Here is a 975,175-nt window from a genome sequence, read left to right as displayed (position 1 = left end):
CAAATTCCTTTTTTAATTTCCTACCGCACGCGGCTTTCTGGCATTAATCGGCAGTTGGCACGCCCATGAGCCCTTACCACGTATGAGCCCTTTCCGCTAGATCAATGGTTGGTGTTAAGGGCTCAGGCCGTAAATAGGTGCACTATGGTTTCAATTTTACCTTAGGCTCTTTTCCCGGCCCATTGAAAAAAAACCCTTTTCCCAGATGCAGTAAAAACTGGCCTGGTGTGCACCAAAGACGCGTGCCCATACTACCGCAGGCCACTTTTTGCCGCACCTTAGTAAAAGGACCCCTAAGTGCTGAATATTGCAACTTAACCGGCCGAGTGATGAATCCGTCCATGGAATGCCTGAGGCACGCTGGCTGCTGAAATGTTAAGAATTACATTGATAACTCTGGGAAGCCAGCCCAGATCCAAGAGGAAGTATTGCTTTACCAAGAGACTGTAGCGCATGCAGTGGTCCTGCAGGAGCAGGCCACAGAGGACATTCTTTGGTTCCAAGCCTAGTTTTACATTGGATTTCTCCTTCCCCTGTGAACTCAACAGGACCCCCTTTCCCAACACCTTTAATAAATATTAATTTCACTCACTCTAATCTGCTGCATGGTGTCACTTTAACTGTGCCCCGAGCCCAGCTTGCTCACTGTATTGCATATTGTGGCCATGGTGGGATTTGGAGTTTATTCTGCCAGAGGAAGCCAGGACTCTTGACCTCTAGGGCTTTGGGCCTGTTAGCTACCATGCTAGAATATAAGGCAAAAGAGATTAGCTCTGCTCTAGTTAGGGTGGGGAAGTATAGCTAGTGCCGGACAAGCAAGTTTTATTTTTGTTTACTTGTGCACTACATTGTTCTGGGTGCTAATGCTACAGCAAAAGCATGGAAAAGCTAAGGCCTTAGTAGAGGGCCAACAGCAGCTGCAACAAGTAGTAGAGAGGCAATAATAGCACCAGCAAGCCTCTCAGAGATCTCTAGAAGCCCAGCAGAGCGCCTTGAGCCAAGTGACGCAAGCTCTGCAGACTTCCAGGTTACATATTTCAGTCCCAGTTTTACTAAAGATGATACCAGAGAACCACCCAGACTATTTCTTGACCAATTTTAAAAGAACCACCCACCTTGCTGGTTGGCCAGAAGCGTCATGGACAGCTTATCTAGGGAATTTACTGACCAGTAGCAGCCAAACTGCATTTCACGATGCCAATTCTAGTGGAACAGCCACCTAAACGGAAGTAAAGCCACCATTTTAGAGAGGGCAGGATGCACTCATGAGGCAATGTTTCCAGAAGGGGTCTCTGCAAGTTAAAGAAAATCCACAGAGCTTCTTCTACCAACTCAAGGAAATGGCCTGGAGATAGCTGCATCTGGAAGGCAAGATGGGTCCAGAAACTGCGAGTTATTCTCCTAGAGCAGATCCTCAAAGGATTACCACTGCCTATGAAACAGTGGGTGATGCGGAACCCTAAATTGACTCCAGAGAGTTCTCTAGAGGTGGCAGAAGCCTTCTATTCAGCACAACCAGAGTCGGGACTCTACAAAGAGAGAAAGCAGGCTGGGAGTCCTGGGAGGAAAAAAGAAAAGGTTGAGCTGGTTAACCCGCAGATCAGAAAACAACCTCCAGCCTGGGGTCTCCAAGGAAGGGGCCAGAGCGATGGAAGCCCTCATCCCCATGAATGCAAAATGGCCCCTTAGCCTAGTTGAGGGATCCTTACTCTCCCACTTGTTTCAGGTGTGGAGGAAAAGGTCATATAGCCCAGGACTGCCAGGATCTAGCTGAAGATGCCATGGATGTGAATAGAGTAACCACCAATTGTTGCAACATTGTGGAGGACTTCCATCCTGAGAGCCAGAACTGTGTGTTACAAGTTGAGTTGGAAGGACACTCATATCAGGCACTAGTGGACTCTGGCAGTGTCAAGACCTTTGTCCAGAGAGAGATACTCACCAGACTGCAACTGAATTATGAGTGAAATGTGATCTTGGCATGCGTACATGGTGACCAAAGGCAGTATCCTACAGCTCAATTATCCTTTAAAATACTAATGGGGCAAGGTCAGCTGGAAGTTGCTGCCTTGCCTTGGTTACCTTACTCAGTAGTCCTGGGCTGAGATTTTCCAAATTTTGGTGCTATCTTTGTCCAGCAGGCTGCTGACCCAAAGAAGAAGGAGGAGTCTTTTCTTGAAATCTTCCCACTGGAAGACCCTGACTTATATACCAAAAACCCGAAAATGCCTAAACCCTGCCATCAGCAGTGATTAGAGAAACTGCATTGCTCTCTGAATTTAGGAGCTGCAGTAAATGAAGAACCGGAGCCAGGGGAAGACAGCAGTCCAGACATCTCAGACCCTTTAGACAGTCTACTTGAATGGAGTAGTGAAGGAACTACATGGAATTTTAAAAGGGCACAATTAGAGAATGAGTCCCTTAGAGCAGAATGGGCTAGTGTTGTTATAGTGGATGGGAACAAGAACAGTGAGAAGTGAACCAGGCTTTAGAGGGACAAATCAAAGAGACTTCAAATTCTTAATAACATAAGTTTTATTGATAGAAGACTCGACACAGCACTGTGTTTCAGCCATAAGCCTGCCTCAAGAGTCTAGAGTCTGGAGAGTGAAACCATCCAATGGTAAATGTGCCCATTGGTATTGGAAACAAGCGGTCTTAAAAAAGACCCTTTTGGGAAAACACAGCAAAGGATAATCATGTTCTCATGGTAAGTGGCAAATTGCCTGGACAAGCTGGGTACATCACCAACAGTTGGCAGGCTGCATTTGCACTTACCGCACATTAAGTAAAAGCAAAACTTAATGCACTTTAGTAAAAGACCACTTAAGTTAATAGAAACACAAATCCATCATAATTAACATAAAATAGCAAACTCTTAGCTCACATGATAGGGAGAATAAATCACAAAACCAACAAAGTGGAGGAGACAAAAAATGTAGAACGTAGGACTTTTACGACTTCTCACGACCATGTTTTGGCGACAGGGCTTGCATCAGGAGTCTAAAAACATCAATAAATAAAATCAATAAATAATGCAATTATATCAAATATAAATAATCAAACATCAATAAAAATACATACATTAATACATAAAATGGATGAATACATCAAACATAAGTCCATAGAAACAACAAAAATTTGATAAAAGCATATTCTATTTCATTTAGCACTAACATGAAGAGCAAAGCATTGGTAGAACTTGCAACACACTGCAGTATCAGAAGTAATTTATCTGGCTGGAACAGTTTATCAAAAGTACGTGGTTCTACCTTCTAGAATTTCTGAGTTGTTCAGTAGTGACTTGAGACAAATATATTTCAGAAGTTTATATATTTTGTAAGGATTCTTATGCTATGTAACAGCATTTTTAGTGGAAACATATGTGGACATGATTGACAACTAAGAATTTACGTACAGCACACTTTCCCATCAAGTCAGTAGCTGGTGGTCTCTTGCATGCAATGCTTTATGGGCCTCTTTTATCAAGCCGCACTAGCAGTTCCCACACAGCAATGCCGACAGAGCCCATTCAAAGTGAGTGGTTTTGTCGGCGTTACTGCAACGGGAGCCACGCTAGTGGCTTGATAAAAGAGGCCCTATATGCAGCATCTATAGTGGTGCTGGGCATCAATTTTAATAGTGATAGCAAATTATTATTTTTTTATGTTTTATTTTGAATAAAATAAACAAATCTGAGGCAGTTTCCTGTCTGGATGTGGTCAAATAATTACAGTTTTGGTCCGAGGGACTTTAGGGTTTGGGTTTACAGCAGGAAAGCTACAGGTTGGGGACTGGTAGTTATGTCACTCAGAAAGTACAATCCAGCAAGGTCTCAGAACAGCTTTTTGCTTTTATACATTAAAAGATAAAGCTATATTTTTGTTGTTGTGTGCGTTACTTGTTAGAATTTGAATGTTCAAGTTCTGGATATGGGACACATTTAAAATACATCCCCACTGCATGCAAACTTGTCTTATTCATATTCATTGCGGACTGGCTGGCTGGGAGTTTCCCAGGACAGTTTTGGGAATTCCTGATTTAAAGCAATAGTTATTCTGTCTGTGCAACCCTGTTTGTCAGCATACATTAATAAGTTCCTGGCTTTCAGAATACAACCTGCTGAAAACCTGGCCAAATGGGGCTTTCCGGGGTATTTGGGAGTCCCTGCCTCAAATCAATCATTTAAAAAAAGGGACATGATTGAAATGATGAAGGAAGAGAAATAAATAACTTCCAAAAATATGACAGGAAAGAAATAGTAAAAAAAAAAAAGTTCTCGTTACTAGTTAACCACAGTATAGTTAGTCATCTTACTCTGGTTCTTCCATTTCTTCTCCCTCGTTTTAAGAACCCTGTCTCCTCTTTCTTAGAACCCTGTCTCCTCTTTCTTATGTCTACAGTTCTTCATGAGCTTGTAGCCACATCACTTGCACTTTTACCAGTCATCAGTCTTTTTAAAGGTTTGTGCCTGATCTTCTACACATTTCTCTACTTAAAGGTTTGAACGCTTAATTTCTGCACACCTCACTCCATGCACATCCTTTCTCTACATGCACTGCTGCTTCTTACACTACTGTTTACACATCCCTTCTCTGTGTTTCTTATCCACCATTCCCCCCTTTTTTGTCTTACATATGCATATTACATTTTTACTTACTCTAGGCTTGACTTGGTTTGCTTGCTCTTCAGCTGCATCTACAAGCGATCACCATTCACAGGTTAGCATCACATGATGTCTACTCTTAATAATATACTGCACTCCACTCGTTCTTGGATAGCAAAAAAATATATATGTTTTGAGCTGTTTCCAGTTAGTTCTGTAACAACTGGATGTTCATCTTCATGTTGTGCCATTTTTTATTAATATATTATTCTGTTTTACAATATCATTTGTCCATATTATTATGAATTTGTTTTTATTTCATTCAAATTTGATGTATTTATCATCGGATCTCCATCTTGATATAGATTCTTATGTTGTACAATTTTAAATCCACATTTTATCCGGTTTCACAAAATAGTCTGTATTCATGTTTATGCATTTTATTTTGTTTTACACAATTTTATGTATTTATTATTATGTTTTATTTTAATCTGTAGACTCCTGAGGCAAGTGTTGCTCGCTGAAACACAGTGCTGTCGAGTCTTATCTACCATTAAAGCATTATTTTTCCATCTCTCATCTCCTTGGTCTCACTTGGAAGTGTCCTGTTGATCACGCTACTCCCTTGTCTCTGCATCAATATTTTAAAAATTAAAAAAAGAATCTTAAATTGGATCCTTGGAAGCCTGCCGGGCACAAGCAGAGGGAGCTAAGAAAGCAAGGTCTTCAACCAGGACTGCGACTAGTTTTGCGGTCTACAGCATAGACAAGGTGTTGTTGAGCCCTGTGCACGGCTCTGTGGAAATTCAGAAACACATCAGGTGAGCAGGATGGCGGGCTCAGTTCAGGCCAGATGCCGGGATTCCTGCCAGAGGGACCCTGCTCATCCCTTCCTCTCCAGGTGTGGGAGAGTTGGAAGCTGTATCTCTGTTAGCTCAAACCATCTTAGTTTTAGTTCTGGGCGGTTTTGTTTTGTTCCATTATGGCTGACAAACGTCCAAGGCTTAGAAATGCCCAAATCCTGCCCTTAATACTCTCCGACAGGGCCACTTAAGATTTGGATGCACAGCATAGAAAAATGTCTAAAAAATAGGTTTGAAAATACCTATTTGGATGTTTTTGTGACAAAAGTATCCAAATGCTGCTTTATGCCACTCTTTAGACATTTTTCTCTTTCAAAAATGAGCCCCATAGCTTTCCACATTTTGTCCTTTTTTCAAAGTCCTATGCAAGTATTTCAGGTTTAACTTATCTGAGAGCTTTGCTGACCCATTCCTATCTATTCTACATTACAGCCCTGATCAGTGCTTTTTTTCAGTTTGCCTTGGAAGAGGTTTAGCCTGGATTTGAATAGGGCCAGAGACAGAGCATAATGTACCAATTCATGAAGTCTGTTATAGGAATACAGTGCAGAAAGATAGTAGGAACAGAGTATGGAGTTGGTGGAGGAGAAGGGTACAGATAAGAGTGATTTGCCTGATGAACTAAGCTCCCACCAAAGAGATGTACAAAGAAAAAACAAAGAGAAGATATTGAGGGGTTGCAGAACAAATGCACTTGTAAGAAAGAAGGAGTTTGAACTGTATACAGAAACAGATAGGGAGCCAATGAAGGGAGGGGTGGAGAGGAGTTATATGAGTGTAATGATACTGGAAGAAGATTGAAGGGGAGAGAGATGATTTAGCAGGAGACCTGTAAGAAGCAATCTGCAGTAATCTAAGTGGGAGGTGATGAGATTGTGGATAAGGGTTTTGGTATGTATTTATTTACTTAAAAAATTATATTCTGCTCATTTCACAGTTCATGGCAGATTATTATTATTTTTTTTAAATTTTTATTTATGCTTTAATAATATTACACAAGCAATAAACTTGTTACATGCAATTCAGGAATCAAAAGAGATCAGATATGTAAACCAGTATATACTCTCACACAGAGATTAATCAACAAAATAAAATATTTCACTTTTGTCCCTTCCTTAGATCACAACCATAGAGGGGAGTGGAAGATAGCTCAGGGTGATCATACTAAGAAAAAAAAAAGGCTTTATGCCCACCAGGGGCTTATCTGAAAGTCAGCGGTAGCGGGGGCCGAAGCCAGAGTGAGGGGGCACATTATAGCCCCCCCCCAGCCTCCGCCGCCGCCATTTCCAACCCCCCCCGCCGCCGTGGGTACCTTTGCTGGTGGGGGACCCCAACCCCCACCAGCCGAGGTCCGCTTCCTCCTGCCGCTGCAAGGTTTTTTAAGTTCTTCATCGGGATTCGTCCTCCATCACTCTGTGCTGCTGTTCAAAGAAGCTGCTAGCTGAATGCAGTTTCGGACTGAGTCTGACGTCGCTGCTGCACGTTGTACGTGCAGGACGTCAGACTCATGTACAACGTGCAGCAGCGACGTCAGACTCAGTCCGAAACTGCATTCAGCTAGCAGCTTCTTTGAACAACAGCACAGAGTGACGGAGGACGAATCCCGATGAACTTAAAAAACCTCGCAGTGGCAGGAGGAAGCGGACCTCGGCTGGTGGGGGTTGGGGTCCCCCGCCAGCAAAGGTACCCACGGCGGCAGTAGAGGGGTCCAGGGTGAAATCTGCGGGGGCCCAGGCCCCTGTGGTCCCACGCAGATACGCCCCTGATGCCCACCCACCTATAATTTCTTAAGCCTTACTGATGTTATACCTCTGACACCCTTTTCAGGTCTATGAAAGTTCTTAGTTGATCTGGAGGCATATTTTCAAAGCACTTAGCCTTCCAAAGTTCCATAGAAACCTATGGAACTTTGGAAGGCTAACAGGCTCATTTTCAAAGCACTTAGCCTCCCAAAGTTCCATAGAAACCTATGGAACTTAGCCTCCCAAAGTGCTTTGAAAATATGCCTCCTGGTATAAAGAAAACATACTTAACTCCCAGATATCTCACTAAACATTTACATGGGTATGCTAGCAAAAAAGTTGCTCCTATGGCCCTCGTCTCTTCTCTCATTTCTAAAAATGTTTTTCTTTTTTCTTGTGTAACTTTAGTAACATCAGGAAAGATCCATAGTTTTTGACCACAAAAGTATAACTTAAGTATAGCATTGAAATCTTGCTCAAATACAAATGAAATCAGAAGCGTAGCCCTATTTGTTACTTCAGATAATGAGTCCTCTAAAATCAATGAGATATCTTTCAGTGCCTCAGACTTCTCTTCTTGCTGAATTTGTTCTAATTCTTCAGGAATCCCCTCCTGACTCTTTTTTACAGGAAGAAAAGTTCATGGCAGATTAAAGTAAAATATATAGCATAAAACAAAAGATGAGAGCTTGATCCAAACATCACAACCAAGATTTTAAAAAATTATTCTGCACTAAAGTAATAAACTATCATAAATAGGCTTTTTGAAACAAATCCCCCTGTCTACTAAGCCACACTAGCGGCTTTGGTGCACTAATGCTGACACAGTCCATTCACTTTGACTTAGTAAACAGGGAGGAAAATGTCTTAAAGTTGTTTCCTAATGGGTCCTTTTACTAAGCTACAGTAAACAGTGGCTTTAGCGCACTGTTACACAGGTTTTCCCACAGGTTAAGAACCTTTTTACCGCAGCTGGAAAAAGGCCGATTTCCTATTTTTTTCTATTAATAACCATGCGCTATGTTGCTCTTAGCACAAGGCTATTAAAAAGAATTACTGTGGGAGCACTTACTAACACCTATTTTGGAGGTGGTAAGGGCTCATGAAGTAATCCTGCGCTAACCAGTCAGTGAACAGTAATGCAGGCATGCTGATTGGTGCCGAACGCCTACACTCCACTTCCAGACACGCCCCCTCCTACAACATTAACATTTTTTTAGCGCATAGGTAGTGTGCAAAGATTTGGAACTTACTGTATGACACCTGAGCACAACCCATAGTAAGTCATTTTAAGCTGCAGTAAGTGCACGCTAGTGCTTATGGCAGCCTAGTAAAAGGACCCCTAAATAACATAAGTGAATCAATTTTGTAAAAGTCCAAAGGTAGTGAATTCCATAATTTTGAACCAATAACTTGAAAAGTGGATGACTAGAGGCCAAGGAGACTAAGAGGGGCATAATCGAAAGGGACGCCCAAGTTTTGTTGAGGATGTTCTCGCAAAACGTCCCCATGGACGTTCATCTTTCGTTTCGATAATACGGTCGGGGACGCCCAAATCTTGAAATTTTGGTCGTCCTTTGAGATGGTCATCCCTAGACTTGGTCGTTTCTAATTTTCCGCGATAATGGAAACCAAGGACACCCATCTCAGAAACAACCAAATGCAAGACCTTTGGTCAAGTGAGGAGCCAGCATTTGTAGTGCACTGGTCCCCCTGACATGCCAGGACACCAACCTGGCACCCTAGGGGGCACTGAAGTGGATTTCATAAAATGCTCCCAGGAACACTGCTCCCTTACCTTGTCTGCTGAGCCCCCCAAACCCCCCATAAAACCCACTACCCACAACTGTACACCACTACCACAGCCCTTACGGGTGAAGGGGGGCACCTAGATGTGGGTTTCTGGTGGGTTTTGGAGGGCTCGCTGTTTCCTCCACAAACGTAACAGGTAGGGAGGGGGATGGGCCTGGGTCCACCTAACAGAAGTGCACTGCACCCACTAAAACTGCTCCAGGGACCTGCATACTGCTGTGATGGAGCTGAGTATGACATCTGAGGCTGGCAAAAAATAATTTAAAGATGTTTTTGAGGATGGGAGGGGGTTAGTGACCACTGGGGGAGTAAGGGGAGGTCACCCCTGATTCTCTCCAGTGGTCATCTGGTCATTTCAGGCACCTTTCTGTGCCTTGGTCATAAGAAAAACAGGACCAGGTAAAGTCGTCCAAGTGCTCGTCAGGGACACCCTTTTTTTTTCCCATTATGGGTTGAGGACGTCCATGTGTTAGGCACGCCCAAGTCCCGCCTTCGCTACGCCTCTGATACGCCCCCCTTGAACTCTGGCCATCCCTGCGACGGAAAGCAGTTGGGGATGTCCAAAATTGGCTTTCGATTATACCAATTTGGATGACCCTGTGAGAAGGATGCCCATCTTCCAATTTGTGTCGAAAGATGGGCATCCTTCTCTTTCGAAAATGAGCCTGTAACTGTACAAAAACTGGGAACTTCAAGTAAATGTTTATCCATTGACCAGAGACTTCATGCTGGTTTATAGAACTTGAGAATAGCAGAAAAAAGAGGGGGGGGGGGCTCGTTTATAGCCTTAAAAACTAAAGTCAGTACTGTCAACTGTATTCTTATTGCAATAGGAAACCAGTGGAGGGTCAAATTTAGAAGTATGAGAAATTAGACATGTGACAGGGTTTTGAGCAATCTGCAGGTATTTCTAGGCATATGATGGAAGACCAATAAACAATGTATTCCAGTAGTCTTAGGGGATCTTTTACTAAAGCTTAGCTTGAGATATCTGCAGCAGGGCCCATTTTATTCCTATGTGCCCTGCTGCAGATAACTCGAGCTAAGCTTTAGTAAAAGACCAACTTAGTGTGGAAAAACAAATTTGTGCAAAATGAAATCATCATGGTTTAGAGCTGGCCTAATAAGGAGGGCAGGAAATGTTTGTTTGTGTGTGTGTGTGTGTGAGAGAGAGAGAGACTGTAAGTGTGTGTGGGGGGCACCAGTTTACTTCTAACACTAGCCTGCAGCACATTAAGAGCCAGACTTATTTACCTCTCTATTCCCTTAAACATGGAATGGGAAAACAGCTTTACTAAATCAGGTCCAAAAGCAGCTATGGTAAACCTTGGGGGGGATCTCTCTCCCCTTTCCCTACCCCACTCTTCAACTCTGGTGGGTACAGTTGGACTGGAAGGGAAGGTCGCAGTTTCTAGCTTTTAAATTCAAAGAAAAAAAAATTGTCCAGCAGGCCTATGTTCTGAGTATGGATAGTATGGTAGGCACAGACAACACTTTCACACAAACACATGGGTACCTATTTCTCCCACCCACATCTTGAAGAATACTATTATTCAGTGGTGTGCTGGAGCTGGCTTGCACCAGCTCTGCAGAGCCGGTTGTTCATTTTTGAACAATTTTGCAAGCCGGTTGTTGTGCTCTCGGCTGGGACGTGAAGGGGTTTTTTCCCTCCACTATTTGCAGCGGAAGGCTGGAGGCATGCATGCCCAAACACAGGCAAATGGTAAAAAACGGATACATCTGACTCCAACCTCAGCTTGGCTGCCCCGCCACTGTCCTCCTGAGAATTCAGGTGCCAGAGAGGACAGAGGAGAGCCCTGCTGGCTGCTGGGCTGATCGTTGCCCTTCCCGCCCCATGCATTGAAGATTTTCAAAATCCGCTGATTCCGCTCCCTCCCTCAACCTCTCTCCCCTCCCCCGCCGCTCCCCCCCACAACCTTTACCCCACCGCTGCTGGCGCCACCACCATCCTCCGAACCGTTCCGTTATCGTACCTGCAGCAGGCAGTAGTTAAAGACAGGATGCCGGCGTCGGGGTCCTTCTGCTGCCACGTCCCACCTACACTGATTCAACTTGCTGTTTCCGCGTAGGCAGGACGCGGCAGGCAAAGGACACCATCGGGACCAAGGAGGGTTTGAAGTGATGAGACGCTGAGGTTAATCTCTGTTTCCACTCCCCCAAAGCAAGCAAACCTATGAGCCGCTGCATCCACATTGTCGTTCTTTATTGTTTGTCAAAAGCTGTTTCAGTTGGATATGAGTAGTGCCTTAAAAGGTAGAGGTCTATAGTTTTTGGGGTTTTTTTTAACTTATTGGACAACTTTTTAACTTATTTGAAAGCTTCCCATAAGATAATAACAATTGAATATCACTAAAACATCTTTAAAAATTATTATAGCTGGAAGACACAGCAATTTTAAACTCTGTATTTTGTGTACATTTTTTACACTAAAAAAAATAATAATTAAATACACTATACAATACAGATGGCCAAATTTCAGTGAGGATATCCTGTTTCCTGATGGGTTCATCTTAACTGTTGTTGTAATCTACCTTGGGAAGCCTGGTGTTATAAAGATGATGGAATATATATTGAAATTAAATGGCGGTAGAATTAAACTCTCCTTTCATTGGGGCACATGGAATCAGATCTTAATTTGTTTTGTAGAAGTTTATCTTTTAGATACACAAATGGATTATTCTGTTTTGAACATGTTTCAGGGGCAAGTGGTTTTATTAGTCAAAATAAAAATAAATATTTTGTTTCATGCAGATTTCTTTTGTTTAAACATAAATGGGCCATAAGCCCCTAATGCAGCCCATATTGGTTTTCTTATATTTTTTTTTCTTGTGATAACTTACACTGTGCGAAAACAGAAAACTTATCTCTGTCTGGTCGGTAATAGAAGGAGCTCATTGTGAACACTATCCACCCTAAAAGGTTGTTTTGTGGCTGTACATGAAGAATGTGCAGTGCTGCGTACACCTTGTAGCGCTATAGAAATGCTAAATAGTAGTAGTGATATTGAATAAATAAGCGTATGTGTAGCATGCCTGCACGAGTAGGGGGGGAGAGAAATGTGTTGTGTCCCCGCCACCCCCCACCCAAATTGCAGGGCTGGCTATGCCCAGAGAGAGAGCCTGTTGGTAAAATTTTACCAGCTAACTCTCTCCCTGGGAATAGCCAGCTCTGCAATTGGGGGGGGGGGGGGGGGGGCGTGCAGAGGTAGACAGAGGGCACAGAAGTGGACAGGAGTTGGTGCAGAGGTGGACGGGGGGGGGGGGGGGGGGGGGGGGGGCGCAGAGGTGGACTGGAGAGAGAGCCTGTTGTTAAAAATTTACCAGCACACCACTGCTATTATTTATTATTTGCTGCATTTGTATCCCACATTTTCCCACCTTTTTGCAGGCTCAAAGTGGTTTACAATGTTCCTTCATGGCATTTGCCATTCCAGAGTGAAAAGGTACAATTGATATTGTGTAACTGATATTACACAACAGGTCTGCAAATAAAAATAGACAGCAAAACCTACAGGGATGATGTGGTTGCCATTTTAGTCCATTTAAAGGCAATAAATAGAAATAAAACAACAGAAAGGAAAACAAGTGCATACCTTTTTAATGGATTAACTTAATACATTTTTTTATAAGGTTTTGAAAGTATAATTAACCCTGTTATCTGACCTGATAACAATGCCATGCCCCAGCCCTTCTAAAAGAATAGCCTGAGCACCATGCAAAAACATCAATAACTTGCCTGGTTCCCACCACCCACCTCAGAGCTACTGTTTACTTCCTCCCCCTTCAGCTTTGAAGGCTTGCATTCTTTGTCCACTAGGGCCACAGCCCCATCAATATTTTGTCCAACACATCATCAAAACTTAAAGAGCTGGGGCACGGCGGAAATCTCATTTGTTTGGCTCCTGTCTTCTGCACACTAGAACAGCAAAGTAGGATCCTTGCAGCCTGTGGAGCACACTCTGCTGAGGCTCTAGGGTAATAGTTTTGAGACCCTTGGCATAGAGGGTGAGTCTTGCATCTCTTCTCTCCCTCTCGCTTCACTCCCCCTCATGACCTGGCATTACCTCCCCTCTCCCTTCTCTACTCACCACCTGCCCCCAGTCTGGCATTTTTCATTCTTTCTCACTGCCCCTTCAAATTTGTGTTTAGCACTAGAAGTATCTGGCAGTGGCAACGCTTTATTTATGGTGCCTGGATCTGGTCCTGGTGCCTTCCCTTTACTGCAACTTCCTGTTTCCAGAGGGAAGGCTCCAAGGCTGGTCAGAGTGGGTGTATGTGAAGCATTGCTGCTGCCAGTGAGCTCTACCACTAAAGCCTTTTTGAAGGTAGGATGGGAATGGAGGGAGAGATGCTGCATCACAGGTGAGAGGGGAAATGCAAGATATTCCAGGGTTCTCAAATTACTGCCCTACAGCCTCAGCGGGATTTCGAAAGCAAATCATGCAGCTCATTCCAAATTTATAGCCCCATTGCACTGCTAGAAAATCTCTGTCATTGGTCTTCAATCTCATTCATTAGGGTGGTGAATCTGATTCTTTGGGATGGACCACCCTTGCTGTCTCTGTATACAGCTGCTGTTCTCGTCTTAAGCAACAGCTTTCTTTAAAGATGAAGTACATGATATGTACCTCATTTATCTACTTTTTTTTGTCTATTCTTATCTCTTGCAGTGGGTGTGCTAAAACAGAAGCTCCTCTGAGATGCACCCTCAGCACCCGCATACTTCCCTCCCTTCATGGACCTGAGCACACTGCTCCTACAGTACACCCAGATCCAAATGGCTATGGTAGACAGAGGTTGCAAATACAGATCCACAATGCTAAAACCCATAACACTCTAGCTAGAGCCAAGCACGGACCATATTTTTATTCAGATTTGAAGGTAGAACAGCAAAGTTGTCTATGGCAGGAGTGGAACCTGCCAACCACAGGTTCAGAGACATGACATTAGATAGCTGCCATGTTCCTTCAGGTAAGATAACACCCCTCCCCCCCAACCCCAAAAAAAAACAAAAAAAACTAGCTTTGTAGAGACATTTTTCATCCAAGGAAAAGGGCTGAAGATGAGCCTTAACCTATACAAAAAGATGCTGGCACTGAAACAGATGCTGTTTGTAGTGACAACTTTATAATAGGAGAAGCAATTGAAATTAAGAGGGTTTGTGGAAAATGGTGTGCAAAGGAGGTGGTACATACATAAGGCCCTTTAAAGTTCTTAAACCTTTGAACTGTAGTGAAGTATGAGACCAAAGGATACAGGTCAACAAGTAAAAAGAAAACTACTGTTCATACACCTTTAGTAGACATCTACATAAACAGGTCTCATTCATGACTTTGAATAAGGAATAATAAATTCTGAATAACAACAAAAAAAAGAACCAAGTCAGAAATGTATGAACTTATAATACCATGTGCTCTCAGGCCATTCCAGCTAGCTACAAGCAGGTCATATAGATTACACCAGCTAAAGAAAACTGAGGCTAATTACAGAAGATTCCTACAAGCTAGTAAAGATCCAAGGTGAGCAGCTACAGCTGGAGAGCCAGCATGTTCTTGATCAGTCTCCATGTTCTTGATCAGTCTTCTCACTAAGTTAGTGACAGATGTAGCATGCAAATCTGGAACTTGGTAGGAGATTTTGTACAAACTGAACATCCTTTAAACTTGTATCAAAACCATTGTTCAATTCCATCCAAATCTACAGTCAAATTCTGTGTTCCAAGGGCATGTTTATTAACAGTAAGCGGGCTCTGGGAGCTTCAGATGTAGGTTCTGTTTAAAATTTTTGTCTCTTTCCCAGCATATTTGCCGCTTTTGCACATTGGCCAAGTTCACCACATTGAGCTTAGTGGTCCATGTTTCCCATGGGATGCATTCATGTGAGAAAGGCCACGGCAATTTCTGTTTGGTAAAATTGTAAGATATTTGTCCTAATCACTTTCAGCAATCCACAGGTCATCCTAGAAAAGAAGACAAAATGCATATTAAATTCAGATAGCAAAACTACAGTAGAAATGTAGGCTATACACATTGCTGAAGTTCTAATTAACTAAACAAATGACTATTAAATGTCAAATTTGGCTTCCTTCTAAATGTCTGTTTTATGAACTTAAGCTGGCCATTATACCTTGTCTACATAAAAGCTGAAAAGGTGCATTTTAATTGTATTTTGATAAATGTTGACGACGACATGTTGTTGTTGCTTGAAAAGGACTTAATTTAAATGAAGTGCTTCCATGGCCGTTTCCCATTTCTATTAGTTTACATTTTGTTTTGTGTTTACCATATATACTGACGTATAAGTTGAGAAATGTTGACTTCAAAATCCCATCAATAAACCAGGGCTATCTATGGGTCATTCCTATCAGTGCCATTGCACTCTTGCTATTGTTTGCTTCATGGACGTACAGTAGACAGAAGCTGGCTGTGCTGAAATAACTTTACAGAACAGAGGCAGTGCTATATATGACCCTGGTGCAGGAAGAACTCTTAATTCAGGAATAGCATGAAGTGTTCAAATTTAAAGAGAAGAGGTTTGGAGGAAGTGAGACTGGAGAGTGACAAAAATAAATAGTAGCGACTGTTTAAAAATCTGTCAATGTTCTGGCTGGTTGAAAGTTTGTGCTGAGCATGCCTACAGGAGAGTTTGCTTGACAATTATCAGGTGAACTGGAGATAGCTACAGTTAAAAGCCATTTTTTTTTTTTTTGGCTGCTAGTTCAAGCAGTAGGTTCAAAGAGAAAGTGTAGCTAAGACATTGGTGTCGAAAGAGTAGATGAGTGTAATTTTGATTACTTTTATTTTTTTTGTAAACGAAAAAACAGGAGTGGGTGTGTGTGTGCTGAGCAATACTGATTCCTGAATAAAACATTCTTCTTGGGTAGGGTAAGTGATTTTTCTAGAACATTTTGCTTTAGTGAACTTGCCAAAGTTAAGTGATAGAGTGGTGAATAAAACTGAACTGAAGACTTATCAGTATGGGATAAATATATTATTCTCACACACTGAAATCTGATGAACTAGCTGTTTCCTTCTAGCTTTAAGTCTGTTCTGACTGCTGTTGAAATTGTGAAGCTGTGGGCTATTGGGGGAGGGGGGAGAGAATGTGAAGAAGAAAGAAAGAAATGTGGGACCCAGCCTGACTTATAAACGGGTCACAGTCTTTTTTGCCATTTTTATAACACACTTCCTGAGCATGTTTGCAGATGAAGTGTTGTAATGGATCCCACATCCTGTCTGCACAGATGGGAAACTCTAATTTACCTTGAAATCTCACCTAGCCTTTCTTAAAGTGCTGTCAAATCCATCCAATTTAAATCCATCACTTTCACATAAGCAAAGTCACAATCCATGTATTGGGTTCCCACTGTTCCAATGGAACAGGTCCTTTCCTTCTTGTGGCAGAATTTCCTTTGATTCAGTAGAGGAAGATGGTGTGAAGCAAAGTAAGCATTGTTTCCTCAATCTGGCATAGAGAATGACACAGGGACAAAGTTTGTCCCTGTCCCGTGGGTTCTGTCTCTGTCCCCGCCCCGTACCCATGGGCTATGTCCTCATCTACAGAAGCCTCGAACAATTATGATTTTATATTTAACTCTTTATATTAAAGTATAAAAACGAACAATGTGCTGTGCAACTTTTGTGTATAAATTACAAATAGAAAACAATAATAACAGCGAGCAGCTATAATAATCTTCCTCACCACCACCCTTTACCCTTCCAACCCCAACAACAGCTAATTTTTCTACTACTTCAAGGAATCCTAATCCACCCTGTTAAAATGTCCAGGAGTACAAAATACAACCCGTTCTGTATGCCCTAGAGGGCAGAAATATGCCCTATGAAGCACTGTTATGATTTTTTAATCTGTGAATGAATAAGAAGTCATCAACAATCTAAGGATTAAGTCTAGCTCTCCTGTCTTCCACAGTGCTTCCTGCAATAGAAGATGTCTTCTTGGAAGATGTGCTGGTAGCAGGATGTACAGGATCCCCCATGTAGATTTTGCTAGTTGTGGCCAGCATGTTTGCTTGTTTTTCCCAAAAAAAAAAAAAAAAAAAAAAATCAAAATATCTTTGCATCACTCAAACATAAATAACAGTCCGGTTCATTAACAGGCTTCAAAGTGGGCTCTGTTCCTGTCCACATCACCGCAGTTATTGTGGGTCCCCGTCCTCATGCCAATCTCTTATCTGGCACCCTTCCACTGACACCTCTAGTACTTCTCACTAACAGTCCATCTGGATATTGCATACTGTAGAAAACAACTTTTACTCTGGGAACTTTCCATACTGACAAACCTGTTCTGAAAATTAGACAGAATCAGAAACTCAAAAAGTATTAAAACTGAATTCTGCTGCTTTTTGAGTGAGGATGAAAAACTGGCACCTAGAAAGGCAACCGCGAAGTCTGAAAAGGTCTTATACAATAACATTCTTGGGAAATTCCTACACTGGTCCAACAAAAAGGTATTTTGCTGTTGCAAAGAACTCAGTCAGCAAAGAACACAATAAGGCAAACCAGTCAAGAAAGAGTTAAAGCATGACTGTCATTGCAAAATGAGAAAAAAATATATAGGGTTTAGTAAACCAAACCCTTAGAACAAACTAAGAGCTTCTTTTACCAAACCGCGCTAGCGATTCACTTCTATGGTTACTGAAATTGACCCCTGAAGCTGCAAGTAAGCCCATGCTCTGGGGGCTGGTTGAGCACAGAAACTCATGTTCTAGGCTTGAAGCTGCAGAAAGAAAAGCAGACCCACGTGGTAAAATAAATCAAAATGTATTCAAAGCAGATACATAAAATCAGCATATAACTTTCCTCTAACCGCCCAACATGGCCATGTTTTGCCCTCTCAAGAACTGTGTTTGGGGCTCAACATGAAACCAGCAGGAACAGTCCAATGCTTTCCTTGTCTGGTTAATGCAGTGTAGCATAAAGAATAAGGCTTACAAGCAGTGAGGTGTCTTTCCTAAGCAGCTGCAGCCTGACACAGGCTGCTCACAAATGCAAGTTACTGCTGTTTTGGATCTTGCAGACTGTTTGTGTGTGTGCTTTTTGGGACCTTCTGGGCATGAAGCTTGCAGATTCTCTTTGGGAGGAATACCATGCCTCTGCTCGTATTGAAGACCATCCTCAGGTACTCCATGACCTGGTTCACCTAGCTCACAGCATAACTCACCACCCATCCGAGATGTTCCACCCAATAACCAAAGTTGTTGCCTCCTTGGACTCCTGTTCCAAACTTGCTTGGATGACTAAACTGTCCAAATTGGGGTGGACCTGAACCTACTGTCTGCAAAGAAAAGCCACCGTCACCACCACCATGGCTTTGGAGAAGGTCTGAAGCGCCATGGTCGGCCCAAAGAGAATTGCTCTGAATTGAAAGTGGCTGCCCACACAGAACTGGAGGAAGTGCTTGTGTGATTCCAGAATGGGATTATGCAAGCAAGTCTCTGTGAGGTCCAAGGAAATGAGAAATTTGCCTGGTTTCACCACTGAGATGGCAGACTACAGGGTTTCTATGTGAAAACGAGGGAACCGTAGGCCACGTTGATGCCCTTGAGGTCTAGAATGGGGCAGAAGCTCCCCAAAGTAAATGGAGTACCAGCCTAACTCCACCCCACCCTTCTCCAGGAGGGGAACTCACTCCACAGCTCCTGGGTCCACTAAGCATGAAAATGTGGCCTGGACTGCCTCCCTGTTTGTGAGGGATTCGCAAGGGGAAAAAGTCTTGCAAACTCCAAGGCATAACCCTGACTTATACCTCTAGAACCCACTGGTATGAGTTGATAAGAAACACTGTCACCACTGAGAGGCCAGACTAAACATCTTTGGGAACTTTTGGTGGGCGCAGACCCAGAGTCCTTGGGCCTTCTTGTACCCCAATAGGACCGCCCCTTAATGCCCTTGGAATATACTGAGCTGCACCTTGGGGGTGCTATCTGCCATCCATTTACAGAGCCACAGTCACTTCTGAGCCACTACCACTAATGTGGCTAACTAGATGAACTCCCTCTCCTCACAAAGGCTCCTCAGGGACCCTTGCTGGTTAGTCCAGCAATAGGTCACCAACCCAAGCTGGTGTGGAGAACTGAAAACACCAGGCTGGATAAAACCATGTCTCTCTCACACCTTAGCACCAATTATGCTGTAATAGATTAACATTGTGCATTTTGATTTGCATTTGCACCGATTTTCTAAAACTGACGGAGCCGATATCCCTCTGTGGACTGAGGATTCTCAACCAGTGTTCACTCTCACAAGTAATCAGAATTAACATTACAGTGTCTATTTGATCCCTGTTGCAGGCACTGCTAGTGCTGAAACACAGGTATCGGGTCCAGGAGCATAGCTACGGGGGCCACGGGGCTTGGGCCCCCACAAATTATGTCCGGGCCCCTGGTCTGGGACCCCCACCAGCCGAAGCCTTCTTCAGCACCATCTCCAGCGCAGCCGCGTTCCTGCCCTGCTATTCTTGCTCCTCCTGTCCTGTGCACGCTGACGCTCCTTTACGTGAAACTGAGGAGCGTCAGTGTGCACAGGACAGGAGGAGCAAGAAGAGCAGGGCAGGAATGTGGCTGTGCTGGAGATGGCGCCGAAGAAGGCTTCAGCTGGCGAGTGTTGGGGACCCCCACCAGCAAAGGTATTTGCAAGGTGAGGGGGGTGCGAGGCGTGAGGTGGTGGGGGGAGGTGAGGCAAAGTGTGGCGGTGGGAGGGTGGGGGGTGGCATTCAAAATGTGCCCCCAACCTTGGGCTCTGGCCTCCTCCCACCGTAAGGTCTGGCTACGCCCTTGGTCGGGTCATCTTGCAGTATCAGAGTCTGAGATAGTGCTTACTCCTATTTTGAAAAACCCAAACTGTCCAATTATAGACCTGTGATGTCAGTTCCTCTGTTGATTAAAGTGATGGAAGGTTGGGTCATGGAACAACTGGTTAATTATTTGGAGAAATTTCAAATATTACACCAGTTACAGTCTGGCTTTCGGAAGGGTTTCAGCACAGAAACCGTCCTTATGTCACTACTTACTACAGCCCAGAAGATGTTAAGTTTAAGACAGACTTCCCTTATTGTGTGGTTTGATTTAAGCAGTATTTTTGATTTGGTGGGTCATACTTTTTTGCTACGTCTATTGGACTTTTTTGGTATCTCGGGTCCTATTTTGTAATGGATCAGTAGTTTTATAGATAGATCATATATAGTGAAAATGCATGGGGAAATGGCAGAGCCCTAATGAGCTACTTGTGGGGTCCATCAGGGCTCCCCATTTCCCCCTACACTGTTTAATATCTTGATGCAACCATTAGCAAAAAGTCTAGAAAACTCAAAGATCCAGTCCTTTCACTACTGGCAACAAAGGACATGAATCTACTCTTTGCGGTTGTTTAGATTTAGTCGACTAATGGGTTTCTGCAAATAAATTGAAGTTTAATAAAGAGAAAACAAAGTTTTTATGGGTAGGACCACCGTTACCTCTGAGTGATATGATGTTAAAAGTTAATAATTTTCAAATAAAACCGGATGCCTCTTCCAGAATTCTGGGAGTTGAGGTGGATAGTCAGTTATCTTTAGGAACTCAGGTTCATAAGGTGGTAAGAGATTCTTTTCTGTTATTAAACAAATTAAGTATTATTCAGAAATTTTTGATGTCTGTTTTTAGATTGTTGGTTCAGGTTTTGATACTTTTAAAACTGGACTATTGTAACTCCATTTATATTGGTTGCACAAGTCTAAATTACGAGTAGAATGCAGCAGCAAGAGTTATTTTTGCAGCAAATTATGATCATACTCCTTTGTTATTCCATTTGCATTGGTTACCATTGGAGGAAAGATTTCAATTTAAGTATCAGCTTTAACCTATCAAGCATTGTATGGATCGATTCTTGCTTATTTAGGTGGATAATATATACAGGTTCTTATTTTTTAACGGGGGGGGGGGGGGGGGGGGGGGGGGCAATGGAGGGGGCTTGCCCAGCATTACAGGGAGCTGCAGTGGGAACTGAACTTAATTCCACTGGTTCCCAAGCCACTGCCCTAACCATTAGGCTACTCCTCCACTCCAGCTCCTACAGTAATCCCTAGCAGCACACAAATGCACCTTCCTTGAATCAGGAGATAGATTAGGTGAGTGACAGCAACTATGTGCATGTACTCTCAGGGTGCAAGCCTATTCTATAAAATAAAATACAAAGACATACAACAGCTCTATACAAATGCAGACCTCAGGAACACCTATAGAAAGGTCTCTTAATGCACATACACTTACAGATGCACATACATCCACATATTTTTTATTAAAAAAATGTCTACACCCAGAAAACGATTTATGAAATTATATACAAAGCAATTAAAATGGAATTGTATTTTTCAAAATCGCATCAACAATTAAATAAAACTACAGGGCATAGAAAGGTCTTGCATTTACAAATTTTAAAGTAGCTAAGTGTCGAATCACATAGTGCATGTGCAAGTCCACGCACACCTAGGTAAACTTGTGTGCAATCGCAGAAGTATAGGAGATACTTCGTAAGCTGGTGAAGCCCTTTACTGGACAGACAAGATCTCCTCCAAACAACCCCAACACAGGAACGAAACGAGATCGAAGTCATCCGATTCCGATATATCAAGAACGGCAACCAGAGGAAACAGCCACTGAACCTCCGACCCTCTTTCCCGGTTTAGTATTTCTCCTTCTCTCTCTTACCCCCACCTCTGTCCCCGCTGACTTACCTTCGAACACATGTTTGACATCACCGGCAGCAACAACAACAACTCACGCACACAATCCCCAAACTTTCCTTCTCCAATGTCCCGACTCCCGCCCCCTCTGACGCCACTTCGTGCCTTCTGCATCGTCCTGCCCTGCAGGGAACCGGAAGTGAATCAGATGAGGGCGGGACACCAAAGACGGAAGCAGTAGCACAGGTTTCTGGGTCGGTTGTGTGGGCAAGCTGAATAAATTGTCGTTACGACTTGTGCTTTGAAAGACAAGTTTGAAGGTAGGATACGGCGGCGGAGGAGAATTTGATAGTGAGGGAAAGATGCTGCACCGTGGATGGGGAGATATGCTGATTGGGGGAGAGCGTAAGAGAGAAGGCGTGATGTCTTTATCGTGGAGGAAGGGGGCTCCCTGATCCTATCGTAAAGGAAGGGGGCGGGGTGGGTCCCCGGTAATACAATATACGTGGAAGCGAGGGTCTCTTTCTCTGTAGTTAAATATGTTAGAAACAAGTAGTATCTTAGAGGTTAATCGATTTTTTTTGAAGCATGAACTTTAGAGGATCACAGTTTACTTGGTCAGATATATGTAGTGTAGTTCAATAGATGGGTAAATATACATAAAGAGATGTTTTGGTTACATTAGGTGTTAACGTGACTACGCCTTTGAAAGTTTTTTTTTTAAATCATGGAAGCAGGGCTTTTTTAGAGGGGGTACAGAGTACTGGCACCTTTTCCATTGACTGTTAAAATTGACCCATGGACCCCAAGTTTTCATGAAAGAGCTCAGACTACACACCAATTCTGCCTTGCCATAGATTCTGTGACTGGTTGCAGGGGGCATGGCTATTGTGGGATGAGTCCCTCATTGATCACCCCCCACCCCTGAAGGGTGGCCTAGCATTTGAGTACCTGCACCTTTTTTGCTAGAAGAAACGCACTGCATGGAAGGCACTGTTGATAAGTATGTTTAAAAAAAAACACCTAAAGGAGAGGCAGGGCAGGATTAAGGCTAGGTAAAGTAAGTATCTGTCTAGGTACCAAACTTTGAGTTGCTTTCAGTGCTGTGTAAATTGAATGGTGCCCTGCAGCGTTATCTCTTCTCCCCACCCCTGGGCATTCCATACAGTTGGCAGGAGCCATCTAATAGTGCTGCTACTTTTGCAGTCACAACCATGAGTTTCCCGGTTTATGTAGTTTTACACTGATGGGTCCCAAGGTGCTTGTTTTCTTAGGGCCCACAAGAGTTTATTTATTTGTTAAATTTGTATCCCACATTTTCCCACCTATTTGCAGGCTCAATGTGGCTTACATAGTACCGTAAAGGCGTTCGCCCATTCCGGCATGAACAAATACAGAATGATATTGTGGTAGAATAAGGTTCATGTGTAACAGACACATTAGGGAATCTTGGAGAGGAAGAGTTATTTTATGTCCATTACGAGCTTTGGTTTAGTTGTGTTGCAGGGTTCAGGCATTTAAGTTGGGTCGGTAGGGTATGCCTTTTTGAACAGGTTAGTTTTTAGTGATTTCCGGAAGTTTAGGTGGTCTTACGTTGTTTTCATGGCTTTGGTTAGTGTGTTCCATAGTTGTGTGCTTATGTATGAAAAGCTGGATTCATAAGTTGATTATTAATCATTATTTCTAGAGTGCTATATAAATCCAGTGGGTGGTGGCACTGTTCTACTTTAAAAGAACTTCCACTGTAAGTGATTAAGGGGCAATTCTAGAAAGTGTGCTAAAAGTTAGCTGCCAATTCTCTGAAGGCATCTGGGCACCCAGATTCTGTTACAGAATACCAGTGTAAGTCAGCATTCACATAATAACTTTTACGCCATTTGTTGATAGCGGGTGTAAATGTGGCACCTTAGCACAGTGGTCTTCACTAATTTTTAAGTCGGGCCCATTTTGGATCCAAATGAGTTCAAGGAGAGCTGGCAAATCATGCGAGGTTACAACACTGCTGACCAGTAAGTGCCAGTGACATCCATCCCGCCTTCAAACTTTTCATTACAGGTGTCCTCAAGGAGGTGGGCATTTCCAGATGCATTCTCTTCCTCTGTTGAGAAATGCCTTGTCCTTCAAGCATGTGGCTCTCTCCCCCCCCCCCCCCCCCACTTCCTCCTTTTCAATTGCAAGCTGGGTAGAGAGGCTCAAAGAAGCATTAAAAGGAGACTAGTTCTTTAACGTGGCTGTTTGCACATCTCTTCCTTTGGCCCCTTGTACAGGGAGTATGTCCTCCCCACAGACCCTCTTACAGGTTTGGTCACAGCAAGGTAACTGTAATAATTTTGTTTCCAGAAAATGCCTTGTATGTTTTATTTTAAAACGTACCTTATATCTTTTTAATTTATGATCACTTTGGTATATTAATTCAGATGGTAAGTGCTGAACTTCAGTTTCTCATCCCCTCATCACTTTTACCTTTTTTCAGATTCCATTTCTTCATTTCAGGTATTGGAGGCCAAAGTAGATGTCAGTAACTCTTGGGGGAGTGATCCATTAACTTTGTGCTGGCTGTGCCAAAGAATGCTAGAGGTGTAGTTTGAGTTGGCCTTGAAACATCTTAAAAGTAAAATATGTGAAGCAGCACATAAAAGGGCCTGCATGAACCAGAGGGCTAGTTGTGATGCAATTTGATTACTGGCTGTAAGTGAATAATAATTATGCAATCTTTTTGTAAAGTGAATTTGATAGATGCAGTACATAAGAACACACCAAATCTTACTCAAGAGTAAGTGTAGAAATGATCCCAGAAAGTGAATACCCTGAGCAAAAGTGAATGGGGAAATGGCATTTTCAGTTTTTCTAGCCCATAAATGCTGAAACTCTTGCTTTGTTTTTCGCTGTTGCCCATAGTGGCATTCCCACCCCTCAGTCATGACAACTGTTCAGAACAAGGGTTCTCAGTCCTGTCCATGGGACATACCCAGCTAATTGAGTTTATAGGATATCTACAATGAATATGCATGAGAGAGGTTTGCATGTACTGCCTTTATTGTTGTATGTCTTTCTCAATATTCATTTTAGATATCCTAAAAACCTGACTGGGTTGAGAACCACTGGTTTAGAATAGTGGCATAGCCATCATTTAATTTTTTGGAAGAGCCTGAGGTTCATGGGTGGGCATAGGTACAAAGCCCAGCAGTGATCATTTAAGTAGCAAACCTCGCACATGCCTAGGTCTGTCAGTCACAGCTCCAGTAGCAATCAGTGATAGATAGACCTCACTGTTCCAATTCTTAAGAGTCTTGAGCAATACCAGCATTCAGGGAAAGCGCTTTAAAGCACTGTTGTCATGTAGTGTGTGTTTTATGAGGTCGCCTGTTAAGAGGCATAATGTGATTACCTTTGGCCCTTTCTATAGGCTAGTCTGTTGGCTGTCTTGGTCCCAGCTCTTTAGAAAAAAGCTAACATCACCCCCATCTTTAAAAAAACAAACAAAAAAAACCCCAATCCCCTGGTCCTTCTTGCCCCTTCAACTACTGTCCTATTTCTTATCTTGTCCAGATTAACCTAAAATATTGTTTATCAATTGCTTGATTATGTCAAAAAAGCTTTAATACTACATCCACGACAGTCCGGTTTCCGTCCAAGACATAGCACAGAAACAGTTGTCACTGCTCTCCTGAATGATTTGCACAGTACTCTGGACAAAGGTCCTATTATACTTACGATATCTCTCGATTTCTTTGCAGCCTTTGATCTTGTTGATCACTCTCCTTTTAAGCTGTTTAGCCAATATTGGTATTTCTGGCTCCAAGACTGCTTTGTCTTTCTTATCTCACCGCACTTTCACAGTCTGCTGTGATTCAGTTAAAACATCCTTCTACCCCCTCACTTGTGGTATTCCTCAGGATTCTGTGTTATCTCTTCTACACTTCAATATTTTCATCAGCCTACTAGGGATTCAAATAGATCCAATTGTATACAGTGGGGAGGGGAGATTTATAATTGTTAATGGGAAGTTGAGTTCTTTGCAATATTTGTACTCATTCAGTCTGACCCATGATATATATTTTTTTTACATTTTTGATGCAGAGTTTAGATGCTTTTGACACAAGAAACGTAGTGTTAGGAGGTGACTAGGATTGTGTTCCAGATCACAGCTAGGGTAAATCTGCCCAGTTGCTGGAAGTAGGGGGAGGGGTGGAGCAGGAGTTTTGTCAGTATAAGACTCTTTTGACTATTTTTTTTTATTTGTTACATTTGTATCCCACCTTTTCCCACTTATTAGTAGGCTCAAAGTGGCTTACGTTGTTCTGGAGAGGTGGTTACAGACTCCGGTGTGAACAAATACAGTATAGGGGCACTATTACAGTGACAAATACAGTAAAGAAGTATCAGTAAATAGGTTGGGGTGATTCAGACAAAATGTTAGGGTGTAATCATGCGTCTGGTTTGAAAACTGTCAGTTTCCTGATTAAAATGCCATATTTCATTATTCAGTATTTGTCAGATACTGTGGGGTATGCCTTTTTGAACAGGTGAGTGAAAGATTTGACCTGTTGGATGCCCAGAGAGAGGGTTCTCCATCCACAAGAACAGGCTCACATACACATTTGCAAACACAAGATACCTGGACAGAATATGTGTGTATGTATGTATATGTGTGTGTGTATGGTCTAGAGTTGCCACCTGACACTAAACAGGCTGAGCCAGGAGGATCAAAACTACAATTCTCTACATACAGTCTTGGCTTTGCTCTACTGCATCAGCCAGTTTTGGTTGCCCTGGGTGAGATGGCAGGCTTGTATTTGTCCTATATCCAGCTATTCAAAGTAGCAAGGAGTCAAATGTAGTGCTACACTTGGCTGCTGAGCTAAGCAAATTTTGAGAGAGATAAGACAAACTGTTTCATGCAATGTATGTAAAAAAAAAGGTACATAACGTTATAAGGTTCTGATTTCTGTCTTTGGTTGATTTTAGGTCAATCTGCAAAAGTTGATGCCCATTTCTTCCTTCACTTTTATTTTGTTGGTGCTTAGGGTGAACATGGCACAACTCCAGCCAGGAGGTCCAGATGAAAAGGAAAAGACCACTGCTCTGAAAGGTATGTCACCCTTGTTTTAGTCTCGTTATGAATGTGGAACATTAATGTGCTGTATATGTCACGTCTGTTGAACAAGACCCTTAAATTAGTGGTGATCAAATCAGCCCTTAGGACATCACTTAGCCTGTTAGGTTTTCAGGATCAGGATATCTATAACGAATATGCAAGATTATCTGTATATCTAAAATTAAATAGTAATGTAACAGTTTTGTGTAGTTTTGTATTCTATGTCAAATGTTGAATTGAAACTCACTTAGGAGTTGTGATAGGCAAGCAACTTCTATGGGTAATCATAAAAACTCTTATTAAAATTTGTGTACACTGGACTGATTGGTTAAATATTTATCAGCCAAGACCTTTGGATGTGGCATAATTGAGTATATCTGAGATTGAAGATATAGCTATATATTTTTAAAAATCTTTTGTCAGACCAATCCACACCTGCCAGCAGATGACCAAGCAAACTCCCCAACTTCAAAATGTGTATAGCTATGTAATCTATCTAATCATTAATATGTCTGTGTGTGTGTGCATATAAAATATGTAGACTGGTGTAGCCCAGAAGCCCTTAGTATTTCCTCTGTCTGTAGCAGAAGAGATGGACAAGACTGGTGCAGTGAGGAGGAAAAAAGTCCCATGGAGGCACTACCTTGTGGCCCAGGGGTTTTCAGGGGCAGGCATTGGTCTTTGGAAAACCAGGAAGCTGCAGGTTTCCAACAAGCAAGGGCTCCCTATACTGTTGTAGCAGGCTGCCCAATAACCCCCCCCCCCCCAACAAAAAAAACACAAAAAACCCTGCACACTGAGAGAGGAATGGGAAGTCTGGTGGCAGGTGGGAGCAGCTTGGGGGCCAGCCTAGTGGAAGATGCTGCTGATCCTACAGGGAGATGTCAGCCATTGGTAGTGGGCTCTTGGTGCAAGGGTATCTCGGTGGAGGAGAATGGGCTGGCCCTGGGATAGGAAATAGAAGTGGGGGACTGCTGCAAGGATAGCCCTGAGAGCTCCCCAGATATTACTTGCATTGGTTGCAGGAGATATCACCTCTCGTAAACTGTCACTATGCAGCATCTGGGACAGTATACATTCTCAGTTCAGCAGAGCCTGAGAAGTGCAAACAAACTTTCATACTTAGTATGCTGAAGGTGCACGTGGCTATGAAGCAGGGAGTAAGATTCTTTCCATATCATTACCACAAGCTCCTGGGCAGGAGTTTATTTTTATTTAGCTCTCTTGACCAATGGAAGCATCCAGAGAGGCAGGGCACTGGGTGTGGTCTTCCTCTTAGGGTCTGTTAATCCAGAGAGATGTGCTAGGTGGGAAGAGGAAGGAGACTGGATTCTTGCAAGCACTGAGGAGATAAGATGACCTGGAAGAATCAGATAGAGAAGGAGCAAGTGAGAATCTTTGCAAAGGATGATCTCCCAGATCTCATCTGTAGAGTGATTACAGTGTTGAGAATTACTGAAGAAGCCATATAGAAGGTAGAAACTAAAGGGGGCCCAATACTTAGAGGTACCCATTGGGCCTCAAAAGATGTTTCCAGTTCTTGAGATCATTAAGAATATGGTCATAGATAAATGGGAATATCTGGAAGTGAGGTTTTGATCAGTGAGATTACTGGCTGTATTCTATATGTTGCCAAAAGTGGTCCTAGAGAGAGTGCTTCTAGCCAAAGATGGATGCCTTGGCATGGGCAATTTAGTGTACGAAGAAGGAGCAGCCCTGAAGGACTTTCAAGATAGGATGCTGGAATCATTGCTGAAACACATGTTTGAGACTGCATAGTTCTTACAGTACTCCTGCCGGAATTCTTTGCGACTGCAGAGTGCAGAAGTTGCGCAGAATCTACGCTCTGACTGGCCTCTCTAGCCCACAGTTCCTGCCTTCTGTTGCTGCTTTTTCAAAATGGCCGTAGAGACTTCAAGCAATAATCTTGTGAGACTGCCACAGGAAGTCTCGACTCAATGGCCATTTGGAAAAAGTGGCGGCACCAGCCCAGAGCAGCAGCAGTGGGGTTCTTTCCTGCCCCGAAGGGATACTCCCATGCAGCTTCTCCTACTTCTGCCTCATGGGTAAGTGCAGGGATGGATGAAAAATAAATGTGGGTGTAGGGAGAGACCTGTTTATAAAAACAAAAAAAGTGCAGGGAGAGGGCTGCAAAAAGAATGGACGGTATCTCTGTACAGGGAGGAGGGATGTAATATTGGTTAAATTATGAGTGATAAACTTGTAGAATTTGCAAATTTTGTGCACAGACTTCTAGCAGAAGCTACATGTTGAGGGCATAAGTACCTTAGCATCACCATACTAGGACAGACTGAAGGTCCATCCAAGCCCAATGTCCTGTCTCCAGCAGTGACCAATCCAGGTTACAAGCATCTGGCAAGATCCCAAAAGAGCAAAACAAATTTTATGCTGCTTATCCAAGGAATAACAAAATAGCAGAGGCTATTAAATGGGATAGCTTAATTAACTACGTGAGGTAGAGTCTCATATGGGTGACAGGGCTATTTTCATTTCACTCCACGGTGAATCTCTGCTCGTGTATATGTTTCAATCATTGACTCTTCCCCCACCTACCTATATCTTTTTCAAGTTTCTCATGGACATGCATATAATTATAGCTTCATAATTACTTTCTAATAACACAACACTTATCTGTTCATATTGGTGTGCTCTTAAACCCCGACAGATGCCTGTTTCGCTACGCTTTGTCAAGGGGGAGTATCACCAAATTGATTACAGTGTCTGTGTGTTCCTTGACCATTGGAAGCATCCAGAGAGGCATGGCACTGGGTCTGGTCTTCCTCTTAGGGTCTGTTAATCCAGAGAGATGTGCTAGGTGGGAAGAGGAAGGAGACTGGATTCTTGCAAGCACTAAGCATTGTGGATATCCTGAAAACCTTACTGGCTGGGGTACCTCCAGGATCAGGTTTGGAAACCAATGATGTAGTACAACACTAGAGAAATAGAAAAAGATGTATTTCCTCCTATACTGTGCAAAATATAAAGATGGTACATGCCAGGGATGGTGTTAGGGGAGTGCCACTGGGGCAACTGCCCTTGGGCCCCTGGCCAGAAAGCCACAAGCTTGCTGGAAGCTGAAGAAGGTGTAGTCTGGTAGTGGACTTTGTGGTCCTTTCGCAGATTTTTGCCTTGGACCCCAGCCATGTCTAACACCAACTCTGGCAGGATGCACAGTTCAAATCTGACATACTTGAGAGTTATCCTGCTGCTGTAGAGCTGGTGTGTTGGAGCTGTGCAGGCAAAGCTGCAGACACCCTAGAGGTGATTGACATCAGTGGAATGGTCTTCTAAAGTGCTTCATGAACAGTTGCCCTACCTCATTAACATAGCCTCTAGAATCCACAGCAGGGCTTAGTTTAGTCTTCATTCCTACTCCTAGCACAACTCCTTTATTTATAGTCTTTAATCTTTAGCCAGTTATTCTAATTAGGATAACAAGAGGGGAGTCCTCTTGAAGAAAATGATTAAAAAGAAGCTGAAAGGGCCGGCCGCAAAGGTTAGGACTTTAACTCGGGCATGGGTGTTGTTTAAAACTACCATTGTACAGCCCAGAACAGATGTATTCCACGTATTAACAAAGGTGGAAAGAAGAGCCAACGGCAGCCAGTGTGCTTAAAAGATGAAGCAAAGAGGCTATTAGAGGCAAAAGAGCATCCTTCAAAGAATGGAAAAAAGATCCGAATGAAGAAAATAAGAAGCAACATGAGCAGAGTCAAGCTAGATGCAAAGCACTGTTTAAAAAAAAGTTTAAAATAAAATATGAAGAAAAACTCATAGCAACATCTTTTTCAGGTACACCAGAAGCAGAAAGCCTGTGAGGGAATTTGTGGCACCGTTAGATTATGAAGGAGCAAAAGGGGCACTCGGGGAGGACAAGGCCATAGTGGAGAGAATGAATTCTTTGCTTCTTTCTTTTACAGAAGAAGATGTAAGAGATGTAACTGTACCAGAAATGGTTTTTAAGGGTGATGTGGAGGAATGAAAAACCTCAGTAAATCTGGAAGGCATACTGAGCCAAATTGACTAGTTAAAGAATGATAAATCACCTGGACCGGATGGCATACACCCCAGGGTACTGAAAGAATTCAAACATGAAATTGCAGATCTGTTGTTACTGATCTGTAACCTGTCACTTAAAATCATCCGTAGCACCTGAAGATAGTGGACAATGTGACACTGATTTTTAAAAAAGGTTCCAGGGGTGATCTGGGAAATTACAGACCATTAAGCCTGACTTCAGTGCCAGGGAAAACAGTGGAAACTATTATAAAGAATAAAATTATGGAACATGTAGACAAACATGATTTAATGGGACAGAGTCAGCATGGGTTCAGCCAAGGGAAGTCTTGGCTCACTAATATGCTTTATTTTTTTGAAGGCATAAATAAACATGTGGATAAAAGTGAGCCACTTGATGTAGTATATTTAGATTTTCAGAAAGCTTTTGACAAAGTTCCTCATGAGAGATTCCTGAGAAAATTAAAGAGTCACGAGAGGAGGCAATGTTCTGTTTTGGATTAGGAATTGGCTAGTGGAGAGAAAACAGAGTGTAGGGTTAAATGGTCATTTCTCTCGATGGAGGAGGGTGAACAGTGGCGTACTACTGGGACTGGTACTGTTTATCATTTTTATAAATATGAAAATCAGAATGACGAGTAAGGTGACTACATTTGCAGATGAGAGCTTCAAAAATACGTGAAATCTCAGTTTCCGATCATGCTGCCATATCTTGTGACTTTGCTTGGACAGCCAGTAGGCCTAGATCTTCTTTATGGAGACTCAATGTCGCCCTGTTGTCGGAGGCTTCATTTCTGCAGCATCTCTCTCAAAAGATGGCTGAATTTTTTAATGACCATAAAGACTCTGTACCCTCTTTTATAGTACTCTGGGAGGCGTTTAAGTCCTGGCTTAGAGGGGACGTTATCAGCTTTTCATCTCATGTCCGCAAAGTCAATATTGCCAAAATTACTGGTATGGAAGAGGAAATTCATCACCTTGAAGCGTCGCTCTACACCTCCTCATCCAAGCCCTCTTTACAACAGCTTCAGTCGCTTAAACTACAGTACAACTCACTGTTGTCAAATATATCTACTGTGATAACCTTTAAGCAGAGTGCTGTATATTATTCTGAAGCAAACAAAGCTGGTAAATTGCTTGCAACCTATCTAAAGGGCAGGAAAACTAGTCAGAGGATTGCAATGCTTAACTCTCCTGCAGGGTTATCACTGACTTCTTCTTCTCAAATTTTGGAGGCTTTTGAATCTTTCTTTAGGTCCCTGTACTCTTCAGACTCTGTGGCTCCAGATAATGATATTCATTGTTTTATTTCATCACTACATCTACCACGTGTGTTGGACAGGTACATCAGGCAACTCAGCAAATCTATCTCCCGGGATGAAATAATCTCTGCAATCAATAAACTACCTATAGGTAAAGCGCGAGGCCCCGATGGCATACCTGCGGAATTTTATAAGGCCTTTTCTCGCCAGGTGCCCTTTGCCTGGATTGGCCGCTGTCGTGGACAGGATGCTGGGCTCGATGGACCTTTGGTCTTTTCCCAGTGTGACATTACTTATGTACTTTTCTTCCGCTCTATCAATTCATCTGCTGACTTATTTTCATGCGCTGTTAGAGGCTACTTCTTCAGGATGCTTTCTGGATGCCAACATAATAGTGCTGCCCAAGCCCAACAGAGACAGCACCCTTGTACAGAACTACAGGCCAATTTCGCTCTTAAATACTGATTATAAAATTTCTGCAAAGATTTTATGCTGTAGAATTGAAAACATTCAGTCTCTTGTACACAGGGACCAGGCTGGTTTTGTTAGGTCCAGAAGTGGTGCTGACAACACCAGACTACTCTGTCATGTGATCCACTTTGCTCGGTCAAGGGATTACCCCATACTGTCTGTTTCCCTTGATGCGGAAAAGGCCTTTGACCGGGTAGAATGGAAATACTTGTTTGTTGTTCTTAAGCAATTTGGTTTCCCTGATCCATATGTTCATATGGTTTAGTTGCTATACTCCCATCCTTCGGCTCGCATAGTAGCCAATGGTGAAGTCTCTATCTCCTTTGTTCTTCATAGAGGGACTAGGCAAGGCTGTCCTATCTCCCCATTGTTATTCAATCTGGCTCTTGAACCTCTCTTAGTGGCAATTCGCAAATCAGTTGACATTGCTGGTGTGCATATGGGCTCGGAGGAGTTCAAGCTCTCAGCATATGCGGATGATATCATGTTATATCTCACCAACCCTCAGTCATTCTTGAAAACCCTCTTTAACCTAATATCTAGATTCTCAACAATCTCAGGCTATAAAATTAATTGGGATAAAACAGAAATGATGCCTTTGAACGACGTATGTACTCCCTTCACTGTCCCAGAGCTGCCCTGTAAATGGTTATCCTCTTCCATAAAGTATCTTGGTGTCTTCTTTGATAGAGACCAACACCACCATTAAAATTAACTCAGACAATGTAATCTCACAGATTGAGGCCTCACTGGCGACTTGGTCCCCATTACATCTCACTTGGTGGGGAAGACTAGATACTATTAAAATGATGTTAGACCCTAAAATTACATACACATTGAGTATGATCCCTCTTCTCTTCCCTTGTGCCTTTTATAGGCGTCTGGAAAAGATGCTTGCCAACTTCTTATGGAATTTTAGGTTGCCCAGAATTTCTCTGACTAAGCTTAAGCTTCCAAAAAGGCAAGGGGGAGTGAAATTTCCTGATCTCCTGCTTTATCACAAAGCCTTCCTTATGCGGCAGGGTATGGAATGGATCGCTCCTGTAAATGTTACCTCCCCGCCCAGATGGTTCACCTTTGAGCAAGTCCTTATCGACCCGTTGGAGCATTCCCATATAATTGGCATGTGCCTTACCAAAAGCATTGTTTCTAATCCGATAATTAACACTGCATATAAATTAATGGTATCCTTAGATAAATTGATGGATATCCCTTGGTCTGCAATGCCTCTCACCCCTATATGGAGTAATCCTGATTTTAAAATTGGCAGTAAGCAAGTTTCGTGGGCTCAATGGCAGCATATAGGAATTTGGTCCTTAAAGGATCTGATCCACATGAGTGGACAGACTTGGGAAAACTTTCTCAGAGCTGAAAACAGAATTTGCACTATCAGACACCCAATTTTACCAATGGCTTCAGGTTAGCTCCATGTTAAAAAAGAAATTTACCGGTAGGTTGCAAACACAGTTCCTGGCCCAAACCCCAGAGCTTCTAGATTTTAATTTGAAGCTTCAGCATACTGGTCACGCTGCTTCCCACATTTACAAATCCTGCACTGCATGTACAGGGTTACGTAGACGTTGGGAGGAAGACATACAGCACCCTATATCCGATAGTCTGTGGGAACGGCTTTGGAAGTCTCTTTTCAGATGCTCTACCTCTTCTACTATCATGCAGTCTATGTATTTCTTTATACATAGATCTCTTTGGACGCCACATATGTTGCATGTTTTCTCCCTCTCATCCTAGTGTATGCTGGTCTTGCCACTCTCAAGTGGGTAATATAAAACATCTTATATTTGACTGTCTGTGCCTTCGTAAATACTGGCTAGAAATATGGTCACAACTGGTAGACATCTTCCACTTTCCTGGCTCATTCACTTATAAATTTGTGATTCTTCGGGATCAGTGCTATAGAAGTTTGCTGACTCTTAGTGAAGGGTCTCTTGTTAGCACCATGGTATCTTTAGCATTGAAGGTAATTTTCTCGCATTGGAAATCCTTGCACCAAGTCACCTACCAGGAATGGTGGAACTTAGTGCTCCAAATCTACAAATACGAATCACACCTTGCAAAGACATCTTCTCGCTTAGCTGCATATCGGGATAAATGGCTACCACTTGTATCATATTTCGGCATTGTACAGCGATAAGCACTTCCCTAGATGTATTTTATGGCCTATGCATGTTTTGTATTTTGATCTGTACTCTCCAGCCCCCCACCCCCCTTCCCTACTTTTTCTCTTTTCTGCCTATCTCTTTTCTTCTTAATTTTCATCTTAGATATAGATAGCTACTTCTTACATGTGAGCTCCGTTATTGCCTTACTTTGTAAAATGTTACTTGTTATGTTGTGAGCTCTTGATTGTATCTGTATCAAAAATCAATAAAAGAAATTAAACTAAAAAAATTAAAGATTGTTAAAACGCATACGGACTATGTAAAATTGCAGGCTGAATAAACATGTAGCGTTTGACAAAGTACCTCGTGAAAGACTCCAGAGGAAATTGGAGAGTCAAGGGATAGGAGGTAGTGTTCTATTGTGGATTAAAAACTGGTTAAAAGATAGAAAACAGAGAATAGAGTTAAATGGTCATTATTCTCAATGGAGAAGGATAGTTAGTGGGGTTCCCCAGGCATCTGTGCTGGGACCGCTGCTTTTTAACATATTTATAAATGACCTAGAGATGGGAGTAACTAGTGAGGTAATTAAATTTGCTGATGACACAAAGTTATTCAAAGTCGTTAAATCACAGGAGAATTGTGAAAAATTACAAGAGGATCTTACGAGACTGGGTATCTAAATGGCTGATGACGTTTAATGTGAGCAAGTATAAAGTGATGCATGTGGGAAAGAGGAACCCGAATTATAGTTATGTCATGCAAGGTTCTATGTTAGGAGTCATGGACGAAGAAAGGGATCTAGGTGTCGTCGTCGATGATATGTTGAAACCTTCTGTTCAGTGTGCTCCTGCGGCTAAGAAAGCAAATAGAATGTTAGATATTAGGAAAGGAATGGAAAACAAAAATGAGGATGTTATAATGCCTTTGTATTGCTCCATGGTGCGACCGCACCTCGAATATTGTGTTCAATTCTGGTTGCCTTATCTCAAAAAAGATATAGTGGAATTAGAAAAGGTGCAGAGAAGGGCGACGAAAATGATAAGGGGGATGGGACAACTTCCCTGTGAGGAAAGGCTAAAGCGGCTAGGGATTTTCAGCTTGGAGAAAATGCGGCTGAGGAGAGATATGATAGAGGTCTATAAAATGAGTGGAGTTGAACGGGTAGATGTGAAGTGTCCACGCTTTCCAAAAATACTAGGACTAGGGGCATGCGATGAAGCTACAATGTAGTAAATTTAAAACGAATTGGAGAAAATGTTTCTTCACTCAACGTGTAATTAAACTGTGGAATTCGTTGCCAGAGAATGTGGTAATGGCGGTTAGCTTAGCGGAGTTTAAAAAAAGGTTTGGACGGCTTCCTAAAGGAAAAGTCCATAGACCGTTATTAAATGGACTTGGGGAAAATCCACTATTTCTGGGATCAGCAGTATAAAATGGTTTGTACATTTTTGGGATCTTGCCAGGTATTTGTGATCTGGATTGGTCACTGTTGGAAACAGGATGCTGGTCTTTCCCAGTATGGCAATACTTATATGCCTTAGGAAATTGACTAGGCATCCAATTGGCAGATGAAATTTAATGTGGACAAATGCAAAGTGATGCACTTTGGAAAGAGTAATTTGAATCATAGTTATGCTGGGGTGGTGCGCCTTGAGGGTCAGCACCCAAGAAAAAGATCTAGGTGTAGTTGTAGATAAGTTGAAATCTTCTGAGAAGTTTGAGAGAAGAGGACATTTCTCTGGGTAAGTAGGGAGGGCTGAAGAGGTGGAGGAGTGGCGCTGTATGTGAGAGATGATATCGGAGCCGCTGAAGTGTGGGGAAACTGGGGGAAGGAAGAAGCTTTATGGATTGTCCTGGAAAAAGATGATGGAACCTGTATCCACATGGGAGTTATCTACAGACCTCCGACACAAAAGGAGAAGTTGGACAATGATCTCCTAGAAGATATTCAAAAGATTGGTAAGAAGGGGAGGTGCTACTGTTGGGAGATTTCAACTTGCCTGATGTGGGCAGGGGTGGAGTACGGACACTGAAAACTCAAAGTACTGGATTTCAGACAGACTGATTTTGGTAAAGTGGGAGAGTACTGGAATAACATAGTAACATAGTAAATGATGGCAGATAAAGATTTGAACGGTCCATCCAGTCTGCCCAACAAGATAAACTCATTTTACATGGTATGTGATACTTTATACCTGAGTTTGAGTTGTCCCTGCCTTTCTCAGGGCAGAGACCATAAAAGTCTGCCCAGCACTGTTCCTAAACTAAAAGTTATGAAGCTAACGTCGAAGCCCCTTAAAATTTACACTCCAGCCCATCCATATCTATTCAGTCACGATCAGAGCACAGACCGTAGAAGTCTGCCCTGCACCGGTTTTACTTTCCAAATACCGGCGTGGCCACCCAATCTCCGCTAAGATTCCGTAGAACCATTCCTTGTAAACAGGATTCCTTTGTGTTTATCCTACGCATGTTTGAATTCTATTACTGTTTTCATCTCCACCACCTCCCGCGGAAGGGCATTCCATGTATCTACCACCCTTTCCATGAAAAAATACTTTCTGACATTACCCCCCCCCCCCCCTTCAACCTCAATTCATGTCCTCTAGTTCTACCACCTTCCCATCTCCAGAAAAGGTTCGTTTGTGGATTAATACCTTTCAAATATTTGAACTTCTGTATCATGTCACCCCTGTTTCTCCTTTCCTCCAGGGTATACATGTTCAGGTCAGCAAGTCTTTACTTATACGGTTTGCAATGCAAATCCCATACGATTTTTGTAGCTTTTCTTTGCACCGCTTCAAGTCTTTTTACATCTTTAGCAACATATGGCCTCCAAAACTGAACACGATACTCCAAGTGGGGCCTCACCAACAACGTGTAGAGGGGCGTCGACACCTCCTTTCTTCTGATGGTTATACCCTCTCTATGCAGCCTAGCATCCTTCTGGCCACGGCCATTGCCTTGTTGCATTGTTTCTTCACCTTTAGATCCTCAGACACCAACACCCCAAGGTCTCTCTCCTGAGTTGAGCTTGCTAATCTCTCCCCTTCTATTTGGTATCTCTCTTTTGGGTTTCTACACCCCAAATGCATCACTCTGCACTCCTTGGCATTAAATTTTAACTCAATATAGTAAATTTCGCTTCCTAGGGTGTCTGTTCTTTCTGGGTTCAACTTACTTTATGTAATAGATATAGAGAAACCGTTTTGATTCACTTTTTTAATACATTTTTCTTATTGCTGTGAAATTTCTAATGTGTCTATATTATGATATTGGTGCTCAGTTTTGCATATTCCTCCGTGTGACTTGTCTTTTAGGGATATGCTGCATTGCAGATCACTGCACCAACGCCCTGCCCTGCCTACCTCCCTAACAATATTATGATTCTCATACGTTCATATATCTCAAATAGTGTATTGTAATGTTTGTTGACATTTACTTAACAGTTTACTTATCTCAGGGCAGATCTTCTATCTCTTAAGTTGTGATGTAGATTTCACCACGGAGTTGCAAATGCCTTTAATTTAGTATCCGTGACTTGTGCGCGTGCACTTCTCTTTTCTTCTTTTCAACTCTATTTGGTTCCGTTAGCTTAGTTCCCAACACAAGCTGTGTTTCGCTCAGTGTTAGCGTCCTCAGGAGAACTATTCAACTCTAAAACATAAACGTGATGTTAATATGTCTAGCTTATTATTTTGCACCTTATCTTATCTCATGTTATTTACTTTATTACATCTCTCTTATTTAACACTGTGCAGCATTGATTTTTCAAATTACATACATGGCGTACCTGTTGTGGAACATCATTCCGGTTCAAGACTATCATTTGAAAAAACGCTCACCTATGCGCACTGCTTTTGTAGTCCATCATCTTGACGTCATTTCCTGCTGTTCAATCAACCATTCAACCTCACGATTCAATCCGTGAGGTGTCATGGTGTTCCATTGGAAGATTAATCTCTGCTCTTTTTGTTTAAGTATCTTGGCCCCATCCCTTCCATAGGTTGATTTTATTTGTGTTAGTATCACATATTTTAAATCATCAAGCCCATGTTGCTTCTCCTGCCAGTGATCAACTAATGGGGCATCTTTCTTTTTTATTCGGAGGTTACTAATGTGCTCAGCAATTCTTTGTTTTATTTTCCTGGTTGTGTACCCTACATACCATGTTTTACATGGGCATATAATCCCATACACTAAATGTGATGAATTACAGTCTGTTTTTGTTAATATCCAATATGTTTTTCCTGTTTTTGGATTAATTACTGATGTTTCCCATATAGCATACCGGTAACTTTAAGATTGATATCTAAAACTCAAAAATCCCATTTGTTTGCTTTGTAGAATTATGTCTTGAATTGTATTATGATGTTAATTAAGAATTATATCTGAATAGGATATTTAATCTTAATGTAAACTGCTTTGACGAATATATAAAAGTGGTATACAAGTCTCAGAATGGAATAGAATAGAAAGTCTAAAGAGGCTAGGGCTCTTCAGCTTGGAAAAGAGACGGATAAGGGGAGATATGATTGAGGTCTACTCGTACTGCACTACTCAGGATTTTGTAGAAGTGATTTTTTTTTTTAACTTGTTCCAAAAGTTCAAAGACTAGTGGACAGTCAGGGCAGACATGGAAATACTTTTAAAACAAATAGGAGGAAATATTTTTTCACTTAAAGAATAGTTAAGCTCTGGAATTCGCTGCCGGAGGATGTGGTAACAGCAGTTAGCACACCTGAGTTTCAAAAAGGTTTGGACAAGTTCGTGGAGGAAAAGTTCATTGTTGTTGTCAGTGCTTTTTTTGTGCCTGTACGCGCCAGTAAGGCATACCAGCACCTTTTTCCTGAGGAAGAGAGGGTTCTTGGGACTGGTAGTTCCTCCCCCTCTTCAATACTTGGGCTGGTCTCTCGGCCACTAGGGGGCGAACCCTCGGTGTACTGGGAACTTGATACTGAAACTTTCTCTTTCTGTAACCTCCTACTTGCTTGAGCCCCTGTTCCTGTATTCTTTTGGTCCAACCTTTCCCTGCCCCCTTACAGTACACTCTGCACAGCTGTCTGATATGAGTAAGGATTTAAAATTTTTGACTTACGTGAAAGGCCTGAACTTTCCTCAAAAGCACCAAAATTTATTTAAGGAATTGTTGTACTTTAAACCACATGTAGTGTTTCGTCAGGAAACTCATTTGAGAAGGGACCATGAAAATTTTTTCTCATCCTCAATATCCCTCTGTTTTCTGCGCCTTGGTGATTGATGGTTCTAAGAAGCGGGAGGTAGCAATTTTGCTCCACTCCTCCTTGCAGACACAGGTAGTTAAAATTCAGCATGATAAAGATGGGCAATTTTTGCTTTTGAGTCTCAGGATAGATGACTTGGCCTTTACTTTAGCCTCAATATATGCTCCCAATGAAACACAAGGGGGGGGGGGGGGGTTGAATAAGCTGATAGGACGCTTCACATCTTGTCCCAATGGTAAATTGATAGTGGGGAGGGGGGGGGCACCCTGCGTTGGATAGGTTGCACCCACCTTCCGGTCCAGATGTTCAAATTTCCCAAGCTTTAAATAGGTTTGTTCAAGATCTTGGCATCTCTTGATGTTTGGCGTGTATCTCATCCGGGGGTTCGTGATTATTCGTTTTATTCGCACTCTCACGATACTTATTTTTGCTTTGATTTTCCTTTTTGTTGAAATCTTTCTGACGCATGCTGGATGGACTTCAGATATTGGAACTTTTACTTTATCGGACCAGGCTCCTGTTTTTTTTCCGGCTTCCCTCTCTACGTTAGGAGGATAAGGAGAGGAGGTGAACATTGAACACGACCTTGCTAAAAGAGGATGAGATTTTGGCTGGTTATAGAAAACTCTTGCAGGAGTATCTTGAACTTAATTTAAACTCGGGACCATCTATGGATGTTGTTTGGGATGCACTAGGCAGTCTCTAGAGGTTTCTTTCTCCAAAAAGCTAGTTTCCTTGCCAGGCAGCAAAGGGCTGAGGTAGCTAAGTGCCTATCTCAATTGACTCATTTGTCTGAAAGTCACAAATCTTCTCATTCGGTTGCTACCCTGTGGGAAATTCAAGCGCTTCGTATGAAGACCAGATATATTCTGATCAGTTACAATTCTTTTATGATCAACAATGACACTCTCAATATGTGTATAGTAATAAACCAAATAGGGCCTTGGTGGTTAAGTTATGTCAACGCCGGGTAGACCGCACTATTCTTAAGGTGGGGGATGGTAATGGAAAGTTTGTGATGCATCATCCTTGCAGGCCCGTCAAAAATTTCAGTCATTTTATCAAACTCTTTACACATCTGACACCTCTACTACACCTGAAGCGATTAATAATTTTCTGTCAGCATGTTCTTTCCGTATACTTACAGTCGAGCAACAGGATGCTCTGAATGGTCCGGTTTCAGTTGATGAGGTCTCTAAGGTTATTAAAGCACTTCCAGTTGGAAAATCACCTGGTCTGGATGGACTGCCCAATAACTTTTATAAAGCATTTCGGGGTGAATTGGCACCTATATTGACAGAGCTCCTTAATGAGATTTTAGCTGGAGATGAGTTTCCCCCCCTCTATGATGGAAGCCGCAGTCGCGGTTATTCCAAATCCTAGTAAGGATAAGAATGATTGTGCTGCTTATCGTCCCATTTCATTATTGAACTCAGATGTTAAAATTTTGGTGAAGGTTTTGGCTAATCGCCTTGCTAAAGTGCTGCCTGACTTAATCCATCTGGATCAGACGGGCTTTATTCCTCATCGTCAGGCCATGGACAATGTCCGTTGCAGGATTAACTTGATTCATGTATCTAAGAAGTGTTATCTTCCAGTTTATTTACTGGGGTTGGATGCCGAAAAGGCTTTTGACAGAGTCCATTGGCCTTTCATGCTTCAAGTGTTGGAACGCTTTGGATTTGGTCTGGGTTTTCGTAGATGGATTCAGGCTCTTTATACTTCTCCTCGGGCTTGTGTCCGTATTAATGGTGGTAACTCTCTGATGTTTCCTTTGTTTCGGGGGCACTAGGCAGGGATGTCCCCTATTGCTGCTGCTGTTCGCGTTGGTTATGGAACCACTCGCGATGTCTTTATGTTCTGACCCTAACATTTCTGGAATCCTTGTTGGGACTAGGGAATACAAATTGGCTATGTTTGCTGATGATGATCTTCTTTCACTGACGAAACTGTTGATTTCTTTACCTAATCTTACGAGGTGTTTGCCTATTCCTCTGTGTCAGGTTTTAAATTAAACGTGAACAAATCAGAGGCCTTAGCGATCAGGATCTCTCGTCCAGTTTTGGAGTCCATTCAGCACTCTTTTTCTTCTAAATGGGTATCTGGGGGTATGGGGGTTACTCTTACCCCTACTCTTTCAGATTTGTTTGCTGCTAACTATCCTCCTCTTTTGAAGGCTCTTTGTAAGGATCTGGAGAGGTGGGTTGCCTCTGATTTGTCTTGGTTGGGTAGGATTTTCCATCTCACAGATAGGCTGCAGAGAATACCTTCTCCTGCTTTACTTAGCCTGGCCTCAGAATGACATCCTATAGTATATCTCCTATCAAACTGAGCTCTCTTTTTCATCAAGCACTGCCATTTCCTCCCCTCCCCCTCCCCACTGACAGTTTGAACTTCGTGGGTGTGGCTTGGATCTCTTTCAGGGAGAGAAAACTAACAACTTATAGCAGCAGCAGCTTCAGAGAGCATTTTCCATCTCACAGATAGGCTGCAGAGAATACCTTCTCCTGCTTTAGACTTAGCCTGGCCTCAGAATGACATCCTATAGTATATCTCCTATCAAACTGAGTTCTCTTTTTCATCAAGCACTGCCATTTCCTCCCCTCCCCCTCCCCACTGACAGTTTGAACTTCGTGGGTGTGGCTTGGATCTCTTTCAGGGAGAGAAAACTAACAACTTATAGCAGCAGCAGCTTCAGAGAGCATTTTCCATCTCACAGATAGGCTGCAGAGAATACCTTCTCCTGCTTTAGACTTAGTCTCGCCCACCCTACCCCTCTACCCACCCACCCCTAGAGTGACATGTCTTATATAACCTCCCTATCAACCCACTCATTACTTTTACCTCACCCATTTCTATTCTTCTATCACCTCCCACCAGTGTTGCCAGGTGGGCGGTTTTACCGCCCAATTGGGCGGTTTTCCGCGACCCGCCGCAGGAAAGTTTTGCCCGCGGCGGGTTGCGGTTTTTTGGGCTCTTTTTGGGTCTTTTGGGCGGTTTTAAAAGCGGTTTTTTCGGCCACGGGGGCGGGGTTAGTGACGTTTTAGGTGGGGCCTATGACGGGGAGGCGGGGCCGATGACGGCGGGGGCGGGGTTTGACTTTGGGCGGCTTTTGGGCTGGATTTGGCCTCGATTGGGTGGAAAAAAATTTTTCCACCTGGCAACCCTGTCTCCCACTACTCCAACCAGAGTTACACCTAATCACACTAACCACCCTTCAACATCTTCAGTCCTTCTGTGACTGTTCTCTTGTGCTTGACTGCTTAAATATTAAATGCTTTACTTTTTGTCTATTTAGATTGTAAGCTCTTTGAGCAGGGACTGTCTTTCTTCTGTGTTTGTACAGCGCTGCGTACACTTTGTAGCGCTCTAGAAATGTTAAATAGTAGTAGTAGTAGTAGTAGGATTGCTACGTTAAAGATGAATATACTACCTCGTTTGATGTATTGTGAAGATTCTAAAACTACTAGGGGTCTTATCACTTGCTTGTATTCCTATCAGCGTAGGCAAATTTGTCCCAGTTTTGCCCATAGGGAACGCTGGCATTGGGAATTAGGGGTCACTATTGAGAATGCTGATTGGTCCTTTTTGGGGAATGGTTGGACGAAGGTGTCTATCGGTTTCCTTTCAGGAGAGTGTAGTTAAAGTAATCTACAGGTGGTACTTGACTCCTTTACGTCTGCATCACATGTTTCCAAATGCATCACCACTGTGCTGGCGTGGATGTGATCAGAGAGCTACGATGGGCCATATTTGGTGGTCCTGCTTTAAAGTGCAGGCCTACTGGAAAGCTATTCAACATAGTTTACAAAACTGGTTTCTTAGGCCAATTAAATGGTCTCCTGAATACTTCATATTTGCAAAAAAAAACCCCTAGGTCTTACTAAATCTCAGGCGTTGTTGACTAGGCAAGCTATGTCTGCGGTGAGAGTTGTGATAGCTGCACATTGGAAATCTCCAACCGTCCCTCCTTTGATGAGATGGTTAAACAAATTATGGTTCATTTGTGAAATGGGGAGAATCCGGGCTGTGCATTGTCGTACTGTGGCAAAGTGGGAGGCAATATGGGAGCCCTTCCTGAAACATTGCTCTTATTAAGCTGGAGGTGGGAGGGGAAGTGACATGGGTGGGGGGAGGGGTTGGTTTTGGTGGGAGGGTTAGTTGTGGTCATGGGTATGAGGGTATTTCACCAAAAAACTTCAAAAATTTGAGGTAGTTTGTAACCATAGCTGCATTGAGAATGTTTTTGTATGTTCTTATAGTGATGCAAAGTATATGCTCTAGGGTACACTGGTTGGGTTTATTTTGATTGGCATTTTGCATTTACTCCTATGTTTTACCTGCTGTTGTATTGTCTTTTCAATGCTCAATAAAGACTTAAAAAAGAAAAAAAGTCTAGAAAATTGAGGTTGCGGGGTTTTGTTTTCTTTTTAAGTGTTTGGCATAAAGATGTTGATCCTAATACAATTTTCTCTCTCAGATTTGTTGTCTAGAATAGATTTGGATGAATTAATGAAAAAGGATGAGCCACCCCTTGAGTTTCCTGATACGCTTGAAGGATTTGAATATACTTTTAATGAAAGTAAGTAATATAAACAAAAAATGGGCTATGCTTTGGAGTGAAGCTACTCAAATAATAGAACAGGTACGGTTTAAGATTTTGTCTTTTAGTAAGGGTTGCATGTACAGTTCGTTACATGAGTAGAGACCTTGTTTTGGTTCTGGTATTGAACCTTATCTTAGTTTTGACAGCAACCCTTTCAATTTGTAAGTGAAAATGCATCATGTTTCCTGCCCTGTAATGGCAAAAAGAAGCTAGTGTTTCAATAAAGATAGACTTCTTTTTGCCATTGCAGGGCAGTATTTAAGAGCACCTTCTAGCTTGTGTGGGGAAAAAATACTAGTTATTGCCCTGGAGGCACCATTTAGAAAATTTGAACATTGTGGATGATGGCAAATGAAGATTAATTGACCCATGTAGTTTTCTGAGTTGATATGGTCTATGCTGCCAAGTATATAGTCCACTGAATAGATGTAGATGCTTCACTGCTTATAGGAGTATGATGTTGCTTTTTGTGCAAGTCTGGTTTTGTTTCCTTCTCTTCCTGAGTACATGAGTATACAAGTTCCCATATTTCTACAACACTTGTGCCCTCCCTCTCCTACCCACAAACCACCATGCTTCATAATACTCTAAATATCTCTCAAAACTGAGGCAGTTGCCAGATCAGGCCATTTATTCCCCCCTCCCCCGCCCCACCTTCCCTCCTGGACCTTGCTGGGTAACACCAGACCACCACTAATCTGCCAGGATTGACTGTCAGTTGTTGAATTGCTACCTATTGTCACCAGGCCTGCAGTTTTTTTTTTTTTAAGCTGGTGCTTCCTTTGTACGTATCTTGTTTTCTTCTGATCGTTTCACTTCTTAATTCTGCTGTTGAAGTAGTGAAAGGTAGGTTTGCAGTGTTTCTGTGTCATAACTTTGTTCTTACCATTATCCTCTATATTTGCCTCAAGTATACCTGAATTGTTTCATAGTATTTGTTTTTACCACATCTGTTGATATTGTAGGTTGTTTTAGTCCTCTATCACCCTTTCAGTTAAAGTGACTCCCCCCCCCCCCAAAAAAAAAAAAAAAAACCCAAAAACCCTTTTCTAGTGTTTCCTGTGAACCCTTCCTCCATACAACTTAGTTCATGGCCAATTTTTAAAAAAAAATGCTTTTCCTTGGAAAGTGTCGCCTTCCCATACATTATTGAAGCCTTGATGTAGGATTGAGCATATGCCTTTTCTCGAGTTAGCAGATTACGTAAACTGTGCTAGTTACGGTACCAGCATCATTTTCAGTCGCTACTTTTTGCAGTTTAAAAATCTTAAGACTTAAGATTTTTTTATTCTGTTCACCCTCCCCCCCCCTTCATCATTATGGAGAATAACTTGGGGCTCGGACAGTAGACTGCTTTAGATGGCAGGGCTTGGGCCAGCCATTCCACGGGTAGATCAGTTTTGAAGGGGGTCTTAATATATGCTGTCACTCCCCTGTGAGTTTGCTGTAGCCCTCTGGATCGCTGTGGCGCGCAGTCGGGAACCGTGGGACTAAAGGAAACTTATTCTCTTTGCCTCATCTCAAGATTTACAGTACTTATACTAAATTATTGTTTTAGCTAATCTTGGAAACCTCCAGTATCTAGGATTTTAGTGCCCCAGTAGTTGACTCTTTTGCCTTTTAAAAATTAGGAAGAACTTTGTAGCTAAACCTTAAACTACATTTTTATTAATCTTTGGGCCCTGTTTACTAAGCCACGCTAGACACCCATATAGTCTTATGGATGTTTCTAGCGTTAACAGAGAAGGGCGACAAAAATGATAACAGGGATGGGACGACTACCTTATGAGGAGAGGTTAAGAAGGCTAGGACTCTTTAGCTTGGAGAAAAGGCGGCTGAGGGGTGATATGATAGAGGTGTACAAAATAATGAGTGGAGTAGAGCAGACAGATGTGAAGCGTTTTACGCTTTCTAACAATAATAAAACCAGGGGACACAAGATGAAATTAGAATGTGGTAGGTTTAAAACAAATTGGAGAAAGTTTTTCTTTACTCAGCGTGTGGTTAGACTCTGGAACTCATTGCCGGAGAAGGTAGTGACGGCAGCTGGCCTTGCTGAGTTTAAAGGGGGTCTGGACAGATTCCTGAAGGAAAAGTCCATTGATCGTTATTAAATTTTGGGGTTTTGCCAGGTTCTTGGGGCCTGGATTGGCCGCTGTCGGAGACGGAGTGCTGGGCTTGATGGACTTTTGGTCTTTTCCCAGCGTGGCAGTACTTATGTACTTACGTAACACTAAAAATACTAGCACACCTTAGTAAACAGGGCCCTTTGTGTAATAATTCTGGAAATTCATTGCAATATAGTGTTATGCCGTATGTGAATTTGCTATATAATGAATTATATGGGTATATGCTTTTCAGTAAACTCTCAAATCTTTTTTTTTTTTTTTTTTTTTTTTTTTTTTCCCAATCCTAGTCAGTTATTCTCATTTTTTTCATGTATTTTTATCATTTTCTTGCATGTAGTATATTGAATTTGCACAGCAAATATAAATTTGGCAAATGTAGGGGCCATTTTACCAAATGGTGGTAAGCACTATGTACTTACCGCATGGTAAAAGTCACTACCACGGGACATGCTCAGGCATTCCAAGGTAGTTCTGGGATTGGCGTGTGTAGGGTTACCATATGGCTTTAGAAAAAGGACACAGATCCAGTTCGGGTTTTGCTTCCATTGAAAGCAATGGAAGTAAAACCCAGACTGACTCAATCTGTACTCCTTTTTCTGGAGCCTTATGGTAACCCTAGACGTGTGCCAATCCCACGCTAAAAAGTATTTCCTTTTTAGCGCGGAGGGTGTGTTTGGGGGCAGAGAGTAGGCATGCCCTGCGCTAATTGGTTAACGCAGGCAAATCACTGCACACTGCTACTTAGCATGGGGTTGGTGTGTAAGCCCTTACTGCCTACAAAGTAGATGGTGGTAATGTCCATGCACTAATTGGGAAATTAGTGCGTGGTCATTAACGGAAAAAAAGAAATTGGGGCCACTTTACAGCCGTGCTAAAAGGTGCCTCAGCGCACATGAAACCCACTCGCTAGAAATAACACAGGCCATTTTATAGCACAGCTTTTGTAGAAGGGCCCAAAAAAGCCATCAGATTTCACAAGAAAATGACATAAATGTACAGTGTCAGAATAAGTATATCCACTCTAAAAACATGCAGTATACAACCACCAATTTATATCTTGACGCATATTAAGTCAAACATATAGTTACCATATAGTACCAAATCACCATTCCAAAAATAAACAAAAAAAAACCCCCACAAGCTGTATTTCACGCCAAATGAGCTTCCACCGATGGGGTGGGGTTTATTAATTCCCATTGACAGTATTGGAGAGAGAATTCCTAAAGTACAATGGTGTAACCACATCTATAATTAAAAGAAAAGAAACAGTGCAGAGACTCACTCTGTTAATTTTAATGGTGAAAAAGAAGAGATTATGTTTAATAATTCAGACTTATGCTTCATTATTTTTATAGTGATTTTTGCCTCCATGAAAAAAAGCATTAGGCATTCAGTTTAAGATTTGTCATAACGAAACAGTTAATGCATTATAAGTCCACTTTATTTTCCAGAAGCCATTATAATGTACTGATTATCTTCAGGCAGGAATAAGTAACAAAATTTGCTTCAAATAACTATTGCCATCATGAATAACATCATGATGGCGATTTATCGTACAGCTGTTGCGAAAAAGAACTGACATTGGCTGATTAAATCATATGGTTTTGACAATGCATAACATTTTATAAACCAATCCTTTTTACTACCTAGTATTTCATTCAACTTATCGCAATTGGTTCCATCCTATGTAGCAGTATAGGTTGTACTGGCAAGTTAATACATTGATGATGCATTTTTGTATCTATGAAACCACCAGTAGCCTAGTGGTTACAGCAGTTGTCTGGGAGCCATAGGTATCAGGGCTGAAAGCCCAATGTTACTTCTTGTAGCCTTGAGCAAGTCACTTAAGGCTCATTTTACTAAGATGTGAAGTGTGTTAGCGTGTGCGTACCACAGTTTAAAAGGGCTTACTGCGAGATGTGCCGAGGCATCCTGTGGTAAAAGCCCAATGTGTATGCATAAGCCACATGCTAAAATTTATTTTTTCATTTTTCTCAGAAGGGGTGTGTTTGAAAGTGGAGAGTGGGCATGACAGCACAAATCAGTTGGTATAGTCACATTACCACCAACTAATTAGCACACGAGCCCTTACTGCCTGCAAAATAGATGATAAGGGCTCATGCACTAATTTTTGGTAATAGCCATGTTATATTGGCAACATTTAGTTATGGCCATTAATCCAGAAAATGGAAAACTGGCCATTTTCCGGCTTCAGTAAAATGGTCTTAGCATGTGGGGAAAACCCGCGCTAGGGCCACTTTTTATCACAGCTTAGTAAAAGGAGCCCTTAACCTTCCTTTATCTCGGAAACTAACTTAGGGACCTTCTTACTAAGAGGCGGTAAGCACTAACACTGCACACTAAAAGGCACTCCTACGGGATGCACTCGGGCATTCCACGGTAGTTCTGGGATCAGTGCATGCCAGTCCCACACTGTAAAATATTTTTTAGTTCAGGGGTGTGTTTGGGGGTAGAGAGTAGGCGTGCCCTGCCCTAATCGGTTAGTACAGGGAAATCGCCATATGTTGTCGAGTAGTACGCAGTTAGCACATGAGCTCTTACCACCTACAAAATATGTGGCGGTAAGGGCTCACACAGTAATGACCACGTGCTAATTGGGGAAATTAGCCCGTGACCATTGATGGAGGAAAAAAATTGTGGCCATTTTACAGCCGCACTAAAAGTGGCCTCAGCACTTGGGACACCCATGCTCTAAAAATTGCACAGGCCACTTTTTAGCACAGGTTTGTAGAAGGGCGCCTTAGATTGTTAGCCCTCTGGGGACAGGGAAGTGTCTACTTTACCTGAATATAACTCACCTTGAACTGCTACTAGAAAAGTTATGAATTAAATACAAAGAAAATTAAATACAACAATTACAAAAATCTATTTCTACATTTAAACCATTTGGATGCAGTTATTCTAATTAAAAAGAAAAATATTGTTCAGTGCTGCTTAAACGTATCCTTTCCTTAGATTTAAAATAACTAATTTGTTAAAGAAAAATTGGTGGAGGAAGACAATTGCTGATCATTGGACTCTCCATAAATATCAGAATATTGAAGGATAATAAGCAATTAGGATCAACTTGTAAATGTAGGTTTGCCTAACATATAGAAGAGACACTTCTGATGAGAACTTCATCATTGGGTTAATTTTAGATGCGGGCATTGGGTAACATGTTTAAGGCTTTGAAATTAAGTTTTTCATTAACATGTTGCACATCATTTTTCCAAATGTGCCAAATACATCAGCACAAAATGCAGATTGCCTTTCACCGACTTGGAACAAACTCCCGTAATGGGCACATTTGTGAGTACTGAAAAATGAACTCTTGTCTTGGTAACACAAGTTTCACTGTTTTCTGTAGACTTTCAATAGAGCCATCTTGTGGGTGTGATTCAGGAATTTTGCATGATCACCCTTGGTCTTGAAATGGCATCGGTTTTGAATCCCAGTCTTTAGGTCTACTCTACCCACAGCCTGCCTAGGTGGTCACCATAAGGGAGCCATGCTAGAAAACAGCTCTGAATTAGGAGAGGACGGGATGTGTTCTCATTGAGCTCCTACAATCCAGGACAAATAGTACTCTGCTTATTTACTGCTCGAAGTTTACTTTTGCACAGTCTACGCAGGGAACCATTCCTGTTATTTTTACTTTGAAATTCCTTTCTTCGTTTAATTAATTTCATTTGATTTGTTTGGATAAATACAACTTCTTGCCTCCCTGCATTTTTCATTCAAGCACACTCTCTCTTTGCTTGTGAAATAGGATCGACAACTGAAAAACCTCCAGAGATCTGCATCAATTAGAATAAAGGACACCAGGATCAGAAACTGCTAACTGAAACCACCACATCTACTTTTGAGTTAAAAGTTCTTATCTATATTTATATTATCTCTCAATCTCTGATATTGTGCTAAAGCTTCCTCGGCATTAAAACTTCCAAATAATTTCACAGGAGTGAAACATAGCTATCTGATGCATGTCTCTAATGAACAAAAGTGCTTGTTAAATATTAGATACTGGACTTCAAAAACCAAATTACCTTGCTTTGAGTTTTAAAAAGTAGAAAATATAAGTAGAGTTAGCTGACTGACTTCATATCTCATTCCAAATAAATCTTTATTGAAGAAACACACAGCTCATCTTCCTAGGAAGCTGATTCTTCAGAGGGTCTCAGTCCCTCAGCAAGCACTGTCTACATAATTAACACACCATTTTTAACTGCTTCCAAAGACAAACCATCTTTAGCTATACTCTGGAACACTTCAAGTCCACTTGCAGTGAATTCCCAACCAAGAAAAACAATGTTTCTGACTTAAATGAGACTATTTAAGTGAATTTAGAAAAAAGAGTTAAACAGTAAATTGATTCATTTTGTACTAACAAAGATAACCAAGGGTAATTATCAAGACACAAGTTTTGTGAAGTTTTAAAAATAGCACTTTTAGCATTTCCCCGGCTACATTCCAAGGTATGCTTAAGGTCAGTGACGCCCCTTTGTTTTACAAATACTGAACTGCTCAGATCACCATCTCCTCTCTCCATTGCCTGCACTTTAAGAGAATTATCTGGATTTGTAACCATGAGAGCTACACTGTGTCCTGTCCATTCAAAGCTGCATGACTGACTATGGAAGAATGGTAGCCTGATAGAGGAACCCAAGGAGTGCTTAACATCATTTCTCTCCATTGTCTTACAAATAACTGTTCTGCTCATCTCTGTACTTATAATCATACTTCAAACAGCAAACAAAGGACATTAACAACTTTATAACTGGAGAGCTACAGGATGGCCTCTCGCCCAATCTAAACTCCTCGGACTGCTGCACGACTGACTATGGAAGAATGGCAGCATAAATGAGGAACCCTACTTAATTATAGCGAGTAATAGCATCATTTTGAAGCCTGCCACATCTGCACATCCACACCTCCCCACCTTATGAGTACTTGACATCATGACCTCTCTTCACCATCGGTGGCATCTACCTTCAAGAAGGGCTCAATTCTGAAGTGAGCGCTAAACCCAACTGACTTAAACTAGCTCCAAAAGCTATCACCATGAAGTGGCTCACATGGATTTGCTTAGGTCTTTTAAGCACATTGGGTGACAGCCTATAACTTAGTGCCTAATACTATCCCCGTAATCTATAACCTGTCTAGAAAACCCTGTACTAAGAAACACCCTAATTGTAATATTAGATATCTGTTAGACAATGCCAATACATAATCTCGGAACACAGCTATGGTTACAGACCAGAACCAAATGGCTAACATTTGATGGCCTAAAAAAACTTGCTACCTTTAGCAATTATCCAAACAATTCTCCACTTTGGAACACAAGTCTAAAGTCACTCCTGTCCCCACCATTTATATCAATGCAAGATCTGTGGGGAACAAGGCTCGCTTACTCAGGGATTTGCTAGAATCTTCAGATCTGGGCTTTCTGTTTATCTCGGAAACATGGCTCACAGAGGTTGATAGTCTGATACTGCCCCACATCTATCCACCTGGTTATGGTATTCATCATTCTCCAAGACAGGGTAAAAAAGGAGGCGGATTTGCTCTTATCTTTAACAGTGTTTTTTTTTTTTTCCACGTGTTTTTAGTTCTGGGGTTTTCTCTGAACTGGAATACATGCTGTGCAAATTCTGTGATTATTCAGAAGAGGCAAATCAAATCGTTGTACTCCTCATTTACCATCCTCTGAAAGGTTGGTCCAAGAATAAACCTCTACTTGAACCAACCTCTACTTGAATAGATTACTTCTTCTGCCATGCCACAATTTTCAAGAATTATTTTCCTGGGAGACTTAAACTTGCACTTGGAAAATGATGCAGACACCAATGTCCACAACTTCAAATCATTCCTGAAGGATTGTGAACTACATTCTTTGAGGGTGCAACTCATGAAAAAGGCCATATGTTAGACTTCATGACTTCCTATCCTAATAGCTTGATTAGTTCATTCAAATGGAAGCCAGTACCAGGGTCTGACCACTTCCAACTGGATTTCACCATTGATATCTGTATGTCGAGCTTAACCAGACACAAGTCATCCAAACTCATCTCCACCAGAGGTAAAATCAATGAGGCCATTTTCTGGTCTGAGCTAACAGATTCCTTCACTACCTCAACTACTAGACATGGTTCGATCAAATCCTGCTGGGATACCAAAGTGAAAGCCATTCTTTACAAAATTGCTGTATTTACCACTAAAAAGGTCAAGACATCCAGAAATTCACCATGGTTTACAGAGGAGCTATCCATCCTACAAAAGGAATGTCGATGCCTTGAAAAGCAATGGAGAGAGAACAAAAATACTACTGATAAATCCAAATGGAAGTCAGCCTTGTGATGCTACAAAAAGAAGGTAGCTGACTCAAAACGCCAATACTATAGTAGCCTAATGGGTCAAGATGATCTTAACAACAAAAAAATCTTTTCTCCTTAGTTAAAACACTAGCTTCCAGTAATAAGGATGAATATTCATAGTAAACATGTCCCACCGCCCAATACCTAGCTGATCATTTTGCCAATAAGATCCTCCAAATTAGGTCCGAACTATCTAAGGCTACACCAACAGAGGAAAATAGTCTAACCTGTAGCTCAGCCTTAATCATCGGAGATGCTAAACCCAAGGACTCAAAAACTGACCAAAACTGGGAATCGTTTCAACCACTAACAGTTGAAGATGTAAGATCAGTGTTGTTGAAATGCTCCCGAGCCAACTGCTCTCTGGATCAATGCCCAAACACCTACTCAAATCCATTCTTGCGGAAGCAGTAAACTGACTACTCAATAATCACAATGACCTGTTAAAAACTTACTCTGCTCCTCTTTGACTTGGGCAGAATTGTTCTCACTCCAGTACTGAAAGGATCTAGGTTAGACATAACATCGCTTGCAAACTACCATCCAGTGGCAAGTATACCCCTTTTTACTAAAGTATTAGAAACCTACATAAGTTTTATTTATTTATTTGTTACATTTGTACCCAAGTAACAAAAAAGCTTTGGGAGCAACTGCACTCAATTGTATACAATAACAACTGGAGAAATAGCGGAAAAAGACACAATAAATTGTGAGAGATGAATATTAATCTCGGAGGGGGAGAGGACCTCAGACTTGTGACAATTGCTGATCAATAAGATCGTATCAGTATGGTCACCTTAATGTAATCACTGATCCTCTACCACCAACCTCCTCCTAGATGTTTCATTCATGCGCTTCTAGCATCTAATATCTATAAATGCCATATGTCACGGCATGAACAGCTTGTTGGGTTTGTACCACAGTTTGGTATTGCTGGGTCCTCTTTCCCTGATGAAGCCCCAGTTGGCGAAACGGGACCGTTGGGGAGGCCCGTAATTAAAGCAACAAACAAGCTAAGTAGCTGTGGTTTTTGTTGTTTAGCTGTGACATATGGCATTTATAGATATTAGATGCTAGAAGCGCATGAATGAAACATCTAGGAGGAGGTTGGTGGTAGAGGATCAGTGATTACATTAAGGTGACCATATTGATACGATCTTATTGATCAGAAATTGTCACAAGTCTGAGGTCCTCTCCCCCTCCGAGATTAATATTCATATCTCACAATTTATTGTCTTTTTCCTCTATTTCTCCAGTTTTTACATTTGTACCCCACATTTTCCCACCTATTTGCAGGCTCAAAGTAGCTTACATAGTACCGTAATGGCAGGTTGTATTGTGGTCTAATGAGGTAGGTGTGTATCAGGCAACATGAAGGTCGAAGGGAATGTAGATTGTATATTGTCCAGTAAGATCATTGGTTATGCTGTGTTGCTTGGTGTGGGGATTTACAGTGGATCGGTGGGGTAAGGCTTTTTGAAGAGGTTGGTTTTTAGTGATTTCCTGTAAACATCTCTCTTTATATCTGGAAAAATTTTGTATTTTACACTGATCACAATTTGGCTTCAAGATCGTCACATAAACATTATTGCTAGTTCTAACTACATATGTCAAACATTTATTTAAAGGCGACCAAGTAATTCTTCTCTAATTCAATATATTTGCGGTGTTTGATACAGTTGACCAGAAATTGCTGCTCAAACGCCTGGATTGCTACTTGAACGCCTGGATCAGATAGGAATAACAAGGACTGTGTTCAAATGGTTCAGCGAATTCCTTTCAAGTAGAAGTTCTTTTGTCAAGCAAAACAGCCAACTTTCCAACTTCTAGTCTCCTAACTATGGGGTCCTGCAGGGATCTCCCCTCTCAGCTATCCTGTTTAAACTATTTGTCATCCCTTGTCTGGGACTTAATGAACTACTATTATGCTATGCAGATAACATCCTGCTTCTCTTACCAGTAACAGCATCAAACATAGATCCAACTCAGTCTATAGTGAATGGTATGACTGCTGTCAGCACCTGGGCCCTAACCAGAATCAGGGAGTTGAGGTCCCATGATCAATACCTTGACCAGTGGTCACATCTTTACAGTCAAATCTGAAACCAGAGCAGTTAGGGGTCTTGCTTGACTCTCCACTCGCCTTCACTTCCCATATTAACCAGCTATGGAAGAAAACACTACTACTACTACTACTTAGCATTTCTATAGCGCTACAAAGCGTACGCAGCGCTGCACAAGCATAGAAGAAAGACAGTCCCTGCTCAAAGAGCTTACAATCTAATAGACAAAAAATAAATAAAGTAATCAAATCAATTAATGTGAACGGGAAGGAAGAGAGGAGGGTAGGTGGAGGCGAGTGGTTACAAGTGGTTACGAGTCAAAAGCAATGTTAAAGACGTGGGCTTTCAGTCTAGATTTAAAGGTGGCCAAGGATGGGGCAAGACGTAGGGGTTCAGGAATTTTATTCCAGGCGTAGGGTGCAGCGAGACAGAAGGCGTGAAGTCTGGAGTTGGCAGTAGTGGAGAAGAGAACAGATAAGGATTTATCCATGGAGCGGAGTGCACGGGAAGAGGTATAGGGAAGGACGAGTGTGGAGAGATACTGGGGAGCAGCAGAGTGAGTACATTTATAGGTTAGTAGAAGAAGTTTGAACAGAATGCGAAAACGGATAGGGAGCCAGTGAAGGGTCTTGAGGAGAGGGGTAGTATGAGTAAAGCGACCCTGGCGGAAGACGAGACGGGCAGCAGAGTTTTGAACTGACTGGAGAGGGGAGAGGTGACTAAGTGGGAAGGCCAGCAAGAAGCAGATTGCAGTAGTCTAAACGAGAGGTGACAAGGGTGTGGATGAGGGTTTTGGTAGAGTGCTCGGAAAGAAAGGGGCGGATTTTACGGATGTTGTAAAGAAAGAAACGACAGGTCTTGGCAATCTGCTGGATATGAGCAGAGAAGGAGAGAGAAGAGTCAAAGATGACCCCAAGGTTTCGAGCTGAGGAGACAGGGAGAATGAGAGAGCCATCAACAGAAATAGAAAACGGGGGGAGCGGGGAGGTGGGTTTGGGGGGGAAAATGAGACAGCTACGTCTAGTCAGATCATTCTTTGACCAAAAAACCTTCGCACTACTAGTCCAAATGTTATTCTTACCTCACTTGGATTACTGTAATGTTATATTTCTTGATATTAAGTGTCAATATTGGAGAACTGATATTGTGGATAAGAGAACTGATCCACAATAGAGTTGGATACCTTGGAGGGAGTGAAAACGATGAGAAGGGGTCTACGACCTTAGAAGAATGGTCGAGGGTCTGACAGTTAAAATTTAATACCAAGAAGTATAGAGTGATGCACTTGGGGTGCAGAAACCCAAAAGAGAGATACAGGATAGGAGGGGAGAGATTAGTAAGCTCAACTCAGGGGTGTTGGTATCTGAGGATCTAAAGGTGAAGAAGCAATGCAACAAGGCGACGGCCATGGCCAGAAGGATGCTAGGCTGCGTAGAGAGGGGCATAACCAGCAGAAGAAAGGAGGTGTTGATGCCCCTCTGCAAGTCGTTGGTGAGGCCCCACTTGGAGTATCGTGTTCAGTTTTGGAGGCCGTATCTTGCTAAAGATGTAAAAAGACTGGAAGTGGTGCAAAGAAAAGCTGCATAAATGGTATGGGATTTGCATTGCAAACCGTACGAGTAGAGACTTGCTGACTTGAACATGTACACCTTGGAGGAAAGGAGAAACAGGGGTGTCATGATACAGACGTTCAGATATTTGAAAGGTATTAATCTGCAAATGAATCTTTTTTGGAGGCTGGAAGGTGGTAGAACTAGAGGACATGAATTGAAGTTGAAGGGGCAGACTCAGGACTAATGTCAGGAAGTATTTTTTCACAGAGAGGTTGGTGGATATGTGGAATGCCCTCCCACGGGAGGTGGTGGAGATGAAAACAGTAACGGAATTCAAACATGCGTAGGATAAACAGAGAGGAATCCTGCTTAGAAGGAATGGTTCCATGGAATCTTAGTGGAGATTGGGTGGCGACGCCGGTAATTGGGGAACAAAATGGAAGCTGGGCAGACTTATACAGTCTATGCCCTGATCGTGACTGAATAGATAGGGATGAGCTTGAGTGTAAATTTTAAGGGGCTTCGATGTTAGCTTCAGAACTTAGTACAAGAACAGTGCTGGGCAGACTTCTACGGTCTATGCCCTGAGAAAGGCAAGGACAAATCAAACTCGGGTATACATATAAAGTATCATATACCATGTAAAATGAATTTATCTTGTTGGGCAGACTGGATGGATCGTACAGGTCTTTCTCTGCTGTCATTTACTATGTTACTAACTGCAAATCATACAGAATGAATGGATATGCTAGTGTTTCAACTCACCTAAACTGGCTTCCCATACCTGAAAGACTCTGGTTCAAAGCTGCTTGTTTAGTTTTTTTCAAATCCTCCAGGGCTTCACCTCTGAACTGCTGACTAAGACCGCTTCACTATGACTGGTCCTGTTTAACAGACTGAAGCAACTGATGCTAACATCACTATTCCAAAAGACGGAAATTGGAAGATTTTCAGTTCTTGGAGTCAAAATATCGGAACAGAAAACTACCTCAACTTCAGGAAGAAGCTAAAATCCTTTCTCTTCCCAAAGACAGCTTCATAACAATCCATCATGGCTTCTACTTTCTAGTATCATCCATTATCCTTTCCTTAATGTGTTTTTAGTCTCGTGCATTAGCCCAGTAGTCTCTAATGTTTCTCAAATCTCACACTAATACTATTTGCTTTTGTCTCACCTAGAATGTAAACTGCACTGAACTCTGGAAAGGGAATAGTAACAGTATGCAAGAATTGAATTGAGACTGCGATGGATATTGGCAAGTCCATGAATTGAAGATTGCTCTGGCTGGAGCGATTTTATAAATCATTTAGTTTCTGTTCATATGCGTCCACCTTTTTAGTCATTGTAGCCAGTTGTTTCTATACCTGGCACAAATCGTTTTCTGCCTCAGATTAGCCTTTCCAGCTCTCTGACCTTGGCTGTGAGATGGAATGCATCCATTCTGAAAGTATTTCAAACTTTTCTTCCAAGGTCTTCACAACTGCAATAGTAAGTTCAAAAGTTGTTCTCTACTTAGGTTCACATTTTGTTTGGTTGGTTCTGCCATCTTTGTTTCAGTGGTTTGTCCTTTTTCTGCCCTTTTGTAGCCATTTCTCTGCCAGATTTGCAGATAATAGTAATAAACCACTCTGAAATCTAACAACTTGCATTAGTTCATTGTTGAGGATGTGGAAGATAGGGAGGATCTTAGAGCCCCAGGAAACTGCAGTCATCTATGCTCAGCATATCACTTGACCCATCTTAGCTTTTAATTGCCTTCTTGAATAATGTTCTGATGGGTGGGCAGTCAGTATTTGTAGGATTGTAGGTGTTTGGTTTGTTGGGGTGTGTAAAGGGTCATTGATATACTGATTTTTCTGTCAGAACCAAAGCAGTTTACATTTTTATTATATGCCCTTGCTAGAGGATTGGTATCAGAAATTGGACAGGTGATTGAACATATGAATGATGTTTGTCATGTGTTGAAGTTCCTTATCTGTGCTTGTTGGAAGTGAGTGAATGTGGATGGTGTGGTTTCCCAAACTTCCTACAAGGGTGTGAAGAGATTTATTTTATTTTTGTTACATTTGTACCCCGCGCTTTCCCACTCATGGCAGGCTCAATGCAGCTTACATATTGTATACAGGTACTTATTTGAACCTGGGGCAATGGAGGGTTAAGTGACTTGCCCAGACTCACAAGGAGCTGCCTGTGCCTGAAGTGGGAATCAAACTCAGTTCCTCAGTTCCCCAGGACCAAAGTCCACCACCCTAACCACTAGGCCACTCCTCTACTGGTGAGTGTGGTAGTGGTGGTGATGGGTTAGGGTTGGTTGTTGTGAAATTGGGCCTCAATAGATTAGTTTTAGACTGGATGGGTTTGTAGGGAGGTGTGGGGGGATGTTAAATGTAGTAAGTGATAAGTAATGGGGGTACAAGATGGGTTGGGGATCTGCATCTAGTGCTGGGTTGGGATAATGCAGTGTTTGTATATGATTGCTTTTTTGTGTATATTTTTGTATCTTTGTGGATTTGTTTGGGGTTCTTAATAAAAGTTATAAAATCATTGCATTCAAATGATTTAAATACACAAATTGAATGGATTAATTTTATTTTTTGTAAAACATTGTGTTAATAGAATTGATCTTTCTACTACTGGTTTGTTAGGTGTTAAATTATTTTCTCATTGTGCTTTCTTGCCACTATGACCTGTATTGCTGAATAGGATGGAGTTATTTATAGTAAATTTTTTGAGAGTCCAGGTGGTAAAGATGATTGGTTTATGAAATATTCTGATCGGCTTAATAGGTCATGTGGTGTTGACAGTGTTGGCCTTTTTGTTTTAATTGTGGCCTCGAATTAGTGATGAAATTTATTGCCATTATTTTAAGCACATTTTGACGACTTATTCCTGTCTGAAGGTAATCATTGTTTTATTTTTTTATAGGTCTTGGAATATGAAGGGGAATTGGAGAGTCATAGGGTAGGAGGTAGTGTTCTATTGTGGATTAAAGACTGGTTAAAAGATAGAAAACAGAGAGTAGGGTTAAATGGTCAGTATTCTCAATGGAAAAGGATAGATAATGGGGTTCCCCAGGGGTCTGTGCTGGGACCACTGCTTTTTAACATATTTATAAATGCTCTTGAGATGGGAGTAGCTAGTGAGGTAGTTAAATTTGCTGATGACACAAAGTTATTCAAAGTTGTTAAATCGCAAGAGGATTGTGAAAAATTATAAGAGGACCTTATGAGACTGGGCAGCCAAATGGCAGATGATGTTTAATGTGAGCAAGTGCAAAGTGATGCATGTGGCAAAGAGGAACCCAAATTATATTTGTCATGCAAGGTTCCATGTTGGGAGTCACGGACCAAGAAAGGGATCTAGGTGTTGTCGTTGATGATACGTTGAAACCTTCTGCTCAGTGTGCTGCTGCGGCTAAGAAAGCAAATAGAATGTTAGGAATGGAAAATAAAAGTGAGGATGTTATAATTCCTTTGTATCGGTCCATGTTGCGACCGCACCTCGAATACTGTGTGCAATTCTGGTCACCACATCTCAAAAAGGATATGGTGGAATTAGAAAAGGTAGAGAGAAGGGCGACGAAAATGATAAAGAGGATGGATGACGTCCCTATGAGGACAGGCTAGAGCGGCTAGGGCTCTTCAACTTGCAGAGGAGACAGCTGAGGGGAGATATGATAGAGGTCTATAAAATGTTGAGTGGAATGGGTAGATGTGAATCGCTTGTTTACTTTCCAAAATTACTAGGACTAGGTGGCGTGCACTGAAGCTACAAAATAGTAAACAAAATGAATCGGAGGAAATATTTCTTCACTCAACGTGTAATTAAACTCTGGAATTCGTTTCCAGAGAATGTAGTAAAAGCAGTTAGCAGGGTAAAAAAAAAAAAAAAGGTTTGGCTAGCTTCCTAAAAGAAAAGTCCATAAGCCATTATTAAGATAGACTTGGGAAAAATCCACTGCTTATTTCTAGCTGAAGCAGGATAAAATGTATTGTACTGTTTTGGGATCTTGCCAGGTACTTGTAATCTGAATTGACCGCTGTTGGAAACGGGTTGCTAGGCTTGATGGACCTTCGGTCTGCCCCAGTTATGGTAACTGATGTTCTTATTAATTTATAGTGTGTTAACTTTACTTATATAGTATGAAGGAAACTTAAATTTGATTTTTTTTTTTTAATGGAGGTAAAGGTCAGTATAAATGATACAAGATAAGTCTGAATTATCAGATGTAAGTAGAATCTCTTCTTTTTTTTTTTTTTTCTTTTCTTTTTTTCTTCTGTTTAAAATACCTTCCACTGTTTTTAAATTTCTTCTTTTAATTTTAGATGTGTGTGACACCTTTGTACTTTGAGAACTCTCTTCGACATCTTCAAAGAGAACTAGTAAATCCACCTGAGGAAGTTCATTTGAGTGAAACACAGCTTGTGCTGGGGGTGTTTGTGAAATGATTTCTTTCTATGTTATAAATATTTTACTAAGGATGTAATATTTGACTTCAAATATTTATGGAATATATGTTGTAGTTTTCAGTAAATTTATATAATTTAATATCTATGTAATACCAACAATCTACATTTTTAAAAATTTTATTAAAATTGTTATGTTTAGTCTGACACATGTATATAATTTATTATTGTGTATCTAGATTTTGACCTTGTTAATATATATATTTGTAAGCTTTCCTTTAAAATCTCTAGATCATTTAGGGCTCATTTTTGCAAACACATGCTAGTAATTCCAACGTGGCAAATATAACTAAGCCCATAAAAATCGAATGGGCTTCATTGCATTTGCTGCATCGGAATCGCTAGTGCAACTTTGTAAAAGGAGCCCTTAGAATTTTAATCTCCTCTTTCAGGCATACATATGGGCTTACTGGAGAACTTTGAATGTAAAAATATTTGCTATGCAAATTTTTTTTATATGCTTAATTATTTGTAATACAAAGTTCTCAAATTTATTATGCTAAACTAATTTTGATTTGTGGTCTAACATGCCATGTTATTTGATCTGTATATTTAGGGGGGAAGTTATTAATGTGGGCTACTATTAAGACTGGTTATTTTACCATAAGTTGTGCTATTTTAGCATAGGGTTTTATTGTATAAAATGGGACCCTGTGCTAAAATAGCATGACTTGTGGCAAAGTAACCCATTTTAGTTGTAACCTACATTGATAACTTTCCCCCATTAGTTACAAAAGTGAGGAAAGCCTGCAGGGCATGACTTATAGAATTCCTTCCAGGCCCTTTCAAATGTGTGATGTTTTGTATGATTGTTTTGTGTATTGGGGGGGGGGTGTAGGATTGTGTGTATTTGTGTATGTCTGCATTCATGTTTTTGTGTGTATGTGCAGGACTGGTGCAAGTATATTAAGCACCCTAGGAAACCTTCAGATTTTGTGCTTCCCATTAACTTTTAGGCCCTTTGCCCTCCCTTCCCCCAGTATCAATCATGATCACTCCAATACTATTCCTCCAAGAACAATCTGTATAAATTTACAGTATTAAAAAGTACCTACAGTACAATGCTTCAGTGACTGCAGGCCACATTGATGGCCAGGGCAGTAGTTCCCAATCCTGGTCCTGGAGCACCCCAGCCAGTCAGGTTTTCAGCATATCCACAAGGAATATTCATGAGATAGATTGCATGCAGCAGCGGCAGTGCATGCAGATCTCTCATGAATATTCATTGTGGGTATCCTGAAAGTCTGACTGGTTGAGGTGCCTCCAGGACCAGGTTTCGGAACCACTGCCCTAATCCCTTATTTGTCCTGTTTTGTCTGTCTTGATTAGATTGTAAGTTCTGTCGAACAGGGGCTGTCTCGTATCTGTTTAGTGTACAGCGTTGCATATGCCTAGTAGCACTATAGAAATAAATAGTAGTAGTAAATAGACTGTAAAACATAAGCATATCAAGGAGACGATTTGATGGCTGAAAGAATTGTGCATCCAAATTGCACTCTAGAATCTTTAGGGAGGATTTCAGTGGCAAGATGTGACGTTATAAAATAGGAGCAAGTTGAGAGACTGAGGAGTGACCAGTGATCTTGTATGGCTTTTTTTAACTTCAATCAAGAAGATATTGCTGAAAGACAAGGAAAAATCTGGATGTAATTTATCAGTATTGGTGAAGCTGGACATCCCCCCCCCCCCCCCCCCCCCCCCCCCCCAAAAAAAAAGGAACTCCAAGGGATTGAATTAGAAGTGCCAGTGGACTCAAGAACAGATTAAACAAAGTAAGATAAAGAACTTAACACCTGCATAACCCCCACACTGCAGAGAATACTTTTATGAGGAAGCAAACGTAATAAGAACAATTTGATAAGAGAGAACAGAACTATTCCAGGACAGTGTCTCCAAGTCTGCAGTTCCTCAATTGGGCCAGTAATAAAGCATGTTCTACCAAATCTAGGGGGTCTTTTACAAAGGTGTGTTAGTGTTTTTAGCACGCGCTAACCACGTACACGCCCATAATATTCCTATGGGTATCTACACGGTTAGCGCATTCTAATTTTTAGTGTACGCTAAAATGCTAGTGCACCTTTGTAAAAAGGGAAACATCAGTGCAATATTGCCCCTCTCTAGGTATCCAGGAACTTCACTCTATAGAACTGTCATGGATGTTTCACTACTGTGGAACTCCTGGAAACAGGATTGTCTGATGTAGTGTAGGTTTGTTCACTAAGAAGATCTTGCAAATGAACAAACACTACCCTTTCTAATAGAGCAGATTGGATACTGGCCCTATAGTTGCCAGACATAGAACAGTCAGTTTCTTTTCTTTTTAAAAGGATTTTACCGCCATAATTTTTCATTAAAAAAAAAAAAGGAAGTTTATTAGAGGTAAGACTGGGGCTTATGATGAGCACTTGGGGGTAAAGATCCTGAAGATAACTTAAAAGCTTCAAAGGGATAGGATCAAGGACATAGGATGTAGGGCTAGATTGTGTTAGAAGATGACCTTGGGAAAAGGAAGTAACTGGGTTTGATGTTTGCATTGAGGAAAGAGTAGATATCAACTCACATGCCACTGTGGATCCAGTAAGTTAGCATCAGCAGATGGGACTAATATTCCCTGAGTATCTGAAACACTTTCTTGGGTTTGATGGGTCAAGCTATTAGCCAGCAGTGAGGAAAAAGTACAATAAGTGTAATGAAAAGGAAGGGCAGTTTTGAAAAGTGCAATTCCTTAAACACTATTATAGTGAATCTTTTGTATATGCTGCAGCTGTTGAAACTGGTTCTCACAGAAATGCATTAATCTGACCCTGCTCATAGCAACAGCTACTAGTTGGCAATACACACAGCAGTTAACAAGTAAACTATCGGTCAAAAAGTAAATCGATTTTATTCATTCTTTCAAAAAGTACAAAGAATAGGGGACACTCTGTGAAGTTACATAATACTTTTAAAACAAATAAACAGTTTTTCACTCAATGAATAGTTAATGTCTGGATTTCATTGCCAGTTAGTGTATCTGGGTTTAAAAAAGGTTTGGAAAAATTCCTTTAGGAAAAGTCCATAATCAGTTATTAAGGTAGACATGGAGAAAGCCACTACTTATTTCTGGGATTGGAAGCATAGTCTTACTATTCTTTGGGATTCTGTCAGGTACTTGTGACCTGGATTGGCCACTGTTGGAAGCAGGATTCTGGGCTTGATGGACCATCAGTCTGATCCTGTATGGGCTGTTCTTATGAATTCTATGAAACAATATTTAGAAATATTGAATGAAAAAGGTAAACTAAAGGGAAAATGTTTTTTATCAGCTTGATTAGTTTAGACATTGCAGTACACAATACCATGTTCACATCCTCTGAAGGTATTCTTCTTCCTATTTATTTTTTAATTATTTTTATTATTATGTATACATGTTTAGTTATGTTCTTAATAGTTTTTATGTTAATGGTGAGCTATATCCTCTTATTGATATTAAGGATCTTTTATGCTTCTCTATTAACATTTCAGATCTACTTTCATGTATGTGTTTTTATTTACGTGATGTGACTTATGGTGAGCTATATCTTTTTATGCATTTACAGTATATGTTATGTATTTTGGAATGTATTGATATTAATGACAGCTATATGCTTTTATGCATTTACAGTATATACATTATATACTTTGGAATGTATCATTATTGATATTAGTAACTCATAATTTTTTTTTTTTAGTGTTTCTGGTTTTTTTTGTATTCTTGATTTGTATGATATGTTTCTATTATTTATTCAATGTGATAATATGCATTGTAGGGTCCCTTTATATCAGTTCAGTTGATCCATTATGTATTCACTTATTATTTTTAGACTCCAGATGTAGGCCTTTTAGGCTAAAACAGCTCGTGTTAAGTCTTGGATGCTAATAAACATCTGATGTTTCCACATTGTCTGGCTACTGTTTTTTAATCACCTTTGCTGTGTTTGTGAGTGTGTCTGAGTACAACACATATAGGGCTATATGGTGCCTGAAAATTCTGCGCAGAAAAAAAACAAACCTAGGCATATTCTATAAAGTATACCTAAATTTTATAGCATAGACTTAAATTTCCACGCGCTATATAGAATAATGCCAAGCACCTCTCCACGTGACCAAAATGTAGCTGCTGCTACTTATGCTATGTTCTAATTTATTTGGTGCAGAGCAGGTGTATTCTATAACATGCATAGATTTTAGAAATGCCCACATACCACCCATGACCACGCCCCCTTTTCAAATATGCAACTTAGAAATTATGCGCATCATGTTACAGAATGCGCTTATCGAGTTGTGCGTGTGAATCTTAATGCCAGTTAGTACTGATAATTGCTTAACATCCAATTAACAGCGCTGATTAGCTAGTTAACCAATTAAGTTATGCACATTGTTCTAGAATATGCTTCAATTTCCGTGTGGAAATTAAGGTGTCATATATAGAATCCTGGAAGATAGCACTTTACGCTGCTTCAGCTCTCTGGTCAGCTAGTCAAAGAAATTGATCAGATTTGTCTGATAAGACCTACCTCTGCTGTCTTGGATCCTGTAATCCATTAGATTCCAGGAAGTACACTATTCTGTTTTAGCAGAGGTTCCATTAACTTGTTAACCACTGAAGTCAGACTAACCTATGGTTCCCTGCGCTTTTATTATTTTTATGTTTGAGGAGAGGAACCCCACCCACTCTTTTCCAATTCTCCAAGACTACACTCAACTTCAGAGAGCATTGGAAAGGTCAAACAGCAGAGCAGAAGAACTTCCCTCTAGTACTCTCAGATGTATGTTGTTTGGCCCTATTACTTTGCTTATTTTGAGTTTAGGTAACTCCTTATGAACAGTCTTCTAAAAATTGCTTAATGTCTCCCTCATTTTTATTCTAAAGTCCAATGCCTAGACATATTATTTCCTGTCGCCCTTGATTCTTACAGTGTCACTTTTTTTTTTTACTTGCCTCCTGTCACTAATACATGTTTTTTTTCAATGCAATTTAAAAACAAATTTACTCAAGTGAAAACGCTTGAAGAAACATTAGGTTCTACATTTAGAAAACTGATAATGAAATATATCGGTTCTGGAAACAAAATACAAAAGTGGAAACCCAATGAAAAACCCACTATAAGAGATATGGAGGCTAACTAGGAGAGAAAAATAATGGGAATGTTATGTTTTAAGGCAACTAAATGTACAGCAGTTTGGCTACCAAGCCTCCTGTTTCGCTAAGGCAGAGCAGAAGAGTAAACTTAAACAGTTAGGTCCTTGGATGGGGTACTATGAGTTGGTAAATCAGCATTTTATTGCTAAGAAAAAACACAGTAAATGATGGCAGAAAAGACTCATATGGTCCATCCAGTCTGCCAAACAAAGTGGCCAGAACCACGCCTGCCACTCTGGCAAGGTCCCAGTCACCCATTTTTAAACGCTGATTGACAAGTCTCCACCATGCCAACCATATAGACAGCCAAACATGATGTAGTCTTGGTTATAACCCCAAATATTGCTGATAGCATTCAACTTGCCAGTCAAAATGCTTCCCCTTCTTCCTGAGCTGCACAGAACTCTCACTTGCAGTACTAGAAATTTAAATCTGGGAGGCCTGAATTTCCCTTGCGTGCCCTCATTTATGAGATTCCCTACTTGTACAGCTCATTCATTGTGTATCAACATAGAAATAGTAGTTGCTTATCCACAATAAGATAAATGAAACACACATAACCAGACTATCTTTCCGAGTCAATGCATGATCAGAAAATGTTTTGCATCTCTAATTTAGTGGAAGCCAAAGAAGGAGGAAACTATCCTCACAAGATCTGCTCAAAGAACACATATTTGAGATTCTCAAATGAAATAATACATCTATAAGGAAACAGGTTCCGTCCAGCTGGAGAACCTGAGGATAGAACAATAAAAAAAACATTTGTTTCTTCTGAGTGTGGCCCAGGGGTGGGCAGCCTTGGGCCTCGTTAAGCTGTACCGTTCCCTCAGGGTTTTGAAGCCAAAATGCATGATCCTGCATTTTGTAGCATTAAATCAAAGCTGCCAAATTCCTGACCATTCCTTTAGTTTCACTATGCCCTTCCTTATGTTATCCACACACCACCAGGTGTGTCTACCCTATTGCAGATTTTGGTATACTAGCAACTGGAAATTAGAAACAGACAAATTTGCCCCTTCTGCTTTTGGAATTGGAGTTGGAATAATCTTTTCTGAATCAGAAGGAAAATTTGCCTCTTTTAGAAAGTTATTCACTAGAACAGTCAACCAACTGACTAGTTCATATGGAATATCATATAACAAATAAGGATAGCAATCTAATAAGATTTCCGTGCTCAAGCTGTCAATTTAGTCTGGACCATGTCCTGTTGAACTGTATGAAAAGAAGACCAAAGTTGTTCAACAGGAAGATCCTTTAAGTTATCATCATTGTCTTCCATTAAAATTAATGGATTTAAATCGGGCACAAACGGCTTCTTTTACTGAACTGCGCTAGCGTTTCCCATTTGGTTAATGAGAGGAAGCCCATTAAATTCCTCTGGGCTTCCTCTCGTTGCGCTGGGAATCGATAGTGTGGTTTAGTAAAAGTGGCCCAAAATGAGATACAGCCTAATTTGCTTAACCTTATCCACAAAAGAACCTGCCAGTTCTTTTGCAGAAGGCTGCTGTACATCAGACATAAAGGTAAGAGTCGATGATTTTGTATGGTTGTTAAATATTTTAAATGGTAATTTTTGATCTGTTTTTTTTCTATTTCGCTTATTTTACCATAATACATCTTTTGGCCTCAGACACTGCAAGTTTATAAGTTCTTACCTGAATTCACTAAGAAATTTTAGCTTTTTGATCTTGAGATTTTCTCCAAGCCCTTCTGTCGACAAGATCTTTTTAATTCCTTAGGTGAATTTAAATACCATGGTGGTTTTAATTCTCTAATCCATTTCTTAACACTCTCTATTGGAAATTGTGACCATTCTATTCTAACAACATTTTATCAGATGAATTATTAAATTTACCTATCTTAGTTCTAATTTATGATTAAAACTGATCTACATCAATTTTACATCTAGGATGATAATTCAGAGGTCTTTGATTAATTAGTTTTTGACAATAAGGAAAATATGTAAAATTTGCTGGATAATGGTCAGGCCAAAGTACATGAAACAAAATGACTTTTTGACAAAAATTGGGACAGTTTAGACCCGGCCCTGTTTACTAAGGTGCGCTAGCGTTTTTAGCATGTGCTAATATGTAGACGCCCATAGGAATATTATGGGTATCTACAACGTTGGCACGCGTGCTGATGCTTACCAGCGCTAAAAACGCTAGTGCAACTCTAGCGTGGCTTAGTAAACAGGGCCTTTAGTGTTGCTATAATATCATTGCATGACCCTTTTCATGAGTGGATACTCTTACCTACCTGGAATTGTACTGTTTATAAAAACTCTTAAAAAAAAAATGTAAAAAAATTAAAACAATTTCTTTACTGTAGGATCAGATTCATCTTCCAACTAGAAATTTAAATCTCCTACTAATAATATATATGAAAAAGTTGTAGAATGCTGAGTAATAAAATCTAATAATTGAGCTTGAACTGAAGCCCAGTTACCTGGAGATCTGTAAATCAGAATAATCCTTAATGACCCAAATATTAGGTCATCTTTAATTTGACAAACTATAAATTCCAATCCTGGAATCATTAATGAATCCATAAATTTTAACTCCAAAAAAGCTTTATAAAGAATACATAAACCCTCACCCTTTTTCAAAGGCCTTTGACAGTGTATAACATTATACCCATGTGGACTCAAGTCCAATATAAGTGGACTATCCTGATCTACTACCCAAGTCTCTGTGCTAAAATCCAAACCTACGTCTAATTCTTAGTTAATTCCTTTAAAACAACTGCTTTATTACAGATCTTGCATTGAAATAAGAACAAGGGACCAGCTGGACCTCATCACTTTCACATTTTAAATAACCTGATATTTATTTATTTATTGCATTTGTATCCCACATTTTCCCACCAAAAGATTTTGGACTGTGTACATTCCTTATAGCCAGATGGAGTTATAGTGGTTGATGCTGGGGGGGGGGGGGGGGGAGGGGGAGAGTTCCTGGTCCAGCCTTAAAGGTCACTGATGAGTCTGATTTTCAGGATATCTATAGAAACTATATGGGAGGTTTGTTTTCAGGCAGTGACTTTAGATTAAGGTCAGGTTAACTTGAAAAGCAGACCTTCTCGCAGGCCTCAAGCACCAAATTATAAGAGCTCAGGCAGTTTCACTGCCACCAAGTACCTAACTGGAAAATTCAGTTTATTCATTTAGGGGTAATTCTATAAGGGGCCGCCAAGGTTTAAGTGGCAGGAGCATGTATAAATGCCCATATTCTGTTTTCGGCTAAGCAATATTCTACAAGTACACACCTGGATGTGAAGGCACATACTTTGCGAGTGGACATTCACGTGGGCAGAGTTTAGGTAGAGTTTGAGTAGAAAGGTGTAAAAAATTATACCAGCCCTTTAGCTCTTATAAGTGTTTGTGCCTTAAAAATAGGGGCATTTTCAGCGACTTACGCTTGTACTTTATGAAGAAAAATGGATGCCTACTTGTCTGTGTAGACTGGACTTCAAATGGGTGCTTTCCTAACGCCTAAATCTTGGTGCCCTGTTGTAGAATTGTCCTTCACATGCGCGATCATAGGACTTGCAGTCAACAAAACAAGGAAATGTAGCTCGACAACGCACCCATTATTTTTTTCCTTGTATTGATTTGCTCCTGCCGGCAGAGCTGTGGAGCTGGTACACCAAACCTTCAACTCTGACTCCAAGTCCTGTTGATATTAGGCTTTGCATTTTTTGTACTGGATATTTACCAGTACTTTAGAGCCAGGACAAATAAATAAGATATTACACAGTACACGATGTGATACCCCACAAGCAAGCCTTCTCCGCAGTAGCCCCCCGCACTCTGGAATGCACTGCCTGAAAGGCTCCACTTAACATGTAAGCCACATTGAGCCTGCAAATAGGTGGGAAAATGTGGGATACAAATGTAACAAATAAATATTGGGACGAGAGAATGAGACATTGGGTTTTATCTCTATTGAGCTTTAACTTGAATGCCTATGCCCAGGATTCCATGATGGTCATGCTGTTTATTATTTCCTTGTTGATTTCTGTGGGGTTCTAATATCTTCCTTAAAGTTCTTAGAGTTACCTTTTCTATCAGTTCTATTAGAAAAAGGCCTGTTACCTATAACTACCTCTATCTGCTTCAAATTAAAGTTAGGGGTTACAGTAATCTCATTATCAACTCTCAACAGACCTGCCCTAACATGTGGCCTATGCATATTGTACTATGTGGGCAAAATATAATTCTGCTCTGGGCTAATCCCATTAAAACCAACCCCCCCCCCCCCCCCCCCCCAAAAAAAAAAAAAAAAAAAGAAAACCATATAAGAAAAAGGAATAGTAACAACAACTTAATCTTAACAAACTGGAAGATCCTCAAATAGTTCAAGCACAAATACTTCCAATTTTCAAACTACTAGTTGCCCCCATAATAACCCACTAAGGTGTGCTCCTTCGGTGTGCTTCAGAATGGGCTTGCTGATATTCTCCCTCAACGGGGAGACATAGGTGATGCCAGCATCTCAGAACTACCCTGTAAACGTCTCTTCAGTTCACACTCACTGTTAAAGCTGTGGCTTCTTGTTGGAGCGGAGCTCTATGCTGTTCGGTGGTCAAAAAATGTTTCCAGTGCCAAGGATGATGCCACCTCTCTGAGAGGTCACCTTTCTGAACTGTCTTTCAGAGCTTGGCTGTGGCATACAAAACTATCAATCAGGTTTAAAACCACTGACTTTGATGGTCTGCCCATCATCACTCGGGTAGCATATTTCTTCCTCTTCCCCATTTTGGGTAAGTGATCGCTGCAGTTCACAGATGCCTTGCTGTTGCCTTCTTGCTCCACTCCACTCTGCCCTGTCCCACCCACCCACTAATATATCTTTAAAAAAAATGTCTTGTCTCATCTCCCCATTTTGTTTCATTGGCTATTTATTTTTCCCTTTTGCACTTTCTCAACTAATTTACTAGTTTCTTTTAGCTACTCTGAGTATTGGTATTTTGTTGTCCTTTCTGCAAAATCTTGTAATTTATGAACACCTAATGTGGACAAATGCAAAATGACGCACTTTTGGGAAGAATAATCCAAATCATATTTACTTGGTGCTAGGTTCCACTTTAGGAGTCACTACCCAAGAAAAAAAAATCTAGTTGTCATCAAAGATAATACACTAAGAGGCTCATTTTCAAAGCACTTAGCCTCCCAAAGTTCCATAGAAACCTATGGAACTTAGCCTCCCAAAGTGCTTTGAAAATATGCCTCTAAGGCTCCCTTTTATCAAGCCACGCTAGTGACTGCTGGTGCAGTAATGCCGACAAAGCCCATTCACTTTGAATGGGCCATGTCGGTATTACCATGTGACGGCTGCTTGCGCGGCTTGATAAAAGGGGGCCTAAAAAAAGCAAACAGAAGGCTAGGACTTATTATAAAGGGTATAGAAAATAAGGTGAAGAATACTATAGTACCTCTATCACTCCATGGTGTGACTGCACCTAGAGCATTGTGTTCAATTTTGGTCACTGTATCTCATAAAAGATATAGTGGAATTAGAAAAGGTTCAAAGAACAGCAACCAAAATGATTAAGGGAGTGGAACGCCTCTCATATGATGAAAGGCTTAAGAGGTTAGGACTGCAGCTTGGAAAACAGACAGCTTAGAAGGGATATGATAGAGGTCTACAAAATCCTGAGTGCAGTTCAACAGACAAATAGATTGTTTACTTTCTCAAAAAATACTAAGACTAAGGGACACTCAATGAAGTTAGTTGAGAAAATATTTTTTCACTTAACAAATAGTTAAGCTGTGGAACTCAGAAGATATGGTAACAGCATTTAGTGTATCTGTGTTTTTTTTTAAAGTTTGGACAAGTTCCTGGAGTAAAAGTCCATAATCTGCTGTTAAGATAGACATGGGATAAACCATTGTTTTTCCCTGAGATTGGTAGTATTGTATAAATCTGTGGTCAATAAGATGGTGAATCACTGTGTAACTGTTAAGATGCCTGCCTTTTTTTCTGTGGAGCAGTTTGCCCAACTCTGTAAAACAGCAAATTAAGGTCAGACAGTATTTCAGTATAATTTTATCTTAGTATTTTACTTGCAAGCACAGCAACAGGGAGGGGTGAAGGAGGTTAAGCCCTAGGACTATTCTGTGCAAAGATTTATGGTTGGAGGTCGTGAGTAGTAAATAGTAGTAGTAGAGACTGGTTTTGCTGGAACAAGTAAATCAAATGTTGTTTTTAGATAAGGGGGCATAGGTATAAGGTTAAACACAGCCAATGAGTTTTTCTCCAAGCAAAGAGAACTTCTCTAAGGCTGAAGTGTAGTCCCCTCCCAGGGGCAGGAATCGGGATTACAGTATGGAATCTTGCTACTCTTTTTGGCATTCTGCCAGGTGCTTGTGATCTGGATTGGCCTCTGTTGAAAACAGGATACTGGGCTATATAGTAACATGGCAAATGATGCCAGATAAAGACCTGAATGGTCAATTCAGTCTTCCCAACAGTCAGACTCATTATCAGTTCATGATTAAACCAACAATGAATGTAATATGAAATACTTGATCATTGTCTGTCTTTGGCATTTCTGGGACATAGACGAAGTCCACTCAGCACTGTCCTTAGGTTCCAGCTATTGGAGTTGCCGTTGAAGCCCACTTCAGCCTATCTGAATCCATCTTGTCATTTGTGGGGCAAAGACCATAAAAGTCTGCTCGGTACTGTCCTCACATGCCAATTAGTGGAGTTCCCGTTGAAGCCTGTTCCAGCCCATCATTAAATGGTTTGCCATATACGAGGGGCAGACTGTACAAGTCTGCCCGGCACTGGCTTTAGTTGTTCACAACAGGAGTTGCCATCTAAGCACCACTTGACACTCAAACATACATAAACCATTTAAGTTTTGTTTTTTATACTTTTCATTTTCTAATTGGAGATCCTTTGTGTTCATCCCAAGCCTTTTTGAATTCTGTCACCATTTTTGTCTCACCACTTCCGTTGGGAGGGCATTCTAGGCATCAACCACCCTCTCTGTGAAAAAGAATTTCCTGACATTACTTCTGAGTCTACCACCCCACAGCCTCAGTTCATGTCCTCTAGTTGTACTGTTTTCCCTTCTCTGGAAAAGATTTGTTGCTATATTAATACCTTTCTAGTATTTCAAAATTTGTATCATATCTCCCCTGTCCCTCCTCTCCTCTAGGTATACATAGAGGCATATTTTCAAAGCACTTTGGGAGGCTAAGTTCCATAGGTTTCTATGGAACTTTGGGAGGCTAAGTGCTTTGAAAATGAGCCTCATAGTCAGGTCTTCCAGATTCTTCTTGTACGGCTTTTGGCGCAAGCCGCAGACCAGTTTTGTTGCCTTCCTCTGGACCACGTCAAGTCTTTTTACATCCTTAGCAAGATACGGCCTCCAAAACTGAATATAGTACTCCTAAGTGGGGCCTCACCAACAACTTGTACAGGGGCATCAACACCACCTTTCTAATGCTGGTTTAACCTCTTTCTATACAGCCTAGCGTACTTCTGGCTATGGCCACCGCCTATTCATACTATTTCGTCACCTTCAGATCCTTGGACACTATCACCCCAAGATCCCTCTCCTTGTCAGTGCATATCAGCCTCTCACCTCCTACCACATATGGCTCCCTTGCATTTCTACTCCCCAAGTGCATCACTCTGCATTTCTTTGCATTGAATTTTAATTGCCAAACATTAGACTGTTCTTCTAACTTCTGTAGATCCTTTTCCATGTTTTCCACTCCCTCTGGGGTGTCCACTCTGTTACAAATCTTGGTGTCATCTGCAAAAAGGCAAACCTTACCTTCTAACCATTTTGCATTGTTGCTCACAAATATATTTAACAGAATTCTCTCCAGCACCAATCCTCGAGGTATATTCATCTTTCTCTGAGTGACTTCTATTAACCACCACCCTCTGACATGTGTCTGTCACCCAGTTTCTAGTGTAGTTCACCACTTTGGGTCCTAACGTCAGCCTGTTAAGTTTATTCAAGAGCCTCCTATGAGGAACCGTGTCAAAAGCTTTGCTGAAATCTAAATAGATTACATGTCCTTGATCCAGTTCTTTGATTGCTGAGTCACAGAATTCAATCAAATTCGTTTGGCACGATTTACCTTTGGTAAAACCATGTTGCCTTGGATTTTATAACCCATTAGATTCTAGGAAATTCACTATTCTTTCCTTCAGCAACGCTTCCATTACTTGTCCAATAACTGAAGTGAGGCTTACCAACCTGTAGTTTCCAGGTTCTTCTGTCACCACTTTTGTGAAGAGAGACCACATCCACTCTTGTGTAATCCCGCGGAACTTGATTTAATAAACAAGTCGTTAAGAGAACCCACCAGAATCTCTCTGAGCTCCGTCAATATCCTGGGATGGATACGGTCTGATCCATGGCTTTGTCCAACTTCAGTTTTTCAATTTACCATAAACACTTTCTTCCATGAATGGTGCGGTATTCACTCCAGTCTCATATGTACCTTTACCAGCCAAGTGTGGTCCTTCTCCAGGATTTTCTTCTGTGAACACAGAAGTGTTTGATTAGCACATTTGTTTTTTCCTCATCGCGTTCCACAAAGTAGTTCACAATTCCATTTGTAGCCTTCCTCCTTTCACTAATGCACCTGAAAATATTCTTTTCTTCCTCCTCCTTTCATTTCTAGACATTTGTTCTTCCTCTTCTGCTTTTGCCAGATGTATGCCTCTTGGCTTCTTTCTAGGTATCGTTGTAGATAATATGCTAAAATCTTCTGCAAACAGGATGCTAGGAATTATTAGGAAAGGGATGGTAAATAAGACTGAGAATACTATAATGCCTCTGTATTGCTTCAAGGTGTGCCCTCACCTACAGTATTGCATTCAGTTCTGGTCATCGTATTTAAAAAAGATATAACGGAATTAGAAAAGGTTCAATGAAGCGCTACTAGAAAGATAAAGGGGATGGAACTCCTTTCATATGAGGAAAGTTTAAAGAGGTTAGGGCTCTTCAGCTTAGAAAAGAGATGGCTGAGGGGAGATATGATTGAGGTCTGAAAAATCCTGAGTGGTGTAGAAACGAGTAGAAGTGAATCAATTTTTTATTTTACTCTTTCAAAAAGTACAAAGACTAGGGGATGCTCAATAAAGTTACATTGATATGCTTAAAAAAATAGGAAATATTTTATTTTACTCAACGAATAGTTAAGCTTTGGAACTCTTTGCCAGAAGATGTAGTAAGAGCAGTCAGCGTATCTGGGTTTAAAAAAGGTTTTGACAAGTTTCTGGAGGAAAACGTCATATTGAGATAGACATGGGGAAGCCGCTGCTTACCCTGGGATTGGTAGCATAGAATGTTGTTACTATTTGGGTTTCTACCAGGTACTTGTGCCTTGGTTGACCACTGCTGGAAACAGGATACTGGGCTAAATAAAGCATTGGTCTGACCCAGTATGGCTATTCTTATGTACTGAGTATACATTTTGTCTGTTACTGCAGAGGCTGCTTCATATACCATCAGCTGAGATTTCTACAGGTTTACTGCTTCTGGTGATGTCTGAAGAAAGAACACATTTTCATTTTCCTCAGATTGATGATGTAGTTGAGACACAAAAACCCAGCTTGACTTGTAAGCTGAGTGAACATGACATGAAAATCTTGTAGGGAGCCTGTTTAATCTCTTGTTTCTACAGAGTGACTTATCTTACTGGATTGTTGCTTTAATAAATATAATATTCTGTTGAAATCCCATTTAACTGTCATGCACTATTTCTAGATTACCTTGTCCATCTTGGCAGATTATTGAAAATTTTGGTGTAATCGGACAACTTCTGACAGATTCTTGCATTGTTAGCACAACCCAGCATTTGCTTTGACATATTACAATTCCCTGTCATGGAAATAATTGCTATGTCACTATTGCTGAATTCTGATATTATGGTTTGAATAATATGAACGCAGTGTACTGTACATATAAAAGGATTGTACTGTTTTCACCCAAATATTTTCTCTCCCACCCAATCATTTATTTCACCCAATGACAATATTAATGAACTAGAGAGATTAGATTATTTAGCATCCAGTATAAGTGCCTTCCTAATGCATTTTTCTATGTCTCATCAGAGTCCATTCTCTACATTTTCACAGATTTTATCCATAATGTATTATGCGACAGACATGATGATGCAGTTTTCTAAAGAGCATGTCCTGCACTATTTTTAGGTTGACTGCAGGGTATGAGCGTTTGACCTAGCACAGTTTTCTCTCCATGTTCAGTGAATGTTACTTCATCATGGCTTGCACCGAGTTACCAACTAGAATGTGCTTCAATTACAGACCTACTATTGTGTTGAAAACTGCCATCTTTCTGCTCTGAATTATACTGAGTCAGACCAAGGTCCATCAAGCCCAGCATTCTGTCTACGATAGAGGCCGGCAGCAGAGCCTGAAAACTATATCAGTTTCTCATAGCTCCTTTTGAGAAGGTCTTTGACACTCCCAAATCTACCTTGCAAATAATTTTTCTGGAATCCCCCCCCCCCCCCAAGCTCATTTTCTTTAATGGGGCTTTATGACCTCTTGTGCTTTTTCTGTCCTCCCAAGTTCTACATTTTCTCGAACAAATACTTCTGAAACATGACTGCTTTAATTCCTGCCAACCAGAAGAAGCAAAACTTGTGCTCAGGGAAATAATCCATTTGCCAATGCTTTTTTTTTTTAAAGAAAAGTATATATTTTTAAACAGGTAGTGTTGCAAGCACCGAGAAGAAGATTGTGTTTAGTCGATTCCTTTCCTTTATATTACATTTGTGAATTCTCTGGTGACAAATTATATTAGTACAACTTCTTATGCTGACATGCTGATGTATAAGTAGTAACCATTCCAAATATATATAAGGAACACTGAATTATTTTAGGTCTCCTACTGGTTTATGGTATCATGTCAAACTTGATTGCAGCTAATTTCAAGTTTAGTGAACTTGATGCCTTCACCTAATTGGGATGATTTTTTTTTTACTTGGTATGTAAGTTTCTAAAATGAGCTCCTTAGCAGATGGAAAAGATCTGAAACCTTGAAGAGTGATAAGCCTGAAGCTGGAAGATCATCCTACTCTTTGAGGTGACTGGCTGAAAAGAATGCTGAAGTGAAGGAAGAAATCTCATTAGTGACAGGGCTGGGAAGTTCAGACCTTTTTTATTTTTAATCAAGAAAGCTCTTAAAGAAGACTGTTTTGTAGTTTGAAACTGTGAAAGTACAGATTACAGATGTTCTTTGATTTCACCCTGCTCTCAATTTTATACAATTTCCCTACTGTGAATACATATTCAATAAACTGGCTTATCGAATTAAACAAGTGTATGTAATACGATAGAAGTGCCACAAATATAGAATATTGATATCAAATCAATTTAAAACATTGTTTAAGTCAGGGCTAAGCAGCTTTGGTTTTTAAGTGCCATACATCAGTAATTTTCAGGATATACATATTTAATATGCAAGCTGGCGTGCAGTAAAGGCAGCATATGAAAATGCATCTCGTGGATATCCTGTCAACCTGACTGATTTGCAGTACTTGGATCAAACCAGGGGTGTCTACTCCTACTTTAAATTATTAGTCAGTAGCATTCTGTAACTCACTATTTTCTAGTGAAAGTGCATTCTTATTGTTTTTAATACATATTAATCAGTACTTCAGATGTAAGTTTTAGAAGGTAGGTAGCTACATACTGTACTTACAAAGCAGTAATTCTTAATTTTTTCAGATTCATTTTCATTAAAAAAAAAACTGATTTGGTAACGAGTTTCTACATACTTGTAAACACATTAGGAGATAGCAACATACATAGTAACATAGTAGATGATGGCAGAAAAAGACCTGCACGGTCCATCTAGTCTGCCCAACAAGATAAACTCATATGTGCTACTTCTTGTGTATACCTTACCTTGATTTGTATCTGCCATTTTCAGGACACAGACCGTAGAAGTCTTGCCCAGAACTAGCCCCACCACCCAAACACCAGCCCCGCCTCCCAATCTCGGCTAAGCTTCTGAGGATCCATTCCTTCTGCACAGGATTCCTTTATGTTTATCCCACGCATGCTTGAATTCCGCTACCGTTTTCATCTCCACCACCTCCCGTGGGAGGGCATTCCAAGTATCTACCACTCTCTCCGCGAAAAAATACTTCCTGACATTTTTCTTGAGTTTGCCCCCCTTCACTTTCATATCATGTCCTCTCGTTCTACCGCCCTCCCATCTCCGGAAAAGGTTCGTTTGCGAGTTTTTAACGCTCCAAGACCCCACTTTTACTGCAGCAGGTAGAAGGTAGAGCTTTCTTTTTTAGGAAATATTAGTTAACCATGGATGTTTGGAGGATTGTAAGCTTAAAGAACAATCATAATTGTCAAACAGGCTTTTTAACTCTATTGATAAGCTTGCTGTTCTGGTTAGTTTTCTTCAACAAATAAATAGTTCCTTAGACAATTCAAAAATACATATGTTTGTGTTATTTAATTATAAATGTAACATTGGTGAATCTCTTCATAAAAGCAGTTAATAATTTCCATTAAATAAATAAACCTCTTCTAAAAATAAAAAATGATGTAGACAGTTTCAGCTAAGTCAGTGTGAGAAGCCTAATATGTAGAGTGGTGCAGCTAATTCCTTCATCACCTTCACGGAGTAGAAGAGTAGCCTAATGGTTAGTGCAGTGGCCTGAGATCCAAGGGAACTGGGTTTGAATCCCACTGCAGCTCCTTGTGACTCTGGGTAAGTCATCTAACCCATCATTACCTCAGGTACAAAATAAGTACCTGTATTTAATTTGTAAAATGCTTTGATTTTAACCATGGAAAGGCGGTATATCAAATCCAGTGCTTTTTTTTTGTAGAAAAAAGGTGCCGGTACTCATTATGAGTGGGTTCACCACATAGGGCTCCACCTCTATTATAGCCACACCCCTTTTACCAGCCATGGCGCATATAAACAGACATCATTGAAAATATTATACTAGTATAGGAGAAAAAAATAACGTGATTTTTTTCATTATAAATAATTTCTGTAAGCTGTTACAGCTCCAGTATACCCAGTGCAAAATAAGACAGATGTAAATTCTCAAATTGGACATATTCCAAACACTAAAATGAAAATAAAATGATTTTTTCTGCTTTTTTTGTTTGGTGACTTTGTTTTTCTATCCATATTGGTCCCAGTCTCTGATTCTGCTGCTCTCTATCTATTCTCTTAGCACCATTTTCAGGGCTTCCTTTCCATTTATTTATTTACTTTCCTCCTTTCTTTTTCATTTCTTGCCCTACATCCATAAGTAAAAGCTGGGTTGTTCTCTGTGGAATTGACTGGAGGAGGTATAACATGGATCCAGCTTTTGCCTATTTTCTCCATCCATGTGCAGCTTTTCTCCTCTCTTCCCTTTCCCTCATCTCCATCCATGTGTATCTTCTTCTTTTTTCTTTCCTCCCCTCCATCCATGTCCAGCACTTCTCCTCTCTCCTCCCCTCCATTCATGTCCAGCATTTCTCCTCTCTCTTCTCTCCCCTGTATCCATATAAAGCAATAATTCTCTCTCCCCTCTCCTCCATCCAAGTCCAGCATTTCTCCTCTCTCCCCGCCAACTCCTCCATCCATCCATGTCCAGCAATTCTCTTCCATCTCCTGCTCTCCTCTCCATCCATGTCCAGCGATTCTCCTCTCTCCCCTGCCCTCCCCTCCTATCCATGTCCAGCAAGTCTCCTCTCTTCCCTGCCCTCCCCTCTCATCCATGTCCAGTGATTCTCCTCTGCCCCCTGTCCTCCCCTACCATCCATGTCCAGTGATTCTCCTCTCCCCTGACCTCCCCTCCCATCCATGTCCAGCAATTCTCCTCTCTCCCCTGCCATCCTGTCATGTTCCCAGGCTTTAAACAACCAGGCGTGAATTCTGGAACAACGTGAGCCCTTGGCCTACTGTCTTCGAGCGGCAACAGGAGGCAAAACCCTCCAAGTAAGACTGGGCAGGATTCAGGATGCACTTGTTTTTGCTAGAGTCAGATACTGGAACAAGCTTGGCTTGACTGGGCTGGAGCCAAAAGCTGGAATGGACTTGACTTGGCTGGACTGGAACCAGATACTGGAACAGACTTGGCTTGGCTTCACTGGAACCGGATACTGGAACAAGCTTGGCCTGACTGGAGTGGAACCAAATACTGGAACGGACTTGGCTTGGCTTCACTGGAACCGGATACAAGAACAAGCTTGGCTTCACTGGAGTGGAACCAAATACTGGAACGGACTTGGCTTCACTGGAACAAGCTTGACTGGAGTGGAACAAAATAGTGGAACGGACTTGGCTTGGCTTCACTGGAACCGGATACTGGAACAAACTTGGCTTGACTGGAATAGGATTCAGGATACTCAGGCAGGATTCAGGATTTACAAGCAAGCTTGGCAGAAACAGGATTCAGGATACTCAGACAAGGTAGACACAAGCAGGGTAGGGATGAAGCTATGGACAAACAGGTTAAAGACAGACAAGCAGGGAGAGAACCAAAGCTGAAGGCTTGCAAGGCTGAGGCAAGCAGGAAGGGGACTGGAGCTAAAGACTACCAGGGTAAATATAGACAAAGCAGGGACAGAACCAAAGCTGAAGGCTTGCAAGGCTGAGGCAAGCAGGAAGGGAACTGAAGCTAAAGTAGAGGGGACTAGAACAAGCAAGGCAGACTAGGCAGGACACAAAGCAAACAAGCAGACAAACAACAGAACTAAGGCTAAAGGCAGAAGTGCACACAGGCACCACAATTAAGAAGACAAGACACAGAAGTGCCCACAGACACACAGACTAGAACAAAGCAACAAGAATCTAGGCAGAAGTGCTCACAAGCACACAGGATAACCTGGGGACCTTTGGTGTTGCAAAGGCCCTGAATGAAAGTGAACCACCTCCTTATAAACAGGACAGAGACAGGAAATACACAGAACCCAAAGTGAGGCTTGAAACAAAGAGAAAGTGGAAACCCTATATGACAGATACAGAAAATACACACTGAACACCTGAACACCATAGGAAGTAGAAACCCTACACTCCACACCACAGTGAGGCTAGGAGCATACAGGACAAACACAACCATGCATAAAAGAAGCCAGCTCATGAGCTGACTGGCAGAAAAGGTGAGTCAAAAGAGGGGTCACGGCCACAATCGTGACACCTCTCCTCCCATCCATGTCCAGCAATTCTGTCTTCCCTGCCCTCCCCTCCCATCCAAGTCCAGCATGTCTCCTCTCTCCCCTGCCCTCTCCTCCCATCCATGTCCAGCGATTCTCCTCTCCCCTCCCATCCATGTCCAGCGATTTTCCTCTCTCCGCTGCCCTCTTCTCCCATCCATGTCCAGCGATTTTCCTCTCTCCCTTGCCCTCTCCTCCCATCCATGTCCAGCGATTTGTTCAAACCCCAGACCCCCCCCCGACTTTCAGTTCGTGCACCCGTGCTCCCTGCTTTGAAATCGTTTGTTTACCCGAAGTCACGGCGAACCGGCAGTAAAAGCAGCAGGCAGGCATGCTTGCCTCCTCATCGCTTCCCTTCCCTCTCAGCGTGTCCCGCCTTCCTCTGATGTAATTTCCTTTCCGTGAGGGCGGGACGCACTGAGAGGGAAGGGAAGTGACGAGGAGGCAAGCTTGCCTGCCTGCTGCTTTTACTGTCGGTTCACCACGACTTCGGCTAAACAAATGATTTCAAAGCAGGGAGCACGGGTGCACGAACGGAAGGGAGTGGGCAGGTGAGCCAGATCTAAAAAAAAAGTACGCTGTACTGGCGCATACCGGCACAAAAAAAAGCACTGATCAAATCTCATCTCCTTTCCCTTTCACTTGTATTTCTCTGTTTTTTTCTTTAGTCTGGAAAAGAAATATAAGCTTTTTTTTTTTTTTTTTTACTTTTTCAGTTACCAAATTATTTCCAAATTTAGGATGAAATATGTCATAAGTAATGCCATACTGGGAAAAGACCAAGGGTCCATCGAGCCCAGCATCCTGTCCACGACAGCGGCCAATCCAGGCCAAGGGCACCTGGCAAGCTTCCCAAACGTACAAACATTCTATACATGTTATTCCTGGAATTTTGGAGTTTTCCAAGTCCGTTTAGTAGCGGTTTATGGACTTGTCCTTTAGGAAACCGTCCAACCCCTTTTTAAACTCTGCTAAGCTAACCGCCTTCACCACTTTCTCCGGCAACGAATTACAGAGTTTAATTACACGTTGAGTGAAGAAAAATTTCTCCGATTTGTTTTAAATTTACTACACTGTAGTTTCATCGTATGCCCCCTAGTCCTAGTATTTTTGGAAAGCGTGAACAGACGCTTCACATCCACCTGTTCCACTCCACTCATTATTTTATATACCTCTATCATGTCTCCCCTTAGCCGTTTCTTCTCCAAGCTGTATAGCCCTAGCCTCCTTAGTCTTTCTTCATAGGGAAGTCGTCCCATCCCCGCTATCATTTTAGTCGCCCTTCTCTGCACCTTTTCCAATTCTACTATATTTTTCTTGAGATGTGGCGACCAGAATTGAACACAATACTCAAGGTGCGGTCGCACCATGGAGCGATACAACGGCATTATAACATCCTCACACCTGTTTTCCATACCTTTCCTAATAATACCCAACATTCTATTCGCTTTCTTAGCCGCAGCAGCACACTGAGCAGAAGGTTTCAGTGTGTTATCGACGACGACACCCAGATCCCTTTCTTGGTCCGTAACTCCTAACGTGGACCCTTGCATGACGTAGCTATAATTCGGGTTCTTTTTTCCCACATGCATCACCTTGCACTTGCTCACATTAAACATCATCTGCCATTTAGCCGCCCAGTCTCCCAGTCTCGTAAGGTCCTCTTGTAATTTTTCACAATCCTGTCGCGATTTAACGACTTTGAATAACTTTGTGTCATCAGCAAATTTAATTACCTCGCTAGTTACTCCCATCTCTAAATCATTTATAAATATATTAAAAAGCAGCGGTCCTAGCACGGACCCCTGAGGAACCCCACTAACTACCCTTCTCCATTGTGAATACTGCCCATTTAACCCCACTCTCTGTTTCCTATCCTTCAACCAGTTTTTAATCCACAATAGGACATTTCCTCCTATCCCATGACCCTCCAATTTCCTCTGTAGCCTTTCATGAGGTACCTTGTCAAACGCCTTTTGAAAATCCAGATACACAATATCAACCGACTCCCCTTTGTCCACATGTTTGTTCACTCCTTCAAAGAATTGAAGTAAATTGGTCAGGCAAGATTTCCCCACACAAAAGCCATGCTGACTTGGTCTCAGTAATCCATGTCCTCGGATGTGCTCTGTAATTTTGTTTTTGATAATAGCCTCTACCATTTTCCCCGGCACCGACGTCAGACTCACCGGTCTATAATTTCCCGGATCTCCCCAAGAGGGAAAGAAAATTCTCTACACCTGCTGAAGAAGCTACTGCAGTTAAAAACTGGATTACCCGTGGAAGTCACTTAAACTTCTAAATTCAGAGACAGTAAACTAGTAATCCAGTTTTAACTGCAGTAGTGTCTTCAGCAGGTGCAGAGAGAATTTTCTCTTCCTCTTGGTGTATTTCATCCTAAATTGGAAAATAATTTGGTAGCTTTTTATTTAAAATATTGAAAAGGGCGGCCTGACGGTGTGGAGAGTTTGTTCAGAAACGCTGCTATTTAGATTCCTAAAGAAATGCCTCATACTAAACGAAAAGGGGTGATAAGAAGCCAATTGGCGCTGGCTAGAACATCTTCCCCCTCGCAGCAAACGCTGGATAACTTTCTACATCAAATACCGTTCGATACCGGATTGGTGAGTCCGCTGAAGAGCCTGGGTGAAGGAGCACCCGGATCCTCTGGACTAGAGATATCGCTCACACCACCGGAGCTGAATCCTCCTCCTTGCCCGGCCGGTGCAGTGGATGATGGGAGCGCGACTAACGCGGAAGGCGCAGAAGCCGCGATACCAGTCGGCGAATTGTCTGCTGTGGAGGCTGGGGAGGCCGGGAGGCCCGAGAGAGCTCAGGAGGAGGTACCCTAATGGCTGTTTGGAGAGCAGTTCAAGATTTGACTGTGGCTGTAAAGAATTCTACAATTGAAATTCACCAAATAGTGAGTAAGATTGAGAAAGTAGATGCCTCATTGGAGCAGGTAAAAATGGTTTGCGCAAGCCAAGTGAATCAGTTCAATACAGAAATGAAAGAAATTAAGGTTTCAGTAGGAGCCTTGATTGAAGAAAAAGTTAAGATACAACGAAAGATTGAGCAAATGGAAAATCATACTAGAAGATTGAATTTAAGACTATTGAATTTTCCACGTTCTTCATTATTGAATCCAATTGACCTTTTTAAAAGTTACCTGTATGAAATATTACAGATTCCTGCTACAAGTATTCCTCCGTGCAATAAGGTTTTTTATATACCTGTTAAGAACCAAGATTCTAAAGGTCAAAAAGAAACAGAACAAAATATTACTGATTTTCTGGAAAATTCTACCTTTGAAATTAAAGATCGAGGAACTCTGATAGTTCAATTTATTTTTGAGCAAGATTTGAACCATGTACTGAACTTATACTTTAAAAATACTTCCAAATTATTTCATGGACAAAAAGTTTGGGTATACCCGGATGTTTCTAGGTCCACGCAAGATAGAAGAAAGATGTTTTTGAGCTTGCGCAATGAGTTAAAAAATTTGGGAGCTACATTTATGTTGGCATATCCCTGTAAATGTAAGATCACATACTTGGGGAATAAGTATATTTTCCTAGAACCATCGCAGCTACAGCTGTTCTTGGACCAGAAAAAACTAAGCAGTCCGCTAGAGAAATAATAACTTTCAGTTATAAACAATATATGGTTATCAGGTTAAGCCGAGTTTTTCTTTGTTTAATTGATGCTTATAAAATCTCCTTTGTTACCTATCGCCCCTTCAACCAAGGTTGTGGTCTAAGGAAGAGAGAATGTTTAATTGCTATATTAATTCTTGTAATAATGTGGCTCTGTGTTTCTGTACAAGAAAAATTTTGTTTTTGCTTGTTATAAAAACTCAATAAATAAATTTAAATATAAAATATTGAAAAGCATATGTCTTCAGTGGGTCACTTTAGCCTTGACATTTTTGGGATGATGATTGCTCCTGGGGCTGTAGCCAGGTTGATGTCAGCTCTGATTGAGCTGGGATCCCAAAGGAGCTGTAGGAAAGTATTGTTTGTTTGTTTGTAACATTTGTATCCCGCATTTTCCCATATATTAGCAGGCTCAATGTGGCTTACAAAATACTACAGTGGTGGACACCAAATTGTGCACATCTCCTTCCTTCTAACATCTAGTTTTATGGTTCTGTTTAAAAATTCTGAATTTGTTTGCGGATGGCAGAAGAAGGGGAAAAGACAGTACTAAGGGCCTTTTAATATCTTCCCAGTTGAATCAGAAACCAGAGTGCTTGGAGTCATGCTAGACTCCTCCCTAACATTCACAGCCTACATCAACCAACTATGGAAGAAAACTATGTTCAGAATGAGGCAACTGCGTCTAATTAGGTCATCCTCTGATCAAAAAGCCTTCGCACTACTAGTTCAAATGCTCATCCTACCACACCTGGACAACTGTAACGTTCTACTATTTGGCATTAAAAGCAAATATCAAAGACCAAGCACAAAACCTGGATCCCATAACGAACTTCTAGAACTATCACACGTACACAGACACAGAACGATCACCAATCATGGACCCCCTAACAAACTCTAGAACTTCCAGACACCAGATTGATAATACACACAGAAGTTCTAGACTTCAGATTGATAATACACACAACCATCATGCCACAATCCCCTAGTATTCACCCAATGCCTTATTTATAATATTGAAACTTTTGTTCCAATATTGATGTAAACCACATTGATCCCTAAACAGGGGATATTAGTGGTATATAAGACCTAAATTTCTATAAAGGTTATGCCTCTAAATTTATGCTCCTAATTTTCAGGCATTTAAAATGTTTCCTTTAATTGAAAAATGCCTAGATGTGTGCATTATTTGTAACTTGTTAAGCCAGGCCTGTGTGTGATTACTTATGTTGGGATGTTTTGCATCCCATGACTCAACTAATAACATCTGACCAGTGTGTTCAGATGACCTCGCTCAGATTGAATTCTTTCTTCAGTAATGTTATCCATCTTCCTTCATTTTTTCCCCATGTTTATTGCCCTGTACAGCACTGTTTGAAGTATTGTTGCTGTTGCTGCCGACATCTTATAATCTGATGCTGAAAGATTCTCGGTGTATGCTGCCTTGTACCTGGGTCTCTTGTGTGATAGTGCATTGTAACAAATCCATGTACATAACAGAGACCAAAAATGTTTGGTGCTGTTTTCAAAAGGGAGTTTTCCATTTTGTGCCTGCAGCAAAACCCTTTAATGTTGAGGCTCTTAGTCTGCATTGGATTTGAACATGTGTTTCCAGAGATGAAAGTTTGCTGTACTTTCTTCTTTTTCTTGTTCTTTTTTTTTTTTTAATGTGGAGACCAGCAATAAATATGAACTGGAATGAAATATGATAGCAGCACTCTTGCTGTAGTGTCTGTTTCCTTTCAGTGGAATCAGCTGAAGTTGAATTTAGAAAGAATAGTGTAATCTCCCACTGTAAACGGCAGCAACACTGTATCTGTGATGAATCATCTTTTATTGTCAACAGTATAATTCTCCACCTTAAAAAAAAAAAGCACATCACAAGTGTTTGCAAGGCTCCTAAAATAAATGTAATATTGCTTGCTTTTCTTTTTTCTTTTATAGAGGGACAGCTCAGGCACATAAAAACTGGAGAACCGTTTGTTTTTAACTACCGTGAAGACTTGCACAGGTGGAACCAAAAGCGCTATGAAGCTCTCGGAGAGGTATATCTTATTTGTTGGGGATCTTTTGAGTGTAGAAAGGCACAGGTTCTATTCTGTATATTTTGCATATTCTCCACAGCGATACCAGTGGACTTTGGTCTTTGCAGTCTGCAACTTTGTGCCCATGAGCGCCACAGAACATTGTTGTCTTAAACTTTTTTTTTGTTTTTTTCTATGTGAATATCAACAACTATAATATGAAAAAACTTGATATATACCTTTTTACATAGCATACTGGCCTGATATGTAATTGACTTTTCTGCATCGTCTTTTTTATTGCGTATCTCTGCATGTAAAAACAGATACATAGTAACTGATAATAGCTGTAAAATGGAGCATGTTATACTACTACTACTACTACTTAACATTTCTAGAGCGCTACTAGGGTTACGCAGCGCTGTAGAAATTAAACAAAGAAGGATGGTCCCTGCTCAAAGGAGCTTACAATCTAAAGAACGAAATGTCAAGTTGGGGCAGTCGAAATGTCAAGTTGGGGCAGTCTAGATTTCCTGGGTAGAGGTGTGGTGGTTAGGTGCCGAAGGCGACATTGAAGAGGTGGGCTTTAAGCAGTGATTTGAAGATGGGCAGGGAGGGGGCCTGGCGTATGGGCTCGGGGAGTTTGTTCCTCGCGTGGGGTGAGGCGAGGCAGAAAGGGCGGAGCCTGGAGTTGGCGGTGGTGGAGAAGGGTACTGAAAGGAGGGATTTGTCTTGAGAGCGGAGGTTACGGGTAGAAACGTAAGGGGAGATGAGGGTAGAGAGGTAAGGAGGGGCTGCAGATCGAGTACATTTGTAGGTTAGTAGCAGAAGCTTGAACTGAATGCGGTACCTGATCGGAAGCCAATGAAGTGACTTGAGGAGAGGGGTGATATGAGTGTATCGGTTCAGGCTGAAGATAAGACGTGCAGCAGAGTTCTGAATGGACTGAAGGGGGGATAGGTGGCTAAGTGGGAGACCAGTGAGGAGTAAGTTGCAGTAGTCAAGGCGAGAGGTAATGAGAGAGTGGATGATAGTTCAGGTGGTGTGCTCAGAGAGGAAAGGGTGGATTTTGCTATTGTTATAGAGGAAGAAGCGACAGGTCTTGGCTATCTGCTGGATATGCGCAGAGAAGGAGAGGGAGGAGTCGAAGATGACACCGAGGTTGCGGGCAGAAGAGACGGGAACGATGAGGGTGTTATCAACTGAGATAGAGAGTGGAGGAAGAGGAGAAGTGGGTTTGGGTGGGAAGACAAGAAGTTCGGTCTTGGCCATGTTCAGTTTCAGGTGGCGGTTGGACATCCAGGCAGTAATGTCGGATAAGCAGGCCGATACTTTGGCCTGGGTTTCCACAGTGATGTCAGGTGTGGAGAGATAAAGCTCGGTGTCGTCAGCATAAAGATGATAGTGGAAGCCATGAGACGAGATCAGGGAGCCCAGGGAAGAGGTGTAGATAGAGAAAAGAAGGGGTCCAAGGACAGAACCCTGAGGGACTCCAACAGAGAGCGGGATAGGGGTGGAGGAAGAAACATGAGAGTGTACTCTGAAGTTACGATGGGAGAGATAAGAGGAGATAACAAAAGAGAGGGAACAAAGTACAAACTAAAGTCCAAACAAAAAAAACAGCACCACGGGCCTTTAAAAATGGAACACAGTTCTTTAATGAATGAGCCTTGACAAAAAGACTTTCACTTTCTGTATCCATTTTGATACAGAAAGTGAAAGTGCCTTGGTGCTTTGTAGCTTTTACTACATGAGATGTGGGGTAAGGAATAATATATTGTAGAGGAATATATTTGAGTTATTCCCCAAGTTTTCCACGTCATCACTGTGACCCCTGACGCAGGTGCTAGTCACCGAAACACGGCCCGTGTCGGGTCTTTTTGTCAAGGCTCATTCATTAAAGAACTGTGTTCCATTTTTAAAGGCCCGTGGTGCTGTTTTTTTTGTTTAGAGATAAGAGGAGAACCAGGAGAGGACAGAGCCCTGGAACCCAAAAGAGGACAGTGTGTCAAGAAGTAAGTTGTGATTGACAGTGTCAAAAGCGGCGGATAGGTCGAGGAGAATGAGGGTGGAGTAATGACCTTTGGATTTGGCGAGGAACAGGTCATTACAGACTTTGGATAATGCCGTTTCTGTCGAGTGTAGTGGGCGAAAGCCAGATTGAAGCGGATCGAGGATGGCATGAGAGGCGAGAAAATCAATGCAACGGCTGTGAACGGCACGTTCAAGTATTTTGGAGAGGAAGGGTAGGAGGGAGATGGGGCGGTAGTTGGAGGGACAGGTAGGGTCAAGTGAAGGTTTTTTGAGGACAGGTGTGACTCCAGCATGCTTGAAGGTGTCAGGGACAGTTGCGGTGGAGAGAGAGAGGTTGAGGATATGACAGATGGGGGAGTGATAGTAGGAGAGATGGTGATAAGTAAGTTGGTGGGGATGGGGTCTGAGGAACAGGTGGTGCATTTCATGGAGGAGAGAAGATGGGCGGTTTCCTCTTCGGTGATATCAGGAAAAGAGGAGAAGGAGGCCTGGGTTGGTTGGTTGAGGGAGTGGATGATAGGATGAAGAGGAGGAGAAGGTTTAGTGGTGAATTCGAGGTTGATCTTCTGGACCTTGTCGTGGAAGTAGTCAGCCAGTGATTGAGGAGAGAGTGAGGGGGGGGGGTGGGAGTGGAGGGCACTTTGAGGAGGGAGTTGAGGGCGGCGAAAGACGACGAGGGTTAGAGCTGAGGGAATTAGTCAGTTGGGTGTAGTATTCCTGTTTGACGAGGAATAGGGAGGACTGGAAGGAGGATAGCATGAATTTGTAGTGAATGAAGTCAGTATGGGTGCGAGATTTCCTCCATATGCGTTCAGCCGATCGGGAGCAAGAGCGAAGGTAACGGGTGCAAGGGTTAAGTCAGGGCTGGGAATTGGTGCGCCTTGTGAAACGGGAAACGGACGGTGCAAGGGTGTCTAGGGCGGAGGAGAGAGTGGCATTGTAATTGGAAACAGCCTTGTCGACAGACTCGGAGGACATGATGGACGGGAGGAGATCAGAGATACTAGCGGATAAGGTGGAGGGGTCAACAGCCTGGAGATTCCTGGAGGTAGTGGTTAGTGTTAAGCGGGACTGAGGGGGAGGGTGATGAAGTGTGAATGTGATCAGATGATGGTCAGAAATGGGAAGAGCAGAGACACAGAGATTGGAGGGCAAGCAGGTAGAAGAGAGGACGAGATCAAGACAGTGACCAGATTTGTGAGTAGGGGTGGTGGAGCTCAGTTGGAGGTTGAAGGAGGAGGTTAGAGTTGAGGAATTGAGAAGCGTATGAGTCGGATGGGTTATCAGTGTGTATGTTGAAGTCACCAAGAATGAGGAATGGGGATGAGGGCTCAAGAAAAACGGAGAGCCAGGCATCGAAGGAAGGAAGGGAGGGACTTATCAGGGGGGCGGTAAATGACTGCAACTCGGAGTGGCAGCGGGTAGAATAGACGGATGGAATGGACTTCAAAGGATGAGAAGCAGTGAGACTGTGGTAGGAGGAGGGGTTGAAAACTGCAGGAGGGCGAAAGTAGTAGGCCAACGCCGCCACCACGGCTAGCTGGGCGGGGCGAATGGGAGAAAAGGTAGCCTCCGTGGCAAAGGGCTGCGACTGAGGCAGAGTCGTCGGGGGTGAGCCAGGTTTCGGTTAGGGCGAGCAGATGAAGGGAATGGGAGATGAAGAGATCATGGGTGAAGGTAAGTTTGTTGCAGATTGAGTGGGCATTCCACAGGGCACACGAGAAGGGGAGGGAGGAAGGGGGGAGGAGGGGAATGGAGATGAGATTGGAGATATCGCGGGAACGTTTGCATAGATGAGACGAGGACGAGGACATGTGTGGTGGACCTGGGTTGGGATTGATGTCTCCCGCGGATAGCAGGAGAAGGAACAAGAGAGAGCGGAGAAGGGTGGGGGAGGTAGGGCGCCGAAGGCGGGATGCGCTGAGGAGGAATGGGGAAGGGTTCATGGCAGGAAGGAGGTGTTGGAGGTTCAGAGCTAGGAAGGAGGAGGAGGACAGTAGGGATGGTGAGGTGGGGGATAGGGGTAGGTAGGGTATTGCAGTAGTGAGCAGGACGGGGGAGGATGGGTAGTGAGTTCGTGTGGTAGACAGCGGAGGGAGGGGGAAGAGATTGGGGAGGGATAGGGATAGGGAGCATTTGGTTCTTTATAATGGAGATATTAGTTTTATAATGGAGCATGTTATAATGGAGCATTTTATTGTTTATAATGGAGCATGTTATATGGTGATGATCTGAATCTGTTGTTCTAATTTTGAATGGGTTGAGAACCAGGAAAGCAGGGTTCAAATACCACTGTTGCTCCTTCTGATAATGAGAAAGACCCTTAGTCCTCTACAGCCTCAGATACAAACTTATTCCCCCTTTTACAAAGCTGCGCGACACTACCAAACCAGCAGCCCCTAGCATGGCTTTGTAAAAGGGGGCCTTAGATTGTAGGCTCTCTGGGGACAGGAAAATACCCACTTACCTGAATGTAATTCACCTTGCACTACTAATGATAAAGGTATGAGCTAAATCCTAGTCCCTTGTCAGAAACAAAATAAATCCATCGTAAACCATATCATTATTTGCCTAACTGCAGATTTTTCTATTACAAGCAGCTTCGGTAATTAGAGAGCTGCACGAGAATGGGGATTGAGGGAATGGAAGAAATTACCACGGGATTTCCACGGGTGTGTAGTCAAAATCTCAGATGACTCCAGAATGATGGTTGGAATGCACAGAGAGAGGTAATTTGAGTGCCAGAATGAGGCTTGGAATGCCCAGAGAGGCAGCTGAAACACCAGACTGAGGCTTGGAACCATCAATGGTTGAATAGTGTATACCATCAAAAAAAAACAAACAACAACAACACAGGATGCTGTTGGGGTTGGGAGGAAACAAAGGACTGTGAGCAAGTAAATAACAGCATTGACTTTTGCGGATACAGGTGGGGATGCAGTGCTGGGGAGGAGCTGGCTGTCTTGGTACATGTGGGTACCAATGACATAGAAAAACGTGGGAGAGAGGTTCTGGAAGCCAAATTTAGGCTCTCAAATCCAGAACCTCTAGGATAGCATTTTCTGAAGTGCCCCCCATTCCACGCACAGACAGGAAGAGCTCCGGAGTCTCAATGCATGGATGAGGCAATGGTGCAGGGAGGAGGGTTTTAGATTTATAAGGAACTGGGTAACATTCTGGGGAAGGGGGAGCCTATTCCAGAATGATGGGCTCCACCTTAACCAGGGTGGAACCAGGCTGCTGATTCCCAACCAGGCCTTCTCCTTAATATAAAAATTTTCTCGCCCCTGTTTTTACTACTGCCTTCATCACGCAACTGTAAGACTTTAACACTGGCTGAACGAATAGAAGTTCTTTAAAAATTAGAAAACAAACAAAGTCAAGCATCTATTGTTAAAGAATATGGTGTCAATCCCAGTCAAATTTCACGTATCTTGAAACAGAAAGATCTGCTTCTGGAAGACTGACAAAACAATACAAATCCACACAGGAAATGTAAACGGGCAGGAAAAGCTGAGGATGTAGGAGATGCTCTTCTTCGGTGGTTTTCTCAAGTCAGGAGCAGACAGTTTCCTGTCAGTGGTCCACTGCTTATGGAGAAAGCTAATCAGCTAGCTGAAAGTCTTGGACTAACTGAATTCAAAGTCACTGTGGATGTTTGGAAAGATGGAAGGAAAGGAATAACATAAAATTCAAGAAACAGCATGGTGAATAACAAGACGCTGATGACTTTGGTGCTGAAAATTGGGTTGTTTCAGTTCTTCCTACCATCTTGAATGAGTTTGCACCTTGTGACATTTTCAGTGCTGACGAAAACGGTCTCTACTGGCGAGCGATTTCTGATGAAACACTTGCATTCAACAAGCCGAAACTACAGGAAGTAAAACGTCGAAGGACCGACTGGCGATCCTCCTTTGCTACAATATGGATGGGAGTGAGAAGTTGAAACCACTCGCCATTAGAAAGAGCAAACAGCCCCGTTGCTTCAAAAATGTTAAGCGACTTCCTGTGTCATACGAGGCTAACGCAAATTCATGGGTGACTGGGGACATTTGGAAGCAGTGGCTAAAAAAGTTACACTAGAATGTGGGCACAAAAGCGTCAGATTTTGTTGCTTTGTGATAATTGTGCTGCACGCAGGGATGATGTCAGGCTGTCTAACGTCAAGGTGGTCTTCCTGCCACCAAGCACTACCTCTCTGAACCAACCTATGGATCAGGGCATAATAGCCAATTTCAAAAAACATTATCGGGCTCTTGTGCTACGTTGTCTGATGAGCGTTATGGATGACCAGACTGGCAAGGATAAACGTGCTGTTGAACTGGCTTGTAATCTATCACTGTTGGATTCCCTACATATGCAGAAAGAAGCCTGGAATCATGTTACACAGGCAGCCATTGTGAACTGCTACAAGCGGGCAAGCTTTGTTCAGGATGTGGAGAGGGACGAAACAGATGCAGCTGTTGCAAACGCGTCAGGTGAACAGGCTATTAACATCCCAGCTGGTGTTACTGAAGAGGAGTTTCATCACTACGTAGCTGTTGATTACGATCTACAAACAGCTGACGACAGCACTGATGTTGAGATATGCGCCTACACGCAGGCAACGGCTGTTGATGAAACAGATGATGAAATGAGCAGCGAGGCACATGCTGACAAAATTCAACAACCTCCTCCTGTCACTTTTGCAAGAGCACTGGAGAGTCTCAACACCATGCGGGCCTATCTGGAGGCCACTGGATGTCAGTGCTATGACAGTTTTTACTGTCTGGCAGACGTAGTGTATGGAACTCATAGACACAAGAGTGTACAGAGGACTATGACTGATTACTTCAAGTAAGCCTAACATCAGTTAATGGAGACTGTGTACTGTATGTATAATAAGCAGTACTGTACATATGTTTATCAGATGTCAAGCTTCTTTGGGTCACAATGGTTAAGTGCACGCTCCGGTTAACTGCATGTATTTCTTTGGTCCCAGACCCTTGCACTTAAGCTGATTGCACTGTATATATATATATCTATATATCTATATCTATATATATAGATAGATAGATAGATATAGATATATAGATATACATACATATACATATACATAAGAGTGCAGTTTTGGGTAAATGGTTATAGTAAAGCTGTCTACCTTCTCTGAAGGTTTAAGTACATCCTCTGCCAGCTCCCACCTTCTGATGTAGCTTTTTAGTTCACAAATTTACATCAGAAAGGCCTGTGGGGAATCCTTGCTCCTAAATTCACAGAAAATTTGTTGAGGCCGGCATTAAAATATATTAGACCCCTGTCATCTTAACAATATATATTTTGTCAACTCTTGCAATCACCTACTTTAGTTCTGTCTTCTTCAACTGCCCTTATTAGTCAAAGATTATTTGAAAAAAATTGTAGCTTACTCATTCTCCCATTATTTGGCAAAAAAAGCCATTCTTCCACCACCTCCTGATAATGGGAGACTTCCACAGTATTCGAGCAATATATGATTTAAAAAAAAAAAAAGTTCTCTTTCTCTCTTTTTTTTAAATCTTTATTTTTATATTTTGTAAATATATCTCATTAAAATATAAGAGACACAGCAAATTACTGTATAGAGGTAGTAAATTACAGGTAAGGGTGCACATTGTAAACTTTCAGCAGATATTAGGTGCCTTCCAAATCTGTAAAGGGAATTTAAAACCTTTGCAATGATGATTAGTCTTTAGATAGTGACCTTTAGACTGCTGTTTTATCTTTTCAGGCTGAGAAGGTGAAGTGCTGTCTCTGGTTGTTATGGCACTGCAGTATAGAAATGTACATCTTCTAATGGAAAGCTAACATTCAAATTATTGACACATTTGAGGTCTTGCTTCCACATGTCATCACTCATTTCAGTGAGCAAATATGGCAGGGTTTGCTGCACAGGTTTAGAGTGATACTGGAGAAGGACCTGAGATATGTGCGCCATTTACCAAGAACTGCACAAATGATATAACTAGACTGTAGGGAAGGGGACCCAGGCCTATATCCCACTTCAACTGTTACACTTGTGGTGGAATGTGTGAGCCCTACAAAACCCACCAAAAACCTACTGTACCCAACTGTTCACCATTGCAGTAGCCCTTATGGCTACAGGTGTCACCTATATATAGATACAGTAGTTTTTTTTTTTTTGGGGGGGGGGGGTTGGAGGGCTCATATGTTTTACCACAAGTGTAATAGAGTGGGATATTGTCTTGGGTCCCCTTCTCTACAGTGCACTTCACAGACCACTAAACTACTCCAGGGACCTGCTTGCTGCTCTAATAGGCCTGGCCATAACATCTGAAGCTGTCATAGAGGCTGGTATGGGGTAGGAGGGGGGTCAGTGACCACTGGGGAAATAAGTGGAGGTCTGTCTTAATCCCTCCAGTGGTCATCGGGTAATTCATGGCACCTTTTTGTAACTTAGTTGCAATAAAAACAGGTCTAGACTAAAACTTCTAAATTATAGCCCTGGATATTTTTGCTTTGTTACGTTATGGCAGAAAAATGTCCAAGCTCTGGAAATGCCCAAAGCCTGTACCCAACACACTTCAGACACATCCCCTTGTGATTTGGACGCACTGCAGATGAACTACATAGAAAAAGGTCTTAAAAATGTGTTTAGAAAATGGCAGTTTGGACGTTTTGGCAAATAAAATGGCCAAATGCTGCTTTTTTGAATATTTTTCTGTTTTGAAAATAAGACCCAAAGTCAGATTGCTCTTTACAGATGTAGCAGGTCAAAGACAATGGCCAGTACAGAGGGACTCAATTTTTATGGCAAGCAAATAAATCCTAAAAAAATATGAACTACCAGCATGTATTGATATGATGAAAAATTACCAGCATCTGTTAACGTAATGTATAGTTATTGGCTTTTGTTGCAGATTGTGGCTGGGGAGACAGGAGTTGGTGGCAGTTCGGTAACAATCACTTATAGGTAGAGAAATATATGGCTTTATCATGAATTACAAGAATAAAGCTGCTGCCTTTTACTTCCGTTTTGAGTATTGCATTGATTATTGAATAGGGTTCCTGGGGGCTGGAGGACGTAGGTGGTTACGGCTATGCTTATAAATTTTAAAATCCTTAAAAAGAATTATTTAAAATTAAAAAAGAAATGTTACAATCTTGCTGCTTGAGTGCCTGATTTGTAAAAGTAAAGGGGTTTCCCTCCTTTCTTTCACTCTTTCTCTTGATGGTTTTGTAGGCACCAGAGAAACAAATAATCTATCACAAATGAAATTTCCTGGAAGGCTTATTGATATCATTAAACACAAGCATATTGTATTTCAGAATCATTTAGTCATCACCGCAGTTACTGACATTTACGGAATTAGGTGATTATAAATGGAATGTCTCTTTAAACTATTCTTGGCATTTTCTGATTTAAATGAATTATGAATTTCATCATTAAAAAATTAATTTTTTATGTTCATGTGATGTTGATTTTGAGCAAATGTCATTTTTGCTTTACAATTATGCTCTAGATCCTTCTTTGAAGATATTTTAACAAATTCAGTTGTTAAATGAGATGAACTGAGAGAATGTTTTCCCTACTTGTAAAGTGTATGTGGCACAAGTTAGAATGGTGCTGGCTGTGCCTTTCCTTTAATCCCCGGCTACTGTCCCTTCCCCCTCACTCCTTCTCATGTTGACCCCATCCTGGGTGAAATCTTCCTGGAATAATGCCTCACTGTGAGATGGAAGGTAAAACTCCCTAGGAGTGATAAGAGGTGTGGAGAGTAAAGTAGTGCCAGTAGTATGGCACTATATTTGCTGTAATTCCCTTTCACTTGTATTGTTCAACCTATATTAACTAGTGCCAAGAGTCACAAATGCCCCTTTTTAAGGTAAAAATGGAATTAAAACACACAAATCAGTTAACTACTATGTAAAACAAGAAGAAAAATTATTTTATTGGTCTGGATTTGGAATCACACTTGTGTACTAGTGAAAAAAATCCAGTTAATACATCTATACTCCATTCTGAGAAAGTTTGTGAATCCCCTAGAATGGTCAGAATTTTTTTTTTAACAGTTTATACTCAAAAACATGATTAGATCCTAGTTTAAACACTGTTCAGCTTCCCAGTGCCCCATTTTGAGTAAGTTTTTTTTTTCCCTTTTGTAAAATAAAACTCTTCCTGTTAAGGTAAACTTTGGTATGTGTATGTTTTGGACCAACATAAAACATATATTTTTAGGTAGTCTTCTGAAATAGGGCTTCATTTCTCCAGTGAATCTAATTGTCATTTTTAGATGAGGCATAAATTTAGAAATTTAGAATCAGTTTTTCTTAAATGCAACCGTAAAAATCATCTGCTGTTGATCTGCTGTTCCGGCCTCTTTGATTATACTGTTCAACTCTCTACCTGCTTACTCCTTGCCTGTGCACTGCTACTTCTATATAGCTTTAGATTTTTTGAATTTTCTGAAGACAAGCAGGACTTTACATTCTTGCACATGACGCATCTGGCAGAGTCCGGCATGGATGCTGACTAGCGAGTAATGTAGAAGCTTCTAGTAGGGTCCCACCGCTCATGTGTCTGACACATGAGTGTGGGTACCTTAGTCTTCATTTTACTGTGGAGCGGAGCGGATGCATTTTGTATCCTCCTTCAGTGTTTGTATTTTTTTTCACAAGTTTCTTCCCATGTGGGTTTTTGTCCTTTTTCCTTCATATATTTTTCCTTTTTCATTTTTATTCAAGAGTTTGCAGCACTTTTAAGTTTCCTTCTTTTTCGCGAGTGGCTGGGCCAGTTAGGCTGCAGCTCCAACCTCAATTTGAAAACTGCCCTTTTTTGTTAGTTCAAGATTGAGGAGTTTAATTGTTTTCAATGTCTCAGAAGACCCCCCCTGCCCCACCTCATGGCTTCATTCCGTTATTTCTATATCTTCACTGTGTCAGCATCAATGAGATCTATTTATGTTCATGTTGCTTATTATATTTTCTGTATTTTCACTGATTATTAATCAAGTCACTGTTAATTTTGTTTTTACATTCATCTTTCACACTTTTGCCATTTTTTATGTAATGCTCACATTATTTGCAGTGTTCAGCATTTTCTTTATGCACCTTTGCTTGTGTCCATCTACACAGTATTCTTTATCTGCATCTGATCACTGTTTCAGACCATCACAATTACCACGTCCCCTTTGTTACATATTTTTTTATGTACTTTTTCAGAATTACGCATGTTTTTTTTTTGTTCTCCCTTTCATCTCTATATGTATATTATTTTGTAGATCAGCAATTAGTTATTAATATATTTCTCTCTGTTATAGACTGATTTATATTTAGTACCTCTTTGAATCAATCACTATTACGTTTGGGTGTAGTAACCTAAATACAGGTTAGTTCTCTTATTTTGGAATTATTTGTACATGGTCATCTTTTTGTAAAAGTTATGCATATACTTACATCGATGTACATTTTATGCAATATATACATCTTCACTTTGTAAATTTTGTTTAATTTTGAATCTAATATTTTAGCGATTTCTGTTTGCTCCTTGTTTTCTGCATATTTTGTAGATATCTGTATTTATAATTGACATTTATGTATTGTATTTTTACGTTGTGTGCATGTATGTTGATATGTTTGTAAATTTTAGACTTCTGAGGCAGGCATTATTGCCGAAACATGGTGCTGTGTCGAGTCCATCCAATTACTCATGAAATCAAGCCTATTATATTTTCTTCGTCTCCTGGGTTTCATTGGAAGAGTTTTGTTGGACATGCTTCTCCCTCTTTCACCTCACCCATCGTAATCAGATAATCTTTCTCACAGACCCACACTCTTGGAGTATCTGGTTCCTTGGACCTGACTATAAGCCTAACTCCTGTTCTCTCTGATTAAAAATTCAGTTGAGAACTCAGCAGTCATGGAAGGTTCAACAGGAGCACCTTTTGGCTCGTTGAAGGCCAATACATCAATGTCAGCACAGGAAGCATTGGCCTCTATGGCTTCTAAGTCTTCTACATCTACTGGGAGTGCACTGACATCGAGGAAGGTCTCCACCTATCTTGACATCGGGCACTGATACTAGGCCCAGGGATCGGTCAGCATCAGATCAGACACCAAGGCTGCATGCATTAGGGGTACTTTTGTAAAGGTAAATTGTCACTTGCTGTCGAGTCTTTCTACGAATTTGTTCTTAGAAACTCATTACACTTGAATAGTAATTTATTACTGAGTGATATCAATCTACACCCTAAGAATCTTGATCCTAAAGTTTTAGGTGACATCAACTAGATTTAGTTACATTTATGCACAACCCTATTTCTCATATTTCATTATCAGATTTATCCTGGTCTACAATTCTGTGGTCTGACCACTGGGCTAGATTCTATATATGGTGGCAAAAAAATTGGTGCCAAAAAAAAAAAGCGCTGTTCTATAAGCCATGCTTAAAGTTAGGAGCAGTTTATAGAACAGTGCTTATACCTGGGAATCGTGCCTAACTTTAGATGCAACTATTTGTACCAGCTGAAACATGATGCAAATATAGGCGCATATCCCTGTTGTTCTATAACAACACATGTTAATTTTAGGAACTTCCCCGTTATGACCATGACTCTTCCATTTCTATGCCCCCTTTTTCAGATTGCAAAGAAATGGCAATTAAATCTAATTAGTGCCAATAATTGTTAAGCCAATTATTTGTGCTAATTAGTTAAAACAAAATCTAGCATATAAGGAAGCATAGTGTGAAATTAAGTCAAACAAGATCTGCTGAATTCTCGACCATAAGCCTGGAGGGCAATAGATAACAAACTTCTACCAAATTAGATGCCTTCATAGTAGCATCAGTTAACTTAAACAATACTAGCTCTAAACCTTCTACAAATTTAAATTCAACAAGTTTCAAGTTAAAAAAAAGATTTAAAGATAACAGCTACTCCTTCACCCTTCCTATTAGTTTGACATGAGTGAAGAAAACTATATCCTGGAGGACAAATCTATCATAAAATAGGACTTTCCAATTCATTCATCCAGGTCTTAATGAATTGGAAAGTCCTTAATGATCCAGGTTTTATAACCAAAACCTGGATCATTATCAATGATTAAATCATGAACTAACAAAGGACTTATTATTTAAAGAATGAGCATTAAAATATAAGCAAGGAAATGGTGGTGTAACTTCAGGTTTAGTAAAATTCTTATCCCGTTGCACAATTCTTAAGTTTGAATGTTTGCCTGTCGTTTCTTAATAAATACATTCTTAGACCTTGTAGAAATAATGGTCTCAATCATCTGATTAGAAGACTGAAACACATCCACCAAATATCATGTTCTAGGTATATTATTAAGCAGTTTAGGCTTTCTGTTAACTCTAATCACTGTAGGAATTTCAGTAAGGATCACTTCAAATCAAACAGGACTCTACCACTCAAATCAAAAGAACAACATTCAATATCTAGTTAGTGGATGTTGCACTGCGATACTCATTCATTCATATGATGGAGGAAAGCCTCTGTTTGTCCCCGGTCACTATCTGAATATCGTGTGACTCACGTGGACCGGACTCTTCATTGGCTCAAAACCTCCGTTGTTTGAATTAACGTTATGATTTCTAAACGGGAAAGAGACGCTGTTCCTGAACAAATACTTAAATAATTTGAGAAGGCATAAGCATGAGGTTTGCCTTGATAAAGTTGATACAGTGAAACGGGACCCTGTCGGAAAACAAAAGATAAGTGCCTTATGCTGTATAGTTTTGGAAACATAGTAAAAAACCATATAAAAATACAAATTTAGAAATCATAACGCTAATTCAAAAAACGGAGGTTTTGAGCCAATGAAGAGTCCGGTCCACGTGAGTCACACGATATTCAGATAGTGACCGGGGACAAACAGAGGCTTTCCTCCATCATATGAATGAATGAGTATCGCAGTGCAACATCCACTAACTAGATATTGAACGTTGGAATTTCAGTAGGAACAATAACATTATTATTGAGGCCTCCCCCCCACTAACAATAAAATAAGAACCTAAAGCCACCACATATTGACTTGATTAAGACTGCCTAAACAATAAAATATTACAGTGAAAAACTATCAAAAGGGTTTAAAATATTACATAATTTAAATGCGATACTTCCCATTCAACAGTCTTGCATCAGTTGCTGCACAATGTTGTGCACTAAGGTGCTGATTCCTGCTGTCAACTTGATGTTTTCCCTCCTTACCTAATGAAAAAGGCTCTTCTAGAGCTTAGAAACAAACTATAAGGGCCTTTTAATAAAAAACAGTTCCAATTATTACATTACATATGAACCAGTTTATGCTAAATTATTCATCTGCATAAATATTTTATTAGAAAACACATAAAAGATGCTTGCAAAAGTTCACAAATCTGCAGGTTTTGATGTCCAACCCCTAAAGAGTTCTAATCACAGTTTAAATAGAGATAATTCTCAAACACTTATCTGCTGGGAAGTACATTCAGCATCCTTCCTTATCAAAGACCACAGTGTCTACCAGTACACTTCCAATGGTGCAGCAGTCATATAAATCCAGATCTTCAAATCGTCTTGAATATTCCTGTTACTCTTATTTATGTGAGTTTCCCCAAATCATTTAAACTTCATCCAGATCAAATGATGATTGATAATGGGACACCATCCAAGCATGCTGCATTCATGCAATTATAAAATCCATGTTCCATTTTAGCATCTCCTCCACTCGTGATTATCTTCAGTACAGAACTGCATTTCGCTCATTGCTTCATCAGGAGGTTCACTCATAAATCTTCAAAACACACACAAAACAACACATAACTTCTACTCAATAGAGTTTAAACAACTACTTCTACGGCCCTGTTTACTAAGGTGTGCTAGCGTTTTTAGCGCATGCTAATGCTAGAGACACTCATATATTCCTGTGGGTGTCTCTAGTGTTAGCACTAGAGCGTGGCTTAGTAAACAGGGCCCCTAGATTTGTTACATAGGGGTCCTTTTACAAATGCATGATAGCAGTTTTTAGTGCACACTAATGATTAGAAATATATGGGCGACTTTAACGTTGAGCATGTGCTTATTTTTAGTACACGCTAAAAACACTAGTGTGCCTTTATAAAAGGACCCCATAATTCTTTGTCTATGGGTCTGTTTCCTACAAATTTGAGCAATTTAATTCTTACACCAATTATGAAAGATTCTAGAGAACCCCAGCATGTAATATCAAACTATCAGCCCATAGCCTCTATTCCACTGTTTGTGAAAATTATGGAAGGCCTAGTGGCAATACAACTGTCTCAGTTTTTGGATTTATTTGATGTTTTGTATTTTGCTCAGCCAGGCTTCTGCCCCATCATAGTATGGAGACAGTAGTAGGTTCTGTACTAGATAAAATAAAAAACCCAATGAATAAGGGCTAGAAAACACTTATACTCCAGTTCGATATTTCAAGTGCTTTTGACCTGATAGATCATAACACCCTTCTACAAATAATGGGCAGCTTGGGGATAATGGGGAATGTACTTAATTGGTTTGGGGTTTTCTTCAAATAATCTATAAAGTTAAATTCAACAGTACTTTCTCAGATAATTGTAATATTTCTAGTGGGGTCCCTCAGGGTTCTCAGTTGTCTTCGATTCTGTTCAATGTTTTTCTTCATTCTTTTGTTTCTAGTGGGGTCCCTCAGGGTTCTCAGTTGTCTTCGATTCTGTTCAATGTTTTTCTTTATTCTTTGGGATTTAATTTAGATAAAGCAGGTTTTCAGACTTTTATTTATGCGGATGACATTACAGTTGTAATTCCTTTATATTCCGTTGTGGAATCATCTAAAACAGATATTTTGAACTGCATCAGTTGAAATTGAATATAGAAAAAGCAAAATTGCTTTGGTAGAAAATCATAATAATGATATAAAAGATCATATCCTGACCATAAATGGGTATAGATTATAGTTTTTCCTCTCAGATTCGGATTTTTGGAATTATAGTAAACAGTGCATTGTCTTTGGCACCGCAAGTAAAGTTGTTAATTAAGAAAACTTACTACTTAATATGGAAATTAAGACATATTCAAAAGTTTTTTTGTTTTTTTTAATAAGGAAAACTTCCGTCTATTAGTTCAAGTACTTCTGCTGTCCCAAATTGATTATTATATCGTTATTTGTAGGACTGTCTAAAGTTCCTATTGAAAAGGATTCAAAATACATCAATTTGTTAAATTTTTTCACTGACTAAATTTATTTATTTCTGAATTTGTACCCCACATTTTCCAACCTGGTGGTAAGTTCATTGTGGTTTACTGTAACTCAGTTAAACAAGTTTGTTGTTTGAGATCAGTGCAAGTCTGGATTGGTTCATTTGGTGATCATGTTGTGGTGTGATGGCCGAGGTCTCCTTGATTATGTGATTTTGTCGGAAAGAAATTTCTTAATTAGGTGGGCTTTGAGATGTTTTCAGAATGAGAGATAGTTGTTCATGGATTTTAATTCTTTTGGTAGAGAGTTCCAAGTTTTGGTGCAGATGTATGTGAAACTGGTTGTAAGTGTAGATTTGTATCTTAGGACTTGGCAGTTGGGATAGTGAAGAATGAGGTAAGTTCTTGCATTTTTGTTAGAGTTGTATATCGGTAAGTATATAAGGCTAACCATATGTTCTGGTGCGAGTCCGAAGATTATTGTATGGGCCATGGTACATATTTTAAAGGATATATGTGCTTTGATGGGTAGCCAATGTAACTGTTGGAGTAGTGGTTTTGCTCTTTGAAATTGTTTTTTTCCAAGTATGAGTCTTGCTGCTGTGTTTTGCACTGTTTGCAGTCTCTTTAGTGTTTTTTCCTTGCTGCCTGAGTATATTACGTTGTAGTAGTCCACATGGGTGAGGACCATTGTTTGGACATGTCTCTAGGGAAGTAGTTTTTTTTATCCATTTGAGTTTCCACATAGTGTGGAACATTTTCTTTGAAGTGTGTGTTATCTGGTCATCGAAAGAGGGCTTGCGGTCTATGATAAATCTTAGCATTTTCAGTTTATCTGCTGTTGGGAGTGTTTGATGTTTGTAAATTTTTCGGTATATGTGTGGTGATGTTAATATTATGCAACGTGTTTGTTCCCTTTAATTTGAATGCTGATGCCCAGGATTCCATGGAATTTATGCAATCCGAGATCATGGTGGTGATTTCAGACAAGTTCTTCTTGAAAGAGATGAATATTGTCATATCATCAGCATAAATGAAAGAGTTGAAGTCTTGTTTGGACAGTGATTGGGCAAGAGGTGTCATCAATAGATTGAATAATATTGGGGAGGGTGGTGAACCATGGGGAACTCCTCAATCTGCTTTCCAAGGGGAAGAGATTGTGGTATTCATAATTATTTGGTAAGACCTAATAGTCAGGAATCCATTAAGCCATTCGTTCACCTTTCCTCCGATTCCAATTTTGTCAAGTATTCTTTTTAAGATTTAGTGATCAACCATGTCGAATGCACTGGACACGTCGAACTGTAGTAGGAGGATGTTTTTTTCTGATTGAGATTTCTTTTTTTGAATTTTGCTAGTAATATAATTAGAACCATTTGTGTACTGTAGTGAGTCCTGAAGCCTGATTGGGCATCATGTAGTATGAAGAATTTATTTATGTATTTGGTTGGCCGCTATGCCTTCCATTGCTTTGGTGAGTAGTAGTATGGATTTCACTGGCCTGTTGTTAGAGTTGTCTTTGATGTTTTTCTTGGTGTCCTTTGGAATAGGTGTAAGCAGTATGTTACCCTTTTTCATTGGGAATTGATCTTCCTAAAACATGAAGTTGAGGTGGGAGGTGAGTTGGTCGATGAATCGGTCGGGGGAGGGGGTGTTTTCAAGATGTAATTGGGGTATGTTTCTAACATGCAGTAGGTGATGGAGAATTTTCTTACTGCTTGTGCGATTATCTTTTTTGAGCTGTGAGAAGGTCATCCATGACCTGTTTAGTGGTGATTGCTCTGGGGGGTAGTCCATTTCGTATATGAAAGTTTCGAGGTTGACATTGAGGGGCATAATTGAACGGGGTGCCCAAGTTTTCCTGAGGGCGTCCTCGCAGGACGTCACGGCAAAGGGGCGGGGAAACCCATATTATCAAAACAAGATGGGCGTCCATCTTTAGTTTTGATAATACAGTCGGGGACGCCCAAATCTCAACATTTAGGTTGTCCTTAGAGATGGTCATCCCTAGACTTTGCCGTTTCTGGTTTTCGGCGATAATGGAAACCGAGGACACCCATCTCAGAAACGACCAAATCCAAGCCCTTTGGTCGTGGGAGGAGCCAGCATTCGTAGTGCACTGGTCCCCCTGACATGCCAGGACACCAACCGGGCACCCTAGGGGGCACTGCAGTGGACTTCAGAAATTGCTCCCAGGTGCATAGCTCCCTTACCTTGGGTGCTGAGCCCCCCAAAACCCACTCCCCTCAACTGTACAACACTACCATAGCCTAAAGGGGTGAAGGGGGCATCTACATGTGGGTACAGTGGGTTTGTGGTGGGTTTTGAAGGGCTCACATTTACCACCACAAGTGTAACAGGTGGGGGGGGGGGGGGATGGCCCTGGGTCCGCCTACCTGAAGTGCACTGCAGTACCCACTAAAACTGCTCCAGGGACCTGCATACTGCTGTCAGGTAGCTGGGTATGACATTTGAGGCTGTCATAGAGGCTGGCAAAAAATATTAAAAAAAATGTTTTTTGAGGGTGGGAGGGGGTTAGTGACCACTGAGAGAGTAAGGGGAGGTCATCCCCGATTCCCTCTGGTGGTCATCTGGTCAGTTCGGGCACCTTTTTGAGGCTTGGTCGCAAGAAAAAATGGATCAAGTAAAGTCGGCCAAGTGCTCGTCAGGGACGCCCTTCTTTTTTCCATTATCAGCCGATGACGCCCATGTGTTAAGCATGGCCAAGTCCAACCTTCGCTATTCTTCCGACACGCCCCCGGGAACTTTGGTCGTTCCCGCGATGGAAAGCCCAAAATTGGCTTTTGATTATGCCGATTTGGACGACCCTGAGAGAAGGACGCTCATCTCCCGATTTGTGTCAAAAGATGGGCAACCTTCTCTTTTGAAAATAAGCCTGATTGTCTTGTATTAAACTCTTCCTTAGGTTAAGAATCTTTCCTTCAAAATGTCTAGTCATTTCATTTGCTGATGGAGGACTGTCATTTTTTATTGTCAGTGGTTTGGTGTTAAGTAGATTGCCTACGAGCTTTATAGTTTTTTCATGTCTCTACAGTCTGTGCCTACTTTTTTATTTTTATAGTATTGCATTTTAGCCTGTCTTATTTTGATCCTGTATTTTTTTCGTGCTTCCCTCCATGCGGTTCTGTTAGTTTCATTTTTGTTTTTCATCCAGGACCGTTCTTGTCTTCTACAGTGTCCTTTTAATGTTTTCAGCTCCTCATCGTACCAAGGAGCTATTTTGTGCCTTCGTTCGAGTTTACTTTTCATGGGGTTTGTTTCATCTGGTATGGTAGTTCTTCTGTCTCATAAAGAATTATTCAGAATCGGTTGTTGGTGACCATTGATTGTCATATATAGCTGTCTAAAATTTAGTTAGTTCAACCTTACCCTGGGATTCATATGGTTTTCCTGTTTGGGGTCTGTGTTCTTTCCAATAAAGGGTCATGTTTAGTTTAAAGTGTTCAGACCAAAACGTTTCAGTGCAGTTTAAGTTCTGTATTTTGAAGTCCACGTCCTGTGAAAATCCATATGCAAGTAGGTCTAGGGCATGTCCTTTGGCATGGGTTGCAGTCACAGGTGGTCATTGGAAGTCCCACAATTGTAGGAATTCGTCTGGTGCTGACTGTGTTCTTGTCATCTAAGTGTAGGTTGATGTCTCCTATAACCATCGTGTTGGAATTAGCTACACATGTGTGAGAGATGAAGTCCATGAAGTTGAGCTGAGCCATTTTCCAACTTCCTGGGGGTCTGTAGAATAGCATGCAGCACAGGTGGTTGTGGACAATAGTGTCAGTGATTCTGATCGAGGCTATTTCTAGTTTGATGTTATAGATTCCACAGTGGCATCCGCTGTCAGAAAGGATCTATAGATCAGGACGATGCCACCATCTTTCTTTCCATTTCTGGTCAAGTGCAGGATTTGGTAGCCGGGAGGGCATAGGTCCAGGATTATTGGGTCTTCTTTATCGTGGATCCATGTTTCATTGAGGAACATTAGACTGAGATCTTCTTTCAGTATCCAGGCTTTTATTGTTTCTGTTTTGTTTACCGCTCTTCTGTAAACGCAGATTTGGCGATTTTTACTACTTGGTGTGCAGTTGGGTTTCTGGATTGTTTAGTTGTTTTTCTGGTTCTCTGTAGTGGTTGATCCAGCTTAACGCGATGTGATTGGCTGAGAGAGACCTGAAGGGGTATAATCAAAAGGGAGGGACAGCCAAGTAAGTGGAGCTGTGGCCAAGTGGTTACATCATGGCTCTTGTAATGCAGAGGTGGCTGGTTCAAATCCCACTGTTACTACTAAAAAAAAACTGTGAACAAAAACTGTTTTGATTTCCCTGTTTGGGGAGAAAGCCGGCCATTAAGAGAAGTGCACTCTCGGAGAGAAAGATGGCTATTAAGGGAAGTGCACGTCAGGGACGGCCATAAAGGGAAAATGAACGGCAGGGACTTTTTAAAATTTGTATGAAGTCTTTCTTGAGCATTTCTCAAAACAGTATCACAAAATACAGCACTCCAGAACAAGTAAGTCATAACATAACTGATCAGCAAGATCCTTTTTTTTTTTTACGAGCTGGCCGACTGGCTTCCCCTCCTAGGAAGGAAATGTTTTAAAGTTTTTTTTGGGGGTGGGAGGGGGTTGGTGACCACTGGAGGAGTATGGGGAGGTCATCCTCGATTCCTTCCGGTGGTCATCTGGTCAGTTTGGGCATCTTTTTGAGACTTGGTCGTGAAAATAAATAGACCAAGTAAAACCGGCCAAATGCTCGTCATCGCCGGTTTTCTTTTTTTCCATTATCAGCTGAAGCCGGCCATCTCGTAAGCACGCCCACATCCCGCCTTCACTACCCTGCCAACACGCCCCCTTGAAGTTTAGCCACCTCCGCGACGGAATGCCGGCGAGTGTGTCCAAAAATTGGCTTTCGATTATACCGATTTGGCCGGTTTTAGGAGATGGCCGGCCATCTCCCGATTTGTGTCGGAAGATGGCCGGCTATCACTTTCGAAAATAAGCTGGATAACGTCATGTATTCTAATTAGGCTCTATCTGTTGTAATCTCATTCGTCAGGCCCTAAAATATTTTAGTTTATGAACTTACTTTTAAAATATGTTAATTGTTCAGTGTTACATTAGTTATCTTTTGGAAAGTCCTTATTCTTTTTGGCAATAATGTGATCATCAAGATTGTTAGTCTTATATCCTTTTTGTTAGTGGTGCAGGAGATTTTTTTTAAAGATATTTTTAAGTACTACACAACAATAAACAGCAGAGTAATCCAAAGAAACTGGGATACAGAGGTGGCATTTTTACATGAGACACCCTCCTCAACCACTCAGCCCCCTCCCCTCTGTTCCTTATCCCTCCCCACCTCTCCCATCCTCCAAAGTGTCCATACCAGTGTGAACAAAACAAGCATCAGTAGTGGAGTATTGGGAACTGTGAAAGATGATCAATGAGTTAGGGAAGCAGAAAGGCAGTGTGAGTCCAGCATAAAAGGTGCCTATTTAGCGACAAAGCATGCTTTCCTCCCTTTGAGTGTAAACATTAATTGTTCAAATTTCTATAGATCCATACAGATATCCATCCAGTTAGCCTGTAAAGGGCCATTTGTTTGCTTCCAGTGTCAAATAATGGCCATCTTCACCACCAGAATTAACATTGCAACTAGAAAGTGCTGTACCATGTAGGTGGTTCATCTGGTAATAAGCCCAACAAACATATCAGTGGGTCATTATGCCAATGTTCAATAGTCCATTGATATGCTCATGCCCATACCTCCAACCAAAATGACTGGATGACTGAACAGTCCAACCACATATGCTCAAATGTACCAGCTTCACTAAATGGCACCAACAAAGTCCCATTTCAGAGGTGGAGTGGTGAACTAATTGGAGTGGATACCAATATAATCTATGAAGGAGTCTATATTGGACTTGTTTATAATTAGTGATTAATGAACATTTACGGACATACCAGCAAATATGTTCCCAAGTCTCAACATTCAATGTCCACTCCAACTACCTTTCCCAGGCCTGTTGAAATGAGAAAGGAAGCGCACATCCATGCTCCAACAGGGAGCCATATATTCATGAAAGTATTCCTTTCTTGTGATGGGTTTTAAATAGCACTGTTTCTAGCTTGGTAGGAGCTCTGTGTAAATTCTTTTTAGCATCGACTCCTAAGAGTAGATCTTGGAGTTGAAAAAATTGAAAAAAGGGAATTTCAATATGAGTCCACTCCTTTAATTGATCATGAGACACAAGACATCCTTGATGGTAAAGATCAGCATAAAGGTACCAACCAAATTCTGCTAGACACCCTCAGAGGGGACCAAAGTAAGCAGTAGAACTAGGGTGATAATATTTCAGTTTTCCATATCATCATGCTGATCAATCCATAGACTGGTGGGTTGTGTCCATCTACCAGCAGGTGGAGATAGAGAGCAATCCTTTTGCCTCCCTATATGTGGTCATGTGCTGCCGGAAACTCCTCAGTATGTTCTCTATCTCAGCAGGTGGTGGTCACACACAGCAGCAGCTCTGGCTAGGTCTCCAAGCCTAATCTTTAGGTTTTGTTGAGTACCTGGGGTTGAGGGCTCTTCTTGAGCAAGTGCAAACCTGGTGGTGCCAGGTCCCTCCTTTTCTCTCCCCTCCCGCTGGCTCCATTAAAAAAAAAAAAAAAAAATTTTGGACGTCCTTAAGGGCGTTTATTTCGACGTTTATTTAAACGTTTATTGCAGCTACTCACTGGGACACCAGGTCGTTACAGCTCGGAGCGAGAAGCAGGTAATTTTTACCTTTTTATAGCGGGCAGGGGGTTACCCGTTTGATCTCCACGTGGCCTATGGCGTCGGAGGGCGAGGACGCGAAGAATCGCTCCCCGGACCGCGTGTGCGCTTCTAGCGGGGATGCGGGGGTTTTAAAGTCTGATTCACCCTTGTTGGGTGTCAGTTTGGAGGCCGGTCAATGTCCTGGGTCTTCCTCCGGCGTGGCGGTTTTTCCCGCCATAAACACCCATCCCCCGCTGCTCGCCTCCGCCATCTTGGCCGGCCACTCTGCTCGGACGGCTTCTTCTTGGGCCGCCCTTGAGCTGGGAGACGTTCATGCCATGGCCGCCCTTGATTTGGGCGACGGCAAAAAAGCGGCTAAAGTTAAGCGCCGTTCTTCCCGCGCGGCTCATTCGCGGAGTGTCGCGCCGGACGCCATCTTGGATGCGCAGCATGTTGCTCCCCCACTCTTGCGAGCGCCGGTTGAGGGTGCGTCTAGGGCTGTGGCCCAGGCTGCTGAAATACACAGTCTGGGGGGTTTCTCCCCCGAGTTTATTTTGCTGCTGCATCAGGCCTTCCTTATGCAAAATGCTGCCCCTTCTCCCTTGTCCGATAACGGGGTTGAGGCCCCCGGAAGTAAACGCCCTCGGGTGGATTCCCAGGCCTTAGAGGACGCTGTTTCCTCTGATGTAGATGAGGGCAGCGTATCTGAGTTCTCCCAACGGTCCTTTGGGGATTCCTTGGAGGAGACGGATTCCTGCTCGGATGGAGCGGATGACCCCTCTGCAGCGCGGATCTTTCGCTCAGAGGATTTGCCCAACCTGTTACTGCAGGCCATGAGCATTTTGAAGATTTCCTCGCCAGAGGACGTCTCTCCCTCAGCCCCTGTTGGCTCTGCCATTATGCTGGGGACGAAGCGCTCGCCTAGAACCTTCCACGTGCATGATGCCATGCACACCTTAATTTCGGCTCAATGGGATGTCCCGGAAGCGAGACTCAAAGTGGCTAGGGCTATGTCCCGCCTCTATCCTTTGCCTGATAGTGAACGTGAGGCCTTTATTTGGCCTACCGTGGATTCTTTAATCACTGCGGTGACTAAGAAAACGGCGTTGCCAGTGGAAGGTGGCACGGCCCTAAAGGACGCCCAAGACAGAAGATTGGAAGTGGCTTTAAGGTCGTCCTTCGAGGCGGCTGCCTTAAGTTTGCAGGCCTCAGTTTGCGGCTCCTATGTGGCCAGGGCGTGCCTGACGATGGTGCAGCGGGCTTCCCCCTCGGATCCTTCCTTGAGGGCTGACTGGCCGGCCCTGGAATCGGGCTTGGCTTATTTGGCAGACTTACTGTATGATGTCTTGAGAGCCTCGGCTAAAGGTATGGCTCAGACAGTCTCTGCGCGGCGGTGGCTTTGGCTGAAACATTGGTCTGCGGACCATGCCTCTAAGTCCCGCCTGGCTAAGTTGCCTTTTAAAGGCAAGCTGCTCTTTGGGGTCGAGCTGGACAAAATCGTGACCGATCTCGGCACGTCTAAGGGCAAGAGGTTACCAGAGGTCAGGGTTCGGGCCAGTGCTCGCCCCGGTATCTCCAGAGGACGGTTTCAGGAAGCCCGTTGGTACCGCCCGGGCAAGTCGGGCTCCTCTGCCCCCTCTTCCTTCAAAAGGAACTTCTCCCCCAAGCAGCATTCATTTCGCAGAGACCGCCGTCCCGGAGGTACGCCCTCCGGTCCTCCCCCAGGGTCTCGTACCCAATGATGGGGCCCTGGTCCATGGCCCAGTGCAGATTGGAGGACGCCTGTCCTCGTTTCTGGGCGAGTGGACCAGGGTAACTTCAGACGCTTGGGTTCTGGAAGTCATCAGAGACGGCTACAAGTTAGAGTTCTGCCGACCCTTAAGAGACGGGTTTGTGCTCTCTCCCTGCAAGACTCCGGTCAAAGCTGTGGCAGTGCAGCAGACCTTGGACAACCTGATACGCCTGGGTGCGGTCGTTCCGGTGCGAGAAAATCAGATTGGCAAGGGACGTTACTCCATTTACTTTGTGGTACCAAAGAAAGGAGGTTCTGTCCGGCCTATCCTCGACCTCAAAGGGGTCAATCGGGCCTTGAAAGTGCGGCACTTTCGCATGGAGACTCTCCGCTCTGTTATAGCGGCAGTGAAGGCAGGGGAGTTCTTGGCTTCCTTGGACATCAAGGACATCAAGGAAGCGTACCTGCATATTCCCATCTGGCCTCCCATCTGGCCTCCTCATCAACGCTTTCTGCGTTTTGCAGTCCTGGGCCGACACTTTCGGGTTGGCTACTGCTCCGCGGACCTTCTCCAAAGTAATGGTGGTCATCGCGGCCTTCCTGCGAAAGGAAGGAGTACAAGTCCATCCTTATCTGGACGACTGGTTGATCCGAGCCCCCTCTTATGCAGAGTGCGGCAAAGCTGTGGACTGGGTGGTTGCTCTTTTGAGCTCCCTGGGGTGGATCATCAACTGGGAGAAGAGCCAGCTGCGCCCGACTCAGTCCCTGGAGTATCTGGGAGTTCGATTCGACACCCAAGTGGGCAGAGTGTTCCTGCCAGACAATCGGATTGTCAAACTTCAGGCTCAGGAGGACCAGTTCCTAGTAGCCTCTCCTCTTCGGGCTTGGGACTATGTGCAGCTGTTGGGCTCTATGACGGCCACGATGGAAGTAGTGCCCTGGGCCAGGGCTCATATGAGACCACTTCAACACTCTCTGCTGCAGCGCTGGACTCTGATGTCGGAGGATTATGCTGTGCGCCTTCCCTTGGACCCAGCAGTGCGCAAGGCGCTGAGCTGGTGGCTGCAGACAGACAAGTTGTCTGCAGGAATGCCTCTGGTGACCCCGGAGTGGATTGTCGTCACGACGGACGCCTCTTTGACGGGCTGGGGAGCCCACTGCTTGGGAAGGACAGCGCAGGGGCTCTGGTCTCCTGCAGAGGCAAAGTGGTCTATCAACCTCCTGGAACTCAGAGCCATTCGGTTGGCGCTTTTGGAGTTCATCCCGGTACTGGCGTTGAAGCCAGTACGGGTCCTGTCGGACAATGCCACGGCTGTGGCCTATGTCAACCACCAGGGAGGTACCAAGAGCGCCCCTCTAGCCAAGGAAGCCATGAATCTATGCCAGTGGGCGGAAGCGAACCTGGAACAGCTGTCAGCGGCCCACATTGCCAGAGTCATGAATGTCAAGGCGGACTTTCTCAGTCGCCATACCTTGGATCCCGGAGAGTGGCAGCTATCTGCTCAGGCGTTCTTGGACATCACGAAGCACTGGGGCCAGCCGAGCCTAGATCTGATGGCGTCATCGGCCAATTGCCAAGTGCCGCGCTTTTTCAGCAGAGGACGGGACCCTCGATCCCTGGGAGTAGATGCTCTTCTCCAACAGTGGCCGACACAGGAGCTTCTCTATGTGTTCCCGCCCTGGCCCATGTTGGGCAGGGTGCTAGACCGGGTGGCAAAGCATCCGGGCCGGATAATCCTGGTGGGTCCGGACTGGCCCAGACGTCCCTGGTATGCGGACTTGATCAGGCTCTCAGTGGTCGATCCTCTGCGGCTGCCAGTGGAGCAGGGCCTGTTGCATCAGGGTCCCGTGGTGATGGAGGATCCCTCCCCCTTTGGTCTTACGGCCTGGCTATTGAGCGGCAGTGTCTGAGAAAGAAGGGCTTCTCAGACAAGGTCATCGCCACTATGCTGAGAGCGAGGAAGCGCTCTACTTCTACTGCTTACGCCAGGGTTTGGCGTACCTTTGCAGCGTGGTGTGAAGCAGGCTCACTTTCTCCCTTCACTGCTCCAATTTCTTCAGTGTTGGCGTTCCTGCAAGAAGGTCTGGAGAAAGGCCTGTCGCTCAGTTCCCTTAAAGTCCAGGTAGCGGCTCTGGCTTGCTTCAGGGGCCGCCTGAAGGGTGCTTCCCTGGCTTTGCAGCCAGATGTGGTGCGCTTTCTCAAGGGAGTTAATCACCTGCGCCCTCCTCTGCACTCAGTGGTGCCTGCGTGGAATCTCAACCTGGTGCTAAGAGCCTTGCAGAAGCCGCCTTTTGAACCCTTGTCAAGGGCATCTCTGAAAGACCTGACGTTGAAAGCAGTCTTTTTGGTGGCTATCACTTCAGCCAGAAGAGTTTCCGAGCTCCAGGCACTCTCATGTCGAGAGCCCTTTCTGCAGTTCACGGAGGCAGGAGTGTCTATTTGCACAGTGCCTTCCTTCCTGCCCAAGATTGTTTCTCGCTTCCATGTGAATCAGCAGCTCTGTCTCCCTTCCTTTCGTAGGGAGGACTACCCAGAGGAATACTCTGCTCTCAAATATCTGGATGTGAGACGAGTCATCATCAGATACTTGGAAGTGACCAATGATTTCCGGAAGTCGGATCATCTGTTTGTCCTGTTTGCAGGTCCTCGTAAGGGTCTGGAGGCTGCTAAGCCTACAGTGGCAAGATGGGTCAAGGAAGCCATTGCAGCGGCTTATGTGGCCGCGGGGAAGGTGCCGCCTGTCCAGCTGAAGGCTCACTCCACTAGAGCTCAGGCGGCCTCGATGGCAGAGGCCGGGTCCGTCTCCTTGGAAGAGATTTGCAAGGCGGCAACTTGGGCCCATACCTTCTCCAGGCATTACCGCTTGACTGTGGCTGCTCGGGCGCAGGCCCGGTTTGGAGCTTCAGTGTTGCGGTCAGGGATTTTTATGTCCCGCCCTGGGTGAGTACTGCTTCGGTACATCCCACCAGTCTATGGATTGATCAGCATGATGATATGGAAGGTAAAATTATGTATCATACCTGATAATTTTCTTTCCATTAATCATAGCTGATCAATCCATAGTCCCTCCCAGATATCTGTATTGTTTATATTCTGGTTGCATTTCAGGTTCAGGTTTAGTCTTCAGTTCCTTTTCAGGAGGACTTCGTGTTCAAGTTTTTCAATGGATTCTTCAAGAGTTGAGACGAATTTGTGTTACAGTGAGCTGCTGCATTCCTCTCCCCTCCGTTTTACGGGGCTGGATTGAGACTTAAATTCTGCCGGCGCTCCCTCCCGCTTCGTGCGGCAGTAGGGCAGCTTTGTACCCCTCCCGCTTCGGCGGTGTTAGGGTCAGTCAGCTCCTCCCGCGGTTGCGGTTGCAGGATAAGCCAGATCCCCCCGCATCGGTGGGGTGGTGTCCCTCCCCCGCTCCACGGGGATGAGCTGGACGGATTCCCCTCCCCCACTTGTGTGGGGATGAGCTGGGTTAATTCCCCTCCCCCGTTTCGGCGGTGGTGAGCTGGGCAGAGTGTCCCTTTGTGCGTGTAATTCTCTAAATGCTGAGTCCTGCGGATGGAGCTTGGATATCGACATACTGAGGAGTTTCCGGCAGCACATGACCACATATAGGGAGGCAAAAGGATTGCTCCCTATCTCCACCTGCTGGTAGATGGACACAACCCACCAGTCTATGGATTGATCAGCTATGATTAATGGAAAGAAAATTATCAGGTATGATACATAATTTTACCTTAATTCTGGCCCATGTTCTCAAAGGATCCAAAAACAAATGTGGGAAAGCTTTGGATTCAAGACTAAGATCTGGCCATTGTGGAGTTTCAAAAATCTATAATGGATCCACAATAACATTCTCATGTCTAACCCAGTGAATCTGGGGGTTATCTAAGAGCTTTTAATACAGCTGCCTTATAGTATAACGGAGTGGAGGAGTAGCCTACTGGTCAGACCACCAGTCTTGACATCCAAAGGTGGCTGGTTCAAATCCCACTGCTTCTCCTTGTGATCTTAGGCAAGTCACTTAACCCTCCATTGTCTTAAGTGCAAAATTAGATTGTGAGCCCTCCAGGGACAAAGAAATGCCCAGTGTACCTTGAGCTACTACTGAAAAAGTTGTGAGCAAAATCTAAATAAATATATAAATAAGTCACAAATTATGGAGTCCAACCCCTCCCCTGGCTTTAAGTAGGGACTGGGTAGTGCCAGTGGCATTCCTAAGGGGGGGGGGCGGTGGGGGCAGTCCGCCCCGGGTGCACGCCGCCGGGGGGGTGCCGCGCGCGCCTGCCCTCCGTTGTTCGATGCTTCTTCTCTGCCCCGGAATAGGTTACTTCCTGTTCCGGGGCAGAGAAGAAGCATCGAACAACAGAGGAAAGGCGCGCGCGGCACCCCCCCCCCCCCGGCGGCGTGCCCCCGGCGGGGGGGGAAGGGGGTTCCTTCGCGGGGGTGTCCTTTCGCCGGGGGGGGGGGGGGGGTCCCGCGTGGCATCGGGGGGGGGGGGGGCGCTGCACCTGGGGGGGCAGGGCGCATTGGCGATCCGCCCCGGGTGCCAGCCCCCCTAGGAATGCCACTGGGTAGTGCTCCTAATTCTGGGCTTCTTACCCTTTCATATAAATGCTTGGAATATTTTATCCCAAATCAGGAACTTTACCCTTGGAATATAAATGGGCAAGTAAAAAAATGTAGGTAATATCATTTGTATGACAGCAACCCTTAATAACAAAGGCAACCTCTTGGGGAGAGATTGGAGTACTGAGCCAATTCTTATCTGAATCCTTTACATTCGGGAGGGCTGTACCTTTAATATATGCAGATGTTGCTGCATCTGAACACTGCAACTCTGAAGAGTATAAAGTTTTGTAAAACTCTCCAAATGCAGCAACTATCCCTTGGTGGGAAAATTTGCCATCCCTTTGCTCCCACAATTTTCTTTCCCCATCGTGCATTTTGCTGCTCTTTTAATTGCCAGGCCAATATCTTACTTACTTTATTATCCCCCTCCAAGTAGTCCCTTTCATTATGTAGGAGGAGATACTGAATGCTATTAACATCTAAAATGTCTAGTTTTCTCGTCAGTTTAACCTTTCAGCACATAGTGAGGAGGTCGAATTAACTTTATGAAGACACTGGACTTTGTGTTATCTGTTCGAGATGGTCCTGTCTAGATTTTGTCACTTTCCAATCAGTGAGGGAGACTTATGGATGATAAAAAAAGTTTATTAGGTAACATAAAAAATGACTCTACACAGCTGCTGTGATTCGGCGCCAAGGCGCCTTCCTCAGGAATCTACAAAATTAAATAAAAATAAAAATACTAAACACAATGCTAGTAAAAATAATATAAAATCCAATGAAATGTAACATGCATTTGTACAATGAAAAGGAATATAGAGTGCAAACATAATGACAAATCATGCAGGTGAAATTATAAATAAGACGCAATTATATATTGAACAGACATAATATTAAACAAATCCATGTGTATCTGTAGTGCAAAAATACTCAATGTTTCAATATTTTGTGTGTGTGTGTGTATATATATATATATATATATATATATATATATATAAACTATGGATACAGACATCGAAATTGCTAATGAAAGACATTAAAAAGCACAGCCAGTGTCTCAAGCATTACTGACCTTATGATATGATGTAATGTTGAGTAACAAATAAAACTATATGTACATTGGATTTTTTTTTGTGGGGATTAAGTGCACCGCCACCTTTGTGTGGCTTTTCTCCAGTTTTTAGATTTTGTCACTGCCCATTTTTACTGAACAGCTAATTTAATGAGTACCCCTCACATATATGCTTTACCTGCATCCCAAACCATGTCCAAACTAGTATCACCTGTCCTACTGGAGGACGGCTGGTCTGTCCAGTGTTTTTGAAGAAGCTTCTGCACCTCAAGAGATTTGATAATACGGTCGGGGAAGCCCAAATTGCGAAATTTAGGTCGACCTTAGAGATGGTCACCCTTAGAGATGGTCGTCCCCGATTTTCGGCAATAATGGAAACCGAGGACACCCATCTCAGAAACTACCAAATCCAAGCCCTCTGGTCATGGGAGGAGCCAGCATTCATAGTACACTGGTCCCCCTGACATGCCAAGACACCAACCGGGCACCCTAGGGGGCACTGCAGTGGATTTCAGAAATTGCTCCCAGGTGCATAGCTCCCTTACCTTGGGTGCTGAGCCCCCCACACCCCCCCAAAACCCACTACCCACAACTGTACACCACTACCATAGCCCTTATGGGTGAAGGGGGGCACCTACATGTGGGTACAGTGGGTTTGTGGTGGGTTTTGAAGGACTCACATTTACCATCACAAGAGTAACAGGTATGGGGGATGAGCCTGGGTCCGCCTGCCTGAAGTGCACTGCACCCACTAAAACTGCTCCAGGGACCTGTATACTGCTGTCATGGAGCTGGGTATGACATTTGAGGCTGGCAAAAAATATTGTTAAAGGTTTTTTTTCAGGGTGGGAGGGGGTTAGTGACCACTGGGGAAGCAAGTGGAGGTCGTCCCTGATTCCCTCCGGTGGTCATCTGGTCAGTTCGGGCACCTTTTTGAGGCTTGGTCGCAAGAAAAAATGGACCAAGTAAAGTCGGCCAAGTGCTTGTCAGGGACGTCGTTCTTTTTTCCATTTTCGGCCGAGGACGCCCATGTGTTAAGCATGCCCCAGTCTCGCCTTCGCTATGTTTCCGACACGCCCCTGTTAACTTTGGTCATCCCCGCGACGGAAAGCAGTTGAGGACACCCAAAATTGGCTTTTGATTATGCCGATTTAGGTGACCCTGGGAGAAGGACGCCCATCTTGCGATTTGTGTCGAAAGATGGGTGCCCTTCTCTTTCGAAAATGAGCCCAAGAGTCAGCTGTGGAGTTCTCATGTTTACCCTGCCCAAATAGGTTATTTACACTGCTTTTGAGTGTAATCCACACTTTTGATGAAAGCCTGTATCTCCTTTTCGGATTGTAAAAATCTCCGCTTTCCCACCACTGTAATGATAAGTTTGGCAGGAAACCATATACCCGCTTGAATTTCTTGCTCCATCAAAGCTTGCTTGTATTACCAGAGCTCTTTTCTGCGGCTCACAGTCTCAGCACTTATATCTGGAAAATATTTTAGTGTGTAGATACCACAGGGGATAGACTTTTTTTGTTGAGCAGTACATAAAATGTAGTCCACATCTGGGAACCCAACATACAGACAGTGAAGTCCCTAGGAGGCATGTGCAGGTCTGGCAATTTAATTGATTAATGAGCCAATCGGTGCCAATAATTGGCTGCTAATAACCAATTATTGGCATTAATTAGCCTTAATTGGGAGTTAACGCGGTTAGCATATCTGGGTTTAAAAAAAGGTTTGGACAAGTTCCTGGAGGAAAAGTTCATAGTCTGTTATTGAGATGGACACGTGGAAGCCACTTCTTGCCCCAGGCCAATCCATGAAGTGTGTATGAGTCAGATCTCCAATGTATTGAACTAAACCGAGTGAACACGCATACTCATGGTGTTTAGATAAGGCAGCCAGAGTCTCAGAAATCGTTTCTTTACCTTTGGACCTTTCAGATCTAGTGAGATATGCTCTATGTTAAGAAGGTCATGCATCTTGTTACACCATTGAAGAAGAGTAGAGGGATCTGGTTGGACCCATTGCAGCAAAATACAGCAATTAGCAATCAGAGTACCCTTACAAAGGAAGAGATTAGAAACCTGAGTGCCCTCAACAATAACAGAGGTGTCATCCATAGACAGAGTTAAGGAGTGGGCACCCAGGCATGATGGTAAAAGCCAGAGATGTTGCCTAAAAAGCTGTAGACCAGGACAATCCAAAATATAATGTTTATATGTTGCCTTTGTTGCCTGACATTTGAGGCAGCTCCCATTGGAAGGGAGACCCATCTTCTTTGCTCTAGATGGATGTATAAACATGCATATGAGGTTACTCATTTTTTAAACGCTGACGGTCGCCAGCTAGATTAGCCCCAGTTATTCAGTGCCAGGCCATGTCTGGGTACTGGTACTGAAAATTGGGGGCTAAATCTGGTGAGGCTAGCCACTGGAGGTTATGTTGTCTTAGCCGATATTTAGCCAGAGCATGCAGAAGACAGTTATATGGGCCTTGGCTGAATATCGGCTGGGACCCTCATTTAAAAAAAAGTAGCATTTCCTTTCGATCCCCCCTCCTAACCCCCCTAATGTTGTGCATAGCCCCCTCCCAACCCCTCCCAACAGGTGTACACCCCATCCCACCCCCACCCCTACCTCCCAGTCAGGATAGGCCTCCTGGCCATACCTGACCTCCCTAGTGGTCTAGTGGAGTGACAGGGCAGGAGTGAACTCCTCTCACTCCTAACCTTAGTGGCAGCTTCCTGAAAATGGTTACAGTGACCTCTGCTCCTCTGATGAAACTTCCTGTTTTTGCCGCTGCAGGAAGGCTCCTGGGACCGGCAGAGGAAGCCTGCTTGCATAGCAAACGCTGCCTGCAACCCAGGCAATTATAATGATACCAGACCAATTAACTCAAGATTAAAAATGTAAAAAAATCTTTAAAATGATTAATCATCCAACAGCACTATACATAATGCTTAGCACGTCCTGTGTTAGGTGCGTATTAGCCTTGCACAGCTTAGTAAAAGGGATCCCTAAATTATGGAGGCCTAATCTTTCAGTGCCTTCACCTCCAACCCCCCCCTTCACTTTCCCCCCAGACTCTGGCTGAGTTCTTTCATGATAAGGTTTTTTTTGTTTGTTTGTTTGTTTGTTACATTTGTACCCCGCACTTTCCCACTCATGGCAGGCTCAATGTGGCTAATATGGGGCAAGTCACAAGATTAAACTTGAATTCTCAACCAGGTCACCTCCACCTCTCCTTCCCTTAGTCCATTCTCTCAACCCTCCAAACGCTGCCTCATTTTCTTCCTTTTCCGAAATCACTGAAGAGGAAACTACACATCCTATTTCCTCCTCGAAACCAACTACCTGTTCCTCTGATCCTATTCCCACCCATCTACTTAACACTATCTCTCCTACTGTCATCCCTTTTATCTGTCATATCCTCAATCTTTCACTGTCCACTGCGACTGTTCCTGATGTCTTCAAACATGCCGTAGTCACACCACTCCTTAAAAAACCTTCATTGGATCCTACCTGTCCTTCCAACTATCGCCCCATCTCTCTCCTCCCTTTCCTATCCAAGATACTTGAACGTGCTGTTCACCGCCGTTGCCTTGACTTTCTTTCATCTCAAGCTACTCTTGATCCACTTCAATCTGGCTTTCACCCCCTTCATTCAACTGAAACAGTGCTTGCTAAAGTCTCCAATGATCTGTTCTTGGCCAGATCCAAAGGTCTCTATTCTATACGCATCCTTCTCGATCTATCTGCTGCTTTTGACACTGTTGATCACAGCCTACTCCTTGATATGCTGTCCTCACTTGGATTTCAGGGCTCTGTTCTTTCCTGGTTTTCTTCTTATCTCTCCCAGCATACCTTTAGCGTATACTCTAGTGGATCCTCCTCTACTTCTATTCCACTGTCAGTTGGTGTACCTCAGGGATCTGTCCTGGGACCTCTTCTTTTCTCCATCTATACTTCTTCCCTTGGTACTCTGATCTCATCCCATGGTTTTCAGTATCATCTTTATGCTGATGACTCCCAGATCTACCTCTCCACACCAGAAATCTCAGCAGGAATCCAGGCCAAAGTATCAGCCTGCCTGTCTGACATTGCTGCCTGGATGTCTCAGCGCCATCTGAAACTAAACATGACCAAGACTGAGCTTCTCATCTTTCCCCCTAAACCAACCTCTCCTCCTCCCCCATTCTCTATTTCTGTGGATAACACTCTCATCCTTCCTGTCTCATCAGCTTGTAACCTTGGGGTCATCTTCGACTCCTCCCTCTCCTTCTCTGCACATATTCAGCAGACTGCTAAAACCTGTCATTTCTTTCTCTATAATATCAGCAAAATTCGCCCTTTCCTTTCTGAGCACACTACCAGAACCCTCATCCACACTCTTATCACCTCTCGCTTAGACTATTGCAACTTGCTTCTTACAGGTCCCCACTTAGCCATCTCTCTCCTCTTCAATCTGTTCAAAATTCTGCTGCACGACTAATATTCCGCCAGTGTTGTTATGCTCATATTAGCCCTCTCCTCAAGTCACTTCATTGGCTTCCTATCCGTTTCCGCATACAGTTCAAACTCCTCTTATTGACCTATAAGTACATTCACTCTGCAGCTCCTCAGTACCTCTCCACTCTCATCTCTCCTACATTCCTCCCAGGGAACTCCATTCTCTGGGTAAATCTCTCTTATCTGCACCCTTCTCCTCCACTGCTAACTCCAGACTCCGTTCGTTTTATCTTGCTGCACCTTATGCCTGGAATAGACTTCCTGAGCTGGTACGTCAAGCTCCATCTCTGGCCGTCTTCAAATCTAAGCTAAAAGCCCACCTTTTTGATGCTGCTTTTAACTCCTAACCCTTATTCACTTTGTTCAGAACCCTTATTTTATCATCCTCACTTTAATATTCCCTTATCTCTTGTTTGTTCTGTCCTAATTAGATTGTAAGCTCTGTCGAGCAGGGACTCTCTCTTCATGTTCAAGTGTACAGCGCTGCGTACATCTAGTAGCGCTATAGAAATGATAAGTAGTAAATTGCTATGGACAAGTATATCCTGAATCATAGTTTTACTCTGCCCCTAATTTTATAGCATTGTTGCTTTAAAAGTATGTTGATGAAAAAAAGTTATGAACAAATGATTTTGTACAGTCTATCTAATCCAGTGTTGTTTCATCCTTTACAGATCATCACTAAACATGTCTATGATCTATTGGAGAAGGAATGCAACTTGAAAAAAATATATCTCCCAGTAAGTTGTCCATCTTTCATATCAAAAAAGTCTAACTAATGTAGAAACAGTTGAAAATGGTAAAGTAAAAGACATATTAAAATAAGCAAAAAGTTATATTTTCAATAAATCATTCTCCTATTTTGAGAAAGACATTTATTTTTATTATTTTAATACAGCACTTGTTGAACCTTACTTGCAAACTATATGTACAACACCACTTTGGATAATGAATAGTGCACACAGGACAGACTTATACAGTACATGGTGCAGGGTCTGCTCGAAAAAGCATGCGAATTGAAACTTAAGGAAATAAGGGAATAGTTACTAGAGTGTATTATAGGAATAATTCACAACTTTTGCCATTTAGGAGGCAATTCTATAAATTAGTTCTTCTATTTAGGTGTGCTGATGTGTATCTGGATTTTCAAAAGGCGTTTGACAAGGTACCTCATGAAAGGCTACAGAGGAAATTGGAGGGTCATGGGAAAGGAGGAAATGTCCTATTGTGGATTAAAAACTGGTTGAAGGATAGGAAACAGAGAGTGGGGTTAAATGGGCAGTATTCACAATGGAGAAGGGTAGTTAGTGGGGTTCCTCAGAGGTCTGTGCTAGGACCGCTGCTTTTTAATATATTTATAAATGATTTAGAGATGGGAGTAACTAGCGAGGTAATTAAATTTGCTGATGACACAAAGTTATTCAAAGTTGTTAAATCGCGACAGGATTGTGAAAAATTACAAGAGGACCTTATGAGACTGGGCGGCTAAATGGCAGATGACGTTTAATGTCAGCAAGTGCAAGGTGATGCATGTGGGAAAAAAGAACCTGAATTATAGCTACGTCATGCAAGGGTCCACGTTAGGAGTTACGGACCAAGAAAGGGATCTGGGTGTCGTCGTCGATAACACACTGAAACCTTCTGCTCAGTGAGCTGCTGCGGCTAGGAAAGCGAATAGAATGTTGGTTATTATTAGGAAAGGTATGGAAAACAGGTGTGAGGATGTTATAATGCCGTTGTATCGCTCCATGGTGCGACCGCACCTTGAGTATTGTGTTCAATTCTGGTCGCCGCATCTCAAGAAAGATATAGTAGAATTGGAAAAGGTGCAGCAAAGGGCGACGAAAATGATAAAGGGGATGGGACGACTTCCCTATGAAGAAAGATTAAGGAGGCTAGGGCTATTCAGCTTGGAGAAGAGACGGCTGAGGGGAGACATGATAGAGGTATATAAAATAATGAGTGGAGTGGAACAGGTGGATGTGAAGCGTCTGTTCATGCTTTCCAAAAATACTAGGACTAGGGGGCATGCGATGAAACTACAGTGTAGTAAATTTAAAACAAATCAGAGAAACTTTTTCTTCACCCAACGTATAATTAAACTCTGGAATTCGTTGCCGGAGAAAGTGGTGAAGGTGGTTAGCTTAGCAGAGTTTAAAAAGGGGTTGGACGGTTTCCTAAAGGATAAGTCCATAAACTGCTACTAAATGGACTTGGGAAAAATCCACAATTCCGGGAATAACATGTATAGAATGTTTGTACGTTTGGGAAGCTTGCCAGGTGCCCTTGGCCTGGATTGGCCGCTGTCGTGGACAGGATGCTGGGCTCGATGGACCCTTGGTCTTTTCCCAGTATGGCATTACTTATGTACTTATGTGCTATGTGCCAAGATGCCATTATAGAATACTAGCGGACTTTGGCTTCGGCGAGCCTATTTACGCCATGCCAACTGCATTGTCAATGGACACTCCTACATGCTCTATGTATATCGGATAGTATTATTTAAGTTGCGTGCATCAACTGGAGACACACCCATGGCCCACGCCTGCTCTGCCCACATGTACGCCTTCCCTGCAGTTGCACGCTATAGCACTTAGGTGCTACCTTAAAGAATAGTGCCTAGTGCACATTCATGTGCAACTATCAATTACAGTGCACTCTGTTTAAGTGCACGTCGGATAAGCGGATTCTCTGTTTAACTGCATGCTGTACTTCTGTCCCGTTTTTGGCACCATCAATTTCTTTGGAGACAAACTTCCTCTGATTTCTTGCTCCTGTTACACTAGTGACAAATTTTTGTGGGCAGGAACAATTTCCTACTGCTGTGATATTAGAAACGATGCTGGCAAACAGGCCTTAATCTTCCTGTGTTATTTGAAAACAGCACCAGCAAAGCAGGAGGAACTGAGAATTGCTTTTACATGGTGAAGATTTGTCACAGGGTAGAAGGACCTGGAAAAGGTTAGGAGAGACTGCTCAGGGGTGTCTTTTTGTTTGCATTGGCAACTTTTTTTTTTGCTAAATGAAATGAATGAAAACAGAGTCTCATTAGTCTTCCTTTCATTTCATTTAAAAAATGAATGGAAACGAAATGGTACATTTCATTAAAATGTTTTGTTTCAAACAAATGTGTACCACCACTGTAAACTTAAACAAATTTGGATACTCCTGTATTGACCCTAATCAGGACTCTTTGCTGGCTTATGAAGCATGATTACAGCATGATTAAGAACTGAAGTGTTTACTCAGGAAAATGTTTTTTAAAGACCTAGCTGCAAACATAATAAAAGATGAATATCTTTAATTATGTTGCTGGCACTGGTGCAAAACAGCAGCTCAGACCCTTAGTGGTAATCTCTTACTATTGCCAAATAAGAGATGCCAAATAAGAGCTGACTCGAGCAAGCCCTGGTAACTTCCTGCTGGTAGCATGGGCACACTTACCCCGGGATTCTATATAGCATGACTTAAATTGCACGCACAAATCCAGTTGTATTCTGGATTTCATGCGCAACTTAATTACTTAAGCCAATCAGCACCAATAATTGCCACTTAACAATTATTTACACTGGCATTAATTAGAATTTACGTGCAGAACTGTCTAAGTGTATTCTATAACGTGATGCATGTAAATTCTAAGTCGTATAGTTGAAAAGGGGGCATGGCCATGGTCGTGGAATGGGCATGGTCATTGGCATTTCTAAAATCTATACGTGTGGTTATAGAATATCCTGGTCCACGCCTAATTTAGATGTCAGCGTTTACACCAAGTTTGACTTGGCGTAACTGTTTGCGACTAAATTTAGTTGTGTGGATAGGTGCTTGGTATATTCTATAAAGTACGCCTAAATTTAAGCGTACTTTATAGAATATGCCTAGACGTATTTTGTTTCAGCGCTAATTTTATAGGTGTGATTCTAGTCCTTAATGCCTTCTCTTGAGAAGGTGTTAAGTGCATCCGTGCTATCTGCTACCATGAGAGTTAGCGCATGGTGAAGTGCTGTGTGCTATCTCATTGTGCAGTCCACACCCATTTTCCACCAAGGACCCGCCCAGTTCCTACTCCATAACATGGCATGTATTTAAGATGTTAATTACACTTTACAAGGTCAAAATTACAGCGGGAGCAATCAATTAACTGCAACAAAGTCTCTGCAGTGATACTAACTAATATGCAGCAAAAATATATAATTTATTTGACAATTATTCAATATCTTTGTCTTCTCTCCAGATGTCAGTGGTAACTCATTTCACATGAGCAGTCACCACTCATGACTCACCAGTGCCATCACTGGTTGGATCTTTATTTATTTTCATCAAAAATGTTATTACTATTTGTTTTTAAAACTAACTCGAAATTATCATATGATTATCTTTATAAGAATGTTTATACCTTATCTTTGCAAGGGCTATTCTTACCCCACACAAGACCCATTGCCGAAATGGGCCATGTTTTGCAATAGCTGTTTCAAAGCCTGGTCCTTAAATCTAAGAAGAAACAAACAGGAGACAGTTGTTTTTAATTACCCCTCTCTAGACCCCCGCAGGACCCTTGCCCACGGATATGGAGAGAGGGTTTCAGAAGGCTCATAATAAGTCTCCTAAATATGACCTCTGTTTTCTGGCTCCTAATTTCCAAGGACATCCTAGGGCATCTATTCTCCCACATGATGTACTAGAGTTTAAAAGATAGTCTATTTATGTGATATAAGGTGTGAAATGAAACAGGGAAATTAACACAGAGACCAGAGAATATTGAGATAGAAATAGTCTTTTATTCTCACCAATCAGGACTTCAAGTTGGTACACACATCAGTCAGATTCTGGGTCCAACCGGCCAGAGCTTCGCCTTCTGAGATTCGTTGGGGAAAGACTCCGATTTTAGCTCAGATTTGCATTTCTTATATAGTATCTGGTCCCCATACAAGTCTATGGAGAGGGACTTTTTTTTATCTTAACAACAGGTCAGGTGTCCACCTGTTTCTTAATCTTTTTCCTGTCTTGTAAACTCCTAATATGGTCAACTCCTAATATGGACTGTTGTTCCTAATCTTGTGCAACCATCTCTTCTAAGATGAAGAGATCAGTTCCATATCTTGTGACTCTGGCTGTCATTTTAACTGCAACAGACTCCATGTTCTGAACCAAACTTTTTAGGATTTTAGCCATCAATTCCTTGATCTTGGCTTTTGCACTGCTTTTGAATGTCACACTAAATTCTAATAAGGCTTACCAAGCAACCCTGCTACTGCAGGGGCTCAGCAACCAGGCCGTCATAAGTTTTTCAGGCCTAGCCAGTGCCTTTTAGCAGTTTAAGCTGTTTAAGGTATGTAAATTGACCCACCACTATTCCAGTGGATGGATCCCAAGCTGGGACACATATTAACTTGCAGGAAAAGCAAGTCCTTGCTCAGCCAGTCATAGATTTTTAAACCTAGCTGGTATTTTTACAGCCTGAGTCCTAAAATCTGGCCTTCCACCCTTCCGGTGGGCATCCAGTGAGGGCCTCTTGCTGTACTATAATTATACACAGTCTACTGCTGAAAGAGAACAGACAAACACAGCAAGAGTTTATCCAAATGTCAACTTTAATGGAAACAGGACCCAACCTGACCAAGTTAACTGTGCTTTTTGAATTTGGGCTGGAGACTTGGTGGTTACTGACTTTTGGAATTGGACCAGAGCTTTTTCTATGCAGGTATTGCAGTACATGCTTTGAATCTGTGAATGCATTGTGGAAACCTATGTAACCCCTGACAAAGGTTTTTCTGAAACTTGGCCAGGTTGGGTTCTGTTTCCTTTAAAGTTGACATTTGGATAAACTGTTGCTGTGTTTGTCCTTCCTTGGATCACTGCTGCTGTTTGGTTGTCCATTCTGTTTCAGCAGTAGACTGTCTCCTGTTTGTTTACTTCTTAGATTTAAGGACCAGCCTTTGAAACAGCTATTGCAAAACATGGCCCATGTTGGCAATGGGTCCTGTGTGGGGTCAGAATAGCCCTTGCAAAGATAAGGTATAAACATTCTTATAAAGATAGTCATATGATAATTTTGAGTTAGTTTTATAAACAAATAGTAATAAATAACATCTTTGATGAAAATAGATAAAGATCCAACCAGTGACGACACTGATGAGTCCACGAGTGGTGACTGCTCATGTGAAATGAGTCACCACTGACTGAAACAAAACCATGAAATACAAAAATTAAAGCATATACGAAATTTAAAGCCACAAAATTACCAAGCTGCTCAATCAGTAGCAATCACTGCTCGAGTGTCATATCATACTCAGTATTTTTACAATATAGTGCCCGAGACAGGAACTTCCTTTATATATGATCACCTGACTGCAGGAACCAATCAGCTGTAACTCTTATATCAATGACAGCCAATCCAACTCTAAGTGAAGCACACAAGGAGTACTGTATTCAATGTGAATATCCAGCGCTGCTCCTTATAGTTGAACAGCTCTTGCTCATCACTACCCTCTACTCCCATATCAAATTTATCACTGACCCATGCTCAGTCGATCTGATGCCTCTACAAAACTGTCTCAGGGAAGTGGCTAACTGATTTCTAGAACATCATTTAATCCTTAATCCAGACAAAACCACAGCAATTTGAATCTCAGGCTCTCTACCTCCACCTCTGGTGACTCCATTCCTGTTTAATAGGTATATTGTTCCATTATCCTCATTTCAATATTTGGGAATTATTATTGACTTGACTTTTTCCTTTGGACTTCATGTTTCTAATGTCATGAAAGTTGGTTTATTTTTTCTATGCCATCGTAGATCAATCAGAAATCTGATTGATCAAGATTCTCTACACGTGCTTTTCTATGCATATGTCCACACCTGATATGACTTCTGTAATGTAACTTATGTAGGTATCACTAAAGCAAATATTAAAAGAATTCAGACGTTACAAAATACGTCAGCTTGCATTATCTTTAAGGCCTCTAGATATGATAGGGCTACCCCACTTCTACAACGCCTTCACTGGCATCCAGTAGAATATAGGGTTACGTTTAAAATTCTTATCCTGACGTACAAAGAGTTTCATACAACTATTCCTTCTTATTTAGCTTCTCTAACTATTACCTACACTCTAACTTGCACTCTTCAATCTTTGATCGATAATAGGTTAGTTTTGCCATCTCCATCGAGAGCTAGATAGGAATTCACACGTAACTCTGCTTTCTACTTCCTTTCTCCTGCTTTATGTAACTTGCTTCCACAGCTTATCCAGCTGGAAAGTCCAGTTACTTTTTTTCATTCTGCTCTGAAAACACACTTTTTTCAGTTATCTTTCCAGACTTCTTGAGTCTCATTCTTGTTAGCATCACTAAGTTCATGTCAGCATCACTAAGTTTAGCAGTGGAAAGACTACTACTACTACTAGAGCCTGTCTCTCATAAGGTTATAAGTGCTGTTTAAAAATCATTATTGTATTATGTTAGTCTTGTATTATTTGGTATTTGCAGTTGTGTGATTTTTGTTCACTTGATTTAAATGATATGTTTTGCGTTTTCCTTTATTTTAATGGAGTTCTTTGATGTTGCTTGTTTTTCAATTTTATTGTAAACCAGTTTGTCTTGCTGTGCAATAACATCAGTGTAGGAAAAATTAATAAACACTAATGATAAACGAATATTGCAAATGGTCAGGGAAGGAGCTGTGCTGGTATGAGTCCGCTCACCTCAAGATCATCACGTGTCTCTCTTGAAAAATGTATTATAATTTACAGTTCATTTTATTGCTTATTTTACCTATTTCTGGTTAAATAGCCTTTCAATAACCTTTAGAATTTGTTGAACTGTGGTCTGTTAAAGATATAATTATTGCAATAGAAGATAGCATTTAAAGCCGCATACTTCATTGTAAGGCCTGAGACCAGTGGTGGCTCCTGTGGACTGTAACTGTGGCTTTTTGACTCTCATCTCTGATAGACACATGCCCCTAGTCTTCCCTGAAGGTTTGCCTCTGGCATTGCCCATAGAAAAGCTGTTTTATTTTTCCTTGGCACTGCACAACCCCAGTGAATTTGAACCATTTGGGAGGTAATTGTATAAATTTCAGGTATAGTCGGGAGAAGATATTGGATATAGAGAGAGTTTTATGGGCAGATGAGTTAGGGTGTGATAGAAACATAGAATATGATGGTAGATAAAGATCCAATCTGCCCATCCATACCACCCTCTATATCATTCTCTCCCTTAGAGATCCCATGTGTTTGTCCACAGGCTTTCTTGATTTCAAATCCAGTGTTGGTCTCTATCACCTCCACTGGGAGGCTGTTCCACGCATCTACCACTCTTTCTGTAAAGAAATATTTCCTTAGATTACTTCTGAGCATGTCCCCTTTCACCTTTATGCCATGCTTCCTCATTCCAGAGTTTCCTTTCAATTTAAAGAAACTCAACTTCTCTGCATTTATGTCATGGAGGTATTTAAATGTCTCTTTCATATCTCCCCTCTCTTGCCTTTCTTCCAAAGCATACATGTCTGTCCCCATGTGCTTTATGACAAAGGCCACTGACCATTTTTGTAGCCACCCTCTGGACCTTCCTGTTTATATTCTTTTGAAAGTGCGGTCTCTAGAACTATTCATGGTACATTAAATGAAGCCCCACCAGAGCTTATACAGAGGCATTATCACATCTTTTTGCCTGCTGGTGATTTCTCTCCCTGTGTACCCAAGCGTCCTTCTGTTTTTTGCCATCACTTTTTCTGCCTGTTTGGCCACCTTAAGATCATCAGGTACAGTCACCCTGATGTTCTACTCTTCTTTCATGCGCAGAAGTACTTCACCTCCTATACTGAAGCACCTCCTCAAGTTTTGCTGTCCAGATGCATGAACCTGCATTTTTTAGCATTAAATCTTAGCTGCAAAATTTTAGACCACTCTTCAAGCTATCTATACCTTCAGGAGTTTCTTCCCTATTGTAGAACTTGGTATCATCTACAAAGAAGCAGACCTTTCCAGATAGAGAACTTGGGGGACTGAACTTCTTTTTAATTACAAATGTCTTATTGAGTATACCTAAGCAGCTGGACTGGTTACACTTCCCCTCCGTTTCCTGTTGCCTAGAGTGCCAGCCATTTTATCTAGCATGCCCATGGTTCTCACAGTGAAGGGTGGGTTTTTTTTTTTGGGCCAAAATGGATCCTGCTTGAAAAATAATAAAGATCACTGATTTAAGGAATGTAGGCAAGCCCTTCAGTAGCAGGTAAAATGTTGGCATATTCTTTTAATCCATCTGAATTACACAAGAATAACTCAATATCATTAAACCTTTTTTGTAAATTTTTGATGAGTTGCAGTATTCATATAGATTTAAGAATGGTGTTAATTTCAAAGTTCACATTTCCTATTTTTTTTAAATGAAAGATTGCAGTTTGTGCTCTTAACTTAGTCACACTGTGATTGAATTGGATGACATTCTTGGCTGATATGTCAATACAGTGAGTTGTTCATAGGCATGACCTTTTAGGTGTGTTTCTTAGTGAAGGCTTTATGTAATAAATTGCCACTGTTTGAAGACAAATTGGTTTGAAAAAAGGTTCCAAATATAATGAATTAACAAATAAAACCTTATTTTTCTTTTCTTCTTAGAATAGAAGCAGGAAGAAACAAAAAAAAAAAAACAGTTTTGATTAAAACAGGTTAAAAACCAAATTAATATTTTTTGCTAAAAATAAATCCATCATGAAAAGGGGTGGTCTCTAAGAAATCAGAATAAATAAAAAAATTTGAAAAAGACACAGAGAGGTAAGGCAAAGCAAGTGAGACTGAAAGGTGACACAGGAGCTTGTTTACTAAAGCGTGGTAAAAGTTAGTGTGAGAATTAGCATGTGGTAACAGTTACTGCACAGTAATACCCCTACTATGTGTTAATTCACATGATAGCTGTTTGGTGGGAAATGGGTGGAGAATGGGTTTGTTATAGATGTGGACATCACTTGCAGTGAGCACATGGTAAATTACTGTGAATTGTCATGCCATGCCATTCTATCTGTGATGCACCTATTACGACTAAAATGTAGACCCCCCCCCCCGGACAGGCCTCCTAATATCAAATTAAGAACCTCCACACAGCCCCCCAACATCAAATAAAATACCCCCTGGACCTTGGATTACTCCCCCCCCCCAGAGTACCCTGATGTCAAATTAAAAACTCTCTGGACCTGACCATTGCCACCGACATCAATTAAACAACCCCTCATCTCCCACAACTCCCAGAAGGCTACCACAGTCCTTTAGACCCCGCTCTTGGCTTTTTTTTTTTTAGAGCAGTGCTTGTCAATCTTTTTGTGGCCATGACCCAATGATAGTGTCCAAATCCAATTATCAGCTTCTTTGTGCTTTTTGGATAGCTATCCAGCCTATTTAATGAAGGATCCAGCTTCCTTTCAGAATGATCTTTTACAACTGGGTCATGTTCTAACTATAGCAGGTGGTATTGTTTTGACTCCTATTCTTAAAAAGATTACTGTTGATCCATCACAATCGGCCAGTTATAGACCTGTGGCAAGCATTCCTTTACATGCGAAAATGTCTGAGGCCATTGTTTCAAAGATGTTGTCCAATTTGTTGCAAATTTATAGCTACCTTAATCCTTTACATTTTGGATCTAGGGCTGTCCATGGTATAGAATCAGCTCTACTGTCATTGATCACCGATTCTAGATTGATTCTTTCTACAGGGAAAGTGGCGATTTTGCTTCAGTTTGATCTTACAGCAGTGTTTGATACAGTTGAGTTTCATCTATGGGCATTACTGGGAAAGTGTTAAATTGGTTCAGAGAGTTCTTATATAATAGGCAAGTCAAAATACAAGACATATTGTCTGAGACTTGGAAACCGCCTTGAGGTGTTCTACAGTGCTTTCCACTTTCTCCATTATTATTTAATGTCTATATGATATCTTTTTGCTGTGATTTCTCTACTCAGGGGCACAGTTGTATTCTAATGCAGATGATATGTTATTATTGAATCCTGTTGGAAATAGTTTGTCATCTACTATGATTGAGGATTATAGTATTATTCATGACTTTTAGCTTAATAAAGATAAGACCAAGTTACTCTGGTTACATCAACATAAAAATTCCATTCCAGATGTTTTGTCTTTGTCAAAGAGCTCTTCTGTAGAAGTGGTGTACATTTCAAAGGTGCTAGGAGTTTATTTGAATACAGCTTTGTTGTTGGAACAGTTTTTTTGTGTTAACTCAAATAGGTTCGTAATATATGTACCTTGTCCTCTGAGAAGCATTTTGCTGTTTTGATTCAATCGCTGATTATGTCATACTTAGATTATTGTAATGGATTATATTATTCTCTTTCTCCCCAACTGCTTTCTAAACTTTAGATGCCTCAAAATGCTGAAGCAAAAATGATTTTTCATCTCAAAAAATTTGAGAGGGCAATTCTGTCATTGATTAAATTATATTGGCTTCCCATTCAGGCTCATATTGAATTTAAGCTAGCATGTTTGATATTCAGATTATTTGATGGTTCGAACCCAGAATATTTATTGAGTTTATTCTTATTTCCCTTACATCGTGCAGGGATACCTCGCTAGATTTTTTTCCCCCTCCTTCTTTGGTGTGCAGTTCAAGAAAATATTAATCTTATCAGGCTGTTAAGATTTCACATGTTTTACCAAGTGAGTTAAAATCTTATCTTCCTACCTGGTTAAAAAAAAAAAGACAACTTATTTATTTAGAAAATATCTATCACAATAATTTTCTGTTGTTGACTTTTGTGATCATTGTCTGTTATATATTGATTTCTTGTAATCTGCTTTGAACCTTTTTTGGTGGAATATAAATGCTAATATTATATCATATTTTGTGACCACATGAAGGTGCAGAATAATGATGCACCTATGGAGAGTCCACCCAGATTATGACCTCAAATGTGGGTTTTATGACCCCATTTGGGTTCCCGACCTACAGTTTGGTAAGCTTTGTTCTAGAGTCTTTGGTAGCCAGAGGGGGACAGGAATGACAATCAGGTACTACTGCCCTATTAGAGGCCCATTTTCAAAATGATTGTTATCCTTATTTGGCAGCTTGACCCCAAGCAGTAGAACAGCAAGAATACTGTTATGAGTCAGAGCTGCCATTTTGAATCTGGACCGATGATATGGCAGGAGCATTTGGGGATCACACTTGCCCTCCAGAAGTCACTGGAGTCTCCAGATAAGAACCTAGAAGCTTGGGTTGTAGAGCATTGTGGTTGTCTGTGGGGTGGGCCCTGGGGGTGGAGGGCTTATTAATTTGTTCATGGGGGCTATGAGAGGAGGTTCCATGAGGTTCTAATTTGATGCCAGTGGGCTGTATTGGGGGATCTTCTTTATGGATGTTAGGGTCCTTTGGTGCATTGCTGATAGCTCAGATGCAACTATCCTAGCCACAATATACTTTTAACGTGCAGTAAAGGTCTTCTCTGTGTGGTAACTGCAGAGCAGATGTTGGCCATGCCATCAATAGTTATCACACAGACTTTGCATTTATTGTGCATTCGTTTTTGCATCAAATGTATAGTAGCTGCAAAACAGTACTGAACTTTAGTAAATATGAGCCTAAATTAACATAGGGGTCAAGTTATCATGGTGCCTCAAAATGTGAGCTTTTAGTGCACCTTGGTTTACCATGAGAATCACCAACCTGTGGTATCTCAGTACCACAGGTTGCTGACGCCCATGTTGAAGGACTAATACAACCTGTGAGCCACCTCACATGCTGCATCAGACCAACAAGTTGAGGACTGAAACCCCAGGACCACATCTTAAAGAGGCTTCATTGCTGTCCCACCACCACCCCCATCTCATACCCCTTGAACATAAGACCTCCACCAATCTCAAGCCTTCCTAACTCAAGCCCCCTGAGCATAAGCCCCCTGATCAGAACCCCATTCCAAAGGACTCTCCAACCCCAGGGACCTATTGGGTAGTACCTGGTGCTCTAGTGGGTCCTTGGGCAGGCGTGATCTTCAGTAGCTTCTGCCCTTGCCAGTGCCATTTCTCAAATTGGTGACCCTAGCAGTAGTCTTGTAGTACTGCCACTAGGGATCATGTTTCCATGTACCTAAGGGTCTCCATTCTAACTTGTTCATGACAAGTCTTATAGAATTTCATAGTGATGAGTTGCTTTACATGCATTTGCATGTTTTGCCTCTCATTGCTATGCACTCTGCGGTGACTTAGTTATTACTGTTTTATAGTAATTTAAGTCACAGAACCCTATAACATGCATTAAGGAGCAAATAACATGACTTAGAACCCTCATGCAGCTTGATAACTTCCCCCCACTATCTCCTAGTAGATGCCAGTATATAATATCAGTTACTATCCCCAATCTCCCTGGTTGTTTCTGCCTATAGGGTTAGGCAATAAAAAAGGTAACCTCCTAGGGTTTTTTGCTGTTTTCTCAGCAACCGCTTGGAATTTCAATGAAAAAACAATATGGGTACCAGCTTACTGTTAATAATGTCACAGTGACATAGAAGTTTATATGGGGAGCAATGTCGGAGGCCTTTCACAAGTTCTACCCAAAGCCACAAACAATCGCCAAACTCAAGAAGGCATTGCAGATGTTCTGGGCCAGGCTGCCACAGGGACCAATTGACAAGGCTGTTAAGAACTTTCCAAAGTGACTGAAGACCTGTGTTAAAGCTGGGGGTGGACACTGTGAGCATTTACAATTTTTTTTGTTACATTTGTACCCCGCGCTTTCCCACTCATGGCATACAATGATTGCGAAACTGACACATTGTTAATTGTATTATTTGAATGACGTTATTTTAACTTGCAAAAATGGCTAGGTAGTAACGCTAAAATGTCATTAACATAATCATAGCTTAAGTTAATTAAATGTTGTTTAATAGTAATATGTAAGTATGATGACTAAATAAGTACGTACAATTTCTTGTTGAAATTCAAAGTGGTTGCTGAGAAATGGCAAAAAACTCTAGGGGTTACTTTTTACTCCTTTTCTGCCTCACCCTGTATGCCGCTTTAGCTAAATATATCTCTCAGCTGTCAGATGAATAAACATGAATGCTTGTAGGAAAATACTGTTTTCCATTTGTTTTTTAGTTGCTGAGTGTAACCAGGTTAGCCTTCAACCCATGTTAGGCAAGGTGCCATATTGCTTGGTAATATCTGAGTATGTACAAAAGTTCTGCCATTATGCTGGTTAATCATGCTCTTTTTTTCTTGTGAGCATGACAGAGCTATTCCTCCATTTTGCACAAGTTGGTTTGTCATTTCACCTTTTTGGTCCTCTGGTTAGATGAACATATGAGTTTCTATATGTTCTCCAACACTAATCTATATATATAAAAGGCAACCCCAACGTTCTATGAAGCCTCCAGCTGGAAGTGTGAAGCGCCAGAGATATCCGGTTTCCCCATGAGTGAAGGAAAACAGCACAGCACAAAATCCCTCTCTCTAACAGTGAAGGACTCAGAGGGGGGAGGGGACAGAGACGCCCTCACTCTCTCTGTAACACAAACACAGCACAGCAGGAAACTTAACACTGAAGGACTGGACTCGGAGGGGGGAGGGGGAGGGAGAGAGGGCAGAGGGCAGGGACACTCCCACATGCACACTCTGAAGAAAACCTTGCTAGCCCCCGTTTCATTTGCATCAGAAACGGGGCTTTTTTACTAGTTATCTATATTTTACCCTACTGCTCTGCCACCCATGATCTTTCATTGCCTTTTGCATCTGCCTTAAGCATGCTTAAATTTCTATTTCCTTACAAGTTTGTATATTTAGGTATAATTATTTTAAAAGTTTCATTAAAATAATACATTTTTACATTGTGCAACAGTTTTGGTTCTGACTACGGCATTTCATGCCTTTACTACCATCACAGTAAATAAATATTTCCTTTGATTTTTTTTTGCAACCAATCTCCTGCTAGCTGAATATTATGGCCTCTTGTCCTTGACTTTCTTTTCAGATGCCACCACTTGTATTTTATTGAAGCCTGCTCAGTATTGAGTTTTTCCTGTTACAGGTGGATGCGACTGATAATGAGCCAAAGAGTTTTATCTTTATGAGTGAAGATGCAATGACGAATACAGAAAAACTCATGGTTTTGATTCATGGCAGTGGTGTTGTCAGAGCAGGGCAATGGGCTCGAAGGCTTATAATAAATGAAGATCTTGACAGTGGTACACAGATTCCTTATATTAAGAGAGCAATGGAGGTAAGTGAAATAATTTTTCTGAACCGTGTTTGAAAAATATGTATGTTTTCTTATAAAACTTGACTGTCACAAGCCATCTTTCAACTGTGCTTGAGTGAAATTTTTCTGGGAACTGTTCTGAACATTTGCTTTAATTAAAAAAAAAGTATAAAAAAGTATTTCACATACTAGCACTTATTGTAACAAACCATTGTTTTGTTGACAAATATAATTTGTTGCTAATTCATGCTACGAATCCTACTATAATAGGTCAGTAATCTGGAAAACATTTTACTGTGTCCATGCATCTTGACGTATGGTGGAAAATGAATTGCGTAAAGGTGAGGTGTTGCTAAATGACATTGAGGATCCGTCACTTTTTTGGCTCCTTCATCCTGCATGCTCTTTGTGAAAATAAAAGCTCCTTAACCACTCAAATCTTATCCTTTCCAACTCCTGATAGGATCAGGTCATAAGTTTATGGCCAGCTATATCTCACTAATGCTGTTTATCTGCCTGAGGGCCCATTTTATTCTTATGGGCTGTGTGATAGCTGTCTTGTGATAATGGTGTTATTGTGCACAAGATATTAATAAATATCCCCTTTATGTATTGCATGTTTACTAGTTCAATCCATTAGTTGGCTTGAGATCTTTAAAGACTGTAACTATTTCATGAACCTGTTTAGAATTACCACTCTGCAAGCTATCCTTTTTGCTGCTGTTTGCTACATTTTGGGCCTCATTTTTTTACAGTGTGCCTGTGTGAGAAGTCTAATTGATGCCTTTTTATGTCTGGTCTTTTTATTGCCTTAGACTAAAATATTACCAATATATCATCAGACACAGCATTTTTTACAATTACAAGCCACTAAATCCCATAATGGTGATACAATAAAAATTTATTTTCCCCAGTCCAAGAAAACCCCATTACCCTCTTCTCTGACCCCCCTCTCCCCCCACTGCTGAAGTCACACCACAAAATTGACCTTGACTTCTTAGGCCATCAAATCTTTATTAAACATATTTAACCCACCCCCTCCACACACACACACAGTTCTAATGTCTTTTCCCAATCCCCCCTTTACAGATCTCCCCAGTGGGGTCAAGATGCACTTATTCCACTTATAGCAGCCAAATCATTCAATAGTGGTCAGTGATTAAGCCAAATAGATTATTGCAATATTTTCCTGTTAGGATTAACTGATTCACAACTTACATAAATACAAATTGTTCAAAATGTAGCAGCTAAATTGATTTTTTTTTTTTGGGGGGGGGGGTGTGAAGAGCTTTTGATCACACTTCCCCATTTCTGATTAGGTTACACTGGTTACCAGTAAAGGCAAGAATTTAATTTAAGCTATTAATATGTGTCTTTAAGATATTGTATGGACTATCTCCAGAGTACCTTTAAAACTCGATTTATCTTTATTCTGCTCCTAGATCATTATGCTGATCTCAAGACGAAAATGATAAATAGGGTGGGACGACTTCCCTATGAGAAAAGGCTAAAACATCTAGGGCTTTTCAGCTTGGAGACGAGATGGCTGAAAAGAAATATGGTAGAGGACTATAAAATAATGAGTGGAGTGGAGCAAGTAGACATGAATTGTTTGTTTACTCTTTCCAAAAATACTAGGACTAGAGGGCAAACAATGAAGATACTTTATAGAATAAGCCTAAGTTTCTATGTAGTTTATAGAATACACTGTGTGCCGATCCATTTGACTAAATTTAGTCGCAGCCAATTATGCCAAGTAAAACCTGGTGTAAATCCCAATGCCTAAATTAGGCGTAGAGCGGGTGAATTTTGTAACAACGCGTATAGGTTTTAGATACACCCATGCCCTGCCTATTCCACGCCCCTTTTTCAACTATACGGCTTAGAATTTATGTGCACCACGTTACAGAATATGCTAAGTACATAAGCACTGCTATACTAGGACAGACCGAAGGTCCATCAAGCCCAGCATCCTGTTTCCAACAGTGGCCAATCCAGGTTACAAATACCTGGCAAGATTCCAACACTGTACAGTACATTTTATGCTGCTTATCCTAGAAATAAGCAATGGATTTTCCCCATGTCCATTTTAATAATGGCTTATGGACTTTTCTTGCGCTTAGCAAGTGGTTTGCGTAAATTCTAATTAATGCCAGTTAGTGCTGATAATTGATAACATCCAATTGTCAGCACTGATTAGCTTGTTAACCAATTAGCTTATGCACATTGTTATGGAATTTGCTTCAATTTCCGCACAGGAATCTCAGCATGATATATAGAATCCCGGGGTAATTTATTTAGGAGAGCTGTTAAAACGTATTTATTTGGGCAATATCTGAGACGTATTTAAATTATCAGCATATCTTGGTTGTTTTTTAATGTTCTGTATTCAAATGGGATTTGTCCATTTCCATTTATATTTGTAATCTGCCTTGAGCTGCTTGGTCAGTTAAGCGGAATAGAAACGCCCATATTAGATTAGATTGGATTAACACATTACTCCATGCTCTGGGCTAGAAGACCTGAATATAATCACATTTTTCTAGCAATCTTTTTTTTACATTTGGTCACTCCCTCCACTCCATTTTTTCTATCATTATCAACTGGTGTAATGATGCTCTCAAAAGGCAAAAAGAAGGTGCATCAGTGTGTGTCCATATACTTAAGATGAGTGCCAAAATATGGAACATAAACCCTATGAGGTTAATTCTATAATTGGGCACCTCCATTTAGGTGCCCTGAGGCCACATGGTAGGCCTCCTATTCTATAATGGAACCAAGGTGTCTAGGTTCCATTATAGAGTAAAAGTGTAACCTGTTATCAGCACGCTTAATATCTAAGCACCCTCACTTATACCAGTGATAGAATTGACATAAGCGTGAGTGCCTAAATGTGGCAGTGACACTAATAAGTTACAGTAGTCAGTAAATGATGTGTATAACATAAGAACATGCTATACTGGGTCAGACCAAGTGTCCATCTAGCCCAATATACCTGCAGAGTCCCCAAAAGCAGCAACATTCCATGCTACTTAAACCTCAAGGATAAATGGGAGCCCTACCTATGCCCCAGCCCTTTGCAAGTACACACTATGCAAGATAAGCAGGTATTTACAGAATAGGCCTTAGGTGGAATATTGATATTTAAATGTGTATGTGCATGCATATATGAGTAAATTCTAGTATTCTAAACATTTTTGCATTTATCATGTGCATAAATGTTTGCATCTCGTTTATAGAACTGCCTTTCATGTGTACCTTTATAAAATAGGCACCCAGATCCAGCTCCCGTACTGCACAAATGCCTTGGATTGTATTGTATTTATTAATTTTATATACCACTTTATGCAATGTGTTAAAGCGGTATGCAAAAGCAATCAATTGATAACAAATTCAGTCTAACAAAACGTAGTCAACCATCCAAAAATATATAATCAAAGCAATACAAATTCTTAATTAAAATATTGTTGAAACAGCCACATTTTTAAAAGCTTATGAAAGATAAAATATAAAGAAGCGTTATGTAATTCATCTGATAAGTAGTTCCAAAGTGAAGGGCCCACAAATGAAGACATTCTCTTCCTTGTCATTGAAAGCCTAATTACATTGAGCCCTGGTAACTGAAGACACCCTATTTGAGATGAATGTAATGTCCTCTGAGGTGTATACTTTATCAAGTTATTTGAAAGGTAAACAGGGAGACCGAGACATGATTTGAACCCCCAAACATAATGTTTTAAAAGTAATATGAGCAGCTACAGGAAGCCAATGCAATTGATTTAAAATAGGTGTAATGTGATCATACTTCATTTTTCCAGTTATTATCCTAGCTACAGTATTTTGTACTAACTGTAGCATGTTTAGGCTTGCTTTACTTATACCATTGAAAAGAGATTTACAATAATCCAGCCTGCTAGTTATTAAGGCATGCACGCTCTTCAGTAAATTGCATTTGATTAAAACAAGTTTTAGTTAACGTATCATCTGAAGATGAAAAAAAGCAAGATGCCACAACATTTCCAGTTTGTACATTAAAACTGAATCCACTATCCAGGGTAAACCTAGTGTTACTACATTCTGTAACAATGATAAAGATTTTCCACAGATCTCAAGTACACATAAAACATGATGATTGTGAGAAATCTACATTGCAAGATGATTTGTGAATGTTCAAAATCAAATTATGCTCACATATCCGGTCTGTCATGATCTGAAGTGTGTTGTTACGATCAAAAATAACATTTTCTCGGTCATCTTTCAAAAAGATGACAAGCTGGATGTCATCTGCAAAAAAAATGAAAATCGATGTTCCAGCCATCTAATAATTTTGCTAGAGGAACCAGATACAAGTTAGCGTTGGTGAGAGGAGCGATCCTTGTAGAATCCCCTCTCAACAGTTCCCTCATTGACAAGATTTTTTTGGTTCCATCTAACTGAATGTGAACAACTAGAAAAATAAGAGCGAAACCATTTCAAAAACAGAGAATCAATTCCAATACTTTCAGGATATTGCAATAATTTGTGATGGGATACTGTGTCAAAGGAGATTTAATTGTACCTACAGTGTATCAAATCTTTGATCTGCCTTTACCAGTATCTCATCCTTGATTTCAAGTAACAGTGGTTCAGTACTATGATGACAACAGTGCCCTGATTGGTGACTGTGTAGTAGGTAGAAGCAATAGAAGAAGAAAGGAATCCTCATAGGATCTGTTAAGGGACAAAGTAGTGAGGAAAATATACAAAAAAAGACTGATTTGTTCTTGAGAAGTTTAAATAGTTCCAACAAGAGGTAATACAAAATATGCTTAACTTACAGTATTCTGTAAATTATGCATGTAAGAGGGGGCTCTGTGTATGTCCTGCCCATGTATATGTCCCCACTTGCAAATGTGCGCTGTGTAAGAGAGTTGTGTATTTACAGAATAGCACTTAGGCATATGTACACATAAGTGTGCACCTAATCATGTATGCACTAGTATTCTAAACATTTACACGTTAGAACCCAGACTTCCCTGTTAGCTTTTAAGATTTCCACTCTATATTGGAACATCTGTTTTCGATATTCCAGCGTATTAACTTTCGTCTTGCTCCTTTTTCTTTATCACCTGTATATCACAGAGAAGCCCTACCATCCCTCACATAAATTATTTAGCAGGCATTTAGGTCTAAACATGATGTTCTAATTCCTGTGCCACAACTCTAAAGTAAACCTACTCTTGTCCCCAGAAAATAATTCATCTATTTTAATCAACCCCTCATGAGACAACCACAGATTTTTATTTTTAAAATCTCTAACTACCCAAACTTTCCTGCCTTTAAATCCTATACCATCTGGCATTTTAATTAGAAATATCAATCAAGAAACAACAAAACCTATGCATTACCCACCATAAATCCATTAGAATCTCTGCCCATCTTGTGCTGAACAAAACTCTGATCTAAAATATTCCTTGTCACATGGCTAACCTTATTAACTATTTTTTTGAACCCTAAATCCAATATAGGCTCAAAAAACTCCCCAACTGATCCCTCAGCCTCAGTTGAAAATTTCAATTAAAATCTCCCAAAACCAGCAACCAAGGATAACACACCGCTAATTCAGTAACCAAATTTGGGGTTAGTCTTATTGCTGCTGTAGGAGGAAGATACTGGTCCATTTGGTGGTTGATAGACCAATAAGATTGCTAGTGTCGGATCTATCACAGACTGGATAAACTAAGTTGAGCATGTTCTTACGGCTAGTCCACCTCTCCTCCCCTCAGCATTATTTCTAGCAAATATCTGATACCTTGGTGGCATAAGATAGTCACCATCACTTTCTCCTCAATTCGCGCACATAAGACGTAAGCATCGCCACACTGGGTCAGACCAAAGGTCCATCTAGCCCAGCACCCTGTCTCTGACAGTGGCCAATACAGGTCACAATCACCCGACAAGATCCACGGAGCAAAGCATTTTGTACTGCTTGTCCCAGCAATAGTGGATTTTTCCCTACGTCCATTTAATAGCATTCTATGGCCTTTTCCTTCAGGAAGCCGTCCAAACCTTTCTTAAACTCTTCTAACATAACACATCAATACACTTTTCTACAATCAGTTCATAAATCAACTGTTCCTTCTTATTTACTGAGCGTACATTCAACAAAACAATCTATAGCCATATAACCTCCTCACAGATAAGCCTTGGCAGTACTTCCAACCAACCCAAATTCTCTCTTAATCTATTTGTGATAACCCATCTACACCATACTACCCATGTCCCCACAGCGGAATTGGCACACTCAGTTCACCACACCACTCTTCATCTTGATCCTTCATAAAATAACTCACATCAAAGTCCTCAGCCTTCCCACCCCCAGCTCCACAACATAAAACCAAATAGCCACACACAACCCCAGTCTACCACTGCAACCACACCCACCCTATTGCACTCACCAAAAAAAAAAAGATCACAAGTATGTATCAAGTATGCTTTAAGGTATGTTATAACTCTCTTCAGTATCTTTTTTACACATGGGAGAGAAAAACTAACTCTAGAGACACCCATAGGAATATATGAGAGAATGAAACTGAGATGAAAAGGGGAAAAAATTAAGAGAGAAAAGAAAGTGATGTGGAGAAAGAAGACTGGGGAAGAGGAGGAGAGAAAATAGAAACTGATGGGAAAGGAAAAGGGAGAGGAATCCTATTTAGAATTTTTATTATGACTGTAATTACAACATTAGGATTTTTATTGATAAGATTTGTGCTTTATGCTACCTTGGGAAATACACTGCCATCTGCTTCTACTATATATGAGTTCCTAGTGTTTGTGGATTCTTTGTGCTTTAGTTTGCTGTAAAAAAAAATCAAAATGATTGCAGAAATTCCAAATCAGCTGGCAGCTCTGTACTGAATAAGAAAGCGTTGTTCTGACCATTTATTAAGGGATTTCCCATGTGAAGGGCAATTCTGTAAACTATGCACGTAAGTGTTTAGAGTATAAGCACTTACACATATGTGCACACATATCCATGTAAGCGCTAGCAAGGCACCTAAATGCTATTCTGCAAATACCGGCTTAACGTAGATAATCAATATTTGCAAGATGGGCATACACAGGGGAGAAGCATGGTTGGGACTTTTTTTTCCAAAATACTTTTTATTGAGCCACTTCACAGTGATTGCAGCCATAGATCTGCATGAATTGACATTAATTAACAATGGTCAAAGTATTATATGCAGGGCTCCAACTTAATGCTGATGCCTCTCCCCCTCGGCTGATACAGGAACCTGGAAAGTGCCTTAGGCAATATACTTGTAAACAGATAACACTCCATTTAAAGTGTTTTGACATAACACCTTGCTGCAACGCCCCTTAGAGGTTGATAGATTCCTGATGCAGGTGTCATCGCTGAAACACGGCCGTGTGAAGTCTTCTTAATAAACTGCTCTGCTTTAACATCTTGGATTCTTCATTTTGATTGGACCTCACTTCTTCCTTTCTTTCTCCTTGTTCACCCATGAGGCTTCGTTGCTCCTTTGCTCCCCTGCCCAAATTTAGGTGCCAGGAAAAATTCACACTAAGTTGGTATTCTATAAAGGGCATTCCAGGCTGAGTGCTCTTTATAGGATAGTACTTGGAGTGGATTCCCATACCCAGCTTTAGGCGCAAGGTCTTATACCAGCTGAAACCCAGTGTAAATCTTGGCATGCACATTGGGTGCATAACCCTGATATTCTATAACACTGTACCTAAATATTTGGAATGCCTCTGACCTGCACATGTCCCTCTCATGGCCACACCCATTTTTAGGTTACACAATGCACACGAGAACCTTTGGGCACCCAGCATTATAGAATAGTGCATAGGCAGATGTGCAGATAAATTCAAATTAGTGCCAATTAACTGTAATTAACCTCAATAACTAGTTGTTAGCACCCAATTGACTAATTACTGTGTATTATGCATGCATCTAAACTCTGCACCCAACTTTGGGGGACCTGTAAAGAATCCAGAGGACAGAGGGGTATTCTATAATGCGTAACCCTGGCAGCGCTATAGAAATGCTAAGTAGTAGTAGTAGTAGTAGTCTATAATGGGGTGTTTATTTGTAGTTTATTCTGTAAGGAATGTAGGTGTCTACTTTCCTTTATAAAACACTGGAGTAGCAGGACATATACACTCATTTACTTTAGATGTGACCATTTACATCATAGAGCTGGTGTAAATACATGCATAACTTATAATATTCTGTAATTTACACATGTGAACTCCCACTTTAAAACTACTTCCCATTGCATTTAATTGCTATTTTATGGAACAGTGTATTGCTGGAATCCTGTCATTTATGCACATATGTGTTGTTTGTTTTGAACATTTACTTGTGTTTTTGGTGCCTATATGTTGGCGTGCTCCTTAAAGAATTACCCCCATATTTTGCTATGTATCCGGAACAGATCATGGTTTAGTGAAGTCTTGCTATAGGAAGGTTCTCTTTGATACAGTTCCTTTTTCTATTCTTTGGAAATTTTAAAACATTTTTATTAATAGAATGAACTGCTGGCGTAACCTTGTGCCTGGTAGGGATTGCTGAATAAAATAATGTGCTGGCTGAAAAAAAGAACCCTTTCCAGTTGAAGATAATATTTGCTATAGAGAATTGTTGAATACACTGTTATTATATTTGATGGGAGGCTGACATGTTTGTTGTAAATAGATGTGCAGTTGGGAATTCCAAAATGTTGCATTCTGTTTTGGTTGACAATGTCACTGTATAATCAAACATACCTTGCAATTATGTGGCCATCTTAGGTTGCTGTCAAGGCTAAAGGTGTATTAATTCCGTAAAATGATATGAAGACTGATCAGTAAAGGCAATTAAATTATGTTTAGTAGGAAGTATTGTACCTGTCATGGCATATCGCCAGTGATAAAGCAAATACCATATACAAAAAACATTCAGTTTCATTAAAATTCCAGTTGAACCTGTGTTATTTCTCTTCACTCATGTAACTGAAATATTTAATCTTGAAACTTCAATGCAGTCTGCTTTCAGCTCTGATCAAACAAGATCTCATCCCATATATCAAAGGCATCATTTTCTTTATGAGAAATATCGATAGGTGCATGTAATAGAGACAGTTTAAGGTCTAGATAACTCCCTGAGGTAGTAGTTTTTGATGAGAAGACTGCAAAACGCTAGTGACGGTTAGAGAACGACCTGTCTTCATATCTTTAAAAGGAAGACCTACACATATATTTTCAAGCTAAATGTTTGAGTTTTCGTTTTCAAGTTTGAGTGAAAATTTTGAGTAGTTGAGTTTTGAATATACGAAGGTTTTTATGCCGATGATTGATTGTGTAGAACAGAGGTACTAACCTTTTTAGTTCCCTGAGGCTTTTTCCTTCCTAGAGTTGTTTTCTGTTTAGCACCTTTGAATGGAGATGTATTTATTGAGGGGTCCTTCTACCAAGCTGCAGTAAAAAGGCCCCTGCAGTAGTGGTGGGGGCCGTTTATGCCGTGTGCCAGGGCCATTTTTACTGCAGTGGGTAAAAAGCAACCAAAAATGACATGGCCATGCGGTAAGATTATTCTTACCACATAGCTATGCGGGGGAGCACTTCCCGCCACCCATTGAGATGGCGGTAAGGGCTTCCATGGTAACTCGGCAGTAACCAGGTTGCCCGATTACTGCCAGGTTAGCGCCATGCTAGAAATTATGGAATTATTTTCTGTAACGCTAGAAATGGCACATGCTCAAGGCAGAACTACTGCTGGCAGCTGCGTTGGGCTTGCAGTAGTTCTGGGTTGCCGCACAACAACTCTTTAATAAAAGGGCCCCATATTGAATAGGTTGTGCCTTATTTCTTGTCCCTATTTATTTTGTTTGCATGTTGTGAAAGCCAGCTCATACTTATGGCTGCTCTAAAGAGAGGCATTTTTCATCCATAAAAATTTAGATAGGAATGCAAGAATAACCATACTGGGTCACACCAACAGTGCATCTAGCCCAGTATCCTGCTACCAGCAGTGGCCAATCCAGGTCACAAGTACTTGGCAGAAACCCAATTAGTAGCAACATTCCATGCTACTAATCCCAGGGCAAGCAGTGGCTTCCCCCATGCCCATCTCAATAACATACTATGGACTTTTCCTCCAAGACCTTGTCCAGGCCTTTTTTAAACCCAGATATGCTAACTGCTATTACCAGATCGTCCAGCAACAAGTTCCACAGCTTAACTGAGTGGAGAAATATTTCCTCCTATTTGTTTTAAAAATATTTCCATGTAATTTCATTGAATGTCCCCTGATCTTTATACTTTTTGATAAGTATTTCTCTGTGTAGAACCTTTGAAGTTATCTGCAATGAGAATGAACAAAGAATGAATATGCAAATCTAGAATATGAGGCAAATATATTACCCTTACCCTTACTGTGTTTATTGCTTTCACTGAACCACATCTTTCTCAACAATTTTCTGTCAACAAGCAGGATTGCTCAGGCACACAGATAAAACGTTCTGAGCATTCACAGCCTTTTCATGCACAGTTGTCTCAGTTCCTCAGTTTATGTTTCTGTTCTGTTTAGCAGATCAAAAAGAAAGCTGTCCTGTACTCAAGTGATTTTCCACTCCTTTATGTATCTGATTCATTATTTTTTTTCCTTATTTCTGTAAAAAAATAAAGAAGGAAAAGAAAAAGTTTATTTTGTTGTTTTTTGTTTTCGTCTATGAGATGTCCCAGATGAATTCAGCATTCTGCCCTTGCCTTCAGTATGGAAGAAAGATCCAGAACGTTGACATCTACCCCATATTCCTTATCTATTTGGGCTCAGACCATAATCAAGCTAACTGAATACTCTGTGGCAGAATGTCTGCATGAGTTTGGAAGGACCATCTGAACCAACTCTGCAGTCACTATGAAGCAGAGAAGAGATTCATGCTTGTCATGAAAGAAAAAAGGAGGACATAGTCTGCACAGATATCAGCTGGCTTGGACACGCAGACCCTTGTAGCCACAAGGGACCAGTGACAAGCATCTTTTATATTGGTATAAATCTCCTTTGAGGTTTCTGTAACCAAAACATAGTTATCTTCTGCACTTTCACACAGGCCTGAGGTGAAGGCACCCTCAAAAGTTTCTTCTAAAGAGCTGGAGAAGCTTAGATATTGCTTAAAGCATTTCTTCCAAGCATAGATCTGTGCAGCCATCTCTTGTGTTATCTGTACCATCAAAGAGACCCCAGATGGACAGTATCACTGACTATTATATTTCTTTGTCACGTGCAGTCATTGCAATGCTCTCTCAATGCAGATACACTAGCATGATGGGCCAGTACAGACTTTGATCAGACTACGCTGGTGCAAGATTTTGTGCTGACAGCACAGATCCAGTGCAGGAATCCTCTTGTTCACTAACTGAGACACAGTCATCCCCTGTGCAATGGCTGGTCATTCAGCCTTACCTTGTGTCAGCTCTGCTAGCTGATGAGTCTTCTCCATCTGTTTTCCTGTCTCTATTGGAGCAGCCTCATTTGTTCTTGCAGTAAATGTGTTTCCACTAATATATTTACAACTGTAAAGATCTGCTATCTGTTCCTTACCAGCACCCCAGTGTAATGCCATTTCATGCCCTGGGTGCTATTCTTGCCCAGAGACACTTGTTCATATGAAGATTCAGTAATCTCCCTGCCATGCTGGGCTATGAACTACAAGGGTATTTTTTACTACCCCCCTTACCATGCTTTCAGCTCTCTAAAATGATCCTAGAAGATTACCCAGATCTGGATTTACGTCCTGCAAAATCCTCCTAAGAATCAGAGAAATACTTTACAGGATTTCCCTCCAATCCATCCCCTTTGTGAAATGAATATCTTTATGAAGACCTCTCTTACCTAAGATGCATTTGGTGCATGTTAGGATAGGTTTCTTTCCCACTACAGCATGAAGTAGAACATCATTCAGTTGTACTTTGGCTCTTAAAGTTCTTTGATGCCCTAAAAGCTTTTCCAGTCCATTGGCTCCTACAAGAGCAGTGACTTCATATATGGCTGTCTCTGCTAATCATTTAGCTAATAATCAAAAAGATGGATTTAAATTCTAATGTTTAACCAGCACCTAGTTGCAATAAAATCCAGCTTTCTCTTTCTTCAGTAGTAGTTGAAGATGAGAAAATACTGATTTTCCAATATGCTGCTTGGTAATAATTCCAAGTTCTTAGATCCTTTAGGCAAGAAAGTATTTCAGTCTGCAATACTTATCTACCACTTAGCAGCTCATCAGTGGTACTGTGCATTAGCATTTAACACACAGATAATGTAGAGCAGTTAATACCACCTTCTAGAAGCCATTAAATATCCCTGTCTTATCTGCAGAATAATTGTTTTGTCTCTGAAATTACTGTATGGGAGGATGCTGGGTACACCCTCTAATAGTGCAGAGGCTTCACAATTATTGAGTGTTAATTGTGGCTCTTAATATGCTGTAATTGCAAAATTTAAATGCAGTTTAGTAAAAGAGGGCCAAGGAGCATAAATGATAGGCCCTTACTCCTAATACATTTTCATAGGCCAATTTATGAGCCTAGCTTTCACAGTTAGGAGCCTAAAATATTTCTATAGTAGCCCCTAACCAAAACATAGTGGCAGCCTTAATTGGATATGGGTGTCAAAGAAAGGTATTTTTTCTCAGAGTAGTGGTATAATGTTCTGCTAATGAAAATGGTCATGGCTGCAACACAAAAGAATTTGGAAACAAATTTTCAGTTTTAGAGAAGAATGTTTAGTAATGATGATGTAATTTGACTGTAAAAGAAAGTGCTCATAAAAGGCCAGATGCACAAAACCTAATGAACAATCACTGTGGTTTTTACACAGGTTCTAGCCAGTTTAGCGAGCACGGAGTTCAGCGAGACATGCACAAAAGGGTTCTGCAAGCTCTTTTCTTGTCACGGTAGCAGCTAATGAAAATGGAATGCAAAGTCATTATAATGAGCTAATGGAATGCAAAGTGATGCACAGCTATTTTCCGACTGATGCACAGAAGCAACCCCCACCTTTACCATTGAACATTTAACAGGAGGTCTGGAGCTGTCGATCCTGACAGTTCTTTCAAGTACTCACCAGCTGCAGGGTCCTCTATAGTGGCAGAAATACGAGAGTCGTTCGGGAAGAGGATGAAAGGGGAAAAGAGTTTTCCTTATTCATGCCTTCAGCTCCTCATTATACAGCAAAGCTGCTGCCACTTTTCGATCTTCATACTGCCCACGGAAAATGCAGAGCACACAAGAGGAAGGAGAGAAGTGGTTCAGAAAAGAAGCTGCCATTGAGCCTTCCTTATTCATGCCTTCAGCTCCTCGTTATACAGCGAGGCTGCTGCCACATTTCAATCTTCATACTGCCCCCGGAAAATGCAGAACACACAAGAGAAAGGAGAGAAGTGGTTCTGAAAAAAAGCTGTTGCTTTGTTTCTCTCTCCCCCAGATCAGCAGTGTAGAGAAAATAAAGCTGCAATCACTGAAATATATTCCAATTTTGTTTGTTTGTTGCCATTTAAATATGCCGGGAGCATAAGTACCCACAGAACTGAAAATTTCAACAACGGTTACCTCAGTGCTCGGGTCTGCTCATCAGCCACTGCTGAAGCACACCCCTGTTCCCGAGAACAAAAAAAAAAGTACACCGGCTTTCATACATACAGCTTCTTTACATATATGAAAGCCATATACAAGCACCGCTCTGAGCATGCGGAGAGCAGCCACGCTTAGCGATTGGCTGTTCTGTACATGCTTATGTGGCTGACTGGCTTTCCCCCCTATCCCATGCAAATGTGCTGATCGCAAAAGCAGCAACCAGCTCATTTGCATGCGATTCACTTTGGGAATCCCTCTGTATGTCCAAATCGGTAAATTTTACCAAGGTAGAAATACAGAGTGATCCTTCACGGGACCTTAGTGCATCTGGCTTACAGAGACACATTGTCACAGGCAGGGCATCTCCGGCGAGGATTTTCTTCCTTTCTCCAAATTTTCTCCCAATAGACCAGTTCCACAAAAGAACAGTTTTTGTGAATAAGCTTTTTTTCCAAATTGCACAGTTCTTTATTCAGAAAACAGGAATTTCCTTCTGGGGGAGTTTTATATACAACACAGTTAAAAACTTCCCTGTAGCCAGGATTTTCAAGAATTTAAGTCTTCTTATTATTTCAAACTACCTACTCACTGGAAAAATATGAGGGGTACTCTCCCTCCCTGGTTCTTTTATGGTAGGGGCTTTGGGGCCCCAAAAGGGCCTTCACCCTCCCTCCTCTCTCTCCTTCTCTCCCTTATTCTTAATATACAAACAATTGGTTATAGAACCTGGAGCTTATCTAGTATTCAGGAAGGTAGGCCCCATTATTATATTTATTTATTGCATTTATATCCCACATTTTCCAACCTCTTTGCAGGCTCAATGTAGCTTACAATACATCATGAATAGTGGAAATATATAATAAGATAAACAATTTGTATTATGGAAGGATCTTGGGTGACATGATAATGAAAAAGTATGATATTAGTATAACAAGCAAATATAATAAGACAATACGGGATATATGTAGAGGAGTTCACATTTGTTGATCTTTGTGGTATGCCTTGTTAAAGAGATGCGTCTTTAGTAGTTTGCGGAAGTTAATCAGTATATCAGTCAATATCCACAATTTAGGCCATGGCTTCAAGTCAGGGGCAAGGAGTCTCGAACATGATGACTTGCAACATGTCATTCCGATATGTGACCTGCCAGGCTGGTTCAAGAGAAATTCCTAGGTGCAGATTCAGCTGATTGGCATTCCAACTGATATCCTTTCTGTTCTTGTCAGTGCCATTGTTATAGACATCGTTACTTTTGCTGAGGATTCCTGATCTCCTAAGGCTGGTTGGAGGTTGGTGTCCTGTAACAGTTGAGCTTCTTGGAGCATCATGACTCTATGCAAGGCATTATCCACAGCAAAAGAAAGTCTAAAAGGACACATCCAATGGTAATGGATGTTATGCAAGGTAAGGGTTTGAGTAATTTTTCTAAATTCTTACCACTGGCATGGTAGCCAAAATGTCTAAAAAGGCTTCAACCTGAACTGCTTCCCATTTTATATGGACCATCTTTCTGGCCACTTGGAGCACTTGTTCTTTTATCAGGAAATGATGAAAGCAGGCCACAATGTCCCTGGACCTGTTGAACTCTTTCAAATTCAATCCGAGGGAGCTGCGCTGCCAGTAGAAATTGATGGCAAATCTTTTCCAGAAGCGCCTTGGTGTTTTGATCTAAAGATGCCTCCAGAACCCTTCAGACCCATAAATTGGACTGCTTTCAAAAGCTTTTGTGATTATTACTAATTGACCATTAAAGGCTCCTTCAATCGATATATCGCCGAACATCAATCGATTGACCCCTGAGGAAGGCTGATACAGCCGAAACACAGACCATGTTGGGTCCAAATAAAAGTTTTTTGGAGCATCTTACCCTTGTGTGTGGTGACTGATCTCTTGACATTGGGCCCTCTCCAGTCCTTTTTTTGCTGTGTCCAATTGCTGTGGAGAGTGTGAACCCCGCTCTGTCTCTCTGTGCTGTTCAAAAATAACATCCTGGAAGCCCAGGCCAAATATGTGCACTAAAAAAGGAGGAAGGAAGACCAAACGACAGCCGGCATGGTTAAAACGTGAGATGAAGGAAGCTATTAAAGCTAAAAGAAAATCCTTCAGAACATGGAAGAATGATCCAACTGAAAATAATAGGAAATTACATAAAGAATGATAAATCAAATGCAAAGCGCTGATGAGGAAGGCAAAGAGAGACTTTGAAAAGAAGATTGTGTTGGAGGCAAAAGTAATACGCATAGTAAAATCTTTTTTAGGTATATTAAAAGCAAGAAGCCGGGAAAAGAATTGGTTGGACCGCTAGATGACTCAGGGGTAAAAGGGGCACTCAGGGAAGACAAAGCCATAGCAGAGAGATTAAATGAATTCTTTGCTTACTGAGGAAGATGTGGGAGAGATACCAGTGCCAGAAGTGGTATTCAATGCTGACAAGACAGAGAATCCGAATCAAATCTCTGTAAACCTGGAAGATGTAATGGGACAGTTTGACAAATTGAAGAGTAGCAAATCACCAGGACCGGATAGTTTACATCCCAGAGTATTGATAGAATTGAAAAATGAACTTGCAGAACTGTTGTTGGTAATATGTAATTTATCTTTAAAATCAAGCATGATACCGGAAAATTGGAGGATGGCCAATGTAGCGCCTATTTTAAAAATGGTTCCAGAGGTGATCCGGGCAATTACAGACTGGAGAGCCTGACGTTGGTGCAGGGCAAAATGGTAGAGACTATTATGAAGAACAAAATTACAGAGCATATTCAAAATCATGGATTAATGAGACAAAGCCAACATGGATTTAGTGGAGGGGAATCTTGCGTCACCAATCTACTATATTTCTTTGAAGGGGTGCATGAACATGTGGATAAAGGTGAGCCAGTCGATATTGAGTATCTGAATTTTCAAATGGCATTTGACAAAGTACCTCATGAAAGACTCCAGAGGAAATTGGAAAGTCATGGAATAGGAGGTAGTTTCCTATTGTGGATTAAAAACTGGTTAAAGGATAGAAAACAGAGAGTAGGGTTAAATGGTCAGTATTCTCAATGAAGAAGGGTAGTTAGTGAGGTTCCGCAGGAGTCTGTATTAGGACTGCTGCTTTTTAACATATTTATAAATGATCTAGATATGGGAATAACAAGTGAGCTAATTAGATTTGCCAATGAGACAAAGTTATTCAGAGTTATCAAATCGCAAGAGGATTGTGAAAAATTGCAAGACGACTAGGAGGCACGACTAGGAGGCACGCAACAAAGCTACAAAGTAGTAAATTTAAAACAAATCAGAGAAAATATTTCTTCACTCAACCTGTAATTACACCCTGGAATTTGTTTCCAGAGAATGTGTTAAAAAGCAGTTAGCTTAGCAGGGTTTAAAAAAGGTTTGGTTAACTTTGTAAAAGAGTGGAGGAGTGGCCTAGTGGTTAGGGTGGTGGACTTTGGTCCTGGGGAACTGAGGAACTGAGTTCGATTCCCACTTGCAGGCACAGGCAGCTCCTTGTGACTCTGGGCAAGTCACTTAACCCTCCATTGCCCCATGTAAGCCACATTGAGCCTGCCATGAGTGGGAAAGCGCGGGGTACAAATGTAACAAAAAAAAAAATCCATAAGCCATTATTAAAATGGACTTGGGAAAATCCACTGCTTATTTCTGGAATAAATAGCATAAAATGTATTGTACTGTTTTGGGATCTTGCCAGGTACTTGTGACCTGGATTGGTCAGTGTTGGAAAGAGAATACTGGACTTGATGGACCTTCGGTCTGTCCCAGTATGGCAACACTTATGTAAGTCTCTCCTCATATGTCTTGTGGCGCAACCCCCATACTATTTTTGTCACTTATCTCTGAACCACTTTTAGTCTTTTTATGTCCTTAGCAAGATACACCCTCCAAAACTGAACACAATACTCTTAAGTGGGACCTCATTATTTCTACAGGATCATCAACACCTCCTTTCTTCTGCTAGTTATGCAGTCTAACATCTTTCTGGCTGTTTTCAAGAGAGAACATATATTTTTTAATACAAGAAGTTCCTTAAAAAAACAGAGTATATTTTGTTCTCTTCTTTTGAATCTGATCTCCCATGACTATACATTTGTTTTTGATCCTGAGTTTTCTTTTTCTATTTTTATCTTGCATATCTATAAAATTGTTATTTTTGCCCTACAATATTGCCGGCAGTCTCTGTGTCCTCTAAGTATTCCTTAACAAAATATTCATCCATGCCAGTGTCTATTCTCTTTAACTACTAAAACTCTTTATGGTTTTCTCAAATTCCAGCTTTTGGGATTTTATTATGTTCTTACACGCACCAAACAATATATTTTTTCTTATTACCAAATGATGGGTTCCACATTATTCAAAATTTGGTGTTAATGTCATCTACAAGGCTTCATAATCTTATGGGATTAAAGATGTACAAGTTGGTGTGGTGCAAGTGGAGCTTGTATTTTAGAACAAGATCTGCTGACAGTAGAGCATGTTCTAAAATACAGGAGAAATGGATGTCCATGTGTGGATCACATCCAGCAATATATATCTATTTTACAAATTAGAATGACTAACATTTGAATGGGCCAAAAAACAGGGACATGTACAGCAATGTGGCAGCATAAGAACACCCTTGTGCCAGGTTTATATCAGCCATTGTAAGGGTCAAGGGTCATGAATTTGATATACTGCCTTTCTGTGGTACAACCAAGGCGGTTTACATTTTATGTAGGTACTTTGTCTCTTGTGTGCTTACAGTCTATGTTTCTATACCTAGAGCATTGGACAGTTAAGTGATAAGTTCTCAGCCCACTGCACTAACATTTAGGCTATACCTGCACTCCATTAATGTTTTCATACCATGAATGTCCATATTTTCTGAAGCTCTCAGAGAGCCCTGTGGCTGTTTAGCAGTCGTGGAGGGGGGGGCAGCAACCACTGGGTACTTAAGGGAGTGACTTCCCTTAATCACTCCACTGTTCTCTGTCAGAGAACTGTTCAAATACTTAGTCATCCAGGGAAGTATGTCTAAATGGCAGCATCCATCTTTTTGGGCATGGATGTGTCTCTGCCTCTTTTGAAATTGGCCTTGGACATCCTTGTTTTGTCTCTTTCCAAAGCATATCCAGACCATGCTTCCTTCCTCAAATGTGTGTACTGCAGTTTTAGAGATCCCTATACAAGCTTTATAAAATTGAGATTTAAACATCTATGCAATACGGACATCTAAATGCTGGTTTCCGGATATCTAACACGATTAGTGCTTCTAAAATAAGGGCCTTATGGTATCCTTTATTATGTTTATCAGGCTATATTTATATGAGAAACATCGCATAGATAAAATTGTATTTTACTTTTTTAAATATATGAAAACAGTGTATGTGGGGGGGGGGGGGGGGGGGGGAGACAAAATGAACAATCTGGTCTACTGCATTCTTTCTTTTACTGACTCTTGTGTTTTTATCATTACTTTTGCTGCTGTTGGAAGCACGGTTCCATCAGTGGCACTAGGATTTTTGTTTGTGTCAATTTCCTCCATTCATAGTGTACAGTCTGGAGGTTGCTGGTTAAACCCTACAAAATATACTTTTTCCACCTAGCTCCATTTTAGATGTAGTTGTAACACAAAATGTACTTATTCTAAAGGACTTATGACATGTCCTTTTTCCCATTTAGTAGTTGAAAGGCAGGTATTGAATTTCTGTTTCATAGCTTCGTTCTTGTTATGAAAACCCTTATTTACCAGTGAGCAAACACATCAAGAAAAGTAACTGAATGCCTTTGTCATGAGATAATAGATTTGTCAGTCCGGCTTTCTACAGCCCTACTAATGTGCAACCTTTTCTGTGCTATTTTAGGGTCACATCAGAATTAGCTGCTAATAAGCTTAGATTTCAGTCATACATGTATGTAATTGTGGTCTTATTTTTTGATTGGTAACAGACTAGATAAGAAAAATTGGTATAATACTGAGGCAGATTATGTAGACAATATTTGTTTTCCTCTGTACTCTGTATAACCAAATGTGATGTGCTTTTGAGCCATCAGAGATGTTGGTTTAAAAATGTTCAATTTTTATTTTGTATTTATGGCAGTGAAGAAGTTTCTTTTAAACCACTGATTCTGAAAAATGTAAATAAATTATGAGTGACAATTAAATGAAACTCTAATTATGACCACCAATTAAAAAATTTCATCTTGTGTCAAGTTTATTAATCCCCAAGAGAGAAATTACATTTTCAGTGATACGACTTTTACAAAATGTTTGAAATACAGTATATTATCCTCAAATAGTAAAATAGCTTTATATGATTGTTAATACTAATTGCTAATTACTCACATAAAATACAAGCTTTTATATAATGGGCTCTAGGTTGCTCAAGTCAAAAAATTCAGAAAAGGTTAAAAGCTTAGCCTTATTGAACTGACAGGGTAAGTAAGCCCACACCAGCCGCCATGCCAGAGAAGGAAAACAATGAGATGACAGCTCTAGTGTTTGGAGAGAAGCTGTTAACGACAGCTTATTCCTTTATGATTTCAACTCTTGACAGAAGACAGGTCTGCTTGTTGTATCATGGCAGATGTATCATTACCTTCTGGCCCTGTCATGACTGAATTGGAAAAAAAAAATCCCACTTACAGTTCTGAAAATCCAATTACCTTCTGGAATTTTGAGCTTTATTGCTAGCACAGAAGTGAATAAAACTTTCCCATTGTAGTTCTGCATCTAGATTCCAGTGTAGTACTTACTGTATGGCATAATTAAGAAGAATAGGAAGTTAATTACACTCATGCTTAGATTCTGATATATAGGCATACAGGTCATACTTCCTTCTTTTAGCTAGCTGAACTACATATATTTTATAGAGATGTGCACAGAGCAAAAGTGTTTTGGTTTGATTGAGCTTTATTTGTTTTCAGATTTTTTTTTGGTTCATTCACACATTTGTTTTAATACAAATATTATAGTTTATGTTTTATTTATATATATTTTTGGTTCATTCACATGTTTGTTTTAATAAAAATATTTTAATTTATATTTTATTTATATTTTAAGGTGCACTAATTAACAACATGCATTAATTCTTAGGGCAATATACATTACATTGATTTAGTATACACAAAATTTATGAAGGATCTCTTACAAACTGAGGGGTATGTTTATTAAGGTGTGTTAGCGTTTCTAATGCACCTTTAAATTTAAGGCTCGTTAAACGCTAACGCGCCTATACATTTGTATGGGCACATTAGCGTTTAACATGCGTAACATTTACGCGCCTTAAAAATGCTAACACGCTCATAGTGCACCTTAGTAAACATAGGCATGGCTGTGCACTAACAAATGCATGTCTAATATTTTACCTTCACCTCATGTCCATTCCTTATCTAAAAAAACATAGTGTTTTGGAGAACTGTAGTTAAAATCACTTTAAATAATTAAAATAATCTTAAAGCAAAACTTTACTGCAAGGATATATGCTTTTTCTGTAATATTGCATGCTAGTAACATGCATTTTTCCCTTCTACTTGTTGGATACCTATAAATGACTCTGGAGATTTAAAAGAGAGAATGAGGAGGTGTGGATTTTTGAAAGTATGTCAAAAGCCTTGGGGTTTGTGTATGACCTGAATTTCAATGGAGTTTGAGATGAGTTTATATGCATGGAAGGTGAACATAAAATTCTTGTTTAATTTCTGTCATATTGCTGTCTTTTGTATCACTCTGATATCTTTTTTAAATCCTGCTTGTCTCTGAAGCTTTGTGCTACTGTATCCATGGTCTGTATTTTTTCCTTTCATTTTGTATTTCATTTTAACTGTTGATCTCTTTGCAGTGATATTTCTGCCTTGAATTTCAGCTGAAGCAGTCTGAATTGCAGGAATGAAAGCCGTTTTGGGAGTGAGACAGTGTATAAAATTGTGCTGGGTGAGATTCTCTGGGAAGAAGGGAGCACTTCCTGCAGTTATAATCAATGCACTTGACACTTTCAAAGGCAGGAGAAGCTATGACTTGCTCAGGGGTTAAACTTTTTAAATAACTTCCCTAGGGAAAAATGCCATCAATAAAATAGAATAATTAGTTGAAGATTCTTGAGTAGCCTAGGTTGAAAAAGAAAAGATTAGAGATAGGTCAGGCTTGTGCTTGCTCTGTATTTTTCCTTCCTTTTGTTTTTTAACCTTTAAGCTTTTGTTTAATTTATGTGATTCTACAAAATCAATCCCCTCCTTTATTCTTGAGAGATACATAAAGACAAACTTTTGATTTTTAGGTGTCATCTCAGTTTTTAAATCCATGGCATTTTATTTTCAAAAAGCATCTTGTAGCAATTGAGTCCATTTTGTCAGGCTATATATGGGTTAAATGTGCTGCATGTGGATAATAAAAGAAACTTCACAGAAAATAAAATAAACCAAATACAGACATTTTAAGGGTAATGATGAAATTTATTTTAATCCAACTTTCACTTCCTTTTGTCATGCTATATCTCAAACTATTGACAACAGTCTGTTTTCAGTAAAGCACCATGTGTAATATTTTTTCTCCGAGGACAAGCAGGCTGCTTGTTCTCACTGATGGGTGACGTCCACGGCAGCCCCCTCCAACCGGAAACTTCACTAGCAAAGGCCGAGTAAGTTTCCTTTCGCTCTCGGGACCGGCCTATTTGGCCTCGATTCGGGTTTTTCTCCCTTCTTTTTGGTGCCCTTCGTCATCATCGCGAATTTTGATTTCGCCAGCGTGATTTTTCCGCCCATGTCATCGAAGTCTTCCAGCTGCTTCAAGAAGTGCACCCAGTGCGCCCGGGTAATCTCGCTCACTGATAGGCACGCTTCGTGTCTTCAGTGTCTGGGGGCTGGGCACCGCCCGCAGGCCTGCAGTCTTTATGCTCTATTAAAAAAGAGGACTCAGGTAGCGAGATTGGCCCAGTGGAATGCGTTGTTCTCGGGTTCTTCGACGACAACAGCACAGGCATCGAGTGCATCGACGTCGACAGCATCAAAGTCTTTGACCTCGGCATCGGCATCGCCTGCATCGAGGCCTCTACCTTCGGCATCGACTGCATCGAGGCCCCTACCTTCGGCATCGACTGCATCGAGGCCCCTACCTTCGGCATCGTCGGTACCGAGGTATCGAAAGGCTGCGTCGACGTCAGTAGTACCGGGACCTCCGCTGTTGCTGATGTCGTCGGATGGTGGTGATTCGTCTGGAGTGCAGGTGAGGGCTGTCCATTCCCATGCTGGTGGCGGTGAGCCTTCGGGTGGGTCTCCCCCTGCCCTGAGGGCTCTTGCGGTACAGCCCCCCCGAGATCGACCTTCTTCGGCCTCGGCCCCGAGGAAGCGACGGCTGGATTCTACGTCCTCGTCGGTACCGGGAAGCTCCGGTGACATGCTTCGCTTGAAGAAGTCTAAGAAGCATCGTCACCGGTCTCCTTCCCGTCTCGGTACCGAGAGCTCTGGGTCACCGAGGCAGTCGGCACCCAGTAGGCATCGGCACCGGGAGGACCGCTCACCCTCTGTTCAGGAGGTGCCGATGCACTCCCCCTTGGACAGCCCGGAACAGCCTCCACGCTCGGAACAGACTCTGACATCGACGCCTGCATCGGCTTCTCAGTCTTTCTCCACAGCCGCTCTGCACGAGAGTCTCCGGGCCGTTCTTCCAGAGATTCTGGGAGAGCTGTTGCGCCCTTCCCCTCTGGTACCGGGGGTGCTTGCGCCACCGGTACTGTCGAGTGAGGCGCCGGCTGGCCCCTTGCCCGAGGTGAGGTCTCCGGTACCGGTACCGCAAGCGGTACCGGCTACGGCCGCCTTCCAGGCAGACTCCCCGACGACGTCAGCGGAGGGAGCTTCAGCGATGCTGGCGAGGGAGTCCACCTCTCGACGCTCCTACCGTGGCCGTGTTTCCATGGAGTCGAGTTGGGCACGGCTTCAGATGCAGGTTCGTGAACTTGTGTCTGATACCGATGGTGAGGCCTCGTGGGAGGAGGAGGAGGAGGACATCAGATATTTCTCTGATGAGGAGTCTGATGGCCTTCCTTCTGATCCCACTCCCTCCCCTGAAAGGCAGCTTTTTCCTCCCGAGAGTCTGTCTTTTGCAGCCTTTGTCCGGGAGATGTCTACGGCCATCCCCTTCCCGGTGGTTGTGGAGGATGAGCCCAGGGCTGACATGTTTGAGCTCTTGGACTATCCTTCTCCAACTAAGGAAGCGTCCACAGTACCCATGCATCATGTCCTAAAAAAGACATTGCTGGCGAACTGGACCAAGCCACTAACTAATCCCCACATTCCCAAGAAGATCGAATCCCATTATCGGATCCATGGGGACCCAGAGCTGATGCACACTCAGTTGCCTCACGACTCTGGTGTGGTGGATCTGGCCCTAAAGAAGGCTAAGAGTTCTAGAGAGCATGCTTCGGCGCCCCCGGGCAAAGACTCCAGAACATTAGACTCCTTTGGGAGGAAGGCCTATCATTCCTCTATGCTCGTGGCCAAGATTCAGTCCTACCAGCTCTACACGAGCATCCATATGCGGAACAATGTGCGGCAGTTGGCGGGCTTGGTGGACAAGCTCCCTCCTGAGCAAGCTAAGCCGTTTCAGGAGGTGGTCAAGCAGCTGAAGGCGTGCAGAAAATTCCTGGCCAGAGGGGTATATGATACCTTTGATGTTGCGTTCAGGGCCACTGCTCAAGGTGTGGTGATGCGCAGACTCTCATGGCTGTGTGCCTCCGACCTGGAGAATAGGATCCAGCAGCGGATTGCGGACTCCCCTTGCCGAGCGGACAACATTTTTGGAGAAAAAGTCGAACAGGTGGTAGAACAACTCCACCAGCGGGATAACGCTTTCGACAAATTCTCCCACCGGCAGCCTTCAGCATCTACCTCCTCAGGTAGACGTTTTTATGGGGGACGGAGGACTGTTCCCTACTCTTCTGGTAAGCGTAGGTACAATCCTCCCTCTCGACAGCCTCCGGCCCAGGCTAAGCCCCAGCGCGCTCGCTCTCGTCAGCAGCGTGCGCCTCAGCAAGGCCCCTCGGCTCCCCAGCAAAAACAGGGGGCGAGCTTTTGACTGGCTCCAGCAGAGCATAGCCGACATCAATGTGTCCGTGCCGGGCGATCTGCCGGTTGGGGGGAGGTGTGAAAGTTTTTCACCAAAGGTGGCCTCTTGTAACCTTCGACCGTTGGGTTCTTCAAATAGTCCGGCAAGGGTACACCCTCAACTTGGCCTCGAAGCCTCCAAATTGCCCACCGGGAGCTCAGTCCTACAGCTTCCAGCACAAGCAGGTACTTGCAGAGGAACTCTCCGCCCTTCTCAGCGCCAATGCGGTCGAGCCCGTGCCATCCGGGCAAGAAGGGCTGGGATTCTATTCCAGGTACTTCCTTGTGGAAAAGAAAACAGGGGGGATGCTTCCCATCCTAGTCCTAAGGGCCCTGAACAAATATCTGGTCAAGGAAAAGTTCAGGATGCTTTCCCTGGGCACCCTTCTTCCCATGATTCAGGAAAACGATTGGCTATGCTCTCTGGACTTGAAGGACGCCTACACGCACATCCCGATATTGCCAGCTCACAGGCAGTATCTGCGATTTCAGCTGGGCACACGTCACTTCCAGTACTGTGTGCTACCCTTTGGGCTCACCTCTGCGCCCAGAGTGTTCACGAAGTGCCTGGCTGTAGTAGCAGCAGCGCTTCGCAGGCTGGGAGTGCATGTGTTCCCTTATCTTGATGATTGGCTGGTGAAGAGCACATCCGAGGCAGGAGCTCTACAGTCCATGCAGATGACTATTCGACTCCTGGAGCTACTAGGGTTTGTTATAAATTATCCAAAGTCCCATCTTCTCCCAGTACAGAGACTCGAATTCATAGGAGCTCTGCTGGATTGTCGGACGGCTCGTGCCTATCTTCCGGAGACAAGGGCCAACAACCTGCTGTCCCTCGTCTCCCGGGTACAAGCGTCCCAGCAGATCACAGCTCGGCAGATGTTGAGATTGCTTGGCTACATGGCCTCCACAGTTCCCATGGCTCGGCTTCACATGCGATCTGCTCAATGGACCATAGCTTCCCAGTGGTTTCAAGCTGCTGGGGATCTAGAAGACGTGATCCACCTGTCCACAAGTTTTCTCAAATCCCTGTATTGGTGGACGATTTGGTCCAATTTGACTCTGGGACGCCCTTTCCAAATTCCTCAGCCACAAAAAGTGCTGACTACGGATGCGTCTCTCCTGGGGTGGGGAGCTCATGTCGATGGGCTTCACACCCAGGGAAGCTGGTCCCTCCAGGAACGCGACCTGCAGATCAATCTCCTGGAGTTACGAGCGGTCTGGAACGCTCTGAAGGCTTTCAGAGATTGGCTGTCCCACCAAATTATCCAAATTCAGACAGACAACCAGGTTGCCATGTATTACATCAACAAGCAGGGGGGCACCGGTTCTCGCCCCCTGTGTCAGGAAGCCGTCAGCATGTGGCTGTGGGCTCGCCGTTACGGCATGTTGCTCCAAGCCACATACCTGGCAGGCGTAAACAACAGTCTGGCCGACAGGTTGAGCAGGATTATGCAACCTCACGAGTGGTCGCTCAACTCCAGAGTAGTGCACCAGATCTTCCAGGTGTGGGGCACCCCCCTGGTAGATCTCTTTGCATCTCGAGCCAACAACAAGGCCCCTCAGTTCTGTTCTAGACTTCAGGCCCATGGCAGACTGGCATCGGATGTCTTCCTCCTGGATTGGGGGGACGGCCTGCTGTATGCTTATCCTCCCATACCTCTGGTGGGGAAGACTTTGTTGAAACTCAAGCAAGACTGAGGCACCATGATCCTGATTGCTCCTTTTTGGCCGCGTCAGATCTGGTTCCCTCTCCTTCTGGAGTTGTCCTCCGAAGAACCGTGGAGATTGGAGTGTTTTCCGACCCTCATCACACAGAACGATGGGGCGCTTCTGCATCCCAACCTCCAGTCTCTGGCTCTCACGGCCTGGATGTTGAGAGTGTAGACTTTGCCTCTTTGGGTCTGTCGGAGGGTGTCTCCCGTGTCTTGCTTGCTTCCAGAAAAGATTCCACTAAGAGGAGTTACTTCTTTTTATGGAGGAGGTTTGCTGTCTGGTGTGACAGCAAGGCCTTAGATCCTCGCTCCTGTCCTACACAGACCCTGCTTGAGTACCTTCTGCACTTGTCTGAGTCTGGTCTCAAGACCAACTCTGTAAGGGTTCACCTTAGCGCAATCAGTGCATACCATTACCGTGTGGAAGGTAAGCCGATCTCAGGACAGCCTTTAGTTGTTCGCTTCATGAGAGGTTTGCTTTTGTCAAAGCCCCCCGTCAAACCTCCTACAGTGTCATGGGATCTCAATGTCGTTCTCACCCAGCTGATGAAACCTCCTTTTGAGCCACTGATTTCATGCCATCTGAAGTACTTGACCTGGAAGGTCATTTTCTTGGTGGCAGTTACTTCAGCTCGTAGAGTCAGTGAGCTTCAAGCCCTAGTAGCTCATGCTCCTTATACCAAATTTCATCATAATAGAGTAGTCCTCCGCACTCACCCTAAGTTCTTGCCAAAGGTGGTGTCGGAGTTCCATCTGAACCAGTCAATTGTCTTGCCAACATTCTTTCCCCGTCCTCATTCCTGCCCTGCTGAACGTCAGCTGCACACATTGGACTGCAAAAGAGCATTGGCCTTCTATCTGGAGCGGACACAGCCCAACAGACAGTCCGCCCAAATGTTTGTTTCTTGTGACCCCAACAGGAGGGGAGTGGCTGTGGGGAAATGCACCATATCCAATTGGCTAGCAGATTGCATTTCCTTCACTTACGCCCAGGCTGGGCTGGCTCTTGAAGGTCATATCACGGCTCACAATGTTAGAGCCATGGTAGCGTCAGTGGCCCACTTGAAGTCAGCCACTATTGAAGAGATTTGCAAAGCTGCGACGTGGTCATCTGTCCATACATTCACATCTCATTACTGCCTGCAGCAGGATACCCGACGCGACAGTCGGTTCGGGCAGTCAGTGCTTCAGAATCTGTTCGGGGTTTAGAATCCAACTCCACCCCCCTAGGCCCATGTTTATTCTGTTCCAGGCTACACTCTCAGTTAGTTGGATAAGTTGTTAGGTCAATCTCAGTTATGTCCTTGCCGTTGCGAGGCCCAATTGACCATGTTTGTTGTTTTGAGTGAGCCTGGGGGCTAGGGATACCCCATCAGTGAGAACAAGCAGCCTGCTTGTCCTCGGAGAAAGCGAGTGCTACATACCTGTAGAAGGTATTCTCCGAGGACAGCAGGCTGATTGTTCTCACAAACCCGCCCGCCTCCCCTTTGGAGTTGTGTCTTCCCTTGTCTTTGTCTTGCTACATATGGGACTGACGAACACGAGCGGGTTCGGGCAGGAAGACGGCCGCGTATGCGCGGTGAGCATCGGCGCGCGAGGACTAGCAAAGGCCTTTGCTAGTGAAGTTTCCGGTTGCAGGGGGCTGCCGTGGACGTCACCCATCAGTGAGAACAATCAGCCTGCTGTCCTCAGAGAATACCTTCTACAGGTATGTAGCATTCGCTATATCTGCTGCAGGTGTAGGCAGTTGGTCCTCCTGGATCAGCTAAAGTAAGCAGCATATTATCTAATAGTACAGTTTCTGCAATCAAATGATAAATAGTGTTTTTCTGACCCCATAGTCTGTAATCTTATGTATTAACTGTAAAAAACTAATAAATACGATAATAAAACTGCCACAGCTATACATGGAAGATACCCCCTATATTGGTGGAAGGTTGAAAATATTGCTAAACTATGTATGAATGGGTTTATTGTCTAAAGGATTCTTGTGTTTTACTAATCATCAACAGTGCTGATTATTTGCAGTTTTCAGTCACTTCCAATTATTCTAGGCAATTATTGGTGCTGATTGGATTTAATTAAATTTTATGCACGAGTCCAAAAATGAGGTATGGCCGTAAAAGGGTCATGGGCAGATTGTGGGTGTTCCCACAATTTATTCACATGGTTATAAAATAACGGCATGGGGATTTACACTAAGGTTTCGTTGGTGTAAATTGTTGCAGTTCCCGGTGCTAAGCGTTGTTTTATAAACGGCTCCTAACCTTAAGTGCTATTTGTAAAATAGAACTAACGGCTATTTTTTTTCGGCACCATTTATAGAATTTAGTCCTAAGTGATCTAACTGCACTGTTTATAGAATAGCACCTAGCATTTATGTGCATAACTGTCAATTATTGGCACCATTCACACACATAAACACTACCATTTTATAAACTGGGCACATTGCTGATGTCTAAATTTAGGCACCAGCTTATACTGTAGCATTTGCAGAAGTTCTGCCTGTTTATGGGAAGGGAGATGAGAGGCTGTGATGCATGATTAGCTTCAACATTTTGATCTAAATCTGGTATAAACAAGAGGGTTTTAGATATATGGGTAGCTGGGGCAATAAATAGCAGAACAAGAGGCTATATTATAATGATGGACTTATGCCTATCTGTGGCAGGCAAGAGGATCCTAACTAAAAAATTAAATTAATATATGGTCAGGTGTTTAAACTAGAGGAAAGAGATGGCAGAAGGAATAAAATAATTTCAGGAACTCATCCCTAGCATATACATTCAGTGGTATAAATAACATGAGATATGATCTCAAGAAAGGGAGTGAACAATCAAAACAAACACTTTACAAAATACAAGCAAATCATATAAATAACATGAGATATGAACTCATCAAAGGGAAGCGAATAATCAAAACAAACAAAAATACAAGCAAACCATTTAAATATTGATGGAAGGCTATTACAGAGACATGGTTCATTGAGTTTCAAGAGTGGGATATAGCCATATCTGGCTATAATTTATTTGGGATGGATAGAGATGACAAAAAAGGAGGAAGGTTAGCTCTCTTTGCAAAAGACAGTATAGAAACAGCTAAAATGTAGGGTCTGTGGGGAAAAGAGGAAGCACTGTGGAGTGTGTTAGAAAGAATCCAAACTGGGGTATTTTATAGACTTCTGACTCAAATGGAAGAACTGGACCTCTAGAGACTTGATCATGATTTTGCAAAGGTGGAAAGGAAATGGAAAATGTTGATGTGAGGTGACTTCAATCTACCAGATGTGGATTGGAGTATTCCATCTGTAAATCTGGAAAAGAAAATTGGATGCTTTGCAAGTGGCTTTGCTTAGACAAATGGTGAGGGAGCCCACCAGGGAAGGGTCATTGCTGGATTTAGTACTTACAAAAGGAAAGAATGTGTCTGATATCTGACTGGGACCCACATGAATGGTAGTGATTACTGTATGGTATGGTTTGATATTTATTTATTGCATTTGTATCCCGCATTTTCTCACCATGTGTTAGGTTCAATGTGGTTTACATATTGCTAAAAAGGCGGTTACAAAATTTAGATTTGTAGAAGTCTAGCACATAATACAGAAGTACAATAATCGCTTAGGTTCTGTTAGTATGATATAAGAATTGAAGTTGAGGATGACCACAACATAAAGAGTTCAACAAAATGGAGATGCACTTGGAGGAACTGGCAAGATGAGAAGAGATAAAGGAAGTGGAAGGACAGTGGGCTAAACTGAAAGAGGCTATAAATAGAGTAACACATTTTTTTTTAGTTCATTTTTTTTTAAATTCATTCAATAAAAGTAAAGCAATGAACAAATGGAACAAATTGAAGCATTACAAATGCAATGAAAGTAGTACTGTCATATTAACATACAAACAATAAATCAATTAGAAAGAAATCAAAAACCTATACTGATTCACAACCCCATCCCGAAAGGCAGTACATTTACAAGAACATGACATCACAATGTAAGATCCATATAATTGTCCACCAGATGCCAAATTTTACGTACTAATGAAAGTCGATTATAGTTTGGAGCACTTGTTGTTTCCAGTTTCCTGGTTAAGCAGACGAAGTTCTACCAATGAGTATAATGTATACCATCCATAGGCTTCCATGGTGACAAAATAATTTTGAGAGCAAGTGCTATCAATATATTTAGTAATTTGCCAACATCAGGATCCATAATATTGGCTATAGCTACTGAATGACATAGAACTACAGATAAAGTTATAGGATTATTCATATGATAGATTACCTGAATGGTGTTCCATACTGTAGTCCAAAACCTTTGAAGCTTGGGACATTCAAATATCATATGTGACAGAATTCCAGTTTGTGTAGAACAATGCCAACATTTATGTTAAGCTTCCAATTTTAAACAATTTCAGTGGTGTCCACAAAGCACGATGATTGGGCTAAAGAAGCCAACATTGTAGCTTTTAAAGCATTTTCCCAGAAGTTGTCCTAAAAGTTTTGATCAAATGATAGTGAAGGGGCGGGGAAACCTTTATTATCGAAACAAGATGGGCGTCCATCTTTCGTTTTGATAATACGGTCGGGGATGCCCAAATCGCAAAATTTAGGTCGACCTTAGAGATGGTCGTCCTCGATTTTCGGCGATAATGGAAACCAAGGACGCCTATCTCAGAAACGACCAAATGCAAGCCATTTGGTCATGGGAGGAGCCAGCATTCATAGTGCGCTGGTCCCCCTGACATGCCAAGACACCAACCTGGCACCCTAGGGGGCACTGCAGTGGACTTCAGAAATTGCTCCCAGGTGAATAGCTCCCTTACTTTGGGTGCTGAGCCCCCCAACCCCCCCTAAAACCCAATCCTCACAACTGTACAACACTACCATAGCCCTAAGGGGTGAAGGGGGGGCACCTACATGTGGGTACAGTGGGTTTCTGGTGGGTTTTCAAGGGCTCACATTTACCACCACAAGTGTAACAGGTGGGGGGGAGGATGGGCCTGGGCCCGCCTGCCTGAAGTGCACTGCACCCACTAAATCTGCTCCAGGGACCTGCATACTGCCGTGTTGGACTTGAGTATGACATTTGAGGCTGGCAAAAATATTTTTAAAGTTCTTTTTTAGGGTGGGAGGAGGTTAGTGACCACTGGGGGAGTAAGGGGAGGTCATCCCCGATTCCCTCCGGTGGTCATCTGGTCAGTTCGGGCACCTTTTTGAGGCTTGGTCATAAGAAAAAATGGACCAGGTAAAGTCATCCAAGTGTTCGTCTGGGACGCCCTTCTTTTTTCCATTATCGGTCGAGGACGCCCATGTGTTAGGCACGCCCCAGTCCTGCCTTCGCTATGCTTCCGACACCCCCCCGTGAACTTTGGTCATCCCCGCGATGGAAAGCAGTTAAGGACGCCCAAAATCGGCTTTTGATTATGCCGATTTGGGCAACCCTGTGAGAAGGACGCCCATCTCCCGATTTGTGTCGAAAGATGGATGCCCTTCTCTTTCAAAAATAAGCCTGAAAGTATTCATATTTCAGATAAGCTTGGGCTTGGATAGCCCTTCATCTCCCTCACATAAAAGAAGGTGGAGTCTTAATTCTAACCTACTTCAGCAAGATGACTTTAAGCAAATGGTTCAGCAGACTGTTAAACAATTTTATATTGATAATGATGACGCTCTTGTTTCCACTGCTACCAAATGGGATGCGATGAACCATACTCAGAAGCAAATTACATAAATTTAAACTCACATCTCTAGAAAACACAATCAAATCATTAGAATCTAAGCATGTTGCCACAAATGATCCACAGGTACATACAGACCAACTCTGGTATAAATATGAATACAACAAGTTATGCTCTCAGGAAGCAGCTGGTTCCATACTACAGATGACTGCATACTATTATGCTGGCAGCAATAAGTGTGGTAAACATTTTGCTAACTATTTGAAATCTAAGTCAATCCACCAACATATGCCAGCCATTAAGATGGCTGATGGGGAAGTTGTTACCCCCACTCAATCCATTTTTTCGGTCTTTAATATCCCAAGTGGACCTTGATACATCAGGTCACAGGTGCAAAGACATATATGACTTGCAAGGCAACATTATTGAATAATAAAGAAGCTTTAACCCATTTGCCATCAGAATGTGATTTAAGGTGTAATAATTTGGTCTGTAAATGTTGAGCAACAAGTGTAGCCACTCCGTTATGCTTACAGTACCTTTGGCTGACGAATAGTACACCCCTTGCATCCAGCTTCTGGGATTCAGTATAATTAAGGTGGGTCTCTTGATGTAAGACTAAGGGGTCCTTTTACTAAGGTGCGTTGAAAAATGGCCTGCGCTGGTGTAGACGTGCGCAGGTCCATATTTCAGTGTGCCTGCAAAAAAGGCCTTTTTTGGGCCGAAAATAAAAATTGGCGCACGTCATCATTTCCTTAATTCTCTACTGTTTAGAATCTTGGATCTCATTTCTGGATTTGAGTATGATTAACGGAAAATTTTTTCTTTTTCTCATTAATTGCTTTATTTAATACTAGCTCTACCCGGCCACGCGTTGCTGTGGCTCAGTCTGCTTAAATGGAAAAGAAAGAAAAGGGGAAGCGCACATTTCTAATATGTTTAATTTCACAATGCTTGTGGGTATACAATATTTTTTGTTGTTTCATTGTGTGTGCAGAGATAGAGATTGTCTGGTTTGCCGACTGTAGAACATGCAACATATAATTGTCCATGTGAGAAGCAATCCGTGTGTAGATGTAAACGGGTGAATTCTAAAGATTGGCCCTGAGCTTTGTTGATGGTGATTGCGAACGCCAATCGAATTGGGAATTGCAATCTGTTAAATTGAAATGGCATATCTGTTGGAATCATAGGAATACGAGGAATGAGGACATGTTCATCTTTGAAAGGTCCTGTCAAGATTGTTGCTTGTATGACATTGCTCATTAATTTTTTTACTGCAAGCCGCGTGCGGTTGGAAAGCTTTGGCTGGTTGATATTTCGCAACATGATAATTGGCACACCGATTTTCAATTGCAGTACGTGCGGTGGCATCCCTGGCAGATCGAGTGAGTTGAAAAAGTCTGTTGGATAATTAAGCGCTTCATCTGCTTCCAGAACAGTGTCGACGGACTTGTATGTGAGTGGCTCGCTTTGAATGTTAGACTGAATAATATTGTTCAGTTCGTAGACGTCTTTGTTCTTAGCTGCAAGAATAGCTCGTTCACTCAGCGAATCGTGATTCTTATAATTGGTTTGAATATTGGGAAATACTTTTTCAACCAATTGTTCTTTTGAGGTCACTAAATTGCAGAAGTTATGAGGCAATGAAATTCATCCTGAGGTCAGATCAAAGCAATGGTGACTTTACCCATGCAGCAGTAAAGTATAGCGTAGAAGCTTAAGAATGATTGGACGTGGATACTTGAGATTTTGGGGTGATTTTCCAGATGGTACACAATGGACATATTCAGTTTCCAGAGCTGCAGAGAACTGAATTGCCATTGTTTCTGTAAATCACCGGGTTTAGCATTTTCCGGGATACAATAATTTGTAAATTATTTCTCCTATTACGATTACTGAGATCCTCGAGCTCTGCTTTATGGCATTGTAGCATTTTCACGTTTGAGTCTATCACTTGATCTTACCTTCAACTGTAGCTGTGCGCTAGTTGAGTTGCAATAATTGTTGCTGAAACAGTAGCATCTGTTGATTCTGATTTTCAAAATTGGCTTGAAGATTTTTAATAGCTGAGTGGTTCGTTTGTATAAGATCTTTAATAAGTTTTAGTTCTTCCAGGACTGTCAAAGTGGATTGGGTGTGGTCAGAATCTTTTTATTTTTATTTGCCAGTGGTCATCTTTGTCGGAGGTGGCAGCTCAGGCTTATGGCGCTTGGTGCCTGCTGATGTGGTGAACGCTGCCTCTATCTTAGACGTTTTACTTGTTGACATCACAAGTAACAGCAGAAGGAATTCAGACACAAGTGAATGAAATTGCTGCTATGAACTGTGAGCTTTGATCAAAGAAATTTGATGATTTAAGATAGCCCCATGGAAGTTCCTGAAACACACATCTAATTCCTGCCATACTCAGCAGCACCCCTCAGGGTAACAAATTTTTATGTTAAGAAAGTAAGTAAAAGCAAGAGGTAAAGAAACCTGATATGGTTCTCTGAAGAGATGGCTACAAAAATAAAGGAAAAAATAGCATTCACAAAATGTAGAAGAATACACAGAGGAACAAAAAAAATACCACATAATGCTGAGAGATGAGGCAAGAAATCAGGAAAAGAAAAGCACGGGTAGAAGAAAAAATGGCAAAAGATATAAAGCAAGGTGACAAGTCTTTTTTGTTGGTATACTGGCAAAAAATGGAAGACCAAAGATAGTCAATGTATAGTGATGAGGAAAAAGCTAAATTACTCAAAAATTACTTCTCTATTCTCTAAAGAAAAGCCCAGCTAAGGTTTGCGGATGTTTGACAAAGATACATACGGGGATGGCATAGTTACTGCACTGTTCACAGAAGACAGTGTTTATGAACAGCTTGCAAAACTGAATGTGGACAAAAGCATCTGGCTGGATGAGCTAAATTCCAGGATATCGAGAGGTTAGAGAGGTTTTGGTGGGCCTTCTAAAGGATGTGTTTAATGGATCCTTGAAGAGAAGTACTAAAGGATTCGAGAAAGACTGATAAACGGTAACGGAATTCAAACATGCGTGGGATAAACATAAAGGAATCCTGTTCAGAAGAAATGGATCCTAAGGAGCTTAGCCGAGATTGGGTGGCAGAGCTGGTGGCGGGAGGCGGGGATGGTGCTGGGCAGACTTACACGGTCTGTGCCAGAGCCGGTGGTGGGAGGCGGGACTGGTGGTTGGGAGGCGGGGATAGTGCTGGGCAGACTTATATGGTCTGTGCCAGAACCGGTGGTGGGAGGTGGGGCTGGTGGTTGGGAGGCGGGGATAGTGCTGGGCAGACTTATACGGTCTGTGCCCTGAAAAGGACAGGTACAAATCAAGGTAAGGTATACACAAAAAGTAGCACATATGAATTTATCTTGTTGGGCAGACTGGATGGACAGTGCAGGTCTTTTTCTGCCGTCATCTACTATGTTACTATGTTACTATGTCCCTGTTCACAAAGGTGGTAACAGAGAAGAGGTGTGAAACTACAGACTGGTGAGCCTTACCTCGATGGTGGAAAAGATAGTGGAGATGCTGCTGTAAGGATAGTTAATTTTTTTACAATCAAATGAGTTACAGGATCCAAAGCAACATGACTGTACCAAAAGCAAATTATGTCAAACAAATCTGATTGATTTTTTTTTGACTGAGTTACAAAAGAACTGGGTCAAGGCATGCGCTAAATGGGGTCTAGTTAGATTTCAACAAATCCTTTGATACTGTTCCTAATTGAAGGCTCATAAATAAACTAAGAAGCTTGGGATTGAGATCCAAGGTGGTACACTGTATTAGAAATTGGTTGCCTGATAGGTGACAGAGTGTAGTGGTAAATGGAACTCACTCAGAGGAGAGAGTGGAATGCCTCAGGGATTGGTACTGGGGCCACTTCTATTCATTATTTATTTATTTATTAGGATTTATTTCCTGCCTTTTGAAGGAATTCACTCAAGACCTGTACAGCAAGAACAACTCAAACATAAGCTATAGACAATTACAGCAGTAAAAATATTCAAACAGTACAAAGTATGGTATAGTATGCTACATTACAGTTATATTTGTGAACAACATTGTGAAAAGGTTAGAAGGAAAAAGTGTGCCTTTTTGCACATGACACAAAGATTTCCACTGAATGGACACCCCAGAAGGTATACACAACATGAGCAGTAATCTTCAAAAATTAAAAGGATAGTCTAATGTTTGACAGTTAAAATTTAATGTGAAGAAGGCACAGCGTAATGCACCTGTGGTATGGAAATCCAAAGGAACTGTATGTGCTAGGGGGCAAGAAGCAGATGTTCATGGACCAGGAAGGGGACCTTGAGTGGATAGTGTCTGAAGATCTCAAGATGGTAAAACATGACACGGCGGTGGCCAAAGCCAAAAGGATGCCAAGCTGTACAGATAGAGCCTCACTTGGAGTATTGAGTTCAGTTTTGGAGGCCGTATCTTGCTAAGAATGTAAAAAAGACTTGAAGTAGTTTAGAAGAAGGTGATACAAACTCCAGCAATAATTTATTTTTTTGGTAGGAAGTCCATGAACTAATTTGACTAAGAGGCCTTTTACTAAGCCGCGGCAACAAGTGTCCTGTGGCAAGTGCCAGGCCAGTTTTTACTAGATCCTGGAAAAAGGGCCCTTTTTTAAGAGGCCAGAAAATGGACGTGCCGCAAAATAAAAATCAGCGTGCATCCATTTTCAGCCTGAGACCTTACTGCCACCCATTGACTTAGCGGTAAGGTCTCATGTGTTACCCAAGTGGTAGGCATGCAGCACTTACTGCCGGGTAAGCACCACGTGGTAGAAAATAGAAAATATTTTCTACCGTGTGTTTTTGGCGTGCGCCAAATTCAGAATTACTGCCCAGGGCTGCGGTAGCCAGGCGTTAATGCTGATTTGGCGCATGCTGGATATGCGTAGGCCCTTAACGCACCTTTGTAAAAGGGTCCCTCAGATTTTTGGTTGCACAATGCGGCACACAGGCCTAAAAAAGGTTCATGTAAGACCCCGGGTGAAGGTTATGGGGTGACCCTGGGAATAACTCAGCCAGACAAGGGATATAAATATGAAAATAAATGTTTTATTCGCCTGAGCCCTGGGACCTGTTGCTATTTAGCCATAGTCTTGAATAGGCCTCTTGCTAGACGGCCAAACAGTCTGTGGCTGGTGGGGCTGCCCCGTCCCAAACATAGCCTGGAAGTTCTTGGGTCTTGTGAAACTCCAGTCTGACCTGAGCTAGACCTCAACAAAGCTTGCAAGTCTTAACAAGGAACAAAGTTGGCCTACCTCAGCCAGGTCACAGCAGTTAAACGTATTCAGTGAAGGCATAAACTTGGGCTTCAGTCCTTTCTTTCCTGGGCCTTTTCAACCTCAGCCTGGCCCTGTCTTTTTAAACTCCCAAGTATTGACTCCGGCCCTCCCAACTCACTTCATCCCGGTGCCGGATCAGTGCTCTTAAGGTGGCTCAGGCTAGTTAGAGAGGGAAAAGTGTGGGGCAGTATTCTATAAACCCCGTCACAGTGCAGTTTTTCAAAAGCATTCTATATTACTGCAGAAACTTGAGCCTTCAGAGTGTAACTCCTTAATTGAGAAGAAAAACCAGACTCCAAAGAACAAATACTTAACTTCCTCTGTATGAAGAACGGACTAATCTGTTTGCAGTTTGTGAAGAAATAGATTGAACTGCGTAGCCAAAGTTCTCAGTACTAAGTATCTTGAAGTATGTTTATATTTATTTGGGATTTGATACTCCTGTTTTGCTAATAAAAGGTCAAAGTGGTGAACAATAATACTATTACATAAAACAAATTTGGAACAGAAAGGAATTTCATTTAAGACAGGAAAGATTGTCTATATACAAAGCATGCACAACAACAACAGCAAAAATAAAATTAAAAACAGCTTTGCCATTTCACTAAAGACTGTGCAAGCTGTACAGTACACTGGGTCGCTCTGCAGTTAGATGAAATGCCAAATGAAAATAATGAGTCTCTAATGCAGACTTAAATTTTGGAAAGGACACTTCTGTTCTTATGACCAGGGGGAATTCGTTCCAAAGTTGTGGTGCCAAGTAAAAGAATACTGAGGACCTGGTGGTCTCATAATGTGCTAATTTTAATGAAGGCAAAACCAAGCAGGGAGCATCTAAAAAACATAGGGAATGGGTTGGGGTGTATAGAATAATAGAAGAAGACAAGATGGAGACCCTGTGTGTAATTCTTTGTGTGCAATAATTAGAACCTTAAATCAGATTCTGTGAAGGTGGAGGAAAAGGGGGTGGAGCAGATGGAAGTGGAAGGGGAAGAAGGGAGGAGGCTCAAGAGCAGAGGGAGACAGAATAGAGCCTTGCCTTTACTACTTCCCCAGAGAGAGAGAAGAGAAAGGGTAATGCCCCCTGAAAAATGGAGGAGAGAAAAAGACTACACTACCCAGCAGCCCCGGCGCAAGCCCTGGTACAGAGATTACCTTCCCCAGCAGGCCACAGGGGAGAACTCTGACAAGGCAAGGGAGGGGCCCCTGGAGGGTAATCAAGTGAAAGAGGAACAGCTGAAAAGTGGGTGGGACGAGGAGCCTAGGGAGTGGCAAGAGGCCGAGGAGAGAGAGAGAGAGAGAGGAGAGCCCAGAGGAACCAATGGACCTCACTGCCTGGGCTCATTCCTTAGGGAAAAAGCTGAGAAAGCAGGTGAACTCATGGTATGGCAGGTGGACTGCGAGGGGAAAGAGAAAGGGTCATGAGGGAGGAGGGTCAGTGTTTTGAGAGAGTGACCCAAGAAAGGGTGGGACCTTTTTTCTCCCCAAAGCGAGTTCAGGCTGTTTTGAACTGTGTGTTAAAGAGTGCTGTTTGAAGAGGGATTATTAGCTCCCCCTGTGTGAACTGTTCACAGCAGGAGGAAGCTGTTTGTGGAAAAGTGTTTGCTCAAGCCTGAAGAAGTTGTTTATTGGGAACTGTTTATTGGGGACTGTTTGCCAAAGCACCAGGAGGAAACCGGGAGCAGTTTCTTTCTTTTTCTTGTGTTTTTTTTTTCAACTGCCTTTCACGGACACTTCCTCCCTTTCCAAAGGGGAGGAGGGGGGAGAAGGAGAGCACGGGGCTGTAGACTGCTTATGGTGGAACAAACTGAGTTCTGGAAGCAGTAGGGTGGAGTGAAACAGTGGGATTGTGTTTTTTTTTTTGCCTGCTTTATTTCTGAAATGCAGGACTGTGAATCCCAAGGGAATAAAGATACCGATTGATTTTGCTTTCTGGAGTTTGGATTTCTTTGAGCCCTGCCCTGTGGACTGAAGTGGGCTAGGAGGCTGAGCTAGGTCTCCTGATTCTTAACTGGAGTGGCCAGGGCAGAGGCAAGATGCTGAGGACCCCTGGAGGAGGGACGGATCTTTCACAGTTCAAAATTTTATGGGTAACCAATGAACCTGCAAAAATAGAGGGATAACAGGATCAAATTGTTTAGCCTGGAAGAGTAAATGAATTGCTGCATTTTGGAGCATTTGAAGATGTCAGAGTTGAACCTGAGCAATACCTGCATAGGCAATATTACAGTAGTCTGTTCTGGAAATGATGAAAATATGAATCAAATTGTGTATTGAAACAAAGTCAAGATACTTACGAATGGAATGATTGCGAAGTCCTGGAAGAACTAAAAGTTATTAAAGATCTTACACAAATAAACCACTCAGCTACTAAAGATCTCCATAGCCTTGGACAAACTGCAGAATAGCTGTTTTCTTATTCTTTTCAGGTTTGGCAGGACCTGAATAAGACCTTGAAAAGAGAAGTAACCAATGATAGTGTTAAATTATAGGCATTAAAACATGACAGGAACACACTATGGTGCGTATTTTAGAAATGAAATTCATGTTTTAGACCTCCATATGCCCACATTTAGTTATTCATATTATGTGAAGATGTTCAGGCGCTCCACTAAGGACTAGGTCTAGAATTTTTCCTTTTCTTGTTGGCTCCAGTACCAGCTGCTCCATAAAGCAGTCCTTGATTTCGTCAAGGAAGTTTACCTCCCTAGCATGCCCTGATGTTACATTTACCCAGTCAATATCGGGGTAATTGAAATCACCCATTATTATTGTGTTGCCCAGTTTGTTAGCATCCCTAATTTCCTTCAACATTTCTACATCCGTCTGTTCATTCTGGCCAGGTGGATGGTAGTACACTCCTATCACTATACTTTTCCCCTTTACACATGGAATTTCAATCCATAGGGATTCCAAGATGTGTTTTGTTTCCTGCAGAATTTTCAATCTATTTGATTCAAGGCCCCCCTTAACATACAGTGCTACCCCTCCACCAGTTCAATTCACCCTATCACTACGATATAATTTGTACCCCGGTATGACAGTGTACCACTGGTTGTCCTCCTTCCACCAAGTCTCAGAGATGCCTATTATATGTAATTTTTCATTTAGTGCAATATATTCTAACTCTTCCATCTTATTTCTAAGGCTTCTGGCATTCACATGTAGACATTTCAAACTATGTTTGTTGTTCCTACTTACATCATCATGCTCAGTACTTAACAGTATTAATTTGCAATCTTTTCTCTGATTTCTACTACAGTCTGTTTTGCAACCTCACTATCGGGATACCCTATCTTCCCTGTTTTGGTGATATCTTTGAAAGATACCTTTTTCCGAACCATGCGCTTTTGAGCGACTGTCGGCCTTCCCCCAGTTTCTAGTTTAAAAGCTGCTCTATCTCCCTTTTAAATGTTGATGCCAGCAGCCTGGTCCCACCCTGGTTAAAGTGGAGCCCATCCTTTTGGAATAGTTGCCCAGTTCCTAACAAATTTAAAAATCTAGTACTTTAAGTACATGCCATGATTTGATGGTGTATACTTTGCTTTTTGAGTGTGTGCATGGGTGGCACTTGGCCACGTATATGTGAATAATGTAATGCAATAAAAAAAGTAAAATAATGAAAAGGCAACAGGCAGATGTCCTTCTTAATTTACTGGTGCTTTCAGCTGGTATGATACATACTCATTAAATATGCTGCTCCTTGTCAAGCTGTTGCACCTTGCTGAAGGGATCAACAAAGAGAACAAAAGAACAAAGTCTCTCGCAATAAACAGACCAGACAAACAGTGAAAGCAGTCATGTTGGAGTGGAGGAGTAGCCTAGTGGTTAGAGTGGTGGACTTTGGTCCTGGGGAACTGGGTTCGATTCCTACTGCAGGCACAGGCAGCTCCCTGTGACTCTGGGCAAGTCACTTAACCCTCCACTGCCCCAGGTACAAATAAGTACCTGTATATAATATGTAAGCCGCATTGAGCCTGCCATGAGTGGGAAAGCGCAGGGTACAAATGTAATAAAAATAAAATAAATAAATGTTTGTCTATGTGATAGTATTGACTGATTCAAGGTGCTTTGGTACCTGTTGCTACATTTGAATGCTAGAGTGCTTAGAAAATATTCATTTTAAAGACTCCTGAAGCAGGCCATTGTGGCTGAAACATAATTTGTGTTGAATCTTTGGTTGTTTGAGTAAATCTTCTGCAGAATTTATACATCATCTAGCTTCATTTTTGGTGTCACCTTTACTGTGTTTTGTCTGATCTGCACCTTGCTGAAGGAATAGGCGTGAGTATCAAGCACAGGAAAATGGTCATTAGAAGTATTTTTTGGTGCAATAGATGGAGAGGTTGAAATCTTGAATATAGTGACTGCTGGATCCTGCTGAGAATGGATATAGCTTACAGAGCTCAGAATTACTGCTAGTATAAAAGGTCTCTGTCTATACCTTTGTCAAGATAGGAAAGAATGATATGTATAAGCCTCCTGTTCAAAAGAATGAAATTATTAGTAATCAAGTATTTTTAAGCAAACAGGGCTGAACTGAATGAATTACTGCAAGATTGCCCCAAAAGAGCTCTGAATCTATAGAAAAGGGCATTCTGCAGTACGTTCCTAATCTGCGTGTGCGTAAACCGCATGCTACAAAATATTATTTTTTCTGTGGAGGGAGCATGTCGGGGGTGGATGGGGCAGATAGTTGGCATTTCTATGCTAATCAGTTCAGCTACATTACCGCACAGTGACTGATTAGCACAGGATTAGTACGTGAGCCCTTATCACGTGCTAATTTTTAAAAATGTGCTTGTGCTAATGGCAACATTAGCGAATGGCCATTGATAGGGAAAATGGAAAATCTGCCATTTTCTGGCTGTGGTAAAAATAGCCTTAGCCTGTAAAAAAATCTGCGTCACTTTCTACTGCAGCTTACTGTATAGTGAAAGATAAAATAATATGTTTCTTTTAAGATAAAGTCAAATAAATCCTACAATTAGAAATGTTAACTCTGTCCCATTTTAAACTAATGTAAGTCTTTGACCTACAAAGAAGTTAACGGTAACAGTAACTGTTTCTGAAGATGAAGGGCTGTTTTGAATATTTTTATTTGATTTTACCAAATTGCCAATCAGTGTTGATTTTTCAAATGAGTCTTACTTAAAAAGTTTCTAATCTGCAGGGAGAGAAGCATTTGCTTATTAGCCCAATTAATTGTATACTTGCATAATTTAGCTTTTGTTTGATGCACTTTGGTCTAGAACACAGTCTAAAATATACATTAATGCATACTGTTCCAAGCTTGCTTGTGTTCCATGATCTAGTTGAAATCATTTACATGATTTTAGTATTACATTAGACTGCTAGAAGCATGCATAGAATTTGGCATGAACTTCACTCATCATACTAAGTCTTTTTAAAAAATACAAAGCTCCTTTGAACAGTACATGTGGTTTCTTAAAAATGCACTTTATATATAAAGCAATTTTTTAAAGACCAAACTGAAAATGCTGGTAATTGTCTTTTTCCCCCTCAAATTAACAAATTATAACATCAGAAACTCACTAGTGAAGGATATAGTAGGTCATTTTCTGCTGCAGGCATTCTCTTTCCCTTGGGGATGTGCTTGTTTAGTTTCTCTCACTTACTGCCTGCGGCATTGTATGATAAAATTCAGACATGTTCTTTCCCTCCAAGCAATCTCTAGAGTTGTGGATAAGTTATACAAAATTAATAAATGGTGTTGCTTTTTCATTATCGCCTATCCAGTGCAATTTTCTGTGTGTTCCCTTCAGGAGAAAATGGGATTTCATAGGAAACATCTACTGTAGAGCATGATACCAAATTAAAGATTATGCTATAAAAGAAACATATTCATATATGAAGAGTGAGAAACAGAATCACTTAATTTAATGAGTGATTTCATTAGAATACGTGAGTAGCTGAACTGAAAAGAGTCTTACAGACCAAACCTGGATGACAGACTAATAATATAAATAAGGCATCTGATTTTAAGTTTTAACCAACAAAATACCCCTAATGCAAAACAATAGTTGTTTATTGGATAAATATCAGAAAATACCACTTCTCCATGTATACTTTCACCCTTCCCTTTATTTTATTTTATTTTATAATTTATTTATAACCGTATTTATAACCCACGATTTTCCAAAATGAATTGGGTCAATGTGGTTTACAAAATGTACAGTGAAAGCATTTTCCTAATAACATAAGTGGCTTAAAATGTTTCAGTAAAGCATTTTCCTAATAACTGAACTGTTGAGTTCAGGAAATTGGTTGAGCGAATTAGGGTGGGTGCTGAGACTCTTTTAGCTCGGTTGGTGGTTACTGTAATTTGTAAAAAAAAATTTTGAAGAGTTAGTTTTTGAGATGCTTGCAAAAGGTCGGATAGTGGTTCATGCTTCTCATATCTCTAGGAAGGGAGTTCCACCATTTCGTGCTTATGTAGGAGAATCCAGTGGAATGGACTGATTTGTATATGAGATTCTTATGGCAGTTAGGTAATTTCTGGCATTTATTTTAGTGTATTTTGGAGGTAGCATGATCAGATCATTCATGTAATTTGAGGTGGTGCCGAAGAGGATATTGTAGACCGTGATGCAGAGTTTGAACATTATTCGCACCTTAGCTCCTCCTCTCTGTTTCTATGCCTTTTCTGTTCTGATGATTCCTAAATGGCAAACCTAGATACTTGATTTCACCAGAAAAGGTATCCCACAATAGTGCCTGTGTTTTGAAAACACCAGTATTTTTGTACCCTCAGATAGCCTTTAATTAGTTGTAACATAAACAGCTAAATTGACAATTTATAAACACCTAAGAATAGAAGTCCTAAATATAAGACTGGAGGTGGGGACTGACCCACTGGAATAGTTGGTAGAGTTTGGAAAGATGAAATTCTGGTATCATCCTGGGTTGAGACAGGTGAAGCAACAGTCACAACAGTTGGAAAGAAGATGGTGAAAGAGCAGGAAAGCAGAAGACAGATATCAGTGTTGAATGCAAAGTAGGAGGTATATAAGATTAGTGAAGCAGACAAAAAATATTTGTGAATAGTAGATTGGAAGCAGTGGAAAATCAAACCTATTTGTTTAGGGGTCCTTTACTAAGGTGCACCGAAAAATAGGCTGCGCTAGTGTAGGCGTGTATTTTGGGCACGCGCAGATCTATTTTTCAGTAAGCTTGTAAAAAAGGCCTTTTTAAAATTTATGCTGAAAATGGATGTGCGGCAAAATCAAAATTGGCGTGCGTTCATTTTGGGTCTGGTAAGGTCTCACACGTTAACTGTGCGGTAATCATCTATGTGTGTAGAATGATGATTACCGCCCGGTTTCTGCCGCACACCAGAAAATAAAAATTATTTTCTGTCACGTGTAGTGAATGCGTGTCAAAAATGAAATTACCGCAAGGGCCATGCGGTAGCTTGGCAGTAACTCCAAATTGACATGCATTGGGCACACGTAGGTGCCTACGTGGCTTAGTAAAAGGGCCCCTTAATTTTTTGAACAGTTTGTTGACAATTAGAAATGGAATAATGAGATGAAACACCTTAATGTAGGAAGTTGGCTTGTTATTTTCAAAAGAAAATGGAGAATATTCAGTTATCATTAGGTGTATTGGGAGAAAAAGGATGTTGAATGTTTGGAAGAGGTTCTGGCGTTGGGTGAACGTCAATAAGGGGGAGCTATTGGTTGAGACAGTATGACAGACACAGTTGCCAAAAGCTGTTCAGCAAATTAATTTTGCTATGTGTGTTTAAATCGGGGGTTGACAAAAGTGATAGAAATGGGAGTAAGTAGAAGAGGAGTTGGTGTAGATAGTGAATTTCTCATTTCAGAAAGAGGTTTATTTGAACTAATTAACGTTATTTGGCCAATATTGAAAGGGGAGGAGTTGTATGGAGGCAAAATGTCATACTATTGGTGAGTGTCAAAATTGGGGAGGTTAATAGAGAAATCATGTTATCAATTATTAACTTTTGTGGAATGTGCTGAATGTTTACATTCATGTTAGTTGGGGTTTCAAGTAGGGTATGAGATGGGGACGGTATTAAAGAATTTATAGGATTCAATTAAGATATGGGTGGATAGTGGAGAAGATGTGCTACTTATACCCTTGATCATAGGCCATTGTAGATGTGGTTGAGGGAGTGTGGATTGCAGGGAAAGGTATCAAGTTGGTTTGCCTCCTTTGTTGAAGGGAGAACTCATCCCCAGATTCTATATATGGTGCTGAGATTTCAGTACTGAAATTTGTTTGATCTGTGCGCCTCTTAATTGCAACTAATTGTTAACAATCAATTATTGCAGTTAATTGACAATAATTGAAATTTGCGTGTGCATCTGCCCATGCTTTATTCTATAATCCCATGTACCTAAATCCCCTAGCATGCAGCTCAAAAGGGCACGTTCCAAAGATTTGCATGCAGGGTTATAGAATAGCCCCATTTCTGCAACAGAATGCCTAGAGTTGGTTGCTGGTATTTAAACCAGGTTTCAGCTGACATAAATACCGGCACCCAACTTTTGGTATGGAAATGGGCTGTAAGCACTATTCCATAAATGGCGCTTAACCCAGAGCATTAATTTGCTATGTGCCTAAGCGGACTTTGAGACTAGAAGGATAAAATTTATTAGCAGTTCCAGCTTTGTACATGGTAAAGGTAGATGGGACTAGATGTGTAGCTTTCTGTTATTTTAGGTCAGTATGGTGGGATGCAATACTAGTTAATATTAAAAATGAGGGGAGATATTTATTTTTTAGGATGATGCTTAAAACAGTCTTTTAAGGGTATGGTGAAAGGTTGATTTAGGTTGGTTAGAGTTGAGCAATGGAACTTTTTAGGGAACTGGGAATGGTTTTAATCAGGGGATAATTTATTGCGCATTTTATTTTAAAATAATCCACTTTAATGTTTGGTTTAGAAGAGGCATAACATCAAATACTGGAACTAACAAATGCTCTCCACTCACACCAGACTGGGTTTCGAAAACTTCATAGCACCGAAACCTCTCGCATAGGCCTCACCTTAAACATTTTACAGGGTCTCAGTATTTATTTATTTAGATTTTGCTCACACCTTTTCAGTAGTAGCTCAAGGTGAGTTACATTCAGGTACACTGGATATTTCTCTGTCCCAGGAGGGCTCACAATCTAAGTTTGTACCTGAGACAATGGAAGGTTAAGTGACTTGCCCAAGATCACAAGGAGCAGCAACGGGATTTGAACCGGCCACCTCTGGATTGCAAGACCGGTGCTCTAACCAGTAGGCCACTCCTCCACTCCGCTGTCACTATAGTACTAATCTCTTTGGATCTTTCCGCAGCTTTTGATACGATAGATCATAAATTATTTCTCTCCCGACTCCGCTCTCTTGGTATTAGGGATACAGTCTTGTGTTGGTTTTCTTCCTACTTTTAGGGTAGAAAGTACATTGCTCAGTTGCAGCATCAGGACTCTAAGCCTTATGCCCTAAATTGTGGCATTCCACAGAGGTCTATACTGGCTCCAGCTCTCTTTAATATATATCTGTCCCCGCTTCTGACATTCATTCAGTCACTTGGCTTAATCTCTTTCACTTCTGCTGATGATATCCAGATTTTAGCACAATTGCACTCTCCTAACCCTCAGGAAATACACAATTCCATATCATCAAGCTGATCAATCCATAGACTGGTGGGTTGTGTCCATCTACCAGCAGGTGGAGATAGAGAGCAAACTTTTGCCTCCCTATATGTGGTCATGTGCTGCCGGAAACTCCCCAGTATGTTCTCTATCTCAGCAGGTGGTGGTCACACATCAGCAGCAGCTCTGGCTAGGCCTCCAAGCCTAATTTTTAGGTTTTGTTGAGTGCCTGGGGTTGAGGGCTCTTTTGAGCAAGTGCAAACCTGGTGGTGCCAGGTCCCTCCTTTTCTCCCCCCTCCCGCTGGCTCCGTTAAAAAAAAAAAAAAAAAAAAAAAAAAAAAAAATTTTGAACGGCCTTAAAGGCGTTTATTTCGACGTTTATTTAAGCGTCTATTGCAGCTACTCACTGAGACACCAGGTCGTTACGACTCGGAGCGGACAGCAGGTAATTTTTACCTTTTTATAGCGGGCGGGGGTTCCCCGATTCTTCTCCTCGTGGCACATGGCGTCGGAGGGCGAGGGCGCAAAGGGTCGCTCCCCGGGTCGCTCGAGCGCTTCTAGAGGGGATGCGGGGGTCTTCAAGCCGGATTCGCCCTTGGTGGGTGACAGTTTCGCGACCGATGCATGTCCCGGTCCTTCCTCCGGCGTGGCGGTTTTTCCCGCCATAAACGCCCATCCCCCGCTCCTCGCCTCCGCCATCTTGGCCGGCCACGCGGCTCGGACGGCTTCTTCTTGGGCCGCCCTTGAGGTTGGAGACATTAATGCCATGAACGCCCTTAATTTGGGCGACGGCACAGAAGCGGCTAAAGTTAAGAGCCGTTCTTCCCGCGCGGCTCCTTCGCGGAGTTTCACGCCGGACGCCATTTTGGATGCGCAGCATGTCTCTCCCCCGCTGTTGCGAGCGCCGGTTGAGAGAGCGCCTAGGGCTGTTGCCCAGGCTGCGGAAGTGCACAGTCTGGGGGGTTTCTCCCCCGAGTTTGTTTTGCTGCTGCATCGGGCCTTCCTCATGCACAACGCTGCCCCCGCTCCCTCCTCTGGTAAAGAGGTTGAGGTTCCCAGAGGTAAACGCCCTCGGGTTGATTCCCAGGCCTTGGAGGAATTTGTCTCCTCCGATGTAGATGAGGGCAGCGTGTCTGGGGTCTCCCAACGGTCCTTTGCGGATTCCTTGGAGGAGACGGATCCCCGCTCGGATGGAGCGGATGACCCCTCTGCAGCGCGGCTTTTTCACCCGGAGGATTTGCCCAACCTGTTGTTACAGGCCATGGACACTTTGAAGATTTCCTCTCCGGAGGACGTCTCTCCCTCAGCCCCTGTTGGCTCTGCCATTATGCTGGGGACGAAGCGCCCGCCTAGAACCTTCCACGTGCATGATGCCATGCACACCTTAATTTCGGCTCAATGGGATGTCCCAGAAGCGAGCCTTAAAGTGGCTAGGGCTATGTCCCGCCTCTATCCTTTGGCTGTGAGTGAACGTGAGGCCTATCTGTGGCCTACCGTGGATTCTTTAATCACTGCGGTGACTAAGAAAACGGCATTGCCGGTGGAAGGTGGCACGGCCCTAAAGGACGCCCAAGACAGGAGATTGGAGGCGGCCTTAAGGTCGTCCTTTGAGGCGGCTGCTTTAAGTTTGCAGGCCTCAGTTTGCGGCTCCTATGTGGCCAGGGCGTGCCTGACTATGGTGCAGCGGGCTTTCCCCTCGGATCATTCCTTGAGGGATGATTGGCCAGCCCTGGAATCGGGCCTGGCCTATTTGGCAGACTTGCTGTATGATGTCTTGAGAGCCTCAGCTAAAGGCATGGCTCAGACTGTCTCTGCGCGGCGGTGGCTTTGGCTGAAACATTGGTCTGCTGACCACGCCTCAAAATCCCGCCTGGCTAGATTGCCTTTTAAAGGCAAGCTGCTCTTTGGGGTCGAGCTGGACAAAATCGTGACTGATCTCGGCACGTCTAAGGGCAAGAGGTTACCGGAGGTCAGGGCTCGGGCTAGTGCTCGTCCCGGTACCTCCAGAGGACGGTTTCAGGAAGCCCGTCGGTACCGCCCGGGCAGGTCGGGTGCTTCTGCCCCCTCTTCCTTTAAGAGGAAGTTCTCCCCCAAGCAGCATTCCTTTCGCAGAGACCGCCGTCCCGGAGGTGCTCCCTCCGGTCCTCCCCCAGGGTCTCGTACCCAATGACGGGGTATTGGTCCACGCCCCAGTGCAGATTGGAGGACGGCTGTCCTCGTTTCTGGGCGAGTGGACCACAATAACTTCAGACGCTTGGGTGCTGGAAGTCATCAGAGACGGCTACAAGCTAGAGTTCTGCCGACCCTTAAGAGACGGGTTTGTACTCTCTCCCTGCAAGTCTCCGGTCAAAGCTGTGGCAGTGCAGCAGACTTTGGACAATCTGATCCGCCTGGGTGCGGTCGTTCCGGTGCCAGAAAGTCAGCTTGGCAAGGGGCGTTACTCCATTTACTTTGTGGTACCAAAGAAAGGAGGTTCTGTCCGGCCTATCCTCGACCTCAAAGGGGTCAATCGGGCCTTGAAAGTGCGGCACTTTCGCATGGAGACTCTCCGCTCTGTTATAGCGGCAGTGAAGGCAGGGGAGTACCTGGCATCCTTGGACATCAAGGAAGTGTACCTGCATATTCCCATCTGGCCTCCTCATCAACGCTTTCTGCGTTTTGCAGTCCTGGGCCGACACTTCCAGTTCAGAGCCCTCCCGTTCGGGTTGGCTACTGCTCCGCGGACCTTTTCCAAGGTAATGGTGGTCATAGCGGCCTTCCTGCGAAAGGAAGGAGTACAAGTCCATCCTTATCTGGACGACTGGTTGATCCGAGCCCCCTCTTATGCAGAGTGCGGCAGAGCTGTGGACCGGGTAGTTGCTCTTTTGAGCTCCCTGGGATGGATCATCAACTGGGAGAAGAGCCAGCTGCGCCCGACTCAGTCCCTGGAGTATCTGGGAGTTCGATTCGACACCCAAGTGGGCAGAGTGTTCCTGCCAGACAATCGGATTGTCAAGCTTCAGGCTCAGGTGGACCAGTTCCTAGTAGCCTCTCCTCTTCGGGCTTGGGACTATGTGCAGCTGTTGGGCTCTATGACGGCCACGATGGAAGTAGTGCCCTGGGCCAGGGCTCATATGAGACCACTACAACACTCTCTGCTGCAGCGCTGGACTCCGATGTCGGAGGATTATGCGGTGCGTCTTCCCTTGGATCCAGCAGTGCGCAAGGCGCTGAGCTGGTGGATGCAGACAGACAAGTTGTCTGCGGGAATGCCTCTGGTGTCCCCAGAGTGGATTGTCGTCACGACGGACGCCTCGTTATCGGGCTGGGGAGCCCACTGCTTGGGAAGGACAGCGCAGGGGCTCTGGTCTCCTGCAGAGGCAAAGTGGTCTATCAACCTCCTGGAACTCAGGGCCATTCGGTTGGCGCTTTTGGAGTTCATCCCGGTACTGGTGTTGAAGCCTGTACGGGTCCTGTCGGACAATGCCACGGCTGTGGCCTATGTCAACCGCCAGGGAGGTACCAAGAGCGCCCCTCTAGCCAAGGAAGCTATGAGTCTATGCCAGTGGGCGGAAGCGAACCTGGAACAGCTGTCAGCGGCCCACATTGCCGGAGTCATGAATGTCAAGGCGGACTTTCTCAGTCGCCATACCTTGGAGCCCGGAGAGTGGCAGCTATCTGCTCAGGCGTTCTTGGACATCACGAAGCGCTGGGGCCAGCCGAGCCTAGATCTGATGGCGTCATCGGCCAATTGCCAAGTGCCGCGCTTCTTCAGCAGAGGACGGGACCCTCGATCCCTGGGAGTAGATGCTCTTCTCCAACAATGGCCGACACAAGAGCTTCTCTATGTGTTCCCGCCCTGGCCCATGTTGGGCAGGGTACTAGACCGGGTGGCAAAGCATCCCGGCAGGATAATCCTGGTGGGTCCGGATTGGCCCAGGCGTCCCTGGTATGCGGACTTGATCAGGCTCTCAGTCGACGATCCTCTGCGGCTGCCAGTGGAGCAGGGCCTGTTACATCAGGGTCCCGTGGTGATGGAGGATCCCTCCCCCTTTGGTCTTACGGCCTGGCTATTGAGCGGCAGCGTCTGAGGAAGAAGGGCTTCTCAGACAAGGTCATCGCCACTATGCTGAGAGCGAGGAAACGCTCTACTTCTACTGCTTACGCCAGGGTTTGGCGTATCTTTGCAGCGTGGTGTGAAGCAGGCTCTCTTTCTCCTTTCACTGCTCCAATTTCTTCAGTGTTGGCGTTCCTGCAAGAAGGTCTGGACAAAGGCCTGTCGCTCAGTTCCCTTAAGGTCCAGGTAGCGGCTCTGGCTTGCTTCAGGGGCCGCCTGAAGGGTGTTTCCCTGGCTTCGCAGCCAGCTGTGGTGCGCTTTCTCAAGGGAGTTAATCACCTGCGCCCTCCTCTGCACTCAGTGGTGCCTGCGTGGAATCTCAACCTGGTGCTGAGAGCATTGCAGAAGCCGCCGTTTGAACCCTTGTCAAGGGCATCTCTGAAAGACCTGACGTTGAAAGCAGTCTTTTTGGTGGCTATCACTTCAGCCAGAAGAGTTTCCGAGCTCCAGGCGCTCTCATGTCGAGAGCCTTTTCTACAGTTCACTGAGGCAGGAGTGACTATTCGCACAGTGCCTTCCTTCCTGCCCAAGATTGTTTCTCGCTTCCATGTGAATCAGCAGCTATGTCTCCCTTCCTTTCGTAGGGAGGACTACCCAGAGGAGTACTCTGCTCTTAAATATCTGGATGTGAGACGAGTCATCATCAGATACTTGGAAGTGACCAATGATTTCCGGAAATCGGATCATCTGTTTGTCCTGTATTCAGGTCCTCGTAGGGGTCTGCAGGCTGCTAAGCCTACAGTGGCAAGATGGGTCAAGGAAGCCATTGCAGCGGCTTATGTGGCCGCGGGGAAGGTGCCGCCTATCCAGCTGAAGGCTCACTCTTCAAGAGCTCAGGCGGCCTCGATGGCAGAGGCCGGTTCCGTCTCCTTGGAAGAGATATGCAAGGCGGCAACTTGGGCTTCGGCCCATACATTCTCCAAGCATTACCGCTTGACTGTGGCTGCTCGGGCGGAGGCCCGGTTTGGAGCTTCAGTGTTGCGGTCAGGGATTTCTATGTCCCGCCCTGGGTGAGTACTGCTTCGGTACATCCCACCAGTCTATGGATTGATCAGCTTGATGATATGGAAGGTAAAATTATGTATAATCATACCTGATAATTTTCTTTCCATTAATCATAGCTGATCAATCCATAGCCCCTCCCAGATATCTGTATTGTTTTTATTCTGGTTGCATTTCAGGTTCAAGTTTAGTCTTCAGTTACTTCAGAAAGACTTCGTGTTCAAGTTTTTTCACTTGGATTCTTCAAGAGTTAAGACGAGTTTGTGTTACAGTGAGCTGCTGCATTCCTCTCCCCTCCGTTTTACGGGGCTGGATTGAGACTTAAAATTCTGCCGGCACTCCCTCCCGCTTCGTGCGGCTGTAGGGCAGTTTTGTACCCCTCCCGCTTCGGCGGTGTTAGGGTCAGTCAGCTCCTCCCGCGGTTGCGGTTGCAGGATAAGCCAGATCCCCCCGCATCGGCGGGTGTGGTGTCCCTCCCCCGCTCCGCGGGGATGAGCTGGACGGATTCCCCTCCCCCACTTGTGTGGGGATGAGCTGGGTTAATTCCCCTCCCCCGTTTCGGCGGTGGTGAGCTGGGCAGAGTGTCCCTTCGTGGGTGTAATTCTCTAAGTGCTGAGTCCTGCGGATGGAGCTTTGATATCGACATACTGAGGAGTTTCCGGCAGCACATGACCACATATAGGGAGGCAAAAGTTTGCTCTCTATCTCCACCTGCTGGTAGATGGACACAACCCACCAGTCTATGGATTGATCAGCTATGATTAATGGAAAGAAAATTATCAGGTATGATTATACATAATTTTACCTTTTAATTCTAGTCAGTTGCATATAGCTGAGTGGTTGCACTCTGCTAAACTGAAAATCTAATCTGCTCATTTTTGGCTGTGCATCTATACCCACCTTTTCAGTTCCAATATCGATATCAGGAACTCTTATTCCTATGGTGGAGTCTGTCAGAGTTCTGGGTGTGATCTTTGATAGTTCCCTTTCCTTTGTAGATCATATTTCCAGTGTAATACGGGCCAGCTATTTCAATTTCCATCTTAGCTATCCAACTTGGCATCTTTTCAGTGTCTCGACTCTTCGCATTATAGAATTCATTCTTTGTTCATTTCCCAATTAGACTACTGCAATGCAGTTTTGCATGGGGTTAGAGTTCAGGCACAGCATTGGTTGCAGCTCATACAGAACTCTGCAGTACGGCTGTTGACAAACTCCCACAAGTTTGATCATGTCACTCCCCTCCTTTATCGTGAACACTGGTTGCCTATTCCTTATCGTATCACTTACAAACTTATTCTTCTGACATTTAAGATACTTCTTTCTGGAAAACCTACCTATTTGTGTGGCTTGCTCACTCCATATATACCATCCAGAAGTTTAAGATTGCAGACTCAAAATCTTTTGTTTGTTCCTTCTCTAAAGCGTTTTCGGTTGGCATTTACACGTTCTGAGATCTTTCATGTGATTGGTCCATGGCTTTGGAATTTGATTCCATTGCACCTTCGTCTTCAATCTAGCCTTGATAGATTTAAATCTGGACTGAAGACATTCATGTTTCAGAAAGCTTTCAGCACTAATCCCCTCCACCCGACACCTTCTTAGTCTTGTAGGTATCTGGGGTGTCTGTTGTAGTTCTTCAGACTTCAGTGAACACAAGTTCTGTAGCTTGTGTGTGTTTTCTCTCCCTCTGTCCTCTTTTTTCCTATCCTATTTTTGTAGTTCTTTTCCCACTTGTATTTTTTTTATTATTATTGTGAACATCTCAGATGGTTATATACTTATGATGCGGTATGTTAAGAATAAACTAACTTGAAGTTAAATATTTGGAAATAAATAAATAGGTAAATAAAAATGCACTTTTTTATTATTCTATGAAAATGGGAAAAAATCATCCAGTCTGTCCAGTTGAGGTTCATTCGTACGATGTGATACCTGCCAACGAGCCTTCTCAGAAGTAGCCCCCATGCTTTGGAATTTACTTCCAGAGGGGCTACATATAACTTGAGACCACCTTTACTTCAGGAATCAGGTGAAAGCCTGGCTCTTCTCCACAGTCTTTAATACATAGTGTGACTGACTATACATTCTGCACCTGGACTAATCTGCTACACCCATTGTAACTTAGATCAGGTCCTTGTCTCTTGCTTAACTATACAAAGAATTTGCCTTGATTTTAGCTAACAATCAAATTATTCCAACTGACTGTGTACCACACATCTGCTCTTGGTCCCTCAGCTATATGGTAAAGCCATATTGTAGAACATATTTAGCAATATATCTATGTTAGTTGAATGCTCATTTTCAAAACAGAAAAACGTTCAAAAAGCGGCACAAAACAGCATTTGGACAATTTTTCCCCAAAATGTCCAAATTGCTATTTTCAAAATCCATTTTAAAGACATTTTTCTATGCAATTCGCCTGCAATGTATCCATATAACAAAGGAGCATGTCAGAGGTGGGATTTGGGCATTCCTAACACTTTGATGTTTTTCTGTCATAATGGAACAAAGCAAAAACATCTAGAACTAAAACCTAGATGTTTTGGGCTAGACCTGATTTAATAACCATTGTCACAAAGAGGTGCTCCAAATGACCACTGGAGGGATTAAGGCATGCCCCCCCCCTTACTCTTCAAGTGGTCACTGACACCCTCCCACCCCCTAAAGATGTAAAAGAAAGAGTATATACTAGGCTTTATGACAGCTTCAAATGTTATGGCCAGTCCTATTAGAGCAGCAAGCAGGTCCCCGGAGTAGCCTAGTTATTGGTGCAGTGCACTGTACAGAATAGGGCCCAGGCCCATATCTCACTCTGTTATACTTGTGATGGATAGTGTGAACCCTTCAAAACCTACGAAAACCCTGCTGTACCTACATATAGATGACACTTGCAGGCAAAAGGGCTGAGAAGCAGCGCAGAGGAGCGGATGATGCCGAGGGTGTCTGACACTAACTGCTCTCATTCCCGCATACTCTCATCCTCCCGTGCAAAAGACCCTGGTGGTCTAGTGGACCTTGATCCGCACTACAACTCCCGATCCCCCCTTGCAAAAAAATTCCTGGTTGTTGTAGTGGACCCCAATCCCCCCTGCACCCCTGAGCCCCCTCCCAGCCACCCTGAGGCAAGAAAGACCCTGGTGGTCTAGTGACACTGAGACCCCTGCTTTGCCACCTTTGTGACCCTCCCTCCTCCACAACAACAGCAGCCCTGGTGGTCTAGTGACCTCCCGATCTGAAAAAAGATGGAGACAGGAGGGCGGGAGCAACATCTCCCACCCTCCTGCCTTGGGGTCTGCCCAGCACAAAATGGTGGCAACCAGCACAAAATAGCAGCTCCCAGCCCTGCTTGGTGCATCCTGGGCTGCACTGGGTGAGGCTGAGCCATATAAGGAGATTTTTTCCTTATATGGGCAGCCCTGAGGCAGGAGGGTGGGAAGTGTTGCTCCTGCCCTCCTGTCTCCATCTTTTTTCAGGTACAAGGGGGTCAGGAGGAGGGAGGGGGGTCACTAGACCACCAGGGCCGTTGTTGTTTTGGGGGGTTCAGGATGGGGGGCGTGGTGGGTGGCTCGGGGTCACTAGACCACCAGGGCCTTTCTTGCCTTGGGGGGGGGGGACTGGGAGGAGGAGTGATGCGGGGGGGGGGGCATCAGGGTCCTCTGAGACCACTAGGGATTTTTTTGCAGGAGGGGTGCCGAGAGCTGTCAAATGCATTTGATTGCTCAGCGACACAGGGCTAGCTCGACAGTGGGCAGAGCAGCCACACTTAACAATTGCTTGCCCGACAGCCTCCCTACAATTGAATTCACCTAATTTAAGGCCTCACGACTTTTTCAGCCTTATTAACTTAAAAAAGGTAATAATGAATCAACTAGAAGGTACTTAAAAAAGGTAATAATGAATCAATCAGAAGGGTAATTTTTACTTTTCTGTTATATCCAATCTGATAAAATCAAATAATTCTTTTACTTTAAAATTTTTTGAAAACTATTATGTTTAACTTTATACCATGTTGAGGTTGTATCAGCTTACTTTTATTAAAATAACCAGGGGTGCCTAAACGTTTGAACACAACTATAAGATTTGAGCTTCTATTGTTGCAGGAAAGGGAGGGTAAAGCTAGAAATAGAGTTAGCGGTTGCAGTACAGGAGAGAAACAAGCAAATTAAGGGGCTCTTTTATTAAGCCGCGTAGGCGCCTATGTGTGCCCAACGTGCGCCAAATTGGAGTTACCGCCCGGTTACCGCATGGCCCTTGCGGTAATTTCAATCTTGGCGCGTCCGCTACGTGCGACTGAAAAATATTTTTTTATTTTCTGGCGCGCAGCAGCTACTTGCATCAAGTTGCTTTTGATGCACGTAGACCATTACCACTCGGTTACCGTGTAAGACCTTACCACTAGGTCAGTGGCTTGCGGTAAGGTCTCAGACCCAAAATGGATGCGCTGCAATTTTTATTTTGCTGCACATCTGTTTTCGGCAAAAAAAAGGCATTTTTTGTAGGTGCACTAAAAAATAATTCTGTGCGTGCCCAAAACACATGTCTACATTACCGCTGCCCATTTTTCAGTTCACCTTAGTAATAGGACCTCTAAATGGAGCATGCAGTTTACATCTGCCTTTATAGTCTTTCTTTCCGTATAATCCCACAAAACAGAAAAGACATTCAGATTACAGTGCCTTGGAGAAAGGTTCATGCTCTCTTTCATGGATGTTCTGAAATTTTTTTGTTAAAATTCAGATCCTAGGGAACTCTTTTCACCATATATTATTCATCTTTCAGGCCTATGTAAGGTGTTGTGCATAGAATAATACATATTTAAATAATTTTTTAGTTTTTTTTTTAACTTGTTAACTTAGGGACTCTTTTACTAAAATGTGTTTAATGAGCATTTGAAATAATTTTTCAATTAATGTGCTGGACTTGCAAAAAATTAATGCACGAACACTAACTGCCTCCAATTTAGGAGTCACTAAGTGCTCCACATTAAGTCCTTGTTATTTATTTAGCACATGCTAATCAGAGCGTTCTAGCTAGATAATGTTTTCACACCCATGGCACACCCCCTCCCCCCCAAATAATAACCCCCCCCCCCAAAATAACGAGCAATTAGCATTGTGCGTACAGGCAAATTACATAAGTACGTAAGTATTACCATACTGGGAAAGACCAAAGGTCCATCGAGCCCAGCATCCTGTTTCCAACAGTGGCCAATCCAGGTCACAAATACCTGGCAAGATCCCAAAAATGTACAAAACATTTTATACTGCTTATCCCAGAAATAGTGGATTTTCCCCAAGTCCATTTAATAACGGTCTATGGACTTTTCCTTTAGGAAGACGTCCAAACCTTTTTTAAACTCCGCTAAGCTAACCGCCTTTACCACATTCTCTGGCAACGAATTCCAGAGTTTAATTACACGTTGAGTGAAGAAAACATTTCTCCGATTCGTTTTAAATTTACTACATTGTAGCTTCATCGCATGCCCCCTAGTCCTAGTAGTTTTGCAGAAAGCCTCTATTGGCGCACTAACATGCATATTAGGGCTTAATGCTCTTTAATAAAAGGGCCCCTTAATTCTAAATATTTGAATCTTTTATCTTTAAAAAATGAGTCGCCCAACCCCGCTTCTATTGTCAGCTTGTTTATTTATTTATTTATTTATCTACTTTCAGTTTTTGATGACACTTGTCCCAAAGTGCCTATGCAGTGGTATACCATATAACATGGCCATTTTATAACAGAGAACCATGATGTAAAACAATAATAGGGTAAAAACAATATTTAAAAAAATAACAAGATGAAAAGAGAACACTCACAGTGTTGCAATCTGGCTTGTTTCCCTATTCTCATTACAGAGGCTTGTGCATGTCTGGGGTTAGTTCTATAACCCTTCAGTTAGGCACACAGATGCCGCACACTGAGGCCTAATTCTGTAACGGCATCAGGGTGCCAAGATGCAGTTATAGAATACTAGCATAAATATAAATTGGCATGCCTACAGTAAGGCACGTCCAATTACACCAGGTCAATAGCAGGCGTAAATAGGTGCCTCTAAGTGCACCATACAATGCACATAACTTATACTATTGTTATGCATATAAGTTGGAGACATGACCATACTTCTCCCATGCTCAGTCCACATGTATGCTCTGCTTGCAATTATGCACTCAGGCACTTATGTACTACTTTATAGAATAATGTGTAGTACAATTTTGCATGGAAGTGGCAATTTTGTTGGCACTTACTCACACAAGGCATATGTAACTGCAGGCACCTAGTTATAGAACTGCCCTGGTGTGTGTGTAGGACTCAGTGGGGACAGACATATTAAAGCACGACTCAACAGAGTACCAGATATTGGGAGTGGGGGGAAGTTTATGGGGTGTGATTTGTAATTGATGGGAGTGTAATGTATGCAAACAGGTTGTGGTTTTGAGTTATTTAAGCATTGGGGTGGTATATGGTTGGGTGTAGATATGTTTTAGGTGCATTCTTACTCCTCTTGTCCCTTTCCCTTTCCCTCTCCTTCCTCTTGCTCTTCTCTATCCCTCTCTTCCTCACCTTGCACTCTCCATTCTCCCATTCCCCATCTCTTAGTAATCTCCCTGTCATCCTTATCCTTTTCCCTCTTCCCTGTTCTTCTGCCCCTTTGTATTCTTTTTCCATTCCCTCCCCTTTCTCTCCCCATGCTCTCTTCAGTCTACAGCTCTGTGTCCACCATGCACTCTCCCATTCTCCAAGCATCCTCCTACCTTTTGCTGGGCCATGTCACCTTTTCTTGTGCTATGAAGTTTGGGCTGTCTTCCCACAACTTTGCCCACAAAAACTTCTTGTTTCATGGATTTTAGGCTCCCTTTGGCACAGATAGCTGCACCCTTCCCATGGTTCACCATGGGATTTGGGCTCTTTGTGGCACAGACTGCCTTAGTCTTCTCAAGGGTACCTCTTCAAGGCACTAATGTCTTCCTAGTGGCTCAACCTTCTCACTGCTATACTGCTTACTGCTGGCTCCAGCTCGGCAGGTGGAGGAGAAGGAGAGGTAGGGTTAAGTAAAGTCAATACTGTTTATACTTTTCTGTAAAGGGTGTTGCTTGCATTTGGGTCCTAAGTTGTGTTCACATTCCTCTGTCTGTGTGGTAACAAGACTTCTTTAACTCTCTAGCTGTGCAGTAGTGGGATTTTTGAAGCTCTCTGTGTCCACTGCAGTGTTGTGGGGCTGTTGTGGCTCTGCAGATTTCTGTTTTTTCTCTGCAGGCAAAGATTTAGCCATCTTTTTTTTTTTTTAATAGTGGCAGGGCGCTGTGCACTCTTTATCTATGAGAGCAGGGCCTCTGCATCTCTGCTGCTGTTTTAGGGCCAGTACTCCTGGGGATAAAATCAGTGAGGAGGCAGAAAGAAGACAGTTTGGTTGCTTACATTTCTGTTCTAAATTTTAAAGAAGGGCATAGAGCAAACCCTTCACCAACTTGTGCACTCTGCACATGCACATTGGAAATAGGGTAGGTGTCTGTCCCTTTTAACCTAACGGCTGGCTTTCAGTGAGTTGGAAACAACTGCAGGAGTTGATAAGTTAATGTCAGTTTCATAACTTGACCCAGTATGTAGAGAATTAACAAATTCCAACTGTATGGTTGAACAACAGCATTTGTTGTGTTTCATTGTTGAGGCTGGGGATTAATATTTTGAAAGATAAGTTTTTTTTTCCGTACTCTGCCCAGGTACTACTAAGTTTGTATACTCCTGAAAAGTGATTTATAGTATGGATCACCCAAGAATAATATATATTAATCTTGATTTCTATAATTCTTTGAGTGATATCTACAATCTGATTTTTGGAGAAACTTGCTGAGTTCCTTGATAATTAAGTTTAATATCTTTTATTGGATTTCAATAGAAGCAGGAGCTCACCACAGTACAACAAGCAACATTTACAAATCATGGCAAAACTGGAGCTCACATTCAAGAAGCAACTATTCACAACTAGAATCACATTAAGAAAAAGGGGGACGAAAGAGGAGGTGGAGAAGAAGAAAGGGAAAAAAAGGGAAGGGGGAGGGCTGGAGGATACAAATCCAGACACAGAGCATGCATAGGCCACAAAATACATCAAACTCAGTGCTTATCTCTATACCGAAGCAAAATAAGATACCAGTGGCAGCCATTTTCCCCTAGTAAGTCCATCCCTTTCTTTCTATATAAGTGCAATATGATCCCTAGTTTCCAGTTTTTGGAAAAGTACTCTTTCTTCACCAATGAAATGAGCTTCATCAACTTTGGTTAATTTATTGTTGCATGCATTTTTATATCTTCATTTCTGATTAGTTATAAAAACAGGTCTGTTGTTCTTCTTTCTAGTAATAACCAAATGTAAGATCGTAATCTCAAACATTTATGAGCACCATGTAGGGGGTTTATATTATTGTTATACTTTGCTTTAGGTACTTTTGTAATTAAGTGAATCATAAAAGGAATAAAGCAAAATTAAACTCATCACTCTAATTTGAGAATCATGTAGAGAAGAAAAAAAAGATTAATTATTAATCCTAAAGTCACACCCATTGGAATCCACATCTTTTGATTGCATTCATTAAACAATTCACAGAAGTCAGATAAATCTTGTTGTTCCAAATCTGATTGGCTGTAGTTTTTTATTTTATATATTGTTTTCTCTGAGGGCAAGCAGGATAGCAGTGTTAGACATAGATAACATCATCTGATGGAGTCCGGATGGAGCTTTTACTTAAACTTTTATACAGCTTTCAGATATGCTCTATTGAGCATGTCCAGATGTTCCATGTCATTTGTTTGCAGAGCGTGCTCTTCAGTTTTTTCACCTTGGTGTCCAATATATGGTTTAAACTTTCTCATTTGGTATTTCATTTTTTGGAATGGAAAAAGTGAGTTTTTTGAGTGTCCTCACAGTGTCACCTTTATACACTCCTGGGAAGGGCAGTTCTATAAGTGGGTATCACATTTATGCACCTCTTGTGTATGTAAATGTATTTATTTATTTATTTGCAAACATTTGATTTACTGCACATTCCAGGAACTGACTTCGAAGCGGTTTACACAATGCAAAACATAATCATGCTGTGCCAGGGAAGGGGAGACACACACAAACATTCAAGGATGGGAAGGATATACAAGAGAAAAAAGATAAATTCTAATGGCTGTTTTGAATTTGACAAAGGAAGATTCGGATCTGTTATGAGCAGAGATAGAATTCCAGAGCTTCGGTCCAGTATATCTTATAGGAATGGCACGAGTGATATCAAGTCGAATTCTAGATGGAGGTGGAACCTGAAGCAAGCCAACACCTGTAATTTGCAGATTACTAGCAATTTCATGGGTAAGTGCACACATGCATGTGTAAATGCTAGTAGTAAGCCTTAGCACTGTTCTGTAAGGGTGCATGTAAGTGGCATAGCATGTAAATTCATGGGGCTTACACATAAGTGGACACAGGCAATGAACAGGTCTCCCAGTTACACACATAACTTACAGAATACTGTTCATTACATGCACCTCTGCCACATTTAGGTGCCCACAGTTAGGCCAGGTCTATGGCTGATGGAGCTACAGCTCACAAATGTAAGGTGGGCCAATATTATGTTACTTTGGTAATCTACATCCCAGTATGGGCTCCCAGATGCTCTTATAGAATGGTCACTCACCACACATCCTTAGGACATCTATATGGAGGCTCCCAGTTATAGATTTGCCCCCCAAAGGGTAGTTTTATAACAGGTTGCCCAAGCTAAGTAGATGCCTATTTTATAAAGACAGTCTGACCTCTCTGGGGCTTAAAGTCAGCTTGAGTCCCGACTGGAGAGCTCTTTTTCCCTAGCTGAGATGTTGCACTGCAAGAGGTCATGGAACATCTTGACAATAATAGCAGGGTTTTACCTTCAATGAGTCCCTATCAATGGCTGGAAGCAGCTTCTGCTAGCATTGGAGGAGGTTTGGTCATGGAAGGGTCTGGTGAGCCGATTTCTACTAATCCTAAACAACTGGTGATAGTGACTGAATTACCAACTTTTTAAATTAGTAAACCAGCTGATGTGACCCTGGATACTATTTGACAATTGATAGCTGACTTGGGTAAGACTCTGTCCTCAGGTACAAATTTTAGAACAAAAAGTGCAGCAATTAGAAATGAAAGTTGATAATGACTTTTCTGATATAAAACATTGTCAAATCATCTTTACAAATTAGAGAAGGATATGATAGTGGCTTAAACTTTGCAAACAACTATTCTTAAAGATGTTACAAGTCTAAGAAACAAAATGTAATTGTAATAAAGGTTTTCCAGAAGTAATCATCTCCGTTTCTTGAATTTCCCTTTGGTGTTTGCTACTACCTCAGGGGATACGTTGAAAAGTTACTTGAAAGAAATATTGAACATTTCTGAGGAGAATCTGCCTTGTTTCTCTCAAGTGTATTACCTACCATCAAAATTAAATGATGTGCATCCAAATTAGGATCAGTCTAAATCTATATTGGATGTTTCCGCTGTTTTGGAGTCTTCCAGTACTGAAAATGTGATTCCTACACTGATACTACTGGTAAAGATTGGTTAATGACGATGTATTTTAAAAACAGAGATAAGACATTTCTGGGACTCCAGAATCTTTCAAGATATCTCTCGGAACACTCTGAGACAAGACAAATTTTACTTCTATGGCCGGCTGTACTTCAGATTGGTGCTACCCTTTTTTAAAGATAGCCATGTAAATGTGTCATTGGGCACCAATCCTTGAAATATATGGGTTTGTTTTTGTTTTTTAACCTGGAGTCTCACCATACTGCTTTCCTGGAAACCAAACATCCACTGGGGGAACTTCAACCAATTGCGGCTAGTTCCTCTGATATCAAATTAGCAGGTTAGCCAGATATTGTGTTTTCCCTTGAAATAGAGCTTATGAACGAGAATTAAAAATTTATATTTGGCACAGTATAAACATGGTAGCCAATGGGCTTCTTCTAAGAGTGGTGTGATGTGATCAAATCTTCTACTGCTGGTAATTATTTTTATAACAAAGTTTTGAATAGTTTGCAGTCGATTTACAGTATGTTTTGGTAGTCCATTTAATGTTAGCAACAATATTCAGTCCACTAACTGGCCAAGTAAGTGCATAAAGTTAGGACAGCAGAAAGACTGTCCTAATTTTATGTGCCAAGTGAACCAGGCACTGTTCTGAATATTGGCTGGTGCCAGGTTAACTTCTGTGTCAAGGCATATACCCAGATATTCAATGCCAAGAGTTGCACATGCCCCAACATTGAATATCTGGAGTTAGTCCAGCCCACGGCTGGGAGTGACTTACAAGTCAGCATTGTAGGATGAATATTATTCCCTATATATTTATGAATTTTTTTAAAACACTTTGTTGATAACCATTATTTAATAGACATGAAAATAGATATTAGCAAACAGTAATTTGGAAGCGTTTGTTCTTTAGCCTGCAGGACTACACTATAATATTTGATTAACTTTGGCTACAGAGTGTTCGTGGTGCATTAAAACAACCATTCCAGGCAAAAGTTGATACCAAGCTCTTTCTGGATGATGGCAGTTTCCAATAATATAATTCTGGTTAATGGGAATTTTTCTGGTCAGTGGAACATGGATGGAATGTGATGTTTTCCAGATAATGTAAGTTTTGGGATAAATGAATTTTGGATATATATGGTACTCTCCTGTATATAAAATCAGAGTAAGGGAATAATTCTCTAAGGAGCCACCTAGATTTAGGCAGCAAGTACAAACATAAATGACAGTATTATACTCATTTGTGCATGTATGTGAACACTTTCACATTTAAGTAACAATAATTCAGCAACATGCTATTAATGCTTAATAGCAATTAATATACTGCATCAATCTTTGATGGTGAATTCTTTGTGAGCATTCACATGAGTGGAGCATGGGCAGGGTGTACACTTATGCACATAAGTTATAGAGTGTTATGATTTATGCGTGTACTTTCCCCACCTAGAACTCAATATTTATACCAGCTTTGTAGTTGGTGCAAGTGCTCACATTCAACAAACAACGTGCATTTGCCTGGGTACGCTATTTATAAGGCAAAGTGGGTGCTTGCTTTTTGTAATAGAATAGGCCATAAATAGATTCATTTATGATTGTTGCAGTTGTCCAGATCTTGCCGCCAGCTGCAGAAGCCTAATAGACCAGGTATGACGCCTAAAATTAGGCACATTCTTATAGAAATACCCTCCACATGAAATGGATTTTATAATTTAAGTTTTCAAAAAATGTAGCGAAAATATATAGGGCCTGATATTCAGCCAGGGGCTCTCAATATTATGCCCAGAAATTCAATGCTGGTCCGTGTCTGGCATTGAATTTCCAGATTTGCAGAGTCAGCTAAAGCATAAAGAGAGGACTGACTTTTATGCAATCCTATTTATGTGGTTACCCTGGCTGGTTAAGTGATGAATATTGGCACTAAACTGGCCAAGTGCTGACTCCACTCCTGGAATGCACCCAAAATAGCTGGATTTAACATAAGCACTAGCCAGAGATTTTTCATGGCAGTAACCAGTTACTTAAGTGCTCTGAAAATGACTAGTTAGCCCCAAACAAGCAATGTATGCGGACAAGAGCTGTAGGAAAACAGAAAGAAGTATTTGCTAAATTATGATTTATTTACCGTAGAAAAAAATAATTGCAGTTGTACAATATAGTTACATTGAATCAGATAATGTGATATCGTAAAATCTATTATCTATATTTTTCTGAAGTGTTCATTTATAAATTTGGCATGTAGGTTAACCTTTTGAACTTTAATTTGATGTTCTTTTATATTACTGCTGTACCTTTTTACCTCTAGAAATCCTTGTCAAAAGACTTTTAAGTAAGGAGCTTATTAAGACTAGACAGAAATAGTAGTAACAGGAAGAAAGTCGGAAGAATGGCAGTTGACATGTAATAAAACTATCAACAGACAGAAATGGTGTTGCTTTTTCTTGTGCTCAGGTTGATTAAATCTGTCTAAATTTGCTCTACGGCATACTTGGGAATCATATGAAATTCTTATGGTACTGACTTCAGTATTATTCTTCGTTAGATAGAACTCAGGTATGACATATAGTTGTATTTTTTTCTTTGCACAGTTCACTTCCAGATTAAGAACTAGAAGCAAGTATTTAATTACTTTGTAAAATCAATGGTTTCAAGAGTTTGCACTTCAGTTTGTCTATTATTTGACTTTTGAAATTGGAGTATGAGACTGGGCAGTGTATTGAATAGGAAGTGCAGCTTTTTAATTTTCAAGGTAATTGAATTATGTTTAATACTTAATGTTTAAAAAAAAAGGATTCCTCCTACTGTATGTATTAGCATAGTCACATTTCAGAAGTCATACTTTGACTTCTCAAATTTATGATGCAGATCCAGTCAAGTACTGGCATGTTAAAATGTTTCTTCATTTATGTTTCACAGATTAAAATCAGGTGTATCATCATGCATTGTTTCACAGAACCAGGCACTGGGACTCACTTATTCTAGGAGGAGGGAGGAATGACAGAAGGGGGCAGAATAATCCAGAAAAACCCTGGTGGTACCGCCCAGTGGGGGACAGACTTCCTAGGGAGGAGCAGGAATATATAAAGACCCACATTGAAACAGAAGAGGGGATAGGGATGAGTGAGCCCATGGAGGTCCAGGAGTATCCCAGAACAAAGGAGGTTCAAGGCTATGGGGAAGGTGTACCTAGATGCCCAAAGCACAGAGGGATACAGAAGTTCAATATGTTGAACTTCCTATAAAGGTAGTGTTAAGCAGTGCTTCAGAGAAAGGAACTGAGTGAATAAATAAGTTACACTTTTTTGTGTTTTCAAGTTTTTGTTTGCTGGCAGAGTGTGGTGGGTCCCAATGCAGCATAAGCCTGCTGAATTGGGAGTAGAGGGTTTTGGGTCTGCCAGTGTTTGAGCCCTAGGCCTACTAGGAAAGAGAGCATACACTGCTTTTCTTGTGAATAATTTTGTTTGTTAAAATTAAGAAAAGACTGAGAAGGTTTGCTACCTAATGTTTTTTTTTGTTGTTGTTGAAAGACTCTGAACTGTAGCAAAATATATTGGGGAAAACACAAGAAGAGTTTTCTTTTTGTTTCTACAAAACTGTTGAATAACTCTGCTTAAAAACCTGCCAGGAAACAGGAGTGGAAAGTTAGACTGATCCTGGTGGGGGAGGAGAGAAGTTAATATAGGAACTTGAACTAATTTGCATATGTTTTTTTCCCCCCCAATCTTTAATGAAGGGCATGGCTGTTTTCCTTCCTTCTCAGGGGGAAAAGGAAAGGAAATGAACTAGAAAAGTAGAGCCCTTTTATCACTGATCAGAAAAGAAGACCAAAGCATTGTTTAGGGAACCACTCACCCTGACGTTAAAAGGGACTCTCTATCTTGATTATGGAAGTGAAAAGAAAGTTTTGTAGTCTGTGAACAATTTTCTAAGGGGTTTTTTTTCTGGGGAAAAGTTCCACCTCTCTAGTACCTCTTGTTGGAAGGAGAAGGAGTTGGACAGCTATTTCCTAGAGAGAAGGGAAAGTAACTGGTGACAGTTCCCCACCTGGAAACCTAGGATAGAGGGGAGAGTCCCTGGAAGAATCCAGACATCATTTCCTGATCAGTAGGGAGTATGTCACTTCCTGGCTAGCAAAGAATACGTCACAAGTATACAATTCAAACTTCTCATATTGTCTTCCAAGTGCATTCACTCTGCAGCTCCTCAGTACCTCTCCACTGTTGTCTCTCCCTAAACTCCTGCCTGGGAACTCCATTCATCGGGTAAATCGCTCTTATCTGTACCCTTCTCCTGCACTGCGAACTCCAGACTCTGTTCTTTTTATCTTGCTGCACTATACACATAGAATATTCTTGAATCAGTATGTCAAGCTCCAGCTCTGGCTGTCTTCAAATCTAGGCTGAAAGTCCACCTGTTTGAGGGTGTTTTTAACTCCTAACTCCTATTCATCTGTTCAGTACCCATGTCTGCTTTATAATTTCCACCTTAAATAATTCCATTATCCCTTATTTGTCCTACTTGTTTTTCTTGATTAGATTGTAAGCTCTATCGAGCAGAGACTGTCTCTTACCTGTTCAGTGTAAAGTGCTGCATGCATCTAGTAACGCTATAGAAATGATAAGTAGAATATAAACTTTTTTTAGCCTTCCTCATAGTCTTCTCCAGAGTAATGATCCTCTGCAAAATATGTTTGTTTTGAACACAGGTATAGGCCAATATAGCCCTCGGAATACTGCCTTCACAGCCTCCCAAAATAAAATGAGATCATTAGCATGTTGGCTATTGGTCTCAAAGTAGGACTCCCATTTCTGATGCATTTATAATTATATAAATAAGAAGGAACTCGCAATGGTAGGGCTCCCTGATAAAAAGATTCCATCTGGACATCCACCCAAATTTCCGAATGATCTGAGATTTCCACTGAACCAATGTCTGCTAACAGTACATCAGCAAAAGAACTAGTGGATGCCAAGATATAATCCAACCTAGAAAGGGAGCCATGGACTCACGAAAGATGGGTGTACTCCCGAGCCTTTGGGTGTAACAATCAGCACAAAAAGAGTGAAGACCACTTACCCATTCCTTAGAGGAGGGATTAGAAGCTACAGATCGATCCAGTAAGGGATCCATAACTACATTAAAGTCTCCAACAACAAATAGCAGCATAGCCATATGATCTGTGCACAGATGGATCAGATGGGTGAAAAAATGAGAATCAAATTTATTAGGCCCATAGACTACCAGCAGCAGCAAAACTCTACCCTGTAGCGTAGTTGTAAAAAGAGGACTTAGCTAAGACCTCAGCTTTACATTGAAGGAATTTCCAGAAAAGGACAGCCATGCCTCCATCAGGCTTATTTTCGAAAGAGAAGGGTGCCCATCTTCTGACACAAATCGGGAGATGGGCGTCCTTCTCTCAGGGTAATGGGGCAGTTCTGCAAACTAAAAAGTAGTAAATCGCCGGGTCCGGATGGTATTCATCCCAGAGTATTAATAGAGCTGAAAAATGAACTTGCGGAGCTGCTGTTAGTAATATGCAATTTATCCCTAAAATCAGGTGTGGTACCGGAAGATTGGAGGGTGGCCAATGTAACGCCGATTTTTAAAAGGGTTCCAGAGGAGATCCGGGAAATTATAGACCGGTGAGTCTGACGTCGGTGCCGGGAAAAATGGTGGAGGCTATTATTAAGAATAAAATTACGGAGCACGTACAAAAGCATGGGCTGCTGAGACAAAGTCAGCACGGATTTAGTGAAGGGAAGTCTTGCCTCACAAATCTACTGCATTTTTTCGAGGGGGTGAACAAGCATGTGACAAAGGGGAGCTGGTGGATATTGTATATCTAGATTTTCAGAAGGCGTTTGACAAAGTGCCTCATGAAAGACTCCAAAGGAAACTGGAGAGTCATGGGATCGGAGGCAGTGTATTATTATGGATTAAGAGCTGGTTAAAAGACAGGAAGCAGAGAGTAGGGTTGAATGGTCAGTATTCTCAATGGAGAAGGGTAGTTAGTGGGGTCCCTCAGGGGTCTGTGCTGGGCCCGCTGCTTTTTAACATATTTATAAATGACCTTGAGATGGGAGTAACTAGTGAGGTAATTCAATTCGCAGATGACACAAAGTTATCCAGGGTCGTCTCGTCGCGGGAGGAGTGTGAAAGATTACAAGAGGACCTCGTAAGACTGGGGGATTGGGCGTCCAAATGGCAGATGAAGTTCAACGTTGACAAGTGCAAAGTGATGCACGTGGGAAGGAGGAACCCGAATTACGGCTATGTCATGCAAGGTTCCGCTTTAGGAGTTACGGACCGAGAAAGGGATCTGGGAGTCATCGTGGATAGAACGTTGAAATCTTCCGCTCAATGTGCTGCGGCAGCTAAGAAGGCGAACAGAATGTTGAGTATTATTAGAAAAGGGATGGAAAACAAGCATGAGGATGTTATAATGCTGTTATATCGCTCCATGGTGCGACCGCACCTGGAGTATTGTGTTCAGTTCTGGTCACCTCATCTCAAAAAAGATATAAAGGAATTGGAGAAGGTGCAGAGAAGGGCGACGAAAATGATAAAAGGGATGGGACGACTACCTTATGAGGAGAGGTTAAGATGGCTAGGACTCTTTAGCCTGGAGAAAAGGCGGCTGAGGGGTGATATGATAGAGGTCTACAAAATAATGAGTGGGGTAGAGCGGACAGATGTGAAGCATTTGTTTACGCTTTCTAACAATAATAGAACTAGGGGACACAAGATGAAATTAGAATGTGGTAGGTTTAAAACAAATTGGAGAAAGTTTTTCTTTACTCAGCGTGTGGTTAGACTCTGGAACTCATTGCCAGAGAAGGTAGTGACAGCAGCTGGCCTTGCTGAGTTTAAAGGGGGTCTGGACAGATTCCTGAAGGAAAAGTCCATTGATAGTTATTAAATTTTGGGTTTTTGCCAGGTTCTTGGGGCCTGGATTGGCCGCAGTCGGAGACAGAGTACTGGGCTTGATGGACCTTTGGTCTTTTCCCAGCATGGCAGTGCTTATGTACTTATGTACTTATGTCCATCAGAAATGGGAGTCCTACTGTGAGACCAATAGCCAGCATGCTAATGATATTATTTTATTTTGGGAGGCTGCGAAGGCGGTATTCCGAGGGGCTATATTGGCCTATACCTGTGTTCAAAACAAACATATTTTTCAGAGGATCATTACTCTGGAGAAGACTATGAGGAAGGCTAACAAGGTTTATATTCTACTTATCATTTTTATAGCGTTACTAGATGCAAGTGGGCAGGCTGGCTGGCGTGCTGGCGGGCCTCAGGGTGTCCTCCACTTCCTTTTCGTGCCCTGGTGGTCTATTGGCCTGTTTGGAGCATGAAAGGACCCCACTCTTTCCTGCCCGGTGATGGTGCTCCCGCTTGCTGCCGGCGCCTCCTCAAAATGGCTGCCAAGACTTCAAGTGGCGTCCTTGTGAGACTTTCACAGAAGAATATATATTACATAAATTTAGGCATGGAGGAATGGCCTAATGGTTGGAGTGGAGGAGTGGCCTAATGGTTATTGCAGTGTGTTGTGGACCTGGGGAACTGGGTTTGATTCTCACTGCTGCCTGACAGTAATGGGTTGCGATCCTGGGGAACCAGGTTCATTTTCCTCTGCAGCTCTGTGTGACCCTGTGCAAGTCACTAAGGGCCCTGTTTAGTGAGGTGTGCTAGCGTTTTTAGCGTGTGCTAAAATTTAGCATACGCTAACGCTAGAGACACCTATAGGAATATATGGGTTTCTAGCATTAGCGCGTGCTAATTTTTAGCGTGCTCTAAAAATGCTAGCGCATCTACAACACTGCTTAGTAAATGGGGCTCTTAGCCCTCCATTGCCCCAAGTATAATATATAACTTAGATTGTGAGCCCATTAGGGACAGTGCAAGTACCTGTAATAGAAATTGTAAACCGCATTGTCGCCTGAGGGATCACTTGTGTTATATTAGTGCTGAAAATAAATAAATTTTATGTGGAAATTGAAAAAGGGGACACAGAAATGGGAGGGTTGTGGGCAGAATGGGAATGTACCTAAAATTAATGTGCGTAGTTATAGATTAAGGCAGAAATGCGCTTAATTTAGGCATGTACATTTGCAACACATTTCAGTTGGTGCAAATTGCCACACCTAAAGTTAGGCATGACTCCCGGGCATAAGTTCTATTCTGTAAACCATGCCTAACTTTAAGTGCGGCTTATAGAATAGCGCTTTTTTGGCATCATATATAGAATTCACCTTACAGTGCAGAGGGGTGTAGTGTTTTTGTTTACAGCCCAGTTTCTTTGATAATGCTTGGCAGATATCTTTCGACTTGACAGTGACACAGTCTTCATCTTTACCAGGCACAAGAGTATTTCATTCATGGTGGTACTTATCATGAGCAAAGAAGAATTTTAAATGCAAGTATAAGCAAAGTGACCAGAGGCTGAACAGATGTCAAACATGCATCTGTTGACCTTTATTTATGTTTACCTACCAGAATAGTATCTGCCATTGCACTGCCCTACATATCACTTTCTGGCATCTAATATCATCCCCATTCTTTTGTTGAAAACACTAGTGCATCTCAATCTGTCATTGTTATTTGTAAGTCATTTGGTCAAAGTCCTTTTGACTCATTCACCGTTTTATTTGTTGGGATGTGCAGAACCATGTGTACGGTAATGATGATTGTCTTATTAGGCCCTAATGTAGCTAATATTCTGTGGTTGTAGCAAAATTATTAATTGTTGATCATGATATTGATGATGCTTGTACCCTTGTCTGAAGGAGAGCACTGTTTATGTGAATTATATATCAAAAAATATTTCCTTTAAATAAAAAAATAAATATCTAAGCTCACAGTTATTTAAGTATCTGTTTACTAAGCCGCGTTATAGGCGTGTTAGCATTTTTAACGCACGTTAACATGTACGTGCTTTAACCATGTACATGCGTTAACTGTGTATGCACCTACAATATCCCTATAGGTGCCTACATGGCTAGCTCGCAAGCTAATCGTAAGCGTGTTAAAAACACTAACGCACCTTAGTAAACAGGGCCCTTAATTAGAAGCTAAACAATAAATTTGTCTATTTAAATGTATTACTACTACTACTACTTAACATTTCTAAAGCGCTACTAGGGTTACGCAGCGCTGTACAATTTAACATGGAAGGACAGTCCCTGCTCGAAGAGCTTACAATCTAAAAGAAGAGCTTACAATCTTTTATTTAAATGTATTATTTGTTTAAATTTAAATGTATTCTTTGGCTTATAATTAAATAAGGTGTTTTTTTGTTTTTTTTACTAAAGGTTAGCGCAAGTTATCTGCCACAGGACCCATTTTATTCCTTTGGGTCCTGCCACAGATAATCTTTAGTACAAGGCCCCCAAAGTGTGAGCTTAGATTTTATATGTGAATTATACGCAGACCACGTGGGACTTTCTCCAGTTCCAAGTAGTAGGCTACTGTCTCCTACACAGTGCTTTTTTTGTAGAAAAAAATGGTGCCGGTACTCATTTTGGGCGGGGTCACCACATATGGCTCCACCCCTATGATAGCCACACCCACATTAGCCACACCCCTTATACCATATTGGTCCCAGTCTCTGATTCTGCTGCTCTCTATCTGTTCCCTTAACTCCGTTTCCAGGGCTTCTTTTCCATTTATTTCTTTACTTTCCGCCTTTTTTCTTCATTTCTTGTCCTACATCCGTAAGTAAAAGCTGTCCACTGGATCCAGCTTCTGCCTATTTTCTTCATCCTTGTGCAGTTTTTCTCCTCTCTTCCTTTTCCCTCATCTATCTCATTCCTCAGTCTTCCCTCCCCACCATCCATGTCCAGAATTTCTTCTCTCTCCCTTCCCTCTCCTCCATCCATGCCCTGCAACTCTCTTCTCTCCCCTGCCCCCCCTCCAGCCGTCCATACCCACCCAGCGATTCCCTTGGCTCCCCTGCCCCCCTCCAGGCATCCATACCCACCCAGCGATTCCCTTGGCTCCCCTGCCCCCCCTCCAGCCATCCATACCCACCCAGTGATTCCCTTGGCTCCCCTGCCCCCCCTCCAGCCATCCATACCCACCCAGCGATTCCCTTGGCTCCCCTGCCCCCCCTCCAGGCATCCATCCCCTCTCTCCCTGAGCCCTGCCCTCCCATCCATGCTCCTCTGTCCCCTGCCCCCTCCATTCATCCCTATCCAGCAATTCCCCTCTCTCCCTGAGCCCTGCCCTCCCATCCATGCTCCTCTGTCCCCTGCCCCCTCCATTCATCCCTATCCAGCAATTCTCCTCTCTCCCTGAGCCCTGCCATCCATGTCCAGATGGTCCTCTCTCCCTTGCCCTCCCACTCCCATGTCCAACTGCCTGCCCGCCCTTGCGCCCTCTTCTCCCCCCAAGGATCCTTTTTATTTTATTTTAAATTTACCTGACCTCCAAGTCCGACCGCATGGGTAGCAGCGTCACTGAAAGTGCTCCCCTCCCGACGTCTCTAGCAGAAGCTTCCTGATTCGTTCATTCTCAGTGTCCCGCTTGAAGTGTTGATCAGATATTTAATATATATATTGAGGAGGCATTTTGAATAAAGTCTGATTTTGGATGTTTTGCTAAAAACATCCAGAAACTGAGTGGCACACATAGCCATTTTTGAACCAAAAAAGTCTCTCTCTCTTTGGTTCGAAATATGCCTTTTTCTATATATTTTCTGCTCAGTGTGTTTTTCTTTTGTGACCATTTTAGAAAAAAAAAAGGTCCAAGAGAAAACCAGCCATTGGGATGTCTGGAGGCTTCATTCTTTGTGGACTGGCCACATAGACATCTCAGCAGAGCAGTGGGGCAGTCTAGGGGGGTCTACAGTGGATGTCACATAAAAGGTTCCAGGTACACATCTCACCATAACCCCTTATATTGTATGCTGAGCCCTCCGGGAACAGAGAAGAACCTGTTGTTCCTCACTGTGCACCACTACATTAGCCCTCAAGCTTGCAGGTGTCACCTATATGTAGGTGCAGTAGGTATTTAGTGGTTTTTGGAAGGCTCACACATTCCACCACAAATGTACCAGTTAAAGTGGGATATGGGCCTGAGTCCCATTCTGTACAGTCCACTGCACTAGCTATTACTCTGGGACCTTCCTGCTGCTCTAACAAGAATGGCCATCATATCTGAAGCTGTCATAGAGCCTGGTATGTGCGGTCACTGTCACATATTAGGAGGGTAGGAAAAGACATATGTCCTCTGGGGGAGCAAGGGGGGGGGGGGGGTTATGCCTTAATCCCTCCAGTTTCATCATTGAAACAAGTCTAGCTAAGAAAGTCTTAATTTTGGCCCTAGACGTTTTCATTTTGTTTCATTATTTCAGAAAAACATCAATCTTTTGGTGCAGCCCATGTCCTGCCCAAAACATGTCCTCTTGAAATTTGGACAAACTGTGGAGAAAAATGTCTAAAATTGGAGTGTAGAAGGTAGCAACTTGGATGTTTTTGAGAGAAAAACGTGCATCTACCAACTTATGACATTTTTGGATGTTTTTTTTTGTTTTGAAAATTGAGACCCATAACAAATAAAATAAATACTATGCATAAATATCTCAAACACTCCAAAAGTGGAAAATTTGAATCCCTTCGTCACAATAGAAAGCTTAGATTGTAAATGTGAGGAGCAAGAAAAAAAATACATACAATTTACAATCTTAAAAAATGGAGGTAAAAAACCTCAGCTGGCTGTGATCATCAACAGACAGTATAAACACTGTTCTTATCCAAAAACACCAGTTACTTTATAAACACAGCTCACAGTTTCATTCATTGGTCAAAAAATTAAAGTCCCAAAATTTTCAACATAGTTGCTCACTTCACAGTATAAACTTGTCTTTATAACACTCAAATTTTAGTATTTTCAGTGTTTTTATATGTGTGTTTTTGTTGCATATTTTTTGTCAATTTATCACAAAAAGAAGCTTGCTCTTTATTACACTCTTGGGACTGCTTAAGTTAAGTGCTCTTTCTGCAGAATTTGTTGATATTGAAGCATTTGCAAAAATGAAATGCAAGCTTGACTTGAGACTATTTGACCAACAGTGTATTGAAGAGCAAGCTTCTTTTTGTTAAAATTTGATAAAAAATATGCGATAAAAAAACGTGTTTTTTCTTGCTCCTCACATTTACAATCTGAGCTTTTGTTGAGAAGAAAGGATTCACATTTTCCACTTTGGTGGTTTACCTTTTGGAGTGGACTTTTTCTTCATATTTTGATTTTTACTTTTGCATAAGTATCTCAGCAATTTGTCTTTCATACTGATGAAGGCAGTGGTAATCTGCAGATAAACTGTATGTTAGTAGAAGATCAACAATCTTATTCTGTGTAACTTGGGAAACTGACAATCCTAAGGCTATCTGTTGAGGCAGTGCACTTGTACAAATCATTTGTATTCACATACTCTACCTATCTCTATATGTCAAAATTGAAGCAGTTTGTGAAATGTTGATAGCGGCCCTGTTCACACCTGTTTTCTTTCTGAAGACATATTTTCCATCCTACTAGAAACAAGCCATTTGAAGAATGAATGCAGTGCTAATGGAACATGCTTCTTTGTTATATCTAGTGGTCCTGTGAAATTTCATTTCTCAGCATTGCTAGTAGACTTCTGAAGGATGCTGGATGGTAAAAACGTGCATGCTCGTCAATATTGTCTTCAGCGTTTTCAACTGGTATGCCCAAGTTAAGAATTTATATAAAAGATGTTTCTTTAAAATGAAACAACTGAGAGCTATTTGATCATACTTTTTTGATAATCAATTTCTTATATTGGTGCAGGCACTAATCATATCTCATTTGGATTATTGCAGCATGCTCTATGCTGGTATTTCTGATAATTTAATGAAAAGGATCCAAATCTACAAAACAAAAAAACTAGGTTAATCTTTAGACAAAAAAGTTATGATTTTGTTAAATCTCTTTTGCATTCCATTCATTGGCTGCCTTTGAAAACCTGTGTGGAGTTGTTTACTTTTTAAGATTCGGGACGGTGCTGCTCCCGAGCTTGTTTCTAATTTGATCTTTCATCACTCGGTTAGACGTTCATCTAGATTAAAAGTTAATTCTATTTTACATTTCCATCTAAATCTATTCGATTCACAAGGATTTGTGAAAGGTCTTTTTTCTATCAAGCGGTTCATATTTGAATTGATTTACCATCTTTTCTAATTCAGGCTTCTTATGTTATTTTTTGTCAACAATTAAACAACTATTTGTTTCAAAAATATCTAATTTAGACTTTTAATAAGTTTTCTTACTTATTGTAATTCATTCTCTTTTGTAAACTGCTTTGGACCAAATGTTGGAATTAAACTGTCTATAAATAATAGATTAGATTAGAGATTATCCCATGCTCCTTAATACCAACCATTGGTGGAATTCAGTATCCAAGATGTTCTCTTTAGGCATTAGTTAGTTGGTTTCCTGTGGTATAGATGAGTTATTCATAGTGGCCATGATGCTGTTGGAGTCAATATTCAAATTGATTTGTGTGGGGGGAGGAGTAGTTATCAAGATGCATTATGATCATGATGTATGTAATTTGCCCTTTAACATATGCTAAATCTGTATATTAGATTCAGATCATGCAAATATATGCAAAACAACTCATTAGTATATACAGTGGGGGAAATAAGTATTTGATCCCTTGCTGATTTTGTAAGTTTGCCCACTGACAAAGACATGAGCAGCCCATAATTGAAGGGTAGGTTATTGGTAACAGTGAGAGATAGCACATCACAAATTAAATCCGGAAAATCACATTGTGGAAAGTATATGAATTTATTTGCATTCTGCAGAGGGAAATAAGTATTTGATCCCCCACCAACCAGTAAGAGATCTGGCCCCTACAGACCAGGTAGATGCTCCAAATCAACTCGTTACCTGCATGACAGACAGCTGTCGGCAATGGTCACCTGTATGAAAGACACCTGTCCACAGACTCAGTGAATAAGTCAGACTCTAACCTCTACAAAATGGCCAAGAGCAAGGAGCTGTCTAAGGATGTCAGGGACAAGATCATACACCTGCACAAGGCTGGAATGGGCTACAAAACCATCAGTAAGACGCTGGGCGAGAAGGAGACAACTGTTGGTGCCATAGTAAGAAAATGGAAGAAGTACAAAATGACTGTCAATCGACAAAGATCTGGGGCTCCACGCAAAATCTCACCTCGTGGGGTATCCTTGATCATGAGGAAGGTTAGAAATCAGCCTACAACTACAAGGGGGGAACTTGTCAATGATCTCAAGGCAGCTGGGACCACTGTCACCACGAAAACCATTGGTAACACATTACGACATAACGGATTGCAATCCTGCAGTGCCCGCAAGGTCCCCCTGCTCCGGAAGGCACATGTGACAGCCCGTCTGAAGTTTGCCAGTGAACACCTGGATGATGCCGAGAGTGATTGGGAGAAGGTGCTGTGGTCAGATGAGACAAAAATTGAGCTCTTTGGCATGAACTCAACTCGCCGTGTTTGGAGGAAGAGAAATGCTGCCTATGACCCAAAGAACACCGTCCCCACTGTCAAGCATGGAGGTGGAAATGTTATGTTTTGGGGGTGTTTCTCTGCTAAGGGCACAGGACTACTTCACCGCATCAATGGGAGAATGGATGGGGCCATGTACCGTACAATTCTGAGTGACAACCTCCTTCCCTCCGCCAGGGCCTTAAAAATGGGTCGTGGCTGGGTCTTCCAGCACGACAATGACCCAAAACATACAGCCAAGGCAACAAAGGAGTGGCTCAGGAAGAAGCACATTAGGGTCATGGAGTGGCCTAGCCAGTCACCAGACCTTAATCCCATTGAAAACTTATGGAGGGAGCTGAAGATGCGAGTTGCCAAGCGACAGCCCAGAACTCTTAATGATTTAGAGATGATCTGCAAAGAGGAGTGGACCAAAATTCCTCCTGACATGTGTGCAAACCTCATCATCAACTACAGAAGACGTCTGACCGCTGTGCTTGCCAACAAGGGTTTTGCCACCAAGTATTAGGTCTTGTTTGCCAGAGGGATTAAATACTTATTTCCCTCTGCAGAATGCAAATAAATTCATATACTTTCCACAATGTGATTTTCCGGATTTAATTTGTGATGTGCTATCTCTCACTGTTACCAATAACCTACCCTTCAATTATGGGCTGCTCATGTCTTTGTCAGTGGGCAAACTTACAAAATCAGCAAGGGATCAAATACTTATTTCCCCCACTGTACATTTAATAACTTTGCTTATGGTGAATTCCACAGATTGAGTTATTCCTGGATTTATCCGTCCTTGGAGTATTGGGTTGCAAAGTCATAGGCTAATGCTCCCGGATGACACCTTATACAAGCTTTGCATACCACTCTCACTCGATAAATTTCCCTTATATACTCCCCTTGAAGAGCTATCTGCATCATATACCCCCTTCCAAAGAGGTTCTCCCTCCTCCAAACAGCTCCCCCAGTTTCATGTAGATTCCCTTCCTAAACCCCCCACCTCCTGAAGAGCCCCATTGTCTAATGGGTTGGGGCAAGAGTGATTCCTTCTCACTCCTATCTCTTACCAGCACCGAGTTCAAAATGGTGCTGATTCTGAGTGCTCCTGGGACTCTGAGGAAAAGCCTGAGTTCTTCTTGGAGGAGAGCTCCTTGGTCTCCCTTAAGAGAAACACTTTGCTCATTGATTTTGTGAGAGAGATGGCTCAGGACATTCTGTATAAGCTAGAGATGGAGGAAGATTCCAGGACAGAAATATTGGTTATCTTGCAGTTCCTCAGTCCACCCAAGATAACTGTGTCAGTGCACATTCACAGAATCCTGAAGGGGGTTTTGATGAGAATGTGAGAGACCCGCCTCTCTATTTCTCCAATTTACTGGGAGGTTGTTTCTATTTATAATTCTCAGATTTGAGAAGCAGCAATTTCCTCACTAGTCCATGGTGGTCAAGTCTGCTTTCAAAAGAGTCTTTTGACAGAATTCTTTTTTGGTTTTTAAGAATGTTATGCTCACATCCTGCATAACATCCTATCAGCAATTCATGGGCCTGCATTTGGAGAATATAGAGCATAGTGTAGCAGAGTTTGCCAACACTCTCCTTAGGGACAAGGTCGAAGAACTTCATGGGCTAGCAACAAAGGGGAAGGTGTGCAGAATATACATAGTCCATGGTTCAATATGGCATCAAGCTTTTGCCATAGGTATTGGCATCCACAGACTCACCTGGCTGATGGCTTCAGACCTAAGATTTGATGTGTAGGTAAAGCTTGCTGACATGCCATGCCATGTATAGAATGTCTTTGAGGAGGTTGTTACTCTTATCAAGCAGCATAGTGACACACTTAAGACCCTATCTAGGCCTGCTTCTGACCTGGCCTCCTTTTCTTGAAGGTATCAAAGCAGTGGACAATGGGAAAGCCTACTGCTCTCAAAGACATAGGTATCCTCCACCCTCCCACTCTTCCCAGAGTAGACAGGGATCTCATTCCAGAGGGCAGAGGTCCCAGAAGTCTCAGTCCTTTCTGCAGCCAAAACCAGGGACAGGGTTTTATAGCCTCTGGAGAACATACCCTCAGTCCCTGTATCCATTCTGGACAACGTTCCAGTTGGAGGGAGGCCAAATGTTTTTGCAAACAGATATTCCCTTGTATCCTCAGACTGGTGGGTTTTCAAAATAGTCTGACTATCACACCATCTTTAACTGAGCGCACTCTTCTTGACCTTACCAATCATTTTAGGCTTATTGCTGATGGGGGCTAGAGATGTCCTTCTAATACCTTTAGTCCTTTCTACTGGCTTTGATCTCATCAACTATAATATTTGGGTACGACACCTTTCTGATCTCAGTATTTCTGGCACTGCTCTCTTCTGGTTTGAGTCTTATCTTTCCACTTGTTCTTTCATTGTCTCCTGGGTTAATGTTTTCTCTGCCCCTAGATCACTTTTTTCTGATGGCCCTCAGGGGTCTGTTATTGGTCCTATTCTTTTTAATGTTTTCTTTGCTTCTTTCACCCTTCTTATTCAGACACTTGATCACACATTCTACATCTGAGCTGACAATATTCAGATTCTTTTTCTTACTGGTACTCAATCACTATCAGTGACTATTTCTTTAAAGTTAGATCTGTTGGCTGATGGTTTTCTCTTAATGGCCTGAAGGTAAATGCATGTAAATCTGAGGCTATCATTTTCCCTTCTTGTCTTCTACACCTTTCCTATTCCTCCATCCCTTTCCATAAAAGAATCTCTGCTCCATTTGAAAACTTCTGTTAAAATCCTTGATGTGATCCTTGATAAAACTCATGCTCACATTTCTCAAGTAGTCTCCAGCTGAATCTTCACGTAAAAGCATATATGTCTATTAGATTTATTATTATTTATAACTCGCCCTTATCCAGGGCGAGGTACAATATGCACACATAAAAATACAAAACAAAACAAAAAATCAAAAGCATAAAAGCAAAACATACTAAGAATTAATTTCTAACAATCATCATTAATCTAAATAATGATATTAGATTTATGTTGGATCAACTCTCTTTTGGCACCCTAATTTTCGCTTTCACAACTCACTGCTCCCAACTTAAAAGACTATAAGTGATACAAAGTACAGCTATTAGGCTGCTATTTGAGCCTAGAAAATTTCACCATATAACACCTTATTATTGTGCTGAACATTGGCTTTCCATTACATTCAGAATTCCACTTACGATCTTGTCTTTCACTCATCAAGTGCTCTCCTTAGGTTTCCCAGAACTTCTAGCTGGTCATCTTATCCCAGCAGAATATTTTATCTATTCTTTCTTATTGGCAATTTTGTTTTAAGAATACAAGGCACTCATGCGTTACTGTTTCTGCCCCCACTGTTTGGAACCATTTTTCCCCATATTAGATTTGAGACTTCCTATGACAAGTTTAAATCACTACTGAAAAATCACCTTTTTTTCTAAGGCTTTCCAAATAACTGTTAGATTTTTTCCTAATTCTGTTATCATTCTATGATTCTGTTATCATGGCCTAGGTTTCCAGTGTCCATTCCTAGACTGGACATTTGCCTTCCCTTGCTTTTCCTTTGTACAAATGTAACTGCCCTTTTTGTTTCCTCCTATTGTGTGCTGTCTGGTATTTTTCATTTTTGGTGGTCTTTGTTCCATCTCCTCCCTGAAGATTTTAATTTATCCTTTGTAAACCACTTAGCTGTTAACACGATTGGTGGTTTATGAAATAAAATTGGATCTTCTAAATTTTCCCCTAAGAGCAATCTCTCAACATTAAGAAGTAATTCCACAGGAACTATCTTCTTGCCTAGAAGCCAATGTGATAGAACCTATTCTACCAGGGGAAAGGGCAGAGATTTTGTTTCCAATCAATAACAAAGTACCTCATTTCTGTTCCAAGTGGGGCAGACGTGGCAAACTAGCTTCAGATGCCTTTCTCCTTCATTGAGTGAAAGGTCTTCTGTATGTCCATCCTCTGATTTCTCTAACAGCAAGAACTCTTCAGAAACTCAGGCAAGACCCCGGATTGCCCCCCAAATAGCTGGTTTTGCTTTAGGCACTAACCAATCATTTACAAAGGCAGTAACTGGTTAAGTGCCACTGAAATTGACCAGTTAGTCCCGACTATGTGACTTAACTGTCCAGAAACTGTTTCTGAATATCAACCCCTTTGTTCTTACCTTTAATTTGAGTTATGAATGTTTGCTGTTAGCTTAGGCCTTTCCTGTCTCTTATATTGCTACCATTTTCAGCTTCATGATGCGGCACAAGCCAAATTTGCCCTTCTGAATATCCGAGGTCTAATTGGGACTTTTGAAGGCACCTTGTGATTGGCTCTCTGTACCTATTTAACGATGAAACTTTCATCCTTCTCTGTCCTCAGATATATTCCTCATGGGGGCTCTAAGTGCCTTGTTCTGTACTGACTTTTGATGTCTTGACTTCTGTTTCTATTCCCACTATAAACTTGTTCTGCCCACCCTGACGTCTTGTTTTTGAATGCTGTCTCTGCTAAGTGTGTACTATCACTTGTCATTGTTTGGAAACATTACACCACATCTGATGTATATATTTATAGTTTCCTTCTAAACTAAGACTAGAAAAGTTCTCAAAACTTTTAAAAATATGAGTACCATCTCTCATCTAGCTTACTTGTTGGTTGCTCCACACATTACATCTGCATCACAGTCCAAAGGTGCCTCTTAATTCTTCTAGGAAACAAGAACAGACATGTGTCTTAGTTACTTCTTTTCATGTTTCTTGCTTTTGATTTTGCTTCCAGATAATTTTCAAGAAACAAAATGGAAACTGTCACTAAGGCATCCCATAGCATGTTAAAACAGACATACATACATAATGCATGATAGTTATCCGTTGGATAAAGATTTGTATATTCATTGATCATGAGTGAAGGGAGAGGTTTCTATAACTCATGACTGTTAAAGCCACAAATGCATATCATTTGCTGAGAATGATGTTAACACATAATGTAGGATGCTTTGATTTAACTCTCACATCCAAGAGTGCCTTTGTCATATCATCTGCATTGTGAAAACAACTGAATATGCTACAGTAATCATATGCTGTACACCAAAGACGGTCTGTTGTATTACTGATAAATTCTACTGTCAGAGCAGACTTTAAATGTCTTCATTCTTCTGGAGGCTCCCTTTTATTTTTAAGAAAAGAAAAAAAGAAGAGAGCAGAACAAACATGCTTTGAAATGGTATTTAAATATGATTTTTTGATTTGTATGTTCCAGTTTCTTTGTACAATCTTAGCCATAATTTTCAGGAGATATACCGAGGAGTCATTCCTTTCTCTCAGCGTTCTTTAAGAAGAAAGTATATTTGAGAAGTGGACTTTGGTTACACAGAACATGTAAGCATTCTACTATTATACCAACTTCCCAACAGTGAAGAAAGCTGCCTGAAAGTTTATTAGATTTAAATGTTCAGCTTTGTTTAGAGTTTGGCTCATTAGATGATTTTAAACTCCATTTTAATGATCTTTCAAGCCCAGAATCCTGTTTCCAAAAGTGACCAATCCAGGTTAGATGTAGCTGGCAAGATCCCAAAACAGTACAATACATTTTATACTGCTTATCCTATAAACAAGCAATACATGAACTAGTAGAAAAGCAAGTATGCGTGCCTTATGCATAGGGAACGTCTCATTCAGTCACCGGGGATTTTATTCACCACTTCTGGTGCACCCCTATTTCGCGACAGTTATCATCATTGACATTTCCTTCCCTCCAGCCAATGTTTTTGTGTTTTTATTAATTTATTAATTTTTTAAAACATTTTCGAGAGAATTTTCTCCTGCTTTTTATCTTTATCTTTTTAGTTGTTATACTAGAACAATCATCTATTGCATGGAGGTCTATCCTTCATATCTTCAAGATCTTTGCATACATACGTAGAACGGCTGTGTTGAAAAATCGGGCTCGGCTGTATTTATATTAGTTCTAAATTTTAAATTTTAACTTACCTTAAGTTTCAAGGTGCAGGTTACACCCCGACAGGTGCCTGTTTCGCTCAGTGCGGCTTTCTCAAGAGGTTGATCGCACTCTGGGCCTGGAACAAAGCAAAAAATAGCAAACACATCAGCACAGTCGTTCACTAAAAGTTGTTGACGTACAAGAACATCACAACTTCGGGCTCACAGCAAAATAGCCTTTCCCCTCTTGTCCCGATGTTTGAGAGTGAGTGAACATGGTTGCTTTTAAAGAGCAACCTTATTACGTGTATCCGATATCCGGTTCCTCGTAGAGGCGTCTCGCATAAAACAGCCCCACTGGATATACATGTTAAGTCCTTTAGGTTCCAGGGTATCGAGATGGTAAATCCAGAATGTTTCCTGTTGCAACAGTTTCCTATTTCTGTTGCCACCTCTCATAGTTAATGTCACATGATCAATTGCCATGCATTTGAGGGAATCTGCTGGATGGTTATGATGAATACAGTGTTGCACTAAGGGCGCTCCAATTCTCTGCGATGTAATCCGAGATCTATGTTCAATCATCCTCGCGTTTAGTGATCTGCTTGTCTTCCTTATATATTTTTTGTTACATGGACACAAAATGTAGTAAATGATATAAGGGGTCCGGCATGTTGTGCTATGCCTTAGATGGTAAGTCTTACTACCATGTTGAAAGCTGTCACCCTCAATTGTCATACTACAGGTTTTACAATTGTGTTTCCCACACTTGACATGTCCAATATTTTCACTTATAGAGTGTTGATTATCCCTTGGTAATTCTGCTGGGCTCAGTATTTCTTTTAGATTTTTAGCGCGCGAGAAAGCTGTCCGTAATCTGTGTTGGGCAAACAGGGGATGAGCTCTCATTATATCCCAGTGCTGTTTGATTATGCGGGCTGCTTTTTCTCCGCCTGGAGCAAACCGCATGACAAATGTCATTGCAGGATCTGATGATACATCACGCTTTGTGCCTTGCAACAGCAAGTCTCTGTTGTATCTCGCGCACGTGTACGCCTTCTTTAGAGTTTTCCGAGGGTAATTCCTTTGCTCTAAATTCATAGTGAACTTCCGTGATTGCGTTTTGAAATCTATGTCAGACGAGCAAATCCGCTTGTATCGTAGAAGCTGTGAGAATGGGGGAGACTATCCCGTAGCGCTTTAGGATGGCAACTACTGTATTCCAACATTGTATTCTTATCGGTAGGTTTCTTAAATACCCTTGTGTTGAATGTCTGATTCGCTAACGGCCTAATTTTCGAAAGTGATGGGCACCCATATTTTGACCCAAATCAGGAGATGGGCGCCCATCTCGCAAAGGCGCCCAAATCGGTATAATCGCAAGCCAATTTTGGGCATCCTCAACTGCACTCCGTCGCGGGAATGAACAAAGTTGATGGGGGCGTGTCAGAGGCGTGGTGAAGGTGGGACTGGGGCGTGTTTATCGGCCGAGGATAGATGGGCGCCTTTGACCGATAATCGAAAAAAAAGGGCGGCAGAAGCGAGAATTTGGGTCTCTTTTGCTGGACCCATTTTTTCCATGACCTAAGTCTCCAAAAGTGCCCCAACTGGCCAGATGACCACCGGAGGGAATCGGGGATGACCTCCCCTGACTCCCCCAGTGGTCACTAACCCCCTCCCACCACAAAAAAAGAACTTTAAAAACTTTTTTGACAGCCTGTATGCGACCCTCAAATGTCATACCCAGTTCCCTGACAGCAGTATGCAGGTCCCTAGAGCAGTTTGTAGTGGGTGCAGTGGACGTCAGGCAGGCGGACCCAGGCCCATACCCCCCCTACCTGTTCCACTTGTGCTGGTTAATGTTGAGCCCTCCAAAACTCCCCAAAACCCACTTTACCCACATGTAGATGCCCCCTGCACCCCTTAGGGTTATGGTAATGGTGTAGTCTTGTGGGCAGTGGGTTTTGGGGGGGATTTGGGGGGTTCAGCACACAAGGGAAGGGTGCTATGCACCTGGGAGCTAGTTAAATTTTTTTTAATTTGTAAAAGTGCCCTCTAGGGTGCCCAGTTGGTGTCCTGGCATGTGAGGGGGACCAGTGCACTATGAATCATGGCCCCTCCCACGACCCAATGCCTTGGATGTGTTCGTTTTTGAGCTGGGCACCTTCGGTTTCCATTATCGCTGAAAACCGATAGCGCCCAGCTCAAAAACGCCCAAATCCTAGGCATTTGCCCCGCACAACCCGTATTGTCGAAAAAAAGATGGGTGCTCATCTTTTTTCGAAAATACGGTTTGTCCCGCCTCTTCGCATGGCCGCCCACGGAGATGGGCACCCACTTTCGATTATGCCCCTCTAAGTGTATCTCATCGTCCAGAAAATGAATTTTATTGTTTGAATGTGCCGATGTGAACTGAATCTTGGGATGACGGCTGTTTGTCCAATTTTGGAACAGTGTAAATTCTGATATATTGTTGTTACATAACATGAAGACATCGTCTATGTAGCATCGCCAAAGGAGAATGTGTGCACGAAACGGGGATACTGGCAACCATTTTCCTCAAAAGCTCTCATGAAGATGTTAGCAAGAGTCGGTGCAAACGTAGCACCCATCGCGACCCCCCGAGATCCGTAGGTACGTTCTATCCTGGAAACAAAAGAAGTTTTTGCATAATGCTATCTTTGTCAACCTCATCAGAAACTCTGTAGGAACCTCATGTGGTCTGGTCCTCTTGTCCAATACACAGCTAATGATGTCAAGTAATTCGTCCTGAGGGATCATGGTGTATAACAACTTAATGTCCAAAGTTGCCATAACTACATGTGATGCTGGTGTTCCAAACTCCTGTAAAATATTCAGAAAGTGGGTAGTGCCCTTAATATATAAGGCTCCACTCAATGCATAATCACTAAGAAAAGTGTCAATATATATTGACAATGGTTCCAATAGGGAGCCTTGTGAAGACATGATGGGTCTACCAGGTGGATTATTTAGATCCTTATGCACTTTTGGGCAGCGTATATAGTACTGGCAGCATGGGTGTCTTGTTGTTCAAGAACTGGTGCTCCTTTGTTGTGAGAAATCCTTGTGCCATGCCTACCTGGGTCACACACTGTTATCAGTTCAGACACCTCATGGATATAATCATTGTTGACCTCTTGATAAGAAGAGGCATCCATTAATTGTGACTGTATTTCTGCCACATATTTTGCTGTGTCTTGAATGACAACTGCCCCTCCCTTATCGGCTCATTTTATAACGATGTGCTTGTTATTCTTCAATTCATTCAATTCTTGACGTTCAGATTTGGATAAATTATCTGGTGTTCTACGGTATTCATCCCCGTAGAAATTATGTATACCACGCAGGACTAATTGTTTGAATGCTGTTACTACCGGATCTAGGGAAATTGGCAGGATCCATTGGAATTTGTTGTAGATGCGAGACGACATGTCTCGTACTTCTTCGCCCCCAAAAAATACTCTCAATTGTATTGATCTGATAAATTTTTCCAGATCAATGCGAAATTGAAAGGGGTTAAAAACTTTTGTTGGAACATATGACAAGCCTTTCGATAGTAACGATGTTTACGCAGGATGATACTGGATAAGTCAATCACGTTGAGTTCTTTTAAAACTGTGATCTGGTGCGGGGCCGTGTTCTTGTCGGCCCTCGATTTCCACCGCGTCTTCCACCACGACCTCTTGAGGAATGCGGTGGCTGGTTCCCTAAAAAATCATCGTCAGGATCACTGTTGCCAGTGGAACTATCTGAGAACTTAAACATGACTTTCTTAACTGTTGTCCCCATTGATGAAGATTCAGTTGTGGATTCTTCTCCCGCAGTTCTCTCCTTAGACCATGGGTAGACGTTGTTCTTTGAGTAATCACATCTATCTCTTGCTAATTTTTTGATTTTAGACTTACACAACTGCTCTCTGAATTCGTCCAGTCGTTCTTTCAATTGTTGATGTTTCTGGTCGAAGACCTGCATAGAGACGCCCTCTTTTAATCTTTTCAATTCCTTATCCAGTAATTCTTTCTCTTGTTGTAGAGCTGCTTTTGATTGCTCGATAATTAACAACATCAAATCTAAAGAACATTTATTTAGGATCATGTTCCATTTCATAATGAAATCATCCTGTTCTTTGAAGATTTGAGGTGCTTTCAAAATCCGCAGACCATGTGGTATCTGTTCTGCTTTACAATACTCTATGAGCGCGGAAGTGTTGATCTCCAGCCGCAATGATGACTTGAAGTTGGATAAAATGGTTTCCCAGTCCGCATCTAATGTGTCACCTTCTAATGATGAAAATTCTGACGTATTTTGGAGTAACTCCGAAGCAACATCGGCACTGAAGCTGTATCCTGTACATCATGAAGTTGCCATATTGATTCAGTCAAACTGTTAGTATCCTGTTAGCAACTGTTAGCAAGGTATTGCTTGTTTAAGGACCCCTAGTAGACAATTGCCACAGTATCCTATAAACAAGCAGTGAATTTTTCCCAAGCCCTTCTTAATAATGTCTTATGGACTTTTAGGAAGCTATCCAAACCTTTTTTAAACCCCACTAAGCCAACTGCTTTTACCATTTTCTCTGGCAGTGAATTCCAGAGTTTAATTACACATTGAGTGAAGAAATATTTTCTCCGATTTGTTTTAAATTTACTACTTTGTAGCTTCATTGTGTGCCCCCTAGTTCTAGTATTTTTGGAAAGAGTAAACAAGCGAGTCACGTCTGCCTATTTATTTTATTTATTTATTTGTTGCATTTGTATCCCACATTTTCCCACCTATTTGCGGGCTCAGTGTGGCTTACAATACATTGTGAATGATGGAAATACAATTTGTTGCAGTACGATTATGGGTTACATTGTGAAGAGTTATGGGAAGACAAAGTCAAAGTCAAAATATCATTTGGGGAATAGAACAATGGAATGTAACAATGGGGAATTGATGGGCGATAAAACAATAAAAAGAGAACATTAGGGTATAACAATTTTATCTGTGGGTAGGGTTATAAGTGTGGTGAAAATACGGGAGAAGAGAACTCAGAAGAGAGTGTATTGATGCATTTCTATTAGTGTGTATGGACTTCATTCCACTCCACTCATTGTTCCATAGACCTCTACCATATCTCCCCTCAGCTGTCCCCTCTCCAAGCTGAAGAGACCCAGCCATTCCAGCCCCTCCCCATAGCTGTCGTCCCATCCCCTCCATCCCCTTCGTCGCCCTTCTCTGCACCTCTTCCAATTCCACTACATCCCTCCCGAGACGTGGCAACCAGAATTGCACAGGCAATCATGATAGCATACTTAGATTATTGTAATTCACTATTTGGGGGTCTTACGAAAAAACTGTTACAGAAACTTCAATTTCTGCAGAATACAACAGCAAGATTGATTTACAGCCTGGGGAAAGTATGGAAGAGCATCCCCACTGTTGAAGGAGCTCATTGACTTCTTTTATCTTCAAGATTGAAGTTTAAGCAAACATATATGATATACAAAATGTTATAAGGTGCTGGATCTGGTAGACTGATTAATTATTTGGATTTCCCATCATCTTTTTCCTGAGGTAGAATGGAATGCTGTTTGAAATTAAACTATCCGTCCTTTAAGGGTGTTCGGAAGAAATCCATGCTAGAGCGTTCCTTTTTACATCATGGAGTTAGGCTTTGGAACAGACTGCCTTTAGAAATTCGGAAAACAATATTCCTTCAAGAAAGTGTTAAAGTCTTTTTTGTTTGATGAGAAAGACGTTTTTGGTTTATATTTGATGAGAAAGATTCTTTATAGTTTCAATGGACTAGATATGCTTCTGTAATTAATGTTTTAGATATGCATTTGATGAGAAAGATTTTTTTGTCTCAATGTATTAGATATGCAATTGTAAATTCTCCCTAAGAAGGGCTTATTGTTTGTAATCTACTTAGAATCATTTTTGAATTTAGTGGAATATAAGACTCATATACCATAGCATAGCACTCGAGGTGTGATCGCACCATAGAACGATACAAAGGCACTATAACATTCTCATTTTTTGTGGAGGAGTGGCCTAGTGGTTAGGGTGGTGGACTTTGGTCCTGAGGAACTGAGTTCGATTCCCATTTCAGGCACAGGCAGCTCCTTGTGACTTTGGGCAAGTCACTTAACCCTCCATTGCCCCAGGTACAAATAAGTACCAGTGTACAATATGTAAGCCACATTGAGCCTGCCATGAGTGGGAAAGCGCAGGGTACAAATGTAACAAAAATAAATAACATCCTCATTTTTTGTTTTCTATTCCTTTCCTAATAATACCTAACATTGTATTTGCTTTCTTAACCACTGCTGCACACTGAGCAGAGGGCTTCAAGATATCATCAACGATGACCCCTAGATCCCTTTCCTGGTCGGTGACTCCTAATGTGGAATCTTGCATCATGTAACCATAGTTCGGGTTCCTTCCTCCCACATGCCACCCGTCATTTCTCACAATCATCCTGTAACTTAACAACACTGAATAACTTTTTTGTTGTCATTAAATCCAACCACCTCACTAGTTACTCCCATCTTCAGATCACCCATAAACATGTCAAAAAGCAGCGATCCCAGCACAGACCCCTGGGGAGCATCACTATTCACCTTTCTCCACTGAGAACACTGACCACCCAACCCCACCCTCTGTTCTCTATCCCTCAACCAGCCCCCAATCCACAAAAGAACACTACCCCCATCCCATGACTCTCCAACTTCCTCCGGAGTCCCCCACGAGGCACCTCATCAAATGCCCCCTGAAAATCCAGATACACAACACCCACCAGCTCACCCCCATCCACATGTTCGCTCACCCCCCCCCCCCCAAAGAAATGCAGCAGACCGGCGAAGCAAGACCTCCCTTCACCAAATCCATGCTGGCTCTGTCTCATCAATCCATGCTTTAGAATATGCTCTGCAGTTTTGCACCCTACAATAGCCTTCACCATTCCATCTGGCACCGACACCAGCCTCATCGGTCTACAATTTCCTGGATCACCTCTGGAGCCCTCTCCAAAAATCGGTACTACATTTGCCACCCTCCAATCCTCCGGCACCACACCTGACTCCAAAATACAAATTACATATCACCAACAATAGTTCTGCAAGTTCATTTTTTAATTCCATCAGTACTTTGGGATGAATACCATCTGGTCCAGGCGATCTGCCACTCCCCAATCCGTCAAACTGCGCCACCACATCCTCCAGATCTATAGAGACCTCACTCAGTTTCTCTGACTCAGCAGCCCCGAACACCACTTCTGGCACCAGTATCTCTCAAAATTCCTTCCCGGTGAAGACCGAAGCAAAGAATTCACCCATTCTCTCTGCCAAGGCCTTGTCCTTCCTGAGTGCCCCCCTACCCCTCAGCCATCCAGCTGTCCATCCGACTCCCCCACCAGCTTTCTGATCCCAATATACCTTAAAAAGTCTTTACTACTACTACTACTATTTATCATTTCTATAGCGCTACAAGGCATACGCAGCGCTGTACACCATACACAAAGGACAGTCCCTGCTCAAAGAGCTTACAATCTAGATAAGACAGGCAAACAGAACAATTAAGGTTAAGGGAATAAATAGGTGAGGATAAAGGACAGGGCAAGTGAGTAGTGGTTAGGAGTCAAAAGCAGTGGTAAAGAGGTGGGCTTTAAGTTTGGACTTGAAAACGGCCAAAGATGGGGCTAGACGCACAGGCTCGGGAAGTCCATTCCAGGTGTGGGGTGCAGCAAGAAGAAAGGAACGGAGTCTAGAATTAGCAGTAGAGGAGAAGAGTTAACGACTTTGAATAACTTTGTCATCAGCAAATTTAGTTATCTCACTAGTCACTCCCATCTCTAGGTCATTTACAAATATGTTAAAAAGCAGCGGTCCCAGCACAGACACCTGGGGAACCCCATTAATTACCCTTCTCCATTGAGAATACTGACCATTTAACCCTACTCTCTGTTTTCTATCTTCTAACTAGTTTTTAATCCACAATAGGACACCACCTCCCATCCCATGACTCTCCAATTTCCCCTGGAGTCCACCATGGGGCACCTTGTCAAATGCCGTCTGAAAATCCAGACCCACAACATCAACCGGCTCCCCCCATCCACATGCCTGTTCACCCCTCCAAAGAAATGCAGTAGACTGGTGAGGCAAGACCTCCTGTCACTAAATCCATGTTGACCTTGTCTCACCAATCCATGCCCCCGAACATGCTCTGTAACCCTGCTCCCAATAATAGTCTCTACCATTCTGCCCGGCACTGACGCCAGACCCACTGGTCCACAATTTCCCGGATCTCCTCTACCATGTGTCTTTCCCTCCAATGCAATCTTTTTCTTCAAATCCCACTCTGCCTTCCCTATCAGTGCCTTGCACCCGATCTGCCATCCACCATATCATCTCCCATCATCCCCAGTCATATCCTTCCTCTATTTTCTGAAGGAGCGTCCCTTAGCTCCAACAGCCTCCACCACACCACCCCCCAACCATGCCAGCTGTACCTGGCCTTCCCTCACCCTTTTTACATAGCAACATAGTAAATGACGGCAGATAAAGACCTGACCGGTCCATTTGGGTTTGCTATACTTCCATTGACTAACTTGCAGATCACAGCAGTGTACAAATCCTATCAGTGTCTTGCACCCGACCTGCTATCCACCATATCATCTCCTATCACGCCCAGTCATATTCTTCCTCCATTTTCTGAAGGACCCTCTCCTAGCTCCAACAGCATCCACCACGACACCCCCCAACCATGCCAGCTGTCGTCTGGCCTTCACTCCCCCTTTTTCAATAGTTTATAGTTTATTTGGGTTTGCTGTACTGCCATTAACTAACTCGCAGATCACAGCAGTGTACAATTCTAATAATACATGGAATATAACTGGCCCTGGCTACCAGGATGGCACATCTGAACAGCATCCACACCTGATGTAAATTCTTGACCTTCGCAGCTATGCCTCTAATTTTGTTTTTCACCATTCTTCTCATTTTATCATAGTCTCCTTTTTGAAAGTTAAATGCTTAGTATTTGATTTTCTGTGTGTACCTTCTCCATAGCTTATATCAGATCTGATCATATTATGATCACTGTTATCAAGTGGCTCCAGCACCATTATTCCTGCACCAGATTATGCGCTCCACAAAGGACTAGGTCTAGACATTTTCCTCCTCTTGTTGACTCCTGTACGAGCTGCTCCATAAAGCAGTCCTTGATTTCATCAAGTAATTTCACCTCCCCAGCATGCACCGATGCCAAATCTACCCAGTCAATATCGAGGCAATTGAAATCACCCACAACTACTGTGTTCCCCAGTTTGCTGGCCTCCCTACCCCTGACAACATCTCTACATCTGCTAGTTCATCTCAGTCAGGTGGACAACAGTACACTCCCACCACCACCCTCTTCCCCTCCGCACATGGAACCTCAATCCACAGGGACTCAAATAGATTGAAAATTCTGCAGGACACAAAACACATCTTGGTGTTTTGTGTCCTGCAGAATTTTCAATCTATTTGATCCAAGGCCCTCCCCACACCAATTCGATCTACTCCATCACCACGACACAACCTGCACACTGGTATGACAGTGTCCCGCCAGTTATCCTTATTCTACCAGGTCTCAGACATGCCTATTATATCTGACGGCACAAAGTTATTCAAAGTCGTTAAATCACGAGAGGATTGTGAAAAATTACAAGAGGGCCTTACGAGACTGGGAGACTGGGCGTCTAAATACCAGATGACGTTTAATGTGAGCAAGTGCACAGTGATGCATGTGGGAAAGAGGAACCCAAATTATAGCTACGTCATGCAAGGTTCCATGTTAGGAGTCACCGACAAAGCAAGGGATCGGGGTGTCGTCATTGATGATATGTTGAAACCTTCTGCTCAGTGTGCTGTGGTGGCTAAGAAGGCAAACAGAATGTTATGTATTATTTGGAAAGGAATGGAAAACAAAAGTGAGGACGTTATAATGCCTTTGTATCGCTCCATGGTGCGACCACACCTCGAATATTGTGTTCAGTTCTGGTCGCCGCATCTCAAAAAATATATAGTGGAATTAGAAAAGGTGCAGAGAAGGGCAACAAAAATGATAAAGGGGATGGGACGACTTCCCTATAAGGAAAGGCTGAAGTGGCTAGGGCTCTTCAGCTTGGAGAAAAGATGGTTGAGGGGAGATATGATAGAGGTTTATAAAATAATGAGTGGAGTGGAATGGGTAGACGTGAAGCATCTGTTTACGCTTTCCAAAAATACTAGGACTAGGGTGCATGCGATGAAGCTACAAAGTAGTAAATTTAAAACGAATCAGAAAAAAGTTTCTTCACTCTTCTTTATTCTGGTCTGACCATCTTCTGCTAGAGTTTTCTGTTAGGATTACTACCTATAGGGGTATGTTACAAACTCCACTAGAAAATGGTCAGGAGGCAAGATTGATATTAACCTCTTTGTTGAAATGATGCTCCACCCTTCATGGAGAAAATGTTGAGGAAATGGCCTGTTGTTGTGATCAATGTATACAAAAAGCTGTGGATGCTCTTGTTCCAGTTAAACTTAAGTGAACATAGCATAGATATCTCCATGGTATTTTGAAAGCTTGCATTAGAGAAAACAAGAATGTTGTAAGTTAGAAATGTGGTGGTTGGACTACCTTAATAGAGAGCAGTGGAGATTAAGTATATACTAGTACAAAAATAAAATTATTGAGTCAAGGAAGGATTATTATGCCAGTCATTTAATCTCAGGGAGGTAGTGATCTGAATGAATTGTTTAAAATTGTGAATAATTTATTTAGGACATTTCAGATCTTTTTTTTAAGGTTCTGGAGGATAATTGTTTGGCTTCTTGTTGTCAATCAAAGGTGGAATCATTGTGTAATTGATTGGAGAAGGAGGGGCAATATTCAAAGTGATTTAAATCACTTGTGCCCAGCTATCCACTGATATTCAATGGCACATAACCGGGTTGTGCTGTTGAATATCAGCACTGACCACCCCACATTATCTAAGTAGTACCAGGGCGATCCAGGGGCAGAGTCTGGACAGTGCCAGTACTTATCCGGGTACCAACATTATTCAGTACCGGTGCCTAGATAGTTAAGCACTCCTATCTTTGCCCAGTTAGCAATATGGGCACCAGTGCTGAGTATTGGCCAGTGCCCAGATAACATCCGGGTAGCAAACTGAAGTTCTATGGGCTCCCTTCCTTTCCCATCCACCACCCCTGTGAAGAGCATTGCCATCCTCCCTTCCTCCTGATGGGGCCCCTCCATTCACATCCCCCTCACTTTCCCTGAAAGAACATTGAGTCCCCTCATTCCAATTCCCTCTCTTCAAGAGCACAAGTAGTTTTCCCCCATCCCCTGTAGACTCCCCACCAGACCTACCTTTTTATCCCTGATGGTCTGGGTAGAGTCTACAAGAGGTGGGGGAATTGGAGTGGGGGCCCCAATCGTTCCTGCATCAAAATGGCTGCCACTTTCTCTAGTGGCAAACTCAGGTATGCAGAAGCCACGACGGACAGGAGCGGTGGGGCTCACAACCACCCCTATGACCATCAGGGATAGAAAGGTAGGCACCGAGGTGGAGGGGTGGTGGATTTGCACACTTTTGAGTCATTGTTTGTTTGTATTTCTCTCCAGTATGGCTATTTGTTTCATTTCATTTTATTATTTATTTACTTATTGTATATGTTTTATTTAATTTTCTATTAATTTATGTTTATGTATAATTATGTTTATAAATGTGTATCTAACTATTTCTCTCTCTCACTCATGGGCTTCTTTTGAAAAATCACGCTGGCGATTCCCATGCGGCAAATGAGAGGAAGCCCATAGGAATTCAATGGGCTTTCTCTCATTTGCCACACTGAGAATTGGTAGCACGGCTTTGTAAAAGAAGGCCTTTGTGTGTGTGTATATACAGTGCAATCCACTTAAGTGCAAGGGTCTGGGACAAAAGAAATACATGCAGTTAACTGGAGCGTGCACTTAACCATTGTGACCCAAAGAAGCTTGACATCTGATAAACATATGTACAGTACTGTTTATTATAAGTACAGTATGCAGTCTATGTTAACTGACGTTATACAGTCTCCGTTAACTGACGTTAGGCTTACTTGAAGTAATCAGTCATAGTCCTCTGTACACTCTTGTATCCTTGAGTTCCATAGACTACGTCTGCCAGATGGTAAAAACTGTCATAGCACTGACATCCAGTGGCCTCCAGATAGGCCCGCACGGTGTTGACACTCTCCAGCGCTCTTGCAAAAGTGACAGAAGGTTGTTGAATTTCGTCAGCATGTGCTTTGCTGCTCATTTCATCATCTGTTTCATCATCAGCTGTTACCTGCGTGTATCTCGACATCAGTGCTGTCGTCAGCTGTTTGTAGATTGTAATCAACAGCTACATAGTGATGAAACTCCTCTTCAGTAACACCGGCTGGGGTGTCAATAGCTTGTTTATCTGACGCATTTGCAACAGCTGCATCTGTTTTGTCCCTCTCCACATCCTTAACAAAGCTTGACCGCTTGTAGCAGTTCACAATGGTTGCCTGTGTAACATGATTCCAGGCTTCTTTCTGCATATGTAGGGAATCCAACAGTGATAGATTACAAACCAGTTCAACAGCACGTTTATCCTTGCCAGTCTGGTCATCCATAACACTCATCAGATGACGTAGCACAAGAGCCCAATAATGTTGTTTGAAATTGGCTATTATGCCCTGATCCATAGGTTGGATCAGAGAGGTAGTGTTTGGTGGCAGGAAGACCACCTTGACGTTAGACAGCCTGACATCATCCCTGTGTGCAGCACAATTATCACAAAACAACAAAATCTGATGCTTTTGTGCCCGCATTCTAGTGTCTAACTTCTTTAGCCACTGCTTCCAAATTTCCCCAGTCATCCATGAATTTACGTTAGCCTCGTATGACACAGGAAGTCGCTTAACATTTTTGAAGCAACGGGGCTGTTTTCTCTTTTCAATGACGAGTGGTTCCAACTTCTCACTCCCATCCATATTGCAGCAAAAGAGGATCGCCAGTCGGTTCTTCGACGTTTTACTTCCTGTAATTTCAGCTTGTTTGAATGCAAGTGTTCCATCAGGAATCGCTTGCCAGTAGAGACCATTTTTGTCAGCATTGAAAATGTCATGAGGCGCAAAGTTCAAGATGGTAGGAAGAACTGAAACAACCCAATTTTCAGTACCATAGTCATCAACGTCTTGTTTTTCACCATGCTGTTTCTTGAATTTTATGTTGTTCCTCTCCTTACATCTTTCCAACCATCCACCAGTGGCTTTGAATTGTTAGCTAGCTGATTAGCTTTCTCCATAAGCAGTGGATCACTGACAGGAAACTGTCTGCTCCTGACTTGAGAAAACCACCGAAGAAGAGCATCTTCTACATCCTCAGCTTTTCCCGCCCGTTTTCATTTCCGTTGTGGATTTGTATTGTTTTGCCAGTCTTCCAGAAGCTGATCTTTCTGCTTCAAGATGAGTGAAATTTGACTGGGTTTGACACCATATTCTTTAGCAATAGATGCTACTTTGTTTGTTTTCTAATTTTTTAAGAACTTCTATTCGTTCAGCCAGTGTTAAAGTCTTACAGTTGCACGACGATGACGCTGCCGCCAGTGTACACTCTAACAACATTCTTTTGCTTATTCTGCCTGTGGCAGTTAACCAACGAGATTTCAAATTAACCGCCCCTTTGTCACGTGCCAATCGGCTTCCATATTCTGTGCATGCGCTTATGCGGAGTCTTTCCTGCAGAGGAGTGGTCTTAAACAATGCATATAAGCAAATCTTACACTTATCAGTGGTGCGCTAAACCGAAGTTTGTCCCCATAGAAATTGATGGCGCCAAAAACAGGACCGAAGTACGGCATGCAGTTAAACAGAGCATGCAGTTATTGGACGTGCACTTAAATGGAGTGCACTGTATTTGCTTACTTTTTTTTATAGAATAGGCTCAAAGTAGTCCCCTGTATTCACCTAAATGCAGGTGCTCTTTTATACAGTTGCCTTCAATGTGCTTTGATAGGGGAGGAAAAAAACTCCAGACAAAACAAAACTGGGTACATGTGCATTAAAGTTATTAAAAAAATAGGGAAGTATACGCAGTTCTTCCTGCAAGTTATTAATTGGTTGCTTTGTCATGATTTTTGCCCTCACACTATGAACACAACTTTATTGGCTAGCACAGGTAAAACATTTTATAAGAGAGCACCAAAGATGCCTATTGTTTATGCATCCAGATATAGCCCCAATACTGTGCAAATTCATAGACACAAATTTATTCTTGTCCCAAAAATGTTATACATTTGTGTGTGTATTCTTGGTGGGCACCCACATATTTTATAAAATTATGTATATACATTGAAGTTTTTTCTTTTACTCTGTCCAAAACCTGCCCTCAGGAATGCCTGTGTGCAGTCTGCATGAAAGGACTCATGAATACTCTGCACAATTTTACAAGAACCATTTTCTGCATGTTAGATAGGCTTTACATGTGGTTTAGCAATTTCCTCCAGACATGTGTTAGCTCATTCAGAACTGACATATGTGGGGCCATGGTGCTATGAGCTATCATTTTAACTGCATGGATTTCCTCCATGTAGCTCTATTTTTAAATCTCTTTCCCATGATGGGACAGTTAGGAGCCAGGACCACAATCTCCCTCTGGAAAAATTGGTTTGAGTAACAGAAGCTTGTCTCAGGAGATGAAGCCAGATTCTTCAGCATGGCAGGCTGGTGTACTGCCACTGTATAATTCTGGAGATCATACCTTCAAAAGGATTTAAATTAGACATAGTCTGTTCAGAGAGCAGATAACAAGAGGCCCTTTTACCAAGCTCCGCTAAAAAGTAGCTGTGTGTGGGTTTTCCGTGAGCTGCGGCCACTTGTAGCGTAGCGGTAAAATGGCTGCTATGCCATATTTTTTTTGTAATGACCACACGCTAATTTCCCCTTTAGCATATGGCCATTACAGTGGGAGCCCTTACCATCACCTATTTAGGAGGCTGTAAAGGCTCCCCTGCTAATCGGTAGCACATGATAATGTGCCTGCGCTACACGATTAGTGTAGGCATGCCTACTCTCCAGACCCATGGGTACGCCTCAGAAAACTGAGCAGAAAACTACCACGGGACGCCTCAGCATGTCCTGCAGTAGTCCCGTTTTAGGCCTACTGAGCCTTAGTAAAAGGGCCCATAAAAGAGTCAGAAAGCATATCAGACAGATTTAAAGAGCTAAATACATTTGAGGAAAGGTGGAATGAGGACATAAGATAGAGACCTTTAAATACTTCCAAGGTATAAATATACAGGAGACAGGTGTCCTTCAAGAGAAAGGAGGGTATAGAGTGAGGGGGCATGATGAGACAAGGGTGAAAAGAGTTAGACTCAGGAGTAATGTACAAAAAGTTACAGGAAGAATGATGTATGTATGGAGCGGCCTTCCTGTGGCGGTAGTAAGGACATTATTAGAATTCAAGAAAACATGGAGAAGCATAGAAGAACTCTGATGAAGGGATTGTGAATCTGAGTTGGTGGTCTAAGTGGGTAAACATGATGGGCCATAAGGTCTTTATCTGCTCTCATGTTCACAAACACTCCTATATCAAGGATGACCATTATTTCCTTTGAATTGTGCATTATATAAATAGATGTTGAATTCATGATTTTCTAGTTTGAAGCTGTTTAGGTTTTTATTATTACTCTAAGAGGAAATAAAGATGCTTTTTTAAATGACTGATATAATGAGCTCACCTATGTATACTTTTTAAGTGTGTATATTTCTCTGAATAAGCTCATTCTTTTCAGTTTTGTAGACATGTCAATGTTAGTTTGACATATATTTTATGCAGTGTGATATGAACTGATACTTTCAGAGCAACCGTTCATTTCAAGTGTCCTCTACAAATGAGTATATGTCAAACTTTTTTTTTTGTTACATTTGTACCCCACACTTTCCCACTCATGGCAGGCTCAATGCGGCTTACATATTGTATACAGGTACTTATTTGTACCTAGGGCAATGGAGGGTTAAGTGACTTGCCCAGAGTCACAAGGAGCCGCCTGTGCCTGAAGTGGGAATCGAACTCAGTTCCTCAGTTCCCCAGGACCAAAGTCCACCACCCTAACCACTAGGCCACTCCTCCACTGTCCTTCTTTGTTTAATTGTACAGCGCTGCGTAACCCTAGTAGCGCTTTAGAAATGTTAAGTAGTAGTAGTAGTATTTCAAGTGGAAAAGAAGGCGATGATGTGTGTTATGTACTAAAACAATAAAGTCTTTTTTTTTTAATTTTGAAAATTTACAGCAAAACCTCTGTTGTCTTGCTGGTAAGCGTGAACCAAAAATTGTGGCCAGAAAGGCACTAGACTGTTTTCATCCCGAAATACTTGGTATTTCAGTTAAAGTGAGTTTTTCTGGCAATCTCGTGCCCAGAATAGTTGGAACAGAGTGAGAATGTTTCTGCTTCTTTGCTTCCTTTATTGCTCTGCTCCACCCAGTGCATGTGTAGCTTGCAGCTGGCACTGTTACTGCCTTTGTTTCTGTTATCATTATCTCTGTGGGTATGTGTCAATGTCAGCAACTTCCATCACTGGTAGGCAACTTAATTTGACCTAATTCTTGTGCTTTCTGTCTTATCTTCTGCATCAGTTGTTTGTACCCTATATCCTTTTTCTTCTTTGATTGATTGTGACCTGTTGGCTGTGTTTAATCTAAGCAGTGTGGATGGAATTGCTGACAATGTCAGATTAAAAAGTTATTTTTGGAAGCTGACAATTCTAAACTTGGAACCAAATTCACGGATGTGTATTAGTGTATATACTTTCTTTTTCTGATATGCTTTCTATTCATATGTTTATCTCTGTGTGCATTGAATTGAAATCTCACTTATACAAAATTCCAGCATAAGTGGTTCATTGCGGATCAAAAAACATTTAAACAGATAGGAGTACTGGGAAGATAAAGTTTTAAGATTACACATCTAGGACTAAATTCTATGAATGGTGCCCAAATTTTGGCATCAAAAGTTGGGCGCTGTGTATAGAATAGAACTTAGCACACCCAGGGGTCCTTTTACAAAGCGGCTTACCGCTCGCTAAATGGGAAGTACCGCTGGGCTACTGCAGCAGTCCAGAGATAGTTCCACCTCCAGCGCACGTCATATCTGGCACTTCAAAAATATTTTTATTTTTATAGCGCTGGTGTGTACCTGGCAGTAATCGGGCAGTGCCGCACGGTCCTCGGCCACTGTGGTAAAAGGGGGCCTCAGCGCGCATCAAAAACACGTGCCGATGCCAGTGCAGGCCCCCTTTTGCTGCAGCCTCATAAAAAGGGGCCCCCAATTTTAGGTGCAAGGATTTACACCAACTGAAACCTGGTGTAAATCCTGATGCGTAAATTAGGCACAGATCCCCTGAATTCTATAATAGTGCATGCATCTTTAGTGAATGCCTCTAACCCGCTCATGCTCTTCCCATGACCACACCCCCTTTGCAGTTGCACACTAAAAGATTTACATGTGCATCTGTATAGAATAGCCCTTAGCAAGATGTGTGCGCAAATCCTAATTGTTGCCAATTAGCACCAATATTTGTTACCACCTAATTATTGCCAATTAACTCCTCATTTGTCAAGTTGCACACACAATTGTGGAATATGCCCGATGCGCGCTAAGTTTCAGCATGCAATTTTGGGCACCAGGTATTGAATCCAGGGGCTACTGTATATTGTATATCTAAGCAGGTTTGTCGTTCTGGTGTTACTATATTCTTTCTACTTTTTTTTTTGTATAATGAATCATGTGATCATGATTCTACCCTGGTGCCTGTGACTTTTTCTTGGCAGAATACTCTGAAAGTTTGGCTTTGCCTTCTGTAGCCTGTACTCTTTGATCTTCCTTGGTGGTCCATTGTTCAAGTGCCACAGCTAACTAGGCTTGACACTACTTAGCTTCTGAGATTTAACAAGCTCAGGTTCTTCCAAGCCAGTATTGCTAGGATTCCTCTGTACATGTGTTTATAAATATGTATGTGTGTATCCCGTTTTGGAACTCTTTGACACCTACTGCACGCAGTAGAATATTGAACTGTTAAGCAAATGGGAGGGGTAGGGGGCAGGGGGGGGGCTACGGGGTAGGTTGAGATGTTGGATAAGTGTAAGGGATTGGGAGAAAATTGGAAAATGGGCACGTGTTCACCATGTGTTACATGAACCACTTGTTATCGTGATATTTACTTCTTGTTTTTGTATTTGACTATGTGACTTGGTTTGCCAATAAACATGATTAAAAAAAGTATATGTTTGTGTGTATGCATACACATAGAGGTATTTTTAATAAAAAAGATTCTTCATGCTTAAACAGCTTCTTATGAAATTACATGAGTGATTACTTGCATATAAATATGTGTGGTGACAGAGATACAGATATCTGTATATGAGCAGCATGTAGGCGTGTTCAGGGGCATAGTTTGGGCGAAGTGTGAATGCAATCATGAGGCACACATAAGTTAGTAAATGCAAACCTACTTGCAGAGGACACAAAATTATTCAGAGTTGTTAAAAAAAGATTTTGATAATTTGTAGAAGAATCTTGTGAGGTTAGAAGACTGAGTATCTAAATGGCAAATGAAATTTAATGTGGGCAAGTGGGAAGTGATGCACATAGGGAAAATTATTCCAATGGCAGGTGCAAAAAGCTGGGTTACAAATCACCACCTAAGAAATTTGGCGCCATTGTGGACAATATATTGAAATGTACAGCTCAGTGTGCAGCAGTTGCCAAAAATCAAATAGAAAAGGATTATTGAAAAGAAATAGAGAACAAAACTGAGACGATCATTATTCCTCTATGGATCAATGATGTGACCACACATTGAGTACTGTGTGCAGATCTGATCTCCCCATCTCAAAATGGATATAGTGGAACTGAAAAAGATTCAGAGAAGGATGGCAAATATGAAAAAGGGGATGGAGCATTTCCCTCATAAAGAAAGGCTAAACAGGTTAGGGCTGTTCAGCTTGGAGAAAATATGAATAAGAGGAAAAGGAATAAAAGTTTATAAAATCATGAGAGAACAGTTGCTTATCCTTTCAGACAACATCAAAACAAAGGGACGCTCCATGAAACTAAAAACCAGCAAATTGAAAATAAATTGTTGAAATTATTTGTTTACACTGGGCCAAATTCTATCAGTGGCACCTTAAAAATCAGTGCCAAAAAAACACACATCGTGATTCTATGAACTACACCTAAAGTTTGGTGTAATTTATAGAATATGCCTACGCACTGTTCTTGTGACTAAAATTTAGACACAGGTATTTAGATCACCTAAAACCAATCCTAAGTTAGGCGCAGATCAGGTGCATTCCACAATAGTGCACATAGGTTTTTTGAAATGCCCACAACCCATTCCATGCCCATGGCCACGCCACCTTTCTGACTGCACACCGCAGTCAGAATTTACGCACACCGTATTGTAGAATATGCCTAGAAAGTTGTGCACATACATTCTAATTAAAGCCAATTAATGCTGCTAATTGGCCGTGAAGTACATTTCTTGGCGCTGATTGGCTTGTTAATCAGTTAAGTTGTGCATGCAATTTGGGGGACTGTGCATAATTAAACTGTCGAATCTGTTGCTGGAGGATGTGGTCACGACAAGTTGCACAGCAGAAGTTTAAAAGAAATTTGAACGAGTTCGTGGAGGAAAAATCCATTAAAAGCTTATTAGCAAGATAGACTGAGAGAGCCATTGCTTAACCTTGGAAATAAACTATGATAAATAGATCAGTGTTTTGGCACCTGCTGGGCACTTCTGACCAATGTGTCCTCTAAGGAGTGGCCTGGTGTGTGCAACTTTTTTAATGCGTGAGCAACAAGTTTAAAAAAAACAACATATTTTTGAGCACCAGTATTAGGAATGATTTTATGTTTATAGCACAAAAACATTTTTCTGAGAAACCATGTAAAATATGTGAGCATTGCTCTTAAAATGTATGAGCAACCACTCTTGCGCGCCACTTAGAGGGAACATTGCTTATAACCCAGACTGGCTACTATCAGAGACAAGATTCTTGGATCAATGGAGCTTGGTCTGACTCAGCATGATTATCTTATGTTCTTGTGCACTTCAGCTGTGTACATTTACACCAACTTTTGTGTATGTGTGTAGATGGATGTTTATATACATGCAGAGCCTTGTAAAAGCCTTCACATTCTTGTGCATTTTTCACATTCTGCTGTCTATAATGAGTTTATATACATGTGTAAAACTAAGAGAATGTTAAAGGTACAGTATATAGTAGGCATTGTAGTCTTATCTTTTTTTAAGTTGGAGAAGAGACGGCTGAGGGGAGATATGATATGAGTTTTATAAAATCCTGAATGGCGTGGAAAAGGTAAACACAGATCAATGGCTTACTGTATCAGAACGTACAAAGACTAGGAAATACTCCATGAAGTTACATAGTTGCACTTTTAAAACAAATAGGAAAATGTATTTTTTCACTCAATTTATAGTTAAGCTCCGGAACTCATTTCAGAAGGAAGTGGTAAAAGCACTGTAGGTAAAGTCCATATAAACCATTATTAAATTATTCCTTGGGATTAAGTAACATGGAATCTTGCTACATTTTGGGGCTCAGCCAGCTACTTGTGACCTGAACTGGTCACTGTTGGAAACAGGATACTGGGCTAGATAGACCCTTGGTCTGACCCAGTACAGCGATTCTTATGTCCTTATGAGTATAGTTCAAAGAGAAAAGAAGAGAAGCTTTTGAATTCTCTTAGAAATGTCCTTGCCAACTGAATTTATATCTCATCCTCTTAAAGAAGTGGTATTAAAATTGTGTATTCTTTCCATTGGGTATTTAGAATTTTTTGAAAAAGTTCCCAAAGGTTACCTCCCACTGTCAAAACTACTAAGATTACTTTTCTCCAGCTAGTCAATTCAGTTGTTTGATACTGCCAGTCCCTACTGTACTATCAGAGAATTTAAGAACAGATTATAATTTTATGCTATTTAGGAAAATGATAAAAATTACTCTTTTTTGTGAATGTCACTTCTAAACTGGTGTAATCTGGATTTTATTTGCAGACTTTTTACATTTTTTATATGGTCCTAGGGGTTTTATCTACTTTTTCTTGTTTGTGATCCTCTTTGAACTTGTAGGGTATTAGTGGAACACAAGAACAGAATGTAATGTAGTATATTACATTTCCTTAGTGTTAAGGGTTATTGCTTTCTTGAGGCAGTTTAGTGGAATGAATATAGTGAAATTAGAAAAGGTAGAGAGAAGGGCAATCAAAATGATAAAGGGGATGGAACATCTTCCCTATGAAAAAGGCTAAATAAATAAGGGTTCTTCAGCTCAAAGACAGAATGGTCAAGTGGAGATATAATAGAGATTTATGAAATGATGAGTGGAGTAGTGCAGGTGAACTCAAATTAGAATTGTGCACAGGGATGTAATCTAGTTCCTGTCCCCACCCAACCCCAGTCATTTTGGATCCATCCCCACCCCGTCCCCAGTCATTTTGAATCTGTCCCCACCCTGTTCCCCATCATATTGCTGCTGTCCCCTCACCATCCCTGCAGTTTCTTTTCCCATTTCCGTACCCGAGCCATATTGTAAATTCAAACAAAACATGAAATGCATCCTATAACTTATTAAAATATAACACAAAGAATAGGCATTACTTTGTTAAATATGCAATAAAACCATATTCTTAAATATCAGTCTATAGTGTTCTCACAGTACATTATTTCAGTCTATGTAAAGAATAAAATTCTTCTTTCTACCTTTGTTGTCTGGCAATTTTGCTTTTTCTGATCATGTTTGTCCCAGTCTCCAGCTTGTGCTTTCCTCACTTTTTCTTAACCTTTTTTCCAATATCCCCCTCAATTCCCAGTCCCATCCAGCGTCTGCCTTGCTTTTCTCCCCTCTTCCGAATCCCATCCAGTTTCTACTCTGATCTTCTTCCTCCCCATGAGTCCCATCCAGCTTATGCTCCCCATTTTCCCTTCTGAGTCCCATCCAGCTTCTGCTTTGCTCCGTTTCCCCCCTGATTTCCATGTAGCTTTATCTTCCCTCCCCTTACCTCTCCCTCCCTCCACCCTTGTAGCCCAGCATTTCCTCCCTTTCTCTCTGCTTCTTTCCTCCTGACTACCAACATGTTTTGGTCTAATCTCTTTTTCCTCCACCTCTGCCCTCATAGACCTGAACCTCAAGAAGTAGCGTGGTCTGTAGAGGGTTTTGATTTCCCACCTACCTTAGAAGGCACAGGCCTGAGACCTTTTGAAAAGATGCATTTCAGGGTAATACAGTAGAAAAGGATTGGATTAGTGGGTGAGGTATGTCGACTCTGCTGAGGAATTTGTATCGATTGTGGAAGAAAGGGCGTTATGTGACTTGGATGGAGGGAGAGAGCAGTGATATACGGAAAGGTGGATAGGGAATGATTTTCTACTGTCACAGCCGAGCAGAGTTATGCCACCCTTTTACTCTATTTCAGTGGAAAATCTGTTCTGGCTGCTCGCTATTTGAATATTCCATTGCAGTTTCATTATTGCTGCCAAGTATTACATATTGAGGGCATTTGCTTTGAACTTTGTTTTAATTTGTTTATCCAGTCCTTACGTGCACATGGTTTTGCTTTTTAAACCCAAAGGTGAATCCTAAGTGTGGTTGCACAATTAGGTATAAACTGCGTACTCCATCTTTTATGACTCATTTTTTCCTTAAGTTTAGTCATGCGGCTTGTCACTTAATTTTCTATCTTAATTCCTGTTACTGTCTTATCTGAGATTGAGACAGAGCAAGTTGTACTTTTTTTTCTGAAAAATGAAGATAGTTTGAAAATATATTATTAATATTATAATTAACATGATTAATATTAATATCAAAATATCAATATTAATAACTGATATTAATGATAGTTTCAATCTAAGTATTAATCTTATTAATGTTAATATTGTGCTTTTTTGGTTACTTTTGGGCATGAATTTGGCTGCAAAATATTTGGCCACCTGGCGACTGCCGAAGAGTGAGTATGTGTGTGAGGGAGCTCAGACTGCGTGGTAGATTTCTGAGCCAAAAAGTGGTTGAAAGTTAATTTTGCTCCAAGTGCTTAAGTACTGAGTGAAGGTAAAGTGAGCTGGAGAGTAGGAGGATTGCTCCTGCCTCTGCTCACCACCGGACCACCAGGACTGTAAGGTAGACACAGAGAGGGGGCCTACAGTGGAACTGGGAGGGTAGGTGCTCTCTGTACAATGGAAGGAGTGAGTGGGAGTTTCCTTTTAGGGGTGCTGGGGAGAGAACGGCAGTAATGCTGGAAGAAATGGGGGAGGGAAGGAAGGAGAAGCAGGATTACTGGTACTTGAATATAAGCCATTGGATAATATTTTAGTTAACATTTTTCTGCCTTTTTTTAGGAGAAAAATGTTATCTCGGTGTATATGCGGATGGGTTTATATTTGGGTATATAGGGATTAGTGATTAGCAAAATGTGTCATTGAAAAGAAATGTTTTAAGGTTGATTTTGACTTGGATAAGGGATGTTTGTAATCACATTCGAGGGGGCAATGAATTTCATAGGTGAGGCCCTTGTACAGTAAATATGGACTCTCTGGGCACTATCAATCGGTTTTGATTGTTAGCAGTAAGGAAGTAGTAAGTTAAATGATGGAAAAGATAACTGGGTTCTCCTGTAGATAGTATTTTAAATACTAGGAGGAAGTGCTTACAGGTGATTCTATGTGAGATTGGCAACCAGTTTGCTAATTTTAGAATAGGTGCAACGTTCATATTTGCCTATTCAGCTGATGATACGAATCACTGTATTTTGCACTAATTGAAGTTGATGGAGATCTTTAACCCAGATTCTATTATATAGTGAATTACAATAATCAAGTTGACTAATCACTAATGAGTGAATGAGAATATTCAATGCTGATGGGTGAAGTAGGGGTTGAATTGATCTGATGAGGCAAAGTTTGTAAAAGGAGCAATTAGCTATTTGCCCAAGTTGTGGACAGAATGTTGACCAGTATCTAGTAGAATCCCGAGAATATGAGTAGTGGTAACTTGTAGAACTGGGCTATTGCATAAGCAGGTTGACTAAAATATTTGATGGAGTGATTGGTGAAAAGGAGTGCTTTCAACTTGACTGGATTCAGGACAGGGTGGTTACACAGAAGCCTATTTGTAATTTGTAATAACTTACTATTGATTTTGGAGATCTCTTGATGATCTAAATGATTGAGTGTTCAGAGCAGTTGGATATTGTCTGCATAGACATACATTGTAAAGCCAAAAGATTGGGCAAGTGTGAGCAAAGTGGCGAGGAAAATATTAAATAATGTTGGTGACCAAATAGAGCCTTGAGGCACCCCTGATTCTGGGGTATATGGGGAGGAAGTTGTGCTATTACAGTGAATGATGTATTTCCTGTCCATAGGATACAACTTAAACCAATCATAAACAGTGCCTGTAATATAGATATTTAATTTAAAAGCAATTTCCAACAAATAACAGTGAAGTTCTCTCCTTCTCAGGAAGTTCTCTCACAGCACTTCTTCTGAACTGAGAACAGCTCAGCCCTGTCTTACATATATGCCTGTCCTTCCTTGATTTTTCATACTGCAGTCAGTGTGCCAGTAGGGCCCTTTGGAACTTTTTTTCTTTAATCAGTCACTGTGGTTTGAGAAAAGAATTTCACTGTATCATCAACATTAACACCTAGATCTGTTTCCTGGGTGGTGACTCCTAGTGTGGAACCTTGCATTATGTACCTATAGTTTGACTTGCTTTTCCCTCGGTTCTCCACTTTGTAGTTGCTTATATTAAATTTCACCTGCCATTCGGATGCCCAGTGCCTTACTCTTTTAAGGTCTTTTTGCCATTTTTCACTATCATCTTATGATTTAACAACTTTGAATAGTTTTGTGTCATCAGTAAATTTGATCCCCTCACTCATTATTCCTTTTTCCAGGTCCAGGTTTTGTTATCAGAAGTTATATAATTTTCTCCCAATTTTTGCATGTATACCATCTGGCCATGTTATTTGCTACTCTTTATTGTCAATTTGACCTATTACATCTTCTAGGCTATCAGACGTTTATTTCAGGTCTTCCGATTCATCACTATTAAACACCCCATATTTTCCTGTGTGAAGACAAAAAGAAAGAATTTATTTAGGGGCGTAGTTCTCCAGGCTACTGTTAAAACATGCTATTCTACTGTTAACCCCAGTTATTAGGAATTAGGACTCACTGTATAAACAGGTACCTGTGGTAAAATAGCATGAGTTACTGGTAAAATAGCACATCTTAACAGTAGCCCATGTTGATAAGTACACCTTTTAGTCTCTTCACTATGGCTTTGATCTCCCTCAGTGCCCTTTTGACCATAATCATCTAACGGTCCAACTGATTCTCTTAGTGGCTTTTTGTTTCAAACCTACCTAAAAATCAATTTGTGTGTGTGTATTTGCCTCTAATCAAGCTTCTTTTCAAATTCTCTCATGCCTTCCTTATCGGTGCATTGCATTTAACTTGCCACTCCTTATGTTGTTTCCTATTATCTGTGTTTGGATCCTTTTCCCATTTTTGATGGGTGTTTTTTTTTAAGCTGTAATAGCCTCATTCACCTTACATTTTAACCATGCCAGCTGTCATTTGGTCTTCCTTGCACCTTTTTAATATTTGGAATTTATCTAGTCTGGGCTTCCTAGGTGGTATTTTTGAACAACATCCATGCCTAAGGATTTTATGGGTGCGCTAACCAGTTAACATGGTGGTAATGTCAGGGTGTTAGCTGATTAGGTCATCTATACACATTCTCTGTCACTGACATGCTCTTCTAAAAAAAACTCCTCATGCACATAGGAGGAAATTCTATAAATGGTGCCTAAAAAAATTGGTGCTGAAAGAAAAGCACATAGCGGTATTCCATAAACAATCTGTAAAGTTAGGCACGGTTTATAGAATAGCGCTTAAGCCGATGAATCGTGCCTACATTTAGGCGCAGCCATTTGCCCCAACAAAAACATGGTGAAAAGGTCTGCACCTATATTTAGGCATGGAGCCCCCTTAATTTATAATTGCATGCATAACTAAAATTCACGCCCCTGATCCGCCATGGCTATCCCATTTCTATGCCCCTTTTTCCGACTCACCTGTAAAATTTAGGCGTGGATCCTATGTCTAAATTTACACACATACATGTTAGTTGAATCTTATTAGTGCCAATAATTGCTTTTTAAAAAGCCAATTATTGGTGCTAATTAAGTTAGCTTGTTATTCAATTGAAATGCATGTGCAAATTGGGATTGCCCAAATTTGCACATGCAATTTTAAGCACGTTAGCACTTTTTATACAATTAGGGGAATAGCATATACAAATGGCAAAACTAATACAGAGTGTTTTAGCACTTCCTGCGTTAGGCTGTTTTTACTGTGATGGGCGTGTCAGCGCCTAACGCAGTTTAGCAAAAGGGCCCCTAAATCAACATCTTGGGGAAGTACTTAAACAACACAAATAGTTGCAAATCAAAATAGAGATCCCTGGCTGCTCTGACAAATGAATAAATCAAAATGTTTTGAACAAGTGACCATCAATGGGCATGTTTGTTCTTTTTGACTGACACCTTTTTTTTCCTCCACTGCTTTTTCATAATTGTCTGAGGAAATGGAGCTAGCCCTGTAACATATAAATTTAGCAAGTGAAGTTTTGATATTTGTAATTTCAATTACCCCAATATTGACTGGATAAATATAACATCAGGGCATTCTAGGAAAAAGTTTTGATATTCGTTAGTTTTTCCACTTGTTCTATATTTAAATTTTGGTCCGGTAACTGAAATCACTCATTATACCTAGAGCACTGGGCTCTAGGTCAGCCTTAAGATGGTTGCATAGACAAACTACTATCTCTTTATCAAATCTGAACCTGCACATGCATTGCTATTCTGGTTCCAAGAACTGTGTTCTGCGTTTATAGGTCCTCTACAGAGGTTACCTGCTCCTCCTCCTCCTCTGTTGATATCAAATAGCATGCAGCACCAAGTACTGTTTTGATTTTTGGTGGATTGGATTAAAACTAAATGGCAAATTAGACTCAATGAATTTATTGCACTTTGAACCCATAAGAGGAAGGGCTTAAAAGTCTGAGTTAACGGCTGTGCTCTAGAAGTTGCCTGCTGCGTGTCTATGCCGCCATCTGTGTGGATCTCATGTACTGCTTGGTGAGTTGTTTAACCCTTTAATTCCTTGCAATATTGTGAGCTATACTGTTGGCTGTCAGTTGTTTATGATTATGATTTGCTTTTTTTTATTTTAATACATGTTTTATAGTTGCTTTGGAGTTTTGATGTTCTATTTAGAACACATTTTGGATGTTAAGTGGCACAATCACTGTGAGTACATTTGATTTTATTGTCATTATGATTGGTTTATGATATATATGTGATTTGTGATGTATTTTTATGTATTTATTTCTTATTATTTGTAGCTGCCCCTGATAGGGCAAAACGCGATTCATGTTGGACTTGTAAAACAATATTATAGTTGAATTAAAGTGCTTTAACACCAGTCATGTATTCTGCTTCTTTGGACTGCCTACAGCATCAGTACATAGCCTTTAATATAAAAAAAATAGAGAATTGGTCATTTTACGGCTGCAGGAAAGGCCCGCATAAGGGCACGCCAAGGGCGCTTTTTACTGTGGTTTAGTAAAAGGATCCCTTAACCAGCTACCTGTGAATGTACAACTGCATTTTAAGATTGATAGAATTGGTTTTTAAAGCATGTTCCCTATGCCTTTAAGTTTTTTACTTTGTCCACATTCACCTTCTCTGCTTTCATACACAGTGGATGTTACTCTGTGCCAGTCATAGTTTTGCTTTTTATCAACAGCAGCTAGCTGACATTTTTTTTTTAGCTGAATGGAATAGTGCTGAAGATAAAGTATTTACGCTGTTAATCTTACTTAAAAGGATCATGCCAGTGATGACAAAGCTGGCTGTTGGCTGTCGTATGTGTTCTTGGCTGGGAAAGTGATTTTTTTTAACTGTTTGGTCTTGATTACAATAGATTTAAAGATATGAGATTTGATTTCATTCTAAGAATGATTTTTATGGCATAATGGTTTAACTGTCTTATTTTTTGTTTAAATTGTTATTGATAAGTAGGTTAAACTGCTATTTTCTGAGTATTTTCAGCTTTGGCACCACATTACTATACTAGCACAACCCTTCAGGTCTAGTGATTTATAATGCTTTTTCATTTTTCATGTCCGCCCTTTTAAATAAGCAGTTTTTAAGGGCACGCATAGTCAGTAATTTGCACCTGTCAAACATTTCCTGAGGTAGAAAAAAACCCAAGATTTTAATGCTTTATGTTTTTGAACTGGCAATGGCACCCTCCTGGAAGGGTGGGCAAAAGATTTGTTACCTTCGGTGCTTGACTTGCTGATCTTTGTCATTCTTCCCTCACTTAGCACATTTTTAATACAACTTACTTTTATCATGACCATGTTAAATGTTGCACATATATTAAAACTAATGACTTGGAGGCAGAGCTTCTGATTCTGTCAAGATGAAATGCCTTTACACAGAGTTGGTTATTGCTTTTTAAACAAGCATTGCCTTTATAATTCAGCACAGCTCAGCTCTTAAAGCAGAAAATGAAGCTGCAGATTATAAGTAATACCAACTTGGTACTATTTAACATAACCCATGTAAATATTCGTTCATGGAAATATACATCTTTATTTTAGCTTTGAGACGCAGCCTGTTCATTGTTTACAGCAAATAAATTATGATAAAGCATCACTATTGATGATTTTTCTGCATAGGACCAAGAAACAGAGTAAATTAGAATTCCTCTCACTGTGTGCTTTGGAGCCTATTCCACCTGACTCATCAAATGAAAAATTCATCAATTAATCCTCTGACAATAACAATATATACAGAAAAATCAATCTGGAATTGATTTTTTGAGCTTGAACATGAAACCAAGCCCTCACTTACACATAATGTGAAATTTCTCTTCATTTGGGCCATATTATTGAGTGTAACATCAGAAGTGTTCATATAATTATTTGTTCTGAGTCAACTACAAAAGTGTGATTGTTTGAGAAGGCTGCATATACAAAGATGATGTTCTGAAGCACTGTGTGAGTGAGCTAATAAAGTTGTCAGATTCATGTAAGCACACAGTTGATAGGAATCCCTAGAAGGCAACCAGTAGGCTGTGATCACTGAATCCTGATGGAGGACCACCCAGATAAACAGTAAGCTGAGTACTGAGAAAGATCAAACATGAGGGAGACCAGTGTAAGATAAATCAGTTGTCAAATATTTTAACATGAAAAAAACTACCAGTGAGAAAAGTGGACCTTTAGGGTTGCTAGTTTTGTGAAATGTTTAGCAATACTGCTGTTACACTATATCAGGTTCAGGTTCTCTTTAATTTGATATACCGCCAAAGGACAATACCATCATAACACTTAACAATAACATAATCTCAAGGAGAGAATAATGGAAAAGAACTATAATCCGTAGGATAGGAGAGAAGGAAAGACCAGGGCAGAAAAAAGAAGGGAAGGGCCTATATGTAATACAACAAAATCAGTAAGGAGGGAAGAGGAAGCATGGCTTAGTAAACAGGGCTGCTAGTTTGTCCACATAGGGGTAATTTGATAGATGCCCACGTTACTAAAAAGTACACACATAACTTTTCACTGTGTGGACCCTACTCAATTCTCAAAGCAAAAATACCCCTGGAGAAATATACAGTTGGTACACATAATTAGTCTGAAGTAAACTGTGAAAAACAAACAAACAAAAAAAAACCCAACACAAAAGCATTTGTATAAGTGTAAACCCTGTCTCAACCCCACCCCAGGAGTGCCTCCTAAACTTGAGAATACAGTTAGCCATACAAACTGTCCACGTGTAAATTGATCTGCACATTGGACAGACAGTTCTATAAAAGTTCACTTCTCTACTTGTTTAAATGATTTTGAAAGTTACCTTCTCTGTGCTGAGATTAACTAATTTTTCAGATGATTGATTATTTATTTATTATGACATTTCTACCCCACATTTTCCCAAGAAAGCTCAGGTTCAATGCAGCTTACATAACAAATTAAGAAGAAGCATTAAAAGACAATTAATATTAATACAAGAATACAACTATTAAAAAATATTTTCATATTAGCTGAACACAGATCTAAAGAAGTGGGCTTTAAGTAAACTTCTAAATGACATATAATCGACTGAGCGTCTGATGTACTTTGGTAATGAGTTCCAGAGTTTGGTACTTTGTTAAGAAAAATAAGCATTATGGATAGTTTTTTAGGTTAAGTTTTTACAACTTGGGAAGTGTAATATGGGATATTTTCTAAATGATGAGGTGGTATTTTGTGGTGATAACTTAATGAGATCTATCATATAAGATGATAAGATACCATAAAGAATTTGATGAACAAGAACACAGCTTAAATTTAATTCTTTCACTGATTTGTAACCAGTATAGATCCTTAAGAAGAGGAGATGCTTTAATGTAACATGGCGATCTATATATAAAGTGGGCAGCCATGTTTTATGCAGTTTGTAGTGTTCTTAGGAGACTACTACTTATGATTTCTATAGCGCTACTAGACGTACACAGTGCTGTACACTTGAACATGAAGAGACAGTCCCTGACTCTGCTTAATATCTGCATACATTGAATTGCAATTGTCAATTTTTTTTAGTTACACTACTAAATAGCTAGGGCTAACATTTTTTGGAGTATTTTTGGCAATGGGTAGAGACAGACCAGTGTTATGAGATACAGGCAGAGTTAACATGCTTTAGCTGCTAGGAACTAGTGGCACAGTGGTTTCCAAGCTGGATTGTTGGAGTCAATGAAACTGGCAGCTAAAAGCCCCAAAATAGTTCCTGAAAATTAAGGCAGGGCTCTGCTTGACAATTTGAATTCTAGCTCTCTGCCTGCTGACGAGGACATCATTATTTATTTATTTTTAACCATTTTCTACAGCATCAACATCTCATCCACATATCATATTCTTCAAAGTTCAAACGTGGCACTATAGCTCAAACAGAAAAAAACAGTGCTAAGTGGCTTTGAAGTTACAGGTCGTTAACCAGTAAAAATCATTGCATCTCCTACCCTACCCTCCTCCCTCAGCTCATTCCCCTTTACATTCATAAGTGTACCACTTGGTGTAGAAGTTCTTGCAGACCTCCTCTTGTTTTGGCTTGTTTCCTCTAGGCAGGGTATGCACCTATATTCAATCCTCGCCACATGTGAAAAGGTTCTCATAGGTTTGACATGAGATAAATATTGTCCAGCTTTTTTATTATTCTCATTATGGATTTTCCAGTGCCTAGCTAATATCATCCAACCTACAGTGATTATCAAGGCAATTTCTGCTGCTTCACTTAAAATTCCTGGTATCTCACTGTTTAGAACAAATATATTGATTTACTAATACTCTCTAATATCTCTTCAAGTCAAAGAGAACACCCCTCCCAAGAAGTTGTGAATATCTTTAAAAGTTGTAATCTCCCAGGGGTACTCAAGTGCTGAGGGCCCCCCTAGTGGCTCCTGTCTAGCATCACAAGCCAACAGCTAGGGCTCATTAGAGCTTTGCCTGTAATAAGAGCTCAGAGACAGCTCTCCTCTATAGCAGCCTGTAATCCCAGTCTCAACATTTGGGCTCCTCTTTCAACTCAGGGTGACTATGCCTCAATTATCAACCTTTCTTGGAATCCTTCTCTGAAACATCATTGGGTAACAGGTCACATTTCTGGTACCCCTGAGGCGCCCCTTGTCACCTTTCTGGGGAATACAAATTAATTACGAATCTACTCCATTAGCATCCATGATCCACTCTGTGGGGAACAACATCTTTCCACAAACAGTTCATCCTGTTTCTTCCCACCTGAGCCCACTTATTTGGGAGACTTGGGTCTCAGTTTATAACAGCCACCTCCCCTGGACAGGACTTAATTCTCACTCTAATTTTACAGTCCCGTCCTCCAGCTGTTAGTCCAGTTCAAATAGTACTCAGTTCCATCTGGCCCAATGTTCCATTCACATTCTACAACAGTTATTGGCTTCCTTAGCATCATATCAAGGTAAGTACCTTCTTTCTCATGCTTTATGGAGGTCTCTTTTCATTCTCTGCAGGCTCCCTTCACATCTGGCTTCCTGGAGGTCCCTTGGCCAGCTCCAGCATCAGCTGCCCTGCAGGTATCCTCCTCAGCTCCTCCCTAAGGTCTCCTTCTGTTTAGGTCCCTGTCTTCCTCTCTTCACCCCCTGGGCTCCCTCTAGTGACCAGTTCTGGCATTTACAGGTTTCCACTAGACGAGCGCCCTCTGGTGGCCTCCTCAGGGTAGGGCACGTCCTGTGTTTATCACAAAGTACCTGGGTGCCCACATTCCTGCCAACAGAGTCTTGTTCCATTTGTATAGATCGTTTGCAGGTGCCATCAGAAATTGATAACATAAATTGATGAAGGTCCTTCATCCTCTGTTCCTCAAGTTATTTCAGTATGCCTCTAACTCTCAAGTTATTTCTATGCGGAGACACAGTATATATTGAAGTAACTGAGTAACTGGGTTACATTGAAAAAAGCTAAGTGTTAGCTAAATGTTTAAGCTATTGCATAAATCTTATGATATTTTGATAAAAGTATATAAATAGAAAAATAGAAAACAGGGATCAATGAGGATTACGTCACCACCTCTGAGATATGCTTGGCTCATTTAGCCTTAACAGAGGTGGATGCGTGGATCTGATGATCCATAGAAATGGTTTGTTGCACCAGACCAATAAAAAATGATCTTTAAAGTTATATTGGAAGCTGAGCATTATGTGAATATTAACTACTGGCTCCCTTCATCTATTGAAAAAATTGTGCCTAGAGAGTACGTTGTCATATATTCCTGTGGGCATCTCTGGCATTTAGCATGCACTAATCAAATATACAGGAATATACTAGATTCCGCAAAATCCTCAAATCATTCCTGATCAAGCAAACCCTCACAAAGAACTACCATATCTCAAACAATTATTACCTGAATTGGTTATTACTCTATTTACCATTAACTTTCTCTTTGCTTCGTGTACAATTTCTCATTCATAATAGATTTTCTAAATGTTAAAACATCCATAGCTATCCCAGTATGTTTATGATATTGTATTGTAAAATTGGATTCTTACAACAAATTACTTTCTTATGCATTATTCTTTGTTATGTATCCTATACTGTTTATTGTAAGCCACATTGAACTGAAACTTGTTTGGGATAATGTCGGCTATAAATGTCACAAAGAAACAAACATTAACATGTGCTAAAAACGCTAGCACACCTTTTTAAAAGACCTCCTAATTTTGGAGCAAGAGATTTTTAAAATGCTAATTTTTTTTTTTTTTTTGCAGAGGAAGTGTCAGTAGGCCAGTCAGAAATCTGTGTTGAGTTTTGGCCATGGTACTGAGTACTGAGATTAACATACCAACTTTTGTTTAAACCAAAACAAAAAAAATACCATGAGATATTTGGGGGTACATTTAAAACCACAAGGTTATATAAATAGGACTAAATTCTAAAAATCATGCCAAAAAAAATTGCACTTAGCACTATTCTATAAATGGTGCTTAAAGTTAGGTGCCATTTATAGAATAGTGCTTAGTGCTGGGAAGCACAACTATATTTAGGGGTGACTATTTACACTAACAAAACCTTGGAGTATATCCCCATGCCTAAATTAGGCACAAATCCCCTTTATTCTATAACAATGCACTTAAATTTTAAAAAGTATAATAAATTGTAAAGTGCTGGATCAGACACTACCATTTTGGTCCATTCAACTAGAGAATTCCCTTGATAGCAGCACTTAAGCTGACCCATTGGGACTTAAGCACCCCCACAGCTGGGGGCAAGCAGGGTTGGACTCAAACTAAAGGTCATTCCACTTTTACTTCCACCTTCCAGGTGCTGGGACTGAACCAAGCTCCTACAAAAAGGACAGGTTTATTCTGACCCCTAAATCCCAGACTCTTCTCAAATTGACGGGCATTAGGTGAGAAACCTACCTGATATTGTCTAAAATTGTTAAGGCTTGTTGCTTAATCAATTTAATTAGCACTGGGAAACCTCTCTGTCTGTCTTTCTTTCTGTTCCTGCCAAACTCTGATAGAGGGGAGGGGCATTTTTACATAGCTGACACTGCTATAATTATTGGCAATATCTAGATTTATTTAAAAGGAAAGTTATTAATATCTTAGGGCAGTTTTTAAAAAGTATAATAAATTGTAAAGTGCTGGATCAGACACTACCATTTTGGTCCATTCAACTAGAGAATTCCCTTGATAGCAGCACTTAAGCTGACCCATTGGGACTTATAATCCCACCCACCCTCCCCAGGGTTGTCCACTCATTTATAGACAAACCAAACCTTATTAACTTTACTCCACAGTCATACACAGGCAGTCTTGCAGGCGGATACTCCAACATAGTACACCTGTTCATACCCATTTCAACCAATCAGGATGACTTTTATTCTCTGCAATAATTGTGCTGCTTTGGTTTCAAGGCCAATCATCTGGAAACTTAAAGCTTGTCCTATCTGCCTTCAGCTATCTACTTTAAAACAAGAGCTATATAAAGTAATGCAAGAATTAGATGCAATTAAAGCAACTTATAGGACTGTGCAGAATCATAACTTCTCACCACTGCCTCAGAGAATAAAACCACAAAGGAACAGATGGCTCACAGTAGGCTCAGGCAGAATTCGTCATGTGACACAGAAGCATCCACCCGCACAAGTGTTGCCACTACAAAATTCTTTTGCTCCACTACAGCACTGTGATGTTTCTGAAACTAAAATTGAAGCAGAAAAAAAAGAAAAAGCAAAGAAGAGGGAACAAAAAGAGGAGAAGGTACCCAAAGACAAAAGACACTCACAAATCACTAAACCCAAAACACATACTAGGAAATGTAGTTGGAAAGCAATGACCACAAATGCTCATAGTCTAAGCAATAAAATTCATGACCTTCAAGCCCTGATGTTGGAGACTGACTTGGACATAGTTGCAGTCACAGAGACATGGCTCCATGGTTCCCATGAATGGGATGTAAACATACCAGGCTATAATCTTTTTAGGAAGGATAGAGAGGGACGTAAAGGTGGAGGAGTAGCTCTGTATGTGAGAGATGATATCGCAGCAACTGAAATGACAGGGAAGTGGGGAAAGGAAGAAGCAATATGGATCACCTTAAAAAGAGAGGATAGAACCTTGGTCCACGTGGGTGTTGTCTATAGACCCCCGACACAATTGGAAGAACTAGATAAAGATCTGATCACTGATATTCAAAAGTTGGGGAAGAAAAGAGAGGTGCTGCTGTTGGGAGATTTTAATCTGCCGGATGTAGATTGGAAGGTTCCGTCTGCAAAATCGGAAAGAAGTAGAGAGATTGTGGATGCTTTCCAAAGTGCTCTGCTCAGACAAATGGTGAACGAACCCACGAGGGAGGGAGCCACGTTGGATCTGGTGCTCACGAATGGGGATAGTGTGTCAAATGTCCGAGTGGCTGCACACCTGGGAAACAGTGACCATCAAACGGTTTGTTTTGATGTAACAGCTCATGTGGATGGCAGCCACTCCAAACTCAAAGTCCTGGATTTCAAGCGAGCTGACTTTAACAAAATGGAAGAATACCTGAGGAAGGAGCTGATGGGCTGGGAGGACATACGAGAAGTGGAAGGACAGTGGTCCAGGCTAAAAGAAGTAATAAACAGGGCCACAGACCTTTATGTAAGGAGGGTAAATAAAAGCAAGAGAAAAAGGAAACCGATATGGTTTTCAAAGCAAGTGGCTGAGAAAATAAAGGCTAAAGAGTTAGCGTTCCAGAAATACAAAAAATCTCAAGTAGAGGAACACGGGGAGGAATACCGGATGAAACTGAAAGAAGCCAAGAGAGAGGTACGTCTGGCGAAGGCGCAAGCGGAAGAACAAATGGCTAGAAATGTACGGAGGGGAGACAAAAACTTCTTCAGGTATATTAGTGAAAGGAGAAAGACTAAAAAGGGGATTGTGAGACTAAAAGATACAGCAAAACGCTATGTAGAAAATGATGAAGAAAAAGCCAATTTGCTAAATAGATACTTTTGTTCTGTTTTTACTGAAGAAAATCCTGGGGAAGGACCGAGAGGGACTGGCAAAAGTACACCTGAAAACGAAGTGGATAGAGCACCGTTCACGGAAGAGAGTGTATATGAACAACTTGGAAAGCTAAAGGTGGACAAAGCCATGGGGCCGGACGGGATCCACCCCAGAATACTGAGGGAGCTCAGAGAGGTTCTGGCGGGTCCTCTTAAAGATTTGTTTAATAAATCCTTGGAGACAGGAGAGGTTCCGAGGGATTGGAGAATGGCGGAGGTGGTCCCTCTTCACAAAAGTGGGGATAGGGAAGAAGCTGGAAACTACAGGCCGGTAAGCCTCACTTCGGTTATTGGAAAAGTAATGGAAGCCATGCTGAAGGAAAGGATAGTGAATTTCCTGGAAGCCAATAAGTTGCAAGATCCGAGACAACATGGTTTCATCAAAGGGAAGTCGTGCCAAACGAATCTCATTGAATTCTTTGACTGGGTGACGGGAGAATTAAATCAAGGACGTGCTATGGACGTCATCTACTTAGATTTCAGCAAGGCTTTTGACACGGTTCCCCACAGGAGGCTCTTGAATAAACTAGAAGGGCTGAAGATAGGACCCGAAGTGGTGAACTGGATTAGGAACTGGTTGACGGGCAGACGCCAGAGGGTGGTAGTGAATGGAGTTCGCTTGGAGGAGGGAAAGGTGAGTAGTGGAGTGCCTCAGGGATCGGTGCTGGGGCCCATTCTGTTCAATATATTTGTGAGTGACATTGCCGAAGGGTTTCAAGGTAAAGTTTGCCTTTTTGCGGATGACACCAAGATTTCCAACAGAGTGGACACCCCGGAGGGAGTGGAAAACATGAAAAAAGATCTGAAGAAGCTGGAAAAATGGTCTAACGTTTGGCAATTAAAATTCAATGCGAAGAAATGCAAAGTGATGCACTTAGGGAGTAGAAATCCAAGGGAGGCGTATGTGTTAGGTGGGGAGAGCCTGATAGTCACGGACGGGGAGAGGGATCTTGGGGTGATAGTATCTGAGGACCTAAAGGCTATGAAACAGTGCGACAAGGCGGTGGCCGTAGCGAGAAGGTTGCTAGGCTGTATAGAGAGAGGTGTGACCAGCAGAAAAAAGGAGGTTTTAATGCCCCTGTATAAGACGTTGGTGAGGCCCCACCTGGAGTATTGTGTTCAGTTTTGGAGGCCGTACCTTGCGAAGGATGTTAAAAAAATGGAAGCGGTACAAAGAAAAGCTACGAGGATGGTATGGGAGTTGCGTTCCAAGACGTATGAAGAGAGACTTGCTGACCTGAACATGTATACTCTGGAGGAAAGGAGGAACAGGGGTGATATGATACAGACGTTCAAATATTTGAAAGGTATTAATCCGCAAACGAATCTTTTCCGGAGAGGGGAAGGCGGTAGAACGAGAGGACATGAAATGAGATTGAAGGGGGGCAGACTCAGGAAAGATGTCAGGAAGTATTTCTTCACGGAGAGGGTGGTGAACGCTTGGAATGCCCTCCCGCGGGAGGTGGTGGAGATGAAAACGGTAATGGAATTCAAGCATGCGTGGGACAGGCATAAAGGAATCCTGTGCAGAAGGAATGGATCCACAGAAGCTTAGCTGAAATTGGGTGGCGGGGGGAAGAGGGGTTGGTGGTTGAGAGGCTAGGATGGGGGAGGGCAGACTTATACAGGGTCTGTGCCGGAGCCGGTGATGGGAGGCGGGACTGGTGGTTGGGAGGCGGGAAATACTGCTGCACAGACTTATATGGTCTGTGCCCTGAAAAAGACAGGTACAAATCAAGGTAAGGTATACACATGAGTTTATCGTGGGCAGACTAGATGGACCGTGCAGGTCGTTTTCTGCCGTCATCTACTATGTTACTATGTAAATTGCGGGAATGCCTCCAATCTGGCCATGACTCACCCATGGCTGCACCCCCTTTTTGGACTGTTGTGTAAAATTTATTCACACAAATTTTAATTAAATCCAATTAGCACCACTAATTGCTTGTTAAGAAGCCAATTATTGGCAGTAATTGGCTTGTTCAGTTAAATTGTGCACGCAAATTGAGTGCACGCCCAAATTTGTGTATGCAGTTTTTAGCGACTTTTATAGAATTTGGGGGTAATATGCACATACTTTTCCTGTTTGAGTACCTGTGAATTTTCAAAATTTATGTATGTACTTGCTCTTTCAAAATTACCCTCAAAAGTTTATGTGCATAAATTTACAGCTGCTGAATGGCACACACATTTGTATTTTATAAAGTCTGTACTTCAATGCATCCTAAGCCTGGGAACACTGCCGCTCTGTACAGTAAAATTATGCGCATAAAGGCTGTATGCACATAGTTTTACCTGCTTATCTGGTGGACAATTTTATAGAAGTCTATTCCTGTACATAAAGGACTGAATTCTATAAATGACGCCAAAACCCCCCACTAAGCTCTGTTCTATAAACAGCACTTAAAGATGGGCACTGTTTATAGAATAGCTCTTAGCGCCGGGAACTGTGAATACTTTTAGGCACAACCATTTATACCAATGAAAGCCTGGTGTAAATCCCCACTACTAAGTTAAGTGCAGATCCCCTTTATTCTATAACAACGCATATAAATTAAAGGAATGGCCCTTCTGTGCTCCCTTTTTGAATCCACACATAAAATTTATGCATGCAAGTTTTAATTAAAGCCAATTAGCACTGATAATTGCTTGTTAAAATTACAATTGTCGGCGCTAATTAACTTGTTATTCAGTTGTGCACGCAAGTTGGTCACGTGCCCAAATTTATGCACACAATTTAAAATGCCATTTATAGAATTCGGGGGAAAATGCAGTTTTATCTGTGGAAATACCTCTTATAAATTGCTCTTTTAATATTAATAAAGGGGCCCTTTTACTAAACCACGGTGAAAAGTGGTGTTTTTTAAGCCTGTAAAATGTTTTAGATATTTCCCTATTTTAATTATGTTCTAAAGTGTATTTCTCCTATTTGGCCAGCAGGTGGTATTTCTTAGCTGTAAAACTTATAGGGAACCAAATGTTCTTTTTCTTTAACAGACACAGGAAGAAAGCAGCAGTATACTTTCAAATCTTGTTGACTGGGTTCTGATTGGCCCAGGAGCTCATTTCCTTTAGAGTGTACTGATTTTGCCTTCAGTCTTAGCCAGGAATAAAGAGAGACATCTCTTTGCTGAGGCTCGGTGAATTATTTGTCCTGATCTTCCCAGGTACTGTTTAATCAGTATATAGATGTTTAGTTAGTGTTATAATTGATCCATATTTCAGTTACCTGTTATTGTTTGCCAATTGCACAGTTTTGTTCAGTGTTCTGAGAATAAACAGAATTGTTTGTTCGTTCTGCCTGTCTGGACTGAAAGAATCCTGGTGATTTGACTAGCCCAGAGGCGGTTGTGACCCAGTCAGTGGGAGGAGGGTGCAGGTGGAGCTGTGCTGGGGATAGACCCTCTGAGTGGCCGTGGGGTAACCCCAGGCAGGTGACTAGGCATTTTGTGACAAGTGGCCTGCGCTAGTTTTGACGCATGAAATTGGTGCGCGCTGGGCCACTTTTTACCTCGGCAGGGAAAAGACCATTTTTAAAATGGGGCAGTAAATGGTCGTGCGCTAATATTAAAATTAATTCTTGGGTATTTACTGCCTGAGCCCTTACTGCCCCCTGCAGTATAAAATTGAAAATTATTTTCTACTGTGGGAAACTACTGCTGGGCTCCCATGCTACCCTGGCAATAGGACTGATTTGGTGCATGCTACCCACACGGTAGCCCTGCTGTGTCTTTGGAAAAGGGCTCTAAAGTGAATAGAACCTTACTTTCATATCTTATTTGAAGGATGACACATTTCACTGTAATGCCCCTTCTGTACTTCAGGTATTTACTCAGAAGGAGCAGAGCCTACTGCTGAGTCAGTACTGCTTATAACACTACACTCTAGTGCTTAAGTACTGGTTCTGCTAATGCACATATTGTGAGATCTCATAAGATCAAAGTGTCAGATATGTCTAAGATGTGCATATTTAACATTTTCTAATGGTATGCTTGATATACTTTATTTTATGTAATTTTATATAAATTTATAGTGTGACCTGCATAGAGGTTATTGTATTAGGCTATATATTAGGATAATAATAGTAATATTTATCAGCATTAACAAGTCTATCAGTTTGCTGTATGTAAAGCTAAATGGACAGCAGGGGGCAGCCATGAAATGGCAGAGGCAGCCAGTATAGAACAGGTAAAAGAGGACATAACAAGAAAAAGGTGTCGATAACTGTAGGTTTAAAAAAAAAAAGCCTGTCAGATTTTCTTCCTACTATATTTAAGGCTTATATCATCTGGTCATAGGCTTTGCTGAAATAGGCTTGTTTTTAATAACATCTTTGGTTTTTATTAGAGAGATATATTTGTGTCATTTTGCATGAAGAATATATAGTTTGAGATATCAAAGATGTCAGGATTTTTGACTTGACAAATAGTGCAACTATCAACTTTAATCTCTTGTCACTTCTTTACTAAACAATATTAGATAAATGGGTTTCTGTAATCTTGTGTGAGTGGGAAGTGCTGCTTTCTTCTAGTTTATTGATGGAGCTTGTATGTCTATTTTTGGGAGGGTGTAAAATAGTTATTTGACTGCACCAGTCTTTGAGGAACTGTAACAAATCTTTTTAAAGTATTCGATGATACATATTGAGTGCTAGGTTTTGCTTAAAATGTTGTATATTTGATATAACTGTACAAAAATTAGAAGTTTCAGAGTTATGGCTACCCTACCCCTAGTTTTAACTCATTATTCTTTTCTACAGATAAAAGGTGGAAATGATCAAAATACAGGAAGTCAGGCTTTTACCGCACTTTAATGTACAATGCAGGGGGTGTAATTTGGGGGGTGGGGGCCCTGGAGTGGATGAGAGGGCAAGCATTTCCTCTCAGCTCTTCTATTTCCATCAGCTCCCCCCACTTCTACCCCCATTCATACCTTTGCTTGCAGGGATGCCCAAGCCCCGCTAGCTGAAGAGATTTGCTGACCCAACCCCTGTCTGTGCTGCCTCAGCAGCAAGGAAGCCAGCGAGGTGCTTCAGCTGTGGATGCTGGCATTTCCACACATGCTCAGAACTAAAGTGCCCTGCTGGCTTCCTCACTGCCGAGGCAGCACAGATACGGGCTCAGCCAGTGAATCTCTTCAGTCGCAATTTGGAGGGGGCCTGAGCTCAAAGCTGGGGGAGTACTAAGCATCATGCAAATAGGAACAACAAACATACTTTGAAATGTCTATATGTAAATGCTAGGAGTCTAAGAAATAAGATGGGAGAGTTGGAATATATTGCACTAAATGAAAAATTGGATATAATAGGCATTACTGAGACCTGGTGGCAAGGAGGATAATCAGTGGGACACTGTCATACCAGGGTACAAAGTATATCGTAGTGATAGGGTGGACGGACTGGTGGAGGGGTAGCATTGTATATTAACGAGAGCCTTTGACTCAGATAGATTACAAATTCAGCAGGACACAAATCACACCCTTAAATCATTGTGGGTTGAAATTCCATGTATAAAAGGGAAAAGGACAGTGATAGGAGTGTACTACCGTCCGCCTCGCCAGGATGAGCAGGTAGATGCAGAAATGATAAAAGAAATCAGAGACGCAAACAAAATGGGCACTGTGATAATAATGGGTGACTTCAATTATCCAAATATAGACTGGGTAAATGTAACATCGGGACACGCTAGAGAGGTAATCAAGGACAGCTTTATGGAGCAGCTGGTGCAGGAGCCGACAAGAGAAGGAAAAATTCTAGACTTGGTCCTTAGTGGAGCACATGATCTGGTGAGGGACATTATGGTACTGGGGCCGCTTGATAACAGTGATCATAATATGATCAGTTTTGATATCAACCTTGAAGTAACTATACACAGGAAGTCAAATACGTTAGCGTTTAACTTTAAAAAAGGAGACTATGATAAAATGAGAAGAACGGTGGAAAAAAAACTTAGGGGGACAACTGAGAGGGTAAAAACTGTACAACAGGCATGGCCGCTGTTCAAAAATACCATCCTGGAGGCCCAGGCCAAACATATTCCACAAATTAGAAAAGAAAGACGGAACTCCAAAAGACAGCTGGCCTGGTTGAAAAGTGAGGTGAAGGAAGCTATTAGGGCTAAAAGAAATGCCTTCAGAAAATGAAAGAAGGAACCGTCTGAAAATAACAAGAAGCAGCATAAGGAGTGTCAAAGCAAATGCAAGGCGCAGATAAAGAAGGCCAAGAGGGATTACGAAAAAAAGATAGCATTAGAGGCAAAAAAGCATAGTAAAAATTTTTTCGGTATATTAAAAGCAGGAAGCCGGCAAAAGAATCGGTTGGGCCGCTGGATGACCGAGGGGTAAAAGGGGCGATCAAGGAAGACAAAGACGTAGCGGAGAGATTGAATGAATTCTTTGCTTCGGTCTTCACCGAGGAAGATTTGGGTGGGATACCGGTATCGGAAATGAGTTGGAGAAACTTACTGACTTCACAGTAAACCTGGAGGATGTAATGGGGCAGTTCAGCAAACTGAAGAGTAGCAAATCTCCTGGACCGGATGGTATTCATCCTAGAGTACTGATAGAACTGAAAAATGAGCTTGCAGAGCTACTGCTAGTGATATGCAATTTATTCTTAAAATTGAGCGTGGTACCGGAAGATTGGAGGGTGGCCAATGTATCGCCCATTTTTATAAAAGGTTCCAGGGGAGAGCCGGGAAATTATAGACCGGTGAGTCTGACATCAGTGCTGGGGAAAATGGTAGAGGCTATTATTAAAAACAAAATTACAGAGCACATCCGAGGGCATGGATTACTGAGACCGAGTCCGCACGGCTTTTGTGTGGGGAAATCTTGCCTGACCAATTTACTTCAATTCTTTGAAGGAGTAAACAAACGTGGACAAAGGGGAGCCGGTTGATATTGTGTATCTGGATTTTCAAAAGGCGTTTGACAAGGTACCTGATGAAAGGCTACAGAGGAAACTGTCCTATTGTGGATTAAAAACTGGTTGAAGGATAGGAAACAGAGAGTGGGGTTAAATGGGCAGTATTCACAATGGAAAAGGGTAGTTAGTGGGGTTCCTTAGGGGTCTGTGCTAGGACCACTGCTCTTTAATATATTTATAAATGATTTAGATATGGGAGTAACTAGCGAGGTAATTAAATTTGCTGATGACACAAAGTTATTCAAAGTTGTTAACTCGCGACAGGATTGTGAAAAATTACAGAAGGACCTTACGAGACTGGGCGGCTAAATGGCAGATGACGTTTAATGTGAGCAAGTGCAAGGTGATGCATGTGGGAAAAAAGAACCCGAATTATAGCTACGTCATGCAAGGTTCCACGTTAGGAGTTACGGACCAAGAAAGGGGTCTGGGTGTCGTCGTCGATAATACACTGAAACCTTCTGCTCAGTGTGCTGCTGCGGCTCGGAAAGCGAATAGAATGTTGGGTATTATTAGGAAAGGTATGGGAAAACAGGTGTGAGGATGTTATAATGCCGTTATATCGCTCCATGGTGCAGCCGCACCTTGAGTATTGTGTTCAATACTGGTCGCCGCATCTCAAGAAAGATATAATGGAATTGGAAAAGGTGCAGTGAAGGGCGACAAAAATGATAGCGGGGATGGGACAACTTCCCTATGAAGAAAGACTAAGGAGGCTAGGGCTTTTCAGCTTGGAGAAGAGACGGCTTAGGGGAGACATGATAGAGGTATATAAAATAATGAGTGGAGTGGAACAGGTGGATGTGAAGCATCTGTTCACGCTTTCCAAAAATACTAGGACTAGGGGGCATGCGATGAAACTACAGTGTAGTAAATTTAAAACAAATCGGAGAAAATTTTTCTTCACCCATCGCGTAATTAAACTCTGGAATTCGTTGCCGGAGAACATGGTGAAGGCAGTTAGCTTAGCAGAGTTTAAAAGGGGGTTAGACGGTTTCCTAAAGGACAAGTCCATAAACCACTACTAAATGGACTTGGGAAAAATCCACAATTCCGGGAATAACATGTATAAAATGTTTGTACATTTGGGAAGCTTGCCAGGTGCCCTTGGCCTGGATTGGCAGCTGTCGTGGACAGGATGCTGGGCTCGATGGACCCTTGGTCTTTTCCCAGTGTGGCATTACTTATGTACTTATGTACCTGGCAGTTTCCCTGGAGTTTTGTAGGGTCTTGGCAGGATCCATCCCCCATTGCTCCTGCTGTTGTCAGTGTGGGATTCAAAATGGTGCTGCAACCCCCCCCCCCCCCCAGCAGTAATCTCACAGTACTGTTTCAGCAGTTGATCTGAGGCTTTCCCTATACTACTTTGCTACTAGGGGATCTTATGTACTGATTCTCTTCTTTACTTGAATTCTGTTAATATGTTGTGCCTCTATCTCCTAAGGTTGAACCATGTATCCAGCACCTGTTCTGTGAAGGAACATTTTCTAACGTTATTCCAGATTATATCCCTTTGGTACCTCGTATCATGACCTCTTGTTATAGAACAACTGTTTTGCCTTATTTTACATTATTATTTTTACCTTTGAGGTTTTTCAATGTACCATATCCCCAAGTCTGACAGAATTATTTTTCAGCGCACCTACAAAAAATGCCTTTTTAAAATTTTTGCTGAAAATGGACGTGCGGCAAAATGAAAATTGCCGTGAGTCCATTTTGGATCTGAGACCTTACGGCTAGCCATTGACTTAGCGGTAAAGTCTCTTGCGGTAACCGGGTGGTAATGACCTACACGTGCCAAATGCCACTTGGTGCACATCTGATACACGCAGCAGAAAATAAAAATTATTTTTCAGCCGTGTGTATTGGCTGCGCTCCAAAAATGAAATTACTGCAAGAGCCACAAGGTAGCCATGCGGTAACTCAATTTTGGCGCACATTGGGTGCGCGTACATGCTTATGCGTCTTAGTAAAAGTATTGCTGGATACTAAACTTTCTTTTGAAAAGCATGTGGCTCAGTGAACTAAAAAAAGTCTTTTTTACTTTGAAAAGACTAACAAGGATTAGACATTGTGTTGAACCCCTGCAATTGAGACTGTTAAGGCTCTACTTTTGTCAGCTAAGGTTATTGCAATCCGCTTTTTGTGGGTTGTACACAACTAATTTTAAAGAGGTTACAAACAACAAAATGCAGCAATTCTTTTGGTTTACTCTTCGAAAAAGTTTGATAGGATTACTCCTCTGCTGGCTAGAGCCTATTGGCTCCCTATCCAAGCTAGGGTATATTTTAAGGCCTGTACAGTTATTCTTAAAATATTATATGGTCTTGCACCAGAATATTTGTTCTCATTATTTACTTACGTGTCAAGAAAATACTATGCAGTTACATGATACTTTGCACTTCCATCTTCTAGATATGTTAACTATAAAAGAATATTTCAGTCCTTGTTTTCTTTTACAGGAGTTGTTTTGGAATGATCTTCCTGTAATTCTTAAAGCTCTAGACAGTCTCTTGCAATTTAGAAAATCACTAAAAAAGGTGGTTATTTGAGAAATATTTGTATTGAGATCTCAAATTGTATTTATTTAATTTATTTATTGGATTTATTAACCACCTTTATGAAGGGATTCATCAAAGTTGGTGTACAACACGTATAACTTGACATAAACAATAACAATAATAAAATGACCAAATGTAAGCATAAAATACAAAGGGGCCATTTTACAACGACGTGGGAGGGCTAACGTGCGTGTAGTACATGCCAAATTGGCACTACTGCTGGGCTAGCATGTGCACCTGGCGGTAATTCCGAGTTTGGCATGCCAAATCCCACGGGCTTAAATACACATTTGAAAGTTAAGGGCCAGTCATAGAGGTGCACATATAAACCTTGGAGCTGGGACCCGTTCACCACCAAGCCCCCCCACCCCCCCACCCCATCTTCCCCCCTTTTCCCTTCACCGTAATAACTTTCTTGACACCATTGTTGGGAAAACTTAGGCCGCAGCTTACTTTATTAACAATTCAAATTAGTTAACTTGTACAACTTATCATCGCCCCCCTCACCCGAGCTACGTGGGTCCGGCCATGCCATAAGCCTGGACCCCCCCCCCCCCCCATCCGCAGATCGCCCTGTCAGCAAATCGGCACTCTCGTCTAAGCCCCGCCCTCGCAGCAGGGGCCGACTCTGTGTGGACCTCCACACTTGTCTCCCGGGTCACCCGACCCGCGTTTCATGCTCCGGCTCAGCCCCCCCATGAGCCATGTCTTTTGTAGCTCGGGTTTTCGTTCTTTATTTTTGCCGCTGCGACATCACCTGCTCAACCTGAAAAACACAAAAAACACACACATCCTCCTACAGCACATCCCCCTCCCCCCTGTCACCTGAGGGCGGGTGGGTGGGAAACAGCCTCCGCGGATCACCAGCACCCTGGTATCCGACGTCTCCCTCCTCCCTTTATGTCCTCGCCCAGCCCCGCCCCCTCCACCTTCCCAGCCAATCAGCAGCCTGCCCTGCCCCAGAACCAGAGTGCATTGTTTGCCCTAGCCAATCTGAGCTGGCTGCTCTCCTGCATGACCCCTCTCCCTCCCAGCATGCCCCTCGCTGGCTCGAACGGGCCCAGCCCTCGTTTAACTGGGCCCTTCGAGACCAGCTCTCGGGCCTCTCATAAACCTTGGAGCTGGGACCCGTTCACCACCAAGCCCCCCCACCCCCCCACCCCATCTTCCCCCCTTTTCCCTTCACCGTAATAACTTTCTTGACACCATTGTTGGGAAAACTTAGGCCGCAGCTTACTTTATTAACAATTCAAATTAGTGAACTTGTACAACTTATCATCCCCCCCTCACCCGAGCTACGTGGGTCCGGCCATGCCATAAGCCTGGACCCCCCCCCCCCCCCATCCGCCGATCGCCCTGTCAGCAAATCGGCACTCTCGTCTAAGCCCCGCCCTCGCAGCAGGGGCCGACTCTGTGTGGACCTCCACACTTGTCTCCCGGGTCACCCGACCCGCCTTTCATGCTCCGGCTCAGCCCCCCCATGAGCCATGTCTTTTGTAGCTCGGGTTTTCGTTCTTTATTTTTGCCACAAGAGGAGGGTCTTGCACCTGCGAGACTCTCCTCTCCCCCCAAAGAAGCTGCGGCCTACCTCATTGTTGACCCCATATGAACTCTAAACACTCTTGTATGTCCAACAAAAACAAGTCTAGCCCCACATCAGACAAATGGACTCGATCCCTGGCAAATAGCCCCGCACACGATGTATCCACCCAATCGTGCTTTATTTGATACCCCCCCCTGGCTGTAACCCAAAGACCCACCTGCCGATTTATCTTGCTTAGCCCGCGCCGCCATTTGCGGGCTGGCAGGCAAGTCGGCCTGGGTATTATATCTGACCAAACCAGTTTGGTATCCGGATACCACATCATGACCAGGCGCAAGTCATCCTTCACCATGTTGATCAGTCTCTTGCCAGTCAAACTATCCACATCATTGCCTCCCAAATGAATCAGCAATATCCGCGGAGATCGCTGTCTTCCTCGCACCCGATACAGCAAGGACACCAGCTGCCTCCACCTCATTCCGTGATCGCCCCACCACGATATTCGGAGGCCCTGCGTCGCCAATCCCAGATGGAGTCCACCCGGGCGCCTGGCTGCCCGAGCACCGGCCCAATGCACAAAGGAATGTCCCACAATCCATACAGCTTCCGCGACTCCTCCATCTACAAGGGGAAGCAACCAACACAAAGAGTCCCCACTCCGTGTCAACCGACAGCAGACCAGAGAACCTCACCCCCCCATCGCCCCGCGCCCCTACACACCCCCTTACCCCTTTTATGTGGGCCTAATATACCCCCGATATGCCTCCGACGCCCAACGTCCTATGCGATGAATATCGGCCGCTCCAAGCCCAGCCTGATGTGCACTGGTCGCCGCTCCTATCCGGAACGAATGGGTACCAAACTGCCGGGGATCTTCCCCCACCGCCATAAGACTCTGGCGCAATACTGCTGCAAATTGGTACCTCGTCAAGACCTGCCCGTCCGCGTGCACCAACAAGGATGACGGCCCCGCTGGCCGGACCTCGAGGTACGCCGCCACCAATGCTACCGGACAATAGTCAACGCCCGGCACCCCTCTCAACACGATTGTACTGCCCACTCCTCTCTGATCCGTTTTTGACCGCAGCAATCTGATACGTAACTGCCCGTCTTGAATGGATGCATTCTCCCGTAATATACCTGAACACTCCGTCACCGACCGGCGTCTTTCAACTAACTCCCCCACTCGGAACGCCCCATAGAATGCCAGCGCATAAGCCGCGCGAAAAAGCCTGGCTTCGAAATCCGACCGCGCCACCTGGAACACCGCGTGTAACATGCGCACTAATAACCCATGTGTAATTGGCCGCCTTGTGTCCCCCACCGGTGGCACGACCCTCCCCCATCCCTTCAATGCGCTCCCCACCAGAAACTGCGATTCAGGAACCCCCCACCCATATGCCTTACTGAAAAAATAAAAACCCGCTAAATGCCTCCGGACCGCACTGCGCGAAGTCCCCGACCCTCGGGCACTCGCAACATAAGCTGCTAACAATTCATCAGATGCCCGACCATCCTCCCAACCCTGGCTGTGTAGGAAACCAGTCACTTTGTCGAAGCCACATACGTATGCTGTCCATGTAGCTGGGGCAACTGAAGACTTCAACAACTGCCACACCTCGGGTCTCCGAGTCGCCAAAGTTGTTCCGGCATTCGCTGCCCTTCCTGATCCGCCCCCGGCGCTAATGTTCTGAACGTCTGCAATTGAAAACGGGACAGCGCATCAGCTATCCGGTTATCCACTCCTGGAACATGCCTCGCCCGCAAATGAACATTTAGTCGCAAACAGCGCAGCACTAATTCCCTCATTAACGAGTTAACTAATAAACAACGCGCTGACTGCTTATTCACCACCTCCACTACCCCTAGATTGTCACACCAGACTACAACGCTTTTGTTCTGTAGTCGCTCTGGCCACAACTCGCAGACTACTACAAATGGAAACAACTCCAGAAATGTGATATTTTTTGTAATCCCAGACGCGACCCACCAACCCGGCCAGGGGGCCGCGCACCACGCACCCGCACAGTACACTCCGAAACCATGACCCCCCGCTGCATCTGTAAACAGTTCCAAATCCACGTGCGCCACAACTGGACTCTGTAAAACCAACGTGCCATTGAACTCGGCAAGGAATTCCAACCACATACGCAAGTCTCTGCGCACCCCTGCGGACAAACGGATGTGGTGATGCGGCTGTTATACGTGAGCCGTTGCCGCCCCCAGGCGCCTCAAAAAGGCGCGTCCCATCGGAAGCACCCAACAGGCAAAATTCAGGCTTCCCACCAACGATTGAATGGCCTCGAGCGTGGCCTTTTTTGCATGCAACACCCCTATGATCTGCTCCACTAGCTGCTCGACTTTCCCGTGCGGTAGCCGCGTCACCATTTGTTCCGTGTCAATCTCAATCCCCAGAAATGTGAGGACTGAAGTTGGGCCCTCTGTCTTGTCCGCGGCCAAGGGAATACCAAACTCCTCAGCCACTGCCATAAAGGCAGCCAACAACTGGCCACACGCCCCCCCCGACCGCTGCTCCTATAAACAGGAAATCGTCTAAATAATGGACCAGTGTGTCTGACCCTGCCTGCTGAGCTGTCACCCAATGTACGAAGGAACTAAAGCGCTCGAAATATGCACAAGACACTGAACACCCCATTGGCATACAGCGGTCGTAGTAGTAGGCCCCCTCGAAATGGAAACCGAGCAAAGGGAATGCCGTCGGGTGCACCGGCAGTAAACGAAAGGCCGCCTCAATATCAACCTTCGCCAGCTGGGCGCCCTCTCCGCACTGTCGAACCAACCGCACCGCACAATCAAATGAAGTGTATTGGACCGAACAGCAATCTTTTGGGATACCCGCGTTCACCGACTTGCCCTCCGGATACGAGAGGTTATGTATGAGGCGAAACTTCCCGGGCGCTTTCTTAGGGATCACTGCTAGCGGGGAAATCATGAATGGGGAAAAGGGGGGGTTCTGAAACGGCCCCGCAATACTCCCTAAACTCAGCTCCTCATCCAGCTTTTGCCGTACCACCTCCTTCAATTTCGTTACGGACGCCGAATTCTGCACCCAATTGGACTCTACCCTCCCCCGATAAGGAATCCGAAACCCCTCCCGAAAACCACCCTCCAGCAGTTGAGCCGCTGACCGCACCGGATATCGATGGAGCCATGGCAGCATCGCATCGACTTGCACCGGCGTGGGGGCCCGTCCTGCCCACTTACTTGGCAAGGGTTGTGCCCCCTGCTCCCTTCTTGGTACATTTAATGGACGGGTGCCCCTGCCCACACGTGGAACAGGCGTGCCTGAATTTACAATCGGGGAATAGACATGCTGCTCTATTGAACCGCCAGCATACATCTGCTGTTGAAGCCGTCCCCGTCCCCATCCGGCGCCCCCCTCTCCTCTCCCCGCAACCCGAAAGGGCCGACTACTCGAGGTCTGCTGAATACCCCCCCTTCCCACTCCCCCAGCCACCGCGCCACGAGGGGCCATGTGCGTTAGCCACAGGTTTATGTCCTGTGTCCCCCATGTCATGTGGAGGTTTTCTTCCATCTTATCTCTAAAGGCTTCATCATAATTTAACCAAGCCCAACCCCCGAAACGCTGGAATGCATCTAAAACTGAATCTGCATACGCCAGTAATACGCCATACTGGCCCTGGTCCCGCTGCCCCCATACACTAGCCAAACGTAAAAATGCCCGCATCCAATTAACTATTGTTTTCGCTACCTTACGCTCCTTATCGGCCTCTACTTTCTTACCTCGCTTTTTTCCGCGCCTAGGCTTCCTACCTTCCAACAACCGGAATACGTCTATACACTTCCGGCGCCGAATTTTTTGCCGTAACGCCCGCGGGACCTGTTCCCATAGTTCCGACAACGCCACTAGCGCCGGCGGCCCTCTCTCTCCTACCCCTGGCATCCCTGCTGCCACTCTCCCCGCCTCTTGTCTCTCAGGCCTAGAAGTGGAGGAAGAGGACGAAGAAGTCGTAGATGTGTCAGACGACGAGGACGAGGACCTATCCCTTTTCCCCTTCCCCTTACGCCTGCGCCGCCCTCGCCTCCCCCGCTCTCCCCGTGCGCACTCACTGTTACCACATCCAGATGGCCCCGCCGTGTGGAGCGCTGGCCCATCTCCTGCTGCTGGGCCACTGCCCGCTGAGCATGCCGCCTGGTCTGTGGTCACCGTACGCTCTGCTGGCCTCGCTCGACCTCCCATCTCGGTCTCCAGCTGTTCCGCTCGTGTGGTCCCAAACTGGTCCGTCTCCTGTCCTGGGCGCCTCGGTGCTGGCACTCCAACCGCGTGGACCTCTCCTTGCACCTGTAAAGACAAATTGGGAGGAGCAGCAGGGACAGCCCACCGTGTGCCCCATCCGGGGTCCCGAACCCCCACCCCAGGACGTCCTGAGCTCGGCCAGCTTTCCATCCAGCCCGGAGCTCCGCCCCAAGGGACTGCCCACTGGCCTGCTACTTGTTCCGACCACAAAGGCATCCCAAACGTGGGCCAAGCACCCCAAGGGTACTGGCCCCACCCCATCCTATCCCCACTTACGCCTCGAGGGGGGCATTCACCAAAGCCGCCTGCAGCAAGACCAGTTGCTGAGGCTGGGCCACCCGGGGCTGCCCTCCATGACCAATCTGGGCCGCTCCCCCGCTCTGGTGCTTGCTGGCTCCCCCCATCCTCCAAGTCCTCCAACCCCTCCCGTCCCCTGCTCCCACTAATGCCCCCCCTCCTACCAGTGCCAGCCCCTACTCCCCTCTCTCTTCCCTCCGAGCCGCCCTGTGCTTCCTCCTCAGGCCCAAACCCCTGCCCCAGAGCACCCCCCAACCTGCCTGCACTAAGATGTCGAGTTTTCTTCTGCCTCTTCTTCCCTGCCACAGCTGCATCAGCAGCTATGGCTGTTCTAGCAATCTCCTTCGATCTGCGGGGGCCTGCAAGCTCTCCTCCCTCCCTCCCCCCTCCCCCAGCACTCACTTCCTCCGGACTCCTCCCGATCGAGTCACTAGCACAGAAGGACACCTCCGCTCCTCCAGTTTCCTCTCCTGACTCTCTTCCATCCGCCATGCTGGAGAATCAGGGCCCTGCACAAAAACGCCTCAGAAAACCGCCAAAAAACAGCCTCCGCGGATCACCAGCACCCTGGTATCCGACGTCTCCCTCCTCCCTTTATGTCCTCGCCCAGCCCCGCCCCCTTCCACCTTCCCAGCCAATCAGCAGCCTGCCCTGCCCCAGAACCAGAGTGCATTGTTTGCCCTAGCCAATCTGAGCTGGCTGCTCTCCTGCATGACCCCTCTCCCTCCCAGCATGCCCCTCGCTGGCTCGAACGGGCCCAGCCCTCGTTTAACTGGGCCCTTCGAGACCAGCTCTCGGGCCTCTCAGTCTTTTGGGGATCAACAGCTGACAGATAAGTGAAAAAACTCTTTATTAGTTATTCATACAGATTAAATTATCAGGAGTGAATCTGTGTCCACAGGTTCAGTAACTTTGGTGCGATGATGGTTTCAGATTGAAGTTTTTCCTGTAGAGGGGTAAAGCACTGTTCACTGAGCACTATTATTATTATTTCGTTATTACTATCAAGTTAGATTTTTTTTTAAGTTTTCTAGTAGAATTTAGTCTAGCTATCTAACTAGTTTCAGCATTATAGTTTTAGGGGCCCTTTTACTAAGCCGCGTAGGCGCCTCTGCATGCCCAACGCACGTCAATTCGGAATTACTGCCCAGCTACCACGTGGCCCAGGCAGTAATTTCATTTTTTATGTGCGCCCGCTATGCGGGCCGGAAAATAATTTTTATTTTCCGGCACACCATGGAAACCGGGCAGTAATCATCATTCTACATATGTAGACCATCATTCTACGGATGTAGACCATTACCACCCGGTTAACGCGTGAGACCTTACATCTAAGTCAGTGGGTGGCTGTAAGGTCTTGACCAAAATGGACGCGCGCCAATTTTGATTTTGTCGCATGTCCATTTTTGGCAAAAATGAAAAAAGGACTTTTTTTTACAGGCGTGCTGAAAAATGGATCTGCACGCACCCTAAACATGCGCCTACAGTAGCACAGCCCATTTTTCAGCGCACCTTAGTAAAAGGACCCCTTAGGGCCCTGTTTACTAAGCCACGCTAGCATTTTTAGCATGCGCTAAATGCTAGAATCATCCATATGTTCGTATGGGCGCCAATGTTTAGTGCGAGCAAAAAACGCTAATTTCCCCTTAGCACTGCTTAGTAAACAGGGCGGTAAGGGCGTCCTCCAGAAATGGTGTGATTAATGCAGGGCCATTTTTTTTGTTTTTTGGCTGAAAGCAACATTTTACCTACTCGCTAAAAAGAAAGTACTGCCGGGCTACCGCAGCAGCCCGGCAGTAGTTCCCACCCCCAGCACACCATCATATCTGGCGCTACGAAAATAGTACTGCTGGTGTGTACCCGGTGGTAATCAGGTAGTGCTGCGTGCTTCCCGGTTACCACCGGGTTAGCGCAGGAGCCCTTACCGCCAGCTCAATGGATGGTGGTTAGGGCTCCCTCCCCCAAAATGTCCGCATGGCAAGTGCTTCACTTCCTCAAAAAAAGTAAGACCTACCTTTTACTCGCTGCGGTAAAAGGGGGCCTCGGCGCACATCAAAACACACGCCAGCGCAGGCCCCCTTTTGCCGCAGCTTGGTAAAAGGGGCCCTTAATGCATTACAGTGAAAGTTAAAAGCTCATTACTGTCAGAAGATTAAAACATCTGAGTTTATTTTTGTAGATCTAACTTGTGACAGCATTAAATGTATATTAAGTTTTAAACATTCTGGGTGATATTGGTTTTGAATAGATATTGGACAAGAGTGCATAATGAGATGAACTACAAACCTAGGACCGAGCTTGTGCACTGTGGAACTGCACAGCCTCTTAAAATGCTGACTGCTTTTGCTTATTTTACCCTTCTATTGATATTCAGTTGGCAGGCTTAAAGGGAAAAAAGGGCAAAACAAAACATCTCTTACATATCCATGATCAAAAATGAGCGCCTCATGGCCTGAAGGTTGAAATAATTATCTCTGGTGGCTGTGTAGCTCTCAATGTCAAAGCTAAGAACCACAGGGCAGTAGAATTAAAGCATGCAAACTGGCATGAACACAGACAGCTGCTTGAGGCCCTTTATTACTGTTTGATACAGCAGCCCTTTGTTGAAAATCTTGTTTTTTTTGGTTCGAAAGCAACAGTGTGTGTCTAATCTCACATTTGCCTTTATCATCAATTCCATTCCTCTGATATTTACAAAACTTAGAAACATCACATGTGTTTATACTGATTCTTTGAATTAATCTAGTGGAGGCTTTCTGCTAATCTGCAGATAGGTGGCACCGTTTGTGCGGATTGGAATAAGCAGTGCCTTCTCTCGTTCACACTATTCCATGCTGTAAATTAACCTGTCACTTTATTATTTGACAAGATCTTCATTTTTATTCATCAGGACTTGGGCCAGGATGGGTGCATTTATGGCCATTTGCTTTGCAGGGCTCTCAGCTGAGTTTGTAGGTATTGTAAGTGAGATCCATTATCCCTGTTACAAGTGCACACAATGCAGAGACTGATCTATGAAGATGATGAGAAACCAAAGTCAGTAAAGACCACATAAGCCACCCTTGATGAAAAGATAAATGAATGCATAAATAACATTGTGCTCTGCTGTGTTTGCTGAGATCAAGGATAGATTTTGAAGGTTTTGAGAGATCAGAGGTACAGAACCTGGAGAAATTCAGCCTCTCTCACTTTGCATTCAGCAAGCACTGCAGTGTACTCAGAGAAGCTAGGATATATTCTAATGCATTGCTGAAAGCTGGGATTGGGGGGGGGGGGGCATGGGGGCACAGGGGCACTCCACTATGTCTGAATAAAGGGAGAAAAAAAAGAAAATGGCAACAGGATTAAAATAACTGAAATTAAAGAATCAAAAAGGCAGTGTTTGTTTTTTGGCGGTATATTATTTTTTTTTGTTGCCATGTTTTATTTATAATGCAAATCCATCTATTTATTTATTTACTTACAGCTTTTACATCCCGCCTTTATCCAGGGTGGGTAACAATAGTCACGTACATAGTTTTAAATAATGGTAACATACGTGGTCTTCAACAATAGTCGTATATATGTTCCACTTATATATGCAGAGAGAAAAATGAGTGAATTCTGTTTTTAATTGTATCCCTAAAAGTCCTTGGTATTTGAATGGAGTGCAAATTCACTTAAAAATTATGCACGGTATTTAAGAGCCACACATCAGCTACTTGTAAATGGTTCGTGCTTCAGATTGTAATGCAGATAGTCATACTGTTTAATTTATGCAGTTGTATTCATTAACACGTTATGTACATTGTAGTAAACCACATTTTAAAAGCATAAAATAGGGGAAGATAAGCAGCCAAAGAGAATATGTCAAACCCCATGATATGTACCCTCTTCACATATCTTGGGGTTTGACATATTCTCTTTTCTGAGAGATACTATAAACTTTGTTGAGAATTGAGATGGATAAGATGACTTGTATAGGGTGTGTTGTGTATTTGTCTAACTTACCATCAAGTGACAGAACAATACACTCAGAACAAAACTATTAGTACTGGGGCTATGACATGCCAAGAGGTATATAATAAATTATATGCTGTTTGAAAGTACATTTTCTAACTTATTTTTAGGTTCAGTCTTAGTCTTACTTTGACTGTGTAGTGGTCTTTTTAATTACCTTATAAACAATCAAATTGTGGTGCATCAGTGGGAAAAGCTATGTGAGATTTTTCTTTATTTAGTTCTATATGTGTGGCAGATAATAACATGGCATTCATTTAACCATTACTGGACACCCGGTGACTAGTCGCATTTTCTGTCAAAAGACTGTTTGCAGTTAATGTTAGCAAACCCACCACAGTCTGCCAGTGTAAGCAGATTATCAGTAATTGTATGTGTGTATGCATTTTGGGGGAGGGAAGGGGGCAACATTTTCTTCAGGTCTGAATAAGATATAGATTCCTGCTGACTGTTTTGTATTTCATCATAAAGCCTGTGAGGAGGCCGCTACCCATTGAGTGGCTGTGGCCCATGAAGTTGCTGGCATGCTGTGCAGTGTTTTGATCTCGGTAGTGGCGGTTATGTTCCTGATAAATTTGTTACCCCCAGGAACACCTGCAAATCAGCCTGGGTTTAAATTAAAATTAGGTTTTATGGCATTTTTAAAAACGAGACAGAGGGTGGTGATAAAATGAACCGTGTATTTTCATGAGAAGAAAGGTAGCAATATTTCAGTTTAATCGAAACGGTTGCACCAATAATGGAATCCAGCTTGATCTTTGCTACTGATGATATGGAGACTCAAATCATATTTTAAAAAGGTACAATTTTTGGTGCTGTGGGAACACTGATTTATAATTTGGAGCTTAAGAACAGCTCTCACACAGGAAGCTTGCTAAAATTAATTGCTACGCCCGTTTGCATGTGAGTGCAAGAAAGAGGGCTACTTGGATATTGACAAGGGGAATTCCACAAAGAAAGTTGATTTGAACATTTGGTTAGCATTTCACATGAAAGAATAGCTGTAAAAGGGACGTGTTTCTTTGTTAGACTTTAAAATAATGCAAATGTCCGTAAATAGCACATAGCATACTGCACTAGCTAGAGTTCAGCAGTGTAGAAAAGCAGTTCACCATATAGGGCCTCTGTGTGCAGCTCATATTGAACCTTTAATTGGCATGATGAGGACAGATGTACTGAGAACAGGTCTACTTTACTTTTTTGAAGTCCTTTTTACACGGTAGAGTCTTGTAAAAGAAATTGTATTAGAATGTTGTTTACAAGTGAATTAAAAGTGAAATTGTAGTTTTACTTTTGTGTGAAAAGTATTCTTTCTGTATTTCCTTTTGTGTGTATCCATAGAGTGAAGTCTGCATCTCATATAGAGCTTCTATTTAATAGTGCTCGCCAAGTCTTTATCACTATAGATCTAAAGCGGTTTGGAGCAGTGTTTGATTTGAAGCAGTTCCCTGTGTATAATTGCACTTTGAGTCTTTGCCTCTCTTTGGCTGAAAACCTAGCTTATTGCAGCTAAGAGAATCTCACACAAAAAAATGCAAGTTGTCCTTGCGCATAAAAGCAGATTCTGCACTTCAACACCTTTTCAAATTAATATTTGTGATGGGTCTATTCTCTGCTTCTGAGTTTCTGTTCTCTTGCTTTGTTCCTGTGTTTGATGTAATGGAAGCAAGGACAAAAAGGAGAGCTGAGAGAGTGTGTGAAAATGGTAGTTAAGTGGGCTTAAGGGGTGCTTCAGCACTTTCTGAAAGGATTCATGAGTGAATAGGCCTTCAGAGTGCTTAGCTGTAGTGCTGTAAATAGACAGGTCCAGCACAAAGCTGCAGATGAAATGAGCACATGCATATCACCCCTTGTGACATCTGGCCAACCCTGAAATATAATTTCACTTCTTCAGCCTCCACCAAACATTTCCAGAATGCTCTGGCGGTTAAAATCTTTTGTTTGGTTAATTGCAATGAGTATAATATACAAGTCTCTTGGAGGTCTGCTGTGGACGATTGGACAATTGAAAAGATTTAATGAGATACTGCCAGTTACTCATAATAAGGTTTCTTTTCTGCTTGGTAGTTTCTGAGGATTTCTGATAACATAAACCTCTTTAACGTTCCAGTAAACATGCAAAATTAGATTTGGAATGTACATGTGCCAAGGTTTTATTTGTGCTGCTGGATGTAAACCATTTAAAAATATTATTTGGGAAAACATTGCCTCATTTTTTTATTTTATACACACATACATATATATGATGTACGGTGTATGTAGGGGGAGGGATGGGGGTCCCATTTATTAGAGGCACCTGAGTTAAAACAGCATAGCATGATTATTTTAAAGTTTACAGCTATGTTTCAATAAATCTTAAGTGAATGTTGTTATTTCCCTAATAAGTAATTTTGATGTGTTAGCAATATGCAAATTCAGGAACATATACATCTTATAGTCTTATGACAGCTTCTTGTCATAGAGGAGAAAACTGGCTAGAGAAAGGCAACATGATAAGTTGAGCAAAACAGTGGGCAAAAAAAAAAGGCAATGTGCATACTTTTCCCTGGTAAATCTTATAAGTATTCAACCAAACTCTACTTCATAAAGTCGTCTGAAGAAAAACTCACTCTCTTCTAATCCCAGTCTTAAAACAAAAGACAAGGTCCATTATTACTTCAGCAGCATAGAGAAAAGGAAATGAGAAGGGGACAAGGGTTGCTACAGTTTGACATGGGGCAATTAATCTTCCAGTAAGCGTTGTCAGGCAGAAATGAACACAAATGGATCACTCGCATTAACCAGAGGAGTGTAGGTAGGGATTTTAACAAGCATTTACGAGAGTCCATTTTCTCACTAATGAAGAGGGGGAATAAACGAACCAGTGTAAGCTAGCATTATGTACTTAAAGTTGTGTCCTTTTGGCTAAAGACGCCTCTTCACATTCTTGACATTTCTAGTAGAGCCTGTTTGATCTAAGCCAGTGCTGGAAGGATTGGAAATTCTAAGGTTGGCTTAGAAGTATGCATGGTTTACTTCAGAGCTGTGTGTCATTGTGTTCATTGGTTTAAAATTCCCATTAACTCATCCTTTCCTCATAAACTCACCTTGAAATTGTATTTTAAACCATCTTGATGATATTTTTCTTTTTTTTTTTTTTAGGGATGCCCTGAGCTTTTTATTTAAAGCAAGTCCATTACTTTGTTGTAAGTGAATATAGTTCTCTCTTATTTTCCGCTTAAAAGCGGGAATGCTTGGCTGCTAATAGTGACGGCATCTTGCTTTTGAGCACACTGGATTATTAAATACACTTTTTGAGTCAGGAGGCTGTGCTGGATTGTCAAATGAGTATTGGAAAATCATCCATAACCGAGAAGAAACAGCATGGATATGAATTTCTATTAAAATAGTGCTTAAGAAACGAAATAGAGCACCTGGGAAGATAGGGGTGTTACATAAACAAGAAATTGAGATAACTTTAAACGTTGGTAGGCCTCTGTTTTTTATAAACTGCAGACAAGGAATTTTCACTTGTGGCTCTCTGTCTGTTAGGTTTCAGCATTAACATCCTGCTAAGTGACACAGACATGAGGCATTTTGAACTTTGGATGCAACTGTACTTTGTTTACATAGTTTAATCAATATGTCACTCTCAGCTTAAATAAGTACAAAATGTGGATAATGTAATATGATAATTGAGTTTTATAACCAATAGAATAATAGTCTTCCCTATGAATTTAAAAAAGGTATTATTTACTTTTAAACAGTATCTAATAGAAGGGACTGATTGCTGTTTTTAACTTAAAAAGAATCTAAAGACAGACATGTAAGTTGGGAAAATAGGTTATTTTCATAGACAGGAATATCTTGAAGGAGAAAATTTTAGACAGAAGAAAATATTGAACTGCTTTATGTGTACTTAAGGGTCCCAGATGGTATGTGAATGTGCTACCATGAGAGAGCATAGCATTTAGTGATTATGGAATGAATCTGTCGCTAAACCTGGGTAAAGAGTTTTTGTCATCTAATGAGCAATATAAATTATTAATATTTTCTGTTCTTAGGGACATCCACAACCATAATTTACCAACACAGCTGTTTGACCCAGTGATGACATGTTTTGCATATATTTGCATTTTAATGAGTTAGTCATTTAAAACGTTAGCAAGAATCCATAACTCACTAGTAATTAAATAATTTAGGAAAGATCTGAAGAAGTGTTCTGACATCGGTCATTGTAGGAAGGAAAGAGGAAGAATGTTTAAATAGCACATTTATTGCCGTCAGATTTATCATGTTGTAATATTTTGCAACCAAAGTTCATTTTCTCTATGAAGATGGCTTTATGCTTCAAAATGAAAGCTTTGCTTTTTACAATTTTAAATCATACCCCAAACCCTGCTTCATTTGAGCTGTCTGTGTTGGAAAAACATGTATAAGTTCCCTTCAAGTTAGCAACTGTATAAAGAGATTTGAGTACAGATCTCCTGAGGGGTTTCTACTTAATCGTATTCTCTAATGGTTTAACACGTGTAAATGCCTCAAGATCAGAGGTGAGCCAAAAAGACATGGTTTCTTAGACCATCATCCATCTACTACACCTTAGCAGCAATGCATACCCAGGGACAAGCCTGGAACCACAGGCAAAACTGCTGAGGAGCTTGTTAAGAGAGCTGGCTTCTGCCTTAAGGAGAATGCTTGCCACAATTTATGTTGTTGTTCTCTGAGTGCTTGAAAGAGATGTGTGGTATAATATGGCAGTGTAAACAGAATTCTTGTATCCCAACAGAGCTGTGTTGTGATATAGTAAAAACTCTAATGGTAGAACACAAATATTAACTGTTGAGGAGGGAGAACTGCAATAATTCCTTAGATCATAGATTTTTAACATTTTGGGGTCCTGCACATAATGCAGGAAAAATAGGCCTACCGCAAAATGTGTTATCCAGCTAGGACATTCATATTAGTGAACATTAACTGGATAATATGGACTTAACACGGGATACAATACAATACAACAGTACTTATACCCTGCAAATTCACACAAGAGCTCCATGCAGTTTACAAAATAAAGAAAACCGGGCAATCCCCAGAGAATGACAAAATATTAGAAGGAATTAATAATTCATTTCTTATTGAAATGGGAGGTAGTAAGTGTTCCTGGGTTATTTTCTTGCAAGTCCCACACACTAATGGAAAAATTAGTGTAGGACATGAAAAAAGTAAAAAAAATCCTTAGAATACTGCCACGGTAAATCTGGACATAGCTTATGGGAAATTTACGCGTTAGCACATGCTAAGCGCAGATTTTGCCATGGCAGTATAAGGGTCCCTTAGTTAAAACAGAATCTTTAACAATCCATCTTTTTTGTTCCGCTATGTCATTTCGAGGAGATGTTTGTCGTTATAATCTGTGTATACATCAGAAAGCAACCGTGCTGACTGATATAAGAACCCCATGCAGGTATTGGCAATGAACTATGCAAAGTATATAGAACTGAAGGGGCATATGTTTGTAAATATAAGGAGTGTAACCATAATTTAAAAACAAACAAACAAACAAACAAGTATCTCCCTTATTACATAAAAACTTTTTGTAAGACTGAAAAGGAAACACAAGAGGAACCAAAAACAGGCATGTTAGGGGTTTTTGTTTTGGGATGGTAGTTTCCTACTGATCCTTTTGGCATCCAGTTCAGTTGGAAGCAGGGTTGGAATCTGGCACTAGTAACCTTTCCTAAATACCTGGGGATTTGTTCCCTTTTTTAATATTTCGTTCCAGCTCGTAATCACAGTGACAGTCCTTTGCTGAGGGTACCACAATCCAGTATTCATAAACTATAAATTTGGCCATGTGGAGGGTAAGTTTAGAACAGGTCACCCACGTGCGAAGGCCAAGTAGGTGCCTATTTCCAGCCTATTTTATAATGGATAACCCAGCAGATATCGCAGCTAGATTGAAACCATTGACATTTACGCCTACTGGGGAGCAGGTGTAAATGTTGGCACAGAAAGCATGTGTGTATTTTTTTTGCATACAGTGTGACTTTGTCCATGCACCACCCAAAATCTGACCCAGAACACACCTACTTTCAGATTGCATAAAATACGTGCCCTCATGTCACTGCATGCAGTTTACATGAGTAATGGCTGGTATAATTTTATAAAACCCTTGTATGCACAAAAGATTCTTTGTAAAATTACCCCCTGTCTGTCACTAGTGCTTTGATACCCTCTGCAGGATTCATGGCGAACCCAGCAAGTTGACATTTTGATGACTGTACTTGGTAAATGATGGTTGTCCTATGTATGTACCCACACCATGCTGGAAAAAGGAGAGATCAAAATAATATCCTCCCAATCCAAGGAAGATCTGCACTAAAATTAAACACGCTCTAAACGTTAGAGACGCCAATCTATTTCTATGGGTATCTGTAGCATTTAGCACGCACTAATCATTAGTGTGCACTAAAAACGCTAGCAAGCCTTGATAAAAGGACACCAAAGTAAGGTATTTTTAAAATTTTTATTGTCCATAAGTTCAAAAATCTTTTATAATTCAATTCAAACTTCAGATCTACTCAGTAGACCACTCTCACTTACTGTGAAAAAAATTCTTAATCTTCAATTGTAAATACTCCATGTTCAAAACTGAAATATATGCTTCCAAGAATACATGCAATGACTTAGCAGATTCCTTAAGCATAGAAATTCAAAGCTCCTTAAAGCTGCCGGATTCTTAATGCAAGAAACAGGGTCATTTAAACCACTCTTCCCTTTAAGGCACTTTGAATTTCTGTGCTTAAGTAATCTGCTAAATCATTGGGGGGTCTTTTTTACCAAGCTGCGTGGAAAAGGACTCTGTGCTAATGGTGGGGGCAGTTTTTCCCATGCACCAGGGCCCTTTCCTCCTCTTCATTAGTTAGAACTCTTACCATGTAGCCAAGCAGCGGGGAGCCCTTACCCCGCCAACCATTGAGGTAGCAATAAAGGCTCGTGCGGTAACCCAGCGGTAACTGGGCAGCACACCACGATGCCCAATTACTGCTGGGTTATCACTGTGCAAGCCATTTCCAGGGGTTTCTTTTTCCCCCAGAAATGGCGCGCGCTTGGGGCGGAACATCCGCTGGTGGCTGCGTTGGGCTGGCAGTAGTCCCAATTTAGCGTTCAGTAAGTCCACGTTGGGCTTACCGATGCTTTGTAAAAGACAACCTGGATGTATTGTTGGAAACGTATCTCAATTTTGAACATGGAGTATTTGCAATTGAAGATTGAGGATTAATTTTTTTCACAGAAATTGAGAGTGGTCTACTGAGTAGATCTGAAGTTTGAATTGAATTATAAAAGGTTTTTGAACTTATGGACAATAAAAATTTTAATAATACCTTACTTAGAGTTTTGTTGACAGACCTTTGGATTGGGCTTCTATGTTTGTACTACATTGTAGTGACAGAGTAAGTGAATCTTTCAGGCAGAAGCACATTAAAAAGATGCATACTTGTTCCTCTGGTTCTTCAAAAAAGGGATATGGAGAAACAACGTAGAACTTACTGATACTATATGTCTGTGTTTCTCTTTGGTGGTTCCGAGGATACTCACTGATCCATGGACAGGAGAGAGGCACCTTCTGCAGCGTCACCCATAGCTCCAACCTGCACGGATGGTCAAAGATTCTGAATTCAGATCACACATGCAGTAATATGCAGTGCTGTGGTTTAAGACATGGTGCTGATCCCCGCAGAATAATGCATTTTGTTTGATTGCTTTTTAAAATCTTCTCCACCATGAAAGTGAGAGGTTATATGCAAGGATATCATGCAAGGTTCCCATACTGAAAAGTGTACTGAAACTCATGCCTTTATCAGTTATGAGCAGTGCATTTTTCTAGCAGAAAAAGGTGCCAGTCTATCCTTCAAGGATGGAGCGATCACTGAGGGACCTCCCCACAATTAGCTGTGCTCCCTGTATTCAGCTACAAAATCCATGAAAAGACAGCATTGGTTTGTAGAACCTGGGTTCTTTCATTTAGTGCCCCTTTTACAAAACGGCGGCAAGCTCAAAGCAGACCCCATTTTGCCACAGCTTGGTAAAAGAGGCCCATAATACCTGGGGACAATGGGCCAATTTTAGCATGCGATGGAAAAGGTGCCAGTACTCAGTACCCTCAAGTACACCCTGAAAAAAGCCCTCATTATATTTCATGAAAGGTCTAGAAATTCATTGGTGAAACCACAGATGAGATCTGCATGAAACATCTAGTTACCAAAGGGGTTTAAGTTCCTATTTTGTTTCTGTAAAACAAGCAAGCAAAAAACTGACATGAAGAAATTAAAACGTTTCTTGCTGTTCTGCATTATGTTGCAGCTTGCACAGTCTTCATGTGGCTTGCTCCAAGAGTTTGCGGTTCTCAAAACTCTGGGACTGGATTAACTATATCTTACATACTTGCACCTAGGTATGTGATCAGCCCTACTGTGCTTATTCAGTCATAAATATCTACAGCACAGAGGTGAGAAGGAAAACAGTTTGGGACAGCACATTTATAGCACAGCAGCCATAAAAACTGCCACTTTTTGCTTTTACATGATATTGAACTTTCAGTAGGTATAAAGGCCCATTTTACATAGAATTTAGAGATAGGAATTGAGAGATCAACCACCAAGGTGGAGGAACAGGATCCACTACAATTTTTAGATCGATTGTCCTTTCAGATCAATTAGCGCCATGTTGGAAACAGTGCACTGCCTTGGCGTTTATTTTGGATAGTCTTTTAAAAAAACTGTATTCCTAGCACTTTTGCAAAGCTTTTTTTTTTTTTTTTTTTTTTGCTACATTTGGGCTCTACTATAATACACAGACTCCTGAGGCAGGGACTTTAGCCGAAAAATGGTGCCATGTCGAGTCATCATATTTAACATCATCTTATTTATGGAATAAAGTGTATATAACATTTTCCGTCTCCCTGGTATCATTGGAAGAGTTCTGTTGATTATGCTACTCCTCTGACTGTTGAAGTCGGAATTGAAACATCCAAGGGAGAACATGCTCAATTCCAGTGGTATTTTAGAAAAGGCTCTGCTGCTACAGATTTTGGAACATCTGCAGCAGTGCATATACAGTGGGAACAGCCATTTTAGACATATACTTGTGGATAAAAAGAGCAGCATTTCACCAGCAGCCACCTCATGGGAATGTTGGCACTTCTATGTGGAAGTGGTGATTTCACTACTTTTACATGTAGGTGGTGTTGCTTCCAAATGCTGCTGCCCCATTTTACAAACCTAGAGGTATATGTGCCACCAATTAAGTGATGAGACGGCAACTTTAATTTGGATCCACTTTGGAGGTGGGAACAAACAATGGGGAATTATAGAAGAATGAGTCCCTTAGGAGTAGCCTTCAGGTTTTGACCCCGGAGACCTGGGTTTGATGCACACTTCAGCTCCTTGTGACCTTGGGCAAGACACTTAACCCTCCATTGCCTCAAGTAAAAAAAAAAAACTTAGATTGTAAGTCCCTAGGGACAGAAAAAGTACCTGCATATTTATTTATTGACATTTATACCCCACATTATCCTGAACATACTCAAGTTCAATATGTCTAACAATAAATATACAACAGACAAGGTTTACAAAGCCAAAAACAAAATATCAAATATAGACCATTGATGGCCAGTTGCAATCTTAGATACGCCATTAATGGATAGAAACCTCTCAAAGAGGAGAATTTTCAGTCTTCTGTGAAATACCAAGTAATCAGGCTGACCGTTGATTGCCATTGGCAGTGAATTCTCCCACTTAGCACCCTGGTATCTAAAGTCAGCAGAGTGAACTGACTTATAATGCACTGTTTTGCAATCTGGAAGATGAGGTCTAAAGTAGTCTCTAGAACCAAAGGTTATATTGCATAGGGGAATAGTTATTAAGGGCTGCATATAATCCGGTGTCATGCCATATAATATTTGAAAGACAAAAACAATAAAATAATCCTGGCTTTAATGGGCAACCAGTTCAGCTTGCATAATAATGGAGTGGCTCTATCAAAACCCGATACCTTGAGGACAAACCTAGCTGCAGTATTTTGGGCCATTTGCAGCCTTTTTAGGACACCCTCTTTACATTCAGCATAGATGGAATTGTAGTAATCAAACTGAGTTAAAAACAAGGATTGAATTAGCAGTCTAAAGATGTTGGGTGAGAAATATGACCTGATTCTCCTCAGCTTCCAAAGAGATCTGAAGAATATTTTTCACTACTGAGGAAACCTGAGACTCAAACTTGAGGTGACTGACAATTAATACACTCAGTACCCTAACCAGCTTATTTTTGAAAGAGATCGCCGGCCATCTTCCGACACAAATCGGGAGATGGCCGGCCATCTCCTGAAGCCGGCCAAAACGGTATAATGGAAAGCCGATTTTGGCCAGGTCCAACTGCTTTCCGTCGCAGAGCCGGCCAAAGTTAAAGGGGGCATTTTGGAAGGGTATGGGAGGCGGGACGTGGGCGTTGTTAAGACATTGCCGGCTTCAGCTGATAATGGAAAAAAGAAGGCCGGCTCTGAGGAGCATTTCATCGGCTTCACTTGGTCCATTTTTTTAGGAACAAGTCTCAAAAAAGTGTCCCAATTGACCAGATGACCACCGGAGGAAATCGGGGATCACCTCCCCTTACTCCCCCAGTGGTCACCAACCCCCTCCCACCCAAAAAAAACAAAGAAAAACTTTTTTGCCAGCCTTTATGCCAGCCTGAAATGTCATACCCAGCTCCCTGACAGCAGTATGCAAGTCCCTGGAGCAGTTTTTAGTGGGTGCAGTGCACTTCAGGCAGGTGGACCCAGGCCCTCCAACCCCCCCCCCCCAAAACCCACTGTACCCACATGTAGGTGCCCCCCTTCACCCATAAGGGCTATGGTAATGGTGTAGAGTTGTGGGGAGTGGGTTTGGGGGAAGATTTGGGGGGCTCAGCACCCAAGGTAAGGGAGCTATACACCTGGGAGCTATTAAAATTTTTTTTTTAATTTTTAGAAGTGCCCCCTAGGGTGCCCGGTTGGTGTCCTGGCATGTCAGGGGGACCAGTGCACTACAAATGCTGGCTCCTCCCATGACCAAATGCCTTGGACTTGGCCGGGTTTGAGATCGCCGGCATTAGTTTCCATTATGGGAAAAAACCGATGCCGGCCATCTTTGACATTTGGCCGGCCCCAACCATATTATCGAAATGAAAGATGGCCGGCCATCTTTTTCGATAATACGGTTCGGGACTGCCTTTTGTGGCGCCGGCCATCTAGATGGCTGGCGCCATTCGATTATGCCCCTCCATGCGTAGAGTCTAGGGAGTATGAGACATTGTCAATAGTAAAATTATTATATGTGGTATGGTCAAAGGGGTTGGTTACCACAAAAAATTTAGTCATCCCTATTTAACTTTAACTTAAATTCGGAAGCCCAGGATTCCAACAAATCCAGACCAAGCCTAATCTTTGTGTGGAGTCAGTGCCATGGCTTAAACCACAGCACTGCATATTACTACTTATAGGAGGAGATTCTATATATGGCGCCTAAAAAATTGTCGCTGAAATCAGTGGTGACTAAGAGGCTTATTTTCAAAGCACTTAGCCTCCCAAAGTTCCATAGAAACCTATGGAACTTAGCCTCTCAAAGTGCTTTGAAAATATGCCTCTAAGCGTATTCTATAATTGGCACCTAGATTTAGGCGCTGATTATAGAATATGCTTAGTTGATATTTCAGCAACAATATCTGCATGCCTCCATTTACGCCAACAAAAACCTGGTGTAAATCTCAGTGCGTAGATTTAGGCACACTGGGCCATATTCTATAACTAGGTGCCTAAATTTTGGAACGTCCATGAAATGCCCATTTCCTCGCCCATAACCATGCCCCTTTTTGCCTCTATATGTTAGAAGTTCGGCGCACATCATTACAGAATACGCTTAGTGAGTTGTGCACCTAAATTCTAATCAGTGCCAATTGCACCTCAAGGTGTTGGCTTATGCCAATGACTTATTGATCTTGATGGATGCCTGAGTTTTGTTGCCTGCAATGCTACATCTCATCTTGGATTACCGGGAATTGGCGGGTTTTCGATCAATCTACAGAAATGTCAGGCTCTACCCACCGTAGCTAAGTTGCGCACACATTGTGGATGGGACTTCCTTCTCACTTGGGCCAAGGGACCACTTAAATATTTAGGAATCTTTATTTCCCTTGACCTTTACTGTTTGTATGATTGTAATGTGAGATCTCTCTTACAGGACATGAAACACAGGCTGGCTTTCAGGGTTTTTGCCATGAGTCAGAGCCAGCAGGTAAGTTCGGGTTGCCTTGGAAGTCTAGCAATGGTGAGGCTGTGGCTGAAAAGTTGTGACGCCTACAAAACCATCTCCAGGTAGCCTTTGCAGACCGAAGGATGACGTTGCCTTGTAAGGCTCTAGGTGTGTACGAAGCTGCCAACTAAAATGTTCATTAGGGGAAAAAGAGGTTTCCAAAGAAGTCACAGAAAAAGCTTCCATAGCCAGACCAGAGTCTCTATCAACTTCTTACGGAGGAGAGAGATCTGAAATCCTTTTCAGAGTTACAAACTGAGCATATTTTACCTGCTACTGACTACTTTGCTTATATGTGTGCAGTTGTGCAAACTTGAGAGAGGATGTTCAGGACATGCTTAACACAGCTCTTATGTTGGGCTCCCAGAACCCTGTGCCCTTGACCTATCATCATCGATTTTTACAAAACATGACTGAGGATCTGGATTATGCCCGCTATGCTTCGGCGTGGACTTAGAACTGGGTACAGACATTTCCGCTAACCAGGTGAAGGGGTGTGCTCTGGGTGCACTGCGCTGTTTCACTAGTGTGGCGCTTTGGGAGTTACAATATAAATTTGTGTTACCATTATGTATCTCTCCCTCCTGGGCTTACCCTAAGTGCCATTTCCCATTTGCCATGTTGAGCTACATGTTCTGGGAATGTCCTCGGATTCAGTCTTTTTGGACACATGTGTTGACCGTTATTTCTTCCCAATGGTCATGAACTGCGGGGCTGGCTCTGACATTATTGTTTGAACAATATGGACTTTCGCTACTGGCCCTACCGGGCATGCAGAACTTCCTCTGAAGAACGGATCTTGTTGTCTTGGCGAGATTTGGTGGCTCCCACTTATGCGACCTGGAGGATACAAATGATCACCTTGCTGTTTCTGGAAAGATGGGGAGTAATGGATCTTAAGTCTAAACAGGGTGTAGCTTTCCAGCGCACCTGGGAATGTTTCTGGGGCACTCTGTTGCCTGCTACTCAAAGTAGAATTCTCAATTAAGGCATGCCACTGATTATGGTTTGGTTATATTCTTGCAGTGCGGGGTGGGGGAGGTTCTAGAGGGGGATCTTTGGGGAGGTTGGGATGTTAAGTTTAGTAAGTCTGTTTGTACACTTAATTTACTTATTTCTGATCTTGAATGGTTTATATGAAAATGATTGGTTCTTTTTTCAGTGTTCTTGGATTGTCTTCTTCAATAAAGATGATTTAAATATAGTTATAGAATAAGGGGGCTCCTTGCCTAAATATGGACATTTGCACCATGTTTTTGTTGGTGCAAATGGCTGCGCCGAAATGTAGTTGCAATCTATGGGCTTAAGCACTATTCTGTAAACCATGCCTAACATTAGGTGCAGTTTATATAATACCGCTACACTTTTTTTCGGCACCATTTATAGGACTCCCCCTAACTTCCCTGCTTACAAAGTCATGCGGCATTACCGCACCAGCAGCTGTTAGCATGGCTTTGTAAACAGGGGGATAAACATCTTATAAACAATAAAATTAGTCAAATACATTGAAACCTTTAAAGAATGATGTGCTGAAAACTTGAATTCTTGGACATTTGTTTGTATGATGGTAGCCTACATTGTGAGCTTATCTTGGTGCACTTTAGAAATGATAAGTAATAGTAGGAACTTAAATTTGAGCAGCAATCTGAGAATGAGGGTTCAAATCTCAGCAATATTCCTTATGACTTTGGGCAAGTTATTTTTATCAAACTTACTGTTGCCTACCTTTCCATCCTTCCATGGAGACCATGCAGGCCTAATTATATTGTAGACTCGTTGGGAGGCACAGGCCCCCCATTTGAGTTTGGACCCACAGTTTGGGAAGCACTGTCTTAGATTCAAAGCCCTCTGAACACAGAAAATGCCTAATGTTTTTTAATATAATTGCCTTGAGCTAAAAGTAAAAAGGTGTGTTAAATTCAAATATGTGTATAAACTGAGCTGTTAAAGTTTCAGCATGACTCCTGTATGATTGATATTTCTTATTTCAATTTTCTGGTTAAACTTCTATTTTAGATGTTCTTTTTGAAGAAAAGCTATAGACCGTCTTATAGGCAGGTCAAGACCATCTGTTTGTCAATCTTTGACCTTGTATCAGTAGGGAAAGCAGTGGATAGGTTTTGATGAAATTTTAGATATGAAGTGTGGACCATAAGAGGAGCTGAAAATGATGTTTAAGCAGGAAGACCAGATCAGGAAGGCTGGGAGGGTCTCATGTCCCAACAGCCCAGAAAGAAGTGCAGAGATGAGGGGGAATGGGAGTTATTGGAGAGGAGCTAGGTTCTTATGCAGAATGCAATAATTAGAATATTCCATCTCTGGAATTCATATCAAACAATCAGCTGACATCATTAGACAATGAGTGTTCTTGTATTTGATGATGTCAGTTCAACATAAGAACATAAGAGTAGCCATACTGGGTCAGACTAATGGCCCATCTAGCCCCGTATCCTGTTTTCTAAACAGTGGCCAAGCCAGGTCACAAGTACCTGGCAGAAACCCAAATCGTGGCAACACTCCATACTACAAATCCCAGGGCAAGCAGTTGCTTCCCATGTCTGTCTCAATAGCAGACTTTGGACTTTTCCTCCAGGAATTTGTCCAAACCTTTTTTAAAGACAGATATGCTAACTGCTTTTACCACCTCCACTGGCAAAGAGTTCCAGAGCATAACTATTCGTTGAGTGAAAAAATATTTCCTCCTATTTGTTTTAAAAGTATTTCCATGTAACTTCCTTGAGTGTCCCCTAGCCTTTGTACTTTTGGAATGAGTAAAAGATCGATTTACTTGTACTCATTCTACACCACTCAGGATTTTGTAGACCTCGTCTGTCTCTTTTCCAAGCTGAACAGCCCAAACCTCTTTAACCTTTCCTCATACGAGAGGAGTTCCATCGCCTTTATCATTTTGGTCGCTCTTCTTTGAACCTTTTCTAATTCCACTATCAGCCTTATTTTCGAAAGTGATGGGCGCCCATATTTCGACACAAATCGGGAGATGGGCGCCCATCTCGCAAAGGCGCCCAAATCGGTATAATCGAAAGCCGATTTTAGGCGCCTGCAACTGCAATCTGTCGCGGGAATGAACAAAGTTGACGGGGCGTGTCGGAGGCATGGTGAAGACGGGACTGGGGCGTGTTTATCGGCCGAGCAGAGATGGGCATCTTCGGCCGATAATCGAAACAAAATGGCCGTTTTTAGTGAGAATTTAGGTCACTTTTTTTGTACCCTTTTTTTCACGAACCAGTCCCAAAAAAGTGCACTAAATAACCAGATGACCACCGGAGGGAATCGGGGATCACCACCCCTGACTCCCCCAGTGGTCACTAACCCCCTCCCACCAAAAAAAAAAACAACTTTAACAACTTTTTTTTCCAGCCTGTATGCCAGCCTCAAATGCCATACCCAGCTCCATCACAGCAGTATGCAGGTCCCTGGAGCAGTTGTTAGTGGATGCAGTGGGCGTCAACCAGGTGGACCCAGGCCCATCCCCCCCACCTGTTACACTTGTGGTGGTAAATGGGAGCCCTCCAAACCGCCCCCAAAACCCACTGTACCCACATGTAGGTGCCCCTCTTCAGCCATAAGGGCTATGGTAATGGTGTAGAGTTGTGGGCAGTGGTTTTTGGGGGGGATTTGAGGGGCTCAGCACCCAAGGGAAGGGAGCTATGGACTTGGGAGGTATTTAACTTTTTTTTTTAAACTTGTTACAAGTGCCCCCTAGTGTGCCCGGTTGGTGTCCTGGCATGTGAGGGGGACCAGTGCACTATGAATCCTGGCCCCTCCTACGACCCAATGCCTTGGATTTGTTCATTTTTGAGCTGGGTGCCTTCGGTTTCCATTATCGCTGAAAAACTAAACCGCCCAGCTCAAATCCGCACATATCCAATGCATTTACCGGGCACAAACCGTATTATCGAAAAAAAAGATGGGCGCCCATTTTTTTTTCAAAAATATGGTCTGTCCCGCCCCTTCATGTACCCATTCTCGGACATAGACACCCATGGAAATACGTGTTCGCGTTCGGTTATGCCCCTCTATATCTTTTTTGAGATATGGTGACCAGAACTGAACACAGTACTCAAGGTGCGGATGCACCATAGTATTTTTGGTCTCATTTACCATCCCTTTCCTAATAATTCCAAGCATCCCGTTTGCTTTTTTTGCGGCGGCGCTGCCGCATACTGAGCAGAGGATTTTAGCATATTATCTATTATCTACAATGACACCCAGATCTTTTTCTTGAGCGCTGACCCTCAAGGTGGACCCTAGCATCAGGTAACTGTGATTTGGATTATTCTTTCTAATGTGCATCACCTTGCATTTGTCCCTATCTCTAGTCTACCTTCTCAGCATAGTAATTAAAGGGAAAAAATGATTATAAACAGTAAACTGAACAGATAAGGTAAAGGTAGTCCCCTGTACATAAGTAGCAAGTCACAAATGACATATGGGGGCCACCACTTGCATGACAGCTTCTTGCCAGGCTATTAGCAGGGTCGTACCATTGCTTCCCCATTCTTCGTTAGCCACCCACGGCTAAGGCTGTGTATTCATGTATACTCATTTACTGATTAAATGTGGGTGTACTGAGTTTGATAGCGGTCAGTTTCCTGATAGAATCTCATACTAGCGTGCAGATTTAAACTCAGGTCATACCAACTAAAACATAATGCTATGTCTGAACTTTAACGCATTACTGCTTTATCTGTTATTCCGAATGTGATCTCTTTATACCTGATTGCTTAATTTCCACTATGTCTCCCATGTTCATTATGTAATTACCAATTGTATCTTTTACTCTGGAATGGTGACAGCCATGACGGAACAATGTAAGCCACATTGAGCCTGCAAATGGGTGGGAAAATGTGGGATACAGATGCAACAAATAAATAAAATTATAGAAATGATGAGTAGTAATAGTAATCTTATTATCAAATAAACTACATTGCACTAAGGCAATACTATAAAGAGATACCTATATTTAGGCACCAGTGCCTACTGGAAGCCTACTCTGTAAAGGAAAGTAGGCACCCACTTTTCTTTATAGAACGCCAGCTTAATGGGTCAAATTGGCACCTATAGTTCAGATACAAGCATGTAAACCAGCCTAGATTGCTGAAAGCCATGTATAAATTATAGTATTCTATTAAGTTACATGCCTGTGTTACTTGTGCATGCTTTGCCCAGAGTCCACCTATGTGTACGCTCACCTTCAAATTACATGCCATGTTATAGAATAACTAGTAAAAAAGGCCCGTTTCTGTCAGAAATGAAACGGGCACTAGCAAGGTTTTCCTCGGAGTGTATGTTTGAGAGAGAGAGAGAGAGAGTGTGTGTGAGAGATGGAGTGTGTGTGTCAGAGAGAGAATGAGAGAGAGAGAGAGACAGAGTGTGTGTGTGTTTGTGTGTGAGAGAGAGTGTGTGAGAGATAGAGAGGCATATTTTCAAAGCACTTTGGGAGGCTAAGTTCCATAGGTTTCTATGGAACTTTGGGAGGCTAAGTGCTTTGAAAATGAGCTTGAGAGTGTTTGTGTGTGTGAGACTGTTTGTGTGTGTGACAGAGAGATAGAGTGTGATAGACAGAGAGTGTGTCAGAGAGAGTGTATGTGAGAGACAGAGAGTGAGTGAGTGAGTGAGTGTGTACCCCACCCCCTCTCTCCGGGCCCCCCCCCTTTATGGTCTGAGGACCCCCTTCCACCCCCACCTCTCTGATCTCAGGACCCCCTCCCTCTCCCCTGCCTCCAGCCACCTATGTCCAGCGACCCTCCTCTCCCCTTGTCCCCCCTGCAGCCACCCATGTCCAGCGACCCTCCTCTCCAGCCAAACCATGTCCAGTGACCCTCCTCTCCCCCTACCCCCCCTGCAGCCACCCATGTTCAGCGACCTACCTCTCCCCCTGCAGCGACCCATGTCCAGCGACCCTCCTCTCTCCACTGCCCCCCCTGCAGCCACCCATGTCCAGTGACCCTCCTCTCTCCCTGCCCCCCCTCCAGCCACCCATGTCCAACGACCCTGCTCTCTAACCTGCCTCCCCTCCAGCCACCTAGGTTGTGTAGCGAATTCTTCGGGGCAGGCAGGAAAGATCCCCGGTCCTGCCTGCCCGGCGCTGGCGCTGACCCTCCCCCGCTGCCGGATCACTGTTCAAAATGGCCACCGAGACTTCCAATGGCGGACTCGCGAGACTTCTGCTGTAGTCTTGGAGGCTGCCCTTGTAAGTGTCGGTGGCCATTTTGAACAGTGATCCGGCAACGGGGGAGGGTCAGTGCCAGCAGCGGGCAGGCAGGACCGGTGATCTTTCCTGCCTGCCCCGAAGAATTCGCTACACAACCTGGGTGGCTGGATGGGGGTCAGGTGAAGAGAGCAGGGTCGTTGGACATGGGTGGCTGGAGGGGGGGCAGGGGGAGAGGAGGGGCGCTGGACATGGGTGGCTGGAGGGGGGGCAGGGGGAGTGGAGTGTCGCTGGACATGGATCAGCTATGAGGCATGGAATGGTTTTTTCTTTTCTTTTTTCGTGGGTTCTGAAGTTCACAGCATAATGGCAACGGTGATGTCAACCTGACTTCAGAGCCTAGCTCAGCAACTCCGAAGGAGCCACGGACACAGGCAGCAAGATTAGAACGTTGGAGGTGAGAATTATTATATAAGATGTGTAGCTGGAATATTGATGTGTAAATGCATATACGTACACATACAAATGTAAGTGCTAGTATTCTGGTCATTTATGTGCGTTCTTGGTATCTTCTGTATAGAATTATCTGCTTAGCTTGAAGTGGTACTTCTTGTACCTGCTGCAGAAAGATAAGATAAGCCTATACTGAACTCTCTTTTGTTCCCCTTTTAGTAAAGTGTTGCATGAGTGTGTTTTCTCTAGGCATACGATGTACTTTTTTCAGGGATTGACTTCTGATTTTGCAGAAAGATAAGATGTAGAGTTTGACGACTTCAGGGGTTGAACCTGTGACCCTTTCACATCCTGCAGGTGTCTTCCAGGCAAAAAAGGTCTTAGCAACTGCTCATGAAACCAGTTCCTGTTGTGTTCTTGAGCCAAAGTAGTTTAATGAAAGGTTCTATATCCACATCACAAAATGGATTTCCGATCGGTTTTTTTACATCTATATTACATTTGTGGAATCCTAAAATCAAGCAGGTAAAAGGAATTCCATATCATCAAGCTGATCAATCCATAGACTGGTGGGTTGTGTCCATCTACCAGCAGGTGGAGATAGAGAGCAAACTTTTGCCTCCCTATATGTGGTCATGTGCTGCCGGAAACTCCTCAGTATGTTCTCTATCTCAGCAGGTGGTGGTCACACACAGCAGCAGCTCTGGCTAGGCCTCCAAGCCTAATTTTTAGGTTTTGTTGAGTGCCTGGGGTTGAGGGCTCTTTTGAGCAAGTGCAAACCTGGTGGTGCCAGGTCCCTCCTTTTCTCCCCTCTCCCGCTGGCTCCGTTAAAAAAAAAAAAAAAAAAAAATTTTAAACGACCTTAAAGGCGTTTATTTCGACGTTTATTTAAACGTTCATTGCAGCTACTCACTGGGACACCAGTTCGTTACAGCTCGGAGCGGCAAGCAGGTAATTTTTACCTTTTTATAGCGGGCAGGGGGTTCCCCGATTCTTCTCCTCGTGGCATATGGCGTCGGAGGGCGAGGGCGCAAAGGGTCGCTCCCCGGATCGCTTGAGCGCTTCTAGAGGGGATGCGGGGGTTTTACAGCCTGATTCGCCCTTGTTGGGTGACAGTTTAGTGACCGATGAATGTCCCGGTCCTTCCTCCGGCGTGGCGGTTTTTCCCGCCATAAACGCCCATCCCCCGCTCCTCGCCTCCGCCATCTTGGCCGGCCACGCGGCTCGGACGGCTTCTTCGTCGGCCGCCCTTGAGGTTGGAGACATTAATGCCATGAACGCCCTTAATTTGGGCGACGGCACAAAAGCGGCTAAAGTTAAGCGCCGCTCTTCCCGCGCGGCTCCTTCGTGGAGTGTCGCGCCGGACGCCATTTTGGATGCGCAGCATGTCTCTCCCCCGCTCTTGCGAGCGCCGGTTGAGGGTGCGTCTAGGGCGGTTGCCCAGGCTGCGGAAGTGCACAGTCTGGGGGGTTTCTCCCCCGAGTTTGTTTTGCTGCTGCATCAGGCTTTCCTCATGCAAAACGCTGCCCCTGCTCCCTCGTCTGGTAAAGAGGTTGAGGTTCCCAGAGGTAAACGTCCTCGGGTTGATTCCCAGGCCTTGGAGGGCTTTGTCTCCTCCGATGTAGATGAGGGCAGCGTGTCTGAGGTCTCCCAACGGTCCTTTGCGGATTCCTTGGAGGAGACGGATCCCCGCTCGGATGGAGCAGATGACCCCTCTGCAGCGCGGCTTTTTAGCTCAGAGGATTTGCCCAACCTGTTGTTACAGGCCATGGACACTTTGAAGATTTCCTCTCCGGAGGACGTCTCTCCCTCAGCCCCTGTTGGCTCTGCCATTATGCTGGGGACGAAGCGCCCGCCTAGAACCTTCCACGTGCATGATGCCATGCACACCTTAATTTCGGCTCAATGGGATGTCCCGGAAGCGAGCCTTAAAGTGGCTAGGGCTATGTCCCGCCTCTATCCTTTGCCTGAAAGTGAGCGTGAGGCCTATCTGTGGCCTACCGTGGATTCTTTAATCACTGCGGTGACTAAGAAAACGGCATTGCCGGTGGAAGGTGGCACGGCCCTGAAGGACGCCCAAGACAGAAGATTGGAGGCGGCCTTAAGGTCGTCCTTTGAGGCAGCTGCTTTAAGTTTGCAGGCCTCAGTTTGCGGCTCCTATGTGGCAAGGGCGTGCCTGACTATGGTGCAGCGGGCTTCCCCCTCGGATCCTTCCTTGAGGGCTGATTGGCCGGCCCTGGAATCGGGCTTAGCCTACTTGGCAGACTTGCTGTATGATGTCTTGAGAGCCTCAGCTAAAGGCATGGCTCAGACAGTCTCTGCGCGGCGGTGGCTTTGGCTGAAACATTGGTCTGCTGACCACGCCTCTAAATCCCGCCTGGCTAGATTGCCTTTTAAAGGCAAGCTGCTCTTTGGGGTCGAGCTGGACAAAATCGTGACCGATCTCGGCACGTCTAAGGGCAAGAAGTTACCAGAGGTCAGGGCTCGGGCTAGTACTCGTCCCGGTACCTCCAGAGGACGGTTTCAGGAAGCCCGTCGGTACCGCCCGGGCAGGTCGGGATCCTCTGCCTCCTCTTCCTTCAAGAGGAATTTCTCCCCCAAGCAGCATTCCTTTCGCAGAGACCGCCGTCCCGGAGGTGCTCCCTCCGGTCCTCCCCCAGGGTCTCGGACCCAATGACGGGGCCTTGGTCCACGCCCCAGTGCAGATTGGAGGACGGCTGTCCTCGTTTCTGGGCGCGTGGACCACAATAACTTCAGACGCTTGGGTGCTGGAAGTCATCAGAGACGGCTACAAGCTAGAGTTTTGCCGACCCTTAAAAGACGGGTTTGTACTCTCTCCCTGCAAGTCTCCGGTCAAAGCTGTGGCAGTGCAGCAGACCTTGGACAATCTGATCCGCCTGGGTGCGGTCGTTCCGGTGCCAGAAAGTCAGCTTGGCAAAGGACGTTACTCCATTTACTTTGTGGTACCAAAGAAAGGAGGTTCTGTCCGGCCTATCCTTGACCTCAAAGGGGTCAATCGGGCCTTGAAAGTGCGGCACTTTCGCATGGAGACTCTCCGCTCTGTTATAGCGGCAGTGAAGGCAGGGGAGTTCTTGGCCTCCTTGGACATCAAGGAAGCGTACCTGCATATTCCCATCTGGCCTCCTCATCAACGCTTTCTGCGTTTTGCAGTCCTGGGACGACACTTCCAGTTCAGAGCCCTCCCATTCGGGTTGGCTACTGCTCCGCGGACCTTTTCCAAAGTAATGGTGGTCATCGCGGCCTTCCTACGAAAGGAAGGGGTACAAGTCCATCCTTATCTGGACGACTGGTTGATCCGAGCCCCCTCTTATGCAGAGTGCGGCAAAGCTGTGAACCGGGTAGTTGCTCTTTTGAGCTCCCTGGGATGGATCATCAACTGGGAAAAGAGCCAGCTGCGCCCGACTCAGTCCCTGGAGTACCTGGGAGTTCGATTCGACACCCAAGTGGGCAGAGTGTTCCTGCCAGACAATCGGATTGTCAAACTTCAGGCTCAAGTGGACCAGTTCCTAGTAGCCTCTCCTCTTCGGGCTTGGGACTATGTGCAGCTGTTGGGCTCTATGACGGCCACGATGGAAGTAGTGCCCTGGGCCAGGGCTCATATGAGACCACTTCAACACTCTTTGCTGCGGCGCTGGACTCCGATGTCGGAGGATTATGCTGTGCGCCTTCCCTTGGACCCAGCAGTGCGCAAGGCGCTGAGCTGGTGGATGCAGACAGACAAGTTGTCTGCGGGAATGCCTCTGGTGACCCCAGAGTGGATTGTCGTCACGACGGACGCCTCTTTGTCGGGCTGGGGAGCCCACTGCTTGGGAAGGACAGCGCAGGGGCTCTGGTCTCCTGCAGAGGCAAAGTGGTCTATCAACCTCCTGGAACTCAGAGCCATTCGGTTGGCGCTTTTGGAGTTCATCCCGGTACTGGTGTTGAAGCCTGTACGGGTCCTGTTGGACAATGCCACGGCTGTGGCCTATGTCAACCGCCAGGGAGGTACCAAGAGCGCCCCTCTAGCCAAGGAGGCTATGAATCTTTGCCAGTGGGCGGAAGCGAACCTGGAGCAGCTTTCAGCGGCCCACATTGCCGGAGTCATGAATGTCAAGGCGGACTTTCTCAGTCGCCATACCTTGGAGCCCGGAGAGTGGCAACTATCTGCTCAGGCGTTCTTGGACATCACGAAGCGCTGGGGCCAGCCGAGCCTAGATCTGATGGCGTCATCGGCCAATTGCCAAGTGCCGCGCTTTTTCAGCAGAGGACGGGACCCTCGATCCCTGGGAGTAGATGCTCTTCTCCAACAGTGGCCGACACAAGAGCTCCTCTATGTGTTCCCGCCCTGGCCCATGTTGGGCAGGGTGCTAGACCGGGTGGCAAAGCATCCCGGCAGGGTAATCCTGGTGGGTCCGGATTGGCCCAGACGTCCCTGGTATGCGGACTTGATCAGGCTCTCAGTCGACGATCCTCTGCGGCTGTCAGTGGAGCAGGGCCTGTTACATCAGGGTCCCGTGGTGATGGAGGATCCCTCCCCCTTTGGTCTTACGGCCTGGATATTGAGCGGCAGCGTCTGAGGAAGAAGGGCTTCTCAGACATGGTCATCGCCACTATGCTAAGAGCGAGGAAGCGCTCTACTTCTACTGCTTACGCCAGGGTTTGGCGTATCTTTGCAGCGTGGTGTGAAGCAGGCTCACTTTCTCCCTTCACTGCTCCAATTTCTTCAGTGTTGGCGTTCCTGCAAGAAGGTCTGGAGAAAGGCCTGTCGCTCAGTTCCCTTAAAGTCCAGGTAGCGGCTCTGGCTTGCTTCAGGGGCCGCCTGAAGGGTGCTTCCCTGGCTTCGCAGCCAGATGTGGTGCGCTTTCTCAAGGGAGTTAATCACCTGCGCCCTCCTCTGCACTCAGTGGTGCCTGCGTGGAATCTCAACCTGGTGCTAAGAGCATTGCAGAAGCCGCCTTTTGAACCCTTGTCAAGGGCATCTCTGAAAGACCTGACGTTGAAAGCAGTCTTTTTGGTGGCTATCACTTCAGCCAGAAGAGTTTCCGAGCTCCAGGCGCTCTCATGTCGAGAGCCTTTTCTGCAGTTCACTGAGGCAGGAGTGACTATTCGCACAGTGCCTTCCTTCCTGCCCAAGATTGTTTCTCGCTTCCATGTGAATCAGCAGCTCTGTCTCCCTTCCTTTCGTAGGGAGGACTACCCAGAGGAGTACTCTGCTCTTAAATATCTGGATGTGAGGCGAGTCATCATCAGATACTTGGAAGTGACCAATGATTTCCGGAAATCGGATCATCTGTTTGTCCTGTTTGCAGGTCCTCGTAAGGGTCTGCAGGCTGCTAAGCCTACAGTGGCAAGATGGGTCAAGGAAGCCATTGCAGCGGCTTATGTGGCCGCAGGGAAGGTGCCGCCTATCCAGCTGAAGGCTCACTCCACGAGAGCTCAGGCGGCCTCGATGGCAGAGGTCGGATCCGTCTCCTTGGAAGAGATATGCAAGGCGGCAACTTGGGCTTCGGCTCATACATTCTCCAAGCATTACCGTTTGACGGTGGCTGCACGGGCGGAGGCCCGGTTTGGAGCTTCAGTGTTGAGGTCAGGGATTTCAATGTCCCGCCCTGGGTGAGTACTGCTTCGGTACATCCCACCAGTCTATGGATTGATCAGCTTGATGATATGGAAGGTAAAATTATGTATAATCATACCTGATAATTTTCTTTCCATTAATCATAGCTGATCAATCCATAGCCCCTCCCAGATATCTGTACTGTTTTTATTCTGGTTGCATTTCAGGTGCAAGTTTAGTCTTCAGTTACTTCAGAAAGACTTCGTGTTCAAGTTTTTTTTCACTTGGATTCTTCAAGAGTTGAGACGAGTTTGTGTTACAGTGAGCTGCTGCATTCCTCTCCCCCCCGTTTTACGGGGCTGGATTGAGACATAAATTCTGCCGGCACTCCCTCCCGCTTCGTGCGGCTGTAGGGCAGCTTTGTACCCCTCCCGCTTCGGCGGTGTTAGGGTCAGTCAGCTCCTCCCGCGGTTGCGGTTGCAGGATAAGCCAGATCCCCCCGCATCGGCGGGTGTGGTGTCCCTCCCCCGCTCCGCGGGGATGAGCTGGACGGATTCCCCTCCCCCACTTGTGTGGGGATGAGCTGGGTTAATTCCCCTCCCCCGTTTCGGCGGTGGTGAGCTGGGCAGAGTGTCCCTTCGTGGGTGTAATTCTCTAAGTGCTGAGTCCTGCGGATGGAGCTTTGATATCGACATACTGAGGAGTTTCCGGCAGCACATGACCACATATAGGGAGGCAAAAGTTTGCTCTCTATCTCCACCTGCTGGTAGATGGACACAACCCACCAGTCTATGGATTGATCAGCTATGATTAATGGAAAGAAAATTATCAGGTATGATTATACATAATTTTACCTTATTCACATTCATTAAACATTTAGATATTGCTTATTAGCATCAATAATACTGTACATACTGCATACAGTTTCAGAAAGCCCGGGTATAGCATAATTAAGGAATATCTCTTGAATATGTCTTGATGGTATTCTTGAAATCTATTTTAACTTCACTGTAATGTGGATACAAACTTACTCTTTATAAATGTTTCCAAAAGTAAGATGTAGACAGGAATCTATCACTGTTCGAACAGATTCCTTGTTTATCTCACATCTGTGGATTGTGAAACCAGTTTTGGACTGCATTTTCAAGATTCTTTTTTAATTAAAATGCAAACAGGAAGAAGACTAAGGAACTTGTTTACTAAGGTGCGCATGCACAAAATCAGCGTGCGCTGTGTAGGCACCCATAGGAATATTGTGGGCACCTACATAGCGCGTATTAATGGTTAGTATGCAATGACCTGTTCCTCGCCAAATCCAAAGGTCATTACTCTGTCCTCATCCTCCTCGACCTATCCGCCGCTTTTGACACTGTCAATAACAACCTACTTCTCGACACACTGTCCTCTTTTGGGTTCCAGGGCTCCGTCCTCTCCTGGTTCTCCTCTTATCACTCCCATCGTACCTTCAGAGTTCACTCTCATGGTTCGTCCTCCACCCCTATCCCGCTCTCTGTTGGAGTCCCTCAGGGATCTGTCCTTGGACCCCTTCTTTTTTCAATCTACACCTCTTCCCTGGGCTCCCTGATCTCATCTCATGGCTTCCACTATCATCTGTATGCTGACGACACCGAGCTTTATCTCTCCACACCAGACATCACTGCGGAAACCCAGGCCAAAGTATCGGCCTGCTTATCCGACATTGCCGCCTGGGTGTCCAACCGCCACCTGAATCTGAACATGGCCAAGACCGAACTTCTTGTCTTCCCACCCAAACCCACTTCTCCTCTCCCTCCACTCTCTATCTCAGTTGATAACACCCTCATCGTCCCCGTCTCATCTGCCCGCAACCTCGGTGTCATCTTCGACTCCTCCCTCTCCTTCTCTGTGCATTTCCAGCAGATAGCCAAGACCTGTCACTTCTTCCTCTATAACATTAGCAAAATTCGCCCTTTCCTCTCTGAGCACACCACCCAAACTCTCATCCACTCTCTCATTACCTCTTGCCTTGACTACTGCAACCTACTCCTCACTGGTCTCCCACTTAGCCATCTGTCCCCCCTTCAGTCCGTTCAGAACTCTGCTGCACGTCTTATCTTCCGCCTGGACCAATATACTCATATCACCCCTCTCCTCAAGTCACTTCACTGGCTTCCAATCAGGTACCGCATACAGTTCAAGCTTCTGCTACTAACCTACAAATGCACTCGATCTGCAGCCCCTCCTTACCTCTCAACCCTCATCTCCCCTTACGTTCCTACCCGTAACCTCCGCTCTCAAGACAAATCCCTCCTTTCAGTACCCTTCTCCACCACTGCCAACTCCAGGCTCTGCCCTTTCTGCCTCGCCTCACCCCATGCGTGGAACAAACTCCCTGAGCCCATACGCCAGGCCCCCTCCCTGCCCATCTTCAAATCATTGCTCAAACCCACCTCTTCAATGTCGCCTCCGGCACCTAACCACTACACCTCTACTCAGGAAATGTAGACTGCCCCAACTTGACATTTCGTCCTTTAGATTGTAAGCTCCTTTGAGCAGGGACCGTCCTTCCTTGTTAATTTGTACAGCGCTGCGTAACCCTAGTAGCGCTCTAGAAATGTTAAGTAGTAGTAGTAGTAGTATGCACTAAAAATGCTATCGCGCCTCTAGCTGGGCTTAGTAAACATGGCCTTAATTATAGAAATGACTTAGTGGAAAAGTAATTATGCTGGTTTATTTTATTTTGACCCATATCCTTCTGCCCCTTAGGCATCTAACTTGGTTGGAATCTACCTCCTTCGCTGTTACTCCATGTTCTTCCATTTTTCAACAGCCCCCCCGAACCTAAACATTTTTAACCTAGCCATTGCAGCACCTGTTTTTGGCTAGGGGCCACAGATTACAACTCCGGAACTTGGTGTGTGAGAATCTGGAGCCTGGCCACTAGATGTTGCCAATGTGCAATGTTTGAGAGTGCCTTCTCCTGAAGAGCTGTAAGGTTTTACATTTGTAGTATTCTCGGTCAGCCTTGTGACCAGAAATCAGGCTAAGTAATCTAATCCAGATGTCCCATTGAGTGTTGCTTCTTAACTGATTTGTGCTGTACTCCATGTTGGCCATAAAGGAAGTTAATACATTCCAATAAATAAATACAATATTAAACCATGTAATTAATTTGCTCAGAATAAAGACTGCAAAAATACATTGTTTTTCCCCCCCAAATGTAGGCTTGCGCGCACACACACACAGACACATTATATCACCACAAATGGCAGGATTAAATAAATATACACACACATATGCGCTATATATATATATATATATATTAGCACATGTGTGTGTGTGTATATATTTATTTAAACCTGCCATTCGTGGTGATATGCTTGAGGGCAGTGCTGTCTGTCTGGGCTGGCACATTTGTGGTGGTATTCTCTTAAGTGCTGTCAGTGTTAAAAAAAAATACAGATCTGGCAAGCATAGCCACAGAGGCAGGGGGATGAATGAACTTGAGGAGAACAGAGGCAGAATGCTAGGGATGGAGGAGAAAGTGTTCAGGCTGGGGCAGAAAGAAGAGTGCTGGGTTCAGGCTGGGGAAGTGTCAGGAAGAAGGCTTGGCTCAGCTGTGTCCTCTGTCACATTTTCAGTGGAATTTCACTACCTGTTGATGGTTTAGCTCGGTGGTTCCCAAACCTGTCCTGGGGGATCCCAACCACTCAGGCTTTCAAGATATACACAATGAATATGCATGAGATAAATTTGCATGCAGTGGAGCCAGTGTATGCAAATCTATCACATGCATACTCATTGTGGAAATTCTAAAAAATAACCACTGGCTGGAATCCTCCGGGGAGCCACTGGTTTAACTTATTTGGATCCCTGGGATTTCATAATCTCATTGCTTTGCATGATATAATTTCAGTTGTTGCAACAGCTGCTTAGCAAATGGCAAAATGAAACAACGTTAAAACCTCTTTCTTATTTATGAAATTATAGATGTGGGCAATGAAGTTGGCTAGAATTCTGCATGCAAATTTATATGAAAACAATACATTGATGAATTAAAGGATATAAGTGTTTTGTATTGGTTTTAAATCTGAATTTCTTGCTGTCCATTAGAGGTTACTAAGAGCACTTGACAGTATGGGTAAGTAAAAACTGAATGTTTTGAAATAAATAGCACTTGGTTGACCTGGGATGTCTGGTTTCTAGACAAGGGTGTGTATTTGTCATTACATCCTACATGTTTTACAGACTCCTGGGGGAACCAGGGAAGATACAATTTCACCTTTTCTATGCCAAAACATTTTAATTATATCTCCTTCCAAGTATAGCGGTTCAGTAACCAAGGAACTGACATTGATGCATGTGTTGATAAAGCTGCAAACATTCAAAATGAGATTAACAAAGATTTTGAAGAAAGGGTGACAGCTAATTTTGCACAGTATTCTGCATCTAATTCAGACCAGTGTAATGACAGAATATTTTATAGCCAGTGTGCCATGCAAAGGTACTTTTATTATGTTTTCTGCATTCAAATTTGTTTGTTTCAGTGTTTCACAAATATAACTTCTTGCAAAGTAATACTACATAGGCTTTGTTGCTTGTTATCTGTCAAATAATGTGTCATAATCACTAAACCTTACCAGAGAAAAACATCAGTTTGGTTGAAAGGGTACTGTTTTAAATATGAAGGAATATATATTGAAGGAATATTTTTGAATAAGATAGTGCAGACTAAAATTTTGAGGGTGTTTTCTCGCTTGTTGCTTGCTGTGCATAGACTAAACAATTCAGGGAAGCTTCGTTTGATTCTGCTGTATTGATAAAACTGCAACCTTTATTTTTAAGACCTATTGAGCACATTTCAGTTTATTCCTTTCCTATTCTCCTCTTTATCTGAGAGCAGCTGACACTCTGCTTTCACTTTTCTTTTTCATTTGTGAATTTCTCTCTCTTTTTTTTATCCACTCACTTCTCCATCTGCTTTCACTTTTGTTTGCTTGGGCCCTCTCTCATCCCAACTTGATAATGAGGAATGCAGTGTGACCCTGACCTCTATCAGTCCATGCATGACCTTCTGACTCCCCTGCATAACCTTTGACCTTCTCTTTGACAGCTTGATTAATTACCTTGTGTTATGATTTATGAGTAAGTGCTATGTAAAATAATAGACAACAGGTGGTCCTCTAAAATCTTTCTGTGGCATGTTATTTTTCTGTCTAACTTGAGCTATTTTGTGTTGGGAACTTGCTACAACAATATGTGTTTGGCAGTAAGGTGGCATTGTTACACACTTGGACTCAGCAGTGGAACTCAGGCAGCTGAAATGTGAGGTGTAACTGATGAAAATATGACGAAGTGTTAGGTGCAGTTGCCAAAAAGCATAGTGAGTAGATGCACAAAACGGAGAAAAGTGACATTTTAGACATTTCAGTCTCAGGTCACGTCTTGAGAAAATTGCTCAAATAATGGAGGGGACATTTTTCAAGCTGAGCTGCTTCTCCAACAGCTATGTTTACTTTAACGCTTCACTAGTGACTTCTGATTGGTTGCCATGACCTCACCCCGCTGTTGCACGTAGAATGTTGCAGCAGTGACACACACATACCCTTCCCACGAAAAAGATGGGAAATTAATAGAACATACATCTCCCTTGAAAAAGATGAATGACATAGCATAGTCCATTTTAACTCACCTGGGCACTTTAGGCTGCGTTCCTCCTCAAGAAATAACTCCGATCTTGTTGCAAACAGCCTAAATAGAATACTGTACTTGAAAAAAAAAATCAAATTTGTAAAGCTCAGGAAAATGATCTTTCACGGATTCTTCTGTAGGTCAAAAAGGAATGTTACACAGGTCAAGAGATTTCATTCTAGCCCCAACTTCTGTGGTCATATGCACTTGCAGTGTTGTGAATTCTTTCCTGGTGGCTTATTTACCTAGCTGTGAGAGGTTTAAGACCTGTGGAATTCCCATCACAATTTAGATAGCTGCTGACCCTTACTGTTGTCGGCAAATTGGCTAAATTAAGGTAGACCAGGATTTTCATGGATATGGTGTTAAGCTTCAGTAAGGGGACAAATGATATCCTGCTTTATTAATAGGTTTTTTTTTTTTGATGGGGAGGGGGATGTTTTTGTGAGCAGCAGTTCTGAAATGTGCAGCTGCAGTACAGTGTGTTAGTGCTGAGAGCACTGTCTAGTATGTGATTTTGTGTGTGTTTGTGTGTGTGTGTGTGTGACAGCCTGGGATTCACTGTGCTGTGCGCCATCTATCTGTTTCTTGCTGCTCCAGCCCCAGCTTCCCTTTGCTGAGGGAGTGTTTCATGAACTGTGTGCTTTGTTGATAAGCATTTCTCCAGCCTTCAAAGCAGTTTCTGATGTATAAGAGGGTCTTAACAAACTTGCCTGATAGCTACACTGCACACAGAGGAGGAGAACAACTAGAATGCTGCAAGTTTCACATCTATTCCTGAGATAATGCCAAGTATGCTGTATGCTATTGCCACTTGGTACAATAAATCTTAATTGAGAATAAAGATGCATTTCTGATATGTATCCTATGAATTATTTGAATTGAATCAAAGGATATGTTTAGGAAAATAAGAAAATATTATTATAAAGATAGCGCGTAATCATAAATTGTCCATGTATACGTTTGTTCAGATTGTTAAGTTGCTTATGTCCAAAAAAGAAACTCTAGGCAGCAAATAACATAAAAAAAGCAGTATGTGTTGTATAAGAAATATAAATTAACATATATTTTAACACTTTTCTTATTTTATCATCAGTTCAGTAGTCTAGTATGTGTTGCTTTACAGTTTTAACAAATAAATTCATGTTTTTTGACATTAGTGTAACCAGTCTAACAAATGATTTAATATTTTAATGATATATTTTGAGGTTGAATATTTATCTGGATTGATTACTCTCATGAAGGTGGTGTGGTAGCCATGCTAGTCCACTTTTAACGGTAATCAATAGAAATAAAACAAAGAAAAGAAAAGAAGATATCTTTTTATTGGACTAACAATACATTTTTTGGTTAGCTTTTGAAGGCGATACCTTCTTCTTTCTGATCCTCAAAATCTAATCAAAAATGTATTGTTAGTCCAATAAAAAGGTATCATCCAATTTTCTTTGTTTTATTTCTAGTCATGAAAGCATATTTATCTCCCTCCCCCTTTTTACAAAGCTGTGCGGTAATGCCGACACAGCCCATTCACTTTGACATTACCGCACCAGCAGATGCTAGTGCGGCTTTGTAAAAGGGGGGGGGGGGGTTATTAATGGACATAGCATTTTATCTTAAATATAAATTTGAGCAGTGTGTGTTAAAGGTGTGGTATAATGGAGACGAGAGGTTGGAAGGAAGTATTTTTTTTTTGCTCTCTCTTATTTTAATTTAGTATGTATATATAAAGGTTTTTGAGCCTTTCTTACTTCATTGATTGACATTTTGGGCACAGTTTAAGTGAATATCAGCAGAATGGCCCAGTGCTGTTGTTGTTCTTTGCATATCTTTGATGTTGCAGCATAGGTGAACATAAAAGTTTACGTTACATTTACATTACATTAAATTTAAAAAAAACCCCATGTATATCCTACATATATACCTAGCAAGTTCAATGTGGTTTACAAAAAAAAAGAACCTAGGAATACCTAGTAATTAACAACCCTATCATAAAAACAATTAAAACTTCTTCAATACAAATAGCTGAAATAAAAATGTTTGCAGAGCTTTATGGAACAATCTGTAGTGAGACAATTTAACTTCAATTGGCAACTCATTCCACCATTTAGCTGCTTGATATGGAAATGAGAAGGTTAACATATTCTTATATTGCACCCCCTTAAAAGTTGGTAAACCATATCTAACGTCAAATTTTATGATCATATTATACATGTATTAGGAGAACCACCCATGTAAAAGTAAAAAAAACCAAAACTAGCATATAGAATTTAAAAACAGACCTAGCTTCTATTGAGAAAAGACCTAGCAGACATGATCCAATCCAATCACTGTAAAAAAAAAAATCTTGGACTTTTTCATTACATTCTTCTGCACATTAAAAAAAAAATCTTCTAACTGTGATCTGAGAAAAAAAGGCACTTTGTAATCCCAGTTCTTGAATCAATTTTATTTTCATTTTCAAAGCTGTAGCAGCAAACCTAAAATTTAAGCAGTGCAGGTGGCAAGTTCTCCTGGGTCAATTCTTTCAGAGCAGTATCCGCATTACTGTTTCTTCAGTATAGAAAGGTCTTGCTACCATACTGCAGTTAAGGAAAACATTTGCTATGTCTATTTCGTTAGCCCTGATTGTGCCCCTTTGAATTTATGTGCAGAAGTGTAACTGATGGTTGCATGCGGTATACAGTCTGTTGGATTTTAAAACCTGTTAATCAGTAGTAATATTATATACAGTGTGCATTTATTTTCTATCTATAAAGACCAAGACCTCAATGTATTATTTTTGTTAGGTTTTTTCTTTATCAGATGTATGGTTATTTTACTTATTAAAATCTGTGAGTCTAGTACATTATTTCTTCAGCCTGATCTAAAGTCAAAAAGTGTAGAATGATTCATTAGCATTTATACTGGATATATTACATTTTATTTCAAATTACACAGATGATTTTATATACTGGATATTTTGCTATAACCTATTGTGGATGCTGTAATAGAAATAGTGATGGAAACAACTGGTAAAAGACCAAAAAAAGTTAACATGACCTTAGAAAGTGCGTATTACAGTTTAACAGTAGCTACAAGTGTATTAGGTTAGGCTAATAAAAAGGTATTAATGCTGCCAATTTGTTGGCTTTTATTTTTATGGATTTTAGAAGAATGGGCACATTTCTTAATTCAGATTAGAACACTTAAAATGTTTCTATTTTTCCTTTAATGTGAAGGCTTCAAACTGTTCTGCTAATGCTAAGCTGCTTTACACCCCTGCTTAAGAGCTTTATTAATTTCTTAATGTAGCATGTAGGTTAGTGCACTCATTCTGAAGAAGCAATAATTTGTCAAACCAGATTTTAAAATTTTTGAAAGGAGACCTTAAAATTTTGTAGATAAAAATCACGTAATTGATCTGTGTTGTAGTGACTTGAAGAATGGAATCATTTTTCATCTGTGAGGTCTGTGAAAGATTGACATTGTGTTCTCATAAAATTAGACAAATGACTCTTGTAATTTTTTCGTTACGTAATCAATAACTTAGAAAAATTCTACTCCTTTGATGATTTATGTGTGTCTGTTTTGTGACAATGCTGTACTGGCCTCATGGAGCTTCTGATTTCTGTAACATTTTCTGACTCATAACTTGTAGAAGAATTGTATGCTAAGGGTTGAGCCGGAAGAGAAAAAAATCAATAGCTATGGTGTATTTTGATGAAAATGAATAAGAATAATAATCCACAGTTTAAAACATTCTGCCATACTGTAGTGAATCATTTCTACACTACTTAGTGGGAATATTGTGAGTCATTAACAATTTATGCTTCATATTAAAACTAATAATCGTGTGCTTAACACTCAGATTTAGCTCTATTAAATATACTGTATTTTTATGTACTGTTTTTAGGGTTTGTGAGTATTACATTGCTGTGCAAATATTAGTTTGCACTGAGATAATTTGGTAGTTTTAGGATTATTGTAATGTAATAACAATTTTGTACATATGTTACAAGTGAATTATAAATATATATGATTCAACATTAATTCCCACTTTTCAGATTTTATTCTAGTACTTTGCTTTGTTAGCCCTGTACTCTCAAAACACAGGGAGGAGCGGAATTGGCTAAGAAAACCCTTTTAGTTCACTCAGAAGAGAGGGCAAGAAAGAAACATGACATGAGACCACTTACTTATGGTATGGAGTCTAGTTAGGAGGTAGTTTTCTCTCTGGCCTGTGGTGACCTTTTTTGACTGTGCTTCTTATACCAGATGCTGCCTACTGAATGCTCCTATTTCACAATGCTTAGTAGAGTGCAACAGTACCCTTTTTAACTTAGTTTTGGTGGGAGGGAAAATTATAGCAGAAATGTGAAAGAAAATTTGAGAAGGGCGTGAAAAGTTGTAATAGGCACAAGGAAGAGGGTAGGAAGTTCCTTTAAATGGGATTTTAATAATTACTCGAGTGTGTCCAACTGTAGAAAATTGCCAAGCGACAACCTGTCTACCTGACAGTGGTCACAATGTGTTACAAGAGTTTGTGCATAGCTATACAGATGAGGGAAAAAAAGCAAGATCAAATAAAATGCTCTTTGTTGGTATAGATTGGATTTAATTTGATCCTCTACTTATGTAGAAGTGTTTAAATTCTCCCATTTGACTCAGTTGCAAGACATTTGTTGAATAAAAAGGTGGACAAGAATAATATTTTACTAATGGCAGAGCATGTATGGGTTATTGTTTCTTTTAAGCCAGTGTTTGCTTCTGTTGATTAGAGTATACATTATTGGGTAAATTCTATATTCGGTGTGGAAAAATTTGGTTTGTGCCCAACTTTTAACGTGGATATTTACATGAGTATAATGAGCACAGAAAAGATGGTGCCTATTCTAGAATACATTCATAAATATGCGTGCCTAAATTGGACATCACGCTGTGGCTCTCCAATGGTCCCTTTTACCAAGCTGTGGCAAAAGGGGGCCTGCACTGGCATCGGCGCATGTTTTTCACCTTCGCCAAGGCCCCTTTTTACCGCAGTTGGTAAAAGGGAAGTCTCGCTTTCCTACAGTTTGCAGTTTGCCGCATGGCCATTTCGGGAGGGAGTCCTTAACGCCACTCACCTGGGTACACTCCAGCGTTACAAAAATAAATACATTTTTGTAGCGACAGAAATGATGGCGCTCTAGGGGTGGGAAGTACCACCAGACTTAACGCCGCTTAGTAAAAGGAGCCCCAAATTTCCATGCAGAATTTTCACATCGTCCTATACATGTGGTTCTTGGCACTGTGACATCAGTTCATATAGCATGGTGATGTTGTGCTGTTTCAACAGTTTAAAAAAAAATGGCAGAGGGAGAAATGGCAAACTTTTCTGAGGCAGATACCCTCTTCCTGGCCAGGTTCTTCATGGTCAAGCCACAGAAATATTCCTTAGAGCCTAGACACAGGAGGAGGAGCTGCAGGCAGGCCTGGGTCAGGCTCACCACGTCCTATAATGTAGGTGCCTTCATAGATAGAGAGATAAGTGCAAGCACAGTAAAGTGTCTTGATAGCATCTGTCTGTTGTGACTGCAGTACAGGAAAGCACTGTTTGCGTGCTGTTCTGTTTATTTGGCAATGCTAGCTGAAGCTGACAATTAGCATTGGTGGGATTGGAACCCACCACCCTCCAATGGCATCCTTTGTGTTGACTATTAGGCTACCTCATCAGGTACACAGCATAACATCTCATGCATCTGTACTGATTCATTAGGAGGGCCCCATACTCATGTCAGAGTGTATGATTACTACTGCCATATATCTGACCTCCAATAGCAAAAGGAAGCAAGTGACATTTTTGTCAAAATTGGGTTAGCATGTTGACTTTGATGAAGCAGGTGCTAGCTATGCATGTAATCAGGCTTGAAGTTGGTAGGCCCAATAAAAATCCCATGGTAGCATAAAATAATTGTATTGCAGTAGATGTAGTTCAAAATGTGTTTTTCCTTGTTTTTTTTTTTTAAAGGGGTTTTGCTATTTGCTTCCTTTTGTCTTTGAAGGGCAGATATATCCTGACTTAGAAATGACATCACTGAAGCCACAACAGCAGCCTTTTCCCCATGTCATGAGGCAAATATACAGACATCAGCATGACAATCTACACTGCGGCATGTGGAGGTAGCATTGTAAAACATCTGTCACATACCTGCCACTCAACCTCACTCTCCCTTCCCCCCAATTGGTCTCTATACAGTCTGAAGATCTGTGCAAGAGGGGCCACTACCTGCGGCAGTTCAAGCCCAACTATCTCTGGGGAGTGAAACGCCAACTGGAGGCTGAGGCAGGTGAGTAATGCTGCAGTGTCAAATGCACACCGTTACTTCCTCTCCACCTCTCACTCTCATTGGTCAAAGGTGCACCCAATGGAGATCATTATTATAAACAATGTCTTTGCTTCTTACCTTTGTAGGTCATCCAGCAGCTACATCAACCCCTGGACCTGTTGCCATAGGGCCAGCCTCAACAGAGGAGGAGGAGGAAGAAGGAGAGGAAGAGGAATGAGTCCCAGCTCAGCATCCCATCCCCCTTCCTGCCCACCTCAGCTTCCCTGTGCCACCCTAGGAGCAGCAGAACCAGCCTCAGGAGGAAGAGGATAGTGACATCTTGCTGCTGTCCCCGTCTCCCTCAACACAGAAAGCTCAGTCTCTGCAAGTTCCAGGGGTAGTTGCAGGTGCAGCAGCACCTTGCTGTGCACCTGCCACTGGAACTATATAGTAATATAGTAGATGACAGCAGATAAAGACCTGTACGGTCCATCCAGTCTGCCCAACAAGATAAACTCATAGCATAAGGTATGATGTGATACAACATTTGTATACTTGATCTTGATTTGTCCTTGCCATTTTCAGGGCACAGACTGTAGAAGCCTGCCCAACACTGACCATGTTCTCCAGCTTCTGAAGTTATTATTGAAGCCCCACTCCAGCCCATTCAAATCTGTCCAGCCACAATCAGTGGAGGAGTGGCCTAGTGGTTAGGGTGGTGGACTTCGGTCCTGGGGAACTGAGGAACTGAGTTCGATTCCCACTTCAGGCACAGGCAGCTCCTTGTGACTCTGGGCAAGTCACTTAACCCTCCATTGCCCCATGTAAGCCGCATTGAGCCTGCCATGAGTGGGAAAGCGCTGGGTACAAATGTAACAAAAAAAAAAAAAAGTCTGCCCAACACTGGTCTTGTTCATCAGCTACTGAACCTGAATCTTCCCATCAGAGGGGGTGTGGTCAATACTAGAGGCCATGGACCGGCAATGGGCCCTGGAAACTGGTCAGGCCAGGAAAGAGCAATACTTCTAGGCTGCATGTTATATTGCCTAGAGAATGCTGGTATCCTGCAACCTGATCCATCCATCCCAGGATCCTTAGTCTGTCCCACCTCCTGAGGCAGCTTCTGCAACTCTTGGGATGGCCTCCCTCTGCTTCCCTCCCATTCCTTCCCTCTTCCTTAAACCTTTTTATTTTGTTTGTTTTTGTATATAGTTTTATATTTGAAAAGAAGATACATTTTTAACATTTTTGGACTTATACTTGTGTAATGATACTTTTAAAATCTTGTTTCTTATGTTTTTCTTATATATATTTCAAATGTTATTCTATATTTATTTTTCATAAAACAGTTGTTTATTAATATGGGTGTCCTGTGTTGTCCTTTCAATGCACTTGGTTGACTTAACTGATAATAGCTGTGTGGTTACTTCACTGGTTTCCTGCCCACTGTGAAGTAGGCTGGTCTTGAGTAATTTCCTAAAGTTGAGATGGTTTTGAGTAGTTTTGACAGCTTTTGGCAGTGCATTCCATAATTGGATGCTGATAAAGGAAAAGGACGAAGAGTAAGTGGATTTATATTTGAGGCCGTTATAGGTAGGATAATGGATATTTAGGAATGAACGGGATGTGCTTGATGTATTCCTAGCTGGAAGATTGATTAGGGTGTTCGTGTATCCTGGGGCTTCTCCATAAAGAATTTTGTGGACTAGGGAGCAGATTTTGAAGTTAATTCGTTCCTTTATTGGGAGCCAGTGCAATTTCTCTCGAAGGGGCTTTGAACTTTCAAATTTGGATTTGCCAAAGATTAGTCTTGCTGCTGTGTTTTGGGCAGTCTGAAGTTTCTTTACAAGTTGTTCTTTGCATCCTGCGTATATTCCATTACAGTAGTCTAGGTGACTTAATACTAGTGATTGAACTAGATATCGAAATACTTCTCTAGGGAAGAAAGATTTTATCCGCTTGAGTTTCCACAATGAAAAGAACATAACACAGTTGACTAATAATTTTCTTAATAGTTTGTTAGCCCTTTGTCTGTGACTGATTGGTGATCCCAAACAAAATACAAGAGTGGAAGTAGACAACCACAATTTTCAAGGTGATAAAACAGACTTTTATTTATCCAATGTGTAAGAATACTGACAAACTGAACCCAACACGGGCTGTGTTCAGGCACTCAAAGCCTTCATCAAGGGTTCTTATAAGCCAGTAATGTTTTTATGAATATGAACAGTAAATAGAATATCAACTTTAAAGGCTTAGCACAGCATGTCAGTATTTTACATATGAGTATACACATGGGTGGAATCGGGCCAGAGCATGGGTGGGACTCATACGGAACTTATAGGATACAATTAGTTAAGAGTGTATCTCTGGTACTTAGGCACATACACTCACGCCAGCTCTGTGGCTGGTGTAAATGCTCATGTCTGAATTATAGGCCTGTATTTTGTGAAGGAAAGTAGACATCTACATTCCTTTACAGCATAGGTTCCCCAGACACCCGGTTATAGAATTGCCCCCTAAGGGCTAGATTCTATGTATGGCACCTTAAAAATCATTGCTGAAAAAAACACGCCTAGGTGTATTCTATGAATTTCGCCTAAAGTTAGGCACTGTTAATAGAATAAGCCTAGTGCCTGTCTGTGTGACTAAATTTAGTGATTGGCACTTACACCAAGTAAAACTTGGTGTATGTACCTAAGTTAGGTGCAGACTGGATGTATTTTATAACAACGCGCATAGCTTTTAGAAACACTCACAACCGGCCCATTCCACACCCATGGCCATGCCCCTTTTTCAAATATGTTCCTTAGAATTTACAGAATACGCTTAGACAGCTGGGTGCATAAATTCTAATTATTACCAATTAGTGTCAATAATTGCTTGTTAAGTGGCAATTAGCTGTGTTGATTGGCTTGTTAAGATAATTAAGTTGCGTGCACTAATCAAAATATGACCTGATTTGCGTTCGCAAGTCATGTCACACTATATAGAATACGGGGGTATAGTATTCAGATATGCTATGAGCTATAGAAGGAAATTTAGTTTATGCTTTCTGTTATGTAATAAATTACAAGAGTTTGTTGGAGAGTTATAGAAATTCTTTGGTATAGTTCTTCCATTTGTTGGAACTACATTGTTACAAGGAGATAAAGCTTATTTGATATTAAAAATCTGGTTGTTTAGCAAAGTGGATTACAAAAGAAAAATATTTTAATCCCTTGAATTGAAAAACTACTGTTAGAGCTGATATTGTTCTTGGGTGAAATGTTTAGGTGTATACAAATGGAATTGCCGTTTCTGGTAATGGAGAGGAACAGGATTGTAGACTGTTGTGGCCATGTGCAAATATCTGATGTCTGAGGTTCCCTTCCAGACAGACCCATCTATGTGAGTGTCTACATTTCTTGAAGACTTTTAGTTAAATTTTAGACCATATAGACTGCCAGAGAGACTCAGCTGCTTGATTCTCTTATCACAGTATGGTCTAAAAGCATGCTGTTCATCAATAGAAATAATAATAATAGAAAATCCTTTATCAAATGGAAGATGGATCAGGCTGAAAATAATAAGACACAGCATAAGGAATGGCAAGTCAAATGCAAAATGCTGGTAAGGAAGGCAAAGAGGGACTTTGAAAAAAAGATTGCGCTGGAGACAAAAACACATAGTAAAATTAGTTTGGGGTATATTGAAAGCAAGAAGCTGGCAAAAGAATCAGTTGGACTGCTAGATGACCGAGGGGTAAAAGAGGCACTCAGGAAGACAAAGCCATAGTGGAGAGATTAAATGAATTCTTTGCTTCGGTCTTTACCGAGGAAGGTTTGGGAAAGATACCAGTGCCAGAAATGGTATTCAAAGCTGATGAGTCAAAGAAACTGAATGAAATCTCTATAAACGTGAAGGATGTAATGGCACAATTTGACAAATTGAAGAGTAGCAAATTGCCTGGACCGGATGGTATTCATCCCAGAGTACTAACAGAATTGAAAAATGAACTTGTAGAACTATTGTTAGTAATATGTAATTTATCTTTAACATCAAGCATGATACCGGAAAATTGGAGGGTGGCCAATGTAATGCCGATTTTTTAAAAAGGTTCCAGAGGTGATCCGGGAAATTATAGACTGGTGAGCCTGACATCGGTCCTGGGCAAAATGGTAGAGACTACTATAAAGAACAAAATTAGAGAGCATATTCAAAAGCATGGAGTAATGAGACAAAGCAAACATGGATTTAGTGAAGGGAAATCTTGCTTCATCAGTCTATTACTTTTCTTTGAAGGGGTGAACAAACATATAGAAAATGTTCCACTCAATGTGGAAACTCAAAAGAGTAAAACCTTTCTTCCCAAGGGAAATATTCCGCAGCCTGGTACAATCAATGGTGCTAAGCCACCTAGATTACTGCAATGCAATTTATGCCGGATGCAAAGAACAAATCATCAAGAAACTCCAAACTGCCCAAAACACCGCAGCCAGACTCATATTTGGAAAAACGAAATACGAAAGTGCCAGACCCCTAAGAGAAAAACTGCATTGGCTCCCACTTAAAGAACGCATTGCGTTCAAAATCTGCACCCTTGTTCACAAAATCATTCACAGCGAGGCCCCAGTCTACATGACAGACCTTATAGACCTACCAACCAGGAACACAAAAAGGTCAGCACGCATATTTTTGAATCTCCACTATCCCAGTTGCAAAGGACTAAAATACAAATCAACATATGCTTCCAGCTTCTCCTACATAGGTATGCAACTATGGAATGCGCTACAAAACGTCACAAAAACAAACACACGAACTAGCAAACTTCCAGAAATCACTGAAAACCTACCTGTTCAAAAAAGCATACTACAATAATCCAGCCTAAACACCAGACAACAAAACTTTTACCAGAACTGACCAAAACTGAACTCTCTATACTTGACTGCTTAATTTACTCTGTCATTTATGATCCATAATGCAACACCACTCTGTATTTCTCACTCCGGAAATGGCGATCGCTATTATGGCATCATGTAAGCCACATTGAGCCTGCAAATAGGTGGGAAAATGTGGGATACAAATGCAACAAATAAATAAATATAGATGAAGGTGAGCCAGTTGATATTCCACCTTATAATTGAAAGAGAAAAACGCCTAGATTTCGACCCAAATCGGGAGATAGACGTTTATCTCACAAAAACGAATAAATCGGTATAATGGAAAGCCGATTTTGGACGTTTTCAACTGCACTCCATCGCGGAAGCGTACAAAGTTGACGGGGGCATGTCGGAGGCGTGGCGAAGGTGGAACTGGGGCGTGGTTATCGGCCGAGGAGAAATGGACGCCTTTCGCCGATAATGGAAAAAAAGTGTGCGTTTGTAGCTAGAATTTAGGGCACTTTTCCTGGACCCTGTTTTTTCCACGAATAAGGCCCCAAAAAGTGCCCTAAATGACCAGATTACCCCCAGAGGGAATCGGGGATGACCTCCCCTGACTCCCCCAGTGGTCACTAACCCCCTCCCACCAGAAAAAATGATGTTTCACAACTTTTTATTTTCACCCTCAAATGTCATACCCACCTCCCTGGCAGCAGTATGCAGGTCCCTGGAGCAGTTGTTAGGGGGTGCAGTGGACTTCAGGCAGGTGGACCCAGGCCCATCCCCCCCTACCTGTTACAATTGTGCTGCTTAATGCTTAGTCGTCCAACCCCCCAAACCCACTGTACCCACATGTAGGTGCCCCCCCTTCACCCCTTAGGGCTATAGTAATGGTGTAGACTTGTGGGCAGTGGGTTTTGAGGGGGATTTGGGGGGCTCAACACACAAGGGAAGGGTGCTATGCACCTGGGAGCTCTTTTACCTTTTTTTTTGTTTTTGTAAAAGTGCCCCCTAGGGTGCCCGGTTGGTGTCCTGGCATGTGAGGGGGACCAGTGCACTACGAATCCTGGCCCCTCCCACGAACAAATGCCTTGGATTTATTCGTTTTTGAGCTGGGCGCTTTCATTTTCCATTATCACTGAAAAACAAAAACGCCCAGCTCACAAATTGTCGAATAAAACATGGACGTCTATTTTTTTTTGAACATACGGTTCGGTCCGCCCCTTCACGGACCCGTTCTCGGAGATAAACGCCCATGGAGATAGACGTTTTCGTTCAATTATGCCCCTCATTGTATATCTGGATTTTCAAGGAAATTGGAGAGTCATGGGATAGGAGGTAGTGTTCTATTGTGGATTAAAAACTGATTAAAAGATTAAAAAAAAACAGAGTAGGGTTAAATAGTCAGTATTTTCAATGGAGAAGGGTAGATAGTGGGGTTACCCAGGGGTCTATTCTGGGACCTCTGCTTTTTAACATATTTTTAAATGATCTAGAGATGGGAGTAACTAGTGAGGTAATGAAATTTGCTGACCACACAAAGTTATTCAAAGTTCTTAAATTGCAAGAGGATTGTGAAAAATTGCATTAGGACGTTACAAGACTGGGACTCTGGCATCCAAATGGCAGATGACATTTAATTTGAGCAAGTTTAAAGTGATGCATGTGGGAAAGAGGAACCCTAACTATAGCTACGTGATGCAGGGTTCCACATTAGGAGTCACCAACCAGGAAGGGGATCTAGGTGTCATTGTTGATATGTTGAAACCCTCTGTTCAGTGTGAGGCGGTGGCTAAGAAAGCTAATAGAACGTTATGTATTATTAGGAAAGCAATGGAAAAAAAATGAGGACATTATATTGCGATGAAAATGATTAAGGGGATAGTACGAGTTCCCTATGAGGAAAGGCTAAAGTTGCTATGGTTCTTCCACTTGGAGAAAAGACAATTGAGGGGAGATATGATAGAGGTCTGTAAAATACTGAGTGGAGTGAAACAGGTAGATGTGAATCACTTGCCACCTTATTTTCGAAAGTGATCGCCGGCCATCTTCCGACATAAATCGGGAGATGGCCGGTGATCTCGGAAAAGCAGCGAAATCGGTAAAATCGAAAGCTGCTTTTTTGACAGCATCGCCGCTTTCCCGTCGCCTCGCCGGCAAAAGTTCAAAGGGGCGTGTCGCCGGCAAAGCGAAGGAGGGATATGAGCGGGCATGGGCATGGCTACCAGATGGCTGGCTTTCGAGGATAATGGAAAAAAAAGGGGCGTTAAGCAGTATTTCGCCGGGTTTACTTGGTCCTTTTATTTTCACGACCAAGCCTCAAAAAGGTGCCCCAACTGACCAGATGACCACTGGAGGGAATGGGGGATGACCTCCCCGTACTCCCCCAGTGGTCACCAACCCCCTCCCACACAAAAAAAATAAAAATAAAGCACTTTTTTGCCAGCCTCAAATGTTGCCGCTAAAATAGATCGCCGGAGATCTATTTCGCCGGCGACATTCGATTATGCCCCTCTTGTTTACTCTTTCAAAAATACAAAGAAAAGGGGGCATGCAATGAAGCTACAAAATATTAAATTTTAAATGAATTGGAGAAAATATTTCTTCATTCAACATGTAATTAAACTCTGAAATTCGTTGCCAGAGAATGTGGTAAAAGCAGTTAGCTTAGTGGGGTTTAAAAAAGGTTTGGTTAGCTTTCTAAAAGAAAAGTCCATAAGCCATTATTAAAATGGACTTGGGGAAAATCCACTGCGTATTTCTAGGATAAGCAGCATAAAATGTATTGTACTATTTTGGGATCTTGCCAGCTACTTGTAACCTGGATTGTCCACTGCTGGAAACAGGATACTGGGCTTGATGTACCTTCGGTCCGTCCCAGTATGGCAATACTTATGTTCATATGTTTTTAATAGTGAACCTCCCAGGCCCACTGCGTAAATTGTTAGACTGATCCATCTAATTGGGTGTCCATGTTTCTGCTAGGATTTCTAGTTATTACATAGCATGCAGCCTGCCAGACAGACCCTGCTGCTAGTCAATTCTACTTGTCAGACAACTCAGACATGTGGATGTCCCCCTGTCTCTCAATTCTCTCTCTCCCCATAAAACATGTGTTTGTCTGTAGAGAGTTCAGGACCACTGCAATAATTTGCATAGGCTATCTGCCGCCGACTCTGGAGCCTGCTTTCTGCTGCATCCTGCCGCCTCCTGATGTGATTTCCTGCATCTGCAAGGGTGGGATGCAGCAGAGAGCAGGCTCCAGGGTTAGCGGCAGATGGCCTATGCGAATCGCTGCTACTGCATTAAGCCCTGTACAGAGAAACAGTATTTTAAGGTTGGAGGGGGGTGTTCAGAGACAGGGGCCAAGTTGAAGCAAGGCCCTTAGGAATATGGGGCCCTGTGCGGCTGCCTATATTGCCCCTGCTTTAGACCAGCTCTGCCTGTGTTACCACGTGCACTTCCAACATTTCACATTAATTTGTTTTCTATAAATTCTAGCAGCACCTACACTCATTGTTGGATCAGGTGAGCATGATACTATGAATGCTTAAATAAGTGTCACTAGGTCGTGCTGTCTGCTCTTTCCTCTATTAGCAAGTAAAAATCCTCTTTTTATCTTATGCTGTTGTAACTTCAGTTACTGTTTTAGTGTTTGCCACCCAGTGTAGGAGGGTGCTCCATGCTTTCACCATACTCTCCTTAAAAAAAAAATGGTTCTGAGCGTTTTTTCTCTGTCTGTCCCACTCAGAACTTTGTATCAGGATCCAATAGGATGTTTTTTTTTTCTGGTAAAATGTGAGCTTATATAAGGAACCGTTTGTAAAATTAAATTTGAGGCACCAGGAATGATAGAAGTGTTCCTTATCACTTCTATCACTCCTGGTGCCTCAAATTTACCGTACCAAAGTTCTGATCAGCAATGGAAAATACAGGGTTGCACATTTGAATAAGGTATGAAAGTGATAAAGGGTGAGAATGGTGGAATATTGTCAGAGTACAGAAAGAATGGACTGAGGAGAGAAAAAAAGAGTAGAGAAGTAGCGTAATAGTAAGAGCAGTGGACCAAGAATTAGGGAGGCCAGGATTTAAATCCCAGTGACATTCCCTGCAATTTTGTGCAAGTCACGTGGAGGGGCATAATCGAAAGGGGCGCCCACGTTTTCCTGAGGACGTCCTCGCAGGACATCCTGGTGAAGGGGCGGGGAAACCCGTATTATCAAAACAAGATGGGCGTCCATCTTTTGTTTCGATAATACGGTCAGGGACTCCCAAATCATGAAATTTAGGTCGACCTTAGAGATGGTCGACCCTGAGGACGCCCATCTGAGAAACAACCAAATCCAAGCCCTTTGGTCATGGGAGGAGCCAGCATTCGTAGTGCACTGTTCCCCCCTGACATGCCAGGACACCAACCGGGCACCCTAGGGGACACTGCAGTGGACTTCAGAAATTGTTCCCAGGTGCATAGCTCCCTTACCTTGTGTGCTGAGCCCCCGAAAACCCACTCCCCACAACTGTACACCATTATCATAGCCCTTATGGGTGAAGGGGGCACCTAGATGTGGGTTCAGTGGGTTTCTGGTGGGTTTTGAAAGGCTCACATTTACCACCACAAGTGTAACAGGTGGGGGGGGGGGGGGAATGGACCTGGGTCCGGCTGCCTGAAGTGCACTGCACCCACTAAAACTGCTCCAGGGACCTGCATACTACTGTCAAGGAGCTGGGTATGATATTTGATGATATTTGAGGTTGGCATAGAGGCTGGAAAAAATATATTTTAAATTTTTTTTTACACTGGCAGGGGGTCAGTGACCACTGGGGGAGTAAGGGGAGGTCTTCCCTGATTCCCTCCGGTGGTCATCTGGTCATTTAGGGCACATTTTTTGGCTTAGTCATAAGAAAAAAAGGACCAGGTAAAGTCATCCAAGTGTTCATCAGGGACGCCCTTCTTTTTTCCAGTATCGGTCGAGGACGCCCATGTGCTAGGTACGCCCCAGTGCCACCTTCGCTACGCCTCCGGGAACTTTGGTTGTCCCCACACCGGAAAGCAGTTGAGGGTGCCCAAAATCGACTTTTGATTATGCTGATTTGGGCGACCCTGTGAGAAAGACACCCATCTTCCGATTTGTGTCGAAAAATGGGCGCTCTTCTCTTTGGAAAATAAGCCTGTTAGGGGCCCTTTTACTAAAGCTTAGCACACACTAATGGACTCTAGCGTGTGCTAAGTGTCATGTAGCACATAGATATAAAATCGGACACCCAGCATTTAGCGCACACTAGTGTCCATTAGTGTGCGCTAAACTTTAGTAAAAGGGCCCCTTAACTCTCCATTGCTATAGGTACACAGTTAGATGGTAAGAGCTCTGGAGAAAGGGAAATACCTACTGTACCCAAATGCAACTTAACCCGAACTACTTCTTTAAAGGTTTGAGCAAAATACGAAAAAAAATCTAATGTAAAATGTTGCGTTGTAGTTGAAATTGATTTGCAAATTATAAGAATTTTTTTGTTGTTGTTTATGGATGCTTGATGTACCAGTAAATAATGTTGAAATGGGATTGGTTTAACAGTAGTGAAGAGCACTGCCATATGGAGGGTTCCTGGTTCATTTTCCGAATTAGGTCAGCTGAGAATGGGGATGTTGTGAAGGTGATATTTGCAGCCTCAATAATGATCATTGTTATGGATTTTACACCTGCAATGACTAGCCTAAGAACAGTCGAAAGGAGGATGTCTTAAAACAGGGAAAAAATGCCAGATAGTTATGAACAAAGGCTCATGTACCAGATCCCAGTACTGGCTGCTTTTGAATTTGAAGGAAAAAAGAGAAAGGAGAAACTACAAGGCCGAATTAAAATGAATTGGGTGTGGTTGCTAAGTGTACTTCACATTCTTCAGGTACTCTGTGGTTTATTTTCAAACAGGAAGGATATGGGGTAATAGTGTTGAATTCAAATGAAAACTATATTGAAGTTGAGAAGACAAAAACTGAAGCACAACCTTCTCCAGATAGTTCTGATGAACCAGAGGAAAAGAGGGAAAGGAAAGAGAAGATTCCAAAAGAAACAAAAAAGCGCCGGGACTTCTATGAAAAGTATCGGAATCCCCAAAAAGAAAAGGAAACAGTACAGGTGTACATCAGAGTAAGTACACTTTTTTATCTTCTTTATTTTTCCTGTTTTTTTTTTTTAATCTTAAGTTGAGTCGAGGTGGTGAAAAGTGCGGGCAAGCTATTGACAGTCCAGTAACACAGCCCCATCAGGTGGATATAGGCACCTGATGCTCTTTGTTGAAACTCTGAGAGAGCACCTTGTGACTCTCTTCCTTCTTCTCTCCCAAAGGTTATATAGATCCCCTTCCCCCATCACTGTGCTCCCCTTTTAAAGAAGCACAGTATCGGTACTCCCTCACCTATTCCCCCACACCCTTGAAGATCCCCCCAGTGTATAGAGTCTTAAGGGCAGGAGTGATTCTCTATTGTTACTGTCCTCTCTGGTGTCAGGTTCAAAATGGCAATTATGACCCCCTAGGAGTAGTACCACAAGACTGCCACTAGGGATCATAACTGCCATTTGGAAATTGATCCTACCCTTAAGACCCTAGACACCAGGTTGGGGGTGAGGAGCAGGAAAGGGGTCTGGACATTGTGCTCCTTTGGGGAGGGCTCAGGAGAAATGGGAGGGGGGGGGGTCACAATGTGCTCCATTGATGGTGGGAAAGGGTCAATTCCAACAAGGAGCATCAGGTTCCCTTTTCCACCCTGTGAGGCAGTGGTAAATGCTAAGAAGCTGCCCAGTATGGAAAATATTAGGCAGATACTGGACATGGCCACCTCATTCTATTTTATTTCCCCCTTACCCCCAGATTCTTTATAACGTGCCTGAAGTTACGTGCGGTTCTGCACGTAAATCTTGGTGTATTCAATAACTACGTGAGTAGATTAAGGGGTATGTTTACTAAGGCGCATTGGAGTTTTTAACGTGCCTTTAAAGTTAAGGCGCGTTAAAAACTAAGGCACCAATATATTCCTAGGGGCGCATTAGCGTTTAACGTATGTCAACTATTAATGTGTGTTAAAAACGCTAATGCGCCTATAGCGCACCTTAGTAAACACAGTCCTAATTGTTTTAACAAGCTGTTAAGTGCTGTTAACAGCTCTGAACACGCAATAATGAGCACTAATTGGCAAAAATTAGAATTTACGCACGTACATTGCTAAGCGTATTCTGTAATGTACTGCACCTAAAGTCTAACATGTGCAGGCAAAAAGGGGCATGGTTGTGGGTGGGGAAATGAGCATTTCATGGGCATTCCAAAATGTACACGTGTTGCTATAAAATATGGGCCATTGTGCATAAATTACACGCAGGCATTTATGCCAGCTTTTCATTGGCATAAATGGACGTGCGTAGATTTAGTTGCATGAACTGTGCCTAAGCGTATTCTAAATACCGCGCGTTTAGAATATGCTTAGGCATGATTGCCTAACGCACGTTACTTTTAGGCACCATATATAGAATCGGACTTTTAATGCGCAAGCTATGCACTTACTACACTTTAAGTTTTGCATCTTAACTGCAAAAATGTACCACACTTTTAAATGTATCCCAAATTATTTAAAAGACAATAAAATATTTTTCATCCCTAGATATTGTAACAGGTAGGGGTCCTCCACCACCCAGAAGGTTCTACGCACTTATAGTGTCCATGTAGTACTCTACCACGATGCCACAGCACGTTGCAGCTGAATAGGTCCTGAACCCTGAGACCCAGGTAGTCTTAGGTTAGTAATCCTATGGTCTGCTCCCCAGGGTCCTGATTCCTTACTTCCACTCAGGGTGAACGAACATCAGCATAAACACTGTAAATCTCTGAATTAGTTGAAATAGCCTATAATATAATGTCAGATATAGATTCCTGTTCCCATGAGTTGAATTTTCCACAGTTATATGCAAATGAGGTTATGGAAATAACACTTGATCATGCCCAGGCATCTCAGTCACTTCCACCTCCATAGGGATGGATTCTTCAAGCTTTTCAGGATCAGCTTGGAGCTCCCCCGCTTGGACCTGCTGGGAGCTATTATATAATGCTTAACAAGCCAGGGAGACATGTCCTCCTTGGAGCTCTTCCTGTTGTTAACCCTTTCCCTATAAAGCCTCCTATATACCTGTAACTTCCCTCCATTTTCTTCCCACTACTACTACTGCTACTTATCATTTCTATAGCGCTACTAGATGTACGCAAGAGAAGTCCCTGTCTCCTGGTATATGTGGGTGCCAGGAACAACTGCTGTCCAGGAAAGGGATTTGGGGTCAGGTTCAAGGGTTGGGAAAGGCTTTCACAACCTGTCATAAATTTTGCTTATTTACCTCAAAGTTAGTTGTATATTAATAGCATGCTGTTAATATACAACTAACTTTGAGGTAAATAAGCAAAGTATATTGAGGGCAGATGGATAGATCAGTGACTGGATCAAACGTAATTTACAGAAGACCATTCAGACTTCTTGTGAGATTTGTTTTTTAAATGATAGCTTAGGGTTTAAAATGACTCCTAGGATGCAGGCGGTTTCAACCTGGGGTATAGAAGTATCCCTTGTGATAATGGAGAACACTGCTTCTGGGGAAATTCTGCATTCTTTGAGTAATAACTACTTTCTGTGTTGCAATTTAAATTATTACTAAAAGCCAGTGATTTTATTGTTATTTTGGAAAAGAAAATTTGCATATATATGTAGAATTTTAAAATAGTATACATCATTTAAAATATTTTCACAGAATGTTTTGGCACAGACTTCCCTCAGGAGTACAGTATGCCATGCTCTTAAAACTCTTTCTTCGTATCACAGATATAGTAATGGATGCTTGGTTCAGCTTCCTAGAGAACAGCAGAATTCAAGAGCATATGGGATCCTTCTATACCCCAGGTTGAAACCGCCTGCATCCTAGGAGTCATTTTAAACCCTAAGCTATCATTTAAAAACCAAATCTCACAAGAAGTCTGAATGGTCTTCTGTAAATTACATTTGATCCAGTCACTGATCTATCCATCTGCCCTCAATATACTAGTCTGTTCTTTAGTTATTACACAGTTACACTATTGTAATTCACTCTATTAACAATTAGGGGCAAAAGAACTTTGTTAATTACAAATAATCCGAAACACTGCAATCTGAAATTCACATAAGTATGATCACATTACCCCTGATCTTAAGGACGCACACTGGCCCCCAATCACATACCAAATTTATTTATTTATTTATGATTTGTTATGACAGTTCTACCCCACATTTTCTCACGAAAGCTCAGGTTCAATACAGCTTGCATAAGAAATTAAGAAGAAGCATTACAATATAATTAATATTAATACAACTATTAAAAAAATCTTTTCATATTAGCTGAACACAAATCTAAAGAAGTGGGCTTTAAGTAAACTTTCTAAACAACATATAATCGACTGAATGTCTGATATACCTGGGTAATGAGTCCCAGAGTTTGGTACTTTGGTAAGAAAAATTAGCATTATGGATAATTTTGTAGGAAGTTTTTACAACATGGGAAATGTAATATGAGATATTCTCTAGATGATGTGGTGGCATTTTGTGGTGATAATGAGATCTATAATTTAAGATGGTAACATATCATTAAGACTCTGATGAACAAGAACACAGAGCTTAAATGAAATTCTTTCATTGATAGGTAACCAATTTAGATCCTTAAGAAAAGGAGATGCTTTAATATAACCTGGCAATCTGTATATAAGGCAGGCAGCTCTGTTTTGTGCAGTTTGTAGTTTTCTTAGGAGATTCCACTTAATACCTGCATAAATTGAATTGCAGTAGTCAAATTTAGTAAGACTTACGACTGGAACTAAAGTACGAAAGACCTGATCTTGAAAGAATGGTCTTAATCTTTTAAGTTTACACAATGAATTAAAGACATCTTGAGACTACTTTGAAATTTTCTTACAAGATCTTACTTATTGTCTTCCCACCCAAACCCACTTTCTCCTCTCCCTTCCACTCTCTATCTCAGTTGATAACACCCTCATCGTCCCCCGTCTCATCTGCCCGCAACCTTGGTGTCATCTTCGACTCCTCCCTCTCCTTCTCTGCGCATATTCAGCAGATAGCCAAGGACCTGTCGCTTCTTCCCTATAACATTAGCAAAATTCGCCCTTTCCTCTCTGAGCACACCACCCGAACCTCTCATCCCACTCTCTCATTACCTCTCGCCTTGACTACTGCAACCTACTCCTCACTGGCCTCCCACTTAGCCATCTATCCCCCCTTCAGTCCATTCAGAACTCTGCTGCACGTCTTATCTTCCGCCTCGACTGATATACTCATATCACCCCTCTCCTCAAGTCACTTCACTGGCTTCCGATCAGATACCGCATACAGTTCAAGCTTCTCCTACTAACCTACAAATGCACTCGATCTGCAGCCCCTCCTTACCTCTCTACCCTCATCTCCCCTTATGTTCCTACCTGTAACCTCTGCTCTCAAGACAAATCCCTCCTTTCAGTACCCTTCTACACCACCACCAACTCCAGGCTCTGCCCTTTCTGCCTCGCCTCACCCCATGCTTGGAACAAACTCCCCGAGCCCATACGCCAAGCCCCCTCCCTACCCATCTTCAAATCATTGCTCAAAGCCCACCTCTTCAATGTCGCCTTTGGCACCTAACCACTACACCTCTACTCAGGAAATGTAGACTGCCCCAACTTGACATTTCGTCCTTTAGATTGTAAGCTCCTTTGAGTAGGGACCGTCCTTCTTTGTTAATTTGTACAGCGCTGCATAACCCTAGTAGTGCTCTAAAAATGTTAAGTAGTAGTAGTAGTTAGTGTTTAAGACCCTGACTTACTTTTCATGTCTTCCCTTGCTGCCCAGCCAGGTCTTTCCGGTCATCACACCTCAATCAGCTAGTTATCCCCAGATACCGTGAAATTAGTCACCAACATACGCAACATGCCATCCTTTCTGTTCAAGGCCCTCAATTTGGAACTCTTTTTCAGTTCACTTTGGTTACAGCCCTCCTTGCCAAATTCAAGACAGATCTTAAGGCTCATTTATTTACCAACGCTTTCTCTTAATATCCCTAATATTTCTATCAGCGAGCCATTGAGAAGTCCATGAGGACATGTGTAACATCCCTTATGTTCTTTCCTACCCTCTATCCTATCAAACATTGTAGTTCTTTCCCTCTGCCCTACTATGCATGTTACACCCAATTTTGTCTGGTCCTGTCTCAAACCTCTCTTTTTTATCTGTAGCCGCTCTGAAGGCATTCCCATAGTGGGATATCAAAATTTTAATAAACTTGAAAACTTGCTACTCCCAATCCTGACACACGCATCAATTTTCTACTCTTTCCAGCCCTAGGCCTGACCCACCCACCCACTGTTCTACCAACACTCCAAAGTCTAAACCCAGTCCACCCACTCTCACCCTTCTTTATGGCTGTTGCCTCCTTCTTCAAATTTGTGAGCTTATTGAACATCAGCTCATTGCACATCTGGCTTTTGTGGGCTATTTATACCATGTGACCCATACAGGTGGAAGCAGCTGTACCACGTTTTATGCAAAATTTTTAAAATTGTGTATTACAATTCAGTACAAAATTGTGGTACAAAATTCAGTCAGGGGTAATACTTTGTACAATCTGCCCTGCTAAATTAGTGATGATCATTCCGCAGAAAGCAATATTTATTTTGTTTGGTAGCAGTCTTACCCTTTAGTACATTGTTTTCGCTGGAGCAGACGTCTATTGTGTTCTAGCAAGGCTTCTGATGGCAGATAAAGGAAGAGAACGATATTAATATCTTAATAATATTTTAGCTAGAATAGTTTCAAGAATTGTGTAATGAGGAAAGCCTACCCCCTTGCTCTTTTCTGTTTTCTTTTTCCATTCAGCAAACCTTGCACTTTGTAATGCTAGCAGCATGGGATCGTTATAACCTGCTACTGAAGGAGTTCTGATTCTGCAGGGGGCACACACAGTATTATTTGTACTTTGACTTTATATTATGCTTGATATACATACTGTGCATTATGCATTCTAGATTGATTCAGACAGTTTTTTAAAGTTCCTATTGTGGAAGTTAGCATTTTCATTCAGCATTTCAACAAATGCCAAAATGCTAGCTGGAATGCAATAATGTGCATGTAGATCTGTCTTCAATTGTAATACTTTTAAACAGACAGAAAATCATTTTAGCTACTAAAAAAATCTTTACACATTAGAATTGAAATATTAAAAAAAGTAAGTCCAGCATTACTGAATTGTTAAAAATTGTTTTGTAGTGTAAAACTATAAATTGTAAACATATAGTTAACTTATGGAAAATTGTATGTTTACATATACCATTTAGATTTTAGTATCAAAATTCCATGTAAATATTTAAAGTGAAAAGTGCAAATTTAGTTTACATACTAGCTCAGTGCAAGCTAGTACGTGTAACAGAATGTCTTATACTCTAATGCATCAGAAATTGAGCTTGAAAGATCAAAGTACTTTATGTTTCTTACTTCAGCAGTACTTAGATATGAAATAGCATACCTGCTGCTGTATATTATTGCTTGTTAAGGGGATTGATTTGGTCTGTGCAATAAACATCATGTCAGGCATGCCTGGCAGAAGAGGAGGGTACCTAAGTGTACTGCAATAAGGCAGATTTTTTTTTTTTGTTCTTGAGAACATCTGCCAAATGAATTGAATAGTGAAGACAGTAAATGTCATCAATTCCATAATAATCTGCAACAGAGACCTTTGAAGAATTCACTTGATTGGTTGTTACTTTAATATTTTCTGCAAACCAAAAAAGAGATTTTTTTTTCCTTTGGCAATTACATAAAACATTTAGCTCCCTGCTATTTCTGGTTTTCACAGTGATATTGGCAAGGGGTATTTGCTTTTAGATCTTACCTATTTATTTTGTGTTATATTAGCAGAGGAATGAAGAGTCTACTAGCTACAGTCCTGTTTAATTTTCCATTTAATGTGTTTGTTTTTAGCCAGAAAGGTCTGCTCTTGTTTAGATGAGGTGACTCTGATTAGTGAAGCAACAACAGTAATGGTGGTCCAAGAAAGGAAGAACAACCAGTAGCACACAAACAAGTTTATTGAAGAGGGACACTGCTTGGCCATGTTTCGACAACGCCTCCATCAGGGTCATCAGAATCTTCATAACAGGCTAGTTCCTTAGCATCAGCAGCAGATGAATCCAGATACTTGTGGGTTGTGTCCATCTACCAGCAGGTGGAGACAGAGAACGCTGAATTGAGCTGTCTTATAGGACAGAGTGCTCCCTGGCCAGTCAGTATTCTCTATCCCCAGCAGGTGGATGGACGGTTTCTTACAAGCTCCTGGCCTCATCTGATTTCACCTCTTATTCTGGGTATTCCAGTTTAGTAGAGCTCTGGGGTGTGCGGCTGAGTGATGCCAACTTTAGCGGCTACACCTGGTCACCACAGGTTTCCTTGTCATCAAGCAGATGAATCCATTACGAATGGGTTGTGTCCACCTACCAGCAGGGGGAGATAGAGAGCACTGAAAAACCATAGTGCCTCTTGGCCAGCTAGCTCCATCTGCCTCTCAGTATTCTCTATCTCCCCAGCAGGTTGGACGCAGCTTATTCAGCTCCTTCAAAATCTGCCTGGGGTGGCTCCTGGGCTTTTGCTAGTTGTATCAGGGGTGTTGTGGCTATTGCAGCTTCACTTTAAAGGCACATAAGTACATAAGTACATAAGTAATGCCATACTGGGAAAGACCAAAGGTCCATCTAGCCCAGCATCCTGTCACCGACAGTGGCCAATCCAGGTCAAGGGCACCTGGCACGCTCCCCAAACGTAAAAACATTCCAGACAAGTTATACCTAAAAATGCGGAATTTTTCCAAGTCCATTTAATAGCGGTCTATGGACTTGTCCTTTAGGAATCTATCTAACCCCTTTTTAAACTCCGTCAAGCTAACCGCCCGTACCACGTTCTCCGGCAACGAATTCCAGAGTTTAATTACACGTTGGGTGAAGAAAAAATTTTCTCCGATTTCGTTTTAAATTTACCACACTGTAGCTTCAACTCATGCCTCTAGTCCTAGTATTTTTGGATAGCGTGATAGTCGCTTCACATCCACCCGATCCATTCCAACTCATTATTTTATACACTTCTATCATATCTCCCCTCAGCCGTCTCTTCTCCAAGCTGAAAAGCCCTAGCCTTCTCAGCCTCTCTTCATAGGAAAGTCGTCCAATCCCCACTATCATTTTCGTCGCCCTTCGCTGTACCTTTTCCAATTCTACTATATCTTTTTTGAGATACGGAGACCAGTACTGAACACAATACTCCAGGTGCGGTCGCACCATGGAGCGATACAACGGCATTATAACATCCGCACCACCTTGGACTCCATACCCTTCCTAATAAAACCCAACATTCTATTTCGCTTTCCTAGCCGCAGCAGCACACTGAGCAGAAGGTTTCAGCGTATCATCGGCGACGACACCCAGATCCCTTTCTTGATCCGTAACTCCTAACGCGGAACCTTGCAAGACGTAGCTATAATTCGGGTTCCTCTTACCCACATGCATCACTTTGCACTTGTCAACATTGAACTTCATCTGCCACTTGCACGCCCATTCTCCCAGTCTCGCAAGGTCCTCCTGTAATCGTTCACATTCCTCCTGCGACTTGACGACCCTGAATAATTTTGTGTCATCGGCGAATTTAATTACCTCACTAGTTATTCCCATCTCTAGGTCATTTATAAATACATTAAAAGCAACGGACCCAGCACAGACCCCTGCGGGACCCCCACTAACTACCCTCCTCCACTGAGAATACTGGCCACGCAATCCTACTCTCTGCTTCCTATCTTTCAACCAGTTCTTAATCCATAATAATACCCTACCTCCGATTCCATGACTCTGCAATTTCTTCAGGAGTCTTTCGTGCGGCACTTTGTCAAACGCCTTCTGAAAATCCAGATATACAATATCAACCGGCTCCCCATTGTCCACATGTTTGCTTACCCCCTCAAAAAAATGCATTAGATTGGTGAGGCAAGACTTCCCCTTCACTAAATCCGTGCTGACTTTGTCTCATCAGTCCATGTTTTTGTATATGCTCTGCAATTTTATTCTTAATAATAGCCTCCACCATCTTGCCCGGCACCGACGTCAGACTCACCGGTCTATAATTTCCCGGATCTCCTCTGGAACCCTTCTTAAAAATCGGAGTAACATTGGCTACCCTCCAGTCTTCCGGTACTACACTCGATTTTAGGGACAGATTGCATATTTCTAACAGTAGCTCCGCAAGTTCATTTTTTAGTTCTATTAATACTCTGGGATGAATACCATCAGGTCCCGGTGATTTACTACTCTTCAGCTTGCTGAACTGACCCATTACATCCTCCAAGGTTAGCCCTTTCCCTGCCTTACCCTTCCCCCTATGTGGATGCAGGCATATAGGTTTGCCCTGTCCCTGCCTTTCTCACACTCTTCTATGTGGATGCAGACACATTGGTATGTCCTTTCCTTGCCTTTCCCACACTCTTCTATGTGGATGCAGGCACATTGGTATGTCCTTTCCCTGCCTTTCCCACACTCTTCTATGTGGATGCAGGCACATTGGTCCTGCCTTTCCCACTCTCCTGGACCTTCGGAGTGCCTCTGTAGCTGTTGCCTCTAACTTTCCTCACAGCATTAAAAAAAAATGCGCTGGTTAGCGCTGCGATTCTGAGGCTTCCTTCTGTTTGTGCAGCGTAACTGGAGCTCTGTGACTCGGTCTGGTGAGGTAAGAGAGTCTTGTAGCTCCTCCAGGGGCGGGCCCGCAATCGGGACGTTTTTGGCGTGAATCCGCCATTTTGAAATTTTCCGTCGTTTTTGGCGATGGCTGCGGCGGTTGTTAAGCGTTGTTCACGTTGTGGCAAGCGCAGATCCACAGCGGGGCTCTGTAAATCGTGCTTTCAGACGTCAGGGCTGGCCCGAGCATGGCGAGTGAGGTTTCTTCCCGCTCAGTGGAGCTGGCAGCGGGTGCCATCTTGGATGCTCCGCATGGCTTGACCCCCGCAGGAGCGGAGGGGACTGAGGCCGGAGGGGAGCCTCGGATGGAGGCTACCAGAGAAGCTGCTTACCCCGGATTGGAACCGGGAGGCCAAGGTGAGCCTTTCTCCCCTGAGTTTGTGTTGCTTTTACATAAAGTGTTCATGTTAAAACGAGCTCTGCCGCAGATGTCTGACTCTGCCTTGCTACCTGGTTCCCCTCCGGTGGAGACCGGCCCAGGATTGCCATCAGGCGTTTTTTTTCCCCCAGACAGTTGGCCGCAAGACAAGCACAGAAGGGTAAATTCCCCTTCAGAGAGTGGCGCACCCCCCTTCCCCCCCCCCCCCCCCCCCCCCCCGTGGTCGGGCTGTGGGGATTCTGAGGGGTCTGGCAGACCTTCGTGGTCCGAAGAGCCAGAGGAAGGTGTAGGATTGCCACTGGATCCAGATGATCCCACTGCGGTTAGGATTTTCCACCGCGAGGAGCTGCCAGTGCTTATTTCTGATGCCTTACAGGCCCTCTCTATTGAAGATCCTGTGATCGGCGAAGCCTCCTCTAGTAATCCGAGGATGGCAAGTACTAAGAAACCTGCTTGAGCCTTTCCTTTGCATGACTCCATCCAAGAGCTTATGTCACCTCAATGGGCTGACCCTGAGGGGCCTTTGAATGTTGCCAGGGCAATGGGGCACTTTATACCCTCTTAGTGAGGAGCACTTGACATGCTTGGCCGTGCCTAAAGTGGATGCCCTAGTCACGGCTGTGACGAAAAAGACTACCCTCCCAGTAGAGGGAGGGGTCGCCCTGAAGGACATGCAGGACCGACGTCTGGAATCAGCAATCAAACGGTCCTTTGAGATTTCAGGTGTAGCCTTACGGGCACCTGTGTGCAGTTGTTTGGCTGCTCGAGCCTGCCTCGCTTGGTTGCAACAGGCAGTGGAATAGCCCAGGGATGGAGCGGAGCCCCTTGCGGAGGTGGCACTGAGGATGGAGTCGGCCTTGTCATTTTTGTCTGATGCCCTCTATGATCTGGTCAGAGCTTCGGCTAAACAGATGGCTGTGGCGGTGGCCACTCGCCGCCTTCTATGGCTACGGCATTGGGCGGCTGACGTGGCCTCTAAGCAAAGGTTGGTGAAGTTGCCCTTCCAGGGCCTTCTCCTATTTGGTGAGGAGTTGGAGAAAATCGTTAAAGGCCTGGGGGAAACTAAACCCCAGCGCTTACCCGAGGATAGGCCGCGGCCTTCTTCCAAGGGTCAGGCGGTTCCCTCCTCTTCCAGACCTCGCTTCCGTGAAGCTAGAAGGTACCGCCCAGGGCGTTCTGCTGGGTTTACTTCACGTGCCCGCTTTCAGCAGAGGAACTCCTTTCACTCGGACAAACGTTCTGCAGCGACCGGCTCAAGGCCTGGAGTTCATGAATCCATGATCCCTCCCTGATTGACTCTGTTTTGTGTTCAGTTTTTCCTGCAGACATGTTCCCTCATTGGGAGAAGTTGGAAAACAGTCTTCAGGATTTCTGTTCTACTACAGGAGGTTGAGTTCGTCCTTCCTTTGTGTTATTGCTCCTGTTCTGGGGCATTCGTTCGCTGTGAGGAAAGTTCATGTTATTCTACTTTGCGGTGTAACACTGCTTTGGAAGCTTCAAATACTGAAGAGGCAGATGGAGCTAGCTGGCCAAGAGGCACTATGGTTTTTCAGTGCTCCCTATCTCCCCCTGCTGGTAGGTGGACACAACCCATTCGTAATGGATTCACCTGCTATGACTAAAGGAAAGAAAATTACCAAGGTAAGAACCTAATTTTCCCCTCTTCCCCACCCTTCTGTCCTCTCCTGCCCTTCTCCATTCTCCTTCCTCCAGGCTGTGGAAGATCAGCTGAAAAAAAAAAGGAAGCCATGTGTTTGGAGTGTTTTATTTTTGGAATGGAAGTTAGCTTCAAGAGAGATACTGGTACCCCCCAGTATCAGGACTGTAGAAGGAGAGGATGGTGGTCTGTCTCCAGCTACCCTGAAATACAAACAGTGCTGCTGTCAGTACCTTAGGTGAGACTTCACTTTTTCTTGTGCTGTATTGCGTCTGGGAGGTGTACTTGCTACTTTCGTAGTTGGGTGGCTTGTTCAGTTTCAGTTCTTGCAATGGCTAGGGAGACAAGTTCGCAGTGGACCCGTGGCAACGCCTTTGTGGTCCTTGTTTTTGGTTCTCTCACGTGGGACACACCTCTCTTGCTGCTAGCAGGGCTTCAGCATCCATTATGCTAGCGAGCAAGCTGAGTCAGCCTGTGCGATCTGTTTCACCGACTGTTGGTTTGGTGCTGATCTCCTCCATTGGGATCTGGGCCTTTTTCTGAGTGTGTGTGGGGGGTTCTATCTGTGAGGGGAGTTTCCCTGTTTCTTTCACAATGAGTCTCTGTTTAAAAAAAAAAAAGAGCCACACAAACAGACTACTACAATGTGGGCAGTACTTTATGTCCATTTTTTGCTGCTTCCCAGTCTTACTGCCTAGCGCTTTGTTTCCAGGGGGCGATCAGGCTCAGCATTGGGTACTTTGAACCTCTTTTTGCGCCTCATTTTGTGAGGGCCTGAGATGTGATTCAGGTCAGCACAGCTTTGGGGGGCCTGTGGACAGGTTACCTCTTCATGAGGTACGCACGTTGCTGTCGTCATGGGGCGTGACATTGCTTCAGCGATTTGCTCCGGTTTGTCCTTCTGATTCTGCTCGGCGGTGACTCAGGTTTCCTTGGTTTAGAGGGCATGGCATCTTCTCTGTGCGAGTGGATCCTTGTGCTGACTGTAAAGCAGGGCAGCTTCAAGATGGTGTCTAGCCAGCCTCCTCCCTTCAGTGCTGAAGCGTTTCTTTTACTTTGGCCATTAGTCAACCCATGCCATTTCTGAGCGAGAGTGCAGTGCCCTCTGGTTTTGTTTTCTCATCTGCCTGTGGCCCCAATAGCTTCAGCGACACATCTCTAGTTGCTATGCCTGAGGGTAATGGGTTCAATTCTTGGTGAACCTGATAATAGCATTACTGTTTTGTTATCCAGTTCCAGGAGGAACATTTTCAGCCATGGTTCCCGTACCTGCCATGCCTTGGGCAACTGCATTGTCCTACAGTGGGCTTTGTTGGTGACAGCAGTTCCCGACAATCTTGGCTGCTGGTGGGGGTTTCTGCTGTGTCTCCTGGTTCCATAGTTGGTCCTCTGCGGGGAACCAGTGTTCCACTTGGGGTTAGTGCTTTGGGGATGTTGGGCCCTTTTTATTAGGGCCTAGTTTGTGTTCTCCTGCTGTGCCCCATTTGTTTGAGGGTGCTTGGAGTCCCCTTACCATTTGGTCTGGAGCAGTGGAGTCCCCTTACCATTTGGTCTGGGGCAGTAAAAACAAAACCTGAGAGACAGGAAGATAACCTGGAGGTTTCCAAATCTTCAGTGGTGGAGCATCCTTTTGATTCCTCACACATCATTTCAGGTGGCTGCACCGCTCTTCTGTCTCAGCATTTCCATGAGGAGTTGCCTCTGGAGTCCACTTTGTTACTGTTGGTTCCACATTTCTGGTTGCAGTGATCCATCTGATGGTTTTCCTGACGCTGGGACCCTTTGTCCTTGTTTCCCTGGTAGAGTGGGCACTCATGTGTGGTCTCCTGGGGGAATTTCTTCCAGTGCAGTTTATTCTGCACCATGGCTGGCTTGCAATCTGAAGTTTTCAGGTTCCAGGCTGGTTTAGGCATTAGATTATACACTGCAGGATTCTGCCTTATTTTGAATAAGGCATATTTTCCTCCCTCTCCCATTCTCCTTGCCTTGTTGAACAATTTGTTGCATGTCTGGGGCAGCTCACGCTATGCTCTTATGATATAGGATAGTGGCATTGGTTTCTCCAGTAGTTTTGTTCTTTGATGTTGAGGCTGCTCTGGTCAACACTCTTGCATGCCAGCTCCAGCCACCATCGTACCGGCAGCACTGGGAGGCATTTATTTTCCTTTCTTCTCTTCATAGTATGGACAACTGGCGAGATTGCAGAGCTACTTCCTTGTTGGATGACTGGCATTGTGGTTGCAGCACCCAGCTTGGAGTGCACACAGAGTTCCAGTGGTGCCTGGTTCGGGTTTTGCGCCACGATGGTTCCAACCTCCTTATTTGGATGTGCCATTTTGCTCTGTCTCTTGGTCACACTAGTTAGCTCCTTTGTGCAGCTAGGCCAACGCGTGCTAGGGAATTACCCCATCTGCCAATTCTGGGCACTAACAGTGAGTCGTTCACTTTGGCCTAGACATTGGACAGCTAGTGGGGTGGCTAAGGCACGTTTAAGTCTCCTGGCCTTTGGAGCTCAACTTGGGTTGGGGCAGCTCTAAGGCCTTTGGTTACAGACCTAGGGACCTCCAAGTCCCAGGTTTTGCCAGAGGGCAACTTTATTCTTCTTCCTCTAGGTCTTATCTTAGGTTTTGGGAGTGCTGGGGCTTCTAACCAAGTGGAGCTACCTTTCTGGGTTCCTGCTTCTGCACACTCATCCATTCTTTCCAGCTGATGGAAAGCAATCGACTTAATCTCCAACTCTCCCAATGCAACCCACTGCTCCCTCTCATTGGGGTCTTGGTTCACTCCTTGGCTTTATTTATAGCAGGACTCCTTTTTTGGTTCCAGGAGAAGTGCGTCAACTTCCCTCTGTCCTATATGTCTGGAACATACTGGAGCAGGATGACAGACTGGACTTCTCCCATTTTACGGTAGGTTTCTTGGCCTCTCCAAGTAAGCTCCAGTCCGCTTGTCAAATAGTTCAACCACCTGGCAGACACTTCTTTAGGCGCCATGGAGACTGTCTCCAGTTGTGTTTGAAGAATGGGAAGTTCTGCCATTTTCATGATACTTCCAAAGACGGGACTTTTTTCCCCAGGGTTTGGGCATCACAGAGTTAACAGAGTGGTCATGGTTCTTCTCTTATAATGGGAAATTTGCAGTCTGTCATTGCTGATCCACAATCAGAGTTCCTGGCCTCCTTGCCTCTCAGGCAGCAAGTGTTTTTGTGCCCCTTTGGCCTCATCACAGGAGGTTTCTGGGCTTTAGAATCCATGGTGCTCGTTATTCCTTTATGGTTGTGCCATTTGGCTTTTCCTCATCTCCAGGAATACTTCTTTCAGCAGAATGGTAGTAATGGCAGCCTTCCATTGCTGTTCTTGGTTGCAGGGGCATTCATTCTTCCCCGACTGCCTGTGTGGTGGCTCTTCCTGTCTGGAGAAGCTTAAGGTTTCCTCTGAGAGGGTTATGCTGCTTCAATCTTTGGATGGGTATGCAGGAGCACTCAGCCTGGCCTGGTGGGGTTTGACGCCGCCTTCCTCAGTCAGTTCAAGACTGTTCGCTCTCTGCAGGCGTATTTCTGCACCACATGCACTACTAAGGCGTGCCTTAGTTGGGAGTGTCAGATTTCGGTTTCCTTCGAGAGTCCGACGGCCACCCTCCTCCAGCATTGTTGGATGGCAAGTTGGGACTGGTTTTGTCGGCAGGGTTTCTTTATATCTTGCTTCCGACACTGGTCGAGCAGATGTTCTTTACTATCACATCTGTTCCTTCGGAGATTGCATCACTGAGCAGCGACTTGTTGACCACATTTTTAGGTCCCTCAAGTTGCTTGGTAGGGAGTTGATGAGGTTACTGGGATCAGGGGGTCTTAAGACAGCATTTTTCTGAGGACTGGTCTCCTTGGTCTTTCTGGTCATGTCCAGCTCTTGTTTTCATGTGATGGTTCCTGTCACAGTTGGACAACGTGGTTTCATCAGATGCAGGCATCAGCTTAGATGGAGTTTCGAATCTCCAGCTTTGTCCGGTCGAGATCCTATGGAATTTTCCTGTAGGAGTAGGGGTGTACCCAGTTCTGGAATCTGTAAGGTACTGCAGTATCCATGCCCACGCTTGTTGGCGAGGTCCAGGAGACTATCTTATCTTTGTATTTCCTAATAGGGGATCCTCTTCCGACCTGGTTCCAGGGCCATTCTGGCAGAGCCATCACAACACCTAGGCAGGAGCTCTTCTGTTCTTCATGGAAGCCCTGTCTAGGGTGGTGAAATGGTGTTCCTTGCATACCTTGTAGGGGACTTCCATTTGGTTGGATCGGCTTGGTCAGATTCTTCCTTTGGAGTTTCAGTGTTTTTTCATGGAAGCTTCCGGTTCCCACCCTAATTCAGGACTGCTTTGCTACATCCCATAAGTATCTGGATTAATCTGCTGCTGACGGTAAGGAACATAAAATTATTTCTTACCTGATAATTTTCTTTACTTTAGTTGCAGCAGATGAATCTAGAAGCCCACGCAGTTTCTATCGGTTAATTCTCTCTGTTGGGCAGTGTCATTGTATTTGTCCATTTTAGATGGACTGTTGACATTGGTTTACATGTTGGCAGTTTTTGGTTTATTATGTTTCCCTGTGGGGAAGGAGAAATATTGTAATGTCTGTTTCCTTCTGCTTTGTTATGAGAAATGCTGACTGGCCAGGGAGCAGTCCATCCCATAAGATAGCTGAATTCAGCACTCTCTAGCTCCACCTGCTGGTAGATGGACACAACCCACAAGTATCTGGATTCATCTGCTGCGATTAAAGGAACGAAAATTATTAAGTAAGACATAATTTTATGGTAAGTAATATCACCAGAATGAATCTTCTGCCGAATCTGTAGCGCTATCACTATAGTGCTGTTGATATTACTTATCTAGCCTTTTATTGAAGACTCTGATAATCCCTGAAGCAGGCAGTTGCCGAAACTTGGCCAAGTCGGGTCCCTCTTCAATAAACTTGTGTGTGCACTACTGATTTTTCTTCCTTCCTTGGCCACCTTTGCTGTTGTTGCTTCATCTGTTGGTTCTGCAGAGGTTACACTCCTGTTTCTTCTTGTGACTCCTGATTAGAACAATAATGTGTCATATTATTCCTGGCTATATTTTCATTACTTCAAAGGGCGCTATTTTGTAATATGGAACATTTTTTTAAATGGTACCTTTATATATGAACGTGTTCAGCTTGAAAACGTCTAGCTCAAAGCCATAATTGAACCAGAAATGTAGATGTTTTTCTAGTTTGATTATGACTGTGTGCCAAACATTGGATTGAGACTTTTTCGGCAAAAAAAATCTCAGTTTGGATTTAGATGTCATACTGAAAATTCCCCTCTATGTGGTTTACTCATATTAATGTGTGTTAATGTACATTCATGAAAGATAACTGGTTAACACAAATAGAACCCTATTGCTCCTGTATGGTGTTTATTGTAGAAGTGCTATTCCTCTTTTAGACATCATATACTGGCATTTAGACATTTATATTGCTTACACGTCTAAACTCTGGTTTTAGAAAACTGGGATATTCACGTGAAAAACATGCACATGGCAACATGCACATATCTTCCTCATTTCAGAAGGGGAACGCACGTTTATGTTCAAAACAATCAATTTTGGGTTTACACCTGCTGTCTGGGATGTCTAGGTTTCATAAAAGTGATCGTATTGAGCAGTGCTCAACTGGAGGGGTTAGTGGAGGTCATTTCCTTATTCCCCCGGTGGTTGATGCCCCACCCCACCTCCCCCCACCTCCAAATGAAACTGGCAGGGGATATCAGGCTCTGTGACAGCTTCGGGAAAACTAAACGTTTATATTTCCAAAATGGCAAGCATAAATGTTTATTTTACTATTTCATAACGTAAGTATGCACATGCCCATATATACCCATTAATATTTAAGACATCTCTGACTCTATAATGAGTGCTGCTGCTACATCTAACTGGCACATACATCTCCTTTTCTTCATGTATTTTAGAACAGGCTCTACATCTGCAAATCCTATTTTAAACTACAAGTGGAACTTGAATGTCCTGACCTGGACATTTCAATTTAGATTTTTATGTACTAAAATGCTGCTATTTCTGGTAAAATGGTAAAGGTAATCCCCTATACAGAGGTATCAAGCCATGAACAACTTGTGGGGGCAGCCATATGTGTGACAGTTTCATGGCAGACTATTAGTAGGGTGCTTTCCTATAACCTTTCCCAGTCATTCTCCCCCTCCCCCTACCCACCTGATCTCTCCCCAGCTAGGACAGGTACTCATTTACCAACTGAAAGTGGATGGATGGCTGAGTTGTGCAGAGACCCAGTGCATGATTCAAACTTAGGTCATGGGCGCAGTAAACAAGCAACCACTGACTTACCATGATTGCATACTATATCTCTGGTACCTATTTCAAAACTGTAAAATGAATCAGAAAAATTCCCTTTGCAAAAATATCTCTGGCCTAATGTATACATTTATGCAGTGAAAGGTAAAATTCATCACTTCCAGCTTCAAGTGATCATTTCCAAGGTGACCTCAGTATTGTGCCCTTTTGTTTTTCTCTATGTCTCTGCATTCACAAGAGTCACTGACCTTTTTTTTTGTACTTACCACTATTACTATCATGCTGTTCCTTCTTATATTAACATTCTCTATTGACTATCACAGGGGTTTCCCCCATATTTTTTGTATTATAATTTCATTTCTTGTTGATTGTTCCATGTGTTTGCTCTTTTCTTTGTTTTCCTATTCTGTAAACTGCTTTGCTGCACTTAGGAAGAAATGAAAAAAATCACAGAAAGGGTGGCAGACTCTGGGAACAGTTTTCGGTGGAGACAGCAAACCAATCAAAGAATTCAAGCATGTAACAGAACAAAGAGACTTTAGTAATAGGGAGACAGGCACAAATGGGAACGCTAGATGGACCATGTAATTCTCTGCTGGTTAAAGCGGGATATAAATGTAAAAAAAATAAATAAAGTTGGTATATCAAAATAAATAAGTTTTATACAGTTCTTCCACAAAGACATAGTAAATGGTTGTAAAGTATGTTTAGCAAGAAACATAGCTAATATACAAGCCCCACCAGTAACATTCCTAGTATTTTCTGTATTAACAGCTTATCTGTGAAATCTGTGCTCGGGTTCAATTACTGAATCACAGCTGAATAGTGTTTTTTTTTTTTATTTGCTGCAGCTTTAGGACATTAGACTAATGGAGATGGTTGAATAATCAAATGAATGTGGTTGATTTGAAGGACGGAGTAATCAAAATATTTTTTGAATAGGAAACAAGACAAATATCACTACCGAGCCTCCTGTTAAAAACAGATGAAGTGACCTATAAAAACATTTCTGGAGATTATTACATTTTATTTCTAACTCACCCACATGTTTACTAAACTGTGTGGCAGTGCTAACACAGCCCATTCAAAGTGAATGGGCTGTGTCAGCATTAGCACGTGGCTTAGTAAACAGGAGGGTCATGCTGCTAAAACTATCTCTGTAATATCATATACCACAAGTGTAATATAGATTCAGTTCAAACATAGGGGCCTTTTACTACACTGTGGGTCCTTTTACTAAAGTGCACTGAAAAATGGCTTGCGGTAGCGTCGGAGCAGGCTTTGGGCACACACTGATCCATTTTTTAGCATGCCTGTAAAAAAGGCAGTTTTTTGCCAAAAATGGACATGTTGCAAAATCAAAATTGCCGCACGTCCATTTTGGGTCTGAGACCTTACTGCCAGCCATTGAACAAGCGGTAAGTAATCTGGGTGGTATTGACCTACGCACGTCTAATGTCACTTGGTGCGCATCCATTACGTGTGCCTGAAAAAAAAATTTCAGACGCGCGTATCGGATGCGTACCAAAAATGAAATTACCGCAAGAGCCATGTGGTAGTCAGGCAGTAACTCCATTTTGGTGCGTGTTGGGCGAGCGTAACGCTTACGTGGCTTCATAAAAGTATCACGCAGTAGTTTGGGACACACTACAGCATCACACAGTAGTTTTAGAATGTGTGTGTGCTAACCACGCGATAAATAATTTTTTGAAATTTTTTTGAGGGGGTGTGTCGGGTGGAAAGTGGATGTTCCTGTGCTAAGCAGTTAGTGCATCTACATAATTGCACACTAAGGACTGGATTCTATACATGGCGCCTAAAAAGTCAGTGCCAAAAAAAGTGTCACTAAGTGCTATTTTATAAACGGCGCTTAAAGTTAGGCGCCATTTATAGAGTAGTACTGGGGACCGTGATGACATTTAGGCATGCCCATTTACTCCAACCTTGGTGTAAATCTCCATGCCAAAATTAGGCGCAGATCCCCTTTATTCTATAAGATGCGTAAATTAAAGGAAAACCCCTGATCCACTCGTGACCCACCCATGGCTTTGACCTTTTTGGACTCGTGCCTAAATTTGCGCATGTAAATTTTGATTAATTTTAATTAGCACCAATAATTGCTTGTTAAGATCTCTATTGGCTCTAATTGGCTTGTTATTCAATCAAATTGCACATTTGGGGGTAACTGCTTAGCGCACGGATAACACAGGATTCCATACTGCCTACAAAATAGGTATTGGTAAATTCTCATGCAGTAATTTTAAAAAAATGGTCATAGGTTAATGATAGCTTAAAAGGGCTTACTTCAGGATGTGCTCAGCGTTAAGTCCCAACTCTGCACATGTTACCTGCACACTAACAAATATTTTTTTTTATTTTTTGGTTGAGGGGGCATGTCTGGAGGGCAGAGAGTGGGTTTGTCTATACTAATCAGTTAGCAAACTACATTAGGAGCTGCCTAGTGGTTAGTGCAGTGGACTTTGATCCTGGGGAACTGAGTTCAATTGCCACTGCAGCTCCTTGTGACTCTGGGCAAGTCACTTAACCCTCCATTGCCCCTGGTACAAAATAAGTACCTGAATATATGTAAACCGCTTTGAATGTAGTTGCAAAACCTCAGAAAGGCAGTATATCAAGTCCCATTTCCCATTACCGCTTGCTAATGATTAGCATAGGATTACCCTGTGAGCTCTTACAGCCAACCAAATGAGTGGTGGTAGGTACTCACCTGGTAATTTTTTTTAATGGCTATGTGCTAATGACAACATTAATGCCAAAAATAGAAAATCATCCATTGTACTGCTGTGGTACAAATGACCTTAGCATATGGGAAGAACCTACATAAGGGTGCACAAGGCCACTTTCTACTGCAGCTTTGTAAAAGCTAAATGATTAAAGGGAAAATAGTGAAGTAAAGGAATGGCTACTGTGAGAGATGCAGTTGGGGGGTGGGGGAAGACAGGGAGAGGCAGATAAATGGTCAATTGAAGTATTGAGCAGAGAGGGAATTCTATGGCATTGGCAAATGGAGTGGGATGGAGGAGTTTTGGCTGTAGATTATTACTATTGTTTCCAATTAATATGTCTGTGAATAGGTTAACATGTATACTGCACCAAAAGCATCTGAATATAAATCAGATAACCATATAGAGGCTTTGTGAGCCTTTGCTGATATCTTGTTTCAGTTGATGCTGAATTTTTATAGGAACTAGGAGAGAAGGACACAGAAATTTAAAATATGATAGTTGAGACACAAGAAGCAGAATAATAGAGCACGTGGAGATGTAGGGACTAGTTTTATAACAGGGTACCTATAAAAATGTAGAACTCTATATAAAAATACTCAGAATCGGTATAGCAAACCTGCCATATTAAAACAGCACTAATTGTCAGGACTCTACCAGCAACAGCCCTTTCTGTGAAGCATAATATCACAAAAGGTGCTAGAACATTAATATACCTCCTGTTGGAACACTGCTATAGCACAATACACAGGAACCTACAATTATTTATTTATGACATTTGTATCCTACTTTATGCCAAACTAGTTTGGGTTCAATGTAGCTAACAATAAATATTTGCAAAAAGTACAATACAATCAGTGTTAGCATACATAGTACTAATAAGATACACAAACTTCACTACTATTGAATAACAAGAGCAGGGTTCCATCCATGCCTGAGAGCTAACAATTACAAGTTTAAGGGATTTACTAACTAAAAATGTTTTCAACAGTTTACAAAATAAGAGGTAATCAGTAACACATCTTAATGGATTAGGCAGAGAATTAAGCCTGCATTACGAATAGATTTATAATGAAAATTCTTACAACTTGGGTAATGAAGGATGTAGGAAAAGCATTTCGTAAAGGCAGTTCTATCAAGTTTTGCATGTAGCAAGGTAATAAAACCATTCAAAATTTTATAAACAAGTACACAAAGTTTAAAGGTAATCTGAGAATTTATTGGAAGCCAATACAATTTAGCCAAGAGAGGAGTTGCCTTGGTATTACAAAGTACTTTACAAACAAGTCAGGCAGTGGTGTTCTGTTCTGATTGAAGTTTCTTGACTAAAGAGTACTTTAAACCTGAGTAAATGGCATTACAATAGTCAAACTTAGAGAGTACTAGTGTTTGGACCAAAGAATGGAAGATCAAATTTGGAAAGAAAGGTCTTAATTGCTTCAGCCTCCACAATGTATTAAAGACACTGGATATCACCTTGGACACTTGAGCTTCGAATAACAGATACTGGTCAAAAGTTATACCTAAGATTTTCATAGTGGTAACTAACAGGTAAGTCATATTATCTATAGTGAAGTTCCTAATAACCATAAGGTGGTAGGGATTAGGCAGGATTAGGAATTTGGTTTTGTCTTTGTTTAGTTTTAATTTGAAATCAGCAGCCCAGAATGCCATCAGATCCCAACCAATTTGATGGTAGGCAAGATTTCACCTATATTGTCTATAAATGGGATGTAAATAGTAACAAAAAAAACAGCACCACGGGCCTTTAAAAATGGAACACAGTTCTTTAATGAATGAGCCTTGACAAAAAGACCCGACACGGGCCGTGTTTCGGTGACTAGCACCTGCGTCAGGGGTCACAGTGATGACGTGGAAAACTTGGGGAATAACTCGAATATATTCCTCTACAATATATTATTCCTTACCCCACGTCTCATGTAGTAAAAGCTACAAAGCACCAAGGCACTTTCACAGAAAGTGAAAGTGCCTTGGTTCTTTGTAGCTTTTACTACATGAGACGTGGGGTAAGGAATAATATATTGTAGAGGAATATATTCGAGTTATTCCCCAAGTTTTCCACGTCATCACTGTGACCCCTGACGCAGGTGTTAGTCACCGAAACACGGCCCGTGTCGGGTCTTTTTGTCAAGGCTCATTCATTAAAGAACTGTGTTCCATTTTTAAAGGCCCGTGGTGCTGTTTTTTTTGTTTGGACTTTAGTTTGTACTTTGTTCCCTCTCTTTTGTTATATGTAAATAGTAACATCATCGGCATACATAAAGATATCAAAACCTCTGGATGCCAGTAAACTACCTAATAGAGCCATCATTAAATTGAACAGAATAGGGGATATATAAAATATAGTGGTCAACTGTATCAAAAATGCTAGACATATTTATTTATTTGTTACATTTGTATCCCGCATTTTCACACCTATTTGTAGGCTCAATGTGGCTTACATAGTACCGGAGAGGCATTTGTAGACTCCGGTGTAAACAAATACAAAGTGATGTTGTGGTAAGATAAAGTTCATGTGGTACAGCCACATTAGGGAATCGTACAACGGAAGAGTTGTGTTATGTCCATTACGTACTTTAGTTTTGTTGTGTTGCAGAGATCAGGCATTTATGTTGGATTGGTAGGGTATGCCTTTTTAAACAGGTTAGTTTTTAGTTTTTCCAGAAGCTTAGGTGGTCGTACGTAGTTTTCAAGGCTTTTGGTAATGCGTTCCACAGTTGTGTGCTTATGTAGGAGAAACTGGATGCGTAAGTTGATTTGTATTTGAGTCCTTTGCAGCTTGGGTAGTGCAGGTTTAGGTACGTTCGTGTTGATTCGGATGTGTTTCTAGTTGGTAGGTCGATCAAGTCTGTCATATCAAACTGTAGAGTTAAAATTTTCCTAAATTTTTCTAAAATTGGCTATCAAGGTGGTTAAGACAGTCTCTGTACTATATCCAGAGAACTATACAGAATAGAATGTGAATGAAGATATTCCATAAGTTGAGATGACACCAGTCCTTCCATCACCTTAACTAAAAAGGTATAGAGGCAACTGGTCTATAATTGTATTCTTCACTCCTACTAGACAAGGGTTCTTCAGAATAGGAGTAAAAATTATTCTGCCTTTGTCCTAAGGGATTAAACCTTGAGATAGCATAAAAGAGAGATTTAACATAAGATAACGAATGAATAAATCTGGTGCTGACTTCAATAGATAACTGAGGCAAGGGTCCAATAAACAATGTGAAAGCAAATACTTAGAAAGAAAGAATTTGACTGAATGTAATGATGGTAGTGAAAATCGAAGACAGAACTAGGGCAATTTAGTTCAGCTTGGACTTTATCAGTTTTCTGTGCAAAATAGCAAGTTGGTCTGCAGATGGGATAGGTTCATTAATAGCTGATACAGATTGAGTATCTAGCTTTGAATTAACTATGGAATAAAGCTTCCTAACATTTAAAGAGAAACCACCTATGTGCTTTGCTTTCTTGATTTTATGTTTATATTCCTTGGATAATTTTTTCCAGGTAGACCAATTTTTAGCAGTTTTAGACGTAATAGCAGACAGAATTCTTTAACTTGGTCACCTAATACAGAATAAAAGACCACAGAAACAAAAATGCAGACAAAAACCAAAATGGAAACCAAGAAGCCAGACTATATGCCATGCAATGCTGAAAAAAAGAGAATCGCCTCATCTCTTTGCAAAATATAAAATAGAAGACACACATTTCTGAAACTTGACATAGACCAATCTCTAAAAACTGAAAAAAAAAGATCTTTTTGTTTTCTACCTTTGTGTCTGGACATTTTAATGTTCTAATTCCAGTCTTCTTTCTATTTTTCTTATGTGGATATTCATATTTTTTCCAGGGTCTCCTTTCCATTTCTTTTCTCCTGTTTTCTCTACATTTGCCTGACACTAATATTCCCTTTCAATTTTTTTCTCCATTTCTCTCTTCCCTGGATCTCCACTCATAGTTAGATTTTTCCCCTTTTTCTTCCCTGTCAGTCCTTAGTTTTACTTGTTCACCTCTCACCTACCTACCAGCTTCACATTTTCCCTTTTCTGTCCTCTGCCATCTCATTGCCCTCTCTATCTTTTTCTTCTTCTCCATGTTCCCTTTTTGTCTTTCACCCCTCCACAGTCCTCACCTACCTTGCTCCAAGTCTTTTTCTCACCAGCCCCAACTCCTTATCTGTCACTCAACCACTCCTGGTATGTAGTCTGTTTTTTTCTTTTTTCCAACCCCTACCTAGCTTCCCCTTTCACCTCCCCAGTTCTACCTTTCTCTGTTTCTTCACACTGCTTCTCAACCATTTTCTGACTTCATCATCCTTCTACCCCTTCTCTTCTCTCCTCTCCTCTTCCCTTTCCTCCCCTCCCTCCCTTCTTCCTGCTTTACTCTTTCTCTATTCTTACTTGATTCTTTTGGCCTTCTCAACCCTTCCCTCTTTCCCCTCATTTCCTCTGTTTAGCACTTGCTTTCCATCTGTACCTCCTCCCTTACATGCTTCCCTCCCTCTATTCTTTCCCCATTCTCCAGCCTGATACTCTCCCCCCCCCCCCCCCCCCCTCTATGATGACTCCATTTTTCATTCTTCTCTACCTCTATGCTGACCCCCTTCTTGGTGCTAACATCCCTATTCTGTTTTCCCCTTCATACCTGAGTCACCCTTCCTTTCAGTATGAACTGATTCTCACTTTCTTCCCACCCTTCACTCTTAGCCCCTTCTTGCTTTCTTCCCTCTTCCCATAGATTTCCACCCTAGGCTGTGCTCCAGCTACTCATGGAGGCCTTGATACAAACCCACCCAGTGGGCAGCAGGAAACATGTCTTGTGAAATCAACTGCAAAATCTTATGGTTAATCACTAGACTGATTCCATAGCAGTAGTGGATGGCATAGTTAAATGCACCTCCTGCTGCAGGCAATGGGGAATGAGGATTATTGGATTAGGCAGAGTTTTTAGTACTCCAGACTGATGTTAATGTGCTAGCACCTTAAGACCGCTTTTACTTATGGCCTCTTGTTAGACAGAGCCTGGGGAAGCTCTCCCTTTTGCTCATAGATAAGAGCAGCCCTGTGTTGAAATACCAGTGGATTCTTGTTTCTTATAATATGATAACTAAATCTCCCTGAATTTTTCTGCATAACTTGTTGCTTTATCCTCTCTTCGTCTTTCTTTTTTTCTGTGGATTTGTGAAACAGTCCTGCTTTGACGTCTTTAAAGAACATGTACTTTTGTCCATGATTCCATATTTTTCTTTAGTGCTGTCTTTTTGCTAATATGATAATGAAATTATTATTTTTTTACCCAGGTTTTTCCTTATTATATCAATCCACTTAATACTCCAGTGATACTGCAATTTCACTGGCATCGAAGGCTGTAATAAAATCTCTTCTTAGACTAATCCTCTGCATCACTGTTTAGATAGCAAGGATTTTTGCATTGGGATCACATGTCTTCCTTCCCTTCCTCTTTCCCTCGGGCTCAGCACATCACCTCACAGTGCATTCAGGTCCTTTGACTTTCCTTGGCAGGTGATGTGTATTAAAGTTTTATGCATTGCAGCTGAGTCACGGGCCAAGTCATTGAAATACATCTAAAAATATTTTGGCATCTGCTTGCAACAGTGGATGACAGATTCAAACCTGGATAAAAAACTGAATGAAAAGCACTTTTTGAAAGAATTATAGACATATAATGTCAGCAGAAGATGGTCCATCTAGCGTTCCCATTTGTGCCTATCTCCCTACCACTAAAGTCTCTTTGTTCTGTTACATGCTTGAATTCTTTGATTGGTTTGGTGCCTACCACCTCCATTTGAAATCTGTTCCCAGAGTCTGCCACCCTCTCTATAATTTTCCTCATTTTTTAAATCAAAGAGTGGCATATCAAATTCTTAAATAAACTAAACAAATTACTATTGAGCCATTTTCCTTCCGTTCCATATGAAAATCCATTGACCTTAATCTTCTTTCTCTGGGAAATGTTACCTCCTGGTTCTCTATTGAATCCTGCTAGATATTTCAGTGTTAGTTTCATATCTTCTCCTTCCTTTCTTCTAGAATCTACATTTATAGCATTTTCATTATTTTGATGCGTAGCATACAGTTGGTGCCCCCAGGCTTCCTCTGTTTCATGGTTACACAAGAAACCACAGAATTGGACTGTTGCATTGTTTATAATTGGCCACATAATCAGCAAATCTGAAAGCTGCTATACAGTGCCTATCTCTCAACCAGGAACACTGAGCCCCATACTTATTGACTCCTTCTTACAGCCAGTCAGCATTGCCAGTGGGCAGTTCAGTCACAGAGTCACAGGCCAGCTTAAAAAAAAACCTCCCCTCCATCCAGACCCAGTGTCAGTACTGCTGTTGCCATCTATGGTAAAGGTATAGACTTGTCTGGTCTCATTATGATCCTTCACGTTATTGTGCTGATTCCAATTGAGAAGTATTTATTTTTGCTACTTTTTGACCTAGTATGGCTATTCTTATATTCTTATGAGAGAGCAGTTGTACTGGAGGTTGGGCTTGTCAGATAAATCTGATCAGTTTTTTTTGACTGGGTGACCAGGGAACTGGATTAGGGTACAGTACTAGCTGTGGTATACATAATGTAGATATCAGCAAGGCTTTTGACACATTTTCTCATAGGTGACTTATAAATAAACAAAATGACATTGTTATGGGTCCTAAAGTGACACTGGTTTAGAAACTGTTTGAGTTGAAGGTGACAAAGAGATATATGGTAAATGGAGTTTACTCTAAGGGAAGGATATTTCTACTACTACTACTACTACTATTTAGCATTTCTATAGCGCTACAAGGCATACGCAGCGCTGCACAAACATAGAAGAAAGACAGTCCCTGCTTAAAGAGCTTACAATCTAATAGACAAAAAATAAATAAAGTAAGCAAATCAAATCAATTAATGTGAACGGGAAGGAAGAGAGGAGGGTAGGTGGAGGCGAGTTGTTACAAGTGGTTACGAGTCAAAAGCAATGTTAAAGAGGTGGGCTTTCAGTCTAGATTTAAAGGTGGCCAAGGATGGGGCAAGACATAGGGGCTCAGGAAGTTTATTCCAGGCATAGGGTGCAGCGAAACAGAAGGCGCGAAGTCTGGAGTTGGCAGTAGTGGAGAAGGGAACAGATAAGAAGGATTTATCCATGGAGCGGAGTGCACGGGAAGGGGTGTAGGGAAGGACAAGTGTGGAGAGATACTGGGGAGCAGCAGAGTGAGTACATTTATAGGTTAGTAGAAGAAGTTTGAACAGGATGCAAAAACGGATAGGGAGCCAGTGAAGGGTCTTGAGGAGAGGGGTAGTATGAGTAAAGCGACCCTGGCGGAAGATGAGACGGGCAGCAGAGTTTTGAACCGACTGGAGAGGGGAGAGGTGACTAAGAGGGAGGCCAGCAAGAAGCAGATTGCAGTAGTCTAAACGAGAGGTGACAAGGGTGTGGATGAGGGTTTTGGTAGAGTGCTCGGAAAGAAAGGGGCGGATTTTACGGATGTTGTAAAGAAAGAAACGACAGGTCTTGGCAGTCTGCTGGATATGAGCAGAGAAGGAGAGAGAAGAGTCAAAGATGACCCCAAGGTTTCGAGCTGAGGAGACAGGGAGAATGAGAGAGCCATCAACAGAAATAGAAAACAGGGGGAGCGGGGAGGTGGGTTTGGGGGGGGAAATGAGAAGCTCGGTTTTGGTCATATTTAATTTCAGGTGGCGTTGAGACATCCAGGCAGCAATGTCAGACAAGCACGCTGAAACTTTGGTTTGGATGCAAGGTGAGATATCAGGAGTAGAAAGGTAGATTTGGGAGTCATCAGCATAGAGATGGTAGGAAAAGCCATGGGATGAGATTAATGAACCAAGGGAAGAAGTGTAGATAGAAAAGAGGAGGGGACCAAGAACAGAACCCTGAGGTACGCCGACAGGCAGAGGGATAGAAGTAGAAGAGGATCCACCAGAGTGAACACTAAAGGTACGGAGGGAGAGGTAGGAAGAGAACCAGGAAAGGACAGAGCCCTGGAATCCAAGTGAGGACAGGGTATCGAGAAGTATGCTGTGATCGACAGTGTCAAAAGCAGCGGAAAGATCAAGAAGAATGAGGATGGAATATTGACCTCTGGATTTAGCCAGTAATAGGTCATTGGAGACTTTAGTAAGCGCAGTTTCGGTTGAGTGGAGAGGGCGAAAACCAGATTGTAGTAGGCCAAGAATAGCATGTGAGGAGAGAAAATCAAGGCAGCGGCGGTGAACAGCACGCTCAAGTAATTTGGAGAGAAAAGGAAGGAGGGAGATGGGTCGGTAATTAGAGGGACAAGTAGGGTCGAGTGAAGGCTTCTTAAGGAGAGGTGTGACCACAGCATGTTTAAAGGCAGCAGGGACAGTCGCAGTGGAAAGTGAGAGGTTGAGAATGTGACAGATAAAAGGAATAAGAGCAGGAGAGATGGCATTAAGAAGGTGGGTGGGAATGGGATCAGAGGAACAGGTGGTACATTTTGAGAAAGAAAGGAGAAGTGTAGTAACTTCAGGAAAGGAGGAAAGGGAATGAGGGGAAGGAGAGAGAGGGGAACGGACTAGTGGAGGGAGAGGTGGTGAGGTAGAGAAAGCAAGGTTTATCTTTTGAACCTTGTTGTGAAAGAATTCAGCAAGGGTCTGAGGAGATAATGAAGGGGGAGTTGGGGGAGGGGGCACCTTGAGGAGAGAGTTCAATGTGGTGAAGAGAAGTCGAGGATTAGAGCCAAGAGAGTTGGTCAGTTGGATATAATAGTCCTGTTTGGCACGTAAAAGAGCAGATTGGAAGGAGGTCAGCATGAACTTAAAGTTCATATTTACTAATGATATGCCACAGTGCCCGTTTTTTTTCAATATTTTTGTATGCAATATTGCAGAAGAGCTGTTAAGATAATTTTGCATTTAGGGCAGGCTAATTTTAGGTACAGAATAGACGTTAAATTATTGGTACTGGTATTGGCATAACATGTTCTCACTTTTAGCTTCATTAGCTATGCTTTATGCACCAAGCAGAAGTCTACAGTCTTTGAATGACCACCGAATGGTGATATCATCTGTTTCTAAAGTGCATTGGGAAGTCACTCTCGAGAGTGCAGTTTTTGGTTAATACTTACTTTATGGAATAGACTCCCAGGTTTGATTTGCTAAAATGATTTAAAACATCATGTAAAACATAATTTTTCAGGCAGGCATATGGTCAGGATGTTCCCGGAATTAATTTAGCACACTGATATTAAACTGCAAAATAATAAGCTAGGGAAACATGTAAGCATTGATGGGCAAGATGAGGGAACAGTAGTTGTTTTACCTTGAATGTTTTGATTGAATGGATAGGTCTGTCCTATCTCTTATGGAGTTCCTTTCTATAAGTTTTTATATTTTATGTAAACTGCTGTGACCAGATAAAGCTTAGCGGTATATCAAATTTTAATAAACATAAACATAAAATTCTTACCCTTCACCCTACTTTACAGGAATGGCATCAGTTGCAATAACCGAACACATCTCATTTCTTTTCTCACTGATTCAAACTCCCTCTGATTTGTCTACATTTACCCCCAGATTCTACATAGCGCGCCTAGAGATCCTTGCTGAAATCCAGGCATATTGTAAAACAATGCGTGTAACTTAATTGGCTTAACAAGCTAACCGATGTTGATAAGAGCACTTAACAAGCAATAGTAAATATTAATTGGTAATAATTAGAGTTTATGTGCACAACTCGCTGTGCATATTCTTTAATGAACTGCACCTAAATTCTAATATGCTCAGTTCAAAAGGGCCGTGGCTAAGGGCAGAGAAATGAGTGTTTCATGGGCATTCCAAAATTTATGTGTGTAGTTATAGAATATGGCCCATTGCGCGTAAATCTATGCACAGGGATTTATGCCACATTTTCATTGGTGTAAATGGAGACACATAGTTTTAGGCGCTGGGATATTCTATATACTATGCCTAAATCTAGACACCGCTTTTAGGTGGAAATGTTTACTGTGTGGATTCTAAAGTGCATGTACAAATGTTTAGAATGCTAACACATATGCTGCATGTATGCACATAGGCATATATGATAATAATATTTATATTCTGCATTATCTTAAAATTCTAAGTGGATTACAAGTTACATACAAAGCAGATAAATACATTAAAAACATAAAATCAATTAAGTACAGAATAGTCAAAAAGAACATATACAAACATTGTATCAAATCTGTATCCAAGCTAAGAGACTGGAAATAATATGCTCATTGCTCATTCCAGTATGCTACCTAAGCGCTGCTGTAAATATGGGACTATCATGCATAGCACATATTTGCAAAGGGGCGTACACATGGGCAGGGCAAGGATAGGACATAGACAGGGCTTCCCCTTAGGTGCTTAACTTACAGAATATTGTAAGTTACATATGTCCTTGCTCTATAGCTGGTGTAAGTGCACACAATGATAGGTGCACTGATACCATGCAAGTATTCTATAATGGAACCCAGGTGTCTAGGTTCCGTTATAGAATAGGCTCCTACCACCTGTTTTCGAAGTGCCAAAATGGAGGTTCTCAGTTCCAGACTTGCCCCCTAGGTTTTAATCTATGCCCTCAGAATCAGTATGCCAAAGTATCAAGGCATTTATTAACGGTTTCAGACTAGAGAATGACATGGGTACAAAATTTGTCCCCTTCTCCACATACTCAAACTCCATTCCCACCCCTCTCTGCAAACTCAAATTCTATCCCCACCCTGTTCCTGCAAGCTCTGACCCTACCCCTGCATGTTTTGCGGTTTTATATATTATGTAGCGCCTTTTGTAGGCCTCTAACCAGTATAACCAAAGAAAAACAGTACATGCATATTTTTAAATTTTAATCAAAATACTGTTATGTCAGCTCATCCCCACAAAGATCCGGGAACATTCTTACTGCTTGGTAGAGAATGACATGGAGACAAATGTCTCCATCTCCACAAAGTCAAACTTCATCTTCACCCTGTCCTTGCAGGTTTTGACCCCATCCTCATTCTGTTCCCACAGTTACTGCAGATTACTGCATATCCCCATTCCTACCCTCATGTCATTCGCAACTTGGACGTCCCTTTCGAAAATTCCCCTCCACATGATTCACCTGGACCTCAGAGAAATTGCAGTTCATTACATGTCACAAATGTTTGTTGAAGGCAGGAGAATTACCAGTCCCACACACCCTCCCGCCCCCTTCTTGAATTGAGCTGATTAAAGGGAATGCTGTGGGGATGTGAGAACTGCCATATAGAGCCTGGGAAAGTTCTAGAAATATCTGAAGATGTATTCCATTGTTAGTTATGTCAGATAATGTCATCCATCGGTGTGACTGATGTGTCCCCTTTCTTGGTGAAGAGGTAGCCTAATAGGGAAGCCAGGGTTCAAATCACACTGCTGCTACTTGTGAACAAGTCACTTAGGGGTCCTTTTACTAAGGTGCGCCAAAATGTGGCCTGCGCTGGTATAGACATTTGTATTGGACACGCACAGGTCCATTTTTCTGTGCATCTGCAAAAAAGGCCTTTTTTTAAGCCGAAAATGGAGGTGCGGCAAAATAAAAATTGGTGCATGTTTTGAGGCCTGAGACCTTACCGCCACCCATTGACCTAGTGGTAAAGTCTCACGTGTTAACAAGGCAGTAATCAGTGCGCGTACAATGCTGATTACTGCCTGGTTAGTGCTGTGCGCCAGAAATTTTCTGGGGCGCGTAGTGGGCATTTGTAGAAAATCAAATTACTTCCCAGGCCACGTGGTAGCCAGGCTGTAGTTCAAAATTGATTCACATAGGACACGTGTATGCACCTACGCAGCTTAGTAAAAGGGCCCCACAATCCTCCATTGTCTCAGGTATAAACACAGATTGTAAGGCTTTTGGGTACAGGGAATATGTACTGCACTTGAATGTAACTTGCCTTGAAGTAGTACTGGAAAGAAGAGAACTAAATCCAATCCCCTTCTTTTCTCCTTAAGAGAATATCTACAGGTAAGCATCCATGCATTGGTTGAATGTTTTTGTTGGAAGAAAACAAATGCACAAATAATGAACCACAAGCTGATCCATTTTAGCAAATTTCTGCTGGCATAGTTCTAGAAAGTTTGACACCGATTGGCCGAAAGAGGTTTTGTGTTCTAATCATTCATTCTTTGTATTAATATAAAGTTGTGCTGTTCTGTGCATTGGTATAATGTCGTACTTGTTACTTTTGTCTCTGTTTTATATGTATTTACTTGCTTTGAGAATAGGTTCTTTTACAGTATGCTTTAAATCTCCAAGTGCATGCAAAGTTTCTTGCCATTCATGCTTTAGTACCTAATTTCAAGAATCGCCAAGTTTTGAGTTGCACTGCATGGGTTTGAAGATTGCTCCCAATCTTCCAGTTAGATCAGCCAAAAAATTTGACATGATATTGGGTCAAGGGAAGAAGGAAGAAATTCATATCAAAACCATCTCCTCACCATGCTATTACGACAGCCTACTGTATCAAATGTTTCTTTTTTAACTTATGACAATTAATTGCTAAAAGTAATTTAATCTGACAGTAGTAGAATGTTGAACGACTTGTGAAGATGACATAAAAGTGACCTTTCTGCCCATGTGCAACCAAAAGCCATTTTTAACAAGGAACCTTAAAAGCAGTACAACTTCTTTTGTACTTTGTTAATTAGTTATTGATTTGAAACAATGCACTATCAAATATTGTCAGATTAGCTAGACGCCAGCAAGGTCACCGTGTGACAGTCTGGTCCTGATAATCTCTGTAGTATATAAGTAATCATTCTCCCTGAAATCTGTTACTCCATTATCATGAGTGTTAAGGTTTCCTGTCTTTGTAAAGATGCGTTCGTTTGTGATTTTAATACTATCAACTACATGCATGTCAATCACTTTTATGGATGGGTTGTTTGAAGTTCAAAAATGAGCTCTGCAGGTTTTAAACAGAGTACCATACCTAGCTGTTTGCCATCTGATTTGAATTCTTATTGTTGTACTGCTTTTATAAATCTTTAATAAACATTTAGAGAAATAGCAAACTTTAGGATTATGTGTATGTACAAACACTCTCTGAACATTTTTTATGATTTCACATTAAAACATGTATTGTAGGACAAAACTTCTTTGATACAGTACATCCATCTAAATAGTCTCATGTATTCATAAAAGCATTATCTGAAAATGGATATTCTATATAGAAAAAAATTGAAGTTTTAAACTGATGAAGAATTCTGTCCCTTTACCTACTTAAGCATATGAATATTTCATAGTAATACACAGAGGCACAGATATTGCAGAACATCTTATTCTGGCAATTCTACATTCTCATATATTGTAAAAGTTATCTTATGCTGTACAATACTGGCTCAAGTTTTCAGGATATCTACAGTGAATATTCTTGAGAGAAATCTGCATGTGCTGCTTTCATTGTATGCAAATTTATTTCATGAATATTCAATTTGGATGTCTTGAAAACCCAGTTGATTGGGATCCCCTAGCACAGGTTAGGGAACCAATTCTGTACACTATGGACTATAGGCAATCTAGAGTAACAAAGAAGTAATCCACACACAGATTTAGGGGCAAAAATATTGATACAGGTGTTATAGACTAGATTAATAGAGTGTATCTTTCCTTGAAGTAAAAATATGCCAACAACTTTTCTAGTCAATATAGATTCTGCCAAGGTTTTTTTCTTTTCATCTATAGACTTTCACTACAATACTGTGTTTAAGCAAAATAATCTATTAAACTGAAAACTCTGTAACAAAAAGATATAGCGGAATTAGAAAAGGTTCAAAGAAGAGCGGCCAAAATAATAAAGGGGATGAACTCCTCCCATATGTGGAAAGGCTAAAGAGGTTAGGGCTCTTCAACTTGGAAAAGAGATGGCTGAGGGGAGATATGATTGAGGTCTACAAAATCCTGAGTGATGTAGAACAAATAGAAATGAATTGATTTTTTACTCTTTCGAAAAGTACAAAGACTAGGGGACACTCAAATTAAATGGAAATACTTTTAAAGCAAAAAGGAGGGAATATTTTTTTGCTCAGTGAATAGTTAAGCTCAGGAACTCATTGCCAGAAGATGTGGTGGCAGCGGTTATTGTATCTGGGTTTAAAAAAGGTTTGGACAACTTCCTGGAGGAAAAGTCCATAGTCTATTGAGATAGAAATGGGGAAAGCCACTACTTGTCCCTGGGAATGATAGCATGAATCGTGCTACAATTTCGGATTCTGTCAGGTACTTGTGACCTGGATTGGCCACTGTTGGAAACAGGATATTGGGCAAGATGGACCATTGGTCTTATCCAGTATGGCTATTCTTATTTTCTTAAATATGCAAAAATACTTTCTATATTTATCACTCCTTATTTGGCAATAAGAGCGATACCTTCATATATCTGGTCACTGATTGTCACGGTTGTGTCCAGCTTCCTTGCTATCAGTCACATCGCCCCCCGGTGGTTAGACCTGGTAGCTGCTGTGAACCGATGGCTTGTCGTTTCCCATGTTCCAGAAGATATTCTGGTCCAGTCCGGATCTTCCAGCCTTCCAGATTGTTTTGGGAGTTTGTTTTTTTTAACCAAGCAGTACCCATACCTGGTGAACTCCCTTGTAGGCTGCCTTTATTAATCACCTGGGAAGTTTTCTAGTTTGCCTTGCAACAGAGGTCCTCAGAGGAGTTTCCTTTGGTAGAGTTAGTTGCAGTGCTGCTGAGTTTTTCCCAGTTACGGCTTTGACCCTGCTTGTCTCCTGGTTTATTCTATTGTCTGCTGCCTGCCTAGACCTGGCCTGTATCCTGGTTTATTCTACTGTCTGCTGCCTGCCTAGACCCGGCTTGTTTCTGGTTTATTCTTCCTGCTGTTTCTTGCGGTTCAGCCTTCCTGCCCTGTCCGGTAAGTTCTGTCGGCCGCCTGCACCCAGGGGCTCAACCCCTGAGGAACGGCGGTCAAGTGCAGCTGAAGTTTGGGCTAATTTCCTGTCCTGCTTGTTCCAGCTTGAGTTGCCTCGGCTGCAGTCTCCGTCTGGGAGTTCTGGTCCTGGGTTTGCTGGTACGTCTGTTCTGCCTTGTCTTGTGTTTGGGTGATTCTTCTGCCGCTGTCACTCCTCGGCAGTGGTCCAAGGGCTCACTATCCCAGAGGTTTCATGAGAAACCTGGCACTGATCTCCTTAGTGCCAGTTTGTCTTTGAGTGCCACGTGTTCTCAATATACTTAGGAGTACTTATATTCTTCTAGTTCTCCTCCGGGAATTTATCTCTAGAGTCCGCTCACAATTAAGAACTTAAACTCCCAGTCAACCTGAATTATTCCTCTTTTTGGAGGGCTGCCCTCTGAGCCTTATTCCTTGGGAATGTTGCCCACATCTCTTACTCAATAGCTGCAACCCTTTTATGCTTTTAAAGCAGTCCTTTAAAATTGGTCCCCAACTCATGGGTAAGTATCCTACATTTGCTTGGCACAGGCTTCCCTGCCCAGAAGCTCCCTCTCTGCCCTCCCTTTCATGGGCATCAGCAGTACCACCCTCCACTCTTTCAACCAAGTCCCAGGAACTCTTCTTACGTACAGTGTCTCCTGCTGCATTCATTTTGGTGACTGCAGGTCCTGTTCTCCCTCCCTGCTCTGCATCAGCTTTGTCCTTTAGCTTCAGTTCTATGCAGTGATAGAGCTGGCTCCTAATTTTAATGGTTGCATCAGAAACACATGTGGCTACAGTTCCTTGTGGTTACAGCTGAAGCAATAAAAGTAATATTTTCTTCTCTTGACTCCTGGTTTTAGCTCTGTTGTGCTAGCCTTTATTTTTTTGCATTTTGCCTCTAGTGCAAAAGTGATGTAATAAGGTTGCACTTCAGTGGGTGAGGGTCTGCTAACGCACACACAGCCCACTTGCATGCTGGCCTGGGAGAAATATAAGAAGAGAGAAGAAAGCTGTCATGAACAGGATCTTCTGACCACAGGTAACTACTATGCAGTTGAATATAGCAAGCCAAAGAAAATATATCCATGGGCCATACTTTGGGGACCCCTGGCTTACAATTATCAGCTTAGGTGCCACAGCTTGAATTCACTATTCCTTCAAGTTGACCGGAGATCATCTGTGGACTGCAGTCTTCAAGACTTGACACATACTTTCTGTTGGATTCAGTTCTGGACTGTGACTATGCTAATCAAGGTCATTTACTTTATTCTTTCTAAACCATTCCACTGTTGCTTTTGCTTTGTGCTTAGGATCACTGTCTTTCTGAAAGTGAATTTTCTTCCCAGTCCCATCAGTCTCATGAAACAATAAAACATTATTTTCACATGTGTGTAGTATTCCCAATGAGCTTCTTTGTAAATGCCATGCAACACATGGAGGGGCATAATCGAACACGGACGCCCATCTCCATGGGCGACTATCTCCGAGGATGGGTCCGCGAAGGGGCGAGACAGACCGTATTTTTTAAAAAGATGGGTGTCCATCTTTTGTTTCGATAATACAGTTGGTGCCGGGCAAATGCATCAGATTTGGGTGGATTTGAGATGGGCGGTATCGGTTTTCAGCAATAATGGAAAACGAAGCCGCCCAGCTCAAAAACAAAGAACTCCAAGGCATTTGGTCGTGGGAGGGGCCAGGATTTGTAGTGCACTGGTCCCCCTCACATGCCAGGACACCAACCGGGCACCCTAGGGGGCACTGAAGTGGACTTCACAAATTGCTCCCAGGTACATAGCTCCCTTACCTTCAGTGCTGAGCCCCCAAACCCCCCCAAAACCCACTCCCCACAACTCTACACCATTACCATAGCATTTATGGGTGAAGGGGGGCACCTAGATGTGAGTACAGTGGGTTTTGGAGGTTTGGAGGGCTCACATTTACCAGCACAAGTGTAACAGGTAGGGGGGGATGGGCCTGGGTCCACCTACCTGAAGTCCACTGCACCCACTAACAACTGCTCCAGGGACCTGCATACTGCTGTCATGGAAGCTGGGTATGACATTTGAGGCTGGCATACAGGCTGGAAAAAAAAAGTTTTTAATTTTCTTTTTTTTTGGTGGGAGGGGGTTAGTGACCACTGGGGGAGTCAGGGGAGGTCATCCCCGATTGCCTCCGGTGGTCATCTGGGCAGTTGGGGCACTTTTTGGGGACTTCTTCGTGAAAAAAAAGGGTCCAAAAAAAGCGGCCCAAATTCTTGCTACTGCCGCCCTTCTTTTTTTCCATTATCGGCCGAGGGCGCCCATCTCTCCTCAGCCGATAAACACACCCCAGTCCTGCCTTCACCACGCCTGCGACACGCCCCCGTCAACTTTGTTTGTTCCCGCGATAGACTTTAGTTGGAGGCGCCCAAAATCGACTTTTGATTATACCGATTTGGGCGCCCATGAGAGAAAGGCGCCCATCTGCCGATTTGGGTCGAAATATGGGCGTCTTTCTCTTTCGAAAATAAGCTGGATAGTGAAGTTAATTTTATAACAGGGCAAACCTATTTCAAGCATGTTCTATAAATAGAAGTCTACTTCTCTTTGTAGAATACTAGCCCAGTTGGCAGAAAATGTGCCTACATTTAAGGCGTGATCACTTATACCAGCATAAATTATAGACTACTGTAATGTACATGTTCATTTGCATGTTCCACCTATGTTCTGCCAAACTCCACCTATATGCATTTTCACCGGCAAAGTGCGTGCCATGAAAACATGATGCATACTTTTGGACTAGTTGGTATTCTAGAAGAGGTACTTTACATGCATAAGTGGCTAGAATACCACTATTTACGTGCATTTCTGCCACCTAAAGCTAGGTGGCTCCTTCTTGACTTACCTCTAATGTGGCTTTTCTTCTTGGTAGCCAGGCATACAGGCTTTGCTCATGGAGTGAACTTGAAATTATTGAACAATCCATTATTTCCTCCATTCTCAGCCAGAAATCTCTATAGTTCTTTTGAAGTAATGTTAAGCCTCACAGTGATCTTTCTCAGCAGTTTCTTTTCACCCTTGATTGCTGACTTTGGAGAGATGCCTGGTTGAGACAGTATCTTGGTGGTGCCAAACTGTTTCCACTTTACAATGAACCTGACAGTGCCCCAGGAATATTCAAAAACACTTCAGTGCTCTTATAACCTTTACCCTAATCTGTAATGTTGAATAGCTTTATCCCAAAGTTCTGTTGCAGTTCCTTCAGCATTTTTATCCTTTGCTTCAGATTTACTTCATCCAGAATATTCAGAGCAGCTCACCTATTGTGACTGGACACATTTGGGCTCTGTTTAAGTTATTATTGGCCTTGTGAAGGCAATATTTGAAAACAGAAGTAATTTGGGTTTGCTATGACAAAGGTTGTAAACTGTTCTTCAGTGAAGACTTTCTGGATTCTTATTAATTACTTTTTGAATACTTCTATAATTGTTCCTTCACACTGAAAGTACAGATAATGTTTTGTAGATCAAGAAACAAATTCCATGAATGCATCTGAATTGTACTTTTATAAGACACTGTAAGTTCAATTTAAGTGCATATTAGAAATAGAGGGGCATTTTCAAAAGGGACGTCTAAGTTTCGATTTGGATGTCCTTGCAAAGCGTCCCGATCCAGGGTTGAAACCCATATATTCGAAACAAGATGGATGTCCATCTTTTGTTTCAAAAATATGGTCAGGGACCTCCAAATCCTTAAATTTCGCCGACCCTAGATTTGGACGTCCCTAGACATGGACATTTCTGATTTTCGGCGATTTTCAAAACCAAAGACGTCCATCTCAGAAACAACCAAATGCAAGCCATTTGGTCGTGGGAGGAGCCAGCATTTTTAGTGCACTGACACCAGGACATGCCAGGACACCAACCGGGCACCCGAGGGGGCACTGTAGTGGACCTCATGAAATGCTCCCAGGAACATAGCTCCCTTACCTTGTGTGCTGAGCCCCCCAAAACCCACTACCCCCAACTGTGCACCACTACCATAGCCCTCACGGGTGACGGGGCACGTAGATGTGGGTACAGTGGGTTTGTGGTGGGTTTTGGAGGGCTTGCTGTTTCTTCCACAAACATAACAGGTGGGGGGGGGGGCTGGGTCCACCTTTCTGAACTGCACTCACCCACTAAAACTGCTCCAGGGACCTGCATACTGCTGCGATGGACCTGATTATGACATCTGAGGGTGGCATAGAGGCTAGCACAAAATATTTTTACAGATGTTTTTTGAGGGTGGGAGGGGGTTAGTGACCACTGGTGGAGTAATGGGAGGTCATCCCCGATTCTCTCCGGTGGTCATCTGGTCATTTCGGACACCTTTTTGTGCCTTAGTCGTAAAAAAACAGGTCCGGGTGAAAACGTCCAAGTGCTCGTCAGGGACGTCCTTCTTTTTTTCGATTATGGGTCTAGGACGTCCAAGTGTTAGGCACACCCAAGTCCCGCCTTCGTTACACCTCCGAAACGCCCTCTTGAACTTTGGGGACGTCCAAAATCGGCTTTCGATTATACCGATTTGGACGTTTCTGTGAGAAGGACGTCCATCTTCCAATTTGTGTCAAAAGATGGGCGTCCTTCTCTTTCGAAAATGAGCCCAATAGTGTCCAGGATGTGTCTAATTCCAAACTGCCATCTTTGAAGCTTCATGATAAGGCCTTGAGTGTTATACTACTTTGTACACCTGATTTTCTGAAGCATCTTTGCTGAAGTAGGGACAACAGGACATGGAACAAGGATGTTGGGCAATTGCTGTGGACTGAGAAAACTGTGCCTTCAGATTTTCAGTTTATTAATTGGTCTGCTTTTGAATAGAAAAGTTTATTAGAAACATTCATTTTCTCTTTTCCTTGTATGCAAAACCTATCTCCTCGTTTTCTGTTCTTTTCCTTTTTTTATTTGGTTCTAAGGACATTAATGGACATCCTTTAATTTCTGTATATAGTTCACACTTCCTCTTATGCACTGGACAAGATTTCTAATAGTAGCTGAGGAAATACTTTTCAATCTTACTCCTGTGCCCATAGCTATATAACTGAGACTGCTCTTTATTGCGTGCCTTTATTTTCTCCTAGAAGCCAATCGCAGTAGTATGAGCTTATGTATCCTGTTAGTTACTAGGCCATTTTACTAAAAGTCATTTTACTAAAGTTAGTGGCAACAGGTTAGGAAATCCTGCTAGAATTGGCATCCATACAGGAAATATGTGAACCTGTCACTGTAAGCAGCATCAAAGGGCAAATTGGTTTGCAGAAACTAATTAACCTTAGGAAATAATTATACAAATATGCAAATGCTATTTAGATAATTCCATGTATTATCAGCTCAGGTAGTCCATCATAAAAGCAGCTTTTACAGTGTCTCTGTGTTAGAATCTGCTGTAGTTGATAAGGCTTTGGTTCCCATACCACTTTAGCTTGGTATTTAACAATTAATGACTGCAAAATTCCATTAGTAAATGCAAATTTTATTTTGAATGGATCAGAGCATTATTTTATATATTCATATTGCTAAACAGTTTATCTTTGTGAATGTTTAATAACATTTCATATGCCTTTCCATTTTATTTTTGAATTCAAAAAATACTGTCCAAATATAAGGCATCCTGTTTCAGTCATTTTCCCAAAAATGTCACCATTAAATATTTATATAATTACCAGTGGCCCTGGACCAGTGGCAGTCCAATACATGGGGCTGTAACCTCAACACACCACCTCCTAGGGCCTTAGTGAAACTCAAGCTCCCAGCGAGAAAATCTGCTTAGGTACAGGAGGCTATGGAGAATCTTGGGCCTTTGTATATCTCATTGGAACAGTTAAAGGGAGGGTAGCAGGCTGAGATGCCATAGCATCTGCCCCAGTAAAGACACATCTCTGTGCTATGATACCAACTCTTATCATGATAAATGCCTGGCCTGCCCAGTAACTCTTCTCAAGTATTATACCTGGTCCCTGTAAACTGGAAGGTGTTGAGTGCAACAAGCATCTACCCGAGATCAATGCACCCAAGCCACTTACACACAGCAGTGAACTATGTACACTTATAATTGCAGAAGGCAAGATCTAGCCATAGGAGGTAGATTCTGGACTTTCAAAACATTCACTTCTGAAATCAGGTGAACCAGTTACTATCCCAAGATGGAGGCATTGAGGAACTATATAGGAGCATGGCAGATAGCAGGCACAAGTGGAGATCCACTTCTGGACCTATGAAGTTCCAAGATGAACAGACCAGAGATGGGGCAGGGGAGAGGCATGAACCATATAGTATTAGGACCCAGTCCCACTTTGCCCTGGTAGGGCCCACACCAGAGCACCTTATATTCTGGGAGATCTTCTTTCTCTCTGGTGCAGCTTTGAAAGGAGTTGCTGTTAAGCATGGCTAGTAGGGAAACTGAAGGTGCTTATTCAACGGATGTACACCACAGAAAAGTCACACTAGAAAATATACAGTCCCTCACTGTCCACACATGGTTACACTGGGGCAGATTTTCCAGCACAGAATCTTTCTATCACTATAAGCATCTATAACACCCATCACTGTTACAATTTTGTACCTTTGAAATCTGGAGAACACAATTTGTATTACAACATCAGTGTACCAGAAAAGCTTTGGGATTATGACCCTAAGAGAATTGTGGAAAACAAAGAGGTTAGATCACCTGGGACATCTCCATCCCAACTGATAAAAAGCTGAATGCCAGAAAACTATATCCTATATAATAATTCTCACCTATCTTGCTGCCTGTGTCCGTGGCTTTCTTCAGAGTTGGTCTGCTAGGCTCCGAAGCCCTGGCTGATGTCATTGTTGCCATTGTGGCCACACCCCTGAGGAGCGGGGCTGACCTGGGAAAAGTTATTATACTTCCTCTGTGTACATCTGTATATTGTGAGATTAAATCGAAGGACAACGTGGAAGCAGCAGCAGCAGCTCATAGGTTTGTTTGCTTTTTGTACGCAGAAGGACGGCATCGTGGGAAAGGGGAAACAGAGATTAAGCTAAGTGGCTTCAACCTTCTAAATGTCATGCCGTTTCCTGTTCTCGCTTTGCCGGAAATAGGATGCGCATCAGAAGGGGCGAGACATGGCCAATGGAAGGAGGACGTTGCATCAGAGTGGGCGGGACGCCGGAGAGGGAGCACTGCGGGTCTGGTGACGGGCAACCTGCAGGTTAAGGTGGCAGGTAGGAGGCGGGGCGGGGAGCTTCAGAATGAGGGAGATAGTGGAGAGCGGACGGGGAAGAGCGCGAGACAGGCGCTAGACCCCCGGGGACAGGGGAGGGGAGAGTTTGTGTGAGAGCAGAGCAGTCCAGTAAGAGTGGTTTGGTATCTCCGTCTGTGTATGTGGTGTGGGGGAGGGGTCCTGGCGACCCTGGCACTCGAAGGGAGGGAGGGAGGGGGCGACCCTGGAACTGGGAGGGGGGGCCTGGCACACACTGTCATTCTCACACACACTCTCTCACACAGACACACTCGCACCCAGTTCACTCTCTCTCTGTCACACAAACTCGCACATTCACTCTCTCTCTCTCACACAGTGACTCTCACACACACTCTCTCAAGCATACACACTCCGAGGACAACCTTGCTAGCGCCCGTTTCATTTGTGTCAGAAACGGGCCTTTTTTACTAGTAAGAACATAAACGTTACCATACTGGGACAGACCAAAGGCCATAAAACCCAGTATCCTGTTTCCAACAGTAGCCAATCCAGGTTACAAGTACCTGGCAAGATTCCAAAACAGAACAATACATTTTATGCTGCTTATTCTAGAAATATAACAAAATATTTAAACACACATGAATACAAGTGTATTGCTTCTTCAGCTTATTGAGAGTGGAGTAGTCTCATATGTAACACACGATAAAGATTATTTGATTTTTCACCCAATGACTGGGTGTATTATCTGTGTGTATTGTCTAATCATTGACTAAACCTCCACCACCCTTTGCTAATCTTATATATGAAGATATATTTCTGTTTAACAATATGCTATCATCTAATTTTATGCAGCACTTAGCTTGAACAAGTTGGTGCTCTTAAAACCCCGACAGGTCCCCGTTTCGTGGCTACTTTTTCAAGGGGGAGTCACCAGTTCTAAAACCAAAAACAAGATGCAGCACAAAGTTACTTACAAAATTGTTCTAAAAGGCATATTAGTTGTATAATTACTTGTATTCTAAATAAAAATGCTGGTGGCTTACCAAGTAACTGTCTCAAGTGCAACTGCAGCATAACTCTGTCTCTCTCAAAAATGGCCACTGGTATCTTTTTATGTTCTGATACCTCAAGCAGCCTGGGTTTTAGGATACACTGGCGCTTGTTTTCAATACACTTAGATTTAGAAAGTTCCATAGGTTACTATGGAACTTTGTAAGTCTAAGTGCTTTGAAATAACACCTCTCTGTAAGCACTTCCCTGAGAGTAAGGGAAGGGGGATTCGATTTGATATACTGCCTTTTTGTGGTTACAATCAAAGCGTTTTACATATTATACATGGTTGCGTATTTTGTATCTTGGGTAATGGAGGGTTAAATTACAGGGAGCTTCAATGGGAATTGAAAAACCATTTACTATGGTAAATGCCTTATGGTTAAGCTAGCCCTGATGTTGGAAGACACTGGAAGACAAAAGTGAGAGAACAGAGCATAAAAGAAGGAAGAGAGGAGAAGGGAAAGAGAAATATCCATATCACAGAGGAAAAGTGTTGAGAAACTTATAAGTGAGACATAGGAAAAGCAACCATGAAAAAAGTTTAAAGAGGGAGAAATGGAGTGTGTGTGGGGGTGTACTGCTATGGATTTACAGCCTGTCTCACTGACACAGACTACTCAATAATTACTGTGTATTCTTTTGGATTCATATTAGGTAAATGAGACCTTTATTAGAGGTGCTAAAATCTACAATGATTAAGATATATATATATACAATGATTTAAATCATCTAACTAAAAGAAAGCTATAAGACAGATATTTACATATTATACATACAACATCACTGGTCAGGAATTTCAGGCCCTTATCTCATCAGCTGACAGGCCCGTTGCAGCGAAAGCTCGAAGTCTCCTTATGACCAGGAACAAGTCCTCTGCACGATACATCTACCCACAGATGAGCCTCAAAACTCTGCTGCAACAAGCCCCCCCCCCCCCCTTTTTTTATAAGGCTTAGAACTTATGTTCAGAGCTAAGGAAAATTACAGAATGCTTCTCTGTTTAGGTAAACAAGCCATACTGTGGGAACGTGGTCACATGTTTTCCAAGTCCAGGTGGCCAGGCTGAACTCCGAAAACAAGCACCATCCTCCTTTTCACATACAAAATTAATTAGAGCTGTGTCTTATCTTCTGCATTCCAACTTATTTTCACACAATGAAAGTTAAACAATCATTTTTAAACAGAATTACTTTTAATCAACAATACAGACCCTGAGTGCACTGGTCGGTCAAGACAGAGTTGAAAAACAATCTTTAAAATTCACTTTTACTACAGGGGGAGGGGGGAGACAGCAGGCTAGGTGACTGAGAGGGGAAGGAAAGTCCTTGGTATATAAACCATGTGTGAGATAGGAGGTAACATGTCAGGTTGAAAAAAGGAGAACATACATGGGAAGAGAGGCTGTGGGAAAGTGAGAGAGGCAAAAGACTAGCTATATCATTGGGAAAGAGGGTGACAAAACAGATGGTAAAAAATGAGAGAAGCATTAGGGATCATCTGCCCTTCCCAGTTGTAAAATACAGTGGTGACACAAACTATTTTAAACCTTTTTACCTAATTCTAACTCACTACTTTAACCATAAAAGCTTTATTTAAGAATAGTAATTAGTTTCCCTAATTGTAACTTAGGTCTTTTAAATGTCACTACCTTATTCATTTCGCAATATTCTAAGATAATGCTAATTACTATGAAATTATGCACTTTTATTAGAAGAAGAATCACACTCATTGGCAGATCTGAAAATTGCAGGTATGTTATATGAGAATCCAGATTTCATTTTTAAAAGTGCTTGGTACTTTAAAAAACAATTGTGGCAAGATGCATCAATTAGAATAACCAGTCAACCCTTGAAAGTTTCCCAAAACACACTGAGAAGTAATTTTGCGATAGAGTTTCTTATGTGAAAAGTCCAAAAAGATAATTATTGTGCTTCTGATTACTGTTTGTTTCACGTTCAATTGTTTGATAACATTATGTTATTGCTATTATTTATTTATTTTTTTAGAATGGATTAGTTCTGATCCTTTGTATTGTTTTACTGTATATGTTTTTATTGTGTATGTTTCTTTTGCTCAGCACACAAATCAGCTTTACCAAACGTGTAGTCTATAATATGAATAAATACATTGGGCCCGATATTCAGCTGGCACTGAGCAGCATTTTCCTGACCACTGCTGGCATTAACCCTGGAAATTCAATGCCGAGCCATGTCCAGCCACTGGCATTGAATTTGGGGGTTTTGGAGCCAGTTAATACTTATCCGGTTAAGTGCAATATTCAGCACTTATCCGGCTATGGGTTACCGCATAAAGGAGTCCTTTTACTAAGCCATGGTAAAAAGTGGTCTGCGGTAGTGTGGGCGTGTGTTTCTGGCATGCACCGGGGCCAGTTTTTACTGTGTCTGCAAAAAAGGGCTTTTTAAAAATGGGACGGGAAAAGGGCATGCAGTAAAACTGAAACCAGCGTTCGCCTACAACCGGCCTGAGCCTTTAACACCACCCATTGATCTAGCGGTAAGGGCTCACGTGCGGTGATTGGTTGGTGTGCGCCAACTGCTGATTACCACCAGAAATGGCGCATGCAGGAGGAAATAAATAATATTTCCTGTCACCACGGGCACATGGCAAATCTGAAATTACCACCAGGGGTGTGCGGTAGCGTGGAAGTAGTCTCATTTTGGCGCGGTCCTATTTATGTATTGAATCTGGCCGGTTAAGTGCTGAATATCAGCTGAATATCAGCACTTAACTGGCCAATTGCTGACTCCACCCCCAGAACCCCCACAAAATTGCCAGTTTTCAGTTCGACAGTAACCAGTTATTTTCAGCTGCACTGAACAGGTGCAGCCTTGAACAGGTGAACGGACAGGTGTTTTAACCACGCAGGAGCCATTTCTTGCTGGTTAAATCATTTTGAATATCGACCCCAGAAGTTCTAACATTGTAATATGGAACAATAGCAGCTAGCATCAAGATGTTGTTGAAATGAACAGTTCAGTTATTTTTCTCTAATAACTTTAAGCGCATTGAACACTTAACTATGAAGTGAAAAGCTTTTAATTGCATTCAAAATAAAAGAAAATGTATGGGACTGATAACTGAAGTTATGGAATATTTATGCTGCACAAGTTGCAGTTATTTCAGCTGTGTTTTCTAATAGTCCATCTGTGATAGAATGATGGAATTTTTCAGAATATGGGAGAACACAATGACCTCTAACAAAGCACAAATTTACACCAGCTCATAGACAGGTTCACATTTGTACATGTACTCTCTGCATGTAGTAAACAACAGAGAAGCTCTTCAGATCTGCACCAGTTGTGATGCAGAGAAAAAAAAACAGATCCCAGACGAACTGCTCCAAAACAAAAGGTCACTAATGGGCTGCTTCAGGAGTGCAATATCAGAAGTGGGATCATTCTGGTAACTTTCTAATTCTGCTCTTTTGTTTGCTTGTTGATTGCTTGTGGAAGTGCTGGTTTTCCATTTGTGTCAACGCTAAAGGATTCACAATCCCATCTAAAATATGCAGAATGCTCAGCAACATAATGCTTACAGCAGCATGGATATAGACTGTTCTCAGTGCCCATGCTGCTGTGAGCATTGTGTTGCTGAGCATTTTGCATATTTTAGATGGGATTGTGAATCCTTTAGCCTTCCCACTTCTGTATTGTACCATGAGTGGGTGAAACATGGACCATGTTGGACGATTGTTTTAATAAAGTGATTTTGTTTTGGAGCAGTTCATCTGGGGTCTTGTGCATGTACTCTCTACATGTACACTTATCCTATATAATAATTCTCACCTCCAATGTTCTATCTTGCTGCCTGTGTCCGTGGCTTTCTTCGGAGTTGGTCTGCTAGGCTCCAAAGATCAGGCTGACGTCACGTAGAACACCAGAGCCGGAGGAGGAGGGGCGAAAGGGGCAGGGCACAGGGGCGGAGGCGGAGCTTGAAAGAGAAGCAGAAGCATTGAGGGGCGGAGTAGCCGAGGGGAGGGGGGAAGGGGGGCCCCTGGCACACAGTCTCATTCTCACACATACACTCTCTCTCACAGACACTCACACCCAGTCTCACTCTCTCTCTCACAGACACACTCGCACTCAGTCTCACTCTGTCTCTCTGTCACACACACACACTCGCACATTCACTCTCTCTCTCTCACACAGTCACTCTCACACACACTCTTTCAAACATACACACTCCGAGGAAAACCTTGCTAGCGCCCGTTTCATTTGTGTCAGAAACGAGCCTTTTTTACTTGTATTTTATAAAATATGCCCCTACATTGCAACTATCCCTGCTTCTCCAAAACTATGTCCCTTTGAATGCCTAAATGGGGTGTGGTGTAAGTACATGTCATCTTATCAATTTCACTTATTAATATGCATGTATTTGGTTATGTGTAAATCGTGGTTTTACACATAGAAAAGACTTTACAAAATGAACTCTGCTTTGGATTTCTACAAGGAACTAGGAAACACTTTTGCATTACAACAACTGTAAGGGTCTGTTTTCTCAGCTGTGGTAAAAGGTGGTCTTAGCATACCCTTATGGGGGTCTTTTCCATTTGCTAAGGCCATTTTTACTACAGCAGTAAAATGGACGATTTTCAATTATTTGAATTAATGGCCATGCTCTAATGCTGCCATTTTAGCACACTGCCTTTAACAAAAATTAGCATGTGAGCACTTACCACCACCCACTTTGTAGGCAGTAAGGGCTCACGTGCTAATCCTGCGTTAATCAGTTAGCACACAGTAATGTAGATGCGCTAAGTAGCACAGAAAAACCCATTCTCCACTCCCAGACAAAATTCTTGTGTGTGGTTTGCACACGCTAATGTCAAACTTACCGCAGGACACCTGAGCGCTTTCGACAGTAAGCCCTTTTAAGCTACGTTAGGCATTCATTAGTGGCTATCGCAGCTTAGCAAAAGGGCCTCTTAAAGAATAAATGATAATATCCATATATTACAAAAAGGGAAAATGAAACATAAAGGCAATGTTTCAATTTAATCACATATCAAAGGGAGACAAAGAAAATGAAAAAGTAATACTATAAAGGTGGACCTAAAGAAACTAAGAGGAAAACTCCCTGAACAATATGCCTGTCTTTTTTCAAAGCCCAATTAACTACATCCTTCCAAGTCTATTAGCACACTGAATCATACCTTCTTATCAGACAGAAACTTTTCAAGCTGAACAGAATAAAAAAAAAAGATATAATTACAATTTTAATACCTAAACAAGCACTTACTTGCATGGGAACATCAGAAAAAAAATAGCTCCCAATGCAAGTACTTTACTCTTAAGCCAGGGGTTCTCAACCCAGTCCACAGGACACAACTAACTAGTTAGGTCTTCAGGATACCCACAATAAATATTCATGAGATATATTTGCATACAGTGGAGGTAGAGTATGTAAATATCTCATAAATATTTATTGTGGGTATCTGGGTATCCTGCAAGGTGTGTTCTGAGGACTGAGTTGAGAACCTCTGCCTTAAGCTAAAGAAAGACCTTCCTTCTCACTTCCATGGGCCTAGCCATATCAGGAAAAACCTGATCCCACAGAGCACCAAATCTTTCTTCATGAAATAATGCTTCTCAAAGAAGGAGGATTCAAGGTGAGTAGCCTGGTAGGGAGAGATACAGTGATAGCTGGGGAGGAGAGGAGAATGAATGAGAAGTGGGGATGTGTGCCTGGGGGGAGGAAGAAGGACAGATGGGTTTTTTGTATGTAGTAGAAGACTGGGAGCAAAATTAGGGATCTTGCTGGGAGTTAGAGGGCGAGAGAACTACAGTAGGAGTGAGAGAAGGTATTGGGGAGGCTGAAGCCTGAGGAGGGAAAAGGCAGGAAATTTCAGATGTTATGGTGGCGGAATTCTATGCAAAAACACTAAAATAATGTGTGCAGAATTTTCAAAAATTCCCCCATCAATAGTCTCTGGAAATTATCTATGGAAATTAAATATACTGGTCAATATTCATCCGGTGGCGGTCAGTGCTTTTAAAAATACTGATGTCACTGGCTAAATTAGCCCTGGATATTCAATGTTGGGCCATGTTTGGGCACCGGCATTGGATATCTGGGCCTGAATGGACTTCTACTGGCTGCCAAGTGCAAAGTGATTCATGTGGGAAAGAGGAACCCAAACTATAGTTATGTGATGCAAGGTTCCACATTAGGAGTCATCGACCAGGAAAGGCATCTAAGTGTCATCGTTGAATCCCTCTGCTCAGTGTGCGGTGGTGGCTAAGAAAGCAAATAGAATGTTAGGTATTATTAGGAAAGGAATGGAAAACAAAAATGAGGACATTATAATGCCTTTGTATCACACCTCGACCGCACCTCGAATACTGTGTGCAATTCTGGTCTCCGCATCTCAAAAATGATATAGTGGAATTAGAAAAGGTACAGAGAAAGGCGATGAAAATGGTAACGGGAATTTGATGACTTACTACTAATCACTACTACTAATCATTTCTATAGTGCTACTAGATGTACACAGCACTGTACACATTATATGCAGGTACTTTCTCTGTCCCTTGAGGGCTTACAATCTAAGTTTTTTTTTTTTTTTTTGGGGGGGGGGGGAGTTTGTACCTGGGGCAATGGAGAGTAAGTGACTTGCCCAAGGTCACAAGGAGCTGCAGTAGGAATTGAACCTGGGTTTGCCAGGATCAAAGCCCGCTGCACTAACCGTTAGGCTACTCCTCAACTCCCAATGAGGAAAGGCTAAATTGGCTAAGGCTCTTCAGCTTGGAGAAAAGACGACTGAACGGAGATATGATAGAGGTCTATAAAACAATGAGTGGAGTGGAAAGGGTAGATGTTAATCGCTTGTTTACTCTTTCCAAAAATACTAGGACTAGGGGACATGCAATTAAGCTACAAAGTAGAAATTTAAAACAAATTGGAGAAAATATTTCTTCACTCAACATATAATTAAATTTTGGAATTCATTGCCAGAGAATGTGGTAAAAGCAGTTAGCTTAGCAGGGTTTTAAAAAGGTTTGGATAGCTTCCTAAAAGAAAAGTACTTAAGTCATTATTAAGATGGACTTGGGGAATAACCACTGCTTATTTCTAGGATAAGCAGCATAAAATGTATTGTTCTGTTTTGGAATCTTGCCAGGTACTTGTACCCTGGATTGGCTACTGTTGGAAACAGGATACTGGGCTTGATGGACCTTTGGTCTGTCCCAGTATGTGGAGAGACTATCTTTTCCTCCATTTCCGTGTTGCAAAAATCTTCCTTACAGATCTATTCATGATGAAAACTTCACATACCAAGCTTCTAGGAAATGGAATTTCCTACCAAAGTCACTCAGATATGTTACTGACTATTTGAAATTTTGTAAATAGTTGAAAGCATTCTTATGTAGTGAATTCCTCGCCAGTGTTGATAATCGTTATTCTTTTAGGAGCCCTTTAACTAAGCCGCGTAAACACCTACACACGCCCAATATGTGCCAAAATGGAGTTACTGCCCAGCTACTATTTACTATTCTTTTGCATTTCTATAGCGCTACAAGGCATACGCAGCGCTGCACAAACATAGAAGAAAGACAGTCCCTGCTCAAAGAGCTTACAATCTAATAGACAAAAAATAAATAAAGTAATCAAATCAATTAATGTGAACGGGAAGGAAGAGAGGAGGGTAGGTGGAGGCGAGTGGTTACAAGTGGTTACGAGTCAAAAGCAATGTTAAAGGGGTGGGCTTTCAGTCTAGGTTTAAAGGTGGCCAAGGATGGGGCAAGACGTAGGGGCTCAGGAAGTTTATTCCAGGCGTAGGGTGCAGCGAAACAGAAGGCGCGAAGTCTGGAGTTGGCAGTAGTGGAGAAGGGAACAGATAAGAAGGATTTATCCATGGAGCGGAGTGCACGGGAAGGGGTGTAGGGAAGGATGAGTGTGGAGAGATACTGGGGAGCAGCAGAGTGAATACATTTATAGGTTAGTAGAAGAAGTTTGAACAGGATGCGAAAACGGATAGGGAGCCAGTGAAGCGACTTGAGGAGAGGGGTAGTATGAGTAAAGCGACCCTGGCGGAAGATGAGACGGGCAGCAGAGTTTTGAACCGACTGGAGAGGGGAGAGGTGACTAAGTGGGAGGCCAGCAAGAAGCAGATTGCAGTAGTCTAAACGAGAGGTGACAAGGGTGTGGATGAGGGTTTTGGTAGAGTGCTCGGAAAGAAAGGGGCGGATTTTACGGATGTTGTAAAGAAAGAAACGACAGGTCTTGGCAGTCTGCTGGATATGAGCAGAGAAGGAGAGAGAAGAGTCAAAGATGACCCCAAGGTTTCGAGCTGAGGAGACAGGGAGAATGAGAGAGCCATCAACAGAAATAGAAAACAGGGGGAGCGGGGAGGTGGGTTTGGGGGGGAAAATGAGAAGCTCGGTTTTGGTCATATTTAATTTCAGGTGGCGTTGAGACATCCAGGCAGCAATGTCAGACAAGCACGCTGAAACTTTGGTTTGGATGCAAGGTGAGATATCAGGGGTAGAAAGGTAGATTTGGGAGTCATCAGCATAGAGATGGTAGGAAAAGCCATGGGATGAGATTAATGAACCAAGGGAAGAAGTGTAGATAGAAAAGAGGAGGGGACCAAGAACAGAACCCTGAGGTACGCCGACAGGCAGAGGGATAGAAGTAGAAGAGGATCCACCAGAGTGAACACTAAAGGTGCGGAGGGAGAGGTAGGAAGAGAACCAGGAAAGGACAGAGCCCTGGAATCCAAGTGAGGATAGGGTATCGAGAAGTATACTGTGATCGACAGTGTCAAAAGCAGCGGATGTTTTGACATCTGCTGCGTTGTGCTGCTTTTTGGATGTTTTTCTATTTCAAAAATGAACTCCTTTATATTTAAAAAATTTTACAATAATAATCATGATTAAAAAACAATAAAGGTGCATACAATAGAAAACAATAGGAAATATATTATAGGCTAGATTATATATATGGCAGCAAAAAATCCACACTTAAAAAAGTGCTATTCTATAAACTGTGCTTAAAGTTAGGTACGGTTTATAAAATAGTGCTTACACCAGGGGGTCATGTGTAAATTTAGGTCCTGCCATTTGCACCAACGAAAACTTGATGCAAATACCAGCGCCTAAATTTTGTACGGAGCCACCATATTCTATAATTATGCATGTAACTCAAAACCACACTCCTGATCTGCCCTGAAATGCCCATGACCCTCCCATTTCTGTGCCCCCTTTTTGGGCTATGTATAAAATTTAGATGTGGATCCTGCACCTAAATTTACATGCATAACTTCTGATTAAATCTAATTATTGTCAATAATTGCTTGTTAAAAAGCCAATTATTGATATTAATTGGCTTGGTATGTAATTTAATTGTATGTGCAAATTCGGCATGCATCCAAATTTGCACAAGCATAAAATTTGTCCTGCATCAAACCTTAGCCCCCATTTGTTAGGTAGGGAGGTATCCTTCACAAAAAAAAGCAGCACTATTAAAAAAAATTAACATTTCAGATATAGGCAAAAGGCAGATATGCATTGCAACATGTCTCTGTCTACACTATCAACCTACCAGAGAAAATCTAGTTTCAGAAAGCTTCTGAGCTGCTTGGGATCTAGAAATATATAGCTCTCAGTGAGAAATTTCAGACCTGTATGACCTTTACCATAATCTGGAAAGGAGCCCTTAAAGGATGAGGAAACCAGTCAGGCTCAGTAACTTCCTGAGATCTTGACACTTCTGGGCTACTACTTCCCTGATTTCACTTAACCCTTTCACCCAGAACTCCCCATGCCATCCTAATAAAGAGCAAAGCATCAATTTTCACAAATAAAATCCCACATCAGCCCACTGTGTACTCAAATATCCCAGCTTGAGAACCAGACATCAACACCAAACCCAGTAAACTATTGTCTTGCAGAATGTCCCTTCTCTTTTTTGTCCTGCAAGCATTACAATAGTCTTTGCAATTCACTGTACATACCTCCACCGTTGCTACATCTTGTCATCCTCATGTTTCTTATGGAATGGTGAACATCTCTGGAAGGATGGATCTCTTGGAAAGTGGAGGTTCAAGAACCTTGAGGCCTCCATGAAATTAGAGAAACCTACAGCTTCCTCTTTCCATCTGATTCTTAATTTCGACAGGGAGATAATGGCTTGTTGTCTATGTTCATAAAAATGTTTTTGGCCTGAATGAACTGTAGTCTCATCAGTTTCTGCACTGAAATCTGGGTGGGAGGTAGGACCCAATTCCTGGATATATCCTGCTTGCCTAGTCCAGAGAAGTTGAGCATGTGGTACAAAGAGAGGAGACTTAAGTCCCAAAAAGGGGAGAAGGAACTTCCCTAAGTATAGTGTGACTGCATAGACTGAGAGGAGACAGACTGTGAGAGGAGGAGATGGATATACCAGGCATCTTATAGTATAGAGAGTATCTGAGAAGAAAGAGAATGTGGGCTGTCAAGAGTCCCTAGTATTTGAGAGGCACTTACAAAAGAAGAAGAAACCCATACACAGGAGAAAAGAAACTGAAGGGGGGATTAGTGAAGATGGCGATGGGAGCAGACGCAGAGAAGTGAACTCCATTGGTTCTCAGTCAGCTGTTTGCGGCACTGGATCTGATGGGGAAATGGAAAGGCAAAGCATGCACCTTTCTTGTGGATGAGGGTGCTGGTGCCCCCCCCCCCCCCCCCCGAATAACTGGACCAATTTGCGGATTTTCCCAAATCTTTATTGTTGTCACCTTTAGAGATGGTCAAGAAATACTTTTGGGAGGTTTTACAGCTTACCCGGGAACTAATCCTATCTCAAGGGTTTATTATATTAGATCTGGGACCCAGCCCATGGAAGTTTATGTGGACCAATTTTCTGGAAAGTTCTCAACTGGGTTTTGAGACCGTATTTCCTATAGAAAGATACTATGTGTTTTGGGTCGTCTAATGTTTTGTATTTCCTGATTTCTCCAGACCAACACAAGTTAGGTGCCAGGCGTTTTTAGCCTTGAGGGCCAAACTGTTGGCTTTGGAGGCTACTTATTTGTTTTCTAAAATTTCCCTGTAAATATTGTGTTACATTTGAGAGTAGTAATTATGTTTCCTTTGACCCTAAGCAATTGGAAGAGTTTTATAGAGGGGAAGAAGGCGTTCTGACCCCCTAGTGCCCCTCCTCTGTGAAGTGCTGTAATGTTATTCCACTTCCGGTTTTGTATGATCTCCCTTGATAAGTTTCCTATTTTTTATTCATTTGGTTTATTCCTCCACTTGTGCTCTCCAAACAGGGTGGTGGTTTTCTTTCTCCTCTCCTCCCTTTTTTTCCTATCATAGGTCAATATTGTAATTGTATTAATGCATTTTGACAGATTATTTCTTTTTTCTTTTTGAGATGATTTTGTATTTAGTATTGTCTTTCTGGATCAAGTTATGCTTGAGATGATGTAATTTAAAAACTTATAAATAAAAAACAAAACAGACCGAGAAATGCAGAAGAGCAGAAACAACAACATACTATGAAAAACTCAAGTGACATTAATACTATGAGCAAATTTGAGACCTTCCAACATCATCTTACTTTGGGCCCTGTTTACTAAGCCACACTAGAGGTGCATTAGTGTTTTTAGTGCGCGCTAACCATGTAGATGCCCATAATATTCTTATTTGCGTCTACATGGTTACTACATGCTAAAAATGCTAGCACACCTTAGTAAACATGGCCCTTTAATTTTATGGACTATGGGGTCAGTTCTACAACTGGTTGCCTGGTAGGAGCCTATTCTGTAAAGGAACATAGGAACTTCTTTCATTTATAGAATACTAAAGTAAGAGTGAATATAGGCACCTAAGTGCTGGAGATATGTTCTATGTAATTTTAGTATTCTGTAATTTATGTGTGTTAAATGAGTCACACCCATGCTCTAAGTACATAAGTATTGCCATAATGGGACAGACCAAAGGTCCATCAAGCCCAGCATCCTGTTTCCAACAGTGGCCAATCCAGGTCACAAATACCTGGTAAGATCCCCAAAAGGTAAAATACATTTTATGATGCTTATTCCAGAAATACGAAGTGAATTTTCCCCACGTCCATTTTAATAATGGTCTATGGACTTTTCCTTTAGGAAGCTGGCCAAACCTTTTGTTAATATATGGCCTAGCTTTGGATCTACCACTGGAATAGTGAGGGCCAAGGCTATGAAGCCTAAAATAACTGAAGAAGTACTGACTAGGCCAAATAACAAGTACATGATTTAATATTTCAGAATCTGTAAAAAAACAGGTCTGAACAATGAGTCCTGACACAAACTGGTACAACTGTCACTTTAAATCAGATGAACAAAATGGAGTCTATTAGTTTTGTATAAAAGGCTACAGAGGTTATACAGAGTTCTTAAGATGGTGTGAAAAGTATTGCGACACAGACAGATGTGGAACTGTTATCTCAACGCTTCCCAAAACATGCTGATAAGACTGTGTGGGAAAGTATCATCTCAGAAATTGAGAGCTAGGTACCTCACCATAGACTTCTATGGAGAGGTTTGTGTATAAAAGAGGGGACAAATTGCCATAGCTTTGGAATTTTCCCCAACGCTTCTGTCAGACGGCAGGGCTCTGTCCGGTTCTACCCAGAATCTGTCTGCTGATTGTACCTGATTAAAGTCTGATGTCTGTATTCGTACCACCTTGAAGACTTGTCTTTGGGTAAGAAATAAAATGTATCTATCTATTTAAACCTTTCTCTGTCTTTATTCTATCTTCTCTTTACCTTACATTTAGCTTACAAGGCACATCACATACACTCAGTCTCTGGAGAAACTTAGACAGATTTTTAATAGGCATTATCTGGGAACATAAATGGCTCAGAGTATACCTAGATCCAGGAAGACTGAAAGCAGTAGTTATGGGAATTAGAATTCGATTACAGCCCCTAATGCAAACCCAGAACAGACCTCCTTGTGATTGGGTGACAATGAAGGTGGGAGAAATCATACAGAACCTGTTATGTGAAGTAGGTATCTTTAGTCCCCCGTGTGATCTGGAGTCAGAAAGAGGTCCAAGAGGGGGAAATTAAAACACTTTTTAAAACTTCACTAAGCTGACCACCTTTACTACATTTTCTTGCAATGGATTCCAAAGTTTAATTACACATTGAGTGAAGACAAATTTTCTCCGATTCGTTTTAAATTTACTACTTTGTAGCTTCATTCCATGCCCCCAGACTCCACCTCTGTGTATGCCCATCTGTAAAAAATATATGGTACATAAGATATGTGCTTATTTAAAGAATGTGCTCAGTGAGAATTTTAGCATTTACATGCATATATGCCATATATGCCATTATTCTAATGAATTACTTGTATAATCAGTGAATAATTGTTAGAGCATAGTTTGAAGAATTGCCTTATATATGGCTTATTTTCGATGCTCTGCGTTTGTATATTTATTTATTTATTTGCTGCATTTGTATCCCACATTTTCCCACCTCTTTGCAGGCTCAATGTGGCTTACATTATGCCGCAATGACAATCGTCATAAACGGTATGAGAAGAACAAAGTATTGTTACAATTAAGGTATTTTAGATATCAAGAAAATTAGAAATAAAGGAAATAATTAATACATATCGGATATGCAAAATGTAAGGTAGAGTAACAGTGTGATTAAAGTAACCAAATTAAGAATATATTACTATTCACCTGGGTAGGGCCCAATAAATGGGTATATTTATGCAAATCCCTACCAGTCTCTCCTAGTATTTTTTTCAGTGTGAGTTGCTTGTGTCTGTCCAAAAACTATTCAGAATACATACATCCAACCAACCAACCAACCAACCAACAGGGACCTTTTTATTTTGTTCTGTGTGAATGAGGAGGTGATTTTGACATTTTAGCCACAGAGACCAAAAATAACTTGTGTGCCCACCCTAGAGTCACCCTCAGCCCCATCCATGTGGGAACTGGCTATATGTAAAAGAACATTGCTTTTAACATAAAAATTTAAATGAAAACGAACATAGCTGTGAAATACTACATTTTAATAACAATGCTGTTTAATTTCTTTTACTTTATGTATTGTCTAAAATGCAAGAGTTTCATGGTGAAGTGCAGCATAAATGTCTGTGGATATAAAATAAGATTAAATTTCAATTGATGAGATTTATAGGATGTACTTTTCTGTACTTTTAGTCGAGTCTGTCAGTTCATTCATGTATAGGAATATATTTTCTTATGCTTTCCCTAGAACAGTAAGAAAACTCTTAGATAGATATATGTATGCATCTAACCATGGGAAACCTGTCAACAGACTTCTTTAAATACAAATTCCTCTCTGTAGGATAATGGCTCTCCTGAAGAACATGCAGTGTATGTGTGGGATAACTTCATTTCCAAAGCAGCTGCTGAGAATGTGTTTTTTGTTGCTCACAGCTATGGTGGACTTGCATTTGTTGAGCTGGTAAGTGTTTACTTTTTCAACTCCTTATATTCTGCTAGTGGTTAGGTCCTTGAATTTCCCTTACATTTCTTTCTGTGTGTGTGTATACGTACAGTATCCCCATAATTCTATAATCTTAGCCAGGGGCGTATCTGGACTTCGCCGTTAGGGGGGTCCAGAGCCGAGGTGAGGGGACACATTTTAGCCCCCCCCCCACCGCCGCCCGCCTGCCATTGCCGACACCCCCGCTGCCGCTAGAACCACCTCCAACAACTGTGGCCCGCCCGCCGACGACTCCCCGCCTGCCGTCGCTGTGACGTCGCCTACCTTTGCTGGCAGGGGACCCCAACCCCCGCCAGACGAAGTCTTCTTGCTTCGTTTGGTTTGTGAGTCTGTCTGACGTCCTGCATGTACAGCGTGCAGGACGTCAGACTCACAGAAACAGAACGAAGCCCTGCAGATCGCAAGGCTTCATTCTGTTTCTGTGAGTCTGACATCCTGCACGTTGTGTACATGCAGGACGTCAGACAGACTCAGAAACCAAATGAAGCAAGAAGACTTCGGCTGCTGGGGGTTGGGGTCCCCCGCCAGCAAAGGTAGCAGACGGCGACGGCAGGTTGACGGCGGGTTGGTGGCGGGAGGGTGGGGTTGAGAGGGTCGTTGGCAGGGGGGTCCAGGGCCAAATCTACGGGGGCCCTGGCCTCCGTGGCCCCATAGCAGCTATGCCCCTGATCTTAGCGCCTAAAGTGACATTTGTACGCTAAGATGGTACAATACTAGCACTTATTCACATGTGTAAGTGCCAAATGCTGACTTAAGGGGTCTTTTACTAAGGCACACTTACGTTTCTAGCACGTGCTAAAAATAGGCATGCTAAACGTTAGAGACACCAATTTATTCCTATGGGTGTCTCTATCGTTTAGCGCACGCTAAAAACGTAAGCGTGCCTTAGTAAAAGACCCCCTTATACTCTATTTAAAATGGTACCTGGGCGTCCAGATGCTGTTACAGAATTTGTGCTCTGTGCTCTACATTTTAGCACCCACTTAGGGTGTTCTTTTTAGAATTGTCCCCATTATAGCATGACCAAAATTGTGCATGCAGGTCCAGTCATATTCTGGATTTACACGCATAACTTAATTAATTATCAAGCCAATAGCACCAATCATTGCTACTTAACAAGTAATTATTGATACTAATTGGCATTGATTAGAATTTATGTGCACAACTTGCTAGGCATATTCTGTAAAGTGATGTGCGTAAATTCTAATGTGTGCTGCCAAAAAGGGGTGTGGCCATGGGCATATAATGGGCAGACTGTGGGCGTTCCGAAAAGCCATGAGCACGGTTATAGAATATACCTGCTCTACATCTAACTTAGGCGCCGATATTTACACTAAGTCTTACTTGGCATAAATGGACGCACCTAGAATTAGGCGCAGGCATGGCCACTAGGAGTATTCTATAAACTGGCTAGGCAGAAATACCTTCGGCACTGGTTTTTCAGGCGCCATATATAGAATCTAGTCCTATGTGCATATTTGTGGATATATATACATACACACACAAACAATTCTGAAATGTTTTCCATTCTTTTGCTCACTGCAGTCCAAATTTTATACTTTGTGCCCCCAAAATTCAGCTGGTGTGGGCAGTGCTGTTAATGTCCGCCACCGGCGTTAAACTTAGATATTCGGTCGCCAGCATTGGGTATCTGGGTTTTAAAAAAACTGGTTAGTGCATACCCGGTTAACTCGATATTCAGAGCTAACCAGCCATTTATTAGCGCATAAAGACTGCTACTACTAATGATAATTTTTATAGCGCTACTAGATGTACGCAGCGCTGTACACATTATGCAGGTACTTTCTCTGTCCCTAGAGGGCTCACTATCTAAGTTTTTGTGCTAATCATATGGTCTTATGCGCTAACACTGGCCGGTTAGCTCTGAATAACTAACCAGACTTCACTCCCGAAAATGGTCAAATAGCCACCAATAAGTGAGTTAACTGGTCGGCAGCCATTCCCAGCTGGTGAACTTCCTTTGAAAATTGACTGGTGTGTGATTTGTATGTTTCAAATTTATGAAATTTAAAGAAATGCTTGTGTACCCAATGCCGGAAAGAAAGCCAGCAGATCAATGTCACAACAAAAAGATTTTTTATTTATTATGATCTATGATAATTATTATATATTTGTTCATTGTAGCCCCTGACGCAGCCCTAGGTGGGCGAAACACGGCCTGTGTCGGGCGATTTGTTCATACACGGTATCTTCAATAAAATCTTTTTGTTGTGACATTGATCTGCTGGCTTTCTTTCCCATATTGGATTTTGCAGATCGTTTGCCTTGTTGTTTTTTGTGTACTCAATGCCTCCATGCTTATTTAATAATTAGAAGATATTAAAATGCGCCATCCAGTTCACCCTTTATAATCAAAAATTTAAGATAATGAATTCCTGTTTACCACATAGGAGTTCATTGTGTTGTGGAGAGGTTACCTCTTCCTCCAAATTGTGTCTGAAACACAAAAAAATGATCACGGATCCATAATTAATGGAATTATCTTTTCTCTGGTCCAAATTTGTTCCTGATATCCAAGATACTTCATCACTTGGGGGCCCTTTTACTAAAGGGTGGTAGGGTTACCACTGCGTTGGCACACGGCAAATCGGGCCTACCACAGGAGCCTGGCTGTAGTCCCGGCCTCTGCTGCATACCAACTCTGGCACTAGAAAATGCATTTTTATTTTCTAGTGCCGGGGTAGCACAGGAGCCCTTACTGCCTCCTCAATAGGTGGTGGTAAGGGTTCCCCCAGGAAAAGGCCATGTATCAAGTGGTTCACTTATCACAGGACCATGTCTCTTTAAAAAGAAAGACCTTTTATCCACTGTGGTAAAAGAAGGCCTTAGCGCATGGTGAATCTATGTGCTGACACTGCTGCAGGGCCCTTTTTACTGCAGCTTATTAAAAGGAGCCCTTGATCTTTTCCTTTCCAAGCTAGAAATCTCATCTGTTTAGACTTACCACCTCTCCTTAATATTGTTCTGCCATTTTCTCATATTTCTTTTCTAAATATGTAGTCATTTTTGTCTTTGTTGACTTATGTATTTAAACCATGCCAACATTAAAGTGCACTAAAATAAATTATTATAAATCTGGTTGATATAACCAATAAATATAAGTTGATAAAAATATAAATTCTGCACAGTTAGTCTGGAAGAAAAGTAGACTGAGGGAAGACATGGCAAATGTACAAATACATGAACATTGTTAAATTGAGGATGGGAGCTGGTTGTCCAAATGAAGGTAGGGCAGCGGCTGCATCAACAGGGGCAGGAAAGAGGGGGGAGATGCTGAACATGGGGCAGGATAGATAAGGGGAGAGGAGATACTGAATTAGGGATAGGGCCATGTGGGAAAGGGAAGAGGAAGGGGGATGCTGGCCACTAGGGAGAGGAAGGGAGAGAAGTGAAGAGGAATTTTGGTCACTTAGAGGGATGCTGGCCACTTAGGGAGAATTCTCCCTACTTTTTTGGGAGGGTAAGAAGGGGAAGTGGGATGCTAGCCATTGAGGGAGAGGGTAGGGAGGGAAAGTGGAATGCTGGCTATCTGGGGGGAAGGGAGGGAGGAAAGTGGGATGCCGGACTATAGGGGATATTAGAGAAGAGAAGGGAAAATGCTGGACTACAGGAGGATAGAGCCTTGCGCTGCCTCAAAGGGGGGGCATATTGCCAAAATTTTGCTTAAAGCATTGGATACCCTTGTGCCAGCCATGGGTAGAATCACTGTGGCAGAGATTTTAGGAGCAGATTAGTGAAACTCTGGTTGGCAGTTAGGAAGATGAATGGACTAGATATCCTCTTGATCTCATTTTGGTTCTATATTTCTATGATTTTCCATTACCTTCTCTCCCCCACCAGCACCAGCACCCACACCAGGTTTTAAAAGAAATGGCTGCAAGGTGCCTGGGGAGCCCAAAGAAAATACATTTTATAAAACTTGCTTTTTTAATATCAACATTCTAGTTGTTGTTTTTTTAATTTATACTAATCATGCCAGCTTCTTATATGTGAAACAGTTGGTGCTGTACTATTTTGTTCTGACTGCGAGTGAGGAAATTCCCAGAGTTTCACACCAGCATTACAGCTAAAATGAACAATACAACAAAATACTTTTTTCTTCAGCTTTTTAAAATATGCTTTTCTGACTCTCCTCATTGTCCTCTACTTTCTGTTTTCTGCATTTATGAAAGTAGCAGACTACAGTGTTTATTTTTTTATGATGATTTATTGGTGCTTCCAATAAAATAATCTGTGTGTTGCATACTTAATTGCATTGTATTGGTACTGTCCTATAAACTTGATTTGTCAATAATGTCAGAAGGAGAACTTTATTTTTTTAAGCCAGATGTGTAATATTTTTAGGTGATTTTTATGCCATGAAATACTTTCATTTGAAAGATGAAGGTGCCAAATTCAGCAAATGACCAATGTGTCATTTCCATTTCATCTGTCTCGCTCGTCATTCTGGTGGATATTCCTTCACCTTTGTTCTGCTTTTAATATAAAGCACACAGATGTTTCAGAACAAGACTTGACTTCTGACCTTGGGGCTGCTAGGGTCAGGGTGTCCAGGGCCTGTGAAATTATCACAAGCTGAGCTAAAGTTTTTCTCCATCACAGGAAGGAACCAGTGAGTGAGAAGTTAAAAAGGAGCTTTGTCAAAAAGACAAGATGGTCTCAGTAAGGGTCAGCTTCTGTAGACTGCTCTCTCTGCAGGAGTTGCATGCTTGAGAGGAAGAATATAATATAACCACTTGCACATCACATATCTGTCACAGAGATCTAGATTAGAGTAGTATATTTAATATAAGATGCCTTGTTTCAAAATATAAGTTAGCAAGTTAGCTCTTATGTTTCGGCATAATTAGGTCTTGTTAACATTGATGTCTAATTTAAACCAGGCCTATTAGAGTAATTTTGTAATCCTTGTTTAGGTGCTTACAAGTTTGCTTGGGATATGTGTGGCTGATGAATTGTATATACTTTATGTGGTGTATACATTCAGGCCTCACCAGTCACTGGTGAATGTATAACTCCACTATCCATAGATTTTGAGATACAAGAAGTTGTGTATTGTAAGTGAAAAAGTGCCTACTGTGGTGTATTTTAGTCATTTACATGTGGATGTGGCACACCTAAATGATCTCTTATGAAATACCCACTGGTGCAAAAGTATACACTTTGAAGTGATGGAATGTATTTTGCCAGTGAGCATGCATAGGAGTGGCGTTTGGGCATAGTACACAAGTGTATGAGTAGATTATAAAATCCTCTCATTTACACTCATACTTGACAAATATTAACACGGACTAGGGCTATTGTAAATGTCCATGCTTACCACTTACACTAGTGTTCTATAAAGGCTATAGGCCCCTACTTGTCTTTATAAAATAAGACTTTCATAGGTGCCTGAAAAAGTGCTTTAACAAGATTCTCCCTTATAAAATTACCACCTATATGGTAGAGAGTAATTTTATAGCAGATCACCTAGTTTGGGAGGGCAAGTAGGCACCTATTTTAGGACTGTTTTATAAAGACATACAGTAGCTGCCTTTGTGTCCTTATAAAATTTTCCCATAAAGCTTCAGAAATCACAGCTATAATTAAGCCATGGACTTTCATACCTTCTTGGGAGTAGATATAAATATTTGCACATAAAGAGCTAGATTCTATCTAAGGTACCTGAAAAATCAGTGCGGTAAAAAAGCTGGAATAATAAAGAAAGGTATTCCTATCTGATGGTTTTCTGTAAAGTGTAGTTCTGAAGCTATATTCTTTTTTTACATATGAGGAGGTCCAAAAGATTAATCTCATATGTGTCGTACTGCATCTTGAAAGTTAAATGTGGATCTTTCTGATTCAGCCATGCAAAAAAAATTTCCAAACTGGCAGTATCACCACGCCACACAGACAAATATCATCAATGTACCGTTTATTTTAAAAAATGACATTGCACTCATAGGGATGGTTGTGTAGCTGTGTCTCCTCAAAATGAGCGACATAAAGATTAGCAATGTCAGGGGCCATAGCTACCCCCATGGCTGTACCTCTAATTTGTAAATAAAACTTGTTTTGAAAGCAAAAATAATTCTTGGTTAAAGCTATAGTCGCTAGAGTAAGGATAAACCAATTCAGAATCCTATGATCCTACTAATTCAGGTCTTGCTTTGGTACCTCAATAAAGTCTTTCATCCATTACTCCCATCTTGAGAGTCATATGGCACCCTCTACTTTGCGTTGCTCCTTGATTCTTCAAAGAGGTTGTCTCTTGTTTTCCTGTGAATATCTTTTTACCTTAGGGTCATTCTTTATAATAAGCTACAATTTGACTAACACATCTCCTCTGTTGCCAAGTGCAGCTTTATGGCTATTTGTCAGTTTTGCTAAATACAACCATTCCTCACCTTTTATGGCCAACAAGCAGCTCCTTATGCATTGGTTACTTCTCACTTAGACTATGCTAATGTAGTCCTCACTGGTCTCTCTCAATAGCCTCTCAAATGATACACAAAACAACAATAAGAGTCCTTCGTAGAGCATAGAAGCACAACCTAAAGTTCCGGAAAAAATTAAAGACAATCCTATTCCAAAAGTCATACCCCACCGACCCAACATAAGAACTAGAATACCTGCTACACAACAACACCAAGAACGTAACGGACTCACCCCAATTCTCCCTCTTCCTACCTAATGTTTCCCCAATGTATCTACCATATATGAACCATATTCTACCACAATCACACCTTGTACTTGTGCACACTTTGTATTTGTTCAGACCGGAACCGGCGAACGCCGCTATGGTACTATGTAAGCCACATTGAGCCTGCAAATAGGTGGGAAAATGTGGGATACAAATGTAACAAATAAATAAACTATGTCACTCCTTTACTTCAAAAACCCCACTGGCTGCCATTTTCTTTCCATATCCATTTTAGAATTATTATACCCAGGGCCAGCAGAACTCAGTAACCAGGGTATGCATAGCAGAAGGGTGCCAACATTCGAGGGGTCCCAGAAACTGCCATGCTTACCCTGCACTACACTACAGCCCTCCTTCAAAATGGCAGCCATTTTGAAAACCCAGTGGTGCTGCCCACAGCACAGAAGAGAAAAAGCAAGAGATGGAGGAGCGGCAGAGGGCAGGAAAGAGTGGGATTCTTTTTTGTCCCTGCAGCTTCAGAGGCCACTACACCACCAGGGTGTCCTTCACGGATCAAGGTAGGTCTTCTTAGGAGGGTTGGAGTGTGTGGGAGATGGCGGCATTACTGAGGCAGCAGTGGCGGGGGGGGGGGGGGGGGGGTTGGCACAGTATAAGTCATCACAAGGACAAAATATAAGAAAACAAATGGACTGCATTAGGGGCTTATAGCCCATTTAGTTATGTTTCAGCAAATGAGAGATCTACATGAAAGAAAATAATTTATTTTATTATTTTGACTTCTGAAAACCACTTGTCCCTGAAACATGCTCAAAAACCAGAATAATCCATTTGTACAACTGAGATGAAGTGAAGATGTGATTCCATGTGCTCCAGTGAAAGGAGAGTTCAATTTTTCTTCCAATCTTTATAACACCAGGCTTCTCAAGGCAGATTACAACAACAGTTAAGATGAACCCATCAGTAAAGAGGATATCCTCACTGAAATTTAGCCATATATAACTGTATTATATAGAAGTGTATAAAACGGAGCACAAAGTACAGCCTTTATTAGTGCTGTTTCCACAGGCTACAATAATTTTTAAGCAGTTTTAGTGATGTTCAATTTTATTTCATGATAGTTATATCTACATATGGGAACCTTTCAAATAAATTAAAAAGCTGTCGAATAAATGGTGTAAATGGCACAAGAATGTAAAAGGGTGCTGAAGAGTTGTGTACGTGTGTTGAAAAAATCATTTATATTGAACTGAACTGTGCAAGAGGAAGCACTGACATTATTGAGAGTGAACTGTGAAGTGTGCTGAAGGTCTGCTGGAATCAGACCTGATCCGAGAAGTAGAACTGAGGAGCGGTGTTTGGGGTGAGGTAACCCCGCAACCTTGGACTATTTGTCCTGCTAGGCAGAGGCCTATATGAGTGATGTTAATAAAGAGAAACTGTTTTCCTGGTTCTGTGTTTTAACAACCGAGGAATAAGCAAAATAAATCCTCTGTTTTGAGTTTATACCTCCTGTTCGACTGTATCTTTGATCCGATCAAGCCCAGCCCCGCTTGGGTGCATTACAACAATCTACTACATTTTTCTTCTTAGCGGTTACATTATGGAAGTCAGTCCCTGCACCCCTTCATGCTGAACCTACCTGAAAATACTTTAAGGCTGCTCTCAAAATGCATTTCTTTGGCCTTGCTTTTCCAACCTGAAACTGGAATCAGTGAGTATAGTGGTACAGTGAGTTGGTGTTTTACTCTTGCTATTCTTACTGTCATCCTTTCCTTTTCACTCTCTTACCCCAATGCTCCTGCCTCCTCCCTTGACTGTATTCCTTTTTACTATTAATTATGGAGTTCCTTTCTGCCTTTAATTTATTCTCTATTGAAAAAAAACTTTTAAAACGCTTTGATGTGTTAAACTAAAGGTAGTATAACAGATGCAAATAAAGAAATAAAATAAATAAATTCAAGGCTGTTAGTTTTGTTTCTGGGCTATGACCTGTGCAGTAACCTGCCTGCCTTGGATGAAATACTTTCTAGAAAATGAGTGAGTTGTTTTAATACCAATTTCTCCACCATTTTTGAAAGGAAGTTAAATTAGAGACTGGGCAATACGGAGTAAAGTTCTAAGGAGTAGGGTTGTTTTCCTAGGAATACGGGTGTCTTATGCATACTCATTGTGGATATCATTAAAACTTTACTGGCCAGGAGTGCTCCAAAGACTGGTTGAGAAACACTGCCCTAGAGCCTTTTCTGACTGCAGTCAGAGCTGTTTCACTGTTCATTTCCCAGTCTTTGATCATACAACCTCTTTTGAAAGAAAAGTAACTCTTGTAAGATTTTATATAGATATAACATTAAGAATAATCATTTATACGACAGAATCAAAAGGATCCTTGGGTACATAAGTATTTCTCATGGATTATTTTTTGATATCTAGTAGAAATAGTGACTGAGAAACTTCAATTTCAAATAAATTAAAATGTCTGTCTCTTTAGACAAAGGACCTGTTTTCAAAAGAGCTATATCTATCCTGCGTCTTTAACAAAAGCCTTTGGGGGAAAAGCTTATAGATGTTCAAGCTAAGCAATACTTATATGTCTTTATTATCCAGTCTGTTTTAAGATCACATCATAATTAAAATTAGTTTAAGCTTTAACTCTGCCATGGCAAATGATAATGTGTTTGAGGTGCCATAGCAAAGCATAAGGTGTTTAAAGTGTTTTAGAAGTATGGCCATGTCATCTTATTTGCTGTCAGTACCTGGATTAGATTTTGTCCTGGTGTGGCTCTTGCTGTTCTGACATCCTCTAAGATCTGCTGATAAAATGTAATTAAATGTTCCTTCTTATAAACAGATTGGGTTAAAAGATATTAGATCTAAAATCTTCTATGCGGAAGGTGCACATTTGTGGAACAGTCTTCATATGGAATTACAAAACATTAAGAGTTACCTTCAATATAGGAAATTCCTCAAAGCTTATTTTTTTTTCTTAGGCCTTTGGTTAAGGGGTTGTATGGATCTTTTATTGATTTCCTGTAATTTTTAGATATGTGTTATGTTAATGCTGTCTTATTGGATTGTGGATGTTTCTTGTACACCGCTTAGAATTTTGGATAGTGCGGTTTATAAATTATGTTTTGAATAATTAAATAAATAAATACCCTTCCCCAATGAATTTAGTTTAAATCCCTCTTCAATAACCCCCTCTTTTATAGAGCCACATGGCAATGCTGACACATTCCACCCCACTTTTACCGGCATCCACTAGTGTGGCTTTGTAAAAGGGGGGTTAAGTCAGCCAGTCTGCTGCAGAAGACAGTTTGTCCCTTCTTTGATAGATGGACACCATTTCTGCTCAGTAACTCGTAAAAATCATCCCGTGGTCTTGGACGCCAAATTGCTCTTGATGACACAATTGGTGAAGGCATGATCTCCAAGATGTGAGCATCTCTGATTTACCCTCAACAGGGAGGATCAATGAGACTCCACCTATGCACCTCTCTGCTTCAGCTTATCTCCCAGAGCCATGAAGTCGCTTTTGATAAATTCATTGGGATAGCTAGTAGTATCATTTGTGCCAATATGGATGAGTAACATGTGATAATGGTCAGTCAGCTTGAGAAGTCTCGGCAACCTTTCTGTAATGTCTCAAATCTTGGCACTAGGCAAACAGTACACCTCCCTTGACATCATGTCTGGTCGACAGATGGTTGCCTCTGTACCTCTCAGAAAGGAATCACTAACTATAACGACCCTTCGCTTTCTAGGGATCATTGTTTCAGCAACTTTGGGATTTTTGTATCCTCCTATTCCTGGAGTATTTTGACCTCTTCTACTTGCAGAGCCATATACCGGTTCTTCAGTTTGAGGGAAGGTGCAGTTGGAGTCTTAACTTTGCAAGGTCTAGTGACCTGTGTCAACTGTCTTCTTTTTGTATAGCATCTCTTTTCTCTTTGCTGGAGATTCTCACTGAAGCATTTCCAAGATGGATTTCTCTTAGCCATGGATGCTTCTCAGTCTTGCCATCTCCTATCTTAGCTCTTTAACTTCATTCATGATGGATTCTGTGTGCAGACATCTTCCACATGGCACCATTATCTCACCTTGGATCATGCTCTCAGTCTGAACAGAGGCAGAAACAGATTGTGCAGAATCAGCAGCTTCGGAGGCACAATGTTTCCTAATCATGTTTCATTAGTAGGAATTTTTGTACCTGTAGAAGGAAAAGGCCTACCAAGGACCCTAAAGGCAATATTTCCTGCCCCAAGTGTTTGTAAGGAAAAGGAAGCAGCTAGCTTCTTTTATGTGAGATCTAACCATGTCTAATTCTCTGTGTGTATCCTTGTTGCTTCCTCACCTCTTATTTGAGTTTAGAGTGGTATTATCCACTGTGTTCAGGCTTAGAAATATGTTTTATATATCTGATATGTGAAAAGTAGTGTGTTCCCTTTGTAATGAAAGAATGTACTAATTTGAGCCCCTAAAAATATAAGAATTCTGTTTTCACAGGTTAATGAAATCTGAGTAATTGTAAGCTATTGTGAAATATTGTATTGTTGGTGTATATGAGCAAAGTACATGCATAGATGAGTCCCTTTACATGTATAAAACAGGCTTTACATGCAAAAGTCCTTTATAAAGTTACCCCAGACCCCCTGATTCTATAAAAGTTGCCAAAACTTGTGCACACAAATTTGGGTGTGTGCCCAATTTGTGCATGCCTTTTAATTGGATAATGAGCCAATTAGTGCCAATAATTGACTTTTTAATATATACACATGTAAATTTTACACTTGTTCCAGAAAAGGGGATGCAGAAATGGGTGTGTCATGGGTGTTTCAGGACAGAGAATGGGCATGGATTCCAGTTATGTGCACAATTATAGAATAAGGGAGTTGTGCATATAAATGTATGCAGGGGCATTTGCACCATGTTTTTGTTGGTGCAACTAGGCGTGCCTAAATTTACACACGACCCCTGTGCTTAGGTGCTATTCTGTAAACTGTGCCTAACTTTAGGCACAGCTTATAGAATAGCGCTTAAGCGGATTTTTTTCTGCACTGATTTTGTAGGCGCGATTTATAGAATTCACTCCATAATGTATCAGCAGTGCATATGGGTATAATATACATGTTAACATGAATGTCTATACCTTTACATCCTGATGTGGACAGTAGTTTCCTATTCAATTGTTAATGCTGTGACTAAATGCTGTTAAGGGAGAGCCATATTGTAATCTTTGCTAAATTGACAAAAAAGCTTAGAGGCAGAGAAGACAAATTAAGGGGTCCTTGACTTTTACTAAGGTGTGCTAACAGATTTAGAGGGTCTTTTAGTAAGCCATGGTAGCCCATAGGAATATAATGGCTGTCTCAGCATTTATCCTTCTGCTGATTTCTACCACGAGCTAAAAACAGTACTGCGTCTTAATAAAACACCCCCTTAGCATGTGCTAAATGATAAACTGCTCAAATACATTAGTACTGAGCGGTATATCAAACATTTAAATCCAATCCATAGGAATATAATGGGTGTCTTATCATTTAGCGCACGCTAATCATTAGTGGGCACTAAATCCATTAGCACACCTTAGTAAAAGGATCCCTGAACATGAAGAATCACAGTATACTGTCAGGGTGATTTTCAGTTTAGTAGAAAATAGTGATTGAGTATTCTTTTTCTTTGCATCCTCGACTAATTTATTTTTTTTTCAGTCATCATTTTTATGCATTTGCTTTAAATACCTTTTTTTTTTCTACATCTGTGAGCAGTTCACACAACAGGGATATGAATAGTTTGACTTCTTTCTTTTCTGTTACCGTGATTGAAATTTGCGATGTAACATTTCAAAACGAGGTGCACTATTGTTAAGAGATTACAGAACACTTACGGGTCAATATTTAGCCAGTGGTGGTTATCTCTGACCTTTGCCAGCTAAATTAGACACACATATTCAGTATCAGGCCATATCTGGACACTGGCACTGAATATTCAGGTCTATTGCAGAGCCTGAAAGTTATGCAGGTAAAGTGGATATTCAGGGGTCCTTTTACTAAGGCGCATAGGCGCCTACACATGTCCAATGTCTGTCAAATTGGAACTACCACCCAGCTACTGTGTGCCCTGGGCAGTAATTCCATTTTTAACATGCGTACAAAACATGCGGTGGACATTTTCTACTGCATGTCTCTAACAGGGGGTACACACGCTGACACTTACTGCCCGGTTAGCGCGTGAGACATTACCGCCAAGTCAGTGGGTGACGGTAAGGTCTCAGGCCAAAAATGGATGCGCGCTGGTTTTAATTTTGCTGCACATCCATTTTCGGCCAAGGTCTTTTTTCCAGGTGTGCTGAAAAATAGACCTGTGTGCGTCCAAAACACGCAGGCCATTTTTCAGAGCGCCTTAGTAAAGGCGCCCCTCAATGCTTCACAGACTTTAAAGAGGCATATTTTCAAAGCACTTAGCCTTCCAAAGTTCCATAGGTTTCTATGGAACTTTGGAAGGCTAAGTGCTTTGAAAATATGCCTATAGCTAACCAGGCAAAAATCAGGACAGCCTTTTGTGCAGTCTTACAGGCCTGGTTATCTGTGCGTCCCGGTACTAAATATCACCAGTGCCCACGTAACCTGTGGCTCCTCCTTGACTTTGCCCCTGGACCACCCCTACACTAACCAATAAGTGCCATGGTAGTCAAAAGCAATATAGAGTGACACTGTCCAGTTATGTTCCGCAGCTCCAGGGCAATTTAACCATGCAGGAGCCTCTCCTCAGTTAAATAGATTTGAATATCATCCCCTTAAATTTTGAATGTATCACACTTAAACATACTGTTGCATTAACCCTTAGGTTTTTCTCCCACACTTTTATCTTCAGTCTTTCTGAGTACAGAGCTAAAAGGTTTTCCAGCTGTTGAAACTAACCTAGTTTGTGAGTTCATTGAAAACTTGAGGGATTTATCCATATATATTTACTGATTGAAGCTGATATAGCTATAAGGTTTTATCAGTTTCCATTGATCTATTGCGCATGTTCCCTCCCTAGGTTGCAAGATGTGCTTGTATTTGCATAAGGCCGTGGGCAAGGTTCTTTTTTTTGCATTGATTAACTTGTTCAAGGGAGACTGATATGTTCTTGCATTGATCATTTTGCCTTTTCTTAGTAGACTGAGTTATACAAGTTCATCTCAAACATTCTAGGGAGAAAGCTAAAACTTTATTGAAGATGTTTCAATTTTATTCAGATCTTCCTTTGGGTATAGGCATTTTTTCAGGATATATTTCTTTTTCTTTTTAGTTTGGATATAATTCTTCATAATACAGTATACTGTAGACAATATCAGCAAGTCTAAGACAATATAAACATTTTTATATGTAAAGCACTTCATGCAGGTCTTACCTCAGACAATTTATTTAGCCACGAGTAAAGATCAAAAGTGTTTTCCTTAAAGATTAGGGGACTATAAACCTAAGAATAAATTAGGACATTCTGTGTGGTATCTGTGCCAAGGCCATCACTTTTTCTTTATAGCTGCAAGGTTTCTTGGTCCAGTGTGTATTTCATGTCTATGCTTACAAAACAATGACATATTTTCTCTTACAGGATACAACTTTATACTGAATTCCTTTTTCCAAGACTGTGGGGCATTATACTAAATTGCGCTAGAATTTGCACATTAGCAGCAAATATTAATGTGTAATAAGTGCAAAGCTGATGTGGTAAATGCAGGGGGGGGGGGGGCGGTGTCTAGCAGCTGCCCTGCATTTACCACACAGAACTTTTAACAGACGGGCATCATTTATGTGCAGTACTAGACTGCGCGAGCACCTGCCGTATCTGCCACAGCAAGCCACACGATATGGGCTCCTATTCAAATAAAGTCAGTAGCATAGCTAGCCACTCTGGCGTACCCCCCTCCTCCTCAAGAATACACATCCTCTTCACATAGGATTCTCCACCAACATCCCATCATGTGATGCTCTAACCCCCCAATCAGATTCCTGAAGCCCCCCTCACTGTCCCAATCTCCTGCCAACTGCCCTAGTCACTGCCCTGAACCCTCCCATCTGTAACAGTCCCAGTCACTGCTCTGAACCTTTACCTGCCCATCTCATGCCCAACTCCTGTCTACTCCTGTGTTTGACAGGATTTACTGCACTGGCTGCTTTCTTAGCACAGAATACATTCAAGCGGGCTCACAGTGTCTACTGCATAGTAAATCCTGGGTTATCTGCTTAACAAGCTTAGTAAAAGGGCCCCTACATATGGATACTATGGGGGGAGGGGTCACTTTCACCATTATTTTATTTAACATTGATACAGTCATCCATCCGCCTTTAACACAGTATTATTTTTGATTTCATAGATGACTCCTCCTCCTTCCACTTTCAGCACAGTTGGAACCTCCCTTAACTATGGCAAAGGTCAAAAAATTACATAGGGCGTGGATGCTGTTCAAAAATACCATTTGATAAAGTACCTCATGAAAGACTCCAGAGGAAATTGGAGATCCATGAGATAGGAGGTAGTGTTCTATTGTATATTAAAAACTGGTTAAGAGATAGTAAACAGAGAAGAGGGTTAAATGGTCAGTTTTCTCAATGGAGAAGGGTAGGTAGGTAGGTAGTGGAGAAGGGTAGGTAGAAAGAGTGGACTAACACGGCTAACACACCTCTTTACTTAACATATTTATAAATGACCTAGAGATGGGAGTTACTAATAAAGTAATTAAATTTGCTGACTACATAAAGTTATTCAAAGTTGTTAAATCGCAAGAGGATTGTGCAGAATTACAAGAGGACCTTATGAGACTGGGAGACTGGGTATCCAAATGGCAGATGGTGTTTAATGTGAGCAAGTGCAAAGTGATGCATGTGGGAAAGAAGAACCCGAACTGTAGGTATGTGTGATGGAAGGTTCCACGTTAGGAGTCACCGACCAGGAAAGGGATCTATGTGTCATCGTTGATGCTACATTAAAATCCTCAGCTCAGTGTGTGGCGGTGGCGGCTAAGAAAGCAAATAGAATGTTAGATATTATTAGGAAAGGAATAGAAAACAAAAATGAGGGCACCTTGAATACTGTGTGCAATTCTAGTCACCGCATCTCAAATAAAATATAGTGGAATTAGAAAAGGTACAGAGAAGGGCAACAAAAATGATAAAGGGGATGGGACAATTTCCCTTTCAGGAAAGGCTAAAGTGGCTAGGGCTCTTCAGCTTGGAGAAAAGATGGCTGAGAGGAGACATGATAGAGGTCTATAAAATAATGAGTGGAGTGGAGCAAGTAGACATGAATTGCTTGTTTACTCTTTCCAAATATACATGCATGCAATGAAGGTACAAAGTAGTAAATTTAAAACAAATTGGAGAAAATATTTCTTCACTCAACATGTAATTAAACTTTGGAATTCATTGCCAGAGAATGTGGTAAAAGCAGTTAGCTTAGCGGGGTTTAAAAAAGGTTTGGATAGCTTCCTAAAAGTCCATAGACCATTATTAAGATAGACTTGGGGAAAATCCATTGCTTATTTCTGGTATAAACAGCATAAAATGTATTGTACTGTTTTGGGATCTTGCCAGGTACTTGTAACCTGGATTGGCCACTGTTGGAAACAGGATGCTGGGCTTGATGGACCTTCAGTCTGTCTCAGTATGGCAACACTTATGTTTTTATATAAGCCACCTAATTGCCATTGGTTGGTGGTGTGTGCTGGGGGAAAGGGGTTAGGGGTGTTTGTGCTAGGGGGAGGTGATGGAGGTGGGGGGTAGCAGTGGTGTTGGTTTAAGGGGATATTAGAGGTGTTGCACACAAGTAAATTGTACACTTACTTTTACTGAACATTTGTCCTTTTGAGTCTTTATTTTGTGCTGACCCCCAGTTGGTGTGCTTCCTGGTCTGTGGTGGGGTGAGGAGGAGAGGGGGGGGGGGGTGCTCATCCTCTGGTGGCTGCTGCTATGGTTGGTGTCCCTTCTCTGGCATGGCCTGTCTTCTTTGAAGAACCAGGTTGTGCAGCAGGCCGTGAATATTTTGGCCTTCTTTTCAGGGCTGTAGAGGAGCTTCCCTATGGAACAGACCAGACATCGGAATCGATTCCTGAGCTTGTCAAAAGTGTGTGTTCTATGATGGTGTGGGTGCTCTTATGCCTCTTATTGTACTCCTCCTTCACTTCATTTTAGGGGTGTATATGAGCGTCTTAAACCAGATTCGCTTGGGGTAACCTCTGTCACCTGTGGGGGAAGCAGAATTATAGACATGGGTGTATATTGGCTGGTATGGGGACTTTGCATTGGTGGGGTTGTGGGGCCATCTAGTGGAAAGGAGATTCCTGAAAGCCGAAGGATGTAGGCATCGTGGGTGGAGCTTGGGTAGCGGGTACACACATCCACAGTCTCCCCTCCTGGACATCATACACAAGCTGCATGTTCATGGATTGAAATGATTTTCTGTTTCTGTAGGTCTCCTTATGTGCCTGGGAGGAGGAGGGAGGTAGTCTGAGTGTGACATGTGCAGTGAATGATGCCTATGACCGAGGGGAAGCAGTCTGTGGTGCAGAACTGAGCCATATTATTCTGAAGTGTCTGGGCGGTAGTGGGGAGGTTAATATAGTCAGAAGTGTGGGTGAGCAAGTAATTGAGGAACTGGGCAAGGCAGCTGGAGATCATGGGCTAGGTGAGGCCTGCATTGACTACTAGCACTGACTGGAAGATGCCAGTGGCCAGAAAGGCAAGGGTGGCAGTGACCGTCAGGTGGACTGGCACAGGATTATTCATGTGTGTCCTGGGCTGGAGGAGCAGTTATAGCTGTTCACAGAGGATGCTGTATGGCAGCCCTATTGAAGGAGAACCTAGAAAGGCATTCCTGGTCAATGAGGTCTAGGAAGCGAGTACAGGACCTGAAGACTTTCTGATAGGCATATCTCCTCTGGGTCCTCCCCTCCAAACTCTCATCCACTTCCAGCAAGGCATGAGCCACCAAAGCATTCAGAACATCCATGATTGGCATGCAGATATCCCACCACTACAGTACAACCCACTGATCCCAGAAACACCATTGTGCACACCTCCACCTACTGCACCTTGTGAGACCTGGTATCAGCCCCCACACCAGCACACAGTCATGAGACATACACTAGCTGCCCAGACCACTTACTCTCCCACCAGAGACAAACAATCCAGATACACATAGCTGCAGCACTAAGTACTCACTATCTCAGCACCAGCAAACAGTCCTCACACACAGACCAGCAGCACAAAGCACTTACTTTCCCAGGAACAGCACACAGCCCTCACACAAACAGTAGCATACAACACAATGAGAAACTAGGAATGGACAAACAGAGGAATAATCAGAGACAGGAGACAAGCAGGTAGGGATGTAGAAAGGGAGGCAAGGGGGTTTGGGGCAAATGAGGGTTTGGGTGAGGGAAAGTGGTAAGATACAGAGGAAGGGATGGGTGTGGCTGGGGGCATAGGCAAGGAATTGAGGAGGTGAGACACAGAGGCGGCAGTCAGGAAATGTAAATTTCAAAAGGTTCCGAGAAAGGTAACAAAGCACTCAGCAACTGTCCACTCTGTCTCACAAATAACCACTCCTACCTCGCCACTCTTGAACTAAGCAAAATCACAAATAGGTCTAAACAACAGTTTTGGCTTTACCCTAGAAGCTTTTAAAGCAGGTCTGATTCCAGACATTTTTCTTCCTGCCCCTAGGAAATCATTTTGCTATCCATTATGGGCATAAACATTCATTATATAACACTGCTCATGTCATACCTATGAAACACCCCCTCTGGGAACATCATCTTTTTGGCGGCTAGTGGACTTAGATGGTTTTTTTGGGTTGGTTTGATTATACGCTTTAGACATTTTTCTGCAAGAAAAATATATATCTGCCATGCCATTTTTGAATGTTTTTCTGTTTTGAAAATGAGCCCATAAGTGTAATAAATAACAACCAGACTATAACTGTAGGTGCAAATACAATGTCAGAAAATCACTTAGAAAAATAATTACTCTGGACTTGTTTGCTAGAAGTGTGACTGCTCCTAAGTTGGCCCTGAAGTTCAGGTATTGCTGTCACAAGATCAATGCCAAGGTGGTGGTGGGAAATATATATATATATATACAGTGCATATTTTCTAGCGAAAAAGGTGCCGGTACTCAAATGGCAGGCCACCCTTCAGGGGTGGGGAGTGATCACTGAGGGACCCACCCCACAGTAGCCAGGCTCCCTGCAACCAGTCACAGAATCTATGACAAGGCAGAACTGGTGTGTAGAGCCTGAGCTCTTTCATTAAAACTTGGAGAACATGGGTCAATTTTAGCAGACAATGGAAAAGGTGCCGGTACTCAGTACCCCCAAGTACCCCCTCAAAAAAAGCCCTGTATATATATATATATATATATATATATATATATATATATATATATATATATAAACAAACTATGATGATTTCTTGGAGAGAGATTACAGCAGGAGCTGAAGATATATTAGGCTGTTCACCGTGTGCCTGAGAATCTAACAAATCCTTAACAAGCTAAGGTTAGGTAAATAACTAAACCCAGAACCAGAGAAGAAATCCCATTCTCTCACCCTTAGAGGCACACAGCCTCGGTGTCAGATGGGTGATGAATTGGTTTCTCTTCAGGGCTCTAACTATACAGCGAACCCCTCAACAGCTGGTTGGTATCAGGTAAAGTCCAACATGTCCCTACTCTGTACAGGCAGCTTGATTCTCAGTCTAATGGAAGCCATAAATAATCAGCTCTGGAATTCCTCCTTGCCACTGCTCTTCATACAGAAAAGTACAGTTTGTAGGCATCACTGTCAAATCAGTCCCTCTCTTCAGAGAGATGTGTGCCATCAGGTCTTCTCTTCCCCTTTTTGGGTCCAAACTCTCTACCAAGTCTGTTAACAGCTAGGCTGCAATGGTCCCCAGGTAACTATGCAGGACTAATCAGATACCATATCCATCTATCCAGCAGATGATATACAGTCTCAAATATTATTATTATTATTATTATTAATGACATTTATATCCCACATTATCCCAAAAACGTTTGAGTTCAGTGTGGCTTACAATAAACAGTATTGGATACATAACAAAGAATAATGCATATGAAAGTAATTTGTTGTAAGAATCCAATTTTACAATACAGTATCATAAACATACTGGGATAGCTATGGATGTTTAACATTTAGAAAATCTTTTATGAATGAGAAATTGTACATGAAGCAAAGAGAAAGTTAATGGTAAATAGAGTAATAACCAATTCAGGTGATAATTAATTGTTTGAGATATGGTTGTTCTTTGTGAGGTTTTGTTTGAATAGGAACGATTTGAGGATTTTGCGGAATCTAGAGTATTCCTGTATATTTCTTATTTTGGGTAGTAAGGAGTTCCACCATTTGGTTCCTAGGTAAGTGACGTCTGCAGAGTGGACAGTTTTGTAGATCACTTTTTTTCAATTTGGGAGGTTTAGTCTGAGATAGTTTCTTGCCTCATATTTAGTGTTTCTTTGAGGCAAGTTTATTAATGGTACCTTATAGTCTGGAGCTGTGCCATTTAGTATTTGAAAGATAAAGGTACATAATTTAAAGGTGATTCTTGCTTTGATGGAAAACCAGTGTAATTTGATTAATAAAGGGAAGGCACTACCAAACGAGAGATTTTGTATTTGAACCTGGCTGCAGTGTTTTCAGCTATTTGGAGTTTTTTCAACAGGTACTCCTTACAGCCAGCATCTCTTTGTTAAATTGTACAGCGCTGCGTAACCCTAGTAGCGCTCTAGAAATGTTAAGTAGTAGTAGTAGTATATTACAATAATCGAATTGGGATAATGTTAATGATTGTTCCAATAGTCTGAATAATGATAGGACCTTGACCTTGTAGATAATCCTTCTTATCAGGACTGGTACAGAATGCCTCACTAACAAGGTAGCTAATGAGGATTACCTCATTCCAATGCCTCTTTGAAACTCTGTTCTCTGCAGCTTCACAAAGCCGGAGAGCCATTGCTTGCAGGAAGTCTTCCAGCATCATGATAGTATTGCTCAGAAAAGATGGTTCATGGCCTAGTAAGGCCTCAAGCCTCCAAAAAGTGAGATATAGTGGATACCCCTGTGAGGAAATCTGTGGGACAGTTAGATCATCAAGGAGTAAAAGGGGGATTCAGGCAGGACAGGGCCATAGCAAAGAGGCTGAATGAATCCTTTGCTTTCGTCTTTACCGAAGAAGATGTAAGAGATCTGTCTGTACCAGAAATGGTTTTCAAGGGTGACGATGCAGAGGAACTGAAAGAAATCTTGATGAACCTGAAAGATGTACTGAGCCAAATTACCTGGACTGGAAGGTATACACCCTAGGCTACTGAAAGAATTCAAATATGAAATTGCTGGTCTGCTGTTAATTATCTGTAACCTATTATAAAAATTGTCCATAGTACCTGAAGCTTGGAGGGTGGCCAATGTAATGCCTGTTTTTAAAAAGGGATCCAAGGGTGATCCGGGAAATTACAGACCAGTAAGCCTGCCACCACTGCCAGGCAAAATAGTGGAAACTATTATAAATAATAAAATCACTGAACACATAGATAAACATGGTTTAATGGAACAGAGTCAACATGGATTCAGCCAAAAGAGTTCTTGCCTCATCAGTTTGATTTATTTTTTTGAATGTGAATAAACATGTGGATAAAGGTGAGCTGGTCGATATAGAGGGGCATTTTCGAAAGGGACATCCAAGTTGCGATTTGGACGTCCTTGTAAAACGATGAAATCCAGAGGTGGGGAAACCTGTATTTTTGAAACAAGATGGACGTTCATTTTTCGTTTCAAAAATACTGCCAGAGACGTCCAAATCCTTAAATTTGGACGTCCATAGACATGAACGTTTCTGACTTTCAGCGATTTTCGAAACCAAAATCATTGGTGTCGAAAACGTCCTAATGCAAGCCATTTGGACGTGGGAGGAGCCAACATTTCTAGTGCACTGGTCCCCCTGACATGCCAGGACACCAACTGGGCACCCTAGGGGGCACTGCAGTGGACTTTATAAAATGCTCCCAGAAACATAGCTCCCTTACCTTGTGTGCTGAGTCCCCAACCCCCCCAAAACCCACTACCCACAACTGTACACCACTACCATAGCCCTTACAGGTGAAGGGGGGCACCTAGATGTGATTATAGTGGGTTTGTGGTGGGTTTTGGAGAGCTCGCTGTTTCCTCCACAAATGTAACAGGTAGGGGGGATATGGGCCTGGGTCCCCCTGTCTGAAGTGCACTGCAGTACCCACTAAAACTGCTCCAGGGACCTGCATGTGCTGTCATGGACCAGAGGCTGGCATGACATATTTTTAAAGATGTTTTTGAGGGTGGGAATGGGTTAGTGACCACTAGGGGAGTAACGGGAGGTCATCCCCGATTCCCTCCGGTGGTCATCTGGTCATTCCGGACACCTTTTTGTGCCTTATTTGTAATAAAAACACGTCCGGGTGAAAATGTCCAAGTGTTTGTCAGGGACGTCTTTGTTTTTTTCTTTTATGGGTCAAGGATATCCAAGTGTTAGGCACGGCCAAGTCCCGCCTTCACTACGCCTCCGACATGCCCCCTTGAACTTTGGACATCCTTGCGATGGACTGCAGTTGGAGACGTCCAAAATCGGGTTTCGATTATACCGATTTGGACGTCCCTGGGAGAAGGATGTCTATCTTCCGATTTATGTCGAAAGATGGACATCCTTCTCTTTCGAAAATGAGCCTAATAGTGTACCTAGATTCTCAGAGAGCATTTGACAAAGTCCCTCATGGGAGACTCTTGAGAAAATTAGTCATGGGATAGGAGGCCATGTTCTCTTGTTGATGGATAGAGAACAGAGGGTAGGGTTAAATTGCTAATTCTCTCAGTGGAGGAGGGTGAATAGTGGAGTACTCCAAGGATCTGTACTGAGACAGGTGCTATTTAATATCTTTATTAATGATCTGGAAACAGGAACGACGAGTGAGGTGATTAAATTTGCAGATGACGCAAAACTATTCAGTTGTTAGAACGCATGTGGATTGTGAAAAATCACAGGAAGACCTTAGGAAATTGGAAGACTGCATACAGACGAAATTTATTGTGGACAATTGCAAAGTGGTGCACATTGGGAAATATAATCCAAGTCATAATTACTTCATGCTAAGATCCACCTTAGGAGGGTTAAGTGACTTGCCCATAGTTACAAGGAACTTCAGTGGGAATCAAACCCAGTTCCCCAGGATCAAAGTCCACTGCACTAACCACTAGGCTACTCCTGCACTCCAAAGAGTTAATAGGAGTACTTAGTGGAATAAATACCATATAAAACAAAACTGGTAATAGGAAATCTCCCTGGAATAAGCCTGCAAGATCTTGATGTTAGGAGTGACAATTCAGATGGAGTATGGTTTTGACACATTTTCATGGTGAACTTGATGTACTCTATATATCCAGGGTTTATTTTACGGCTTTCAAGGCAATTTATTATCCAGAAATGTTTTCCAACTCTTGTTTTTATTTCAAGTGTTTCCATAACTTTGATGTTTGCCTTTTCCAAATTCTGCTGAATGCAGGGCAGCCATTGTGGTTATTGTGTTGTTTTTCAGCAATTGCTTCAATTCGTAACTTCTGCTAACATTCTTCATCCTTGTCAATCCAGGTTCTGTCCTGGCCACAGCACATAGACAGTTCTAACAGGATTGGTTAGCAATCTCCACTCTGCAAAGCACCATGGCATGATTCCTTTGGGTGTGGTCCTTGATCTCACAGCCACGTTTGATATAGCGATCACGCTCTCTTATTTTCTTGACTCTGTGATATTGGAATCTCAGCACAGGTTTTGAGTTGGTTCTCTTCTTACTTATGTGGATGCCACTTTTCTGTTTGTTTTGCATCTTTCACATCATCGGTCCATGATATTGTCTGTGGAGTCCCTCAGGGTCCCATGTTGGTGCCACTCCTCTTTAATATTTTTCATCAGCCCCCTCACATCATTGATTCATGAGTTAGGCATCTCTGCTTTTTTCTATGCAGATGAAATTTAATTAATTCACTATACTGATTCCCTTTTTCCAGATATCTCACACTTTCAAGTTGGTTTAGATGCAATCTTCTCCTTGCTGCTCAGTAATAAACTCAGTCTAAAACTGTAGCATCTTGGATAACTGGCAGTCAGTGCTCTACTTCTCTGAGCTCTGTATTTTAGACGCATCCCCATGTATAAAAAGCAGCATTTACCCTTGCAGAGAGACCTACACATACATATGACATTTACACTTAGAATGGCTTACTACATTTAGGGGCCCATTTACTAAGCCGCATAAGCGTTTACGTTCGTCCGACGCATTCCAAAATGGAGTAACTGCCCGACTACCGCATGGCTCTTGCGGTAATTTCATTTTTGGCATGCGTCCAATATGCGCATCTGAAAGTATTTTTTATTTTCCATATCATCATGCTGATCAATCCATAGACTGGTGAGTTGTGTCCATCTACCAGCAGGTGGAGATAGAGAGCAATCCTTTTGCCTCCCTATATGTGGTCATGTGCTGCCGGAAACTCCTCAGTATGTTCTCTATCTCAGCAGGTGGTGGTCACACACAGCAGCAGCTCTGGCTAGGTCTCCAAGCCTAATTTTTAGGTTTTGTTGAGCAAGTGCAAACCTGGTGGCGCCAGGTCCCTCCTTTTCTCCCCCCTCCCGCTGGCTCCGTTTAAAAAAAAAAAAAATTTGGGGGCGTCCTTAAGGGCGTTTATTTCGACGTTTATTTAAACGTTTATTGCAGCTACTCACTGGAACACCAGGTCGTTACAGCTCGGAGCGAGAAGCAGGTAACTTTTACCTTTTTATAGCGGGCAGGGGTTTCCCCGATCGATCTCCACGTGGCCTATGGCGTCGGAGGGCGAGGGCGTGAAGAATCGCTCCCCGGACCGCGTGTGCGCTTCTAGTGGGGATGCGGGGGTCTTAAAGTCTGATTCGCCCTTGTTGGGTGTCATTTCGGAGGCCGGTCAGTGTCCCGGGTCTTCCTCCGGTGCGGCGGTTTTTTCCCGCCATAAACGCCCATCCCCCGCTGCTCGCCTCCGCCATCTTGGCCGGCCACTCTGCTCGGACGGCTTCTTCTTGGGCCGCCCTTGAGCTGGGAGACGTTAATGCCATGGCCGCCCTTGATTTGGGCGACGGCAAAAAAGCGGCTAAAGTTAAGCGCCGTTCTTCCCGCGCGGCTCCTTCGCGGAGTGTCGTGCCGGACGCCATCTTGGATGCGCAGCATGTTTCTCCCCCGCTCTTGCGAGCGCCGGTTGAGGGTGCGTCTAGGGCTGCGGCCCAGGCTGCTGAAGTGCACAGTCTGGGGGGTTTCTCCCCCAAGTTTATTTTGCTGCTGCATCAGGCCTTCCTTATGCAAAACGCTGCCCCTTTTCCCTTGTCCAATAAAGGGGTTGAGGCCCCCGGAAGTAAACGCCCTCGGGTGGATTCCCAGGCCTTAGAGGACTCTGTTTTCTCTGATGTAGATGAGGGCAGCGTATCTGAGTTCTCCCAACGGTCCTTTGGGGATTCCTTGGAGGAGACGGATTCCCGCTCGGATGGAGCGGATGACCCCTCTGCAGCGCGGATCTTTCGCTCAGAGGATTTGCCCAACCTGTTAGTGCAGGCCATGAGCATTTTGAAGATTTCCTCTCCAGAGGACGTCTCTCCCTCAGCCCCTGTTGGCTCCGCCATTATGCTGGGGACGAAGCGCCTGCCTAGAACCTTCCACGTGCATGATGCCATGCACACCTTAATTTCGGCTCAATGGGATGTTCCGGAAGTGAGCCTCAAAGTGGCTAGGGCTATGTCCCGCCTTTATCCTTTGCCTGAAAGTGAACGGGAGGCCTTTCTTTGGCCTACCGTGGATTCTTTAATCACTGCGGTGACTAAGAAAACGGCGTTGCCGGTGGAAGGTGGCACGGCCCTAAAGGACGCCCAAGACAGAAGATTGGAGGCGGCCTTAAGGTCGTCCTTCGAGGTGGCTGCCTTAAGTTTGCAGGCCTCAGTTTGCGGCTCCTACGTGGCCAGGGCGTGCCTGACGATTGTGCAGCGGGCTTCCCTCTCGGATCCTTCCTTGAGGGCTGATTGGCCGGCCCTGGAATCGGGCTTGGCTTATTTGGCAGACTTACTGTATGATGTCTTGAGAGCCTCGGCTAAAGGTATGGCTCAGACAGTCTCTGCGCGGTGGTGGCTTTGGCTGAAACATTGGTCTGCGGACCACGCCTCTAAGTCCCGCCTGGCTAAGTTGCCTTTTAAAGGCAAGCTGCTCTTTGGGGTCAAGCTGGACAAAATTGTGACCGATCTCGGCACGTCTAAGGGCAAGAGGTTACCAGAGGTCAGGGCTCGGGCCAGTGCTCGCCCCGGTATCTCCAGAGGACGGTTTCAGGAAGCCCGTCGGTACCCGCCCGGGCAAGTCGGGCTCCTCTGCCCCCTCTTCCTTTAAGAGGAACTTCTCCCCCAAGCAGCATTCCTTTCGCAGAGACCGCCGTCCCGGAGGTGCGCCCTCCAGTTCTCCTCCAGGGTCTCGTACCCAATGACGGGGTCCTGGTCCATGGCCCAGTGCAGATTGGAGGACGCCTGTCCTCGTTTCTGGGCGAGTGGACCAGGGTAACTTCAGACGCTTGGGTGCTGGAAGTCATCAGAGACGGCTACAAGCTAGAGTTCTGCCAACCCTTAAGAGATGGGTTTGTACTCTCTCCCTGCAAGTCTCCGGTTAAAGCTGTGGCAGTGCAGCAGACCTTGGACAATCTGATCCGCCTGGGTGCGGTCGTTCCGGTGCCAGAAAATCAGCTTGGCAAGGGACGTTACTCCATTTACTTTGTGGTACCAAAGAAAGGAGGTTCTGTACGGCCTATCCTCGACCTCAAAGGGGTCAATCGGGCCTTGAAAGTTCGGCACTTTCGCATGGAGACTCTCCGCTCTGTTATAGCGGCAGTGAAGGCAGGGGAGTTCCTGGCATCCTTGTACATCAAGGAAGCGTACTTGCATATTCCCATCTGGCCTCCTCATCAACGCTTTCTGCGTTTTGCAGTCCTGGGCTGACACTTCCAGTTCAGAGCCCTCCCGTTCGGGTTGGCTACTGCTCCGCGGACCTTCTCCAAAGTAATGGTGGTCATCGCGGCCTTCCTGCGAAAGGAAGGAGTACAAGTCCATCCTTATCTGGACGACTGGTTGATCCGAGCCCCCTCTTATGCAGAGTGCGGCAAAGCTGTGGACCGGGTGATTGCTCTTTTGAGCTCCCTGGGGTGGATCATCAACTGGGAGAAAAGCCAGCTGTGCCCGACTCAGTCCCTGGAGTATCTGGGAGTTCGATTCGACACCCAATTGGGCAGAGTGTTCCTGCCGGACAATCGGATTGTCAAACTTCAGGCTCAGGTGGACCAGTTCCTAGTAGCCTCTCCGCTTCGGGCTTGGGACTAGGTGCAGCTGTTGGGCTCTATGACGGCCATGATGGAAGTAGTGCCCTGGGCCAGGGCCCATATGAGACCACTACAACACTCTCTGCTGCAGCGCTAGACTCCGGTGTCGGAGGATTATGCTGTGTGCCTTCCCTTGGACCCAGCAGTGCGCAAGGCGCTGAGCTGGTGGCTGAAGACAGACAAGTTGTCTGCAGGGATGCCTCTTGTGACCCCGGAGTGGATTGTTGTCACGACGGACGCCTCTTTGACAGGCTGGGGAGCCCACTGCATGGGAAGGACAGCGCAGGGGCTTTGGTCTCCTGCAGAGGCAAAGTGGCCTATCAACCTCCTGGAACTCAGAGCCATTCGGTTGGCGCTTTTGGAGTTCCTCCCGGTACTGGCGTTGAAGCCAGTACGGGTCCTGTCGGACAATGCCACGGCTGTGGCCTATGTCAACCACCAGGGAGGTACCAAGAGCGCCCCTCTAGCCAAGGAAGCCATGAATCTATGCCAGTGGGCGGAAGCGAACCTGGAACAGCTGTCAGCGGCCCACATTGCCGGAGTCATGAATGTCAAGGCGGACTTTCTCGGTCGCCATACCTTGGATCCCGGAGAGTGGCAGTTATCAGCTCAGGCGTTCTTGGACATCACGAAGCGCTGGGGCCAGCCGAGCCTAGATCTGATGGCGTCATCGGCCAATTGCCAAGTGCCGCGCTTTTTCAGCAGAGGACGGGACCCTCGATCTCTGGGAGTAGATGCTCTTCTCCAACAGTGGCCGACACAGGAGCTTCTCTATGTGTTCCCGCCCTGGCCCATGTTGGGCAGGGTACTAGACCGGGTGGCAAAGCATCCGGGTCGAATAATCCTGGTGGGTCCGGACTGGCCCAGATGTCCCTGGTATGCGGACTTGATCAGGCTCACAGTGGACGACCCTCTGCGGCTGCCAGTGGAGCAGGGCCTGTTGCATCAGGGTCCCGTGGTGATGGAGGATCCCTCCCCCTTTGGTCTTACGGCCTGGCTATTGAGCGGCAGCATCTGAGGAAGAAGGGCTTCTCAGACAAGGTCATCGCCACTATGCTGAGAGCGAGGAAGCGCTCTACTTCTACTGCTTACGCCAGGGTTTGGCGTACCTTTGCAGCGTGGTGTGAAGCAGGCTCACTTTCTCCCTTCACTGCTCCAATTTCTTCAGTGCTGGCATGCCTGCAAGAAGGTCTGGAGAAAGGCCTGTCGCTCAGTTCCCTTAGTCCAGGTAGCGGCTCTGGCTTGCTTCAGGAGCCGCCTGAAGGGTGCTTCCCTGGCTTTGCAGCCAGATGTGGTGCGTTTTCTCAAGGGAGTTAATCACCTGCGCCCTCCTCTGCACTCAGTGGTGCCTGCTTGGAATCTCAACCTGGTACTAAGAGCCTTGCAGAAGCCGCCTTTTGAACCTTTGTCGAGGGCATCGCTGAAAGACCTGACGTTGAAAGCAGTCTTTTTGATGGCTATCACTTCAGCCAGAAGAGTTTCCGAGCTCCAGGCACTCTCATGTCGAGAGCCTTACCTGAGGCAGGAGTGTCTATTCGCACAGTGCCTTCCTTCCTGCCCAAGATTGTTTCTCGCTTCCATGTGAATCAGCAGCTCTGTCTCCCTTCCTTTCGTAGGGAGGACTACCCAGAGGAATACTCTGCTCTCAAATTTCTGGATGTGAGACGAGTCATCATCAGATACTTGGAGGTGACCAATGATTTCCGGAAGTCGGATCATCTGTTTGTCCTGTTTGCAGGTCCTCGTAAGGGTCTGCAGGCTGCTAAGCCTACAGTGGCAAGATGGGTCAAGGAAGCCATTGCAGCAGCTTATGTGGCCGCGGGGAAGGTGCAGCCTATCCAGCTGAAGACTCACTCCACTAGAGCTCAGGCGGCATCGATGGCAGAGGCCGGGTCCGTGTCCTTGGAAGAGATATGCAAGGCGGCAACTTGGGCATCGGCCCATACCTTCTCCAGGCATTACCGCTTGACTGTGGCTGCTCAGGCGGAGGCCCGGTTTGGAGCTTCAGTGTTGCGGTCAGGGATTTCAGTGTCCCGCCCTGGGTGAGTACTGCTTCGGTACATCCCACCAGTCTATGGATTGATCAGCATGATGATATGGAAGGTAAAATTATGTATCATACCTGATAATTTTCTTTCCATTAATCATAGCTGATCAATCCATAGCCCCTCCCAGATATCTGTACTGTTTATATTCTGGTTGCATTTCAGGTTCAAGTTTAGTCTTCAGTTCCTGTTCAGGAGGACTTCATGTTCAAGTTTTTTCAATTGGATTCTTCAAGAGTTGAGACGAGTTTGTGTTACAGTGAGCTGCTGCATTCCTCTCCCCTCCGTTTTACGGGGCTGGATTGAGACATAAATTCTACCGGCGCTCCCTCCCGCTTTGTGCGGCTGTAGGGCAGCTTTGTACCCCTCCCGCTTCGGCGGTGTTAGGGTCAGTCAGCTCCTCCCGCGGTTGCGGTTGCAGGATAAGCCAGATCCCCCCGCATCGGCGGGGTGGTGTCCCTCCCCTGCTCCGCGGGGATGAGCTGGACGGATTCCCCTCCCCCACTTGTGTGGGGATGAGCTGGGTTAATTCCCCTCCCCCGTTTCGGCGGTGGTGAGCTGGGCAGAGTGTCCCTTTGTGGGTGTAATTCTCTAAGTGCTGAGTCCTGCGGATGGAGCTTGGATATCGACATACTGAGGAGTTTCCGGCAGCACATGACCACATATAGGGAGGCAAAAGGATTGCTCTCTATCTCCACCTGCTGGTAGATGGACACAACCCACCAGTCTATGGATTGATCAGCTATGATTAATGGAAAGAAAATTATCAGGTATGATACATAATTTTACCTTTGGGCGCGTGTAACAGACAAGCGCCAAGTGGCATTTGACATGCGTAGGTCTTTACCGCCTGGATTCTTTACTGCTAGGTCAATGGCTGGTGGTAAGATCTCAGACCCAAAATGGACGCACTGCAATTTTGATTTTGCCGCACGTCCATGTTCGGCAAAAAAAGGGCCTTTTTTACAGGCGTGCTAAAAAATGGATTGGCGCCTACACTACCTTAGGTGTTAAGGGGGCTTGGATACATAAGAACATAAGAGTTGTCTACTGTATCAGACCAAAACCCATCTATCTCAGTGTCTTGTTTCCAACAGTGGCCAATCCAGATCACGAGTACCTGGCATCATCCCAAAAATTAGCAAGATTCCATTCAAATTACCCCAAGGAATAAAGAGTGGTTTTCCCCAGGTCTACCTTATTAACAGTTTATAGATTTTTTTTCTCCAGAAACTTGTCCAGATCTTTTTAAACCCAGTTACATTTACTGTGTATACCCCTTGTTCTGGTGGTGATTTCCAGAGCTTAACCATATATTGAATGAAACATTTTTTCTCTTATTCATTTTAAATGTGCTAATATGTTAATTCATGACGTGTCCAATAGTCTTTGTACTTTTTTGAAAAAATACGCAATCATTTCATGTTTACCCATTCAACTCTACTTAGGAGTTTATAGAATTCTATCATATTTCCCCTCAGCCATCTCTTCCCCAAGCTGAAGAGCCCTAATGTGCTTTCCTCATATGAGAGTCATTCCATTCTCTTAATCATTTTGGCCACACTTTTTTGTACCTTTTCCAATTCCACTGTATCTTTTTATTAGATGAGGCAACCAGAATTGCACATAATACTCAACAAGCAGTTATACTATGGACTGATACAAAGACATTATGATAGTCTTTCTTTTATTCTGTATTCCTCTCCTAATAATTCCTAATATTCTGCTTGCTTTTTTGGCCACTGGTACACACTGAGCAGAAGATTTTAATGTATTACCCACAATGAAACCTTAAATCCTTTTCCTTGGTAATGACTCCTAATTAGGGTTATTCTTTCTGATGTGCATTACTTTGTACTAGATCACATTAAATTTCATCTCCTATTTGGATGCCCAGTCTTCCATCCTTCCAAGGTCCTCCTGCAATTTCTGGCACTCTGCATACGTTTCAACTTTCAGTAGTTTCATGTTGTCTACAAATTTGATCGCCTCACTCATCACCCTCATTTCCAGATCATTTATAAATATGTTATAAGAAGTTCTGAGAGAAAAGGACATTTCTCTGGTAAGTGAACACTATTTTGCTTTGTGCTTTGGGAACTTAAAGATTGGGGTTTAAAGGAGGAATTGTAGGTTAGTGATAGGCAAAATAAAAATATAAAAAAGCAAATTTTATCAACTAATCTCCATAGTCTTTTCCCCGTAGTTTTAAAAACTTTGTACCACAGCATTAACAGATAGACTCTAGCAGTCACTGCAGGATCTAGTTTAGTCTTAATACTGTAGCAAGTTTTAAAATATTGAAAAACTCAAAAACACTAAGATGGAATCAGCAGTCCAGCAGCGAGAGGGGTGCTGTCCAGTCTTTTGCATTGAGTGTCACATGTATGATAATCTCTCAGTTGGTGAGATGTCATATGTGTGCGCTCGATGCAAAGAGCTCCTAGCTCTCAGAGAACATATCCGTTCTCTTGAGGCTAGTGTAGCAGACTTGGTGGAGCTGAGGGAGACAGAGAGTTACATAGAGGAGACCTACAGGGATGTTGTAGAGAAGTCCCACCTCCAGTCTGGTAGCCCCTGTGCTACCTTGGAGGAGGGAGGTCTAGAAGGAGAGCATCACCCTGGTGAAGTAGTAAGTACTCCTGTAGCCAGGACCTGCCCACCATGGGATGTACTATCCTCTCACACCGAGGATATGTCTTCAAGTGCTACCCGGGAGGGAAGGGTTAGGACAGCTGTTGTAGTTGGTGATTCGATCATTAGGCATATAGATAGCTGGGTGGCTGGTGGATGTGAGGATCGCCTGGTGACTTGCCTGCCTGGTGCGAAGGTGGTGGACCTCACGCGTCACCTAGATAGGAATTTAGATAGTGCTGGGGAGGAGTAGGCTGTCTTGGTACATATGGGTACCAATGACATAGGAAAATGTGGGAGAGAAGTTCTGGAAGCCAAATTTAGGCTCATAGGTAGAAAGCTCAAATCCAGAACCTCTAGGGTAGCATTTTCTGAAATGCTACCCGTTCCATGCGCAGGGCCCAAGAGACAGGCAGAGCTCCAGAGTCTCAATGCATGGATGAGACAACGGTACAGGGAGGAGGGTTTTAGATTTGTTCGGAACTGGGCAACATTCTGGGGAAGGGGGAGCCTATTCCGAAAGGATGGGCTCCACCTTAACCAGGATGGGACCAGGCTGCTGGCATCGGCATTAAAAAAGGAGATAGAGCTGCTTTTAAACTAGAAACAGGGGAAAGGCATGGTTCAGGATAAGGTATCTTTCAAAGATATCACCAAAACAGTGAAGATAGGGTATCCTGATAGGTTGCAAAAGAGACCGTAATAGATCAAGTGTCCTTAAATAAAATAAAAATCAGACAAAAGATTGCAAATTAATACTGTCAAGTACTGAGCATGATGTAAAAAGGAACAACAAACATAGTTTGAAATGTGTATATGCGAATGCCAGGAGCCTAAGAAATAAGATGGGAGAGTTAGAATATATTGCACTAAATGAAAAATTAGATATAATAGGCATCTCTGAGACCTGGTGGAAGGAGGATAACCAGTGGGACACTGTCATACCGGGGTACAAATTATATCGTAGTGATAGGGTGGATCGAATTGGTGGAGGGGTAGCATTTTATATTAAGGAGAGCCTAAATCAAATAGATTGTAAATTCTGCAGGAAACAAAACACTTCTTGGAATCAGTATGGATTGAAATTCTACGTGTAAAGGGGAAAAGGATAGTGATAGTGCCTTTGTATCGCTCCATGGTGCAACCGCACTCGAATATTCTGGTCACCGCATCTCAAAAAAGAGATAGTGGAATTAGAAAAGGTGCAGAGAAGGGCAACGAAAATGATAAAGGGGATGGGACGACTTCCCTATGAGGAAAGGCTAAAGCGGCTAGGGCTCTTCAGCTTGGAGAAAAGGCGGCTGAGGGGAGATATGATAGAGGTCTATAAAATAATGAGTGGAGTTGAACGGGTAGATGTGAAGCGTCTGTTTACGCATTCCAAAAATTTTAGGACTAGGGGGCATACGATGAAGCTACAATGTAGTAAAATTTAAAACGAATTGTAGAAAATTTTTCGTCACTCAACGTGTAATTAAACTCTGAAATTTGTTGCCAGAGAATGTGGTAAAGGCGGTTAGCTTAGTGGAGTTTAAAAAAGGTTTGAACGGCTTCCTAAAGAAAAAGTCCATAGACCATTATTAAATGGACTTGAGGAAAATCCACTATTTTTGGGATAAGCAGTATAGAATGTTTTTACTTTTTTGGGATCTTGCCTGATATTTGTGACCTGGATTGGCCCCTGTTGGAAACAGAATGCTGGGCTTGGTGGACCTTCAGTCTTTCCTAGTATGGCAATACTTATGTACTTAAGTTGCACTGGTCCCAGTAAGATCCCTGGGACGCTCCACAATTCACCTTCCTTTGTTGAGAAAACTGGCTGTTTAACCCTACACTCCGTTTTCTGTCTTTTAACCCAATCTCTTCCCAGTCTACAACAGCACATTGTCTTCTATCCTATGTCTTTTTTAATTTTCTTAAAAGCCTCTTATGAGAGACTTTGTCAAAAGCTTTCTGAAAATTTGGATATACTGTACTAAGCTACTCACCTTTTTCCACATTTATTATTTTTTTATTTAAAACCAACAAAGCAAAACACAGGGAAAAAAATAATTTTAGACCAAAAAGACAGATAATGCACAATTTCAGGACCAGACCCTTTAAAACTGATGCCAACACAAGTTCATGGTTCATATCTTTGCTTACTTATATGCATGGCAAATTGCAGAATGAGGATAATATCTTGATATAAAACATTATTATATTTGGCCAGCACATATATGATATTCTTGTTCAGCAGAACACAAATGCTTCAGATGTAAAAATTGACTCGTAGAAATTACAGTTTCCTTACGATGAATAGAGGTGACCAGAAGATCCAAATGAATTGATATTGTGACAACAAAAAAGGAATAGATACATCACTGGTATGTACAGAAAATTGCAAATTTGGATTATAAGTAGTAAGAAACTTAATAAACTTCTGAAGCATATATGACAAACAACAGTCTATGGGAAATCTGTTTATAATGGGGAAGTGGTTGAGATATAAAAGCAGCCTAAAAAAAAGTGAATTTTTTTTAACTGGACATGAATGTGGCCAGAGAGGGAGCATGATGCTCCAGCTCAGTAACTCAGGGTGTTTATTCAGAATCATACAGTGCAGCAAAGTGCAGAGTTGATGAAGGTGTGAAGGGCATAGATAAGAACAATTTATTCTATATATTATGTTTTCTTCAAGCAATCCAGCCTTATTTTGATGAGACTGCACTGCATATTGTTTTGCATGCACTCTTAATTTCACAATTGGATTACGGGAATATTGTGTACACTGGTGTTATTCGATATCTGAAAAGCGCCTGCAGATATTTCAGAATGCAAGGATTCGATTGTTGGGAGGGGTCCATAAGGAGAATCATGTCATACCCCTCTTCATTTGATATCATTGTCTTCCAGTGGATTATAGAGTGATGTTTAAGATACTAACTTTGGCTTATAAAGCGTTTTATAAGGAGACACCTTCCTATCTGGCAACTAAAACCTGTTCCTGTATTCTGGGGAAAGCACTTTGCTCCTCTTCTATTTTCCAGTTAGCAGTTCTTGCCTCTTCCAGGATTTTCCTGGTTACGCAAGAGAGCGCCTAAATTTTGGTATGCTCCTATGTTGTGGAATTGGCTTCTGGATGCTATTTGTGTAGAAGGCAAGCCTACTATAAGAAGTTTAAGGTTAAGTTGAAAGCTCATTTTTTCTTGGAAGTGTTTGGGGCTATAGATCAGATCAAGGAGGAAGTGATCCACCGATGTGGATGAACACTAACTCCCATGAGAAAACAACAGTTAAAAGGAAGTGGGAAGTGGACCAATGACTCCAGGGAGACGGGATACTGATGTATAAAGTACCACTTTATTCACAGTCTGTGAATAAAGTGGTACTTTATACATCAGTATCCCGTCTCCCTGGAGTCATTGGTCCACTTCCCACTTCCTTTTAACTGCTATAGATCAGATAACAGTATACCATGAAGATTCCTGATGAGGTTTTGTGTGACTGTGTTCTTTTTCCTGTCTTACAACTTATGGAGTTCCTTTCATTACTAGACCTTTTTAGGTCTGTTAAACTATTTACTATAAATGAAGTTCATAGGGAAGGATATATGGATGGGGAAGAAAAAATATGTACTGAGGAGCTTAGAATTAATGCATATGTAGATATATAAGAGAAGCTGATTTATATACAGAAGCAGTTGGTCACTTGAGAAGAAGAGTTGTATGATCATAGCGAGTCTGAGCCAGGTATTCCTAAAAGGTAAGGTGAGTTGCTCAAGCTGGGGTTGATTTAAGTGAGACAGTAATTACTGGAGGAAGGTCTGAATGAAAATTTGTGAGCTCTAATAGTGATGGTGTCTGAATTTAAAACATGAATGTAAAAGGTGTCAGTGCTCTGGTTCAGCTATAATGTTAGGCTCTGTAGTGCAGGAAACTCAGGTTTGAGTTTCCTGTACAACAGGATTCACAGAGTTCAGATGTGCTGCATAGGAAAAGTAATTTCTAAAAGGTTCTGTGGAAAAAGACTTCTCTTCCAGCATGGCTGGCTCTTGGGCGGATGGTGCCTCGGCTTGGGGTGGGGGAAGTAGGCCTCCTCCCAACCTTCTAAGGCCCCATGTGGGTGTACCAGAGAGAGGGGGTGGGTTACGTGGGCTCTGCAAGGTGCTCCAAACTTATACACGCTTTAGGAAGAGTGAATGGGTGGGTTTGGCAGGGGACCATATGCCCTGGTCTTCGCATACTCAGAGCTCCTGGTTTTTTCTTGTGCGTTGGCCCAGATGACTGCCCTGCTTGCCCCACCATAATGCTGGCCCTGCCTTCCGATTCTACCAAGGGTTCTCAAAATCTTTTGGTCACCTGTATATGTCATCTAGGGAAGGAGGTTTTAAAGGCAGGACAAAATAAATGTAAAGTAATTGAATGCTAGTACTAAATAAGTCTATGGGTAATGGTTCAACAGCTTCATATTTGAAAACAATGCAAAATATTTGTGGAATTTTTTTTAGACTCTTCACTTGGGGCTCAGAAGCTATAGTATAGAATTTGGCATAAATTAATAGTTCCAGAACCTGATCTTTAAGAACTCTCAACAAGTTTGGTTGGTCTAAAATATGCAAAATATGCTGGTTCACATATAAATATATTCAAATATCAGATGAATTTTTATTGTCTGTATCCTGAAAAGCAGACCTGTTCATGCTCATCAGGCCTGGATTTGGAAACTGCTAACAAACCAAAGGGCCCTTTTACTAAGCCGTGTAAGCGTCTAAGCACGCCCAATGCGTGCCGAAATGGAGTTACTGCTCGGCTACCGCATGGTTCTTGAGGTAATTTCATTTTTGGCGAGCGTCCGAAAATAAAAAAAAATTTTGGACGCTTGTATCGGATGAGCGCCAAGTGGCATTTGATGTGCGTACATCATTACCGCCCGGTTACTGCATGAGACTTTACCGCTAGGTCAATGGCTGGCAGTAAGGTCTCAGACCCAAAATGGACACGCGCCAATTTTGATTTTGCTGCACGTCCATTTTTGGCAAAATTTTTTTAAAAAAAAAGGTCTTTTTTACAGGCGCAGTGAAAAATGGATCAGCGCACACCCAAAACTCGCACCTACATTTTTCAGCGCACCTTAGTAAAAGGACCCCTAAATGAGCAGATACCTATAAGTCCTTGGGAAAGAGACAATTCACTAGGTTAAAGTATATTGTTCAGTGCTCTACAAAATGATGATGCTGTTCAGAGCTCATTATAAACAGAAACAGAAAAGAGCCAAACGCTTTGAATCTTGGCTTCTTGCTAATTACTGACAAAGCCTTTATACCACTGCTATAAAACCAGATTTCCTTAGTGTGAAACTTTGATAGTAACAGTTGAAACTATATGTTACAATATTTTCTGGCTACGATTTGGGTAATTCTTTATTCCTTAAGCATGTCTGTGGTTTCATACATTTACTACACTCATATTTAGGACAGGGGACAATTAGAGCATCTGGTTTGGGTCTGTCTGGAACAAGTTGGGTTATCTCCAGCAAGTGGATTGTTCCTTTTGAACAGTGATTTATGTTCTAGGTTTTGGATGCCTATTGAAACATATGGTTTTTTGGTTTAAAAGATTTTTCTAAAAATAAAACACATGTAAATTAACTTGTAGTGCAATAAATGGCAAATGCTCAGTTACTTTTAAATGTACGTGTACAGTTTTTATCATTTTTATTGTAAAACCTCTGAGGGATCACATAAGCTCTATGTGTTAACATTCTTATCAAGCATGATTAATAGACTAACTGGTGTTTTAGTGTTCTGAATACAGAGTTCAGATCCTGAAACAATGTGTTTGGTGGTTATAAAGAAAATGTCAGACTAAAAGATCAAAATACATTGTTAAGAATTTTTGTGGTTTTGAAACCACTTTTTAATATATTTCTGTCCTGTAAAAATATTACAGAGTGTATGTTTTAAATGTGTTATATTTGGACAGTGGCAGCTGTTGTACAAACAAGTGAGCACTGCTATCCATATAGTGTCGCTGAATATACTTACAGAAGGGCAGTACATGGGTGTAGCAGAGGCAGATCAGCAAATTATCCAGAGAGCAAAAGGTATCTGGATAGCAGTGGATGAGCCCACTGTACCCAACTGTTTAGTGTAGCTCACTGTCTGGATGATGGTGCTAAATATCTGTATTTTATTTAATTGCTGTAGCCAGTGTTTTAAAAAAAGAGGTTGACTGCGACCGCTGAATATTGACTGGTTACTTTTTAAGTGGTGTGCAACAGTGCTTCTCATACCAGTCTGGGAGTAACTCCAACCAGTCTAGTTTTCAGGATAACCACAATGAATAAGTATGAGATAGAATTTCACGCATTGCCTCTATTACATACAAATCTGTTTTCTGCATGTTCAGTGTAGTTGTCTTGAAAACCGTTTGCCACGATTTGCTTGAGAAACACTGGTTTTGAACACTATTCACGAAATAACGTGTAGTTTTCACTTTTTCTTCCATCGTTCATTTAGTTTTTTTTATCCCTTGCTTCATATTTATGGTAATTATGTTATGAACTATATAATTTTTTACACTGTATGTTTTTTTTTAGGACCGATTATTAAAGCGAGAGGATTTTTTTATAAACACATGTAAGTGTGTAGACAAAGAGTGTTTCCAGTGTTTCAGGATATTTCAAAGAATGATAATGTAGTTGGTGCTCCTAAGGTTTAAAACAATTAGCCTGTTAATGCAGGAAAATGTATCCTAAACATTAAGAACAGGTTTAATTATTTTGCATTGATTTGAAACCATCTGATTGTTCCCTAGCCATTCTAATTTAGTCATTCATACCATGCTGCCTGCATTGTGTATTCAGCAGTTCCTATTAGACATCTTCACAGTGAATGATTCTGCTGGACTCTCTGACACACGCTTTCATGCTTCGGCTGCTATTTTGTGCAAACCAAATATTTTCTGAGCTGTCCGGAACATTAAAGGCATCTTGGCTCTGCCATATATATTGTGTTTACAAGTGTGCATGAGTGAGTGTATATGCACCTTTATAATTATATTTGAAACTATAGGTAAAACGTATCACATTTTCTTAGTATAAGGAGGTCCTCATGTTTGCTTGCTTTTTCACTTGTTTTGTCAGTTTTCCTTGACACTAGGGGGCACTGCTTATCCTTAGTTGCATCTTTCTTCATGGGCAATGAATAAAAATCAACTGGTTGCTGCAGTCTTTATTTAATTAACAATAGACCTTTTTTTTATTAACAAAGTGAAGATCTTTGAATTCATTGCTGTTTTAGTTTTTGTTATTTTTTTTGTCTAATGTCTGTGTACAGTGATTTAATTTACTGGATGGAGCCAATCACACTCGCATACAAATACAGTATCTAAGGACCTGTACAGTAACATACTTTTTTATGTTTGAAATGTCATTCTTGTCAAAGCCAGAAGGCTAAGTTTGTCCTGTGATGAAGCTTAGTTCCCTTGCCAGCTGTGCTTCTAGCCAGCAAGTGTGATGAACAGCTTTAGAAAGCAAGTGAGAGAAAGCAGTGAAGAGTGAATATGATTCATTTGAACAGAGGTCAAGAAAATGATAAGCAGAGGACAAGAACAAGAAATATTAATTCTGTTATAATCTATTCTAATTTGTGTCTCAGTGCTTACATTACTTATTGTGATCTGATGGACTTTTATATTAGATTTTTAACACTGATAAATACCTATCAGCTAGCAATATGCTTGTTATAAATGGCATATTTTGTTTAGCTGAAGAAAATATATAGATAAGAGATATCATTGAAGTTATATTCTCTCACTTTTCCTCACTTGGTCTCACAGGGACAGTTCTATCCTGGTTCTCCTCCTTTCTCACCAACTGCTCCTATACTGTAGTTACCCCTTCTTTCAAGGCTTCCTCACAACCTTTGACTTCTGGGATCCCTCACGGTTTTGCTCTCTTGCCACTCCTTTTTATCCCGTTCCTTAGCCCTTTGGCCACCTTGATTCAGTCCATGGATGTTTCATTTCATTTTTACGCAGATGATATCTTATTGCTCTTTTTTTACCAACCCATCAAATCAGTCTTTTGGTCCACTTCACAACTGTCTGAACTTGATCTCAGGCTGGCTTACTGATCACTGGTTAGTGCATAACAAAGACAAAACCATTGGATGCTGGTTTACAGAGGTCTTTCTACATCGTTCATCCCCCTGAATTTCTTCGGCACCACCATCCAGCCTATAGACTCATTCCGCTACTTGGGCGTTCTTCTTGACTCGCACTTTACATTTACTCCCCAAATCTCACTTGTGTGCAAAACTGTTTTTTTTATTCTTTGCCAGCTCTGTTTGATTCGTTGTTATTTCAAACCTAATATTTTTCATTCTTTCATACTGTCACTACTAACAACCAGATTAGATTACTGTAATATTGTTTACCTAGACTATACTCAATCCATGAAACTTTCCTTGGATCCAGTAGTACAAACACGCTATGCAGAGACGAGGGCATCTGCCTTTACGATGGCAGGAACTCTATTATGGAATGCATTTGCAGGACATTTATGTCTTTGTGGTAGTATGTTTCAATTTAAGAAACTGCTGAAAATGCAACTATTTGTGATAACATTTTTCTGAAAGTTTTGATAGCTTTATATCCTGTTAGTTGTCATCTCCTGTAGTGAGGGAACAGGAATGAAGAATTGTATTTTTGTGTTTTATCTTATGTATTATATAATTGTATTATGAGTGTTTTCTTAGAAACCACCTAGGGTTTATAGGTTGTGTATACATTTTTAAAATAAATAAATAAATATGAAAAGACTTTGGTCTCTGCAAAACATGGCTATTCGACTTCTCTGTCATGCCCATTGCCATGACCATGTCTCCCCTTTGCTACAAAAATACCACTGGCTTCCCATTCAACAGTGTCTTCTTTTCAAACTCCTAACACTTACATTTAAAGCCTACAGGATGGTTTACCCTCTTTACCTATCCTCTCTTACCATTCCATACTCCCCAGCCCACCTGCTATGTTCTATCAGTGATCACCATTTGGTTCTACCTGGCTCCAAACTTGCCCAACTAGAGTCAACCACCCTTACACATCCATGCAGAACTTTCTTTCAAGGTTTTCAAATCTGGATTGAAAGCTTGGCTCTTTCTCCAACCCTTTCACCCATCATAGGGGTTGGCCACGGTTACCTTACTGTTCCCTATTCCTTTCCCTCCCTATGACACTACCTCCCCTTCCCTCTCTACACTTTTCTTGCCTGCCCACAGCCTGCCCATTACCCTAGCCAATGTAGTTTGAAGTGTGGTTTCATTTTGCTGTCTATATACCTGTCCTGTCAATTTATTGGAGTTCTTTTCCTTATTCTTATGATTTGTAATTTTTGATTTATGTAAACTGCCGAGTTATCCTAGGCAGTATAGTAAATTTCTAATAAACTATAAGTGGTCACTGGTTTTGCAGAGAAACAATAGAAATAAGAAAATTAAGCATGTTGGAATATTTAAATTTTGGATTCATGAGTAAAACAAGTGAAGGCCCATTGACGTGGGAATTGAGATATCCAGTTTGGGACGTTCACAGTTTCCCTGGTATTTAACAAAAGGGTCTGCCAAACACGGAGCCTTTTAAAAAAAAGTTCTGTAATGATTTACAGGAATGGCACATCCAGCGGGAGCAGCAATTTGAAAAAGCTGCACATGGAGAAAAAGAGTGTCCTGCTGTCCCCTAGGTTTCTAAGTCTGCAGCTTTGAAACATTGATGCTCCCTATAGTATCAATCCTCCCTGAACTCCACACTCTTCAGACAGATTCAGACCCCTGACATCATCAAGATCCATTGCCCAAACCCCCTCCATAACAAAAGAAGCCCCCTAACAAAGAATTCCACCCCTGACCTTCCCTCGGGCCTTACCAGGGGTTTCCCTGTTGTCTACTGGAAGGCAGAAGGAGTAGGAGTGACTAAGAATCACTCCTGCCCCTGGAGTACCCCAGTAATACCCAAGTGAGGGTCAGGGGGTAGGAGTCTTGGTCAAGGGGGCTACCTGTGGTGGAGGAGGGGGGTTTATAGGGCTGTGGATCTTGATGATGTCAGTGGCGAAGAGGGGATGTATCTTGCTGATGTCAAGGTGTTTGGGGGGGGGGGGGCTGGATGGATCTTGATGTCAGGAGGCTTAGAATAGAGGGGTTCCATCAGCCTGCCCTTCAAGCTAGCACTTATGTGTGCCTCAGAGCAGGTATAAAGATTGGTGGAAATTCTGGGGTCTCCACATGTATTCTTATAAAACGGGGAATAAATGTATAGAGTTTTAACTCACCTAAGCCACGTCTATGCACATCCACACCATGCCACCTTAAAATCTGCACATGCTGTGAATTTCTGCATGTAAATAGTGCTTTCTAAAATCAATGTTTGCACAGGTAGCTGATCTTCATCTGGAAATGCTTCTAAAATAACCACCTTACTATATACCCCAACCCGATCAGAACAGATGGGATTTCACTATAATCAGCTATAGTCCATCACCTGTTTGATACAAATAGTAAAACTATTGGGGTTTTGTGGTGAACAAGTTAACAAAGTTTAAAGTAAGGTCTTCTACAGGTAATCTGGTAAATTATCCTTTGATGTCTTCTACATCCGAAGACGTTTTGCTACTTATGAAGAGGGTCATCACGTCTTTGTTGGAAATGTGGATTGTACTCAATATCAATCCTTATAATCCTGGTCATTGAGCTTTTAAAACTTTTTATGTAAGAATATATACAGTCTACAATTGTCTTGCACAGTGAACTGCAACATCACCATATTACAACATAACATCTTTGTCAAAGAGAGAGTGTAGCACTGAAGAAGAAGGCACCTTTATTTTCATGATATGACACATAATAAAATAATCTTTTAGAAGGATCAATGAGGAAGTATGTGGCCTGCACTCCTTTCACAGATATAATGACTGCCTTTATATAAATATTTATTGAGATCAGAAGATGTCTATCTGTATTTACCAAATTAATTATATTGGTTCTTTTTTAAATTATTTTGTTGTCCTATAAAAGTGTCTAGTTTTGGCATTTCTATGTGAGAGATGCTAGTAGCAATTCTTAAGGATAAAACTCAGATGTCCTCTAATACATCAGTACATGTAACTTTTACATATTTGACAGGTTTTCTGTAAGGTAAAGGAAGGTGAAGTTTTCTGTAGAAAAGGAAATTTCAGGGAAAGGGTTTATGATCTGAAGTTGAAGAGACGATGGTTCACAGCAACCTTGAGAAAATACTTATTTATTGAGATGGTGATAGATGCTTGTAATATCCTAATGGCAGTGATAGAGGCAACCAAAACTGTGACAGAATTCAAACATGCATGCAACAGATCAAGAGGACCAAGGTTAGGATTCTGCAGTATTTCAAGCAACTCACCCTTCACTCCCTCAAGAGAGGTCATAAGGAGAAAAAGGGAAGTGGATACAGTAAATTCAGGCTAATGACATACATGCCCAAGGAAGGGCACGAACCAGCCACAACTCCCCAGAAATCATCTGGGTCAACTACTGGCAGATATATTCCGCTCAGACAAATAGTGACGGAACCCATGAGGGAGGGAGCGACACTGGATCTAGTGCTCACAAATGGGGATAGTGTGTCAAATGTCCGAGTGGGTGCCCACCTGGGCAGCAGTGACCATCAAAGGAGGACAGAAGACCAAACGACAGCCGGCATGGTTAAAAAGTGAGGTGAAGGAAGCTATTAGAGCTAAAAGAAAATCCTTCAGAAAATGGAAGAAGGAACTGACTGAAAGTAATAGGAAACAGCATAAGGAATGTCAAGTCAAAAGCGCTGATAAGGAAGGCAAAAAGGGACTTTGAAAAAAAAACATTGCATTGGAGGCAAAAATACATAGTAAACATTTTTTTTAGGTATATTAAAAGCAAGATGCTGGCAAAAGATTCAGTTGGACCACTAGATGACCGAGGGGTAAAAGAGGAACTCGGGGGAGACAAAACCATAGTGGAGAGATTAAATTAATTCTTTGCTTCGGTCTTCACTGAGGAAGATTTGGGAGAGATACCAGTGTCAGAAATGGTATTCAAAGCTGACGAGTTGGAGAAACTGAATGAAATCTCTATAGACCTAGAGGATGTAATGGGGCAATTTGACAAATTGAAGAGTAGCAAATCTCCTGGACCGGATGATATTCATCCCAGAGTACTGATAGAACTGAAAAATGAACTTGCGGAACTATTTTTAGTAATATGTAATTTATCCTTAAAATGAAGCGTGGTACCAGAAGATTGGAGGGTGGGCAATGTAACGCCGATTTTTAAAAAAGGTTCCAGGGGAGATCCGGGAAATTATAGACCGGTGAGTCTGATGTCGTGCCGGGCAAAATAGTAGAGACTATTATAAAGAACAAAATTACAGCGCATATTCAAAAGCATGGATTAATGCAAGTCAACATGAATTTAGTGAAGGGAAATCTTGCCTCACTAATCTATTACATTTCTTTGAAGGGGTGAACAAACATGTGGATAAAGGTGAGCTGGTTGATATTGTGTATCTGGATTTTCAGAAGGCGTTTGACAAAGTACCTCATGAAAGACTCCAGAGGAAATTGGAGAGTCATGGGATAGGAGGTAGTGTCCTATTGTGGATTAAAAACTGGTTAAAAGATAGAAAACAGAGAGTAGGGTTAAATGGTCAGTATTCTCAATGGAGAAGGGTAGTTAGTGGGGTTCCCCAGAGGTCTGTGCTGGGACCGCTGCTTTTTAACATATTTATAAATGACCTAGAGATGGGGGTAACTAGTGAGGTAATTAAATTTGCTGATGACACAAAGTTATTCAAAGTAGTTAAATCGCGGGAGGATTGTGAAAAATTACAAGAGGACCTTGGGAGACTGGGCGTCTGATGTTGGAGGCAGTCTTAGACGTTGTTGCAATCACGGAGACATGGCTCAATGGTTCCCATGAATGGGATGCAAACATACCAGGCTATAATCTATTTAGGAAGGATAGAGATGGTCGTAAAGGTGGAGGAGTAGCTCTGTATGTGAGAAATGATATCACAGTGACTGAAATGACAGGGACCTGGGGAAAGGAAGAAGCGATATGGATCACCTTAAAAAGAGATGATAGAACCTCTGTCCACGTGGATGTTGTCTACAGACCTCTGATACAATTGGAGGAACTAGATAAAGATCTGATCGCAGATATTCAAAAGTTGGGAAAGAAGAGAGAGATGCTGTTGCTGGGAGATTTCAATCTGCCGGATGTAGATTGGAAGGTTCCATCTGTGGAATTGGAAAGAAGTAGAGAGATTGTGGAGGCTTTTCAAAGTGCTCTGCTCAGACAAATAGTGATGGAACCCATGAGGGAGGGAGCGACACTGGATCTAGTGCTCACAAATGGGGATAGTGTGTCAAATGTCCGAGTGGGTGCCCACCTGGGCAGCAGTGACCATCAAACAGTTTGGTTTGATATGGCAGCTGAAATGGAGGGCGGCCACTCAAAACTCAAAGTTCTGGACTTAAAGCATGCTGACTTTAGTAAAATGGGGGAATACCTGAGGAAGGAGCTGATGGGCTGGGAGGACGAACAAGAAGTGGAAGGACAGTGGTCCAGACTGAAGGAAGCTATAAATAGGGCCACAAACCTTTATGTAAGGAAAGTAAATAAAAGCAAGAAAAAAAGGAAACCGATATGGTTCTCCAAGCAAGTGGCTGAGAAAATAAAGAAAAACTCAAGAAGAGGAACACGGAGAGGAATACCGGATGAAACTGACAGAAGCCAAGAGAGAGATACGTCTGGCGAAAGCGCAAGCGGAAGAACAAATGGCTAGAAATATAAGAAGGGGTGAAGTTACATGGAAATACTTATAATCAAACAGGAGGAAATATTTTTTCACCCAACGAATAGTTAAGCTCCTGAACTCGTTGTTGGAGGATGTGGTACAATGGTTAGCATATCTTGATTTAAAAAATGTTTGGACAAGTTCCTGGAGAAGAACTCCATAGTCTGCTATTGAGACAGATATTGGATCGCCACTGCTTGCCCTGGGATTGGTAGCATGGAATGTTTTTACTATTTGGGTTTCTTCCAGGTACTTGTGACCTAGATTGGCCACTGTTGGAAACAGGATACTGGGCGAGATGGATTATGGGTCTGACCCAGTATATCTATTCTTAAGTTCTTATTTCCTATTTACTATGGAAATCTCTTTAAAATATTATTCCTTTTCCTGGATACATGAAAAACTGCAAACTGCAGTCCCCTCTACCTGTGCCGAAAAACCTTCATGTGCTCTTTATGAAGAGCATCTTCTACATCCTCAGCTTTTCCCGCCCGTTTTTCATTTCCTGTGTGGATTTGTATTGTTTTGCCAGTCTTACAGAAGCTGATCATTCTGCTTCAAAATACTTGAAATTTGACTGGGATTGACAACATATTCTTTAGCAATAGATGCTTGACTTTGTTTTCTAATTTTTTAAGAACTTCTATTCGTTCAGCCAGTGTTAAAATCTTACAGTTGCGCGATGACGACGACTTCAGTGTATACTCTAACAACTTTCTTTCGCTTATTCTGCCTGTGGCAGTTAACTAACGAGATTTCAAATTTACCGCCCCTTTGTCATGTCCCAATCGGCTTCCATATTCCATGCGCGCGCTGATACGGAGTCTTTCCTGCAGAGGAGCAGTCGTAACCCATGTATATAAGTGAATCTTGCACTTATCAGTGGTGCATTATACCGAAGTTTGTCCCCATAGAAATTGATGGCGCCAAAAATGGGACTGAAGTACGGCATGCAGTTAAACAGATCATGCGCTTATCCGATGTGCACTTAAATGGAGTGCACACTGCTTTTCTGTGGTTACAATCAAAGCGGTTTATATATTATTTACAGGTACCTACTTATTTTGTACCTGGGGCAATGGAGGATTAAGTCACTTGCCCAGAGTCACAGGGAGCTGCAGTGGGAAATGACACGGCTCCCCTGGTTCTCGGGCCACTGCACTACCTATTAGGTTACTCCTGCACTCCAGATACAGAGCTGGAGAAAAATTATAAATCAAGAACATTGTGGCTATTTTGGCTTCATCATTTCTTGCGAATTCATGGAATGGTTTCTGAATTCTAGATTGTCACATTTGACAAAGTATTTACTATGGCTTTAATATATATTTTTTGAAGCAAGAGAGGACCGAGCATTTGCACGTGGCAGCATAGTTAACAGGAAGGTAAATAGACATTATTGCTCATCCTTGACTGCTTGCAATAATAAATCTTAACTTGCCATTCTCTAACTAGTGACTAGAGAGTTACCTTCATAAATGCATGTGACCCCAAAAGGTTCAGTTTACATACTTTGTCCTTTAGTAGTGCCTGCAGAGAGGTTTTTCCTTCCTGATGTTTAGAGAAAAGTTGGATGAACTGTAGTAGTAGCTTCAAAGTACAGGAAAGTGAATGTTGTCTTTTCTTGTTGTTGCTGTGGAAATCCAGCTGGCACTGTTTAAGTAAGCACAATGTTAGACTTCATGTTGTTCAGTGAGTTGAGCATCTTAGACCCTCAGTCTTACTCTTCATGTCATCCATCATTTATAATGTCACTGTGGACTGTAAGCAGTGTTCTTGTGTGCTTGTATTTAATAATATATTTAAGACAGGGCAGTCTTAATAACTAAATGGCATTTTGAGCTGTCCTATTTGACTTTTGCTAAGTAAGTTAATATGGAGCAATCTGGTAGGTTTTTTTAAAACCCTTTTAGGATGTAAGAGTACATATAAGCTGTGAAAATGTGATTTCCTAAGCACTTGATATTGTTCTGAGCCAATCTGTATTACAAACTGGTTGAGAAAAGTAACAAATTGTGCAAGTTTGCCCCAAATTCCTTTAGATCCCTGCTTCCCAAGCCCATCTGGGAATACCCATATCATTGAAGCAATGCATGCTGATCTGTCTCATGTATATTCATTGTGGTTATCCTGAAAACCAAGCTGGCTTTGGGGTACACCCAGGGGTGTTCCTAGGGTGGCTGACACCCAGAGCGGATTGCAGATGCGACCCCCCCCCCCCGGCGAAAGGACAGACACCTCCCCCCCCCCCCGGGCGAAAGGACACCTCCCCCGGGTGCATTTTTACCTGCTGGGGGGGGGGGGGGGTGCCGCGTGTCTGTCAGCTTCGCTCATTTCCTGCTCCCTCTGCCCCAGAACAGGAAGTAGCCTGTTCCGGGGCAGAGGGAGTAGGGAATGAGTGGAGCCGACAGGCGCGCAGCACCCCCCCCCCCCCAGCGACGTGCACCCGTGGCGGACCGCCCCCCCCCCCCCTTGGTACGCCACTGGGTACACCAGGACTGGCTTGAGAAATGTTGCTTTGGAAGGTACCTTCCAAAATGCTTACATTGTTGGAAAGTCCAGGGGTGCATTTTCCCCATACTGTTCGCACCAGTTTTCTAAGTGAAAGTACACATTTTGTTTGGAAAATTGATGAAGGAAAATTACCAGCATAGACTTACACCTACTTTTTTAATGGAGTCATTTTTGAATATGCAAACCTACATGTATTTTTCCAATCCCTGCCATGCCACCAGTTCCGGGAGTATCTCTGCTGCATTTATTATTATTATTATTATTACATTTGTACCCCGCGCTTTCCCACTCAAAGCAGGTTCAATGTAAAAGTACACACATAAAATGCAATTCTTTAAAAAGTTGCTTACATTTACACAACAATTGCATGTCTAAATATACTGAATACTTTTATTTTCACACATAAGTGTATACACTTACCTGCAAAAATGCCAGTAGAGCATCTAATTGGTATTCTATAAATATGCGCTGAAATGGCAGTGTGTATTAGTAAAAGGGTAGGGGGGTTCATGTGGACAAGCCATAGGCAGGACTGGCATTTAGGCAGGCCCCTTACAAAATACTTTAAGTTGCTCATTTGCCTGCTACTTTTAGGTACCCCCATTTGCACCAGCTCTATGCCAGATGTTAGCTTAGCGGGGTTTAAAAAAGGTTTGGATGTCTTCCTAAAGGAAAAGTACATAGACCATTATTAAAACGGACTTGGGGAAAATCCACTGCTTATTTCTAGACTAAACAGCATAAAATGTATTGTACTGTTTTGGGATCTTGCCAGGTACTTGTGACCTGGATTGGCCACTGATGGAAACAGGATGCTGGGCTTGATGGACCTTCGGTCTGTCCCAGTATGGCATATAGATGTGCCCACATTTATGCTAGTATTCTATAACAACGTTTGAGCGCTACGTGCCCTTACAGAATAGGCTCATTTGTTTAGCCCGATATCTGATTAGGAGTCTGACTTGTGACTCCTGAGGCAGGTGGCTGTGCCCACCGAAACACAGCCCATGTCGGGTCCTGTCACATTGGTGCTTTCATTAAAGATTTGAAGACTTCATCCCTAAGGCTGATCGTCGTTTGTTTCATCCTCTACTCCTTTTTTGACTATCTGTGAAGTCTCCATATGATGTAAAGTACTTTCCATCTCATTTACTTAGTGCTGTGCTTCTATTGTAGCTGTAACCTCTGTGATTATCTCAGCTGCCCACATGAAGTTGATTGAGGGTGTAGATGGACTGTGCAGATCTGTCATCTTACTTTCAGAAGCATACACTTTTGGTGGCAGTCCATGCTCTTTTATCACAAATATGAACTGGCATCAGCTGAGTTTTCAGGATCACTTATTAAAAGACACTCAATCTGGTCCCCTTTAAATGACTATCAGCCTTATTTTCGAAAGTGATGGGCGCCCAGATTTCGACCCAAATCAGGAGATGGGCGCTCTTCTCACAAAGGCGCCCAAATCGGCATAATTGAAAGCTGATTTTGGGCGTCTTCAACTGCACTACGTCGCGGGAACGAACAAAGTTGACGGGGACATGTCGGAGGCGTGGTGAAGGCTGGACTGGGGCGTGTTTATCGGCCGAGGAGAGATGGGCGCCCTCGGCCGATAATCAAAAAAAGAAAGGCGTTTTTACCGTGAATTTGGGTCACTTTTTTGGACCCTTTTTTTTCACGGACAAATCCCAAAAAAGTACCCTAAATGACCAGATGACCACCGGAGGGAATCAGGGATCACCACCCCTGACTCCCCCAGTGGTCACTAACCCCCTCCCACCAAAAAAAAAAAACAACTTTAACAACTTTTTTTCCAGCCTATATGCCACCCTCAGATGCCATACCCAGCTCCATCACAGCAGTATGCAGGTCCCTGGAGCAGTTGTTAGTGGGTGCAGTGGACTTCACCCAAGTGGACCCAGGCCCATCCTCCCTACCTATTACACTTGTGGTGCTAAATGGGAGCCCTCCAAACCGCCCCCAAAACCCACTGTACCCACATGTAGGTGCCCCCCTTCAGCCATAAGGGCTATGGTAATGGTGTAGAGTTGTGGGCAGTTGGTTTTGGGGGGGATTTGAGGGGCTTAGCACCCAAAGGAAGGGAGCTATGGACTTGGGAGGTATTTTACTTTTTTTTTAATTGTTACAAGTGCCCCCTAGGGTGCCCGGTTGGTGTCCTGGCATGTGAGGGGGACCAATGCACTACGAATCCTGGCTCCTCCCACGACCAAATGCCTTGGATTTGTTCGTTTTTGAGCTGGGCGCCTTCGGTTTCCATTATCGCTGAAAAACTATTACGCACAAATCCGATGCATTTGCCGGGCACAAACCGTATTATCGAAAAAAAAGATGGACGCCCATTTTTTTTCGAAAATACGGTGTGTCCCACCCCATCACGTACCTGTTCTCGGACATACACGCCCATGGAGATGGGCGTTCACGTTTGATTATGCCCCTCCACGTTAACCTCTTAAAACATACTGTCAATAATCATTCTCAACTGATTTTAAACCTGCTTCAAAACTGTTTAAGATATACCGTCCTATGCATAACATTTTATAATCTACGATCCTTTCCTTTTCTGTAAATTTTACATGTTTACTATTATATTATGGCCATTTTGTGTTTCATAAAAAAAATCAATAAAAGTTTGTGGAAAAAACCAGTAAAACAAATTCCAAATCATGTATGTATACACTTTGTATCCTTTATTTGCAAACCACAACTTAAATAATGCATTGATGAATTTAATATCTTTTTATAGTGTTTATGGCTTACACCGTGTAGCATATCCATTACATATTTTCCATATATTGTTTGTCTTGGTGCATAATTGATTATTGAACATCAAATTTTAAACCATATAACATAGTAACATAGTAAGTGATGGCAGATAAAGACCTGAATGGTACATCCAGTCTGCCCAACAATCACATTCATTCTCAAGTCTAGATTAAGTCAACAATGAACATGATATTATATACTTGATCATGGTCTTTCTTTGTTGTTCCTGGGATATAGACCATAGAAATCCGCCTGGCTCTGGCCTTGTGTTCCAACTAGTAGAGTTGCCATCAAATCCTATCCGAATCCGTCTTGTCATTTGCAGGACACAGACTGTAAAAGTCTGCCTAGCACTGTCCTCAAATTCCAAATTACTGGAGTTTCCGTCAAAACTCTCTCCAGTCCATCTTAATCCAGATTGCTATGTGCGGGACTCAGACCGTACAAGCCAGCCCAGCACTAGCGTTTAGTTGATGCAGCTAGAGTTGCTATCTAAACACCACCTGATATGCAAACACATATGCAACCCCTTAAGTTTTGCTTTATTTATACCATTCATTTTCTAATTGGAGATCCTCTGTATTCATCCCATGCCATTTGAATTCCACCACAGTTTTTTTCTCCACCACCTCCCTCAGGAGGGCGTTCCAGGCATCAATCACCCTCTCCGTGAAAAATAATTTTCTGAATTTACTACCACTCTACAACCTCAATTCATGCACTTTAGTTTTACCATTTCCCCTTCTCTTGAAAATATCTGTTTCTATATTAATACTTTTTAAGTATTTAAATGTTTGTGTCATATCTCCCCTGTCCCTCTTGTCCTCTAGGGTATACATATTCAGGTCTTCCAGTCTCTTCTCATATGTCTTTTGGCATAAGCCCCATATCATTTTTCTTGCCTTCCTCTGGACCGCTTCAAGTCTTCTTACGTCTTTAGCAAGAAACACAATACTCCAGGTGGGGCCTCACCAGCGATTTGTACAGGGGTATCAACACCTCCTTTCTTCTGCTGGTTACACCTCTCTATACAACCTAGCAGTTCTAGGTCAGTTCCCACTTGGACAGTTCCCATTGGACAGTTCCCACCCACCAATTCCCATCTGGACAATTCCCACCTAGGACAATTCCTACTAAACTAATTCCCACCACACCAGGGAGGACAATTCCCACCCATGACCCCCAAAAATGCAAAACACAGTAAGACAAATAATCTTCTTCCCTTTTCTCTTCCATATCGTTTGGAGGGCCAGTACGTCCTCACACCCCCACCCCCCTGCAATATTATCTTTTACACATCCCTTTCCACTTCTAGACATGCCCCCCACACCCCCAAACTTGGTTTCAATCTAATTCATGTTTAATCTGGAATGTAAATGTCATAAATAAATAAGTAAATAAATAGATAAATACAAACTTCAGTTCATGTGGTGGGGGGGACAATGTCCCCACACCCCCAAACTAGGTTTTAACCTAATTCAGCCCCTCAAAATGACACACTGATTACGATTTATAACAAATTACTACTCTACCCATGAAAAGTTATTCCGTTATTATATGTCCTCTGTGTACATCCGTATGCCGCTCTAACCTCCTTGTGTCACGTCCGTGGCCGTGACAACCCTCAGACTTACCCTGTTTCTGGGAGTCAGTGTCTGTGCTGGCTTCTGCTTGTCTCTGGGTCTGTGTCTGTCTTAGGTTCTCTCTGGCTGTGTGTGCTGATTGCCCTACTGAACCTCACCTGTGTGGGCAATGCCTCTTCCAAGATGGCTGCCGCCTCCTCCTCTTTGCCAGTATCCAAGATGGCTCCCGCTGTTCCTTCCTATGGGCTGACTTCTCTGTGTGTCAAGCCTCTGTTTGGTTGCAAGGTGATTGCTGCAGCTGTGGCTCTGGTGTTGAAGGGCTTTATTAATCACTTGGAGACTACAGTCCTGGCCTTTGCATCTCATCTAAAGGTCCTGGTGTATAGAGTGCTCTGTACACAGTTTCAGTGTTTGCTCTGTGTGAGTTTCTATGTTTGTTTAGACTAGCTAGCTTAGGCACCGTCTGGCTTGTAGCCTGTGTATAGCTTTGCTAGTGCTCTGTGTTTGTTTAGACTAGTTAGCTTAGGCACCGTCTGGCTTGTTAGCCTGTGCATAGCTCTGCTAGTTCTCTGTGTTTGTTCCTAGTGTGAGACTAGCCGCCCTTGCTAGCCACTATCCCGAGACTGTGTTTGTTCCTAGTGAGACTAGCCAGCTTAGGCACCGTCTGGCTTGTAGCCTGTGCATAGCTCTGCTAGTTCTCTGTGTTTGTCCCTAGTGTAGAATAGCCAGCTTAGGTACCGTCTGGCTTGTAGCCTGTGCATAGCTCTGCTAGTTCTCTGTGTTTGTTCCTAGTGTTAGACTAGCCGTCCTTGCTAGCCACTATCCCGAGACTGTGATTGTTCCTAGTGGTAGACTAGCCAGCTTAGGCACCGTCTGGCTTGTAGCCTGTGCATAGCTCTGCTAGTGTTCTGTGTATGTTTCCAGTGTATGACTTGTTAGCTTGGGCACAGCTTTGTGGTTAGCTGGTGTATAGCTTTACTAAGTCTCCTGAGTTTGCTCTATGTATGTTTCTTGTGTATGACTGGTTTGCCTGGGTATAGCGTTCCTATTAGCCTTGGTACAGTTTACTAGTCATTGTGTTGAAACCTGCCGACTGCCAGAACCCGGACAGTCCCTGCCTGTCTGCCTTGCCTTCGCCTAGGTGCCAGGGGGCACTCCTGGATCTTCATTCCTGCTGTTCGTGCTTGCAAGTTCCAGTTCCAGGTTTTCCTGTAAGTCCTACCGGCTGCCAGAACCTGAGGGCTCAACCCTCGGGGAAAGGCGGTCAAGTGTAGGTGAAGCCTAGGTCCAGGGTGTTCCAGTCCAGCGGGTTTCACTCCTGTATGTTCCAGTCCAGTGGGGCCACTCCAGTGTGTCCAGTCCAGCGGGTCCCACTCCAGTGCGCACCCGTCCGGTGCGTTCCAGTTCTGAGTGTTCCGGTGTAGAACTCCAGTCCGGGGTTCCGGTCCAGTCTTGTTTCATCTCTACCTGGAAGGTGATCTTGCCTGCCACTGCCGCTCCACGCTCCACGGTAGTGGCCTATGGACTCACAAACCCCGTGTTCCCGGGGAAGAAGCCTGAAAGTATGCCAAGGTCCTCGAGAGCGCGGCAGGCGCAAGAGACGCGACACCTTGTTTCAGACGCCATTAAAAAAAAGCACCGCCAAGACTTATGGTACCCAATACAAGAAAGAAGCTACAGTCAGTTTAAAAAAAGGCTAGGGAGGTTGGGAAATGTCTGGGGGGGGGGGGGGGGGGGAGAGAGGACGTCCTTAGTGGAAATTGTCCCGTGGGGAATTGGTGGGTGGGAACTGTCCAGGTGGGAACTTGCCTGATACTAACCTAGCATCCTTCTGGCTACAGCCAGTGCCTTGCCACACTGTTTCATCACCTTCAGATCCTCAGATACTATCACCCCAAGATCCTTCTCCCTGTCTGTGCATATCAGCCTCTCATCACCTAACACATATGTTTCCCTTGAATTTCTGCTCCCTAAGTACATCACTTGCACTTCTTTGCATTGAATATTAATTGCCAAACATTAGACAGACTCGACTCCAGCACCGATCCTTGAGGCATTCCACTACTCACCTTTCCTTCCTCCTAGTGATTTCCATTAACTACTACCCTCTGGCGTTCCTAATTCTGTTCACCACTTTGGGCCCTAACTTCAGCCTGTGAAGTTTATTCAAGAGCCTCCAGAGAGGAACCATGTCAAAGGCTTTGCTGAAATCTTATAATGTCAACACAATACATAATAGAACATTTTAATTGACAGTGAAGGGTATAAGCAAAGATGGAACATATAGATAGTAGGTAAGAGAGTAAGAAGAATTATAAGGTAAGGCAACTAATTTAAAGAAAGTTGCACATGAGGTCAGAGAGATGGTTAACATATAGATAGGTAAGAGGAGTTCGAAAATAAGGTGACTAATTTAACAAAAGGTGCACATGAAGTCAGAAAGATGGTTAAATATTATCTCAGCTAGGGTATGAGTGGATAAATATGTCCTGCTGCAGTATGTGCAACCCGTGTTACTCCTTGTGTGTGTGAATGAGATTAACAAGTTAGTTACTTCTTCCGTTAATTTAAGTACAATATGTTAGTCGTAGGAAATGTGTATCGCAGATGTCTTTGTATTTTGTTCAGTAAAAAGGAAATGCATCTTTGCTTTTATTTCTCTCATTTTGTGTTAAAAGCCTCGTTTGACCTGTTGGAATTCCAAGTTTAGTTTTTGTCTTCATTTTTCTATTTCTCATTTGTGATCCCTTGTTCTGTTTTTGGTGAGAGTCTGTCAGTGTTTTGATTGTGACCCAAGTATAATATTCTATTTGGTGCCTAACCACCTTCCCATTCCTGATACCTACACTGACTACATAGTTTTTACCTTTAGATTGTAAGCTCTCTTGAGCAGGGACTGTCCTTCCCCATGTTTAAACTTGTACAGCGCTGCGTAACCCTGGCAGCGCTATAGAAATGCTAAGTAGTAGTAGTAGTAGTAGTAGTAGTTTGCATGTTCTGTTTTACCAATAGTAGGTGTATGGTAATATTTGTAATGCTGCTTATTCATAGGTAGGGTTCAAGTTCTTTGAACCATAAGAATTAGTGTTACTGTTTTATGGTAGGTTTGCTACATGTATGTTTTGTTAGGGGTTTTTTTCAGTTTTTTTTGTATTTAACAATGTGGAGAGATTTATCTTGATATTAATCAGATGACATGAGATGGGTGGATAGGGGTTTTGTGGATGCAGAGTGTGTTTTCATTTAAGTAAACAAATTGCTATACTGCGTCAGATCAAATGTCTATGAGGTTCATGTATTCGGTGTGTCACATATGTGAGCATTGTCTGTCAGTTGTGTCCCTCCTGAAGAAAGGTTGAGAACCACTGTCTTAGCCTATGAACTGAAAACTAATACACAGCAGTGCAGACCAGACATAGTATTGAAGCTGTCCATATATCAGGAAATAATAGTTTACAAAAGTTGAAGCAAATAACCAAGACTTAGTTATTTTCTTTAAGTGCAATAGATTACTAGCTTCTTTAGGGGAGTCTTTCAGGTAACAGGAGCTGCAAATGAGAAAGATCTCTCCTAGATGGACCTCCTTTAAAGAGGAAAGACCTCACTGGATGATCTAAGTACTCCAGCTGGTGTGAATTATTGCAGTTTTTCTGTGAGGTAACCAGGTGCCTGTCCATGCAGTGCCCTAATAGGCTTAATCATTAAAATCTGGCTCTAAATTTAACTGGGCATACATGAAAATTATTTTTAGAGTGGTTTCAGTTTGATTGTCCAACTTAACCTCAGTGATAATACAGGCAGCTGCACTGTGGATTCACTGTAATCTTGTGTAAAAAATAATTACAGTAATTCAAATGCCATGATGAGTGCATGCACGATGAACAGATCTTTTTCTGAGCGAAACAGGCTTAAATGGCAGATGCAGCAAAGTTGCAGGTAAGGACCCATATGTAAGTGTGGTATTAAAGATGAACTCCACCTCTCAATTAAAGGATAGTCCATCAAACTCTATGGAAAGTAGAAAGGACAGCAAGAGTTTCTATCCCAAAGCTACATAGTCTTAGCTAGGTTTAATTTAAATTTACTCACATTCAACCACTCAACTAATTTCCTCAGATAATCTTTGAACTTATCCAGAGTTCCTGGACAGTAGGAGAACACAGAGCTGGATATCATCAGCATATAAAAGCTTCCTAAGTAAGGTTCCCAGAGGCCACATGTTTCGGATTTTTTCATGCTGGCGCTGTCAAGTCCTAGATGCTTTACTCCATTCTAGTATATGTACAAATTATGTATTGAATCACAAAATGTACAGGTATTACAACTCCTGACGCAGGCACATATGCTGAAACACAGCTGTGTCGAGTCTCTATTACATTAGGCAATTGAATTTGAGGAGAGAATAAAAGGTTTTGCACAACACCATGGGAATCCTTGTTCTTTGTTGCCTCACTCTCTTGTTTTGCTGTTGCATATCCATGAGGCCTGGACCTCTTTCTTTTGATTCTCCATTTAGTGACAGGGCTGTCCTGGACAGACTCAGGGAAGACCCAGAAGATATCCAGGCACCACTTATATTCAGTGCTGGTGCCTTGATAACTATACAGCAATGTAAACCCACATAAATAGCTGTCCTAAGACCGGATAGTTATGCAGCAGCTGGCACCTGGAATAATTCCAGCGGTCACCCAAGACTCAGGTATTCAGTGCTGAGGCCTGGATATGGCCTGGCACTGCATGTCCAGGTCTAATTCAGCCCACAGCAGACGGTGTTTATAAAATCACTGATCGCCCCACCAGGCTGAATATCTACCCCTTAGATTGTAAGACTTATGAAGACAGTAAAATACCTACAATACCTGAATGTAACTTCCCTTGAAGGTCCACTGAAAACACATGAGCTAAATCCCCCCCCAAAAATCTGATCATAGAAAATAATAGAAAAACCAATAATCTTTAAAAAAATCATTTCCTATGCTAATTTATTTATTTATTTTATTTTATTTATAACGGCATCTTTATCCCACGTTATGCAGAGGTCTGGTTTATTGTGGCTTAGAAAGATAGATGGTTATAAGATTACAGAGATGCCAGTGCCGTGAATAGATGGTTATAAGGTTGTAGAAATGCCTATGTCAATTAGGTTATATTACAGACTAGGAAAAAATGCCCGTTTCTGAGGGAAATGAAACAGGCGCTAGCAAGGGGCCCCCTCCCTCCGTCCCTCCGAGCTACTTGCCTTGTTAGTTCGCTGTGGCGTTTCGGTTTCGGGCCTCGAGTGTCATAGTTCCGCCCTCGATGTCATGACGTTTTGACGCGAGGGCGATGCAGACACTCCAGGGCACACCGGATATCTCGGGCGCCTCAACTTCCATGGAGGCTTCAGAACGTTGGGGTTGCCTTTTATATAGAGAGATAAGGTGACATTATATAAAGAAAATCATACAGGAAAAGATGAACTACATAAAGAAAAACTTTGTTGTGGATGGTATTAATGGTTGGGCTCGATGAGCTGATGATGAATAAGGCATAGTGGTGAAGGGTGACATACCTAGATCATAGGTTGGTTGGGTAGTGTTCAGTGTGTATGTTCGTTGTGGTGCAGTGTGTGGGTGTGTGGTTTCTATCTTTTGATCTCCTCAAGGTAGAATTTTTTGAACAGGAAGGTCTTGAGTTGTTTGTGGAAGTTTGTGTAGGAGTTTTTGACATCTTGGGTAATAGAGTGTTAGGAAGTTTCTAGTTCCAGTTTGTGTGTTTCTTGGTGGTAGATTGATAAGGTTGGTCATATTTGCTGTGTCATCATTAAAATGTATTTTGTAAACCATGGTACATAGTTTGAAAGCTATGCATGCTTTGATCAGGAGCCAATGTAGGGACTGGATTACTGGGCTGGCTCTGTCATAGCGTGGTTTCCCAAAACATTTGTCTTGCAGCTGTGTTCTGGGCTGTTTAGTATTCTTTGCAGCCGGCATATAATCCATTGCAGTAGTCTATGAGCGTGAGTACTATTGCTTGCACTAGCATGCAGAACACCATTCTGGGGAAATAGCTCCTGATCCTTTTCAGTTCACTAGGAATTGTGTTTTGTCTCTATTCAGCTTGAGCTTGAATCTTGAGCTTCCATGATATTTAATCCTGTGGTGATTCTATCCATTATGTTGTTCAATTCGTTGTCAAAGGCTATGTATATAGACATGTCATCAGTGTAAATGAATGGGTTTAGGCCATGTCAATCTAACAGCCTGACCAATGGTGTCATCATGACATTAAACAATTATTGGCGAGATGAGAGAACCTTGGGAGATTCTGCAGATGTCTTTCCACGAGGATGAAATCATGTTTTCCATTTTAACTTGATACGACCTGGTGGTCAGGAAGCTTTCAAACTATTTGAGGACTGTTTCTCCTATCCTGATCTCATCCAGAAGTTATAGTAGGATTTGATGGTCTACCATGTCAAATGCTGATGGCATGTCAAATTGTAGGAGTAGGATTATTTTCCCCATACTAATTTATTTCCTAAAGTTGGCAGTGAGTATTGTTAAGACCATTTCAGTGATGTATTGTGGTCTGAAGCCTGATTGGGATTTGTGGAGTATTGAGAACTTGGACAAATGTTTCATGTTGCTTTGCGACTATTCTTTCCATGAGTTTGGCTATTACGGGTACGGACGCTAGCGGGCTATAGTTTTTTATATCACTTTTGCTTAGTCTCACATTTTTAGATATTGGTGTCAGGATGATATTGCCTTTCATTCTGGTGAAGATGCCTGCCAATAGCATAGCTGTTATATATGCTGTGAGTTTGATGAACTTTGTGGATGCTTCTTTCAGTAGATAGTTTGGGCATCTGTCCAGTGTACAGTGAGCTTTGGCAAATTTTGTTAGCATTTGGATGACGAGTTTTGTGTCGGGGTGTATGAATAAGGTCCATGTTCTGTCTGCATCTCTTGCTTTATCGTTACTGAGTAGTTCATGCATGTAGGTTTCTAGGTCTCTGCCTCCATCCAGGAATCCTTCTCTTAGGGTTGTTATCTTGGCTTCAAAATAGTGAGCTAGTTCATCAGCGGTAGGTATTTTTTCATTTTTTGTTGTCAGTGTTTCTGTATTTTGGAAGCTGTTCACTATGCTGTTTAGTTTTCTGGTGTTCTTGTTGTCTGTTCCTATTTGTTTGCCATAGAAATGTAATTTGATTTTTCTCAGTATAGCTTTGTAGTTTTTTATCGCCAGCTTCCATTTTGATTTATTTTCCTCTGTTTTGCTCTTCTGCCTTTGTCTCTCCAGTTTTCTGCAGGATCTTTTCAGTTCTTTTACTTCGCTGGTGAACTATAGTGCCATTCTATTCCTGCTTGTCTTTTTCATTCTTGCTGGTGCAATTTCATCGTTTTTCCCATTCTGTCATGAAGTCGGTGATTTCTCTCAGTGTTGGTCAATGGTCGTCAGACATTCTTGACCAGAATTGCTCACTATCAATTCTGCCACGTGTGTCATAGGTCTTGGTTGGTGTCTCAGTGTGGGTCGAAGTTTCTCTCCAGTTGAGGGTCAGGGTTAGCCTGTAGTGGTCAGACCATGTGATGGCCTCTAATTTGAAGAGGTGTGCTTTTGTGAATCTGCAAGCTATTAGATCCAGGGCATATCCTTTGTTATGTGTTGCTGTAGTGGGCGGATACTGGAACTCCCACTGTAGTAGGATGTCCTGGCAGTCTTTGGTATCCTCATCAGTTGAGTTGTCGAAGTGCAGATTTAAATCACCGATTAGCATCACATTGGAGTAGGTCACACACATGTTAGAAATGAAATCCATGAGATCTTACTGTGCTGCTTGCCATCTCCCAGGGGGTTGGTAAAATAGGACATAGCACAGTTGGCCTCCCAGGGAGTCATCCTGTATTTTTATAGTCTTGTATTTCTAGATGGGGGCGTTGAGTATTGACACGTGTTCTGCATTAAAGAAGGATTTGTATATTTTGGCATCCTCTCCTTTTTTTTTTGTTCGTTGTCATATGCAAGACTTTGTAGCCTGGGGTGCATAGGTCATTTAGGATGGGATCCTTAGATGAGAATAGCCAAGTTTCTGTGATAAACATGATTCTTAGTTTTTCTTCTTCAATCCAGTCTCTGATGATGTGTTTTTTGTTTGCTACTGAATGGACATTTGTGTAGCCCACTGAGATTGGATTATAACATATTTCTGGTGTGCTTCTGCAGTGAATTTTGATTAGGTGGCGTTTTCTTACCTTATGTGCTTTATTGGTCTTATTGTGACTACCTCATGTTTGCTGTGTTTTTTGAGTGTTTGTGTTGTGTGAAAATGTGAGCAAGAAATTGGATGCCCAGTCTTCCAGATTTCCTTGGTCATCTCCCATTACACCAATTTTGAAAGGTTTACAGTGGCTTCCAATATATTCTGGAGCTCAGTTTAAAGTGCTGCTTCCAATACACAAGGCTTTAAATCAGGGTGTCCAAGCTTGGCCCTCGCTAGGTCAGGTTTCCAGGATTTCCCCAATGAATATACATAAGATCTATTTGCATACAGCGGAGGCAGTGCATACAAATAGATCTCATGCATATTCATTGGGGAAATCATGAAAACCTGACTGGATTGTGGTCCTCAAAGACAGATGTTGGACAAGCCTGTTTTAAATGATGAAGCACTATTAGCACTTGTGATTACCTTCAGAATATATCATCCAAACTTCAGCTTAAAATCTTCTGATAAATTATCCTTCATGTACCTACTTTTAGACAAATACGATTCAATATTTATCATTCTGCAAAGGTTCAAATTAAAGCTATATGCGATATGAAGTATCAGTTCATTTTTACAGTTTAGAAAGTAATTGAAAGTTTACTTGTTTTCACAAATTTATGGCTCTTGAGGTTTTTAGATTTTACTAGTATATCTGCCGGTTGAATCTTGAAAATAACACAGTCAATGACGTAAGTTGCTGGCACAACCGTGAAAAAATGTTTTCCTAACCAGATCATTTATTTGTGCTTCAAAAGTAAATTTAGAGTCTAGAATTATACCTAATACTCTTTATTCAGTACTATGCAAGGGTCTGAATCCAAAATGAGTAAAGTGTAAACAATCGTGAGAAAGAAAGATCATCAGAGAGTTGACTAGTGAATGCAAATTCAAGGAGTTTTACTATCCAAAGGATGCTGGCTACTGATCTATAATTATCCACAAAAGTTAGATCTGCTTCAAGCAGTTTTGGTATAGGAGTTAATCCAGTGTTAGCTATAGCATTGGGATATATTCCCTCTTGTAAAATTTTAATAAAACTAATCAACCAAGAAAGAATGTCCATTGGAATATTTTTAATAAGAAAGATGGACATATATCCAAAGAACAGGATTTATTAGAAATTTTGCCTAGAATTGAAGAAACCCAGTCAGGTGGCAAATTTATTGCATAGTCTTTCCCCTGGAGTAGTTTCTTCCATCCATTCTATTGATAATTCAATATTTGGATAATTTGAAATGTTTGATATAAACAATTGTCTGATCTTTGGATTGAAAAAAAAATCATGACTCATAGTCACTATGAAGGGTTCAGTCTGCAGGTTTACGAGGCCTGATGACAAGGGTGAGGCATCAGTAGTTTTCACGGCTATGCTTTTGTACTCTTTTATCATACTGGAACTTGATGCTGCTAGGGAAAGATAAAGTCCTTGAAACATACTGAGGCTCTTGATGTTGGGAGTTCTTTGTCCTTCTACTGAAGGAAGATGGGAGTGACCACATCAGCAGCACTGGTACCCATCATGAAGATGAATCGTAGAGTTGGATTATATTTGCTACTGACCCACTCTTTCCTGTGACTGCTCAAGATTCTGTGGCCTACTTTTATAGCCATTTTGCTTGTGCCCAGGGAGGCTGCAGTAGAGACAGAGGCCTTCCCACACTGCCTATACTTCTTCTCTGCTGATAGATGCCACCTCATTGTACCCTAAACCATGGGCTCCTCTGAATGTTAAGGTTTTTTTTTCTAAGAGCACATCCATTCCACATGTCTTTCCAGGAAATGTTCTGATAAGTGTTTTAGTTGGACCAGAGGCTCCAGACATGCCAGATCACCCTTAATAGAAGCAGCAAGACTCCATCGGAAGTGGGCCTGGAGGGCAGGCTCGTTGCAGTCAAGATCATTAGCCCAGTGTTAGAATTCTGTAGTATAATCTGTTTCTGATGACCCTGGAGAAATGTCATTATGTGTTTCTCAGCTATCGGAGCTTGATCATTTGCCCCAAAAAGCCTGAAAAAGAGCAGCCAGAAAGCATTCCAAGTTGTTAAGGTCAGTAGTGTTCTGATGGATGTAATTGGAACCAAAGTCAACACTATTGTAGGAAACCACAGAGTTCTTCCTGGGTGCCATTAAACTTTTTCTAGGGGCAGAGAAACCCATTCTCCATGATCGTTTCCCAAGGGCTTGAGGGCTTCCACCCTCTGCTGACGGGTCTGAAACTGTTCCCAAAAGTCTTGCAAGGCTGCTGTGAGGATTTTCAAAGTCTCTGCATAAAAACTCAATTTTGCCCTCAACCGTTGGTTTTGGCCTGGTACAAGCTGTCAGAACCTCCCTTGGGCAAGAACATAGATGAAGTAGCTAGGCCAAAGACAGTGTGGAGCTGAAACCAAGCATGAAGCAAGAACTGGGTATAAGCATGGTATGGCTGAACGTTCTAGTAGGCAATAAACAAGACCTAGCCAGCAGTAAACACAGGTCAGGCCTGCTAAGAACTGTTGTGCCAGCAAGGGTGTATCTGCCTAGCTTACCTTCTATATAATTTTATTTTATTTGTACCCCATGCTTTCCCACTCATGGCAGGCTCAATGCGGCTTACATATTATATACAGGTACATATTTGTACCTGGGGCAATGGAGGGTTAAGTGACTTGCCCAGAGTCACAAGGAGCTGCCTGTGCCTGCAGTGGGAATCGAACCCAGTTCCCCAGGACCAAAGTCCACCACTCTAACCACTAGGCCACTCCTCCACCCATAATCACAGTTTAGACACACCTCTTTCTGGTCCAGGGTGAGAGCATTTTTTTCTACCATTGGAGCTCAAGTTTCCTGAATTGGGTTGCAACTAAGTGGCTTCTGCATCTCAATTGGTATTTAGTTGGATTAGTTTTTTAAGAATGTGCCAGAATAATATTTTATGCAGTTACTACAAAGCAACAAGGTATAGATATAATTTGATGAAAGGGATTATTTTGACTGTACTTTTGCCAGCAAAAGTTTTCAGAATTGCAAGCCTGGTGGTGATGTTTGTTGTCTTTATGGCTGAATTATTTTTTTAATTCATGCATGTAACACTATGCTTTTCTTCTAAATAGTGGTCAAGGCTGGCAAAACACCTTCGGTACCATCGTCACTAAAACAGAGAAATGAGGAAACATTTAAAAGATGCCCTCAGGGATTCTTCAATTTTTTTTCACTGTGATACCTTTAATCCTAGAATTGTTATGCTACATAGAAAATAATGGGAATGGCTACTTTATTTATTTATTTATTGCATTTGTATCCCACATTTTCCCACCTCTTTGCGGGCTCAGTGTGGCTTACAATATGATATGAATGATGGAAATACAATTTGTTACAACTTGGTTATGGATTACATTGTGAAGAGTTATACAAGACAATCGAAGTGTTGTTAAGGAATATAAACACTGGAACCAAACCTTCAGATAAGAATTAGAATGTTAAATAACTGTCACCCATTGAACATTTAGGCCCTCATTTTACAAGTTCTATTGGTATTTGATATATACTTAAACCGGCATTTAAATGTTTATCGTGCATAAGTGTGTAAGGGAGTCTTTTACTAAGCCACTGTAGCATTTTTAGCTCGCAGTAGAAATCAGCTGGCAGTAAATGCCAAGGTGCCCATAGGAATATAATGACCGTCTCAGCTTTTACCGCCATCTGATTTCTACTGTGAGCTAAAAACGCTACTGCAGCTTAGTTAAAGAACCCCTAAGTCCCCATTTTATAAAGCTGGGATATGCACATATTAAACCAAGTGCTTGCAAATGGCAAGGGGGCATGATCTGGGCCTGTTTTAGGCAGGACAAGGATGTGACAAGTTCATATACATTTATTCCCCATTTCGTATTCCCCATTTCATAAGGGGACAAAGAATCTATATCCTAAACAGTGGTGTAGCTACATGGGGCCATGGTGGCCTTAGCCCCCCCCCCCCCCCAATTTCCTCTGGGCCCCTGGTTTTGCTGGCGGGGGTCCCCAATCCCCGCTAGCTGAAGCCTTGTCCAGCGATGGTCTCCAGTGCTGCCACATTGCCTGCCCTGCTCTGTCTTCCCTTCACGTTGGGCACACTCCTTTTAGTGAAACTGAACATTCTCAATTTCACTAAAGGAGCATGTAGGACATGAGGGGAAGACAGAGCAGGGCAGGCAACGTGGTGGCGCTGGACAAGGCTTCAGCTGGAGGGGGTTGGGTACCTCCACCAGCCAAGGTATTTGCTGTGGCAGTGGGTGGGGAATGGCAGGGCAGTGAGACGGCAGTGGGGTGGCAGACCAAAATGTGCCCCTTCACCTCGGGCTCTGGCCCCCTCCCTCCACGAGGTCTGGCTACACCCCGATTCCTAAAAGATCATTCTTGGGAGTTACACCTGCTATTAAGTGTGTTTAGGATTTTGGAAACAGCTGCTATTGAGCGGTATCCACTGGAGGGAATGGGGGGGGGGGTGCCCTTTAATCCCCCAGTGGTTCTCCCCACCCCTAAATACCAAATTGGCAAGCAAACCAGTCACTATGACAGCATCAGGATAATCTGTAACAGTTCTGACAATAAAAATGTAATTAAAATAAAATAACTGGTCATGTTTCTAAGATCACAAAGATAACTGGTTATGTTACCATTTTACAACATAACTAGTTATGTGCTGACTTTGAATACGTCGATACTGTGTACGTTTATTTTTCTAAAATGGAATTTATGTCACCTGCACTCAGCGCATAAATGTCCATGTCTCTGTATTTTAGAACAGCCTCTGTTTCAGCAGATTCTGTTCTAAAACATCCTGACCTGGATGTCCCAATTCTGACATACATCCTTTCTAAAAATGGGGCTATTAATGAAGAATATTTTCCTTGTTCTCTATTCCAACCCCATCGCTCTTTTCATCCCAAACCCAGCTCACTTATCACTGCTAACCATCCAACCTGACCCAAGGTCTCTTATCTTTTCCTCCTTCTCGCCCATCTCCACAGGCCCAAACTAAGCAATTGGATGTTTGTCCTTTGCCTCCTCCTTGACATCAAACATTGGGGTATTCTGTCTCCCTCTTATTCTGCAGCTTTACTGAGTGTTTTACTGCAAACAGTGCCCCAAACAGCTAGAGCTGCAACAGTCGATTCCTGACATGTAGACAGTTAATAAGCATATTGTATGTGTATGTATATATATATATATATATATATATATATATACAAAGAGAGAGAGAGAGTAATTCTTGTATTTGTACTGGTCTATTATTAGTCATTTGCTTTTTAAATTAAGACCTTCAGTAGTGAATACACATTCATCTGCTAAAAAGAAAAAAAAACCTTAATTACTGTCATTTTTTAACAGATGATTCAACGAGAGACTGATGTAAAAAATAAGGTCACTGCCGTGGCACTGACAGACTCTGTTCACAATGTGTGGCACCAAGAAGCCTGTAAAACTATTCGTGAATGGATGCGAGAGGTGAGGTTTCCATTTTGGATCAAAGGTGATAGATGTCAGTTGAAATTTCAAAATGTATTTGCCCTGTCTTTGCACATCACTTCCATTCATTATGTAAGATGTAAAGTAGAATGCATGTACATATCATTAGAAATGAATTGAAATAAAGAACCTTTTAAAAAAGAAAAATATAAACAGTGGCTATACCTTAGTAGCTTCGGGGGGGCTTTTACTAAAGATTAGCTTGAGTTATCTGCAGCAGGGCTATAGGAATCAAATGGGCCCTGCTGCAAATAACTTGAGCTAATCTTTAGTAAAGGACCCCATTGATTCTTTACTACACAAGGATCTAATGGCCAGCCATTTCTGTACTTAAGAGTAAATGGGATGATAGTGTGTGATCTTAAAATCAGTTGGTTTAGGTCCTTAAAACAGAGAATTGTCTTTTATTTATTTATTTATTTTTTAACCAAAGTGCATGGGATTCTAAAGAGGAATGAATGCAATACTTGCATTATATGATTAGCAGAATTTTGTTTTCTGGTTCAATGTTCCATTTCTAATAAAGATGATATTATCTGCATTCTGAATGCTTTCTAGAGTGATCTCCTTGATAATGTTTCAAGGGGATTAGCATGAGTTAATCATATGTTATATATTTAAGTCTTATGCTTTTTTTGTTGTCATTTAATCAAATTAACCCCCCTGTTTACAAAGCTGCGCAGCAATGCCAGCACAGCCCATTCAAAATCATTAGCACATGACAGCCGCTAGCATGGCTTAGTAAATAGGGGGGTAAGTTAGTGAGATGAGGCCACTTACATTATACTTTTATGTTGTATGGACTGAGAATTTCTGGCTTTAAATTTAGAACTGTATAGACCTGGACTGAAGGGAACAGGAATCACCTGGGACATAATCTGACAGCTCTGACATAAATGCTAGCAATACAAAGAGCTGTAGTCCCTTGGGGTCAGTCTGATAAATCCCATTTTCCTGACCAAAATTATTTTAAAAAATCTTAGAAAAGCACTATAATATAATATAATATAATATAAAACTGCTAGTTTATTTCCCCAGGATGATAATCCAACCAGATATACTACAAATGGCATTGGTTGCATTTTGAAAGACAAATCATTAGCATGTAAGAATAATGATCAACAGATTTAAATGTTAGTGCAGATGGGTGGCAATGAAAATGACCTAGCAATTCAGTAATATCTAAGATTTAGCAACTTTTAGGGGTGTTGACAGATTGAATATTTAAAATATATAACTAATCATTGCCTGTCTGCAGTACTAATTGCTGTCATTGACAGACTGAATTGTTTAAAAAAAGTTGTTCTTCACTCAAGCTATATCACTTGTATCTTTGGTAACCTATTTTTAGTAACTATAGAAGTCATGATTTTTTAATTTATTATGAGCCATGATGAATGATAAAACAAGCCAGTCATTTACATATCTTGACACTGCTTTTGAGAATAGTTGCTTATTACTAGCAGTTGTCACATTGCATATAAAAGATGTGTTAATTGTGTGCTAATTTTTTCTAGGACTCTGTATAGTATTCCATCCTAGCACTGATTTTACTTATTTAAAATAGACGCAATGCTCAATAAAGGAATCTGTTTCCCTTTATCATTTCTATAGCTCTCAATTATAGACCTACATCGTATTCATCTGTCTGTCTGGCACTGCAGACCTCTAAAATCTCAAAGTAGCTCTGAAAGTATAAAGTTTTGCTTTAGTGTAGCATTTTAAAATTTAAGATAATATTAGAGAAAATTACTTGATGATGTGTTTGTTTTCCTATTTTTTGACTCAGTTCAATAGTTTAATTGGTCTACTATTTCTTACAAAAATCTGACATGCTTTGTGAACTTCACTTTCTAATCATATACAGCAACCCTTCCTTTATGTTATTCCACTCTCCCTGGTCCCAGAACAGTAGGGTTGCCTTGACAAATCTATTCAAAAGCCATTCCTCAGCCTTTATTGGTGGGGACTGGAGCCTTTGAAATTCTCTCCTCACTGAAACACAGCTGACATCTTCTTCTAGACAGAATGAATTAAGAAAATACAATAAGACACTTGATCTACCAGTCAAGGATCTTTCCACAGTGAGGACGGATTCCATGGTGCACAACCAGGGCAGCAAACATCTAAAAATACACAATACATGTTTGTTTACCAGAATGGCAATCAACCATTTTTTTGCTAACATGATTGATGGGATGATTTTTTGTTATCTGCCTGGCAATTGATTGACTCATTCTGAGAAAGTAAGAAGTAATAAGGTAAATCAGTTTTTTAAAGGCAGTCCTCAGATACCACATTTCCATGCAGAGAGAAACTGTAAAGGTCTCCCTTTTTCTTGAATGAAAATGCCAGTAAAACATTCTAATCATGTTTTAATAACATTTAGTTAAACATTTCTTGGGCAATTACTTATTCAGATGAGATGCTAAGTTCTAGCACTAATGAGTGGAGATGTTCACTCAATTTTATAGTCTCAGCATCAGTTACTTTGGATTTCCAATTGTCTGTAGAGCCTGCTGGTTACTAAGATATTAACAGGGAGGAAAAAAGAAGATCATTTCCTTTCATTATCCATAATTTTTTACTCTCTCTTATTCATTATCCTCAGCTTAGAGCTTCATGGCTATTCCCCAATAACAATAGATTGAGTCATCACATTCAAAAGATTATGACCCCTTACTATGCAGAAATATAAGAATAGCTATAGAAGAGAACTCTTTTTGAGTAACATGTATTCTCCGAGGACAAGCAGGACAGTGTATCTTACTCTGAGTGACATCATCTGACAGAGCCCGGTGCAGAACACTGCCCAGTGTAATATCTCTTTAAGAGGCTTTTGGCAGCACCACATCGTGCATGTGCGTGTGCCTTCCCACCCAACATTGGCTCGCACGACCATCAGTATTTTGTTTCCGTCGAGCAGTGAGGCTACATTCATTGCTCTTTCCTCAGCGTGACAAACTATTTTCCATTTTAATACCTTCTCACACAGGATTCTTTCAGTTTTCCTCATGTTTTTCTTTTCTCTTATCCTTTTTATCCATCCATAGAGTTTTCAGCATTCTTAGATTTCTATTATTTTTCAGCTCCAGAGGCCCTCTTAGGACAGAGCTCTGGCTGGGTTACATCAAGCTTTTTTCCTCAGGTGAGGTTCCTCTTTTTTCCTCACCATTGAACCATTTGGTTTAGCAAAGGCAGTTTTTCCCTTCATGGCCCAGAAAGTTCCCAGTGACTTTAAACGTGTTCCCGTTGCAACAGTGTCATCTCTGGGACTGATCTAAGTGTCCAAAGTTTTCAAGTTTATTAAGTACTTATATCCCACTCATCAAAGTAATGTCTAGGCAGCTTACAATTAAAAGCAATCAAGGAAGGGTGAGAAATAGAGCGACAGACTGTGGAGAAAGGGGGGGAATTAATTACAAAGTTCAATAGGATAGGTGGGTGGGAGACACAAATGGGAAAGGGATTGTGCAGTTCAGATCAGTGTCCAGTGCCCTCATACAAGCAACATGAACATCTTTGGTCACAGGCAAATAAGAAGGACTTAAGGTTGGTTTTGAATTTCTGTAGGGAGGATGAGAGAGAATGGTGGATTGGCAGTTTGTTCCAGAGTTCAGGCCCTTGGGCTGAAAAAATAGTGCCGTCTGGTATCATATCTAATTTCGTGGAAGGTGGGGACTACAAGCTGGTTTTGTTGGGAGGACCTAAGCGTGCATGAGGGTCAGTAAGGTGTCAGAAGATGAGATAGATATGCTGGTTTGCCGGTGGCATGAACTTTGAATACAAGGAGCAGTAGTTTATAAGTTATTCAATTAGTCAATAGGAGCCAGTGTACTACTTTCAATAGCAGAGTGACATGATTATATTTTTTATGATCTCTAATTAACTTAATAGCAGTGCTTTGAATCAATTTCAAATGCTGGCGATCCCTGATACGAAGTCGTTTGTATAAAATATTGCAGTAATCAATTACTAAAGAGGATATTTTATCTGGGAGATGTAAGCAGCTTCTTATGGAATGGATAATATGAAGTTTATAGAAAGAACATTTTACTACAGCAGAGAGAGTCCTGTTGGATGAAAGAGAGAGTGGAGTCCAAAATGACTCCCGGTATTTTCACTTTGTGAACTAATGGAACAGAGGTGGAGCAGAGCTGAATTGATGCTGCCAATGTCATGGTTGATTAATGTGTGTAAAGGAGGATCTTGGATTTATTTGGTTTTAACATGAGCTTGTTGTTGGATAGCACATAAGCACCGCCATACTGGGAAAAGACCAAGGGTCCATCAAGCCCAGCATCCTGTCTCCGACAGCGGCCAATCCAGGCTTCAAGAACCCGGCAACCCCCCCCCCCCCCCCAAAAAAAAAAAAAAATAATAATGTTCAAAGGACTTTTCCCTCAGGAATCGTCCAAACCCCCTTTAAATTCCGTAAGGCCAGCTGCTGTCACTACATTCTCTGGCAACGAGTTCCAGAGTCCAACTATACGCTGAGTAAAGAAAAACTTTCTCCTATTTGTTTTAAATCTACCATATTCTAGCTTCATCTTCTGTCCCCTGGTTTTGTTGTTGTTTGAAAGTGTAAACAAATGCTTCACATCTGTCCGCTCTACTTCGCTCATTGTCTTGTAGACTTCTATCATATCACCCCTCAGCCGCCTTTTCTCCAAGCTGAAGAGCCCTAACCTTCTCAGCCTTTCCTCATAGGGAAGTCGTTCCATTCCATTTATCATTTTCGTCGCCCTTCTCTGCACCTTTCGTCTGTAACTGTGTTCTCTGTTTGTATATGCAGAAAAGAACCCAGAAAAGAAGAGGCTCAGCATAAGAAACTTTTTGGTGCTATGTCCGGTCTATCTGACACGGAAGGAGCAGGAAAACCAGGAAATAGGAGGGAAGGGTGGGTGCGTCCAAGATTGACACTAGGTTGATGTGTATCAAGCAGAGGAGACACATGCTGAGTCCTTGGGATAAGCTTTTCCAAATAACAGGGAAACCTCAAAATTGCCCACTGAGAGTGTCTCTTCTCAGCTCTCAGCATCTTGAAGTGCTTGCAGAGGAACTCTCTTCCCTTCTCAAGGCCAATGTGGTCAAACTCTTTTCCACCAGGGGAATGGAAAGGGATTCTATTCCAGATACTCTTTTGTGCCGCCCCCCCCCCCCAAAATGGAGGGATTTCATCTAATTCTAGACCTAAGGGATCTGAACAAAGTTTTAAACTTTTCTTTGATCAGATTGATTTCCCTGGACATCCTTCTTCCCGTAATTCAGAAGAATGACTGGCTATGCTCTCTAGACTTAAAGGATGCTTACACCTATATCCGAATACTTCCAGGCCACAGAAAGTAGATTCCAAATAGAGAAACACCACTACCAGTATCATTTCCTGCCATTTGACCTCGCATCCACTTCCAGAGTGTTCACAAATTGCCTAGGCATAGTTGCAGCGTCACTACACACACTTGGGGGTTCATGTGTTTCCCTACCTGGATAGTTGGCTGATCAAGAGCATATCAAATCAAGATGCTCAAAAGTCAATGCAGAGAACTATTTAGGTGTTGAAGCTACTAGGGTTCATCATAACCTACCCAAAGTCCCATCTGCACCCAGTCTAACAACTGGAGTACATTGGAGCCCTGCTAGACACAATGCAAGTTCAAGCCTATCTTCCTCAGGGGAGGATGGATGCACTCATAGCCATCACCACTCAGGTTCGCAGACACAGGCAGGTCACAGCATGGCAAGTGTTGAGTTTACTGGGCCACATGACCTCCATAGTGCATGTCACTCCCATGGCACACCTCGATTTGAGAGGCTTCTAGTGGATCCTAGTTTCCTGATAGTGTCAGGCCACGGAGAACTTACGGGACATCAAAACACTCTGCTCTGGTGGACAATTCAATCCAATTTGATCCTGGGACTACCATTTCAAATTCCTCCTCCTCCATAGATATTAACCATGGATGCATCCACCCTAGGGTGGGAAGCCCATGTAGATGGACTTCACACCTAGTGGACACTGTCCGCCCAAGAGACCACGCTGTAAATCATCCTCCAGGAACCTTGGACAATCTGGAGCACTCTAATCAGCTACTGAATCAAATTGTGCTAATCCAGACAAACAGTCAGGTTGCTATGTATTATGTCAGCAAGCAGAAGGATATGGAATCCTACCCCTTGTATCAAGAAGCAGTCCAGATTTAGCAGTAGGCTACCAGTCATGGGATTGTGCTCAGAGCCACATATCTTGCAGGCAAGGACAATAGCCTTGTGTACAGACTCAGCAGGGTGATGCAACCACATGAGTGGTCTCTCAACATGGACATTGCCTGCAAGATCTTCTGAGAGTGGGGCACTCCTTCATTGGAATTTTTTACTACTCATCTCAACAACAAAGTCACTCAGTTCTTCTCCAGGCTCAGATCACACGGCAGACTAGCGTTGGATGCCTTCTTCCTCCATTGGGGGAGGGGCTTATGTATGCATATCCTCCTATCTCTCTGCTGAAGGTCAAGCAGTATTGAGGAACCATGATCTTCATTGTGTCCTACTGGCCAAGACATGATGTCCTCCAAGGAACTGTGGACATTGGACTGTTTTCCAACCCTCATCACGAAGAATAAAGGATCACGTCTGAATCTAGTCTCCAGTTCCTGGCCCTCATGGCTTGGATGTTGAGAGTATAGAATTTGGATCCCTTCAACTGCCTGATGGTGTCTCCATAATCCTGCTGGCTTCCAGGAAAGATTCCACCAAGAGGTGTTACACTTTTAAATAGAGGAAATCTGCTGTCTGGTGTGAGGGCAAGGCCCTAGATCCTCTGACATCCTACATAAAAACTGCTTGAATACCTCCTGCATCTCTCTGAGTCGGGTTTGAAGACCAACTTTGTAAGGGTTCATTTTAGTACAAATAGTGCTTACCATCATCATGTGGGAGTTAAGCCCATCTCTGTACATCCTCTAGTTGTTCGATTCATGAGAGTTTTGCAGTTGACAAAGCCCCCCACCAAATATCCAGCTGTGTCATGGAACCTCAACATTGCCCTCACCCAGCTGATGAAAGTACCATTTGAGCTACTAGGCTTCTGTCATCTGAAGTACCTGACCTAGAAGGTCATATTTTTGGTGGCAGTCACTTCAGCTTGCAGGGTCAGTGAGCTTCAGGGCTTGGAACTGATCCACCTTATATGAAATTTCATCATAACAGATCAGTTCTCTGCATGCATTCTAATTTTCTTCCTAAGTTGGTGTTGGAGTTCCATCTTAATCAGTCAGTTGTAATGCCAACATTCTTCCTCAAACCTCATGCCCATCCATACGAGCCTTGGCTTTCTGGAGTAGACTAAAGCCCATAGACTGTCCACCCAGCTTTTTGATTCTTTTGACTCAAACAGGATGCAGGCAGCCATTGATAAATGCACCTTATCCATTTGGCTGGCAGATTGCATTTCTTTTACTTATTCCGAAGCAAGGATGATTCTGGAGGTCTATGTCACGACTCATAATGTCAGAGCCATGGCTCCATCGGTAAGAGATTTGCAAGGCTGCAACATGGTCTTCATTCCACACAGTCATATCGCATTACTGCCTTGAACATCATACCCAATGTGACAGCTGGTTTGGTCAGACAGTATTTCAGAATTTGTTCAGTGTCTAGAATCCAACTTCACCCTCCTGGGCCCATTCTTGTTCTGGTCAGGACAGCACCTCCACAGCAGTCTGTATATATGTTAAGGTTGTTTGGTTTCTAGTTGGTCTTGCTGTTGCGAGACCCTATTGTGCTATCTTTGTCATTTTTGGTGAGTCTAGTAGTTAGGGATTTCCAGATATAAGATGCACTGTCCTAATTGTCTTCAGAGAAAGCAAAATTACTCACCTGTAGCAAGTGTTCTGTAAGGACAGCAGGACATGTATTCGTATATCCCCTCCCACCTCCCCTAGGAGTTGTATTCCTTTAGCTATGTCATTGTACTGATGGTCCCATGAGCCAGCATTGGGCGGGAAGGCACTCACGCATGTGCGTTGCAATGCTGTCAAACGCCTCTTAAAGAGATATTATGCTGGGCAGCATTCCACACTGGGTCTGTCGGATGTAAGAATACATGTCCTGCTGCCCTTAGAGAACACCTGCTGTAGCTGAGTAACTTTGATTTTTCCATTAATAGTTATTGAATGTTCTCATAGGCAAGTTGGTCAATTTACCTGATAATATTAGTTGGTATGAATTACTTCTAGCATACAAAAATGCATTTACATTTATATTTAAAGTTCCAAATCTCGTTATAGTGTAGTAGTTAATCCACTAAATCATTTTATGTTTTTTTCATTGTAGAACTGTTGTAACTGGGTTTCAAGTTCCGAACCGTTAGACACATCAGTGGAGTCAATGTTGCCAGACTGCCCACGGGTCTCTGCAGGTACAGGCACTTTACATGCTTTTATAAATGTATACATCTATGGTTATCGATGCCAATAAATCTGACATGTTTTGCAGTTAATATACAAAGACTAACATTACTGTGGTAAGTATATCCTAGCTCTGCAATATAGATATTGTGATCTTGTTTCCATATTTCTGTAATTCATTTGTATTATAGAGGTTAGTTACTGAGTGCACTGTTCATACATAGAATTAATACTCAAAGTTCTATCATGGTTAGTTTATTAGTATGAGTCCTGTTACTAATGCTGGTATTTTAGGGTTTCAGACCACTAAGAATGCAGCTTGAGAGAGTTAAAACAGAAGAAAGGGGAAATGGGACTTGATATACCGCCTTTCTGAGGTTTTTGCAACTACATTCAAAGTGGTTTACATATATTCGGGTACTTATTTTGTACTGGGGCAATGCAGGGTTAAGTGACTTGCCCAGAGTCACAAGGAGCTGCAGTGGGAATCAAACTCAGTTCCCCAGGATCAAAGTCCACTGCACTAACCACTAGGCTATTCCTCCACTCCAAGCATGAATAGAGTTCTTATAGCAGCATACATGAACACCATTCCAATATATATTCCAATATATTTTTATACCAGCTGCATAGAGTATTAATGTTACTAATCACAGTTTGTTAGGATTAACATATATTCACTAATCCTTTGAAGAAAAAATAAGATGAATAGGGTTCTACTCACTAGTCATAGGTCCCGATAGAAATATTCATCAGCACATGGTGCACTCCAAAGAGAAAACCCAGTCTAGTCTGTTTAACTAGATAATTATGTTGTTTTCATCAGGACAAGATTAGCCTTTTGGTGGTCCTTAGGCAAAGAAGCACATTGGGCCCCCTTCAGAATATACATGCATTTTAAAATTCCCACAAATGCACCCCCCTTCCCCCTGTGAATCTGACTGCAGAGAAGAAAGTAGCAAGCATTGCTCATCAACTACTTCTGCCAACTGGAAGACAATGCACAGGGGTTATGAAGAATAGATAGGCCTCTGAGAGCAGTGGTGGCTTTGGTCTTCCCCTTCCAATCTTCTTTCTACCAGCAGTTGACTTGCCAAGGTCAAAATCTACTTTGGGAGCCATTGCATTAGCACTAGCGCATCTGAGAAGTCTGCCCCTTCCCCTTTCCCAGGCACATAGGGAGGTATATGCTATAAGAAGCTGCCTAGATTTAGGCAGCAAGTACGCGTGTAAATTCCAGTTTTCTAGTCACGTACCCCCGGATTCTATACAGCATGAGCATTCCTTGCCGAAAGCCAAGCGTATTCTTTAATAATGCGCGTAACTTAATTGGCTTAACAAGCCAATCAGCGTTGTTAACACCACTGAACAAGCAATAATGAGCACTAATTGGCAATAATTAGAATTTACATGGATAGCTTCCTAAGCGTATTCTGTGACACACTGTGCCCAAATTTTTTTTTTTTTATTTAACCATTTTAGAATTTTTTACAAGCCATTTACAAACTTGAGTAGGCAATACAGATTCATATTTTGAAATCATAACATGCAAATAATAAGGAAAAAAAGAGAGAGAGAAAAAATAAAATTTTTTTCCTTTTCCCTTCCTTCCTCCCTTCTCTTCTTTTTTTTTTCTCATCCTCCTTAGACCACAAGAATGGGGGATCACATGAAGGGAAAATAACAGGAGAAGTCTTAAGAAGAAAAAAAAATTATTACAGATATATAGCTTAACACACACCTATCCATTTAAACATTATTTTCGACAAGAAGCTGGTACTAACCAGTAGCCAATTTCTTAACTTTAACAAATTCACTAAGATGTTCAGGTTGAAAGAATATGTACTTTATCCCTAGGTACTTTACCACACACTTACAGGGGTAATTAAGATAAAATGATGCCCCCAGAGCTAACGTTTCAGCTCTAAGAGCTAAGAAAACTTTCCGTCGCTCTTGAGTAGATTTAGTCACATCTGGGAACATCCATACCTTTTCGCCCAAAAATAGGGCTTTTGCATTTCTAAAGTATAAACGTTTAACTGTGCCCAAATTTTAATGCATTCTGACAAAAAGGGCATGGTTTAGGGAGGGGAAACGGGCATTTCATGGGCTTTCTAAAATTTACGCGTGTAGTTACAGAATAAGTCCCTCAGCACCTACTACTACTTAACATTTCTAGAGCGCTACTAGGGTTACGCAGCGCTGTACAAATTAATAACTAAGGACGGTCCCTGCTCAGAAGAGCTTACAATCTAAAGGACGAAATGTCAAGTTGGGGTAGGCCAGATTTCCTGAGTAGAGGTGTTGCACTGGTATTTACGCCACATTTTTGTTGGTATAAATAGATGCACGTAGTTTTAGGCGCTAGGATATCAACTAAGCGTATTCTATATACCATGCCTAAATCTAGGTGCTGATAGAATATGCGTGGGTGGAAATGTTTTACGTATGGATTTTGTAAGTGCCATATTTATTTGTAACATTTGTATCCCACATTTTCCCACTATTGCAGGTTCAATGTGGCTTACATAATACCGTAAAGGCGTTCGCCAAGTCCGGTAGAGAAACAAATACAAGGTGATGTGGTCGAATAAGGTTCACGAGTTTCGGCGCAGTGGGGATAGAAGCGAGGAAGGGTTACGGGTGTCCATTACGAGCTGTGGTTTGACTGTGTTGTAGAGTTCAGGCATTTATGTTGGGTCAGTGGGATATGCCTTTTTAAACAGGTTTTTAATGATTTTCTGAAGTTTAGATGGTTGTAGGTTGTTTTCATGGCTTTTGGCAGTGCTTTCCATAGTTGTGTGCTTATATAGGAGAAGCTGGATGCATAAGTTGATTTGTATTTGAGTCCTTTGCAGCTCGGGTAATGGAGGTTCAGGTATGTTCGTAATGATCCGATTGTGTTTCTGATTGGTAGGTCTATGAGGTCTGTTATGTATCCTGGGGCTTCGCCGTAGATGATTTTGTGGACCAGGGTGCAGATTTTGAAGGCAATATGTTCTTTGATTGGGAGCCAATGCAGTTTTTCTTGGAGGGGTTTGGCACTTTCGAATCGTGTTTTACCAAACATCAGCCTGGCTGCTGTGTGTTGGGCGGTCTGGAGCTTCTTTGTGAGTTGTTCTTTGCATCCCGTGTAAATTCCATTACAGTAGTATAGAATCTGGCCCTTAGCCCATATGTGGACACACATGTGTAAATGGCTATTTTCCAAATTATTCTTTAAGTATATGCCAGTATTCACTAGCACATATTTTTCAGGTGAGCATTCATATAGGTGGAGTTTGGGCAGGAGCACTCTTACAGGCATAGATTATTAAATACTATAATCTACACATGCAGGCACTAGTATTTAGATCAGCTCTATGGCTAGTGTAAGTGCTCATGTATTAAATGTAAATGTGTATTTGGCCTATTATGCAAGTATTGTAATTTTTAAAAATGTAGGCGCCTACTTTTCTTTATAGAATAAGCTCCAAATAAACACATTCTCTGTGCCTAAATATAGATTCCCCTTTATAGAATTATTCTCCATATGCCTATGCCATAATCTTAAGCATATATGCATAAATACAAGAAAGCGTTAATTTAAACCTTTTATGTGTCATATAGCATTCACCTTGGACTCTACTTATTTATTTAGGTGCTCATTTTCAAAGCACAAACTGTAGATTTACAAAGTTGCATAGTACCCTATTGGGCACATTTTTAAAACAGAAAAATGTCCAAATCAGCATTTTCGAAACCTATATTTAGACATTTTTCTTTGAAGTGCGTCAAAAATGCATCCAAATCTCAAGGGGGCGTATCAGGGGCGTGTTCAGGGCGGGATTTGGGCGTTCCTGAGACTTAGATGTTTTTCAGCCATAATGGAAGAAAACAAAAATGTCCAGGACTAAAACTAAGACGTTTTGAGCTAGACCTGTTTTTATAACGAATAAGACACAAAAAGGTGCCCTAAATAACCAGATGACCATTAGAGGGAATCAGGGATGACCTTCCCTTATTCCCCCAGTGGTCACTAACCTCCTCCCACCCCCCAAAAATGTGATGGAAAAACATTACTTGCCAGCCTCTGTGCCAACCTCAGATGTTAACTCAGGTCCATTAGAACAGCATGCAGGTCCCTGGAGTAGTCTAGTGGTGGGTACAATGCACTGCAGACAGGTTGACCCAGGCTTCTACCCAGGGGTGTGCTGGTAAATTTTTAACAACAGGCTCTTTCTCCGGACGTAGCCAGCTCTGCAGTTGGAGGGGCCAGGAGTGGCCGGGGGGGGGGGGGGGGCAACACTTGCCTCTCTCTCCTCCCTCCCTTCGTGCGGGCACGCTAGGCATACCTTTGCTGGCAGCCACCACTCGCAACGTCTTGCTCTGAGCAGCATGCTGGAACTTCTCTCACATGCTCGAGAAGTCTCAGCCTGCTGCCCAGAGCTGGAAACAAGGAGAGGGGAGCAGCAGTAGTCTATTTACTTGGCTGGCAGGGCTCAGCATCCCCACCAGCAAAGTAAAAGAGAATTCAGCAGGGGGCCCAAGCCCACATTTTGGGAGTCACTTGTTAAAGTAGCCATGGAGGGCCTTACTTTAACAACCGGCTCCCAAAATTCTTAAAAACTTAACAACCGGCTCTTGCGAGCCTGTGAGAGCCTGCTCCAGCACACCACTGCTTCTACCTCCCCCTACCTGTTACACTTGTGGAGGAAACTCTGAGCCCTCCAAAACTCACAAAGACCCACTGTACCCACATAAAGGTGCCCCCTTCACCCGTAAGAGCTATGGTAGTGGTGTACAGTGGGGGTAGTGGATTTTGGGTGGGTTTTGGGGGCCTCAGCAGACAAGGTAAGGGAGCAATGGTCAGATGTGTACCTGGGAGTGTTTTATGAAGTCCACTGCAGTGCCCCCAAGGGTGCCCTATTGCTTTCCTGGGATGTCAGGGGGACCAGTGTACTAACAATGCTGGCTCCTCCTACAACTCAATGGCTTGATTTTGTGTGTTTTGCACTTGGATTTTTTGTTTTTCGAAAATGGACCAAAAAATAAAACGTCCAAATCACTGGACTATTCACAGTAGTAAGCAGTTTTCAAGAAACACTCATAAAATAATGTAGTCATATACATATTATTGTAGAAAAACCATCTCATAAACAGGTCACGTACTATGACCCCAATAGAAAATAAACCTTGGCATTACAATTTTAAAAATTCTGTATAAACAATCACCTGCTTGGTAAAAACAGTCCTAGTGAAAGCAATTCCAAAATGTAAGTCACTTCACTGAAGTATCTCATTGTATTGGGAACAGTCATTAAGTTGACAAACATATGAGTTCTGAACAATTATTGTAAAGTAAACAAGAAGATATTAATAATATCACAACCCCTTGTCACTCATCTTGTTAGAATGGACCTTAGGAAACTGGAAGACTGGGCATCAAAATGGCAGATGAAATTTAATGTGGACAAATGCAAAGTGATGCACATTGGGAAGAATAATCCGAATCATAGTTACCTGGTGCTAGGATCCACCTTAAGAGACAGCACTCTTGAAAAAGATCTAGGTGTCATTGTAGACAGTACACTGAAATCTTCTGCCCAGTGTGTGGCGGTGGCCAGAAAAGTAAACAGGATGCTAGTAATTATTAGGAAAGGGGAGCAAAATAAGACAAAGGATATTATAATGCCTCTATTGTTCCATCTTCGACCTCACCTTGAGTACTGCGTTCAATTTTAGTCACTGTATCTCAAAAAACATATAGCAGAATTAGACAAGATTCAAAGAAGAGTGACCAAAATGATAAAGGGGATGGAACTCCTCCCATATGAGGAAAGGCTAAAGAGGTTAGGGCTCTTCAGCTTGGAAAAGAGACTGCTAAGGGGGGATATGATTGAGGTCTATAAAATCTTTAGTGGTGTAGGATAGGTAGAAGTGAATTGATTTTTCATTATTTTAAAAAGTACAAAGACCAGGGGACACTCAATGAAATTACTTGGAAATTCTTTTAAAATAAATAGGAGAAAATATTTTTTTTTACTCAAAGAATAGTTAACCTCTGGAACTCACTGTAGGAGGATGTGGTAATGGTGGTTAGTGTTATCTGGGTTTAAAAAAGGTTTGGACAAGTTCCTAGAAGAAAAGTCCATAGTCTGTTATCGAGATGGACATGGGGGAAGGTACTGCTGGGATTGGTAACTTGGATTGTTACCACTATTTGGGTTTCTGCCAAGTACTTGTGACCTGGTTTGGCCACTGTTGAAAGCAGGATACTGGGTTAGATGGATCATTGGTTTGACCCAGTATGGCTATTCTTATGTTCTTAGCATCCTTCTTAATTAAACACATTTGTCCCTAAAGACTACAAGATGCGTCTAATACCAGTAATATCTACTGGTCATCCAAAGAACAAAAACAGCAATTGAAGTCTGCTGAAATAAATACGCCATGAGTTGTTTCCAAATTTTCTGATAGCTGTTAATCAACTATAATCTTTGTGGTAGCTTATTCCATTCAACAGGCACCACTGTGGAACATGCTTGAAAATGGGTCTGTACCAAGTGGCATTTCTTTATTGGCTCAGGAATAATTGTATAAGGAGCCTCCTAGTTTTAGGTGACAAGAACACTCATACTTTTCTTTACAGAATAAGCTTCACATAGGTGCTGTCCGAGTGCCTAAATCTATGCACCCATTTATAGAATTACCTTCAGAATGTGTAACAATTGTACCTTCTTTGATGCCAGAGGCCACATAAGTCTTAAATTTTGATTTATATATTGAGGTGGTTTGCTATTCAGTGCATAAGTACTTTGAATACAGTTCAGCATTTCACAGGTAACCACTTCCATTAAGCAACAAGTAATGTGATCAAATCTTGAGAAAACCATCACTAATCTTGCAGCTGAATTTTGCACTACTTGCAAAGCTCAGACTGCATTGTTGGTTAATTCCTAAATACAATGAGCCTGCAGTTATCCAGCTTTGATAAAACCAGGGATTGGACAACAAATCTAAAGTCCTCTCAGGCAAGATAAGGCTTCAGTTTGAAGAAAGCAGCACAAGTCACTTCATAAATCTGTGGTTTCAGAGATAAAGAGGAATCATGAACAACCACCAAACTTTTTACCTGTGCAGATATCTGAATCTGATGTTTCTCAAGTACTAACCCCTCTGGATAATTGGATATACTAGATTTACCTAACATTATAACCTCTGTCTTGTCTGCGTTAATAGCTATCTAATTTAATGACTTCCAGTGTTCAGTTGATGGGACACATATAGCTACATGATTTAATTCTTCTGTAAACGAAAAGACTACAAGGAAGAAAAACTAAATGTCTGCATTTATACCGCATTGGATACCTCCATTGCCCCATGTAAGCCGCATTGAGCCTGCCATGAGTGGGAAAGCGCGGGGTATAAATGTAACAAAAATAAAATAAAAAAATCCCCCTTTCACCCCGTGAAACAGCTCCCTCCTTCCGATCTGCCTCCCATCCAATGAAGCAGCCCCCTCCTTCTGATTCCCCTTCCACCCCCTCCCATTGAGGACCCTATCCCTCCTCCCAGCCCCCAACAAGTTGACCTCCCTGCTACTCAGAATAGTTGCCCCCTCCCCTGGGCCTACTTAAAGTCCCTGGAGGTCCAGTGGGGGCAATGGGGGCAGGAGCAAAGCCCACTCTCAGCTTAATAAAAAGGCCCCTTAGGCACTTTTTACTTATATAAGTTCTATGAATGGTGTAAGAGCAGGCACCTAAATGTTAGGCATGCCAGAACAGGGTTATGCTAGTAGTTTATAATGGAACTTAAATGCCTATTTTCCCTTATAGACTAGGTCCCTACCTTGTGTCCTTTGGGCACCTAAATGGAGGTGCCTTGGTAAGGAATTGCCTCCTGCAGTAACATGGGTGCTATCATTTAGGCACTGCTTATGCACATAAATGTTTAGAATAATGGCATTTATGCACATAACTGCCAAATTCCACCTAAGCACTATTGTATAAAATACATACTTCACTTCCATAGTGCATATTTGTAAGGGGTGTACATATGGGTGCAGGCTTGGCAGGGCTCAAATTTATACATGTATCTGCACTAATAAGGAGCTACATTTTACACCAGCTCTATGGCTGGGTTAAGTATTGGCACCTTTCAGCATGTATTTAAATGTAGATATCTAGTCCTACTATATAATTGAAGAGTGACCGATGTTCTGCGCATGTGCGGCATGTCACAGATCTATCCCGAGTCCCGATGTTGTTACAGGCAGTAACAGCGGCACATAGAGGCAGGACCAGCGGATCAACGGTGGTCTGTAACAAACGCCCAACCCACCTGCCCGGCCCGTCATTGCCACCCAGCGATTCTCCTCTCTCCCCTGCCCCCCTCCAGGCACCCACCGAGTCTCCGTCGCTCCTTTGAAAGCCCTGCCCATCTGTAGCCTTCCCTTCCAGGTCGTTCCCTCAGAGTCCTGCCCTCGCAGAAAGAGGAAATGACTTCAGAAGGCGGGACTCAGAGGGAACGAACTCGAAGGGAAGGCTACAGACGGGCAGGGCTTTCAAAGGAGTGACAGAGAATCGCTGGGTGCCTGGAGGGGGGGCAGGGGACAGAGGAGAATCACTGAGTGCCTGGAGGGGAGGCAGGGAAGAGAGGAGAATACCTGGGTGGCTGGAGAGGGGGGGGCAGGGGAGAGAGGAGAATCGCTGGGTGGCTGCAGAGGGGGGCAGGGGAGAGAGGAGAATCGCTGGGTGGCTGGAGGGGGGGGCAGGGGAGAGAGGAGACTCGCTGGGTGGCTACAGGGGGGCACACACTCTCTGTCTCTCTCAACTCACTCTCACACTATCTTTCACACAGACACACACACACACACTTTCTCTGTCTCTCTCACACACTCACACATATACACACTCTCTGTCTCTCAACTCACTCACACTCTCTTGCACACAGATGCACACACACACACACTTTTTATGTCTCTCTCACACACTCACACATATACACACTCTCATTCTCTCAACTCACTCTCACACTCTCTCACACAGATGCACACACACACATGTTCTCTGTGTGTCTCTCTCTCACACACTCACTCTCACACACACACATATACACACTCTCACTCTCTCTCTCTCTTTACATTTCAGAAATAAAACATATTGCCCGTTTGGCTATTTCATTGCATTACGCACAACAGAAATGTCACCCTTTGTAACGGGCTTTACGGCTTGTATTCTATAAATGGTTATGCTAGTATTCTATAACAGAAAATAGGTGCCTACATTCCTTTATATAAAAGGCTCCTACCAAGTGTCCAGTTATAGAATTACCTTCTATGAAGGTACTGAAGGAACTTAGAGAAATTCTGTTGTTTCTGCTGTCTGACCTTTTTAATGCTTTTCTAGTCAGGAGTGGTCCCGGCAGACTGGAGAAGAACAGATGTGGTCCCTCTCCAAAAGCAGAAGTAAGGAGGAGGTTGGGATCTACAGGCTGTTAGTCTTATGGAAATACTTCTAAAATAGAAGATAAAGAGATTTCTGGAATGAAATGATTTGCAGGACCAAAGGCAGTACGTTTTTACTAAAGGAAGGTGTTGTCAGACTAATCTTTGACAGTTGGATTTAGGGAGAATGCTAGTAAAGCCTTTGACATGATTCCACAAAGGTGATTGATAAACTGAGAGTCCTCGGTGTGGACTTAAAAGTGGGTTATAAACCGGTTAAGTGGAAGGAGACAGAGGGTAGTAGTAAATGAAATTCATTCTGAGGAAAAGGATGTTACCAGTGGTATACCACAGGGATCGGTCCTTGGCCCAGCTCTTTGTAACTCCTTTGTGAGTGATATTGTGGAAGGGCCATTGGGTAAGATTTACTTCTTTGTGGATAATTCAAAACTCTGTAATAGGGTAGACACCCCTGTTGCTGTGGATAGCATGAAGAGGGATCTAGCAAAGGATGAAATTAAGAGGGTATAGACTTAGAAATAATCTAAGGAAATACATCTTTACAGAAAGGTTGGTGGATGTGTGGAACGTGTGGAGCAAGCTCAAGAAATAGAGACACGGGCCCAGGTGCAGGACTAGGCTGTGTTTTATGTTTCCTGTGACACAAGAGTCACAACCTTTAAGCTGAAAAAGCAAGTGCTGCTGAAAAGGCAATTTTACAGAGCCAGTTTGAATGGGTTTTGAGGAGACAGCTAACAAAGGAAGCACGTATGGGAAACGCGTATAAAGAAATCAAGTAAAACATTTAGTGTATAAGTAAGTGCGTAGCACTAGGATTCGGGCATTGCGTGTCTGGATTCCTTGATTAGTGAGTAGGAAATGCAATGCTCCCTCAAGAACCTTCACATATTTGCATCTTGAGCCTTTATTAATTCCTTCTTCATTTCTGTAACCTGTGAAACCACTGAATAAATCTTGCTTAAATTGATTAATTATATTTTTTGTAGATCCCATTTATTTCAGGTTTGCAAGCCTAGGGACTCAGAAGACTCTGTACGCCTTAGACCCTCAACAAACAGCCTCCCGGTGGAGGTGGGGGAGATGAGGACTGTATCTGAATTCAAGAAAGCGTGGGTCAGGCATGTGGGTTCTCTTAGGGGGAGGAAGAGATAGTGGATGGCCCATATGACCTTTATCTGTCATCATTTTCTATGCTAATTTATTTATTTATTTATTTGTTGCATTTGTACCCCACATTTTCCCACCTATTTGCAGGCTCAATGTGGCTTACATAGTACCGTCAAAGGCGTTTGCCCAGTCGGTGGATAACAAATACAAAGTTGTATAGTGATCGTATGAGGTATAAGTGGAGGGTTGGTTATAATTCTATAACAGGGCACCTCTGGGGTGCCCATTTTATAAAGGAAAGTTGGTGTATACTTTCCTCTATAGAATTCTAGCCTCACAGGTGAAATACATGCCTATAATTTAGGTGGAAGAGCTTGTGCCTAATTGTACATAGAGTATATATGATTTGCATGCAAAACCTGTGCCCACCCACACATTGCTCAAACCTCATAAGTGCAGCAGGGACGCATGTAACATACAGTATTTTTGTAAGTTATACACATAAGTAGAAGGCCTGCTTATATCCTCTCCATGCTCCACCCTGTAAACACTCCACTCGAAAATATACACCAAATAAGTTAAGCAGGTATTTCCAGAATAACGCTTAGGTGCCATACTAGATTTAACACATATAAATGCTAGTATTCTAAACATTTAGGGCCAGATTCTATATATGGCGCTTAAAAAAATCCACGTGGAAAACATTTCCACCGAAGTGTATTCTCTAAGATTTAGGTGCAGTATATAGAATGCACTTAGTTGATATCCCAGCACCTAAAACTACGCACCTCCATTTACACCAATGAAAACATGGCGTAAATCCCTGCGTGTAGATTTACATAGACTGGGCCATATTCTATAACAACATGCGTAAATTTGGGAACACTCATGAAATGCCCATGGCCATGCCCCTTTTGAACTGTGCACTTTAGAATTGAGGCGCAGTTCATTACAGAATGCGCTTAGCGAGTTATGCACATAAATTCTAATTATTGACAATTAGTGCTCATTGCTTGTTAAATGCTGTTAAAAATACTGATTGGCTTGTTAAGCCAATTAAGTTACATGCGTTGTTATGGGATATGCTTAGATTTCAGCTCGGAACGCTAGGCGCAATATATAGAATCCAGAAGTTATTGTGTAATGTGCAGTGCCTGGTTTATAGAATCACCCTTCATGTGTGTATATGATTATTTTATAAAATATTTATTTGCATTGCAATTTCACCCCAGTTTCACCCAAACTATGCCCTCAGGAACATCTACGTGCAGATCACATTAAAAATAGGCACCACCTCGTGTTGTGCCTGCTTTTTGCATGTGTACACCCAGGTGCAACAATAGAAGAGTCTGTTTTCACAAATAAAACCAGCTTTACATTTGGAAAAGTTTTTAACATTAACCCTTGGTAAACACATTTTTCTTCATGTTTTAAAATGATTCCAAGATAATGGAACACATTGAATCTGATCTATAATGTGGGGTATAAATGAAATAAATGAACAAATAATGTGACATTAAGAGATCTATGTGAATCAGATACAGAAACTTTGTGAACCATTTTGTAATTAGATATATCATTCCTGGCCCTGGTCACTTTTCTTTGCAAAAGGCTAGTTCTCATATTGTGTTCAGATTCAGACAACTGGGGTATATTAACTCCAGATTTCAAAGGGACGTGGCTGGATAGCTGACATTTTATGTCTTCTAGGCAGAGAAGCATATCCAGAGGTGCCCTTTATCCATTTCTCCTGCAGGCAAGCAGATGGATCTTCAGTTTGCTTCCTCTCAGCCAGGGACTGCCTTATGGTTCTTATGTGCTACATATTTTCCTCTTTGCCTACATTAGTTCTTCTGATGGATTAATCAGATAACTTTTGGCTATATCTGGGCAGAATTTTCTCTGTGTTACTCATCACATTCATTTCATGGAAGAGAATATTTCTGTAATGGCTATATGGAAGGATTCACGCTTTAAAATTTCATCTTCAGCAGCTTGTGTGTTGGTATTTGTTCACTATGAGGGTAATTCTATAAGAGGATAAGAGGGTAAGCAGGTGCCTATTTCAAGCCTAATTTATAAAGAAAAGTAAGTGCTTACTTTTCTTTATAGCATACTAGCACATTTGGCAGAAGACATGCTTATGTTTATGGCGCAATCACTTACACCAGCCCTATCACCCCCCCCTACCCCACCCCAACCTGTAGCTGGTATAAATACCCACACCTAGGTAATATTAGCCAGACTGCATGTAAATTATAGAATACTATAATTTATGTGGCTTTTACTACGCTCTGCCTAAAACTCCACCCATGCATATGCCTGCCAGCAAAATATGTGTCTCACAGAATTACCGCTATCTGCCGGATTCTATATAGCGCGTCTAGCATTCTGTGCTGAAATCTAAGGATATTTCATAACAACGTGCGTAACTTAATTGGCTTAACAAGCTAATCAACGTTACTAACAGCACTTGACAAGCCATAATGAGTGCTAGTTGACAATAATTAGAATGTACGCACACAACTCGCTAAGCGTATTCTGCCATGAACTGCGCCTAAATTCTAATGCACATAGTTCAAAAGGGGCATGGTCATAGGCGGGCATTCCTAAATTTACATGCGTAGTTACAGAATATGGCCCAGTGCGTGTAAATGTACACACTGGAATTTATGCCACATTTTCATTGGTCTAAATGGAGGTGTGTAGTTTTAGGCACTGGGATATCAACTAAGCATATTCTATATACTGTTCCTAAATCTAGGTGCCACTTATAGTATACGCTTAGCCGGCCCTATGTGTGCATATATTGAATGCATGGGAAGAAGAGTGCTAAAGGCTGTGGTGTGCTGGAGCTGGCTCGCACCGGTTCGCGAGAGCTGGTAGGTAGTTTTTTTTTTTTAATTTTGCATGCCGGTTGTTAAGCCCAGTCAGCTGAAGCAGGAGCGATCCTCCTATGCTTCTGCCTATGCAATCTTCACTCATTGTCTCTCTGTATCAGTGGCGTACCAAGGGGGGGCGGTGGGGGCGGTCCGCCGCTGGGGGGGTGCCGCGTGTCTGTCGGCAACGCTCGTTCCCTGCTCCCTCTGCCCCGGAATGGGTTACTTCCTGTTCCGGGGCAGATTGAGCAGGGAACGAGCGAAGCCAACAGGCGCGCGGCACCCCCCCAGCAGGTAAAGAAGCACCCGGGGGGGTGTCATTTCGCTGGGGGGAGGTCGTGTCCGTCGTTTCGCCGCTGGGGGGGGGGTGCCGCGCGTCTGTCGGCAACACTCGTTCCCTGCTCCCTCTGCCCCGGAACAGGAAGTAACCCCCCCCGTTCTGGGGCAGAGGGAGCAGGGAACGAGCGTTGCCGACAAACGCGCGGCACCCCCCAGCAGGTAAAGATGCACCCGGGGGGGGGGGGGGTCCGTTGTTTCACCGGGGGGGTCGCTCTGCACCCGGGGGGGAGGCGCATCGGCAATCCGACCCAGGTGTCACCACCCTAGGAACGCCACTGCTCTGTATCGAAAGGACTACTGCAAGTTTCAGCAGAAGTCTTGCAAGATTGCCGCAGGAACTTATGGCAGCCATTTTCAATACGGACTAGAGAGTGTAGAGTGCATGGGCAGGAGCATAGGAGGATCGATCCCCTCCCCCAGCTGACCGGGCTCAACAACTGGCTAGCAACTACAACTACCAGAGTGTGCACTCTCCCTGGAGAGGGGTTGGCAGTCATGTGGTTCCCAAGTGTACTGTGTGAGAACTGCCATTGTTGTGCCGAAGAGATGTAGGGGAGCATTATTCCAGAGGTGGAGGAGGGTGATGAGAGCTCAGCCATCAGGGTGCCGGAGTTTCGTCTGAGGCTAGCTCAGAGCCTGCGGCAGGGGGAAGCTGAGACAGGCATCCTGGCTGTGCAGCTACCTGCACAAACTGTCAGGCAAGGGTCCACTGTGAAGCTTCCGCAGTCCCTGGGTAGTGGTCAACTCTTGCTGCACACCGATACCTCCTTCTGCTATGACCTGGAGGCTATTTTGAGATCCGCAGCACGGGCAGGGTGTCCACCACAAACTAAGTGAGGAGCCCTGCTACCTGGATGCCAGGGCTATCCAGGTTTTATTTCACATTTCTACTCCATTTTCTTTTCAAATTATTCACTTCAAATCTGTAGACATTCCCCATGTTACTCCTAAGCAAGTAGGTCCACTTTTTAAATTTATTTTAACATTGCTAAGGTTATTTTGGACAACTGGAAAGACCTTGGTTCAGCAAGCTATAATGTGTGGTGGAACAATGTTGGTTTAGTATATAATTATGAAGTGTTGTACATAGCTGAGAAGCGTAATAGATTTGAGAAATGTGCATTATTATTGCACCTCTTAACTGACTTTTTATGGTCTATATAAGTATAGTAGGAGCTTCACTGTGGCAGGGTTTCTTGGGGGAGGAGGGAATATACATATAGATAGATAGATATTACATGTAATAAAATGTAGTCCATTTGATATTCTGTAAGGTTTTTTTTTATGTATTAATGCTGTCATATGTCTGTATTGTACTTTGTTTTATGTGGTTTTATTGAACGTTTTGTAATTTGCAAAATTAGGGGCCCTTTTACTAAGCCGCATAGGCGCCAACGCGCGCCAAATTGGACTTAACGCCCTTGCAGTAATTTCAATTTTGGCATGAGGCCACTACACCCAAAAAATATTTTTTATTTTCTGATGCGCGGCAGCTATGTGTGTCAAGTGGCATTTGACGCACGTAGACCATTACCACCCGGTTACCGCATGAGACCTTACTGCTAGGTCAGTGGCTTGCGGTAAGGTCTCAAAGCCAAAATGGACACACGGCAATTTTCATTTTGCCACAAGTCCATTTTGGGCAAAAATTTAAAAAGGGCATTTTTTGTAGGTGCGCTGAAAAGTAATTCTGCGCACGCCCAGAACACGCATCTATACTACCGCAGGCCCTTTTTCAGTGCACCTTAGTAAAAGGACCCCTTAATAAAATAAATGAAGACTACAAAAATTATTAGCAAAGGAACATAGAATAAAACAGACTATCATACTACCTCTGTATCGCTACATAGTGAGACCACACCTTGAGTATTGTATGCAATTCTGGTCACCACATCTCAAAAATGATACAGTGGAATTAGAAAAGGTACAGGGAAGAGTGACAAAAATGATAAAGGAGATAGAACTCCTCTCATATAAGGAAAGGCTTAAGAGGTTAGGGCTCTTTAGTTTGAAGAAGAAGAGACAGCTGAGGGGAGAGATATGGAATAGCCTGATGAACCCTGGGAACTGGGTTCAGTTTTCACTACAGCTCATTGTGACCTTGGGCAAGTCCCCTAACCAGTGGTGCGCTGGAGCCACCTTGCACCAGCTCGTGAGAACCGTTTGTTAAGTTTTTAAACATTTTGGGAGCCAGTTGTTAAAGTAGGCCTCCCATGGCTACTTTAACAACCAGCTCCCAAAATTTGGGCTCGGGCACCCCTCCTCTTGAACTCCCTTTTACTTTGCTGGCAGGGATGTTGAGCCCTGCAAGCCAAATAAATGGACTTCCGCCGCTCCCCACTGCTTGCCGGGACTTCTTGCACACGCTCCCCAGTCCTGATTCCCAGCAGTATTCAGCACCATGATAAAGGGGAATGTGGCTTTGAAATCCCCTCAAATTTCACTGGGAGCTTTCCTTTGAAAATTCACCTGCAGGCTTACAGGTGAAAAGTATTCCTGTCTACACCAGAAGCATGTATCTCAGCTGCCAGCTATAGAAGCATAGCCATTTGTAGGATTTTGCACTTTATCCAAATAGGTTTGTTATATTTTCCTTCCTTGGTATTCAGTCACACAGGGAAGATCCCCATACTTCATTCAACACTCAGCTTTCCTTCCCTGCTCCCAACCATGTCTTACTACTAAGCTTTGTAATAATTTGAACTGCTACCAAAACTAGTGAGGCTATTTTACATAGATTCATTATGAGGAGATCTGTGGCCCAAGGAAGTCCTTCCTGCTATTTTAGCAAGCTCCAAACACAATTTTGTAGTCCGCCAGCCCTTTTACCAGAGCACTGCAAACCTATTCTCACTCATAGCACACTACTCCACCCCCAAAACAAAGATGTAATTTTAGTTCAGATAACTTCCTTTTGTCTGGTTTTTTTCTGAAGCAACAGCAATCAACAAAATGACTACAATTTTGCTCAGAACAAATACCATTAGTTCAGCAAGCTATTGCAACAGCTGGCATCTCTGTTATATATATAGGATGCATCCGAAAATGTGCTCCATGCCAGTATCCTCAAGTATGTAGATTATGCAGATAGCTAAAACCATATTTGTCTGTGACAATGTTATAAGATACTCATTTCAGTCGATTTTGAAAATTGCTAACTAGGATGTAAATAAATTGATATTAATTTAATTTAAACATTTCTAAGTCTTATAAGCTATGCTGTTTGTCAGTTTCTATTAACAACTTGCTTCCCTCTGCTTGCTTGCATTATTTTCAAATGGGTCCAGGCGTTGTTTGTCTGGTATAATATACTTTACATAATAAGTCTGCAGCTACAGTATTGCTTGTGGTTCCATTGTGTCCTAACATTTTCTGGGCTGCCTGTTTGTTATCAGGAGTGGGGAATTCTGATGGTCTTACTAACTGGCCCATTGCTTGCTGGTTTTGCTTGCACAAGAAACGTTCCATGCCTTCTGGATACTTCTTTAACATTATAACAGAATGATAAAACTCCTTTTGGAAAAAGAAATTGTTTAGCAAATTTTTAAAAATTATGACCTTTAAAATATGTAAGTACTTTGTACAAGTGCATCTTGAAGTAATCAACCCCTGGATTCTATATAGCATGACTTAAGTTGCACGTGCAAATCCAGTTGAATTCTAGATTTGCACACGCAACTTAATTACTTAACACGCCAATCAGTGCCAATAATTGTTACTTAACAAGCAATTATTGACTAATCGGCATTAATTAGAATTCACATGCAAAACTGTCTAAGCGTATTCTATAACTTGCTGCACTTAAATTCTAAGTCACATAGTTGAAAAGGGGGCGTGGCCATGGGCATTTAATGGTCATTTCTAAAATCTATGAGCATGGTTATAGAATACACCCAGTCTGTGCATAATTTAGGCATCAGCATTTACACCAAGTTTTACTTGGTGTAACTACCCACAACGACATTTAGTCGTGCGGATGGGTGCTTGGCGTATCTATGAACCACGTAGAAATTTAGACTTGTTCAATAAAGTATGCCTAAATTTAGGTGTATTTTATAGAATACACCTAGGCATATTTCTTTTAGACACCAATTTTTTTACGTGATATATAGAATCTAGTCCCAAGTGTTTTACATTGAAATGCAAGTAATACTCATCTTTACTCCAAAAGAACACACAAAGTAATGGAAAACTATTCACATTTTGAAAACAAAAATTAATGCAAATTTAGGGTGTCTTTTACAAAGGAGCGTTAGCCTTTATAATGTGCGCTAATCATTAGCTCACACTAAATGCTAGAAGCACCCATAGGAATATATGGGTGTCTCTAGCGTTTAGTGCATGCTTACTTTTAGTGCGCACTAAAAACGCTAGTGCGCTTTTGTAAAAGGACCCCTTACTTTTTTGCTTATCAAACAAATTTGCTTTTCTCTTTATTTGCTTACTTACTTTGATAACAGGACCCTTATAGGTCAAGCCCCAGAAGTCGCCTGTTTTATAAAGGACCCATCAAAAACCACTTGAATATCCAGTGATTAATAAAATGGACTGTCAGATCAAAACATCCTCCTAGATTATTCTATAGAGATAGTAGTTGTAATCTATGTCAGTTATTAAGGGGCTCTTTTACTAAGCTGTGTAGGGACCTACGCGTACCCAACGTGCATCAATTTTGAGTTACTAAGTCTGCAGTAATCGGCATTTTATGCTTGTAGACCATTACCGACTGGTTACAGTGTGAGACCTTACCGCTAAGTTAATGGTGGTGATAAGGTTTCAGACCCAAAATAGACACGTGGTAATTTTCATTTTGCTGCACGTCCATTTTTGGCAAAAATATAGAGAAGGCCTTTTTTACAGGTGCGCTGAAAAATGATTCTGCACGCACCCAAAACACACGTCTACACTACTGCAGGCCATTTTTCAGCGCACCTTAGTAAAAGGGCCCCTAAGGGCCCTGTTTACTAAGGTGCACTAGCGTTTTCAGCGCATGCTAAACGCTAGAGACATCCATATGTTCCTATGGGTGTCTCTATCATTTAGCATATGCTAAAAATGCTAGCGCGCCTATAGTGCAGCTTAGTAAACAGGGCTCTCAATATAACCGGATTCTTTAAATGCCAAAAAATGTTTTGCTATTTTTTTTCTTTTTTTGAAATTTGTTTTTATAAAGCACCTTCACTATGCAGTTATTCACCTAAGAGGGAATTCAATAAATGGCGCTGAAACTTAGGCACTGGAAAAATTCAGCACTAAGCGCTATTCTGACGTCATTTCCTTTCGGCGAGGGCGGGCGGGACGCACGCTGAGAAGGCAGGGAAGCGAAGGACGACGGAGGAGCTTCATGCCTTGACTAGCGCCGCCCACCAGTTCACCGCTGTGACTTGGTTAGAGACAGTGAGTGGAAGGGAGTTTGACATGGGAGAGGGGAAGGAGGAGAATCGCTGGAGAGGGGAGGGAGGAGAATCGCTGGTGAGGTGAGGGGAGGGCAGGAGAGGGAGGAGAATCGCTGGAGAGGGGAGGGCAGGAGAGGGAGGAGAATCAGTGGATGGACCTGTGAAAAAAGGTGCTGGTACGCCGTACTGTTGCGTACCGGCACAAAAAAAGCACTGATTCTTACAGAAAACAGTTTACCACCTGCAGGTGAAAAGCAACTGAATATCACGTTTTCCTAGATTTCTGCTGTTGTAAAAGTGGGTATCTAGGTCATTATTCAGTGTATTTTGAAACACTTAAAAAATGATCCTGATTTTGCGGTAGGCAGAGCATTCTTGTATTTCCCATTAGCAGGCTGCTCTTTTCCTTTGCTCCCATCCCCACATGGTTATTCACCCACCTAAATATGTGACTTTTATTTACATTTTCATGGCATTTATACCCCTCTCCGCCCCCCCCCCCCAAAAAAAAAAACAGACTTATAGAGCTGGAATAAGCCAGGTGGCCTCCCTCTTGTCCACATAGGTTCCATTCCTTTGTATGGCAGGAATAATGTATTTTTATTTCTATACATACCCTGAAAAATCAATGGATTCTATTTTTGCCAGCCATTTTTCCTTTTGTGCTTGTTCCATTTATTTAATAGGATTTACTAACCATAGGATTGGGATCAGGAAAAGATTACAGAAAAAAACTGAAAAAGTTCCATTTCTAATTCATCTTTTTGCGGCTGTAAAAGTGTCAATACTGCAGTCATTCCCACGCATCCCAGTACTTGTCTATTGAAATCCAGCTTTCCTAGACCTTACCTACTGCACAAGTATTTCAATATTTTATCCATAGGTTATCTTCACCACACTGTTGAGCCTGATTCACACATCTTTCATATACTCACTCTCACAAATATGCACCATCTTGGTGGTCTTCAGTATTGTTCAAGCAGAGGCCACTTTGAATCCAGTGGAGGTGGAGCTGAATTAACAATCTTCCTGTATAGGGCTATAACATAATGACACTTTGTTCCTATCAGTCTCTGTCTTTCTCTATTACCACCAATTCTGGGCTTCATGTCCAAGATGATTGCCATCTGCAAGGATGTTTTTTTTTTTAACCGTGCAGAGCAGGGAGCCTTTTGCATGAGCACACAGGGCTCTGCTCTTAAGACACCTTTGCAGAGGTTCCCAGCCTTTTTGGCTGTATGAACACCTTATAAACCTCCTGAACGTTCAGGGACCATCAAGTTCATTCCCACCACTCTTCTTGAATCTCCTTCCATAAGCGCCATTCCTGTCCCCACTAGCTCGCTCTACATCTGTTCCCTTTATTGGACTAGATTCATTATATAGCGCCCAAATTTGGACACTGAAAAAAAATGTGTACTGTGCACTATTCCATAAATGGCATTCCAAGTTGAGCACTGTTTATAGAATAGCACATAGCACCAGGATCTGAGCCCAACTTTGGGTGCGAGGATTTACACCAACTGAAACCTTGTATAAATCCTCATACGTGAATTAGGCGCAGATCCCCCAAATTCTATAATACTGCATGCATCTAGGGCTGGCCCAATGTAAAATGCTGCCTGATGCAGAGCTAGGATGCCACCCCCACCCAGCTGAGATTCTGCCCCTCCCCCTGGCCGAGATGCCCCCCCTCCTACCTCCAACCCCTTCGCAGTGTTGGCCTGCCGCCGGCACCCGCCTCTTCCCTTTACTGTGGCTACCTGAGCCTATGACAAAACAGGAAGTTATATCAGAGAGGAGGCCGCAGTAAAGGGAAGAGGCGGGCGTTGATGGCAGGGCAGCATATGGGAATCGTTGCCAGGTAACATCGCGAAGGGGAGGTGCCAGGTGGGAGGAAAGAGCAGTGGTGGTGGTACAATGAATAGGAGGGAAGGGAACATAAAATGTCAGAGGAAGAGTGCTTCAGAGTGCTGGCTGCTGCCAAGAAGCTACTCCCTTGTAGTGCTGCCCGAGGCTGGCGCCTCACTTAGCCTCATTATAGGGCCGTCCCGCATGCATCTTTAGTGAATGCACCTGACCCGTCCATGCCCCTCCTGTGGCCATGCCCCCTTATCAGTTATGCGCTAAAAGATTTGCATATGCATCCTTATAGAATAGCATGTAGCAAGATGCACATGCAAATCCAAACTGTTGCCAATCAACACCAATAATTGTTTGTTAGTGCCCACCTATTGGAATTAATTGGCTTGTTGCTCAAATTGCACTTGCAAATTGGGCACACACCCAAACTTGCATATGCAGCTGTGGGCATCATATATAGAATCCGGGGGATTATGTCTCCCAGTCTATTTCCCAAATCAACTAGTCCCCATGTTGAATGTTAGCATTAGGAGAGTTAGTTCTTACATGGATTGCTATTTATGCAGGTGAACAAGATTTTGAGTGCAGGATGTTATGCTATTTAGGGTTATGTAAAACTCAGTTATAGAATTTCCCCCCTTTCTCTCTATGACTTGTTAGACCCAATATTGTTTAACATCAAAGATCTTTGAGGATCAAAGTCCAGGATGATACACCAACAAGGATATCATGTGATACAACTACAAAGAATCAATAGAAAAGCATTCTGTCATTTTCTTTCTGATATTTTGTGGTATCACTTAGAAGTTTTGAGAATTGAAATGAATTTGTAGGAAATAGACAAATGAGAAGTTGTATAGTGCCACCTTTTATGAAACAAATTGTTTATACTGAAACAATGAAGTTTTCAAAGTAATCCTATGATGAGCTATAGAGTATCTTGAACATAAAAATATTATCAGATATAAATGGAAAAATTCAGTGGAAAAAATGGCAGAGGGGAATTGAAGGGCATGTGCAGAGGCTGGTAATAGAGCAATAAAGCACAACAGGGCATGTATTGTTGTCCAGCAATTACATGGCTCAGTTATGTTGTGAGCCATAAGCCTGAAGGCCAAGTGACTTCAACCACCTGAGAAGTGTAATTGTAGGACAACAATGCATATCCTGGCAAGCTTTAGCCTGCTACAAACTACATTTATATTGTTAAAACTATTTTCTTGTGCAGTTTTGTGTCTCAATACATATACACAGGTATCTTAAAGTCTCAGTTGTAAAAAGGAACTTGATAATAACTCATAATATTCTTCTAAAGCTATCAGTGTATACAACAACGCCTAAAACAGTTAACGTAGATTGAATTATCGCTGTCCAAAAATATTTACAATGAAAGGTTATAGGATTAAATGACCTGCTCAAGGTCATACAGTAAGTAATGGGTAGAATTCATGCTCTGTGCTTTTAAGAAGCATTCCACTTATCAGTCATTGCAATCAAATAAACTACTGAATACTCAGAAGCTGCTTTTACCAAACAATAAGAAGACCTTGATAATGATATCTGCACCTGAAAAAAAATCTTTTAAAACCCAGTGCATTTTTACTTTGTGATATAAACATATAATTTTCAACTGATAAACTAACAGCCTCATGTAAGCCATCTTAAGATGTTGTGGGGGCGTGTCAAGATGGCGCCGTGAGCGGTAACGTTTGAGGTGTTCTCTGCTCTACAGTTGCTAAAACTTGTTTTTTTCTAGTTGCCTCATTACAATATGCCGCACACAAAACGAAAGGGAACGATTCGGAAGAATCCCCTACCTTCTGGAACGTCCACGCCAGTAACTGTGGGCCTGGAACGCTTCTTCCCCGCTCTTTCCCGACGTGGTGAAGCGGAGTCCATAGCGGGAGAAACCGGTGAAGCGGTTCCCCCGCTGGAAATTGAAACATCTCTCTCCCCGCCAAGCTCTATGACGCCTCCTTGCCCTGCAGCTGCTGCGATTCGAACGGGGTTACCTGGGGAGCCCAGAAGGGGCGATCCCGAGGAGCCCAGAGGGGAGCTCGAATCTGGAGAAAATTCTGCGGTTGCCGGAGAGATGGAGGTGAGCCTGGGGAAGATTTGGTTAAAGCTGGTAGAAATGGACAAAATATTGAAACAATCTTCTGAAGAGGTAAAGATATTGAATGTTAATATACAGGAGGTGAAGAACTCCCATGAGCTGGTGAAACAAGATTTGTCTTTGAAAATTGAGGCCTTGCAGGGAGAATCAAAACAAACTGAAGAATTTAAAATTGCAGTGATAAAGGATAATATGGATTTAAGAAGGAAGATAGAGCAAGTGGAGAACTATAATAGGAGATTAAATCTTCGAATACTGAATTTTCCCAGATTGATGGGAGTGTCCCCGAATGATATGTTTTGCAGGTTTTTAAAAGAAAATTTGAAATTTCCCCAAGAAGTGTTTCCACCGTTAAATAAAATTTATTATATACCATCTACAATGAAAAAAACGGACTTAGAGAAGTCAATAGACCTGCAAAACATCACAGATATTTTGGAACAATCAATTGAAGATGTAACAGAAAGAGGGACATTAATTGTTTCATTCGTATTTCAGCAGGACTTAAATGCAATAATGCGTTTATATTTTAAATCTACTGACCGTTTGTTTGCTGGTCAAAAAATTTGGCTTTACCCGGACGTGACTAAGTCTACTCAAGAAAGACGAAAAATATTTCTTTCTATGAGACCAAAAGTTTTGGAATTGGGGGCTTCATTCCTCCTGGCTTACCCTTGTAAATGTATTATTAGACTAAATCAGATAAAATATGTCTATTATTTGCCTAACCAACTTCAGACCTTCCTAGACAGCAAGAAATCTGTAGAGTAATAAAGAAGAAAGGAATACGGAACCATAATTAAAATTATAATGATTTATGTATATATTATGTCTAAACTTCACTATATTCCTACCCCCCCTTTTCTTTCATATTGAGGTCTAAGGAAGTCATGTTATATAAAAAGAATATTTTCTTGATTTTCTGATTTAAAAGCTTATTGTTTAATGGCTGTATTATACTTTGCAGTATTGATAATACCTGTATAAGTATTAAAAACTTAATAAAATTATATATACACAAGATGTTGTGTAAAGTGACTTCTCTTGTTGGGGGCTTGCTTTAACCACTGTGTTGTACTGCCAGCCAATTAAGCATTAAATAATGTTAAAGGCAGTGAGGCATATGAGCAGAGCAGTGGTTACTGATATGTTGTAATACCGTCCAGTGAAAACTGATGATTTCTGGGTATTTGTGGACAGCCGTATTGATTTTCAGGGAATCTGCTCATGACTGAACACAGTTCATCATTATTTACAAGCAGACAGCATTTTAAATGTTACTAGATATAATACCATATCTATTGTTTGGATCCAGTGGTGACAAGGCACTTGATTTTTATGTGGTAAAGATTTAGAAAATTAATGAAGTTTTTAAAATTCAGCAGTGATTACAATTAATTTGAATATAGCTTTAAATCATGTGATATGCATAAAAATACTATTTTCTATGGAACAGCAGGCTAAATCACCCTACAAGTAGATGATGTTATTAGCATTGTGCTGGATATAGAACATGCATAGTTTTCACAGGAAAAGCCTAGAGGCTTTTGTGATCTTTCACAGCAGACCCACACTATAGGATGACACATAACAAGGCCCCCTCAGTCTCTTTTCTTCAGCAGAAGAGATCAGACATGTCCTGCAGTGCTCTTACCTCTCTTTACTTCAGTCACGAAGCCCTCTCAATCACATATTCTAACAAAATATTTTCTATAGTTTCTCCTTTTTGAGGGAACAGTATCTCCAAATGGGATAGTTTGGTTCTTGGAGACAGTGCCTCCAAAAGCATTAGTTTTGCACATACAATGACAGTAACGAAACTCACTCCTAAGCCCCAGGGTATATGGAATATGACCCCGATCTCTCAAATTTACTACAAATGCATACTATAGTACTTACATCATGCCAGAGACATCTTCCTTCTGGAGTTCATAAGATGTAACATATACAGGCAACCTATCCTAGCCTATGGTTCCCAACACAATGGGAAATATTTCTGTAAGTTTCTGCCACATTTTCTTGGTCTCTGACTTGGTATTTAAAGATCTTCTCCCTCTCCACCTGATTAACAGAATAATGGCTTGAAACTTACACCTCTATAATCAGTGCCATTCTGGTATTTTATTTCTTTGCCACGATACCTGGTTTTCATGCATCAAGCTTTTTAACATTTGGAATTGAAGTGTCCCAGGTGATCAACTCATCATTTTTTAATTGTTCTCTTAGGGTCATGATCACAATGCTTTTGCAGTACAGCAATGTTGTATTGTTTACAAAGTTTATGATTGATGAGATATTCCACCTTATTGTGCCTTTCTATATAGAAATTTTCTGCCACCAGAACTTTTTGTGAGTAACTAACTCTCTTGTATGATATCCACTTACGTTTGTTTTCCCAATTTTCTGTCCACCTTCTTATCCATAATCCATGGTCCTGAGCTGCAACTATTAATTTCTTTTCTTTTTGTTTTTACATTTTGAAATACAATCACATTCCATCCAGTGACCATAGAGATACAGAAAAAATATCAAAGAAAACGCTCCAAACAAGCAAAAACTTACAAATATTCAACCATAATAGTAAGGAAACCAATTACAGGAAAAAAATAAAAATAAGGAACATAGAAATGGCCGCAGAAGCAGTTACAGCACGCTGGTCCTAGAATGTAACATTAACTTTGGGAAGTCAAAGTTATGGAGGAATTCCCTTTCCTTGCTCTCAAAAACTGACTACACTGTTAAGGGTCAGAAAACAAAAGATCACTAAAAAGTAGACAAGGAAATTGTAACAAAATGTTTGCATCAAGAAACAGAACCTATAGTTTAAAATCCAAGAAGAAGTTCTATTTACTCCTCTGTGTAGCCCTTGATAAATTAGGAAGAATACTTATCTTAGCCCCCCCCCCAAACAGATCATTCAAATGTTTGAAATATAAACAGAAAATCAGGTTATGGTCAGGCTCCAGCACATAAGTTACTAATAACATAGTCCTCTGGGTAACCACATCTAAAGATGACTCCAAAAAGCCTAGTAAGGCAAGGACATGGATTCTTCTCCAGGGGGTACTAAACTCTCTGATCTTGCTTTCCTACATTAGTGACAAGTATTCCATTCTCACAACTAGAGGTAACACCTCCGGTGCCATTCCCCAAATTTCCATCAGATATTTATCCACCATATCTATAGCCCTTACTGCAGATCTCCTTGCCTCCTTCCACCACTACTACTACCAGTGGCAAGAGTTGAGAGTGCAGATACATTCCTACCTTCCAGCTCTCAGAGCAGGGGAAAAGGTAGCTTCAGGGAGCCCCTCCAAATCCGATCAGCATCATCACTTTGTTCTCCACCACCATGGCTTGCATTTCCGGGTTTTGGGGGGATGCGTCCACTCTCAGCTTGGAAATGAACCATCTCCCTTCTACTCTGCTGCATGCCAAAAACATGCACAACCAAAACCGGATCACCACTGCACTAGGGCCCGACTGATAGACCTACAAAGTTGCTGAAGTCTGTCCAGAATCCATAGATGAACCCTGGGTTTCCCCTTCCATTTCACCATATTAATGGGGTTGAGCCAAGCAGCAGAGCACAGATGTCCAGACGTCTCTGTTAATTTCCGTCTTAGCTTATCAGTTTCTTATCCTTCGGTTTCAGTTCACCTCTGCATAAGCTTCATGTGTCCAGGTTTGATCAACATATGGCTCCTGGACTAACACTTTGTATTTCCCACTGTATGTGCAGGTGCCACTTGTTTTTCTGTGTTTGCTAAACTAATTCTTTAAAGAGCTTTTACTGTGGTTTTTTTAATGCGCAAATTCAGCTGTTTCCTTCCCTGTGTACACTGTTGGATTCTGATTCATGTCGTCTACTTGTTGGAATGCTTGTGTAAGTGTAATCATGGAGACAGATTGTGGATATTTACTTTAATGGTTCAATACTTTTTGCACATTTGTATATGGTGAAGTTGTTATGTGGGCTTGAAAGCCTATGATAATAGCTCTGTATCTCTCTGAGGCACATTCTTCCTTTGGCTTGAGGAATGTAGACTCTTGGCATACACTGATTCTTATAAATAACCTTGTAAGCATGGAGGTGTTTTCTTGTTCACACATCCAGTTTTTCAAGATCTTTGCAAGGCCAGTCTACAGTTCCAAAGCTATACAAGAGTATGAGAATTGCCATCTAATTAATGTTCTGTACTTAGGAGGTTCCAAGAAACTTTTTATGTGATTACAGAGCTTCAGAATACAGTGGCTAGGTTGTTACATTTTGCCAAGAAATTTGGTCAAACATATTGAGGAAGTTACAATGGTTTCCAGTTGTTGCCTGTTCAAGATTTGACATCTTCTGTATGATCTTTTAAGTTTGTTTTTTTTTTTTTAAGAGGAATGATTTTATTTTCAGTTTAGTAACTCTGATACGTCAGTTTTGAGAAATTATATCTGCAATCTATATTTTGCACTGTACAGGTGAAAATGTGAGGGAGACACTTTGTGATTAACATACATATATGCCCACACAGGTATCTTGACAGATAATGTCTATATGTCCACATCGATATCTTGATAGTTGTCCATACATATAGGTATCTAGACAGATGTCTACTAACATATAATATTACCCTACAGGTGCGAACTTCATATTCTACTTCTCCTTGAGGGATCTTTTAAGTTTTTGCATGGCCAGCCACCTTTATATATGTATTGTCTGATCTAAATACCATCTGAATTTTGCATTTGAAGATTAACTGATTGCTAGCTTCTACTTTTTACCAATTTATTACAACATTTTCCTATCAGGTGGCTCTAATTTGGAATGAAATTCCAGTACAAATAAGAACCCAATCTAATTATAAGCTGTTCTGTCAAATGTTGAAAACCTTTCCATTTCAAATATATCTTAATATTGTTTAGAATTTGAACTATATTTACTATGTTACCTTGGTTATGTCCAATTTCTTGTTTGCAATTCACATTGGATTTACAAGGTACCATATTTTGGGGGTTATAAATTGCAGTCTTTTTTTACATGTGCTGGAGTGGAAGCAACTTATACAAAGGTGTAACTTATATATCAACTAATCTAAAAATGTATTTGTCTAATGTCCTTTACCTGACATGTAGACCGCTGGGTTGGGTCCACTTTCCCTCCTCCTCATTCACTGACTTACTTCTTCTGCTCCTGTGCCAAGCCCATTACTTCTCCAGGCGGCTGCAGCAGCAACAGGAAGCATATTGCAGGACATTTCCCCGCGTGGTGGCTGCTGGGCAATAACAGGAAGAAGCCAGGTATGGGGACATTCCCTTGTGTGCACTGCCAATTGCTCATCCCGTCCAAGAAACAGGAAGTTACAAGCTCTGATGCAACTTCCTGTTTCTGGGACCAAACAAGCCAGCATTGGAACGCACAAAGTAATGTCTCCACATGTGCCTTCTGCTTGCTATTGCTGTTGCAGCCACCGTGCAGACGCACTGGAGCAGAAGTAAGTCAGTGAACGAGCGGGAGGGGGAACAGAAAAAGAAACAGTTGGGGCAATGCAGGATATGAGGAGTGCGGAGAGATAGGCCAAGGCTGAATAGCAGTGGTGGTATGGAGCAGAGAGAGATGGGCTGATACTGATTGGTGGAGGGAAAGAGACAGAGGGGTGGTGCATTCAGTTTTGGTTTTAGACATACATGTAACATATTCAATAGCGACTTATGTACTAACTTTTCCAGTTTTGACTTAATTTTTCCTTCCTGTGTCTAATATTCAGCAGCAAAATATAAATACTGGTATTAGTTGATGTTAGTATTAGTATTAGCTTGTTCTTATTTCATGATGTTAATGCACTTTTCAACATCAGTGTCCTGTACCATACTTCAATTTAGTTTGATTTTGAGGACTTTGGGGGAATGTTTCTGGTTTTTAAACAATATTCCATTTGATTAGATAGGGACCATTTTCTCCACAGTGGCTGACAAAAAGGCTTCTGTGATTGAAATGGTACCTTGTCTTTAATAGGAAAACATCTACAACTGACCACCATTAGTGACACAGGTGGAGATACTATCTCAGAACATGTCTCATAGCAGTTACCTGAAGTAGTATTTGAGAAATACTTGGATAAGATGGTAAAGGTCCTTATTGCTAAATATATTGGTTCACTTCTGGTAAGTTCAGGAGCTTTATATTCTAGCTTCTTCTAGTTAGGCTACTCTACTAAATCTGAACCTGATCCTAGACTTGAAATATGAGCAGCCTTAGTCTATGGTGCAGGCAGTTTAGTCCTGACTGGGCTCATACATGTTGATACAATTCTATAAATGGGCACATAAGTGGTAGCCAGAGAAAAATTGCACTGGCTACCAATCAAAGAACGCATCACTTTCAAAATCTGTATGACTGTTTATAAAATTATTTACGGCGAAGCACCGGGATACATGATAGACCTTATCGACCTGCCAACCAGAAACACCACAAAATCTGCACAATCATACCTAAACCTCCACTATCCAAGCAGCAAAGGACTCAAATACAAATCCACCTATGCAACCAGCTTTTCCTACCTAAGCGCACAACTATGGAACGCACTGCCAAAAGCAGTAAAAACTATGCTCGACCACCTAAATTTTCGGAAAGCACTAAAGACAGACCTGTTCAGAAGAGCATACCCCACTGACCCAATATAAAAATACCTGGTCACTTGCAACACATAACCAAAGACCGTAACGAACATTACCTGACTCTTCTTCCCCATTCCCCTCTCTAAGTTCCCCCTAACTGTTCCTACCATACATGTACCTCATTATACCACAATATCACTTTGTATTCATTCATATGATGTGTTTGTTCAGACCGTAATCGGCTAAAGCCGTTAATGGTTATATGTAAGCCACATTGAGCCTTCAAAAGGTGGGAAAATGTGGGATACAAATGTAACAATAATAATAAAAAAAATTCACAATGTGTTATTCTATAAAGTAGTGTGTAAATGCTATGACTATGTAACAGCAAGGGGGCATATATATGGACAGAGCATGAGTGGGCCATAGGCAAGATGACAAGCTATGGGGGAGATTCTATTTATGGTGCCTAAAAAATCGAAGTGGAAATCAAATCTGACTTAGTATATTCTATAAGTGGTGCCCAGATTTAGGCATGGTATATAAAATATGTTTGTTGATATTACAGCACCTAAAACTACATACCTCCATTTACACCAACAAAAGTGTGGCGTAAATCCCGGTGTGTACATTTACTCACATTGGGCCATATTCTATAACTACATGTGTAAATTTCAGAACGCCCATGAAACGCCCATTTCTCCACCCATAAATATGCCCCTTTTTGCCTGCGTGCGTTAGAAGTTAGGCACACTGTGTTACAGAATATGCTTAGCGAGTTGTGCATGTAAATTCTAATTATTGCCAGTTAGTGCTCATTATTGCTTGTGAAATGCTGTTATCGGCAGTAATTAGCTTGTTAATCCAATTAAGTTACACAAGCTTTTATACAATACACTTGGAATTTGGCACGGATCTCTAGGTGCATTATGTAGAATCTGAGAGTATGTGCAGAACTTATAGAATACTATCAGTACTGAGCATTGTATGGCACACCTAGGCATGTCCACTTACACCTGCCATTGACCTGATGTAACTTTTGACACTCCAAAACAGGTTTGTGCTGGTATTCTGTGATATCGTAGGCTTCCTGAAGTGTCATTATAGAACTGGTGCTCATCATGCTCCATTCTGACACCTAATTCAAGTTGCCTAGTTATAAAATTACCTCCATTATTACTATTTGTAGTCATTCTATATTAAAGAGAGAAATTTCTCCCAAAATGTTTTGTAAATGGCATCAAAGAGACATAAACTTTTCTATTCACCAGTTCAAACTTCCTATCCCACTACTATTCCCTTTGATCTTGATTAGTCACTTAACACTTCATCATCTCAAGTACAAACTTAGGGCCCCTTTGTCTTAAATGAAGACATGAGCTAAAATCCTGATGCTGAATCAAAGTCAGAATTCTCATTTGCAAGAGCTACAGTTAGATAGAGATGACTCACTAGGGGCTTCTGTTACTAAGTGGCGGTAAGCCCAACGTCTGCTTACTGCTGTCTATACAGGAAGTACCGCCGGGCTTCCGCAGCAGCCCGATGGTAATTCCCACCCCTAGGTGCTACAAAAATGTAATTATTCTTGTAGCGCTGGAGTGTACCCAGTGGTAAGTGGCACTGTCCGGTTACCGCTGGGTTAATGCGGGAGCCCGTAACGCCAACTCAATAGGTGGTGGTAAGGACTTCCCCCCAAAATGGCCGTGCAGCAAGTGCTTTACTTGCCACATGACCATTTCTTGCAGGAAGGCGAGACTTCCCTTTTATCAGCTGTAGTAAATGGTGGTCTTGGCGCGTGTAAAACATACACTGATACCAGCGCCAGCCCCATTTGCCACAGCTTGGTAAAAGGGTCCCTAGGTCTGCTATCCAACTCTTCTCTTTCTCCTACAAAGAATACTTCCCCTCCGGAGGATCTCTCTTTTCTAGTATTTATTAAAAGAATGTCCTGAATCCACCACCTTTGACCTTCAGAATTCAAAGACAAGCTCCAATCCTAGGAATCCTTAGGTACCTAAATATATCTAAGGACATTGTAGCTATCCCAGTTCATCAGATCCTTAAGGGTATTCATATGATGATTCAAACACCATGGTAAAGGTGTGGTTTTTTTTATTGCCAGCTATGACATTTAAATCTGTTCTCTATATTCAGTGCTACTATACAGATAATGAATAGCACTAAATATACACTATAGACTAGATTCTATAAACGGCACAGAAAAATCAGTGCTGAAAAATTTAAGCGTAGAAAGCTTTTCCTTCAAGGATCCATGTCCATTTGGCAACTAGATCATGTATAATTTTTTGGTTCTTATCTGGCCAAGTGGACTCTAGTCCTTGAATGCCCCTGCTTCAATAATCATCTAGACTATAAAATTGCTGCCAGCCTCTCTTTCTCAGTTTGTGTTCATCAGCAAAATTGTTAAACCCCGAGAAGGGAGAGAAACTGAGAGCTATTGTATTTTGGTTTATCTCAGTCCTTGTGTATACCTCTAAAATTGTCCCTGTCTTTCAATCATGATGATACATGAATTAAAGGATAAGTGCATAATGGCTGTCAAGGGTGTGGTAAGTCAACCATGGCATTAATGTGCATGTATATTATAGTGCACAGGACCTCATCATAATTGAAAAAAGAGGCAAATTGAGTTTGAGAGGCATGTCAGTATCATGTCAGTATTTTTCTTGGTCTCATCCAACAAAATGATTTGTGATTCATATTTTATATAGTCCCGATATTTCATTTTTGAATCATGAGCTTTTTAAGGTCTTCAGATTTGAAGGTGTTTGGAATTTTTTAAAATAAATCATGTCACTCTGTAGTCTAACATATAATTCTCCCGTTCGCAAGAGCAATTACTATACTGCTACTACTACTTATCACGTCTATAGTGCTAGGTAGTGTTCACCTTTGTGTCTTACGTGTATGTAACAGTAAAAATAGCCAATGAAGATATTCATAGATTGTCTCTTTCGTGATTTTCCATTTTTTATTCACTTTCCTTGGTTGGGAGACTTTTCAAGATGGTTGTCTTTCCCAAATAGCTATATATCCTTCAGAGAAAGAACTCTATGCCCTCTTCTGAATGATTATTCAATTCTTTTGGGGTGGAGGTAGAGTACAGGATCCAGTAGAGTAACTGGCTGGTGAATAGGTGAAAGTGGTTTACTTGATCTGGGTGAATACATTTGGGCATATGTGCTGTGTCATTTATGGGCTGGTTGATTGATTCAAATGCATTTAACCCCTTCACTTTTGAGTGAGCATTTATGTTTCCCATATATCCATGGTATGTTTTGTATCCCCGAAGCAATAAGCTGCCATCTGACTTGTGACTTAGCATTCTCTTATTAGTGCTGTGTGAAAACTTTAACGTATTAGTCTTCATGCCAGTCATGAGTGGGTCCTTCTTATTACATGTACAAGACAATTTAGATTTTCCTTTGGTATATATTTCTTTGTTTTTGCAAAATGGATCAGCAGTGGTCTTTGTGAAGTCATATAATTGATTACCTAATTGATAGTTCCAGCAAGATATACAGTCCAGGTAATAACAGACACAGTAGAGAAGACCCATCTCCAGGCTGGCGGCTTTTATGGTGTTATGGAGGATAAAGGTCACCTAAAAGGCATGCATCACTTTGGTATGCCAGGAAGTGATCCTACAGCTAGGACCTGCCCTATAGGTGAATTGTCTCTCACAGTGAAGATGTCTGTCCAGGTGTATATGCTTAGGAGAGAATGCTTAGGATGGCCATTCTAATTGGTGATTTAATCATTAGGTGGCTGGTGGATGCAAGCATTGCTTGGTGTCTTGCCTGCCTGGTCCAAAGATGGCAGGCCTCACACATCATAGAGATAAGATTTTCAATATTGCTGGGGAGATACTGGCTGTCTTGGTACATGTGGATGCCAATGACAAAAGAAGTGTAGAAAGGAGGTTCTAGAAGTGAAATTCAGAATTTCCAGGTTAGTAGCATTCTCAGAAATGCTTCCTGTCCCATGCACAGGATCAAAGAGACAGGCAGAGCTCCAGATTCTCAATGCATTGATGAGATGATGACACGGGGAGGAAGGATTTAGTTTGTTTACAATTGGGTAACATTCTAGGTAAAGGGGGTGGCTATTCTGAAAACAAGACTTCACCTTAACCAGGGTTAAACCAAGCTGATGGTGCTACTTTTTTTAAAAAGGAGATAGAGCAGCTTTTAAATTAGAATGGAAAAATTGGGACATCCCTATACAGAGGTTGCAATAAAGGCAAGAGTAGCCCAGGTGCCTTTGAAAGATTTCAAATTATTACAGGTTGCAAATTCAAACAATAACATTCTTTGAAATGTCTGTATACAAATGCTGGAAGCCTAAAAACAAGATGAAAGAGTTAGTATATATAGCACTGAATGAAGAAGTACATATAATAGACATCTCAGACACCCAACGAAAGGAAGATAATCAATGGGACACTGGACACTAGAGTATAAATTATATTGTAATTATAGGGTGGATCAAATTGGTGAAGGGGTGGCGCTATATGTGAAAGAGGGTGATGAGTCAAACAGAATAAAAAATTATACTGGAAACAAAATAGAGTTTGGGATCCTTATGGATAGAAATCCCATCTGTGAAGAGAAAGAGAATTGTGATGGTGAAATGCAACCACCCACCTTGTCAAAAAGAACAGATAGATGTTAACAGAAATTAAGGAAGATAACAAATTTGGCAACACAACAAAAATTTCAGTTACCCCAGTATTGACTGGATAAATGTCATATCAGTATATGCAAGGCAGTTTAAATTTTGGTTGGGTCCATAAGGGGAGGGCATTGGGAAAGAGGTGGGTGTCAAAGTCCCTTCAGATTTTAGCCAGATAAATAGCACTGGGAGCAGCTGGTTCAGGAGCAGTCAAGAGGGAGAACAATTTTAGACCTAGTCCTTACTGGACTGCAGTATTTGTTACAAGAGATAACAGTGTTGGGGCCACTTGGCATTAGTGATTGTAATGTGATCAAATTTGACTTAATAACTGGAGTGAGGACACAAAGGAAATCTACTGTAATATTTAACTTACAAAAGAGAGAGCATGATAAAATGATGAAAACAGTTTAAGAAAAGAACAGCTGCAAGGGTTTAGGGGCATAGTTATCAACATCGACTACCATTAAGATGGGTTATTTTGCCGTAACTAGTGCTACTGTAGCACAGGTTCCCATTTTATGCAATGAGACCCTGTGCTAAAATAGCACAACTTATATTAAAATAATCCATCTTAATGGTAGCCCACATTGATAACTTCCCCCTTACGAGTTTACATCAGGCATAGACATTGTTTAAAAATACCATCTTGGAAGTCCAGATCAGATGTATTCCATGTATAAAAAAAGACAGCTGGAAGGCCAGACAACAATTGACATGGTTTAATGGTGAAGTGAAAGAGGCTATTAGAGTGAACATCTTTCAAAAAATAGAAAAGGATCTAAATATAGGAAACAGCATAAGCCTTGGAAAGTTAGATGCAAAGCATTTATAAGGGATGCAAAAAGATAATTTTTCAGGTGCATTTAAAGTAAGAAGCCTATGAACTGATCAAGGGATGAAAAAAACATACTCAATGAGGCAAGGCCATAACGGAGAGACTAAATTAATTCTTTGCTTTGATCTTTCTTGAGGAAAATGTGAAGAAAGAGCCCATGCTAGAAATTGTATTTAATGGTAACAACTCGGAGTAACTGAAGCAAATCTCAGTGAACCTTGAAGATGGAATAAGGCAAATTACTACTACTTATCATTTCTATAGCACTACTAGAAGTATACAGCACTGTACACCAAACATGTATGAGTCAGTCCCTGCTCGACAGTGCTTACAATTGCCAAAGTAAAGAGTAGCAAATCACATGGACTGAATGGTATATACCTCATTGTACGGAAAGATCTCAAAAATGAAATTGCAGATCTACTATTAATAATGTATAACCTGTCAGTAAAATCATCCACTGGTACCCGAAGATTGGAAGGTGGCCAATATAATATTAATTTTTAAAAAGGCATCCAGAGGTACATAATTACATAAGCTAACCACATGCTAATAGGTTAGTGTGCGGTGACACAGAACACACATACACTCTGCCTCCATACACACCCTCATGCTAAAAATCAATTCCATTTTTTAGCTCATGGGAAACGTGCACCAATCCCAAAACTACCATGGGATGCCTGAGCTTGCCCTGCAGTAGTGCTTTTTAACCTGTGGTAAGCACTCATTAATGCTTACTGCAGCTTAGTAAAAGGACCCGATAAATACCTTAAAAAGGATCCTAAGTTAACAGGTAATGAGTGTTAACTAACAAGCAAAGGGGTTGCTCTGTCTCACATACAGGCTGGTATATTCTGAATTCTTTGTAACTTTTTAAGTATAGTCTTTCAGAGCCCAAAGTATATAGCATCACAGTAATCAGTGTGACCTTAACACAGTCACTTACACTACCATGCAAAAATTTTGTTTACAAAGGCAGCATCTCATCTTCAATTTTACCCAGGCCTTTTTGTTTGTTTGTTTGTTTAATTTGATTATCCAAGGTCAATGAAGGTGAAAGAAGGATCACCAACATTTTAACCTCACTTGTAACCTGTATATCAAAATTTAAACAACAAATTCTTGCCAATTTTGTAGGCAGTTCAGTATGCCCTACCCAGAGTATTTCAGTTTGGGCCATATTCATTTTTAAAGAATTGGACTATGCAAAGGCGACCAAGTAATTCTTCTCCAGTTCAGTATATTGGTGATGTTGGATGCGGTTGGCCACACATTGCTACTCAAACACATGGATCAAATGGGAATAGCAGGAACTGTGATCAAATGGTTCAGTGAATTCCTTTCAAATCAAAGCTATTCTGTCAATTAAAACAACCAACTTTCCAACTACTGGTCTCCTAACTGTGGGGTCCCGCAGGGATCTCCACTCTCACCTATCCTGTTCAATCTCTTTATGCCATCCCTTGCTGAGGGGAGATATGATAGAGGTCTGTAAAATCCTAAGTGGAGTGGAATGGATAAACAGGATTCAATTATTTACTCTTTCAAAAAGTGCAAATACTAGTGGACACACACACTATGAAGTTACTAAGAAGCACATTTAAAACAAATAGAACTTTTTTTTTCACTCAACTCATAAATAAGATCTGGAATTCATTACCAGAGGATGTGGTAAAAGCAGTTGGTGTAGCTGGGTTTAAAAATGTTTTGTACAAGTTCCTGGATGAAAAGTCCATAAAACCCTATTAAGGTAGACTTGGGGAAAGCCAATGCTTAGCCCTCAGGGCGCGCCTAAAACCGACCTGAGTTCTTAACCCCACCCATTGATCTAGTGGTAAGGGCTCACATGTGGTGACTGGTCGGCGTGCGCCAACTGCCGATTACCACCAGAATTTTGAGGCTCTTTTTCTAAATCACAGTAAAATTTGCAGTTACCCAGCATAACGTGGGATTATACTGCATTGTGGCTGCAGATTTTACGCTGGACCTTTTGAAGGCATTCCCACTATTTTTTACTACAGGTCGTGTGATAATATTCCTAATAACACGCGGGGCTACTTTCCTGCCTTCTATTTAAGAGGCAGAGAATGGTCCTGTGTTAACAGGACATTAGTCATTAGTGATTCTACATTAGTTCCCATCTGGACAGTTCCCACTGACCAATTCCCATATGGACAATTCCCACCTAGGACAAGTCCCACTGAACCAATTCCCACCACAACCTAAAAAACACACTAGGACAAATAATCTCCCTCCCTTTTCTCTTCCACATTGTTTGGGGCCAGTACACCCTCACCCCCCCCCCCCCCCACAACATTATCTTTTACACATCCCTTTCCCCTTCCAGACATGCAGTTTATGTGGTGGGGGGCAATGGCTCCCCCCCCCCCCCCCCACAAACTAGTTTGAACCTAATTCATGTTTAATCTGGGATCTAAATGTCATAAATAGGTAAATATATGCATAGATAAATGCAAAGTGCAAGTCATGTGGGGGGCAATGCCCCCTACACCCCCTCAAACTAGGTTTCAACCTAATTCAGCCCCTCAAAATGACACACTGATTACAATTTATAACACATTACTACTCTACCTATGAAAAGTTATCCGTTATTATATGTCCTCTGTGTACATCCACATGCTGCAAGGACTTATGAGACCTAATACAAGAAAGAAGCTACAGGCTAGGGAAGGTGGTAAATGTCCGGGGGGGGGGGGGGGGGGAGGAGTCCTTGGTGGGAATTGTCCTGAGGGGGGGAACTGTCCGGGTGGGAACTTGCCTGATACCATCATTAGCACACAGTACATGCAGCGCACTACCTGGATGATGCTTCCATGCCCATTCCCCACCCATGTTTCACCTGCTGATAGAGAAAGAACTATTGCACAGTAGCATGTGAACAGGCAAACTACCATAAAACTTCTTAACACAGCTGCATGGTAGCCTGTTTCCAGATATTAACCACAGATTAAGTGCTTAATGTACTTTAGCAAAAGGTTCCCTTTATGTCATATATGTGCCTTCTCGACACCTTTGTTCTAAGGGCAAGGCCCACTTGCAGCTACCAACTGTAAAAATTTTTAGGCTATAGGAGACAAGGAATATGTCAATTATGTGGTACTGTTCCCTTTGATAGAAGAGCCTTTTCTTATAAATAAAACTTATTTTTCAAATTTATGAAAGAAGTTATTGTTTTTAAGATTATGATATGGTTATGATTGTTCTTCATTCAATTGATTAACATTTACTATTGTAATGCACCTTGAACTGTGAGTGGTGAAGTGGACATAAATGCTCATATTAAATTAAAGTCTCCTCAGACTATGCCTTCAGATATCCCTGTGCAGAGATTGAGTAAAAGTAGGTTCAGTTTTGCCATGCTCCTACTTTCCACATGTGTGCACCCATGTGCAGTTTTATAACAGCCAGTTTTCATATGCAAAACACGCTTTACACGTGGGAAATACTTTTACCCCCACACTTTGCTACTCTTCACTAACACTGTGCAAATTAGCACATTTTCCTTGGTTTGTGACTCGATTTGTGCAGAATATTTTTTCATAATTTTATTAGAACCATGTAGGTATATAAAGGTAGAATAAATTAAAAGGCTTCTTCAGCTACAGAAAATGACATTTCCTTTTGAGAATGAGAGAAATGAGAAAGCATAGCAAGATATCTCTATTAAAGCACAAAAAGAAAACAGGATAACGAAGAAAAATGAGGGAAGACAGAGCATGGAGACAAAGAATATGAGAAACAAAATAAAAAAAATCTTCCCCCCTCTCACAAATCAAACTTTAGTGCCTGGAGTTAAGGAAATGTAATAAAGGTAGCTTTTCAAAAATTCTTTCCTTGTGACCTTTGTGAACCGTATATAAACCAAAAAGCATGTGGGAGAATGGTACCTTGTTATTATGAGGTTACATGACATAGTTTAATATAGTGAAAGTGTTGTCTTCAGGTTCTGTAAAAGGTGACTCATCAAATCAGCCATGGACAATGTGAAAGAAGAATCAAATGCACAATTGTTGCCTTTCAGTGGACTTTAGAAAGGGTTGCTTGGAGGAGACTAGAAAGCTGAATTGGCTTTTGAGTGCTTTGATCTAAGGTGGGACTCTCTAAATCTTTGGTTTTCCACATCTGAATGCTTTATAGAGGAAAGTGGTTCTCAGCCATAGATGGAAAAACATTGGTGGTTCAGTGGCATGCTGTCATGCACAGAGGCTCCTTAGTCTGATTACCATATCTTTTCTTCTGTGCATCAGGTTGGCTGGCATTGCTATGAAGGGAACTGTCACAGACCCAGTGAAGGAGAGGGGAGTCATTGGCATCAACAAGGGCAACACCTGGCAATCAGATTTAGAGTCTGTGATGCAGAGTTCCAGGCCCCAGGACCATTGTTGAACCAGGATAGTTACAAAGGAAGGCTACTATTTGGGCTTCTGTCAGATACTTGTGATCTGGATTGGCCACTGCTGGAAGCAGGATACTAGGCTAGATGGACCATTGGTATGACCCAGTATGGCTATTCTCATATGCTTTTGCTAATGTAATCAGAATCTCAGTTCTGTTTCAGCAGAGTTGAAAGAAAAGACAAGGCAATGATGATACAACAGATTCCAGTTTCTACATCCACGATTGATATGATCGCCAGGAAAGTCACAGAGAGAAAAATTATCAAATTCCTTTACTTGGGCAAAAGCAGCCATCTGAAAATCTCCTTCCCTCGTTGCGGCTAAAAGTACGCATGCTGTTCCACAACACATGCATTGTTACTGCATTTAGAGGAGGTGCTTCAGAGGGTGTGTTTAAGTTGGGAAAGGATAATAGCACATGTAGATTCCATTTGGAAAATTATTCATATTATTTTCAATGTAAAAGGAACTGCCAGAAAAGCAACTGGAAATGTGTAGATATTTTGTTCCTGCAGCAAGTTTCATAGCAAAAGCAAGAGCAAACCTTACTTTGCAAATTGGTTCAGTGTCTGCAGGTAAATAAAATCCCAATGCAGAGAATTTGTTAATTGACCATTTAAAAGTGATGTTATGTAGACAAGTTAGAAAAACTACAGCCTTCCATTTATGATCTATACCTTGCATTTGGCTCTCCTGTGGCCTGAGTGTAAAAACCGAGTATAGAACTTCACAGCATAAGAGCATGAGTAGCCATACTGGATCAGACCAATGGTCCATCTAGCCCAGTATCCTGTTTTCCAAACAGTGGCCAAGCCAGGTCACAAGTACCTGGCAGAAACCCAAATTGTGGCAACACTCCATACTACAAACCCAGGGCAAGCAGTTGCTTCCTATGTCTGCCTCAATAGCAGACTATGAACGTTTCCTCCAGGAATTTGTCCAAACCTTTTTTTAAACCCAGATATGCTAACCGCTGTTACCACAGCAGGACAACAGTTGCAAATTAAGGGGGCGATTCTCTAAGTACCTCATGGTGAAAGCCTATTCTGTAAATTCTATAATAGAATACTAGCGTAATCCGGTATCAGCGCGCCTACATGTATACGCCCTCAGTTATACCAACCATAGACCTGTGGTCATCTAAATGAGGCAGGGACATGCGTAACTGACAATATTCTGAGCCGTAACTATGCTCCTCCCATATGTATGCTCCCTTTTCAAGTATTTGCTTTGTCACTTATACTTGCTATTACGGAGTAGCCCTTAAACACCCTGCTGGCACTTTTGTGGGTAAGTTGGAGAACAAGTCAGTGCCAGGCAGACTTCTACGCTCTGTGCCCTGAAAATGGCAAGGGCAAATCAAGATCAAGTATAAATGTAGTATCACATCATAGCTTATGCTATGAGTTTATCTTGCTGGGCAGACTGGATGGACTGTACAGGTCTTTCTTTACCTGTCGTCATCTACTGTGATATATGTTACTGTGTTACTCTTGGAAGTGCTAGTACTCTTTTTGTGATCTAGCGCCTTCACGGCAGCTGTGGTATTACCACTCTATTCAACTTCTTTCTCCAGCTGTCTTTGATTTAGAACTCTGGGACCACAATTCCTTCATAAAACTCAAAAACTCTTTATTCATCAATATTGCAAGAACAAAACAAAATAAAGTAGCTTTTGTTTCCTTTTATACAAAGATGCACATCTTTGCCATCCATGCATCAGCTGGGCACGTGGAAACTGGACTCTTTCTTCATCCTCTCAGCTTTTCCTGTAGCTCAAGACAGGCAGGTTATTCACAGACTGAGTCCCTATCCTCACATTTTACTTACAGTTTTATTTACATACAGTTATATTTGTAAACTGGGTTTCAAGGTTCACACCTAGACTTTATAGGTTTAAAGCGTCACATAAAATTTAAACAGTCATGCTTTCTTGTCTCAGCTTGTGCTTAGAGCATCACAGCTTTCCATACAACTTAAACAGGCAGGGCATTTGCAAACTAGAATCATAGTATCCTTATAAAGTTCCCTTCTTCTCCTATGTATAATGCAAGCTGAAGCTAACAACTTCTCCTCTAAGCCGTGCTTAATTGGGGTCATAGCACAGTATGCCACCTTTCTCTCAACTTAAGTCAAATAGCTTTCTTAATTGGCCTAACAATAAAATGTTTCTCCAAAATCCTTCATAACTTAAACACATGACATAGCTACACAGTTTATTTATTAATTTAGATTTTGCTCACACCTCCAGTAGTAGCTCAAGGTGAGTTACATTCAGGTACACTGGATATTTCTCTATCCCAGGAGGGCTCACAATCTTGGTTTGTACCTGAGGGTTAAGTGACTTGCCCAAGATCACAAGGAGCAGCAGCAGGATTTGAACCCAGCCACCTCTGGATTGCAAGACCGGTGCTCTAACCACTAACCCACTCCTCCACTTCAGCCTTTTCATACATGACTGCTTGGCCTGTGGGCCACCCTGCAGCAAATGCAAGGCTCCATTCCCTTGCAGAGCAGTTTTCGCTCAGCACCTCAGGATCCAGCAATATGCAAGGCCTCCCATCTTTGTAGGGAATTCCCTTCTATATTTGGCAGCAGAGTTCTGTGGTTCCCTCTAAGGAAAATCCCATCCTTTTTTCTGTCTTAGAGAAGCCTGCCCCACTCTTCTCCTCTCTCTCTCTCTCTGCGGCTTAGCCTCCCTCCTAATCAGCAGAGCTCATTAGCTCCTCCCCCTTCCACCTTCCTGCCTCAAGGAAAACATGTCTAATGTCTCCCAGGGGACCCCTTCTTCCCTCCTGCCTCAGGGATGGCTACCATGTTCTTGTCAGGGAGCTTCAGGGACCTGTGCCTTTCATAGCCCCTTTCTTTCTGCTGGGCTGTAGTACTTTATTGATATGTGATCTTCAAAACACACTCCTCTAGCAGCAGTCTTACTAAACTTGCTAACCAGTTAGCTCCTGGCTCCTTCAAAGCTCCACCATAGTTCTGCCCATGAACCATCCCTGCACTAATCAGACAGCGCAGGAGTGCTCTGTGGTGATATTCATCATTGTCTGATTTTATGCTGCAGAATATCGGCACTTAGGTGGCCAAAAGCGATTTAACTGGGCAGGGGCCTCTCCTGCCCAGTTATTCGCTTTGAATATTGTGCCTTAGGACATAAAATTCAGTGCTGCAATCAATATAGTGTAAGTAGCAGCGTTAAATATACAGATAGTACAATTGCCTAACTAAAGATATAACCTATCTGGCTAGGAGCTGAATATTTTGTTTTATTTTATTTCTTATTTTACTGCTACCCAGATAATTCTTTGGTCTGCTTTCACTCTTTCCTTAAGCCAGCCTCTTTTGTGTGGATTGTATCAGGCCATTTAGTGATTTAAATGTCCTGATATATCTGTATAACTTTTCAGAATCTAATGATATGGCAATTGTGCATTCGCCAGATGCCTAAATATCAGCTTGGATATCTTTTTTTTCACTTGTGACACACAGTTGAAAATGCTAAGCTGCGTTTGGGGGTGAGAAACGAGCATGGCTTCTGCCTCAGATCTGATTTGGATGCACATAAAACGTTTCAATAAAGAGACATTCCAGGAAGAAAAAAATATGAACATTTTACTGTATCTCAGAACCTTACTGGAGCCATAAGGTTCCATCTGTGAAAAGCCTTTTGTTACTTTACATTTAATCTGTTCATACATGAGACTAAAGCTCAGACTGTTCATTGCTTGGTGACTTGAATTTTGAAGCCAACAGTTGTTAGCAGTTTGTTGGGTTTTATTCTAGCATACAGGATGCTTCTTTAATACTGCTTAAAACAAATATGTCATTCTCTTTTCTAGCATTATTTTTATTTCTATTAGTGTATCATCCCTTGGCTGAGAGATACTGGACTTTTTGACAATTGGCCATCCGTTCCTTCCTTTTCATGTCTATGACTGGCTAAACTTTAAAATATGGAAATTAATAACATAAATCTCCAATCTAGACAAATGTCTCTCCATGAGTAGTGGGTAGAGAAACTGATTACCTTTTTATTATTTGTTTTGTGTGTACTAGTATATGTGTATGTATGGCACAGCTAAAAGATGAAAAAGGCTCGAAAATAGCTGAGTAGGAAACTTTTTACTGCTTAATTTTCCCTATCTAGTAAAGGATATAGTTCAGAAATACAATATGTTATGTGGAGTGGAGCAGAAGAGTAGCCTAGTGGTTATAGCACTGAGCTGACAACCAAAGTAGTTCAAATCACAATGCTGCTACTTATGAACTTGGGCAAGTCACATAACTCTCCGTTGCCTCTGGAACAAAAGTAGGGCTCCTTTTACAAAGCTGCGCTAGCGATTCCGGTGCAGCAAATGCAACAGAGCCCATAGGGACCAAATGGGCTTCATCGCATTTGCCGTGCCAAAATCGCTAGCATGGTTTTATAAAAGGAACTCTTAGATTGTGAGCCTTCTGGGGAAATACTTTTTGTATCTTAATGTAAGTCATCTTGAGCTACTACTGAAAAAGGTGTGAGCTAAAGCTAAATAAATAAATAAATATATAGAAGTGTTCTTGGACCCCTGGTCTATTTCTAAACATGGTGAGCTGCCACTTAAAAACAAAAACCATTATCCCTCTAATTCTGTAATTGGTGCACACAGTGCCAGACGTGTCCTTCTTTTCCCTTGAGTGGGTGGTCAGATTACCTGGGGGTGTGCTTGCACTTGGATGCCGCTACAGTATACAAGAAAAATGTGACAGAGAGGATTGAGACTGTCAAAGTGTTGTGTAATAGATGGAAGGATTTGCCGATTACTCAGGCACATGGCTTTGGTCAAAATGGTTTTGTTGCCAAAGCTGCTGTACCCTCTCCAGATGCTGCCTCTTTGGGTCTCTTGTAAGGATGAGACATTACAGGAGTATAATGTCGTCCTTTCTGTGTCAAACCCGCCAAGCGCGCATAGGTTATAAGAAACTTATTCGAGTCAGTGGAGTGAACTTGCCCGATCTTTGACTATATAATGTGGTGGATGTGCTGCATTGGCTTCACTAACTCAATATGGGGCTTATAAAGGGCGTTCAATGCGTTTCCATATTCGGTCTTTAATGTTCTTCAGTCCAAGTACAAGCAGGTACAACTCACTTCGCTTCTTTACCCTCTGAAATTAGTCTGGAAGGGGAGCTCAGTGATCCTTCCCCTTTCTTGGAATTGCATAATAACCCTGACTTCCCTGCAGGACAGACTGGATCCCTCTATCAGATATGGGCCTTGGCAGGTTGTAGATATATGGGGCAGGTAGTATCTTTTCTATATTCAGCTCCACCACCATATACCAACCAGGAACTCTACCAGCTCTTCACGTACATTCCTGAATCTCCACTATCCAAACTGTGAGGGACTGCAATATAAATTAACATATGCATCCAGCTTCTCCTACATATGCAAGCAAATTTGGAATGAATTACCAAAATCCATAAAAATAACCCACAACATAGTGAACATCCGTAAACTATTGAAAACGTATTTGTTTAAGAAAGCATACAGTAACAACTCATCCTAAATGCCAATTAACAAAATGTATCTATACAACATGTATTCTATATGTCTTAACTGTTTTTGCTAAATCTTCTTGATTTGTAGTTTAATGTTCCTAATTGTTCAAGTTAATTTTGTCATGAATGAAGTTTAACCTAATACCTTCAGCTCTCATCACAAGACGAACTTTCCTCCTGTAACCTAATCCACTCTATCCCCTCTACCTCAACTATGTATTTCTCCTATCCGGAACTGGTAAACACCACTTACGGAACTATGTAAGCCACATTGAGCCTGCAAATAGGTGGGAAAATGTGGGATACAAATGTTATAAATAAATATACAATCTCTTAAAAGACCAGCCTTCTCTATGGTAGACATTATTTTCATGTAAATGCCTGCCTGCAGTAACAAACTTGCGGTTTGGTTCAGCCTAGGCAGAGAGCGGTGACCATCTCCATTTTTTACTATTTTAACTGCTTTCTGAAGCTCTCTAATGGGAGACAAGATCCAAGATCAGGACCTGCCTCTTAGTTATGTCTCTGTCTCTCGGCTTACATTCAGTGCAGGCCTGTATGAAATCCAGTATAAGATCTTAAACAATGTACGGAATGTAAAGGGAAAGACATGGGAATATGGACAACTGAAATCTGTGATAAGTGTGGATCAGGTCAGGGGTCTTTGGTTCATCACTTCCTTGACTGCCCTACACTTGGCTTGTTTTGGACAGGGATGATAAACACTTTGGCAAGTGTGTTTGGTGTGCTATATGAATGGTCCTATAAAATGCTTCTTCTTGGCTTGGATGTGGACTTGATGAGTCAAGGGACCAGGGATTGCCAATGTAAATTTTTACATATGGTGGTGTTGCTAGCAAAGAAGGCCATACTGCAGCACTGGATGGGTGTAGATCCTCCAACACTGAGTCAGTGGAATGCATGCATGTTGCAGATGGCAGCTTGGGAATGCGTGAAGATCTCTCACAGGAGTCGGGGGCCCATGAATGCTATTGTGACCTTTGGAAACTGTTTCAGACATTTGTTTCTGGGAGGGCTGAGGACACAGGGAATGAGGGGGTAGTGGTGGAATGCGACATTATTTTGTGCTCTTGTGCTCTGTATTTGGTATTTTATCTTTTGTATTTTGTTTCTGTTTGATATTGGCTTATTGTGCAGCTGTGCTGTTTTCACTTTCTGAATAAACACCAGTTAAAAAAAAATAAGAATGCTGGCTCCTCCTACATCCCAATGGCTTGATTTTATGTATTTTTCACTTGGGTGTTTTTTTTTTTAACGCACCAAAAAGAACGCCCCTTACTGCCTCAGTTTTGGGTTAAATGGTAGATAAATTCACACTAAACTCTTAACATCAAGAATGTTTTTTTAACCTATTATGCAATCTGTACAGAGCATACCTAAGATGTTTTGTTTACAACTTGCCATACAAAAACATGCATTCAAATTCTGGTTATCATCTCAGTGACAGCAACACAAAATTCCTTCAGTGCCAATGTACTTGATTTTTGTTACTACTGTTATTCCTGTTTTTTATCGGTAAGATGTTCCTCTATGTTGCCATTCAAAGTAAATAAAAGAATAAAAAGAACCTATATGGCAAACCTTCCATAACCTAATAGTATTAACCTTCAAGGCACAAATACAGTAGCAAGAACTGTATACTTGAGAAGGCAGTACTGCATCTATAGAATAAAAATACACCTTCAATTGGAAAAACCAAACAAGTTAGACTGCTATAGATCCCGATACAGAAACTACATGCCAGCAGAATCCCTCATCTTGGTCACTCATTGCACAAACAGAGACCTGAAAATAAAAACTGTTTATTTTTTACAACAATTATGTGGGCAATTTATCTTTCTAATTGTGTCGGCCTTTCTAATATATCTTTCTAATTTATATTTCTAATTGAGATTGTCCTGCTTTCACTCCATTCTCCTTTTGTTCGTCTTCTAAATCCCTTTCCAGAGTCCCCCTTTTTATGTCTTCCTTCCTTCCCTATATATGTCTGACATTGATCTTTCCCTTTCATCCTTTTTCTCCATTTCTTTTGTCTGTGCCTCTCTTTCCACTCCTAGCTAGATGTCGCCTCTCTTTTTGCTTTCATTCTCCCTTTTTTCACTTCTTAACTGCCTACTAACTTTTCATTTACACTCTCAGTCCTCCCTAATCAATTAATTTCTTCCTCTGTTTTTCACTATCTCCCAAACCTTCTTTTCCTCCTCTGTCTTTCACTCAATCCATGAAACCCCATTTCTAACCTGCTGTACTCAACCAGCTCCCCAGTACCCATATATCTTCCTTTGCCCCTTGCCCCTCACGAGCCCCAGCTCCTTCCCTGTCACTCATCTCTCCTCCCTGGTCTCCAGCTCTTCATCACTTAGTTCTCATGGCCATCCTTCACCTCCTCTCCAGATTCTCTATTTTCACCTTCTATCATCCTTTCACAAATTCATCTCTTTCCTTTCACATCTTCCCCTAGTGTCTCCATAGGTTATACCATTGTTACCTGCATCATCCAAAATGGTTATGTAAAGAAAATTAGGGGCTGGTAATGCTTGGTTTATAGCCAAAGAAGGCATGTGGTTTCATAGTTTCATATCATCTTTCTATTCCACTTCACCTTTTTACGCTTTGTCTCAAATACAGCAGCCTTACTAACAACTCTATTATACACATCCCTATCCAGTTTCCTTGCCCTCACTGTGGCACAATCCCTGAATCCCTGCTTAATATTTTAGCCCTCGCTACTTCCATCCTCAAATTCTCATTAAGTCACAAAGTCCCCACACTCCTGCCCAGTCTTCTGAGTCTCATCTAATCCCCGAGTCTCTGTTCTCCCTTATTCCCAAGTTCCTACCTAGTTTCCATCCTGAGAGCTGTTTTTCTTTTGGGTTAGGGGATGGGGGAGAGCACACTCACCAAACCTGGAAGGTCCCCTCCTGTAGTGATATCATTTCACTAGGCTCATGTCTTTTCTCCCATGATCCCCCAGGCTTACCTCTCTCAATTCCCATGTTCTCCACATGGGAATCTACATAATTTTTGAGAAATAAAATTCATTGTACCACAAGAGATCAGTAAAACTGGTCTTTTTATTAGAGCCACATAATATTTCTTGTTGGCAACAAGGAGAGAAACCTGGGAGAGAAGTCTCTTTTCCTTCAAGTCCCCCTGAAGTTTGACAAACCAAATGCTCTCATTTATACCCTCAACCACATAAGAGGCAATTAATCCATGGACATAGAATTCTATAGCATCAGTAAGACATCTTTTTAGAATGCTGAACTTAATCTAAGCAAACTAGCCGTTGAGCCCGTTAAAACGGGCTAGTATGGGGGTTTTGGCAAGGCCCCCTCCCCTTGCTGCTGCCCCTCCCCCCTGAGGTCGCCGCTGCCAGTTCCCCCCCCCCCCCCCCCGGAGTCGCCACCAACACCACCCCTGCACCTGGCCCGGGCCCTCTCTTTGGTATTGAACTTACATCGGCAAAACGCAGGCAGCATGCAGATCAGCTGAGCTCCCGTCGGCCTTCCTTCTCTGCCTGTGTCCCGCCCTTGTGTGACGTAACGTTGGCGAGGGCGGGAAACAGGCAGAGAAGAAAGGGCGACGGGAGCTCAGCTGTTCTGCGTGCTGTGTTTCGCCGATGTAAGTTCAATACCAAAGAGACTGCTCGGGCCGGGTGGAGGGGGGGAGCGGTGGCGGCGACCTCGGGGGGGGGAGCGGTAGCGGTGACCTCGGGGGGAGCGGTAGCGACGTTGGCAGCTTCGCGCAGTTTCTCTCTCTGTCTCGCTCCCGTCATCACGTATTGACGCGGGGGCGGGACAGAGAGAGAAGTCTCTACTGCGCATTTGCGAGTGAGTACGGTCACTCGCCATTTATATGTTTGATATGCTAAAAGTCTAAAGTATAAGGGCATAGTACAATGGGAAAAGCCTGTTACGTAGCATTTCTCAACTAGTTTTAATAATAGACTAACATTTATAACCTGTTTCTTTTAGTTAAACAAAGTATAATTTACCTTTCTATAAGAAGACTTCTATCACAAATACTGGTCAGTTTCAGACCTTCTTTAACCTCTCTTATCTAAAGGCCTTTTTCTGTCAATATAGATAAAGAGGTCTGCAGTAACAATGACTTTTGTTTGTACATTCTGGCCTTCTCCTAGTCAGTGGAATCTGTTAAGCTAGCATTTGTCAATAACATTTTTAAAAGACATACGTGTTAACTCTAACTTTTCCAGTTCCACAATATCTTCTCTTTCTTTTTTTCCTTTCAAAATCCCTCATCCCTTCAGTCCTCCTTTTAAACTCACCCTCTGCAGTGTGGCAAGACGATGGTCAAAGCCAAAAGGATGCTAGGTTGTATAAAGAGAGGTATAACCAGCAGAAGGGAAGAAGTGATAGTGCATCTATACAAGTTGTTGGTGAAGCCCTGCTTGGAATACTGCATTCAGTTTTTGGAGCCCATGTTTTGCTAAGGATATAAAAAAACTTGAAGCAGTTCAGATGAAGACTGCCAAAATGGTATAGGGTTTGTGCCAAGAGATGTATGAGAAGAGAATTGAAGACCTGAATAAGTACACCCTAGAGGAAAGGAGAGACAGAGGAGATATACAGATGTTTAAATACTTAAAAAGTGTTAATGGACAAACACATTTTTTTCAAATACAAGGAAACTATAGAACTATAGGTTATGAAATGAAGCTGCAAGAAGGTAAAGTTAAAATCAATATAAGGGAATATTTTTTTCATGGAAAGGGTACTAGATGCCTAGAAAGCCCTCCTAGTAGAGGTGGTGGGTACTAAAAGATTAGCTATTTGAAAATGTCTGGAATAAACAAAGAGGATCTCTATATAGCAGGAGGATGGGATCAAAGCAAAACAAATGACTTTAACACTTCAAAAAATTCATAGAGGGGGTAACCTGCATGGAACGACAGGTACAATCATAACCAAAGGTATGGAGGAGGTAACCTATACATTCTGCAAACATGAGCAGGTATGACTCTAACCACCATGCTGAGCAGACTAGATAGACCATGCTGGTCTTCATCTGTCATCTGTTACGATGCTACTGTTATACAATGATCAGAGTTGGTTGAAGAAGAAAGAGCAGATGGGTTTCCTCAGTCCATCTCCTCCTTCTCTGCATTCAGCAATGGCAGTGACCATGGTCTCAAGGGAGGTAACAGGACCCCACATATATGGGCCAGACTGGCACCATTGATAGTGGCCTGTGGAGGGAACAGGATACAATATTTCCAGCCCCAGCTGCTGACAACAGCAATTGTGGCAGAAGCACAGGTAGTTGCTCAGTGTTAGTTGGTAGATGAGGGAAGCAGACCTGCAACATTTCCAATTTGGGCTGATGGCAACAGTGATTATTCAAAAAGGGAAGGAGCAGAATTAGGGAATGTTATGGGGATTTCAAGTATCTAGTTCTCTGCATTATGCTTTGTGCTTGTCCCAGCCTACAGGCACAGGTGGTTTTTAAGGAAAGCATGGGCTTGCTGTCTGTGTCATGTTGACACACTAGTGTGTCTCGACACATTGGTCGAGAACCACTGGGCCAGAATATTTCTCTCCATTTTTACAGAGATCAGCTTCTGTGCTGCTGTTTTGGTTTTTTTTAAATGGAAGAATTGGGAGTGCAAATACCACAATGCAATGTATTGTAAAAACATTTAGGGGTCCTTTTATTAAGGTGTGCTGAAAAATGGCCAGCGCTGGTGTGGACACGCGCAGGTCCATTTTCAGCCCACCTGCAAAAAAGGCCTCTTTTTTTTGCCTGAAAATGGACGTGCAGCAAAATAAAAATTGGCACACGTCCATTTTGGGCCTGAGACCTTATCGCCACCCATTGACTTAGCGATAGGGTCTGACACGTTAACCGGATGGTAATGGTCTACGCACATAGAATGACAATTACCGACTGGTTTCTGCTGTGCGCCAGAAAATAAAAAAAAATTTTCCGGTGCGCGTAGCAGACACGCATAAAAATCAAAATTACCACCCGGGCCACGCGGTAGCCGGGCAGTAACTCCAAATTGACATGTGTTGGGCGCGCATAGGCGCCTAAGCAGATTGGTAAAAGAGCCCCTCACAGAACTGTTCTGACATTTTCCTCCAAAAGGACTCATATTGCCACCAGCTGTTTAGGTTCACTTCAAAATGGATAAAACAGAAGAAACAGATTTTGGGCTTCCAGTCCCTGACTTTTAGAACACACGCCCTCTGTACTACACCACCAGTGCTTATTTTAAATAACAAATTAGTATAGAATTTAGTAATGTTTTAGCCCCAGGATGATGGTTTTAAAATGGTGAAAGCCCTGTATATACTGCCTCTACCTGGTTAACTAGTAAAGAAATATCATTGGTATTATAGACACAGCTTGAGTTTATTGCTCCTAATGTCAGTTTTCTGGGTAGTGTGATTCTTAGTGTTCTTTTTAAGATTGGATTATTTCTATGTCCAACCATGTTTCTGTGTTACACATTAGCATAACAAGTTTTTTTAATAGTTTTTAAGACTGGCATATTGACTGCAGTGATGTTATATAATCACCATTATAGTCTGAGGTGTATAGCGACAAAAATCATGACAAGGGACATAATCACAAAATTAATTTTTTTCCTGAGTAATACATTGGTAATTTATGGGTCTGTCTAAGAGCAGAAATGGAAAGTGTTGTTTGATATCTGTTACTCTGTGTGAAAATATTGTTATGAATTTCAGTAATTGTACCAGGATTCTGTTGCTCTAAATCTCTTTTCATTATTCCTTCTTTGATTTAGTGCGTGGTTTAAAGCTTAACATTACTTGATGATTTAGTAAGGCTTTACAGATGGAAGTACTACTGTTCAAGATGGGCTGCACAAATCTCTGTTAGCATTTGAATGAATTCTAAAATTGATGACAATGGAAATTGTGTGAAAGTAGACTGTAATCATATTTTGAAACTATGTATTTTAAATCATTATCAGCTCTGCTTGCAGTTTATCTTCGATTTTAAATGTACATGTTAAGTCATATTGATTCTGCATTTAGCTATATTAGATCACCTTGGGGTAAGGGGAAGTTGATCTGTTATAACTTAGTACTTACACAGCAGCATGATCTAACCAAGAGATCCTAATGTGATTTCCTAATTAACCACTCACAGCCTGACCTTGAGCACGTCCCTTACCCTCACTGGAGGCAAATTTAAAAGCAGAACTCCATTTAGGTGCCCCAAGACTGTGTGATAGGAGCCTATTCTATAATGCAGTCTGTTCTATTAGAGAATATTAGCATATGCCAATATCGGTATGACTAACGGACGCACAAGCTCTAAAGCTGGTATAAGTACAGGCATCTAAATGCGACAGGGATACGCATAACTTATAGCATTCTGTAAGTTACATATATATGTGGGAGCCCTGCCTATGTCTCACCTGTGCTTCACCCCTACGTATTCCCCACTTGCAATTAATGTCTGTGGGGCCCTTTTATTAAGCCAGGGAGGAGAAGATTCTATAAATTGCGCACATCCATTTACAGCAACTAAAACATGGCATAAATCCCGGCATGTAGATTTAGGTGCACTGGGCCATATTCTATAACTAGACGCCTAAATTTCAGAACACCCACGAAATGCCCATTTCCCCGCCCATAAGCACGTCCCTTTTTGCCTGTGTGCATTAGAAATTCGGTACACATCATTACAGAATATGCTTAGCGAGTTGTGCGTCTAAATTCTAATCTGTGCCAATTAGTGCTTATTAATGCTTGTGAAGCGCTGATATCTGCACTCATTAGCTTGTTAAGCCAATTAAGTTGCATGCAGTGTTATAGAATCCACACCGATTTTTGGCGCCTAAATCTAAGCGCACTATATAGAATCCAGAGGAGTAGGGCTAATGAGTGGGTAGCGTGTGCCAAATCGACACTACCACCAGGGTAGTGCGGGAACATTGCGGTAATTGCGAAGTTGGCACACACTGTTTCCTGCAGTAGAAAATACGTTTCTATTGTCTACCATGTCCAGCAGTAATCGGCAGGGTGGCCACATTGCCTCATGCTGCCTAATTACTGCACGAGTAGCACATGAGCCCTTACACCATGTAAATGGGTGGCAGTAAGGGCTTAGGCAGTAAAAATAGCTGCGCGCTACTCTTAATATTAGCAAACGGCCATTTACTTTCCCATTTAAAAAAAGGGGGGAGTTTACCTGCCGTGGTAAAAAATGGCCCAGCGCGTGCCAATTTCACATGCCCACACTAACGCTGGCCACTTTCTATCGCAGCTTAGTAAAAGGGCCCCTATGAAAGTTAAGCATGTATTTTCAAAATAGCACTTAGGCACTCTGCTAGCACATATGTAGGAATATGCACACATAAGCACATACGTGCTTCTAGCCTAGACACTTACATGCACAATGGGAATTTCCTTACTCCGTTCATGCACACATTTAAGTTCTGTTGGGCACAAATATTGTGGTCATATGCAATGTAAAGAATAAATAATAAAATAATGTCATGAAGTTACATAGTATTTTATAGAAGAGTTGAATTATTCAGAACCCCTTAGTCATCATAAACTGTCGTTTAAGTTTTTCCATTAAAATATAACATCTGCCAAAAAAGGTAACATCTGACATAGGTCAGACAATGTCTTGTATAGTATTGCCCTATTGCTCAAAACCATCGCCATACTGCTGAGAGTCCCATCTCTGGAAGACTTCAGAAATCCTGTCTGGCACCAGCATACTTTTAGGATGTAATTAGTGCAAACAACAACTAATATGAAAAAGCAAACTAGAGGTCAACAGTAGACTTCAAAGCAGTGGCGTAGCCACAGGTGGGCCTGGGTGGGCCAGGGCCCACCCACTTAGGGTTCAGGCATACCCAACAGTAGCACATGTTTAGTGGTAGCTGGTAGGGATCCCAAGCTCTGCCAGCTGAAGACTTCTCACTGATGGTAATGAAGACGCTACTATCCAAGATACCGGCACCTGCGCATGCTCAGTTTTCAGCCCATGCCTGCTGCAGACTACCAGGGTGGAGAGAAGCATTTTCCCACCAGCTGAGATATTTTTTTTTGGGGGGGGGGGAACATTTGGTGCCCACCCACTTCTTGCCTAGGCCCACCCAAAATCTGCTGTCTGGCTACGCCCTTGCTTCAAAGGTCTTAACGCAGAAGTTTTCATGCCAGTCTTCGGGGCACACCCAGCCAGTCAGGGTTTTCAGGATATCCCTATTGAATTCAATGGGGATATCCTGAAAACCTTGACTGGCTGAGTGTGCCCTGAAGACTGGGTTGAAACTCCTGTCTTCATGGGTTTCGGTTGGAGGGCAGTCTCTCCCTTTTCTTAGGATTCTTTTTACTAAGGTGTGCCAAAAAATGGCCTGCGCTATTGTAGACACGTGTATTTAACGCGCGCAGATCTATTTTTCAGCGCGCCTGCAAAAAAGGACTTTTTGGGGGGGCCGAAAATGGACGTGCGGCAAAATGAAAATTGGTGCTTGTCCATATTGGGCCTCAGACCACCCATTCACTTAGCAGTAAGGTCTCATGTGTTAACCGGGCAGTAATCATCAGCACACGTACAATGCCAATTACTTCCTGGTTAGCGCCATGCACTGGAAAATCAAACATATAAATGACAAGTGACGGACTCACCCGCAAATGCGCAGTAGAAACTTCTCTTTCTGTCCCACCCTCGCGTCAAGACGTGATGATGTCAGAGGGCGGAACAGAGAGGGAAACGGACGGTGCCGCTGGAGCCTGGAGACGAAGCAACATCGCTAGCGCACCAACCTCCACCCCCCCATCCCCGACGTTGTCGCCGCCGCTGCTCCCGCCCCCCTCTGTATCAGGCTCCCTGCACTGACATGACAGCGCCTGTCACCTCCGTGTGGAATTGCTACGTATCCACTACTCTTCCCCATACACAAACACACACATATAAATATATTGCTGACAAGTATACAAATGCAGGAACTGTCCTCAACACAGGCACACACACTCAGCATTCAACCTGTCAAAAAGCAGAAAGGGCAACATACAAATACAAAATTTTTTAATTTAAATTTTAAAAAACAACAACAATAAACAAGCGGTAGGAGCCTTTTCTATAATGGAACCTAGATACTATTGCGGAGTATTGGCGTAACTTAGTATCAGTTGGCCTAACACTTAGATACTTGCACTTACAGCAGTAATAGAACTGGCTTACATTTGGTTCCATCAGTATTCTGTAAGTTATATACATAAATCGGAGCTATGTCTCGCCCATGCATATGCTCCCTTGGCAAACATGTACTATGCAAGATAGTAGCATATTTACAGAATAGTGATTTTAAGTGTGCACTGAAGAGCATATATGCTAAAATTCTAAGCATTTACATCCCTCCCCCCAGGATTCTATATATGGTGCCTTAATTTCTGCATGGAAATCAAAGCATATTCTATAACAATGCACGTAACATAATTTGTTAACTAGCTAACCATCACTCTTAATTGGATGTTAGCAAGCAATTAGCACTAATTTTCATTAATTAAGATTTACACGCACAACTCGCTAAGTGTGTTCTGTAACGTGGTGCACCTAAATTCTAAGTCATATAGTTGAAAAGGGGACGTGGCCATGGGCGGGGTGGGGCATTTCTATAATCTATGCGCGTTCTATCTGTGCCAAATTTAGGCATCAGGATTTACACCAAGTAGAATATGGCATAAATGGCCATGACTACATTTGGTCACGTGGAGAGATGCTCAGAGTTATTCTATATACGTGTGGAAATTTAAGTGTTTTCTATTAAATTTAGGCATACTATACAGAATGTGCCTAGGCGTATTTTTTCCACATAGGATTTTCAGGCACCATATGTAGAATTTAGCCCACAATGGTGTATTAATGTTAGCACCTGGTTTATAGAAGTGCTCTTCTAGGGTGCAAAACTGACCCATGTGGAACACCACAGGTGAAACTACAAGAGGTTTACTAACCAGACTGCCGCTATGAGCTAGATTCTGCATATAGCGCCTGAAAAGTCTACACAGAAACAATTTATGCCTAGGTATGCCTAAATTTTATAGAATAGACTTAAATTTCCACACGGTATATAGAATATGTCAAGTGTCTCACCACGCGACTAAATTTGGTCACGTCCACTTAGGCCACGTTTTACCTGGTGTAAATCCCGATCCCTAAATTAGGCACAGATTGGGTGTATTCTGTAATAATACACAGATTTTAGAAACGCCTCAATTAGTGCTGATAATTGCTTGTTAACATCCAATTAACAGCACTGATTAGCTAGTCAACCAATTAAGTAATGCGTATTGCTATAGAATACGCTTCGCTTTCCACGCGGATTTTCAGGCACCATACATAGAATCCGGGGGTATATGTGAAAGGAATGTTTTGGTTTTTTTAAAGAAGGAAACTATTGAAGAACAATGCCTCCATATATCAAATATCTGACTCTTCTAGAGTGAAGGAGTAGCCTGGTGTTTAGTGCAGTGGCCTGAGAACCAGGGGAACTGGGTTCAAGTCCCACTGCAGCTCCTTGAGACTCTGGCGAAGTCACGCAATGCTCCATTGCCCCAGGTACAACATAGGTTCCTGTATATAATATGTAAACCACTTTCATCGTAACCACAGAAAGGCAGTAGATCAAATCTCATCCCCTTCCCCTTTCTTACGTAACCACAGTTTACCCACTGAAGAGAATTAAGGATAATGAGTTACGGTATTAGAAGTAAAATAAGGCTAAGATAAAATAAAAGTATTTTATTTATACAGGATATTTGTTAAGTTAGCTTTATATCAGAAGTAGCCTCTTCACAAGAATATATTGTACCTAATTTTACAAACAGTTTACAGCATCAACAGTTTCCATATTCTTATCTATGAATATAAAGGGAACAATAGGTGAGCAGCAGAAATAGATCGCACTGCATCCGGTGCTCCTGCTCTCTCCAAAGACCCAAGAGTGGCAACCCAGGAAATATAGCATCTGGAGCAATGCCCATGTTGCCCTACCCTAGTTCTGGCCCTGAAAAAGGTTAAAGTGCAAAGACAAGTACCAGACAAAGTACTCAAGCTTATACTGAAAATAAACAACGTCCTGTCTTAATTTGTGAAAGAAATACTGGTTTAAACATGTTTACATTACCCTACAGTAAGGACTAAATTTTATAAATGGTGCCAAAAAAGATAGCACTAAGCGCTCTTCTATAAATGGAGCTTAAAAGTAGGCGCTGTTTCTCCGAGGACAAGCAGGCTGCTTGTTCTCACTGATGGGTTGACGTCCTCGGCAGCCCCCTCCATCGGAAAGTTTACTAGCAAAGGCCTTTGCTAGTCCTCGCGCGCCCATGCGCACCGCGCATGCGCGGCCGTCTTCCCGCCCGAAACCGGCTCGAGCCGGCCAGTCTTCTTTCGTCCGCGCTCGGTACGGTCGTGTTACGCCGTTCGTGCCCCAGAGAGTCGACCTCGCGCGTCCTTTTCGACGTGTTTTTTTGCTGTTTTTCCTTGAAAAAGTTCGGGAAGCGCTCCGGTAGTGTTCCGGAAGACCCTTTCGGGTTTTCTGCCCTTCCCGTATTTCTCAGTTTTTGCCCTGTAAGTTTTCTTTCGTTGTCGGGGTAGGCCTCTTTTGGCCTCGGTCGAGATTTTTCTCCCTCTAAATTTTGGTGCTTCAATTTTCGCCATTTCGGCTTTTGATTTCGCCGGCGTGATTTTTCCGCCCATGACATCGAAGCCTTCCAGCGGCTTCAAGAAGTGCACCCAGTGCGCCCGGGTAATCTCGCTCACTGATAGGCACTCTGCGTGTCTTCAGTGTCTAGGGGCCCAGCACCGCCCTCAGAACTGCAGTCTGTGTTCCCTGTTACAAAGGCGGACTCAGGTAGCGAGATTAGCCCAGTGGAACGTTTTGTTCTCGGGCTCTTCGTCGGCATCGGCACCGGAGGCATCGAGTGCATCGACGTCGTCAGCGTCCGGACCATCTTCCTTGGCTGCCGCTTCATTGACTGCATCGAGGCATCGAACCTCTGCATCGGCGCCGAGGCATCGGGCGACTGCATCGACGTCGGTGGTACCGAGACTTCGTCTGCTGATGTCGTCGGACGGAGGTGCATCGTCAGGAGTGCAGGTGAGGGCTGTCCATTCCCCTGCTGGTGGCGGTGAGCCTTCGGGTGGGTCTCCTCCTACCCTGAGGGCTCCTGCGGTACAGCCCCCCCGGGATCGACCTTCTTCGGTCTCGGCCCCGAGGAAGCGACGGATGGATTCTACGTCCTCCTCGTCGGTGCCGGGGAGCTCCGGTGACATGCTTCGGAAGAAGTCGAAGAAGCATCGACACCGGTCTCCTCCCCATGTCGGTACCGAGAGCTCTGGGTCGCCGAGGGATTCGGCACCCAGCAGGCATCGGCACCGAGAGGACCGCTCACCCTCTGTTCAGGAGGTGTCGATGCGCTCCACTCTGGACAGCCCGGAACAGCCTCCTCGCCCGGAACAGGTTCTGACGTCGACGCCTGCATCGACCTCTCAGCCTTTCTCTGCAGCCGCTCTAAACGAGAGCCTCCGGGCCATTCTCCCAGAGATTCTGGGAGAGCTGTTGCGCCCTACCCCTCCGGTACCGGCGGTGCTTGCGCCTCCGGTATCGTCGAGCGTGGCGCCGGCTGGCCCATCGCCCGGGTTGAGGTCCCCGACGTCGGTACCGCGTGCGGTGCCGACAGCGGCCACCTCCCAGGAAGGCTCCCCGACTACGTCGGCGGAGGGAGCTTCGCCGATGCGGGCGAGGGAGTCTACCTCTCGACGCCCCCACCGTGGACGGGGTTCCACCGAGTCGAGTAGGGCGAGGTTGCAGACGCAGGTTCGTGAACTTGTGTCTGACACCGAGGGTGAGGCCTCGTGGGAGGAAGAGGAGGACCCCAGATATTTCTCTGACGAGGAGTCTGAGGGTCTTCCTTCTGATCCCACTCCCTCTCCTGAGAGACAGCTTTCTCCTCCCGAGAGTCTGTCTTTTGCTTCCTTTGTCCGGGAGATGTCTACGGCCATCCCCTTCCCGGTGGTTGTGGAGGACGAGCCCAGGGCTGAAATGTTTGAGCTCCTGGACTATCCTTCTCCACCTAAGGAAGCGTCCACTGTTCCCTTGCACCATGTCCTAAAAAAGACATTGCTTGCGAACTGGACCAAGCCACTAAGTAATCCCCACATTCCCAAGAAGATTGAGTCCCAGTACCGGATCCATGGGGACCCAGAGCTGATGCGCACTCAGTTGCCTCATGACTCTGGAGTTGTGGATCTGGCCCTAAAGAAGGCTAAGAGTTCTAGGGAGCATGCTTCGGCACCCCCGGGCAAAGACCCTAGAACCTTAGACTCCTTTGGGAGGAAGGCCTACCATTCTTCTATGCTCGTGGCCAAGATCCAGTCTTACCAGCTCTACACGAGCATACACATGCGGAACAATGTGCGGCAGTTGGCGGGCTTGGTTGATGCTCTTCCCCCTGAGCAAGCCAAGCCTTTTCAGGAGGTGGTCAGGCAGCTGAAGGCATGCAGAAAATTCCTGGCCAGAGGAGTTTATGACACTTTTGATGTTGCGTCCAGGGCCGCTGCTCAAGGTGTGGTGATGCGCAGGCTCTCATGGCTGCGTGCCGCCGACCTGGAGAATAGACTCCAGCAGCGGATTGCGGACTCGCCTTGCCGTGCGGACAACATTTTTGGAGAAAAAGTCGAGCAGGTGGTAGAGTCTCTCCACCAGCGGGACACCGCATTCGACAAGTTCTCCCGCCGGCAGCCTTCAGCCTCTACCTCTACAGGTAGACGATTTTTCGGGGGAAGGAAGACTGGTCCCTATGCTTCTGGTAAGCGTAGGTACAATCCTCCTTCCCGACAGCCTGCGGCCCAGGCTAAGCCCCAGCGCGCTCGCTCTCGTCAGCAGCGTGCGCCTCAGCAAGGCCCCGCGGCTCCCCAGCAAAAGCAAGGGGCGAGCTTTTGACTGGCTCCAGCAGAGCATAGCCGACATCCAAGTGTCAGTGCCGGGCGACCTGCCGGTCGGGGGGAGGTTGAAAGCTTTTCACCAAAGGTGGCCTCTCATAACCTCCGATCAGTGGGTTCTCCAAATAGTCCGGCAGGGATACACCCTCAATTTGGCCTCAAAACCTCCAAATTGTCCACCGGGAGCTCAGTCTTACAGCTTCCAGCACAAGCAGGTACTTGCAGAGGAACTCTCCGCCCTTCTCAGCGCCAATGCGGTCGAGCCCGTGCCATCCGGGCAAGTAGGGCTGGGATTCTATTCCAGGTACTTCCTTGTGGAAAAGAAAACAGGGGGGATGCGTCCCATCCTAGACCTAAGGGCCCTGAACAAATATCTCGTAAAAGAAAAGTTCAGGATGCTTTCCCTGGGCACCCTTCTCCCCATGATTCAGCAAAACGATTGGCTATGCTCTCTGGACTTGAAGGATGCCTACACACACATCCCGATACTGCCAGCTCACAGACAGTATCTGCGATTTCAGTTGGGCACACGCCACTTCCAGTACTGTGTGCTACCCTTTGGGCTCGCCTCTGCGCCCAGGGTGTTCACAAAGTGCCTAGCTGTGGTAGCAGCGGCACTTCGCAGGCTGGGGGTGCACGTGTTCCCATATCTCGACGATTGGCTGGTGAAGAACACATCCGAGTCAGGAGCCCTGCAGTCCATGCAGATGACTATTCGCCTCCTGGAGCTACTGGGGTTTGTGATAAATTACCCAAAGTCCCATCTTCTCCCAGTGCAGAAACTCGAATTCATAGGAGCCCTGCTGGATTCTCGGACAGCTCGCGCCTATCTTCCAGAGGCGAGAGCCAACAACTTGTTGTCCCTCGTCTCGCGGGTGCGTGCGTCCCAGCAGATCACAGCTCGGCAGATGTTGAGATTGCTGGGCCACATGGCCTCCACAGTTCATGTGACTCCCATGGCCCGCCTCCACATGAGATCTGCTCAATGGACCCTAGCCTCCCAGTGGTATCAGGCCGCTGGGGGTCTAGAGGACGTGATCCACTTGTCCACGAGTTTTCTCAAATCCCTGTATTGGTGGACGATTTGCTCCAATTTGACTCTGGGACGTCCCTTCCAAATTCCTCAGCCACAAAAAGTGCTGACCACGGATGCGTCTCTCCTGGGATGGGGAGCTCATGTCGATGGGCTTCACACCCAAGGAAGTTGGTCCCTCCAAGAACGCGATCTACAGATCAATCTTCTGGAGTTGCGAGCGATCTGGAACGCTCTGAAGGCTTTCAGAGATCGGCTGTCCCACCAAATTATCCAAATTCAGACAGACAACCAGGTTGCCATGTACTATGTCAACAAGCAGGGGGGCACCGGATCTCGCCCCCTGTGTCAGGAAGCCGTCAGCATGTGGCTCTGGGCCCGCCGTCTCGGCATGGTGCTCCAAGCCACATATCTGGCAGGCGTAAACAACAGTCTGGCCGACAGACTGAGCCGGATTATGCAACCTCACGAGTGGTCGCTCAACTCCAGAGTGGTGCGCCAGATCTTCCAAGCGTGGGGCACCCCCTTGGTGGATCTCTTCGCATCTCGAGTGAACCACAAAGTCCCTCAGTTCTGTTCCAGGCTTCAGGCCCCCGGCAGACTAGCATCGGATGCCTTCCTCCTGGATTGGGGGGAGGGCCTGCTGTATGCTTATCCTCCCATCCCTCTGGTGGGGAAGACTTTGTTGAAACTCAAGCAAGACCGAGGCACCATGATTCTGATTGCTCCTTTTTGGCCGCGTCAGATCTGGTTCCCCCTTCTTCTGGAGTTATCCTCCGAAGAACCGTGGAGATTGGAGTGCGGACCCTCATCACACAGGACGAGGGGGCGCTTCTGCATCCCAACCTCCAGTCTCTGGCTCTCACGGCCTGGATGTTGAGGGCGTAGACTTTGCCTCTTTGGGTCTGTCAGAGGGTGTCTCCCGCATCTTGCTTGCTTCCAGGAAAGACTCCACTAAGAGAAATTACTTCTTCCATTGGAGGAGGTTTGCCGTCTGGTGTGACAGCAAGGCCCTAGATCCTCGCTCTTGTCCTACACAGACCCTGCTTGAATACCTTCTGCACTTGTCTGAGTCTGGTCTCAAGACCAACTCTGTAAGGGTTCACCTTAGTGCAATCAGTGCATACCATTACCGTGTGGAAGGTAAGCCGATCTCGGGACAGCCTTTAGTTGTTCGCTTCATGAGAGGTTTGCTTTTGTCAAAGCCCCCTGTCAAGCCTCCTACAGTGTCATGGGATCTCAATGTCGTTCTCACCCAGCTGATGAAACCTCCTTTTGAGCCACTGAATTCCTGCCATCTGAAGTACTTGACCTGGAAGGTCATTTTCTTGGTGGCAGTTACTTCAGCTCGTAGAGTCAGTGAGCTTCAGGCCCTGGTAGCCCAGGCCCCTTACACCAAATTTCATCATAACAGAGTAGTCCTCCGCACTCACCCTAAGTTCTTGCCGAAGGTTGTGTCGGAGTTCCATCTGAACCAGTCAATTGTCTTGCCAACTTTCTTTCCCCGTCCTCATTCCTGCCCTGCTGAACGTCAGCTGCACACATTGGACTGCAAGAGAGCATTGGCCTTCTATCTGGAGCGGACACAGCCCAACAGACAGTCCGCCCAATTGTTTGTTTCTTTTGATCCCAACAGGAGGGGAGTGGCTGTGGGGAAACGCACCATATCCAATTGGCTAGCAGATTGCATTTCCTTCACTTACGCCCAGGCTGGGCTGGCTCTTGAGGGTCATGTCACGGCTCATAATGTTAGAGCCATGGCAGCGTCGGTAGCCCACTTGAAGTCAGCCTCTGTTGAAGAAATTTGCAAAGCTGCGACGTGGTCATCTGTCCACACATTCACATCTCATTACTGCCTGCAGCAGGATACCCGACGCGACAGTCGGTTCGGGCAGTCAGTTCTTCAGAACCTGTTTGGGCTTTAGGATCCAACTCCACCCCCCGAGGGCCCTGTTTGTTCTGTTCCAGGCTGCACTCTCAGTTAGTTGGTAAATTTTTTAGGTCACTCTCAGTTATGTCCTCGCCGTTGCGAGGCCCAATTGACCATGGTTGTTGTTTTGAGTGAGCCTGGGGGCTAGGGATACCCCATCAGTGAGAACAAGCAGCCTGCTTGTCCTCGGAGAAAGCGAATGCTACATACCTGTAGAAGGTATTCTCCGAGGACAGCAGGCTGATTGTTCTCACAAACCCGCCCGCCTCCCCTTTGGAGTTGAGTCTTCCCTTGAAGTGTATTGTCTTGCTCCATACTGGACTGGCCGGCTCGAGCCGGTTTCGGGCGGGAAGACGGCCGCGCATGCGCGGTGCGCATGGGCGCGCGAGGACTAGCAAAGGCCTTTGCTAGTAAACTTTCCGATGGAGGGGGCTGCTGAGGACGTCAACCCATCAGTGAGAACAATCAGCCTGCTGTCCTCGGAGAATACCTTCTACAGGTATGTAGCATTCGCTTTATAGAATAGCGCTTAACACCAGGAACTGCGACTACATTAAAGCACCACTACTTTTACCAACGAAATCTTGGTGTAAATTAGGCGCAGGTCCCTTTTATTCTATAATATTGCATGTAAATTAAAGGAACACCCCTAATCCACCCATGACCCTCCCATGGCTGTACCCCCTTTATGGACCTGTGCTTAAATTTACACACATACATTTTAATTAATTCCAGATAGCACCAATAATTGCTTGCTAAGATCTGAATTATCAACGCTAATTTGCATGTTATTCAATTAAATTGCACGCACAATTGTTAGTGCTTTATATAAAATTTGGGGGTAAATGCATTTGTCTTCAGCATCTACTTGATCAGCAGCTTTACTTTCTGGAAGTACTACCATGGTTGAGTTATTAGAACAAGGTTAACCTCTTGAAGAGTGAGAGAACATGAAAAACATTGGTTCTGCAGGTGATTTGTGATAATTTATTTATGAACTCTAAAATCAAAACTTGTTATTTTAATTAAGACATAAATAAAAGAGTTAAGGAGGAAGCCTAGTCAGTCTGTTCACTCAGTCTGGCAATTACTGCTCATCCAGCAGTACTTGTAAAATTCACATGTGGCTAGCTTGCCTTGCTGTCTATCACATTTCTGTGCTACAAGCTGTACCAAAAGAAAAAAAAAAAATCAATACCCCAAATTTAACAAAAGGAAGAAAAAGAAAATGCTGTCCTCCTAAATTGTCAATAAACATCAACTGAATTTAATACTTCTATTCTACAATCTACTGCAAACAAAAAAATGGATTCTTCAGACTTGAAGACACACCTGATTCTAGTAATGATTTATTTCAAGCACATATTTCGCATAGGGGTCCTTTTACTAAGCCATGGTCAACACTAAGATGTGCTTACCGCAGGTTAAAATCCACTACCGCGGAGCGTGCTCAGGCGTCCCACTGTAGGTTTCGGATCGGCACACACTTCCCACATACTAAAAAATAGAAAATATTTTTTAGCGCTAGAGGTGTTTCGGGTCGGACAGTAGGTGTGCCCAGAGCTAATCAGTTAGCACATCTATATCGCCACATGATAACCGATTAGCACGTGCTTAGCACATGAGCCCTTACTACCTAGTAAATAGGTGGTGGTAAGGGTTCATGCGATAATGGCTATGCACTAATTGGGAAATTAGCGCATGGCCATTAATGGGGGAAATAGTAAATGCATCCATTTTACTGCCACACTAAAAATGGCCTCAGTGAGCTCCTTAGTAAAAGGACCTTTTAATATAAAAAGTGCAACTGGACATTCAAGAAAGGCTTTTAACCAGTTTAATGCAAAATTTTGTTCTGACACAATACATGTACAGAGTAGAGCACATTACAACTGTTTTTAAAGTGTCACTTTGTATAAGGAATCCAAATAAACTGACTTAGTGTATTTAATATTACTTGATAAATGATGTAGTTAAATCAACAATGGAGCCAAATCTTTTCAAAGATAATATATGCACTTGAATCTAAACTATAAAAAGTGTTTTCTATGGTTTAATTATTATTCTATTGTTCCATAGATACAATATGTGTGGACACAGATTAGGATGAAAACCCTCAGAATGAGGTGGGAGTGGTTATGGTCAATAGGTCAATATAGAGCGGGGCCACTTTTGCCTTCTATAGCTAGTGATGTGGAACTAAGTGTGGCAATACAACCAGCAGGCTGGATTCAAGCCAAGAGATTCAAACTGCTGACTGTTGCCTTACTTCTTTTCTTCCTTTCTTAAATAGAAAGCTTGACTTCGGGTCTTGCAAAATAAGCTCTGCACTCACATATAACGTCCAAATACTGAACAATGCATGTTAAGCAGAGAAATTCATTTTAACATCTGATAAATTCTTACCTTTCCAATTTCTCCTCATCGCAGTGAGCACCTTTAAATGGATTAATGGTACTTAACCTCAGCCGGCATGTCACTGCATAGAGTTGACTATATAAACTGTCATATTAAACACAGCTCAAGTTTCACTGTAGTGCCTAGCTTTCTACTTATAGGCCATTTACAAGAAAAAAACATTAATTTGTACATCTGTCTGCCCTTTCAAAAAGTTAACAGAAAGCAACAATTTTTTTAAAGCATTCAATAATGTGAATACTGCAGCAAATTACTATTTTGCTATTGAGGATTTAAACAGAACATTACCATGAATTGTAGTTACATTTTAGGAGTAAAAGAAATGAAAAGTAAATTAAAGAATCCACCATCTCTCTTAATTTTTAAACAAGGAAAGAAGAGTGTAAGATGAAATTACAGAAATGAATGTATAGTAATATCCTATTTGTAGCACATTATGAACAGCTTTAAACTTTTTCTTACATATGAAATAACGTGACCTTTTTGCTCAATAATAAAATGTAAAGCTTTGATCAATGCTTTTATTTTGTGTATTTTATTAGCTCTTTGGCACAGTGCCTTGCAACAAAGGAGTTGTTTCCCTCCTCCAGTCCTGCTTTACTAGCATAGCCACATTATCTCCCAAGTCCTTTCTAAACTGGCTAGGAAGCTAGAGGAGTCTCATCTGCTTCACATAGGGGATCCCAGGGGCGGACTGACCATTCGGGCAACCGGGCAGTGCCCAAGGGTTCAGAAACTCTAGGGGGCTAGAGGCTCTGCCCGGATGCCTGCTGCGTACTAAAGACCTTCCCGGTCCTAACTTAATATGCGCTACTGGTGATCTAGTGGCCTCTGCGTGGGGGGGGGGGGGGGGGGGGGGGAATGTTCTTTCCTGCCTGTTGTGCTGCCTCTATTCTACCTGCCCAGCACTGCCGTACTTTAAAAATGGCAGCCAAGACTCCCTGTGGAAGTCTTGCGAGAGTATCAAGACCGGTGAGACTACTGCAGGAAGTCTTGGCCGTCATTTTGAAAACATGAGAGTGCCGGCAGGCAAGGGAATTGAGGCAGCACAGCAGGCAGGAAAGAATATGCTCCCCTCCTGCAGAGAGGGGGAAGACCGGGGGCAGCAGGTGGGGGGACAGCAGTGCGGTGGTAGGGGGGTGTCGCGCAGCGGCCGGGCGGGGGGCCCAGACCACCCTCAGTGGCTAGGGTCCCAGACCACTCTCAGTCTGCCCCTGGGGGATCCTTGTCTATAAATCCTGAGAAGGTAAACAAGAATGGATTGTTTATTGTTAACATAGCTGCTGTTTAAAAACGTTTGGACAAATTCCTAGAGGTAAAGTCTATAAACTGTTGTTAAGGTAGCCACTGCTTATTCCTGAGGTTAAGTAACATGGAATCTTGCTACTTTTTTGGACTTTTCCAGGTACTTGCTACCTGGACTGGCCACTGTTGGAAACAGAATACTGGTCTAGATGGACCTTTGCTCTGACTCAGTAGGGACAACCCTTATGTTCTAACTGTATAATGTACCAATCAATCAACATATGCAGATCATATGGAGTGGAGGAGTGGCCTAGTGGTTAGGGTGGTGGACTTTGGACCTGAGGAACTGAGTTCGATTCCCACTTCAGGCACAGGCAGCTCCTTGTGACTCTGGGCAAGTCACTTAACCCTCCATTGCCCCATGTAAGCCGCATTGAGCCTGCCATGAGTGGGAAAGCACGGGGTACAAATGTAACAAAAATAAATAAATCAAGGAAGCACTGTTGCAACTTTCTCCTCTTGCTTTCTACTACTACTACTGTTTATTATTGTTATTTATTATTTCTTACATTTGTATCCCACATTTTCCCACCTATTTGCAGGCTCAATGTGGCTTACATAGTACCGGAGAGGCGTTTGCAGACTCTGGCGTAAACAAATACAGAGTGATGTTGTGGTAAGAATAAAGTTCATGTGGTACAGCCACATTAGGGAATTGCACAACGGAAGGGGTGTGTTATGTCCATTACGTATTTTAGTTTTGTTGAGTAGCAGAGATCAGGCATTTATGTTGGATTGGTAGGGTATGCCTTTTTGAACAGGTAAGTTTTTAGTGTTCTCCGGAAGTATAGATGGCCGTATGTGGTTTTCTAGGCTTTTGGTAATGCGTTCCACAATTGTGTACTTATGTAGGAAAAGCTGGATGCGCAGGTTGATTTGTATTTGAGTCCTTTGCAACTTGGGTAGTGCAGGTTTAGGTACGTTCGTATTGATTCGGATGTGTTTCTAGTTGGTAGGTCAATGAAGTCTGTCATGTATCCCGGGGCTTCACCGTAGATTATTTTGTGAACCAGTGTGCAGATTTTGAAAGCAATGCGTTCTTTGATTGGGAGCCAGTGTAGTTTTTCACGGAGGGGTTTTGCACTTTCAAATCGCGTTTTTCCGAAGATAAGCCTAGCTGCCGTGTTCTGAGCGGTCTGGAGTTTCTTTAAGGTTTGTTCTTTGCATCCCGCATAGATTCCATTGCAGTAGTCTATATGGCTTAGTACCATTGATTGTATCAGGTTGCAAAATGTTTCCCTTGGGAAGAATTGTTTCACGCGTTTGAGTTTCCACATTGAGTGGAACATTTTCTTTGTTGTTGATTTCACTTGGCTCTCTAGTGTTAAGTTGCGATCCATTGTTACGCCGAGTATTTTCAGGCTGTCTGAGATAGGGAGGGTGTAAGCTGGGGTGTTGATGATTGTGGGGTTGTCCGCGCTGTGTTGGGATGAGACGACGAGGCAGTGTGTTTTTTCTTTGTTGAGTTTTAGTTGAAATGCATTCTGAAAATTTATGTGCACTGTTCCAGAATATTCCTGATCCGTGTCTAAATAAGACATGGGCATTTACACCAGGTTTTAGATGGCGTGAATGCCTGCACCTAAATTTTAATCATGGGACAGCTGCTATGCATATTCTGTAAACCATTCTTCACATTAGGCAAGGTTTATAGAATAGCGCTAAGTGTGGAGTTTTTTTGCACCAATTTTTAATGCACTAAATATAGAATCTAAGGGGTCTTTTACTAAGGCACGCTCACGTTTTTAGCATGTGATAAAAATAGGCACACGCTAAACGTTAGAGACACCCATAGGAATACAATTGGCATCTCTAATGTTTGGCGCGTGCTAAAAATGTGAGCGTGCCTTAGTAAAAGACCCCTCTAGCCATTAATGTGTAAATTAGCATGCGTTGTAGCAATTACCGCATGCTAATTCACATGTAGTAAAAGTAGTGGCGTAGCACGGAGGGTTGCCACCTGGGGCGGTTCGCCGTTGCACCCCCCCCCCCCCGGGTGCAGCACGATGACACCCCCCTCGGCGCATCAACATCCCCACCCCCGACCCAGTGCCTACCCTCCTCAGCTCCCTCCAACCAGCTCCCGCACCCTACCTTTAAAGAAATTTCGGAAGCCGTGGAGAGGCAAGGCACAGCGCCTCGCACTTGCATGTAAAAAAAGCATGGATCGTCATAGGGCCTTCCCTCACGCTGTCTGTCCTGCCCTTGCGGAAATAGGAAGTTGTGTCAGCGGAGGGCGGGACAGACAGCGTGAGGGAAGGCCCGATGAGGATCCACGCTTCTTTTACATGCAGGCGCGAGGCGCTGCACCTCGCCTCTCCACGGCTTCAGACATTTCTTTAAAGGTAGGGTGCGGGAGCTGGTTGGGGCCGGAGGGAGCTGAGGAGGGTAGGCACTGGTCGGAGGGGGGGGTGTTGATGCGCCGAGGGGGGGACCTGGCAGGGAGCACCCCCCCCCCCCCCCGAGCTGACACCCGGGGCGGACCGCCCCTCCCGCCCGCCCCTTGCTACGCCACTGAGTAAAAAGGCCCCCATACATTTCTAATCTCTCTTCGTTACTTGCATTCCCCCCCCCCCCTCAATTTTTTTCTTTTCTATTCTTATATTATATTGTTTTTTCCTCTAATTTGGTGCAATTTTTAGTATGTTTTTATTATTATGGCTGTATTTTTTATATATTTTGCATTGTGCACCACCTTGGTGTGCATTTTTGAAGGGCAATCAATCAAATTTTATTAAACATAATACTGTAAAAATGAATAAAATCATATTGCAAAGTTCTCCAGTTGCTTATGGATGATGATAAAATTTTCTTTGATTCTTTTAATAAAACAGGTAGCGAAAATACTAGAAAACGAAATGTTTCATTTGTGACAAAAAATGTTAAGATACAGCATCATGGCCAGTTGCTTTTCAAAAGCCTTTAAAAATAATTCAGGGAAAAAATTAAATGCTCAGTGTAATGTCAGTGCTCTTTGAATGATTTCGATCTGTGAGTGCACCTAATGGCTTGTAAAAATCAGACAGGCTAATGATCTTCTCCTCAATCCAACAAAGAGAAGCTAATCTTTCCAAAATATTTGGGATAAGCAAAAATATGGTTTGTTCGCCCAGTGGAAAAGGTCACACACAGGAGAAAGTGCCACTGGTTTTTGTTAGGTGACACTGTGCCCTGCTTGTCTAATTTGATTACACAAAGTCTCTGAAGCCCCAGGCAAAGCTGGTTTAAGCTTTAATCAGCTCCTTAACCTTTTGAGAACTAACATAAACACTACCTACCAATGGTTAATTATATTGCTGTGTTAAATATAACAAAGTATAAAGATAGACATACTGAACTAACACATGTTGTGAGAAAATTTAACAAGACCACTTAAGTGGCTTCCTTATTTTCCCTATATCTGGTTTGTCTTGAATTTTGAAAAATGTAATTCATTTTTATGCACAGCTGGCATACCATTATCCCAGCTGTTATTGAATCTCAGTTCATCAGAAGTATCAGTCCAGCTCATCCTAACTTTAAATTTGCCAATTTTTATTTTAATCATAGCATAAACACATAAACTTCTATTTAATACATCTGGATCGTTGTATAAGATTCTATGTACTGTATTTGCTGAATTTTATTTTGGCATAAATGACTAGGAATGTAGCTTGTACCTGCTTTGATGAAAATGTTGAAAAGTAACCACTATGCATGAAAGACTTCTCTGGCTTTACATCCCAATGCCAAGGTTTCAGCTAATAAACGCCCAGAACTTTACATTTCTATTAACCTAGACAGCCAGGACCATTCCTGTCTCCTCTGTCAGCCACCCCTCTAGACCTTCTGAGTTCAGTCAACCAGAACATGTTTGTTGGAAAATAAAGATTGCAGCTTCATGTCACAATCTCAGGGAGGGTGAGCCCTTGGGCTGCCGGTGGTGACAGGCGAACCACCTGGACAGGACAGAGCAGTACAGGGCTGGAGCTGGAGACAAACAGAACTGGGGCTGGAGACAGGCAATGTTGGAGCTGGAGGCAGGCAGGGCTGAAACTAGAACTGAAGACAAGCATGGCTGGAACTGGAGCTGAAGACACGCATGGCTGGAACTGGAGCTGAAGACAAGCAGGGCTGGAATTGGAACTGAAGACAAGCAGGGCTGGAAATGGAACTGGAGCTGAAGACAAGAAAAGCAGGTCAAATCCAAACAGGAGATGCACAATACCAGGCACGCACAACTAGGCAGGAAACTTTGTTGCGAAGGCAATGCATTAGAGTCCTAAGGTTCCTTAAAAAAAGCCCTCAGTAATGATGTCACAACCGCTGGTGCCCTGGAATGAGGTTTGGAACGCACTGAAGAAACTAGCAAGGGTATCAGACAAAGAGGTTAGATTGAGAACAGAGGATGGTACAATGTTATCTAGCCCATTATATGGGTTGAAGTCAGTAGGCTGAGCTTGCTGGCAGTAGGCAGAGATTGCAACCATACTGGTTCACCCAAAACAATAGCAAACACTATTAAAACAATAGTAAAAGATTATTAGAAATAAGGGACTGCCTATGTGTGGTCCATCTGTAAAAAGTCAAAAGCTATTCTAGCTGGATAGGCAGTGCCTTAAAAGGTGGAGGAGAAAAGATTTTTTTTTTCTTATTTGACAGCTTTTTAATTTATTTGAAAGCTTCCACTACAAATATATATGTGTGTGTGTGTATATGTGTGTGTGTGTTATTAGTGTATATATACATAGATAGATAGATAGATAGATAGATAGATAGATAGATAGATAGATAGATACACTAATAACAAAATACACCAACCCCCTTCCCCCTCACCCCAAAGAGGAAACATGTACATTACGAAAATTCTAATAGGGTTATCAACCCTCACACTAATGACATCAATGGTCGCCCTGACTCCAAAAGTAAATAACAAAATACCAATACTGTGTAACCTGCATCACACAGCAGGATGAACCGACCACAGGAAGAATCCATACAGCCAGACGAGGCACTCCTAAAACTGAAAAACACTCAATCAACACCCAAGCACACCAAAGAACCAAAAAGGAAACCTAGAAACACAGAAACACACACAAACGTCATCTAACAAAAATAACCACAGTCACGCTACCAGAAGATAACTACCTACCAATATCAGTGGGTTACATCAATGCCAGATCAGTAGTAAACAAAACTGAAACAATAAAAGACTGGATAACCGACAAAGACCTTGGCTTGGCCTTCATAAATTAAACATGGATCCATGACAAGGGAGACCCTATCATCCTGGACCTATGCCTACCAGACTATAATATCTTACACTGGACCAGACATGAGAAAAGAGGCGGGGGAATTGTATTGCTTTACAGATCCTTTCTGAAGGTAGAAGCCATAGAGGAATCCATAACACCACAATTGGAAATCACCTCAATTAGAATCAACCAATTATTCTGCATCCTATTCTACAGACCTTCAGGAAACTGGAAAATGACTTAAACCAACTTCATGGGCTTCATATCAAACACATGTGTAGCAAACCCCAATACCAGATTAGTAGGAGATATCAACCTCCACCAAGATGACCATAAAACAGAAAACTCCAAAGACTGCGTCCAATTCCTCAAATTGTGAGACTTCCAACGACCACCAGTGAAGACTACCCACATCAATGGACATGCCATAGACCTGCTAGCCTATAGATTCTCAAAGAAAATGACTTCAAAATACAGAACTCGATATGGACACAAACCCCATGGTCTGACCACTTCAAACTAAACCTAACCCTCTACTGGAAAGAACAAGAAACCCCACCACCACAAACACAGACACCATACAAAACTAGAGGAAAGATCAATGCAACCAAATTCTTGTCTTCCATATATAAAGACCAATGGTCACCAACAACTAACAAACAAAATTCCTAGGGGACTGGGACGAAAGAAGCACTAACAATACTGGATGAAATAGCCCCAATGAAAACAAAAATTGGACAGAGGTGCAAAATAGCCCCATGGTATGACGAAGAACTGAAAATGGCAAAAATCCTTTGCAGAAGTCTTGAGCATGGATGAAAAACAAAAGTGAAACAAACAAATGTGTTTGGAAGAATGGGTGAAACAAATACAAGATCAAAATAAGACAGGCTAAAAAGAAATACTATATAGAACATATAGGCTCAGACTACAGGGGCACAAAAAAATAACTATACAAAATTATAAACAATCTAATAAACAACAAGCCTTTGATGACGGTGAACAATGACCCCCCGTCATCAAACAAACTCACCAGTTTCATCAAAGAGAAGATCCTCAACCTAAGGAACAATCTAACACAAAATGACACAAACCTCGAAACTCTCATAGATGAACTTGACCACCCTCCAGGAGAAGCCCTAGCGGACAGGACATGAACCACCTTCACTCAACCTACAAAAGAGATAGTAGCACAAACGTTAAGAAAATTCTCCTCTACCTACTGCATGCTATATACATGTACCAATCACATAATAAAAGTCACCCCTAATAGATTCATAGACCGCCTCACCTCTCATCTGACATACATGTTCCAGGAAGGCCATTTCCCTCAGAAAAAAGGCAACATACTGCTTATGCCAATCCCAATGGACATCAAGAAAAACATCAACGACACCTCAAACAATAGGCCAGTGGCATCCATACCTCTAACAACCAAAATAATGGAAGGCATAGCAGCCAACCAGCTAACTGACTACATCAACAAATTCTCCACACTACATGAATCTCAGTCAGGCTTTAGATCTCACCACAGCACCGAAACAGTGCTGATCACACTATTAGCCAACTTCAAAAAATAAATATCATATGGAAGAAACATTATCCTACTACAGTTTAACATGTCAAGCACATTTGACATGGTTGACCATCAAATACTCAGAAGAATCCTCGACAAAATTCGCATAGGAGAGAAGGTGCTCAAATGGTTTCTAGGATTCCTAACCACCAGATCCTACCAAGTAAAGATGAATTCCTCTCTCTCTCCCATACATAGAAAGTTGTATGCAGAGTCCCACAGAGCTCACCGCTCTCACCAATACTATTCAACTTAATGATGGCCCCCCCCTTTGGCCCAAACACTATCCAAACATGGATTCATCCCACTCATATGCGCCAATGACTTGCCAATTTACATCCCTTTTAAAAAGAATCTGCACAAAATCACAACCAGGATTATAGATGGCATAAACATAATGGAATCCTGGGCATCAACATTCAAACTTAAATTGAACAAGGACAAAACACAATGCCTGATAATTACATCGCCACACAACACCGCCAACTTCCCAAATATCTCCGCCATGGGCATATCCCTCCCAATATCTGACAATCTAAAAATCCTAGGAATCACCATAGACCGCAACCTGACCCTCGACATACAAATCTCAAACAAAACAAAGAAAATGTTCCACACCATGTGGAAACTGAAACACATTAAAAACTACTTCCCAAGAGTTGTATTCCATATAATAGTACACTCTGTGGTCCTCGCCTATGTTGACTATTGCAACAGTATTTATGCCGGATGCAGGGAACAGTCACTAAAAAAACTGCAAACAGCACAAAACACAGCAGCAAAACTAATCTTCGTAAAAAAATTGATTCAAAAACGCATGACCATTACTCCAAAACCTACATTGGCTACCAGTCAAAGCACGGATATCCTTCAGGAATTTCTCTCTCGCCTACAGAATAATTTTTAGACTTGCAACGGAATACAAGACAAACCTAATAGAACTACCTATACACAATGCAATCACGGGTGCTAGAACCCATCTCACCCTTCACTTCCCCAAATGTCAAGATATAATAAACAAATCTTCATAATCAATTTCACATACAGTGGTGGAAATAAGTATTTGATCCCTTGCTGATTTTGTAAGTTTGCCCACTGACAAAGACATGAGCAGCCCATAATTGAAGGGTAGGTTATTGGTAACAGTGAGAGATAGCACATCACAAATTAAATCCGGAAAATCAGATTGTGGAAAGTATATGAATTTATTTGCATTCTGCAGAGGGAAATAAGTATTTAATCCCTCTGGCAAACAAGACCTAATACTTGGTGGCAAAACCCTTGTTGGCAAGCACAGCGGTCAGACGTCTTCTGTAGTTGATGATGAGGTTTGCACACATGTCAGGAGGAATTTTGGTCCACTCCTCTTTGCAGATCATCTCTAAATCATTAAGAGTTCTGGGCTGTCGCTTGGCAACTCGCAGCTTCAGCTCCCTCCATAAGTTTTCAATGGGATTAAGGTCTGGTGACTGGCTAGGCCACTCCATGACCCTAATGTGCTTCTTCCTGAGCCACTCCTTTGTTGCCTTGGCTGTATGTTTTGGGTCATTGTCGTGCTGGAAGACCCAGCCACGACCCATTTTAAGGCCCTGGCGGAGGGAAGGAGGTTGTCACTCAGAATTGTACGGTACATGGCCCCATCCATTCTCCCATTGATGCGGTGAAGTAGTCCTGTGCCCTTAGCAGAGAAACACCCCCAAAACATAACATTTCCACCTCCATGCTTGACAGTGGGGACGGTGTTCTTTGGGTCATAGGCAGCATTTCTCTTCCTCCAAACACGGCGAGTTGAGTTCATGCCAAAGAGCTCAATTTTTGTCTCATCTGACCACAGCACCTTCTCCCAATCACTCTCGGCATCATCCAGGTGTTCACTGGCAAACTTCAGACGGGCCGTCACATGTGCCTTCCGGAGCAGGGGGACCTTGCGGGCACTGCAGGATTGCAATCCGTTATGTCGTAATGTGTTACCAATGGTTTTCGTGGTGACAGTGGTCCCAGCTGCCTTGAGATCATTGACAAGTTCCCCCCTTGTAGTTGTAGGCTGATTTCTAACCTTCCTCATGATCAAGGATACCCCACGAGGTGAGATTTTGCGTGGAGCCCCAGATCTTTGTCGATTGACAGTCATTTTGTACTTCTTCCATTTTCTTACTATGGCACCAACAGTTGTCTCCTTCTCGCCCAGCGTCTTACTGATGGTTTTGTAGCCCATTCCAGCCTTGTGCAGGTGTATGATCTTGTCCCTGACATCCTTAGACAGCTCCTTGCTCTTGGCCATTTTGTAGAGGTTAGAGTCTGACTGATTCACTGAGTCTGTGGACAGGTGTCTTTCATACAGGTGACCATTGCCGACAGCTGTCTGTCATGCAGGTAACGAGTTGATTTGGAGCATCTACCTGGTCTGTAGGGGCCAGATCTCTTACTGGTTGGTGGGGGATCAAATACTTATTTCCCTCTGCAGAATGCAAATAAATTCATATACTTTCCACAATGTGATTTTCCGGATTTAATTTGTGATGTGCTATCTCTCACTGTTACCAATAACCTACCCTTCAATTATGGGCTGCTCATGTCTTTGTCAGTGGGCAAACTTACAAAATCAGCAAGGGATCAAATACTTATTTCCACCACTGTACATTTGTCCCAAGATATGGAACACATTACCAATAATCCTCAAAAGCATGAACAACTACTTAACATTCCGAAAACACAAGAAATGCCACTTTTTTAAACAATCCTTCGATGAACCCACATAATCAAACTGACTTACAATCAACACACGATGATACCAGATGACCAACAGAAACTGAAAAAGACAAGAGACAACTAATAACATCTTTGTAACATGTATAACTGAAGTTAGCTGAATGTTTCATGCTATGTGGAGGCTAAGACGCATACGATGCCTCCTTACCAGAGCTCTATTCCGTACCCTTGTGCAATGGCTGGTTCTCTCCCATCTGGATTACTGTAGCGGAATTTATGCAGGCTGCAAGATCTCCTTACTGAGAAAGTTCCAGACAGTCCAGAACACTGCTGCGAGACTGATTCTAGGAGAACGTCGTTATGCTCATGCCGAGCCTCTTCGCTTCAGGCTCCACTGGCTACCTGAAAAGGAGCGCATCACTTTTAAGCTGTGCTCCTTAACCCACAAAATCATCTATGGGTTGGCTCCTGAGTACATGCTCCCATTGATCGACCTTCCTCCCAGGAATGCCACGCCTGCTGCACGGACGTATCTCCACCTACACTTCCCAACTTGTAAGGGAGTCAAGTACAAAATGATTTTCACCTCTTCCTTCCGCTACTGGGGCCCTAAATCCTGGAATGCTCTCCCGCAGCACCTTAAAGCACAAGTGGACCACGGCCTTTTCAAGAAGCTGCTGAAAACCCACTTCTTTACTAAAAGCTACACCCCTAGTTACACCGCAATATGATAACCCCCTCCTGATCCCCACCTTGCTCTGCCTTCTGTTGCTAGTTATTTTTTCCCACCGTCTATCCTCTGTCTCCTCTGCACTGTCTTTCAGCTTGTTTGTATATCTGCCTAATTTTTGTAAGCCACATTGCGCCTGCATGAGTGGGAAAATGTAGGATATAAATGTACAATAAATAAATAAGTAACTAACTTGTAAGCCACATTGAACTGACTACCTATTTGGAAAATGTGGAGTACAAATGCAGAAAGAAAGTAAAGATATAAATATCATTAAATCAAAACTGAATATCACTAAAACAGCTTCACAAATTATTGTAGCTGGTGGAAACAGCACTAATAAAGGCTGGGGATAGGAAAGGATGGATATGCTCTCATGGGTGGGCCTTGTCATTGGTACAGCGCTTTCTTTTGGGGGAATCGGAGGCTGTAGGGGGGATTGGAAGCTGTGGAGGGTGATTGGAAGCTGGGGAGAGGGGGATCAGATGGTGCCGATTTTGAGCAGGGGAGGTAGAGCATAAACCTATTGCTCTACCTCAGCTAGCTGTTGAGGTGTCACAGTTAGCACTGAGGTTGCATTACATGCCTGGATTGATAGCTTGGAAGGCCCACACTTATCAGCCCTGCCGCTTCTTTCTTTGTCTATTATGGAAATTCAGAAAAAAATGATTGTATATGAGGCATTTAAAACAACAACAAAAAACATTGGGCACAATAATGTAAACATTACTAGTTGGTGACTAAAACACATATGATCTACCCATATATTTTGTTGTTGAAAATTTTAAAAATATTCAAATACTACAGTAATTCCAGTTATTCCTGTTTCAACAGAAAAACCTTAATATGCTCATATAGGAAGATTTCAATAATCCCAAGCTTTAAAGAACCTGTCTGTAATATTTAAATACATATATAAAGCATTTTCTTCTTCTGAAGCATGCTTTACATGTGGAATGACTTTTATATAAAATTGTGAGGGGTGTACTCGTATAAATAGGAGTCAGTCGGCACAGTGCTGATAGGCTCTGACAGCTGTGGATAGAAGATGTAGGGGGTGTGCAGGCCAAACATTTCCCTGTTTTGTTTTTTTTTTACTTTCCCATGGGGTTCATTTTCGAAAGTGGCATAAAGCAGCATTTGGACAATTTTCTCACAAAAATGTCCAAATCAGTATTTTGTAAATCTATTTTTCAGATGTTTTTCTATGCTGTTTATCTGCAGTGCATCCAAATCCCAAGGTGGCATGTCAGGGGTATATTAAGGGTGGGATTTGGGCGTTCCTATGACTTGGACATCTTTCAGCCATAATGGAACAAAACTAAAACGAAGACATTTTGAACTAGACCTGTTTTTATAATGAATAAAGAAAACACAAATAAATCAATCCTTGATTCACTGGTAAATCATAGAAACCAAAATTTAAAAAACCAGGAACAAAGTACCTAGCTGGTGATTATCAGAGTGGAGAGACAAGCCCTAACCCAAGTCCCTGAAAGCCCTAACCCAAGAAAGTTGTGAAACCCACGGAGTCACAGTCTTTCAGCAGCGGTCCATTTTTGAATAGAACAGTTACAGCGTCTTACAGTTGGGAGCTTCCGGTGTCTTGGGAACTCCGGGCTCACCAGATAAGTACTCTTACATTATTAGCAATTATATTACACTATTAGTGTTTGTATCTTAACTGTTCTGCTCAGTGAGTATTCCAGCATGATTTTGTGATATTTATAAGTGCAGTTTAAGCATATAAACATTTAAGTGTTTTGCACTCGATTTTGAGCACTGATTGCACATTCACATCACCATGAGAGTGAGCTCCCGATGAAAGAAGTGCTATGTCCCACTAAAGAAAGGTCTCACTAGACTATCACGTGGGTTAAACAAAGGTCTGAGGGAGCTCCTTCTATTTTATTATATCATTATTTATATAGTGATATGATACACACAGTACTTTGTTCCTAGTTCTTTGATTTTGGTTTATATTGAGTAAGGCACAAAAAGGTGCCCTAAATGACCAGATAACCACCAGAGGTAATCAGGGGTGACCCCCCCCCCCAGCACCCCCCCAGTGGTCACTGACCCCCCTCTCACTCCCCCAAAATGTGAATAAAAGTATGACTTATCAGCCTCTGTGACAGCCTCAGATGTTATAGCCAGGTCTATTAGAGCAGCATGCAGGTCCCTGAAGTAGTGTAATGGTTGGTGCAGTGCATTATGGAGTGGGGGACTCGGGTCCCTATCTCCCTCTACCTGTCATACTTGTAGTGAAAATTGTGACCCCTCCCAAAGTCACCAAAACCCTACTATAACCACATATAGGTGCCCCATTCACCCATAAAAGCTATTCCATATCATCAAGCTGATCAATCCATAGACTGGTGGGTTGTGTCCATCTACCAGCAGGTGGAGATAGAGAGCAAACTTTTGCCTCCCTATATGTGGTCATGTGCTGCCGGAAACTCCTCAGTATGTTCTCTATCTCAGCAGGTGGTGGTCACACACAGCAGCAGCTCTGGCTAGGCCTCCAAGCCTAATTTTTAGGTTTTGTTGAGTGCCTGGGGTTGAGGGCTCTTCTTGAGCAAGTGCAAACCTGGTGGCGCCAGGTCCCTCCTTTTCTCCCCCCTCCCGCTGGCTCCGTTTGAAAAAAAAAAATAAAAAAAATTTTGAACGTCCTTAAAGGCGTTTATTTCGACGTTTATTTAAACGTTTATTGCAGCTACTCACTGGGACACCAGGTCGTTACAGCTCGGAGCGGAAAGCAGGTAATTTTTACCTTTTTATAGCGGGCAGGGGGTTCCCCGATTGATCTCCACGTGGCCTATGGCGTCGGAGGGCGAGGGCGCAAAGAGTCGTTCCCCGGATCGCTTGGGCGCTTCTAGAGGGGATGCGGGGGTCTTGAAGTCTGATTCGCCCTTGTTGGGTGACAGTTTCGTGACCGATGAGTGTCCCGGTCCTTCCTCAGGTGTGGCGGTTTTTCCCGCCATAAACGCCCATCCCCCGCTGCTCGCCTCCGCCTTCTTGGCCGGCCACGCGGCTCGGACGGCTTCTTCTTGGGCCGCCCTTGAGGTAGGAGACATTAATGCCATGAACGCCCTTAATTTGGGCGACGGCACAAAAGCGGCTAAAGTTAAGCGCCGTTCTTCCCGCGCGGCTCCTTCGCGGAGTGTCGCGCCGGACGCCATCTTGGATGCGCAGCATGTATCTCCCCCGCTCTTGCGAGCACCGGTTGAGGGTGCGTCTAGGGCTGTAGCCCAGGCTGCGGAAGTGCACAGTCTGGGGGGTTTCTCCCCCGAGTTTGTTTTGCTGCTGCATCAGGCCTTCCTTATGCAAAACGCTGCCCCTGCTCCCTCGTCTGGTAAAGAGGTTGAGGCCCCCGGAGGTAAACGCCCTCGGGTTGATTCCCAGGCCTTGGAGGACTTTGTCTCCTCCGATGTAGATGAGGGCAGCGTATCTGAGTTCTCCCAACGGTCCTTTGCGGATTCCTTGGAGGAGACGGATCCCCGCTCGGATGGAGCGGATGACCCCTCTGCAGCGCGGCTCTTTAGCTCAGAGGATTTGCCCAACCTGTTAGTGCAGGCCATGGGCATTTTGAAGATTTCCTCTCCGGAGGACGTCTCTCCCTCAGCCCCTGTTGGCTCTGCCATTATGCTGGGGACGAAGCGCCCGCCTAGAACCTTCCACGTGCATGACGCCATGCACACCTTAGTTTCGGCTCAATGGGATGTCCCGGAAGCGAGCCTTAAAGTGGCTAGGGCTATGTCCCGCCTCTATCCTTTGCCTGAAAGTGAACGTGAGGCCTATCTGTGGCCTACAGTGGATTCTTTAATCACTGCGGTGACTAAGAAAACGGCATTGCCGGTGGAAGGTGGCACGGCCCTAAAGGACGCCCAAGACAGAAGATTGGAGGCGGCCTTAAGGTCGTCCTTTGAGGCGGCTGCTTTAAGTTTGCAGGCCTCAGTTTGCGGCTCCTATGTGGCCAGGGCGTGCCTGACTATGGTGCAGCGGGCTTCCCCCTCGGATCATTCCTTGAGGGCTGATTGGCCGGCCCTGGAATCGGGCTTAGCCTATTTGGCAGACTTGCTGTATGATGTCTTGAGGGCCTCAGCTAAGGGCATGGCTCAGACAATCTCTGCGCGGCGGTGGCTTTGGCTGAAGCATTGGTCTGCTGACCATGCCTCTAAATCCCGCCTGGCTAGATTGCCTTTTAAAGGCAAGCTGCTCTTTGGGGTCGAGCTGGACAAAATCGTGACCGATCTCGGCACGTCTAAGGGCAAGAAGTTACCAGAGGTCAGGGCTCGGGCTAGTACTCGCCCCGGTACCTCCAGAGAACGATTTCAGGAGGCCTGTCGGTACCGCCCGGGCAGGTCGGGCTCTTCTGCCCCCTCTTCCTTCAAGAGGAACTTCTCCCCCAAGCAGCATTCCTTTCGCAGAGACCGCCGTCCCGGAGGTGCTCCCTCCGGTCCTCCCCCAGGGTCTCGGACCCAATGACGGGGCCTTGGTCCACGCCCCAGTGCTGATTGGAGGACGGCTGTCCTCGTTTCTGGGCGAGTGGACCACAATAACTTCAGACGCTTGGGTGCTGGAAGTCATCAGAGACGGCTACAAGCTAGAGTTCTGCCGACCCTTAAGAGACGGGTTCGTACTCTCTCCCTGCAAGTCTCCGGTCAAAGCTGTGGCAGTGCAGCAGACCTTGGACAACCTGATCCGCCTGGGTGCGGTCGTTCCGGTGCCAGAAAATCAGCTTGGCAAGGGGCGTTACTCCATTTACTTTGTGGTACCAAAGAAAGGAGGTTCTGTGCGGCCTATCCTCGACCTCAAAGGGGTCAATCGGGCCTTGAAAGTTCGGCACTTTCGCATGGAGACTCTCCGCTCTGTTATAGCGGCAGTGAAGGCAGGGGAGTACCTGGCATCCTTGGACATCAAGGAAGCGTACTTGCATATTCCCATCTGGCCTCCTCATCAACGCTTTCTGCGTTTTGCAGTCCTGGGCCGACACTTCCAGTTCAGAGCCCTCCCGTTCGGGTTGGCTACTGCTCCGCGGACCTTCTCTAAAGTAATGGTGGTCATCGCGGCCTTCCTGAGGAAGGAAGGAGTACAAGTCCATCCTTATCTGGACGACTGGTTGATCCGAGCCCCCTCTTATGCAGAGTGCGGCAAAGCTGTGAACCGGGTGGTTGCTCTTTTGAGCTCCCTGGGGTGGATCATCAACTGGGAGAAAAGCCAGCTGCGCCCAACTCAGTCCCTGGAGTATCTGGGAGTTCGATTCGACACCCAAGTGGGCAGAGTTTTCCTGCCAGACAATCGGATTGTCAAGCTTCAGGCTCAGGTGGACCAGTTCCTAGTAGCCTCTCCTCTTCGGGCTTGGGACTATGTGCAGCTGTTGGGCTCTATGACGGCCACGATGGAAGTAGTGCCCTGGGCCAGGGCTCATATGAGACCACTACAACACTCTGCTGCAGCGCTGGACTCCGTTGTCGGAGGATTATGCTGTGCGCCTTCCCTTGGACCCAGCAGTGTGCAAGGCGCTGAGCTGGTGGACGCAGACAGACAAGTTGTCTGCAGGAATGCCTCTGGTGACCCCGGAGTGGATTGTCGTCACGACGGACGCCTCTTTGTCGGGCTGGGGAGCCCACTGCTTGGGAAGGGCAGCGCAGGGGCTCTGGTCTCCTGCAGAGGCAAAGTGGTCTATCAACCTCCTGGAACTCAGAGCCATTCGGTTGGCGCTTTTGGAGTTCATCCCGGTATTGGCGATGAAGCCTGTACGGGTCCTGTCGGACAATGCCACGGCTGTGGCCTATGTCAACCGCCAGGGAGGTACCAAGAGCGCCCCTCTAGCCAAGGAGGCCATGAATCTATGCCAGTGGGCAGAAGCGAACCTGGAACAGCTGTCAGCGGCCCACATTGCCGGAGTCATGAATGTCAAGGCGTAAGTACATAAGTACATAAGTAGTGCCATACTGGGAAAGACCAAAGGTCCATCTAGCCCAGCATCCTGTCACCGACAGTGGCCAATCCAGGTCAAGGGCACCTGGCACGCTCCCCAAACGTAAAAACATTCCAGACAAGTTATACCTAAAAATGCGGAATTTTTCCAAGTCCATTTAATAGCGGTCTATGGACTTGTCCTTTAGGAATCTATCTAACCCCTTTTTAAACTCCGTCAAGCTAACCGCCCGTACCACGTTCTCCGGCAACGAATTCCAGAGTCTAATTACACGTTGGGTGAAGAAAAATTTTCTCCGATTCGTTTTAAATTTACCACACTGTAGCTTCAACTCATGCCCTCTAGTCCTAGTATTTTTGGATAGCGTGAACAGTCGCTTCACATCCACCCGATCCATTCCACTCATTATTTTATACACTTCTATCATATCTCCCCTCAGCCGTCTCTTCTCCAAGCTGAAAAGCCCTAGCCTTCTCAGCCTCTCTTCGTAGGAAAGTCGTCCCATCCCCACTATCATTTTCGTCGCCCTTCGCTGTACCTTTTCTAATTCTACTATATCTTTTTTGAGATACGGAGACCAGTACTGAACACAATACTCCAGGTGCGGTCGCACCATGGAGCGATACAACGGCATTATAACATCCGCACACCTGGACTCCATACCCTTCCTAATAACACCCAACATTCTATTCGCTTTCCTAGCCGCAGCAGCACACTGAGCAGAAGGTTTCAGCGTATCATCGACGACGACACCCAGATCCCTTTCTTGATCCGTAACTCCTAACGCGGAACCTTGCAAGACGTAGCTATAATTCGGGTTCCTCTTACCCACATGCATCACTTTGCACTTGTCAACATTGAACTTCATCTGCCTTTCATCTGACTTTCTCAGTCGCCATAATTTGGAGCCCGGAGAGTGGCAGCTATCTGCTCAGGCGTTCTTGGACATCACGAGGCGCTGGGGCCAGCCGAGCCTAGATCTGATGGTGTCATCGGCCAATTGCCAAGTGCCGCGCTTTTTCAGCAGAGGACGGGACCCTCGATCCCTGGGAGTAGATGCTCTTCTCCAACAGTGGCCGACACAAGAGCTTCTCTATGTGTTCCCGCCCTGGCCCATGTTGGGCAGGGTGCTAGACCGGGTGGCAAAGCATCCGGGCCGGATAATCCTGGTGGGTCCGGATTGGCCCAGACGTCCCTGGTATGCGGACTTGATCAGGCTCTCAGTCGACGATCCTCTGCGGCTGCCAGTGGAGCAGGGCCTGTTACATCAGGGTCCCGTGGTGATGGAGGATCCCTCCCCCTTTGGTCTTACGGCCTGGCTATTGAGCGGCAGCGGCTGAGAAAGAAGGGCTTCTCAGACAAGGTCATCGCCACTATGCTGAGAGCGAGGAAGCGCTCTACTTCTACGGCTTACGCCAGGGTTTGGCGTACCTTTGCAGCGTGGTGTGAAGCAGGCTCACTTTCTCCCTTCACTGCCCCAATTTCTTCAGTGTTGGCGTTCCTGCAAGAAGGTCTGGAGAAAGGCCTATCGCTCAGTTCCCTTAAAGTCCAGGTAGCGGCTCTGGCTTGCTTCAGGGGCCGCCTGAAGGGTGCTTCCCTGGCTTCGCAGCCAGATGTGGTGCGTTTTCTCAAGGGAGTTAATCACCTGCGCCCTCCTCTGCACTCAGTGGTGCCTGCGTGGAATCTCAACCTGGTGCTAAGAGCCTTGCAGAAGCCGCCTTTTGAACCCTTGTCGAGGGCATCTCTGAAAGACCTGACGTTGAAAGCAGTCTTTTTGGTGGCTATCACTTCAGCCAGAAGAGTTTCCGAGCTCCAGGCACTCTCATGTCGAGAGCCTTTTCTGCAGTTCACTGAGGCAGGAGTGACTATTCGCATAGTGCCTTCCTTCCTGCCCAAGATTGTTTCTCGCTTCCATATGAATCAGCAGCTCTGTCTCCCTTCCTTTCGTAGGGAGGACTACCCAGAGGAATACTCTGCTCTCAAATATCTGGATGTGAGACGAGTTATCATCAGATACTTTGAAGTGACCAATGATTTCCGGAAATCGGATCATCTGTTTGTCATGTTTGCAGGTCCTCGTAAGGGTCTGCAGGCTGCTAAGCCTACAGTGGCAAGATGGGTCAAGGAAGCCATTGCAGCGGCTTATGTGGCCGCGGGGAAGGTGCCGCCTATCCAGCTGAAGGCTCATTCCACTAGAGCTCAGGCGGCCTCGATGGCAGAGGCCGGGTCCGTCTCCTTGGCAGAGATATGCAAGGCGGCAACTTGGGCATCGGCCCATACATTCTCCAAGCATTACCGCTTGACTGTGGCTGCTCGGGCGGAGGCCCGGTTTGGGGCTTCAGTGTTGCGGTCAGGGATTTCTATGTCCCGCCCTGGGTGAGTACTGCTTCGGTACATCCCACCAGTCTATGGATTGATCAGCTTGATGATATGGAAGGTAAAATTATGTATCATACCTGATAATTTTCTTTCCATTAATCATAGCTGATCAATCCATAGCCCCTCCCAGATGTCTGTACTGTTTTATTCTGGTTGAATTTTAGGTTCAAGTATAGTCTTCAGTTACTTCAGGAGGACTTCGTGTTCAAGTTTTTTCACTTGGATTCTTCAAGAGTTGAGACGAGTTTGTGTTACAGTGAGCTGCTGCATTCCTCTCCCCTCCGTTTTACGGGGCTGGATTGAGACTTAAATTCTGCCGGCACTCCCTCCCGCTTCGTGCGGCTGTAGGGCAGCTTTGTACCCCTCCCGCTTCGGCGGTGTTAGGGTCAGTCAGCTCCTCCCGCGGTTGCGGTTGCAGGATAAGCCAGATCCCCCCGCATCGGCGGGGTGGTGTCCCTCCCCCGCTCCGCGGGGATGAGCTGGACGGATTCCCCTCCCCCACTTGTGTGGGGATGAGCTGGGTTAATTCCCCTCCCCCGTTTCGGCGGTGGTGAGCTGGGCAGAATGTCCCTTTGTGGGTGTAATTCTCTAAGTGCTGAGTCCTGCGGATGGAGCTTTGATATCGACATACTGAGGAGTTTCCGGCAGCACATGACCACATATAGGGAGGCAAACGTTTGCTCTCTATCTCCACCTGCTGGTAGATGGACACAACCCACCAGTCTATGGATTGATCAGCTATGATTAATGGAAAGAAAATTATCAGGTATGATACATAATTTTACCTTGTAGTGGTGTACAGTGGGGAACAGTAGGTTTTGAGTGGGTTTTGGAGGGCTCAGGGGATAAGATAAGGGAGCAAAAGTGAGCTGTGTACCTGGGAGTATTTTTATGAAGTACACATACATGTAAGTGCCCTCTAGGATGCCCCATTGCTCCGCTGGGATGTCTGGGGGACCAGTCTGCTATAAATGCTGGCTCCTCCTATATCCCAATGGCTTGATTTTCTAGGTTTTGCATTTATTTGGGGGGTTGTTTTGTTTTTGATCCATTTAAAAAAAAAAACCAGACATCCGAAGCACAAAACCTTGTTCAACATAGTATTTTCGGGGGGGGGGGGGGGGGGGGGGGGAAACAACAACAAAAACAAGATAGATAGATGTATTTCTTTTTCAAAAATTATCTTCTTTCCTATTTGGATTTTGGATGTTTTGTGCAAAACGTCCAAAGTCAGACTTAGACGTCATATTGAAAATGCTCCTCCATATCATTTAAGGGATTTTTATTTATTTATTTACATTTTGGGGGTGGGGCAATGTCCTCAATAGTGCACCTGTTGCTCAAATTTTGCGCTTTGTTGCGTAAATAGTGTGCTTTATTCTTCAGTATGGTGCCTATTGATAAATAATGTGCATTATTGTGCAATATTTACAGTTTGAGCATCAGGGCAGAGTAAGATCTATGAGATGTACCCTACCCCTTGTATCGGGGGATAACAACTGATACAAGGTGATAAGAACTACAGAGGATGTCCCTATTCTTGTATGGAAAGGGGCCCAAAAGCTCAGGTTGAAAAGACCTAATATGAAGATGCCAAATACCCTATGGTTTTGATAGCCAAGAGGGTTAGCATTGGAAGAGGTTAATAGGCCAGGGGTCAGCTTCTACGGGCACCCTAGGAAGAACAAGGCAAGAGCAATTGGCTTTGACAGCCGGTACCAGTGTTAATTGGTAATTTGAGATCCATTGGCTTGGAAGCTGGCAGTGAACATAACAGTGTTTGATGGCTCTCTGCACTGGTGTGTCTTGAGCGTTACCTCCCCAAAGAAGTTATGATTATGGTAGAACAGTTCATGTCAATTTTGACTCAGAAGCATAGCCAGATTTTGCTCAGGGGAGCAGAACTTTTGTAAAATCGACGTCAGTGTGAAGCTGAGGGGCTGAGTCACATAGGCGCCATTTTATTCAGGATCTATTTATTTATTTATTTATTTATTTGTTACTTATATCCCACATTTTCCCACACATGCAGGCGCAATGTGGCTTACAGAGAATTACATAAGAGTACAAACTTAACAGCTTAGGCAAGCATAAAGAAGTAAACATGGGGGAAGAAACTAACAAAGTGAACTAAGTAGGGTAAGGGACAAGGGATGTTTTAATCAACATGGTAAATTGAGGGATAAGTCTTAGCAAAGAGGAATGTCTTTAACAACTTCTTAAAAAGGGCATGGTCCACTTGAGTTTTAAGGTGGCGAGGTAACGTGTTCCAGTATTTGGGACTCCAGTAACGGAAAGACGAGGCGAAGATTTTCTTATACTTGACTCCCTTACAATTCGGGAAATGGAGGTGAAGATAGGACCGAGCAGCAGGGTTGGCATTTCTAGGCGGAAGGTCAATCAAGGGGAACATGTATTCCGGGGCATCCCCATAGATGATTTTATGTGTTAGGGAGCAGATCTTAAAAGCAATGCGCTCCTGTACAGGTAGCCAATGAAGTTTAAAGCGTAGGGGGTCAGCGTGTGTGGGAGCGACCACTCCTCTTGCACCCCACTTAGCTATGCTGCTGTTTTAACTGTTTATGCAGCTTAGCCATCAATATGGGTGATTTTTATTTTGCTTTGATTATTGTATTAACAGTTGTAACCTTTACTGAGACCTTATCAATAAAATTCTAATATTGGAAATTGAAGACATGTATGGCAGTGTCTTTGTGATGACCAAGGGATAGGAATGGATGGAAAAATACATGGGGGGGGGGGGATAAGCGACTGAGTCACTACCTACCCCATTTGAGCATTCCCCCCCCCCCCCTCCACCACCACCATTTATCTGATTTTTGAAGCCGTTTTGAATGGGAAAATTATTTTTTCTATGTGATTCACTTAGCCAGCACACTCTGGTTGTATTCCACCAATTTCTACACAGTTTTGCATTATTAGCCATTTCCAATGTTTACTCATGCTCATATTCACTTTTTGCCTTCAGAACGTCCCACAGTATTGCTTTATGATATTTTGCAGTCTCCTTGAAAGTGGAAAATTCTCTTTTTATTTAGGGACCCTTTTACAAAGGCGTGCCAAGAAATGGCTTATGGTAGTGCGGGTGCATGTATAGGGTAGACCAAACAGGCACTACATCCTACCCCAGCCACCAAGCCCTGCACACACACAACAACCAACTGGCACCACAAGAAAATGGGAGATAGAGCATTCAGGCGGGCCTCACGGCCTATCGGGAACCCACTGGCACAGAATCCAAGCGTGCGGGCCTCACAGCCGAACAGGAACCAAGTCATACACTGGGAAGGGAGAAAGAACAACAAGGGGTCCCCAAAGGGACTGGAGCACCAGCAATGCCCACAGCGCTAGCGAAGAATGCAAGGGAAAAGGACTGACAGACATTCCTATAGGAAACACAAGGCTGTGCCACAGGCAGTCAAGGATAAAGGAAGCCACACAAGAGAACAGTCTAGGCTGTACCATAAAGCACACAAGGGAAAGGGAAAGCCACCTAAGAATACACAAAGCTAACCTCACAACAAACAGGAATAAAGGGAACTGCTATATAGGAATACACAAGGCTGTGCCACACAGCACTCAAAGATAAAGGGAAAGGTAAGCAAACAGAGAACTTTGCCTTAGCACACACAGATCAGATAAGGAGCAGCGCTCACCAGAAACAGGAGACAGACACAGCAAAGAAGGAATAGAAGCAGGCTAAAGGAAAAGAGAGCTTCAAAACGCAACCTACCAGAAGCAGGGCTTACACTACAGACAAAGGGTTAACACAGAGGAAAGGGAAACTTAAACAAACCAACAAACTGGAAGGATACAAAGGACAAGCTTACCACAAACAATACAACACCAGCCAAGCAGAGAATAGACCCAGATGCAGTGTAGTAAGTGTTGGATTATTTGTAGTAAATAATTAGCAGATTTTAGTACACACAGCTTCAGCTTTAGAAATGTTAATTTCTTTCTTCATCTCTCTCTCATTCACCCCTGAATAATTCACTGCTGAGTCACTTTAAAGTTGAAGTAACAAAACATCTGTTTACTCACAGTTTGTAGTTAGATTATAATCAGACAGGCTTATATATACATATTACTATACATTTGTATTATCAGCTCCTTCCATGTGCTTAGATGGTAATGGATGCTCACACCACCATAGATCCTCTCAGGTTAGGAGAGATCATGAGCTCCATGTGCTCCATGTGCTGCATGTGCTGCATCTAACCCCCACAGGAAGTTACATAGCTGTGTGACCTCTCTAAGTAATTCACATCAGAGGTCACAGAGTAATCACAGAGAAATAATAGGTGACAGGCAATGCATGTAAAAATACAATTACATTCCAACAAACCCCTTCTCATGCATAACTGTCATGCAATTATTTATTCATACAAAGTCCAAGCTTTATACGCAGATTCACAAAATGTTCTCTGGGTAACGGTTTGGTCATGATGTCAGCTGTCATCTCACTGGTGTGACAATAGTGTAGACTGATGACCCCTTCTTTCGCCAACTCTCGCACGTTGTGGTATTTCGTTGCGATGTGCTTGGTGCGTGACTGAACCTTGTCATTCTGTGACAGTCGGATGCAGCTCTGATTATCTTCCATTATCTGGATTGGTCTCTGTTCAGCTATACCAAAATCCAGCAAAAGTTTTCAATCCACATCAGTTCTCTGCACGCTTCCGATACTGCCACATATTCAGCTTCTGTAGAAGACAAACTCACAATACTTTGTTTATGACTGGCCCATGAAATTTGTACATTTCCATACATAAACACATATCCACTTGTGGATTTATAATCAGAATGATCCCCTGCCCAATCTGAATCACAGTAACATATTAGTTTTGGATTACTATTGGCTGAAACCTTTAATTTACAATCAATGGTACCCTTTAAATACCTTACCATCCTTTTAACTGCAGTCCAATCTGATTTGGTAGGTGAGCTGACCCTTCTGCTCAAAATTCCTACTGCATTTGCTATATCAGCCCTGTATGTGGTAGCTAGATATAAAAGCTTACCTATGGCTGATCTATATTGGATGTTATCTGGTAAAGGTTCTCTTACTGTTTCATCCTTCAGAAAATCAGTGATCATGGGAGTGCTTACAACTTGGGCATCTTGCATACCTAAACTTTCAATAAGCTCATTTATTTTCTGCTTCTGGCTTAGAAGATAAGAACCATCATTTTGTTTCTCAATTTCTATACCAAGATAGTATGACACATTACCAAGTTCTTTTATCTCAACATTGAGGTTTAAACACTTTACAATGTCCTTGTACTCTTGCTCACTTTTGCTTGCAATGAGCAGATCATCAACAAAAGCTAAAATGTATGCATATTGTCCATTTGTGCACCTAGTGTACAAGCATTTATCTGCTTCACCTTGCTTAAATCCTAAATTTGTCAATATTTCATGCAATTTTTCATTCCAACATTTTGCACTTTGCTTTAATCCATAAAGACCTTTGTTCAATTTACACACTAGCTGTCTTTGTTTTGTATTTATGAAACCTGTTGGCTGTTCCATGTACAAGTCTTCAGTTATATCTCCGTGAAGAAATGCTGTTTTCACATCAATGTGGTTGACTTGCATGCCTTTTGAGACTGCAATGCTCAGAAGTGTTCTGATTGTCGTGTGTTTCACTACAGGTGCAAACACTTCATCAAAATCTTCTCCATAATTTTGAAGATATCCCTTTGCCACTAATCTGGCTTTATACCTTTCCACTTTTCCTTGTGCATTCCTTTTTAACTTGAATACCCATTTGCATCCTATAGCTTTCTTGCCAGGAGGTAATTTTGTAAGAATCCAAGTATTATTTTTATCCAATGCATCAATTTCTTCTTGTGCAGCTTTATGCCATTCAGCAGCTTCTTCTGCTGGCATTTTCTCAATCTCATCCCATGTTAAGGGCTCTTGAGCTTCTGCTGACTTTGTTAGGTAAGACAGTCTTGGGGGTGGAACACCTTTGTTTTCCCTGGATGAGCGTCTGACAACAGGTTGGTCTGACCTTTCCGCATCCTCTAAATCTGAGAGTTCTTCTCCAATTGATTCCCCTTCTCCAACTGTACTGTCTTCTTCAATGATCCTTTCTGTGTCTGCTTCCTCTGCCTGTTCCTCGTTAGATACAGATGAGTTGCTTTCAGACATCTGCCTTGGTATGGCATTTATATACACTGGCATGTCTATTATGGTTCTAGTTTCATATTCTGGATGATAAGGCTCATCTGGGATAATCCAGCCTTTATCAACCCTTTTGTTTTCATCAAAATATGTAACATGTCTTATGCCAACAATGCCAGTTTTCAGATTCAAAATTCTATATCCTTTGTGTCCTGGGGCATAGCCAACTAAAATGCCCCTTTCTGTTGTGGAATCCAGCTTATGCCTTCTTTGCTTTGGTACATGAGCATATGCTGTACTTCCAAATGTTCTTATGTGTGACAGGTTTGGCTTCCTACCATGCCATGTCTCATGTGGTGTGCGCTCAGCGCCTTTAGTTGGCATTCTGTTTTGTAGGTACACTGCTGTGAGAATGGCTTCCCCCATAGTCTTTTAGGGAGATTGCTATCTGACAGCATACATCTGGTCATTTCCACAAGTGACCTAAATTTTCTCTCTGCAACAGAATTTTGCTCTGGTGTATAAGCTACTGTTGTGATATGTTGAATGCCTTCTTGTTCTAGAAATGTGCGCATGCTTTGTGAAGTGAACTCACCACCATTGTCGGTCTGAAGAACCTTTGGTTTTCTTTCAAATTTATTTCTCACCATGGCTACGTATTTCTTCAGCATGTCTGTGACTTGACTTTTTTCTTTCAGCAAATAGGCCACACAATATCTAGAGAAATCATCCAAGAATATTAGCACAAATCTGTTATTTCCCAATGATGGGATATTAAACGGTCCACATAAGTCACTGTGTATTAAGTCCAGTACTTTATTACTCCTATTTCCTGTGTATGCAGGAAATGAGGGTCTCACACCTTTTTGAGTAACACAGTCTATGCATTTCTCCATTTTACCAGCATCTGCACTTATCTGAATGCCGGTGGCCAGTTGCTTACTGTAAAGATCCTGGATCACCTTAGAATCACGATGTCCCAGGCGGCGGTGCCAGATTTCCAGACTACATTTACCATCATTCTTCCTTACTTGCGCCATATGTGAGGCTTCACCTGAAATGCTCAGTTTATAAACATCATTATGCATAAAAGCTTCAGCATACACTTCATCATTTTTAGAGATTGTGCACTTACTGTTTTCAAAATGAATCACAAATCCCTTCTTATCTAATGTAGATACACTAAGCATATTACAAACTGCTTGGGGAATATACAAGACATCACTTACAGGAATTTCTTTAACTTCATTAGACACTTTGCATTTTAAGAATCCAATACCTTTTGCTTGGATCTTAGCAGTCCCTGCGTTTGCAGTTTTAAGAATACCTTCCTCTGGACACATTTCCTGAAAGAAATCCTTACAATTGGTTAAATGGCATGTGCTCCCTGAATCCAAAATCCAAGTACTTTCATTTGAATTATTATTTACCATAGTCAAAGATTTTTCTGCCATTAGAAAGCCCTTGTGTTTATCTTTGTCCTTCATACATTTCCTGGTTTGAAAATTCTTTAGTTCCATTGGCTTAGGTGAGCTAGAGGGAGTGTTTTGTGTTTCCTTACACCATTTAGATACATGTCCCTCCTTTCCACATAAGTAGCAAATCAGCTTGCCCTTGGGTGGAGTTTTCCCATAGCTCCGCCTTCCTCTGTTCTTTGCCAAGAAATTTGTTTCATTTCTCTCTGACTTGCTTTGAGAACACATCTCCTCAGAATCATTTATTATGCATTCCTGCCTTAGTTTTGATGTTGCCTGTTCAAAAGATTGCCCTTCAATGGCCTCATTTACAGACCTAAAAACATCAAACTTTTTTGATAGTGAGGTAAAAAGAAATGCTCTTTTCAATGCATCACACATGGGAATTCCAGAAAGTTCTAGCTTTTGAAATGAAGACATAAGATGCATAATGTGATCATTACATTTACTTTTATCCCTTAATTTGGTTTCATTCAACTCTGCCAGCCAAATTGGTTGCTGCTTTGCATATGTAGTTGCATACATAGTTCTCAGTTTATATAAAATGTCCTTTGGTGTATCTTTTCCCTCCACTAATATGGCTTGTTTCTCTGAGAGAGCTTCCAAAAGCATGCACTTCACATAATAGTTTGCACTGTCCCATTCAGCCATATTTTCAGCTGTTCTGTCTTGGTCTAAGCATATATCTAATCTTTTTGCTCGAAGGAGACATATGAATCTTAGTTCCCACTGCCGATAATTAAACTCAGTTAATTTAGGCACCTTGAGAGAATAGAACAATGGTGAATTTCTTCCCTCAGCCATTTTCTTAGCCTTCTGTCTGCTGTGTGGGGGGAGAGAGAGACAGACTGAATCTTTCCTTTAAAACTTAAGAGAAAAATGTGGCCTTTTTTTCTGCCTGGTAATATTTCTCTTCTTTTTCAATTCCTGGACCCTGGGCCCATAACCCTTTTGTTGGATTATTTGTAGTAAATAATTAGCAGATTTTAGTACACACAGCTTCAGCTTTAGAAATGTTAATTTCTTTCTTCATCTCTCTCTCATTCACCCCTGAATAATTCACTGCTGAGTCACTTTAAAGTTGAAGTAACAAAACATCTGTTTACTCACAGTTTGTAGTTAGATTATAATCAGACAGGCTTATATATACATATTACTATACATTTGTATTATCAGCTCCTTCCATGTGCTTAGATGGTAATGGATGCTCACACCACCATAGATCCTCTCAGGTTAGGAGAGATCATGAGCTCCATGTGCTCCATGTGCTGCATGTGCTGCATCTAACCCCCACAGGAAGTTACATAGCTGTGTGACCTCTCTAAGTAATTCACATCAGAGGTCACAGAGTAATCACAGAGAAATAATAGGTGACAGGCAATGCATGTAAAAATACAATTACATTCCAACAGTAAGGCAATCAAGCACACACTGGGAACACCCAGCACTCATACAGAATCTACAAGCTACAAGGAGAGAAAGCAAATCTCCAACGTAAGCACAGGGTACACTAGCACAAACAGAGAGAGAGGAAAGCTGGCTTCAACTGACAGCAATCAAATGCTAAAGCAAGAGAGGTAAGGAGAAGTAGGCTGAAGTAGATCAGGCTTCTGATGTCAGCTGCTTCAGTCGTCAGCTCAGCCCCTGACAAGCCAATCAGGAGCGAGTCCCAAACATTCCCCTGCCTGTCTAACAGAATCATTTACACTTTGTCTCATTAATCCATGCTTTTGAATGTGCTCTGTAATTTTGTTCTTTATCATAGTTTCTACCATTTTGCCCGGCACCGGTCTATAATTTCCCGTGATCAAGTGTTGTAGTACTAATAAATTTTATCTTTCATCATATCTGATCTGATACCCTACATTTTGCCATAACTGTGGGTGCCTAAATGCAGCAAGGGTGCACGTAACTTACTGCATTCTGTAAGTTGTGCATGTTAAGTGGAAGTCTACTACTACTTATCATTTTTAAAGCGTTACTAGACATACGCAGTGCTGTACACTTGAACATGAAGAGACAGTCCCTGCTCAACAGAGCTTACAAGCCCTACCCATTACCTACCTATGCTCCATCAATGTGCTTGCCCACCTTACTTGTACACGCTATGTCCAAAATTCTATATACTGCACCAAAAAAAAATAAGTGCTAAGTTATTTTGATTGTGCATGTTTTCATTGTAATCCAGTAGGAACTATGAACTAAGCAGGTCTTATCGATAAAACACTGAGTTGATGCCCCCACTCTTGAAGGCTCCTTGTACTTTTTGGGTTTTTGTCGCTCATTTGGGTGTGCTTTGGATTCTCTCTCCTACTGTTCGAATGTTGCACTTAACCAGCTATGTATTAGCGAGCTCCACAAACCCAGAAATTCAATGCCGGTGCCTGGACATGGATCAGTATTGAATTTCCAGGTTTAGTACTTTTGGCGGTCAGCAAAACTCTGATTGCCACCAGCTGGATATTGGGTTCTTAAATGATAATTTAAACGGATTTGATTTAATCAAGTTCACTCTGTTTTGAATATGAATTATGATGTAAATTATGATTTGAATCTATGTGATCTAAATAGGGCAGACTTCGCAATAGGTAGAGTAGGCAGTTGCCTCAAGACAGCCACCCTGCCAGCCATGCGTTTATCCAGCAATGGCTCCTCTGCAGCTGCATCTCTATTGAGGGCCATTCAGCCTATGCACTGTGCAGTGGCGTAGCCAAGGGTGGGCTTGGGTGGGCCCATGCCCACCCACTTTGGGTTCAGGCCCACTCAGTAGCAGCATACCTATGAAGCCCCACCAGCCGAAAACTCCCAACAAGTGTCCCTCCTGCATACCTTGTAAGTAGCAGATCTTCGCCTGCAGTGAGCAGTGACATACATACTGCTCGCACCGGCCCCACAGCCTTCCCTCTGATGTATTTCTGCCTAAGCGGAAACAGGAAGTTGCATCAGAGGGAAGGGTGTGGGGCCAACATGAGCAGTATGTATTAGTTGCTGCTCGCTGCTGGTGAAAATCTGCTATTTAAAAGGTATATGGGAGAGGGAGGATGTTTGAGAGACCATATGGCATGCAGGCGAGAGAAGGAGAGACCAAATCATGTATGGGATGGGGCGAGGTTCTTCTGCCCACCCATCTTGGGCCCAGGCCCACCCAAAATTGGGTGTCTGGCTACGCCCCTGGTGCTGTGGCTTCAGAAATTGCCCCTTCCCCCCACTAGATCATGACTTCAAATGAAGACAGCCAACTGTCCAGCTGCTTAAGGACAATCAGAGGAGGAGGGGAGTAAATCTGCCACCAGATGTGCAGATTGCTTTTTTGTATATCATATAACTTGAACCTTCAATGTATTCAATCAAATGTTAGAAATATATCTACTCTGATCTTCTATTCTGCAGTCTGAGAACTTTTACAATGTTATGGTATGTAAAGGATTTGTATCCTGCCAAATCCCTAATCAATCAGGTTCAAAGAGGGTAAAAACATCATCAAATCTACAATCTTATATGAAATAACATATATAAAGATTAACAATCAGCACATACAAACTTGAGAAAAAAATGTGTTTTCAGCTTCTTTCTAAATTACATGTAAGTCAAAATCAGTCAAGTGTTCAAAGGTAAAGAATTCCAAGTACTAATTGCACCATAACCAAAAGACCTTTCATGAGCACATTTAAACTTTACTCCCTTCATCAATGGAAAAGACAAAATTAAATGTTTACTATTTCTGCCAGCTAAAAGTTGAAGCATAAAAGAAAACCCTCAGGTGCATCACCATTCAAAGTGATCATAAATCATTACAGTCAGCTGCGTATCAATCACCGTCATTCATAATACATGGACTGTTGCATATTCATTATCTCATCCTTATTCCTTACTTAACTTTTCATAAAATATGTTAGAAATTTGTACATTAAAAAACTCTTTTTATAATCATCATCAGCTCCACTTAGTTCATGTTATTGAATCCAATAACTCAACTTGATAAGCATGTTTTTCTGCTGACAAACAGGATTGAGTCAGTCACATAAGTAGATGTATCATCCTGTGATGCCAGGATGGAATGGTTCTCGCTGAGCTCAGAATTAGTATAAAGTTCTGAGAATGCAAAGGCCATCCCACGTGCAGTGGTGTCTGTCCCTCAGGTTTGTTTTTCCACTTTGCTAAATGGGCTTGAAAAGAGCTTTTCCATATTTAACAGCTTTCTGTAATTTATCTCTGACATTGTTTTATATCATTTTTCTCCGAAAGAAGTTCATTGATTACCTTCTTTTGTTAGTGTTCTATGTTTGTTTAAAACAAACAGAAAAAAAAAGAAAAGAAAATGTCCCGGAGTGGAGGAGTGGCCTAGTGGTTAGGGTGGTGGACTTTGGTCCTGGGGAACTGAGTTCAATTCCCACTTCAGGCACAGGCAGCTCCTTGTGACTCTGGGCAAGTCACTTAACCCTCCATTGCCCCATGTAAGCCGCATGGAGCCTGCCATGAGTGGGAAAGCGCAGGGTACAAATGTAACAAAAATAAAAAGTTGGACTTCTGACCTTTCCCTCGTTGTGGCGGAAAGAGCCAGAATTGTGACGCCCATTCTAGAAGCTGTGATTTGCCTAGACTCAGTGCACAATCAGGCTGACTGCAAACCCTGTGGCAAGATATTGCCATAAGCCCAAAAGGACCAGCTGATCTGACTCCTGCTCGCCCAGGAGAAGTTAAAACAAACAAAAAAACATTGTCTGTGAAGAGATCAGTTTACTTTGTCCACTCTAACAGGTTGTCCTGACAGATGTAGCCTCTGGCTCTTCACAGGGTAACGTTGAGTCCAACTGCAAATGAATAACATCAGGGATGTTCCAAATTGATGCAAGCCTTTTGGAGACTTCCAGGCCTAAAAGACAGTTGTTGTCAGCACACTTGCACAGACTTGATGTCAAGGCAACCTAGAAGGTTTCATCTGAAGTGCTGGAGCAGCACAGACATCTCAACACAGTTGTGATTCAGAGCACTACTCATAAGCACAGATTTGTGCAGCTGTCTCTTGCACTGTCTGCTCTATGAAAAACATTATAGCCAGACAGTCTTCTCCATTAGCACAGACTGATATCCATCTCTCAGCAGAGATAGGAGCAAACATTAATACACAGATTTCCAGTGGTGACAGAAAAAAAGAAGAAATGCACTTCTCACAATCAAAGATGAGCTGCTTTAAGATAGTGCTGGGGTCAGTGTTACATAACTATACAAGTTGTTCTCTCTGGCTGTGAAGGATGATACACGTTCCGTAATTGTGAGAAGTGCATTTCTTCTTTTTCTCAACATTTGGATATTAATATTTGCACCTGATGCAAGCATCAGCTAAAATGTGACTATGTTTTAGGCTCTGTCAACGTCAAGTGAGATCATTACAATACTGCAGTTACCTGTGATTGACATCCAACTCTATGATCTGTCTGCAGTTTGTGTGTTCCATTTTGCCTCTACCTTTGATTTGCAGCACAGCTAGGCCAGAGTTCCATGCCAGTGCAGATTGTGAAAAGTTTATTTTAGTACAACAATCACTGAACCAGCAGCTCAGGTCCCACACAAACATCATCATGTTCACCTGTTGAAGTATATACATCTTATGTATAATGGTCCGTTGAGCCTCCAGTGGCATCTGCTTACTGTAAAGGTCTATCATCTTTAATGTCAACAGGTAAATGTAATGCCATCTCACTTCACTGGCATTACTCCTGCACAGAGGAACATAATAACTGGATCCCATAGAGGCGTATTTTCAAACCACTTAGACTTACAAAGTTGTATAGAGGGGCATAATCGAACGGCGCTGGCCAAATAGATAGCTGGCCATCTATTTTTGCGGCGCCGCAAAGAGCTGTCCAGAACCGTATTATCGAAAAAGATGGCTGGCCATCTTTTGTTTCGATAATACGGTTGGGGCCGGCCAAATGCCTTAGATCGCCGGGTTTGAGATGGTGGGTTTGTTTTTCAGCGATAATGGAAACTGGAACCAGCCATCTCAAACCTGGCCAAATCCAAGGCATTTGGCCATGGGAGGGGCCAGCAGTCGTAGTGCAATGGTACTTCTGGATATTTAGATCTTGCTGATCAGTTATGTTATGACTTACTTGTTCTGGAGTGCTGTATTTTGTGATACTGTTTTGAGAAATGTTCAATAAAGACTTCATACAAATTTAAAAAGTCCCTGAAGTGCACTTTCCTTAATGGCCGTCTTTCTCCCCGTTCCCTTAATGGCTGTCTTCTCTTGATGGCCGTCTTTCTCCCCGAACGGGAAAATCAAAACTGTTTTTGCTCACAGCTTTTTTAGTAGTAACAGTGGGATTTGAACCAGCCACCTCTGCATTACAAGACCAGTGATGTAACCACTTGGCCACAGCTCCACTTACTTGGATGTCCCTCCCTTTTGATTATGCCCCTCCAGGTCTCTCTCAGCCACTCACCGACAGCTAAACGCGCTGTGATTGGCTGAGAGAGACCTGGAGGGGTATAATCGAAAGGGAGGGACATCCAACTAAGTGGAGCTGTGGCCAAGTGGTTATTTCACTGGTCTTGTAATGCAGAGGTGGCCAGTTCAAATCCCACTGTTACTACTAAAAAAGCTATGAGCAAAAACAGTTTTGATTTCCCCGTTCGGAGAAAAAGACAGCCATCAACAGAACGACGGCCATTAATTAAGGGAAGTGCACGTCAGGGACGACCATCAAGGGAAAATGCACGGCAGGGACTTTTTAAAATTTGTATGAAGCCTTTATTGAACATTTCTCAAAACATTATCACAAAATACAGTACTCCAGAACAAGTAAGTCATAACATAACTGAGCAGCAAGATCCTTTTTTTTTTTACGAGCTGGTCGACTGGCTTCCCCTCCTAGAGAAGGAAATTCACGTGCAAATGAGCAACTCATTTGCATGCGATTTCCTTCATGCATGCCCTTCCCTTACCGATTCGCTAAAGGATCGATAAGGGGAGGACTCTTCCATGCAGTTTAGTGCACCTGGCTTTAAATCTGCTCCAGAGACCTGCCTACTGCTGTCATGGAGCTGGCTGGCATAGAGGCTGGCAAAAAAATGTTTTAAAGGGGTTTTTTTTGGGTAGGAGGGGGTTGGTGACCACTGGGGGAGTATGGGGAGGTCATCCCCGATTCCTTCCGGTGGTCATCTGGTCAGTTTGGGCACCTTTTTGAGACTTGGTCGTGAAAATAAATAGACCAAGTAAAACCGGCCAAATGCTCGTCATCGCCAGTTTTCTTTTTTCCATTATCAGCTGAAGCCGGCCATCTCGAAAGCACGCCCACGTCCTGCCTTCGCTACCCTGCCGACATGCCCCCTTGAAGTTTGGCCACCTCCGCGACGGAATGCCGGCGAGTGTGTCCAAAAATCGGCTTTCGATTATACCGAATTGGCCGGTTTTAGGAGATGGCCAGCCATCTCCCGATTTCTGTCGGAAGATCGCTGGCGATCTCTTTCGAAAATAAGCCTGATAGTAACTTATGTAACTTTGTAAGTCTAAGTGCTTTGAAAATGAGCCCCAAAGTCTTTCCTAAACCACATGGGAGCCAGTTGCATACACCTTCCAACACAGTCAGAGCTTTCTCAAAGTAAACTTGAAGATTCCTCCAGAATTCTCCTTAGAAGAGGGTATTGGGACTTCCCTCTGATTCATATCCTTTTTCTGCATGAACTGAATTTCACTATGAAGATATCCCTTACAGAAATTTGCGCCCTGATGATCAATTCCCCATGCTTTTTAGAAACAGCGCCGGAACAGTATGGGAAATTAATTCCCCGATGATCAATGCTAATAACATGCAAATTTAAGTGCAGTAGGCAGGGTGCCACTGTTTTGGAGGCAGCGCTGGAAGAGTACTCCCTCCTCCATCGAACAATGAGGTATGGGGGAGGGGACTGCTAGACCACCAGGGCGGGTGGGGGTGGTGTTAGGGTTGGCGACTAGGGATTTTTTTGTGGTGTCAGGGGGGTTAAGGGGCTGGAGATCCACCAGACCTCCAGCCACCCATTCGCTCATGATGGGGGGGGGGGGGGGGGGGGGGGGATGGTGTCATCACTGTCCCAGGGGCTTGGGGGCACTAGGTCATCAGGACCCTGCTTATGAAGGGTTCAGGAGTTCACTGGATGGGTTGGGGTAGGAACAGAGGGAGGCGCTATTCCACCCCTATGATCAGAGTGCTGTTTTCTGATCATCAGGGTGGAATACCGCAGAGCTCATTTAAATCTAATTTAAATGAGCTTTGCACTATTCCCTGGCATGGGTACTGTTTGCCCATCAGACCCCTCTGATCATAGGTGAGAAGGTAAATGCGGGCACTAGTCCAGCACTAGTGGCCTTTAGCGCCCACAATTACCTGTGATCATCGGGGCATTGATGACTACATGTCAAGAAAAGTTCCCCATTCAGATGTTCTCCAAGTAAAACCCCATTCAGATGTGTTTGAGATCTTAAAGTTCATTGAAATCCAAAGTCATTGTAGCTATTCCAATCCATGGCTTTTTGCAAGAGCAGCAGTTTGGTTTATCTATTTATGTACTTATAAACATTTTATACAATTATTGTCAAAAACATTAATAAAAGTACAGAAAGCTAAAAAATAAAAACAGTTAATGAGGCTGCCATAATCTTGTATGAATAATCTGGTTTTTGACCCTCACCCTCACTTGAAGGACAATAATGAATATTGTTCTAAGACCCAGAGGTAATTGATCCCAATATTCAGGTCCTGTCATTCTAAAACTCAGTTTCATCAACTTTACTATTGAACCTCATCAGAACCTGGAACCAGCATCAAGTTTACTGACTCTGGCCTAATGGTTAGTTAAGCAACCTGAGAACCTGGGGAAGTGGGTTCAATTCACTTGTGACTCTGACCAAGTCAATTAACCCTCCGTTGAGCTAGGTGCAAAAAACGTACCTGTATATAACATGTAAACCACTTTGATTGTAACCAAAGAAAGACAGTATATCAAATCCCCCCCCCCCCCCCTTTAGGAACATAAGATGACAAAACCTCCTTCACATGCTGAGCTTTTGCATTATGGTACAATTTGAACATTAATGCCAGCAGTTTAAATTGGTAGCACTCCTTCATAAGAAGCCAATGCAGCAGGTTTAACACTCACATCTCTGTGTCCTCATTAATAACCTAACTGCCATATTTTGGAGAACCTGGAGTTTCTTTGCAAAATATGACTGTAATGTCCACATATAATCCAATACAATAATCCAATACATTATTGATTCCTGTGTGATAACACTCAGAACCAAATAAGGCTGAAGATGACAAATTGCTTTCAATTTTAACATAGCAATCTGTGAAACATAATTAATCTGTGTTTCACCCACCCCATCCTACTCTAGTCTTACTCTCAAAGACTTCACTTCAGTAACCCAAGGACCATCACTATTACCAAACTAGGGAACCATTGTCAGGTCACTTTGATCAGTAGGTCCCAGCCCCAACCCTTTGGTTCTCGTCACATTGATAACCAAACCACTATCAACCAGCCATGCTTGGATCCCATTTAAACACTGATTCAACATCCTAACACAATCAGCTCTAGAGCTAATAATTATATATGATATGATCTGCATACATGAATACTAATGCATATTTGTGAATTAACTGAGCCAGGAATCATAGATATTAAATAGTAATGAGGAAAGTGAGGAACCATGAGGAACACCCCACTTCAATTATATTTTTTGAACAAAAAAGTTTCAAAAACTAATCTATTCATTCCCTCTCTTTTTTTTTTGCACTAGAGTAACACCAGCTTGTTTTAACTAAAGAGGAGCGTTCCCCTGTTGCAAAGATGCATTTAATAAATCCGTCTACCAGCCAAGGAGATTCTCTGATCCAGTGGCATAAAAAAACAGATTAACTGGATCTAAAGAAGAGAACTAACCATTTAACGCCCTTACCAATTGCTTTATCCTATCTAGTATAACTGGGGAAAAGACTCCAAACTGTCATGTTTTAATCAATATTGAAGTTCTTTGACTCTACAAATCCCATCTCATCAAAAAACCCTCTTCTAACTGAGCCAATCCATCTACTTCAGCAATCCAAGGTTCACAGGGGGATGCCAATTTACAAAGACCCATTCATGATCTAACCACATGAAGCATCTCTTTTGTCTTGTTTGGTTTTTTGATTTCTCAATCATACATTATATTACATTATCTTGATGTTATATTCCACTCAACACCTTAAATAGGTTCAGAGTGGATTACAATTCACAAAGACAAGGTCAGTTCAAACAAGCTGGGAATGTACAGTTATGCTTAGGGACCAATCTAAATACAAACTTATGAAAACAATCATATACACTTTATCTTAATTAGAAAGCACATATTTTCTGAATAAAATTGCTTTTAGAGATTTACGAAAGATACAAAGGTCACAGAAGTTGGTAAAGAATTCCAAATTTTAGACGCTTGATAAGAAAATAAAGTTGTAAAGTTTCTCTTAAAATGTACACTTTTACAAGCAGGTACTGACAATCTTAAGACATTTATCAACGGATACATATAGCATGGAGGCAAGGCATTCAAAATCCTGTAAACAAAACAGCAAAGCTTAAAGAGAATCTGAGCCTTCACCGGCAACCAGTGGAACTTTTCATAGCATGGAGAGACTATCAAATTTATTTAGACCAAATATTAGGCAAATTGCTGTATTTTGAGCAGTTCTAAGCTTTCTTAACAAATGTTTTGTGCAGCCAAGATATATGATGTTTCAGTAATCAAGTTTTGTTAAAATTAAGGCCTGTACTAACAGCTGAAATTTCTCTTGAGTAAAATATTTTCAAATGTGTCTTAAGTTATTCAGCATCCAAAAACGTTTTTTTTAGAGACCATTTGTCTGAGACCCCCAAGACAAGTTATGATTCAAAGTGACTCCTAGGATCTTCAGGGATGATTCCAATCTATAATTTAATCCATTTAACACTAAAAAAAAGATGGGTTTGATGAAATATCTTTATTTCATCCAAGAGAAACTTTATGTTCTCAGTGTTAAGATGATTATTAAACATCCAAGTGGCCATCATCGGCATACATTTCTTTGTTTGCATGGATCTAAGCAGCACTTCAGACTCTATTGGAATTAAGATTGTAATATCGTCTGCATACATAAAGACAATATACCTTGCTGCTTCTAACTGATAACCCAGTGAAGTCATAAGAACATTGAAGAGTACTGGAGACAGTGGAGAGCAGTATAACAGACTTCTTTTACTTATTTGATATTCTGCTACCAGATTTTGTCCCCAAGTTGTACTGATCTCTGCCAGTACCTTTCTAATTTACACAGTTGTTTTGCTTTTTTAAATTCAGGAGTATACCATTCTCTATTCCAATAGGGATGCACTTGCCTTAATTGTAAGAAGCCTAACTCATCTAAAATTGAAGAGGATAATGAGTACCATTCTTCTATTAAGTTATCTACTGACAGGGATCATGTGACACCATGCTGCAGGAGAGACATTGATCTGCTTTTCTCCTGCATTCACCCCGACATCTGTGCCCTCTAGCAGGCTCAATTCTTCTAGGCTCTGCCACTTGGTGGTTATTTGGCTCCGTTAGTGTGGTGTGCTGACGTTTGCCGCTTTTCTACCTCTAAATGGAGAGTAAGTCCACCTGAAATAAGCTATCTGATTGGCCTTCCGGAGGCCCATGGGGCTAGAGATATGGCCTGCATGCTGGAGATCTGGCTCGTGAAGGAACTACAACTGCTGGATACCTCGGGGCCTCTTCGCATAGAATGCGCTCTTGCAATCGGAATCTGGCAGCCATCTGCTGCTCGACCCTGGACTGTGATTATGCACCTACTCAATTCTGCATATAAGGAGTGATATTGAATGCACTTCACATGGGTAAAGTCTTATCCTTTGAGTATTGTGTTTCCAGGATTATTCAGCCAGTGTAGCTGCGAAGCATCTGATCTATACCCCAATTTTGCTCAAGTTTACATGCAAAAAGCATTTGTTTCGCACTGCTTTGTCCTGCAAGATTGAGAGTCCTTCACCAAGCTAAGACTCTGTTTTTTAACACGGCACCTGAGATCAAAGCCTTTTTGAACCAGATTAACCATAAGACATAAGGGGCCAGTGACCAGGTAGCTCCATGAGGTTCCTTTTAGCAGCAGTTTTCTTAGTACCCAGGCCTGCACACTAGTTGTTGCTGACTTTGCAGTCCAGCTTCTCTTTATGGTACTCTTGTTTGCTTCACTTTTGCTTGGACTGCGGGGCCCTTCTGGCTGTTTTTTTTTTTTAACTTGGCTCTGATTGAGAGGGTTCCTGCTTTATTGCGGTAAGCTATGGCTCTCTGGGATTTCTGAGGAGACAGCTGATTCTGTTTGTGATGGTTCCTGCTCAGTTGCAGAAGGCTGGGGCTTTTTGGAACTTTTGCAGGAACAGAGGAACACCATTGTCACCTTATGCTGATTCAGAGTGAGCTTCTGTTGTTGTTTCCTTCCTGTCGGGCTCCCTTCTGGGTGCTACAGGAGACCTTCCCCACCCCCACCGGTGTGGGTTTTTTTTCCATTTGAGAAGGCCTATGAGGGGCATAATCAACGCCCAAGTTTTCCTGAGGATGTCCTCAGAGGACGTCCCCGTGAAGGGGTGGGGAAACCCGTATTATCGAAACAAGATGGACGTCCTCTGCTGCGATGGACCCGAGTATGACATTTGAGGCTGGCATAGAGGCTGACACAAAATATTTTTAAAGAATTTTTTTGAGGGTTGGAGGGGGTTAGTGACCACTGGGGCAGTAAGGGGAGGTCATCCCCGATTCCCTCCGGTGGTCATCTGGTCAGTTCGGGTACCTTTTCGTGGCTTGGTCGTAACAAAAAAATGACCAAGTAAAGTTGTCCAAGTGCTCGTCAGGGTTGCCCTTCTTTTTTTGATTATGGGTCGAGCACGCCCATGTATTATGCATGCCAAATTCCCGCCTTCGCTACACCTCCGACACGCCCCCATGAACTTTGGTCGGCCCCACGATGGAAAGCAGTTGGGGACGCCCAAAATCAGCTTTTGATTATACCGATTTGGGCGACCCTGGGAGAAGGATGCCCATCTTCTGATTTGTGTCGAAGGATGGGCGTCCTTCTCTTTTGAAAATAAGCCTGTATGTTCCATTGCGGAGAGTTGGGACTCTTTGGGACTTTCATTGGGACAGTAGAACATTAGCCTGGACTATTTGTATTTGCATAACTTTGATTACAGGAATGCTGTCACCTTACGCTGTCTGTGAGAGCCCCTTTTGTCGTTTCCTTCCTGTCGGGCCCCCTTCTGTGTTCTCTGGGGAGCCCTCCCTCCCCCTTTTTTTTCTTTGTGTGAGTGTGTTTAGATTGGGTTGGATTACACAATTTTGGTGCCTCGCTTACATAGGGGCCAACTGCAGTTTATGGCGAGACAATGTGTGTGCCTGGGGCTTGGTGTGTTTCTGGCAGAGGTATGGGGGAGAGGGGTATCATCTGGGGTTAGGGAGAAATCTGTTTTGGATTTTTTTTTTCAGTTAATGACGGTTTCTGGGTTGTGGGGTGGGGGTGGGGGGGGGGTCTTGTCATAGCTTGTTATTAACTGCACATTTTTGTCCACACAGACTGTTGACTGCATATCTGTTGTTCAGTCATCAATAAAAAAACGTTGAAACATAACTTATCTACTGACTCTTCCATACTTTTCTTCTTTGGAACACTTCTATCTCCCATTTATCTTGATCCAAATGCCCTGTAATCCATTACATTTTTATCAAGAAGGAATGTTTATTTCAGGAACACCAACCAAAAAGTCCTGACATTACCAATAAAAAATTATATAACTAAGGAATAGCTTGAACTTGTAATAACTTCACCAATCCATTCACTTCATCCTCCTCTAGTAAAACATAAAATCTAAAATATGACCCTTTATATATGTGACTGTCTCTAGAAAAGTGACTAAAGTTGTGAATCCAAATTGTTGAGAATGGCCAATTTTTCAAGGCATGGGTCCATAAGCAGTCTGAAAAAGTTATATATTTAAACTTCTGTAACTTTTTTATTTGTTCACATAAAAGGATGGGATTTGGACTGTTGTATTACAAATAGTTTGCACTAACAGAATTATTCTTAGTGTACACCGCCTTGAGTGAATTCCTTCAAAAAGACGGTAAATAAATCAAAGTAAATGAATAAATATCTCATTTTTGTTTCTGGAGAATTTAGTCATCTTTTCCCAGAGATGGTCACATCTGAGCAGTCTTTAGCTTCTGTTTCAAACCCGCCATCTGTAAAGAAGTTAGTAATACTTGAGTGTTTATATTTTGCTGATCATTGACATGCACATTAAAATCACCTAAAATAATCAATTTTCTGAAATTAACAGTTAATAATAGCAAACCTTTTATAAAGTCTTTCCAATCAGCTGATGAGCGTCTAGGAGGGCAATATATCAATATCATACGTATATCCTTTCTCCTATCACATTAAAGGGCCCTTTTATTAAGCAATGGTAAGCACTAATGTATGCTTACTGTACGCTAAAAGTCACTACCGCGGGACATTCTCAGGTGTTCTGCGGTAGTTCTGGGATCGGCACATAGCAATACCACACTAAAAGATATACAATATGTTTTAGTGTGGAAGGGTGTTTTGGGGCAGAGAGTAGGTGTGCCCTGTGCTAATCAGAAAATCACCACTCACTTCCGATTAGCGTGAGTTTAGCACAGGAGCCCTTACCGCCTAGTAATTAAGTGGAGGTAAGGGCTCTCACATTAAGGGACTCTTTTACAAAGCCATGCTACTGATTCTCAGTGTGGCAAATGAGAGGAAGCCCATTCGGTTCCTGTGGGTTTCCTCTCATTTGCCGCACAGGAATTGCTAGCGCAACTTTGTAAAAGAAGCTCCAATTGTCAAATTAGCGCGTTGCCATTAAAAAAAAGAAATTATGGACATTTTACAGCCACACTAAAAGTGGTCTCATGGTACTGGAAATCCACACTCTAAAAATAACTCAGGCCACTTTTTAGCCTGACTTAGTGAAAGGTCCCCAAAATCAATAAACAATATTTTTAGAGATGGACAAATCTTTCTTACCCCAAGCAAAGGAATTTCTAAAAAAGACAACTAATCCCACCTCCTCTTTTTTCTTTTCTGATTCTAAATATAGGTACCCCTCTGGGCAAAGATTAACCATAGCTGGGCCATCCCCCTCAATTAGCCATTCTCTGTCAGGAATAAACAAGCTATTCCCTCCGCTGCCATTAAATCTTGAATTAACTGAACCTTTTTAACCACTGACCTAGCATTCAGTAATCCAAACTGACACTTCTCTCCACTAAAATTCTGCACTTTTCCCTTTGAACAAGCTATATCAACTTTCAAGAAAAGTTTACTCCTCTTCCAACGTAACATTTCTTCCCCAGATTCGTATGTGGCAAACCTTACCAAGTCTGTATCTAAAATCATGAATTTACAGGGATAAATAAATTTATGTACTAAATATACAATTAAATGATTAAAATAATGGCTTATACTTGCATATGTATGCACATAAATGTGTAAATACCAAATTTCCACCTAAGTGCTATCCTGTAACTGTGCACATATCTTACATAGGGGTCCTTTTACTAATCTGAGCAAGAAAGTGGCTAGCAGTAGTTTTAGCATGTGGGTTTCCTGCATCCTCTGTCCACGTTTTTACTACGGCCCGTGAAAAACCTTGTTTTCAATAGAAACAGTAAATGGCCAAGTGCTAACAAAAACATTGGTGCGCGGCCATTTACTGCCTAAGCCCTTACCGCCTCCTATTTAGAAGGCGATAATGTAACATAAGAATAGCAATACTCGGTCAGACCAATCTAGCCCAGTATCCTGTTTCCAACAGTGGCCAATCCAGGTCTCAAGTACCTGGCAGAAACCCAAATAATAGCAACATTGCATTCTACCAATCCCAGGGCAAGCAATGGCTTCTCCATAGCAAAGTATGAACTTTTCCTGTAGAAACTTATCCAAACTTTTTTTAAACCCAGGTACACTAACCGCTGTTACTACATCCTCTGGCAAAGAGTTCCAGAGCTTAACTATTCATTGAGCGGAAAAATATTTCCTTCTATTTGTTTTAAAAGTATTTCCGTGTAAGTTCATTGAGTGTCCCCTAGTCTTTGTACTGTTGGAATGAGTGAAAAATTGATTTACTTCTGCACCACTCAGGATTTTGTAGATCTCAATCATATCTTCCCTCAGCTATCTCTTTTCCAAGCTGAATACCCCTAACCCCTGTAGCCTTTCCTCATATGAGAGGAGTTTCATCCCCTTTATCATTTTGGTCACTCTTCCTTGAACCATTTCTAATTCCGCTCTATCTTTTTTGAGATACGGTGACCAGAATTGAATGCAGTACTCAAAGTGAGGTTGCACCATGGAGTGATACGTGGAGGGGCATAATCGAAAGGGGCGCCCAAGTTTTCCTGAGGACGTCCTCGCAGGATGTCCCGGTGAAGGGGCGGGGAAACCCGTATTATAAAAACAAGATGGGCATCCATCTTTCGTTTCGATAATATGGTCGGGGAAGCCCAAATCTGGAAATTTAGGTCATCCCTAGAGATGGTCGTCCTTAGACTTGGTTGTATCTGATTTTCAGCGATAATGGAAACTAAGGACGCCCATCTCAGAAACGACCAAATGCAAGCCCTTTGGTCATAAGTACATAAGTAATACCACACTGGGAAAAGACCAAGGGTCCATTGAGCCCAGCATCCTATCCACGACAGCGGCCAATCCAGTCCAAGGGCACCTGGCAAGCTTCCCAAACGTACAAACATTCTATACATGTTATTCCCGGAATTGTGGATTTTTCCCAAGTCCATTTAGTAACGGTTTATGGACTTGTCCTTTAGGAAACCGTCTAACCCCTTTTAAAACTCTGCCAAGCTAACCGCCTTCACCACGTTCTCCGGCAACGAATTCCAGAGTTTAATTACGCGTTGGGTGAAGAAACATTTTCTACGATTTGTTTTAAATTTACTTAGTTTCATCGCATGCCCCCTAGTCCTAGTATTTTTGGAAAGCGTGAACAGATGCTTCACATCTACCTGTTCCACTCCACTCATTATTTTATATACCTCTATCATGTCTCCCCTCTGCCGTCTCTTCTCCAAGCTGAAAAGCCCTAGCCTCCTTAGTCTTTCTTCATAGGGAAGTTGTCCCATCCCCACTATCATTTTAGTCGCCCTTCGCTGCACCTTTTCCAGTTTCACTATATCTTTCTTGAGATGCGGCGACCAGAATTGAACACAATACTCAAGGTGCGGTCGCACCATGGAGCGATATAACGGCATTATAACATCCTCACATCGTGGGAGGAGCCTGCATTCGTAGTGCACTGGTCCCCCTGACATGCCAGGACACCAACCGGGCACCCTAGGGGGCACTGCAGTGGACTTCAGAAATTGCTCCCAGGCGCATAGCTCCCTTACTATGTGTGCTGAGCCCCCCAAAACCCACTACCCACAACTGTACACCACTACCATAGCCCTTACAAGTGAAGGGGGGCACCTACATGTGGGTACAGTGGGTTTTGGAGGGCTCATATTTACCACCATAAGTTTAACAGGTGGGGGGTGGGCCTGAGTCCGCCTGCCTGAAATGCACTGCACCCACTAAAACTGCTCCACACATAGATGAGCTAGAATCCTGTTTAACTCTTAAGTCCAGGTTTCTTACTCATCATTGTTAGTCGCATGACAATAAGAAAGCCGAGAAATTGCAGAGAATTGTCTAATGTGTTACCTAGTAAACATCCCAAATTGTCAGACCACTCAGACAAGAAAGTATTTCAAGGTGCAATACTATCTGCCTGAATTACAGCTAATCTTTACATAGTTCAATATTGTTTATTGTTTTTTTTTTAGTATTTGCTATACCACCTATCAGTGTTGCCACTTTAAAATGGTTTACAAATTAAAGCACAGTTAGAAAGCAATTCCAATTAAATTAATAAGATGAGAGATACAAAGAAATAAGACAGAGTATTTCAAGGGATGAGGGAAATCCATGACAGGCACACTGCCCTCCCCCCCAAACCCCTCCCAACCCCCAAGATCCAACAGTCCATATTCAGTCTTTGTTAAGTGCTAGCATAAAATATTAAGTCTTCAGGCCTGTTTTGAATTTTGCAAAAGAAAGTTCAGCCCTAAGTGGTAGAGGTAATGACCTCCATAAGGCCGATGCTGAGTAGAAAACAGCTGGGAATCGGGTAGAGTCTAGATAAACTTTAGATAGAGGCGGCAAAGTAGTAATTCAGTTAAGGAATGAGATGATATTATACCAGAAGTGAAGCCAAGTAAGGTGGGAAACCAGTGTGAAGTGCTTTATAGGCAAGTATAACAGTCTTATTCTAGAAATGATACTGAATTGAAAGCCACTGGTGTTGATGGCATTCAGTCATAGTTCCTATTTTCTAGCCCTGTAGAGTAGTCTGATTGCCATATTGTGGACTGATTGAAGATGTTTGAGAGATGGCTTGTAGAACGGTTTCCTGAAATGTTAAAAAAATCTTGTTTAGCGCTAAATTGATAAAGCACATAGAAATAGTGTCTGACTACTAGAGAAATTGCTGAGTGAAAGACAGCCAGCTAGCTAGGATAACTCCTAGAAACCTAAAGGAACCTGCCATGGAGATAGGTGAGCCTAAAACTATAGGTGGTAAAGATGGTGCTGAGGATTTACCTGTTAACCAAGTCACTACTGACTTAGCAGGGTTAAGAACTAAGTAATTTTCCTGAAGCCAAGAAGAAATCACAGATAAGCAATGACTGAGTCGAGAGAGGTCTGGAGATAAAGAATCAGCCTGATATACTAGAAAAGTATAATATACATAAGAATATGTGTTGCTGTACTGGGACAGACCAAAAGTCCATCAAGCCCAGCATCCTGTTTCCAACAGTGGCCAATCCAGGTTACAAGTACCTGGCAAGAGCCCAAAACAGTACAATACATTTTATGCTGTTTATTCTAGAAATAAGCAATGGATTTTCTCCAAGTCCATTTTAATAATGGCTTATGGACTTTTCTTTTAGGAAGCTATCCAAACCGTTTTAAAGGCTGCTAAGCTAACTGTTTTTACTACATTCTCTGGCAGCCAGTGGCGTACCAAGGAGGGGCGGTGGATGCGGTCCGCCCCGGGTGTCAACGGGTGGGGGAGTGCTCTGCTGGCGAGTCCAGCTCCATCCACCCGGCAGCTGCGTGGTGCGGCGCCTGCATCTGCGCTGCTGTAAAAGAAGAAAATCACCTCGTCGGCCCTTCCCTTACTCTCTCTGTCCCGCCCTCGAGGAAATAGGAAATCAGAGATCAGACCGGGGATGGGGGAGCTAAAACTTCAACCTGAGGTATCCTGTGACTTTCAGCTGCTCTACACTGATGCTATGGTAAACTCTAGAATAATCCATTAGCTGTTAGCCTATTGAAAAAAGCAAAAAAAACCAAAAACCTATTCCTTAAACTGCCTTTGCTAAATAAGTTGAATAACTTAAAAATAAAGACATTGAGATTACCTATTTAATTCTAAGTCTACCTTTCCCCAAGTTTAAAAACAATTTACCATCAAATAAGCTACCAATGAAGTTGTCCTGCTCTAGAAGTCCTCTCACAGCACCTGTTCTGCACAGTAATGATGATAATATGTGATTGTATCACAACAGAAAATGTTCAGTCCTAAAAGAAGGAAATAAACCATTGGAGGACAATGCTTTTTTAGGCCAGTATCATCTACTCAAGCGACGAGAATGGTCAATGAGATCAAAAGCTGCTATGAGATCTAATGAAACAGCTAGGATTATTTTGTTATTCTCAAAGGCAGCATGGACTACATTCAGTAATGTTGTTATGATGGTTTTTGTACTGTGGGTTGCACTAAATCCAAATTTCCGTGAACGTAACACATTGGTGTTTTCACAGAACCTTAAATAGGAACGGTAAATTTGAGACTGGGTGGTAATTGGTACAAACATATGGATCTAAGGAAACATTCTTAAGCAAAGGACAAACAAGAACGTGCTTCCATGTCTTCAGGTAAAAGCCTGATCTAAGACTAGTGTTGATGATGGAAAGAATATGTGGGGGTTAGCAGTGTGAATCTAGCCCAGGATACTGTTTCCAAGCTTATCTCGATCATTGTCACCAATGAATTAAGCACCAGAGCAGGAGTTGCTTCTATGGCAATCTCAGTGCTTGATAAATCTTGGGAAAGAGCTACTTGAGTGCTAGTTGATTGAAAATGTAAATCAGAATGAAGAGAAGATACTAGGTATGAGCATGACATCTATGTTCAAGGAGAATCCAGTGCTGACTTCTATTTGGTGCTGGCTTCCATAGATGTGAGGATATCTATCCTGACCCTATGCTCACTCAGCATACCATTATGGAGAAACCCTAAACTGTGGATTAATGGAAATATGTTATTCTGGTCAGATTACTACTACTACTACTATTTAGCATTTCTGTAGCGCTACAAGGCATACGCAGCGCTGCACAAACATAGAAGAAAGACAGTCCCTGCTCGAAGAGCTTACAATCTAATAGACAAAAAATAAATAAAGTAAGCAAATCAAATCAATTAATGTGAACAGGAAGGAAGAGAGGAGGGTAGGTGGAGGCGAGTGGTTACAAGTGGTTACGAGTCAAAAGCAATGTTAAAGAGGTGGGCTTTCAGTCTAGATTTAAAGGTGGCCAAGGATGGGGCAAGACGTAGGGGCTCAGGAAGTTTATTCCAGGCGTAGGGTGCAGCGAGACAGAAGGCGCGAAGTCTGGAGTTGGCAGTAGTGGAGAAGGGAACAGATAAGAAGGATTTATCCATGGAGCGGAGTGCATGGGAAGGGGTGTAGGGAAGGACGAGTGTGGAGAGATACTGGGGAGCAGCAGAGTGAATACATTTATAGGTTAGTAGAAGAAGTTTGAACAGGATGCGAAAACGGATAGGGAGCCAGTGAAAAGTCTTGAGGAGAGGGGTAGTATGAGTAAAGCGACCCTGGCGGAAGATGAGACGGGCAGCAGAGTTTTGAACCGACTGGAGAGGGGAGAGGTGACTAAGTGGGAGGCCAGCAAAAAGCAGATTGCAGTAGTCTAAACGAGAGGTGACAAGGGTGTGGATGAGGGTTTTGGTAGAGTGCTTGGAAAGAAAGGGGCGGATTTTACGGATGTTGTAAAGAAAGAAACGACAGGTCTTGGCAATCTGCTGGATATGAGCAGAGAAGGAGAGAGAAGAGTCAAAGATGACCCCAAGGTTTCGAGCTGAGGAGACAGGGAGAATGAGAGAGCCATCAACAGAAATAGAAAACGGGGGGAGCGGGGAGGTGGGTTTGGGGGGGAAAATGAGAAGCTCGGTTTTGGTCATATTTAATTTCAGGTGGCGTTGAGACATCCAGACAGCAATGTCAGACAAGCACGCTGAAACTTTGGTTTGGATGCAAGGTGAGATATCAGGGGTAGAAAGGTAGATTTGGGAGTCATCAGCATAGAGATGGTAGGAAAAGCCATGGGATGAGATTAATGAACCAAGGGAAGAGGTGTAGATAGAAAAGATTGACTAAAACAGGGCATATATACCTTGTAGGATGTTCTGTTAAAGGGGAAACTCCTCTCTTTTTCGAAGGAAACATGATATCCCCTTTTCACACTGCTTTAAGTGGATGCAACTAAGCCATGCTATTCACAGTGCTTTCCCCTCCTTGCCATACATGGAAACATCAGCCACTATTGCTACAACTAGCAGACATATTAGAGACCTGGGACATGAAGTCTCATGTTGGTATAAGGTGTGGTGAAACTGAAAGTTTCCCAAGGGCGTGTGAACACTCTTAAAACTCTTTGGGAAAAAGAGACGGGACTGCACATCTCGGACATTCAATGGTCCTACTTCTGGTCCAAACATGTAAGATGTAGTGTTTCAGCATCCCTATATCAATCTCTGTATTGGATTGCAAGACAGGTGGTCTGGACACTGGTAAAGCTCCACAGAATGTCTTCAGCTTATGTGGCTACCTGCTGGTCCTGTAAGCAATACACAGGAACTCTAGAACACATGTTATATGATTGCCCTAATGTTCGATCCTTCTGGCAGCTGGTCTGGTCCTTTATATAGCAACTGTTACAACTCAACCTTCCAATGTCCTATAGTGGGCTGCTGCTCAATGTTTTCCCAGAGAGCTGGAAACTTGATAATCAGATTTGATTAATATCTATACTAACTGTTGTGACACTACAGTTTATATTGCGTACATGGAAGAATTCTTCATTACTGAACTTTCAATTATGGTGGAACACAGTCTGTCAGATATCTAAGTATGAGATCCATATGGCACAGAGGAAAGGGAGGATGGACAGACATAAAAGTATATGGTCTCCTGATACTGATTAGGCTGCCTCTAACACTCTGGCCTCACTTTGACTCACCTATAACTTCGAATCACAGATCCCCCAGAGATCTGCACCCTGTGACTTATGGTTCTGGATCTGATTAATGTTGCTTTTGCAGGTGGGAGGAGGGGGGTTTCAGCTGTTACACAATGTGTGACTGTACGGATCCTTGGTCTTTCTAAAGTAATATACGTAGCATGTTTCCATTAGCGACTCTGGAATATCTTTAATGTTCCATGTAGTACAGTGTTCTAATTTCATTCATTGTTATTGTATTTTCTTAATTTTTACTGCAATAAAAAAGTTTTGGGAACTGAAAAAAAAAAAGAGAGAGACTTTGATCACCATTATGGAAAATATTTCTCAGCTATGCCCCCACTGTTAAAATCATCTTCTAGATGACCAAGTACAATCCAGTATTGTAGAATGTTTTTTATCACTAGAAAAACTTTTCCATTTATTAGGCAACCTAAACAAGCTCAGTGTTCAACTTTCACTAAACCTTTATCAGACAGAAGGTAGCAGGCTAAGCAGGCTGTACCTGCACAAAAAAACAGCCAGGGTTCCTTCATAGTATGCATCCAGCCCTATTTGTAAGGCATCAGATACAATGATTCCTTCAGCAGTGGGAAAGGATCACAACAAATTCTTGGGTTTTCAGCAGCATAAAACTGGATTAACACTTGAGATTTCAATCTCTGCTACCAGATCAACATCTGACTTGGTCTCAGATACCTCAAGCCTATACCCATGTGCTTCAAGAAGTCACTCTCCTCATACAGTCAAACACAATAGCACCTATTTCAATTGTGGAAAGGAATCTAGGCTTCTAGTCCAGTTAAATCCTGGTTCCAAAAAAAAAGACTGGAGGATTATATCTGATGCTAGATGTTGAAGACCTCATCCTGCTTGAAATAATTTAGTATGTTATTGTACTTTTATATTTATATTTTCCTGTTGTCAACTGCCTCATAGAAAGGTAGTATAAAGAGAAAGTGGTCCCTCTTCCCCCAAAGAAAAATGGCTTTCAAGCTTGAAATTAGGCATGAAGAAGGTCAGAGACTCAGAGATATTAGACTGTGAATAAGGAACTTTGTGACTGAATGGGAACATAGGGATGGTGGAGTGGGACTGAGCAGAGATTCAGGGATTGTGCCATCAACAGGGCGCCCAGTTACTGGTGCTGTCACCTAATCTCTGCTAAGCTTCTGTGGATCCATTCTTTTTAAACAGGGGTATGTTTAAGGATATGTTTGAGACAAAGTATAAAAAGATGGAATGGGGTGGAGGAGGGATGGCATGAAACTCTGAAATTACATGCCTTCTTGTGCTATAAACCAAGCACTGCCAACCCCTAATTTTCTTTATGGCGCCATTTTGGATGATGCAGGTCAACAATGATGTAATATTATGCTGGCTATGGAGCCGTGTTGGCTGCTTAACGCAACTTAGTAAAAGGACCCCAAGGTGTGCTGCATGCAAAACCATATTTTAGTAAACAGTCCCCTAAGTTTAGTATTCTGCTTGGCTCTTCCTATATATTTTCTTCTGTATTCCTTTGTGATACCCCTGTCCCCCTGCTCAATCAAAAATCAGTCAAGTTTCATATTAATCAACTGAGAAATACAGTTTTTGTTTAAGTTAGACTGGAGAGCCAGGTTATGCTACTGAAATAGGAACATTTTCAGTGGGATTTTTTTAAACTCTTGTTTTACAAGCTTCCTTTTTATTTATTTTTTTAAAGAGATTGATAGCATATTTCATGGAGTGAATTATTAGAAAGGTAATATGTTCTGTCTCCTGCACTAAGGGTCAGTTGTCATAACTGAAATTAATTATTAAATCAGATATGGAATGAGATCTTGTTTTTGCTGGATCCATTCTTTGGAATGAAATAATCCTGTTTTCAATGTGGCTGTATAATGCTTGGGGGTTTTTTCTGTAAAATCTAAACACAGATCTGAACCAGCTCTATATAAAACAAGAGTGGCTAACATAAGAGAATAATTAGAATAAGAACAGGATAATTGTCAATTTTGTTAAGTATGAAAAGAAGAACTAAAATGTCAGACCATAGCCAAAGGTTTTAAAATATGACACGACTATGTGGGAGTTAACTGTACCTAGAAATGGAAGAGGATAAGTATACATTACCATACTCATTTATTGCAAAGACCTAAACAATATGTTATATTTTAAAATAGCAAATGGCTAATTTTCTCTCCTAAAAATCTATAATTTTAATCAAAAAGAGTTTTTTTCAGTCATTGAAATTGTGTTATTGCTGCTTACAAACATTAAAGTCAATCAAAACATCAGTAGCTTGCAAGATCAATATTTTTAATATGTTTGCATTGCAGTGCTGCAGATTTTTGGCTAATGGATCGCACCCATATTGATTTCCATGGGAAATGTTAGCCTGATACAGAAATAATTAAAAAAGCCAGAGATTATTGGTTTGGAATTTTGAAGGAGATAGAAGTATAAAAATTGGTTATTGACTAAATTGCTTGGGGTGAATGAACCTTGGGCATTTGCAATAAACTTGTACCACACAGTCATTATAGAATAGTACCTCAGTCCTTTCAACCTAAGATTGGTCAATAACCCATTATAACAATGCAAATTGTAAAAATAACATTTTGGCCATATTAAAATAATGTTGCATGAAGGCAGCAGGATATTCATCAGTATGTACACGTATGAATTATTTGGAGAGGCTGATGTCAGTAGCTGAATCTGTTTGGATTTCACATTAACACATTGAAGTGTACATATTTAACTGGCAAACCATTTTATTTTCAAAGTAAATGCTCAATTTTGGGTAGTGATAAGAATTGTGTCATTTAGCGCATATGTACACAAATATGCAGATAAATGCCATTAATCTAAATATTTACACACGTAATGGACATATAAATGTTACAGAATTACCCCCATTGTGTTCCTGGTTGGTTGGAGTTATTAAATTACATAGGGCTTCTTTTACTAAGGCGCGCTCACGTTTTTAGCGCGTGCTAAAATTGTGGGCACCCTAAACATTGGGGACGCCCATTTGAATGCACTGGTGTCTCTAATGTTTAGAGCACCAAAAACGTGAGTTTGCCTTAGTATAAGACCTTCTTTATTTGTTAGGACACTTTAGAGAAGAAACATCAAACATATAAACGGCAAGTGACCGACTCACCTGCAAATGCACAGTAGAGTCGGAACGCTGAGAGTGTAGAAGTCCAAGCCCCGCCTCCACCAGCAGTACAGCCCAATAGGGAGGAGGGCTTGGACATGGGCGTGGAAATTGGAGGAGGAGGGAGCAGGGATGGAAGGAGGGGCGGAACTGAGGGAAACAGACGCTGGGGGGAGGGCAGGGGAGAGAGCAGGGTTGGTGGACGGGGGGAGGTCATAGGAAAACAAAAAATTAGCCCGTTGTTACGGGCTTAACGGCTAGTGTTTGTATAAAAATCTAAAGTGGGACTTTTTTTTCACTATACTTGCTATATTTTCTATATTATTGCCATGTCTGACACGTTAAAGTATTTAGGAAAAATAAAATTAAAACTGCAGCACATCTATTACGCTGGCTACCAGTTGTCCTGAAAATTAGATTTGAAGTTTTGTTTATAATTCACAGGGCATTGAATTGTGATATCCAGCTTATTTAGGTTCAGTTTTGAAACCTTGCAAATCAAGTTGCATCTTAAAATCAGAAAGCGCATAATTGTTACACTGAAATGTGCTTTCTCATTTGCTGGGCTTACTGAGTAGGACAAATTACCAGTGGAATTAAACACTAGTATGTCTGACACAGCTATGTTTAAAAGGTGTTGAAAAGCATTTCTGTTTTCCCAAGCTTTCAATGCTTTAGTGTCCTCTATTTGAGATTACGGGGAGTAGTTACTAAGGGGGTCTTTACTAAAGCTTAGCTCAAAATATCTGCAGCAGGGCCAATAGGAATAAAATGGGCCCTGCTGCAGATAACTCAAGATACGTTTTAGTAAAAGACCCCATAAAGTAATTTTACCATACCATATTTTACTATGGGAGTCACTAACCTGTGGTATCTCTGTACCATTGGTTAGTGACTCCCTTTGCAATCAAACTTAGAAGCTGCATTATTCATTCTCCCCAAATTCTGGTCACCGCATCTTAAGAAAGATATTGTGGAATTAGAAAAGGTACAGAGAAGGGCGACGAAAATGATAAAGGGGATGGGATGACTTCCCTATGAGGAAAGGCTAAAGCATCTATGGCTGTTCAGCTTGGAGAAAAGATGGCTGAGGGGAGATATGATAGAGGTATATAAAATAATGAGTGGAGTGGAACGGGTAGACATGAATCAATTTACTCTTTCCAAAAATAATAGAACTAGGGGTTACGCAATGAAGCTACAAAATAGTAAATTTAAAACGAATCAGAGAAAATATTTCTTCACTCAACGTGTAATTAAACTCTGGAATTCTTTGCCAGAGAATGTAGTAAAAGCAGTTAGCTTAGCAGGGTTTTAAAAAGGTTTGGATAGCTTTCTAAAAGAAAAGTTCATAAGCTATTATTAAAATGGACTTGGGGAAACTCCACTGCTTATTTCTAGGATAAGCAGCACAAAATGTATTGTACTTTTTTGGTATTTTTGCCAGGTACTTGTAACCTGGATTGGCCACTGTTGGAAACAGGATGCTGGGCCTGATGGACCTTCTGTCTGTCCTAGTAAGGCAATTCTTATGTTCTTAAAAGCATCAGGCCACTAACACACAGCACAATGCTGCCAGGCACCATCTTAAAAGAGCCATAGCTGGAATATGGTTCCATCTCCTCTGAAGACACTCACCCTGTAGAAACCCTCTTTCAATAGGACTCTTCTAAGAGCCTCCCCCCACAAAAAAAAGACCCCCACCCTTCAAAAAAACCCACTGGGTCTACATCTTCAAACCCATTGCGGTCTAGAAATTCCAGGGCAAGGCTGATCCCCAGTTACTCCTGCCAGCTTAGGCTGGGTTCAAAATGACGCCAGTGACCCCTGGTACTACCACTAGGAGTTACCTGCCATATAAGCTAAGACTGCCTCTAGGTGTCCCTTGTACCATTGTGAATCATGTGCCAGCAGTGGAGCAAATGTGATCACTCCTGCCCTGCAAATTCTAGACCACTAGGAATTTGAAGAGGTAGGCCTGGTGGGGGGGGGGGGGGAGATGCTCTTTTAGGAGCATCTATGAGGGGTGTCTGAGGGGAGAGGGGGAGAAACCTTTAAGCTCCAGCACATTTAAGATGGCAGTTAGCTGCCTGATTCTCCTGGGCAGGAAAAATAATTACGGCTTGTACACCACAAGCTGCATTATTTGAACTATATAACAATGAGATGTTTTGAATACATTTGCATGCTTTGCATCTCATTATTATCTTTCCCACAGTGACGTAAACTAACTTGCATTAATATAACACTCAATATTGCTGTTTAATATGTGTTGAGGCAGATATCATGCATTGGTTTTCTTGTGTATAGTGGAAACATTTTGTTTTCTGGTTTGCAATATTTTGTCCTAGGATCTGGTTATGGCCCTCTCTTTGGAAGTGGAGAACACTTTTGATTGGCTAGAGTGGTCTTACCTTTTTGCAGTTTTGGACTTGTTTGGATTTCGACCCACTTATATACGGATGATTCATATGCTGTATGTAACTTCTAATGACTTGGATGGATGAACTTTTGTTGCACTAACCAATTTACTTACAGTGGGCCACCTGACAAGGATGCTCACTATCTCTTTTATTATTTCATTTGCTGCTGGAGCCATTGGCAATTGCCATTAGACACTTAAGGATTCAAGATTTGTGCTTTAGAAATCAAGCTTTTGATTTATGTAGATGATATTCTGTCTGTTCCAGCTGATTGACAGATTTTCTCATCTGCCTGGTTATAAGATTAACTTGACTAAAACAGACTAGATTGGTCTTCACTATATCTTTCATGGTGAGGCAGGCTGGAGGCAATAAAAATGGTTATAGTCACCAGAATTAATTTCATTTTGGCCATCCTTCCTTTGCCATTCTCAGATTTGATCTCTAAGCAGCTGCATAGAAAATTATCTTATTTTCGGTGGAGAAATAAGAACCCACAGATTTCTTTGTGGAAATTGCAGCTCACCAGATATTGTGGTATTGATAGAAGTCCAGAAAGTTCACCCTAAAATGAGGCCTGTTTGTTACCAGAGAAATCAGATAAGCATTGGTGTGGCTTGGAGGAATTGCTGGCCTCTCCTTCATCCATCCATATCCAGCAAATTTACTCTCTCCCCTGCCCCCTCCATCCATCCATGTCCAGCAATTCTCCTCTCCCCTGACCTCCCCTCCATCCATCCATGTCTTGGCCAGCAACTCTCCATTCTTCCCTGCCCTCCCCTCCATCCATCCATATCCAGCAAATTTCCTCTCCCCTGCCCCCTCCAACGATCTCTTCTCTCCCCCTGTCCTCCCCTCCTCTCCATGTCCAGTGATCTCTTCTCTCCCCCTGCCCTCCCGTCCTCTCCATGTCCAGCGATCTCTTCTCTCCCCCTGCCCTCCCCTCCTCTCCATGTCCAGCGATCTCTTCTCTCCCCCTGCCCTCCCCTCCTCTCCATGTCCAGCGATCTCTTCTCTCCCCCTGCCCTCCCCTCCTCTCCATGTCCAGCAATCTCTTCTCTCCCCCCCTGCCCTCCTCTCCTCTCCATGCCCAGAGATCTCTTCTCTCCCCCTGTCCTCCCCTTCCATCCATGTCCAGTGATTTTCTCTGCTCTCCCTCAGTTCACTGACAGCCCTCCTCTCTGTTCCTCCCCCCCCCCCCCCCCGGCGTGTTTAACCTTTGTATTGTGAAGAAGAAAGCACTCAGGCTCACCTCCAGCTTCTCCCTTCCCTCACACAGTGTCCCGCCTTCTGCGATGATGCATTCCTGTTTCCGCGAGGGCGAGACACTGTGTGAGGGAAGGGAGAAGCTGGAGACGAGCCCAAGTGCTTTCTTCTTCACTGCCTTCGCTGCCTCTGAAAATAAAAAGGCTAAAAGCGCTGGGGTGGGGGGGAACGGAGAGGAGGGCTGTCAGTCGGGGAGCTGAGGGCAGGATGGAGGGAGAGCTGAGGGCGGGACGGAGAGAGAGCTGCCTGCATCGTTGCGCTGGCCCTGCGTTTGGGGGACAACGCCCCCCTCACCCTCCCCAAAACTACACCCATGGGAGAGACCCAAGGCAGCGCTTGCCCCAAAAGGAGAGAAACAATAAAGGTAATCTTGACTCAGTCCAAAGAGACTAGAAGGCTGTAGTTCAAAGTTCATCAAACACTGTTAATAAATCCTTGGCACGCTTTGGGGTTCCCATCAAAGCACGGTAGTGCCGAGGCTGAGACACCGGGTAAGCTGGAGGTACTACCACTGGAGCAGATCCTGAAAGTGGGTTCAGACCTGGAGGGCCTGCAGTTTGCATCACTGCAAACTGAGTACAGACCCCCTGAAGGTTTTTTGTAATCTGCTGAATTTGAGTCTGTTGCTGCTGGACCTCCTAGGCGAGGTCCTGGAGATGCTGGAGCTGGTCCATGCAGCTTGTTAGGTCCTGAACAGAACCAGAAAGTTGCTAGAGCTGGAAGGCCACTTGCTGGAGCTGCTGCAAGGTGGGTGATTTGCCCAAGCTCATGGCCTTTGTAGTCATGGCTCGGGTGGGTGAGCCCTTGGGCGGCAGCCAAGTTGACTTTATTGGCCAACCCGAAGGTTAGCTAGGCCCCGATTTATGGCATGAAAATCACCTGGGCTAGGCTGGAGTAGGCACTTTCGGGAAGACAGTGAGATTAGCCAGCGCCCTCTTGCAGGGCTATAAAGGAAGTACTGGGTTTCCAGGAAAAAATTGATGCATATCTAGCCTCCAGAAGTACTACTACTAATAGCATTTATATAGCGCTACCAGACGCACGAAGTACTAGTGTAAAAAGTAGATGCACAACCCAAGGTTTCCACTCACATATATTGGCTGTTAACCCATATAACTCATAAGCTTATCAGCAGAATGGAAAACGTTTAGAAGCGAGATCTTTAAGATATATTGACAGCCAAAAAATGTGAATATTTTTGGAATAGATCAATTTGTATCTCCCAGTCAGCTTCACTTACACAAACCGTTGTTTTTAGTGTATAGAGCTATTATGACCCCTATGATTGTGGCTAAATTGTTTTCTTCAGAAGGCAATCAATGTTGGACATATGGTTCAGAAATTGGAACACTTTCTCCTGTGCTTTACTAGTGCCCTAATTTACAGTTGTCTTGGTTGGAAATCTGGCTTAGAATTATTAGGAAACTAGGAAAAAAGCCCGTTTCTGTGAGAAATGAAACGGGCGCTAGCAAGGTTTTCCTCAGAGTGTATGTGTGTGTGAGAGATGGAGTATGTGAGTCAGAGAGAGAATGAGAGAGACAGAGTGTGTGTGTGTTTGTGTGAGAGAGAGAGTGTGTGAGAGTCAGAGTGTGTGTATGTGTGTGTGTCTGTGAGACTGAGCCGTGGGGGAGGGGGAAGAGGAAGTCTGCACTTATACCTGAAGCGGGGCGGAAGCAGCTCATCTGAATATGGAAGTAATTGTAAGAAAAGCCCGTGTGACCATGTGTGTGAGCAAAATGCATTCTTTTATGACCGAGAAAGAATAATTGTATGAATCTGTAAATGTATGGATGGGTGACCGAGCGTATGAGTGAATTATTTCAGCAGCTCGACAGGGTGAGGCGCATCCCAATTTCCAGACCGGGCTGAGTGCGCATGCGCAGCATCCTGACAGGAAGATGCGAGGCTGAAACCGGCCACTGGACACTCACTCACCGACACGCAGGGGCTGGAGCCGGTGGTAGGGATGGGAGATCGCTGCACCCTTACCAGAGCCATCTAGCTGCTCGGCGTCTCGGGACTCGCATTCTCTATTTCTGCTGCCAGTCACGACTTGGAAGCTCCGCGTTCCACCGCTGTTGGCCCCGGTGGCAATGAGGATTCTTTCCTCCCTATCCCGCCACCAGCAAGAGATGACGTGGGGGAGGGGGGTCAAGGCTTCGGTGATGCGCCATGGGGGAGGGGGGTAGGGGCTTGGTTGATGCAGCGGGGGGGCGGCAGTGAGAGCTGCTTCGTAGGCAGGGGGAGGAGTAGGCTGCCGTGACATCAGCTGAGGCTTTACTCCTCCCCGTGCAGTGACGTCAGTTGAGGCTTCGGAGACCCAGCAAGTTACGGACACAGGCAGCCAGGTTTTAGAACGTTGGAGGTGAGAATTATTATATAGGATGTGCTTTAAGTATAATCTTATTGTTTAATTATTTGGAAATCTTTCATATTTCAAAGTAAGTTAGATACCAATACAACATATTTATTTGATGTCATGTCTGTAGCTGTTCGTCAAGTGGTTGCAAATTTGAAAAATAATTCTACTCTAAGTGTATCTTTGTGGTGGAATACTGTGTGTTGAGCAAGTATGAGGCAGCTTTAGAAGAAAGACATAATACTATTGATAAACATTGGAAGAAGTGGCAGTTATTGGATCAATATGCACAGCCTAGTTGAATCTAAGATGATCTTTGAAATTTCCTCATTAGTCATATTATTTAATCATTTTTTGTATAAGTTTTCAATTAATCCATTTGAGTGGTGAATTAACAAGTGAAATTTATTGAAAAGAGAAAAGTTTATACAAACATGAATAAAATAATATGACCGATGAGGAAATGTGGCCGCTTATAGGCCTGAATTGAGTAGGAATAATGAAATGCAGTCACTTCTCATGATCTGAATACAAGATACAGTTATTCTTTGAAAATAGCATGCGATAATTAATGCAACAGGGCTGTGATATGTGATACTGAAGATATAAAACAGAGTGATGCAGTTTTGTTGATGTGATTATACCGTTTCAGTTCAAGTATTTCTGACCCATTTAACAATGTATTGGGAGAAGCAGCAGCGGACACAGGAGAAAATGGATGGAGGGGGGGGGGGAGAAATGATGGACAGAAGATGGGGGTACAAGGATGCTGGATAGAAAGATGTGGAGAAAGATACATTGGATGGAAGGGGGAAATGCTGGCTGGAAGGAGGGAGAGAGAAAAAGGGGAAATGCTGTATGGAAGGATGGGGACAGAAAGAGGAGAGATGCTGGTTGGAAGTTTGGAGGAGAGAAGGGGGAAATGCTGGATGGAAGTGGGGAAGAGAGAGGGGCAGGCAATGGAAGTGGGCAGTAGAGAGAGGGGAAATGCTGGATGGAAGCGGGGAGCAGAGAGAGGTAGATAATGAAAGTGGGGAGGAGAGATAGTGGAAATGCTGGATGGAATTGGGGAGATGAGAGGGGCAAGCTGTAGGCAGGCACGGTCAAAAGAGGGAAATTGAAGATTAGATAGAAAGAATTACATATGGACAGAGATAGAAAATAAATTGAAGAAATCTGAAAGGAAAAGGATGAGAGAAAAATGAGAAAAGAACAGGAAATCCTGGGAATAGAATTAAGAGAGGATGGGGAAAATAGAAACCAGAGACTGGGACCAACACAATTATCAAAAAGTATGTGGCCAGTCAACAAACGTAGAATGCCAGGGTTACCTAATGGATGTAGAGAAGATCAGAAACCATTGATGTGCCAACATTTAAGCACATCTATTTATGCTGTACTACTGACAAATTCCCTTATAGAATTGCGCTTTAGTGTACTTAAGCATGTAAGTGCCAATTATTTATTTCTTAAGATTTATTTACCGCCTTTTTGAAAAAAAATTCACTCAATGCTGTGTACAGCAAGAATAAGTCAAATATCTACTATAATAAAACTCACCCTCAACGTTCTGAGGACACTGACATCAGTGAAGCCAAGCCCTGACTTCCTTCAAAAAGGTTTGAAGGTTCGTGGTGGTGAAGCCACCAAAATCGCTCCGGGCCCTGCCCTCGAGGGCGGAGCAATGGCAGAACAACGAAGGGGTTGGCAGGGAGGGAGGCAGGGAGGCGGGGGTGGGAAATCGCTCCGGGCCCCGCCCTCGCGTCAAACGTCATGATGTTGGGGGCGGAGCAATGGCCAGGGAGGGAGGGGGGGTGTTGTCGACGAAAACCTTGCCAGCGCCCGTTTCATTTGCTCTGAAACGGGCCTCTTTTACTAGTAAGCAATAAACAATTACAGCACTAAAAATATTCAAACAATACAAAACGTAGTATGATACATTACAATGTCTGACACACCACACATGGTCAAACAAATTCAAAAGGGTTAAAAAAAACAAACAAATATCACAAATATAGAAAAGGTCCCAGTAAAAGAGCTTTTAACTATTTTTGGACCATCAGAAGGTGGGTTTTTTCTAGTTTCTCCTATGTATGTAATTACAAACATACATAGGCTACCACACCATTTGTCCTCATCAATCTGTATTTTTAACGGTTTGGTTATTTTTTTTAATTTTTCTTTACTAATACTTCTTGACTTCAGAGTTCATAATATTCATAAACTTTAAAGTTCAGCTAAATAGATACTTATCTCATATTTGTAGTCTTCAACTGCAAATTATTATACATTGGATTAGTTTCTGTGAAGCACACCTACCCGATGTATAATAATAAATTTGTGACATTACATCAACATAATGCACAATAAATCACTTTAATAGTCAGTACAGGGTGTAATCAAAGATGGAATATATAGATAGATAAGAGAAAGTAACAGGAGTAAGCAAATAAGGTACTAATTTCAAGAAAGTTGCAAATGAGATCAGAAAGGTGCTTGAATGTTATCTTACCTAGGGTTGGAGTGGATAAACATGTGTTTCTATAGTATGTGCAGCCGGTATCATTCCGTGTGTGTATGTGTGACTAGCGCAAGGTGCATGAAACTGCACACATTCAGGTATAGAATTATCCTTTAAGAAATTAATGGGCTCGTTTATAAGTACAGTAAGTTTTTGCTCTTACTGCACTTTAACAGCAAAAATTAATACATGGTAAGTGCAAAAGTCTGTCCTATAAGGGGTGTGCCTGGCTCTTACAGCACTGAAATGTCTTTTACCACATGTTAAGACTATTCTTAAAGAGGCATTAAGTGCACCTGCGGTAACTGCACAAGTGATAGCACATGGTAAGTACCCTGTGTTAATTGCAGTGTGCAGTCCACACCCATTTTCTGCCCATAACCCACCCAATTCAGACACCCTAACACAATATAGACTAGATTCCATATATGGCCTGTAAAAATCAGTGCCAAAAAAAATACACTTGGGTGTATTCGATAACTACACCTAAAGTTAGATGCGGTTTATAGAATACGCTAAGCGTCCGTCCACACAATTAAATTTAGTAGCAGGTATTTATGCCAGGTAAAATTTGGTGTAAATGCCGGCGACTAAGGGGCCCTTTTACTAAGTATGCACATACAATGCGCGTCAATTTAGAACCGCCCAGCTACCGCGTGCCCTGGGTGGTAATTCTAATTTTGACGCATGTCCAAAATGTGCAGCAGAAAATAATTTCTATTTTCTACTACGTGGTGCTATCTGGGCGGTAATCTGCAGTGTATGTGCGCCGATTACGCCTGGTTAACGTGTGAGACCTTACCGCTAAGGCAATGGGTGGTGGTAAGGACTGAGGCCCAAAATGAATGCGCGCTGATTTTTATTTTGCTGTGCATCCATTTTCGGCAAAAAAGGTCTTTTTTTTTTCAGATGCTCTGAAAAATGGACCTTTGTGCGGCGTCCAAGACACGTATCTACACCAGCGCAGGCCATTTTTCAGCGCAACTTAATAAAAGGGCCCCTAAGTTAGGCTTGGAGTGGGTGTAGTCTATATCAGCACATATAGATTTTAGAAACACCCACAACCTGCCCATTCTATGCCCATTGTCTCGTCCCCTTTCCGATTCTGCTTCTTAGAATTTACGTGTAGAACTTTACAGAATATGCTTAGCAAGTTCTGTGCATAAATTCTAATTAATACCAATTAGTGTCAATCAGGGCCGCCGAGAGTGGGGGCAAAATTCCCCAGAGCCTGGGCCTCCAAGGGGGGCCCGGCGCCAGGCCGCCGGCACTGCAGTCCCCGGTCTCACCTGCCTGCCTCCTCGTCTCCAGGCCCCCTGCATTCAAAGCAGCAGTCGCAGATCGCCTCTCTTTTGGCCTTCCCGCCCTGTGTCCCGCCCTCGCGGAAACCGGAAGTTACATTAGACGAGGGTGGGACACAGGGAAGGCCAGAAGAGACGCGATCTGCGACTGCCGCTTTGAATGAAGGGGGCTCAGAGCCGTGGAGACCGGCAGGTAAGACCATGGACTGCAGTGGTGGGGGGGGGCGGCGGGGAGGGGGCGGAGGTGGGGCGGCCTTGCCCTGGTCCCAGCATTGCCTCAGGCCCGGCCTATCAAGTGGCAATTGGCGGCACTGATTGGCTTGTTAAGATAATTTAGTTGCGCACAGTAATCAGAATACGACCTGATTTGCACATCCAGCCCCAGTCACACTATATAGAATCCGAGGGTATACGGTTAAGACACAAATTAATATGTGCTCACATTCTGCCACAGTAACAGTGCATGCTAATTCACATGTTAAAGGGCAGATTCAAGAAACAGTTCCAAAACTGGCAAATTCTCTAATGGTTTTTTTGTGCAGAGCTGCCATGGTGGAATACTAATTGTATTCTTAACCTTATGCCCATGTCAAAGGCTAGTGTAAGTGCTCGCATCTATCAGCTGGCAGTTAGACATGAAACTCCTAGTATTCTATAACCTACTACTAATACTACTAATAAACATTTCTATAGCGCTACTAGACGTACGCAGCGCTGTACAAATTATATACAGGTACTTTCTCTGGCCTTACGGGGCTCACAATCGGAGTTTTTTTGTACCTGGGGCAATGGAGGGTTAAGTGACTTGCCCAAGGTCACAAGGAGCAGCAGTGGGAATCAAACCCAGGTTTTCAGGATCAAAGCCCGCTGCACTAACCATTAGGCTACTCCTCCACTCCACTTATGCGCTTAACTCCTAGGCACACCCCTGACCCACATCCATGCACCTCTAGAAGTTGGTTGTGATAGAATTTGCGCACGCAACTTCTAGAAAGGTCCGTTGGATGCACAGCTGCGATTTAGTGCCAATTATCACTAATTTAAACCAATAATTGGCTGTTAACTCCAATTAACATCCAATTATTAAGTTAAGCTGCACACGCAAATGACCTTATTCTATAAATTGCATGTGCAAATTTGTGTGCTAGACATGCAAGTTTATATCATTAGGGGGATTTAGCAGGGGATTAGGGGGATTAAGTTTATATAATTTAGCGGATTTAAGTAAAAGGGCCCCAAAGGACCTTGAGCAGTTTAAATTAATGTTGCTGGCAGTGGCGTTCCTAGGGGGGCTGACACCCGGGGCGGATCGCCGATGTGCCCCGCCCCCCGGGTGCAGCGCCCCCTCCCCCGGATGCAGCACGACCCACCCACCCCCCCCCACCCCCGGCGAAAGGACACCCCCGTGAAAGAACTCCCCCCCCCCGGGTGCATGCCGCTGGGGGGGTGCCGTGCGCGCCTGTCCTCTGTTCGTTCCATGCTTCTTCTCTGCCCCGGAACAGGAAGTAACCTGTTCCGGGGCAGAGAAGAAGCATGGAACGAACGGAGGACAGGCGCGTATGGCACCCCCCAGCGGCATGCACCCGGGGCGGACCCCACCCACCGCCCACCCTAGGAACGCCACTGGTTGCTGGCATATATATGTTAGTCTAAAATTACTTTCATATGACACCCCAGTCTGCCTGAGGTACATGAGCCCCATGTACAGTACATTCTGTGACTGTCCTACTTCATTTGAAAAAGTAAATAGCCATTAATATTTATTTATTAATTCAAAACTTGCTATACTGCTTAAACATTTGGTATGGTTAGAAAACTAAAATATTAGAAGATGAAAATGTTTTACTATTAATGCTAGGATGTGATATTAACATTGTGTGTTGAGAGAAATACTTGTGGCAATATTCAACAATTCAATTCCAGTGCTGAACGGTAAATCCCTCTCTCATTTATACCATGCTGCTATGGAAAACACAGCAGTGATAATAATGCTGCAGAGTAAGACATTAGTGGCATTTTTAAATTTTGTGTTCTGTTTTTTGTGTGCTCCATTAACAAAGGGCTTGGAATGTATAAGCAAGAATGGGAAGATATGCTATAATGATATCAGCATATTTTTCTGGTGCCCTATATTCTGTTGTAATAGACTAAAATTGATTCCAAATGTGTTTTCCTGACCCTTATTCCATACGTATTAGTGCCCATCCTTAAATGATGTTTCTACAGTCTCTGCTCTATTTACAGTAATTATATGCATAATGTAGCATATTATTGTCCGGACTTCCTGTTTAATCAGTACAGAGCTTCTTACAAGTGCAGCTGAAAAGGGCAAACAAAATTAAAGCTTTATATACCAAAACAAGTTTGATTTGCTAAGCTCCCAGCATTCCAAAGTACACAAATTTGTTCCACCAAGTTTTCCGATGGCTTGCAGATGGGCAATGATTAATCAGAGACCTAACTGTGAAGTAGTTTGCAATTAAACTGGAAAGCTCTGAAGCATGCTAATTGAATCAGAAAATTAGAGACACTGAACAGTAATTGGCTATTTCTCATGCAGCAGGTGCCAGGCCACTCATCTGTGGAACAAGGTATTTAAGGCACATTAGCACTAGTAAAAATACTTCTTGATATGGAACAGCTAGATTTTCTGCTTATTTTTAGCATGGATATCAAAAAATACAGATGTGATGCCTAATGGTTGCATGTCAGGACTTAAGAGTCTAAGCTAGACATATTGGGGAATAAATCATTATACATGAATACACATGAATAGAATAGATATGTCTTTTAAAGAAAAATCAAAACACTGCCTCCAATTTTATAGTTCATTTTCGTATCAAAATTTTAGCAGTTGATAAGGTTTTTGTTTGGATATAATTTTGAGGCATTAACTGCATAAATCTAATGCTGCTGTGAGCTTAGTAGATACATAAAGCCAATTCATATCATGTCTCAGCATGAGTTCATATTTTGTAATTAGTAGTTCCATTTTATAGAAGGAGCACATGCTATGAAAGTTAGTTTGCCTTGTCAACTGGGACTAGAGTACCTAGTTTGCCCTTGGTAGAATGACAGTGCTGTGTGATCAGGAATATCTATAACCAAACACAGTAGGTAATCAAGAATGAGTCTGATTTAATAAGTAGAATTGTGGAGAGTTTTCATAACCTTAATACTTTTTAAATTATCTTAGTTGAGGCCCATGCTCACATTCCCTGCTACTTTAATTAGAGCCCAGTGTTACTATGTAAAGCGGGTGATTCGTAAAAAAAAGAAAAAAAAGAAATGTACTGCGTTATAATACTCAAAGTACAGCGAAGTAGAATATTGCAATATTCAGATGTTAATCATATCACTTAGCAGAAGACTGCAGAAAATAGTGTATTTGAATTGAGACACATAAATTATAAATTGTAAACAGTGCATAGGGGATATGTTATAACTGTTTCTCATTTAAAATAATGCAGGGATTTTTCTTTGCAGCAGATTATGTGCCTTCATTAAGTTTTAAAGTCCCCTCTATAATTTTTTATTAAAATCACTTGACAACTTGCACCCAGTAAATGAGTTCAAGAAATACAAGAGTGTGCCACCCCTGTGGCTGAGTGGCAACGCTGTGCAGTGCCATGCAGAGGGTCCCCAGTTTGATTGGCTGCAGCTGAGGATGCCACCAGGCAGTGTTCACAGCCATAGGGGCAGGAGAGAATCATTGTCATTAGTAAGAGTGACACTTGGTTTAGAGGGCCCCAGCCCTAGGACCATAATGATGAAATGGGAAGAGAGTCCATTAACACACGGGAAATATCCCAGGTGCCTGTGAATAAAGGCCTAATGGCTTCAGATTTCACCCCTGTTTTTTTTATTGTGTCACAAGAAAAAGAATGGAGGATGTGTAAAATATTTACTGAACTGTGCAGCCTTGTGCTATACTTTTGAATTCTTATCTTTTAATAATACCATTTTATAGCTTCTTTTTATGAGTTGTTTTATACTATCTCCATGCAGAGGTGAAAATATGCAGTATTAATTTTGCTATTTTTTTTTCATTCTGCATTTGAAGGAAAGTATTTGCAACTTTAGGGATAAAGTTCTTCTATCAACATGTGAGAACGTTGGTCATCGTTTCATTCTTTTTGACGTTTCCACGTTTAGCATACCTTTTGAATCGATAAATAAGATGGAGCGCATGTCTTTTTATGTGCATGTGCCCGCTTGTAGCTCATTCTCAGGATCCAAGATACATTTTTGATTAATCACAAATGCTCTGGGGTCATAGAGAGCAAATGTGTTTGTGAAGTGTCAGCTGATGCTGTCAGATAAATGTCTTAAGCTTAGCCAGGGTTCATGCCCCAGCTTTAGGCTGTGCCAAATGTCTCCCCTTGTTGAGGAAGATAACAGCTACACTGGAGGCCACTGAGCTGTTTGTTCACTGAAAGGGCTGACCTTGCCATATGGAACTGCAATCAGGTGAAAAGAAGAGTGGAGATGATTTAATTGAAACTTCAGAGAAATTTAGCCTTCATGTGTTTATTTAAAAAAACAAAATGGTAGTTGTATCTAATTTTTTAAAGATGCTTGCATATGTGAAGGAATTTTGTTAATTCTTGGGCACACACCATTTACAGAATACAGTCACCTGGCATTTTGCAAATATAGTTCAACCCTAATTGAATTCAATAAAGAAACTAATCTTTACAAACTTGGTTAGCTACACAGATATGGCAGGATAAAAACACAGAGCTCCTTTTACAAAGCTGCGCTAGCAGTACTGGTGTGGCAGATATGACAAAGCCAATAAGAATTGAGTGAGCTTTGTCACATTTGCTGTGCCAGAATTGCTAGTGCGGCTTTGTAAAAGGAGCCCACAATCTCAAAGTAAACTAGGAGATAGTTGTCTTCAAAATCTGGGTAGAAAAATGGCCAGCCAAAAGGTTCAAAAATATTCCATTTAGTCTTTCTTTCTTCCAATATATATCTTGTGAAGACCCTAATAGAAATTACTAAAACATGCAGACATTTGCATTGAATCTTGGTTACAGTTCTGGAAGTTAATAAACTGAATTAGCTCCCATCAGTTTATAGATGTTTCCTTCATAGAATACTAGCATAACCAACTATATATGCACGTATGTGGTTAGGCCCACGCACTTATGCAGCCATAAAGCTGGTGTGAATACTCATGCCTAAATGCAGAGATATGGATATAACTTATAGTATCAGAGCAGCCAAGGGGGCCCAATTTTTAAGAGGGAGATTTTAGTACATGCCCCCAGCCCCGCCCTACTCTGCCTTATGGCTCCACCCCTTGGCAATCCTCAATCCCACAGCCATTCCGGAAAATACCTTATTTACACCAGTGACAGCAGGGATGGGTAAGAGGAAGTGTTTCAGTGCATTCTTTTACACCTCTAGCCACTATCTGTTCCCCCAGGGGCAGAACCACAAGGGGAGCTCGGCGTCTCCACTTTGGACAAGCCCCCTTCAATATTTCAGCATCAGTTGAATCACTGGTGGAGATTCCCAAGCCCTGCCAGCCAAATAAGTCCACTGCCCAAGCCCCCTACTGTGCTATTTGAGCAGTGCAGAAGTCTACAGCGTGCTTCAGCTATCAATTCTGGCTCTCCTGCACATGCTCAGTTCAGGTGCTTGAAAATGTAAAATAAGTTGATACCTTTTTATTGGACTAGCCTAATACATTTTTTGATTAGCTTTCAGAGGACAAAACCTCCTGCCTTAGGTCTGATTAGGACAGTATACTGCTGTTATGGTATCCTCATCTGACATGAGTTAGGAACAGTTGGTCTCTGAAAGCTAGTCAAAAATGTGTTAAAATTAGGGCTATTCATCGATTAAAATTTTTAATTGCGTGATTGATCGCATGGTCCAAGTGTAAAATAAATGTAGTATGTACACGTGGAGGGGCATAATCGAAAGGGACGTTCAAGTTTTGAAGAGGACGTCCTCGCAAAACGTCCCGCTGCAGTGACGGGGAAACCCATATTATCGAAACAAGATGGATGTCCATCTTTTGTTTCAATAATACAGTCAGGGACGTCCAAATCTTGAAATTTTGGTCGTCCTTAGAGATGGTCGTCCCTAGACTTGGTCGTTTCTAATTTTCAGCGATAATGGAAACCAAGGATGTCCATCTCAGAAACGATCAAATGCAAGCCCTTTGGTCATGGGAGGAGCCAGCATTTCTAGTGCACTGGTCCCCCTGACATGCCAGGACACCAACTGGGCACCATAGGGGTCACTGCAGTGGACTTCATAAATTGCTCCCAGGTACATAGCTCCCTTACCTTGTGTGCTGAGCCCCCAACCCCCCCCCCCCCCAAAACCCACTACCCACAACTGTACACCACTACCATAGCCCTTACAGGTGAAGGGAGGCACCTAGATGTGGGTACAGTGGGTTTGTGGTGGGTTTTGGAGGGCTCGCTGTTTCCTCCACAAACGTAACAGGTAGGAGGGGGTATGGGCCTGGGTCCGCCTGCCTGAAGTGCACTGCACCCACTAAAACTTCTCCAGGGACCTTCATACTGCTGTGATGGACCTGAGTATGACATCTGAGGCTGGCAAAAAATATTCTGAAAGATATTTTTTTTGGGTGGGAGGGAGTTAGTGACCACTGGGGGAGTAACAGGTCATCCCCGATTCTCTCTGGTGGTCATCTGGTTATTTCGGGCACCTTTTTGTGCCTTGGTCGTGAGAAAAACACGACCAGGTAAATTCGCCCAAGTGCTTGTCAGGGACGTCCTTTTTTTTTCCATTATGGGTCGAGGACGTCCTAGTGTTAGGCATGCCCAAGTCCCGCCTTCGCTATTCCTCTGACACGCCCCCTTGAACTTTGGCCGTCCCTGTGACAGAAAGCAGTTGGGGACGTCCAAAATCGACTTTCAGTTATACCGATTTGGACGACCCTGTGAGAACGACGTCCATCTACCGATTAGTGTCGAAATATGGGCGTCCTTCTCTTTCGAAAATGAGCCCAATAGTTGTTTACATTTTCTATTGATCCTAAACATTCAACCACTAACTTTGATTCCAGTTTCCTTAAAAGAACACAATTTCTTTCAAGCCTGTGAAAGGCAATTCTATAAACTTGTGCATAGAGAGACGTGAGTCAATTAAACACCAAAAGTGGCTGCCTTGAATATGTTTTTTAGGGCTGTACATCGATTAAAGTTTCAATTGTACAAAGTGCAATCACATTTTTTTAATTGCACAATTTATCGCATGATATGAATGGGCACCATTTCCCTTCCTCCCCTCCCCTTCCCAGGGCACCATCTTCTCCTTTCTCCTCCACTCTATGGGCATCACCTCCTTCCCCTCCCCTCCATGGGCACCATCTCCTCCCTTCCCTCCTTTATTGATCACCATTGTTTCCCTTCTCTTTGCTCCCCTCCCCTATTTCCAGCATCCTTCCCTGCCCCCCCCCCCCCCACATCTCTCTCTTTCCTCTTTATCCCCCCCCCCCCCCCGTTCACATCTTTCTCTCTGTTGTCTTTTTTCTACTTCCTCTTTCTTCCGTACCCCTAGCCTGTCCCTGCCATGGTCCAAATCTTTCTCTGTCTTCTTTTCTTTTTTCTGCATCCTCATTCTCCCATGTCCCCCTCCCCCACCATGGTCTGCATATTTTTCTTTCTTCCGTGCCCCCCGCTCCTGCTATAGTCGCATTCTGTCTTTGGCGCCTCTTCTTACCTCTCCCAGCACGACAGTCCAGCGGGCCCCCTCTCCTCTGCAGCTCCTTCTCCCTGCTCCTCACCGCTGCAGGCTGCACTGAAAACAGTGCTGCTTCTCACCCGGCCCAAAGCATCTCTCTGTAACAGGAAGAACTGAGGCAGAACTTCCCGTTACAGAGAGACGCTGCGAGCAAGGTGAGAAGCAGCACTGTTTTCACTGCAGTGGTGAGGAGCACGGAGAAGGAGCCACAGAGGAGAAGGGGGCCGCTGGAGTGCCATGCTGCCAGAGGTGAGAAGAGGTGCCAGCTAGTTGGGGAAGGATGACAGCGTTATCTTGTTAAAAATTTTAATTCAAGTTATTTAATGCATTTATTTATTTATTTGTAGCATTTATATCCCACACTTTCCCACCTATTTGCAGGCTCAATGTGGCTTACATTATTAATCATGCATTAATTAGAATTGGTCCAATATAAAGATATCACCTAATTTTCCATTTTGTGTTTTATTTGTGTTCATTATCCTTTATTAAAACAGTTACCACAATACTTTATTATTCTAAATTAAAGATAAAATTCCTTTTTCTACCTTTGTCTGGCTTTTTTCATTTCTTATTCTGTTTGTCCCAGTCTCTGGTTTCTGCTTTCCTTCATTTTCTCTTAACATTCATGCCAAGGTTTCCTGTCCATTTGTCATTTTTCTCTCAACTCCTTTTTCTTTCAGTTTTCTTCCATTTCTTTTTCTGCTTCTTTGTCCAGATTTAATTCTGTCTTACTATCCAGTCTTTAATTTTCCTCTTTTTTTTTTACTTTATCTACAGCTTTTCATCTTTCCCTCACCTTGGTTCTCCACTATGGCCCTTCCTTTTATTTTCCAATTTTTCACTAACTCTGTCCTCTTCCCCCCTTTCCATCCAGTGCCTCCCCTCTATCTCTCCCCATCCTTCTTCTAGTGTCCACCCTCTCTCCCGATCCTTCCATACAGTGTCTCCCTCTCTCTCTCCTCTTCCTCAGTCCAGTATCTCTGTTTCTCCCCTCTTCCTCCATCCAGTCTCTCTCTCTCCCCATCCTTCAATCCAGCATCTTTCCTCTCCTGATCCTTCCATCCAGCATCTCCACTCTTTCTATCCTCATTCTTCCATCTAGTATCTCCCCTTTTTCTCTCCCCATCCTTCCAGCGTCTTCTCTTTCTCTCTCTCCTTCCATCCAGTGTCTCCCCTCTTTCTCGCTCCATCCTTCCAGCTGTCTCTCCTCTCTCTCCCTCTCCCTTCATCCTCCCAGCTGTCTCCCCTTTTTCTCTCCCTACCATTCCATACAGCATCTTCCCTCTTTCTGCCCCCATCCTTGTAGCAACTGCCTTCTTTCTCTTTCCTTCCATCCAATGCCTCCCCTCTTTCTCCCTCCTCCTAATCATCATTTCCCCTATTTTTCTCCCCCTTCCATTTATTTAGCATCTTCCCTCTTTCTGCCCCCATCCTTCTAGTGTCTGCCCTCTTTCTCTCTCCTTCCATCCAATGCCTCCCCTCTTTCTCCCTCCTTCTATCCATAATTTCCCTCTTTATCTCCCCCTTCCATCCAGTGTCTCCCCTGGGCTAGTGTTGATCATAGTACATTAAAACAGTAATAGAAAAGGAGTAGACTAATAGTGCAGTGGGCTGAGAACCTGGAAAATTAGGTTCAATTCCCACTGTGGCTCCTTGTGATCCTGGGCAAGTCACTTAACTCTCCTTTGCCCCAGATGACCCTCTAGGAACAGAGACCACATACATTATTCCCCTAATTCTATAATCTCAGTGCTAGTTGCATGATAAAATTACATTGGCACTTGTGTGTGAATGTAACTGTGATAACCTGAGTGAGGGTTGAGGGTGGGCCTTCAGATTATACAGCCAGACAAGGTTACAAAAGTACAACAAACTCAGTATTAACGCAGAAGCTGAGTCCTGTGACTTCACAGGTATAGAAATGGAGAGATAAAGTCTATTCCTTGCAATTCAGAGGAATTCTTTACAGAGGCTTGCAGCTGATAGGCCCAAAAACATAGTTTATGTGGAGGGGCATAATCGAACGGAAACGCCTATCTCCATGGGCGTTTATCTCCGAGAACGGGTCTGTGAAGGGGCGGGCCGTACCGTATTTTCGAAAAAAAATGGACGTTTTTGAGCTGGGCGTTTGTTTTTTTTTAGCGATAATGGAAACTAAAAACGACCAGCTCAAAAACGTCCTAATCCGAACCATTTGGTCGTGGGAGTGGCCAGGATTGGTAGTACACTGGCCCCCCTGATATGCCAGGACACCAACTGGGCACCCTAGGTCAGTGCGGTGGACTTCAGAAAAAGCTCCCACATGCATAGCTCCCTTACCATGGGTGCTGAGCTCCTAACCCCCTCCCCCAAAACCCACTACCCACAAATGTACAACACTACCATAGCTCTTAGGGGTGAAGGGGGCACCTACATGTGGGTACAGTGGGTTTTGGAGGCCTCCCATTTACCAGCACAAGTGTTACAGGTGGGGGGGGGATGGGCCTGAGGCCACCTGGCTGAAGTGCACTGCGGTACCCACTAAAAGTGCTCCAGGGACCTGCATACACGCAGGCCTCTAGGACTTGTTGCTGCTGTATAACTGACACACCAGTTGACAGCTGAAGACTAATCTCTCCGAAAACATCCTTTATTGGAATAACTGCGTTTACTCACAGTTAACTGCAGATCAGAGGTTGTGCCCCACTGGCAACGAGTCTCCCTGGTACTGAGATGAGCAGTAGGTCAGAGCTGGCAGAATGGTGTACAATGCCCTCTTTCAGCCACATTCAAGGTAAGAACTAAGTTCTGTAACGTGGCTAACACAGGAAAGGGAACTAAAACTGGCTTACAAAAATGGCCACTACCGCATGGACTACAACAGGAAACACAACAGGGCACACTCTGACCCAGTAGGCAGGGGGAAAAGCACCATGGGAGAAGAGCCTACCAACTACCATCATCGTGAGACTGTAACACAAGCTAATGAAATCACGGAGCCCAGTACCCTGCACCCTCCACAATGCAATGCTGATGTGACCCTGTACTGCACCCGAGAGCCACAGGAAAAGGCTGTGACAGGATCGAACACATTCTGCTGTCATGGAGGTGGGTACGGCATTTGGGGCTGGCATACAGGCTGGAAAACAGGTTTGTAAAGTGGGGGTTTTTTGGTGGGAGGGGGTTAGTGACCACTGGGGGAGTCCGGGGAGGTCATCCCCGATTCCCTCCAGTGGTCATCTGGGCAGTTGGGGCACTTTTTTGGGACTTGTTCGTGAAAAAAAAAGGGTCCAAAAAAAGTGACCCAAAATCACAGTAAAAACGCCTTTTTTTTTCAATTATCAGCTAAAGAAGCCCATCTCTCCTCGGCTGATAACCACGCCCCAGTTCCGCCTCCACCACGCCTCCGACACGCCCCCATCAACTTTATTCGTTCCCGCAACGGAGTGCAGTTGGAAACGCCCAAAATCGTCTTTCGGTTATACCGATTTGGGTGCCTTTGCGAGATAAACGTCTATCTCCCGATTTAGGTCGCACTATACTACTACTACTACTACTACTACTTAGCATTTCTATAGCGCTACACTATAGCTGTTTTTCTCTTTCGAAAATAAGCAGGATTGTCTTTCAGGTTGCAAAAATGCTGGTCTGACTCTAGCCAGGCCTCAAGAACAGGATTCTCGCAACATTCTAGGTAAGGTTTGTCCTACCTGAGCCAGGTTATGGTAGTTACACATAGGTAGTGAAGGCATACACTGTGGGACCACTTCTCCCTTCCCTGGGCCTCCTTAAACCAACTCTGGACCACCTTTTATAGTTCCTGGCATCTCCTGGCTCCACCCTTCTCATGTCACTTCCTCTTTGGGTGAGACTATAGGACTTAAGGTGGTCCTGACTCTGTGAGAGAGTATTCTTAAGGGTTAGGGACAGCGTCCTATGGACTCCCTCACAGTGATCTCTGATGCATGAAGGGCAGATTGTGGTATATGGTGATATTCACCTGTGGGGAGATAAGTGGTTCGTGATTGTAATAGTGTGCGTAATGGTGTGTGTAAGGTGTGCGTAACTTACTTAGTAGCCATTCTCTGATAATCTGGCTATTCTCAATACACTCATATAGTATATTATAGATTGGGACATTGTAATTGAATCCTGGATAGCATGCACACACATCAGTTATGATGTTTGCAGGCCACCTGCATGTGTAGGAAAAGGTAAGACTTTTGGTTCCTATAGATTGCCTCCTTCCCTGCAAGTGATCTTATGGCTGTGTAGGTGCAGTGAATGGTCTCAAGCATAGAGGAGAAATATGCCAGCTGATAAACGTCTGCCGTGGTTTGGTGTTGCTCAAACTCTTGCTCATAGACCTGAATATATAGTGTGTCTCTCTGAAGAAAGATTGTAAAAACTGAGCAATGCACCCTGAGGTGGTAAGCTGGCTGAGACCTGCTGTGACCCCAAGGGTGTCTGGGAATGATCATGTGGCAAAGAAGTCTAGGGCTATGGTGACCCTCAAATGCACTGTCAGGATATGTCCTCTTCACATTTTGGGTTCCAGGTTTTCCTCCACAGGTTGCATAGATGTACTATTGTATCTTAACAAACCTGAACCTGCACAGACAGAGCTGCTCTGTCATGTCCATGAACTGTGTTCTGTACTTATATACCCTCTATGTAGGGACTTTCCTCCTTCTCTGTTGCCTTTCTCTTCTGTGAGCCAGTACCCACAGGAGCCATGACTTGCTTCTGCTCATGCTTGTACCACCACCAATTGCACCCAGTACGCACTACCAACTGTAGCACCCAGTACCTACCACCATCAATGGTACAGGACTACAAACATACTCAGACTAATAGATACAGAGACACACAGAAAGACATTGGTAGATGGACACACACAAATTCACACTTGCACACACACACACACACACACACACTGGTTGTTACACAGAGAGATGGGAGAGAGAAGCTGAGAGTAGAACTGAGGAGAGGGACAAGTATTTAAAAGGGTTGGAGAGAGTGGTAGAAAGGAGATAAATGGAACAGAGTGGGTATTAATGGGGCTGTAGAGGGTTAGGTAAGTCCAATTAAAAGGACAAATTCAATATGGAGGGAAGCATAAACCATACAAGCACTATCCAAGCAACTGAATACTTCTTATTTTATTTTTTATTTTATTGCATTTGTATCCCACATTTTCCCACCTATTTGCAGGCTCAATGTGGCTTACATAGTTTTGTTATGACATTATCATTCCAGGCTATCAGATACAATTAGTAGTGTGCAGAGATTGAGTAAGGGAAGAAAGAGGAAGTGATTAGGTGGGTGAGTATAGAGGTGGACTTTCGTAGCTGGGTGGGTTGGTAAAGTGGATTAGTGAAGCTATTGGTTCTCTTTGTAGGCCTTGTTGAAGAAATATGTCTTCAGAGATTTGCGAAAGTTATTTGTTTCGACAATTGATTTCAGGTCTGTGGGTAATGCATTCCATAGCTGCGTGCTCGTGTAAGAGAAGGTGGTGGCATGCATTTTAGTCACCAGTGCAAACAAAATACACTTTTCTTCAAAGGTGACAAAACTCACAACCACATCACTGCAATGCTTCTTTGAACAGCAGGATAATGGCAGCAGCGTTTCTGCCAGTATATTTAAAGCAATCAACTGATGTACAGAACTCATTATTTTTTTATTTTTGTTACATTTGTACCCCGCACTTTCCCACTCATGGCAGGCTCAATGCGGCGGGCAATGGAGGGTTAAGTGACTTGCCCAGAGTCACAAGGAGCTGCCTGTGCCGGGAATTGAACTCAGTTCCTCAGTTCCCCAGGACCAAAGTCCACCACCCTAACCACTAGGCCACTCCTCCACTCCATTATGATAGGCTGCAACAAAAATCATTCACAGAAACTGTCCAATCATATAACAAACTACCACTCCAATTCTGCATTCAGTCCTTTAGGTTGCAGCGTCTTTAGCTGAAAAATCCACCGCTGTTCCTTATAATTCAATAACTGTTCAGCATTCCTTCCCTCCTACCCAAGTTGAACCACATCAGTAATTTGCTATTTAATATCTTGTCATGGATTCTGGAAATCAAACCAATGTTGAACCAAGGGGGCTGAAATCACCTTGTTAACAATTCTTGACTTATGTTCTGTGAGATGCTTCTTGATGGGTGACAAGAGCGCCCTATATATATTAAATTACAGTACAAGGTCATGTAGATAACATTTTTAGAATTGCAAGTGACTGAGCTGTTATCCACTGTAAAGAAGTAGGGCACACCCAATCTGCTCCCTCAATAGTAACACCACTGGCATCCAGTAGATTTGTGAAGTGTCCCAATGTGTCAGAATCTTCTTCCATATAATCCAACTGTTTGTAGGAAAGACAGTCTCCAAGAGTATTACTGTGCCTAAATGCACAGGTCAGATGTTCTCCAAAATGATTATGCACCTGTAAAATGTCCCAATGTAAGTGAGTCAAGCTGGTGATATTATAACTTAATACAGTGAAAGGGAGCACAGCCACAAAGCTATCTTCTTTTTTGGACTGATCATATTGTAATAACAACTCTCTTTGGGCATATTTTGCCCTCAAATACAATTGCATGACCACTTTCTTTGGATACCCCCTCTCAAAAAAATGATCCACCAACTTAGGGGCCCTTTTACACGCAAGGGACATAAGATTTCTTGATGAAATCAAGGACAGCTTCATGGAACAGCTAGTTCAGGAGCCGACAAGAGAAGGAAAAATACTAGACTTAGTCCTTAGTGGTGCTCATGATCTAGTGCAGGGGGTAACGATACGAGGGCCGCTTGATAACAGTGATCATAATATGATCGGTTTTGATATTGGCATTGAAGGAAGTGAAACTAGGAAATCAAGTACGCTAGCGTTTAACTATAGAAAAGGTGATTACGACAAAATGAGAAAAATGGTAAAAAAAAGACTGAAAGGAGCAGCTCGCAGAGTAAAAAACTTGCATCAGGCGTGGATGCTGTTTAAAAACACCATCCTGGAGGTTCAGGACAAATATATTCCACGTATTAGAAAAAAGGGAAAAAAGACTAAACGTCAGCCGGCGTGGCTAAACAGTAAGATAAAGGAAATCATTAGAGCCAAAAAACAATCCTTCAGAAAGTGGAGAAGAGAACCAACTGAAAGTAACAGGATAGATCATAAGGAATGCCAAGCCAAATGCAAAGCGGAGATAAGGAGGGCAAAAAAGGACTTTGAGAAGAAATTAGCGTTGGAAGCAAAAATACATAGTAAAAATTTTTTTAGATACATTAAAAGCAGGAAACCGGCCAAAGAGTCGGTTGGGCCGCTGGACGAAAATGGTGTTAAAGGGGCGATCAAGGAGGACAAAGCCGTAGCGGAGAAATTAAATGAATTCTTTGCTTCGGTCTTCACCGAGGAGGATTTGGGGGGGACACCGGTGCCGGAAAGAATATTTGAAGCGGGGGAGTCGGAGAAACTAAACAAATTCTCTGTAACCTTGGAGGATGTAATGGGTCAGTTCAGCAAGCTGAAGAGTAGTAAATCACCGGGACCTGATGGTATTCATCCCAGAGTATTAATAGAACTAAAAAATGAACTTGTGGAGCTACTGTTAGAAATATGCAATCTGTCCCTAAATCGAGTGTAGTACCGGAAGACTGGAGGGTAGCCAATGTTACTCCGATTTTTAAGAAGGGTTCCAGAGGAGATCCGGGAAATTATAGACCGGTGAGTCTGACGTCGGTGCCGGGCAAGATGGTGGAGGCTATTATTAAGAATAAAATTGCAGAGCATATACAAAAACATGGACTGATGAGACAAAGTCAGCACGGATTTAGTGAAGGGAAGTCTTGCCTCACCAATCTAATGCATTTTTTTGAGGGGGTAAGCAAACATGTGGACAATGGGGAGCCGGTTGATATTGTATATCTGGATTTTCAGAAGGCGTTTGACAAAGTGCCGCACGAAAGACTCCTGAAGAAATTGCAGAGTCATGGAATCGGAGGTAGGGTATTATTATGGATTAAGAACTGGTTGAAAGATAGGAAGCAGAGAGTAGGATTGCGTGGCCAGTATTCTCAGTGGAGGAGGGTAGTTAGTGGGGTCCCGCAGGGGTCTGTGCTGGGTCCGTTGCTTTTTAATGTATTTATAAATGACCTAGAGATGGGAATAACTAGTGAGGTAATTAAATTCGCCGATGACACAAAATTATTCAGGGTCGTCAAGTCGCAGGAGGAATGTGAACGATTACAGGAGGACCTTGCGAGACTGGGAGAATGGGCGTGCAAGTGGCAGATGAAGTTCAATGTTGACAAGTGCAAAGTGATGCATGTGGGTAAGAGGAACCCGAATTATAGCTACGTCTTGCAAGGTTCCGCGTTAGGAGTTACGGATCAAGAAAGGGATCTGGGTGTCGTCGTCGATGATACGCTGAAACCTTCTGCTCAGTGTGCTGCTGCGGCTAGGAAAGCGAATAGAATGTTGGGTGTTATTAGGAAGGGTATGGAGTCCAGGTGTGCGGATGTTATAATGCCGTTGTATCGCTCCATGGTGCGACCGCACCTGGAGTATTGTGTTCAGTACTGGTCTCCGTATCTCAAAAAAGATATAGTAGAATTGGAAAAGGTACAGCGAAGGGCGACGAAAATGATAGTGGGGATGGGACGACTTTCCTATGAAGAGAGGCTGAGAAGGCTAGGGCTTTTCAGCTTGGAGAAGAGACGGCTGAGGGGAGATATGATAGAAGTGTATAAAATAATGAGTGGAATGGATCGGGTGGATGTGAAGCGACTGTTCACGCTATCCAAAAATACTAGGACTAGAGGGCATGAGTTGAAGCTACAGTGTGGTAAATTTAAAACGAATCGGAGAAAATTTTTCTTCACCCAACGTGTAATTAGACTCTGGAATTCGTTGCCGGAGAACGTGGTACGGGCGGTTAGCTTGACGGAGTTTAAAAAGGGGTTAGATAGATTCCTAAAGGACAAGTCCATAGACCGCTATTAAATGGACTTGGAAAAATTCCGCATTTTTAGGTATAACTTGTCTGGAATGTTTTTACGTTTGGGGAGCGTGCCAGGTGCCCTTGACCTGGATTGGCCACTGTCGGTGACAGGATGCTGGGCTAGATGGACCTTTGGTCTTTCCCAGTATGGCACTACTTATGTACTTATGTACTTATGTAGGCTCTACGTGCATGCAGCGTGTGGCCAAATGAGACTAGCGCCAGGCCAGCACACCCTCATGGCAGTAATTTCAGATTTGGCACATGCCCATAACACGTGGACGAATTGTTTATTTCCTCCTATGCACGCCAGTTCCGGCAGTAAGTGGCACTTGGCACGTGACAACCAGTCACCACACTTCTAGCACGTGAGCCTTGACCGCTAGATCAATGGGTGGCATTAAGGACTCAGGCTGGTTTGGGGTGCGGTTTTTGGCGCAGACCCTTTTCCCGTCCCATTTTTTAAAAAAACATTTTTTATAGATATGATAAAAACTGGCCCGGCGCGTGCCCAATATATGTGCCTACACTACCACTGGCCACTTTTTACCGCGGCTTAGTAAAAGGACCCCTCAGTGGCTTGAAACTAAAATTCTCTCATTATAGAACAAAAATTGACTAATTGGTAAACTAGCACGTAAGTGGTAAGGATGAAAACTTGAAAAATGTAGTAAAGTATTCTGAGCTGTAGGCTTTTGTTATAATGCACCATCTCTATAACACCACACATCCCAAAACTCTGAATCTGACCATTAAACTGAAGAGTGAATTTTGAATTTGATTGCAAAGAATTCATCCAACTAGTGAATTCTAATAATTCCTGTTCACTCCCAATCCAGATGAAAAAAATATTGTCAAAAAAATGTTTCCATAGTAACATATACGGAAACCAATGAGAACCATAAATAAAATGTTCTTCAAATTTTGCCTAATATAATGTAGCTACTGAAGGGGCCAATGATGCTCCCATGGCTATCCCCTACATTTGTTCCTGAAACCATCCCTGAAACCAAAAAAATTTTTTAGGTTAGTTAAGGGCAGAGAGGTTGCTAGTTAGAGGATAAGTGAGGCCTGACCACTCAGTGAGATGCCATCCAGCAGCACAATGTGCCAAATAATACTCCAGGTCAAAAGAGAAATCGTCTCTGCCTTTTAGTCACTATTGTAGCAGGTGTAAATTTGGGTGTGTCCTTTTGACACCATCCACATGCCCATTTATGGAATATGATCTGTGCATATGGTTTCTGATTCCACCCATCATATGCCCATTCTCTGCTCCAAGCATGCCCGTTTTCAGAGCATGTACATTTATGCACCATTCTGTACCTGTGCACCCTTTTTTGTCTTATAAAATATTGCTGAGTTCATCCCCAGCTTTTAGGTACCTAGATGATATTTTTGGGCATGCATTTGGGGCCAGATTCTATATATGGCACATAAAATATCCACGTGGAAAACAATTCTGGCTAAGCTTATTCTATAAGTGGTGCCTGCATGTAGGCTCAGTATATAGAATACACTTAGTTCATATCCTAGCACCTACATCTACACACCTCCATTTACACTAATGAAAACATGGCATAAATCCTGGTGTGTAGGTTTAGGCGCAGAAGACCATATTCTATAACAGTAAGCATAAATTTTGGAATGTCCATGAAACGCCAATTTCCCCACCTATGACCACGCCCCTTTTGAACTGTGTGCATTAGAATTTAGGCGCAGTACATTACTGAATATGCTTAGCAAGTTATGCATGTAAATTCTAATTATTGCCAATTAGTGCTCATTATTGCTTGTTAAGTGCTGTTATCAATGCTGATTAGCTTGTTAAGTCAATTAATTTACACGTGTTATTATGGAATATGCTTAGATTTTGGCACAGAACTCTAGGCTTGCTATATTAAATCTGGCAATTGATGCCTAACTTTTATAGAATAGCCTCCTGGTGACTAGTTATTCTGTGATTATAATTACAGTTTTCAGAAGCAATATTAGCATAACAGTATACTTGATCTCTATATTACTAAACCAAAATACTCTACTTGTGGTTGAGAGTTCCCAATGTTTAACATATGTGCCTTTTTTTCACATATTTTAGGTTCAAGTTTTGATTGTAGAACTCTGAACCAAAGGGAACAAGGGACTAATCTCTGCCAAAGTGGCTCCTTGCTTATTTCAAATACTGAACTAAACAGCATAGAGAGGCTCAAAAGTACAAAACAAAATCCAAAATACAGCAAAAAGCATCAAGATCCTTCAAAAAGGGTACACAGTTCCTTTAATTGTGAAACTTAAAAGTCAATCTTCTAATATGGACCTGACACGGGCCGTGTTTCGGTGCACAGCTCCTATGTCAGGGGTCAAATGTGTTCTGATATGAGATAGAGGCCGTGTGCAGCAACAAAACTTCCTCCTTATGAAATAAAAAGAATTCCATGCACTTAATGAAGTAATCACTCGGCATGTTAGGAACAAAGTCAATCCCCTTGTTCTTTGATAAATGAATCAAACAATATTGAACTATCAGAGTGCCTGGCTGAGATATATGTAAGCGCTTCTGACTTTGTGTGGTCTAACAATTTCTCCCTTTCTAAATATAAATTAAAATCAGGAAAATACATGTAGAAACAGTCAGAAGACACTTTAGAAGTATATCATTCTAATACATTACTATATACTGTTACTGAGCGATAGCATGCATGAATATCCAACATGAAGCTTACTGACTTTGACAGTCATCTAAGTTATTAAATGGAGATACAGCATACGTTGTCTTCAAGCTGTTAGTAGAGTTTTGTTCTTTAAGAATTGTTTCTCTGATTACTTTATTGCCCTTGTTAGTTAGGCCATGATCCTATGACACTGAGTTGATGCTTCTCATGTTGTCTTAATGGGTGCACATTCATTTCATGTACTACTGAAGCATATTGAAGGTATACAAATGTTAAGAGTATGCACTTAGAATTTGTTAGACATTGTAATGCATGGCATGTCAGTTATTGTTTGTAGAGATATTTCTTGGATTTTACCACTTAATAAAAATGCTACATTTCTTCTTCTAGGGTATGATTTTGCATTATCTCCTCTTTATCCTTTTGAAATGAGCCCTGACTCAAGTGTTACTATTTGAAAATCCATCTCAGTCATGACATGTACTCCCATTCCTTTCTTCATAGCATATTTTGATTGACACTACATGTCATTGCTTTGATTGTCTCAGAAAATAAGAAAGGAATGCTATATACACTGTCTTGCTGCATTTGTATTTGTACAATATAAAAATGGATTATATGTAGTTTGTAGCTGGAGCCTTAAACTAGTGATTTCTTTATGAAACAATATGAAATCTCCATAATCTGTGCAAATAAACCACAGCACTCAAAATAGAAATCATAAATAAAATGCCACCCCCTGTCAATAAGTTGGGATGAATACCATTCAACACCACCTTCATCATCATAAGCTTTAAAGTTCATGAAAATAGTTTCTTTTAAAACAATCTGCACAGAAAATAAAGTAGAGTAGGGTATCTTTGTTAGGATTTATCCTTTTTTTCCCACTGAATCTGTAGTAATATTAGGGTTGATATTCAAACCAATTTAACTGGCCAGAAATGGCTCCTGGTTAGTTAAATCGCCTTTTCAGGGTTAACCGGTCATTTTCAGTGGCACTTAACCTGCCACTGAAAGTGATGGGTTAGCACTTAAAGCAAAATTAGCTGTTTTGGGGGCATTCTGGGAGCAGAATTGGCCCTTGCACAGTTAAGTGTTGATATTCCATATTTAACTGGCCAAGGTAACCGCATAAATATGACCATGTACAAGACAGTCCTATCTTTATGTGGTGCCCCATAGCTGGTTAAGTGCCGAATGTTGCACTTAACTGGCTATGGTTTAGCCGGCCTGGAAATTCAATGCTGAAGCCTGGACATGGCCCGACATTGAATTTCCAGGCATGCATGCATTTATTTATTTATTGCATTTATACACCACATTATCCCAAACAAGTTTTGGTTCAATGTGACTTACATCAAACTTTAAAACAAAGTACAATAAGGATTAAACAAAAATGAAAGACAATAACCTCGTAAGAACATAAGAGTAGCCATACTGGGTCAGACCAATGGTCCATCTAGCCCAGTATCCTGTTTTCCAAACAGTGGCCAAGCCAGGTCACAAGAACCTAGCAGAAACCCAAATCGTGGCAACACTTCATATTTCAAACCCAGGGCAAGCAGTTGCTTCCCATGTCTGTCTCAATAGCAGACTATGGACTTTTCCTCCAGAAATTTGTCCAAACCTTTTTTAAACCCAGATATGCTAACTGCTGTTACCACATCCTCCAGCAAAGAGTTCCAGAGCTTATCTATTTGCTGAGTGAAAAAATATTTCCTCCTTTTGTTTTAAATGTATTTCCATGTAACTTCCTCGAGTGTCCCCTAGTCGTTGTACTTTTGTAACAAGTAAAAAATCGATTAACTTCTACTCATTCTACACCACTCAGGATTTTGAAGACCTCAATCATATCTCCCCTCATCCATCTCTTTTCCAAGCTGAAGAGCCCTAACCTCTTTAGCCTTTCTTCATATGAGAGGAGTTCCATCCCCTTTATCATTTTGGTCGCTCTTCTTTGAACCTTTTCTAATTCTGCTATATCTTTTTTGAGATACCTTTTGGCACTATTTAACAAGATAACATTATTTTCACATCTTTGATGCAAGAGATGAGGATTATTAGTTGTATTGCAGAAACTGAGGAATATTGACACTTAAATAATGGTTGTATGCAAAAGCAAATATAACTGTTACACTTTATACATTATAACATTCCTACAGGAATGCTCTGATATTGTTGGCAAATGTCTTTCATTTTTGTCAAAAAAAGGATGGAGGAGCTAATAAGTTAGGATTGCCATACATCCCTGAAAGTGTTCCCTTCTATTGTCAGTCAAGTCACATAGCTGGATGAAGTTTTTCTGAAAACTAGAAGTAAAGGTTCCCCTGATTTCACAGTTGATTGAAATGGTGGCTGGATTCTTTAAGGATACCCACTCAGGTATCTGGTGTAATCTATCAGAATTGTATCTCCATTTCAATTTGTCTGACACCACCTATTTTAAATAGGATAAAGACTTATTGTTACTAGTGTCAGGCCTGTTTCAGGTGCAATATTCATTTAATCCTCTGTGGCTGCCATTTTTATCAGGCATTCAGAGCAGCTTCCCTTCACAGAGCTGCCATTTTTCAACATATCACTGTTTCACTTGTATGATTTCTAGTGAGACAAGCTTAGACCTGGCTGCTTTTCTCTCCATAAAAGAGAAAAGAAATGTCTCTGATGCCTACTCTACACAGAAAGTTGATTCATGTGTAAATTATCAGTTGGCCTTTATTTGCTCGGCCTGTGGAGAGTACACATGCAGATAAAAGGCTCTGTGGGTCAGGGCTTGGTATGTGCATGTTCCTCCGGTGACTACAATGACAGTGTTAGAACTGTTGTCAAAGATTATCAGATAGACTATGATATCTTATGATTATTTACTTGCATTTAGTGTTCAAAATAAAATCTACCAAGTGAGATTTCTTGTATACAGCATTTCTGTAATACTGCACTTAGGGGTCCTTTTACAAAGGCATGCTAGCATTTTTAGCACACTAAAAATAAGCATATGCTAAACGTTAGAGATGCCTATATATTTCTATGGGCGTCTCTAGCATTTAGTGTGCACTAATGATTAGCACACACTAAAAATTCTAGCACTCCTTTATAAAAGACCCCGTTAGTTCTGCTTACAAACTTTTTAAAATCAGTAATCATTTACAGAATATATGTCGATATTCATATCTATCTTTGTTTAAGGATCAAATTTGTACACATTCTTATTAGATGATAGGTTTCATCTCAAATGACTGCAATGTTCAGAGTTCTGGTTTGCTTCTCCAACCCACATATATATATATATATCCAGCATCTTAAAGAAACATTAAGGGGATCATTTACTGATAATGTGTGCTAACACTGTTGACAGCCATTATTTACCACAAGACCCATTTTATGTAATAGGCTTATGCAGTAAATAATGGAAGAGATTCTATATAAGGCGCCTGGAAAATCCACACGGAAATCATTTTTGCATAAGTGTATTCTATAAGCTCTAGGCACAGTATATAGAATACACTTAGTTGATATCCCAGTGATTAGAGCTATGAACATCTATTTACACAGTGTCCCGATCAGTGTTTAGGTGTGGATTGTCCATCCTTCAAAGACTGGAGAGTAAACTACAGGTCCTTCCCTTTCTAATGCCCATTTCTTTTAGTTCCCTTGATTGTCGTCTTCATCTTCATCTTACATGTTGTATGGTTACATTTTAAAAAGAGACCAGAAGATCTCCATTAACAAAAACATGTTGTCACTAGTCATGTCTTGCCTTTATCATCTTTACCATCTTTACTTGAAAGCAACCCAAAGCTAGTAAGTCCTGTCTGTGTGGTTCATTGCAGCTCCTCAGGAAACGCATAATTGCTTATTTATTGTTGTTCCAGTTGCCATTTAGCCGAAGCTGGTGAACGTTTTTTTCAAGTGCTCACCATTGCTTGCCAAATTAGACCTGAATATTAAGTGCTAGGCTATGTCTGGGCACCAGCACTGAACATCTGGGTGAGTGGCAATAATCGTACATTATGTGGGTACGACTGATACTCAGGGGCCCTTTTACTAAGCCGTGTAGGCACCTATGTGCATCCAACGCGTGCCAATTTGGAACTACTGCCCGACTACTGCATGGCCTGGGCCTGGTCATGGCCTCGGCGTCCTCTTTCCGGTGCGCAGAGCTAACCGGGCGCTAATCTGCAGTGTACGTGTGCTGATTACCGCCCAGTTAACTTGTGAGACTTTACCGGTAAGTCAATGGGTGGCGGTAAGGTCTCAGGCCCAAAATGGATGCGAGCCAGTTTTTATTTTGCCGCACGCCCATTTTCAGCCCAATAAAAAAAAGGCCTTTTTTGCGGGTACACTGAAAAATGGACCTATGTGCGTCCAATACATGTGTCTACACCAACGCAGGCCATTTTTCAGTGCACCTTAGTAAAAGGACCCCTCAGTGTCATACCCACATAGCTGACCAGGCAAAGTTAAGACTGCCATTTGTGTGGTCCAACTTGCCGACATTGGCACTGAATATTGCCAGTGCCCACATAACTTCTGGAACCACCCCAGCAATGTTCAGACAGTGCCAAATGGTCAGAGCCAATATTCAGTGGCACTGCTTATTAAGTGCTGCTGAATATCAGTGGCCAGCCTTCTCACTGTGATTGACCCAGGCACTTAGCTAAAATCACTTTGAATATCGGGCCTGTTGTTTTCTGATGACAACAATGTGATGAGGAACACATCCCACTTATCCTGATTGGAGCATTTCTCACACTAGCTTTTGTAGGCTTATATGTTAAGGGGCCCTTTTCCAAAGGCGTGCTGAAAAATGGCCTGCGGTAGTGTAGATGCGTGTTTTGGGCACGCACAGAATCATTTTTCAGCGCACCTGTAAAAAAATGCCTTTTCTTTATTTTTGCCGAAAATGAACGTGGGGCAAAATGAAAATTGCCACGTGTCCATTTTGGGTCTGAGACCTTACCACCAGCCATTATTGACCTAGCAGTAAAGTCTCATGCGGTAATCGGGCGGTAATGTCACTTGGCGTGCATCCAAAAATAAAAATTATTTTTCTGACGCGTGTATCGGAGGCGTGCCAAAAATGAAATTACCACAAGAACCATGCGGTAGCCGGGCAGTAACTCCAATTTGGCGCTTGTTGGGCGCACATAGACATGCAGCTTAGTAAAAGGGCCTCCTAAGTAAGGAAGAACATGTCCAACACATTTAGGAACTCTCCATCATCCAGAGGCTTTTCCTAAAATGCTCTGTAAGAACCCACTGGTACAAAACAGTCATCTAATCCACGTTTGTGGTTTGGTTTTATTTGTTGCTGCTACAGTAAAGTTCAACTTATTGTCAGGCTGCTTTTTTATGCAGTTTCTGGTTCATATTTACTGTAATAAATCAAAGACCATGCCATATGTCAAAGTCACTTGGGAATTGCCTGTCAGTAAACTTAGATTTGATTAGTTTCATTTCAGATGTATAGGTTCATTGCAGCATTCATAGCTGGTCTAAACAATGAGAAGATACATTGAATTAACAATCTCTGATACAGCTAATGGCCTTAGTGGCCTGAAACTGTCAGGGTTTCACGCATCTGCAGGCCCAATGCAACAAAGTTTACTTAAAACTATATTGGAGATTTTGCAAATGTTTTTAATGGTGGGGCTAGTTACAGTTGAGTAGAAAAATATGTTATCTATAGAATTTGACTTTAATAATAGGCCATCAGTGTTTCAAGCTTGCATTTTAAAATGGGCCTATAGAGCCAGATTCTATATATGGTGCCTGAAAACACACAGAATAAATTTCCGTCTAAGAGTATTAGGCAGAAATTTATTCTGTGTGTTTTCACGCACTGCTTACAGAAGAGTATTCTGTAAGCGGTGCCTATATTTAGGCGCAGTATATAGAATACGCTTAGTTGATATCACAGTGCTTAAAACTACACGTATCCATTTACACCAAGGGAAATGTGGTGTGTAGATTTACACATCTTTATCACTACCCAGTTCCAAACATTCCTTATCACATTTCTTTTATCTTCCTTAAAGGGTACTGGATCTTGGATCCATCAGATAACCATGTCACCACCATTCAGGCTATATTATGAGCCAGGCACTTTGTTATGGTGAGCATGTATTCGTCATTGATCCACAATTTTTAATATTCGCAATATTCAAACTTTCATCCTTCAACTTAATTTTTCAATATAATATAGTCAAACTTGCACTTAGCTTAGGTGAAGTTTTGCTATTTCGCTGTTTTTTTCTTTTTATTCTTAAAAAGATTAGTTCATCTCGGAGACCTCATCTGATCCGACATGAAATCATGTTTTGTGATAAATGCTGTATCAAGGTACGTCTCCTGTAAGATAAAAACTCATACAGTGTCTAACGCATTTCTATTTTCTCTCATACACAGTCAATGAAAGCTAAATCCAAGGTCCTTCATTACCTCTCATAAGCTGGAGACATGTCCGTTGCTCTCTCTGTTTCAAAATGGCCACGGCGTTTACCTACTTATATTGTAATTAAATCAACCTCTAAACAGCTGATCTATAGAGGTGTGCCAATCCAAAGCTCCCAGCCAATAGCTCCTCCCACTTTAGATTACTGACATTCATTCAATTTCACGGTTTAGCCCATCAGGGTTAACCGAGTTTAAAGAGAAAATCAAAGACTGTTCTTTATAGTTTAACAATCTTTCTATATTGTGTGTAGATTTAGGCACACAGGAGCATATTCTATAACAATATGTGTAAATTATGGAACACCCATGAAATGCCCATTTCCCTGCCCATAACCACACCCCTTTTGACAGCGAGCATTAGAATTTAGGCACATTGCATTACAGAATTCACTTAGCGAGTTGTGTGCTTAATTTCTAATTATTGCCAATTAGTGCTCATTAACACTGGTTGTCAACACTGATTAGATTGTTAAGCCAATTAAGTTACACACATTGTTATAGAATATGCTTGGATTTCAACGCGGCACACTAGGTGTGATACATAGAATCTGGGGGATTGTGTGGATGATATCAATTTGGTTGTCATGTAAGAAATAAATATGGCTGCCAGATTTATTCTCAAATTGCATATAATTCTGAATTTAATCATCCTAGAGTTTAGGTTCAGTGTTTTCCATCATCTGGACCTCCCTGCCAGAAATAGATCTATTTCTTCACGAACTTATCTCAACCTACACCTTCCCAATTGTAGAGGAATTAAATACAAGACCTACTACGCATCCAGTTTCTCCTTTTTGGGCAGCCAGCTATGGAATGCTCTACCCAAACCAATCCGATTAATTAACGACTACTTGCCCTTTAGAAAAATGCTGAAAGCTCATCTCTTTAAGCAAGCTCATCCTAATGCCCCAACCTAATCTCACCAACCTCCACTCCCAATTCTATTCTGATTTAGATAACGACCCCATCATTGGTTTTACTTACCCCACCTCCCCTTTCCCCCTCTACTCATCCCATCCTTATCTTTGCAATCTCCCCTTTATTTTATCCCTCCTTACCCCATTTCTCCCAAATTTATACTATCCTATCCTGTCTTCACTCTCTTATAATAATCATACATTATCAAGATCAACTTATCATATACTATCAAGGTCAACTTACAATGTTTTGAAATTTCTAGTATATGACTTTGTATTTCAAATTACTATGTAAGCCACATTGAGCCTGCATTGTGTGGGAAAGCGCGGGGTACAAATGTAATAATAATAAGAAAAATGAGATTATATTGAAATGATAGCGTATATGAAATAAAAAAGCTTAATGACGGTAATTTCATAAGGTTCACCTACTTTAAGCAAGAATGTAGATGCCTTTTTAGGCACAATTTTATAAAGATCCACAGGCACCTTTTTTTGTTTGTTTTTTAAATAAAATACTAATGTAAACAGTGTTAACACAAGCCTACATTGCAGGCATGGACATCTAACCCTGCCCTGGACAGGTGAAAATGGCTCAGAGGTCCTTTTAGTAAGATGCGCTGAAAAATGGGCTGCGCTAGTGTAGGCGCATGTTTTGAGCGCATGCAGATCCATTTTTCAGGTCACCTGTAAAAAATGCCTTCTTAAAATTTTTGCCGAACATGGACGTGCGGCAAAATGAAAATTGCTGAGCGTCCATTTTGGGTCTGAGACTTTATCACCATCCATTGACCTAGCGGTAAAGTCTCACGCGGTAACCGGCCAATAATGACCTATGCATGTCAAATGCCACTTGGCGTGCATCCATTACGCAGGTCCGAAAATAAAAAAAAATTTTCGGATGTGTATATCGCACACGCACCAAAAATGAAATTATCACAAGAGCCATGCGGTAGCCAGGCGGTAACTCCATTTTGGCGTGCGTTGGGCGCACGTAGATGCTTACACGGCAGCCAAAGGGCCCCTCAATGTATTAATAAGTAACTTTGGTTGGTACTTTGTACAAACTAGGTTAAATTTGCATGAGCAGGTGTTTTACTTTGCTCTTGTGCACTAGGGAATCCTTTTATTAATGTGCGCTAATGGATTTAGTGCATGCTAATGATTAGCATGTGCTAAATGATAAGAAGCCTATTATACTCCTATAGGTATCTTATCATTTAATGTATGCTAATTGTTAGCATGTGCTAAATCTGTTAGTACACCTTAGTAAAAGGACCTCTAGATTTGTTCATATTTGATGAACAGACTTTCAAATCCTTTTGACAGTGAACAATTTGTAAAAAGGTATCAAAGAATTGTTACCAAAGCTGGTTGTTTTTTTAAAATGTAGACAAATTAAGTATGGAGATGGATTAGCCCTCCAGTGTTGGGCAAGTTACTTTGTAAAAGTAATATATTAAAGTTACTAATTTCTCTCTACACGGAAAACCTAATGTATTAGAGTTACTAGTGACTTGTTTAATGAAAGTAATAAAAAGCAATGTTAGTTTTAGTTACTGTGTGAGTGTTGGGTAGAAACAGTTTATTTTGACATTACATAAAATTAATTTAAGCAAATGTGTTGTTGAAAGAAAATTCATACCTTGTTAATGTCAAAATCAGGTCAATTGTCTTATTGAATTCAACTTTAATGTTTACTGTTTAATCATACTTGATGTACCGCACAAGTAAAAAATGGTCAAGGTAGTGTACATAACAAGTTAAAAGCAAGAAAAGAACTCAATGTAAACAGTCATAAAGCACATTTTCACCTTCTAATATTTTAACTAAACATTTCCTATTTTAACGAAGGAACAATTGCATTTCAAAATGTACATCTGTTAGTCTGCATCTTCTTGGAGTCATAGGACTTCTTTTGTACATTGAACAGAGGGTTATAACGTATCATCAACAATGACATCTAGATCCTTTTCCTGGGCTGTACCTTGCATCACGTAGCTATAGTTTGGGTTCCTTTTCCGAAATGCATCACTTTGCTCTTGCTCACATTAAACATCATCTGTCATTTGGTTGCCCGGTTGCCCAGTCTTCCAGTCTCGTAAGATCCTCTTGCAGTTTTTCACAATCCTCTTGCGATTTAACAACTTTGAATAACTTTATGTCATCAGCAAATTTAATTACCTCACTAATTACTCCCAACTCTAGATCATTTATAAATATGTTAAAAAGCAGCAGTTCCAGCACAGACCCCTGGGCAACCCCAATATCTACCCTTCTCCATTGAGAATACTGATTATTTAACCCTACTCTTTGTTTTCTATCTTTTAACCAGTTTTTAATCCACAATAGGACACTACCTCCTATCCCATGACTTTCCAATTTCTTCTGGAGTCTTTCATGAGGTACTTTGTCAAATGGTATTTTTGAACAGCATCCACGCCCAATGCAATGTTTTGACCTTTGCCCTGGTTAAGTGTCAATAATTGCTTAAGTGACAATTATCAGTGCTGATTGGCTTGTTCAGTAATTAAGTTACATGCACAAATCCAAAATATGACTGGATTTACATGCGCAACTTTAAGTCATGTGATGTAGAATCCAGGAGTAAGCGCATAAACGGCACCTAACAAGTCTCCAGCATTTACGCCTGCTGAAAGCAGGCATAAATGCCAGCACCTAAATTAGGCACTGATGCGGTCTGTTCTGTAACAATGCATGTAAATTCTGACAATGCCCCTAGAATGCCCCTTGCCATGCCCCCTTGAATTTACATGCTATAGGATTCACATGTGGAGCAGTATAGAATATGATCCATGCGTAAATTCTAGTTAAGGCCATTTAACGCCAATAACTGGTTGTTAGCAGCCAATTATTGGTGCTGATTGGCTCATTAATCAAGTAAGTTGCACACACAACTTTGGTTGCCATATATAGAATCCCCCAGTAAATAAATTGTTTGCTTTGGTCTTCATCAAGGAAAATGTGGGAGATATACCAGTGCCAGAAATGGTATTTAGTGCTAATGAGTCACAGAACCTGAATCAGTTTTCTGTAAACCTGGAAGATGTAGTGGGACAATTTGACACATTGAAGAGTAGCAAATTGTCTGGACCAGATGGTATACATCCCAGATTACTGATAAAATTGGAAAATAAACTTTCAGAACTATCCTATATAATAAAATGCACCTCCAACATTCTGAAGCCAAGAAAGTGAAGCCTTCACGCCTTGAAGCATTCCTGCAACATTCCGGAACTACGTGTCGTCAATTGAGGAGATGGAGCCTTACAGAGCGCACGAATGCTTCAAGGCTTGAAGGCTTCACTTTCTCACACACACACACACACACACACACACTCACACTCTGTCTCTCACATACACTCTCTTTCACACACTCTCTCTCTCACACACAGACTCACACACACACACTGTCTCTCACACACACTCTCTCTCTCTCTCTCTGACACAAACACACACACACACTCTGTCTGTCTCTCTCTCTCTCTCTCTCACTCATTCTCTCTCACATACACACTCCATCTCTCACCCACACACTCTCTCTCAAACATACACACTCCAAGGAAAGAGGGGCATGGAACATGCTGGGGAGGAGAGGAAGGGGACATGGAACTCGGAGAGGAGAGGGAGAGAGGAAGGGGGGCCTGGAACTCGGAGGGGAGGAGAGGGAGGGAGGGAAGGAGGGGGTCATGGAACTCGGAGCCCCACACACACACACTCACTCTCTGTCTCTCACATACACTCTCTCTCACACACTCTATCTCTCTCTCTCTCTCTCTCTCACACACACACACATACACTCTGTCTCTCTCACACACACACACTCTCTCTCTCTCTTTCTCTCTGACACAAACACACTCTGTCTGTCTCTCACTCACACACACACTCCATCTCTCACACACACTTTCTCTCTCTCACACACTCTCTCTCTCTCAAACATACACACTCCGAGGAAAACCTTGCTAGTGCCCGTTTCATTTGTGTCAGAAACGGGCCTGTTTTACTAGTTGTTAATAATATGTCATAAGTACATAAGTACATAAGTAGTGCCATACTGGGAAAGACCAAAGGTCCATCTAGCCCAGCATCCTGTCACCGACAGTGGCCAATCCAGGTCAAGGGCACCTGGCACGCTCCCCAAACGTAAAAACATTCCAGACAAGTTATACCTAAAAATGAGGAATTTTTCCAGTCCATTTAATAGCGGTCTATGGACTTGTCCTTTAGGAATCTATCTAACCCCTTTTTAAACTCCGTCAAGCTAACCGCCCGTACCACGTTCTCCGGCAATGAATTCCAGCATGGTACCAGAAGATTGGAGGGTGGCTAATGTAACACCAATTTTTAAAAAGGGTTCCAGGTGTGATCCTGAAAATTATAGGCCAGTGAGCCTGATGTTGGAGCCAGGCTAAAATGGTAGAGACAATTATAAAGAACAAAATTACAGAGCATGTACTAATGAGATAAAGACAGCTGGTTGATATTGCATATCTGGATTTTCAAAGGCAATTTGACAAAGTACCTCATGAATGATTCCTGAGGAAAATTGAAAGTCAAGGGATATGAGGTAATGTCCTATTGTGGATTAAGAACTGGTTAAAAGATAGAAAGCAAAGAGTAGGGTTAAATGTTCAGTATTCTCAATGCAGAAGGGTAGATAGTGGGGTTCACCAGGGGTCTGTGCTAGAACTGCTGCTTTTTAACATATTTATAAAAGATGTAGAGATGGGAATAACTAGTGAGGTAATTAGATTTCCTGATGACACAAAGTTATTCAAAGTTGTTAAATCAACAAGAGGATTATGAACAATTGGAAGAGGACCTTACAAGACTTGGATACTGGGCAACCAAATGGCAGATGACATTTAATGTATGCAAGTGCAAAGTGATGCATATGAGAAAAAAGAACCCAAACTATAGCTACGTGATCCAAGGTACAGCCCAGGAAAAGGATCTAGGTGTCATTGTTGATGCTACGTTAAAACCCTCTGCTCAGTGTGCAGCAGCAGCTAAGAAAGCAAATAGAATGTTAGTAATTATTAGGAAAGGAATGGAAAACAAAAACAAGAATGTTAAAATGCTTTTGTATCATTCTATGGCGTGACTGCACCTCAAATACTGTGTGCAGTTCTGGTCACTGCATCTCAAAAAAGATATAGCGGAATTAGAAAAGGCAGAGAGAGGGGCAATGAAAATGATAAAGAGGATGGGATGACTTCCCTATGAAAAAAAAGTCTACTGTGGCTAGGGCTTTTCAACTTGGAGAAGAGACAGCTGAGATATGATAGAGGTCTATAAAGTACTAAGTGGAATGGGTAGACGTACTCTTTTCCAAAAACAACTAGGACTAGGGGGAACCCAATGAAGCTAATAAGTAGTAGATTTAAAACAAACCAGATAAAATATTTCTTCACTTAACGTGTGGCTTAGTAAACAGGAACTATAGAGTAAAAACAATTTCCAGAACGTTCTTGTTTCTCTACAATGAGTTTCTATGGAGACTTCTTCAGTTTCATATCTTTCATTATCCTCTATTGTTATTCTACTACCTAATAAGAAAAAGAAAAAGGTCATGCATTGAAATTTGTCAAAATGAAATATTCTAGCAAAACATTATTATATTGGGGTAATATTGATACATCCTATTTCATATGGTTTCCCATTTTTTTCTATGAAGAAGCAGAAATGAGTCAGACATATATGTGGAATAGCATCATCCAGCTGTCCTAGAGCTCAAACTAGTGTAAAGTTCTGAACATACATGACCCTTCCCACATGCAGCAGTCTCCTCAGTCCCATGCTCAAGATCTTCATTAGCAGGTCCTGGCTACATTGAGCTATATACAGAGATCCATGCAGTCGAAGGTCAGGGGGCCAACTCACATTTCCCATTTGTATCTCAGGTCCTGAGCTTCTCCAGGAGCAGCAGCAACAACAATACTCCCCTACTGGCATCAAATGCTTTCATCACTCTTTATGTAGCAAGGAAGGCTAGCCGTCCCCACAACCTCACTGCTTTTACCACCTCCAACTGCCAACTTGTCCATTCGTTGGTAAAAGAGCCTGGCTTCCCTTCTGTCCCACTGGCCCTGCTGTCTCCCCATCCCAACATCCCCACATATATAACATTATTTTTTAAATGTTTATGTTGGGAATTAATAGGAAAACATATTCAGCATTTATATCAACTTATTTTACATGTGAAAGAAGAATATAATTGGATATTTAAAATTATCATACTTATCATGACATGTATAATGCTTTGGCATGTACTGCTATGGGAACAACCAAAACAACTATTGAAAATCCTTGCAAAACATTCTTGGCACATATATAGTAAAATATTCTATATCAAAACAGCACTAATTTCCAGTACTCACACAGCACCGCAAAAGTAGCACTGTGAATATTATGCCAAGCCCTAATTCACCAAAACACTATAACAAGTAGAAAGGACTAGATTTTTTTCAGTTTCACCCCTGCTACTAACCCCCTCCCCTCCCCTCCCACCAGTGGTAGCTTAATTGTTTTAAATTTCTTACATGTCATTCAATTTTCCATTGTTCCAACACTTCTTTTTGAGATTTCGAAAACATGAATGTCAAGCATGGTTCCACTTCACAAACTGCTTCATTTGGTTCACACCAATCTGCAGTGCAAACATTTTTTTCCATTCTAAATAGCTCATGCATATGAATTTTCCAGTCAAGGTAGGCAGTGTCTTCACCAGCCACTGAAGCTGTATACATTATTTGCAATTAAGCAAGATTTTCTGCTGCATTTCCCACTAGCAGCTCCTTTAGTATATCCAGAAGACACACCTGATCCAAATGTTGCATTGTCATCCTCAGCATCTGTTACAGGTATCTGAATACATGTCCCGAAAACTGACTTATATTGGTGGAGAACCTTCTATTCTACCTCATTACCTTTTGAGCATATTCCTGATGCTGCTATCTTCACCTTGCAAGCCCTCATGGATCTATGTGAATCCTATAGATGAACTTGAGTTATGTTCCTTTAAAGGTTGTACTTTGTACAAAGTTATATATTGATGCCAGGCTGTTCAACAGGTCATCATATTAAATGTCTACCACTTTCTGCTAAGATTCAAGAAGTGCAACCCCACTCTATATCAGCATATAAGGATGAAACAAGTTTTTCTTGACTTGTAATGCATATTACAGCTGAATCAAATATAAGCCCTGAAAATCCAAGCCTAGCATAGTTTCAATGTAATGTCTGACATGAAGAAAGGTATAAAAGTCCCTATTGTTCAAAGTGAATTGGTCTTTAATGCTCTGATAGGATTTGATCATGTTATAGTCATGGTTTAATAACTGTTGTATTCTTATAAGCCCTTTATCTTCCTATCATGTAAAGATTTAGGAGTCTAGCCCTGGTTGGAAAGCCTTATTGCCCTAAATAGACAGCTATAGGGAATGCCATGGGGACATCCAGTGGCGTCACGAGGGCTGACACCCGGGGCGGGTCGCCGCTGCCCACCCCCCCGGGTGCAGCGCGACGCACCCTCCCCCCTCCATAGCGCAACACCCCCCCCCTGCGAGAACATACCTGGAAGGCGGTGAGGGGCGGGCGGGGGGGCCAATCCGCCGAGTGCACGCCGCTGGGGGGTGTCGGCGTCTCGCTGGTTCCTTGCTCTCTCTGCCCCGGAACAGGAAGTAACCTGTTCCGGGGCAGAGAGAGCAAGGAACCAGCGAGGCGCCGACACCCCCCAGCGGCGTGCACCCGGGGCAGACCGCCCCACCGCCCCCCCCCCCTTCCTACGCCACTGGGGACATCCCAAACTTTTTCCACAACATTTGCATTTCCATTGTATGGAATGTATTAATAATATTCTGTATATTTTTTCCAAAGGGATTTCAACCTTGCATTAAAACATATCCTAAGCACAGGAGTGCTATGAAATGAGCCTCCAATTCAATAATCCTTTTTTTAACCTTTCACTTGCTACCAGCATCCATTTTCCATTGACACCTCTCTAGTTCTCTCCTTCCTTCCTTCCTTCCTTCCTTCCTTCCTTCCTGTCTCTTACTCCTCCCTCAGTCTTATATTTACCTCTTTCACCAACTCTCAAGTCCCCTATTGCCTCCCACTGTACTCTTCTTTCCACCAGCCTCCATCTTTCTTCCTCTACTCCTCAATTCTTCCCCTGTCACTTATTCTATCTCATCCATGCAGCTGCGTTTTGCTGTCTCTTACCTTTATCCAACCTCCTATTCCCCCTTTTACCATCTATAATTCCACTATTTCTCACTCCCTTCAAAGATCCAACCCCTTCTTCTGCCACTCTGGTCACATTTCCTTGCCAGTTTCTATTGCTTTCTAAGTCTTCCCTAGCTCCTCCAGGTCCTTTATACCATTTCCTCGTCCCTCCTTACCTTTCTTCACACAGTCTCATAGCCCCCAGCCCATCTAATACAAACCCTGTCATAATTCCAGAGTCTCCACTCTCCCATGCTACCTAATCATCACCTAAGCCTTGAGTCTCCACGCTCTTCTCAGTCCCCAGCCAGTCTGGGTCTGTGCCCTTTTGTTCTCCTTCCACATCCTTGCATGTCCACCTATCTGTGAATTCTTGGTCCTCCATCATTCCCTTATCCCTCAGTATTTGCTCTCCTGTCTCCTTGCCCCTTCTCCACCATCCATTCCCCTTGTCTTTCACCATCCCATTATCTGCCTTGCCTCCTTCCACAGTATGTATTTTTTTCTGTCTGTGACCTGTTTCCAACATCTATTTCCCCTGCCTTTCTTTTTCTCCTTTCCCAATGCCAGTTCCTCAGCGTCTTATCCTTCCATTTCCCACCCTTCTCCCAGCTCCTTTCCTAAATCCCTCTCCTCTTCCATCAGCATTTGTCCCCTACCCTCCTTTGGACTAAACAAGCAGCAAGAGAACCAGCAGAAATCAGTCCCTTCACTACTTACAGCTCTGAAATCTGTTATCCCATAGCATAAGATACCACAAACATTTCCAGTACTTGTGGGCAGTCTTCCTGTTGCTGAACTTTCAGGAGTAGTTAAAGTGTCTGTGCCTGCAGGCTGCAGTTTAACAGATGATGGAGGAAAAAACTTTTTTCAAAGAATTTTCAGTCTTTACTTACTTTTATCAGTGAGAAACCTTAGACTGATGTGTTGTATACAGTTTTTCCTTATGGGATTGAATAACAGGAAAATTCACAATAAACCTACTGTCAACATCATAAAACTTTTATCCATTTTAGAGTTTATAAAGCTTATCATACAAAACAAATATATTTTAAAATTCTGATGCCACCTTAGTAACAGCAATACAAAATCCTTCTACTGCCAGATATTGTGAAGTAACAAAAATTCCTGCAATTATGCTACTTGGAAACTATGTAGTGAACGAACATATGGATAGCAATCATGCAGCATTTCCATTTGATTGGTCACAGCAGTTATCATTGAAACTAGTTGAGAAGCAGAAATAGGGACCAGTTATGAAGATTTCAAGTACCTGACTCTGGATCTTTGGTCTTCCCAGGCAGCTTTTAGGCAGAAATGATTGTTAAGGAAAAGCTTGCTGTTTATATTGAACTTTTGGGACACACCGGTTGAGAACCACTGGTTTAAGAAAATCAAAGACACACCAGTGTGTCCCAACACACTGGTTGAGAACCACTGGGTTAAGAAAATCAAAGTCTATTATGATGTGTAATTTTAGGTGCAATAAAAAAGACACCCCTTATTTATGTATTATTAACGACGTATCATACAAGGTCAGAATTTAAGAGGGTCATTTTAGAAGCTTTTTCTGTAGTTTCTATGTGGAAATACTAGTATTAAGACATATATGTTGCATACATGTGTAGAAACTGATTTTATAAAGCTGCTGTTTACACATGGAGATTCACACTATGTAGAGGTGTCAAGTCGGTATAGCTTGAGCATGGTTGGACATGGTTTGGATGGAACTAAAAGCAACATATATATTTCCATTTCACAAATGGAATACACGTGTATGGGAAAGAAGTTCCACATCAGATTTTACACCTGCTAAGTGGTATGTATGTATGTATGTATGTATGTATATCTATATCTATATCTATCTATCTATCTATGTATCTATATCTATATCTATCTATCTATCTATCTATCTATCTATCTATCTATCTATATCTATCTATCTATCTATCTATCTATCTATATATATATCTTTAAGAAGTGTTGGCTCTTTATACAAAGGGTAAAGAATTCATTCTTCTTAACCTCATGTCATTTATATCCAACTCTGAAATGTAACCATGTTAAAATTGCTTCCTCATTACTTAATTGGTGATACTTACACATATAGCTTTGTAAAATGGGGCAGCTATACATGGAAGTGTGGGCACTTCCACATGTACATGCCAACACCTCCACTCTATCCTCTAGTGTTTCAAACTTCTTCTCAACCACTGTACTATCCAAGTCAGTAAATAAGGCTGTCTCCTCCTATAATACTATTCTCTCCTCTGCTCTGGATACCCTCACTTCTCCCATTCCCCGTTCTGTAAGGCATACCAAATCCCAGCCTTGGCTGTCTATAATCCACTACCTATGTTTCTGTGCCTGATCTGAACGCTTTTGGCTGAAATCCCGTGCCCATGCTGACTTCAAACATTTCAAATTCTTGCTGACCTCCTTCCAGTCTGTCTTTCACTTGCCAAACAGGACTACTACATTCAGTTGACTAACTCTCTTGGCTCAAACCCTCGACGTCTCTTTGCCACACTAAACTTTCTCCTCAAAGTTCCTTCACCTCCAACCTCCCCCTTCACTTTCTCCCCAGACTATGACTGAATACTTTCATAATAAGGTTCACAAGATTAACCTTGAGTTCTCAACCAAGTCATCTCCACCTCCCCTTCCTCCAGTCAATTCTCTCAATCCTCCTTCAACCCCTGCCGCCATTTCTTCCTTTTCTGAAATCACTGAAGAGGAAACTGCACATTTTCTTTCCTCCACCAAACTGACTACCTGTTCCTCTGAAACTACTCCCACCCATCTACTTAGCATTATCTCTCCTACTGTCAACCCTTCTATCATATCTTCAATATTTCACTTTCCACTGCACCTGTTCCTGATGTCTTCAAACATGCCATAGTTACACCACTCCTCAAAAAACCTTCTTTAGACCCTACCTGTCCTTTCAACTATTGTCCCCATCCTCCCTTTCCTATCCAAGCTGCTTGAGCATGCTGTTCGCTGCCATTGTCTTGACTTTCTTTCATCTGAAGCTATTCTTGTTCCACTTCAATCTGACATTCACCCTCTTCACTCAAATGAAACAGCCCTTGCTAAAGTCTCCAGTGACCTGTTCCTGGCCAGAACCAAAGGTCTTTATTCGATCTTCATCCTTCTTGATCTACCTGCTGCTTTTGACACTGTTGATCACTGCCTATTCCTTCATATGGTATCCTCACTTGAATTTCAGGGCTCTGTTCTTTCCTGGCTTTCTTATTCTCTCTCCCTTCGCACTTTTAGTGTATACTCTGGTGGGTCCTTGTCCACCTCAGGGCTCTGTCTTAGGACCTCTTCTTTTCTCCATCTATACATCCCTTTGTGCTCTGATCTTATCCTATGTTTTTCAGTATCACCTTTATGCTGTTGACTCCCATCTCTACCTCTCTGCACCAGAAATTTCAGCAGGAATCTAGGCCCAAGTATCAGTCTGCCTGTCTGACATTGCTGCCTGGATGTCTCACAGCCATGACCAAGACTGAGCTTCTTATCTTTCCCCATAAACCCACCTCTTCTCTTCCCCCATTCTCTATCTGTGGATAACACACTCATCCTCCCTGTCTCATCAGCTCGTAAACTTGGGGTTATCTTTGACTCCTCTCTCTCTTTCTCTGCATATATCCAACAGACAACTAAAGCCTGTCGTTTCTTTCTATATAATATCACCAAACTTTGGCCCTTCCTTTCTGAGCACACTACCAAAACCCTTATCCACACTCTTATCACCTTTCACTTAGACTACTGCAACTTGCTTTTTATAGATCTCCCACTAAGCCACCTCTCTCCCCTTCAATCCGTTCAAAATTCAGCTCCACAGAGTGGAGGAGTGGCCTAAAGGTTAGAGCACCGGCCTTGACATCCAGAAGTGGCTGGTTTAAATCCCACTGCTGCTCCTTGTGATCTTAGGTAAGTCACTTAACCCTCCATTGCCTCAGATGCAAACTTAGATTGTGAGCCCCTGCTAGGACAGGGAACAACCTAGTACACCTGAATGTAATTCACCTTGAGCTACTACTGAAAAATTTGTGAAAAAATCCAAATAAAAAAATAAAATACATTTAAAAAATGATATTCTGCCAGTCTTGCTATGCTCATGTTAGCCCTCTCCTCAAGTTACTTCATTGGCTCCCTATCCATTTCCGCATACAGTTCAAACTCCTCTTATTGACTTGCAAGTGCATTCACTCTGCAGCTCCTTAGTACTTCTCCACACTTATCTCTTCCTACACTCCTCCCTGGGAACTTCGTTCATCGGGTAAATCTCTCTTATCTGTACCCTTCTCCTCCACTGCCAAATCCAGACTCTTTCTTTTATCTTTCTGCACTGTACACCTGGAATAGACTTCCTGAGTTAATACGTCAAGCTCCATCTCTGGCCATCTTCAAATCTAGGTTAAAAGCCCACTTTTTGAAACTGCTGTTAACCCCTAACCCCTATTCACTTGTTCAGTACCCATGTCTGTTTTATCATTCCCATCTTAAGTATTTCCCTTATTTGTGCTGTTTGTCCTCATTCGATTGTAAACTGTGTCAAGCAGGGACTTTCTCTTCATGTTCAAGTGTACAGTGCTGTGTACATCTAGTAGCGCTATTGAAATGACTAGTAATAGTGATAGTACGTGTAAGCTGCTGTGTTCTTGCCATTTATTTTTTCAACGTGTATATTTGTAAAATGACTGTCCCCACCGTACTTGCCAGCAATTACACATGCACTCCTACAGGTATTTTACATAAGATTTTATGGGCTCCTTTTACAAAGTGGTGAGCTGAATTTGAAGAAGCCCATTCAATTCCCATGGACTTCTTCGCATTCATTGCACACTAATCAGTAGCACCACTTTGTAAAAAGAGCCCTATGTCAGCAGATTCTTTTCTAAAATACCATGTGAGCTGAGCATGTCCTGACTTTGACATCTCTGTTCCACTCTCTTTGTTCTTTGTAAAACGGGGCTCTAAATATTAACTCATTCATTCCCAAAATCTCCATGCAGATCTCTATAACCTAGTTATTCCTGTCCTTTCTTAGAAAATATTTCATTGAATATTAGTTTTGTGCTTATGGATTTTAATTGAGATTTTTTGCTTTTTTGAATCTCTAAAATATTTGGGAGCTGATATTCAGACCATGGGAATTAGCTTGGCTGACACCCACAATCACCATTTATCCTGGATATTTAATTCTGGGCCATTTTCGTTGACCGGCATTGAATATCTGGTTTATTTTTGGCCGGTTAGAAGATATCCGGCTTTGTTGGTATTAGCCTTAGCTGGTTATCTTCTAACCGGTCAAAGATATTCCACATATTCACACGGCCAAATATAGCTACTAAAGTGGTCTGAAAAAATTGGCAGAAAGCTGGTTATGTCAGCCGATAACCTATCTGCTAGCCACTAACTGGTGATATTCAGCGGGAGATAGCTGGTTATCTCCTACTGAATATTGCCGGAGAGCCAGTTATGGGGCATTTAACCGGCCAGGTGCTGATCCTGGCCAATTAAAAGCTTTTGAATATCGGGGGTTTGTTCATATCCTCACTCAATTTGATTTAATCTAGTTTTAAACAAAGAATATTCTGTCCTATATTCACCCGGCGGCAGGCAGCGCTTTGACTGCCTGATTCCGGTGTTCAACCCTGATATTCAGTGCCATTTCCAGCAACCGGTGTTGAATATCTGGTTTCATTTTTGACCGTGGCAACTTCACCAGTTAAGCAGATATTCAGTGCTAACCGGTTAAGTGCTTAGCGGTTAAAGATAGACCTGCTATTTATGTAACCTATTTTAAACGCTAAACATAGCCAATTTGGCGCTGAATATCCATGCCTAACTGGCTATGTCGTATGATATAGCTGGCTAACCGTGAATATTCAGCGGAAGATAACTGGCTATCTCCTGCTGAATATCTGTGGTTAGCCTCTAAAACGTTATTTAACCGGCCAGAAGCCATTGCTGGATGGTTACATAGTTTTGAATATCGGCCAGGTTCTGCTTAGCTTTCAAAGAGAATGTCAAAATTTTGATAAAGGTAGGCTATTAAACCTATATTACTGATATTCCAGCTGTGATATAATGGTTTATTTTCAACACTTTTAAAATCATGACCGATTTACAGGCACACTCATTTGTTTCTTTGCTCCTTCCTAACTCAGAGTTAGATTCAATAAACTACAGGTCCAATCTTCCTTTCCTATGTAGGTTTTATAGAGATGGCTTCCTGAGAATTGATGCCCTTTACATATGTAAACTATTGATTGCAGTTTAAAGAAAAAAAAATGTTCCTTTGCCACCTCTAATGCAGGAGACAATGGATTGCTGTGCTTGTAACCTTAAGTTATTAATAAACTAAATGTCAGCATCAGTTTTCCAGCATGGCTGTTTCAGTGAGCTCAACTCTAAATTCCATCTCCCTTGCAAAAAACACTTTGGACCTGATTTACTAAAGAGATGCTCCCGAGCTGCTTCTGAAAGGGGCCAGGTGGTAGTCCCCCCCCCCCCCCCCACCCTGATAGCCTGCCAACTTTGAGCCCCTCCTCCCCGGATGGCCCCTGAACTCCGAGCCCCCTGATTCCCTCCCTGTATCCTTATCTTATCTCCCCATCCCACCAACCGTATAGACATCTGGACCTACCTGGCTAATTTTGGGGAGTGTAATGGGGTCATCCACTGGTTCCTGCCCATTCTGGTACCAGGTTCAAAATGTCACCAGTGATCACTAGTGGTACTTTCACAGCACTACCGCTAGGGGTCAGGCTGCCATAAAAGGCCATTATGTGAGAGTTTGACCCCTAGCAGTAGTACAATAAGACTACTGCTAGCTAGCAGCAGAATGGGCAAGAGAAAGTCATTCAACTCTTTTTTGTATAAATATACTTTTGTAAAATTGATGCTTCCTGTCTATATGCCAGCAAACATACCTGTATTTGCCAGCAACCTGCTATGTATTTTACATAAGGCTCCATAGCCTTTTGTAGAATACCAGGGAATTGTGAACATGTTCCAACTCATGTTCCAACTCATCCCTCAATGTGCTATGCAAAAGGGAGCTTTAATATGTGATAGAAATGGAACATAATGAATTATGTATGGCTAAGAGTCTCAAAACCCATTTTTTATTGTGTGAATTCTGAGTGCCTGATATCAACTATACAGAATTTTTGATAGGGGAAGGGAGGTGCATTCCAATCAGAAAATCCTAACCTCAGTAAGAAGCGTTACCTTACTTCCACATGTTTTTAGACTACAACATTTAGGAGACCATTGTAGAAGCATCTGTACATGTAAATAGCACTGTTTACACATGTAGATTGGCTGAACATGTAAATGGAAATTTCAGAAGCCCACTGTCTACATGTGTATATGGTCAGGATGCTGACATTCGAAGACAGCATGTGTTAAATATGGTTTGTGTGAGTTTAAAAAATTAATGTGTATTTCCCATTTTAATACACAAATATGCCAGAAAATTTCCCTGTCAGCTTTTTCATCTGCTCTGAAGTGAGTGCAGTTTTTATAAAAGTACGCTTTTTGGCCAGGGCTTTTGTACCAGAGATTGAGGAGATTAATGTCCTTAATCCCCTGTGAAGTTTTGTTGCCTTTCAAGTACAAAAAAAAATCTTTTGCAGCTCTCCTTGTTAATTTAGCAAAATATATATGCATATGTTTTTAAAATCAGGACACATTGGTACTTATTTTAGAAGCATCCTCCATGTGTTATTAACAGTATTTATATGTCTAGAGAGGTCCATACATGTAAATGATATTTCAGAATGGAGCCAATATTCAGCCGGTGGGAGGCAGCCCACATTAGTGCCGTGGTCAGCGCTGACCCCGGATATTCCATGCCGTGCTGTTTCCGGTGGCCAGCATGGAATATCCGGGGATTTTTGTGGCTGACTTTTAACTGGCTAAGCGAATATTCAGCACTGGCCAGTTAATAGCAGGCAAAGATAGGACTGCTATTTATGTGGTCTGATTTGCCCACTAAACTTAGCCGGCCAACACTGAATATTCAAAGCTAGCCGGCTAAGTTGCATGACATAGCCAGTTAGCGACTAGCCACTAACAGCGAATATTCAGCAGAGATAACCAGCTAGCTCCCACTGAATATTAGTGGTTAGCTAGCTAAACACTGTTTAACCAGCCAGGAGCATTCCTGGCTGGTTAAATAGTGCTGAATTTCGGGGAGTGTATATCTAAATGTCAAGAGGGCATAGCTAGGGCAGGAAAAAGGAGTGTCATGGATGGACCTACAATATAGACATGCTTTCCTCATTTCTCATATGGTGCAGCAAGGTAAAAGGAACGGAGTCTGGAGTTGGCAGTGGAGGAGAAGGGTTCGGATAAGAGAGAATTACCCATTGAATAGAGTTCCAAGGGAGGCATGTAGGGAGAGAAAAGAGTGGATAAAGACTGAGGATCTGCAGAGCGAGTGCACTTGTAAGTCAATAACAGGAGTTTGAACTGTATCTGGAAATGGATAGGGAGCCAATTAAGTGACTTGAGGAGAGGGCTAATATGAGCGTAGCGACACTGGCGGAATAGAAGTAGTACAGCAGAATTTTGAACGCATTGAAGAGGAGAAAGATGGATTAGTGGGAGACCTGTCAGAAACAAGTCGCAGTAGTCAAAGCGAGGTGAAAAGAGTATGGATAATGGATTTGGTAGTGTGCTCAGAAAGAAAGAGACAAATTTTGGAGATAGAAAGAAACAACAGGTTTTAGCAGTCTGTTGGATATATGCAGCATTTACAGCATCACAAGCCCATTGGTTTAGTTGTTAGGGATCAGGCTTCTAGTAATACTGTGATATTACCTCTAGAAATTTCAACTGCTATTCTGAGCCCCAGGATCATCACAAGTGGGAATAGATGGGCATTGAGGGGTGAGAATGGGGAGGTCTGCCAAGGGGGCTGCCATGAAGCTAAGTTCTGGCCCATGGGGAACTTCAAGGAGCCCTTGGCGATGTTGGAGGGGAGGAGTTTGTGCTGGGAGGGAGGTGGGGCAGTTTATGCCACAGGCAAGGATGGCTTCTGGGGGAGTACTTTCCACCAGGGAGTGAGTTGTAGGGTTGAGGGGGTTTGACTGAGTGGGGGTTGATAGTATGAGGGCAAGTTTCACTCAAGGTGTTGTGGCTGCAGGGAGAGTTACCATGAGGAAGTTTGTCTCAAAGAGGTTTCCCTGTCATCAAGCCGATCAATCCATAGACTGGTGGGTTGTGTCCATCTACCAGCAGGTGGAGATAGAGAGCAATCTTTTGCCTCCCTATATGTGGTCATGTGCTGCTGGAAACTCCTCAGTATGTTCTCTATCTCAGCAGGTGTGTGGTCACACAGCAGCAGCTATGGCTAGGTCTCCAAGCCTAATTGTTTAGGTTTTGTTGAGTACCTGGGGTTGAGGGCTCTTCATGAGCAAGTGCAAACCTGGTGGTGCCAGGTCCCTCCTTTTCTCCCCCCTCCCGCTGGCTCCGTTTAAAAAAAAAAAAATTTAAAACGTTCAAAAAGGACGTCCATTTGCAGCTGCTCACTGGAAAAAGTCGTCGCTGCTCGGAGCAAGAAGCAGGTAATTTTTACCTTTTACTAGTGGGCAGGGGGTTCCCCGAACAGTCTCCATGTAGCTATGGCCTCGGATGGCAAGGGCGCGAAAAGACGCTCCCCGGAACGCGTTCGCGCGGGGAAGCGGGGGGCTCGAAGGTAGAGTCGCCCTTTTTGGGCGCCCTTTCAGAGCCCTCTACAGCAAGAAGGCAGTGATTTTAGCAAGCTGCTTCCATATATATGTTAGGTTGAGGGAAATCTCTACATTTTTCCCCCAGTGCAGCTTTCTGAAATTACTGCTCTATCTTTGCATGGAGAGACTTCAATGTGCAGTGCTATTCTTATTTTATAAGAGGCCCTGCATTTCACAGAGCCTGTTATAAATTACTGTGGGATTCTACGTGCCATGACCTGGATATGTGAGTTTCTCCCATCTGCATGGAGGTTGCCAAAATTGCCACTTCTACACATAAATATCGGTATTTATAGTCAGAGGTTGCTGAGTGGTGATACTTTGGGGCCCTTTTACTAAGCCGTTGCTCACACTCACCTTATGCGGGACATGCTAAAGTGTGCCACGTTAGTTTTACCATGTGCACATGTTAACTACACGCTTTTCATTTATTTATTTATTTTGAGGTGGCATGTCAGGGTGAAGAGTTGCTGTTCCTGAGCTAACCAGTTAACGCATCTGCATTACCACACACTAGGTTAGTGCACAGATAACATGGGAGCACTTACTGTCTTCAAAATTGGTGGCAGTGGTTATTTTTCAAAATGGCAACATTAGCACATGGCCATTAATGGCAAAATAGAAAACCGGGGGTTTTACAATCATGGTAAAAATGGCCTGTGTGCAGAAGAGACCTACATAAGGGTTCACTAAGGCCATTATTTTTGCAACTTCAGTAGTATCTTAATGTGCAAATTGACTGCCATTTTGATATTACTTTTTCTAATGTTATGGAACATGTAGTTTTAAACTAAAGAGTTAATAACAGAATAATAATTGGCTTTAAATATTTGAAATATTAATATGGATCTGAATTAATAGTTAAGTTAATAGAACAAAGAAAATGATGAAATAAAATGATGCAGTCACTGAAACATATTAAAATACCTGTAGACTCCTGGTATGTGAGATACATTAAACCAAATCAAAAACAGTGGTCTCTGGGATAAGTTGGCATGAACTAGCTTTTTGCCTAATGGTTTTATAACATGAACAGTTGGCACTGTAATTAGTTTGTGAGTTTGGGTCAGTTGTAAAATTCTGGAGACAAATGAAGTAATAACTTATATGTTCAACACTGGGATAACTAATAAAATCTATTGGCTGAAGCAGCCTAAGGAAAGCCTAAGGAAAGCAGAATAGTTTTTAAAATAATCCCTCAAGAAATCTTATAAAAGCAAAGTAATATTATTGCCAAGATAGCCTAAACACTAAAACTAGCAGCAATAAAGTACTAAGAAGAACAGAAAACGGGCTTAGTAATAGCATGTTATGCTACAGTGTGGGCAATCTTGATTTGGATTCCCAAGCATGGATTCTGCATCTTGAGCTAGCAAAGGTGAATAGGTAGGGTATCTTGGTATTGCACAGTCATGATATATGAAGGGTAATTTTATAACAAATTGCCTAGGTTGAGAGGCCAAGTAGGTACCCAATGGTAAACATTTACATCTATTTGAGATCAAATACGGATATTCATGTGTGTTTTATGAATTATCCCCCCGATTCTATATATGTCGACTAATGTTGCACGTGCAAATCAGCTCGCATAGCACAACTTAATTGATTAATGAACCAACCAGCACCAATAATTGTCTGCTAACAACCAATTATTGGTGGTAATTGACATTAATTGGGATTTACACACACATTGTATTCTATAACACTGTACAATAGGAGCTTAATCTATAATGGGTGCCCAGGTTCTGTTGTAGAATACTAACATAACCCGGTATTGGCACACCTGATGTTTTGGTGCCCACAGTAACATAAATGAGGGCACCTAAAAGCAGCAGGGATAAGCATAACATACAGTATTCTGTAAGTTACTCATGTAAGCATAAGCCCCACCCATGTTCTGCCCACATGTACATCCCCCTTGTATTTTCACACCATGTAAATTAGGCGCACCGTTGCAGAATATTTCTTAGGCTAGCATTTTCAGAGGTAAGCGTGCACTTATACACATAAGTGCTAGTATTCTAGACACTGATGCACACAAAGAGTGAATACATGTGGGCACCAAGATAGAATTGCCCTAATATTGTCATATACATGTGGAAGTACCATAGTAAAATTATCCCTGTTAGTTGGCCAGGTTAAGGGGGTAATTTTATAAAGACATGCTCATGTGTATCTGACAGTATATGTGTGTAAAATACGGCTTATAAAATTACCTCATATACCCCCTAATTTTTATAAAAGTTGCCAAAAATTGTGCATGCAAGTTTGGGCGCACACACAATTTAATTAACCCTAGAACGCATATTGGGGGCCTTTTAGGCCCCCATGCTTACATTTTTGCTATTATCTGCAAAATTACTTTAGTTAGAATTTTGAAACTCAAGGTATTACTCAAGTATGTCATTGTTGATAATATCCAGTTGTTCATATAATTTTTTTTCATAGGCATTATGGTGTAACAATGCTTGTTTGGTGAAAACTACATCTGTACGAATTGGGGGCCTTTTAGGCCCCCGCTGTTTTTATCATGTTCTCAGAAGTGTTTGTGTCTCAAGTTACTTTATTTGTACTCAGTAATGCTGGTGGAGGGGCCAGGGTGTGGATAATAACATGTGAGGATGTCATGTGATTTTTGGAGGGAGTGATAAGGCCATGACATCACCTCAGGTTCTTCTGAACACTGAGGACAGTATACACTGTAAGCTAATTGCTGAAGGACCTGTGATAAGATAAGCTGTTGAGAGGAAATCTGTTTCATTTTCTAACATCTAGTCAGCAATGGCACAGTCTTCCTCCAAGTGTCTGACTGACCAAGAGATTGAAGCGATTATGTTTCAAAGCGATGATGAAAGTGAACTATCTTTGTCTGATGAAGAATATCTGCCACCAGCTAATCAAACATCCTCATCCAGTGATTCTTCTGATGATGAAGAAGTGAATCTAGTGGATCCTCAAGAAGTGATAAGTAGAACATCCAAAACGAATGTTTTTTGGGACAGTAATCCTACATTAGTCGGACGTACTCCAATACACAATATTGTGAGACAGGCTCAAGGAGCTGTGGGAAGTCCCAGTTACTTTACCCCTAAAGATGTATTCTGTACTTATTTTTCTGACAATATTGCAGAAGAGGTCCTATTATGTTCAAACCTAGAAGGAAGACGTATCGCTTCAGCAAAAAAAAAGTCCTGGAAAAATATCTCAAAAGAGGAACTTTATGCATATATTGAACTTTTCCTGCTGGCAGGGAGTCAAAAATTGTATGATGTCCCAATACGAGAATTATTTCTGGACCCACTTTCTGATCCACACTATAAGGCGACAATGTCAGTGGGCAGATATGAGGAAATTAGAAGGATCATTCGCTTTGATGATAAGCGAACTCGTGCAGCGAGGTTTGAAACAGACAAATTAGCCCCTATCAGTTATATCTGGAACATATTTATCAAAAATTGCACAAAACTTTACAATCCTAGTACTAATGTTACTGTAGATGAGCAACTTGTACCGTTCAGAGGACGCTGCAAATTCATACAATACATGTCCAGCAAGCCAGCCAAGTACGGTATAAAAATCTTCTGGATGTGTGATTCTGCAAATTATTATGGCATAAATGGCGTAATCTACTGTGGCAAAGAGGTTGTTGCACCAGTACAGAAGGATCTGGGGTCTGAAATAGTCAAAACTCTTGCTGTTCCAATATTCAATTCAGGTAGAAACATCACCATGGACAATTATTTCACCAATGTTGAACTAGGCAATTTTCTGCTTGCAAAAGCTATTACACTTGTTGGTACTATAAAGCAAAACAGACGAGAAATTCCAGCAGCACTCAAACACAATCGTCAGCGAGCACTTTATGAGAGTGTCTTTGGATTCAATAACAAAGCGACTTTGGTATCTTACAAGGCAAAGAAGGAGAAATCTGTAATTTTACTCAGTACCATGCATCACGATTGCAGTGTTGACAGCAATAACCAAAAATTGAAACCAGAAATCATCCTGCATTACAATGCAACAAAAGGAGATGTAGATAAAATGGATGAGATGGTGGGAGAATATTCGTGTAAGAGGCAAACAAAACGATGGCCTGTAGTACTATTTTCAAATATGCTTGATGTAGCAGCCCTAAATTCATTCATTATTTATACAGAAACTCATCCTGAATTTCATGCACAGAGGAAGGACAGGAGATGCTTATTCTTGAAGGACCTTTGTCATGAACTTGTAATACCTCACATGATAGAGCGAAGCGACTTGAAATGCTTGCCAAAGAAAACTAAAGAAGCAATGAAACGGTGTGGCGTACAGTTTCAGATTACTCCAGAGCCAGGAGAAAGAAAACGAAAGCGTTGTTTCATGTGTCCAAGAAACATAGAGAGGAAAACTGAGCGATATTGTTCCACTTGTAAGGAAACTGTTTGCAAAGAACACTCTTCTGAAAAAATAACATGTCAGAATTGTTTGGAAGACTAATATAATAGAAAAGAAAGTTAGAATAAAAATGTAGCTGCAGCTAGTTTGCTATATAGATTTCTATGCATTTTTGTGTGTTTTCATGTCTTTGCGTGAAATTTGGGAAAAAAAAGATTTTTTGGTGTTTTCTGTGAAAAATTATAATTAAAATGTTGTCCACTATTCATATTTTATTGAGCAATTTTGAAATAAACTTGTGAAAGTTATTTAAGTGTGTTTTTCTACATTATGTGCATGGGGGCCTAAAAGGCCCCCATGACGTTAATATGTATATTTTTAACGTCATGCGTTCTAGGGTTAAATAACAAGCCAATTAGTGATAATTGGCTTTTTAACAAGCAATTATTGGTGCTAATTGGAATCAGTTAAGATGTGTATGTATAAATTTAGGCACATTCCGAAAAAGAGGGCATGGAAATGGAAGGGTTATGGGAGGTTCAGGGTGCATCATGGGCAAGGTTTTGGGTTGCGCATGCAGTTATAGAATAAGGAGGTTCCGCTTGTAAATTTAGGTGGGGTATTTGCACCACATTTTCATTGGTGCAAATGGACATGCGACTCCCTGGACTTATTCTGTAAACTGCACCCAACTTTAGATGTGGCTTATAGAATAGTGCTTAAGCGGGTTTTTTGGCACTGATTTTTTAGGCGCCATGTATAGAATTCACCCCTTATTGTATAAGTATATGTTGGCAATAATGTGTGTACTTATACACAGCTCTAGTATAGGCACGTTCAGGGGCAGATTTTGGGCTGAAGAAGAACAGAGTTGTGATTTACACACATACTATATGTAACCCTTTCTCATACAAATCAGTCTTTGGCGGGTTACTTTAGTTAAATTTCACTGGGAGAACCATTGACAAAATTAATCCACACTCCACTGGCACCAGTAAGTCTGTCCATGCCAGAACCTGGGTTCTTTAAGTAAAGATAAGTCAATAATTCTCACAAGTGCAAACTTGGAGGCAGAAACAGAAAAAAAAACCCAAAATAGCATCATAACACAGTTAACAGTCTTTTACTTGAGTCTACAGGATTGTCCACTCTTTTGAGACTTACATTTGGTTATCGCTGTAGGTCCTAGGGACTTCCTCCTTATCCCTTTCTGCTTTCCAGGACCAGGCAGGATCTTCAGTTATTTCTCTAGTAATGACTGGAGGGGGGAGGAGAGGAAGAGATGGTGGACCCATGGAGGGAGAAAGAGAGAGAGGGAGAGATATTGAACCTATCGGGTTGGGGGGGGAGATAGAGAAAGAGAGACCAGACTGGGTGAGAAGAAGAGAGGAGGAGACATGCATAGCAGGAGCAGGGTACAGGAGGGAAAACAGAGAGACCTGAACAAGGGGGAAAGAAGAAGAAAGACAGTGGACCCAGGAAGGGAGGAAGAGAGGGGTGCTAAATCATGAGAAGGGGCAGGGAAAAGAGAGGGTGAGATTCTGGCCCAGGATTAGGGAGGGTTAGAGAGAAAGAAAATTAGAGGTATGGAGACACAGAGAAGAGAGAGACAGGGTGGGAGAATAGGGACACGGAGGATCCATGCTGGAACAAGGGAAGATAGGGACACAGAGGGGCAATGCTAGAAAAGGGGTGAGATAACACAGAGGGGTGATTCTGGACTGGGCAATAAAGGGATAGAGAGAGGAGAGTATAGGGGCACTGAGAAGGCAGATGCTGAACAAGGGGGGAAGATAGGGACAGGGACAGAGGGAAGATGCTGAAAAGGGAAGATGGATGGTAGACATGGAGAAAAGAGACACTTGGATCAAATCAAATGGGAAAATAAAATGCTCAGACAAAGGTAGAAAAAAGTATTTTATTTTGAATTTATTAATTGGAATTTGTCAGTTTAAGGAAATTCGCATCTCTGATATCTTGCATTTCCATTTTGTTTCTCTAGTGTTGCTGAATATGCAGTCTGACTTCTTAAGGTTTCCAGTTCAGTTTTTTTCCTTCATATCTCCATCACTGATCTGTAATCCCTTGTTTCATATTTTTTGTGTTGTGTATGTGACCAAGATGCAGTATCCTCTAGCATGTAGTTTCTGCGTACAGTTCTTGTAGCTGTTTTCTCAGTAGGTGGTGTATTGGGTATTTTAGGACCTGATACAATATTTAAGGTGCTGCCTTTTCATGGATTAGATTGTTGCTCTTTGAGTCCTCGAAGTTAGTGCTGTTACAGTATGGTAAAGTTCCAAGTGTGTTTTTACACAAGTTTGTGCACAGTGTTTTGCAGTGGAGGGATTGTGTGTTGTCCTTACTGAGGTGACATCAAAGCTTTGATATAATTTTGGTTTGTCATAATAGAAGACAGGGTTTTAGAACATTTTTCAGGATCTGATGTGTGTTGAGGCAGTTGTCTTTATGGCAGACTTGTGTCTGATCAGGTTTAAATAATGAGACACTGCTTTTGAGGGATCTTTAAAAACAGTTGAGCTTTTTTCATAGATGTATATGTGGTTTAGTGTTAGTAAGTGCATCCTTTTATTTGTATACTGTTTGAAAACTTATAAATAATAATTAAAAATATATATATAAATGCCACCCATGATACATAAACCAATTTGAGAATTACCCAGTGTACCTGAATGTAACTCACCTTGAGCTACTACTGAAAACGTTGTGAGCAAAATACAAATAAATAAATAAATACATTTATAGGTTCACCACCATGCCAGATTTATACCCCAAACGCATCACAAGAAAACTCTCTCATTGGCCTTCAAGCTTACTCATTGGGGTGGTAACAGCAGATGTTATATTAATTTACTAGCAGAACTTGACACATTCCAACCTGGACATCTTAGTTCCAATGTGTGCATCCTTTCTAAACTGCCCCTAAACTCAAAGTGGAAGAGTAGTGTAATGGTTGGTGCTGTCAGCTGACAACCAGGGAAACTGGTTCCTTCTGCAGCTCACTATATTGCCCCAGGCACAAGAACTTAGATTTTGAGCCCACAAGGGACAGAGAAAGTATCTGTATTGTGTGTGTGTGTGTGTGTGTGTGTGTGTGTGTGTGTGTGTGTGTATATCACTTAACCGTTGTGACCCAAAGAAGCTTGACATCTGATAAACATATGTACAGTACTGTTTATTATTATACATACAGTATACATTCTCCGTTAACTGACGTTGGGCTTACTTGAAGTAATCAGTTATAGTCCTCTGTACACTATTGGGTCTGTGAGTTCCATAGACTATGTCTACCAGAGGGTAAAAACTGTCATAGCACTGACATCCAGTGGCCTCCAGATAGGCCCGCACGGTGTTGAGACTCTCCAGCATTCTTGCAAAAGTGACAGGAGGAGGTTGTTGAATTTCGTCAGCATGTGCCTCGCTGCTCATTTCATCCTCTGTTTCATCATCAGCCGTTGTTGCCTGCGTGTAGGCGCATTTCTGGACATCAGTGCTGTCGTCAGCTGTTTGTAGATCGTAATCCACAGCTACGTAGCGATGAAACTCCTCTTCAGTAACACCAGCTGGGATGTCAATAACCTGTTCATCTGACGCATTTGCAACAGCTGCATCTGTTTTGTCCCTCTCCACATCCTTAACAAAGTTTGCCCGCTTGTAGCAGTTCACAATGGTAGCCTGTGTAACATGATTCCAGGCTTCTTTCTGCATATGTAGGGAATCCAACAGTGATAGATTATGAGCCAGTTCAACAGCATGTTTATCCTTGCTAGTCTGGTCATCCATAACGCTCATCAGATGACGTAGCACAAGAGCCCAATACTATTATGCCCTGATCCATAGGTTGGATCAGAGAGGTAGTGTTTGGTGGCAGGAAGACCACCTTGATGTTAGGCAGCCTGACATCATCCCTGTGTACAGTACAATTATCACAAAGCAACAAAATCTGACGCTTTTGTGCCTGCATTCTAGTGTCTAACTTCTTTAGCCACTGCTTCCAAATTTCCCCAGTCATCCATGAATTTGCGTTACCGTTTTCATCAGCATTGAAAATATCACAAGGTGCAAACTCGTTCAAGATGGCAGGAAGAACTGAAACAACCCAATTTTCAGCACCAAAGTCATCAGTGTCTTTGTTTTTCACCATGCTGTTTCTTGAATTTTATGCTGTTCCTCTCCTTCCATCTTTCCAACCATCCAACAGTGGCTTTGAATTCAGTTAGTCCAAGACTTTCAGCTAGCTGGTTAGCTTTCTCCATAACCAGTGGACCATAGACAAGAAACTGGCTGCTCCTGACTCGAGAAAACCACCGAAGAAGAGCATCTTCTACCTCCTCAGCTTTTCGCGCCCGTCTTCGTTTCCGTTGTGGATTTGTATTGTTTTCCCAGTCTTCCAGAAGCTGGTCTTTCTGCTTCAAGACACGTGAAATTTGACTGGGATTGACACCATATCCTTTAGCAATAGATGCTTGACTTTGTTTGTTTTCTAATTTTTTAAAAACTTCTATTCGTTCAGCCAGTGTTAAAGTCTTACAGTTCTGCAGCGACGACGACGAACCCAGTGTATACTCTAACAATATTCTTTCGCTTATTCTGCCTGTGGCAGGTAAAGGGGCGGTAAATTTGATATCTCGTTGGTTGTCACGCGCCAATCGGCTTCCATATTCCATGTGTGCGCTTATGTGGAGTCTTTCCTGCAGAGGAGTGGTCTTGAACCATTCATATAAGCGAATCTTGCACTTATCAGTGGTGCGCTAAACCGGTTTGTCCCCATAGAAATTGATGGTGCCAAGAACGGGACCGAAGTACGGCATGCAGTTAAACAGAGCATGTGCTTATCCGACATGCACTTAAATGGAGTGCACTGTATGTGTGTGTGTGTATATATATATATATATATATATATATATATATATATATATATATATATATATATATATGTTGTAAACCACTTTGATTGTACCACAGAAGGTAGAATACCAAATCCATTACCCATTTACCCCCAGATTCTACATAGCGCAACCGAAATTGCATGTGCAAATCCAGTCATATTCTGGATTTGCGCACGCAGTTTAACAAGCCAATCAGCACCGATAATTGCCATTTAACAAGCAATTATTGACACTAATTGACATTAATTACAATTTACATGCACAACTTGCTAGGTGTATTCTATAAAGTGGTGTGCATAAATCTAATATGCACTGGGGGGTAGGTAGGTATGGAATGCAAGGGAGTATGGCCACGTGCATGGAATGGGTGGACCGTGGGCATTCCGAAAATCTACGCGCACGGTTATAGAATACATCTGCTCCATGCCTAACTTAGGCACTGGTATTTACACCAAGTTTTACTTGGCATAAATAGATGCACCTAGAGATAGGCGCAGGCATGGCCACTAGACGTATTCTATAAACTGCGTTTAAATCTAGGTGGGGTTTACAGAATACATATAAGCAGAAATATTGTTGGTGCTGATTTTTCAGGTGCCATACATAGAATCTAGTCCTGAGCGTTAACTAAGACTGGTTTCTTTTTGTTGTGACAATTGCACATTGCTCAGCCGTTCTTTGACAACAATACCTTTCATTCATTGATCTTAGCATTATTCATGGCAAGGCTTGACTATTGTAACTGTATTTATTTAGGGATGTCTCAAACCATGCTCAAATGACTTCAGAACACAGCTATCCGCCTTCTTTGTCATCTTCGTAAGACAGTTCTTGTTACACCTATGCTAAAGAGTCAAATCGTCAAGATCCTACCTAAACCTACATTACCCAAATTGCAAAGGACTGAAATACAAAAGAACATACACAGCTGGCTTCTCCTACATAAGCGCACAACTATGGAATGGGCTCCCAAAAGCCGTGAAAACAATCTACGACCACTTGAACTTCAGGAAATCACTAAAAACCAACCTCTTCAAAAAGGCCTACCCCAATGACCCCACCTAACCCTCTTCACCTTCCAACACAGCATGATTATGATCGAACAGGACAACACGCAATCTTCATCCATTCCGACCCTCCGCTTATACCCCATACAATCACTATACAACTTTGTATTTGTTAACCACCAACTGGGCAAACGCCTTTGACGGTACTATGTAAGCCACATTGAGCCTGCAAAAAGGTGGGAAAATGTGGGGTACAAATGCAACAAATAAATCATTGGTTACCAATCAAATTTTGTATCCAATTCAAAATCCTTTTATTAACTTTTCGGACATTTTGGCAAGGTACTCCGTCCTACTTTTCCACATTGACTATCCCTTATTCACCAGTGCATGTTCTGGCAAGTCCATGTTTGATGCAGATGGAGTCCACCTCACATACTGCCTTTTTCTGTGTATCTCCACATTTGTGGAACTCTGTGCCACTATCACTCCATAGTGAATTTTCCCTGAAAAAGTTTGTCTCTGTTGAAGACTTGGCTCTTTGCACAGGCATGTCCCAGTGAATTTTGGACAGCACACGTTTGGTGCCAATTTACCTGAAAGGTGGTTGTTTGTTTTAACTATGTGTGGATGATTTGTGCTCTTTCCTGTTCATATTGTAGTTCTTTTCCTTTGTGAACAGCTTAGCCCTGCCTGCCAGTTTAATCAGTATAGAAAGTCTGGAATAAATAAATAAATTTCCACTCAAAATGTTTATGAAACATAGGATGAACAGTCCTGAGCTTGGAATCTTCTCAGGAGTTAAAATAAATTATGTCAAAATTACCCAAGGTATTTCAGGGTTTAAAAAAATCAGTTTATACTTAACCAAAGTTTGTTGGCCTTGCTAAATATTTTTGGCCTTTTGGGGTGGTTTTACCCAACCTGTTCCATCTATGCATTTTGATTATTTTCATAATTCCAGTTAACCCTCTCAGAGGGTTTTTTTTGCATATTCTGCACAATTTCATTAATAACAGCTATATTTCATATATTGTTTATATGTTTTATTTCAACTGATATAAGGATTAAATTAGCTGCACTTGTGAGTGATATCATCCAGTAGTACAGACATGAACCAATCCTCTCTGAGGAGCTCCCATGTAGTTTCTATTTTGCTAGCTCCTTTAGGGGGTCTTTTACTAAAGCTTAGCTCAAGTTATCTGCAGCAGAGCCCATAGGAATAAAATGGGCCCTGCTGCAGATAATGTGAGCTAAGCTTTAGTAAAAGACTCCCGATATGAATAAACATAAAAAAGGAAGATGAAGTAAAATCAACCAGTGATATGAAGCTTGCAAGTTCTGAATTGTAAATCAAGTAAGAATGAAATATGTGTAAAACGCTGTTATATGCATATGAAGAGTGATGTATATAACACAATGAATATACTGTACAAGTTTCAAAATACTTGAACACAGAGTTTTATCACATCCTATGTGAATTTAAAAATAAAGTATGGCTCCTACAGGAAGAAAACTTGGGTGTAGTCCCTGCTAATATGCTTAAGGTGACCATCAGGAACCCTGCTTGGGCTGCTGTATGCTGACTGGGAAGGCTTCGTGGGAGGTGGCAGAAAAGGACTAACCCACCCAAGAGTTTATTTTACTTTTTCCTGACCATAAAAGAGCATCCAGAACTGGAACTGTTGTACTCATTTGCATCTGATTTACATAAATGGACAACCAAGAGACTTTGGGCCCTGATATCCATGACAGGACCCCGGTAGCCCAAGGAGGGGAGCCCCGAGAGGAATATTGGTGTCCCTTGAAGGACCCTGGAAGGGGAGGAAGCTCTGATGATCGGGAACTCACCCTCAGGCAACAATAGGACCCCAAACAAGACCCAACATCAGAGGAGCCCAAGAGAGGACAGACTGATTTTTCCCTTTTGGGAGTGGGGAAATTTGGTGGTGTGGATGGACCTTTTGCTAAGGATACTACAGACTAACCTTATCTGGCTGGATTATGGGTAACAGATGGATTATTAGAGGATTTAGCCTATACATTCGGGTAGGTGGCAGCTAGAGGGTTCAGTCTACAGCTTTGGGTAGGTAGTGACTAGCTGTAGGAGGATGTGGCCTACACACTTACAATGGCTAACTTTGACTCTTTAGTCTTTTTATTTCTGTAAGTCACCACATACAAGAACCCCTCATTCCAGCCTTTTATTAAAAATCATGGCCATTCAAACTGTAAAAATTGTGTTCAAGCTCGCTAATCTACTTTTTGTCATGCTGGAGCTTCCCTGTAGATTCAAGAAGTACAAGTGTGGATGGAAAATATTCATCACAGACATCTACAGCATCTGCTACAAGTGTCTGGGGTCTCTCTCGGGTGTCCCCCAGCTGCCCTCATGGGGTCTGATTTTATTACAGGATGCATATGTGTGAAGTCCAAAAAGGTGGCTATTTTAAGCTTACTTAATAAAGGCAACATAAAGCACACGTGGCTGTATAAAAAAGAAACCCAGAACCAGCCTTTGTAGTGTACAAATCAGGGCTGGCCGAAAGATATCTAAGCCCTAGGCAAACCTTCAGTCATGTGTCCCCCCACCCCCCCCCACCTCCTAGTGGTTCAGTGCACCACTCCCTCCCCTATACTAGGCAAAATATAAAGATAGCATATGTAAATTCCAAAATCTATTTCAATCACTAAAGAAACAAGGTAAATGCTATTTTCAGTCTTTGTATGGCCATTTTATTTTGTAATCTTCTTGTACCCAATCTCTAGTTTCTGTTTCCTAACTCTGTTCCCAGGGAATCATGTCTATTTTTGCCATTTTTCACTCCTCCTGTATTGACTTCCTCCACTACATGCACCTCTGACACTAATCTTTCAGTTTCATATTTATTCAATTTAGTTATTTTTCTCTCTGTCTTCACAGATTTCACCCCTCCTTCTCACTATAACTGCATCTACCTACAGTTTTTAATCTCTCTCATCCCATCCCTCCTATTCCCCCATGTCTCTCTCTCTCTCTCTCTCTCTCTCTCTCTCACTCACTCACTAACTCCCCCTTCTGTCTTCACCTTCCCCTTACCCCATATCCAGCATTTTTTTTCTCTTTCTCTTCCCTTCCCCTTCCCCCTCCCGCATCCAGGACTGTGCACCTTCCTTTCCCTACCTACCTACTCCCCTTTTCCTATATCTCCGTTTCCCTTCAATACCAAATCCTCCCCCCATGTCCAGCATATCCTCTTCCTTATCCACCCCCTTCTCCTCTCCTGGTATTCAGCACCCCTCCTTCCCTTCATTGTGCCAGGCCTGCTCCCACCTATCATCACTTTCTAACAAATCTTGTAAGACACAGAGTGAAACAATTTTTTTTTAATCAGTTGTGCCTTTGGACTGGTATAAAATCCAAAGGGGAATTTTTTTTTCAGATAAATGTGTATTCCCTTTGGAAAATGGGGAAAATGTATAGATTTTGTCCCACCTAAGCCATGCCCTAACCATGTCCCCACCATGACCCCTTGAAATTTCTGCATGATATGGCTCTCTATGTTTAAGTAGTTGTATTCTGAAATTGCTATTTATACTTGTAATGTATAAATGTTGCTATTTACATGTGGAGATGCTTTTAAAATAACTCCCATACTATCATATATGTGTGAAAATTCCTTTATCTGATCACTTGCAAGAGCTCTGAGGGTTGCTATCTGTGTAGAAGTCAGTAACTGGTATTGCACTAAACCCCTGTAGATTGTAATAGGCAGAGACCTATATTGATTACTGTGGCTTACAGAAGAAAAAATCTTTGTGCTTCAGATTGGATATAAATTATAAATAACATCTCCAAAGGCTTTGAATTACAGAAACTGCATTCTTCTGAGACATCCACAGGTAAAGATGTCAGTGTGAAGGTTATTAACTTGATGATTGCAAAACTGGTATACTTGACCCACAGCAGTGATCGCTGTCCATAAAATCATGAAAACTGGACTCACCTGCAGTGTTCATTAGTACAAACCACCAAAAGGTCACTCTAATAAATAGAGGGTCAACATGCAGTACATCAATGTAAATTCATTGCAGGTGAATAGCTACCATCTCTCTTTTTCTCTGGTGTGTGTATGTAGATAGATAGATAGATAGATAGATAGATAGATAGATAGATAGATAGATAGATAGATAGATAGATAGATAGATAGATAGATAGATATGTATACAGTCACACAGGATTGTGTCACATAAATCCACAGGTGTGCCATTCCAAGAGGCCTACTTTCTGCTGTGTTAATTTGTTTGTAGTATTGCTTGCTGTCTGGATTTTTTTTGTGGGGGGGGGGGGGGGCAAGGAGCAGTAGTAGTGAACATGCCAATGATGGCAGAAAGAAGCATCAGCAGCACACAATCCCAGAGAAGCAGGACTTCTATCAAACAATGATATTTCTGCCACACTAATGTCTACAAGCTGATTGAGAGATTCCCACTGTAGCACCAAGAGGAAGCAGAGGCAGGTCACGTATACGGCGGCAGCTGCAGTGTGTTCCAACAGCAATAGCAGAAGGCTGCAATAGTTGCATGGGAAGGCAAACCACGGCTGTAGCAGTAGAAGAATCTGGCCACACATGTGTTAGACTGGGAGAGAAAGGTAGGAGGAAAAAGAGGAGCTGGTGTGTGGTAGAGGGGAGAAGTAGAAAAGAGGGAGAATGTTAGAAGAAGTGGGGGAAAGGAGGGGGAGAGAGTAGAAGGAAAGAGAGACTGAAATATGCTAATTGCAAGGCTTTTTTTCATATTTCAATTAATATAAATATCACATATAGATGTAGCAAGGGGTACTTTATATGCATGTGTGTGTGTATATATATATATAGAGAGAGATCTCACATATATACACTTGGGTAAAAATATTTCACTATAGTTATAACTCTTTCATCTATCAATAAACATAATTATAATAAATACAATATCATTCTTTATTAAATCACTGTCACTTTCTATCAAAAATTGTCCATATACAAAGTTAAAAACATTCGAGCCGATATTCAAAGTGATTTAAATGGGCAGGAGAGACTTTTGCCCACTTAAATAGCTTCCTGCCATCTAACTGGGGATATTTGGCAGCACTTAACCAGAGAGTGCCACTGAATATTCCCTCAGACCACCCAAACAAAAAGTGGGCAGGTGTTACTCCCACCCCGCTCGTGAGCCCTTGAGCCCAGGCCACAGACAGAAAGGAAGTCTAGGAGAGGCCTAAGGTAGACTGAACCAGAATTAATGAAAGAAATAGCCCACAGGGTACTCACCCAGGACTCCAGCTCCTGAGGAGAGGTGCCGAACTCAAGGGTAGAGAACTTCAGGACATGGATGGTCTGCACTAACAGACTAGGTTGCACCCAGATGGCGGAAGCGGGGCCACAGGAACTGACTGGCAGGTACTCCCCGGGGAACAGCAGGAACAACGATACTGAAACAGCTACCAGACTTCACCTGCACTTGGCCGCCATTCACCAGGAGTTGAGCCCCTGCCTGCAGGCGGGCGGCAGGACTTAGGGCCACCAGAAGCAGGAACAGGTAAAGCTGAACCAAACTGACAAGCAGGTCAGGGCAGACAGCACCCAGCACAATAATCAGAAGGAAAACTAGCCAGAGAAAGGCTTCTGGCCCCAAAACCCACACAGCCAGACACAGAGACCAAAGGGTTAACACAGCATTCTAAACTCAGAGAAGGGGGTGGAACCACAACAGACAGAACTAAGACAAACAAGTTGACAGTACACAGCAGACACACACTGCCCGGTAAACCCGAGAACACAGCCCAGCTGCAGAAGGAAGCTAATCACCATACACTGAGAAAACAAACAAGAAAACGAAACACAGAACAAGTACTGACAACCAGCGCAAGGGAACACAAAGAGAGAGAGAGGCAACAGATATCTTCCCCTTCCCCACAGAGCAACAGCTCTCCAAGCAGAGATAAGATAAGAGGCTTCCAGCAGGCAGAAACCTATAACGCCAAAGCAACGTTTACCAGGAACTGCAGGTAAAAATAGATCCTGGCTACTAGCTACAGACGTCAGCTACTACTCAGCTGGCCAATAGCAAGCAAGTCCCTCCCAACTACCCTAGCAGAGAGGTTCCCAGCTCCTCCCCAGCCTACTAGCAGAAATGTAACAGCAGGTCATGGGCGGCACTGGAGAGGAGCACTAGGTTATGGGGGTGCTGGCAATATTCAGTACCAACACTCGCATAGCTAAGCAGTTTTAGTTATCACAGCTCAAGAGCAGTACTAAATAAGGCCGCTTATCTCACTTGCATATCTTATTTTTCTTTTTTTAAAGCCCCCTCCCCACCCAATGTCCCCTCTTTCCCTCCCCCTCCCAGCCCACATCAAGGCAACCCTCACAGAAGGCCCCCTGCCCCCCCCATCCATGAAGGCAAGCTTTCCCCATGGGTCTACCTGTATCCCTGGTGGTTCAGCTGCATCATTGAGGGCAGGATCACAGCCTACTTTCTCCTGCCTCTTGCAGCACTTCTCTAAAATGGCTGCCATGACATCTTGCGGCAGCTCTCGGTACTCCAGTGGAGCCAAGTGGAGTGCTTCTTTTTTTTCTACAGTACATGCCCAGTTGGACTCCACTGCCTCTTTCCCTTTCAGGGGCTCTTGTGGAGCAGGCTTCAACCCTGTTTGGATTCTTGTATAGAAGTCTTCAGCATTGATGGGATGACTCATTCAGTCTCATGTAAAAGTATGGATCCACTCATCAATGAATTGAATTAAATTAAATAGGAATGTTTGGTACTGGCTGGAAGGGAAAATCAAAGAAATAAATAGGTCAAATTTTAGTTATATTTAATTATATTTCTGGGAGCTTTAATTAGTAACATCTTCTTAAATCTTTGACGTAAGCCTCCAAAAAAAACACAATAGATTTCACACATCAGATACATAAAACACTTTTAAAAGTTTAAAGGGATAAGATTAACTGCTGCATACCCTAATAAAAGGTGAACAAGCAAGCAGGAAAGCACACAGGGAATCTGAACCAAGAGGTTAGTTCTCACATAAAAGAGGCTAGCTGCTGCTTTTGATTTACAGGACAGCTGAGAAAAAGGCAGGGACTTTGGTAGGTCTTTTTATCTTTTCTTTCAACAGGTACTAAAGTTCCTACATCTGAAGTATGGCTGAGAAACATTGTGTCACTGAAGCTATTGTCCCCATCACTGCTTTTCTGTCTCTGTCCAGATGAAAAGCATGATCCAAAGTGAAGGACTGGTTCCATGTGCAAGATGTCTGCACTTGATTCTCTCCTTAAACAAATGAAGGAATTGAGAGAGAAAGTGGTGAGGCTGAGATGTCTCCATGACTAGAAATGTTTCTTGAGGTATTAAAAATCTCCAGATGAGGACAACTAGACATAGGTCATCAGAATCTGCAAAACCAACACCTTGAATCAACCTTCCCTCAAACTGAAGAACTGGTATGCAGCCCTGGAAATGGGGGAGTGACAACGTCCAGGCACAGAAGAAATAGTGCTCAAAAATTCCAAAGTTGCCAGATCAGTGACTACTAGGAATTGAAAGGGTAAAATGGCTGGTGGTTCTTTTTGGAGAGCTACAGAGACATCTATTTGTCAACCAGACATAATGCCCCAGGACGTATGCTATCTGCCTGGTGTCGAAATTGGAGACATTAGAGTGAGCTTGTCAAGACTCATCAAGCTTACTGACTATTATCTGATGCTGTTCATCCATGCTTACATGAATGAAACTGCTAGGCAGCCCTCCAAAAGTGATTTCATCGCTCTGGGAGAGAGAGTGAAGCAGATGGGTGAACAAGTGGTATTCTCATTGATTCTCCCTGTTGAAGAGAAAAGCCAAAGTAGAGAAGCTTGCATTCTGGAGATGAAGCATGATTGTGCAGATACTGTCATCAAGATGGTTTTGACTTCGTGGACAATGGTTTGATTTTCCAAAAGCTTTTGAGAAGAGATTGTTCCTACCTGTCAAAGAAGGGACTAAGGGGTGAATTCAACAAAGTGTACTCAAATTTAGGCACCTAAATTTAGGGCACTCAGCTATAATGACACATTAGCACACCTAATCTGTATTAGAATACTAGCGTAAGTTGACATATAGGTGCCCAACTTTAGGCATGACCACTTAAGCCATGTCTATGAATGGGTTAAATGGGCATGCCTAAATGCTGCAGTTGCACACACAAAGGGAATATTCTATAAAGCACACGATAAGATAATGGAAACACCCCTGCCCCTCCCATGGGAACTTCCTTTTACAGTTATACACGAAAACACTTAGCTGCTCAGTTTTAGAATTGTACCTAAATGTGCTTACATGCATACCTGCCATTTTACTCCCATTTTGGCACTCAACTACCATTATCTCTTGTTTGCGCACCTACAGTTGAGCACCCCCTGATGAATTATCCCTGAGGGGGAGATTCTATATATGGCACCTGGAAAATCTGCATGGAAATCATTTCTGCCCAAGTGTATTCTATATGGTTTTGGTGTGGAACATAGAATACGCTTAGTTGATACCCTAGAGCCCAAAACTATGTGCATCCATTTATACCAATGAAAACGTGCCATAAATCCCTGTGCGTCAATTTACATGGAATGGACCATATTCTATAACAGTGCATGTAAATTTGAGAGTGTCCATGAAATGCCCATGCCCCTTTTGTTCTGCGCACTTTAGAATTTAGGCAAAGTCCATTATAGAATACGCTTAGCAAGTTTTTCATGGGTGCTCCCAAATGAGTAAATTCTAATTATTACCAATTAGTGTTCATTGTTGCTTGTTAAGTGCTGTTAACAACGCTGATTGGCTTGTTAAGCCAATTAAGTTACATGCATTGTTATGGAATACACTTAGATTTTGGTACGGATCTCTAGGTGCGCTATATAGAATCCAGGACTAAGTGTTTTCTGCAGGAGAATGGCTAACCTACTGAAGAGGGCTTTAAACTAGAATTGTGGGGAATAGGCGAACATAGCCCCAACGTAAGTGAAAGGCCTCAGTTAAGTAAAACATTAAATACCTCCATAGAAATGGGGGAAAAAGGCAATATCCAGAAAGCTGTGTGTACTAATGCCCATAGTATGGGAAACAAAGTTCTGAATCTAGAGGATGTGATGGAAGAGGCTGACTTGGATTTAGTGGCAGACACCATCACTGGGATATAGTTATACAGAGCTATAGGCCCTCATTTTACAAGTACAACCTTCAGGATCAATATACCATAAATTCAGTAGAACTTATCTAAATATGCCAATGGTATCAATGTGAACAATATATATATATTTTTTTTTTTTTTTTGCACAATTGCAGGAACCAAGTCTGATTCTGAAAGAGCTATTTCTCAAAAATGTGATTCATTAAAAAATCGGGAGAAAAAGACCTCATAATGACCCAAGCCCACACACCTTTGCTGATTCAAATTCTAGTGCTCAATAAGCGTGGTTGGTCTATCTGTGATCATGGATCAAAAACCTCCCTCAGAAAATAAACGTTTAGCGGATCTAAAACAATTTTTAATTTTATTATACTATTCACATCCACTAAATCGAACAAAAAAAGTTTATGACTTAGCTTGGCTTGCAATGCACAACTGATTTTCCATACTGCTGAGGTCCCAATGGGGACCCGTTTCGCAACAGGTTCCTCTGGAGACTCAGCCAAGGAATATCTAATGCTAGAACACATGGAGACAGAACCCACTGGGACGGACGGGGGAGGGGGGGGGGGGCGACGAAGACAAAACGATGTTCCCTTGTCATTCTCTGGTGTACGTAAAGGCAGAGCATGGGTGAGGGCTCAGAATCATGCATGTAACTTCTAGAACGCTGTAAGTTATCTGATTATCTGCAACACTTAGGGGCCCTTTTACAAAGGCCTGTAGGCGCCTACATGTGTCCAATGCATGTCAATTGGCACTACCGCCCGACTACAGTGTGCCCCAGGCGGTAATTCCATTTTTGGTGTACACCCAAAACACGCAGTAGAAAATAATTCCTATTTTCTACTGCGTGGTGCTTACCCGGCGGTAATCGGCAGTTGACACACGCTGGATGCTAACTGCCCAGTTAGCATGTGAGACATTACCGCTAAGTCAGTGGTGGTGGTAAGGTCTCAGGCTAAAAATGAATGCGCACTGGTTTTCATTTTGCCACGTGTCCATTTTCCGGCACATAAAAACTGCCTTTTTTCCAAGCGCGCTGATAAAATGGACCAGCGCATTTCCAGAACATGCACCTACACCAGCGCAGGCCACTTTTAGGCATGCCTTGGTAAAAGGGCCACTGAGGTCCTAAAATGTACATCAGCTCTATGGCTGGTGTAATTGTTTGTTCTTACATATTAAGCATGTATATACCTGGCTATGCTAGTATTTTATAAAGGAAAGCAAACTCTTACATTCCTTTATAGAATAGGCTCCTACCAAGTGCCCTTCAGGTGCCCTGTTGTATAATTGCCCCCTAAATGTTAGCAGTTACACTCGCTTCCCTAATGCAGAATAAAAATCAGAAATATGCAGACAAAAACTGTAATGGAAACTCCATGAAACCACACTGTGAAGAAAGAGGAACAAAAATACATTTTCTCCTGTACTAAGCAAAATACAAAACTTATAAGAAATTCATATATCCAACGTTAACATAGTCTAATCACTAAAAATCCAAAATAAAATGGTTTTTGCACATTTGTTGTGTCTGATCATTTTACTTTTCTAATTGGGTTCTTCCTGGTCTCCTGTCAGTTTTCTAAACCAGGGTCTCTTTTCCAATTTCTGCTTCTTCTTTTCCATGTCTTCTTCCCTTCCTCCTGTGCATCTCTTTCCAATAATGGTCTTTCCATTTTATCTTTATTTTTTTCCCATTTCTTTTGTTTGTCTCTTTGTACACCTATAGCTATATTTTACTTCTCATTTCCCTTTCTCTCCCCGTTTTCACTTCTTACCTACCTGTCCACTTTCCATCTCCTGCTCGCACTTTCCTCTCTGGGACCAGTTGTGCATTAGAATGGTGCATTGAACGTCAGCACACAGCATTCTATTACAGGTGCTGAAGAAATTGTTTACACCCAATGCAGTAAACTAATTGCATGTGAACTGCAGGATTTTAAAATATGCATGGTGATCTGCTACAAGTTGTTGCACGAGGCATGTTTGTCTCTCTTCCCGTCAAAGCATGAGCAGGGATTGGCTCACACGCTGACAGGAAGGGAGGCAAACAGAAAAGAAAAGAAAATCATTGAATAATCTTTTGTGGCCCACTGGGCTCCAGCCTCCCAACCCCCAACTTTTGTCCCTGATTCCCAGCCTACAAACATTCCCTGGTGGTGCAGTAGGCCCCCAAACTCGCTGACCCCTTCACCTACCTAGCACAGTGAGCTTCCGTGCCGTGGTTCCCCTCTCCCCCAACCAATACTTACTCAGACCACTACTTACTTGGTCAGGGAAGGCATCCAATAGCATCTTTGAAAATAATGGTGCCTGACCCTTAGCAATATGTTGTTTACAAACCCAAAATGTGCTCCCACCCACCTTGGGCTCTGACCACCTCCCACCCTGAGGTCTGGCTAAGCCCCTGGAATAGTGCAGCTTATTACATAAACCCTTCTGACTTTATGGTCTTTCCTCAATCTCCCATTCTCTGCTTTCTCCCAGTTCAGGACCTCATTTACATCCTCTGTACCCACCTCCCTCTGCAACCCTTTTCTACTTTCCTCTGTCTCGCGCCACATATTCCTCCTCAACTCCTTTTGTCATTTATCTTCTCCCATGCATCCATTCCCTTTCTTCTGTCTCTTATCTAACTTTCCATTCCTCGTTTCACCTCCTTCATTTTCACCCTCCTTTTGCTCCCTTATAAGGCCTGTCTCCTTTCTCTGTCTCTTCCCCTCTATAGCCTCCTGTCACTTTCTCTGTCTCCCCCTGCCTTTCCTCGGGCTCTCTCAGAATTCACCCCTTTGTACCACCTCCTCTTTACTTACCCAAACAGTCACCTCTTTCCAAGATTGATTCGCTCTCATGGTGCCCCTCCACAAACTAGTCGCTTTCTCCTTACCGCCACAAATATTGATTCCCTTTCACACCACCAGCATTCACTATTTCCTTATCTCATACACCTTTCAGAATTTGCTTTATCTCCTTCCCCATAAATCACAGGTATGTAATCCAGGATGCTTGGTTCCTTCTCCCCTTCTCTGCCATCATGATTCCTGAGACCACCGATCAAAGGCTGTAGCTATGTCTGCGTCTTGTCCATATGTTGGATATATTATTTTAAAGTTTCACTCTCATTTAAACATTTGGGGAGTTTTTGATTTATTTGGTTACATATCTACTAACTTTTGTGGGGGGTTTGTTAGCGAGTTAGAAAATACACAGCAGAGAGGAATAAAAATGTTTTACTTCTTTTTCCAGCCCCTCCAATCCTTTTCTCTGTAGGCTGTCTGGAGGGGAGAGGCTGGAGCATAGATTTAGGGCACAAGGCCAGAAGGCTTGTATGTTCACAGCTGACAACGCCCTTGCAAGTAAGTTTGTAGAAGGAGGAACAAAGTTTGTACTATAGAAAGAGTACTGGTTAGCTAGGTAAAATGGGTGTTAGAGTTGATTTCAAGAGCTGAGTCTCCAAGTCCATCCAAATTAGCTGAAGGTTTGCTATAAACAAGCTTGTAAATTACTTCAAATCTGTGCATACCAGTGAGTGTACTTTCTTATGTGCCTTAAGGAGCTGATAGTTGCAGCAGATAAGAAAATTAGTGGAGGACAAGGAGAGAAGGCAATATAAGAAGCTGGCTCCTTAATGATGTAATTTATTTTATAATGACATTTTCATCTCAAGGAAGACATATCACAAAGATGCATAAGTTCGTTTTCTGTATTGCAGATATTTTACTAGTATTGTTTTTTTGTAAGCAAAATGGAAATCATAAGAAGATGTAGCTCTGTACGGGAACCGCAGTTTCAAATCACACAGCTCCTGTTGCAGCTCTACACCCTTAGTTGTAGCATTCCTCTTTCTCTGAGCTGCAGTAATGTCTTTATTGTTGCACTACCATATTGTGATACTGTCACAAAACTGTTGCTAGGCAACAAGTGCGGTTACCGGGACTCTGGCGAATAGCTGAAGGGAGTGAGAAGTGTTGCACCATTGTAGAGTAACCATAGCAATGACCTACTATTACTGAATGAAGAATTAACAATAACCATATTATAGCATCAGCATATGCAGTGGCTTCTGCGAGTTCAAAACATCATATCAGGATAATTGGGTTATCTAATAAAATATAAATTGTTTTCAATCTTATTCACCTACACATAATTTTTTTTTTATATTTCTAATAAAAATGATTATTGAAAGATAAAATTAAAAAAAAGGATGTGTCAAATCTTTTAACAATATACCACTAAAGGGCCTATTTACTAAGCTGTATTAGATGCTATAATTCTTTTGAACATGCACTAACAGCACAGTGACATGTTAGCTGTTAGTTCACACTGATTGCTGTATTAAACATCTAATACAGGAATTCCTGGTATGGGGCAAATGTGGACGAGATTGCCCCTTGCAGGTAAAGAGAAAGTCATTGTTGCATATTAAATGCTAAAGCAAAAGATAATATGGTGCAGTTAGTTACTCCTCCAGAGGTGGAGCAAGCTGTATTTCATGTTATTAGCCTTGCTGTTAATTGTATGGCTGTCTTCCCAAAAGTTCTGGGAACACCAGCCAAAGAAAATGATTTTTTTTTTTTTTTTGCTACACAGTCTCACCTAGCTTCCAGTCATGGTTCAACATCTTTCATTGTCCTTCTCTTTATTAATGATTTCACAAATTTCCTCACCACCAAGGTGAGACCAACTGGTTACTAGTTACCAGACTTATCTTTTCTTCTGTTTTGTAGGGCAAGGCTATATCTGCCTTTCTTCAGTCTGCTGAAATCAGTCCTGTTTCCAAGCAACCAAACAGTGTTCTCCCGGATGCTGCCAGTGCTACTTTTAGCTCCTGTAATACCCTAGGGTATATTATATCTGGCATTATTACTTTGCCCAGTTTGATTTTTACTAGCTCCTTGTGGAGTTTCGTAAATGGACTTGGATTACCGTCAATAGAGAATGATATACTGTGTTAAAAAGAATGTATATTTAATTAGTCTTAGATTGATATTGCCATTGTTAAGTCAGAATCATAAGGTGGATGATTTGTAATTATAGATAATTAACAGTCATGCTCTGTAGGCTTAACTGCTACATTTCAGATTGTTAGTAGTGGTGGGTTATGTGATTTGTGAATCACAACTCATGATCCATTAAGTTCTGATCTGATTTTGTTCTATAGGTGCATATTCATTGGATTTGAGTGATTCAAACCTTGATCTTGCTTGTCTGTATAAGAATCTAATATATTTAGCCTGTTTCCTGAAAGAAAGAAGGCTCATGAGACATCACTATGTCTGTTTGTCCTTTTCCCCCTGCCTGTCTATCCACACCAAATTTTCAGCCAAGGTACTCTGACAGGATTCATTTTTGTTAATCTGGGTATATTCTTAGGTAGAGGTGTTCTGGAAACTAGACTTGATTAATTCTGCCTGAAGTTTTTGTTTCAGGCTCTGAGCAAAGTCCTCTGTGTAGTCCAGGGCCATGGTACAACAAACCTTGGAATACAATTCACTCAATAAATCTAAATGCAAAACGAACTGCTCCTGTAATGAAACAAACATGCCCACTTCACTAGAAAGTCAGCTACTCTCCATAGTTGATTGGGGGGTCAGCTTTTCTGAAAAGTTCAAAGACTGTAGCTTTCTCATAAATTGAAAGTATCCCTGAGCTGGAAGATAATTGGAGAGTAATACTGCTCTTCCAGCTCAAAAGCCTGAGCTGTCCTTGAAGGCAAAAAGTTGCCTAAAAGTGAAGGAAAGAATCAAAAGTCGCTTCGGGTGATCAGACTCTATGACAATGCCACACAGTTTCAAGTCTGATATTCAAAGAATTGGTCGTCTCTAAAATTCATAATCTAACTTTTCTAGAAGCACCATAAAGTCTGCAGCCCCTCAAATATCCATGTTAATCTCAAAGCAGAAGTGCTAAGAACTTGAATTTGGTAAACCATTCCGTGGGCAGAGTTTTCTTGTTCTGATTGTGTTTCACTTTTGACAAGTTAAATAGAGTTTTTAAAGCTTCTGAAAGCCCCTCCTTAATCTGTGAATGCAAGTAAAGGACGAGGCTGCCCTGCTGATGCTCATCCCAACCCCAGGCAAGCATCCATTGATACACTTAGAATATAATAGAACAGCTGAAGGGTAGACATTCAGAGATTTAAAGATAAAAAAACTGGCAGCATTTAATACACGTTTTCCATCTTTATTGTATATTGAGAGGTGTTTTTGTTTCTTTCAAACTATTAAACATCAGATTAGATAGAATTTGTTTACCATCGTACTAGGGAAAATACATTTCTAAATTAGAGATTTATTTTGTGTGTTAAGAAGTATTCAAATGTCCAAGTATTGCGCAAGCAAACTTCAGGTCATCGTAAGTGTACTTTCTATGTAAGTGTAACTTTCTATGAACCAAACTGCAACATTCATTGCTTCTTCTTTTTTTTGCAGGTACAGAGCGTCATGAGCTAACTTCATGGAAGAGTTTTCAGTCGGTTTTCAAATTCTTTTCTGAAGCTCTGGAAGCGAAAAATAGTAGAGTCACACCAACGCCAACTCGACGTTCCAACAGAATAAAACATGAAGAATTTTAAGAAGAAAGAAAAAAAAAAAAGAAAGAAAGAAAGAAACTCTTCTGCCTGTTTTCTGCAAGCAGTCTCCGAGCTCCTCATTAGATTATTTTCTTCCTAGAGCACGGGGGTCGTGATGTATACATCTAAATAGCGTTTTGCATTATTTCTAGTTGAGTGCAACTGTCAAAGCAATATGGGTTCACTGTTTGTGCTTCCTGTGGGCTGTAGCTTGGATTTTTGGTGCCGCCCACCGGTGCGCAGATGAAGGCTGACTACAGAACTGCCACGGTGCAACCCTAATTGCCCTGACATAGCCCCAGCATCGAGCTAATGGGCTCCTTCTTGGTCCTATTGCTTGCAGGATATCTACTGCTTAGCTTCATACCTCACCTTTTTCTTTATGTGCATTTCATAGATTTTAATAAGATAGAAACTTATATTTGTAGGCCACGTCTGCTTTAACTTTTATTGGGAAATTAAACTATGTAATTAGGAATCTGGCTTTTAGCTTACAGCATTTCTAAGATTTCGCTTTCATTTTAGCCATGTTTTTACTTAAACGAGTAAACAAAGGTTAAGAATACAAACGTACTCTTCTGTCATCTAGTTTTCAGTGAATTGTTCTCTGCATCTCTTGAAGAGCAGAAAAAAGACGGTGTGTAAGACGTATCTGTTATAAAACTGTGTACTAATGATATTATTATAGAATTCAGGTAAGTGTACCTGACAAGAAAGGAAAAACTAACAAATCAAATATTGGTGCATATCTGTTCAAAACTCTGAATCCAGTATTCCCTCTTTTTAGTTGACCAGATTAGTGCCAGTTAGAAGGATTTCAGGGCAAACCATGGAGGTCAAAATGAAATCTGTTAACTGATTAAATCGTTAATGGATGTGTGCTAAAATCTCTGTACACGACGGAAACTGCTCTTACTTCTTTCCAAAGAATATCATTCTAATGCCATCCCGAACAGAGTACCAGATAACACAATATACCCTGCATATAGTCCAAACTAAGGTTTTTCCTTGCTAGCTGTTTCAATTGCACCAGACCACTCACCATTTACTCTTCCACTGAAAAGACTACAAGAATTTTGGTCCAGATTTCATTCAGCAACAATATTGCCTAAAATGTTTCTCTCATATTCAGGGCACTGGAGGTATGACCTCCATTGTTTTTTAAGGCAAGGAGGGAGAAGGGGAGAGTTATGACCTATAATGCCAATTTGTTGTCTTTTTTTTGGTAGGTTCTCTTTAAAAGAGCTTCCACAGAAGACATAAGAGAGATGTCATAGAGCGTAAAGCCCATAACTGTAGTGCATGAAATGCTTCTAACTGGACCACACTGTGAAATATGATGGCAAAGAAATCACTTGTTGCTGACTTTTGTATTTTTTATCCCAAAGATGCTTAAATTGTGATATTCCGATTCTTCGATTTAGTGTGTAGCTTACTGTAGCACTCTGTTTTTATATTGCATTCAATCCTAAATTTCATATCTTGGCATTTCTATTCAATTTTATGCTAAAACGATACTGTGTACCTGCCTTAAGCAACATAAAATTACTCAGAGAGACATCAGACAAAAGTCACTTAGTAAGAAATTGGTTTCCAGGATTGGTATAATTGATATTGCCAAGTTTTAAGCGGTGATAAATGCGATGAGCAAGAACAGGTGCCTGGAGTTATGTACCAGTTAGTTTTCCTAGTTGGGGTTCTGGTACAACCTTCAGGTGCTTCGGTACTTATGTTTACTGAATTGTCTTTGGTGTTTGTATAGCAGAGACAAGGAGAGAAATTGGTGGGGGGTTTTTTTTTAATTCCTCTGACTCCTCTGATTGAAAAGCAGAGATTCTGGTCAGCATCTGAAACATAACTGAGCATGCTTTCCTTGTGTATGGTATTTACCACCCTGTACAATGAATGGAGGATTTGAGTAATGGCTTTTATTCATCTTTTATACATCAGACAGGGCTATTTTACTTAGAATGAACCTGTTTTGTTTCAACAAAGTTGTCAATAATAAAGCACATCACTTTAAAATATTGACAAGTGTATTCATTTCATCCTACTCAGTTTCACGTCTGAGTACTCTGGGTTGTATTCTGGTGCATTAATACCTGGACACAGGCCTTAGGTCTGCATGCATAGATCTCAGCTTGTGCATTTGAGATGTTTGTTATGTACAGTTCTATTCCAGACTTCAACTTAGGGGTACAAAGTCAATGCTGATGTTCTGAAACATTGTTTCCCATTTCTTTCAAACTACTTTGTTAAAAGTTTTATTTGATAAGACACTTACACATACCTCAGTAAATATTACTCAGCACACGTTTTCAATGGGAAAAGCAGATGGGTTGTTCCAGTTTGCCCAAACTGAGGCAAAGAATAGAAGTATGAAACGGAAAAGAACCTACAGCATGTCTGGTAAAGAACCTGTTGCATATTCTTCTATCCTGTGAAAATGTTATCCTTCCCTTCTTCAATACTGGTAGTGCTTAAAAAGTCTGTGACTTCCACATCTTACCCTTGCTTGCTTTTTATCTCTGATTTGGTGTTAACTCCAATGAGTGTGTAAGTATTGTTTTTAATTCAAGAACTTTCTTTATGTCATGGACCTTCTTCCATTTCCCAAGAAGCGGGAAACATCTCTTTCCAAGTTTTTGCTTAGTGCTGAATATCAATGCCTGTTTAATGTTTTTTTAATGGAAAATCCATGTAAAATATGTGAAGTGTAATAATGGCAATGCCCTTTTGTAATTTTCTTTCCTTTGCTCTTACCTGACTTGTAATATTATTTACATAAAGATCTTTAAGGCACAGGGAGCTTTTTCCAATTGTATATTTCGGATTACACTGAATAAAACTTTTTTTTTCTTGTAAAGTTACTGCTTCGTCTGTTTTTAACTAGCTTTTTTACTTATAAAGCAAGGATCTTAATTGTCTAAAATAGGCTTGGGCTAATAAGAATCCCTTAAACGGAGCACAAGATGTATTAAATATTTTAAACCATGCATTAGGACGTTCTCATGTGAGCAGAAAATGTCCAATCACCAATTCGAAGAAACATGGCGTTTATATATATTTTTGTTCCTGAATTCGCAGTTGTAGCGTAAATCCCATTCTCTTTCATATCCTATGGCATCGCCTAACATCGGTTGAAAAGATTGCTATCCATCTGAATTTTGCTACTACTGCAGAAAAGTATTCACCTAGGCATAACACTCATGTTTCTACCCTACTACCCCGAGTAGCCATGAAATACCTCAGTAATTATTATTAACTCAAGGATTTCCAAAGTAAAAACGTGAAATAAAAGTTAAGAAAAAAAAATAAGATAGGCATTAATCATATCCAGTCAGAAATCGGAAGCAATGCAAAGTTCTGCCGCCGGAATCCCAAGCAGAATTTGCTATAAAAGCTCATTCTAAGTACAAGACAGAACAACCTGACTGGGGAAAAAACGCTATTGGTGTACTGTATTTTTTTTTTTTTTTGGAATGTCATGACACTGACATTTTGCTGTTCTGGACTTCTACTGGCAGAGCCGTTTCAAGCTTTGCACCCACTCTGTAGATCCCAAGCCAGATTCAGTGGGGTGCATGCTGCTTCTTGGACTCTTTTCATTCGGCCCTGACAGCAAACCACAGTTGTCACTGTCAGGATTTGAGTCTGTTAAAGAGTATGTTTCTGACTGCTTCTCCAGCGCTACTGGAACCTCCTGAGTAGACTAGTGCCAAGCCTGCTAATTCTTCCTCTGTGTGTGCTAGAAAAACAGGTCTCTGTCATGCAAGTCTTTCCCGGACCGGTTTATATTCCTGAAGGAGAGCAAGCATGCTCAGTATTACCATTTAGCATAACCTCGAATATTTTCAGAGGTTTCATATTAACATTTGTTTGAATAATTTAAATAGTGGTCATATTAGTTAATATTAAAAAAAAAGATCAGACTGGCTTGCAAGTTCTCTTTCATTTGATTGGGTGCTAGGGAAGTTCTAAAAATGATTTCTGATTTATTGGGTTCACCTTCTGCTTAAGCCTCCAAAAACGTCCCAATGAGCTACCCATTTCTATCTAATCCCCCCCCCCCCCACTTGAAAAAGGATAACTATTACTGAAGAATGACTGAACAGACAGACAGACAACGCTTAAAACTGTCCAGTCTCAAGAGTCAACTGTGCCAAAGTGTGAAGAAAGACAGTGAAATACTACTTTTAAATGAATGAAGTCTGAAACTGAAATGTTGAAGAGCAGAAAGTCAACTCACGTCGATTCACGCCAATGTTCCAGGAGGTGCAACCATCAGCCCGTTCCATCATTAATTTTAAAAGTGTGTGTGTGTGGTGGAGGAGCATATCCATGGTCATGTAAAACCATACTTAGGAGGAACAGTGATCTAATATATTCATATGGGTCAATGGTTTTTTTTTTAAGTTTCACAGCACTGATCTTTCATGTAGTGATGTATTTAGCAGTCAGAGAGGTCTGGCACGAATGAGGCGACATACCGTTTAAGTTGGATACTACTTAACCTTACTGAAAGAAATGAAACTTGTTGATGGGTTTGGATTCTCTTTTTTTCTCCCATTGGATGATTGATATGAAAATACAGACATTAGAGATAACTTTATTATAGCAAATAATGAGAAAATGCATACGCAGTGATCTCAAAAGATGTTGTGAGGCTTAGGTATATAATTTCTGATATTGTAATTAGTCGTTCCCCCTCCCCCCCCCTCCCCCCCCCCCCCCACACACACACAATTTCCCTATCCTTAAGAATGAAGTCCTACATGAAATACTATTACGCCTGTTAAATCTGAAATGGAAAAGGTTTTAGCAAAAATAATGACATGGAAAACTGGAAATAAACTTTTAAAGAAATCCGGCCCTTATTTTAATCTTTGTGTGGTCACAGCAGTGCGCATTTTCACTTTTCAGTCCAACTTAGCAATGCTTGTGTTTGTGAGTATTTCACTAGATCAGTGACAGCTCTTTATTTGCATAATTATATTCTCTGGTCTGAAGAGAAAACTAACCCCCAAATTTCATGGGTCACCAACCTGCGACAATCAATGTTTTATCACGTATGCTAAGCAAAATCTAAGAAGCTATATGAAGTTTCTTGGGGAGTTTTTACTCCTCAGAAAATTAAATATATTGTCCTCCTTGAATAGAAGCAAAATCTTTCCGAGCTCTTTGTAACTAAGTTGTGTTTGAAGGCAAACTAGAGATTAACAAGTAGATCTGGATTTTAGACCAAGTATTACTTCAGTGGATTGAGAAAAAATAACTTTATTACGTTTCTGAATTTGCCAGTGCTAATGCTGTACTTCATTATTGGGATAAACAAGCAATAAACTAGACTTCTGAACCAAAGCTAGTGTTTGAGAGTTTTATTTGCTATATTCTTTAATAATTTGCAATTATGTCAACTTGTGGTGATACTGATTTTGATAGATAGATAGATAGATAGATAGATAGATAGATAGATAGATAGATAGATAGATAGATAGATAGATATTTAGTTTCAATTATGGTAGGTGAAATAGATGTGTGGGTATGTGTATCATGTAGATAGAGGTATACACACATTACTTATTTGATGTTATGTGTATGGACAGATTTAAATATAGATATATAGATAATGAATGTGATTGATTGATTGATTAATAGATACATTTACCCCAGCCTGAGTTTATCAATGAAAAACACTAGCAAGTCCAATAGTAATGAATATAAATGAAGCATCAGGAATGCTGTGATGAGTTCATGAGAAGAAAGAATAATTTTGGACCTGATTTGACAAAAGTGATTACCTTATACTTTTTGTGGAAACACCTTTACAAATCAGATCCTTTTCATTACTATAGTTTATTTTTGACCTATGCTCTTGAAGATCATCCTAATATCTAAAAGTAGAATACTTCCAAATTTATGCAGATCATGTATGATCCTGAGTGTTTCTGCCTGATCTATCATATAATGCAGCCATTTTCTAACAGTTTGTTTAATACATGTGGTTTAGCAAAATATAAAACTTTCTGATGGCATGCAGGGAACTCTACTGTTTGGAATTTCCATCTTGTTTTGCTGTCAGGAATCGAGCAAGCTTTTCACAGAATTGTGTTAGTTGGAAAGAACTTTCACAAATGATTCCTTCTGAGATTATTGTTATAAAATAAGATGGATGTTGTTCTATATGCATTGTTTTAACCAAGCACCCTTTAAAATACAAAAAAATTATGCATTTGAAGTTAGGATTTCATTTTATATGGTACCATAAAAGTATTTAGCCTATAGGATTGTTAATTTCTAGATTTGCAGTCATATTCAATATAGCGATTACCCAGAATAGTAATGGAGTGGTATGGTGGTTGGTTGTTAGTTGGTTTACTTGGTACAAATCAAACTCAACGACTACATAATAGATGATATTTTTAGTTGGACTCTCAGAGTTGTTCACAAATACCTTTAGTTCAGTAAAAAGGCAAAGTTTACAACCTGTTGGTTGTTCTTAATTTCTGGTAATTCCCTAGAAAACCTTTTCTATAAACATATGGAAGAGAACCATAAAACTCTAAATAGTTAAATCAAAGATTTTTCACTGGTACAGAATGAGGAAAAGCCTTCAGAAATCAAAACCCTTGGTTTGTTTGGAACAAGAACGCACCAAAGGATTGACTCCAAGTGCACTTACCTGCAGAAAAAAAAAAAGACATGTGACAATGGTATCTTACCTGGGCCTCGCTATTTAAAAAAAAAAAAATGTTACAGCACTGCAGGAAAAGTGTTCAATTGTCAGGATCACAACTGGCTCATTTATAGGTTCAGCTAAGTAAAACAAAAAATATGTGTTTAAAATTATAGCAGCTCATTGCATTAAAGGATCACAGAAATAAAGAGTGGTGGTTTAAAGATTATCCGGATATATATAGTTGTACAAGGCTACTGTTTTGTTCTTTATGTGTGGTGATTGTGACAAAAAAAACACAATTGATCACTTAACTAGTACAATTAGGAGTTATTCTTCCCCAGTTTTAACCTTCAAGCGACAATAAATATAGGTAACCATAAGTATTACTACACAACACTGATATATAGCTGTTTATCGCCATTGAGATAAATCCCCAGTAGTTGTTTTCCATTAACTTCCACGCATGGGAGAATTGGTCAGTCAAGGGAAAAGCCTGTGGCTTTCTGTGCTATAATTTTCATTTCTATTTTATTTTTTAATCAAATCTCTTCTGCTCTCCAGGAAAGCCCCTGTTTCTACTATCTCCTGGCCTCCTCGCACTTCTTTAACTGTTTAAGGATGGTTTATATGACAAATGCGATATAGCTGTTTTAAAGAAAATAATTACACATCATATCTTGCCAGCTCAAGAACTGCAGAAAGAACTTTTCACAAGTTAGAGAGGAAATCATTAAACAGTTACAAAGCCTGTAAAGATTGATGATAGCAAATAATTAGGTAATCAGTTACTTGAAGAGCTAATACCTGTTCCTGATATTTTTAGTGTAGGTAGTATTCTAATGTGTATATTTATTCTTATTTTTTGCTTGTCTACTATATTTTCGACATATGGGATAAAGTAGTACTTCAAATATTTGTGCTTCTGTCCCTAAAAAACGTGGACGATAATGAAGTTTCTAAAGAAAATAAGACTATCTGAAAATAAATGATGGCCCTGAGCATTCTGATTCATTTTGCTTAACATTTTAATTCTACTTGTTCCTTCGTGTCATTTTTAATTAAAGAAATAAATAAATATATTTTAACGTTCAAAATGGTGTGCGAATGATAAACTACAGGAGACAGCATGAACAAAAGCGACATATTTGCTATTTTAAAAAAGACATTCATGCTCTTTCAAAACTCAACAATTCCCCAGGTGCTAAGCTTTAAAAAAGCAAAAGTTTGTATTTCTTATTTTTGTGTTCTTATACAGTGATATTTCTTACAAATTCATGTTGTTACAAAACCCGACGTTACTAGGTATGTTAGGAAAAGCACTATATGGTAAATGTCTTGGATAGATTACTGCAAAACTATTTTAACTGGAGTTTTAATATACTTGAGGATATATTTCAAAGACTCAGCTCCCGAGGTGTCAAGCTTTTAAAAAGCTAAAGTTTGTATTGATTAGTTTTGATTATACAGTGGTATTTATTTAAAAAAAAAGTCGTTTGGTGAGTATGAAAAAAAAAATCACAAGTTTGAGAAAACAGAATAAACGAAAGAAATCGGTTACTGCATTAAAGATAACTGCTCTGATGTCCTATGGTTGGGAAACCGAAATGAAGATCCAAAATTGAAGCGCCGGTCATTTCCCCAACCTGTTTGAGTGCCTTGTGAGTTCTAAGCAAAGGGCAGTGTCGCCCTGGTTAGCACCATGGACAGCGCTTAGTTTTGCGTTCATTGCCTATTTTTCCAGCTGCCAAATCAGGAAACTCCCACAGATAGAAGAGCGGGGAACGCACTAAAACACCTACAATAATTATTCTTAAATTATTGAATAACATTTTTTCTTTCTTCTATGTAATGCTTTCATAGCTATGATTCCTTTTCTACCTGTAGAATCTTTACTGCTTTTTTTGTCTCCGTTTTAAAACTCTAGGGGATTTCAGAAAATCACTGTCTCATTTTTAAGTGGAAAGTATTTTTAGTGAAGTTTTCCAGAATGTTACAGTTTTCTCTTTCCAATGAATCACAAGTTGGGTTCTTCTAAAGGAAACAATCATTCGATAATGGCCATATCTATTGTCTAATCTGTTTCCACTGTTCAAATTAAGAAACACGTTCAAATTGGCAAGAAACTGATAATTTTCCGCCAGATACCCAACATGATTTGTTTGGAAAAAATATAAATTAATGTCTTGCATTGCGCTGATCTGATATAAGGGGAGGGAATAAGGGCATCAGCAGAGAAGGTACTATGCACCTGGCCTGTTGTAGAGCCCAGTGCTGTTGGGCCAGTGTTGCTTAATGAGTTCTGAATCTTCCAGGTCGCTAACCACAATGCCTAGCAGTCACTTTTCAGAGTCATAGTCGAACTCTGAAGAAACAACCAGGGAAAACCCCCCAACAATATTTAGTTAAATATAGTACACTTTCTTCTCTTTGCAATTTCTCTTGGTTTTTCCCTATTAACTCCTCAGCATTTACAAGTTACCCCGATACGCCTGTTATGCTTTCATATTTTAAGAATATAGCATTACAACAGTGGGGAAGACATATTTTGGTTTTATATTACCTACCGGTGTTCTCAAAATAATTTGGATTGAGTCCTACATTTCTTTTCGATTTGTGTATGTGATCAAGCAGTCCTTTTATAAGACGGTTCCCTCTCTACTCGGTGTAGCTTAAATCAAGATTGTTTCCTTAACTTCAACATCTCATGCTCCAAAATTTTCCTGCCTTTATTTTATTTATGTCCTCGTTTTTGTTTTAGAAACTTTACCATCTCTAGTGTTTTCTCTATAATATTCTTAAAAATCAACGTGACTGGTAGTAGTAAATGGAATATCTGTGATTTTTAGATGAGTTGTGCTTATTGGTGGAAATTAAAATATACTAATTTTATTAACTTGCTTGTATGATATTGTTGGGTATATCGCAATGGTTTTGAATCCCTTGTGATTCTGCATTTTGGTTTCTTTGTAATGTAGTATTTTATTTTCATATTGGTCTTGCAATATGTTGTTTCATACCATTTCTGTAGTCAGTGTTTAGTTAGTTTAAGGTAGTCCCTCCTTCTCTGTTGGGAGTACAGTTCCCACCAACTATCGATTACAGAAATATGTACAAATACATTTTTTGAAATTCTTACTTTTTCTGATTATTTGAAATACTGAATATTGGGAAAATAAACTGTAGTTATTTATTAAAATATTTGTTTTCTACATGTTATTTTAAAATCTTTTTACACTAGATTAGTATTTGTTGCAGAATAGGGCTAGGGAGTTTTTCCTATAGTGCTGACCTGTTGAATTGTGACGAACTCTTATCTATACTTTTAATTACTGCATTACCTGTCTACCCATTAAATATTCATATATAAAACAATTTTACAATTGCTCTACTATATCTTGGTCTGTAAAGTAGGCTTATGGAAATGTAACTATAATTTTTTATAGGTTTTTGAGTATATAATGTAGAAAGTAATGAAGTATCCAACATTTCCTTTTTAAAAATAATCTTTTTATTGAAATATTTTCTTAAATTTTACAACTTGCAATTATATAACAGTATAATTTAAAGAAAGTGGGACATGATTTCATTTAAGTGTGGAATGTTCCATCCAATGTCTTTGTTTGATTTTTCATTTGCATTCTTTTTACAGTTGAAACATGTTTTTCTAGCTCAGCAAGTCACATACAGTATTGTAAAATGTTCGGTTTCGGAAAATCCTAGGGTAGGTGAAGTCTTACAACTGCAGCAAAGTTGCACAATTTCGTAGGTATTTGTCAAGCAGTTGAATAAAACAGAAATAACGTTGGTCCTGCCAAGAGAATGCTGAAACTTAAAAATCTTTTGGCACGCTCTTCTAAAATGAAATGTATGTATGTATGTATGTGTATGTGTATATATATTTCACATGTTTATGCTTAAATAATTACCAGATGTGCCCTTCTTTTCCTTTTTTTTTTTTTTTTTTACTTCCATAAAAAAATTCTGTTTGGTCTTCTCTTCTGGAGTATGTTTGACATACACTTATTTTTTAAATTCTCCTGTAACCCATCAACCTAATTTTAAATGGCCGTTTGGTCATTTGACAACGTCACATAGACACTGACTATTTAGTGAAAGCAAAGGTTTATTGCGTATCTTATGAAGAAAACACCCTTTTATCTTGGCTTCATGGAAATCAATAATCGTTGAAGCATTTACCAAGTGCCCATGGGAAAAAACAATAACTAGATAGTGATTAGAGGCAATTTTATTGGCTGCAATCGTATTATTATCATTGAGAACTTGTTTTGCATAAACTCATCTTCTAAAACGGGAGAAAAGTGTATAAAGTTAGAAAACTTATTCAGACATTTATATGTTGTTGAATAAGATGGAAAAGATTGCAAATTGTTAGCTAAAGATAGCATGTTTCCCTTGATCGACAGAACTTATCATCATACTTTATTATCATCATACTTTATGAAGCATGACGATATTATTTTATGCAAAATAAATAATCAAATTACAAAGGACATTTCAAATATGACCCGCATTTCCCTGGAATGTTCAGTTTCAAAACATAACAGCTAAAGCCAAGGCAGTGTCTCATATTCATTACTCACTGCTAAACTGAATGCAAAGACTTGCATATGCACTCAAAATTATGTTATTTTCCAAATGAACAACAGATAATATTTAATTGTGTTGCCACAATTTACGTGAATGGCAGTTATGTGAGAAGGCTGATGAGTTTTCAAATGCATAAACCTAAAACAGCAACCACCAGAACACAAATACCTTTTTAAACCTCTACTTTCAACTATGCTAGTGGATAGCCAATCAGTTATCATAAATGTTTAACATGCCTGCTAAAGTGTTTCACAAGCTAATGGATAATATCTGGATCTGTATGTTTTAAAGAACGATCTTATCCAAAAATCAAACTTATTGCCCATTGTCAAATCTGAAAATGTGGTAGCAAATCAGCTTATGATGTGCTATGTTTTTAATATACATCCCCTCTCATATAACACATATCACAAATTTTGTAATGACGAAAAATGTAGAAGAAAACTTCAGGAACAATTTTAGTGGTAAAACAAGAATCCCATTTTAGGTATCGTTAACGGGTAAGAAATATGTTAAATAAAATAAATAAATAAATAAATAAATAAATAAATGTTTTTGTAGAGCATTTTACAAAAGATGGTATAAACAGAATGATTAAGAACCAAGAAATGAAAAGCTTCATCGTGCTAATATAACGTATGATTTATTCACTCCATTGATTAGACTTTCCTCTTATTTTAAATTTCTCTCCCAGTGACTTAGGGGATTTAAAAATTGTATTAGCGCTCGAAAATAAATAAATATGAATTAACTACTTTGGGATAAAAAGAAAGAATTCCCTTTTACTTAGTCGTGTTTATAATACACTACACACTCTGAATGACTGAGGACATTTACATTATTAGGTTGTAATATTTTGATTATCTTTACTCATGGTACACTTAAAATGTATACGATGCATAAATGCATGTTTCTTTAGCATAAATTGGAATATAATTATTTGAGTAAACCTTAGGAACCTCTATGACTCTTTAATTCATGTCTTTATCCTTATTCACAAACTTATCTTTGTATACTAAAATGACCAATCACCAAACGCTAAAACAGTTGAAATCCATGTACTTAGTAACTTCAGATAAATCCAAGTAAGAAGTAGAAGTGTGTTCGAAAGTGTGTGTGTGTGTGTGTGTGTGTGTGTGAGAGAGAGAGAGAGAGAGAGAGAGAGAGAGAGAGAGAGAGAGAGAGTGTTAAGGTACGGTATCAGGTGTTATTTATCTCAGAATCTTTTATAAAATATATATTTGAAAGCAAACGGTAACATAGAAATGGTAAAATAAATATTTAAACATATATGGTCTGATCTCCCTGGGATTGTTGCATAGAAGAGAATAAAATAAAACTAGTTAAGAAGCACTATGCTTTAAGGCTGCTTTATCTGCATTTGAGGCTCCCGAGACTCAGAGCGCCATCTAGCAAACAAAAGGAGAATTAAGATATGAAACGAGAGAGTCGGTATCTTGCTCCGCGGGATTCTTTCACCTGCACTCTGCTCTGATTCCCCAAGACACTGCAGTACCTGCATATATATATAGGGTTCTGCCACTCCTTTCCTTTTACTAACTGTTGTGTATTGAGATCATTTTGTTCCGGTATCTTTGGGTACAGTTCTATATGCTTTCCGCTGTCGAAATGTGATACACTTGTACCATAGAGAGAATTGAAAATCCCCAGGAAGGACCATTACTATTAATAATATTAACAAAACAAAGCTACTACCCAAAAATATCAACAATAAATCACAGATGTAATCTTCTCACTCTGGACCCTCCAATATTGGCCGAGACCTGCTGGTGACAGCAAGACAACTTTTTTAAAAGGAGAGAGAAAAAAAGAGCGAATTCCTAGTTTAAATTCTCCTCCTTATTTAAAACCTAGGCTTACTCAGTAATTCTTGTTTTCTGCTAAACAAACCTGTGGACACTGTGGAAGGATTCCAAGTGTGTAAAATGTTTTCCAGAACAAGATGGGTGATCTCTTTTGTGTAACATCTTTCTCTCTGAAAGGCATCACAAACGTGAACCTGTCTTCCACCCCTCCCCCCACACTTTTCTTAGTTAGTTCTTCATAATTTGAAGTCGGGTCATTCATTACAAGTTGATCTTGTATGTACAGACACTATCGAAATTGTACTTCCTGTATCTTTTTGTATGTATTTCACATTATCCAATCTCACCATTACAGAGCTTTATTTTGTGCTGTTTTGCTTTTTATAGTATAAAGCGAACCGATAGAACTTCAACGAAACTGGAACACCCAAAATAGTATTAAGCCTAAGGTATAAGGGCTCTTAAATAATCTCTTTAAAAATACTAAATATAAATGTAATGATACACCATAACCTCCATTTATACAAAGAATTATTACTCCACTTAATATGTATATCATTTGATGCTGAGATAATGTTTCAGTTAAGAAAGATCTAAAAACAAAAATCATGAGGTGGGTAATGAAAGTAATGTATTTCAACTGTGGTATATTTATAAATATACTATACATACACATTGTGTGTGTTTACTAGAAATATAGTATGCGGTTGAAGATCTAAGATTGGCTACAGGGAGCGTAAATATAAAATCTGTTTTAGGTACCACAAACAACAACCTGAATGTCTTGAGTAATCAATCCAATGAAACGTCTTGGTTGAAATAAAGATAGGTTTAAGATTTAAACCTGTTTCTGTGTGGTATTAAAAGTTACGTTTGGCAATCCGGACTTCCTTTTTTAAACATTAAATCTTCTGCACCAAAGGGTACCCAACTGTTTAAGTTAAGATTGATTGATTTATTGTTGTTAAAAGTAAATTTACACACCTGCCAAAATCTGTTCCGTTTTCTTTCTCCAGATTCCGAGATTTATTTTCTATTTAGGACTTGTCTAACAAAACAAATGTCCTTTAACTTCATCACATATCGAGGAGGAAATCTGTCTTATTTTTGGTTCGGCTTTATTTATTGCTTATGGGGGTTTTGCAATATAAGAGCAGGCTAAGGTGGAAAATAAGCATAGAATGATACATGAAAATAATAATGAAAGCATCAGGATATTGCTTGATATATGTGGTGATCTACGTACATCTATCATCACAAAATTCTTCTGAAATATGATGATACACACACAGACACACACACACACACACACGCACTTGGCTAGCCCACTAGATTTGTGATTACTTAATCTACCTTACAATGATTTGATTTAGCATTTAAGACATTCATATATTTGATAATCCATTGCAAAAAAGATATTTCCATCTAATAAAAACCACACTAATAAGAAGATAGAGGAATTATGCAGTTATCCACAGTGCCTTACCTCTGTGTAGTATAATATTAAAGGAAAACTCCAATTACCAAATTTATCTGATGAATGAGTTCAGGGGATTGGGGATGCACATTGACGTAGCTAGCATGTACCATATAGTTCATCTACGTTAGCATTTTCCTTAGCTCTCATTCAAGGGCCATGTTCTTCTTTTCTCCTCATAGATTTCCCGGTGTCCTTTGCGTCAGACTCTTAAGAAAAAAAGTTTCATTGTACCGGGGAAATTTTAGGTAAACAAATAAAAAAAATCGACAAAGAATTACAAAAAAAATAAATAAAATAAAATAAAACAGGAATATTCTCCGCTATAGCCCCTCTTTATTCTTATCAACGGCTTCTTTAAGACAAGACAAAAGTGAGGGTCCCAGTATAGTACAAAAGTTATTATTAATTAAACACTATATATATATATATATATATATATATATATATATATATATATATATATATATATATGTATGTATATGAAATATTCTCGGATGCGTCCAAGCGGGTTTCTCACTGAGACATCTACTAATCAGTATAAGGATGTTCAAACGAGGACACTCTCTTTTCTAGTAAAAAGTAAAGATGTGACAGGTTTTGTTATCAGGAGTATAGTGAAAGCTTTGTAAGATATCCCCTTTCTTTTTCCCATAAATACACCATCTTTTAAATAAAGACCCCCTGTCTTAAAGCGTGACTGCCCCTGCTGGCCTTGTCCACTTTCTGTCCAGTAAAACCAAACTTCGTGTCAGTTAGCATATTTTAATGATTTCACCAATCCAGGAGAAATAAAAAAAAATGTTATTGGATACTCATCTCTGTTATTTCCCCGTCCTCTTACACCCCTAAAAACACCCTTGCACACACATGTACTCTGGATTTTCAAAACGGGAGAGAGCTGTGAAACCTTGAAAATTCTCCTATTCATATTAAGAGCATTTTTTTTTCCTGTTTGGCCTTTGAAAAGGGGTCCTGTCAGTCAGAAAGGGGCCATTTCTTGAAACTCCTACTAATACACCCACAAGGCAGCCTCACCTCACGTACACGCGCACACTCACAGATAACACACATCTCCGTGCAACTGGGTTTGATGAAACACGCAGTACAGATTAGAGATTTGACATCCTTAGCTGAAAGAAGTGGTACTCCTGTAATCAGAGCAATGGTATGTAGGCCACAAATGCTTGTAATGCCCTCCCTGGAGCGCATGAATCTCTGGCCTTGGGGAAGAGCGTTTTATCGACTGTACGACCCTCCTAGTCAGAGCAATTCTTGAAAATTAACATTAAGCATGGCTAACCTCAGCGGTAAGGATTCTCTGGTTTAGGACTCTGGGAAGAGAAGCACCTTTTGGGCTTAGAAATATGGACCCTCTGCATACTAGTGAAAAGTATACTTAGATAAACAAACCCCCATAATGGCATCTCTTTATTATATGTATGGCATCATGCGGTATTCATATAGCATATGTAAAATAAGTTATAAGCCTAAATTTGTATATGAAAATACATGCATACGTAGCTCTTCTGATTTCCGCGTTTGTTTCTTGTATGCACGGGGTGCTGCTATGAGTGAGTACACGCACTGACGGCAGAATTGGAGAAAATTATTTGAGAGGAAATAGGGGGTCAGTTCTGGTCTAAGTGTAGCATCTGCAAAGCATTCAGACAGCTTATTCAGGAAAGAATCCAGTTGTTTAGTGCAGAAATAATAAAGAGGAACTAATGATTATAGTTTCCACCCCTTTCCCTAAAAAGGCCAAACCTTAATGAAATAATTTAAAGTTATGCATTATTTCCCTAACAATGGGATTTAAAAAAAAACACAAAAAACTCTGGAACTAAACTTTCCAATCATATACTACGAAGAGTGTGAGTTATTTCTAAAGAACTATGGATGAATAAAACAGGCATTAGAACAACTTAAGACACAGCAGAAGGCTTATACGCAGTTCCGCCTTGATATGCAAATAATTTACAGAAAATTTCCCCATAAATAAAATCCTTTGAATCCTTCTTTAAAATTCAATGGATGTATGAGGTTAAGGAGGTTCTTAAAGGTCAGTTCTAAATGGCTTATACAATGAAAAGTTACCTTGAAATCCTAAAGCCATTACAAATATGGTATGCATATGGACGCCAGCATCTCTGCATATTCCTTTTTTGAAATGAGGAAAGCATTCATAAAAATGCTGCTTGGCACACTTGATTTTAGAAAAGCAGATGTTAAATTTTTTTTCCACATATCTTTTTATGACCAAGTACATGTGTAACATTGGAAAGCATCCAGGAAGCTTCCATTCTAGCTGAGGCATACTATTCACAGCATAACTATAGTATAGGTTAAATCAATAAAGGAGACATCTGTGATTTTTCCATGAGTGGCAAAATTGAAGCGCGTATTTCGAAAGTGGACTATGCATTTGTGTAAGAACTCACTACAATGTAGCAAATTTGGGTTTTGTGTTGTTGTATGGAAAAACCAGTTTCTCTGTGGTACACTGCAACAGTGAAAGAAGATAAATTTCACCTTGCATTCAGAACGAATTTCATGCGATTTGCTGCCTGTTATGTACACGGTGGCAGTTATTGTGTACACTAGTGTGTTTCAACAAGAAATCCTCAACTTCAGAATTTTATGAGGTTTTTTGTTTTTTTTTGAAAGAATAGTCTTAAGTTTAGTGACAGGACAAGGAAAAGGTGTAGTTACATTTATCAAAACACTAAATAGATCCTTGAACCGACATGAAACCCCCATCCCCATCCCCCACCTTTTCTTGAGAAATAATTTCTGAGTCTTGTCGTTTAGAAAGTGGCCGTGGCCGCGCATTTTAACTTAAACTGCAAATACTGGGGGGGGGGGGGGGGGGAATAGGTCGCCGATAGACTTGGTATCAGCATGGAGAGTAATTGCAGAAAGAGAAAATGCTGCAGAGTATAATCTAGGAGTTAGCTGGCTGTGGTAACACAGTGGCAAACCATCTGGTGTGTATTAAAAATGGTGCTGTAAATATTGCTGCAAGCCAATGCATTCTCTGCTTCTATTAGTGCATGGGGCCTGCAAGCTTTCCATATGTTAGAATATGTAGATCTAGTTGAAAGTAGGTGCAGGTGTCCTATCAATCATGAGCAATTCAGCACTGATCTGCATGCCCCTTATAGTGGTTGAGATAAAAAGGTGAGAGGATTTGTGTTCCTCCCCGTGCCTCTCCGACGGGATAGGTTAGTAAACTCCTGACGTCACTCCGGAACAGAAGAGAGTAATATCTGTGAAAAAAAAAAAAAGCATTCCTCATCTGTTTTTCATCAATTATAGAAGTATCGCCTTAAAAAAAAAATGAGAGAGAAAATAAACAAACTGACCAAGGGAGTGTTCCCTTTTGGCCTGATTTATGCCATGCCTCCTTAGGTCATTATGTCAGGCATAATTTAAACTTATGAAACGGATCAAATTATAGCACTAAAATTAAATGGAGCAGTCTCGCAGCGTGAAAGGGCACAATCCACACCCAGAATCAGACCTCTGCCAAAAGCAAGCTCAGCTCAAAGATAAATGACACCCGATTAACGTACCTTTATTTTATTTCTCATCCTCCTCAAATATAAGTTCCAGATTGTGTCAGAGTTTATTTCCTGTTAGAACTGAAGATATATAGCTGAAAGTTTTATTGTGTCGCAATTACGTTTATTACCGCATGCAAATATGGTAGGTTTTAATTTCATGAAAGAACTTTGCCATTGCAGACAGTGTATGAAAGAGCCTGCTAAAAGTAGGTTGGGTTGAGTAAAGTCAAGTCAAGCGTCCACTAAGAAAGTTGATTGTGCGCCTTAAGAGTTCTTCTGGCATGCCATTCTGTCCCGCTTTTCTGTCATTCTTATTCTCCTATGATACACAAATAAAACTTAAGTACAAGTACGTGGTGGTGACAAACCTGCTGTTAATGACAGCCCAAGTTCAATCACTAAAGAAATAAAACTCTTACTTTTTTTTTTCTTTTGCAGGCATCCCCCTCTGGCCGCTGCTTTCTTTAATTATCTGAGCTATATTTCTTCCCTGGGAAACATTCGTGGGGATTTTAGGTGGAAACTCGTTTCTGCTGAGTTATTTTTCAGCAGGGACCAGTGCCCCATACCCAGAGGCTTTGAGTGAAGTGCAGATTGAGACATATCGGGTTCCCTATAAAAGGATCATTTCATGTGGGAGGTTGGACACAAAGTTTGGACTCGTGACTGGCATTCCTGAGAGACATGCATATTTTAAACCAACAAAGCAGGATAGAAAGAAGGCTTAGAGGAGAAAAAGTTGGAAAGAAGTTACTAAGTGACAAACATCTGTCAACATGGGATAATTTGTGCTTTCTCAGTAAAACTCCCTGACTAGTTTTATTTATGCACCATTGTAACGAGCATCTAATTTACTCACACTTTCATAATTATTTCTGTCTGAATACTGTTAAAATGTAATTGCACAGTAAAAGTAAGTGCAAAAAAAACCCCACCTATAATAAAATCGGAGGGTTAAAACTAGAGATCTTATATTTGCGATTAACAAGTGCACTTTTAGTTTATATTGAGTTAAATATGCGATACCTTATTCTTGAAGTGGTCTTGTTTATACATACATACTTATCATATCCATTCATCTATCTATCTATACGTATACATACATACTAGACTAAATGAAAAAAAAATACAGAAATAAAATAGCAGTCTGGTTGTGAGCCATCAGCATGTTCTGCCTTGCAGCAAAAACAGTAATTCATTTTGATGTCCTCCGTTATCTTACTTTGGAACTGCACCCAGAGAACACATCTACACGTAGAATAAGGTGTCTTTACAGATGATTTCATTAGTTGTAGCCAACAACTTTTAAGGGGGCCATTGACATTTTTTAAAGTGTGCTTCTGTTAATACCTCTGGACCTGCTGCATATCCTCAGATCAAATTTAAGTTTATTACAGCGCTCACTTACAAATCTGTTGCTCTTAGAGGTTTAAAGACAAAATGGGAGGCGGCCTAGTGGTGAGCTGGATGTCTCTGTTAGTTGTCAGTGCGGGTCCATGGGCAGGGAATGCTAATGAGTCTTTACAGAGCTGGATGAAGATTGCAACTCTCTCTCTCTGTCTCTCTCCCTCTCTCCTTCTCCCTCTCCCTCCCCACCCCCGCTGCCCCATCACCCTCAACCTCTCCCTCCCTCCCCCTTTGCGAGTACGGGGGATCGATAACTGACCCCATAGTTTGGCCAGTGCTGTATTTATCTGGCAGAACAGAGATATTATCAGCCTTAAACGTTATACACAACCAACGTCTTCCTAAATCAACACAAAGGATCGCTTACAGCAACTAGTCTGGCCTTCCTTAAAGAAGACCCCCCCCCCCACCCCCAACTACCACCTCTTCACAACTGGGGATATTTTATACCCTGTAGTTTTGGATTTGATCCATTGCTTTAAGCTTGATGGAGGATTTCGCAGACAAGGAGATGTATAATACATTATTATACACCCATCATTGCGGTTACTAACAGTGATTCTCTCGACAGGCTGACCACACAGCTTTGGAACAGTGCTCACATTTTACAGAAGTGGAAAAAGGACACAGTCTGAAGCTAAACTCCTCTCGTTTTAATTGTTGTTTTCCCTTTTTATTCCTTAATCATATTTACAAATCTGTGTATACATTGTTTTCACATCTCCACTAATGGAAACCATGTGCCCTCCACGTCCCTTTTTTCCTCTTGTACATTTTTTTTTTTACTTTTTGAACTGCAGAGTTATACGGCAATTTGGAAATCAAAATAAATAAATATGTAAACAGGCACATTTTCCAAGTTTTTTTTTGCATTGTAATAGCAAGAATAAGGTTTATTACAGGTAGAGCACCTTGCATCACAGATTACACACCAAAATACACAGCTATTTCAGCTATTCTTTTGCTCTTAGGCGAACAGATGCACACACAGAGTGCGTTTCTTTGTGTTGACAGGGCTGCAGTGTTTTTCACCTTTGTCTGTGGGGTGGTGGCATTGGACGATCTCTGCCGTTCTCTCTCCCCCTCGCTTTTTTTTCCTCTTTTCATTATTCAAATGTTTGTGATAAATCTAACTGTTCTAACTACAACCGTGTTGAAATATTTGAAGAAATCAGTTCCTTTTACACTTAAAAAATGAAAATAAAAGAACATAAAATAAACGAAATGGAGGAAAAAAAAGTTGGGGAAAATGGATTCGCTGACAAGGAGGCTTAATAAATGAGAGACGCTTTCAGATAGATATCTCAGACGTGAAATTGCGCCCAGCTGGTTGTGTAAGCAAACAAATAGTTTCATGTTAGGATCTCCGGACTTGTGGGTTGATGAATAGAAGAAGACAGAGGTAAATGGCTCTTTAACTCTTTAACTCATTTAGGAATAAAACTCTTTGCCTTCCTGAGTAAAAGACCTGGCGACACCAAGTATCCTGATCAAGCACTTTAATAAGAGTTTCATTACGTTCCACTTGTGCCCCCCAGATCCATCAGCGATTCTTTTTCTTTCTTTTGCATATATCCTCGGTTTGCAGAGATGAAAACCTCGTTAGTGATGGGAAAGGTAACAAAACATTCTCCATGCGCAGAGGAAAATGTTTGAAAGAACAAAAAAAAAATGAGCTTTTATAAAATAGCTATAGCTGAAGCACGGCATTTTAAAATTAACATATATTCTCTCAAACACTTTTGATGTAAAACTGTGTAAAACTGAATGCAAGTATTTCCCAGATAGGCTAATTTTAAAATGATCAAAACTTGCTGGAAACCTGTTCAGAGAAGTGGGCGGCTATGATATCTATAGACCAAATGAGCATGGAATTCACGTAGGATGAAAATTCAGTTCTAAGAAACATAAAAAAAAAAAAAAAAAAGTAAATGTTAATTCTTCAGTTGTTTTAAGTACCCATAAAAAAGGAGGAACTGCCCCCTGCAGAAGTAATAAAGGTTTCCACCTCTTTATTTTTATTTCATTACTGCTGTGTGAGCTTTTAAATACTATTTCGCCTTTTCCAAAGCTGATTATATCTGGTCTCAAGTTTCTAGAATTCCTGGGAGAAAACCTAGTGATATAGCTTAAAAAAATATTCTAAAGTAAATTTGGTGGTTACAGCAATTTGAATCTGCTGCAAATGAGTGAAGTTTTCAATTGCTCAGTGAGAGTTTGTGTTAATAAGGAACTATTTGACGTTCAGGTCTCACAGATAGTAGTCCAAATAAAGGACGTTATTGTACATAAAATATTTTATGTATTGAAAACTTTTTCCTCCTTTCTCCATTGGTGCCCTGTCTGTTTTGCTTTGAACAGTTAGTCTGCATTAACATAACCCGAAACAGCACATTTTGGCTAAAATACATTATTTATTGAACACGAAAACACAATTTTATATAAGAATGAGTGCCGGTGAAAGACATTATTAAAGTCTGAATTTTGCTGTACCAGAGCAAAAAAAAAATATATATATATATATTTATGTTACTGAACTTCTATATAGATATATACATTTTAAAACATTCTCAACTAGCTTTTAAAGATATGTGCCTGCGTACTTTAAATGGCCATGCTCGGAGTTAGCAGGAGGATACCTACTGAAATATGGTTAAATAAAAATGTACTTAACCAAAACGGGGTTGATACACTTCCGTTTTCAGCTTGCAAAGCTTATTGAATTGTCCACTTTATCAAAGTCAAGATATCAGTCAACTGTTCAATCATAATTCAGAGGCAAATTCTTGACTCATCAAGGTAAACTTAGGGTTTGTAAAATTTCTGATCCATTATTCAGACTGCACATGAGCTTATAAGTCAGTAGTAAAGATGTGTCATTTTGCATGACTTTGACTTTTTAGCATCTTTTTGAAAATATTCTCTCTTTACTGAGGGTTTTATTCTCTGGTGATATTATTCTGTAGTTTGCTCTTTTGTTTATTTTATTTTATTTTATTTTAGAAGTAGCACTATTAATATTGGTATTGTATTATTACTATTAGTATTTTAGCCAGGCCGTACTTTGAAGCATCTGCAAATTCAAACGTCCTCACAGAAAACAGATATTACCAAGCTACTCTGTAGTTAAACACAGTACAGTAAATAAAAACATCTCCAAAACTACTAACACTTCTTGGAGGGTTGCATCGGAAACAGAATAAGCCTAAGCCTAACCAAAACTACACAGTAGCAGAACTACCAGAAAGCAATTTGAAAGATAGTAAATTATGTGAAAGCAAATCATCTGAAATGTATCAGGAATTCACCTAATGCTCCATATTAGCATATGTATATTTGAAACTTGAATGGCGATCAGAAGAAGCAATATTTTCTACTAAAAAATGTGAATGCCCGGAGCTTTAGCGGTGACTAAGGAAAATACCCAGGAACAAAGACATTAATATTTAAGCCTTTCGAAGACCATCCCCCTAAAAAAAAAACCCCAACACAACACTTTGCATAATTCGTACTCCTCACAGTGAAAAAGTCAGTTTCAGCTTCTTCAGGCAGAAGTTTCCTTTCAGCGTTTAAAAAAAAAATTTTTTTTACATACTGCAATTAACCGAAAAAAATACCTTGACCTGAAAATGTTTCTCTTGGTATATGTGGGATAACACCGTCATGAATATATTTCCATCTCATTTGGTGATGGAGGTGGTGGTGGTGGTGTGGGGGGTGGGGCGGTAATGTGGAGAAAAATATCATGGTGTGCTTAAAGCAAAACAGAACTAAGACCACTACCAAATAAGTATTCAAGACCATGTTGTATATTTGGAATTTATGGATTAAATATGTCATTGTTTGGTCTCAACCTTGCGGATCACCAGTACACAATCCACCTGCTAAATATATCATATTCTGAATAAAGCAATTGAAACCGGAAGAGCCAGGTGTAGGAGAATAATTCTCACATCCTGCTCTTCCATGTGCAGGTTGCAAATAATCACTATGGTTACAAAGTCTCCACATGGAAAAGTACTGGGAATACATATAATAACCCTTTACAATTGATTATCCACATATGTGCATATATACCCCTTGCTTTGTATCATATGCGCTTAGAATATTAAAAACCCCAAGCGGATTGGGTTGAAGGTTCTTGTTAATGCAAAAAATCGGAGGAGTATGGACAGCAAATTAAAAGAATAACATTGCCAATGACGCTTTCAAATTGAAAATCCTGCTTCATCTGGGTTTGTTTGGAGGTGTTATTTTAAAGATCCGGCTTTATTAATACGTTAAGAAAGAGCTCCCTTGGCAGTATGTGCTCTTACAGCTCTGTCTGGGATTCTATAAAACATTAATGCACTGAAAGCTATTACAGAGACCTGCACCACCAGCCATAAGCATTGTGAAGCCTTTACCTTCAAAGGAGCTCCATTATGGAAACGATTTTTAAATTAAAATTGAGAGAGGAAGGGATAGTGGTGGTGGTGGTCGCAGTGTTTGGAGAGGGAGGCAGGGAATTGGTGAGTACACAGTTTCAATTCTCCTTTCATACATCTGCAATAAAATAAACGTATGAGATATATACACCACCCAGTGAGAAAAACCTAGGGTTAGATTACTGCACTAATAGGTTTTGGAATAGCCTTTGCCCCTAAAAGAGCGAAGAACAAATAGTGCTGATGCTCCAGAGCAGAAAAATAGCCACAAAATAATAATGTCCATTGTGAGGTCTTTGAAGCCTTGGATAAGCCTCATCCTTGCAGCACATGAATAAGACAAATAATTATGCCTTATCCAGCACACCTGCACACAGTGATGGCAGAATATATAGGGAATCCACTTCTGGTGTCATGTAAAAGTGAGCAGGAATCGGTGAACTTAGTGCAAATTCTAATAGAAAAAAAAAAAAAAAAGAAGAAGCTGAGCAGCACGAGGCAGCAATATCTCTGACGCTGACATATGGGCAGGATATTGCATAAGTACGAGTGAAATTTCTTGAGTCTCATTACTTAGCTTCAGAGTCTCCTGGCTAGGGGCTGGTCACCGGGCATTGTGTGGCTTCCATAACTTTAGAAATGCCCCGAGAGTCCCCGCCCTGTCCAGTGCACTGCAATGAACCCTTTGCAAACTCAAGAGTCGTTTTACAAGTGCTATTTTAGCATGTTTCACGCAACCAGACTCAACTTTTTTTTTTTTTGCTAAATTCTTTTATTTTTGTTTAAATTTTCACTTCAATTTTAATTCTTGAAGAACATAGCTTGGACAACATATATCGCACTCAGTATAAGAAGCAAAGGGTTATATCAAAAATTATTAGTATAGAATCACAGGAAACCTGGTTTGGAACCAGAAAAAAATACAAAACAGATATAGATACATAGACACAGGACAAATTTTTTTTTTATAATTATTTGGAAAATGTTATTTTCCCCTAAGTCTTGTTTCTTTTTCTTTATGCGCATACAATGTTTTCAATTTTACAAAAAATGAAAATAAAGGCTAATATTTTACAAAATGAATAACAATGTTCGTGGTAAAGTGTTTGTGTTTCTACACAGAATTCAGTTCAGTTCTCTTTTTTTTTCTGTACAGAATATATCCATAGCATGTCTGCAATAAATCCAAGAAGGTCCATTCTCCTGTTATATTAAAAACCCCATGGTTCTTTTTAAATTTTTTTTCTCCAAATTGTTCCATAGACCCAAGGTTTTTCTTTCTTTCTTTTTTGTTCTTTTGAGGCAGGTTCACAGATCCTAAAAAAGTCTTTAATATGGTCCTTTACTCCTCACTCATTTAAACCAGTTTATGTTTCAATTTCTTTTTTTTTTTTGTCTCCAAAACTGTGGTCCTCTGTGGTGACTTTGTGTTTGGTTTTGATCTCTAGGAACACTGGATGGGCATGTAAGGCCAGTTGAAGCTGCTCCCGGATAGTAACATATCTCTGATGAGGGTTTCTATGGGGGTTTTACCTACCAATCGGACGAAGAAGAGCTGCTCGATGACCGAAGAGGAGACAGTACGCAGGGAGGGGAGCCGTAGCAGCAGTTTGCCGAAGCGGCTGGGCTGGTTGGGATATTGGCTCCTGACATATTCCTCCAGGGCGCACTGAGACTTCTCCTGTAGACTCTCTATGTGGGCTGCGTCTGACAGACCACAGGCATCTGCTCGGCAATCGCACATATACGGGTGGGGGGGAAAAGGTAAAAAGGGGCAAACAGTTAGTATAAATCGTGATGCTGGGCCCTTAAAACAAACCCACCCATGCCACTATCACAATCACAATTGTCTGTAAAAGAGCACAGGCGCTCACATAATTGCCACTCACACGCAATCGCATATAAACAACCTCTGCTCACAAATTCAGTCACACAGCAGACACAGAAACTGGCACAAAAATCGTTAACTATACAGTTTCGATCTCTCTCTCCCTCTCTCTCTCTCTCTAAATTATATACACATTATGCATACGCACACACAATCAGAAAACTACATGCCTTCCCCTCCCCCACAGCAAACTAGACAGCATATTTCAAAGCTTTCACTCCCCTCTCACCCAGTCCCCCATGCACCTTCTTCCCTTTGTTTTCTTCCTTCACCTTTTTTGAATGGACTCATAAAAGAGAGAAATTATCTGAAGCCATGTTCATTCAACACAGCAACCTGTCCTCAATCTCAAATGTGGCAGTTCACTCGGTGGCTCCTGAGCTTCCCCCTTCCCTTCCTCCCCCCCCCCTCGTGTTTATTGTTGTTAAAAGAAATTCATCGCTAATCGTGGGAGAACAGCGACTACATTAGGGTTTTTTTTTTTCAAACCATAGCAGCACCTTGGACTGCACATGAAAGAGACGAATAGAAAGCAAGGCGCCTTGGTTCTTTTGGTTTTGATGGAGTCAACGGTCACAGTAGTATGTGCGGTTTTTTTTTTGTTTGTTTTTGAAAGGCAGGGAAAGAAATCCTCAGAGCCGCTCTCCGAACAGATTATCATATTTGTATAATAATAATCTAAGGATATGGCCTAGTTACACCAGGCTGCTGCAAGGAGGCATCTGCAGCTAACAGACACCATAAAGCTACACACGCCTACGGTGTCAGCATTGTCCGGGCTTTCTTAGCTTAGAATCACGGAAAATATATATATATTTTTTATTTATCATCTAATCCACTTCGTATTAATAAGCAAATGAATCGGTAGAGAGCGGATTACCTTATAGCGATCTACCAGAGGCAGAAACTTGAGATGGAGAAATTAGAAAAAACAGCCATTGAAATTTGATAGATTCATCCTGTCTCTAGCATACCCTCCTTTTCACCTTATATTAAAGATAACTATTTAGAAGGGGGGAAAAACAGGAGGGGCAGAAATGAGAACCGTCAGAAAGCTGTGCGGTCTCTTACAGATCAAAGGCTAAGTTCTATCAGTCTGGGGATCCCTGAATAACTTGATGCAGTGTAAATGGCCCCAAAAAAGGACATTACAAAATCGGGGACGCGAAAGTGCCACGCCGCTGTTGTTCGCAGTTACGACTTGTGTGTGTGTGTGTGTGTGTGTGTGTGTGTGTAGCACACCTCAATTTATAAGCACGGCTGAAGAGGTGTGTTTGAATTTGAAAGGAAATGATTTCGTAATAAACACCTTTCTCCGCGTTACAATGGCCGAAGGCAAATACAAATACCTCTGACTGTATAATTCAACAACTTCCTCACAAAACGTATTGAGCCGGTGTATGTTTCAGATACACAGTTATCTGTCCCCTGTATTTTAGCTTCAGTTCAGGATTATTGTTTGTAGATTAAATGCTATGTTACAAACCGGGCCTACCCTTGACCTGCTGGTCTATTTGTTTATACGCATTTGCAAGCTACACGTTTTCGTATGCGTTGCCGATTATCTGCATTATTTGATCGTTATAGGAAAAAGAGAGCTGCTACGGGACCCACTAAGTATATTTTTAGGTCCTATATGTGACATCACGTTTAAAAATGTAGCAGACATTTATAATTGCATGTGTACATGCAGGACAACTGGTAGTGTGATGATCTGTGCTAATTTGGCCTAAAAACATGGAACAGAAGAGGCTGTATCTGGCGATTTCAAAATCTGAAGCCAGGCACTACTCGAACATAATTGTACAATATTATGAATACATAATCACCACACCTAGATTTATGGCTATTTTTAAAAATTATTTAAACGTTTAAAATGTCCCCTTTCTTCCCAAACCGGACAGGAGTGGCATTAAATGATGTTGTGTTAAATGAAAATGATTGCATTTTTTTCTGGTAAGAAAGGCAACCTGGGCATCAATTGTTCTTTAATACATTTCTATAAAATATCTGGGTGTATATTTACAAATATGATGCCCAATTTCGCTGATTTTCAGTTATTACTGGATGTAAACTTTTTATACACCTTGTTCAGTTTATAAAGAAAATTAAGTAAATAAAGAATTATTTAAAAAAAGTAAATAAAGAGTTATTATTGCTTAGGGCTATCAAGCTCTATCAGCACAGCTGGACAGTTTCATAGCAGCCTTTCCGAAAAGTTTAATACTTAGAGAATGCAAACGCATTCATATGGTAACTAGAAATCAAAGTTATCACCCGGAATGGATTTATTGTATTTGCCTTAACTCTAGGAAGCTTTCATGTAGTTGAAGAATTATTTTTGGTGTATAAATTAATAAGGAAGTCTGGGTGATGACCTAGTCATTGGAAGTGGTCCAGAATATTAAGAGTTGAACAAAATAGTTCCTGAAACCTAATTGCAAAATCCACAGAAAGGAGAACCCCACCCTGGCTCTACAATACCTACAGTCTCAGTAAACTATTTTTCACAACATATGTATAAAGGGGATTTTTCAGCTACTAGTAGCTTACAAGTTGGATGACTTTGAGCAAAGCTTCCTATGAATTCCCCTCTGGCTGGCAGTCAAAACAAGTTTTTTTTTTAAACTGGAAATGTGTGTATTAAGGGAGGGGGGATAGGGAGGGGATACACCAAGGTAAATCACTACGGACAGCTCCAAGGGCAATTTATTTTCTCCAGTCGCATTTAAAATAGTAATAATGTCCTATTCTTATATATATATATATATAAACAGCGACACCCTTCTTTAATAACTTTGTTATCCCAATTTCTTACGTTTAAAACGTTCAAGTCCAAAGATGATGGAATCTGCACCTGCAATTTCCACCCAGCCGCGACAGGGAGTATTTTGAAACACAAAGAAACTGCTGTTTGTGTCAAATGCCTGGTTTGTCTGGTTCTGGGACTCCCCCCCCCCCCCCCATCACATCAAAAACAAACCAAGTTAACTTAGTTCCTTTACCAATCAACGCCTCAACCTGGGCCAAAGACTCGTTTGGTATAATTTGGCCCATGTCTTTGATTAATCTTTAAAAAAAAAACAAACAACAACCCCGAATTAGCATTAAAAGTGTTTGTGAGCATTTGGGATCTATCTCCAGTTATCGCCCTGATCTAAACTGTGTATTTCCAGTCTGTTTTGTCAGTTTTGAAAAACAGGTTTCCATCAGGAAGACTTATTAAGATAAAATACATTAAAATGTCCAAGTGGGTGCTCGGTAAATCTTTATATTTTGTTTGAGAGCTCTGCACTGTATCCCTCTGCAAAGAAATATTCCCCTCCAACACTCCCAAGACTGCATTTGCACTGAAAGTACAAGGGGGCAGTCAAAGAACGTGGCTCTGACCGCCCTGCATACAAATGAGCTCCTTCTGTCTAAATAAATTATTTGATGTTCAAATCGATATTAATACTACATTTGCTACATTACAATATTGTACAAATTTAAGAGTCATTTAATGCCTTGTAAATACTATTTTTCATGCATGAGAGGCAACTAAGATGCTGAGGGATTACAAAACTGCTTACTGTTAAACAAGGCCCTTGAACGATTTGCTAGTTTTGTTCAAGAATACCTTTAATATTTATTCTGCCTAGTTTTAAGATAGAGTTAATGACAACTATTTAGCCATCCACATTTTGACTGGATTATGATTTTTTTTTTTAAGGGTGAGGTGATAGCCATGAGGTTGGGGATCTATAAGCAGTGCTGTGTTTACATGCCAGAGACCTACAAGGACACGAACTTAGAGATTTGCATGGTTTCCTTGTTACAACTTGCACCACAAAGATGACTTTAAGAGACATTTATTAGGCTTTATTAGTTGCAAGACCTAATTCTAGCTCTTAAAAGGAAAATTGTTAACATACAGACATGTATGTTTCATTCCTACATTTGGATTTTTTTCCCCCTCCAATCAGCCGGTTATATTTCTAGTACTTAGATTATTTGCATAGTGCAGAGTGGCTGTCCAATACTGGTATAACCCCCTTCTGCTTCCTACTTTCAATTTTCTAATGTGCTTTTGTTTTTGCTTTAAATCTTTGTTGAGGGTTTTTTTTTTTTGGGGGGGGGGGGGTTAAAAATGATCCTCAATAAGTTTCACAACTGCCAACGACTTCCGACAAGAAAAATAACTGGGTTGCACACCATTTATTTCGCTTTTAGTCTTCCCCAATCTGTTTTGCCCTAAAATACTAAAGAAAGAAGCTAACAGTGGGAGCAGCACATACAGACATCAGGCACACACATGCACAATATAGCTTAGCTACAGACACGCACAGGCCAACGAGTGATTATGAATTTCATCAAAACAGACTACAGAAACACCACCCATAAAATGGCACTAGAAGAACTAAACAATCGAACAGTCGGCAGCCACTCTTCAACCCTGACCCTGAGTACCTAGAAACCCAGGGATGGAAGAGAATCCCTAGCCCAGTCCCCATTCTCCGGAAGCTCTGATTTCAGCCACTATTTTGCATTGCCAGTGCCAGCTTCCCCTTTCCGGGAGGTAGTGTGGTATCTTAGTTTTGCTGGCGAGTCCTTCATACCACCCTCCTCCCTCCTCTGCCCCTCTTTCCCCCTTCCGCCACCCACCCCGAACAGCTCTCACCTGAAGTGAAGAGGACGATGGCTTTCAGACAGCTGTACTCAGCCGAGTCGACGTGCAGGGCCTTCAGCTTCTCCACCTGCTCCTGGAAGATCCGGATGTGGTCCATGAAGGCCACCACTCGATCGGCGGACATGGGGGAGGCGTGGAGGCCGGCGGCGGCCAGCAGAGGGGCCACGTGCAGAGGCATGGAGCACTGGGCCGCGTTCAGCACAAACAACTCACTCCAAGTCAGCCGGAGCAGAGCCACCTGATCCGTGATCTGCAGGTCTGGGAAGAAAGGGATGTTCCTGGCCCATTCCACGGCACTGAAGAGCAGCCGGGCCGCCAGCTCGCAGATGTTCTCGATGCCCATGATGTTATTGGGCTGCATGCACTGGCTGCCGTAGCGGGAGGTGGGGTAGGGCTCGGCCCGCAGCAGTAGCGAGATGTATCCGGACAGATAGCAGTGGCCGTTCAGCGGGTCCCCGTTCGTCAGCGCGTACTGGCCTGGGTTCGGCTGGGTTGGAGGCATTCTTCCTCGCTGAACCGCTGACAAAAAGAAAGAGAAAGGAGAGGAAATGTGCAACCAGGGCTGGGAAAAATACATCAGGCTAGCAAATATGTCCCTGAGATTGTCATTATCCATGGAAACACGATAGTCTTTCTGCCTTTTATTCAAGCAAATGCATATTTCTTCAGAAGTGTGTGTGTGTGTGTGTGTGTGTGTGTGTATGTGTGTTTGTCTACACACACATACAGCAGTAAGAGTGTGTATACACACATATACAGCAGTGTGTGTAGACACACACACACACATACACATACACATAAAGCTTCCTTTCCTCTGAGCATGGGAACAACAAGAAAATAACACAAAAATCATGTGTAACAAAAGAATCCCAGAAATAATATCCAAAATACGGGCGCAGATTACATACATTAAAACTCCAACGTTAATAAGGAATCCTTTTTTTTAAATTTTAAAACAATTAAACTTATTTTAGATAATATGGTTTATCTTTTTAAAAATGTTTCATGGGTAGACTGAAAGGTAAACTGTATGCCACTATCTGCACGAAAAATCACATCTAAACCCTATAACTTCGCAGTAATCTGAAAAATCATCCAGAGCAAATACCCGAGTTCTTCCTGCAGAAGGGAAAAATGTCCTAATTTACAAAAAAAAATGTTTGAACTTACAATAGCCAAACATTAGTATAAGAAAGGGGTAGCTGTATATTATTGTCTTTGCTGCGCGTCACAACTGCAAAATCATGCAGCCAGCATTTGAGTGCTCAAGCTTGCAACAGGAAAAAAAAAACCCACTGGATTCATTAACCATCTGAATGCAAAACGTAAGCATACTTGGAGTTCCTAAAGCTGACCAAAGTTTTTTTAGATGTCTCTCTCTCTCTCTCTCTCTCTCTTTCTCTTTCTTTCTCTCTCTCTCTCTCTCTCTCTGTTTTACTTCATCTGTGCCAGCATTTTGTTTTTTTAAATTGCCCTATAAACAACTTTAATATTAAGAATACAATCAGTGAGAATTTCACAATTTTCAATGTTAACACTTGGAACATGATTTGGATTTTCTTAACTGATCTATCGTTCATATATCAAGTGAATATACATTGATATCCTACATCTCAGTTAATTTTCAGTTGATTTGGAGTTAAAAGAAAGGCACAAGTCAGTTGTTTTCGGGTGCATATATAAAAGGGAACTGACGCATCAGAAGCCACAAATGAAGTCGTCATAGATGCCAGTCTTTCTGGATTTTAGAGTTTCTTTCTTTATAATTTACTATTTTAAGACATTTAAGAGTGCACACTCATATACACATAAATAGCTCTGCTCGTTTCAGCAGGATTCTTCAGTGCTCTAGATTTAATCTATATCTTTTAATGCGCATGTGTTTGGAATACAATATTTAATGATAACCTGTTCATAGGTTTATTTTATTGTCAAATGTTAATTCAATTTGGAGACCAGATATTACACTTTGGTAAGCTGGTGCAAAATATGGAGAGTAAATTAGATACTGGTGAATCATCCTAATGTGCTGTAAATTTAGAACAGAAAATGGATTTTCCTAAAGTGAAACAATGCGTGGCATATGAAAAAACAAAAAAAAAAAATCACAGATCTGCAAAGCCACGATTCTTTCCTAACTTTCCACGAGTTAAAGCAGGCCAGAATTAAGCTCCTGGTACTAGCACATTGCGGGGACAAAATCTGTGGATCCGAATAGCACATTTTTGTCATATATGTCACAAAGCTTACAATGTGTGTGCATGTTTGTATGTATACGCTCTCTCACTTCACAGAAGATGGGGGAAAGCAGTATATCCACAGGAAAGTTTTTTTTTTTCCCAAAACGTGCAGCAAAGCAAAACAAAATAAAGGGCACAGGGGGGTGGAAGGCTGAAAGAATGAAAGCAGCACATCTTACAATAACGATATCTCCAGCAACTGGGTCACAAAGAGAACCTAAATACAGCCAGCCAGATATTATTGATGAGAAAAATTAATGACTGAGAGAGTAAGGATTTAGGTAAGGGATAGTCGCCCAAATCCTAGCCTGTATACAGCAGATACACACGAACACAACACACACTTGTACAGATCTATAGGGAAGCAGAAGAAATATTCACCTTCCCGCCTCATGCCCACTTTGAGGCACTTCTTGAGGCGACAGTACTGGCACTGGTTGCGGTGGTGCTGGTCTATGGGACAGTTCCTGTTGGCACGGCATGTGTACGTTAAGTTCCTGCGAACGCTCCTCTTGAAGAAACTTTTGCAGCCCTCGCAGGTGAACTGACCGTAGTGCTTGCCGCTCGACTTGTCCCCGCACACCACGCACTCGATGTGCTGTTGGCTCTGGCCCGATCCTTGCTGCTGGCCCTTGTCCCCGGCCGTGCCCGGGGTGGAGGGGGGTCCGGGCTGGCTGGGGGTCAGCGGGGTGTGGGGGGCGGCCGAGGCGGCGTGCTGCTGCTCGCGGGCCGGCTGCGCCGCCGGGTTGGGGCCGCCCGGGTTGCCCCCGGCCACGTCCTCCTGCGGATCTCGCCAGCTGCTGACTACCATTGCCATATCTCGGGCCCACAAGGTGCCGGGGAGCGCGGCGAGCGTGGCGGCGGTCAGGGCGGAGGAAGTGGCGAGAGGGATCGGGGGGCGAGGAGGGGAGGAGGGGGAGGAGGAGGAGGGGGAGGGGAAATGGGGGCTGCTCACGGGGTTGGGGGCACCGGCAGAGCTCGGGCTGCTCTTTCTCTATCCGGATCACGGGCGGGGGGGGATCTCAGCACTGCAGCTTGCTATCGTCGCCCGGGGCTCCTTTTGTTTTCCCGTGGCGGCCAGCGCTGGGAGCGGGGTGGCCGGCTAGACCGGGGCTTAGGCGCTGGGGCAGGAGGAAGAGGCGGCGGGGGGCGCTGGGGGGCGCACGGGCAGCAGTGGCGGCTCTCGGGGGCTCTGCAGCCCGCATAGGGGGGGGTGGGGGAAGGAGGAAGGGCTCCGGCCGCGGCTCTGGCTGCTGCAGCTTCTGGAGAGGAAGAGCTGCAGTCAACGGCGGCTTCTTACTTAGGTTGGTTTGGGGGGAGATGGAGGGACTAGAAGGACATCGGTAACCCCCAACCCATCTGGAGATGGAAGGGGAGTGCGGGAGTGCGAGGATTCCAGAGCTGAAGAATTCAAATCGGATGTTAACAGGGCGGCAGAGGCTCAGGGTATGGAAGTGTCCGGGGCCAGGTCCAGGGCAAGGCGCAGTCAGAGTCAGCCATGCAGGAAAGCAGCCTGGCGAAAGCGGGAGCCTGTCGATCAAGAGCTCTTGCTTGCTTTCTTCTCTCTCTCTCCCTCTTTCTCTTTCTTTAATTGTATGTTTTTTTATAAAAGAAAAATATGCTCAGAAATCGGTTTCACAGTGAAGTCAAATTAGACCAGTAACAACGTGCAAAAAATACAGAGATCCAAAGTATGCCGAGCAGTAAATCCTCTTCATCCCTTTCTTGTTCCTTCTTCTTCTCCTCCTCTTTACAGTGCCGGTAGTGGAGTGGAGAGGACGAAAAATTAAGAGATTGCCAAATATATATATCTATAAATATATTTTAAATATTTTTTAAATAAAAATCACCTGGAGACACCAAAAAGCAAACCGCGGCATTCAAAAAGAAAATAATAATAAACCAAAAAAATAATGAAAAATAACAATAAAACGACGTCGAGGCGCCCCTTGTACTTTCACCTTCTGCTGCAAGAATGAAACGAAAGAGACAAGGGATAAAAAAAAAAGAAGGAAAAAAAATCCCCACAACTAATAGAATATGCAAGAAGCAGAGAGAGAGAGGGAGAGAGAGAGTGTGTGTGTGTGAGAGACTGAGAGAGTGAGAGGGAGAGAGAGGGGGAGAGAGAGAAAGAGAGAGAGAGAGAGAGAGGGGGGGGGGGGGGGGGAGGAGAGTGAGAAAGAGAGAGAGAGAGAGAGAGAGAGAGAGAGAGAGATAGAGAGAGAGAGAGAGAGAGACCCAAAAATGAAAGCGTTTAAACGAGAAGACTAGCAGAGCAATGTTTCCGAAAGGGGGATCTGCGCGAATGTCTGTATATAGTGAACTTTGACACTACTATTGAAAGTGACACGTTTCTATGGAGATCGCTGCCTTATATGGTGCTCATGTCAAGGAGCCAAGAGGGGGCTGCTGGCAACTGATAATCAAAGGCGACTGACTGGTCAGAGCCCTGAATTGGGGGGAGAGAAAATGGGAGGCTAAGGTTAGCCAAGCCTCCTTCCTTCCATTGGCTCCAGCACTTTTTTTTTTCATCCCTTTTTCTTCCGTCTCTCAGTCTTTTGCCTTGTTACCTACGACTTGAAAAGGAGGAAGAGGAGAGAAGGGGGGTGTTCTGGCAAGCACACTTTTCATTCATTTCTGCCTGCCCCGTTGCTATTTGCTTTGGAGACCTTGATTAGCATGGGTCGTTGACGGTCTCGGAGAAAAATACAATACAATAACTAAAAAAAAAAAAGATAATATTCGGAGGGTGGAACTTGCGGGATTAGAGATGGGGAGGGGGATGCAAAAGGGGAAAAGAGAAACGCTGAAAGCAAAGTAAATAACTTCAGTTAGGAAATCCATTTTAAGTGATCTATTTTCCCCTAGTATCCGAAATTACGCAGTTCCCTCATTATAAATGAAAAGGACATATTTATTTTCTTAAAATTCACCTTTCTTGCTTTACTGTTACCATAGTGGGTAAAATGTAAAAAAAAATATTTTCAATTACCATTTTTCCAAGGGTATTTTTGGTGTGTGTGTGTGACTCTAGGGGAATTTGTGGTCTAATAGATTGGATGATTGAATTATTAAAATTTTGTTATACAACTCCTGTATCTTGCATGGGTCTCACTTTTTCCCCCCTCTTTTCCAGCCTGCTGTCGAAGCTGCTCAAACAGTTGCAATGCTCCAATAATTATCAATAAAACAAAAGTAAGTTCTTGGTTTTGTTGTCTGAGATCAATGCTTGTGTGAGTGAGAGTCCCAGTAAAAAAGAAGGAAAAAAAAAATCTCTGTTAACTCAACTGCCTTTCAGTTTCGAAATAGCTGGATCCGGCTGCCATCTAGCGTACAGTAAGCGACCAGAGCCCTACTACTGTGAGGCCGTGAACGTTGCAAACGGGTAAATCTACTTACCCCCTAATGGAGAATCCTCATTTTTCCCCAGATCAGCGGGGATCCATGCTTGCTGAATGTAGTCACAAATCCCATTCGAAAACATGGTTATTTTTTTTTTTAAAGCGTGCTGATCTTCAAGTTTAAATCCACCTACTCCTCTGTCCTCAGATAACGCTAACTCTTTGGAGTCTGTGGTGTGTGCTGCTGAGTGTGACAAAGAAAAACAAGTACCTACACCCAGGGTGAACCTAAAGTTTTAACCGACCAAAACCATCTTGAAACCAAAGTCAATCTCCCGTGAAGTGAATGTTAATTAAGCAATACCTTTCTTTTAATTCTAAATAATTATAGTAACAACCTGAACTGTGAATTTTTAATATTTACATTCTTCAAAACAGGTATACAAGGGTTTTCGTCTCTTAAAATATTAAAATAATCGATTTATTCTATCGGAAAAACAGACAGTTGATTTCCCTTCGCCTAAAATGAGGAAGAGATGTTCAAAGACTCTTATGGCCAGGCACTGACAGGATGCTATGGACTCTCCACCAGTAAGCGCCTCTCTCTGTCTCTCTCCTGGTCAGTGAAAAGGTGAAAGAAGATTAAATCAGACAAAAAGAAAACTGTGCATATGCTGTATTGGACCCGCTGTAAAGGGGCAGAGTGGAGAGAGGCAGAGCACGCGAGGAGAGAGAGAGAGAGAGAGAGAGAGAGAGAGAGAGAGAGAGAGAGAGAGAGCGAGAGCGCTGGATGGAAAAGACTGAGATACAATAAGAGGACGCAGTTTTCCTCCTAGGTTGGATCGTTTGGACTGGTACCAGAAATCAAAGCCCGAAAGCTGGGGAATCCTAGCGCTCCAGGCAAGTAGTTATTATGGGGGGGTCTAGTCTTTTACCAAAGCAATTTCTGTCCACAAGTACTGAGTAGCAAACTGTGATGCAGTTCTAGGACAAAAGTACTTGAAGATTAACTTTTTTCTTGTAACCTTCTAACGTGCACTTAAGAGTTTTGTCTGACTACATGAACTGTACCGGAATTTGCTGTTTGTTTTTACAATATACACCATAGTTCTTGCGACGTGGAAGTCGGTTTAGTGTTGACTTATCTGCAGTACACACACACATACCACCTACACACATTTCTCTAAATAGATGTGAAGAGTAAATGTGTAAATGCACCTGTGTGCGCTCTCACAGTATAGTATTGACGGACGAAGGTACACATAAAGTTCAAGCATGTACTTCACCTTCATCAGAACTAATAATGCCAGAGGTTGGGTGACTGTATAAAATCAAATAAATGCACGTACATATGTTGTAGCTGGACTTTTTCACCTGCTCTGTTTGCTGTTTGAACATCTAATGAAAAGATCGATGGTATTCAGTTTATCTGTGTGATAGTGTCAACAGATTATATGGACAGCAATCGGATTCAACCGAGAGACTGACAAATCAACTGCAATTAACTGAGGCCGAAACCATCCAAATTCCTTGCACTGCATGGCATAGGAAATGCAGAAAGGGGTCTCCTGCTCACTTCTCCCATATAATTAGTAAAATGAAATGAAAAAATTATGTGTGTGTGTGTGTGTGAGTGTGTATATTGGAGTGATTAGAAGGGAATGCATTTAAATTCCACAATATTAATTTTGTTTCCATAGAAAAGGATATTTTATCTGAGCAACCAGTGCATTCATCGAGTCTGTCTGACTCTAACAGTCCAAGGCAAAGTTTATCATTACATTACACTGCAGAGTAAAACCAGGATTAACTGCAATTTAGGATTTTTTTTCTTCAAAATAATATTGAGTGTAATTAGATAGAATAGTTCTATCTAATTGCATTCAATATTATTTTCAGTGTAAATACCACATCATACCTAGAAATTCATATTTGATACAATATGTGCTGTAAGAAACAGAGATTTTACATATTCAGAAAACAAATTCACAGATAGAACCTTAAAGCAGTTTAGCTCAGTGAGACAAGCTCTGGCCTTTCTTGTTTGTAACTGTGTACACTTCTATCAGGAAAGGAATGAGATGTTTGCTAATCCCTCAGATCAGTTTGGTGTCTGTGACAACTTTTAAAAGCCACTCTTGCTGTGGGAAAAAAAAACCTCAGAGAAATCAATAGTTGTTTTGTCAAGAGCAACATACAAGAATTTTATAGCCAGGCAAACTGCAGCAGAGAGGTATATAACAACAGCACAGCCTGCTAGGGATGTACTTTATCAGTGCCTTGTCCTTGTGCTTTTTCCTTAGGCTCGTAAAAAGAATCCACAGTAATCTAGGCGTCCTCAGAGTATATTCATACTGTGGTGTTCTTTCTGGAGTGCTTCTGAATTGAAGGTATATTAATCATGTGCCAGTCGGCTCCTAATATACAGAAGTTAAAGGCTTGTTCTACTAACTTTCACAGAAAAATAAGAAAACTGGAAAATGCTGTTGGCTGAATATTTACATCTTAATGTAGAAGGCGCATACATAGTGAAGTGTTTTAAATTTCATAGTAGACATGTTAAGTCTATAGTGCTGTAAGACACAGGATATGTGGTTTTTTTTTAATTAGTCTATGCACTTCATAGAGCTTTCATCGGAAAAGTACTGGATTTAGAAGAAAAACTGGTACAACAGCATCCTGAAGACACGTGTACCGTTGTCTTCAATGAGCTGGACTGATAGTTACTTTTTCTAAAATAACCTTCCTTACACTGTAGGTAACAAAGGAGATTTTATATATATTGACGTATCCGGAATTGAGGCGATTAATTGGTAACTTTTCCGTCCATAAAACTCACTGACCCACTAAGTGCACTCGTTTTTGTATTTTCATAAAACCCAGCGACTAGAGGTGCCCTTAAAGAACAGCTTGTTCTCTCAAGAGGCTTTGCAGTGGAAATATCTGGTAAATTATGCCCTTTTCAGTAGTTATGTCAGCCTCTACAACAATAGATAAAAGATAGTTATATGATAAACACGAACAAATGAACATATCTGAAATAAAGTGAAAAGAAATGAACTTTTTTTTTTCAATCAACCTGTTTATCTTTCATATTTGCTTTGCAAGGATGTGGTACATACCAGCTTTATGCTTGTTTCATGCTTAGGAAAACATACAGTATTAGTGATGGAAAAATACTTTAAACATTCATTTACAGGTCCTCTGGAAATGAAAGTATTAAAAACAAGGAGGGGCAGTTCTAGAATACCCACAAAACCATCCTTCAGTGTACATATTTTGTAACTTTGTTTTCTATAGCATTAAATATGAGGAAAGAAGTAATCTTAACAAACGGGCAATTTTACTACTTCAGTGTGTTATGTACATGGGCAGAGTTACAGGAATGCAGAGGTCATTCATACTCAGAAAGCTGGTATATCAAATCAGCCTGTTACTCCGGGCCAGGTCTAAGGGCATGTGAAGGGCCTATGGGAAACAGAGAAGAGCCAAGTTATCCCAGAGAATCATAAAAAGGCTCAGAAACCTAATGGAACCTTCAGTCAAAACAAACAAAAAGAAAAGAAAACATAAAAACAAACAACAACAAAAAATCCTCACAAGAAACCGAACCAAAAAAAAAAAAAAAACAGCCCTTTTCAGAGGGTAAACTTGTGAATCTGCTCCAGAACTCTGGCGAATCCAGAATCAAGTATTTGCTTTCTGTACAAGTTAAAGCTCCAATGACCTTAATGGGGTGCCAAACAAGCCGTTTTATTTATTTATTTTTTAATGCAAAACCAGTGCGGTCTGGAAATTGCAAGCCCGCGTTCAGACTGTGAAGAGTGTGTATAATAATGCCTAATGCCTGTTAATTTTTTTTAAGTGATCTGTTGTTCTCACAAGTAAAACAGGATACTGACTGGATAAAGAAAGTAGAAGTTCTGAAGCGAGTTTGATGGTTGTTACTTTTACTCTGAACAATACAATCTACTGTACCATATAATCAGTTTCCTTAATAGTTACCTGTCAAAACTCCTGCGTCTTTACTACATGGATTAGCCCATCAGAAGCAGATTTGGGTTGGACACTTCACAAACAAAAAAAGATCATTCAAAATTCTTTAATATTTAATGCCACCTCCTCTGCACAAAAGCCAGCTATGATCCTGCATGTGTTTGGACTGCAGAGTCGGTTTCTGGTGAAGAAAGAAAGAAAAACAGTAAATACATGCAATCACAAATTTGAGGTTAAACGTTAAAGCGTTCTATTTTCCCTTATAATGGCAAAAGGCATTTTTGGAGATGTGTGCTGCATGTTATGAACAAGCAAAAGCACTCAAAAATTTGTCCTTGTACCACACCTCTTACACTTTAACATGCTATATATTTCACCATATTGCAGAGATGGCTTGCACAAATCTTTGACGAAAAACTGAAGTGAGACCAATAGTGAAGTTAAAATTGCCTGATCTAACCAAGCTGGGCGAGACTTCTCTGTTTTGTTGTTAACCCCTTGCACTGAATCTTCTGAAGCTGAAAGGGAAAGGGAAGGGGCTTTTGTACTAGTTGATCCTTAGGCTATTCTGGGGCTCAGGTTGGTGTGAAAGGGACGAGAAGGTCACTTGAAATCTCCTTTTATCTACTGCTATTTTCTCTCTGGATCAGCAACTTTGAATAGACACCATCTAATCGCTCTTAATAGAAAGAAACTGTGAGAATCAAAAATGCCTCTACTCTGCTGACTCTCTCTCTCCCTCTCTCTCTTTTCTTTGTGTGTATGTGTGTGTGTGTGTGTGTATCTATATTTATCAAGCTAGAAATGTATAGATGTAGATTCTCATTTCTGCTAAGACGTTTTTATTTAGAATTCTAACAACAATAAACGTTCGACCCAATAATTCTCCCTGCTAGAAAGACATTAGTCGAAATGGACGGCCTGGAAGTAGCTGACCGTTTTCAGAAAAGAAAGGGAGGCCGATTGATTTAGAATGAAGCACAATGTGAAAATGGGTAACTTCTTCTTCTTCTTCTTTTATCAGCAGAAGTGTCCCAGCCTTTTGTTTGAACAGGCCTAAAGATCAGAGGCTCAGAAAAGGGATTATGACACATTGAAGGGGGTCTATGTTTTTTATTCGGTAAGCACAATAAACATCATTATCTATGATTCTCCTGGTATCTTCCCCTTTAAAGTACTGTGATTGGCCTAGTGATGCTTGTTAACAAAAATTGTACAAAAAAAAAGCTCAAAACAAACAAACAAACAATAAAATAAAAAAAACCCTGACAGCCTACCGTTAATGAACTGAAGTTGAGTAATTAAATTAAGTGGGTGGGAGTATAGAAACCACTTTTTAAAACCAAAATGATGACAGCTAGAGAAAAAAGACCCCCCCCCTTTTTTTTTAAGGACTGAGAAGCTACTGCTAAGACTGCAGACTGGTCTCCCTTTTCTCTCTCTCTCTGGATGCTTTGGGTGTAAATTCCTTTAAGTGAATACTTTGTTGCTAGGGTTACACATTTCTTTTCCCAAACACAAATCTTTTACTCTATGGGACTAGCTAACTTAGCCCTGTGCAGAGTCCTGGATAAACTCTATGTCCATCTGCTATTCACCAACACCATCAGTATGAAAAAAAAAATGGGGGAACCCATCAACTCTAGAAGGAAGAAGTTTATAAGAAAGGCCAGTGAATACCACAGGGTTCTCTGATTCAACCCAAACGAAATTAAATGGAATAAACATTAAAAGTAACTAGTTGCACATTTTTTGAAGTTCCAGTGGGGCGTTAAACTGCTGTTTAACACATCCACTTACCTCTTCCCAGGATTCTATATAGCGTGACCAAAATTACATGCACAAATCTGATAATATTCTGGATTTACACATGCAATTTGACCACCTTAACAAGCCAATCAGTGCTGATAATTGCCACTTAACAAGCAATTTTTGACACTAATTGGCATTAATTGGAATTTACCTGCACAACTGGCTAAGCATATTCTGTAAAGTGGTGGGAGTACATTCTAATGTGCACTGCCAAAAAGGCATGGGCCTGGCATGGGCCTGGAATGGGCAGACTGTGGGCATTCTGAAAAATGATGTGCATAGGTATTTACACCGTTTTACTTGGTGCAAATGGATGCAGGCATGGTTGCTAGACATATCCTATAAACCCAATAGGCATATTCTATATGCCACGCCTAGATTTATACATAGTTTATAGAATACAGCTAGGTGAAAAATCTTTCAGCACCGATTTTACAGGTGCCATATATAGAATCTACCCTTAGTACCTACAACTCCTGAACCTCAGGCAATACTCCTCTCACTTTTCATTAGCTTTTAAAACTAAATTCTGCTAAAAGGAGGCTCTTTTGTCTGCTTTGCACATTTTTCTGTGAAGGGCGTAGACGGTCCTTCCTGTTGCAAACGTGCACCCGAGAGTTCATATGACAGCACTTTGCAAAATGCAAAAATCAAGCTTGAAATTTGACACTACACTAAGAAGTGCTAAGATCTGTTAGTTTAATGCACTGCTTTGCTTTATAAAATAGCCTGTAACTTGTGGATAGGGAAAAAGCAACATCCAAGTGCCATATGTAGAACTGGAATAGGAAAGGTGCAAAGACTTTTAAATACAAGACACTGAAAATCAGTTGTGTTGACAGGACATTCCACATCTTTCCTCCTGAAAGACAAGAGCAGATGCTGAGTTCAAAACTATTTTTTAAAAACTTTCTTAATTGCTTGCTTGTGCTAGATCTTTTCTTTTCCTTTTTTTTTTTTTTTCCCCAGTAAGCAAAGTTAAGCCCAATAGGAATAGGAGGAAAGAAATTGTATTTTGTGGTTTAACAAAATGAGACTACTTTGTGAAGCTGAGGTCTTAGGAAACAGTGTCAGGAATTTTCAAGGCATTCTTTCCAGTGTTTGAAAAAGCAGAGTCATATTTGCTAAACTGCTCTTTATGCAAATACAAATGAATAAATTACTCTCAAACCAGCTAGTTGGGTGTAATAGTTTAGCAGGACTAATTGCAGACAATGGAGCTGAAATGACGTTTCCAATTAGCTGCTGGTTGGAGTTTAGTTGGAGTATCTGTCAGCTCTAGCGATGCATAATTGCCTTATTGGTCACAAAACCATCATCTATTTAGAACATATGTGTTAATTACTCTGGATGAGCGTCGAAAAAGGCACCATAAATCTATTAGCACTTAAAAAGTCTATGGTGCTAGGAAGCACCCAAACTAATCTGCAGATTATCTCCAGTATGATGAATAGCCATCTCCAAGAAATAAACACATGTGTGTTCATGAACTTTGCACGTTCTTCAGTTACATTGGCGATACCACGTCGCCAAATACCGGCCTCGAAAGGCTGTACCTCCTACTTAGGTTTACATTATTTATTTTTTGTTGCTGTTAAAGAATGTTTTTTAAAGAAATCTTTTCAGTTGATCATGCTTGCAAACGAATCTGTTTTGGGAACTGATAAGGTTTATGGGACACATAGAATGTAATCCCCTGGAGAAAGGGAATTTAGCCTGTGCAGCGCATGCAGATGGTGAGAAGTACACGAATCCCATCAGGGCAGAACTTTTTGGAAGTGTGAACTTTACACAGGAGTTCTAGGAGACCTTTGGTAAAAAGGGTATTGTTAAAACATTAGTCTTTACAACGTTTACCTGGAAATGCTCTCTGCTGTCTGGGATAGATTTTCTCCTCTGCAGGCTGTAGATATCATACCTGCCTTGCGTTAAGAGAAATTAAATACAATGAAATCGACATGATTCTTTTATTTTCTTTAGCCACGTACTCCAGGGTGAACTTCACTCATTTTGAGACTATGGTCATGTTAAGCCAGTTCGATAGAATCAGTAAAATACTTCCTAATCCTTTCACGCCTGCTTTGGAGACAGGTGGATATAGACAGAGGTGCATTATCAGTCAACATCTCAGACCCTTGGGTCCCAAGGTATGTGAGGATATGAAACTTCATCTCTGCCTAAGGAGTGAACTGCTGTGAAAGCTGTTCAAAGATAAAAATGGACGTGTGTGAAGGACATTTGTACTCATATTCACGAAAATACAGCTGCTTTAGTCTAGAATATTTTGTTGGAATCGTTAACGTAATACCCCCTATCTAGAAGGTATATCTTATTTTAAACGTTTGTTATTTGTCGTGGTGTACCTAACTAGTCGATTTGAGACTCTTTTCAGTCAAGCTCAACTCAAAACTCCTTGCATTTTAAAAACAATTAAAACTTTTTTTTGCACTATATCTTTCATATTCTTTTCCGATTTTTTTTAAAAGAATTGTGCATCATTAACCTTCAATACATTTTTGGTTGTCTGCTATGATTATCTGATTTAGATTAGGACATCTATATGAAATGGGATACCTTATTTTAAGCTCAATTTAGTTCATAATAGCAGCCCTGTGAGGTGTGGTTAATTGGCACGGATAAAGGCGTAATGACTTTGACAGGGAGATGGCAATGATCTTTTAATGCATTTTTTTTAACAGTGGCAAGGAATTTCTTCGGCAAAAGAGTAATAAAATGTGATTTTTTTTTACAGGAACAGATTTGTACTCTATAACTGGTGATTTGCAGTCAAAAGCAAATAGGTTTTATAAGATTTTGGCTTGGAACCAGTACGGTTTTATGTTATCCAAGCTTAACTATTGATCTGAATATATTCTGAATCATTCATTGCCTTACTCATGCCAATCACTGTCCGATGTATGGTATAAAACTGCATTGCACCACCCCGGGCTATAGTGTTTCGTATCAATACAGGTGGGACTATTCTTCTCGTGCTCCTTGTATTTGTTCAGTACAGTTTATGACAGTTAAAAGTTCCAACAGTTATTGACACCGGTGTAGCTTTTACAGTCTTTCCCCCCCCCTCGATTCCCGAGTACCTGTTGTCTAGATAATTTAATTTTTCTTTCCTTTAGATGTGATGACATATACCTACTAGACTGAGAACTGATAAACTACAGCAATGCTTGTAGAATTTCTTTTTTTTTTTTTCTTCAGTGTAATATCTGTAATAAAAGGTATGTTATAATACCAGTCATGAAAGTATTTTTCTCGTGTTTTTTTTTTTTTTTTTGCCTCCAGAGAAATTCTACCCTTTAGCAGCAAAAACACATCGGAAAGTTAAACTTAATTCAAATAAACGTTCTACCAAAACATATTGTTGGTTTTTTTCTGGAAAATGTGAACCAATTTTGGTGTTCGTGGATTTCTTATTCCATTTTTGCGCCTTTCAACTTTGCAATAAAGCATGCTAACCTTGGTTTCTCAGGTTTGAGCTCCCTCTGCAAGCAAGAAGAGAAATTGCTTCCCTTTACTTTACATCTTTTATTACACTGCAGAGGTTTCTACTGCACCCACTGTCTGAGTCGCTCGCATTTAACAAGATGGAAACACCTGTAAGAGTTTTCTTATTTACAGAAGTAGCTTTGACCGTCGTTTCGTCCGACCTATACTAAAATTAAAGTTAAACTTTGAAAACACCTTACGTCTGTATTGTATGAGTAGTTGGCTAAGTTTGATTTGTCTCTGTCTCTTTTTTTTTATCAATGTTTTTTTCCTCTATGGAAAGGAATTATAAATTGTTGAATTATACAGCTATGTAGACGTTTAAATGCAAAATATTTACATCAAGCTGTGAAAAAATGATATATTATTACAGTTTCCCTAATCATACATAGTTCACGTCCATTCTGTTGTAATGATTCCCTTTTTTTTTCCTGCAGCCACTGAAGATAAAATATGTTAGCTGAATTTGTGTACGCACTTGGGCAGAATACAAGCTAGTTTCTTCAAACTTAAAAGGCCTACAGCCTTCATAACCTCTAATGTGAGTTTGCAGTAGTGTGAGAGCAAGATACTGTGCTTATATCTTGTATGCTTGCGGATCTGTGCTTAGGAATACAGAAGACAGGCGCAGGCAGAAACATCCATACGTGTGAAGATGTGTGAGCGAGTAACACAGACCTAAGCTATGGCCCTAGCCATATTTTATCCAACACAGTATCAGCAAATTAAAGAGCTTGGAGGCACGGTTGGTTTGTTTGGACCCTTCAAGCAAAAAGTTGCTCCCCTGTCCCTGACATGAACAACAGGCAGAAACTGAAATAAAATCACAGACATGGAGAAATATAAACCAGGTAACCCACAAAGCAGCCGTTACTATTGCTTTCAGGAAAGGGATCTATATTTAAAAAAAACTGTTTAGATAAAAGCATAGATAAATATAGTCCGTAGTTATTTCATGGCCTTTGCACAGGGAAGAGACTTTTACTGAGCAACTCGACTGAAGCAGAGAGCTAATTCACTGGTCTCTCTATAGTAGGGAGGGTGCAACACTCAATACCAAATTTATCCCTCCCTGGACAGAATTGTCTGTTCAAAAATGGGGGTGTTTAAAGCACCCACTATCTTCAAAGAGCTGGCGTCTATGCACAGTAGCGCAAAAATTGTCCACTGCATCTCCAAGCTGGAGCTTGACTATGTACAAAATCTGGGGGACTCGGCTGTCACCCGCGTAGCAGGGGGTGAAAATGGTGGCAAGGCCACTTGATCCTTTCAGTGGAAGGGAGATTTATTCAAAGCACTGTAAGGGGAGATCCAATAAAGGGCGTTTTGTTAGTTGCCAACTGTTCACAAAACTGGACGGGCACCGTAAGATTCCTGCCGGTTTATATGAAAACTTATGTTTATCCGTACTAGGGTCACTGAAAGAACTTGATGTCCTAACGCCAGCTCTGTGTTACTGCGTCTGAAAGATACCTACTTCCGGCTCTTTTCAGTCAAATGTATCGGGTATATATTCGAGTTTGATACCTTGCCTTGCGGCTGATTGACTGGCTAATACTTGATATATGGGTTATATCAGAGTGGAGGTGATGCAAAGACCTGGTGATATCTTTATTTATGGAGTGTATGGGCATCTATCCCCCTTATTATACAGTAATTCCATCACAAACCAGCAGGCGGTTGGTGAGCAAGAATGTTGCTGACAGCAGCAGAAACCCAACATTGCTTATTTTGTTACAGAACATATAATATTGTTTTAATGCTGTGTGGAAAGCATTGCTACAACATACTACCAGAAAGCAAGCTTCATCCCTACTATCAGCGGCTCTAAGCGTCATCTGCTAATCTTTCTGTCATTTGGTAACAAGCAAACAAAATAAACTAATAATTTGTTTCCCTCTTTTTGGCCAACAGGTGTCCATGTTAGTGAAATGCTTTACACTAAGCATAAACAGGGATGGGAGCAGGGGGAATCCCAGGTTTGCATATGAATATATAGAACAATCAGACCATTAGCTGGAAACATCTGCAGTACGAGATTAACAATGTTAGTCTTGCAATAAATGTTACACACACACTGCTAAATTATGCCTTTCTGGGATACAAGAACAAAATGTATTTAGAGCAATTATAACCTCAAGCTTTGACAGAGTTAACGGGACCGCGTGTTTGTTATTCTATTCTTTGGGTTCTAGCATTGTGTGGTTGAACATTGTCTTGCTGCAAACAGGGATTGTGCAAAGGAAAACGCTATTTTCAAACAAAAAAACCTTCTTTTTAAACTCTGAGCTAACTCTCCCCCTTCCCCTTTCCAAACCCCTCCCCCTCAAATAAACTGAAGCTAGTCAAAGCAAACAGAGGAACAGTTATCTGCCAGTCCAGATGTTGTCATGCCTGGACAGCAGTACTGAGCAGGTAAGACAGAACAGAGAGAGAAACTGTTCACAGTAAACATTTAATTGGCAACGACTTCCACGTGGAAGGTGGGGAGAAACTGCGCGGGGTTTCTTTTCAGACCAATCCACCACTGCTGCTGGACTACTATAGCCCAGTCAGTCTGTGGATGTGGGGGCTGCCCTGGATATGTTTTCTTTCAGGATGTCATTTTAAGGGGTAACAGCGTAGGCGAAACTAAGTGATTTCATTTTTTTTTTGTCTGTAGAAACGTTTATATCTCCTTTCCTGGGAATTTAATTCAAGACTTCTTTGTTTTATTAGGGATAGGCTGGCTCCTATCAGCTTGTTCTTTGACGGCAGAACCGCTTGAAGCAATTAAGTTCAACAGTTAGCACAGCTTCAGCGCCCCCCAGCAGCCTGAGCACCCGGTCCCTTCAAAGTATCAAATGAAGGGGGTGGGGGAGGGGAGGGGGGGAGATCAAGCAACCTCCTGCGTCCAGGGTGGCGAAAAACCAGCAAATGTGTAACCTTCAGCCCACTGTTTATTCTAGCAGTGCAGGCAAACTCCCCTTCCCCCAACCATCCCGGACCTACCCTCCCCCTTCCCAATTGTTGCATATCCAACCACCCTGCACCCTGCATGGTGGGGTTTTTTTTCTCAGCCTCCCTCGAAGTATCTTTGTCCAAGCAGAGACTTTTCAGAGCAATTCATTTCACCTTTGGTTTCACTGCCTGTACTGCAGATGCTGGCAGGAATGACTGGTTGGCTACCAAGAAGGCAGCCGCCGGTATCTTCGTGGATGAGTGAGTGGGCATTGCAAGGAACAGCCCGGGTAACTTGTAGGACTGATTCTGCACCTTTGGGCACCCACTGCAGTGTTTCTTCCCTCTTTGAAGGATTCTTTAAATATCCCACTCAGCACGGGGATCCGCTGGCAATTGCCTTACACATTTGTTTTCACTCTGACTAAGGGTAGCTAGCAACAGTAAATTCTGCCATTGATGATCCTGGACTTTTGCCTACACAGAGGGATTTGACTGTAAGCTGCCATATGTTTTATGCACTAAAATACAATTCTTAAATAAAAATTCATCAAGTGTTTAGTAGCATGCCCAGACTGACGTTTTCATGGTTTGTTCACAGCGGGAGCTGCTAGAAGTTGCATCAGTGACAAATCTCTTTGTACGTTTGAGATCTGAATATTTGCCCAACTCTTTTTTTTTTGAGAGAGAGAGAGCATGGAGAGCATTCCCCTGCACATGAAACACTTCAGACTAAAGCAGAGATCGATACAATGAAGTGCATCGATTGACTATTTTTGTTTCTAAATAAAAACCTGCATTTTGATAGGTAGTCTAAGTCGATTTCCTGGGAGTTCATCATTCTTAGTACAATGTAACTCCAGTAATCGTAAACATATTTGTAGTAATTAAAGGATCCTTGAGTATAATTTAAAACGCATCTGCCCTGATAGGAACGCATTCCTAAAAGGGTGATTTTAGATTGAAGGCTGCATTTGCTGCTTATCATCAACCATGCAGCAAAATATTTTTATACAGGTTTTATTGTCTCCTTTCCCGGTCGGTAAGTGGTTTGGAATATTTCACTTTATGGGTGACCTTGATATCAAACACCTCACCCTCTTTCCGTCTGGATGACTGTACTTGAGTTCCAGGACAGGTTTCATATAGCCTCCCTCTTGTACACTGAATTGTTAACTTTGAGAATATTTTTGTTGGTTTCACAAGTTACAATTTCTGTTTTCATCAAGGGTGACAGCTTTGTACCCTATGTCACATGTTAATTGTATCAATATAAAGGACTGATGATAAACTATTAAAAATGTACATTGTTGTAATGGCTCATTTACTGTTGGCACACTTAGAAACATGTCTTAAAACACTTAACTCAGCAAATGAATCAATACATATAGCCAACAATTTTTTTTAATAAAGGGGGTTTGTAATAAAATACATTTTTATCTATAGATCTAGATATTATAAGAGCTCCATTAATACATGGCAAATGTGAGCCATTCAGGAAAAAGTGAAATTATAGACATTTGCCCACGGTCTGGCATCAGTATGGAAGAGAAATCTTTATTTGACAAAATAGGCAATCAACCAAAATCCATCCTCTTTAAATAAACTGATTCTCCAGTATTTTCCCAGTGTTGCTGTAAGTTGTTGTCTGTGATGTTCCCCAGGGCTCTTTCCTCTGCTCTCTGATTTGGTGTATAAAGGCAGCTCTGAATGATGGATTACTGTGTCATTGCAGCCTGCAAAGGATTAATTTGTTTCATTGATTTCTCTTTAGGCAGATTGCCAGAATTCACAGCTTCCCACCTTTCCCCAAGACTTCTAACAGTAATAGACAGTAATAGCCTAAGACAAATAAGCCTTTTCTTGTAAAAACTGAACCACAACATCTGAAGTTCCAATAAAGCTGAGGATATATTTCATTTTACTACAACTCTTAGTGTTGTTTATTTATTTATTATCTTTATTTTATTCATTTTTAAAATTTGTTTTTGCATAGAGCTATAAGTTTATATTTTAAGCTAAATTCTCTTTATTTCTCCTTTATGAATGCTTATTATAAAACAATACTAATGTAAATTATATTTATAAAGCTATCTATGCATTCAATCAAGGATAACAATACATAACCTCTAACTGTAATGCATCTTTTCATTTAAGAAATGAACTAACACATATCTTCTCAAGAAACCCACTGACTATTCCATATGCACTAATAGTTATCTTGCCAACCACTGTAAAACACAGCATCATACAACCTTGCAAATGTAAATGAATCAATGTAATCTCTAACAACTGTTAAATGTAAGCCACATTGAACCGAAACTCATTTTTGGATAATTGTGGGATACAAGCATGAATAAATAAAATAAGTAAATATTCCTCCAGGTTTTATAAATGGCGACTAAAGCTCTGTGTGCAAATCAGCACACTTAGCTGATTTGCGCATGGAACTTAATTGGTTAACAAGCCAATCAACGTCAATAATTGGATGTTAACAACCAATTAACAGCACTACCTGGGACTTGGGACTAATTAGTATTTACATGCATAACTCACTCACGTATATAAAAAGTGATGTCCGTAAATCACACTGCGTGGCTCTCAAAACGGGGCGTGGCCATGGGGGCATGGGCAGGTCATGGACATTCCTTAAATTTATGTGGTGTTATAGAATATGCCCAACAGGCACCTAAATTAGCCATGCATTTTTACACCAGGTTTTAGTTGGTGTAAATGGCCACAATTAAATTTAGTCACAGGAATGGGCACCATGTGTATTCTTTTTTTTTTAAATTTATTTTTATTAATTTTTAACCAATATATCTCCCAAAATGAATGAGATAAAATAGAAATAGAAAACTAATACAGTTACATATAGTAATATATAAAAAAACGAAAAAGATATACACTTTCATCCATAATAAACTTTGTAGGATCCAAGAGTTTAAGAAAAAGAAAAGAAAATATATCACTTGATTATCGCATACCCATAAAACATTCCCCAACCTGTCACTACAGTGTGCGCATGAGACTATACAATGACATTTATTCCTTCTTTAGCTACAAGAAATTCCTCTAGTTGCTTGGGTTCAAAAAATTGAAACTGTTTACCCTGAAAAAAACACAAAACATAAGCAGGGAAATTTCAACACAAAATTGGCGCCCAAGGCCAAAATCCTTGGTTGAAAGGCCAAAATGGCCTTATGCCTTTTCTGTGTTTCTTTTGAAAGATCAGGAAATATTCTAACTTTAGAACCAAGGAACTGCGTATCTAAATGTCTAAATGAAAGTTTGAAAACAGCATTGCGGTCCATCTCCAGTGCAAAAGATACCACCATAGTAGTTCTCTGTATAATTACTTCCAACGATGATTCCAAAAAGGATGTGAGGTTCATGCCATCTCCAGCTTGACCTTGAGGGGTCTCACCAGAAAATTTCCCCGAGACCAGTAAATTCTGTTTTCGCATTATAGGTGGATATGAGTCACCTAACATCCCCAGGACTTCAATTAGGTATTTCTTAACTATGTCTACAGATGAAATTAGAGGCGACCTAGGAAAGTTGAGCAGTCTCAGATTACGTCTCCTAACTTGTTTTTCCAAGTACTCCAACCGACGATGTGTAAAATTCTTATCCTTAATTGAAAGTGCACCCAACGATTCCAAAGTCTGAATTTTAGTCTCTAGAGAATTTATTTTAGAAGACTGCTGGGCAGTTTCCTGTGCTTGGTGAAGAGCAGCTTCAGACAAAGATTTTATATCTTTAGTATTTTTCAAAGTCAAATTTTTTAAAGAAGAATGCATATCAGATGTAAGGTCCCAAAATGACTCCAATGTCACAATGGTAGGTTTCACAAAAACCCGGATAGATACATCAGGAGTAACCGAACTGGATATGTGGTAAAGAGTACTCACTGCTCGTTGAGGTAACGTTTGTGCTGCATTCTGTATTATCTCCTGGCCCAAAATCAGATTCTCAGCTGCTATAGAAGCGTGCCCTCCCTGTTCACCTGGTTCTTCACAGCCGGGGTCAGGACCAACCATAGCTGCATTACTTCCTAGCTGTGGTGGTGCCGCTCACAAAACACTGCTGACTGACGCCAAAGCTTCAGTTCCAACAGAGGAAGAAGACGCCTTTGTGGGTCCAGCTAAATTCCGAATCTTTCGAGGATCATCTGCGTCATAGCCTGGGTCGCAGTGGAAGTTGAGGGAAACTCCCACACCTTCCCTCTCCTCTTCCCCATAACTGAGGTGCAAAGAGCTGCTTCAACCAGTGACTCGAGATAAAATCCGGGAGCTGACGGTGCGGTAAATCGTCACGGCGTCATCTTGGATCCGAGCGGCGCCATTTGTATTCTATAAACTACACCTAACTTTAGATGTGGTTTATAGAATAGCATTAAGCATATTTTCTTTCGGCGCTGATTTTTATGGTGCCATGTATAGAGTCTAATCTATTATGTGCAAATGAATAGAGAAATATTTGAAATGTCATGGCCCATTGAATGCCATTGGATACTGACCTGTTGTCTATTTGATAAAGTGGATGTTCATTGCTAGCAGGCATAGCACAAACTGTACGAGCTTGAAAGGAAGCCTGTGAACAGTTGCTTACTTAACGTTTTATCAAAGGCTGTAGAAAACAAACAAAGGGCAACAGGGAAATGGGGCAATGGCTTCCAAGTTTAGTTGTATTTCTAATAAGTTTATTATTAGAGAGGGTTTTAGTTTCTAATATTTGAAATGCATTTCGTTCTCCCACGAACTGGTGGTGTGATACAGTAAAAAATAGCATTCAATATATCCCATAGACAATCCTGTTCAATTATTTTATCTGGGTAATATGGCAGAGCCAAGGTAAAGATATATACAGTATGATGAGGCAATCACAAGTTTAGTAAGAGTCAATCAAAATCTTGCAGAGAAGAAAGTTAAAGGGTCAGGATGGATTCTATTACAACTTCTACTTAACATTTCTTCAGTATTACTAGAGATAACACAGTACTGTGTTAACATATATAAGAGACTGCCCCTGTTTCATAGAGTTTATAATCATGAAGGCAAACACACAGGATTAATAAGACTTTGAGAATTTAATTTATTAAAGAAACAGTTAAAATGAACAAGGCTATGATTAGGAGAAGCGGGGATTAAGATTTAAAAGCAGATCCAAAAAGGTGGATTTGAATAAGGTCAGAAGAGAACACGATGCACCAATTCAGGAAGTCTATTCTAAGTGAATGATGCAGCAGAGAGTGAGGAGATGTTGATGAAAGAGATGGGCATAGATATTTGCCCAATGAATGGAGTCTACACAGAGACAAAGAGAGAAGAGATAGTGATGATCTGCAGAATGTATGCACTGTAGGTGAGTAAGAAAAGCTTGAACTGTGTGTGTGGAAGCAGAGAGGGATCCAATGCACTGACCTGGAATGCAGAGTTATATGGGTCTACTGAGAAAGATAAGTTACACATCTGAAATTGGAACAGATTGACGTGGAGAGACATGGTCCACTGGGAAACCCATGAGTGGCAGGCTGGATGAGTCTAAGCAGAAGGTGATGAAAGAGTGGATAAGAGTTTTGATAGTTTGTTTAAAAAGGAATGGGCAGATTTTGGTGGCTGTAGAGAAAGACAGAACATATTTTAGCAGTGTTTTGGATGTGTATAGAGTAGGAGAGACGAAAGTGGAAAATGACCCAAGGTTACTGATGCAACTGGAAGAACGGCAGTGTTATCCAAAGAAATAGAGAGAAGAGGACATGGTTTTAGGGGAACAGATTAGAAGGTCTATCTCAATCATGTTAAACGTAAGTGTTGGGGAAAGGGGCACACAGACCCTGGACCCACCATAATTCTCATGCCAACTGGCCTCATCAAACTTTTTGTGCCAGCTGCCCCTTTCTCCTACCTGTCCAGCACCTCTAAATCTGCTGTGCAGCAGGGTGCTTCTTTCTTCACTCCTGCTGCTCTGCCTGTTCTCTGGCTGCTGGTACTGTGTGGCTGTTAAAATCAGACAGCAACTGCTTCCTGTTTCCTGCATGATACGGGAAGTAGTTGCTCTCTGCTTTCAATTCTTGTGTGGTGCTTGCTCCCTGCTCTGCAGTGGATTTTGAGGAGTTGGGCAGGTAGGAGAAGGGGACTGACCCTGGCAACGTGAAAGGGCGATAGGGGCTGGGGGACCAGGGTTGACAACGGGGCTGGTAGGAGATGGGTGCTGGGGCTTGGAGATAAATTTGATAGAGGGGCTGAGGCCTGGAAAAGGAGGCAGGGGGCTGATGCAAGACTGGGGATGCAAAAAGGGCTGATTCTGGCAGATGGTGGGAGCGACAGAAGAGGGCTGATGCTGGGGGCAGGTGGCAGAAATGGGCTGAGACTAATACAGATGTTGGGAACAGTAGGTAAGGAGTGGGTCTGGAGAAATAGAGCTCATGCTGAGCTGAGAAAGGGGGCATGTGGGGGAAGGGGCTGGGGCTTGGAGATAGGTCTGATGCTGGAATGGAAGAAGGAAGAGAGAAGGACAGATTTTTACCTAAAATTGACTAAGCATAAATCAGGGTGGGAGCTAGAGGTGGAATCATCCCTCCCCGCAAGAAAGGTACTGTGTTAAGGTTAACGTATCAGTGGAGCATTTAGATGGCAGTACAGAGAATTCCTGAAATGTCCATTATAGAGAGATAGATTTGAGACTCATCAACAACAGGAGAACTAATAAGATCAGAAGGGGTGCAATTTAAAATTTATATGCAGGTAACATCTAACTATTTATATGATTGTGCGCCTTTATTTCTAGTGACTTAATAATTGCATACAATTTCTTTTTGGATGCAGAAGAATAGGTTGAAATTAATAGTAATATTAATTAATGAGTTCTTTTATGGGTGTAAAAACCCTCCCCCCCCCCCCCCACTGATTTCAGTGAGCAGCCCAGTTTTAATTTAAAAGTGTAGTGGTGTATGTTACTCTATGACTATGTGCAAATGCAATAGAGATCTAGTGTTGATCTTAAGGGAGTTCCAAGTGCTATTTCTTTGATTTGCACCAAGTCACGCAATACTACTCCAACCTTTGGCCACCTGAAGGTCCAGGAAGTACCGCTCAGACCTTGCCAACACCTGCACATGTGCCACTGTCCTGGCAATTGGCTCTCTGCAAACTTGGTTCTTGCATATGGGCAAATCCCCCCACCCACAGGCTACTGTATACTCCCTGATGGTTTCTCTGACCTCACAACAACTAGGGGTCACACAGTTCCCAGAAAGGCGCTCACAGACTACACTTCAAAAATACTGGGATCATCTAGCAACTTATCTGGGTCACTGATCAGTCTTAGATACAGTGCTAAAACACTTATTAACAAGGATGTACAGTACAAAAAAAGATTAAACATATGTAAGCAACAAAACAGAAGAGAAGAAAGTGGATTGTCGTACAGTAAAATCTGTTACATTTGATATTGACTTGACTGCAAACCTGACACTGCAGTTTTCCCCAGCAGGATGGGAGTTAATCCTGCTGGAGTTACAGCCAGATTTCCTGGGCTTTTGCAGCAATACCATCAGAGAGAGTTGTTGTTTTTCTCACTGTTTCTCTCCTGCTAAAAAGGGCGCTTTTCTGTGCTCAGACACTGCATCTGTAACATTGTTTCTCTTGTAGCTTTTACTGCAACTGAAGGGTAAAGTGGTAGGGTAGCCATGGTAGCCCAGTTTTAAAGGTAATAAATAGAATTATAACAAAACAAAGGAAAGAAAATAAGATGATACCTTTTTATTGGACTGCAAATATTCTAATAAATAAATAAATAACAATAAACTGAAGTAACCCTCACTCAACATAATGTCAGCAGTCTTGCTCTGGATCAAGGATTAACCCTGTCATTTCCAGGTGATAGTGATTGTAAAATGCTGCTCTTTTATGCTGCCACCTGCTGTTTACTGTTCTTAGGGGACAGGATGCTTTACAGGAGGGAAGAAAGCTTAGGGCAAACTATGAAGAGTATGAATAAAATGAATATGATATACTGACTTTTGTATTATTTTGTGTAATGTATATTGCTTTGGGTTAAACTGTAGTTTAAGAAATACAGAATAAAATAAATGTATGTACAAATATGTATAAATCCCTTGGGCCTGATATTCAAAGTGAGCTATACATTTGCTGGGAAGTGGTGGATGCATAATTTTGTTTATGTACATATTTTTGGCCCTTATACAGATAAAACTGGGCTTCTTACCTGGCTAACAGGTCAGATTTTATCTACATAAAAAAAAGGTTGACAAAGATGGTGGGGCAAAGTTGTAGTCAGCACTCGTACATGTAGTAGTAACATTCAGACACTTACTAAATAGATAAGTTATGCAATTCTGATTTAGCAGGCCTAAATCTCGTTGAATAGTCACTGGCACACATGTTGATCAGACAAATTCAGTGGCACTAGTTGAATGGAAAACATCACTGAATATAAGTATAACATTAGGTGGCCAGCACTTAACTATTGTCGGCAATAAGCTTTAACCACTGCCAGCCTGACTAAATATCAGGCCCCTTGTTTTTCCACATGCTAATTGTACCAATTAAAGCCTTTGTTAGAAAGGAAGCATCTGGCAATGTTGATTCATTGCCTGATCACCAGTAGGCTCGACTATTATAATGCAGTACTGATTGACCTCCAAAGAAAAAATTGGCAAACCTATTCGACATAAGGAATAGTGAAGCATGTCTTTCATTGGGTTGTGTCCTTGGGTTATTATAAATCCAGATGTACAGTCACTTGTTGGCTATAGATTAAAATATTGGAATCAATTTAAACTATTAATGTTAGCTTTTAAAATGTATATGGTATGGCCTTATAATATTTGAGGGAGTCTTTCACTAAAGCTTAGCTTGAGTTATCTGCAGCAGGGCTCATAGGAATAAAATGGGCCCTGCTGCAGATAACTCGAGTGAAGCTTTAGTAAAAGACCCCCTGAATGACCAACTGCACTGATATGTACCTGCCAGACAGTTGTATTCCATGGACAAAATTCCATTTCACCTACCTGTGTTGCCTGAGGTTAGGTTAACAGAGATATGAAGGGTTATCCAATAATTCATTTCCTAAAAATATAATAATCACTATTGTGTTTTTAGGAAATTAATTACAATTAATTTGTTCACACTAGCTTTCTCTTGATTGGAAAACCTCTCTGGAAATTATTGTTCAATAATTGTTCATTTTCTGCTATTAAAGGGTTAGATTGAAAATGGGATTGTGTTGTAACTAGGAATTTTAGGGCTCCTTTTACAAAGCCATGCTAGCGATTCCTGCACGACAAATGCAACAAAGCCCATAGGAATTGAATGGGCTTCATCGCCTTTGCCACGACAGAATCGCTAGCATGGCTTTTATAAAAGGAGCACTAACAGGCTCATTTTCAAAAGAGAAGGATGCCCATCTTTCGACACAATTCGGAAGATGGGCGTCCTTCTCACAGGGTCGTCCAAATCGGTATAATCAAAAGCCAATTTTAGACATCCCCAACTGCTTTCTGTCGCAGGGACGCCCAAAGTTCAAGGGGGAATATCGGAGGTGTAGCAAAGGCGGGACTTGGGCGTCCCTAACACATGGACATCCTCGACCCATAATGGAAAAAAAATGGAATCCCTGACGAGCACTTGGACGACTTTACCTGGCCCTGTTTTTCTTACGACCAAGGCACAAAAAGGTGGCTGAAATGACCAGATGACCACCAGAGACAATTAGGGGTGACATCACCTTACTCCCCCAGTGGTCACTAACTCCCTCCCACCCTCAAAAAACATCTTTAAAAATATTTTGTGCCAGCCTCTATGCCAGCCTCAGATGTCATACTCAGGTCCATCACAGCAGTATGCAGGTACCTGGAGCACTTTTAGTGGGTGCAGTGCACTTCAGGCAGGTGGACCCAGGCCCATCCCCCTCCCTACCTGTTACGTTTGTGGAAGAAACAGTGAGCCCTCCAAAACCCACCAGAAACCCACTGTACCCACATCTAGGTGCCCCCCCCTTCACCCATAAGGGCTATGGTAGTGGTGTACAGTTGTGGGTAGTGGGCTTTAGGGGGGGGGGTTGGGGGGCTCAGCAGACAAGGTAAGGGAACTATGTTCCTGGGAGGATTTTATGAAGTCCACTGCAGTGCCCCCTAGGGTGCCTGGTTGGTGTCCTGGCATGTGAGGGGGACCAGTGCACTACAAATGCACAAATGCTGGCTCCTCCCACGACCAAAGTGCTTGCATTTGGTCATTTCTGAGATGGGCGTCCTTGGTTTATTGCCAAAAATCAGAAATGACCAAGTCTAGGGATGACCATCTCTAAGGACGACCAAAATTTCAAGATTTGGGCATCCCCAACCGTATTATCAAAACGATAGATGGACGTCCATCTTGTTTCGGTAATACGGGTTTCCCTGCCCCTCCATTGGGACGTTTTGCGAGGACGTCCTCAACAAAACTTGGGCGTCCCTTTTGATTAAACCCCTCTATGTGTCCTAGGCAGTGAAGGATACTGACATTCACATTTCCACCCTGATATCTCCTTCAGTTCCCTCCACTTTGATCCTCAGGCATTAGCACAGCTACATAGGAGTCATTCTGGGATGTTGAAACTCTTTAACAAACAGCCAAACAAACCTATCCTTGCCTGATTTATCTAAATCTTATGAGTAATGTCAGCAGTTGGGTAACGCCTGACATGCACGTTTTGCCCTATTCGTTAACATCAGCCCCTGGGTCCGATACATCTAATTAAGATGAGTATTTGAAATTACTTACAAATAAGACATAAAGTTTTAAAAAAAGTAAACATACAAACAAATCACGAAAATTGTGAACTGATGAAGAATTATGTGCAGGTTCCATTGCCATTTTTAAAGATTGGCAGTGTGCACAACTGAGGTCACGAAGAAGGAGATATGCATTAAATGATTGATAGATGAAGTATGGTGGTAAAGAAGTGAGGTGGTGGGAATGAATTACAGTATCATAAAAGTTTAATCCCACAGTAAATAAGGAATTAAGATTGCCGGTGTGAGAAATGCCTAACATCTAGGCACAGTATTTATGCCAATTATAGAGCTGGCATAAGTGCGGGTAACTAAATGAAGCAAGGATGTGTGTAACTTAGTGTTCTGCATGTGGGATATATAAGTGGGAGCCCGCCTATGTCCTACACATACTCAACCACTGTGTACACCCTTTGCAAATATGTATTATGTAAATTAAGTGGGTATTTGCAGAACAGGGCTTAGGTAAAATATTGGCATTTAGATGTATATATGCACACATATATACGTATATATCATTATTCAGAACATTTATGCCTGTAATGCACAAATAAATGTGAGCGCCCTTAAATGGTCAGAGTTACATGCTTAAGATAGAGAAGGCTCAGTGACTCAGATAACCATCAGTGTATCTATTTCACAAGCAGAAGAAAGTGAATTGTAAAAGTCTCTCATCCTTTGCTCCACAGAAAAGAAACATCTATTGTTACCACTACTACTGCATATCGGGCTTCTTTTACTAAGCGGTGGTAAGCCCAATGCGGGCTTACCACTCGCTGTACAGGAAGTACCGCCGGAGGTACTTCCCACCCCTAGTGTGCCATCATTTCTGCCACTACAAAAATTTATTTATTTTTGTAGTGCTGGGTTAACGGGGGAGCCCTTACCACACCTCAATGGGTTGTGGTAAGGGCTGCCTCCCAAAATGACCATGCGGCAAGTGCTTTACTTGCCGCCTGGCCATTTCCTGTAGAAAGATGAGACTTCCTTTTTACCAGCTGTGGTAAAAGGGGGTCTCAGTGCACGTGTAAAACACTCGCTGACGCCAGTGCCGGCCCCCTTTTGCCGCAGCTTGGTAAAAGGGGCCCATAATTTCTAAAGCACTACTGAGTTATGCAGCTCTATATAGATGCTTAAAAAGAGTCAGTCCCTGTTCCATACAGCTAACAAACTAGTGTAACTGAATCTTAATGGTTGTGGAAACAGAAGAGGGAAGGTAGTTGTAGTTAAGACATCTAAAGCCAGCAACAGCACATGGGCGGGGGGGGGGGGGGGGGGAAGGTCATTCTAGGGGATCTGGCCCTCTGTAGTTCACTAACTTAGCCAAGGAGAGATTCCAGTGTGCCCGTGAAAGAGCAGTTGTCAGCTCCCATCTCCACAGAAGGGCAAAGAAAGGCAGAGATGGCACAGGGAATGGGGGGGGGGGGGGGGGGGGAGGAACAAGAGATCAGTAGCCCAGAAGCTCACTCACACTGTTCCCTGCTGTTTTGTCAGATATATAATCTAATGAATTCTCATGTGAGGGTTTTCTATCAGAAGCATTAGGTTGAGGGAGTCTGGAAGTTCTTGTTAGGATCCTAAGTGTTTAGAAGCTAGGATATTACCAGGGCTAGGAGCACCACATAAATAGAATACACAGTGGAGAATGGGAAGGATACCCTAGACCTTTCATCATTTCCTCTGCCCTCAGCCTCAGGTCAAGCAACAGCAACAGCAGCAGTCATCCCTAAGGAAGAAGAAAGGGAGTCTAGTAAAACCTCAGAGGTATGGAGTCATTTTAAAGTGATTCAGAATCTGGGGTATGCAGAATGCAATTATTATAGAAGGCCATTAGTAGAGGAAAGCTGATGGGTCATCTTTCCAACCGTGTCATGCAACACCATTTACAGAAACAATGCTCTTTATAGCTAGGCTCAAGGGAGGGTGCTGATAAGAACATAAGCATTGCCATACTGACACAGACCGAAGGTCCATTAAGCCCAGTATCCTGTTTGCAACAGTGGCCAATCCAGGTCACAAGTATCTGGCAAGATCCCAGAAAATACCTGGCAAGATCCTAGGCTGTGGACTCCATCTGGCAATGCAAGTAGCACTGGCAGGAGCTCTGTCGAGCAGGGACTGTCTCTTCGTGTTCAAGTGTACAGCGCTGCGTACGTCTAGTAGCGCTATAGAAATGATAAGTAGTAGTACAGGAAAAAGGAAATCCACTTCATAAATCAAGACTACAGCCTGTTCCCCCAGTGGCGGGCCGGCAGTCCCAATGAGCATCTAAGTAAGTCAATATGGAGGAGATGAGGTGGTGTTTGACAGCACTCTCCCAGTCTGTGTAATCAATTGCCTGCCCAGCTGCAGGCAGATCTGGCAAAAGCAGAGGGTAGTAGCTTGTATTTTACTAGTGACATCTGGCTTAGTCAGAACGTTACACATGTTTACTTCTCCTTCAGAGTCTTACTGTTTTTTCAGTTTCCACTGCAGTCACTACTTCCTGCTTCTAGTCTCTAGTTGATTCTTTTAGCCCCAAGTCCAAAAACTTAGAAAACTAAAATTTGCTCTCCCTTGCCTCTCTCTGTCTACCTATTTCTGTCCAGCCTCCCTTCTGATTAGTTGCTCAGCTGAAATACTGCTGGAGCCTGGCAGTTAAAGGCGGTATATATATAACTGCTGCTGTTGGCCAGTGTAATAATTTCCTGCCCCATCATTCTCCTGGATCCACTGGAGGAGTTTTGTCTCCAAAAGAAAAGAAAAACATTTTCTTTGTTTAGTATTACTGTTTTACCCTTTCAGTGATGCCTTGGGATCTACTTCTCTCCGTGGTAGCTGCATTATCTCCTAGCTTCAAGTAACCAAGTGCCCCTAGGACAACATTTCCTCATTTCCTATGCTAAAAAATTTAGAGCACATAAGAACCTGAGGAGTCCTTGAGTAATACTGGCACTTGGAATGATCACATGCTTTTGGAACCCCAATAGTAAAATTTTGAGGGATAAACCCTCCACACTGAACACTAATGCTCAAACTTTTTGTCTTCATTTTCTTGATGTTATAATGCCAGTGTTGTTGCTACTTTGACCCTCTTCCAATACCCTGGGATCTTTATATACCAATGTAGGTGCTACTTCACCCCTCATCCAATGCTTTTGGATCTTCATGATACTGTTTTTTTATCATGAAACTTCAGACCACTCAAAACACGGCAGCTAGACTTATCTTCGGAAAAACGCGATTTGAAAGTGCAAAACCCCTCCGTGAGAAACTACACTGGCTCCCAATCAAAGAACAAATTGCTTTCAAAATCTGCACTCTGGTTCACAAAATTATCTATGGTGAAGCCCCGGGGTACATGACAGACTTGATCGACCTCCCAACTAGAAACACATCCGAATCAACGCGAACGTACCTAAATCTGCACTACCCAAGCTGCAAAGGACTCAAATACAAGTCAATTTACACATCCAATTTTTTCTACATAAGCACACAACTGTGGAACACATTACCAAAAGCCTTGAAAACTACATATGACCACCTACACTTCTGGAGAACACTAAAAACTTACCTGTTTAAAAAGGCATACCCTACCAATCCAACATAAATGCCTAATCTCTGCAACATGACAAAACTGAAATACGTAATGGACATAACACAACTTTTCCGCTGTACGATTCCCTTATGTGGCTATACCACATGAACTTTATCTTGCCACAACATCACTTTGTAGTTGTTTGAACTTTATCTTACCACATCACTTTGTATTTGTTTACACAGGAGTCTACAAATGCCTCTCCGTCACTATGTAAGCCACATTGAGCCTACAAATAGGTGGGAAAATGTGGGATACAAATGTAACAAATAATAATAATAATAATTTATTGATTTCACATCTTACAATCCAGTTGTCCCAGATGTGGCATTTGGGACTGGCCAGTTGTAGCTCCTTCGAGGCAGCCTGGGGAAGAGTGATAATGTGGCTGCGCTGATTTATTTATTTATTTACCTCCCAATATTCAGGGCATTTGATTATCCAGGATCGGCAACTGGCTGGTTAAATGTTGAAAAACTGCCTATCCACCGATATTCAGTGGTACATGACTGGCCATGTACCGCTGAACATTGCCAGTTAGCAGCTAGTGGATAGATGGCTGTATCGGGCGATATATCCGACTATCCATGATTTTTAAAATGTGACCAGCCCACATGCAACCCTAGAGTATCTTTGGCTGGTCTGAATAAATTCTGACCAGTCAAAGATAAAGTGGAAATGGCGCAGCATTGAATACCAGGTCTCTGCACAGACCGAAGGAATTAGTTGGTCTGTGGTCTGAAAATCGGCCTCTTATATTAATTATAATCTGCACTATCTGTCAAATTCTAGGTGGAGAACAACTTAACATACATAATATCAACATCATGATAACATCATAGAAACTTACAAGACACACAAAATAAACACAAAAACATGACATTCTAAAAAATTACATCCAATTAAAATCAAACACAATAAAATATGCTGTATCTGATCAAACAGTCTAAAATCCTAAGTCATAAATCTTAAAAACTAATCGTCAATGATTAAAAGAACAACACGCTCTTAAGGGCCACCTTAAAATCCTTCAGATCTCTTGTTTCTCAAATGTGATCAGGTAAAGCATCCCACAACAATGGACCTAGTATATAAAATATAGAAGACCTGTACATTTCAAGGCAAAGCACCTTAAAAGAATGAACATCCAAAAGATTGGCCATTGATGACCACAAGGATTGAACAGGCTGATGCCAATGTGCTGTCATGTTCACTCTATGCCCTACCAGACACACCCCCTCAGAGAAAAATAAAGGAAAACTTTTTAGTGTGTGACATGCACATGCACTTTGAGCTTTTATTACAGGATGCCTCACGGTGTCTCGTGATAAACCCTTTTAAGCTGCAATAAGCACGTGCTAGCACTTATCTCAACATAGTAAAAGGAGGCCTTAATGTTCTAACAAAAACTTTTCTAAGTGGGCAGATTTCATGAAAACATATTTATTTTCCTCAAATGTTATCAGAAAATTAATTTCCCTCAAATGTTGCATGGAAATGAAAAAATAAAAGTAGTTCCCAAAGCCATACCCTTGACTTCAAGAATAAAAAAAGATTTCCTTCAAAACTGAGTGTGCCTGACAACATCTGGAAATACATTAAGCTTGTGATTACAAAATAAGACATTTTTATTTGCAAATTAAAATTGTAAATATTCTTTTTTTTGGTTCAAATTGTAAGGATATAACCAAAGTAGCTCACTTTTGTATTTTTTCTTTAGAAGACTCCAAAAACTGAGACACATTTAGCATATTTTCAGTTATAACTTGGGTTAGATCTTCTGGCTTCTCCTCTTTGACTCCTTTAGGCAGATAACATATATTAGAAATAGCCGGTCTACCTGAGAATAGGTCAGAACTTCCTTCAAATATTTCTTAATAGAGGTCAAGTACAGATGATGAGTAATTAGAAAATTCAATATATGCAAATTCTTTGATCTCATCACATTCTCTAATTTTTCTAGCTGGTTAAGTATCTGCAAACTGTCTTTAATATTGGAAGTAGTAATAGCTTGAACAGCAAAAGATTGAGATTCCACTTTAAGAAGCCATTTATTCACATTATTTAATTTCTTATCAAGATCAGCAAATTAAGAAACAGACTGCTCTGTGAAAATGTACAACTGTGTCAAGGTACCTTGAATTTCCATCTAGTCACTACTGCTCACACATCCTTAAGTGTCATATCTTTATCCAAAGAAACATTGATAGTACTTTTATCAAAAGGGGTAGGTGGTGCCACAACAACAGACAATGGAACACTATCCAATCTGGATTTCACTATATATGACCAATAATTCAGTTTAAGTATAATAAATAGGCAGACTACCAGGTGGAGTATAACCTGTCACAGCTTCGTTTATTGTTTAAGGACAAAATTAGTAACCCGAGCAATCAAAATAATAATACTTAACACAACCGAAACACTACCTTCCAAGTGTAGCAAGGAGTCCATACATCAGACAAGAGTTGTTCTGCCACAACAGCAAGAGCAACAATAGTTCAGGACCTCTAGGCCTGAGTTGAACACTTAGGCCAAACTATTGCCATCTAGTGATTTTTAAGGCCTTGTTCAAAGGGCCTCCTTTGAACACTAGCTCGGGTAACCCCCCAACCAGAAAACAAACCTGCTGACCACAAAACCTTTTGCAAAGCCTCCTGAATATCATTCAGGATCAAAGACCCACATCTGAAAAAAAGAGCACAATCTCGACCATAAAGGCCAAGGCAGGACACACCAACTCACTCATGGCAAATTTGATGGCCACCCTTCTCATTCAACCATTTTCTCATTTGTTCACTTTTGCCAGACCTCTAGTCTATCTCTGATCGCCGATGCAATGTGAGTGAGGAGTAATGTCCAACTACAAGAAGCTTGTGGAAGGAAACCAGTCCACCAATGTACTGAGGTCATTCCTAAGCATGTTCACGAACTGCTTTCCTGTCAGAGAGCTGATGTCGTTACCACCCAAGTGAAGCACCAATATGTCTGGGTACTTGTCCTATTGTTTATAACTCCAAAGCAAGGGGACCAGGTCCTACCAAAGCTTTCCCCGGTCATCCCACCACAATAAGTGCACACCCAGATGTGATAGGCCCAAATACAGTCCACCTGATGATTTGCTGCTTCTACCCAACCAAGCCTAGACCACTATGAATAGGGGGGGCACTCTGCGAGCACCTGTCAAGCCACCCGGAACCACACGGCCCTCCTGAAGCATGAGGCCGAGGCCTAGTCTCCACCATATGGGTAGGCCTTAAGGCAGCCACCACCAAAGCCCGCCCACCTGAAGCTGGCTGAATCTGGCAAGGCAGACCCTGCCTCCCATCTAGGGCCCACGGAAGGCAGAGATGCAGCGGGATCATGTGGGGATGCAGAGGAAACAAGAATTTTGCCTTTTTTCTTTGGGTGGGTCTGAAAGGCTGAGTCAGCAGCAATAGCAGCATGCACTGCTTCTTTAGAGAGCTGAGGGGGAGCCACAAAAGCCAACATGGCCAAGCTGAGGGGAAGTAAGTCCCTTACCCAGTCCAGTGAAATTGTGATGGAATCTCCAGATCATAGGGATAGCTCTGCGGCATCCTCCACTCCACCTCACCAAGACTAGCTGAAGCCAGGAAGACAAGCTACCAAAACTCTTATCTAGAATCCACACTCTCATCACTTCCTGCATAGATGGCTGCAACCTATTCTTCACCGGTCTCCCACTGAAACATGTCTCTCCCTTTCAATCTATTCAAAATTTTGCTGCAAGACTTATGTTCCGTCAGAGTTACTACTCGTGTATAATTCCTCTTCTCAAGTCACTTCATTGGCTTGCTATCCATTTCTGCACAAAGTTCAATCTTTCCTTAGTGACTTACAAGTGCATTCATTCTGCAGCTCCTCAATATTTCTGCTCTCTTAGTTCTCCCTGCACCTGTCCTCTGGAACTCTGCTCATCAAGTAAGTCAATCTTATTCATACCCTTACTTTTCACCACAAACTCCAGACTTCATTCCTTCTATCTTGCTGCACTGCATGCCTGAAATAGATTCCTTGAATTGGTACTTCTGTCTCTGGCTCTATTCAAATCCAGGGTAAAAGCCCACCTTTTTAGGCTGCTTTTAAATCTTAATTCTCTTATTCACCTGTTTAAAACTCATGTTTTTAAAATCATAACCACTTCCTAATCTCTTACTTGTTCTGTTTGTCTCAAATAGGTTGCAAGTGCCATCAGGCACTAATGGTCTCTTATGTGCTTGTGAACATCTTGTAGTACCCTAAAAATGATAAATAGTAAGTAGCAGTAGTACAGCTGTGATAGTTCATCACAGAGGAACTGAATTTCTTTGCGCCTTGTACAGGGCTAAGACCATGAGTAGCAGGTACTTCCTGCTTGTTGTGTGTTATTCATATTTAATAAAGTGTTTGAATCTTTCTGCATGAACTTTAATTTGCTACATACCACCACCAAAGAACCCAATGTCTCAAGGACAGGAAGGGAAGAGAAAGTTAAATGTGTAATAATAAAATAACATTTATTTTTTCCTTATAGTGGTTCTGCTATTCTTCTGAAGATGGTTCAGTGGAAATGATTGCAAACACTGTGTCATAGCATTGTCTAGCAACATGATGACATATCTTGTTATTACTGAAGTAGAAGTAGAAATAATATTTCATTCTGGTTTTCTCTTTGGTGAACATGGTGTGTGATTCAGTAGTCATGCTTTAGCAACCATATCATGTGCCTTCTTTAACTAATTCAAAACGCAACTCACATATTTTCAATCTAATGATTATGAGCCCAGGAAGGGCAAGTACACTGTGTAGCAAATGAAATATTATAAAAATATTATGAGATCAAGATGTTGGGAAGTGTAACTGAAGTCCACAGCTATCAGCAAACTGATCAGCCTAAATTATGCCATATGGAGCTACCAGACAAAACTAGCATTGACGGAATATAACTTCTGGACATTTGTCCAGCAAGGTGAGGCAAAACCCAGAGACAATGAAACAACAGCATCAAGAACAAAAAAACATAATGTTGAATGAAGACAAGAATGACTCCTTGCAAAGATTTGTCTACAGATAGGCAATAAACAGCAGCAGAATGTAGAACACTTACTAAAGCTCCCAATACGAAGAATTTTAGTGGATGTATGCAGTGAAAGACACTTATGACTAAATTCTATAAATGACGCCGGAAAAATTAGCGCTTAGCACTTTTCTATAAATGGTGCTTAAAGTTTGGTGTCATTTATTGAATTGCGGTAAGCACTGGGAACCACGACTACATTAGGTGTGACCATTTACACCTTGCCTAAGTTAGGTATGGATCACTTTTATTCCACAACAACGAGGATAAATTGTGGAAACGCCCCTGATCATCCCATGACCCCCCTATGGCTGTGTCCCCTTTTTGGACACTCACCTAAATTTAGGTACATAAATTTTAACGAAAGCCAATTAGTACCAATAGTTACTTGTTAAAATTCCAATTTTCAGTGCTAATTGGCTTGCTATTCAATAAATTTGCATGTGCAATTTAAAGCACCATTTATAGAATTTGAGGGTTGGGAGTAATTCTATAAAGTGGGTGCTAACATTTGCATGCTGAATACATGCATACATGATTAGAATAATGGCATATATGCATGTATGTGTGGACATATGTGCATAAATACCAAAATTCTGCTTAAGTACAATCCTGTAAATACATATCTTACATAGTGCATATATGACAAATAGATGTAGACATAAGTGGAGTCTGGGTGAAGCATATGTGGGACTCACACTTATGTGCATAAGCATTTACACTAGCTCTAAGGCTAGCAGAAGTGCATGTTTCGCTTGTTACGCTAGAATTCTATAAAAGAAGATAGATGCCTACAATAATACAACTACATGCTGTTCTGTAAGTATGCATCTATCCGTGATGGCATGCACTTTGCAGGTGGGCATTCACAGGGGCAGAGCATGGGTGGTTCTTATACTTACACATGTAATTTATAGACTAATGCAGGGGCGGACTGAGAGTGGTCTAGGCCCCCGGGCACTGAGAGTGGTCTGGGCTCCTTGCCCGGCCGCTGCCCGACAACCCCCCCTACCGCCATGCTGCTGCCTCCTACTACCACAGCTGACGCCCCTGCTGCCTCGGTCCTATCTGAAGATCCCTGGTGGTATAGTGGTCTCTGCGGGGGGGGGGGGGGGGGGGGGGGAAGAATATGTTCTTTTCTGCTCACTGCGCTGCTGCTATTCCTCCACCTGCTGGTGCCTTTGTGTTTTCAAAATGGTGGCCGAGACTTTCTGTGCTAGTCTTGTGGGTCTTGACAGTCTTGCAAGACTTCCGCTGGGAGTCTCAGCTGCCATTTTTAAAGTATGGCAGTGCCTGGCAGAGGGAACAGTGGCAGCACAACAGGCAGGAACATGTTCCCCCCCCCTGCAGAGGCCACTAGATCACCAGCGGCGCACCTTTAAAGGTAGGACCAGAGAGGACTGTAGTGTGCAGTGGGCATCCGGGTAGAGCCTCTGGGTCCCATAGAAACTTCGGGCCCTTGGGCACTGCCTTGTTGCCCAAATGGACAGTCTGTCCCTGGAGTACTATAAGTTATATGTGTATTTCCCCAATCTAGGATCACACATTTACACCAGCTCTAAGACTGGCATAAGTGTTATGCCTAAACACATATGAGCATTTGTACCTGGTTATACTAATATTCTATAAAGAAAATTAGGCACCTATTTTCCTTTGTGGAACAGGCTCCAAACAATAATCTTTTTGACACCTAAATACAGGCACTTTTATAGAATTGCCCTTTAAGTCCCTTTACAATTCAGTTAAAATGTCATCAGTATTTCTTAAAAGCTTGGGTGGCAATTCTATAAGTTGGAACCTCCTTGTAGATGCCCCGCTGCATGTGGGGAGCACTTATTCTATAACAGCATCTGAACACCCAGATTCTGTTATAGAATCAGTCCAGAAGAGGTGCTGTGAGAGGACTTCCAGACAGGGAGAGAACTTCACTGGTATTTGCTGGGAAATTGCACTTAAATATAGGGAAAGATATACTTAGAGTTAAATAGGTATTCTCAGTGACTTTATTTTAAGTTACTTTGCTCACTTAGCAAAGGCAGGATAAGGAGTAGTTTTTTTTAAAAAGCATTTAAAGTCTACAGTCCCATAAGCTAGAATAGATCAGAATAAAGCACAGCTAGTAGTTATTATTATTAGCATTTGTATAGCGCTACCAGATGCATGCAGCACTGAATACCTGACACAAAGAGAGACAGTCCCTGCTCAATAGAGCTTACAATCTAAAAATACAGACAGACAAGACAATTAAGGACGAGGGAAGTACTGGGTGAGAAAGGAACAAGGGAGGGCAATTGAGTAGTGGCTAGGAGCTAAAAGCAGTGGTGAAAAGGTGGGTTTTCAGCATAGATTTGAAAACAAGTAGAGATGGAGATAGACGTACAGGCTCAGGAAGTCTATTCCAGGCATAAGGTGCCGCGAGGGAAAAGGAACGAAGTCTGGAGTTAGCAGTGGAGGAAAAGGGGGGCGACAAGAGAGATTTGTCCAGTGAGCGGAGTTCACAGGGAGGAATGTAGGGAGAGATGAGAGTGGAGAGGTAATGGGGGGCTGCAGAATGGATGCATTTAAAGGTCAGTAACAGAAGTTTGAACTGTATGCGGAAGCGGACAGGGAGCCAGTGAAGTGACTTGAGGAGTAGGCTAATGTGGGTATAACGATTTTAGCGGAAAAGTACAGGAAACCTCAGTTTAGACTTTAATTCCCTCCCACCCATCCCAACTCTTACCTACCCCCGGCTTGATCTCTGATTTGTAGACCCTTGAAACAATTAGGAGGCTAGAAATATAATTAGGGTATCTTTATTAGCCAGCATTTAGCTCTTAGAAATACAATCTACTTAGGTCCATAGAGGGGAACCTACTAATAACATTATAAATAATAATAATGTTTATGTTTATTAAAATTTGCTATACCGCCCTATCTGTGCACGCAGGTCAGGGCAGTTTACAATAAACTAAAATAACATAAAATCATGAAAAAGAAAAGAACTCTATCAACAAAAAGGAAAGAAGCAGGCAAATCAAGAAAAAACATTCCATGGGGAGGAAAAGGTAGGTGCTGAAAGATAAAGTACTCACTGTCACTGAGTCTCAAAAGTTTGGGAAAAATGAGTTTTTAATAGGGTTTTAAAGGTCTTAATGAAAGATCTGGCATGAATGGATGGTGGAAGGCCATTCCAGAGTTTAGGTCCAAAAAAATAAAAAGTGGCATGCCTGGTAGATTCAAGGTGGGCCTGTTTAGGAGGAGGAAGAATCAAACAAACAAACAAACAAACAAACAAACAAAAAAACAAACAAACAGTGAGAGTCTAAAGAATGAAGAGACCTGGAAGGGGTATAGGGAATAGTCAAGAAGAGAGAAAAGCAGAAAAACCAGTGTAATATGTTCTATATACTAAACAGGGAACCTTAAAGAAAATCTTATAGGGAAAAGGAAGCCAGTGGAAATGAAGATAAAGTAAAGTGACATGGTCTGATCGCTTAGTGGAACATAAAACATGAGTGACAGAGTTATATAATATTGATAAAAACTAGTTTATAACTAGCAGTCTTAGGGGATTTTAGCTTACATATTCCTACTCCATTATCACCAATAATAAGATGCAGGCAGCAGTCCAGCAGCAAGATGGGGGCTGTTCAGTCTTTAGCACCGAGAGTTATATGAATGATTATCTCCCAGTCAGTGAGAAATCGTGTGTGTACTCGATGCAAAGAGCTCCTAGCACTCAGGACATAGGAGCCAGTTCTTTGGGTGCTGTGGGTGCTTCAGCACCCCGAATATAGAGCAAAGTCATTGACTGTGTCCAGGGAGAAGTACTTTCCATTAGGTTTAGCACCCCCTAATAATTTTGAAAAGTTGACTCCTATGGAATAAGTCTGCTCTTTGGAGGCTAGAGTAGCAGTCTTGGAGGAGCTGAGGCAGACAGAGAGGTTTATAGAGGAGGCCTATAGATACATAGTAGAGAAGTCTCACCTCCAGTCTGGCAACCTTTGTGCTGCTATGGAGGAGAAAGGTCACCTGAAGAGAGAACATCACTGTGGAGAGGTATGAAGCGATCCTGTAGCCAGGACCTGGCCTCTAGGGGATGCAATATCATCTAACACCAAGGATGTTTCTCCAGGGGCTTCTGCCTAGGAGGGAAAGATTTGGATGGCTGTTTTAGTTGGAGATTTGATCATTAGGCATATAGTTAGCAGGATGGCTGGTGGATGTGAGGATTGCTTGGTCACTTGCCTGCCTGGTGAGAAGGTGGCAGACCTCATGCATCACCTAGATAAGATTTTAGATAGTGCTAGGGAGGAGACTGCTGTCTTGGTACATGTAGATAGCAATGGCATAGGAACATGTGGGAGGGAGGTTCTAGAAGCCAAACTTAGGCTCTTAGGTAGAAAACTGAAATCCAAAACCTCCAGAGTAGCATTTTCAGAAGTGCTCCTCATTCAACTCACGGGATCCAGTAGACAGGCAGAGCTCTGGAGTCTCAATGTATGAATAAGATGATGCTGTAGGGAAGAGGGTTTTAGATGTGTTAGAAATGGGCAACATTCTGGGGAAGGGGAGCCTATTTTGGAAATATGGGCTTCAGTTTAACCAGAGTGGAACCAGGCTGCTGTCATTAACATTTAAAAAAAGAAATAGAGCAGCTTTAAACTAGAAACTGGGGGAAGGTCGACAGTCACTCAAAAATGCATGGTTCGGAACAAGATATCTTTAAAAGATATCACCAAAACAGGGAAGATAGGGCATCCCAATAGAAAGGTTTCAATAAAGACCATGGAAGATCAGGTGTCTTTAAATAAAGAGCAGACAGATTTTAAAGTTTGCAAATTATCACTGTCAACTGTTGAGCAAGTTGTAAATAGGAATAACAAACATTGCTTGAAATGTCTGTTTGCAAATCCTAGAAACCTAAGAAATAAGATGGGAGAGTTAGAATATATTGCACTAAATGAAAAGATTGATATAATAGATATCTCTGAGGGCTAGTGGGAAATATATTCGAAAAAACATCCAATAAAAAATTCAAAAAAACTTACTGACTTTAATTTTTAAAAATAATGAACTTCAGAATTCCAGATGTGAAGCACTTCCAAGTAGATCAAGTAAAGTGGTCTATAAGATATCCATAATAAAAATTCTTATTATATACATAGACAGAGGTTGTAATCTGTATTTTTTAAGGGATATGTCTATTTGAACACGTAAATACCCTATACTGAAAAACGATACTGTATGAATGAAATGATGCTCCAAAGGGGGAAAAAAGGTGATGATGCTATAGGGTGGAAAAACGTACAAGATTATCTGATTTCAGTTGCAGATAATACTGCAAAAGGTATTCATTCAAAAGTCTTAAGCTTAAGAGTGTTAGGTATGTGGACAGTTGATGTAACTGGTAAGACCTCTATGGATAGAGTTCCAAAGTATGAAAATATGTATCAAAAATAAAGTAGGAGAAGAGGGCACAAGATAAAATGTACTAAAATGATCGATAACACAATTGCAGATAACGTTATTAAAACAATCCAAAATGCAAATATCATCAATAAAGGATATGCAATAAGGGACATGATGTAAAAGTGATATGGTAGTATAATCAGAAGAAAGTATTGCTAGCAAATCAAAAGGAAATGAGCATTGGCTTACGATTGCCTCACTATCTTAATAAAATGAAATGAGATAAAAATGGTTCAAAACCTATAGTGGTAATCGAACCATAAAAGAAACACATAAAAGCAGTGCGTGTTTTCTAGCAAAAAAGGTGCAGGTACTCAAATGCTAGGTCACCCTTCAGGGGTGGGGTGATCACTGAAGTACCCACTCCACAATAGCCAGGCCTTCTGCAACCAGTCACAGAATCTATGACAAGGCTGATTTGGCATGTAGGGCCTGAGCTCTTTCATTAAAACTTGGGGTCCATGGGTCAATTTTAGCAGACAATGGAAAAGGTGCAGGTACTCAGTACCCCCAAGTACCCCTCAAAAGAAGCCCTGCATAAAAGCCACATGAAAATGTATACAGAATGTGCTGAAGGGCGCCAAAGAGCAGAACATAAAATCTAAAGTGCCGTGGCCTTCACTAATTATGGCTGTTCACAAAACATAATTTAAAAAGTGTGTAGACGACACGAATAGTTGACAGAAACATATGCCATATGGTATTGAAGAAAAAAAAAAAAAAATAAAACAGAGGGTTTCTTATGACTGAGTAATCCAGGTGTACAATGCTATAGATACAGTATCAAGAAAAGGGATAATCTTACCTTGAAAAAATATTAGACAATATGGACTCAAGCATATGTTGAACAGTAATGGCAATAATGCAGAGCCCTGCAGAACTCCGCATGGGGTGTTGGAGAAAAAGTCTTATTCCACACCTTTAGCATATATGACCTTTAAGAACGGAAATAAATAAACTCCAATTTTAACTCAGCAAACAATTTCAGCTTTGATGAGCACTATTTCGCACTGGTCTCTGAAGTCGTCTTCCCTGTCCTGGTTTTCTCTATTCTGGCCATGTTTACTGAAAAGGCCACACCATGAGGTTCCAGTGCGGCCTACTGCTCCCCAGGGTGAAAGTAAGTTCAAAGGTCACCAGTTTTCTTAGGAGCAGTCATGGCTCAATGGACTAACCCTCCAGTAAGTCAGAGCAGTGCTTTCTTCTAATAGATGGCATGGGTGTGCTCATTGCTTCTGAATAGGGAAGAAAAATTGTAATTGAAATCACAGAACAAAAATTTAAATGAAAAAATAGCAGTAAATAAATAAGCAGTATTTATGTTAATAAATTTCCAACCTATCCCATTATATTTTTTCATTTGAAGTATTGATGGTAATTTCCTCCTTTTTGGTAACATGTTGGATTCAGACAACCATAAATTTCAAAGGTAGAGGCAGGATAGAGACGTTTAAAGGCATCTGGCTGTTCTTGCTTGGCTCCAAGAATCAAGAATGAGTTCAGTTAGAAAAAAACATTTGGTGATAATAACTTTATCTAATGGACAAAACCACAATCCTGCAAAACTCATTGGAAGTTTCCTATGACTTTCAATTGGCTTTACTGTACTATAGTGAGTGCCAAGGGATCTCATTTCTAGCTGTCAGCCAGAAGTGTAGTGACTGAATCTTTTCCTAATTCATCTCCTGTCTTAGTTTTCTCCCATTGCTGAACAGAAAGTTAAGCCAGAGTCGGTGTTAGCTTGAGCTCCTTCTGGCATGTCTGCCTGTAGTACATGCTATGACACTTTAATTCACCGGTTTATTTTCTGTATAGTATGGTGTCTTGGTCATTTTTTACTGCATGTTAAACACATTTATACCACCTGTTGTCAGCATTTGCAGCATCATAGTACTTGCAAATACCACATGCTCCTTAGGCAAACTTATATTGGACAAAGAATAGTACCTGTCTTTATAACATAAATGCAGCTTGCCAGTGGTTCTAGATATACTGTATTTATGTCAGCCATCAGTAATGTTTTGTTGCACCTTACCTAGAGAAATACTACTACTACTACTTAACACTTCTATAGCGCTACAAGGCATACGCAGTGCTGTACACTATACACATAAAGACAGTCCCTGCTCAAAGAGCTCACAATCTAAATAAGACAGGTAACAGACAGAACAACTAAGGGGTAAGGGTAATTAAAGAGGAGGGGATAAAAGGTACAGGCAAGTGAGCAGTGGTTAGGACTCAAAAGCGGCGTCAAAGAGGTGGGCTTTTAGCTTGGATTTGAAAATGGCCAAAGACGGGGCTAGACGAACATGCTCGGGAAGTCTATTCCAGGCGTGTGGTTCAGCGCGATAGAAGGAACGGAGTCTGGAATTAGCAGTAGAGGAGAAGGGGACAGACAAGAGAGATCTGTCAACAGAATGGCGTGCCCAAGGGGGGGGGGGGGTGTAGGGAGAGACAAGAGTGGAGAGGTACTGGGGAGCAGCAGAGTGAATACACTTATAGGTCAGTAAGAGAAGTTTGAATTGAATGCGGAAATGGATAGGGAGCCAGTGAAGTGACTTGAGGAAAGGGCTAATGTGAGCAAAGCGAGTTTGGTGGAAAATGAGTCATGCAGCAGAGTTTTGGACTGACTGAAGAGGAGAGAGATTGCTAAGTGGGAGGCTGGTGAGAAGCAGGTTGCAATAGTCTAGGTGAGAGGTGATGAGTGTGGATGAGGGTTCTGGTAGAGTGCTCAGAGATGAAGGGACAGATTTTGCTGATGTTATAGAGAAAGAAACTACGATAAGTACCACAACAATGCCTATCTGCTCTGCCCATCCCTACTTCACTTCTCACTCAGCATTACTATCCTTTTTCCACCCTCAGAGGATTTCTGCACCTATCCCATGGTTTCTTGAACTGTTCTTGTCTTCAACATTTCCGTCATGAGGCTGTTCCATGCATTCACCACCCTTTCTTTGAGTCTTTCCTCTTTCATCTTCATCCCATGACCCCTCATTTTAGAGCTCCCTTTCTGTTGAAAGAGGACTGCAGTGCTTCTTAATCCTCTTCTGGATGCACACCTAGCCAGTCGAGTTTTTAGGATTACCGCAATCCATATGCATGAAATAGCCTTGCATAAAATGGATCTATCAATTATAAATCAATACTCTGAATTTCAGTTGCAAATTTAGCACTCATATCAATTGCTTATATTTATTAAAAAAACTAGTAAAAAAAGGCCCGTTTCCGAAACCAATGAAACGCGCGCTAGCATGTGGCTTTTTTTGTGTGTGTATGTGTCACAGAGTTATTTGTGTGTGTGTGTGTGTGAGGGTGGGGTGTGTGTGTGTGTGTGTGAGGGTGGTGTGTGTGTGCAGGTTGTTGATGTGTGTCTTTTTTGTTTTGTTTTTTGGGTGGGGGGTTTGGGGTATGTGCTGTGCTGTGCTGGCAAAGTGGGATGGATTGGTGTGTGGCTTTGAGGGTGTGTTTCTGTTGTATTGTGTGTGTGTGGTTTTATCTGTCAAGGAGGTTTGTGGAGGGGGGTCTTTCTGTTGGTGAAATGTAAATATGGTTGTAGGGGGGTCAGCCTTTGCTGAGTGGTGGATTGTTTTTTCCGGGGTTTTATTTTGTGTTGTGCTGAGGCAGCAGTGTTGTTTTAGATGGGCGGAAGGTAGAGGAGCACGTTCTTGGTCTGTCGGTATTTTTTGACCGTTTCATGGCTGCTGTAGGGGAATGCTGGAAGAGAAATGTGCTGTGGGAAGCAGCACCGTCTTTTTCCATTGGGCTGGGGTTCTGGGCATCCTGGAGGTGGGAGACGGCTGGCTTGAGGACGGGGATGGTTGTTTTAAGTTGGCGGAAGGGAGAGGCGCACTGTCTCGGGCCGTCAGGGGGTGATCCGGTATGTTCGGTCCATTTCAGGTTGGCTGCAGGGGATTGCTGGAACATTTATGCGCTGCGGGAAGCAGCGCCATCTTTTTCCGGGTGCTCGGTGAATCTCCTAGGTGGGAGACGGCTTGCCTGAGGCTGGGGATGGTTGGGCACGTCCTTGGCTGCTTCGGCAAAAGGGGAAGAGGAAGGGGGTGGGGAGTTACTTGCAGCCGCGTGAGAAACCGGTTATTCTTTGTTTGTTTTGTATTATTAGTTTGCATTTCTATTGGAGGAAGAGTGGATGCCTTTCGAATGATGGAGGTGGTGCATCGGTGTGCGGTTGTTTCGTTAGTTTGGCAGCCAGTCTCCAGCGATTCCTAGGCAGGGAAGGAGTAGGGAAACACGCTCCTCCCCCTTCCTTGGTCGCTGTTTGCTGCTGGCTGGCTCGTGGGTAATCCTTCCAGCTGGGCCGCAGCTTCTCCTGTTCGCCCACGTCCCAGATGTTGAGGGGCACGCTGTTCTCCGGCTCCACCGACTCCACGTCAAGCGAACCCGCTGCACAGATAATGAGCCGTTCTGCTGGTGAATGCTCCTCTCTTATTGCCACATAGTTTCCTCTGATAGGTCCATCTTACGTCGCCTAGCGTTGCCTGTGAACGGTTTTGTGATGGTGCTTTGTGTTTCGGAACGTTGAGGGTGTTTTTTCTGATTGGTCCATCATGCAAGGGTGGGGCAGAGCGACATGGTCATTGTTGTGGCTTCACCACCATGAACTGACGAACCCTTCAGGGAGTGACTGAGTGACTTCAGAACGTTGTCTTCAGAATGTTGAGGGTGAGTTTTATTATAGTAGATAGCCTCAAAAGCCCAGGGTACCTTTAAACTAGGACACCAGCTGAAATGGCTAACATCATAGGCTCCTCCACCTTCCGAAACACCTACAGAATAAAAACTTCCGAATGTTTTAATAATGGAAGAAAAAAATCTGTAGTAAACAAATGGAAGGAGGGGTGATAACTATAACAATTTTTTGATTTAAGTGCTTAAATATCAACCCTGTATTCTAATTTAGAAATTGAAAAACTCGTATTGATAATAGAGTTTTAAGAAGATCTCAGAACAAAAACAGCACCTTCTTTAATTCAGCTTTTAAGTGGAAGAATAAACACCTGATATTTCACTCCTATAGTAGATAGTATAGTGTGTAAACGTAGCTTAGTATTAGTATATTTCAATCTTCAACCTCATGGATAAAACTTCTCTTAAATCTACGTTTACTTAGCTAAGTAAACGTAGATTTAAGAGATGTTTTATCCATGAGGTTGAAGAGCAGATTGAGATGATAATTGATAAAATAGATGACATTGAAAACCGCATATGACAAAATAATGTCTGGTTTAGGGGTATACCAGAACAAGATGGCTTGGAAGTTTGTAGTGTGCTGATACAGGGCATTTGTAAACAACCTTTGCTCATGGATGCATCGACTGTAGATCCACCGGAGTCAATAAGATTGGACAGAGTGCATTGAGTGGTGAGATCACCGACCAAGAAATGTTATAGCAGCATTTCATTCTTATCCCTGAAAGGAAAAGATCCTGTCTTTGGCGTGAAAACATGGCGCCCTGAAATACAAAGAGGCTTATGTGGAGCTTTATCAGGATTTATCGAGTATTACATTACAGAGAAGGCGGGAGTTCAAGGATATCATGCTTTTACTTCTCTGCGAGAAGATCACATACCACTGTACATATCCTTTTGGCTTTACTTTTGCAATTAGTGGAAAACAATTTAAACTAACAATGCCTTCGGAGACCCGGAATGCTTTATGGAAAGTAGGTTTATGGCGCGATCCTGACCCAGAAGAAACATCTCAGACACCATCTCAGAAGACTCCAGCATGTTGGCAGCGCATACCAGAACGCAGCAATCAGGTACAAACTTAGATTGTGAGCCCTTCTGGGACAGAGAAATATCCAGAGTACCTGAATGTAACTCACCTTGAGCTACTACTGAAAAAGGTGTGAGCAAAATCGAAACAAATAAAATAAATAAATAAATAAATAAATAAATAAATAAATAAATAAATAAATAGATTGAAATGACAATCGCTGGATTCTAAGATAAAGTGATGCTATTTCTGAATGTCCAGATGTGACTAATTGCACTTGCTTTCTCTACCTTCACACACTTGATTGGACTGACCTGGATGGTATTTCTGGATTACAGCTAGTGGGATCGACAGTAATATGTTTCTTGATGTTGTAGGAGTAAGAAGGGTAGAGGGTGTTAAGAATGTGGGTTATAAAAAGGGTTAAGGGTAAGCTGGATGCTTTCAAATGGGAAGATATAATAGAGGGGAATATTCAGATACTAATAAAGTTTCTTTTTTTCCTTTCTTTCTTATTGTTAGTGTACTTATATTTTTGGCTAGAGTGCTGCATATGGTCCTCTTAAGTCGTGATGGTAAGCATTTTACAGCCATGTAATTGGATATGCATACACTTAATGTGATCACTTGGAATGTATCTGGATTCAATTCCCCCATAAAACGTAAAACACTTCTTGGGGAGTTGCGCCAGTAACAAGCAGGAGTGGCATTTATACGAGAAACACATTTAACACTATCATAGGGAATAGGTGGGTCATTGTTATAGCTCCATAGCTTCTATCAGTAGGAGAGCAGACACAGCTATATTAATAAATAAATCTATTCCCTTTGTGGAACATCATTATTTTACTGATAAACAGGGCAGATGGGTAATTTTACATTGCTCACTATATAGAAGTTCCTATATTTTGGTCTCATTATATGGCCCTACAACTTGGGATAGTACCTTTTACCCAACACTGTTAAAGATACTGTTGGATCTTCCCCCATACCCCATTTTGTTGGGGGGCAATTATAATGCAGTAGCTGATGTGGTATTAGACAGGAAGACATAGGGGCAAACACGAGTTGGGGGGGGGGGGGAGGTTGGGGTGACATTCTAATTCCCAGTTTACATCTGGTAGATGTTTGGAGGATTTTATATCCTGGAGAAATGAGTTTCACACATGTTTCACGCGCTCACCTATATGAAAGGAGATTAGATTATATACTGATGTCTGAAAAGTTATTTCCTGATGTGGAATAGGTAGAGATTGAACACTGCGACATCTCTGACTATGCAATGGTAATTTTATCACTAGCTGTAGCATGAAAAGAACGTGCACCATTTTGGCATATGCCTCATTATTTGGCAACAGATACTAATTTCCAAAACTATATTATGGCTAAATGGAAATCATATGGTGATTTTAACCAAAAGCATGTAGACACTCCAGGATTGTTCTGGGAAGCAGTGATGAAAGGAGAAATTCTTTCTCATCTTTCCTACAGGAAGAAATTGTTACATAAGCAAATTCTCCTCCTTCATTTACAATTAAGAGAAGTGCTGAAATATTTATTTAATTTCCATTTTGCTCACACCTTTTTCAGTAGTAGCTCAAGGTGAGTTACATTTAGTTACACTGGATATTTCTCTGTCCCAGGAGGGCTCACAATCTTGGTTTGTACCTGAGGCAATGGAGGGTTAAGTGACTTGCCCCAGATCACAAGGAGCAGCAGTGGGATTTAAACTGGCCACCTCTGGATTGCAAGACCGGTGCTCTAACCACTAGGCCACTCCTCCACTCATTTGACTAGGGAAGCTCATGAGCAGTATTTCAATATCCAACATAAATTGAATGAGTTGCTCCACCAACATACACAAAATAGCATGAAATATGGAAGACATAGATTCTTTAAGTATGGGAAATGGGTACCTGTTTGGCTAGATTGGTTAGACAGGAAGGAGGCCCTAAATTTATTCCTTTGATTAAGGATTCTAAGGGAGATAGTATAACTGATAATGTGTTTATTTGTAAAATGCTGAAAAATAATTATGCTACCTTATATGCAAATCCAGCAGATCCTCCACAAGGGTTAACAGATTTTTTGACAGGTTTACTAATATCGCAGTTGACTCCAGATGATTTGGATTTATTAAAAGCCCCCCCCTCTTGGTAGGGGAAATCTGAAATACTATTAGAACATCTGCAACACAAAAAAGCCCATGTCCAGATGGACTTCCCTTAGAGTTTTATAAAATTTTGGTACATCATGTTACTCCTACATTATGTGTGGTGTAAGAGACTTTGGGGAAGGGGACCTTCCCAGAGACAATTACACCAGTATTGAAACCCATACAAGACCCTCAGATAGCATCTTCTTATAGACCTAGTTCATTATTAAATACAGATGCTAAACTTTATGCTAAACTTTTAGCAAACTGACTGCTACTTATCATCCTGCATTGGGTGGGAGATCCACAAGCCGGATTTGTCAAGGGTAGAAATGTAGTAATTAATGTTTGCCACTTATTATGTGCTTTGGAAACAATAAGAGCTGGAAATTTGTCATCTTTGGTGGTGGGATCTGGTATAGAAAGGGCTTTTCATACAGTACCCTGGCCTTATCTTTAGGCAGTTATGCAAGCCTTTGGTTTTCAGGGCCCAATATTATTGTATGTTGACCCTGGTGAATGGTTTACTCTCCCAGAATTTTTGAAATCAGCAGAGGCACTCGACAGGGGTGCCCATTGAGGGGCATAATTGAACGAAAACGCCTATCTCCATGGGCGTTTATCTCCAAGAACGGGTCCGTGAAGGGGCGGACCGAACCGTATTTTGGGAAAAAATAGACGCCCATGTTTTATTCAACAATGTGTGAGCTGGGCGTTTTTGTTTTTCAGCGATAATGGAAAATGAAAGCGCCCAGCTCAAAAACGAATAAATCCAAGGCATTTGTTCGTGGGAGGGGCCAGGATTCGTAGTGCACTGGGCCCCCTCACATGCCAGGACACCAACCGGGCACCCTAGGGGGCACTTTTACAAAACAAAAAAAAAAGGTAAAAGAGCTCCCAGGTGTATAGCACCCTTCCCTTGTGTGTTGAGCCCCCCAAATCCCCCTCAAAACCCACTGCCCACAAGTCTACACCATTACTATAGCCCTAAGGGGTGAAGGGGGGCACCTACATGTGGGTACAGTGGATTTGGGGGGGTTGGACGACTAATAAGCATTAAGCAGCACAATTGTAACAGGTAGGGGGGATGGGCCTGGGTCCACCTGCCTGAAGTCCACTGCACCCCCTAACAACTCCTCCAGTGACCTGCATACTGCTGTCAGGGAGCTGGGTATATATATTATGAGCTAAAAAATCGTACAAGATAAAGATAGTAAAATAAAATAAAAGGGAAAAATAAAAGAAAAAAAGAATAATAATATAAAACACACGCTTGACAAAGGCTGTTTTATAGGTGGTGGTGTTGCCAATGATGAAGCAACCCAGCCCCCGTGAGCTCCGAGTAAATTAGAGCCGGGGGCTTCTTGAGGCGACACCTCACCTTTCCTCATATTAATTACATGTAGAGGATTGAGTTGATGATCATTTTTATAAATCTTCTCCACTTTTTGTGTTTATGATTGTATTAGGGAGCTGGGTATGACATTTGAGGGTGAAAATAAAAAGTTGAGAAACTTCATTTTTTGTGGTGGGAGGGGATTAGTGACCACTGGGGGAGTCAGGGGAGGTCATCCCCGATTCCCTCCAGTGGTCATCTGGTCATTTAGGGCACTTTTTGGGGCCTTATTCGTGAAAAAACAGGGTCCAGGAAAAGTGTCCTAAATTCTAGCTAAAAACGCATACTTTTTTCCCATTATCGGTGAAATGCGCCTATCTCTGTTCGGCAGATAACCACGCCCCAGTTCTGCCTTCGCCACACCTCTGACACGCCCCCATCAACTTTGTCCGCATCTGCGACGGATTGCAGTTGAAAACGTCCAAAAATCGGCTTTCGATTATACCGCTTTATTCGTTTTTGTGAGATAAACGTCCATCTCCCGATTTAGGTCGGAACTTGGGCGTTTTTCTCATTCGATTATAAGCAGGATTGTCATCTACATTATTTATACTATGTATAGAACCCTTGGCCTTGCCTCTATTGAGTGATCCACATTTAAGGGGCATATAAATTGGTAAAAAAGAGTTTGAGGTGGCATTGTTTGCAGATGATTTATTAGTGGCAATGACTAACTCTCCAAGGATGCTACCTAGACTATTAGAAGTATTAACCACTTTTGGGCACTATTTGGGACTTTGGATTAACCATGAAAAATCTGAGACTCTTGATGTGGGAGGTGATTTAGTGCATGCTCAACTTCCTTAAAAACACAGCATGCATGCTGGAGTAGGAAATCAGGGCAGGCAGTGCGCCACAGAATATCACCACTGGAAGGCTTCTACTGGCGGGGCTTGGGGGCTACGCCACACTGTATAGAGAATAGTAGATGGCTAATTTTCTTTATAGAGCAGGTCAAAAAAAGCAGTTTTAGACACATCAGCCATAAAGCTGCTGTAAATGCTAATGGTTAGATTGTGAAAGTATGTTCATAAATCATATCATTCTATAATCTTTGCGTGTAATTGTGCGATTCAGCCCATGCTCCACCCAAATGCCTACTCCAGTACCGACATTTATGCATGTACTTGCTACCCCAATTTAGGTGACTCCTTATATAATTACCTTATGAGGGTATTTCTATAACAGGGTGCCTATTAAAGGTGCTAGTTATGGCACCCTATTATAGAGTGGCAGAGAACACACACACGTCTTGGTGTGACCACTTATCCCAGTCTTGTAACTGGTTTAAAGGCTTGTAACTAGATGTATAATAAATGCATGTACATATAGTATTCTATAATTTATGCATGTACATGTGCCCTCCTCTGGGCGCCACCCAAACTCCCACTGACCCGTATTCTATGAGAGGTCAATTAATCATGTAAGTACACATAGGTGTCAGTGACTAGAATACAGCCATTTGAATGCCCTCTTACCATCTAAAACTAGGTAGATCCTTATAGAATTTCTTCTCTTTATGCCCAGGCTCTGAAAGTTACACCTCTTCCCAACTGAAGATTAACACAAGAATAATGTGAGAGGAGAAAAAGGACTGTACTGAATGTGATCTCTTCATATGAAATATAGTACCAAGATGGGACTTACATGTGTATATGCATATTTACAAAGTGTTTAATGTAGTGTGGCTCCTTTTGTAGAATTTTTCTACTCATGATCCATAAAAGCCCAACTTACCTGAGGCAATTACCTTAAAGGCCTAATTTTATCTACTTATCATGCCCCCTTGGAGTTTGCTTAATTGTTCTATATTTATCAGTTTGCAAATGACAAGCACACACAGTAAGGGAGCTATGTACCTGGGAGCAATTTCTGAAGTCCACTGTAGTGCCCCCTAGGGTGCCCAGCTGGTGTCCTGGCATGTGAGGGGGACCAGTGCACTATGAATGCTCGCTCCTCCCATGACCAAATGGCTTACATTTGGTTGTTTCTGAGACAGGCGTCCTTAGTTTCCATTATCGCCGAAAATCAGAAACGACCAAGTCTAGGGACCACCAAGTCTAGGGGCGACCTAAATGTCAAGATTTGGGCGTCCCCGACCGTATTATCGAAAGGAAAGATGGACATCCATCTTGTTTCGATAATACGGGTTTCCCCGCCCTTTCATTGGGATGTTTTGCGAGGACGTCCTCAGCAAAACTTGGGTGTCCCTTTCGATTATGCCCCTCAATATGTACTTAAAAACTATATCAATATATATAAACGGCGAGTGACCGTACTCACTGCAAATGCGCAGTAGAGACTTCCCTCTCTGTCCCGCCCCGCGTCAATACATGATGACGGGGGGGGGGGGGGGGCGGGACAGAGAGGGAAACTGCGCCGCCGATGTTGCTACCGCTCCCCCCCCACTCGGAGTCGCCGCCGCCACCCCTCCACCCGGCCCGGGCCCTCTCTTCCCTTCTGAACTTACAGATCCATTCGCCGAACGCAGCAACGCACATCAGCTGAGCTGCAGTGAGCCCTTCCTTCTTTGCCTGTGGCCCCGCCCTCCTGTGACGTAACGTCAGCGAGGGCGGGACACACACAGGCAGAGAAGGAAGGGGCAGCTCAGCTGATGTGCGTTGCTGCGTTCGGCGAATGGATCTGTAAGTTCAGAAGTGAAGAGAGGGCCCGGACCAGGTGGAGGTGTGGCGGCGGCGACGACTTCGAGGGGGGGGAGCGGTGGCGACTTCGCAGGGGGGAGGGGAGCGGTGGTGACCGCGGGGGGAGGAAAACCTCTATACCAGCCCGTTTTTACGGGCTCAACGGCTAGTCTGAATATAAAATGTGAAAATCATAAAAAAAGAAATGCATATATAAATTATATTACATCAGAAGTCTGAAACAATATATATAATATATACAATACAACATATATAATACAACAGGGCTTGTGTAATTTGTGAGAAAATGATACAATGTGCAATTAAAAACTATGTTTGAATGTAAAGCGTGGAGATCATAAATGAAAGAAATACTATGTAGTGTGCATGTAAGTATGACCTGAATCTGTATATAATTAAAGAACTGAAAAGATGATATGTATGCAGTGCAAAAATATTACTGACCTGTAGACAACTTCAAAACAAGATCACCAAAGAGATAAAAATCATTAAAAACAAGATGGTCTGCATTTCTACACCAAGTGCAAAGCAGTATGTTCTCCAACTTACACGAGGTAATTAGGCATCAGTTTGTAAAGCAAGATATGAAGTTGGGATGGATGAGAGCTGATTCTGCTCAATTTCTCAACCACAACATACTATTTTAACTATGTTCTCACCGCATGATAAAATATCACATTACTACATTGGATAACATTCTTTTTCTCTCTGGTAAAAATTAGAATTTGGAATTAGTCCTCACTAATATAGAAAGCACCAAATGTGACTAATCACCTGAGCCTGAGTCTAATGACAGACTACAGTCCGAAGCATAGGAAAGGCTATTGTTAATTTCAGTGCTCTGTTTCAAAAAGAGTTTTTTTCAAACTGCATTCAGTCCTTTAAGAGCTGCCTTGTTAACTGCCAAGACAAACTACTTCCACACTAAAAATCCATTTGTTTTTATTTATTCATTTGTACATTACTTTAGCCAGATGTGGCACAGTTAATTTAATAAGGGATACATTTAACATAATGAAGCAGATTTTTCTTTCTGGTTAATGATTACATTCTTTTTTATAGGGGGAATTTTCTTGACGAACAAATTGTACAATGTGTAAGAATTCAACTGCAAAATGTATAACGGACTTTACAGTGTGCATAACATACACAGAAGCTTAGGTGCTCATTTTCAAAGCAGATGGACATCTTAAAATGCCTAAGAAAGTCCATCTACTTAAAAGGTCCAAATCCTGATTTTGGAAAGTCAGAATTTGGACGTTTCACACTGCAGTTCGTCCAAAGCAAGGGGGCTTGTTGTGGGTGTGTTTTGAGTGAGACTAGGGAGGACCCAAAAGTAGGATATCCCAACAGGGATTTTTGAATGGGAAGAGACATCCATGTCTAAAAAGAAGAACATTTTTATCTAGACTTGTTTCAGTCATATCCAAGTTACAAAAAGTTGCTCTAATTGAGCAGCTGACCACTGGAGGGATTAAGCATGACCTTTCTCTCCAAGGAGGTTTGTTTGAGAACAGGAGACGGCATGATGTCAAAAAGTTGAAGCCACTTAGGTTAGTCTATATTTCCCCTTCTTCACGCAGTCATCATTCTGCAAATACTCAAAACAAAGCAAACAAACCTATGCGCTGCTGCATCCTACTACTACTACTTAACATTTCTAGAGCGCTACTAGGGTTACGCAGCGCTCTACAGAATAAACAAAGAAGGACGGTCCCTGCTCAAAGGAGCTTACAATGTAAGTAACGAAATATCAAGTTGGGCAGTCTAGGTTTCCTGGGCAGAGGTGTAGAGGTTAGGTGCCGAAGGCGACATTGAAGAGGTGGGCTTTAAGCAGAGATTTGAAGATGGGCAGGGAGGGGGCCTGGTGTATGGGCTCGGGGAGTTTGTTCCATGTGTGGGGTGAGGCGAGGCAAAAAGGGCGGAGTCTGGAGTTGGCGGTGGTGGTGGAGAAGGGTACTGTTGTTCTTTATTGTTGGTATCATTTTTATTTAATCTCATATTTTCAAACATGCCAGCTTGTTCAGCATATGGATGTACACAGAGGAGGTATAATAATGGAATAACTTTTCATAGGTAGAGTAGTAATTTGTTATAAATCATAATCAGTGTGTCAGTTGGAGGGGTTGGTTATAAGGACTCCATAGCATGTGTTCATGCAGAGATATTTTTCTCCTGGTAAAGGACCACTAAAACAGCCTATGAGAAACAAGTGCTCAACATTCAGACTTTCTATCTATTTATTTATTTGTTTACTTATTCATGACATTTATAGCCCATATTAAACATGAATTAAGTTGAAACCTGGGAGCATTTAAAATCTTTTTTTTTTTCCTGTGCCTAGATCAAAAGAGAAAGATGATTTGTGGGAACTTGCTCCTTTTGTTTTGTGGAATTCATTGGCATAGTATAAAAATGCACTAAACATTGTTTATTACTACTGTTTAAAAGAGAGATATTCAATAATGAGGGCAGAGCTACCTTCATGCAGAAGTCCAGAGTCAGTCTAAATGTGCCAACATTTTCCAGTTCTGTGATATATATCTATTTCTTCTTCAAGTCATTTTTCAACAGCATGTTCTCAGTTATTACCCATATGCAAATACAATTATAATGTTAATTTACAAGTTTTGAATGTTACTGAATTCTATTATTCTGTCTCACTGTATTTCCAGTTTGGGCACAAAATACAAGAAAACCAATGGACTGCATTAGGGGCTTATAGCCCATTCAGTTATGGTTAAACAAATGAGAGATTTGCATGAGAGAAAATATTTATATATATTATTTTGACTTATGAAAAATCACTTGTCCCTGAAAACATGCTCAAAAGAGAATAATCCATTTGTACAAGAGATGGGGTGAAGATGTGATTCCACATGCCCCAGTCTATAACACCAGGCTTCCCAAGGCAGATTACAACAACAGTTAAGATGAACCCATCAGTAAACAGGATACCCTCACTGAAATTTGGCCATGTATTTCTTTATTATATAGAATAGTGTAGAAAAATGAGCACAAAATATAGCCTTTATTAGTGCTCTTTCCACCAGTTACAATAATTTTTGAAGTTGTTTTAGTGATATTCAGTCTTGATTTTATGATAAGCTTTTAATAAATTAAAAAGCTGTCAGGTAAGTAAAAACCCCCAAATTCTTTGTCCTCCACCTTTTAAGGCACTGCCTATCCAACTGGAACAGCATTAGACTTCTTACTGATGGACCATGCATAGGCAGTCAGTTATTTCTAATAATCTTTTACTATTGTTTTCAATAGCGTTTGCTATTTTTTTGGGTGAACCAACGTGGTGGTAATCTCCGCCTACTTCCAGCATGCTCCACATACTGGCTTCAACCCATATAATGGGCTAGATAACCTCGTACCGTCTCCTGTTCTCAATCTAACCTCCTTTTTCCTCTCCCCTGAAAGTGAAACTGAAAAGGACAGTCAGGCTCTATGTCATCTGCAGGTATTATGGCCATTCTGAACAAGCAGCAAGGAAGTCAGAGAAGTAGTCTAGTGCTTAGTACAGTAGACGGTGAATGAAGGGATCCATGTTCAAGTCCCACTTCAATTCTCTCTCTCTTTTTTAAAAATTCTGAGCCTTCCAGTGCTTGAAAAATACCTACTATACCTGAATGTACACCACTTCAATAGCTTTTAGGCTTGCAGATGTCATATATTTAGATTCAGAAACAGAAAAAAGCAACACTGGGCTTCCAGGGTTGGGATAATCAATGTCCTCCTTTATTGAATGATGACCCGACACGGGCAGTGTTTCGGCGCACAAGCGCCTGCCTCAGGGGTCGGTCAGAAAATCCTGTTCGTGACTTTCTCAGAGATGTGTATATAACCAAATAGGCAGGATACAATATCTCTGATGTGGGTAGTGATTTTTGGCTCAAAAAATGCTGTCAGTACACAGAGTGCTGTCGGTGCAGTAGGTATTTTTCAGGTCCTGGAGGGATCAAGGGATCACATTTACAACCCCCCCCCAAAAAAAAAAAACAGTGATTGGAAGGGGGATTGAACTTGTGTCCCTTGGAGAACAGTCCACTATAGTAACTACTAGGCTACTCCTCTGTTCTGCAGTTCTGTCTGTGGCCATCTTTTTTGAAAATGATGCCAATTAGACATTCATATCCTTGTTTTTTTGTCATTCAAAAGCTGGATATTTTACTTTGGAAAATGGTTATTCATTTTGAACATGTTCAGTGTTTAAAACATCCATTTCTCAGCCGTAATCGAATAGGAAATCTAGACGTTTTTCCTGTTTGATTATGGCTGTGAGATGGATGGGGTTTTTTGGATGCTTTGAACAGGACTTTTTTTTTTTTTGAAAATGCCCCTCTAAGAGGTCCTTTTACAAAGGCGCGCTAGTATTTTTAGTTCACACTAATGATTAGCATGCACTAAAGGCTAGAGACACCCAAAGAAATATATGGGTGTCTCTAACATTTAGCACATGCTTATTTTTACCAAATTAAAGAGCAAGCAACATTTGAAATGTCTACTATAGAATCATTCTGCTGTTTTTGATATTCTTTTTGTCCCGTTGCCAAGTCAATTTTTGAAGCAGATGTACTAAGAGGAGATGACATTGCAAAAATGGGAAACAGTGGACAATGGTTGCTTTTTAGCATGCAAAGTTGGCTTTGTGAACTTTTTCTCCTTTGTGTGTAGTAAAGTTTTGCAAAGAGTAATCAGTGCAAATTCCAAAAAAGTATACCAAATTCAGAATGAAAAGGAAAAGAAAAGAGTTAGATGTTCAAGACTCAGCTGCAGGCAGCTGGTGTCAACTTGCTCTAAAAAGATTCCCATACAGCCTGGAACCATGTGCCCACCAGCGAGACCCAGGTAGAGTTGCAGCAACGCTCCATTGTTCTTAGATCATGTAGGATACCTAAACTCTTTTTTTTGGATCAGATGATTTTTGATAGTAATATTTTTTTCCTTATCAGCTTACAGATAAGATGGAGGAGTTGGATGCTACTAAATGCATTTTCACATGACACTAAGCTATGTGTCATAAGGCCATTCTTGCATCATCTCCTCAGCCCAGCATATTCACTTGACCAGAGTGTTGCTATAAAATAAATTCAGATAGATTGCCTATATTGCCATATTGTCTAGTGGTATGGGAGAGAGGCAAGGGCCATCACATTGACCACATATCATTTGGCAATTTTTATTGGTTGGCATGCTTTATATTAGGAAGCCTTGACCAGGCAACTGAATCTATAGATTTATGGTTAAAATGGAAAGTTGGCTATTCTGGTGGTGTCTGGGAATTGTGCCAAACTATCCTTCTTGCAATGGTAATCAAACTATCTTTCATGCAAGGATAAAATAAAGCAGTTCTTGCCTCTGCATGCCAAATCATAGAACCTGTAAAGGCTATGAACTGACTTCATTCACTCCGTATGCTTTTATCATGGTTTATAAACCAAACAGAAAAAGCAGCACCATGGGCCTTTAAAAATGGAACACAGTTCTTTAATGAATGAGCCTTGACAAAAAGACCCGACATGGGCCGTATTTCAGTGACTAGCACCTGCGTCAGGGGTCACAGTGATGACGTGGAAAACTTGGGGAATAACTCGAATATATTCCTTACCCCAGGTCTCATATAGTAAAAGCTACAAAGCAACAAGGCACTTTCACTTTCTGTATCCATCCATTTGGATACAGAAAGTGAAAGTGCTTTGTTGCTTTGTAGCTTTTACTATATGAGACGTGGGGTAAGGAATAATATACTGTAGAGGAATATATTCGAGTTAGTCCCCAGGTTTTCCACGTCATCACTGTGACCCCTGACGCAGGTGCTAGTCACCGAAACACGGCCCGTGTCGGGTCTTTTTGTCAAGGCTCATTCATTAAAGAGCTGTGTTCCATTTTTAAAGGCCCGTGGTGCTGTTTTTTTGTTTGGACTTTAGTTTGTACTTCGTTCCCTTTCTTTTGTTATATCTTTATCATGGTTTATACCAGAACTTACACTAGGATCACTATTCAGGACAAGGTGTAACTTTTCAGTATCCCTAGACCATAGAGGACAGGTGGGGAGGGTGTCATGGTAAAATGGGTGCCTTATTCTCTGCTTTGGCAACACTTTCCAGTAAGAGCCACTCGGACACATCAACAAACTCTTGGACCTACCCCCTTAAGACTGCATGGGCAGGCTGGTGGCAATAATATAACACTTTATCAAACATCTAAATTAAAAATTAGCCCATTTTTAATTGAAAAATCTACCAAGCTATACAATGAAATTAATATACAGCCCTCACAAAGAAGTCATTTGCAGTTGATTCATGTTACTCCAGTGTCGAATAATGGGTACACCCATTGTTGCTTGATGCTTTGGCAAACAATCTGTTTTGGGAGGTGCTTCCCAATATTCACCCAGAACAGAAGTGGTCAACCATGGTTCTCAAGAGCTACAATCCAGTCAGGTTTTCAAAATTTCCATAATGAATATGCCATGAGAGTTGTTTGCATGTACTGCTTCCATTATATACAAATAGATCTCATGCATATCAATTATGGAAATCTTGAAAACCCGACTGGGTTGTGGCCCTCAAGGACCATGGTTGCCCACCCCTGATCCAGAAGACTCATAGTCTGGATAGCATCCTGTCATTGCAGCTGAAGAATTCACGAATCACAAGCCATATGCAATAAAGGACTTAGCAAATTGATCAAGGGCAACCAGTCAAAACACAGCACTGACCAGAACATCACTGGTTAATCTGAAAATATCTTTGGTTGAATAAAAATGTCTCTAGTTAGTTTAGAAAGGTCTAGTATATCACCAGACATGTTTACCATTCCTTCTTACCCTGTGAAACAGAAGGAATACAATGCTGAAATAAATAATATAACAATACCTAGTTTGTGTTTTGACATTTTCATGTGATACTTATAGGATTAAGAAATCCATTTTAAAACTTTGGGATGCTTTATAGTTACACAGAACATTTGAAGTGCTCTACTTATTGCTTTTACAAGGAACCAGTCTACAAGAGACATGGTTGTGTGTTCACATTTACTGGATTTTTTGCAACCGGTATATTTGAGTGAATATAAACACATTGGGCATGATTCTTGTGGCCATTGCTCAATTTTTCCTGTGTTGTTAAATGATAATACAGTGCAGCTGTTCGGGAAACAATTGTTATCATTGAAATGTATCTGCATGAAAGAGAAGGAGATAAGCTGGAATACCTCATCTTTTCTTCTGATACAATATACCTGAGTGTTTAAGGGCAGACCACATGGAATGTCCCAGGGATGCAAAGGGGTTTGTTGGTTGCATCTAGGCTATTAACTAATGTAAACAAGGTGTTACTCAGCAACTACAGAGGAGTTTAGAATTCCATGTATATAGGGGTAGAGGCATTATAAAAATCTTAACTCAGCAGGGGTTGATGTAGTTGGGAGGGTTAGACATAGGAATGGACACTTCAACCTATTCTTTTAACCTGTTTGGATAATGGGGCGGGGATTGGAAGGGGAAGAATGAAATTACATTGGTTGCTTATTGAAAAATGCTAGATCTATTATAAATAAATAGCATGTTGAAATGGAAGAATTGTTATGTATGAGGCACTTAGGAGTCCTTTTACAAAGGTGAGCTAGTTTTTTTAGTGAGCACTAAAAATAAGCATGTACTAAACGCTAGAGACACCCATAGGAATATTTGGGTGTCTCTAGTGTTTAATACACGCTAAAAATGCTAGTGGCCTTTGTAAAAGATCCCCTTAATGAGATAATCCCCTCCGTGATATGGTATTTAAAGTACTAGAAAACTGTGAAGACGTGGATAATATTAATTTCTTTATTTCGCAATTCTAATCCAATACTGTGTCACACATCAACTCATGTATAGCCAACAAATGACAAAATGACAAATCTGTTTCACAGCATACATAATATCAGTATTCCCACATTTGCCACAATAATGGGTATACTTGCCCATTCCCAATAAAGATGCATTTCTCTCTCTCTCTCCTCTCTGAATGGAAGCCTCTTACCATGGCCCAAAGCGAGATCCTCTCAGCTCTGTCTCTTGGCTAGGACTTTTCTTTTGTGGCACATCCTTCTTGTCACTGCTGAAGTCTAGAGAGCTCCTTTTTCTTTTGCTAGTGTTTAGTAAACCCCTCATTAAATAGTTTTTATGTCCATAGGAATTAATGTCTTTGCCTGTCATTGGCTGTAGATAGGTAAAAGTAGAAATAGTGTCTTGATGGCACTGTATGATTTGTCCAGAGGCTTGACCTTATCAAAGTCTCAGCATCTGTTGTTATTGTGCAGGGCCAGTATATGGATGTTACCAGACCTCTTCCTGGAACATGATGTAAGTTGTTTGCTTGTAGAGATGGCTGGAACATTTCTGCCAGTTCACTTAATATTTATTTCAAGGCCTAGTTCAGAGGCTTTAATTCAGAATCACTTGTCTTAATTATCCTATTGTATGCTAAACTAATATCTATTTTCCAGCCCAGCTCTGACCTTAGCAACGTATTGCATGATCTGATACTTAATGGTGGGTTGGATTGTTCGTTTATTATGGCGACATGGCTTCCTCTTGGGCAGGAAGTTGTACGTTCAATACATACTTAGTAGATGACGGCAGAGAAAGACATGCGCGGTCCATCCAGTCTGCCCAACAAGATAAACTCATATGTGCTACCTTATCTTGATTTGTATCTGCCATTTTCAGGGCACAGACCGTAGAAGTCTGCCCAGCACTAGCCCCGCCTCCCAACCACTAGCCCCGCCCCCCACAGACTCTGCAACCCAATCTCTGCTAAGCTTCTGAGGATCCCTTCCTTCTGAACAGGATTCCTCTATGTTTATCCCACACATTTTTCAATTCCGTTACTGTTTTCATCTCCACCACCTCCTGCAAGAGAGGAGGGATCTATAGGCATCTATAAGACTGGTTTGAATGTGGTTTGTATGAAATTGGAATTACCGGAGTGTGACGGGGCTGTTATTAAAAATTTGGGACCATGTTTCTCAAACTGTGTACTGCGGCATCCTGGTGAACCACAGTGAACTCACAGGGGTGCCGCAGAGGGAGATGGGAGATGCTGGTGCCATGTGCACTCTACCAACATGCAGCCAGCCCTGTAGTGGGAGAAGCAGCCACAGAAAATCTAGGGCCATGCCATTTTTGAAGGATGAGGAGATGCAGAAGGCTTCAAGAGCAGCGAATCCTGGCCCCCCATTACCAGAGGGTGAGGAGCAGCAGTAGAAAGGTTCCTGGCAGTGGCAGTGATTCCCACACACTGCCTGCCACTAACCCGGGGGCAAGACGCGGCAGAGAGTAGGCTTCTGGGTTAGCAGCAGGTACCATGTGGGAATCACTGCCACCACTAGGGACCTGTTGAAGGAGAGGGAGAGTTATGGGTGGGGTGGAGGAGGGAATGAGAGATGCTGCAAGGGGGGAGGGGCAGAATTGTTGGGGTAGAGGGGGAGGAAGGGAGAGATGTAGCAAAGGGGTGATGAGGGGCAAGAAAGGAAAAAATCTTGTACATGGAGGTGGAGGGGAGGGAGAGATGCTGCATGGAGAGGGGAGAGGGTTGAGAGAGGGAGAAATGTTGGACATAGGGATGGAGGGGATGGAGAGATGTTGGACATGATAGTGGAGGGGAGAAAGGGAGAGATGCTGCATGGGAGGGGGAGAAGAGAGAGATGTTGAACCCTGCATACTTGGGAAGGAGAGAGAGAGATGATGAACAGTGGGATAGAGAAAGAAATGTAGGACATGGTAGTGGAAGGGAGGAAGGGAAAGAATGTTGCATGGGGGGAGGGGGGCCAGACTCAGTGGAGGAGACTTGGCTGTCAGTGGAGTTGCAAGGGAAGTGAGATGCTCTGTCTCCAGACAAGGTGGGACTCCATGCTGCTTTGGGGGTGAGGGGAGGAGTGGGAACGAAAGACCTGCAAGGAAATGTGTGGTGGTGGTGGTGGGGAGCACCATGAAAAATTACTTGGACACTATGGGCACTGTGAACTGAAAGAGTTTAGAAATCACTGACTTGGGAGTTGGTTGTGGAAGTTGTTGTGGTGATGGTGGTTATGGTGGTGGGAGGGGTTAAGTGTCCTGTTAGTATGTAGTCTGCCTTGTGTTACAAGGGAGAGCTCACAGCTTCAGTTTAAGGTGATTTTTACCATACATTTACAATTCACCACCTTTTTGGTGTTGGGTAATTTTAATTGACAAGTTGATTTAAATGCTTTGCCAGATATTGTCAGGTTTTTGGATGTTATGGAGGCAAGAAGCTTGTTATAATTCATAAAAACATCACCTCACCAGGCTGGCTGTACTTTGAATCTTACCTTTGAATCATGGCTGATGGAGCCATCACCTGCATACTTTAATTCCAGTCCCTAAGCAGCAGTGGTAGGGTTCTCTAGCAAGTAAAATTATTGGACATAGATAAGATACAGAGATGAATACATTGTCTCTTTTTCTTCTGTCTGAATAAAATCAGGGTCCTCTACAGCAAGGCTCCAATCATCCCACTTTCGTGCCCAAAAGTATACTAGCACCTCACCAAGTCACTGTCTGTCTTAAAAAGGTCCAGTTTCTGGTTTCCCCATAACCCTCTCACATGGCCTTTCTGCAGGCTCTACAGACATGCTGAGACCTGAAGATAACGATGCAAAGGAAATAGTAGAAGTCTGGACTTGCCCAATTTTGAGCAGTAAATACATATTTTTGTCTGTGGCTGCTGGATGAGAATAAAAAGACATATGCATTTAGATAAGTAGGCATTTGTATGCATGTCTGTGAGTGAAATGGAAGGTGTTAATTGAGTACTTCTGATATCTCCTCCTCCTTTGTACCATGAATATCCCTTATCTAGCCATGAAACATACTGTATCTTTCATTGTGCCAAATATTACATGAATATCACATGTTTTACAACAATTGCTATTTGACAAAACCCAATTATTTCGGGCTGTTTGGCTTTTACAGAACAAAAATGAATCTGGGTGAATCAAGTCTTTTCTATCTGGAAGAAAAATCACTAATTGAATTGTCTTGGAAGTAATAACTTGGAAGAAAGCATGCATCTACATCTCTGTTTGGTTTTATATAAGTGAGGATATATTTTCCTTGGCTAGAAAGCAGCTTGAAAAAAATGGCAGTGCAGGAAGTATTTTAGTGCCAAGATGGATTAATAGAATAGGAAGGATTTTATTTCAAAAGTCAGTAAAGCAAATCCTGGTGCGAATGACCGCGTTCTGTACTTATCCCAGTTACATGTGTGCATTTTTTTGATTAATGAATAATTTTACAATTCAGACAGCTGCATTCATTAATAAAACTGCACACTTAGCAAAGAGTGCTAATAGCTGTAATGATCCTGGAATCTTTGTAATTTGTGACTACTTTCACTGATAAAAAAAACCCCCATATTATATGAGCTATTGAGGCCATAAAGCGCTTTCCTTCAGATGTGAGCATACCAAGATTGCACTTCCTTCTATTGATGTATTTGGAGAACAGAGTTTTCAAAGTCATTTACATAAGTACATAAGTAATGCCACACTGGGAAAAGACCAAGGGTCCATCGAGCCCCGCATCCTGTCCACGACAGCGGCCAATCCAGGCCAAGGGGCAGTAGTGTTTTCTCTGGCATATTAACCTGTCTAAAGTCTGTTCTTGGACTGGCTAAAGAGTACATACAAGATGCACCACATTTTTGTCACAATGAAAAAGGGGTGTTCCCTGGTTGGAAGGGGTCTGTTAAGGTTGATGGAGTAAAGTCTGCAGAATAATATTTTCAGATCACCATGAGTGATTGCCTACTATCATAAGTACATAAGTATTTACTGGGACAGACCATAGGTCCTGTTTCCAACAGTGGCCATTCCAGGTCAGAAGTACTTGGCAAGATCCCAAAAAGGTACAATACATTTTATGCTGCTTATCCTAGAAATATACACAACAAACTGTCGGTGGTTGGGGGTAGTCGATTATTATAACTGAGTCACTAAAGCTGAGGCTTTAAGGAAGCACAAAAAAGAAGTGCCTGTGTGACAGTATGAGACATCCCCTCATTAAAACATAAATAAGTGTGAGCTGCTCCACTGACAGTTTGTTGTGTATGGTTCAAATTATAAGTGGTGGAGGGTTGCCATTTTTTGTTATATTTTTTGATTATCCTAGAAATAAGCAGTGGATTTTCCTCAAGTCATTTTAATAATGGTCTATGGACTTCTTCCTCCGCCTGCAGAAAACGGACTTTCATGCTCACATGCCTGTATAAGCAAATTCTCAAAAGAAAAACTATATGAGTAGATTTCCTTTGAAAATTGCATCCTAGGTTTATTGAAACACAGATGAGTGGCTTAGTGGTTAGAGCACCAGTCTTCAAATCCAGAGGTGGCTGGTTGAAATCCCACTGCTGCTCCTTAAGATCTTGGGCAAGTCACTTAACCCTCCATTGCCTCAGGTACAAAGTTAGATTGTGAACCCTCCTGGGACAGAGAAATATCCAGTGTACCTGAATGTAATTCACCTTGAGCTACTAGTGAAAAAGGTGTGAGCAAAATATAAATAAGATACTCAATGACTTTGTACCTGAATAGCATAGAGACAAATCAGTTAATTTTCAGCCAGGGCAGTCAGCAATTAAAAAAAAAAAAAAACAGCTGCCAGCATTGAATTATACCTAGTTTGTCAGTGCTGGCATCTGGATAGTGACTTCTGCTAAATATCCGGACATTGTCCACATGCAATACCATATCCAGATACCTAACTGGACAAAGTTAAGACAACATTTTTGGCACCGTAACTTTATCTGGATTGTTATCCTGTTAATGGTCTGAATATTGTTGCTTCACAGAATTTGCTCAGCCAAGGCTCTCTTAACCCATGATATTCTTCAGACCCTCATCCTTTCACTAGTAATTTCCCACTTAGATTACTGCAACACATTATATTGTGATCTTTCTCTCTCCTCTCTCCAATGTCTTTAACTGGTCCAATCAGCCACAGTTAAGCTTCTTTATAACTCACAATGCTTTGCCCACATACCACCCTCTCCTGGTGTCTGCATACATCAAATTCAAAATTCTAACACTGATCTACAAAGGCCTCTCCCCTTCTGCTCTGGACTATCTATCAAACCTCTTACTCCCCATACCTCTTCTCATACATTTTGCTCCTCCTATCTGACACTCTTCTCTCCCCCACCTTTGCATCTCCATTTGGATCTGTTCCATGACGCTGCCTTTTGCTATGTTGGAGCACAGTTATGGAACATACTACTGCTTGATCTCAGACTGGCATCACTATACTTGAACTGTAAGAAGCAACTTAAGAATATAAGCGTTGCCATACTGAGACAGACTGAAAGTCCATCAAGCCCAGTATCCTGTTTCCAACAGTGGCCAGTCCAGCTCATAAGCACCTAGCAAGATCTCAGATCAGTAAAATAGATTATATGCTGCGTACCCTAGAAATAAGCAGTGGATTTTCCTCAAGTCCATCTTAATAATGGCTTATGGACTTTTCTTTCAGGAAATTATCCAAATCTTTTTCAAATCCTGCTAAGCTAACTGCTTTTACCACGTCCTCTGGCTATTCCAACACACTTATTATCTCTCCAAGCACACCTGCAGTATTTAGGGGCCCTTTTACTGAGCTGCGTTAGATGCTAACACACACCTAATGCAGCAAATATAGCCTAATGTGGGACACACTAAATCATTCTGCTTTAGTTTTGCTATCTGTACACTAAACCTTCAATTCTTTATATGGTGCAAAGATTTGGCAGCCCAAATCTGGGCACGATCCCAAGATGCACGTGCAACTTAATTGGCTAATAAACTGTTAACAAGCAATAATTGACAGCTAACAACCAATTATTAATGTTAATACGGATTTGTGCACACATCTGGCTATGTGTTATTCTAAAACGTTTGGCGTCTAAATCCCTTAGCGTGCAACTCCAAAAGGGGGCATGACCATGGGAGGGGCATCGGCATGTCGGGGCATTCCAAAAGGTTGTGCGCTCTATTACAGAATAATGGGTCAGCGCATCCAACTTGAGCACCAGCATTTGCACTGGGTTTCAGCAGGTGTAGGTCTGGTGGCCAAAGTTAGGGCACAGGAATTGGCACTATGTGCACTTCTGGAAAAAGTGTGCGCCCTTTGTAGAATTGCACTTAGTGCCAATCTTTCCTGCTGCCCATTTTTGAGTGCCATCTATAGAAACCAGGCATAATTGTGCAGTAATTATTTTTTGAACATTTTGTGAGGGGCGTTTCAGGGGTGGAGAATGGCCATGGATGTGCTAATCAGTTAGTGTGCTGACATCATTGTCATATTCATACCACAGGAGTCCTTAGCATCTCCTAAATAGGAGGCGGTAAGTTCTCCCACGGCGATGGTCAGAAAATAATGCTAACATTAGTGTGTTACTATATATACAAGAAATGGAAAAATTCTTGTTTGACGACCACACTAAAAATGGCCTTAGTGCATGAGAAAGTCCCACATAAGGACATGCTACAGCCATTTCTTAGCACAGCTTAGTAAAAGGACCCCTTAACGCTTTACCTGCCTGCTCTACTTCTTTTCTCCCTTAATCTTTCATCCCCTTTGTCTCTCTCCTCTCAGTCCTTCCCATATGCATCACTACAGGGGTGAAAGGGAGTGCAAATGCACCCCCCAAAATCTTTGTTGCACCCCCAGTAAAAGCCACGGCTCACAGCTGCCCATCTCAAGAAGGTTTAATGACTCGACTTTTTTGCAATGGCTCTCATGGTCCTGTAGCTCCCTTCCTCTCTCCTGCGGTAGCAATTCTGATAAGCTGCCTGTAGCTGATCAGGAAACCTTCTCTCTGTTGTGTCCCGCCCCCTCTGACGCCACTTACTATTTCGTATAGCACTCTGTTTTCCACAGCGTATTAGCGGTGTCTAGTTTAACACTCTCTACTGTACCCCAAAGATCTTTTTTAAGGTAGGTACACCCTTACCTCTTCGCCCTGTTTTTTTCCTCTAAGCCAGATTTCGATTACCTTTTACCAACATTGCTTTGTTTTGTTTTGAGTCATATTCAGTTTACTTCCCCATCAGTCAGATTTCAATGACCTGTCATTGACATTGCTTTGTTTATTTTTTTCAGCACCACCTACAGTTTTATTTTCATTCCTACACTCCCATTTGATTTTTCCACAATACGTAGCCACCCCCTTCCACTCTTTCCTAGTCATTCTGTCCAATCTGTTCCTTCTCACCCATTCTAACACAGAGACTCACTTCTACTCCACTTGCTCTGTCCAAGCACATAGGTGCAGCTCAGTCACCTTCTGTCCTGTTCTCTGCCGCGATCCTACTCATTTCATTGTTGTCCTTACCTATCTTTTTAGACTAGCACGTTCACTTTGTCCACTAACTCCTTGAGACAAAGTATTAAGGTTATTATTGATACTGTTATTTTAATATCTTTCTTTACATTTTGTAAAATGTATCTTTCACTGCCGATCATATTTTGATGTCTAAGTTATATTTTAAACATTATAAGTATACAATAGCTATTTTATTACATTTCTCCATATTCTATACAATGTACTTTATAGTATCGAAGTTGCTTATTTATCCTTCACTGCCAATTCTGTTTTGATGTGTAAGCTATATTTTAAATGTCATAAGTATGCACCAGCCATTTTATTTCACAATTTTTGATTGTATTTGTCCTTCATCAAATTCCAATTAATTATTTATCCACATTTTATTGCTTAATAACTATTTATTATATATGTTTTCTATTAAGATGTTTTTATATGTTTTTTTTACATGTCTTTTACATCTATATAGACTCCTGAGGAAGGAACTTGCAGTGCCAAAACAGGGTACCTTGTAGAGTCTTCATTTAATAAATTGTATTTCGAATCTCAAACATCTCTGGTCTGTTCATTGAACTGCCTGGTTCTGTTCCCACTCCTCTTTTGCTCCTGAGATTACTCATGGGACACCATTGTTCTTTGTCCATCCCGATGGATTTTTCACTTCCTAATTCAGCCCAGGCCAAACATGGCAGAAAGAAGGCTTCGAAGTCAGGTGCAGGCAGCCTGTAGGAATCACTGCCGTTGATAAGGGAGAGAGGGAGGGAGCTTCAGGACCGCAGGAGCTTCCCTAGCTGAGCCCAGCTTACTTCGCATAGACCGAGAATGCTGCCTGGACAACGGGATGGGGGAGGGAAAGCTGTATGGGACTCTGGTGGGAGGAAGGAGAGCAGAGTAGTAGCTAGATGTGACTGGTGGTAGTAGTTGGGGGAGGAGGAGGAAGGGAAGACAGTAGAAGCTGGATGTGACTAGGAGGGGGAGGAGAGCAAGGCATAAGCTGGATGTGACTTGAGGGGTAGGGAAGGGAACAGAGCAGAAAGGATATGACTGGTTGTGGTGGTGGTAGGTGGGGAGTACAGCAGAAGTTGGAAGTGACTAGGAGGGAGAGGGGAACAAGGCAGAAGCTGGATGGGACTGGGAGGATGAGAACAGGATGAGACAAGGGATAGGGAAGGGACCAGTCTAGTGCAGAAGCTGGATGGGACTAGGAAGGGAGAAGCGGAACAAAGCAGAAGAAAAATTGGACTTCAAAGAACTGGGACTTCATGTTGAATGGGAGTGTGTTGGTGGGCAGAACAGGGAATTATGGATGGGAAAGAGTGGGAATTTGGAGGGGATAGTAAGGTGTGTGTGTGTGTGTGTTAGGGAATGATGAGACTGATCAGAATTTTGAGGGGGTAGGTGTGAATGGGGGTGTGTGTTAAATGGCTTAGGAATATGAGTGGACATGTGAAAAGGGAGTAAGAAAAAGGGGATGAAATATAGGGAGAGGGTGAGACATAGTGTGAATGACCTGGGGGATTGGAGTGAGGATGGGACATATTGAAAATGTATGGGGATACTATGGAGGGGTATGAGAGAGGAAGGGGATGAGTCTTTGAAGAGCTTGAATGAGGATAGAAATGAGATTAAAAAGATGGTGAAAGAGAGGCAAATGGAAATAAAAGAATGACCTGGAGGCAAGGGAGGGAAGGAAGGAGAAACAGGGATGGAGCTGGGGCTGGTAAGGAGATTAGAGGCAGTGGAGGGTAGATTAGGGCAGTGAGGATGAGTACAGAGGATGGAAATGGGGGTCAAGGGAGTGGGTGAAAGAGAGGAAATAGGAAACTGAGGAAGGAGAAAGACAGAGGGGGTAATGGGAGTCCTGCAGAGTGGATGAAATGGAGGTAGGAAACGTTTGTAGGGAGATGAGAGTGAAAAGAATGAGACTAAGGACTAGAGGGTGAGAAAAAAAGGAGAATGAGAGGTAAAATCAGAAAGGAGTGGATATAAAGGCAATGAAGAGAAAAGGGGGTGGGCTGAAGAAACATGAAGATCAGTGCTAGACAGATGTAGAGGTGGAAGGGAAATCAAGAGGAGAGAGATGACATGGAAAAGACCAATGTGGAAAATGAATTTAGGAAAAGACTGATATGTGGAAAGTGGAAGAGATACTGGGACCAGTCCAATTTATAAAATAAAATAGACAACAAAGGTAGAAAAGGAGAAATTTATTTTTATGTAATACTTTTTAGGAATTGAAGTGTGTCCACTTAAAGAAATGTACATCTGTTTTTCTTTTACTAATATTTTCATTGCTTAGAGTCTGGCTTTCTTAGGGGTCGCCATTTCAATTTTTGTTTGCATGTTTTTTTTTGAGGTTCCCTTATTTTACATAAGTACATAAGTACATAAGTAGTGCCATACTGGGAAAGACCAAAGGTCCATCTAGCCCAGCATCCTGTCACCGACAGTGGCCAATCCAGGTCAAGGGCACCTGGCACGCTCCCCAAACGTAAAAACATTCCAGACAAGTTATACCTAAAAATGCGGAATTTTTCCAAGTCCATTTAATAGCGGTCTATGGACTTGTCCTTTAGGAATCTATCTAACCCCTTTTTAAACTCCGTCAAGCTAACCGCCCGTACCACGTTCTCCGGCAACGAATTCCAGAGTCTAATTACATGTTGGGTGAAGAAAAATTTTCTCCGATTCGTTTTAAATTTACCACACTGTAGCTTCAACTCACGCCCTCTAGTCCTAGTATTTTTGGATAGCGTGAACAGTCGCTTCACATCCACCCGATCCATTCCACTCATTATTTTATACACTTCTATCATATCTCCCCTCAGCCGTCTCTTCTCCAAGCTGAAAAGCCCTAGCCTTCTCAGCCTCTCTTCATAGGAAAGTCGTCCCATCCCCACTATCATTTTCGTCGCCCTTCGCTGTACCTTTTCCAATTCTACTATATCTTTTTTGAGATGAAGTAAGGGTCTGTCCATGTTCTGTATATGTGACTGAGGTGAAGGATTCTGCTAGTTCTGTGTAGGAATCTGTGAAAGGCCAGCTTGAATACTACTTGAAATAAAATATGGACTACTGATGTAAAATGTTATGAGTTCTTCTGGGTTAAAACACCACGTTAAAAAAAGTAGTATAACTTTCTCACACTGAAACAGTGGTAGTGTGCAGTATACTGTATATATATCTTTATATATCTATATACTATTGATGGATTTGACAAATAGTTTTTTAATGTAAGTTTTATAAATGCATGTTTATAAAAATGTGTTTATGCTATATTTATTGCTATCTATCCCTTTTTTTGTGTGTGCTGTTGATTGTGACTCCTGAGGCAGGCGGTTGCATCTGCCAAAACACGGTCTGTGTTGGGTCTATGTTCTGGTGCTTTCATTAAAGAACTTTTAAGATTCACCTCATTGATTGGTTGTCATTTGTATCATCCTCTTCTTCTCCTTGGTTCCTGTTGGATTTGCATAGAGGTTTCTTCCTGTTTGTGGTTTTGACCCTATTTGGACTCCAGGTGAGGCCATGACCTTTCAGCTATGGGAGAACATTCTTAGTTTTCCAGAAGACAGACTTCAATGCTTTCTGGAAACACGAAGTACCCGCAGATGAGGACATCACCATGACTTCTACTATGTCACTGGTCTGAAGTCGTGCGCTTGAAAGACTTTGTCCACAATGATCTGCACTTCATGGCCCTCATCAACTACTGCAGGACCAAAATGATACCCAGAGGATTTAGGATTAATAAAGCACCATACATGTTCCTTGATAACCAGTTTTTTTAAATCAGTGGACTGTCATTTTAAATAACTGTTCTCTTAACTTGATTATTTTGCTGGCAGGGACTGCAAAGAAAAAGAGTGAGGAACTGCATCCTATAGTAGACGAAAAGTTACTTACTTTGAAAGATGCTGATTTATATTTTGATATAGTTCTGTTCAACATCAATAAATGCATTGAATCTTAAATAATAAATTCAGGGGGGATGAGACTGATTACCAAAAAGGTTCTATTTATCCATATAGCCAAGCTAGACCATGAACTAAACAGAAAAGCACAAATATTGATCACAACAGACAATGCAGAGAGGGTATTCCTGCTACAGTATTTGTGCCCTACCCATATTGCTTCACCAGAGAGAGGCAACAAACGAATTAGGAGCGACTCTGGAGAATCATATACTTCACTTTTGACCAGTCTGGTCTTCCCCTCTCCAGGTTCATCATGCTCTTTTTTAGATAAAGGAAAAGGAAATGGGACTTGATATACTGACTTTCTGTGGTATTTTGCAACTACATTCAAAGCTGTTTACATATATACAGGTACTTATTTTGTACCAGGAGCAATGGAGGGTTAAGTGACTTGCCCACAGTCACAAAGTCACAGTCATAAAGGACCACTGGAGACATGCCAGATATGAAAGCGCCTACCCTCCCGGATATACCCTGGAGACATTCACCCTTTCTGAGGCAGAGGCAGGGGGAGAGGGAGGGTTTACCTCAGATTTGCCCAGAGCAGGTTCCCTCCATTCCAATATCAACAACATCAGAGAGGGAACAGTTGGAAATAGATATCCCTCTTTTTAACTTATTAGACACTACTCTTTCTGATACACAGATCCAGGTTTTATGTAGAGGCTTGTCATTCATTCCAGCTGCAAGATATAATGCATTCTCTTCAAGTTTACCCACAAACTACAAATAATTCAGGCCTTTTCAAAAAACCCAGTGTAGCGCCCCCTTAGTTTCAGCACTACCCCGACTCAAAGCAATAATGAAATGACTACTGATCACAGTGGCTGACGGTAGGCAAGTTCACCTGAGTCGAGGCACACGTCCATCTGAAATCACTACAGACGTTTAAAAAGAAAACTACGCTGTAATGTGGAGGCATATAACATTTCAGAAACCCACAAACACTCAAACTCTCTTTCAAAGTAACAAAGTTTTATTGCACATTTTTAGGTTAAAAGAGTTCAATAAATACCTTTAAAATCATTTAAAATCTTTAAATACTGTACCTGTAAAATGCAAACCCACAAGTATATTTAACTAGTTAAAGTGACTAATGCATTGTTCAGTTTAATAAGCACTTTTCAAACCAGTTAGAATCCTTAAGAAGGTGCAAACCCCACAATTATATAGCTAGCTAAAGTGATTAATGTTCTGTGTCTTATTTTCAGGTCAACCTAACTTTAGACTCACAGAAGAAACCTTCTCTTCCCCTTCCCTGAAGAACTTTATCAGATAAGTAAATTCAATTATTCTCAGACTTCACTTAAACATTAACTTTTCTAAAGAATACGTTCCTTTGTGTTAAATTATTTATCACTTTTTTGTCTTCACAGGTCAGGAACTTTCAGGAACCCTCTTCCTCTTCAGGTAAACAATTTACTGTACTTCACTATATTAAAAGTGTCAGAAGCACAAAATTGGAGCACTTTTAAAGTATTTTCAATGTCACAATTTTAAGAAAAAAACCCTCATTTTCATTGAAAAACATTTTTAAAAAACTGCACACACACAAAAACAGAAAAAAAATTAAAATTACTTATCCTCTTCCTTGACGCTTTCTTCCATTCACTAGGCTCCTCACTCCTGGTCAGGAACTGGAGCTGAGGCACTGGAGCTTCAGCTGGTGCCTGGTACCTATTGACCTAATTAGCTTTACATAAACCATAAAGAAAGCCTGACTCCCTTTATGTTGCACCCTTAGTGTGTCCTCACTCCTACAGGAACCTATTTGAACTCCACTAGCTACTAAATAAAAAAAATAAGCAAGTGTCCCTCTATGAGTCAACCCCAGTGTATAATTAACCCTGAACTCTGTTTCCTTCCCAGTCAGATCCTCCTGCTAGCGGCTCTGATCTGACCCGATGAGGATTGTGCTTGGCAAGCAGATTCCCTCAACCTCTCTGGGCCACTCTGCTTTCAGGTTCACTCTGTTAAGGACACTTAATTCCTATTAGCACTTCCTTAATCTTAGGGCCTGCTTTTCCCAAAGTTACCTTCTTACATCCACTCTTTTCTGAAGGGTGATGCAACTCCCACTCATGGAGAAAGGAAGAAGCGATATGGATCACCTTAAAAAGAGATGATAGAACCTCTGTCCACGTGGGTGTTGTCTACAGACCTCCGACACAATTGGAGGAATTAGATAAAGACCTGATCGCAGATATTCAAAAGTTGGGAAGCAAGAGAGAGGTGCTGTTGCTGGGAGATTTCAATCTGCCGAATGTAGATGGGAAGGTTCCGTCTGCGGAATCGGAAAGAAGTAGAGGGATCGTGGATGCTTTCCAAAGTGTTTTGCTCAGACAAATGGTGATGGGACCCAAGAGGGAGGGAGCGACACTGGATCTGGTGCTCACAAATGGGGATAGCGTGTCAAATATTTGAGTGGGTGTCCACCTGGGCAGCAGTGACCATCAAATGGTTTGGTTTGATATAACAGCTAAAGTGGAGAGCGGCCACTCAAAACTCAAAGTCCTGGATTTCAAGCGTGCTGACTTTAGTAAAATGGGGGAATACCTGAGGAAGGAGATGATGGGCTGGGAGGAAGTACGAGAAGTGGAAGGACAGTGGTCCAGGCTGAAAGAAGCTATAAATAGGGTCACGAACCTTTATGTAAGGAAAGTAAATAAAAGCAAGAGAAAAAGGAAACCGATATGGTTCTCCAAGCAAGTGGTTGAGAAAATAAAGGCTAAAGAGTTGGCATTCCAGAAATACAGAAAAACTCAAGAAAAGGAACACATGGAGGAATACCGGATGAAACTGAAAGAAGCTAAGAGAGAGATACGACTGGCAAAAGCGCAAGCAGAAGAACAAATGGCTAGAAATGTAAGGAGGGGTGACAAAAATTTCTTCAGGTATATTAGTGAAAGGAGAATGACTAAAAAGGGAATTGTGAGACTAAAAGATACTGCGAACCGCTATGTGGATAATGATGAAGAAAAAGCAAATTTGCTCAATAGATACTTTTGTTCTGTTTTCACAGAAGAAAATCCTGGAGAAGGACCGCGATGGACTGGAAATAGTACAAATGAGAATGAAGTGGATAGAGCACCGTTCACGGAAGAAAGTGTGTATCAACAACTTGAAAAGCTAAAGGTGGACAAAGCATGGGACCGGACGGGATCTACCCCAGGATATTGAGGGAGCTCAGAGAGGTTTTGGCGGGTCCTCTTAAAGATTTGTTTAATATATCCTTGCAGATGGGAGAGGTTCCGAGGGATTGGAGAACGGCGGAGGGGGTCCCTCTTCACAAAAGTGGTGATAGGGAAGAAGCTGGAAACTACAGGCCGGTAAGCCTCACTTCGGTTATTGGAAAAGTAATGGAAGCGATGCTGAAGGAAAGGATAGTGAATTTCCTGGAAGCCAATAAGTTGCAAGATCCGAGACAACATGGTTTTACCAAAGGGAAATCATGCCAAACGAATCTCATTGAGTTCTTTGATTGGGTAACTGGAGAATTGAATCATCGACATGCTATAGACGTAATCTACTTAGATTTTAGCAAAGCTTTTGACACGGTTCCCCACAGGAGGCTCTTAAATAAACTCAATGGGCTGAAGATAGGTCCCGAAGTGGTGAACTGGATTAGGAACTGGTTGACGGACAGACGCCAGAGGGTGGTGGTGAATGGAATTCGCTCGGAGGAGGGAAAGGTGAGTAGTGGAGTGCCTCAGGGATCGGTGCTGGGGCCGATTCTGTTCAATATATTTGTGAGTGACATTGCCAAAGAGTTAGAAGATAAAGTTTGCCTATTTGTGGATGATACTAAGATCTGTAACAGAGTGGACACCCGGGAGGGAGTGGAAAACATGAAAAAGGATCTGAGGAAGCTAGAAGAATGGTCTAAGGTTTGGCAATTAAAACTCAATGTGAAGAAATGCAAAGTGATGCACTTAGGGAGTAGAAACCTATGAGAGACTTATGTGTTAGGCGGTGAGAGTCTGATAGGTACTGAGGGGGAGAGGGATCTTGGGGTGATAGTATCTGAGGATTTGAAGGCGATGAAACAGTGTGACAAGGTGGTGGCCGTAGCTAGAAGGTTGTTAGGCTGTATAGAGAGAGGTGTGACCAGCAGAAGAAAGGGGGTGTTGATGCCCCTGTATAAGTCGTTGGTGAGGCCCCACCTGGAGTATTGAGTTCAGTTTTGGAGGCCGTATCTTGTTAAGGATGTAAAAAGAATTGAAGCGGTGCAAAGAAAAGCTACGAGAATGGTATGGGATTTACGTTACAAGACGTATGAGGAGAGACTTGCGGACCTGAACATGTATACTCTGGAGGAAAGGAGAAGCAGGGGTGATATGATACAGAAGTTCAAATATTTGAAAGGTATTAATCCGCAAACAAACCTTTTCCGGAGATGGGAAGGTGGTAGAACGAGAGGACATGAAATGAGATTGAAGGGGGGCAGACTCAAGAAAAATGTTAGGAAGTATTTTTTCACAGAGAGAGTAGTGGATGCTTGGCATGCTCTCCCGTGGGAGGTGGTGGAAATGAAAACGGTAACGGAATTCAAACATGCGTGGGATAAGCATAAAGGAATCCTGTGCAGAAGGAATGGATCCTCAGGAGCTTAATCGAGATCGGGAGGTGGGGCTGGTGGTTGGGAGGCGGGGATAGTGCTGGGCAGACTTATACGGTCTGTGCCCTGAAGAACACAGGTACAAATCAAAGTAGGGTATACACAAAATTAGCACATATGAGTTATCTTGTTGGGCAGACTGGATGGACCGTGCAGGTCTTTTTCTGCCGTCATCTACTATGTTACTTGTATGTTACTGTTGGTGCCACTTCAAAATAGCTGCTGAGACTTCAAGCGGCGGCCTCAAGAGAGTCTTGCAAGACAGATTTTCCCAGAGGGGTAAGCAGGCAATCCAGAGATGAGTCGCTGACTAAGAAACAAGAGAGAAAAGAACTAGATTTGCTTTGCAACTTAACATATTCCCACATTGCAAATCATATACAGAAGATTATTAGGAAGCACTGGCACATTTTAGAGGGGCATGTTTGCTTTAAAAACAAAAATCTGGTAATCACATACTCCAGAAATAAGAATTTCAAGAAGATAGTACCTTCTACAATTCCAGGAATAACAAGTATAGAATGTTTGTACGTTTGGGAAGCTCGCCAGGTGCCCTTGGCCTGGATTGGCCGCTGTCGTGGACAGGATGCTGGGCTTGATGGACCCTTGGTCTTTTCCCAGTGTGGCATTACTTATGTACTTCTGCCCGTCCAGACCCTGTGAAGGATCCATTTGAAGACTTACATTTTGGCCACAAACCATGCTCTGGTTAGCGGCAGCTTTTCTCATCTCCAGCCTGGAAAAATGTATCACCTGAAGCATTCTTCAAACTGTAACACAGCTCAAGTGATTGACATCATCATTTGTCCATGCCAGCTCTTGTATATGGGCAAAACAAAATGTTCCATGAAGACACGTATCATAGAACACAGGAACTACATCAACTGGAACATCACTTCTGCACCCCTGGTGGAGCATTGACATAGCTGATTTGAAGTTTTTTGTTTTTAAAGTGATGAAAACATCTTGGAGAGGGATGACATAGATAAACAACTTCTGAGAGAAGAACAAAGGTGAATTTGTCATATGAGGTCCTTATCCCCATATGTCCTCAATTCTGAGATAGAATATAATCACTTCTTATAAAAGGATAGATTGTTTTCTCCGGAGATGAGGCTATATAGGTCACTTATCCTCTCTTACATTCTATTGTTCATTACAGTCTTCTCATGCCCAGTATTCACATTTTATCCAGTTTGTCTACTGGATGCCTTAATGTTATTTTGTTACAATTTATTCATTGCATATGTTTTGCATCACATGGTTCGTACAGCTATTCTGGTTTATGTTACCTTGTTATCTACAGTTCATGTTTTATTGTGCTGCGTGCAATCTTTAGTCCTTCTTCACTTCCAGTAGTCATTTTCATTATGTCCTTATGTATTTTTGCTTGACCAGATTAGAGTCTAACCAGATAAGTGCTTAACTTGTTAAGTAGGTGGCTGGCTGTAGACTTGTCCAGTTTCCAGATCTCACTGAACAGCATTTCACATTTGCATATGCATGCTTGACTCATGCATTATATATTTAAACATGACAGATATGGGCCACATTCACCTTTCCACTGAACTCGTGATGGCATTTTTTTGCTCGCACTTTCCATGTACCATACAACTGGGTACGTTTTGCTTTAGAAGATATTTTTTTGCACTTAGATGATTTTATATATTGACTGGTTCTTATTCCTATGTTTTCACCCATTGCGATAAAAAGGGCCCTGGCACGTAGCAAAAATGGCTGCTACCACTAATGCAGGACCCCTTTTACTGCAGCTTAGTAAAAGGGCCCCATGGAGGGGCATTTTTGAATGGGGACGCACATCTCTAAGGGCATTAATCTCTGAGGATGTCCCTGAGAAGGGGCGGGGCATCCCGTATTATCGAAATAAGATGGGTGTCCATCTTTCATTTTGATAATACGGTCAGGGACGCCCAAATCTCAACATTTAGGTAGTACTAAGAGATGGTCGACCTAAATGTTGAGATGGTCGACCTTAGAGATGGTCATCCCCGGTTTTCGGCCATAATGGAAACCGAGGACGCCCTTTGGTCGTGGGAGGAGCCAGCATTCATAGTGCACTGGTCCCCCTCACATGCCAGGACCAGTGCACTGGTCCCTATCACATGCCCTAGGGGGCACTGCAGTGGACTTCATAAATTGCTCCCATGGTGCATAGCTCATTTACCTTGGGTGCTGAGCCCCCCCCAAAACCCACTACCCACAACTGTACAACACTACCATAGCCCTTAAAGGATAAAGGGGGGCACCTAGATGTGGGTACAGTGGGTTTCTGGTGGGTTTTGGAGGGCTCCCATTTACCAGTACAAGTGTAACAGTTGGGGGTGGAGAATGGGCCTGGGTCCGCCTGCCTGAAGTGCACTGCAGTACCCACTAAAAACTGCTCCAGGGACCTGCATACTGCTGTGATGGAGCTGGGTATGACATTTGAGGCTGGCATAGAGGCTGGAAAAAAATGTTAAAAAAATTTTTTTTGGGTGGGAGAGGGTTGGTGACCAATGGGGGAGTAAGGGGAGGTGATCCCCGATTCCCTCCGATGGTCATCTGGTCAGTTCGGGCACCTTTTCAAGACTTGGTTGTGAAAAAAATTGGACCAAGTAAAGTCATCCAAATGCTCGTCAGGGACGCCCTTCTTTTTTCCATTATCGGCCGAGGACACCCATCTCTTAACCATGCCCCGTCCTGCCTTCGGTACACTGCCGACATACCCCCGTGAACTTTGGTCGTCCACATGACGGAAAGCAGTTGAGGACGCCCAAAATTGGCTTTCGATTATGCCAATTTGGGCGACCTTGAGAGAAGGCGGCTCATCTGATTTGTGTAGGAAGATGGGCGTCCTTCTCTTTCGATTATGCCCCTGATAGTGTTTTAACCCAGAAGAACTGTTGTAAGAGAGAGATAGAGATAGAGATAGAGAGAGAGAGAGAGAGAGAGAGACACTTTTTATTCAAAGAGTATACTTCATCTTTTACATCAGCAGTTCACGTTTTATTTCATACAGTATATACATATTTATATATCTATATGCTATTGATGGATTTGACAAGTTTTTTAATACATGTTTTTTAAATGTGTTTATGTTATATTTATTGATATTTATCCCTTTTTTTGTGTAGTTTTGATTGTGACCCCTGAGGCAGGCAGTGTTGGCCCATGTCGGGTCCACATTCAGGTGCTTTCATTAAAGAACATTTAAGATTCACCTCCCTAATTGGTCATCTTTGTGTCATCCTCTACTTCTCCTTGGTTCCTGTTGGATTTGCGTAGAGGTTTCTTCAACTAAATTGCAAACTTCATGGGGCAGGGGTGTCTCTATTTTCTGTGTTTAGTAGCACTCTGGAAATGTGTAGTAATGGTAGCAGCCCTACTAATTTAATGAAAGTTTGTTTTGCTGTATGTGAGCCATGACGTTACCCTGTTCTATCATGATGCTTAATTCATCATGGGAAAGAGATTAAAACAACTATCTGACAAGTCTGTAAGTGCACGGTTAACAACAAAAAACATGGGATAGTTGAAACGACTTTTTTTTTAACAGTCCTGAATTTTACTTTGTTCACTGTCAGAGTCATTTTGCAGTTTTCTCACTGAAACTATTCAGATCCTATAATTTGACCTATTAAGAAATGTTTAAAAGTGTACTTACCACTAAAAACTCCAAATATTATCATAACTTATTGACCTGTATGGCTCAAATTACTGTTACTACATTCCAGGCCTTAAGCCCATAATTCCATGCAATGTGTAGCAAGATTAAAAGTAGCACTTGCAAAGCTAGGGTGCAACCCAAGTCAGCAGGTATAGTGACAATATTGTTATGCTAAATTGTTGTTTCCAGATTTATGGAAAGGTCAAAGAAAAAACAGAAAAGTCTTTAAGACACTTTGCTTATACCACTGTGAAACTGCATTTTTTGCCTCAGAGTTTAGTTCCACATGACATTTGAAAAGAAAAATCATTCAATAGAAACAAAAAATGTGCAAGCAAGAAGTGTTTTGAAATGGCCTCGGCAGCCATTTTGAAAATATAGCAGCAGTGCCCACGGCACAGAAGAGCTAAATGGAGACAGGGGAGGGGGAGGGCGGCAGAGGGCAGGAAAGAGTGGGATTCTATCCTGCCCCTGCAGCCGCAGAGGCCACTAAACCACCAGGGTAGCCTTCAAGGATCAAGGTAGGTCTTCTTCAGAGGGCTGTAGTGTAGAGCAGAGTAAGCATGCCAGTTTCTGGCGCCCCAATGCCATGCATACCCAGCTTACCACGTTCCGCTGGCCCTGACGTGTAGATTGATATTCATAAGGATGTATGTGTCAGCATCTGGATCTAACCTCATATGAGGGTCTTTTATATGAGCTGTGGGAAAAAGGGCCCTGTGGTAGTGGTGGGGGATGTTGTTCCCATGTGCCAGGGCCCTTTTTACCACAGCGGGTAAAAAGCCCCTCCAAAAATGGCCATGTGTTAAGATAACTCTTACCATATGGAATGCGGTAGTGGGGAGCACTTATCATCACCCATCGAGGTGATGAGAAGGGTTCCCATTGTAACTTGTCAGTAACCAGGAAGTGCACGGAGATGCCCGATTACCGCCGGGTTATGGCACGCTAGAGAAAAAATTTCTGGAGTGCCGGAAATGGCATGCGCTTGGCCCAGAACTACTGCTGGCAGCTGTGTTGGTCTGATGGTAGTTCAGATTTCATGTCCAGTAAACCTGTGTTGGGCTTATCACCGTTTTGTAAAAGATCCCCTAGGTTTTTTTAAGATTCTGTGCCAGCTGCTGGAAACATTTTGGAAAGACAACTCCATATTCAGCCAAAAATTATAAAATTAGAGCTAGTAGTGGGTTCAAAATTTATCTGCATAGTGGTGATATTCGGCCATTATCTGGGTAAATTTATCCAATTAGGAACAATGCATGAATAGCACCCTAATTTAAACAAATAGTGCCACTGAATAACAGACATAAAAGTTAGTGGATAAAACATCCAGTATATTCGTGCAGTAGCTGTGGATCTGAATACTGACATCACAGCTTTCAATCAAACTTGTACATTACATTTTGGACAAGTTTCACAATTCTTTTGTGTTTTATTTATTTATTTATTGTTTTTGCCTTTTGAAAGACACAAAAAATTAAAACCTGGGGCACAAACAATGTTAGTGAATAATTAAGCAGGCAAACAGACTTGCAGACTTTTTGAGCTTTTTTGGTCGTCTTTTGACAGGCTTGAAATGTGGCTCTTTCTGTTCTATAGCTGTATATTCTGTGTCAATTTTCAAAAGCACTTATTCAGAAAACAGTACCTGCTAGCTGGGATATTCAGAGGCACCCTTTGGATAATGCCTCTGAATATTGATACAGACCACCTCTGAACTATGCAGATAGTACCAGAGCAAAGTACGGGTGGTCCTGGAACTTATCCGGATCTTGTCAATATTCAGTCTGCTATCCGGTTAGCTTATCCAGAAAACTTAGGACAAATAAAAGTCTATCCTAAGTTATCTGGAATAGCGGACTGAATATTGCCACTACCTGGATACCTTCCAGTGCTGACGGCCTTCAGATATTCAGTGCTGGACAATATCAGGATAGTGGCTTTAGTTTTTGACTGCTGCAGCAAGTTCATAAAACTAAACGCTGACTGTGGTGGCTGAATATTGACAATTGCACTTCTCCCAGCCATTCAAAACCTTGCAAACATTGATTTCTTCTCAAGTTGATTTGCTCTTATGCACTTATGTTCTCTTGCGCACAGAAAGGTTACGATTGGTCTCAATGGTATATGTGTAGATTTTTGGTCATTTTTGCCTGGATTTTTTCTATCTTTGTAGCAGGCATTTTTAAATTCATTTCCATATTTATTTTTACATCAATAAAATTAAGGTGGAAGTGGTGTTTATTCTGTATTTAGTTGTGTTCCAATTACAAGGAATTACAGCATTAATTTTTTTTTCAGATTTATTTTTTTAAGAAAATGAGAGGATCCAGGACATTGGTAGGAGAGATAGGTAAGCCTTTTCTTGTGGGATAGTAGGCTTACACAGTGGCGTACCATGGGCGGGGCGGTGGGGGCGGTCCGCCCCGGGTGCACGCTGCTGGAGGGGTGCAGAGAGCAGCCGCGCACCTGTCAGCTCCGCTGGTTCCCTGCTCCCTCTGTCCAGGAACAGGTTGATGCGTCGGGGAAGGGGGGTGTTGATGCTGTGGGGGTGTCATGCTGCACCCGGGGGGGGGGGTGCGCAGCGGCGATCCGCTCCGGGTGGCAGCCAACCTAGGAACGCCACTGGGCTCACAGGAATGCTAGATGCAAAAGATGACTGAATCCAACCCTGGTAAAAGAAGAAGCATTGTCCTGATACTAGGAGCAATATGAATGTCTTGGAATAAAACAATGGAGGAAGAATCTACCAAAATGCATAAAATTGGTAGCAGTCAGCCTGTCAGTTAGATCAGGGGTGTCCAACCTCGGCCCTTGCCAGATCGGGTTTTCAGGATTTCCCTAATGAATATGCATGCGATCTATTTGCATACAATGGAGGCAGTGCATACAAATAGATCGCATGCATATTTATTGGGGAAATCCTGAAAGCCAGACTGGATTGCGGCTCTCGAGGACCACGTTTGGACAACTGTGAGTTAGATACTTCTTGATACAGGTTAAAGAGGAACATGCTTATCTTTTAAAATATAGACTGATTACTTATTTTTCTATTTCCCTAGATGTCCTAGCAAGAATGTGTAATGAATTAAGAAACAGACCAAATGATGCATTTGACATAAGCATATAACGCCTAAGTGTGATGTCTTATGGGATAAGTGATCTTATTTGCTCTCCTGTTCCCACCCTCAATGCCTGGACCAGTCAAAAGAAAACTGTCTTATCTCACAAGACAAATTGTATATATTCATTTATAAAATGGCCCCTAATGTTAATAAGTATAGTTTAATTCATTCAACTGCAGGAGAGACAACAACACGTAAAAGAAATAGCAATGACTGTCAGGAAATGAAATAAGAATACCAGGAAAATAAAGGGACTTTAGTACTACCGATTATTCAGTTCCTGGCAGGCTTTATGATTACAAATCACTTGATTGACTAACTAGACATTCTGAAAGTGAATTATGAATCGGGTTCATTTTTCCTAGTTGATGGTTGGTACATGCCCTTAACTCTTCCACTTTGCGATGTATCAAGTTCCTATAACAGTAATAAGAGATGCAATCAGGTCTTTTATTTCTGGACAAATAAATTGCCTTTTCAAAAATGAAATGCAGTCAGTAACATTTTAACAGTATACTGTGTAATTCGTGTCTGGTGTTCTGATATTGGAGTCGTCTGGGATGACTTATGTTTTCAGTGTTTTACTTTGCTGGAGTAATTGAAGGATTGTGAAACAAGCCCACAGCAATTAAATGAGCCAGCACATTGTTGTAGCAGAACAGAGATATGAAGTTTATCTGATGAAGGAAAATATGTTGTTAAAGGCATGTTTGTAGTATGAGACAATATAGTTAGGAAATAGTTTATACAATTTTCTTCTGTATGAACACATGGAGGAATGCTTAGTTCTAACCACAACTAATAGTGATACTATAGACAGAAGTTTCCCATTTCCCTTTATATTCAATGCCCATTAACAATTTGAGGTGGTCCAGAGAAAGGCAACCAAAATATTCGGCTGCCATGGTCAGCGTTTAATTTTAAAAGTTTGTTGCAGCAGTCAAAATATATAGGGATATTCAAAGCCACTATCCGAATAGTGGAAGGCACTGAACTTCTGGAGAAGGAGGTCAGAACCAGAACTTAACTGATCACTTGTCCAATACAAGATAGTACATAAGTACATAAGTATTGCCATACTGGGACAGACTGAAGGTCCATCAAACCCAGCATCCTGTTTCCAACAGTGGCCAATCCAGGTCACAAGTACCTGGCAAGATCCCAAAACAGTACAATATATTTTATGCTGCTTATTGTAGAAATAAGCAGTGGATTTTCCCCAAGTCCATTTTAATAACGGACTATGAACCTTTCCTTTAGTAAGCCATCCAAACCTTTTTTAAACCCTGCTAAGCTAACTGCTTTTACTACATCTTTGACAACAAATTCCAGAGTTTAATTACACGTTGAGTGAAGAAATATTTTCTCCAATTTGTTTTAAATTTACTACTTTCTAGCTTCATTGTGTGCCCCCTAGTCCTAGTATTTTTGGAAAGAGTAAACATTCCATTCCATTCCACTCATTATTTTATAGACCTCTATCATATCTTCCCTCAGCCGTCTTTTCTCCAAGCTGAAAAGCCCTAGCCCTAGTAGTCCCATCCCCTTTATCATTTTTGTTGCCCTTCTCTGTACCTTTTCTAATTCCACTATATCTTTTTTGAGATGCGGTGACCAGAATTGAACACAATATTCGAGGTGCTGTTGCACCATGGAGCGATACAGACGCATTATAACGTCCTCAGTTTTGTTTTCCATTCCTTTCCTAATAATACCTAACATTCTATTTGGTTTCTTAGCGTCCGACGCACACTGAGCAGAGTGTTTCAACGTATCATCAATGATGACGCCTAGATCCCTTTCCTTGTCGGTGACTCCTAATGTGGAACCTTTAACTATAATTTGGGTTCCTCTTTCCCACATGCATCACTTTGCACTTGCTCACATTAATATTCATCTGCTATTTAGATGCCCAGTCTCCCAGTCTCATAAGGTCCTCTTGTAATTTTTCTCAATCCTCTTGCGATTTAACAACTTTGAATAACTTTGTGTTGTCAGCAAATTTAATTACCTCACTAGTTACTCCCATCTCTAGATCATTTATAAATATGCTAAAAAGCAGCAGTCCCAGCACACACTCCTTTAAGGTCTTGGTTTTCACCTTCAAAGGCTTAAGGATTCCAGTCATTAGTGAGTATGACCATTCTGTCCTGCATGGCTATTATTGTCATTAAATAATCATCATTTAGTATGTCCAGGTGCAAGATGTACTTAATATGAATCTATTCACCATTTTGTGCCTTCTTTTTTGTGGCTCCTACTTGTTGGAACAACCTTCCCAGTTTGATTCGAGTGGAACTGTTCTTTAAACATTTTTAAATTCAAATTAAGGCACTACTTTTTAAGCAAAAGGAGAGAAGAGACTGGGAATATGATAGAGACAAATAAAGCATCTTACAAATATTTAATAATGCATAAGAAATAAACCATTTTCAATACAAGGGTAGTTGTAGAATTAAAGGTCATAACAGGTTGGTAAAGGAAAACCCGGCCTGGAGCAGCTTATCATCCATGGGACATTTGTTAAGTTGCGAGCTGTTTGCTGTCTTAGGCATTGTTTGTCAGCAGAAGACTTGGTTATAGTGGCTCAGGCATTGCTACTGGCTAGGTTAGATTACTGTAACTTGGTGTAAGTAGACATTAACAATTGTTACAGAATATGGAAGGAAGAATAGTGAGATGGTTGGAAATGAGATCATACTTCATCAGTTTTGAAGGCACTTCATTGGTTGCTGATGGAATACTAACTAAAATTTAAAGTGCTTATCTTCATTTACAGTTCCTTGAGTGGGCTGGACCTCATGTATTTATGGCATAAGTTGGAATGGCACATTTCAGTACAAAATCTCCACTCTTTGGATAAAGGGTTACTACTGTTCCTTGGGAGGACCAAGGCTTTCTGGAAAAAAAAACAAGGGGGAGGGCTTTTCTGGTTATAGGCTGAAGTTGGTGGAACTCCTTCCTGAATAGTTTCTAAATAAATAACAGAGGGATAGGGAACAGTGAGAAAATTAGCTTTGCATGTATTTACATGTGACAAAGCTGATTAATATTGACTGCACATTGAACCCCAAGTTCTTATGGCATTCTTGATATCGCACATTAACAGGGAATTCTATAACAGGGTGTGTGCATTTACACGCCTCATGCGCACATCAATGCTCAAAAAATTGGTACTTATATGTATGAGTACTACGTGTTATTCTATAACACTGTGTACCTGCCTTAGCACGTAACTTCAAGGGTGCTTACACATGGCTGGAGCATGGGAGGGACATGGGCTTATCTCACTCTTATGTGTGTGACTTACAAAAAATTATGTTACATATTATAAGTGGCATGGGGCCCTTTTACAAAGCGACGGTAAGCCCAACACGGGCTTACTGCATGCTAATCTGGAGCTACTGCCAGTCCGATGCAGGTGCCAGTGGTAGTTCTAGCCCAAGCACATGCCATTTCCTGTTCTAGGGAAAATCAGCCGGTATTTTTTAGCTTGATGCTAACCCAGTGGTAATCGGACAGCACTGTGCCCTACCCAGTTACTGCTGGGTTAGCGTGGGAACCCTTACACCACTGCGATGTGTGATGGTAAGTGCTCCCCCCAACATGGCCGTGCGGTAAGAGCAATCCTACCGCATGGCCATGGCTATTTTCAGCTTTTTTATCCACTTCGGTAAAAAGGTCCACAGTGCGCAGCAAAACCCGCCCCCCTGCTAGCACAGGGCCCTCTTTGCCACAGCTTGGTAAAAAGACCCCATAGTTTGCTGCACTTAGGTGCACCCATTTACTCCTGCCATTCACATAGTATAATTGGGTGTTCAAAAATGTTGGCATGCTGATGCCATCTTGCACTAGTGCCTGGTCTGTGTTCCATGTAGGCTCCGCCCCTGTGTATGCCCCCCTTACAAATACAACACTTGATAGTCCACAGAATCTTAATTTATCAGGGTTAATGATTACCAAATATTTGACAATCCCAATGCTATTACCCATTCATGAATAGTGGAGCAGTGATATCAACATGGTAGCAAGGATCTCAGCGGTGATCTTTTCACGCGAGGATCTGAGCCCCGTGATTCACACAGCTCGTCATCGGTCCACTATTACTGCTAACCATTCAATTTTTATTACAAAATTATTAAAATATTCTTTAATAATATCTTCTCAAGCAATATAACGTTGATTTAAATGTACTTAGCTTGTGGAAATAAATACTAAGCTAAGTACATCTAAATCAAAGTTATATTGCTTGAGAAGATATTATTAAAGAATATTTTAATAATTTTGTAATAAAAATTGAATAGTTAGCAGTAATAGTGGACCGATGATGAGCTGTGTGAATTGCAGGGCTGTGATCTTCACGTGAAGAGTCACCACTGAAGTCCTTGCTACCATGTCGATATCATTGCCCTTGACAAGTACATGCTAGGTAAGTTAAGTGGGTATTTGCAGAATAGCATTTAGGCAAGGGTTTTGCATATATATATGTGTATATGTGCACATATGTGCACACTTTGCTATTATAAACATTTATATGCATAACATGCGTGTAAATGTGGGCACCTAGGTTATAGAATTGACCAGAGAGGACAGAGGAGCAAAAGAGGTGTTTAGAGAGAATAAGGCCATATTGGAAAAAATGAATCCATTGCTTTGGTCTTTGGTAAAGAATGTTGGAAAGATACCCATGCTTGACAGTAGTCTTTCAGGCTAATGATTAGGAGGAACTGAAGCAAATCACAGTAAGCTGAAAATATGTTATAGAACAAACTGACAAACTACAAAGTAACAAATCACCTAGGCTGAACAGTATACTCACTATATTATAACCTCACATCTATGATACCCAAGGATTGGAAGGTGGCCAATGTAATGCTTGTTTTTGATAAATACTCATGAAAGAATCCAGGAAACTATAGAAAAGTGTGTCTGATATCAGCACTGGCCAACATGGTAGAAGCTATTTTGAAAAAAAAAAAAAACAAGACTACCCAACATTTGGTTAGACATGGCTTAATGAAGCAGAACTAACTTGGATTTAGCAGAGACTAGGGGATACTTCATGAAGTCAATAGGTAGCACTTTAGAATAAATTTGAGGAAGTATTTTTTCACTTAATCCACAATTATACTGTGGGGCTCAAAAGTGGCATAAAGCAGCATTTGGATGATTTTCTGACAAAAAACGTCCAAATCAGTATTTTTGACACCTATGTTTTGATGTTTTTCTATGAAGTCTGTCAAAAGTGCATTCAAATCACAAGGGGGCATGTCAGGGGCATTTTGAAGGCAGTGGCGTTCCTAGGGGGGCTGACACCCGGGGCGGATCGCCGATGCCCCCCACCCCCTGGGTGCAGCACCCCCCCGGATGCAGTGCAACCCCCCGGCGAAAGGACACCCCCTGTGAAAGAACCCCCAAGGTGCACCCCGCTTGGGGGGTGCCGCGCGCGCCTGTCCTTCGTACGTTCCATGCTCTCTCTGCCCCCAATACCCCCCACTCCGCATGGTCACTAACCTCCTCCCACCCCCCAAAAATGTGAATAAAAATATGACTTACCAGCCTCTATGACAGCTACAGATGTTAAAGTGAGGTCTATTAGAGCAGCATGCAGGTCCCTGGAGTGGTGTAGTGGTCGGTGCAGTACATAGTGGGGGACCCAGGTCCCTATCTCCTCTACCTGTCACAATTGTGATGGAAACTGTGACCCCTCCCAAGGTCACCAAAACCCTACTGTACTCACATATAGATGCCCCCTTCACCCATAAGGACTATTGTAGTAGTGCACAGTGGGGGATAGTGGGTTTTGCATGGGGTTTAGAGGGCTCAGGGGACAAGATAAGGGAGCAAAGGTGAGATGTGTACCTGGGAGCATTTTATGAAGTGCACAGAAGTGCCCTCTAGGGTGCCCCATTGCTCTCCTGGGATGTCTGGGGGGACCAGTCTACTAAAAATGCTGGCTCCTCCTAGATCCCATTGGCATGAATCTCTACGTTTTGCACCTATTTGTTTTTTTTTTTTTTGCAAAAATGGACCAATAAACAAAACATCCAAATCAAAAACCTTGTTCAAAACAGTATTTTTGAATAAAAAGATAGACATTTTTCTTTTTTGAAAATGACCTTCTTTCCTATTTGGATTTTGGTCATTTTATGCAAAACGTCCAAAATCAGACTTAGACTTCATATCGAAAATGCCTCTCTGTGTGATTTATTATCAGAATATGTGATGAAAGTAGTTAGCATAGTTGGGTTTAAAAATGGATTAGACAATTTGCAGGTTCATAAACCACTGCAGGCTTCAGATAGCCGCTGCTTATCCCTGGCTGTAAGCAATGAAGAATGAATCTTCTCTTTGGAGTCTTGCAAGGTAGTTGGTATCTAGACTGGCCTCTTCTGAAAGAAAAATGATGGATTTGATAGACCTTTGGTCTGAATCAGCATGGCTTGCCTTAGGGTGGGCTTCAATTTTTCAAAACAGGGTGACTCAGTCCTGGTTTTACCTCACTGCCAGCTACTCCTGTAGAAAAACACGATTACAAATCCCTGTAAGCAGTGGATTAAAAGCAGGACTGACTGAGTATGTCGTAAAATATGGAGACAAATCTAGCAGAGCATTTTGAATAGGAAGAGAGCAAGGATGTGAGTGAGTAGCTGGCAACATTGCAGATTATGTGAATGCATGGCAGGGAATTCCTAGACAAATAGGTAAAAATCAGTACTTAATGAGCAACCATCTGCCAACCTATGTTCTCCCAATGGAAGAGGACAATTTGAGGCAGGATATATGAACCATAGTAGAATCTCATATACCTGATTACTATACTCATTGAAACCATATTCATGTCACACATCGCCTTATGATTTCTGTATACCTCTTCCCTCTGAAGAGATGATGTTAAGGGGATTCGTGTGCAAACAATTACACTAATAACAATAGGAATGCCAGCCATGACACAGAAAGCTCAGCTGAAGTCCTGCCATTGTTTCTTTTAATTTGTCATTTTGATATAATTATCTAGCCATGCTGACATGGTCCTGGAATAAACCTTTGCTAAAAGTGGCACACTCTACCGACTGTGTATATGGTGGTCTGAAAAGCAGCTCACATCATGATACGTTGACCATCAGAGTGGCACAGTTGGAGTACATAAGTATTGCCATACTAGGACAGACCAAAGGTCCATCAAGCCCAGCATCCTGTTTCCAACAGTGGCCAATCCAGGTCACAAATACCTGGCAAGATCCCCAAAAAGGTACAAAACATTTTATGCTGCTTATCCCAGAAATATTTTTCCCAAGTCCAATTTAATAATGGTCTATGGACTTTTCCTTTAGGAAGCCATCCAAACCTTTTTTAAACTCAGCTAAACTAACCGCCTTTACCACATTTTCTGGTACACTAGGCCCATAACCCAGAGACTAAACCATCTCCGCTATAAAAGGTTGTAAAATTTAATTTAAATACTGCTGTGGCATGAATTCCCAGGAAGAAGGTCTCTTTCATTCAAAGGGAAGCTCTGGAACCAGGGCTCTTAGCAAGAAGGTGAAACGGGATAGATTTAGGAGTAATATAAGGAAATATATCTTTATGGAAAGGGTGGTGGATGCATGAAACAGCCTTCCTGTGGAGGTAGTGCAGGTGAGGACTTTCAGTTCAAGAAAGCATGGGACAAGCACACAGGATCTCTAAGGGAGAGGAAGGGATAGTTGATGGCATGGATGGACAGACTGCATAGGCCATATGGTCTTTATTTGCTGTCATTTTCTCTATTTCAATATTTCTGTTAACCATGCTTGACAGTCAGGATGAGGTTCTTACTTTGGAAGGCATTGTTTGTTTTTTGCCAAACTATTTGTTATTGTGACTGAAAAGTTCAATTTTTGACTCATTTGCCCAGAGAACATTAGGCAAACTTTTCCCATTAGCCCTTCTGCAGTATCACATGACATTATTAAAAAAAATGCATTAGGACTGATCTCTGCAGCACACTATTGGAAATGCCCCTTTCCTCAGAGTGGATGCCATTTACCATTACCTTTTGTTGCCTTCTACTCTACCAGTTTTTAGCTTAGTCTATCACTTTAAGGCCCATACCAAGGGTACTCAGTTAATTTATAGGTCATCTATATAGAATTATAGTGAAGATCTTGCTGAAATCTATGCACACTATACCTTAAGCTCTCCTTGATCCAACTCTCTGGTCGCCCAGGGGCCGATGGAGAAAGCAACCGTGGGCTTAGCCACAGGGTTACCGACGGTTGAACAACAGTTCTACAATCCGAACAATGCAGACAGGACTTGTGTGCGGGTGTTAACTTGTGCGGAAAACACAGCCGCAAGTTGTATTAAAATGTATGCTGATGAGCAACTTTAGGCTATGCAGAGAATACGCCGCTCACTTTTGACGCATGTACAATGTGAGAAATTTACTGCGAGGGTCCAGGGTACCATAGAATATTTTGCACACAAGATTTATTGTAAGTCTTTCACATTTAAGTACTGGTTTTGTCTTGTTATGCAAGCTGTACTGTTCTAGGCAAAGTACAGTGTAGCTTAAACAGCCAGCATAAACCTTTCTCAAGTAGAAGCTTTACCATTAGACACTCAATTCTTAAGCAAATCTTTTTTTATTAAAGTACTCGGAATAAACAAAGAAAATCCAATTTACAGTTCAGTTGCTTGTAAAAGAATTGTGACATTCTGCACATAGAGTCTGTATCTAGCCATTTCAGAGCAGGGCCACAAAGAGATAGAGCTGGGCCTGGGGCAGGGCTGCCGCTACCGCCCTGCCCCCCTACTTGGACTGCTGCTGTCCCCTGTTCCACTCCCCACCCCCCCCCCCACCCCCTGTTCGGGCAGCTGCTGTCTCCCGCCACCTTACCTTACTGTGTCTTCTCTTCTGTGTGCCAGGACCTAGGTTATTATGTTAGCGCAATCACCCAGGTTCCGACACACAGGCGGAGGAGAGAGAGAGATCACGGCGTTGGGCCCCCCTGGGAGGCTGGGCCAAGGGAATCTTGGCCCCTCTCAGCGGCCCTGCCTCAGAGGCAAGGAGATGGCCAGAATTACAGCCCAATTGAGAGGAAAAGCTGTAATACTCAAGGGGGAATAAGGGAGAGTAACTCAGGGAAAATAAATGGGGAATGACTTAGGAAAATGGTGAAAAATGTTGATGGAATTACAGTAGATTAAGGAGGGATCAGCCCCCTAGAACAGCTGCTGATCACCAAAGCATGCAAGGAAGACTGGGCTCTCTCACACAGCCCGCAGGGGCAGAGAGGGAGGGCTGACCCTACCTCCGAGCTAACAGCCAATAGGGAAAGCTCACAAGGAGTCAATCACAGGATACTGCAAACAATAGGAAAAGAAGTTCTAATATACAACACTATCTATTACACAAAGAATGCAATTAAATACAAATAATACTCATACTAAATATATAATAATACATCCTGCCTCCATGAATATGGGGTCAGAATACAAGTCGAAGGAAGCCCATGCAAGTTTTAAAAGCAGATAGTAACAAATATATGTGTGAGTTTGGATAAAACTGAAAGTGAAAGCACACATCAGTTGCTGTTCTGTGCCTAAATATGTACAGACAATTGTTGAAAGGCTTATATTTAGGTGCTGAAGAACATGCACTGATGTGTATTGACACTTTCAGTTTTGGTTCAGACATGCACACAAGAAGCCGTGCTTACTGCAAAACCTCATGCGTATGTGACTGGCATACTCCCCCTATTTTTGGTGCAGGTTTGCTGCACATAATGTGTATACAATTAACTTGCTATATTCTGTGCTATTACCAGTGTTGCCAGGTGGGCGGTTTTACCGCCCAATTGGGCGGTTTTCCGCGACCCGCCGCGGGAAATTTTTGCCCGCGGCGGGTTGCGGTTTTTTGGGCTGTTTTTGGGCTTCAGGGCGGTTTTTTCGGCCGCGGGGGGGGGGGGGTTAGTGACGTTTTTTGGGCGGGGTTAGTGACGTTTTGGGCGGGGTTAGTGACGTGGGAGGCGGGGCCGATGACGGGGAGGCGGGGCCGGTGACGTGGGAGGCGGGGCCGATGACGGGGAGGCGGGGCCGGTGACGGCGGGGGCGGGGTTGATGACGGCGGGGGCGGGGTGATGACGCGGGGGTGGGGGTGTTAGGGGCGGGGTTTGTGTTTGGGCGGGTTTTGGGCTGGTTTTGGGGCTGGATTGGGCTGGCAAAAAATTTTCCACCTGGCAACCCTGGCTATTACGCTCACGGTAGAAGCTACATGCTCAGATATCCATGTGTGGCTGTACTATGAGCCTTTCTACATCTTTCTCTCAGTCAGAGAATTGCTTAGATTCATCTGACCAGACTTATCTCTTGTAAAACCACGCTGCCTCGAATTCTGTAATCTACTGGATTCCAGAAACTACACTATACACTGTTTTAGCAGAGATTCCATTAATTTGCTCCCCACTGAAGTCAGATTAATTGAGAGAAACCTTTCTTGCAAAACTTTATGATAAGTAGATAATTCAGTCCCCCCCCCCCCCCCCCCGGCAGCGTTTCCCAAACTGTGCGCTGTGGCACCCTGGTGCACTGCAGCAAACTCTCTGGGGTGTCGCAGCAAATCTCGACCTCCGTCCCGCCCGAACCGCTACTGCAGACAGCAGCGGCAGAAAAAGAAAAACAACAAAAAAAAGCAAGTGCAGGGCTGCAGCAGCCTTCAAGCATGTGTTGTCAGTTCTGCCGGTTCTCTGCCCCTGGAACTGGAAGTTCACTTCAGTAGGGGCAGAGGACCAGCAGAGCTGACAGCACATGCCTGAAGGCTTCTGTGGCCCCGCGCTTCTAGTTGTTGGTTTTTTTTTTTTTTTACAGCCACTGGGGACAGGGAGCACATGGCCTTCAGGACTTGCAGAGGCAACTGCCAAGGAAGTTGGTTGAAAACAGGAGATACGATGAAGTCAAAAGGTTGAAGCCAATAGGTCAGTCTCTGCTTCTCTTCCCGTTCAAATCAAAGCAAGCAAACCTATGAGCTGCTGCATCCAAGTTGTCATTCTTTATTGTTGGTAGCATTGCTCGGACACGAAGGGTGCCATGAACTGAAAAGGTTTTGGAACCACTGCCCTGAGGGAATCAGAAAATGTGTTGGGTACGAGAGGGAAGGGAGAAAGAAAGCGGATTGTGGGAGATGTTGAATTTACTGAGAGATTTCAGTGGGCGTGGAAAGTGAGTAAATGAAAGGATTTGAGGAGGTGTAGAAAGTGAGGGAGGAGATTGAGGAATGCAGGCGAGTGAGGGGATTATAGGGTGAAAGTGTAGCAAGGAGACTGGAGGAGATGTGAGTGAGGAGTTTAGAAGGGGAGTGGAACTGAATGAAAGGATCAAAGAGGCTTAGAGGGGTAAAGGGAGTGTTGATTATTACATTACATTATGAGTCTTATAGACTGCATATAGCTACAAAGTTCAATATCCAGCTTATTTTCGAAAGAGAAAGACGCCCATATTTCGACCCAAATCGGGAGATGGGCACCTTTCTCTCATGGGCACCCAAATCGGTATAATCGAAAGCAGGTTTTGGGCGCCTCCAACTGCAGTCTGCCGTGGGAATGAACAAAGTTGACTGGGGTGTGTCGGAGGCGTGGTGAAGGCGGGACTTGGGCGTGTTTATTGGCCGAGGAGAGATGGGCGCGCTCGGCCGATAATGGAAAAAAGAAGGGTGGCAGAAGCGAGAATTTGGGCCGCTTTTTTTGGACCCTTTTTTTTCACGAACAAGTCCCCAAAAAGTGCCCCAACTGCCCAGATGACCACCGGAGGGAATTGGGGATGACCTTCCCTGACTCCCCCAGTGGTCACTAATCCCCTCCCGCCAAAAAGAAATTTAAAAACTTTTTTTTCCAGACTATATGCCAGCCTCAAATGTCATACCCAGCTCCCTGACAGCAGTATGCAGATCCCTGGAGCAGTTCTTAGTGGGTGCAGTGGACTTCAGGCAGGTGGACCCAGGCCCACCCCCCACCTGTTACACTTGTGCTGGTAAATGGGAGCCCTCCAAACCGCCCCTAAAACCCACTGTACCCACATCTAGGTGCCCCCCTTCACCCATAAGTGCTGTGGTAATGGTGTAGAGTTGTGGGGAGTGGGTTTGGGGGGGGGGATTTTGGGGGCTCAGCACCCAAGGTAAGGGAGCTATGGACTTGGGAGGTATTTTAATTTTTTTTTTTTTTACTTTTTACAAGTGCCCCCTAGGGTGCCCGGTTGGTGTCCTGGCATGTGAGGGGGACCAGTGCACTATGAATCCTGGCCCCTCCCACGACCAAATGCCTTGGAGTTGTTCGTTTTTGAGCTGGGCGGCTTCGGTTTCCATTATCGCTGAAAACCGATACTGCCCAGCTCAAATCTGCCCAAATCCGATGCATTTGCCCGGCACCAACCGTATTATCGAAACAAAAGATGGACGCCCATCTTTTTCGAAAATACGGTCTGTCCTGCCCCTTCGCGGACCCGTCCTCGGAGATAGTCGCCCATGGAGATGGGCGTTCGCGTTCAATTATGCCCCTCCATGGGTAACAAAAAGATAGAACATACTCTAGGAATTACAATTACATATCTATCCAGACTCTAAAACATATCTTAATCGGTGAGCAACACATACCTCTTAAACAGAAAAGTTTGTAACAGTTTCCTAAGTAAAAAAAATAATTTCTTGACTGTCTAATTGAGGAAGGCAAAGAGTTCCAGACTTGGCACCTTGGTATGATAACGATGATTTGAGCAATTTACAAGATGCTAGTCTTCAATATAGTAGGGAACCTAAGTAACAACTGATTTCTGAAAGCATATGACATATTTCCATTTAGAAGATGAAAAAAATTGAACATACATGTAGGTGCACCACCGTAAAGTGATTTAAATACTAGAGCGCAAACTTCAAATTGCACTCTTGCTTCAATAGGCACATTATGGACCATTTGCAACCAACTCTTAAGAACTTTTGAACATATAATATAGATCACATTACAACAGTGAAGCTGCATTAGCAAAAGAGACTAAAGAAGCAGTCTAAACACCATTTGATCAAAGTATTTTCAAACAATTCTTAGTTTCTTTAACAATAAAAAAGAATTTTTTACTATTTTATTAACCTGTACTCTCAGTTGATTATCAACCTCAGTCACTAATATTTGGGAAGAAATATCTAATTTAAATTTGTCATCTCCAGTGTCAAGAAAAGGATTCCTCTACAGAATATCAGATGGTCCAATCCACAAAAACTTAGTTTTCTCTTTATTTTTAACCTGTAGGAAGAGACCCACATTTCTATCAATTCCACAAGGATATAAGAACATAAGAAAAGCCATACTGGCTCAGACTTGCTTCCAATAGTGGCCAGTCTAGCTCACAATAACCTTGCAGAAACCTAAATAGTAGCAACATTACATGGTACTAATCCCAGGGCAAGCAGTGGCTTGCTTCTCCCCAGGTCTATCTCAATAGCAGACTATGGACTTTCCTACAGGAACTTGTCCAAACCTTTTTAAAACCCAGATATGCTAACCGCCATTACCACATTCTCCGGCAATGTGTGTCAGAATGAAAAAATATTTCCTCCTATTTGCTTTAAAAAACATTTCCATGTAATTTCCTTGAGTGTCCCCTGGTCTTTTTGAAAGAGTAAAAAATTGATTCACTTCTACTTGTTCTACACCACTCAGGACTTTGTAGACCTCAACCAAACCTCCCCTCAGCCATCTCTTTTCTAAGCTGAACAGCCCTAACCTCTTCAGCCTTTCCTCATACGAGAGGAGTTCCAACCTATTTATCATTTTGGTTGCTCTTCTTTGAACCATTTCTAATTCTGCTATATCTTTTTTGAGATACAGTGACCAGAACTGAACACAATACCCAAGGCGAGGTTGCACCATGGAATGATACAGAGGTATTCTAGGTCTTATGTAAGATACCTTTTCTAATAATTCCTAGCATCCTGTTTGCTTATTTGGCCACTGCAGCACACTGGACAGAAGATTTCAGCATATTGTCTGCAATGACACCTAGATTTTTTTCTTGGGTGCTGACTCCCAAGGTGGACCCTAGCATCAGGTAACTATGATTCAGATTATTCTTCCCATAGTGCATCACTTTGCAATTGTCCACATTAAATTTCATCTGCCATTTTGATGCTCAGTCTTCCAATTTCCTAAGTTCTTCCTGCAGTTTTTCACAGTCTGCATCTGTTTTAACAACCTTGAATATTTTTGTGTCATCTACAAATTTAATCACCTCACTCGTCATTCCGATTTCCAGTACAGATCCCTGCGGCACTCCCACTATTCACCCTCCTCCATTCACAGATATGGCTATTTAAACTTACAGTCTGTTTTCTCTACAATAACCATTTCTTAATCCACAACAGAACATTGCCTTCTATCCCATGACTCTTTAATGTTCTCAGGAGTCTCTCATGAGGAACTTTATCAAAAGCGTTCTGAAAATCTAGATACACTACGTCAACCGGCACACATGCCCTTCATTGACTACTGGAAGACACTAGAGCACACCTTTTGTGTGTGTTCCCTCCCCCATCTTTTCTGCTGCTTATTGTAGTTCCATCCCTTGTTCCACACTGTCTGTGTGTATCACTTTTCTTTTGTTATTATTAGTGTGTAAGCCACCTAGATGGTGCGTCCATATGGCAGGGCAGAAAGTAATTTATAAACTTGAAACTTGCTGACACCAAAATTATAGGTGCATATTTTTTCTTTTAAGCTAAAAATCTATAAAAGAAAGTTGGCACCTAACAGGCACCCAGTTACAGAATTGCCCTCAGTATGTATAATTCTGAATGTATAATCCATTATACATTCAAACATATGTAGAGAAAAGGAGGCATGTTAGGGGCATTTCAGGGGTGGTTTGACCAGCTAAGTTATAGTGGTCAAAGATAGACCTGCTATTTGCGTGGGTCTATCTGGCTGCTAAATTTAGCCAATCAGTCAATGAATATTGGTGCTAACTGGTTATGTTAGTGGACTGAATATCACCATTAAGTGGTTAAGTACTGGCACCATCCAAGCTCCACCTATAGACCATCCCTGCTCTAACCAGACAGAGCAGAGGAGGTCATTGCTGATATTCAGTGACACTGTCCGGTTAAGTGCCACTGAATATCATCAGATAGGCAGGCACAAGCAATTTAACCAGGCAGAAGCCTCTCCTACTCCGTTCAATTGTTTTGAATATTGACCCCCAATCTTCATATGTAGTGGCTGATATTCAGACTTTATCCAAACACGGGACAATTCTATATCTGGGCACCAATGACAGGTGCCTAGATGCAGTGCATTCTATAAGGGCATCTGAATGCCAAGATTCCATTATAGAATACTAGTGTAAATTGGTATCTATGCTTCTTACAAAACTACCCCACTAATACACGCAGCTATGATAATCCACCTTCTATACCATCCTCCCTAACACCTTCCTTCACTCTTCCATTACTTAATCTTTGTACACTACCAATTGTATCTGATATCTTGTAATGAATATATCATAACAAAACTCTGTAAGCCACATTGAGCCTGCAAATAAGTGGGAAAATGTGGGATACAAATGCAATAAATAAATAAATAAATATATAAATAAATAAATAAAAACAGCCATTTAAGGCAAGTCAATAGCAATCATAAATGCGTAGCTTTACAGTATTCTGTAAGTTATGTGCATAAGTGGGAGCCTCACTTATGTGCTGCCCATGCTCTGCCCACATGTTCGCTCCCTTGCATTTCCACACTAAGGGGCCCTTTTACTAAGGCGCACTGAAAAATGGACTTCACTGGTGTAGGCACATGTATTGGACAAGCACAGGTCCATTTTTCAGCACACCTGCAAAAAAGGCCTTTTCTTTATGGCCGAAAATGGACGTGCAACAAAATAAAAACCAGCACGTGTCCATTTGGGCCTGAGACCTTACCGCCACCCATTGACTTAGGGTAAGGTTTCACGTGTTAACCGGGTGGTAATTGTCAGTGCTGATTACTGCCCGGTTAGCACCACATAGTAGAAAATAAAAAAATATTTTCTGCCTGCACGTATTGGACACACATAAAAAATGGAACTACCGCCCGGGGCATGCAATAGCCGGGTGGTAGTTCCAAATTGACATGTGTTGAATGCGCTTAGGTGCCTATCAGGCTTATTTTCGAAAGAGAAGGGCGCCCATCTTTCGACACAAATCAGGAGATGGGCATCCTTCTTTCAGAGTTGCCCAAATCGGCATAATCGAAAGCCGATTTTGGGCGTCCCCAACTGCTTCTTGTCGCGGGGATGACCAAAGTTCACAGGGGCGTGTTGGAGGTGTGTCGGAGGTGTAGCGAAGGCGGGACTGGGGCATGCTTAACACGGGTGTCCTCGAGCGATAATGGAAAAAAGAAGGGCGTCCCTGATGAGCACTTGGGCGACTTTATTTGGTCCATTTTTTCTTACTATCAAGCCTCAAAAAGGTGCCCAAACTGACCAGATGACCATAGGAGGGAATCGGGAATGACCTCCCCTTACTCCCCCAGTGGTCACTAACCCCCTCCCACTCTGAAAAAAAGAACTTTAAAAACTTTTTTTGCCAGCCTGAAATGTCATACTCAGGTCCATCGCAGCAGTATGCAGGTCCCGGGGGGGGGGGGGGGGGGGTTATGTGTGTGTCAGCGGAGGCATAGCGAAGGCGTGGACATCCTTCTTTCAAACATTTTGGATGTCCTGAACTGCCCCCACCCCCCACAGGGACAGCCAAATATCAAGAGAGTGGAGTGGAGGAGTGGCCTAGTGGTTAGAGCACTGGTCTTACATTCCAGAGGTGGCCAATTCAAATCCTACTGCTGCTACTTGCAATCCAAATAAATAAAGGGGGTGTGAGAGGCAAAGCAAAGGCAAGGATGTCCTTCTCACAGAAACATCCACATTTTGGACATCCTCAACTGCCGTCGCAGGGACGGAGGCATAGCGAAGGACGTCCTTCACCCATACTTTACAAAAAAAAAGACATCCCTGATGAGCACTTGGACGTTTTCACCTGGACTTGTGTTTTTCTAAGGTTGCAGACGGCTATTATACATGCAGCTTGTCTGCATGCATGAAGCCATCTTTGGCATGCGCAGAGCAGCCACGAATAATGCTTGGCTGCTCTGCACTGGCTTTCCCTCCTTAGGAAGGAAATTGTGTGCAAATGAGCTAACAGCAAGCAGCTTATTTGCATGTGGTTTCCTTCATGCATGCCCGTTCCTTTCCTAATCACTAAGGGATCGGTAAGGGAAGTGCTTTTTCTGTTCAGTTAGTGCATCTGGCTGAAGGTAAGGGAGCTATATACCTGAGAGCGATTTGTGAAGTCCACTGCAGTGCCCCCTAGGGTGCGCGGTGGTGTTCTGGCATGTCAGGGGGACCAGTGCACTATGAATGCTGGCTCCTCCCACGACCAAATGGCTTGGATTTGTCGTTTCTGAGATGGGTGTCCTCGCTTTCCATTATCGCTGAAAATCAGAAACGACTATGTCCTGGTGACGACCATGTCTAAGGTCAACCTAAATTTGCTGATTAGGGCATCCCCGACAGTATTATAGAAACGAAAGATGGACGCCCATCTTGTTTCAATAAAACAGGTTTCCCAGTCCCTTTCGATTCTGCCCCTCCACGTGCTTTAGTAAAAGAGCCCCTAAGTGAGTTGTGTATTTCATTTATAGAATAATGCTGACTGTACGCATGGCACTTACCCACATAAGTGCTAGAATTCTATACTTTTAGCACACGGGTGATGATTACATTTAGATGCTAATGTTATATAATGAGGGGGATACATTATTCCTGAAATTCTATAAATGGTGCTTAAAATTGTGCATGTAAATTTAGATGAGCACCCAATTTGCATGTGCAATTTAATTGAGTAGCAAGCTGATTAGCACCAATAATTGGGTAACGATTATCAATTATCTGCACTAATTGGCCTTAATTGAAATTTACATGCACATTTTTAGTTGTGCAGATCTGCTTTATGCGTGGCTTTGAAAAGGGAGCGCAGCCATGAGAGGGTCATGGGTGGCTCAGGGGCATTCCTAGAATGTATGTGCACTGTTATAGAATAAGGGGATCTGCACCTAATTTAGACATGAGGATTGGTGCAAATCCTCATATCTACAGTTAGGCATTAACCCTCAGATTCTATATATCGAGCCTAGTGTTCCGAAATCCAAGGGCCCTGTTTACTAAGGTATGCTAGCATTTTTAGTGTGCACTAATGCTAGAGATACCCATAGGAAAATATGGGTGTCTCTAGCATTAGCATGTGCTAATTTCTAGCATTCGCTATAAAATGCTAGCATGCCTACAGCGTGGCATAGTAAACGGCCCCAAGTGTATTCTATACCAACATGCGTAACTTAATTGACTTAACAAACCAATCAGCGTTGGTAACAGGTCTTAATGAGCAATAATGAGCACTAATTGGCAATAATTTGAATTTACATGCACAACTTGCTAAGCGTATTCTGTAACGCACTGAGCCTAAATTCTAAAGCACGCAGCCAAAAAGGAGCATGGATAAAGGTGGAGAAATGGGCATTTTGTGAGCATTCCAAAATTTACGTGCACTGCCATAGAATATGTCCCTCTGCACTTACACCTACGTGCTGGCATTTACGCTACATTTTCCTTGGTGTAAATGGAGACACGTAGTTTTAAGTGCTATGATATCAACTAAGCATATTCCATATACCATGCCTAAATATAGGTGCCACTTACAGAATACACATAGGTGGAAATTTATTCCGCACGGAGTTTTCAGGCGCCATATATAGAATCTGGCCCTAATCGTATTCTATAAATAGAGCTTAGTGTATTATTTTTTTGGGCACCGATTTTTCAGTACTATTTACATAATTTGGTCCTTTATGGAGAGGCAGGGCATTTATGTATTCTTATATATTCAGCAGCAGAGACTAAACATATAGGAGGGAATTCTGTACATGGCACTCCAAAATAGGTGCCGAGCGTGATTCTATAAAGGTTGTGTGCACTTTACAGAATTGCACCTAGTGATGATTCCACACCATATCTTTAGAAGCTGGAATTTACGCCTGCTGAAACCAGGTGTAAATGCTGGCACTCAAGTTAGGCGCGCTTAGGACAAATTCTGTAAATCCGTGCACAAATCTTTGGAATGCCCAAACATGTCCCTGGCCATGCCTCCTTTTCAGAGCCACACAAATGAATAGCACACAGCAAGATCGTGCATGCAAATTGTTTAGCGGAATTAGAAAAAATTCAAAGAAAAGCAACCAAAATGGAAAGGCTAAAGAGGTTAGGTCTCTTCAGCTTGGAAAAGAGATAGCTGAGGGGGGATATGATTGAGGTCTACAAAATTCTGAGTGCTACAAAGACCAGGGGACACTCAATGAAATTGCATGGAAATATTTTTAAAACAAATGGGAGGAAATATTTTTTCACTCAACAAATAGTTAAGCTCTGGAACGTGGTGCTGAGGATGTAGTAACAGCAGTTAGTATATCTGGGTTTAAAAAACGTTCGGACAAGTTCCTGGAGGAAAAGTCCATAGTCTGCTATTAAGACAGACATGAAGGAAGCCACTGCTTACCCTGGGATTGGTAGCATGGAATGCTGCTACTAGTTGGGTTTCTGGCAGGTACTTGTGACCTGGATTGGCCGCTGCTGGAAGCAGGATACTGGACTAGATGGACCATTGGTCTGACTCAGTATGGCTGTTCTTATGTTCTTATGGAATGCCAATTAACATCAATAACTGGTTGCTAGTACCCAATTATTGATGTTCCCGCACTCATTATTCAGTTTATTTACATGTGCATCTCTGATACATTTGCAAAGCTGGGTGCCGATTTGTGAGCACAATATATAGAATCCAGAGTGCTAGTGATGCTAAATATTGGTATAACTTGAAATGTGTAGGTTAGATGCTTCAAAAGTCATGAAAACTATGTACGGCCACCTAAACTTCCAGAAAAAAACTAAAAACTAACCTGTTTAAACAGGCATACCCTACCAATCCAACATAAATGCCTGATCTCTGCAACACAACAAAACTAAAGTACATAATGGACATAACACAACTCTTCCGTTGTACGATTCAATAATGTGGCTGTACCACATGAACTCTATCTACTACTACTACTACTATTTAACATTTCTAGAGCGCTACCAGGGTTACATAGCGCTGTACAAAAAACAAAGAAGGACAGTCCATGCTCAAAGGAGCTTACAATCTAAAGGACAAGAAAGACAAAAGGACAAGGAGTGCAGACAATCAAAAACTGAAACAGTCTAGATTTCTTGGGTAGGTGCCAAAGGCGACATTGAAGAGGTGGGCTTTGAGTAGGGATTTGAAGATGGATAGGGAGGGGGCTAACCACAATATTACTTTGTATTTGTTTACACCGGAGTCTGCAAATGCCTCTCCGGTACTATGTAAGCCACATTGAGCCTACAAATAGGTGGGAAAATGTGGGATACAAATGTAACAAATAAATAAATAAAATAAATAAATTATTTTCTGTACTTCCTGCTGAATATGAACTCCACTTAGGTCTATTATTAACCTTCGATTTGCATTTATATGCATAATTCACTACGGCTCCTACTTTTGGTTATGGGGCATATTATCTAATAATATGTGATATAACATGCATTAATGTAGATTACCCTCCGTCACAAATTAGTAAATAGATTCCACTGAAAGCTAATTAGAGCAAGAATGTTTTCTGCTGTTATAAAGGCAATACAAAAAAAGGAAAGATGTTTTGTTCAGCTCAGTCACAGAATACTACAACTAAGGACCTGGTTCTTAAAGTTTCCTTGTAAGTTTGTCTTGAAATATAAAGGTGTTCAGCATATTTTCTTTGAAGCTTCACAATTATCTTTGTGTGATAAAGTGGTTCAGTTTCTGCCTCTAGGTCTTTCTCCCTCCCCACCTGTACCATCTGTTTAATTTTTAGGTGTGATATCACAATTACCCATTTTATATGAAGATGCTTTTAGCCATTGTTCTGTTCTTGCTTCCCCATTATATTTTCCAGAGATGGTGATTCTAATTAATCATTTTAGTTTCGAGACTTATGTTCTTCCCTCTGTGAACTTAATAAAGTATTGAAGTTCAGAAGGCTTTATAAAAACTTTTCCTTTCCTTTTCTTTTGAAATAATGTATGCAGTCATTTCATATCTTGGAACGTTTTGTCACTATTCTATAAATATAAAATAAAAAAACCTCAATCCCCTGTCCTAATTTTCTGAGATATTAGAACTGGGCAAATATTAATGAATAAGTATTAGTATTTAGGATGCCCTCATAGAAATTTCCTGCCTTTTCTAATACTCTATTTTACTTGTAAAATTTAGAAGAATCTTTCTCCTTTTAACATTTTGAATGACAACTTCTGCTGAAAACTGAAAATGCATGAATGCATTTAGTAATTCTTGTTTTTTCCTTTCCTCAAGGATTCACTACAAGCAAACTGAGTCCATAACTCACCAGTGGGCCTATGAGACCATCTGAGGAGACTCATGCAAACTAAAGTTTAGTGTATAGGCCGAGGACACTGTTCTTGCATTTGTCTGAGGAGCAAACCCTGTGCAGATTTAGGAGCATAGTTATCAACATGGGCTACCATTAAGACATGTTATTTTACCACTAACTAATGCTTTTTTAGCATAGGTCTCATTTTATGCAATGAGACCTAGGTGTTAATAACTGGGGTTAACAGTAAAATAAAATGTGTTAACAATAGCCAACATTGATAACTTCCCCCTTAGTTTCAACAGGAAGTTATGTCAAGAGGCAGGCCGCAGTAGGGAGCATAGGCCAGTGCTGGTGGCAGGGCAGCCTATGGGAACTGCTGCCGCTGCCACCTTTTGGAAAAGAAAAAAAGAAGGTAAACATGGAGAAGAGGGTTGAGGAGGGAAGGGGGAGATGCCGCTACACGGAGAGTGCCACCTGAGACCCCCACCTCAGTTGGCCTAATGATAAGGCTGCCACTGATGCAGACTATTCCTTGAAGGGTGCTTGCTATGCCACTGCACCTTCCTTGCCACTGAAAGCTCCCAGATACTTCTGGGGTCCACTGCTGATGTGGACCAGTCAGCCACTGCACTCTGCATAGCTCAATCAATATACTGCATTGCCTGAGCAAGAACAACAGGTATATTAAACCATAACTTAATTTTATAAGCTGGCACGGTGAAGGGGCAGGGCCAACCGTATTTTCGAACGAGATGGGCGTCCATGTTTCGTTTCGAAAATACGGTTGGGGGAGGCACCCAAATCTCGACCTAAATGCTGAGATCGCCGGATTTAGAGATGGGCACCCTCGGTTTCCCCCCATAATGGAAACCGATGGCGCCCATCTCAAAAACGAACCAATCAAGGCATTTGGTCATGGGAGGGGCCAGGATTCATAGTGCACTGGTCCCCCTCACATGCCAGGGCACCAACCGGGCACCCTAGAGGGTACTACAGTGGACTTCACAAATTGATCCCAGGTGCTGAGCCCCCCAAAGCCCCCCCAAAACCCACTCCCCACAACTATACACCACTCCATAGCCCTAAGGGGTGAAGGGGGGCACCTAGATGTGGGTACAGTGGGTTTCAGGTGGGTTTTGAAGGGCTCCCATTTTTCACCACAAGTGTAACAGGTAGGGGGGATGGGCCTGGGTCCGCCTGCCTGAAGTCCAGTGCACCCACTAAAACTGCTGCGATGGACCTGAGTCAAGTAGTAGTAGTATGACATTTGAGGCTGGCATAGAGGCTGGCAAAATAGTTTTTAAAGTGGTTTTTTTGAGGGTGGGAGGGGGTTAGTGACCACTGGGGGAGTCAGGGGAGGTGATCTCCGATTCCCTCCGGTGGTCATCTGGTCAGTTCGGGCACTTTTTTGGGACTTGGACCTGAAAAAAAAGGGTTCAAATAAAGCGGACCAAATTCTCGCCAGGGACGCCCTTCTTTTTTCCATTATTGGCCGAAGGCGCCCATCTCTTAACCATGCCCCAGCACGCCCCTGTCCCGCCTTTGCTACCCTTCCGACACGCCCCTGGGAACTTCGGCCGTCCCGGCGACGGAAAGCAGTTGGGGACGCCCAAAATCGGCTTTCGATTATGCCGATTCTGGTGCCCCTGAGAGAAGGACGCCCATCTCCCGATTTGTGTCGGAAGATGGGCGCCCTTCTCTTTCGAAATTGAGCTGGTAAATCTTTCTTTGCAAAAGTTGACACTATATTATTACAGTTTGACCTAACAGCAGACTTTGATACCATTGATCACACTATTTTACTTTCTAAATTCAGTTTTCTTGGTATTACGGACACAGTATTAAACTGGTTCCAGGAATTTTTACAAAACCAAAATTACAAAGTCAAAATGAATGATGTTTTCTCTACCAGCTGGGATTCTCAATGTGGAGTGCCTCAAGGCTTTCCATTGTCACCAACCTTGTTTAATGTTTATATATGACTGCTTTCAATATTGGATTTAGCTCACTTTTGGGCTCATTTTCAAAAGAGAAGGACATCCACCTTTCGACATAAATCAGAAGATGGACGTCCTTCTCCCAGGGACATTCAAATCGGTATAATTGTAACACGATTTTGGACATCTCCAATTGCAGTCTGTCACAAGGACGTCCAAATTTCAAGGGTGTGTCGGAGGTGTAGCAAAGACGTGACTTGAGCGTGCCTAACACTTGGACATCTTTGTCCCATAATCGAAAAAAGCAAGGATGAACACTTGGATGTTTTCACCCAGACGTGTTTTTATTAAGAATAAGGCACAAAAATGTGCCCGAAATGACTAGATGACCACTGAAGAGAATCGGGGATGATCTCCCGTTACTCCCCCAGTGGTCACTAACTCCCCTCCCACTCTCAAAAAAATCTTTAAAAATATTTTGTGCCAGCCTCAGATGTCATACTCAGGTCCATGACAGCACATGAAGGTCCCAAGTTCAGTTTTAGTGGGTCCTGCAGCGCACTTCAGACAGGCGGACCCAGGCCCATACCCCCCTACCTGTTACATTTGTGGAGGAAACAGTGAGCTCTCCAAAACCCACCACAAACCCACTGTACCCATACATAGGTGCCACCCCTTCACCCGTAAGGGCTATGGTAGTGGTGTACAGTTGTGGGTAGTGGGTTTTGTGGGGCTCAGCACACAAGGTATGGGAGCTATGTTCCTTGGAGCATTTTATGAAGTCCACTGCAGTGCCCCCTAGGGTGTCCAGTTGGTGTCCTGGCATGTCAGGGGGACCAGTGCACTACAAATGCTGGTTCCTCCCACGTCCATATGGCTTGCATTAGGACGTTTTTGACATGGACGACTTTGGTTTTGAAAATCGCTGAAAGTCAGAAACATCCATGTCTAGGGACGTCCAAATCTAGGGACTTCCAAATTTAAGGATTTGGATGTCTCTGACGATATTTTCGAAACAAAAGATGGACGTCCATCTTTTTTTGAAAATACGGGTTTCCCCACCCCTGGATTTCGATGTTTTGCAAAGATGTCCAAATCGCAACTTGGACGTTTCTTTCGAAAATGCCCCTCCACGAGTTAAATTTTTTTCTTATACGGATAATATGTTTGTTTTAGTACCAGTTAAAGAAGTTTGGACAGCCACATTATTGCTTGTATCTACTTGTATTACCATGCTAGAAGATCATAGTGTACAACTCAATAAAAATAAGACCGAATTTTTATGGTTGAATCCTCAATCCCATTCTATTCTAATGGATTTAATTTAAACAGATGGTTTATCTTTGCAGATAAAAAGAACATCTAAGATTTTAGGCATTGCTCTTGATATCACACTTTCTCTTGAACCACAAGTACACAATGTTATTAAGAGGGTCTTTTTGAAGTTAAAACAACTCTGTCATCTTCATCTGTTTTTTTTTCTGAAGAATAGTTTGCTCTTTTAGTTCAGGCTTTTATATTGTCCTCATTTGATTATTGTAATAACCTGTATGCAATAATCACACTGAAATTCCAAAGAAAACTTGTTTATTTTTGTTTGTTATATCATCCTCCCCCTCATGGTATTCATTACAAGAGTGCATTGACACATTGTATGTGTTACATTCAATTTTGGAACTCTTTGAGATCTTGAATTTTTATTTTAAGTTTTGCAAAGGTTTAAAAACCTATCTGTTTGAAAAGTTTCTTATGCATCACTAATATTTAATTTGATATCTCCAATTTTGCTTTCTTTTGTTAGTCCTTTAAGCCACTATTGGGAGATGGAGGAATGTAAGTATAATATAACATACTCCCCCACCCCCTCAGGTAACAAGCATCTCATTTCTCATCCCTCTTCTCCCCCAGGTGGCCAGGATCCCACATCCCATTCCTACTGCCCTCCACAGGTGGCCAGCATCCTCCCTTTCCCTCTCATCCCCCCCATGGGACATGCATCTCCTTTTTCCTCCCCTCCAGGTGGCCAGCATCTTCTTTCTTTTTTCTAAGCTTCCATGTGACCAATATCCCTCCTGTCCCTACCTTCCTCCCCAGGTGGCCAGCATCCCCTTTATGTGGCCAATATTGCCATTCTCCCAGGTGGCCAGCATCCCCCTTCCCTACCCTCATCTCCAGGAAGCCAACATCCCCCTGAAGTGGCCAATATTTCCTTTCCCCTCTCCTCCGAGGTGGCCAGCATTCCCCTTCCTCCCATGTGGTCAGCATTTTGTGGTCAGCATTTCCTTTCCCCTCCATATCCTTAGGTGGCCAACATCACCTTCCTCTCCCTACCCCCAGGTGGCAAACAAGTCCTTTCCTCAAGGTGGTCAGCCTCCTTCTTTCCCTCTTTACTCGCCAGTCCTGGTGGCTAGCATCATTATTTTCATTCCCTATTCCTTCATTCAGCATCTCCTCTCCTCTTCCCTGTTCCCCACTCCATGTCTAGCATCTTCCCCTTCTTCTCTGTCCTTACCACTGCTGCAACTACCCTACTTTTTCCCAGACATGGGCAGAAGTTGGAAGAAAACTAAGTGACAGCTCAGTGCCTTTAAACACAGACCTGTGCTCAAGCACCGCCATGTTCCACACCCCTCTGATATAGGAGTTCCTGTTATGGGAGAGGGTAGAGTAGAGCAGTGCTTGAGCATGGGCTTGTATTTAAAGATCCTGTGTCAGTGCTGAGACTGCTTTCAACTTTGGTCTGGGTTCAGGAAAAGATAGGGTGGCAGCTGTGGTGGGGAATGAAAGGAGGGAGAGATGCTGGACATGGAACTTGGGGGGGGGAGGGAAGGGGAGATGAGATGCTGCTCTCTTGTTGCCTCTCCAAATTCTGCTGTTCTACGCAGACATTAGAACAGCAGCCCTACAACCTTTGGACTACCAACGATTATGTCAGGGAGGTTGGGGGGAGTGCATATAGGGGTGGGTCCGATGATGCTCAATTGTGTTGGTGAGGTGCTTGACCATTTAAAACTGTTTTTTTTTTGGGGGGGGTTGGGGTTGGGGGTGTCTTTGGGTAGGTCTATGCTGGGAGGAGAGGCAGGAGGACTCCCAGATTGCATATGTTTTTTACTGTTCCAGCTCTTTTGAGATAATTGCCAAGATCACAGAGTTGCACAGTAGTGGTCCAATGCTCTTGGATAGCCAAATAATGCGGCTTGCAAGTTTGATCACAGGTCATGCTCTTCCTTTACCCTGGGAGTCAGTATCCTGAGGTGCTGCATTACTGCAGGTTAATACTTCCCATAGTAAACTAAGCTGTAGTAAAATGCTGTATTTTACCTCAGCTTAGTAACTTCCCTCCTAAGTATTGCCATTGTGCAATGACTTGGCCTCCTTCCCCCAAGGGGCTTAGCATGCTGCCTCCACAGAATCCCCAGCCCATGCAGCAGATGCCCAGCCTGGGATGTGAAGCCAGCTCAGATGTTTTTCCCCAGTGAAAATCATATAAATCTGTAGATTTTATAGAACATTTTTGAATTTATTTATAACTGAAAATGTATGTTTTTACACATCCCCAATGTGGCTGTATGTATGGATAGGGTATAAACAGCATGGTGCCCACTGCATTAGCTTGATTGGCTACAATGCAAGTAATTTACAGTAATCAGAATTGCGTCCTGCCATGCCCAAACTAGTAGACACTGACTTTGGGGAAAACACTGTGAGTGTGAAGTCTCTAATGTAGTCAGAAACTAAGGGAAGAAAGATACAGGAAATAAACCCAAACTTCATCTGATCATTTCAACCAGGAGGTGCCCTATGGGACTCATTTACATCCTCGGCCCGGAGACATAGGTGGGCTACAGATTAGCTGAGATTCTCTGAGACACACGTCTGTATACTGTCTTGATGCAAGAAGAAAAGATGGTGTTTGCAGTTGCAGAACAAAAATGCATTACTCCTTGAAGGCAAGCTCTGCTTCACAGTGCAACAGCATGGTGCCTGTCTCATTGAAATTGTTCAGTGAAAGGTTTGCATATCATTTTTCTCTCTAAAAGAAGCAGTTCTTTTGAGATTTTGGAGCTGATGTGTTAACTGTGCACACCCTGAGAATAAATCCAAAGGCAGTAATAATGTCCTGTTTATTACAGATCATTGAAGGTGAGTGTTGGGCATTTCTCCTGGGTGGTGTTGCATTACAGAAACCACCCAGGCAAGTGGAATTAAAAACATGTCCATGACAAGACTTGTAATAAGAAAATCCAAGTTGTTTATTTTTATTCTGATTTAAATCCAATGAATAATAATAAACAAAAAAAGAATTATAACATTTATAATGCTAACAAAGAAAGCACTACATCAATGCTGTAAATTAAAATGTATGCTGACACTTTAAGACCATATACTACAGAGGTGGAAAATAGACCATGGGTGATTTATTTCAATAAGTAACTTCTGAGTTACAAATTCATCTTAAGAGGTTCCCAGCTCCAGCACACTCCCAGTCTTTATAGAGCCCTGTTTGGCACTGTTCTCTTGCAATTCCCTGTGTGGTTGGGTGCCACATCAGTTTTATGATACTTGAGAGTAAATTGGAGATATTGAGACTTTAAAAATTGCTGGACCAAGACAGGAATGCGAAAGGTCATCAGCTTTGGCTATTTTATCCAGGGCCAGATTTATGTGTATTGTGGACCCTAAACTGTAACATGTAAAGACCCCCCCCCCACCAATTAAGTAGAAAGATTTGATAGATGATAAAAAAATATAAAACAACCAACAACAGTCAATGGTAAAAACAATCCTGTTGATAGTCAAAATGAGTTAATTGGCTGGAAACGGCCACTGACTGGTTAACTCACTTGGTTGTGGTTATCCAGTCATTTTCAGCATCACTTAACTGATCATCCTCACTGAAAATGATCGGTTAGCACCAAACTTAAAGCTGGCTATGTCAGGGGAATTCCAGGGGCATTCTGTGGGCGGAGTTCAGTTAGGCCCCGATAGTCAGAACTAACCTGCCAGGTTTAGTGCATAAATAGGACCACATAAATAGCTGTCCTATTTCTATGCACTAACCCATGGCTGGTTAAGTCTGAATATTAAGTTAAACGGTTATGTGCTAGCTGGCTTTAAAAAAATGGACATTCAATGCTAAATCCCGCACAGGACCCAGCATTGGAATTTTGGTTTTAGCATTGGCAGTGGACATAAAAGTGTTGTCCGCCGCCAGCTGAATATCAGCTGGAATAATTATGATTATTTTATATTGTAATTTTTCTTTATTTACACATGCATTTACATTTTTTGTGTGAAGTGTGAGAACCCTTGTAATGTAGGTTTAAGCTGTAGCTTGTCTAGCTTATAGGTAAATTCGACTATGAATTCACCCAATTTCAGGATGAAAAAGAGGCCATGGTGGTTGCAAGAAAAAAAGAGCAAATTAAACAAATTGAAATGTGCACAACGTTAGTGTAATAAAATGATGTGTTTTCTCTTCCTCCATTTGCAAACTAATGCAGGTTGGAGGGGGGGGGGGGGAGAGGAGGACTCAGTGAGAAGACATAATAAAGTGTATCTCATTAGTGTGGCAGGGGTAGTGAGACTCTGTTAGTAGTATCCTATGTACACTTGCGCTTGTATAGTGTGTGTGTATGCGTGGTGACTCTTGGCATATAGACATTCTGGCCTCCTTACACCATATACTAACATCCTAAGTCTCCTACTTCCTTGTATTCTTCTGCCCCTTCCATCCTTCACTGCCCACCCCTTCACAATTTCTCCCCACGCCTCTTTCCCCTCTTTGTCCTGCTTACACTCTCAACCCCCTGCCCTCCATTCCCCTTCTCCATACGATCTCCTCTTCCTCCACCCATTCTTTCTCTCATTCACACTCTTCCCTGCTTCTATTTCCCATCTCTCATTCCCTCTCCTCTACTCCCTCTTCCCTCTTCACGTTCTCTCTTCCTTCCTCCTCACTATCCTCTCCCATCCTCCTCTATCCCTCATTCTCCATATTCTCTTAAATCTTTCACTTCCGCCTCCATTCCTTACATTCCCCTCCTCCTTTCATGCTCCCTTTTTTCCCCTACCTGCCATAGCTTCTAACTTTCTTTTTTTTACACTTCCTGCCCTCAACTAATACAACTGCTTCAGTTCTCACAGGAGGCTCTGCAGCTTTTTGTCAGGACCATGTGACTGTAGCCCTTTCTTCATTCCTCTGCCAGCAGAGGAGGGTCCTGCTTGTAGGCACTGCTACTCCTCATCGATGTCACAGCCCTTCCTCCTTCCGCCAGTGCCGAATGGGGTCCCACTATCAGGTACTGCTCATCCTTTAATTACTGGTGGGGGATGGACTCCACACTGGCCTGTTGAAAATAGCACTGCTGCTCCCTTTGTGGTGGGAAAGCCTGACCCATCAGCCACCGACTTTTAAAGCTTTATTAGAAGCATAGATTTTTTTTTGCACAGTGCAAACAACCCATGCATGTGGACTGATGGACAGAGATATAGACTGACGGACTCTTTCCAACAGGAGCTATCGTATGAGCCAAATGAGTCTCAAAACACTTGATTTAAAATATACCACCATGGCTGAAATTAATCCAGATATTGAGTGTCAGTATCTAAATACGAGGTGGCGTTGAGTATGTTCTCCTAACTTTATTCAGATAGTTATCCAATTACTGGACTGAATATCACTATAAACTGGATAACTCCAGGGACCACCCTCACTCTGCCTATGGATCACCTTGCATTATCTGGATAGCACCGTAGCAGTCTGCAATGATCTTGAGCAACATTATCTAGAGAATGTCACTGAAAATCAGTGACTGCATCAGGTCAGTAGCACTTCTCCAGACAACAGGTACTTTTGAATATCCTGCTGCCTTTTTACAAGTTCCCTTAAATCAAGTACAATGCAAATCAAGTCTATTGACAGCAAGCAGACAGCTTAATACAAAAAATAGACAGTTCACTCTAGTCATACTCTTAATTTGATAAGAGGGGAGAAAGTCTTATAATGTCATAGGGACTGACACGTGATTGTCAAAATCAACACCCAATATAAGGGTACCGCCCTCTTGTGACTCATATAATCATTGACAAACCCCCCTCCTTACAATTATCAGTCTCAAATGTCAGTCTTGATTTTTTTTCCCTTTTAGTGTTCGTCCAAAAGTTACTCTTCAATTTATAGTCACTCTAAGAATGGTAGGTAAAAGGTAATAGGGGTTGAATAAAAAAGTGGAATCACTTATCTGCATGCTCTGTCAGCTTATCAGACCCCGAAAGGCACCCGTTTCGCAAAAAATGAAATCCAGAAGGAGCTTCATAACTTGAGAAGAAGCTTGGGAGCAGCCTTAGAGTTGACAGGTTTAAAAAAAAAACAAAAAAACCTTTTATTAGAAAATTCAAAATGAACTTTGAGCATCCTACTTGAATACAGGAAGTCAGAAATAATCATCGTAAAATGAGAAGAGCGGCAAACTCTATTCATTGAGTATTCTGGGGTGCGGTATGTGCTGTTTGCATATTTCCATGCCTCTTATCTTGCTTTTCTTAATATGATGCCCCCTTTCTTCTCCCCATTTTTGTTGGCCATCATTTCCTAATGTAGGGGGTTTCTTGTCTAGGGGTAAATCCATCTGATGGTGACTACCCAAAAGGACCCCCATAACAGTAGCATAGCCAGAGAGCGATTCTTGGGTGGGCCAAGTGGGTAAGATAGGTGGGCATGGAGATCTCCCTGCTCCCATACCAATTTAAAAAATTGATCTGCTGATTGCAATGAGCGTTTGTTTAGGTGCCGCCGACTTATTTCTGCACCAGCATTGAATGTCCAAGTTTATGGAGTGGTCTAGTGGTTAGAGGACTGGTCTTGCAATCCAGAGGTGGCCAGTTCAAATCCCACTGCTGCTCCTTGTGATCTTGGGCAGAATCAATAATGAAGGAGCCATTGATAAGTTTTGAGACTTTTTGCATTAAAGCTAAGTAACTCTTTTTTACATCGGAATTGGTTTTATACATCAGCGATGTTATAGATTTTTTGATGGTTTGAATTAAATAGTTCCAGGAGGTTTTTTTCCTATGACGAAGAAGCCCTAGCCCTTCTATTTGCTTTAACTTAGGCAAGAAGGTGCTTCTTGAGGTTTTTCCTCCTGTTACACAGAATGACTGGCTTACTTTATTAAAGTTTCCAAACTTTCATATTTATTGGATTATCCTTAGGTGGAAACTTATCCCTTGATTTCTAAAGTAGGTTAAACTATAAACATTAGAGTGTGGCCATTAATGCTGAAAATAGAAAATCGTCCATTTTCCAGCCATATAAAAAGTGGCCTTAGTGCAAGGGAAAGAACCGCATAAGCGTGCACTAAGGCCACGTTTTGTTGTAGCTTTTGTAAAAGTGCCACAGAGTCCATTGTAGGGGAAATTTCCAACAGTTTGCTTGATAACAAAAGTCCTTACGAAACAAGATGAATCCAAACACAAGATGCCTGTGTATCTTGAATTTGGATTGTTATTGTACTACTTTTTGGAAAAACATTGGGGTTTCCTTTTCAAAAATATGTGGGAATGTCCAAAAAGAACAGCCATTTTCCAAAATAAACCTTCCAAATTATGAACACCAAAAAAACAGGGTCAAGGACATCTGTTTGGTAGCATTTGTGCAAAAATGCCACACAGATGTTCCTGAAAAGTAGAGGGGCAGCCTTGTGGTCAGTTCAGTGGACTTTAATCCAGGGCACCTAGGTTCATATTCCACTGCAAATCTGTCATTTATTGGTATTTATATCCCACATTATCTGAAATCAGATTATCAGTTCATTGTGGCTAACATACAATTAAAGTATTACAATGAAAAGACTATTAATGAACATGTGGATTATAAGAGTAATTAGGCACGACAAGCATAGAGGCATATTTTCAAAGCACTTAGACTTCCAAAGTTCCATGGAGCGGCATTTTCAATGTGACGTCTAAATCCGACGTTTTGCTGAAAACGTCCAAAAATCGAATAGTGAATAGCCATTTTCAAACCAGAAAAAGGTCTATGTTTTTTCTTTGAAAAGGACAATTTCCTAGTTGTTGTTGTGCTTAGTACATCTATATTTTTGGACCATTAAAAAAAAATGTTCAAGTGAAAAACGCACAAAATCAAGCCAATGGGACGTAGGAGGAGCCAGCTTTCCTAGTAGACTAGCCACACAGGCATCACAGTAGAGCAATAGGGCACCCTAGGGAGCACTGCAGTGGACTTCACATAAAAGGTTCTAGGCACACATCTGACCATTACCCTATTATATTATATGGTGAGCCCATCAAAACCCATGAAAAACCTACTGAACCCAACTATGCAGCACTAATAGTCCTATGGCTGCAGGTGTCAGCTATGTGTGGGTACAGTAGGTTTTTTTTTTGGGGGGGGGGGGGCTGACACTTTCCACTACAAGAGTAATAAACAGAGTGAATTTTGGGTCTGGGTCCCCTTCTCTATAGTACACTTCACTGACCAGTAGGCTATTCCAGGAACCTGCTTGCTACGATTTGGGGGTGATTGTGTCTGATGACCTTAAGGCCTCCAAACAGGTAGGGAATGCGACGGTCAAAGCCAGAAGGATGCTTGAGTGCATAAGGAGAGGGATAACCAGTAGGAAAAAAGAGGTGATGGTGCCCTTGTGTAAGTCTCTGGTGAGGCCCCACTTAGAGTACTGTGTGCAATTCCGGAGACCACACCAATGGAAGGATATAAACAGGATGGAGTCAGTCCAGAGGTTGGCTACAAAATTGGTAAGCAGTCTCAGTCTTAAAACATATAGGGACAGGCTTAGGAACCTCAACATGTATACGTTGGAAGCAGGGGCGTATCTGGACACTGGCGGTAGGGGGGGCCAGAGCCAGAGGGAGGGGGCACATTTTAGCCCCCCCCCCCGGCGCCACCGACCCCTCCCGCCATTTCCGGACCCCCCCGCCACTGCCAGACCCCCCCCCCTCGCCACCAATGACACTCTCCACGCCCTCCCGCCGCCGCCGCCAACCCTCCCCCGCTGTTGTCACTTACCTTTGCTGGCAGGGGACCCCAACCTCCCGCCAGCCGAGGTCCTCTCTTCCATGCAGGCTGCAAGTTGCAATGCTTCCTGTTCTTCTGACGTCCTGCACGTACAACGCGCAGGACGTCAGACTGAGTTCCAAATTCTGATTCTGACGTCCTGCACGTTGTACGTGCAGGATGTCAGACTCAGAAGAACAGGAAGCGTTGCAACTTGCATCCTGCACGGAAGAGAGGACTTCGGCTGGCGGGGGCTTGGGGTACCCCGCCAGCAAAGATCGGCGACGGGTTGGTGGCGGGCAGGGGAGGTGGAGAGGGTCGGTGGTATGGGGGTCCAGGGCAAAATCTGCGGGGGCCCAGGCCCCTGTGGCCCCACGCAGATATGCTCCTGGTTGGAAGAGAGGCAGGTGAGAGGGGATATGATAGAGACGTTTAAATATCTCAGCGGCATTGATGTACAGGAGGTGAGCCTCTTTCAAATGAAGGAAAACTCAGGAATGAGGAGGCATACAATGAAGTTAAGAAGAAATAGGCTTAGGAGGAATCTAAAAAAAACCCCTCTTTCACGGAAAGGGTGGTGGATGCATGGGATGGCCTCCGACAGGGGTCCTGAAAACAAGGACTGTGTCAGAATTTAAGAAAGCGTGGAAAGGAAGAGTTAATGGTTACTGAGGATGGGCAGACTGGATGGGCCACTTGGCCCTTCTCTGCTGTCATATTCCTATGTTTCTCTGTTTCTAGTCATAACATCTGAAGCTGTCATAGAGGCTGGTATTTACTGTTTCATTTACATCTTTGCGGGGTTGGAGGGGGTCAGTTACCACTGAAGGGATAAGGAGGGCTTATTGGTTAATAAAACAGATTTAGACCAAAACATCCAAATTATAGCCCTGGATGTTTTAGTTTTGTTCCATTATGGCAGAAAAATGTCCTAAGTGTTAGGAATGCCCAGATCCTGGCTTTATGCCACTGGCACGTCCCCTTGTGATTTGAACACACTTCTGACGGACTTCATAGAAAAATGGTTTTAAAAATATCACTTTGGATGTTTTTGTGAGAAAAACATTAAAATGCAGATTTATGGAACTTTTCGGACGTTTTTCTCTTTTGAAAATAAACCCCATAGCAGTGGCGTACCTAGGGTAGTTGACACCCGGGGCTGGTCATTTTTTAACACCCCCCTCCAAAATCCAGTACTAGGAATACCGAGAATACAAAACACTCAGGACCTATAGAGCAATTCTAGCATACCATAAGCAGTAATTTCTACAAGTCACACAAGGAAAAGGAAAGCATCTTAAACACTACAGTGAGCACTAGAACATCAATTCACCTATTGTAAAATGAAACCAGACAGAATAGTACAGCTCCCAGTCCCCACGGTTTCAGCCCCTGTCCCTTTTCAGCCCCCAGTTTCAGTACTAGCCCCCTTATCCCACCTACCCTCCTTTTCAGCCCCCAGTTCCAGTTCCCCTCATCTAATTCCTTGCATTAGGGCCCCCTTTTCAGCCCCAGACCCATTCTCCCACCTGCCCCAGGCATGGCCCCATCCTTCCTCCTACCCCCTTCTCAAACCCCAGTTCCAGCTCCAGGCCCCTTCTCCCATCTGAGCCCCCCAGACCCAGTCCCCTTCTTCCATCTGAGCCCCCCTAGACCCAGTCCCCTTCTTCCATCTGAGCCCCCCCCAGAGGTAGGATTTCATTTCTTTTCTGAATTGTAGGATGTCTGTAATGCTTCTTATGGTTTTTGGTATCATGTTCCACAATTTGGAACCTAGGCAGCTAAATCCTGCTGTGTAGATGGTTTTGTAGATAGTGTTTTTGCAGTGGGGTAGATGTGGGAGTAGGAAGCTTCTGTTTTCTAGGCTTGTATTTCTTGGGGATAGTTTGATCATGTCAAGCATAAATTCGGGTGCCATTTCGAATTGTATCTTGTAGATTATGGTGCTCGCTTTGAAAAGTAGTCTTGCCTTGATTGGTAGCCAGTGTAGTGTTTCGAGCAGTGGGGTTGCTCTTTTGTATTTCGATTTCTTGACAATCAGTCTTGTTGGTGTGTTTTGGACTGTTTGCAGTGATTTTAGTATATTTTCCTTGCATCCTACGTAAGCTGCATTACAGTAATTTAGTTGCGATAGTATCGTTGATTGGACCAGCATCCGAAAGGATTGTCTGGGGAAGTAGTCTCTTATTATTCTCAGTTTCCACAGTGTTCTGAAGCATTTACATAGTAACATAGTAGATGACGGCAGAAAAAGACCTGCATGGTCCATCCAGTCTGCACACAAGATAAATTCATATGTGTATACCTTACCTTGATTTGTACCTGTCTTTTCCAGGGCACAGACCGTATAAGTCTGCCCAGCAGGATTCCCCGCCTCCCAACCACCAGTCCCGCCTCCCATCACTGGCTCTGGCACAGACCGTTTAAGTCTGCCCTCCACTATCCTCGCCTCCCAACCACCAACCCCTCTTCCCCCCACCTGCTCCGCCACTCAATTTCGGCTAAGCTTCTGAGGATCCATTCCTTCTGCACAGGATTCCTTTATGTATATCCCACGCATGTTTGAATTCTGTTACCGTTGTCATCTCCACCACCTCCCGCGGGAGGGCATTCCAAGCATCCACCACCCTCTCTGTGAAAAAATACTTCCTGACATCTTTCCTGAGTCTGCCCCCCTTCAATCTCATTTCATGTCCTCTCGTTCTACCGCCTTCCCATCTCCGGAAAAGATTTGTTTGCGGATTAATACCTGTCAAATATTTGAATGTTTGTATCATATCACCCATGTTCCTCCTTTCCTCCAGGGTATACATGTTCAGGTCAGCAAGTCTCTCTTCATACGTCTTGGAACGCAAATGCCATACCATTCTTGTAGCTTTTCTTTGCACCGCTTCCATTTTTTTAACATCCTTCGCAAGGTACGGCCTCCAAAACTGAACACAATACTCCAGATGGGGCCTCACCAATGACTTGTACAGGGGCATCAACACTTCCTTTCTTCTGCTGATCACACCTCTCTCTATACAGCCTAGCAACCTTCTGGCTACGGCCACTGCCTTGTCACACTGTTTCATCGCCTTCAGATCCTCGGATACTATCACCCCAAGATCCCTCTCCCTCTCAGTACCTATCAGACTCTCACCGCCTAACACATAAGTCTCTCATGGGTTTCTACTCCCTAAGTGCATCACTTTGCATTTCTTTGCATTGAATTTTAATTGCCAAACCTTAGACCATTCTTCTAGCTTCCTCAGATCCTTTTTCATGCTTTCCACTCCCTCCCGGGTGTCCACTCTGTTGCAAATCTTAGTATCATCCGCAAATAGGCAAACTTTATCTTCTAACCCTTCGGCAATGTCACTCACAAATATATTGAACAGAATCGGCCCCAGCACCGATCCCTGAGGCACTCCACTACTCACCTTTCCCTCCTCCGAGCGAACTCCATTTACCACCACCCTCTGTCGTCTGTCCGTCAACCAGTTCCTAATCCAGTTCACCACTTCGGGACCTATCTTCAGTCCATTGAGTTTATTTAAGAGCCTCCTGTGGGGAACAGTGTCAAAAGCTTTGCTAAAATCTAAGTAGATTACGTCTATAGCATGTCGATGATTCAATTCTCCAGTTACCCAATCAAAGAATTCAATGAGATTCGTTTGGCACGATTTCCCTTTGGTAAAACCAAGTTGTTTTGGATCTTGCAACTTATTGGCTTCCAGGAAATTCACTATCCTTTCCTTCAGCATCGCTTCCATTACTTTTCCAATAACTGAAGTGAGGCTTACCGGCCTGTAGTTTCCAGCTTCTTCCCTATCACCACTTTTGTGAAGAGGGACCACATCCGCCGTTCTCCAATCCCTCAGAACCTCTCCCGTCTCCCGTCTCCAAGGATTTATTAAACAAATCTTTAAGAGGACCCGCCAGAACCTCTCTGAGCTCCCTCAATATTCTGGGGTGGATCCCGTCCGGTCCCATGGCTTTGTCCACCTTTAGCTTTTCAAGTTGTTGATACACACTGTCTTCCGTGAACGGTGCTTTATCCATTCCATTCTCAGGTGTACTTTTACCAGTCCCTTGTGGTCCTTCTCCAGGATTTTCTTTAGTGAAAACAGAACAAAAGTATCTATTTAGCAAATTGGCTTTTTCTTCATCATTATCTACATAGCGTTTCGCTGTATCGTTTAGTCTCACAATTCCCTTTTTAGTCATTCTCCTTTCACTAATATACCTGAAGAAATTTTTGTCGCCCCTCCTTACATTTCTAGCCATTTTGATGTTACTATTGATATATGATTGTCTAGTGTTAGATGTTTGTCCAGAATGATTCCTAATATTTTAAGTTGTGTTTTGATATGGTATGTTTGCTGGTGATTGTGAATTTTTGGTATAATGTGGGATTGTGTGGGCTGGATAGTACTAGGAATTTGGTTTTATCTCTGTTCAGTTGAAGTTTGAAGGTTGTTGCCCATTCTTCCATGAGGTCCATCCTGTATGTTTGTGATATTGTTTTGAAAAGATATGACATCATCTGCATATATAAATGGGTTGAAACCCATTAATTCCAGTTTTTGATACTGCTTTTAACTCCTAACCCTTACTCACTTGTTCAGTACCCTTATTTTATCATCCCCACCTTAGTAATTTCCTTATCTTTTATTTGTCCTGTTTGTCTGTCCTAATTAGATTGTAAGCTCTGTCGAGCAGGGACTGTCTCTTCATGTTCAAGTGTACAGCTTAGTACGTCTAGTAGCGCTATAGAAATGATAAGTAGTAGTAGTAGTTTTTTCCAAGTGGTGCATCATTACATTAAACAGTATTGGTGATATTGGCGATCCCTGTGGTCCCCCACACTTGGAGGTCCATGAGGCTGACATTTGATTGGCTATTTTTACAATATAGGATCTAGTCTTTAGAAAGTCGTTGAACCATGTTTCCACTGCACTGCTGATTCCCATGTTGTTAAGCAGTATCATTAGTGTAGTGTGGTCAACTAAGTTGAATGCACTTGACATGTCAAATTGTAGTAGTAATACATTTTGTCCTTGATATATTAAGCTTCTGAATTTTGTTATGACCATCTCAGTGCTGTATTGTGGTCTGAAACCTGATTGGGAGTTATAAAGTATTGACAATTTTGGCAAGTATTTCATCAGTTGCTGTGTTAATAGGCCTTGCATCGTTTTGGTCAGTAGTGATATTGAGGTTACTAGTCTATAATTTGTGACATTGCTGGTCTTGCTGGTTGTGTTTTTGCGGATAGGTGTAAGTACTATGTCTCCTTTGATTGTTGGAAATTGACCTCTTTCAAACATGTATGTGATGTGTTAGGAGAGGTATTCGATAAACCAGTCCGGTGGGTTTTTCAACATGCAGTTGGGGCAGTTGTCTAGTAGTAAGCATGCATGTGCGTATTTTGTCAATAGTGTCTGTCTAATTGGGGCAGTTTGAGAGTGGTCCATATTCTGTCTGCTGTAGTGGGGTTATCATTTGGTTTGCAGTTTTGTAGGTAGTCTATGATGTTTATTTGTGGTTTTGCAAGGTTTAATCTTGTGTTCATCTGCAGGTGGTGGTTTTTCTGTTGTTGCCAGTACGTTATGGGTTTTAAGTAGTAGGTTCATGAGTTCAAATATTTTTTTCATGTTGGTCTGGTCTCCATATGGTTTTGTTTGTGTCTGTTTTGTTTTTGGCCCATGCTCTTTCGAGTTTTCTACACAGTTTTTTCATGAAACCAGGGACATGGTTGTTTTTTGGTTTCAATTTTAGTTTTGAGTGGTGCTATTTTGTTTAGTGTATTTTTGCTTGCGTTGTCCCATTTTCTTATATCCATGGATGATATGTCGCTGAGTTCATTTATCGTTGTTGTTCAGAATGTATAGTTGCCCACTTTTCCTCTGGTTGCAAAAGTGTGTTTGGTTCTTGGTTCTCTTTTCTTTTCTTTCCATTCTCTTTCCATTGTAGTGTGAAGGCACGTTTACTGTGGTCTGACCATGGTACCTCTTCCCATATGTGATTTGTTAGTATGTGGTTGTTGGTCATTGAGAATCTGTGGGCTAGTATGTCTAGTAGATGTCCTTTTGTGCATGATGAGTCACTTTGTGCTGTTCTGAACTTCCATTGGTTTATGAAGTTTATTAGTGTTCTGGTGTTTGTGTTGTTTTCTTTCTCTAGGTGCAGATTTATGTCTCCTATTAGTAGGACATTTGAGTGATTGGTGCAGATGTTTGATACGAAGTCCATGAAATCATCTTGGACGTTTATCCAGCTTCCATGTGGGCAGTAGAATAGTATGATGCATAGTTGATCAGTTAGTGTTTTGATGGTGGCATTGCATGCCAGGATTTCTAGTGATGAGGATATGTGTTTAGCTTCAGGTTCTAATGAGAAGGGGGATTTGTATAGTATTGCAATGCATCCTCCTCTTTTTTTGGTTCTGTTGATTTGTACTATTTTATATCTTGGTGGGCATAGATCTAGCAGTGCAGGGTCGTCTTCAATGTGTAACCATAGTTCGGTTATGAGCAGTGGTTCAAGTTGTTCTGTTTTTATCCAGTCTCTTAGTAGAGTTGTCTTGTTGTCGCATTTGTGTAGGTTCTGTTGATTTGTACTATTTTATATCTTGGTGGGCATAGATCTAGCAGTGCAGGGTCGTCTTCAACGTGTAACCATAGTTCGGTTATGAGCAGTGGTTCAAGTTGTTCTGTTTTTATCCAGTCTCTTAGTAGAGTTGTCTTGTTGTCGCATTTGTGTAACCTATGGGTATAGAGACATACGTGTCGTGTTTAATGTTGACTTTTTTTTACAGTTTGTAGTTGCCTGTGTGGTCTGCCTGTTTTGCTGTTGCAGTTTTGTTATGTGCTGTTCATGTGAGGTTTCTCTCTGCGTTTTTGGTTAGGAAGTGATTGGGCTCTTCCAGCTGTTGGGGTGAGTGTCTTCTTCCTGGGATGCGCACTGGTATTTTGATCTATTCCATTTGGAGTTGCTGCTGGTAACCCTGGCAGTGGATGACTTTGTAGTAAAAGAATGCAAATCTAATAACATCACCATTAGAAATTAAAGAACATGTAATTAATTTTAATAGTCTTCCATTCTTCACTTCATAAGGTCAAAACTTAATATATACAGTTTAAACATTGTGTAAGTCTTCTTAGACTGCAATTCACAATTTCTGGGATTAAGCATGCCAGACACCTGGTAAGCATTTACAAGGTAGGAAGTGTGGTTAATGGCTGAATCAGCAAAATGCTTATATATATACAGGGAATTTGTTAATATGCTTATACAATGCCCTGAAAGGAAAAATATTGTTAATGTTTGTTCAGCTGTTTCTATTTCAGTTTGTTGCAGTGTGAATAACAGAAAGCTGTACTGCGATGGCTTCAGGCAATGTATAGGCTTCTTAGCGATTGGTTAGTACTTTAAAATAGATAAGCAGATTATCTTACTATGCATCAAGTGAAATCATCATGTGAACGTAAATCCTCTCTACTTTGTAATTAAGTATAACAAGGTGTGTGCTATGTTACAATAACAAATGGAGCTGTGCATTAATTAAAAAATAAATTGATTAATTAAAGTAGCAGTGTCTGTATGCTCCTTTTTCATACAAAAAAATTGAGTGGGTGGATAGAAAACAAAATGCAAAAACTGATTTTTGCCATCCATTTGTGTAACACAATGACCTGATTAGGAAGTTGTGATATCTTGTATTAAAGCAGGGGTTCTCAACCTGGTCCTCGGGACACACCTAGCCAGTCAGATTTTCAGGATATCCACAATGAATATACATGAGATAAGTTAGCATGCACTACCTTTATTGTATGCAAATCTCTCTCATATATATTCATTGTAGGTATCCTGAAAACCAGACTGGCTAGGCGAGTCCTGAGGGCTGGGTTGAGAACCCTTGTATTTGACTAACTTGAATGTTTTATACCACTGTCGCCCCAATTTAGATCTTTCCTGTCATGGCCTTGCCATTTTCACTTGAAGTGGTTTATTTTTTGTTGTGTTTTGTCTATCTTGACTAGATTCTATGGTCCAGTGAGCAGGTACCATCTCTCATGTGCTCCTGTAATGTGCTGCATGCTCCTTGTAGCACTATACTGTATAAGTGACAATAATAATAATGATAAGGTACGTTATTGTACATGAGTTTTGGAAGTGCCTTCTGATCTGCTCTGTAGTCAGTGTAGAAGTACTACCCAGTGGAGGGAAGCAAGGATGTGTACTTAGTTAAAAAGCAAGATAAAGACAGAGATTTGTAAATGAACTGGAAGAGATCCATCAGGTGAGTCATGGAAAAATTAGCATGTGAAACCAGGTAACTGTTTCCCCAAAGGCTGAGATATGGAAGATTTAGTCTGTAGGCACAGTATACAGTGTTCTGTTGGAAGGTTAATAGGTGATAGTAGGCGAAAGTGAAAGGGAACATGTACATTCACTGTAGTTAAAAGGAGAAAATCAGAAAAAAACAATGCTATTCTAAGGTTACAATAATAACATAGATTTCTATTTTTTAACAGTAAACTCTTTGACGGAAGAGCCCTCTCTTAACTGATGTACCTGTCTTTTCATTTAGGTTTACCATGGAACGTGCAGCTCTACAGAAAAATAAAATAATGATGATTAGTTTAATTTTATTTAGTACTGTAAGAAGTATTGGAGCGTGTTAGGAATTTAGAAATCATTCAAATCCAGGGTTTCTTTTTTGAGCTGGGTAGATTCATATATTTCTCATACGGTGCCTTGATTGTATTTTTTTCTTTCTACTGTATTTAGAACTTGGTTAACTAAGGTTTTCCTCCCATTCTCAGGCTAATTTTCAAAGCCTTATTTGTGGGTAAAACCTTGCTTTTTAGCACAAAAATGGGCTTTTCTAAAACTGCCTACCAAATATGTAGGCAAGAGTATGTGCATACAGCTTGCATGTGCCTACTTTTACCTGAGCAAGCAGAGGTATAGCCATGGGTGGCATTTGCACTTGACACACAGTGTTGAAAATGAAATGTCTGCATATAGAAATATAGCAAAATGAAAGCAGAAATAGACCACATGGCCTATCTAGTTTTCCTATCCATGCCATCTACTATCCCTTCTTATCCCTTTGAGATCCTACATACTTGTCTCAAGCTTTCTTGAGCTCAGATACAGCTTTCATCTCCACTGGGAGGCCATTCCATGAAATTACCACCCTTTCCATGAAGAAGTATTTTCTCAGGTTACTTCTGAGTCTATCCCCTTTCACCTTCATCCTATGCACCTTCGTTCCAGAGCTTCCTTTCAACTGAAAGAGACTTGTCTCCTATACATTTATGGCACATAGGTATTTAAACATCTCTATCTTATTTCCTCTCTCCTGCCTATCTTCCAAATTATACATATTGAGATCTTAAAGTCTGAACCCATAAACTTTATGACGACAGCCACTGACCATTCTAGGACCCACTCTCTGGACCAACTCCATCCTGTTTATATCTTTTAGAAGGTATGGTCTCCAGAATTGTACACAGTGTTCTAAATGAGGCCTCACCAGAGTCTTATACAAGGGCATCGTCACCTCTTTTTTCCTACTGACCATTCCTCTTTTATATGCATTCAAGCATTCTTATAGCTTTTGCTGTTGACTTTTCTACCTGTTTGGCCACCTTAAGATTATCATGTACAATCACACCCGTTCCTCTTTCATGCACAAAGGTTCTTCACCCCCTAAACTGTACCATTCCCTTAGGTGTTTGAAACCCAAATGCATGTGCCTGCATTTTTCTTTTAGCATTGAATCTTAGCTGTCAAATTCCATACCATTCTTCAAGCTTCACTAGGTTCTTCCTCATGTTATCCACACCATCAGGGGTGTCTACCCTAATGCAGATTTTGGTATCATCTGCAAAGAGGCAAACCTTACCAGATAGCCCTTTAGCAGTGTCACTTAGAAAAATGTTAAGAGCTATTGTGAAGAGTACGAGGACATGGAGTGGGAAATGGCCAGGGAAGGGGAGAGAAGGGCTCCTTCGGGGTGGCCTGAGACCACCCGTAGGGGTTGTTGCCATAGATTCTGGTCCCCAAGGATCCAGCATGTTAGGGAAAGTAGTTGGTCACCTTCCTCAGGGGAAATAGTGAGAGCCAAAGACTACAATTCTCAGCAGCCCCTGAGGGAGACACAGAGTAGAGCAAGTAAGAATTATTCACACTACCAGTCCCAGAGGGCTAAGGGGAAGGAGGAGACTCTGAGTAAGTTCAATCAGTGGAATGAAGAGCAGCTGGGAGGGGGCAGGGTAGAAGAACCCATGGATTGGCAATCAGGGGACGTGGGGAGAAAAAGAGAGAGAGAGAGAGAGAGAGAGAGAGAGAGAGAGAGAGGAGAACCTGGAAGAGGAACCCATGAATATCTCAGCTCTTGCCAAAGCTAAAGGTAGAGAGTTAAGAGGGCAGATGGCAGCTTGGTTCTCTGGCTTGATGCAGGGAGGCAAAAGGTGGCTGCATCAGAGGTGGGATTAAGGAACGGATGTTTCAACTTGGGTCAAGTGGGAGGTTGTCAGGAGTTGGTGCTGACAGTGAAAGGGTGGGACCCTTATATTCCCCTGGCCTGGTATTAGGTGGACAGGGGGAAAAAGGTTGAAGCAGAACAGTGAACTGTTAAACTGGGGTTTGTTCTGTGATAAGAGTGAACTGTTTAAATTGGGTTTTGTGCTGTGATAAAAGGGAACTGTTTAAATTGGGGTTTGTACTGCAACACTGACTCTCTCCCTAATCAGGAAAGTTGAAGGAACCTGAGAGAAAAAGGGGGGGGGGGAGAAGGGAGCGCACAGAGACTCTCCTTCCGTTGGAAAGGGGAAGGGAGAGATGGAGGGATTGCTTCAGAGGGAGTTTGGAGCTCAGTGGGGGAAGTGGTGGTGGGATCTGGGATGCACTGAGGGGCCACACCCACCTAGGAGTCTTAGTCCCAAGCAGGGGGCAGCTAAGAGGGAAACCTCCAGACTGTAAAAGCGAAGAAGTTGAGCGAGATAACCTTGACTGTGGATTACAATATAGCTCTCCCTGTGGTCCGGTGGATTGTAAAGGACCCTGTGGAATTCCAAACCCCAGAACGCGGAGGGTAAAAAGAAAACTTCTAGACTGTAAAAGTGCAGAGATCGAGCAGGGCAGGACACAGGCTGTGAGGGGGCCCTATCACGCTCCTCCGTGGCTGGGAGCTTTACACTGTCCCAAGAACCGAATCTTACGGCATATCACTGGTAACATCCCTTTCCTCAGAGTGAGAAGAGTACTATGAAAATCAAAGTACACCACATAAAAATATGTGCACATGCGTTCTTGGGGTAATTTTCAAAGTGTATGTAGGTGCGTACTTTTGCATTGAAGTTTGCATGTGGGCAATTATAAAAATTATATCCTTTAGGAATAATTTTATAAAGTCATTTTTGCAAGTATGTGGCCACAGATGTGCTAGCAAATCAAAATAGCCCCAACATTATACCCCCAACAAAAAGGTCCTGTCAAAAAAGCCAAGACACAAAATAGCCCTGACAATAAAACCCCCAACAAAAAAGCCTGCCCACAAAACAGCCGTCCCGAACATGAAGTTGTATCAAAGGGGATGGGAACGGCCATGCTGTGAGCGGGGTGCAGGGCTTTATGGCCCCGTGCAGAGTTTTTCGCTATTGACAACCACCGAATCAGGGAGACAGCAGGTTCAAGCAGACAGGCAAGCGGGAGGGGAAGCTCCCAGTTTGTTTTTCTTTGCTGGGGCAGGGACTTCCAGCCTACATCAAGACCCCCCGCCCCCAGCCATGTAGGAATGGGGTCATTGGGGGCAGGAACGTAGCCATCTTGCTCCTGCCTCTTGTTGCACCAGTCTAAAATGGTTGCGCTCCTGCCCCTGATAACCTTGCAGGACCACCAAGGATACAGGAAGGCCCGGAGGGAGGGTAAGCTTGCCTGCCTGTGCGGCTGAGGGTCAGGGGTCTTGATGTGGGCTGAGAGGGGGGAGGGAAAGAAGGGAACATTGGTGGGGGACTTGAAGGGAGCTCAGGGGCTTTAGTTAAAAAAGAAAAATAAACTTAAAAAACAGTTATAGGGCCTGCTGGCCCGATACTCAGCTGAATATCGGCCAGGACCCTATAAGTGCCAGGCGCACAGCCTGCCCCAAAAAATCCCCGATATTCAGTGCCAGTGCCCAGGATAAGTTAGCCAGTGATGATCAGCGCTTAAAAAAATGCTGCCCGCCTCCGGCTGAATATTGGGGGTGGGGGTGGGGTAACATATCATAAATATATTTACATATTACTTTGCCAATTGTTAAAAGAATTACATGACTCCTATGATTTTCAGATACTACTTTCAGGTTGAATATACATTTTAAAAAATTATTTCTATATATAACATTTGTATGTAGCATTCTGAGTAGCAGTTTAGCTGTCTAAACATGTAAGTAGGTCATTGTTTCAAAGCTCATGAGAACATATTTGAAGCTTTCCATATCATAGGAATGATGTCATCTTTTGGTCATAGGAGCAACATTTGATTCTGTTCTTTTTTCCTGCATATGTTCTTCTCACAGTACTCAGCATTTTCCAATGCATGCAAATGAATTTAATTCCATTGTATTATTTTTTAAATTTATTTATAACATTTGTATCCCACATTTTCCCACTCATTTGTAGGCTCAATGTGGCTTACATATTTATTTAGATTTTGCTCACACCTTTTTCAATAGTAGCTCAAGGTGAGTTACATTCAGGTACTCTGGATATTTCTCTGTTCCAGGAGGGCTCACAATCTTGGTTTGTACCTGAGGGAATGGAGGGTTAAGTGACTTGGCCAAGATCACAAGGAGCAGCAGGGGGATTTGAACCAACCACCTCTGGATTGCAAGGCCGGTGGTCTAACCACTAGGCCACTCCTCTACATAAATGGCTAGAAGAGATTGGGGGGGGGGGAGGGGGGGAAGAGAGTGATCTTATCCTGTTTTATTTCTCTACATGATTACTGTTTCTTGGTGCCCCATGAAACTGCTTTCAATGTCAGGCTTATTTGTGTGAGGATTACCCCATTCATTAGGTTGTTGAGTTTCCTCATTTCTGTTGACTGTCTCCTTGCAGTACAAAAAACAAGCATTATGGGCTAGAGTCTATATATCATGCCTAAAAATTTGGTGCCAAAATGAAATTTGCCCAACTGCATTCTATACAGTATGCCTTAATTTAGATGTACCTTATAGAATAAGCCTAAATTTTTGCACAGTATATAGAATACGCCGAGCAGCCGTGACAGTGCCTAACTTTAGGTGCCCATTTATTCCAAGTAAACCTTGATGTAAATACTGGTGCCTAATACAAAACACGTGTATTCTATAACCGTGTGCATAGTTTTCCAGAAAGCCCACGACATACCCATTCCACCAATAGCTATGCCCCCTTTTCAGCAGCGTACATTAGAATTTATGCACACCGCTTTGCAGAATACAATTAGCAGGTAGTGCGCAGAAATTCAAATTAATGCCAATTAGTGCTGATAATTGCTTGTTAATATCCAATTATCAGTGCTGATTAGCTTGCTAACTAATTAAGTTATATGCATTGTTATAGAATACGCTTGATATATAGAATACAGGGGTATGTGTACATAAGTACATAAGCACTGCCACACTGGGAAAAGACCAAAGGTCCATCAAGCCCAGCACTCTGTCTCCGACAGCGGCCAATCCAGGCTCCAAGAACCTGGCAAAAACCCAAAATTTAATAACAATCAATGGACTTTTCCTTCAGGAATCTGTCCAGACCCCCTTTAAACTCAGCAAGGCTAGCTGCCGTCACTACCTTCTCCGGCAATGAGTTCCAGAGTCTAACCACACGCTGAGTAAAGAAAAACTTTCTCCAATTTGTTTTAAACCTACCACATTCTAATTTCATCTTGTGTCCCCTAGTTCTATTATTGTTAGAAAGCGTAAACAAATGCTTCACATCTGTCCGCTCTACCCCACTCATTATTTTGTAGACCTCTATCATATCACCCCTCAGCCGCCTTTTCTGCAGGCTAAAGAGTCCTAGCCGTCTTAACCTCTCCTCATAAGGTAGTCGTCCCATCCCTTTTATCATTTTCGTCGCCCTTCTCTGCACCTTCTCCATTTCCTTTATATCTTTTTTGAGATGAGGCGACCAGAACTGAACACAATACTCCAGGTGCGGTCGCACCATGGAGTGATATAACGGCATTATAACATTCTCATGCTTGTTTTCCATCCCTTTTCTAATAATATTCAACATTCTGTTCGCCTTCTTAGCCGACGCAGCACATTGAGCGTGAACTTAGAAACTATCATCAACCAGCCTTTTGGGGGCCTGCCACAAATGTGATGGTTTCCATGGCAGGCCCTAAGTGGGATAAGGTTGGCAGTGCCACTCCTGGACATCTGAAGGCAATGGAGAGTTGGGTGGCTTGCCCAAGGCTACAAGGAGCCACTGAGGGATTTGAAACTAGCTGGTTACTCTAGCCATTAGGCTACACCTCTCCCCAATGCCCCCATATTAAAAGGGTCATTTTAAAAACTCTTTATTCACATGAAAATCCCCTTATAAAAGTATCCCAAGGGTTACACACAAAAAGTAAGCACTGAGAATGTTTGCACCTACTTGTACACAATCTGAGTGGAACCATTTCCAGGAGTGGTTGAGGTGATGTGCAGGAGGAGTTGGGATGTACACACAAATTTTATAAACTACGTGTGTAGTTGACATACATAAATTTACCTTTCCACATACTCTAATCATCTAAATATTTTAAAGTGCTAACAATCAATAGTTGCTCTGTTATGTTTGGAGTATAAGCCATGAAATTCTGAGTTCTTTCCTCCTTTTAATTACAGAGAAACAGAAACTGAAGGCAAGTGAAGACATATGGCCTATCTGTTCTGCCCATCCACATGATCTATTATCCTTTCCTCTCCCTTAGAGATCCTATGTACTTCTCTCACATTCTCTTGAATTCAGGTACAGTTTCATCTCCACCACCTCCATAGGGAGACCGTTCCACACATTCAACACCCTTTCCATATAAAGTATTTCCTTAGATTACTCCTGGGCCTATCCACTTTCAACTTCATCCTATGTCCTCTCATTCCAGAGCTTTCTTTCAGTTGAAAGAGACCTGCTTCCTGTGCATATATGCCACAAAGGTATTTACATCTTTAACTGTATTTAATTGTGTTGATATATGCTGGCTTTGATACGAAGTTAGTTTGTAAAACATTTTGGTGAACTCATTAGAGTGCGTTGTGTGTTAACATGAGTTCATTGCCTGTGAGCATTTGGATACATAAATTTACACCAGCTCTGGAGCAGATGTAAATTTATGTGTTTGCTTTTGCTTGCTATTCCTGCTGGTTTTGTGGTTTTATAGAGACATATAAAAGCCTATGCTTTAAAAATAAATAACCCCAATATAAATGCATAGTTGATCTTCACATATAGGTAAATAGTTATAAAATTATCCTCCAAAATGGATGTTAATGCAGGTATTAGCTAGTACTCATGTACCAGTGTTAGCAAATGCTATTTGCATTGTTAGCATTACTATTTATTCTCAGATAATAATGGGCATGCAACTGAGGGTATAATAATGAAATTATTATATGTTCATTGGATGTTTACACAATATTCTGACTAGAATTAATATGCATGAGGTTTAATGCAGGGCTTTTAACTATACATTAGGAGGTCCAATGTTTTTAGGAGGGGGGGGGGGGAGAGGGTAGATGTTTCTGTATTCTAACCAGCCCCTTCATTTTGTAGTGGGAAGTGTGGGGAAAAATAAGTTGCTTAATGTGGAAGCATTATCATAACCACATTGCCCTGGATTCTATATAGTGCGCCTAGATATCTGTGCCAAAATCCAAGTGTATTCTGTAACAGTGCGCATAACTTAATTGGCTTAACAAGCCAATCAGCATTGTTAACAGCACTTGACAAGCAATAATGAGCACTAATTGGCAATAATGAGAATTTACATGCACAACTCAATAAACGTATGGGGGTCGTAGTTATGGGCGGGAAAATGGGTCTTTCGTGGGCATTTCAAACAATTTACAGGAATTGTTATATAGAATATGGCGCTCTGTGCCTAAATCTACATGCCAGGATTTGTGCCACATTTTTGTTGGTGTAAATGGAGGCACATAGTTTTAGATGTTGGATATCAACTAAGTGTATTCTATAAACCATGCCTAAATCTAGGTGCCACTTATAAAATACGCTTAGGTCAAAATATTTTCCATGCAGATTTTCTAGGTGCCATATAGGGAATCTGGCCCATTGTCTTTAATGTGCTTATATTGCTTGTGGGACAAAAGAGTGCTTTAGTTTAGCTAGCACCATTTTGGCCATCAGAGCAAGTTCTTCTCTGCTTTGCCTGTATCTTCATTGGATCTTCAGATGGGGGTTGAAGAGAAAGAAAAGAAGGGAGAATGACTGTCCCTTGAGTGCTCTTGCCTGACTCAGGGAGAGAGGGCATGAGAGAAGGGATCAGGCTATTGAGACCCTTCCTGGAAGACTCAGGGAAAGGAGGGATTGTGCCTCAGGGGAATTTCTTGATAGACTGGGTATGGGGTTCAGAACCCCTGCTGGGTCTAATGTTTTCATGGTTGATAATTTCAGCCATATTTGCAACTGTACTAATAAACACAGCAAGAACCAAATTCTATAAATGGTGCCTAAAAAGTTGGCGCTGATAAAACCATGCTTAGTGCTATTCTATAAACCTCGCTTAAAGTGACTGAAGTTTAAGAGTGACCATTTACGCCAACTACAACCTGCTGTAAATTCCCGTGCCTAATTTAGGCACAGATAATTTTCAGGAATGCCCATGCCCCTCCCATGGCCACACCCCCTTTGTGATCCATGCATTAGAATTTATGCACACCACTTTACAGAATATGAATATAAAGTTATGTACTTAAGCGCCAATTAGTGCTAGTAACTGCTTGTGAGTGGCCAATTATCAGCACTGATTAGCTTGTTTAACAATTAAGTTTGCGCACAAATCGGCTATGTGTGCTGATTTGCACGGGCAACTTAAGTTGCCACTTATAGAATCCGCAGGCAAATGCCTGATGTATTAAAGGTTTTATACCCTTTAACACACTGAATAGTAAACTAGTGTTAAAATTGGTGTGTCATTCCCAATTAATTGCTGATGTTATCATGACTTATTACTTGGGACTCTAAAATAATAGCATAAGAAGACAATTTGATCTTGCTTGGCCATTTATTAAATAGAAACTATTCTCCATTTAAAAACAGTTTTGTTTTGTTACATTTATACCCTGTGCTTTCCTATTCATGGCAGGCTCAATGTGGCTTACATGAGGCAATGGAGGGTTAAGTGACTTGCCCAGAGTCACAAGGAGCTGCCTGTGTCTGAGGTGGGAATTGAACTCAGTTCCTCAGGACCAAGGTCCACCATCCTAACCACTAGACCACTCCTCCAGCTGGCCCCCTGGTTCCCTTTCAATTCCACTGTCCACTCACTCTGCTGCTCCCCAGTATCTCTCCACACTCGTCCTTCCTTACACCCCTTCCCGTGCACTCCGTTCCCTGGATAAATACTTCTTATCTGTTCCCTTCTCCGCTACTGCCAACTCCAGACCGCTCCTTCTGTCTTGCTGCGCCCTATGCCTGGAATAGACTTCCTGAGCCCCTACGTCTTGCCCCATCCTTGACCATCTTTAAATCTAGATTGAAAGCCCACCTCTTTAACATTGCTTTTGACTCGTAACCACTTGTATCCACTTGCCTCCACCTACCCTCCTCTCCTCTTTCCTCTACACACTAATTGATTTGTTTGTTTTATTTTTTGTCTACTAGATTGTAAGCTCTTTGAGCAGGGACTGTCTTTCTTCTATGTTTGTGCAGCGCTGCGTATGCTTTGTAGTGCTACAGAAATGCTAAATAGTAGTAGTAGTAGTAGTAGTAGTAGTAAGTGTGGATAGCATCTCTTTGACATCATGGTGTTAAATGTTGTAAGACTGGGAACTGGATAAGCATAGTTGATACATAAAGAAGCAAAATACATTACATTTGACATTTCTGCCATAAAAGTGAGTATCCAGAATAACTTGTTCTATTGCGTCCAGCACCCAGTCATCTCTCCCTGTTGCATTTTTAGAAAGCCAATTATATAAGCCTTCTAATGCTATAAATAGCACATACAGTTAGAATAATACCACTTATATGCATAAATTAATTACTGAACTGGCCCTTGATTGGCACTTAATTGATGATAACTATCAATAATTGTACTTAACTAGCACTAATTGGCACAAATTTGCAGTTATGCATGTGAGTTATGACTCTATGAGGGGCATAATCGAACAGAAACGCCTATCTCCATGGGCGTTTATCTCCGAGAACGGGTCCGTGAAGGGGCGGACCCAAGCGTATTTTCGAAAAAATTAGACGTCCATGTTTTATTCGCCAAGTTGTGAGCTGGGCGTTTTTGCTTTTCAGCGATAATGGACAATGAAATCGCCCAGCTCAAAAACGAATAAATCCAAGGCATTTGTTCGTGGGAGGGGCCAGGATTCGTAGTGCACTGGTCCCCCTAACATGCCAGGACACCAACCAGGCACCCTAGGGGGCACTTTTACAAAAACAGAACAAAAGGTAAAAGAGCTCCCAGGTGCATAGCACCCTTCCCTGTTGTGTTGAGCCCACCAAATCCCCCTCAAAACCCACTGCCCACAAGTCTACATCATTACTATAGCCCTAAGGGGTGAAGGGGGGCACCTACATGTGGGTACAGTGGGTTTGGGGGGGTTGGACGACTAAGCATTAAGCAGCACAATTGTAACAGGTAGGGGGGGATGGGCCTGGGTCCACCTGCCTGAAGTCCACTGCACCCCCTAACAACTGCTCCAGGGACCTGCATACTGCTGCCAGGGAGGTGGGTATGACATTTGAGGGTCAAAATAAAAAGTTGTGAAACATCATTTTTTGTGGTGGGAGGGGGTTTATGACCACTGGGGGAGTCAGGGGAGGTCATCCCCGATTCCCTCTGGTGGTAATCTGGTCAATTAGGGCACTTTTTGGGGCCTTATTCGTGAAAAAACAGGGTCCAGGAAAAGTGCCCTAAATTCTAGCTAAAAACGCATACTTTTGTCCCATTATCTGTGAAATGCGCCCATCTCTGTTCGGCAGATAACCACGCCCCAGTTCCGCCTTCGCCACACCTCTGACACGCCCCCATCAACTTTGTCCACATCCGCGACGGAGTGCAGTTGAAAACGTCCAAAATCGGCTTTCGATTATACCGCTTTATTCGTTTTTGTGAGATAAACGCCCATCTCCCGATTTAGGTCGGAACTTGGGCGTTTTTCTCGTTCGATTATAAGCTGGTATGGGGCTCATTTTTAAAGCATCTGCTGAAAGCATCCAAATTGCAATTTTTGAAAGGCAGAATTTAGACGTTTTACACTGCAATTCATTCAAATAGCAAGGAGGGGTGTTGGAGGCATGTTTTGGAGGGAGGGCCTAAAATTAGGACATCTTTCAGTAATAATAAAATGGGAAGAAACGTCTAAGGCAAAAAAGGACATTTTTATCTAGACCTATTTCAATCACATCCAGGGCACAAAAAGGTTGCCCTGACTGAGCAGTTAACCACTGGATGGATGAAGGCATGAGCCCTCCTTTATTTCCCAGTAGTTACTAACCCCTTCCCACCCTCCTAAGAAGCGAAAGTGACAGTGGATCAAGGCTCTATGACAGCTTCAGGTATTAAGACCATACCTAATAGACAGTAAGCAAGTGTAAGGAGCAGCCTAGTGGTCAGTGCAGTGGGTGTTGAACAATGACACCCAGGTTCAACTCCCACTTTAACTCTTTTATTTCTGTACAAATACGTGAGCCCTCCTGGAACATAGAAATACCTACTGTACCTGAATTTATAAGACACCTGCAAGCGTGATGGTTATTGTAGTGGTGTACCTTTAGCTACATCACCTTTATCTGTTCCTGGAGGGCTCACAATAACATATAAATGAATTAAGGTGGGATTTGTACCTGGGCCCCATTGTTTAAAGTTCACTGCACTGACCACTAGACTGCCTTTCTGTTTTACAGGGGTGTCTGTGTGTCCATTTTTGTACCAATGATGCCAGTCAGACATTTTTGGGGCCTGGATTTATGGCGTTCATATTTTGGATGTTTAATTTTGGAAAATGACTGTTCATTAAGGATGTTTTCAGTGCAAAAACATCCTTCTCACGTATTTTTGAACAAGAAATCCCAATGTTTTTCCTGTTCAAAAATGGCTGTGAGATGGATTTTTTTTTGTATGGATGAGGTTTTTTTTGGTGTTATGAGCAGGACGTCCTAATTCTGTCTTGAACATTGTTTTGAGGGGAAGGGCATGGGTGGGTCAGGGGCATTCTGACTATTCTAGTGCACACTTGTATATCACTTACATGTGCAAAGTATCACATTTAGACACGCACATTTACACCTGCCATAGACTGGCATAAGTGACATGTAAATACTGACTTTCACTGGTATTTTATAATGGCAATTATGCGCTTAGCACATGAAATTTAAGCACCTAACTTTAAGCACTCTTTCTTTAATTGATCCCATGAAATGTAAAATAAATGGCAAATTAACATTTCCTATGTACGTGTACTGAAAATCCATGCAATATAAAAACAATTGTTGTTCTGTTTCCTATAGAAATTCAAGTCTCAAGAACCTCAAAGGAGAGCCATAAACGACTGCTGACTTCCAACATTTGATAGGTTTTTCCCAGCTTATGGGTAAAAGTCTTGGTGATAGACTTTATTGCACGTGAAAACAAAAAATCTCCACTTACTAATCATATATCTAAAACACTCATTTGACATTCTGCAAATTGGTTACAGTGCCCAGAAGAACCTCTGAGAACACCCTGCAATTATGAAAGTTATTTTTAAGCTTAAAAATGAATATTTAGGTGCTTTGAAGTTATAAGGTCTAGGAGCAGTATCTCCTCTCGTACACCTAAACTAACAGAAAAAGGGGAAAGAATCACAGGGGAGAACTGGAAGAAGGAAGTCTATAATCAGATAAATGAGAAGAAAGTTTTGAAAAGGATTGCTGAGTAGTAATCGGAGATATTGCTGGTGTGTTTCTAACTTCGTCGTTATTTTCTTTCAGTAAAAGTTCTATCAGCTGGGGAAAGTTGCTCTTTTCTTTGAAGCCAGCTCCTGTTTCTCTGAAATCAGATTCCTTATTCCCAGGACTCCACTCTGCAATGCCAGCACAAACATACCCCAGCAGCTGCATGATACTTTAAAGAGTTAGGGAAGCAGTTATCAAGCAATTACTTCTTCCAGTTTAGAAGTATAGCCACACAACTTTTGCCAAAGAGGTTTGAAGATTGAGGTGCTCATGTGGAGGGGAGGGGGGAGGGTATGGGGCCAGGTAGCACCACTGAGAATGAAAGAGGATTACATCTAAATTTAATTTGACAAATAACATTTCTTAAAGGGATAGGTAGGAAAAATAAGAACATAGTTTAAATGTCATCTAAAAAAACGAGTTTGTGTGAAGTATGTAAACCAGAGTTTGGGATCCTTTACATGGGTCTTTTCTGCTCGTTGAGGCCATTTTTTCTGCAGCAGTAAAATGGCTGAAAATCCAATTTCCTGTATTAATGGCCATGTGCTAATTTTCCCATTAGTGCATGAGCCCCTACCGCCACCTATTTTGTAGGTGGTAAGGGCTTATGCGCTAAACCTGCGCCATTCGGTTAGCACGTGGCAATGTAGCTGCACTGATTCATGTAGAACACACCTACTCTTTGCCCCCGACCGGCCCCGGCACTAAAAAGTAAAGTTTATATTTTAGCACATGGGAAGTGTGTGCAAAGTGCAAAATTACCGTAGTGTGGCTGAGCGCGCCCTGCGGTAAGGACTTTTTTTTCTGTGGTAAGCACATACTATTGCTTACTGCAGCTTGGGAAAAGGATCCCTCTGTTCTTAACTCTTAGAACATGCACTGTTTCTTCATTTCAAAAACCAAATACTTCTACAACATTTTGAGGTATGTCAACAAATATGTATGAGACAAATGAGAATCCACGATTTGCCTTGAATGCCATTTTTTGGCAGAAGGAAAAAACAATGGTTAGTTTGAAATAATTGGCCATTTCTATCACTCAGGAATTTTGCAATATAGTTTCCAATGTGAATAAACCATACTCCTTCAGAGCTAAGAGGTAAGGGGTCCTTTTACTAAGCTGCAGTAAGCACTAATGGATGTTTATCACAGCAAGAGCTTACCACGGGGCATGCTTTTGCATGTATGCATGCTACCCGTGGGGGCTGGTCTGGGGGTGAATAGTGGACATGTTCTGGGCTAATCAGTGCAGCTACATTGCCAAGCACTAACTGATTAGTGCATGGTTAGCGCATAAGCCCTTACTGCCTACTTCATAGTAGAAGTAGGGGGGGGGGGGGGGCTCATGTGGTAATGGCCATATGCTAATAGGAAAACTAGCGTTTGGCCATTAATGGGGAAAATAGAAAAAGTGGCCAATTTACCTCTGCAGTAAAAATGGTCTTAGTGTACAGGAATGACCCGTATAAGGACATGCTAAGGCCACATTTTACCACAGTTTGGTAAATGGACACCTAAATCTCTACTTGTTTATGGCCTCTATTGTTGTTTCGGAACTTAACCAAGCATGCCCCCGGAATGTTCCAACCATTGCTGGCTTTATTTTTTATTCTAACCAGGCATTTTCAGTAGTAATAACTGGTTAAATGTCACTGAAAATGACCAGTTATCTGCTGAGATGTGACTTAACCGGTCAGCAGCTGTTCCTGGCTGGTTAACTCATGTGGAATATCAAGCCCTAATGTAATGGAATTGTACATGTTCTGCCCTGGATGTGTCAATTCCAATCTCTACATTTTATCTAAAATGAGTCTTATCTAGTTATACAGTAAACATCTGACAAAGTACCTCATGAAAGATTCCTGAGGAAATTAAAAAGCTACGGGATAGGAGGCAATGTCCTGTTATGAATTGAGCACTGGTTATAAGAAAACAGAGACTAGGGTTAAATGGCCAGTTATCACAATAGAAGAAGGTGAATAGTGGAGCGCCGCAGAGATCTGTACTGAGGCTGATGCTTTTTAATAGATTTATAAATGATCTAGAAATAGGAACAATGAGTGAAGTGATCAAATTTACAGATGACAGCAAATTATTCAAAGTTGTTAAATTGCATTCAGATTGTGAGAAATTGCAGGAGGACCTTGTAAATGAGCATCCAAATGGCAGAAGAAATTGAATGCGGACAAGTGGAAAATGATACAGATAGGGAACAATAACCTAAATTAGAGCTAGACAATGCTAGGTTCCAAATTAGGAGTCACTACCCAGGAAAGAGGATCTAGGCAACATCATGATAATACATTGAAATCTTAAGCTTGGTGTGTGGCAGTGCTCAAAATAGCAGGGGGCTTTCCTGTGCACTGAGGCCATTTTTAGCGAGGCCGTAAAATGGCTGCATTTCCCATTTTCTGTATTAATGGCCAATTAGCATGTCACCATTAATGCGGGAGCCCTTATCGCCACCTATTTACTATTAACTATGTGCTAATTGGTTAGTGCGTGGCAATGTAGCTGCACAAGGAGAATAGCCAGACCTCACAGTGGGAGGGGGCCAGAGCCTGCGGTAGAGGGACAATTTTGGTCTTCCGTCCTCCCTCCTCCCCCACCACCTCGCTTCCCCCTGCTGCCCTGCCACTCCCCACCCACTGCTTCAGCAAATACCATGGCTGGCGGGGGTTTCAAACCCTCACTAGCTGAAGCCTTCTTTAGTGCCGGTGTCCGGCGCCGCCGTGTTGTCTGTCCTGTTCTCGCTTCCTCTTCACGTCCTGTACGCTAGCCAAACCAGGGGCCCAGAGGAAATTTGAGGGGCTCAGGCCCCCATGGCCCCACGTAGCTACGCCACTGAGCTGCACTAACCGATTAGCACTGGGTATGCCTACTCTCTGCCCCCAAACATGTCTCCAGCACTAAAAAATATTTCTATTTTTAAAGACGTGGGTAACACGTGCTGAACACAAAACTAATCACAGCTTAGTAAAAGGACCCCAGAATGTTGAAAATGATTAGGAAGGAATTCGAGCCTTTCAGGACTTCTGAGCCTCCCAGACTCATCCCATACTCAATGAAGATGTTATCTGATATCTGGACAGGGAGAAGAGAAATTATATCCTTTCTGTTGTGACCACAAAAAATATCAATTGAAGCTGTAATGCCTGTAGCTGCATTATTTACCATTTGTTCCTCCTAGTGCAACAGCTGAATGGCCAGTGTCATTTTGAATTTGACGCAATAGGAGGAACATATTCTCCTTCCTGCCTGTCAGTCTACCTGAGAAGAGGTGTGCCGAGTAAGGGATGAATTTTTGGGCTGCATGTTTCTGAAGGCCTTGGAGAGGTCATTGGGTAGGATGTTCTAATCAGCATGTGGAAGACAGAGTAGAGGGAAAGGAGATTGAAGGGAGAGAAGTTCCTTGCTTGTTCCTGGTTTTCTCCAGTTCTGTGTTCATTATGCAAATCTGTGCAAGATTTGGATTTTGTGGAATCTTGGGTAGCAAGAGGTCCTGTCTGTTACATACTAGAGAGTAGGGGCTAGATTAAACCTGTAAGAAAGGGGGTTTATTCAGCTTTCTAGGGCTTGGTGGCAACCTTATTTAAACATAAGATAGGAATGGTTTTATTTGACCAATTTGGCACATTTGAGTGGGGATACATTCTAAATGATTATTATTGGCTATCCCAAGAACCAAGTATCCTAATTTTAGGACTGCTTTTAAAGATTTTATATTTATGATTGTAAAGCAGGTAGCTCATAAACTTGCTCAGTTTTTCTGCATATCATGCAGCATTCATATTTCATAAGTGAATGGAAGGTGACTCATTTTGCATGAGTTTGACTTGAGTACTGATATAGCAGCCAGATAATATAGAAGTATGACTTTTGAATAGTTGTGAAACTGTAAAAAGAAAGTCAAGAGCTTCACAGCCCCAGGTTTCAGCTGTCACTTGTGAGCACAAAGTTAAAAGAAGCTTATTTTCTACCCAGTTTAATTTGCCAAGATACGCTCCATCTCCAACCTGCTGAAAGAAGGAGCACATGTCTTCTCTCACAGCCTGCAAAGCAGTTTGTTGAAAGATTGACAACTTAGTGAAGAAAATGCACACCTTACCCTCAGTTCTTGACATTACAGTCCTAGTGATGAGAAGGTTGGGTTGTTAACTTAAACAAGCACAGAAAAAAGGCCCACAGCCCGCACCAGTATTCTTGCTAGACTCAAATATACACTGTAGATCTTCAAACCATGGTCAACTTTCAAACCCTCGTGTCTTTACACTACTGAGTGTTTAAACACAAACATTTTAAATTGATTAGCTGTATCTCATCCTATAGATTACAGTATACTCACTACGTAACCACTGTATGTATATAAATATTTTTTCTTTATTTGTCTTAACTATAGTTATATATAACTTAAATACGCGTTATCACCTTATATTCCACCTCTTGTTCTATCTTATCACATTCATACTAATCACACACACCTCTAAACAACACAAACTATAAAATATAAAATGCATAAACATGCTATACAGACATGAGTACTAACAGGAAATCGTTCTGTGCTGATTTAAATACAAATGCCTTTTTTATAAGTTCTCAAATATCACCACTTAACGTAATGGTGGCAAATTGTGGCAATTCAATTTCCCTGTACTTTAAACCTCAGTCCAATAAACAATCACGTGTGTTGGGTTCATTCAAAGATGATCCTATCTCCAAGAGCTTATTTGTGACTTTCAATGTGAAACAGTCCTGTATCTTCCTCGTGTCCAAAGTTTGTTATTTCTTTTGGTTATTATATCTACCATCAAGTCTGTATTGTGTAGACTTAACCATTCAGCTTGCTCCACTGCCGATACCAATTCACAGATTGTGGGTTCGACAGACTCGCTGTTACAGTAACAGCGGGTCTGTCCAACATGCCTCCTTGAAATTTGGACGTCCTTGCGATGGACTGCAGTTGGAGACGTCCAAAATCGGGTTTCGATTATACCGATTTGGACGTCTCTGGGAGATGGACGTCCATGTTCTGATTTATGTCGAAAGATGGACATCCTTATCTTTTGAAAATGAGCCCAATTGTCACTTGCCAGGAAGAACTTACAAATTTACAACCTCGGGGACCCTTTTACTAATGCTTAGTGTGCGCTAACGGACAGTAACATGCCCCAAGTGCCATATGGCCCATAGGTATAAAATAGGACATTCAGCATTTAGCATGTGCTAATTCCAATGCACCCTAAACTTTAGTAAAAGGGCCCTTAAGTAAAGAAATAGACATCACAGAAGAAATAAATTTTATGGTGCATAGTCTCTAAAGAAGTGTGCTCTCAGATAGCTACTGAACACAGATAGTGTGGGTATAGGACTAAATTCAACATATGGGGGGAGATTCTATATATGATGCCTAAGAAAATCAGCGCAGAAATCAGTGCTACTAAGTATATTCTATAAACGGTGCCTAAAGTTCGACGCAGTATATAGAATACATTTAGTTCGCATCCTAGCGCCTAAAACTACGCACATTCATTTACACCACGGCACAAGATTTAGGCGCACTGGACCATATTCTATAACTATGTGCGTAAATTTCAGAATGCCCACAAAATGCCCATTTCCCCACCCATAACTATGCCCCTTTTGCCTGCACGCATTAGAAGTTAGGTGCACTGTATTACAGAATGAACTTAATGAGCTGTGCACATAAATTCTTATTATTGCTTGTTAAGAGCTGTTATTAATTCTGACTAGCTTGTTAAGCCAATTAAGTTTTGTGAGTTGCTACAGAATACACTTGGATTTCAGCGTAGATCTCTAGTCATGCTAGATAGAATCTGAGGAATGGTGCCAAAAAAAATTTGGTGTTGAAAAAATAGCACTTAGTGTTGTTCTCTTAACAGTGCTCAAAGTTAAGCACTGTTTCTAGAATAACGCTTGGTGCAGGGAACCGTGACTACTTTTAGAAGCAATTATTTACACCAACAAAACCCTGGTGCAAATTCCCACACCTAAATTAGGCACAGATCCCCTTTACTCTATAACAACATGCCTAAATTGTGGGAATGCCCCTGATCTGCCCATGACCGTGCCTCCTCTTTGGATTCGCACGTAAAATGTATGTGTGGATACAGCCGTGTAAATTTATGCATGAAAATTTTAATTAATGCCAATTAGCACTGATGATTGTTAGCATTCATTTATTGCCGCTAATTGGCTAATTATTCAATTGAATTGCGACCCAAATTAGGTAAGGCCAAATTTTCATGCACAATTTTTATTGCAAGAGGACTTGGATAGAGGTATTGGATAGTATGGAAAATGTAAAGAAATGGAATGAATGAGGAAATACTGTAATGAGATATGAGGTTGAGAAACATGAAGAAACATGGAAGAGTGAAAATTAAGCTTGAACTTAATGTAGAAGCAAATGTATAGGAAGTGAAGGGACTCAAGGAGGGAGAGCAAAAGACAGGTTTGTAGGAAGAAAATATTCATTGAAGTTGCTTTCTAAATGGAATGCAGAAAGACAATGTGAGGCTTAGGAAAGTCAAATAAATAGAGGATACAGCAGTCAGGATGTAGGACTAGGCTTATGCTACTGGATAGATCATGAAATGAAACTTGGGTAGGTAGTAAATAAAAGAGGAGACATAATATTGCACAAATATGGAAGATGAAGCAGAAAAATGAATTTAATATAATCCCAAGGTAAGGGACTAAGGCATGGGAATTCTAGTGATACCAGTACTGTGATAGTGAAGGAGGCATGGGAAAAGAAAGTCAGGGTAAACTTTTGACACACTAAGTTTGAGATGATGACAGGACATACATGTAATGGAAAGCGCAGGCATAGGAAAAGAAAGTCAGGGTTAAACTTTTGACACAAAGTTTGAGATGATGAAGCAACATACATGTATACGGAAAGAGCATGACAATTAGAAATCTCATACCAGAAAGAGATCTTAGTGTCATCAGCAGAGCATAGAAATGATATCTGTAACTGAATGACTACGGAAAGATAACCTAGAGGGACACATATCATGAAAGAGGATCGGGACTATAAATGAACTCTGTTAGTCTTTAATAGAGAGATGTAGGAGTTAAGACAATATAGTAAGACAGACATTTGACGAGTTGCTGTGCTGGTAGATGGAAAACCAAGAAAGAAAGCAGTTATGAAATATAAGAGAGTGAAGGAGACAGAGAAGAAATGAGTGGTCAACAGTTCAGGGCAGTAGAGAGGTCAAGAAGAATAAGGACAGAAAAGAAACTTTGGGATTGGACCAGAGGGCAATTGATATCTTAGTGAGGGGTTTTCAGAGGAAAATATAGAATAGAAAGTGAACTTAAATAGGTCAACAATATAATGAGATGAGAACAAATCAAATGTACAGTCAAGGTGTTTAAGGAGAGAGACTTGCCAGTTTCCAATAGATTGTGGACTGTGAGGAGATAAGGAGGACATTTTGTAATATGATGGTGAGAGGGTAAGTTTAAAGACAGAAGGGATAAACCAGAAGATGAAGACAGGTCTGTATACTAGAGATTTCTTAAGAATAGTTAACTGCAAAGCAAACAACAAAGAAGCAAACAAAAACCCCCAGAAAATAAAAAACAGTTATTGTCAGCACTGTCTGCCTTAGAGCTAAGTTCTAATGCTTTAGATAGCCCATTGATAGCAGAGGCATCACAATGTAATTTTATTTTTTAGAATCTCATTCATAGAACATTGTCTTTCTATTTAAAATAGTTTTTGATAGAATTTCATAAACTTTTCATTAGTTTTGCCTAAAGGATATTCAGCTGATATTTAGCTAGCTGCGCTCAGTATTTTTAAAAATGCTGATTGATGCTGGCTAGTTTAGCTCTGGATATTTAGTGCCAGGCCATCTCCAGGCACTGGCACCGAATATCGGGTAAAATTTGGTAGAGATGGCTGCCGGAGCCTATGCGAGTCCCGGCTGATATTCAACCTGGGCCCACATAAGACAGTTATGAGGGTCCTGGTTGAATATAGGCTGGGACCTGCATAGCTAGTTTTTAACTTCTAAGAATCCCAAATCCCTCTCCATGCCCCCTTCTTTCTATCTCCTTCCCCCAGCCTGTCAGATTCAAAGTCCTCCTCACTTCTCTGAAATGAGCCCTCCCCATTTCTAACCCCCTGAGGTCTAGGTAAGCCCCTTGGGCCTACCTGTATCCCTGATGGTTTTAGTGGGAGCATTGGGGGCAGGAGCAAAGCCCCTCAATCCTGCTCCTTGCGCCTGCCATTTGCAAATGGCTGCTGTGACCTTTCACGGCAGCTCATAGCATTTGTATTTGTGTAGTACTGTGAGGCTCTGATAAGAGGCAGGAGTGAGGAGAATTCAAACACGCGTGGGATAAACATAAAGGAATCCTATTCAGAAGGAATGGATCCTAAGGAGCTTAGCCGAGATTGGGTGGCAGAGCCAACCGGTGGTGGGAGGCGAGGATAGTGCTGGGCAGACTTATACGGTCTGTGCCAGAGCCAGTGGTGGGAGGCGGGGCTGGTGGTTGGGAGGCGGGGATAGTGCTGGACAGATTTATACGGTCTGTGCCCTGAAGAGGACAGGTACAAATCAAAGTAGGGTATACACAAAAAGTAGCACATATGAGTTTGTCTTGTTGGGCAGACTGGATGGACCATGCAGATCTTTTTCTGCCGTCATTTACTATGTTACTATGTTACTATGATTTGCTCCTGTCCCCAAGGCCCCCACCAGGATCACCAGGGATATAGGTAGGCCCATGTAGACCTCAGGAAGTTTGGGGTGAGGCGAGCTTATTCTGTGGAGGGGAAGAGCGCTTGGAGTCTGGCTGGCTTGGGGAGTGGGTAGGAAGGAGGGGGCTATTTTGGGGGTTAGGAAGGGGTTCAGTAGCACTTTGACTTTCAAAACCAGTTATGCAGGTCTTGCATAATATTCAGTGTTGGGGCTTGCTTTGCTATGTGAGTTCTGGGACTGAATATTGCCGGCACCTACATAATCCCCATTTCCTCCCCAACGCTGCCCCCTGTACCACCCCTGACCTGCTCACTTTGTTGTTGGGCGATCTGTGGAGATATTCAACAGCACTATCTGGTTAAATACCGCTGAGTATCACCACTTAGGCAGTGATAAGCGATTTAACCAGGCAGGAGAGGATCTTGCCTGTTTATATCGCTTTGAATATCAGTTGGTCTCTTTTTAAGAGTCTTAAACACCCAGAGCAGTGAGAAGGGACATAACCTTTTAATGCACTAGAGAATTGTATAGAGTAAAATGTCTGGTGGATAATATGTCTTCAGGCTTGAGATGCAAAGCATGAATATTCAATTGCAAAACATAATTACCGTCCATGTAGGAAGTAAATTAAATGTGACTGAAGATACACATTCTACACAAATAGGTCAATAATTCATTAAAACTTTTATTGTTACATTATTTTAAAGCTATAGGCATGTGGGAATAATTTCATAAAAGGGTGTCAAGCTCCTGCTTAAAAAAAGGAGATATGTTCATGTTGCTACTCTTTTATACTCTGAACACTGGCTTGCATTTCAAATTTCCAACAAGTATTTAGTCTCCTCTCATCAGGTCCTATACTCTGGGGTAACATCTTTCCTTTTTGATCATCTTATTTCATATATACTGCAGTGTACCTGTCAATCTTCCACCCAACTTCTACTTTCTATTCCATCATACTGTCATATTTGTTTTGACACTGTGCAACTCTTCCTGTAGTGCCTCCATCGTGTCTACTCTTTGGAATGACCTATTGCTTTTACTCAGAGGTGAATCATTCCAGAAATTGAAAAGTGCCTTAAAAACTTATCTTTTCACCCCTGCATTTCCACACCTTGATACCCCCTGGTTGGTACTTTTACTGCTTTCCCTTCACTGCAGTACATCACCTCTTGTCTTGTACCTCCCCCCCCCCCCCCGTCCCATTTTTCTAATTAGGATACACATCTCCTGCTATTCAAAGCGATTTAAATGGCCCAGAGAAGCTTCCGGCCATTTAATTCACTTGGCTGGGGATAACTGCAAATATTCAACAGCTCTTAACTGGTTAGTGTCGCTGAATAATATTCAATTTCAAAGGATATTTAGCTCGTTATTTCCAGTATCAAGCACCTTGCTATAGAACTCCCTTCCTGCTGTTATAAAAACAGATAGAAGCTATCTCAGGATTAGGAGAAAGTTAAAAACCTATATATTCCCAAAGGAAGCAATATGATCCACCATTACTGTACCTTACCTTCTAACTACCTATTCGTCTGTTCTCTTTAGTCTGACATCCTCAACTGTTTAGGAAACTGTTTTTCTCTTATGCCTTATTATCTAATGTAATCTAATTCATGCAAACCGCACTGAATCCGAAGAGGGGATTTTAGCGGTATATAAGTGTTGATTTGATTTGACTATCTGCGATTAGCACCTATACCAAAACTGGCTAACTGGTATTCCAGTGGCGGAGTTAACAGGAAAAAGTGAGTGATGGACCACAGGTTCCAGAGACAAGAGAGACAATCTTGAGTTGAAAACATTTATTGATAAAAGACTCGACACAACGCTGTGTTTCGGCCACAAGGCCTCCTTCAGGAGCCTTAATTTTAAAAAAATAATGAACTTCAGAATTCCAGATGTGAAGTACTTCCAGGTAGATCAGATAAAGGGCAAGTCTATGACAAGACACCTATAATTAGGCATCCAGAGGGTGTGTGGTAGGATCCCGTTCTATGAAGGAAAGTGGGCACCTAATTTTCTTTACTGAATACTGGCATATCCAGGTATATATATGATTAACATTTAGGCATGAGTACTTATGCCAGCCACAGAGCTGGTGTAAGTCTCAAGGTGCACAGTGCTCCTACCAGGTGCTGTGGAGGACTTGCAGCGTTCTGCATATCCTCACAGCTGCATCCGGGGTGACTCCCAAATCCACCCCGACCTTCCCAGGGCCTTCGCCACAGTTACCCAGGGCTTTCGCTCCACCTACCCAGAGCTACCAGGTACTTCTTAGCCAGGATCAGGTGACCCTCAGGGGGAGAAATGCTGGCTTCGGCCTAACCCCTGGTAAGCCTTTTCTTGGTTGAGAGGTGCCCAGCTCTCCCACCGGTTGCCTTCTCAGGTGCCGTGGAGGACTTGCAGCTCATCTGCATATCCTCGGAGCCTTCGCCGGAGTGACTCCCAGGTCCGTTCCGATCCACTCGGGGCCTCTGCTCAAGGTGCCGCGCGCCGTTAGGCGCGCGAAAGCTTTCCTTCTAATAAGTTCTGGGAGAAGAGGATATTTCTCTGGTAAGTGAACAAATTTTGCTTGTGCTTTCGGAACTTGAAGATTGGGGTTTAAAGGAGGAACTGTAAGTTAGTGATAGGCTGATATCCTTAATACTTTAGCAAGTTTTAAATTACGGAAAAACTCAAAAAACACTAAGATGGAGTCAGCAGTCCAGCAGCGAGAGGGGTGCTATCCAGTCTTTTGCATTGAGTGTCACATGTATGATTATCTCCCAATTGGTGAGGTGTCATATGTGTGTGCCCGATGCAAAGAGCTCCTAGCTCTCAGAGAACGTGTCCGTTCTCTTGAGGCTAGAGTAGCAGACTTGATGGAGCTGAGGGAGACAGAGAGGTACATAGAGGACACCTACAGGGATGTTGTAGAGAAGTCCCACCTCCAGTCAGGTAGCCCCTGTGCTACCTTGGAGGAGGGAGGTCTCCTAGAAGGAGAGCATCACCCTGGTGAAGTAGGAAGTACTCCTGTAGCCAGGACCTGCCCACCAGGGGATGTATTATCCTTTCGCACCGAGGATATATCTCCAAATGTTGCCCGGGAGGGAAAGGTTAGGACAGCTGTTGTACTTGGTGATTCGATCATTAGGCATATAGATAGCTGGGTGGCTGGTGGACGTGAGGATCGCCTGGTGACTTGCCTGCCTGGTGCGAAGGTGGCGGACCTCACGCGTCACCTAGATAGGATTTTATATAGTGCTGGGGAGGAGACGGCTGTCTTGGTACATGTGGGTACTAATGACATAGGAAAATGTGGGAGAGAGGTTCTGGAAGCAAAATTTAGGCTCTTAGGTAGAAAGCTGAAATCCAGATCCTCCAGGGTAGCATTTTCTGAAATGCTACCTGTGCCACGCGCAGGGCCCAAGAGACAGGCAGAGCTCCAGAGTCTCAATGCGTGGATGAGACGATGGTGCAGGGAGGAGGGCTTTAGATTTGTTAGGAACTGGGCAACATTCTGGGGAAGGGGGAGCCTATTCCGAAAGGATGGGCTCCATCTTAACCAGAGTGGGACCAGGCTGCTGGCATCGGCGTTTAAGAAGGAGATAGAGCAGCTTTTAAACTAGAAATGGGGGGAAGGCCGACAGTCGCTCAAAAGAGCATGGTTCGGGATAAGGTATCTTTCAAAGATATCACCATAACAGGGAAGATAGAGTATCCTGATAGTGAGGTTGCAAAAGAGATTGTAGTAGATCGGGTATCTTTAAATAACAATAAAAATCAGACAAAAGATTGCCAATTAATAATGTCAAGTACTAAGCATGATGTACTTAGGAACAACAAACATAGTTTGAAATGTCTATATGCGAATGCCAGGAGCCTAAGAAATAAGATGGGGGAGTTAGAATATATTGCACTAAATGAAAAATTAGATATAATAGGCATCTCTGAGACCTGGTGGAAGGAGGATAACCAGTGGGACACTGTCATACCGGGGTACAAATTATATCGTAGTGATAGGGTGAATCGGATTGGTGGAGGGGTAGCATTGTATATTAACGAGAGCCTTGAATCAAATAGATTGAAAATTCTGCAGGAAACAAAACACTCCTTGGAATCACTGTGGATTGAAATTCCATGTGCAAAGGGGAAAAGGATAGTGATAGGAGTGTACTACCGTCCGCCTGGCCAGGACGAACAGACGGATGCGGAAATGTTAAAGGAAATCAGGGACGCAAACAAACTGGGCAACACAATAATAATGGGGGATTTCAATTACCCGCATATAGACTGGGTTAATGTAACATCTGTACACGCAAGGGACATAAGATTTCTTGATGAAATCAAGGACAGCTTCATGGAACAGCTAGTTCAGGAGCCGACAAGAGAAGGAAAAATACTAGACTTAGTCCTTAGTGGTGCTCATGATCTAGTGCAGGGGGTAACGATACGAGGGCCGCTTGATAACAGTGATCATAATATGATCGGTTTTGATATTGGCATTGAAGGAAGTGAAACTAGGAAATCAAGTACGCTAGCGTTTAACTATAGAAAAGGTGATTACGACAAAATGAGAAAAATGGTGAAAAAAAGACTGAAAGGAGCAGCTCGTAGAGTAAAAAACTTGCATCAGGCGTGGATGCTGTTTAAAAACACCATCCTGGAGGTTCAGGACAAATATATTCCACGTATTAGAAAAAAGGGAAAACAGACTAAACGTCAGCCGGCGTGGCTAAACAGTAAGATAAAGGAAATCATTAGAGCCAAAAAACAATCCTTCAGAAAGTGGAGAAGAGAACCAACTGAAAGTAACAGGATAGATCATAAGGAATGCCAAGCCAAATGCAAAGCGGAGATAAGGAGGGCAAAAAAGGACTTTGAGAAGAAATTAGCGTTGGAAGCAAAAATACATAGTAAAAATTTTTTTAGATACATTAAAAGCAGGAAACCGGCCAAAGAGTCGGTTGGGCCGCTGGACGAAAATGGTGTTAAAGGGGCGATCAAGGAGGACAAAGCCGTAGCGGAGAAATTAAATGAATTCTTTGCTTCGGTCTTCACCGAGGAGGATTTGGGGGGGACACCGGTGCCGGAAAGAATATTTGAAGCGGGGGAGTCGGAGAAACTAAACAAATTCTCTGTAACCTTGGAGGATGTAATGGGTCAGTTCAGCAAGCTGAAGAGTAGTAAATCACCGGGACCTGATGGTATTCATCCCAGAGTATTAATAGAACTAAAAAATGAACTTGCGGAGCTACTGTTAGAAATATGCAATCTGTCCCTAAAATCGAGTGTAGTACCGGAAGACTGGAGGGTAGCCAATGTTACTCCGATTTTTAAGAAGGGTTCCAGAGGAGATCCGGGAAATTATAGACCGGTGAGTCTGACGTCGGTGCCGGGCAAGATGGTGGAGGCTATTATTAAGAATAAAATTGCAGAGCATATACAAAAACATGGACTGATGAGACAAAGTCAGCACGGATTTAGTGAAGGGAAGTCTTGCCTCACCAATCTAATGCATTTTTTTGAGGGGGTAAGCAAACATGTGGACAATGGGGAGCCAGTTGATATTGTATATCTGGATTTTCAGAAGGCATTTGACAAAGTGCCGCACGAAAGACTCCTGAAGAAATTGCAGAGTCATGGAATCGGAGGTAGGGTATTATTATGGATTAAGAACTGGTTGAAAGATAGGAAGCAGAGAGTAGGATTGCGTGGCCAGTATTCTCAGTGGAGGAGGGTAGTTAGTGGGGTCCCGCAGGGGTCTGTGCTGGGTCCGTTGCTTTTTAATGTATTTATAAATGACCTAGAGATGGGAATAACTAGTGAGGTAATTAAATTTGCCGATGACACAAAATTATTCAGGGTCGTCAAGTCGCAGGAGGAATGTGAACGATTACAGGAGGACCTTGCGAGACTGGGAGAATGGGCGTGCAAGTGGCAGATGAAGTTCAATGTTGACAAGTGCAAAGTGATGCATGTGGGTAAGAGGAACCTGAATTATAGCTACGTCTTGCAAGGTTCCGCGTTAGGAGTTACGGATCAAGAAAGGGATCTGGGTGTCGTCGTCGATGATACGCTGAAACCTTCTGCTCAGTGTGCTGCTGCGGCTAGGAAAGCGAATAGAATGTTGGGTGTTATTAGGAAGGGTATGGAGTCCAGGTGTGCGGATGTTATAATGCCGTTGTATCGCTCCATGGTGCGACCGCACCTGGAGTATTGTGTTCAGTACTGGTCTCCGTATCTCAAAAAAGATATAGTAGAATTGGAAAAGGTACAGCGAAGGGCGACGAAAATGATAGTGGGGATGGGACGACTTTCCTACGAAGAGAGGCTGAGAAGGCTAGGGCTTTTCAGCTTGGAGAAGAGACGGCTGAGGGGAGATATGATAGAAGTGTATAAAATAATGAGTGGAATGGATCGGGTGGATGTGAAGCGACTGTTCACGCTATCCAAAAATACTAGGACTAGAGGGCATGAGTTGAAGCTACAGTGTGGTAAATTTAAAACGAATCGGAGAAAATTTTTCTTCACCCAACGTGTAATTAGACTCTGGAATTCGTTGCCGGAGAACGTGGTACGGGCGGTTAGTTTGACGGAGTTTAAAAAGGGGTTAGATAGATTCCTAAAGGACAAGTCCATAGACCGCTATTAAATGGACTTGGAAAAATTCCGCATTTTTAGGTATAACTTGTCTGGAATGTTTTTAAGTTTGGGGAGCGTGCCAGGTGCCCTTGACCTGGATTGGCCACTGTCGGTGACAGGATGCTGGGCTAGATGGACCTTTGGTCTTTCCCAGTATGGCACTACTTATGTACTTATGTACTCTAAGTGAGACAGATATCGGTGTAAGCTATGCGTCCAAGTTTCAACCCTGTTCAAGCTCTGTCCACTTGCAAATAAGCACTATGAGGCCCTTTCACTAAAGGGCGTTAATGCCTAATGTGCAGTAAGTACTTGAGAAAAGGCTTCTTGTAAAACACATTAAAGTTTTTTTGCAGTAATTTCTCTAGTTGTGTGTTAAACCCCAAATTCTATATATGGCACCTTAAGTTGTGCATGGCCAAATTGCACACAAAACTTAATTGATTAACAAGCCAATCAACGCCAATAACTGGTACTTAACAGCCAATTAGTGGCACGTAAATTCTAACTCATGCAGTCAAAAAGGGGGCATGGCCATGGATGTGGAACGGGCAACTTGTGAGCATTTCAAAAAATTATGCGCATTTTTACAGAATGCATCTGATCTGCACCTCATTTAGATGCAGGTAATTAGGCCTGGTTTTAGGTGGCCTAAATGGGTGTGCCTAAATTTTAGTCACTAGAATAGTGTGTGAGCATATTCTATAAATTACATATAACTTTAGGTGTAGTTTATAGAATCATGCTAATTGCGTGGTTTTTCAGTGCTGAATTTTAAGAAATTATTTAAAGAATTTGAGAAGCCTGGGGAAAGTTATTGAAGTGGGCTACCATTAAGACAGGTTATCACAAGTCATGATATTTTAGCACAGGATCCCATTTCATACAGGGGTTCTTTTATCAAGCTGCGGTAAAAGGGGGTCTGAGCTGGCATCAGCGCGTGTTTTTAATGTGTGCTGAGGCCCCCTTTTACTGCAGCGGGTAAAAGGCTGTCTTTTTTTTTTCAAAGAAATGGCCATACAGCAAATGAACCACTTGTCACGTGGTCATTTGGGGAGAGCACTTACTGCTACCCATTGAGGTGGCAATTAGAGCTCCTACGCTAACCTGGCGGTAACCAGGCAGAGCGTGGCACTGCCCGATTACCGCTGAGTAAACACTGGTGCATGCTGGGAGTGGGAACTACCGCTGGGCTGCTGCGGTAGCCCAGTGGTAGTTCCAGATTAGCAAGCAGGAAGCCCATGTTCGCTTCATAAAAGATCCCCACAATAAGATCCTGTTCTAAAATAACATGACGTGATTAAGCAACCTGTCTTAATGGTTACCCACATTAATAACTTCCCCCCTAAAGAACGTTCTCAAAAATATATTTTATTTTTCATTTATTTTATTTGTTGCATTTGTACCCCACATTTCCCTACCTATTTGCAGGCTCAATGTGGCTTACATAGTACCGTCAGAGGCGTTTGCCCAGTCGGGTGATAACAAATACAAGGTTGTATAGTAATCGAATGAGGTAAATGTGGAGGGTCAGAGGGGTGAAGATTGTGTATTGTCCAGTGCGATCATTAGTCATTTTGTGTTTCTGGTTGAAGAGGTTTACGTAGGGTCGTTGGGGTAGGCCTTTTTGAAGAGGTTGGTTTTTAGTGTTTTCCTGAAGTTCAGGTGGTCATGAATTGTTTTCACAGCTTTTGGGAGGCCATTCCATAGTTGTGTGCTTATGTATTTAGTTCTTTGTGTTCATTTTGTCTAGTTAGATTTCTGGGATACATATTTTTGATTATGTAAATGGGTGTGCAGGGCTAAAACCAAACCTGCCTTGGGAACGATAAACATAAACTATACCTTTGATTCTAAAATGAAACAATTTTTCAATTAAAAAAGAATGAAATTCACAGGTGTTTTGCCATAATGTATTCCTCCCTCATACTATTTAGCTACAAATGGCAAAATACAGAGTTATTTAACAAAGACACCTTTTCACATAAGGAGATTAGTCATAAATCCAAGAAAATCATCATTTTGTTTTACAACATTCAGTATCAATGTTTCCCAAATAGAATTGTTTTTAGGTTGTTATATAGAGGTAGATTTTCCAAAAGGTTCTAACTAGTTAACTTTGGGCAGTTAGCCAATTAAACCCAAGTTTTAGAAAATTTAGCCTCCTGCTCCCCCTGTATAGCAGCTAATAAAATATGCAAATATTTGACTATATGCATACTGTTTACCACATAAACAATAGGCAATCCTGCTGGTGTGTGAGGTCAAGGAGGAAACTGTGCATGTACATCAATTTTACAATATATGAAAATTGCCTTTATCATTGAAGACACTGCAGAGAAATAGCAGTTGTAAATCTAGGAAAGGTATTTTATATGTACTTAATTTTAAATGGATTTTCAAATGGAACTACTTATGCATTAAGAAACTTAAGGGGCACTTTTACCAAACAGTGATTAAAAAATGGCCTTAGCGCACCCTTACGTGGGTCTTCCCGCATGCTAAGACCATTTTTACCACAGGGATAAATTACCAAATTTTCTATTTTTATTATTAATGACCATGCACTAATTTTGCCATCAGCGCATGGCCATTAGCACATGAGCCCCCAGTGTGACACCCCCTTGAGCACCTATCCTACCAAGTGTGTCGCAGCCAAGCAGGGAATGCAGTGAATAGTTAGCAATGGATAGTTTTTTGTGTGACAATGTAGCTGTGCTAGCCGATTAACACAGAACACATCCACTCTCCACCCCCATACCACTTGAATGGCTTGCAAGTGGTATACAAGAAAATAAGTAAATAAACATTTTAAAAATTAGCCGGAGCAAAAATACAAACAATCATGAAAAATATTTAATTACTCTCTGCTTGAGAGGTTAGGGATGCATCTGAGCGACAGGCCCTTTCCCTCATCAGCCTCAAGTTCCCTCCAAGCTTGGGTAAGAAATGTACCTGGGAGACAGGTCTCAGTCCCTCTGCTTGAGTTCAATCTCTTCACCATAGGCACACAGAAAAGTGGGTACAGCTCCTTCTGAAATCAGCTCATCTGTTTTCTAGCTCTTCTGCAGTTCAAGTCTTGCTTGGCTTGGGGTGCTTTCTGCCTACAGTGCATAGCTGAATACATTGCAAAAGAAGCATCATACAGTCTGTACTCAACCCCAACCCTGGGCTCAGACAACTCCCCACTCTCTTCTCCTTGGACTCCTTGGGAGAAAAAACACCAGATGTTGACTTTATACTTCACTCCAAATGTTCAGGGAAACACTTCCTGCCTCTGGACTGACATGGAGGCACTTCCCTATTGCATCATGTTATCAGAGCTTAATTTAGGGCCAAGACTCCAGAATGTTCCTTCTCTGCATTAAAGGAAGGACATATCTAAGCTCTTTGCTAAACTTCAAATATTTGACAGGCTTCATAAAGCATCAGAAAGTGAGATTTTCCATCAGAAAAGAAATTCAAGGACGAGGGCTAATGAGAAGAAGCTGCAGGAAGGAAGATTTAGAGGAAACATGAGAAAATATTTATTTACAGAGAGGGTGGTAGATGCCTGGAATAGCTATCAGCAGATGTAGTGGCAACCAAAACCATGACAGCATTTAAACATGCTTGGATCAGACACTGAGTGCAGTGCCAATAGCAGGTGGAAGTGGTGGGATGTGTGCGTGTGTGTGTGTGTGTGTGTGTGTGTGCCTAAGTAGAAAAAAGAATGTTTTGCTCAGTTATATGGAACATCAGAGATAGGAGTATAATGACTTTGTATCAAATACTATAATGCCTTTGTATCGCTCCATGGTGTGTCTGCACCTTGAATACTGCATTCAGTCCTGGTCATCATATCTTTAAAAAGATATAGCGGAATTAGAAAAGGTTCAAAGAAGAGTGACCAAAATGATAAAGGGGATGGAACTCCTCTCGTACGAGGAAAGGCTAAAGAAGTTAGGGCTCTTCAGCTTGGAAAAGAGATGGATGAGGGGAGATAGGATGGAGGTCTATAAAATCCTGATTGGTGTAGAAAGATAAATCGATTTTTTTTTACTCGTTTCAAAAGTACAAAGACTAGGGGATATTCGAGGAAGTTACATGAAAATATTTTTAAACCAAATAGGAGGAAATATTTTTTCGCTCAATGAAACTCTGGGGGAGGATGTGGTAACAGCAGTTAGCGTATCTGGGTTTAAAAAAGGTTTGGACAAATTCCTGGAGGAAAAGTCCATAGTCTGCTATTGAGGCAGACATGGGAAACAACTGCTTGTCCTGGGATTTTTAATATGGAGTGTTGCCACGATTTGGGTTTCTGCCAGGTACTTGTGACCTGGCTTGACCACTGATTGGAAATCAGGATACTGGGCAAGATGGACCATTGGTCTGACCCAGTATGGCTACTCTTATGTTCTTTTGTTATGTTCTTAGATTTGAAAGCAGGTGGTTGTAACCTGCACAAAACATCCATAGTCACAACCCTAACTGCCAAAACCCTGTACAGAGGGCTGTGGTTACAACCTTATCACAAAGGCACTTGGAGTAGTTGGATTTTGCACAGCAGTTTCACTAGTTTTAGAGGATGGTTGGAGTATGACAAAGATGGTAAGACAAGGGATTGGGCCTGGGTGTTGGATTTAGTATAGGACTTGAAGGAAGGTCTGAAACAGCTTACGAGAAGAGGGGTAAAAGCTAACACTGAAACAGAGGTTAACATGTTTGGGAGAGAAAGGGAGGGGTACTGGATTAAGAGGCTGGGTAAAAGACGTAAGAGGTGGGGGGGGGGGGGGGGGGGAACTGATTATGGGAATTTATATGATCGTGCACACCAAGTGGCTGAGAACTAGACTGGATGAGTCAATTGGTCCTTATTAGTTACTAAAATATCTCATATTATATTTACTTGCTATTCATCAATACCTGTGGCTATCAATGGTGCCTTTTCTATTGAAGAAATAAAGCCCATTGAAATAAATCTGTTCAAGTATTACTGGATAAAAGAAAACATTTTCCAGTCACAATCTATCTACCTCTGTTTTTGTCTATAGTAAAACTCTTTTTCCTACCAATTTAGGGGGTTGTTTACTAAAGCTTAGCTCGAGTTATCTGCAGCAGGGCCTATAGGAATAAAATGGGCCCTGCTGCAGATAACTCGAGCTGAGCTTTAGTAAACAGGGGGGTTATACTTTTATCTATATCTATATAAACACTCTGAGCTCCTACATTTATACTCCTAAATTAGGTTCCTAAATTTGTGTCCTTATGATTTTAAATTCATCTTGGACTGCCATTCATTTATGAGCCTAGTGCTGAAAATCAGTGCTAAGTTTCTTATTTTTCTTGCCTTAACTCCAGCCACTTTTTATACTCCTTAATTTGGTTTAATGAAATGTTGAGTATAAATTTAGGATGTCTGCCCTAGTAAATTTTCAGAGGCCAATTTAAGAGCATAGCTCTTGAAGTTAAGAGCGTAAATCTTTTGAATATCAGGCCTTCAGAATTTCCTTGACTAATCTGGTGATGTTTCTTTAAAGTGTCTGGGGCCAGATACTCAGACCACAGGAGGAAACCAGGCTGCCTCCTGCCATTGATGATGAGCTCAGATATTCAATGCAGGGCCGTTTCTGGTGATCAGCATTGAATATCTGGGTGTTTTTTGGCTGATTTAAATTTAACTAGCCAAGCTGATATTCAGCACTGGCCGGTTAAGTTTAAACCAACCAAAGATATTCAAGTTATTTTGGTGGCTTAATTTGGCTGCCAAACTTAGCTGCCAATGCTCTGAATATTGGCGGATAGCCAGTTATATCATGCAATATAACCTGCTATCTGCTAAGTGCTAACCAGCAATATTCAGTGGGAGATAGCTATCTCCCACTGAATATTGCCAGATAACCAGTTAAGTGCCATTTAACCGGTCAGGAACCATTCCTGGCCAGTTAAATGGTTTAAAAAATGGCTGGAATATATTTTTTTATGTTGGACTCATTTTATTTTGGTTTGGATTGCTATATGGATAATTATGTATTAGAAAATTTACAGACTGCTGTACTGATTTACTCAGTAAATGATAATGGTAATCTTTGGCTTCCTCTTGGAGCTTAAAGTAGGCTGATTGAACTATTATGGGAGACTACCTTGAAAGAGCATATAGCGAAACATGGATCTGTGTCGGTGATCTTTCAGTCTCCACCACACATTATGGAATACAGCAGAAATAGCTGAGGAAACTGATAAGCTAAGTATTACCTTTTGAACAAGGTTTGAACAAGTTTGATATATACAGAATGGAATGAACTGTGATTAAGAATAAGTTTGGAAACGTTTATGAAGGCAGTTAATAGATTAAAACTATATTTGAACAAGTTTAAAAATATAAAAAATATGAATGGGATTAATGAGGATTGCAGTTTCCTCTCTATAAAAATGCTTGGCTCATGAAGAAATGTATTAGCCATTTAAGAGGTGGATACATTGATCTGATGATCCTATTATGACTGTCTGATTATGCAGACCTGTATACATTAGACATAAATTCCTATGGGCATCTCTAGCATTTAACATGCATAAAAAAACACTAGTGCACCTTTGTAAAAGGACCCCTTAATTAAGGAGGGCCAGTCCCTTCCCAACATCAAATCATATAGAAGTCAAGGGAGCACCGCAATGTGGATTCTCCCATGGTACTCTAGACCTTGAACCTGAACCCCATACAAGGGATAAGAGGTCAAGGCTTCATGTATGCATTTAATTTTTACTGTTCCTTGGTACCTATTTTCTTCTTCCTTCACCTGCTTTCTTACTTTCTCCAGCAACTTCCAGTGCATCATGCTCTGGTCTGCCTTGGAATCTAATAAGGCACTAGTGGGGACCCTTTCTACTAACATCTCTTATAGGAAACCCACCCCCTCCATCTCTTCCTTTCTCCCCAAACATCCAGCTTTCCCTTTGAAATTCCTCTTCAGGTAGCCCATTTTCCCACACTGAAAACATTTATTTATTTATTTATTTACATTTATACCCCGCCTTTTGCCTAGTCATGATGCTTGCAACTTGCCCTGAATGGGAACTGGCTACTTTTGGAAATATAGTATGGGACTGGGACAACTGGACCTCATAATATAGTTCTGCTTCACCAGTGGCTTCTCCTATGAACTTGCATCCTTGCTTAATCAGCTACTCGCACACTTCCCCTAGAATGGCAAAAAGGAATTGCTCCAAAATTACCTTCTCCACAATTTGGGCCACTATTTTGCCTTTGGGCTCTATCCACTTACTCCTGGATTCTATATAGCACGCCTAGAGATCGGTGCCAAAATCAGCGTGGATTCTATAATGATGCGCATAATTTAACAAGCTTAACAAGCTAATCAGTAACTTAACAAGCAATAATAAGTACTAATTGGCACTGATTAGAATTTAGGTGCACAACTCACTAAGTGTATTCTGTAATGATGTGCGCCGAACTTCTAACATGCACAGGCAAAAAGGGACATGGTTATGGGTGGGGAAATGGGCGTTTCATGGGCGTTCTGAAATTTACACATCTAGTTATAGAATATGGCCCAGTGCATCTAAATCTACGTGCTGGGATTTTTACCACGTTTTCATTGGTGTAAATAGATGCGCATAGATTTAGGGGCTGAAATATGAACTAAGCGCATTTCATAATTGGCACCTAAATCTAGGCACCGATAGAATACACTTAGTCGACACTGATTTCAGCACCAATGTTTTAGGCACCATATATAGAATCTCCCTCTTAGCGGCTAAATCTATCAGTCTTTGGGCAAGGGCTAGGGGCCTCTCCTGCCTGCCCAACATGACCTCTCTGAATGTCCTCCTGTAAGTATCTTTAGTGAGGCCCAAATGGTCCTTATGGGTTGCTTTAATGGTGGGATAACCTATGGCTTGTGTGGATGACAAAGCAGCTAGGGTTTCCCCTGTTAGAGCCCCAGCCGTCATGACCCACTGCTCTTGTGGCCAACCGACTGCTACTGCCACCCTTTCTTAAGTCCCCATAAATTCATCCACATCATCATTCTCCCCTAATTTCTCCAAAGAAAAGGGGCTAAAATTATGTAGTCCTACTGTAGCCAAGGCAGACACAGAATTGGAGTCTATAGTTAAGGAAGGTCCCAAGTGTCACTTTCTCCTTTGTGGATTTTAGATGCTCCTGAAGCAATTTCAGCAAAGGCTGTTGCTTTACCTGGATAGTAGCCAGGGCATCTTGCAGTGACTTCCGTGATCCTTCCTTCTGCAGCTTTCGCTGAGGAGTCCACAACAGAACCCCAAAAGCTTTCCCAGCACCCTGGCATAGGACTCAGTGGAGTAACCCTCAAAACAAAAGTAAAACTTCATATGGAGAAATCACATTCTGGTACAGTCCCGCACAGCAGCTGCCAGGTCCAAATACTCATGCACAAAGAAACAGGAAGGATTTAAAATTCCTTCCAGCAACAAACATTCAGTTCAAGTTCAGAGCAGTTCATACATTGTCTGTAGTATGAGAATGTCTATGTTTTTCTGACACAGTGGAGAGCTGATTCTTTATCTCACTTCCCACTGATCAGGTGTTGTCAATAACCAGGTCACACCCTCTGGCTATGCTTGTTAGGAACAGACCTTGCAAAAATCCACATGGCTGAGCAGAGGCTTTGAGTTATTCAGTGGCGATTTCTATCTCCTCTTCTTCTGGCCACTGTTCTCCTGCCTCTATGAACTCCATTGGCTCTGGCTGGCTTTTTCCTTTAGCGTGTTCCTCCCCTTCTTAGCCTCTTTTTGGTTCCAGGCTATACTGTTTAGTGAGCTAGGGGAACTGGGCTCAATCCAGGAAGGCGCTCTAGGAATGGAGCCCCTCCCTTCCTGAGGACATGGCAGGTTTTCTAGGGGTTCTGTTCCTCTCCTGGGGAAGAATAGGTCCCAACAGTGGCGTAGCTACGTGGGGCCTGAGGGGGCCCGGGCACCCATAGATTTGGCCCTGGCCCCATGCCGACGATCCCCTTGAACCCCCCTCCCACCATCAACCCTCCTCCGCCGTCGCCGCCCGCCCCGCCGCCGCAGCCGATACCTTATTTGCTGGCTGGGCCAGCTGAAGAGAGTCTTTTCAGTGCCGGAGTAGTGCCTTCGTTCAAGGAACTTCCTGGTTATGATCAGCTGTTTCTGAGGTCTTATGCGACGTAAGGCGTCAGAAACAGCTGATCATAACCAGGAAGTTCCTTGAACGAAGGCGCTATTCCGGCACTGAAAAACTCTCTTCGACTGGCCCGGCCAGCAAACAAGGTATCGGCGCGGACGGCGATGGAGGGTTGGTGGCGGGAGGGGGGTTTAAGAGGATCGGCGGCAGGGGGGTCCAATGCGGCGGCGGGGTGGGCGGCGACTGTGGGGGAGGGTTGGTGGCGGGAAGGGGGTTTCAAGGGGATCATGGCGGCGGCAGTGGCGGCTGGGGTGGGCGGCTAAACAGTGCCCCCCCACCTTGGGCTGTGGCCCCCGCTCCCGGCGAGGTCTGGCGACGCCCCTGGGTCCCAATACCTTGAGGAAAGGCTTAGTATCATGACATTTTCTTTCTTGACCATCATACACTGGACCCCTCCATGTATCACCTGAACACCTGCCCTATACCCGACCCCCTTTGCCATTAAAGTCCCCTTTCCCTAACATCACCCACCTACCAAACTTCATCCAACCCCTTTAACATTAAAGTTCCTCTTTTCCAGAGGCTCCCATATGTAGGCATGAGCCAGACATGTGGCAGCCTACCCCATATCACCTCTCTAACCCAAGGCCCGTAAAATTGGCATGAGGCAGAAAGCTCCTCTACCCTATACCACCAACCTATTCCCCAGGCTTACCAGGTATCTAGTTGGGCAAAATGACCATATATGGAAGCCTCATCCCCTAACAGTAATATCATTATATTACCACTAGACATCTCAGTGGCCACTTTGGATCCTAGTAGCCATGAGGCAGGAGCGAGTGGGCTTTGCTCCCTTCCCACTAGACACCAAGGACCCCAGGTAAGCCTAAAGACTGGATTGGAGGGCTTACAGACTCAGACTGATTTTTCAGGGTCTTGGGCTGGGGGTGGAGGAGTATGAGGGAGATGCCACATGTCAGGCTGATGACCACATATGAGATCCTCTAGAGAGGGGGCACTTTAATGTTGAGGAGTCAAGTAAAGTTTGAGCTGAGGATTGGGTGATGTCCAGAAGGGGGGATTTTAAAGGTGGAGGGTTCAGGGAGGGGGATTTTAATAACAGTGTGCTGTTAGGGATAATGGGTAGGGGAAATTAGTATTGGGACTATAGAGGGGGGGCTGATGCTGAGTTGGAAGTACTCCCCCCCCCCCCCACATCCAGCTTTCTAAAATTGATGCTCCCTGTATGTGCAGGGGCTTGTACATGTATCTCTGATCCTATTTTACAAGAGGCTTTACTTTTGGCAGAGCCTCTTGTGAAGTAGTATGGGAATTCCACACATCCTGACTTTAGTACAAAAGCACACTGTTATAGAATCACTTCCTTAGTGCTTAGCTCTCAGGAGTTCAACACCACCTTAACTGCTAAAAGTTTGAGTTTTGATGCTCGGACCCTTATTTGCCCCCTCTTAGATGCACAGCTTTATAAAATCCACCATTTACATGTGCCAAATCACTGCTTATTCACGCAAATAGCACTACTTACATATGCAAAGCCCCAAGTGATGGCTTTCTTTTTTTGAATGTTTTCCTTTGTGAAATGGCTTTTGTTGTGCTTACTGCCAAATCACCTGTATGTATATATTTTATAAAAGGCTGCACCTTCGGTGAGCCTTTCATAAACCAGTAAGCTTTTGGACCTAAACATCCATTTTCACACCTTAGTGCCCTATACAATGTTATCCTTCATATTTTTAATGGGTTGCCAGGGAGCAATTTTGACTCCCATTGAAAAAGGTGGGATTATATCTAGTACTGTCATACTCAGATACCACATTTCTTATTTTCTTGCTGCATGACAGTAAAAAGCATTCTTACCTGAAAGCCAGCTCCCTTTCCCCTTCCCCTGGGTCTCACTTGTGAAACAGCACATGATGAAAAGGATGTTTTCTGTTGTTCAAACACTGGTGCTTAAATCAAACCCTTGCCTCAGCTTGGGCCAGATGATGAGAGAACCGCATTTCTCTATAGTACCGTGCAATTACCTATAAGGTCAGCAATAAAAGCCTTGACTTGTTGGCTAATTGGGAGCACTTGGTATAGCACTATAGTCTGCAATTAGCACAAATATTCTCTTTTAAGAATGCCCTTATTCATCTGGGTAAAAAGGTGGGTTTATCTCTAATCAACTAAAGGCTTAGTAACAGCAGAGATTAAAGAAACGGCAGGTTATCTTCTTGCTCGGGGGAGGTTGGGAGTGGGTAGTAATACAGTACACCACTGTCTCTGTTCTTCCGGAGGAATAATGAGATGCCATAACCAAAGATGCTTGTCAGATGCTTCTCCTCTAGCAGTATATATACATAAAAAAAACTGCATGCAGATGTATGGGATATTGAAGGCAGATTAAGTTGTTAATGTATATTAGTATATCCTTAATTTCCTTTTAATTGAAAAAGACATATTGACTTTAATTAGAACCATTTCACAGGAACTGTCAATTAGCACATGTCAAATTAGCTAATTCAGAACAGAATTCTTTTAATTAGGGTCTGCTTTCTTTTAACTATGGGGGCCAATGAAATGAGATTCTCCTTCTCAAGATTTGAAATGTCTCTAAGATGTGCAGCTCAAATCTAGCCTCTTACCTATTATTAGAAACCCATATGGATAACATTAAAATTATGAGACTGACTCCTAATTCAGCACAAATTTGAGCCACCTCTAAGACCGGTGAATACAATGACTTCCAACAACAGCTATTGTAAATATATAAATTTATTTGACTTTAAAGACGCTATGAAATTTATGATGTGCATTCCTGTTTTTAAGTATAATATCTATGGTGCTCATATAAATAGGCTGCTCAGCCACTGTGTGTTTCTTCTAGCCAAAGGTACATAAAGCATTTTGTGAAACATACAGCTTACAGCATTGATCATTTTGATCAGAGGCGTTCAACATCAGGCCAGGACCCCAAACAAGTAGTGTTTTCAGGATAATCAAAACACGGTGATTACACTGCTTGTTGAACCGACTGCATGCAAACATATGTGATCAAAACTCCCTGTGGATAGCATCAACTAAAATTCATGAGAAAAACTCCATAATGCACACAGAAAACACGGGGGGTGGGGGAATTATATAAAGGGAGGGCGTTACAAATTAGGTATGCTAAAATAGCATTCTATAACAGCACCCAGGCATCCAGATTCCATTACAGAACAGAGCCTAAGTTGGCATGTGGGTGCGAACATTTAAACACCAACACTTTCATCATGTAACAGGCAGGTTTAAATATTATCGCCTAAATGTCGCCACCTTGTACTGCAATTTATAGTATTATATGTTTGGTGCCTGAGTGTGTGTCTCACCCATGCCCAGCACACATGCATGCCACCTTTGCAGGTAAGTGTTAACTTATAGAATAGTACCTATGTATCTACGCCATTTACCCCTTATGGGTGCATAACTTGTGGCACACTATATAGAATTAGAGGGAAGGTCAATATTTAACAGGATTTCTATATTTAGCGGCCTCAGCAATATTTCTAAGTTGACTATCTGTGGATTTTCAGCAGCATTATCTGGATACTGCCACTGAAAATCCATTTACCCCCTGCAGCACTATAAGGGGGTGAAGTTAGGCTGGAGCAAGGGCAGAACACATGGCTATATGGATAGCAACAATATTCAGCTATATCCATGGAGCCAAGTGTCCTAAATTAAACTATATAGTTGTATATATAGCTGCTGAATATCCATTAACCTTGGATTCCATATATGGCGACTAAAATTACACGCAGTTTTGGCTACACGGCCAAATTTCACTCATAACTTAATTGAATAACAAACCAACCAGTGCTAATAATTGGCCACTAACAAGCAATTATCAGTACTAATTAGCACTAATTAGAATTTACACACACAACTTGCTAAGGGTATTCTATAAAGTGGTGAGTATTTTCCCCTTAACCTAAAGAAACGGCGTTTCTAGCCAGTGCTCTGTTGCTTCCATTCAGAAACACTAGTGGAGACTTTATTTGATGTTTTTTCTGGAAATATGTATGATATGAACCCTTTCCAGACCCCTGATGCAGGCCAGTAGGGCCGAAACACAACTTGTGTCAGGTCTCCTTTGTTTTTTCTGAAGATTATTGAAATAAAAGCATTTTGTACACCATCTGCTAGAGGTTCTTTACTCCTCTACTTTTTTTTGCCTGGTTCATGTTATCCATGGAGGCTTTTTCTTCTGTTTGTGACTGAGTGTAAATTATACCATGTGGATCTCAAAAGGGGGCGTGCCCATGGGAGGAGCATGGGCAGGTCTTGGGCATTCCTAAAATTTACGCTCCTAAGTTAGGCATGGGCATTTACACCAGGTTTTAGTTGGCGTAGATGGCCACACCTACATTTTAGTCATGGGGACATGTGTTAGGCGTATTCTATAAACCATGTTTAACTTTAGGTGATGTTTATAGAATAGCATTAAGCACGTCTTTGTTAGGCTACCTTTTTTTTAGGTGCCATATATAGAATTTGGCCCTATATGGGCAATTCTATAACCTAGACTCTCACATTTATGTGCACATTATGCTTGTAAATGTTTAGAATAATGGCATATAAAAGCATATGCACATATACCTAAATGCAAAAATTCTGCCTAAGCTCGATTCTGCACTTATCCGCTTATCTTATGTAGCTTGTATTTGCAAGGGTGGGGGCAGAGCAGGGGTGGAGCATGGTTGGGACATAGGTGGAACATTGTAAGTTATGCATATCTCTGCTGCACTTCAGCACTTTTACTTACTTCAGCTCTATGGCTGGCATAAGTGCAGGTGCCTAGATGTTAAATGCATCGGTATTGGCTTACACAGTTATTGTACAATGGAACCTAGAGGCCTAGTTTCTTTTACCGAATAAGCTCCTATTGCATGCCCTCAGGGCACCAAAAGAAGGTGCCCAGTTATAGATTTGCCTCCATTTGGGTAAATTCTGAAACGTTTGTCGAAATTTAGGCATCAGAATGACGAATGCTAAGTGCAAATTCTGTAACAGCAATTGTGTGAGCAGCAGTTTTAATAGAATACTAGTATAAAAAGGGGCTGATATACAAATCGATTTAAGCAGGCAGGAGCACTTAGCTGGAGAGTGCTGCTGAATATCCCCACAGACTACCCAAACACAAAGTGGGCAAGTCAGGGGTGGTGCTGGGGGCGGCACTGAGGAAGAGCCCCAGGCTATGTATGTGTCGGCAGTATTCAGTGCCAGCACCCGCATAGCTAAGTGGCTTAATTTAGGAAAACTCAAAAGTTGTCCTAAATAGGGCCACTTAGCTGTATGAGTGCAGGCATCAAATATCAGGCTGGCACCCGCATAACTTTTTTTTGTTTGTTTTTAGAAAAAGCCACTGAGACTCCTCCCATCCCCAACAATGCTCCCTCTTTCCCTCCCCTATCCCTCAGCCCATGACAAGGACTCCCCACAAGAACCCCTGCCCCCTAGCCCTGTATTCCTGGTGGCCCCAGCAGGGTCATTAAGGGCAGACGTGCAACCCCCTCGATCCTTCCCCTTGTGACACCTGTCTAAAATGGCTGCCATGACCTCTCACAGCTCCTGTGGCAGCCATTTTAGACAGACACTGCAAGCGGCAGGAGTGAGGGGGCTGCACTTCTGCACTCCTGCCCCCAACGACCCTGCTGGACCACCAGGGATAGAAGGGGCCCAGAAGGAGGGCCTTCTTGGATGACTGGGGGTGGGTGGGGGAGTCTTTCTGGGGGCTAGGGGAAGGGGAGGGGGAGGGAAAAGGGGGCTTTGTAGGGGGGGGCTCTTTTTCTGAGAAAATAAAAAACAAAGTTATGCGGTCCATAGCCCGATATTCAGCCAGGGCCACATAACTCATTCAGACACTGGCTGAATGTCAGCCGAGCACACATAAATTCTGGTTCCCAGTCTACCCAAAATTATCCCCCATTATTCAGTGCTGGTGTCTGGACATGTCCCGGCACTGAATATTGGAGGATAATTGTGCCGGTGATGATCAGCATTTAAAAAAACGATGACCGCCACCAGCTGAACACTGGGGGATAAATCTGCATTTACACGCCTACCTTTAGATGCAAGTACTTACACTATCCCATGGCTGGCATAAATGCTCGTACCTAACTGTAGGCAATTAGGTGTGTAAATACTAGCATTCTCTAACCTGCACACATAACTGCTTGACGCCCCTCTGACACACCCATGCGCTTCCAAAGGTCCACATCTCCTTGAAATTTCATGCTCTGGAATTTGAGAATGCAACTTATAAAATAGTAACTAATTGCAATTATGTGTGTAACTGCTAATTGTTGCCAATTAAGGTCAATTATAGCCTGTTATTGCTCATTAACACCAATTATCAGCTCATTATTAAATTAAGTTACACATAAACTAGCCTTATTCTTTAACTTGCAAGTGAAAATCTGGGTGCACAATTTTTTAGTATTAGGGAGAATAATTGGTGACGGTGAATGCCATGTACTTATATTCAGTGTCATTGCCTATCAGTTTAATTGCATTAAATATATGTATGTTTTAAATGCCATGGCTGGTGATTAAAACAATGTGGACAGCGCTGCTATTGAATATTGACCCATCAGTGACTAGAAATTGTAGTAAATGCCAGTGTCCAGTACAGAATTTGAATTTGGACTCCTAGCTAAGGAAGCAGACTTCAAAGTTCAGAGGCAAATATTTGATCATGCTGGTATCACTGGCCTGATGGGTGTAATGATTTAAAACTTCAGGAAGAGACTTGTTGGCTATAGAACTGAATTTGATTTCCAGTTTATATCCCTGGTCCTGTTGCAAGGAAGAGGCAGCTGTATCTGGGTGCACTGCTGAAGTAGAAACAGCTAAACTAAGTAGTCTCTCCCCTTTATATCAGTCAAAAATAGTAAGTGAAGTGGAAGAGTGGCCTAGTGGTTAGAGCACTGGTTTTGACATCCAGAGGTACCCGGTTCCAATCCCACTGCTGCTCCTTGTGATCTTGGGCAAGGCACTTAACCCTCCATTGCTTCAGGTACAAACTTAGATTCTGAGCCCTCCGTGGACAAGGAAATACCCAGTGTACCTGAATGTAACTCACCTTGAGCTACTACTGAAAAAGGTGTGAGCAAAATCCAAATAATAACAAGTTCTGAGGAGAGCTTTAACTTGTTTTATGTATAGGACAATACTCCATTATTTGACTAAACTATCACACTAATGGAGCATGCTGAAAAGGAATTTTGGCAGGAGGGGTAGGGAATACCTCAGCTCAGCTTTAGGTCAAATACTCATTTCCTACTGCAAAGTTTCACTCTTCTGCACCGCTTGCTTCCTGAATTTTAAACAGCATGATGGTCTTACACTGACATATACCTGGGAAGGGATATGAGAAAAGAAACATGTATAACAGTTGCTTAATGAGAAACAGATGTTAAGGATTAGGGAGAAAGGTATTGCAAGGGAATACCTCCCCAGTGCTCCTCATTTTGATGGAATATCTGGGATATTTGCACCTGAATTCTGCATTTTCTTGTGTATCCTTTGTTTTTAGTAAGTAAACAAGGCCATCTAATATTTTTGGATCTCTAGCAAAACCTCAGAAAATCTGCCCCATAAATCTGAAAACTATTTTGTGAGGGGAAACAGATTAAAAATCACAAAATGTCTTAGGATGAAAGTTAGACATCGTTCAGGGTGTAGCAGAAGTGATCAACTCTACGCGATAATATTGTAGATGATCTGTTGAGAAATAAATACAATTTTAAGAAGTAAGAGAAAACAGGGAGAGGGAGAGCATCACATTTATGCACTCATTGCTTTCTAAACTCATTTATAAGACACAGCAATTTATGGAGTACTATTCCAATAGAAAAAAACATAATAAATTATAGAATATATCGATGCATTTAATACATTGGATCAGTCCTAGTTTAACAAGGAGAAAAAAGTAAATTGGATTCTATTTTCATGAAGCAATTCTATTATTGAGGCACTAATATTTATATGCACACAGTCCCCTGGATTCTATAAAAGTCACCCCAAATTGGGCGCAGATCCCAGATCTGTGCACAAAAAAATTAATGAGCTCCAATGATTCACTATTGGAGTTAACAAGCACTTAATCAACACTAATTATGATTTGGGTGCCAATCTGGCTGTGCACTATTCTGTAACAATAGGTACCTAAATTGGATTTTGCACAACTCAAAAGGGGGCGTGGCCATGGGAGGAGCATAGACAGTTCAGGGGCGTTTAGAAGATTTAGGTGCAGTGTTATAGAATAACAGTGATCTGTACCCAACTTGGGTGCCAGAAATTATACCAGCTTCCAGCAGGCACAAATCCTTGCACTCAGCTTTGCTCATCCTGAAGCACCTTTTATTGAATAGCACTGAGCAAGGATTTTTCCCAGTGCCTAACTTTCAGTACCATTTATAGAATCTGGCCCTACATGTAAATGTTTAGAATGCTACTGCATATGTGCACATCTCCACACATATAGGCCTGCGTGGCATCTAAGCGCTATTCTGCTACACACTTCCCATGGGCCTGAAAACCATGGACAACTTAACTAGTTTTCGCAAATCTTTGAAGACACCTCTCTTCAACAAGGCCTACAAAAGACATCCTTAATGAATCAAATCACTCCTTAAATCACCCCAGTGCTTTAAAACACCTCTCACACGACCTTACCTAACACTTTTCCATCTAAATCCTCATTTACCCTCAACTTATTATCGACTGTATCTAAGATTATGTAATGACTATATCATATTAACACCCTGTAAGCCACATTGAGCCTGCAAAAAGGTGGGATAATGTGGGGTACAAATGCAATAAATAAAATAAAATAAATATACCTACTTAACATAAATAGCGCACAATTATTGCAAAGGGAGTGCACACAGGAGCGGAGCATGTGTAGGATATAGATGGTGGTCTCGCATACATGGGTACTTGTGTAACTTAGCTAGAAGTCCAAGAATATTATAAGTTATGTGCAGGGGCTACCCAAGGCAATATGCTGCCAAGGGCAGGGATGAGATGCCGCCCTTGCTGCCCTTGTCTGGTCTGGCATCTCCCCTTTCCCTCCACAACCCTTTTCGCATTTGCCTTATTTTATTCTTTCCCAAAAGGTGGCAGCGATTCACATAGGCTGTCCACTCTTTGCTTTACTGCATCCCACTTCTGAGGATACAGAAAGTTACTTCAAGAGGCAGGCCACAGTAGGGAGAAGAGGCTGGTACCGGCGGCAGGGCAGCCTATGGGAATCGTCGTCACTGCCAATGCCACCTTTTGGAAAAGAAAAAAATAAGGTAAACATGGGGGAAGAGGGTTGAGGAGGGAAGGGGAGAGTGCCACTCCCTGGACAGTGCCACCTAATGGTAGGTCTGCCACTGAACAAGATGGAGTTGATCCAGAGGATAGGTATTAAAATGGTCAGTGGTCTTTGTCATAAAGCATATCGGCACAGACTTAAAGATCTCAATAGGTGTCCTTTGGAAGAAAGGCTGGAGAGGGGAGATATAGTAGAGATGTTTAAATACTTCTGTGGCATAAATGTACAGGAGGCGAGTCTCTTTGAACTGAAAGGAAGTTCTGGAACGAGGGGGAATAGGATGAAGGCGAAAGGGGACAGAGGAGTAACCTAAGGAAATACTTCTTCATGGAAAGGATGGTGAATTTGTGGAATGGTCTTCCTGTGGAGGTGGTGCAAATGTAGATTGTATCTGAATTCAAGCAAGCTTGGGACAAGTACATAGGATCTGTAAGGGGGAGGAAGAGATAGTGGCATGGGTGGGCAAGCTGGTAGGTCATATGGCTTTTATCTGCCTTCAAGTTTCTATATTTCTACATTATAATTCTGTTTAAAATAACTTGTGAATAAAATGTGTTTACTGTTGATTATGTTTTTTGGTATAGCACCTGTTGATAATATTTATATCAAGTCCTTTTTACTAAATAATTTTCCCATAGAAACAAAAACCTTTAGGACTCAATATTTGGCCATTTAGATTGTCCAGGGCTAACCAGGCATATTCAGTGGCACATAACTGGATAGTGCTGCTGAAAATGCCTGGTTAAATCTGAGTTGGGCGCCGTTTATAGAATAGTGCTTAGAGCTGATTCTGCACCAAACTTTGGTTGTAAGGATTTATACAAACTGAAACCTGGTGTAATTCTTGGTGTGTAATTTAGGCACAGATCCTCAGTATTCAGCAACACCCCTGACCTGCCCATGCCCCTCCCATGGCCATGCTCCCTTTTGAGTTGTATGCTATAAGATAAAATAGCGCTGTAACAAAATGCCTAGCAACTCACCTGAGGCTATCCCACAACTGTCCCCAGCACAGCTCAGGTCTGCCTGGACCTGCCGCTTGTGCTGTACACTAGCACCCTCCTCCCACCATCTGGGTCCCAACCGCCTCTGGACAAGTCTCCTTTCTCAAATTATGCCCAGTGATTTCTAGGTTACTGGGGGACACACTCCCAGTGCTCCCACAGTTCCTGGAAAGCATCCACAGACCCAACACACAAACCACCAGGATTCTTAGTCAGTCCAGACAAGCAGAGGCAATAAACTAAAAATGTTTATTGTCATGAAAAATTAGAACAATGAACAGAAAAGATGCAATCAGCAAACAGTAACAGATAACTAAATATCGATTAATTATAAAACTATCTGGGGAGATCAGGACATATAGCTGCTCACAGGTTATCAAATATAACTGTTCACAGGGCCTCAGCAAAGAGAGCCTTCTCTCTTTTTTCCCTGGCTAAAGCCAGTACATCCTAGCTGAATTTTGTGCTCCAGAGCCAACAACAACAAGTTTTAAAAATAGCTGGCCACATCACTGCAGGTTACCTCTTATCTGTGTTAACTAAAGAGGGAATAGTCAATTTTCTGTAACATCTTTAAACATAAACATGCTCCACCTGCTGGCCAAAGTAGAGAAATACACTTAGAAATTAGTTTACAGGCTTAAAACCCTCTGTTTTGTCACAAGCGCTTAGCAAGATGCGAGCACAAAGGCAATAATTGGTAGTTAGCACCTAATTATTGGTGCTAATTGTCTTATTAGCCAATTTAGTTCCACACATATCTCAGGAGAGTGCACAATTTTGTGCAGCATTTATAGAATCCAGGGATAATCTCTCACCAACTGGAAAATCATATATGTGAATCTTAGTTCAAAGGACTGGATAGCCCCAATCTCACTGCTGAGCTGCTTTTGAATCCTAATATTGTTGGGATATTAATTATTAAAAGTTACAAAGTGGATAGAGGGTAATACAATTATTGTAAAGTTCTTTAAGTTTAACTTAGTACAGGGCTTGACAAACCCCAGGCACCAGGTCACCATGGCGCCTAAAAAATCTGACCTACCACCTATGTTTTGCCCTGCTGGCAGTTCCTCTCTCTCCCCCACTGGGTCCAGCCGGCATTTCTCTCCCCAGCGCTCCCTAATTCAGCGTCTCTATCACCCTTCCACTCTTCCCTGAGAAACTTGCCTTTGATCCTCACTGGCAGTGGCAGCCTTTCAAAACATGCTGCTCTAGCCAATATCAGGGCTTTCCTTCTGCCTGTCCTGCCTTTTGAGGTAACTTCCTGCTTCCACCAAGGCGGGATCCAGCAGAGGGAAGGCCCCAATGTTAGTGAGAGCAGCATGTCATGAAAGGCTGCTGCTGCTGATAGTGAGGATCAGAGGGACGTTTTCGGGGGGGGGGGGGGGGGGAGAGATGCTAAACTGAAGGGGGGTATGGACCTGGGAGGGAGCTGGAGGAAGATGAAGATGTACTGGATCCTGGGGCATGGGAGGGTGGCTGGAGGGACATGAAGGGCACCCCGACATAATATCCCTGACAAAACAGCCTGGTAACAAAATAGCCCTTGACAAATCAGCCTGTAACAAAATAGCCCTTGACAAAACGGCCCCTCCCACAAAATAACCATTGACAAAATAGCCCCTAGACAAAATAGCCCCCTTAACAAAATAGCTCCCTAGAAAAAATGCAGTGCCATATTCTGGGCAGCCTGATCAGGCCCTTTTGTCAGGGGCTATATTGTGGGCAGGCCGTTTTGACAGTGAGGTTCATTTTCAAAGCACTTAGCCTCCCAAAGTTCCATAGAAACCTATGGAACTTAGCCTCCCAAAGTGCTTTGAAAATATGCCTCAGTGGCTGTTATGTCAGAGGCTATTATGTCGGGAGCTTTTTTGTTTGGAGCTTTTTTGTCGGGGACATTTTGTTGGGGCTATTTTGACCGGGTACCGACATGAAGATATGCTGGATCTGCCAGGAAGGGGAACACAAGAGGAAGGAGAACACAAGAGGAAGGGGAGAGAGAGGGAGAGAGAGAGAGAGAGAGAGAGAGAGAGAGAGAGAAAGATAGATAGAGAGATCAGACTGGGAGAGGGAAGAGACAGAGGCTGGATCGGGGTTTGGAATACAAAACGAGAAATGCTGGACCAACAGATGGAGAAAGGGAGTTATGCCAGACCATGAGGGGCATCAAGGGAGAGAGAGGGAGAGATACTGGACCTGGGGTGTGGGAGGAAAGGAAGAGAGGGGAGGGATAGGGCACAGACAAGATATGCTGGGCTTGGAGTAAGAATAGAGACAGGGTCACAGGGCAGTGGTGGAAAAGGGATGGGATAGGAACACCAAGGAGCATTATTGATCACAGGGGGAAGAAAAGGGACACAAATGGGCAATGCTGAATATAAGGGGAAGATAGGGACACTAACAGAGCAGATGCTGAACATAGGGGGAAGATTGGAACAAGGACAAAGAGGAGAGATGCTAGAGAGAGCAGCTGGAAAATGAATAGAAAACAGATGGCAGACATGGAGAGACATTAAATGTTGAATAGACAGGAGACCATGGAAAGACTGGAAAAACAGAGAAAAGCAGGTATGTGTGTATGTGCTGGCTTGTTACTAGTCTGGATCCTAGATTTTTGGGCTGGCTCCTAGATCCTAAGAAACTTTGTCGAGCCCTCACTTAGTATATTTGCATTAATTTGACAAGGGACTGTAAAAGAACTGCAACTGAACAATTGATAAGGTTAGGGTTATACATTAGTTGATAAAAATCACTAATTCTTGTTGTTCAAAATTTCCATCTAATTTCTTAATTTGGGAACAGCCTATAAATCACAGCATGTGCCCTGGATGGGTGGGAGTTGGGAAGGAGGGTGGGAATATCTACAACCAACGCTCTCAAATGAGCTCCAGAATTATGTGAAATTGTTTATTACCTATTAGTGCAGTTAAAAGCATTTTAAAATATATAAACACATTTATTTTACTTAACTGCAATTGAGAATTTTTTGAAATACCATTAAACAATAAGAACAAAAAAAAGGCCAGGATAACCTTTCCAGTTCTTGTATACATCATTGGTTCTATCAACACACACCTGACACAGCTTAATTCAGTTTCTGTACTCATTCACAGGAAAGGTAATAATTAAATCTTCCATGGAGATTTCAGTCCCTCAGGTACTTTGTATCTATGGTTGCAAGCTTATTTTCAAAGAGAAACTCCTTGTCCTGATATGCGCTTAGGTCTGTTGTCATTGTAGGCCTTGTTAAGAATGGAAGGGAAATTTTTCTTGTATAGTGCAAGCAAGCAAAGTGTAATACAAACCTATTAATGCTACATTAATGCCACATTTAAATTCAGATATTAATGCTTGCATTTCCTCATTTACATCTTATTATCATATACTAGTGTGATATGGATTTATCCAGATGTGACAAAGCTTACAGAAGATAGAAGGAAAGGATTTCTAGCAATGAGAGAAAAAGTTAGAAAATTGGGGGCTTTCTTTCTTTTAGCTTATCCATGTAAGCCTCTTAAAGGAAATGGCCCAGAGTATTTGAAGAACAGGATCTCCCTCTACACACCTCCAAGGTCACTAAGGTCCTCCCAAAGAGTATCCCTAACCACACCCTCTCCAAAGGACATCACATGATGTGATACCCATAAGTGAGCCTTCTCCGGAGTAGCTCTCATGCTCTGGAATGCACTCCCTGAAAGTCTTCACTTAACACTGGGAGTGGAGGAGTGGCCTAGTGGCTAGAGCACCAGTCTTACAATCCAGAGGTGGCCAGTTAAAATCCCACTGCTGCTCCTTGTGATCTTGGGCAAGTCACTTAACCCTCCATTGCCTCAGGTACAAACTTAGATTGTGAGCCCTCCTGGGACAGAGAAATATCTAGTGTACCTGAATGTAACTCACCTTGAGCTACCACTGAAAAAGGTGTAAGCAAAATGGAAATAAAAAAAAAAAAACAACAACACAAGACTGTCTCTACTTCAGGAAGCAGGTGAAAGCTTGGCTCTTCTAACATTCCTTTAATGGAAGAAGTAAATGACACTGGCTGCATATACTATAGCAGGACATGTTTACCCACTCCTACACTAGCTAAGATAATGTTCAAGCACCTTTCTGACCTCATTTGCAACTTTCTTTAAATTAGTCCCTTATTTTCTTATTCCTGTTACTCTATTTATCTATCTATATGTTCTATCTTTGTTTATACTATAGACTGTCTATAAAAATGCTTACTATGTATTGTGTGGACATTGTAATGTAGCATACTATGCGATACATATGGAGGAGTGGCCTAGTGGTTAGGGTGGTGGACTTTGGTCCTGAGGAACTGAGTTCGATTCCCATTTCAGGCACAGGCAGCTCCTTGTGACTCTGGACAAGTCACTTAACCCTCCATTGCCCCATATAAGCCGCATTGAGCTTGCCATGAGTGGGAAAGCACGGGGTACAAATAAATACTTTGTATTGTTTGAATATTTTTACTGCTGTAATTGCCTATTGCTTATGCTTGACATGTTCTTGCTATACACCGCCTTCAGTGCATTCCTTCAAAAAGGCGGTAAATAAATCCTAATAAGTAAATAAATAAATGTCAAATACATTATTTGGCGGTTAATGCATTTTTTTTTACATCCAATCAACGTAGATCTTTCTTGGACTTGAAGAGCATCTCAAGTGGGACTGTATCATCCGAGAGTTAGCTGATGTTAAATATGTGTCTGTGAGATTATCATGCTATGCCTTTTCCTGTTTAGTTCCTTTTCTTTTTTATTTCACTCCTTTAAATTTTGTTCTATCCCCCTGAGATTGATGGTGGTCTAAGAAAGGGATAATAATGTTGTAATTGTAAAATATTTTCCTTTTTGTTAATCATCTCTGTATTTCTGTTGCAAGTGCTAATGCTTGGAAGATTTGTTTAAAAATTGCATAAATAAAATAATAATTAAAAAAGGAATCCTAGCATAAGACCACAGCTACGTGCTTAACTTTTGCATGTGAACACTTACTCTAGCTCAGTGGCTCATGTAAATGCTCACATCTACTGTAGGCAGTTAGATATGAAACTGCTAGTATTCTATAACATGTGTGCTTAACTGCTAGGCACGTCCCTGACCCACTCATGCCTGACCCACTCATGCCTCTCCCAGGTCCATTTTGACTAAGGGCAGTTATGTAAGTGCTACTTAGTGCCCATTAGTACCGATGAACATCAATTAAAAATAATTGGTTGTTAATGCCAATTAGAAACATAGAAACATGATGGCAGATAAGGGCCAAATGGCTCATCCAGTCTGCCCATCCTCAGTAACCACTATCCCCTCCTTTCCCTAAAAGGCCCCACCTGCTTGTCCTGCACTTTCTTAAATTCAGACACAGTCCTTGTCTCCATGACCTCCACCAAGAGGTTATTCCACTCGTCCACCACCCATTCTGTGAAAAAGTATTTTCCTGGATTACTCCTGAGACTATAACCTCTTAACTTCATCCTATACCCTCTCATACCAGAGTTTTCCTTTATATGAAAAAGGCTCACTGCTTGTACATTAATGCCACGGAGGTATTTATATGTGTCTATCATATCCCTCTCTTTCCCGCTTTCTTCTATAGTATACATATTGAGATCTATAAGTCTGTCCTTTAACGACTGAAGACAGAGACCACTGACCAATTTAACAGCTGCCCTCTGGACTTACTCCATCCTGTTTATATCTTATCGTAGGTGTGACCTCTTAATTACACACGGCATTCTAAATGGGGCCTCACCAGAGACTTATACAAGGGCCCTATCACTTCTTTTATCCTGCTGGTCATTCCTCTCCCAATGCATCTGAACATCCTTCTGGTTTTGACCATTGCCTTTTCTACCTGATTGGCCAGATACAATCACCCTCATGTCCCACTCATTTTTTTGTACACAGAAGTACTTTATCCCCTATAATTAGCAGCTTGTTAGGCAATCAAGTTACATGCATAACTGTCACTAATCTATAACTTGTGAGTGCAACTTTATAGAATCAAGAGGTATGTGGATAAGCACACCATCTGCCAATTTTCAGCTTACAGACCATGTCTGGGATCAGAGGAAGGGCAGAGTTTGAGTGATATTCAGCCACTATTTAGTATGTGGTTTATTTTAGATCAGCAAAAAGGCCGTTCCAACTTAAACCACATCGCTATTCATAGAGCTGGAGGAGATCACAGTTCTGTATGTGTATTCAGGGCTGCTAGCTATCCAGATTGAGGTGCTATAAAACAGATTTAAATGCCACCATTGGTGTTTGAATGTTGACCCATGTGTTAATGTGTATTAATGGCTAATGTTGATGCATTGTAGTACATTTGTCCCTCGCTGTGCAAAAAGGGTGATGCACTTCTGAATGTGAACTTTACAGAAAAAGTATTTTACGGTTCCTAGGGTGGCTGTTTGAACTTTTTATTGAGTAAGTAGACTTCCACTGTCATTCTAGAATTTCTGTTGATCGCTAATGGTTTAACTCCCCCATTCTCCCCACAATAAGCACAACGATTACTGCTGATCTGCATGCACTCTCTGTTCAATATCTTCTTGTTTAAGCTGCTGATCTTATATTAGATGCCACTGACAAGTGCATTGTTAACTTTTACAAAATGAATTTACATCAATAAGACCTTTCATTTTCAGCATGGCCCTTCTTAAATAGCTACTTATCTGTTTAAATACTTAGCGTAATTTACATTTCTTCTTTAAGCTGATGTGAGAAACCCTGGTGCTAGGCTCCATAATCCAAAATCTATTACTCTGTACACTGCCTTGAGTGAATTCCTTCAAAAAGGTGGTAAATAAATCCTAATAAATAAATCTGTTACAAAGCCAGATATTTGATCATAGCTATATTTAGGGGCTATTTTACAAAGCTTTGGGAAAAAGAGGCCTTAGTTTGTCCTTACACGGGTCTTTCCTGTATGCTAAGGCCACTGTTTGCTGCAGCCAGAAAATGACCATGTGCTAATATTAGTTGAAAAAAGGAGTCGGGAAGGACCAATGGCCAACCAACGAACAAACCAGCCCCAGAGGTCAATGTGGATATGGTACCCATTTATTGGGCATCAAAAATCAATCAGACTCAATCAGACTCAACACAGAACCATATTTGGGAATACAATGCCTGCTTCACAAGTCAGTATATCTAAAAACATACAAGAGAACAGACAACACACAAGGAATTAAAAACAATTAAAAGCACAATGAGAATTATGTTAATAAGCCATATTAGTAAAACATATCATGTAAACAAAACAGGCATATGGTTAGTAGCAACAAAGCCATATTAGCAAAATGTCACATCTGACATGTTAAATCCACTTGAAATAGTCCCTCAAACCTTATTAATAAGTGGGGTAAATACAAGTTCCAAACAGCTATAGCCCAATGCTTAAATATACTTTTAAAGCCACAATGCCCTCAGACATACATTTCACCGGCCTCAGAGGTGACTCTTTTCACATGAGCACACAGGCTCATGGCTCACCTGCCTCCTCATCAGTCATATTCAACATATTTTGTATCCAAAACTTTATGAATTACAAACCCTTTTCCACTTATCTTAAAAAGGTCAACTAGACCACAGGACCAAAATGCCAACATGACAATATTAAAAGTGAATTTTTGATACAAAAGTTAAGAGTCAGAGGATCATGGGATTCTGGTTAAGAAGCAGGTACAACTGGAGTGACTATCAGCATTGATGATGATCAGAAAACCAAATGGGAAGATTAGAATATGCATCAAGCCGAAGCCACTCAGCTGGGCTCTCTATCAAAACCATTACACCATGCCAACCCTGGAAGATATTCTTACAGATTTATACAGTGCTAAGGTTTTTTACTGCCTGGATGCTAAGAGCATGTTCTGGCATGTGCTCCTAGATGAGCAGAGCAGCAACTTGACTCACAGACTCTGTTTCTGTGAGTCTGACGTCCTGCACGTACAACGTGCTGCGACGTCAGACTCAGAAACTGGATTCAGCAGCTTTGAACAGCACAGAGGACAAAGAAGAACTTAAAAGACCTTGGCTCGGCTGGCGGGGGTTGGGGTCCCCCGCCAGCTGAAGGAATATTTTTAAAGGCAGCGGCAGGAGGAAGCGGACCTTGGCTGGCGGGGGTTGGGTCCCCCGCCAGCAAATGTAGGTGACAGCAGCAGGGGGGGTCAGCAGTGGTGGCCGGGGGGGTCGGCAATGGCGGCGGGGGGGGGCTATAATGTGCCCCCTCACTCTGGCTCTGGTCCCCCCTACCGCTGAAGTTCGGATACGCCTCTGCTTTGAATGATTATTTGAACCAGGAAAAAGATGGTCATTGCTGACATGCTTAATTAGGCTTTTCCACTGGCAACCCAATGCCGATCATGGTTGGAGATTTTCACAGAAGAGTAGGATTTATTAATTGATCAGGTGTCTCATCCAGAGATTGTGTTGATGGTGGTGCCTGAAATGATAGATATTATTCAGAAAACTGGAGGAAGTGATGAGATGTACAATGCCATGAAACTTCAAATTTGGAGAACATGGCCTGTACTGATGGGATGCTACAGCCACAAATTAAGACAAAAAGAAAAGAAACACCCTATGGACCTGGATGGAAGGTTTTCAGCCAGGACTGAGTCCATGAGCAATCAATATGAAATGACGCCAGAAATGTGGGCTTATTCAAATGCTCTTATTGCATCATTATACCTTCTGAGTGCCCAAGTGCTCAGTGAACACATCAATCAATCAATGAAGTTTCCACAATGAATAAATAGTTATAATTAGCCACTCCAAAGAGTCCAATATAGAGAATCAAAGAAAATGTCAAGTACTATACAATGCAAGATTGACACTTATCTTGTATATGTCTGTAACAAGATGGATCACTGCTTGGGTAGCTGCTCGACAGAGGCTCCATTTTGAAAATGTCTTCTTCAGAAGCAGTCTTCTGACTTCCAAAATTTGATTCACTGCAGTGAACCAAGAAGTCAGGAGACTGCTCCTGAAGAAGATGTTTTCAAAATAGAAGCTCTGTCATAAGTACGTAAGTATTGCCATACTGGGACAGACCGAGTGTCCATCAAGCCCAGCATCCTGTTTCCAACAGTGGCCAATCCAGGTCACAAGTACCTGGCAAGATCCCAAAACAGTACAATACATTTTATGCTACTTAGCCTAGAAATAAGCAGTGGATTTTCTCCAAGTCATTTTAATAATGGTATATGGATTTTTCTTTTAGGAAGCTATCCAAACCTTTTTTAAACCCTGCTAAGCTAACTTCTTTACTACATTCTCTGACAACGAATTCCAGAGTTTAATTATACATTGAGTGAAGAAACATATTCTCCGATTTGTTTTAAATTTACTACTTTGTAGCTTCATTGCGTGCCCCCTAATTCTAGTATTTTTGGAAAGAGTAAACAAGCGATTCATGTCTACCCTTTCCATTCCACTCATTATTTTATAGACCTCTATCATATCTCCCCTCAGTTGCCTCATCTCCAAGCTGAAGAGTCCTAGCCACTTTAGCCTTTCCTCATAGGGAAGTTATCCCATCCCCTTTATCATTTTCGTCACCCTTCTCTTTACCTTTTCTCATTCCACTATATCTTTTTTGAGATGTGGTGACCAAAATTGCACATAATATTTGAGATGCAGTTGCACCATGGAGCGATACAAAGGCATTATAAAGTTCTCATTTTTGTTTTCCATTCCTTTCCTAATAATACCTAACATTCTATTTGCCTTCTTAGCCGCTGCCGCACTCTGAGCAGAGGGTTTCAACGTATCATCAACGATGACACCTAGATCCCTTTCCTGGTCGGTGACTCCTAATGTGGAGCCTTGCATCATGTAGCTATAGTTCGGGTTCCTCTTTCTCAAATTCATCACTTTGTACTAGCTCACATTAAATGTCATCTGACATTTGGATGCCCAGTCTCACAGTCTCATAAGGCCCTCTTGTAATTTTTCACAATCCTCTTGTGATTTAACAACTTTGAATAACTTTGTGTCGTCAGCAAATTTAATTACCTCACTAGTTACTTTCATCTCTAGCTTATTTATACATATGTTAAAAAGCAGCGGTCCCAGCACAAACCCCTGGGGAACCCCACTATCTACCCTTCTCCATTGAGAATATTGACCATTTAACCCTACTCTCTGTTTTCTATCTTTTAATCAGTTTTTAATCCACAATAGGACGCTACTTCCTATCCCATGACTTTCCAATTTCCTCTGGAGTCTTTCATGAGGTACTTTGTCAAACACCTTTTGAAAATCCAGATACCCAATATTGTCTGACTTACCTTTATCCACATATTTGTTCATCCCTTCAAAGAAATGTGATAGATTGGTGAGGCAAGATTTCCCTTCACTAAGTCCATGTTGGCTTTGTCTCATTAATCTCATTAGTCTGCAATCATCTGCTTCTTCTGCTGGTTCATCTGGAAACATTTTTCTCTTACGTCTTTTTTCAGCCATAGTTAATAATGTGTCCACACCCCAGCTCTATGCAACAGTTCTGGTCTCAATCAAAATGGCATCTCAGCTATTTCATAAATGTTTCAGATCTTCAGTAAGACTATACACACTGTCAATTTCAACATCAAGCATGGTGCCTCTTGCTTGCATGACTGTGTTTCTGTAGTTGATCAGCGTTAGGACTTTAAACCAAACAGAAGCCATAATAATGGATTCATATGAATTCAGGTAGGTTTGAATGCCTTCTAGATCTGAACGAGTCTTGGCTGTAAGCTTCTAGTCCTGTATGAGTTCAACTGCTTTTTTTCTTATCCCAGGAAGATGTGCTTCAAATGACATCATGCTGTCAATCCGAGCAGACCAGCGTGTATCTGATAAGCTGTGCAAGGAGCAGTCAATGGAATCTGTCAATATTTTCCATCTTTGTGGACTACTGCTGCATGGAGGCCAAAATAGATTTAGTGTGTGACAGATACAGGGAAAATATGTTGCTAAAAGGTTGTCTTTTAATACTAGAGCTTGCATGCCTTTGTAGGCACCATTGATGTTGCTTCCTTTATCAAATCCTTGCCCTCGATAGTTTAAAAGTGGTATACAATGCTTACGAATTGTGTCACAAATTATCTGTGCTATTGAGTCTCCATTTTTTCTGTTGCAGTCCACAAACTACAGGAATCTTTCTTGAATCATATATTTGTCTGTTTCTTTGTTCAAATGCACATAATTCAAAACAAAGACTGTTTGCTGAATGTGTGCAGAATCTGGGGTTGCATCAACATTGATGGAGTAGTACTTGGCTATCTCCAGTTTGTTACTGATAGCACTGGTAACCTTACTGGTGCAGCATTGTATAAATTCATTCTGACTATCGCTAGATAGGTAGTGAACTTGCAACTTGTGGTGTGAAATTTGCAAATCATTCAGTTTGTTAATCTGTTATAATGAGTTATAATTGGTTATAATGAGATATAATGAGATATCAATTCCATGATGCCAAGAAAATTACCATTCTGTGGATCTCCTATGAGTTGACTTTTTCCTCTAAATGCTAACCCTTGTTCTCCAAGAAATAATATGACATCTAGAATTTTGCGAAGTACCTATTTGCACTGTTCTGCCTGACTGCTAATGCTCCACAACATAATCTGGTCTGTAATAGACTCACTTTCCAAAGTTTTCTCCAGTTGACACCATTTTATATAACTTTCTTTGTGATTGATGCTGTTTTCATGATCTGGAAGTTTTTGTGCAACTTTCTCCACTTCTGATGAGTGTTATAACTTTGAATTGCTGAGGGAAGCTTGCTAAATAGTCTGCATAGAAAGCAATATAGCACTTGCTTACTTTTTCCTCCAGACAAGCCAGTCACACAAAATATTTTGCCGTTTTTCAAATTGATTTGAAGGACTGAAATGGGAAACGAATGCCCTGAAAAGTCATCAGGAAAACATGCCGGCATTTTTTCAGGACCTTGCCGCACAGCCTCTTGCACCTCAGTGATTGAAGGGATTTCTACTTCCAACCAATGTTCCCTCTAAGCAGAGTGCATAAGCAATTGTTCATACATTTTAGGAGCGTCGCTCACAGATTTTACATGCTCGATCACAAAAATGTCTTTTTTTGTGTTGTATACGGAAATGCATTGCTAATACTGGTGCTCAAAAATTGGTGGTTTTTACAACTTGTCGCTCACATGAAAAAAACATTTGCACATATCACATATCATGCCACTCCTTAGAGGAAACATTGCTTCCAATATGCTAATGTCATCATTGAAAGTCTTGGCTTGTGCTTCCAGTGGCAGCTCTGGCTCTGATTGCTCCAACAATGTGTCGGGGATGCTTGCTGCTTCATGTTCAGTAAACATTGTTGGGAAGGGTTGAACGCACTGCATAGGCTGAGAAATGACGACAACTGTATCTTGAAATATGCAAGGGTCTGCTGTTGATGCACTTAAATTTTCACTACTGGTGCTGGTAGTAGTAGCCTTTGTCCCAGCAGCTTCAACAGGCTTAAGTCCTAGACTGTCTAGTCATTTTTGATTTCTGGATATGCTCTCTTCCCTTGTGAATTTTTTCTCTCAATTTTTGTGCTCCAGGTTTGTGATGATACATTGTTGAAGGGAGGCTCAGGAGTAGGACAGAGTACACCAAGTCAGCAGTTGCTGGGGTGGCTGTATGTGTCACAGGATGTCGTGAATTCATGTGAGAAAATGCCCCAGCGAGGCTCTGGTCTCATGACATTGCACTTGTTTTCACATTTTAAATAATTATAGTCTGGTGTGGCAGTTGGACCTGCCAGGCCAGGACCCTGACACGGCCCCCGAGGTCCACGATACCTCCCTGACCCCCCCCCCCCCCATCATCAGGCCTGGTGTCTACTTCATGAGTCATCACATTTATAAATCTCACAATTAAGCTGCAATTTCAGTTAGATATCACAAATTTTGTAGATCAGTATTTAGCTCAAAGTCATTGCAGAAATTCAAAAGCATTTCTATTGGGGACAATGGAATTTTTACAATTAAAAGGTGTCACAGATGTAATATCTTTTATCTTTTATTACTTCTTGATCTTTTGTAGCAATTTTAGCTCATCTGCCTACTTTGGTTTCTGAGGAGCTGACCCTTGAGGCATAACTATTTTAAAAATATAGTAAAAATGCTATACACAATGAATTTTACTTCATTTGATATGGATTATGGAATAGGTACTTAATAAAAATTGCATTTCTCACCAAGTGATTGGTTATATGAACCATGTACTGTTCATGTATTGTTCATGAATTAAAGCAAGTACCATTTAGAAATGACTAGCACTGGGAAATCTTAATAGCTTTTTAACAGATTATTTAAATGACTATAACTATGACTTTAAGATAATTTTATCCAAACAACAAGACTGTGATAAGCTGTGACAGTGCTCTTCCTGAAAGGCAAGAAACTTTCTGATCTAACTCTTTAATAAGTGGATTTAATAATAAGTGGATATAATAATACTTTAAAAAAATGAAAATTTGCACATATTTCTTGATTTGTTAAGATCACTTTCAGAATTTTTATGGTACAAGAATATAAGAAAGGCACTAAATGGCAACCAGAGGTTTGAGATTCACAGCATCTTGGAAACATTGAGGTGCTACGATTCAGAAGAACATTCACCTAAATCTAGGTACCTTGGAGAGGCACTTTCGATATGAAATCTAAGTGCAACTTTGGACATTTTGAGCAAATATAGGGTTTATTTTAACTAATGTGTGCTAAAATCAGCTTGTCCTAAAGGCTGACACACCATGGAATCAAGAACTAGCCTGAGTTTCTGACAAACACAGAAGGGATAGAATCAGTAGGAGAGGTAGGAGCCCTTATTGATTCCTTCAACTTCTTGAACCAAAGGGCAAAATGGGGAGATAGGACTGGTACATGTTCAGTGAGGAGACCAGTATGGACTTAGTCATCTCACTATTGAACAGCTCTTTAAAGCAGAGGCAACAGGAGAGGAGGAGGAAAAATGAACAAACTCTATGGATGATCTGAATTTTATCAAAGAAAAATTTAGCAAGCTTACAGTGGATGGAAGTAATAAAGTATGAGACTCACTTAGGAGACTGGTTGGCGAGATCAGCAACTATATGAAATAGCTTCTTGGAAGGTTGTCACTAGATTTTACAAGCTTAGTGTAGAATGGTTTATTGCCTCTTTGAGTCCACTGATAATAACAATATATGCTTTACACAAAAAATAAGACACTAAGGGCTCTTGCTTTATTTAAATAAGCTGGCAGGGAAGTAGGCTGGCATCAGATCCAGTGTGCAGTGGGTGAGGTTAATCAGACAGGAGGCTAAGGGAGCACCAACAGTAGCTATCTAACATTTCCTTGCTCTATTTTGTCATCACATCTGTGGCCTCCTCATTCAAACTCCCTATCCAGCTTATTTTTGAAGGAGATTGCCGGCCATCTTCTGACACAAATTGGGAGATGGCCGGCCATCTCCTGAAGCCGGTGAAATTGGTATAATGGAAAGCCGATTTTGGGCGTCCCCAACTGCTTTCCGTCGCCAGGATGACCAAAGTTCCCGGGGGCGTGTCGGAAGGGTAGCAAAGGCGTGCCGGGGCGTGCTTAAGAGATGGGCGCCCTCGGCCGATAATGGAAAAAAGAAGGGCGTCCCTGGCAAGAATTTGGTCCACTTTATTTGGTCCTTTTTTTTTTCAGGTCCAAGTCCCAAAAAAGTGCCTGAACTGACCAGATGACCACCAGAGGGAATCGGGGATCACTTCTCCTGACTCCCCCAGTGGTCACTAACCCTGTCCCACCCTCAAAAAAACAACTTTAAACACTTTTTTTGCCAGCCTCAAATGTCATACTCAGGTCCATCGCAGCAGTATGCAGGTCCCTGGAGCAGTTTTTAGTGGGTGCAGTACACTTCAGGCAGGTGGACCCAGGCCCATCCCCCCTACCTGTTACACTTGTGGTGGAAAATGGGAGCCCTTCAAAACCCACCCGAAACCCACTGTACCCACATGTAGGTGCCCCCCTTCACCCCTTAGGGCTATGGTATTGGTCTATAGTTGTGGGGAGTGGGTTGTGGGGGGGGGGGGGGGTTGGGGGGCTCAGCACCCAAGGTAAGGGAGCTATACACCTGGGATCAATTTGCGAAGTCCACTGTAGTGCTCCCTAGGGTGCCCGGTTGGTGCCCTGGCATGTGAGGGGGACCAGTGCATTATGAATCCTGGCCCCTCCCATGATCAAATGCCTTGGATTTGTTCATTTTTGAGATGGGCGCCTTCGGTTTCCATTATCGGCAAAAACCGAGGGGGCCCATCTCTAAATCCGGCGATCTCAGCATTTAGGTTGACCATCTTTAATGTTGACCTAGATGTTGAGATTTGGGCGCCCCCAACTGTATTATTGAAACAAAAGATGGAAGCCCATCTCATTCGATAATACGGTTGGCCCCGCCCCTTCACAGCGCAGTCCTCGGAGATGGGCGCCCTTAGAGATGGGCGTCCCCGGTCGAAAATGCCCCTCCATGTCTCCTCTCCCTCCCTCATCCCGAGCTCCATTCAAACTCCCTGTGTTTGCCACCTTACCATAGGTTCTATCTATTTGCTATGGTGAACTAGTGACTGTACCACTGTATGTGTGTATTTGTTCCTGACTGCCTGTTTGTCTCACAGTAAGCGTCTCTGAGTGAACCAGTGCATGTGGGATGCCATTGTACTAGTGGGTGGCCACACAATGAGTGAAACAGAAGAGTCATATTGACATCAATAGCCTTATATATAGGCCCAGGGCTGAGATAAGACTATCATTCACTACCTCTGTCAGCAGTTTGACTCTCTCCACCACTCTGCTACACAGATAGGCGTTTCCGTTCGATTATGCCCCTCTATATGTATTAATACTCAAGGACTGTGCATTGTTCATTAAAAAGCAAAGCAAAGCTGAAATGGAGCAATTACTTAAGCAGTATCCCTTTGGCAATGAATGCTGGAGATGTATTTGACTTTGGATGTTTGAAACAGCATCATAACATTTTTATGCCTATATTATGCAACTTTGGCTTTTATTGTTATTTTGGATTATTTCAAATCGTCGCATCTTTATTTATCTTTTGTAACGATTTGTGATATCACGTTTTTAGGGTTTTTTTTGTTTTAATTGTGTTTCAATGTCACTATTATATGTTTTGTACAGAATTTTGTAGAAAATATTTTTGATGTGTTTTTATATTATATAATGTTATCTTGTTTTGTTTTAGACCCCTGATGAAGACCTTTTTTGGCCGAAACACGGACCGTGTAGGGTCCTAATAAAACTATTTTGGTGCTCTTACTATTTGTGGTCTTCAGTCTGGTCCTTTTGGTTTCTTCTTGTGCTACTACAGTCTTTCCCGCTTATCTACCTAAAATTTTGTTCATCCCTATTTGTCTTCATATTTCTATCTTGAAATGTACTAATTTTTCTATCACTTTGTTATTTCAATTGAATGTAAGCTACATTGAACTCATGCTTGCATGGGATAATGTAGGATATAAATGTCAATAAATTAATAAATAATTTGTAGATAGCCAGTTATATTATGTGATATAGCCGGTTAGCCGCTATCCCCAGGATTCTATATATGGTGTGTGGAGACATGCATATAGATTTGTGCATGCGCCTAATCTGAACGTGTCTCAATTGTTTAACTAGCCACTTAGTAATGATAATTGGTCAGTAGCAACCAATTATCAAAACTAATAGGCCTTAATTGGAATTTACACGTGCGCTTTTCTAGTCGTATTCTGTAAAGCAGCGCACATAAATTCCAACACGTGCAGCCCTGTTTTGTTTCCGGTAGTCCATGAGGTAGTGGCCATTTTTGTAAGCCAGTTTTAGATCCCTTTCACGTGTTAGCCAAATTACAGAACTTAGTTCTTCCCTTGAATGTGGCTGAAAGAGGGCATGGTACAGCATTCTGCCAGCTTTGACCTACTGCTCATCTCAGTACCAGGGAGACTGTGAGTAAGCGTGCTTATTCCAATAAAGGACGTTTTCGGAGAGATTAGTCTTCAGGTGTCAACTGGTGTGCCAATGTTATATAGCAGCAACAAGTCCTAGAGGCCTGCGTGTATGCAGGTCCCTGGAGCACTTTTAGTGGGTACCGCAGTGCACTTCAGCCAGGCGGACCCAGTCCCATCCCCCCCTACCTGAAACACTTGTGCTGGTAAATGGGAGGTCTGCAAAACCCACTGTACCCATATGTAGGTGCCCCATTCATCCCTAAGAGCTATGGTAGTGTTGTACATTTGTGGGTAGTGGGTTTTGGGGTAGGGGGGTTGGGGGCTCAGCACCCGTGGTAAGGGAGCTATGCATGTGGGAGCGTTGTCTGAAGTCCACCGCACTGACCTCTAGGGTGCCCAGTTGGTGTCCTGGCATGTCAGGGGGGCAAGTGTACTACGAATTGTGGCCCCTCCCACAACCAAATGGCTCGGATTAGGACGTTTTTGAGTTGGGCATTTTTAGTTTCCATTATCGCTAAAAAAAACAAACGCCCAGCTGAAAAACGTCCATTTTTTCAAAAATACGGTCTGTCCCGCTTCTTCACGTACCCATTTTCGGACATAGACGCCCATGGAGATAGGCGTTCGCGTTCGATTATGCCCCTCCATGGCTGCTTACCGGAGGGACTATATTCAAACCTCACCCACAGGAGCTGTCAACCTGAAGCAAGAATGTCCTTACAATCTTCATCCGGGTTTAAATAACCCCACAGCCCACTCACATGAAATCACTCAAAATCATGGGACATTAATCACCACTCCATCTCTAAGTTTAAGCCTTCAGGAACCACCTTGTGAGCGAATAAGCTCTCAGTGACATCACCACCTCTATGGAAAATAACCTGTAATAACACTGTGAATCACAAATCAGTAACGGAATGCCCCTCAGACACTCAATGAGCTACTAATGGGACTTCCATTTTTGAATTTTAATATTACTAATAATGTGTTTCACCACCTGCTATTTTTTTTATACTATGCATATGTTGTATACTAATTAAAACTTTTTCATAGTATATTTGTATGTGATCTGTCGTATATTTGTTAGTTATAGTTATTGCAATCTCTACTCCAGTTTATTTGTGAGTATCCCCTGAATTGGTATTAAGCTCTGCTTGCCAAGTTTACTTTAGTTTAAGCACCGCCCCCTAGATCTAATGTATCTTTTGGGCTCTTATACCAAAAGGACAACTTATTAAAAGAAGCTGATGTTTTCAAGAAATTTTGATCCAATTTCCTCAAGCTCCATAAGTCTCCATAGCATCTATTTAACATTTCCCAGTAATGTTGAATCTGTAAAAAGAGAACATGCAAGAAAGGGTATGTTCTATTTCATTTGTATTTGGGAAAAATAAGGAAAAGAGCCCAGGTTTAACCCTATTAATTGCACCAGGAAAGTGCAGCCTTCTGTGACCATAGCCTAAAAATAGATCCTTTCCACCCAGGGGAAAATTAGTATTGATTTCCATCAACATAAAAGGGGATGCTTCTGATGCTTTCCTCTGCTTTCATCGCCACCACTTCTATATCATTCTCATTGGTGCCAACAATTGCATTTTTTTTTGTTTACTGGTGGTGTTTTGTTCCCTGGAGGAAATAAATTGTCTTTCCCCGTGTAACCCTCTTGAAGCCATCTTATCAGGGCAGTGACATTATACAACCTAGTGTTTGATACGTTCAAGCCTCTATTTGTTTTATTTAACACCAATTTAGTCATGTTAATTCTTGATGCCTTAGACCTCCAGATGAATTTAGATATACAGTAATTGAGTGAAATTTTACAAAAATATACTAAGATACTTCATCGGCTTTTTGGTGGGTGGTATTTTATTTATTTATTTGCTGCATTTGTTTCCCACATTTTCCCACCTCTTTGCAGGCTCAGTGTGCCATGGTTTGTCTTTGTCCCCTGCTAGCGCTAACAATTCTGATTTGTCACAGTTCACTTGCAAGTTAAATTACTTTCCAAGTCTCTAACAATATTAAATTCAACATTCAGATGTATATGTGCTTGGTCTAAGTATAGCAAGATACCATCCACAAACAAACTAATTTTGTATTCTGTCTCTCTTGCCATTATTCCTGTGATGGATTTTTAATTTTTCTGATTTTGATAGGCAATGGCTCCATAGCTAACAGAAACAAAAGTGGGGACAGGGGGCAACCCTGTCAGGTGCCTCTCTGTAGAACAAAGGGTTTGGCCAATCTGCCATTCACTAGCATACAGGCTTGGGGCTTATTGTACAATGTTTTAATCCATCCGGAAAAGGCTCCATGAAGACCATACAAACCCAGTACCCAAAATGATAGTCCCAAAAGATGCTGTCAAAAGCTTTTTCCATATCCAACCCTACTGTTTCCTAGGTTCCACTATTCCACCTGTGTTCATGCAAGGCTATCATGACCTTCATAAGGTTCACTGAAGCATATCTCCCCATCATGAATCCCATATGATCAGGATGAATTATGGTGGGCAGATACATGTTTAGCTTTCGTGCCAATGTGGCTACCAAACTTTTACATCTTGGTTCAGGAGAGATATTGGTCTGTATGAACTGACATGCTCAAGGTCTTTACCAGGCTCTGGAAGCAGTACTATATGAGCCATGTTAGTCTTATTATGGACCAAGTCCTGAACCATAGTGTTACACATGTTGCATAAAGGTGGTACCACCTTATCCTATAGTATCTTATAAATTTCCGGCCCAAACCCATCAGGCCCTAAGGCTGTTGTGAGCATAAGATGTTTTATGCTAAGAGCTATTTACGCTTCACTAAGTGGCATATTCAGTTGCTGAATGTGATCCCCAGTGAATTGTGGCAAGGGTAATTTCTACCCTGTATGTTTTGTTCCCTTTTTCATACAAAGATTTATAATATAATGTAAATTGTTCCATTATTTGGTCTTCCTGTTCATATTTAGGCCCTCCTACATCTTTAATGGCAGAAATCACTTGCTTCTTTTTAGGGGGTCGAACCAGAATCACCAGGAGTTTGCCTGTTTTCTCTCTCCATTTATATAACTTATACCAGTGCTTCCCAAGTTGGTCCTGGAGTACCCCCTTGCCAGTCAGGTTTTCAGGATATCCACAATATACATGAAAGAAATTTGCATACAATAGAGGCAGTATATGCAAATCAATCTCATGCATTTCATTGTGGATATCCTGAAAACCTGACTGGCAAAAGGGTACTCCAGGACCAACTTGGGAAATACTGACTTATACCTCTGATAATACAGATTGCTTAGTCTTTTTTATGTAATAATGTCTCAATGTTACAACTTATTTCCTAATACCTTGCCTTAGAGGATTTGTCTACGAAATGTCTGAAGATCCATTAATAGTGCTAGCAATTCCCTATCTTTCTCCTTTCTCTTGTGTGCAGTATAGGATATTATATGGCCCCTCAATACCACTTTGGCCACTTCCCAAAATGTAACAGGGTCCACATCAACTGTATTGTCAGATTTATAGTCTAAAGAAAACAGTGGAGGTGGTTCAAGAAAGAAGGAAATAACAAGGATTTTTTTTTTTATTGAAGAGTGACCCTACTTGACCAAGTTATGGTAATAGCCTTCATCAGGGGTAACTCAGGTTGCTATTTGAGATACACCTTGACTAAGCATGTCTTGGCAAAAGACTTCCCATTGCAGCTCTCTCCACACATGTCTCCTTGGGGGGTAGCCTCAGATGTGGTTCCACAGCTCTCTCTAATTAGCCCTTAACCCCCCCTAAAGTCTGGATCATGATAGAACTGGGGTGACAAATGCCACAAAGGTTTTGTGGATTGAGATGTTAAGTTCAAAGTCAGGTCTACCAGTGCATGATCAGAGATCATCGAGTTTTAAATTTCCATGGTTTATACCAAAGAAAATACAGACTTTAATCTAGCAGAAGGTAATCCAACCTTGCATACAAACTATGAGCATTAGAGTAAAATGTAAAGTCAGACTCATAGGGGTGATAGATCCACCAGATATTCAGCAACTCTAGCTGTTGGATAATAAAATTCATTCCCCTTGCCTCATGATCTTTTCCTCTCCTTTTTTGGGGTCTGCTGTTATATTGAAGTCTCCCCTATAATGATTTAATAGTCCAAGTAACCTGACATGCTAGAAGCTAGCATGGAAAAGAATTTGGGGTTATAGATGTTCAGTGCGTATACATTTTAAAACATCAGCTTTCTCCCCCACAGCTCTCCCAAAAGTATAATATACCTCCCATCTTTGTCTTAGATTTGTTTATGCAGATGAAAGGGAAGCTGCCTGTGTAGTAGAACAGCCACCTTCTCTGACGCCCATTGAAGGAAGAGAAGTACACTACTCCCTCCCAACTCCTCCTAAACTTATCATGCTGGACCTTCATTAGGTGCGTTTATTGTAGACATTCAATGCCAACTGCAGTTAATAATCAAGAATTCTAGTATGTTTGATTGGGAGTTAATACCGTACACATTAAATGTGGCTATCTTTAAGTTAACTATTATCAAATAACATAATCATATGAGATAGAAAAACATACCTGATTTGCCAATGAGAAGCCCCCAAGTTAGGTCCCTCTCGGTGCGTTTTACAGAATACTAATCTCAGCACAAAATTTCTTTCATTTTCAAAGTTCCAATTGTAAACACATTCAGATGCTCTATACCCTTCTGCTCTATACCCTATTCATTCACATTCATACTCAACTATTCAACCCCAACCCGTGCCCTCCCCTGCCCCCTCACCCTTCCCGGAATATCTGCAACAGTATTGCCCTGCATATGGAGTTTCCCGTTAGCAGGTGTCACTGGAGTCAGAGCTCCGGCGGTCCTCCCTCAGTAGTTCTCTCATTGTTGCTTATCCCAGTCATATTGTATACAAAAGTCTGGACCCTAATATCCAGTAGCAATGGTAACAATAACTTACACATAGTTTTCCAACAAGTTCCACATCAGCTGCACCACTGCATTCGATCCACTTTGTCAGCACTTGCCCCCCCCCCCCCCCCCCAGTTTTCTTCTCCCATGATGCAGAGACTTAGCTACCTCTCTGCGGGTATCCCTGCTAGAACATGCTAATGCAGACCTCTGCATCCTTGATTTCCTGTCCTACTAAAGACATAGTCATGCGCACGAATCTGAATTTCCTGAAAACATCCGAAAGGTGTTGGCTCTTATCACCCTCCATTATCTGGTTTCCCTTTGTCCTGGGCTTTGACTGTGATAATTAACCAACTTAAACTAAAACATTAGCCAAGAAACCATCAGGAGCTATGGGGAAATTCTCTGCCCCAATCTAATCCGTTAACATGGATCAATATCTCCAGAATATCTACTGTTCATTCCTGTAGTAACCAACATATAGAACTGAGTGTCACTTTGGCCTTCTCTTTGTTCTGTAGTGTTAATCTGCCACAGTGATGGCTTATGCCACCTTCATTAGCAGTCCATTGCAGACCTTACCATCTTAACCTTTGCTTCTTATAAAAGCACTAATCAATATTGAGCCTGCGGTGGTCAACATTTCTTTAAATGTTGACTTTTACTGTTTAATTTAAACCCAGATATTCAGTACCAGGCCATATAGAGGGGCATAATCGAATGGGGGCACCCATCTATAAGGGCACCCATTTCCGGGGCCGGCCCCAGGAAGGGGCAGAGCCAACCGTATAATCGAACAAGACGGGCGTCCATCTTTCTTTTCGATAATACGGTCATGGCCGGCCAAATCTCAACATTTAGGTCAACCTTAGAGATGGTCGACCTAAATGTTGAGATCGCCGTACATAGAGATGGCCGGCCTCGGTTTTCGCCGATAATGGAAACCGAGGCCTGCCATCTCAAAACCAGCCAAATCCAAGTCATTTGGTCGTGCACCCTAGGGGGCACTGCAGTGGACTTCATTAATTTCTCCCAGGTGCATAGCTCCCTTACCTTGGGTGCTGAGCCCCCCAAATCCCCCCCAAAACCCACTCCCCACAACTTTACACCACTACCATAGCCCTTATGGGTGAAGGGGGACACCTACATGTGGGTACAGTGGATTTCTGGTGGGTTTTGGAGGGCTCACATTTACCACCACAAGTGTAACAGGTAGGGAGGGGATGGGCCTGGGTCCACCTACCTGAAGTGCACTGCACCCACTAAAACTGCTCCAGGGACCTGCATACTGCTGTTATGGAGCTGGGTATGGGGGAGTACGGGGAGGTCATCTCCGATTTCCTCTGGTGGTCATCTGGTCAGTTTGGGCACCGTTTTGAGGCTTGGTCCTGAAAATAAATGGACCAAGTAAAGTCGGCCAAATGCTTGTCAGGGCCACCCTTCTTTTTTCCATTATTGGCCGAGGATGGCCATCTCTTAACCGTCCCGCCTTCACTATGCCTCCGACACGCCCCTTTAAACTTTCGCTGCTCCTGCGACGGACTGCAGTTGAGGGTGGCCAAAATTGGCTTTCAATTATACCAATTTGACCGCCATTAGGAGAAGGGCACCCATCTCCCGATTTGTGTTGGAAGATGGCTGACCTTCTTCTTCGAAAATAAGCAGGATAAGGGCACTGACTTTGAATATCTGAGTCAGTGGTGGCACCTGGAAGTTATATAGATGCGGCCAATATACAGTGCCGTACACATATAGCTAACTGGCCAAAATTAGGACTGCTTTTTCTGCAGTCCAATTTGTCTGGTTAGCTATGCAGGTTCCAGCACCGAGTATCACCAGTGTCTGCAAAGCTCCTGCCTCAGCCCTGGACTACTCGTGGACCTCCTCATGCTGTGACAGTCAGAGCAGATATTCTGTAGCACTGTCCAATTAACTGCTGCTGAATATTGGCTACCAGCTCATTCCATGTGGTTTTAGCTGGCAGGAGCCTTTCCTGTCTGCTTAAACCTCGCTGGATATTGACCACATGTTATTTAACCCAAAATTCAGGTGCTGTTCTCTGTCTTATTGCCAAGTTTTGTACTATACTCCATAGCCACCATGATTAATAAGGCTGTTATAAAATAATGTAGCATCTTCATGAACACAGAAGTTTGGGGTTTAACCATGGAACCCCCCTTTCTGATGACTCCAGCCTTCTTGAAGACACAATGCTCTTGTACTACTGCTGTTTAGGGTTGTCCAGTGCATCATACCACTGCAGTTTAGAGGTGTAGCTGCCACTTTATGCAAATTACCAAAGTGCTTTCTTGAAACCACAAAGCAGTCATATAACTTATATATAGGGTTGCAACCACCATACTGTGGAGGTTACCTCAGTGCATCATAACCCTCCTCTTGTCACTAGGAACTCTCTTTATTAATCTCAGACTGTTTTGAAATCTATTATTGTTTTTGTCTCTACCTCTCCTCTGGAAGTCACTCTAAACATTCACTACTCTTTCAATGAAAACATATTTCCTAACATTATCCCTTAGTCTCTCTACTCTACAGGTGCTCACATTTCTCTTCTGATTGAATCCTAAAGTTGTACTGTTATAGTCAAGTACCACCACATTATACAGAGTTTGCTTTCCTTCATGTCATGAAGCCATTTAAGTGGTACACAATCTGTTAAAAAGGTTAAAGTCCTTCTTTGTGGATAATACTAGATATTCTCTGTCTTCCATATAATAGCCAGAAGCTTCATTTCTATTACTGAATAGTTCTTTTCAGGGGGGAAAGCCTATAGTTACTCAGGAGCGTATGATTCAGAATGACTGAAGAGTACTAACAAAACAGGGCATCATGATCAGGAGGTTGCAGTAATGGCAATGTGGAATACATTTCAAAAAGCTACTTTAAAGAATCAGTCTGAATAGTAAGCTATTTTTACATGATGCACTGCATCAAATAGGACTGGAAAAAGAAAAGGAAATGCAGGACCCCATAAATGCCATGCTGGACGTGGTTAAGCAGTTAGGTGGGGACGGAGTGGATAGAAAAGATAATTATACAGCTGCTTTACTCCTTTGTAATATGTCAGAATCATATAGTGTGGCATACCTAAAGTTAAAGAAAGAAAGAAATGCCTTTGAGAGACAATACAAGTCAGAATTGGTGTTAGAAATTGTGAAAAAGACACTCAAAGCTGAATTCTGCCACAGACATGAAACTCTGCAGGACAGCAAGGATCAGGACAAGGGAGATGCACTGAAAGCTGCTGATATGAAAGCATAGAAGAAGGAAACAAGAGCATGCCTCGGATGCAAAAAGCAGGGACACTGAAAATAAAGTAGCACTGTATATAAAGCAAAGCAGCAAAAACTCACACAACAATGACACAGGCAAATGGCAAAGGCTATTACCGATGATACAGTCATATGATAGTGGAGTGGATGTTTTAAAGTGACATATTATGTAATATATATAATCAATTAAATATTTAATTTCCATTTATAAACTGCATATCCCATGGAAGAATGATTATTTAAGTTCAAATTTTTATTTATTTATTTTACTTGCATCACTATCAGGCTTTTTTTCGAAAGAGAAGGACGCCCATCTTTCGACACAAATCACAAGATGGGTGTCCTTCTCACAGGGTCACCCAAATCGGTATAATGGAAAGCCGATTTTGGCCGTCCCCAACTGCTTTCCGTTGCGGGGACAACCAAAGTTCCCAGGGGCATGTCAGAGGCGTAGTGAGGGTGGGACGGGTGTGCCTAATACATGGGCATCCTTGACCCATAATGGCGTCCCTGATGAACACTTGGATGACTTTACCTGGTCCTTTTTTTCTTACAACCAAGCCACAAAAAGTTGCCCGAACTGACCAGATGACCACCGGAGGGAATCGGGGATGACCTACCCTTACTTCCCCAGTGGTCACTAACCCCCTCCCACCCTAAACAAAAATTAAAAATATTTTTTGCCAGCCTCTATGCCAGTCTCAAATATCATACCTGGCTCCATGACAGTAGTATGCAGGTCCCTGGAGCAGTTTTAGTGGGTGCAGTGCACTTCAGGCAGGTGGACCCAGGCCCACCCCCCCTACCTGTTACACTTGTGGTGGTAAATGTGAGCCCTTCAAATCCCACCAGAAACCCACTGTACCCACATCTAGGTTCCCCCTTCACCCATAAGGGCTATGGTAGTGGTGTACAGTTGTGGGGAGTGGGTTTGGGGGGGGGTGGGGGGGCTCAGCACACAAGGTAAGGGAGCTATGTACCTGGGAGCTTTTTCTGAAGTCCACTGCAGTGCCCCCTAGGGTGCACGGTTGGTGTCCTGGCATGCCAGGGGGACCAGTGCACTATGAATGCTGACTCCTTCCATGACCAAAGGCCTTGCATTTGGTCGTTTCTGAGATGGGTGTCCTTAGTTTCCATTATCACCGAAAATCAGAAACGACCAAGTCTAAGAACGACCATCTCTAGGGACAACCTAAATTTCAAGATTTGGGCATCCCTGACCATATTATCGAAATGAAAGATGGACGCCCATCTTGTTTCGATAATACGGGTTTCCCCGCCCCTTCGCCGGGACGTCCTGTGAAGACGTCCTCAGGAAAACTTGGGCGCCCCTTTCGATTATGCCCCTCCACATATTACATAACATATGTTATAAATGTCCAATATGTAATACTACAGGAATCATAGAATTATGAAGACATATGTTAATAAAACAAACATTTGTCGCTGTGTGTATATGAAAATCTTATTTAGATACAAGGATAAAGGTACCCATATGTATCATTAAGTAGTAACGTTAATTTTAACTGGCAGTAAACTCCATCAGCGGGTCTCAGATCTTATTATAAGCTTTCAGAGATCTATTTTTTTCTGTAGCCACCCATTCGTATTTTGCTATCAAACATAAATAATTCCACCAATGTAAATATTCAGGTTTTGATAGGTCTTTCCAGTGGCTGAATATAATTTTAATAGCAAGATGAATCAGTATGCTGAACAATTTTGCTTTGTGGTCTTCTATAGGAGCAGATAAAGCATCTGCATCTAGCAATAGAATGTCAAAGCTTAAGGGCTCATTAATTTTAAATAATTGACATATAGACTTCCATATTGAACTCCAATAGTGTTTTAAGTGCACAGTCACAGATTAAATGATGTAATGAGCCGATTGCTGATTGACAAGTCCAACAGTTGGCTTTAGTATCTTTGTTGAAATTCGCAATTTTAACAGGTGTCCAATGGGCTCTATGTAAGAAAAATAAATTGATTAAAGTATTGCAGTAGAACATGATGATTGGAGTAATTTAGGCTATACAGTTTTCCATAAGTTCGGTGAGAGAGATATATGCAGATCTATTGACCAAGCTTCCTCTGAATTAGTTAAGTCAAAGAATTTCAATGATTGAAACCAGTGTGAGGCTGCTTTACAGTTTACAGATATAGTGTGACATAAAGACCAAGTGCTAGGTTGATTTTGGTTTAAGTCCGATATATTGAAATTAGATTATATACAACATTTTAGTTGTAACCAATAAAAGAATTGGTTCTTAGGTAATTGATATCTGGAAACCAGAATATCGAAAGGTAATCATATGGAGTTGTCAATAAGCTGATTTTCTTGCAGATTTTATTTTTTATTCAAGTTAGCGGTATTTGATATAATAGTACCTCTAAGGTATGCCTGAAAATCATCCCAAATCATAATCCAATTTGTGTCTGTGGGGGAGTTGAAAAGAAAGTATTCATCAAAATAGCCTTTTCTATTAAAGATTTAAAATCTGGATTGTCAAGTAAAGAAGCATTGAATCTCCAGCTGACTTACTTTTTACTCCTACATAAGCACACAGCTATGGAATGCATTACCTCTCACCATGAAAAAAATACAAGACCTAACTAACTTTTGGAGATCACTGAAGGCCAGCCTGTTCAACAAGGCATACCACATTGATCCATCCTAATACCAGACAATGAAACTCAAACCAGAACTGGATAAAACCTAACTCTCTATACTTGACTACCAAGGACTACTCTACCACGAATGAACTTTAACGCAATACCACTTTATCACTCATCCCAAATATGTACTCTTTATACTTGACTGCTTAATCTACTCACGCCAATCATGATCTTTAATGTAATACCACTCTTATCTCTCACTCCGGAAATGGCGATCACCATGCTGGAACAATGTAAGCCACATTGAGCCTGCAAATAGGTGGGATACAAATACAACAAATAAATAAATAAGTAAGTAAGTTATTAGCTATATTGAGGGATAATGCTATTGTTGCATGATTGGATAAACTAATTATAACTATGTTTGAGTCTGACACTGGAGTTTGGTAAGGAAGTGCTTATAAGAAAGAAATCCAGATGAGAAAAAGAGTTGTGTGGGTGTGAAAAGAACATATATTCAGTTTCTAATCTATGATGTAATCTCCAAATGTCTATAAGAAAGTGTTGAGATATTATATCTTGCAGAGTGTCCCAAGCTTTGTTTTTTTTGAAGAGATATATAGATTTTTTTTATCTAGAGTTGGATTTAATATCAACTTAAAGTCACCTCCTACAATACATTGATTACTACCTTCTTGTGCAATTAAATCTGCTAATTCTATGAAAAATTCTGGATTATCAATGTTAGGTGCATATATATTGATCAGAGATAATTGTGATCCATTGATCTTTATGTTACCCTTAATCCATCTGCCTGCTGAATCAGTCAGATGATTAGAGATAATTAAATCCATTCTGTTTCTAATGATTAAGGCATCACCGTTTTTCCTACCAACTGCTGGTGAAAAAAAGGGTAGGATGTGACCAGGTGGTTTTAAGCTTAGCTGACTCAGAAGAAGATAGGTGGGTTTCTTGGAGGAAAATAACATCCGGAGAATCTTTATTAGGGCTGGAGATAATTTTCTTATGTTTGATAGGGTTAGTAAATCCCTTAACATTAAGGGATATAATTTTCAAACTCATGGTTGAGTATTGGGGAATAGATTAAGGCAGCCTTTATAAGAGCATGGTTATTAATAATGAATTGTGGGTAGGCATCATAACAAACTGAATAAGTGCATATGTGATTATAAAAGCATAATACCTTATTAAAACATCAGTATTAATTAAACAGAGAAAAGTATAAAAGAGTAAATGAGTAACATGATACCGAGGAGAAACACAGATTAAGGAAAAGCAATAAGCATTATGCCATATTGCTGTATTATAACCAGTAGATTAATCTTAATGCATCCGACACTGACACATTTATGACCAACTGAGATTAAAGTAGAGCTGCGATATCTATCTATCTATCTATCTATCTATCTATCTATCTATCTATCTATCTATCTATCTATCTATCTATCTATCTATCTATCTATCTATCTATCTATCTAAGAACCCTCATTACTATAGGCCATGGAAATTTGCTCTGAGGCACGCGGCCAGAAGGAACCCGATGGGCACACTCTATTTCAAAGCAGCGATCAAATTTAAGGTCAAGTGAAAATGGTATCAGATCTTCTAAGTATTTCAAAATATTATTCCCTTCAGCTGCTTCTGAGATGCCCAGGATTCTGATATTATTTCTTCTTGAGCGGTTGTTGCTGTCTATCAGTTCTTTTTCCATGGATGCAAGTTGTTTACATTGTCATTGCAGATTTTTAATATTTACCTCCGACACTTGTTGTTTAGACTCCAGAGATTCTATTCGGGATTTTAATTGGGAGAGCTCATTTTTGATAGTAGAAATATCTTCTTTGATTTCAGTGAGAGCTTCCTTATTAACAAAGGAGTATATCTTTGAGGGCATGGATCTCTTCCATCAGCGACGTGGAGGCCACATCATCCAATTTGTTAGAAGAGTCTTTTTTTAGGTGAGGCAGGCTCCATTATATATCTTTTTCCAGTCTTGGTAGAAGACATGATGTTATTCTAGTTGGCTAAATAAAAATGCAGTGTTTAGTTGATCCGATGGTGTTGGATGCCTGAGATAATCGTCAGGTCAGTGGGAGCACAATAGTTATGCTGCCATCACTTTCTGTGCTCAGCAGTGCCCCCTTGAACCACATGATTGACAACAGAAGTTTCATCATACAGTTCAACCCAAGTAAAAAAGGGGTAGATGCTCAGTGGATTTAACTAGGTAGTGTTTAAATTCCACTGGCTAGCTTTCCTGCTGATATTCAGTGCAGGGGTGTACCTACTTTAGTTGCCACTCAGGGCAGAGCACATCCCCCAGGCAGAGCTCCGCCCTCCCGCCAGCAAGGGGATGCACGGAGAAGGTGTGCGGCTGTCAGTTCTGCTGGTAGCCTGCCCCCTCTGGTCAACTTCTTGCTCCTGGGCAGGGGATCGGCAGAGCTGACAGCCGCATGCCTGCTCTGCGCACCCCTTGCTGCATGCACCTGGGGTGGATCACCCCCACCACCCTGCCCTTGGTATGCTAGAGATTCAGTGGTAGTTAACCAGTTAGTGCCACTGGATATCAAGGCAGACTGCTGCAATGCTATCCGGTTAGTGCTGGGAGGGTCTGGGGTAGAGTTGGGGTGCAGCCGGGTCATTTTCAGTCTGCTAACAAGTAAGTGCCCAGATAAACTTAGGGCAGCAAAACATCTGCCCTAATTTTATCCAACCAGTCATCTGGGCACCAATCTGAATATTATTTGACATACTGGCAACTTCTAGTGGCTGCCCTTGACCCAGACATTCAATGTTGATTCATCCTGCATCAGTCATCACCTTTACATTCACTGATATCTGCAGGCTGAATATTGGGGAAAAAGAAAAGGACTAACTTGCAGATGGAGGCAGCACCACTGTGGAAGGAATTGGACAAGGATTTCTAAATTATTAAAAATGCATATCATACATGGAAATACACTGAGCACCAATGAATGCTGTGCTATATGTTCTTTATTTAGAAGGGAGATTTCTCTCTGTTTAGTGCATGGCAGTAAGGGTAATCACCATTCAATTGCAGGGTGATGGGTATACAGCTGAAATATTCAGTTGTCTACCAGAGTCCTAGAGCAGCTAGGTGGGGACATGCTCATTTCTCCCTTAGTTCTGTTGACAGTTTGCTTTACATTGGTGCCAGGCTCTGAAGGGGGGAGAAATGCAGGACTGAGTGATGTTGGTGATTTATTTCTTGGGCTGTGGAGCAAAGTGTGACTGGCAGTGGTGATGAGTTCTTGAAATTTCCTTGGCTCCTTTGAGGACCAGGAATTTGGGGACAAAGAATAATGTAAGTCCAAAAGGGATTTTCTTCTACTTTAAAATGTACTGTGTGAAGGACTGAACATGTGGATGGGCATTTTTCATATGACATCTAAATCTGATTTTGGTCTTTTGTGAAAAACATCCAGTGGCAAGCATGGACATTTTCAAACCAGAAAAATGTCCAATTTTTTGTTTTGAAAATGGCCATTTGCTAGATATTTTTATGCTTGGTGAATCTATTGTTTGGACCAATTTTGAAAAAAAAAAAGTCCAGTGGAAAAATGCAGAAAAATAAGTCATTGGGATGTATTGGCCATACAGACATCCCAGCAGACCAGTGGGGCACCCCCAGTCAATATTCAGCACTATTTAACTGTTCAGGAACAGCTCCTGGCCGGTTAAATAACACTTAACTGGCTAAGCGCCAATATTCAGTTTCAGATAGCTGGTTATTTCCGCTGAATATTAGCGCTTATCTCATAGCTGCTAACTGGCCATAACACACGATTTAACTGGCTAGACGCAAATATTCAGCGCTTTGCTGGCTAAGTTTAGCAGCCACAACAGATCGCCTAAATAGCAGTCCTATCTTTGGCTGCTATAAACCTAACCAGCCAGTGCTGAATATTAGCTTGGCCAGTTTAATAGGACAGAATCAGCATAGGTCAGTCTTGCCTCACCAATATGTCATTTCTTTGAAGATGTGAATAAACATGTGGTCAAAGGTGAGCTGATTGATGTAGTGTATCTAGATTTTGAGAAAGCATTTGACAAAGTTCCTCATGACTCCTGAGAAAATTAAAGAGTCTTGGGATAGGAAGCAATGTTCTGTTGTGGATTAGGAATTGGATATTGGACAGAAAAGAGAGGGTAGGTTAAATGGCCATTTTTCTCAATGGAGGAGAGTGAATAGTGGAGTGCCGCATGGATCAGTACTGGGATCAATACCATTTAACATATTTATAAATGATATGGAAATCGTAACAATGAGTGACACAATTAAATTTGCAGATGATACAAAACTATTCAAATTTGTTAAAGCACATGCAGACTATAAAAAATTGCAGGAAGGCATTAGGAAACTGGAAGACTGGGCATCAAAATGGTAGATGAAATTTAATGTGGACAAATGCAAAGTGATACATATTGGGAAGAATAATCCAAACCATAGTTATCTGATGCTAGGGTCCACCTTGGGGGTTAGCACCCAAGAATAGATCTAGGTGTCATTGTAGACATTACCATGAAATCTTCTGCTTAGTGTGTAGCAGCGGCCAAAAAAGCAAACAGGATGCTAGGAATTATTAGGAAAGGGATGGCAGATAAGACCAAGAATACTATAATGTCTCTGTATCGCTCTATGGTGCAACCTCACCCTGAGTATCGCATTCAGTTCTGGTCACCATATCTCAAAAAAGATATAGCGGAATTAGAAAAGGTCAAAGAAGACTGACCAAAATGATAAAGGTGATGGAACTCCTCTCATATGAGGAAAAGATAAAGAGGTTAGGGTGCTTCAGCTTGGAAAAGAGAAAGCTGAGGGGAGATTTGATTGAGGTCTACAAAATCCTGAGTGGTGTAGAGCGAGTAGAAGTGAAATCAATTTTTTACTCTTTCTAAAAGTACAAAGAGTAGGGGACACTTCTCAAAGTTACATGGAAATACTTTTAAAACAAATAGTTTGCAGTATCCTTTGATTGACTCCTTGTGAGCTTTCCCTATTGGCTTTTAGTTCTGAGCTAGGGTTGGCTCTCCTTCTCTGCCCATATGAGCTGTGTGAGAGAGCCTAGTCTTCCTAGCATGCTTTTGTGATCAGCAGCTATTCTAGGGGCTGATCCCTCCTTAATGTACTGTAATTCCATCAAGAATTTGAATCATCTCCCCTAAGTCATTCCCCTTTTATTTATCCTGAGTTTCTCCCCCTTACTTCCTTTGAGAGTTAGAGCTTTTCCTCTCAGTGTTGCTGAGGTTCTGGCCACCTCCTAGCCTTTGGGATGGCTAGATGCAGACTCTATTGCAGAAGGCAACAATTTTTTCTAAGCAACTGAACTGTACGTTGAATTTTCTTTATTTATTATGAGTACTACAAGAAGGAAGATTTGCTTAAGAACTGAGAATCTACTAGTAAAGCTTCTATTTGGGAATGGTTTAGCTGGCTGATTAAACTACACTATACTCTACCTAGAACAGCACAGACAGATTTCTTCTCAAAACATCCAACTTGGTATTTTCAAAACATTTTTTGCAGAAGTTTATTTATGCATTTCATCTACGATCCATCCAAATCACAAGGGGGAATGTTGGGGGCATTGCAGAGGTGGGATTAGGGCAGGCTTAGGCTATACCTAACACTTGGACGTTTTACAGCCATAATAGAAGAAAATGAAAATGTCTAGGGTGAAAACTTCAATGTTTCGGTCTAGACCTGTTTTTATAATGAATAAGGCACAAAACAGTGCCTTAAACGATCAAGGATGACCCCTCTTACTCACCAAGTGGTCACTGACCCACTCCCACCCCCCAAAATTGTGAATAAAAACAGTATTCACTAGCCTCTATGACAGCCTCAGACATTATACTCCGGCCCATTAGAGAAGCATGCAGGTCCCTGGAGTAGTGTAGTAGTGGGTGCAGTATACTACAGATAGGTGGACCCAGGTCATTACCTTCCCCTACCTGTTACACTTGTGGTGGGAACTTTGAACCCTCCTAAACTCACCATAAGGGCTACTAGTGGTGTACAGTTGGGGGTAGTGAGTTTTGAGTGGGTTTTGGAGGGATCTGCAGACAAGATAAGGGAGCAATGGTGAGATGTTTACCTGGGAGCATTTATATGAAGGAGGACCAGTCTGCTAAAAATTCTGGCCCTTCCTACATCCCAATAGCTTAATTTTCTACATTTTTCACTTGTATGTTTTTTTTAAATGGCCTGAAAAAATAAACGCACAGTGCACAAAACCTTGTTACAAATAGTATTAAAAAAAAAAACAAAAGACATATTGTGGTTTCAAAAATGGCCATATCTCCTATTATAATGTTTGTGATAAGACCTTGAAATGACATTCTGGAAAATGCAAAAAACATTGCAGAAACTCTACCGTTCCTCTGTGACCCAGCTGATCTAAAAGGATCAATAAAATATTGCTTGAAAAGGACAACTTTCTATAGAATGTTTGTCTTCAATTCCATCAGCACATTTTTAGCTTAACTGCATAGGGATAGTGAACTAGATATAAATACACATATCTTGAAATGTTCTGTGAACATTAGTAGGTAGTCTTCTGTGGGGCTAAACATTAATGCAGTTTTAAACCTTTTGTTTTTTCATACCGCCCCCTTCAGTAGTTGAATTCATCTGTTCAGAAAATATTATAATTAGAATAAAGTGAGAGATATTTCCTAAACTTAAAATTAATTTAAAAGAGTTCAACTTATGATCTCATACACAGTTGAACTTTCAAACCTACTAGGCCTACAGAAGCAATATATTTTAACTTACCAATATCAAATTATCTTAAAAGTTATGATAATAAAACAAAATTAATATTTTCCTTCTTTTAAACTGTGTATATTAAAGATGTGCAATATAAAAGCTGGTTTAGCTACTATCTCAGTCTTAGTGGAACTTGTTTGAAAGTAACACAGCACCTTCTCCCCGTTTGGTTGGAATATGGTATCTTAAAGGGAGATCACACACAAATTACTCATTCTGGGAACAAAAAGCCTTTCTGAAAGCTGTCAGCATGCTGACAGTTTTGATGAACATTTACTTCAGGCTTGTAAAACACATTAATCAAATGTGTTCGAAAAGCTCTGGTCCAAAGAAGGTTACTGTTTTGTACAGAACTGCTTTACATAAATGAATGGCTGTGGTTGCATGGAGTCCTTGAATGGAGCTCACTGAAATGCAGTCATTTGTTCAGATTAAATACGTACTATTCCACATAGCTTTTAAAAAAAAGACTGCACACATGTACAGAAACCTGTTTATTACAACAGGGTTTGAAAAGATTCTCGCACCATTCACTGAACGTTAAGAATGCATTTGAAAGTATGAGGTGCATTGGCAAGCTGCAATGTACGACATGGGGAACTGGCAGACTGCCTGGTTCTTACTTAAAGGATTGTCATTCTGGGAAAAATAAATTTCTCTAACTAGACAAAAGTCAATGTTTTCATGTTTTACTACAATCAAACTGATACGGCTGACAATTTAATGTCTCAGCACTTAAAATATCCATAGATAATCAAAATTACCTCAATCAATCATAACTATTGGTATCTTTTATTGTGAAAGCTTGTATACATGAGAATAAAATATTTAATGGTTAAGTTTTGGAGAAAAAAAAAATGAAATGCCTGAGTTCTCTGTGTTCATGCGGCTATTTATATTCATGTGCATTTGGAGATAGTTAAAAACCATATGTCATCTGGTTTTCAAACCTTTGTTTTAATGTAGTGTTTTCTTTAATTTTATGTATATTTTATAGTCTGCTTGCCTGTCAAAAAAGAAATGGAAATGTGTTGGCATTCCAGCTGAAGACATCATTATGAGTGAGAAAATGCTCAAGGCTTTTTTCAAAGTGGGTGCCGAAACATACACTTTCCTTCTCTGACTCCGGGGGATGCTAATAGCTGCCCCAGCAGCCAGGTAGGCTGGGGTCAATTGGTAGCGCAGTATGTACCCTGAAGATTTATCTGTAAGTTTATTATATAGGAAGCATCCTTAAATAAATAATACAAAGAGAAGTGGAAAGGATTTGGAGTGAAGTGAATCCTGGATAATGTGACCCTTGACAGATTTGATTTAAATATCTGACAGGATCTGGTTGCAATGCTTCAGTATTGATTCTGACATGTAAGTTCACAGTGTTCTAGAGATCTTTACCTATTAAGACATGTAGCAGCATTCAAGAACTCTAGAAACAAGTTTATCAGGGCATTCTATTCTTTTGCATCCCTGGGAAAAATGAGTATGAACTGTTTGAAACTCTTTGCAGATCATTACCCAGAATGCTCAATAAGGAAAACTATATCTTTGGAGCATTCTTTACCATTAAAAACAAACAAAAAAAAGGATGATTTCTTTTCTTTCTGGTGTTTCTTTGATTACTTTAGACCTTGTAATCAAACCAAGCTTAGTTCTGGGACCCTGGGGGCAGCATCTCCTATAGATTCCTGTCAAGTTGCGTTGCAAAACAATCAATCTTGCTGTTGCACACACTTGGCAGAAGTAGCATAGCACGATGAGATCTTGCTTTTGCCATGAAGCCTTGGTGACAAAAGTTTTTACAAGAAGCTGACTGTATTTGGGGTTATGAATATGCAATGACTCTCATTAGTATTGAAGCACGGGAGCAAGGACTGACATTCATCCCCCTCCCCCACCCCACCACTTTGAGCTGCTGCAGAGTCCTCTAATGAATCGTCTTGCTCTTTCACTCACATGAGCTTTTTCTCTTGTTGTGGCTCCCTGGTCTAAGGGGAGTTGCTCGGTTTGAGACTACTATAGACTGAAGAAATTAATTGCTAAGAACTGGCCTTGATTTTGTTAAACAGTACAGAGACACTGTTTAAATTGTCAAAACAGAAATGCATTAAACTTTGCATGAGACAAAATCATCATGTAGCAATAACTTGAAATATATATGTGCATGTGCGTGTGCTTGTGTGATGAGAAAACCATATCTTTCTGACGTCCTATGGATTTGTTTATTATCTGCCTGAACAGACCAAACAGGGTAGATAGTAACTTCTCAAAATGAATAGGGATGCAACATGCTATTCCATCAACGTTTTACTCTACTCCTTTCCCTTTCATGTCCCTGGACCTCTGCCAAACATCTTGCAGTAGAAACACACCATCTTTTACAACTACACTACTGATAAGCCTATGTTTTCAACCGCTGATGAAGTTATCTGAGGGATTTGCGATATATAAAGAGACGCAAGAGCATTTGGCAAACCTCCAGTTAGATGGTGCTATTTAAAAAAAAAAATTCAATACGGATAAATTAGAAGATCTTTTTGACTTTTCTTTTTCAACATGACAGGGTGCTTTTGCTGTTCTCTGCAAACTGTGAAGGATAGGTTGAAATGAAATTATAGCCTCAGAAATATACATTGCTTTGAAAGATCTGCATCTGTGGCCAATATAATTAAAGCTATGAAGTTTTGAAAGGGAGCTGTTGAACTTTCACCATTTATTATCCTTTTAATCTTTAATAGAAATGATCCTAAAGCAGGCTTGTAGTTATAGGATTATATACCCAAGGAAATTCATTTGATTTTGGAATGTCAGTTTTTTTTTTTAGAAAAAGAGTGAAAGCATTGCTTTTTGACTTGCATTTATCAACTGTTCAGAACACTCCTGTAGTTGGTATTATGTGAACCACTATTACATATTTGGAAATTAATCACAGATGGATTGCCTTATTGGGCATTTGGAAATATCCAGTGGGCCAAGTGATAATGGGAGTTGGATCGCGGGAGCATCAGCAGCATGTACACTAAGAATGGACGAAAAAAATCTGCACAAGACCTCTGAGCCATGTTTCTGCTTCCTTCTTCAGCACAGACTTTCTATTAATACAGGAAGTCTGCACCGAAGGAAGGGTCAGGAATGTGCTAAGGCCTCAAACCCTGTGGTGGCACAAAAGCCCTAGGCTGATTTTTTTTTATTTCATTGCTGCAAGCAGTCTCGGCCAACGGAATCCTCTAGCCACTGATGAGATGACAAAGAGAGGGAATAGAAAAGAGAGTGGGCTGGTAGGCAAAACAATCTCGCAGTCTGATATTTTTGTACACTCTATCCCTGCTGCAAATCCATGAGAAGCAAGTTCCTTTTATTTATTTATTTATAACATTTATATCCCACATTAGCCTGAGTAGAACTCAGGTTCAATGTGGCTTACATAACAATTAGAAAAGCATGACCATGTTCAAAATATATTAACAGAAAGTAAAGTACAACATATAATGTTAGACCAGTAAAACTTGAGTTAGGAGCAGATGTAATTAAATACTTAGAGCCCTGTTTACTAACCTGTTTATTTTCAAACAAGAAGGCCGGCCTTCTTCCGACACAAATTGGGAGATGGCCGGCCTTCTCCTAAAGCCGGCCAAATTGGTATAATCGAAAGCTGATTTTGGCCAGCTTCAACTGCTTTCTGTCGCAGGGTCGGCCAAAGTTCAAGGGGGCGTGTCGGCAGGGTACCGAAGGCGGGATGGCTGGCTTCGGGCGATAATGGAAAGAACAAAGCTGGCCCTGACGAGCATTTGACTGACTTTACTTGGTCACTTTTTGTTCACGACCAAGCCTCAAAAAAGTGCCCCAACTGACCAGATGACCACTGGAGGGAATGGGAGACCTCCCCTTACTCCCCCAGTAGTCACCAACCCCCTCCCACTCAAAAAAATATATAATTTTTTTTTTCCAGTCTCAAATGTCATACCCAGCTCCCTGACAGCAGTATGCAGGTCCCTGGAGCAGTTTTAGTGGGTGCAGTGCACTTCAGGCAGGCAGACCCAGGCCCATCCCCCCTACCTGTTACACTTGTGGTGGTAAATGTGAGCCCTCCAACCCCCCCCAAAACCCACTGTACCCACATGTAGGTGCCCCCCTTAATCCCTAAGGGCTATGGTAGTGGTGTACAGTTGTGGGTAGTGGGTTTTGGGGGGATTTGGGGGGCTCAGCACACAAGGTAAGGGAGCTATATACCTGGGATCAATTTATGAAGTCCACTGTAGTGCCCCCTAGGGTGCCTGGTTGGTGTCCTGGCTCCTCCCATGACCAAATGCCTTGGATTTGGCCGGGTTTGAGATGGCCGCCATTAGTTTCCATTATTGGCGAAAACCAATGGCGGCCATCTCTAATGCCGGCGATCTCTAAGAGATTTGGCCGGCCCTGACCGTATTATCGAAACGAAAGATGGCCGGCCATCTTGTTTTGATAATACAGTTGGGTACGCCGCTTGAAGGGGCAGGCGTTAGAGATAGCCGCCCTTATAGATGTCCAGCCCCGTTCAGTTATGGCCCTCTAAGCCACACTGTAGGCGTGCTAACTTTTTAGCGCACGCTAAAAAGTTAGCATGCCTAAGTAAACAGTGCCCTCAGTGATTTAAGCTAGATAGCTGAAATATGGAGGAAAAGGTAAGGGGTAGGATTAGTTGGGATAGGTAGGAGTAGTGGGAGGTGGGATGAGGTAAAAATTAATGCCATGAGTTTATTTGAGAAGAGTGCTTATTTTCTTAAAGGCTAGAATGAAGAAGTGAGTTTTCAGTATACTTCAGAATAAGAAATAATCATCGGTGCATTTGATGGTTTTAGGCAACGAGTTTCAAATTTTAGTGCCTTGATACGAAACGTTAGCAGTATGAATTGTTTTGTAGGTTACTTTCTTACAATTCGGGAAATGTAGGATAAGATATTCTCTAGATGATTTAGAAGCATTATGTAAGAGTAATTCATGGGCCCTTTTACTAAGCCAAGTGTAGGCATCTATGTGCACCCAATGAGCACCAAATTGGAGTTACTGCCTGGTTACCACGTGGACCTTGCGGTAATTTCAATTTTGGTGTGCATCCACTACGTGAATGAAAAATATTTTTTACTTTCTGAAGTGCATAGACCATTACTGCCCAGTTACCGCATGAGACCTTACCGCTAGGTCAATGGCTTGCGGTTAGGTCTCAGACCCAAAATGGATGTGTGGCAATTTTCATTTTGCTGCACATCCATTTTCGGCAAAAATAAAAAAAGCCATTTTTTGTAGGTGCGCAAAAGATAATTCTGTGCGTGCCCAAAACACATGTCTACACTACCGTAGGCCATTTTTCAATGCACCTTAGTTGCACCTTAGTAAAAGGACCCCTCAGTGAGGTTGTTCATGTATATTGGGGCCGAACCATACAAAAGTTTGTGAATGAAGGTACATAGCTTGAATGATATTCTATCTTTTTTGGCAGTCAATGCAAATCGTATAGAAGAGGGGTTGCTTTGGCGAAGCATGGTAGTCTGAACATGAGACCTGTGAAAGTGTTCGAGCCGTTTGTAGTTTTTTGAGGAGATTCCCTTTAATCCTGCTTAAATAGTGTTGCAGTAATCAAATATTATCAGGACTAGGGATTGAACTAGTGTACGGAAGACTGATTTTGTGAAGAATGGTCTTAGTCTCCTCAATTTCCATAATGAATTGAAGACACTTGATACCACTTTGGAAATTTGGTTATCTAGAGTGAGGAATTGGTCAGTTGTGACTCCTAAGATTTTCAAGGGGATATGTGATGTTCTCAATTGTAAATGATTTAAGATTTATAGCGTGATGAGGATTAGTAACTATTAAGAATTTAGTTTTATCAGTGTTGAGTTTTAATTTGAAGTTGGATGCCCAAGATTCCATTAGAGAGATACCTAATCTGATAATATGAGTAATTTCATTTATTTCTTTAGTGAATGGAATATAGATGGTAACATCATCTGCATAAATACATTTTGGGAGACCATTTTCTCCAGTAAATTGCCTAATGGAATCAACTTGATGTTAAAAAGGATGGGGACACTGAAGAGCCATGGGGCACTCCACAAACATGGGACCATGCTGATGAAATTGTACCTGATTATTTCACTTGGTATGATCTAGACCTTAGGAAGCCTAAGAACTATTTTAACACAGCTCCACAGATGCCGAAATGGTCCAGGATGTTTAGAAGGATATTATGATCAACAGTGTCAAAGGCACTGGACATATCAAATTGGACTATTAATATTTTATTACCAAAGTTATGTTCTCATTACATTTTATTTATTTATTTATTGGAATTTCTTAACCGCCTTTATGAAGAGATTCATTCAAGGCAGTGTACAGCAGGTACAGTTTGACATAAAACTTACACTTTTGTTAACAGCATAACAATAGTAAACTAACCAAGAATAAATATAAATACAATAGATGAGGTAAACTTGAAAACAGTAAAATGAAACCTAATAATAGAACTACCATGAAACAGTATCAAAAATATACACATTTAACTAGGAGTGTGGTGAGAACAGTTTTAGTACTATGAGAAGGTCTAAAACCAGATTGTGAACTATGTAAAATAGAAAAGTTGTAGATAGTCCATTAGTTGGTGCATGACTAACCTCTCCATTATCTTCACCAATAATGGTATTGAAGCCACTGTTCTGTAATTAGAGACTACACTTAGGCTGATTTGGGTATTCTTCGGTATGAGTCAAAATAATATTGCCATTTATGTTTGAGTGCAAAAAGCTTATGAGTAAATTAGAGGCTGATTTGAGAAGGTAACTAGGGCAGTTATAAAGTAGGTGTTATGATTCAGTGTATTTGTGAGGCATGCATTTGACTTGATCAGTTGTAAGTAGGTGAAAGGCTAACCAGATTATCTCTGCTTGGAAGATAGATTAAGCAAAAGACCTATTGATTTTAGGGAGTTATTTAGATCTTGTTGATTTTAGTTATTTTCTGCTCAACATATGACACCAATTGATCAGCTATTGGAGTGGATTCATTTGTAGTAACTATAGGTTGAGTATTCAATAGCTTATTTAACTGTTTTTTTCACCTATAAGTTTTGAATATTAAGAGGTTCCTGCATTGATAATCATGTTCATGTATTATTTTAGGAGTTTTTCCAATTAGTCCATTGGAATTATTTTTGATAAAAATGCTTTCTTGTCTTCTACATTTTACATTTCATTAGTAGTAACATAGTAACATAGTAGATGACAGCAGAAAAAGACCTGCACGGTCCATCCAGTCTGCCCAACAAGATAAACTCATATGTGCTACTTTTTGTGTATACCCTTCCTTCATTTGTACCTGTCCTCTTCAGGGCACAGACCGTATAAGTCTGCCCAGCACTATCCCCGCCTCCCAACCACCAGCCCTGCCTCCCACCACCGGCTCTGGCACAGACCGTATAAGTCTGCCCAGCACTATTCCCGCCTCCCAACCACCAGTCCCGCCTCCCACCATCCGCTCTGGCATAGACCGTAGAAGTCTGCCCAGCACTATCCCTGCCTCCCAACCACTAGCCCCGCCTCCCACCACCGGCTCTGGCACAAACCGTGTAAGTCTGCCAAGCACTATCCTCGCCTCCCAACCACCAGCCCCGCCTCCCACCATCAGCTCTGCCACCCAATCTTCATTAAATCATGGAGATAACTTCTTTTTGCAAGTGGCATTCCATTGTTGGATGAAATTAGTAGATGGATTAGAGGAAAGTAAGTTACCAAATTGTTTGAGAGGTCAATTTTGCCTCTGGTTTTAAAGGTATGTGATTGTGATGTGTTAGTAGGCTTGGATGAATGGGTGGATTCTTTCCAGTTTAGAAAGCTGCTATGATCTGACTACGGTATCGGGGACCATTGTGGTTCAGATATGTGAAAGTTAATAGGGTCTGTAAATTTGGCTGCTAATAAATCTAGCTGATGTCCTTTAATGTGGAAGGACATTCCAATGAAAGAGAGAATTGCCAAACATTAAGGAAATCAAGGAATTTTTTAGTATGTAGATTAGTAGGATTTTCAAGATGTAGATTGATATCTCCAATCATAATGATATTGTCATTATTGACACATATGTTGGATTTAAATTCAGTAAGTTCAGCCTTGGCCAGGTTCCAGCTATCGGGAGGACAATATAGTAATAGGAGGCAGATAGATTTGGGTAGGGAATCATCTTTAGGTTAGGGACTGAAAATCAGTAATAGCTTTTACCTCTCTTTTTGGCTCTGGGGAAATGAAGAATGGAGTATTGTAAGAAGGAAGAGGCTGTCCTACCCTGGGTAGGCCCCTAGAGGGCGTAGATCCCCTAAAATGTCCAGGGAAAAGGGCTGGGTGAGTTGCTGAAGGGAGCCAGAAAAGGGAGGTATAGCTGGAGGTCGCTAGGACCGGGGCGAGTCCTGGAGGATAGCTGGAGGTCGCTAGGACCGGGGCGAGTCCTGGAGGATAGCTGGAGGTCGTTAGGACCGGGGAGAGTCCTGGGGATAGAAACAGGTGCAGCAGGTTATGGGCTGGGTCCTGTTTGGCTATTAACTACTTATACTCCTCCTGAGTTGTGAGGGGAGGAAGGAGAGCTGGCAGCTGGAAAAGAGAGATGGTGCCCTTTGGACTGGTGGTAGAACTGGGTGTTCCCAAGAAGGAAGCTGGCTGGGGGAAGAAGGCCCTAGAGTGCCAGGTAGAAGAACTATGGGTTCAAAGAGGTACTGTGTGTCCCAGCTGAAAAGCCTGTGTGTCTAGAACAGTGAAGAGGGACTGTGTGTCCGGGGACTTCGTGTCCGGGGACTGTATGTCCGGGGAGTGAGTTAGTACTGAGCCCAAAGGCCTGTGTGAGAGGGCTCAGGTGGAAGAAATCTATGGATATTGAACTGTGCAAGAAGAAATGTTCAAAGGGAAGATTGCCCTGAGTAGGAAGAAATGAAATGGTTAAGCTGGAAGAACTGTTGAAGCTTGTAGCTTGTGAAAGTGTTTTAAGCTAAAAGAAGTGTGCCCCAGAGGCTGGAATAAAGTTGTGTATGAAAATAGCCTGATTGGTGAAACCTGACTGTGTTTGCTTTTTGAAAAGCAGGTCACCCTGAGCAGAAAAGGGTGGTAGATTAATTTGCATAAATCTGCATACTGAGAACCAGCTCACCCTGAGTGAAAGAGGGACCTGGGATCCTGAGGTGGGAGCTTCACCATCATCACAGTAGCCTCATCATTTTCACAGTATCCAGGTGGACATATGTCTAGGGTTGCTGAGATAAGGGCTAGAATGAATTAAGCTTTGGCTATCCAATCTTTAATGATTTTGGTTTTGTTGACAACTGAGCGAACATTGGTATAACCTATGGTTAGAGTCAGGTAGGAATGTTTATCAGTAATCAGTATCCTGTTCTCCATCTACACTTCTTCCCTTGGCTCTCTGACATCATCCCATGGCTTTCAATACCATCTCTATGCTTACAACTCCCAGATCTACCTCTCTACCCCCAATATCTCAACCAGCATCCGACCAAGGTTTCAGCCTGTCTGTCTGATATAGCTGCTTGGATGTCTCAACGTCATCTGAAACTTAACATGGCCAAAACCAAGCTTCTCATCTTTCTCCCTAGACCCACCTCTCCTCTCCCCTCTTTCTCTATTTCTGTGGATGGCACTCTCATTCTCCCTGTCTCATCAGCTCGTAACCTTGGGGTCATCTTCGACTCCTCTCTCTCCTTCTCTGCTCACATTCAGCAGATCGCCAAAACCTGTCGTTTCTTTCTCTATAACATCAGCAAAATCCGTCCCTTCAGTTCTGAGCACTCTACTAGAACCCTTATCCACACCCTTATCACCTCTCACCTAGATTACTGCAACCTGCTTCTCATCGGCCTCCCAATTAGCCATCTCTCTCCTCTTCAATCAGTCCAAAACTCTGCTGCACGACTCATTTTCCGCCAAAGTCGCTATTCCCACATTAACACTCTCCTCAAGTCACTTCACTGGCTCCCTATCCATTTCCACATTCAGTTCAAACTTCTCTTACTGACCTATAAATGTATTCACTCTGCTGCTCCCCAGTACTTCTCCACTGTTGTCTCTCCCTTCGCCCCCCCCCCTCGGGTACTCCGTTCTGTTGATAAATCTCTCTTATCTGTCCCCTTCTCCTCTACTGCTAATTCCAGACTCTGTTCCTTTTATCTTGCTGCACCTCACGCCTGGAATAGACTTCCCGAGCCTGTACGTCTAGCCTCCTCCTTGGCCGTTTTCATGTCCAAACTTAAAGCCCACCTCTTTACCACTGTTTTTGACTCCTAATCACTGCTCACTTGCCCTGTCCTTTTATCCTCACCCCTTTATTCCCTTACCCTTAATTGTTCTGTCTGTCTGCCTGTCTTATCTAGATTGTAAGCTCTTTGAGCAGGGACTGTCTTTTTGTATTTGGTGTACAGCGCTGTGTATGCCTTATAGCGCTATAGAAATGATTAGTAGTAGTAGTAGTAATTGACAAGGGAACTTTAGTGAGTATACGTTTGTTGTATGAGGTTTTTGAAAGTGTTTTGTTATGGTACTTAGTGGGAATTGTGATGTCTGGAGCATTATGAAGCAGGTATTGAGATTCTAAAGTAAAAGGATTATTTTAGTATCTGGTAGGTAACCCATATGGATAGTGTCTATGGGTGTATATCACAGGGATATTATAAATGAATTCAAAAGCATTGGTGAAATGACTTGTGTGTCTTGATAGAAAGAGCAGGTAACCAGTATAACAAGATTTTTAGCAAACTTATTATACAGCACAGAGGCAAGTGATTTAATTGTTTTTTTTTTTTTTTTTTGCTAACTGTGCATAATGTAATGTGAGGTAAAGATGGACAAGAAACAATGTTGATTCCTAGTGATATTTAGAAGGTATCTATCAATTCTTGCAAACCAAAACAGACAAGGAATGGTAAGAAATGCTGTCTGTGTCAGACTACAGTGCTAAAATTACCTATGATGGGTGGTCTTATTGGTTGATAACTTTTGCATACTATTTAATAATATATAGGAGTGTGTTTGTTTTTTTCTTAAATAGTTATTATATCAATGTTATTGATGAATAAATTCTATTGTAATGATTCTATTTATTATACTCGAGAGTCATTTTTAGAAGCATTTAGAAGTATAAATAGCAGCCTTTACACATTTAGATCAGATTCATGGCCAAACATAGATTTTAGAAAGCAGCTTTTTGGAGGTATATACCACCAAGATGCAAAAATTTAAAGGGAAAATAGTGGGGAAGTGGCATGGGCATGGTCTAGGTGTGCCTCAAACATAGGGCTTGTTTTTTGGTTCATGTTCGGATTTAAAAAATCCTTGACTAAGTGCAAAATGTAGAGATTCATGCTATTGGGATGTAGGAGGAGCCAGCACTTTTAGTAGACTGGTCCCCCAGACATCCCAGGAGAGGAATAGGGCACCCTAGAGGGCACTTCTGTGCACTTTATAGAAATGCTCCCAGGTACAAATCTCACTTTTGCTCCCTTACCGTGTCCCCTGAGCCCTCTAAAACCCATCCAAAACCTACTACCTCCACTGTACACCACTATAATAGCCCTTATAGATAAAGGGGCACATATATGTGGGTACTGTAGTGTTTTGGTGACTTTGGGAGGGGTCACAGTTTCCACAAGTGTGTTAGGTAGAGGGATATAGGGACCTGAGTCCCACACTCCATAGTGCACTGCACCGACTGCTATAGTACTCCAGGGACATGTATGCTGCTCTAATAGACTTGACTTTAACATCTGAGGCTGTCATAGAAGTTGGTAAGTCATATTTTTATTCACATTTATTGGGGGTGGAAGGGGGTCAGTGACCACTGGGGGGTATTGGGGGATCACCCCTGATTCCCTCCAGTGGTCATTTATGGCACCTTTTTATGCCTTATTCATTATAAAAACAGGTCTAGCTCAAAACGTCTTAGTTTTAGTCCTGGACGGTTTTGTTTTGTTCCATTATGGCTGAAAAATGTCCAAGTCTTAGGAATGCCCAAATCCTGCCCTTAACATGCCCCAACACACCTGTTTGAGATTTGGACACACTGCAGAAGAACAGCATAGAAAACATCTAAAAAATAGGTTTTGGAAATACTGATTTGGATGTTTTTGTGAGAAAAACATCCAAATGCTGGGTTATGCTACTTTTTAGACATTTTTCTCTTTCGAAAATGAGCCTCTTAATGAGTTGTGCATGTAAATCTTAATTAATGCCAATTAGTAATGATAATTGCTTGTTAACATCCAATTAACAGCGCTGATTAGCTAAACAATTAAGTTACATGTATTGTTATAGAATAAGCATTGATTTCTGCGTGGAACTTAAGGCGTGATATATAGAACCCTGGGGATGCCTGTGCTAGGGAACTGAGGTTAGGATACTGTAATGGCTTGAAAAAGGCAAGACAAATCATTTTCTTGACAAAGTAAAAGACTAGTACAATGGTTTTATAATGTATTCACCTTTGCAGTACAAAGATTCAATTGTACACATGATGGATTGTAATCTATAGACAGCATAATATTATGAGAGAGACATTAGCTTATATGAATGCTTTTCCTAAAATACACCTTACTATGTAGCCAAGGAGCCAAGTACAAATATATAAATGTTTTCTGAAGCAGAGATAGTCTCAAGTTAGATGTAGCCCCTCTAGAAGTAAGTTCCAGAGTGTAGGAGCTGTTGGAATAATGTATTGTATTTTACATGCATTGCCTGTCACCAATTTTTTCTCTGTGATTACTCTGTGACCTCTGATGTGAATTACCTAGAGAGGTCACACCTATGCAACTTCCTGTGGGGGTTAGGCACAGCACATGGAGCATGATCTCTCCTAGCCTGAGGATCTATGGTGTGAGCATCCATTACCATCTAAGCACATGGAAAGAGCTGATAATCCAAATGTATAGTATTATGTTTATATAAGCCTGTCTGAATATCAATCTGACTAAAACTGTGAGTAAACAGATGTTTTGTTACTTCAACTTTAAAGTGACTCAGCAGTGAATTATTCTGGGGTGTATGTGAGAGAGATGAAGAAAAGAAATTAACATTTCTAAAGCTGAAGCTGTGTGTATAAAAATCTGCTAATTATTTACTACAAATAATCCAACAAAAGGGTTATGGGCCCAGCCCAGGAATTGAAAAAGGGAGAAATATTACCAGGCAGTGAAAAAGCCAAATTTTTCTCTTAAGTTTTAAAAGAAAGATTCAGTCTGTCTCTCTCTCCCCCCACACACCAAACAGGCTAAGAAATGGCTGAGGGAGGAAATTCACCATTTTTCTACTCTCTCAAGGTGCCTAAATTAACTGAATTTAATTATCAGCAGTGGGAACTAAGATTCAGATGTCTCCTTCAAGCAAAGAAATTAAGTATATGTTTAGACCAAAACAGAACAGCTGAAAATATGGCTGAATGGGACAATGCAAACTATTATGTGAAGTGCATGTTTTTTGAAGCTCTCTCAGAGAAACAAGCCATATTGGTGGAGGCAAAAGATACAGCAAATGACATTTTATATAAACTGAGAACTATGTATGCAACTACATATGCAAAACAGCAACCAATTTGGTTAGCAGAGTTAAATGAGACCAAATTAAGGGATAAAAGTAAATGTAATGATCACATTATGCATCTTATGTCTTCATTTCAAAAGTTAGAACTTTCTGGAATTCCCATGTGTGATGCATTGAAAAGAGCATTTCTTTTTACCTCACTATCAAAGAAGTTTGATGTTTTTAGGTCTGTAAATGAAGCCATTGAAGGGCAATCTTTTGAACAGGCAGCATCAAAACTGAGGCAGGAATGCATAATTAATGATTCTGAGGAGATATGTTCTCAAAGACAGTCAGAGAGAAATGAAACAGATTTCTTGGCAAAGAATAGAGGAAGGCGGAGCTATGGGAAAACTCCACCCAAGGGCAAGCTGATTTGCTATTCATGTGGAAAGGAGGGACATGTATCTAAATGGTGTAAGGAAACACAAAACACCCCCTCTAGCTCACCTAAGCCAATGGAACAAAAGAATTTTCCAAGCAATGATAAACATAAGAGCTTTCTAATGGTAGAAAAATCTTTGACTATGGTAAATAATAATTCAAATGAAAGTACTTGGATTTTGGATTCGGGGAGCACATGCCATTTAACCAATTGTAAGGATTTCTTTCAGGAAATGAGTCCAGAAGAAGGTATTCTTCAAACTGCAAACGAAGGGACTACTCAGATCCAAGCAAAAGGCATTGGATTCTTAAAATGCAAAGTGTCTAATGAAGTTAAAGAAATTCCTGTAAGTGATGTCTTGTATATTCCCCAAGTAGTTTGCAATATGCTTAGTGTATCTACATTAGATAAGAAGGGATTTGCGATTCATTTTGAAAACAGTAAGTGCACAATCTCTAAAAATGATGAAGTGTATGCTGAAGCTTTTATGCATAATGATGTTTATAAACTGAGCATTTCAGGTGAAGCCTCACATATGGCGCAAGTAAGGAAGAATGATGGTAAATGTAGTCTGGAAATCTGGCACCGCCGCTTGGGACATCGTGATTTTAAGGTGATCCAGGATCTTTACAGTAAGCAACTTGCCACAGGCATTCAGATAAGTGCAGATGCTGGTAAAATGGAGAAATGCATAGACTGTGTTACTCAAAAAGGTATGAGACCCTCATTTCCTGCATACACAGGAAATAGGAGTAATAAAGTACTGGACTTAATACACAGTGACTTATGTGGACCGTTTAATATCCCATCATTGGGAAATAACAGATTTGTGCTAATATTCTTGGATGATTTCTCTAGATATTGTGTGGCCTATTTGCTGAAAGAAAAAAGTCAAGTCACAGACATGCTGAAGAAATACGTAGCCATGGTGAGCAATAAATTTGAAAGAAAACCAAAGGTTCTTCAGACCGACAATGGTGGTGAGTTCACTTCACAAAGCATGCGCACATTTCTAGAACAAGAAGGCATTCAGCATATCACAACAGTAGCTTATACACCAGAGCAAAATTCTGTTGCAGAGAGAAAATTTAGGTCACTTGTGGAAATGACCAGATGTATGCTGTCAGATAGCAATCTCCCTAAAAGACTATGGGGGGAAGCCATTCTCACAGCAGTGTACCTACAAAACAGAATGCCAACTAAAGGCGCTGAGCGCACACCACATGAGACATGGCATGGTAGGAAGCCAAACCTGTCACACATAAGAACATTTGGAAGTACAGCATATGCTCATGTACCAAAGCAAAGAAGGCATAAGCTGGATTCCACAACAGAAAGGGGCATTTTAGTTGGCTATGCTCCAGGACACAAAGGATATAGAATTTTGAATCTGAAAACTGGCATTGTTGGCATAAGACATGTTACATATTTTGATGAAACAAAAGGGTTGATAAAGGCTGGATTATCCCAGATGAGCCTTATCATCCAGAATATGAAACTAGAACCATAATAGACATGCCAGTGTATATAAATGCCATACCAAGGCAGATGTCTGAAAGCAACTCATCTGTATCTAACGAGGAACAGGCAGAGGAAGCAGACACAGAAAGGATCATTGCAGGAGACAGTACAGTTGGAGAAGGGGAATCAATTGGAGAAGGACTCTCAGATTTAGAGGATGCGGAAAGGTCAGACCAACCTGTTGTCAGACGCTCATCCAGGGAAAACAAAGGTGTTCCACCCCCAAGACTGTCTTACCTAACAAAGTCAGCAGAAGCTCAAGAGCCCTTAACATGGGATGAGATTGAGAAAATGCCAGCAGAAGAAGCTGCTGAATGGCGTAAAGCTGCACAAGAAGAAATTGATGCATTGGATAAAAATAAGACTTGGATTCTTACAAAATTACCTCCTGGCAAGAAAGCTATAGGATGCAAATGGGTATTCAAGTTAAAAAGGAATGCACAAGGAAAAGTGGAAAGGTATAAAGCCAGATTAGTCGCAAAGGGATATCTTCAAAAATATGGAGAAGATTTTGATGAAGTGTTTGCACCTGTAGTGAAACACACGACAATTAGAACACTTCTGAGCATTGCAGTCTCAAAAGGCATGCAAGTCAACCACATTGATGTGAAAACAGCATTTCTTCATGGAGATATAACTGAAGACTTGTACATGGAACAGCCAACAGGTTTCATAAATACAAAACAAAGACAGCTAGTGTGTAAATTAAACAAAGGTCTTTATGGACTAAAGCAAAGTGCAAAATGTTGGAATGACAAATTGCATGAAATATTGACAAATTTAGGATTTAAGCAAGGTGAAGCAGATAAATGCTTGTACACTAGGTGCAGAAATGGACAATATGCATACATTTTAGCTTTTGTTGATGATCTGCTCATTGCAAGCGAAAGTGAGCAAGAGTACAAGGACATTGAAAAATATTTAAACCTAAATGTTGAGATAAAAGAACTTGGTAATGTGTCATACTATCTTGGTATAGAAATTGAGAAACAAAATGATGGTTCTTATCTTCTAAGCCAGAAGCAGAAAATAAATGAGCTTATTGAAAGTTTAGGTATGCAAGATGCCCAAGTTGTAAGCACTCCCATGATCACTGATTTTCTGAAGGATGAAACAGTAAGAGAACCTTTACCAGATAACATCCAATATAGATCAGCCATAGGTAAGCTTTTATATCTGACTACCACATACAGGGCTGATATAGCAAATGCAGTAGGAATTTTGAGCAGAAGGGTCAGCTCACCTACCAAATCAGATTGGACTGCAGTTAAAAGGATGGTAAGGTATTTAAAAGGTACCATTGATTGTAAATTAAAGATTTCAGCCAATAGTAATCCAAAACTAATATGTTACTGTGATTCAGATTGGGCAGGGGATCATTCTGATTATAAATCCACAAGTGGATATGTGTTTATGTCTTGAAAATCAAACAGTTTTAAACATAGCCCTGTATGGTACTGGTAGACAGTGTAGTTCTTTTCAGAAAGGGTGGCATGAGAACATGCTGCTTGCTGCCTTCTATCAGTCATGCTGCAGTATTCTGAATTAGTTGGAGCTGGTGCAAGCTCTTTTTGTTTGACCAGTGTACAGTATGTTTTTTTGTTTTGATGGGGGAAATGGTCTCAATAGTCACCGGGATATGCTGCTCACTAGCAGCTTAGAACACGTAGAGGTCCCATCTGTGACTCAGATCATCACTGACCAAAAACATGCATTGGGGATGTTTTATGTGAACTATGAAGAGAAATTTTTGTTTACAGCTCCGGTAGCTCCCGCTATGTGACTCTCACTTCCAGTGTCCAGGTAATAAATAGCGTTGTCGCCATTATCGTTTTATCTTGGCAGCAACAGTGAAGGATGCACAAGCAGGTAACTAGCCCCAGCCAAAGCTGGTCATGAAAAGTTTAGTTCACTAGACAAAAAGTAACATGACTTTTTATGTGTTTTTTTTTTCCTGTAGGCACGTATTGGCAAAGGTCCCTTGAAAAAGCAGCAGCGAAACTGGCACCTGATGGGATCAGCCATACTTTCAGCTAAGTGTGACCATCATTGATAACTGAATGCTCAGTTATTGAATATTATGTTTGCCTACCTCAGCATATCTGCTACTTAGTAAAGGGTGGATATCCTTATCACATTAAAAAAAGAAAAATTACTATAAAAATTACTATAAAAGTTTATGCAAATGCAATACTTTTGTATCCATTGACTGAAGCAGCTCAGCCAGAGGCTTATGGTAGATATTAATCTTAGGGGGAGTTCATACTTCCTAAAAGGTATTTTGAAGTCCGGTATTTGTCTAATTATGTTAGGTACTCAAAGACTCTCGGTTTTGATTGGGTTCAGGCAGAGTTTGTTGTTTTTTTGCTCATCTCTAAGTTGCAGTTAAGCAGGTAGTCAGTTTACTCAATGCTGTGGGTAGATCTGGTTCAATGAGTATGAGTACATAAGTACATAAGTACATAAGTAGTGCCATACTGGGAAAGACCAAAGGTCCATCTAGCCCAGCATCCTGTCACCGACAGTGGCCAATCCAGGTCAAGGGCACCTGGCACGCTCCCCAAACGTAAAAACATTCCAGACAAGTTATACCTAAAAATGAGGAATTTTTCCAGTCCATTTAATAGCGGTCTATGGACTTGTCCTTTAGGAATCTATCTAACCCCTTTTTAAACTCCGTCAAGCTAACCGCCCGTACCACGTTCTCCGGCAATGAATTCCAGAGTCTAATTACACGTTGGGTGAAGAAAAATTTTCTCCGATTCGTTTTAAATTTACCACACTGTAGCTTCAACTCATGCCCTCTAGTCCTAGTATTTTTGGATAGCGTGAACAGTCGCTTCACATCCACCCGATCCATTCCACTCATTATTTTATACACTTCTATCATATCTCCCCTCAGCCGTCTCTTCTCCAAGCTGAAAAGCCCTAGCCTTCTCAGCCTCTCTTCATAGGAAAGTCGTCCCATCCCCACTATCATTTTCGTCGCCCTTCGCTGTACCTTTTCCAATTCTACTATATCTTTTTTGAGATACGGAGACCAGTACTGAACACAATACTCCAGGTGCGGTCGCACCATGGAGCGATACAACGGCATTATAACATCCGCACACCTGGACTCCATACCCTTCTTAATAACACCCAACATTCTATTCGCTTTCCTAGCCGCAGCAGCACACTGAGCAGAAGGTTTCAGCGTATCATCGACGACGACACCCAGATCCCTTTCTTGATCCGTAACTCCTAACGCGGAACCTTGCAAGACGTAGCTATAATTCGGGTTCCTCTTACCCACATGCATCACTTTGCACTTGTCAACATTGAACTTCATCTGCCACTTGCACGCCCATTCTCCCAGTCTCGCAACAGATATAGAATTGTATGTCCATCAACTGAAGCAGCTCAGCCAGAGGCTTAAGGTAGGTATTAAATAAAATGGGAGACTGTATGGATTCCTGTAGCATCCCACAGTTCAATGCCCAAGGTAATGATGTGCTGTTGCTGAACAGAACTGATTGTTGTCTGACACATAGGATTTGAATCATGTGAATACTGTGCTACTGAAGCCTGTTTCTGCCAGCTTTGTAAACATGATATTGTGATCCACAGTATTGAAAGCAGCTGAAAAATCCAGCAACACTAGTACTGAGGCAAATCCCCTGTCAAAGTTTCTGTGCTGATCATCAAGAAGAGACCCAAGAATTGTCTACGTTCCATTCCAAGGTCTGAAGTCTATTAACATGGGTCTAGTTACTTTCATTTTGCCAGGCGTTGAGTTGAATGGAGACTGTCTGTTCTATAAGTTTCCCCAGGAAAGGACTGTTAGATACTGGTCAGTAGTTTTTGAGCTTGTCGTGGCCAAGGAATCTCTTTTTCAGTAGGGAGCATACCACTGCTCTTTTCAGTGTTGCTGGCAGCTGTCCTTCTATAAGAGAAGAGTTAATTTTAGTGACCTCCTTCAATGAGGCCTATGCTTGCTAGCTGTACTATCTTTGCTGGTCTGGGATCAAGAGGGCAGGTTATTGGTCATAGATCTTTCAGGATTTTTTTCAAGAGCTTCCTTTGTAAACTGGTTGTATGTGTCCCAGATGGTTGTGCATGGTGCAGGAGAGAGAGTGTTTTCCTCATTAGTTGGTGGAAGGTTTGATTAGACTGTCTGCAGGTCCTGATGTAGACCTTTAATTTTGCTGGGAAAGTATGTGGCAAAATCATTTTGGTTAGTTGTGACTGGGAAGGTTGGTACTGTTGTGGGATTTGCAGTAGTCTGTTTACTATTTAAAATAGCTGTTTGGTTGAATTTGTAGCTTGTTTCAAGTGTTTGGAGAAAAATTGTTTTTGGCTGCTGTTAAGGCCTGGTGGTACATTGCCATGCACTTTTTTTTTTTTTTTTACAATTGAGCCAGTCTTCATCTAGGTGAGATTTTTGCAGTTTTTCTTTCATGTTTACACCCTTTATGCTTAAGGACCCGTAGTTCTGGGGAGAACTGCATTGGTTACCTATTGAACAATACATAAATATAAACTCCTCGCTCTTACTTCCTCTGCTTTTAGGTGTAGATCCCCTGACTCTTTTACATCTTTGACAATACCTTATTCTCTGGCTAGATCTCTTCATTCTTTGAATGGTTACCATCTTGTTCTTCCCATTATGGCCCCTCACAATTGGAATACTCTCCCTCTCTCTATGTGCTCTGAATCTTCTTTTAAGAATTTTAAAGTAGCTTTAAAAACCTAGGTTATTCAATGAAACTTTTCATTTGAATACCTAGTTATCAAAAAACGCTTGTGGCTGGTTCATCACCTGTTCCTTCCCCTTACTGCTGCTTTGTTCTGTCCTTCTTTCTAGTTACTCCTTTTCTCCTCCCCTCCCCAATTGTTGGTTTCTATTAGATCTTTGTCTCTTTGTTTGACTGCTTGGTTTCTTTTCTATTGAGTCATTGTAGTTCCTTTCCTTTTTTTAAGTTTATATTTTTAGATTTGTAAACCGCCCAGATCTGCCAGTCAGCTAGGGCGGTATAGAAAGTTTAAGCATAAACATATAAAGCATAGGACCTTCTTTAGAGGGGCCATTTTTTGTAATACCCTTGCTAAGTGTGCACTCCAGATATCAACCTGTTCTGACTGTGTCATCATGTTTGCATCCACTTAGGGTTAGGACAAGGTCTCCAGGAAGTTCTGGGCAGTCAGATTTCTCATGTGTCGAATTTATTTCCAAACTTTCATTGGGCTCATCTGTTTTCCCGAATAGAAAATTTGATTAGAAAATGATCTGTCCATGACAGGGGTGTTATCTAGATGTCAGCAGCCTGGTGTTCAAAGATGTCGACCCCAAGTCTAGCATATGGCCGTTTTCATGGGTTGGAGATTTGATCCCTTGAGTGCATCCTAGAACTGCCATTGTATCAAGGATCTGAGGTATCAATCAAGGGGTAGATGCAACAACTGATGCCATTACAACCATTCCCCATGGTCACTCTTGACATCCAACATACCCTCTCTCCCCATCCTCCTGGATTCCCTATCCTCTGGACCCCATCAACAGCATCTTACACACCTCCCACCCTTCCTTGAACCTTGATATATAACCAATATGATGATGATCCCCTTTCCACTCTCTTGAACCCCCTGAATCTTAACTGGTCTTGAGGAGACTATTTCCTGAGGTTAGAGGCACCATTTTGACCAGAAGTGACTGGGGTTCGCTCCTGATCCAATTAGGCACTGGGGAGAGCTCCCAGGAAGAGCTGGAGCAGAATTGAAGGGGTATAGAAATAGGTATTGCTCTTTTGAGGGGTATAGGAGGGTAGAGGTGCTGTCAAGAGGCCTGGGGAAGGTAGGAGTATAAGAAGTGCTGTCAAGGAGTCTGTGGGTAGGAGTAGGGGGTGTTATGGTTCTTAGGGAGGTTTGGTGTAGGGACGAACTTGATCCTTCCCCCTAAGCTCTTAATCAGGTTGGAGGCCTGACTTGGGCCCACTCTCTGGGTTACTGCAATCAGGAACCTGGGATATTCTTGGATGCATCAATGCTAAGGTCTGAGATGGGGATGCTCCTGTTTTCAGCATCTCCATTTCTAAAATCACTGCTCCACTGGACATGCCTGCAAATAGACGTGCATTCCTGCGTATCCTTTTAGGTATTTTACAAAATGTTCCACATTCGTCAGATCCTTTTGTAAAATACAGGGAGAACTGAGCACATCCTGACCTAGATGTTTCATGTCCCATCTGTGTACAAAATAGGACTTTAAGATTCTGTAAATGTACATTATGAATAAACTTGTATGTGGATTAAAGAGAAGATTCTTTGGGTTTTTTTTTGCCTCTATGGTTTTATTTCTTTACTATTGCTCAGTAGGCTTTGAGAAGTCATTTGAGAAAATATAAAAATGACATACCCATGTGAGAAAACGCATTAAATATGAGGGTAGATTAAAATAAATGCAGATATGCCAAAAGTGGCTCAAGAATCATACATCAAACACTTGTTACCACTCTTGGTCTTAATGATTGCACATGACTAAGAGCAAGTCAATGATAAAATCTGAAGAGAGATGCAATCAATCTTAGCCTATTTAAAGACCATCAATCACTCCACACATTCATATTATTAATTCGCGTTAATCTTTTCTCCTATTTTATATACATCATAGTTCCTTTCCCCTCACCTGCTTCAAATATATGTACGATAGGGAAATAGCATCTTATCAAGAACCAATGAGATCTCATCATAAAGTCATCTAGTCAATTATTCAATAGCCTTTGAAAATTTGCAGTTTCACTATACTGCATTGTCAGCATATAATTTTCAATTTATGTGTTTTTTTCTTTAAATAATATATAAGACAGCGATCACATACAGGAATTTTCATATTGTCAATATCACTTTCTGAGATCTTTGATTCCTGCAGTCTGAATAGCTGAAAAGGTGTAGTCGTACAGAAATGAAAAGGCAATGCTAAGCTCTAAAACTCTCTCTGTTTTAAAGATAGTACATACAGGGACAGCCAAAGTGAAACAATTGTTTTCAAAACATAAACTATTCAGATTTACTGATCAAATATTAACCAACATCTCTCATAGCTCTTCCTAGGAATGCAGAGTTTGCTTTGTATATGAAAATATTTCAGTTTTAATTGCTAATCTGCGTGGTGATGATTTGAGATCTGTAATTAGCACATAAATTCCAGACTTTGTGACTGCTGTGGAAACACATATTATTTATGGAACGATTATATAAATATAATTCAGTGGTGGTTGCTTGCAACCAGCACGGTAAAGCCTGATTTAATAATGCTGATAAATTCCTGCATCTCACATATTTATATTTCCGTTATGAGGAGTCTTTAACCCATTGCTGCCACGCTGTTTCTCTAAGTTACAAATTAAGATGATGAATCCATTCTAAACTCAGTATTTTCAATGATTCCATAATAATAGTGATAAATATTTATCATGGGCTTAATTCACACAAATTTGAGATTTAGAAAAACTTATGACCAACCTATGTTTTCTAGGATTGGTCCAGGAAAATATAATATCCCATTACTGAAAGGGATGTGTATCAAGAAACATTTGCCATATAATATATTATTGTTCTTCTTTTAATTTCTCTCCTGTTCATTATTACTTTTTGAATCTATATGTGCTGTATATAACAACCTGCATATCTGGAACTAAGGAGTGTCACTCCTAGAAGATGTAGGATCTAGGTTTACTGGTCTCATCAGCCCAAAGAGAGGCTTTTCAATCCCTTCTAGGAGAGAGAATTCAGGGAGAACTCCTCTAACAACAACTTTGAAAAGAATGTTATTTAATATAGCTAGGCCCAACCGGGTTTCAGGTCACTCTTTTTCGGTACTCTTACACTCAGTGAGGAGGAGAAAGAAATATCTACTAAACTTTAAATCAGTCACTCAAAGCCTCCTTTAAAACCAACAACAACAACAAAACACATTTCACAGTCTCTTTATAAATCATGGCTACTTCATTAGGCAGAATAATTCTATCTACACTTCTTCCCATGGTTCATTAATCACATCCCATGGCTTTTCCTACCATCTCTATGCTGATGACTCCCAAATCTACCTTTCTACCCCTGATATCTCACCTTGCATCCAAACCAAAGTTTCAGCGTGCTTGTCTGACATTGCTGTCTGGATGTCTCAACACCACCTGAAATTAAATATGACCAAAACCGAGCTTCTCATTCCCCCCCCCAAACCCACCTCCCCGCTCCCCCCGTTTTCTATTTCTGTTGATGGCTCTCTCAATCTCCCTGTCTCCTCAGCTCGAAACCTTGGGGTTATCTTTGACTCTTCTCTCTCCTTCTCTGCTCATATCCAGCAGATCACCAAGACCTGTCGTTTCTTTCTTTACAACATCTGTAAAATCCACCCCTTTCATTCTGAGCACTCTACCAAAACCCTCATCCACACCCTTGTCACCTCTCGTTTGGACTACTGCAATCTGCTTCTTGCTGGCCTCCCACTTAGTCACCTCTTCCCTCTCCAATCGGTTCAAAACTCTGCTGCCCGTCTCGTCTTCCGCCAGGGTCGCTTTACTCATACTACCCCTCTCCTCAAGTCGCTTCATGGCTCCCTATCTGTTTTCACATCCTGTTCAAACTTCTTCTACTAACCTATAAATGTACTCACTCTGCTGCTCCCCAGTATCTCTCCATACTCGTCCTTCCCTACACTCCTTCCCGTGCACTCCATTCCCTGGATAAATCCTTCTTATCTGTTCCCTTCTCCACTACTGCCAACTCCAGACTTCGCTCCTTCTGTCTTGCTGCGTCCTATGCCTGGAATAGACTTCCTGAGCCCCTACGTCTTGCCCCATCCTTGACCATCTTTAAATCTAGATTGAAAGCCCACCTCTTTAATATTGTTTTTGACTCATAACCACTTGTATCCACTCGCCTCCACCTACCCTCCTCTCCTCTTTCCTCTACACATTAATTGATTTGTTTGCTTTATTTTTTGTCTACTAGATTGTAAGCTCTTTGAGCACGGACTGTCTTTCTTCTATGTTTGTGCAGCACTGCGTACACTTTGTAGCGCTATAGAAATGCTAAATAGTAGTAGTAGTAGTAGTAATTAGAAAGGAAGGTATGTGCAAATAAGTCCTTTCTTCAGCATATGCAAATTAGAACAATGTCTCTCTCTCACAACAGTCCCAAACCATGGGCCTCTTTTACAAAACCATGCTAGTGATTCCTGGTATGGCAATTTATTTATTTATTCATAATTTGATAAACCACTTTAACTGATGGACAGATCAAAGTGGTTTACAAGCAAAATAATAAAGCAAAGAAAATGAACTACAATATTCAATTGGAAAAACATACATACAAGAACACTGATTAGTTAAAATGGCATCCAATACAAAGCTGGCATTCATACATACTCTCCCCCATATACCGGCACCCAAGAGAGCCGCCTCACTCATTCAAGTATGCCTGCTGGAACAACCATGCCTTCAAAAGCACTTTAAATTTCTTTTGATTGAATTCACTGCATATAGACAGTGGCATGGAGTTCCACAAATGTGGGACAACAAAGAAAAAAGCACTGTGATGTGTAATTTCCATTTGAGCTAAGTGGAACCCCGGTAGGACCATGCGGTGGTAATTAATGGAGCGCAGGAAACATGATGAAGAATACGGAATGGTCAATGAAGAAAGATACAAAGGTGTACCCTGACAGAAAGCTTTGAAAGCCAAACACAATGTTTTGAATTGAATACGGTAAAAGATTAGCAACCAGTGGTGTACTTTCAAGGCAGGTGTGATATGGTTGAATTTCTGTAAATGACAAAGAAGACAAATGGCTGTATTTTGTAATATCAGTAGTATTTTGAGAAGTGAATTAGAAATGGCTAAATAAATGATATTGCAATAATCCAAGCAGGCCATGAAAAAGGAAAGAATTAGAGAATGGAATGTATTATGATCAAAAAAAGGATGGACTGATCTCAGCTGACATAAAAGAAAAAAACAGAGATTTGCATAATGCAGAAACTCAAGGCTCAAAAGAAAGATTAGAATCAAGGAATACTAGATAGTAAAATCTTTGCTGGCATTGCCGCACAGGAATTGCTAGCATGGTGTGGTAAAAGAGGCCCTGATTTCCTTAGGCTTAAAAAAAAAAAGATGCCAACAGAGAAAAAAGAATATTTGTCCAGTCTCTTATAACAGCTCATTTTCACTTTAGTAACTTCTTCCTTGGGAGAGACTTCTCTATGCTTCCAAAAGGGTTGCTATCTTTAAAAGTCCATAAAGAAAACATTCAGTTTCCTTCAGTCCACTTGTCAAAAGCCTTTTTTCTACCCAGGTAATATGAGCAAGGAAAAGGAGGAAGGCCACCAACCAATAGCTTTCACAGCCAGTTGCCTTCCCATTTGGCCTTCCTACAAAAAAGGTTTCGGCAAACAACAAAAAGGAAAACTACCTTAGGTTTCATAAGGCTGCACCTCCATTTCCTCCTGGTTGTCCCATTCAGTGATGTCTGTAGGTTCTTCCTCTTCTTCTCCAGCCTCCCAAACCACCTCAGAAACTTCTGGAAGCTCCTTCCTTACTTCCTTCAACCTGAGGAAAGGATCCTTAAAAGCTCTACTTCCTATCTTACTTTTCCCTGTTTGGGTCCCTCTTTCTTGGTCTTCCATTGGTCAGAACTGTTTTGCCTTCCCCCTTCCTGAGCTCCATGGGACTTCCCATATGCTTTCCTTGGGTCTCTCCTGAAAGGGGTTTCTCCTCCTGCCCTTCCCCCGGTGTGAAAAAAACGTCATTTTCTTTTGCTATTTTCCATGGCTTGTATAGGCCCCTCCTCTGCTCCAAAACATTATATTTCCTAGTGCGGGTTGTTTGGCAAGAGTTTCCTATAGATTTGAGGTATTTTGTGGCAGGCAGATTTTTCACCTTCCTGTCCTTGAGCTGGTATCCCCTGTCTCTGACACAGGAATCAGTAGGTATGTTGAAACATAATGCACATGTTCATAAAAACATTTTAAGTGGTGCAAGCAAAGCAGAAAGTTCACATCCCATAGGGAGAGTACCCTATGGTTATATAACAAACTAAGGGCCCTGTTTACTAAGCTGCACTGTAGGTGTGCTATCTTTTTAGTGCGCGATAACGGTAGAGACACCCATTATATTCCTATGGGTGTTTCTATGAGTGCGTGCTAATTTTTAGCGTGCGCTAAAAAGTAAGCGTGCCTACAGTGTGGCATAGTAAACAGGGCCTTGGGGATTGGTAGCCAGGGCCTTGTCATTTTTCAGTGTTGTTTATGGAAATTTTAATTTTATTCATTTTTATTTGGCCATTTTGTCATACTGTCAGTTTGCAATAATAGTGCACATATGAGGTGGTTCTAGTATCAGGAAAGTGTGCACGCTATTTCCATGAGCATTTTGTTGACATGTCCTCTGTCATTGCTAATGACAGCCCATCCATATAACAAATTAGCCTTTGTACATGGCTTTAGTTTAGCCTGTGTATGACATAGAGGGATATATGATCTCAGTACAAACAGTATGAAGTTAGAAATGGATAAGGGTAAAAGAGAATTTCTTAAACATTTATATTCTGTGTTCACAGATAAAGGGCTGGGAGCAGGACCACAGATGACAGAAGATAATAAGAATAGAGCTGTGATAGACCTTGACCAATTTTCAGAAGACTGTGTTCATGAGAAGCTAGCTAAACTAAAAGTAAACAAAGAGATAAGCCAGATAGGATACATCCAAGGATATTGAATAAACTTAGGGATGTTCTGGCAGTTTTGCTGTTTGAACTTTTAAATGCTTTATTAGAGTCAGGAGTGATCTTGGAGGACTTGAGAAGGGTGGATGTGATTCTTCTCCACAAATATGAAAATAAGAAAGAGGTTGGGAACTACAGGCTAGTTAGTCTGACTTCTGGGGTGAGTCAAGTAATGGAAAAGGTTCTGAAATAGAGGCTAGTGAGGTTTTTAGAATCCAGTAGGTCTTGTCAGACAAATCTGATTAATTTCTTTGACTGGGTGACTAGACAGTTGGATCTAGAAAGAAAGTTATATAATAGGAAAAAATAATTTGAGTGTCCTATTGGATTTGTGGAGGGGGCAGACTCTGCTGAAGATGTTTTAGGTGTTGGAGCCAGTGGTTGTATATGTGCTTGCCAGAGAAAGCACTATTACATTGGGATGAACTTGTACAGTGTCCAAATGGAGAGATGAGGCTTGCAGGAGAGGTGATGTACAATTTGATGGGAGGGTTATAAAAATAAATAGCAGTGATTGTTAAAAATCTGCAAATCTGATGAGAAATATGGTAACCATTTCTGGAATAGCGATCGATGCTCAAAGGAAATTGCATGCAAATGAAATGTGCGGAAAGACTTCATGCAGTTTGGTAGGGAAAATGCCCAGTATATGTACAGAATGGCCTCATGGTGAGCGTCAATGTTGTGTGCAGTGGTGTAGCAAGGGCGGGGCGGTGGGGGAGAGAAAGGGCAGACAGTGGATAGAAGGGAGTGAAAGAGCAGACAGTGGATGGAAGGGGGCAGAGATAGAGGGCAGATGCTAGATGGAAAGGAGAGAGAGAGGGCAGATGCTAGAAGGAAAGGAGAGAGAGAGAGAGAGAGCAGGCAGACAGTGGATGGAAGGGGCAGGGAGAGAGGGCAGACATTGTATGGAGGGGACAGGAGAGAGAGAGCAGACACAGGATGGCAGGGAGAGAGAGAAGGCAGATGCTGGATGGAAGGAAGACAGTGAAAAGAAGATGAGGAAATCAGAAACCAGAGACAACAAACTGTAAATAAAATATATTTTTTTATTTTTTTTGCTTTAGGATAAAGTAATATTGTAGCTGTGTTAATAAATGCTTATAAATAGAACATGGAAATAAGGTAAGCTTTATTGGACTAATTTTAATACATTTTGACTAACTTTCGGAGAACAAAACCCCCTTCCTTTGTTCTAAACGGCAGTTATTTTTCTTTTCCTTGGCTGCTGGAGAGTTAGCTCATCCAGTGACCTAGTTTTAAACTGAAACCTTTTCTAGAGGTAGGAACTCCTTTGTTCTAAACGGCAGTTATTTTTCTTTACCTTGGCTGCTGGAGAGTTAGCTCATCCAGTGACCTCAATTAAGTGATAATTAAGGTGTGGGGGAAGTAGAATACTTGCATAGGTTGCTCAAAAGAGGCCCCTTAGATTCAAAAGTATATAAAGAGGGAAGGTCCCACTGAACTTTCTTTCTGAGAAGTTCTGAGAGAAGAGGACATTTCTCTGGTAAGTGAACGCTACTTTGCTTGTGCTTTGGGAACTTAAAGATTGGGGTTTAAAGGAGGAATTGTAGGTTAGTGTTAGGCAAACTTAAAAAGCAAATTTCAACAGCTAACAGAAAACAGCTAATCTCCATAGTCTTTTCCACTTAGTTTTAAAAGCCTTGCACCACAGCATTAACAGATAGAATCTAACAGCCACTGCAGGATCTAATTTAGTATTCCCACCCACCCCTAGGACAACTCCTCATTTATAGTCAGTTATTGTAATTAGGGTAACAAGCAAGGAGTGCTCTTATAGAGTTTTAAATACATTTCATTACTATCTAAGAAGGAAATACTAAATAAATCATACAATACACTATATAAAGTAAAAGACACTTTTATATTAGGCTAATATCCTTAATACTGTAGCAAGTTTTAAAATATTGGAAAACTCAAAAACACTAAGATGGAGTCAGCAGTCCAGCAGCGAGAGGGGTGCTATCCAGTCTTTTGCATTGAGTGTCACATGTATGATTATCTTCCAGTTGGTGAGATGTCATATGTTTGCGCCCGATGCAAAGAGCTCCTAGCTCTTAGAGAACATGTCCGTTCTCTTGAGGCTAGAGTAGCAGACTTGGTGGAGCTGAGGGAGACAGAGAGGTACATAGAGGAAACCTACAGGGATGTTGTAGAGAGGTCCCACCTCCAGTCTAGTAGCCCTTGTGCTACCTTGGAGGAGGGAGGTCTCCTAGAAGGAGAGCATCACCCTGGTGAAGTAGGAAGTACTCCTGTAGCCAGGACCTGCCCACCAGGGGATGTACTATCCTCTCGCACTGAGGATATGTCTCCAAGTGCTGCCCGGGAGGGAAAGGTTAGGACAGCTGTTGTAGTTGGTGATTCGATCATTAGGCATATAGATAGCTGGGTGGCTGGTGGACGTGAGGATCGCCTGGTGACTTGCCTGCCTGGTGCGAAGGTGGCGGACCTCACGCGTCACCTAGATAGGATTTTAGATAGTGCTGGGGAGGAGTCTGCTGTCTTGGTACATGTGGGTACCAATGACATAGGAAAATGTGGGAGAGAGGTTCTGGAAGCCAAATTTAGGCTCTTAGGTAGAAAGCTCAAATCCAGATCCTCTAGGGTAGCATTTTCTGAAATGCTACCTGTTCCACGTGCAGGGCCCAAGAGACAGGCAGAGCTCCAGAGTCTCAATGCGTGGATGAGACGATGGTGCAGGGAGGAGGGTTTTAGATTTGTTAGGAACTGGGCAACATTCTGGGGAAGGGGGAGCCTATTCCGAAAGGATGGGCTCCACCTTAACCAGGGTGGGACCAGGCTGCTGGCGTCGGCATTTAAAAAGGAGATAGAGCAGCTTTTAAACTAGAAATGGGGGGAAGGCCGACAGTCGCTCAAAAGCGCATGGTTCGGGAAAAGGTATCTTACAAAGATACCTCACAAACAGGGAAGATAGGGTTTCTGGATAGTGAGGTTACACAACAGACCGTGGTAGGCCAGGTGCCCTTAAATACAACTAAAGATCAGACAAAAGATGTCAAATCAATAGTGTCAGGTACTAAGCATCATGCAAATAAGAACAACAAACATACTCTGAAATGTCTATATGCAAATGCTAGGAGTCTAAGAAATAAGATGGGAGAGTTGGAATATATTGCACTAAATGAAAAATTGGATATAATAGGCATTACTGAGACCTGGTGGAAGGAGGATAACCAGTGGGACACTGTCATACCGGGGTACAAAGTATATCGTAATGATAGGGTGGACCGGACTGGTGGAGGGGTAGCATTGTATATTAACGAGAGCCTTGACTCAGATAGATTACAAATTCAGCAGGACACAAATCACACCTTTGAATCACTGTGGGTTGAAATTCCATGTATAAAAGGGAAAAAAATGGTGATAGGAGTGTACTACCGTCCGCCTCGCCAGGATGAGCAGGTAGACACAGAAATGATAAAAGAAATCAGAGACGCGAACAAAATGGGCAATGTGATAATAATGGGTGACTTCAATTATCCAAATATAGACTGGGTAAATGTAACATCGGGACACGCTACAGAGATACAATTCCTTGATGAAATCAAGGACAGCTTTATGGAGCAACTGGTGCAGGAGCCGACGAGAGAAGGAAAAATTCTAGACTTGGTCCTTAGTGGAGCGCATGATCTGGTGAGGGACGTTATGGTACTGGGGCTGCTTGATAACAGTGACCATAATATGATCAGTTTTGACATCGACCTTGAAGTAACTGTACACAGAAAGTCAAATACGTTAGCGTTTAACTTTAAAAAAGGAGACTATGATAAAATGAGAAGAACGGTAAAAAAAAACTTAGGGGGGCAACTGAGAGAGTAAAAACTGTACAACAGGCGTGGACGCTGTTCAAAAATACCATCCTGGAGGCCCAGGCCATACATATTCCGCAAATTAGAAAAGAAAGACGGAAGTCCAAAAGACACCCGGCCTGGTTGAAAAGTGAGGTGAAGGAAGCTATTAGGGCTAAAAGAAACGCCTTCAGAAAATGGAAGAAGGAACCATCTGAAAATAACAAGAAACAGCATAAGGAGTGTCAAAGCAAATGCAAGGCGCAGATTAAGAAGGCCAAGAGGGAGTATGAAAAAAAGATAGCATTAGAGGCAAAAAAACATAGTAAAAATGTTTTTTGGTATATTAAAAGCAGGAAGCCGGCAAAAGAATCGGTTGGGCCGCTGGATGACCGAGGGGTAAAAGGGGCGATCAAGGAAGACAAAGACGTAGCGGAGAGACTGAATGAATTCTTTGCTTTGGTCTTCACCGAGGAAGATTTGGGTGGGTTACCGGTGTCGGAAATGGTATTTCAAGCGGACGAGTCGGAGAAACTTACTGACTTCACGGTAAACCTGGAGGACGTAATGGGGCGGTTCGGCAAACTGAAGAGTAGCAAATCTCCTGGACTGGATGGTATTCATCCTAGAGTACTGATAGAACTGAAAAACGAGCTTGCGGAGCCACTGCTAGTGATATGCAACTTATCCTTAAAATCGAGCGTGGTACCGGAAGATTGGAGGGTGGCCAATGTAACGCCCATTTTTAAAAAAGGCTCCAGGGGAGATCCGGGAAATTATAGACCGGTGAGTCTGACGTCGGTGCCTGGGAAAATGGTAGAGGCTATTATTAAAAACAAAATTACAGAGCACATCCGAGGACATGGATTACTGAGACCAAGTCAGCATGGCTTTTGTGTGGGGAAATCTTGCCTGACCAATTTACTTCAATTCTTTGAAGGAGTGAACAAACATGTGGACAAAGGGGAGTCGGTTGATATTGTGTATCTGGATTTTCAAAAGGCGTTTGACAAGGTACCTCATGAAAGGCTACAGAGGAAATTGGAGGGTCATGGGATAGGAGGAAATGTCCTATTGTGGATTAAAAACTGGTTGAAGGATAGGAAACAGAGAGTGGGGTTAAATGGGCAGTATTCACAATGGAGAAGGGTAGTTAGTGGGGTTCCTCAGGGGTCCGTGCTAGGACCGCTGCTTTTTAATATATTTATAAATGATTTAGAGATGGGAGTAACTAGCGAGGTAATTAAATTTGCTGATGACACAAAGTTATTCAAAGTCGTTAAATCACGACAGGATTGTGAAAAATTACAAGAGGACATTACGAGACTGGGAGACTGGGCGGCTAAATGGCAGATGATGTTTAATGTGAGCAAGTGCAAGGTGATGCATGTGGGAAAAAAGAACCCGAATTATAGCTACGTCATGCAAGGTTCCACGTTAGGAGTTACGGACCAAGAAAGGGATCTGGGTGTCGTCGTCGATAACACACTGAAACCTTCTGCTCAGTGTGCTGCTGCAGCTAAGAAAGCGAATAGAATGTTGGGTATTATTAGGAAAGGTATGGAAAACAGGTGTGAGGATGTTATAATGCTGTTGTATCGCTCCATGGTGCGACCGCACCTTGAGTATTGTGTTCAATTCTGGTCGCCGCATCTCAAGAAAGATATAGAGGGGCATAATGGAACAGAAACGCCTATCTCCATGGGCGTTTATCTCCGAGAACGGGTCCGTGAAGGGGCGGGGCGGATCGTATTTTTTAAAAGAAAAAGACGCCCATGTTTTATTCGTCAAGGTGTGAGCTGGGCGTTTTTGCTTTTCAGCGATAATGGAATATGAAATCGCCCAGCTCAAAAACGAATAAATCCAAGGCATTTGTTCGTGGGAGGGGCCAGGATTCATAGTGCACTGGTCCCCCTCACATGCCAGGACACCAACCGGGCACCCTAGGGGGCACTTTTACAAAAACCAAATAAAAGGTAAAAGAGCTCCCAGGTGCATAGCACCCTTCCCTTGGGTGTTGAGCCCCCCAAATCCCCCTCAAAACCCACTGCCCACAAGTCTACATCATTACTATAGCCCTAAGAGGTGAAGGGGGGCACCTACATGTGGGTACAGTGGGTTTGGGGGGGTTGGACGACTAGTAGCATTAAGCAGCACAATTGTAACAGGTAGGGGGGGGATGGGCCTGGGTCCACCTGCCTGACGTCCACTGCACCCCCTAACAACTGCTCCAGGGACCTGCATACTGCTGCTTGGGAGGAGGGTATGACATTTGAGGGTGAAAGTAAAAAGTTGTGAAACATCATTTGTTGTGGTGGGAGGGGGTTAGTGACCACTGGGGGAGTCAGGGGAGGTCATCCCCGACTCCCTCTGGGGGTCATCTGGTCATTTAGGGCACTTTTGGGGGCCTTATTCGTCAAAAAACAGGGTCCAGGAAAAGTGTCCTAAATTCTAGCTCAAAACTGTTCCATTATCGGCGAAGGGCGCCCATCTCTGTTCGCCCGATAACCACGCCCCAGTTCCGCCTTCGACACGCCTTCGATACGCCCCCGTCAACTTTGTCCGCATCCGCGACGGAGTGCAGTTGAAAGCGTCCAAAGTTCGGCTTTCGATTATACCGCTTTATTTGTTTTTGTGAGAAGAACGCCCATCTCCCGATTTAGGTCGGAACTTGGGCGTTATTCTCGTTCGATTATAAGCTGGATAGTAGAATTGGAAAAGGTGCAGCGAAGGGCGACTAAAATGATAGCGGGGATGGGACGACTTCCCTATGAAGAAAGATTAAGGAGGCTAGGGCTATACAGCTTGGAGAAGAGATGGCTGAGGGGAGACATGATAGAGGTATATAAAATAATGAGTGGAGTGGAACAGGTGGATGTGAAGCTTCTGTTCACGCTTTCCAAAAATACTAGGACTAGGGGGCATGCGATGAACCTACAGTGTAGTAAATTTAAAACAAATCGGAGAAAATTTTTCTTCACCCAACGTGTAATTAAACTCTGGAATTCGTTGCCGGAGAAAGTGGTGAAGGCGGTTAGCTTAGCAGAGTTTAAAAAGGGGTTGGACTGTTTCCTAAAGGACAAGTCCATAAACCGCTACTAAACGGACTTGGAAAAATCCAAAATTCCAGGAATAACATGTATAGAATGTTTGTACGTTTGGGAAGCTTGCCAGGTGCCCTTGGCCTGGATTGGCCGCTGTTGTGGACAGGATGCTGGGCTCGATGGACCCTTGGTCTTTTCCCAGTATGGCATTACTTATGTACTTATGTACTTCCTCAGGTCAGGATAGGATACTGTAACAGCACTATACTGTATTGATCTGAGGAAGGAGGTTTTGGCCTCTGAAAACTAAATGTATTAGTCCAATAAAATGATATTATTTTATTTTCTATTTTTGTTTTATTTCTATTTGTTAATTTGTAAAGTGATTGGTATTTGTTAGTTTTTTCAAATTTACATCTGCTGTCTTTATATTTCGCACAGTACTTGGGGACATTTTCTGTTTATGTGGTGTTGCATTGTATGCTCAGTCTGGCCTCTTGGGGATTCAGTTTAATGTTTGTCTAAATAGAAAGTTTATGATTACTTATTCTATAGTGGTAAAGGGTGTATCTGTGTGTGAAAAAGACATGGCTCTCAGTTGGCATTCACTGTGCAGGATCAAAGAGCTGTACTATTCTGTCTGGTTTTGTTTTACAATAGGTGAATTGATGTTGTAGTGCTCACTGTAGTGTTTAAAATGCTTTCCTTTTCCTTATGTGACTCGTAGAAATTACTGCTTATGGTATGGTAGAATTGCTCTAGAGATCCTGAGTGTTTTGTATTCTTGGTATGCCTAGTACTGGATTTTGGAGGGGGGTGTTAAAAAATGACCGGCCCCGGGTGTCAACTACCCTAGCTACGCCACTGGTTGTGTGCACGTCCAGGCCAGATGAATGGAAGGGTGGGGGGGGGGGGGGAGGAGGCAAATGAGTGCAGTTGATGTGCTCCATTACACAGAAAAAAAAATGGGAATAAAATAAAATACAAAAAAACCCGAAATAAAAACAGAACCTGACTTGAAAAATGGCAACTACTGCTCTTTGGAATCATGTGGATGTCAGGGGGGTCTTTTACTAAAGGTTTGCTCGAGTTATCTGCAGCAGGGCTCATAGGAGTAAATGGACCCTGCTGCAGAAAACTCGAGCTAATATATAGTAAAAGACCCCTCATATGCACATGTTCATGGACAATTCTTATTGGTTACCTTTTTCTGTTTTGTTTATAGCAACCAGAACGCTTTTATTTTTTATTTTTTAAGGTTTCACTACTGTTCTGGGCAGAACACATATTCATATGATACATGCACATGAAAAGTGCAGATACTATTAAAAAATGCAGACCACCAAGAAGCTGCCCTTTCACATATAGTGCCACCTCAGATCTGCCAGAAAAAGTTTGAATGTTACAGGTAGGTGCTTCCTTCTGTGCATCACCCGGAATGTTCATTTTAATACTATTGAACTCATTCAATACATTTACATCTAGTTTTCAGCAGCTGCTTTTGTGAATGGTAAAAGCAGCAACTGAAACCCTTTGAGCATTAGGCGCACAATAATACTCACAAAGCCAGCTAACACCGTTCAGAAAGGAACAGTATAAGCCCAGTAAGCTTTGAGCATTGTCCCCTAAGTTTGGTGTGGAAAGAGATATGGTAACTGGAATTCTGATTATTTTATTTGTTTGCAAAAGCAAACAGAAGAGTGCTGAAAGGAAGAATGTAAGCGAAACCAAGAACAAACACTAGTTCCTGAAAAAGTTTGGTTTTTTATAAGTGAGGGATATATATATATATGTATATATATACACAGTGCAATCCGCAATCCGCTTAAGTGCAGGGGTCTGGGACCAAAGAAATACATGCAGTTAACCAGAGCGTGCACTTAACTGTTGTGATCCAAAGAAGCTTGACATCTGATAAACATATGTACAGTACTGTTTATTATATGTACAGTATACAGTCTCCGTTAACTGACGTTATACAGTCTCCGTGAACTGACGTTAGGCTTACTTGAAGTAGTCAGTCATAGTCCTCTGTATGCTCTTGTGTCTGTGAGTTCCATATACTACGTCTGCCAGACGGTAAAAACTGTCATAGAACTGACATCCAGTGGCCTCCAGATAGGCTTGCATGGTGTTGAGACTCTCCAGCGCTCTTGCAAAAGTGACAGGAAGTTGTTGAATTTTGTCAGCATGTGCCTTGCTGCTCATTTCATCATCTGTTTCATCATCAGCCGTTGCCTGCGTGTAGGCGCATATCTCGACATCAGTGCTGTCATTAGCTGTTTGTAGATTGTAATCAACAGCTACGTAGTGAAGAAACTCCTCTTCAGTAACACTGGCTGGGATGTCAATAGCCTGTTCATCTGACTCGTTTGCAACAGCTGCATCTGTTTCGTCCCTCTCCACATCCCTAACAAAGCTTGCCCGCTTGTAGCAGTTCACAATGGTTGCCTGTGTAACATGATTCCAGGCTTCTTTCTGTATATGTAGGGAAACCAACAGTGATAGATTATGAGCCTGTTCAACAGCACGTTTATCCCTGCCAGTCTGGTCATCCATAACGCTCATCAGAAGACGTAGCACAAGAGCCCGATAATGTTGTTTGAAATTGGCTATTATGCCCTGATCCATAGGTTGGATCAGAGAGGTAGTGTTCGGTGGCAGAAAGACCACCTTGATGCTGTCATCACTGTGTGCAGCACAATTATCACAAAGCAATAAAATCTGACGCTTTTGTGCCCACATTCTAGTGTCTACCTTTTTTAGCCACTGCTTCCAAATTTCCCCAGTTATCCATGAATTTGCATTAGCCTCGTATGACACAGGAAGTCGCTTAACATTCTTGAAATGATGGGGCTGTTTGCTCTTTCCAATGACGAGTGGTTCCAACTTCTCAGTCCCTTCCATATTGCAGCAAAGGAGGATCGTCAGCGGTCCTTTGACGTTTTACTTCCTGTAGTTTCGGCTTGTTTGAATGCAAGTGTTCCATCAGGAATTGCTCGCCAGTAGAGACCATTTTCGTCAGCATTGAAAATGTCATGAGGTGCAAACTCGTTCAAGATGGTAGGAAGAACTGAAGCAACCCAATTTTCAGCACCAAAGTCATCAGCGTTTTATTTTTCACCATGCTGTTTCTTGAATTTTATGTTGTTCCTCTCCTTCCATCTTTCCAACCATCCAACAGAGGCTTTGAATTAAGTTAGTCCAAGACTTTCAGCTAGCTGATTAGCTTTCTCCATAAGCATTGGACCACTGACAGGAAACTGTCAGCTTCTGACTTGAGAAAACCACCGAAGAAGAGCATCTTCTACTTCCTCAGCTATTCCCGCCCGTTTACGTTTCTGGTGTGGATTTGTATTGTTTTGCCAGTCTTCCAGAAGCTGGTCTTTCTGCTTCAAGATATGTGAAATTTGACTGGGATTGACATCATATTCTTTAGCAATAGATGCTTGGCTTTTTTTGTTTTCAGATTTTTTTAAGAACTTCTATTCGTTCAGCAAATGTTAAAGTCTTACAGTTGCGTGACGATGACGACGACGACTCCAGTGTACACTCTAACAACATGCTTTTGCTTATTCTGCCTGTGGCAGTTAACCAACGAGATTTCAAATTTACCGCCACTTTGCCACTCACCAATCGGCTTCCATATTCTGTGCGTGCACTTATGCGGAGTCTTTCATGCAGAGGAGCGGTCTTAAACCATGCATATAAGCGAATCTTGCACTTATCAGTGGTGCACTAAACCGAAGTTTGTTCCCATAGAAATTGATGGCGCCAAAAATGGGACCGAAGTACGGCATGTGCTTATCCGATGTGCACTTAAATGGAGTGCACTGTGTGTGTGTGTGTGTGTGTATATATATATATATATATATATATATATATATATATATATATATATATATATAAAATCACATTCTGAAATTTGATGATTTAGCTTAAAGCAAGAAGGAAGAAAATGCTCTGATATACTGTGTCTGAACTGAAGTTAACCATGGTTTTAGTTATTTATACTGCTGTGATCTTTTTGTTAGTAATGGCAGTATATATCAAGTTTTAAATAAACATAAACACATAGGTTCTCAAATTTTATAAATGGCGCTCAAGGTTGCATGCTGAAATTTGGGCACACACCCAATTTGTGCGTGCAACCTAATTGAGTAACAAGCCTATTAGCATTAATAATTAGATAATAACAATTATAGGCTCTAATTAGCAACAATTTGAATTTATGAGCACATCTTGTTAGGCACTATTCTATAAAGATGTACACATAAATTTTTCAGTGTGCAACTGAAAAGAGGGCATGGCTATGGTAGAGATATGAGCGGGTCAGGGGCATTCACTAGATACATGCAGTATTAGAGAATATGGGAGATCCACACTTAATTTAGGCACAAGGATTTTCCAGGTTTCAATTGATGTAAATCCTTGCATCCAAAATTGGGCGTTGATCCAGTTTCCAAGTGCTATTCCATAAATGGTGCCCAGCTCAGAGCATTGTTTATAGAATAGTGCTCTGTGCTTATTTTTTTTTTGGTGCCCAAATTTGGGTGTCATTTACTGAATCTAGTCCAGAGAGTGTTAGTTTCTTTACTTTTATTTTATTTAAGCATAGGTAGTAGGTATAAATCAAGATTTGCCAATGTTCCACATCTAGAGGAAAACAGATGCCAGCCAACACATGCAAGAACTGATTTTTTTCTTTACAGAGATAAGTGACCACACCTAAAAGGAAAGACAGAAATATACAATTATTGCACATTTTATTTTAGTACAATTTGAGAAAAAATGTTTCTGTATTCGTAATTTGCATCCTTAGCTGAAGGTTCTAGAAGTGGCTCTATACCAGGAAAGAGTGCTTAAATAAAGAAAGGTTTACAGATATAGGATTAATATTTGAAAATTATAAGCTGCACTGATTCAGTGAAATTTACCCATAGATGTTGGCTCTGTGGGTGCTCAAGCACCCCTAATATTTTGGAGCACAGAAAGTGCAACACTCCACAAGAGGAAGCTCCCCATGATTCTTAGTCCATGTTCACTCTCCCTACGGCTTGCTGGGGCCGCTAACAACCGCTGTAACTACCCTGAACACTGCCGGTAGATACAATGCGGCGATTGAAAGGAGCTACCTTGGGATCTTGTTGTACCCTATGATGCGTCCAGCCTGCTCTGATGTAACTTCCTGTTCTGTGTGGGCAGGACGCATCACAGGAAAGATGGAAGCCCCGAGGCAGCACCTTTCAATTGCCATGGTGCCTCTACCAGACGTAATCAATGGTCAATAGCAGCCCTGGTGAACCATGGGGGGGGGGGGGGGGAGAGGGAGGACAAAGGGGAAAAACCAATGGCATACCTAGGGTATTTGAAACCCGGGGCTGGTCATTTTTTAACACCCCCTTCCAAAATCCAGTATTAGGCATACCGAGAATACAAAACACTCAGGACCTATAGAGCAATTCTAGCATACCATAAGCAGTAATTTCTACAAGTCACACAAGGAAAAGGAAAGCATTTTAAACACTACAGTGAGCACTAGAATATCAATTCACCTATTGTAAAATGAAATCAGACAGAATAGTACAGATCGTTGATCCTGCACAGTCAGTGCCAACTGAAAGCCATGTCTTTTTCACAAACACAGATACACCCTAATCCACTATAGAATAAGTAATCATAAACTTTCTATTTAGACAAAAATTAAACTAAATCCCCAAGATGCCAGACTCTGCATACAATGCAACACCACAGAAACAGAAAATGTCTCCTAGTACTGTGCAAAATATAAAGACAGCAGATGTAAATTTGAAAAAACTAACAAAAACCAATCACCACTTTACAAATTAACAAATAGAAATAAAACAAATATAGAAAATAAAATAATACCATTTTATTGGACTAATACATTTAGCTTTCAGAGGCCAAAACCTCCTTCCTCAGCCAGTGCCAATGGAGCACCCCCCCACCTGCTAACACCCGGGACGGACCACCCCCACCGCCCCGCCCTTGGTACGCCACTGGGAAAAACACAGACCTGCAGGCCAGAGGGAGGGAAAGAGAGGTGCTGCTGTGCTGGACCAGGAAAGGAGAGATGGGGAGGGAGGGACAGACAGACAGACAGACAGACAGGATGAGGTGCTGGACGGAAAGGGGAGAGGGAGAGGGATAGATGCTAGCTTGGGAAGGAGAGGAAGAGAGAGAGAGAGAGAGAGACTGGGGGAGAAGAAACGGGGAATGTAGATGCTGGATGGAAGAGAGGGGAAGAGACACTGGAGACCAGTGAGAGAGCCATACTGAACTGTAAAGGGGTGTGGGTGGGAAGCTACATGGAGAGATACTGGCCTCAGGGCCAGGGGGAAGAAAGGAAGGACAATTGTTTTGCCTTCTTATTGATCTCTGGTCCCTTGTGATATATTTGTTGTGTCATGTGTTTTTCATGTGTGATCACAGTGTGGTATTCTGCATAGACATTTTGAGTGTTTTGCTTTTGTTTTTTTTCACTAGGTAATGTATTGGTGTTTTAGGGCCCAGTTTAATATTTACACTGCTGCCTTTTCACACATGAGGTTCTAGCTCTTCATGTCCTGGCAGTTAATGATATTATGGTTTGGTTATGTTCTGAGAGTGTTTTTGCCCAGGTTTGTGTATAGTGTTAAAGATATCTTAACAAGGTGTGGTTTGGAATTTAAAATGTGCAGGGGACAGTGCTTTGATGATGTAGTAATGTCTCAGGAATAAGGGATGTTGTGTAAGCTAAAGTTCAGGGAATGGAACCTCGTGTTTTCTTTGGATGCAATCTAGGACTATTTCTTTTTAGTGGGTTAGGCGGAGGAAGAATATTGGGTTGTGTTCAGCACTCCCAATCATTTTGAAAAGTTGGTTCCTATGAACCTACCTGTTATTTGTGTTAGTAAAAGAAACCTGTGAAAAAAAAGGTTGATTTAGCACTGTGATAAAAAAAGATTGTAGGGCTGAACTAGTTTTCTTTGAAGGTTCTTAATATATGGTATAGATCTAAGACTTACCTGAATTAGTTTACAATATTGTGTAGTTTTGTTAATGTTGTTTATAGTCTATTAAGGTCCTCTTTTACCAAACCATGCTAACGATTCCCACATGGCAGTGGCGTACCAAGGGGGGGGGCGGTCTGCCCTGGGTGCACGCCGCTGGGGGGGGGTGCCGCGCACCTGTCGGCTCTTCGTTTTCATGCTCCCTTTGCCCCGGAACAGGTTACTTCCTGTTTCGGGGCAGAGGGAGCATGAAAACGAAGAGCCAGCAGGCGCGCGGTACACCCGGGGGGGTTCTTTCGCCGGGGGGGGGGCGTCGCGCTGTTCCGGGGGGCGCTGCACCTGGGGGGCGGGGCGCAACGGCGATCCGCCCCTGGTGTCAGCCCCCTTAGGAATGCCACTGCCGCATGGCAATGCTGACTAAGCCCATTCAGAGTGAATGGGCTTTGTCAGTATTGCCACGCCAGGATTGCTAGCATGGCTTTGTAAAAGAGGCCCTAAAAAGGTCTTTTACTAAACCATGGTAGTGTTTTTAGTTTGTGGTAGAAATCAGCTGGCAGTAAACAAAGAGATGCCCATTATATTCCTATAGGCGTCCTGGCCTTTACTGCCAGCTGATTTCTACCACGAGCTAAAAACTCTATCATGGCTTAGTAAAAGACCCCCTAAGTTTGTTATACTGTTTTACAATACTCAAAATATCTATTAAAATTTATAGAAAATAGAATTACAATGATGATTGTAAAGTCAATTCATATCAGACCAATTATGCCTATCAGCAGTCAATTCCACACTGTTAAATAATAACTAACAGTACCACTTAATCCCTCCCCCAAGTAATCAGATTGCTTGAAAGTGCTAAAAATACCCTAGAGGCACTTGCACACTTATTTATCTGTGCTATAACAACCAAGCACTAAATCACGTAGTATTTTACCATCTAGTTCTATGACTTTCTGCAAACTAACTACTACAGCTTTATTATAACATCTACCTCAGTGTTCTTTCCTTCTTACCTCTGCGAGCAACATTGATATAGTGAATAAAATACACTATTTTAGAAGTTTCCCTGATTGTCAGACCACTGCACTAACAATTAGGCTACTGTTCAGGTAACAAGAGGCTGTTTACAGTTAGATGTGGTGTACTTAGATTTTAGCAAAGTCTTTGACACGGTTTCACATAGGTGACTGATAAATAAACAGAGCACCCTCGGTATGGGCCCTACAGTGACTGGATTAGAAACTGACTGAGTGGAAGGTGATAGAGGGAAGTAGTAAATGGAGTTCATTCTGAAGAAAGGTATACTATTAGTGGTATGATGCTGCAGGAATTGGTCTTTTGCCCATTTCTTTGAGTGATGTTGCAGAAGGGCTGTCTGGTAAGGTTTGCCTCTTTACAAATGATACCAAACTCTGAAATAGGGAGACACCCCTGATAGTATGAACAGTATGAAGAGGGACCAAGCAAAGCTTGAAGAATGGTCTAGAATTTGGTAGCTAAGATTCAATGCTAAAAAAATCCAGGTCATTTATTTGGGCTGCAAAAACTTGAGGGAGCAGTATAGTGTATGAGATGAAGTACTTCTTTGCATGAAAAAAGAATGAGATTGGGGATTATCGCATCTGATGAACTTAAGGTGGCCAAACAGGTAGAAAAGCAACAGTAAAAGCCAGAAGGATGTTTAGGTGCATGGGGAGAGGAAGGGCCAGCAAGAAAAAGGAGGTAATAGTGCCTCTATATAAGTCTCTGGTGAGGCCCCATTTAGAGTACTGTGTACAATTCTAGAGATCACTTTTTCAAAAAGATATACACAGGCTGGAGCCGGTTTAGAGAGCAGCTACTAAAATAGTCAGTGGTCTTGATCATAATGTGTGTGGGGGACTGATTTAAAGACCTCAATAAGTATACTTTCGAGGAAAGGCGGACCAGGAGAGATATGATATGAAATACTTCCCTGGCATAAATGTACAGGAGGCGAGTCTCTTTCAACTGAAAGGTAGATCTGGAATGAAGGGGACTGTGAGACAGTGGGTGGTATAAGGCCAGGTTTCCTTAAGAATACTCCCTCACCGAAATAGAACCACTTTAATGTAAACCACCTTCTCTCTGAGGCCCATGTCATTCCTATTAATTAAGAAATAAATATAGTCATGGCCTTTTACCTCAGACAGCATGATTCTCAGATAAGGCAGAGCAATTATCCTTGCTTGAGATGCTCTAAGCATGTCTGTAGAAATTTGAACTAATTCAGGATTAAACTGTTCAGAGCCGATTTGTGTTTACAAAGTTAGTTTGTGCTTTATTTAGACTAGAAGGTTATAAAATCACAATTATTTATTCAGATGGTATTTGAAAAGTTTAAGTTAAAGTGCATAGAGTTGGAAATTGCACTAGCTCTAATAAGTTAACCTACAATTTAAAATCATAAATATTGTGAGATATTAAAAATGCTACAAATTTGCTCTGAATGAAACAATTAGCGACTTTTCACATTTTCCTTGTGAAGAACCTCAAATATGTAATGAGAACACATTGCTCGTTTGTCAGCAGATTCTTTCTCAGCATTTATCAGGTAAGTACAACTTTACTATCTTTACTTGGAAAATGTTAAATAATTTGTCAGCTTTCCTTTTTAACCTTTAAGAATTGATTCTTTCTGCAACTTTACTTCTTTTACAGAAGAATGCACTACTTCCCAATATCTAAGGCAGGTATGAATGTTTTTGTTTCTCTTCTTCTATTGTGACTTTAGATCTTCCTCTTACTTGAGAAGGAGCTCTGTTCTTTTTTTTTCCAGTTCCTTGTCTCTGGAGCTTGTACTTATTGGCCTATCTTAACAACTCAGTAAAAGAGTTTAACTTCCTTACTTATAGTCAATTACCCCTTTTCTAAGTGACTTTAGGGCTCATTTTCGAATGAGAAAAATGTAAAAAAAAATGGCATAAAGCAGCATTTGAATGTTTTCTCACAATAAAATCTAAATCAGTACTTTCAAAACCTGATTTGCAGACGTTTATCTATGCAATTCATCTGCAATTTATCCGAATCACAAGGGGGCATGTCAGGGTCGTTTCAAGGGTGGGATTAGGACATTCCTAACACTTGGAAGTTTTACAGCCAAAATGGAAAAAAATGAAAACGTCAGCTGAAACTTCAAAGTTTTGGTCTAGACCTGCTTTTAGAATGGAGGACAAAAAGGTACCCTAAATGACCAGATGACTACTGGAGGGAATCAGGGATGACTCCGCCTTACTTCCCCAGTGGTCACTGACCCCCTTCCATCCCCCAAAAGTGTGAATAAAAATGTTACTTACCAGCCTCTATGACAGCTTCAGATGTAATGGCCAGGTCTATAAGAGCACCAAGTAGGTTCCTGGAGTAGTCTAGTGGTCGGTGCAGTGTACTGCAGAGAGGTGGACCCAGACCCATATCTCCCCCTACCTGTTATACTTGTGGTGGAAATTGTGAGCCCTCCCAAACTCACCAGAAACCTACTGTACCCACATATAGGTACCCCCTTCACCTATAAGGGCTAATGTAGTGGTTTAGAGTTGGGGGCAGTGGGGTTTTGGTGGGTTTTGGGAGGGCTCAGTAGACAAGATAAGGGAGCAATAGTGAGATGTGCATCTAGGCGCACTTACATGAAGTCTACAGCGGTGCCCCCTAGGGTGCCCCACTGTTTTCCTGGGAAATGTGGGGGACCAGTCTGCTGAAAATGCTGGTCCTTCCTACATCACAATGGCTTGATTTTCAACATTTTGCACTTGGATTTTTTTTGTTTTGAAAATGGACCAAAAAGATAAATGCATAGAGCACAAAACATACAGAAAACTGCCATTTTCAGAAAAAAAGAGCTCAACTATATTCTTCCTATTGAATAGATGTTTGGCTATTGTGTGTGTGTGTTTGGGTGGGGTGCTTTTATTTTGTGCCTTACTTTCTAAGATTACAATTGGGAACATATAATGATAGCACAGTTCTTGCTCTGCCAGATTTAATTATCTATGACAATGAGGTCACATGGGTTGTGTAACTGAAATAAAATGCAAGTTAAACAGATGCAACCAGATTGACCACTCCTAAACTATGTATTGTAGTGCACTCTACTATCAATCTAAACACCAATCACATAGATCAGCTCTCCATTACTCTGCTCAGCCTATATATTAGATTTGAGACTAATGTACTAAAGTGCAGTAAAGTCTTTAGAGCATGGTAAATTCCTTTAATATGCATTAAGTAGTTTGCCTATACTGTGCCTGATAAAGAATAACGAGGGATCAATTAAATGAATGGATGAGTCTATATGCTATGCAGATTTAACCTACAGTTCCATAAAAAATGCAAAACCTGTGCAGCAATAATGGAGGTGTTCTTAGAAAATTTTATATTACCTCTCTACCTTTCTATGGAAGGGGAAGGCCAATGGTTACCATGTTACAGAAAACAGTACACTACTTTCACTTGGCTTTATAGAACAGCAGTCAGTCTTCTGGGTGCAGGAGATAAGCAGCATAAAATATATTGTACTTTTTGGGGATCTTGCCAGGTATTTGTGACCTGGATTGGCCACTGTTGGAAACAGGATGCTGGACTTGATGGACCTTTGGTGTGTCCCAATATGGCAATACTTATGTACTTATGAGACCATGCTGGCAGATGGCAGAAACCTGGCAGAAATGGTGGTGAACAGATATGAGAAATTGACAACCCTGGCAGGGAAAGAAAGAACAGAAGGAAATTGAATAAATAAAAGTGGATATGGGTAAGTCAGGTGTTGTAAGGAATCTGGATTTTCAAAAGATATTTGATCAAGTTCCACATGAGATGATACTCTGGAAATTAAAAATATATATATATATATCATGGGATAGGAGGAAATGCTCTATTGTGAATTGGTAACTGGTTAGGGGATACTAAACAAAAAATATAACTAAATGGATAGTTTTCCTAGTGAAGAATGGTAAATAGTGGCATGCTTCAGGGATCTGTGCTGGGACTGATATTGTTTAGATTGTTCATTAATGATCTGGAAAATGGAGTAATAAATGAGATGATCAAAATTGCAGCTGGCATAAAACTCATCAATATAGTTAAAACACAAGCAAATTGTGAGAAATTAGAGGAGGATCTTATGTGACTGGCAGAGAGAAACTTGAATGCAGCGTATGGATAAAATCACAGAAATATTTGATATTGGAGTTGGCAAGAAGTTGCAGATGTTATGTGGCCAAGTAGCTACTTGATATTAATGTGAAGATAAGGACTGTGTGAGGATATCCCTGAGAAAGCCGTTGAGTGTACTGGGTGGGTCTAAATAAGTGCGTCATACATTTGTGATTTTTTTTTGGAAATGTAGCATGTGCCACATCTGTTTGTTTCAAAAAGTTTTCACATGTTTAAGGTAGCTCTGATTTTGAGAGACTTTTTCTTTTAAAGAATGAAAACAAGTAGTATTTTGAAAACATTTGGATATAAAGCGTTTTTTTGAAAAGTTTAAAATAGGGAGGTTTATTGGGCTGATGAAAGATAAATGTATGAAGCCTAAAAGAACTGTGTTTCAGTGTGGTTGAAGGCTACTGAGGGTCTTGTTCTCCACTTGCAACATTTGTTAAATTTGGAAAATCAGAACAATGAGGGGCATTTTGAATATGTCTTCTAAGTCGGACTTTGGACATTTTGCACTAAGGGGTCCTATTAGTAAGGTGCACTGAAAGATGGCCTGCAGTAGTGTAGGCGTGGGTTTTGGGTGCACGCAGATCCATTTTTCAGTGTGCCTGTAAAATGTCTTTTTAATATTTTTGCCAAAAAAAAATTGATGCACGTCCATTTTGGGTCTGAGTCCTTACCACCAGCCACTGACTTAGTAGTAAGGTCTCTCACAGTAATCACCTATGCGTGTCAAGCCATAGTTACTGCCCGATTTTCGCTGTGCCAGAAAATAAAATATATTTTCTGGCACGTGTAGTAGACACGCATAAAAAAATAAAATTACTACACGGGCCATGTAGTAGCTGGGCGGCAACTTTGAATTGGCACATGTTGAGTGTGCATAGGTGCCTACGCGACTTAGTAAAAGGGCACCTAAACATCCCAAATCCAAATAGCAAATGTAACCATTTTCAAAAAAAACAAAAACAAAAGTCCATCTTTTTTTTTTTTGAAAATGCCATTTCAAACAAGGTTTGTGCTTTATGGGCTAGATTCTATATATGGCATCAGAAAAATCTGTGCGGTAAAAAATACACCTAGGTGTATACTAAAGTATGCCTAACTTTTATAGAATAGGCTTAAATTTCCACACGGTATATAGAATACCCCAAGCGCCTCTCCATGCAACCAAATTTGGTCACATTCATTTAGGCCATGTTTCACTTGGCGTAAATTCTGGTGTACACAACCAGGAGAATATACCAAATGTATAGAAGAGAAAGAAGCACCCTCAGAAATTCAAACACCCACATGGTAGTCACTAAAGACCACTAACGGGTGAAACATTGCACTTCATTCATTGGGTAGCACACTCACAATGGCAGTTTTTTAAATGTGCAATAATGTGCTATTTTGTGCAACTGTGTGCCTCATTAGTGCTAATAATACAAATGCACTGCAAATAACCAACTAAGCCAGCATAAATGACATCAAAATGTAATAAACTTTTACTTATCTTGTGAGTCCTGCGCTGGTCAAAAAACTAAACGCTAAGAGATTCGATGAGAAAATCGCTCAATTGTCATAGAGAAAAGACTGCTTTTCCATGAAGTATAACAATGTACCCGACACTGTGGGTTTCAGACAAACTTTCCTCAGGGACTCAGGTTAGGGCTATCTCTCCCTTGAATTTGCTGCAAGGGAAAAACAGCCCTAACCCAAGTCCCTGAGGAAAGTTTGTCTGAAACCCGCAGCGTCAGGTATGTTGTTAAGTTTCAGGAGAGAGCAATCTTTTCTCCATGACAATTGAGCAATTTTCTCATTGGAGCCCTTAGCATTTGGATTTTTGACCGGCGCAGGGCTCACAAGATAAGGACCATTGGGGGAGTAAGGGAGTCATCTCTGAATCCCTCCAGTGGTTATCTGGTCATTTAGGGCACTTTTTTTTGTCTTATTTGTTAGAAAAACACCTCTAGACCAAAACCAGTGGCATAGCCAAGGGTGGGCCTGGGTGGGCTCAGGCCCACCCAGTAGCAGCACACCTATGATGTAGCTAACAGGGATTCCCAAGCCCCACCAGCTGAAAACTCCCAACAACTGTCCCTCCTGCATACCTTGTAAATAGCAGATCTTTGCCTGCAACAAGCAGCGACTGATACATACTGCTCGTACTGGCCCCACAGCCTTCCCTCTGATGTACTCCCACCTATGTGGAAACAGGAAGTTGCATCAGTGGGAAGGCTGTGGGGCCAACATCAGCAGTGTGTATTAGTTGCTGCTCGGTGCCGGTGAAAATCTGCTATTTAAAAAGTATGTTTGAGAGACCATATGGCATGCAGGTGAGAGAATGAGAGTCCAAATCACCTGTGGGATGGGGAGGGGTTCTTCTGCCCACCCATCTTGGGCCCAGGCTCACCCAAAATTGGGTGTCTGGCTACGTCCTTGACAAAAATGTTAAAGTTGTCACCCTAGACATTTTGGTTTTGATCCATTATGGTTGTAAAACGTCCACGTGTTAGGCACATCCTAATCCCACCTTTGAAATGACCCCAACACACCCCCTTGTGATTTGGATTCACTGCAAATTGCATAGATAAATGTCTGCAAAATAAGCTTTGAAAATACCAATGTGGATGTTTTGAGAAGAAATTCATCCAAATGCTTCATGATACTTTTTCTCTTTCGAAAATGAGCCCCAGTGCCATTTAGATGATTTATGAAGTATATTACTTGACTTGGTTCCAGTATTGTTGTGAATATAGGCGTTCTACAATGAAGCTTTTGCACATTAATCCCCAGGTTCTATATATCGCACCCAAATTTCTGCACACAACACCACCTCGGGCTTTTGTTAAACTGGCTGTCATGAATTTGGAGTCAATTTGGAACATTGCATTTGACATGCAATTCTCCTTACAGCTGTTAATAATGGAAAATACTAAGGATATTAAAGTTATATCTGATGCAGTTTTGCTCCAGGCACAGGCTTCTGCCCAGCAGTCCTCTAGACTGGATACCATAGAGGTCAAGATTCAGACCTTGGAAAATTTGGGTTCAGCCTCAATTAAGGACGCTAACTCAGGACAACTACCGGCCCAACACGGCTGCTGGCTTGAGTGTGTGCCATTTCCAGTGGGCTGTGAAATTTTTTTTAATAGCATGGCGCTAACCCAGCAGTAATTGAGCACTGTCGCATGCTGCCCAGTTTATCGCTGGGTTACTACAGGAGCCCTTACCGTTACCTCAATGGGTGGTAGTAAGTGCTTCTGGCTGCATGGCCATGTGGTAAGAGTTATCTTGCTGAATGGCCATTTTTTGGGTGGCTTTTTATCCGCTGAAGTAAAAAGGGCCCTGGCGCATGGGAAAAATGGCCCCCGCCATCGAAGGGCCCTTTTTCCCTCAGCTTAGTAAAAGGACCTCTTACTTTTATCATTCTCATATTTGTTGGGTGAAATGTCTTTTTCTTTTCTGGTTCCTTTACTATTAGTTTTCAATTATAGTAGTCCATGGCACTGCTTATTAAATGATCATGTTTTTAATTGTTGTGGTAACATTATTTTATCCATATATTTTTAATTTATTTATATGTTATATTACATATTTATATTTTATTGTACCAGTGTTTTGAATGTATATATTTTGTTCTGTTTTATTAAGGACTCCTGAAGAAGGTGCAAACCGAAACATGGACTGTGTTGAGTCCATGGTTTAGTGTTTGTCCTTTTTCTGTTGTGCTATCTTGTGTGGACAATAACATTTTGAACAGTTGAATTCATTGCTTGCCTTCTCCTTTTTTGGAGTCTGAGTATTTTAGTCATTCACAGGTGAAGCATGGACAGGGTTCCCATGTACATAGATTATAAAATTCCTTAATTTACATGCTTACCTGCAGAAAGTAAATGCTAATATTTACACTAGCCCTTGAGCTGGTGTAAACACTTGCACCTACATTGAACATGCATTCTTTCACATACTTGACTTTATAAAATGGGCATGAAACAGGCATGTAAAAACACATGAAAATTAGGAGTGACTTTATGAAAGTACTCTCTAAGGGCTTTTTGAGTGCTCTAAAAATAGCTTGTTATGCAGTAAGGCCTTAATGTGCACATTAAGAATCTCTCAAGACATTAGTGTACCCTTGCATATAAATGAGGAAGCATCATGCAAATAAGGCTTTACTCTTCACACTTGCTATTTTTCATAGCTTAGTGAAGCCTAAAATATTAACATCAACCAAGCATTCAATTTTTAGTGTGCTCAGTTTGAAATCTCCCATGCCAACTGTCCCCTTCACTCTGGTCTGGTTAGCTCATAAGATTTCATCTCCCTTCTGAACCAGTGCCAACTCAAAACTGCCCTTCTCTGGAATGCCCTGTCTTCTCCTCCTCTGCCCAGCATCATTCCCTTCTGCAAACTCCCTCACCCTCTGCATACCATTCCCAAAAGACATTCCCCCAAGTGCATTTCAGCCAGAAGAGGCTTCTAGAGAGGTTCATCTCCAGAACACTTCCCTGTATAGCAGGAGCCCAACCCTCAACTACACTTTATAACACAGACTTTGCCTGTCTAGAGAGTCAGGAATTAATGGGAATGTAAGCTCTGTTGAGCAGGGACTGTCTCTTCATGTTCAAGTGTACAGTGCTATGTACATCTAGTAGCGCTATAGAAATGATAAGTAGTAGTAGTAGTAAGGAGAGATGTTGGGGCCCTCCTGTCTGCATCATAGCCACCACTGAATGATACAACAAAGAACCTATAACTCAGCTGATTTAGTTCTCATTCAATATCAAATTAGTTCTAGGTGTCCTATTTGTTTTTCCATTCTGGGTCAAACTAAAGGTCCATAAAGCCCAGTGTCCTGTTTCCAACAGTGGCCAATCCAGGTCACGTGTACCTGACAGGATCCCATAGATTACATGATGCCTATGCCAAACATATGCAGTGACATTTACCAAGCCTACCTGAATAATAACGTTGATGGATTTTTCCTCTTAGGAACTTGTCCAAACCTTTTTTAAACACAAGTGCATGAACTGCTTTTACCACAACTTCACTGCCTTCTACATACTTATACATATGCATCTATCCTGCCATATAAACTTATACAATCACACCTGCTCATAGCCCTATACCTTCCCACATACCCACATATATGTCTAATAACCTAAAAGCACACACAATCCCTAAAACCTTCTCCACATACATACACAATCTTCCAGCCACCTATGCATACACCCCCCCACCCTCCTATGTCACATACAGTGGGGGAAATAAGTATTTGATCCCTTGCTGATTTTGTAAGTTTGCCCACTGACAAAGACATGAGCAGCCCATAATTGAAGGGTAGGTTATTGGTAACAGTGAGAGATAGCACATCACAAATTAAATCCGGAAAATCACATTGTGGAAAGTATATGAATTTATTTGCATTCTGCAGAGGGAAATAAGTATTTGATCCCTCTGGCAAACAAGACCTAATACTTGGTGGCAAAACCCTTGTTGGCAAGCACAGCGGTCAGACGTCTTCTGTAGTTGATGATGAGGTTTGCACACATGTCAGGAGGAATTTTGGTCCACTCCTCTTTGCAGATCATCTCTAAATCATTAAGAGTTCTGGGCTGTCGCTTGGCAACTCGCAGCTTCAGCTCCCTCCATAAGTTTTCAATGGGATTAAGGTCTGGTGACTGGCTAGGCCACTCCATGACCCTAATGTGCTTCTTCCTGAGCCACTCCTTTGTTGCCTTGGCTGTATGTTTTGGGTCATTGTCGTGCTGGAAGACCCAGCCACGACCCATTTTTAAGGCCCTGGCGGAGGGAAGGAGGTTGTCACTCAGAATTGTACGGTACATGGCCCCATCCATTCTCCCATTGATGCGGTGAAGTAGTCCTGTGCCCTTAACAGAGAAACACCCCCAAAACATAACATTTCCACCTCCATGCTTGACAGTGGGGACGGTGTTCTTTGGGTCATAGGCAGCATTTCTCTTCCTCCAAACACGGCGAGTTGAGTTCATGCCAAAGAGCTCAATTTTTGTCTCATCTGACCACAGCACCTTCTCCCAATCACTCTCGGCATCATCCAGGTGTTCACTGGCAAACTTCAGACGGGCCATCACATGTGCCTTCCGGAGCAGGGGGACCTTGCGGGCACTGCAGGATTGCAATCCGTTATGTCATAATGTGTTACCAATGGTTTTCGTGGTGACAGTGGTCCCAGCTGCCTTGAGATCATTGACAAGTTCCCCCCTTGTAGTTGTAGGCTGATTTCTAACCTTCCTCATGATCAAGGATACCCCACGAGGTGAGATTTTGCATGGAGCCCCAGATCTTTGTCGATTGACAGTCATTTTGTACTTCTTCCATTTTCTTACTATGGCACCAACAGTTGTCTCCTTCTCGCCCAGCGTCTTACTGATGGTTTTGTAGCCCATTCCAGCCTTGTGCAGGTGTATGATCTTGTCCCTGACATCCTTAGACAGCTCCTTGCTCTTGGCCATTTTGTAGAGGTTAGAGTCTGACTGATTCACTGAGTCTGTGGACAGGTGTCTTTCATACAGGTGACCATTGCCGACAGCTGTCTGTCATGCAGGTAACGAGTTGATTTGGAGCATCTACCTGGTCTGTAGGGGCCAGATCTCTTACTGGTTGGTGGGGGATCAAATACTTATTTCCCTCTGCAGAATGCAAATAAATTCATATACTTTCCACAATGTGTTTTTCCGGATTTAATTTGTGATGTGCTATCTCTCACTGTTACCAATAACCTACCCTTCAATTATGGGCTGCTCATGTCTTTGTCAGTGGGCAAACTTACAAAATCAGCAAGGGATCAAATACTTATTTCCCCCACTGTAGCTATAGTATAACTATAGATCTCTCAAAGCTATATCCCATTCTCTCAAATACCTCCAACCATACCCCATTGTAACCAAGGTCATGCCTTTGTATGCTTTCCCTATTTAATTGAATGTAATTCAACATAGGCATTTCTATTCTGCCTCACCTCGCAGTTCAAGGTGGATCACAAAGTTATAACTGTCTAACTCATCCATATACAGTAACAATGATTGAGTTTATCTGTAATGAAAACATATATCATATCTAAAAAGAAAATGACTTCAGAAGAAACTAAATGCCTCATCCAAACAAGAATAAAATACAATGGCAGTAATAACATATCATTTCTAATAGAACACATCCCAGTCATTCAATCAGGGTGATGCCAGACATCTAATATAACAAAACTTTCAGACAGATATTTTAATATTATTCTCAACCTTACCCCTAATACATCAATTCCCAGGGGAATAACCAAGCTATAACTTTATTGAGTTAAATAATTACTGGACAATCAGGTATCTGATGCTATTTTAATGCTTACTATTATAAAATTATATTTTTATCAATAGGATTTATTTTGGTTTAAACAAAAATATCTGATTATTTGATCAATTGTCTTTTAAGTGGGGCTGAGTGCTGTGCTAGCAAAAGGTCTTGGCATGTTTTTCTAGCACAGCCAGTAAAATAGGCATTTTCCCATTTGTTGAATATCTGGCCATGTGCTAATGTTAGCATTAGTGTGCAGTCATTAAAAAAAATGAACACAGGAGCACTTACTAACGCCTATTTAGGAGGTGCTAAGGGCTTCTGCTTTGTCAGCATTATTCAGTTAGATTGCGCTGTCAACATGCCAGTCGAATAGCATTTCCACACTCATTCTTCACCCCTGACACACTCCCTCCAAAAAAATAAAATAAACACTGCACACTTAGCGCATGCAAATGGTAAAACTAATGTAGAATGCTTTAGCGCATCCCGAATTATGACAATTTTCCTGTATTAAGTGTGTGTTACTTTTAAGGCAGCTTAGTAAAAGAGCCCCTAAATTTGTATCTGAGGTAATAGAGAGGGTCAAGGTCACAAGAAACATCAATGAGATTTGAACTGGGCTTCCCTGGTTCTCATCCTGCAATTTTAACCAATACCATTAGGATACAATCCATGAGTTATGGAGGCTGGAGAATAAGATTGATGCTGAGGCTGGAGGATGAGGGGCTGGGAGCTTGAAGGAGGGAGATGGAGACTGATGCTGGGGTTGATGACTGGAACAAGAGAGCTGGAGGTTGAAGGAGGGAGCTGGAGGGCTGGTGCAAGGATATTAAGCATTGTAGGCAAATATGTAATATTGTACCTCCTTCAATTAACTGTTAGGCTCATTAGCACCTCAAACAATCATCTTCATCCAAGTATCACACCCTCCCAGAACAACTGGGTAAGTGGATTTTTGAACTGAAAGTACTTCCTGTTTTTACTTTGAGACTGTGTAGTTATCAGGACCTATTGCCTTGCTTTGGCTCCAGATGTTCTTTGGTTACCTCCCTACTGCCTACCACTGCCTATTGGTAGGTTTACTCTGAAGCTGGTGATCAAGATAAAATAGCTAGGGACTGGCAGAAGGTGCTGAGGCTGAGGCTAGGGCTGCAGCTGGAGATTGGTGAAGGGGCCTGGAGGATCGGGCTCTGGATTAGGAGAAGGGGGCTAGGCGCTGATGCTTGGATTAGGGCTGGGGCAGTTGCAGGGGAGGTCTTGTAGCCAATCCGCACATTCCTCCCAGCATTCCCTGGGGTGACTCTCAGGTTCACCCCAATCCACTCGAGCCCCCACTCCTGCTACCTAGTGCTCCCTCTGGACACCTGTGAGGTGCTGAGAAGGTCTTGCAGTTTATCTGCATACTCCGCTCAGCATTCTCTGAGACGACTCCCAGGTCCACTCGGGGCTCTGCTTCTGCTACCTTATCCAGCACTCCCTCTGACTGCCTGCCAGGTTCTGGGTAGGTCTTGCAGCCCATTTGCATACTCTTTCCAGTATTGTGTGTGGTGACTCCCAGGTCTGCCCCAATTCACTTGTGCCTCTGCCATCAGCCTCCTACCACTTAATTATCCTCCTCCTCAGTCAGGTCCACTCTCCACCAACACATTTAGAAATCTTCAGACTATTGACCCTTGCACTCTCTCCACCTGTAGCCATTCTTCTTCTCATCCATTATGGGGCTCATTTTCAAGAGAGAAAAATGTCCAAAAAGTGGCCTAAATCTGCATTTGGATGTTTTTCTCACAAACATGTCCAAATTGGTATTTTTGAAATCCAATTTTTAAATGTTATTCTATGAAGTCCACAAACAGAAATTGGGTGGAAAAGAACCAGTATCAAGTGATCAGTCAACACATCAAGGTAAGATGCTCCAAAAGAAACCTTTATTATGACCCAACACGGTCCGGGTTTCGGCTAAAATGTCTTCCTCAGGGGTCTACAAAACAATCGATGAGTGCTCAATTTCATATCGATTGATGGAGCATTTAAAGTATCTTGACAAGCGTCTTGTATAACGTGCTATCAGTACAAATACAAAGACTGATAGCACGTTATACAAGACGCTTGTCAAGATACTTTAAATGCTCCATCAATCAATATGAAATTAAGCACTCATCGATTGTTTTGTAGACCACTGAGGAAGGCGTTTTAGCCGAAACACGAACCGTGTTGGGTCATAATAAAGGTTTCTTTTGGAGCATCTTACCTTGATGTGTTGACTGATCACTTGATATTGGTTCCTTTCCACCCAATTTCTGTTTGTGTTCCGTTTCTGTGGAAGGTGTGAACCCCATCTGGCTGTGATTCTATGAAGTCCATCAGAAATGCATTCAAATCACAAGGGGGCATGTCAGAGGTGTGTTAAGGGTGGAATCTGGGAGTTCCTAACACTTGAAAGTTTTTCTGTCATACTGGAACAAAACAAAAACATCCAGGGCTATAAGTTGGACGTTTTGATCTAGACCTGCTTTATTAGCGAATAAGCCACAAAAAAGTGACTTAAATGACCACTGGAAGGAGTCAGGGATGACGTCCCCTTACTCTCCCATTGGTCACTAACCCTCTCCCAACCCCCCAAAAATGTGATTGAAAACATTACTTATCAGCCTCTATGCCAGCCTCAGATGTTATACTCAGGCCCATTAGAGCAACATGCAGGTCCCTGGAGTAGTCTAGTGTTGGGTGCAGTGCACTGCAGACAGGTGGATCCAGGCCCATACCTATCCCTACCTATTACACATGTGGTGGAAACTGTGAGCCCTGTAAAACTCAGCAGAAACCCAAATGAACCCACATATAGGTGCCCCTTCACCCATAAGGGCTATTGTAGTGGTGTACAGTTGGGGGTAGTGGGTTTTGGGTGGGTTTTGGGAGGGCTCAGCAGACAAGGTAAGGGAGCAATGGTGAGATGTGTACCTGGGAGCATTACTTTGAAGTCCACTGCAGTGCCCCCTAGAGTGTCCCATTAGTCTCCTGGGATGTCTGTGTGGTCAGTCTATTAAAGGGGTCTTTTACTAAAGCTTAGCTCGAGTTATCTGCAGCAGAGCCCATTTTATTCCTATGGGCCCTGCTGTAGATAACTCGAGCTAAACTTTAGTAAAAGACCCCTGAATGCTGGCTCCTCCTACATCCCAATAGGTTGATTTTGTGTGTTTTTCACTTGGAGTTTTTTTTTTCCAAAAATGGACCAAAAAAAAAAACCCTAAATACACAGAGCACAAAAACAACTAACAAACAGCCATTAAAATAAAAAAAAATGTAGACATTTTTCTATTTTGAAAATGGCTATATTCCCGACTTGAATTTTGGACATTTTTAGCAAAATGTCCAAAGTTGGCCTTAGACATCATATCGAAAATGCCCCTCTTAATTACCTAACTATGCCAATGAGACTGTCTCTTCCTATAATACTATTCTCTCCTATGCTCTGGACAAGCTTACACCTCCCATTCCTCGTTCTGTAATGCGTACCAAACCAAAGCCTTTTCTGACCTCCAGAATCCGCTACCTATGTTCCTGTGCCTGCTCTACTGAGCACCTTTGGCTAAAATCTCATTCAAATGCTGATTGCATACATTTCAAATTCGTGCTGACCACTTTCCAGTCTGCTCCTTCACTTGCCAGTCAAGACTACTACATTCATTTGACAAACTATCTTGGCTCCAACCCTCACCATCTCTTTACCACACTGAACTCTCTCCTCAAAGTACGTTCACCTCCAACCCCCTTCATGTTCTCACCTGACTATGGCTAACTACTTCCATGACAAGGTTCACAAGATTATCCTTGAGTTCTCCACCAAATCAATTCCATCTCTCCTTCCCCCACCTCTAACCCACAATCTCAGATGTTATTTAAATACTTATGCTCTTATACAATCATGAATATTGATTGTTAATCCCCTTTTAATCACATTTACCCTTTTTGACTGCATTTATTCTGTTTGACTGTACACACATTTGGTCATATGTACCGATATGTTAAAATATCCCATTGTATAGAATGTTGTTTTAAAATGGTCCGTATTCCTCTTTGAACTTAAAGGTTAAGCAGATTATAAATGCCGACATTAAATTAATTAAATTAAAAATACTATCCTAACTTTAACCAATTAATTATCAAAGTGCTGATCTGAATATTGCCAGTACTCAGGTAAGTGCTAGTGGCTGCTTTATACCTGGCCTGGTGCTAAATATTTAGGCATGAAAAACCCATGGTGGACTGCATTTTAAAAAATTTGCTGACCGCTTTTGGTAGGTTTGTTTCTTTCAATTAATTAGCAGCAATAGTTGAACAGACCTTTACAATCAGCATTAACGTAGCACTATTGAATGGGTGGCCAGATACTACCATTATATTCAAGCAATAAGTAGTTAATCCACTGTTTAGCAAACTTGCTTTCATCTCCTTCATCTTCCCTTGTGTCAAATGATCCTGTGTGCAGGGAACAATACAGAGCAATGTAATGTCCTGAGAAGTGACTATAACCTGTCCTCCCCTTAATAACAGGTTTTTATGCAGTTTGTCAAAACCCATCATTTCAACACATCAGATTGAATTACTTCAACAAATGGTGAATAGGAGGTACTCATGTGGTCTGATAGAAGCAGCCAGGTGTTTATACTTCTTAAATGCTCTTCATAAGAGAGCTAAGTGCATTACTGCAAGCTGCAATCTACTGTAGTCCCCAGAAGCAGAAAGACATTTTCATCTGGTACAAAATATATGGCTGTCTGAGCCTGTTTACAATGAAAATTGAGGTTACCAGATGGCTCTGGGCCATCAGAGAGAGCTGAGTTTTAGTAGTTGTTTCATTTTTTCCATTCTCATCAAATGAATCTTGGGATTTGTAGTCATGTTTTGTTAGAGAGAAACATGAACTATAAATTGCCAGATTTAGGGGCTCTGTTACAAAAGTATGCTAAGCCCTAATGTGGCCTTAGTGAGTGAGAAAAGGCTTACTGCATAATGCATTGAAATGTTTTGCAGTAATTTGCCTGTCAGCGTGTGCTACTCATGTACTATTTATTTATTTTGTAATGTTTTGGGGATGGAGTGTGTCATGGGTGGGGAATGGACATAGATGGGTTATCCAGCTAGTGCATTCATATTAGCGCACACTAACTGGAGAATGCAGACCTAACATGGGAACATTTGGATGTCATATCAAAAATTCCCCTCATAATCTAAACAAACATACTATAAAAGACTTAGGGCCATGTTTACTAAGCTACGCTAGCGTTTTTAGTATGATCTAAGAATTAGCATGCGCTAATGCTAGAGACACCCATAGGAATATATGGGTGTCTGTAACATTTAGCGCATGCTAAAAAAGCTAGCGCACCTTAGTAAACTCGAAAATTCGAAAATGCATCACCTCTTCGAGCAAAGCTTCACTGGCTCCCCATCAAAGAAAGAATAAATTTCAAGATCAACACAATGACCCACAAAATCATCCACGATGAATCCCCTGGTTACATGAATGATTTGATCAACCTCCCTGCCAGAAACATATCTATTTCTTCACGAACTTATCTTAACCTACACCTTCCCAATTGTAGAGGAATTAAATACAAGATCTACTACGCATCCAGTTTCTCCTTTTTGGGTAGCCAGCTTTGGACTGCTCTACCCATACCAATCCGATTAATAAACAACTACTTACTCTTTAGAAAAATGCTGAAAGCTCATCTCTAAGCAAGCCTACCCTAGTGACCCAACATAATCTTACCAACCTCCACTCCCTATTCTGTTTTGACTTGGATACCGACCTCCCATCTTTCTCTTCTCCATCTCTCCTTACTTCTATCCCTCCTTACCTCTTTTCTCCCAAATCATACTATCCTATCTTGTCTAACCTCTCTTTTCCTAGTCATATATTATCAAGCTCAACTTATACACTACCAAGCCCAACTTTACATTGTTTCACTACTGTTTTTGAAATTTCTGTTCTATAACTTTGTATTGCAAATTACTATGTAAGCCGCATTGAGCCTGCATTGTGTGGGAAAGCGCGGGGTACAAATGTAATAAATAATAAATAAATAAACAGGGCCGTTCCTAAAAAACTAAAAATAGTAATAACTGAAGCAAACACAATAAGGCGGGGAGGGGGGAGGGGGAAGTTATCAAAGTGGGCTACTATTAAGATGGATTATTTTACCACTAAATTCGTACAGGTCCTATTTTATGCAATAAGACCTACTATTAACTCAGGTTAACAGTAAAATAGCATGCCTTAACCAGGTAGCCTATGTCGATAACTTCTCCCTTTAATTTCTGGAGACTAAAACATGTAACAATAATATGACAATAAAGTAAAATTAGAATAAAATAAAGTAAAATAAAACTGGCATTGCCTACAGATACCATCAATTATTATAATCCTGGCCTTTCAACTTTACTGTTGTGGATGTCTGTTGAAAAAAAACACATTTTAAGTTGTTTATGAAACAAAATTGTGACAGTTATCTGTTACAATTCAACAGATAATGCATTCCACAATATAGGGGCAGCTATTGAAAAATAAAGATGGAGCTTCGAGTTCACTGATTCTCAGATTATAGAGCCCTGATAAGATGATACATTCTCACTAAGGTAGTGATGGTAACTGGGGCCTGATTGCACAATGCCTTATGAACCAACATTTTGAGTTTAATTTGCCATGCAATTGCTAACCAGTATAAATTCTACAAGAACAAAATTATATAAGCAAAACAATTCACCCTAACTAGAAATTATGCTACCACATTTTGTGCAACTGAAGTGGTCTTTGAATAGATTTTGGGACACCCCAACAATAATCCTTTACAATGGTCCAAGTGAGATATAGCTAGTAGTTAAAAAAACAGTACGCAAGTTATCAAACCTCAGGAATGTCTTCAAGTGCCATAACAATCATAATTTTATAAAGATGATCTTGACTATGTTTGCTATACAATCATTAATTTACAACCTAGAATCTATAATAATAGCCAGATTGCTTTCTAGCAAGCATCCACATTTTGATGGTCTTAAAGCATACATGTAAGAATGCACTCAGTCATAAGCTGAGAGCTCATTACAGCAGCTGAGCCAACTGAGTGAATAAGAAAAGTTATAGGGAGAGAGGGTGGTGGGTTGGGAGGGAGGGATTATAATGGTTAGTTGACAGGAGTGGCAAAAGGAGGAAGATAGGAATAAGCACTGGGAGAAGAGTTTTTGATTGGATAGTTGAGGGTATATGGGTGCAGAGTTGGAGTTATAGTGTTGAAGTTTTGGCAGGCTCTGCTGTTTCTTGGGCGGGTGTGCTTAGGGAAAGAGTGGGTAGTAGTAGTTGTGGGAATTTCCCCACCATCTCTTCCCGTAATTAGTTCAAAATTAGTATTGTGTCGGGATGGGATTATTTGTTAGAGGAGGGGGGTTGGTTGCTGTTGTGCTTGTTTCTGCATTAGGGGTGATGGTCGTCACATGTAAATTGTTGACAGCAGATTTTCAAGGACTTTTTAAAATCTGATGGAGTACACCTTTCAGATATTGGTTTAGACCAGGGGTGTACAACCTTAGTCCTTGAGGGCCACAATCCAGTCGGGTTTCAGGGTTTCCCCAATGAATAAACATGAGATCTATTTGCATGCACTGCCTCCATTGTGTGCAAATAGATCTTATTCATATTCATTGTAAAAATCCTGAAAACCCAACCTGGTGAGGGCTGAGATTGAACACCTCTAGTTTAGACATATCCTTGTGTACGTTTCAAGACATTCTGAAAGCATGTTTTGGTGGCAGACTGGCTGTAGATGGCAGAGTGGGAGAGCAATAACAAGCTTGAGACTGTCACTGTAGACTGGGAAAGGGGAAAAATGAGAATGGAAGACATAAGGTGATAAGACTAGCTTATGTGTGACATTGCCAAGGGTGCAAATAAGACTCTGCATCACCATGGATCTTTCTAGGACTGATTCTATGATAATACTATTGTATCAGAGTTGGGATCTCTTAGGGATAGGAGGAGATAGTGTTTAATGAGGATGGGCAGATTGGATGGGCCATTTGGCCCTTATCTACCATCATGTTTCTATGTTTTTATGTTTCTATCATCTGCAAGTTACATGGGCTGGGTGAAAGACGGCTAATTCGGGAATGAGTAGGTTTTTTCCAAAGGGTTCAATGTTGAAAATGTTCTGAGATATTGTTGTGATATTAATTTTTATTTATTATGACATTTCTACCCCACATTTTCCCAAGAAAGCTCATGTTCAATGTGGTTTACATGACAAATTAAGAAGCATTAGAAGATAATTAATATTAATACAAGAATTCAACTATTAAAAAAATATGTTCTTTTCATATTAGCTGAACACAGCTAATATGTGGGCTTTAAGTGGGCTTTAAGTAAACTTCTAAACAACATATAATTGACTGAGTGTTTGATATACTTGGGTAATGAGTTCCAGAGTTTTGTACTTTGGTAAGAAAAAAAAAATGTTTGCCACATTTATTGAGTAAGAGACTATTTTGGTGGTGTAAGTTGTATGTGAGTTAATGCGTGGGCTGGTGTGAATGTTGATGTTATGAATCGCACAGTATTACCAAATGAAATAGCAATTGGTACAAAAAATTGAAAATTGTCAGCATACAATTTATTTTAAAACTCCAAGACCTATCAGCAACTGATAAATTGTGTTGTATATTGTAATATTATGAGGGAGATAATATTGATCCCCGGGGAACACCAGTTAGAAATGTAACCCATGAAGTCATATCATTGCCCTCCCTCACTTGTTGCTGACAATCTGAAAGGAAAGAGTGAAACCAATTTAGGATATTGACACTGACCCCAATAGAGGCCAATCTGTGTACCAGGAAAGAGTGATTAACAGCGTTGAATGCTGCTGATATATTTAACAAAACTATAATGTAAGACATATCTAGCTCAGACCTTCATTGTGTAATGTCAAAATTAGATGATAATAAAGTCTCAATAATATGTTTTGCTCTGATGGACATATAATGCCCTATTCAAGTCAATATAGCTTTGTAATTGTTCTAACATAACCTTCTCCACAATTTTTGACAGAAAAGGCAGTGATGAAACAGGCCTATAATTACTGGGATCTACAGGTAGAGGATCAGCATCCTGCTTGTTAAGAATGGGTCTTAAACTTGCCCTTATAAAGAAGTGGACATACAGCTAGAGGATAAAGATTTCTATCAATAATATATATGGCAATTTCTTCCCTCATCATTTGTAATATTAATTTACCATCCTTTTGAAGAAATTCAATGAAGGCAGAGTACATCAAACATAAAATGTTGACTAAACATTCAACACACTCGATGAGTTTGTCAAGCTTGAAATAATACTAACAATCTGACTCATGGATACTAATGAAAACTGTTTCCATTTAACATCCAGAGAAGCTTCTGATAATGACAGATCCACTTAAAAAAATAAATTTGCTGACAAATATTGAGTTTCTTCTGCTTAAAAACTGAAGCAAAGTCCTGACATCTAATCTTTATTCCAGCAGCAATACCAGTTATTGTAGCAGTTAACATTTTCACAATATCAAACAAAGCTCTAGGCCACAAGACAGCTCTTTGGATCATTCTTTTGAAATAATCTTTTTTCACATGCATCACTTTCTCATGATAAAGCTATAAACATTCCATCTGATATTTAGCTGGCGATGGGCAGCGTTTTGATTGCCTGCTGGGGCATTCAACCCTGATATTCAATGCCGGGCTATTTCCGGCAACTGGCATTGAAAATCCAGGTCTTTCAACGCTAGCTATCACATGACCAAATAAATCGATATTCAGATTTAACCGGGCATATCTTAGTGGGCAAAGATAGACCTGCTTTTTATATGGCCTTATTTGCCCGCTAAGCCTGGCCGGTTAAGTTCCGAATATTGAGACTTAACCGGTCACGCCTCCAGAACACCCCGAACATTATCAGCTTTGTTTTGGCACTAGTATTCATTTACAGCAGCAATAACTGGTTAAACGCTATTGAAAATGACCAGTGATCCACTGACATGTGAGCTAACCAATCAGTGGCTGTTCCTGGCCAGTTAACTCTCTTTGAATATCAGTCGGATTGATTATAAGAGGCCAAACTAATGAAATCCAGTGGGTGTTTTCTTTGCCATCTCCTCTCCCTTTTTCATAGCTCTTGCTTTGCCTTCTTTGATTATTTATTTTTTATACTATGTTTCAGCCAGGTCCTGGCTGTCTTTAAACCTACTCTCCAGACTACATTCAGGCAGACTCCAAAAGAAGAGAATGAGTAGTATTTCACAACCATTATCTAGACAGGACTTGAATTCCACTGCATCCAGGGCCAGCAATGGGAACCAGGCAGTTTGCTGGGAACTGATTCTCTCCTCCCAGCCACCTATCTAGCCTCGATAATCAATTCTGTGAATGGAGAAGTAGACTATTTACTACAGCAGGCTAAGAAGCAGGTGATCTAGGATTCTAATCCTACTGATGCTCATTATGAAATTGGGCAAGCCATTTAACTCTGTTACCTTTGGCAGAAGCTTAGATTATAAGCCATCTGGGGACTGAGAAAAATCTATTGCACTTGAACATAACTTTCCTGGAGCTACTAATGAAAGGTATGAGCTAAATCTAAATAAAATAGCAATAGCTGCAGAGAACCAGGTCTTGTGCCAGCTCTGCTCCTTTGGATGTTCTTTGTGCCTGTAATCTAGGACATAAGTGAGGGAGTGGAGGATGGGATTTGTCTTTGTATATTTCATACTACCCTAGGTGGCACTCAGTTACAGAGAATCTAATCCATGAGTTGTGAATGTCTTTTATTATTATTATTTTTTAAGGTCTAAGAAATAAATTCACAAGCATCCACTTGTTTAAAAAGTACAGGGCAAACGAATACATAACAATCTCAAAGCAAATAAGGAAAAAATAATACAAACATATTTAAGACAAAATATACCCATCTACCCCTCCTTAGACCACAATAATTAGGGGAATTGACTCCATAAACATAGGAGATATATAAAGAAGCAGTATAGAAGAAAAGTCCTAGCCTGAAGAAAAGTCCTAGTATAATGTATTAACCAACTCCAGAAAGCTTTTTTAGGTCAATAAAAAACTTAAAGATGTTTCAATTAAAAAAAACCACATAATTCACACCTAGGTAATGAATCATAAATTTACATGGATTTGCAAGAAGAAATGTAGCACCCAAATACCTTGACGTCCTCTCTCAAGTCCAGGAAACACTTCCTCCTCTCCTGAGTGGTCTTAGATACATCAATGTACAGCCACACTCTCTGACCACAAAATGTTAGCTGAAAGTTCATAAAGAAAAGTCTCAGAATCCCATTTAAATCATGTTCAAAAATAAAAGATACCAGTAGTGTAGCTCTCACAGACACCTCAGTCATTGAATCTTCAAAAATAGAAGTCAAATCCTCCAACAACAAGCGCTTCTTGATGGCTGTCTGGTACAAAATGAACTTGCAGTTAAACATTTACAACATCAACAAAATACACTGGAGAGGACTCAATTGGAGCTTGAGGAGCCTAATAATCGTAGCCATCGAAATAATGTTCATATATTAAGATTAACAGAATGAGCAGAAGGTCAAGACCCGGTGGGTTTTATTGAAAAAATGCTTCACGCCCTGCTTGGCCTCAATTTTCAGCAGCCGTTTGAGGTTGAAAGGGCACATAGGGTGCCTGCTCAACATCCGGCATCCATGCAGGGGCTGAGGCCCTTCTTGTTAAAAATACTGAGATATTTACAAGCCCTTGCGATACTGTCTAAGGCACAGTCAACCAGAAATATTGCTTGGAATGGAGTGAAATTAATAGTTCTACCTACATAAGTATTGCCACATATGTCCATCAAGCCCAGCATCCTGTTTCCAACAGTGGCCATTCCAGGTCACAAATACCTGGCAAGATCCCAAAAAAGTTGAATACATTTTATGCTGCTTATTCCAGAAATAAGCAGTGGATTTTCCCCAAGTCAATTTAATAATGGTCTATGGACTTTTCCTTTAGGAAGCTGTCCAGATGTTTTTTAAACCCCGCTAAGCTAACCACCTTTACCACATTCTCTGGCAACGAATTCCAGAGTTTAATTACATGTTGAGTGAAGAAACATTTCTCTGATTTGTACTAAATTTACTATTTTGTAGCTTCATCGCATGCACCCTAGTCCTAGTATTTTTGGAAAGAGTAAACAAATGATTCACGTTTACCCGTTCCACTCCATTCATTAATTTATGGATCTCTATCATATCTCTACTCAGCCGTCTTTTCTCCAAACTGAAGAGCCCTAGATGCTTTTGCCTTTCCTCATAGGGAAGTCATCTCATCCCCTTTATCATTTTCATCGCCCTTCTCTGTACCTTTTCTAATTCCACTATATCTTTTTTGAGATGCAGTGACCAGAATTGAACACAATATTCAAGGGTCTCAACGTATCATCAGTGATGACGTCTAGATCCCTTTCCCGGTCTGTGACTCCTAATGTGGAACCTTGCATTACATAACTATAATTTGGGTTCATCTTTCCCCCATGCATCACTTTGTACTTGCTCACATTAAACGTCATCTGCCATTTAGATGTCCAGTATCCCAGTCTTGTAAAGTCCTCTTATAATTTTTCACAATTCTCTTGCAATTTAACAACTTTGAATAACTTTGTGTTGTCAGCAAATTTAATTTCCTCACCAGTTACTCCCATCTCTAGATAATTTATAAATATGTTAAAAAGCAGCGGCCCCAGACCAGACCCCTGGGGAACCCCACTACCTACCCTTCTCTATTGAGAATACTGATCATTTAACCCTACTCTTTGTTTTCTATCTTTTAACCATTTTTAATCCACAATAGGACACTACCTCCTATCCCATGACTTTCTAATTTCTTCTGGAGTCTTTCATGAGGTACTTTGTCAAATGCCTTTTGACAATCCAGATACACAATATCGACCGGCTCACCTTTATCCACATGTTTGTTCACCCCTTCAAAGAAATGTAATAGATTGGTAAGGCAAGATTTCCCTTCGCTAAATCCATGTTGGCTTTGTCTCATTAATCTATGCTTTTGAATATGCTCACTAATTTTGTTCTTTATAATAGTCTCTACCATTTGGCCCAGCACCGACATCAGGCTCACAGGTCTATAATTTCCCGGATCACCTCTGGAACCTTTTTTTAAAAATCGGCGTTACATTGGTCACCCTCCAATCTTCCGGAACCAGGCTCTCAGACCTAAAATGGACATGCACTCATTTTAATTTTGCCACACATCCATTTTCAGCCACAAAAAAAGACCTTTTATGCAGGTGTGCTGAAAAATGGACCTGCGCACATCCAACACATGCACCTATACCAGCGCAGGTCATTTTCAGTGCACCTTAGTAAAAGAACTCCTTAATTTCTTTTGATCCACTGTTTCTTTGAAAGAGATGGGTATGATTCTAATTTGATTTGTGGATTATATATCATGCCTAAATATTGTTTTACTATATGCAGGAAATATACCTGAATATTTTTCTTAAATAGCACAGAAATAAATGGTAAGGTATAGGTCTGAGCGTATGAGGTGGATCAGATGTATGAATTATTGGATTACTAGTGAGTGGTGTAGTGGCATGAATGTGTTGGAAATTTTTAATTATATTTTCTTATATTGTTCTGAGGATGCAATTTTGTTTTTACTAAGGTGTGCTATAGTATTAATGTCCTTTATCTTTATAGGACTTTTCAATATTTCTTTGCTGTATTATGGGAGGTCTAAATGTTGTGTCACCAAAGGCCCTGTTTACTAAGGTGCACTAGCGTTTTTAGCGCGTGCACAAAATTAGGGAGTGCTAACTGTGTAGGCGTCCATAGAAATATTGTGGGCGCCTACATAGCACGCGCTAATGGCTAGCATGCGCAAAAAGCACTAACGCACCTCTAGCAAGGCTTAGTAAACGGGGCCCTAAATGTAAATTGCTTTAACTACCCAATTAAAAAAAAGTGCATACTAATGAATCGTGAATGTAGAAGACAAGAAAGAATTTGGATAAAAAATAAATCCCATAAACAATGGACTAACTCCTAAAATCATACAAGTGCATGATTATCAAAGCAAAAACCACTTACTATTCAAAACTTATAGGCAAGAAAACAGTTCATCCACGAACATTTTACACATTAGTAAATAAGCTATTGAATACTCAACCTGTAACTACTACAAATGAACCCACTCCAACTGCTGATCAATTGGTATCATATTTCAAGCAGAAAATAATTAAAATCACATAAGAACTAAATAACTCCCTATCATCAATAGATCCTTTTCTTAATCTATATGATCCTTCACCACTATGCTCTCAAGCAGACAGAATCTAATTGGCCTTTCACCCACTTTCAACTGATCAAGTCAAATGCACTCTTCACAAATACGCTAAATCACAATGCCTACTTGATAACTACCCTAGTTACCTTCTCAAATTAGCCCCTAATTTACTCATAAGCTATTTGCACTCCAACATAACTTTAATGCTATCTCAGGGCCTATTCTTCCCCTCAAAATGGCAACACTATTTTAACTCCCATACCGAAGAATACCCAAATCATCCTAAGCATAGTCTATAACTGCAGACCAGTGGCTTCAATCCCAATATTGGTAAAGGTAATGGAGGGGTTTGTCACGTACCAACTAATGGACTATCTCCAACTTCACTCCATTTTACATAACTCACAATCCAGTTTTAGACCTTCTCACAGTACTGAAACTGTTCTCACCATGCTCCTAGCTAAATTTAGATGAGAACTTAACTTTGGTAATTAATTTGATACGTCCAGTGCCTCTGACACTGTAGATCATAATATCCTTCTAAACATCCTTGACCATTATGGAATCTGTGGAGCTGTGTTAAAATGGTTCTCAGACTTTCTAATGTCTAGATCATATCAAGGAAAATAATCAGATACAATTTCATCAGCATGGACCCCTGTTTATGAAGTGCCCCAGGGCTCTCCATTGTCCTCCATCCTATTTAACATCATGTTGATTCCATTAAGCAATTTACTGGAGAAAAATAGTCTCCAAACATTCATTTATGCAGATGATGTTACCATCTATATTCCAGGAACAGAAGGGACCACACAAAGTGTGGAGGTGCACTTAATCACCACGAAACAAATGTAGTGTAAAAAGAAGAAAAGAGTGGGGGAGAATAGGCTCTTTCCAATCAATGGGGGAGACGTGTAAATAATTAAAATGTAATGTTTATTATAACAAGTTGACTCAACACAGCCGTGTTTCAGTGCTGTAGCGCCTTCTTTAGGAGTCTACAAAATCAAATATAAAACAAAAATAAATATAACTATAAACTATAAACAACATTAATAATAAAAGGATATAACCTCAAAAAATTCTATATTCCATTCACTAAAGAAATAAATGAAATTACAAATGTAACAAATAAATAAATAAATAAATAAATAAATATCATCAGATTAGGTATTTCTCCAATGGAATCTTGGGCATCCAATTTCAAATTAAAACTCAACACCAATAAAATTAAATTCTTAATAGTTACTAATCCTCATCATGCTATAAATCTTAAATCATTTACCATTGAGACCATCACATATCCCCTTGAATCAACTATGAAAATGTTAGGAGTCACACTAGCTTGTTTTCGAAAGGGAAGGACGCCCATCTTCCGACACAAATCGGGAGATGGGCGTCCTTCTCCCGAGGTCACCCAAATCGGCATAATCGAAAGCCGAGTTTTTGCATCCTCAACTGCTTTCTGTCGTGGGGACGATCAAAGTTCACGGGGGCGTGTCGGTAGTGTACCAAAGGCGGGACAGGGGCATGCTTAAGAGATGGGCGTCCTCGGCCAATAATGGAAAAAAGAAGGGCGTCCCTCACGAGCATTTGGTCAACTTTACTTGGTCCCTTTCTTTTCACTACCAAGCCTCGAAAAGGTGCCCGAACTGACCAGATGACCACTGGAGGCAATCGGGGATGACCTCCCTTTACTCCCCCAGTGGTCACCAACCCCCTCCCACCCTAATAAAAATTAAAAAACATTTTTTTCCAGCCTCTATGCCAGCCTCAATTGTCATACCCAGCTCCATGACAGCAGTATGCAGGTCCCTGGGGCAGTTTTTAGTGGATGCAGTGCACGTCAGGCAGGTGGACCCAGGCTCATCCCCCCCCACCTGTTACACTTGTGGTGGTAAATGTGAGCCCTCCAAAACCCACCTGAAACCTGCTGCACCCACATGTAGGTGCCCCCCTTCATCCCTAAGGGCTATGGTAGTGGTGTACAGTTGTGAGGAGTGGGTTTGGGGGGGGGGGGTAGGGGGCTCAGCACCCAAGGTAAAGGAGCTTTGCACCTGGGAGCAATTTGTGAAGTCCACTGCAGTGCCCCCTAGGGTGCCCGGTTTGTGTCCTGGCATGTGAGGAGGACCAGTGCACTATGAATGCTGGCTCCTCCCATGACCAAAGGGCTTGGATTTGGTCATTTTTGAGATAGTCATCCTCGGTTTCAATTATGGCCGAAAACCGGAGACAACCATCTCTAAGGTCAACCTAAATGTTGAGATTTGGGTGCCCCCAACCGTATTATCAAAACGAAAGATGGACGTCCATCTTGTTTCGATAATACGGGTTTTCCCGCACCTTCGCCGGAACATCCTTACAGATGGATGCCCTTAGAGATGGTTGTCCCTGTTCGATTATGCCCCTTACAATTAACCAATTCCTCACTCTAGATAACCAAATTTCCAAAGTGGTATCAAGTGTCTTCAATTCATTATGGAAATTGAGGAAACTAAGACCATTCTTTGCAAAATCAATCTTCCATACCCTAGTTCAATCCCTAGTCCTAATAAAATTTGATTACTGCAATTCTATTTATGCAGGACTTTTGTAGATTTCTGTCATATCCCCCTCAGCTATCTTTTTTTCCAAGCTTAAGAGCTCTACAGTCTTTAGTTTTTGCTCATATGAGAATTGTTCCATCCACTTGATTATTTTGGTTGCCCTTCTTTGTTCCTTTTCTAATTCTGCTATTTCTTTATTGAGATATGGTGACCAAAATTGCACTCAATACTCAAGATGCAGTCACACCATGGAGTGATACAGAGGCATTATAATAGACTGTTTTATTCTCTATTCCTTTCCTAAGAATTCCTAAAGAATTCTGTTTGTTTTTTGGTCACCACTACACATTAAGCAGATTTTAACATATCACAATGATGATACCTAGATAACAGTTCTGTTCAGCAACAGCACAACATTATCTTGGGCACTGAAATGTGGGGTGCCACAGAGATTCATATGTCTCCCTGATTCCCTCCAGTGGTCATCTGGTCATTTAGGGCACCTTTCTGTGCCTTATTTGTTATAAAAACAGGTCTTGCTCAAAATGTCATAGTTTTAGTTTCGTTTTGTTCCATTATGGCTGAAAAATGTCTTAGGAACACCCAAACCCCGCTCTTAACACACCCCTTGCAATTTGGATGCACTGCAGACGAACAGCATAGAAAAATGTCTGAAAAATAGCCTAGGTTTCAAAAATACAGGTGAGGACGTTTTTGTGAGAAAAACATGAAAATGCTGCTTTATGCCACTTTTTGTACATCTTTTTCTTTCGAACATGAGCTCCATAGTGGTGGTATTCACTATTTTTTGACACTAGAGGTGTGTTGGGGGCGGAGAGTAGGCGTGCCCAGCACATCTACATTGCTGCACACCAACTGGTTAGCACAGGGTTAGCATGTGAGCCCTTTCTACCTACCAAATAGGTGTTGGTAAGGGCTCACACACTAATGGCCAGACACTAATTTGGAAATTAGTGCCTGGCCATTAATGGGAAAAATGGAAATGCGGCCATTTTACAGCTGTACTAAAAGTGGCCTCAGCGTGTGAGGAAACACATGAGCTAATCATAGCACATGGCCTCTTTTAGCGCAGCTTAGTAAAAGGGCCCTATAATTTGGAAAAAAGGACTAAATGCTATAAATGGCACCTAAAAAATTGGTGCCAAAATAAATAGTGCTTAGTGTTGTTCTATAAATGCTTAAAGTTAGGCACCATTTACAGAATAGCTCTTAGCATCAGGAACCACAACTATATTTAGGTGTGACCATTTATACCAACAAAACCTTGGGGTAAATCCCTGCACCTAATCCCTTTATTCTACCACAGCATGCATAAATTAAAAGGCACATCCTTGATCTGCCCATGACCTTCCCATGACTGTTCGACCCTGCACCTAAATTTAAGCATGTAAATTTTAATTAAATCCAATTAGCACCAATAATTGCTTGTTAAAAATCTCAGTTCTCAGTGCTAATTGGTTCACTATTCAATTAAATTGTGCACACGCACAAATTTGTGTGCCCATTTTTTAGTGATGTTTATAGAATGGGGAGGCGCCTAAATATTTTCACACAACTGTATGTTGTCAATTTTTGGGGGACTTTGCTAAAAAGCTTCCTCCACTGGTCTACACACTTTTGTGTCATTTGCATATCACACCTACAGAAAGCAATTCTAGACTTTTCATTTGAAAACTTTACCTCTTTTGGGAATAATATAGGGAAAGAGAATGGCCTTTGATTTGAAATAGATTTCCTGCTTTGATTGGATCTTAAGGGTCATGTGACCTTACATTTTAAAATCACAGCATCTAGGAGCTATCTTGACACATATGGAAGAGAATACTGAAATTTTGCTGATCTTTATCTTTAAAAAAAAGTATTTAAAAAGTATTTTTGTTAAGTAGACTGAAATATGATTATCTCCCTGATGCAGTTACATAGTAGATGACGGCAGAAAAAGACCTGCACGGTTCATCCAGTCTGCCCAACAAGATAACTCATATTTGCTACTTTTTGTTTATACCCTACTTTGATTTGTACCTGTGCTCTTCAGGGCACAGACCGTATAAGGCTGCCCAGCACTATCCCCGCCTCCCAACCACCAGCCCCGCCTCCCAACCACCGGCTCTGGCACAGACCGTATAAGTCTGCCCAGCACTATCCCCGCCTCCCAACCACCAGCCCCAAAAGAAATATGATGTCAAGTCAGAGTGATGTCTGACTGTGGCTGAAGAGTCATCTGGTTTCTCTTTAACATCAGCAAAATTCGCCCTTTCCTCTCTGAGCACACCACCCGTACTCTCGTCCACGCTCTCATTACCTCTCGCCTTGACTACTGCAACCTACTCCTTACTGACCTCCCACTTAGCCACTGCTGCACGTCTTATATTCCGCCTGAACCGATATACTCATATCACTCCTCTTCTCAGGTCACTTCACTGGCTTTCCAATCAGATACCGCATACAGTTCAAGCTTCTCCTTCTTACCTACAAATGCACTCAGTCTGCAGCCCCTCATTACCTCTCTACCCTCATTTCCCCTTACGTTCCCGCCCATAACCTCCGCTCACAGGACAAATCCCTCCTCTCAGTATCCTTCTCCACCACCGCCAACTCCAGGCTCCGCTCATTCTGCCTCGCCTCACCCTATGCTTGGAATAAACTTCCTGAGCCCTTACGCCAAGCCCCCTTCCTACCCATCTTCAAATCCTTGCTCAAAGCCCACCTCTTCAATGTTGCTTTCGGCACCTAACCTTTACACCTTTCAAGAAATCTAGACTGCCCCTATTTGACTGACTGTACATTTGTCCTTTAGATTGTAAGCTCCTTTGAGCAGGGACTGTCCTTCTATGTTAAATTGTACAGCGCTGCGTAACCCTAGTAGCGCTTTAGAAATGTCAAGTAGTAGTAGTAGTCTGTTGATATTGGTCTGCTTAAAATAAACAGTGATTTTTGTGTTTGAAGAAATAATTTTAAGTACTTACATAAGATAAAATGTTTAAAAAATTTGTGTCATCTGAGGCGTGATGATTATAACTTTAGTCATTGATTCAGTTTTGTTTCAAAATTGACTTTTCATATGATGGTTCATAATCCAGCTTATTTTCGAAAGAGAAAAACGCCTATAATGCGACCTAAATCGGGAGATAGACGTTTGTCTCGCAAAGGTGCCCAAATCGGTATAATCGAAAGCCGATTTTGGGCGTTTCCAACTGCACTCCGTCACGGAAACAAATAAAGTTGACGGGGGCGTGTCGGAGGCGTGGTGAGGCGGAACTGGGGCGTGGTTATCAGCCGAGGCGAGATGGGCGTCTTTAGCTGATAAGCGAAAAAAAGGCCTTTTGACCGCGATTTTGGGTCATTTTTTTTGGACCCTTTTTTTTCATGAACAAGTCCCAAAAAAGTGCTCCCACTGCCCAGATGACCACTGGAGGGAATCGGGGATGACCTCCCCGGACTCTCCCAGTGGTCACTAACCCCCTCCCACCAAAAAAAACCTCACTTTACAAACTTTTTTCCCAGCTTCTATGCCAGCCTCAAATGCCGTACCCACCTCCATGACAACAGAATGTGTTCGATCCTCTCACAGCCTTTCCCTGGGTCAGATGTGGCTCTCGGTGCAATACAGGGTCACATCAGCATTGCATTGTGGTGAGTGTAGGGTATTGGGCTCCGTGATTTCATTAGCTTGTGTTACAGTCTCACGATGTTGGTAGTTGGTAGGCTCTTCTCCCATGGTGCTTTTCCCCCTGCCTACTGGGTCAGAGTGTGCCCTGTTGTGTTTCCTGTTGTAGTGCATGCGGTAGTGGCCATTTTTATAAGCCAGTTTTAGTTCCCTTTCCTGTGTTAGCCACGTTAGACAACTTAGTTCTTCCCTTGAATGTGGCTGAAAGAGGGCATTGTACAGCATTCTGCCATCTCTGACCTACTGCTCATCTCAGTACCAGGGAGACTCGTTGCCAGTGGGGCACAACCTCTGCTCTGCAGTTAACTGTGAGTAAAGGCGGTTATTCCAATAAAGGGCGTTTTTGGAGAGATTAGTCTTCAGGTGTCAACTGGTGTGCCAATGTTATATAGCAGCAACCAGTCCTAGAGGCCTGTGTGTATGCAGGTCCCTGGAGCACTTTTAGTGGGTACCGCAGTGCACTTCAGCCAGGTGGCCCCAGGCCCATCCCCCCCACCTGTAACACTTGTGCTGGTAAATGGGAGGCCTCCAAAACCCACTGTACCCACATGTAGGTGCCCCCTTCACCCCTAAGAGCTATGGTAGTGTTGTACATTTGTGGGTAGTGGGTTTTGGGGGAGGGGGGTTGGGGGTTGAGTGCTCAGCACCCATGGTAAGGGAGCTATGCATGTGGGAGCGTTGTCTGAAGTCCACCGCACTGACCTCTAGGGTGCCCAGTTGGTGTCCTGGCATGTTAGGGGGGGGGGGGCGAGTGTACTACGAATCATGTACACTCCGATTGGCTCGGATTAGGATGTTTTTGAGCTGGGCATTTTTAGTTTCCATTATCGCTAAAAAAAACAAACGCCCAGCTCAAAAACGTCCATTTTTTCAAAATACGGTCTGTCCCGCCTCTTCACGTACCCGTTTTTGGACATAGACGCCCATGGAGATAGGCGTTCGCGTTCGATTATGCTCCTCCACATGTGTAGTGGGTTTTGGGGGAGGGGGGTTAGGAGCTCAGCACCCGTGGTAAGGGAGCTATGTATGTGGGAGCTTGTTTTGAAGTCCACCGCACTGACCTAGGGTGCCCAGTTGGTGTCCTGGCATATCGGGGGGGGGGGGGGGCCAGTGTACTACGAATCCTGGCCCCTCCCATGACCAAATGGCTTGGATTAGGACGTTTTTGAGCTGGGAGTTTTTAGTTCCATTATCGCTAAAAACAAACAAACGCCCAGCTCAAAAACGTACATTTTTTCGAAAATTCGGTTCAGCCCGCCCCTTCACGGACCCGTTCTCGGAGATAAACGCCCATGGAGATAGGCGTTTCCATTCGATTATGCCCCTCTGTATATATTTCTGAAAGTAAAAGTATGTTTGGGTGCATTGTTGGTTTTGTCATTTTGTACCATTCTAAGGAATGGCACTTTTTCTAAGATGTGCTTAAATTAGCGTATCCTAATGCATAGAAATATGTGGGCGACTCTAACATTTAGCACGTGCTTATTTTTAGTGCCTGCTAAAAACACTAGTGTGTCTTTGTAAAAGGAGCCATCAGTTAACAATGTTCCATCCTCTTTATATAATCTCACTCTTGTACTGACTTTTTTTTACCCTAAGTAAATGTAAAAGCCTTTATTAAATCTTATTCATAGAAGCCTTATCATGTGTACAGAAATGAAATCCTTTGATGCAGAGCTACCTTACATGTTGTAGTGTCAAGTGGTATTGTAAACTACACACCTGACATTGAAAAACATGAACAAAACAAAGCATTTTGCCCTTACAGCTTTAAAAAGGTCAAGTACCTGTGAGGAGTGGGTATTTTACACCATCCAGGGACACTGATCTATAATATCAGCTGTGTTTTGGAGCTATAGAATTTCTGATACCAAGGTAAAAGTGAGGAAACAGTGTAATTTGCCAATGGCAAATATAAAACACAATACCTACCAATTAATGTAATAGAAGTAAAGGAAATACTTTAAAAAAATCTGATTGACATCAATTTCAAGGCTTCTATACAGTTAACCCATATTTCCTTCATGTGTCTTTGTAGGAACATGGCTTCAATATAGTAGTTGTTGATGATGAGAAGTAAATACTACATGGAAAAGGTCATTTATCATTATTTTTACACATTTGTGTTCATTCATTTTTTTTTACACCTAAGAGGATCGTGGTTCAGGACTGAACATAAAAAAATGAAGAAAACCAAATATTCCTTTTCTTTAAAGGAATTGTGTGGATATTGATAGGTTGTCACCGAATGTTCTCTTCATTTCTGTGTGTGTGTGTGTTTGAGGGGGTGGGGATCAGGGGTGGGCCTGAAAAATGCTTCCTCATTAAGATTTCTGATGCTTACTATACAACATGCCATCATTTCCTCAGAGGTCACTGACTTAGGATTTTGTATAACATAGCTTGGATGCCATACATCTGTTGTGATAAAATAGAGGTTCCTTTTCTCCTTTCGAAGAAGAAAAAAAGTAAATGTGAAGCTCCTTTAAACTGGTCTTTAGTTGCACTGCTGGTGGAATGAATAACATTCAAAAATGCTGGATAGCTTGTGTCTTACTGTGATTAACATTGTGCTTACGAGCCCTTAAGGCTGTCTATCTCATTGTTTTTCTTCAATAGTTATTACCAGTGAAAAACCTAAACCAATTGTGCTGTGGTAGTTTAAGGATGAAATATTTGACGTTTAAAACACTTTGAAAATATTATAGCTGGGAAGACTTTGTTTTTTCCCCCACATAGATGAAAATACAATTGCATTCAAATATGGATCTAACCATTGTTTGATGTTGAGGCATCCCTCGGGTTATTCTCTGTCCTAGTGTCCAGCAGTTGCTTGACCTGCTTGTTAGGCTTGACAACAGTGTTTTACCTAACAAAGGCCTCAACTGCTCAGAGCAGTAGTGGAATGTCAAAATGAGCACATTTCACACACGCAGATGTGTGGCCATAATAGCCTGTGAGAAGATGCATGTGGTGGAGAGAAAAGAATGGGGGGGGGGGGGGGGGGGGAGGGAAGGCTGCGAGTGCGAAGGGAGGCTAACAGTTAACGGTAGGGACATGGCCCTACTGACCACATTTAATCAGTCCTTCTGTAAACAATTCAGGGTTATCATTGTTCTCTAAAAACTAATAAAGAGAAACAAGCACTTTTCATTCATCTTGGAGTAATTTTCTGTCAGGTTCAAGCCCCTTGTGGCCTGCAGCTTGTGCATTGCTAGCTGTGTGATACAGCACTATTTCAATTTATTTCACAAACTCTGGTCATTCACATGTCAGTTAGCATTCACCAGGCTGGCATGTGAAATTGTACAGTTAACGAGTTTTACAACATTTATATCAATGGAAGCTGTTTAGCATAACTGACTCTTAAGGAGTTATTATACCTCTAAAAATCCATTTTAAGGGGTATTATTTAAATAAAATAGAAAAAACGGTTGACTGGCTTTTTAAGGGGCTACAGAAAAAGTCCATCAGATCCAGTGCAGTAATCCTCGGCTTAGAGCACTCTTGAGAGCACTTCTGGGAATTATCGGCATAATGAAATGTTTTGTGAAATGTCCAGACAGATTCCCTCGCTCGCCAATTTCCACTGCACTATATTTATTTTTCCTTCTAGATTTTCAGAAACAAAATGAATTTTTTTGAGAAGATAACCCTGGCTTCTACTCATTATGTAAACAAGGTTCTGGAACTGGTGAGCGTTCAGTCTGATGAGCAGGGCATGCGTCTGCAGGAAAGGTAAAGTTAGTATTTGCTACTTTAGATTGTAAGCTCCTTTGAGCAGGGATTATTCTTCTTTGTTAAACTGTACAGCGCTGCGTAACCCTAGTAGCGCTTTAGAAATGTTAAGTAGTAGTAAGTAGTACTATATGGCAACTAGAGCCCAGCACTTCAATCACATCCCTTAACTGTCCTTTCCCCCTTGCTTCCAGCTGTGGTGTACTTTCATACTTATCCCCTTGCCCAGTTTCCATAATTCTGAATAATAAACACACTTTAATAAAGTCTTTGGAAATGTGCACACTTGGGATAATTTTATAACAGACCCCCTATGCCAAAGTTTGGAATAGGTGCCTATTCTATGCCTGTGTTATAGCTGTGCCTATGTGCATTCATAAAATAGGCCCCCACAGGGGCGTAGCTACGGGTGGGCCCAGGCCCACCCAGTCTCGGCCCAGGCCCACCCAGTCTTTTGCGACCTTCCACAACGACGATGACGGGTTAGTTTTCTTGCTCGCAGCGAAGAGCGGGCGGGCGTAAAAGCAGCAAGCAGCCAGGCTCGACTCTGTCCTTCGCTTCCTGCCCTCTCAGTGCCCCGCCCGCCCGAAAGGAAATGACATCAGAAGAAGGCGGGATGGCGCAGAGAGAGGGCAAGAAGCGAAGGACGGAGTCGAGCCTGGCTATATCTATACACACACAGACATATTTCCGACTGATAGAGGTACAAATTATTTACTCTACACGTCAGGACTCTTAAGTGATTTTCCAATTATTTAATATGTTGCTTGATTCGGCTTTGTTAAGAAAAAAATAATTCCTTTTGTTTCTCCTCCCTGGGCTGCCCCAGGGGTTGGTGAGAAACGCCTCACTGCTGCTTCCCCCACACCTCTATTAATAAATGAAAAGCAGATCTGATAAATAAACAG

At 41.9% G+C, this 975,175-nt stretch overlaps 2 protein-coding genes and 2 long non-coding RNA genes across 8 annotated transcripts; 1 reads left to right on the top strand and 3 right to left on the bottom strand.

The window, feature by feature from the left end:
* Positions 1 to 14,310: 14,310 nt before the first annotated feature.
* LOC115463151 lies at positions 14,311 to 21,875 on the bottom strand. Its single transcript, XR_003941009.1, has 2 exons — positions 21,773 to 21,875; positions 14,311 to 15,002 (listed from the first exon to the last, which is right to left on the bottom strand). It is a non-coding gene; the product is annotated as an uncharacterized LOC115463151 (long non-coding RNA).
* A 55-nt stretch (positions 21,876 to 21,930) lies between these two features.
* On the top strand, positions 21,931 to 658,249 carry FAM172A (family with sequence similarity 172 member A). 3 transcript variants are annotated; one of them, XM_030193388.1, is made up of 11 exons: positions 21,931 to 22,041; positions 26,749 to 26,813; positions 44,437 to 44,538; positions 87,098 to 87,198; positions 122,694 to 122,759; positions 137,049 to 137,240; positions 323,475 to 323,693; positions 381,992 to 382,111; positions 448,267 to 448,383; positions 456,739 to 456,823; positions 656,081 to 658,249. In XM_030193388.1, the coding sequence occupies exons 2-11, from the start codon at positions 26,756 to 26,758 to the stop codon at positions 656,221 to 656,223; spliced, it is 1,203 nt and encodes a 400-aa protein (XP_030049248.1). In that variant the 5' UTR covers positions 21,931 to 22,041; positions 26,749 to 26,755; the 3' UTR covers positions 656,224 to 658,249. The 3 variants fall into 3 exon arrangements, with proteins under 3 accessions (XP_030049248.1, XP_030049247.1, XP_030049249.1); XM_030193387.1 differs by having other exon boundaries at positions 21,932 to 22,041; positions 26,690 to 26,813; XM_030193389.1 differs by lacking the exon at positions 381,992 to 382,111 and having other exon boundaries at positions 21,932 to 22,041; positions 26,690 to 26,813.
* A 20,078-nt stretch (positions 658,250 to 678,327) lies between these two features.
* NR2F1 (nuclear receptor subfamily 2 group F member 1) lies at positions 678,328 to 691,126 on the bottom strand. Of its 3 annotated transcripts, none has more exons than XM_030193386.1 (3): positions 687,938 to 688,071; positions 686,759 to 687,286; positions 678,328 to 681,935 (listed from the first exon to the last, which is right to left on the bottom strand). In XM_030193386.1, the coding sequence occupies exons 1-3, from the start codon at positions 687,948 to 687,950 to the stop codon at positions 681,655 to 681,657; spliced, it is 822 nt and encodes a 273-aa protein (XP_030049246.1). In that variant the 5' UTR covers positions 687,951 to 688,071; the 3' UTR covers positions 678,328 to 681,654. The 3 variants fall into 3 exon arrangements, with proteins under 3 accessions (XP_030049246.1, XP_030049245.1, XP_030049244.1); XM_030193385.1 differs by lacking the exon at positions 687,938 to 688,071 and adding an exon at positions 689,389 to 691,126 and having other exon boundaries at positions 678,329 to 681,935; positions 686,759 to 687,283; XM_030193384.1 differs by lacking the exon at positions 687,938 to 688,071 and adding an exon at positions 689,389 to 691,126 and having other exon boundaries at positions 678,330 to 681,935.
* A 62,207-nt stretch (positions 691,127 to 753,333) lies between these two features.
* Positions 753,334 to 754,957, bottom strand: LOC115462305. The gene is made up of 3 exons (XR_003940809.1): positions 754,935 to 754,957; positions 754,274 to 754,278; positions 753,334 to 753,401 (listed from the first exon to the last, which is right to left on the bottom strand). It is a non-coding gene; the product is annotated as an uncharacterized LOC115462305 (long non-coding RNA).
* Positions 754,958 to 975,175: the final 220,218 nt, after the last annotated feature.

This window comes from Microcaecilia unicolor, chromosome 2, assembly GCF_901765095.1.
Source record: "Microcaecilia unicolor chromosome 2, aMicUni1.1, whole genome shotgun sequence".
Lineage (NCBI taxonomy): Eukaryota > Metazoa > Chordata > Amphibia > Gymnophiona > Siphonopidae > Microcaecilia > Microcaecilia unicolor.
The sequence above is the reverse complement of the archived record's forward strand: the minus strand, read 5'-3'. Positions and strand labels throughout refer to the sequence as shown.

What these genes read in the sequence shown, in the direction of transcription:
- NR2F1 (XM_030193384.1), bottom strand. Translation starts at nt 689,824, where the DNA reads ATGGCAATGGTAGTCAGCAGCTGGCGAGATCCGCAGGAGGACGTGGCC. An exon ending in AGTGGGCATGAGGCGGGAAG is followed by an intron (nt 687,287 to 689,388) that starts GTGAATATTTCT and finishes TCTTTTTGTCAG; the next exon opens with CGGTTCAGCGAGGAAGAATG. An exon ending in CATCGTCCTCTTCACTTCAG is followed by an intron (nt 681,936 to 686,758) that starts GTGAGAGCTGTT and finishes ATTGCCGAGCAG; the next exon opens with ATGCCTGTGGTCTGTCAGAC.
- FAM172A (XM_030193387.1), top strand. Translation starts at nt 26,708, where the DNA reads ATGCCCATTTCTTCCTTCACTTTTATTTTGTTGGTGCTTAGGGTGAAC. An exon ending in CAGTACAGGTGTACATCAGA is followed by an intron (nt 323,694 to 381,991) that starts GTAAGTACACTT and finishes TCCTCTCTGTAG; the next exon opens with GATAATGGCTCTCCTGAAGA. An exon ending in GACTTGCATTTGTTGAGCTG is followed by an intron (nt 382,112 to 448,266) that starts GTAAGTGTTTAC and finishes ATTTTTTAACAG; the next exon opens with ATGATTCAACGAGAGACTGA.